Source organism: Pan troglodytes, chromosome 15 (assembly GCF_028858775.2).
Source record: "Pan troglodytes isolate AG18354 chromosome 15, NHGRI_mPanTro3-v2.0_pri, whole genome shotgun sequence".
NCBI lineage: Eukaryota > Metazoa > Chordata > Mammalia > Primates > Hominidae > Pan > Pan troglodytes.
Window position 1 is genome coordinate 30,125,141 of NC_072413.2, and position 1,153,433 is coordinate 31,278,573.

General features: G+C 38.8%; 3 protein-coding genes, 2 long non-coding RNA genes and 2 other non-coding genes across 33 annotated transcripts in view; 6 read left to right on the forward strand and 1 right to left on the reverse strand.

Annotated features, from left to right (window-relative positions):
- The first annotated feature begins 61,006 nt into the window (after positions 1–61,006).
- LOC107968140 (uncharacterized) lies at positions 61,007–67,547 on the forward strand. The gene is made up of 2 exons (XR_010150900.1): positions 61,007–62,290; positions 67,268–67,547. It is a non-coding gene; the product is annotated as an uncharacterized LOC107968140 (long non-coding RNA).
- A 126,030-nt stretch (positions 67,548–193,577) lies between these two features.
- On the forward strand, positions 193,578–280,468 carry ARHGAP5 (Rho GTPase activating protein 5). Of its 7 annotated transcripts, none has more exons than XM_016925972.4 (7): positions 193,578–193,912; positions 207,734–211,618; positions 234,437–234,584; positions 268,340–268,417; positions 271,970–272,101; positions 274,737–274,842; positions 276,946–279,788. In XM_016925972.4, the coding sequence occupies exons 2-7, from the start codon at positions 207,902–207,904 to the stop codon at positions 277,271–277,273; spliced, it is 4,509 nt and encodes a 1,502-aa protein (XP_016781461.1). In that variant the 5' UTR covers positions 193,578–193,912; positions 207,734–207,901; the 3' UTR covers positions 277,274–279,788. The 7 variants fall into 7 exon arrangements, 6 of the variants coding, with proteins under 6 accessions (XP_016781461.1, XP_054522430.1, XP_016781460.1 ...); XM_054666455.2 differs by lacking the exon at positions 193,578–193,912 and adding an exon at positions 194,037–194,167; XM_016925971.4 differs by lacking the exon at positions 193,578–193,912 and adding an exon at positions 194,141–194,301.
- A 43,853-nt stretch (positions 280,469–324,321) lies between these two features.
- LOC112205527 (U6 spliceosomal RNA) lies at positions 324,322–324,428 on the forward strand. Its single transcript, XR_002939466.3, has one exon. It is a non-coding gene; the product is annotated as a U6 spliceosomal RNA (small nuclear RNA).
- Positions 324,429–325,439: 1,011 nt separating this feature from the next.
- On the reverse strand, positions 325,440–325,546 carry LOC112205531 (U6 spliceosomal RNA). Its single transcript, XR_002939470.2, has one exon. It is a non-coding gene; the product is annotated as a U6 spliceosomal RNA (small nuclear RNA).
- Positions 325,547–325,838: 292 nt separating this feature from the next.
- AKAP6 (A-kinase anchoring protein 6) lies at positions 325,839–948,514 on the forward strand. Of its 8 annotated transcripts, none has more exons than XM_509893.8 (15): positions 325,839–326,085; positions 446,343–446,554; positions 550,525–550,882; positions 651,128–651,379; positions 660,799–662,568; positions 692,673–692,795; positions 714,909–715,005; positions 716,128–716,291; positions 793,868–794,016; positions 811,503–811,623; positions 847,891–848,037; positions 851,103–851,327; positions 889,157–889,372; positions 936,902–940,315; positions 945,289–948,514. In XM_509893.8, exons 3-14 carry the CDS (start codon positions 550,559–550,561, stop codon positions 940,271–940,273), a joined length of 6,960 nt encoding a protein of 2,319 aa, XP_509893.4. In that variant the 5' UTR covers positions 325,839–326,085; positions 446,343–446,554; positions 550,525–550,558; the 3' UTR covers positions 940,274–940,315; positions 945,289–948,514. The 8 variants fall into 8 exon arrangements, with proteins under 8 accessions (XP_509893.4, XP_016781464.3, XP_054522433.2 ...); XM_016925975.4 differs by having other exon boundaries at positions 325,892–326,000; positions 716,125–716,291; XM_054666458.2 differs by having other exon boundaries at positions 325,892–326,000.
- On the forward strand, positions 457,379–462,049 carry LOC134808282 (uncharacterized). Its single transcript, XR_010150902.1, has 2 exons — positions 457,379–457,613; positions 457,870–462,049. It is a non-coding gene; the product is annotated as an uncharacterized LOC134808282 (long non-coding RNA).
- Positions 948,515–1,049,280: 100,766 nt separating the features above from the next.
- Positions 1,049,281–1,153,433, forward strand: part of NPAS3 (neuronal PAS domain protein 3) — an 868,305-nt gene continuing 764,152 nt past the window's right edge. For 6 of the 14 annotated variants that reach the window (XM_054666468.2, XM_054666469.2, XM_054666470.2 and 3 more), the window contains exon 1: positions 1,053,955–1,054,428. In XM_054666468.2, the coding sequence (XP_054522443.1) occupies positions 1,054,379–1,054,428 (50 nt within the window). In that variant the 5' untranslated portion in view covers positions 1,053,955–1,054,378. Of the gene's footprint in view, positions 1,050,069–1,053,954; positions 1,054,429–1,153,433 lie in introns of those variants that run through there. The other 8 variants (XM_009427633.5, XM_054666461.2, XM_054666466.2 and 5 more) reach the window with 6 other exon arrangements.

Here is a 1,153,433-nt window from a genome sequence, read left to right on the forward strand (position 1 = left end):
CAGGTGTAATGGTGCTACAACAAATGTGTGGTCTCCAGCTTCAAATGGGCCCACAGCGTTGCTAGGAAGTGCTTGTGTGTCCTCGGTCAGCTCCCTCTCCACTCCCACAGAGGCTGTCTCAGACCTAAACAGTTCTATGAGTCCCTGACACATACGTGTCCCTGTCTCTGTCTCTCTCACTTGCTTTCTCTCTCAGCAGTTGAACTTACCCGTTACTCTGCAGTGAAAATTGTGATCTCAGGCATGAACCACCTTCAGTTTGCTGCTCTTCATCCCTGTCCTAACTATTTGAATAATCTTGGTTTGCCCACATCGGAGAATGTTAGGAGCAGATAAAAAAGCCCATAGACATTTATACTTAGTCTTCAGAATCCATCCAGAGCAACTCTGCCTCTTCTTGGTTTTGACTTTCTGGTGCCTTGATTCCTTGCCCCATTTTCCCATTTTCTGCCTTCCACTTGCCACCTTGTTTCTTTAATTTGTGCCTCAATTTGAACTCAGCATGCCGGCTTTGACCTTCATACTCCTCAAGGTCACATGTTCTGGTGGCTACTCTCCTCAGGGTGGAAGACGGTGGCAGTGGCTGGAGAGGCCTGCATTCAATTCCTGTATCTGTGGCTTGGCTGGATAACATGGCTTGTTCAGAACTGTAGAGTTCCTAAGGACTTTGGTGGCCCTGTGTCTAACATGACACCTTGCAGTTCTCACTGCTAGCCTCTCAGCAGCCAGCCAATGCTCGTAGCAATTACAAATCTCCAGGAGGACTTCCTGATACCCTCTGGTGTACCAAGAAGCTGTACAAAAAAGCATTTCAGTCAGTTCTTGTCTCTGTGGAGTGGGAGGCCAGTTTGGATCTCCTCCAGACATACATTGTCCACCCATATAGGCCAGAAATGCTTAGCTCACTACTGGAGTCTCTTTGAAGGGCACAGTTCATTACCAGTTACCTGCCTCCTAACTCCACCTGCCCCCTCCATGGTAGGCTGTTCCATCTTTCAACTTGCCTCACCTGCTAAATATCCACTTTCAACTCCTACGTCTGACCCCAGAACTCAGGCTAGGAAACCTAAGTAGGATTTAGAAAAGGCAGGACATCTGGATGTGGTTGGGCAGATGGTACCAGTCATGGAGAGATGGGAATAGGAAAAGCAGCAGGACGTTTGAAGAGGAAGATGATAAGTGACTGTGGCCATGTTAAATCTCAAAATTAGAGAACTCGGTGAATGAATGAATGAGTCAGTAAATTCTCTTTGAGAGTGAGTTAAATTCTTGGGAATGTCCCTTATCTTCCTCAGCCTACCTACAAATTAATGGAGCAATGTGTAATCATTGTGACCTCCTGAGGGGCTTCTATTATGCATAGGTTGTACAGTCTGACTTACTCGCTGTATTCCCTCCCCTCCAGATCATGACGGTTCCTTTCTCATCATATAAGTTGTTAAAACAAAAGGAACAGTGCTAATCACCTTAATACCAGTCATTTAAACAAAAGGGATTTGTTATATGTAACTGAAAAGTTCCCATTCAAATTGTCTTGTTATAGCAGGAATACCATACACACTCATCAGAGGTAAGTCCTAACTCGTGGTAGCTTTAGCAGTCTGTCAGTCTCTTTGTACTATAATATCTTACCATCTTTGCCTAACTGTTGATGGTCTGACGTGCGTCACAAACAAGGAGACTCAGAAGCTGGTGAACTAAAAAGAGGAGAAAATACCTCTAAGGTCACCAACCAACCAGTTTTATTATTTAGGTCAAGTATATAGTTTCTACAGAACCGTTACCCAAGGTTCCTCAAAAAAACCTCTGTCTGTTTATTCATCAGTTAATGTAAGTATGTAGCATCATTGCTCCTTTAAATGATAGTCAACAAGGAGAGAGAATAATGAGGACAGGACCTAAGTGTTCTGCAGGCATCTAGGAGGGTCTGGAATTGTCAGTTGCCATTTGCAACATTGGTTAGCATCAGAAACACGCATGGAAGAAAACATGTGCTGAGACACCTCCCAAGTATATCTCTGGACTGAGAACTTGGCTCACTTCTCACACAAAGGCCCACTCTTAAATGCCATTTTATGAATTAATGATGGCAAATGGCAAGCATGCATGTGTGTGTGTGTGTGTGTGTGTGTGTGTACATGCACACACTTGAATGCTGAGCATTTGAAGCCTTGCAGACCTCTATACCATTAGAGTAATAGTGTCAGGAAACCAGCTCCTTATCCAGCCTGGAGCTCAGAACAGAGGCTGGGCTGCAGATAGAGCTCTGGGAGTCATTGGCATGCTGATGGAAGCTGAAGCATCTTAGGTATCTTTTGTATGTTTCAGCTTCCAAATTTCTTAACTTCAAAGATTCAGCAGACAATGTTGACTCTTTAAGGCGTATTGCAGTTTCTTCCATTATCACGTGGTTGTGAATACCACTGCTATAAAGTATAAATAACCTTTTTAATGGAAAAATAAAGAATGAAAACATTGTGAAATTTAAAAAGAGGAACTTTTTAAAAGTATTTTTCATAATTTTGTGAAGGTTGGAGAGTGAACAGAGATCTTCTAAGTGTCTTACAAGAACGAAATCCTTGAAGAGTTTGCAGTCACTGAAAAAAAAGTCAGTAGAATACGTAGAAAAGTTGGTAAGTCAATTGTCCTACTTTTGAAATACTGAAGTACATCTAAAGGTACACCTAAATACAAAATTAAAGAGAACTCAATGAATGAATATGTGAATGAATGCATGAGTCAGTGAGTTCTCCTTGAGAGTGAGTTAAGCTCTTAGGAATGTCCTAAGAGCTACTTACAAATTAATGCCCTGGTGCTTGATATGGTTTGGCTCTTTACCCCCATCAGAATCTCACCTTGAATTGTAATAATCCCCATGTGTCAAGGGTGGGGCCAGGTGGAGGTGCTTGAATCATGAGGGCGGCTTCCCCCATGTTTTTCTCCTGATAGTGAGTACGTTTTCACGAGATTTGATGGTTTTATAAGCACCTGGCATTTCCCCTGCTGGCACTTATTGTCTCTCCTGTTGCCCTGTGAAGAGGAGCCTTCTGCCATGACTGTTAAGTTTTCTGAGGCCTCCCCAGCCATGCAGAACTGTGAGTCAATTAAACCTCTTTTTTTAAATAAATTATACAGTCTTAGGTATTTCCTCATAGCAGCGTGAGAACAGACTAATACAGTGCTCCTTAAGCGCCGGAGGGTCTCTTGTTATTCCTAAGCTAAAAATAAAAAATGAAGGCTCTAACTTCCCTATTAATTCATTTATTAACTCTACATTATTTTATCAAGTGCCACCAAGGAACCACTTTCATTCATTCACTTTTCTTTTTTTCTTTTTATCTAATGTATAGAGCTGTTCTAGATAACATGTTTTTCATTCATTCTGTGTGTCAGCTCTCTAAGAGAGGTGAAGTTCCCAGGCCAGGAGACCAGACTCTCAAGATCTGTTGGTGGCAACAGATCTTATATTGATGAAACCAAATATGCTTTGCTGAGAATATTGATAAACCAATTCAGTTTTACTGAGGGCTGTTTGCACTAATAGGTGGTCAAATACAAGAAGGAAGATAAATATGGATGATCCTGGCATCTGTGCCGCTGACATTCTTTTTATTACTTTAATATCTTTCTGTACAGGGTATAAGTGAGGATGGTGCCAAACTGTATTTAATTTTCCTATGTCTCCTGGAATTGCAGTTGTTAGCTTTATGTACTAATTCTTAAACGAAAAGATACTTTTCTCTATGACGATGTGATGCTTCTACTTGATAATTTGATTCCTGCTTTCTAAACATGTAACAGTTAAACTTTAATTAATGGGGATACATGTTTAATGAGATATATGGATTAATTGAAATATAGAATTATTGAAACCTTCCTTCCTAAAACAAAATTTTTATATCTTCCAGCCTTAATAAATTGTATCCAGTATAGTCTATTTATCTTCCTTTGATTAATCTGGATTTTGTCATTCTTCAGGATAAAAGCAATAATTTATGCTTCTACTATAATATATATGTACACATGGAGAAAGTCATTTCACTCTTTATTTCCAGGATCTTGCCTCAGACTTGGAGTTACAGCAATAACTACAATCCTTTATTCCCATTTGTTTTCTTTTGGTTGCCTCTTTAACCTCAGGGCTGACAATACTGGCCCAAATTCAGTTTCACTGGGGATTTAGTTATTTGAGGTTTTAAAAATCACTGTTAATCTTTTTTTTCTATTTCAATTGGAAGTCATACATTTTAATAAAATATATTTAAGTTGCTGACTAAACCAAAGAAATGAATGTCCTCTAAGTTCTAGAAAGCATGTATTTTTTAAACCAAATTCGGAATTAGATTCCCTTAGATGTGCATTTATCTGCTGGTTGAATGGTGTAATTGTCTCTAGCTTTCTACTAACTCTTCATTCATTGTTCACTCAATGAATATTTATCAAGTGTCTACAATCTGTCAGACAGTGTATGAGATACTGGGGAATACATAGGCGGCAAACCACAATCTCTGCCTTCAGTTTACTTATAAGGCTAGTGGGGGTCATCAGGCAGGAATTCTGTCTTCAGCATCACTGGCTGAAAAATTAAGGCTAGATTTCAAGTTCATTATTTTTCAGTCAATAAAAAAGCAGAATTTTAGCAGCCTTCCTGGAAAACTCAAGGTTGCCTCTGGCTGCTAAAGTTTGCAAGAGGCTTCAACATATGATTTTTCTGTGTCAGTGGTTCTTAAACTCTAATATGCCTGGAATGACTGGAGAGCTTGTTAAAACAGATTGTGGGGCCTTACCCCAGAGGTTCTGATTCAGTAGGTCTGGGGTTGGAAGGTGAGGAGGTAGATTTGCATTTCTAAGTCCACAGATGCTGCTGGTTTGGGGACCACACTTTGAGAACTGCTGGTTTAAACTATCATGTTCCTCAACAGACCCTCCTTCCAGTGATGACAATGATGTTAGTAATGATGATGAGAATGGGTCACATTTAGTGAGTTCTTATTGAGTGTCAGGTATTTTGCCCTTTACAAATAAAGTACAGCCGATCTTCACAACAACCTGATGAAATAGGTGTGATGACTTTCCTTATTCTACACATGAAGAAATGAACATTTGAAGAGGTTAATTAATTTGCCCACAGTCACAGAGCTAGTAAGCGACAAAGGCCAGGATTTGAATTTAAATCTTTCTGATACATGTCTGCTCCAGCCAGCATGCTCTCCTGCCTTCCTGTGATGGCCAGCACACCTGGGCAGTGATGGAACAGGGCAATCATGATCTCCTTGGGAGACACCATAGGCATCTCTTTGACCTGTCGTCACGTGCACCTGCACCTTAGAGGATTCTGAATACATGATTCTTTGGGCTCTTGTGACAGAACTTCCCTTAGTAATCTATTCTAGAGGTTAATACATTTTTTTGATGGGAAGTTTTCTTTTTAATTGGATAAAATATTTCTGTTTTATAGATTTTTTAAAGCTATCAAATCATCAAGATTTAGATAACTGTAGCACAGTACCCCGGTTAAATTGACCACAGCTCTAGATGAAACAAGATTTGAGAGTGAGGACTGGAACATGTCTGTGTTTTTCTGGAGGGTCATACACCCTCTTTCCATTCCTCATCCTTTTACAACTCTTTTCAAAAGGTGTCTGCAAAATTATCTTGAGCTTTCCTGACCTGTCTCAGTTAAAGTAGTTTTTGCACTATCTCCTGACATAAAAACAGTAATTACCCAGTATATTAATTAATACTTCTCTCAGGAGGGTTTGATAATCTTCCTTCCCCTCAGGGAAATCAAAGAATGTGCTGGTGGTCCATCAGCTTCCTGGGAAATGCATCTGGCTTTCTGGTTAGACATCATAGTCTTTGGTGGGGAATTGTTCCCATCTCCTGACCCTGCACCAGACTCTGCTTCTACCTACAAAGATGAGAACGCCTCCCTTCCTTCCTTCTGTCTTTCCTTCTGTCTTTCCTCCTGTCTTTCCTTCTGTCTTTCCTTCTGTCTTTCCTTCCTTCCTTCTTTCCTCCCTCCCTTCCTCTCTCTTTCTCTCTCTCCTTTCTTCTCTTTTTCTTTCTCTTTCTCTTTCTTTGCCTCTTTCTTTCTGTTTCTTTTTCTCTTTGTCTTTCTTCTTTTTCTCTTTATTTCTTTCTGTTTTTTTCTTTTTCTCTTTTTCTCTCTCTCTCTTTCTCTTCTTTCTCTTTCTTTTCCTTTCTTTCTTTTCTTTTCTCTTTCTTTTCTTTCTTTTGTAAAGGAATAAAAGAGTGGCTACTGCATAGGCAGAGCAGCTGGTAAGCCCTTTCAGGTGGGAGCTCAGAGGTCCATCCTGTCACCAAATTTGATCTTTATTCTGTTCTTCTCTTTTTTCCTTCCTCTTTTTAATCCCCCTTTTTTATTTTCTCATAGACGATCACTAACCCCTAACCCATTGAACAGGCAATTATGTTATTTCCTTTACTCAGTGATTGACGAGAAAATGGAATGTTCCATTGTATTCCTTGTCTTAGAATCCTGTTTATATGTCTCAGTTGTTTTTAATGGAAATTGAGGGGCCTCAGCTTTTACTGTTTATTTGCCAGATGTCAAGCTTTAAAAGTTAACTCTCAACCTAGAGGCCTTTTTGCCAGCTAGTAAGACCAATCTACTTTATTTAAGCTTTAGTGAGCTGTTCTTCTTCCTTCTTTCTTTTCTTCTTCCTTCTTCTTTTCTCCTCCTCCTTCATCATCATCATAATCATCGTCATCAAATAAAGCACAGATACTTAAAATAACACAAAACAAGCATACGGCACAATAAGTATTTTAAGGTAAACATTCTTGAAATCATAGCCCAGGCAAGAAGTAGAACTTTGTTATCTATTCAGAAGGCTCTTCCATGTACCTCATTCCAATCACAGGTCCCTCCTTCCCCACAAAAGTAACTATATCCTGACTTTATCATAATCATTTGATGCATTTTTATAATGTTATCCTGCATTTGTGTGTCTTTAGCACTATTGTTTAGTCGTGATCATTTCTAACATCTGATATGCCTTTAGGTCTCTTTTAATTTACAGATACGCTCTTCATCCCTTTTGCTTTCTTAAAATTTATGTGGAAGAATCCAGGCTATTTGACCCTTAGAGTTTCCCAGAGTCTGGGTCTTGCTGCCTGCAGTCTCTTGGTGCAGTACAACACGTTCCCCTTTCCTCTGTATTTCCTGGAAATTGGCAACTGGATCCAGACACTGGATCAAATTCCTGTTTACCCCTTTGGCAAGATTCTAGGTGGTATTTGGCAAGATCATAGGAGGCACAGGATATCTGGTTGTCTCTCTTTTTGTGATAGGAACAGTTGTTATGCTTAATGTCTACATCTATTAATTCATTTGGGTTGCAAAATGATGCCATTCTATTTCTATTATGTCTTTCCCATTTATTAGTTGGAATATATTTATACAGAGATAATTCATTTACTATCAATACATCAATGGCATAGTTCACATAGGAAAAGAAGGCTGAATGCTTGATTCTTTCCCTTTATTTACTTATTCTCAATATAATGAATTACAGTTGGTCCTCCATATCTGTGGGTTCCACATCTCTGGATTCAACCAACCACAGACCAAAAAGTATTTGGGAAAAAAAATGGGATGGTTGCATATGTAATGAACATGTACAGACCTTTTTCTTGTCATTATTCCCTAAACAGTATAGTGTGACAACTATTTATATAGCATTTACATTGTATTAGGTATTACATATAATCTAGAGTTGATTTAAAGTATACGGGAGGATGTGTGTAGATTTTATACAAATACTACATCATTTTATATAAGGGACTTGAACACTGTGGATTTTGGTATCCTTGGGGGGTCCTGGAACCAGTTTCCTGTGGATATTGAAGAGCTACTGTGGTTCTGTCACATTTCAAAGGTGACCAATTCCTTTTTTAAAAAATCATTTAAGAACTCATGGATTTAAACCTATTTAATATGTCTCAATACATTGCATTTATTATTATTATGAAGCTCAAATTATCTCATCTTCGGCTAGTGGAAGCCTCTTCAAAGTGTCTCCTGGGTCCTTATAATCAAGCAGTCTTCTATTGCTTCCTTGCTTTCTTTTATTTATTTATTTATTTATTTGTTTATGTTTTTGAGATAGAGTCTCTCTCTGTCGCCCAGGCTGGAGTGAAGTGGCATGATCTCGGCTCACTGCAACCTCCACCTCTTGGGTTCAAGTGATTCTTCTGCCTCAGCCTCCTGAGTAGCTGGGGCTACAGGCGCACGCCACCATACCCGGGTAATTTTTTTTTATTTTTAGTAGAGATGGGGTTTTGCCATGTTGGCCAGGCTGGTCTCGAACTCCTGACCTCAGGTGATCCGCCTGCCTTGGCCTACCAAAGTGCTGGGATTACAGGCGTGAGCCACCATGCCTGGCCTTCGTTGCTTTCTTGTATGATGAAGTGTTCTAGGCTTATCTTGGAAACTTCCCGTGTCACACCTGGAATCCACCATTTCTCTAATAAGCCCCAGGTTCTTTTAGTGAAAAGTTGTACTTTAAAGCCATATGTGGTGTAGGGATGCACTTTACTACTGGATCAGCCTTTGTTTCCTGGCCTTTTCAGTGGACAGAGCTAGGAAAGGTATATGTGCGTAGACACTCACATACATACATATATACATACGTGCATATAATTTGAATCTGCCCTTTCCACTGTTTTCCAATAGTGGAACTTTGTGTTGTTTTTAGCCTTCTCATAGTCATAGTTCCATAAAGTATAAAGCAATCCTTAGCCAATGTCAGCCATTTTCAATGTCAATGTCAGCCACTTTGTCTGGTCATTTGTCCTAGTCATGTTCCTCAAGAAAAGTTCTTGGGGATGATATTCCCTGAGCCCTTGCATGCAAATTGATAAGTTTGTACCATTTATACTTGAAAGTGAGTTTTGCTTGATATAAGATTATTGGCTCATTCTTTCTTTGAATATCTTAAATATATCATTCCATTTCCTTCTGGCAAAAAGCATCGTTGTGGAAAAAACGAATGGCAATTTAATTTCTTCCCTTATAATTCATATGTTCTTTTCCTAGGTGCTCAGAGGATCTCTCCTCTCCTCCCCTCTGCCCCCTTCCCCTCTTTCTTCCTGTTTTTTGTTTTTTCTTAACAGTATATTTTACTAGAATGTGGTTTGCTATTGGTCATTGTGGGATGATATTCTGAGGTACATGGTGTGTTTTCTTCAATGTGTACTTTTAAGTCTTTTCTTTTTTAAATTTAGAAGAGTTTTTGTGAATTATAGTTTTCAGTATTTGTTCTGTTCCCTCACATTGGCTTTGCTTATGCTGCAAGGGACTCTTATTATCAGTGCGCTGGAGTTCCTTTGCATATCTTTAATTTTTCTCATTTTCTCTTGAATCCTTTTTTGTTTTTTGAAATTTCTTTTTGATTTTTAAAATGTTTCTCTTTTGCATATTTGTCTTTCTTAATGCGTTATCTGTTGTGTATTTGTGCTATTGTGTTTCTTCTAGTTCTTTATTTCTGAAATATTTTTAATTTTTGAGTTTTGTTGCCTCATTTCTGATTCTTTCTAGTTTTGATTTTTCATTCAGGTTTTCTATCATTTTTAAACTGTCGTCTGACTCATTTTGAAGTGTGAGTTGACAATTTTGTTGTTCTGTGGGCGTGCCTTTCCAGCATGCTTTCTTTGCCTGTGGAATGCTATTCAGCTCATATTCTTTCCCCTTGTAATAACTTTGTGTGGTATCTTGTGTGATACTTTTCTATGGCTCATTTTTAGTAAAAGTAGTTTTTCTAAACTTTGGAATGAGGAGGGGTTCAGAGCAGCTTTTCTTACTTCAGTTGGCTCCTTTTGTTGTTTTTGTGTACTATTCAAATATGGCAGCTTGCTTTCTGAGCTTTCTTGGCTCTGCTCCTCTCCCTCAGTTTGGTCTGAACTCTCCATTTCCTTTGTCTCTCTTGTCCTTATTCTGCTCCATTTTGATTGCACTCCAGCAGCTTCCCCGCAGCATGGCCCCTGTCCTAGAAGGGGGCCTGATCGGTTTGGGGAGTTGCTAGAGACCCCTTCTCACTGCAGGCCACTTGCATTCACTTGTTACTGGAGAGGGCAGCACCTCCCAGTTTCAACTGCTCTTCTCACATTGGTCCTCTGTTTTCCAGTGAATACCTGTTGTGGTTTTTCTGTTCTCAGGTTCATAAGTCACAGTCCCCATTGCTTTCCTCTTTTTCCTCCTGCACTGATAGGCCCCATGCAGGTTTAGGGATTTCTGGTAGTTTGTTTCTACTCACTTATATTTGGGGGCTCAGAGGGATACCCCTTCATCTCATTTTGTTATAAGTGTTGTCTATGGGTTTTGGGTTTTGCTATCTTGTTTTCCTATTTTTATGTGGGGACTTGGAGAGATTGAAAGACTATGCTTTCCACTACTGCTGTCTTCCCAGAATCTTCCCCTCATAGGGAGCTCTTGATAAATCTGCCCCCCACCACCCTGCTCCACCAGTTTCCTTCTCACTTAGAACAGGAAGAACTATTTTGGATTCCATGGCGGAGACCTTGAAAAGTGTTTCTGATGGGGAACTCTCTGCTCCTTTTTTCCCCTCCCTTTATTCTGCCAGGTAGATTTGAGGACGGAGGGGTTAGCGGTGTGACAGGATGGTGTGTCCATTTTCTGTCTTGTTCTACATAGGACTAAACCAAAAGAGGAGTGGGAGTGGAATGGTTCAGAGATAAAAGCTGTCACTGCCTCACCTAAAGCTTGAGTTACTTATTCTTAAGTGAGAAGAAATATTTAAGATACAGGTTTTTTTGAGGCTTACATTACACTTCCAGGAGGAGGCAGGTGCCACAAGGGGAAACCAGCACTGTGACCTGAGAAACATTTTTAATGCTATGTTCACATGGGGAAAATTGGAGAGGTCTGGGATCTAACCCTGTCATAAAGATTAGTCATGTGCATATAAAAACACAGCAGCCCTCACAAGGTGGGGTTTCCTCCTCACTCTTGCCTCTGGAGGAAGCCTGCCATATGACTGAAGTCAGCACTCCTTCCTCCCTGGCTAGCAGGCCCTGTGTCCTCCCCAGGTCAGGGACAGACTGTCAAATCACCAGACTCTGCGATTTTTCTATGCAGGTGCCAGGCATCCTCAGAAATCTGAGTGCTGTCCTGCTTGCAGCTCTCACTGGCAGCCAGGGCTGCATTTGAGTTGGGAGCAGGCGGGAAGGCCCCCTTTGATTGGCATTTCCTTTATTAGCTGGGAGCCTACAAACAATCAACCCTTCCAGCATGCCAGCATTCAGTGTTTGGCCCGTGAGTGTCTCTTGGTGACCTTTATTTGCATTGGCCTGCAGATAATAGTTTCCTCAGTGAGGAGGAGGCGGGAGGAGGTAAACAGCATACATGAAGCCTAAGTATTAACTGTGAGGACTTAAGTATAGGATGTGCGGCTAGGTCTGGCAACCTCAGTTCCGCTGCCCTTTGTGAAGGGGACAGGGACTGTATCATTAGCCACCCTGGCCAAGCACCACTGCAGGGGCACTTACAGGTTCAAAGATTTTAGAGAGTAAATAGCCAGTGACCTTCAGAGGTCCCTAAACCAGGAGGCCACACCTGATAACTATGGAAGGAACCAAAGTCAGCAATCTAGGAGAGGTTGCCAACCGGTGGCCTGCAGACGAGTTTCATTCAACTTCAGAAAGTTTGAAAAAAAAATGTAATTAGTTGTCAACATATCTCCTGCTAAATATCAGGAGACTTCGTGCTTAAAAACAAACAAACAAAACAAAAAAACACCAATTTCTGACTTCTCTTGAGAAACGAGAGGACTGTAAACCATTGGCTGGAGCTGAGTGGCAGCCGCCCCCTAATTCAGGGAACTCTGTTCTTCTCCTTGCCATGGTCCTCCCTCTCCTCTACCATTAGTTTTACTCTTTTTCCTGGATTATTCCCGTCAGCATACAAACCTACTGTTAGTTCTCCTTTCTTAAAAAAGTCGACCTTTCCTTGACTTTACTTCCCCTAACAGCTGCTCCCCACTTTCTTTCTCTTCTTTGCAGCAAAAACTCTTTAAAAGAGTTGTTCACACTCAGTGTCTGTTTCTCTCTCCCATTCTCTTTGCAGTCAAGCTTTGACCCCCATGGCTCCACCCAGTGCCGTGTGATGTATGTCACAGTGTGATAATCTTTGTGATCAGCCTCGTGGCTTTAAAAAGCCTGTGAGTCCCAAATGCATCTCCAGCTCAGGCCTTCCTCTGGAACTGCAGTCATAGATCCAGCTGCCTACCTGATGCCTCTTCTTGGTGACTAATTGACCTCATATATCTGGCACATCCAGACTGAACTCTTGGCCTTCCCACTTTTACCAGCCAGCTTCCATGTACCTCTCAGTATCCACTCTCCACCTTCCCCAACCTCCCTCACTTTCGGCCCTGGGAGAATGACTTGTATGTGCCCTTCTACTCTCTGGCTTTTGGTTGTCAGATCCGAAGAGAGAGGAGAGCAAGGTCAGAGTGTTTGATTCCTCAGCGTAGTCCAGGGCTGACTGCATCCCTCTATCAAAGGCAAGTCAACACAGCCATCTCCTCAGGATTCTTTCCTTTCTGAGCAGTTAGGCCTAGGGCTGGTCACTGCCTGCTGTTTACCAGCCTTGGGGTATCGTGCTCTCACTTGTGGTTTCGCTACCCCCTGCCCAAACCTTTGTAAATAGCCTCTTCATGAAACCCTCCATGAATTAACCTAATTTGAGTGTGCCATCTGTTTCCTGCTAGGACCTTGATTGTACCCCATATTGTCACCCTTTTTATTTGAAGAGGATATTTTGGAGAGTGACCACCCCTTGCATGAGGATGGTTAGAAAGGCGAACATGTGCCCATCATTTTAATGTTACACTTTGATGGAAGCTGGAGGGAAAGCAGAGCCACACAATCATTCCAATAAATACCTGTAACTAGACCTTCACCCAAGGGGACAGATAACAATTTGGAAGTAAATGCAAATGAGATGAAAGAACATTTGCCTTAGATAATAACTCTTTTGTACAAGTCGCAGACTCGTGATTCACTCCAGCTGTGGGAATGTAAAATTGTGATTCATAGAAACCTCCAAAGAAGGCTGTGAACTGCATTCCTATGCATTTGCAGCCATTTTTGCCAAGATACATGTAATAGGGGAATATTGCCTCTCCCTACTCTGAAGAGTTAACATTGTGTTAGCTGCCAGAGACAGAGAAAACCATTATTAATTTATCTACAGACACGGACCCAAGCCACTCAGTAAACAGGATGATCAATGCAAGGATTATGATTCATTGATGCCATTGTTTACTCTTGTTAATGCTATTTATATCCTCAGCAAAAACTCCCACAAGATCCCAGTGCTTCACAGTTTTTTAAAATCTGATTGATTATAAATGGAAGAAATATGGTAGCTCATCTACCGGGGATGGTTGGGACAGCAGAAGGGGAGACTTCCCCTCAGTGTGGAATTTTGAGGTATGCAGAGATTTTATTTCAATTTCACGTCCACTTTCTGTTCCTCTCCACTCCTCACTCCCCCAGAATTCCTTTTACTTCTGGTTTCTAGGATTTACATACAGCTTTGTTTTTCCTTTCTGCAAATCAAACAATCTGATAAATGTATTAACAGGAAGTCTTCAGAGAAAAGAGCTATGGACTTTTCCAAGAGCATTTTTGTTCTTAAAACAACAACAAAAGAAATAGTAAAGAAGCATATAAAACATACATCAAGATGAAATAAGAATTAGTTATTGTATCATTTAGAGAAGTCAAAAATTCTTTTAAAAATTCTGTTTTGAAGAAGCCCAGAAAAAGGAAAATGAAAGCAGAAAGGACAAATAATTAGAGGCAAAGATTTATGTACCAGGAGGTTTATTCTAGAATTATGCATTCTGGTAGAAGTAACAAAAATATCCTTCAATAAAGGAATAATTAAGTAAATTGTGATATATCCATATAATAGTTAAATAAGTTGTTTTACATCCATAAGCACTCATCAAACATCTTTTGTTTAATTTTATAGAAAAAATTACATGCTCTATGTTAGTTAATGGGTCATCATCAAATATCTTTTTAAAGTATATTTGAACACATAGGAATCTGTTCAAGGCAAAATGTTAGGTGGAAAAAAGTAGTACATAATACATATACTTAATGATAGCAGAAATAATAAAAAATTGGGATGACATATTTCAAAATGCTAGCAGTGATTATCTTTGGATGATAGGTTTATAGATGATCAATATTTGATTCTTTTTTTTTTTTTTTAAGACAGATTCTTGCCCTGTCACCCAGGATGGATGCAGTGGTGTGATCTTGGCTCACTGCAACCTCCACCTCCCGGGTTCAAGCGATTCTCCTGCCTCAGCCTCCTGAGTAGCTAGGATTACAGGCGCGTGCCACCACACCTAGCTAATTTTTGTGTTTTCAGTAGAGACAGGGTTTCACCATGTTGGCCAGGCTGGTCTCGAACTCTTGACCTTGTGATCAGCCCACTTCAGCCTCCCACAGTGCTGGGATTACAGGTATGAGCCACTGCACCCAGCCTGAGTCTAAGTTTTCTATTTTATAAATTTTTTGCAATAAACATATAAACACATTAATTTTATGATTAAATGTGGAAGTTACTCTTTAAAGGAAAAGGCATTGATTTACATAAAGGAATGGTGGAATTTCAGGCTGCAAGGAGTGGGCTTTTTTTTCTCTGTCTCTTTTTAGACAGGGTTGCACTCTGTTGTCCAGGTTGGAGTGTAGTGACACAATCATACCTTATTGCAGCCTTCAACTCCTGGGCTCAAGCGATCTTCCTGCCTCAGCCTTCTAAACAGCCAGGACTACAGGCAAGCACCACTATGCCGAGCTAATTTTTTTTTTTTAATAGTAGAGATGGGATCTCAATATGTTGCCCAGACTGGTCTTAAATTCCTCCTGCTTCAGCCTCCCAAAGTATTGGGATTACAGGCATGAGCCACTGTGCCCAGCCAGTGTGGGCATTTGAATGTATATGAGAGCCTTCTATTATATTGCACATAATAGGCAATGGTAATTAACAACAGGTTTCATAGTATAATAAGTAATGAACCTGTATTGTATACTTACCGTTTGCTAGGCACGATGCATTAGCACTTTATATTCATTGTTTCTCTTTCAGTCTTAACAGCACCATGTACTAGAATTATCTGAAGAGGCGAGTGAAGTTTAGAAAAGTATGTTGATTAGGTTAAAACAAACTGTTCTAACACAAACCTGAAATCTCACAAAAGGGAAGATTATTTCTTCATCATGTAAAGGTTATTTTGTAATCGTGTAAAATTCTATTGGCAGCACCAGTGGGGAGTGGGGGAGATTTCCATTTCAGGCACTGATGGAGGCCCTGCTGTCTTTAACACATGGCTTCCAGGGCTGCCCTGGACATTCCTATCAAGCCAGCAGCCAGCACAATTGAGAGACTGGAGGCCTGTGCAGTTTCTATGGACCAGCCCTGGTACTGGTAAAATTTCCAATCACATTTCAGTGGCAAGAGCGCAATCATGTGGTCACTCCTCACTGCAAGAAGGCTAGGAAAGAGTCTAGTTGTATCCTCAGAAGAAAAGAGAACAGGATTTGGTAAACAGCTCACTAATTTCTGCCGTGTGAGGTATCTTACTAGAGATCACACACCCAGCAAGTGACAGAGCCAGGATTTGAATACAGTCAGTCCTGTTCTAAAGCTGACCATCTTAACCACAGGGCTATGCCTCCACATTGCAGAAGACCAAAAGTTTAAAAACTGACTCCCTTAGTTATTGGCTTATAGAGCAGCAGATTCCTCATCTTTGGAAATGAGATATTCAACCTTTTGCTTTTACTTACTTTTAAAAAGGAAATTTTAACATTCTCCGCCAGATTGATACATTCATTATAATTGATAAGCCCACACTAACATATCATAATCACCCAAAGTCCATAGTTTACATTAGAGTTTATTCTTGGGGTTGTTCATTATGAGTTTGGACAAATGTATAATGACATATATCTATCATTATAGTAACTTCTGTGTTCCATCTAATCATCTTCCCCCCAACTTGATAATGGGGAGGCTATGCATGTGTGGGGGCAGGAGGCACACAGGAAATCTCTATCTTCCTCCCAATTTTGCTATGAACCTAAAACTTCTGCAGAAATATAAAGTATTTCTTTAAAAATAATCCCAAGGAAATTTGTCCTTCTCAAGACTTAGAAAAACTAAAATTTTAATAGAAGTTATCTACTATTATATTTGCTGATTTCCTCCTGCTTCAGCCTCCCAAAGTATTGGGATTGCAGTATTTAGAATTTTCTATCCATTGTTCAATAACTTCAAGTTTGAAGAATATTGCTGATAGATCCTACTGATACATACTTATTTACATTTATTAAATACCATATGTGTAACTTTTTTAAAAAAGGTTTTGCTTTATTTTTTTAAAGTCAGATTCAAAATGAAAGGAGAGGTTGAGGTATGGCCAAAGCTAAATACTCAAGGGTGGGACAAACATTCAAGAATTATAGCTAGGGTGAGCTATGTGGGGAAAAAAATGCTTTCAATTGTAATATGATAGATTTTTAAATCGTGTATGCAAGATCAGTAGGCTATAAACTGATGACAAAGAAAAGTTAACACATGTTCTATCAAGAATAGTATTCAAATGAGAAATAGCAGAACAAACATAATTAAGAGGGAACTGGAAGTGAGCGAGATGCAAAACAACTGAGTGTCCAGTTCCTTGTTTGATAGAGTGAGTCACAGGACATCTGCTTCATGAAGATGGACTGGGTGCACACATTTATCTTCCATTACTCCCAAGATCCAACTAAAATAAAAAGTACAGAAAGGAATAAACCTATAACAGGGAAGAGAATGGAATTGGGGTTTACAAAAGAATGAGACATTTTAATAAGTATCTGGAAGAAGAAAAGTAGTTTAGAGTGAGTTGACAGATGAGAGGCAAGAAAAAACAATAGTCTAGCATGAGTTTCAGAGGATGAGGGAGCCACCTGCCCAGTGGAGGAAGCTTTGAGTTGAGAGTCAACAGGTCCTATGGAAGGCAGATGTGAGTAGGAGAACCAAAAATGGGGACAGAGGAATGTGGGGAGGCAGGTACATATATTGAAGTTTCATCTGTTGACAAATTTATCAACATTTAGCTGGGCATGGTGGCAGGTGCCTATAGTCCCAGCTACTCAGGAGGCTGAGGCATGAGAATTACTTGAACTCGAGAGACAGAGGTTGCAGAGAGCTGATATCGCGCCACTGCACCCCAGCCTGGGAGGTGGAGCGAGACTCTGTCTTAAAAAAAAAAAAAAAAAAAAAAAAGAAGTGTCAATATTAAAGTCAAAATGGACCTGACACAAGGTGGGATATAGAAGGGAGAAGGAAAGATGGGGAGTCAAAACGGGATGTCAAATTTTGTGTAAAATGAAATAGAGATTTAAATGTTATTTTATGTTATAGTGGTTATCAATTTAAAAAACTTAAAAAAATTAAAACATTAAGAAGAGGAGAGAGGAATGAGGTAGTATAAACAAAATCCTTGTCTTTCATATTAGGGAGTCTATTAAAATTGCTTTCATTGATAAATTAAGAAACAGCAATGTTTCTGATGTGATTATTATGCACTGTATATGTATATATATGTATCACATAGATGTGTATTAAAATATCTCAGGTACCCCATAAATATATATACCCTAAAAATAAAAACACCCGGTTACCTCTGCGCAAGTTGAAGTTGGGTTCAGTTCACACTGGACCCTGTTTCCTACTGCAGTAGTATAAGCAGACATGAGTATTTTTGTTAAGCTTCGATTAAAATCTATTCTTACTACTTTAAAGGAATAAAAATAAGGAAGGTACAAGCTCTAAGCTATAATTGCCATTCTCTTAGCATGGAAGGGGGAAAAGGAGTTAAAAACAGAAACCCAAAAAGCAAAACACTGTGAAAGAAATTCAATAATAAAAGCCTTTAATCTGGGGGAAAAAAAGAGTTCACCTTTGGGTAATGCCACTAGTATTGGTACTAGTAATGCCATCATGTATTATCTTGATTAGAAGTCAGTCAGTTCAACTCTCTAGATTCTCTTACTTCATAGTACATAATATTTTCTCAGCGAGCCTATAAGAATGTAGATTTCTGGCCCTACTTCCAGATATTATAATTTGGCATTGATTACATGTGGTCCATGGGCCATGCATTAGGAACCATGGTTCTAGGCTGTGAGAAATTACATCCATGTCACTGTCAACATCACAGATGTGAGAGCATCCTCTCCTCTCCTCTCACTCTCACAGTTTTTTGAAATGTGGTGTTCAAGGCTGGCTACTCACTTCCTGGAGTTAGAACGGTCTTCAGGGAAAGGTCTGATGACCTGTGTGCAGAGATGAGCCTGAGAAGATGACTCCACCTTAGGGCCTTCCCTATGGTCTGTGGACTGAGGAGGCTTCAGTTATAAGTCCAGAGACAGTCTTGTCTGTGACCCCAGAGAGCTGCTCCACTGCACATGACCACAGTTACTGTCCTCATTTGGAATGAGAAGGTGACTGCCACTTGGAGTAGACATTTGGATTGCCCTGACACATACTCTCATCTTCTGACAAAACCATTTAGAGAACCAAAATAAATCTAGAAATGAGCTTTGTAGATGTAGAGTTAGAGTTTATTGGATGAAGAAAGTGTTTCCAAGAGTATGACTCTGCTGGCCCACCCATCTCCACAGCATAGATATGCCTAGTAGACCAGCACTGCCCAGCTTGAGCTGCACGTCACATTCACAAAAGGAGCTTTTCAAAAGTACCAGCATGGGCTCCTCTTTAGCTTAATAGAATCAGAATCTCTGAAGATGGGGCCCAGGCGTGGGCATTTTTGTGAAACTTCCCAGGACAGCATAACATCCAGCCAGAGTGAGGATCATGGTGAACAGGAGTCACAGGGAATGCTCACTGGGTTGTCTAGGCCTCCCTTTCCCCTAAACCACATGGGAGATAAACTAATATGTATTCCAGGGAAAGGCCTAAATGCCTGTGGCACCACTTTGGTGTTTAGTTCCTTAATATAACAGGTCCAAAAACTCAATGTTGTCTGTCATAGAAGTAAAACCTTGCTTCGTGTACATAAATTCAGTTAATAATCGTAGCAACCCTGTGAGATAGGTACTGTTATTATCTGCATTTCATAGATGTGGAAGCTGAGAAAACAGATGCTAAGTAACTTGTCCAAGGTCACTCAATTGTCAAGTAGGAGAGCTGGAATTTGAATTCAGGTGGCCACAGTTTGGACTCTCAAACATTCTGTTCTATTTCTTTACAGTCACTGACTCTGACAATTCCCTGCTTCTCATTTCGGCAGATGGCCTTGATTCTTACTTCTTGAGAAAACCAAGGCAATCAGAGAGGAACTCCCTGCTTCCACAACCACATATATCAGCCTACTGCATCCCTGACTCTATCTTCTATTTGTACACTAGATCTCATCTCCTCTTGCCAACTCAGGGATGCTGTTCAAGCACTTAAACCGCCTCTCCTCACATCAGTTATTTCCTCAATTGGCTCTTTCTCACTAGCTGTACACATATTAGCTATTACACATTTGTTGTAACATCTTTCATGGAGAAAAATTCCTCCCTTGATTGCACATCTCTCTCTAGCTGCCACCCCGTTTTTCTTTTCTCCTATACAGCATACTTCCTCCAAAAGAGGGGTCTGTACTTGTCTTCACTTCTTCTCCCATTCTACTCCAATCAGACTTTAGAGCTCCCCTCCCCCCCGTACACAGGCTCATTAAAACAGTGTTTATCCAGTGCCCCACTCTGAGTCATTCTCTCCACCTATCAGCAGCATGAGTCAGTGTTAATATCCTCACCTGGAAACTCTGGGGCTCTCTCTCAGTTGTCTCCTCCTACCTACCTGGCCATCTACTCTTTCTCAGTTTCATTGCCAGTTGCCTTCACCCCTTTGTTTTCTAAGCATTGGCATGCCCTGGACCTAAGTCCTAGACTTCTTCTCTTTCTATAGTCATTCCATAGGTTTTCTTATCCAGAAAGCTGATTATACTCAAATTTATATTTTTGCATATCTTCATGACCATAGGATAGGAAAAGTTTTCTTAAACAGAACATAAAATGTACTAACCTTAAAGGGAAAGAAATAAAGTCAAACTGCATTAAAATTTAGACTGTAAATCGAGACACTCTTCACAGTGAAAAGGTAAGCTACAGAGTAGGGGATATTTATAATGCATATATCTGACAAAAGACCTGTATCTGTATAATATAAACAACTCCCACAGATAATAAGAAAAAGGTAAACAAAGCAATAGAAAAATGGATGAAGGGCTGGAACAGCCCAGATCTCCTCCTCAAACTCCAGACTTGAATGTACAACTGCATATTCATGATCTCCATTGACTAGTCATCTTATATTTAACCCACCCAAAACAATTCCTGCTTCTTCTTCTCCGTCTCAACCTGCTCCTTCTCCAGTAAATGGCAACTCCAGGTGCCAGTTACACAGGCCAAAACCTGTGGCGTCATCCTCAAGTATTCTCTCTTATATCCAACCTATATTAATTATCTATTGCAACAAATATCACACTTCAGTTTCTGTGAGTCAGGAATGTGGGCATGGCTTAGCTGGATCTCAGGCTCAGGGTCTCATTTAGACTATAAATCTACAATCCCGGCATTGGCCAGGGCTAGTCACCTCAGGGTTTGATTAGGGAGGATCACTGCCAAGCTGACACATGTGGCTGCTGGCAGGCCCTGGGTTCTTGCTGGCTGTTAGCTGGAGACAACAGTGCAGATCACAGTATGGCATCTGGTCTCCCCCAGAGTGAGCCAGAGAGAGAGTGTGAGGGAGGGCAGCTAGACGGAAGTCACATTTTATAACCTAACTCACAATTGATATACTATCACTTTTGCCATATTCCTTTCATTGGAAGTGACTCACTAGGTCAAACCTACATGCAGGGGGAGGTACAGATCAGTGTGGGCCATCATAAAGGCTGCCAGTCTCACAATCTAACAGCACATTGCATCATTTCTACTTGCAAAATATAAGCAGAATCTAAGTACTTCTCACCGCTTCCATTGCTAAGCACCCTGGTCTAAGCCTCTGTCTTCTTCCACTTGGATTCTTGCAATAGCTTCTTAAATGGCGTCCTTGCTCCCTAACTCCTACTTCACACACACTGTTTGCCATACAATAGTGAGAATAAGCCTTTTAAAATAAGAGTGAAATCATGCTAATGATTTGGAAAAAAAATTCTGCAGTGTTCTAGAAGGCCCTGCATGCTCTGCTTGTGTCCTGGTCTTTACTCCTGCTATTCTTCCCTTCACTCATTCTGCTCCAACTACACTGGCCTTCCTGATGTTCCCTGAACACACCAAGCATGCACCCACCTTAAACCTTGGATGCTTTTCATGTTTGTATCTTCTCTTCGATATCTGCAAGGCTGGGAAAATGTCATCCTTCAGTGAGGTCTTCCCAGAATGTCCCTTATAAAATAGCAATATGTACACCCTCCCCTCTCCTTTACTCCCTATTCCCTTAACTAGCTTTATTTTTACCTGTAACAATTACCACCTTCCTTGTTTTTCTTGTTTATTTTCTGTTTCCCGAGTACCATTTGTTGGCATATAATATGAGCTCAATCAATATTTATTAAATATAGAAACATCCTTGATTGGGTTATACAAAGTTCTTGTTCTTTCTATGGCTGATATGGGAAGACATTGTGTATGTATGACACATTTGGACGTGATTGATCTCATCTGGATTGTGTTGAATTCATCATTTAACCCTAGATAAATTCATCATTTAATTCTACCATGAGTGAGGGAGTGGAGTTGTGAAAGAGGCGGTGGGGAAGGAATTGGCTGGTTTGTCCCCAGTCCCCCCACAGCCCCTTCTAACCCACTGGTTCTTCATCCTCTTGCAAAAACCCTTCCTCCTCTGAGCCTCATGGTACCTGTCAAGAAGCTGCCTTCTTGCTGTCATTTCTAGACCCCACATTCACCCAGGGTCTTACCCAAACACCCTTCAATTCAGACCCATCATGTGGTACATTGGTGGTATAGTGGTAAGCATAGCTGCCTTCAGACTCATGGCCCCTGCTCTAGCTCTGAAATCCTAAACTATGGAATACCACTCTTTGACCCCAACCTTCTACTCTTTCAGTTTATTCCCCTTCAAGGAAGGGCAAATACCTTGAAACACGCCAAGACCTCCACCTGAGTCTCCTCCATTTTTTAGCAGACAATCATTCCCTTTTGGCTTTATGTCCTCCTCTATCTGCCCTAAATACCTTATTCATTACCTCATTTTATATAGAAAAAATGTGCTGCAGTGATGGAAAGCAAAGGCTTTAGAGACCCAAACACAGGTTCGTAGTCTGGCTCTACCACTTGTTAAATCATGTGATCTTGGGCAAATTAATTAATCTGTCTGAACCCCACTTTCCTTGAGTATAAAATGAGAATAACAGCTTCATTATAGGGAGGTTGTGAGGACTGCATGTGATTTAGAAAAGCATGAAGTTCATAGACAGCAATAAATGTAAATGACTATTAATTATACAAATTTTAAAATAAATTTTATTGTGTATATTTAAGGTATACAAATGATGTTATAGGATGCATATAGATAGCAAAAGGGTTACCATAGTGCAATAAATGGACATATCTATCATCTCACATAGTTACCCTTTTTTTTGTTTTTGTAGCAAGAGCAGCTAAAATTAACTCAGCATGAATTCTATATACGGTACAATTGTATTACCTCTAGTCCTCATAGGGTACATTAGATCTCTAGACTTGTTCATCCTACACATCTGATGCTTTGTATCCTCTTGAACTATGTCTTCCCGTTTTCTCTCCCCAATGCCCCATCCCTGACAACCACTGTTTTGTTCTTTCTGTATAGTTGAAATTTTTTATGTTCCACATATTAATGAGATAATGCAATATTTTTCTTTATGTGTCTGGCTTATTTCATTTAGCATAATGTCCTCTAGGCTCACCCATGCTGTGGCATATGGCAAGATCTCATTCTTTTTTAGGGATGAATAATATTCAGTGTTATTGTATTTACCACAATTTCTTTGTCCTTTCATCTGTCAACAGACACTTAGGTTGTTCCATATCTTGGCTATTGTGAATAATGCTGCAATAAACATGAGAGTGCAGATATCTTTGTGAGGTGGTAATTTTATTTCCTTTTAGTATATGCCCAGAAGAGGGATTGCTAGGTCACATGGTACTTCTAATTTTGATTTCTTTAGAAGTCTCCATACTATTCTTTATAATGGCTCTACCAATCGACATTTCCACCAGCAATGTACAAGAGTTCCCTTTTCTCCCCGTCCTTGCCAACACTTGTTATCTTTTGCCTTTTTATTAATAACCATCCTAACAGGGTTAGGTGGTATCTTATAGTAGTTTTGATTTGCATTTCCCTGATGATTAATGATGAGGAACACCTGTTCCTATACCTGTTGGCCATTTTTATGTCTTTGGAGAAATGTCTGTTCAAGTCTTTTGCGTATTTTTTAATTGGATTACAGATGCTCCTTGACTTAGGTTGTGTTTGAATAAGCCCATTGTAAATTGAAAATACCCTAAATCAAAAGTGCATTTTCCACTTACAATACTGGAACATGATCATAAGTGGAGAAGCTTACTGAATGTGTATTATGTTCCTACCAACCTAAAGTTGAAAAATTATAAGTTAAATCGTTGTTAAGTCAGGAACTGTATCTGTTTTTCTACTACTGAGTTGTATGAGCTTTTTATAAAATTTGGATATTATCACCTTATTAGATATATGGTTTGCAAATTTTTTTTCTAAATTCTTAGGATACCATTTTATTTTGTTCATTGCTTCCTTTGCTCTGCAGAAGCTTTTAAGTTGATGTACAGCTGACCCTTGAACAACACAGGTTTGAATTTCATGGGTGCATGAAGATTTTCTTCTTCTTCTGCCACCCCTGAGACAGTAAGCCCTCCTCTTCTTCCTCCTCCTCAGCCTACTCAATGTGAAGACAATGAGAATGAAGACCTTCATGATGGATCCACTCTCAATTAATATTAAATATATTTTCTCTTCCTTATGATTTTCTTAATAATATTTTCTTTCCTCTAGCTTACTTTGTTGTAAGAATACAGTATATAATACATATAACGTACAAAATATGTGTTAGTCAACTGTTTATGTTATCAGTAAGGCTTCTGGTCAACAGTAGACTATTAATTTTTTTGAAAGTCAGAAGTTACCTGTGGATTTTTGACTGTGCAGGGGTTAGCATTTCTAACATCCATGTTGTTCAAGGGTCAACTGTAGTTCCATTTATATATTTTTGCTTTTGTGGCCTGAGCTTTTTAGAAAAATATATACATTTTATTTTAGATTCAGGGAGTGTATGTGTAGGTTTGTTGCATGGGTATATTGCATGATGCTGGGGTTTGGGGTATGATTGATCCTGTCACCCAGATAGTGAGCATAGTGCCCAATAGGTAGTTTTTTAGCCTGTGCCTCGTTCCCTCCTCTCGTAGTCCCCAGTGTCTGTAGTTCCCATCTTTATGTCCATGTGTACTCAGTGTTTAGCTCTCACTTGTAAGAACTTGTGGTATTTGGTTTTCAGTTTCTGTGTTAATTTGCTTAGGATAATGGCCTGCAGCTGCATCCACGTTGCTGCAAAGGACATGATTTCATTCTTTTCATGATTTTCATTCTTTTTATGGCTGCATAGTATTCCGTGGTATATATGTACTACATTTTCTTTATCCAGTCCACAGTTGATGGGCACCTAGGTTGAATCCATGCCTTTGCTGTTGTGAATAGCACTGCAATGAACATACAAACATATCTACCAAAAAGAATGATTTGTTTTCCTTTGGGTATGTAACAGTAATGAGATCACTGGGTCAAATGGTAGTTCTATTTTTAGTTCTTTGAGAAATCTCCAAACTGCTTTACAGTGGCTGAACAAATAATTTACCTGCCCACCAAAGTGTATAAGCATTCCCTTTTCTCTGCAGCCTCGCCAATGTCTGTTATTTTTGATTTTTTGATAATAGCTATTCTGACTGGTGTGAGATGTTATCTCATTGTGGTTTTGATTTGCATTTCTCTTATAAAAAGTGAAGTTAAACATTTTTTCATATGTTTGTTGGCTGCTTGTATGTCTTTTGTGAAGTGTCTGTTAATATTCTTTGCCCACTTTTTAACAGGATTATTATTTTTTTGCTTGTTGAATTCTTTAAGTTCTCTATAGATTCTGGGTATTAGATCTTTGTTGGATGCATAGTTTTGTGAATATATTCTCCCATTGTGAACGTTGTCTGTTTACTCTGTTGATAGTTTACTCTGTTGACAGTTTATTTTGATGTGCAGAAGCTCTTTAGTTTAATTAAGTCCTACTGTCAATTTTGTTGTTACAATTGTTTTTGAGGACTTAGTCATAAATTCTTTGCCAAGGTCAGTGTTCAGAAGGATATTTCCTAGATTTTCTTCTAGGTTTTGTTTTGTTTTTTTGTTTGTTTGTTTTTTTGAGATGGAGTCTCACTCTGTCACCCAAGCTGGAGTGCAATGGCATAGTCTCGGCTCACTGCAACCTCTGCCTCTTGGGCTCAAGTGATTCTCCTGCCTCACTTGAGAACATGGGACAAATCTCCTGGACACTGGCCTTGGCAATGGCTTTTTTGGTATTACACAAAAAGCTTAGGCCACAATACCATTCTGCCCAAAGCAATCTACAGATTTAATGCTATTCCTGTCAAAACACCAATGTCATTTTTCACAGAATTAAAAAAAAGATTACAAAATTTATACAGAACCAAAAAAGAGCCCAGACAGCCAAAACAATCTCTCCCGAGTAGCTGAGATTACAGGCTCCCACCACCACACCCGGCTAATTTTCGTATTTTTAGTAGAAATGGAGTTTCACCATGTTGACCAGGCTGGTCTCGAACTCCTGACCTCAGGTGATCCGCCTGCCTTGGCCTCCCAAAGTGCTGGGATTACAGGTGTGAGCCACTGCACCTGGCCCTAGGTTTTTTATAGTTTGAAGTCTTTAAGTCTTTAATGTATCTTGAGTTAATTTTTGTATATGGTGAAAGGTAGGGATCCAATTTCATTCCTCTGTATATGGATAGCCAGTTATCCTAGCCCCATTTATTGAATAGGGAGTCCTTTCCCCATTGCATATTTTCATTGACTTTGTCAAAGATCAGTTGGTTGTAGGTGTGTAGCTTCATTTCTGGATTCTCTATATTTTGTTCCATTGGTCTATGTGTCTGTTTTTGTGCCAATACCATGATGTGGCCGTTTTGGTTACTGTAACCTTATAGTATAGCTTGAAGTCAGGTAATGTGAGGCTTCCAGCTTTGTTCTTTTTGCTTAGGATTGTTTGGGCTGTTTGGCTCTTTTTTGGTTCTGTATGAATTTTAGAATAGTTTTTTTTAATTCTGTGAAAAATGACATTGGTGTTTTGATAGGAATAGCATTAAATCTGTAGATTGCTTTGGGCAGAATGGTATTGTGGCCTAAGCTTTTTGTGTAATACCCAAAAAGCCATTGCCCCATTTTGTCCTTTGGCACCATTAGTTGACCATATATGTTTTGATTTATTTCTGGGTTCTCCATTCTGTTCCACTGGTTTGTGTGTCTGTTTTTATGCCAGAGCCACACTGTTTCAGCTTTGTGGTATAATTTTAAATCAGGAAGTGTAATGTCTTTAACTTTGTTTTCCTTTCTCAGAATTGTTTTGGCTATTTAGTCTTTTATGTTTTCATGCAAATTTTAGGACTTTTTTCTATTTCTGTGAAGAATGTCATTGGGATTTTGATAGGGATTGTATTGAATCTGTATATTGCCTGGGTAGTATGGACATTTTAACAATATTACTTATTTTAATCCATAAGCACAGGATATCTTCCCATTTATTTATGTGTCTTCTTCAACAATTTCCTTCATCCATGTTTTATAATTTCCAGTGTACATATCTTTCACTTCCTTGGTTAAATTTGCCCTAGGTATTTTATTTTGTTTGTTGCTTTGGTAAACTGAATTTCTTTATTTATTTTTCAGTTAAGAATTAAAAAATTCTTATACATGTTATTCATGTATAAAAATGCTACTGATTTTTGTATGTTGATTTTGTGTCCTGTAAGTTTACTGAATTCGTAGTCAATTTTACTTTTTCCTTTCTGATTTGGATGCCCAGTCTTTTTTCTTTCCTTTCTTGGTCTGATATGCTTTATCAGATATAAAAATAATTATCCCTGCTCTCTTTTGGTTACCATTTGCATAGAATATCTTCTTGTATCCCTTCTCTTTCAGCCTGTGTGTGTCATTAAAGCTTAAGTGAGTCTCTTATTTTTTAGGCAGTATATAGTTGGATCTTATTTTTTTAATCCATTCAGACACTCATGTATTTTGATTGGATAATTTAATCAATTTACCTTCAAGGTTATTATTGATGGGTAAGAACTTACTACTGACATTTTCTTATTTGTTTTCTGGTTGTTTTATAGCTCCTCAGTTCCTTTCTTCCTCTCTTGTTGTCTACCTTTGTGAATTGATAATTTTCTGTAGTACTAAGCTTTGATATCTTTCTTTTTATTGTTTATCTCCTGTAGTTTTTTTGTTGTTTGTTTTTTGGTTACTATGAGGCTTACAGAAAACATCTTATAATCTACCACTTTAAACTGATAATTTCTGTCACATACGAAAAACTCTAGACTTTTACTCTCCATCATCATTTATGTTTTTGATGTGTCAACAAAAAGAATCAGACTCTGTAAAGTATTTGAAGAGATTTATTCTAAGCCGAATATGCGTGACCAGTGGCTCATGACACAGCCCTCAGGAGATCCTGAAAACATGTGCCCAAGGTGGCTGGGCTCCAGCTTGGTTTATGCATTTTAGGGAGATATAAGACATCAATCAATATGTAAAAGATGTACATTGGTTTGATCTGGAAAGGCAGGACAACTCTAAGCAGGGGGCTTCCAGGTCATAGGTGGATTCAAAGATTTTCTGATTGGCAATTGGTTGAAAAAGTTATTATCTAAAGACCTGGAATCAATAGAAAGGAATGTCTAGATTAAGAGAAGGGGTTGTGGAGACCAAGGTTTTATCATGCAAGTGAAACCTCCTGGTAGCAGGCTTCAGAGCTCTTATCAGACCTAAAAAAGGTGCCAGACTCAGTTAATTCTATCCTGGATCAGGGAAAAGACATGGAAAGAAATGAGGATTGTCTACATAAAGTATATTTTCCTCAAAAGAGACAGGCTTGCAAGACCATTTCAAAATATATCAAAGAAATATAATTTGGGGCAAAATACTTTGACTTCTTTTAGGGTCTGCTATCTGTCATGTGATGCTATACTAGAGTCAGGCTGGAATTTGATGTCTTATTGCTATGAATAGTCTGCTTTGTCAGTCTTAACATCTGTTTTAATGTTAATGCTAGTCAGCTGTGCCTGAATTCCAAAAGGGAGAAGGGAATAATAAGGCATGGCCCACTCTGCTTCCTATCATGGCCTGAACTAGTTTTTCAGGTTAACTTTGGAATGCCTTTGGCCAAGAGGAGGGTCCATCAGTTGGTTGGGGGCTTTCAATTTTATTTTTAGTTTACAAATGTCACAACTTACATCTTTTATATTGTGTATCCCTTAATGACTATCCTGGTCATTTTTTATGTTTCAACTTTTAACCTCCATACTAGAGGTATGTATGATTTAAACACTACCATTACAGCATTTGAGTATTCTGAATATGACTATGTGTTTACCTCTACTAGTGAGTTATATACTTTCATGTGTATTCATGATAGTAATTATCATCCTTTTAGTTCTGCTTAAAGAACTCTCTCGAGCATTTCTTGTAAGGCAGGTATAATGACAGTTAATTTCCCCAGCTTTTTCTTGTCAGTGAAAGTCTTTATTTCTCCCTCATTTCTGAAGTACAGCTTTGCTGGGTATAGTATTCTTGGCTAGCAAGTTTTTTTTTCTTTTTTCTTTGATTTTTCTCTCAGAATTTTGAATATATCATCCATTCTCTACTGGATTGTAAACTTACCACTGTGAAATCCACTGATAGTCTGATGGGGATTCACTTATATGTGACCTGACACTTTTTTCTTGCTGCTTTAAAAATTATCTCTTTGTTTTGACTTTTGATAGTTTGATTATAATGTACCTCAGAAAGGACTTCTTTGAGTTGAATCTACTCGGGGACCTTTGAGCTTCGTGAATCTGGATGTTCATATCTCTCCCAAGACTTGAGATGTTTTCAGCAATTATTTCATTAAATAACCTGTCTGTCCCTTTCTCTGTCTCTTTTCCTTCTGAAACTCCCATAATGCAAAATTTATTTAATGGTGTCCCATAAGTTCCATAGGCCATCTTCACTCTTTTTCATTCTGTTTTCTCCTGAGTCATTTCAAAAAAATCTATCTTTAAGTTTACAGATTCTTTCTCCTCTGCTTGATCTAGTTTGCTGCTGAAGCTCTCTATTGTATTGTTTATCTCACTGATTAAATTCTTCAGCTCTAAGATTTCTGTTTGGTTCTTTTGTATGATATTGGTATTGTTTGGATGTGTATCCCTGCCCAAATCTCTTAATACCCAATATTGGAGGTAGTTCCTGGTTGGAGGTGTTTGGATCATGAAGACAGATTTCTCATAAATGGTTTAGCACCATCCCCCTTGGTACTGTCTTCATGATAGTGAGTGAGTTCTCCTGAGATTTGGTCATTTAACAGTGTGTAGCACCTCTCCCCTCATTCCCTTGCCTCTGCTTTCACCATATGATGTGTCTGTTCCCCCTTCATCTTCTGCAATGATTATAAGCTTCCTGAGGTCTCCCCAGAAGCAGATGCTACTGTGTTTCCTGTACAGCCTGCAGAACCATGAACCAGTTAAGCCTCTTTTATTTATAAGTTACCCAGTCTTGGGTATTTCTTTATAGCAATGCAAGAACAGATGAATACAGATCTCTATCTCTTAGTTGAGTTTTTCATTCAGATCATGTGTTGTTTTCCTGATTTAATTCAATTGTCTGTGTTCTCTTGTATCTCATTGAGTTTCTTTAAGATTATTATTTTGAATTCCTTTTCAGGCATTGTGTAAATTTCCTGGGGTCAGTTACTGGAGAATTATTGTGTTCTTTTGGTGGTGTCATGTTTCCTTGTTTCTTGTGTCCCTGCATTGATGTCTGCTCATCTAGTGGTGCAGTTACCTATTCCAAACTTAACAGAGTGGCTTTTGTAAGGAAAGACTTTTACCTCCAGAGGGCCTAAGGGTGTCACTTGGGCAGAGTGTGGTGGTTCCGGCTTTGTGTAGGTTAGTGGTGTAGTTTCTCTGTAGCTTCTTCAGTTGTTATTTATGTTAACAATGACTGTGAATGCCTCAGATGGCCTAGGCTGCAAGAGTTTGTGGCAGTGATCATGGCTGAGTAGGTTATTAGGGAAAGTGCTTCAGGGATCCTTTTGTCTAGTCTTCCTCACAGTAGGAAATCTTAGCTGAGGGGATCTCTTCATATTGGGTCTGGAAGACTCACAGGCAGCCACAGCAGCACTGCAATCCAGGGTACAGGTGCTCCGAGTGACTGTGGAGCTGGGTTCTTGGTCTCAAGGTCTTGTGAAACTACTGTATCACCTGGGACTTGCCATGCAGGTTCACTCTCCAAGGCACGAGCCGATGCATTTCTTTCACTAAGCCAAGATCTGTTGCTCTGAGCCACACTCCAGCAGCTTGGGCCCAGAAGCCTGAGATGTAGCTGTAGTTCTGACATGGGGAGCCAGGGCATAGCACTGACACAGCTCTGGGGAAGAAGGGGTATACTCTGGAGGCTTGGGCCCTGAAGAGCAGGGAACAGTTTCAATTTGGAACCTGGAACCAACAAGGCACAGGGGCAACTCGGGATCTGAGAAATGAGGTACTATGTAGTGGTGATTCTGGGCCCTGGGATGGTGGGACATAGCAGTAGCCCAGTCTCTGTGAGACCAGGTACAGCAGCAGCAGGGACCCAGGAATGGCAAGATGTTGCTGTATCTTGGGCCCCAGAGGGAGGGGAGCACTACAGCAATGACCACTCCCTGGAGAGGTGGGATACCTCATTAGCTGGGACTGTGGTGGGGCTAATCTAGTTCCATATAGGTGGGGTACTTTGGCTGCAGCCTGGAGAGCAGGGTGGTATAGCCCAGCCAAGTCTCTGATTTCCTGGGATGTGAAACACTGCGTCTTCTCAGTCCCAGAAAGCACAGCTACGTGGCTCAGCAGTACCTCCTTTTGTGCTGGGAAGTACAACTATTCCACTATGCAGGATGCCCGAAGTCCCTGAGGGTGGGGCACTGCTTCAGCTGTAGCACCAGGTCAGAGGTGTGGCTGCTCCAGTAGTTCAATGTTCCAGGTCCCCAGGGATGGGGCAAAACTGCAGCTTGGCTGTAAGGGGAGGATGTACCAATGACTGGGTTGGGTGGAATGGAGCAGGTCTATAGTAGCTTGGCCCTAGCGGGTAGGAGATTGCAGCAGCTCAGCTTTGGGATGGTGAGCTATTGGTTGGGCATGGTTCGGTGGTAGTTGAGCCTCAGGGATGGAGGGGTGTAATGGCTGCTTGCCTCCAGAGCAGGACACACCATAGCAGTGGCTCTGGTTCCAAGATGGCACAGAGCAGTGGCAGCATGGGCCACAGTGGGGCAGGACACAGTGTTGTCTCTTTCTCTGGGAGTAGCTAAGTGTGTGGACTCCAGGGAGTCCCCGCAGCTGGACTCTGATCCTGTGAGGACTACTGGAGTCTCCAGAAGTGAAGACTGCAGGTGTTCACAGTGGTGCTGGGGGCTGCTGGGGTCCTCTTGCTTAACCTCTTACCTGCAAGGAGTCCTTCCAACTTCTGAGCTGATTCCACCCAGGGAGATGGGGTGGCCGAGGCAAGGTGTTTCCTTCCCTTCTCTATGTGGCCATCCTGGGATTCCGTGCTTTACATTATTTCTCTGCTTCTTTGCTGTTCTCTGGACTCTCCTTTAGTTATTTTGGTCAAAATGTCGTTTTTTTGTTGTTTTGGAGGGTTTTGTTGAGTAGGGGAGAGAGCTAAGAGTTTCTAGTTGGCCATCTCACTGACATCCCAATGATAATTTTTAAAGGAGTTAATATTTAGAAATGTTTAGAACAATGCCTGGCATGTAGTAATTACCATTTAGTGTTTGTTAAATTAATATTATGATTTATTTCCGATATACTGTTTTTGTTTTGTTTTTGTTTTTTTTGAGACGGAGTTTTGCTCTTGTTGCACAGGCTGGAGTGCAATGGTGCGATCTCAGCTCACCGCAACCTCCGCCTCCCAGGTTCAAGCAATTCTCCCGCCTCAGCCTCCCGAGTAGCTGGGATTACAGGCATGCGCCGTCACGCCTGGCTATTTTTTTTTTTTTTGTATTTTTAGTAGAGACGGGGTTTCTCCATGTTGGTCAGGCTGGTCTCAAACTCCTGACCTCAGGTGATCCGCCCACCTCAGCCTCCCAAAGTGCTGGGATTACAAGCGTGAGCCACCACGCCCAACTTTTTGTTTTTGTTTTGAGACGGAGTCTCACTCTGTCGCCCAGGCTGGAGGGCAGGGGTGCGATCTTGGCTCACGGCAACTTCCGCCTCCCGGGTTCAAGTGATTTTCCTGCCTTAGTCTCTTGAGTAGCTGGGCTACAGGGGCCCGCCACCATGCCCGGCTAACTTTTTGTGTTTTTAGTAGAGATGGGGTTTCACCGTGTTAGCCAGGATGGTCTCAATTTCCTAACCTCGTGATCCACCCGCCTTGGCCTCCCAAAGTGCTGGGATTATAGGCGTGAGCCACCGCGCCCGGCCCCTCCAATATGTTAATTTTCTTAACTTTCCCTCACTTTGAAAAACTCCCAGTTTCTGTCACCCCAAAAGTTCTGTTCAGTAAAATCACCCATCAGGCAGAGTGAGGGCAGTGAAAACTCATGAGCTCCAGCCTCAGCTGAGACCCTATATAGATCATCAGTTCTTTAGTTGTCTCTCAGTAATGCCTGCTGTTGTCCTATGCCCAGCAGTTATCTCAGCCCTTCACTGCTCATGTCAAGGGCTTTACTTTACCATGTCCTGTCTCACTGAGTAGATGTTCTTACCTCTTACTGGACAGAAAAAAAGGAGGTCTAGTGTATACAACATCTACTTTTAGACCCCTGCAGCTACAACTTTTATCATTTGTATTCATTCTCACTGTTTTCTTCCTCCTAAGGACTCTTGTCTTATCTCGCCTCCTTGCAAATGCCTTACTCTCCAGCATCTTCAACCTTTTCCTCTCCTCCGCTTTTTCTGCTCATCCTGTAGGTGTGAGAAGCAGTAAAGCCCAAGGCTATGCAGGTACCCCTGTATCCTGATTTTTTGGATATGGACCTTGGCATTGCTGCTTCCTAACTCTGTGACCTTGGACAAATTACTTTGTTTAATAACTTCACTGTTGCTCACCTTCCTCTTCTGTAAAATGGGGAGAACAGTGTACCTATCTCATAGGGTGGCTGGAAGGATTGTATGAATTAATGTAAAACACATGGAACAGTGCCGGGCATGTAGCAAGTTCTCAATAATTGCACATTATTGTGAGACATTCCAATTAAAAAAAACTTTCATACATGTCTTCTCTTAGCAACTCCCTTACCTCTCTTCCCTTCACATTTAAGTTTCTTGAAAAAAATAAGCAGCCTTTGATATTTTTGCCTTGCTCTAGTACTTACTTTTTCCTCTTTGTCAAATGCATTTCTCATCTCTCCCATTAAGCTACTTTTGCTTATAGCTTATAAAAACCAGTTTCTGTGTGTATGTGTGTGTGTGTGTGTGCGTGTGTGTGTGTGTGCGCGCATGCACGTGTGCATATGCTTATATTGACCATTCTGGGGCATCTGACATTAAACCGCTTCTTCATTCCTCAAGTCTCTCCCGGGGCCTTCCAAGATACCATTTTATTTTCTCTCTCTTATCTTTCTGGCCCAATCTTCCCATCTTTTCCTAGGCTTCTCTGATATGGTTGTTATTCTCAGGGCTGTCATTAGCCCTGCCTTCTTTTTATTTTATTTTTTTATTTGTGTAAATTTATGGGGTACGAGTATAATTTGGTACATGCATAGATTGGCGTAGTGGTGAAGTCAGGGCTTTTAGGGTATCTATCACCCAAATAATGTACAGTGTACCCATTAAGAAATCTCTCACCATCCACCTGCCTCCTACTTCCTCACTCTTCTGAGCCTCACTGTCTTATCACTGGACACTCTACATCCATGTGAACCCTGCCTTCTTTTCAGGGTACCCATTGTCCTATAATCTTACCCACATCTTCATTGTCCACTTATATGAGAGGACTATCAAACTGAACTCTGAATTCCAAACTCATCTATCCCAAGGCCTACTTACAGTTTTACTTAGTTGTGTCCCAGGCTCCTTAAAATTTCTCATATCCAAACTTAAACTATTCATCTTCCCCACCGAACATACTCCCCCTTATTTATTCCATATACACATAAATAGCACCACCATCCACCTGTGGCCAAAAGCCAGAAAATGGAGTGCCATCCTCCACAACACCTTACGCACACTACCTTGATGCCTAGATGGTCTTAAAGTCTTAAAGATTCTGCTTCCTTATTCCTTCTAAAATCTGTTCCCACCACTCTACTTCTACTGTCTTTTAGCTAATCTCACAATATTCAATATTTCTTGCCAGGATTATTGCAATTCCCTCCTGTTAAGTCTCCCCACTTAAACTCCAGCTGCACCAATCTACACTTTACAATTCTGCAGAGATGTCTTTTTAATATGCAAATATGCTTATATTATTTCTTTGCTTACACATTCCAATAACTCCTCTAAATAAAACTCTTAAGTTGCTTAGACTGACACAAGGCTCTCATGAATGTGTCCCTGCCTGCCCTTCTGCTTCTACCTTCTAGCATTCCCCTTTGTAAATCCTATGCACTTCTCTGAACACATCATTTTCTGTCTTTTCTTTTCTTCTTTTTCTTTGAGATGAAGTCTTTCAACATTGCCCAGGCTGGTCTCAAACTCCTGGGCTCAAGCGATCCTCTCGCCTCAACCTCCTGAGTAGCTGGGACTACAGGCACGCACCACCATACCCTGTGATTCTCTCTCTTCTTACCTTCCGGGCTTTGCCTGGAATGTCTTTTTCTGGTTCTCTGATTGAATTTTACTCACCCCTAAGATTTATTCAGGCATTATCTTCTGGTAGCCTTCCCCGACCACCTCTAGCCTGTGTTAAATATCCCTTTGATTCAGTTAGAAATTAGTTGCAGCTAACAATCTATTTAGCTAGCTTTAAAAAAAAAAAGGCAGGGAGTTGGGAGGATTAAGTACTTATAAAATTATTGGAAGGGTTAGAGGAGCAGACTATAGGCTGGGTTTCCAGGAGTGACCCTCAAATTAACACTGCAGAACCAGCTCACCAAGGGATCACTGCCTCTGCCATGATCAGGAAGCCAGAAAAGAAGGAAGGTGCCACCACAATTCTTAGCTCTAGGTCCATACTGCCTCTGCCGAGATCCATGTCAGCATAGTGTCTAGGAAGCCAGGGGCCAAACACTGGCACCACTGTCACTGAAGAATCAAAAACCTCCACAGCCATGCATGTCAGTCTAAACAATGGCAGAAGTAATAGATGGTCTCTCCCTCATGGTAGCCACACACATGTTCCACGTCTTTCAGTCTTTGCTTCTGTTTGGCAGAGGCTAGGTCCATGAGGGGAAATGGAGCTGCAAGGAAACTGTGAAGTGTAGTCTTTAGTTTTCCAGTCCCAAAGAAGCAGAAAGGCATGCTAGAAGGAGGTTGGAATAAAGTACAGGGAGCCAGTACATGTATCTGCCTCCCACTTCTTTATGCTCTCATACCATCATGTACACCTTCCACAATATTGCCTACCATTCATGTTCTACTACCTGCCTCATAAATCATGCTGCTATAAAGACACATGCACACGTATGTTTATTGCGGCACTATTCACAATAGCAAAGACTTGGAATCAACCCAAATGTCCAACAACAATAGACTGCATTAAGAAAATGTGGCACAAATACACCATGGAATACTATGCAGCCATAAAAAATGATGAGTTCATGTCCTTTGTAGGGACATGGATGAAGCTGGAAACCATCATTCTCAGCAAACTATCGCAAGGACAAAAAACCAAACACCGCATGTTCTCACTCATAGGTGGGAATTGAACAATGAGAACACATGGACACAGGAAGGGGAACATCACACTCTGGGGACTGTTGTGGGATGGGGGGAGGGAGGAGGGATAGCATTAGGAGATATACCTAATGTTAAATGACGAGTTAATGGGTGCAGCACACCAGGATGGCACATGTATACATATGTAACAAACCTGCACGTTGTGCACATGTACCCTAAAACTTGAAGTATAATAATAATAAAATTAAAAAACAAACAAACAAACAAACAAAAAAAATTACCTGTCCCTCTCATTTGACTAGACTGTAACCTGTTTGAAGGCAAAAACTATTCTTATTCATCTCTAAATTGTACCTGGCACATATTAGGTTCTCAGCAAATGCCCATTAAATGATTGAATGAACAAGAAATGTTGCTATTGTCTTAGAATTCTACTTTAATCCAACAACCAGCAACTCTTATTAATTCTGTCCCCGAAACAGCCTGCCAACAAGCTTGCATCATCTCACCTATTGCAATAATCTCATTATAAACTTCTGTAATTTTGTTCCGTTCTGTGGTATAACCTCTGTATCACCAAATGCCACTGATTTTAGGGAGGTTTTCTCTGTTACCTGCTCTTTATACCATCACCCCCTCCCCATCACTCTACAGCTGACCAGCAGTTACTTTCACCCTCCTCTCAAGTTTTAGAGCAGTGCTTGTTATACTGTGTTGCATGGGTCCCTGGGGTTCCATGGGGTGTTTCTAGGGCCTCTAAATGGAATAGAGGGAGGCTGAGCAGGTGAGGTTCTGAGCCCCCTCATCTCCCTTCAACCAGAGCAGCTCTGCTTCAGTCTGATTTGTGTATTGTGTTCCCATAAGATTGTGAAAAAGTTTATATTGCTATGGGAAAAAATTTAAAAACACTTTAAAAAGCAGTTTCTAAAGGGCTTTGTATGTGGATATAGCAGTCATCTTCTTGTATTAATTATGTATGTCTGCTACATAGGGGATTTTTGAACCCCCTGTGTTTAATCTGATAGAGGTAGCCAATAAGCATTTGTTCTTTTGGATTGAAGAGCTAAGGCTTAAAGAAGACTTTATGGTAGGCAGCAACTTCATGCAGAGCTCTAAGGAAGAAGCAGGCTAGACTTTTTCTATTTCCCAAGAAAAACGAAAAGTGAGACCCAAAGGGTGCGTTACAGGAATGAATGTTGTAGATCCATCTAAACAACTGTCAGTTTGACCCAAGCAGCCGTGGACTGCCTTGCAAAAGCCTCCCTGACAGTGGAATCATTTGCCAGGAATAACATAGAAGTGATCTCTGTGGGGTTGACTGTCCCCTCAGAAGACCCTTTGACTTGTGCACCTCCTGATCTGTTTTCATTGCAAGCAGTCCACACTGAGACTCCGGATGGCTCAGTATCTGAATTTTTTGAGACTGTAATGTCAGCAGTATCTTTTTTAACCTGGAAAATGAATTGCTTTGATGCTTTTATTTTATTGAATTGGTTATTGTGTGCTTCTAACTAAAGAAAGTCCCCTAAGACTATTTTAGAAAGGCAGTCCCAGAACTGGAGTGCTGTCAGATGGGGGAGCCAAGGCTGTTGCCAAAGCAGTGTTGGCGTCTTCTGGTCACAGATTTGCTAGGGCAGCACATTTATAGGAAAATTTATAGCTTCTACTCCTTAGGAATAAATGGGAATTCACTTGACTGAGGTAATGAATTGTGGGGGCTTCTGTAATTGTCTCTGGGTGGTCAGCAGCTACTTGTCAGCAGTATTAGAAGTCAAGGGTTTACTTTGCTGCCTATTTTACCTTACGCTTTTACTGCACTTTGATTGAGTTTTCCCACTTGGAGTTTGGGTAAAAGTACACTTTATTCCCAGAACAACTAACTTTTTAGTAGAAACCAAAAGATTGCTTATTTATTTCCCTGTCTTGGGATCTTTTGTATGGTGTGTTTTTGAATGTACTGGCAGGGGAAACTAACAATGACCCTGGAGTTGCCATGGTTCTCAGAGAATTTTGACACAATATACTTAGAAATGTTGAAAGAATTTACTCACTACTGAACCAAGTACCCATCTTTCCTGGAAATGTTTTATAAGCTTGAAAAGTGCCAGATGTAGCTTGATAATTCTGTTTCATTAATATTATTCTAAATAATTCCAGAAGACCTGGCTAATGTCCTCGGGGAAGAATAGTTAGCACAATTAATTGTATTTCTATTTACCTTTCTATTTCCAGAGGTGATGGTTTAATTAAAGGCTTGTGGCATAATATTTTTCTTTATAGGGAAAACTGTTTGATTTCATGAATCTCGTGTATTACGCTAAGGAAACATACTCAACAAATAAACTTTGAAGAACATATCTTCATATTTGAAGAACATATCTTCATATTAAGACAGGATATCCTCTTCATCCTCAGTTAGCCTTGGAATAGAAACCTAAACAAAAGTACCATGTATGAATTCTATTATAGATATTAGCTAACCTGGACATTCATACTAAATACATGACTTGTGTACAGCACTATATAATTTGTGATAGTCAGAATATTTTATTCTGCAGCTTAGTCCGTCCTGTATCGCTTAGCATCTCGGACATATGCGCACATACTGTGTTTGCTGCCCAATCCTGTTATGTCACCCTGTTACTTATTTGCAACACCAGCTCCTGGAATGGGTATTCTTTCTCGTTAAACCATTGTCACGTAGCTAAAGATCCACCGTTAAATTCTGGTAAAATCATTAGATGTCTCATTTTCTTAAATGTGATGCTTCATTAGCAAGATAGTTTAGTTATTCAGCATTTGCAACACAATGAATGAGAAAGGAGTTTATTTAATTGTCCATGGCTTAAGCTAACAGGATTAAAAACCCAGATAGTATGTGTTATAAGCATATGGCTCCTTTTCATGACTAATCACTTGAGATATGTAAATGATGTCACCACAGAAGCAGCAGAAGGAAATATAAAAATATGTGATATAATTATATTTCAGAGGAGGAATAACCAATTATATTATACAGGATCAGCTCTAAAAGAATGAAGAAATGTCTTGTATGTGGCTAAGGATCAAACAGTGCTTTATTTTATATGCTCACACAAATAAGTTCCAAAACCAAAGTCCAGGATTAAAAGGACTGTCATGAGGGATACAAAATGCTTAGTACAGATACAATCTTTGATGCAAATATCACAGTTCTAAAAATCACTTGGTAGCACCGGGCAGCCTTTGAAATTTGGTTCATATGTTGTGCTTGTCAGTACGCTACCCGTTCTGCCACAGGCTTAAAATTGGTCCTTTCTTGGTTCATTTGGGGTGTAGGGGGAGGGAATGAAAAATGTGTTGCTCATTCATTATATGTACATGGCAACATCTGTTCCCTGCTAATGTTTCAGCTGCGGTTCTGCCATTAGAGTATGTTAAGTAACCATAGAAATGAACTTTCTGGTTGAAATTACTAAGGTAAAGGTGAAAATAGGTAGGCAACGTTACTTGGGCTAATGTTCAGCTGGGATGCACCAGCTGCTGAAACACTACACGTTTTCATGTTGTTCAGTAAAGAGTTATCATCCTGACACCTCCAAGTGCAATCCGCCCCGGCTGCCCCAGCTTCTCCCTTGGGACCCTCTAGATTTTACTATAATCCAGCCACTAAAGGGATAATGCCTGGTACAGCAAGGGCTCCAGGACCCTGCTGGAGCATTATGTTCAATATTTTGAATAGCACCCCTGTAAATTGCCACACTTTCTGGAAAGGAGACTTCCAATAAAAGACTGGAATGTTTCTACCCCTCAATATTGAGCAGTATAGAATTATCCATTCAAGTTCCTAACAGGAAAGGGATGCCCACTGAAATTGAGATAATTTGATCAGAGTCTATTTATAAGGGAACTATTTACAAGATGTTCATGGGCAGGTGGGTGTGTGGGTGGGGCAGGGGAGAACCACAGGGGTAGTGCAGTAACCCAGGGCTAAGAGCAGCAAAGCTGCCCTCACCCTGGGCCCCAGTGCATGGAGGAGGGGTGGCTGTAATCTAGAGAAGGCTGCCTTGAGAGAAGTGACCTTAAATCAAGGACAGTCAACCTGAAGCAACTCTAAAGGCAGGGATTGCGATTAGCCATAGACAATGCGGAGGCCTATTTCCTTTAAGATCCCCATTGGCAGAACCCAGTGGGAAGCTAGGAAGTATGATAGCCCATGACATGGTCTATAGGTTGTGGCTCCCGGGGCAGTGCTCAGAGTGGAGAGGGTGGAGAATGGACCTGGATGGGCAAAGGGAAGACACTCAGCCCACCATCCATTCATTGCCCTTCTCCTGTGGAATTTTTAAAAATAGTTCATATCCCACATGAAGTGCTCTACATTTCACAAGGATGAAATATTAAAATTTAGCTCGTTTCTTTAGGTGTATCACATTGGACTAGGAAATGTATATCTTTTTGTTTTGTTAACTAAGTTCATTCTCCATATTATATTTAATACCAAATCAAATGTATTTCTCTCAAATTGATTTTTCACAATCAGATTTACACAAAGTTTCAATATTAACATGCTAAAGAACAAATAAGTATGCAATTGTTCAGCAGAGATTCCTGAAAATAAAGTCACAGAAACTGACAGATGTAATTACTCCTGGGGTAGGGCCGTGTAATTATTTATTCTCCATAAGATTGAGTCCTTGTGATGTCTGCAAGTGTGAAAATCCATCTCTGTGAGTAAAAACATACTATTTGTCTTGGAAAGCTCACAGTTATTTCTGACCATACTAACTCACATTTCTTCCCCATACAAGAACAGATGCTTACCATTTACATGTTGAAAGACCAAGAGATAGATTATAGGCCAAAGAGAAACCGTGCTTCTTTTTGGTTTTGTTCCTTTCTAGCCTCACCTTCAAAATGTTGAGCATCCAGCAGCCTTGGTCAGAGTAAATTTGTGCTGCCTGCTACTTGCCTCCAGGTTCCAATTATCTATTGCCATGTACACTCCTTTGGCACTTTCACACTTTGAGGAAACCACAAGGTAGTGGAGCACATGTGTGACTAGCCAGCAGCAGGAGAAATGGCTTTCAAGATGTGGGACAGAAAAAATCCTATTGCCCCAATGACATAGTTAATTTGGGAATATTGCCACTCCATTAATCCATGAGGGACCCTTGGCCACACTAGGGTGTTTGGACCAGTTACTCCCAGGGGTAACTTTTTTTTTTTTTTTGAGACAGAGTCTTGCTCTGTCACCCAGTCACCCAGGCTGGAGTGCAGTGGCACGATCTCAGCTCACTGCAATCTCTGCCTCCTGGGTTCAAGCAATTCTCCTGCCTCAGCCTCCCGAGTATCTGGGACTAGAGGGGTGCACCACCACACCCGGCTAATTTTTGTATTTTTAGTAGAGACTGCGTTTCACCATGTTGGCCAAGCCGGCCTTGAGCTCCTGACCTCATGATCCACCTGCCTCAAACTCCCAAAGTGCTGGGATTACAGGCATGAGCCACCACCCCTGGCCTCCCAGGAGTAACATTCTTATCCCCACTGCTGGTGACAGGGGAGAGCTGAGTCCTAGCTTCCAGTTAGGCAAATCACATAACTTCTTGCAAGATGGCTATCATATTTGACTTAAGAAGAGTTTTGTGAGGACTGCTTAGTACTGGTGGCCTGCCCTGGCCAGAGGGACACTTTCCTTTTAGCCAAGATCCTGGAATGCCATTTCTACCTTTTTCACTCAGGGTGCTGTCAGCTCTCCTTGTACTGTACTAAGGAGATTATAATGTCCTCACCTCCTAGGATAAAACCTAGTGCAAATATATACAGCTTTGGATTTGGAGAAGTGTTTCATCCCAACGGAAGAGGAAAGGAAATGAGTTTTAAAATTCTCTGAACATTGAGTTGTTGTTTAACTCTATGCTTCAATTGGGTAGCAAGAAACTTGGATAATGAAAAAGTTACAGATAATTCTAAGTCACCAAACATTAGTTAAGGGCCTACTGAGTGCTCCACACTATACCAGGTACTAAAACATGATAGAATGTGATGTATACCTTGGCCTCAAGAAGCCTGTGGTCTGATAGGAGAGCACATTTAGACTTAGAAGTACCAGGAGTACAGAGTAGGGAGTGTTTAGCTGTTAGAAGGAAAATGAAAACAGGGAAGACACCGCTTTTTAGAAGAGGTGACACCTGAGCTGGGCTTTGACAGATAAATTCTTAGCAGAGGAAACAACCTAGGCAAAGCTATGGAGTATGAAAAACAGCATGGTCGGTTCAGAGAAGGCATGGTTGAGGCAGATGGGTCTGGAGAGGAGCAGAGATTGTCATGGAGAGCCTGGTGCTAGGAGTTTGGACTTCATCCATTATGGAATGGGGAGGTCATTGTAAGGTCTTAAACCAGGCAGGGACATGGTCAGTTGGACATGAACCATCAGCCTTACGTGCAGGAGATTAACTAAATATTCCTATTCCAAACATTTGTGTTGAACCTTAGCATACACTAAATAGCTTTCCAATGTGCTTTAATTTAAATAACAGTGAAATTAATTATATGTCAGTCAACAGACAGAAACCACATCAATTATTTTAACAGAGAATTTAATATAAAGAATTGTTAACTAGGTGTGGAGGAACTGAAAAGACAAAGAGTACATTACAGTATTCATGGTGGTAGTAACTGAAGGACAGCCCTAGAACTAGAGGGACATGGGAAGAGGTCAGAATTATTAAAACTTAAAAAGCTTTGGGGGATGGGGAGGATGGTGGTGGGGGTTGTACACTATGAAGTTTGTGAATATTAGAGAAACTGCAAACTAGAATCAACTGTTGCTACCAAATGAACTGCCTCTGCCAGGATAAAGAAGTAGACTGCAGAGGCAGTGACAAGTAGGAAGCAACCAGAACGCAAACAGAAAAAGGCAGGTTCCTTCTTCCTTTTCCAGCCTTACTGTCTCTGTCTAGCACTCCTTGACAGAGCCTACTCTGGAGCCAGCAGGCAAGAGAATCCCAGCCCAGAGCCACAAGTCAGAGCATAGAAGTTTAGAGCTGAGAGATTATAGTTTCGTAACTAGCACAATTGCCATTCCCAGAGTGGATATCAGTGGATTACAAAAAACAGGACAGGCATCCTAGGAACTAAAGATTTCCTAAAACATTAACAGGTGTTCAATCACATTTTAGACTTATATTCATCATTATCTATGGATGCTACAACTGTCTTTGTGACCTCTAATTCTCATTTTCTTTAATGCGTGAAGACTTACTGCATAGGACTTATTCACATCTCACCACGCAAGACTGTTGGCTTGTAGACGATGGAATTTTAGGTGTAAGAAATGAATAGGCCTAGCACGTCAAAAAGTGAGCAGTGTCATCTTGGGCCTACAACATTGCACCTCTCTTCTCAGTCATCTTGGATTATCTGAGGCATATATGTCATTGATAGAAAAATCTTTACCTCCTTTAGTTCTTCTACTCCATTAATGTCCCTGCAAGTGCTCTGCTTAAAGCCTAGCTTTTTGTAGGCCTTTGTACTTGTTTGTAGAATTAAACCCAGGTGTCTTGGAGTCATGTGGATTAAACATTTGGTTATGTGCTGCTTGTGTTTTTCTCCAGATGATTTCTATACCTAAGTCTTGTCATACCCACTAGGTGGCAGTCTTCTTGACGGCAGGTCTGTGTGGTGGGAAAGCACAGATTTAGAATCAACAGCACAAAGTTCAAATCCCAGTTCTGACACTTACTAAATTGCTAACTAAAGTTAGCAAGTGACATAATCTAAGTCTTAGTCCCTCATCTGCAAAATGGTGGACAGTATCTATTTTCATTAGGTTGTGCTGGTGAAGTGAAATGATATCATAACATAGAACCTGGTACTTAATAGGTGTTAAATGACAAGCTTACCTTTTCCTTTCTTTGTTTTCTATCTCTGTAACATATCTTTTCATACCAGGAGTGTGTAATATTGGCAACCTGACTTACCAAATAGAGTAGCTGTGGAATCCTTTTAGGAGAGAAACTGAAATATCTTTATACAATGTCCCTTCTCCCCAGGCACCTAGAACATTGGGTACACCAATAACACTTTAAAATATATATATAATGATTGGAACTATTTCTAAAGAGGAAGGTCATCTTCAGTGTATGTAGACACGAGCTGCCGGATATTCTGTCAGAACAATAGCTATTCATTGTGTTAGTTTCAAAGCTGGCTCCGACAAGCTAGTATTTCAGTGTTATTCCCACACAAACAAATCTTGAGCAAAATTTCCATGACCCAATAGATTGATGTAAACAACTCGCTGCAAGAACTTTTTTCATGTAAACCCATGTCATTCATTCAAATGTTCAGTGCTTTCAGGGAGTTTTGTAAGTGCAGCCTGAGAATTAATGATTTTTAAAAAAGCAAAAACAAAAAACAAATGCTCATCAACCCCTACCCTCAGGATTGTGTTTTGTTGCAGAGTATATGCGGTAAATAGCTCAGTTCCTTCCACCATAGCTGTAGATGGGAGACACAGCCATCAGATAACATAGTCTGATGGGAAAGTCCTTTAAAGGCACTGAAACATTAACAGGCTGGCCGAGTCGTGCAGGCTGCCAGAGGTCCTGACTCCTGGGCCAAAGAATAATGACAGGCTTTCTATTTTTAAATAATAGTTAGCATTTGATAGCACTTAATATTTGCAGTGACCTTTACAGCTATTGTTATTAGTTATTCCTCCCAGCAGCTCTTTGAAAAAAATGACACAACTGTTTTTACTCAACTCCCCCAACTCCTTCTCCTTCCACTGCACTCACAGGATCAGTGGGGTTCTCAGCACATAGTGATGACATTTGCTTAGATGTAAGCTCCATTTCCTCATGAGCAGTGATCTCAGTGATAAAGAATCTTTTCAAGTCAAAACAATATTAAATACGATGTGTTTTCATATATCCCATGTGAGTCAGATCATGTCACTTCTCTGCTGAAAACCCTGCAATGCTTCCCCATCTCACTCAGTGTAAAGCCAGGGTCTTTACAGTGGCCTGGAAGACTTGTATAATCAACCCCTCCTTCACTGCTTGCACCGACCTCACACTCCTCACCCCCTCCCCATCTCTGCCCTAGTCACATGGGCCTCCCTGTAGCAACTCCAGCCGCACAGGCTCTTGTCTTAGGCCTTTGCCCTGGATATTTCTTCTGCCTGAAATGTTCTTCCTTCACACGTGGCTGCCTCTGACACCTTCAGCTTTTGCTTAGATGTCACCTTTTCAATGAGGTCTCCCCTGCCAACGTAATTTAAAACTGCAGCTGTAATCAAGTACTTATTGCCTCCTAATGTACTATATTATTTACTGAGTTACTGGGTTTACTGTTTATTTTCTCTCCTCCACAAGACTGTAAAATCCACAAAAGCAGAGATCTTTGTCCATTTAGTTCACTGCTATATACCAAGCACCTAGAACAATACATATAGAAGGCATGTAATAAATATTTGTTGGATGAACAAATGCTGTTTCTCTAAAGATTGTTGTAATAGGTTTGACCTGTAGACTTAGAATGCATCTCAGTATGTGGTTTATCTTTATATTCCTTAGCAGTAGTTCCTAAGCTTGTTTTCCAACCGTAGCAAACAGTTCATTTTGATAGTAATTCTGTAGAGCTAAATGAAGCACACAAATTCTTAAGGTTGGAAGGAAGTGCTGCAGCAAAGAAATGGATTTTGTAGGTGTTATAGTCCAACCACCCATCTATTCTAATCCCATCAACTGCATCCCCATGGGGCATTGTATCTCTCCATCTTTACAGAAAGGGAGAAGAGGACAGAGGTAAAAGAATAGGTTCTGTGATCAGGAGGCCCTGTCATGTAATTCTTGTTCCACCCATGTCTACTGTGTGACCTTGAACAAGATACTTTAGCCTCTTTCTGCCTCAGTTTCCTCATCTGTAAAATGGTGATAGAAACAACTGCTACCTCATAGCCGGTTTTTTCCCTAACATTTTTTTTTTAACTGTGGTAAAATACGTATAAAATGTACCATCTTACTCAATTTTAAGTGAACAGTCTAGTAATATTAAATATATTCATAATGTTCTGCAATCATTACCACCATCCATCTCCGTAACTCTTTTCATCTTGTAACATGGAAACTCTATACCTCTTAAACAATAACTCCCATTTCTACCTCCTCCCAGCCACTGGGAATCACCATTCTACTTTCTGTCTTTATGATTTTTTATACTCTAAGTGCCTTATATACATGGAAAATATAGTCTTTTTGTGACTGGCTCATTTCACTTAGCATAATGTCTCCCAAGTTTATCTATTTTGTAGGATATGTCAGAATTTCCCTCCTCTTTGAGGTTGAATAGTATTCCTTTGTATGTGGTGTGTGTGTGTATATATATATATATATATGCCATATTTTGTTTATCCATTTATCCATCCCTGTACTATTGTGTTGCTTTCACATTCATAGGGTTTTGTGATGATGAATGAGCTAAGGGAGGTAGAATTTGGCATATAGTAAGCACCAAATAAATACTAGCTGCTATTATTATTATTAATTCTGATTTTTAGAAAGTCCTTAACATTAAGCTTATTTCAGTTTTATTAAGTTATATACAACTGATATAACCCATGATATAACCCACTTTAATGACCTGGGGAGTACAAATAATAGATATATCTTTTATTCCCCTATTAGTTGCCAGAACATCTTCCTGATAATACTGATAGGAAGCCCAGTATCTCTCTCTTAAGGCCCTACCGCCTCTCACCTCTTCTAAACATCCAAGATTGCCAAGAACACTCTGGTCCTCATTCATTCCAAAAGGGCTAAGTCCCAGTTCTAAAAGCAAGCGGAGAAAAAACTGAGCAGTCCAAGTGGTCTGCCAATATTGCTGCTTCTTCCTGTGGGGTAATATTGAAAACTGGCTCTACACAGGCCAGCAGCCACTTCCCCACTGCTGCAGGGATTCTCTCACTGACCTAGGTCTTCTTCATGGACCTAGGACTTGGACTTCAAGATTACAGCTCTTTTAGTTCACAGTGCTCGGTCATTGCTCTCAAATCACACCCACAACCAGAAGAGTTTCTAGTCTCAGCCATGGGATACATGGGACCAGCCTTCTCACACCTCTGTACCCTTAATCCTGCTGGTAACACTGGATCATCAGTCTAGACTGTCCCTTTTCTCATGGTGAGTTTCCCCTTTGGAATTTTTGATGTCCTTTTCTCCTCCAGGCTTCTTGTGGGGTCTATCCTAACCCATCAGGAAGGTTCTAATAATGTCTCCTGCTAGGAGGCTCCTTGACCTCCCTGCAATTGTTCAACCTTTCATCAGAGACCAGCTCTGCATAACAGGGGTATTGGAGGGGCAGGCTTTGTCAGGCCACATATAACTTCTACTAGACTGTCCTCTCCAGGGCAACAGAGTGTTAAATATCTCACAGCATCATAAGTAAGAGTGGCCCCTTAATGACTCTTTGCCAAATGGGGAAGATCGGCGTCCACTTAGACAGAAAAGTAACTGTCATTACCCAGCTATTTAATTTCAGGTTGCTTCCTACCAGATACCCTGTTACACTTCTGTTCACTGGGTCTGGTTCTACTTTTTTTTCAGACATGGGGTCTTGCTGTGTTGCCCAGGCTAGAGTACAGTGGTGAGTGCATAGCTCACTGCAGCCTCTAATTCCTGGGCTCAGGTGATCCTCCTGCCTCTGCCTTCCAAGTAGCTAGGGCTTGGAAGGTGCAGGCCACAATGTTGGAAGGTGCATGCCATGATGTCTGGTTAATTTAATTTTTTTTCTTTTTAAGAGAAGAGGTCTCTCTATGTTGCCCAGGCTGGTCTCAAACTCCTGGCCTCAAGTGATTCTCTCACCTTGACCTCCCAAATTGTTGGGATTACAGGCATGAACCAACTCACCCAGCCTGGTTCTACTTCCTGATGTCAGTAGGAACCTCTTCCCTATGACAAAACTTCACCAAATGAATCCCCAGAGGCCTCAGCTTATTTTGTTCTCCACTGGCTCCCCAGCTTACTCACTGGGTAATCTTAGTCACATTTTTAACAATCACAGTTAATGTTTATTGACCTTACTATTTGCCCAGTACTGTGCTAAGTGCTGTAATATATTAACAAATTTAGTCTTTAACAACCCCATCTACAAAAAGGTCACCTTTTTGTAGATGAGGTAACTGAGACTTAGGAAGGCTTAGTAGTAAGGCTAAGGTCACATATCTGTTAGAATTTGAGCACAGCCTCTTGGGCTCCAGAGCCCACAGCGATGCAATACTGTATCCCTAACTCAAATTTATAGAACAGAGATGCTTATCTCAGAGTGTTGTGGTGAGGATTAGATGCAATAAAGTATGAAAAGTGATTCGCACTGGCTCTTTAAGTATTCAAAAAATGTTCATTTGCCACCCTTTTCCTTCCATTCAAGTGAGCATCTCATATCTTAAATACTGCACATTTTTTAAGTGCCTGACACAGAGTGGGTGCTCATTGGGTAGTAACAACCCCCATTATTACAGTGCATGCTTTGAAGTCCCCTCCCAGTCCTGACTGTTCTCTTCTAGTTCAGTTGGATTCTTCCTTTCTTTTTTTTTTTTTTTTTTGAGACGGAGTCTCCCTCTGTGGCCCAGGCTGGAGTGCTGTGGCGCGATCTCGGCTCACTGCAAGCTCCGCCTCCTGGGTTCATGCCATTCTCCTGCCTCAGCCTCTGGAGTAGCTGGGACTGCAGGAGCCCACCACTATGCCCAGCTAATTTTTTGTATTTTTTGGTAGAGACAGGGTTTCACCGTGTTAGCCAGGATGGTCTCAATCTCCTGGCCTCGTGATCCACCTGCCTCAGCCTCCCAAAGTGCTGGGATTACAGGCGTAAGCCACCGCACCTGGCCTCTTTCTTTCTTTCTTTCTTTCTTTCTTTCTTTCTTTCTTTCTTTCTTTCTTTCTCTTTCCTTCCTTCCTTCCTTCTTTCCTTCCTTCCTTCCTTCCTTCCTTCCTTCCTTCCTTCCTTCCTTCCTTTCTTTCCTTTTCTTTCTTTCTTGTTCTCACTCTGTCACCCAGGCTGGAGGGCAGTGGTGCAATGATGGCTCACTAAGGTCTCAAACTCCTGGGCTCAAAGAATCCTCCCACCTCAGCCTCTAAAGTAGCCACCATGCCCAGCTATTTTTTTTTTTTTATTCTTTGTAGAAACAGGGTCTCACTATGTTGGCCAAGCTGGTCCTGAACTCCTGGCCTCAAGTGATCCTTCTGCCTCAGCATCCCAAAATGCTGGGATCTAAGATCCAATCTAAGATCCAGCTGAGGCACAAGCCACCACACCCAGCCTCAATTGGATCTTAGATTTTGGTGCCCAGAAGTGTACATGCTACACCAGGTGGGCTTGAATAAAGCAGAGTGGAAGGGGACAATCACCTCCCTCCCCAGAGTGCACGAAGTCCTATTACTAGTATGTTTAATAATACTAATATTAGTATAATATTATACTAATATTAGTATAATATTATACTAATATTAGTATAATATTATACTAATATTATTAGTATATCTTAGGAGACATTACTATTTCTGCTAGTCATTTACACTGTCAGTATTGAAATTATGGTCAGTCAGATCCTTGACATCTCTTTACTTAGGCTGTTGCTCGTCCACACCTCACTTGGCCTGCCTTTCATTTTTCCTTTTAGAAAAAAAAGAGATACCTTTTCCAAAAATATCTTCTTTTTTTTCTGATTAAATACTACAAGTTTGTTGTGGAAACTTTGAAAATGCAGAAACATACAAAGAAGGAAATCAAAGTTACCATGAACAGCGTGATCCAGAGATAACCTCTGTTAATATCTGCATATGTATATTTCCAATATGTGTATGTGCTTCTTTTTTATAAAATTAGGATCATGCTGTTTGCCATTCAAAATATATCCTGAGTCTGACACTTTTCACCATTTTTTTCCCAACATAAGTCACCTCTATCTTTTTCTTAAACTACTGTAAAACTACTAAACTACTATCCCCTAAAATTGGTTTCCCTGCTTCCATTCTTACTACCCTACACTCTATTCTCCAAAAAATAACCATTGTGATCCTTTAAAATCCTGACTCTCTCCTGCTCAGAGTCATCCAGTGGCTTCCCATATCACGTAAAATGAAACCCCAATCGCTCCTTACTCTGGCCTGCAGGGGCCTGTGTGATGGGCCTTCTCCAGCTTCGTTCTTCCTTTCCTTCTGTTCTCCCCTCTGCTTACCTACTCCATCTCCAGGGCTTCTTTCCAGCTCAAGCCCTTTCCTGTTGAGAGCATTTGCTTTCCCCAGCGCTACAAGGCTCAGTCCATTTCAGCCCCTGATCCCATACCCTCTCTCAGGGACCACCTTGCCCAAACAGTACCTCTGCCTCCATCATTCTCCTTTCCCTTTCCCTGACTCATTTTCCTTATTAGAGTAATTAAATAGTCTTCTGTAACATGACTGTATTTTTATTTATGTACATATTTATTTGCTTGTTTATTTGTACCCTGTGATCTACATCTTCCTATTCTCCCACCCCTGGCCACTGGTAATGACTGTTCTACTCTCTGCTTCTATGTATTTGATTTTTTTTTTTTTTTTTTGAGATGGAGTCTCATTCTGTCTCCTAGGCTGAAGTGCAGTGGCACGATCTTGGCTCACTGCAACCTCCGCCTCCTGGGTTCAAGCGATTCTCCTGCCTCAGCATCCCAAGTAGGTGGGATTACAGACACCCACCACCAAGCCCGGCTAATTTTTGTATTTTTAGTAGAGACAGGGTTTCACCATATTGGCCAGGCTGGTCTTGAACTCCTGACCTTGTGATCTTCCTGCCTTGGCCTCTCAAAGTGCTAGGATTACAGGCGTGAGCCAGCACGCCCAGTGTATTTGATTTTTTTAAGATTCCACATATAAGTGAGATAATATAATATTTTCTCTATGTCTGGCTTATTTCACTTAGCATAATGTCCTTTTTATGTTGTCACAAATGGCCGGATCTCCTTTTTTAAGGGTGACTAATATCCCATTGTGTATATATATCTATATATATAGATATATAGGCATATATACACACACAACACAATTTCTGTTTTCATTCATTTGTTGAAGGACAACTTTAGTTGTTCCATATCTTGGCTATTGTGAATAATGCAGTGAACATAAGAGCACAGTTATCTTTACGAGGCGGTGATTTCATTTCCTTTGGGTATATACCCAGAAGAGGATGCCAGGTCATATTACAGTTCTATTTTTAGTTTATTTAGGGACCTCCCTACTGTTTTCCACAATGGCTGCACCAATCTACATTCCCACCACATTGCAAAGGGGTTCCTTTTCTCCATCCCCTTGTCAACATTGATCTCTTGTCTTTTTATAATAGCCAACCTAACAGGTGTGAGATGATATCTCATTGTGATTTTGATTTGCATTTCCATGATGATTAGTGATGTTGAGTACCTTTTCATTTAACTGTTGGCCATTTTTATACTTTCTTTGGAGAAATGTCTATTCAGGTCTTTCGCCTATATTTTAATCTGGTTATTCATTTTTTTGCTTTTGAGTTGTGTGTGTTCCTTATATGTTTTAGATATTAGCCCCTTATCAAATATATGGTTTGCAAATATTATCTCCCAACCTGTAGGCTGCCTTTTCATTTCGATTGTTTCCTTTGCTGTGCAGAAGCTTTTTAATTTGATGTAGTCCCACTTGTTTATTTTTGCTTTTTTTGCCTGCCACATGATTTTAATGGCTGTAATAGTCTATCATATGTATGTACTATAAGTCTCCTATTGTTAGACTTTTAGGTTGTTTTCCTTCTGGGGTAGTGTAAGTTATAGTCAATATCTTATTTTTACAGCTTTCATCTTGTGAGATTCCCTCACTTCCTGACACAAAGTGATCCCATTTATAATGGGATCCCATTTATAATGATAATTTCTATAATCAGGTACTGTTCTAAATGCTTTACATACTAATTTAATCTACCTCATATAGTGAGGTATATACAATCATTATCTCCACTTTCCAGATAGGGAAATTGAGTACGATAGTGTAAGTAACTTCTTTAACATCACACAATTAGTAAGTGGTAGAGCTGGGATTCCAACAGGTCTCTACTTCCGCAGCCTGAGCTCTCAACCCCTCCTCCACCTCACCAGCTGCCTCCTGATCTTTCTCCCAGCAGATGTCAGCAAACTTCCTTTGTCTTGCAGATCATTACTGTTTTTGTATAGAGAGGCACTGAAGACCAAGTCATGTGCCAATTCACATCTTTGTAGAGAATAATATTATCCTGTTCTCCAGTCCTTTTAGGGGATTATAGCTGAGCTCCTCTGAATGTTCCTTACTGTATTATCATGGAGCTTGTATTTCTCTACCTTGTCCACAAAGAAAGTGTGCTGACTTGTTTGTCACCATTTTCTAACTAGACAATGGAACAGTTACTACCTGAGGAACCCTGTCAGAGAGGAGATGAGGTTAGTCTGACCAGCATTCATCTTCCTGGGTCAACACAAGGTGTCTAAGCGGTGTTAGAATTTTGCTAAAAGTCCCTGTTAATAAAACGGAGACATTTGCCCCTCTGCAAGTTTCTGCAAGTTCTACTATGCTTCATAAAGTCTCATATATTATAATATTTCCATTTTTTTCAGATGTCAGATATTGTAAATGAATTCCTGTTATTTTAGGGTCCTAGAGCTGCTTATTTTACTGTTCCTGTTGCAGTGAGTATTGGGGTGCCTGTATAGACAGTGCTGAGATGTAATTCATCTGAGGCTGGAGGCTTAAATGCAGCAGCCAGGTGCTCTCCTCCTACTTCCTCACTATCACAGACTTTAATTTCCTCTTGGCCATATTTTTGTTCTTATTTCTGGCTCGAAGGTCATTCCTGATAAAGAAGATGGAAGCAAACTAGGAGTTGAGTAATTCTGTTTTCACTGTATCATCTCTAAATTAACTGTGTCATCTGCCCCCAGCAGGAGGCCAACTCTTCTCTTGTTCTTTTTCTTGTTCTGAACCCACCCCAGTGGCTCCTGGTGTATTTTATGTGTGCATTCTCCTGTGCCCCATCCTTCTACTTCCGTGACTTGATTCTTTCTTTTGATGCCATTCCTTTGTATCTGCTGTTGGCTGCAAATTCCTCCTTCCTGCCTTTGTGAGTGTCCTTGTAAAATATAAGCTCATTGGAGACAGTAATTTTTTGGATAGTTCCCTCTCTTCCTCCTCTCCAGAGTAGAGTCAGAATTAAATTAGGTGGAGCCTCCAGTCTTTCTAGAACCAAGTTCTACACGATTAGAGTCTCTGACCATGGAATCAAAGAGCATTTGGCCTTGTGCCTTACATATAGGAAGTCTGCAATAATGGTAACAATAATAACAACAATAATAACCTTTACTGAGTGTTCACCATAATAGTAAACCATACTAGGGGCTTTATATATGTGATCTCATTTAATTCTCACTGTTGACATATAAGGTCGGTCTTATTATTCACGATTACAGATGAGGATATTGAGATACAGAGAGGTGACATTTGCACAGCCGTAAGGACAGTGCCAAGAGCCTGACTCAGGTCTGTCCAGATTCCTGAGCATGTACTTTAACCTCCACATTCTGCTGCCCTCTGAGATTTAATCCACTGAATCACCTTCTTTTCTCTGGACTTGCAGAGTTCTTCATTCTTGCAGTCTCAGGAACATAGACGGCTTGCATTCACTTCCTTGCCTCTTGAGAATCATATAGTGACAAGGTCCTTTTCTGTCTAAGTGCCAGTCAATTCCATTGTGTTATCCACCTAGTTCACCTTTAATGGCCAAAATTAGATCCAAGCAGTAGCTCTCTCACAACATCCTTGTCCCTCTGTGACATGAAGTTGTCAGTAGAGCAAGGCCTGAGTGAATTGGATGCTCTGCTTCTGACAGAGTGGGGCTCCTAACAGACCTCTGGATTGTTCTTCCATCATCCCTCAGCCTGCAGAGAACAGAGCCTGATGGTGGGAGTGACAGGTACACCTAATGGGTGGGCCCAAGGGCAACCAGCCTCTCCTTGCCCCCTCCTCACTGAGCTTTCTGTGCTCTGGGAATATTATGCTGGCTTGAAGGTTTTTCTTCAACTATGATTTTTTACATGCCACCTATTCTCAAAAAGAATGTGAAGTAATTTACAATAAAACATGTCTAAAACAAGACAATTAAAACATATTTTTAAAAGAGAGGCAGATGGAGAGAGGTCAGAAATCACTTGGTTTGAATCCCTGACAAGAAGTTATAGCACATGAATGCATTTTGATCAATTCTCGATACAAATGTCTGGGTGTGTAGGAATGGGGAAAAAACTCTGCGGAGTGGGGAACCTTGAACCTCATGGGCCCCATCCTACACCTGGAGTCAAAATCAAGTGACATCATGCCTGGCAACACGTGTGAAAATATTAATTCATACTATCTGTCTCAGGAAGCCTCGGGGAAGGCAGCAAAGGAACCGCTGCATGTGTGAACTCTAAGTTTAGTGTAGCCAGTTTGCCCAAGGGTCAGAGCCGAGATAATTCATCATTGTCACAGACAAAAGGCCTCCATAAATTTGTCTTTAAATTTTAATACCTAAATCACATATTATGCAGACAGAACTCACACAACCCATCTATTGCTGTGTTATAATTTTTAAGGACAAAAATGGTATAAATCATAACAGGACTTTTAAAATTATCACAGTTGTTTCAAGAGATGCTATGCTATAGCTTTTCTGTTAGACAAGATTCCAGTAGGAAATGGATGACTGAAGAATGAATGAATGAATGAATGAGTGAGTGCCTACATGGTCCCATGACACCAGTGAATCAGTTTCATACTAGCTGTGACAAACAGTTCATTCAGTAGAGCTGAGCATGACTTCTGGCAGCACTTCCTGTCATGATGTAGGCTGATACTGTGGGAGCTCTGAGTCAGAACTGCAGCCAGCAACATGACTCAGGGCATTGAGTTCAGGGCAGGGGAGCTCAGGCACTCCTCTGACCCTTGTCTAGGTGTGCACCTACAACTCCCTTGATAGGTTTACATATGACCAACTTCATTTGATAGACAGAAAAATAGAGAAGGAACGTTGGTGATGGAGGGTTGGCTTATGACTTCTATATCATTAGAGATGTAACAAACACTCGCAGTGACAAGATGAATCAGAAGGAAGATTCCTTGAGGTCCCTGGTAGGGATATTTCCTCTTACCTTCAATTCTATGGGGCATTTCTGTAGTTTGTTGAATGGAATCAAAGTGTTAAGGCAACCTAGAAACTAAGTACTAGCCAGGTTCAGTTAGAGGCAAACAAACAATGAAATATCAGGCAACAGATTTAACTAAAACTATTCTCTTAATCCTTTTTTTTTTTTTGAGACAGAGTCTTGCTGTGTCACCTAGGCTGGAGTGCAGTCGTGCAATCTCAGCTCACTGTAACCTCCGCCTCCCGGGTGCAAGCAGTTCTTCTACCTCAGCCTCCTGAGTAGCTGGGACTACAGGCTCCCGCCACCATGCCCAGCTAATTTTTTGTATCTTTAGTAGAGATGGGGTTTCATTGTATTAGCCAGAATGGTCTTGATCTCCTGACCTAGTGATCCACCTGCCCCAGCCTCCCAAAGTGCTGGGGTTACAGGCGTGAGCCACCATGCCCGGCCTCCTTTCTGTTTTCTTAATGTGAAGGTTTTTAAGTATGTAGGTATTCATAGGAGAAGTAGTAGTTATTTGTTGTAGGCAAATACTGGTATTCTCTCAGCTATAGGAAGTCATTAAAGATGGGAATGATTAGGATAGGGAAATGGCATTCGTAAGTCTGGGTGTGGCTATTTTTTTGTTAGCTTGATAGAATTTGATAGGCAATGATTTTTAAACTTTCTTGTAAGTCTGGATTAAAATATATAATTTAAAATCTTTGGGGTGATATTATAGTAAAACCCAGTCTCCACAAGTGATTGTGTAAATTTACTCAATGCATCAAGTATTTGTTGATCACCTGATTGTTAACCATCCATCCATCCATTAATCTATCCATCTATTCATCCATCCATCCATCCATCCACCATTTATGCATACACTACTTACTCAGCATATGTTATGGGCTGAATTGTCCCCCCATCACCCCAAATTCATATGTTGAAGTCCTAACCCTCAGTACCTCAGAATGTGACTATATTTGGAGATATGTCTATAAAGAGGTAATTAAAGTGAGGGTGGGCCCTAATCCAATTTTACTAGTATCCTTATAAGAAGGGGAAATTTGGACAGGTGTGTATAGAGAGGAGACTACGAGAAGACACAGACAGAAGATGGCCTTTTACAAGCCAAGGAGAGAGGCCTTAGAAGAAACTAACCCTGCTGACACCTTGATCTCAGGCTTCTAGCCTCCAAACTTGTAAGAAAATAAATCTCCGTTGTTTAAACCACTCAGTCTGCAGTATTTGGTTATGGTAGCCCTAGCAAACTAATGTACTTCCAATATACCAGTGCACTATGCTGGATATGATATGCTAGATAATACTATGCTATACCAGTGCACTATGCCAGATAATACATGTACTTCCAATATACCAGTGCACTATGTTAGATATGAATGAAGTATCATCTCTGCCTTCAAACAGCTTCCAGCCTGCTAGGTACAAAACACTGCTAAGTGTCAAGGAAACTATAAAGCTACAGTGATGAATCAAACCCTTAGTTTCATGAGGTGCTTAACATTCTATAAAACCAGCCCTTGCCCCCATTGGTTTGTATGGGGTTACAATTGGCATGCGCCCCTATTTTATTTTGAATTCTGACCCCAAAAAATGTTTTTGGGCATGTCAGTTGGGAGTTAAGTGAAATTTATATCAGCCACAAGAAACTAAAACCTGAAGAGGTATGAGAGGTTGTGTTTTACTTTTTAATTCATATAGCATGATTTAGGTATAAAACAGCCTTCAGAGTATTTTTGTGGCTTTAAACTCATCAGAAAACTCATTTTTGCAGTAAAATCCTATCTTCATGGCAGATCCATTTATTCTGGGATCACACAGCTTCAGCTGATCTCCAGAGTAAGCAGAAGATACAGTAGTGACAGCTGGCAGCCTCGCTCACTTAGATTCTGTTTGTGCAACTGCTGTTAATATGGAGCCGCTAACCTAGGAAACAAATCATGGCTTGAACCAAGGTGGAGGACATGGAGCAGGGCCCTGTGGCTTTTGGAGTAGAAGTGGTCACACATGTTAACAAACAGCATGAACCCAAACCATAAAAACATAGAATTTTGAGAGCTCTAAGGAAATTTGGATGTTATCTGGTCAAAGCCCTCATTTTGTAGATTTGGAGCCAGACACACAGGTTAAATGTTAAGTGGCTTGCCTACGGTAAAAAGGCTAGCTAGTAACAGAAATAGGATGAAGACGTGTCTCTTGCTCTGAGTACAGCTGTGTTTTCTGCCACTATAGGTTTGGGTTTGGGAAATTAGTAGCCCAGAGCTGATTCCCACGCAAACACCGTGTCTGTAATTCAGGTGTGTTGCTGCTGAATAGAGTGTTGTCTATTCTTAGTGTTGGTCTGAACTGCTGGGCTTCCTATCTGTACTGGAAACTGAGTCAAACAAGTATAGCCCTCTTCTTCCACCCAAAAATAGAGCTGTTTATCCCTCACCCCCTCCCACCCCCTCTGCTCAGGTGATGGGTACACCAAAATCTCAGAAATCATTACTAAAGAACTTATTCTTGTAACCAAACACCACCTGTTCCCCAAAAACCTATTTAAATTAAAAAAAATAGAGCTGTTTAATATAACAAATGTAGAATGAATGCAAAGAGAAAATGAATGCCTCTTGGGTACCAGCTGTGTGGCAAGCACTGTGCTGGCCCTTCATGGCAACTATGAGGAAACTGAGGTTGAAGACATTGTATCTCTTGTTTAAGATCTCACAGTACCAATTGACAGTTCTAGGATTTGTTCTATTCCAGAGCCTACAAGTTTTCCACCAATCTATGTTCCCTCCCTCAGCATAATTAATAATTGTTATACTATAAGGCTAAACTAAATTTATATCAAGATGTCCCAGAGAGTTATATCTTATTTGTTAACCATTAACTTTTCCCAATCAGACACTTAATGCAGCACTAGTTCCAACTTAAGACTAGAACAGAACACCATGGATGATGATTTTGAACCTCTTTTGGCCAGAAATGTGCCCAGAGTTCTAAACCTTGGACAACTTTGCATCAAGACCTTTGGAGGCAGCTTTCACCTACCCATATACGTGATTCACCATCTCCATGGGGCCCTCTTTTCTTGATTATTAGGTCTGACTTTATTTACAGCTGAAATGTGATTCCCTTTTATGAAGATCATTTTTTATTCCAAAAAAGACCTTGGGTATTATGTCCTGTTCTCATGGTCAGAAATCTGAATGCTTCGATATACTGCATTTTGCTTTTCTTTCATAGCCAAATAAAAGAGAAACCACAGTTATACATAGTGTGTCAGTCTGGCTCACTCAGATTATGTTTGTAAAATTCCTTTTTCTATAGAGCTAATATTTACTCAGCACTGATGTCCCAGGCACCATATGGTATCCCAGGGACCATACTAAGCCCTTTGTATGGATGGTCTCTCTTAAGACTCAGAATAACCTTTTGTTTATAAACTGTCACCTAGGAGGGTCAAACAACTCAGCCTGGTTCATACTGCCATCAAAAAGCAAAGCTGAGCTTCGAACCCAGGCTGTGTGTGCAAACCCCTGAGCTTTCAAACCACTGTGCATGCTGCCTCCCAACTCTGTTTTTTCTGTGCCTTTCTCTAGCCAGGAGGTTTTTCTCCACCTGCCCATTTATCTTCCATAATTCTTGCTCTTGGGACAGATGATTTCCAAGGTCCCTTCAAGTATTGAAATTCCATGACTGATTAAAAATTATAATGTATGCAGTTTGATTAATTTGCACTAATGCCTGAGTTCATTCACAATGTTAATTTCTTTACAAGCTTCCAACAGTTTTTTAACTTACAGATCTCCTTCTGATGTTAAAGGAATCATGCTGCTTTTCCTATAATAATATTTAAGTCCCCAGTTTTAAAAACATAAGGTTTAAAAATATATCTGAAAGGATTTTACCATGCATGCAACACACCAATTTTCCATATGGACCAAAATAGTCTTTTTAAGACCCTGTTCTCTCAGTTGTCTTTCTCAAGTCTCACAGATGCAGTGCTAATTGCATGCAGCTCCAGGTCCTTTATAACATGAGGTAACAATTTCAGTGTCTTGGGCTTGAATGCTGCATTTGTTAGACATGCCAGGCCTGGAATTGGTGTCAGCTCGTCAGGATGCTGAATCCACATGGAGAGCAACTCATCTGAACGTTGGGAAGCTTCCTGGAGAAACTCCTGTTGTGCTCCTCTCAGGCATGGCGTGAGAGCCAGTGGTGTGACTGGTTCCTTAGCTAGGATGCCTCTTGGTCAGACTTGGCAGCACTGGGTGATGGCTCTTTGGGACCAGTGCAGGTATTTGAGTCTCTCTAGTCAAGTTGTACTTGTTGAAGAATGATTCCAGAAGTGACGTTTATTCACAGACCTACTACTTGGGCTGCTTGGGCTAGCTCCAAGTGTCTGAGTGGCTCGGCGGCTGAAGGCCGACTGCACTTGGGACACATCTAAAATTCATTCTGACTGGATTGAGAAAACAAGGAGACCAAAAAGAAAAGAAGTGGCAGGATTCTGCAATCACATCCATAACTGAGGAGCCACGGGATATAACTTTGGAGAATGTCTTGACCTGATCTTGCTTTGCAGCTTGTCTGTAGTTCTAGTCTTTAGAGTCGCGGAAGCCTGAGGTCCCACCAAGCTCCGCTCTTAATGGCTGTGTGATAATGAAGACGTCACTTGATCTTCCTGAGCCTCAGTTTCTTCATCTGTAAATTGGGATGAGATACCTCCCTCGTGGGTCTGTTGTGAGGACAACATGTGATGATCCTGCCAAAGCTCTCTAGGCACTCTGTGCTTAGCTGTGTGGCCAATGCACAGTCAGCAGCAACACGATGCTATTTTTACTGCCTTCTTTCCCTCTTTCCCCAACAGGACACACTCCTCTAGAAAAATAAGGTTCATGCAAACCCGCACTTTAAGAGCATTTATACAGATGTGCACGATGCAGGGCATGTGTCTTAATGGGGCTTTGTTAAATTGAATTTTAAAACTGTGTTTTAAATATACTTAGGGAAGTACAGAAAGGTACCCCAGAACAGGTTGTTTTATAAAGACAACAATAATTTCTGAATTATTTTCATTTCAGCTTTTTATATACTGTGTATTCACAAAATGAGAGACCCTCCCCCACTCACCCCACCCTCACAGCTCCCCAGAGGAACAATAGCCACGAGCAAACAGTGCTTGCCTCCTGACCTTCGGGTGTTTCTCCTAAAGGCTAGCTCATTTAAGGGCAGCACTCAGGGGCTTGCTACTCTTCGCAGCCCTGTTTCTTTTCTTGTGATGAGAAGAAACAAGCCCAGGCTGACAGCTGGCCAAGACTTGAACTAGAATGTTGAAGTTGAAAAGTCAAAATGGGTCTGTGTCAAAGGACTAGCAGAGGGGAAGGGACTGTCCTCCGGGGAGCTGAGGAGTGAGGATGGTCCTCACCTCGATCCAGCGATCAAATTCCCCAAGTAAATCCATGTAAAACATGAACTGTGGCCAGCACTTGTTAAGCGAGGAATGTTAAAAATCATTGTCAATACTGCTACTATTATTGTTACAGGCTTGTTCCAAGACTCTGGGTTTTGGCTCAGCTTGTCTAAATGGTCTTCCATCTTAAGGAATCAAGGGGTAGATTTTGGAACCACTAGCTCCATAGCCAAAGAAGGAGCAATCCAGCAACTTAGGCATTGATTCCGCAAGCCGTCCCAGAGCCTCTGTGTAGTCCTTACTTTCCCTAAATTGCCATGACTAGCTGGCTCAAGTTAGGCCTTTCTAATTTACCTGGACCGTTGCTCTCTCCTGTGCATGGCTGCGGGGATGAGCACCTTGTTGTGCGTTCCTCCGCTGGGCTGACGGAAATGGTTTGCAGCCAGACTGCTACGGCACGCGGTCTGGCATTTAGTCCTCAGAAATCTGATTTAGAGAACGTATACATTGCATCACAATCTAGATTTCAGAGGAAAGTTTTGGATAGAATAACCCAGACCCAAGACTGGGTAATTTAAAGCCTGGGCGAAATGGGGCAGAAAGAGCCCAGAATATACAGGTCTGAATCTTGGCTGCGGTGATGTGGAAGACTGGAGGCGCCAGACGGCTGGCCTCCCTCCAAGTGTTTACCATGCTGGTGCCATAGGGCTGGGGCTGGGCAGCCCATGTGCTCATTCTTCCCTTCTCTTCTCCTCCTCCTCCCCCTCCATCTCTCCCCCTCCTCCTCATGTTTTCTATAGGCTAGAGAAACTCAGGAACTACTGACCCACAGGGAAGGCAAGCGGAGATATGAGACAGAGGAATCAAACGCTGCCCTGGTGGAGGACGCTGTGGGTTTACAGTGGATGATTTCCTCTGCCTATGAGATAAAAGGGCTGGCTCTGTACTTTGAACCCCAGCCTCACCCACCTCTGCCTGGGTGTGGCTCTTACTCTCTGGAAGACTTACTCAGGGGAGAGGACAGGACAGTGTGAGGCTTGAATCTCCAGGAAATAGAGTCTGTGGGCAGCCATTGACTCCGAGTCAATGAGAACAAGGTGTGCTGTTTCCTCTGTGCTGTTTCTTCCCTGCCCCACTCCCCGCCCCTTTGTCCTATGGTGCCCAGGCTGCCTGCACTGCCCAGATACCACAGGCCTTGCCAGGGACCTCCTGAGAGGTTTCTGAGGCTTGCAGCCAGTGGTCCCGTTAGTCTGCACGTCTCCGAGTTCCCCTCCCAGAGGAGAAAGCATATGCTGCTGGGACCGACTGCAGCTCCTCATGGATGCACCTGCCACCGGAAAATTGTTGTTCAGTCTGGGATTGCTTTCTCTTCCCAAAGCACAATCTCACATGCAGTCATGAGCCCAGTCCAGCCTCTGGGACAGAAGATTTCGTGCTTTTATAAACCAACAGCACTGCAGGTGCTGCACAAGGTAAGTGTCTCCCTTATTTCTTTCCCTCCCCGGAAGCCTCTGTATCAAACTAGGAGTTACCTTAATAGGGTAAAAGGAGGGTGTGGCTGTTTCACTTCCTGTTGTCAGCAGCCAAGTGTGCCTGAGGACAGAGGGTGGTGGGCAGGCACCCATTATGTGTAGGGAGGCAGGTATTGTACTGCTCTGGAACACACTGAGGAAGGGGGGTGCTCTGGCTTCCCTGCCACCACCTCCCTGGTCAGGCTGCCGCAGGGCACCCAGATGTCAGTTGTCTTCCCACAACCTAATCATTCACAGCTGCTCCAGGGCCACACTTAGGATCTCTTTCCAGCGGTCCTCTTAGTCTGCCCCAGGGGCATGGCAAAGGAGGGCCTTTCATCCAGCGATCTCACACTCACAGAGACTTCACATTTGGATTTTTAAAAATTTATCTCTGAAGATATGCTAATAAGACTGAAAAGACGGAAATGATCATCAGCTTTAAACTTATGCCTCATTTTGGTACCAGGCCCATGAATTTTTCAGATTAATCCTGCCATTATCCCGTGAATAGGATGGTTATATTACCCTGTGCGTTTTTTTTTTTTTAAAGCTTACACGTGTTAAAGCCTTAATTTATTAAATGTAAACTTCTAAAATATAGTATATCACAATTTTTGAAACCCTATTTGGGGATTTCTTCATTTTAATATACCTGAAGCCTCAGATAATGGGCGTGTCCCTGGTCTTTGTCCTCCAAGCGGCCCATTGGCCACTCTCCTCTTGATGGACTGTGGAGAGAAGCTGTTCCCTTTCCACGTTGTCATTTCAACTTCAGAAAAATCTCAGGTGCAATTGCCTGTTTCATTACAGCAGCTAGCCTATAATGAAAGAGGCCTTCGAAGCTTAGGCATGCCCAGTTTGGCCCCTTTCTTCATTTTACACACTGTTTTCTCCTCCCACAGGAAGGCTTCTCTCTACTGGGCTCAAAGCTACAGGCTCTCCACCATAGGGAAAATGGCCGACTAATATTCTTGAGTTCTTTACCCTTAGGCAATGGGGCTCAACTGTGACTGCACATTGGAATCAGTGAAGAGTTTTCCAAACATCCATCCGATGCCTGGGTTCTACCCCCACAGAACCTGATTTACTTGACCTGGGGTGTGGCCTGGGCATTGGAATTTTTTAAAGCACCCCACATGATTTTAATACACTACAAAGTTTCAGAAACAGTGCCCTAAGACCCTGGTTCTCAAACATTAGAATTCATCAGAATAATGTCCTTGTGGGGAGGGGCTTGTTAAAGCATAGATTGCTGGGCACAGTTTCTGATTCAGAGTTTCTGGATGGTACCTGGTAATCTGCATTTCTAATGAGTTCCCAGGTGATGCGATGCTGCTGTTCTGGGGATCATGTATTTACAACAGTTGTGCTAAAAGAAAGACAGAGTGGTGGGCTGGGAGGAGAAATGTGAGTGAATGCATGAAAATGTAGTTATTTCTTATTCTCAACCTCTGCAGTTGGCTTCAGAGTCAGGGACACCCCTAAATTACAGCAGTTACAGAGTATATTGGTCACCAAAGCTGCCACTGTGCAGAGACCCAAGCTAGGATAGAGCTGAGCCCCAGCAGCTGGACCCTGGTTGGTGGGGTAAGGCATGGTCTGAAACAGTCTGGGGCTACAGATCAGCTCTGTCCAGTGAGAATATAATACAGGGCACAAGGATGAGTCACTTATGTAACTTCATATATTATAACCACATTGAAAAAACTAGAAACAGGTGAGATTAATTTTAATAATCTATATTATTTAACTTAACCCTCCAAAATCTTATTTTAACAGTCATCAACATAAAAAATGATTAATGAGATATTTGGCATTCCTTTTTCATGCTAAGTCTTTGGAATCGTACATGTGTTTTACACTTACAGCACATCTCAATTCACACCAGCCACATTTCAATGGCCACACGTGGACAGTGCCAGCCTGGATAGACCTAAGTATTGGGGCCGTCTGCCCCTGACGTAGGACTGATCACAAAGGTCCTCACTTCTCCCGGCAGCACATGGCCCCTCCTTCCATGCCTCTCAGAGCTCTTGGAATCTGTTCTCAGCATCTGAGAATCCCTCTGGCGTTCTTTACCATCGGTGCTTTGGACAGCACAAAAGGTTAACTGGGTTTAGTCAGGTCTGCAGGGCTTGTTCCCTCATGTCTGTGCATCTGAGGTCAGAATCTGAGAGGTTTTCATAGCCACTCCCACTCTCTTTCCTGACTTCACCATCTATAGAGATGAGTTCAGCGCCGGGTTTTTGTTGGAGAGAAATGGGTGTCTGAAATGGATTGAGGAAGAGAGTGAGGGGAAGCTGTAGTTGGGCCTAACAGTAGAACCAGGATGGAGTTTCTTTCGAAAGCTGCAAGCAGGAATGACGCTGATACTTCTGGTGCCTACCCCTGTCAAAGGACTCCAGAGCAGTGTGAGGTTTGTGACAGGACCAGGGTGACAGTCATTGTGCTCTTCCAGCAGCGTGCTGACCTCTCTCCAATTAAATTCATTAAACATACAAGTATTGAATGCCTACTGTGTTCTCAAGTATTGAATGCCCACTGTGTTCTCAAGTATACTGATAAGGCAGTGGGCTACAATTATTGGAACTACACATTTTGGAATCAGTCAAGCCTGAGTTCAAATCCCCACTTTTGCAATGTGATCTTAAGCAAGTTACTTAATCTCTAAGCTGTGGTTTCTTCATTTGCAAAATGTGGGTAATACCTACGTAGTAAACTCCTGTGAAGATAAAGTGAAGTGATATATGTCCTTTCTTAGCACAGTGCCTGACGCACTCAGTGAAGGCATTCAATGAATGGTAGTAGGCTGGGACTAGGTGAGGTGAGCAAAGTGCCTAGGGTGCAAAGTTTAGGGAGGTACCCACTCTCATGGTTGTGCAGGTGACGCTGCGTGGTGCTGTCAGCACCATCATCATTGTTGCAGTTGTGTAATTACACTGTAGTGTCGTGGGCATTCCTGAGCTACATAAGGCATGGCCTTTTCTCTCAAGGAACACAGGGTCCCTGAGGGGAGAGAAGACATGTATGTATACAAGCAAGCCAGGACTGGGAGATGAGATGATTGCCTTGAGGGAAGGAGGAGACATCGCTTCCACCAAGGGATTCAGAGACTACATCCTTGAAGAATGGACAAGATATCTGCAGGCATAGATTGGAAGGAATGACAATTTATAGAGGGAATGGCTTAAAGCCGTGGAGGCAAAAAACTGCTCAGGGAACATGGAATGTTGCTATACCGGTGCATAGAGGCAGCTAAAAAGGAATGCTAACAGTCTGGCTGCAATCCAGTTGTATAGGGCTTTAAATACCAGGCTAAGGAGTTTAGACTGTATTTGGTTTAAAAAAAATACTGGGGGGAGTCATAGATAGCATCCCCGGAAAGAGGGACCAGAAAATGAGGAATACCTTTTCCTTTTGAGACAGAGAGGTTTTTGAGAGTCACAATATATTGCCATTGTCCTATCAAACACAAGGCTTCATGTCTCGAGGCACATGAAACTTGTAAATTGTGTCATCCATTACCACCCCTTCTTGATCCTACTCCCCTGGAGTAACCCCTATTACTGTTGTCGTATATATTCTTTCAGACTTCCCTCCATACGTAGATAATATATAGATTCACAATTTTTAACCAAAATTGGATCATGCTGTATTTACTGTTCTGTCATTTACTTTTTTAAGTGTCCTAAAATATATATAACATAAAATTTAGCATTTTAACCATCTTTAAGAGTATAGTTCAGTGGCATTAAGTACATTTCCAATGTTGTGCAACCATCACCACCATCCATCTCCACAACTTTTTTCATCTTCCCAAACTGAAACCCTGTACCCATTAAAACACCAATTCCACATTCTCCTCTCTCTCTAGACCATGACAATCACCATTCACTTTCTGTTTCTATGGATTTCACGACTTTAAGTACCTCATATATGGAATCACACAGTATTTGTTTGTAACTGGCTTACTTAGCATAACGTCTTCAAGGTTCATCCATGCTGTAGGATGTGTCAGAATTTCCTTTCTTTTCATGGTTGAATAATATTCCATTGTATGTATATATCACATTTAATTTACCTATGTAACCATCATCAGAGTTGCTTCTGCCTTTTGGCAATTGTCTGCTATTTACTTTTAAATAATATATCGTGGCCATCTTTCCATGTGAGTTCCTGTAGCTCACCTCATTCTTCTTAATGGCTGACTAATAGTTTGCTGTATGACAGTGACTAGTGTAGAATCACAACACCAGCTAGTGGGGCAGCAGGGATTTGAATCCAGCTTTTTTCTGGCTCCAAAAGTTGAGTGTTTTTCACCATTCCAGGGGACATGCGGGATGTGTACATTTTGAACCATCACATGGCTGGCATGGTCTTATGCAAGTATAAAATAATGTGCTACAATTTGATTAGGTTTTGAGAGGCTTCTGATCAATGAAGTGATGAGTGCGTGTGAGACCAGGTCTAGCTTTGATTTTGGAGTCCCTACTCTGTGTACTCCCACAACACAGTCATCACCAGCTTTTAGTTACTGCTGACCTGGCCACCTCTCAGGGTAGCTCTGGAAGAGTATTGAATAGTAGTATCTTTAGGAAAGAAAGGACCACAGAGTTCATCTGGCTCAACCCTTTGTTTTAGGGAAGGAGGAAACTGGAACCTGAGAGATGAGCCCCAAGGCTACCTGTGAGTTTCCCTCTGCCTCCACTGAGAGGGTGTGGCTGCTAAGTCCTATCAGAAGATGCCCCACACTGTTTTCATTCCAATTTTACTGACTCATAGTTACTCTGTTTATGCTGGAAACTCATTTCCCCAAGTGCACTGTTTTTATTGTTTATTTCTCTTGTATACGTGTATTCTTCCAGCAGCCTGCCCGGGTTTATTAAAAGATATTTATGTTTTCTGATCACTTCTACTTCTTTCTCTTCCTCCCAGGAATGGAAAATCAATCTGAGTGTCATTAAGAGCATATTCCCTGAAGAAGATTGCTGATGACAGTGGATTTGTCACCCAGCTCAGTGTCTTTTCCTGAGCAATAGGAATTTCTTCCATGGGGAATGAAACCTAGTGTTGTTTCCCTGTCTGAATCCAGGCCTTTCACTGACCTGCCAAGTTTTCATTCCATTGTCTCACTGTCATTGGCTCATGTGATCTCTACATTGATTAATTAGTTTCAAGCCCCTTCATATTGATCTAATAAAATTGACTTGTTTAATTTGTGTCAGGAAATTTCTGAGAATGTTTCATTTAGACTCTGATAAGGTACATTTTTTTTTAATGTCCTGCCGGAGACATCCCTTACGAGGGAGAGCTTGTCCTTCCTGCCATCTCTTGAATTACGCAGAGCAAACGCCGAAAGGATGGCGGGATTTCCTGCTGCCAGGGTCAAATGCTTCCACAACAAGCAGATCTGTCTTTCAGGGGGCAGTTTTTTATGTCCTCTCACCAGAAACACATGAGAATGCCATCTTTCCACCTCTAGAGGTTGTCTGAGCTGCTGGTAAGCATCAAAACATAGCCATCGAGAGCCAGGACAGAGCCACGGCCACTTCACCAGCTCCAGTCTCATGCCACTTGATTTATAAATGCCTTTTTTTTAATGGGCTGTCATCCCCTCAGGAGAGATTGGAGTAAAAGTCTCAAAGTTGAGTGTTTGCTCTTCTGTCACAAAGAGAAATGGATGGGAAGAACAATACAAGTGGCCTACAGGCGAGCAGGGGACTCTGCAGAGCCGAGCCCCATCCGGGTCTGATTCAGGCACTCAGTAAGCCTGAATGGGGCGCGGTTACTGGGGCGTGGTTACCCGCTGGCTGGGATGAGAATTCTCATAACTACTTTCCCAGTCGGCAACTGCCAGGATGCAGGGAGCTTGTTTAGTTAACACTATGAGACCACTGGATCCAACTAATCTCTATTTGCCTGTCTCCCCTAAGATAACTTTCATAAAAATGTGTAAACATGCTCTGAGAGTCTTCTGAAAATTCCCTCAAAGCCCCCTGACCGCCTGCCCCCTAGCTGGGGCTGTGGAGGCGGTGGCTGAGGCGCCCCCCTCCGTGGGAGGCTCCTCATACATCTCTGTCAGGAAAGGCAAGAGCCGCAGCCAGAATGAGCTCCCCCCACAAAGCAGCCTCCCTGTGTGCTGCTGTGCAAGCTGCAGCATTTGGCTGATTCATTTGTCTTCATTAATGTTGCTTATAGCGGAGGCCTTTGTCACATATATGATTATGTGAGATTCGATTCTCTCGAATGTGTAAACACAGAGCTCTAGTGCGAGGCTCCAAGCAGGCAGCAGCCTGAAGCAGCTTTTCTGGCTGTTGGGGAGCCGGCTTATGTGATCAGCCCCTAGGGATGGGGCCGTACTGTCAGGGACTGGTTCTTGCAGTGATAAGGGAAGAGCTGCCCGGCTCTTCCGCCCCGGGCCTCAGGGCTTGCCTCTCCCTCCAGTCCCCTCATAGACTATATCCTCCTCCATGCCTCCTTCCCCTCCACGCCACATGCCCCAGGCTCCCTGAACATTACCACCTTAATGTCTCCTAGCTTCGTTTCTTCCTGCCTCCCCTTCCAGGGTCCCACCTTCATCTCAGGCCTTCATCATCCCGAGGCTGGATTCCTGCAACAGCTTCTTAATCATACTCCCTCCCTCCGGTCTTGTTTCCCTCCACCCTGTTTGACACCCTGCTGATATCTTAATCTCTAAAATGCATATCAGTTTGGGTTGTTCCCCTTCTCTAGGAAAAGGTCAAACTGTTTAATAGAATTGTCTAGGAGGCTCTTTAGGACTAGGCTCCCAGAACCATTTCAAGCATCAGCCCACCAATGTGCTCATTCTCCTACCCGTATCTTCCCCCCTGTTTTGGGGTTATACTTTGTCACAGGGTTCCAAAACAATTCTAATTCATGCCTCATATCTTAGGGCTTTTAGATAAAGCAATTTTTAAGATTTTGAATTTACCCACTCCACTATTTCTCAGATTAAAATGAGAACTTGGGAGGCCGGACCAAGTGAAATGTCCACGTCACTGCTTTACTAGGCATCATTCTGCAGGTTTCTTTTTGAGCTATCCTACTCAGGCCACTTTAGTGTAGGAAAAAGAAGTCATTACCAGAGGAAAGAAAGAAGGGACGCTTATTGAAGGATGTGCACGTGTGGAACCCAGAGAAGTCTGGCTTCAGGAAGGGCAAAACCAGGACAATACTAGAGCCCGGCTGCACCCCGTGGCCTCTTTGCCTCTTTCTGTCCTCCTTGCTTTCTCGTGACCAGCATCCTCTGTTTACTCATCTTGTACACAACCCAGAATAGCAGCCACATGCCAGGGTCTACATGAACTTCTAAATTAGCACCCACCACCCACTACGGCTTCCTATTTTCTAAGAATGTAATGGTGCCGAGTCATCTCTCTGTGGATTGGTTGTCCTTGGCTCAGAACTCCTTCCCACTCTCTTTCCCCATAGCTTGGACCCAAGCTGGGGGCCACAAGGGTCTCCTGCCTTCTTATTAGGCTGGGAGTGGGGCAGCTTCTCAATGAGAGGCTACAGTGGTTTGCCAGGGCTGATGTAACAAAGTACCACACACTAGGTGGCTTGAACAGCAGAAATGTATTGTCTCAGTTCTGGAGGTTAGAAGTCCAAAATCAAGGTGTCAGCAGGAATGCAGTCTTTCTGTTTTGTAAGACTTGTAGGGAAAGATCATTTATACCAAGGATTGGTCTGTAACCCTGAAAGCAAATGTGAATGTGGTCAATAATAACTACACTGGGCAGATCATACTGTACACCACTGTTGTGCATTGTCAAAACATTTTCACATACATTGTTTTATTTGATCCTAGCAATAACTGTGTGAAGTAGGAAAAGTAGATTTTTGCTGTATTCTCTATGCCTCCATTTCTTCATCTGTGAAAAGAGGATAGTAATGATACCTACTCAGAGGATTGTTGCATGAGTCAAACGCATTAATACTGTAAAGCACTGGCACCCAGACCCACCGCAGAGCTGAGGCTGGCCCTCACGGCTCAGGGGTGGGCAGACCAAATGTGAAGCCAGAAAGGAGGTACCTCTCCATTCCTGTCCCCTAGTCCTGTCTTAATATCCTAAGGTTACTTGGCTAAAGGCTCGTATAATGCTATTTCTTTTTTTTTTTTTTTTTTTGAGACGGAGTCTCGCTCTGTTGCCCAGGCTGGAGTGCAGTGGCGCGATCTCGGCTCACTGCAAGCTCCGCCTCCCGGGTTCACGCCATTCTCCTGCCTCAGCCTCCCGAGTAGCTGGGACTACAGGCGCCCGCTACCACGCCCGGCTAATTTTTTGTATTTTTAGTAGAGACGGGGTTTCACCGTGTTAGCCAGGATGGTCTCGATCTCCTGACCTCGTGATCTGCCCGCCTCAGCCTCCCAAAGTGCTGGGATTACAGGCGTGAGCCACCGCGCCCGGCCTGCTATTTCTTTAAACTGTGTTTTCACTTATTTTATTTCCTGTCAAAGCTACAGGCATACCTTGTCTTATTGCCCTTTACTTTATTGCCGTACACAGATATTGCTCGCTTTCTCTCTCTCTCTTTCCTTCCTTCCTTCTTTCTTTCTTTCTCTTTCTCTTTTTCGCTCTCTTCTTTCTTTCTCTTCTTTTCTTTCTTTGTCTTCTTTCTTTATCTCTCTCTTCTTTCTTTCCTTTCTTTTTTTTTCTTTCTTTCTCTTCTCTCTCTCTTTCTCCCTCTCTCTCTTTGTAACAAATCGAAGGTTTGTGGCAACCCTGCAATGAGCAAGTCTATTTGTGCCGTTTTTCCAACAGCATGTGCTTACCTGGTGTCTCTGTGTTACATTTTGGTAATTCTTGCAGTATTTTGAACTTTTTCATTATTATTATATATATTACAGTGATCAGTGATCTTTGATGCTACTATTGTCATTGTTTTGTGGCACCATGAATTGCATCCATATAAGACGGTGAATTATTTGAGAAATGTGCATGTTCTGACTGCTCTACGCATCAGCCATTCCCCCAACTCTCTGCTTCTCCTCAGGCCTCCCTATTCCCTGTGACACAACAATATTGAAATTAGGCCAATGAATAACCCTACAGTGGCCTCTAAATGTTCAAGTGAAAGGAAGAGTTGCATTTTCTCACTTTAAATCAAAAGCTAGAAATAATTAAGCTTAGTGAGGAAGGCACGTCAAAAGCCCAGAAAGACCAAAAGCTAGGCCTCTTGTGCCAACCAGCTAGCCAAGTTGTAAATAAAGAGGAAAAGCTCTTGAAGGAAATTAAATGTGAATGCATGAATGATAAGAAAGCAAAACAGCCTTATTGCTGATATGGAGAAAGTTTTAGTTGTCTAGATAGAAGATTAAACCAGCCACAACATTCTCTTAACCCGAAGCCTAATCCAGAGCAAGACCCTAACTCTTTTCAATTCTATGAAGACTGAGAGAGAAGAGGAAGCTGTGGAAAAGTTGGAAACTAACAAAGGTTGGCTTACGAGGTTTAAGGAAAGAAGCCATCTTCATAACATGAAAGTGCAAGGTGAAGCAGCAAGTGCTGATATAGAAGCTGCAGCAAGTTATCCAGAAGATCTAGGTAAAATCACTGATGAAGGTGGCTACACGAAACAAGAGATTTTCAATGTAGATGAAAAAGCCATCTATTGAAATCAGAAGATGGCATCTAGGATATTCATAGCTAGAGGAAGTAACTGCAGATGTGGTGCCTGAAGGTGGGACTGAATTGCTACAAACTTGAACAGATAAGAGTGGCTTCTTCTTCTTTTTCTTTTTTAGATGGAGTCTCACTCTGTCACCCAGGCTGGAATGCAGTGGCACAATCTCTGCTCACTAACTTCTGCCCCCTGAGTTCAAGCAATTCCCCTGCCTCAGCCTCCTGAGTAGCTGGGACTGCAGGCATGCACCACCACCCTGACTAATTTTTGTATTTTTATTAGAAACAGGGTTTCACCATGTTGGCCAGGCTGGTCTCAAACTCCTGACCTCAGGTGATCTGCCTGCCTCGGCCTCCTAAAGTGCTGGGATTATAGGTGTGAGCTACCACGCCTAGCCAAGAGTGGCTTCTTATGGATGAGCAAAGAAGTGGTTTCTTGAGATGGAAACTACTCCTGGTGAAGATGCTGTGATCATTGTTGAAATGACAACAAAGTATTTAGAATATTACATAAACCTAGTTGATAAAGCAGTGACAAGGTTTGAGAGGATTTACTCCAATTTTGAAAGAAGTTCTATTGTGAGTAAATGCTATCAAACAGCATCACATACTACAGAGAAATCTTTCCTGAAAGGAAGAGTCAATTGATGTGGCAAACTTCATCATTGTCTTATTTTAAGAAATTTCCACAGCCATCCCATCCTTTAGTAACCACCACCCTGATGAGTCAGCAGCCATCAACATAGAGGCAAGACTCTCCACCAGCAAAAAGATTATGGTTCACTGAAGGCTCAGATGATTGTTAACATGTTTTAGCAATAAGGTATTTTAAAATTTAAGGTATGTACATTTAAGGTATGTAGATATAATGCTATTACACTGGATAGACTACATTATAGTGTAAAGATAACTTTTATATGCACTGGGAAACGAAAAAATTTGCTTTTTAGCAATCTTTGCTTTACTGTGGTTATCTGGAACCAAACCCACAATGTGTCTGAGGTATGCCTGTGTTTGTTTTTTGCCAAAATTAGGAAAGTATAAAGAATATATATTTTAGAATAAAATAATATGCAACTCTTCAGTTATGCCTGTATCTGAAGGGCATGCAATGCAGTCCTTTACCAGAGAGAGGGAAAAACGTACACCCACATGTGAGTGTATGCACACACAGCTTCTTCTTAGAAGACACAAGGGATCTGGAAGATGGTACAAAATGTTTCTTTAGCTGTCCATCAAGGCTCCTTTCAGTCCATATGTCAAGCCCTTCTCTCTCATTTTCCTCCTACCTCTTCTGTCCTACCACCTCTTAGAGATTCTTCTCTTTTCCCTCCTTGCAACCTCTTAGCTCTGTTCTAGAGTGTCTTGTTCTTCAGAGGCTGCCTCTGAAAAAAGGAATCATGTGAAAGTGATTTATTAGGAAGCATTTCCAGGAAAATTTGGTGGTGGAGTGGGATCAGGGGGGGAAGTATAGAGAGGTATCAAGCAAAGTCCCACAGAGGCACTCTTGGAGACAGAGAAGATCACGCATCAGAGTCATCATCATTGGGAAGGGGTGAACAAAGAGCTGAAGTCATTTACACCCCTGCAACCAACAGTCATTTGTTGTTAAGGCATGACTCCTATATTCCTCCCCTAGATGGAAATTCCCAGATACTTCAGCTCTCTGTGCAGGCCTGAAGGTGGTCCTTTAACAGGAGAACAGGGGCTGCCTGTTGGGAGGGAAAGCACAACCAAAGCTGGTGTGTGAGGGGAAGGAGATCTGCTCCACTGGGTGTGTGATGAATCCCAAAGATTCTGGTTCTTAAAAAAAAAAAAAAAGATTCTGGTTCTTGACGCCACCCAGTGAGGGATGACATAAAGTCTCTCCTGTGCAAGGCCAAGGGAGTGTTTAGATTCTTAGACTGGAGAATCTACAAAACAAACATGCCTTTCTACTACTTATGTGTGTGTCCTGTTTCTCCTGGCAAATCTTTTATGTGTTTTGGCTAAACAGGGTCTGTTTTTTAATTTGTTTTAGAAAACTGAGAGGAGGGAAAGAAATGACAAAAGTGAAGATGAGAGAAAGCCCCACCAGTCCACAAACATGAGCATATTTTAGTTCCACCTTCTCGATTGTTACATAAAATCAAGGATTGATGAGCCTAATTTTCATGCCAATTGGAAACATGTCTCTGGTCCATGAGCTGATAGTCTCTGCCCTGCTTGGAACTGTTCCTGATTCAGCGTCCAGTGCCCACCCCCTCGCCGTGTCCTAAGATTCTCACCCCACATCTTGGTTTTTCTTTTACTCTTTCATTGTTTCCTCTCTGTCCACAATTGGTCTTAATTTCTTTATTTCCTTGTTTTTTCTTCTTTGAAAGACATGGGTTGAATAATCAGGAAGAGATGCTGAGAGAGGACGCTCAAACACCAAGTCTGGATTATTTTGGAAACCAGGGTTTTATGTGAGGCAACAAGAGACGTGGTGAGGTAACATTCAATGGCAGGAATTTTAAAATATGCAAATGAATGAAAGCAGGGGTCCCCAAGCCCAAGGCCATGGGACCAGTTCCATGGCCTGTCTGGAACTGGGCTGCACAGCAGGAGGTGAGTGGCAGATGAGTGAGCATTCCTGCCTGAGCTTCGCCACCTGTCAGATCAGCGGTGGCATTAGACTCTCATAGGAGCACGAACCCTATTGTGAGCTGAGCATGTGAGGGAACTGGGTTTCGTCCTTCTTATGAGAATCTAATGCCTGATGATCTGAGGTGGAACAGTTTTATCCCCAAACCATTCCCCACTCCCCACTGCCCCCACTCCCTGTCTGTGGAAAATCTGTCTTACAGTCCCTGGTGCCAAATGGTTGGGGCCCACTGAATGAAAGGGAATGGGGAGGTACGGAAAGAGTCTGCTGTTCAGGCCCAGCATGTCAGGGTGATTTCTGAGGAAAAGACATATTCTCCCTAAAGAGGAAGATGGGGTTTGGGCCTCCAGAAGACAGGGTGGTGGAGAGGGAAGTGATTAGCAGGGAGAAGGCTGCTGGCAGCCAGCACCTGTGGTAGGGAATTGGGCCACTCACCTTCAGTGCCCCTTGGCGGAAAGGCAAGGTACTTCCTAATGGAGACTGATGAAGCCAGAACTCAGAGCGATAATGAACTGAAACAGGATTCCTCTCTGAACTGGAAGTCAGGGCTGGCGATAATGAATGCAGTTGTCTCTACTGAGCCCAGAAGCTCCACTATGCATGGGACTTTGTGAAATGAGGCCTTCCTTGTAGAACAACAGATTGTAAGGAGAGGAATCTATGTTTAAATTGCTGTTAAACTGAGCTAAGAAAAGTCAAGCAATAGCCTTCCAACTCAACAGATTAATCCTGCAAGCTAGGTGCTTGGAAAACTCTAAGAGGCTTGAAGGCTTCTCAAATCTTCTGGCAACCTCTGAAAGGGAACAGGTGCAAAATTCCTTCTGTCACAAAGGAGATTAAGCATCTCAAGGGCAACTGACACCTCCAAGGTTGTTTTTCTGAATGGAGGGACATCCTTAAATTGCAAGCTTGTAAGATTATGGGGCAAACAAAAGGAGACAGAATTTCAGGCATAAGCACTTTGGTGAGAATCTAGAGAGATGTTTTCTGGTCTGGGGTGGTATCAACAAAATATCCCAGACTTTGAGGCACATTAAAAAAGGGACTGAAGGAATGTCTATTTTCTTTTTATTTTTTATTTTTGAAACGGCATCTTGTTCTGTTGCCCAGAATGGAGCGCAGTGGCAGAATCTCGGCTCACTGTAGCCTCCCCCTCCCAGGTTCAAGTGATTCTTCCACCTCAGCCTCCTGAGTAGCTGGGATTACAGTTTTTCACCACCATGCCCAGCCAATTTTTGTATTTTTAGTAGAGATGGGGTTTTGCCATGTTGGCCAGGCTGGTCTTGAACTCCTGACCTCAGGTGGTCCACCCACCTTGGCCTCCCAAAGTGCTTGGATTATAGGTGTGAGCCACCGCGCCCGGCCAGGAATGTTTATCTTTTGACAAGGTCAGATAACAAATCTATGATCCTGGACTCCCAGTATAACTCCCAACATCACTAACATTTCTACTCTGCAAAACAAGAGAAGTGTGGTCTGGACTGGAGAGATTTGCTTTACAGAAAGGATATTTCATTGATTTTTTTTTTTTTTTTTTTTTTTTTTGAGGCGGAGTCTCACCCTGTCGCCCAGGCTGGAGTGCAGTGGCGCAATCTCAGCTCACTGCAAGCTCTGCCTCCCGGGTTCACGCCATTCTCCTGCCTCAGCCTCCCGAGTAGCTGGGACTACAGGCACCCGCCACCACGCCTGGTTAATTTTTTTGTATTTTTAGTAGAAATGGGGTTTCACCGTGTTAGCCAAGATGGTCTCGATCTCCTGAGCTGGTGATCCGCCCGCCTCAGCCTCCCAAAGTGCTGGGATGATAGGCGTGGGCCACCGCGCCCGGCCTCATTGATTTTTAAAATTGATATTTATCTGTATATCTTTTTTTTTTTTTGAAATAGCCTTGCTCTGTCACCCAGGCTGGAGTGCCATGGTGCAATCTTGGCTCACTGCAACCTCCTCCTCCCAGGTTCAAGTGATTCTCTGTCTCAGCCTCCCGAGTAGCTGGGACTATAGGCATGCGCCATCATGCCCGGCTAATTTTTGTCTTTTTTTTTGTAGAAACAGGGTTTTGCCATGTTGGCCAGGCTGGTCATGAACTCCTGGCTTAGAGTAGCCTCCCAGAGTGCTGGGATTACAGGTGTGAGCCACTGCTCCCAGCCTGTATAGCATTTGATATTTGCATTGTCATTCACTAAATTTCTAACTACTGCCTTGCATGAATGCCAGTAATATGTATAGTTTGTGCTTTAGAAAATTTTGTGTACATTGAACTTTTGTAAGTCAATCATAATTTTAATGACTAAAGGGTAGTAGTAACACCATACATTTATAAATTACTTCCAAAATTTACAAAACATTGTAGTATATAGGATCTCAGTTTTCATAGTGTCTTTGTGAGGAGATATTGTCATCTCTATTTACCAAACGAGGAAACTAAGACTTACAGGGATTGAGTAAATGTGCTCAACCAGCTGCTGCTTCCTGGCTTGTGGAAATCAGTTCTCCTGACTGTAAATCTTATTTTTTTGTTTATTCTGTACTCAGTTAAATTAATTCCTTCATAGAGTAAATGGTCATTCTGCCAAGTTAATTTTTCTATTGTATGTGTGTGTATGTAATGTCAACGGATATTTATTTTTATTTACCAAGTTGTTGTAAGGTGGCATACACCCATAATGGGTCAATATTCAATGTCAACTAAGACTAAAATAAGGATTATCATCCTCATATTGTGGGTGAAAAAAAAAAAGAAAGAAAGAATCATGAGGTTAAGTGGATTTCCTAAATGCCTAGTAAAATGTTGGTATCAGCACTGGGTATTTTAAGCCTCCTGTTTAGCCCATAAAGCACCCCTAGATTTTCATGTCTTGCTTTGATAGGCTGGTTATCATAATGCCCATAAGAACTGCTCCTGTAGAGTTACAATGTTTGAGCTTACACAAGAGTCAGGGACAGATCTAGGTTACACAGTTTGGCAGACCAATTTTAAGAAAAATAATACAAAACTCATGAAGATTCTGAAGGTTAAACTTCCTTAGCTTCACGGTAAATCCACTTCTGCCAAAACCTGGCAGGATTCTCCAGCAGCTCTCTTTCTAGCAGTCACCACATACCACATCCCAGAGTCACAGTGTCTCAATGGGCAGGAATGAATTGACTTTTGTTTCCCTTCATCAGTGGGGACACGTCCTGAAGAGGTGGAGTGAAGCCCCAGTTGAGGGCAAAGATATAGACAGCAGCTAGCCATTTGAAATGCATTCAAGTCTCTAAGATCAGATAAATTTACTTTCCAGAGAACCAAAACAATTTAAAGATATGACTGAGGAGCTGCTTTTAACAGTCTTTGAACAAGTTGCCAAAGAATCAATATCCACAGATCAGAGGGAAATTGTTACCTCACATTTCAAAGGTAGATTCTGGAAATTACAGGCTGATAATCTTCACATTAGCTACCAGCAAATTTCTGGAACGGATTATCAAACAGTTTGTTAAAATATGTGAAAAGGGGAGACGTGATTATTACATTCTAATATGCATTCACCAAAAATAAATGATCACAAATTAACTTCATTTTTACTTTTCATTGAAATTTTGTGTTAGTTTGTTTGCATTGCTATAAAGGAGTACCTGAGGTTGGGTAATTTATAAAGAAAAGAGGTTTATTTTGGCTCATGCTTCTGCAAACTGTACAAGAAGTGTGATGTTGACATATGCTTCTGGCGAGGCCTCAGGAAGCTTCCAGTCATGGCAGAAGATGAAGAGCATGTCACATGGTGAGAGAGGGAGCAAGGAGTGGGGGGAGGTGCCATACTCTTTTTTTGAGATGGAGTGTCACTTTGTCACCCAGGCTGGAGTGCAGTGGCATGATGTCAACTCACTGCACCCTCCACCTCTTGGGTTCAAGCGATTCTCCTGCCTCAGCCTCCTGAGTAGCTGGGACTACAGGTGTGTGCCACCATGCCACCATGCCCAGCTAATTTTTGTATTTTTAGTAGAGAGGGGGTTTCACCATGTTGGCCAGGCTGGTCTTGAACTCCTGACCTCAAGTGATCTGCCCACCTCAGCCTCCCAAAGTGCTGGGATTACAGGCGTGAGCCACTGCACCCAGCCACTCACTCTTTTTTTTTTTTTTTTTTTTTTTTTTGAGACAGAGTCTCGCTCTGTCACCCAGGCTGGAGTGCAGTGGCGCAATCTTGGCTCACTGCAACCTCTGCCTCCCTGGTTCAAGCGATTCTTCTGCCTCAGGCTCCCAAGTAGCTGAGACTACAGGCACGTGCCACCATGCCTGACTAATTTTTTGTGTTTTTAGCTCACTCTTTTAAACAACTGGATGGCATGTGAAGTTGTAGAGTGAGACTGTTTACTGAGTGGAGGGCACCAAGCCATTCATGAGGGATCTGCCCCCATGACCCAAACACCTCCCACTAGGCCCCACCTCCAACACTGAGGTCACATTTCAACATGAGATTTGGAGGGGACACACATCCAAGCCATATTAAATATTAAACCCAAAGATCAGGGGGATACATTTGGGTTTAAGGAGGCTATTGGACAGAATCTTTTATGATATGTTTACAGACAAGTCGGAGAAATGTATATTGAATTATGGAATAGTTAAGTAGATTGATTTGGCCGACTGATAGAGTGAGGTGGATTAGTGCTGAAGTAGACAGAAGAATTGCTCATTTCTTTTCAGCATTTTTCGGGGACAATGGAGATACAAAGACGAATGAGACAGGGCTCCTGCCTTCAGGAGTTCAGCAGAGAAAAAAATATATATAAACAACTAGTTATGATGATCACGGAGAGAGCTGCACCAGGGATATGTGAGGAATATGAGATGACAGAAGGAGAGCCACTGGGTGAGGGGTGGGAGACTTGTATGGTAATTAGTGATGTCCAGCTGTTGCAGACTCGCTTATCAAAGAGTGAGGATTTCAAGTAGAGATGAGATTACCGTTTGTCAGGGAAGAATATTGAATCAGATGGACCTTTCACATGCTTAGGCCTGAATTTGCTAATGGTTAAGCCACAACAGCTGGTCTTGGCATACCCACACCTGCTCAGAGCTCTGAGCATAGGAATCCACAGCCAGATTGGTGGAACTGAATGGTAGATAATAGAGTCTGCTTGGAGATCACAACCACATCAAGATTAGAGAGGGACTGAAAGCTTGTTAGCTTGTTAGCTTGTTGAGATCATTGGGATCCTCATAAAAGGGAATATATTTGGCTATTGAAAAAATTACAAGCTAAAGGGTCCCAGGAATTAAGGGAACTTCTGGTCTGGCAAATGAAAGCTGACAAAATGGGCGGGAGGCTCCCCATTCAGAGGGATTATATTTATGTCTGAAGAGTGCTAAAATTCTCCATACTCTCCTCATTTCAAGGCTTTTTCAAGCCATTGAAAAGACCGATTCTGCCTTTCTAAAGAACAATGTGAGTTATTTAGCATTTATAAGAAATATTTCTGTAATGCCACCTCAGGGTTTGAAAATAACCTGGATGAGGCACATGTTAAATCTGAAAATCCTAATAATGTCAACCTTGTTTCCTGTGCAGAGCATGGTTTAAAATGAAATATTAAGTCGTTGAGTCATTTAAGTACCTGGAAACAATTCACATTGGACTGGGAAGAATTTATCAGAAAAACACATCTCAATCCTTCAACATAGGAGCCTGTATCTCACTGTGCACGGTGGTCACCAGCAGAATTCTATGAGTCTATCACCTGCAAGTGGCATGGCCTAAATTCTGACTAGGAATCTTTTCCCCACTCCAAATTCACTGTAACAAGATAGTCACACATCTTCAAAATTCTTTATAAATGGATATCCCTAGGGGCTCACCCTTTCTCAGATTGGCACCCTCCTCTGAGGACAAAAACTGGGCATGTGGTGTGAGCGAAGCCCTTTTCATGAGGCCAGCTCCTAATTACGCACAGCCTTTCTCCAGTGTTCTCAGCCTCAAAGCCCGGCAAGCACAATTAACTCATGTTGCAGGGCTCTGGATAATGCTGGTCATTTAATGTGGTTGAATATCACAGCCAGGGCCTTCCTGTTTCCAAACCAGTCAATAGAGTTGTGGGCCCTTGAGTGTGTTTCACAGCCTTTTGCCATCCCCATGGAAAACAAAGACAAGTTTGATGTGTGTGCCCTGAATACTTAGCATAAGATGCTGAAGTCTAGCCATTTACTCTGCACGGGAATGGAAGGTTGTGGTTTTTAGACAAATTAGGGTAGAGCTCAGTTTGCTAGGCAGCACCATGCCTCTGTATTCACAGGTCTCAATGTGACTAGAATGATCTTTAGTCACAAAATATTATCTGTTCTCCTGCATAAACACACAGGCATCATACTTCAGTTCCTTCAGAAACTTAAACATATATTTTTTTGAAAGTAACCATCCATTTTTGTACCCTGGCATTTCATGTTTTATTTGTAAAACCACTTGTGTTCTTTAAAATTTAATGGAACAATATTAAATAAATAATCCAGAAGCAGCATAATAAAACACCAGTACATCCAGACTGTGACTCCATGCTCTGAGGAATGGGTGATGTATAAATCTTGTTTTCTTTCTATTCAAGGAACAAACTGCCCTGCTAATCTGCACATGTGAATACCCAGCTGGGATAGGCCTTAGCCCCTTGGTTCTCAGTAACAGAAGGGAATACTGATTTGTACATAGGCAGCCTCTTCATTTTATCCACAATAGCTTGGCAGTCAGATTATTCCTACGTTTTGGTTGAAAAAGAAATACTATGAATAGCAGTAGAGCATGTGGAACCAGTGGACGGGAGTGTACTGTGAGTGAGCATCCAATCTATTCCTCTCTCCTCCCTCTTCCTCCCCACCCTCCGTTTGTAAGCAACATGATCTCAAACATCATAGGCAGGCAGGAATCAAAACTTACAGAGATCTTACAAAAGATGCATCCTCACACACTTACCCAGGTTACGCCTAGCAAGTACACGGCACTTCGTGGCATACACTTAGCTAATTCACGTCCCTCTGTCTCCATTCCACATTCCAACCCTTATTCCGTTTAACTCATTTTCTCTACTGACTTCTAGTTAAGCATCTTTAAGTCAGCTTATATCCCTTTTGGAACAAGGTACAGAATAGATGAATGGATGGATAGATAAATCGTTAGAGACAGATAATTACATTATCATTTACTAACTATTTATGGCATAGAGGTATTTTAAATAAATAGAGAGAAACCAAGGTGACATTCCTACCAAATGATCAAGCCACACTAAGTCTTTCAGTTCTTTTAAGCTACTCTTCTCTCATTCTCCCTAGACTCCCTAACCAGCTAACTCATCAAAGTCTTATTTTAAGAAACACCGACTCTGGGAAATCTTTCATCGTCTCCCAGGACTAGGTTAGTTGCCCTCATTATGTGCTCCCATGGCATGCTGTCCCCTACCAGAGCATCCTCATGCCGGTCTGTACTGGAACTGCTCGTGTACATACTGGTGCTCAAAAGAGGGATGCTTCAAGAAGAAAGAGATGCTGCAGATGGCTGTGCCCGGTGTCGTGGCAACTTCTGTATTCATCATAAACATCCTCTGGACCACAGCTGCAGACGTGGGAGCCGCCCCACCATCAAAGCTGGCTGAGAAGAGACTCTCGGCTGTGATGACGCTGGCTTAGAACTTGCAGTAACATAAGTAGAACCTGAAGTCCAGGTGCTTAGCAGGGTACAGCAGACTGTACCAGTGGTTGCTGAGGAAGAAATTTTTTTTTAAAATATACCAGCCTTTGACCGCCTACTCTAAGGTTTCATGGTCCTGTTTTCACACTTTCTTCCAGTGGTGTTTCATTGTGGTCTTAACAACCTTGACATCGACACCTTACTTTAAAAGAGAAGGAGCCACTCTTCAAGTATGTGCTCAGGGAGACTAACCATTTCCTAGGCACCATCACTCCCAGCTAAGCTTTTGGTCTGGAGAACTTGGGGCCTCCTTGCCATGATTTATCATTCTGGTGTCATTCCCGGACCGCCTGCCTGCTCCCCCGTTCAGCTTTTCATCCTCATTTCAAGGCTGTTTGCTCAGCCTTTGCTATAGCTGTTGCAATTGTGTTTTGGATCTTACCTCCTGGCATGCTGTAGGGCTTGGCTGAGGAAGCTGCCAGAGGCTGAGCCCAGCAGAGGGGTGCTCCCAGAGCTCATGAGGAAGGGGAGAAGGTTGGGAAGGGACTCTGAAACACACTTGTGCTTTCTGAGCCGGGAAGAGGATTCATGAAGCAAACAGCTTAGAAAGTCTTTTGGAACAGTCCCAGTAACAAGGGTCACCAACGTGGTATGGCTTCCTGCCAGGCTGTCCTTAATTCTTCCTGCCCCCTCAGACTCTCATGGTGTTGTCACCTCCCAACAAAATGATTGTAATTCTCTCCAAATTGTGCATCATTTGAAGTGACCCCCAAAGCGGCCCTGAAGGCAGGGCGCAGCTGGTGGCGGGGCCTTCAGATTCTCAAGGCTCTGACTCCATTTAGGGCCTTGGGAGTCGGAAGGCCCATCAGCCTGCTGAGTTCTGCCTCCACCCGCTTCCCCTACCCCCATCCTGAGCCTGCGGGAAGCTGAGACAGCAGAGACATCAAGAAGAGGAAAGGGCTTTGGCTTGGACATCTAGAAACCCAGGAGTCCAGAATTGTCTCTCCTGTGTTGCCTACCTTATAGGAACAGAACCACCAGCCTCCATCTTTGCCTAGGATGGATAGATTTAATGTTATTGATTATGTTTGATATGTTAAGCTATTTACATATACTGTTAATTCTTAGGACAACACTTAAGTAATAGTATCCCAAATTTACAGTTGCTCAGAAACTGTAATTTAAGTTATTTACAGTTGCTCAGAAAGTGAAAGTAAGCACCTAAGGCTGCACAGCTAGTAAGTGCTAAAGCTGGAATTGAGGTCTTCTTATCTTCAAACCCAGACTTTTTTTCTTCTGACTGGATCTCAGATCCAGCCCCAGGGCTCTTCCTTGAGTGCGGCTGAAATTGCCCTGAACATACCCAACAACCTGCATAGAAAGCTGGAGCCAACCTGATGATCTCAGTCAGCCCAGCAGGCTCCTCCCAGGTCCCCTCCTCATCGTGCTTAGATGAGCTGTCACTGGCCTTGTCCTTCTTACACCCGGGCTCAGCCACAGCTAACACTAGGTTACATTGTGTGTATCAACACCAACCACCCGGTAGTGACCACATGAAATACAGCATTGACAAGGAGTCCAAGGTTAGCCTCAGTTTGGCGGGAGAGAGTAGCCTAGACTTGATTAGCAGTGTCCTCATGGCCTTGGGAGGGAGAGAGCCTAAATGCACGAAGGGAATTTGCTGTCTCTGCACTAGCAGTAAGCTTGTTTCCTTGGCCTTATGTCAAGCTTTCAGTGTTTTTCTTTTTGTTTTGTTTTTAATCTTTATTCAGCTCACATACTTTCCCTTTGGATCTGCAGTATCATTTTTCCCCTGATAAGAGTAGCATATTTAAAAGTACACATTTACATTTTATCATAATTATCCTCCACAATATAGCAATTTTTGGAGGAAGCGTACTCTTTTTGCCACTGAGTTCTGTGGAAATCTTGGAAACAGGGCCCAGGAACATATTCACTCACTAAGTCTTTATTGAGTGGTTATTATATGCCAGGCACTTTTAGGCACTGGGGATACAAAAATGAAAATGACATTGACTCTCCTTGCAAGAAGCCCATGTTCTAGTCTGGAAAAACCACATTTAACCACCAACTATAGACATGACATGAAGCTTCACCACTTTCTCTAAGGGAAGCCTCCATGATGTTCTTGGAACTGGAGAATGCTTCTTACCAACTTTCATTTTCTGAAGAGGCTAAGCTGTTGAAGGAAGAACTACTTCCTCCGGATTATTATCCTGTCAGTGATTTTTAGTTCCCAGTGTCAAAGATCCCCTAGTGCCTTTAAAATGCTCTCAGGCAAAAACTGCCAAACTGGGCTAATAAATCTGACTGGGGTAGCCATAGGCTATTTGGCAACAATTCTCAGAACAATCCTGTTCACCCTGTTCAGCCTCCACAGATTCTAGTGCTCAGTACTTGGCTGCCACCATGGCTCCTGGACCACCTCTGCCCTGGGCTTGAGACCTTCAGGCTATGCCCCCTATTCCCAGGGCAACCTAACCCCCCGGGCTTCAGATTGGGAACTTCCTCCCAAAACAGTGCTTGGGGCTTTTTCATGTGAATTACACAGTTAATGCCGCTGCCGCCGCCTCAATGCTGCCCTCTGAGGCCAAGCTTGACATGCTGTTATTGACCTGGCATAACCAAATTTCATTTCTGGTGAGAGCCATTGCACCAAAATGGGTCACCCATGCAGTTGCTAAATAGTGCCAGAGCATGGGGAAATGCCTGAAGTACTTTGGCGATGTCCAGGTATTTCACATTTGCTTTCATTGTGATTCTGGGCTGAATTTCAGTGCTCATCAACATGTTTGGCAATACAGAGACACAGCCTTGGCCTAGAGAAGGCTTAAGCCATCTGTTCTCTTAAGTGATAGAAAGGATGAGACAGAATTAGCTAGAACCAGGAAAATACAAGCAATGCTTTCTGAAGAGCATGACCCTGGTAGAAATTTTGCTTTGTGTGCTCATACAGAGATCCATAAAACTGTTGAATGTAATGGTCAGAAATCTATGGTCAGAGACACAATGTAGGTTAATGTTTACCAAAGTCTTGGGGAAGAGGAGGATGAGTACACAGTTTTTTAGAGGAGGTGAGGAAACTGTTCTAAAATTAGATAGTGGTAATGGCTGTACAACTCTGTGAATATACTAAAAACCACTGAATTGAACACTTTAAAAGGGTGAATTTTATGATATGTGAAGTATATCTCAATAAAGTCATTATTTTCAAAAAGAAATCTATGATCTATAGCAAAAAAGAAAAAAAACCCTAATTCACGTTTAACAAATACTTGTTCAGCATCTACTATGCACCAGGCTTTGTCTGAGGCATGAGAGGCATTCAGAAATAAAGCAAACAAGAAGTTTCTAGCTCAGAGATGCACCAAAATTCCTCCTTGCCCACATCTAAGGCTTACCTGGAATTGTGTCAGTTTAGAGCCAGATGTGAGCAACAGTTACTGCCTTTGGACTTCCTAGCAGAGAGATACTGCCTGTCTCCGGCAACCCTGAAGCCCTTGCATCTCCAGGGAGTGTTTCACTGATGAGCTGGCTAATCTCGGTGGTTACTTGATAATCACAGAAACAGAGCTGGCTGCAATGAATCTTCTTGTGGGAACCATCCAAGCTTTTCTCTGGAGCTCCATAATGCAGAAATTCAGTAGAGAGAGCTCTAAAATGAGACGTCCTCCTGAGTGGATAGCACTCCTGCGAGGTGGAATTGCCTGGCAGTTTCAAGCTCCTTAGTAATTGGACCTAATTTTCATCCTCACCTTGAGGGGTTAAGTCCACTTGAGTAGCAGTCCTGACCTGGACACAATGAAGCCCTACTTTCACTTCCTCTCTGGGAGACAGGATCTGCCTTTGCAGGGGCAATGTGTTATTTGCATGAAATTGTTTCAGCCATGGGACCTGACCACACCTCCATCATGACCAAAATTAAAAGAGCTTGGAGGAATCCTTCCCTCCACAGGTTAGCACTTTCTAGCTTCCGGAAATGTCCAACATCTGTTCTTCCACCTTCCCTCCAACCAGAGCAAGGCCAGGCCCTGAATGACCCCACTAAATATAACCCAGTTGTTCAACACCCACCTCTCTCCTGAGGAAAAAAATCAATTGCAACCAGATGAGAATTTCCATATGTGCCAAATTGAGCCCCCAGGCAGGAGAACAAAGAGATAGTGTTGAAAAGATGTCACCCAGTAGGGAGACAGGCAGGAGCCCACATCCTGGGGGCCCACTAGTATAAACCGTTCTGAGATGTGTATGTGTTCTCCAGGGAAGAAAAAGCTGTACAGGCAAGCGCAGTCCTAGTGTTGTATTTGGGAACTCCAGGAGAAGTGAGGATGGGCCAGTGGAAGGATGGTACTTAGGGCATCTAGAAACCAGACACTTCCAATTTGGAAGCTATCTGAGGAGCTGGGTGGGGACTCGTGATGCCTTCTATAAAGACTTGGGCTAAGTGGAGAAGTTTGCTTGGCTGAAGCAATACGAAAAGGATAGTTCGTTTTTATTTTGGATAAAGTGAAACTTCAGCTTTAAAAAAAAGCTGTTGTAACCAGAGCCCATCTCACAGATCAACACAGAAAAGCACTGTTGGCTGTAGCCATCCACCCTCAGGAATTGTGCCTTGGAAGTCGCAATAAGTGGCAGTTTGAAGGTCATGAACAGGTTCTGTCCAGCTGTCTAACAGGAGGAGAAAACAGGTGAGCAGAAGGGGAAGCATTTAAAATAACAAGGGGGCTCTTTAAATAGAGCTATAAAACTGGGTGGCAAACCTAGTCCAAGGGTTAAAAACAAGCTTTTCTTCCAAAGTTTCTATGGCAACTAGATAACATCTACAGCAAGAGTGTAGTTAATGAAATATTTCTTCTAGACCAACATGTAGCAGTAAGTAATGAAAGCTGACTTTGTGCAAGCTCTAGTACAGGTTACATTTTTAGCTGCTGCTTTTTTTTTTTTTTTTTTCCTTGGCCAGAACTGGGAATGGAGTTTGGTGAGACTCCATTTACTATAGGCCCTGATTTCTCTTTCTCATAGCATAGAGTCTTTAAAGCTGGGGCAGAAAGTCTGGTCTTGATCCAAATCACTTGGGATGGAGAGAAACCTCCCTCCCTCTTCCCCCGCCCCCAGCAACAGTTTGGACTCATTTGACATAACTTGCAGTGTTAATTTGGACATTTAGAATAAATGCTCAGGACTAACTAATTTTATCTGTACACAAAGAATAAACACAATCTGGTGAGGTTAGTGGGAGCTATTCATGTGGTACATGACTAAGAAGCAATGGGAACGCTTGATGTAGAGGCCTTAGAGATATTTAACTCAGCCAGTTACAAGCAGTGGGACTTGGGGCAAATTATTTAAGCTTTCTGTGTCTCAGATTCCCATAAAATGAGCCTGAGGATGGAACCCAACTAAAAGTTTATTTAAGGATTAAAAGAGATTAAAATTTTAAAGGAGAATAAAATGTGCCTAGCTCTATCTGTTATAGAGTAGGTATTCAATAAATCGTACTGAATCTGATTAAATTTCTTTGGCTACAAACTACTTTAGGGTTCTAGAGAAGTTTCACTATATTTCTCACCAAGAAGATTGAACCCCAAGTCTTTTCTATTAGGGTGGCTTATCAGAGAACAATTTCAAAATATTGGATCATTCTACATGTGGAACATAAAATTAGAGAAATAATAAAAGTAGCAATGCTTTTTGGCACTTATTTTGTATCAGACAATGTTCTAAGCACTTTATGTGCATTTGCTTATAATCCTCATAAACCCTCTGAGGCAAGCAATATTATTGTCACTGTTTAACATGTAAGGAAATTAAGACATAGAGAGGTGAAAACTCTGGATAAAGTCCTGGATGGTTTAAGTTACCACCACCACTACCACTGTCATTATCAGCACTAACATTTCATGAGCCTGTCATGGTGGCTAAGCACGTTATGTGTGTTATTTCATTTCATGCTCATAATTTGGTATCACCATTTTACAGTTAAAGACAAGAAAGCTTGTTACACTAAGTAATTAGCCCAAGATCAAAAAGCTAGTAAATGGTAGTCATGATTCAACATAAACAATTATGCCACAAATTCGTAATATGACATAAAGACAGTTTTACTTTTTTTTTCAGATCCTTATGCCTTTTATTTCTTTTCTTGCATTATTGCACTGGTTACAATCTCTATGTTCAATGATGCCTAGAAATGATAAGAATGGACATTCTTGCCTAGTTCCTGTTCTCTAGGGGAAAGCAGCCAGTATTTCACTACTCAGTATAATGTTTGTTACTGTAGGTTTTTACAATGTTCTTTATCACACTCAGGAAAGTTACCTTCTAGTTCTCATTAGCTGAAAATTTTTACTACATAAGGATGCAGAATTTGTCAAGTGCTTTTGCTGTTTTATTGAGACAATGATATGGCTTTTCTCTTTTATTCTGTTAAAGTGATGAATTTCAGTGATTGATTTTCATATATTGCACCAACTTTAATTCTGGAATCAACCTACTTGACCTTGATGTATTATCCTTTCTATATTGCCGCATTTGGTGTGCTAACACTTTATTATGAATTTTTGTGTTTATATTCATGAGAGATATTGGTCTGAAATTTTCTTTTCCTCTATATTTTTGTTGCATATTGGTTTCATGGTTTTCTGGTCTCATAGGAGGAGCTGGGAGTGTCAATCAGAGTTCCCCCAGAGAAAGAACCATAGGACATATGTATATATGTATAATATATGTATATCCAAGTGTGTGTGTGTGTGTGTGTGTGTGTGTTTAGCTAGGCAGGTGGACAGACAGAAAGATAGGTAGACTCTAAGGAATTGGTTTATTCAATTGTGAATGTCGGCTAGTCAAGTCAAAAATTTGTAGGGGAGCCCATCAGGAAGGGCAGGCTGGAAACGCTCGGGCAGGAGCTGAAGCTTCAGTCCACTGGCAGAGTTTTTTTGTCCTCAGAGGAACCTCAGTTCTGCTTTTAGGGTCTTTCGACTGATTAGGTTAGGCCCACCCAAATTATTGAGGATAATCTCCTTTACTTAAAGGCAATTGGCTGTAGATGTTAAATCTATAAAATATCTTCAGAGCAACACTTAGATTAGTGTTTGATTGAATAATTGGGAACTATTATTTAGTAGAGTTGACACATAAAACACCATCAAGTCTACCCCTTGTCAGCTTAGCTCCCATAACGCCTTAAACCATACTCAGTTTCCAAATAAAGAAAACAGCAAAGCCATACTTCCATCTAACATTATACAACTATCCTGTATATATATATCCAATAATGCACAGATCTTTCCCCCAGTGAAGATGTGAAGGCATTGGGTGATGTTCACTCTTCTCTATGATATCCAGTAACTTAAATACTGTGGTGTAATGTTAACTATTACTAATACATGTTATAGTAGATGATCTAGGGCTAAGACAGGGAAGAAAACAAAAATGTTTAAAATATGTATTAAATTAGATATATACATGCACATCTATTATGACAAAATAAGAGATATAACAATTACAATCCTTGTTTCTGCAACTTGTCATATAGTCATAGCTGTTATTTGTAACTACCTTCTTCCATGACCATTTCCATATTACTTTTACCTGTAGCAAGCACTTCAGCTGGTTGTAGTCTTTGCCTGGTGAAGTGACCCAAACTCTCATTCGTGAAGGAACTGGGGCATTAGCAGTCCTGCCTGAGTTGAGTTGTCGTGGTTTCCCACTGACTTCAATCTTAGGAAATGGTAGTTGTCTTAGCTGGGGCTGCTAAATCAAAATACCAAAAACTGGGTAGCTTAAAGAACAGAAATTTATTTCTCACATTTCTGGAGGCTGAGAAGTCCAAGATCAAGGGATTGGCTGATTTGGTTCCTGTTGAGGATCTTGCCCTGGTTTGCAGATAGACACCTTGCTGTACCTTCACACGGCAGAGAGAGATCGATCATCTCTCTTATGTCTCTTCTTATAAAGGCTCTAATCCCATTTATGAGGGCTCCACCTCCATGACCTAATTACATCCCAAAGTGTCCACCTCCAAATACCACCACCTTGGGGATTATGGACATATGAATTTTAGGAGGACACAAACATTCAGTCTATAGCAGTAGTACTAAGAGACATCCTAAAGGATCTCCTTTATTCTAGACATGCTGTTCTTTACCTCAGTAGTATAGTACCAGTCCAATTTTTCCTTGATAGGACCAGTAACCCCAGTCAGTACAGTAATCTTCTTCTTTGCCTGTTGACTCAGAGTTATGAGGATCCCAAAGTGGCCAGATGACAGTCATAACTTCCAGTTCAATGAAATCATTCTTGTGTTTCCTGGTGGAAACATTTCTACCTTTAAAAACAAGATTTCTAGACCAGCAGACCACAGGGTCACAAGAATGGGAAGCAAAAGTCTTGCAAGTAGAGCTGTAGAGGTAATAGTGACTGGTGCTATTTCCTCCCATTGATCCCTGGACCTATGAATTTTGACTGTGGGAGAAGGAACACCACACATTGCATGCTGATTAAAAGCATATACAGCCTCCTGGAGGACATTACCACAGTCCTGCAAGGTATTGCCACCTGGCTGGCATCATAACTGAGTTTTCAAGAGGCAATTCTGCCATTCTATCAAGTCAGGTGCTTCAGAATGGTGGAGAACATAGTAATACCCGTGAATTCCATAAGCATAGGTCCTTTGCTATCACAGGATATTTAGGGTGTCACTCTGCCAGCCAGAAACCTCTGTGGCTGGTGGCATCTCTGCTTGGGTTTTGCTCATCCCCCCTGGGCTCGTTCTGCCCACTTGGCCTAGCAGGCTGCAGTGGCTTGCACTACTGGCCCAGATCCCATGCCTGCCAAGGGTGAGCCAGGCATGGAATGATGAGGGACGTGTGAGCGAGCAAGCACGGGATCCAGCCACTGTGCACAGCCAGGCATGATGGCTGAGGGAGGGTGGGCAGCTCCAGGCACCAGCACAGGTGCCCATATCTGAGCAAGGCTGTGGCTGGACCAGGCATACCGCAAGCGGCTTCTGCTACAGGCACCTGGGAATGCGGTAGCACCTAAAAGCTCAGAGATGCCAGGAACCTCAGAACCCCAAAGAGGGTGTTACAGCATGTCACATCCCAGACTCAGGGACCCCTGAGATCTGAGCCCCCAGAAAGGGCTGCAGCTTTTCTCTCCTTCTTGCTGTCTGCAGCATGGCGAGCAGTGCAGGGGTGTGTTTATCGGGGGGGGCATGTTTCGGCCCATTTGCGTTACATCTCCTTCAGTCCTGCCGCCCCACTCCAACCTGCAGCTCCTGGACTGGCCTGGCCCTGCCACTGCTTCCTGTCATGTGGGGTGGCCACCCAGCACTGGCCGAGGGCAGGACGGCTATAGTGTTACAGCAGCTCTGGCTTGGGGAACCCTGACGTCTGGGCCCCAGAAGGGTTGCCACTCTTCACTCCTCTAGTCTGGGAGGATGTCACTGCCTGCAGCTCAGCAAGCCAGCCAGGAATGTGTCACAGCCACTTTCGCTCCTGCCATTCAGTGGGTCCTGAGCTCTTGTCCCGTGTCCAGGAAGAATGAGGTTATGCAGACAACTGAAGGGTGAGCAAGGTGGAAAGGAGCTTTACTGAGCAACAGAACAGCCCTCAGGAGACCCGAAGTGGGTAGCTCCTTCCCAAAGGCAGGTCATCCCTAGGAGTGTCTGAGTCTGGCTGAGATTGGGGTTTTAATATGCTCAGAATGGAGTAAGTGCATACTGATTGGTCCGTGGGCAGCCATGGGAGGGCCTGGAAAAAGCACTATTCAATTGACCTAAAGGAATCAATTAAATTCTCACCTGGGTGGTGGACTCCTTCAGGAACTGGCAGCCTGGCCCCTGTGCTTTAGGCAGTCCCTAGCTTGAAGGTGGGGTTTCACCAGGGACCTGCCCCTTCCTACCTAAGAACCTGTCTGCCTCCCACCGCCAATAACATGCCATCTGCAGTGCCCAGGCTGTCTGTGCTGAGGGGCACTTGCAGGCCCTTGCCGAGCTGCCCTCAGCACCCCCCCACCTCCATCCCTGAGCTTGTCAGTGCCCAAAGTTTCAGAAGGAGCTAAGGCAGTGGGTGGGGGTGCTGGCGTGTCAGTGCCACCCCAAGTGTACACACACCCAGCTGGGTCATGACAGTGCCTGGGCTCAGCTACAACCATGCTCTGCACCAGAACAGGCGCCCAGAGTGGGGAGAGGCCAGGGAGCAGGAGCAGGCACTTTTGGACCTGCAGGGGCAGGGAGCTTCCTGGGCCTCCAAGAGCTCATGGATGCCTGGGTCATGGGCTGCAGCTGGGCAGGGCGCAGCTGCAGCTGCACCCGGGAGCGTGGGCTCCTGCTCCACCAACTCGGTGTGGTGTGGGGCTCCTGGTGGGACCATCTGTTCCTGGACCCTGCCGGCTCCACAGAGTGTACAGCCCTGGCCCACGCCTCTCCCACTGTAGCTGGCATCTCCACAGCAGCCCCTCCAGATGAGCCACCACCACCATCATTGCCACACTTAATTTGTTGTGAAGTGAGTTTCTTGGTCAGAAGCAATGCTGTGTAGAATACCATGATGGTGGATATGTCGTTTTTGTAAGACCATGGATGATAGTTTTGGCAGAATCACTGTACACGAGGAAAGCAAATCCATATCCAGATTATTTATTCTGGTAAGAAGAAATCACTGCTCCTTCCATGGTGGAAGTGGTCCAGTGTAGTCAACTTGTCACCAAGTAGCTGGTTGCTCACCCCAGGAATGGTGCCATATCAGGGACTCTGCTGCTGGCCAATTGAGTACTCAGCGGTAACTGTATCCAGATTAGCCTTGGTGAATAGAAATGCCATGTTGCTGATTCCATGCATAACCTCTTTCTATGCTACCATGGCCACTTTGTTCATGAACCCTTTGAGCAATGGCATGAGTGGCTGGGAAAAGAGACTGACTTGCATCCACAGAAAGGGTCATTCTATGTCCTTAATTATTAAAATCTTCCTCTGCTGAGGTCATCCTTCAGTGAGCATTCATATGGGACACACATGTCTTCACTTTCTCTGCCCATTCAGAGAAGACTACTCCCATACCTCTTCCTCAGACTTTTCTTGTCACCAATTTTCCATTCATGTTACTTATAAGTCCCTTCCCATCCAGCCAGATCATTTGCCATAGCTCATGAATCAGTATAGACTCATATCTCTGACCATTTCTTCTTCTAAGCAAAATGAACAACCAGGTGCAGTGCTCAAAGTTCTGCCCACTGGGAGAATTTCCCTTCACCACTGTTTTTCAGGAATGTCACAGAGGGGGCCTGTAGTGCTGCAGCTGTCCACTCTCAGGTGGTGGCTGCATTTCATGCAGAACAATCTGTAAACCAGTCCTGAGGTTTCCCTTCCTCAGTCAACTTATTGTAGGGAACTCCCTATGAGGTCATAGAGGTGGGATGGGAGAGACAAGGTAGCATAGCAGGAGTTGGGGCCGTAGGCATTTGCACCACTTCTTCACATAACTTACTTGTGCCTTACTCAAGCCTGATCTCGTATATACCACTTCCATCTGATGATGGAGTGCTGCTGAGCATACCCAACTTCATGGCTTGGTGGGTCAGATAACTCCTAGTTCATATTGGGAAGCTCAGGTTGCATAGATAGTAACTTGGTGGCCCATGGTTAAGCATTCACTCTCTACTAAGGCCCAGTAGCAGGCCAAAAACTGTTTCTCAAAGAGAGAGTAGTTATCTACAGGAGATGGCAAGACTTTCCCAAAGTTTTAAGAGTCTGTTGTGATTCACCTATACAGGCCTGTCAGAGGCTCCAAACAGCACCTCTATCAGCCATTGACACTTTAAGCATCATCAGATCTGCTAGATCATAAGGCCTAAGTGGCGGAGCAGCTTTCACAGTGACCTGGACTACTACAGAGCCTTCTTTTGTTCTGGTCCCACTCAAAACTAGCTGCTCTTCAGTTTCATTTGGTAAATGGGTCAAAGTAGTGCACTGAAGTGAGGAATATATTGCCTGCATTATCCAAAGAGACCCACTAGGTATTAGCCTTTTTTGCCATTGTAGGAGGGGCTAGATGCAACAAATTATCCTTCACCTTACATGGTGAAGGATACCCCACACTATTGGACCCGTAGAAATTTCAGTGAGGTGGAAGGTCCCTGAATTTTTGTCAGATTTATTTCCACCTTCTGACACTCAAATGTCTTACCAGTAAGTCTAGAGTAGTTGCTACTTCTTGCTCAATAGCTCCAGTGAGCATAATATCATCAATGTAATGAACTAGTGTGATATGTTTTGGAAGGGAAAGATAATCACATTACCCACGTACTAAATTATGACATAGAGCTGGAGAATTGATATATCCCTGAGGTAGGACAGTGAAGGTATATTGTTTACCATTCCAGCTGAAAGCAAACTGCTTCTAGTTGTCCTTATTGACAGGAATAGAGGAAAAGGCATTTGCCAGCTCAATAGCTGCATACCAGGTACCAGTGGGTGTATTAATTTGCTCAAACAATGAAACTACATCTGGAACAGCAGCTGCAATTAGAATCACCGTCTGGTTAAGATTACGGTAATTGAGTGTCATTATCCAAGATCCATCTGATGTCTGTACAGTCAAATAGGAAAGTTGAGTGGGGATGTGGTAGAAATCACTACTCTGCATCTTTAAAGTCCTTGATGGTTGTAAGATTGTTTTCTTAAATGTTTAAGAGAAATTTTTGTAAAAAATTTCAGGCCCTACCTGGGCCTGAAGTTACCTTTGTGGAAGTTTTAAATTACAAATTCAATTTCTTTAATAGGCACAGGACTAGTAAAATTTTTCTCTTTATTTTTGTTTTTCTTTTGGCAATTGGAGTTTTTTAAAGAAATTTTTCCAGTACTTCTAAATTGCCAAATTTATTAGCATGAAAATTTTGTCATACTGCCTTATTCTCTTTAAATGTCTGTAAAATCCACAGTGCCATCCTCTCTTTCATTCTTTTGTTGTTGTTACTTTTTTTTTTTTTTTTAGACAGGGTCTTGCTCTGTCTCCCAGACTGGAGTACAGTGGTGTGATCTCAGCTCACTGCAACCTCTGCCTCCTGGGTTCAAGAGATTCTCCTGCCTCAGCCTCCTGAGTAGCTGGGATTAAGGGTGCCCACCACCACACCGGAATAATTTTTTTGTATTTTCAGTAGAGATGGAGTTTCCCCATGTTGGCCAGGCTGCTTTCAAACTCCTGACCTCAAGTGATCTGCCCATCTCAGCCTCCCAAAGTGCTAGGATTACAGGTGTGAGCCACCTTGCCTGGCTGTTGTTGTTACTTCTTTTTGTTTCTTTTTTTTCTCTCTCTTTCATTCCTAATTTGAATTATTTTGTATTTTCTCATTTTTTTCTTGATCAATCATGTTAGGGTATTATCACTTTTACTAATCTTTTCTAAGAACCAATTTTGGCTATGTTAATTTTATTGTTTCTTTGCTTTCTATTTCATTGATAGGTTCTTTCTTGTTTCTTTGTTTCAAATTACTTTGGTTTAGTTTGCTCCTTTTTTCTATCTTTAAAAGGTGAAAACAGATTTTTGAATTTAAATCATTCTTATTTTCTAGCATAAGCTAAATTTAAGGCTATAAATTTCCTTCTATGCACTGTTTTAGCTGCATCACACAAATTTTGATGTGTTGTATACCATAATCATTCACTTTGGAACATTTTTAAATGTTCCCTGTGACTTTTCTTTTGACTCTATGAGTTATTTTAAAATGCATTGTTTCGTTTCAAAATATTTAGGCATTTTTCCAGATAACAGTCTTCTAAAAGCGTCTAATTGAATTCCATTATAGTTCCAGAACATGCTCTGTAAGATAGATTTCAATCTTTTGTATTTATTGAGACTTATTTTATGGCCCATCATATGGTCTTTCAAAGTGAACATTACATGTGCTCTTGAGAAAATATGTATTTTCAGTTGTTGTGTGGACTGTTTTCACGATTGCAATTGGGTTAAGTTAGTTTTGTTCAAATTATTTTTATCCACTCTGATTTCTGTATCTCGTTGCTCTACAATTACTGAGAGAAGGGTGTTAAAATCTCCAACCATGATCACTTATTTCTATCTTTAGTTCTGCTTATTGTTGCTTCAAGTATTTTGAAGCTCTGTAATTAGATAAATACACATTTAGAATTGTTATGTCTTTCTGATCAGAACAACACTTTTATCATTAAGAAATGTCCTGGGCTGAGCACAGTGGCTCACGCCTATAATCCCAGCACTTTGGGAGGCCAAGGTGGGCAGATCACGAGGTCAGGAGTTCGAGACCAGCCTAGCCAACATGGTGAAAACCCATCTCTGCTAAAGACACAAAAAATTAGCCAGGCATGGTGGCACGCGCCTGTAATCCCAGCTACTCGTGAGGCTGAGGCAGGAGAATCACTTGAACCCGGGAGCCAGAGGTTGCAGTGAGCTGAGATTGCGCCATTGCACCCCAGCCTGGGCAACAGGGTGAGACTCTGTCTCAAAAAAAAAAAAAAAAAAAAAAGAAAAGAAATGTCCTTTTTTATCTCCTTACCTTTCCTGATGTTAATAAACCACAATTGTTTTCTTATGCTTATTGTTTACATATCTATCTTCTCTATCCTTTCACTTTTAACCTATCTCTGTCTTTATATTTCAGGTTGATCTCTTATGGATAGTATATAGCTGGGTCTCACTTTTTTTTTCAACTTTTATTTCAGATTCGAAGGATACATGTGTAGGTGTGTTACATGGGTATATCACATGATGCTGACATTTGGGGTGCAGATGATCCCATCACCCAGGTAGTGAGTATAGTGTCCAGTAGCTAATTTTCAGCCCGTACCCAACTCCTTCCCTCTCTAGTAGTCCCTAGTGTCTATTGTTCCCATCTTTACATCTATGTGTACTCAATGTTTAGCTCCTACTTATAAGTAAGAACATGCAGTATTTGGCTTTCTGCTCCTACATTATTTCACTTAGGATAGTGGCCTCCAGCTGCATCTATGTTGCTGCAAAGGACATGATTTCATTGTTTATTTTTATTTTTATTTTTTAATTTATCTTTTTTTTTTTTGAGACGGAGTCTCACTCTGTCACCCAGGCTGGAGTGCAGTGGCTCCATCTCGGCTCACTGCAAGCTCTGCCTCCTGGGTTCACACCATTCTCCTGCCTCAGCCTCCTGAGTAGCTGGGACTACAGGTGCCCGCCACCATGCCTGGCTAATTTTTTGTATTTTTAGTAGAGATGGGGTTTCACCGTGTTAGCCGGGATGGTCTCGATCTCCTGACTTCGTGATCCCCCCACCTCAGCCTCCCAAAGTGCTGGGATTACAGGCATGAGCCACCGCGCCCGGCTGATTTCATTGTTTTTTATGTCTGTGTAGTATTCCATGATGTGTATGTGCCACATTTTCTTTATCCAATTCACCATTGATGGGTACTTAGGTTGATACCAGGTTTTTGCTGTTGTGAATAGCACTGCAATGAATGTATGAGTGCCTGTGTCTTTTTAGTAGAATGATTTGTTTTCCTTTGTGTATATACCCAGTAATGGGATTGCTGGGTCAGTTGGTAGCTCTGTTTTAAGTTCTCCGAGAAATCTCCAAACACGGTGGAATGTTGGCCTGTAGTTTTCTTTTTTTGTTGTGCCTCTGCCAGATTTTGGTATCAGGATGATGCTGGCTTCATAGAATGAGCTAGAGAGGAGCCTCTTCTCCAATTTTTTGGTATAGTTTCAGTAGGATTGGTACGAGTTCTTCTGTGTACATCTGGTAGAATTTGGCTGTGAACTCATCTGGTCCAGTGCTTTTTTTGGTTGGTAGGTTTTTAAAATTACTGATTCAGTTTTGAAATTTGTTATTGCTCTGTTCAGGTTTTCACTTTCTTCCTGGTTCAATCTTGGAAGGTTGTGTGTTTCCAGGAACGTATCCATTTCCTCTACATTTTCTTTCTTTTTTTTTTTTTTTGAGACGGAGTCTCGTCCTGTCGCCCAGGCTGGAGTGCAGTGGCGCGATCTCGGCTCACTGCAAGCTCCGCCCGCTGGGTTCACGCCATTCTCCTGCCTCAGCCTCCCGAGTAGCTGGGAATACAGGTGCCCACCACTACGCCCGGCTAAATTTTTGTATATTTAGTAGAGACGGGGTTTCACCGTGTTAGCCAGGATGGTCTCAACCTCCTGACCTCGTGATCCACCCGCCTCGGCCTCCCAAAGTGCTGGGATTACAGGCGTGAGCCACCGTGCCCGGCCTCCTCTACATTTTCTAATTTGTGTGTATAGAGGTGTTCATAATAGTCTCTGGGGATCTTTTGTATTTCTGTGAGATCAGTTGTAATGTCATCATTGTTATATCTTATTGCACTTATTTGGGTCTTCTCTTTTTCTTTTTTTGTTAATCTAGCTGGTGGTCTAAATCTTGTTTATTCTTTCAAGAACAAATTTTTGGTTTCATTGATCTTTTATATGGATATTTGCACCTCAATTTCATTCAGTTCTTATCTGATTTTAGTTATTTATTTTCTTCCGGTAGTTTTAGAGTTGTTTTTTTTCTAGTTCTTCTAGGTGCAATGTTAGATTATTAATTTGAGATCTTTCTAACTTCTCGATGATGGCATTTAGCACCATAAACTTTCCTCTTAACACTGCTTCAGCTGCATCCCAAAGATTTTGGTAAGTTGTGGCTCTATTTTCATTAATGTCAAAGAATTTTTTGATTTCGGCCTAAATTTAAATTTTCACCCATGAGTTATTCAGGAGCAAGTTGTTTCATTTCCATGTTTTTGTGTAGTTTTGGGAGATCTTCTTGGTATTGATTTCTATTTTTATTACACTGTGATTTGAGAGTATGCTTGGTATGATTTCAGTATTTTTTAATTTATTGAGACTTGCTTTATGACTGAGCATGTGGTCAGTCTTAGAATATGTTCTGTGTGCAGGTGAGAAGAATGTATGTTTTGTGGTTGTTGGGTAGTATTCTGTAGATATCTATTAGGTCTGATATGGTTTGGCTGTGTCCCTACCCAAATCTCATCATTAATTATAGTTCCGATAATTCCCACATGTCATGGGAGGGACCAGGTGGAGACAATTGAATTATGGGGGTGGTTTGCCCCATGCTGTGCTCATGATAGTTACTCAGTTCTTATGAGATCTGATGGTTTTATAAGGAGCTTCCCCCTTCACTCAGCTCTCTTCTCTCTCCTGCTGCCCTGTGAGGTGCCTTCTGCCATGATTGTTTCCTGAGGCCTCCCCAGGTTGTGGAACTGTGAGTCGTTTAAGCTTATTTTCTTTATAAATTACTCAGTCTCAGGTGTGTCTTCATAGCAGCATGAGGACAGACTAATACAGTAAATTAGTACTGCAGAGAATGGGGTGCTGCTATAAAGATACCCAAAAATGTGAAAGCAACTTTGGAACTGGGTAACAGGCAGAGGTTGGAACAGTTTGGAGGACTCAGAAGAAGACAGGAAAATATGGGAAAGTATGGAACCTTTCTAGAGACTTGTTGAATGGTTTTGGCCAAAAGGCTGATAGTGATATGGACAATGAAGTCCAGGCTAAGGTGCTCTTAGATGGAGATGAGGAACTTGTTGAGAACTGGAGTAAAGGTGACTCTTGCTATGATTTAGCAAAGAGACTGGTGGCATTTTTGCTCCTGCTCTAGAGATCTGTGGAACTGAACTTTAGAGAGATAATTTAGGGTAACTGGCAGAAGAAATTTCTAAGCAGCAAAGCATTCACAAGGAAGCAGAGCATAAAAGTTTCAAAAATTCACAACCTGATGATGTAATAGAAAAGAAAAACCCATTTTCTGGGGAGAAATTCAAGCCTGCTGCAGACATTTGCATAAGAAACAAGATATGTGAGATGTGTGATATGTGAGATTTGATCCTGTCATCATGTTGTTAACTGGTTGTTTTGTAGATTTTATTGTATATTGCTTTAAATTGTCTGTAGGCTATGTGCTTAAGTGTGTTTTTGTTGTAGGAGGTATCAATCTTTCACTTACATGTTTAGTACTCTCTTAAGGACAGCTTGTAAGACTGGTCTGCTGATAATGAATTCCCATTGTGTTTGCTTGTCTGAGAAGGATCGTATTTCTCCTTCTCTTATGAAGCTTAATTTGGTGGAATATGAAATTCTTTGTTGAAATTGCTTTTCTTTGAAGATGCTGAAAACAGGTCCCCAATCTCTTCTCTGTGTAAGGTTTCTGCTGAGAGATCTGCTGCTAGCCTGATGGGGTTCTCTAGGTAAGTAATCTGACCTTTTTCTCAGGCTGCCTTTAAGGTTTTTTTTTTTGTGTTCACCTGGTGAATCTCATGACCTATGCCTTAGTGATGGTTGTTTTGTATATTATCTCACAGGGGTTCTCTGCATTTCTTGAATTTGCATATCAACCTCTCTAGCAAGATTGGTAAATTTTTCATGGACTTTATCTTCAAAAATGTTTTCCAAATTGCCTACTCTCTCTCTTCTTCCTCTCAAGAATGTCAGTGAGTTATAGATTTGTGCACTTTACATAATCTCATATTTCTCAGAGGTTTTGTTCATTTTTTAAAATTCTTTTTTCTTTATTTTTGTCTGACTGAGTTGATTCAAAGACCAAGCCTTCAATCTCTGAGATTCCTTCCTTAGCTTAGTTGATTCTATTGTTAATGCTTCTGACTGTATTATGAAATTCTTACAGTGAATTTTTCATTTCCAAAAGTTTAGTTTAGTTCTTTCTTAAAATGGCTATTTCACCTTTCGTTTCTTGGATTGTTTTTACTGGATTCTTTGGATTCTATGTATTGGGTCTCAACTTTCTTCTGGATCTCAATGAGCTTCCTTGCCATTTAGATTCTGAATTCTATATCTGACATGTAGTCATTTCTTTCTTTTTTTTTTTTTTTGAAACGTAGTCTAGCTCTGTCACCCAGGCTAGAGTGCAATGGCGTGGTCTCAGCTCACTGCAACCTCCACCTCCCAGGTTCAAGCAATTCTTCTGCCTCAGCCTCCCAAGTAGTTGGGACTACAGGCATGTGCCACCACACCTGGCTAATTTTTGTGTTTTCAGTAGAAACAGGGTTTCACTATGTTGGCCAGACTGATCTCAAACTCCTGACCTCAGGTGATCTTCCCACCTTGGCCTCTCAAAGTGCTGGGATCACAGGCATGAGCCACCAGTCATTTCAATCTGGTTAAGAACCATTACTGCGGTGCTAGGGTGCTCATTTGGTGATAAGGGGACAGCCTGGCTTTTTGAATTACCAGAGTTCTTGTACTGGTTCTTTCTCATCTGAGACGGCTGTTGTTCCTTTAACTGTGGTGTATAGTTAGTTGGCTTCATTTCTGGTTGCTTTCAGAGGGCCAAGGCTCTGTACAGGATCTTTATTTGTGGCTGAATTCTTGTCTTAGGTTCACAGGTGCTGTATACTGGCAAAATATTTTTGGTGTTTTAATTAGGGCTGTGATCCAGTACAGTAGATGGCACTAAAGAGTGATGGCTAGCAGATAGGCCCTTAGCCATGTGGCTCTTTTGTATTTTAGCACATTTGCTGTAGTGCTCTGTGGTGGGGCAGAAGAGAGAGATGACTTCCTCACTGGGTTCACTCTTGGGTCTTGGATTAGCCCCCTCCAATCACTGGAGCCACCCCTGTGTTAACTTTGTTAGATGTTCTGGGCCACAGGGCTCCCTTGGGGAAAGGCCATGGCTGACAGACAGCCTACCTGCTTCCTGGGCTGGCCCTGCCGAGGAAGGCATGCTCTGCTCCTGCACCAGCCCACGAACCCAAGCATCTAACCTCTCTCAGTGTTCTGAGAGTGGGGGCTCTTTCCTGACTTGGGTACCACCAAGCCAGTGGATCTTCCCTGGCTAGGAGTAGTGGGGGACAGGATGCACAGCCTGCCATCCAGGCAGTTCCCTGGGGAACACAGAGCTATGCCCATCCATAGGATTCAGGTTGGGGTGGAACTCCCTGAACCCACACTGGAAGCCCAAGCCAGCAAGACTTGCCTGACTAGGCACAGTGGGGGCAGGGGGAGTCACAAGATCTGCCACCAGTGTGTTTCCCAAGGGAACACAGAGCTGTGCCCACCCACAGAATTCAAGCAGGGGGCACAGTTGCTGTGCTGGAAGCTGAACGGAGCCTTCTCTGGCAAGGAGGAGTGGGGTGGTCAGACTGCCTCCCAGCACCATGACTGTAGCCTCTATTGGCATTATGGCAGCTGGTACTGGGCTGCTCAGGGATTCAGGGACTGTGGGGATCCCTGTGGTCTTGAGGGGTGCCTCTGCAAAAACTCCAGGTGGCTGGCTGTGTCAGTCTAGAGACTGAGAGGAGGGTGTCAAAGGGCTTTTCTCATTCCTAGGATTGCAAAGGTTCCAGTGGGAAGTGTGGATCCCCCAGGAACTCTTATTGTATCACTCTTTCCATGTGTTAGGAAGCTTCTCCTGACTCCCCACTAGTCCCAGGTGGGTGGCTGCTCAGAATATTTAGTTCATTTACATGTAACATAATTACTGGTTTTAAGTATACTGTCTCATTATTTTTTTGTTTAGTTGTAGCATCTGTTTTCTGTTCCTGTTTCTCCTTTTCTGACTTCTTTTAAGTTAATGGAATGCTTTTTAGTATTCCATTTCAATTCTCCTACTAATTTTTTTAAAGCTATACGTGTGTGTGTGTGTGTGTGTGTGTGTGTGTGTGTATTGTTGTTGTTGTTTGGTTTAGTGATTGCTCCGGAATTACAATATGAATTCCTAATTTTCACAGTCTCTTTGGAGTAATATTGTACAACTTAATGTAAAATGTGAGAATCTTATCACAGTAAAGTTCCACTTTTCATGCCCTTATCCTTTGTGCTATTCTTGTCATATATTTTGTATCTATCTAGGATATAAATTCTATGATAAAGCTATATAATTTTTGCTTTAAACAGTCTGTGGCCTTTCAAAGAAGTTAAAGGAAAGTGTTAAAAGATGATGTTTTTTATTTATCCACATATTTATGGCTACTAGCGCTTTTGATTCCTTCCTGCAGATTTGAATTTCCATTTGGTGTCATTTCTCTTTAGCCTGAAAAACTTTCTTTAGCCTTTTTTATTAGTGCATATTTGCTGGTGTTCATTTCTTTCCATTTTTATTTATAAAAGTTATTTCAGTCTTATTTATGGGGGATATTTTTGCTTGGTATAAAATTCTGAGTTGATAGTGTTTCTTTTATTAAGTACTCTAAAGATGCCATTCAATTGTCTGCCAGCCTCTAATATTTTTTATGAGAAGTTGGTAATCATATGTGTAATTTCCCCCCATATGTAATTGTCTTAGCCAGTTTAGGCTGCTATAACAAATTCCCATAGACTGGATGGCTTAAACAACAGACATTTATTTCACATAGTTCTGGAGGCTAGGAAGTCTAAGATCAAGGCTCTGGCAAATCTGGTATCTAGTGAGGGCCCACTTCTTGGTTGCTGGTGCTAACTTCTCATTGTATCCTCACGTGGCAGAAAGAGAGCAAGCTAGCTCTCTGGCTTCTTCTTATAAAGACACTAATCCCCTCCATCAGGGCTCCACCCTCATGTCCAATGATCTCCCAAAAACCCCATGTCCAAATACCATCAAGTTGGAGATTAGATTTTAACCTATGAATTTGGGAGGAGACACAAACATCCCATCTCTACTAGTAATGTATCTCTTTTTTTCTTGGCTGCTTTTAATATTGTCTCTTTATCTTTGGATTTTAGAGTTTGATTATGATGTTCCCAGATGTAGTTCTCTTTGTATTCATCCTTCTTGGAGTTTACTGAGTTTCTTGGATCTGTAGTTTGATGCTTTTCATCAGATTTGGAGAAATTTTGACTATTATTTCTTTAAATGTTTTTCCTGCTCCATTATTTCTATCATTTTTCCATGGAACTCCAGTTGTATGTATATTAGATGTGATTGTCCCATAGACCACTGAGGTCTGTTCATTTTTTAAGCCTATCCTTTGTCTTCAGAGTGGATGATTTCTATTTATCTCTCTTCAAGTGTATTTATCATTTAATCTGAAGTCTCTAATCTCCTGCTAAACTCATCTGGTAAAATTTTCGTTTCATATATGTACTTCCAGTTTTTGAATTTCCATTTACTTATTTTCTGTTTTTCCTGTTTCTCTGCACAGATTCCACATTTGTATACTCATTTTGACTATCTTTTACTTTAAGTGTTTGATCCTATTTGTAGTAGCTGCTTTAAGGTCATAGTCTAATAATTCCAACATCTGGATAATCTTGGATTCTTTTCTTATTTTTTTCTTTATTTCTTTAGTTTGGGTACAGTTTTCTGTTTCTTTGTGTGTCTAGTAAAATTTTATTGTAGCCTGAACATTATAGATGATACATTATAGGAATGCTAGGCTATGTGTTGAGTATTGAGTTTTATTGTGGCATGTTAAATCACTGGTAGATCTTTTTTGGTTCTGTCAGGCTAACTTTTCTTCTATGTTAGGGAAGATCTATTTTGGTTTTGATTTAGTCCTAGGTATGCTCTTTCTCTGTGATACAGTCCTTACTCCTAAGGTTCCTATTTCTAAGTAGAGACTTTGTTCCTAAGGCACCGTTTTTCTGCAATGTTGACTGAATTCTAGACTGGGAAACTCCAATATCTCCCAGCACCACACAACCTCTGGTATTACCATTCACCTTTCAACCTTGCGGCAATCGATCTGTGCTAGGCCTCGTGAAGATTTGACCTGTGCAAGGATCCATGGTGCATTCTCACTCAGACTTTTGAGACTTCCCCTCTGCACAGTTGCTTCTCTAGCACCCAGGATCACAAATTCCAACTGTTTTAGCAGCCTAGAATCTCTGCCTCACCTGTTCACTCTGCTTTCATTTCATTTCCCTGTGCTGTGGCAAGAATATGTCCCAGGCACAGAGCGGGGGAAATTGTGGGGCTCACCTCATGTTTCCCTTCTGTCAGGAATTACAGTCCTATGATGCTGATATGGTTTAGACCTGTGTCCTCACCAAATCTCATGTGAAATGTAATCCCCAGTGTTGGAGGTGGGGCCTGGTGGGAGGTATTTGGATCATGGTGGCAGATCCCTCATGAATGGCTTAGCTTCATTCCTTTGGTGATGAATGAGTTCACATGAGATCTGGTTGTTTAAAAGTGTGTGGCATCTCCCACTCTCTCTTTCTCTTACTCCCACTCAAGCCATGTGAGCCGCCTGCTCCCCCTTCACCTTCTGTCATGATTGTAAGCTTCCTGAGGCCTCCCCAGAAGCAAATATTGGTGCTGTGCGTCCTGTATAGCCTACAAAACTGTGAGTCAGTTAAACCTCTTTTTTTTTTTAAATAAATTATCCAGTCTCAGGTATTTCTTTATAGCAACACAAGAGTGGTCTACACAGAAAATTGGTACTAAGGAATGGAGTGTTGCTGTGAAGATACCTCAAAATGTGGAAGCAGCTTTGGAACTGGGTAATGAGCAGAGATTAGAAGAGTTTGGAGGGCTCAGCAGAAGAAGGGAAAATAAGGGAAAGTTTGCAACTTCTTAGAGACTGGTTAAATGATTGTGACCAAAATGCTGATAGTGAGATGGACAATGAAGGCCAGACGGATGAGGTCCCAGATGGAAATGAGGAACTTATTTGTGAACTAGAGCAAAGGTCATGTGTGTTAGGCTTCAGCAAAGTGCTTGGCTGCATTCTATTCATGCTCCAGGGATCTGTGGGAGTTTGAACTTAAGAGTGATGATTTAGGGTATCTGGCAGTGGAAATTTTTAAGCAGCCTGCAGGACTGTGAGACAATTAAACCTCTTTTCTTATAAATTATTCAGTCTCTGTATTTCTTTATAGCAATGCAAGAACAGCCTAATATAGATGACTGTTTTTCTTTTTCCAAAAACAATGGCCTCGTATATTTTGTTCATTGTTATAGTTTATTTTAGTGGGAAGGAAAGTCAGGTGTCCGTTATTCTGTCATTGTGGGACGCTAAAGTCTCTGAACACATTATCTTAAAAGCATTTTTGAAATATGGTTAAACACACACACACACACACATACTTGCTTGTATGTGATGTTTGCCAATGAGAAGACAAAACTTCTATAAAGAAAAATATGGTTATCTGTGATCTTCTTTAATAAATATTTTTAAAATATTGCAATTGAAAATGTAACACCATTAATTCACTCATCAAATAGCTAAGTAGAGTCTACATTTTGTATTTCTTAAAGATAAAATCAGTTCCACAAATATTCTTGATAACCCATTTATAAGGCTCTGAAAGTGGCATAAAGAAAATAAGGCAGGGCCTGAGATCAAGAGGCTTTTGTTGTATCAGGAAAGACAGGTCACACATAGAAAACGAGTTAAATATGAAGGCAAGGCAGAATATGATTATATACTAAGCCTGGTCAGAACAAATAGATGAGGCAAGACTGGCTTACCTTCCCCTTCTAGCTGGAGGGGCATCTCTGCATCAAACACGATTCCCCACACACACCCAAGTCACAGAAGCTGGACTAAAATCGGATGCCTAACCCAAAGGGTACCAACCTATAGATAGGGCTTAACCAGTGAGATTTCCCACTAAGGATTTGAATTAAGAGGCTCAGAGATTGCAGTCAGTTGGTAGTAGATGTTTGGCCAGTAAGATCACGTCGAGTTGGCAATGGAATGGGCACTAGGTCAAGCCAAAGTCATGGCCAAGTTGTGGCTATGAAGGAGTAAGAACCATAGGTGAGCAGTCTTCAGAGAGACTAGGGTAGATACACCAAGAGAAATAGCAATATTCCAGAGGCAGAGGGAAAACTATAGAATTCTACCTGAGAATTTTCCAGTTCAGTCTTCTTTGTGCTTCTAATATTAAATTCCTATAATAGTCTACAGTATCCTTTCAATAACTCTCTTTTTACTTGAGATGGTTTTAGTGTTTGGTTTTCCTCTCATATAGTGAAATACAGTCTAACTAGAATCACGGTTTAGGTGAAAAGCACTGTAGGAATTAAGCCAAGATAGAAATTACTCCAGGCTATAGAAGTCAAAGAAGGCTTCATGGAGGAGATCAAACCGAAGGTTCATCTCAAAGAAAAAGCTAGTTTGAAGGGACTAGTGTGTGGGTGACCTTTGCATGGCTCAAAAATGCCCTTTGTAGTCCATATTATACAAGCTTTAAAAATAAACCACTAACTTAAATTTTGTACTGTGTTCCCATCAGTCATTGACAGTTTCTCCTTTATTTGCTTCCTATGTAAAAGGGTAAACCATCTAGTTCTTTGAGAGGTGTCAAGATTTCAGTATGCTCTGTTTTACTCTCTTTTGGTTTTGTATGTTACACTTCAGGCAAAGAGCTGCAGTCAAAAGTTACAGAAAAGCTGTTAAAACTCCATGGAATTATTTTTATTTTCACTTCATCCTGGCTGATCCTGCTTATATTTATTTATTTATTACCTGCTTATAAAATGTAGAATCATTTTGGGTAGCACTAGCACTAAATGAGCATTTAGAACGCTAGGCTTTAATTCCAGCTTGGATAATTGCTTTGCTGCTTCCCAGAATTTTGACTCACTTTCCCCATCTGTAAAGAGAGTGAGTATTGAAGTTCTTAGACCTCGCTTCATGTCAGAATAATGTGTCATTATGGGAACTAATGAGATCATGTTCATAAGAGGATTTGTTTTCTTCATTGTGCTGAAACATCAGAGATGGAAATCCACCCAGCAATTGTTGTCATAATAATTATAGTAAGCAATTAAAAAACATACAACAGCGGTGGTTTTCTACTTTTTCTCTAATTATAAAGAAGATTAGGAAGGGAGAAGGAAGGGGTTGCGAAATGAAAACCAGACTTGCTTTGAATGAGATAGCATCTGACTTTTCCCTGGAGGTAGAGGCAGATAAACAGTCTCCGAAGGAATAATTTCCTAATCCTTTACTCTGCATCACCACAACCTTCTCACTGTCTCCTTTCAGAGGGGACCAATGAAAACAGCTCTGTTCTTAACGAATGCTTTCCTATTTGTTGGGATAAATGGTGACATTTGGTGTAATGGTATTGCAGGTCAGTTTGAATAATTGCTTGCTGTGAAGAGATCCTGAAGCAGAAGACAAAAACTGTAAGCAACACCCGATAGGAACAGTATGAAATTTGTAATGTCCAGAGAAATCAGGGCTTCATTTTGCAGGTTTTGGATGGTCTGTATTTATGTACAGAGAGCATTCTGATATGTGTTGGGAGAAATACCAGGCAAGGCTGCATGAGTGATAATGTTCCCGGAAGAGAAAAACGAGGAACTAGAAGGCAACCAACTATCATAAAAGTAATTAATTGTTTTACTTTTTAATGGTCTGGCAAGAATGCCTTTTTAAAAAAATGAATCATACAAATGGGACCGTGATGTCAGACAGACTGTCCATTGAGACTTAAGAGACTAGTTCCTGCTATAAATTATTTTAATGAGTTCATTTCTAAAATGTTTTATGAGGTTGAGAAGTGTGGTGTCAAATTATTTTTCTTAAATCTCTCATTGCTTTAAATGGCTTTCAGAGTACGTTTCAGGGTAACATTTCCTTTCAGAAATTCCTTCCAAGTTTAGTGGCTGTTGTTTTACCAATCAGGTCTTTCTCCAAGGATGGTTTTAGTGCACGATTTTTCATGACTCAGCTCAAAATGAACAAGACCTCATTGTTGGCTTTCTTGTTTTTGCACCAGCATTATTGACAAGATCTGCATAACTCTTGGAAAAAGGTCTGTTGTCTAACCAAGCTACTATGGAAACCTGATCCAGGCCATTTAGAAGCCTGATGCCTTTTCCTCTTGAATTTGTGAAGAAGTTTGAGACTGGTCAAAGTTCCCTTAGAAAATATTCATCAAGGCAGAGGAACACAGCTTGTTCACTGCATTTCACTTTTCATCTTAAATAAGCTTTGCAAATAGACTCACTGGCCCAGGGTGAAGGGGGCACTGCCGAGAGGGCATTATAAAGCATGAAGATTTCACTTATTTTGTTCCTTATGTTCTGACTAGGCAGCAGCAGGGAGGAGCAACAGCTTGGCTTCTTTTTTTCTTTTTCTTTTTTTTTTAAGCACACTCACAAAAGTGATGGTTGGAAAAATATTGTAGATGCCTGCTCTACATCAGTAAATAATTCTATATTCATTAGAAGCATTCAAGCTTTACCTCAAACCTGCAGGTTCTAAAGAGAAGCCCAGAAATGCAGTCTACACTCTGCTCTCCCTTAAGAATCTTCCTTCCCCCGCCCCTTTCCTTAAATACCAAATTGAAAAAGAACAGAACACTTGAGGAAGATGAAGAAAGAGTCCATGCATCACCTTGGGAGCCTACTCTGCCTTAGATAGAGAGAAGCACTAGGAATGACCTAAGCTGTGTCTAGTCAAGGGCTTTGCTCAATAAATTCTTCAGGCCACTTCCTTTCTTTGTTTATTGCCAAGTATTCTGAGGTCTTAAAAGGGTAGAGGGAGACTTCACTTCCAGTATCTTTAGGTGTAAATCTTATCCCAGTAAAACAAGGCTTGCACAATTTATAATGTGGCTATTCATCACTATTTATGATTCATATGTACTTAACACTTTATGATGACTCTGACCACAGCCGTCTCTCATGGAACATATGCCAGAGGAGTAGAGCCTTGGGGATGTCTCCTGTTAATATTGACAGGATTCCTTACTGCATGACAACTGGGAACTGAGTGTCTGTGAGTGAGCGATGGCCTCCTTCTTGAGATTGATGTGTATGATGTGCCTGTGGTGTGCTTGGTAGGGTACAGAACCTGAGGAGATCACAGTTTTCTTTCATCCTTCCTAGAGGTGATGATAATATGACCCCACCATTATCTGGGGTAAATGGGATAACTCACAGACTCTACCCCTAATTCTTGTCAATATTTCAAACTCTTTTTCCTGCCAGATCTTTTATGCAAGATGGAAAATCACTGCTACTGAGGTTTGTCTTTCTCCACTCCTTTGCTCAAGTTATGCAGATCTTGTCAATAATACTGGCACAAAAACAAAGCAAGTGAAAGAGTTTGAATAGTCTGATGCTGGATTATCCTCCTTCAGTGAGCAGGAACCGCAGTCATTTCTGTACCAGAGGGTACAGCTGTCACTGGGGTGCAGTTTGGCCTTTCTCAGATTTCCCTGAGGAGGAAGAAGTTTTCCCCACAGTTTCCTTTATAGACTCTAAGCCATTGGTTCAAAGGTTTTCAAGAAGGTGGTCAGATTCCTGGCAGACTCAATGAGAGGCAGATTCTGGGTCTGGGGGAAAAACTATTGTATTATAAAATATTAGATCATTAACTATCAATCACCAAATCTTATTGGGTACCTACCAGGCACTGTTTTAGATGCTTGGGATACATCACTGAACATAAGAGACAAAAATTCCTGCCCTCATGGCGCTTACATTTGAATGGGAACAAACAATAAAAACAAAATAAATAAGTAAGTAATAAGGCAAGGGATATTGGAATGTTGGAAGGGTACAGTTCTGATTGTAAGCAGTGCTGATTAACCAGGGTGGCCAAGATAGATCTCATCAAAGAGTGAAATTTGAGGAAACAGTTGAAGGAGGTGAGAGAGTTAGCCTCAGAGATATCTGGAGGGAGAGCATCCAGATGGAAGGGACAGACCAGACAAAGGCCTTAGACAAGAGACTGCTGGTGCATTTGAGGACAGCAAAAAGGCCCTGTAGCTGCAGCACAGTGAGTAATGGGGAGAGTAACAGGAAAGGAGGTCAAAAGCAGTGGGGTGGGACACAGCAGGTAGAGAGTTGTGAGCCATCATAAGGACCTCAGCTTTTACTCTGCGTGAGATGGTCAGCCACTGGACAGTTTGAGCAGAGCAGTGACATGACCTGACCTTTTTAAAGGGTCATTCTAGCTGCTGTACTAAAAATAGGCTCTGGGAGAATGAGCAGAGAGACCAGTTAGAAGGATGAGGCAATAATCAAGGTGACAGATGATAGGGTGCCTCAGAGCAGAGTGGTAGGAATGGCAGAGGAGAGAGAAAGGGAGGATTCTGGATATGTTTTTAAAGCTAAATCCAAAAGGATTTCCTGATGGGTGGGTGAGTGAGTGAGTGAGTGAGTGAGTAAATGTACTCTAGTTCCAGACAGTACTATGATAAGCCTGAGCGGGAGAAAAAAATTTCAGTGTCCAGTGATAGCCACCCCCATGCCTCAGTTGGCCCTGGGGAGCAAGAGTAGAAACAGCAACAGATCCATGACTGGTCTGGCTCTGCTTGGTCCTGACCCGTCCTGCACCTCTGGCTTGTCTCGCTGACTATTTGGCCCCAGACACCTTCAGAATGATATGTCAAAATAATATTAACCTTACACTGTACACTTTATTTATCTCACATATGTGTGTGTGTGTGTGTGTGTATATATATACGTATATATATATATATATATATATGGCACCTGTTTTGTGCCAGCTGCCGATCTGGAAGCTGAGGATAAGAGATGTGGAATCACGCATTGGTTTATTCAGCCATGCTGGGATCTCTGCTTAGTGCTTCATGATGATCTCATTCAATTTCTCCCAACAACTATTTGAGATACAGACTGTTTTCATCCATTTTACAGATGAGGAAACTGGGGCTTAGAAAAGTTAAATAGTTTTCCAAGGTCACACAGGTTGGAAGGGGCATATGATTTGAATCTAGGTGTGGGTGACCCAGGCTCCATGCTCAAAAACAGAAGTTGGCAACCTCTTTCTGTAAAGTGACAGAAAATGTGTTTAGGCTTTGTGGACCATGTAGTCTCTGTCCCAGCTTCTCTGTCACTGTGCTAAAGCAGTCATAGGCAATATATAGCCACCAATGAGAATGGCTGTATTCCAGTAAAACACTTAATTTACAGACACTGAAATTAAAGTTTCATATAATTTTCGTGTCATGAAATATTATTATTCTTTTGATTCGTTCCAACTATTTAAAAGTGTAAACACCCTTCTTAGATTGTAGCTCATTAAAAAACAGGCAGTGAGCTGGACTCGGCCCTGGACCATAGTTGTCAATCCCTGCTCTAAAAGATAAAGTCCCTTACCTGATAAGCTTAAAACCTAGAATTTTCCACACACCATGTGTCACTTAGATTTTGATCCTGATAACACTGAGATTTAGAGATAAGGAAGCTGAGGCCCAAAGGGGCTATCACTTGTGAAAGCCACAGAGTGAGAGTGACTGACTGATCTGCTGAATGCACCTGTGGGCTTCCCGGGGTCATTGCCACGTTTCTCGTTGTTGCTTGCTTTCTGCAGAGCACTGAGGGCAACAGCCAGGAACATCATCAGGGTCCATGCTGGCCTTCAGTGTGCTTAGCTCAGGATCCCCCACTATACACTCTTGAGACCAGAAAGGAAAACAAACCCTGGGCTTGAGAGGAAACTTAAAGAGGACATGTAAGGGATTAATCACACACCTTTCAAGAGACTTAGCTCCCAGCTTCTGAGCCGAACAAAATAATTGTCTGCTGCCAGGCTCTTTGCTTTAAATATAGCTGTCTCAGTGTATTCCTTCTCCCAAGCTCAGACAGTCCTCCTAACTGGGAAGACAAGCATGCCTCCTACATATGGCATTTCTGGCCATTTGTGTCTGTGACAGTCTCTCAGCCCAGGAGTGGTGCAGGACCTGCCACATCAACTGTATTTGTCAGATTCCTTTGAGAATCTGCCTGTGAAGCCCCAGACAAAAAGAGCGCTCATGTGATATTTGGTTCCACGTTAACTGTGAGTCTTTAAACTAACACTTATTATAATTTTTGAAGCACTTTTGAGCAAAACTGATTTAAAACATCGGTCAAACAAATGTAAAAAGTACGGCGAGCCTCCTACAGCCTTTAAAGGGGAATGTAGGAGTTAAAAGAGCATCCCAGAGAAGGAGGAGGATGGTGTGTGTGAGGTCAATGGCCTGCTCCTTTTAGAAGTTGTCCCTCGAGTGACCTCTGAATGAGGAGCAGACCACGTGCTGCCTGCGCCACAGCACAGGTGAATGGACCCAGGGAGGGCAGCTGCCCATCAGGTGAGAAGTTAGAGACTAGGAGCCGCTGGCCAGGCCTGCAGAGATGACCTGAGACCATTGGTTCCTCTTTTGATAAACTGAGACTGAGAAAGCCAATAGAGAGGTGATGAGGCAAACTCAGAGCTGGGGCTATCATGTGGCATGGTACAAGCCGAAGTTCAAGGAAACAGGTAGCCGATGAGAGGAGAAGGTGTGCAATGTGGTAAGTGCTGGAAGCAAGATCTTCCCTGGCCTGGCAGCTCTCTCTAGTTCCTGCCTCCAGGATGCCCTGCCCTACCAAGGAGGCTGTCAACATTCCCTTTGTTTTGCTTTGTTTTTGTTTTGTTTCTTTGTGTGTGTGTGTGTTTGTTTCTTTTGAGATGGAGTCTTACTCTGTGGCCCAGGCAGGAGTGCAGTGGCACCCTCTCAGCTCACTGCAACCTCTGCCTCCTGGGTTCAAGCGATTCTGCCTCAGCCTCTGGAGCAGCTGGGATTACAGGTGTGCATCACCATGCCCAGCTAATTTTTGTATTTTTAGTAGAGACAGGGTTTCACCATGTTGGCCAGTGTGGTCTTGAACTTCTAACCTCAAGTAATCCGGCCGCCTCGGCCTCCCAAAGTGCTGGGATTACAGGCGTCAGCCGCCGCGCCCGGCCTCTTTGTGGTTTTTTTTTCAGACAGAGTCTGGCTCTATCACCCAGCCTGGAGTACAGTGGCACAATCTCAGCTCACTGCAACCTCTGCTTCCCGGGTTCAAACGATTCTCCTGCCTCAGCCTCCTGAGGATTACAGCTGGGATTACAGGTGCCTGCTACCATGCCCGGCTAATTTTTTATATTAAAGACCATGTTGGCCAGGCTGGTCTTGAATTCCTGACCTCAAGTGACCCACCCACTTTGGTCTCCCAAAGTGCTGGGATTACAGGCGTGAGCCACCACACCTGGCCGATATTCCTATTCTTGGATTTCTGTAAGATTCTTCCTATTAAGTTGAATCCCCTTTACCTGAGCTTGCTTGAGTGAGTGTTGCTGTCAACCGGACGAATCATGACTAAACCATCCATTCAATCATTTGTTCACTCACTGAGTCAATATTTGTTTCTAAGCTCTGGGAATCCAGCAATGAACAAGACAAAGTCGCTGCTCCCATGGAGCTCACATTCTAGTGGGAAGATGAAGATATTAAATAAACAGGTGAATATATACTATATCAGTCACTGGTAAGTATGATGAAAGAATGTGGGGAATCAGGGAGGAGTGAAGGAAATGACAAGTTCTCACTGATGAGGTGAGATTTCAACAGAGACCTTAGGAAGTAGAGGAGCCAATCCCACAAATACTTGGGGGAAACATTCCAGGCCCAAAGCACGGTAAATGCAAAAGGAGACAAATGCTTTCATGTGTGTGAGATCAGCCAGGGCACCCATGTGGCTGGGATGGGCTGACTGAGTGAGGGTAAAAGCAGTGGAAGATACATCAGAGAGACTGGAGGAGGTTTTGGATTATTATTATTCATTCAACAACCTTTACTGAACCCTACTATGTGCCAGGTATCCTGACAGTTCCTGGAGCTGGGAATTAGGCTACAAGTATCTTCTGTCTTCAAAGGCTCTAAATAAATTTCGCTCCAGCCATGTGACACTAAAATAATCTGCTGCTTGTACTTTGGTACTTGGAAAAGGAAACAAGTGCATTAGGAGAGATAAAGCAATTGAGTGATTCACTTACTTACTGAGGCCAGTGTGTCACATGGAAAAAAAACTACAGAATTGCAGAATTGAAATGGGATGTTAAAGTTTTCTCTTTTTTTTTATTTTTTTATTTTTTTTGAGACGGAGTCTCGCGCTGTCGCCCTGGCTGGAGTGCAGTGGCGCGATCTCGGCAAGCTCTGCCTCCCGGGTTCACGCCATTCTCCTGCCTCAGCCTCCCGAGTAGCTGGGACTACAGGCGCCTGCCACCACACCCGGCTGATTTTTTGTATTTTTTAGTAGAGACGGGGTTTCACCGTGTTAGCCAGGATGGTCTCGATCCCCTGACCTCATGATCCACCCGCCTCGGCCTCCCGAAGTGCTGGGATTACAGGCGTGAGCCACCGCGCCCGGCCTAAAGATTTCTTTATCTACTTCAGCCCCTGCCTCTGTGAGGGAGTGTCCTCAGGTTGCCCCAGAAGTGCAGCCCTCTCTCCTTTGCTTTGAGAAGATCCAAATGAGGCATTTCCTTAGCTTTCTCTGGAAGTGCCTTGCATAAACCCAATACATTGAACCTGTGCAATTCTGCGTGAAAACATAAAGGCTTTCTCCCACAATGCTCTGCTACTACCAAAAATGTCACCAGGTGACCCAGTTCCTTCATTCAGATGTTATTTTTAGTGAATGTCAGATACAGGAAGAGTATCATTAAGAAGCCGAGAACAAATCCCCTGCGTGTGCCTCCTCTTTTCATTGGCACCACCCATGCCGGAAAAGACTGACACTTGGCCAGTCTCGCACAAGAAGATGATATCCGACTAGAACCCAAAATACTTGTGCTTCAGCCAAAGGATGACTCTGTCTTTTCTCTTCCAAAGAAAATCAAAACTGTCCCCAAATTAAGTTCCTAAATGCGTAACAACTCTGCTAAGTAATGGACTTGAATGTAATTTATCTTTCCCCAGAGACAGAAATACCACTAATAACTATAATTTGGATACAACTGCTTCCCAGATTTACAATCAGTCTAACAGATTGTATTTGTTTCTGTGTCTTCTATGAAAAGTCTAAACTTTGACCTGTGATCCCATAAAGAAAATGCATGAAAGTGGAATATTACCAAATCTCCCACTGTGTTCTTGGGATAGACAAATCGCTGGTCACTCTTGTCTGCTGTTCTGCTACTGGGGGCTGTGTGTGTGTGTGTGTGTGTGTGTGTGCACGCATATCAAGGCATGTGAGTGTATTTGTGTGGTGCATGTGCCTGTGTGTGTGTGTGAGAGAGAGAGACTGTGTATATGTAGGATTTGGAGCATCTACGTTAGAAATCTGCCTTCTACTCATCCTAGTGAATTTCCATTTTCTGTTCCTTTGCTCTTGCAAGCTAAGAAAGGCAAAAAGAAAGTTTGCTCAATTGTCAGAAACGCGGATTTTTGCCATCTGTTTGCCAGGGTACAAAAAATGAAATTGCTCAAGTTAACACTTAGGATTTGACGAAGGCAGTTGGTTCCTTTGGATAAAGTACATGGTTAATTCGATCAGAGCACAGGTTCAATCCTTTATGTGCCACCTAAAGTCAGAGATGAAACCAGCTTAACAGTCAGTACTTTTACCACCTGAACTTCAACTAACTGTCCTCGAAGTGTTTGTTGTTGGCCACATTTAGGAAGCCACACTGAGTTTGGCTCCATGAAAATTATGAGGAAATCGATCCAAGGTCTGGCCTTGCCAGTGTGAAATACTGTCTATATGACATACCAATTAAGTGACATAAGAATGCCAACACCAGTGTTTATGTAAATATAAGGAACTCCACATCTGTACACAAATGTCTAATTTTCAGTATGATTATTTTTATACCCAGCAGAGCCTAGTGGTTAAGATCTTGAGCTTCAGAGTCAGATAATTTTTAATTCAGAATCCTTCTTCACTTCTTACTGGCTGTGGTCACCTTGGACAAATTAATAAGCCTCTCTAAGCCTCAACTTTCTATCTGTTAAATAGAGGTTTCATAAGACTCAGTGCATTATTATAAGGATTATATAAAATGATGCATTTAAAGCTCTTGCCATAATACCCCCTCACGATAAGCATTCAATAAATATTGGCTGTTGTCCTCCAGTATTATTGGCTTCTGTGGATAGTAATATGCCTACTGCATCAGGTTGTTGTGAGCTTTAAATGAGATAATCCTAGCAAAGTGCCTAACTCACAGAAAGAGCTCGTTAGATGCTGGCCGTGATGGTAGTGATGATAATGACAGTGACCAGAGAGGCAAAGTAAGTATCCCAAATTCACACAGCTGGCTAGTGGATGAGCAGGAAATAGAATCTGAGTATAATGTCGCTTCTGCTATAGCATCCCTCTGTGTTAAAGTTTCAGCTAAGGACTGATAGTGAAAATGATTCTACCTGAATCTTTTTTTTTTAAACTCAGAGCCAGCAGACAACTTCTTTTTTGTTATTTTTATTTTTAATTTTTATGGATACATAGTAGTTGTACATATTTATGGAATATATGTGATGTTTTGAGAAAAGCATATGATGTATAATGATTAAATCAGGGTAATTGGGATATCCATCATCTCAAGCATTTATCATTTCTCTGTGTTAGGAACATTCCAGTTCTAATGGGAATGTTAGAAATATTCCATTTATTCTAGGTATTTTGAAATACACAATAAATTACTGTTATCTATAGTCACCCTATTATGCTACTAGTTATTATTCCCTCTACCTAACTGTATTTTCGTACCCATTAACCAACTTATCTTTATCCACCCTCTTCTCCACTTCCCTTCCCAGCCTCTGATAGCCACCATTCTATTCACCGTCTCCATGAGATCAATTTTTTTTAGCTTTCACATATGAGGAAGAACATGCAACCTTGTCTTTTTGTGCCTGGCTTATTTTATTTAACATCATGTCCTCCAGTCCCATCTATGTTGTTGCAAATGGCAAGACTTCTTTCTTTTTGTGGTGGAATAATATTCCATCGTGTATATATACCACATTTTCTTTATCCATTCATCCATTGATGGACGTTTAGGTTCTTGGCTATTGTGAATAGTGCTGCAATAAACATGGGAGCGCAGGTATCTCTTCGGTAGACTGATTTTCTTTCTTTGGGATGTGTACCTAGCACTGGGATTGCTAGATCATGTAGTAGTTCTATTTTTAGTTTTTTGAGGGAACTTCATGTTGTTTTCCATAGTTGCTGTACTAATTTACATTCCCATCAACATCATACCAAAAATGTTTTCCTTCACATCGTCGGTAGCATTTGTTATTTTCTGTCTTTTTGATAATAGTCATTTTAACTGAAGTGAGATGATATCACGTTGTGGTTTTGATTTGCATTTCCCAGATGATTCATGATGTTGAGCATTTTTTCATATACCTGTTGGCCATTTGTATGTCCTCTTTTGAGAAATGCAGACAACTTCTTAATATTAGAAGTGATTGTTTCTCTTTACTTTGGGGAATCCAGGTTTTTCTAGAACCACATTTCCAATGATAGTCTGTTTCTTGTACCTTCCTTCACACCATTAATTAACCACCTTTTCAATTTTCAAGAAAGTTTGTCATTTCTAGAAAGTTATTGAGTAGCACAGCAGTAGAGAACAACAGAGCCACATTAAGATGAGGTTCAAAATGAAAAATTTGTCTCTATTGTAGAACTCACAAGTAGCAGAAATTGTAAAGTATGCCACTGTTAAATCCTCAAATGCCAGAGGTCTCCTCTCCCTATTTATTTTCCATACTATTGTCCTAAGAAAAATCTTTGGAGAATTTGGAGAAAAGCCTGAAATAATTTTTAAGAACCTTAACTTTAAACTGTCTCTTGGTATTCAAGTTTCCCATAAGTTCAAATTTAATCAAATTCATTTTTAAAGGTTTCAATAAAGAGATATGATAAAGGACACCTATTATCATAGTCAATGGTGGAGAGAGAGTTACTGTTTTAATCACAGTAATCCATGATAGTGATTGAGGTGATTGGAGATGGAAAAGCATGTTTCCTCAGTGATCTGAAAGATTTTTTTATTGAACAAAACTCATTTGAAGTTTTAGATATTGTCATAACTTCTTATCATATTTGTTTACACCAATTAATTATTACTTTGGATTCAAGATAAGCCCTTTTCAAAAGCCATTCTAACCTATATTAAACTGGGTCTTACGAAAGACAATAATAGATTTCATAAGTGACAATCCTGGGCCTAAATGTCTCAGAGATTTTGGGAATAATTACACAGATTTCTCACCTTGTTGTTTTTCTCTTCCTAGTGCAACCTTTCGTTTTTCATAAGAGTGAAAATTATTGAAGACATTATAAATTATAAACAATGGGAGAGGAGGATAATGAGAAGGGTTGAAAGAAAAAAACAAGTTTCTCTCTCTTTTTTTTGAATTTTAAGTTCCAGGATACATGTGCAGGATGTGCAGGTTTGTTACATAGTTAAACGTGTGCCATGGTGGTTTGCTGCACAGATCAACCTGTCACCTAGTATTAAGCCCAGCATGCATTAGCTTAGCTATTTTTCCTGATGCTCTCCCTCCCTCTGACCACCCCTCAAAGAAAAAACAAGTCTTGAGCAATATCAGACACCAATGAAGTAGGTCGTTCCTTACCATGATTAGATGCCAGTGGGATCAAATGAAACCTATCCCTCACGTGCAGGGTGTAATCCATGCAAACCAAACGTTCCTGGAACTGGGGGAGAAGGGAAAGGAGGAAGTGGTATCTCTGGCTCTTGGTTCCGGCTTCAAGCAAAATAGTTTATGGATCATCTAACCATCATGTGTACAGGCCTTTCTCATTGGGTGTTTCCCACACATGAAACTCAGCACCTCTCACTGCTTGCCACTAAGCAAATAAAGCAATGGAAAGCCCTCACTTGAGACATTTGCCTGTATGGCAGACTTTATATAAATATGGGAAAATGGAGGTATTTTATGCCCCCTGAAACATAAACAACTTAAAACTGATTTCAGTACGTACCTGAGTTTAAATATCCATTCCTGCCTTCTTAAGTGTTGTTTAGCCTTCTCACTCTTCCTTTTATCTTCTCTCATAAGGACCAGTTTCCTTCCATTTTCTTTTTTCTTTTCTTTTCTTTTCTTTTCTTTTTTTTTTTTTGAGATGGAGTCTCACTCTGTCGCCCAGACTGCAGTGCAGTGGCACGATCTCGACTCACTGCAACCTCCTCCTCCTGGGTTCAAGCGATTCCCCTGCCTCAGCCTCCCAAGTACCTGGGACTACAGGCACCCACTATCACACCCGGCTAATTTTTGTATTTTTATTAGAGACGGGGTTTCACCATGTTGGCCAGGCTGATCTTGAACTCCTGACCTCAAGTGAGGCCTCCCAAAATGCTGGGATTACAAGCGTGAGCCATCACATCCAGCCCCTTCTGTTTTCTTATGCGTAACCATTTAGCTTTTCCTTTGTTCTGCTGTCTCCTTCCAGATGCTGTATTTGGTCTATCCAAATGGACCATTGATATGTTTTTTATGCATTCATTTCTTTCAACAAGTGTTTATTGAGCACCTACTATGTGCCAGTGCTGACCTAGGCACTGGGTATTCAAAGAGGTCCCTACCTTTATGGAACTTAGCAGTTAGTTCTCTTCACCAAAGGAGTTCTAGTAGCAAGAGTTATTATAGTAATTCTTCTTAAACCTCGCTACGTTATAAATTGGCATCGGAACTTCCTAATTCATCATGGCATCTAATATTCTGTTATCGTCACAATTTTTAAATGTGTTAAGCCCTCATGGGAATATGGCAGTGGGCTATTCATGTCCCAAGTAAGTTTCTTTACTTTAAAACCAACAATGGGAGAACCAGATCCAGAATAGATATTTAAGATGCGAAACCCAGAGATTATTGCAAACCCTCCTTGAAGACCGGGTCGCAGGCATAGCTGACCTCAAGGCCATGATGATGAAGGAGAAGGTAAAAGAGCCCAGTCATCACTGCTTAGCCTCCTTCTTTGGAAAAAAAATATATATAAAGGAAGTACCCACCATGTTCCTAGGAGTATAGGTCAGAATAAACAGTGCATTGTGGAGGCATGAAAACAGCATTCTTTAAACATGTTTAGGCTTTAAATTAGAGATTCCCAAGACACACAAGAGTGGAACAAGTGTGAGGGCCAGAAGTTTGAATTAGCTCAATGGGAGCCCTTTCTCTTCTCTTACAAGTACCATGCAGGTGCAACTGAAAGGGATTCAATTGGGGACAGCTAGCGACATGCAAAATTAGAGTCTAAGCCAGGAGACTCTGGTACTTGGGACTGGAAAAGAAGGTCAGCAGTCAATGGGCAGATTGTGCTGGCTTCTTATCAGGGCTCACAAGCTAAATAGTGCAGGACTTGTCCAATATGCAGATGGGGTAAGAGCAGATTCTTGTTTTCTACTAATGGCCTCATAACTACTGTCAAGTGAGAAGCAATAGCAACAGACAGACAGTGGGGATCTATTTAGAGCAGGAAGAGTGGAATGGCTCATTTTGGCCCAATGTCATGCGACTAGCTCTTCAGCCGCATGCATGGGTCAGGCCTGTCCACCAGAAGCCCAGCTGCTGAGCAGCCTCAGAACACTTACATGGCAGGGAGTCTTTGTTACATGGAGCAGGATATGCTTTTCAGGTGTTTCTGCCCAAGTACCCCACCTGCAGGAGCAAGGAAATGTAACTCCCTGGAAGCCTGGCACTTAGCAGAAGAGTTACTTCAGCGGGAAAATCTGGGTGCACTCTCTCCCTCCGCCATTTTTTTTTGAGACAGAGTCTTGCCCTGTCACCCAGGTTGGAGTACAGTGGCACGATCTCAGCTCACTGCAACCTCCGCCTCCCAGGTTCAAGCAATTCTCCTGTCTCAGCTTCCTGAGTAGCTGGGACTACAGGTGTGCACCACCATGCCCAGATAATTTTTATATTTTTAGTAGAGATGGAGTTTTACCATATTGGTCAGGTTGGTCTGGAACTCCTGACCTCAGGTGATCCACCTGCCTCAGCCTCCCAAAGTGCTGGGATTACAGGCGTGAGCCACCATGCCTGGCCCACTCTCCCCTTTTGTGTTAAAAATACATTAGCATGCTATACTTTACTTCATAATATATTGTTTTTAAATAGAAAATTATTTAAATCAGCAATTAAGTCACTTGAGATGTCTCAACCCCCAGATCTTTGAGGAAAAAGTTGTATTGCAGGAAAATGGGCTTGTTTGTCCCTTGGCTACCAGTACCTGACACATGACTATGTATTGTCAAGGGGGCAGTACTGTGCTTTGGTTTGAGAAACAGCCTCATGGAAATGAGTAGTGATTCCAACAGAAATGTGGTCTTGTGTCTGTGGGGAGAAGGATGCAATCGTCTAATGAGTCATCACTTTATTGCTGCCACCACCACTGCTCCTCCTTTCCATCCTGTGCGCTCATATTGGTATCATTTGAATGGCAGTACCTGCCAATTCTCAGTCATTTATGTACGATAAACAACCATGTGTCTACCCCCTTAATAGATTGAAAAGCTGCGCATTATTGAAACCCACTTGTCTCAGTTTTTCCCAGGCAGAATCGACACAGCCTCTGTCCTCTCTGGATAGAACTATGCAGAACGTTCTGAGACAGAGAAGGTCAAAAGCATTTGGTCACCAACTTCTTCCTTTTTCATTTTGGAGTGGAAATAATGAGCATAAAAGAAGACGGGGAGTTTCCATCTTTCCTTAAGGAGGATAAAAACTGAGAAAAAATTAAAGTAATTCAAGCAAGAAGCTAATCCCTTCTCAACTTCGTAATATGACCAGCTTGGTTCAGGTAATCCATGTGAGATAGACCTGGAAGACTCCACTTGTTTCTAAAAAGCCATGTCTTCAAAGTAAAACAGAATCTAGAGACATATATCAGGTGAAATTCTAGTCTGTTTCCTAAATTAACCTAGATGACTCAGACACAGGTGAGATTTTGCCCAAATGGCCCAGATTACCCAATTTCCCGTGTCAACGGAGATGACCAAAGACAGCTTGCCCCAAATGAAGAATGTGAATGCAACTGTTTGAAACATACCATGGCCAGAAGAATAATTGGCCAGTTCCTTGAAAAACTTAATTATGAATGTGCTTCCCATTCCATTACTTTTCTCCTCTCTAGTTGGAAATGTCACTTGAACCACCTGGCAAATTCTAGGAGGCATTCCACCACAAGGCTGAGGATACATTTTCCTGCGGGGATGTCCCAGGAAAGGGAGGACACTTGAGAGGAAATCATAACACCCGCCAAAGCTGAAGACAAATGGCTATGATTTAACCTAGAGGTTTGCCTACAGGCTTGTAGGCGATTCCTACAGGCTTGATTCCTGGAAGCCTTGCTCTTTTAAACGAAGCAAGAGACACCATGGCTCAGAAGGGGATTGCCTCAGTCTGAAATGCTCACCAGCAGGGGTAAGGGCTAGCAGGTGAAAACACTGTCGGACACGCTGGCTTGCCAAAATCCATAGAAAATGAAAACTCAGCAATCAAACTTGAAATCACTTCTGAAATTCCAGCCGTAAAATCAAGAAGAGAGTTCACATGCCATGTTTTGGAAGTTGTCAATTGGACACTATATTATCAGGAATTTGAAGCATAAAGGAGGCTTCCAGCCCATGCAGCCTGTTAAGGACTAAGTGGGCAGAGCTAACACTTCACTGGGTAAGTAGATCCTACTTACCCAAAAGGTAGCTGGGCAGGTATCAAATTTCCTTTTTTTTTCCTTTAATCTTTTTCCTTTAATCTTTTTCCTTGCCAAAGTACCAAAGCTGATTCTATCAACCTAACTTGACATTGTACCCAGGGAAAGCCCATACTGGAAACCCAGGGCCGCAGATCAAGATTGTGAGGGGTGCATTCTGAGAGCAGAACTGTTCTGAGTGTGTGTATAAATGGTGTGCCAGTCTAACAGGCCAGTGAGGAGAAACTAGTCATGGAGTCTTAGAAACCATTGACTGCCTGGACCGAGGAGAGTGACCTGGATGCCTGCTCCCACTTCTTCCATAGCTCCAGTTTATATCCTCTTACCTGGGGCTTGGGCAATATTGCTGATGGAAAAGCCCACCTTTATGCCCTCCCACCTTTCTTTCCCCATGTCTAGCAGCCTGGGCACCTGGGAGCACCTCCTCCCTCCGCCCACCCCCTTCCAGAGGGAGTGATCTAATCAGCAAATTCCCATTGGCTTGTTAATGATTCACTGTGTGGTTTGTTCCAGAAGATGGAAGGCAAAGAATCTCTAATGACGGCATTTCACAGGTGCTGCTGAGCCTGGGAAGCAGTGTTGGTTGGGGATAGGGCCTTTTCATCTCCCCGCAGTCTCTACCACCTTCTCTGACTAGGAGACGATGTGCTCACACTCCCACACTCAGCTTCACACTTTCTGTTGTGACGTGGGTTTGGGCATCTGCTTCCCTGACCCAGAGGAAACCAGTCTTGCCTGGTGGGTTTCTGTCTAGTATGAGGGAGGAGGAATGGAGTGCCTTTTCTGCAGGCACCTGCACATCTTGGGAGCTTAGAGAGTCTGTGCAAAGGTAAACAGTTACATAAGGAAAGAAAGACTTACTTTAGTCCTGGGTCTTGTGTGGGCCCTGCGGTAGCACGTGGAATATTAAAAAATAATGTGGGGATTACCGCCATCTCTTCCGTATTTGTTCTTCTGAGTCATGCTCTAGTTTAAGCAGCAAGAAAGACGATGACCTTTCTCTTCAGTTTACCTTAAAGAGCAGCTGGTGTTTAATGGAAAATTTTGAGAAAGTTGTCGTTATGAACCAATTCCATGGCTGGAGCATTTCCTGCAAAGGCTCTTATCTGGAGAAAGAGGATTTCAGGGTGAGAAAGCTGGCATGACGGGAGGATGAGTCGGGAGGTGGAGGGAAGAGTTAGAATGGCCAAGAGAGCGGGAACAAGCTGCCTGTTGTGGCTGTGGCTCTCAGATTTTCCTTGAGATTTTTTTCTGGACCTTTAACTTGAAGACATGCCCATTTTGAAAGATTTTTTCTTTCTGAAGGATATTTTGGGCTGTAGGCAGGGCAAGAAAGTTCAAGCCCAGACACTGGGGGTTTCTCCTGGCTGTGCTGATAACCTGCTAGGGAAAGGAAGAGTTCTATTTTCTTCCCTCGTGTGGAGGTGATAATTCCTGCCTGGATCAGTCTTATAAAAATGTTTGGAAGATTATGTGGTTAATGTTTGGGTGCTAATCTATACCAAATGCTTAAGAAATATGCAGTTAATTCTTAATCTGAAAATTTCTTTGTTGTGATTCTCTTCTCCATGGCAGGTCCGTAATACTGAGTATTAGGATGTGTTAGAAAAAGGCAGCAGGAACAGGTCTCATTATCTATTTAGTTATTTTTCAAAGCTTTCCTTGGGGGAGAAGGCTAATGAATGAGTAAAGACTGTGAAGGAATATACTGTACAGAAGATAGACACTAATTAATCTCCTCCTCTGATGAGGCTGGAGAGAAAAAAAGAAACTTACATTAAAGCAAGAGAGATATAGGTTAGACATAATGAAGAACTTGCCTATTATGAGCATTTTAAATTGCTGCACAGGGCAGGCAAAACCATAATTCTGATGGTGGCCAGTATACAAAGCAATGATACCAGCCAAATTTCACAGAAGGAAAGAGTCTATATTATCTGAATAAGTTAGGTCTGCTTTCTGGCATAAGCAAACTTTATTTCCCCACAACCAGCGCTCTAACCTGTGGGTGTGGCAATTATTTTAGAGTCTCTCTCTCTAGAAAAGTCCCTTTTGGAAACTAGGGCCTTTCTCATCACTGTGTAAGTGAACTCCCTGACAGTTCTAGGAAGACTACAGATTTTTTAAGCTGAGACAGTTTTTTTTCTCTCTCTCTTTCTTTCTTTTAACCTTTTTATTTAGTCTGTTAAACCACCAGAGACACAGATTCCTCCCAAGGGGCTATTTCTGCTTTTCATTTATTGAGACTACCAGGTCATATCACTTGTTTTTGATGAACTCAGAGCTATTTAAAGCTGCTCTTAGGCCTTTAACTGCTTTCCTAGATGCCTGCTCTCCCAAGTCACCCTCCTCTTTTCAGCCTGCCCACCCCACTGCCCTTCTTTCCTCTTATATTCTCCCCTGTCCCTCCTGACTGTCTGCAACCCCTTTTATTTTTCCCTGTCCCTTATCTTCTCCTAATAGCTCTCTTTTCTTTCTCTCTCTCTCTCTCTCTCTCTCTCTCTTTTTTTTTTTTTTGAGACAGGATCTCGCTTTGTCATCCAGGCTGGAATACAGTGGCATGATCATGGCTCACTGCAGCCTCCAACTCCTGGGCTCAAGTGATCCTCCTACCTCAGTCTCCTGAGTAGCTAGGACTATAAGCACACACCACCACACCAGCTAATTTTTAAATTTATTTTTATTTTTATAGAGACAGGGTTTCACTATGTTGCCCAGGCTGGCCTCAAACTCGTGGCCTCAAGCAGTCCTCCTGCCCCAGCCTCCCAAAGTGCTGGTATTACAAGCATAAGCCAATATGCCCAGTCTCTCTCTCTTTCTTTCTTTTCTTTTCTTTCCTTCCTTCCTCCCTCCCTCCCTCCTTTCCTCCCTCTCTCTCTCTTTCTTTCTCTCTTCCTTCCTTTCTCTCTTTCTCTCTTCCTTCCTCCCTCCCTTCCCCTTCCTTACTTCTTCTCTTTCCTTCCCTTCCATTCCATTCCCTTCCCTTCCTCCCTACCTCCTTCCCTCTCTCCCTCCATCCCTTTCTCCCTCCATTCCTTTTTTCCTTTCTTCCTTTCTTTCTCTCTGTCTCTTTCTCTCTCCCTTTCTTTCTTTCTTTTTCCCTTATGAACCGTGTTCCCTGCACCTTCCAGAGCCATGGTTGGAAAAATTAGATTGCTTCTTGGAATCTACAGTAGAATGTCTGGTTGAAAATCACGTCTGGAAAAGCCAGGATAGCCAGAACAGGCCTTCAGATATGTTTATTCATTCAACAAATATTTATTGAGCAGCTATTTATGTGCAGACCCCTGAGATTAAAGTTATTGGCAACCTATAAGCCAGAAGAGAGATAGTTTTACCCATTTGACATATAGGCTTAATTGAAGATTAAGGGTTGTCCTAAACAACCTTGTTTTATTCCCTGGCCCTATGTTCATAATCACTAATTATTGCTACAAAACAAAGTGCCCCCAGAGAACTTTTACAAATATTTTAAACATCCTAATGGTCATACTGGTTTGCCTTGGATGTCACTAGATTGTGAATGGTAATTAGTTTTCTTTTTCCAGCTGAGGGCCCCTTAGGCATTGCCATGTCTGGCCCTTTCAAATTCTTTCTGAGCAATTGGTTCCTAGATAATTGTAATCAATTGTTTCCTATGGGCAAACCCTTCTCAATAATGAGCTCATCATCCCATCAGGTGAAAATGCAGCAGCACAATTAATATTTTGGGGATAAAAACAAATTACTGTTTGCTGAATAATGAGCCCTGAGTCCTGTTTTAGAGCTGAATATGGAGTGCAAGACCAAAATTTAATTCTTTTCATGAGAACTGACAGACTTTACTTCAAACCAACTACACTTCATTAAAACTGTGATAACAGTCTGCAAAGCAGCATAGAAATATTGCAGCTGTGGGCTCTCAGAGAGAAGGAAAGAATCCTTATATTGTTCAAATATGACACAATGCGTTTGTAATGGAGTCACTCCATCCCAGATATATTCGGATTCAATGCACTGATTCTCCTCCCCTGCCACTCGGGTTCACTTAATGGTGAAAGGGAGGCAGCAGCCAAAGCAGCCAATTCTCTTACTTGCTTTAGACTGTACAGAAATTGAGCCACCCGAGTTGGGGGTGCAAGGGTGCAGAAGGATAAGAAGGGTAAATCCCACTGAAGAAGAGTCTGGTACCAGGACCAACAGCAATTTGGGCAGGTCATGTCCAGCCAAGATGTGGAGGAGGAAAATGTGGGTGGAGACTCAATGGGCTTCGTGGAGGTAGAGGTGATGACCACCCTTTGTGACTGCATGAGTCACTCTGCCTTTGGATTAGGGATTTGGGGCCCGAGGCCACTCAGAGAACATCTCCAGGAAGCCTTTTCTAACTCCCCGGACTGTGAGATGGCCTCTCTGTGCTCCCAAGGTGCCTTGAACACACTCCTCTACAGTTCTTACCACCTGCTGAAATTGTCTGCTTTTTCACAGTGGTTGGCACCATGGTCTTTGGAGAAAGGTAGTATGGCTTTGTCACTAATTAGCTGTGTGACCTTAGGCAAGTCACATAACCTCTCTGAGCCTCAGCTTCCTTACAAACAATATTTAATAGGGTAGATGTGGGAATTAAAATGAGTTAGTAAAAGGCCTGGCATATACTAATCATTATTACCATCATCATTAGTGATATCATCTTTTCTACTTCATCATAAGTTTCTCAAATGCAGGGTCCACATTATTTATCTTCATCTACTAAGAGTTCAGCACACAGATGCTCTCAATAAAGGTCTATTCAATAGATTTCACATCAGCAGCTGCTAGATCATAGTAAGAGGACAGATGTGCCTTTCTTGGGAAGATGATTGCCCTGGAGGAAGCTAACAGTCAACAGTGACTCAGAGATAGTCACCTCCTCCCCTGTGTGTTCACAGTGGTCAGTGAGAAGTGATAGCAATGACCTTTCCTGTGAGAGGTTAGAATAGGAAAGATTTCTTGATAAGAAGATGGTATGACAAATTCAAAGACTCTTTCACCAGAAACAAGCTCTGAGCCAGTGTGACTATTGAGGCATGTCTCCCAGGAAAATCTCCCAGATTCCTGATAGAGCCCGGCATTATGTGTGTAGAAAACGTAGCTGTGGGTTAACTTTTTACCCCTCTCCATCTGCACTGCCTTTAGTGGGCTTCCAGTGGTGGGGGTTGGGGGCGTTCTCTGGTTAGCTTGGCTGCCCACACTGTGCCTATGTGTGCTATGCACTCACACGGGCCTCACTCCTAATGAGAGTTATTGGAAGCCGAAGGCGCTTCTGAGGGAGGATTTCTCTGTACAAACAGCCACATTTGCTCGTATCTGAGATATACAGGTGTGGTCAGGTCTAAGGGGAAGAACATGGATAATTTTCCAGCTCCTTTTTAGACCTTTGAAGGCAGGAAATAATTGGGGTTTGTGTGTTTGTATGTGTGTGATGAGAGAGAGAGAGAAAAAAAATAAGAAGGTGAGAAGAAGAGAAGGGAAACTCATGGCATTTCTAAGCAAATTGTTTCCACAATAATGTTGCCCCTCTTAAAATTAGCATAGTTCCTGAAATGAAGAGCTGTGTTGTGACTCAGAAATATTTCAGACAGCAGTGTTTCCACCAATTCATCAGAGATGTTATTAAGCCAGAGAATGACTAAAATCTGGTGATATAGGTGAAATAAAAACTGCTTTCAGCAGCCTTTCTCAAGGAGTGAGACTGGCTCGCCTCTGGCACAGTGGACTTCAAAATTAAAGGGGGAGACATTCGTGTGATATGGTAGCAAAAATACAGCTAAGGAGAAATCCTCATTATGAGCATGCAATAGAAGGGAAAATGCCAGTAGGCATTGAGACGTCTGAACTGTGGTCCAGAATCTGCTACTAACTAATGTGTGACCTTGGGCAAGTCACTTCATTTCTTTAGACCACAGTTTTTGCATCTGGCAAATCTCCTCCAGCTCTAATATTGTAACTTATTAAAGCATAGAAGTACATCCAAATGAAATAATAAATAAGACATAGCTATATCATTTCCCTATCTTTATACATTGGAATTGTGAATGTGTGTTAGTCCATGTTTATCAATGTCTAGACAATATTCAAATGGGCTCTATATCAATTCTCTTTCTAGTGTTTCCTACAATGAAAATTTCTGTATCCTTAAAAAAATGAAAAGATCCCCAGATCGTGGCATCTAATTTAAGAGATGATTTCTACCACTACTTCTTTCATCCGGTTCTTTAATAAGCATGTTTAATACCAACTGTGTGCCCAGTGCTGTTGAAAGGAAGATGGCAATAAGACTGCATTTAAGAAACCACCACAGAATCATGGCCTAATAAAACAATATTAGCAGCATCTTGGCATCTGTCCCAGGATCTGACCTGCACATACATTTTGAAGTGAGCATTTACATGAGTATTTTAGCTGAAGGCAGCTAAAATTCCAGGGCACACCTACCTGCAGCATCATATAAAATGCTTTCTTCAATAGTGTGTCAGCCAGGTTTGTATTGACTAACTTGAATCATGGCTGACATAAAATTCCATTTCCTTTGTCCAGGGGACAACAGAAATGCAAAGGGGAAGTTTCCACCCAAAGTCTAAAAAGACAGGGCCTGAGATCCATGATAACTTTGCAGGGGATAATAAGCATCTCCTTTGTGTTGGGACCATCCATTGGGTTCCATCTCCTAAGAGGTGGTGATGGATGATGACTGGCACCTGGGCATGGAGGCTATCCATTGCACATTTTCCTGTAGACCTTTCTCTGCTTCCCTGGTCTCTGTGTATCACAAAGACCCAAATATTTTAACTTGAGTGGTACCAAAAACCAATGAGGGGGTGATTATCGAAGTGGGAACAGTGGGAAAGGATGCTGTGCAAATACAAAAGTTTTGTAAACATTTAATAGGAATTCTTAAAACATGGCTTCCAATTTAAACCTTTAAGTCACTAACCTGCTAGTGAGAGAGTGTGTGTGTGTAAGAGATATTTTCTCTGTTCTCCTTTCCTAAGAATTAGGAAGCTCTAGGGTGGGGCCAGAACCGAGGGTCAGATATGATTGGTGGGAGGAATTAAGGCAGTAGTGTGTCCATAAAAGAGTCATTGACTGGTGTACATGGCAAGTCAATACTCAGAGACACCCAGTTGCAGCAGAGAAAGAGGTTTAATTGTGGGGTCACTGAATGAAGAGATGGTAGAAAGCCTCAAGTCCATCTCCCCAAGGAATTTGGGGTTTGGGTTTTTAGGAGTTTGGGAGTAGGCTGAAATGTGGAGATCATTGACTGGTCGAAGAGTGCAGAGTGGCATCATGGAACAGGGAGATGAAGAAGCCATGTTCCCATGCTGATCCCATTCCTGGTGGTTCCTGAGGACTCATAAACCAGGACTACTAAGGGCCGGGTGCTGCTGATACTGCCCCCACCGGGTTGACAAGAATTGCATGCTTACAGAAATATAGTAAGACCCTGTGGGAGTCTTCAAACTGGTTGCTAGAATTCAGGTCTAAAAAAACTCTTAAGTGATTCTTCAACAAAAGCCTTATGAGTCTAATGTTAGAGATCCTGTCTGTGGGAACAATGGGGATGCAAATCAATTTTTAAACAGTCTTATGGCCCTAATGTCAGAAATCCTATCTATAGAAACAATGGGAATGCAAATGGTCAGTATCTAGTGACTTTTACTGGAAATGGGCCACAGTACAGCCTGATTGATGTTGAATTATAACTATATTTCTGTCTAGAACCTGGCATGCAATTCTTGTCAACCCTGTGGGGGCAGTTTCAGTGGCACCCCATCCCTCAGTAGTTCTGGTTTATAAGAGTCCTCAGGAACCTCTTGGATAAAGAATTTGTATGTCTGGGCGTGGTGGCTCACGCCTGTAATCCCAGCACTTTGGGAGGCTGAAGTGGGTGGATTACCTGAGGTCAGGAGTTCGAGACCAGCCTGGCCAACATGGTGAAACCTCATCTCTACTAAAAATATGAAAATTAGCTGGGCGTGCTGGCACATGCCTATCATCCCAGCTACTTGGGAGGCTGAGGCAGGAGAATTGTTTGAGCCCAGGAGACAGAGGTTGCAGTGAGCTGAGATTGTGCCACTGCACTCCAGCCTGGCCAACAGAACAAGAAAAAAAAATTGTACAAAGTCCTCTAGCAAACTGGAGGAGATCAGAGGGAGAAGGATGCATCAAATACTACATTGCAAGAGCTGTGCAATTCCTAGGAGAAAATTTATCCTGGGGGAAGAAAAATTCTGGCACAGCAAGCTGGGCTTAGCAATAGGACTTAAGGATCAAAAGGAGTAATGACCCTTGGTTCAGCATAAAAGCTGTTATTTGAATCCACCCTGGCCCAATTATCTTTGTGTTGTATGCTAGCCCTGGAGAGAAGAAAAAAAAATAAAACTGGCAATGCTGTGTCACCAAAGTCTGTAACACCGTGGAGCCCAAAGAACTCCACTGCAGGAGCAGGCCTCTCCCCTGACAGCATGATGCAAGAGAGAACACCATTTTCTTTCTTTGCAGATGTAAGCTACGTGGCCAAGGCACTTAACAAGGCTGGCCTCTAGAACAGAGCACCAGCAGTAGCAGGGGATCATGCTGGAGGGGCCAAGGCTGGCAGTGTAGGAAACAGGATGCATACAGAGGCATTGTCACCGTAAGCACAGGCCCAGAAGGAATCTCAAACACTTTTGAGACATCCTCTGAGGCTCTCAAGATTGCCTACGGAGTGAGGGGCTGCGGAGGGGGAGTCATGCAGATGGAGTCCGTATTAAGAATGGACTCCATATTAAGAATGAAATTGCTTCTTTGATTTCTACATCCTGGAGACAGCTGGGTCACACTTCTTTGGAAGTGTGCTTTTGAGAGGTATATCCAACACTTACGTTTCACTTCAGATATTCTCAGCCTCACTTGTCTTGTTCCAGCTGCTATAGCAATGACCAGCTCCACATAGTCTAACACTGTCTAGCCTCATAACTGCACTGTAAACCCTTTACCTTCTTCCTGCTGCTTCCCTGTTGACACAAAGACATAGGACCCCACTTGGTGTCCATGTATGGACAAGAAAATTAACAATCTTGTGGGTTAAACTTTTAACCAGTGGGAAACAAGAGCTGGTGGAGCAATTTTTCCCTCTTTTTTTCCCCCCATTCCAAGACACCAGACCGTCCTTGAGATGTAATTTATACTGTTTCTTAGACGATGGTTCCCCAGATGGAACAAGAAGATATGGAGAAGAGACATATTGCTTGGCCTATAGGACTGGAGGCAAATTGTGCAGATCTTTGTGTGTAATATTAAAGATTACTAAAGAATATCCACCACAGAGGAGGATTGCAACAACCGGGGGCACAGATGACTGATTCGGTGAAGATAAGCAAGGGTCTCTCCTCAACAACCCCAGCATTTCTGCAGCAACCTCATAAACAGAGTGACCAAGGTAGCAAGGTTGGAGCCTATCCATGAGCCCAAAAGTATGGGCTGCTTCTTATCAAGGCTGCTGATACTGTCCCCATTGTCACTGCCAGAAATAGAGACTGACATGGATTCCTTGATATGATGCCATTCTTCAGTGAGACCAGCCAGCCATTTCATGGCCAGATGGTTATGTTTCACTCCTTCTACCCTAATGGGGCAGCAATTCATCTTTACTGGAATTGCTGCCTATTTTACATATTGGTTGTTTGTTTTTCCTTCCCATAGTGTCTCCACTGGCATAATCTTCTAAGGCCTTTCACAATGCCTGATAAATATAGGTATGGTAGCCTTCAACAGCATTACCTATGAAGAGGGGACCCATTTTACAGCAACAGCAAAAGAGCGGTGACAACAGGCACATAACTACAGCATCTACTACGGACCTCGCCATCCAGAATCAGCCAGTCTAGTAGAATGGTGGAATGGGCTATTGAAAGCTCAGCTAAGACTCCAGCTCAAGGAAAATAGGCCACAAAGTTGGAGCACTCTCCTTTGGGCATGCAATATATGTGTAGAACTAACAGCTAATATATGGGCCCCAGTAGTTAGAATACATGGGTCTGGGAAAAAGGCATGGCTTTGGCCATCATTACTCCCAGTGACCTTCTTATGGAATTTGTGTTTTCCATTTGTACAAACTTAGAATTTTCCAGGTTTAGAAGCGCGTGTTCCCAGAGATCAATAAGGTTTATGCTGCACTTAAAACTGCAACTGCCACAGGGTTACTTTGAACTCATCCTGGTGGATCAGCAAGCAGAGAGAGTTCCTGTCCTGAACACCAAGAGGAGCCGTGGTTGCTCTGCACAATGTGAGCAGGGGAGACTATGTCTGGAATCCACCTGATTCACAAGGATGTGTTTTGGTGTATCCATAAAAAATAGGTAATTGTCGCAATTACAGACCAAGGACAAAGCAATACAGACCTCGGGCCTCTTGCTGATGTAGGTCTTGATCATATTACTGGGCAAGCAGTGCAGATCAGTAACAAAGTGCTGACCAAGGGTGATAGAAATCTAAAATGGGAGGTAGAAGTGGGGGATGGCAGATGTCAGTTATGGCCTTAGGATCAGCTATAATGGAGGGTCTGCATCTTGCTTCACTAGTCCTCTTGCCTTGGACCTTTTTGGAAATGCAACTACCGCAATCTTGAAGGAGACTCTCTGACAGATTATACTCATACCTCCTCCGTCAGGGAAAAATGGCCACCTTGTTCTCAGAAAAATAGAGGCTCCAGAGTGTACCAAGTGAAACAGATAATGGAGGGCACCAGCAGGCTGCGTGGTGTGAGGGGTGGGCTCATTAGACTGTTCTCACTCACCACTTTAGACCTCTCAGCTTCACTCGTCTCTTGTTCCAACTGTCACCTCAGCAAGCAGCTTCCTGAAGGCACAACCAGACAGCACTTTGCCTCACGCCCACCCCATGCACTCTCACCTGTTACTCTGAGGTTTCTCTGTTTGATAACAAGGCATAGGAATTCACAGCAACCCTCACACCTGTACAATCTGTGAGTGCAGGAGAATGGACCCATTAGAATGAGCCCTTGACCAATGAGATATGGGAGCAGGGGATAAATTCTTCCCCTTTTCTCACCCAAAGAGACATTCCTGAGACATTTTTTACATGGCTTCATTGAAGATAACTCTGTGATATCAAACAATCCGTTGTCCTTAGTGGTAGCCAGTTCAATACACTTCCTTGTACCTGTATTGGTTTTATCTCCTTTTCTGTCTCACGTTATTTATCCTTCTGTCCTGGTCCTTAATGTATGCTCCCTAACAAAATCGTGGCACATAAACCCTTGCCTCAGACTCTACTTTCTGAAGAAACCAGCTAAGGAAAAAGTGTCTTTAAAGAAAGAAAAATAGAGTAACGTAAAAAACGAAAATATGGGCCAGGCGCAGTGGCTCACACCTGTAATCCCAGCACTTTGGGAGGCCAAGACAGGAGGACTGCTGGAGCCTAGGAGATCAAGACCAGCCTAGGCAACAAAGTGAGACCCCATCTCTACAGTAAATTAAAAAATTAACCAGGTGTGGTGGCACATGCCTGTAGTCCCAGCTACGCAGGAGGCTGAAGCTGCAGGTTTGCTTAAGCCAGGGAAGTCAAGGCTGCAGGGAGCTGTGGTCACAGCATTGCTCTCTAGCCTGAGCAACAGGGCAAGACTCTGTCTCAAAAAAGCAAAACAAAACAAAACAAAACAAAACCAGAGAGAGAAAAGAAAAGAAAATATTCCCCTCCATAAAGGGAAAGTAAGTCAAAGTTTAAACCTAACCACATATAAACAGCCCATGGTCCACAGCATCCCCTGTGGGGTAAGATTTGGGCTTGAGTCCTTAGTATCAAGCAGCAAGAACTACAGAAAGGCAGTTTAACAGCCTTCTTAAAGTGCCATAGGACACCTTCACTGGAGCTTCAGAAATTCTAAATATAGAATTCAAGAGCAGCAAACACTAATATCAGGATTTAGTTTGGCCCAGAGTAACCCTGTAAAGAAGGTGAAGTTGATCTTTAATGCCTCTACAGATCATCTTTCAGCATCTCCCTTTCCTCCCCTAAGACATTTGGTGCTCATGTTCTCTTTCTCCCTCTCCTTTATTCCAAACCTTTCAGCTCTATATTACTTTGAAGTGATCACTTAAATTGATTTGCAGTAGAGTATTAATGATGAATTGAATTTAATCTGGTAGTTCTCCAAGAATTCCAAGAGGTTTTTACAGAATAAGCCCTTAGCTCAAAAGACTGTGTTTCTAATAGCAGAATACCTAGCATCAACAGTTGGCTAGTAGAGATAGATTTGAGGGTTCTTTAAACACATAACACACACAATTATTACTTTTCATTTATGTCTAGGACTTAGTCCAAGCTTTTTTAGTTATGTGTCCTTTCAGATAATGATTTTTAACTATTAGAAGAAAGGGCAACACAAAGAAAACCCTGATTTAGTTTTTTCCCACCATAGTATTATGACATTTTTTGTAGTAAATTTGGAAATTAAAATAATTTTACATGCACAGCCTTATATGTATCATTAATATGTTACTATACTTGCTTTGTCACATATCTACATATCTATCCATCCCTTTACCCAATAATCCATCTTTTTATCGATTTCAAAGCAAATTGCAGGCATCAGCATTCCTCTCTAAATACTTCCCTGACTTGATTTTCCTCTTAGATTGTCTGCATGTCAGGACAAAGCAAAGAAGAATTCAGCAACTGCTGCTTAAAAACTCATTCACTACTTTAGAAATCGAGACAAAGTGAAAGACATGGATGGAATGAATTCAGCCCCTCCTCCTATTGTTTCTCTAGCAAGAAGGTGACCAAAGCTATAAATATTTGTTTCCTGAAAACTAAAGTCCTGACTTGTCATCTTCATAGTGAAAAGAATCTCAAACGTGTTAGTTCTTATGAGCCCACATGCTATAGTTAAACCAGCTCTCAATTGTTTATTTTAAATAATCAAATTGTTTTGTTTGTGTCTTTGTGTTTGTAGGTAAGTGTTTGAAGCTATAAATCGTATCTTGAACTAAGTTCAAAATTTGAGTCAAACCAACACAGGTTGTCTGATTGCATTCCTGACCCACATGGATATCCCTTGTGTATAAAACAAGTTGCCCCATCTTGATCCTTTCCAATTTGTGATCTCCCTGACAGGACACCAGCCATGGGGGTTGTGGCTTCTCCACAAACCATCTCTTGACAAGTTCAGTCCCAGTGGTCTCTCATGGCCACCTGGCATAACTCTACTTACAGCCACACAGTCAAACATTTAATTGTTTAATTATTTTGCATAGAATGATCCTGTCTGTCTCCCAGAATCTAAGCTCTAGGAGGGAGTGAGTGAGGAGGGTAGAAAGCGTGTCTTCTGAGTTTTCTTCTACATTCAGTGCTCGAGGGCTGGGCACAGTACGAGGCACACACCTAAGACTTTGCAGGTCTTAAAGTCTTTTTACAGAAATGTTCTCACTTAAACTTGATGTATAGTAGGCTGCTTGGCCTACTTGCTTCCAAAAAGCTGGCTCTGGGTTCTTTGAAAGTGTTTCTCCCGGGATACGTGATCGTGGCAGTTAATATCAGCCAGAATACTTTTCTGACAAGTCCCCAGGCAATCATCACGAGCAGGGACTTAGAGGCAGGGCTTTTCTGTGTCAGAGCCAGAATTCAGAAAGGCTCTGCTTTTCTTGGTTAAAAGAGAGCCAGGATTTTTTTTCTTTTCAGCACCCGTTTGTGCTGACCTCTTTTTCTGGCTTCTCAGTAAAAGGAATAAGGACTCAGGAAGCACTGGGGGGAAAACGGTTGTTTAGCTGGAGAGAGGGCTTAGGCAAGGCTAACACTGTGGGCTGGAAAAGCCACCAACGAGCTTCCATTTTTCTTTCTTATTGTTCTAAAAGCCCAGGTTACTGTCCAGCCCTGAGTCATCTCATAGTACATGGAAATATATCTATTAAGTACATTGAGTTAAACTGTTCTCTCAAGGAAGCCCTGCCAGGGAGTTAGCAGGGACATAGGGTGCCCAAACATTGGGACAATTCATTAACCAGCACCCTAATAACCTAAATTATTCATGTCAGCTTGGACCCCAGAAGGGTCCATTCTCTTCTGAGAATGGGGCCCATGGCAATGTGCTGATCCTTACATGTGACATCATGTGGGTGTTTAGCTAAATAATAAATACATTGATATGCTTAAAAAATAAAAACTGATTCAGGCAATAGGTGAATGTATCTTTCTTTCTTCTAAATTTCTCTAGATAACGTTCTTTGTCATTCTGAATTTTATATGATAGAAAACCATCTACAGGTCTACATTGGAAATACTGAAAATAATTTTATTGAAATCTGATAATGAGTGAAAACTACTGGATCTCATGGCTCATTCCTGACCTGAGCTGGATTTAATTCCAGAACCGAGGAAGGCTATGAAGTGATCCTCTTTTCATTATCCTTATTTTTTACTGTAATTTTGTAGTGGTTTCAGTGAGGAACAGAACCACAGAAATCCTTAGGGGCTTATCATCTAAGTTGGATATAGAAACAGAAAAGTAAGGCACCCAACAAGAAGCCAATTTTCTAAAGAAAAGGGAGTCCCAGAGTTTCTACTTTTATAATTCTTCCTTCCTCTGTCATTCTACAATATCATTGTCTTCAACATTTTTTAGAACAGTCTGCCCAGATATAATCTGGAAAACAAAGAAGCATGGAGAACAAACTTTTCCAGAAGAAACAGAAGTGCACTGGGGGGCACAGGTGGAGCAGCTTTGCTGTGATCTTGGCAAGAAAGCACTTGGGATCCTTAGGGGCCACTCAATCCTCCCCTCCATACCCTAACATGGTGGCCTTGGATTCCCAGCAAAGCCTCTGTGCTATGGCACCTGGAGGTTGAAGATGTTATAGTCTCACCAATGCACAACAATTTAGCAGTCTCTCATTGTGAGGTATCACCCGGAGTTCTTTGTCTCACAACCAAGAGAATTAAGGAGCGTGGACACAAAGGGTGAGGTTGGAACGAAAGTTTCATAAGTGAAAGAAGAAAGCTCTCCACCACAGCAATAGAGCCCAGAAGAAGGTTGCTGCTTTTACAGTTCAATGTAAAGGCTTTTACAAGAAACTGTTGAGGACTGGGTGTCTCATTTGCATAAGGCACAGATTTCTGGTAGCTCCACCCTGTCATTCTAGTGCACATGTGGGCCCTTAGCTTGAGTTACTCCATACTGCTTTGTTCCCTTTACTGAGCATGTGCTAGAGGACAGGATTTTTCCATTGCGGGCATGTCTGGGCAAGTCACCTGTGTAGCCTTTCTTATCTGTGCAGCTGTGGGCATATCTTAGGTAAGCCCCCCACCCTGTGCAAGTTCCCTTATCTGTGCCTGCAGCTTGAGTTTTCAGGCTGTTCTTTTGTTTGAAAGAATTAAACTGAGGACTCACCCTAACTCCCTTCTTGACCAGTTTCTTTCTTTCTCCTCTCTCAGAGAGATCCCAGTAGCAGCCAGATTGGGACCCCTGCCTCCCATAAGATGTTTACATACTGCAGCCAGCCCTATGGGAGCCAGGAAGGCCTGCAGAACTAGATCCTGCTCAGTTGAAGTAGGACGAGGGCTTAATTACACACCCTCCCCCCATTAAGTCCTGATTTCCACACATGAGGCTGCTATTAGGCCCACAGTCTATTTAAGAATGCTCCCAGGGCAGATTAAAGAAAATCAGTCTGAGCCTCTTAGGAGGGAGCATCTCATCTCTACTAGAGGAGGAAGCAGTACATGGTGAACAAAGCCAACAGAGCAGCTAGAACCAGAGAAGGCAGGGCTTAAACCCTGGTTTAATAAGGACAAGATGGCTGAGTGCAGTGGCTCACGCCTATTACCCCAGCACTTTAGGAGGCTGAGGCGGAAGGATCACATGAATCCAGGAGTTTGAGACCAGCCTGGGCAACATAGTGAGACCTCATCTCTACAAAAAGTAAAAATTAGCTGGGCGTGGTGGCTCACACTGTAGTCCCAGCTACTTGGGAGGCTGAGGTGGAGGATCACCTGAGCCCGGGAGGTGGAGACTGCAGTGAGCTGTGAGCATGCCACCATACCCTATCTTGGGTGACAGAGTGAGACCTTGTCTCACAAAAAAATATATATTATATATATATTTTTCATTTATATGTATATATATGTGTGTATATATGTATATATGTGTATATGTGTATATATACGTATATATGTGTATATATACGTATATATGTGTATATATGTATATATGTGTGTATATATACATATATATATGAAAGAAGGCATGTGATGAGCATTCTGCTTCCTGCTTCTATATAATTTTTATATGTGTGTGTATACATAAATATATATATATATATATATATATATATATATATATATATAAGATGGGATTGTCCTGCAGCTAGTAACAGAAAATCCACTATATCTATAGTTCGTTTACTTAAGAAAATCTTGAGCTAGGCAGTCCCAGGTCCCCTTTTGGTCACAAAATGGTTGCCATAACTCCAGGCATCCTAACCTAACAAAGCCGTTTCCAAAAGCAGGAAGCAGAATGCTCATCACATGCCTTTTTTTTAAATTAACTATAATAGTAACTAACATTTTCTCAGCATTTACTGTATGTCAGGTGCTATCCTGAGCACTTTGTAGGTTTTAATTCTACAGCCGATTAAAAAAAACAAAGCACAAAAAGCAGAATTAACTTTCTCAGTATGACACAGGCAAGAAGTGATAGAACTGGGACTTAAACTCTGGCAGTTCAGCTCCAGAGCCCTTACGGTGTCAAACCACCTCTCCATTAGGGAAGAAGAGGTTTCCCAGAAGCACCTCAATACACCTTACCTTATGTGTCATTGTTTAGACCTGGGTCACATGACTGCCTGGCAGCAAGGGAGGCTGAGAGAATACAAGTAACTGCCTATTTCAACCTTAAGGAAGATGGGGGCTGTGAAGGTCAGTTGAATAACCAACCGGTAGTGTCCACTATGGTTACAAAAGTAGCAATGGGCTTTGTTACAGGGGAAAGGTCTGGTACACTAAGGACCCTTAGGTGAAAGGCCGAGGTCACTGGGCTATTTGGCTCACTGCCATTGAGAGAAAAGCCAAGATTCCACTGACAACCAGCTAGAAGTGGTGAAAATGCCAGCAGCCTCACAGTCTTATCTTCCATGCAGTCACTGGAGTATCTGTGCATAAGCAGTTTTTACTAAATTATTCATCCTGATTTAATGGGGAGGAAATCAGATGCAACAGGTATGGTTCTTTGTGCTTGTTGAATGGCTTTAAAACAAGCTTTCAGATACTGGTTGCCATAGGGGAAGGCAGCAGGAGGACAAATCAGCTGTATTTTAAGCTAATTACCAAAATGTTGCAATACCTGTCAAATAGGGACATTTTGTTCCAGTGTCAGTGTTTGTGGAATAAAACACTGGGAAGGAAGGAGGAGTATTACGTAGGCAATTTGTTCTACATACGCTCAAAAAAAGCCTCTCAGATACCTGACACAGTTACATTCCAAGTGTTATTGTACCTGCTTATAAACTTGGGTAGAATCTCATTTTATAAGCTTGAAGAGACTTCCAAATTGCTACATTTAGATCCAAAGCTCATTAAACTTGAAGCCTATTGCTATAATATACTAAAACATACTGTATTGTTTCCTGGGCTTAAAATTCCTTGCACAAAGCAAATGTTAGGTGTACAATTCATTTGCAAATGACATGTTGGGGGATGGAGGAAGAGGTGGGCACCAAAGGATGTGCTTGGCTTGTTCCAACACATTAAAGCCAGAGAAAGTAAATGATGCTGCATCCTTTTGCAATGACTGTATTTCAATGCAACACAATATTTTAATAAAATATGACAGACTTTTCAAATGTTAGGTGGTTATGTCAGAGGCATGTGAACCAGAGCAACTCCATCTTAAACAGGAAGTGGGTAAAATGAGGCTGAAATCTACTGGGCTGCATTCCCAAATGGTTGAGGCATTCTAAGTCACAGGATGAGATAGGAGGTCAGCACAAAATTCAGGTCATAAAGACCTTGTTGATACCTTCGCCCACTTTTTGATGGGGTTGTTTGTTTTTTTCTTGTAAATTTGTTTGAGTTCATTGTAGATTCTGGATATTAGCCCTTTGTCAGATGAGTAGGTTGCGAAAATTTTCTCCCATTTTGTGAGTTGCCTTTTCACTCTGATGGTAGTTTCTTTTGCTGTGCAGAAGCTCTTTAGTTTAATTAGATCCCATTTGTCAATTTTGGCTTTTGTTGCCATTAAAATAGGTTGCAATAAAGGAGCCAGCCAAAACCCACCAAAACACAAATGGCAATGAGGGTGACCTCTGGTCATCCGCACTGCTACACTCCCACCAGAGCCATGACAGTTTACAAATGCCATGGCAACATCAAGAAGTTACCCTATATGGTCCAAAAAGGGGAGGCATGAATAACCCACCCCTTGCTTAGCAGATCTTCAAGAAATAGTCCTAAAAATGGGCAACCAGCAGCCCTCAGGACTTCTCTGTCTAGGAGTAGCCATTCTTTCATTCCTTTACTTTCTTAATAAACTTGCCTTCACTTTGCACTGTGGACTTACCCTGAATTCCTTCTTGTGGGAGATCCAAGAACCCTCTCTTGGGGTCTGGATTGGGACCCCTTTCCTATAACAGTTATGTTTTGCAGTTTTATAAATTGCAAGGTTGTTCATTTTTGCCCCAATTTTTCTTTCTCTTTTTTGGTCATTATAATAGTACTAACAGCTAAGGAATGCTATAAAATGAGCAGGGTTTTGAACTGCCGTTGTCTATTCAGAAAATAATTAAAGGTACACTGAAGACAGTTTGTAATGAGAAGACACTGAGAACTCACAAAGCAAACCTATCCAGCTCTGTTTTCTCTCCCAGGCCCTAGTGAGCTATCACCTCCACTGTCACTAATTTCCCTGAGCCTCGGTTTTCTCATCTACAAAATAGGAATCCATGATCCTATGGACTCCATGATCGCTGAAGCTTGTGATCTCCAGGACCTTTGAAGTTCTGAAGTTCTAACGTTCAATGATGCTACACACTCTGAGTCAGGATTTAACAAAATTTCCAAATTTTACTGACATGCTTTTCTGTATGCTGCTAAGAATGTTTAACAAAGAGATAAAACACTATATAATAAGAAAAATATCTTCATTCAAAAAATAGACTATGAAAAGGATAAACGCTTTGTGTGACCAGGATCTTTTTTCTTCATACTGTTTCCTGTATCCTCACTGACAAATAATGCTAATATGTGAAACGCTCTCAAGGCATGGAAATAGCCTTGTTCAGTTGGATGTTAAAATGACATTTTCCATGCATTATGCGTTATGAATGGAAGGTTAATGAAATTGTGCATGTCTCAGTTTTCACTCTGCAGGTTATTTTGCAATAGGGACGAGACTGTCCTACCTTTAATTTCGTGTTTTATTAAATTAAATGCATTTCAAAGAAAGGGCCATTTTATTCCACTGTTCTGTCTTTTTTTCACTAGCAAGATGGCATGCTAAATGCTTTTTCCTGTTGATTCTTTTAAAAGTCTGTGGTTTCCAGTGAATTTGATATAAGCACACACTTTCGACATAGAAGAAATAACTATGAATTTATTTGAGTCAGAAGTCCTTAAAACTGAGACAGGAGCTTCCATTTGGACTTTAAACATATCCCTTAACTCAATAGTTCTCACCTAGAGGGCTGTTCCCACTGGGTGGGACAACATTTGATCTGTATGATGGTCCCATGCATTGTATGGTATGAGCATCCCTGGCTCCCACCCACTAAATAATTGCGACAACCATCATTGTGACAACCATCCCAGCTCCGCACACATTTCCAAATGCCAGCTTCTCTGAAAGAGTCCAAATTGGGAGAGTCCCTCTGGAGAAAAGAGGCCCAGGAATAAGAAGTTGTTTTTCAAAAGCCTGAAGAGACTCTGTGTGTATGTGGAGAAATGTGGCTTCGAACATTCCAGCCCACGTCTCCAATTAATGCATCTTCACAACGTCATTGCTCCCTGGATGATGACACTTATATGAAGAGAAAAATCATAAGAGAGGACATTTGAAAATCACCTGGTTTATAGCAAATCAAATGCTTCTCCTGGACCTAGGAATGGGACCTCTTGTTACTTTATGGAAAATGTAGACTAGTTTCTCTTTCGTACTCTGTAGAATAGATTAAGTGTGGTTGACCATAAAATGATTCTTCGGAAGTAAAGATCCTGCATAGGAAACACACACAGGAGAATGAGTGGATTTTGTTTTCATATTCCAGATCCCTCTGTGGCAGCAGGGTTTTGAATTCCAATAAAATTTAACATCCAGGTATTGGGGGCTAAAGAAGACAGATGTGCTCTTGAGCCCTGGCAGTGTAAAGGACGAATAAGTCATGTTCTCTGCCTTTGAGGCTCACAGTTGTGCCTGGGAGACGGACACTTGGATAACCAGGATATAAAATAATCAACACCACCAATGGGGTCTGTTTATGGGGTATGGGGATCTGGTGAAGGGACACGTGATTTCATCCAGCCATAGGGGTGTGTCGGGGGAGGGGGAGGCGGAGACTGGCAGATCAGGGAAAGCTTCTGAGAGAAGGTATCGATTGAGTTGGGTGTTAAAGGATAGATGGGCATTTACCAAGGGGTGATGGGGTAGGGAATAGCATTCCAACCAGAGAACAGCATATGTGTGATCACAAAAGTGTGAAAGAGAATGGAGAAAATTCAGTGTGGTGGGACATTGGTGGAAGGGTAGTGCAGAGAAGGGTAGAAAATGAGTAAGGGCAGCAGGCTCAGAAGTCAGGGCTTTATATTATACCTAGAAGGGAACCAATTCAGAGTTTTAAGTAAGAAAGTAAAATAACCAGACTTACATGGGGATAAGAACTCTGGTAGAAGTGTGGAAGTTGGGTAGATGCAGACAAACTTTTTTTCTTTTTTTTTGAGACAGAGTATCGCTCTGTAGCCCAGGCTGGAGTGCAGTGGCGCGATCTGGGCTCACTGCAACTTCCACCTCCCGGGTTCAAGTGATTCTCCTGCCTCAGCCTCCCAAGTAGCTGGGATTACAGGCACGCACCATCATGCCCGGCTAATTTTTTGTATTTTTAGTAGAGATGGAATTTCACCGTATTGGTCAGGCTGGTCTTGAACTCCTGACCTCATGATCTGCCCGCCTCAGCCTCTCAAAGTGCTGGGATTACAGGCATGAGCCACCGTGCCCAGCCCAATGCAGACAAACTTTAGCCAGGGATACCAGTTAAGTGACAGTGACTTGCATACTTCATTTTTTTTTCTTTTTTCAGATGGGGTAAGAAGGTATATACTTCACTTTTAAGCACTCTTTCTAAGAAGATTTAGGAAACCAAGAAAATCCATGGCAAATTGAAGGCTGATAATAAATTTGAAGATTTTCACCAGTGAAATGTTTAATGATTTACCTTGTTATTTATATTGTGAGTGTCGGCTCTAAGCACTGTTCCTTTCTCAACAAGGAGGCACTGAAGCATTTTCTTACACCATGTCACGATGTTTGTATGCTATATCCCCACTATGGTAGTCACAGCTTGTTGAGTCAGATTTACACCCGGAAGAAAAGTAACCATTGATATCCTGGGTGGACTGGCTCTGGGTTCTGACCAACGACAGGTGCCCTTTATTGTATAAGGTCTGTCTAACAAATCCTTTCACAGTGTCTGAGCATAAGACATCAACAGAGACTCGCAGAAAACACAATGGCAAAGAAGCCAAGATGCACAAAGAGAAAAGCTCATAGAAGCTGTGAATGAGAAGAAACCTGGAGATGCTGAGAAAAGCAGAGAGGCCAGTCAGAAGCAGCAGGAAAGAAAGATGCTGAGCCGGAGAAGAGCTGAGTCCTGTGGGTGGGGCAGCCAATGTCCTCTGGACAGGTGCTCCTGAGCTTCCAGGACTATTGTCCCACAATTAGAGCCCTTCATGTCACCTATGCAGTGTTCTGATGCCAATAAGCTGGCTGTTTGGCTGCTTAGATTTGTTTTTCCTGCTCTTATTTTCTGTGTCTCTAAAAAAACCAAATTCAAATTAACTGAGATAACTTGTGTAGTCTCTTGCAAACCGAAGGAAACTGACACATCTCACCGAGTGAGATAACAGCATTGCTTCATAGTTAATAATGAAAACAGACCAAGCACAGTGTCTCTTGCCTATAATCCTAGCACTTTGGGAGGCCAAGGCGGGAGGATCACTTGAAGCCAAGAGTTCAAGACCAGTCTGGGCAACATAGCAAGACCCCCTTCTCTACAAAAAATTTTTTTAAAAAATTAGCCAGATGTGGTGGTGTGTGTCTATAGTCCCAGCTTCTTAGGAGACTGAGGCAGGAGGATCACTTGAGCCCAGGAGTTCATGGGTGCAGTGAGCTATGATTACCCCATTGCACTCCAGCCTGGGTGACAGAGTGAGACCTCATCTCTAATAATAATAATAATAAACAGCTACCATTTACTAAGCGCTCATTATGTGCCAGGTACTGTGACAAGAGTCGTATGTACACGATCTCATTTAAACCCCATGACAACATTGTGAGACAGATTCTTCCATTATCATCATTTTACATATGAGGAGAGGGGGTCAGAGAAGTGAAATAATGTGCCCACATTCACAGGGCTAGTCAATGGCATACTGGGGTCTGAATCCAGGTCCACCAGGCTCTAGAACTGGCATTTCTGACAAATGTACCTGGCAGAGATGGCTAGATGCTCCCCTACAGTGGTGCTTCACCTTCCACAGAACACAGTTGTTGCTGGGAAGTCTCTACCTAGCTGGTCACTACATTTCCCAACCCTCCTTGCTTCCAGGGGGAGCCATGTGACTAGTTTTTGCCAGTGGGATATGCGTTTTGGTTTTGAGTGTCACCTGTGGGCTGAAAATGCTTCCTCCACAACTTCCTCTTTTGCCAGCTCAATGCCGAGACCACAAGGCTCCAGGGAACAACAGAAGCACATTGTGGAAAAGCCCAGGTCTCTGAGTCACAACAGAAGAAAACTGCTGAACAAGGGCACCTGGATTGTATTATCACATGAGCTAGAAATAAACTGGAATTTGGGGGTCTATTTGTTTCCGCAGTTTAACTAATACAGCTACACTGCCTCCCTTTCTTGCCTTGGGGGCTGAGAGCAGTAAAACAGGCTTACAGCTCGAAGCTCTGGGGCTCTGGTAGGTTACTCAATGAGTTGCTGAAACATTGTGGAAACTACCTCAGCTTGCACTGTTTTCCCAAACCAAGAGTAGCTCCCTGTTTTTATTGAGCATAACAGAAAAACCAGGCATCATAAACACAGAGTATGTTTGTAAACACATTATACTCATGCCTTCCCCAAATCCTTGAAAACTCACGAGAAAAAAATCAACAGAGCACTGAGTGTCGTAGCACCTCTCATCTGTTAGAAGCCTCCTCCATTCTAGTCCGATTTATATTTAGACGTTATTTCCTATTTTACACCCCCGCCTGCCGAATCGCAGCCACCTTTGGTGTGAAACATGGCACCTGCTTAATGGGCGCACAAGAGATGACACAGCTGTTTTCAATAGTAAGCGAAAGAGTAACACACCTGGGAAAAGGCAGAATGACTGGAAAGGAGAAAAGCTGGGAATTTGGAAAGTTTGCCTATACTGCCACGTTGCTCATTTGTGGCCTATGTCAATGATGTGGGCAACTGGGATTGATCCTACCAGGACTCTCAAAGGACACAGAGTGCGTCTCAGAGTTATCTGCCTGCAGAAGAGGAGAAAACATTACCCATTAACTTTCATCCTCTTTTGGCCAAGGGTTGCCCTGTAGGGTGTTAAGACCCTTCTACTTCCAGGTTGCACATTCCTGAAGGCCGGCCAGTAGGTATATTATGCTCAGGTGTCAAAGAGGCCCCCATTAACCAAAAAAAGGATATGAGGTGGGTCAGCACTAGTGTCTGATACAGGCCTCAATGCTGGAAAATGCAGGTGAGATTTAAATTACCTTCTAATGCTGACATACAATGTCACTGCCCACACACCACTCCTCACCTAGCTGGGTAAAGACACAGGCTTGGGAAATGGGAGCTTTGCCTCTAGTTTTGGAATTTCTGCTGCTGGTTACTTGACTTAAGCAAACCATTTAATATCTGGGCATCTTACCTCTAAAATAGGGACATTAGGCTAATTCATTATTTCCCAAAATATGTTCAATGGTACACTAATGTTACAGAATGTTAATTAACAGGTATACCTGGGAAGAAGGGGTTTTGTGGCCAAATAACATGGGTATATGGAGCTAAAAATAAGTTATACCAATTTCTTCCCTGAAGGATATCTCAGTCTTCTTAATATATAACTGCACAAAATCCTTTATTTGAGAAACATCTCACAGAAGTAGGTTGTTTTTTATGTTAATATTTATTGAGCACATACTATTTGCCAGGCATCATGCTAAGAACATTTCATGTACTAGTTTTTTCATTTATGTATTTTAAAAATATTTGTTAAACTCTGCTATGTACACCACATTGTTCCTGGCACTGGAGATACCTCCATGAAAAAGGTAAAATTCCTGATTTTTACCTTGAGGGTGAGGTAGAGGGAAGACAGACAATAAACAAGTAAATACATAAACAAAAAATTGGCATACATTATCTTATTCTCACAACAACTAGAAAGACAGGGACTGTTTTATCATGCTTATTTATAAATAATGAAACTAAGGATTAGAGAGGGTACCTTATTTAAAAATCAGGGAGGTGGAAATGCCAGAGCTAGGACAATATCTGCATTAAAGTCTACTTCACAAATGTTTTTGACATCGTGTTCATGGAACTGGATTAATCGGTATCCTGGGTCCATTGCATACCTTGTCATTGATCCATCTAAAGCTAATGCCCATAACCAATATGGTTTCAATCACTCTGATCTATGTCTCTTCCACCATCCTGAAGGCTAGTACTCTGCATAAAACCAGTTTGAGAAACAATGCCCTAGAGAGTCTGGAGAAAGGACCTCTGGGTCTAATAGGACAAGCAGTCGCAAAAGATTTCAACCACACACAGGGTGGACAATCGGAACTCAAATGATTGAGAGGTGATGGAGTTGCAAAGTACTGCATAATGTCTTGTAAATTATGCCTGTCAACAATTCTGAATAGTCTTACATTATTATTGTCTTCTTACCATAACAATTAAATTTTTTCTATAAACAGTAAATGATGTTTGTGGAAGTTCTTGCAACTTTAATAGTCTAAAGAGTGACTTGTCAGTGATAAGCTGATTTTAAAAGTGTATACTTTATCTTGATGTCTCCCTTTGAAGAATATAAAAAATCCAGGGCCCAATTTTGATGATCCTTTGGTCTGTGTTATCACTATCAGAAATAATAAAGTAGGGAAAGGAGGATTATACTTCCTGCATATGGCCTATTGAAATGGTCAGGATTGTTGAACGTTAGAAAGAACAAAATATCCTTTGAAGGTATAAACCATTTGTATGTAGATAAGCTTTCATAAATGCTTTGTTATATTTTAGCATTGAAAGACTCCCTTAAAACTCAATCTAGATCTAATTTGACTTTAAAACTTCCCAACCAGAAGGAACTTGGGAGTGTTATAGTTTATGTAATGTTCTCTCTTCTCTCGCACAGAAGAGAGAAACATTACATACACACACACACACACACACACACATCATTATTTTTCTTCCACTTCTACTGACTGAGTTTTGGCTGGGTCATATTCTTTAGGCATGCATTAGGGAAATGAATGGGAAATGAAAAAAAAAAAGAGCAAGAGAGTCAATGTATTGATCATCCACCAGAGACCATGTGTTTTTAAATATATCATCTTGTTTAATAGAGCTGAGGCAGGAATCACGTATCTATGATTTCTGACTGTGAAACAGTGAAGCTGACTTAGAATGTGTTAGAGGCCTTGCTGAGAGAATGTCAAAAGTCAACATTTTTATGACTTGCTACTAGCCCCTAATGCAAGCCTCAAAAACTAGTTCCCTGCTTCCCTACAAGAAAATATTGAAATCTGTGTCCATCTATTTTTTAAAAACATAGGTTCCATCAAACACAGAGTAAGTATACAATATTCAAGTAGACGATCAATGGAAATGCATCCCCTGTTCTAAATAGAGCATAACAGAAAGCTAATTGCCGATTATTGCAAAAGAAAATAGCAAGGTATATGGATAGTGAAATAGAAAAACACATTACAAAGCAAAGGCCATCTCATTTAGTCTTTGAAATTATTGATTCAGGATTTCCAGGCCCTGGTTAAGAGGGAGTAAGCATCAATATCTTACTTCTCATCTGAAACAAGGAGAAGACCATTTGCTACCTCTACAAAAATTCTTTGGATACTCACCCAAGCCAGAAAGAAGGGGACAAACCCTTGCAAAGGAAACATTTATCCTACTAGAATAAAATCAGAATTAGTCCCAGCACATTGAGAGACCAAGACAGGAGGATCATTTGAGACCAAGAGTTTAATACTAGCCTGGGAAACAGAGCAAGACCCCACCTCTACAAAAAAAAAAAAAAATTAAAAATTAGCCAGATGTGGTGTCACATGCCCAGAGTCCTAGCTACTTGGAAGGCTGAGGCAGAAGGATCCCTTGAGCCCAGGTTTGAGGCTGCAGTGAACTATGATCATGCCACTGCATGCTAGCCTGGGTGACATAGCGAGACCCTGTCTCTAAGACAACAATGACAACAACAACAACAAACAAACAATAAAATTAGAATGAGAACCATTTTCCAGCCATGACTGGGATAATAGAGATCTGATATTCTCTGTTTTAAAGGAGATTTTGTCCAACTAGGCCTCCTAGGCTTTGATCCTTTCTACCTCGTTGCCACTAAGCTTAGACCTCCCCAGGGTAAGATACCTACTTCTAGTCTGAAACAACCAACATTTTCATCAGGATAACACAAACATTACACTTCCCACTCTAAAAGTCTCCCTTGTTCATTAAAAGGAACTAAAGGAACTACCTGTGATAGTTACAGGTGGCTAATTTTTCCCTTCATTAGTTCATGAAACATACATTGAGTAGCTGCCATGTCTCTGCTAGGCCTTCCTTGGGAATACCAAAGTGAATTAATCCTTATCCTCACAGAGTTTCAGTTTAGAGTGAGCAATAGATACAATCATAGGAAACCAGAGCCTGGTAGTTAATGGGGGGAAGTCTGGGAACCCAGAGCGGGAGATGCCTAAGAAGACCTTAGGAAGTCGGTGATAGCTACTACAAGTTACCGAGCAACAATGAGTTGTGAAAAGACGATTTGGAATGGAGTAAAATTATCCCCTTTATGCATGTTGTTCTCTTGGTGTCCAAGTGCACAGAAACCCCTTTTAGAAGCCTACCAGATTTTTTTCGCTGAATACCACCACCCTGTCCTGTGGTGAGCTGGATGGCTCTAGCCCGAGGACCTTTTGGTGGCCCCTTGCTTACCTTCACTTAGTCTTACAGGTCACATTGGTGGCGTGCTGCTCTGACTCCTTTTCCAGGCTTGTTACAAAGCAGTGCTGGGCACAGGTCCAGTTGAAAAGCATGGCCTTCACTGTTGTCTTAACCAAAACACATCAGCTTTGTCTCTTTTATTATGCCAGGAGCCTGCACTGATCAAATATAACATTTTTGTCCTTCCTTTCATTTTCCAATGCTGTCATTCTTTTGCTACTTGGTTACCTACTTATTCAGAAGAAACAGTTTTTATCCATGATGGCAGGAGTGGTGGTATAAAATAAGCTGATTGCAAAAGATTTATCTAAGGGAGTCATATAAAAGCATTTAATATTAATGCAACAAAAATTGAGTCTATTATGTGCCAAGTATAGGCAATTTAAATTTGGGATACATAATTTAACATATATGCAAATAAATGAATGGATGGATGGATGAAAGAAGAGTCAGATAAGGTAAGTGCCTCAGCCCTATAGAATCTCACCAAAAGGAAAATAATTCCCGCCCCTCTTGGGATATATGCCATAACTACAGTTGCCATGTTGTCTACATCAAGACTGCCAAGTACTGGCATGCTTATGTGGATGAGCTGACAGGATATTTGAAAGTGAAGTTGCCAGAGAGCTAGGTCTGAAGTTCATTCTATCTGTAACACAAGACAAAACAAAATCTTAAAAGAACAAATTAATTCTGACCAGGAAAAGAGTGATGTCTTTACAAAAGAGTTGCTGCCGTGTGGGTTGTCTCTGAAGAGTGAGCAGGATTATTCCATCGAACCAAGAAGGGCAGAGCATTGAGACAAACACTGAGCAAGGGCATGGAGCTCAAAACACCTGTTACCCAGTGGACTAGAGGTTTCGGGGGTGTGCCTGAGGCACTGGGAGCCAAAGCTCGAGAGAGGGATTAGGGCTGTTCTGAAGGAGTTTTTGCTCTGTGGAAAATGAGGAGCCATAGGTGAAGTGGTGCTTTATACCTAAATGGGAAGGACGGTGAGGAAGCTTAACAATGCATGTTGAGCTCCAGAAGGCCAAAAACCAGGTCTTCTAGTTCAATTGTGGAAGTGAACATTAGAGCTGCAAGGAAGCCTAGATGTGATCTAGTGTCGAGTCCAATGCCCCTCATCTCCAAATGAGAAAACTTAATAATTTAAATGACTCACCTAACTACTTAAATGACCTACATATTACTCAGTGATAAAACCATATTCCTGCCTTTGCCACTCACTATCTCTGTGGCTTTAGGCAAATCACTTAACCTCTCCAAGTCTTAGTTTTCTCATCCATGAGATGAAAGGCTATTTTGATAATTCTGTGATAATGTATGTAAAGTGCTTAGTCTGACAAATGTCTGACAGATATCTGCAAATGTCTGACAGAAAGAAAATGAATATTAACAAATACTATTAACAGCAAAAATAATAACTACAATATTATTGAAGTTCCCTGATTCTGTCCAATGCTCTTTTATGTATACTGGTAGTGCCCAAACCTAGCTGAACGTCTGAGTCACGTGGAATGTTATAAATTTCCTGGCCTACCCCAGACCAACTGAATCTGAATCTTGACATGGTTGGGGAATCCGAACTTTTAGAAAGCTCCCTAGATGGTCCTAACAATAAGAACAATAATTAGAAACAACTGTCCATATTTACTACCGTTCGAACTTTATTTTCTTAGTCTTTGAATGAAAACATGAAATTGATCCAGTGGTTAGTCCTTTAAATGTAGAAGTAGGTACAGAACTGGAGGGTGGAGGGAGAGGTATTTTACATAATGCTGCCATCCCAGGAGGTTAGAAACACACATATCTATGCTCAAAAGAAAGGGAGGTTTGGATGGCAATATTGGGAAATGGGATATTTATCATTGGTAGAAATGATTAATTATGCCCAATTATATGTACTTTTCCACATAAATTTGCATGCTTCTTAATATAACATATGCAAATACATCTCTAATAGCATGACTTGTTTGCCAATGTTGAGTGCTAACTGTAAATAATTTCTATTTTCTGTAGTGTTTAGGAAACTTCAATATGGCACTTGCTGGCAGACAGTTCCTGTCTTCTGGATTTAGCAAAATATTAAATAATCATTACAAAAATATTTTTCATTTACCACTAACAAAAGCAGTCTAGACAACAATTTGTGGTTGCCTATAGAAACAGAGGATAGGTAAGACAGAAAAAAATTTAACTCAATGGAAATTTTTTAAAACATTGCCTTCGGTTTCCATTTTATTTTCCCCTACGAATTTTTGGCTAATGCAGAGTAAAACAGATCATTAGAAGTTTCACCCCTCACTCTTTTTTTTGTTTTTTTGAGACAGAGCCTTGCTCTGTCACCCAGGCTGGAGTGCAGTGGTGCCATCTCAGTTCACTGCAATCTCCGCCTCCCAGGTTCAAATAATTCTCCTGACTCAGCCTCCTGAGTAGCTGGGATTACAGGCACGCACCACCATGCTCGGCTAATTTTTGTATTTTTGGTAGGGACGGGGTTTCACCATGTTGGCCAGGCTGGTCTCGAACTCCTGACCTCAAGTGATCCACCTACTTCAGCCTCCCACAAGTGATCCATCCGCCTCAACCTTCCAACGTACTGAGATTACAGGCGTGAGCCACCGCACCTGGCTTCACCCCTTCTTTTAAAATTCTCTTTACCTTTTCTGGGGATGTCATCAACAGCCAAAAAAAAAAATAATAATAAGACAGTAGAAGGTCTAAGACAGAGAAAATAACTAGGGACACAAGTAGACAGTGCCTGGAAATACTGATCTCTGAATATCCACCTGTTGATGTCCCTTGTTCTCTCTCAATCTGTAGAAGAATGTAAGAAACTCTTCTTTGACATGCAGATTCCTAGGATCCACCTAGGAATCTCTAGAGAGTTTCTAATACAGTATATCTAGGGGTGGACCAAGGAATCTGCACTAATAACAATCCCCTTCACTCCCCCAAACAACCCTATGATTTTTTTATAAATGGCCCTCAGGATATACTTTGAGAAACACTCCCCTGGTTAATGTAGAGCCTTGAAACTCAGTGTGGTTCCTGGGTCAGCAGCATCAACATCAACATCACCTGAGGGTTTTGTTAGGCCTGTAGAATTTTAGCACCCACCCCAGGCCTGTCAATCAGAATCTGCATTCATAGGCACCTTCAACTTTAAAAAGTGCTGGTCTAGAGGAGGCATCTTCTTCCCTCTTTGCATCCTTGAACATATCAGTTTTCCCCACAGCATTCTCCTCTTAAATAGCCCAGGATTGCTTAGGTCAACGGTTCTCAAGGTGGTCCCCAGATCTACTGGGTCAGAAACTCTTGGGGGAGGACCCAGCAATGTGTGTTCTAGCAAGCCCTCCAGTCCAGGTGATTCTGATGAATGCTCAAGTGTGAGAACCACGGGCACAATAAATACTATTGGTCTGCATTTAAAAATGAAGTTCACCAGGATACTCAGTATATTCTGGTGTGAATAACAAATAGGCCAATGTCCCCAGATGTAGAACAAATCACACGAACTCTTGCTTCATATCGTCAACCCCCCAGAATCAGTTGATCCTACAATATCTCTATCTACTGCTTCACTGAAGAGGATGCCTTGTCAAATGAAAGTGTAAGAGGCAATCATCTCTTGTAGTAATTAATGAAATGCCAGGATCTGAGAGCAACCGGGCATATGTGCTACATAATTGTGTCGGGGATGAGTAGCTCAGGCTGTTGAGTTTTCAAATGAAAAATAACTTCCTGATCCAAATATCTGTGAGGTTATAAGTTAGTATGCTTCACTCACTGGAGACTGACCTGACTGGAACATCATGAGTGAAAACTCCAAGTTTGGATGCTGCTGCTCAGAAGAGAGACCCTGAGCATGAACAGAAGGCACAATGTGGTGAAATGTCGGGGAAAATATGACCGGCCCTCTGAGCAAATCAGTTTCAGCTGAGTACATCCATCTTCTTTTCACTGTTTCTTGGATTTCCCAATAGAATATTACACTCAACTCCCAACCTAACACTAACTAACTCTACATTAGAAGTTTTAATTATCTCTCTGCACCTCTTTCCACATCATCTGTCTTGGGCTCTCTCTGCTTCTCTATCTCTCACCCTTGTCTCTGTGTCTATTTCTCTCTATCTCTTCATCACAGTCTATGTCCTCTGAATCGATTTCTTCCTCCTTCCCTATTCCAATCTCTTTAATGAAAAGATCCAACATACCTCCCAGGGGATGGGGGTGGTCAGGAGGATTTCAAAAGGGACAAAAGCAAAGAGGCTGCCAGTAAGTTTTTGTTGTACTGTTGATTATTTTTTCTGATGCTGGAGAGTTCTGTGTTATCCAGCTATTTGTCTCTTTTTTAAAATTTGCGCGTGTTTGCCATAGATTATTATCATGCTATTTCTCGATGGAACTGGAGTACTAGTTTGTCAAAATGTCAGCATAAAGACCAAAAGTCAAGCAAATTTGCTGCAATAAGGAAAGACTATAAATTTGCTGTCAGTTAAGAAATCCCCTCTAATTCAAAGTGCAAGCCCAGCTGAAAGCATTTTTTAGTAATTGTGACGGAATGAGTGTGAAGTTAGCTCAGTGTGTGTGCACTTTGATCTTGTGCCTTGTTAAATTTCTCAGTTTTAATAATTGGGGCCATTATTTATGCCATGATTCCAGAAGCTATCAGGGAATACCTAAAATATTAAATCAGGTTCATATTGCTAATTTCATTTGTTGAAACTCACATCTATCCCCCTTTTATTCTTTTGGAACGTAAATAATGATGTACCCTGGAATAATTTTCTTCTTCAAGTCTTAATTATAGTTTGGTTGAAAAACTCAACCATTTAACATTGAAAATATTTGGCAAATACGCTTAAGAAAAATTTTATGAAAATTCTTATCGTAATGTCTTTGATATAAGCACAAAGAGATGACGCACATGGAGAAAGACCTCTACCTCCTTAGAATGTTAAGTCTTTTTGCAGTAGACTGTGATTCCATACAACAATGGAATCACAGAAGAAAAAAAAGGATTTCCTCAAATCTAATTATCAAAAAGCAATTTATCTTGCTTGAGTATCTCAATCAATGTATCCCTGAAGCCACTTTCTCACTTCACCCTCCTGTCTGGTATATGGATTTTTTTGTATGTGTTATCATTTGGTGAAACCTCTTAGCATATGGTGGGGGAAAAATGCTGTTTTGCTAATTTTATGTTTTATATTTTAATGACCTACTTATCTGCAGCAGCTTTAGTGGAGTGCTTTAAGCTTGGTCTGATTTTTTTTTTTTTTTTTTTTGTGAGTCCTTTACTCAGTGGCAGTGACTCAGCTGGGATACAGCCAAGATGTTTACATGATGGGATTGTGGGGTGGGGGGGGCGGGGGTATGCAGCAGCCTCAGCTTTTGCTGCTTTTGCAGAGAGCTTACAAATTGTAGACACTCAGAATAAGTGGTATCATTAGTGGGCATAAAATGCCCTAAGGGTATGGGAGTGATTTAGAACTCTGGGATTCAGCAAAGAGAGAAACTAGGGGCTCTGGTGTCAGAGGGAACTGGATCCAGAAGTAGCACTGAATTGTGACCTTGGGTAAATCACTTGACCTTGATTCTTCACCTCTAAAATAAGGTGAATATATTTTATTGAAATGCTGCAAGTTACCAGGGCAGTATTTGCTAAGCACTTGGAAATCTTTTCACTTTAAGAGAATTATTTTAGGTTAGGTTTTGCAAAAGATTATTTAACATAGGTAGCTTCCCATCTAAAATTCTGTATGAATTGTGTGTGTCATAGAGGACTTCAGCTCCTAACTGAAGGGGTCATTGACAGAATAATTATTGCGTTATCCTAAAAAGGAAAGATGGGCTTGGCTTTTTGGAAATTTGATCCTTCAAGACCAAAGTTAAAATTGGGTGAATGATTTAATCAATCAGTAACTTGTAGCCTAGGTCAAAAGATCATGCCCACATTAGGTTTTCCATCAAATGTGAAACCCCTTGGTGAATCAATAAAACAAAACACAAGTACTCAACAAAGTTCCTCCTATGTAATCATTGGGTTGTGCACTGCTGGGTTTCCAGAGCTTTAGCTATAGTTCTTGCCCTTGTTTACATTTTAGACAAGCACTCAATAGAACTTTCTATAGCGAAGGAAATGCTCAATAGTGGTGCTATCCAATATAGCTGACACTAGCCGTGGGAGCATTTGAACTGTGGCTAGCGTAACTGAGAAAGTGATTTGTTTGTTTGGTTTTTTTTTTTTTTTTTTAGACGGAGTCTTGCTCTGTCACCTAGGCTGGAGTGCAGTGGTGCCATGTCGGCTCACTGCAACCCCTGCCTCCCAAATTCCAGCGATTCTCCTGCCTCAGCCTCCTGAGTAGCTAGGATTACAGGTGCCCACCCCATGCCTGGCTAATTTTTGTATTTATAGTAGAGCTGGGGTTTCACCATGTTGGCCAGGCTGACCTCAGGTGATCTGCCCACCTCGGCCTCCCAAAGTACTGGGATCAGCCACCGTGCACAGCAAGAAAGTACATTTTTAATTTCATTTCATTTTAATCAATTTAAGTTTAAATAACTACATGAGGCTACAAACTACTTTATTGGATGACCATTTTAATCAAAGACAAAATTAATGCCGATGAAACTATTTGTGACCACTTAGAAGTATACGAAGCAATGTTGTTTTGGATGGAGGAAAACTTGAACTGAGCCTTGCAGGCTAGGGTAAGACAGAAGGTGAAAAAGAGAAGGGAGGATGTTCTGGGCTGAGGGAATAATACACCAGTGATCCTGAGGCAAGAAGAGCCTGGTGCTGTTACTGAACAGTTAAGAAATCACCTTGATGGAAGCTGAAGGTCCTTGCTACACCCAAAGAAGAAGACTTGGGGCTGGGGTGTGGAATTAACGACAACACTTATTATGTACCAGGCACTTCACATATATAATTTAATCCTCCTAACCAACTGATGAAGTAGTTACTACTATTATCCTTATTTTATTCTCAGGAAACAGACTCAGAGAAGATAAGTAATTTCCCCAAGACCCCACTACTAAAGGGAGCCAAGCTTTAGAATCCAGGCAGCTTTCCTCCAGATGCTGTGCTCCTTAACCACCTCACCTCACTACAGTGGTTGAGAATTTAGACTCTGAAATTATCCAGCTTCTGTCTCTATTAGCTTGTGACCATGGGCATCTATAAACTGAGGACAGAAAAACTACAACATTTAAGGTTGCTGTGTTAGAGATGTATAAGATATTGCACGTAGAACACCTAGCAGTGCCTAGCACATGTAAGGGCTCAGTAAATCTTTGCCTAATCTTATTAGTATGTCAGAAATAGACTCAAATGGCAGCAAAGAAATTAGGGGTTGCTTGAAAAGGCATTTGGCAACAGTTGCAGCTTCTTGAACTCATGGACTGATATGTTGAAATCATTGTAAAGGATAAAGGACAGGAGGGAAAAAGGGGAGGGAAACTGGTATCCAAGAGTCTCCAAGAGGCAGTTGCCGTCTTCATTAGGTCTGGAGGCTCACATTCAATATACGAAAGGAATGCAACTTTATTTTCCCCATAGAAACGAAAATAATACCTATTGATTGGGAATCATTTTTAAATTCCAGAAAAGGACAAGGAAGAAAATTAAAATCATGAGTAATACCATCTCTAAGAGATAATCACCATCAGTATTTTGATATATATCCTTTTATGTTTGTATCTGCGTGTGCTAATTCACTTTTTAAGTTTACTGTATTTACTTACAGTAAAATTCACACTTTTGGGGTACCATTCTATGAGTTAGGCAAACACATATATGCTGTCATATAAGCACCAGCACAATCAAGATACAGAACAGTTCTATCACCCTTAAAACATTCCTTTTGCTGCCTTTGTAGTCAAGCCCTGCTCTTATTCCTACTTTCAGCCCCCTGGTGACCAACCAATCTATTTTCTGTTCCTAAAACTTTGCCTTTTCTGGGATGTCACATAAGTGGAATTATACAGGATGTAGCCCTTTGAGTCTGGCTTATTTCACTTAGCATAAGGCATTTGAGATCCATCCATATTATTGCACATATGAGTAGTTCATTTCTTTTTATCGCTGAGTAATATTTCATTGTATACATGTTCCACAGCTTGTTTCCATTTGCCAGTTGAAGAACATTTGCGTTGTCTCCAGTATTTAGCAATTATGAATAAAGCCACTACAACAATCAAGTAAAGGTTTTGTGTGGAAATAAGTTTTCATTTCTCTTGAGTAATAGGAATATGGTTGCTGGATCATATGTTAAGTACATGTTTAATGTCAAACTGTTTTTCAGAGCAGCTTTACCATTTATATCCCACCAGCAAGTATAGAGTTTCAGTTGTTCCACACCCTGACCAGCACTCACTATAATCATTTTTTAAAAAACAATTCTAATAGGTATGAAGGAATATAATATGGTAGTTTTAACTGCATTTCCCCCAATAACTAATATCATTGAACATCTTTAGATGTGTTCATTTATCTTCAGACAAAATTGTAGTATTTCCAATCTATATGCATTTATTTTTTTTCTTACCTTATTGAATTGGCTAGGACCTTCAGTATAACGTTGAATAGAAGTGGTGAGAGTCTTTATCTGGTTTCTGTTCTTGGGGGAAAAGCACTTAGTCTTTTACCATTCAATATGATGTTAGCTGTAGGGTTTTTTGTAAACACCCTTTATTAATCAATAAAGGTTAAGTAATTTCCCTTTGCTTTCTAGTTTGCTGAGAGTATTATGAATGGACGCAGAATTTTCTCAAATGCTTTTGTATGAATATTGAGATGATCATGTGATTTTTCTTCTTTAGTCTGTTGATATGGCAAATTATATTAATTAATTTTTCAATGTTAAACCAGGCTTGCATTCCCAGGATAAATCCCACTTAGCCATGATATATTATCCTTCTATATGTTGCTGTATTTGACTTGTATATATGTGTATTTTTTCAAACCAAAAACCGAATGGTACTGTATATACTGATTTGTAATCTCTTTTTGAAAAATCATATTTTTTAATCTAAAAGAAATTCATAGTTGTAAGAAAAGTTCTTTCTGATTATGCCAGTAGATTTATTTCTTCCCTGTGCTTTCTTATAATAGGGGATTAGATAGTTACTATGCATATTTTGGTTCAAGTTCATTAAATTCAAAAACTGGGATGAGAAATTTTCAACCCCCACACACCAACTCTTCTAATTAGCTGATAAACTCTGAAATAAATTATTTGTATCTTTGACAAAATGTGAAGAGGAAACTGCTCTGAGTTTTGAAGGTCATTATAAATGCTAAGAGGAAAGGGGTGAGCACCAATCTTCGAAATCCAGGCACTCACTCATCAGATGTCTGGTGAGTCCAAAATCTCTGTCTTATGATGATAACCTTAAGTAACAACCTTAAATATACATCAGATAGCTCTGATATTTGTAAAGAAAGTTTTCTTTCTTCCATTAAAAAATACTGTATAGGTAGATATAGATGTGTGTGTATACACAAACACTCACACACACACATACGGAGAGACAGCATTAACAGTCTTTTGAAAACTTTTATTTTGAAACATTTTTTGTTGTGAGGTGTTTCTTCCCTGGACAAGTACATCTTTTCTTTTCTTTTCTTTTTATATAGATATATGAGTTTTCGCTACTCCAGAAACACGCATTCAAGATTGATTCTCTCTAGGTACCCACTTAAGGCTTATTTTTAGAATTCCAGCAATCTAATTTTTTTTTTACCTCCAACTTTTATTTTAGAAAAGGCAATCTACTTACTCTTCACATCCTCATAAGGAAATGGACATTGCTTTATTTTATATGTGAGCCAGAGCTCGAGATAATGATAAATCTTGCCAGAGGCCTCAAGGATACTAAGCACGAACTCTGGGGAAAAAATTTGTGTTTGTTTTGTTTTTGGAGGGTGTCCCTCATTCCCAGCCTTGGGTTAAGATGATTCTGCGTTTCTCAAAATGTTTGTACGACAGGATGAACTTCAATGTTTGCATCATTTCCCCTGTTTTATACTCTCCTCGCATAGACCACAGCTGAGAGTTTTAGAGAAAAGGCGCTTTCGGCAAGTGCAAAGTGGTATTGTCATGTTGCTACTGGAGCTGTCTGTGACAGCCAAGAAAATAGGACAGAATCAAAAGGAAGTAAAATAAGTCATAGTGAAACCTTCTCCCTTAGAGGAAGGAAAGCAAACATTGAAATATTGCTTTTTTTCTTGGCTACTTATTAAAGGGGAGATTTGCCTGCTGTGCTGGAAGAGTCTTTTATTCAGCGTTTTGTTGATGGGAGGTATCCAACTTGAGGTTTGTTTTTGTCTGTGTAATCCATTCTGTTTTTAAAGGTGAACTCTACTGAGATAAGTATTGAACAGATTCAGCATTTCTCTGATTAGAAAATATGTTGATTTGCTGTAATCATTCAATAATTTAAACTGGACCCAATTTCCCAAAACGGTTCAATTTAAGTGTTTGCTGCAAATCAATTCACATTTCTGAAATATCTGAAGTCATTATTTATATGAGAGTCTTATTTTACTTCTAATATGGCTCAGTTTGTTTGCAACAAGATGCTATTTGGATCTTTTGTGGAACTTACATTGTTTGGTCACTTTCAGAAATGTTTAGGTTCAGGGTATTGTAAATTAATCAACAAATATAAAAACCTAGAGTTTATAGGTATAGAATTATAGTGCAACATTATGCAATTAAATACCCCACATCCTATTTTCATAAGTCCAAGGTCATTGGTCTAAATTACAATTATATGATTTCTGTTATGATTGTTAGTGATTGCTATAATTTGACTAATTATTGCCTAAACAATGAAAGTTGGCTGGGACCCAAATTGCAACAAATGCTTTTTTATGTGAGGAGAACAAGGAAACTAAATGCTTTTTTCTTTCGTCATTCATTCATAGGGGCTGCAATTAATCGTAAATATTGCACGGGACCAGGGCATGGAGAGTAGAAAGCTTCCTTTATTTTCCAGGATTATCTTTCTTGAACGGGATGGAAGGCAACCCTCCAGAGAAAAATAAATGGTCATGTTTAGAGAAACATCATTTTGACTAATTGGAAGGATAGTGGAAAAATCCCACAGGAAACGGTCCGGAGCCTGTGACTTTTATAGTCAATACTCTTCTTAGGCAGAGCAAACATTGTATTTAAATTGAAGGTACCATCTGCCCAACCTTCTAATCTGACCACAGGTTCAAGAAAAATCATTGCCAGATAAGGAAATAATAACATGTTTTGTGAAATATAGGCTGAACTTGTGTCTAGACAATAAGAACGTGATTAAAAACAAGGATGCTATCTTTTGAAAAGGCACATGCACTTTTAGGCAATTTAATATATTACATAATTTCTAAAACGTTCTTAAGCTTTCCAGCCTTTTTCAGTAATTTCTTTGTCTGTTTGACCACAAGCTTTAAATGAATGGATCATAAGAGAAATTGGTCATTGTCACTTTTCAAAGCTTGAGATCTGTGTGATTGCAGATAACACAGAACCCCAAAATTCAGAATAGAAAGGTTGGGGAAGAAAATAGTGTGCACTGTTTAGCTGTGCCCCTAAGATGTTAGGAATTGCACAGGGTTCCTGGGATTCCTTAGCATCTCTACTCAGGCTGAGAAACACTGGTCCTTAAAGGTGAGGGGTGGACTGTAAGGGTCCCACTGCTGAAGGAGTGCTGCTGGGATATCCCAAGCTCCCTAGTCAGAGTTGGCAAGAAATTTCTTCTAGGCATCTCCAGGCAGTGAGATTTTCCCAGTCAGAGTCATATGAAAGAGAATTCTATTTGTCTTATGGCCAATTCCCCCACATTTTAGATAGAGAGTTGCCCTGTCTTCCCCACCCCTTCGCAAGGAGCTTTACAACTTGAAATGTGTTCACGGAGGCTGTAATTCCATGCCCCCAAATTTTGGAACCTCGGTGCTAGAGAAATATCTATCAAAAAGAGTAACAGATTGAATAGGACAAGTAAGGAATCCCAGGATTCCTTAGCTAATTTCACATTCCAAAATTAATAGTATGGCTTCTGAAGTACTGAATGAAATAAATTGCCTTTAGTACAGCACAATGTAGCATAAACTAAAAATATAAGTTTCTTATTTAAATCTCATTTGAACATTTTATGATGCTTACCTTGGAGATTGTCTCATTACTTTGGCTACTAATGATGTGTAGGCAGAGATAAGCTAACTGTTGTAGAGCTGGACTTATGGAAACAGAAGAGGAATTTCCTTTCTATTCTTCACTTCTGGAAGGTAGTATGTCATACTTTTTAAACATATCAGATCTGGAACCCAGCTGCCTGGGTTAAATTCTGATTCTGGGCTGGGTGTGGTGGCTCATGCCTATAATCTCAGCACTTTGGGAGGCTAAGAAGGGAGGATCGCTTGAGCTCAGGAGTTCGAGACCAGCCTGGGTAACATAGGGACATCCCTGTCTCTACAAAAAAAATTAAAAATTAGCTGGGTGTGGTGGCAAGCATCTGTAGTCCCAGCTACTTGGGTGGCTGAGGCAGGAGGTTCACTTGAACCCAGAGAGTTGAGGCTGCAGTGAGCTAAGATCATGCCTCTGCATTTCAGCCTGGGTGGCAGAGCAGGACCTTGTCTCAAAAAAAAAAAAAAAAAAAAAAAAAGCTGATTCTGCTATTACCAGATGTGAATCCTTAGACAAGCTGCTTAACTTCTTTGAGCCTCAGTTTCCTTCTCTGTAAAACAGAATATATACTTATCCTTAGCTCAAAGGATTATCATTAGGATTAACCAAGATCATTCATGTCAAACATTTGATAAATTTTAGCTGCCATTGTAATTAATACATTTTATCTACTTTGATAGTCCTTCTTCCTTCTTCTGGCCTTTCAGACACCAGAGTTATTCAGAATTATGCTTCAGAATTACTTCGTCTACCAATTTACAAAATAGACACATTACCAACTGAGGCCTGTCTCTCTGTTTCCCTCAACATTGATAGGATATCCTTAGACCATAATTATACCCAAAATTGTTTAAGTGGGCCAGAGTCTCTAAGAAATTAGGTAATTAAATGCAAATTTTGCAGGCCAAGTTGCATTCCAATGATTTCTGTAAGTCATAATTATAGAAGTCCTTGGTCCACAGGGGGCATACTCATCTAATTTGACTTGGTAAAGAGAGCTCTGCAGTTCCACCAGCCCCTTTCAGGCTCACAGAACTGTTTTCTCACTTTAGAAGATGCAGAAAAATGTGAAGGAGGAAGGTGCTTAAGCATCTACAGAGCCTGGTGCCTCGCTGGCCTTTGATGGCTTGTCAGTGGTTTGGTTCTGCTGTTTCATATTTTAGGTTGTGTGTGAATTAGAGGTTATTGGCTGAAATTTTTTTAAGTCAGAAAAACACCCAGTTCCTTTGGATTTTTAAGGCATAGAATTCATGGATGTTTTTAAAGATGAGTATACATATTTTAAAAATTGTTTTTCTTAGAATTTTTGACCTAAAACAGTAACATTTTCATTTTGACTTCTGAGCTTACCTTACAAGCAAATAGACTGTAGCAATATTATCCTCCTTAGCTGCAGCAGAAACATTTTATCTTTCTTGGACGCTGCAAAATCGTAAACTGAAGAAGTCAAAGTCAATTTATGAACTCTCCAAGATCTTGCTAAAGAAATAGCTAGAAAATACATAGAAAAAGTATATTTATCCCTGTGATACATGCAAAATAATCTCAGTACACTTCCCTAAATGACTCTACTATGCTATACAGGCTATGTAAGATTATGAGTGCATTGAGTTTACTTAATATATTGCTTTTGGGAATGTGGTATAATTGAAAGCTTTGGAGATAAAACTGGCATTGATTGAGTTGAGAAGTTCCTTTTTAAATAAGAGCTGTTAAATTATACTGCAAAATGTTGGAGGAAATATTATACACTATCTAAATGTGAAATTAATGTTTTTCTCAACATTGCTGTAAGTACTGCATCTTAACTTAGTTCACAATTGAGTGAATTTTTTCTTTTGTTTCTAGTGATTCAGATTTCCGATGTAATAATACATTTTTTTATTGTCTCTTTCTGCAACCAAATTCTGCTGCCAAATTAGTGTGTTTGAAGAAGCAAATTAGTGGCTTCTGGGAAGGTATTAATAAGTCACAGAGCAAAGAGGAATATTTCAAGGGAGGTAAATATATATACAATTTTCTGATGGTACAACAAGTTCACTTTGTGGTTTTCCTCATTGATTTAGAACTATGTATTTTTTGCATCAGTGGCCTTCCTTCTCATTTATAACTTGTGACTTCATTTGTGTGACTCATTTCATTAAGTTTGTCTCCATGAACACTAACCACCCAATATGCCATACTGTGAGCATTTTTCTCTAAGATATAAATCAGCAATTCTTAACCTGTGCTTTTAACATCCAGTGGTATATTAATATAAATCAAGGGGTATCTTTAGTTTTTTAAAAACAAGCTCAAAATAGCTTTAAACTTCAAGATACTATTGAAAATTAGAATGAATTATTATGCAAAAACTTGATTTTTTTCGCCTTTTTAAATTTTCTTTTATTTCATGCAGGATTTTGTTTTTTGTTTCTTAAGATGAACGAAAACTTGATTTTTAAGATTGGAAATACCATATACTTGAAACATTCTTAGTTACAGGTGCAACTACCCGATTGAGGAAATCCATTGCTAAGCAAACAACGGAATTGCCTTAATGATATAATTTAAGTTATATCTGCTTCCATCTTTGGATTCCCATTTCCTTCTCCCAAATCCATGATATTTGGAAGCACTTTGTTGAAATTACAAATTTAGAAGTAAAGTAGACTTTGCTTCTTACATGTCACCATTGAGATGTTTAGGCTCTATAGATTGTTATTTAAAAATTTGGCTTACTTCAGCCAAATAAAATCATAGGTGTATGAAATGCTTAATTTTACATGTGAGGAAAAAAAGCCCACCAAATTCAAATAAATTATTTGAGTTTTCCCAACTTGTTAGCAACAGAGTTTTACCTAGAACCCTAGGCTTCTTTACGCCAGTGTTGTATTTTTTTCAGCTACACTAGACTATCAAATTGACAAAGCTTCATATACATTAGAATGAAGTGGTTGAGGCAAAGGAATGGTAAATTGAGAATTCACAATTTGGGGTAAGGTCAAAGTATGATCTGAGGATCGCCTTTGTTAATCACATGGATGCTTTCTGAAAATGTAGATTCCTAGACTCTTCCTAGGTTCCCAGACAGATTGAATCTCAATCTCCATGGGTGGGACCCAGGAATATGCCATTTAAACAAGTTCTCTAGATAACTTTTATGTACACTAAGGTTTACATTCCATAGGCCAATGATATCCTATATATTCCTCTAGAATGTTATTTAATATGTTTTAAACTGAGGTGTTAACATTTTCCCATTTGGGGAATTTGTACTGTTTTGCACTAGATTCTAAGGACTGGTACAGAGGAGACCTATGGTGAAAGTGAAGGGCATTGAATCTGGGTTCCAATCCAGGCTAACCTTGCTATGTGGGCCTGGGCAACTTACTTACTGAACACTCTAAGTCTTCAATTTTTCTTCTTCGAAATAACTATAATGCCACCCTTGCAGAACTGCTGAGAGATCATAGAAATAAAATACTGTGCAGGCACTGGGCCTGGCCTATTAAAAGCATGCAACTACTAATTACTGTCATTACCTAAGCTAATATAACTATTATTTTCCTCTTCCCTTACCTTGTAAAGTGGAAATACACTGAATTCCTCATTGTTTCAAACCTAGCAACTATTTGTGGATTATTCCTATCATTCGCTCCTCCTCCTCACCTCTGTGGCTTCCTGCCTACCTCTTGGCCATTTCATTGTTCATTAGTCACCTCCACCAGAAGGAGGAAAGAGAAAATAAGAAATGCAACTCAAAACATCCATTTTCTTCATATGTTATTACTCTTAGTAAAAGATTTGATTTGAAGTGATGTGGCTGAATCACTGGCCAAAATAACATTTTTGTGTTTTCTAAGAGTTTAATTTACCTATTTTTTAGACAGTTTCCATTCCGGCTCTTATAATGAAATATCCTTGCTTAAAAACAGTGATTTTAATCAACACTGCATAAGAAAAGGATATACTAAATGAATCATTTTGAATCTTGTTTCCTTCCTCAATTTTTAGGGGAACTGAGAAGATTTGGTTGAATAAAGCTCATTAAGATCCTACAGAGATGGAATCTGAGTATGAAGTAGGTCAAATTCAGTCTCCCTGATAGTGCCCTTCAGGCATTGCTGACGTGGGCTTCTCGCTCAGCAGAGGTGGGTTGTGTGTGGATGGATTCCTAGACTGCAGCATGGGCTCTAACCTAATGAGAAAGTGCCTGCACAGGGCCTGCAGCCAGAAGTCCTGATTTTCACGTAAAATGCCCTCAGTTCCTTCAAATCTTCAGATTTTTCCTCAGGTAAAGCTTTGTATCCTAGGTGCTTGGTATTAGGCATCTGCTTGTTGGAAAGTAAGAGAGCCACATCCGCAACTGCAGGAGTTGGGAGACTCCAGCGGCAGTAACAACCCAGGGGATCACACAAAGGTGAGCGTGACAAGAGGAGAATTTTTTTTCCCCTCTGGCACCCTGGTGTGGCAGGAGGGTACGGGTAGGGACTGGGGGCTGTCTAGAGGCCTGGTCTTTTCTCCTCCCCACTCTTCACCTGTTGCCAATCCTAGGTCCTGGAAGAATGCCTGACACGCACCCTCAGGTTGACTGACAATCTGATGTGTGGCATGACCAATGCAATAGAATAGCAGCTTCCTGAGGGCAAGTGTTTTTGGCTGCTTTATTCACTGCATTTGGAACTGGGTCTGTCCTGGAGTAGGTACCCAGTAAATATTTACTGAATAAATAGATGAAGTAAACATCAGGGTTAAAAGATACTCATTGAAAGAAAGGAAGAAGAGGGGACAAATTGAAAGAGGGAAATCAAATCATGGAATGATAATTGGCTTGATTGAGCCAATCTGATTATCTGAAGAAAATGCCCTTTTCAGATAAAAGAAGATACTTCTTTGGGCAAAGGCATATGAGATTCCTGCTATGGCTACACCCTCCAAACAAGGTGTTAGGGTCTACCCCGGTAGTATTAATGCTAGTCTATTTGAAAAGTAATGATAATGATAATGATAATGATGGTGAGTAACAAAAATAGCAACAGGAGCAACTAACAGTTACATGGCACTTACACCATGTGGATTATCTTCCCCAATCCATTTGTGAAACTTAATGAATGATAATAGAAGTGTAATGGCACTTTGCCACAGCAATGTGAAACTTGATATACTGTGGTATCAAGGGCATTCAGTCACAGGAATATGTTCTTGCAAACAGGTCTTAAGGGCAGTGGGCTAGTATGGTTTCCCTAAACAGACACTGTGTGTATGTGAACATGCAAATGCTTTTGTGTGTGTGTATATACATATGCAGATAAATGCACACAGCCTATTCAAAATCATTTTGGTAATAACTTTGATTCTGGGAGTTGGGTGCTAGGTAAAGCTAAGTGTAATTTTTGCTCCAATGCCACATCCTTTTATTCAAATCATAGTTTTCTTGGAAGTTTCCAAAACCGCTAATGCAAATGACATATTCATCTGTAGAAATTTCCCTTTTAGGAGGATGGCAATATGCCAACAAAGGTGAAATATAAAGCATATTTTTAAAAAGAGCTTTAACTAGTCCTGCATTTTATAGATCTGCTTTGTGACCCTTATTTTATCATGTCCATTTGCTGCTTTAGTACTTTGGCTCTTGAAGGCAATTTATTTAAATTCAGTGAAGGCAAACTGGAATGAATGGAACCATTAAATTGTAGTGTCCTTGAACATGTTCTCTGTGGAAAGGCCATGGACTTTGGAGGAAGACAGACTTGGGTGGTTTAGATTTCACCTCAGCTAGTGATCACATATATGACCACAGATCACTTTCTTAACAATCAGATTTCTCCTCTTCAAAATAGAGAAATAAATAACTTCTTGGGGTTGTTGTGAGGATCAACTGAAATAATATATGTATAAATGCTTAGCATAATAACATGGCATGATAAGCTGTGAACATAAATAAAACTTCCCTTATTACCTAGTTTTATTTGCCCTCTCAGCATCTAGTTCTAGTCCCCAGAACTAGAATCTCAGGTAGGCTATGGGTAAACTTCGTAGGCTAGCTGGCATTCTACATTGCTGTAACCATTATTTACACATGCGTGCACACTCACACACACACACAAATACACACACACACTCTTTAAAAAAATTAATTTAATTTAATTTTAAATTCCAGGATACATGTATGTGCAGGACATGCAGGTTTGTTACACAGGTAAACGTGTGCCATGGTAGTTTGCTGCACCTATCAACCCATCACCTACGTATTAAGCCCCGCATGCATTAGCTGTTTATTCTGATGCTCTCCCTCCCCCACTACACTGACAGGCCCCAGGGTGTGTTGTTCCTTTCCCTATGTTCATGTGTTCTCATTGTTCAGCTCCCACTTAAAGCACACACACACACACACACACACACACACACACACTTTTTATTCTACCTGCTTAGTTTTTTGCAGCCTAGAAGATAAAGACCAAGCTCCTTGTTGAAGCATGCAAATCTTCCACATCCGGCTTTTGGTGTATTGATTTCTTACAGATCCTGAACTGTTTCTTCAACCTTGCCATGCCCTTTTACACCTCTGTGCCTTAGCATATCTTTTTTTGACAGCCTGGAATGATCTTCCACTCTTCTCCACCCAGTGAATTTCCTCTATTTCTTCTTTCAAGGTAGAGCTCAAATGCGGTCTCCTCTGTAAAGCATCTCTGGACTGCCAGGAAGCCAAGTCCCCTTTAGCCCTTTCTGGCTCCCACAGCTGTTTGTTTATATCGCTGTTATAGCAGCATCCTGTAGTAATTAAAATACAAACACACTTAGCAATGCCACTCTCTGGATGTGTGATCTTGGGCAAGTACCTAACCTCTGTTGGCTTTATTGTCCTCATTCATAAGATGGAGACAATATTAGTATCCACCTGAACAGAGTTGTTTTATGTATTAAATAAAATAATCCATGTAAAGCACATAATACAGTGTCTAGAACATGGTAACTGTGCTGACTGCTCAATGGTACCTCTACTATCATATAATAATCTCTTTGTAGGCCTATCTTTGTTAGACTCTGAGCTATTTCACTGTACACACAGTATCTAGCACAAAGCCCGGAACACAATAGGTGTTTAATATATGTTTGTTGTAAGGAAAGAATGAAGCAGACAAAGTATCTTTCATCTATATTCAAAAAGAAGAGAAAATGTTAAACTATATTATAGTTAGGAGGAAGGTTCATTAACTGTCCTTTCTTTCACCTTTTAGTTAATACTCTTAGCTCTTCACTTTTACCAGCTATAAAATGCCAGCCCCAACTCCCAAAAAAGCTTATAAGATATAATATGCAAAAAATTACAGGGCCTTAAGGCCTCTGGATACTTCTTGGCTGTAGAAACTATACCAATACTGCTCCCCAAAAAGGAAGAAAATTATCTCCCATTATAAGGATGCATATAAACTGTGAAATTAAAGAATGTTGGTAAAATGGAGATCAGATAAGCCATTTGTGTTAGTCTGTTTTGCATTGCTATAAAGGAATACCTGAGACGGCATAATTTAAAAAGAAAGGTTAATTTGGCTCATGGTTCTGCAGCCTGTACAGGAAGAATGGCACTAGCATCTGCTCAGCTTCTAGCGAGGCTTCAGGAAGCTTTTACTCATGATGGAAGGCAAGGAAGGCTAGCATGTCATACAGTGAGAAAGGGAGCAAGAGAGAGGGAAGAGGGAGGTCTCAGAATCTTTAACAATCAGATCTTACATTAACTAATAGAACAAGTACTCACTTATTACAGCAGTGAGAGCACTATGCCATTCAGGAGGGATCCTCCCCCATGACCCAAACACCTCCCACTCAGCCCCTCCTCCAACACTGGGGATCACATTACAACATGAGATTTGGAGAGGACAAATACCCAAACTATATCATCATTCAATAGCATTTCTAGAGTCCTCTATTTTCCATATAGAGTATCAGTGCTTTTGTTTTCAGGAAAATTTAGTTACCCAATTATCAATACATTTCTATTTTGAATTAATTGTTGATAAAATGATACTATTGTCTTCTTATACTTGAAGTACAAAATAAAATGATTAAAACAAATACTGTATTTCCTTGTAATGAACTATAGCAGCCTCTTTCTGTCTGTCTAAAAGCGAGCTTTGACAATATGTTCTAGTTCAGGAGCAAGTGTTGACAAGCCAATTAATCCAGCCAAGTTTATAGTTTACCATCCTAATAGTACTGCCAATTATTTCTTAGATGCTTTGAAATTTTGTTCACATAATTTAATATTTTTGCAATTCAAGTTCCTCTTTTGCAAAAAGAAGGTAAAAATACTTATGTGAAGGTATGAAAGTTAAGTGTGAGGTTAAGTGAATAATGTACATAAAACATCTTAGGTTCAGAGCGACTGGTGCTATTAATAATAAAAAAAAATCTAACATGGTGTGTGGCATGCCCGATTAATATTATTCTCTTTCTCATCAAGATTTTGTTTGTGACACCATGTTTTATTCAGATTCACCTGTTTACATATGTGGCTACCCCACTGCAATGTAAACTCATCCAAGGCAGGGATTATGTCACATTTATCTGTGGATTCCCAGTACCCAGCCTACTACTTGCTGCATAATAGGTATTTAATACATATTTATGGAAAGCAGGAAGGCAGGAAGAAAGGATAGGATGTGATATGGTTTGGCTGTGTCCCCACCCGAATCTCATCTTGAATTGTAACTCCCACAATTCCCATGTGTCATGGGAGGAACCGGGTGGGAGGTGATTGAACGATGCGGGCGGGTCTTTCCTGTGCTGTTCTCATGATAGTGAATGAGCCTTATGAGATGTGATGGTTTTAAAAACAGGAGTTTCCTTGGACATTCTCTCCCTTTGCCTGCTGCCATCCATGTAAGATGTGACTCGCTCCTCCTTGCCTTCCACTATCGTTGTGAGGCCTCTGCAGCCATGTGGAACTGCAAATTCTCCATTAAACCTCTTTCTTTTTCTTCCTAGTCTCAGGTATGTTTTTACCAGCAGAGTGAAAACAGACTAATATAGGAGGGGAAAAAAAAGAAAAAAAGGGAGGAAATGAGGGAATTAAGTACTAGGTACAACTGAGTACAATGGAACAAAAATCCCTACATAAAATGTTATTATAGTTTAGTTATTTACGTATTTTCATATTAATTCCATTAATTCTAAGAAATGACCAGCATTATACAATATATAGTTGAATACTCCTTTACAATTATGAATGAAAAAAACTGTTATATGTCTCCTTTTGTTTTATGCAAGTATACATGAACAAGCATTACTGAATGAAAATTGCTTGTCAAAAATGTAACAAATGCGAGATGGGGCCATGATTTTGATGGTATGTGTCATTCACGTCAGCAAAATAAGAGAAGTGTCACTAAGTTTCAGGGCTCTTACATGGCACTTAGAACTCTGCAGTATGCAATCTACTTCTTCTGTGACCTAGTCAAGGTGATTTATCACAGGTAAAATGCATGTGTTTTATGACTTTTCAGTGACATACTTGACACATAGTACAAAATGATGCAATCTGTATAGTATAAAGTTGCAATGCATACCAAATCAGAGATGTTATGCTTTTGGGTTACCTAATTCAGTGTTTCAAAGTACCTTATCTGATAGCAAGAAAAGAACAAGAAGCTGCTACCAAGATAGTTTTCAACCTTTTCCAATAGACTTCTAGTACACATGCTCTAATGTATGCTATGGACCCTAACTTTCTTTATTTTAGGCTTTTTGTTACTGTTGTTCTGTTTTGTTTTGTTATTATTATTTTTTTTAGTAGAGACAGTGTCTCACAATGTTGTCCAGGCTGGTGTTGAACTCTTGGCCTCAAGCAATCCTCCCACCTTGGCCTCCCAAAGTGCTGGGGCCAGTTTGGTTTTTTTTTTTTTTTTTAACAGATTTTAAGGCAGAGCTCTGGTCTATACCCTGATGTGTCACTGAGTCTAAACTAGGCTCTATTCATTCATTTCCATTTATCAGTTGGCTATTGATTTTTTTTTTTTTTTGAGACGGAGTCTTGCTCTGTCACCCAGGCTGGAGTGCAGTGGCACGATCTCAACTCACTGCAAACTCTGCCTCCCAAGTTGAAGCAATTCTCCTGCTTTAGCCTCCTGAGTAGCTGGGACTATAGGTGACAGGCGCCTGCCATCACACCCAGCTAATTTTTGTATTTTTATTAGAGACGGGGTTTCACCATGTTGGCCAGGCTGGTCTTGAACTCCTGACCTCAGGTGATCCAACTGCCTTGGCCTCCCAAAGTGCTGGGATTACAGGCGTGAGCCACCGTGCCCAGCCTGATTTTTTTTTGAGACAGGGTCTCACTCTGTCACCCAAGCTGGAGTGCAGTGGCACAATCACACCTCACTGTAGCCTCTACCTCCCAGGCTCAAGTAATCCTCCTGTCTCAGTCTCCAGAGTAGCTGGGACTACAGACGCAAGCCACCATATCCGCTAATGTTGTTCTTTTCTCTTGATTAATAATTGATGCATACTGGTTTGGTATGTTTTGTTTCTTTCTTTCTTTCTTTCTTTCTTTCTTTCTTTCTTTCTTTTTTTGAGATAGGGTCTTGCTATGTTGCTGAGGCTGGAGTGCAGTGGTGTAATCATGACTCCCAGCCTTGGTTGGTTTTGTTTTATGTTTTTTAATTTTAAACAAGCTTTAATCATAAAAATTTAAACAGCATAAAAGCCTAAGTTACAAATTCCTCTTTGCCATCTCCTTACCCCTTTTCCTTGCACTCTATCCACTTTCCTCTGCAAGTGTGCATCTATCCAAACCTTTTCCCATATGTTAAATTTATAGATATATGTACATATACATATACTTACTCATATAAATGGTTAAAGGACATACCAATTTTTTGAGTGCCACTTTGAACTGTCTGTTGCAACACTTAATAATAATAGCCCTTTGTTTTGTTATTCTTCCCTGTTTAATAGGAGGTTGGAACTCTACCCTGGTTTAACTGATCCCTCAAATACATTTAGATGTCATCATAAAGAAGCTTTAGCTTCATAAAGAAGGAAGACAAAGGAAAAATTGTGCCACTTCTGTTAATTTAATCAGAAAGTTTTAATGATGTCTTATTACTTGGGTTTTTATCATAATGATTTGTTTTAATGCTGAGTTCAGTTTCAGTTTTATATTTGTTCTATCTTGTGCAACGTCCAAGGATAATTTAACTATTCAAATGAAGTAGTCCCTTAAAAAATTATCCCATGGCATGGATTTGAAGAGGCAGGCAAAAATGGAATAAAATACTTTTCAGTAGATTAGACAATTGCAATCCAGTTCTATTGAAGCCCCACGACAGGATTGCTGCTAAATTTGATGTATATTTTCTGTTTTTTTTTTTTTGTTTGTTTGGTTGGTTGGTTTTTGTTTTTGAGACAGAGTCTTGCTTTGTTGCCCAGGCTGGAGTACGATGGCACAATCTCAGCTCACTGCAACCTCCACCTCCCAGGTTTAAGCGATCCTCCTGCCTCAGCCTCCTGAGTAACTGGTATTACCAGCTCATGTCATCATGCCAGGCTAGTCTTTTGTATTTTATTAGAGACGAGCTGGTCTCGAACTCCCAAGATTAGGCAATCCACCTGCCTTGGCCTCCCGAAGTGCTGGGATTACAGGTGTGAGCCACCTTGCCCATCTTGGGGTTTAAAAAAAAATGCTTCCATGATTTCGCTTCTAATGGATAAAGAGAGACATCTAAGAAGTCTGACGTTTAAAGTGTTGAAAAAATGAGACATTCAGGCTACAACTGTAGTGGTCATGTTTTGAATTGTGTTTTTAAATGGGCATGGAGTTTTCTAAGAATGGGGATATATTGCAACCTCTCACATGGAAAGTTATAAATAATGTTCAAAGGGGATTGAGGAACCAGGGCCATAGAGTTTTGGAAAAATATTGGAAGACGACTTAACTGTCGGCCATTTGACCATGCTTCCTGGACTTCCTCCTGTATTATCCCTGCATCCTCTCCTACCTAACCTGTCTGCTATAGTCACAAATGCAAGTTAATCTTCTTTATCACTTTTATCGTTAGGCCTGTTCTACAGCTTCAAAAATCAGAAAATTTTAAAGTGGAAAAGGGGTCTTTGGAGACTACTGACTCCTTTCCCTGGCCTGAAGCAATAAAACTATGAGCTGAAGTTCAGTGCAGTCACAGTTCATCTTTCCAAATGCTTCCTACTAAGTTTATTTCTTTTAACTTTTTTTTTCATTAAAAAGGATGGATAATAAGAACAGAATGAAATTAAATCAAAACTAAAAATTGCCCCCTCTCTATACCCTCTGGACAAGTGCCTGTCCCTTGGCTCTTCCCTACTCTGTTCACCGTGATGGCTCTTTCTCCTCCTTCAGACTCTGGCTAGTCTTCATCTCCTCAGGGAAGCCTTCCTCAGTGCATCTTCACACCCAGTGAAAAGTGTTCTAGCGTGATTAACACTATAGTTTGATGTTCTTCTGTTTGCCTCTCACATTAAACAACGAGGATAGGGGATTTGTCTCTATCTTAATATCTTCAGCACCAAGCACAATATCCAACACTCAGTAAATATTGGTTAAATGAATGGATGAATGAACAATTGATTGAGTAAACTAATTGGACAAACAGTTCTTTCTCAGATGTCATACGTGTGTTTCAACCTAGAGGAAGAAGGATGGTTTAGAGGTCCCTGTCTGAATCCATATTAAAGCTATAGTCATTTTATTTATACCTTTTTAAGACTTTGTGTAGAGGGAAATAACCATTACTTTGGAAAATGACTTCTGCATGATCTAGTGATTGCTGATGGGCCAAAAGGCATCATGACAGCAATTGTCCGTCCATCATTTGGTAATTTGTCGGATTCCCCCTCAGCCCATAGAGGTGATTCCAGAGGCTTATTGCAGGGTCCTCTGATTAATTGGACTGGGCCAAACTGATGTATAAAAATTTTCTGGGGCACCTGTACCAAGAAGCATTTCAAAATTTGTGTGTGATTGCGTTTAGGTTTGATTGCCCTTTTTATTTGTTAGGATGATTATAAGAATGATAAGATCTGTATCAGAACTAAATATGTTGTGAAAACTGCTAAACAGTGACATTTGGAAAACATGGTTAAGTGTGTGTACTTTTGTAAAAGTGATTAAAGTAAAACAGGATAAGCAAAAATTTGGGGTTCAAGATTAGCATAGAAATTAATTTCTGAACAAGCAAGTTGTCTTGTTTCATTTAATTGCTTCCTGTGTGATTATATAAAGCTGAAGTTAATTTCTGAACTTTCTTTTAGTCTTTAAAACTATAGTAGTGTTTCTCAACTAAAGAATTGAGAAGTTTTATTTGTGTCTATGTCTAGAATCCTGTTTGGCTCCTCTTCATCGTGCAGTGGCCAATCAACGCCTATTTATACTCTTGTGAGTTTCTAATGAGTTGCTTCTGACCCTAATCATCTCATGCAGCGCTTTCCAGTTTGTATCTCAACCATTCCCTACTCAGTATATTTTTGAAGAAAATCCTCCTCTGCTGATTCCACCAAGCAATCCTGGGAAAGCTTCTCGAAGAGACTGCTCAGCAGCCTTAAATCTGCAAGTGCTTAATCAGTATGCAAAGCTTGCTCCTCTGGTTTGAAGAGTCAAGTTTCCATAAATACATCTATCTCCACACAGCAGGGTGACTGTGAAGGGGGCTGACCCCTTATAGGGCCTACAATGTGGTCCAGTCTTTCTACTTCATTCAGAAATGAGACAAGGTAAAAAGAAGGGCAGGCTGAGGTGACAGATGTCTCAATGCCATACTCCCTGGCTTTGTGGAATTGTTCTAGGTTTAAGTTTCTCATTTCTTAGGCTCTATTTTTCTCCTTGCCATGGCCAGCTAAACCCCTGGACCTTTGTCATGCTTATCTTAGCTTGACATGACTTCTTAGCTTCGTAATGCAATGTTTTATACCTGGGTGAAATATAAACACACTAAGCCCTTGTTAAACTGGTACTGGTTTATTCTGGACAGTAGTTCCATTGCTCCAAATTGAAAGCTACTCTTCTTCCTGGTACAGTGAGTGCTCAGGTGCTTTTAAAACGCTGTCTATCCCAAATTTCTGAGTAGAAATCCCTTCATTTCTAGACTCCCAGTATTTTAAGACAAACATGTTTTCCTGTAATTAGGTTTTACAATGATACAGTAAATTTATTCCTGTGGCTACCTGAATATCCACTGAGAGTACAAAATGATCAAGAAAAGGAAGAAATCTGTGCATGGCATTTAGATATTAAATATGTGTGTTTGTGTATAAAGTCATGCTGGTTTTGTATATAAACACACTTTAGGAAAAACATGGTCAAAAGGATAAAACAAATGCTAATGATAACTCTGGAATCATATTACTGAAGGAAAGTAAACATATCAAATAGCTCTATAAACATTAGAATTAAATGCGACTTAATATTTTTAAATTAAAAAGTATAATAATTTGTTGAAATTTACTGAGAAAGCACTTATTAGAATTTTAGGAACTCATTTACTCCCAAAATTTTCTTGCAGATGCTATTTACATAAGTAATAATAATATTAAATCAATATTTTAAGATATAGTTCAACCTCAATGTTTAAAAAGCATAGACAAACCTTGATACAGCAATTATAATATTTTAATCAATTATAATCAAATAGCATAAACTAGGAAAATGCTGTGTTAATAGTAATCAGTAATTATGAAAGTATTAATTTTAGAGAAGAAAATCACCAATTATTATTTCAATAATTTATTACTATGAAGAGAGCATAAACAGATTATTTTAGCATTCTTTGCAGAAATTACTTCCTAATGAGAGCACTGTTATGATTTCTGTCACTGACTTCCTGTGTAATCTTTTGGACCGACTTCAATGTTTCCATATAAAATATAATGATAAAAATGTTGAAACCTAATTTTAAGATGTACTGACTGCTATGGTCTGATGTTTGTGTCCCCTCAAAATTCATATGTAGAATTAAGTAGTGGGTCCTTTTGGAGGTGACTAGTTCATGAGGGTGGAATCCTCATGAATGGGATTAATCCCCTTATAAAAGAGGCCCAAGGGAGCTTGTTTGCCCCTTCTGCCATGTAAGGACACAGTGAGAAGGTGCCATCTATGAGGAATGAGCTCTTATCAGACACCAAATCTGCTGGCATCCTGATCTTGGACTCCCCAGCCTCTAGAATTGTCAAAAATAATCTGTTAATAATTATCCAGTCAGTGGTATTTTTGTTATATTAGCCCAAATAGACTAAGACGTTGCCTAAATGAAATATAAAAGATAAAACATTGTTTAGGAATAGTCATGCTTGGCCAGGCAAGGTGGCTCACTTTCAGAGGCCAAAGCAGGCAGATCACTTGAGGTCAGGAGTTCAAGACAAGCCTGGCCAACATGGTGAAACCCCATCTCTACTAAAAATACAAAAATTAGCTAGGCATGGTGGTGCACACCTGTCATCCCACCTACTCGGGAGGCTGAGGCAGGAGAATCTCCTGAACACTGGAGGCAGAGGTTGCAGTGACACGAGATAGTGCCACTGCACTCCAGCCTGGGCGACAGAGCAGACTCCATCTCAAAAAAACAAAATAGAACAAAACAGCAACAAAAAAGAATAGTCATGCTTAATATTTATAATGGGTTCACTAAACATAAATGTATAGGAATATTGATAGATTTTTAATGAGATCAATTTCCCTAGCATGAAAATCATTAATATTGCCACATATTGACATTTACATCCACTTATGACATTTAAATTCACTGCGTATGGTTGCTAAATAAAGGGCTTGATATAATCAAAGAAATTTTAGAGCTCAAAGGATTCTGAAAGAGCAGCTAGTCCATTCAACCTCCTTATTTTATGGATGAGAAAATTAAGATTCAGAGAGAAGATACGTTCATATGTGTTCAGGGAGTTACTGCAGATCCAGGTCTCCTCAGCTCCGGGTGTTATTTTGAACCTGTTAATCCAGATCCCTGAGACTTTTGCTAGGAATCCTTATATATGCATACCAAGCGTTGTCTGGAGACCTCACATACAGTGTCCCACAGGCACTATTTTTCAAATGTACCTAAATGCCACTAGAATGAACAAAATCCGCTCATTTTAAAATGATAAGAAATTTGTGGAGTTTTTTTTGTCATTTTGTATTTGTCCCACATTTTGTCAAAACACGAAATACCACATGGAAACTACTGAAATTTCTGGAAGTGAATATGAAAAGTTTGGTAGGCATGGCACAGCATCCCTTCTCCTGCCTATTTATTAAACTTTGGATGATTCAAAATGTCACAAATATGTTGTTATCTGAGCAGGTGTAGGTTTTTTTAAAAAGTTACAAATATGGAACGGGATGATGACTTAATCCCTCATTTATTATTATTATTTATCATTATTATTATTAACTATGGGAATAGAGGACCTGTAGTACTGTTGCAAAGATTAGTCTGAGACCAAGAACTCAGACAAATAACCCAATGAAATGTTATAATATGACAAGTACTTTGATATCAGTATGTACAATGTGCCACTAGAGCACTATTTCCCATGAGCTCATACCAAGTGAAACGTAATCTCCTTGTTTTATAGGCATGTTAAGATACATTGAACATTTGGTTTTAATGGCATTTTTCACTTAAGTATCTATCATAGGAACATATACCGTCTTTTATCCTGACTTACCAGCAGCACACCTGACTTTCTCTGATTTTTTAAAACACCTCTAGAGAAGCCTACAAAATGCTATGGAGTCTAATTTTTATACTTAGCACTGTCAGGACATTCTTTTTTTCTTTTTAACTTTATGGGAGTGTAAGCTCATTTTCTTTTGTTCATCACAGCATCCTTTATATGCTTAAAAATAGTCTTCTTTTTCTCAAGCAAAAGAATTCAAGTTACTCCAGTTCTTACAGAGCATACTTCCCATAATTTAGTGTACTCAGAAGTATTTGTATTAAATTGTGTTCAAGTCTGGGTGCGATGGCTCACACCTGTAATCTCAGCACTTGGGAGACCGAGGGTCAAGGATCACTTGAACTCAGGAGCTCAAGGCCAGCCTCAACAACATAGTGAGACCCTCATCTCTACAAAAAAATTAAAAATTAGTTGTGGTGGTATGCACCTGTGGTCCCAACTATTTGGGAGGCTGACATGGGAGAACCACTTGAGCCCAGGAGGTCCAGACTGCAGTGAGCTATAATTGTGCCACTGCACTCCAGACTGGGCAACAGAGCAAGACTCTGTCCCAAAAATAATAAAAATAAATTGTGTTCAGTGAAGAGACAGTGAGCAGCAGCATATCACCGTAATAAAACATCCTGCCATGAGCCTGCACAAAGACAGAATTGGAAAAAACATGCCAAGGCTTTTTCCCAGATGAAACGAGGACCAGAATAAAACACTTATTACCATTCAGCAAACCAACTGGACAGTCACAATCAGAATGTTCTCAGTGTCTCCTCTGCTATTATATTCTGTGGGTTCTATGCTCGCCTTGATGTATGTGCCTCATAACCATTAATTTTCCTGAGTTTAACTAGCACATCAGAAGAGACTGGCTCCCGTATGGGGAGCTGCCATTAGCGGAATTTCTCAGGAAACAAGATGCCGCGGGAGTAATGTTACATTGAAATATAGCCTGAGTTTTCTTTTTTCTTAATTAAAAAAAATTTTTTTTAAGTGACAAGGTCTCACTCTATTGCCCAGGCTGAAGCTCAGTGGTGTAATCATAGCTCACTGCAGCCTTGAAACATGTGGGGTCAAGAGATCCTCCTACCTCAGCCTCCTGAGTAGCTGGGGCTACAGGCATACACCACAGTACCCAGATAATTTTATTTATTTATTTTATAGAGATGAGGGGGTCTCACTTTGTTGCCCAGGTTGGTCTCAAACTCCTGGCCTCAAGCGATCTTCCCACTTTGGTCTCCCAAAGTGCCAGAATTATAGGTATGACCCACCACACCAAGCCAAGGTCTTATTTAAGGCTTTCTCTCCATAGCAGAATCTGTCCCTCAGTTTCTCTTTGTGTTGATTGAGACAGAGTCTCACTCAGTCACCCAGGTGGGAATGCAGTGGCACTATCATGGCTCACTGCAGCCTCGACCTCCCTGGGCTCAGGTGATTCTCCTGCTTTAGCCTCCCAAGTAGCTAGGACTACAGGTGTGCACCACCACACCTGACTAATTTTTGAATTTTTTGTACAGACAGGGTTTCACCATGTTGCCCAGGCTGGTCTTGAACTCCTGGGGTCAAGAGATTCTCCCACCTAGGCCTCCCAAAGTGCTGGAATTATAGGTGTGAGCCACTGCATCTGGCCTCTCCTTGCATTTAAAATGTTTAGAGTGCCGATAAATTTTTGCACTTAAAAGAAAAACAGGCTGGGTGCGGTGGCTCACACCTGTAATCCCAGCACTTTGGGAGGCCGAGATGGGCAGATCACCTGAGGTCAGGAGTTTGAGACCAGCCTGGCCAACATGGTGAAGCCCTGTCTCTACTAAAAATACATAAATTAGCTGGGTGTGGTGGTGTGCGCCTGTAATCCCAGCTACTCGGGAGGCTGGGGCAGGAAAATCGCTTGAACCTGGGAGGTGGATGTTGCAGTGAGCTGAGATCACATCACTGCACTCCAGCCTGGGCAACAGAGTAAGACTCTGTCACACACACACACACACACACACACACACACACACGCAGAAAAGGAAAGAAAAACAGATTTTGTAGGCTAAAAATTGGGGAACATAGAAAAAGAGTTTTCTTTAAACTGTTTGAGAAATAGCACATACTACTAAAGAATTATGAATATTACTTGTATTAAATCAACCAATACATGTACAAGTGTTGATATTTTTAATTCTGGAATTTCCTAAAGTCATTTAAAAGGGTTGATGTTTTAAGTGTTTGACTATATTATGATTTTTATTTTCTATACTACTATTACCACTGATTCTGCTGCTACTACTATACTGTTAATACCACTAGGAGGACTTGTGGACGAATTCTGTGTTTTGCTTGTCTTAAAACACCTCCCTTCATAACTTTTCTCGGAATGTCCTGCTAAAAATTTAGTTACATTGAAAGAAATGGAAACAGTATATGAAGGAGGGATGGTTGTTAGGAAATGGAATTTGTGGAATGCTCTTATTTTGGATGAGTTGCAGACTTTCAGATTCCACAGAAACCCAAATAAAAACAGTTATATGCCAGTTAAAACAATATTTCGCTCAGTCTCAGAATGGCCTGTATGTCATTTGGTGGCATGGCGCTAACCTTAACGACTGCAAAAAACAAAACCATGAGTCTACAAATCTGACAGTAGAAAAGAAAAACAACAGAGTTGATTCAAAGTGATTCTAACATTCAGAATGTGAATTTCGAAAACACACTAATCACATAAGTAATTTGAGCAAGTTAGTTGGTCAATTTGATAAAGTATTATTTTCTGTTCAAATTTGTCACTCTCCAAGACTCTATTATCTATCTATCTATCTATCATCTCTTTTTATCATGCTTGTCATGTTTAAAATGAGAAATTGTAAATGATGAAGCTATTATACTGTAACAGAAATGTAATCTATGGGCCAATTTCTCAGTTAAGATCCAATCCTAGAACATGAAAATGAGCTTGTTGTAGGCAGGCATCGTGCCTTTCATCTTTATGTATCTGGCTGGAGCATTGTCTTTGGCACACAGTGGGTGCAAATTGATGGTTGTTGAATGAGAGAATGTCTCAAAGTAGTACTCTAAAGAGAAAGTCTACATAGGATTCCTAACTCGTGTTTTTATTCTACCAATCATTGTAATTTTGAGGAATATTTTAAATGAGAAGACATGATTAACATGTGCAGCATTAAAAAACACCTTCTTTTTTAAATTCTAAAAAAGTATAAAGATGTATAAGAACATATATATAAGAAGGTAAAATGAATATATAAGACAATATATAAGGTGAATATATTTTAAAGAAAATTACCCAGAGATAGCCACTGTTAATATTTTGATATATTTCTTTCCAGGCTATTTAATTTTTTTTTTTTTTTTGAGACAGGGTCTCACTCCCATTACCCAGGCTGGAATGCAGCGGCGCGATCTCAGCTCACCGTAGCCTCAACCTCCTGGCTCAAGTGATCCTCTTACCTCAGCCTCCTGAGTAGCTGGGAGTACAGGCATGCACCACCACTCCCGACTAATTTTTATATTTTTTTGTAGAGATGGGGTTTTGTCATGTTGCCCAGGCCATACTTGTTTTTAATATTTGTATAAATTTGGGACCATATGGAATTTCCAGAATATATAAAACCACATGTAGATCTCATATATAAAATAACGCAGAATAAACTAAAATGAATCACCCTGTTACCAGCTTATACTTAACACATACCACTTTAAAACAAGAGCTCTCAACAAAATTAAAGTAAAAACTAAAACTAAGTAAGATCTGGATCAGTGTAATAGGACTAAGGGGACTGAGGAGTGTTCCTGGAGCTCTAGATTGTCAGTATTCCCAAAGCGTTGCTACTTTGTAGCAAGACTCCACTTTCAAATGAGGACATTTCCTCTTAGTAACTTACGGAGTACTTATTCTCTGAGTTTTAGGAGAGTTTGATAGACAAAGAGTTTTCAGTAAGTTGCAGGTGTACATAATGGCAGCCGATCAAAAAATACCTTTGCAAATATCTGTTGTGATGATTTAGCTAAAAATCTGAATGGTGGATTGCAACAGTTTTACACTGAGTTAACTGATGAGGTGACTAGTGGAGAAGTGGGGTAGGGTGAGGAGTTTTACCCTCAGGTAAATTCAAAGAATTGTCAGCAGCCTGTTCCATTACAAAGCAAACATACAGAATACTGTCAAAACCAGAGCTCTTTTATTAGAATTAGGATGACGCTTGGGATGCTAACCACAATAATATGAACCTGTGGGCCACACTGCAGATGTACACACAGTAAATCAGGACTGAGTATCCAAACTGCAGTAACCTCTTTTCTTTCTAATTCCTAAACCACTGTGGCACATCATTTCTTTGGGGCCAAGAAGTTGCCTCACACCGCAAAATATTAAAAGGCATGGCATTATTTTGAGGTATCAAATGAAAAGATCACTTTGAACTACTACTAAATTTGTATTCTGTTGGCTTAAAAGAGTTAACTCACTTTCAGAGACATTTACTAACTGAAAATGAATTAGGCACCAAGGAAAAGAAGGTTAATAGTAGTCACTCAGTTTTGATTGATATGCCTAAAAAGTCCCGCTCAAGGCTCATGTTATTGAGATGGAGAATCCACTTGTAAGTGGATCAGGTAGCGTATTGCTCACTGTTTAATAGTTCTTCACCTAGATTTTCTGATAGAATGAATGCACGGCTTCTACAACAAAATCAAATAGGATAACTGGCATGAAGCTATTCTGTTTGAGGACGGAAGAATAAGGGAAGGTCTAAACAACCACATGTTGCCAGTGAAATAGAATGACTGTAAGAATGCCCTCAAAGAGAGTATTTTACTCAATGACATTGTATCTTTAATAACTTTTTGCAATTTGGGAAAAAGAAGTACTGCTAATGCAAGAAAATGATTCTTGGGAAGTGGTACAGGGAAAATATTAAAATAAAGTCATCTGCCGGGCGTAGCGGCTCACGCCTGTAATCCCAGCACTTTTGGAGGCTGAGGCGGGCAGATCACTTGAGGTCAGGAGTTTCAGACCAGTCTGGTCAGCATGGTGAAACCCCGTCTCTACTAAAAATACAAAAATTAGCCGGGTGTGGTGGTGTGAGCCTGTAGTCCCAGCTACTCCAGAGGCTGAGGCAGGAAAATCGCTTGAACCTAGGAGATGGAGGTTGCAGTGAGCTGAGATCGCACCACTGCACTCCAGCCTGGGCAACAGAGCGAGACTCCATCTCAAAAAATAAAAATAAAAATACAAAAAAAGTTATCACTGCATTAAGAAAAACATTTTAAGGATTTGTTTTAAAAATTCAATCAAAGAATTTGCAATTCAAGGAAGCCCAGCTGAATTATAAGACTGACTTCCCAATTTTAAAATGGGCAAAAGATTTGAATGGATAACTTATCAAAAAAGAGATACCAATGGCTAATAGTCACATAAAAAGATGCCAAACATCATTTGTCATATAGGGAAATATGAATTAAAACTACAATGAGAGGCTGGATGCTGTGGCTCACACCTGTCGTCCTGGTACTTCGAAAGGCTGAGGTGGGAGGATCACCTGAGGCCAAGAGGTCAAGACCAGCTTGGGCAACATAAGCGAGACCCCGTCTCTACAAAAAATAATTTTTTTTTTTAATTAGCCAGTTGTGGCAGCACATGCCTGTAGTCCTAGCTAATCGGGAGGCCAAGGTGGGAAGACCACTTGAGCCCAGGAGTTTGAGGCTGCAGTGAGCTATGATCATGCCACTGCACTCCAGCCTGGGCAACAGAAGGAGACCCTGTCTCTAGATAGATAGATAGATACATAGATAGATAGATAGATAGATAGATAGATAGATAGATAAAACTACAATGAGATACCACTTCATATCCACTAGAATGGCTATCATAAAAAAGATAGACAACAACAAGTGTTGGCCATACTATATTATAGATTATAGAGAAACTAGACCCCTTATACATTGCTGGCAGTCATATAAAATGATACAGCCATTTTGAAAAAATGTTTGGTATTTTCTTATAGGGTTAAACATAAATTGACTATAGGATCCATCAATTCTACCTGTAAGTATCTACTCAAGAGAAATTAAAACATATGTACACAAATATTTGGTTGCTTAGAGCAACATTATCTATAATTGCCAAAAAGTGGAAACCAGTTAAACATCAGTTAAGTGGTGAGTGGATAAACAAATTCTACATATCCATGCAATGGAGTACTACTCAGCAATGAAAAGGAAGGAACCACTGAAGCATCCTAAAACATTTATGAACCTCAAACACATTATGCTAAGTAAAATAAGCCAGATCCATAAGATCACATATTGTATGATTCAGTTTATACAAAATGTCCAGAATAGGCAAATTTCTCGAGACAGAAAGTAGAGTAGTGGTTGCCTGGGGCTAAGGATGAAAATGGGACTAGCTATAAACGTGCATAAGGGACAAAAGGTATGGCCTGAATAGATTACTAAACAGGGTTATATAGGGGGCCTAGGATGGGCTGTTGGATGCTCTCGATTGTACTGCTGGGGCGGGGTGAGGGGGCAAAGTGATGAATAAATTTAGAAAATTGAAAGAACCATGGGCTTAGAAAGTACAAGGCAACCTTTTGGCAAGGAGGGTCCAGAATCACTGGCTTTATAACGTGAATGGGACAGGTTTATTGTGGGAAATCCGGAGATCCAAATCGAATGAAATAGACTTTAGGTATGGGATTTGGATGAATATCAATTTACTTGGTTTCATGCATATGGTGATAAAAAATTATCTTTGTGGAGGGGGATGGGGTAAGGGCCGTAGACAAAACCAAAGGTGGAGCAAAAGGTAACAGCTTTGTTCTAGGTGTGGTGGTGGGTACAGGTAGGTGCTAAATTTAGGGTAAACCAGGAAGAAGGGAAGCCTGGTCTTTGGGCAAAATCACTTCAAACTAAATAATGTTAGAGCAGCAAAGGGGCCATTTTGTGGATGAGGAAACCAGCTCAGGGAGATTCAGTGACTTCTGAAGATCACACAGTATTTGCATTTGAAGAAAATGCAGAAATGTGAATTGGCAAAACAAGTACTTACCATCTATCGTAGCTTAAAATAATAGGGAAAACGAACAGAGACTTAACTGTGAAGTGATTAGCCACCTAGCCACCACTATCTCAGGTTTCAGAACCTGAGATAAAATTCAGGTTTCTTGACTCCCCAGTTCAGTGGTCTTTCCACTACAGACTACTGTGTACATAATAATTCCTTTGCACTTTAGTCAGACAGTTTTACCTTTTCTTTAAGCCGGTAATTGATTGTGCTTTGCTAAGGAGAATGTAGTAGATAGAGGAGGAGCTCTACTAAAGAAATGCCCCAACTTGGAAAAGCAACCATTAGTTACTGATGTGGTGGAATTCGAAGGTAACTCAAGTGTCAACAAATCCAGAAGGGACACATTTTATTATAAACCTTGTGGTCCAAAAAGGAAAGACTAAAGCAGGTGGAAAGATCAGCTCAGCTTTATCAGTACTGGAGAAAACTACCTATTGTCTATATCTGAAAGCTTTTCAACACAGTTGCAGTGAGACCACCTACAATATAGGCAATGCTACTGATTGGCACATTTACATAATTAAAAATAAAAGGATAATAAAATGTATGTTCTTTGCTTGGTATGTTTTGCTGTAAAAGAACTTTTTAAAAGGTCATTAAAGTCAATACAATCCAGTGGCGGCAAGAAGATGTTTGCATAGACCATTTCATTCCAGGCAATATCACAGACTGCCACAAACGGAACCAGGCAATACCTAATGTGGCCTGTAAGAGGCCCAAGAGATAATTAAGAGAGAAGGAAAAGAAGACAGAGAATTAAAAAGTAAAAGGAAAGGAGAAAGGAAAAAACACCTAAAGTCAGAGTAGGAGGGGGTAAAAAAAGAGAGAAGAAAAGAGAAACGTAAAAGAGAAAATAGAGACATACATGGTAGGCAGCCAGTTGCTTCAAGACAATTTACCTTATCCTGCCTTGTACAGTGTCTCTTTGCCTTTCTTAATTTTCAGCCCCACTATAATTCAAATTTTTATTGTACAAGAAATACTATGTTCATTGTAGAAAATTAGAAAACGCAGACAGAAAAAAATAAACATTAGCTATAATCTCACCATCTAGTTAAAATCTCTAATAACATGTTGGTCAATAATATTGTCATCTTATTTTCAGACATTTTCTTTTTATAAGACTCATACAGCTTTTAAGGCCGGGCACAGTGACTCACGCCTGTAATCCCAGCACATTGGGAGGCCAAGGCAGGCGGATCACGAGGCCAGGAGATCAAGACCATCCTGGCTAAAATGGTGAAACCCTGTCTCTACTAAAAATACAAAATTAGCCGGGTGTGGTGGCGGGCGCCTGTAGTCCCAGCTACTTGGGAGGCTAAGGCAGGAGAATGGCGTGAACCCATTGGGAGGCAGAGCTTGCAGTGAGCTGAGATCAAGATTGAGTCACTGCACTCCAGCCTGGGCAACAGAGTGAGACTCCATCTCAAACAGCAACAACAACAACAACAACAACAACAACAACATACAGCTTTTATTGCTTTGTACCATTTTTTCCCACATAAAGTATTATGACTACTTTTCTACCTCAATAAATACATGCTTCTAAAATATCATTTTAAATAATTGCTTCCTTTTAAATTTAATTCTATCAGAATTTAATTTATAGGATACATATAGCTCTTTATATGCTTTTGCTACATCAGTTTTACATTATTGTCATGTTTGTAAAATCTCAGAATAACTAATATAAATATTTTGTGGCATAGCATAAAAAAGTTATTTAATGTCTATTCCTATAAGAATTAGAACCAGAAACAAATGATGTATGTGATATAGGCCTGTCCCGGGCTGTGCCGAAGAGGAGTAAGAAGCCTAGTTGGAGAAAGAAAGTGAGTATTCTTATTCCTCACTGTATATAAGATGTATATGAAAGAGGCTATGTGTTCATCAAAAGAATCACATTGTAATTTGAGACATACAGAAGTACAGATGCACCTCAACTTATGATGGGGTTACTTCCCAATAAACACATCATAAATTGTAAATACTGTAAAGTCAAAAATGCATTTAATACACCTAACCTACCAAACATCATAGCTTAGCCTAGCCTAACTTAAACATGCTCAGAACACTTACATTAGCCTACAGTCAGGCAAAATCATCTAACACAAAGCCTAGTTTATAATAAAATGTTGAATATTTCATGTAATGTATGGAATACTGTTCTGAAAGTGAAAAACAAAATGGTCGTATGGGTGCTTAAAGTACAGTTTGTACCGAATGCTGTCACTATTGCTTTCGTACCATCGTAAAGACAAAAAACCTTAAGTTGGACCATCGTAAGTCAGGGGCCTTCTGTATTTAGAAGTATGTATATATTTATTGAACTAGAAAAATAGTTGTATTTTTGCCTTTTTGAAGAAAATGCAACATGTGAATTGGCAAAATAAGTATTTACCATCTATTTTAGTTTAAAATAATAGGGAAAACCGACAGAGACTTAATTGAGAAGTGATTAGCCACTTTATCGTTGGTTTCAGAAACTATACTGCACCAGTTCTTTAGAATGTTTCCAGATGTTTCAGACCTATAGTTATTTGTTGTTAGTAACTCACATTTACCTACTAGAGAGATGTTATGTGGAAATATGTCGATTGTACTTGAGGAATGACATCTAACTCAACTTTCACAGGTGAATTCAGCGATTTCTTTAAATGATTTGTATTTTCCAAAGTGATTATCTCAGCTGGCACTTCAAAATATAATCTAAAGCCTTCTGTTAGCCACAAATCCACAGAAATCCATAAAACCTAGAGTGTTTCATGTTATTATTATCAAACATTTATTGAACTTTCTACTAATGATCTTCTAGTTATTATATAGAGCCAAACATTCATTTTGTTATTCCTATGTAGAGAGACTCACAATCTAAATTTGGTCTAAATAGCGTGGGAAATTCACAAAAATTATGTTCATGAGGTTAAATAGTCAAGCAATACAAGTTCCTGTTTCCCATTGTAATGATTTACAAATGACAGTGGTAACAATCTCAAACAGAGAATTCAAATCCTTCAGTTAGCAATTCTTGCAATTATTTTTTAGCTTTATGGGGTTAACTTTATTGGGGTTGATTAAATTCAAGCTGTGATCTTTCATAAAAACTCAATAGAGAGTCCAGATGGCCCAACAATACCTCCTTTTGTGAGAGGAAATAACTTGAAGATTTTTGTCTAATTAAAGTATTTGTGCTGGTGGGATCTGAATGAATTGTTTTTCCTTTAAAAGGAGTCTGCATTACAAATAATCTTTACAAAATACTAATTATTTAAAAATAGTGTGCTGCTTTCAGTATTTCAGTTATGTCCTAGGACTAGAGTTGCATGAGCATGACATTTTGAAGCTAGACTCTGATACCATCTTTGGGATTTCAGTCTGAAAATACAGTTCTGGAATATCAACAGAACAAGGCTCTGTGGAACAAAATGCCAAGAAGGTCAATGCACTACTTTCCTCCTGTTCCAGTCCCATGCTCACAATTACCTTAACTCTTGTCAAAATATTTTCTACAGTAACAGCCAAGACAAAATTAGCACCTTTTCTTCATGTTGAAAATATCATTGGTACCCATAAAACAAATTTGGGGAAAGCCCTGAAGCACCTTAATGCAGCAAATGGCTACTGTGGATGGATACACCATTATTTGCCTAGCTGAAGGATTAACATCCCATCTTATCCTGCCTTCTTCCTCCCCTCAAGTAGGCCTAATTGTATGAGATAGAGAGAAAAAGAGAAGTCTAGGCAGGAGATGGGGATAAGGTAAAGAGTGGAAATACAGTTGGAAATTAAGCAAATATCTTACAAGTGTTTTGGCTATTTAGCTATTTACATCATTATTCTCCATCCTCTTTGTGTATTTTGTCTGTAATCAAGGTGATATTCTGACATAGGTTGTTCTCCAAAAGCCTGTCTTGTATCAGACAGGCTAAAGTATTGGTCAATTCTGTCATGAGTGGTAAGGCCCTTTATTTGGCTTTTCATATGTTCTCGATTGAGACTACAGAAGCCAAAGTTGTTATGATCAAAGATTTCCAGCAGGGGGTGTAGCTGCCTCTATAGGGTAAGTTCTTTTGAAGCCACAACATATGAAACATTTGAATATTGCAGTATTACCACTAATGGTAGAAGCTGGAATTATGATAACTTTTTTTTATGACTGTCATGTCTTTTGATCTCAAAAAGACCATGCATATTAATACTTTATTAGGATGTGATGAAGAACTAGAGATTTATGAAGAAAATTTAAATTAAAAACCGAAAATGCCTGACAAATCTTATTCTAATTTTTTCAAAGTAAACGAGGAACAAAGAGTCCAGTTATTTTAATTATCCAGTACAGCAGAAGAGAGGCTTAACTTTTTTATTCTAGATAAGAAGAGTAGTTGATTTGAGAGGGCTTGTTAATATTTATTCCATTTCCATTTCTGTCCCATATTTGTGCACGCGCATGTGTGTGTGTGTAAATAAGTTACCTATTTTCTTAAAAATTATCCTTTTGAGTAGGGAGGGTGGGTGTTTTAAAGCTTTTTCTCTGAAGTCTTGGCTCCTGATCAATTTTTAAAGATGCCATCTTACATATTTTTCCTCCTGCTCTTTGATGCCTTTTATTTATGGATATATAGGCATTATTAGCCAGAGAATTGTGGCCCCCATTTCAGATTTTTATTGATACAGAAAACTCTATTTTTTGAGAAGAGCAAATTACATACAATAACTTATTTGTACTGGTAAACACCTTTAGACTATTAGTATTAATAAGAAACGAAGTCCTAAATTTCCAGGCTCCCTAAATCAAGATAAAGAACTGAAAATAATGTCGACTATGAAAATCATTGTTTGGAAATCGTGATCTTTTTTTTTTTTAACGTCTTCTGGTGTCTTCATTATAATAAATGAGATTTCAAGTCTTCCCTGCCTCCAGTATCATGTCCTATAACTGAACATTACACCTTTTTAACGTTTTCTTTAGAAGCCCTGATTTATTTGGCTTTGGTTTATGTTGACACATGTCCATGATTATTAAAATTTCTGATTATTTAGGACATAATTTTTAAGGTATCTTTAGGGTGTACACTCTATAGTACTTAACATCTTATTCAGGTTATGACTTTGAACTGCATCATTATAACACTAAAAAGCAACCTTGGCTAACTTCAGTACCTTACGTAACATAAGAAAGAATAACTTGAACTTAAAATACTTTTTATATGTTTACTTCAGGTATTCTTAAGGGCTTTCAGTACAAAGATAAAAACATGCGTTGGAATGCATTAACATTCCAACTTACATAAGTGGTGTAGATACCTATGGCATTAGTACCACATTTTGATGGTTGGACCACCCACCAAATTCCCTTCTCTCCTTTTTTACTTCTTTTTCTTTCTGTTTGCTTTCATTGCAAGTTTCCTTCCGCATCCTTCTTTCCCACCTACAATTTGTAACTGAAAGAAAGAAGTAGCTACAGACCTTACCTAACCTACTCTTAACCTACTTGGTAGGTAGGGTTCAGATGCAAGGGAGTGGCTCGAATAAAGCATTTTAGTTATGCCTTTTAGAAATTAGGGAGCAAGAGATATATAGAAAAATTAGAAATGTCTCTTCTACCTTTATTAAGTCTACCTTTGAGAAATATGAAGGGCAGGAAGACGGAAAAACGAACAGAACTTCTGCTGGAATATTGTGACAGATTTACTGACAAATATTTTCTAACAGATTTTTACCAACAGGCAGTTTTTGTTTTCTTTACTGACAGACCGTAAATGTACTTCTGGTTGGCAGCAGCTGCATCGTTATAACACAAAAGCAACCTTGGCTAACTTCAGTACCTTACGTAACATAAGAAATAAAGAATAACTTGAATTTAAAATACTTTTTATATGTTTACTAACATTAAACTATTTTCAATGCAGGAAATAAATATTTCCCAAAAGAGGAATCCCCCCTCAATTACTTTCTTTCAGACTTAACAAATTGGAGTAGATATGGTTTTGCTCATTCTTTTATCTGCTGGCAACTATTTTAAGTCTCCTGTGCAAGGCAGATTCCGATGACCTCGGGAAAGTCACAGGACCTCAGTTTCTTCAATGGTAAAAGCAAAGGCAGTGGTTTCTACCGTCCTTTCTCACTGCACCATTCAGCGTCAGTGCCCTCATGAGAAACACACCCAAAGCCCAGTGTGCTGTACCCCAAAACTTGTGAAATTTCTAGAGTCTCAAAAAAGTGAATATGTTTAAGGCAGTATAATAAAAGCCAGGTGGACGACAGTTCCTAAAGTTAGGCTGGTAGTGGCGTGAACAGGGGTCTTTTGGGCCACCCTGAGACCCGCCCCACGGGGCTTCTCGCTCCACTTTCACAGAACGTACTGAATCAGGGGCCTGCATCCCCGTGCCGTGCCGAGCCGACGGAGAAATGGACTCCTCTTCTCGCTCCTGTGGAGTTTCGTCTTCTGGGTGAGTGTGGCACCGGGTCCTGGGCGGGTGATGTCTGTAGTTGGCGAGCGATCCTCAGCCAGAAAACTGGCTGCGCACACAGGCGCAGACACGCGAACATGTTCCTGCGAACGAGCTTGGGCGCATGTTTTCCTCCCTTGCTTTCTTTAATGCTCAGAGACCATAAGGGGATTTATCGAGAAGCATTCGGTGCCCATGCCCGGTTTGGAACCGCGAGCACAATATCTGGTTCCTTTGCAGTACGGTGGTTTGCTCTTGAGTTACGACCAGAAACCGGAACAGAAGGAAAGGGAGAAAGCAGGGGAGGTTCGGAGACGACGGCGCTCCGGGCAGCAAGGCAGTAGCTTCCAAAGCGTGGAGGATGGGACTGAGGAGGAGCAGAATACGGGGAAAGAGGGAAGCTGAGGAAAAATACTCACGCCAATGGGTAAAAGGGAAAAGGTGAGAAGGAATGGAGTAGGGGAGGGAACCAATGGTGGGAGAGGCGGAGGAAGAAGGGGGAGGGGTAGAAGCCAATGGGGGAGTGGAGGGGAGGGAGAAGCAGAGGGGAGGAGGGAGCGGGGACGCGAGCGAGGACGCGGCCCCGCGCGCTCGTCCCCCTCCCTCCGACTGGATCGCTCGCGCCTTCCCAGGCTCCCGGGAGACGAGGGCAGGGGCGGGGCCGTGCCGGGTGCGCGGCGCGGGAGGCGTCGCGAGGTGAGGGGGCGGGGGCGGGGGGATTGTGCGGAGGGCAGCGCGGGTGCGCGCGCGCGCGCGCGTCCCGTCCAGGCTGCGCCGCCGCTCCGCCCCCGGTCGGGTGTGTGGCTGCGCGCGCCGGGAGAGATGCTGAGGTAAAGTTCGGGAGAGAGGGAGAGAAATCCGTCAGCGCGAGGGAGCCCGAGTGGCCGCCATTACTGAGCCCGGCGCGGCGGCGGGCGCTGGGGAAGGGGGGAGGGACGGGCCGCCGCTGGTGGCGGGGAGGGAGGGAGGGTGGGTGAGCTGGCTGCGGGAGCCGTGGGGCTCAGGGTTTCGGGGCGTGTGTGTCGGGGAGGGCGGGGGGAGGTGGCTGAAGGGACGCGCCGCTCGGTGAGCGCGCCGAGGAAGAGAGGCGAGCAGAGAGTGGAGGAGGAGGCGGCGGCGGCGGGAGCGGTCCCCAGGAATGTCGCTGCCGCCGCCACCGCCGGGGCCGCTGCCGTTGAGGAGGAGACGGAGGAGACCGACGTTGTTAGGTAGGACCTTGCGGACCCCGCTCCTCCAAGCCTGCCTGCCCCCTCCCGGACGGGGACCCTCCTGCGGCTAGCTGCCCCGCTCGGTCGCCGCTGCCGGTTGTAACCAGTTGAAGGGGCTGGGGCCCCGCGGCCGCCGAGGGGAGCCTGGCGCTGCGCTCGGTTTTCGCAGGCCGGGCGGGCAGCAGCTGCAGCGTTAGGGATACGTTCGGCGTGAAGGGCAGAGAGGCCGGGGGAGGGGGTGCTTTCTCCACAGGTGACGGGGCCAGGGTCGGCGGAGGCCTGATGCTGGCCGGGGATCGCCGGCCCCGCCAGGCGTCCGCTCTCGCCCGCCGCCTCACTTGCTCGAGTCTCGGGTGGTCCGTCGAGAGGGGAGGTGGCGGTGTCCGTTGGCCGGGTTGCTGCTGTTAACGAGTTCCACCTGGAAAGGGTACACGGGGCGGGTGCAGATTCGCGGAAACACAGTCTCGGTTGCAAACTTAAACGCCGTGTAGGGGGGATCGGCCCTTTCACTTTCCCTCATCTCCTCGACTCCTCCCTGGGTTCTCTTCACCAATTTTCCATCTGCTTTGAAGCTTGGAGTAAGATATGAGAAGTTGCACTGCGCATCCAGAGCCCAGAGTCCTATGGGCTGACTGCGACTGGGTTGAGGCTTTGATACTGAGTTTTCGCTAGAATAACCTCCAGATTCTTCCTCTCTTTCCACTAAAGAAAAGTATCGGGGTGGGGGTGGGGAGCCGCGCGGGAGCGCGCGCGCACTTATCCACACAGAAATACTCACTCCCTCTCACCCTCCCTCTTCAGCGTTATTAGAAATGCAAGAGAGCTGGAGGCTCGGGGTGTAGCTGAGGTTGAAAGGTGCACGGAAGTAAGGGCAAACTGTTATTAGGCCGTTTAGTAAAATCCCGAAAAAGTTGTAGGGGAGACGCTTATACTTCTACCATGTGATAGAAATTCGGATTTGGCCATCGCTTAATAAATGGGAATTCAAATATTTTGAGATCGAGCAAGATAGGCATATAGATGGGTTTGTGCTTACGTTTTAAGTTTAAATTCTTATCGATCATTTACTTTTTCCTTTGTGATAGGTAGGAAACTGAATTTTTTTTTAAATGTTCAGGTGTAAAACAGCAAAATGCTTCGCTGTATTTACTAGTACTTGCTTATGTTGCTTTCTACAGGTGGGGGCGGGGGGCGAGTTTGTCAATTCCACTTAAATCCAGAACCAGTATTCAGTTAGAATGTTAGGTGGTGTTTATCCGCATGAAGGATCTCGTTCACTTCATGGGAGCTTGCTCTATATTTCCACTTAAAATGGTTCTCCTAACAAATATTTCATCTAGATGCAGCGATTAGACATTTGGAATAATGTTTGGTTTAAAAATACGTTAATGAAACCTTTTGCTGTCAATTCTAGTTTATTTGTACTGTAATACGATAAAACGGTATTCTTATTCAGTGTTTGTAGATAAGTATTACTAACCGTCTAGGTAACCTACTAGTTTCTTGAGTAAGATTTTGCTTTCATTTTAAATTCCTTTCTCATTTTTTGCTTTCATCTATCCTTTGTATACTAATTGACCTCCATTACCTTTATCTATAGTACAAAGAGCGGTAAGTATGTGTCACCAAAAACTTGCAAAGACACTGGAGCAATTTATGACTAAACGCACTGGAGTGAAAGGCTGCGCATACCTATGCTTGTAACTTTCAAGAAATAGCACTATTGATCTAATTGACTTAAAGCAGAATCAGACGGTACAGATGATTAAATAACTATTGATTTGGTTGTCTTGTGTAGGCTGTGTTTTTAAACCTAGATCAACATGTCTTATTTTGCCATTCTTTGTACATTAATTATTAAGAGTACTGGGGAGTGAGGTGGGTTACACTTTGATGTAAGAATTGCGGCAGAATTCTGTTATCTTTATGAGTTTTGTAGTGTCCCTCCCCATTTAAACGACCTTAGCAATTTTTAAAATGTGTTGCAAAATTATTACCTTAATTCTGTCACAAGATACTTATCCTAAATGTTTTGAAAACCGTCTCCCCTTCTTATTTGTGTTTGAAAAGCATATTAGCACAGTCATTTTTTTGGAGAGTTATTTTGACCTTGAAAGTTAAGATTATTTAAGGAATGAATATTGTATTTGCATTCCTTTTTTGGATTTGAAGTAGCGATAATAAGTTTTCTAACTCACTTTTTTTAATTGAAGAAAAAGTTAGGTCTCATAAAGACTTTACTAAACTTTTCCAACATTGGCAGGATGTAAGATGAGTGTTGGCCTTTAGTGGTCACTTCTTAAATATGAAATGGCATAATAGAGATTTTCTTGGTAGCTACAGAATAAGTTTTGTCACAACTGTAGTTTCCATAGATACTATTTTAAGAACTATTTATTTGGGTTATATGGTCCACAGTTTTTTCTTTGCATACCAAGAAGGTGTGTAGTAATATAATTGGCTGAAGAAGCATTGTACAGTGTTGTGTTAGTGATGTCTATGTTCCTAAAAGATACTTGTATTATATATTTAAAGTACACCAAGGGAATTTAATTTCTAAAAGAACTGTGAAGAAACATCAGTAGATTCATCATTCAGTAATTTGAGTAATCAGGCTCTTGTTTTAAGTGCAGGCTTTTGTCGATTATTTTATTGAAATAGGAAAAACCATATTAGAAATTAAGAAAAATGCTTCAATGCTAAGAATTTTAAGTATGAACTTTAATTGGTTTTCAAACTCTGTTCCTTGGATTCCTGTGGGTTTTTTTCCTAGATGCCTTGAGACTTCCTATGACAACCCACCCTCCCAAACCAGGACAGCTTCTATTTTCATGTATTAAATGTATTGTATTTAAATATAAGAATATTTAACTTAATTAAATATAAGAAAATATTATTTAAATATAAGAAAAATAACTAATGGGTACTAGGCTTAATACCTGGGTAACAACAAACCCCCTTGACATGAGTTTACCTTTAAAACAAACCTGCACATCTACTCCTGAACTTAAAAAAAAAAATTCCCCTTAAAAAAAAAAAAACTGATCTGCATTAATTTTTTTTAAGTCTCTGATTCGTTATTCATTAGTTCAGATTACTTTTATTTAGCACTTACTATGTGCCTAGCCCTGGAAATACCAAGATAAATTAGATATAGGTATAATAGCTCAAGCTGTATAAAGGAGTAAATAGTTAAAAGTATTAGGAGGTGCAGGAAAGAGAATGCCTGTTTTCCTCAGGACCTCTGGGAATCATTCATAGAAGAAGAAACATTTTGAGTTTTGATTGCAAGCAGGAGTTTAGATGTAAGAGAGACCAAAAAGGATAATCTTTTTTTTTTTCCCCCACTGTGTTTTGGAAGCTGTCTACAGTACTTTAGATTTGCAGGGAAATGAAACAGATTGTTGATGTTTGGTCATATCTGTGTTTTACTTCATTGAATTATTACTTGGGAAAAAGAGCATAACCTTGTAATTTCGTGGTTAAAATGACTAGTATGTTACTTGCTTAGAGTCTCAAGCTTTTCATCATGAAGAGTTAATGGTAAAAATGGATATTCATTTTTCTAGTGTTAGATTAGATTTAGCCTATTTTATTATCCCTGACCAATATTTTATTGAGCAGCTAGGCACTGAGTGATACAAAAAGTATAAAATATTGCTCCCTTAAAAGATCTTTTAACTTCTGTGGAGAGACAGCAAGCATGACACTTTAAGAATTTGAGGTATATTTAGGGAAGTACATACTGATTTAAAAGTTAGTAGAAAGGAATTTAGCTAAAGGAAGTGTTACTTGGATTACATACTGATTTAAAAGTTAGTAGAAAGTTATTTAGCTAAAAGAAGTATTACTTGGAAGTAGCATACAATTGGGATAATGAAGGGGGAAAAAGACATTTAGGGAAGTTAATGACAGTGTGGACTGAAAGCACAGGTAAGTAGAGGACAGATTAGCAGATGGGAAGAAAATATAAAAATGTGTAGTCCCAGCTACTTGGGAGGCTGAGGCAGAATGGCGTGAACCCAGGAGGCGGAGCTTGCAGTGAGCCGAGATCGCGCCACTGCACTCCAGCCTGGGCGAAAGAGCAAGACTCCTTCTCAAAAAAAAAAAAAAAAAAAAAGATGTAAGAGCATCAGTTTTGTACCTTATGAGCCAGAGTGAAAGATTTGGAGAAGGTATTAATGCAAGAGTGATAGAAGGGGTGATGTAGAAATAAACGCGTAACGTTGGCATAACTATTTGTCTAGTTACTGTATTTGGCTTGTCAAACAGCCTTGGAAAAACTCTCACCTTGGCTTCTGATATGGCATAATTTGTTCATTTTCTTTCTGTTGATCATATTCTTTTACTGATTCAAAATTGTTTCTTTTTATACTTACACCTTTTCAGAGCCAAGGTAGTATCTCTTTTGGAGAACTAGTAAAAAATTAACATTACTATAATCTAGAGCAGCGATCCTTTTTGGTACCAGGGACTGGTTTTGTAGAAGACAGTTTTTTCACGGAACTGGGGGCATGGTTTTGGGATGAAACTGTTCCCCCTCAGATCATCAGGCATTAATTAGTTAGATTCACAAAGGGAGCAAGCAACCTACAGTTCTTGCTCCTCTGAGAATCTATCGCTGCTGTGGAGGCGGAGCTGAGGTGGTAATGCCCGCTTTCCAGGCCACCCCTCACCTCCTGCTGTGCAGCCCAGTTCCTAATAAGCCACAGATGGTTACCAGACCAGGGTTGGGGACCCCTGATGTAGAGAATTTAAGATCTAGATTTCTACTCTTCTGTATTAACCAAGTATCTAATTCTTCATATGTTTTCTTTAGAAAATAAGAGTATTACACCAAATGGTCTCATAGGTAATTTTCTGAAGTTTATGATGCTGAAATTTATGTTAATAATCCTGAACTTGCCTTGTTTCATTACCGAAGTTTCATTTGTCTTTCGAAATAACACCTGAAAGTGAAATGAACCACCATCTATTGCTGAAACTGATTAGTTTTTCATTAAGAAACACTGGCTTAATGTGTTGCCTTGTATTTCTTATGTCTAGTAGCCAGTTACCAAGCTTTCTTTGTCTTGCATTGCTCTTTTATTGATTAATTAATTAATTTTTTTTTGAGATGGGGTCTTGCTCTGTCACCCAGGCTGGAGTGCAGTGGCGCTCAGCTCACTGCAGTCCGCCTCCTGGGTTCAAGCTATTCTCCTGCCTCATCCTCCTGAGTAGCTGGGATTACAGGCACACGCCATCACGCCTGGCTAATTTTTGTATTTTTAGTAGAGATGGGGTTTCACCATGTTGGTCGGGCTGGTCTCGACCTCCTGACCTCAAGTGATCTGCTGGCCTCGGCCTCCCAAAGTGTTGAGATTACACGCATGAGCCACCGCACCTGGCTGGATTGCTCTTTTAAATTCTATGATAGTTCACGTGCATTTAGCCTGTAGTATTTGTGTATCTCTTGGGCTCTGTGCCCAGTCTTGTATTCCTCCTCTAGACTAATCTGTAGTGGCTTCTCTATTGCTTATGACAAAGTCTAACTCTTGTTTTCCCTTGAGACCTAGGGTCATAACTTATATGTTCAAAACAGTATTTCTTTCCAACATGGGTACTGTGCTCAGCCATTCTACCCTAATTGTACACCTGGAGAGACGACTTTACAATCCAAATCTCGTCTATTTTTTAAGGTTCACTCAAATCCTTCCTCTTCATTGAAACCATTCATCTGTTTCAGGGGTCTGCAATCTATGGCCTCTGGGCCAAATCTTGCCTACTCTCTATTTTTGTAAAATGGCTTTCTACATTTTGAAATGGTTGGGGGGCAAATTAAAAGAATATTTTGTGATATGTGAAAATTACATGAAATTCAAATTTTCCTAAGTAAAGTTTACTGTAACATAACCATGATCATTCATTTAAGTACAGTCTATGACTGCTTTTGCAGTATGACAGCAGAGTTGAGTAGTGTGACAGACACTGTGCAGCATGCAAAGCCTAAAATATTTACTGCCTGGCCCTTTACAGAAAAAGTTTTCCAAACCCTGAGTTATTTCAACTTGCACTTTCATTTCTTTGAATTCCTGTTGCATTTATTAGTACCATGGTATAGCACATTGCCTTTATCTCCTTGGCTATGGTACTGTTTATTATTATGCTTTTTAATGTAGTGTGGAAAGTGCTTTTCAGTCTTTTTTTCCCTTAATCCATACTTCCTTTAAAGCTTACACCTCTTGTTGATATTCTTATTCAATCAGGTGCTCTCATTTTAAAAATTGTTAAGCCTTATCTAAAGTTGTTTGTATGATGAAAATGACGGTTCCTCTACTATATGGCATTGTAATATTGCATATCAAATTATGCCCTTCTCCCCACTTCTTGGTTCTCCAAGGTGGAGAGAAAAGGACTCAGACACTGGAAGGAAGGTGAGCTACCAAGCCATAGTTACTGGCTTGGTAGACTTTCCTGTATGTACCTTTATACATTCAAAATCTCTGACAAAGTTAAACTGATAGTAGCTAAGCACAGTAAATAAATACTTATAGTTGTTTACCTAGGTTGATGAACATGGGATGACCTTTGATCCTTCTGTTTCCCATACAGAAATGAAAGAATTTAGAATGACTTGCACACCAAGGCCTCAGGGAAATAACATGTTATCAGAGTAGGGTGTACATTAAATAATAGGGTAGAAGTTAATGTGTTTGGGAATAGTTTTGGTCATTGGTTTTTCACATATTTTCAGCAGTGAAGTTTTTTTCAAACAAATTGAAATATCAGAAGATAAAAATGGTTAAAAGCAGAATTACCTTTGCTGCGTGGGTTTGCGGAGCTCCCAGAGTACTGCCTACTTGGACCCTCCTTGAAGTACTACACACCTTTAGACTTACTGTTTATATACTCCTATTGTGTGTTAATGATCACATTATAGTCCTGGGGAAAAAAACTGGACTTTTTATGTTAGTATATTTTGCTGTACTAGATGTAATGGGCCCAAAGCAGTACATAATTTTTGTTAATTGTGTTTACAAGTGTGACTTCAGGATTACCCAGCGGTTTGGAAGCTGATTATTCTTAGTCTGGAGATTGAGTCATTTATTCATGAAATATTTACTGAGCCCTCACTGTGTATCAGGCACTGTTGCTGGAGATATGATTCCAAAACAAAATCCCAATGCTTCTACGTTATTTAGTCACCACGTAAATTGTTCAAATTTTTAATAGGTTGGTTCTCTCTTCATTTGCCTGATTATATTCTTGTTTCAAGACTAATTCATAGGAATAATGACTTTTTAGGGCTCATTTCAGCATACAAATTGTGTGCTTTCTGGTATAAACTGTGGTTCAAAGATGAAGTATTATTTCGAGTCCAGGACTTTGAGACCACAACATAGTGAGACTCTCTACAAAAAAAATTTAAAAATCACCTATGTGTGGTGGTGCACATCTGTAGTCACAGCTGCTTAGAAGGCTGAGGAAGGAGGATCATTTGAGCCCAGGTGTTTGAGGCTGCAGTAAGCTATGATCCTGCCACTGTACTCTAGAATGGGTGACAGTGACACCCTATTTAAAAAAAAAGAGAGATTATGGGATATGAGTTCACTCTCCTACAGGTATTACATTGTTGAATTACTTAGCTATTTTATGTGTGTTAGAATGACTTTTTGATTTCTTCTCACTTTTCACAGCATTGATAAATTTACCAGAAATAGCAACATTAAGAAAAGGCAGGCTGGGAGGTGGCTCACGTCTGTAATACCCATACCTTGGGAGGCTGATGGAAGAGGATTGCTTGAGCCCAGGAGTTTGAGACCAGCCTGGGGAACATAAGGAGAACCCCTCTCTACAAAAATAATTTTTAAATATTAGCTGGGTGTGGTGGTGCATGCCTAGAGTCCCAACTAGACAGGAGGCTGAGATGAGAGGATCACCTGAGCGCAGGAGTTCGAGGCTGCAGTGAGCTATGATCATGCCACTGCATTCCAGCCTAGATGACAGATTAGGAGACCTATCTCAAAAACAAACAAAAAACAGTAAAGTAATGCATCAGTACTACACTCTGTTCATCTTTTTGTTGTTGTTTTCTATTGCTGCTGAACAAATTATTCATCTTTTAGTGTGCAGTTGTTGTTTTATTCTTCAGCTGCTTGCGAAAAGTTTGCCTAAGATTGTAGAATATATGATAATCTTTGGGCTTTGTTCTTGTTTCTTTTGAATATTTGTCTACATAAGGGATAGTTATTTGATTTAAAGAAGATAGAGCATGTAATTACAAAGTTCCCTCTGTGTAATTAGGTCTTGGAAATATAATTTCTTATCATAAATTTTGTGATTTTACTAAAGTCTTTAAACGGCCAAAAATTTTGAATTAACTATATTTGGGGTTGTACTCCACTTTTGAAAAAAAATTTTTTTAAGATGTCATAAAATTAGATTGTTATGCTGGCTAAGTACATTATTATAGATTATAGTTAGCTTTCATTCTCATGGTTTCATTTTTGACTAAATATTTGAGTTTAAATTAGGATTTATGCATTTAATTAGTAGCTGTTATGTGGGAGGCACTGTTGTAGGCTTTTGATATACTGGTGAAGTAAAGATTTGTGCCTTGTGACTCTTTTATTAAGAGTGGGATGCGGAGAGGGATAGAGTTAATGACATAAATAAGGTGTATAGTAAGTTAGGAAGGTAAAGAGTTAGCAGTGGGGATCTTTGGGGATATTGTGAAAAGTTAAGTGCAAAGAACATGCCTTAGCATGTTGTCTTCCTCCAGTGTGATTGAAGCAGAATGAGAAAGGTAGAATAGTATTAGGGGAGGCCAGAGAGGTGAGAGAGGGTTGGAGAAGATCTTGTAAGCCATTGAAAGGACTTGCTTTTTATTTTTAGCAGTACTCGAGAGTTTTAAACAAAAGAATGGGAAGCTCTGATTTATGTTTTAAAAGGAGCACTCTGGCTGCTCTGATATGAATAGACTGGGAAAAGGGAGCAGAAGTGAAGCAGAGGAGTTAGTTTAGAAGACTTTGGAGTAATCTTGGGCCAGAGATATTGATGGGTGAGAGCAGTAAAAGTAGAAAAAACTGAAAAGTTAAGGATATATTTTAAAGATAGGACCATTAGGAATTTCCTGACATGGTATAATAATTTAAAAGCATAAAATATTTTTAAATATATACCTTTTATTAATAAATGCATCAATTTTGTGAAAAGGTACATGTTTTAGTTCTGATTTATTGAGATTTTATTTTTTTAGATTCCTTGTAGAACTTTTTTTTTCTTGATTTGCAAAGGAGGATGCAGTGTTTGAATGGTCTAGTAAAATACCTTAGAAAACTTAGTTGTGAACATAGTTTCGTTTTGACACAATTTTAATTTCTATAAGGATATAGATAATTTCTATAAGATTATCCTAAAGACAATCTTAAAGGCGGAATGAGAGACTGCATTGCAAGCTATTAAAAGCAGCACTATTGCTTAAAAAAGTAAAAGATTGGGAATGAAGAGATTTTCCTTCTAACCTTATAATTTCTAGTAGGTTATTGCTACTTTTGTCTTGGTTTCTTCATCAGTAAAAATAAACATGGTGCTAGATATCATAAGAACAAGTTGCATGAAAGTAAGCCTACATCAAAAATAGATGTGCATGATTGACATAGATATTAAGACTGAAAGGAATTTTTAAGTTAACTCAAACAGCCTTCATATCATTGAAGACACTGGGCATTAGTTTATTAGTGGGAGCATGAAAAAAAACAATAATTTTTTTTTGTTCTTAGCACTGAAAAAAAAATTGCTTGGCTAATAGAGGACAGTTTTGATCTGGTTGTAAGGGGCCAATGGATAATTTGTATATATATATGAACTATCTCAGTGTTTGAAATGAAGTTCCCTTAAAACCTGTTACAGCCAACTTCATGAGATCTTTTGTCCATTGAGGTGGTAATACCATACTCATCCAAACAAATAGCCAAACCCTTTTGAGGGCAAGGTGACAACAGTTTTTTTTTTTTTTCTATTTTGGGGTTTCTCAAACTATTCCCCCGCCCGCCCTCCCCCGCTTTTTTTTTTCAAACCAAAGCCTCTTGAATTAAGTAAACCTATAAATCAGATAAGGAAGGCACTCCTCTGGTGAGAGTTGGAAGGATTCTTCCAACACCCTTCCCACATCTAGGTGGAAGAATTTTTCTGTCACAGTTTGAAAATCACTATATGGTGACTCATGACATAAGCTCTGGAGTTGATTTCAAAATACCAGCAGGTGGTCTGCCTAACAGCCTTGTTAGAAGAATAAGGATGTTCCTCCCTGTATCTAATGGGCATTTTACTGTGAATTGTTGTGGAAACCATAGAAGTCATGTGAAATTACCTTATTTTTAATTTAAACTTGAACATTTAAGATTCATATTGCCACTGTCAAATTAATTAGGATGTGTTGAAGCCTTAGTATTAAATTTTAGCCTCATTATAGTTTTATTTCTGTCAAAAAGCTTTCCAGTTTTCAGTGACCAGTGAAAGGGTCATGACTTAATGCCTCCACTCTTCATTTAAGACCCTTTTGTTTCTGAAACCTTAAAAATACTTTTTATGATAGAGTGTTTTCATTTCTACTTTACCTTTCTATCTTAACATATAGAGTATATCTCAGTATTTTGGGGTTTATGCTATTGGAGAGCAGAAGTGAGTCTTAATGAGTAATAGTATTCAGAATTATATTATTTGGGTAAGCATATATGACTGGAAGACAAGGGACGGTTTTACTTTTATACGTCTTTGAATTACTCTTGGTTTTCAGAATAGATGTTTGTTTAATAAAGAGTTATATTTCATTATGTAACTGTAGTGTTTTTACTGTACTGTAAAAATTCCCCGAAGTAATCACCAGATAAGTCTTCTTTTGATGTACATTTTAAAGTATGTCATCTGCAGGTTTTGCTTTTCTAATAAAAAAAAAGAATAGATCTTGTATTCTCTTGTGTTTTCAATATTTTCCTTAATTGTTAGATATGGAATCATTGTGCTGTTTTCCATACTAAGTTCCATTTCTATCACTGTGTATATAACTTTGTTGTCCAGAATATACTATGTTTTCTTCTCTGTAAATATCCATAAATAAAGTGTTCACTTGTTCTTTTACACAGTTCAGGTAAAGAACGTTAAAGCTGATGCTAGGTACAAATTTTCAATTTGGCCAGATTAAGATTTGTAAACATTTTACTTAATAAAAAAAGTTTATAGGATTGAATGGGACTGCCCTAGTTTCCTTTATTACATGTATACACTGCTGCCACATAAATATTTGTAAGTCACAAGCCTCATCACATTATTTTTCATAAATCTTAAGCAGCTTCCCATGGTTCCAAGAATCAAATAAAGAACTGGAACTAATATTTATTAAGCCCCTTCGCTAGGCACTTCACATTTTAAAAAATGATTTATAGATATAGCCCTGTTTTATAGATGAAGGAACTATGTCTTAAGAGGTGTAGGGCTTTACTGTTGTCATCAACTGGTAAATGATAGGAGTCGGATTTTGAAATTAGTTGTATTTACACGTGGTTTCTACTTCCTTGTATTGCCACTTCAATATAGTAATATTTATTACAAAAGTGAACCTAATATATATTTTGTTTGACTGTCAGATGGCTGACTATTAAAGTTAATATTTAGTTGAGGTTGATGGAATAAACTTCTAAAATATGAGAATAAATCTGAAATTTTATTTTTAAAAATTATTTTATCAGAAATATTAGTCAAGATTTTAAATTATGAGCACAGTTTATCTTCACCATTAGTTAGTGTAACATATGTTCGGTGTAATTGAAATAGATGTTTACTTGCAACAGAGGTCAGTGAACAAGCAGGTGTTTGTGGGAGGGGGAGGAAGTGGTCTTACTTTTCTTAGATTTTTTTTGTTCTTTATTTTGTCTGGATTGAGGATACTTTTCATATGTGCTGATGTACGTTGCTAGTGATTTTTTCCTATCTTATGAAATTTGGAGGTGGTGGAAATGATGTAGTTCTTTTAATTTGGCCTCAAAAGAATGTGAAAAATCTCTAAAAACTTTTTTAAAAGACCAATTTATTACCTACATGAAAACAAGTAATCAAAATTAAATTTTATGCAATTCTTAAAAGTTATCTTGTGTTGCTAGTATATCAAATAATTCTAAAAGATTGTCTCAGATATATCATTTTAAAATTATTTAGCTTGGTGCTACTCAAAATGTGGTCTTTGTGCCCTTTGTAACTATTATGAGAGGAAATATATCCAGAAATTAAGAGCATTTAGGAACAGTTTGGCAGTTTTAAGTTTCTTGAATCTAATAAAAAATCAAGGCTTCGATGTAAAAATAAATTTCGTTATATTTTGCAGTTGGTCTTATAGGTTTGAAATAAAATTTGGTCCTTAGTTTAAGAAGCAGTGATCTATGTAAATGCTATCATTATTTGTATTAAGTGTTCACTTATTTCTGTTTTCTCTTAAGTATTTAAATATTCTTAATTTTGGGGGGGCATAACATTTGGTAGATTTTTTTTAAAAAGACTTGAAATTTATTGCAAAAAATTTGTATATTCTAAAATCTTATCAAATTCTTATGAAATTCTGTTTTAAGGAATAAGTTTTAAGGAACCCTATAATGTAAAAAGCAGGTTGTTTTGTATTTTTAAGTTGTGAGGGAGTTGCAAGGCAACTAGTACATTTTAGTTATCACCAGCATCGCCTCCAGTGACAGAAGGCAGGAAAATTAAGGGAGTGGAAAGGACTAGCTGTTTCTTCAAACTCATAGGAAGGGGTAATTAGAGGTAAAATGCACATTTGGTTTAATAGAGGTTTATTTTAAAGTTTGTGAGACATTACGTTAGATTTTATATTTTGTTAGGTTTGCCTTAAATTTTGTGGTCATCTTGTATTTATAACAGTAAATCATAAACTGTTTATGTAGTTACCTCTTAAAATACATGTATCATTATTATTAACTTGTATGGTGCTTTGTTGTAAACATCTTTATTGTAATTCAGTGTATGTAATTTGTGATTAAGATTTGTTCTTTTTCTCCCCTCTCTATAGGAAGATGATCCCTATGATCTTGAAGATGTTTCTGCACAGAAATGAGGGAAATACAAAGAACCAAATACAGTTCTGAAATTTGGGATCTGTATTTTGAGATGATTTTATTTTCAGAATGAGAAGCATATCTGGTTACCTTTATGAATGTAGAGACATGAGAAGAGAGTTATGATGGCAAAAAACAAAGAGCCTCGTCCCCCATCCTATACCATCAGTATAGTTGGACTCTCTGGGACTGAAAAAGACAAAGGTAACTGTGGAGTTGGAAAGTCTTGTTTGTGCAATAGATTTGTACGCTCAAAAGCAGATGAATATTATCCAGAGCATACTTCTGTGCTTAGCACCATTGACTTTGGAGGACGAGTAGTAAACAATGATCACTTTTTGTACTGGGGTGACATAATACAAAATAGTGAAGATGGAGTAGAATGCAAAATTCATGTCATTGAACAAACAGAGTTCATTGATGACCAGACTTTCTTGCCTCATCGGAGTACGAATTTGCAACCATATATAAAACGTGCAGCTGCATCTAAATTGCAGTCAGCAGAAAAACTAATGTACATTTGCACTGATCAGCTAGGCTTAGAACAAGACTTTGAACAGAAGCAAATGCCTGAAGGGAAGCTCAACGTTGATGGATTTTTATTATGCATTGATGTAAGTCAAGGATGCAATAGGAAGTTTGATGATCAACTTAAATTTGTGAATAATCTTTTTGTCCAGTTATCAAAATCAAAAAAACCTGTAATAATAGCAGCAACTAAATGTGATGAATGCGTGGATCATTATCTTAGAGAAGTTCAGGCATTTGCTTCAAATAAAAAGAACCTTCTTGTAGTGGAAACATCAGCACGATTTAATGTCAACATTGAAACATGTTTTACTGCACTGGTACAAATGTTGGATAAAACTCGTAGCAAGCCTAAAATTATTCCCTATTTGGATGCTTATAAAACACAGAGACAACTTGTTGTCACAGCAACAGATAAGTTTGAAAAACTTGTGCAGACTGTGAGAGATTATCATGCAACTTGGAAAACTGTTAGTAATAAATTAAAAAATCATCCTGATTATGAAGAATACATCAACTTAGAGGGAACAAGAAAGGCCAGAAATACATTCTCCAAACATATAGAACAACTTAAACAGGAACATATAAGAAAAAGGAGAGAAGAGTATATAAATACTTTACCAAGAGCTTTTAACACTCTTTTGCCAAATCTAGAAGAGATTGAACATTTGAATTGGTCAGAAGCTTTGAAGTTAATGGAAAAGAGAGCAGATTTCCAGTTATGTTTTGTGGTGCTAGAAAAAACTCCTTGGGATGAAACTGACCATATAGACAAAATTAATGATAGGCGGATTCCATTTGACCTCCTGAGCACTTTAGAAGCTGAAAAAGTCTATCAGAACCATGTACAGCATCTGATATCCGAGAAGAGGAGGGTGGAAATGAAGGAAAAATTCAAAAAGACTTTGGAAAAAATTCAATTCATTTCACCAGGGCAGCCATGGGAGGAAGTTATGTGCTTTGTTATGGAGGATGAAGCCTACAAATATATCACTGAGGCTGATAGCAAAGAGGTATATGGTAGGCATCAGCGAGAAATAGTTGAAAAAGCCAAAGAAGAGTTTCAAGAAATGCTTTTTGAGCATTCTGAACTTTTTTATGATTTAGATCTTAATGCAACACCTAGTTCAGATAAAATGAGTGAAATTCATACAGTTCTGAGTGAAGAACCTAGATATAAAGCTTTACAGAAACTTGCACCTGATAGGGAATCCCTTCTACTTAAGCATATAGGATTTGTTTATCATCCCACTAAAGAAACATGTCTTAGTGGCCAAAATTGTACAGACATTAAAGTGGAGCAGTTACTTGCTAGTAGTCTTTTACAGTTGGATCATGGCCGCTTAAGATTATATCATGATAGTACCAATATAGATAAAGTTAACCTTTTTATTTTAGGGAAGGATGGCCTTGCCCAAGAACTAGCAAATGAGATAAGGACACAATCCACTGATGATGAGTATGCCTTAGATGGAAAAATTTATGAACTTGATCTTCGGCCGGTTGATGCCAAATCGCCTTACTTTTTGAGTCAGTTATGGACTGCCGCCTTTAAACCACATGGGTGCTTCTGTGTATTTAACTCCATTGAGTCATTGAGTTTTATTGGGGAATTTATTGGGAAAATAAGAACTGAAGCTTCTCAGATCAGAAAAGATAAATACATGGCTAATCTTCCATTTACATTAATTCTGGCTAATCAGAGAGATTCCATTAGTAAGAATCTACCAATTCTCAGGCACCAAGGGCAGCAGTTGGCAAACAAGTTGCAATGTCCTTTTGTAGATGTACCTGCTGGTACATATCCTCGTAAATTTAATGAAACCCAAATAAAGCAAGCTCTCAGAGGAGTATTGGAATCAGTTAAACACAATTTGGATGTGGTGAGCCCAATTCCTGCCAATAAGGACTTATCAGAAGCTGACTTGAGAATTGTCATGTGCGCCATGTGTGGAGATCCATTTAGTGTGGATCTTATTCTTTCACCCTTCCTTGATTCTCATTCTTGCAGTGCTGCTCAAGCTGGACAGAATAATTCCCTAATGCTTGATAAAATCATTGGTGAAAAAAGGAGGCGAATACAGATCACAATATTATCATACCACTCTTCAATTGGAGTAAGAAAAGATGAACTAGTTCATGGGTATATATTAGTTTACTCTGCAAAACGGAAAGCTTCAATGGGAATGCTTCGAGCATTTCTATCAGAAGTTCAAGACACCATTCCTGTACAGCTGGTGGCAGTTACTGACAGCCAAGCAGATTTTTTTGAAAATGAGGCTATCAAAGAGTTAATGACTGAAGGAGAACACATTGCAACTGAGATCACTGCTAAATTTACAGCACTGTATTCTTTATCTCAGTATCATCGGCAAACTGAGGTGTTTACTCTGTTTTTTAGTGATGTTCTAGAGAAAAAAAATATGATAGAAAATTCTTATTTGTCTGATAATACAAGGGAATCAACCCATCAAAGTGAAGATGTTTTTCTACCATCTCCCAGAGACTGTTTTCCCTATAATAACTACCCTGATTCAGATGATGACACAGAAGCACCACCTCCTTATAGTCCAATTGGGGATGATGTACAGTTGCTTCCAACACCTAGTGACCGTTCCAGATATAGATTAGATTTGGAAGGAAATGAGTATCCTATTCATAGTACCCCAAACTGTCATGACCATGAACGCAACCATAAAGTGCCTCCACCTATTAAACCTAAACCAGTTGTACCTAAGACAAATGTGAAAAAACTCGATCCAAACCTTTTAAAAACAATTGAAGCTGGTATTGGCAAAAATCCAAGAAAGCAGACTTCCCGGGTGCCTTTGGCACATCCTGAAGATATGGATCCTTCAGATAACTATGCGGAACCCATTGATACAATTTTCAAACAGAAGGGCTATTCTGATGAGATTTATGTTGTCCCAGATGATAGTCAAAATCGTATTAAAATTCGAAACTCATTTGTAAATAATACCCAAGGAGATGAAGAAAATGGGTTTTCTGATAGAACCTCAAAAAGTCATGGGGAACGGAGGCCTTCAAAATACAAATATAAATCTAAAACCTTGTTTAGTAAAGCCAAGTCATACTATAGAAGAACACATTCAGATGCCAGTGATGATGAGGCTTTCACCACTTCTAAAACAAAAAGAAAAGGAAGACATCGTGGAAGTGAAGAAGATCCACTTCTTTCTCCTGTTGAAACTTGGAAAGGTGGTATTGATAATCCTGCAATCACTTCTGACCAGGAGTTAGATGATAAGAAGATGAAGAAGAAAACCCACAAAGTGAAAGAAGATAAAAAGGTAAGGTTAACTTAAGGTCAGTGATGTTTATAAAAATGCTTGTTGTTGCTTTTTTAAAATACTGACATCAGTGTTAGAATTTAGTCTCATTCATTCCATACATAATAATTAGTAGCCCTTTTTAATTTTCTGAGTATTCTGTGGGGATAAGTGATTTTTTGTTATTTTTGTGCTTTATTGGGGTAGAGTTTGATTTCATATTCTTCAGCATAAGAATTCTGGGTGAATGTGTTTTTTCTTTTTACAGAAACCCAGATATGAAGTGATTTTGTTCTTAATTTTTCCATTTGTAATCATCCTATTTTTCTGTTTTTCCCTTCTGCCCTACCAGTTTTGCAGTATTAATGACATACCTGTCTCACTCAAGGATATTAATAATACAATAAAATTGTAACAGTTTACAGTCTTGGATATTTATTAACTTTTCCAGGAAGCTTCTTTGCAGATGGTGGTATACTACCTGAAGGTATACAGAAAGGTTTCTGGAATTTGAATTGCAGAATTCTAAACAAATAGCAAGCATTCTTTCATCTTTTACATTTTCAGTAGGTGTTAATCCATCTAATGGTATTAGGCATTTGAAACCTAAATATGAATGCTGTTAAAGTTGTATTTAATAATTTTGACTTTTATTAGATATTTTTCACAGTGGTATTTTAGCAACTTCACTTCTAATACTGTTTGACACTTAATTGCACACAAACTTGTATTTAAGGATTTTATGGCTTAAGATAGCATTCAGTAGGCTTTTATGCTAATGTGTTGGTCATTTCTTCATAGGTTAAGTCCATAATCTTGTAAATTATCAATATTTATTTTCTACAGCTGACTGCTGTTTATCAGACCCAATTAAAGGTGTCGATATTTTGAGTAAACTTATTCTAGGTAATTTTCCTAAATATAGTAACTGCCCATTATAGTTGAATAGAATCTGCTTTATTTTCTAAGTTTAAGTTAAAGTATTACCTTTTTTGTCGTTAGCAAATTTTCTGGAAAAGGCATGTAAACTTTGTGGGTTTTTTTTGTTTTTTTTTTTTTTTGAGATGGAGTTTCGCTCTTGTTTCCCAGGCTGGAGGGCAGTGGCGCAATCTTGGCTCACCGCAGCCTCCGCCTCCCGGGTTCAAGCGATTCTCCTGCCTCAGCCTTCCTGAGTAGCTGGGATTACAAGCATGTGCCACCATGCCTGGCTAATTTTGTATTTTTAGTAGAGATGGGGTTTCTCCATGTTGGTCAGACTGGTCTTGAACTCCTGACCTCAGATGATCCGAGGCCTGCCTTGGCCTCACAAAGTGCTGGGATTACAGGCGTGAGCCACCGCGCCCAGCTGTAAACTTTTAAAATAATACTGATCTAGACTTACAGCACATACTCAACTCATAACATGCTACTCTCTTGCATCTCTTCACACTTAACCTGTTATCACTAGTACCATTTTATCACTGACAAAAACTTTAATATTTTTCTCTTTATTGGTTTATATTACTAAAACTACTTATTGTTTATTAAGAAAAAACACAGCCTTTCCATTTTTAAATTGCTTTTATTTTTGTGTTATTTTTTTCCATTTTTGTTCACAAGCCTAATTGCTTTGGTAACCTTTTATTTTGATGTAATTTCAATGAAAGTTGGAATAGTAAAAGGGGAATCCATATATCCTTTACCCATATTTGCCAATTATCTACATTTTGCCCCACTTGATGGAGCTGTGTGTGTGCGCGCGCACGTGTGTGTGTCCGCGCACATGTGTGTGTGTTTTCGTGTCTATTGGTTTGTTTTATTTTTTTAAGCCCTTTGAGATTAAGTTGGAGATAGTGGACTCTTTTTGCTATTAAATATTTCATTGTGTATTTCCTAAGAACAGAAACATTCTCTTTAATAGCAGTAGTACAGTCATATTTTTCCATACTGCTGCATAGTCTTTCTAATTACAGTATTAGTATAATTTTGTATACTTTTAGTCAGGAGGCAGATTTAGGCATTCAGTTGTAAAGTGGTAGAGTTACAGAGACCATATGAAAAGTAAAGGCTAAAAGCTGATTATTTGAAAAGACTAAAAAATAGAGTAGACAAACCTCTGGTAATAGTGATGTGAGAAAAAAGAAGGCATAAATAAGCACTGAATAAAAAGGAGAACATAATTACAGATAGATCAGATTAAAAGATAATAGAGAATACTATCAACAATTCCGTGCCACAAGTTTGAAAGTTTAAACAAAATGAACAAAGTCCTGGAAAAATGTAATTTACCTAAACAAATATGCTTCAAATAATCCTGTAAGTATTAAATAAATTGTGAAGTAGTAGTTAAATTTCCTTACCGAGGAAATACTGGTCCCAGACAGTTTTGCAGATTTTTCAAAAACAGATCATTCCAATGTTACATAAATTGTTTCAGAGAATAGAAGACAAGGGAATACATTCTTAGGTTTATTCTCTAAGTCATCTATCTTTAATTCTAAAACCAGACAAGAATGGCTTAAAAAAGGAAAATTATAGTTCCATTTTACTTATGAGTATACGTGCCAAAGTCTTAAATACAGGTCTACAGACCCTTAACCTCAATTTTGAAATCGACTAACCTCTGAAAACCAAAGATTTAAGAACTTGGCAGCACAACCTGATTTGGCCTATTCTCATTGGTGGCAAAACCTGACTTGAATGGATGTAAGTCTGCTTACAATCATTGTTTAGAGTGAGTATCTGTACAGTTCACTGTGAAAACATGAATGTGTTTGAATACTGGATGCTGATACTCAGTTTGCTAAGGTTGTTAAAAAATACACAGTTTTTGCACCATGCATTATTACTAGTGACTAGAAATGTTTGATTTCTGAAACATAGCTTATTCCAAGGGTTTTAAATAAGGGATTTTGGGGGATTTAATAGCAGAAAAACCTTGAACAGTATGTAAAAGGAAAATCATATCCATGTTGGATTTATATCAGATGTGCAAAGGGTGGCTTTTAATAGAAAAATCTGTACATGTAGTTTACCTCATCAACAAACTAAATGAGAAAAAATACTATAATGACAATAGATGCAGAAGAAGTACTTGATAAAATTTAACAATTCTTGGGAAAACTGCTAAATTAGGAACAGGTAAGAACTTTCTTGAAAACGTGTACACAGACAAGCAAAGTTTATAATAAACATCATCTGTCATCCTAAATGAGGAAATACATTCCCTTTTTAATCAAAAAGAAGACAAATAAAACATCACTTCTATTCAGTGTTATATGGAGATCCTACTCAGAGCAAAAGATAAGAAAAAGAAAAGCATGAGTATTGGAAAGGAAGAAACAAAATGGTCACTATTAGCTCATAATAATGAGTATCAGTGTAAAGGCCAAAAAGGATTAGTATTACTAAAGTAGTATTTATCTACTGATAAATTATTAGAGTTAACAAAATAGTTCGATATAAGATCAGCAATCAAAAATAGGTTGCATTTCTATACATTACCAACAGAAAACTAGAGAAAGTAATTACAGAAGACACCATTTATAAAAACATGACAGATTATCAAGTCCCCAGGAATAATTAATGTGTAACCTCTGTATTGGAAAAGTACAAAATGTTATTGAAAGACATTAAAAAGACCTAAATAAATGACAGAGCTATTGCCTTCCTGTCCATGAATATGGCATATCATAGAGAAGTCACTGTTCTTCATACTGAGCTCTAGATTCAGTGTTTCATTGGAAGTTTCAAAAGTTTTTAAGAAATTTCACATGCTGATTTGATAAATGGAAGAGTAAAGGGCTTATTAATAGAATAGCATGGACACTTCTGAAGAAGAAAGGCAGGGTGGAATGGTGGTAGTGTGTATGCTCATCCTATCATATAATATAAAACTTCAAGACAGTGTGTTACTGGCACACAGATAGGCATATCGACCAATATAATAGAGTCTGGAAACAAACAGACCTCTGGTTTACTGCTGTCTTTCAAACATGTTAGCCACATGGGGCTATTGGACACTTGAAATGTGGCTAGTTTGAATTAGGATGCGCTAATCTAAATGGTGAGGAAAGGCCTTCTTGAAAAGTCATTTTTAGTCAGATCTGATAGCTAAATTGTTAACTGGGGGTTGGTGACATAGAATGGAGAATATTTAATGCTGAATACATAGGATGTACATGTGGTGGGAGAGGAACATAGTATGTTCTTAAAGGAGGTCAGTGTGTTCAGTCATTGATCTAGGGCAGACATTGATAAACTTTCTGTAAAGGGCCTGATAGTAAATGTTTTAGGCTTTGAGGGTCATATAGTCTGTTGTACCTGGTCATATCTGTTACATTGTGAAAGCAGCCATAGACCATATGTAAACCGATGACCATAGCCGTGTTCTAATAAACCATTTTCAAAAAAGGCAGCAGGCTGGATTTGGCCCCCAGGCCATATAATTTGCTGACTCTCTAGGGGAGAGAGTAGTATAAGGAGAGACGAGAATGCAGACCAGACTCTGAGACTAGTTACCAATGTTAGAGATTTTTGTTATTTAGCCTAAGAGTAATTTGAACATAGAGAGTGAGTAGATTTCTTTCTTGTGATCACTTGGTTACAGTGTGAAGAATGGGTGGAGTGAGGGCTAGAGAGGCTGTGGAAGACTGTTTAGTATATTACAGTAATCTAAGCGAATCATGATGAAAACTTGGAGCAGTTGGAGTTGGGAGGGAGAGTGTTGGCGATGGAGAATGGAATGGATATGAGAGATACCTAAAATGCATAGGATGTGTTGCATATGGGGAGGTGAGGATAATGAATGAGATGGGAAAAATATCTCCTATGTTTCTAGCTTGTTCAGCTTCATCAGTAATGTGCTGTTCATGAGACAGAACATTAGAAATTTGCCAAGTTTGGAGTTGAGGAGTGGAGATTATAACAATTATAACTTTGGTTTTATAGTTCAAGTGGAGGTGTCAATCAGGTAGGAAGTTACGGGTCATCAGCAGAAGTCTGAGTTGTAGATACATAGGAGACAGTGAACTAGAAATGGTAATAGATGAAATCTCCTAGGGAGTGAATACAGACGATTGCTTAACACAGACCTTTGAGGATCTGTCAATGTGGAATGGCCAAATATCAGAGATGGTCCTTAAAAACAGTAGACAGAAAGAATAAACCACTTACCTTTCTTAGCTGGTTCCCTCACCTATAAATTAGGAATTATAATACTTCCCTTGGAGTTGTGGTAGAAATTAGAAATAAGTGTTTCAAGTGTCTGACAGAGCAGTGCTCAATAAATAGTATTATAATGTACATCAGGCCTGAAATACCTCGATATACTCAGTCTGTATCTCAGAACGGTCCTCTGCCCGTTTGCTGGATTAGTTTTCTTGACTCATTTTTAAGTTAAATACTCCTATAATTTTTCATTTTAAGTTTATGTGCTTTGCTTGAGCCATAGTTTAGGAATGTTTTCTCAGATTCCTTGATACCTGGAAAACCATAGCTTTTGGGCATTAATGGCATCTAAGGAAGATTCAGATATGTTTGTCTTAAACTGAGCTTCGTTGTCATTCTTACCAATCAGAAGCCTTTAGGTTTTGTTATCTTTTGTTTTATACCCAAATCAAGTTAGTGTTAGTTATGGTAACAAAACCTCTAAGATGTTTTTGATTGTAACTGGCAATGAGAATTATTTTTTAAAATCATGACCCATTATATACACAAATATTTCTACATAATTGAAATGCAATTTCACAAAAGAATACTTAACTTTATTGTACATTGTGCCCTCTGTATCCGTGAGTTTCACATCCACAGATTCCACAAACTGCAGATTGAAAATATTCAGGAAAGAAACTACCAAAAATAACAATACAATAACAAAAATGGATATTTATTTATGAGATGTAATCTTGCTGTGTTGCCCAGGCTGGAGTGCAGTGGTACCATCGAGCTCACTGCAGTCTCAGACCCCTGGGTTCAAGTGATCTTCTCGCCTCAGCCTCCTGAGTAGCCAGGACTACAGGTATTAGCCACCATGCCTAGCTAATTTTTTGTTGTCGTAGAGATGGGGGTCTCACTATGTTGCCCAGGCTGATCTCAAACTCCTGGCCTCAAGCCGTCCTCTACCTTGGCCTCCTAAAGTACTAGGACTACGTGTGTGTGCCACCATGCCTGGCTTGATAATACAAATTTAAAAAACAGTGTAGCAACTGTTTACACAGCATTTACACTGTTTTAGGTTATTATAAGTAATGTAGAGATGATTTAGGTGTATGGAAGGATATGCATAGATTATATGCAAATACTATACCATTTTATATAAGGGACTTGAGTGTCCTCGGATTTTAGTGTCCACAGAGGTCTTGAAAGCAATGCCCTTCAGATGCTGTGGGACAACTGTATATGTTATTTTGATTTTCTAGTCTATTACAGTGAAAAAAGAAGTACTTTTTTACTTCTTAAAATCTGAATGAATTTAGTAACCTACTAGTGTTTGAAAAGCAGCCCTTTAAGAGAACTGCTTGAAATTTCCTGAGAAAATTTGAGTTGTATTATTATTAATAAAATTGCCAGTTTTGAACACATTCAAGGAGTGTGTTAAACACGTGTGTTTAAGTTGGTTTGATCTTTCTTCAGTATCTATTTTGTCTTATTTTTAGCTTGATTAAGATAAATAGTAAAATACTTGGTGAATTTTATGGTCTATTAGTATAAGCTGGTATTCAGATGATTTTTTCTTTATAACTTCTTTTTAAATTGTTTTCCTGTCTTATTCCAGGCCCTGAATATTTTCCTCCTCTTTATATTAGCAATTACCAACTTGTATTCCTTCTAATCAGTGTTTTTTCTTTGTATTTTACTGCTCCCTTCTTATCTAAATCCACCATCAATTAGTGTCTTAAAAGATTTTGCTGCTTTAGCCACTGTAATGGGGTTTGGAGACTGACAGAAGAATAAAACCAAAATAAGTATGTTTTAGATAAATGTTAATATGTATATATTGAGTCACAAGGTATTAATCTGATATTAGCAAATCATGACTTCATACCATGCCATTATATTAATATAGTAAATCTTAGGTTTAGCATTGACTTCTGATTTCTAGAACCTCACTCTATCTGTAAATTGTTCATTCCAGTTATAAAAGTAATGAAGTATATGAAAATGTTTCTGTTGTCATTTGTCTATATCAGAATGCATAAGTTATGAGAAAAGCATGCTTTTTGTTTTTTAGTGTGTATCATTTAACCTCTTGACAGTCATTAGGTTGACAGTGTTCACATCTGAGAGAACCTGATTTAGGTTCTTGAAAGAATTTTGTGAAGGCCAAAAAAAAAAAAAAAAAACTGGGTGTAAAAAGCTTACTATATAGAAAGAGCAGGCAGGATGTAGTGGCTCACACCTGTAATCCCAGCACTTTGGGAGGGCAAGGCAGGCAGATCACTTGAGGTCAGGAGTTCAAGACTAGCCTGGCCAACATGGTGAAAACCCGTCTCTACTGAAAATATAAAAATTAGCCAGGCGTGGTGGTGTGTACCTGTAATCCCAGCTACTTGGGAGGCTGAGGCAGGAGAATCGCCTGAACCCAGAAGGTGAAGGTTGCAGTGAGCCAAGATCGTGCCACTGCACTCCAGCCTGGGCGACAGAGCGAGACTCCAAAAAAAAAAAAAAAAAAAAAGCTTACTATAGGAAGGCAATACTTACAGATCTGATGGGATAGGCTTACACTTTGTTGAATGAGCAAAGATTCTTTATTCAACAAAGTCTTGAAGTGCTTCAAAGTTTCACATTTTCTTTTTTGTACCTATTTTCTGTACCTTGCTTAATTTCTTCAGAGTTGATGTGGAATATTCATTTTATCCATTGTTACCTTGAAAACATCCCCTTAGGGGAGAAAGTGAGAGTCACCTTTGTACAGGAAGTGTGTTCAAAAGAATGAGAAAGGTTTTTTTCTAGACCCTTCAACCAGCATCTTTTCTAGTCTGCCTTGAGTTAGGTCCTGCACCTGTTCCTAACCAATACAGTCTGTCCAGGGTAGTAGAATTATCCAACTGAATTTAGGTCTGACCAGCCTGGGCAACATAGTGAGACACCATCCCTACAAAAATGTAAAATCTCAGCTGGGCATAGGGATGAGCCCCGAAGGATCACTTGAACCCAAGAGTTTGAGATTCCAGTGAACTGTGACTGCACCACTGCATTCTGGTCTGTGCAACAGAGCGAGACCCTGTCTCGAAAACAAAGAAAAATGAGTTTAGGTTTTAGTCTTTATCCTGAGAGCTCTGAGTGAAATTGGCTTTCTGTGAAATTAAGATAATTTCTAAGATAGGAAAACCACAATGTCTACTGCAGGCAAGATTTGTATCTTGTTTATAGTTGATCTCCATGGCCTAGCACAGTACTCTGTGTCATAGTGTGATCAGTTGAAGTCAGCATAAATGTATGGCCTTTGTTTTTGTAAAAGAACTGTTCATGTGTTTAATTACAATTTATTTTGACTCAGGAAAACTCATTTTATTCAACAAGCATTTTGGTAAATGCCTACTGTGCCTGAACACTGTTAGAAACTAATATGAGGATGACTTGGTCATTCATTGGCTCTGCTTTCAAGAAATTCAGTCTAATAAAATTGATTTTGCTGAAAATTAAATATGTTTTATATTTTCAACAAGTTTAGCCAGACTTCTGGTTCTTTCTCATATTTCATCTCATCTGGAAAGAATTTACTTAGGCTTTCTTCAGTACCATTTCTATTGCTTTCTTCCTGGGTAACTGGCTAAATTGATCTACCTGGTTAACTAGATCTATGATGTTTCTATAATTTCTCATGAAGTTAAAATTTGTTTCTTCAGCATTTTTGGTGCTGGCTACACCAATTTATGATAACGTAAGTGTGGATATGTAGTGCAAGTATTTCTGGCAGTATTTTACTATTTGCCATTTCTTTGAATTCTGTGTTGTCCATTTGATCATGTTATTGCTTTTCAAATTCAGATCGAAATGTAATTAGATGGTTAATTTTTAAAGTATATTTCTGATTTATATATTTTGTTAAGACTTAATTTGAAAGATTATGTCAGTGGCATACATTTTCGCTAATTTAAATTTGGCTTTCTATACAAACTTCTTAGTGTTTATAGCAGCGTACTGAATATTTTGTAAAAGCATAGTACAGATTATTGAAGTTACTCATTTCTGCAGCAGATTAATAGTAAATGTTAAGTATGTGTCAAGGAGGCACTTCTGTAACATAGATAATTGTGTTCTTATGTTAATGGACAGTTGTTACTATTGCAAGACTATAGGTAAATTTATAGGTTTGCCAATTTATGTACACCAAAATTTTATATACTACAAATTGTGTCAATCCTAGGAGAGGTTTTTTACAGTAGATGCAGTGTTACGATTTCTTGCTCTGTAATGTTTTCCTGTCATCTCAGCTAAAGTGTGGATGGAGTACTCAAGTAAATAGGGCTTAATCTGTGACTTTTAAAGAAGAGAAACCCCAGAGCATAGGAGGGTTGCTTTTTAAAAATAGTAGTAATTTTTGATGTTTAGAATCCTTACAACAAAATATAAGGATATGACAAAAGAGATCTTATGATTGTATCGTAGTCAAAATAAAGGGTACAACTTGCATACATTGTATAACAATTGTTTTGAACTTTTTGGAAATTGTTCTTAGCCTTTGAAAATCTGAGTAAAGGTTTGGGTATTTTCCCTAGAAAAATGCACATGCACAAAATTTTACTGGAGTTTTAACGGTTTCAAATACTTTCTAAAGGCCTGTGGATCCCAGTTTAAGAAACTCCTTGTATAAGATGAGAGGGAGGAGGAAGACACTGAAATTTGGGGAAGCTGGGTAGAAATCCACCCATTCACTTGAATAGTTAGTTGCTTTGCTAGAACTTTCTCCAAGTGACTCCAGGTTTATTTTTTGTTAAGTTGTTAATGGCATTAATAAAATATCTGCCACATATATAATATATGTTGAAATGCTTTTTAGGAAGATGTTATCTTAGAGAATAAAGGTTCCTGAGTCAAGGTTAAAATTAGTTTGCCTGATAAGTATGTACAAAAACCTAGACCACATTTATTTACTCTGTTGTTTTTTATTTCCTCTTTTCACCTAGTGTTAGCATAAAGGGTGTGAGAGAGTCTTCACAATGTAAGTTTTCTGAAGTGTGTTTGGACTTTCAGCCAGCACTTACAGCTTTTATAGGCTTAAAAAGGGGATTAAATAAACCTTTAGAGTGCTGGGTCCCCTGAAGGCTTCTTTCTTACACCAGTGTGTTAAACTATAATGTAATGCTGCTTCTCACTGCCTGATCACTTTATATTGTAGTTTAATTTTGTTTTTCTATGTTATAACCTTTCTGAGGGCAGTTATGGTTATCATTCAACTTTGTATAACCTGCAGTATTGTTTCTCAGTCTTGAGTCGTGTATGGACCTTTTTTGAAAGTTAAAATTCTCAGGCTTTTCAGAAATATATCTGTAGCTATTTCCCAAACTTGAGTTATTGGTCTTTGTTTTTACTAGTCTAGCACAGTGGCTATCAACCAGGGTCAGTTTGGCCCTCCAGGAAGCATATGGCAATGTCTAGAGACATTTTTGGGTGTCACAACTGGAAGTAGGAGGTTGCTGCTGGCATCTAGTGGGTAGAAGCCAGGGTTACTGCTAAACATTGAATTGCTAAACTGTGAATTGCAGAATTCACAGGCCATCTTCCACAACAAAGGATTATACAGCCCAAAGTGCCAATAATCTTGAAGTTGAGAAACCCTGGTGTAGGAGACTATGTCTTGAAAAAAATGTCTATGAAGTTCTAGAAGTCAGTCATACAAGGCATGTTTGTATCTGTTCAATAAGAAAGGTAGGGTTTTCCATATAGGTCATAGCGTTTTCTTCCCCAGCCTCACCGTGATTGGGTAAGAATATATTTTCAGGATTATGTTAACTGTGGGCCAGAGCTACATGGTATTGTCATTTATCATACTCGACTGTTTATCATTCATTATTCTGCTATAAAATGTGTTGCTTCCGTTCCATTTTCATACTAGTTGAGGTTGTCATTATTTCTTACCTGCATTATCACAAATACCTTTTTTAAAGAAATAAAGATTCTATTTTGAGCTAATTGTTGATTCACATGCTATTGTTTTTTTTTTTTTAAAAAAAGAGAGACCCCATGTGCTCTTTGCCCATTTTCCCACAATGGTAATATCCTGCAAAACTATAGTACAATATCACAGCCAGAGTGTTGACATTAATATGACCTACAGATCTTATTCAGATTTCCCCAGTTTTACTTGTACTAATTTGTACATGTGTATATTTTGTTCTTTGCAGTTTTTCATGTGTATAGGTTTGTGTGTCCCTCCCATAGTCAAGATGTAAAACAGTTCCATCCACTAGCAAATTAACTTGTTTTGTCTTTTTATAACTACATGCTTTTCCTTCTCCTCACCCATCCCTAACCACTGATAGCCACTACTCTGTTTTTCATTTCTATAATTTTCTCATTTCAAGAATGTTATATAAATGGAATCACAGGGCATATAACTTTCTGGGATTGGCTTTCATTTAGCATAATGCCCTTGAGATTCAGCCAAGTTGTTGCATGCATCAACAGTTTGTTCTTTTTATTGCTGAATAATATTCCATAATATGGATACATCAGTGTTTTAACCTGTTGAAGGACATCAGGTCATTCCAGTTTTTGTCCATCTTGAATAAAGTTGTCATGAACATTAGAATACAGGATAAGAAACTGCCAAACTGTTTTCCAGAATGGGTATACTATTTTATTTATTTATTTATTGAGATGGAGTCTCACTTTGTTGCCCAGGCTACAGTGCAGTGGCGCGATCTCAGCTCACTGCAACCTCTGCCTCCCAGGTTCAAGTAATTCTCTGCCTCAGCCTCCTGAGTATCTGGGATTACAGGTGCCCACCACCACACCTGGCTAATTTTTGTATTTTTAGTAGAGACGGGCTTTCACCATCTTGGCCAGGCTGGTCTTGAACTCCTGACCTCGTGATCCACCCGCCTCAGCCTCCCAAAGTGCTGGGATTACAGGCATGAGCCGCTGCACTCGGCCTGGGTATACTATTTTAAATCCCTACTGGCAATGTATGATGGATCCAGTTTCTCCACATCCTCACCAATATTTGTGGTGCAGCAACTTTTTAAATTAGGTTTCCGTGTTCCATTCACCATTTTTTTCAAACTGTTATTTATGTTGCTTTCTGGGGGGCAGTGCTAAAATAGAAGTGCCTGATCCCTGTCCATACAAAGTGTATTTGTAACCTCTGTATAAAGTTCCAAATACGTGAGTTAGGCATCTAAAGCCATTTGCAGTATGGCCTTTGCTGACCTTTTAACCTTATTCATTCCCACACGTACTCTTAAGCTCCAGGTACATCAAAATAGATGGAAAATAGTAGCTGGCTCAGAGCTGTTGTGAAGATTAAGGATATGCACATAGTATTAACAAGTGCCTAATAGATAGTAAGCAGTAAATAAATGGCAGTTTCTGGTGATTTCATAGTCTTCATCCCGACATATAGTAGGCACCCAAATGTTTAGATGAGTAAAGGACTTATGCACTAGATCCTTTCTAACTTCTGAAAATGTCCCTGACCTCATCCATTCCTATATAAGTTCTACCCTTTGAATCCAGATTTAAGTCTTAAATTTAGTTATTTTGACATTTAATCGCATATTATTTTGTTTGTGCTATTAATGACTGGTAGCGAGGTGTTTTTTCATTATAACAGACTATATGTTTCTCAAGGGCCTTAAATTCCACTGATTTTTAATATCCTTTACAGCAAACTAACATGCTATGCACATAGTATAGTAATTTCTTCAGTTCTTACAGACTGTTGAAAGTACACCACCTTTTTTCCAAGTGAATTCACATACAGTTGGCTATTCTTCCTGTAACTTGATGATGTGAGTAATCATTATTTCATATGAATCCTGATTAGGTTAGGATGCTTAAGCTTAGACATACCTGTCTAGTAACTCCTATAGGAATGAAGAATTAGGTAAATGAAACTGTTACCATAAATGGTATATAAGCCAATAGTACTTCGTATATTAACAGAAATCTTATGTGTGAAGGCTTTCCTCTGGTGCCTGTTTTTAGTTGTTTGCTTCTGTCAATGTTTACTGAGTATCTACCATGTGCTGTATATATTGTGCCAGTTACAGGAACCAAAAGGAAATGTGACCAGATTTTAAATAGTATTTTGGAAGTTGTACCAATAGGGCTTGTGATACGTTTGCTGTGGAGAGTAAAGGAAAAGAGAAAACCAAGGTTGACTCCTAGGTTTATGGTTTGAGCAGTTGGGTAGATTTACTAAGATAGCAAAGACTAAGGGTGAAAGGATTCAGACTAGAAAGAATAAAGACAACTGCTTTTTATGTTTAAAATATCTGTGTTGACAAATGAGTAGAAGTATCAAAGTCTAAAAATTAGATGTATGAGTCTGGTACTCAGAGGAAGAGTTATCAGGATGTATAAAGGATTTAAAGTTTTGGGATTAGATAAATTCACATAAGGGCAGAGTACAGCTAGAGAAGAAGGGAGAACTCACAACTGAGTTTGGGTAGAAGAGTTGTTGGTAGATGAAACTGAAAGGAAATCCTTAGTGGGAAAAGAGAAAAGCTAGTGAAGAGTATGATATGGGAGCCAACAGATCAAGTGTTTAAGGAGGAAGTTCAAGAAAGAATGTTGCTGAGAGATCAAGGATGAAGAAAAAAGTTTCTTATTCATTTGATATTATCTGGTCTTGACAAGCGGTTTAAGGGAATGGTAGGGAAAGCCAGATGGAAGTGGGTTGAAGAGTTACTGGAATGGGAAAAGTAGAGACAATGGATGTAGATGACATTCAAGAAGTTTCGCTGTGAAAGGGAGCAAGAATTGGGGCAGTAACTAGAAGGCAATGTGGGATCAAAGGAGGGTTTTTGTGTTTGTTTTTAAAGATGAGAGAGATTGGAGAGTATTTATATGTTTATAAGAATGACCCAGGAGAGGGACAAATTGATGCTATAGGAGAAAAGTGATGGGGAATAGGAGTGATTCTGAAGGAGAAGAAAGAGAGGAAGGAGAATCAGGATTTAGGTGATGTGTAATCCTGTGATCAGGATTTAGGTACTGCAGTTATTATAGAGGGAAAAGATGAAATAGAGTAGGGTTATAGTTAGATTGGTCCTGGCAATAATATGAGGGAGTTCCTATTTTTTCTGCTTCTCAATTAAATGTGATTTCAGGCCATTAGGAAGGGAGAGGAAGGTAGGTAGTGCCTGTATTACTTGGGTTTTTTAAATTTCAGAATATGCTGGGATATGTGGAGAGTCTCAAGTATGAGACAGTATAAAGGGACCAGAGGAAACTCAGGTTGAAAGTCATTGGAGTAAAATATGATTTTAGATCTTTTCCGTTTTTGGAAAGAGAAGGATTAAAATTTATATAATTTTTGCTATACTTACATGAATATAAATGATGTTATAGAAATGGGATTATACTGTTTATAAGACTTAAAATTTATCTGGTGTATGTGTGAATCTATTAAAATCAACATTCAGTGCTTATTCTTAATTTGGGCATACTTGACCTGACAAAGTAAAGGAGATCCTTTAAAATTGCTAACTCTTGGTTTCCATAGAAGTTTACTTATTTCTGCTATAATTTGTTGCTGCTTGATAGATTGAATTCTAGATCATTGTCAAGTGAGTTTGCTTGTATGGTTAAAGGCTTTTTGCCTTAACAACTCCAATGTTAATACTGCTCTTTTAAAATATACATATATATTACTTAACTCTTTGGAGTCCTTTGTTTAAATGGCATGTGGTTGGTTGGGTTTACTTTTACACTAAGCCCGAGAATCTTTTTGTTGTAGTTGATCCTGTTACATTTATATTTATTTTATAAATTTTGGCTTCCTTTTTTCTTGTTTTCTAGTTTTTATTCTTCATTAGCAAAGAAAAAAAAGAAAAAGGAAGGAGCTATTAATTTATGTACTTCATATTTTTATCTTTGAATATATTGAACTCCTATTTCAGTTTACCATCTTTATTCCACCTCCCAAATAGTATATTATTGTACCTGTTATGCAGTAGTGTAATTATATTATCTCTCATATCTCATTCCCTCCTCTCCCTTTATATAGGGTAGGTTGAGGCTTTTAGTTCTGGCCTGTTATCAGATTATTTTTACATTTTATAGCTTTACCTACAAAATTATAAATTATATTAATAGCCATACCACTGTTAATTAGAATTAGTTTTACAATATTCATTGTTCACTGTTACATTTTTCATATCATAAATTCTCCAGTGTAAGTTTTTTTTAGTTGATTTTGTATCATGTGGTTAAGATTTTTCAGGCGTTTGAAACTATTATAATTTAAATATAATTATTACATATTTGCAAACTTTTTAAAAAAATGTATAAGTTGCGAGTTATACATGCCTAAATGACATACTGGCTAAGAATTCTTGACACATGTTTCCCGTGAACATTCCTGTAGATGAGTCTTCTGGCTTCCAGTTTTCCGGAGAACTCTGAGACTGTCCTGCTTTTTTCCCCCCCACTGTTGGTCATTTGTTTCTTCTGCCTGGATGCTTTTAAGATTCTTTGTAGTTTACCAAGTTCAGCATGATATGCCCTTAACTTGTTGATTCACTCTTATTTGTTGTTTATTTTTCCTGGTACATAGTAAGGTCGTTTAATCTACAAATTAAGCTCATTATTTTAGAAGAGACCTCAAGTATCTCTTTCTGGACCATTTGTACTAATTTATTTCATAGTGTTCCAGATGTTTGAGGTATGTTTATGAACAAAGCAGATAAAAATTCCTGCCCTTGTGTAGAGCTTAAATTGTAGCTGGGGAGATCAAAAAAAAAAAAAAAAAAGATGGTACATGAGTAGTTACATAGTGTTGTGGAGAGAAAAGGCAGGGTAAGAGGAACAGAGTACTGGGGAGGGGCTGGGAAAGACAGCAGTAGGATTGCTTTTGCTTTTTTTTTTTTTTTTTAAGAGATGGGATCTTGCTGTGTTGCCCAGGCTGGAATTTAAACCCCTAAGCTCAAGCTATCCTTCCATCTCAGCCTCCCAAGTAGCTGGGATTGGATTACAATTTTTAATAGGGTGGTCAGTGTAGGCCTCATTGAGAAGGTAAAGGGAACGGCCACTACAAAAGTGCTAAGGCAGGAGCATTCCTGGCATATTAAAATAGCAAGGAAACCATGTGACTTGAGGAAGGCGTAAATGATGAGGGAAATTAGGTCAAAATGTAAAGGAGCAGAGTCCAAGGCATGCAGATTGTACATGTCTATTCAAGGAGCCAACATTCTAGCTCTCTGTAGAGAATGGCCTGTAGGGAATGGTGGTAGAAGCAGGGGATATTAAGCAGGTGATGCAGTAATCCATATATGTGAAATGATGATAGCTTTATGGGCCAGGGAGTTAACAATGAAGATGGTAAAAAGTAAGTAGATTCTGTATCTCTCCATTTGCTTAACAGTTGGAAGTAGGGTATGAGAGAAAAAGGAGATCGAGGATGACTCCAAGATTTGTATTCCAAGCAACTGAAAGGATAGAATTCCCAAAAACAGATGGAGAAGGCTGCAGATAGATTACATTTTAAGGAAAGCATGAGAGGTTTTTCTTAGACTTTAAACTGATGTTGTTAGGGTGTTTTACATTAGTTTAGGCTTCAGGAGAAAGAGCTGCGCTGGAAGTAATAATTTAGCTTATCAGCATATAGATGATGTTACCAAGAGGGTGAGTATAGATGGAAAAAAGAAGACAATCAGAGCCTGGGGCTGTGGCTCAACCTGTAATTCCAGCACTTTGGGGGACCAAGGCAGGAGAATTAAGGCCAAGGTGTTCAAGGCTACAGTGAACTATAATCGTGCCACTGCACTACAGCTTGAGTACAGAGCAAGATGCTGTCTCAAATAACAGCAGCAAAAGACAGTCAGAGACTGATTAGGATATTCACAACATTACAGTGTTGATCAGGAGGGACCAGAAAAGGAGACTAAAAAGGGGAGAGCAAGTAAGATAACAGGGGTGGTCTCTTTAGAAGTCCAGTGAAGAGACTGACTGCTGAAAAGTCAAGATGAGAACTGAGAACTAATTATAGAAATTTTGTCTTTGGTGACCTTAATAAGAGCAGATTGATTTAGTGGAGTTTTGAGGGTGATAACTAATTTGAGTGCATTTAGGAATGAATGGAAGGAGAGGAATTGGCGACATCTTCTATAGATTACTTGTATATAGTTTGTCTGCAAAAGGGAGTAGAAGATTGAGACTTCTTTTTTAAATGAGGGCAAAACCCAGTGTTTTGTGGTGTGTATAATAAAAATGATATAGCAGGAAAAGGAACTCTCTGATGGTCTTTTCCATTTTATTTTGATCTTTTCAATTATATTGAATCTTTTATTTGCTACTTCTAAGCAGGTTTTTGTTTCTGTGATGAGTTTTTTCTTTCAGTTTCTTTACATTTCATCTGTTGTCACGCTTCTTCTTTGATTTTTTTTTTTTTTTTTTTGACAGAGTCTTGCTCTGTCACTAGGCTGGAGTGCAGTGGCACGATCTCAGCTCACCGTAACCTCCCGGGTTCAAGTGATTCTCCTGCCTCAGACTACAGGCTCACGCCACCATGCCCAGCTGATTTTTGTATTTTTAGTAGAGGTGGTGTTTCACCATGTTGGCCAGGATGGTCTCGATCTCCTGACATTGCGATCCACCCGTTTCGGCCTCCCAAAGTTCTGGGATTACAGGCGTGAGCCACCACGCCTGGCCTCTTTGATTTTTTTAATTTCAAGAATCACATGTAAGAAAATAGAGATCCAGTTTTCTTGTTTCCACAGCTGGTTCTTTGAGAGCCTAGTAAACTGCATTTCGCTGTTCAAGTTTTGTTCAATTTTTGGTTACTGGTGAAGCATTTGAGGTGTTTGGTTTTTTAAAAATGTTACTGTAGTATTTATTTGAAGATGTTGCTGAGGTGACCCTTTGTGTTGCTGGTATTACTAAAGTAGGAAGAGCGGTTTCTGGAAAGGGCTGTTTTCTTCTTCCTAGTCATGTTTACGTATACAAATGAGAGTTTTTAATATGTTGGACACTTAAAGAGATGTAATTGCTGAATGGAATGTTTGTTTTACTGTGATGTGCTTTTGCAGATAAGAAATTCGCTTAAGTGGCTAGAAAAAAGACGGCATTTGCATTTAAGTAGAAGTTCAGATATGAATGAATGTAGTAATGAATCAAAAATTGGATTTTTGGTAGGGCGCGGTGGCTCACACCTATAATCCCAGCACTTTGGGAAGCCAAGGCGGGCAGATTACGAGGTCAGGAGATCGAGACCATCCTGGCTAACGTGGTGAAACCCTGTCTCTACTAAGAATACAAAAAATTAGCCGGGCATGGTGGCAGGGCTTGTAGTCCCAGCTACTCAGGAGGCTGAGGCAGGAGAGTGGTGTGAACCCGGGAGGCGGAGCTTGCAGTGAGCTGAGATGGCGCCACTGCACTCCAGCCTGGGCAATAGAACAAGACTCCGCCTCAAAAAAAAAAATTGGATTTTCATACTTCAGAATTTGTTTTCCACTGTCCCAATTATTTTATTAGAGGTACCATTTCTAACTAAAGGTTTATCAAAAACTAGATATAAACAATAAAATTACCATGCTACTAATTTTTCTCTTACATTTCAGAACTTTGATGGCATTTTATAGCAATTGTAATCATCTAGTCTTAGTTTATGAAATAGGTTTCTAGTTACATAAATCATTTTGAGTTGTTACAAGTTTATAGCTACACATCAGGAACTGTCAACCAAAGGGTGCTTATCAGAATTTTGTGGAGAGTTTTTCAAAAGTCACATGTTTTAAAAGAGCACCTTGAAGTGTAAATGATTAAGAACTATCACTTACAGAAAAAAGGAATCGTATACATTTTTGTTCATCACAAAAGCTAGTATAGGAGTGTCTAATCCAAAACTTTATTTTTCTGCATAGAATTTTCCTTTGTAGCAGTGTCATTAATTAGTGGAAAAATTAGAAGTCACATAGGCTCCCCTCCCCTTGTTATATGTATGGATTATAATTTGACTGTCAGAGCAGTTCTTTATTTCTAAAGTATCCCTTTTGAATTGGCCAGAAGTTCCTTATATAAGCTACTTAGCCTTTCATTACATTAGATTGCTAGCTCTGAATCTTGGTGTAACTGCAGATTTAAATAATTTGCCCTTATAACTTTATGGACCTTGGGACATATTTACTGGCATAAGCCAGAGAATCTATAATTTTGCTTTCCTGTCACAACCCCCAATTTTATTTTAATTAAGTATTCAGGGCTGTCTGGATAAGGTTGAGACTTCACTTTTTCCTCTTTCCTATGACCCCGCAGATAGGGATAGGATTATTTCAGAATCATTGGAAAGTTTAAATTGACTCCTAAATGCTAGTGCTAAGAAAAGGAGTTAAGAGGTGATTGGAACATTGAGTTGGCTAGCTAGTTTGTTTTTCTTAAAACTTTATATTCCTCAGATGGTATTACAGACTGTTAAGATCCCTTCCTTCCTGTTGTTCCCACCATAGTCTAGGCATTGCCATTTTCATTAATCTACCTAAGTGTAGGCCAGGCGCAGTGACTCACGCCTGTAATCCCAGCACTTTGGGAGGCCGAGGCGGGCAGATCACGAGGTCAGGAGATCGAGACCATCCTGGCTAACACGGTGAAACCCCATCTCTACTAAAAATACAAAAAATCAGCTGGGCGTGGTGGCACACGCCTGTAGTCCCAGCTACTCGGGAGGCTGAGGCAGGAGACTGGCGTGAACCCAGGAGGCAGAGCTTGCAGTGAGCTGAGATCACGCCACTGCACTCCAGCCTGGGCCACAGAGCTAGACTGCGTCTCAAAAAAAAAAAATCTACCCAAGTGTAATCTCTTTTACCACTGCATTTATCTCCAAACAGAAAACATCTGCTTCAGTTTTCATTTTTCTAATCAAATGATAATATAGCTAATAGTTGGTAGGCTGCAATGCACCTTTGTGTTCCTGAGAAAGAAAAGAACTCAGCCACTGTACTCCTGCCTCAACTTTGAGGTTATAGTCTCTTCATTTCCACTTCCTTGCACGTTGTTCTGTTTTGGTGGTGGTCGAAGTGGAGGGATCATTTAAGGAATAAGGATCCACACCACTTGACTTGCACTTGGCTTGCTGAGTTAGGTCTTGAGCCAGAAACAGACACTCCAATGCCCCCTTGATAACATTCCAGACACCTAGTTGTGTTTGGTTTAATCTGCACTTAACAGAGTTGCATATAATCTGCATCACCAGAGAATGATGGTATAAGAGGATTTAGAAGTTAGGTTTCATGAGCTCTGAGAGTTTGCTGGATGGAGTGACCTGAAATTGAAAGGATTTAATTAAGTATTTAAGATATTTAAGATATTCAGAGACTCAGAAGAATACGTTGAAGTATGCATTCAAGACAGACTTCCAGAAATAATGAGAAACTAAGATGAAGACCATTGTTTTCAGGCATTGAAAGCCCAGCCTGTGCGCCTTCCCCTGCCCACACATATACATTTTTCTGATTAAAATTGATACATTTTTGTCCAATTTGAAAACCAGTACGACAAATATGACAAATATTAATGGATTTGTGATTTATGCCAGAGAAAATAAAAATTTGTAGATTAAACTGAAAAACCAACAAGGGCTGTCAATAAAAGTGGCCTAATATCCTCTGAATTTCTGAAAACTTGCCCATCTTTGTATACTTCAGAAACTCTCAATGGGATGTGCACAGTACAGTCATCTGTAGGAATCGTTGCTATACCCTGCTCTAGAGAGTGAATCAGAATCTCCTCAGTAGTTTGATTCCCAAAAATACTTCCTTAAGTTTTTGAGATGTTCATTCTTTGGCTAAGAATCATTTTCCCTCTAATGCTACATTGAAGTTAAACTGTGAAAATTCTTACTTAATTTTGTCTTTTTACTATCCTGAAAATGTTTTGTACATTACTTATGAATGTTATCCTAACATTTAAGTAAGCATCTGGCCGGGAGCGGTGGCTCATGCCTGTAATACCAGCACTTTGGGAGGCCAAGGCGGGAGGATCACGAGGTCAGGAGATGGAGACTATCCTGGCCAACACGGTGAAACCGCGTCTCTACTAAAAAAATACAAAAAAATTAGCCGGGTGTGGTGGCGGGCACCAGTAGTCCCAGCTACTCAGGAGGCTGAGGCAGGAGAGTGGTGTGAACCCGGGAGGCGGAGCTTGCAGTGAGCCGAGATCGCGCCACTGCACTCCAGCCTGGGTGGCAGCCAGACTCCGTCTCAAAAAAAAAAAAAAAAAAAAAAAGCATCGGCTGGGTGCTGTGGCTCATGCATGTAGTCCCAGCACTTGGGTAGGCTGAGGCAGGTGAATCATGAGGTCAGGAGTTCGAGACTAGCCTGGCCAACATGGTGAAACCCCATCTCTACTAAAAATACAAAAAAAAAAAAAAAAAAAAAAAATTAGCTGGGCTTCGTGGTGCATGCGGTGTGGTGGCGGGCGCCTGTAGTCCCAGCTACTTGGAAGGCTGAGGCAGGAGACTTGCTTGAACCCGGGAGGCGGAGGTTGCAGTGAGATGAGATTGCGCCACTGCTCTCCAAGCTGGGTGATAGAGCGAGACTCCGTCTAAAAAAAAAAATAAGCTACTGGGCGCAGTAGCTCATGCCTGTAATCCCAGCACTTTGGGAGGCTGAGGCGGGTGGATCACAAGGTCAGCAGATTGAGACTATCCTGGCTGATACGGTGAAACCCCCGTCTCTACTAAAAATACAAAAATTAGCTGGGCGTGGTGGCGGGCGCCTGTAGTCCCAGCTACTCCGGAGGCTGAGGCAGGAGAATGACGTGAACCCGGGAGGCGGAGCTTGCAGTGAGCCTAGACCCTGCGCCACTGCACTCCAGCCTGGGTGAGAGAGCAAGACTCCCTCTCAAAAAAAAAAATAAATAAATAAGGCCGGGCGCGGTGGCTCACACCTGTAATCCCAGCACTTTGGGAGGCCGAGGCGGGTGGATCACGAGGTCAGGAGATAGAGACCATCCTGGTTAACACGGTGAAACCCGTCTCTACTAAAAATACAAAAAAAAAAAATCAGCCGGGCGTGGTGGTGGGCGCCTGTAGTCCCAGCTACTTGGGAGGCTGAGGCGGGAGAATGGCGTGAACCCGGGAGGCGGAGCTTGCAGTGAGCCGAGATCGCGTCACTCCACTCCAGTCTGGGCGACAGAGCGAGACTCCATCTCAAAATAAATAAATAAATAAATAAAAAATAAAAAGCATCAGTAGGTAGGAAGAAAATGGAAAAATAAGGGACAAATAATGGAACTAACGGTTCATGGAGTTATATAGCATCATTATACAATCAATAATTAGAGCTCTTACGTTCTTACAAATATAGATAGACACAGAAAACTCACTCGGACCTGCTTCAAGAGACCAAATGAAATTAATATATCACACCTAAACTGAATCAGGTATTGCTTGCCCCTAGTTTGTCCCTTGTGTTGGCATTGAAAAGTGATATTTTCTATTCTCTCCTGACCTATCAAGTCTGTTATTTTCCAAAGAGAACATTTTCTTTCAATAAGCCATTTTTTTTCTGTTCACTTATGTCTCCAATCGAGTTGCTACTTGTGGCAAAATTTATTTAGCGAGTCATATTGGTGGACATTTAGGTTGGATGTGGCTATAAAATTTTTCTTTTGATCCGAACCGTGTATTTACATTGCTCATTACTATTATTCTGAAATTAATTTTAATAGTGTTAACTTAAATATGTTTTCTTATAGCAGAAAAAGAAAACTAAGAACTTCAATCCACCAACACGTAGAAATTGGGAAAGTAATTACTTTGGGATGCCCCTCCAGGATCTGGTTACAGCTGAGAAGCCCATACCACTATTTGTTGAGAAATGTGTGGAATTTATTGAAGATACAGGTAGGATAGAAGAATCATTGCAAGAGATTTGATTTTAAATTTCACTTTTGATACACCAACAGTTTGTCAAATGTTTGTGATTTGTTAATATAGTTCTCATTATTAGGATTGTTTAGTATTAACTCCATCTGATCAGGTAACCATCTGATATTTGAAAGAAGTTTTTGTTGTTGACCAGTAATGCTTTTATTGGACTTCTCTTGAAGTAATAAATGGCTAAGTTGAATACTAAAATGTTAAACTTACCTTATTCTGGAATTTAGAATAACTTTATTAAGTTATGCTATTTAGTGAAGAGATATAGTTATGGTTGGAATAGTGTGGAAGTTTTCCATATTTTTAAGTGCAATGCTGTTTACTTGCATTACCCATTTTACACATGGATTTTTCTTTTAAAACTTACAGCAATAGTTGTAAATGCGTAAAAGGCAGCTTGTTCTATTTGTGATGCTACTATTTATTCAGTTCTAGCTTGACATGGTTTATATGATTTGAGTTGTATTTTTAATGAATGCATAGATATCCTCATTATTTAAAAAACAAGCCTGCTCTTATGTTTACTTTGCCTAATGTAATCTCAAAACTAAACAAAATAGGCAAGTTAAAGGTGGAAAATAGGGACAGAAGATTGTTGTTTTTGAGTGCATTTAAAATGAACACGAGTTAACCATGAAACCTTAGTGACTGAATGTACTACACATTTTAATGGCTTGAAAATATGAGCTAAGTCAGTTTTGGCTTTGTTACTAATGAACCCTTGATAAGCATTGTTTAAAAAACAAAGTAGGATACTCTTGTTCTCGCTAAGAAATCATGCTCATTTTTCACATGTACACCTTGCCCTTCGGTTTATCAGCTAAGTTGTATATATATTGAGTTATCTATTTGGTAAGGAATGTTGACACTTTCAGTCTTAATGAGAGGGTAGAATGTGCAGTGGCTCATGCCTGTAATCCCAGCACTTTGGGAGGCTGAGGCAGTCGGATCACAAGGTCAGGAGATCAAGACCATCCTGGCCAACATGGTGAAACCCTATCTCTACTAAAAATACAAAAATTATCTGGGCATTGTGGTTTGTGCCTGTAGTCCCAGCTACTTGGGAGGCTGAGGCAGAAGAATTGCTCGAACCCAGGAGGTGAAGGTTGCAGTGAGCCGAGATCATGCCACTGCACTCCAGCCTGGTGACAGAGTGAGATTCCATCTCAAAAAAAAAAGAAAGAAGAAATTCCATTATCCACTAGCTTTGTAGTTGAAATGGCATGTGTCTTCTGCCTTCAGTTAATAAGTGTTAATTTATGGAGGCTACATTTGAATATGCTCTTTATCATTTATTTTTCCCTTCAGCAAATACTTGAGAAGTGTTATTAGAAAAATTTCTTGTCTATATTTCTGTCCACCTTTAATGTAGCAGAAATGCAAATGTTCTTAAAATATTAGCTTCCTGCTTTGGATTTAAAGAATTCTCATTTTCTCTAGTATTATAATTAAGCCTATGGATACAACTGAACAATTAGAAAATACTTTCCTTTAGTGATTGAAAAGCAATAATAAAATTATAGATTAGTGTTTTGTACATTTATTATTTAAAATTTCTGTTTCTTGAATATTTCATAGTAGTTGAGTGATTCGGTTTGAGGAAAATAAATGAATTCCAAATATAGGATAAAATGCAGGTCTAGTCCAATTCTTAAAACAACTTGAATTAGTTTAGGTCAACTCTCAGGCGATTTATGTATTTAAGTGCTTTGGTAGAAAGATAACATAGACTGTAGAATAGAATAAAAGATTAAACTAGTTCTTTTGTTGTCGTTATAGTATATTGTTTGATTTTATTACTGATTTTAAAACTATTAAGCGGTTTTAGCAGAAATTCCTAATTGCCTACGAGATTGTTTGTGTCTTTTGAGAAATTCGTTCATTTCATCTAAATTTCATCAATTTACAGCTCTCAAAATGAACTGTAGCATAACCTTCTTATATTTAAGGTTCAACTTGTAAATATATTGCAGATACTCATTACTTAAAAATTGTGATATTTTGCTGTTTATAGATCCTTAGATGTAGTGATATAAATGATCAGTAATTGTGTTGTTATAGTCAGTCCTCTTATTTAAAAGACTAACCTTTCTTGAATAACCCTGAAGAAAATATTGACAGTTTTAAGAATCAGCTTTATTGATGTAATTTACATACAATAAAATTTGCTAGTTTGAATCGTACAGTATGAATTTTTATAATCTATAGTCATGTAACTGCCACCACAATCAAGATTTAAGTTATTTTCATCACCGCTAAAAGCATCTGGTGTTTTATTGTTTTATTAAGTATAATGTTAGCTGTTGGATTTTTGTAGATGAACTTTATCTGGTTGAGAAAGTACTGTAACATTCCTAGTTTGCTGAGTTTTTATACAAAATAGGTGTTGATTTTGTCACGTGGTTTTCTGCATCTGTTGAGGTTATCTTATGATTGTTTTTTGCTGTGGATTGTGAATTACATTGATTTTTCACATGTTAAACTAACCTTACATCCCTGGGATAAATACCACTTGGTCATGTTTTATCCTTTTTATGTATTGCTGGATTCATTTTCTAAAATGTTAAGGTTTTTTGCATCCTGAAGGATTTTAGTCTGTAGTTTTCTTTTCTTGCAATGTCTTTGTTTGGTTGGTATCAGAGTGAAAAGCTGGCATCATAGATTAAGTTTATTTTCTGGAAGAGTTTATGTAGAATTGGTAATATTTCTTTCTTTAATTTTAGTAGAATTCATCAGTGAAGTGATTTTGACCTGGAATTTGTGAGGAGGTTTTTAATTTAAGTTTCTTTAGTAGATATAGGGCTATTCAGATTTTTTATTTCTTCTGGAGTAAGCATTGGTTGTTTGTGTGTTTTGAGGAATTCATTCATTTCATCTAAATTGACAAGGTTTTTAATAAAATTCCTTATTATCCTTTTAGTGCCTTCTAGCATCTGTAGTGACGTCTTTCTTCCCTGATATTACTAAATTGTGTCTTTTTTGTTGTGGTTGAGGTTTATCAATTTTATTGATCACTTCAAAGGACTAGCTTTTGCTTTTATTGATTTTCCTTTTTTTTTTCCATTTTTTAATTTATTGAATTCTACTTGTTTCTTTCTTCTTTGGTTTTTCTGAAGTTTCTTAAAATAGAAATCTAGATTACTGTGTTAGACCAGTTTTCTTTTCTAGTGTAAATATTTAATGGTCCAGATTTTCCTCTAAGCATTGTTTTAGCTGTATTCCATATAGATATGTTGTGTTCCATTTTTGTTTAATTCAAAATACTTTGTAATTTCTTTTTTTTTAAATTAACTCATCAGTTATTAGATTTCTAAATATTTGGTGGTTTTCCACGTCTTTTTTGTTCATTTCTAGTTTAATTATTTTGCATTTGAAAAACAAGAAATTTGATTCCAGGTTAAGTTTATTGAAGAGTTTAATGAGACCTTGAACTGAATGTTTATTATAGTGTGAAGGGTTCTATAAATGTCAGATCAAATTCTTTGAGTGTGTTGGTCAAGTCCTGTATGTCCTATTTTATATCCTATTTTTCTTGTTTAACTTTTGTAAAATTAAAGAATACTGTTGAAATCTGCAATCATGATTGTAGATTGTGTGTTTCTCCTTTCAGTTCTATTAGATTTTACATCATGTATTTTGAAGATCTTTTAATTTCATACACATTTAGGATTATGTCTTTTTTTTTTTTTGGAGACAGGGTTCTCTCTCTAACACCCAGGCTGAAGTGCAGAGGTGTAACCTCAGCTAGTTGCAACCTCCACCTCCCCGGCTCAGGCAATCCTCCCACCTCAGCCTCCCAAATAGCTGGGACTGCCACCACACCCAGCCACCTTTTTTGGTTTTGGTAGAAACAGGGTTTTGCCATTTTCCCCAGCCTGGTCTCAAACTCCTGAGTTCAAGCAATCTTCCCACCTAAGTCCCCCAAAGTGCTGGGATTATAGGTGTGAGTCACCGTGCTTGGCCAGGATTGTCTTACGAACTGACGTATTATCATTATAAAGCATTTCTTTTTATGCTTTGTCGTATTCTTTGTTCTGAAGTCTACTTTGCCTAGTATTAATATAGCCAATGTTTTTTCCTTTGAGTAGTGTTTGTGACATATCTTTTTCTTTACTTATGCTTTTATGTATCTTCATTTCTAATGTGGTATACATCTTTATAGATTACCTTCAAGTGATATACCACTTTAATGTGTTTTATAAGAACCTTAGAACAGTATACTTCTCTCATGCCTTGTTCTGTTGTTATATATTTTAAATCTATAATGTTTTAAAATCACCATACATGTTTATAATTTTTGCTTTAAACAGATTGTTGTCCTTGTTTTTGAAAGATATTTTCTTAGATTAGAATTCTCTTTTATGTAATAGCTTTATTGAAATATAATTCACTTTATACAATACACCCATTTAAAGTGTACAGTTTATTCACAGAGTTGTACCAGCATCACCACAATCAATTTTAGAACATTTTCATCATCCCAAGAAGAAATACTATACTGATTAAGCAATCACTTTCTATTCCCCACTCTCACCCCCCCATCAACTTTCTGCCTTTACAGGCTTGCCTGTTCCTGGATATTTCATATAAATTGAATAATATATAATGTGGTCTTTTGTGATTGGCTTCTTTCATTTAACATACTTTTCAAGTTATTCATGTTGTATCACCTATCAGTACTTAATTTCTTTTTATTGCTGAATAATTTTACATTGATGGACACTTGGTTTGTTTCTACTTTTTAACTTGTGGAGAGTGCTGCTGTGAACATCACTGTCAGAGTTTGTGTGTGGACATATGTTTTCACCTCTTGGGTATATACTTAAGAGTGGAATTGTTGGATCTGTGTTTAGCCTTTTAAGGAACTACCAGACTGTTTCAAAGAGGTGGCACCACTTGACATTCCCATCAGCAGTGTGAGTTCCAATTTCTCCACATTTTGCCAATGTTTATTTTTCTTTTTGATTATAGTCATATAAGTGGTAATGTGAAATGTATCTCATATGACTTTGATTTGCATTTCCCTGATGACTAATGATGCAGAACATCTTTTTAAGTGCTTTATTGGCTTTTTGTACACATCTTTGAAGAAATATCTATTCAGATCCTTTGCCCTCTTTTTAGTTGGATTGTTTGTCTTACTGTTGAGTTTAAGGGCTCTTTGTATATTTTGGATACAAATTGTTTTCAAATATGATTTGCTAAAATATTCTCCATTCTGTGGGTCATTTTTTACAACTTCTTGAAGATATGCTTTGAAGCATAAAGTTTTCAATTTTGATGAAGAACATTTTGTCTGTTTCTAAAATTTTGTCACTGTGTGCATGGTGTCATGTCTAAGAAGGTTTTTGCCTAATCCAAGGTCACAAAGATTTATTCCATTTATCTTCCAAGAGTTTTACGGTTTTATCACATACATTTAGGTCTGTGATCCATTTTGACTTAATTTTTGTGTGTGGTTTAAGGAAAGGTTCCAGCTTGATTCTTTTGCATGTGGATATCCATTATATAAGCACTATTTATTAAAAAGACTATTCTACTGAATTGCCTTGGCACAGTTGTTCAAAATCAGTTGACCATAAATGTGAAGGTTTATTTCTGGACTCATATTCTATTGATCTGTATGTCTGTCCATACATGATGTTATCTGTCTGTTTTCATTATTGTTTTGTAGTAAGTTTTGAAATCAAGAAGTGTGACTGTTTGAACTTTGTTCTTCTGGGTATAGAGTTTTAGGCTGATGGGTTTTCTTCCTTTTCATTCATCTCTTTAAAGACTGCTTGTTATGATATCTCATACCTAATGAGATTTCTGCTCATTCTTACCTGTGTTCTTCTGAATGGGATGTATTCTCTTTTCTCCCTCAACCCCCAACTACTTTAAGATTATTCTCTCTAGTTTTCAGCAATTTTATTAAAAATAATAAAATTATCACATAATTTTAATAATCTTAGTATGTGTGTTTTAAAAACTACATCTGCTTGAGGTTTCTGGAGCATCTTAGCTCTCTTAGTTTATAATTTTCGAATTTGGAAAATTTGGGGCCATTATTTCTTGAAGTATTTTTGTCTCTTCTTCCATTTCCCACTCCTTATTCGTGTGTTAGACCTCTAGGAATTGTTTAAAACTTTTTTTTTCTGTATGGCCAAATGTAGAAATGCCATTTAAGTCTTTCTTTTTATGTGTTCATTTCTATACCCATTATATTGATGTTTTCCTGTGTATATATGTCTTTGGGCATATAAAATTTATAATAGTCATTTTAAGATTTTTGGTTTACTAATTCTGTTCTATATCATTTCTGGGCCTCTTTCTGTTGTTTTTGTTGTTTTGTGGGTTATATTTTTTCTGCCTCTTGTTTTGATAGTTTTGATGTCAGAATTCTGAATTTTACATTATTTAGTCTTCTGAATTTTTATTGGATGATGTTATTAGTGTTTCTTTAAAGAATGTTAGATTTGCTCGGTGCTTCTCCTTGGCTGGTGGAGAAAAAGAAAAAAATAGTTAAGAATGTTTGATTTGTTTTTTCATGTGTTAAGTACCTTGTGAATCAGTTTGGTCCTTTCTAAGATGGATTGTAAGTTTGTATGGCAGATCTAGAGCAGCCTTTATTCTGATACTTGTTTATACCTACAAAAAAACGAGATTTGACCCTATGCCCCATTTATATTAAAAGATCTTCTGAGAATAAAACTTGAACTATTCTCAGCTCTTGGCCTCAAGAAGTTTTCTCTCATATATGTGCAGTATTCAACCAAAGAACCCAGAGACTCTTCTGCATATCCGATACTCTTTCTCTGTGTATTTCTTCATCTTTTTGGTATTCTACCTCACAAATTCTAGCCTTCTCAGTCTTTCTGAACTCTCTTCTCTCTTCAGCTCTCATAGACCATTGTGATTCCACCTCCCATCACTAACTACCACCTCAAAACTCTCCAGACACTACGTTGGGGCATTCAGACAGCTTGCCTCATTTGCTGCTTTTTCCCTCATGGATCATGGTTTTGAACTGTGATTAATGTTCATGTTCAGTGATCAGTGTTCAGTGTCTGAAAACTGGTGTTTCATATAATTTTTCGAGTCTTTAGTTTTTTACTATGGCAGGGCAATTTCCACAGCAGTTAATCAGGGCATCATGGTGGAAGCAGATGTCCCTATTTTTATAATAGTACTATCTTAATAAGTTGTGCTAGGTTCCAGTTGGGGAATGACCCTTGAAATATTAATATGTTTACAGTAGACAAAAAGGGATAGTGCAGAAGAGAGCAACTGAAGAGAAAGGGAATAGTAGGTCTTTTTGAGGAGTTAATAAGGATGATAAACCTGATAGATATTGGGTTGAAAGAGAGGGCTCAGAAGTGCCTCTCAGATTGCTCTGTTAGGGTGACCGTAGATGGCGTTCCATTAATGAAAATAGAAGTTATAATGAGAAATGGCAGTTTCATTGTACATTCATGTTTGGACATGTTAAATCTTCCGAGGTGCCTGTGGGACATATAAAAGCCTAAGACACAGTTGTGTATATGGCTATGGATCTCTGGAAAGTGGTTTGGTCTTTAGATATGATTTTGGTAATTGTCAGTGTCTAGATATTAATGTAAACTATATGTGATATAATTCAGGGTAGACATCTAGGGTGGTAGGAAGAAAAGTTCACAGTGCAAACAGGCTATACAAGAGTGGAGCCCTAAAACACTAGGGAGAAGGAAAATTTTACTAAGAAGCATGATTATCAACATTTGAATGAGAATGATTTTTTTACATTGCTTTTTCTGAGGTGCAATTCATAAATAACATAAAACTAACCATTTTGAAATGTACAATTCAGTGGCAGGTAGTATATTCACAGTGTTGGATAACCACCACCTCATCTAGTTCCAGAACATTTTCATTTACCCCGAAGAAAACCCTGTACACATTAAGCAGTTATTTCTTATTTCCCCACTACTCCAGTCCCTGGCAGTAACCAATCTGCTTTATGGCTCTCTGAATTTACTAATTCTGGATATTTCATATCAGTAGAATCACACAATGTATGACCTTTTCTTCTGCTTCTTAGCATTATTGTTTTGAGGCTCATCTGTGTTGTAACATGTATCATTATGTGTATATACATACATACATGCACACACATTTTGCTTTTTCAATCGTTTGGTGGACATTTGGGTTATTTCCACCTTTTGTCTATCGTGAACAGTCTGCTGTGAACATTCATGTGTACAACTATTCGTTCAAGTACCTGTTTTCAATTATTTTGGGTACCTAGGAGTAGAATACTGGATCATATGGTAATTCTGTGTTTAACTTTTTGAGGAACTGTCAAATTGTTTCCACAGTGGATGCACCATTTTACTTCCCACCAACAATGTGTAAGGGTTCAAATTTCTCCATGTTGTTGCCAACACTTGTATGTGTTCTGTATGTGTATTAATTTTAGCTGTCTTATCCCTTTTGATAAGGTTTCCTTTTAATCACTAAGTAGGTTACTTTGTCAGTATTGTGATTTTAGCAATATTAAGTCTTTGAATCCATGAATGTTTGATGTCTTTTTTATTTGTCTTTAATTTCTTTCAGTACTGTTTTGTAGTTTTCAGTGTTCAAGTCTTGCCTTGGTTAAATTTATTCCTAGGTATTTTATTGGAATGTTATTGTAAATGGAATTTAATTTAATTTTCATGTTTATGGATGTTTATGGTGGTGTGTAGAACTGATTTTTGTGTGTTGATCTTGTATCCTGAAATTTTGCCAAATTATTAGCTCTATTTTTTGTGTGTATTTGGGGGTTTTTATATATGTTTGTCTTCTGTGAATAGGGATACCTTTACTTTCAAATCTGAATGCTTTCTATTGAATAGGGATACCTTTACTTTCAAATCTGAATGCTTTCTATTTCTTTGTCTTGCCTAATTGCTGTGGCTTGAACTTCCAGTGCAATGTTGAATAGCAGTTGTGAAAAGAGCACACACTTGTCTTGTTCCTTATCTCAGGGGAAGCTTTTATTCTTTCATCATGGAGTATGATATCAGCTGTGGGTTTTTTTTGTTTTGTTTGTTTTTTTGAGATGGAGTCTCACAGTTCTGAACGCTAGAAGTCTGAAAGCAAGGTGTCAGCAGGGCCATGTTCCCTCTGAGACTCTGGGTAAACCTTCCTTGCCTCTTTCTTGCTTCTGGTGGTGGCTGTCAATCCCTGGTGTTCCATGGTTGGCAGCTGTATTACTACAATCTCTGCCTTTGGCATTCTCCATGTGCGCGCGCAGGTGTGTTTTCTCTTCTTTTCATAAGGACATCAGTCGTATTGGGTTAAGGACCTCACCCTACTCCAATAATGACCACATCTTACCTTAACTAACTACATCTGCAATGATCTATTCCCAATAAGGTCACCTTCTAAGGTATTGGGGTTAAGACTTCAACATATCTTTTTAGGACACAAAATTCAACTCATAATACCTTTCATTCCTAGTTTGTTGAGTGATGACAATGATTATTATGAAAGGACATTGGATTTTATTGGATTATTTTTCTGTGTCAGTTGAGATAATCATGTTATTTTTATTTTCTTTCATTTATTGATGTATTACATGGATTGATTTTTCTTTTTTGTGGGGGGAGTAGTGAGCATTTAATGGGTGCAGAGTTTCAGTTTTGCAAGATGAAAACAGCTCTGGAGATGGGTGGTAGTGATGGATGCACAATATGAATGTACTTAATACCATTGAAGTGTACACTTACAAATGGTTAAGGTGGTAAATTTTATGTCATGTGTATTTTACCACAATAACAAAAAAATCAGGAAATATGATATCTTTTTTTTTTTTTTTTTTTTGAGGTAGAGTCTCACTCTGTCGCCCAGGCTGGAGTACAGTGGTGTAGTCTTGGCTCACTGCAACCTCCACCTCCTGGGTTCAAGTGATTCTCCTGCCTCAGCCTCCCAAGTAGCTGGGACCACAGGTGCGTGCCACCACTCCTGGCTAATTTTTTTTTTTAATTTTTTTAGTATTTATTGATCATTCTTGGGTGTTTCTGGGAGAGGGGGATTTGGCAGGGTCGTAGGACAATAGTGGAGAGAAGGTCAGCAGATAAACATGTGAACAAAGGTCTCTGGTTTTCCTAGGCAGAGGACCCTGTGGCCTTCCGCAGTGTTTGTGTCCCTGGGTACTTGAGATTAGGGAGTGGTGATGACTCTTAACGAGCATGCTGCCTTCAAACATCTGTTTAACAAAGCACATCTTGCACCGCCCTTAATCCATTTAACCCTGAGTTGACGCAGCACATGTTTCAGAGAGCACGGGGTTGGGGGTAAGGTTATAGATTAACAGCATCCCAAGGCAGAAGAATTTTTCTTAGTACAGAACAAAATGGAGTCTCCTATGTCTACTTCTTTCTACGCAGACACAGTAACAATCTGATCTCTCTTTCTTTTCCCCACATTTCCCCCTTTTCTATTCGACAAAACCGCCATCATCATCATGGCCCGTTCTCAATGAGCTGTTGGGTACACCTCCCAGACAGGGTGGTGGCCGGGCAGAGGGGCTCCTCACTTCCCAGACGTGGCGGCCAGGCAGAGGGGCCCCCCCACCCCCCAGACAGGGCGGCTGGAGGCGCCCCCCACCTCCCAGACGGGGCGGCCAGGTGGAGATGCTCCTCACTTCCCAGACAGGGCAGCTGCCGGGCGGAGGGGCTCCTCACTTCTCAGACGGGGCGGCTGGGCAGAGGCACTCCTCAGTTCCCAGACGTGGTCACGGCCGGGCAGAGGTGCTCCCCACTTCCCAGATGGGGTGGCGGCCGGGCAGAGGCGCTCCTTACCTCCCAGATGGGGTGGCGGCCGGGTAGAGACGCTCCTCACCTCCCAGACAGTGCGGCTGGGCAGAGGCGCTCCTCACATCCCAGACGGGGTGGCCGGGCAGAGGTGCTCCCCACATCCCAGATGATGGGCGGCCAGGCAGAGATGCTTCTCACTTCCTAGACGGGATGACGGCCGGGAAGAGGCGCTCCTCACTTCCCAGACTGGGCGGCCGGGCAGAGGGGCTCCTCACATCCCAGACGATGGGCGGCCAGGCAGAGACGCTCCTCACTTCCTAGATGGGGTGGCAGCCGGGCAGAGGCTGCAATCTCAGCACTTTGGGAGGCCAAGGCAGGCGGCTGGGAGGTGGAGGTTGTAGCGAGCCAAGATCATGCCACTGCACTCCAGCCTGGGCTGGGCTCCCAAACAGGTTCATCCTCACACCAATTTGCAAGGGCGTGGTCCGCCTTGTCACCATGAGACCCTGAGAAAGTCCCTTCACCTCGCTGGGCTCTGGTTTCCTCATTCCAAGGATGGCTCTGCTATCTGCGTGTCGGCTGTCGGTGCTGAGGCTGGCCCGCCTCTGCGTGGGCAGGATCCTGGCATTCCTTTTGCTCCGTGGACGCTGCCTCCCTGGGCTCGCCGCGCCCGGCCATCCGGCAGGCAGCCCCAGGCCCCGGCTGCTCCATCCCACTGCCCTGATTTTTCTTATATTAAACCCCCTTGCATTCCTGGAATAAATGCTTTTGGGATTATGGTATATAATCCCTTTAATATGCTGTTAGATTTTATTTGCTAGTATTTTGTTGAAGACTTTTGCATCTATATTCATAAAAGATACTGGTCTGTTGTGTTTTCTTGTGGTGGTTTTGTCTGGCTTTAATGTCAGGATGCTACTGACCTCATAGGAGTTAGGAAGTGTTTCTACTTTTAGAATGGTATATTTAATGACTGTGTTCCCTGGTTTTAAAAGTGCACTGTCTTCAGAATCTACTGAGGCATTCCTGTGTTAGAGACTTACGCTTTCTAAATTTTTTTCTGCATTTTTAGTTTTTCAGCCTCCTGCTTTATTGTCAGTATACCTCCTGCTGCTGTGTATCTCATTTTTGCTTTTCTAGTTTGCAACTTCTAATCTGCTGTGAGTCAGGAAAACATATGGCAGAGTTAAATTGTGCTTTTGGTTAGGTTAGATAGAATCTGTGGAAAAACCCAAGGTGTTTCTCTTATAAGTGAAATAATATATTTTAGTGGAAAGGCTTTGTGACATATTATTGGCTACTCGTAGTCCTTTCTGTTCCCATTTTTTTTTCAGTTATGCTAGAGTAGGTGATCAGGTGACCAAATTCCAGATAGCTGAGGTATTACTGTATTTGCCACAATTTTTATTTGCATGTGGTTGCAGTTAATCTGGAACGCCCCACTATGACAAATGAATTATAAAGAAATATAGACTATCTTTAAAGCATAGCAGTTATATTTTTGGTAAAAGTGGATTAGAAGGATAAACATTAATAGCCTTCTCTGTATATTGGTCTAAAATTTGTGTGTTGTTTCACCACCCCAATATGGGATGAAAATGGATGAATGAATCTTTGTGTTATTGCTAAAGTAAATACAACTTCCTTAAGTAAAACCTTTTTGTTTAAACTTCAGCTTTCCCACTTGATGCTTTCAAGAACTCCCACTTTTTTTTTTTTTTAATCACTACAACACTTTTTCACTAAATATCAATCCCTTGTTTCTCCTGCTCTACCTTATCTGGATATTTCTCAATCCATTTTTATGTTCACTCCCTTGCATACTTCCTCAAAATTTCCACCATTTTATTCACTTGGCAAAACCTCAACTTTGATTAAACCTCTGGTTACTCTGTGTTTGAACCAGAACAGGGGATATCATGGCTATAGAAAAACAAGCCATGCAGTTCACTTTGACTGTATGACCACACCTCCAGGCACAGTGGCTCACACCTGTAATACCAGTACTTTTGGGAAGCCAAGGAAGGATTGCCTGATCCCGGGAATTTGAGATTGCAGTGAGCCATGATCACAGTACTGCATTCCAGCCTGGGTAACAGAGTGAGACTCTGCCTCTGAAGTAAATACATATATATGTAATAAAATATATATGTAATAAAATATATATATATGACCACATATCTTAAGCAGCTTAAGTGATCATCTTATATTTCCAATTTACCTAGTAAATTTGTTTGTTGAATCCCTTGCATTCATAAGGGATTTTTTTTTTTTTTTTTTTTTTTTGAGATGGAGTCTCACTGTGTTCCCCAGGCTGGAGTGTAGTGGTGGGATCTCAGCTCACTGCAACCTCTACCGCCCAGGTTCAGGTGATTCTCCTGCCTCAGACTCCTGAGTAGCTGGGATTACAGGTGCCTGCTATCACACCAGGCTAATTTTTTGGGGTTTTTTTTTTTTTTTTTAAATAGAGAAGGGGTTTCATCATGTTGCCAGGCTGGTCTCGAACTCCTGACCTCCAGTCATCCTTCCAACTCGGCCTCCCAAGGTGCTGGGATTACAGGTGTGAACCACCACACCCAACCTGGGATTGATTGATTGATTGATTGATTGATTGATTTTGAGATGGAGTCTCGCTTTGTCGCCCAGTCTGGAGTGCAGTGGCGCGATCTCAGCTCACTGCAACCTCCGCCTCCTGGGTTCAAACGATTCTCCTGCTTCAGCCTCCTGAGTAGCTGAGACTACAGGCACGTGCCACCACACCCCGCTGATTTTTGTATTTTTAGTAGGGATGGGATTTCACCATATTGGCCAGGCTGGTCTCAAACTCCTGGCCTTGTGATCCACCTGCCTCGGCCTCCCAAAGTGCTGGGATTACAGGCATGAGCCACCGCACCCAGCCTGTTTTCATTTTCTCACATTTTCCAAAATTTTGGGACCTTTAGAAATGTTACAAGAATAGTATTATTGAGCATTTGTTTACCCTTATCTAGATTCACCGAGTAAACTTTTTACCACAGTTCTCCAGCTTTTTGGGAGGCTGGTGGGAGGTGCTGAACAATGTGAAATTCAGTTAAAAATGGCATGACACTTCACCTCCAAGTCATTCAGCATAGATTTCCCCACTAACAAGAACATTCTCTTCACATAACTGCAAAATAAATACCATGTTTAGGAAATGTAATATTGGTACAATTCTATTGTCTAATATAATGTCTGTATTCAAATTCTCCCAGTTGTCTCAACGGTGTCCTCTTAGAGCTTTTTTGTTGTATCAATCCAAGGTCCCAGCAAGAATCATGCATTACTTTTCTTGTCATACTTCTTTTTTTTTTTTTTTTTTAGGTTTGTCTTTATTTTGTTTTATTTTTGCATTTCTAAGATTTGTATTGTGTTACTTTTGTTAAAATCAATTTATAATTGTATTAAAAGATACATAACGTAAAATGTGTCATGTTAACCATTTTGAAATATACATTTCAGTAGTAAATACATTCACATTGTTGTGCACCCAATCTCTAGAACTTTTGCATTTGGAAAAACTGAAACTGTATTTTTATGAAACAACAACCCCCGCCATTTCTCCCTTCCTCCAGCCACTGGCAACCACCATTTCGTGTTCTTTTTGTTTGTTTGTTTTTGTTTTTGTTTTTTGTTTCTTGTTATTATTATTATACTTTAAGTTTTAGGGTACATGTGCACAACGTGCAGGTTTGTTACATATGTATACATGTGCCATGTTGGTGTGCTGCACCCATTAACTCGTCATTTAGCATCAGGTATATCTCCTAATGCTATCCCTCCCCCCTCCCCCAACCCCACAACAGTCCCCGGTGTGTGATGTTCCCCTTCCTGTGTCCACATGTTCTCATTGTTCAATTCCCACCTATGAGTGAGAACATGCGGTGTTTGGTTTTTTGTCCTTGCGATAGTTTGCTGAGAATGATGCTTTCCAGTTTCATCCATGTCCCTACAAAGGAGATGAACTCATCATTTTTTATGGCTGCATAGTATTCCATGGTGTATATGTGCCACATTTTCTTAATCCAGTCTATCGTTGTTGGACATTTGGGTTGATTCCAAGTCTTTGCTATTGTGAATAGTGCCGCTATAAACATACGTGTGCACGTGTCTTTATAGCAGCATGATTTATAATCCTTTAGGTATATACCCAGTAATGGGATGGCTGGGTCAAATGGTATTTCTAGTTCTAGATCCCTGAGGAATCGCCACACTGACTTCCACAATGATTGAACTAGTTTAGAGTCCCACCAACAGTGTAAAAGTGTTCCTATTTCTCCACATCCTCTCCAGCACCTGTTGTTTCCTGACTTTTTAATGATCGCCACTCTAACTGGTGTGAGATGGTATCTTATTGTGGTTTTGATTTGCATTTCTCTGATGGCCAGTGATGGTGAGCATTTTTTCATGTGTTTTTTGGCTGCATAAATGTCTTCTTTTGAGCAGTGTCTGTTCATGTCCTTTGCCCACTTTTTGATGGGGTTGTTTTTTTCTTGTAAATTTGTTTGAGTTCATTATAGATTCTGGATATTAGCCCTTTGTCAGATGAGTAGGTTGTGAAAATTTTCTCCCATTTTGTAGGTTGCCTGTTCACTCTGATGGTAGTTTCTTTTGCTGTGCAGAAACTCTTTAGTTTAATTAGATCCCATTTGTCAATTTTGTCTTTTGTTGCCATTGCTTTTGGTGTTTTAGACATGAAGTCCTTTCCCATGCCTATGTCCTGCATGGTAATGCCTAGGTTTTCTTCTAGGGTTTTTATGGTTTTAGGTCTAACATTTAAGTCTTTAATCCATCTTGAATTGATTTTTGTATAAGGTGTAAGGAAGGGATCCAGTTTCAGCTTTCTACATATGGCTAGCCAGTTTTCCCAGCACCATTTATTAAATAGGGAATCCTTTCCCCATTTCTTGTTTTTGTCAGGTTTGTCAAAGATCAGATAGTTGTAGATATGTGGCATTATTTCTGAGGGCTCTGTTCTGTTCCATTGGTCTATATCTCTGTTTTGGTACCAGTTTTGGTTACTGTAGCCTTGTAGTATAGTTTGAAGTCAGGTAGTGTGATGCCTCCAGCTTTGTTCTTTTGACTTAGGATTGACTTGGCGATGCGGGCTCTTTTTTGGTTCCATATGAACTTTAAAGTAGTTTTTTCCAATTCTGTGAAGAAAGTCATTGGTAGCTTGATGGGGATGGCATTGAATCTATAAATTCCCTTGGGCAGTATGGCCATTTTCACGATATTGATTCTTCCTACCCTTGAGCATGGAATATTCTTCCATTTGTTTGTATCCTCTTTTATTTCCTCGAGCAGTGGTTTGTAGTTCTCCTTGAAGAGGTCCTTCACATCCCTTGTAAGTTGGATTCCTAGGTATTTTATTCTCTTTGAAGCAATTGTGAATGGGAGTTCACTCATGATTTGGCTGTCTGTTTGTCTGTTGTTGATGTATAAGAATGCTTGTGATTTTTGCACATTGATTTTGTATCCTGAGACTTTGCTGAAGTTGCTTGTCAGCTTAAGGAGATTTTGGGCTGAGACAATGGGGTTTTCTAGATATACAATCATGTCATCTGCAAACAGGGACAATTTGACTTCCTCTTTTCCTAATTGAATACCCTTTATTTCCTTGTCCTGCCTGATTGCCCTGGCCAGAACTTCCAACACTATGTTGAATAGGAGTGGTGAGAGAGGGCATCCCTGTCTTGTGCCCGTTTTCAAAGGGAATGCTTCCAGTTTTTGCCCATTCAGTATGATATTGGCTGTGGGTTTGTCATAGATAGCTCTTATTATTTTGAGATACATCCCATCAATACCTAATTTATTGAGAGTTTTTAGCATGAAGGGTTGTTGAATTTTGTCAAAGGCCTTTTCTGTATCTATTGAGATAATCATGTGGTTTTTGTCTTTGGTTCTGTTTATATGCTGGATTACATTTATTGATTTGCATATATTGAACCAGCCTTGCATCCCAGGGATGAAGCCCACTTGATCATGGTGGATAAGCTTTTTGATGTGCTGCTGGATTCGGTTTGCCAGTATTTTATTGAGGATTTTTGCATCAATGTTCATCAAGGATATTGGTCTAAAATTCTCTTTTTTGGTTGTGTCTCTGCCCGGCTTTGGTATCAGGATGATGCTGGCCTCATAAAATGAGTTAGGGAGGATTCCCTCTTTTTCTATTGATTGGAATAGTTTCAGAAGGAATGGTACCAGTTCCTCCTTGTACCTCTGGTAGAATTCGGCTGTGAATCCATCTGGTCCTGGACTCTTTTTCGTTGGTAAGCTACTGATTATTGCCAGAATTTCAGCTCCTGTTATTGGTCTATTCAGAGATTCAACTTCTTCCTGGTTTAGTCTTGGGAGAGGGGGAGGAGCCAAGATGGCGGAATAGGAACAGCTCCGGTCTACAGCTCCCAGCGTGAGCGACACAGAAGATGGGTGATTTCTGTGTTTCCATCTGAGGTACCGGGTTCATCTCACTAGGGAGTGCCAGACAGTGGGTGCGCGCACCACGCTGGAGCTGAAGCAGGTCGAGGCATTGCCTCACTCGGGAAGCACAAGGGGTCAGGGAGTTCCCTTTCCTAGTCAAAGAAAGTGGTGACAGACGGCACCTGGAAAATCGGGTCACTCCCACCCGAATACTGTGCTTTTCTGACGGGCTTAAAAAACGGCGCATCAGGAGATTATATCCCGCACCTGGATATAATCCTGTCCTATGTCCACGGAGTCTCTCTGATTGCGAGCCCAGCAGTCTGAGATCAAACTGCAAGGTGGCAGCGAGGCTGGGGGAGGGGCACCCGCCATTGCCCAGGCTTGGTTAGGTAAACAAAGCAGCCAGGAAGCTCGAACTGGGTGGAGCCCACCACAGCTCCTGGAGGCCTGCCTGCCTCTGTAGGCTACACCTCTGGGGGCAGGGCACAGACAAACAAAAAGACAGCAGTAACCTCTGCAGACTTAAATTGTCCCTGTCTGACAGCTTTGAAGAGAGCAGTGGTTCTCCCAGCACGCACCTGGAGATCTGAGAAAGGGCAGACTGCCTCCTCAAGTGGGTCCCTGACCCCTGACCCCTGAGCAGCCTAACTGGGAGGCACCACCCAGCAGGGGCAGACTGACACTTCACAGGGCCGGGTACTCCAACAGACCTGCAGCTGAGGGTCCTGTGTGTTAGAAGGAAAACTAACAAACAGAAAGGACATCCACACCAAAAACCCATCTGTACATCACCATCATCAAAGACCAAAAGTAGATAAAACCACAAAGATGGGGAAAAAACAGAGCAGAAAAACTGGAAAGTCTAAAAGGCAGAGCGCCTCTCCTCCTCCAAAGGAACGCAGTTCCTCACCAGCAACAGAACAAAGCTGGATGGAGAATGACTTTGACGAGCTGAGAGAAGAAGGCTTCAGACTATCAAATTACTCCAAGCTACGGGAGGACATTCAAACCAAAGGCAAAGAAGTTGAAAACTTTGAAAAAAATTTAGAAGAATGTATAACTAGAATAACCACTACAGAGAAGTCCTTAAAGGAGCTGATGGAGCTGAAAACCAAGGCTTGAGAACTACGTGAAGAATGCAGAAGCCTCAGGAGCCGATGCAATCAACTGGAAGAAAGGGTATCAGCGATGGAAGATGAAATGAGATGAAATGAAGCGAGAAGGGAAGTTTAGAGAAAAAAGAATAAAAAGAAACGAACAAAGCCTCCAAGAAATATGGGACTATGTGAAAAGACCAAATCTACATCTGATTGGTGTACCTGAAAGTGACGGGGAGAATGGAACCAAGTTGGGAAACACTCTGAAGGATATTATCCTGGAGAACTTCCCCAATCTAGCAAGGCAGGCCAACATTCACATTCAGGAAATATAGAGAATGCCACAAAGATACTCCTTGAGAAGAGCAACACCAAGACACATAATTGTCAGATTCACCAAAGTTGAAATGAAGGAAAAAATGTTAAGGGAAGCCAGAGAGAAAGGTCGGGTTACCCTCAAAGGGAAGCCCATCAGACTAACAGCAGATCTCTCGGCAGAAACTCTACAAGCCAGAAGAGAGTGGGGGCCAATATTCAACATTCTTAAAGAAAAGAATTTTCAACCCAGAATTTCATATCCAGCCAAACTAAGCTTCATAAGTGAAGGAGAAATAAAATCCTTTACAGACAAGCAAATGCTGAGGGATTTTGTCACCACCAAGCCTGCCTTACAAGAGCTCCTGAAGAAAACAATAAATATGGAAAGGAAAAACCAGTACCAGCCACTGCAAAAACACACCAAAATATAAAGGTCAGTGACACTATGAAGAAACTGCATCAACTAATATGCAGAATAACCAGCTTACCATCATGATGACAGGATCAAATTCACACATAACAGTATTAACCTTAAATGTAAATGGGCTACATGCCCCAATTCAAAGACACAGACTGGCAAATTGGATAAAGAGTCAAGACCCATCAGTGTGCTGTATTCAGGAAACCCATCTCACGTGCAGAGACATACATAGACTCAAAATAAAGGGATGGAGGAAGATCTACCAAGCAAATGGAAAACAAAAAAAGGCAGGGGTTGCAATCCTAGTCTCTGATAAAACAGACTTTAAACCAACAAAAATCAAAAGAGACAAAGAAGGCCATTACATAATGGTAAAGGGATCAATTCAACAAGAAGAGCTAACTATCCTAAATATATATGCACCCAATATAGGAGCACCCAGATTCATAAAGCAAGTCCTGAGTGACCTACAAAGAGACTTAGACTCCCACACATTAATAATGGGAGACTTTAACACCCCACTGTCAACATTAGACAGATCAACAAGATGGAAAGTCAACAAGGATACCCAGGAATTGAACTCAGCTCTGCACCAAGCGGACCCAATAGACATCTACAGAACTCTCCACCCCAAATCAACAGAATGTTTCCTGACTTTTTAATGATCACCATTCTAACTGGTGTGAGATGGTATCTCATTGTGTTTTGATTTGCATTTCTCTCATGGCCAGTGATGATGAGCATTTTTTATGTGTTTTTTGGCTGCATAAATGTCTTCTTTTGAGAAGTGTCTGTTCATATCCTTTGCCCACTTTTTGATGGGGTTGTTTTTTCTCGTAAATTTGTTTGAGTTCATTGTAGATTCTGGATATTAGCCCTTTGTCAGATAAGTAGGTTGCAAAGATTTTCTGCCATTCTGTAGGTTGCCTGTTCACTCTGATGGTAGTTTCTTTTGCTGTGCAGAAGCTCTTTAGTTAAATTAGATCCCATTTGTCAATTTTGGCTTTTGTTGCCATTGCTTTTGGTGTTTTAGACATGAAGTCCTTGCCCATGCCTATGTCCTGAATGGTATTGCATAGGTTTTCTTCTAGGGTTTTTATGGTTTTAGGTCTGACATTTAAGTCTTTAATCCATCTTGAATTGGTTTTTGTATAAGGTGTAAGGAAGGGATCCAGTTTCAGCTTTGTACATATGGCTAGCCAGTTTTCCCAGCACCATTTATTAAATAGGGAATCCTTTCCCCATTGCTTGTTTTTGTCAGGTTTGTCAAAGATCAGATAGTTGTAGATATGTGGCATTATTTCTGAGGGCTCTGTTCTGTTCCATTGGTCTGTATGTCTGTTTTGGTACCAGTACCATGCTGTTTTGGTTACTGTAGCCTTGTAGTATAGTTTGAAGTCAGGTAGTGTGATGCCTCCAGCTTTGTTCTTTTGACTTAGGATTGACTTGGCGATGCGGGCTCTTTTTTGGTTCCATATGAACTTTAAAGTAGTTTTTTCCAATTCTGTGAAGAAAGTCATTGGTAGCTTGATGGGGATGGCATTGAATCTATAAATTCCCTTGGGCAGTATGGCCATTTTCACGATATTGATTCTTCCTACCCATGAGCATGGAATGTTCTTCCATTTGTTTGTATCCTCTTTTATTTCCTCGAGCAGTGGTTTGTAGTTCTCCTTGAAGAGGTCCTTCACATCCCTTGTAAGTTGGATTCCTGGTATTTTATTCTCTTTGAAGCAATTGTGAATGGGAGTTCACTCATGATTTGGCTCTCTGTTTGTCTGTTATTGGTGCATAAGAATGCTTGTGATTTTTGCACATTGATTTTGTACCCTGAGACTTTGCTGAAGTTGCTTATCAGCTTGAGGAGATTTTGGGCTGAGACAGTGCGGTTTTCTAGATATGCGATCATGTCATCTGCAAACAGGGACAGTTTGACTTCCTCTTTTTCCTAATTGAATACCCTTTATTTCCTTGTCCTGCCTGATTGCCCTGGCCAGAACTTCCAACTCTATGTTGAATAGGAGTGGTGAGAGAGGGCATCCCTGTCTTGTGCCCGTTTTCAAAGGGAATGCTTCCAGTTTTTGCCCATTCAGTATGATATTGGCTGTGGGTTTGTCATAGATAGGTCTTATTATTTTGAGATACATCCCATCAACACCTAATTTATTGAGAGTTTTTATCATGAAGGGTTTTTGAATTTTGTCGAAGGCCTTTTCTGTATCTATTGAGATAATCATGTGGTTTTTGTCTTTGGTTCTGTTTATATGTTGGATTACATTTATTGATTTGCATGTATTGAACCAGCCTTGCATCCCAGGGATGTCCAATCAATAGAAAAAGAGGGAATCCTCCCTAACTCATTTTATGAGGCCAGCTTCATCCCGATACCAAAGCCTGGCAGAGACACAACCAAAAAAGGGAATTTTAGACCAATATCCTTGATAAACATCAATGCAAAAATCCTCAATAAAATACTGGCAAACTGAATCCAACAGCACATCAGAAAGGTTATCCACCATGATCAAGTGGGCTTGTCATACTTCTTTAGTCTTCTTTAATCTAGAATAGTTTTCTAATCTTGTGTGTATGTTTTCATGTCATGAATTTTTTCATGAAAAAATTCAAAGCCTTTTTTTGCAGAATATTCCTAAATTTTATTTGGCTAGAAAGTAGTGACACATTTTAGTTCAATGAACTGAATTTATCATAATATATATATCCCCCTCCCCACATGGAATTTTAAGAAACTCGTTTTTGATAAATTGAGAAAAGAAAATACTGCTTTTTGTCTTATTCCTGTAATGGCATTGTGCCTGAAATGTCAAGTATCACCGCAAAAAAACTCTTGCTCTATTGATGTTACTTCATCCCTATCAGCTTTTTAGCATGTGAAAAATCTCTCTTCACTTAGCTTAAGTGAAGCCCCATTAGTAATGCATCATTAAAAACAGCATGAACACATTTACTTCAGCTGTTGTTTTAAAACTCAAAATAGCCGGCCTATTGAACTATACAATATCAGGGACAATATATTTTATGTCTTGTATCACACATACATACTCTAAACACAGCACAGAGTGGGCATTTAAGGAACATTAAATCTTGTTTGAAATAAAAATATCATCACAATGTCTCATCATAGTATGTCTTCATGTGTTTGTCTTTTGCTTCTCCTAAGTGTATCTTTAAGTAGTTTGAGTAATTTATAGCCATTCCGTTTACTGTTGATGTCATTTATGCATGTCTGATTTATATTTGCTATTGGGCCTGAGCCATCACATTTACAAGAATGACTCCCAGATCTTTATCTCTCACATTCCAGAGTGTTCTTATATTTCATTCTTATATTTAATTCTCCCAGTTGTCCAGGCCTCAGGTATCTCATTAATCTGTCTTTTTCACCCATTGTGCCCACATACCATTAATTGCCCATGCTTGTCCATTCCCAGCATTATTTGCCTTAACATCTGTTTTACTGGGAAGGCTCAGTATATAGCATTTATTTTGTTCCTTCCAATCCAGTTGTCTCATCACTCCCAAGTATTTTTCCTATTAAAAAGTATTGAGTGCCTAGAAAGAAAAAAGACCAAACTTTCATTGCCCAGGAATTGAGGCTTTTTTGGTTTAAATTATTTTAGTTGCTAGTCAGCAAACACTAATGCAAAAAATACATTTAACTGGAATGAAGGTAACTTAGAGAAGCTGAGAGCAACTCATCTACTGGGCCAGAACCAGGAAGTGTTCTCTTTTCATTTCTCTTCTTTTTTATGTCTAGACTCACCTGGTCTGTTCACCAGATCCTAGAATTTTAGGTCTAAGTTGTTTTTTTGTTTGTTTGAGGTGGAGTCTCCCTCTGTTGCCCAGGCAGGAGCACAGTGGCGTGATCTAGCCTCACTGCAACCTCTACCTCCCAGGTTCAAGCAGTTCTCCTGCCTCAGCCTCCTGAGTAGCTGGGTTTACAGGCACATGCCACCACACCCAGCTAATTTTTGTATTTTTAGTAGAGACAGGGTTTCACCATGTTGGCCAGGCTGGTCTCAAACTCCTGGCCTCAGATGATCCACCCACCTTGGCCTCCCAAAGTGATGTGATTACAGGTGCAAGCCACCACTCCTGGCCGATTTTTAGGTCTAAGTTTTAACCACATGCTAAGCCTAACCACATATCTTTGAATTCTCATTCCAAATTTCCAGAAGAGATATTCTGATGAGTCCAGTATAGTGAGCATAGTGCCTAGTTAATTTTTAATTTTACATTACCAAATGATCAAATAATTATTTAATTTTTTGATAACTGTTGAATGTAGGATATGTTTTACTGTGTTAAAATGCATATTGCATTGTGCAGTTTTCTTGAAATAATGATTTTTACCATTTACTCATGGACCTCCTTTTGTAGTTTGTATACTTAATCAAACATAAGAATGTACTTTTAATTCAGTGGGAGCTAGGTTCAATAAGTTCATATACTACTACTAGTTCTTGTTTTGTTTTTTTCTTCCCAGCATGGGCTTTTAGAATTTTTTTGAGGTAAAATTTGTATAACATAAGGTTAACCATTTTAAAGTATATAATTCAGAGGCATTTAGTATATTCACAATGTTATGCAACCATCACCTCTGGTTGCAAAATATTTTAATTGCTCCAAAAGGAGATCCCGTGCCCATTAAAGTCATTCCTCAATTCACTCCTCTCACAGCCCTTGCAACCAATCTGCTTTCTCTTTAAGTTGCCCATTCTGGGAATTTCATGTTCTGAAATCACAAAATGTGACCTTTTGTGTATGGCTCTTTCATTTAGCATATTATTTAGACTTATCCTCATTATAGCATGTATCAGTACATTATTTCTTTTTATGATTTATAAATTCCATTATATAGCTATATCACATTTATCCGTTTATTCATTGACAAGTGTTTGGATTGTTTTCATTCTTTTGGCTATTGTGAATAGTGCTGCTGTGAATGTTTGTGTGTAAGTATTTGTTTTAGTACCTGTTTTGAATTCTTGAGGGTGTATGCCTAGGAGTGGAATTGCTGGATCATACGATAATTCTATGTTTAACTTAGTAGAGAAGCACCACATTATTTTCTACAGCAGCTACACTATTTTACATTCTTATCAGCAGTGTACTGGTGTTTCAGTTTCTCCACATCCTCACCAACACTTGCTGTTTTCCATTTTTAAATTATATGAAGTAATACCTCATTGTGATTTTGATTTCCATTTCCCGTTGACTAATGATGTTGAGCATCTTTTCATGTGCATCTTGGCCATTTGTGTACCTTCTTTGGAGAAATTTTTTTTTTTTAAGTCTTTGGCCTTTTTAAATTGGGTTATCTTTTGTTAAGTTGTTAAGTTGATTCCTAGTACTGGACTTTTATCAGGTAAGTGATTTGCAAGTATTTTCTCCCATTCTGTAGGTTGTCTTTCTTGATAATATCTTTTAATGTATAAAAGTTTTAAATGTTAATGAAATCCAATTTATTTTTAAATAAATTGGATGTATATTGTTGCTCTTGCTGTTGGCATCATAAATAAGAATTTATTGGCAAAATCAAGGTCATGAAGATTTATCACTTTTTCCTTTATCCCTAGGTTTTATAGGGTTTGCTCTTACATTTAGGTCTTTAATATTTTTTTGTATCTAGTATGAGGTAGAGATCTAAATTTGTTCTTAAGCATGTGGATATTCGCCTGTCTCTGCACCATTTATTGCAAAGAGTATCCTTTTCTCATTAAATGGTCTTGACACCCTTGTTGAAAATCAGTTGGCCATAGATACATGGGTTTATTTCTGTGCTCTCAGTTCTGTTCCATTGATCTGTATATTATACTTTTGCTAGTACCACACTGTTTTGGTTACTGTAATTTTGTAGTAAGTTTTGAAATCAGAAAGCATAGAGTTCTTCGGTTTTTTCTTCTTTTTCAAGATTCCTTTAGCTACAGAGTTTCCTGCAATTGAATGTGAATTTGAGGATTTTCCTTTCCATTTCTGCAAAAACAGCCAATTAGGTTTTGATAAAAATTGCATTGAATCTGTAGATCAATTTGGGTAGAAGTTGCCATTTTAAAAATATTTAGCCTTCCGGGCCAGGTGGGGTGGCTCACGCCTGTAATCCCAGCACTCTGGGGGGCTGAGGTGGGCAGATCACCTGAGGTCAGGAGTTCAAGACCAGCCTGGCCAACATGATGAAACCCCGTCTCTACTAAAAATACAAAAATTAGCCAGACGTGGTGGCAGGCGCCTGTAATCCCAGCTACTCAGGAGGCTGAGGCAGGAGAGTCCCTTGAACCCAGGATGGGGAGGTTGCAGTGAGCCAAGATCATGCCATTGCACTCCAGCCTGGGGACAAGGGTGAGGCTTCGTCTCAAAAAAAAAAAAAAAAAAAAATTTCGCCTTCCAATCCACAAACACAGGATATCTTTTATTTAGATCTTGATCTTTAGTTTCTGTCAACACTATTTTGTCATTTTCATTGTACAAGTGTTGTACCTTCTTGGTCAAATTTATTCCTAGGTATTTTATTCTTTAGGATGCTGTTGTAAATAGAATTGTTTTCTTGATTTCATCTTCAGATTGCTCATTGCTGGAGTATAAAAATACAACTAACTTTTATGTGTTGATCTTGTAACCTGCAACTTTGCTGAATTTTGTATTAACTTCTACTAGTTTTTATTTGTTTGTGGTTTGTTTTGTTTTTAGAGGCAGAGTCTCACTCTGTTGCCCAGACTGGAGTGCAGCAGTGCAATCTCTGCTCACTGCAACCTCCACTCCTGGGTTCAAGCAATTCTCTTGCCTCAGCTTCCCAAGTAGCTGGGATTACAGGTGGGTGCCACTGCACCTGGCTAGTTTTTATATTTTTAGTAGCGATGGGGTTTCACCATGTTGCCCAGACTGGTCTCAGACTCCTGAGCTCAGGTGATCTGCCCGCCTCAGCCTCCCAAAGTGCTGGGATTACAGGCGTGAGCCACTGCGCCTGGCCAACTCTTACTAGTATTTTTTGTGGATTCTTTAGGATTTTCTGCATGTAAGTCATGTCATCTGTAAATAGGGATAATTTTACTTCATTTTTTTCCAACTTGGATATTATTTATTTATTTTTCCTTGCCTAAAACTCCAGTGTAATGTTAAACGGAAGTGGCAAAAACAGACATACTCGTTTTGTTCTTGATCTTAGGGGAAAACTGATTCTTTCACCATATTTCATCACAGCTAATAAGTATATAGCTGTGGATTTTTCATAAATGTCCTTGATCGTGTTGAAGAAGATAACCTTCTATTCCTAGCTTAAGTGACTTTATTATGAAAGGGTGATGAATTTTGTCAGATGCTTTTTCTACATCAATTGAGATGATCATATGGTTCCCCCCACCCCCTGCTGATTTATTCTATTAATGTGGCCCATCAGACTAATTGTTTTCCATATTTCATACTACCCTTGCTTTCTTTGGATAAATCCTACTTGGTCATGATGTATAATCTTAATATTCTATTCTTAATATTCAATTAATATTGATTTGGTTTGGTAGTATTTTGTTGAAGATTTTAAAAATCTGTATATGTAGGGGATATTGGCCTATAGTTTTCACTTTGTATTTTTAATCTGGCTATGGGGCATTAGGGTAATCACAGCTTCATAGGAAGTGTTTCTCTTTGTTTTTTAGAAGAGTTTGAGATCAATTATTGTTAATACTTTTTTAAGGGTTTGGCATAATTCATCAGTGAAAACATCTTGTATTGGGCTTTTTTGTTTTTGTGAGCTTTTGATTACTAGATCAAGCTCATTTGTTTATAGAGCTGTTGAGATTTTCTGTTTCTTCTTGAATCAGTTTTGGTAGTTGGTATATTTCTAAAAAAGTTTATTTCATTTAACTTACCTAATTTGATGGCATACAATTGTTCATAGTATTCTCTTGTAACCCTTTTTATCTGTATGTTTCAGTAGTAATGTGTCTACTTTCATTTCTGATTTTAGTAATTGGAGTTTTCTCTTTTTTTTCCTTGGTAAATCTAGCTAAAGGTTTGTCAATTTAATCTTTTCAGAGAACCAACTTTTGGTTTTGTTTGATTCTCCCTATTGTTTTTCTACTTTCTATTTTATCTCTATATTAATTTTTATTATTTCTTTCATTCTGCTAGCTTTAGGTTTAGCTTTGTCTTCTTTTTCTAGTTCCTTAAAGTTGGAATCTTTTTAAATCAAGGTTTTTACAGATGCAGGTTTCCGTCTGAAAATCTTTTGGCTGCATCCCATAGGTTTTTGTATATTGTTCTTTTTGTTCATGTCAAAGTATTTTCTTTTTTTTTTCTAAAAGAAAAATAAAAAGAAAACATTTATTTAAAACCACTATATGCCAGACATTGCGAACAATGGGATAATACCATATGTGATTAAAAATAATTTTGCCAATATAATTTCCTGCCAGATCTTTTTTCTTTTGTATGTTCCACTTCCTTTTCTCTTTTTTTTTTTTTTTAGGTTATTTGTTTTTTTTTTTTTTTCTTTCCTTTTTTTTTATTATACTTTAAGTTTTAGGGTACATCTGCACATTGTGCAGGTTAGTTACATATGTATACATGTGCCATGCTGGTGCACTGCACCCACTAAATCGTCATCTAGAAGTATTTTCTAATTTTATTTGTAATTTCTTTGTTCCATTGGCTGTTGAAGAATGTGTTGTTTGGCCGAGCACAGTGGCCCACGCCTGTGATCCCAGCACTTTGAGAGGCCGAGGCAGGTGGATCACGAGGTCAGGAGATCGAGACCATCCTGGCTAACACGGTGAAACCCTGTCTTGACTAAAAATACAAAAAAAAAAAAATTAGCCAGGTGTGTTGGCGGGCGCATGCTGTAGTCCTAACTACTCGGGAGGCTGAGGCAGGAGAATGGTGTGAACCCAGGAGGCGGAGCTTGCAGTGAGCCGAGATCATACCACTGCACTCCAGCCTGGGCGACAGAGTGAGACTCCGTCTCAAAAAAAAAAAAAAGAATGTTGTTTAATTTTCACATATTTATTAATTTTTCTTTTGTTACTTATATCTGTTTTCATTCCCTTGTGATCAGAGAACATACTCTCTATTATTTCAGGCCTTTAAAATTTATTTAAACTTGTTTTGTGGCCTAACATACGGTGTTTCCTCCAGAATGTTACATGTGCATTTAAAGAGAATGTATATTGTGCTGTTGTTAGATAGAGTGTTCTGTGTGTCTGTTTGGTCTAGTCGGTTTATAGTGTTCAAAGTCTCTGTTTTCCTTGGTGATCTGTCTAGTTCTGTTCATTATTATAGTGGACTATTATCGTCTCCAACTTTTATAGTTGAAATGTTTATTTCTCCCTTCAATTCTGTCAGTTTTTGCCTTATGTATTTTGGACTCTTGTTAGGTGCATTTATGTTTATAATTATATCTTATTGATGGAGTCTCCCTGTTACTGATGTATAATGTCCTTGTATGCTCTTGTAACAGTTTTTGTCTTAAAGTCTATTTTTTCTGATACTAGGATAGCTACTCCCACTGTCTTATTAATTACTATTTATATGGAATGTACTTTTCTATCCTTTTACGTTCAACATATTGTGTCTTTGGTACTGTAGTGATTGTCTTATAGACTGTGTATAGTTGGATGCTGTTTTTCTCTTTTATCCATTCTACTAATCTCTGTCTTAATAGGAGATTTCAAATTATTTTCTTAATCATTACCCTGCAGATTACAATTAACATATTTATAATAGTCATGTTTTAATTGAAAGCACCTTAGTTTCAAATGTGTACAAAAACCGCTCCTTTACAGCTTCATTTCCCATCTTTGTTATTGTCAGAAATTACATCTTTATACATTTTATGCCCGTTAACATAGACTTGTAATTATTGTTTTATGTACTTCTAAAATCATACCAGGACAAAAAGGAGTTATAAATCAAAAATGAAATACTGCTGGCTTATATGCTTGCCTATCTAGCTGCCATAACCTTCGTTATTTATTTTTTTGTATGGCTTCAAGTTACTGTCTAGTGCCCTTTCATTTCAGCTTAGAGAACTTCCTTAACTCTCTTTACCATATCTTGTAGGACATGTATACTAGTGACAATCTCTCTCAACTTTTGTTTATCTAAGAGTATCTTAGTTTCTCCTTCATTTTTGAAACATAGTTTTACCAGACACAGAATTTTTGGTTTGCAGGGTTTTTTTTTCTTTAAACACTTTAAATATATCATTCTACTGTCTTCTAACCTCCATGGTTTCTGAAGATCGAATAGGCTGTTAATGTTATTGAATGTACCTTATATGTGACAGTTGCTTCTTTCTTGTTTTTTCATTCATTCCTCTTTTCTCTTCAGACTGGATAATCTCAACCAGTCTTTAAAAATTCACTGATTACTCCTTCTGACTGCTCATGTCTGCTGTTAACCTCTCAACCTCTCTGGTGAAGTTTTCTTTTCATTTATTGTACTTTTCAATTGCAGAATTTCTTTTTAGGGTCTTTTTATAATTTCTGTGTATGTATTGATATTCAGTTCGTTGAGTCATCATTCTCCTGGTTTCCTTTAGTTCTTTGTTCATGGTTTCCTTTAGATCTTTGTGATTTTTTAGAAGAACTTTTGATTTAAAGTCTTTGTCTAGTAAATGCAATGACTGGGCTTCATTGTGGACAGTTTCTCTAAATTTCTTTTTTTCCTGTAATAAACTCTACTTTCTTGTTTCTTTGTATGCCTCTTTTGTTGAAAATAAAGACATTTAAAAGATTATAATATGGCAACCCTGGAAATGAAATTCTTTCCCCTCACCAGGGTTTGCTTTTGCTGTGTGTTGTTTATGTTGTTTGCTTCTTTAGAGACTTCTGTAAACTATTTTTGTGAAGTCTGTATTCTTTGCCATTTGCTGCCACTGAAGTCTGTTCTATTCATTTTGCGGTGATTTGTTAGTTTCTTTAACTATCTGGAGCCAAGGGAAAAACAACACTTTCCAAGTCTTGTAGGTGAAACAAAGGCAAGCCCTTGTGCCTTCCCTTCAGAGAGCCAACAGACAGGTTGAAATCCATGACCACACTTCTTTCAGAATAAGGTTGGTATTGCTCTCTGGCACTTGTGTAACCCACACCCACAGTGCAGGCTACTGTCCTCATGATTGTCACTAATCTGGGGTATTAGGGGATGGGAGGTAATTTAAAGCTTTCTTCACCAAGATGATTACTGGTTGTTGTAATTTTTTAATAGATTACAGAGTTCTGCAAACGTTGATTCTGACCCTTCTGGCAGCTCATTAGTCGCTTTTGTTGGGGAACTGAGTCCTGGAATTCTCTTATCCACCACTTTTGGTGACATCACTCCCCATGGACACATTTATCAAATTTATGGATTATTTATACACCTTGCATCTCTGTTACCCTTTGTAATCTATTTTATGACTTAAATAATTATGTCACCCTGAAGGTGTAGGGGAACAGGCAGTGAAACCCTGGTTTTTTATCTGTTAGCAACTCAAATAAAACTTAGGCCATTCTAAAACTTCAGATATCAGTAATACTCTGGGTTACTTAAGGGTTAGTGACCTTTTCTAATGAAAGGGAAAAAAGGTACTCAATTAAAAGGCAACATTATTTTACTTGTTGTTGTGTTGTTGTTGTTGTTGTTGTTGTTATTATTATTATTATTATTATTATTTGAGACGGAGACTTGCTCTTTCGCCCAGGCTGGAGTGCAGTGGTGTGATCTCGGCTCACTGCAACCTCCGCCTCCCGGGTTCAAGCAATTCTCCTGCCTCAGCTTCCAAAGTAGCTGGGACTACAGGTGCCCACCACCACGCCCGGCTAATTTTTTTTGTATTTTTAGTAGAGACGGGGTTTCACCCTGTTAGCCAGGATGGTCTCAATCTCCTGACCTCGTGATCCGCCCGCTTTGGCCTCCCAAAGTGCTGGGATTACAGGTATGAGCCACCGTGCCCAGCCAAAAGGCAACATTATTTTACATTACTAAAATTTTATATTTAGTTTGGGAATGTTGGGATACGTTTCTAATCCCTTTATTGCTTGGAGGTCCAGGATGGATACTTTGGGTGATTTAAGGCCACATAAAACTTGGATAATTCACAGCTGGATAATTTAGTCTGTTTTTGTTTTTTGAAATTACTGTTAATAGTGAGTAAAGGGCAAGATTTTAGTGTGGATAGTTAAGGGCCTTATAATCTCCATTTAACAAATAATAATAAATGTTTATCACTGTGGAAGGGGTTTCCCAACCTTAGCATTATTGACATTTGAGGCTATTTAATTCTGTGTTGTTAGAGGCTGTCCTTTGCATTCTAGGATGTTTAACAGCATTCCTGGCCACTGCCTGTTAGATAGCCTTCCTACAATTTTGACAACCAAAAATATCTCTAGGCATTACCAAGTGTTCCTTGAGGTGCATTATGCCCCCAGCTGAGAACCACTGCACTGTGTGAAGAACCCTGGGGATGGAAAGGTACTGCTATGACTTTTACTGAGTAGTAATAGAGCTATAGATAAAGTACTACAGGAGTTCAAAGGAAGAAAAAATTGCGTCTAATTGGAGATAGCAGGGAACGTGTCAATGAGGAAGAAATGTTTCAACTGGGATATACAGATATACATGGAGTAATAAGAATTCTGTAAAAGAATACATTCACAAAGTCAGGATAAATGTTATCTAGAGAACAATGAAGTATAGTTATTTTGAGGTAAGATTACAGGTGTGAGCTACCATGCCTGGCTTTAAATTGGGTAATTTTTATTGATTTATCTTCAAGTTCAGTTATTATTATTATTATTATTTTGGTCATCTTTATCTTGCTATTGAGCCCACTTGGTGAGTTGTTTCTGTCACTGTATTTCTTCGTTATAAAATTTCTATTCATTTATTTATATTTATATTTATATTTATTTATTTATTTTTGAGAAGGAGTCTCGCTCTGTCGCCAAGGCTGGAGTGCAATGGTGTGATCTTGGCTCACTGCGACCTCTGCCTCCTGGGTTCAAGTGATTCTCCTGCCTTAGCCTCCCAAGTAACTGAGATTACAAGCGCCCACCACCATGCCTAGCTAATATTTGTATTTTTAGTAGAGGTGGGTTTTCAACATGTTGGCCAGGCTTGTCTCAAACTCCTGACCTCAAGTGATCCACCCACCTCAGCTTCCCAAAGTGCTGGGATTACAGGCGGGAGCCATCACTCCTGGCCTAAAATTTCCATTTAGTTATTCCTTATATATTCTGTTTCTTTGCTGAAACTTCCTATTTTTCATGTTTCAAGTGTGTTTGTAATTGCACATTGTATAATAACTGCTTTAAAGTCCTGTTCAATAATTCCATAACTGCCACCATTGTGTTGGTGTCTGTTAAATGTCATTTATCATTCAAGTTGACATTTTTCTTGGTTTTTGATATGAGGGACTTTTGTTTTATTATTGTATCTCATAGACACTTTGGATATTGTGTTCAGAGACTTTGGAATATTACTCAAATCTATTTAAGCAGGCCTCCTCTGACGTTGCACCAGCAGGGGAGGAGGGCTGCAAGGTGGGAGTGGAAGTTCAGACTCCCTGTTGGCTTCCATTGGCTTTCACTGATAATATAGCATGGTGGGGTAGGTAGGGCATCTCTTACCTAGGATTGGTGGTGGAAGTTTAGGCTCTTGACTCAGCCTCTGCTGACACTCCAGAAAGGGTAAAGAACTCCTTGTTACTGATTGGCAGCAGTAGAAGTCTAGGCTTCCCAGTTGGCCTCCACTGACAAGAGTGAGGAGGGACTCCATGCTCTGTGGCTTGAGTAGGGCGATTATAGTCAAAAAGGTTTTGTTTTGCTAGGCTGTACCTCTTCTAATCCTTTCACTAGGGAAAGCAGACTTCTTGTTGCTGTTGTTGTTGGGTTTTATCTTTTTGTTTTTGTTAGTTTTGGGTATGGTGGTGGTGGTGTTTTTGCCTTTGCTTATTAGTATTTCTGGGTTGCAGGCCTCTCCAACGCCCAGTCACGATATGAGCCTCTGCCTGCCCCCTCAAAAATCAGGGAACTTACTGTCATGTCGTTCTTCAAGTTTCTAAGTCATTAGCCAGTTTGCCTTCTTCTCTCCACCATTCACAGACTACTTATGTTTGGTTTTTTTACATGTTAGATTCAGGGTTTTTAGCTGTATTTAGTGGGAGAGTAGGGAGAAATAAGTCTATTCATTTTGTCAGGAGCTGAATGTCCTAAATGGTTTAAAACAGAAAACAGTCCACTAAGAACTTACTTTTTTAAAATGCTCAAAAAATATTTTATTCTTACAAATATTTTACCACTATAAATTTGTAACGAAATTGTACATAAGATTAAGTACATTTATTGTTATAGATATATATTGGTTTTTTGTTTGGTTGGTTGGGGTTGTTTTTGGGAGACAGGGTCTTGCTCTGTTGCCTTGACCTCCCAGGCTCAGGTGGGGAGCCTGAGCCTCAGCCTCCTGAGTAGCTGGGGCTACAGGTGCATGCCACCATGCCCAGCTAAGTTTTTCTTTATTATTTGTAGAGACAGAGTCTCCCTGTGTTGCCCAGGCTGGGCTCAAACTCCTGGGCCAAGCAGTTCTCCCACCTTGGCCTCCCAGAGTGCTGGGATTACAAACATGAGCCACTGTGCCCAGCCGTGTGGATATATATGTGTTTATTAAAGTATGCATATTTCTTTATTCTCTTAGGGTTATGTACCGAAGGACTCTACCGTGTCAGCGGGAATAAAACTGACCAAGACAATATTCAAAAGCAGTTTGATCAAGGTAAGAAGATGATTATGTGAAATAAAAATTGTTGTTTTATGTTTTCCTTGTTAGAATTCATGGTGAGAAGATTGATTTTCATTTGAAAACTTCCTAAGGATATGGATGTTGAGGAGAGAGGGTTTCAAAGTGAGATTAGAAGCACTAAGTAGAATAGATACCACAGTAAAGGTACAAAACAGCTAGGGAAAGCCTGTTTTCTTTACATTAGCAAGGAAGTCACTGATTACTTTTAGAGCCTTTGAATTAAGGGGCCTTGGTACTAGGGATTTATAAGAGGAAATAGATGATAAGAAACTTTTAAAATACAATTGCAATAGAAGAAAAGATTGAAAACAAGGCAGTTGAGTCAAGAAAATACAATATTGTATAAATTTTTAATGTAAGTATGAAGACAGAAGAGGATTTGGTAAATAAGAAAGGAGGTACTGGAAAAGCAGGCATTCAGTATTGAAGCAAAGTCCATCAGGCCTGGAAGGAATGGAAAGCAGTAGAATAAATTTTGTTTTTGAAATAACAAGAAACTGTCTCTTACACTAAGACTGAAGGGAATACTATACAATATTTTGATATCAGATTAGATATTTTATGGCGCATATACTCTGAGTTTCTTCCCAAATTTCATATTCCTAATACATTAAACTATCTCACAAATAAAAGACTGTGACTGAACCTGTATAAATCCATCACCAGATTTAGAAAAGCAGTAATTTGACTTATGATTGATCGGCATCTTAGCCATTAGGAGTAAAAAAAGCCGAATTTTCTACTCATATTCAGTAAATTCTATATGCGATTAAAGATTTAAACGTAAAAAATGAAAACCATAAGTACTAGGGAGAAAAATGAGTGAATATTTTTATAGTCTTAGAGTAAAGAAAAGCCTAAACTTGATATGAAACCTAGAAAGCATGAACCCAAGTTGATAGACTGGACTATGTACATGCTAAAATTTTACAAAAATGTAAAAATTCTGTATGACATGTGGCTAAAACAGGGTGTGATATACCTAGCTTAAGTAATTCGCATCAGAAGAGAGCAACCAAAAATACATGAAAATATGCTTAGCCTCTATTAATGATAAAAATTAAAGGATTATATTTATTTGTTTTATTTGAATGAAAAGAATTGTTAGTAGAGCGTAAGTAAACATGTATCTTGTACACTGTTGGTTGTAGGTGCCTTTTGAGAGGCAGTTTGTGAATATCAGGATTCAGATAGCTTGGTAGAGAAATTCCACTTCTAGGAATGTGTTACAGAAGTCTTTGCAATAAGCATGCCAAGATATACTTACAAGGCTCTTCTTTGCAGTATTGTAAGTTTTTTTTAAAAGGGGTGTTGGGGGGTACCACTCAGGTCTAATAAGTAGAATGAATACCAAGAAGCCATGTAAAATAAAGATTTTATGCCTGTTGAAGTGGCAAAACATCAGTTATTGAGTGGTGTGTGTGTGTGTGACTGTGTGTATACAAAAACACACCTTGTTGCCAAAGAGTATCGTATAGTCTAGTATCCCATTTTTAAAAAATATTGGCCAGTCACAGTGGCTCACCCCTGTAATCCTGGCACTTTGGGAGGCCAAGGTGGGCGAATTGCCTGAGCTCAGGAGTTCGAGCCCAGCCTGGGCAACACAGTGAAACCCCATCTGTACTAAAATGCAAAAAATTAGCCAGACATGGTGGTACACATCTGTAATCCCAGCTACTTGGGAGGCTGAGGCGAGAGCATCACTTGAACCCAGGAGGGGGAGGTTGCAGTGAGCTGAGATTGTACCACTGCACTCCAGCCTGGGTGACAGAGTGAGACTGCATCTCAAAAAAAAGAAAGAAATCTATCTATCTATCTATCTATCTATCTATCTATCTATCTATCTATAGTGTTTAAAAAACTGTTTAGACAATGATATTAAATTGGTAGAATTTCACTTCCAGTAATGAATGCATGGTTATAGTTAATACCAAGGCTCTTGAGTTTGACTTTCTTGTTTTGTTTTCTCGTCCTACCACCACTGCCACTATTTTTGTGCCTCTGGCAAGTTAATCTTTCTAAATCTCAATTTCTTCATGTCTAGTATGGGAGTGATGAGAGTAACTATAAGGATAATAGGATAATGCATATGAAGAGTTTTCTGTCTGAGCACCATATTAAATGTTCATGGGGTAGCTATTACTACAAAGAATGTAGCCTAAGGAAATAAGCTTGTATGTATTAAAGCATAGCGTCGTATCATTTTCATATTATTGTAATATATTTAAATGAAATCTAAATGTTCAGTAATAGAATATTATGTAAATTGTATAATCTAAGGAAATTTTTCACAGCCATTAAAATTGTTTATGTAGGGCAAAATGTGAACAATTGATTTGGCAATTTTTTTAATGAGCAGAGAAAGGCTGAAAGGAAACATGCTAAACTGTAAACAATGCTTCTCTCTAGGTGATGGGGAAATTTTTTTTCTTTTTGCTGGCCTATTTTTTATATTAAAGTGATTTACTAATAGCAAATTAACCTTATGATACACCTTTAGTATGTTCCATTCTTGATTTTTTTAGTCGGAACTTCACCAACTACTTAAATTTAAACCATTTTACATAAAATTTTGAACTGTAATCTTAAAAGGTCCAAATTAGAATTTATACAAATTGAGTATCCCTTATTCAAAATTCTTGGGGCCCAGAAGTATTTTGGATTTCAGATTTTTTTCAAATTTTGGAGTATGTGGATTTTACTTAGCAGTTATCCCAGATACGAAATGTTCCAGTGAACAAGTTTCCGATCAACCTGTATGCATATTTATTTTTTCTTTCTAGTTACTTATGGCCTCTTTTTTTTTTTTTCCTCCTCCAAAGAAACAGGGTCTCACTATGTTGCCCAGGCTGGACTTAAACTCCTGGGCTCAAGTGATCCTCTCACCTTAGTTTCCTGAGTAGCTGGGACTACAGGTACGCACCACCTCACCTGCCTCTTGTGGCCTCTTTTAAATAGCTGTATAAACAAACAAAAAAAAGATAGATATTAGTAAAGTTCCTCAATATACTAATAAGCCTAACAGTGTTTTTTTATTATAACAGAAAAGGCTTATTGCTTGGTTGTCTTTTCCCTGATATGTGTAGTTTGTAAGCCTGAAAAGAAAAGTGGGGCCAGGCGCCGTGGCTCATGCCTGTAATTTCAGCACTTTGGGAGGCTGAGGCAGGTGGATCACCTGAGGTCAGGAGTTCGAGACCAGCCTGGCCAACATGGTGAAACCCCATGTCTACTAAAAATACAAAAAATTAGCCGGGCGTGGTGACGGTCGCCTGTAATCCCAGCTACTCGGGTGGCTGAGGCAGGAGAATTGCTTTGAACCCGGGAGGTGGAGGTTGCAATGAGGTGAGATTGTGCCACTGTATTCCAGCTGGGGCAACAAAAGTAAAACTCAGTCTCAAAAAAAAAAAAGAAAAAGAAAAGTGGCCCAAGACTTAAAGTTATCTTTTGATCTAAAAGTAACCATTTAGCTTGCTTCTATAATAAAGTTTTATTATATAATTTAAAATGTTAATTTTTGTCTTGTAGATCATAATATCAATCTAGTGTCAATGGAAGTAACAGTAAATGCTGTAGCTGGAGCCCTTAAAGCTTTCTTTGCAGATCTGCCAGATCCTTTAATTCCATATTCTCTTCATCCAGAACTATTGGAAGCAGCAAGTAAGTATAAACCTCCTTTTTATGAGAGGGATGATAATGGCAGTTTTTGGATATTGATTGCTAAGTGTTAAAATCATCATGTACTAGAATATGTAGCTAATAAAAATTAACTTAACTAGAACTCTATTTCTTTTTTTTTAATTTTTATTATTATTATTATTTTTTATTATACTTTAAGTTTTAGGGTACATGTGCACATTGTGCAGGTTAGTTACATATGTATACATGTGCCATGCTGGTGCGCTGCACCCACTAACTCGTCATCTAGCATTAGGTATATCTCCCAATGCTATCCCTCCCCGCTCCCCACCACAGTCCCCAGAGTATGATATTCCCCTTCCTGTGTCCATGTGATCTCATTAGAACTCTATTTCTTAAAGGCATTTTCCTCTAAATTAAAATCAGAATCCCTGGAGATGGCCTCCAGGAATATTCTGTTTTAGCTAGCCCCCTAGGTGACTTAAATGCTCCTAGAAATTAGAAGATCATTGTACTAGAAGTTTGAGGTTTGTGTTTTTAATTCAAACGTAAGGGCATTGTAAGAAAATTAAATAAATTCTTCAAATTGTAAGTCAAAGAAATTTACTTTGGCCTTGTCTTACCTGTTTTATGTTGCTGTAACAGAATACTACAGACTGCATAATTTATAAAGTAATTTATTTCTTACAGTTCTAGAGGCTGGTAAGTTCAGGGTCAAGGAGGCCTCATCAGGTGAGGGCCTTTTTGCAAAGTCATTCCATGACCGAAGGTGGAAGGGCAAGAGAGCACACTCAGAGAGTAAGAGACAGGAAGGGGGCTGAACTTACTCTTTTATCAGGAACTCATTCCCAAAATAGCTAACTCACTTCAGAGATAACAGCGTTAATCTGTTCATGAGGACAAAACCCTCATGATATAGTCACCTCTTAAAGATTCCACCTCTCAACACTGTTGCCTTGGGGATTAAGTTTCCCACACAAGAACTTTGGGGGAAACATTCAAACCATAGCAGACCATGTGTTGTAAGTCATTTTGGGAAAGAACATGATATTTATTTAGTATTTATTCCTACTTTGGCATCTTTCATTCAGATGTTTCCACTAAACAGATATTCATTTATCTGGAAAATGAGAACTAAAGTCTGTTTGGGCATCAGTTTCATCCACATGATTTCTCAGTGACAAAAAATTAGCACAGTTGCTAAATACTTCTCTCTACTATTTCCTTTTGGTTGCAAGTCTTCAGGTTATTTTAGATGAAACTACTTCGTATTGTTCTAAGTTCTCAGTGATTCTTTTTTTAAATTCTGTATATTGTCACAAGGTATAGTTGCCATATATATATACGTACTCTCAGGTAAAGTGGGAAAATGGTTTAATTGATAGCTTAGATGTTCTTATCTATTGACCATTAATAGGAACCTCAGAACATTCCTACTTAGGAAATTTTTGAGGACTGATTTAGAAGTAATGTGTAACAAATGAAATGTTGTTAGTAATTGGTTATGCTACCATAATGATGTGGTGTGCACACTGGTCTCCAAAATAAGGAAGAGGTGGAAAGCACCCTCTATCTCATTTATTTCAGGGCCACATTTTAGTTACTCTGTTTCATAATTGCATATATTTGGAGAGTAAGTTAAATACTTAAACTGCCTGTAAAGGAAAATCTTTGATAAGCAAAATGGATTACAAGTAATTGTAGTATAGGCGAATCTATAGCCCGAGGGCCATATTTAGGCTATCGCCAGTTTTTGGCAGACTTTTAAGCTGAGAGTCGTTTTTACACCAAGAGAAAAGAAAATTTCATGACACATTAAAATTACATGAAATTCAAATTTCAGAAGTTTTATTGGAGTATAGCCACTCCCGTTTGTTACATGTTGTCTGTTACTGCTTTTCTGCTACAACACAGGGTTGAGTAAGTGTGCCCACAAAGCCTAAAATAGTTACTCTGTAGCATAAATGTTAAGAGCCTAACATATTTATAAGTAATTAGTTAATTATAAATCAGTATCTAGTTACATAAATTGCTAACGTACCATTTCCCATTTTGTCAATGCTGGGTCACTTTGGTCTTCAGTGATTAGCTTTCCTTATAAAAAGGCTATAGTAATAAATGATAACATTAATAGAAATAGATAATGTTAGTTGAAGTGATTTCTTAATTTACATAATTTAGCAGGTTCTTTTGAACAGGGCTCTCCAACCCCTAGGCCACACAGCCTGGCTTGTTAGGAACCAGGCTGCACAGCAGAAGGTGAGCAGTTGGATAAGGGAAACCGGGCTCCACCTTCTGTCAGATTAGGTGCGGCATTAGATTCTCCTAGGAGTGGGAACCCTATTGTGAACCACGCATGCGGGGGATCTAGGTTGTGCACGTCTTATGAGAATCTAATGATAAATGTAATGCACTTGAATCATCCTGAAACCATCCCCCCACCCGTCTGTGGAAAAACTGTCTTCCACAAAACTGGTCCCTGGTGCCAAAAAGGCTGGGGACTGCTGCTTTAGAACATTTTCTTTGATTTTGTTTACCTATCCTAATATGCTTTAAACACATTCTTGATTGTTATAGTAAATATAGCAGGAAGCTTTATCAAATATTTTTAAATGTGTAAGTTTTACACAGATTCTTCACTGTTTTAATTTTACAGAAATCCCGGATAAAACAGAACGTCTTCATGCCTTGAAAGAAATTGTTAAGAAATTTCATCCTGTAAACTATGATGTATTCAGATACGTGATAACACATCTAAACAGGTATTTTTATTTTTTTAGGGTTTTTTGGCAAATAAAATGCACTACACATTTCAAACATGTAAATTTTATAAATTGGGTAATTATCAGATAGAAAAGGGGACTCAGACTAAACATATAGTTGAATTTTGTTTTTCTAATTTATATCTAAAAAGATATATGATTAGTTTTGTAATGTAATTATTATATAAATAGTAAGTGTGGTAAGTATATTTTCCTTTTTACCACATTCTCTGTAAAATCTTAGAATTTTAGATATGAAATGACACTCAGATAACTAACCAGATTGACCTATTTGGAGTTGGAACAGGGTTTGGTTTGAAAAATTACTAGTTCTGTGACCTTGGGTAAATGACTTATTCTTCCTAAGTCTTGATTGTCTCAACTGTAAACATGAAAATAACAACACTTCACAAAGTTGTTCTGAGGACTGAATGGAACTATTAGTATATGTACTAATTTTTTGAAAAGTCTCCTCATAATATTTTCTACTGGCATTTTAATGAACTGTATGGTTTTTTTTGTTTTTTTTTGTTTTTTAAACTAATAGTATCAACACCCAAACCAAGTACATTTCAGCTGGTACCTCCTAAAAGAGGATTAACCGACGTTTAAAGCTTACTTTTTACTAGCAATGTGGTATAAAATTGTATTAACATTTCTTATAACCTTTCCCTGAGAAAATACCATGGAAACATGGTGAAACCCCATTTCCACTAAAAATACAAAAATTAACTGGGCGTGGTGTGAGCATCTGTAATCCTAGCTACTCAGGAGGCTTGGGGGGCGGGAGAATTGCTTGAGCCTGGGAGGCGGAGGTTGCAATGAGCTGAGATCATGCCATTGCACTCCAGTCTGGCCAACAGAGCAAGACTCTGTCTCAAAAAAAAAAAAAAAAAAAAAAAAAAAAGATTGTTTTATGGAATGCTAGCAGCCAGGTGTTTTTTTTTTTTTTTTTTTTTGAGATGGAGTCTTGCTCTGTCGCCAGGCTGGAGTTCAGTGGCATGATCTCAGCTCACTGCAACCTCTGCCTCCTGGGTTCAAGCAGTTCTCTTGCCTCAGCCTCCCGAGTAGCTGGGATTACAGATGTACACCACCACACCCAGCTAAATTTAGTATTTTTAGTAGAGACAGGGTTTCATCATGTTGGCCAAGATAGTCTTGATCTCTTGACCTTGTGATCTGCCCACCTCGGCCTCCCAAAGTGCTGGGGTTACAGGCGTGAGCTACCGCACCTGCTGCAACCAGGTTTTCTGAAAGTTAAAAATTCTCAGCCAGATGCGGTGGCTCAACACTTTGGGGAGCTGGAGGATCACTTGAGGCCAGGAGTTTGAGACCAGTCTGAGCAACATAGTGAGACTTGATTCTCAAAAAAAAAAAAAAAGGAAGAAAGGAGAGAGAAAGAAAGAGAGAGGAAAAAAAAAGAGAGGAACAGAGGAAGGAAGGGAAAATTAGCCTGATATTAGTGTCAAACCCCTATGGTAGTAATTTTTCCAAAGCTAGTTGAGAGAGCATACTCTGGTTTTTCATCTCTCACAGTAGTCAAAGAAGTTACATACACAATTAGAATTTGTTGTTTCTGTTGCCAGAAACTCAATACAATTTGTCACATCAGGAAAGGTTTTTTGTTGTTATTGTTGTTGTTTTTGAGACGGAATTTCACTTCACTCTTGTTGCCCAGGCTGGAGTGCAATGGCGCGATCTCGGCTTACCACAACCCCCACCTCCCAGGTTCAAGCGATTCTCCTGCCTCAGCCTCCCAAGTAGCTGGAATTACAGGCTTTGTCACTACGCCTGGCTAATTTTGTATTTTTAGTAGAGATGGGGTTTCTCCATGTTGGTCCTGCTGGTGTCGAACTCCCAACCTCAGGTGATCCGCCTGCCTCAGCCTCCCAAAGTGCTGCGATTACAGGCGTGAGCCACTGCACCTGGCCCAGGAAAAGTTTTTTACATACGAATTAAAGATGCTTCTTTATGCAAATTTTTAAACCCCAGGTTTGAAGTAGGATAAAAGGTAACATTAAATCTGAGATCATTTCTAGCTCTGGAATTCTGTGATTGTAATGAGTTTTGATTTCTAAATGTTTTTTCCTTTCATAATTTCAGGGTTAGTCAGCAACATAAAATCAACCTAATGACAGCAGACAACTTATCCATCTGTTTTTGGCCAACCTTGATGAGACCTGATTTTGAAAATCGAGAGTTTCTGTCTACTACTAAGATTCATCAATCTGTTGTTGAAACATTCATTCAGCAGTGTCAGTTTTTCTTTTACAATGGAGAAATTGTAGAAACGACAAACATTGTGGCTCCTCCACCACCTTCAAACCCAGGACAGTTGGTGGAACCAATGGTGCCACTTCAGTTGCCGCCACCATTGCAACCTCAGCTGATACAACCACAATTACAAACGGATCCTCTTGGTATTATATGAGTAGGAAGTGATTGCAAACAGGCTGGATTTGGACAAAAAGCAAATCTAGACATGCATGTTTCAGGGTTCAGTAGTATACTTCATGTTTCATACAGATAATTCACATTCAAAATTACATTTTCTCTTTGAACTAGATGGTATTCCTTATTCACTTACATTACAAATCTAAGACCATGTGATAAGCATGACTGGAGAGGTTTAATTTTTATAAACAAAAATAGCTATAAAGTACAAAGCTGCTGCTGCATGCAACCTTATTGCAATCAGTATATCATTCCTGTGGCAATTTCTGTCACATTATATTGTGAATAAAATTTTTCTATAGAAATTAAATGATTTAAAAACTCACCTATATGAAACATTTAATGCTTTTCAGCCTGCTTTCTGGCTGATTTTGTTATTTGATGTGCTAATTTGGGCAACTTAATTTACATTCTGGCAGTCGGTGTAGATAACTAAAAGCCCAGTTAAGTATTTTATAATTTCAGGCTACTGAGGCCATGCTTGGGATGTTGTTTGAAAGAAAGAAAAAATATACTTGACATATTTCACATTTCTGTACCTTCATCTTTACTTCCAAGTAAACCTATGGATGATTTGATGAGGGATAAATGAACCTATTTCTTTTACACACATACCAAGGACATGCTTGTGGCTAAAGTGAGTTGATAATGTTGTGCAAAGGATAGTTGTCACCAACTCATTTCTTTATGGTCCATAATGAAATAAAAATTTTGTATACTGTTAATTCTGTAAACAGATGCATGTTCAAAAGATCTATGATGGTCTTGTAATCTTAATCTAATATATTTTAGATATTTTAATTTTTTCCCTCTTGGGGAACACATTTAGTATAGTGTAGAAAATACTTCATGACATTTTCATATAAGGTTATATAACTTTTCATACATAAACATGAAATTTGTTGTAGAAAATTCTTTAAACCAAACATTTAAATCTAGGACTTCAATTTAATTTGTTCCTTGAATCTATTTTTATGTGGCCCTTAAAAAATATCCAAAAAACCCATTGCTAATATAGCAATAAAAATACTTTGGGTACTGACAGACTCCTTGGAGTGTTTATATTACAAATTTGTATCCATATTCTTTTCTGTGATGTGTTGTACTAAAATCCAAAATGGCTTTTGCACCATTTTTAAGCCAGTTTTTTCCTTTGATGTTGGTACCAGAATTACTATAAGTGACTGCTGCTTTTGGGGGTAAACATTTTGTTAGTGAAGATAAAACCAGAACACTAAATTATGGATAAAATTTTCAGAATAGGTGGCACAGGTAAATTTCACTAGGTTATATTTTGTGTAGTAAAGAAAAAAATTCTTTGGTCAATGTTATCTTAATTCATACTACAATTTTAAGATTATCTTATGTGTATTATAGTAAATAGATGATTTTCAGATTCAAGGCTCCTAAGAGTTTGATTTGCTCTGTTTTTTCCTAAAATAAATATTGTCTCTCCCAACTGTTAAGTTCTAGGTATTGTACTTCCAATTTTAACTTCAGAACCAAGATGTTGGCATGAACCAGGCTGCTGTTGAAGTACATGTATATTATAAATTATCTTATTTGTGTTATACTCTTACATGTTATCTTTTCTAAGAAAACAAAGTCCCTATTATTCCTATTGCAAAGCACACAGGAATTAAGAAAGTACAGTAATTTTTAAAAAAAAAATCCGGTAAATGTAGTATTCTTAACCTGTTCTATATTACTTATACCTATTGTCTATATAGCTTTAATTTATAGTTGTCAGTTTAACTATTGGCATGTCTGGCAAAGAAAATTAAACTTTAAGAGTTTTATAAACTGTTTCTAGGTTGCTAAAGAATTTATTTTTCTACTATATATGGTATAGACAAAGCATCAAACTATGTACAGGAAAAAAGCCTGACTATTTCTATTGGAAGTAGGCTGAAAAGAGAATTTTCAAAACTGTTCGTGTCTTCAGTTCATTCTGTCATAACTTTGCTATTGTAATATGTGAATACCAGTTTATTTAAGCTGTTCTCTTTTATACTGTATTAATTTAATGTTCATCTGCGTTTAGTACCATTTTTGTTATTAAAACTGGCATTTACTGTTTTTCACATTAACCCACCTTGCACCTTCCCCCAAACTTATCTCCACTTTTCTATGCATTCTATCATTGATTTGACACACTTCATAGTGAGTCATTTAAATACTCTACATTTGGTTCAATTAACCAGTAGGTTACAGTTATTGAAAATTAAAGTACAGTTTAAAGCTCAGTCTGTTACACTGAATTGATTGTGTTTGTTTTTGCCAAGGGTTTAGATATGCTTTTAAATATTAGAAACATCTAAGAACAGAATAACATAATTAAACTTTTTTCTGGTAAGTTACTGGAAGGTTTCACTGTTTAGGGACCTATCATATGAGACTTCTTAAAGGATTAAAAGAATAGGATAGTCTCATAATTGTGAGTAAACATCAAGGCATTATATTTTACAATACTGAATAAAATTTCATCTACACACATGTTGCCATTGTTTCATTTAAGGTTCAGTGCTTATAGTTAACTACAATATTGGACCTAACAGGATCTAGATTAGCAATATAAAGAAGCATAGTGGTACTCTGTTTCACACTTTCAGTAGATTTATTAGAAGTCAAATTCTATTCAACAGACACTTATTAGGATATACAACTAATTTAAGAATAAAATTCCAGGCACAATATATTTTTTTTAAATGGTATTTGTTAGTAGTGCTTCTTCCCCTTAACATTTACAGTGTAAATACTGCAGGTAACCGCAATCTAAGTTAGCCAAAAAGCAGCTTTTTTTCCCATACTGTATGTAAATAATGTAGACCTGGGTTTTTTTGTTTATTTGGGTTTTTTTTTTTTTTTTTGAGGTACTGGAATCTAATTAATATCTCTTAGGTATCAACAAAAGGGAACAATTGGAATGAGAATTTAGGCCTTAGGTTCCATGGTGATTTTTAGTTTTTTATACAGTAATAATTGTGATGCTATTTGTCAACTGGATATAAATATACATATAATTTTAAAAAGTCAAAAGTGCTTTTGTTTCTTTGTTTAATGTAATTTTTGTGCTTCACCCACAGGATGCTGCAGTAAACTAAATATCAGTGAAGCTTCTGATGTATAAAGAATGCTATGAATAAAACATTAAGAAGCTGTGTAATTTTAAGTTATAGTTGCCTCTATTTTTACCATTTCATTGGTAAAAATTAGCTAATTTTTTTCAAGTGAAATATGAAAAATAAAAATATAAATTTATCAATATGATGGAAATTTTATTAAGGAGATGTATTATTGAATTTTCACTGTACCTGAAAAGGAGATTCAAAATTTTTTCTGGGGATGTATATAGGTGAAAATTTGATTTTTTAAATTATCAGGAAAACAAGATAATGCACAGATTTCTAAGACTGAGATCTTACCTGGATGTGATTTTTGAGCTGTGGCTAGACATTCTTTAGAGCCACTGGAAATATTTTGAAAACTATTCTAGTTATAGCAGAGCTGCTAATATTAACGAATATATTTGTGTCTTCATGGTTTGTGACTATTAGGCCAAATTTTGTGGTATATGTTGTCAGTCTGGATCTGGTGAGGTCTGTTCAACATGAATCTTTGTGTTATCTTGAATTTAGTAGTTTCAAGGTACTTAAATTCTTAGACTTAACAGTTTCTAATTTGTTTCAATACATATGGGACATGGTTGATTTTTTTACTGTATTAGAACTCTTGGAAGTTCTTAGCCTTTTCAGGTTATGAAATACCTGAAAGTAAAATTTTCTAAGATTTAATAAGGGAAGATACTATTCAAATCATTTTCTTAGGATAGCATCTTTACATACAATGAGAGGATTGTACAAGCATTAATCTCATATTCCAACATCCAGTTACTTGATGTGATCCAAGTACCCTGGTCTTTTTGAAGCAGTTAAAATCTAATTAATTAACTTTGGGAGTCTTCACTATTCAATTGATCCTCATCATTGTCCTATTTGCATGACTCCATTTTTTCCTCCACTATATGAGTTTTCTTTGTCAGGGGGAGAGGAGTGGGAGGAGTCACAGAATCTCATATTCACATCTTAATTAAATTGTGTGAAATTAGTCTTTTGTGGAAATTCTGTAGGCAGTGAGAATGATTTTGAAAAGCTAACCAATGATAATTAGCATTTTAGTTAATACTAAATGCATAAAATTATAACCCTTGAAATTAATTTGGTGCTGGCAGCTCTGGTTTAGTCATTTTTACCAGTAGTTAGTAGTATTAAGACCTGCAGTACATGCAGTTTTTGAGTAGCTGTCAAATAATTGTAGTTGAGAAACAACTTGTTTATTCTCACAATTCAGATTTTCTATTCAGTTTTGTCTCAAATAGTAAGTTATTGTGAACAATTTAATAACGGCCCTCCTGTTCTAGTTTGCCTAATATTTTAGTTAAGATTTAGTGTTTTAACCTATTTTTTAAGTTTATTTTTTGTATTAGATTTTATTTGAATAAGTTATGTGGGTATAGTAATTGACTTATTTATTCATTGCTTCACTAATTCATCCAGATTAGTTTTAAGTGTGTATATGTATTTGCTCACCAGATCATTTTCTTGGGACCTTGAACTGTGAATGTTTTGTCCTAACCATTTAATATTTTCTAGGTACTTGCTGCAAGTTCTTGAACTATTTTACCAGCTTTAACTTTGGGGCTCTTAGTTTCTTTTCTCCAGATTCTTGTTATTTTATCCAAATAAATATTTAGGTGTTCTAAGAAGTAGACTTCTGTTTAATTCCATAAAAGAAGTAAAATCAGAAGCTGTACACACTATCATACTGTTATTATTTGGGATTGTTTATAAATGTAGGTGAAAGGATAAAAAAAATACCTATCTGAGAGAATACAGTCTTTAGATATCCTTCTTGGAAATTTGACTTAGGGATTTTTCATTTGTTGGCAGTCACAGGCATAGCTGCTGAATGTCTTTTGGTCTGTAATATTTGAAGTGAGAAACATTACCAGCAATGTACTTTTAAAATATAAACTAAAGCCAGGCATGATGGCTCATGCCTGTAATCCCAGCACTTTGGGAGGCTGAGGCAGGCACATCACTTGAGGTCAGGAGTTCGAGACCAGTCTGCCAATATGGCAAAACCACATCTACTAAAAATACGAAAGTTAGCCTGGCATGGTAGTAGGCGCCTGTAGCCCCAGCTACTCAGGAGGCTGAGGCATGAGAATTGCTTGAACCTTGGGGGGCGGAGGTTGCAGTGAACCACAATCAAGCCACTGCATTCCAGCCTGGGAGACAAAGGGAGACCCTGCTCTAAAAATGTAAATAACAAGCTAAAATGTTATATCTAGTACTTTAATTAAAAAATTACTGTTGTGTACCTTAGAATCCATTTAGATTATTTTTATGGAGTTAGCAAACTTTTTGGGGGAAAGGACAGATAGTGTCTTTGGCTTTGGAGGCCATATGATCTCTGTGGCACTTCTCTGCTATAGTGCACAAATAGCCATAATGCAGAAATGAAAGGAATATAACTGTGTTCCAATAAAATTGTGTCTGTAAAAAACTAGCAGCAGACCAGATTTGACCCACAGATACTGGCTGGTCCCTGGCATAGATTGTTAATAAAATTATCTCCTCCAACTTTATGTGGAATATATTATGATAGATAATTCAAAATAATATCGGTTGGAGTAAAATTTTACACATGATAATTACCCTCTGTTCCTGTTGCCATTGTTTCCAAAGGAAATTCTCTATTTTCATTTACTTAGTAATAAGTAAATAAGGAGAGCTATGTGAAACGGATATTTTAGAAGCTCTTAGTAACATTAAAAACTATCTGGAAGGTAGGACTGGTGATAACAGTTGTACACATCAGAACTGATTTGTTTTCAACAGCCTTATTAACAAAGATTTTTCAGGGCAGTAATTACATCTCCACATTCTGTACATTAATCATGACCACACAACATTTCAATAAATTGTGGCATAGGTTAATGAAGTTATTAACACTTAACAAAATCATGTCCATAATTGATCTAAAAGTATGTGATGATTATTTAATTGGTGATCTCTCCAAGGTGTAGGCATCACTAACCAGTCTACTTAGGTGCCTTTGGAGAATGCATATAGAAGGGAAACTATATGTGTACCGATTGTTGGCAGGCCTTTATTCAGAGGATAAATTTGACTGAAGGTCAGAGAATTCATAATGTAGAGAAACATAAATGGAGTAATTGTGGGAAGTTCTTCCAAGTAACACCTCAATCAATGTCAGCAAACATCCCGGAGAGAAATTTTATAATGGTCCCGACTTCGACTGGTTTGACTCAAGATTTTTCAACTTTACAGTGGTGCGAAAACCATACACATTCAGCGCACTCCTTGACTTACAATTGGTTTATCAGAACTTGGTCCCATTGTAAAGCAAGGAATATATATGTGTTAAATATTGCGGGGGGAAAGGTCAACAGAAGATTACGTATCTCTATGCCATAATGCTCAGGCTGGAAAGACCTATGAATGTATTGAAAGGGCCTTCACCTATAAATTGGTCTGACTGCATATCAGAGCATTCACTCTGGCCAGAAGTCACAACTCAGTGTACACCATAATGTCATACTGAAGGCAGACTTATCACATACTGAGTGTGGAAAAGCTGTCAGCCACAAACTAAACTTGCTTATTGAATGGTAGCCAGCCTCCATGATGGCCCCCAATGATCCTAGCTCCTGATTAACTTCTTGCATAGTCCCCTAACTTGAGTGTACCAAAATTGGTCTGTGTGACCTCAAGCATTTTTTGTGAATACTCGAATTTAAAAGAAGCCAAATTTGTTTATACATTTTTTTTAACCACAGCTTCCAGATATTTACAGCTGTCTCATACCACCTTTACTTGGAGAAAGCCAAATTCCCATACAGTTAGAATATAAGTGACTTAACAGCAACAAGAAGGAAGTTCCACTTATAGTAATGTAAGATGATTTGGACCAACCATCCAACTGAGGGCATCTAGACAAAATGGAGAAAATTGTTTAAAAAAAAAAAATCAATTTGAAGGCCATTAGAAAGCCAGTAAGCACAAAATTACAACCAGAAATTGGGAGAGAAAATAACACCCAAGTAGGTGAGCCTGTTTTGGGGGCCACTTTCTCCTTGAGTTTTTTGGCAAATTCTGGAGGAGGTATCCAAGAGGATGACAATATATCTGATGGTGTCCTACAGGCATAGGTGAACAGGAATTGGAATTAAAGACCTTTTAAAGCTTTAAAGTATTTCTATAGTTTTGCGAACTTGATGTTTACCACAAAATAACAAGGCATGTGTGGAGACAAGACAATATGAATCAAAGACAACACAGATTTTAAAATATGCTTACTCAGTCCAAGGTGATAAAAGTCAAGATGAAGAATTTAGCAGATATCTGGAAAATTACAGAAAAATTTCCAATGTTATATAGCCAAACATAATACTAGCTGAAGTCAAGAACTCAATGTTTTTGTGACAGCTTACTCACAGCTGAAGATAGAATTCGTGAACTGAAAGACTGGTGAGAAGAAAATAGAATAAAACAAGAACAGAAAATATAGAAGATAAGAAATGTTTATCAAGTTTAACACCGCAGGAAAACAGCAGAGAGATGCAAAAGCAATATATTGATAGATAATTACTGAGATCTTTCCATAGTTGTCAAGATAAGCAACTGATTTGGGGAAGCTTCTGAATCAATCTCAAGCAAGAAAGAAAAATTCATACCTAAGCATATTATAATAGAACTGAAAACCAGAGAGAAAAAATCTTAAAAGCAACCAGAGAGAAAAAAATTACTTTCAAAATTCTACTACTTCTCTAAAAGCTACCTAATCAAAACAGAAACGAAAATATAGTGAAATGGTATCTTTACCTAGAATTTAATGTCTAACAGAAATCACCTTTAAAAATGTCAAAGTTGTTTTCCAGAAAAGTAGAAAATTCTCCTACAATGAAATACTGAATTATACTTTTATAAATCTGAGGGTTTATTAGGAATAATACTGAAAAGAGATTTTCAGGCAAGAGAACTATCCCCAGGTGGAATGTTGATACATAAGAATGAATAAAAAGCAACAGAAATGGCAAATATGTGGTTAAATCTAAGTGCTAATATGAAAACAAAACAAAAACATTATGGATTTAAATACATAATGAACTAAAATAAGGTATCTAAACTGCAAGAGATGTAACGAGTTCATGTTGGAAATTCCTTGCTTCTCCCAGAGGAGGGTAATACCAATTAATGTTAGATTTTGTTATGTCAAGGATGCATGTAATTTCTATTGTGACCACTAAAATAATGGTAAAAAGCATGTAACATTCAAACCAGTAAGAATGAAAAAATGGAATAACAGAAAATGTTTAAAGGGGAGAAAATAAAAGGAAACAACAGACAAATAGAACAAAAATATAATATTGTACATTTAAACCCAAACATTGCATCAAATTAAAAAATAAATATTTGAATGGGACATCAGATGAGTCAAAAAAAAAAAAAAAAACCACAACAAAATTACAGGCTATTCACAAAGGCCATACCAAAATTATAAGGATACAGAGAGGTTAAGAGGAAAAAGATGGTATTATAAACATGCTAATATATTTGAATTGTTACTACCCTCTTGGACTAGCAAGAACTTTCCAGCGTGAACTCTGAGGGAAATAGGAAAATTCCCCCAAAAGCACAACCTATCAAAACTTACATAAAAAGAGTAGAATACACAAATAGTCTGAAACCTATTAAACTGAATTTGTAATTTCATAGTTTGCTTACACAGGCCCACATGACTTTGCAAGTGGATTTTACTAATTAAGGAATAACACAAATCCTTTATAAAGGTTTCAGTAGAACAACAACAAAAAAAGAAAAAACACTTTAATTCATTTTATGAGGGCAACATAATCTTGATAATCAAATTTCTTTCCTAATTGAAATGTATTCTCTTACTTGAAAAACAGCTCCTGGTATGTTCCTGGACCCTAGTAGAGAAATGAACATTGGCCATGTGTCTGGAGTGGCCCATAATGAGTGGGTTTTGTTAGACCCATCAATTCATAAAGATAGGCAGGCCCAGCACCAATGCATTGTAAGATGGAAATCGGACTACCCAGCACGAGTAAGCTATTTAGGTTGGTGCAAAAGTAATTGCAGTTTTCGCCATTCCTTTTTTTTTTTTTTTTTTTTTTTTTGAGGCAGTCTTGCTCTGTTGCCCAGGCTGGACTGCAGTGGCATGATCATGGCTCATTGCAACCTCCGCCTCCCGAATTTAAGCAATTCTCCTGCCTCAGCCTCCAGAGTAACTGGGATTACAGGTGCACACCACCGCGCCTGGCTAATTTATTTTTGTATTTTTAGTAGAGACAGGGTTTCACCATGTTGGCCAGGCTAGTCTTGAACTCCTGACCTCGTGATCCACCTGCCTTAGCCTCCCAAAGTGCTGGGATTACAGGTGTGAGCCACCGCGCCTGGCATTCGCCATTAGTTTTAATGGTGAAAACTGCAATTGCTTTTGCCTCAACCTAATACATAAGCAGACAGATCACCCACCACCACTACTCGTGTTTACCTCCCTCAGTTCACCCCTATGGTTGTATGAGGGGCCTCCTATGGTGAGATAAAGGAGGAGAAAAAGCCCAAGCTTGATTTACAAGATGGGAACATATCTTTGACACACAAACTAACCAATCCAGAGCCATACCTCCTCTATCCTGCCCATACTCCCCAGGAAACAATATTCCCCTGCCTTAATCATTCAAGAGCCAGGTACCGGACACCTAGGGACCACTCCAATAGCTTAGAGTCCACCCGAATTATTGAAACTAGCCAGTGCTCAACTGTACACCCTGCCCTGCCTTGCCATTCGCGCAGAAACCCCAGTAAAGGTTCTGACCTAATGCTTTCTCCTCGCGTCTGTTTTTTGCCTTCTGGCTATACTGGCATCTTTCCCACGTGGCCCTGCATAGCATGCCATGCCTCCTGTCTCTAGGACCTGTGAGTACAATGAACTTTATTTTCCTGAGCCTCTCCTGTGTTTCCTCTTGCAGCCACACCTGACTGACCATTACATAAAAGAAAAGGAAATAGACACTGTTAGGAGTGGCTTTGAAAGACGGTGGTGAAGGAAAATGTTCTCAATGGGCAGAGCTATAAGTGGTACTCCTGGCCATCCATCTTGTGTAGAGGAGAAGTAGCCTGAGGTGAGAACATCTATGGATTTATAGGCAGTAGCAAATAGCCTAACTGGCTGGTCAGGGCCTGGAAGAGAAAGGGCTTGAAAATCCGTGATGAGGAGGTCTGGGGTATAGGAATATAGATGGCCATATGGGAATGAGCATGAAGTATAAATTTTGGAGGGTATATTACATAGTAATGCTCACCAGAAAGCATAAACTATGGTCAAGGCACTGACTAACCAAATAGACAACATGACTCAGCCAGTTGACATTAGCCAGCTTTTGTCATTAGTTACCCCTGTGGCACAATGTGCTCATGAGCAGAGTGGCCACTGAGGCAGTGGTGGAGGCTATATACGGGCCTAACTTTCACTGAATGAGGCTATAACTTTCACTGAATGAGCCAGACCTAGTTACTGAATCAGGCTGGTTCAGCTTTTCTGGATATCCAATCTACCAGCAAGAGAGACCAAAGGTGAGTCTCCAATATGGAACTGTTCTTGAGGAGACCAACCAGCTACTTACTGACATTTTGATTACATTTGGCCTCTTCTGTCCTGGAAGGGTCAGGATTCATTTGCCCAAGAATAAACATTAATTCCAGGTATAAATTTGTCTTTTCCTATCCCCCAAACCTCAGCAGCGCCACTATCTGAGGACTTAATGGAATGCTAGGTCAATAAACATGCAATCCCACATAACATAGCATCCAGTGAAAGAAGTGCAGGAATGCACCCATGACCATGGGACCCTCTGGTTGTATCAGTTATCACATCACCCAGAAGCTACTGGCCTAACAGGCTTTCCCTGCCTACCCTTGCCCCCACTTCTCTTTATCTTTCACGGGAGTTACCCTCAATAAATACGTTGCATTTCCAACTCTGTCTTGGTGTCCACTTCCCAGAGACCTCACACTAACATAGGCTGCTTACGGAGGACCCACATAACCAGATGATGGAAGAGGGAAAATAAACCTAGGCTCATTTCATCAGTGGGTTGTCTTTGTACATAGGTACAAACCAAAAGTGAACTGAAACTTCCTTTCAACTTCGCTTAGGAGTGGTATTAATAGGTAGCAGTGAGAGGAAATCCTCTTGGTGGGCAGAGGTTCAGGTGGTTTACCTGGTTATCCATTTTCATAAAAAAAGAAGTGGCTCAAGTTCAGCATATATACAGACCCATGGGCAATGACAAATAATCAAGGATTAAAATATTAGGAACACAGATGCCTGGGGCAGAGACATGTAGATGGACTTATTGAAGTGGATGCAAAATGTGAAGATCTTTGTATTGGGTGTTGATGTCCATCAGAGTGCATATGCCATGGAAGAGGCACTAAACAACCAATTAGACAGAATGACTTGACTGGTTAACATGAGCCAGGCTCTGACATTGGCCACTCCAGTGCTGGCACAATGGATACACAAACATAATTGCCATGATGGCAGGGCTGGAGGCTATTCATGGGCCTAACCACACACGATCCCAATTACCAAGTTTGATCTAACTACCGCTGCTTCCAAATTTCCAACCTGTCCAGTCTTCTAGCAACAGAGTCCACAGTCCCATTTTTCAAGGAGATAATCTTTCAAAAAGACAAATCAACTACTTGGTAGCGTATTGATTATTTTGTACCACTCTGAAAGGGGTAGCGACTCATTTTGATTGGAAAAGACACACTTTCTCAGTATGGATTCACTGAGTGATACAGAGTGTTTGATCCACCAATAACAGGTAGAATGCATGAGTTCAGAAACCTCGGGGTTGCTCCTAGTGATCATCTTGGGGAGTTTGTGCTTCCTGTTCCTATAACTTTGGGCTCTGTGAATTTAGAGGTTGTGTTTCCCAAAGGGGGAATGCTTACACTGTTGAAATATAAGCTACAGCTACCACCAGTGACTTAAGTCTTCAATGCCAAGTGATCTAGCACTCAAGAAGAATAATCACCATCCTGACAGGGGTAATTAATCTTAACCATCAGGGGGAAGGAGAACTGCCGTTACACAGTGGGGCCAGGAAGGAATATGTTTGGCACTCAAGTGATCTACCTGAGTGTCTCTTGGTACTCCTTTTTTAGTACCACCTGAATACTAGTACTACCTGAGGTGCTAGCTCAGGGTGAGGGCAATCTGCAATGGAATGTAGAGGAGAAAGACTATGACGATCATTTGTGGCTTCAAGAATGGCTGTGGTTTCTATAGACACTAGAGTCCCACTGCTAGTCTTCTTATAAATTTTCCCCCAGAAAAAGAAGCCCACTACAAAGGAAGAATAGATGCTCCCAGAACTTATAAGGAAATGTGATCTGAGCTGTGAAAGGGTGGGCTGTGGAGGATGCCATGCCATACTGCCCACATCCCCACTGTAACAATGAAAAAACTCAGTTCTCTAACCTTTGAGAGTGATGCCTGGTAACAAGACTTCACCTTCACCCTAACTTGGGATAATGCTGAAGGGCCATATTGGTTTCAGACCTCCTGGTGCAGTTGGCTGGGGCCTGTGTTGTGATTGCCTCATAGCCCACCTTCTCCCTCTGTTCAATCCTGCTTTCTTTTTCATCATTGGCAAGGGGATCCTGGAGCTGGTTTGTACTGCATTATGGGAGCCAATTGTTAAATTTGCAGGGATTTTGCAAGCTGATTGATGTCAAGTTGGCAGCTTAAAATCAGTCATGGTATTTATACCATAGACATCAGCAAGCCCCACAAATCAGCAAAACCAATGTGCCACTGCCCACAGGTGTTATCACAAGAGCACTCCATAATAACATTCCCATATGCTAATCTGTGTCTGAGTCAGCTTCCCAGGGAACCTGATTTCTGACACACGTATTCAGGCGGTAATAGATCTTTGTATCAACAACCTCCTACATAGCAATGAGGCACAAGAAGAGGTCCTTGAATGAAGGCACAAATTCAAATCAGAACTTAGTAAGAAGACAAACTGGCTTGCTGAATCAGCATGACAAACTTATTCTGGTTTGCCCAAGACTTTCTTGGATTTAGCATGGAAAGTCCCACATTCCAGGAAAGTCCTACATCCTTGCAGTCCCAGGAAAACCGGGACTGTTGGTCACCCTAGTATGCAAGTAGGAACCTAGAGCAAGGAAAGCAAAGCCTCAGGTGTGGGACTGCCTGCTGATTAGCGCAGGTGTTTTGAAGCGGCACGGGAAAGATGCATTTGGAGAGACTAGGGATGGCTGTAAGTAGTAGTCTGATCAAGCTGGCCTAGACCTCTAAGAAGAATGCATGCTGCCATGGGGCTGGGTTCAAGGTCAGGGCTCTAGTACCCCAGAGTATTAGCAAGGGTAAGATGAGGGCCAAGTGATGGAATAATAGAGCAGGAAATGAAAAAATAATGACACAAGGCAGCCTTTTAGATACTGGAACTAGAATTCAGGCAATGGCTTAATCACAAGGAACTACATGTGACCCTAATGTCTAGAAGCTATGGATAGTTTGAGGTAGGACAATTTCCTAGACTGGGTCGATTGAGAGCTGCTATATGTTAGTTCAGGGATTCCTTAATTAATTCACCCATCCTTGAATGTGAGGCAAAGCTGAGCCGGTAGGAGAAAGCTAAATGACCCTGGCTTTAGATTTTAGATAGCTTCGGTGACTGCAAATAATGAGTATTAAAGTTCCTTTCTTTTCTTTTCTTTTCTTTTTCTTTTTTTTTTTTTTTTGAGATGGAGTTTTGCTCTTGTCGCCCAGGCTGGAGTGTAGTGGCACGATCTCGACTTATTGCAACCTCCACCTCCCGGGTTCAAGCAAATCTCCTGCCTCAGCCTCCTGAGTAGGTGGGATTACAGGTGCCCACCACCATGCCCGGCTACCTTTTTTTGTATTTTTAGTAGAGACAGGGTTTCACCATGTCAGCCAGGCTGGTCTCGAACTTCTGACCTCAGATGATCCACCCACCTCGGCCTCCCAAAATGCTGGGATTACAGGCGCGAGCCACCGCGCTTGGCCTTGAAGTTCTTTTTCACAATGTCCAGAGATCTAATTGTACCTATTCTATGAGAGTGGAAACTGAGACCCTGTCTTAGGTAATAAATTCCAGAGTTTGGGACTCAAGTTTGTACAGAGCACAATTCATGTCAAAAATCCAAATGCATCATCTATCGCAGTGAGGCCATGGCCAAATCAGAATGAATTCTCAATCTTGTAATCAACCACAAGGAGTACTATCTCTTTACGACCATCTGCTCTCCAACGGGAAATACCACCCAGGCTGGAGGCTTGGCAGACATTTCCTTCATCTTCTTTGCTCTTATTCTCCCTTTTTAAGCTTTCTCAACTCCTTGCTAACCAAACATTTCAAATTTTGATACCTGGCATTTTAATTTTCATTTTCCCAGTCTAGAATGTTAACTCTAGTCAAATGCGAGTAACATTTAAAAGTATCAATATTCAAAAGCATTTTATAATATTATGGCTAAATTGATGATTCTCTATATTGGACAATAGTCTCTTGAGTCAGAAATGTATTTTATCTTTGTAGTAAGAAAACTCAGAATTGTTCTGGGATAGCAAAGAGTGAAGAGAACCAACCAATGAGAGTAGATGTAGAAAGTGGCTCATAACTAATGCATTAAGTTTGTGTTCTTCCCTCCACCCACGCACCCGACTCCATTGTGGAGAGGAAGGCTGCACAGTAAGATGTTGGACTGTCATATTATATAGAGAGAAGAAACACTAAAAATCTCCAACATTTCACCCCAAGACAGCTGAGTTCAGAGACATAACTGCTTTAAGCAGTTATCAATAGCTTAGTGAGTCTCTCACTTCCTAAATTGAAAATGATTGCATTGTCCCTATGGAACATTGTCGCACACGGTTCTTGGGGTGTTTAGTACTATTGTGGCAGCACATTTTAATTTAAAGAGGTTTTGTGGGCTGGTTCGATAAGACTTTCTCTTTCATAATGTATTCTGAGCACCCCCAAACTCCCCTACACACCAGTTTGAACACTGGGAACTGCCTACTGTATGTGTGGGTATGTGTGTGAGGTATGTGTTGTGGGCTCTCAGCCACAGGAGAAAATCTTACCCCCTGGCCCATATACTGGGCAAGAAATCCAAATCTTTCTATCAGTTTACATGAAGCTGCAGCTTTCATTTCAAATGAGCAAGATCAAAAAGTTCCAAAAGTAATACCTTTGACATTATGACCCAGTATGCATACGTGCGCACACACCTATACACTCACACATATAACACAGATGTGAAAGTTTCCCAAACAACACCTTCCCTTACTATATATTTTGCTCTCTAATATTTTTTCTGTATGTTTTTAGTATTGATATAACGAACTAATTGTCGTTGCAATCCTTTCCAGCAGGTTGTCACTTCACAACCCAGTAACAGGTTAGGTTCCACAGTTAAAAAAAACACCAATGTTGAGAGTTACAGGCCTAGAAATTCTAGACTCTAAATATAACTTGATATCAATATGTGCTCAAAGATTAACTTGTCAGATATGAACTATTTCTTGAAAGTCAGTTGTTTAGACTGGGAATACATTTCCCATAAGGGGGGAATATATTTTTAAAGATAAAAAGCAGACCAGTCCCACAAAAGTGTCTTTCCATGTATATTTATTGACATAAAAAGAATACCATAGGGGCAGCTTTGGCAGGGCGCGGTGGCTCATGCCTGTAATCCCAGCACTTTGGGAGGCCGAGGCGGATGGATCATCTGAGGTAAGGAGTTCAAGACCAGCCTGGCCGACATGGTGAAACCCTGTCTCTACTAAAAATATAAAAAAAATTAGCTGGGCGTGGTGGTGGGCGCCTGTAATCCCAGCTACTCGGGAGGCTGAGGCAGGAGAGTCGCTTGAACCTGGGAGGCAGAGGTTGCAGTGAGCCGAGATTGCGCCATTGCACTCCAGCCTGGGCGACAAGAGCAAAACTCTGTCTCAAAACAAACAAACACACACATGCACACACACACACACACACACACAAAACCATAGGGGCAGCCTCTTGGTCGTGAGCAGCCAGCCACTTCACTGATGCTCCTTTGTCTTCTTCCACAGCCACTTAGAAAGCAGGATATTCTCTTTTATACTAACCAGACTAAAATGTTAACCAGCCTCCTGGGAAGGGTGATAAACTAAAAATGCAAAATTTCTGGAAACTGAACTTTTTGTCCAAACAATAGGATTACTAAATATGTGATGTATAGAATCTCCTAGGAAAGATCCTATGGGAAGCATCCATTTAGAAACATGTTCATCTCCACCAACACTGAGAAGGGGCAGGGACGAGAACTTATTATAGAGCATCTACAGGCTAAACACTTTCTGTACTGGGTTTAGTAATCCTATTAACAATGCTATATTCATACAACCATGCAAAATATATGGTGGGTTTGAACCCTGGTTCTTCTGACTTCAAAACCCATGTTTTGCACAGCCTCATCCACTTCTCCAATCATTCGATTTGTTAATTGGGTAGAGCTGTTTCTCCCGAAACAGTCACGTGATAACGTCCGCAACGCTATGCATTCTTACTGCATCAGGAAGTGACAGGTAAGACTGCCAAGCTGATATTGCTTCAGTTTTGATGAAATTGGAAAAAATCCAACCCTAAAATTAAGGCTGAAACTTTTGAATTTCTGAGGTTGCACAAAATAATGAAAAGAAGAGCAGTGGGGTATTCTTTCACTAAGAACACTAATAGAATTCTTGTGTTGCTTTTCATGGTTGACGGCGTGGGTGCTGATGTTTAAGTCCTTTCCCACCTCACTCCTACCCTCAGATAATATTTGTCTTTCCACACTCTAAGAGAGGCTTAGCATGAAACCTGAGAATTCTGTCCATCTTTCTTTTTCTGGTCAGGAAGTATTCAAACAATCTTGGAGGATCATCTAAATGATAACTGAAGGAGATCCCTTCTTTGGTGTGAGCCTGAATATTCTTAGTGAATTTCCAATTTACACCATTCTGTAATCATATCAATCTGATAGGATTAAGAATTTTTTTCCTGAATTTATGTCCTTCATCTAAGTTTACAAATTTATTGGCACAAAGTTTTTCATAATTTGTATTATTGCTAAATCTATAATGTCCCCCCTTATATTCTAAACATAATTATTTGTGGCCGGGCACGGTGGCTCACGCCTGTAATCCCAGCACTTTGGGAGGCAACAAGGGTGGATCACCTGAGGTCAGGAGTTCGAGACCAGCTTTGCCAACATGGTGAAACTCCATCTCTACTAAATGTACAAAAATTAGCCAGGCGTGGTGGTGGGCGCCTGTAATCCCAACTACTCGGGAGGCTGAGGCAGGAGAATTGCTTGAACCCGGGAGGCAGAGGTTGCAGTGAGCTGAGATCATGCCACTGCACTCCAGCCTGGGGTGGCAGAGCGAGACTCCATCTCAAAAAAAAAAAAAAAAAATTATTTGTACCTATTCTCTTTTTGTCTCACCAAAAGTGTGCTGATGTTATTAACGTTTCTATTTATTCATTTTTAGAGATGGGGTCTTTTTCTGACGCTCAGGCTGGAGTACAGGGACTCAAACTCCTGACTTCAAGCCATACTCCCACCTAGGCCTCCCAAAGTGCTTGGATTATAGGTGTGAGCCACCTCGCCCAGCCTATTTGTGTTTTTAAAAACTTAACCCTTCACTTTATTGGTTCTTCCTACTGTGTCTTTGTTTTCATTTAATTATTTTCTGCTTTTATCTTTATCATTTCCCTCCTACTTGCTTTGGGGTTGTCATGTCATTTTTCTAATTCCTCAAGTTGTTTGCTGAGACAATTTTTAGTTCTTCTATTCTCTTTAATATGCACTTACAGTAAGTTTTCCTGTGGGTAGCACATTAGCTGTATCTCATAAATGTTCATATGTTTTTAATCATTGTTTATTTTGAAATATTTTCTAATTTTTTATGTTCATTGGAAGCATTTTAATATTTTATGTACAGAAGATTTGTAGTTACATTTTTTATGGTTTCTAGTTTAATTTTTAGAGATCATAGTCTTTCTAATATCAGTTCTTTGAAATTAGTTGAGATATATTTTACATATGTGGTCACTTTTCTTTCCACAGGCACTTGGAAAGATGTGAGGTGTCTAATTCTTGGATGCAGTGGCCTATACATGTTCATTATATTAAGTTCATTCAATTGTGGTATCCTTCAACCTTTGATACTTTTACAGAATTTTTTTGTCTATTGTTATCAATTACTAAGATAAGTCTGCTAAATTTTTCCGTGTGATTACAGAACTGGAGTTTGCCAGTTGCTCCTTAAGTTTTGTCGTTCTTTACATAATTTGACATCCTTTTATTAGGTACATAAAAACTCACAATTGTTAAAACTTCTTGGTAGATAATATTATTATCCTATAATACCTCTCCATAGCCCTGTTTCTCCCTTTTGACATAAAATCTGTTTTGTGCATTATTAAGTTCTGCTGCTTTCTTTTGGTTAACATTTGCTGGGTATGTCTTGTTTTACCCTTCACTTTCAACCATAGTGTGTCCTCGAATTTTAGATGCTGCTTGTGTAAATGGCATTGAGATGAAGTTTTGTTTAACCCAGGGTAACAGTTTCTTTGTATTTGGATTAAAGAGTCCTGTTTATATGTCTCATAATCATTTATGTGCTTGAATTCATATTTCCCATTTCGTTTTATGATTTCCACTTGTTCCATGTTCTCTCCCTCCCTCTTTGTCTTTCTTCTTTTCTTGCCTTCTTTTGGCTTTGACTGAATTTTTTTTCTCCTCTACTAATTGTAAATTTGTACACTCTATGTCTATTTTTTTGTGTTATTCTTGACATTTTAACATTTTCCTAACAACTTCCAAAGTTAGTCAATACATGTATCCTTTTCTTGATCATTATAAGAGCTTAAAATAATCTATAACTCTGATCACCCCCATCCCCACATATATGTTATTGTTTTCCAGTATTTTAGCTTTAAGTTATAATCTTATAAGATAATCAACATTATTATTATAACATTTGTTTTTATTTACTCACATATTTATCTTCTTGGCTCACCATTCTTTTTTTCATCTCAGATCTTCCTTCTGGATTCATTTTTATTCTTCCTGGAATATATTCTTTTGAATTTCTCTTAGAAATAATTTTTAAGTTTCAGTTTGTCAGAAAATAGATATTGCACTTGTTGTAAAAATAGTTTCACTAGGTATTCATGTCTAGGTTCACAGTTGATTTCTAAAATTTTAAATAAATTTAGGGAATAAAAGTGCAGTTTTGTAGCATGGCTACATTGTAGTGGTGAATTCTGGTATTTCATTGTAACTATCACCCAAGTAGTGTACATTGTATCCATTAAGTAATTTTTCATCCTCCACTCCCTTCCAGCCACTTACAGTTCTGGGTCCTCAGTGTGTCCATCTACACCCTATGTCTGTGTGTACACATTATTTAGCTCCCACTTATAAAGTAGAATATGCAGTATTTGACTTTGTTTCTGAGTTATTTCACTTAAGATAATAGCCTCCATTTCCATCCACATGCTGCAAAAGACATGATTTCATTATTTTTTATGGCTGAATCAATTATTTTGATTTCCATGGTGTGTGTTTGTCTGTGTGTGTGTGTGTGTGTATGTGTATCACATTTTCTTCATCCAGTGTTGTTGATGGGCACGTAGGTTGATTCCATATCTTTGCTATTGTGAATAGCACTGCTATAAACATTAGAGTGCCAGTATCTTCCTGATATAATGATTTATTTTCCTGTGAGTATATACCCAGTAGTAGGATTGCTAGATCAAATGGTAGTTCTATTTTTTAATTTGTTGAGAAATCTCCATACTGTTTTCCATAGAGATTGTACTAATTTACATTCCCAACAACAGTGTATTAGCATTTCCTTTTCTCCACATCCTCACCAATATCTATTTTTTTCACTTTTTAATGATAGCCATTCTGACGGACATAAGATCATATCTCATTTTGATCTTAATTTGCATTTCTCTGATGATTTCTGGCGTTGAACATTTTTTCATGTGCTTGTTGGCAATTTGTATGTCTTCTTTTGAAAAACGTCTGTTCATGTCCTTTGCCCACTTTTTAATGGGGTTATTTTGTTGTTGGGCTGCTTGAATTCGTTGTGGATTCTGGATATCAGTCCTTTGTTTGATGCATAGTTTGCAAATATTTGCTACCATTCTTAAGATTTTCTGTTCAGTCCATTGATTATTTCTTTTTCTGTGCAGAAGCTTTTTAATTTAATTAAGTCCCATTCATCTACTTTTGTTTTTGTTGCATTTGCCTTTGAGGTCTCACTCGTGAATTCTTTGCCTAGGCCAGTGTCCGGAAGAGTTTTTCCTAGGTTTTCTTCAAATATTTTTGTAGTTTCAGGTCTTAAGTTAATTTTTGTATAAGGTGAGAGATAGGGGTCCAGTTTCATTCTTCTATATATGGCAGTTCAGTTTTCCCAGCACCATTTATTGAATAGGGTGTCCTTTTCCCAGTGCATGTTTTTGTCTACTGTGTCAAAGACCAGTTGGCTGTAGGCATGTGGCTTTATTTCTGGGTTCTCTATTCTGTTCATCTATATGTCTATTTTTATATCAGCACCATGCTGTTTTGGTTACTATGGCCCTGTAGTATAATATGAAGTCAGGTAATGTGAGGCCTCCAGCTTTGTTCTTTTTGCTTAGGATTGTTTTGGGTATTTGGGCTCTTTTTTGGTTCCATATGAATTGTAGGATCATTTTTCTAATTCTGTGAAAAATGACATTGGTGTTTTGATAGGAATTGCATTGAATTTGTAGATTGCTTTGGGCAGTATGGTCTTTTTAACAACATTGACTCTTGTGATCCATAAGCATGAAATGTTTTTCCATTTGTTTGTGTCTCTTTAGTGTTTTGTAATTTTCCTTGCAGAGATCATTCACCTCCTTGGTTAAATATATTCCTAGGTGGGATTTTAATTTTTTGGGGTAGCTGTTATAAATGGGATTGACCTCTTGATTTGGTTCTCAGCTTGATTGTTATTGGTGTATAGATATGCTACTGATTTTTGTACCTTGACTATGTATCCTGAAACTGTACTGAATTCATTTATTGAATCTAGGAGTCTTTTGGAGGACTCTTCAGGGGTTTCTAGGTATAAGATTATATAATGAGCAAACAGATAATATGACTTCCTCTTTTCCAATTTGCATGCCTTTTATTTCTTTATCTTGCCTGATTGCTCTGGCTAAAACTTCCAATACTATATTGAATAGGAGTGGTGAAAGTGGGCATTCTTATCTTGTTTTGGCTCTTAGGGGGAATGCTTCCAAGTTGTGCCCATTCTGTATGATGCTGGCTGCGAGTCTGTCATAGATGGCTTTTATTATTTTTGAGGTATGTTCCTTCTATACCTTATTTGTTGAGGGCTTTTTATCATGAAGGATACTGAACTTTTCCCGATGCTTTTTTATGCATCAATTGGGATAGTTTTTGTTTTTAATTATGTTTATGCAGTGAATCACAGTTATTGATTTGCAAATGTTGAACCATCCTTGAATCCCTAGAATAAGACCCACTTGATTGTGGTGGATTATCTTTTTGATGTGCTGTTGGATTCAGTTTGCTAGTATTTTGTTCAGGACTTTTGCATCTTTGTTCATCAGGGATATTAGTCTCTAGTTTTCTTTTTTTGTTGTGTCCTTGTCTGGCTTTGGCATCGGGGTGATGCTGGCTTTGTAGAATTAGTTAGGGAGAATTTCTTCCTCCTCAAGTTTTTGGAAGAGTTTCAGGAGGACTGGTACCGGGACTTTTTTTATAGGATAGAATTCAGCTGTGAGTCCATTTCATCCTGGGATTTTTGTTGTTGTTGGGAGATTTTTTTATTACTGATTCAGTCTCACTACTCATTGTTAGTCTGTTCAGGATTTCTATTTGTTCCTGGTTCAATCTTGGGAGGTTGTATGTTTGCAAGAATTTATCAGTTTCCCCTATGTTTTCTAGTTTGTTGGTGTATAGTTGTTCTTAGTAGTCTCTGAGGCTCTTTTGTATTTCTGTGGTATCAATTGTAATGTCTCCTTTTTCATTGCTGATTATGTTTATTTAGATCTTCTCTCTTCTTGGTTAGTTTAGCTAGCCTATCAATTCTATCACTTCAAAGAACCAACTTTTTGTTTCATTGATCTTTTGTATTCTTTTGTTCTCAATTTCATTTAGTTCTGCTCTGATCTTTGTTAGTTCTTGTCTTCTGCTAGCTTTGGGTTTGGTTTGTTCTTGTTTTTCTAGCTCCTTGAGGTGAGATGTTAGGTTGTTAATCTGTGAACTTTCTATTCTTTTGGTTTAGGCATTTAACACTATAAACTTCCCTCTTAGCACTGCTTTTGCTGTATCCCAGAGCTTTTGGTATGTTGTGTCTCCCTTTTCACTTGTTTCGAGAAAAATATTTAAATTTTCATCTTAATTTTGTCATTTGTCCAAAAATCATTCAGGAATAGTTTGCTTAATTTCCACGTATTTATATAATTTTGATTCTGAGAGCTTCTCTTGGAATTGACTTCTAGTTTTATTCCACTGTGGTCTCAGAAAATATTCGGTATGATTTTGATTTTTTGAAAATTTACTGAGACTTGTTTTTTGACCTAATATACAGTCTATCTTGGAGACTGTTCCATGTGCTGATGAGAACTATGTATATTCTGCTGTTGTTGGATAGAATGTTTTGTAAATGTCTGTTAGGTCCTTTAGGTCTAAAATTTAGGCCCGGTGTTTCTTTGTTGATTTTCTGGCTCAGTGATCTGTCTAGTGCTGTCAGTGGAATGTTGAGGCTCTCCCACCACTGTGATTGTATTGCTGTCTATGTCTTTATTTAGGTCAAGTAATGTTTGTTTTGTGAATCTGGGTGCACCAGTGAGTGGTTGGGTACATACTTGCTTAGAATTGATAAATCTTCTTGTTGAATTGATCCCTTTCTCATTATATAATGACTTTATCTTCTTTTTTATTGCTATTGGTTTAAAGTATGTTTTATCTGATATAAATACTCCTGCTCAATTTTGCTTTCTGTTTGTGTGCAGTATCTTTTTCCACCCCTTTACCTTCAGTCTGTGTCTTCACCAATAAGGTGAGTTCTTGTAAGCAGCATATAGTTGATTCATTTTTTAAAAAGTTTTTTGTGGGCACATAGTAGGTCTACATATTTATGGGTTCATGAGATGTTTTGATACAGGCATGCAATGTGTAACAATCACATCAGAGTAAATGGAGTATCAATCACCTCAAGCATTTATCCTTTGTGTTACAAATAATCCAATTATACTCTTTAAGTTATTTTTAAACATACAATAAAATTATTTTTGTCTATAGTCAGTCACCCTGTTGTGCTAGCAAATACTAGGTCTTATTCATTCTTTCTAATTATTTTTTGTACGCATTAACCCCACTTCTTATTCACCCTTCCCACCATTACCCTTCTCAGCCTTTGGTAACCATCCTTCTATACTCTATCTCCATGAGTTCAATTGTTTTAAATGTTAGCTCCCCCAAAGAGTGAAAACATGTAGTTTGTCTTTCTGTGCAAGTATTATTTCACTTAACATGATGACCTCTGGTTCCATCCATGTTGTTGCCAATGACAAGATCTCATTTTTTTTATGGCTGAATAGTACTCCATTGTGTATATGTACCATATTTTGTTTATCTATCTATCTGTTGATGGACACTTAGCCTACTGAATAGTACTCCATTGTGTATATGTACCATATTTTGTTTATCCATTCATCTGTTGATATACATTTAGCCTACTTCCAAATCTTGGCTATAATGAAGTGCTGCAATAAACATGGGAGTGCAGGTATCTCTTTGATATACTGATTTCCTTTCTTTTGGGTATGTATCTAGGAGTGGGATTGCTGGGTTGTATGGTAGCTCTATTTTTAGTTTTTTGGGGAACCTTCAAACTGTTCTCCATAGTGGCTGTATGAATTTACATTCCCACCAACAGGGTACAAGAGTTCCCTTTTCTCCACATCCTCACCAGCATGTATTATTGCCTGTCTTTTGGATATAAGCCATTTTAACTGGGGTAAAATGATATCTCATTGTAGCTTTCATTTGCATTTCCCTGATGATCAATGATGTTGAGCACTTTTTTATATATCTGTTTGCCATTTGTATATCTTCTTTTGAGAAATGTCTATTCAGGTCTTTTGCTCATTTTTAGTTTGATTATTAGATTTCTTTTCCTGTAAAGTTCTTTGAGCTCCTTATATATTCTGGTTATTAATTCCTTGTCACATGGATAGTTTGCAAATATCTTTTACCATTCTGTGGATTGTCTCTTCCCATTGTTGATTGCTTCCTTTGCTGTGAAGAAGCTTTTTAACTTGATGTGATCCCATTTGTCAATTTTTTCTTTAGCTGCCTGTGCCTGTGGGGCACAAGCCCCATTCAAGAAACCTTTGTCCAGTTCAATGTCCTGGGGAGTGTCCCTGATGTTGTCTTGTAGTCGTTTCATAGTTTGAGGTCTCAGATTTAAGCCTTCAATCCATTTGGGTGTGATTTTTGTATATGGTGAGAAATAGGGGTAAGTTTCATTCATTTACATGTGGATATCCAGTTTTCCCCGCACCATTTATTGAAGAGACTGTCCTTTCCCCAATGTATGTTTTTGGCACCTTTGTCAAAAATAAGTTCACTGTAGATGTATGAATTTTTCTCTGGTTCTCTATTCTGTTCCACTGATCTGTCTGTTTTTATGCCAGTTCCATGCTGTTTTGGTGATGATAGCTCTGTAGTATAATTTAAAGTTAGGTAATATGAATTCTCCAGGTTTATTGTTTTTGCTTTAGCTATTCTGAGTTTTTTTTTTTTTTGAGTGGTTTCATATACATTTTAGGATTTTTTTTCTATTTCTGCAAAGAATATCATTGGCATTTTGATACAGATTACATTAGATCTGTAGATTGCTTTTGGTAGTGTGACCATTTTAACAATGTTGATTTTTTCAATTCATGAACATGGAATATCTTTCCAATTTTGTGTTTCCTTGTTCAATTTCTTGCATCTGTGTTTTATAGTTTTCATTGTAGAGCTCTTTCACTTTTTTTGGTTAATTTAATCCTTAGCTCTTCTATTTTATTTATAGCTATTGTAAATGAGATTACTTTCTTGATTTCTTTTTCAGATTATTTGCTGTTGGCATATGGAAATGCTACCGATTTTGCATGTTTATTTTGTGTCCTGCAACTTTACTGAATTTATTGATCAGTTCTAATAGTTTTTTTTGGTGGAGTCTTTAGGTTTTTCCAAATATAAGATCATCTCATCCACAAAGAAGGATAATTTGACTTCTTCCTTCCCAATTTTGATCCCCTTTATTTCTTTCTCTTGTCTGATTACTCTAGCTAGGACTTTCAGTATTACGTTGAATAATAGTGGTGAAAATGGGCATATTTGTCAGTTCTACATCTTTGAGGAAAGGATTTTAGTTTCTCCCCATTCAGTATGATACTAACTGTGGGTCTGTCATATATGGCTCTTCTTGCTGGGGTATATTCCTTCTATATCCAGGGGGTTTTTAGGGTTTTCATCATAAAGGATGTTGAATTTTATCAAATGCTTTTGCAGTATCAATTGAAATGATCACCTGGTTTTTGTCCTTCATTCTGTTGTTATGAAGTATCACATTAATTGATTTGCATATGTTGAAGCATCCTTGCATCACAGTGATAAATCCCACTTGGTCATGATGAATGATCTTTGTAATGTGTTGTTGAATTCAGTTTGCTAGTGTTTTGTTGAGAATTTTTGCATCAGTATTTATCATTGATATTGGCTACAGTTTTCTTTTTTTGATGTGTCTTTGTCTGGTTTTGGTATCAGTGTAATACTGGCTTTGGAGATTCAAATTTTGAAGTTCTTTTAGTCCATTCTGCCAATCTATATCTTTGAAGTGGAGCATTTAATCAACTTATGTTCAAGGTTAATATTTATATGTAAAGTTTTGTTCCTGTCATAATGTTATTATCTAGTTGCTTCCAAGAGTCTTTGTTTCTCCCTTTTTTTTTTCTGTTTGTCTTTGTGGTTTGATGGAGTCCTCTTGTGTTGGCATATGATTTGTTTCTCATCCTCCTTTGTGAAATTGTTTTATAAGACCTGTGAGTTTTATACTTTAATTTTTTTTTAATTAGAGTCAAGAGTTTAACTGTCACCCAGGCTGGAGTGCAATTGCGAGATCCTAATTCACTGCAGCCTTGAAATCCTGGGCTTAAGGGATCCTCCTACTTTAGCCTCAGGACTAACTAAGACCACAGGTACAAACTATCATGCTCAGCTAAATTTTTTCTTTTTTCTTTCTTTCTTTCTTTTTTTTTTTTTTTTTTTTTTGTAGAGATGGAGTCTCACTGTGTTGCCCAGGCTGGTCTTGAACTCCTGGGTTTAAGCAATCCTTCCACCTTGGACTCCCAAACTGTTGGTATTTCAGGCATGAGCCACCACAACCAAGCTTCACTTTTTTTTTTTTTTAATGGCAGTGAATTTTGAAGATACTATCCCATTATCTTTTACTTCCATTGAAACTGATGAGAAGTTGGCTGTCGTAATAATGCTTCCTTTGTAGATAATCTGTCTTCATTATTTGTCCTTAATCTTATTTTCGTCTTTGGTATTCTATTGTTTCAGTATGATGTGTCAAAGCAAGTATTTCTTTTCATTTATACTGCTTTAGGTTTTTTATGTTTGTTGAACATCAGTTTTAAAAGTTTTCAATTATGTCTTTAAATATTGTCTTTTTTCCTGTTCTATCTAGTTTTGCCTATTGTTATGGACTGAATTTCATCCCATCGAAATTCATATGTTAAAGCCCTAACCCCTGGTGTGACTGTATTTGGTAACAGGGCTTTTAGGGAGGTATAATAACTAAGGTTAAATGAAGTTGTAAGAGTGGGACCTCATCCAATAGCACGGGTGTCCTTATAAGACTAAGAAGAGAGACCAAAGTATACTTGTGCTCACTCTCCCCCCGATCCCTCCACATGAACAGAGGAAGGGCCATGCGAGGGCACAATGAAAAGGCAGCTGTCTACACTCTAGAGAGGCCTCACCAGAAACCAACCTCCTTGACAGCACCTTGATCTTGGACTTCTAGCCTCTGGAACTCTGAGAACATTTCTGTTGTTTAAGTCACTCAGTCTGTGGTATTTTGTTATGGCAGTCCTAGCAAACTAATATACCTATATTCTAAAAATGTATTTTGAACTTCTCACTTTATTCTCCAGGTTGTGTAACCTCTCCTTTATATAAGTTTTAATATATTTGTGCTATATTCTGTGTACTTTTTTCATTCTAATTTCTATTTTAGTAACTCTCTTTTTAATTATGGACAATTTGATATTTTAATCTAATCATTGAGTTTCTGATCTTAGTTTCACATCTCATTTCTAGATGTTGTCTTTAATTTTTTTTACTAGATCTATCTACTTGATAATTTTTTATTGTCTGTTGTTCTTTGGGTATACCCTCGATACCCTCTTATTTTTTTAAACATAGTCACTGTCAACCTGGCAGCACTTTAAACTAAAATTCAGTTTATCTAATATGAATTCAGTCCTGGAACCCATACTCAAGAGAACATTTTTTTCCCATTCTATTTATAAATAAGGCTGAGATTGGCATGTTCCCTAATTATCATCTTCTATGTGGTGAGAGTTTCCCCCAAGTTCATCCTTCCACTAAAATGATGCCTTTCAGAGTCTCAGCTTATGTCGAGGTCTTATTTTGACTTCCTACATTCTACAAACCTTCAGTTTTGTCTCCTGACTCTTGCATGCAGTTAGTGAAAACCAAAATCTTCATGCCACCAGAAACTGTCAGATGCTTCAGGCATATATCATCTCCAATATTCGTTATTTATCTGGGGGTAGCTTTCTTGCCAGATCAGCTCTGCATTCATAGACATTTTTAAATAATCCTTATGTATTATTTAAAATCTTTTCCCCCTGGTGTTCTGTTCCAAGAGAATTCCTCGGGGTATCTGGCTCTCATATGCCAGAAACAGAAGTCTAATTTTATGTGATTAGCAGTCAATACCCTTTCACGTTCTGCTTCCAAGATGTTCAGTTTAATTCTACTATTAAACACCTCACTACAAATTCAGATTTGTGAGTTACTAGTTAGTCTCCAGGCATGGCCAAATATTAACAGTGGAGCCTTGTTTAAGTTAGGAATGTGACAGATCAAGTCTGCAGTTAATACTGTCATTCAAATATGTAATTCTAGTAAATGCCAACTTTGTGCCAAATATGATGCTAGAAATTGGAGATATATTTTTTTTAAAAGACGTGATCTCCAAGGTCCTCATAATCTAGAGGGGGAGATGGACCAATAAAGAGAAAATTACAGTTCAGTGTTATTGCCCGGGGGGTGTGACAGCTCAGAAAAGGTCACCTAATCCAGACTCCAGTAAAAGTGGGAGGACTCTCTTAGAAGGCAAGGTTGCACAAAAAAGTTGCTGTCAGCAATATAGTTAACAAAACCTGATTTGGTCAATTGATTAGGATATGTTGTATTTGAGGCCAACTTCATATATTCCTTTCTACAGAAGCTTCTTATTTTACCTTTTTTTTTTTTGGTTTTGTTTTGTGTATCCCTAAGCAACATGTTACAGAAGCTTCTTATCTTAGCCATGGTCTGTGGTCACAAATGGTATACTTAACTTACATCAGACTTCCTGCAAACACATGCAACATATGATAACCATGGGCCTTGAAAAGAGAGAGATGGATGGATCCATCACATTTTCACTCTTACTAGAAGAAATAGCTTAGAGCAGATGGCCTTGTGGTGCGGTGTGGATAGGAGCATCTTTTTAAATGAAGAATAAAAGATATTTATTCTAGTGAACAGACAGCTTGACTTCTCAGTAGAGCATTTAGATACATATTTAATATTCTGACAATTAAAAATTATTTTGCTGCTGTCCCTGACTTCTGTATATGGACAAATTATACCCATAGATCCTATACCCACCAGTCCAGGACCCAGAAAAAAATTTGCAACACTTAGAGAAACTTTTTCAAAATAGTTATGTTCCAAAGCAACAGTAATAGATTGTTTAGTGTTTGTGGATGTTCATCTCATGTTAGGACATTATAAAGGAGAGGATCAGTTGGTGAAGAAGGATGAATCAGTAGTGATTGTTTGATGACATGTTTGCTGAAAACTTCCCAGAGAGAGTTCTAATATATCGTTTAAAGTTTCAATTCAGTAAACATTTATTAAACACCTGCTGTGTGCAAAGACCCTCAGAAAACCAAAAGACAAGTAGCACTCAGCCTCTAATCTCATACTTCCAATTAGAAGAACAAGATTAATAGAGAAATGACTAGATATGTACATAAGGTAAGTAGAAAAGTACAAAATGTTTATGTGGATGACGCTGTTTATGACAGAATAATAGCTTTAATTTTTCACAATGAACATTTTAATCAAAGTTTAACACATATGTAGAAAAGTGCACAAATTAGAAGTATATAGCTTGATGAATTATTGAAGAATAAACACACCAGTATAACTACCACACAGTTAAATAGATTGAATATCACAATTCCAGAAGCCCACCATATGCCTAGTCATTTTCTACACTCCTTATTAAAAGATAATGGCTATTCTGTTTTCCAACACAGTAGACTAGTTTTGCCTAGTTTTGCACAGTAGACTAGTTTTGGAACTTCATAAAAATGAGGCAGAGTAGACTCTTTTGTGTTTGGCTTCTTTCACTCAATGTTATGTTTGTGTGATTCATCTATGTTGTTGTGGCTCTGAATACATATTTCTTAATTTATTCTCTTGTTGAAGACAAGATATTTGGGTTTTTAGGAACAATGCTTCTATGCATAATCATGTGTAGATGCACATGTGGGTTGCTGGATCACAGAGTATGTGTACATTCAGCTTTAACAGATACTGACAAATAGTTTTCAAAATGGTTGCATCAATTTATACTCTCACTGGAATTGTATGAAAATTCGAATACTCCACATCTCTGCCAACCCTGGGTTCCAGCCTTTTAAGATAGTTTTAATATGCATTTCACTGATGACCAATAACAATGAGACTTTTTCATATGTGTATTGGCCATTTGGAGATCTTCTTCTGTAAAGTGCCTGTTCAGGTGTTTTGCCCATTTTTCAGTTGTCTTTTTCTTATTGATTTGCTGGAATTCTTTATATATGAGCCCTTTGTTGGTTATATGTATTGCAAATATCTTCTACTCATGAGCTTACCTTTTCATTTTCTTAATGGTGATGTTTTTGGGATGAACATAAATCCCCAATTTTAGCGTAGCTAATCTTTTCCTTATCAATAGTTAATACTTTTTGCTTCCAGTCTAAGAAAACCTTCTCTACTTCAAAGTCAGTAACATACTTTATGTTATTATTCTCTAGAAGCTTTATTATCTTACCTTTTATATTTAGATACACATTCTATCTGGAAATAATTTTCAGGTATGGCATGAGGTAGAAATTAAGATTTCTGCAAACAGATACAGTTGAGTCAATATTGTTTATTGTTTGTTTGTTTGTTTGGAGATGGAGTCTTGCTCTGTCATGCAGGCTGCAGTGCAGTGGCCCAATCTTGGCTCACTGCAACCTCTGCCTCCCGGGTTCAAGTGATTCTCCTGCCTCAGCCTCCCGAGTAGCTAGGATTACAGTGGTTTTTGTATTTTTAGTAGAAACGGGGTTTCACCATGTTGGCCGGGCTGGTCTTGAACTCCTGACCTCAGGCAATCCGTGCAACTTGGCCTCCCATAGTGCTGGGATTACAGGCATGAGCCACCACGTCTGGCTGCCAATATTGTTTACTGAAGCGATTGCCCTTTCCCCATTGCCCTTCAGTGCTACTTTGTCATAAATCAGGTGCCCTTTTGGTTCTATTAATCTATTTGTCTATCTTTTGTGCCAATACCAGATAGTCTTAATAAATAATGTATAGCTTTTTGACAGGCAAAGGAAAGAGGGAGATGTAGCCCAGGGAGGTGTAACTACAGCAAGAGAAAGAGTAGATTTCCCCTGCCATACAATCTCCATCCCACCTCCTTGGCCTCCTCAGGAACCTGCCTCCATCAATGATCTCCCCTCATCCCTGAATCTTCACTCTCTGCTCTACTCTTTGCCATCAACATATAAACATGTTCAAGTTTCTCTAATGAAAAAAACAAAAAAAGGCTCTTTTACTTTATATCTGCTTCTGCAGCTTTCATTTCCTTTATGGCCAAGCTTATTGAAAGAATGATTTCATTTTCACTTCCTGTCTCCCATTAACTTAACATCTCACCTCTATGATTTGCACCTGCAGCTTGTACTTCCACCCACTCCCCCAGTCAAGGTCATCAATATATATTTTTTTAGTTATTATCTTGTTTTCTCACTCTTACAATATGGTCTCCTTTGCTGGCTAGAATTACTCCATGCTCTGGTGGCACAGGTAGGAGTTGAAGTTAGTAACTGTCCTCTATTCATCTTGACCTAGGTAGTTAGATAAGTGCTTGTTATCACTTCACAAATGTTTTAGAAAACATAGAGGATTATCTTTATGGCATTAGAATACAACAATACAATTTTTCTTTTAATTTTATAGAGGTGAGGTTTCACCATGTTGGCCAGGCCGGTCTAAAACTCCTGACCTCAGGTGATCCTCCTGCCTCTGCATCCCAAAGTGCTGGGATTACAGGCATGAATCACCGTGCCCGGCCTTTTTTTTTTTTTTTTTTTTTTTGAGGGAGTCTTGTTCTGTTGCCCAGGCTGGAGTGCAGCAGCGCGATCTCTGTTCACTGCAAGCTCCGCAGGTTCAACCTCCTGAGTAGCTGACTACAGGCATGTGCACCAGGCCTGGCTAATTTTTTGTATCATTACTAGAGACAGGGTTTCACCGTGATGGCCAGGCTGGTTTCCTGACCTCAAGCAATCAACCTTCCTTGACCTCCTATAGTGCTGGATTGCAGGTGTGAGCCAAAGTGCCCAGCCAGGAATAATGTTTAGATAAGAAAAAATATTGGCTGGATGTGGTGGCTCACCCCTGTAATCCCAGCACTTTGGGAGGCCAAGGCGAGTGTATTACTTGAGCTCAGGAGTTCGAGACCAGCCTGGCCTATATGGTGAAACCTCGTCTCTACTAAAAATACAAAAATTGGCTGGGTGTGGTGGAGCATGCCCGTAATCTCAGCCACTTGGGAGGCTGAAGTGGGAGAATCACTTGAACCCGAGAAGTGGAGGTTGCAGTGAGCCGAGATCACACCACTGCCCTCCAGCCTGGGTGATAGAGCGAGACTCCATCTCAAAAAAGAAAAAGAAAAAAAAAAGAAGAAGAAAAGAAAAAGAAAAAAATACTATACAATCCATAAAGAAAACTAACAAATTTGACTATATTCAAATATATATTTGTACACAAGATACCACCACCAAGGTTAAAAGATGAGACTCAAAAACATAGGGAGAAGATATTCGTAACCAACATAACCTAGAAAGAATTAGTATTACAGAATACATAAATAATTCTTGAAAATCAATAAGAAAATGATAACCAAAAAGGAAAATTACAAAAGTTTATGAAAAGGCAATTGACAGTAAATCTGTGGAAAAAATGGTTGTTCTCCTGAGTAATCATGGAAATGCAAATAAAAATCATAATGGAATACTGTTTCATACCAATCAGACTGGCACAAATTTAAGAATATGATAACATTAAGGATTGCCAAGTAAATCAACAGGAATTCTCATATATTGCTTGTGGTCGTGTGAACTGGAATAATTATCTGGAAACCAATTAGACTGCATCAGGTAAGGTTGAAGATTCTAGTACCCGAAGACCCAATAATTCAGCTTCTGGAAATGTATCCTAGAGAAGCTCTCACATATATACATTAAGAGACCTCTATAATAGGGATCAGTAAACTTCTTCTGTAAAGGGCTGGGTGGCAAATATTTTAGGCTTTATGGACTACATGATCTCTAGCACAACGACTCAGCTCTGCTGTGAATGCTTTAGATAATATGTAAATAAATAGGCATTGCTGTGTTCCAGTTAAAGTTTATGGACACTGGGATTTGATTTTCATATAACTTTCATGTGTTACAAAATGTTATTCTTCTTTTGAATTTTTTCAACCATTTAAAAATGTGAAAACCAGTCAGGTGCAGTGGCTCACAGCTGTAATCCCAGCACATTGGGAGGCCGAGGCAGGTGGATCACTTGACCTCAGGAGTTCAAGAACAGCCTGGGCAACATGGTGAGACCCCACCTTTACAAAAACACAAAAAATTAGCCAGGCATGGTGGCACAAACCTGTAGTCCCAGCTACTCGGGTGGCTAAGGTGGGAGGATGGCTTGAGCCCAGGAGGTCGAGACTGCAGTGAGCTGAGATTTGGCCACTGTACTCCAGCCTGGGTGACAGGGCAATACCGTGTCTCAAAAAAAAGTAGAAACCATTCTTAGATCATGGACCACAGCACACAAAAATAGGTGGCAGGCTTGATTTGGTCCACTGGTTGTAATTTGCCAACCCCTCTTCTATAAGAATGTTTTCATCAGTCTTGTTTGGTAGCAAAATAATAGATACAACCTAAGTCTTCTTTCTGTGAGTGAATAAATTTTTTTATTTTTTTGAGACAGAGTCTTGCTCTGTTGCCAGGCTAGAGTGCAGTGGCATGATCTCAGCTTACTGCAACCTCTGCCTCCCATGTTCAAGCGATTCCCCTACCTCAGCCTCCTGAATAGCTGGGACTACAGGTGTGTGCCACCACGCCCGGCTAATTTTTTGCATTTTAGTAGAGATGGGATTTCACCATGTTGGCCAGGCTGGTCTTGAACTCCTGACCTCGTGATCTGCCCACCTCGGCCTCCCAAACTGCTGGGATTAGAGGCATGAGTCACCACACCTGGCCGAGTGAATAAATTTTAAAATGATGCTATAGGCTGGGCGGGGTGGCTCATGCCTGTAATCCCAGCACTTTGGGAGGCCGAGGCGGGCAGATCATGAGGTCAGGAGATCGAGACCATCCTGGCTAACAAGGTGAAACCCCGTCTCTACTAAAAATACAAAAAATTAGCAGGGCATGGTGGCGGGCACCTGTAGTCCCAACTCCTCGGGAGGCTGAGGCAGGAGAATGACGTGAACCTGGGAGGCGGAGCTTGCAGCGAGCAGAGATCACGTCACTGCACTCTAAGCTGGGCGACAGCAAGACTCCATCTCAAAAAAAAATGATGCTATATTCAGGCAGGGAATACTATCTAGCAGTTACATGAATTAGCATGGTAAATAGAAAAAATATAATTTTGAGTCAAAACTAACAAAAACCATAACGTTGCAGGAGAATATTATAATTGTAATATGACGCAATTTAAATAAAATTTTAAACCCTGGGAAAGAATATTGCGCATTGTTTGTGGATATATACGTATGTGGAAAATTATTTTTTAAACTCACAGAAACTGAAATTTGTGGAGAAAGGAAGCCAGGAGAGGTACACAGAGTCTAAGATATATGTACAATGTTATTATTTTTTCAAAGTTTGAGGCAAATTGGGTAAGTAAATAAGATTATGTGGTTTTCCTTATAGTCTCTATACTTGCTTATATGTTTGAAATATTTCATAATTTTAAAATTATTCAAGATACTAGTTTGCATAATATTAACTTGGTACAAAGTGCACATCTTGGTTTGGAAGAAAGTTTGGAGAAGGAAACAGAACTCTAAACTTAGGACATCTTAGTCCTAAACCCCAGGCTCTATCAGGAACTAGCAGAATGTAACCTCAGATACTTCTTTTAGCATCTTTGTATCAAATAGAGGAAGTCCTATTTGATTCACAGTGTGTCACCTGTTTGAAAGCCTTCTGAGAAGCATAAAACACTCTAAAAATCCAAGAAGGTATTCTTTTTTTTCAAAACACACACACACACACACACACACACACACACACCCCTCATTTTAAATCTTTTTCATTGTGAAATACGGCCCACATACAGCAAAGTACATAAAACATTGACATTATCATAAAGTGAAACCATGTAGCCACAACCCAGATCTAGAATACTGCCAGCTCCTAGAAATCCCGAGTGCCCCCACCAACCTTGGCAATCACTTCCTTGCTTTTTTCCCCCAAGGTGGTATCTTTTTTTTTTTTTTTAATTAAGATGGAGTCTTAATCTGTCACCCAGGCTGGAGTGCAATGGCACAATCTCGGCTCATGGCAACCTCCGCCTCCCAGGTTCAAGCGATTCTCCTGCCTCAGCCTCCCGAGTAGCTGGGATTACAGGTGCGCGTCACCACACCTGGCTAATTTTTGTATTTTTAGTAGAGACAGGGTTTCACTATGTTGGTTAGGCTGGCCTCAAACTCCTGACTTCAAGTGATTCGCCCTCCTCAGCCTCCCAAAGTGCTGGGATTACAGGCATGAGCCACCGCACCCGGCCAAGGCAGTGTTTTTGTTTGTAGCCCTTAGAATTTCCGAGTGCCCCCCCAACCCTGGCAATCCCTTCTTTGCTTTTCTCCCCTCAAGATGGTATCTTTGTTTGTTTGTTTGTTTCAAGGTAATATTCTTGCTAACTTTTGCTGGGACCAGAATTCTTACACTATGTCAACACAAAGATATTTGGAATGTCTGTGGGCTCAGGGAGAAGGGATTGGGAAGTTCCTGGCTTGATTTTTGCTGAGCACTTCCTTTGTTTGTTTTTTTTTTTTCACTAAAAGGAAGTCCCAGACTTATGGTGTGCCATAAATAGCAGTACAGCCTGCCACACACTTGAGTTTGTAATGTGTAGTAGGCACTGTGTTGGGGATTGTGTAAACTTATCTCATTTAATCCCTAAAACAGCCCTGTGAGATAAGAAAATGGAGGTTTTTCTAAGGTCAAAGAGCCAAAGGGAAAGGTAAAGGAAAGAAAAGTTGTACTTAATTCATAAATATTCAAGTCTAATGTAATTTATTTAAATTTTTTTCAAGGTAAAATGCACAAAGGATAGCTCAATGTGACTGATTTTTTCATTTCATTTTGGCTCTTCGAAGTATTTATAGAATTGCCATTTATTTTACCTCTGTAGAACTTAAACTTTTTTTTTCTTGGATCAAAGAATTTTGGACACATTTGGGTTTCCCTAAAATATATTTTATATATAAAAGACTATACAAACTCTATGTATATGTTTTATTTGCATACATATAGTCATATGTAGAGTCATGTATATAGTCAGCCATACTAGAAATCTGCCAGTGTAGGTAATGAATGTTCAGTTGAAAAAAGGTGGAATAGTTTGGCTGCTTTACTCTTTGGGCTCATCTAAACATGTATGTCACAAACTCAGGATAAAAGCAAAGCCTCATCTGAATTGTGAAAATAGATAGTCCAATCTAACCTGGGAAGATTGCTTGCCTGCAGTAAATGGCCATCAGTCTAAGAGAATGCTCAGAAAGACCCTTCTAAAAATAAAAGCAGCTGACCTAATGGAGAAAAGAGACATCATTGGACATTTTGACTATGGTTTTATTTCACTAAATTGCTGAGTATATGCTGAGTTAGAAAAAATAACATTCAATATATAGTTTCCAAGTGCCCGCTCTGTCTAAGGCACTATGTGGGGGAGGTCCAGGGGACACAAAAATGAGTGAGCTGTCACCCCAACCATTAGGGAGGTTATAGTCTAGTGAGGGGTAAAGATAAAACATAACACAGATAACTACTTCTATGAGGCAATGTGCGATAAGAATTACGAGAAAGAAGCAGATTGGAAATGAGCCAATAGTTATTTGAGTACTTTTTATGAGCCAGGTATGTTTCAAATGTCATCTTATTTCAATCTTACAATAATGTGAGGAGGTAGGTCTTACGTCTAATTCAAGGAACTGGGGAAGCACAAAGAACTTACCCAGGACCACATTAGTAAATGGCACACTGAGATTCAAATCCAGATACGTCCTGCTCAAAAGCACTGTTTCTAACAACTCCAAAGGCTTAAGGGCCATATGATCTACCAAAAGGGGGTCCTTTACTAACCATGTATCTCAGAATGACGAGAAAGGACCAAGGAGGATAAAACATTCTATGATGACTTCAGACATCATCATGTGTGCCATCCAAGGAGGGCGACCTGGAGTTATTTTCTCAGTCTAGAATATGACACATTTCGGCTGGAAAACATGAAGCAAGATCTGATCAACAGGCATTTTCCTGCATCTGCCATCAGCTTCAAACTCTGCTTTAAAAAGACACAAATGATAGTTTTTCATGTGATTACGAGCACGCTGGATATGTTTTCATAAAATAGAATGGAAAAACCCAACTCAGCCTTCCTGTATAAATTGTAGGGGTCCATTTTCATTTTCATTCTTATATAAGTGGTCATTTTGATTATTAATTTTCTTTTTGTTCAGGCGATTGTGCGGCCTGAGTGTCCTTCTCTGTTCAATTGCTTGCCTCCACTTGAATACCTGTTCTAGGTTTCTCGAGAGCTACCAACACTGTCATCATTATTTTGCAAGGCAAATGAACATAAATATAGATTTTCATCATGTATAGAATCAACTAACAATCAGCAAAAGTTATATGAGTTGTGTGGTATAGAAGGGATGCCAGAAGATTAGCCCAGAAAGGATAACTCAGCACTCCGGTGTAACTTCAGTTCTGCCAGTAAGCCACTAGGCTGACTGTGTTGCCTCCTGGAAGCGTCTCTGTTTCCAAGCAGGCAATGACTAATGACGCTTGTCACCTGTTGTATTCCATGAAGTGCTAATAGAGTTTAATGAAAGATAACACCATTTCTCAAAATGGTATAAACCATAGTAGAAATTAAAATAATAGGAAATAATCTCACCCAAGTTTTGCCTTGCACAGATTTGCTTGGCTTTGTGAAAGCTGGCTTTATGACAAGATTTGAGATTTTAGTCAAGATAACTACAATTTTAGCTTTTCCATGATGTTAAACATAGCTAAAATTCTAATGTCTGGTATCTCTGTTTCTGTTTTGATGAGAACCAATATAAACATTAAAAGATCAAAAGCAACAATAATGTTGAGTGGTAACAGATGCATAAGCTGGTGAAATAGTGTGGGACAGCTGTATGTCTCTCAAACAATTCCAATGTACTAGGTGCTAATAAAGACTTCTACAGTATGAAACCTTTACTCTCTATACTATGCATGATATAATGGATGAGGGGTTTGTATGTAGTCTGATTTTCATGAGTTATCTCAAGCCAGTAGGTTTTAAAAATCTCTAGTCACTTACAAGTATAACTCTCTAAATACTTGAGCCCTGAGGAAAAAGTGAGAGTTCCCAGTGAAATTGAGGGACCATAGTGGATCTTAACAGTGTGGTGTGCTTTGGTTAAACACACCGTCTATATGCTCTTAATTTGTGTGTAATGATCTGGTGAATTGTCAATCTGTCCTTTTTAAAGGAGCATGTAAGAAAATAAGATGTACATAAATGTGCACTGGTAAAATATGGCCTCATGTTCTCATTTTGAAACTGTTTTCACTGCACAGTGAGAATAAAAGTATGTGAGAGTTGATCTTTGAAGTCAATGGCGCTAAGGTTAATATGACAAGCAAATATGTGATTCACACACCCTTCCTCAGAAATGAGTAAAATGTGATCAAATGTTTCATTTTCTAAATATTTCATTTTCTTCAATGTATTTTTCACCATCTGGAATTACCTCATTTATTTGTATCCTTTTTTTTTTTTTTTTTGAGATGGAGTCTGACTCTGTTGCCCAGGCTGGAGTGCAGTGGTGCAATCTTGGCTTGCTGTAGCCTCTGCCTCCCGGGTTCAAGCTATTCTTCTGCCTCAGCCTCCCGAGTAGCTGGGATTACAGGTGCGCGCCACCACGCCCACCTAATTTTTGTATTTTTAGTAGAGATGGGGTTTCACCATGTTGGCCAGGCTGGTCTCAAACTCCTGACCTCAGGTGATCTGCCCTCCTCAGCCTCCCAAAGTGTTGTGATTATAGGCGTGAGCCACCGCACTGGGCCTATTTGTATACTTTTAAATTATCTGTCTCTTCCATAGTCAAATGAAACTCCCATGAGGCAAGGGGTGCAGTGTCATGGTCACTGCTGAACCTCTGGTGCCTAGAACATTGCCTGGCATATAAATAAGGGCTCAGTAAATACTTATTAAATAAAGGAATTAATATAAGTTAAAAGCATTCAGTGAACTACTTTAGAAGTATATTTATATGTTTCTTGACTCAACTTGACTGACGCCTCCACGGACACAATGTCTATCAGCTTAGCTTAATACCTTGTAATGATGGGATCAATACATGTTTAGTGAAGGGGTACAGGTAGAGTACAAAGTTCCAAAAACCATGGTACACTGGTTAGAAACAGTAAATCCTTTGGCATTAGACTTCAGCAACAGATTTGTTTTTTGTTTTTGATGCTCTCTTCTTTTTATTTAAGCATGCTTTTTTTATTGTGATATAATTCATAATGGTGAGATGCACAGATCTCAAGTATATACTTGATGTGTTTTGCAAATGAATATACCCAACACCCACATGTAACTTACATGCTGATCAAGATATAGAGCTTTAAATCATTTCAGAAAGTTCCTCTGTACCATCTTCTAGTCAATTCACGTTCCCCCTTGCCTTTAAGCAATTGCTGTTCTGTTTTCCATCACTACTAGAGTAGCTTTGCTTGTTCTTAAACTTTATATTAATAGAAACACACAATATATATTCTTTCATTTTTGGCTTCTTTTGTGAAATATGTCTGTGAAATTCATCCATGTGGTGCATACCACTACTGTGTTTCTTCTTATTGCTGAGTAATATTCCCTTCTATCAATATATCACAATTTATTCATTCTCCTGTTGATGGACATTTTGATTGTTTCCAGATTGAGACTGTTACAAATAAAGCAATTGTAAATGTTCATATATGAATCTTTGTGGATATATGTCTTAATTTCTCCTGGACAAATATATAGGAGTAGGATTGCTGGGTCACAGTGTAAGTAAGTGGTTTATCTTTTCTTTGGTTTTTTGTTTTCTTTTGTTTTTGAGACAGAGTCTCGCTCTGTCGCCCAGGCTGGAGTGCAGTGGTGTGATCTCGGCTCACTGCAAGCTCCGCCTCCTGGGTTCACACCATTCTCCTGCCTCAGCCTCCCGAGTAGCTGTGACTACAGGCGGCCGCCACCACACCCGGCTAATTTTTTTGTATTTTTAGTAGAGACGGGGTTTCACTGTGTTAGCCAGGATGGTCTCGAGCTCCTGACCTTGTGGTCCGCCCGCCTCGTCCTCCCAAAGTTCTGGGATTAGAGGTGTGATCCACTGCACCCAGTCGTGTATGTTTATCTTTATAAAAACGTGCCAAATAGTTCTTCAAAAGAAGTACTATTTTACACTCCAACCAACAATGTATGAGAGTTCTAGTTATTCCATATAATTGCCAATATTTGGTATTATCAGTCTTTTAAATTTTAGCCATTCTAGTAGGTGTTGTATTCATTGCACTAACTAGCAGTTTCCTGATGATTAATGACATTATCTTTTCATTTTCTTACTAACCATTTGTATATTTTTTGATGAAGTGTCTGTTTAAGACTTTTGCCCATATTTTCTTCGGGTTCTTCTTTTTATTGTTGAGTTATGAGAGTTCCTGATTTATTCTTGATACAGTTCCTCTTTCTGATATTTGATTATGATTATTTTCTGCAAGTCTCTGGCTTGCCTTTTTTTATTTTTTAGTGGTATCTTTTAATGAGCAGAGTTTGAAATTTTGGTGAAGTCCAATTTATTAACTTTTTAATGGTTTCTGCTTTCTGTGTCTTGTCTTAGAGATCTTTGCTAAGCCCAAGGTTGCAAAATTATTTTCCTATGTTTTCTTTTAGAATTCCCGTCCCAAATTAATTTTTGTGCACTTACAAAAAAGATAACAGTTTTATCTACCTTTGTAGAAGCTCTCAGAAATGCTGGGACTCTATCTATGTAACTCTCCTGGGATCCTGTAATGAAAACTATTTTATTAAAACAAAAGTTTATTGCCTAAAATAAAGGTGATTTTGATTGATGAAACATGCATTTAAATAATTAAATTATTATTTAGTCACTTTATTCGAAAACTGAACACAAAGACAATTCTGAATCATTTCTATTAATGGAGACTAACATGGGCACAGATTATGTGTCTTGGATAATTTCATTATTGTTGTTTATAGTTGCAGGCTTTCTCCTTTGTTTTTATTTCTATGACAATTATATTACCTTTCATTTCATGTGTAAGCATCAATAGTTTAAAGAAGGTAGCCCGGAAACATTTTGGAAGGTGGTCTGATATTGAATTATTTTCCTTCATAATCTAGAACACATAGACTTGACTGAAGATTTTCCTTTTTATTATGTTCTATGTATTGATTGAATTTCAAATCAGTTCATAAAAATTTTCCTTGTTAAAGCTATACAGTATTTGGTTATCTTTAATGTTAAATGAAATCACAGAATAATAGAAAAAGGTTGAGATTAGGATTCTGAGGATCCTTAGTTTGAACGTTGTCTTTCCCCTAACCTGCTTTTATTAACAGTATGAATTTAAGCAAGGTACATAATTCTTTTTTTTTGACACAGAGTCTTGCTATGTCGCCCAGGCTTGAGTGCAGTGGCACAATCTTGGCTCACTGCAAGCTCTGCCTCCCGGGTTCTGGCCATTCTCCTGCCTCAGCCTCCCGAGTAGCTGGGACTACAAGTGCCCGCCACCACACCCAGCTAATTTTTTTTGTATTTTTAGTAGAGATGGGGTTTCACCGTGTTAGCCAGGATGGTCTCCATCTCCTGACCTTGTGATCCGCCCGCCTCGTCCTCCCAAAGTGCTGGGATTACAGGAATGAGCCACCAGGCCCAGCTGCAAGGTACATAATTCTTTTGAGCATCAGTTTCCTCAGCTGTAGAATGGGTAATAGCTATGTCAGAATTATTGCAAATACTAAATGCAATCTTGCATGTAAAATACCTGTCAAGTATTTGTTGATTAATAAATATTACACCCTTCCACCACATTTTCTAACTCTGGAGTTATTACCTCTAGGAAAGAATAAATATAATGATACACAAATTCCAGGAATTGAATTTTTCCGTATCAGCCTATACAGTGTTCCTCAGACTAGGATCTAGAACCTCTTGGAGTCTTCAGACAGATTCTAAAGGGTTAGAGGATTCTCTAGAGGATTTTTAGAAATAAATTGTTTTTTATTGGGATGATCATCTTAAAATATTAAAATAGGCAGGGTCTAAAACATCTGAATATTCACCTTATAACTAAATATTGTCATGAGATTTCAACATGAATCTTCATTGTTTGCCATGCCATCTTACTTAGCTAACAGATTGTCAGTGTGACAGTGTTTGTAACTGGCTGCTATTAGGCGGGCATGTCCTGCTATCTAAATGACAGCAATGGCTAGTGTCTGCCACCATGCTTATGTTGAATTACTTGTTAATGAGGTCAAAATTTCTTTTTCTCAGTGATAATACATACAAGAATAACATTTCCAATTACCAAGACTTTACCAAGAAAACCAAGTTTCTTATGGTTTTAATAAATCAATACTTTCATTTCACATAATGAAAATAACACGACTGACTAATGTACTACTTTGTAGGGGCTAATAAGAAATGAACAGGGACAGATTGAATAATGTAAGTGATATATTTGTACCAGGCGAAAGCCAAATGCTTTCAGACACGTTGTACCAATAAAAGTGTAACAGTAATTTGAATATTCTAAAATGAAAACAGGATGGAAAAATAATAAAATTCAACTTATGATTAACTTTGAAATGGTGTGAATGAGTGACTTTTGGTATCTACTAATCACCTTGTGAAATTCTGCCCTCTCAAGCCTCATTCATATGGCAGATGTGGTGCTGAGCCTGTTTGAAAAACCACAAGCTGTGTGATGCCTGTGTCAGAATCGTTTCACTACAGAAACCTGTCTGCCCTGTTTTGAGAGTGAGAGGGAATTTTTGAGGACACAGACTATCTCCATTAATCTTTTTCTCTTTTGCCAACAATTGTTGCAATATTTGCCAAATAGAGTCCCACACAGATATAAATAAAAAGACAGTGAGAAGCCTTGTGTCTTCTTTATCTTCAATGGTCTAACTACAAATTCAAGACTGAAACTTTAAAAATAGCTTTAAAATAGTCTTAATAATTAAAACTAACTTCAGGTAATCTTTCCTATTCCAAATTTCAGCAAAATCTGATTGGATATATATTTAGTGGTGATTTAAATTATACTGTTATATTAACCCCATGCTGCATTAAATGATACAGCTTTAGGCCGGGCGTGGTGGCTCACACCTGTAATCCCAGCACTTTGGGAAGCCAAGGCAGGTGGATCACTTGAGGCCAGGGGTTTGAGACCAGTGTGGCCAACATGGTGAAACCCCGTCTCTACTAAAAATACAAAAATCAGCTGGGTGTGGAGGTGCATGCCTGTAATCCTGGCTACCTGGGAGGGTGAGGCATGAGAATTGCTGGAGGCTGGGAGGCGCAGGTTGCGGTGAGCCTGGGCGACACAGCAAGACTCTGTCTCCAAAAAAAAGAGATATGGCTAATATGTTGGCAAACTCAAACTGCATTATCTTCTGCAATACATTAATAAATTAATGCTGTTAATTTGAATTTTATTGATTTGTACTTTCATGTCGAATTTGTAAATCTGCTTTTGTTTTAGAGCTGTGTAACAGCTATAGGAGAAAGGAGTTTATGCTGTTTTGTGTTTATATTTATTTAAAGAACAATAGAAGGAATTTAAGTAACAGTGGAGATCTTGGGAGAATTCTGTGCTTTAAAAGAGGACATACATAAATCACCTGTGAGAAATTGTGTTTTAGCTCTTTTAACATTACATTGTTCAGTAACGCCCTAACTCTAAAATTAGGTTTTCTTATTATTTCTGTACACATCTGAGCATTTAAAACACTTACTTTATTTTTATTTTTTTTTTAGTGGCAGGGTTCTCACTCTGTCACCCAGGCTGGAGTGTAGCAGTTTGATCGTAGTTCACTGCAGCGTTGAATTCCTGGGCTAAAGCTATCCTCAGCCTCACAAATAGCTAGGACTATAGGAGCATGCCACTGGGCCGAGTGTGTGTGTGTATATATATATATATATGCCCAGTATACAGAGTCCCACACAGATATAAATAAAACACAATGAGAAGCCTTGTTTCTTCTTTATCTCCAATGGTCTAACTATAAATTCAAGACTGAAAGTTTAAAAATAGCTTAAAAATCGTGTTAATAATTAAACTAACTTTAGGTAATCTTCAGGTATATACACCCAGTATATACCTCTATATAAATATATAGATATACTGGGTGTATATTTATATATATATAGAGAGAGGTATATACTGGGTGTATATACCTGAAGATATATATATCTAGATATAAATATAGATATATCTAGATATATATTTTATAGATATATCTATATTTATATCTAGATATATAAAATATATATTTATATATCTAGATATATATCTAGCTATAAATATCTAGATATATATCTAGCTATAAATATATATGTATCTAGATATAAATATATAATCTAGATATATCATCTAGATATAATATATATCTAGATTATATATAAATATATAAATATATCTATATAAAATATAATATATATTTATATTTCTATCTATCTATCTATCTATATAGATAGATAGATATAGATATAGCTATATAGAGAGAGAGATAGGGAGGCTGGGGTCTCACTAAGTTTCACAGGTGGTTTTGAACACTTGGTCTCAAGGGGTCTTCCCACCTTGGCCTCACAAAACTCTGGGACCTCACCAGGCCTACGACCATTTATAAAGATTTTTTTCCCCTAATGGATTTATCTCCTGCCAACCTTCAAACATTTCTTTTTCTTGTATGTGCTAAGTCTTTTCCCACTTTTCAGGATGGAAAGAGTTTATAAGTCGTCATCTGGGAATGCAGCCTAACTCTGAAGGCGCATATAGCTTGTAGGGACATCAAGTTCATGACCCTGTAACTCTGATCGTCCTTCTAACTATAGATTCTTCTAACCATGTATCCTTTAATAAACTGATTAGTTGTAAGGTTTTTAAGAGAGAACATGAAAGAATTTTGATATACTTCTACAATCATAAAATTGAACATCAATTTACTGCTTCCTAGCTTTGAAGTCACAAAGCAGAAATAGCTTATTGGAAAGACAGGGCGTTAGAAGAAATATATCAAAGCACATTTTATTTGTAATTGGAAAATTTAACTCAACAGGAATGTCGTTTTTGCCTAATTTTTTTGAGGGGGAAAGAACAGTGTTTCTATTACTTTTCAAAAGCTGTGAAAGAAAAGAATTATAACCACAAACACAGAAAAACATAGGGTTAGCAATAATTCCTGTGGGCTTAACTTTCTGTTCCTCTTTCTGTTTTTGGCTCAGCAATACCAGAAACTTGTATATGATTTCACACTATTTTCTTTTGGTACATCAGAAAATTGGATACCAATTGAAATTTTTCTCAATTACTGATTTTTAGTAGGTTCTTACTTCAAAATATTGTTACAGGAAGGGGTAAAACGACCACAGGAAGGAGAAAAAGCAAAACTCCAGTTATTGGTAAATGTGCCATATTCTTCATTCAACGTGCCGTTTTAACGCAACACAGGCAAACATTTGCCCTTTACTTTCTTCAATATATGAAATACTGTAACCAAATAAATACCAGAGGCTTTGATCTTTGGCCCTCATCTCACAACGCTCAGTGATATGACTTGAACAGTACGATTTTTGCTGTAGTTAAAAATCAGAATATTTAACACTAACAGTATTTCTTACGAGTAGGTCTGTCCCGTACTTTTGTATCCTAACAGGGTTAGGATGAGAGTGCAGGGAGGTATAAGGACGTACAAGAATGCTTCTCCAGTTCAACTCTAAGTGAACGATGTAATTCCTCAAATCCACCTCTCAGCCTGTTTTTCAGCGTTCCTGTGTTTGGCTGCCAGGGGCAAAAGTAGCGGTCGAGGGAAGACACCTGTGAAGGGGCGTGGCTACTCGCCCGGGTTCCTCCGTCCCTGACCCCAGAGGCGCCTGCGCAGAATGGACAGAGGCGCTGCTGTACGAGAGGGGTGTGGCCGCCCTGTCCAAGGTCCTCAGCCCCCGACCCGACGGGTGCCTATGCACGCCGGCCGGAGATAGTCACGCAGATGCCAGTGGAGTCCACGGCAACTTAGAATGTGGTGCCGACGGCTCCAGAACTGAGTGGCCGAATCGTTGCAAGGACTCTCCCGGAGGGTTGAACTTTGGGTTCACTTCAGCAAAGTCTGTTGGCACAAGGCCCCAATGTCACCGGCGAAATATCGGTGAAAACTTCCATGTTTGGGGGAAGACCCCTGCCCGACCTAGTGACCTAGCGGGCCAACCGCCTCCCCAGCTCTCAGAGAGGCTTCGGAGAGACGCCAAGCGCTCCAGGCTGGCCCTGTCCTCTGCGCTCCACTGCTGCCGCACGGACTGCCAGACTCCCGGCATGCTCTGTGGACTGAAGTCCGCGGCACGAGAACTCAAAGCCCCGGGGCCTGGGTCCCACGCAGGGTCCCTTACCCAGGGTGCCCCGGGCGCTCATTTGCATGTCCCACCCAACAGGTAAACCTGACAGATCAGTCGCGGCCAGGTACGGCCTGGCGGTCAGAGGACCAAACTTACGAGCCTTGTGATGAGTTCCGTTGCGTGAAATTCTCCTAAAGGCTCCAAGATGGACAGGAAAGAACGCGATTCGGTTACCGTAACTAAACAAGTGAGAAACTCCCGTGCCTTATAAGACCTGGGGACAGATTTAGTTGCGTGCTCGCTTCGGCAGCACATATACTAAAATTGGAACGATACAGAGAAGATTAGCATGGCCCCTGCGCAAGGATGACACGCAAATTCGTGAAGCGTTCCATATTTTGCGCGGTTCAACGAAGGTCGTTGGGCAAGATACGGTGGTGTTCGTAGAGGTTGCTCAAGATCTCTCCGGGCCTGCATTTTCCTGCTCGCGAGCTTGGCCCAGTAGACACCTACGATGCTGTCCGGGCTTCCCACCAGTCCTGTCGCACAGTGGGCACACTTCCTCGACAGCCTCCATCTTCGAGGCGCCTAGTTACGTTACTATTAAGTTACCTAGGTGATCCTCGTATCTGCGTCCAAATACTTGTTTTCATTGATTAAAATATGCTTTCAGGCTGGGCAATGAACATTCCTCCTAATCAAATTTCCCATCACAGAATCTGTCCGATTTATGTAAACCGGCCCTTTCTAAGTACTTCTTAGAGGATACATGAAAACAGAAGACTCGTGAAAACAGATCCAGATGGGCTTGCTACTTGTGGCCAGTATTCAAATGGGTCCTGGAGCTCTTGAATCTATAGGCAAAGGCCAACATTGATTTCCAATAATACCAGCCCTTAGTAACATTCCTTTCCTTTGTGCAGCTCGCAGTCTAAGAGAAAGGGTGTAAGCACTCAGGTCTAAGATGATGGAGAATGGCACAAAGTAGGCTCAAGAAATGAGCGCTAATGTTTCCTTCCTTTAGGAGAGATTTATTAGGTTAGGAAAGATTTAGTAAGGATTTATTGGACAATTCATATGCCAGTTGGTCTTCTATTGAACAAAAGCCAAACAAGCTGGGGCTCTGGAGTTTGTGTTGTTTGGTGAGACAAGACCGTAAGTCTACTTCAGAATGAAAAGTTCAATGAAGAAGCCACAAGGTGACCTTTTTCCATTTCCAAAATGCGTATTAACGATCTATTCGCACACAACATTCCTCGGGTGACTCTGCTTCGTTCCCACTTCATAGATTTCACAAATTTTTTGTAATGAAAACCACAGTTTCGTCATTGGGTGCCACCCGTTTTTGCTTAGATTCACACTATTTCCTTAGTACTAATTAGCAGATGCTGAAATGATCTTGACAGACTGCGCAAAATATGGAACGCTTCACGAATTTGCGTGTCATCCTTGCGCAGGGGCCATGCTAATCTTCTCTGTATCGTTCCAATTTTAGTATATGTGCTGCCGAAGCGAGCACGTTGGAAAAAGGTCACCCACAGGCCTTATAAGGCACGGGAGTCTTTCACCTGTTCTACTTACGGTGACCGAACCGCGCGCTTTCCGGTCCATCTTGGAGCCTTTGGGAGAATTTCATGCAACGGAACTCATCACAAGGCTCGTATGTTTGGTGCTCTGACCGCCAGGTCGTACCTGGCCGCGACGACCTTTCAGGTTTACCTGTTGGGTGGGACATGCAAATGAGCGCCCGGGGCACCCTGGGTAAAGGGCCCCGCTTAGCACCCAGGCCGGGGGCTTTGAGTTCTCGTGCCGCGGAGCTCAGCCCGCGGGGCATGCCGGGAGCTGCCAATGCTGCGGCCGCCTCTGAGCGCGCGGCGGGGTCCAGCGCCCAGGCGAGCTGGAGACGCCCCGATAACGAGGCTGCTGCGGCACCGAGAGGGCCGGCCCTGGGTCGGCGCGCACCTTTAGAACAGGTCGTTTCACCATTAACTTCCTCTGATGAGTAATTTTTTTTAAAAAAGTAATTAACCGACCATTATCACACCTAGAAAAGTTAAGGTAATTCCTTCATGGCACCTAATATTCAGTCTACTTTCAAATTTCCTTATTTCAGAAATGCCTTATTACAGTCGAATTGTCATAGAGATCCAAACAAGGTCCCAGGTTGTATTCGGTTGCTACGACCCTGGGTGTCTATTGTCCTCTAATTGCCCTCGCCTCGTTTTTCTTCATGTCATTCGTATACTGAGGGATATTTGCCCTGTGGAATGTCGCGGATCTTGGGATTTGGCCCATTACTTACTGATGGTGTCGTTTAACTTGTTTCTGTAGCCTCCATGTTTCTTGAAAATTTATGGTTAGGGGTAATGGACTCATTAGATTCTGGTTAAGTTGTGTTGTGTTTTGTTTTGACGCCCGCACGGCTTCAAACACAGTGGTAGGGTGTGTGCTTACTGCACCTCAGCAAGAGTAGTGTATCCGCTGGCTGTCCCCGTGTGAGTGATGCCTACCCCTGACCTGTGGGTGCAGGTGGGGTCAGCCGTCTGACCCCTCACACTATAAAGTCTCCCAGAAATCTTTCCTTTAATGATTTTAGGATACACCCATGAACAAGCCAAGTAGAAGGTCTGGTCTGGTGGTTTGCTTGCTTTTTGTTTTGTTTTGAGGACACGTTGTAATTGTACATATTTATGGGGTGCAATTTGATGTTTCGATACATATCTATGTTGTATAACGATCCAATCAAGGTAGTGTATCCACCACCTCATGCATTTATCCTTTCTCTGTGGTGAGAACATTCAGTAGCCTCTCTTCTATTTTGTGGTATACAGAATTTTACTGTTAACCATTTTCACCCTACCGTGCAATAGAGCATCAGAATTTTTTCCCTCTTCTTTAATTGTATCTTTGTACCCATTAACCAATGTTTATAAACAAATATTGTGAGTTTGTGAGTTATAAGTTTACTTGTGAGTTATAAGGATTTAACCCCTGGCCTATGGTGGCCAAGTTCTGTATCCCATGGAAGAGAATTGAGAGAATAATAGGATCAGGGAAAGAAATTAGGAAAGAGTGTTGATGTCATTTGAGTCTCTGGATCATTTGATCCCATGAGCAGGTGCTTTCCATAGTTGTTTGGTTACTCGTTCTAACAAATTACTTTTATTAGGCTAGATTAAAGTTGTTTTTGCCAAATGCAAATATGAGATCTTAAACATTTTTGAGTTTAGCATGTCTTCACACTGCACACTTGCAACATTAAAACATTATTGGCTTCTGCTAAACTCAAAAATATTTAAGATGCCGTATTTGCATTTTTGACAAAAACAACTCTAGTGTTAGTACCCGTGGTTAAGCATATATGAATTTCCAATCACGTTTTTTTTTTAGGAGGAAATAGTGTTCTTTATCACATCCTTATAGGAAAGTTATGAGGTAGGTGGCTATTTAATTAAATAATATTTTGTATGATTTGACTCATTTGAGAACGATGAGTCTTTTTTTTTTTTTGAGACGGAGTCTCACTCTGGCAACCAGGCTGGAGTGCAGTGGTGCGATCTCGGCTCACTTCAACCTCCGCCTCCCAGGTTCAAGTGATTCTCCTGCCTCGGCTTCCCAATTAGCTGGGACTACAGGCGTGCGCCACCACGCCCCGGCTATGTATTTTTAGTAGAGACGGGGTTTCGCCGTGTTGGCCAGGCTGGTCTCAAACTCCTGACCTCAGGTGATCCACCTGCCTCAGCTTCCCAAAGTGCTGGGATTACAGGCGTGAGCCACCGCACTCCCCCCACCACCCTCACGATGAGTCTTACTTAATAGGAATTATTAACAAATTGGTTTAAGAAATTTATTTAAAGGATTTTTTCAGTGAGACAAATGTTTTATTTTTATATTCTGGAACATTTGAACTCATCAATAAACATAATAATTTTAACGATTTACATTAACTGAAATAAAACAACTACCTTTCCTTTGTGACATGTAAAACTATGGTGCATTTCGCAATCAATGACATTTTAGATCCAAAGAGATGTATCTTATTTTTTGGAAGAGGAAACTGAGGCTGATATAAGTGTAGTGACCTCCCTGGGCAAGATTGGCCACTGGTCCTACCATCTTCTGATGCCGAATTCATTGCTGTTTTCACTGCACCATTTGTAGTATTACTAGGTCATACTATTTGCAGTAAACTACAAAGAAAAAGATAAAGACCTCAAGCCTGCCATTTTACAATTATATTTCTGAGTTCTGCTCATTTGACTGCAGAACAAGACAGCACACACTAAGTGGAAAGCTGACCTTGTTCTTTTTACTCACAGAAAGGGCACATTTGGTGATGTGACACAATTGAAAGTCAAAAACCACAGGTCATTTCCTCTTCAGGAATTTTGCTCTAATTAAAAAGAAGAAGAAACTCATCCTAAATCCTCACATCCTCTTTAGCAAGGAACAGATGAGTCATTTAGAACCACAGCATCAATGACCGGCGTCACCTGGTGTGAAATTGGTGAACTCCAGGTGGGAAACAAAGGTTATCAATCTGGGCTGCAGGTCGCAATCACAAGAGCTTTTAAAAATACGAGTGACTGAGTCCTCCCCTGGAGATTCTGACTTTGTTATTGTTGTTTTTAGACAGGGTCTTCACTATGTTGCTTAGGCTGATCTGGAACTCCTGGATTCAAATGATCCTTCTGCCTCAGCCTCTCAAGTAGCTGGGTTTACAGGTGCACACCACTGTGCCTGGAAAGAGATTCTGATTTAATTGTCCTGAGTACGGCCGGGGTGTCTGTGAGATATCTTTTTGCATTCTCCCTCTGCCTCTCTTTCTCTCCACGCCTCCTGTGAGCTCTCAGCATTTATAAGATCTTCTTTGGGCTTGTCAGCACCCTTCTTTCTTTCCTCTCTTCTCCTTTCTTTTCCATCAGACACACTACATCAGGTGAAGCTTGTTTCGAGTTCCCCACCAGGCCCCTTTCTTTCTTTGCTTCTGGCTTCCTTTTATGGCCATACTTCCTTCCCTCATAACGCACCCACTGGCTCCCCAAGACTCATCCTAAATGTCCCACTTACAATTGCAAGGATATTTAAAGACTCATCAGTCTGGGTTTTATTTCTTCGGGGCTCTGCTAACTAACTCCACAAACTAAAATATACTAGAACAGTATTTCTCAAGCTTTCTTAGTGATAGATTCCCAGACCCAACTTCTTACAGTTTCCAGAGGATTGACTTATGCCACTGTATTCAGAGGATCACTGGCATATCACCCATATGACCTGTGTTTTAATGGCTACTTTTAATGAAATGAGAAAGTCACTCTGGTAAAGCTGATGTGAGATATTTTGGTGCTTGGAGCCCTTTCATGGCAACCAGTTCCCTTATGCGTAGAAGATGTGTAAACCTCATGTTCTGTTTTATGGTAGGGAAAAAACCATGTCAGAGAGGAACTTCTTAATTTCTTGTAATTACTACAAATTTAACTCTATATACACTCATCCACTTTTCTGAAATGTTATTTCAGAAAAATGCTATTTACAAATAGATGTTATTTGTATGGAAAAAACATTTGTGCCCAGGTAGAAAACTGGATTGTCTGGAAAATACAAAATCTGATTCACATTCTATGGAAGCTATTTTACAACTCTGTAGATTGTAGATAACTGATGGCAGTTAATAATTTCTGTTTATAGCTGTGCAAATTCTCTCCTGACTGGAAGTTCAATTGACTTCTCTTCACCACTATGGAAGAACCCAGTTTTGCTTCCATTTGCACATTCAACCTTCCTTTATTCCACATAATTTTTTTATTTCTCTTTTGAACTAGTTGTAACGTCTCCTGCGTTTCTGCATTGATTCATGATAAATAAAAACTTTAATGTGTGTTCATTTTTTATCTGTATGAGAGGCATGATTTTATCCAGTTTTTTTAAAAAATTGTCTTTTTAAAAGTTTGGAGGTCTTCCAATGAGTTGTCTATTGGATTCATCTTAACAAAACCAGATATACGTTTCACCAGACTAGCTTGTGGGCTGCTTAAAGCCCAAACACATTTTTTTCTTGGCTGCCAAATGACAATAGAACTTTGGTGACTCTGTTTTTCTAATTTTAATATTTTTCTCTATTAAGTTTGTGGTTTGTCTTTGTTTTGCTTCCAGCCAGTGTGTCTGCTGTACTGGGTGGAAACAATGATTGGGAATTTGGTGTCATGGTCTAATCATTTGGTAAGCTCTGTGAATGGATTAATATTTATAGAGATCTAGTCTCTGTTGGGTGACAGACTATAGAGAAACTAGTTAATTAGTCTTGTTTATACGCCTTTTGTCCATTTTTGGCTCAAATCAATTAAGAATATTGTGCCCATCAAGAAGGGGAACAGCTCTTTGATATCTGAATTAGTAATTTTTTTTTGTGCTTCTGTGTTTATTCTTGACCCGTGAGTGAAATTTTAGAATTAAAGCTATAAACTCTATGTCTGCATGTTTGTAATTCAGAAAAGTCTTTATCTCTCATTATATGAATGTGTAATGCTTTCCTAAATCCAGAGGGTGTTAACAACTTAGATTATGAAATCTCCTACATTAAAGGAGTCTGGTTCTGATTGATTTAAGACAAAGGTCCCCAACCCCCAGGCAATGGACTGGTACCTGTCTGTGACCTGTTCGGAACCTGGCTGCACAGCAGGAGGTGAGCAGAGGTCATGCGAGCATTGCCTCCTGGTAGATCAGCAGCAGCATTAGATTCTCATAGGCGTACAAACCCTATTGTGAACTGTGATTGTGAGGGATCTAGGTTGCACCTTCCTTATGGGAATCTAACGCCTGATGATCTGAGGTGGAACAGTTTCATCCCCAAACCGTCTATCCCGCCAACCCCAGGGAAAATTTGTCTTCCAGGAAACCAGTCCCTGGTGCCAAAAAAAGTTGGAGACTGCTGGTTTAAGAGATGAATAAATGCTTACATAAGCATAGTATGCCAATAATTCCCAGAAAATAAGAAATGGAATTTCTAAAAATTTCAATGTGCTAGATTTAAAAAGTATTCCAAAAGCAACCAGCTTAGGAACATTTTAAGAATTCAAATTCACATAATTTAGGCAAATCTTTGGTAAACTAGACTGTTGTATTAATTTGGTTTAGTAAAAACAGCTGTGTCTTCTTTGGCTTATCAGTGTTATATATAAGTGTAGATTTTTATTGTGCCTGGGTATGTTTTTCTAAGTGTATGCAGGTTTACTGATCAAATAAGCTTGCATTACTTTTACTTAATGCTTGCTTATGAAAAATGTAAATTTGCGTTTGACCAAGTTGCATACTTGTTTTGGTGAACTTTTCGTTAGTCATTGCTCTGTAGCATGTCAGATTGAAGATAAGTTTCCGAGATCTAGGTAAATTAAAGTCTTGGATCGGTTTTAAATTGGGCTAATTAAAGGAAAAATCAGTGCATATCTAGATAATTTCTAAGTAACAATTAAAATATTAGTTATTAAGCGTAATTATAGCTTTACCTCTGCTTTTTATTTTTATATGCTATAGACAGGCTATCTCTTTGGGTCATATTAAGGAACGTGTTTATTTTTGCCACTTTGAGAAGTTGTATTAGGGATATTAGCCACTGTAGAAAGTTGTGTTATGCATATTGACGACCTCCGCTAATCTGATAAAGTGCTGGGTTGTGACAGTTCACAATTATCCAGCCCCCCACTTTTCTCTGCAAAATAGAAGTTACTTTGGTTAAAAGTGATAGTTACATGGTTGACTACACTTAGAAACAGCTATTTCAAAGAAATATAACTCTGTATGTGCTTCTGTTTTTTCCCAAGGAAAACAGTAGTTTTGTCCTAAAGTAGCAGCATGAAATTTTTCATATTACCTTATTTTCTTTTAATCTTTGTAGTATAGTATATGTAGTGTAGTCTCTTTCATTGCTGATGTTGGTATTTTGTATTTTCTCTCTTATTTTCTTGATCCATCTGGCCAGAAATTTATCAGTTTTATTACATTTTTTGAAAAAACAGTTTTTGGGTTTTTTGGAAACCCAAAATAGAATTGTTCATTTTCTGTTGATTTCTGCTTTTTATTATTTCCTCCCTTTTGTTTACTCTTGGTTTAATTGCCTCTTCTTTCTCTAGTTTCTCATGGTAGAAGTTTAGATTGTTAATTCTAGACCTTTTTTCTTTCCTAATACAAACATTTAAAGCCATACATTTCTTTCTAGGCACTACTTTAGCTGAATCCTACAAATTTTATTATACCGTGTTTATAGTTTTAAATATTTTTTTTTGTCACATGGGTTATTTAGCCAACTTAGTTGATAATGTTCAAATCATGCATATCCTTATTTTCTGTATATCTTTCATCAGTTATTCAAAGAGGACTGTTTAAATTTCCAGCTGTAATTCCAGAGTTCTCAATCTGACCTTTCAGTTCTGACATTTTTTTCTTCATGTATTTTGAAGTTCTCCTGTTACATATGTATTTAGGATTGCTGTGTCTTCTTGATGAATTGATTCTGTTATCATTATGAAATGATCCTCAACATTCACAACTACTAAGATTATTCAAATGGATTTTCAATGATTTATAAAAACAGATTTAAAGCAGAAACACAACTTGTATTTTGCCAAGTCATATTCCCTTTATCCTGCTTTACTTTTCTCGTGGCAGCTCTTCCATCACACACGTATTTATTTCTTTGCTTGCTGTCTGTCTTCCCCAACTAGAATAACATTTCCAAAGAGCAAGACTTCATCTGTTCTACTTATTGCTGTATTCCAATTGTCTACAACAATGCCTGCCACAAAGTCTGACCTCAATACTTTCTGAATGAAATAATGTATAATAAAGTCACACAACTGTAACAACATCTTTCCATGACTCTACCTCACTTACTTCATGGTGAGACAGGCTTTGCTCACATGGGGGCGATTTCAGAAATAACTTCTACACCGTGATGTCTTCTCATGCTGCTCTTCAGCGCAATCAGTATCACAAAACAATGTTGTCTTGGGTTCTCAGGGTCTTAGGAAGCTATTAATGAGATTATTCTTTGAAATTAACTTTTTTTTTTTTTTTTTGAGATGAAGTCTTGCTCTGTCACCCAGGCTGAAGTGCAGTGGTGTGATCTCAGCTAACTGCAAGCTCTGCCTCCCGGGTTCACGCCATTCTCCTGCCTCAGCCTCTCGAGTAGCTGGGACTACAGGCGCCCGCCACCACACCTGGCTAATTTTTTTGTATTTTTAGTAGAGACAGGGTTTCACCGTGTTAGCCAGGATGGTCTTGATCTCCTGACCTCATGATCTGCCTGCCTCAGCCTCCCAAAGTGCTGGGATTACAGGCATGAGCCACCACGCCTGGCCTGTAATTAACTTTTTAATCTTAGCCACTTCTACTCTTGCTAGGTTTAACCTGAATCATTCTAGAACAGTGGGTCTGAGTGACAAACACCCCTGGACTCCTATTATGAGCCTCCACTCACTTCTTCCCCTGGTGGCTGTTCAGGCCCTCCTACACGATCGCCTCTATGGGCCAGCCTCACTGCTTCTAGGAATGGCTCTGTATATTCCTGGGTTGTAAAGGTGGGTAGGAGTTAATTTCTCATGCTAGGACCCAAGGTGCATAAAGCCTTTACATTTCACATCTCTTTATTGACGCTGTGATTTCACTCCCCCCATCAACTCTGTTCATTCACACAGCTCATGAAGGTTTTTGTTTACCAAGAAGTCTAAGTTTCAATCTACCAAAAAAACTGAGGCTGCCCCTGTTGTCATATTTGATAGTGTTAATTGCAAGTAAAACATTTATTAATCAAATCTTCCTGTCCAATTATTTTTACAGAGTGAAAAAAATTTCTTTTTAATTAATTGTGTGTTTTGGGTGTCATGGAATGATATTTTGGTCTGATGGTCAGAGTTCAAACCCCAGTCCCAGCCCTTGAACAACCCACATTCTCTTGTGAAATGGGGATAATAACTACCCTGCTTGCCTTTTAGGGTTGACAGAAGATCTGTGAGAAACGCTTGTGCCTTTACATTGCAAAGCATAGCAGGTGTGTAAATTGCTGTTGTTGCGGTGAGAAACTTTTCAATTTTAAGGTTTGCGGTGATTGGAATTTTTTAAATTTATTTTTTATTTTAGTTTTTTTTTTTTTGAGATGGAGTCTCGCTCTGTCTCCAGGTTGGAGTGCAGTGGCACGATCTTGGCTCACTGCAACCTCCGCCTACTGGGTTCAAGCAATTCTCTTGCCTCACCCTTCCGAGTAGCTGGGACTACAGGCACACGCCACCACACCCAGCTAATTTTTGTATTTTTAGTAGAGACGGGGTTTTACCATGTTGGCCAGGATGGTCTCATCTCTTGACCTCGTGATCTGCCCACCTCGGCCTCCCAAAGTGCTGGGATGACAGGTGTGAGCCACCATACCCGGCCGGATTTTTATAATTCATTAATTCAAAAACATTTGGGCATTTGCATCAGAGACCTTCACTACATCCTGAAGAGCACTTGCCTACAATTCTTAAGCTGAGGAATACAACCCAGTAGTCAGCTGTTATCTTGGAAATTATGACCAGTTAAAAACAACAACATTGGAAAGGAAACGGTGTAACTTTAAGGGAAAGCAAACTTAGGGCCAGTCACCTTCCCTGCCACCCAAAGCTTAGAATATTAGGTATTATCTGTTTAACATGTTTCTTAATTTTTTTAACACAAACGTTTTGTACATTTGGGTCCTGTTTATTAAATACATGATGAAAATGAGAGAGGTAAAATCTGCTGTCTCTTTGAGGAAATTAAGACTTAAATGTTTTACTACTTGTACCTACTATTAGCCAATTGATCTTTGTTATTGCCTAGAGTGAGTATCAGCAGGCTCAAACTGTATTCTTAGTCAGCTGTTAAGGTTCCAGTATAATCACCTAGTACTTCAGAATGGGGGGTTGGGGCAAAACCCAACATTCAACTATCCAATGATGCTTCCACTAGAAACGTCCTCATTCTCGTGATGTATAATCCTGGTTCATGCTAAGTTTATAAACTTCTTGTTTTCTGTATCCCTCACTGGCTGCTTTATCCATAACCCATAACCCATAACCACTGAGACTCCCAGCCTTAGTGCTTGGATCCTGCTTCCACTTCAATAACCTTGGGTAAGCTTAGCCACTTGGGATTTGGTATACAGAGTGTGCATATGTGCATCTCTGGTTCAACAGGGGATACAGGCCAGTGTGCTCAGTATGTCCCTTCTGTGAACTCATATGATCCAGATTCCTGGGTCCCAGCACTGGGAACTGTGATTTAGTAGGTCTGGAGAGGAGCCCTGGAATCTGTATTTGAACAGGCACCCAGGGGATTCTGATGCAGGGCTCTGTGGGCTAGCTACCCTTTGTAAATCACTGTGTTCTCCAATTGTTGGCCTGGTTTTTAATCTTTCCTTTTTTTTATCTTATATTCCAGGAGCCTAAAACTAACTAACCTTCCACAAGTCAATACAGGTTTCTTTTCCCTGTCACCTTGCCTGGACCAAAGTTTTGAAAATGTAGTCATCTTCTTCCTCCTCCATTCTGCCTTCCTCCTTTCTTCTCGGGCCTCCTCCTCCTCTCTCATGGAGTTATTCACAAAGTCCAGTTGGTTCCTCCTCTCCAGGCTTCATTCACATTACATCTCATTCTCTTGGAGCTCTAAGCCCCCACCCACACTGCCTCATACCTGAACTATCCAAAAGTCTTCTAGCTTTAAGGCTGGGCGTGGTGGCTCATGCCTGTGGATTCTAGCACTTTGGGAGGCCAAGGTGGGCAGATTGCATGAGCTCAGGAGTTGGAGACCAGCCTGGGCAACATGGTGAAATCCCATCTTTACTAAAATACAAAAAATTAGCCAGGCCTGATGACGCACACCTGTATAATCCCACCTACTCAGGAGGCTGAGGCATAAGAATTGCTTGAACCCGGGAGGTGGGGGTTGCAGTGAATTGAGAACGTGCCACTGCACTCCAGCCTGGGTGACAGAGTGAGACTGTGTCTCAAAAAAAAAAAAAAAAAAAAAAAGAACCACCACCCAAAACAGAAGTCTTCTAGCTTCTCTCCTCTTCCTGTAATCCCTTTTGTGCATAATTGTCTGCCATTTGTACAAACACCATTTTCACCATGTCACTCATCTCTTTAAGAAACAGTAGTGATTCTCTGCCTTCCACATTAGAATTTTCTTTTCTATCAACTGCACTCCTCATTACTCCAAAATATTGCCTACAGTCCATTATTTACACACAATTTCTTTACTCTTGCCTTTGATGATATATTCTCAAAATATATTCATTAGAAATTTCAATGGTCACAGAACTTACTTTGGTAAAGGAGATTTTGCTACATTGACTACATTATTATAAATCCCTTCCCATAAGCAATGGCTAGAGTTGCTTATGGGAAGGGAAATCAAATGGAGTGATGCTGATTAGAGGAGGAACTTCCATTCTTCTATTTTGTCACAGAGTTAAACTGCCCTTTGATGGTTTCCTTAGACTAAATTAGATTTATTTTGCTCAATGAACTTTGACCTTGAGCTTTTTTTTTTTTTTTTTTTTTTTTTGATACCGAGTCTCTCTCTCGTTACCCAGGCGGGAGTGCAATGGCACAATCTCGGCTCACCGCAACCTTCACCTCCCGGGTTCAAGCGATTCTTCTGCCTCAGTCTCCTGAGTACTGGGATTACAGGCAACCGCCACCACACTCAGCTAATTTTTGTATTTTTAGTAGAGACAGGGTTTCACCATACTGGCCAGGCTGAGACCTTGAACTTTTTTTCCCTCGCTCTGTCGCCCAGGCTGGAGTTCAGTGGCACCATCTCGGCTCACTGCAAGCTCCGCCTTCCGGGTTCACGCCATTCTCCTGCCTCAGCCTCCCTAGTAGCTGGGACTACAGGCGCCCGCCACCATGCCTGGCTAATTTTTTATATTTTTAGTAGAGACGGGGTTTCACCGTGTTAGCCAGGATGGTCTCGATCTCCTGACCTCGTGATCGGCCCGCCTCGGCCTCCCAAAGTGCTGGGATTACAGGCGTGAGCCACTGAGCCCGGCTGGACCTTGAATTTTTTTTATTTTCATTTTTATTTTTATTTTTTTTTTGAGGTGGAATCTCGCTCTGTCACCCAGGCTAGAGTGCAGTGGCACCATCTCGGCTCACTGCAAGCTCCGCCTCCCGGGTTCAAGCCATTCTCCTGCCTCAGCCTCCCGAGTAGCTGGGACTACAGGCGCCCGCCACCATGCCTGGCTAATTTTTTATATTTTTAGTAGAGACGGGGTTTCACCGTGTTAGCCAGGATGGTCTCGATCTCCTGACCTCATGATCCGCTGCCTCGGCCTCCCAAAGTACTAGGGTTACAGGCGTGAGCCACCGCGCCCGGTCTGGACCTTGAACTTTTAAAGGGAATGGAGTACCTTTTAATACATTGTCTGTTGATAAAATTTCCCTAAAGCTGGATGGCCAACATTTTGGGTCAATATATAGATTGTTTTGAACAACTTAAAAAATATTACCTGTTTTGAGCCGTTCTTATTTAGTTAAACTGAATCTGTAATAATAAGACAAAGCTTTGACCCATTTTGAATTTTAGGAACAATTATTCAGAAATTCAGGAGCGATACCTGATCACTGTTATAACAGATGTTTTGTTCTTCTTATTCCAGTCCTTTTATATCCCTGGTAGCTATGGAGAAGCTCGTGTTGGAAACGATTTAAATACTTGGTAAATCAACATATGTTTCTTTTCAGAGCACTTATCATTGAGATTGATTGCTGTTCCCACCTGGAGAAAGACAGTTCTTAACCTTTTTTTTTTTAATTTTTCAATCATAGCTGCTATGGTTTGAATGTGTCCCTTCCACTTCCAAAATTCAAATGTTGAAACTTAACGGCTAATGTAATGCTGTTAAGAGGTGAGACATTTAAGAGGTGATTAGGTCAGGAGGGCTCCATCCCTTGTGAATGGGATTAGTGCCTTTATAAAAAGGCTTCAAGGAGGGCTTAATGTTGTGCCATGTGAGGACACAACATTCAAGGTGCCATCTTGGAAGCAGAGATCAGACCATACCAGACAACTGAACCTGCTGATGCCTTGATCTTAGACTTTCCAGCCTCCAGAACGGTGACAGAATACATTTCTCTTCTTTATAGATCACTCAGTCTTAGGTATTTTGTTATAGTAGCACAAATGATACTAAGACAGTAGCATAACACCCCTAAGGTATGCCCCTCTTCCACAATCAAAGAGATATACTGAATCAGTTGTTCTCAAAGGATGTCTCACTTTTCTTCTCTCTGGATAAGCTGGGCAGTGTATGTGTTACTTGAACAAGCCCCTCAGGTGGTTCTGAAACCCTCACCTGTTCTCTCACAGCTTTCAAATCTTTTAACTGCTGCTTCTTTAACCAAAATTTATTGGTTTATCAGTTTCTGAAAGATTTGTGGTAAGATTTGCCTCTTTATTTATAGTTCTGAAAAAATTTTCATTGTAACTCTTATTTTTGCTTTATGTAATGAGGCACTTATAAGTTCAAGATTGTTATATTTTGTGAGTATATCTTTTTAATTTTATTTTTATGTAGTTTACTTTTTTAATGTAGTTTACTTATTTATCCATATTGCAGTTGTGGTTAACTTTTATATTGTATCAATATTGCTAAGTATGTATCCTTTTGGTTAATATTTGCTTGGAATATCTTTATCCTTCTGTGTATTTTCTAGTCTTTGGTGTGATTTTCAAAATTATGTTTGTCATAAATAACATTGTTCAGATCTTAAAAATTAAACCAATCTCATTCCATTTTAAAATATGTAGATTTAATCTGGGGGTTAGCGACCTTTTTCTGTCAGCCAGTAAATATTTTAGGTTCTGTGGGTCATACAGCATCTGTTACAGCTACTCAAAAGCAGCCTCAGGCCACGTGAATAAATGGGCATGGGTAGATTTGTTCTGCCAGCTATAGTTTGCCAACCCCTGCCTTAATCTATTTACATTTTTGTGATTGTTGATATATTTGGCTTATTTTGTGTTTTCTGTTTACCATTTATATTACTTAAGGCAGTATTGGCTGAGGTTACAGATTAATCCGGAGGCCTCAGTGGCTCAGCACATTGAAGATTAGATTTTACATGATAAAATAATTATATTTAATATTTATATATATAGTAATACTTATATAGTTTATAAAATAATTATACTTTATGTATATTATAAAATATAAAAGTTATATTTTATCTAAAATGTAAAACAGTTATATTTTATCTAAAATATAAAGCAGTTATATTTTATCTAAAATATAAAGCAGTTATATTTTATCTAAAATATAAAGCAGTTATATTTTATCTAAAATATAAAGCAGTTATATTTTATCTAAAATATAAAGCAGTTATATTTTATCTAAAATATAAAGCAGTTATATTTTATCTAAAATATAAAGCAGTTATATTTTATCTAAAATATAAAGCAGTTATATTTTATCTAAAATATAAAGCAGTTATATTTTATCTAAAATATAAAGCAGTTATATTTTATCTAAAATATAAAGCAGTTATATTTTTTTTATCTAAAATATAAAGCAGTTATATTTTATCTAAAATATAAAGCAGTTATATTTTATCTAAAATATAAAGCAGTTATATTTTATCTAAAATATAAAGCAGTTATATTTTATCTAAAATATAAAGCAGTTATATTTTATCTAAAATATAAAGCAGTTATATTTTATCTAAAATATAAAGCAGTTATATTTTATCTAAAATATAAAGCAGTTATATTTTATCTAAAATATAAAGCAGTTATATTTTATCATGTGAAATCCAGTCAGTGGCACAGATAGGACAGATGGTCTGCCCCTTGCAGTCATTCAGGAAACCAGGCTCCTTCCTTCCATCTAGTGGCTCTGTCACTCTGTATGTGTGGGGTGCATAATCACCACAGAAAGGGAAAGAGGCAGTGGAGTAGACACACCTGCTTCTTTAACCACATTAGCCTGGAAGTAATTTATGTCACCTCTCACATTTCATAGATGAGAACTAGTCACATGGTCCCACCTAGATGCAAGAGGGACCTAGGAAATAAAGTTACTGTGGCAGCCACTTCCAACGACCCTCCCTCACGTGGTAGAGGAACACAGACCTTTGGCAGACATCTGGGCACTTCTGCGGCAATCACCCTTTCTCCTTGCTGCCTTTTTTTTCTTTTCTACCTTCTGTGGGATTTTTTTTTTCTCTATTCCCCTTCATTCCCTTTGTTGGCTTGGAATATATATGATGTATTTTTCTTGTTTTATTAGTTGTCCTTACAGTTTTAACACATACTTCAATTTTGAAATGTCTATAAGGCCTGTGTTTATTCAGTATATCTCTTCTCCTATGGATAAGAAAATAATCTATTGATTCCTCCCCTCCCCCTGTACAGATACTCCACGTATCTTTCTTCTTGTTGTTGTCTAGAGTTTTATTTTACCTTTAAATAAACCCCCCCAAAACCCCACAAAATAGTTATTTTTATGGTTAAGAATTAAATATGCCACTATTATATTTTTGTCAATTTCTCTCCTCATTGTTCTCTGGATTGTTTCTTCCTGAAGTGCATTCTTCAGTTTTTAAATGTTTTTTTCAGTGGGAGTCTGTGAGTGGTAAACTCTCTTTGTCTATTTTGCCTAAATAGCTACATATAGAATTCAAGGTAGATAATTAGTTTCTCTCAGTATGTGGGAACTATACTCCATTTTCTTTTGGCATTGATTGTAGCTGATGGAAAACCCATTGTCAGTCTAATTGTCATTCCTTCATAGGAATTTGTCTTTTCTCTAGTAATTTTTACAATGTTTTGTAGTTTGACAACACACTATGGTTGTGAATTTATTTTTATTGATTCACCTTGCTTTACAGAATGCATTTTGAAATGTGGTTTCTTGTGTTTCTTCAGTTCTTGCAAATTATTAGCCACTAATCCTTTGAATACTGCTGCCCTTCTAATTCCAACTCTCTGTTTTTCTGCACTTGATTGTATTTTGAAGGATATCTGTATATTCTCCATGTCTCTTAACTGCCCATTCATAATTTTTTCTCCTTCTCAGTAGTGTACTCTCAGCATAGTTTTTCAATTCCCTAATCTTTTTTTGAGAGTGTACAGACTAGAGGTGATCTAATTCATTAAGCTTTTCGGTTTCTGTATTTTTCATTTATCATATTTTTCATTTGCCTCTTCTAGTTTCATTTGTGCATGTTTTCATTTCATCTTTTAAATGAATGTTATTCCTTCCACTATCTCTGTGAAGATCCTGAAAATATATATACCCTTTTTGGATTATTTTTTCCATTGCATTTGCTGTGTTGGCTGACATTTGTTGGTTTTCTTCATTTAGAGAGTGTCCCTCTTTCCCTCTTTCTTCACTCATTCCTTCCTGAATGGTTGTCTCTCCCTTAGTCCCCCTGGAATGTCAGCTCAGAACCAGGTATTTTATGGGTAGTGGGGACTGAATAGGTCACAAGTCCAGTCCCTGCGTTTGTGGCAGCTTGCTCAGGATAAGTTACTTTAATTTCAGGACTGTGACAGTTTCCTTCTGTCTCCCTTTGTTTGAAGCTTCACAGGAGGCTTAAACATCAGGCAGCAGCTGTAGTAGCTCTTATGTCACTGGTAGGATGGGTGGGAGACACTGGTCTAGTCCTGATTTCTCATAGTGAGCTTGGCTCAGGGTACCCACCATGTGTGGAATTCCCATGAATCCTGAAGAGCTGAAATCACTTGGGCCAAAAGAGATCATTATCTTGCTTTAGAGCATCCCTTTTAAATATCTTTTTACGTTTTATCTGTTCTTGGTGTTTGGAGTAGTGATGGGATGGGTGTAGTCCCATTCCTCTTCTTTTAGAATCCGTTAGATCCTGATTTGCATGCCTTTCCCTATTTGTTTTTAATTGATGACCATGCCATTTAGCCTGATTTTTCATATATCATTGTTGGATCCCCAAATGTATCCCAGAATAAGCAAGCATGAGTTCTTCTATAATTTTCCTCAGGGACAGATGGTGGTGACTGAGCTGATGATGGGTGTGTATTGGGCCTCAGTGGCTGTGTCAAAGTATGGTTAGGACATGGCTGGCTTGAGTGTGAGTCCTGGCAGGGCCACCGTGTCCCCTCCACTCTTGCTCCTCCTAACACCCTCTTCTCTTAGCTCACATGGCACAGACTGATGCCCCAGAGGAGTCTGCAGAAGAATATGAGAAGGCTGCTTTTGGGTTGGGCTGACCCAGACATGAGACCTACTGTCTTTTTCAACACTGCCTTGAACCTAATTTATTTTTAGTTCTGAACTATGGAATGGGGCAGCACTGTGTGGCTGTGTGTTGTGCACTGTTCCCAAGTATAGAAAGCCATGGGGGCTAAAATCCAGTTAGCGTTCCATCCAAGCTGTGCACGCATGGTGCTGTGTCCATCCAGAGTGAGGGTTTTTTTTTTTTTTTTTTTTGAGACGGAGTCTTGCTTGTTGCCCAGGCTGGAGTGCAGCGGTGTGATCTTGGCTCACTGCAACCTCCACCTGCCTCAGCCTCTCGAGTAGCTGGGACTACAGGTGCATGCTGCCATGCCTGGCTAAGTTTTCATATTTTGGTAGAGATGGGGTTTCATCATGTTGCCCAGGCTGGTCTCGAACTCCTGAGCTCAGGCAATCTGCCTGCCTTGGCCTCCCAAAGTGCTAGGATTACAGGTGTGAGCCACCGCACCTGGCCCAGAATGAGAACCTTGTAATTCACACAAAGACGTCAATTAGACAAGTGTGGCCATCCAAGGACACATCTACTGCCTCTTTCCAGGTCTCCCTTCACCTCAGTTAAAATAGCTTGTAAACCTCTTGTTTGTCACCCTTAGAGACAGAGTGTTGTTGAACCCTGTACTAGGGATACTTTCCCACTGGGGTATGGTGAAGGGATGATTAGGGTCTGGCGCCGGTTGTCATCCTACTGACTGCTGGAAGAAGTGTCAGAAGCTGGGCTTCCTTTCTTATTTCGGTGTAGAGCTGGCAGATGAGGTGCGAGCTACCCCTTTTGAATGGGTTAGACTTCAGCCTTTTTTTTTTTTGAGACGGAGTCTCGCTCTTGTTGCCCAGATTGGAGTGCAATGGCGCGATCTTGGCTCACCACAACCTCCACCTCCTGGGTTCAAGTGATTCTCCTGCCTCAGCCTCCCAAGTAGCTGGGATTTCAGGCATCCGCCACCACGCCCAGCTAATTTTTGTATTTTTAGTAGAGACAGTGTTTCTCCATGTTGGTCAGGCTGGTCTCGAACTCCTGACCTCAGGTGATCCGCCCGCCTCGGCCTCCCAAAGTGCTGGGATTACAGGCGTGAGCCACCACGCCTGGCCAGACTTCAGACATTTTATCCAACTAATGACATCCTCAAACTGCCAAGTGGTCAGATCAGCTTTGACCTTTATTCCCTCTAGGAGTCAGTTTTTTGTGCACAATGCCACTGACACTTTGGACCTGGATCTAATTCCCGCCTTCATCTCCTCTGACTTGTTACATAACTTCTTCTGGCCATAAAAGTATTAGACTTTGGCCCCAGGGAAGGAGTTGCTGGAAATCCAGCCCTTGGTACAAGGAAAGTCATGGTAAATATCACCTTGCAGTCCTGCCTTGATACTAAGTATTAAGTAATATTATAGCCTGATTCCTTGTCAAGGAACCCTTCTCTGCTAGTGACTAAGATAGCATAAAAGCATGTGGTTTCCAGAACCGAATGTACACTTACTTTCATTTTTTTAAAACTGATCTTTAGCATCCTTGCTACTTTTTTTTTTTTTTTTTTTTGAGACAGAGTCTAGCTCTGTCACCAGGCTGGAGTGCAGTGGCGTGATTTCGGCTCACTGCAACCTCTGCCTCCTAAGTTCAAGCAATTCTACTGCCTCAGCCTCCCAAGTAGCTGGGATTACAGGCATGTGCCACCACGCCCAGCTGATTTTTATATTTTTGGTAGAGATGAGGTTTCACCCTGTTGGCCAGGATGGTCTCAATCTCTTGACCTCCTGATCCACCAGCCTCGGCCTCCCAAAGTGCTGGGATTACAGGCGTGAGCCACTGCACCTGGCCCCTTGCTACTTTTTATAATTGCCAGAACTCACAAGAGAATTCCTTCAGGGAGGTTTAGGAGATGACATAAGGAAGGAAAGACTCATTTGCAATCAAGAGGAAAAACAGTAATTATGAGGACAGAGGAAGCTAGAGAAAGAAAATCAAGGAAAAGACACTGGGAACAAATTTATTCAATCCAAGGGTTTAAGGTAGTGGTTGGTAGATTTGAGTTGGGAGTGTCAGTTTAAGAATATCTTGTACCAGCCGCTATCCTTGAAACCAGCTTGTAGGGACAAGGGTATGAGATTGAGGGACCACAAGGAATCTACCTTATATAACTGGGGTGGGGGAAGGATGAGTCAGCCTAGCAAGACTAATGTTTAGAGTTGTGAGGGCTTTTGATGAACTTATCTTTTGGGAAGCATTTTATTTGGCTAAAAGGATTTTACCAGCAGGGTGAGGGATGGGGGAAAACACTGATGTTTGGAGTAGGACAATGTTTGAATGGGAAGCTGTTTTCAGCTAGTCACAGAGCAAATGCTATAGTCTATATATGCCTCCCATGATTACCATAAAGAAAATATCAAACATGGGCTGTCGAATACAGGAGAGCAGTGGTGGATACAATTCCTGGAGAATTAGATGGGCATGGGCCCTGACATTATGGAATTTACCAAATTACCTGTAAAATAGAATCTCAGGTATCTGTTTCCACTTAGACTACAGAAATCAAATGTAGAGATGTGAATGCTATTGGTACTGTGGGGGAGATGGAGAAATTATGCATAAGAACTAGGGAGCAAAGAGTGTGTTCTTATGACCGCCACGTTTAGAGAGCAGAAAGGGGAAGTTTGTAGGTAGATTACAGGTTCTGTAATGAGGATGGAATTCGAGTCCCACCAGAAAGTAAAGTTTTCATGAATATGCCATTTGAGATGTTGAAAACCTAGAGTCTGGAAGAACTTTTCCACACTGTGTTCGTGTTTTATTCTATATCTGTTCCCATTCGTTTCTACTTTTCTATCTACATAAGCCTCAATTCCTTCTTTCCTACCCCTACCATTTTACCACCTACTCACAGTAATCCTTCCTCATCATCATCAAAAGAACTTCTGCAATCTACCTCTTCTAAGGTAACTTTCCCATCCACTGGAAAAAAAAATGAGTTCTTGTAATGCAGGCTTTGTGTGCTTTAAATACATCATCTTATTTCACAGTCCCCACAATTCCAAGAAATAGTACTATGAAGGATCTTTCAGGAAATCTCCAAGTGATGTTTAAAATCAGGTGTTTAAAGTCAGGCCCCCCTGGGGGGCCTGACTATATAAAAGTGTTTCCACCTCACAGGAACAGAGGCTACTAGCAAATCATGACCACCATTTTAAACCAGGTTGACAAAGGTCACTGCAGAAAATCCTGGAAGATCCACTCTCACTAATGGAAAATGAATAACTTTTAGGCTTTGCTTAGGCTCTTTTAAATAAATGCATCTAAGAGTCAGGTTTGAATCAATGGGTGTAAGTAGTAAGTCAGGGAATGTTGGCACCTTTCTAGGTAAGTGGAATGAAGTAATATTCTTTGCTGAGGAGGAGAGGGGTTGAAATTGCTGTATTGTTGAATCCATTGAACATATATTGGAAGACATGGAAGACTGACCAATTTATTTCATAGTAGTGGACCTGAGCTGGCTAATTTGCAGTAAACTTTGTTATTCAGACACTATTTTCTAGCTCAAGACAGATGGAATCTTTGATCTGAAATATTTTGCTGTGCTCAGAGAGCCCATAGCCAAGGTATAGCCAGGCATGGTGAGTTTTCATTTACTAGAAGTCACTCTGATGGAATTGTGTAATCCAAAGCATCAGATTCAGGGAAAGATGGGGGCATTGAGAGAGCATAGAGATCCCAGGGGCTATTTTTATTTTTTTTAATTTTATTTGTTTTTCCCAGGGGCTATTTTTATATGTCTTTGGAGACAGAGTCTCACTTTGTTGCCCAGGCTGGATGGAGTGCAGTGGTGTGATCTTGGCTCACTACAACCTCTGACTCCCAGGCTCAGGGAATCCTTCCCACCTCAGCCTCCCGAGTACCTGGGACTACAGACACATACCACCATGCCTGGCTGATTTTTGTATTTTTTGTAGAGCCAGGGTTTTGCCATGTTGCCCAGGCTGGTCTCAAACTCCTAGGCTTAAGCCATCTGCCTGCCTCAGCCTCCCAAAGTGCTGGGATTACAGTTATGAGCCTCCATGCCCCTCCATGGGCTATTTTTCAGAGTGTTAGAAGATGACTAGTAGCATGTGGGCATAGGGAATGGGAGCGAACCATGTTCTCTAAAAGGCTGATGGGAGAAATTAGTTCTTACTGACCAAATGATCGAGTCAGAGACTCATAGAGCTTCAGTGATGGATGGAGCTTTAGCAAACAACTCCCTAATTGTGCAGATGAGAAACTGAGGCTCCAAGAGATTTGTCCAAGGCCACTTGGGAATAGACAGAGTAGAATTCCAAACCATATCTTCAGAGTCTAACTTTATGCCATACTATGTGAAATTGCATTTATTTTTTCAAGGTTTCTAGTTCAGTCTTGCATCTGATATGGCCAAATGAGTCTTGTGCTTTGTTTTCTTAAGAAAGAAAATATTATTTTCTTGTTAGCAGTCATACCAGAAGCTCACAAGTGGTTTACACACCAGATAATAAACTCCTATTCGTGGTCTGAGAGAAAGGTTGAAAAAAATTTATGTAAAATATAAAAGGTAAAAAACATAAATATCCCAACCCATTAGTGGATCCAGTTCTTATTAACATTCCTTTTTCCTGCTACATCTCTTTATTTTTATGATGTCTTTGGGCTTCCCAGAGTGAACGATGATTTGTCTTGAACAAAATAGAATTGTTCTTGAATCCTGCTGGTGTAAACGGTAATCTAAATAAATGGAAATAGATATAAGTCCCAGGAGTAAATCAGACTGCTTGCTTAAAAAAGCAAGCACATAAGTCAATATTTTTTTTCTGATAGTAAGAAAAATTCACAGAGCTGAAACTCTATCTCCTTACCCACATGTAGACCTTACTCAAGCTATTTTTTCATTTATTTATTTGTAGAAAGATAGGTTTTCTCTTTTCTTCCTTCTCTTTATTATCACTAATTTTTGGGAGAGGTCTTTGGTAAGTTGAAAACTGACACACTTTTGCACATGAAAGGGGGCATTACTGATTATGCTGCTACAAAGTTATGGGACTGTCAGATCAGAACATTTAGTCACAGACTATACCTATACATCCTCGCGGACCTCATGGACATAACTGAGAGGTTAGGCCTTTGCTCATTCAAAAACAGTTATTCAAGCACAGATGCATCTGGCACTGCATTAGGCACTGAGAATGTAAAGCTGACAGCTTCTATGTTAGTACCATATGAGCTATTCTTTCTTCAGCCTAGACTTTCATAACATGGAAAAGTAAGGCAAAACCTTCAGAGCCGAGTCCACCGGTTATGATTCTGCTTAGCAGGGCTTGTGCATATATGGCTTCCACCTGGTCTTGCCCCCCTGGTGGTGGCTGCACACGCTGAAGCATGATGAGTCAGAGCCGTGTGATTTTGTTCTGCCTCTGCCCTGCATAGGCTGGTTTTAATCAAACGAAAGCCTAATCCTGTAGTGAATCTTATTAAGCCCTTTGCCCTTCCCCATTCCATCTGTTACATGTCTCAATTTCTGTCCCCCAAATGGAATAAGCTGTGTTTTTTTTCTCAGATTTTTTTTTTCTTTTTGTGTTTGATGTCTTTCAGAGATAGGCCTGGAGTCAACAATTACAATCAAGCTGAATTGAGTCTGGCAGAGGATTTTCAGTATCCCAAGTTACTTTCAATGCTCCACTTGTCTTATCAGCAAAGCCTCTTATTTTCAAATCTAGTATACTGGGAAGCTCTGCAGTTGGTTTCACAGGCTTTCCTGCCAGGACCACAATTACTGTCTCCCCAGGGTTTAAATACTGACAGAGCCTTGGGGCATGCAGTTATGGTGCCATTTTCTTGGATCAATAGGTATATGTCCTTCCTAGCCCTGCTATAGAAACTCAGGTAACTGCTGGCAGGTGGATCACAGTCTTGCCTTAGTGGGTCTTTCTTATCTTTTTGATCTATTGCCTAGTTTGTCTTACTAACCATATCATTCACACACATCATAACCAACTTAATTTGAAAATAGGCCTCCAGGTCTCTGTCCAGGGAATAGCAAAAGAGTACAGACAAATCTTCCCCAAGGCACATATTTCTGTTTATTGTAGTTTCTCTTCTTGACAGGTAAGAAGAGATAAGGTTTTACTCTAGAGGAATGAAAAATACATAAAAGGTGTTGATGATATGGCAGGTTCCAAATTTGGTTCTCTTTCAGCAATCACAGCCCCTGATATCTGGACTCTCTTCCTCTCTTGTTTTCTATTGGTGTTAATGCCTGTTTCTTTCCTTTGTAAGGTTCCTTGAGGGGAGTGTTCTTGTGTCTCTGTCATCTTTAAAGCTCTTCCTCATGCTGGTGCTAAGTACATTGTTTTCCACAGATAAGATAATTGAATGTTTCTAAACTCAGTACATATCTTTGGTCTGTAAATCAGTAGTTCCTTTATTTGATGCTTCCTTATGCTGAAAGACTCACTGAAAGGTTCTTAGATGGAATGCAGTATAACCACTTGAGTGTTAACCACTCAAATGTCCTTTGAGCAATAAGGCCTTGCCAGAAAGTCTGGAAAATATGAAAGTCACTTCATGTGCAGTTCTGTGGGGTTTTTCTGTTACCCTCGGTGCAGAATCTTCAGTCCTCTAAAGATGCAGGTAAAACATGGAATTGGTGCCACATCTAATCTTTTCACTGTCATGCTTCCTGCTGTTGCTAATATATACACACAACCCCACTTTGCAATGGATGGTAGGAAAGGTATCTTAGACCCAGGAACTGGGGCCTGGGACCTGCCTTAACAGGAGCATCTGACAACCTGGGTTGTTGGCTCCCAAATCAAATTAGGCTAGTATGTGTCCCATCCTGAACTGGATGGGGATCAATCAGGACTAACAAAAAGCAAAGAAAATAAGACGTAGGACAATTTGCCACTTGATTCTACATTCTATTCCTAATAAGTTAGTGTTTCAACCCAGCTGTAGCTTGCTTTCTACCCTATTTGACACTTTCATATTGTTTCTCTCTATTAATAGTCATTGGGCTTCTTGTCAGCTTGGGATTATTATGTTTCATTACTGTTTCTGGATAAAACTCTGGTTGCTGGGAATTCTATTTGTGTTGTGTTTGAGAGCAATACAAATTCCTGCTTCACTGATGGAGATGGTGAGAGATTGGCCATTATGAACAAATGAAGATAGTGCAGCATTAGGGAACTTCAAATGAGTTTCCAAGTACATAAGATATATGCAAAAATGTATTATAGCCACTTTCTCTATTTGGAAAGTCAACTCCCTCTTTTTTAGGTCTGGGTGTTAAGAAACTTCAGATAGTATTTCATGTATTTATGTAGTGAAAGCCATGAATTTGGTGGGCAAAGAGGTGTCATAAAGGACCAAGTCTGCATGGACATGCAGTGTCCCTGCACAAAGCCCATCTCTAGTCACCCAAGTATGTGCCCCTTCCCTCAGTCAGTCAGGAGGAAGGGGAGACTTTTTGTTATTTGCCCAGAGTGGTTGCCTTTTTTCAGCGGTAGTAATATTAAGCCTACCAAGAAGAAGGAAAACTACCACCAAGATCTTTGTCTCCATTATCAAGGCACATTCCCGAATCAGCAAAGACACAGAATACAGCCCTTTGATTCCAGATAGGTGGTCTTTGCCTAGCTCCATCATTTTGTTCTGTCATGAGGAGCAATTCAGGAATGCTGGCTATTAAATTTCTTCTGGATGGCTCTTGCCTCCACGCTCTTTTTGGGGCCTCATAATTTTACACTTAAAAATCCTGGCCAGGCGCAGTGGCTCACACCTGTAATCCCAGAACTTTGGGAGGCCAAGGCGGGCAGATCACGAGGTCAGGAGTTCAAGACCAGCCTGACCAACATGCTGAAACCTCGTCACTATTAAAAACAACAAAAAAAATTAGCCAGGCATGGTGGCACGTGCCTGTAATCCCAGCTACTCAGGAGGCTGAGGCAGGAGAATCGCTTGAACCCGGGAGGCGGAGGTTGCAGTGAGCAGAAATCAAGCCACTGCACTCCAGCCTGGGTGACAGGGAGACCCCGTCTCAAAAAAAAAAAAAAATTCTTATTCAGCCCTGACTGATACCAAACCAAATATACCTACTAAATGCAGAGTTTCTAGTTCCTGAGAATCCCTGGTGATTGATGCCAATTGTAGTGCTTTCAGCAACAGCTGAGAAAGCCAACAGAAACCTAGAGAGTTTTTAATGTAAGCGTAAACAGCCAGGTGAGGCTATGTTGGAAGGCTCTCTTGAAGTATACAGATTGGGAGGAGATATGTGGGCTCTGGATTGACAGGGAAGTTTTATTCTGGTAAAACTGTATATAGGCTCAAGCCAGTTTAGTCAAGGACAGGTCGTTTCCTAGTGTAACTTGAACTTAGGTTTGAGGAAGGGAGCTAAATTTCAGGAACTTGAACTTTTAAACTCAAGTTTAAGAAAAGCAATGAGATTGCATACTCTTTAGACATGGACCTACTCATTAAGTTTCTTTGCAGCTACTAAGATAGTGTTTTACCCTTGGTGGACACTCAATACATAATAAATTGGATTGAGTTTTCTGAAGGTAAGAAGCAAGTTGGTGGAGAGTTCTGATTCTGGTATCTTTCAGTCGCTTTCCTCTCTACAATTCTGTGATTCTAGCAAGGCCAGGAGACAGCAGGTTTGAGAATAGGAAAGAGATTCAGTGTGGCTGAAACATGGAATGTGAAGGAATTCTGATGAGAGATGAGGCTGGAGAGGTATATGAAAGCCAACTTATTATTATTATTATTTGAGATGGAGTCTTACTCTGTTGCCCAGGCTGGAGTGCAGTGGCACAATCGTGGCTCACTGCAACCTCTACCTCCTGAGTTCAAGCAATTCTACTGCTTCAGCTTCCTGAGTAGCTGGGACCACAGGCGTGCACCACCATGCCCAGCTAATTTTTTTTTTTTTTTTTGAGATGGAGTCTCACTTTGTTGCCCAGGCTGGAGTGCAGTGGCGTGATCTTGGCTCAGTGCAACCTCCGCCTCCCGGGTTCAAGCGATTCTCCTGCATCAGCCTCCTGAGTGGCTGGGATTACAGACATATGCCACCATGCCCGGCTAATTTTTTTGTATTTTTAATAGAGATGGGGTTTCACCATGTTGGTCAGGCTGATCTTGAACTCCTGACCTTGTGATCTGCCTGCCTTGGCCTCCCAAAGTGCTGGGATTACAGGCGTGAGCCACCGTGCCTGGCTGCTAATTTTTTAAAATTTTTAGTAGAGATGGGGTTTCACCATGATGGCCAGGCTGGTCTCGAACTCCTGACCTCAAGCCATCCGCCCACCTCGGCCTCCCAAAGTGTTGGGATTACAGGCATGAGCAACCACACCCAGCCTGAAAGCCAACTTGTACAGGTCTCTTCAGTTGGTGAAGGCATTTGGGCTTCACCCTAAAACAGAGCGGAGTAACAGAAGGGTTTTTAGCAAGGGGTGTGACATGCTAAGATATATATGTTATAAAGATTACTGGGCTTAATGTAAAGAATGGATTGGAAGACAGGTGAGGGCGCTGTTATTGCAATTTGGGGAAATGAGGATTTTGGCCTGAACTAGGCTAGTGAGTGGAGAAAAGTAGATGGATTCAAGAGAGGGAATTGGCAGGATGTGAGGAAGTTTGGGTGAGGAGGAGCAAAGGGTGAAGCATGATTCCCAGGTCTTTGATTTGGGCAGTGATGGAGTGTGGTGCCATCAATAAGACAGGGACCATAGAAAGAAATGGGTGAGGAAAGGTGGTAGAGAAAACAGTGGGTTCAGTTTTCTACAGTTGGAGTTTGAGGAGCTTGTGGGACATCCTAGAGATGTGTAGGTGGCAGTTGGATGAATGGACCTGAAGTTCTGAAGACAGCTATCAATTGAAGTACAAATTTGGGAGTTTATGATGTAGATATGGGAATAGATATGGGAGTAGATGCATTTTTTCAAGGAAATACCAACATTTATTGTCTTGGCAGAGAGGGAGGTACAAAATAAACCTAACTGTGAGTAGCCAGAGAGCTAGAAGGCAAACACAGAGAGGCATACTTGGGGAATAGAGAATTTAAAGACAGAGGGAAAGGTCCACCTTCCTCACCTTTGGGTCATCCAGTCTCTAGGTTCCTAAATAATTCAGTGTACTTTTGGTCAGTAAGTCCTAGAATAGGGGGGAAAAAAAAGCATATCAAACCACTGCTGTGTGAATGCTATAGCCCTAGGTCATTGGTCTGTTTTATTTAAACATATCTAGGTTCTGCTCCCTCTGAGGATTTTACCTAATGTTAAAGAGAATGAGAAGAAATACTCTTTATACATTATAAAACTATGCTAATAGTAACCAGCAGGGAAATTGACCTATAAATACTCTGAGCACATTAAGGTAAGTACATTTTTTTAAAGTTACGTCTTTTGGCTATGGTCTAATATGATGATTAGTGAAAATGGAATTGAAGAGTGACAGGAAATATTAATGGCAGGCAGCACACAGTCGTTTGGCCTTAGAAAGAACAACGGACTTTATCTGTTCCCAGAGGGAAAATTTGATGAGTAATGACCTTGATACACATTTTAAACACTCTGACAATGAAGTAATAGGTGCTGCTTTTGCTCTTTGACCAGCAGATTCTCCTTTGCTGCAGTTAGGTGTACTACTTAAAGCTTGTTTAGAGGGCCACCTAAGGGTACAAGCAGAAGCATCACAACATCTATATTTCTGTTATAGGCAGTGATGAGTACTATGAGCCTCTTATAAGAGGCTGCAAGGGGTTGCTGTACCATCAGGCCTACTTTCCTTGGAGTGGGAATAAAGCAAGTCCAAGGTGCTCAAGAAGGTACACTTTCCCAAAACATCCCACTCCCCACGTTGCTGATTAAGATCTAATGATTCACATTTAGATGCCCTTCCACCCCCATCCCCATCCTGACAACACAAAATTTGAGTCAAGCCTCAACCTTGCTAAGTAAACAGATTTGTACTTGTTACTCTTAGCAGCACTGGAGTCTAAAGACAGACTATGTGGGAAGGCAGATTCTTAGTTACCTCCTCCCCAAGCTGTTGCAGGAATTTCAGATCCCTGCTTGCCAAAGCACTTTTATGGGGTTAAGAATTTTTTTGTGTGTGTTGGGAGTAGGGTGACTCATGCCCTTCTCTGGGCCTCAGTTTTTCCCTGTTAGGAGGGAAAGGAGCTGTATTAGGGGATCCTTGAGTTTCCCTAAGCCTGGCCTGTATCCCTTCACCAGCTGGATCCACGAGCCAGAGCCTGCTTCAGCCAGGCCCATTCTCTGGTTGGCTTGGCTGGCTTTAGAGGGCTGCAAATAGGCAAGTCACTATTTGTCAGTCTGTAGAGAGGAAGCTTATTTGCAGTGGGAACACCGTAGGAGGAGATTTCTAAGTTGAAAATGCAGGTACTCCTCCTCTGGGGAATGGAAGAAAGACAAAGAGCCCATTAAGGGTTCTAGAAATCAGAATGGTTAGATTCTTCCTGGCCCTATCAACGTTTGCCTATTACCCTGGCCTCATCGGTTGGCATTTGCTTGTATGAAGAGGCTCCAGGTTTAGAGAAAGGGTGTCGGAGGCAGACAAACCTAGCTCTGTCTCTTGGTTGTTGTGTGATCATGTATGAATTGTTGGAATTTCTGCACCTCATTTTCTTTTTAAAGGATGTTTCATAGGCCTGCAGGAGGACTAAATGAGATACATAATACATGTGAAACAGGAATGCAGAGCCTGGCATGGGAAGGGGTTACCTCCTTCCTCCTGCAGTCCTTCTCTTCACTTTCATCTTTGCTCACATGTTATTCTCCCTACTGGAAACTCACCTTCAGTGCTCTGTGAGGCCCTCCTGTCTGTGCCAGTGCTCAAGTCCTCCTGGTACCCTAGCATGCATTGCCTCACCTCACATTTTAGTAACAGCCTTCTTATATTCTTTCACTGGTTTTGCCCATCTAGATTACTGCTCTCTGAGGGAGGTATCCTGTCAAATACTGGTAATCTTTCTTCAATTCCTGGTAAGGTGTTAGGTACATAGTAGGGGCCTAAGCAATGTTTGAATGAATGATTATAGAAAGAACCAGTTACAGAGAGCAAGAGGGGGCAGTATGGGCAGTGGGTAAGGCCTGTATGGATGCTAAAACCAGCCTGCCTGGGTTTGAATTCTGGTGCTGCCAATTTTTAGCTTTGCAACTTTAAAAGAGTTGCTGAACTTTACCCCTCAGTTTTCTCATCTGTATAGTGGCAGTGGTAAAAATAGTACCTTTCTCCTAGGGTTATTGTGAAGTTGAGTAAGTTAGTATTTAGAGTGTTTAGACAAGTGCCTGGCACTTAATGCTATATAAGAACCCACCATTATTATTTTAAAGATCAGACACGCTTGAGTTGAGCCTGCTCTACTACTTACTAATGATGTGACCGCAGGCAGAAATTATTCAACTTCTCTGTGCTTCAACTTCCTTCTCTGTAAAATAGGGATAACCTATCAACATAAATAGTGATAAATAGAGATAAACTATCAACATAACATGTACTTGATAACTGGTGGCTATTAGAAGCCTGCTTCAGTCTCCTAGAAACAAGAGTTCAATCATGACTGCATGAAGAATCATTGCAGTAGCCCAGGCCCTGTTTAGGAAACTGAAAACGTGGAGCTTACCCTGACTGGGAAGGAGTGAGAAGACCTGAATTAGGAGTTGTGGATGTATTGAAGGAAGGGATAGGGAAGTTACTTTGTGCTGGTTGCTAAGCTGTATCACCAAAATCCTGACCAAACTAAGTCAGTAAAAATATATTTGGAAGGAGCTGGAGACTTTTGCCCATGTGAAATTCCAACACAGGTCCATACCTGCCACCTTTCTGCATATCTCTTATTGTATGAGGTGTTTCTCGTGTTTTGTCCTTATGTAGCCAGCTGTGTTACTGTCATGGTGATGCTCCTGGTGTGTGAGAGTGGAAGTATGCCATCTTCTGCAGGCCAAGTCGGTCTGTTACTCTCATTCTCAGAGAAGGTGAGATTTGCCAGTGCAGAGCTTACATATCTGGAGGTGCCACTTGCCCTCTTCTTCTGAAGCTGCTTTGAGACTCAGAGAATCCTGATTCTAGGGTTCAGTCTATTGATTCTCACTTCTGAAATCTGATTTGATCTTAAGTGATGTTTTAGATTCTAGGGGGATCTAACTTCTGCCAGCAGTGAGGGGCTGACTTCTCTCCACTGTTGAGGACAGAGGCAATCTGAGGGTTATGGTCTCAGTAAGGAACCCCACTTAGTCCATGGGCTTTTCAGGGAGATGTAGGAAGGGAAGAGTAAGCAAAGGAGAGGCAGGCAAGCCTTGGTACTAATAGCTTCTTTCTCAGGCGCTTTGCTATCATCTGGATGTGTGCTTAGACTTTTCATGGTCCAAGCTTCTCATATCCCTTTCTTCTCTCTGTCCCTCTACTACTTCTTTGTTTGTCTGTCCCTCTGTTGCTGCTTTGTTTGAATTTAATGGTAAATTCTGCAATGCAATAAATTCTTGGGTAAGGTGATGTAATATATTTCTACCTCAAAATTACAGATTTGCTGCATGCTTGCTGTATAATCTCATGATAATCAAAATCTTGTGGCTTCATTGTCAGCAATGCCAACAATTGGTTTCAAATATCAAGATAACAGTAACCACTTCCTTGTTTCCATTACTTCAGAGTTCTTTATGATTATAGTTTTATCTTAACTATATTCAGTCAGGAGAATTGACCTTTGATTAACGTCATTTTGCAGAATAAAATTCAGATACGGGGAAGTGAAGAGAAGGCAGTTAATTATGTTCAGATGATGGGCCTAAATTCAGTTCTCATTCTATATCAGTTTGATGGTACTGAACCTGGATGTACACGTGAGGAGTTTGAAAAAAATACCAATACCTGTGTCCTGCGTCAAGCCAATTAAAAATCATGATCTATTGGGGTGGTGTCAGGGCCAGGGTATTTTAATCTTTTCATTTGAGTCTGATGGGCAAACAGGGTTAAGAATCACTGCTGAATTTACCAAGAAGGCAGGACTTTTAATTTTCACTGTTTGAATGAGGAAATTATATGAATAAAAACCAATTTTCAAAAAGTAGCTGATAATATTAAAACATGTTTTCTGCCATTATTTTTCAAACCAATCAGCATTTTGCAAATGAAGGTTTCTAGACAGCATTAGTTACAAGGCTTTGTGTTTTTCTTTTTCTTTTTTTTTTTTTTTGAGACAGAGTCTTGCTGTGTCACCCAGGCTGGAGTGCAGTGGTGCAATCTCGGCTCACTACAACCTCCGCCTCCCGGGGTCACACCATTCTTCTGCCTCAGCCTCCTGAGTAGCTGGGACTACAGACGCCCACCACCATGCCCGGCTAATTTTTTGTATTTTTAGTGGAGACGGCATTTCACCGTGTTAGCCAGGATGGTCTCGATCTCCTGACCTCATGATCCGCCCGCCTTGACCTCCCAAAGTGCTGGGATTACAGAGCTACTGCACCCAGCCTGTTTTTAAAGAGTAAAACTTCAGGGTACTAATATTAGCAGTGGAGAATATGTACAGGTCTGCATCAACTGGATTCTTGCCTCCTTGGAGTAAAGAAGTTGTCCAAGTGGCATAAGGCAGAGTGAGAAACCAAGGCAAATTTTTGAGCAGGAGTGAGAGTTTATTAAAAAGTTTTAGAGTAGGAATGAAAGGAATAAAGTATACTTGGAAGAGGGCCAAGTGGGCAACTTGAAAGATCCAAGTGCCCAGTTTGACCTTTTTTTTTTTTTAATTTTATTATTATTATACTTTAAGTTTTAGGGTACATGTGCACAACGTGCAGGTTTGTTACATATGTATACATGTGCCATGTTGGTGTGCTGCACCCATTAACTCGTCATTTAGCATTAGGTATATCTCCTAATGCTATCCCTCCCCTCTCCCCCAACCCCACAACAGTCCCTGGTGTGTGATGTTCCCCTTCCTGTGTCCACGTGTTCTCATCGTTCAATTCCCACCTATGAGTGAGAACATGCGGTGTTTGGTTTTTTGTCCTTGTGACAGTTTGCTGAGAATGATGGTTTCCAGTTTCATTGATGTCCCTACAAAGGACATGAACTCATCATTTTTTATGGCTGCATAGTATTCCATGGTGTATATGTGCCACATTTTCTTAATCCAGTCTATCGTTGTTGGACATTTAGGTTGGTTCCAAGTCTTTGTTATTGTGAATAGTGCCGCTATAAACATATGTGTGCATGTGTCTTTATAGCAGCATGATTTATAATCCTTTGCGTATATACCCAGTAATGGGATGGCTGGGTCAAATGGTATTTCTAGTTCTAGATCCCTGAGGAATCGCCACACTGACTTCCACAATGGTTGAACCAGTTTACAGTCCCACCAACAGTGTAAAAGTGTTCCTATTTCTCCACATTCTCTCCAGCACCTGTTGTTTCCTGACTTTTAATGATTGCCATTCTAACTGGTGTGAGATGGTATCTCACTGTGGTTTTGATTTGCATTTCTCTGATGGCCAGTGATGATGAGCATTTTTTCATGTGTTTTTTGGCTGCATAAATGTCTTCTTTTGAGAAGTATCTGTTCATATCCTTTGCCCACTTTTTGATGGGGTTGTTTGTTTTTTTCTTGTAAATGTGTTTGAGTTCATTGTAGATTCTGGATATTAGCCCTTTGTCAGATGAGTAGGTTGCAAAAATTTTCTCCCATTCTGTAGGTTGCCTGTTCACTCTGATGGCAGTTCCTTTTGCTGTGCAGAAGCTCTTTAGTTTAATTAGATCCCATTTGTCAATTTTGGCTTTTGTTGCCATTGCTTTTGGTGTTTTAGACATGAAGTCCTTGCCCATGCCTATGTCCTGAATGGTAATGCCTAGGTTTTCTTCTAGGGTTTTTATGGCTTTAGGTCTAACATTTAAGTCTTTAATCCATCTTGAATTGATTTTTGTATAAGGTGTAAGGAAGGGATCCAGTTTCAGCTTTCTATGTATGGCTAGCCAGTTTTCCCAGCACCATTTATTAAATAGGGAATCCTTTCCCCATTGTTTATTTTTCTCAGGTTTGTCAAAGATCAGATAGTTGTAGATAATGCGACGTTATTTCTGAGAGCTCTGTTCTGTTCCATTGATCTATATCTCTGTTTTGGTACCAGTACCATGCTGTTTTGATTACTGTAGCCTTGTAGTATAGTTTGAAGTCAGGTAGCATGATGCCTCCAGCTTTGTTCTTTTGGCTTAGGATTGACTTGGCAATGCAGGCTCTTTTTTGGTTCCATATGAACTTTAAAGTAGTTTTATCCAATTCTGTGAAGAAAGTCATTGGTAGCTTGATGGGGATGGCATTGAATCTATAAATTACCTTGGGCAGTATGGCCATTTTCACGATATTGATTCTTCCTACCCATGAGCATGGAATGTTCTTCCATTTGTTTGTATCCTCTTTTATTTCCTTGAGCAGTGGTTTGTAGTTCTCCTTGAAGAGGTCCTTCACATCCCTTGTAAGTTGGATTCCTAGGTATTTTATTCTCTTTGAAGCAATTGTGAATGGGAGTTCACTCATGATTTGGCTCTCTGTTTGCTGTTATTGCTGTATAAGAATGCTTGTGATTTTTGCACATTGATTTTGTATCCTGAGACTTTGCTGAAGTTGCTTATCAGCTTAAGGAGATTTTGGACTGAGATGATGGGGTTTTCTGGATATGTGATCATGCCATCTGCAAACAGGGAAAGTTTGACTTCCTCTTTTTCCTAATTGAATACCCTTTATTTCCTTCTCCTGCCTAATTGCCCTGGCCACAACTTCCAACACTATGTTGAATAGGAGTGGTGAAAGAGGGCATCCTTGTCTTGTGCCCATTTTCAAAGGGAATGCTTCCAGTTTTTGCCCATTCAGTATGGTATTGGCTGTGGGTTTGTCATAGATAGCTCTTATTATTTTGAGATACGTCCCATCAATACCTAATTTATTGAGAGTTTTTAGCATGAAGGGTTTTTGAATTTTGTCAAAGGCCTTTTCTGCATCTGTTGAGATAATCATGTGGTTTTTGTCTTTGGTTCTGTTTATATGTTGGATTCCATTTATTGATTTGCATATGTCGAACCAGCCTTGCTTCCCAGGGATGAAGCCCACTTGATCATGGTGGATAAGCTTTTTGATGTGCTGCTGGATTCGGTTTGCCAGTACTTTATTGAGGATTTTTGCATTGATGTTCATCAAGGATATTGGTCTAAAGTTCTCTTTTTTGGTTGTGTCTCTGCCAGGCTTTGGTATCAGGATGATGCTGGCCTCATAAAATGAGTTAGGGAGGATTCCTTCTTTTTGTATTGATTGGAATAGTTTCAGAAGGAATGGTACCAGCTCCTCTTTGTACCTCTGATAGAATTCGGCTGTGAATCCATCTGGTCCTGGACTTTTTTTGGTTGGTAAGCTATTGATTATTGCCTCAATTTCAGAGCCTGCTATTGGTATATTCAGAGGTTCAGCTTCTTCCTGGTTTAGCCTTGGGAGGACATATGTGTCCAGGAATTTATCCATTTCTTCTAGATTTTCTAGTTTATTTGCGTAGAGGTGTTTATAGTATTCTCTGATGGTAGTTTGTATTTCTGTGGGATCGGTGGTGATATCCCCTTTATCATTTTTTATTGCGTCTATTTGATTCTTTTTTCTTTTCTTCTTTATTAGTCTTGCTAGCGGTCTATCAATTTTGTTGATCCTTTCAAAAAACCAGCTCCTGGATTCATTAATTTTTTGAAGGGTTTTTTGTGTCTCTGTTTCCTTCAGTTCTGCTCTGATCTTAGTTATTTCTTGCCTTCTGCTAGCTTTTGAATGTGTTTGCTCTTGCTTTTCTAGTTCTTTTAATTGTGCTGTTAGGGTGTCAATTTTAGATCTTTCCTGCTTTCTCTTGTGGGCATTTAGTGCTATAAATTTCCCTTTACATACTGCTTTGAATGTGTCCCAGAGATTCTGGTATGTTGTATCTTTGTTCTTGTTGGTTTCAAAGAACATCTTTATTTCTGCCTTCATTTCATTATTTACCCAGTAGTCATTCAGGAGCAGGTTGTTCAGTTTCCATGTAGTTGAGCGGTTTTGAGTGAGTTTCTTAATCGTGAGTTCTAGTTTGATTGCACCGTGGTCTGAGAGACAGTTTGTTATAATTTCTGTTCTTTTACATTTGCTGAGGAGTGCTTTACTTCCAACTATGTGGTCAGTTTTGGAGTAGGTGTGGTGTGGTGCTGAAAAGAATGTATATTCTGTTGATTTGGGGTGGAGAGTTCTGTAGATGTCTATTAGGTCCTCTTGGTGCAGAGCTGAGTTCAATTCCTCGGTATCCTTGTTAACTTTCTGTCTCATTGATCTGTCTAATGTTGACAGTGGGGTGTTAAAGTCTCCTATTACTATTGTGTTGGAGTCTAAGTCTCTTTGTAGGTCTCTAAGGACTTGCTTTATGAATCTGGGTGCTCCTGTATTGGGTGCATATATATTTAGGATAGTTAGCTCTTCTTGTTGAATTGATCCCTTTACCATTACGTAATGGCCTTCTTTGTCTCTTTTGATCTTTGTTGGTTTGAAGTCTGTTTTATCAGAGACTAAGATTGCAACACCTGCCTTTTTTTGTTTTCCATTTGCTTGGTAGATCTTCCTCCATCCTTTTATTTTGAGCTTATGTGTGTCTCTGCACGTGAGATGGGTTTCCTGAATACAGCACACTGATGGGTCTTGACTCTTTATCCAATTTGCCAGTCTGTGTCTTTTAATTGGAGCATTTAGTCCATTTACATTTAAAGTTAATATTGTTATGTGTGAATTTGATCCTGTCATTATGATGTTAGCTGGTTATTTTGCTCATTAGTTGATGCAGTTTCTTCCTAGCCTTGAAGGTCTTTACAATTTGGCATGTTTTTGCAGTGGCTGGTACCGGTTGTTCCTTTCCATGTTTAGTGCTTCCTTCAGGAGCTCTTTTAGGGCAGGCCTGGTGGTGACAAAATCTCTCAGCATTTGCTTGTCTGTAAAGGATTTTATTTCTCCTTCACTTATGAAACTTAGTTTGGCTGGATATGAGATTCTGGGTTGAAAATTCTTTTCTTTAAGAATGTTGAACATTGGTCCCCACTCTCTTCTGGCTTGTAGAGTTTCTGCTGAGAGATCCACTGTTAGTCTGATGGGCTTCCCTTTGTGGGTAACCCGACCTTTCTCTCTGACTGCCCTTAACATTTTTTCCTTCATTTCAACTTTGGTGAATCTGACAATTGTGTGTCTTGGAGTTGCTCTTCTCGAGGAGTATCTTTGTGGCGTTCTGTGTATTTCCTGAATTTGAATGTTGGCCTGCCTTGCTAGATTGGGGACGTTCTCCCGGATAATATCCTGCAGAGTGTTTTCCAACTTGGTTCCATTCTCCCCGTCACTTTCAGGTACACCAATCAGACGTAGATTTGGTCTTTTCACATAGTCCCATATTTCTTGGAGGCTTTGTTCTTTTCTTTTTATTTTTTTTTCTGTAAACTTCTCTTCTGGCTTCATTTCATTCATTTCGTCTTCCATCACTGATACCCTTTCTTCCAGTTTATCGCTTTGGCTACTGAGGCTTCTGCATTTGTCACGTAGCTCTCTTGCCGTGGTTTTCAGCTCCATCAGGTCCTTTAAGGACTTCTCTGCATTGGTTATTCTAATTATCCATTTGTCTAATTTTTTTTTTCAAAGCTTTTAACTTCTTTGCCATTGGTTTGAATTTCCTCCTGTAGCGCGGAGTAGTTCGATTGTCTGAAGCCTTCTTCTCTCAACTCGTCAAAGTCATTCTCCGTCCAGCTTTGCTCTGTTGCTGGTGAGGAGCTGTGTTCCTTTGGAGGAGTAGAGGCGCTCTGATTTTTAGAGTTACCAGTTTTTCTGCTCTGTTTTTTTCCCATCTTTGTGGTTTTATCTACCTTTGGTCTTTGATGATGGTGACGTACAGATGGGTTTTTGGTGTGGATATCCTTTCTGTTTGTTAGTTTTTCTTCTAACAGACAGGACCCTCAGCTGCAGGTCTGTTGGAGTTTGCTAGAGGTCCACTCCAGGCCCTGTTTGCCTGGGTATCAGCAGTGGTGGCTGCAGCACAGCGGATGTTGGTGAATCGCAGATGCTGCTGCCTGATCGTTCCTCTGGAAGTTTTGTCTCAGAGGTGTACCCAGCCATGTGAGGTGTCAGTCCACCCCTACTGGGGGGTGCCTCCCAGTTAGGCTACTCGGGGGTCAGGGACCCACTTGAGGAGGCAGTCTGCCCATTCTCAGATCTCAAGCTGCATGCTGGGAGAACCACTACTCTCTTCAAAGCTTTCAGAGAGGGACATTTAAGTCTGCAGAGGTTACTGCTGTCTTTTTGTGCCCTGCCCCCAGAGGTGGAGCCTACAGATGCAGGCAGGCCTCCTTGAGCTGTGGTGGGCTCCACTCAGTTCGAGCTTCCTAGCTGCTTTGTTTACCTAATCAAACAGGTAACTCGGCAGTGGTGGGTGCCCCTCCCCCTGCCTCGCTGCCGCCTTGCAGTTTGATCTCAGACTGCTGTGCTGGCAATGAGCGAGACTCCTTGGGCATAGGACCCTCTGAGCCAGATGCGGGATATAATCTCCTAGTGTGCCGTTTTTTAAGCCAGTTGGAAAAGCGCAGTATTAGGGTGGGAGTGACCCGATTTTCCAGGTGCCGTCTGTCACCGCTTTCTTTGACTAGGAAAGCAAATTCCCTGACCCCTTGTGCTTCCTGGGTGAGGCTATGCCTCACCCTGCTTCGGCTCGTGCATGGTGCGCTGCACCCACTGTCCTTCACCTACTGTCTGGCATTCCCCAGTGAGATGAACCCGCTACCTCAGTTGGAAATGCAGAAATCACCCATCTTCTGTGTTGCTCACGCTGGGAGCTGTAGACCGGAGCTGTTCCTATTTGGCCATCTTGGCTCCTCCCCTGCAGTTTGACCTTTAACTTGGGGTTTTATATGTTGGCATGCTCTGGGGTATTGCATCTCTCCTCCCTTGAGTTTTTCTTGGGGTGGGCTGTCCACATTTGCAGTGGCCTGCCAGCACTTGGGAGGGGCTGCATGCACAGTGTGTTTATTGAAGTTGTGCACATGCTCATTTGAGGTGGTTTTTCCTTGTCAGTTGAGTGTTCCTAGAGGAAGGTCATATACCAGTTAAATTCTGCCATTTTACCTCTTTGTGTGCATGCCTAAGTCCACTAACCCAACTCCTGAGAGCGTATCAGGAAGCTGCTGATCACCAGCTTCAGGTGTTATCTATCTGTTGGGAGACTACCTTTCCCTGGCACTGGCTGTGAGCTGTTATAATTTTATTATTTTAGAGAGACAGTTTAACAACTGCCTATTACCTGATGGTTGCCTGACATTCCTTGGTGTGTGTTTGTGGGGAAGCAAGGGTTGTCCTGCCCTGCTCATGTCTGTCTAGCTATCTACTTTAACATTTCCTCCCTAAAGAGTCAAAGACCCAATTCTTTGGGAGAATGGATAAAGGTCAGTCTTCTGTAACTGCTTTCTGCTGACAGAGGGGCACTGATGGTTGTTCTGTGGGTTTTGGTCTCTTGTTAGTTGTCAGGGCAGGGTAGCTCTATGGGTTGGTAAAAGTGGTATACAGCCAGGTCTAAGGGATACAGGCAGGATTTTGCCTCTGTCATGCCGCTGATGGGCAGTCTAGGACTCTTCTGTAGAAAGATGACTTGAATATTGAGAGGACGGTATCCCTCACTGAGGATCATCTGGAGCTTGATGGCCTGAACATAAGAGGAGACAAATCGGGTTATTAGATTTAAAAGACATGGACCAAAAAGGAGCAAAAGTAGGAGACTAACAAGTAGGCCTAAAAAGGGAAGAACCCAGTTGAACCATTTCTAGTTTCCTTCCCAATTTAACAAACCCTGAGAGGCTTGTTCCCGTAAATTGGATTTGGGAGTTGTGTGATGTTGCCTTGTACGTTTCTTGATTGTTTTACCTAAAAGCAACATTTTTCATCTAAGGCTAAACAAATTCCTCCCTGTGCTGCCATTAACCTATCTAGCCCTTGATGATTTTTGGAGGACTATAGCTGCTAAATAGTTTATTTGTTATTGCATGGTTGTTAAGGTCTTAGCCATGGCATCAATGTTGTTGGGTATTTCCTTTGAGAGTTGGTTATAGATTAAAAAGGACTTTATAATTCTAGCAATTTCAGTTTTTGCATCAGCTATAATGCCGAGTCCCGTGAGAAGGAGAATTAATTGGATAGCCCTCCTCATCCTGGGCAAGATGAAATGCCCATGGATTGCTACTGGAAGAGACAGATTGCCAGGGACTCTGAGGACGTCTGGGCATACTTCAGTTCAGTTAGTGGGGAGGTACTGGTGAATACATTGGCCACAAAGACAGAAGGCTCCTTGGGTTTTAAGACAAGTAGATATGGACAAACAAAATAAGGGGGTGAGGACAGCTCCAAAAAATCCCAAGGCTACCGACACACCCAGGTAGCTGGTGGCCATACTCATGCCTGCTGAGAATGGGATGCAGATTTGGCTCTGGTTAGTTTCCTTGGTTTTATTTTCCCAAAAAAGAGAATTTCAAGTTTGGTCCAGTAGAACCCATTCTGCTGTAGAGTTGAGATTGGCAATTTGCAGACATTAGTTATAATCCACAGGCCAAAACCAGAAATTTTGAGCACTGCATGAGGTTGGGCATCCCTGGCAAAACTGGATGGACTTATCTAGCAAAGTTCCCTGAGGAAAGGTAATAGTTGGAGGTTTGGGAATCTTGGTTGATGGCAAAATTCATTGCAGATGTATGTTCGGTAAATTTGTTGATGAGGATCTACAGTGAGAGTAACATTACAAACTGTACTGGGGAGAGCACCTATATCCATTCCATTTTTCCATGTACCTGTAACACAGATAGGGGCTATTCCCATTAAAGTGATATTAGAAAAGATGGCTCTGAAAATGGGAGATTCCTTGTGGATATCAGGGAAATCTTGCTTTACTTTTGCAAGAAGGCTTGCAGGCTTGAACATCCCTTTCAGATTAGGGTCCCACTGATAGAAAATATGTAATTCTGCCTCTATGCTTGTCCAGTCTCTGGGCAAGGCTGCATAAGCTCTTCCTGGTGTTTTAGCGGAAGAGCTAGTACGTAATCAGCAATTGGTGGAGTAAGGGGATTCTGTGCTTTGGAGCAATTGTTGAGCTTTTGCCAATAACAGGAAATGAGGATGGTAATACACTGCTAGTAAAGGAGTGAGAATGAGAACCCGCAGGAGTAGGCCCATGGTGACCTAAGGTGATTGTAAAAAAGAGAAATTGGTCACAAAGCAAGCTGCCACTGGAATTCCTGGTGGTGTACAAGTTAGGTTGAAAATAGTGATAACAACCAGAGCTATTGTGAGTAAAATTCCTAATATTAAGATCACCTTACTTTGAGGTGAAAGGATGTTTGAAGGCATTACTTATCTTTTTGCTTAAAGAGGAATTTCAGATCTTCCAGTGCCTCTCGAGTATATTCTATAACTGAGGGTGTTGGTTCCAGTTCTGATGTTTCAGGGCTTTTCCACAGCTTCACTTGGGTACGATGTATCCAGCTGGCAATCTCTGGTACTTTAATGACTGCGGGGGTAATAATAGCACAGTGAAGGGGCCCTTCCAGATTCGAGTTAGTTGGGAATTCGGAATTCCATCCTTCCAAGCTTTAATGAGAACTAGTGAGCCTGGAGGATATAGTGGTGGAGATTTTTTCCCTTCTGATTTTGGGTTTGTTTGTAATCCATATTCCCAGAAAGCCTATTGGAAGCCTGCTAAAGAGACATACTGGGTGATTTTGGCAGTTTCTTCGTTTAGTAATAAGTCTAAATATAAGAATGGTCTACCATAGAAGGCTTCAATTAAGGCTTTGAAGAGGCTTAATTGAAGGGAGACTTAGGGGCAATATGAATCTGAACGAGGGCTAAAGGTAGGAGGTCCACCCATGGCTGTGTTGTTTCCTGACAGAATATATCGAGGATGCATTTGAGGGTTTGATTAGTTTTTTCTACTTTTCCTGAAGATTGTGGTCTTCAGGCAGAGTGAAAGTACCACTTTATGCCTAGGGCACTACTAACCTGTTGAGTTACTTGGGAAATGAAGGATGGACCATTGTCCTTTGCAATGACCTGGGGAGCCTGAATTGGGGAATGAGTCCCTTTAGGGGGAATTTAACTACCTCCTGTGCATTTTTAGTCCTTGTGGGGTAGGCTTCTACCCCTCCTTGAAGGTGTCTACACAGACCGAGAGATACTTACACCCAGCATGCAGGGAGCTGAGTGAAATTTATCTGCCGGTCCTCCCCAGGGTATGTACCTCTCTTTTGGATTGGATTTATTAATGGAGGGGGCTTCTGTCTTTGGGGATTATTTATGGTGCACAAGGTGCAGGCTTGACAAGCCTATTGAATAGTTTTGTCTAGTCCCTTCCCACTGAGCACCTGTTTACAAATTTGCCATAGACTGTCCTATCTAAGGTGGCAGGAGTTGTGTAAACTCTTGCTGACTTTCCATTTGGAGTCTTTAGGTAGATAGAGAAGTTCTCCCAACCTGTACCATCCACTGGTTTCTTTTTTATACCCATGTTGGAGGGCCCAATCTATTCCTTATTGGAGAGGGGGCAGTTCACTGGGGAGAGAGGGGAGCAAGGGTCCCATGAAGGTATCTTTTGAGATGGCTGCCTCTTTAGCTTGTTGGTCAGCTAACCTATTTCCCCATACAGTTTCATTGGAGCCCCTCTGGTGTCCTTTACAGTACACTACTGCCACTTCCTGGGGCAAATGAGCAGTCTCTAATAGCTCTGAGATTTGAGGCCTGTACTTAATAGGAGTATCCCAAGTTGTTAGGTACCCCCTTTCCTTCCAGACAGGCAGGTGGGTGTGAAGCACCAGAAAGGCATATTTGGAATCTGTATAGATGGTTGTTCTTTTCCTTTCACTTAATTTTAGGGCTCTGGTCTGTGTGATGAGTTTGGCTAGTTGCACTGAGGTCATCGGGGACAGAGCATTAGCCTCTGTAATTTGGTGAAGAGACACTATAGCATACCTGCATATCTAATTCTATTTCTGACAAAGCTACTCCCATCTGAAAACCATCCAGATTATCTAGGGGCTGATCTCTTAAGTCTTCCAAGCTGACATACGTTTGACTAAGTATCTCACAACATGAATGTGTTGAGTTTTCCTTTTCTGGTAGTGGCAGTAAGGAGCCTGGGTTAAGGGTGGGGCACCACTCAGCTGTGGGTTTTCTAACAACAAGACTTGGGACTTCAGCAGTCTGTTGTCAGTGAGCCATTGTGGTCCTTTTATGTCCAATAAGGGGCCTATTTGGTGGGACGTCAGGAGCAGGATTGGCTGTCCCATGGTGATTTTGAGGGCCTCCTGGAGTAGGATGGCTGCTGCAGCCACTACCTTGAGGCAGTGTGACCATCCTTGTGCTACTGGGTCTAGGTTCTTTGAAAAGTTAACTTATAGGATGTTTGATTGGCCCAATGGTTTGAGTTAGAACTCCTAGGGCTACACATTGCCTTTCAGTGATGAAAAGCTGAAATGGTTTGGTTAGTATGAGTAGCCCAAGGGCTGGGGCTTGTGAGAGGGCAGTTTTTAGCTGTTTAAAGGCTTGCTCTTGATCCCTTCCCCAGAGAAATGGATCCCTATCAGTCCCTTCTTTTAGTGCCTGATAGAAAGACTTAATAATTCCACCATATCCCAGTACCCAAAGTCTGCAATATCCTGTGATCCCCAGAAAAGTGCAAAGTTACTATCAGGTGGTTGGGGTAAGTATTCTAAGGAAGGCCTGTATCTGTTCTGGGGAGAGCTTATGTTCTCTGGGGGTCAGGATTATTCCCAGGTATTGGACCTCTTAACTTGGTAGCTGTGCCTTGGCCTTGGATACCTTGTCCTTGGATACCCTCTGTCTGTGAGGAAATTTAGTGTCTGGACTAGATGTTGGATTCCTAACTCTTGTAGGGGAGCAGATTGATAGGTCATCCATGTGCTGTAGGAGATGCCTTCCCCACCTCAAGAATTAGGTCCTGCACATCTCTAGCTAAGACTTGCCCAAACAAATGGGGACTATCTCTGAAGCCTTGTAGAAGGACTGTCCAGGTAAGCTGTTGACTCCTTCCTTTTTCATTTTCCCACTCAAATGCAAATAGAAATTGGGAAGTTGGGTCTCAGAGGGTACAAAAGAAAGTGTGTTTGAGATCTAAGACTGAAAACCACTGAGCATCTGAAGGACTTCTGCTAGAATTACATATGGGTTGGGGACTATTGGGTATATAGGGACTACTGCCTCTTTTTTGATTTGCAGGCCCTGGACCATCCTGTATTCTCCATTGCTCTTTTTAACAGGTAAGATAGGCATGTTACAGGGTGAATTACAGGGTAGTAGTAATTCTTGTTCTAGAAATTTTTCAATCAGCAGCCAAAGTCCCTCTTTGGCCTCCTGCCAAAGAGGAAGCTGACTTCTACAAGGATAGCTAGAAGGATCTTTAAGCTGAATTGCTACAGGCATTGCCATTATGGCGTTTCCTGGTATTCCTGGGGCCTGGACCTCTGGATTATTGGGAAGGTCTGTGGGCAGCTCATCCTTGTGTGTGGTTTCCTTGAGGCATAAGATTGCATTTGGAAAGGGAGTGTTGGCCCTGGAGGAAAGATTAACTGAGCCCTGAGTCTACGCAAAATATCTCTACCCAAAAGGGGCAGAGGACATTCTGGCAACACTAAAAATGAATGAGCAAAGACAGTTTTCCCCCATAGGCAGCACGGAGGAAGAGTAAACCTCTGGGTTATGGGTACTCCATTTACCCCCATCACCTGGCGGATTTGGAGGATTTGGAGGATAATTGCCCAGGAAAAGAGATAAGCACCGAGCAGGCCACTTCCATGTCCAAAAGAAAACTTATAGTACTACCTGCCACGTCCAAAGCAGCCCTTGGCACTGTCCCTTCAATAGTGATGTTCAATCCGGGAGCAGACCAGAGCATAGGGCCCCTTTAGCTCAAGGCCATCAGGGTTGAGATTCTGTCCCTGGGACCCTTCAGCCCTCAGGGCAGTTCTGTTTCCAGTGGCAGAGCTTGTGGCAGAGGGGGCAAGCCGCGCAGGGCTTCTTCCCTTTGTCCCATCGGGGCAGTTTGCCTTCCAGTGGCCTGGCTTCCCACACTGATGGCAGTTACCTGGGAGAGTATTCTGAGTGCAACCTGGAAAGGGCTGGCAGACTTGTAGGACAGCCAGTAGAGCTTTTCCTTTTGCCTCTCATTTTGCTGAGCCCTTTCCTTTTCCTCCTGGTCCTAGTTGTAAAAGACCAAGGAAGCTATTTTAAGGATGTCAGGCGTAGGGGTGTTGGGGCCTAGTGCTAGTTTTTGGAGTTTCTTCTGAATATCTTGAGTTAGGAAACTTGAGTTAGGAAACGGCCCTTTAGGACCAGTTACCCTACTTGTGTCTCTAGGTCTAGGTTAGTATGTTTCACTAGCGCCTCTTATAGCCTCTCTAGGAAAGTGGTGGGGTTTTCAAGAGGGCCTTGATTTATTAAGGCAAATTTAGTATAGTTCACAGGCTTTGCTCTGCTAGTTTTCAATCTTCTACCAGACAGAGAAACATGTGGTTCCTTGCCCACATACCCCACTGGTTATTGTATTCCCAATTGGGGTTGACCTGGGGAACTGTGGTGACCCCACAGAGTAGCCACCAGAGTCAGTCATGTACATTGTGTTTACAAATTGTTGGGCTGCCTCCATAATGTAGTCGTGTTCTCCCTTAGACAGTGTTTACCCTAGTATGACTGAGAGGTCCCTCCAGGTGAGTTCAAATGTTAAGCCCAGTTTACGGGAACCCTTTGATGTATTTGTCAGGGTCCTCCAGAAACTCCCCTAGTTCCATTTTAATTTGGCTCAGGTCTTGCAGTCAGTCTGGACTCTGGTGGGTACACTAGGGTCATTAACCTCCTGAAGGGGGCATACTTAAGAGGGTGGGGTCCAGAGGATGGCCCTGGGTAGGGAGGGGAGAGCACCAGGGCTGGGAGACTTGGATATAATAGGGTAGAAGGGGCAGTGGGGTTTGTGCTAAGCTCTGCCCTTGGTTCTTCTGGGGCTTGAGCCCTGGGTAAACCTTATAAAGGGTTTCCCAAACCAACCAGAGGGGGCTGCCTGACTATGGCTGCTATCATGCCTGGATCCATTTTATAAGCCCAACAAAGGTCAGGATTGTTTTCTAGAGTCATGAAGGCCTGTACATAGGGGATTTTTGTCCATTTTCCCTGTTAGTGGCAAAACAAATCTAGTTGATAGATTGTACTAAAATGTGTGCTTCCATTTTCTAGCCAAGATTCCTAGTCCTGGAGCTTGTATTCAACCCAGGCTGTGTTACAGAAAAATATTAACCTTTTCTGTGTTACAGAAAAATATAAATCCAAACCTTTAGTGTTTTGGGGTCAAACTTTTCCCTGTTCTTGCGGATGCTTCTGAGGGGTGTGTCCTGTGGTATGGAGACATGATTAGCCATTTGTGAAGAGAGAACAGAGGAGACAAAAAGGAAAAAGAAGGCATACCCTCTTATTTCCCTGTCATCCTTTCCTGAACAGGGCATCCCCCATTCATCCTTAGGGTTCTGAAATGAACCAGTCTTACCAGGTACCCTTAACCTTGATCCTGTCTCATCACAATTACCCACTTGAGAACAGAAGAGATAGCAGAGTAAATAGGGACCCCCTATTCATCTTTGGGGTTCTGGAATGAACTATTCTTACCAGGTACTACTAACCTTGACTTCACCTCTGTTCTAATTGTAATTTGTTCTGTGCCTATAGCCTAGGACCAGCCTTTATCTCTGTCCTATGGGTACTTTTGTCTCTTGTACCTATGACCTTGAGCTGGCCTATATCCTTGTCTCCATGTCCTTACAGTGACTCTCACTTGGAGAATTCTAGCACAAAATGATTATCTCTTTTCTTATAATCCCATTTCCCATGTTTTTTAGTAGATGAGAAGCCTGTTTTTCAGCTAACTACTACAAGGGACTGAATTCCCCTTTCTTTGAATATGACCTTGAAGGTCTTGATGTATATTGAGAGCATGGAAGTGATTAGAGAAATGGAGGAAAATTTGTATTTGGGGTTTTTCATCCTCCCAGGGTAATCTGCAGAACAAATGCTTAAACAGATAGGACAATCTCTCTGCTCCAGGAGGAAGCAGGAGGAAGCAAGGGGGATACTCACGGAAAGCCTCATATGCTCACAAAAACAGCAGCCCTTGAATTTGAGAGGGCAATATTTGTGTACCTTCTTGACATAAAGGAGGAACCTCCGGAGGACTTGGGGGTTGGGATAAGGGCTCACAGATGGCAAAGGAAGAATTTTCCCTCATTCCAAAGGGTTGCTAACCCAAAAAAAAGCAAGTAGGTGGAGTCCTTAAAGTGCCACAGAGTGAGATCCTATGCAGAACTGCTTGAAAAGCCACCAAAAACTTGGCCCTGGAGCATAATAGGAATGACAAGCGTATGGCAAATCATAAGGAGCTGGCAGAGCTGGGGTTCCAGTTGGTGTCTGTCCCATCAGTGAGCCAACAGACATCTGCAAGGGAGCCCATTTCTTCATTGCTGTGCAAGCACAGCAAGAGCTATGGCTGCGCGAATAATAGGGAGTGTGTGTTTAAGGCAGAGAAGGAAGTCATGTGTCATGTGAAGTGAAAACAGAGAAGAGACAGACTTGCCCCTAAGGCGGACAGTCCTGCAGGTGTACAAGGCCATTTCAGAATATACACAGAGAAAACAGGAGAGTAGGTGGTGCGGGCGTTTGGAAAAGAGCCAGTTTTCATTGAAAAAGCAGAGGAAACCCCAGACATTGCACAGTCTTAGGGTTCAGCCCTATGACTCTTGCAAGCCTCCTGTTCAGGAAGGCCTTTAGTGTCTCAGGTCTACTTGGTGCAGACTCCAAGGTCCTTCCCACCCCCATGAGCCACCCATCAGGGTGAGCTGAGAGATCAGCCCAGTGAGGAGCTGAGCCTCTTTGGCTGAGAGGACTCATTCTGGGGGTTGCTTAGTAAGCAGGAGAGAGAAACTGAGGAGAGGGAAACCATGTATGGGAGTTGAACACCTTCAGCCAAAGAAGGTGAGGCATAGAGGTGTCTTACCACTACAGAACATATCTGAGTCACACACCAAAGTATGTTAGCAGTGGCAAATCCATACAGGTCTGCACTAACTTGATTCTTGCCTCCTCAAAGGAAAGAATTCATCCAAGGAGCATAGGCAGAGTGAGAGACCGAGACAAGTTTTTGAGCAGGAGTGAAAATTTGTTAAAAAGTTTCTGGGCAGGAACGAAAGGAAGTAAAGTACACTTGGAAGAGGGCCAAATGAGCAACTTGAGAGATCCAGGTGCCCTGTGTGACCTTTGACTTGGGGTTTTATACAGTGGCATGCTTCTGGGGTGCATCTGTCCTCCCTTGAGTTTTCCTTGGGGTGAGCTGTCCACATGCAAAATGGCCTGCCAGCACTTGGGAGGGGCCACATGCAGTGTGTACCGAAGTTGTGCACGTGCTCATTTGAGGTCTTACCAGTTGAGTGTTCCTAGAGGAAGGTCATATATCAGTTAAACTCTGCCATTTGCCTCTTAGTGCAAATGCTTGAGCCCACTTGCCCAGCTCCTGAGATCTTATCAGGAAGCTGCTGATCACCAGCTTCAGGTGTTTTTTATTTATTGGGAGACTGCCTTTCCCTGTCACTGGTTGTGACCAATTATTATTTTATTATTTTAGAGAGTTTAACAATTGCCTGACATTGGGGGTGGTGGGGGGACCTCTCCTGCCCTGCTCATGTATGCCTAGCTACATACTCTAGCACTAAGACTGGAAATAACTACCTGCCATTTATCAGGACCTTGGATCATGGATATATTGGTGTTAACCATCTGTGTGCTGTCTTTGGTATATGATTATGTTAACCTTAATGATTCCCAACGAAGTTGAGCAGAGTGCCCCTAAAGGACTTTTCTGAGTAGCTATTTCAGAGTTAAGATTTTTTCAAACGATACCTTCCAGCACACCCACCAACCTCCCCCATTGTAATCTGCTCTCTAGGTTAGTGTGGGCCTGGGTTATGTAACTGAAGTAATCAGCCCTGGTAGCTGATGGAGTGTATCTTGGGTATCTGAAGGCAGAAATTATGTTGAGAGCCATAAGTTCCCTTGACTCTTTATTAAGTGTGACATATTAATCCTTGTTTGTAGAGCTTTATGTGGAAATGTCAATCTAGTCGTTGTGGAAAAACCTGGGCTCAGAAATGCCTTGCATTTCATTTGAAAGTATGATGCAGCTACAGCTGGGATTCGGTCTCTTTTAGGGATGGGATTCAGGGAAAAAGGGAAACCATTCTGTGAAGATTTGCCCTAGAATGGCACCTTTGTCTTAGTTCCTCTTGATTTACTTTGGGATCCTTCAAGTTTCTAGCTTGGCTGGGTTGCTTTTGGAGCCAAAGATAGTTCCAATTCAATTGTTAGCATTAATGAGTTCTTACTAGCATTTTGTGAGGAGTACTGCAAATCACACCACAAAGGGTGTGAAACCCTAGCTTGTGGGGCAGGGAGGGTGAGCTAGATTGTTTCTTCTTGGATTAATACCAGACATATTTCCCTTAGTGCAGATCCATTCTTCTCTGTGTGGGAATGTTTAACGTTCACACTGTTAGGTGAGGGTCTCGTTCAGATAATTTTTTTAAAATGCACATTTTAAAACTTATCTTAAAAAAATCCACAAACCCAACAAAATATTTCTTTTTTCATGATGACTTATTCAGAAATTTGAAAGGCCAAAAGCCTTTTTGATGTATGTGAGAGCTTTCTCTGTCATATGGGGTCTACCAGTCATTTCAGCAAAGAGTTAAGTGAGGCCAAGGAGGCTTCCCTGGCAGCTTGGAAGCTTTGTGCAGTAGCCAAGCCGCGGGCTGAGAGAGGTTGATACTCATTTGTTTGTATATAAAACTTTTATTCCCAAAGTCTTAGATATCACATACCAGGAAAGATGATTGTGAAAAGCAGTGATAAACTCAAGTATTTCTCGCCTGTTATGATTTCATTTGATGTATCCTATTCTGCCTGACAGTATTTGCCACTTGATTGTCTAAACAGAGTTTTAACTGGTAGCAGGGTGAGCATTAATTATTCACATCTAGCAGCTGGCATAAATATGATTGTGTAGGCCCATGTATGTTAATGAGTCTTACAATAAAGCCTTTCGCTTGGAGATCTTCAGCCCTCCCTTCTTTTTGTACCATTTGTGAACTTCATTCTGGAATTGTGTGGCTTGGTAAGGTATAATGTTCTTTGCTTCTGAGGAACTGTGCTGAGGGCTTGTGCAGAGAGTGGCCCATCTAGAAATGTCTCTCAGGACCCTGAAGGCTCCCTTGTTTCCTTTTCCTGTTTCCAGTTGGGCTACAGCAACTGCGTCTGGGTATAGCAACAGCACCCCCTAGTGTATTATAGGGTGAGGATGGGTTCCTGATTAACTCAGTAAGGTGAGGTGTTCTGGCTTCATAGAGTGGAGTGTGAGAAACTGGCAACTTGGCATTTATTAAACAATATAGTTGAGGCTAAATATGCAACAGCAGCATGTCTTCCAGGTTTTGACAGCTGAGAAAGGAAGATAAAGACAGCAGGAAGATAGGGTTTTAGATTACTTTACAAGGATATGAAGGCTAAGGAGAGCCACAGGAGGGAATCAAGAGGTCACTGGGGAAGGGAGCTGTTCCAATGAATAGTTTGCTATTCTTCCAAAGAATCCAAAGCTTGGCCATATGTGCAGAAAGGCCTGGCCACAAAGGCCTTCCATTGTTGGCTGAGACTGCAGACCTGCGATGGGGGTTCAAAGCCTTTTGTTAGATGTGAAACTGAAATTCCAAACACTCCAAGCAGTGACTTAAAGGCTACGAAAGTGTAAATGACAGGTAGATATTTACCTCAAAACAGAGTTTTGATTAAGGAAACTAGGCCTTAAGAGAACAAAATGGAGGTGGAGATGGACTTATAGAGAGAAGAAAAGAGGGATGCTTTCTTCATTTTGTTCATTTAACGAATATTTGCTGTTGAGCTGCTATTCAGTGCCAGCTTCTATTCTACATACTGGAAATACAGATGTGAATAAAATAGAGTTTCTGTCCTCATGCAGCTTACATTCTTTACACTTGCCAATAAGCGGGTCACTACAGATCAGTTCTTACGTTTGTATTTTTGAAGTGTGATTTATTTACAGGCAGAATGTGATTTGAGGACATGGAAAGTACCCATCGTTCAAAATTGTTCCCCCCCAACCAACCAGTTTTTTTCTGAAATTTCTCAACCAAAACCCCTTGTTAGTTGTTTTCTGAGAGGAGTAATAATGAATCCAGTTGCTTTGACCTACACTTATTTCTAGTGAAAATGAATGACCTGATGAGACCTAGAGGGATGGGACACTGGGGGGTGGAATTACAACATTGGGACTAGCAAGCTGTAGCCTTGGTGAGTTTGTTTCAGGACCAGGTTTTCCTTATCTATAGAAGTAGCTGTATTCCTGTCAGGTCCCTTCTAGCTCTTATTCTATTTTGTGTGGCAGATAGCATCCAAGAAGATGTAGGGCCGGGTGCGGTGGCTCACACCTGTAATCCCAGCACTTTGGGAGTCCGAGGCAGGCGGATCACCTGGGGTCAGGAGTTTGAGACCAGCCTGACCAACATGGAGAAACCCTGTCTCTACTACAAATACAAAATTAGCCGGGCGTGGTGGTGCATGCTTGTAATCCCAGCTACTTGGGAGGCTGAGACAGGGGAATTGCTTGAACTCGGGAGGCGGAAGTTGCAGTGAGCCAAGATTGTGCCATTGCACTCCAGCCTGGGTAACAAGAGCAAAACTCCGTCTCAAAAAAAAAAAAAAAAAAAAAAGAAGGTGTAGAGCATGGGGCACCCCTGGGACCCCTGGAAAATTATTTGGGGGTAGGAGTAGGACCAGATTAGACCCTGAAAAAAAACATGGAGAAGGAACATGATTTGACAGTCAAATTTAGGCTATTTAAAAAAATATTTCTAGGGCATTTATTCTTGGGTTCAATTTCTGACTATAAATTATCTGGAAGGGAGGGTGATACTATGAATATGGTTTTTGCAGATTTTTTGGGAAAGCCCAGTTGGTTTTACTTTTGTGGGTCAAATTGGTTTTGAAGATTATCTATAAAGCTTTCAGTGATAGACCTGACCCCCAAGCCACAGCTGCTTAAATAGCTGTGTGCTGTGGATTTTCTTGTTGTGCAGTGTTTCCTTTTAACTTTCCTGTTCAGGGCAGAAACAGAGTAATGCAGGCCCATATTCTTTGAATCCTAGAGAGCAAGTGACCTACTTACTATTGTACCTGAAATATTCAACTAGAGTATATTTTAGGAAATACTTTTTCAGCTTTAAACATGACTTTGCTTCTGTGAACAAACACTTCAATCGAGAGACACTGACAGGTATTCTGGGCTGTTCTCCTGACCCGTTGTGTAACTTTGGATACTGTATGACTTTTCTCCTTGGAAAGAGGCAATGTAAAATCCATGGGTTTCTTTAGAAAAGACAATTTGTAACTACACCCTTATAGGTGCATGTGATGAAGATTAGTGAAAGTTTTCATTGGGTTTAGAAATTTTAGAAATGCAGGAGGCCGGGTGCGGTGGCTCAAGCCTGTAATGCCAGCACTTTGAGAGGCTGTGACAGGAGGATTGTTTGAGACCAGGAATTTGAGACCAGCCTAGGCAACATAGTGAGACCTCATCACTACAAAAATTATACAAAATTAGTCGAGAGTGGTGGCACACACTTGTAGTCCCAGCTACACAGGAGGCTGAGGTGGGAGGATCTCTTGAGTCTGGGAGGTTGAGGCTGCAGTGAGCTGCGGTCATGCCACTGCACTCCAGTGTGGGCGACAAAGTGAAATGCAGGAGATATTTGCTGGGTTCTTTAGCAGCTGGAAGATGTGGGTTCTGGTATTCATAGTTTATTGGCCAGGATTTTCTTTATTTTGTGGTCCTCCTCTTTGCAGGGTTTCAGCCTCTCTGTGAAGACCAAAGTACCTGTGTAAACAGGATTCCAGGATGGAATATGAGTAGGTTTTTTGTTTGCAAAATTTCTTACTATACATGGCTAACTTTTAAAGAAGTAACACAATGGACCAACTGAAAGACAGAAACCTTGGGTAGCTTTGTAATTTTCTATGTGTGTGTTCTGCCACCTGCTGGAAAAGGATCACCATGCTTGGGAAGCTGGCTGGCAAAGCAGAGGAGGGTGTGTAATCTGGCTCCTTCAGCCCTCTTCTAGGACTGGGCAGAGTACAGGAAAACTCACAAAATGCTGTGGTGTGCTTGGTTTTCTGTTGGATCTCCCTAATTGGCAACTAGAGTTATCCCACAGGGATTTCCCCTTCAGCCTGCTGAGCTCACGGCCAGCCACCTCAGGCCCAGGCTACTCTGTGAGCCCCGCTCAGGCCCAGGCTGCTGTGTGAGCCCCGCTCAGGCCCAGGCTGCTCTGTGAGCCCCGCTCAGGCTCAGGCTGCTCTTTGAGCCCCGCTCAGGCCCAGGCTGCTCTGTGAGCCCCCCTCACATCATGCTCTAGCCTCATTCCTCTGAGTATCCAGTATGTTGACTGGGATTGCCTTGAAATACTTTTCACTGGTTGAAAGTGGAAACAAAACAAAACATTAAATCCAAAGTAGGGGGCAGGGTGGCCACCTTTGTTGTAACATCTATAAGAGGGCCAACTGACCTATTCAGGAAAGGAATGGCCTTTTGTTCCTGAGATTATAGTCTCCCTCCTTTTTAGTGTTAAAATGCATTTTTACAGAATGATTCTGAGAGATGAGGGTTATCACTGTAAATGTATATTTGCTTGGCAAAAGATAAAGCAAATGTAAATCAGTTCCCTAATTCTTTTAAAATATTTTCCTATCTGTAAAATACCAAAGTCTGGCCAAATGCAGTTTGCTACTCCCTGTGGTCAGTCTTACCTTTCCCTTTATTTGACAACTTAGGCAGAAAAGTGGGGTCAACAATCCTCAGTTGTAACTTCCTTATTTTCCCTGTCAAATTCTCCATGGATTTTTCTGTGCTGTGACCCACATAGAAACATAAAAATAATAGTGTGGTGGAATGAGGATGTTTCTTCACTAACTGGGTCACTGTTTTATAGATAAATTTTGGTCTAGAGTAAATGGTTGGCCTGATTTTGCACCCCTTTGGATCATTTTCTTCCTCTGGAGTTCTGGATGGAATGTGACCTTCCTGGATGGATGTGTATGTGGGACTCCCATGGGCAAGACTTAGATTTTTGGCAGCCAGACCCTCAAGGCAACTGGGACAGGATGTGGAGGCTCAGCCTCCCTGTTATTTGAAATTTCTCAGAGGCACACAATACTTTTGAAAGATTTTTAAATGGGAATAAGACATTTTAATATCTATGATTAATTTAAATAATTTTATCAACTGAAGTAATGAAACAGACTTTCTTCTGTATTAAGGGATATAATTACAGAAGAATATTATTTTTAAAAAATGTTTTACAGCCTCAATTTAAATAAATTATAAAGTTTAAAGAAAAAATGTGGATCTACTCTGATTGAGACAGGTTTTGTGTTTGGCTTTATGGAGTCTAAATTGAAAATTGCTAGTGTAGAAAACCTGAATTGAGATTTACTTTTGAGAAGATATTTAAAGAGAACAGATAGTTGAGATCTAAGTAGGTAGAGGCTGGGAAAATGAGTTTGTACTGAAGCCAGAACACATGGTGTCTTCACTGGAAATGAATGTTCCCAAAGAATAAACTTTTGTTTGTGTGTATTTATTTATCGGTAGTAACAATTGCTTTTGAATGAACTAGGACATTTATGATTATAGGGTGTGGGTTTCTTATGGGCACACACACAGATTGTGAGCTCAAGGCCATGTGAAGAAGGTGGAAATATCTTCCCCAGTTAATTTTCATGGGCCAGATTGTTAGAAATATGTCCATGAAGTGACTTCATAAAACTTTGAAACTTGGCTGAAAACCCTGGCAGGTCTGCATCATCTGGTAAATATTTAAGACCTTGTGTATATTATTTTCAAGGAAAGGTAATAAACTGTAGAATTTTTTTTTCAACAAAAACGAAACACTGTGGGGTTGTTAGCTCTTGCATCAGAACTTTGGTAAGAAAATGTGTTTGTTTTGGTTTTAGGTTTTTATTATTATTTATTTATTTATTTATTTGAGACAGAGTCTTGCTCTGTCAGCCAGGCTGGAGTGCAGTAGCATGATCTCGGCTCACTGCAACCTCCCTCTCCTGGGCTCAAGCAATTCTCCTGTTTCAGCCTCCCGAGTTGCTGGGTTTACAGGTGTGTGCCACCAAGCCCGGCTAATTTTTATGTATTTTTTTAGTAGAGATGGAGTTTCACCATGTTGGCCAGGCTGGTCTTGGACTCCTGACCTCAGGTAATCTGCCCGCCTCGGCCTCCCAAAGTGCTGGGATTACAGGCGTGAGCCACCGCGCCTGGCTGGTTTTGGTGTTTGTTTGTTTGTTTGTTTGTTTTGTTTTTTCCCCAGAGGGGGAGAAACGAGATCTCATTTCTGATAGATTTAGGTCAGTTTAAATTCTTTTTCACTGAGGTTGACCTGATCAAAGTTTGCCTAGTGACTCAGCGAAGTCTTGTCATGTGGAGGCTTCATTTTTCATCGCCTGTTGGTTCTTCCTTTTCTTAAAAATTTATTTCTTTATAGAGACATTTTGATATCATTTTAAAATCTCAGCATGTGACAAATACAAACTAAAAATATGAATTCTCATGTAGTAGGAAAATTAGAAAGCAGACAAATATCAAGGCCATCTTTCCTCAGGTGATAGCCTTTTGTTAATGATGGTATCTTGGTTTCCTCAGGTGATAGCCTAATTAATGACATCATCTTGTATTTCTGTCCTAATGAAGTTCACTTCTGTCATCTCAGGTAAATGGTAAAGAACTCATGGGTAAAGGTAAATGGGTAGAGTACTCACGTTCCTATTTTAAAACTTGAGAAATAGAGTCACAGATCAAGAATGACTTTCCTGTCTCCCTTTTTCTCAATTCATTGTTCTACTGGTAATAAGGATAACACAGATGTTAACAACTTACTTAATGCCAAAACACTTTACATGTATTATTTTATTTTATTATTTCTTGTGAGATAGGTATATTCCCATTTTTTTCAGATGAGGAGAGAGTGACTTTCAGAGATTTTTTTTTTTTTTTTTTTTTTTTTGAGACGGAGTCTTGCTGTGTCACCAGGCTGTAGTGCAGTGGCGCAATATTGGCTCGCTGCAACCTCCACCTCCCCGGTTCAAGCGATTCTCCTACCTCAGCCTCCCAAGTAGCTGGGACTACAGGCGCGTGCCACCACGCACAGCTAATTTTTGTATTTTTAGTAGAGACGAGGTTTCACCATGTTGGCCAGGATGGTCATCTCTTGACCTCATGATCTGCCCACCTCGGCCTCCCAAAGTGCTGGGATTACAGGTGTGGGCCACTGTGGCCAGCCAACTTACAGAGATTTTAAAAATTACTGAAATTTACAAAGCTGGAAAATGGCAGAACTGGGAACTGACCCATTTCTGACTTCATGGCCTGTGCTTTAAACTGTTACACCATATGTCTGTCCAGTTATATGCTACAGAGAAAGCAACTTCCACAGGCCAGTTGAAGCCAGCTGCCTTTTACTGGGCTCCCAGCCTGGTTACCGTCCTGCTATTTCTGACATTAAGCGAAGCAGAAGGTTGATTTAGACCTCCCAGGAAAGGGTTCTGGAAAAGCGACAGGACTCTGTTCTTGAGCTCAGGGTCATCTTTCACTGGTAAGACCCCTCTCTAAGATGTTTTAAAACAGCACGTCAAAGACACAGTAAATGAATATATCCTCTATGTAAAGGCTTAGTAAACAGCAGCTCAGTAATTGCCCAAAGTGTAAGCAGGCAAGCCAGAGGCCTCAAACTGGACACGCCTTCCCAGTGTGTAGGCAGGCATCATCTCATAAGATTTACTCCCACCCTGGCCTCTTCCCTTTTCTGTTGACTTGGGCAGAGTCTCAGCTTTTCCTTACAAAAGATCAAAACTAAGACTTCTTGGCTCTCCAAATCAGATCGTCACTAGAGTTTGGCCTGCTGTCAGTAAAGACAAGCTGAGTTGGCCTGAACTTTCCTCCCTTGGCATTCCAGGAAATTGAACCTCTGCTGAAGGACCTGAAAACAACAACTGTCTGTCTCATACTGTAGACATAGCTTTGACTCAAAAACTGAACGTTCCTGATGCCAAGTAAATGGTATCTCAGGGGATGCCATCCAGACTCCCCAGCTTTTAACCCATTTATCTTTAGAAACTTAGCTTTTCTCTTTCAGATCCTTGGCCTGTAAACATGAAATTCTATTTGGGTACAAAGCTAATTCCAGAAAAGGGTGTCCTTTCTGGACTACTTCTGTTTTTGCATCGTAGTAGCCATCTATTGTTACTTTGTTGATTATTAATTTTCTAAAAGGAATAATTTTGTAGGACACATACTCTAGACCCTATTTGTGCAAAATTTACCATAATGGAAGGTGCCTTAAATGCCTGACTCTGCACTGTTTGTTTTAGAAGGAGAAAAGACATTTAAACTCTGCGTTTATCTTTCTGCCTGGTTCTGTGAGCTAGTGAGATTTAACTCTTCAATTTCCTCATGACTCAAAAATTCAAATATCTCAGCCACCCACCACAACAAAATATCACAAGTGTTCTTAGAGCTTTAGGAGGAGGAAGAGTGTGGTCAGAATGCTGCCTTCTTTCTAATACCACAGTCAAAAAACATCTCCTCACTTACTGATTCAATACAGAAGAACTGACCTTTCATTTTAGCTTTTGCATGTTAAGAACATGATTTCTAACATTCCATTCATTACAGCAAAAGCTCATTATTTTAAATGTCTCAGATGTTCATTATCATGCCATGTTTCCTCTTCTGCTTCCTAAGAGAGGAGGTAGTGTCACTCACATCTGGCAAATGGGAAAGAGTTAAATAGATAAGCTATGACTCATCAACCAACTCAGCTCTGGCCCCAGGCAGCAGGTGGTTCTTTTGATCTTTCACTAAACTGGGACTTTTACAGGAAACAGTCCTTGAGGAAGGCAGTTTAAGTAACTTGGCAGTTTTGTAAGCAGCATGCATATAAACTGAAGATAATCTTTTCATGCCCAAACATATTATAAATTAGTGATGGAACCAGATGCAAAAGGGACCCCAAACATGAGATTTCTGTATTGCACACATTATTCAGTCATGAGCCATGGAAACGTAATTGGTAATGTCTTGCCTGTGTCTTGAATCCCAAATTGAAGACGGGGAATGAGGGGCTCTATATTTAGAAGGTTACGTATGATACCAAAGAAAATGACCAACATGGGATCAAGGAGTGAACAAATCAGTTTGAAACTGAGCAAGAAGATGGATGCATCACCAGGAGGATGAAAGAGGATCAAGACTTGTAATATTTGAATGGGGAATATGCAACTATTTCTGTGAGGTGGGGGTGGGTAGTTAACACTAGAACTATACTACAGTTACAACCAGGTGTCCAATATATGGACATTTATATTAAAGATTACAAAAATTTTAGTTTTTCTATTTCTTTTTCTTTTCTTTTTTTTTTTTTTTTAAGACGGAGTCTCGCTCTGTTGCCCAGGCTGGAGTGCAGTGGCACGATCTCGGCTCACTGCAACCTCCGCCTCCTAGGTTCAAGCAATTCTCCTGCCTCAGCCTCCTGAGTAGCTGGGACTACAGGCATGTGCCACCACGCCCGGCTTTTTTTTGTATTTTTAGTAGAGATGAGGTTTCACTGTGTTAGCCAGGATGGTCTTGATCTCCTGACCTCGTGATCCACCCGTCTCAGCCTCCCAAAGTGCTGGGATTACAGGTATGAGCCACTGCATCTGGCCTATTTTAGTTTTTCGTAACTCCCTTTATTATCCCTTGAAAGAAGTCTTGTGACTTTAAGTACCTTCATGGGCCATGCAGTTAATATCCTAGTAAACCACGCCAGATGTAAGATGGCAGGTAATGGTAGGCCCTATAGCAACTGGACATTGATATTAACACACACACACACACACAGACACATACACACACACACACACATGCCCTATAGCAACTGGGCATTGATATAAATACAGACACACACATTCTCATGCATATACATATCTACCTTCAAGAATTCTTAAGGTGATATTTCAGCTATTATTATTGTCACTAACCTGGTTCCCTGAGAGTATTTCACAATGCCAGGGAACGGCAAGAAAAGAGGGGCTTCAGGACCTACATTTATAGGGGAGCAGTCATGTTTAAGTCTTCTAGTAAGCTCTCATCCAGCAGCATTAAGATAAACTAAATCAAATGGGTTCTAATGTTGGCTGTGGTAGATTCCATGAGATAGTGCCTCAGATGGTATTATTTGGATAATCTAGTCCCACTGAATGTTGATAAAAAATAGAAAGTTCCTCACAGGCAAGAGAGTTTAAAGAGATATACAAAGTAAGCTAAGAATACTTTGGATATTGTCTATTATACATTTTATGTATTGTCAGTAAAACAACCATTTGCATCTTCTCTTCAAACTACTAACTTTCCCTTCCTCATCCTTGCTTTCAGTTCATGACATTGCTTCCTATTTCACTGAGAACACTGAAGCTGTCAGGAAGGATGCCCACAGACCCATGCTCTCAATCATGTACTTACCAACATCTGTACCCCTGCATTCTGTTTTCACTCTTTTATTACATATGAACTGTTCATTGTCCTGTCAAAAGTCAGTTCCTCCTCTTCTGCATTGGATTCCACCACCTCTCACCTAGTCAAGAACATAGCTCCGGAGATTCTCCTCTCTTCATATATCATCAGTTTCTTCCTCTCTAGTAGGACACTTCCATCAGCACACAAACTTGTCTCTCATCTTAAAAAATCATTTTTTGAGTTACTTTCCACTCCAGAAATCAACTCTTTTCTTGCCTCCCCATTTGCAGCAAAATTCCTTGGAAAAGTTGTCTACTTTTGGTGGTCTCTGATTCCCCTTCCTCTATTCTTTAAAAACTGCATTCAAGTTTTTCACTCTCCCCACGGCCCACACCATTGAAACTGCTCTTGCCAAGATCACAGGCAGTTTCCAGTTTGTTAAATCCAATGGTCAGTTTCTTGTTGCCAACTAATTTTATGTATCGGTTGCATTTTATATGATTAATTCCTCCCTTCTCTTTGATGTAGTTTCTTCGCTTGGCTTTCAGGATTTCACATTCTTGGATTTCTCCTACCTCACTGGTCACTGTTTTTGGTCACTCTTGCTGATTACTCTTCTCACTGGACTCTTAAATTGTTGTGCTCAGGACTCAGTCCTAAGGCTTCTTTATCTATATTCACTCCCATTATGATATCTTGTGGCTTCAAATACTACCTATATGTTGATGGATCCTAAATTTATGTGACTCAACCAAACATCTCTCCTTAAGTCTACTTGTATATCTAACTTGACATCTCCACTTGTATGTCTAGTAGGTATCTCAAAATTACCATCTCTAAAACTGAATTTTTAAATCTCCCTTCCTGTGCCAGTTCAGATTCTTGGGAATATATGTCAAGATGGAATTAGAATTTCAAGAGATTTACTGGGGGAGAGTGGAGAGTCATGTCAGCAAGATGGCAGAGTCCTTCCACAACACAACAATTAGACAGCTATCCATGAATGAAAATAGCTTTAGGAGAGCCCAGGAGTCCAATTAAGAAGCTGCAGCGAGCTTGCAGTGAGCCAAGATCGCGCCACTGCACTCCAGCCTGGGAGATGACAGAGCGAGGCTCCGTCTCAAAAAAAAAAAAAAAAGAAGCTGCAGCAACATAGTGGAGAATTAAAAAAAAAAACAAAAAACGGTGGCATGAGAATAACTGCACTGCACAAAAGGCTAGGAAGAACAGTTTCATTTTGCCTGCATTATTTCATTCCCCAGGCCAGCATAGCTCAGCACCAAGAGAGCACTCCCAGGCCTGTGAGTTCCCCTCATAGAGCAAAGTAGAGCAGGGTGAGCAACCTGCTTCCCCAGCCTTTTTGAGGGACTGCCTAAAGGACCTTCTTTGGTTTCACTCCAATAATACTGCTGAGGAGATCATCATAACTGAGACATTTAGAAACAGATAAGAACAAAAGAGAAGGGTGGGGGCTGTCAATATCACTATCAGCCATGGAGTGGGTGCCACCATGGTTCCCAGTGGACTGCTCTGCAAAGGACCTCAGCAGTCATCACAACTGCTATTAGCCCCCTGGAGAAGGAGACATGCTGCACGCCTGCCCTCCTGCCCCCTGAGAAGGAGTTGCTGCTGCACCACTCAGGCTGGAGACACCACTCCACCCCCTTGGCAACTGCATGCATGCCTGTACCCTGGTCTTTCTGCATACACCTGTGCTCCAGACCCTGACTCTCAATTGCTTCATGAGTGCCTGTGTATTGCACACCAGTGTCACTACTGCCACGGACATGCCTGCACCTTGGACACAGGTATCACTGCTACAGCAGATGTGCCTGCACTCCTCAGCTTCATAGTTGTTCTAAGAACATCTGTGTTTCACACACTGGTGACACCACCATAGTGGGTACACCTGGGCCGTGGATTCCAGAGCCACAATCACTCCATGCATGCCTCTGCTCCAGACCCTGGATGTGGCTCCAAGAAGGATTCCCTTGGCCATGGGGGATAAAGAGAACAGGAGGACTCTAGCAGCCTTCACCACTGAAGATCTCAATAGCCTTTGCTGCCATTGAAGACACCTGCAATCTTAGCTGACACTGACCTCAGGTGATGGAGCTGCAAGAAACTACAGTGCTATGACCTCATCAGTGCTGGAACTGCCATGCTACACCCAGACAATACCCTCACACTCATCCATGGGTGAAGGTCCTTCCCCACTGAAACCATCCAAAGCCTGGAAGAGGTGATGTCTCCCTCAAATGTAGAGACATCAACGTAAAGCTATGAGAAACAAAAAATCAAGGAAACATATCACCAACAAGGGAACACAATAATTTTCCAGTAACTGACCCCAAAGAAATGGATATCTACAAATTACCTAACAAAGAATTCAGAGTAATCTTAAACTCTGAGCTACAAGAGAATACAGATAGACAACTAAACAAAAATTGGGAAAATAATACATGAAGAAAATGAGAAGTTTAACAAAGAGATAGATACCATAAAAGAGAACCAAATGAATTCTGGAGCTGAAGAATACAATGATTGAAGTGAAAAATTCAATAGAGAGCTTCAACAGCAGACTCTATCAAATAGAAGAAAGAATCAGTAAACTTGACAGATCATATGAAATGACCAAGTCAGAGGAGCAAAACAAAACAAACAAAGAATTAATAAATCCGAAGTGACTTTTAGGGCCACTTTAAGCAAACCAATATGCATATTATGGGAGTTCCAGAAGAAGCAGAGAAAGAGGCATAAGGCTTAATTAAGGAAGTAATGGCAGAAAATTTCTCAAATCTGATTAGAGAAATGAACATCTAGATCCATGATGCCTAAAACACCCCAAATAGCCTGAACATTGAGAGATTTTTCACCAGGACACATTATACTTGAATTGTTTAAAGTCAAGAAAAAATAATTCTTAAAGCAGAAAGAGAAAAGCAACTCATTGTAAATAAGGAAATCCCCATAAAATTTTATGGCAGCAGATTTCTAAATAGAAACTTTGTGAGCTGAGAGAGAGTGGGATAATATACTCAAAGTACTGAAAGAAGAAAAACTGCCATCCAAGAATACTATACCTGGGAAAATTGTTCTTTAAAAAAGAAGAGATTAACGTCTTTCTCAGAAAAACAAAAATTGAGTTTGTCACCACTAGATGTACCTTACAAGAAATCCCAAATGGAGTTTTAAAAATAGAAATGAAAACATGCCGATCAGCTGCACAAAAGCATATGAAAGCATAGATCTCACTGTAAATATAAATATATAGACATACAAATATTTATGTAACAGTGTAATGGTGGTGCATAATTTAACTTTAACCCTAATATTAAAGTTAAAAGATAAAAATTTGTTAACAGAATCACAATACAAAAAGAAACAAACTCTCACTACAAAACATAAAGTGTGTGTGGGAGGAGGGGAGTAAACATGTAGTGTTTTTGTATGCAATTGAAATTAAGTTATCAACTTAAACTAGAACGGTATAACTACAAGATTATTTTATGCAATCTTCAAGCTAACCATAAAGAAGAAACCTACCATAGGTAAACAAAAAATAAGGATAAAAAGAACTAAGGAAAAGGAAGAAAGCAAAAGAGGAAAAGAGGGAAAATAAAAGCTAAAAAACAATTAACAAAATGGTAATAGTAAGTCCTCACTTATCAATAATTACCTTAAATGTAAATCCATTAGACAGACTCACCACTCAAAAGGCATAGAGTGGCTGAATGGATTAAAAAACAATATATACTGTCCACAAGAAACTCACTTGAGATTGAAAGACACCTTGACTGAAATTATGGGGATGGAAAAATGTAGTTCATGCAAATGGTAACCAAAATAAAGCAGAAGTGGCTATATTTATATCAGACAAAATAGATTTTAGGTTGGAAACTGTAGAGAAAAAGATGGTCATTATTAAATGATATAAGGGTCAATTTAACACGAATATATAACAATTTTAATTATATACACACCCAACATCACAGCACCTAATTATGTCCACAGATGTTGATAGATCTGAAGACCAAAATTGCCATCAATACAGTTGTTGTAGGGAACTTCACTACCCCACTTATGCTAATGGATAGAACATCCAGACAGAAAATCAATAAAGAAACAGCTGACTTGAACAATGCTGTAGACCAAATGGAGCTAACAGGCATACACAGAACTTTCCATTTAACAGCAGAAGAATAAACTTCTAAAGCACACATGGAACATTCTCAAGGATACATCACATGTTAGCATATAACAGATGCCATTTGTTATGAAACAAATCTTAACAAGTAGAAGAAGATTGAAATCTTTTGAGGCATCTTTTCTGACCACTGTGGAATGAAAAGACATCAAGAAAACCAGAAAATTCACAAATACATGGAAACTGTGCAACATGCTTTTGAACTACCATTAAGTCAAAGAGGAAATAAAAAAAGAATTTCAAAACTATCTCAAGACAAGTGAAAACAAAATCACCGCATATCAAATTCTATGAGATGCAGCAAAAGCAATACTGAGAAGGAAGTTTATAGCAATCAATGCCTACATTAAAAAAAAAGAGAAAGATGCCAAATAAACAACCTAACTTTACATCTCAAGGAACTGGAAAAAGAAGAATAAGCCAAAGCCAAACCCAAAGCTAGCAGAAAGAAGGAAATAATAAAGATTAGAGCAGAAATAAATTGAGAATAGAAAAACAAAACTAAGAGCTGTTTTTTTGGAAAAGATAAACAAAACTGACAAACCCTTAGCTAGACTAAGAAAAAAAGACTCAAGAAGAAAGAGCATTATTACAATGGATACCCCAGAAATAAAAAGAGTCATAAGATACTATTATGCCAACAAACTGGATAAACTAGAAGAAATGGAAAAATTTCTAGAAATGTACAACTTACCAAAACTGATTCAAGAAGAAATAGAAATTTTGAAAAGACCAATAACAAATAAGGAGATTGAATCAGTAGTAAAAAATCTCCCTAGAAAAAAAGGTGCAGAATCAGATAGCTTCACCGATGAATTCTACCAAACATTCAAAGCAGAATTAATACAAATCCTTCTTAAACTCTTCCAAAAAATAGAAGAAGGAACACTTTCAGACTCATTCTATGAGGCCAGCATCACCCTGATACCAAAACCAAACAAAGACATTATAAGAAAAGCAAATTACAGGCCAATATCTCTGATGAACATAGATGTAAAAATCCTCAAGCACATACTAGCAAACTGAATTCAACAGCACATTAAAAGGATCATACACCATGACCAAGTAGGATTTATCTCTGAGATGCAAGGATGGTTCAACATATACAAATCAATGTGATACAACATGTTAATAAAATCAAAGAAAAATATGATCATCTAAATAGACAGAAAAATGCCTTTGACAAAGGCAGAAAAAACCTTTGACAAAGTTCAACATCCACTTATGATTAATACTCTCAACAAAATAGATATGGAAGTAAGTAACCTCAACACAATAAAGGTGATATATCTAAAGCCTGCAGCTAACATCATCAATGGGGTAAAACAAAGCTTTCCTTCTAGAATCCAGTACAAGGTACAGATACCCACTCTCACCACTTATTTTTTGATGTAATACTGGAAACCTTAGCCAGAGCAGGAAGACATAAATAAATAAATAAATAAATAAATAAATAAATAAGTAAAAGCATCCATATAAGAAAGGAAGAAGTAAAATTATCTCTATTTGCAGGTGACATAATCTTATATGTAGAAAACTTTAAAGACTTAAACTGTTACAACCAATAAATGAATACAAAATCAACATACACATGAAGCATCCAAAAATGAAATCAAGAAAACAATAACAGAAAAAAAGTCTGCAAGGAGATGGCCGAATAGGAACAGCTGCAGTTTGCAGCTCCCAGCGAGACCGATGCAGAAGGCAGGTGATTTCTGCATTTCCAACTGAGGTACCCAATTCATCTCACTGGTTAGGCAGTGGGTCCAACCCATGGAGGGCACACAGAAACAGGGTGGGGCGTCGCTTCACCCGGGAAGTGCAAGGAGCCAGGGGAACCTCCCTGCCCCAGCCAAGGGAAGCCATGAGGGACTGTGCTACCTGGCCGGTTACTATGCTTTTCCCACGGTTTTTGCAATCTGCAGATCAGGAGATTTCCTTGTGTGCCTACACCACCAGGGCCCTGGGTTTCAAGCAGAAAACTGGGCAGCTGTTTGGGCAGACACTGAGCTAGCTGCAGGAGTTTTTATACCCCAGTGGTGCCTGGAACCCCAGCGAGACAGAACTGTTCACTCCTCTAGCAAGAGGGGGCTGAAGCCAGGGAGCCAAGTGGTTTTGCTCAGTGGGTCCCACTCCCACGGAGCCCAGCAAGCTAAAAACCACTGGCTTGAAATTCTCACTGTCAGCACAGCAGTCTGAAGTTAACCTGCGGCGATCGAGCTTGAGGGAGGGGCATCTGCCATTACTGAGGCATTAGTAGCTGGTTTTCCCCTGACAGTGCTAAAGAGGGTGGGAGGTCTGGCCTAGTGGGATTCACCACAGCACAGCAAAGTCACTATGGCCAGACTGCTTCTTTAGATCCCTCCTCACTGGGCAGGACATCTCTGAAGGAAATGCAGCAGCCCCAGTCAGGGGCTTACAGATATAACTCCCATCTCCCTGGGAAAGAGCAGCTCAGGTAAGGGGCGGCTGTGGGAGCAGCTTCAGAGGCTCTGAAGAGAACAGCTGGTCCTGACAAGGGATTCTCCCAGTACAGCACACCAGCTCTGCTAAGGGACAGACTGCCTCCTCACATGGGTCCCTGACTCCCATGCCTCCTGACTGGGAGAGACCTCCCAACAGGGGTCAACAGGCATCTCATACAGATAGCTCTGGCTGGCATCAGGCTGGTGCCCCTCTGGGAGGAAGCTTCCAGAGGAAGGAGCAGGCAGCAATCTTTGCTGTTCTGCAGCCTCCACTGGTGATACCCAGGCAAACAGGGGCTGGAGTGAACCTCCAGCAAGCTACAGCAGACCTGCAGAAGAGGGGCCTGTTAGAAGAAAAACTAACAAACAGAAAGCAACAACATCAACATCAACATAAAGGACCCCCACACAAAAACCCCATCTAAAGGTCATCAGCCTCAAAGATGCAAGGTAGATAAATCCACGATGATGAGGAAAAACCAGCGTGAAAACACTGAAAATTCCAAAAAACTAGAATCCTCTTCTCCTCCAAATGATTGCAACTCCTCTCCAGCAAGGACACAACTGGACAGAGAATGAGATTGACGAATTCACAGAAGTAAGCTTCAGAAGCTGGGTAATAACAAACTCCTCTGAGCTAAAGGAGCATGTTGTAATGCAATGCAAGGAAGCTAAGAACCTTGATAAAAGGTTACAGGAACTGCTAACTGGAATAACCAGTTTAGAGAGGAACATAAATGACCTGATGGAGCTGAAAAACACAGCGTGAGAACTTCGTGAAGCATACACAAGTATCAATGGCTGAATTGATCAAGAGGAAGAAAAGATATCAGAGATTGAAGATCAACTTACTGAAATAAGGCATGAAGACAAGATTAGAGAAAAAAGAATAAAAAGGAACAAACAAAGCCTCCAAGAAACACAGGACTATGTGAAAAGACCAAACCTACGATTGATTGGTCTACCTGAAAGTGACGAGGAGAATGGAACCAAGTTGGAAAACACACTTCAGGGTATTATCCAGGAGAACTTCCCCAACCTAGCAAGACAGGCCCACATTCAAATTCAGGAAATACAGAGAATACCACTAAGATACTCCTTGAGAAGAGCAACCCCAAGACACAATAATCATCAGATTCTCAAAGATTGAAATGAAGGAAAAAATGTTAAGGGCAGCCAGAGAGAAACGTCAGGTTACCTACAAAGGGAAGCCCATCAGACTAACAACAGATCTCTCTGCAGAAACCCTACAAGCCAGAAGACAGTGGGGGCCAATATTCAACATTCTTAAAGAAGAGAATTTTCAACCCAGTATTTCATATCCAGCCAAACTAAGCTTCATAAGTGAAGAAGACATAAAATTCTTTATAGACAAGCAAATGCTGAGGGATTTTGTCACCACCAAGCCTGCCTTACAAGAGCTCCTGAAGAAAACAATAAATATGGAAAGGAAAAACCAGTACCAGCCACTGCAAAAACACACCAAAATATAAAGGTCAGTGACACTATGAAGAAATTGCATCAACTAATATGCAGAATAACCAGCTACCATCATGATGACGGGATCAAATTCACACATAACAATATTAACCTTAAATGTAAATGGGCTACATGCCCCAATTCAAAGACACAGACTGGCAAATTGGATAAAGAGTCAAGACCCATCAATGTGCTGTATTCAGGAGACCCATCTCACATGCAAAGACACACATAGGCTCAAAATAAAGGGATGGAGGAATATTTAGAAAGCAAATGGAAAGCAAAAAAAAGCAAGGGTTGCGATCCTAGTCTCTGATAAAACAGACTTTAAACCAATAAAGTTCAAAAAAGACAAAGAAGGGCATTACATAATGGTAAAGGAATCAATGCAACAAAAAGAGCTAACTATCCTAAATATATATGCACCCAATACAGGAGCACCCAGATTCATAAAACAAGTTCTTAGAGACCTACAAAGAGACTTAGACTCCAGCACAATAATAGTGGGAGACTTTAACACCCCACTGTCAATATTAGACAGATCAATGAGACAGATAATTAACAAGGATATTCAGGACTTGAACTCAGCTCTGGACCAAGTGGACCTAACAGACATCTACAGAACTCTCCACCCCAAATCAGCAGAATATACATTCTTCTCAGCACCACATCACACTTATTCTAAAATTGACCACATAACTGGAAGTAAAACACTCCTCAGCAAATGCAAAAAACGGAAATCCAACAAACAGTTTCTCAGACCACAGTGCAATTAAATTAGAACTCAGGATTCAGAAACTGACTCAAAACCATAAAACTATATGGAAATTGAGCAACCTGCTTCTGAATGACTACTGGGTAAATAATGAAATTAAGGCAGAAATAAAGAAATGCTTTGAAACCAGTGAGAACAAAGAGACAATGTACCAGAATCTCTGGGACACAGCTAAAGCAGTGTTAAGAGGGAAATTTATAGCACTAAGTGCCCACATCAGAAAGCTGGAAAGATCTAAAATTGAGACCCTAACATCACAATTAAAAGAACTAGAGAAGCAAGAGCAAACAAATTCAAAAACTAGCAGAAGACAAGAAATAACTAAGATCAGAGCAGAACTGAAAGAGATAGAGACACGAAAAACCCTTCAAAAAATCAATGAATCCAGGAGCTGGTTTTTTGGAAAGATTAACAAAATAGATAGACCACTAGCCATATAATAAGAAAAGAGAGAAGAATCAAATAGACACGATAAAAAAATGACAAAGAGGATATCACCACTGATCCCACAGAAATACAAACTACCATCAGAGAAGACTATAAACACCTCTATGCAAATAAACTAGAAAATCTAGAAGAAATGGATAAATTCCTGGACACATACAGCCTCCCAAGACTAAACCAGGAAGAAGTGTAATCCCTGAAGAGACCAATAACAAGTTCTGAAATTGAGGCAGTAATTAATGGCCTACCAACCAAAAAAATCCCAGGACCAGATGGATTCACAGCCGAATTCACCAGAGGTACAAAGAGGAGCTGGTACTATTCCTTCTGAAACTATTCCAAACAATAGAAAAAGAGGGACTCCTCTCTAATTCATTTTATGAGACCATCATCATCCTAATACCAAAACCTGGCAGAGACAACAACAATAAAAGAAAATTTCAGGCCAATATCCCTGATGAACATTGACGCGAAAATCCTCAATAAAATACTGGCAAACCGAATCCAGCAGCACATCAAAAAGCTTATCCACCACTATCAAGTCAGCTTCATCTCTGGGATGTGAGGCTGGTTCAACATGTGCAAATCAATTAACGTAATCTATCACATAAACAGAACCAATGACAAAAACCACATGATTATCTCAATAGATGCAGAAAAGACCTTTGATAAAATTCAACATCTCTTCATGCTAAAAAGTCTCAACAAACTAGATGTTGATGGAACATATCTCAAAATAATGAGCTTTTTATGACAAACCCATAGCCAATATCATACTGAATGGGCAAAAGCTGCAAGCATTGTCTTTGAAAACCAGCACAGGACAAGGATGCCATCTCTCACCACTCCTATTCAACATAGTATTGCAAGTTCTGGCCAGGGCAATCAGGCAAGAGAAAGAAAGAAAGAATATTCAAATAGGAAGAGAAGAAGTCAAATTGTCTCTGTTTGCATATGACAGGACTGTATATTTAGGAAACCCCATCATCTCAGCCTGAAAACTCCTTAAGCTGATAAGCAACTTCATTCAGGATACAAAGTCTCAGGATACAAAATCAATGTGCAAAAATCACAAGCATTCGTTTACACCAATAACAGACAAGCAGAGAGCCAAATCATGAGTGAACTCCCCTTCACAATTGCTGCAAAGAGAATAAAATACTTAGGAATACAACTTACAACAACATGAAAGACCTCCTCAAGGAGAACTACAGATTACTGCTCAAGGAAATAAGAGAGGATACAAACAAATGGAAAAACATTCCATGCCCTTGGATTGGAAGAATCTGTCTTGTGAAAATGGCCATACTGCCCAAAGTAATGTATAGATTCAATGCCATTCCCATCAAACTATCATTGACTTTCTTTGCAAAATTAGTAAAAACTACTTTAAATTTCATATGGAACCAAAAAAGAGCTCATAGAGCCAAGACAATCCTAAGCAAAAAGAACAAAGCTGGAGGCATCATGCTACCTGACTTCAAACTATACTACAAGGCTACAGTAACCAAAACAGCATGGTACTGGTACTAAAACAGAGATATAGACGAATGGAGTAGAAGCAGACCTCAGAAATAACACCACACATCTACAACCATCTGATCTTTGACAAACCTGATAAAAACAAGCAATGGGGAAAGGATTCCCTATTAATAAATGGTGTTGGGAAAACTGGCTAGCCATATGCAGAAAACAGAAACTGTTTCCTCTTGCTGCCTTTCCCAAAATATTCTCGTGGCTCATTCTCTCACTTTTTCTGTGTCTCTGTTCAGATGTGTCCTTCTTAAGGAAGCCTACTCTGACCAACCTATTTAAAATCACAGTCATTCTCTTCTGCATTCCTGATCCCCTTTAACCTGCTTTATTCCATTCTTTTTCCATAGCACTTATTACCTAACATAGGATATAAATTATTATACTTAATTTTTATTATCTGTCTTCCTCCAATAGAATGTAGGCTATCGGGGAAAGGAATTTTGCTATCTTATGTATCTGAAGCAATGTAACAGTGCCTGGTTCTAGAAGATGCTTAATGCTTGATGGGTGAAAGAACAGGCTTTCCAGGTTAGGAAACTAAATAGAATATTAAACCCTATTGCCTGGGACCACAACAAATGTCCTCACAGTTTACTGTCTGGTTTGAATCTTGTATTCAAAACTGACCAATCTTCTTTCACCCAAGCTAAATCAAAAGCATCCTTTTGTTAGGGCCTTTTGTCAGGGCCAAGATAAAAGAGAATCATGTTTGGTTTGTGCCTTCAAGGACTCAGAGTCTAGTGGCTGGAGGCAGGCAAATACATGCCATAGATTATCTTTTTCTGTCACCCCCTTTTTTGTATGGTAGAGGTAAGGCAAGGGATGGATGCTCGTGAATGATGACAGGGACAGTTAGATTTATCTTGCTTCATTTAGTACAAGAAGAGATTTTTGATGTCATGTGGAAGCCTATTTCGGGTGTCATACTTAGAATTAAAATCTTCCTTCCCCCACGTTGTATCTAACCAAACAGAGTAGATGTCAGATAAAAAAAGATGTCGTTATCTGGAATATAATTATTAACCTATTTAAAAATGCAGAGAGATTTCTATTGATAAAAAATTATGGTCATTGTGCAAGCTTCTGACTAGACCTAATTGTCTCCAGGTCAATTTACAAAACTTGTAATAAAAAGCGCTCCTGGCAGCATTGTTCAAAAAGGAGCCTCTAAACAGGCTTTAACTAAGGCTGGTGAATGCAGTGAAAGATAAAAATGAATTAGGTGGTATCTTATTTCTAATCTTAGGTAACAAAATGGTTATTTGTATTCCTATTCAGTAATAGCCAGGATTTTAATTCTGAAATTTCTTTTCATGATCTGTCAAAAGATAATATTTTAAAAAATCTATCCATGTCTGAGAAGCTTTGCATTTTGTTTAATTGAATTATATTTTCCTTTAGTTGAATTTAAAAATAGTTCTTGCTATTCTTTGATGTGACAGAAATCTTGAGCGATATCTCAAGGAAAAAGTAGCATTTTAGGTGCATGTCTATTTTTCTATTCATGTGATTTCTTATTGTTTGTTGAGTGCCTATCATGTACTTGCCTGGATTATAAAGATGAGTATCTCTCAGTTTATGGAGATCGTAGTTCTCAGATCTCTCCTGAACAGGGCAGACAGAAGGAATTGCCTACCTTGTATTAATTGTGGTAACTTTGAGGGAAATAGTTTTTATACCTCTTTCGGCTGAAAATTATTATTATTGTTGCATTAAGAACACTTAACATGAGATGTACCCTCTTAACAAATTTTTAACTGTACAATACGGTATTAACTATGGGCATAATGTTGTACAGCAGATCTCTAGAACTTACTCATCTTGTGTAACTAAAATTCTGTACCCATTGAACAGCAACTACCCATTTCCTCCTCCTCTCAAGTTCTGGGAACAACCATTTTTTCTGTTTCTATGAGTTTGACTATTTTAGATACCTCACATAAGTGGAATCATCCAGTATTTCTTTCTGCAAGTAAGACTACAGACAAAAAAGCTTCTGCACAGCAAAGGAAACAATCAACAGAATGAATTGGTTGAAGATTTTTGGCTGGAAAGGAAAAAAAGCCTTGTATGTAATTGAGGGAAAGAATAAACATTGTCAACCTGCATAATTTGTGGTAGTGAGGAATTGTATTTACAATTTTCCCTGATTTTTTTGCTGAAAGAAAAATAAGTTTTTAAAAAATTGTCAGAATTCAAGGTTTGAGAAAAACATCTATATTTTCACCTCTAAGTGACAATTATTATTTGCTTTAAACTATCAATTTCTCCATTTTTATTCATTTTTCTTTTCTTTCTTTTTTTTTTTTTTTTTTTTTTTGAGACAGAGTCTCACTTGTTGCCCAGGCTGGGGTGCAGTGGCACAGTCTCTGCTCGCTGCAACCTCTGCCTCCCGAGTTCAAGTGATTCTCCTGCCTCAGCCTCTCGAGTAGCTGGGACTAGAGGTGCGTGCCACCGCTCTGGGCTAATTTTTCTGCTTTTTAATAGAGACAGGGTTTCACCATGATGGCCAGGCTGGTCTTGAACTCCTGCTTCTGTCCTCAAGTGATCCAACTGCCTCGGCCTCCCAAAGTGCTGGGATTACAGGCGTGAGCCACCATGCCCAGCCTGTATTTTTATTCATTTCTATTTTCCTCCAAAAGATAGGCTACCTTTTTTCTTAATGGTTATTTTTATTGATGTTCTTTCCCTTTCTTCTTCAAGATGTTAATTTCTCAAAACATTTTCTTCACCTATATTTTCTTATGATTTTGTGACATTTCTGCATTTATTGTCTATATTCTCACTTTTAAAAAGCTGTAGAAGCTCATGTCAACCTTTCCTTGAGTAAATCAAGTATTCTCAAATTACTCCCCTACACCCCTGCTTTTTTTCCTCCCATCTTTTGTTCTTTGGCTCCTCTCTCCAAAGACATCATCCTATTTTCACTTTCCTTTCTTCCTTCTGATATGTAGTTAACCTACCTCTTGCTGAAATATTTTTGGTCCCATTGATTTTCTATATTTGGAAAATCTTTCAATAGATTTCAAAGACTTGTCTAGTCTATTATATTCCTAAGAAAGATATTCTTTACTGAAACTTTATTTTTTCATCTTTCTGGATGTCTCCATTAATTCTATCTTATTCTCTTTTTACCTTTTTGTCTTCTTCATGGAGTATACAAAACTTTCCTCTTTCTGAATTATCTTTGATTTATCAAAAGAGTGATTCTAACACAAAATGCCAGAGATTTCTCCTCTTATTCTAGGAAGATGACCCTAACATAACTTCTTCTCTGGGCCTCTGGTAGGTCCCCTTTCTTAAATTCCATTTTCTAATTTTCCTTAAAGAGTACATAAACAGGCAGGGTGTAGTGGCTTATGCCTGTAATCCCAGCACTTTGGGAGGCTGAGGCAGGTGGATCACCTGAGGTCAGGAGTTTGAGACCAGCCTGGCCAACACGTTGAAACCCAATCTCTACTAAAAATACAAAAATTAGCCAGGCGTGGTGGCACATGCTCTTAATCCCAGCTACTCAGGAGGCTGAGGTAGGAGAATCGCTTGAACCTGGGAGGTGGAGGTGCAGTGGGTCAAGATGACGCCATCAGACTCCAGTCTGGGTGACCAGAGTGAAACTCTGTCTCAAAAAACAAACAAACAAACAAACAAACAAACAAAAAACAGAGAGAGAGAGAGTACATAAACAGTCACTTGTGAAGAATGATTTTTCAAAGTTTGCCTCCTCTTTTGGTGAGACCGGATGGCTTACTCCATATTCTCATGTTAGAGAGGCTCACCTAGTTAAGCACTACATCAAGAATGTCAAAATCTGGTGGTCTTGGGATGTTTGAGTTTGTTCTGTCAATTTATCTGAATTAGACAATTTATGTTATAGTGAATCTCTTAGATTTCCCTAAATATTGATTTAAAATTTTCTCCAAGTCCTTTTCCAACTTTTTAGCATACCAAGACATTACAGTGACACTTTTGGAATTCTCTTCTCTAGTCAACTTGAGAGTTTTGATGGTATCTCCTTTCTGTTAATCCAGTTTCAGACTCCTCAGCTGTAACTTTAATAATAAATGTTTCAAAACACAAATGTTACCTACTACACCTATCCACCTACCCACCAATTCCTTCCGTCCCTTGTTTCTGTCAGTTAAATTTAGGAGTTTTCTGCTCATTCTGACACTATTTGATTGAAAAATCAGTTCTTGGGAGTAAAAGTTTTTATTCATTGTAATTCTTTGGTGTCAAGTTATGACCAAAAGACATACCTACCCTATTTTCTCATGCTCTTCACCTTTTTTTCCTTACAGGATAGATTCTTAAATAAGTTCTTGTTCCTGAAAACCATCTTGACTGTCCCTCACACACAAACAATTTCACCTTATTTTTTTGAAGTGTGAAACAATTTGTTCTCACTTCAAAAGTATCTTCTCTCCTCACCTTCAGTAATAAAGGCTCAAGAAAAATGATTTCTCTGCACACTAAAGAGTCATCATTGGAAATGCAAATCATAACCACAATGAGATACCACTTCACATCCACTGGGGTGGCTAGAATAAAAAAGACAGATAATAGCAAGGGTTGGTGAGGATGTAGAGAAATTGGATCTCTTTACACTGCTGGTGGGAATGTAAATTGGTGCAAACATTTGGAAAAACAGTCTGGTAGTTTCTCAAAAGTGTAAACGTAGAATTACTATATGACCTAGAAATTCCACACCTAGGTATATAAACAAGAGAAGTAAAAACATATATCTACCCAAAAACTTACACACAGATGTTTATAGCAGCACTATTTATAATAGCCAAAAGGTAGAAACAACCTAAATGCCTATCATCTGATGAATAGGTAAATAAAATGTCATGTATCTATACAATGGAATATTATTCTGTCCTAAAAAGGAATGATGTACTGATAATACAACATAGATGGACCTTGAAAATATGTTAGGGGAAAGAAGCCAGATGCCACAAAAAACCACATATTGTATGATTCTATTTGTGTAAAGTGTTCAGGATAGGTAAATCCAGAATACAGAGAGTGGATTAGTGGTTGCCTAGGGCTGGGGTGGCAATGAGGGAGTGATGATAATGACCACTAATGGGTATTGGGCTTCTTTTAGGCGTAATTGCATTTCTTACATTTATTTTAATCTATGGTCCCACCCACCTCCATGTCTTTTTTTTCCTTTGCAAATTTTTTGTTGTTGAAGTAATCAGGCCTGAAGAGTTCCCATGGTCTGTATTTTCTGATTGCATCTCCATGGTGTTGCTGGCATGTACCCCTCTGTGCCCTGTTTTTACTATAAATTGGTAGTTAAGGCTGGGTGTGATGACTCACACCTGTAATCCCGGCACTTTGGGAAGCCAAGGCAGGCGGATCACTTGGAGTCAGGAGTTTGAGACCAGTTTTACCAACAGGGTGAAACCTTGTCTCTACTAAAAATACAAAAGTTAGCCAGGCATGGTGGTGCATGCCTGTAATCCCAGCTACTCAGGAGGCTGTGGCACGAGAATCTCTTGAACCCAGGAGGTGGAGGTTGCAGTGAGCTGAGAATGTGCCACTGCACTCCAGCCTGCATGACAGGGTGAGACTGTCTCAAAAAGAAAAAATTGTTAGTTAAATTTAGTGGTTGATCAGATTCAGATACTTCATAGATTATTGTATTGGGTACTCTACCAGGAGGTATATAACATTTGATATTGACCCTTTTAAGAGGATGTTAGCAACTGCTGATGATTATTTTCTACTTTCATAAGGCATATTCCCCATATTCTAAAGGAGGATATTCTGTTTTTACTTCTTCCTTTATTAGTTGGAATACTTACAGCTAAAGAAAAACTTCCCTTCAACTACTACTACTAGCATTCTCTGAGCTACAATTCACAAAGGAAAGGCAGGAGAGATGCTTGATTCTTTCCGTCTATTGACCAGCTTTAAAAATGTGAAGTGGTTCCCCAGCATGCATCAGCATGCACCAGAGCTTTTGAAAGTATCCTTATGCACTTACAGTTTTAAACATATGTATTTTGTTCTAATCCATTGCTGGTATAATCCTTATTGGTGCCTAAACTTCCCATATTTTGCCAGTGGGAACATTCAAGTTGGCTCCTGGGTCCTTTAACTACAACTCCAGTAGTGTTTGATGACTTGCTTATTTTCTGGTGTAACAAGTTGTTCCAGGCTCATCTTTTACATTTCCTGCTCTAGACTTGAATCTGCCATTTCTCCAGGGAGTCCTGAAGTATTTCAGAGACCATTACCTGGGTACAGTGGTTACCTGTGGCCTCTATCTAGTTTGGTCATTATTTCTAGGTCTTTTCAGTGGGCAGATAGTGGAAAAAATTTTTTAAGATAAAATGCATTGATGTTTCTAATAAAAAAATAGGGTTTTTGCTTAATTTTGTTGATCCATATTTCCTTTCTTCTATATTGAAATCTGTTCTTAACACCAATGTAAGTACGTATTTTCCTTATCCCATACTAAACACACGGGTGTCTGAGAGTAATGTTACAAATGCTACTCCCAATAATATGATTGGTTTAAAACTTTTAAAATTGTTTGCAGTTATTTTTATAATTTGAGTGTGTCATCAAAAAAATGACCAGATGCATTACTGTGTTTTAAAGTTACTTGAAATGCTTTGTTTCTGATGGTACTGCCACCAACTGTACATATGTTTAGGTTCTTTTTTTTACTTTTTATTATTAAGGATTGCTTTTTTATACTTCTTTAATTAAGATATAATTTACATGCCATAAAACTAATCCTTTTTAATGTATAGTTCTATAAGTTTTGACAAATGCATAAATATAACTTCCACCAAAAATCAAAATATAGAACAGTTTATCACTCCCTAAAATTGCCTTGAGCCTTTTTGTAATCACTCCTCTCCCTACCCTCAAATCTCTGGCAACCACAAATCTGTTTTCTTTCTCTGTAGTTTTGCTTTGTTCCAGAATGTCATATAAATGGAATCATACAGTATATAGTTTTAAAGCATAGACTGTTAACATAAAAGGACTGCTTTTACAAATTTATATTTTCTTATAATGATATAAAATGTTTACATGATTTCACAGTCAAATCAACAAAACAAAGTGTATGCAAAGAAGTCTAGCTTTTATTCTTGTCTCCTCCACTTTATTCCTTTCTTCCCTCTATAGATAGCCATTTTTTTTCTTTGAGACAGGGTTTCACTCTGATGCCCAGGCTGGAGTGCAGTGGCATGATCTCAGCTCACTGCAGCCTCAATCTCCAGGGCTCAAGTGATTCTTCCACTATCCCCTGAATAGCTGGGATTAGACGCACATGCCACCACATATGGCTAATTTTTTGTATTTTTTTTTTTTTATAGAGATGGGTTTTTGCCATGTTCCCCAGGCTGGTCTTTAACTCCTGGGCTTAAGTGATCTGCGCACCTTGGCCTCCCAAAGTGCTGGAGTTACAGGCCTGAGCCACTACACCTGGCCCACTTTGTATTTTTTGATCTCTGTATATGTATCTTACTATCTACATATCTTATATGTCCCTGTCCCTTCTTAGATAAACAGTTAACTTACTACACTCATTTTTCTTAAGTGGTATATTTTAATTTAAATTAATTTCAAGGACCAACTAAAAGGGCCTAAGGATAACAATTTATTTGACTAGCCTCTAGTTTTAAGTTGGAATTTTGTGCTTGATAAGGAGTAAATCATCTTTCCTTTCTTCTCTCCCTTTCTTACTCCCAAATATTATGAGTCAGTGCTGGAAATGTGTCTGTTGCTGTGGACTCGGAGTGTGGTGTCTGTACTGCAGTTTTTCAGGATTGGCTAAAATTTTCTGAGTCCTTCATGTCAAAATGGGTTTTGGGCAAGCTTATGCAAGCAAAAAACAACAAACATTACTGAGTACCTTTTGGTGCAAGGTATATGCAAGATATGGGGGATAAGGCTGGGAACAAATCAGATACTTTCCCTGACTTCATTATCCTACAGTTCTGAGAAAGGAAAATAAAAGGGTCAGGAGTGTTCACCATGTTAAGAGATAAGAGAAGCTGGGGCTTCTCATTTTCTGGTGTGGTGGCCAAAGCTTACCACAAGAGTAGTCACAATAGATGGACATTTACCTTGGTGCCTTCTTTTGCCATAAAGCCTGATCTGGTGACTGAAATTTCCATTTCTGCAGAAGTCATTACTTTGAGCTGTTGTTATCCTCAGAAATACTGGTTTAAATGAATAGGAAGGGGCAGTACATTAATATATTAGATCTCATTTCATTATTGCCCAATGCCTTTAATAGATTGCTAGAAGATGGAAGGCCTCCAGAAGTATTAATAAGAAGAGTATGAGGAAGACAACAAGGAGTCAGATTATAGGTATAACAAAGCTTAGGTTGCTAATGTACACAATGACATATAATCAAAATGATTTTGATAGGTTGGGGGATGGGCCTAGTATCAACAGGATAAAATAATGTATGGATAAAAGTAACATTTAGAATTCTTTGTTACACAGATAAACATATACACCTGGCCCAGGAACTGGAGCAGATGAGGAAAGATCCATGGGAAAGTAGAGCAAGTTGTAGGCCCAGCTGCTGCTTCACACCAATGAAGTGCAACAGCAGAGATAAGCAGCAACCTGTGTGAGCAAAAAATGGCTGCTGCATCATTTCTGTACACTAAATTGCCCACAGGAATCATTCTGTCTCTGATGCTCATCAGAAATACACAGGACAGGGAATTCTGGGAAATGTAGTTCAGCATAGCCAATTTGATACATTACAAAGCCCACCAAAGATGTGTACTACTGTGATTGTTTTGGTGTCAGGAAACAGACTCGAAAACTAGTTAAGGAAAAAATAATTTTCAAGATACAAGGGCAACTCAAGTAATCCAGAGCAAGAATGCATCCAGGCCTATGGAGAGCCTGGAATCCCACCAATGCTGCCTCTTGGCATAGCTTCTTCATTCTCTTTGTAAGCCTGTTTCCTCTGCCTTTTTGATCTACATAGCAAGTGCAAGATGGCCAGCCCACAGGTCCCAAGGTTATATTTATGGTAACTAGAGGAGGCATCCCAAGAGACTAAGCCAGTCTGTCTCTGTCTTTCTCTTCTTGACTATTTTAGGTCAAATATTGGTAAATGGATTCTGATTGGTCTAGCTTAGACATTGTGCTTATTCTTGTCCAGTTAGGGGATAGAGTCACATTATACAAAATGCTTCCAGGAGCAGTATCCACCATTGTGAGAGAAGCAGACCATTAATGAGAGTGCACTCAAGGAGTTTCTAGAATTGGTTTGTCAGCTAAATTTGTTCTAAAATTTGTTCCTCAGCAAGCTGTGATACCACAAGTGAAGCCTAGATAACCCTGTGGTTTTTAGTAGTGCAGTGTATTTTTGTTTTCTTACTTGTCACTCTTTTCCCTTTTGCACTACTCAGCTTCGATGCCCCAGTCCCTCCAGGACTAGGAAAGCAATCAATATGTTACCTTCTGATTCCCACTTTGAACTAGAGTTATCTACATTTTTAGAGAGAAATAACAAAAGGCAATTATAGGGTTTGGCTCTGTGTCTCCACCCAAATATTATCTTGAATTGTAATAATCCCCACACATCAAGGGCAGGACCAGATGGAGATAAATGAATCATGGGGGGTCGTTTCCCCCATGCTATTCTCATGATAGTGAGTGAGTTCTCACAAGATCTGATGGTTTTATAAGGGGCTTCCCCCCTTCACTTGGCTCTCATTCTCTCTCCTGCCACTCAGTGAAGAGGTGCTTTCCACCATCATTGTTTAAGTTTCCTGAGGCCTCCCTAGCCATGTGGAACTGTCAATTAAACCTCTTTTCTTTAAAAATTACCCAGTCTCAATTACCCAGTCTCTTTATAGCAGCATGAGAATGGACTAATATAGTAAATTGGTACCATAGAGGGTGGGGTGCTGCTATAAAGATACCCGAAAATGTGGAAGCGACTTTGGAACTGGGTTGCAGGCAGAGGTTTGAAGAGCTTGCAGGGCTCAGAAGAAGACAGGAAGATGGGAAAAAGTTTGGAACTTCCTAGAGAAGTGTCACATGGTTTTGACCAAAATGATGAGAGTGATATGGACAGTGAAGTCCAGGCCGAGGTGGTCTCAGGTGGAGATGAGGAACTTCTTGGGAACTGGAATAAAGGTGACTCTTGCTATGCCTTAGCAAAGAGATAGGCAGCATTTTGCCCCTGCCCTAGAGATCTGTGGAACTTTGAACTTGAGAGGGATAACTTAGGGTATCTGGCAGAAGAAGTTTTTTTTTTTTAACTTTTTATATTATTTATTTATTTTACTTTAAGTTCCAGAATACAAGTGCAGAACGTGTAGGTTTGTTACATAGGTATACATGTGCCATGGTGGTTTGCTGCACCTGTCAACCCGTCATTTAGATTTTAAGCCCACATGCATTAGCAATTTGTCCTAATGCTCTCCCTCCCCTCGGCACCCCCTTCCCCCGACTGGCCCGGGTGTGTGTTGTTCCCCTCCCTGTGTCCATGTGTTCTCATTGTTTGACTCCCACTTATGAGTGAGAACATGCAGTGTTTGGTTTTCTGTTCCTGTGTTAATTAGTTGAGAACGATGGCTTTCTCCTTCATCCATGTCCCTGCAAAGGACATGATCTCATTCCTTTTTATGGCTGCATAGTAGTTCATGGTGTATATGTGCCACATTTTCTTTATCCAGTCTATCATTGATGGTCATTTGGGTTGGTTCTGTGTCTTTACTATTGTAAATAGTGCTGCAATAAACTTATGTTTGCATGTGTCTTTATAGTAGAATGATTTATAATCCTTTGGGTATATACCCAGTAATGGGATTGCTGGGTCAAATGGTATTTCTAGTTCTAGATCCTTGAGGAATTGCCACACTGTCTTCCACAATGGTTGAACTAATTTACATTCCCACCAACAATGTAAAAGCGTTCCTATTTCTCCACAGCCTTGCCAGCATCTATCATTTCTTGACTTTTTAATAATCATCATTCTAACTGGCATGAGATGGTATCCCACTGTGGTTTTGATTTGTATTTCTCTAATGATCAGTGATGTTGAGCTTTTTTTCATGTTTGTTGACTGCATGAATGTCATCTTTTGAGAAATGTCTGTTCATATCCTTTGCCCACTTTTTGATGGTTTTTTTTTCTTGTAAATTTGCTTAAGTTCCTTGTAGGTTCTGGATATTAGACCTTTGTCAGATGGGTAGATTGCAGAAATTTTCTCTCATTCTGTAGGTTGCCTGTTCACTCGGATGATAGTGTCTTTTGTTGTGCAGAAGCTCTTTAGTTTAATTAGATCTCATTTGTCCATTTTGCCTTTTGTTACAATTGCTTTTGACATTTTTGTCATGAAATCTTAGCCCATGCCAATGTCCTGAATGGTATTGTCTAGGTTTTCTTCTAGGGTTTTTTATGGTTTTGGGTTTTACATTTAAATCTTTATTCCATCTCTAGTTAATTTTTGTATAAGATGTAAAGAAGGGGTCCGGTTTCAACTTTCTGCATATGGCTAGCCGGTTTTCCCAGCACCATTTATTGAACGGTGAATCCTTTCCCCATTGTTTGTTTTTGTCAGGTTTGTTGAAGATCAGATGGTTGTAGATGTGTGGTGTTATTTCTGGGGTCTCTTTTCTGTTCCATTGGTCTATATGTCTGTTTTGGTACCAGTACCATGCTGTTTTGGTTACTGTAGCCTTGTAGTATAGTTTTAAGTCAGGTTGCATGATGCCTCCAGCTTTGTTCTTTTGCTTAGGATTGTTTTGGCTGTACAGGCTCTGTTTTGGTTACATATGAAATTTAAAGAAGTGTTTCCAATTCTCTGAAGAATATCAATAGTAGTTTGATGGGAATAGCATTGAATCTATAAATTACTTTGGGCCGTATGGCCATTTTCATGATATTGATTCTTCCTATCCATGAGCATGGAATGTTTTTCCATTTGTATGTGTCCTCTCTGATTTCCTTGAGTGGTGGTTTGTAGTTCTTCTCAAAGAGGTCTTTCACATCTCTTGTTAGCTGTATTCCTAGGTATTTCATTCTCTTTGTAGCAATTGTGAATGGGAGTTCATTCATGATTTGGCTCTCTGCTTGTCTATTGTTCGTCTATAGGAATGCTTGTGATTTTTACACATTGATTTTGTATCCAGAGACTGCTAAAGTTGCTTATTAGCTTAAGGAGTTTGGGGGCTGAGATGATGGTGTTTTCTAAGGATAGAATCATATCATCAGCAAACAGAGGCAATTTGACTTCCTTTCTTCCTGTTTGAATACGCTTTATTTATTTCTCTTGCCTGATTGTCCTGGCCTGAACTTGCAATAGTGTGTTGAATAGGAGTGGTGAGAGAGGGCATCCTTGTCTTGTACCAGTTTTCAAAGGTAATGCTTCCAGCTTTTGCCCATTCAGTATAATGTTGGCTATGGATTTGTCATAAATAACTCTTATTATTTTGAGATATGTTTCATCAATACCTAGTTTATTGGGAGTTTTTAACATGAAAGGATCTTGAATGTTATCAAAGGTCTTTTCTGCATCTGTTGAGATAATCATGTGATTTTGTCATTGGTTCTGTTTACGTGATGGATTAAGTTTGTTGATTTGCATATATTGAACATTCCTTGCATTCCAGGGATGAAGCCTACTTGATCATGGTGGATAAGCTTTTTGATGTGCTGCTGGATTTGGTTTGCCAATAGTTTACTGAGGATTTTCACATTGATGTTCATCAGAGACATTGGCCTGATGTTTTCTTTTTTTGTTGTGTCTAGGGCAGAATAAATTTCTAAGCAGCAAACCATTTAAGAGGTGACTTGAGTGCTCTTAAAAGCATTCAGTTTTGGCTGGGTGCAGTGGCTCATGCCTGTAATCCCAGCACTTTGGGAGGCCGAGGCGGGCAGATCACCTGAGGTCAGGATTTCGAGGCCAGACTGGCCAACATGGCGAAACCCTGTTTCTACTAAAAAACAAAAATTAGCCAGGTTAGGTGGTGGGTGCCTGTAATCCCAGCTAGTAGAATGGCTTGAACCCAGAAGTAGAGGTTGCAATGAGCCAAGGTTGTGCCATTGCCCTCCAGCCTTGGCAACAGAGTGAGACCTGGTCTCAAAAAAAAAAAAAAAAAAAAAAAAAAAGATTCAGTTTTATGCATTCACAAAGATTGATTTGGAATTGGAACTTACGTTTAAAAGGGAAGCAGAATATAAAAGTTTGGAAAATTTGCAGCCTGACAGTGTGTTAGAAAATAAATACCCATTTTCTGAGGAGAAATTCAAGCCAGCTGCAGAAATTTGCATAAGTAATGAGGAGCCAAATGTTAATCACCAAGACAATGGTGAAAATGTCTCCAGGGCATGTCAGAGGCCCAGAGGCATAGGAGGAAAAAGTGGTTTCACGGGCCAGGCTCAGGGGCTTTCTACTTTGGGCAGGCTCTGGACTTGGTGCCCTGTATCCTAGCCATGGCTAAAAGGGGCCCAGGTACAGCTCAGGCCATTGCTTCAGAAGATGGAAGGCCCAAGCCCTGGCAGCTTGCATGTGGTTTTGGGCTTGCCAGTGCACAGACATCAATAATTCAGGTTTGGGAACCTCCACCTAGATTTCAGAGGATGTATGGAAAAACAGGTCTCCAGGCAGAAGTTTGCTGCAGGGGTTGAGGCTTCATGGAGAACCTCTGCTAGGGCAGTGCAGACGGGAAATGTGTTGGTGTTGGAGCCACCACACAAGAGTCCCCACTGTGGGGCACTGTCTAGTGGAGCTGTGAGAAGAGGTCCACCATCCTTCAGACCCCAGAATGGTAGATTCACCAACAGCTTGCACCTTGTGCCTAGAAAAGCTGCAGGCCCTCCTCAATGCCAGCCTTTGAAAGCAGCCAGAAGGGGAGCTGTACCCTGAAAAGTCACAGGGGTGGAGCTGCCCAAGGCTGTGGGAGCCCACCTCTTGCATTAGTGTGACCTGAATGTGAGACATGGAGTCAAAGGAGATCATTTTGGAACTTTAAGGTTTAGTGACTGCCCTATTGGATTTCAGACTTGCATGGGGCCTGTAGCCCATTTGTTTTGGTGAATTTCTCCTATTTGGAATGGGTGTGTTTACCCAATGCCTATACCCCCATTGTATCTAGGAAGTAACTAACTTGCTTTTGATTTTACAGGGTCATAGGTGGAATAGACTTGCTTCGTCTCAGATGAGACTTTGGACTTGGACTTTTGGGTTGATGGTGAAATGAGCTAAGACTTTGGGGGACTGTTGGAAGGGCATGATTGTATTTTGAAATGTGGTGACATGAGATTTGGGGAGGGCTAGGGGCAGAATGATACAGTTTGGCTCTGTGTCCCCACCCAAATCTCACCTTGAATTGTAACAATCCCCTCATGTGAAGGGTGGGACCAGGTGGAGATAATTGAACCATGGGGGTGGTTTCCCCCATGTTGTTCTTGTAGTAGTGAGTTCTCTTGAGATCTTTTGGTTTTATAAGATGCTTTCCCCCTTTGCTTGGCACTCATTCTCTCTCCTGCTACCCTGTGAAAAGAGGTGCCTTCTGCCATGATTGATTGTAGGTTTCCTGAGATCTCCCCAGCCATGCAAAACTGTGAGTCAATTAAACCTCTTTTCTTTTCTTTTCTTTTTTTTTTTTTTTTTTTGAGATGGAGCCCCGCTCTGTCACCCAGGCTGGAGTACAGTGGCATGATCTCAGCTCACTGCAATCTCTGCTTCCTGGGTTCAAGCGATTCTCCTGTCTCAGTCTCCTAAGCAGTTGGGACTACAGGCATGCGCACCATGCCCGGATAATTTTTGTATTTTTAGTAGAGATGGGGTTTCGCCGTGTTGGCCAGGCTGGTCTTAAACAGACCTCAGGTGATCTGCCTGCCTTGGCCTCCCAGAGTGCTGGGATTAGAGGCGTGAGCCACCATGCCCAGCCTAAACCTCTTATTGTTACAAATTACCCATTCATGGGTATTTCTTCATAGCAGCATGAGAATGGGCTAATATAGGCAATTTAATATTTAATATGAGGGAATTAAAGGTAATGTCTGGGCACAAAACAAAACAAAATTGAAAATAACAAAAACCCTCTGAATCAGAGGAGCCTTGGATTTAGGAGAACCAAAAGGGTAAAACAAGGCATGGAACCTGGACAAGCCAACAAATCAACATAGTTATTTGGTTTAGTCCTCAATGGAAGTTTTGAAAAGGGTCCTAACATTGGGATAAATACAAAGATACAGCTCAATCTTATCACCACCAAGTATTACTTGTTAAGCAATTCATTGTTTTGTCTTAACTGGAGGATTGCACAGAATGATGAATAGCTAGGTTTGATTGATGGGTGACTGCTGGTTTGAGACCATCTGAGGTGTAACAAAATAAATTTTATGGCTCCCTGTGGGCTCTGGAAAGACTGGAGTGAGAAAAAACAATTGGAATGCCTGGACACTATGTGCTTGTTAATGATAATTGGGCTGCTAGTGTTTTCAGACCTGTTTCTAAAGGCCAAAAATGCCCATCAAAGAACCACTAATATAGGCAAACTGTAAAGGAGATGAATTTTGCGTTCTATGACTTATGCCTCCAAGTGTATCGTCTTAGTCCATTTGGGCTAATAATAACAAAATACCATAAACTGGGTAGCTTATAAACAACAGAAATTTGTTTCCTACAGTTCTGGAGGCTGGGAAGTCTCCAGAATATCAAGGCACCAGCAGATTTGGTGTCTGGTGATGGCACACTTTCTGGTTCACAGATGGCATTTTCTAGCTGTGTCCTCATGTGGAAAGAGAAGGTAAGCTTGGGCCTATTTTATGAGGGCACCAATTTTGTTCATGAGCACTTTTCCCTCATGACTTACCTCCCCAAAGGCCTCACGCTCTAATACCATCACTTTGGGGGGCTGTGGGGGGACACATTCAGACCATAGTACCTCCTTCACTCAATTATTCAACATAATTATGTAGTACTTACTACATGATAGGCACTGTGCTACTCTCTAAAACTCTTCTTAAAATATACATCAATAAAGACTTAGACTTAGAAGGGATTTTAGAAGAGGTAATTGAGACCCATTGTATCTAGGAGTCTCTTCCAGTGACACTGAGTACTCGACATCCAAAGGCAGCACTCTCCAACGGTGCTCATCTCTTACTGATAAAAAGCTTTTCCATATATTGTGATTTCCACCTATGAGTTCTCTTTTGTCCCAGGGAGAACACGGTCTCAGTTCCATTTTCACATGATAGCCTCATAAGGATTATAGATATTACTGCCTTCCTTCAAGTCTCCTCCAAGGCAAGCATCCTGAGGGCTGTCATGTTCCTGTGATGTCACATGAGCACTTTAGTTTGTAAGTGTTCCTCTTCAGTATGGTGCTCAGAACTGGACACAGCAATCCGTAAGTGCAGAATTTAGTAGGAGTGTTACACTGGGCTAGTAATGTGGTCTATGTTTACTTTAGTAATTATTTTGAACGTACTGAATTTGGGTCAACTAGGACCCCAAGGATAAGTCAGATCTCTTCTACCTTATTTTACTCCTGCCAATGATTTCTTGAGTTCGACTGGATCAGCATTGTAGTCAAAGAGTACTCTATTACTTTGCTATTGCTGTTGAAACAAATTAGCCCAAATTTAGTGTCTTAAAACAGTACAAGTTTATGCTATTTCTGTAGGTCATATGTTTGACATGGGTCTCATTTGGCCAAAATCAAGGTCCCCATGTCTGCATTATTTTTTGGAGGCTCTAAGAATCCATTTCATTGCTTTTCTAGCTCCTAGAGGCTGTCCACATCCCTTCGCTTGTGGCCCATTTCCTCCATTTTCAAGACCATCAATGTTGCATTTTTCTGTGCCCTTCTTTCATAGCCACATCTCCCTGTGCCAGGGCACCAATTTTGTCTGCCTTCCTCTTTCATTTTTAAGGATCCTTGTGATTACAGTGGGCCCACCTGGATAAAAGGCTACTCTAAGGTCAGCTGACTGGCAACCTTAACTCTATTTGCATCCTTAATTTTCCTTTTCCATGTAACCTAATTATTCACAGGTCCTGATGATTAGGATGAGGACATCTGTGGGGGTCATTTGCCTACCATAAGAGCTACAATAGATCCAGATACCATCTCCTCACACAATAACATCTGAAGACTGAATAGGGGCTGATTCTTCTTTTAAGAAGGAGTGGGGGAAAATTTCCTAAAGCTTTACCATCATTTCACTCTCCAGAATTATGTTACATGCTCATTTCTCACCTAATCCCTGGCAAAGAAAATAAATTATCAATGCTTGGACTAGGTCTATCTCCAGCTGGGCGTGGTGGCTCACGCCTGTAATCCCAGCACTTTCGGAGGCCGAGGCGGGTGGATCACGAGGTCAGGAGTTTGAGACCAGCCTGACCAACATGGTGAAACCTTGTCTCTACTAAAAATACAAAAATTAGTTGGGCGTGGTGGTGGTGCACGCCTGTAATCCCAGCTACTCAGGAGGCTGAGGCTGGATAATCTCTTGAACCCGGGAGGCAGAGGTTGCAGTGAGCTGAGATAGTGAGTCACTCCAGTGTGAGTGACAGAGTGAGACTCTGTCTCAAAAAAAAAAAAATCTATCTCCTGGGGCTGAGGAGGGCCCAGGCTTTTGTGAGGAAAGTGGGCTTCTGACACCTGAATCATATTGGGTTTCTGGTAACAAGAAAGGTAGAAAATGGCTTTGGGTATACTTTATTCTATAATGTCACCATGATAATGGCCACTAATTATCCACTAATTGACCGGAAAAAACTGAAGGACAGAGAGGAGAGAGAGAGAGGTGTTTTTTTCTGTTTAATTATTTAGCCCTCACCTCATGTTGAAAAGGGCAAAAAGATTTGAGATATCTAGAGAAAAGAAAGGAAAGAAAAATAATATATTTTAAATGTATGGATGTTATTATCAGTCAGGGTTCCATCAGATAAATATATATATATTTTGATCCCCCTTCCACAATTATATAAGGCCACATCCCTGTAATAAGTCCCTTCATATATGTATACACACACACACACACACACACACATACACACACACACAATGCATATATACGTACAGATTATACGTACAGATGCATACATGTACTTACATGTATACACATACGCATACATAAATGAGGGATTTGTTATAGGGATGTGACTTTATGTAATTGTGGTAGCTGGTCAAGCAGTATCTGGAAGGCTGTCATCTTCAAGTCTGGTACTGAAGCTTGTGGATACAGTGTAGGCGGGGAAGGAAAGATGGCTACAAAGTACAAAATGCAAGAGAGCAAGAATAAGCTGGAATCACCACTCTGAGTGGGATCCAGATCCATCAAGGAGGAACAGAACCTGCGCAAATTCTTGTTGCTTCTGATCTTTCTTTAAAGTCTGTTCAGTCTTACTCAGATTCCAGTATTTGAGGTACTCAGTATCTGTTGCTATTCCTGGCTTTTTTCCCCCTGCATTTGAACTTTTTTAACATTTAAAACACTGGCAGATTTAAACATTAGAATAGGTAATGTGCATTGATTAGGGGCCTCTACTAAAACTTCAAGGGCTTGGTTTTCTGGAAGCATATTGGGGAAAGGGAAAGTATTAGTTAAAAAAATCATATTTTTCAGGTGTTTTATCAGGCGGTTTCCTTTGTTTACCTTTTCTTTGCTGTGCTAAGGCATATGAGTGATTTAAAAATCAACTCTCTAAGTCATTTGTTTCTCTTCAGTGAACAGGAATGATACATAATACTTTAACAATCCTGGTTACGGTCCGTTTTACATTTGATATTACTTTTTGGTCACTTAGGATAAACTCCCTCTCTCTGAATTATTGTGGTTGGTAAATGCAACACAACATAGTGCTTAAGGTTAAGTGGCTATATATTTAACTCAGAGTAATGATCTCACAAGGCAAATATTGCAAAAAAATTCAAATTGTGTTTATCAACAATATTAACTATAGTCAATTATTAATAAATGTACTTATTAATAAATGTAGGAAGCATTTTTGCAAAAATCATGTTTGAATTAAAGGGAAGGGAAAAAATTTATTGAATGCGTAGGATTTGTCTGGCACATGGTAGGTGTCCTCATCTCACTAATTCACATCACAAGCTTGTGGGGAGTAGTCTCCAATGTACAACAGAGACAACCATGCCTTAGAGTCTCCCTTTACATCCCAAATGCACTCATTTGTCTCAAGTCCTGAAGAGTAAATGGTGAGGCCCAGTGCAGTGGCTCACACCTGTAATCCCAGCACTTTGGGAGGCCAAGGTGGGTGGATCACCTGAGGTCAGGAGTTCGAGACCAGCCTGGGCAACATGGTGAAACCCCATCTCTACTAAAAATACAAAAATTAGCCAGGCATGGTGGTGCACACCTGTAGTCTCAGCTACTCTGGAGGCCGAGGTACAAGAATTGCTTGAACCCAGGAGGCAGAGGTTGCAGTGAGCCAAGATTGTGCCACTGCCCTCCAGCCTGGGCGAGAGTGAGACTCCATCTGGTGGCTCATGCCTGTAATCCCAGCACTTTGGGAGGCCGAGGTGGGTGGATCACGAGGTCAGGAGATCGAGACCATCCTGGCTAATGGTGAAACCCCATCTCTACTAAAAATACAAAAATTAGCTGGGCGTGGTGGCGGGTGCCTGTACTCCCAGCTACTCGGGAGGCTGAGGCAGGAGAATGGCGTGAACCCAGGAGGTGGAGCTTGCAGTGAGCCAAGATCGCACCACTACACTCCAGCCTGGGCGACTGAGTGAGACTCCGTCTCAAAAAAAAAAAAAAAAAAGAGTAAATGGTGGAACTGGGATTTGAACATGGTTCTGTATGATTCCAAAACCCTTTTTTTTTTTTAGTTTAATTTAAAAAAATTAGGACTGATTCTAGTAAGCTTGGGTTTCCTTAGTAAAGTTTATTGTAGGTATATTACAAGATAATACATTTAAATACACTGACTTGAAATAAAACAGTAGTCTGTGTTTATGTATACATACACATGTATATGTATACATGTATATGTATACATACACATTCACACACTCACATATTTTCTGTTAGGGAGAGGGATTATCCAATTTGTCTCTACATTAAACAAAATAAGCCTACATTAAACAAAATGTTAAGAGGGCATGGTGGTAAAACAGCACTTTTTCTTTCCTTTTTTTTTTTTTTTTTTGAAGGGAGTTATTTGTAAGGTGTGTGTTTATATACATAAACTGTTATGTAAGCATTTGTATGCTAACATTGATGTCTGCTCATGGCATTCGGAATACTGTTCTCTTTTAAATTCTCTATATTAAATTTAACTTAAAACTGTGATTATCAGCATTCTCATCAAATTATTATATGAACTCCAATAAATTACTTAATTAATTGTATCATATTTCTAATTTGAAAATGAAGAAAGGTACTGACTCCCCAAATTACCTTATTCAAAACCCAAGTCTATCCACTCTTAGAAGTTTCCTTTCCTTCTCCTTCTTTTTGGCTTTTTGTTGTATTATCTTCAGTTTACACAGAGCTTCAGTATAATCAGTAGTCATTACTTTTGCACCACACTTTAAAACATTTAAGTTGTGAGTAGAAAAAGTAGATATATAAGGTTAAATAAATTTATATTGCTGTTTCCCAAACACATCCATACAGCACATTATTTTGTTTTCCTGTTATTACAATACTACAATTTTTATAGTCTATGAAGACTGAAACATGCTTGGATGAGAATGGATGCACCAATTGTTTCTTCCATGATGTTACTTGGCTCCTGTGATGTCAAAAGCTGCCATACCGACCTCTACTAGTCACACACACCAATTGGGATTGGATCCAGTCTACTGTGTATTGGAGAGGGTAGCTCAGCAGTGACTTAGGAAAGTGAGGATACAGACCTGCCCCATTGTTTATGGAGCGAGGGAAGTTAGGCAGGCAAAAAAGAGCTGAATTTTGGGTGAGTTGCAGATTTGCGGTCCCAAGAAGCAGCAGTTTGGGGCTGGTTCTTTTGGTTTCTTTTCTCCATCTGTTCCAGTGTAAAGACAGAGATATCACTGACACCCTGATCCCATGCCCAGGGCAGGAACATCTAGCATCTACCTAAGTGAACTGTTTGTCAGGTAGAGAACCTTTCTCATTTCATATTTATTTTATTTCAGAGGACCCATTCTTTTTTTCATGCCATGAGTGGGGAACGTTATCTTTTTTTCCTTATAGATCCTGTTTTATTTCTGGTTTCCAAACTACCTGGAACTGAATTTTTTATAGAAACATAGAGGGGCAGGATTTGTATTTTAAAAGGAGTTAACATTGTACAATTGTGAATATTTTCCAGGATCAGAAATTGAATATAAAATCATACAAGTGATTTGTCTGTTCACATAGACATTTATAGCTCTGTCTATTTTGAGTGGATTCTCTGCTTATGGTCATGCTGACTGTTTCCATAGCCACATGCCTAGATGTTGAAAACAATTATCTAGGCAGGAACTTTTTATTTTATTATCATTTTTATTTCAATAGGCTTTTGGGGAAACAGGTGGTGTTTGGTTACATGAATAAGCTCTTTAGTGGTGACTTCTGAGATTTTCATACACCCTTCACCTCATCAGTGAGCTCTGTACCCAATGTATTGTTTTTTTATCCCTCAACCCCCTCCTACTCTCCTCCCAAGTCCCCTAAGTCCATTGTATCATTCTTATTAGGCAGGAACTTTTCTGGTGATTTTATTTCATGACCATATCATTCAAATAACTTGCCCTAGAGTTGATTTGGAAACATAGTGAACAAAATATTAAAATATTACAATTTGACAATGTCTATTAAAATAGAAAAAAATACACATACACACACAGAAATATATATTCCCTTGACCTAGCAATTCCTCTATCAAGAATTTGTTCTACTAAAACCATCTGAAAAGTGTTCAGTGTTACTAGTTGGTAAAAGATTGGTCAAATAAAGGCATAAACTTGGAATCAGATGCTATTCGGCTATTAAAGTGAATGAGATAGAGCTATAAGTAACTATAATAACTGCAAAAAAGTAAGTTGCAAAAGAGTATATTATATGGTCAATTTTGTCTTAAATATCTAACATATACAGAATAACACACACAGGTATCTTTGTATATCTATTTAGAAAAGCTAAATAAACATAATTGTTATCCTCTGGGGAGGTAGGTTTATGGGGCACATTTTCTTTCTCTGTTATATATTTTTAAAGTGTTTTTTGATTTCTAATAATTATCATGTATTCCTTTTGAAATAAAAAAATACTTAAAATACCCTATTTATTTATTTTTTGGCTCCATCAAAGCAAGTCAGGAGGTCTAACCAGGGGGAATATTGGGTCTGAGATCCTGGGGGATCTGATGAATTAGGCCTTGGACATCCCTGCTCACTATGACAGTTTATCTAAAAAGTCTTATTCTGACTAGACCATCAAGCCTAATTAAAAATGGAAAATTCATGGAAGGAGAGGCCTCTCTGTATGCCCCAGGGGACCCATTCTTCCTTGGCTCCCTTTGGATCCTTCCAGTTCATTAGCTAAGAAGGAATTAGGGGAGCTGGCTCTAGCCACAGCTGCTGCCTTCTCGAGTGTTGCTCTGATCTGGTCAGCAAAACCCCTGGTGGAAAGCAGCAGGCTCTGAGTGGCTGCCAGCCCAGCCTGCTGGCTGCCTCCAAAGCAGGCCTGCTGGCCTGGACCACCATACCTTGGTCTTTACCATTCTCTCTCTCTAAGTCATTGTGCTGCAGATCATCAATTGAAAATACAGGGAATTGGGGGGCTTTATTCTTTAGGGTGTGGTGTGCCAGGAGGGAGGCATTCAGACCCTGGGTCATTACTAGGGATAATCCCAGACCTGAGATCTTAGAGGTGACCAGAGCTAAAGATCTTATTTGAGTGAGAAACATTATGTACTCTAACAACTGGACGTGATACTCCTGGGGTGTTTAGATTATAAAAGAGAACTGCTCTTCTTTGGTACTCTTTCCTGTGGACCTAAGGCCCCCATTATGGGATGCTCTCACATTCACCACAGCCCATGAGAAGCCCAAGGAAGAACACAAGATGGAGAACAACGATCTTACTAATTTGAAGGTGGCAGAGCAGAATGAGTTACATAGCAATTAATCACATAAGGAACACCTGAATCTGGTTTAGTATAGTGACTACCCACATGACAATGGAAATGGAAGAGGGAGATTCAGAGGGTCTATTAGAAGACAAGAATTTCTGCTTGAAAGGTTCCTCTCTGCTCCTTAACTCCAGAACTGTGCTCCCTTAAACCATGTTACATCACAATTGGAAAATTGTAGCTTACTCTAGTCATTTTCTGACTACACCAGAGTTTCTATAATCCTGATTCTCTGCCCCCCCACCCCTTTTATTGGTAATTATTATTTTGAAATCAAAAGAGATGGGGTAAGCAAAACCAAACTGGCTCTGTGAAAATAGCCTCTTTCTTCACTTGAGGCCTAATCATTCAACTTTCCTTAGATTTTAGTCGGTTTTTGCTTTCGTTGTTTAATAAGGAAAAAAACTTGCATTTTTTTTTCTTTCCAACTCTTAGGTTCAAGGGTGCATGTTCAGATTTGTTACACAGGTGAATTGCATATTGTGGGAGTTTGGTGTACAGATAATTTTGTCACACAGCTAATCAGCATAATACCTGATAAGTAGTTTTTCAGTCCTCACCCTGGTCTCACCCTCCACCCTCAGGTAGGTCCTGGTGTCTGTTGTTCCCTTCTTTGTGTCCATGTGTACTCAACAAAACTTGCATATCTTGATTGCTGAGATTGCTTTTCTTGTGTCATTGTAGAAATCAAGTATTTTAAAAACAATATCTGTGTGTAGCTAATTCAAGTAGGGAAATCTGCATTTCAGTAGGCATAAATTACACTAAAATTGATCTCAGATAGCTTCCCCCTCATCTTTTTCAAGCCAAGAAATTTTCTGCTTATGGTGAAGCCCACTGGAACTCAGTAATATCTGTGTTCTTTCCTTCCTAGGCATACAGTTAGACCTTCAGGGACTGTTTACACAAGAGTGCTGTTAGCCTCAAGGTCAAAATATTGACTTTCCGTATATCGAGACTAAGAACAACTAAAATAATTTTCTTTAATTACAGCATAATGTTTAGAAGTAAGAGACATTGTTATTAAGTCGTTTCTAAGATGCCTTCCAAATACGATGTTCTGATCCTCTAAGTTTGCTTGTAACTGAAATTGACTAACTTAAAAAAATAAATTTATTAAATAGATTTGTGAAGCTCACATGGTTACAGAAAACAGAATCTCACAAGTATAGAAGCCATGGTAGCTCCAGGTAGTTCCTTTGGTGGAACTCACAGAAAGGATCACAGAAAGTGATTGCTGTCGTCAGAATGGATGAGTTCCACTAACCTTCCATCTGTTCCTTCGTTGGCCCAATATTCCAATTCCTGGGGGAAAGGATCAGATCTTGATTGTCTATATACCTACCCCTTGGCCAGGATAGGATGTCAAGGCTAAGAGTAACATACGGAAGATGGAAGGGCAACATCCCCCAAAGAGAGACAGGATTCTAAAATATCCCTTTAGAAATGTAAAAAGTGGTAGCAGGAAAAGTAGCAGCAAAGTTAGATGGCTGTTACTCTGTTTCACCTGGTTGTGTCCTCTGAAGGATCTGTGTATTCTTTCTTTGTCTAATATCTGAAAAGATTATGTTAACACATAAAACTTTAATAGGGTAGAACCCACACGACTTACCACCTAAATGTGCCATCCTTTAATGCTATCACATTGGGTCTTAGTTTCCAACATATGAATTTTGGGGAGACATGTTCAAACCATAGCATCATTCCAGAAGCTTAAATGGCGCACATTTTCTTTCTCTGTTTTATATAATATATATACGGTTATAATAGAATATATATTCTGTATATATTATATATTTAAGACAAAATTGACCATATAATATACTCTTTTGCAACTTACTTTTTTACAATATTTAGTTGCTTATAATATGAATGAGATTCCTGGGCATATCTCTGTCTCTCTCTCTTTTTTTTTTTTGTGATGTCTCTCTTTGTTGCCCAGGCTGGAATGCAGTGGCATGATCTTGGCTTACTAGAGCCTCTGCCTCTTGAGTTCAAGCGATTCTCCTGCCTCAGCTTCCCGAGTAGCTGGGACTATAGGCGCGCACCACTGTGCCTGGCTAATTTTTGCAGTTTTTAGTAGAGACAGGGTTTCACCATGTTGGCCAGGCTGGTCTTGAACTCCTAACCTCAGGTGATCCACCCACCTCAGCCTCCCAAATTGCTGGGATTACAGGCATGAGCCACTGTACCTGGCCCCTGGGCATATATCTCAAAGCAGTGAGGTATAATCATTATATGCATGTGGCATTGTAAATAATTGCAGTTTTTCATACTATGCTTAAATTAGCAACATTAGGAGGTTTAGTTGGGAAATATCTTAAGATTGAGAGCAGTTGTTAAAGCATTTATTTTAAATCTTAGTGAGAAGAAAAATTTGGGCTTATTAGCATCTGAGGTCAAAAGGACAGTGAGTAAATTATATAATGTCTGTTTATTGATCCTTAAGTCACTGGACTTTCAATCCACAATATCACCAGCTCCTTGTGTGGGCTACATGTGCTCTGTGAAGTGCAGTTACTTCATTAAAAGAAAAACTATTTATTTTGAAATAATTTTAGATTTACAGAAGATTTGCAAAGCTAGTACAGAGAGTTCCAAAAAACCCGTCACTCAGCTTCCTCTAAATGTTAACATGTTATGTATCCATAGTTATATTCATTTTTTCAGTGGCTTAGGATGAACAATCATTTAGACTTAGAAAGTGATTCGTTTAAAAGAATGAGATTTTATATAGACCACACTTGAATTTAGGTCCTATATCATATTTGTTAGCAAAATTAAACAATTCCAGGCAAGTTACTTTTCTGTAAAAATGGGGTGCCATCTTTCTTACTAGGTCCTAGTGGGGATTAAACACACATGGAATCATCTTGTAAGGTTTTGTGTACTATAAGGTACACAGTAGATGCTTAGTAAATGTTCATTTCTTCTTCCCTCTCCCTCTCTCACCATTCTTTTTTTTTTTTTTTTGAGCAAACATGACAATGGACGTTCTTTTTGCTCCCTTCTATCCCTTCCTTCTCTCCTTTCTTTCTTCATATCATTGGACAATGTTACTTTTTTCTAGGCTTTTGGTCTCTGATTTTGTATCTGTCCCCAACCATACTGCTTTGTCAGTCCTCCAGTTCCAGCACTTTCTGATGCTGAGTGAAGAGATGACCTTTTTGACCTGTTTCTCAGCCTCTTGCTGATTTAGCCTGAAAGCTTCAATGTTCATCAACCTGAGTTTGAAGTACAAAATGTTTCCACATCAGTAACAAGGACACAGAGTAGTTGTAAGGAAGAAAATGAAACCAACTATAGGTTGCAAAATATGTGACTGTAGGGGCACCCAGACAAGAATATAAACTCTGAAAGACAACTCAAGCCCCCCGACACTTTAACACTGGAAGGGATCCCTAGTACATGAAGTTTAAGATCCTTTATATAAATAATCAAAATTTTAGCCGGTGGGACTCAGATCCTTAATGGGCTAATCTACTCTTGTCATTTACTCTGACAAATGTCCACAGGGAAGGGAAACAGTACAATACTGGCACCATTTCACCTCTCAACAAAAATCTGCTTAAAACCAGATGCCTAGTGGCCATATGACAGACGTTCCACCCTGAGGAGGAGGCTCCCCTCAGGGATCCAGGAGAGGCAGGGGTGATTATGCTGCACGCCAGCTTCTAAGCATAATAGGCAGGCAGGGAGGGAGAGATGGAGCCCTGAACATCTTGGAGGTGACACCCTCTGGGCCACAAGTACTCCATACAGGATTTAGCACAGCTCAGCAGCTGTCCCATGGTGGCAGCCCTTTCTGCCATATGGGGGGAGCAAGATTGGGCATGGAATTGGCATCCCCAGGCTGGTACAAACACCATTGTGTATGTGAAAATGTGGGTCAGAGGCCTCATTTGAGAGTGAGGGAGGAAAAGGGGGGAGAATAGGTACTGTCAATAATTCCCAGTGGTTCTTTAAAAAAATTTTTTTTAATTAAAGGACTAGTTATTCTGGTCCCTAAGTCACAATAGAAGAGAGGGGTGAGTGTTACTTTGCCATCATCAAGGACTACAATAAGGAAAAACAATAATCAGTGTCAGGTTGGCAAGGAGTTTCACTAAGAGGAAATGTTTGCCCATGGTGGGTTTGTTCAGAAGTCTACCAGGAATCGTTGGAAAGATCACCAAATGAAAACTCCACCATTTAGTAAAGAAAATGGAAGCTGGATGTGAGGAAAGTAGGATTTCTGTAACAGCCACATGTTCAAATGTGTAGCAGGGCAGGAAGTAGGGTACTGAGGCCTGAAAGTATCCTTGACTGTGGAAGCTGTGGCTGGGCCAGGAGGACCAGAAGGCTCCTTCTTTTACTGAGTGATGCTGGCGGCGGAGGGGGAGAAAAGGGGCAATCAGGGACCTATTTTTTTTATGGTTAGAGATTAAGTTATTAGCATTAAAACATATTGGGTATTTGAACTTTGTAGGGTGGTAGAAATATAATCATTTTCACTAAGGGCTCAGTGTTAGGAATATTTGAGTTTGTGGAAATATAATTTGTTGTCTTTTATTTTAGAAGAAAAACACTAACATGTCATATCAGTACAGCCATATGACCTAGTGGAAAAATGGCTGAGAAACAACAAACTTGATTTGTGGTCTAGATTCTTCACTGATTTAGTTTTTTTTTCCATCACTGGGATGACAATAACAGCTACTTAGCCATGTGCCAGGTACTTCCTATGTATTAGCTCATTTAATCCTCCAGAAATCCTTTGATACAGGTGCTCTTATCATCCTCTTTATTTTATAGTGAAGGAGGTGAGCCCTGAGTTAAGTAACTTACCCAATGTCATATAGCTAATGAATGATAGAGCTGCCTTCGGATCCTAGGTTGCCTGGCTCCAGAGCCTATATGTTCAACTTTCATATGATACTGTCCACTCTATTTACCTAAGAGAGTGTGGCAAAGATAAAATTAGGTAATAGAAAGGAACAGGCTAGTTTTGAGATGGCTACCAGACTTGAAAGAGCCCACCCCTTGGAGCCTGAAAAAGCTTACCATCTTCCTGTAACTAGCTGCAAATTATTTAATTTTATAATTTTTAAAATCTTAGATGGGAATGGTAATACTTATTTTGCTGGTTGCTCAAAAAACACTATAGCGTTCAATTTGTAGTAGGAACTCAAAAATTGGTGGCTATCATTGTTTGCTCCTGTTTTCATATATCAGTCTTGAGAACCAGGGCCACATGTATATTTTGGTATCCAATTTTAGTTATAATGGGACTGAGCACAAAGCTGTCATTCAACTATTAATAATAATGGCTAATGGCTAATGCTTACTGGGGGCTTACCGTGGGCCAGGTGCTTGGTCCCTGGAAGGTTCTTTATATACATTAACTCATTTTACCACCATAAGATGAAGAAGATACTCTTGATGCCACAGTTTTACAAACAAGGAAACTGATGAAGAGGTGTTAAGTAACTTGCTGGTAGTTACACAGCTTGTAAATGACAGAGCTGGAATTTGAAACCAGTAGTCTGGTTCTTGATTACTAATTAGTGATAGAATCATAATGTTGGAAGACGAAATAAAGATTTTATAGTTCAACCTTATGCCCCACAGTGGGAGTTAATTAATATTAAGTAACTTAATATTTTTGAGGGTTCCTTACTCACCTTCTGCTTGTCTGTCTTCAGTAATAAAGTGCTCACTGGCCCAATGAGAAACCCTGTTAATTTTTGGGCAGTTCTTTGTGTCAGCTTTCCAATGTTAACCTAAAACCAGCTTTACCCTTTCTTTTTTCATTGATCTAGTTTTTGAGGTACGCAGAACAAGGTTAGCTCCCTATTTATGACATCGCTTTGCTACTTGAAAACAACTACCTCCTCTTTTCCAAGCCAGCAACTCCAATTTTCATCAATGGTGACTCATCACCGTGGCTGGGCTACTGACTGTCTTTTTTTATGGCTGGTACAGTAAAATATGATTATTATTGTCCATCAATACTACTTTATTCCTTTCTCAATGCAGGTTGAGATTGCATTAGCTTTTTGGACAACGTATTCTCACAGTTTGCTCCCATTGGCTTTAGGTAACTACAGTAGTCCCCCCTTATCTGAGGGGTATATGATCCAATACCCCCAGTGCATGCCTGAAATTGTGCCCTATACAGTATATGCTATATGCTATGTTTTTTTCCTATACATACATACCTATGATAAAGTTTAATTTATAAATCTGGCACAGAAGATATTAACAATAACTAATAAAATAGAATAATTATAACAATATACTTAATAAAGTTATGTAAATGTTGTCTCTCTTTCTCTCAAAATATAGTATTTTTGGACTGAGCTTGACTACAAGTAACTGAAACTGCAGAAAACAAAACTGCAGATAAAGGGGCTACTGTGTAACCTCCTATGTATTAATTGGCTCGAGCTGCCATAACAAAATACCATACATAGATTGGATGCTTAAACAACAGAAATTAATTTTGTCACAGTTCTAGAGGCTAGAAGTCCAAGATGAAGATTCCAGCTGATTTGGTTTTTGGTGAGGACTCTATTCCTGACTTGTGGACAGTTGCTTTCTTGCTACACCCTCACATGGCCATTTCGAGGGTGTTTCTCCCTCTTTTGTAAGGATGCCAGTCCCATCGGATTAGGTCCCCACCCTTATGACTGTACTTAAATTTATTATCTCTGTTTAGGCCCTATCTCCAAATACAGTTATATTGGGGGTAGGGCTTCAACATATGATCTTGGGGGGACACAGTTCAGCCCGTAGCATCTTCTCATCATAGACTGTGCTACCAATCTGTGATGGAGAACTGAAGGAAAAAGGGCCATGGTTGTTTAATCTTGGGCTACGGTGCAGTGTAAGAGGAGTTGAAACTGCCCCTCTGCCTTTGGGGGCTGTGCTCCTTGTTTCTGTAATCCTACTGGGTCCCTAATCTTCTTCTTTCTTGATTTTGAGTAGTTGTGATACTCACAGAGTGGGGACAGAAAAAGCTGAAATCTGTTATTGCAACAGTAACAGAGCTTCAAGTCTAGGAATTTCCCTAGTTATCTCTTACGGGGCATTTGCCTTCCTGCCATAGGAAACAGATGCAGGGAGGGCAAGTTGTAACCTGGGGCCTTTAATCATAAAGGCATAGGGAGCCCTACCCAGGACATTCACTCATGGCAGGGTGACTGGTGATCTGCCAGAGAAATCCCAGCAGCCCTTGCTGAAAGGCATAAGGTAGGGAGATCCACAGCTCCTGTGACCCAACCTGTTTCAGCCTGGAAGATAATGGAGGACAGAGTGAGCAAGGCATGTGTGTGTTCATTAGTATTCTTTAGAATACAAGTGCTAGAAAAACCCACCCAAAGTGCTTTAAGCAAAATGGGAATTTATTGGTTCACATAAATTTATTGCTGCCAGTGTACTTTGGTCCAGTACTCAAATATTATCACCAGGATCTGTCTCTATGTTTGCTTTGTCTAGCTGTCAGCTTTACTGGCTCACTTGGTGATTTAATCCTCACATTACGAATTCCAGAAGAAAAGTAAATATGTTTTCTTGGCTGTGACTGGGTTATGTGCCATACTGGAACTAATCAGTGTAGCCACAGGGATGGGTATGGTATTATTATAAGCCAGTCCAGTACCCCCCTGTTGCTAGGGATGGAATCAGTTCCATGGAAACCATATGACTGGAGAATGGTGGAGGGTGGTTTCCCAAAGGAAATTTTAGATCCTCTTTTCCAAAGGAATCTTTGGATCCCTTGGAAACTTTGGAAATGCTTGTTGGACAGAAATAATAGGTGTTTATTACAGACATTTTTTCACATGGCCCCACAAACAAATCACAGTATAATGTTACCGGAATGTCCCTGGAAATTACAATAAGGTGTCACTTTCTCTTCCTATTTTTATTACAGCCACTTTGTGTTTTTATATGCTGAAGTATAGGACTATAGTCCCCTCAGATTATCTTCCACTTATTTCTGAGGTTTTCCCTCTGGTCTTGTCACTTGTGCGCATCCATCCATCCATCCATCCATCTGTCCATCAAAGAAGTACATATTGAGTGTCCCCTTAGATGCAGCAGTGAACAAGAGATTGTTGTTGCCTTCATGGGGCTTTTAGTTTAGTGTTCCAGTCTCCTCATCAAGCTGCCATCTGGCTCTTGCCGTCATGCCCCATAACCCAGAAATCTCTGATCTCCTACATGCTGTGGGTGCCCCCACCACCACGCTGGCCTTGCCCCGTTCTTTACTGTGCCATATAAAGGAGCAGCATCTTCCCTTAATTCTGCACAGCATGGCAGAGATTACAGTATGCTCTCATATGTGCAGGAAACATTTCTCTTTCATAGCACTTGTCACAATTGTCATGACTTACTTGTATATGTATTTGTTTAATATCTTTCACTCTAGACTTCTCATAAGGTTAGGGACTGTGATTATCTTGTTTATCATTATTTTCCCTTATATAGTGCAGTGCCTGGAGCATACTAGCCATTCAAATACTCGAATGGTCTGCTATACTGTCAGATTTAACAGGACCCCTTAAGGTGAAGGAATAATAAAACCAATACAATACAAAAAGCATCCTGAAACAGTTACTAGATGTGTGTCTTATTCTGCTCAAGCTGGTATTACAAAATATCATAAACTGGATGGCTTACACAACAGAAATTAATTTTCTCACAGTTCTAGAGGCTGGGAAGTCCAAGATCAAGGTGCTGGCCAACTCAGTTTTGGTGAGGGTCCTCCTTTTGACTTGCACACAGCTGCTTTCTCCTTGTGTCCTCACATGGTGAAGAAAGAGTGAACTCTCTGGTGACAAAAGGACACTAATCCTATTGGATCAGGTCCCCAATCTTAAAATATCATTTGACCTTAATTATCTTCTTATCGGCCCTATCTCCAAATATAGTGACTTTGGAGATTAAGGCTTCAACCTATTAATCGGTGGCAGTGGGGAACAGTTCAGTCCATAGCACTGTGGGTACCTTCAGCATATATAGCTAGGGTACCTTCAGAAACCCTTCTAGTGCCTGCCTGCTTAGTTTTCTGCATGTTTCTATGTGGCAGAGGCCAGCTGATGATACACATATTCAGTGCTCTGAGTATATCTACTCGTAAGAATCTAAGCATACGTGCTCCAAGGTCCAGAAAGAGAAGGAAGTTCTCCTCCAAGTCTAAGGTTGACTTTCTGAGTCCCTATGTTTTGTCCAAGTCTCTGTCTCATCCCAGGATTGTGAACTTACTTTAGGGGAACTTTAGTCTCAATCCATAACTCCCCTCCAAAAAAAATGACAAAAATGTCTCTAAAAAACATGCAAGCTCAACCCAAAATGAAAATATTCTCTACCAAACAAAATGCTTGTATTTTTAGTTTGAAACAACTGCATTTAGGTTATTTCACTTTTTTTTTGTTTTTTGGTGTGGAGTCTCACTCTGTCGCCCAGGCTGGAGTGCAGTGGCATGATCTCAGCTCACTGCAAGCTCCACCTCCTAGGTTCAAGCCATTCTCTTGCCTCAGCATCCCGAGTAGCTGGGACTACAGGTGCCTGCCACCATGCCCGGCTAATTTTTTTGTATTTTTAGTGGAGACGGGGTTTCACTGTGTTAGTCAGGATGGTCTCAATCTCCTGACCTTGTGATCCGCCCGCCTTGGCCTCCCAAAGTGCTGGGATTATAGGTGTGAGCCACCGCACTCGGTCTATTTCACATTTTTCTTCAAGAAAAATTGGTAGATGTAACCTAGGGTTCTTTTTCTTTTCTTTTCTTTCTTTTTTTTTTTTAAACAACGGCTCTGCCTATTCCAAAGAGAATTCAAGTCCCTGTATCTGAGCAGATAGAATTGCCTCCAGTACTCACATGCTAGCCTCCCTTTCATCATCCCCTCCACTCAGATTTTACGCCTCAAATGTTGGATAATCTTAGGAGTGGTCAGAACTCACATTATGCTTTACATTGCCTGAGTCTGGTACTGAATTGCATAGTGCAATATTTTAGTCTCTGAAGCTGGATCTCTGCATCTCTGAAGTGGCTGGAATGAAGGACAAAACTCCTATACTAAAGCTTCCAGAACTGTGTTTTCTGTGTATGTAATGGGTGGAAGCAGGAATAATATTCAGAGCACAGTTTTTGTTTTGTAAGCCCTCTAGGTCATAGAGCTGTAATAAAAGAACTGACTCCTTGTTGCTTGGAATAGCCTTGAATATTGGTAAAGTCATCCACATATAAATATTTCAGGCTGTGTGGTAAGTGTTCTGTTTAGTAATGGAAATTCAATGTCTTTTAGAGGGAAAGACACATTTTTAAAAGTGTTTTCCCCCTTCATTGATTGATTGATTGCTCTAGAATTTCTGTAGAGAATATTTGACATGACTAATAAATGAAGAAACCACCTAGACCATTAATAGCTTAAAAACAAAAATGAGTAAAACATAATTTCCAAATGGTTGGGTCTGGATATTGCCTCTTTGGTAACAGTAGTAAAGATAACAAGTACATTTATATAGTGCTTTAGAGTTTACAGAATGTTCTGTGGGTTGCCACCAGGTCTATTTTAGGGATGAGTACTTTGCTTCAGCCCAAGCTGGCAACTCCAGATCTTATCATTCAAATAACTAGTGGGTATTTGTTGTGGGGGTGGGCATAGTTTGCCTCATCCTATGCCTCAGTGTTCCCTCAGCTTCTAGTAGGTTACTTTATTCTCTCTGCCCTGCCACTACTTGCCTTTGGGACCAACAAGGGATGAGGGGGTCTTTGCCAACATTGTCTGTGAGACAACCATGTTACTAGACTGAACTCGAAACTGTTAATCCAGATCCTTGTACTTAGGTATTCATCCTGGCTCACAATCAGCCATTTGATGGCTATTTGCCAGTACATATGCATTCGATGCCACCACTTTCTGTATTTTTCCATTACCCAGCTGAGGCCCACTGTTCGCAAATACTGAGCTTGGGAAAGTTAGGAATCTAGAATCAGGAAATCCATTCCTGTGGTGGCCACAGGAAGTTTCAAGATCTGTGAGCCCTTACTGACCTCGGGGACATGATGATGGGATAGAGATGGTAGGTAGGTTTTGCTCTGTGAACACTTTCTTTCAGTGGCACTCCCAGGATCACTACTCATGTGTATCCACTGCAGAACTGGAGAGAACTTGAGCTTTCTATCCCTTGGTCTGACTGCTCAGAGAGTTCTGATCAAAACTGCTCCTCCCTTTGGGGTTCGGCCAAATGGAATCTTCTTTGTGACCTCGGTTTCCTATTACTGAGGGAAGAGGAAGATGCAGGGTAGTGGAGAGCTCATCGGCCTGTGCAGAAAACAGGGCTTCTGACTCGTTTGTTCTCAAAAGGCAAATTGTTGTTTCTCACCTGCATGTTAATAAAAATACTATCCAGTAGTGGTGAGAGTTTTCCTGATATATTTTGTTTGAATAAATTTATTTCATTAGGATATTTATTTCATGGTGTGTTGTCGTTTTTCATGTGCTATATTTACTGTGCTGAGCCTTGTATACATCTACTGGGATGGGCATACTAGTGTCTTTATATACACATTTGCTAAGCAGAAAGTGTGTTTTTTCCTTTGGAATTGCCCTTATGGGAAGGATATTAAAAAATATGTGGTTCATGATCAAGCTTTGCTCACATTTTGCTCTTTGCAGTTGTTTTCTTTTTAAACATATAGCCATGTATATATTGTTAAATAAACTTCCTCCCCTCCCCCATTTTCCCTAAGGGAAGCCATATATAAAAGGAATGCAAGAAAAAGAGGAAATTCCATTGCATAGGTGCATCTATGGTCTTGGTTACTTTCTCAAGCAATGATTAAAATCTTCCCCATAGAAAGAAAACTTTGCATGGGAGGATGGATGGAGGAATGATCCAGTATTTTATTTTCTTGTCTGCACTCTGGTCACTCTCCCAACCTCTTTGTCATTTTCCCCAAGGTACCCTGGACCAACTTGGGCCTCTCATTCAGCTGGTGATCTGGGCCTTTCTGTTCCTTTTATGATACTTGAAAAATGACTTCGAGCCTGCAGGAGTATAGCCTCTTAAGATTTGGGAGTTTTGAAAGTCAGAAAAGAAAGATCCGATCTAGGCTGAAGTTTGAGAGCACAAGTGCCAGGATTCTTTTCTCCTCACATATTAAATGAATCAGGTTTGCCATTCTGTTCAAAATTCTACCAGCTTATTTCGTTAGTGTCTTCTACATTTAATAATGGCATAAAGATGCTGCATTTGGTACTAGTGGGAATGATAACTTACTAGACTAGTATGGAGAAACCTGTATTTAACATCCATTAGCATTTGAGCTTCCTCAACTTGTAGTTTGCTTGATTTCTTATTGATCAAAGTGCCTATAGATCAATGCTTATTTGCATGGAAGACTTTATCTTCTTGTTGTAGGGATAGATAATCCATAGCATAACAAGGAACAAGCTGTGACAGCATTGCAATTATTGCAACTGTTATTATTGCTGCCCTACTAGTATTGCTACTGCTATTATTGTTGCTGCTATCTGCTGCACTAATAATGATTGTTGCTGATGCTGCTGCAGCTGATTCTGTTGCAGCTAATACTGCTCCTTTTGCTACTGCTGCTACCAGTCACCATTCACATTTTTAGTTCTATGCTAGATGCTGTAGGGATTTAAAACAATTCATTGTCTAAGCCTTCAAGATGTTTAGTCTACATAAAATTAAACTAATGACTGGCAAGCAATAATTATCATTTATGTAGCACCACTGTGTGCCAGATGCTTTATATAATTAGCTCATTTAGTTATCTTGACAATCCTAGGAGATAGGCCTTGCTATCCCTTTTCAATAGATGAAGAAACTAGATTCAGAGAGGGCAAACAACTTGCCCATGTTCACACAACAAGTGAATGGCAGAGCTTGGATTTAAGCCTAGGTCTGTTGGGCTCTAAAACCTATGCCATTTTCATTACACTGTCTTTAAACTCAGAAAGCACATTTCTGTTTACAATACTCCCCAGAAATGGCAGGGCATGTATCATGAAAAACAAACAAACAAACACAAGGAGAGAATATTGATGAACCTCAGAGCTAGTTACAGGAGTGAGACTCAGGGCTCCCAATTCCTTGCCCTGTGCTCTACTTCTCTACGGAGCAACAGTTGTTTTACTGACTCTGTCTTTATACATTAATCCTGCAAATTAACACAGGCCTGGAGCCTGAAAATTATGCCAGGGCAACATAGCAAATATTGAGATTGTACTTCCTTGTCTGTTTGCCATGTTGCGTACTTTGTGCAGGCATCCTGACTTTGATTAACAGCGTCATCTTTATAGCATCTTCGTCCTTTGAGCAGTAATTGGTACTATTGTGTGGAAATGAATACCGAGTGGGAATTGGTCTGGTGGCTGAATAGTCTGGAAATCTGCCGATTGCTTTGATCAACAAGACTTTACTGAAAACTTAGTAGGTGTCCACCAGTGTCTGTACCAACAAAGTTTTCTTAAGCAAGGTTTATTTCAATTGGTGGCCTCTAAAATGTGAGGATTCACTGGAAGATGTTTAAGACACAGTATTCTCTCTATGTATGTAGCTAACATATTATGGATTACTGAAGTGAGTGCTGCCTCTTCTTTCCACTACTGGCTAAATTCTGTGCTCCTGCTGGGGACAGAGGTGGTGAGGGCAAGATGCCTGGACAGGTGTTAATGAAGGTGGGTAATGAGGGTGTTAATGAGGGTGAGTTCCAAAGGTAAATACAGTTTGGGGATTATATGTGGTGTCTTGAAGGTTAGGAATATAGACTCTGTAGTTAGCACATCTGGGTTCAGATTCTGACTCTGCTACTTATAGCAGCAAGATCTGGGGCAGCTCTGGGGGCCCCTGTTCCTTGTCTGTAAAATGAGGTTCAATACTTCTTTCACAGGATTACTTAAGGATTAAATAAGCTAATACATATCCTGACCATGCCTGTTATATAGATAGCTATAATAATAGTTAATAATAATAATAATTTTTAAAATCTCATTTATGATTCCTTTCTCAAAAGATACTTCACCCTGTGGTCTAGTGGCTTGGATTCTGTACTTTCACTACCACAGTCTGGGTTTGATTCCTGGTTAAAAAGTAACTCATATTTGATTAAAATATTTGAATGCCTTACTCTTCTACCTCTTCCATGCATATGCTTCCTTAATAGTTTAAGCTGAGAGTTTGTCTTTAAAAAATAGCTTTTATTTTAATTTTTATTATTTATTTTTAATTTTTACACTAGGTACATAGTAGGTATATATATTTATGGGTTACATGAGATATTTTGATATACGCATGCAATGTGTAATAATCACATCAGGGTAAATGGGGTATCCATCCCCTCAAGCATTTATCCTTTCTGTTATGAACAATCCAACTATACGTTTTTAGTTATTTAAAAATATATAATGAAATCATTTCCAACTATAGTTACCGTGTTGTACTAGCACATACTAGGTTTTATTCATTCTTTGCAATTGTTTTTTGTATCCATTAACCATTCCCACTTCCCTTCAACCCCCTGTTATCCTTCTCAGCCTCTGGTAACCATCATTTTACTCTTCATCTCCAGGAGTTCAATTGTTTTAATTTTTAGCTCCCACAAATAAGTGAGAACATGTGAAATTTGTCTTTTTGTGCCTGACTTATTTCACTTAACACAACAACCTCCAGTTCCATGCATGTTGCTGCAGATGACAGGATCTCATTCTTTTTTATGGCTGAATGGTACTCTATTGTGTATTTATGTATACAGTGCATTTTCTTTAACCATTCCTCTGTTGATGGGCACTTAAGTCACTTCCAAATCTTGGCTATTTTGAATGGTGCTGCAATAAATATAGGAATGCAGATGTCTCTTTGATACACTGATTTCCTTTCTTTTGAGTATATACCTAGGAATGGGATGTGTGGATTGTATGGTAGCACTATTTTTAGTTTTTTGAGGAACCCTAAAACTGTTCTCACAGTGGTTATACTAATTTACATTTCCACCAACAGTGTATGAGGGCTCCCTTTTTTCCACATCCTCACCAGCATTTGTTATTGCCTGTCTTTTGGATAAAAGCCATTTTAACTGGGGTGAGATGCTATCTCATTGTAGTTTTCATTTGCATTTCTCTGATGATCAATAATGTTGAGCATATTTTAATATACTTGTTTGCCATTTGTATGTCTTCTTTTGAGAAATACCTATTCAGGTCTTTGCCTATTTTGAAATCAGATAATTAGATATTTTTTCCTACAGAGTTGAGTTCCTTATATATTCTGGTTATTAATCCCTTGTCAGATGGGTAGTTTACAAATATTTTCTGTCATTCTGTGGGTTGTCTCTTCACTTTGTTGATTGTTTCCTTTGCTGTGAAGAAGCTTTTTAACTTGATGTGATCCCATTTGTCCATTTTTTCTTTGGTTGCCTGTGTTTGTGGGATATTACTCAAGAAAACTTTGCCCACTCCAATTAAAAGATAGCTTCTAGATAAAATTAAAAATGAGAGAAACATACCAATTTAGAGATTAATAGAAGAGCCCGGCCAGGCATGGTAGCTCACACCTGTAATCCCAGCACTTTGGGAGGCTGAGACGGGTGGATCACCTGAGGTCAGGAGTTTGAGACCAGCCTGGCCAACATGGTGAAAAATGCTGTCTCTACTAAAAATACAAAAATTAGTCAGGCGTGGTGGTGCACGCCTGTAATCCCAGCTACTTGGGAGGCTGGGGCAAGAGAATCACTTGAACCTGGGAGGCGGAGGTTTCAGTGAGTCAAGATCATGCCACTGTACTCCAGCCTGGGCAACAGAGTGAGGCTCTGTCTCAAATGAAGAAACAAACAAACAACAACAACAAAAAGAATAGCCCATTTATAGGAAGCCTAAATGAGAAAGAAATATTTGGAAACTCTGTTAGAAGAATAGTATTCAGATTATGCTTTTTCCTGGTTTAAATGCTAAATGGCTCCCCTTAGAATGAGCCCTCTGTGAGGCACATTTAAGATCCATTCTGCCCCGCTGTCTAGCCTTATCTTGCACACTCCCCCTCACCTTCTGTAAGTCAAGTGAACAAAGAAAGTATGTCAATGCAAATATGTCATGCTTAGTAGAAAACCTCAAAAGTTCCTGTTCTAGCCAAACAAAGTTTGGGGTGATTCTTCATGTACACTAATTATCTACTTATACTTCACATAGTGTGACAAAGTATCTCTCAATTATTCACACATTAATTATTTAGTTCAGTGTTTCTTAGTCCTGATTGATCTTTAGAATAACCTGGGGGTCTAGGAAAATAAGTATAGCAGCTCAAATACATCTGGTCTCCTACTTAACAATGGTTTCACTAATGATTTTTCAACTTTGGGATGGTGTAAAAGTGGTATGTATTCAGTAGAAACTGTACTTTGAGTATCCATACAACCATTCTGTTTCTCACTTTCAGTACCATATTTGATAAATTACATAAGATAGTCAACACTTTATTATAAAATAGGCTTTGTGTTGGGTGATTTTGCCCAACTGTATGCTGATGTAAGTGCTCTGAGCATGTTTAAGGTAAGCTAGGCTAAGCTATGTTGTTTGGTAGTTGGGTGTATTAAGTGCATTTTCTATTTACAATATTTTCAACTTACAATGGATTTATTGGGGTGTAACCTTATTGTAAGCCAAGGAGCATCTGTATTGTGGTAGTTTATTTCTCTTCATTTAATTGTCCACAGTGGATGTTTCTGGTCAAAGAGCAATTACCTCCTACTGATGATGCAGGGCTGTCCTTCCTGGGGTACACAGGGCTCTACCTCAGTCTCTCCCAGGCACCATCTGGTTTGCCAGACCTTTCTTCCCCTACACATCAAAGTTTACCTCTTCTAAGTTTCATTTCTCCATAGGAATGCAATCTGGCTAATCCGATTAATTTGGGCTAATAATAATATTTTACATTTCATAACACCTTATACATTATTAGTCTTGATGAAAATGTTAACCAATATCTATTGCATGTCTGATATATGCCAGGCACCATGCTGGATACTTTAACTTGTACTAGAATATGAGCTCCCCAAGGACAGGGATCATGGCCTGTTTTGTTCACTGATGTATCCCAAGCACCTGGAACAGTGACTGGTACATAGTAGATGCTCAATAAAGATTTGTCGAATGGATTTATGATTGCTAATCTTTAAAATAATTTTGTAAGGCAGGTATTATCCCCATTTCCCAGAGGGGAAAAAACATAAAGCCCAGATAAATTCTTTGTCCCAGAACAGATTTTAGGTGGGAGTAACGTCCAGAAAGAAATTCAGATTTTAAAGCCTACCTTCTTTGATTCCTCCCCCAACCTTTACCTCTTTCCCTTCTCTTTGCTTGTCTCCTTCCATTTTCCCCTGTTGATCCCCTTTTCTTCCCCTCTCCTTTCCTTCCTCGCTTTTCCCTGTCCTTTTTTCCTCCTTTTTTACCCTAATCTCTTTCAGTCCCTTTTCTCCCCCTTTTTTCCCCTTTTTTCTTTGCTTTTCTATGCCCCTTTACTGGTTTCCGTTTTCCCTTAAAACACAAATACAGCCTTTTACTTCTTAGTGGATGATAGCAATGTTAGGTAAGCAGAGCAGTTATTTGATTTCCCGTGGCTAGTTAGCGCAACCTAATTACCTTCCCACTAGTCTAGTTAGCATCTTTCCCACAGCATGTGCTGGTTTGCAGATATCAGTGGTTGTGGATGGCCAACCGTGATACCTATCCTTTAAAAGGTTCCTTAGCTTCCAACTGAGTGGACTGAATTCTGAGGTAATTTAGGAACCAAAGCAGGTTTGTGAGGGAGACTGTAGGGCAAACTAGACTCAGATTCTCCTCAGATCCCACCATTTGAGTGATAGTTACTCATAAGGCTGGTGCCTGCAGAGGAAGAGGACTCCAAAGCTGTTTTCAAAGCCTGCAGTGCATGGGAGCCTTACAGAGCACCAGAAATAGCGCTTCCTCAGGAGTTCAGAGTGGCCCCTCTTTGGGTGGGGGTGGGGATTTAGTATTTACCTGCTCTAAGAGCAACACTTGAAATATCACGTATGTAAATAGTGCTGGCTCATTTTCACCTTGGGACATCATCTTTTTCTTCAGTCTAACTCATCTGGTATAGTATATTAGTGATATTCTACAGAATCCCATTAACAATTCAAATCCTAAACAACACATTATTCTAGTGCTGGTCAACCACAGTGGGTATGCTTCAGTTACACCACACTTCTTAGGTGGTTTAAGACACTAAGCCAAGGCCGGGTGCAGTGGCTAATGCCTGTAATCCCATCACTTTGGGAAGCCGAGGCTGGCAGATCGCTTGAGGTCAGGAGTTTGAGACTAGCCTTGTCAACATGGTGAAACCCTGTCTCTACTAAAAATACAAAAATGAGCCAGCGTGGTGGTGAATGCCTATAGTCCTAGCTACTTGGGAGGCTGAGGCAGGAGAATCTTGCTTGAACCTGGGAGGTGGAGGCTGCAGTGAGCTGAGATCAGGCCACTGCACTCCAGCCTGGGTGACAAAGTGAGGCTCTGTCTCAAAAAAAAAAAAAAAAAAAAAAAAAGACATTAAGCCAAGTCAACACGCCAGTAAAACAGGTCCTGAATTGTTTTAATCTTATAGTGTTGGGAAAAAGGTTGATCTCTTTGGCCAACTTCCAAATAAGAGCTGGGTAAGTAAGCACTATAAATACAGAACTGAGTAAAGCAATGATTTTATTACTTGATTTTGTTCTTTTTATATCTCAATGTATGTATTATTGTATATGTTCTTTTTGTGACATGTATTATATATTTACTTTTATGTTTGTGTCTGTGTAATCCTTTTCAGAAGAATTCTATGAACAATAATATTTTGTAGTATTGTGAAATGTTTTCATAATAAGTACATTGACAGAATGTTTATTTCAGTAGTAAATTAGTAAACAAATGTAAAATGATGTCATTAGTATGAGAAGGAAAGATTGATATTATATGCAAAAATTCATTCTCACATATATTTTTAAATCTATATGTGCATGTGTGTGTATTTATATGCACACATGTTTATGTTTGACTGTTGACTTTGGAATTTTTTTTTTTTTTGAGACAGAGTCTTGCACTGTCACCCAGGCTGGAGTGCAGTGGCACAATCACAGCTTACTACAACCTCTGCCTCTCGGGTTCAAGTGATTCTCCTGCCTTAGCCTCCCAAGTAGCTGGGATTACAGGCATGTGCCACAACACCCAGCTAATTTTTGTATTTTTAGTAGAGACGGGGTTTCACCATGTTGGCCAGGCTGGTCTCGAACTCCTGACCTCAGGTGATCCACCCACCTCAGCCTCCCAAAGTGCTGGGATTACAGGCATGAGCCACTGCACTTGGCTGGTTTTGGAATTTTTGATTGCATGTCTTTAACTGGCCAGGGGTGGAGAATAGGAGGGAGGATTAAGTTGCTGAGTTTGGCAAACTCAGATAAAAAGCATTTACTAGGCGAGGTGCCCAACAAGTGCTTGCTACACAACCTATGCTACTCTGGAAGACAGTTCTTGACCCAAAGGAGGTTGAAGTTGTTTCTGTGACAGACAAACATCTGTTTAGTGGAATACAAGGCAGGCTGATGTAAAGTCTCAGCTAGAGGTAAAAGGAAGTTGATACTTATCATAGGATGTAGGATTTCGGCTCTTGTTTATTTCATAGAACCCTAGCAAATGGAAAGACTTGTGAATAGTGTACAACCCTACACTTCATAGAGCTGATTTTTAAGAGTGTATTTGTCAAACTGGATTATTCACTAAAGAAAATGTTTCTACCCCATAAGTAAATCTTTTTTGTTAGAGCTGCTGTGATTTTGTTGTAGTGTACCCTTTAATATATTAATTACTGAAGGATTTTTACCTTGTAAGCATGATATAATTATTTTCCTTAGAAAAAGGAACACCTTTAAAATTATCTTGGAAATTTCCATTTTTTCTATAATGTAATCTGTTTATGCTGGGAGACTATTTGTAAATGAGGATTGATTATCAATATTTTTTCTCAGGTAAGGGGCAGAGACTAAATTAAAAGAACTTGTGGGGTGAAATTGCTGTGTTAGTTACAAGACAGTTGTGAATAACTTGAAAACAGGTATCATGAGCACCACTTTATTTCCTGCAAATAAGAACTCTGATGACACATAGTAGGTGTTTTCTTGCTGACTTGCTTTGTCATTTTAGGTCTTATCTTTTCAGTAGCAAATTATATTTTGGTATTTTAGGCAGTAAAGGAAGGGATGAAGATTTACACATATAAACCTTAGTAGAATCTTACAACGTTTCAAACACTGGGGTGATAAAGAGAAAGCTTGCAGGAAGCTTATCATTGCCTGGAATAGAAATAATGCTATTTTTCTCAAATAATTAAGAATTAAGAAGGACTTATTAAGAAATTGCTTATGCCTAGGAGTGTGACCAAAATAGCAGTACCATAAAGAGCTGTGTACTTGAGGAGGCAAGATTAAGACCTATGAAAACATTGAATGCTAAAACAGGAAAGCCCCAGTTCAAAAAGCTTGTAAACTTCTGTCTAATATGTTCGTCCTCAGTGTTTTCCTTTGCCTGTATAAATTAGCAGCACAATTGTGCTTCCATTAACACATTAAAGCCAGTAGGTTCCATGTCAAATGTTTGTGTTTGTAGTTAAAATCAAAATGAAACAGCAAAACACTGGTCGGCCAGGTGTGGTGGCTCATGCCTGTAATCCCAGCACTTTGGGAGGCTGAGGTAGGCAGACTGCTTAAGCCCAAGAGTTCAAGACCAGCCTGGGCAACATGGTGAAACCCTGTTCTCCAAAAAAACACAAAAATTAGCTGGGCATGCTGGCACATCTATAGTCCCAGCTACTCAGGAAGCTGAGGTGGGAGGATCACCTGAGCCTGGGAGGTTGAGGCTGCAGTGAAGTGTGATTGCACCACTGCACTCCAGCCTAGGCAACAGAGTGAGATCCTGTCTCAAAACAATAAAACAAAAACAAAAACAAATAAAAACACTATAAAGTTCCATAAAGTCAGACAAGAGAAAATCTTGAATTCAGAAGGACGTCAGAGAAATCTCTGAACTGGTTAGGGCAAGTTTCTATGGGCAAAATCACCCCAAGGTCTATTTCAGATTCCAAATCTAATGTTCATTCAAGATCTGATCTACCCTCCCTGGGCTTGTTGAGATTTTCGTCTTTGCCAATGGAAATTTTGCCTGGGAAAGGAGAGGAATGGAACTCAAGCTCATTGAGATGGTGGTCACTATAAATTTGGGAATGTTCAGGAGTAAAGGAGGATAATATCTTGCATCTACCTTGTGAGTAGGTCTTACCAGTTCTGGCCCTGAACCTAACCCTTTGAAGGGGTCTCAGCTCTGAGACTGTGAACCCCTCTGGGACCTAATAGCTTTTCTTTTCCCTTCCTAGGAAGCTGTATGCTACTGGTGCCTACTTATACGTTACACAATTTCTCAGATGACTTTGTGAATCAGTTAGGCCTCTGTTTACTGTGACTGAACCTCCAAGCCATACACTGCCTTAAGCAGAAACAGGGACTTGTGGACTCATAACCAACAGAACCAGAGTAAGGCTGATTTCTGGCATAAGTGGTGAAAGAAAAGTGTTCCTTTCTCTCAACTCAGCTCTGCTCTTCTCCTTGTGTTGGCTTTATTCTTAGACAGGTTCTTCATTCATGAATGCAAAATGGATGAGCAACTTTAGACTTGACATCCTTTCCTATTCAAAATCAGGAGCCAATAGTGATTTTCAGTAAAATGTTTCATTGCTTCTCGGTGGCTTCAATGGTATCCCATGTACACCTCTGAACTAATTTCCATGGGTCATGGGAATAATAATAAACTGATTAGCTTAAGATTGATTGGGTCACATACTCCATTCCTTTGGTTAGATTCCCACCCAAAGCATGTAAGTTTGAGTGTAGAAAAGGTGATATCTAAGAGGAAATAATAAATGCAAAAATTAGGTAACAAAATAACTGAATTTGTATACCATTATTGCTGCTGCAAGTTCTGTTCTGATTGCCAATGATTGATAATCATCAGGTAATAATTTCTTCTTTACATGGCTACCTACATAAAGCAGAGGGATGATGAGCATTCAACAACAATAGCAGCCACACATATGCACTGTGCCTAAATATCTGATGTCCAAATATTTTTGGCCTCCAAATACTCTCAGAAAATATAGAAAGTGTAGGGGTTGAAGCAGCATCCACAGTCAGCATGGGCTTATGATCATATAGGCATGTGGTTAGAGTGTTTGAATACTTTTCTATTTTGTGAATGAAGGTCTTTTTTAAAGCCAAAATTGGGCGCTGTTGGTAGAGGATTCACTAAACCCTTTCTCCTTCTGCATAAGATTTTGACGTGTGGTTAACTCTGTAACTCTGTTCCCTTGAAAACAGTAAAATGTCAACCATGTTATTGGGTAACATTGGTTAGGGTAAAAATGACCCTTGGTTAGTGAAAATGACTGCCTTGGAGAAGGGGAATTTACCTGGTCTGGCCCTGACTCTGCTCTCCAAGATGGGCTGTTTGTTTACTCTGTCATAGCCCTGTTCCATTCATTATATTCCCTGGCTACATCTGAAATGGGAGATGAGGAGTAAGCCCTCCTTAGTAGCTAGTTTGAGATAACTATAAATTCTAAGAGGAAGCTGCAGTTTTGGGCTTCTCTGAGTGCAATGACTCTTGTAACCAGGTGTGTCTCTTGGAGGGATCTGGAAGTTATGCCTATGAAGTTGTTACAAAGATATTGGTTCCTGTGAGGAATGAGGTTTTCAATGCCAGGCACTCTTGAACTTGCCTAATGTGTTCTTACCTGAGTTCTTAAACTGTCACCAGGGGGCCAGATAGAATAGCTTTGGACACTGTATAGATTGTTCCATGGATTACCACAAGACTCCAGAGAAGAGGAATGCCTGATGCTGCTCTGTTGGCAAACTCTCTGAGTAGGCTGGTGCCAAATGTTGGCTGTGATAGTCTTATACACCTGAATGTTCAGTTGAGCTTCAGAAGACTCAGTGAAGGTATTGCAGACACATAGGTAAAGTGCAGCCTGAAGCAAGGATCATATTCCTGATCTCATGATGTGGCAGAACTGGATAACTATGCATTTTAGCTGTTTCCTTTTCTCTCATGGCACAAAGCTAAATTCTATTTTCCAGCTTATCTTGCAATAGGTGTGGCCGTTTGACCAAGTTCTAACCAGTGGAATGTGGGGTGGAAGTGAAGAAGGGTACTTCCAGACCTAGCCCATGAAAACCTCCCCTATACTATCTCCCATCTTTCCTCAATTGGTCAACTGATGCCCAGGAATCTAAGGCATTAGAGGAAGGTGAAACCTCAAGAGAGAGGTCTTGAATAACCACATAGAAGGTCATCTGCAGTCAGGAATATTCAGTTAGAGTTCAAATGAATAAGACATACACAACTATATTTAGCCAGAGTAATTTAGCAGCTTAGCTGTGAAATCCATTAGTACTTCCTTAACTAACAGACACATTCCTCAGATCTACAAATTTTCTCATTGTATGCCAAGAGATGCAGTCCTGCTGCATTTTCAGAAATGGCTTTAAGATTTTTTAAAACCCTAGCATGCAAACATAAGATGTATGTTTACATCATGAGCTAATGATTTGGAAATAATACTAATTTGCTTTTGAAATAATAAGAATTTGGAATACAACTTTGTCTTAGTTCATATTTTGCTGCTATAACGATATCTAACACTGAGTAATCTATATACAAAAGAAGTTTATTTGTTCTGGAGACTGGAAGTCCAAGATCAAGGGGTTGCATCTGGTGATGACCTTCTTGCTGAATCATAACATTGTGGAAGAGATCACATGGTGAGAGGGTGTGAGTGCAGAGATGGAAAAAGGGGGCTGAACTCCTGCAGTCACTAAATTACTCCTATGATAGTGGTATTAGTCTATTCACGATGGCTCCTCCTCTTAAGTGTCATCACAAGGGCAATTAAGTTTCAACATGAGCCTATAGTTCCAGCTACTTGGGAAGCTGAGGCAGGAGGATTCATTGAGCTCAGGAGTTTGCCTCCAGTCTGGGCAGCATATTGAGATGCCTCCTCTTAAACAAACAAATAAACAAACAAACAAAAAAACCAAACCCAGAAAACCAAACCCATGAATTTTGGAGGGAACACTCAAACTATAGCCAATGCCTACTTACAAATAGGAAAAAATGACCAGGAGGAAACATTTCTGTAAATGTTGCTGTCTGCAAATGATACTACCAGATTTCTGTCTTGTCAGTTCAGGTTGGCAGAGAAAGATTGGAGGCAGACTGAGTTGTGCTGAAGGTGAGAGAAGTTTTATTTTTTTCTCCTTCTGCAGCCGCAGGCTGAATTGGAGGTTTAGTGGTGTTCTAGCTCATTGCTGTTTACAGTCATATTTTCTATGTTGTAGATGGACACCCAATGGAACATTAGTCTATGAAAAAAGGATTCTGTGATTAAATATAAATTAGGAAAATACTGCATGCTATATTTCTACAGGAGAGTCTCAGTGCATATTAGCCGATTGAAAACTCTCAGAAAATCTGCAATCTATTTAATAAATGCTGATGGGAAAACTGGCTAGCTATATGCAGAAAACAGAAACTGGACCCCTTCCTTATACCTTATACAAAAATTAATTCAAGATGAATTAAAGACTTAAATGTAAAATCCAAAACCATAAAAACCCTGGAAGAAAACCTAGGCAATACCATTCGGGACACAGGCATGGGCAAAGACTTACTGATTAAAGCACCAAAAGCAATTGCAACGAAAGCCAAAATTGATAAATGGGATCTAATCAAACTAAAGAGCTTCTGCACAGCAAAAGAAACTATCATCAGAGTGAACAGGCAACCTACAGAATAGGAGAAGATTTTTGCAATCTACCCATCTGACAAAGGTCTAATATCCAGAATCTATAAGGGACTTAAACAAATTTACAAGAATAAAACAACCTCATCAAAAAGTGGGCAAAGGATATGAACAGACACTTCTCAAAAGAAGACATTTATGTGGCCAAAAAACATATGAAAGAAAAGCTCATCATCACTGGTCATTAGAGAAGTGCAAATCAAAACCACAATGAGATACCACCTCATGCCAGTTAGAATGGCAATTATTAAAAAGTCAGGAAACAACAGATGCTGGAGAGCCTGTGGAGAAATAGGAATGCTTTTACATTGTTTTGGGGAGTGTAAATTAGTTCAACCATTGTGGAAGACAGTGTGGCGATTCCTCAAGGATCTAGAACCAGAAATACTATTTGACCTAGCAATCCCATTACTGGGTATATACCCAAAGGATTATAAATCATTCTACTATAAAGACACATGCACATGTATGTTTATTGCAGCACTTTTTACAATAGCAAAGACTTGGAACCAACCCAAATGCCCATCGATGATAGTCTGGATAAAGAAAATGTGGCACATATACACCATGGAATACTATGCAGCCATAAAAAAGAATGAAGCTGGAAGCCATCATTCTCATCAGACTAACACAGGAACAGGAAATCAAACACTGCATGTTATCACTCATAAATGGGATTTGAACAATGAGACCACATGGACACAGGGAAGGGAACACCATACACCAGGGCCCGTCGGGGGGTTGTGGGCAAGGTGAGGGAGAGCATTAGGACAAATAGCTAATTCATGCAGGGCTTACAGCCTAGATGACGGGTTGATAGGTGCAGCAAACCACCATGGCACATGTATACCTACGTAACAAACCTGCATGTTCTGCACATGTATCCCAGAACTTAAAGTAATATAAAATAGAAAAAGAAAGTCTGCAATAAAGGAACATGTTTTTAACACTGTCACTTTATCATAAATAATGATATATAATATAATCTTGTTAGAAAATTTATATTTTATTAAATTATAATTTTATCTATAAATAGATAATTTATTCAGAATAAACTACCCCAAAATCTTGGTGGTGTTTGTTTCTCACTCATTGCAGCCCAGTGTAGGTCAATAGGTAGTTGGGAGAGGATGGTTGAGCTCCATGCAGTCATTCAGGGACCCAGGGTCCATCCACAATGTGTGGCCATTATCTTTCTGGGCTTCAGAGTTCCACTGGATTCTTTGCATCCAGCTAGCAGGACAGGAAAATATGAAAAAGAGACACTTGGTCTTAGCCACCTTTGGAGATGATGGTTTCCACTTCCACTTCCGTTTCATTGGTGAGTGCCATTTTGTGGGCAAGCAATTTAGCTAGTCCAGGTTGTTAAAAGTTTGACCTGGCCTCAGGTTTGATGAGCCATCCATTTCTTCCCATCAAATGATTGACTTGCTTCTGGCAAAAAAGATTAACAAGATTCTTACCATCTTGAGAAGCCATATTCAAATCTGGAACACCTGCTCCCACCCTGTCCTCTCCTCTTTATAGCATGTGGATTTCAGCTCTGGAAAGACTAATCTTGTTCTGTAATAGATCCATGTCTCTTTATCTTCTCCAGAGACTGAAGGGTTCTTCAGAGATATCTTAAAGAGTCAGCTTACAGCAAATGAGGTTGGAGGCAGTGGTTGAGAATGGCTCATCAGTCTGGGCTCTGGGCTTCTTATCTTGCCTCAACCAAGGCAGTCCAGCTTTGATCTGTATCATTAAAAGAAATATTATATTACTAATGAGAAACCTGAAAACTATGGTTGTTAGCTAAATCAATCATCTCTGCAGATGAAAAACTTGAGGCCCCAAGAAGTTAATCAATTGGCCTGATATCACACAGATGCTCTAGGAGGACCTGACATTTACAGTTGGGTTTCCTGACTCTCAGATCTGTACTCTTTGTACTGGGGTAGCTGCCTGCTACTTCTCTCCTTGTGTGTGGCATGTGGTCTGAGGTTTAAGATAAAGGGAGGGAGTCAGGCTCTGCTGATGCCACTAAGGACCTACGCAGGCAGATTCACCTCCTGCTTTTGGTCTCTTAATTCCTCTCCAGATGAAGCAAGAACAAGTCTGTCTTCCCATCTAGGGCAGCGTTGCTCTGTGCGAGGCTGATGGTGCACCCTGCTGGGATATTGGCACTTCTCAGGCATTTTATTAGCTCCTATTTACAGAGACACTGCCTGAATTACTTCTGCCACTCATCCCACACCCCCTATGCTGGTGGTTAACAGTGCCATTTTAAAATCTCAAGCAGGAGGAGACAACATAATTGTCTCATATTTTAAGCTTTTGGAATGTTGTTCTTTTTCAGAGTTGTGAAGATGGAGTGGATACAGGTCAGCTTGATTCTGTTTTTCTCTATCAATGGCCTGCAAATATTAAATATGCAAAACATAGGCTGCTCTGTCCATATCTCCTTCCCCCCAGTTCTCACCACATGACGTTTATTTCTGCTCAGGACTGGAAAGAAGTGATTGCTTTAGATTTGCTTTTCTTTTACCAACTGGAGAAATGCCTTACCGTGTCTTGTTTAAATGTGGCTTTTCACACAGTTCCAGCTTTTGGGGTTGGGGAGGGGCACAAATAATCTGTGTGGTAGGCAGTAGTATTGTTCAGAAAAGAAGAAAACAGACCCCAATGTTTGGAATGCCAACGATTTAGGAAGTTTCTAGCAGGTCTGCTACTTGTTCCAACCACTAGGTTTGATCCCAGAAAAGACTCACATGCGTTTTGGCCATGAGAAGGAGGGGTTCCCTGCAGGCCAAAGGAAGGGTCAGTAGAAGTTGAGGGTGGTGTGTTATGCCCCTCTAGATTCCAAACTTCCCTTTGCTGCCTATCTGATGACCAGGTGAAAGCTGGGTTTACTCTGCCTGGGAAGGTTCTGTGGGTTGGTGTTCATCAGGGAAAATAACCAGGACAGACTTCATTGGCCAAGGGTTTGCCCATGTTTTGAGAATTAAAACTTGTTTACTTGAGAGTTAGAGTCATTTGGTCAGCTGTTTATATCCCATTTTTAATTATTTTTGTGCTTGCTGTTTTGTTCTTTTGGTCTTTGACAGATGAGCAAAAATTCTTTTTAATAACTTTTAAAAAGCTATCCCAGTGCTGACCAGGGAGGAAAAAGTGATCAAATTGTCTAATAAGGAAACGTTGTACATTTCAGTTTTTATTTGCTTAGTACTAATTCTATTTTCTCCTCCCACCTTTTTTTCTAAATGTATAACAACAAAGGGGGAGATAATTTTTGTTTTTTCCAAAATGCTTTCAGGGAAATCCCTTTTAAACCTATGGATTTTAGTCCAATGAGGAATCCTCTTCCTTTGGTCTAAATTTTGCATATCGTCTGTTTCTTACAGGGCTTCCGTATTGTCTCAGGCTCCACTGGAAATGCAGCAAGGATTCCTAGCACATCCCAGTTGCCATAGCAACAGCAGTCTTTCCCATAATGAGCTGCATCATCTGAACTGATGTCACAGCATCATGCAGCAGGTCAAACAAGGCATCTCCTAGTATTGCATCCTACAGATGTGCTGTAAACATCAAAAGAAGACGGTGGGATCAGGAGATGGTGAGTGTTAAATGTCTGGGCCTTAATTGCACGGCTGTTTTGTTGGTTAGTCGGTGTCTGCTAAGGCGGAGATTGGGGGATGTTGTCTCTGCTTAAAATGGACTGGGGAAAGAAGGGCTGTTTTACCTAAATCGTTTTTCAGGCTGCCGGGTTAAGACAAAGGCCTGTAAGAGTCATATAGGAATTAAAATATGTAGAATTATTCTTGCTCCAGCTCTGTCTGTTATTTTTAAGTGTTCTTACAGAATTTTTCATAAACATAAGATGATTTTTCAATTGCAAAACCCCAGATAAGCTTTAAAATGAGTAGTTAACAGTATTTAAGCATTGTAAAAATATAGATTTCTTTTTGGGAGGCAGAGCTAATTGGCCCCCTCTTTGCTCTTGTGAATTATGAAATATTCAGTGATTTGCAGTATGAAATTCATTATTTACCTCGGTTGGGTTTCAGTTTCTTCATGGCAAGGAACAAATGCTGAATAAGCATTTGACATAACCCTGATGTGAAAGGGGATCTCTTGCATATTCAAGACAGAATTTATTAAAAGCATAAAAACCTAAACCAAATGAAATTATTTGAGCCTTTTGATCTATATGGTAGTTCTTCAACCCATGTCCTTCAGAGTTAGTTGAAAGACTGCCACATATTTTTCCATCTCTAGCTAGTCTCTGAAATAGCTGGAGTTGTTTGCAGGCTGACTTGTAACTGAGAAAGGAACAAGTCTCCTCTCTGCGGCAGTTGCAGTGAAGGGTAAACCTGGGAGAGCCTCTGAAGTGGCAGTGGTGTTGCCATCGCTTGCTTAACTTTAACAAAAATCTGGGTATGATGAATAAATATCAGGGTCCTCAGTGGTTGTAGGGAATACAGATCTCTGGACTCAGTCATAACCTCAACTCAATTCCAAAACTCTAAACACGTATCATTTTCATTTCAACTCCTAGCTCTGTTTTTAGGCATCTTTATTATTATTATTATTTTCTAAAAAATTAGTCTGACAGTGTCAGATAAGGAGCAGAATGTTGCCTTTTGTTTTGGGAAATGAAATGGATTTCCCTGGTGCAGCTGATTGCTACTAGGGGAGAGAAAGGAGGAGGCACATGTCAGTTCAATTGATCAATATGTCCACTTAGAATCAGGGAGTGGTCTTGTGGCTTAATGCTGCCAAATTGATAGTTTTTACTCAAAAAGTCTTACACGAAAGAATGGCAACCATTGAATTCCTCTTCTTTTAGTCTGTTTATTGGGGCTAAAGAGATATATCATGGAAAGCAGGAAAAGCAATACCTTTAGCTAGCTTGGAGTGATTTTTTTTTTTTTGCACAGAGTTAAGTATGCTAGTCCCATTAGGCACCAGCCAGAGGAAAGGCCTCAGGTTTTAATTTGTTTGTTTATACCACATCACGCACATGCTTGCTACTCTCAGTCCTTTAAGCTTATGTTTCTGACATGCAGCTGTATAGGATGGGAGAGGTCAGTTCAGCCTGGCTTTATCGCAAGCACTTAGAAGCATGAATTGTTCATTGCCTGCTTTTTTATGTCATATAATGTGAGCAGAAAGCTCTGCTGGGACTGCTGGGTGTGAACACATCTAAGTCGAAAGCTCTAAGGTGACAGGGAAGAGTGCTAGATGGTGATGGGGGAAGGGAAAGTATGTCTTGTAGCTAGATTATAAGTCTGGATAAAATCACTTAGTGCCTTTTAGAATTTTCTTAAAGTATTATTTCTGAAGAAGAGCAATGAAGAAAGACTTGTTTGGTAACATGAATTTCTAGGAGTAAAAAAAGCAAAAGGCAGCATTGTAATGAGTTTTCTGTTTGCTTAATTCTTGTCTCTTTTGTTTAAAGTGCTCTTCAGCTGCTTCATCATGGTTGATTTGTTCAATTACTGGAAGTCACAAAAGCTAGATTCCTTAAGGGCAGTGTTAGAAAAAGTGGAGTCATGCTTTGAGGGTGGGGAAGGGCGCTGGTGGGTGTGGACTGACGCAGTTATCTAGTGGAACATCCTCCCGGTTCAGACAACCCTGTAATTTTTCCCCCCGCAAATGTTCAAAATGCAATTACAGTTCTCCAACTTTATGCTTTTGTGCTCTTTTTGCTCCAGGAGAACAAAGCGCTGGTAATGGGAGCTGTCATCCTAATGTTTTGTTTCTTCGTTTCTTTGTAGAGGGCCACAGCCTGTGCTGCTATCTGATTAGCTGCATGTCTTAATTACTGGCTAAGGCTATTTCAGTTGTCTTAGTTTTAATATATCCCCAAGGGGTAGATGGTGTGTGTGTGTGTGTATAGGGGAAGGGAGAGATTTCTCTATGGCTGTATTTATTGGTGCCTCACTGAAACTTTCTACAGTTTAAGGAATTTTGTTTCACAGTAATGATAGATCATCAAGACCATGTTTATTGGACAAAGTTTAGGCCATGGAAGCCTCACAAGAAGTTAATGTCCTCTATACTTTTGGTCATGGCTTTCACAAATACATTACAAAGTTACAAAGAAGTGAATTCTTTGCCGATAACTAGGCCGCATAGGGATGATAAAAATAATAATCATAATAACAATCATAGCTATCATTTATTCAGTTCTTACTGTGTATCAGTACTGAATTAAGTTTTGTGTATATCTTATTTAGCCCTTATTATTATTATGTAGTAGAGAGTAATAATCTCACTTTATAGGATTAGGTGTTATTATTCACATTTTGCAAAAACCAGTCCTTAGCCAGGCGAATAAACTTGGCTAAGGTTATGTAGTTAATAAGTGATTGGGCCAGGATTCCAAACCATTGCGATCTGGCTATGCAGCACACATGCTTACCCACGGCCATCTCAGTTTTATGACATCTTTACTGTATATACCATACAGATCAGTCATCTATACTCTATCACACGTACCCCACCCCTCCTCATTCTAATTGGAAAATCAGATTTCATATGTAGAATGAAATGTCATTTGCAACACTAAGATTGATTTCACTGTAAGGATGAGCATGAATCTTGATCAGATGTGAATATTTACTTTGCACCCAGAGATTTAAGTAATGAAGAGTTGATGCTTAGACCTTTGCCACTGCCCTTGCTTGATATAACTTTCTAGCAGGATCTCTGTATGGAAAATGTTACATCAATAATTGTGGGCATGATGGAGTTGCACTCAAAGCAGGTCTTACCTGAGTCAGTAATGATTCAACTTTGTTATAAACCTGTCTTATCAGCTATATTTGTGGTGCTTTGTTAACTTTAAGATGTTTGTATTCCCTGCTGTTGCACCAGGTTCTGTTCTCAACCTGGTGTTGAGAACAGAAGCAGAAACTTCTCTCACAGTCTGGAAAGTGTAATCTGAATCTATCTCTTAGGTTAAGAAGATAGAGGATTTATTTTGCTGAATGTATCAGTGGCTGAAACCAAACTCTGTCTATCTCTGACAAAGTACAAGAATGACAGTCTTGTGTAATAACCTGGAAGCCTTGTGTTTGAGGAGAGCTGATATAGTCATTTCTGTATCATCTTGCTCATCCCCAGCTATCCATGCCCAGCGTCATTATTGGGCTCTAAGGGCTGTTCTTTGTTTGAGTGTGGGGCTAATGCACACACTGACAGCATGTTGATATTGATTCCTGTATGGTGAATACTTAGAAATATTATTCCACAGGGCTCATTAGCCTTTTCTAGGTTCCAGGAAGAAGTTAACCTTTGTCCTAACCTGCTCCAAAGAGGCCCAAGCTTGTGTCTGCATGAGGTACAGGAATGAGAGGCTGATCAGAAAGCATCAAAGCTGCTAGGTACAATGACTACAGGAGTTAGGTTCCAATTAGGAAATAAAATAGCCAGTGGAATTTAGGGAAGTTGGTGGTCTTGCTACATGTCTCTGATTTTCTTCTATTTATAATCCTAGAACCCATGAAAGGCAGTTTGTTTTGATCCCATGGATTCAATTCAATTCAATAAATATTTATTGAATATCTCCTATATGCCAGGCATTGTCAGGGAATCTATAGCAATGAGCAAGACAGATGCAAATCTCTTCCCCAGCTACATTCTAGAGGGGAAGGGAAAAATGGGTAAATTGGTAAAATAATTTATTTCCTCTAATACTGCAATACTGTTTCTATTTACTTTTTATTCCATGTGCTATTAGAGAAGCCCATAATCTGTGCACATTTGTATAGGTACAGATAGCTATATGGTTTATATGTGGAGGTAAACTTACTGCATTAAATAATAACTTTTTTTTTTCTTGCATGGGTTTGGATTAGAATCTTTCTGGATGTGGACAAGACCAATATGGCAATTAGTATTTTTTTGGTATAAACTATTTTGAGAAATAAAATTATAATCAGTCAAATAGTGCATGTCTATCTCAGTTGACAAACTTGACATATGGAAATATGAAATGTGTGTGGCAGATCAGTTAAGGAGAGATATTTTCGTTTTTATAAAAGATATTCATCACCTTTAAAAATTGTCCAGAGAGCCCTCTAAATTGAGCATTCCAGCCAGCCTGCTGATGGAGGTATGTATCATACAAGGTACCAACTACACACTTAGTTGTACAAGGACAGGTATACCAGTTACCTTCAGTCTCATCTAATCGCCCTAGTGTGCCTTACAGTATTGCTTTAAATGGGAAGCATTTCTCGAAACAATCATATTGACTGAACTCTGTAGATGGGCCCTGAGTGTGGTTTTTCAGAGGAATAGCAATCCATATAGGACTTTGGCCATGGCAACAGAGTTTTAGGTACAGTAGCCCCTTCCGCGCCCTTATTTGTGATTTAGCCTTTTGTGGTTATGGTTATCCGTGGTCTGAAAACATTCAATGGAAGATTGCAGAAATAAACAATAAGTTTTAAATTATGCGCCGTTCTGCATAGTGCAATGAAATCTCTCACCATTACTGTTCTGTCCTGCCTGGGATGTGTATCATTCCTTTGTCCAGCATATCCATGCTGTATATGCTACCAGCTTGTTAAGTCACTTAATAGCCGTCTTGGTTTTCAGATCAACTATCTCGCTATCATAATGCCCATGTTCAAATAACCTTTATTTTACTTAATAATGACTCCAAAGCTCAAGATTAGTGATGCTGGCATATTGTTACAGTTGTTCTGTTTTATTATTAGTTATTGTTAATCTCTTATTGTGTCTAATCTATAAATTAAACTTTATCACAGGTATATATGTATAGGAAAAAACATAGTATATGTAGGGTTTGGTGCTATCCATGGTTTCAGGCATCCACTGGGGGTCTTGGAACGTATTCCCTGATAATGAGGGGGACTATTGCAGTTTGAATTAATAAGGCATACAGTTTCTTCTCCACAAGCACATACCGGTCAGTAATTGAATTCCTGAGTTGGCTTTAAGATTTGGTGAAGATAAAGGACATACTTTGTTTTCCTCATAAGCCACCAGCCATATTTTTCTCTGTTCTTCAGCCATGGGGCATGCTCCAAACTCTTCCAGCCATCTTGCAGTGGTGTGCTTTGAGTCACAAGGGTAAGTAGGGAGAGAATTTGGAACCTTTATTTTATTTTCAGATTTTTTTTTGGAGACAGGGTTTTACTCTGTTGTTCAGGCTAGATTGCAGTAGTGCAATCATTACTCCCTGCAGCCTTGAAATTCTAGGCTCAAAGGATCCTCCCACTTCAGCCTCCCAAGTGGTTAGGACTGCAGGTGCACATCACCCCACCTGGCTAGTAGAGCCTTTAGAATGGGGTCTCAGACTGGCTAATACATGAGCTAAACCTAGCCTGCAGCTTGTTTTGTATGGCTGCTGGGCAGGCTTTATGGGTGTGCAACCTGTGTAGTTGCATAGGGCCCTGCACTGAGAAGGGCCCACACTTAGTTTAATACTCTGCTGTAACCATCTTGGAATTCTTAATAATTTTTTAATAAGAGGCTCCACATTTTTATTTTACAGTGGACCTTATGTAGCCAGTCCCATATGGCCCTTTTGATGCCCCCACTGGTACTGCCTGAGCCCTGTAGATGTTTGAGTTTCAGACTCCCCACTTCCTCCTACTCTGGAACAATTCAAATAGAAATTGTAGTGCTTAGAAAAACTAAGGGACCATTGTCAAAACAACCCAGAGCAAGGCCCTTGTAGATGGTAATTCAGTGGCATGCAAAGGAACTCAGTGGCATTTCTTTTATAGGCAATGGGGGATATATTACATTATACTTGAAGATATTTGGTAGGTGAGGTTTATTTGTCACCACCATTGCTTTCAGGGGAGAAATCAAATCTTCTTTGCAAAGCAAGCTAATTAACCATCCTGTTGGTTCAATGTTTATATTAATTCTCTTGCCCTTTGTTTACTACTTGATTACTTTTATCACCTGCTTTGTTTAACTCTCATTTAAATTACACAACATATTTATGCTGTCTGGGTATTTTTTTTTTTAATACTATCCTTTTTTCCTTTTTTTTTTTTTTTTTAATTCTCTCTCTCCAGGAGGCCAGAGGGCCTATAATTTGAGGTTATATTACTACAGGAAAAGTTCATTTTTTTTTTTCAATTTAAAAGGGAATTATAGTCAATATTTATAATGAACCCTTCTCCAGCAAGGTAGTTCCAGCCATGCTAATGTTCAGAAGTCCATATCTGCCATTACTGTTTATAATAATGAGATGCTGGTGACCAACTCCTGGACCTTATGGTGGGTGAAACATTCCCACCCATCATGTCACAGTGAGAAGTGGCTGTGTTAATCTATTAATCTACAGATTTGCAGAGAGTTGTTAGAAAATGAGGATGAATGATGGCACTTGCTGCACAGGAAAAAGGTAAGTTTTTTTTTTTTTTTACTGTGTGAGTAAACAGGAACCTGACAAATCCAGAAAGGGCTCTTGCCACCTCTTAGAAGCCTAAGAATAGAGTCTTCTTCAAGGATCAAGCCCCAGGAATACAAGATCTTGTACCCCTGAACAATTCTGATACTCACTATGTCCATCACTGTACAAGCTGTAAAACTATCTGTTTCAGATAATTTCACCAGTAGTCAACAATTGACAAATGCATCAGATGTCTACCATGTACAATATCATATGCTAAGAGAACAAACATTTTACAAATAACGATGACTATAGGCACACACACATGTATATTACTTGGAGAACTTGACATACATTTAACATGGTGTTGGCTGGGCTGTGCATACAGATGGTCATGATTAGTTCTTCCTTTTTTCTGAACATACCTTGACATGGAGCTCCAAGCATATCTGTGGAGGCTCTCTCATCTTCTGTTCTCATCCAATTTCTTGATTTAAGTGTTTGTCTAATAACTCACTACTTTTGCTGGCCCACTCAAAATTCTTGTTTCTCAGCCCTTTCTCAGCTTTCTCCATCCTGAGTGCTCATAGTTTGTTACTACTCCACCTCGTCTCTTATCAGTGTTACCTTCTGGGACTGTTCTGAACTCATTACAGTCCTCCCCACCAGCAGCCCCTGAGGCCCTCATCTCCCTGCCACTGTTTATTCCTATTACATTAGCATAAAAGTAGCCCATGGAAAACCAAATGACACTGCAGTTTCTCTGATATGTCCCTTGGAAGAAATCCGCTTGCTTTTAGCTTTTAATAGTTAATTCAAATACTTCCTTGTATTTAATCTGTTTTTGTCTTTGTGTGAATTGAAAGGGAATGACCTTTTAAAACTCCTATTAGTCAGTCTTGCAGGCAGCCTATAAGGAGAATCAACTAGAAATAACTGAAACAGCAGGGGAGGTGGTATATGATGTGGTAGAAGACTATATGCAACAATGAAAACAGGCGTGCAAGTACAGTTTAAAAAATTTGTCCTTTAGGGTTATTGGTACATTTCATTTTAAATTAAAAGTAAATAAGAATAAGGGGGTGGTGATGAGAAGATGGGCAGCACAAGAAGAAACCGAAGGATGCACATTTCTTCAGGCTTGGCTAGTAGGAGCACACAGCTTCTAGAACACTGTAGAGGAACACCTGCCTCAGAAGGGCAGCTTCTCCAAGAAAAAAGGACAGATCTGAAAACAAAGGTAACAATAAAAACTACCACAAAAAGATATGATTCCTCTGAGAACAAATAAAGAATCAGATTGGTGAATTAAGATGTTATGGTTTATATTCATTTAGTAATAAATAATTGATAACAGGATTTAAAAAAATTTTTATTTTATTATTATTATACTTTAAGTTTTAGGGTACATGTGCACAATGTGCAGGTTTGTTACATATGTATACATGTGCCATGTTGGTGTGCTGCACCCATTAACTCGTCATTTAGCATTAGGTATATCTCCTAATGCTATCCTTCCCCCCTCCCCCTACCCCACAACAGTCCCTGGTGTGTGATGTTCCCCTTCCTGGATAACAGGATTTTTAAACATTTGAATTTTGACTAAACTGAAAATAGGTTGAAAGGCAGAGGATGGAGAAAAAGATAACATAACCAGCATAAGGAGAGAAACAGGCCTGGCATGGTGGCTCATGCCTGTAGTCTTAGCACCTCAGGAGGCTGAGGGGGGAGGATTGCTTGAGCCTAGAAGGTCCAGGCTACATTGAGCCATGATTGCATCACTGCACTCCAGCCTGGGCATCAGAGCAAGATCCTGGCTCAAACAAAACAAAACAAAACAAGACACGTTTTACTCTGTTTTTTTTTTGTATTTGTTTGGTTTTTTGTTGTTGTTTACTTAGAGAGTTTTTCCTTTTGTTTTTTGCTTTAGTTAATATCATTTGGTTGATTTGTTGTAAAGGTGAATATACCCATATATTTTGTTTTTCTTTTAAAAAATTCTTTAAGAAAATAACATAAATTATTATCTTTGGTATGATGTTTTTCTCTGGTTCTTAGACCTTAACACCATCCTGCCTAAATACCATATATGCTCAGATACCCAAACAAGAAGTAGTAAATTGAGTGCCATCAACCAGCTTGAGGAGAAAACAAGCTTTCAAAAAAAGTCTACTCTAGAACCTTAAATGGTGGTGGAAATGTTACATACCCAAATCTAAAGTGATATTTTTGCAATAGCTTGCATCAAATAGGGGGTTTCCATTTTGGATTTGGAATCCTAACATCCAGCCATTTATACATATATATATAGACTGAAATTCTCTGAGCAAGAGATTAGTGGTGGGGAAGGTGAGCAGGGAATAGGCAGTACCATGAGAATAATCATCATGTTTCCCTTCTTGACTTACTCCATCTCCTGACACCCTATACCTAAACACTGAACAAAAACAGAGCCTGGCAGGGTGGATTTTGGAGCCAGGTATATTTACCTTTGAATCTTAGCTCTACTGTAAAATTATTAGAGTTATGATCTTAAGGTTCTTAGAGCCTCATTTTTCCCCATATGTAAGGAGAATATCCATTTTACAGGATGAAATGAAGTATTTTATGTAAAGTTTTTGGCACAAAGTGAGAATTTGATAAATGAAAGTTATTGTTTCACATATTTAGAAGTAGTGGGGTAAGATTATTACTCTCTCAAGAAGAAAATGCAATTTCTCCTCAACTCCAGCCCTGAAACCAAGAAAATCATTTTTAGAGCTTTTAAGAGAAGAACTCTTTAATATATTTTAAATGTTTATACTGTGTCAAGCATATATATTATTTCATTTAATTTCCTTTCTCTGCTTAAATTTTGTTCATAACACTTATCACCTTCTGCAAACTAAACATTTTACTTGTTTGTTTGTTTCTCCCTGGTATAATATAACTTGTATAAGGGCAGAGATTTTTGTCTATTTTGTTCATTGATGTTTCCTTAGCTCCCAGAATAGTGCCTGGCATGTGGTAGGTGCTCAATAAACATTTGTTACGAGAGTAAATGAATCCACATAACCCTGTGAGAGGAGGCAACATGATTGTATTCAGTAATAAAAAATTAACTCTCTTTTGCAGTGGTCCTTTTCAAGGTACTAAACACCCTTGAGTTATTCTTGCTATTCCAGATAGCATGCCAAGAAATTCTTGTGGCTGATGGTTAGGGTATCATGTACCATCCAATTATTCTAAATTCTTCTATTAGAAGCAGGGATATTGCCTGGGAAGCTCTGATGTCCTCCTCTCTAAAGGGTTTCTATGAGGAAGCTGGGGTTTCACAGGTCATTTGAAAGATACATTGATTCTTTTACTGGTGGTTGTCTCTTCCTTTCTCTCTTTAGTGAATTTGGGTCCCCTTCAGGAACAAGGTTATTTATTCTCCTTTAAATCATGAATTCCCAGCTGTAAATCTCAGATTGATGGATTGGTGGAATTTGAAAGACTCTTTGATGAAAATTTCAGATAGGGAGAGTGATAAGCCATGACAGTCAGCCCTTCTCTGTTGCTATTAAAAATGCTCTAATGAGAAATAGAGCAAAGCACAGGAACACAATGATACAGTTGTTTCATGAAGAACATACAGCTTCATAAATGAAGGAATAATTAAGATAGCCTAATTCTATACTTATTTTGAATTAGATTCAAAACAATCTTTGAAGTGGATATCTGCAGCTGAATTTTGTACCAAAGGCATATTCTAAATGTCACGCTTTTGAACTGAGTATTTATTTCTCAGGGAGCAGGTGTTAGGGTTTTTTTTTTTCCTTGAAATTCAAACCATTTTGACAGTATCCTATTTTTAGAATGCCTTTTTCTTTAAAAAGACAAGCAATATCCAAAAGCAGTAGAAAGACATCTTGGGAGAAGGCAGTGTTCTGGTTATACCATAATCATAACAAGCTGAATAAGAAAAAGTAATGCTGTTAAAATTTAAAACTCAGTGTTTTTATTTTATGATAATAAAACATATTTGTTTTTATTAAATGTTATTTAATATATTAAATAAAACATATTTAATATACTTTCAACAACCTTATGCTATGAAATAAAAATTATACCTCATGAAAATTTTCTTGCATCTGCAATATATGGCATGGTCAGTTGCAATGTACAAGGACATTATTGTGTTCAAATAGCATGTTATTCTAATCTATTTCAGGGAGCACTGGACTGGGAGTAAGGCACCTGAATTTTTAGTCCCTGCTGACATACTCTTCCTGAATCTTGGTTTCCTCCACAGTAAAACAAAAGGGTAAAATTTAAATGATTTTTGTTTCCTGATAGCTCTAGTATTTTATGCCTCACTTACAGGGTTCTCCATATTTCTCCATTGTTTGTTTAGTCTTAGGATTTTCCAAAAATCTGTTCCATAGAATATTTTAAATTTCCTTAGTGTGCTCATGTAGCTGAAAACATATTTTAATTTATTATCTTAGTTCATTTGGAGTGCTATAACAAAATACCATAAACTGGGTTGCTTGTAAACAACAGAAATTTATTTCTCACAGTTCCGGAAGCTGGGAAGTCCAAGGTCAAGGTACCAAAGATTTGGTGTCAGGTGAGTCCACTTTCTGGTTCACAGCTGGTACCTTCTAGCTGTGTGCTCACATAATGGAAGGGATAAAGAGTCTCTCTTGGGCCTCTTTTATTAGGGCACTAACCCCATTCATGAGGGTTCCACCCTATGATCTAATCACTTCCCAAAGGCCCTGCCTCCTAATATCATCACCTTGGGGGTTAGGATTTTAACATATAAATTTTGGGAACGCAAAACATTCAGACAATAGTATTTATATACCATTTATATTTCACACTTGTGTGTTTTATTAGCTTATATTTCGTAATACTTTTGGTGGTCAACCTAAAGTCAACACATAAAGTTTCACTTAAACTAACAAGCTATTATCTTTCACAAGAAAATTTTTTTAGAGTTTCCTTATCTTGCAAATTTGTGTTTCTATTTGTTTTTTCTCTTTTTAGCCACAACATATTTTTGCTGTTAATGAGTTGGGTGAAGTATTTGGTTCCCCTCTACCCTTCCTATTGGGTATAGAATTTCTTTAGAAATTTACACTGCTGCTGTAGACATTCACATAAAATATAAGTGAAAGTGCTGTTGTTAGGTCAAACGGTATGGAATTTCCATTGTTGTTGTCAAAAAATGGCCAAATATTAACAGTTTCATGATACTTTGATAACAGTTTCCAATAATTTGTTCATTATCATAACAATGTTAGTCTTTACTATTTTTATAACTCAGTGATGAGAGCCAGTCCCTAAATGAACTAGTGAAGTAGTGCAAAGAGCACACAGGGTCCTTGGTGAAAGATAGATTGGGGATTGAATTCTGCTTCTATACTGCCAACATTGTGACCATGGGCAAGTTGCTGAGTTTTGTTGAGCTTCAGTGTCCTTGTTTGTAAAATAAAAATGATAATGCCTGCCTCTCAAGCTTGCTGAGAAGAATGCCCCTGGCTCCCAGAATAATGTTTTATTTTGTCTAAAATGACTCTCAGGCTGGATGTGGTGGCTCAGGCCTGGCCATCATTTTAGGGAAGCTCAGAAGGGAGGATTGTTTGAATACAGGAGTTTGAGACCAGCCTGAGCAAAAAAGTCCCTAAAAAACAAGTAAAAAATTAGATGGGTGTAGTGGTGTACAACTGTAATTCCAGCTACTAGGGAGGCTGAGGCAAGAAGATTGCTGAGCCCAGGTGTCTGAGGCTACAATGAGCTGTGATCATGTCACTGCACTCTATCCTGGGTGACAGAGCAAGTCCCTGTCTCTGAAAATAAATACATAAATAAAATAACTCTCTTGAGTCCATGAGTCTGGTACCAGACTGGAAGGGACAAATCTTTGAGTCTCTACCTTTTCCCTGGATTATCTATGCTTGTTGATGGCTTCTTCTATTTCCATGTGCTGATGACTCATAAATTCAGATTTCTAGCCTCTGATTATTTTCTCCCAGATTCAGACTTGTATTTCTCCTGCTTTCTGTATGTCTTTTCCTGAATCTTCCACAGGCACTTTTCACTTAGCACACCTGAAATGATCTCATCCTTTCTGAACTTCCTGTCTGGAATTAAGAATTGTCTTCAGTCCCTGCCCTTAGGGTGGAGACTGGGAGTCATCCTAAGCCCTCTCTTCCATGTCTACCCTCACCTAAGTCCTGTTGAGTCACCAAGTTCTGTTTTGTTTCTAAGTGACTGGGATTTGGTAAAAATGAGCTTAAGATCACCCCATATAATTTTTGATTGTGTGATAGATCTAGGTCATGCTCTTCTACTTCCTGCCTTCCCTTTCTCTAAACCATACAACTGATATTATTAGACATTTTCTCATGAAGCCCCTCCTATCTCCATGATCTTTCTGCTGCTCTTTGAACCTTTTCCAGCTTTGTTAAAGCCCATGTCTAGGACAGCCTCAAGTATCCAGTGTAGCTAGTGCACTGTGGTAAAGAGAGGAAGAAAATGCAGTGTCAGCGCTGGATGGAGACTCTACTGAACAAGAGATGTGTTATCCTAGATAGAAAGGGTTTGTTATTTTTTTTTAATTTTGAAATAAAATTCTGTCTGATCGGAGAATTCTCCAAATTGATATGTAAAGTTACTACATCCTAATTCAAGGGGATTACATAGTGCTGACTTCAGTACCAGAATGTATTTCTTTTTTGCACAATTATCATTTGTCTTTGGAATTAATTCCAGTAGGCAGGAGCCAGTTTTAACTCCATGGCCTACAACCCTGGCATTGTTATGCGCACTAATGTTCACAATAGAACAAAACAGCAACCTTTTTTCCCGTTGAGAATTTAAAAGACCTTTTTTCCCCTTGAGGATTTTCCCATGAGGAAGGCAGATAGGATGTTGGTAAGCTTGGGCTTGGGGCCAGTTAGATCTTCTGGGTTCAAATCTCAGTCCCACCCCCACTAGCTCTGTGCCCGGGGAAACTTGCCTAACCTTTCTGGGTCCTATTTTCTTCACGGTACCTTCCTTGTCAAGACTTAGAAACAACGTGTGTAAAGCACCTAGCAGAGTGCCTAGGATACAGGAGGTGCTCTGGAGTGGTTAGTGGAGACCTAGATTATTCAGAATGTAAGCAGAGGGCTAACTGGTGGTCAGCCTGCCTTGCCCTGGTTTTAGGAGAGTTTCTGTTCCAATTCCAGACCTGTGGGATATCGGTGGTCAAGTAAGTCTTGTACTATATAATCTACTCCAGCTGCCCTGCTTCCTCCTTAAATTAGACAGGAACCCCAGCACTTTGGGAGGCCGAGGTGGGTGGATCACGAGGTCAGGAGATTGAGACCATCCTGGCTAACACCGTGAAACCCCATCTCTACTAAAAATACAAAAAATTAGCCAGGCATGATGGCAGGCGCCTGTAGTCCCAGCGACTCGGGAGGCTGAGGCAGGAGAATGGCGTGAACCCGGAAGGAGGAGCTTGCAGTGAGCCGACATTGTGCCATGCACTCCAGCCTGAGCAACAGAGCAAGATTCCGTCTCAAAAAATAAATAAATAAATAAATTAGGAACAACTGTATCAACTGTAAAGAACTGGGGAGACTAGCAGTATCTCTGCTTGGCCCATGCTTCACACCCCATTAAAACCCCAGTTTCTTCTTACAACCTTTGCCTTTTCTCTAGCTCTCTGTGGTCATAACGTTCTCTGAATTCCTAAAGCAATAATGCTTTTTATCATGATTTACTACTTGTTCATATACTCTGAGGTTGTTTCACATGTGTAAGTCTGTCTCCTCAAGCAATTGGAAGCACCTCTGGCAAAAACTCTGGCTGTTGTATTCCCCAAGGAGCTGGCCCCTGTGCGAAACTGGGGACAGGTGCAGTTTGACCTACTCTCCCTGTGTTCCCAGTCCCTTTTGCTACTCATGGATGTCTGGAAGCTCTTTCTGGAGCCTGCCATCAGGCATTGCCCAAGGCCATGTCCCATGATCCATCCATACAGTGTTGTCATCATTCTAGCTGTGATGTTCTGGGAGCTGTCCAGACAAGTAGTGACTATAAGACCAAGAGATTCTTGCAGTGTCCTGAATGTAACACCAATCCAACATGCATTGATCTAATGCCTACATAGTGGCATGATTGTGCCATGATTGTGCAGGACATACGTAGCTGAGCAAGATAATGGGGAGTCAGAGAAATTATAAAACCACCTAATTAGTCCCAGTAAATACAAAGAGCTATGGGAAGGTAGATGAGGGTGCAGTTAATTCAGTCAGGGTTCAGGGTCTAAACAGGAAGTAAAATCTGACCTGAGCCTTGAGGAGTGACTGAGGATTTCAGCTGGGTATAGATAAGGGCATTCCTGAGTATGGGTGACCACCGTGTTAAGCAAGTGGAGTATAAGAGTATATATATAAGGAGGCCTGGACGTAGTGGCTCACAGATGTAATCCCAGCACTTTGGGAGGCCGAGGCAGTCAGATCACTTGAGGTCAGGAGTTTGAGACCAGCCTTGCCAACATGGCGAAACCCCGTCTCTACTAAAAATACAAAAATTAGCTGGGTGTGGTGGCATACCCCTGTAATCCCAGCTACTCAGGAGGCTGAGGCATGGGAATCTCTTGAACCTGGGAGGCGGAGGTTGCAGTGAGCCGAGATAGCACCACTACACTCCAGCCTGGGCAACAGAGTGAGACTCTGTCTTAAAAAAAAAAAAAAAAAAAAGAGAGAGATATATAAGCAGAATGATGGTATAGAGAGTATGTGTTTAGGATGAGGCTCAGAGAGGAGGCTTGGATGGGATTTGGAAGGGCATGTCAAAAAATGGCTGTGTAAAATGAATATTTATATATCAAATTTTGTTTTTCCTATGCTTCCTTTCTAATTTGGGGAAATGTTTTCATAGAAGGGATTTTAGGGCCAATGAATATTAAAATTCATAGTTAAAACACAATGTTGTCAAGGGAAATTCCCTATTTTAAAATGTGCGTTTACTTCTCTAATACCGATTCAATTCACACAGTCTATCACATACACAGGTGTTAAAATGCTGTATCTAGTTAACTTCACATTTTTCCCACAGGTATTGAATGTGTAAGCAGGCACAGGGGTAACTCTCAAGGAACAAAATTGCCTGAAGGCTTTTCCCCAGGTACAGGTAAAAATTGCCTTGGAAATGATTACATGACTTAGCAATGAGGGGTTAGTATTTCTTTAGGCTGTCAGCTGTGATGTAGCCAGTAGCATCTGAGCTTGAATTATCTCCATCACTGAGCCTCAGACATGTTTGGGCATGTCTGCTGAATGTCTGCCCTGTATCTGTGATGAGTTGGTGGTCTGTCCCATCAGTGTATTGATACTAGAGTCAAAAGCAGTTCCTAGAGAGAAAGTATCCTAAGAAAGGTGGAGTCAGCCACAGTAAGCTCTGATCACCAGAGGGTGGAGTGATTCTGATGTCAGTTTCTATGTGGGTCATGAGGAAGTGTCCTGTCTCAGCCATTCCCTGGACTCTGGCCTGAGTCCTAGAAAAGCTGGGGAGGGGTGAGTGGGCTGAATGTAAGAGCTCTTCCACTAAAGAATCTGTATGTCATTTGAGCACGAGACCACTGCTGCAATAGCCCTCAGGAGAGTATATTGTATAAGAGGGAGAAAGGCATATTTCCCTCTATCCACAGATGCTTGAAGCCAGAGGTTTCCAAACTGTTTTGATTGACATATTTATCTGTTAAAAAATGTCTGAGCTCTCTCATGTATTAATGTCTTACATATTTTACAAAACATATAGAAGTAAAAATCTTAAAGGTTAAAATAAAAATTAAACAGAAGTTCTAATATTGTCATCACATCCCAAAGGTTTGCCTTGCATCCCCCTTTATGATGAGTCCCCCATCATGAAGACCACTACTCTAGAGCATTAGTGGGAGGGGCCTGGCAGTGCCCAGAAATAGCAGCTCTTCCTGGTCAAGGTGCCCATGATGCAGTGAGTGTGCATACATGTGAAATTCATGCTGGAGCTTCATGAAATTCTACTTAGGGCCCTGTTTTCAGGGAGCTAAGACTCTGATAAGGGGGTTAAAATAAAGATGCAGAGAAATGTAGCACATTACCAAAAATGTTACTCCATTTGAACTTCCAGGCTGGTGAGCCATGGAGGAACTTGAGTTGTACAAATTAAAAATCTTTCTGAGACAGTATGTTTGTATTGCATTTTAGAATTTACCAAGCACTTTCACTTGTAACTTCCCAAAAACTCTGTGGGATATGAAGGATGGAAATTGAGAATGTCTTGTTTTATTTTATTTATTTTTTTTGAGACGAAGTCTCGCTCTTTCACCCAGGCCGAACTGCGGTGGTGCTATCTTGGCTCACTGAAAGCTCCGCCTCCCGGGTTCACGCCATTCTCCTGCCTCAGCCTCCCAAGTAGCTGGGACTACAGGGGCCCGCCACCGCGCCTGGCTAATTTTTTGTATTTTTAGTAGAGACCGGGTTTCACCGTGTTAGCCAGGATGGTCTCGATCTCCTGACTTCGTGATCCACCCACCTCGGCCTCCCAAAGTGCTGGGATTACAGGCATGAGCCACCGCACCCGGCCAGAAATTGAGAATTTCTTTAAGCCAATTTGGTTACACTCAGATTTCAGCTTCATTTTGGAAATCGCAGTAACCACCCAAAAAGTTTGGGGTGGTGATAGTTACTTCTTCTATAGGCTTGATACCAAGTTGTAATGAATTCAAGCCTTAGACCAAAATATCATATAGAGATATTTATTAGACTAGCATTAATTTGCAAAGCAGGCACAAAATATTTCATACAGTCTGTTTGACAGATTGATGAACTCTCAGCTCTATTTTGTTTTAGGTGCTCTAACTATATATTAAGTAAAAAATAAAAAATAAAAGCTTTGCTCTATTTAGGATTCTGCATCCTTTGTATGTAAATCAGAAATCCTTTTAAATCAATGGTTGGAGACAAGGACAGATTAGGGATTAAGTCTCAGGCAACATCACTCAAGGATACAAAGTTAAGGCATCAGAGAAGTCTTGCCCTTTTTTCTTACGCATGTTTCTAAATTATTTTAGCTAACCCATATGTCTTGAATACGTTTAATTTCACCAGGTAAAACCCATTTCTAAACTTTCAGCTTGCTAAATGGTAATGGTTATTGACTGAAGTAGGAGTGAGTCCATCCCCTTTCTGATGTATTGTTGCCTGACACACACACCCACTTTCGGACTGTACATTTCAGGCATTGCTTTAGCTGACTTTGCCTAGAAATGAAACTTAAATTAATTGTCACATATATCAAACCAATTAGAATGAAGTATTTAAAAATAAATTATAGAGCTTGTAACATTGGATTATCATTTTACAGATACTGAAGCTTATGATCTATGATTTGCCTAAAGTTTTTCAATTTGTGAGTGGGGATAAGACACTGAACCCAGATGTAAATGACTCTCAATTCCATGCTGTCTTTGTAATACCAATGCCCCTGACTATATGGTCACTTCCAATGCTGACCTCTTGGGATTGAGGCACTCTGGCCCTTGGCCACTTTTTAAAAAGTCTAAAGTTTAATTAATAGTAATAGTCCAATGTTAGAAAGTAAGGAATCTGTGTCTTCTGTTGACCTGGTTCCTCCTGTAATTCTTCCTGAGGGGAGGAAAGACAATACATATCAGATTTATGAGGCTTTGCTTAGATTTTCCAAAGGTAACTTCAGTTGCTTTAGTTCTTATAACTCTTTTCCTCAAGGAAATCGGGATACATTTTCTAGGCCCTGAGGGACATTTGTGTGTAGCCACATGGACCCTGAAGGCCATGACCCAAGGGCAGGGGCTGCTGTGGATAGTAAGATACAGATGAAGTGCTGGGCAGGTCAAGAACCTGGAAGACACAGCTGGGTGGGACCATGCCAGGAGCAAAAGTGAGAAGTTCAAGGTGGGCCAGACCAGAAATATGCTAGACAGGTACCATGGGATTTTAGAGGTTCCAGCCTATGGCAGGGATCACCTGGCCTTGCCCAGAAGAATGTAGGTTTTAGGATAGAGCAAGAATAACCAGTGTAAAATTAGCACATTTTAAGATACTGGGCGCAAAAAGCAGGAATCCCAAACTGAGAATGTTTAGTAAGAAGAATGTGGATACTGAAGAACTCAAAAGACTTCTGTCTGAATGGGGTTCTTTCTTTTCTTTCTTTCTTTTTTTTTTTTTCAGAGTTTTGCTCTTGTTGCCCAGGCTAAAGTGCAATGACACAATCCCAGCCCACTGCAACCTCTGCCTCCTGAGTTCAAGTGATTCTCCTGCCTCAGCCTCCTGAGTAGCTGGGATTACAGGCATGCTCCACCACGCATGCTAATTTTGTATTTTTAGTAGAGACGGAGTTTCACCATGTTGGTCAGGCTGGTCTTGAACTCCTGATCTCAAATGATCCACCCGTGTTGGCCTCCCAAAGTGCTGGGATTATAGGCATGAGCCACCGTGCCCAGCCCCATCGTGTTTCTTTTGCAGTGCTTTTGCCCTGGACCCTCTAGGCTTCTGATACATGCTAAACCAGGGTGCTTTTTCCACATTGCTCCCCACCCAACCCTCTGCAGGGCCCAGATAACTCCCTGAGAGGTGCCAAGTGGCCCTAAATTTTTTACTTATTCCTATTCTTGTGTCCTGAGGCCAGCCTGTGAGTCCCAGGGTCCTTTTCACAGATCTCTCAGTACTCCCATCTGGTTCCTATACCGTGGGATTCCCGGCAGCCACTCTAACCAGACAGAGTGCTTGAGGTAGAGGCACCATTTAAATCACCCTCTTAGGACCTTTGTTACTGGTTTATAATTCATAAAAGAGATTCTCTAGTACTTATTACTCAATAAGAACAATGACATTGGTGTTTGACGTACAGGATTTGTTTAAAGGGGCATTTTATAGATCTGTAGGGCAATGGCCATTTCCAAAGCAATGACATTGCAGTATTTCAAAACAAAAGCTATTTTGGACAGGAATTCAAAACTGAACTCTGTAGATCCAAAGAGAGTTTGACTTGTGTATAGGAGTCTTTTTATTTTCTTTTTAGTGCCTTTCAAAACATTTCATTTAAACTTAAAAACTAAAAGATCACAAGAGATGTTTTCCACAAAGCTCTTTTGATTTCATTGTTCTGCATAGATGCTTGGAAAGGAGGGAAAATGTTTTATGGTGAAAGAATGCAGACTTCTGGTCCAGAGGATGGAGAGTGTCTATTTCTTGGCCTTCTGTGGTCCTTAGACTCAGAAATATAGAAAGAAATATAGAAAGATCTGTGGACATGTTAGGGCTTGATGCAATGAGTAATGGGATACAATTTTGGATTAGCAGTTGGAAATTCCAAATTTATTACAAATGTGCATAAAAATAATAACAATGATGGATTCTTTCATTTATTGAGTGATTACTATGTGTCAGGCTCTGTGTTAGGAAGTGCTTGATATACACTAACTCGAAGCTTCAACAAACTTTGAGGGTAGTTGAAGGAACACATTAATGCCCAGACCTTGGTGCTATACACCATTCATCAATAAAAGGAATCAGGGCTCCTTCAAGTAATGGCTAATACTAGGGGCAGGGAAAAATTTTAGATGTGCGTTAGTGAGTATCATGTAGTTCAATTATGTAAGGAAATGTTCAAAAAACAAAAGGATGGAGCTGTTGAAGAGACATAGGAGCCAAGCTGAAAGAGCTTCTACTGGCCACACCTAATAAATAATGTAGTATTGAGTTAAAATATAAAATAAATATACATGAGTGTATACTAATATAAATGAATAATTGAATAAATAGATAAACAGGAGAAGAGATAGATCTTTCTTACAGAAACTTCCAAATAATATGTGTAAATACTCCCATTTCTAGGAGGAAGAGTTTAAGCCACTCCTGAGGGTGGGCTAGACTTAGTGACTTGCTCTCAGAAAACAGGATATGAAAGTGAACAATAGTAGCTTTACAGTAGTGAAACCTGGTAAGTATAACCCTAACCAAGTGATGAAGGTTGATGTCACCATTGATGTTGTGTGGATATTGTATACCCCTAATGTGATGTGGTGAGAAGAGTACTACTTCACCTCCATGGTATTCTTCTCAAATATCCATAATTCATTTTAATTATCAGAAAATTATCAGATAAACCGAGACTGGGGACATTCTAGGGATACTTGGCCTGTATTCCTCCAGACTATCAAGGTCATGAGAAACAAGGAAAGGCTAAAACGCTATTATAGACCAGAGGAGACTAAGGACATATGACAACTAAATGTGGTGTGGTACTCAAGATTAGGTCCTGGGACTGCAAGAGGACGTTAATGAAAAAACTGGTGAAATACAAATAAAGTCTGGAGTTTAATTAATAGTTCTGTACTAAGATCAGTTTTATACTTTTTACATATGTACCTTGATAACATGAGATGTTAACAATGGAGGAAACAGGGTGAGAGGTATGGGAACTCTCTGTACTATCTTTGCAGCTTTTCTCTAAATATAAAATTATAACAAAATAAAAAATATATTAAATGAATAAGTAAATAAATATATATATGTATAAATAGTTGAAGATTTAACAGGGTAATACAGATTTATTTTTTAAAAATCAGAGGATGGTAGGATGAAAAGTAGAACTTCTCTGAGTAGGAACTCCAAGCCTACCCCATTCTAATAGCACAGGTAAATAGCTTAACAATTTGGCATATGTTTTCCCAGATATTTTCTATGATGTGTAGGTACATATTTTAAATCTGGAACCCTGCTTTTCATTCTGTCCTATGGCTTATTTTTTTGTCTACTAAACCCTGAATCTCGAACTTGGTTTTCAGACAGAATATAGTGATTTTCCAGATGATTTTTAAATGTTTGAGAGAGAATATTGCTTCCACAAAGGTATCAAACTGTCGAGTCTACATCTTACTTTATTTTTAAGCATTTTAGATATATATCTTATAGACATTAAGTAGTTTTTCATTTCTTCTAACCTAGAGGTCTAAAAGAATCATTTAGGTGTTCCTAAATTTTTGTTATATTAGTCAAAATTATTACCTGGGCCAGGCATGGTGGCTCATGCCTGTAATCCCAGCACTTTGGGAGGCTGAGGCAGGTGGATCACCCGAGGTTGGGAGTTCCAGGCCAGCCTGGCCAACACGGCAAAAGCCCATCTCTATGACAAATACAAAATTAGCCAGGTGTGGTGGCACACACCTGTAGTCCCAGCTATTTGGCAGACTGAGGCAGGAGAATCGCTTGAACCCTGGAGGCAGAGGCTGTAGTGAGTCGAGATTGCACCACTGCACAGCCTGGATGAGACAGAGCAAGACTTCATCTCAAAAAAAAAAAAAAAAAAAAAAAAAAAACATTATTACCTGCTGTGCTCTAAACATTTGGAATGGTAGATTTTTAGTAAAGACTAAGAAAAGAAATGTATTAATCTTTAAATACATAGAATTATGAAAGATGTTGCTGGTTGATCTTTGTTGATGAATGCTAGCTAGCCGAAGTTGTTAGTGATAGAAATTGAATATATATGTGTGTGTATGTATACACATTTATACACAATTATATCTATAAAATTTAAAAGAATTCCTTTGCTCTGGCTCAGACAGGATAAGAATGGTAACCACTGATTATCTGATCTCAGATCCAAATAAATTACTAATCTAATTTATTTGGATTAATAGGTTTTCTTTATTTTTTCATTTCTCCTTGTAACAGGCAGAGCTGTGATTTGAACTTGGGTTTGTCTCCAGTACTCCCATGCCTGCTGGATAGCCCTGATGTAGAAGCTATAGAGAGTTTCACAGCTGTGGGCACTGCTTTTGAGTAGTCTTGGGAGACCCTGTGTGTGTGTGTGTGTGTGTGTGTGTGTGTGTGTGTGTGTGTGAAGGGGGTGGGTGTCTAGGCCCTTTCTCCTATCATAGCCAGTTCTTTCTCATTCCTAGCCCAGATTGTAACAGTCTTTCATTGGTTAGCTTCACTGTGCCTTTCCCAACCTCCCATTTCTTTTTTTTTGTTTTATTTTATTTTTAATTGATATAATAATTATACATATTTGGGGGGTACAGTGTGATGTTTCCGTACAAGTATGTATTTTGTACTGTTTGAATCAGGGTATTTAAGGCATCCATCATCTCAAACATTTATCATTTCCTTTTGGTGAGTACATTCAAAATCCTTTCTTCTAGTTATTATGAGATATACAAGATTGTTAACTAGTCACTGTACTGTGCAATAGAATACCAGAACTTATTCCTTTTATGTAACTGTGATTTTATACCCCTTGACCAATCTCCCTCCATCTCTCCCTCCCTCTCTCTGTCCTCAGCCTTTGGTAATCACCATTCTATGCTGTACTTCTATGAGACCAGCTTTCTTAGATTCCACAAATGAGTGCGATCATGTTGTATTTGTCTTTATGAGTTTGGCTTACTTCACTTAACAATGCCCTCCAGGTTTATCTATGTTGCTGCAAATGACAAGATTTCATTTTTTAGTGGCTGAATAATATTCCATTGCGTATGTGTACCACATTCATTATTCATCCATTGATGGACACTTAGGTTGATTCCGTATCTTGGCTATTGTGAATAGTGACACAATAAACGTGGGAGTGCAGATGTCTCTTTGACATAGTGATTTCATTTCCTTTGGATGAATACCCAGTAATGGAATTGCTGGAATGGTAGTTCTATTTTTAAGTTTTTGAGGAACTTCCATACTGTTTTCCATAACAGCTGTACTAATTTACTTTTCTACCAAGAGTGTATCAGGGTTTCCTTTCTCCACATTCATACCAGCATTTTTTTTTTGTCTTTTTGATAATAGCCATTCTAGTTGGGGTGCCAACCTCCCATTTCTCCACCAGTGGCTGGCACTTACCTATAGAGAACAGTGAAGCTAAGTGATAGGAATCCCTTCCATGTCCTACCTCCTTGGTACAAACCTACAAATTGGTACACCCTTCTTTACCTCCTTTCTCTGGGTTTTATAGAAAGAGGAAAAATATTGTTGAAAGTATGGCTTTTTGGCCAGGTGCAGTGGCTCACGCCTGTAATCCCAGCACTTTGGGAAGCCGAGGTGGGCAGACATGAGGTCAGGAGATCGAGACCATCCTGGCTAACACGGTGAAACCCTGTCTCTACTAAAAATACAAAAAATTAGCTGGGCGTGGTGGTGGGCGCCTGTAGTCCCAGCTACTCGGGAGGCTGAGGCAGGAGAATGGCGTCAACCCGGGCGGTGGAGGTTGCAGTGAGCCGAGATCGTGCCACTGCGCTCTAGCCTGGTGGACAGAGCAAGACACAGAGATGCCCTCTCACCACTCCTATTCAACATAGTGTTGGAAGTTCTGGCCAGGGCAGTCAGGCAGGAGAAAGAAATAAAGGGGATTCAATTAGGAAAAGAGGAAGTCAAATTGTCCCTGTTTGCAGATGACATGATTGTGTATCTAGAAAACCCCATTGTCTCAGCCCAAAATCTCCTTAAGCTGATAAGCAACTTCAGCAAAGTCTCAGGATACAAAATCAATGTGCAAAAATCACAAGCATTCTTATACGCCAATAACAGACAAACAGAGAGCCAAATCATGAGTGAACTCCCATTCACAATTGCTTCAAAGAGAATAAAATACCTAGGAATCCAACTTACAAGGGATGTGAAGGACCTCTTCAAGGAGAACTACAAACCACTGCTCACCAAAATAAAAAAGGATACAAACAAATGGAAGAACATTCCATGCTCATGGATAGGAAGAATCAATATCCTGAAAATGGCCATACTGCCCAAGGTAATTTATAGATTCAATGCCATCCCCATCAAGCTACCAATGACTTTGTTCACAGAATTGGAAAAAACTACTTTAAAGTTCATATGGAACCAAAAAAGAGCCCACATTGCCAAGTCAATCCTAAGCCAAAAGAACAAAGCTGGAGGCATCACGCTACCTGACTTCAAACTATACTACAAGGCTACAGTAACCAAAACAGCATGGTACTGGTACCGAAACAGAGATATAGATCAATGGAAGAGAACAGAGCCCTGTCTCAAAAAAAAACAAAAGTAACAATTTTTGCAGGGAAAGCTACCTGTTCCCTGCTCTGCCACTATAGCTGTGTGACCTTGGACAATTTACTTAAATCTTGCTACCCCATTCTGTGAAATGGGGATAATTATACTACCTAACTGGCAGTACTAAAAGATAATGCTGATGAATTCTGTTTAGCGTGGTGTCTGGCACAATAAGTGCCTGGCATGGTAAGCGACAATGGTAATTTCTTTCTATGCAAATTCAACCCATCTTCCAGGGCTTATCCAGATCTTAAACTTATCCTATTGCTCTGGCTCTTTCCTCTATCTGTAAGTATGCTCAAATCTTTCTTTCAACCCTCCCTTGATCTTGCATTCCTTTCTTATTGTTATTCTATTTTTCTTTCTCATAATCAAGCTTTTTGACAGAATGGGATTCTCTGCCTTACTTTAAGTCAGCTCATAAACTAAAGCAATCCAGATTTCATGCCCCCTTACACTGAAACTGCTGTCATAAGGTTGCCAGTAGGACCTCCTGAAGTGGACATGTGCTTCTGTTTGCCTAGTGTCCTTTTGCCTTCTGGCAGCATGCCATCCCGGGGAGCTGCCCTCCTCTGTGGATCCTGGTGTAACTAACTGTCAGTTCAGTTCAGGTGCCCTGCTTTCTCCCAGCCCAGGGGTGGACATATGACCCTGAGTCAGGCCAAGCTGACAAGTCAGAGGAATGACAGATGGTGACATTTCCTGCTTGCTACCCTAGTTCTCCTGGACATCCTCATTTCCTGTCCTTTCTATGGACTAATTCTTTGATTTTTCCTTGGAGTCTGTGATCTACCTCATATTCCTTCAATACATTTCTTTTTACGTACCTTAGATGGCTGTGTTGCTTACAGAAGAAGGATTCTAACTGATACAAACTATAATTGGTAAATTAAAGGGAAACATTTCAATACTTACATAATTTATTTTCTTCTAGTATAGACCATGTCATCCTTGAAATTTTCTGTTGTTGTATGTAAATCCTGCAATGTTGCAGTGTTTTGGTTCTTCTCTTACCTCTCTACCTCATTATTCTTAGTCCCCTCACCGGCTCCAAGCCCTACTACATAAATGTTTGTTCCCTAAGTTTTCTCTCTTGGTCTTGTTCTCATGCTATCCCAGATGTTCTTGAATTGTGCCACAGACCGTCTGGCAGGAGGGGGAGGCCTCTAAATCCCTCCAGTGTTTCTAAATGTTTTGAATGAAATGCATAGAACTACAAAAAAATCAAAATATGCTGAAATGTAATTACAAAAATATTTCTAAAAATTGTGATATAGTAATATTTGTGCTTTTTTATTAACACAATAGACAAGATCTAGTGGTGGGCCTAACAACTACCATAATTTTGAACCAATAATGAGTATAAATGCTATTTCAAGATAGCTTTAATAACTTTAATGTGGTATGAAAATATCTGAGATTTCTGTTGGTGATCACAGGTATTGTGATTTCTTTTCTTTTCTTTTTTTGTTTTTTGAGACAAGTTCTTGCTCTGTCACCTAGGCTGGAGTCCAGTGATGTGATCACAGCTCACTGCAGCCTCGAACTCCTGGACTCAAGTGATCCTCCCACCTCAACCTCCCAAGTAGCTGGGATTACAGGCGCCTGCCACCACACCCGGCTAATTTTTATATATTTTTTTCGTAAAGACGGGGTTTCACCATGTTGCCCAGGCTGATCTCAAACTCTGGGCTCAAGTGATCCTCTTGCCTCAGCCTCCAAAGTGCTGGGATTACAGGTGGGAGCCACCATACCTGGCAGGTATTGTGATTTAATCACAAGTACTGCTAATACTTCTTTGACTTGTTTCCTATATTAATAATTGAGAGAAATTTTAGTTCATGAAAACAAGAACATATTTTTTTCCCCTTCACATTCTCAGACTTCCTGAATTCTATCCACAGAATCCTCAGCAGTCCTAGGACTCTAGGTGAAGAATCTCTGCCTAAGTCCTCTCCTTAGGGTTTCTCATCCATACCAGGGCTTGCTCCTACTATCCATGTCTTGCGGACTCACAGGTTTGTATCCTCAGCCTGGACATCTATATACAGAGACCTTCCTCTGTTTGTCTCACAGGCATCTCCCCCTCTACATGTCTACACCTGCGTTTGCTTCTTATACCTCTTCTTCCTGGGGGTTTCTCATCTCTCATCTGCTCTGTGGTTAACTTCCAGTATTGTTCTCTTCAGTACTCCCTTAATACTGCTGCCAGAATAATTCTAAAAAGCTGGTATGTTCTAAAATCTGAGTGTATCATTTCCTTACATGGGAATCTTCAATGACTCTCCTTTGCCTACAGGTTGCAATTCATAGTTCATTGTATGTCATAAAAAGCCCTCCACAGTCAATGTGATGGGTTCCATCTCTTGCCTCTTTGTTCTCTCCATATTCCCTTTACTCTATGCCTTCTGCTTGCACTACTTGTTTTAACCATTTAAACATATTTGGACTTTCTGCATGTCGCTTGATTTTTCATGCCCTAAACCTTTGCGCAGGCAATTGTATACCCTAGCCTTGCTCACTTGCTAATTTGTACTCATCTATCAAGATGGGCCCAGGTGCTGTCTCCTAGGGAAACTTCTTTGATGCCTCACATGTAGTTGACACTCCTTCTTCATTCCCATGCTTGCACCGGACATATGCCTCTAGTAAAGTTCATATTACAATGAATTATAATCATGTCTTCATATATTTCTCTTTGCCACTAAAGTATAAAATTCTTGAGGAAAAGGACCATATTCTATTTATTTATGTGTTTCTAGTTTTTAGCATAATAGGAACTCTTACCATGTATAGTCATTTTTGCCAACAAATATTTTTTGACATATTTAGTGTTACAAAAAAATCACTGTCATATAGTTCACACAGAGAGTGTATTTGTTTTAAGGATAAGAGCAAATTAATGAGTCTCTTCCATTCTAAATTTAGGACAAAATTTTAGTCTTACCGTGTAACGTAATTGGACCTCTTTAGTGGAGAAACTAGGTCGAGGAACTGTTGCTGTGCAGGGGAAATGAAAATGTAGACATCTTAAAAGCTGGTATGAGTTCTATATATAAAAGCTCAGCCAACCATGTCTGTTTTAAGGTTATCGTTTAGTTAGATACATTATTATTTTGTATGATGTTCTTTTCTCCCATATCACATCTATAAATGTTTATCGAGTTGAGGTTAGATTTACTGCAAGTGGAAACTCTTGGAGAAATAGCCAAAAAAGTCAGGAATATGTGCAAGTCTTTACTGTGGACTGATGTTTAAAAATTTAGAGAGAGAATTACTGAACAGAAGACAATCTTACAGCATACAATCAAATCTTGGCTGCTACTAACACATGTGGCACCTTTATGAAAATTAGAAAAAGACGTTCCTTTCTCGAAACACCTTACATCCACCTTTAGGAAATTGTCATAATAGATTGACTTAATTGGAATAGGGTACTTTCAACTCCCATCTTCTGGAAAGTCACACTAATATGCAAATCTGTGGTATCTGTGATGTGAAGGACATCTGTTAGTAGTGGCGCCCGTGTGTAATGCGCAATCTGCATTGTAGCATATATGGCTGCCTTAGCCAGGGGATGAGCATTCTCTCCTTGTATGTGGTTTTGCTACCAGTTATTTATTGTTCAAATGATAGTGAAGGTTTTCAGATGAAAAAGAAAAAATACCAGCTGCACTTTACTGAGAGGAAGAAGAAGCTAACTTTCAGCACATCCAAGTGACTCTGAAACCACACTAGACCATTGTGTCCTACAGAATTGAAAGAGGGCATCAAAGAGCACCATCTTTAGGTTGTTGCTTACCTGGCTTGAAAAGTATTAAAGCCTCCAGGGTTCTGAAACATCATGTGCATTAACTATGGCTCCACAGAGGGTATACCTTCAGCTCTCAACTTCCTATTCTGGAACTCTGTGATATATTTCCAATTACAAATGTTAGGACTGTGGTAAAGCACCAAAAGTTGTTACTAGAATTTGGTCTTTGCCACTTCTTACACTTGCTTAGTTCAGAACTTGGAATCCTGTTCTTGTGCAAATCCTGTGGTTGATGCTCAACACACAAAACCAAAAAACTGTTTGTTCTCAGCATAAAAATGAAATGAACTCTTGCTTATTTTCTTATAAAGAATGAAGTTTTAGATCTAAAGGAATTTGGATATACTTTATTTCCCTTTTTTTTTCCCAGTTTGGTTTCTGACCTGTGTTGGGTGGGGGGGTTAGGTATGCAGTGAGCCAGAGCAGTTGACTGTAGGTGTATTCTGATTTTTAGCCTCTCAAGAGGACTGTCATAACAGGATAGCCATGATTCCAATAACACTGGGAGGTGGATGAAACATTCTGAGGATACATGCAGGTTGTAGGTGGGCTTGCTTACTTTGGAGCTAGGGTGGTGGGTGGGTTTCCTCAGGGGATAGTGAGAAGGGAGGAAAAACGATGAGATGTAAGTCAGATTAAAAGTTGCCTGCATCAGCATGAGAAGCCTACTGCTAAGGGTCAATCATCATACAGGATGTATTTTCAATATTAAGCAGATATGGTAGAGATTTCAATCATTGTTGGGCTGATTGGCCTTAGAGCTCTGGTAAAATGCTGCATCAGAGCAGAGCAGACACCTGCTGAGGTCCCAGGTGCAGAGGAGGTCTGGAGAAATGAGCATCTGGCAGGCTGGTCCCAAAGCCAGGGCTGGCTCAGGGACTGGCCTTTATTAGGTTTCCTTCCATGACAAAAACTCAGCTAACACTTATTGGATTCTAAGTGCTGCGTGGGATTAAAAGGGCCCTTGCCTCTGTAGAGTTGCCAAAAAGAGAGACGCATAACAACTCTAACATAAAGTAGGATGAACTGAGTGTTACAGTAGAGTTTTAGTATAAAAAAAATTTTGGGGAAGTACAGGATGAAGAGCAATTTATCCTTCTGAGAGGAGTCTTCTCCAAAAAGTTGGTTTTTAAAAATGAACATTTTCCTGTTTATTTCTGATTTTTGAAGAAAAACATGCTCAATTTAAAAACAATTTTTAAATAGAAGTGTAAAATACATACAAAAAGCAGAAAAAAGAAAAGTCATACTTTAAAAAATGTTTTATTTTAAAATAATTTTATTTATGAAAGAATTATAAAACTAATAAAGAATGCTCTCATATGTACCCTTCACTCATCTTCCTTTAATGTTGACATCAGACATAATTATGGTATATTTATCAAATCTAAGAAATTAATATTAATACATTACTATTAACTAAACTACTGCATAGACTTTTTTTTTTTTCATTAATACCCTCTTTTCTGTTCCAGTATCCAATCCAGGGTCCTACATTGCATTTAGTCACCCTATGTCCTTAGTTTCTTCAAGTTTATGGTAATTTGTCTGTCTTTCCTTGTCTTCTATGACCTTCACACTTTTGAAGACTAATGGTCAGGTATTTTGTAAAATGTCCTTCAATTTGAGTCTGTCTTGTGTTTCCTCCTGAATAGGCTGAGGTTATCAGTTTTCGGGAGAGTAACCCAAAAGTGATGTACCTTTCTCATCACATCAGATTAGAGGGCTTGTAATAGCCATACAACATATTACTGGTGATTTTAACCTTGATCACACAGTTAATATGGTATTTGTCATTAAAATTCATATTTTTCCCTTTCTATGATCTGTCCCTTAGAAGCAAGTCACTGAGTTCAGTCACACTCAAGGGAAGAGAAATTGAGTTCTACCTCTTGGAGGGAGGTCTATCAAAGAATCTGTGGATTCCTGTTAAAAGCACCATAGTCATTAGTAAATCTGGTGGGAGATATTTTGAGGATATGCAGTTATCCTCTTTTTCTTTTTTCTTTTTTTTTTTTTTGAGACAGGGGCTTGCTCTGTCACCCAGGCCAGAGTGCAGTGGTGCAATCTTGGCTCATTGCAACCTCCGCCTCGTGGGTTCAAGCAATTCTCCTGCCCCAGCCTCCTGAGTAGCTGGGATTGCAGGTGCCTGCAACCACATCCAGCTAATTTTTGTATTTTTAGTAGAGATGGGGTTTCACTATGCTGGCCAGGCTCGTCTTAAACTTCTTACCTCAGGGATCCATCCGCCTTGGCCTCTCAAAGTGCTGGGATTACAGGCGTGAGCCACCGTGCCTGGCCTATCCTCTTTTTCCTAAAAATTTTACCCATTGATTGTAGCATTCATCAATAGATCTTGCCTGTAGCAATCACCTGTTATATTGGTGATTTTCTATTTCCCTCATTCCCTTACATTTATTAATTGAAATTTTTCTGTAAGGAATTTTTTCACTCCTGCATTTATTTATTCAATCGTTTATATCAGTATAGGCTCATGGATATTTATTTTATTCTTGAATTATAATCCAATACTATGGTTATTTATTATTTAATACATTGCCCAGATTGTTCCAGTTTTGGCCATTGAGTGTGTGTGTGTGTGTGTGTGTGTGTGTGTGTGTGTGTGTGCATGCATTTTTTGAGACATGGTTTTGCCCTCTTACCCAGGCTGGAGTGCAGTGGCATGATCACAACTCTGTAGCCTCAAGCTCCTGGGCTCAAGTGTTCCTCCCACCTCAGCCTCCTGAATAGCTGGGACCATAAGCACGTGCCACCATGCCCAGCTAATTAAAAAAATTTTTTTTTGTAGAGATGGGGGTCTCACTATATTGCCCTGGCTACTCTTGAACTCCTGGGCTCAAGTGATCCTTCTGCTTCAACCTCCCAAAGTGCTGGGATTATAGGTGTGAGCCACTGCACAAGGCCGGAACATATATATATGTATATATGTATATATATATATATATATTTGAGAAGCTTTGGAGGGTCATCTTAGATTGGACAGGTGGAACCTAGTGAGATCAAGGAATCAATGTCAGGCTCTGCTATAAATGGCATAGGATGAGGGGAATGCGGAGGATGAGGGGAATGTGGCAAATGAACTCTGTCAGACTCAGGAAAAGCTTCAGAGAGAAGGCAACATTTGAGCTGGACTCTTATCCCAAATAGTAGTTTTCCAGGAAAAGGTGTGTGTGTGTGCATGCATGTGCTTATGCTTGTATGTATGTTTGAGGAGGAGAGGGAATAGACTATTGGTAGTGGGGTTCCAGGTAGGATGAAGAGCACATGCAAAGGCATGGAAGCATTCCATGGAAGCATGGAAGCATCAGTCAGTGAAAAACAAGTTCAGGAGGCCAGTGCTGGAAAGGAGGTGGCAAACAGGGAAGTTGGTAGCTGTTACAAAGCACAGTAAGTAGTGAATCAGGGGACCATTAAAGGGAGGCCATCTAGTTTTTTGTTTTGGATTTTGCTAAGTATGATATGAGGGAGTAATTAGCTTTATTCATTGCCTCTGAAATCTTTCTCCTTCCTGTAGGGGATATTTCTACCTGCAGTTATGATTAGGATTGAATTTGTATTGGTTTTTATTAAAGTTGCTTTGCACATTATAAGTCTCAATCCCAACAGAGACCAGAGCTCACTTGGGCTACAGGAAAAATAATTTGATTTCTGTTTGTTCATTTATTATCAGTTGATTGCTCTTTCCCATTCATTGAGAATCAGTGGGGTGTTGCTATCCTTCAGTGCTTAAAAAGGGCTCCCCTCCTGTTGTGCAGGCTTATTGTTGAATTGTATGCCGGTTGCGGGGGCTCTTCTGCTGAGTGAGTGCAGGAACTTGGGCAAGTCTTTTCTGAGTTTTTTTTTTTCAGCATTGAAATGGAAATAATTTGCCTACCTCTCAGGTTTGTTGTAAGAAATGAATAAAATGATTGATTTTAAACAATTACCTAGCACAGTGCTTGGCCTATTGTAGGTATTCAGTAAATGCTGTGAGAATCAGACTAGAACTGAGAGGGTCCTTGAAGGATTGTCTAGTCTTTCCCTCTACCTGTAGACCAGTGAGTGGCCTCAGCCTTCAGGTTAAATGTTTTATATTTAATTTTTGCATAGTTCCAGGCATGAAGACCCCACAACCATCTTCAGCAGTGGTAAAAACATTTATTAAGAACCTCCTATATGTCAGTACTACATGACTTGTGTGCATTACAAAGATAAATAAAGTATATCATGGGTACCAGTAAGTTTACAGTACTGTTAAGGGACACAGGTGCATAGACAGAATTAAAATGCAGCACATTAATACAAAGTAATGTGGGTAAAATGTGGCAAATGAACTCTGTCAGACTCAGGAAAAGCTTCAGAGAGAAGGCAACATTTGAGCTGGACTCTTATCCCAAATAGTAGTTTTCCAGGAAAAGGTGTGTGTGCTTATTCTTGTATGTATGTTTGAGGAGGAGAGGGAATAGACTAGTGGTAGTGGGGTTTCAGGTAGGATGAAGAGCACATGCAAAGGTGTGGAAGCATGAGCAAACATGGCCTGTACCAGGCGATGTAACTGAGGTATTAGGTAAATAAGTAGCTGGTGGGGACAGGCAAGTTACAGAGGGGAGGTAGGACATGGGACTGGAGAGGTGAGTTGGAGCCATCCTAAGGAGTTAAGACTTTATCCTATTGAATAGGGAAGTTGCACAATCAGATCTATTTTTAGAAAATCACTTTTTTGACAACTTGAAAGATCAGTCAGTGTGGGGAGGGCTGGAAGTGGGGAATGTTATAGGTCAGGTGAGACAAGACAAGGGCTGGCATGAGGTTGTGACTTTGGGGCTGGAGAGCAGTAGAGAGGGAGCCAGTACTTCTGAGGTATATGTCAAGACTTTGATCAAAGTAGGACTTTGATGAAAGACAGAAAAGGATAAGCCAAAGATGACTTTGGGGTTTGTAGCTTTTGCTCTTCTGGGCACTGGAGCTACAGAGAGAAAACACATGTTCCTCTCACAGAATGTACTGCCCTAATGATTAAACAGATGCACAAAAACAAACTAACAAATAAAACCCCTACCAATAACTGACCATATAATGTGTGCTTTGGGTGGTCAGTTAACCCTCTAGACTACTGATCCCATGTTGACTATGTACTAAGTGCTGTGGGAACATGGGAAAACAAGCATTTAAGTCTACCAGAGGGAGTAGAGGAAGGTTTCACAGAGGAGATGTGTATTAGTCAGGGTTCTCTAGAGGGATAGGACAAATAGGACAGATGTATATATGAAAGGGAGTTTACTAAGGAGTATTGACTCACATGATCACAAGGTGAAGTCCCACAATAGGCTGTCTGCAAGCTGAGAGCGAGGAAGCCAGTCTGAGTCCCAAAACCTCAAAGGTTGGAAAGCCAATAGTGCAGCCTTCAGTCTCTGGCTGAAGGCCCAAGAGCCACTGGCAAATCACTGGTGTAAGTCCAAGAGTCCAAAAGCTGAAGAACTTGGAGTCCTATGTTCAAGGACAGGAAGCATCCAGCATGGGAGAAAGATGAAGGCCAGAAGACTCAGCAAGTCTGCTCTTTCCACTTTTTTTCTGCCTGCTTTATTCTAGCCATGCTGGCAGCTGATTAGATGGTGCCCACCCAAACTGAGGGTGGGTCTGCCTCTCCTAGTCCACTGACTCAAATGTTAATCTCCTTTGGCAGCACCCTCACAGACACACCGAGGAAAATACTTTGCATCCTTCCATCTAATCAAGTTGACAGTATTAACCATCACAAGGTGCCATCTGAGCTTCAACTAAAAAGGCGAATAGGTGGTTGCTAGGGAGAGAAGAGAGCAGTGGGCGTTCATTCCATGGTGAGGGAGTAACATTTGCCTAGGCAAGAAAGTAATGGAAGGAGATGCATTGTAAAGGAATTAGCTGGTTTCCCCCAGTAGACTGTAAGAAGGATGAAGTCAGGGGGCTGTGTGTCTCACTCAGTATCATATCTCATCTGAGTGGTAGGAGAGAGAACAGGAGAAGCAAGCGTGGAGTGGTAAGCTGCTTTACACTGGGGAGAGGATGTAGAGACAATGAATCTGGATTGCTTTTTGTAAAAGCTGAGCAGGAAAACGAAGGAAGAAAGGAGAAAGAAAGTAGGTTTTGGGGGAAAATAAATTGATGTAAAAAACGAAATGGATTTGGAACAGTTCATTATAGTACTTTCTGGGATTCTTCTAGCTATTGATACAGAGAAGTTTCCATTGTAACCTCATATTACATTTTACCACAACCAGGACCCTTGGAAAATTTGATTGGCTTGTAGACTGTGGTTGCTGCTGATGGGCAGGGGCAGAGTAGTCTATCTGACTGTAGACTGGCAGCTGTAACCTCAGTGCTCCTCCTCAGTTCCCTACCCAATCTGTTGAAAGGGGGATAGTGGGATTATTTTGGTGAATATCTAAGTAATTTATCCCTTTGTCTAAAGTAAATTATAATTTTTTTGATCTTTCACACTGGAGGTATTTTTCAACCTTTTATTTATTTAGACCATATCCTCCCTCTCCACTCCAATACTACCCATTTCCTATCTCGGCGCTGCCCCCCGCCCTGACTGAAGTGTAGATATTTCAAGGAAAGGAGATATGATTTTTACTCCAGAGAAAAATCTTGAGAAGGATTTTTCAATCGTTTCCTACAATTTATATTCTAGAAGTCCCAGTTAGGAAGACTACTTTTTTAGATGACAATTGACAACATGGACAGCAAATCGTGACAGCCACAGTGGGGTGCCTTTCCTAAATGGTAGATTTAGGTTGCCAGAGATGCTTTGATTCTGGAATCAGGCATGTAATTTATAAGAACAGAGTTAAGGACGAAATTATAGTTAATAATAGAATCAGGGAATGGCTTAGAAATTAGCTAGAACCTAGACCAACCACCTTACTTTACATAAGAGGAAGCTGACACTCAAGGAGTCTAAGCTGTGTGCCCAAGTTAGCATATTGAAACAAGGTAGGCTTGCACTGAGTCCCCACCTGGACTCCCTCACTGTTCAACAGATGCTACAGATGACAGGACACAGTGCCATATTCTCTAATTGCTTCCAGGGTTTTCTGGAATCTCTCTAATCTCTCCAGTGATTTTCTGAGCTACAGGATGGCAGTAACTGTGTCAAGTGAGTCATGTCTGGACAATAAAGTTACTTTAATGATTAAGTCGCAGGAGAAAAGGGAGAGAGATTCTCCAATTAGGAGTCTTCTGTAGCCTAGAATGCATTTCCACACTGTGTCTTTATGCTGGGTCTCTCCCTTTTGTACAGCATTGACAGGAACACTTGCCATCCAAGGTGTCTGATGTCTCACCAGGACTTATTGACACCCCCAGGACCTGTCCAGCTTTCCTTTGGAACCGACCATATAATGTGTGCTTTGGGTGGTCATTTAATCCTCTTGATTACTGATCCCAATTCTTTCCTATCTGTATAACCTCCTCTGAACAGCTTCTCCCTGCAGCCCTGGCCCCCAGGGACCCCATTCTCTCCTGTACCATAATCTCCCATGGGTGCCACTCCTGGGCCACTTGTACCGAAGTCGACTGTCAGAAGGGCCTCTGGGCCACCAGGCCATCCTCCTGGTCAATCTTTTTCCTGTTCTCTCAGCAGCCAGTCCAAACTTTGCCTCAAACCCCTCCCCATTATCTCACCTCCCCACTTCTCCTGGAGGAAGACCATGCCCCCTACTTCACTGAGCAGCGTTTGATCATCAAGTGAGAACATCTCAGTTTCCTGGCTGGCGCAGACTTGCTAACCACCGTTTTTACCTACTATTTCCTTCTGCCTTAGGGGACAGGTGTCCCTGTCCTGTTTGCAGTTAGTCCACCTCTCTCCCGCTTGCTGGGTTCCTTGCCCACTGGTCAAACCCTTCTCTACTCCCTGTATCTTCAAACCTCTCTTTCTCTTTATTAGTCCTGCCCCTTAGGAGGTAAACCCTCTCATCGTCTCTCCCACTAAAATAAACAAACATATAAGCAAAACCACACACATGAAACAGCAATCCATTGTTCCTACCCTCCCCCCACTACCATTTCCTCTCTTTCCTACCCTTCCTTGTTTGCACCCCCTCCATGAGGAGAGCCACCTGTGCTCAGGCACCATGCCATCATTCCCCTGTTCATCCTGTCGCTGCCCATTTGCAGTGACCTGATGCCTGATAGCCAGACTCTATTATTTTATTAGCTAACAAGTCCTTCTTCACTTAGAACACTACATTTGAACTGAGCTTCATGCTGAGGATTCCTGGGAGTTAATTCTTTGTAGGGCAGTCCCTCATGGGGTAAAAGTCTCGTCCAGATGGGTTCCCAGAGTGTGTGCTGATAGCCTGTCTCCTACACCACCCAGTGGCTGGTAGTGACTGTGGGTGGGATGAGTTGTGGAGGAAGTCTGTGATCCTTGGCAGATACTCTCTGACTTCAGTCCAAGGTCTTTAGAATACTATTGTGAGAGTAAGACAATCTGTCCTGAGAACCAAGCCCTCTAAGTTTTAGAATGTTGACTTTAACTGGCATTGCATATTTTATCTCTTGCTGTGCTTCTTTTCTAACTAGAGAGTGAAATCTTTCCCTCTTTATATTTGGATTTGAAAATGCTCTGTGTGTGTGTGTCTCTGTGTGTGTGTGTATATTGGGGAGTAGTGGTGGAAAGTGGTATGGTCATCAAAGCTGTAAAAAGCATTTTCATTTATTTTTAGTATGTTTAGCCCAAAATATTAATTATGAAAAGTGAGGTGTTCAAATCTCAGACTTGTCCCCCTCAGAGAAAGACAGACTTATGCAAGGTTATAGCACAGCTCAGAGGAGGCTGGGGGGAAATAAGTTCCAGGTCATACTCCAGCGTGTTTTATAAATCAGCCGATATCCCTCTTCATGAAGCTCTGGAATAGGTTCTTGAAAAGGGCCTGCATGGTAGTCAAACATGAGGGCATTATAAAATTCCTTGCTGCGGGCTGCTCCAATTCAGAGCATGAATTATTCAGAAGTTGTTTTGGAAGCCCTCCTGGGAACAGTGGTCTACTCCCCTGGACTGGCTCCCATGAATGAAAGAGTCCCACCCACTTCTTCAGACTTGGCAGCTGGGAATTTCTTTCTTGCTCCACTAAGTCAACAAAACAACAAAAAGCCTCCAAAACATAGATCAGTGTCGTCAGTTTGCCTCCTGGAGTCTTAACGCAGGGCTCAATAATTCATGCATTTCTACACCAGTGACTGAAAGCATGAGTTAAGAATATGAAGTGGTTAGAAGTGTGTGTGCTCACAGAATTAAGTGGATGTCAACTCCATCTCCTTGCTTTTTAAAAATTATTAATTGTTCAGGAGCTAAGTTTGTGAACATAAGCATTATCAAATATTATTTATTTTGAAAAAGATCAGATCTTTCTTTTCACCTAGAATTAAAGTGAATAGATTTTTCTTTTTCTTTGTTATTATCAAAAGTTGACTACTGATTTCAGTATCTATTTGTACATTTTTATTATATTGTAAACAGGAATGGATTGCCATCAACTGCATTTTTATGATTCATATTTTCTCTTCAGTGACTACATCACCATTAGTATCCTGCTTACTAAGCCTTCCCTTTTATTCTACTTAATCCAGCCTATTTTCCTTCATAGACATGTGGAATGGGGACAGGGATGAATTCCCAGCTAGCTCAGTGAGGTATGCACTGGGGCCTTTTTTGGATTTTCTTTCCAATCTGACTTTCCAAGCTGCTTAGCTACTTCAATCATTACTACTTTTCTTCTCTGCTATTTACTACTAAAAATAGTCCAGCTTTACATCTCCACCAACTCACAGTTTGGCCTATTATGAATGCTTCTGGAGACAGGAAACTCAGTGCCTCACAGACAACACATTTATCTTCAGGTAGTTTTGACTGCTAAAAAGCCCAAACTTCTTGTTTTCTAATTTTCTTCTATTGGTCCTGCCAGGGTCATACAAAACATGTTTAATCTTTTTTCTAGAAATTTGAAGGCCCTTCATCCTTCATTTCTTCCCTCCCTCTGTCTCTCTCTCTCTCTCTCTCATCTCCATTTCTGGTTAGCACTCTATTAATCCTCCTGATTGCTTTTCTCTGAGGAGGCAGGAGCTTAACACATGGTACCTAGAACTGAACATAATCCATTGCAGGTAAGGGAGGAATGTCATCCCATTTCATCTTTATATGGCACCTTTAAGATCGTATCAGCCTATTTCATTAACTCAGCAGTTATTTATTAATTGCATCTCAGGTGGTAGACATTGTACTGGGTGCTGGAAGTATGTATAAGTGTGATCACAGAACAAACAGACTACCAGAGTGAGAGACCAAAAATTGTTAACTGTAAAGTATGATGAGTATTAGTCTAGGAGAAGTGCAGAGTGATGTGGGCATACACAGTGCGAGGACATTTCCTAACTAGAGGGTTGGGGAAGGCCTCCCAAAGGAAGTGACTTTAAAGGAATTAGGCAGGAGATTAGGGGGATACTAGAGGTAGAGGTGGGGGAAGGAGGAACAGGTACCAACATACGCAAAGGCCTAGAGGTGAGAAAGGAACTGAATACAGTACAATCTGACTGAAGATTAGACTGTGAATAGAGGGCAGAGATGAAGTTGGATAGGTAGGCAGTGCCCAAACCGTGGACCCCTTACAAGCTAATAATTCAACATGTGTTTGAGCACCTACTATGTACTAGGTGCTGTTATGGGCCCTGGGGTTTTGCTAGTTATCAAATAAGACCAAAATAAGACTAAATAATCCCTGCCCTCTTGGAACTTATAGTTTAGTGGATATTAAGAAGAAAAAAAAAACATGCTGAATAAATGTGGACTTTAAGGACAGGGATAAGCCACTGAAAGTGTTAAGTGGGGGAGTGATGTGGTTAGAATCATACTCTTTAAAGTTAGGCATATAATTTCACCCAATGGAGGCACTTTTGAGAATGAACGGGCTTTATTAATAATTATTCTGGGACAACAGGCATAAACTGGGCAAATCAGGAAAGATGGGCACTCTTCAAATGTGGTTAAAAACTAGAGGGAAGCAAGACTGGAGGCAGAGATTGGCCATTGCAGGGACCCAGATGAAAGATAGCCAGGACTGCTACCAAGATATGCAGTGAGGTGGAAGGAAGTGAATGGATCTGAGAAGCTCTTAAAGGAAAGATCTGTTCACAGTAGGCAAGGGACAATTAATACAGTGTGGCACCAAAAAAACCTCCTTCCAGACTGATAAAGACCCAGAAACCGGTAACTGTTAGACAGAGTCATTAGATCTGTTACAGGTTTCCTGTTGTCCATTATCTTGTCCACATCTCAGTCAACATAGTTAAAATATTTGATGAAATTTAGATAGGTATACATATGGATTACATTTTCTAAACTGTTAATTTGGCAAACTTGTTAAAAACAAAGAAGTAGGAGGAAGTTAGCCTGACACAACTTATTCACAGTGATCGTCCTTTTGATCCTGGGTCACTGTTTTCTTCCAAGTGCTGGCTTGTGGTTAGTGCACAGTACATTTATTAAATTCATTTAAAGAATCTTTTCCTCAACAGGTGAGGGAGAAAACAATCCATTTTAAGCACTGAGTTTATTCCTTTAGTGGTTGGCTTGCTCCAAATATAAATAATAGTTCTTTTCATTGTTCTCCATGATTTAAACAAAACAAAATGTGTAAGTTCCCTTTAAATCATAACCTCCTTGGGAGGCCGAGGTGGGTGGATCACCTGAGGTCAGGAGTTTGAGACCAGCCTGGCCAGCATGGTGAAACCACATCTCTACTAAAAATACAAAAATTAGCCGGGCATGTTGGCGGAAGCCTGTAATCCCAGCTACTCAGGAGGCTGAGGCAGGAGAATTGCTTGACCCCAGGAGGTGGAGGTTGCAGTGAGCTGAGACCGCGCCATTGCACTCCAGCCTGGGCGAAAAGAGCGAAACTCCATCTCAAAAACAAACAAACAAAAAATTATAACCTCCTAGAGCAGCTTAACATGGGGTCATTACATGACCATTATTTCTAAGTCAGTATGTTGTGTTCCACTTTGGCCATATGATGCTTGGCATTTTCAGGACAGGGTCAAAGGTTCTGAAACACCTGCCATCTGTCAAGAGGAGACCAGAAAGACTGTCGACAAATTAGCACAAACCAGAAGCTGCTGTTGGAAAAGAAGCTTAGTGGTTTCCCTAACCGGAGTAGCATCACCTTCACACAGAAGGGAGAAGCTTTCTTGGTCCTTAGCCACCATCAGTTTGTGCCTTACAAAGACAGTGCTATCGAACTGATGGTGTTCTAGGTTCTTAAGAGGAATGCTTATAAAAATGGTTGCTGAATGTCAAGTGCTATTTAAATGCTTAATTACCAGAAGTGAACACAAATAATGAGGGAGTTTGATTCCCTACAAACCAGAACTGTTGTTCCTGATATGTGACCATTAGCAGAGCTCTGCAGTGTCTTTTATTGCACGGTTCTGAGGCTTTGCCGTTCACAACTTATTAATTGATCAGGGAAGAAACCAGTGGCTGTATTAGTGCTGGTGAAATGGAAGAAAGACTGAGCAACTTGCATAAGATAAATCTTTTACTACACTGTAAACAATGGAGTGGTGGTAAGTTCTCTTAAAGCTGAAAACATTACTGTTATGAAGCCTCTGAAAATGGAAAAAAATGAGAAAATGATTAAAGATCTTTTTGGGGTTAGAATTTTTTAGTTTTGCTGGCATGAAAAGACTTGGGCAGATTTTAGTACTGGAGGGACCTGCCTTATTCGTTGTGTATTCCATTCATGATTGCTCTTTCCTTGTGTAAGAGGAAGAGGAGTGACTCATTATGACTCTTGGTTTTAATTTCAGTAGATTCCTGAAGGTGCAGAACTGAGTGAACAGATCATCCTTTTTAAACTCACTCTGGTTGATTTCTTTTGAGGGATGTTATTTGTTAGTTTAAATAGTAGTACTGAGAAGTAGAAGAGTGTATATTAAACTGTGGCAAGAGAACTTCAGAAACATGAAAAGTAACTAAGTCCTAAAAATAAATTCTTGTCTTGTTTTCTGTGACTGATAAAACATCATAAGTAAGACATATGCACCATAACCCCAACCCCTAGTGAATATACATGCATTTTATAGAGCTAGAACACACATATGTAAAAAGTCACCTTAAAATCTTTCTGAGAAAAGGATAGGTAAATACATAAAATGTACACATGAAGACTACTATTTGTTTTTATTTAAGTGTTAACATGTTTGTATGTTTGGGAGGCCAAGGTAGGAGGATCACTTGAGGCCAAGAGTTCAAGACTAGCCTGGGCAACATAGTGAGACCTCCATCTCTACAAAACAAAAACAAAACAAAACAAAACCAAAAACCAAAAGAATTAGCTGGGCGTGGGGGTGCTCATCCGTAGTCCTAGCTACTCAGCAGGCTGAAGCTGGGGGATTGCTTGAGCCCAGAAGTTTGAGGCTGCAGAGTTACGATCATTGCACTCCAGCCTGGGTGACAGAGCAAGACCCTGTTTCTAAATAAAATAAAATGATTCTATAAAAATTGGTGACATTGGTCTGCAGTAGAGGGAAAAATCATGGGGAGCTGAAATAGGTGAGAAAAGCTTCATGAAAAGGTGGGATTAACTGTTGTTTTTTGAAGAATGATCTCATAAGAGGAAGTTAGAAAGAGGCGGGGTACCTCAAATGTGGAGACTAGAAGGAACTAAGGTGTAGCTTGGAGTCAAAGATTCCAGGTGTAGTGGGGTGGAGTGGAAGCTCCTTAGGGAAGCCACTTACCTGATTTGAAGGGTGGTTTCCTCATCTGCAAGATATGCAGATTAGTACTCTTTCACTCCTATTTCTCTTTCTCTCTCTACTTCTCTTTTCTTTCCTCTCTCCTTCTCCCTCTTCCTCCCTTCTCTCCTTCCTTCTCTTTTTTTTTTTTTCCCTACACATATTTATAAGTACCTACTTTATTCCTTAATTGTACTGTGCCCTGGGGATATAGAATGCTCCTACAAGGGTCAGGGCCTCACAGAGGAGATGAACAAATAAACTGCCGTACAGAAGGATGCACATGGTCCTGAGGAGGCTAGCTTGAGGAAGGAGTGGCTAACAGGTTGGGAACTGGGGAAGACTTGTTATGCAAATCAAAATTGTAACCACTTTGTAAATACTAAGTATTTATTAATGTAACATTTTTTTCTTTTACTTTTGATGCATTTTTTTTGTGTGTGGCTTCTGTGACTCTTTGTAAAGGAGTTCTGAGTCACTAGTTAAGATTTTTTATAAAGAAATACACCATTAGCAGGCCGAGGAGGGGATGTTTTAGTTTAGTGAAACTTGGACCAGTGTCAATTTAATGGGTCAGACGTAGTGTTTGTAATGGGTAAGAAGTACTAGTCATCCAAATCAAATGGCCATAACAATGAACTCTGAAAATAGTTATATATTTTTTAACAGAGTAAAGCTTCTTTATAGTAATATAATTCTTTAAGAGCACTTTTTTTTTTTTTAATTTTTGGAAGCTAGAGACAAAGTAGAGGAACTGGCAAGATTCAGATTTTTGGAATCAAGCATTAACTTATTAATTGGCAAGAATTTTTCTGAAAACACTAGGAGGAGGAATTAGGAACCCCACAAGCAAAATAACATTACCTTGGAAGAATGAATGGTTTATTCAGTTTTACCTCTACATCTTTTTGTTGCTCTGTGTGTGTGTGTGTGTGTGTGTGTGTGTGTGTATTCACATGTGCTTGTGTGTCTGAGAGAGAGAGGAGAGAGAAAAAGAGAGCGAGCGAGCATTACGGGATTTGGGTAGTTTTGGAAACTTTCTTTTGAGAATACTGAGAATGATTGGGGGAAATTAAGTGAGTGGTTGAAGTGCTATTGCTAATTGTTCCTTGTTTTAGGAAAAGATGATGTCAGACACAATCCTTGGTAGAAATTTTGAGAGAATTTTCAATGTTTCAGAGTCTGACGGTTCTAGCTCTTTATAATATAAATTTCATTTCAAAATTTATGGCTTTTTGGGGGGGGGGGTATAAGTGTAACTGCCTAAGGGATTCACCTTGCCTGCTGCCTAGACAGAGCCGATTCATCAGGACAGGGGAACTGTAATAGAAAAAGAGTAATTCACACAGAGCCAGCTGTGCGGGAGACCAGAGTTTTATTATTACTCAAATCAGTCTCCCTGAGCATTTGGGGAGCAGAGTTTTTTAAGGATAACTTGGTGGGTGGGGGAGCCAGTGTTCCAGGAGAGCCAATTGGTCAGAGATTAAATCATAGGGAGTTAGAGCTGTCTTCTTGTGCTGAATCATTTCCTGGGTGGGGGTCCAGAAGATCAGATGAGCCAGTTTATTGATCTGGGTGGTGCCAGCTGATCCATCAAGTGCAGGGTCTGCAAAATATCTCAAGCACTGATCTTAGGAGCAGTTTAGGGAGGGTTGGAATCTTGTAGCCTCCAGCTGCATGACTCCTAAACCATAATTTTTAATCTTCTGGCTAATGTTAGTCCTACAAAGGCAATCTAATCCCCAGGCAAGAAGGAGGTCTGCTTTGGGAAAAGGCTGTTACTGTCTTTGTTTAAACTGTAAACTAAGTTTCTCCCGAAGTTAGTTCAGCCTATGCCCAGGAATCAACAAGGACAGCTTGGAGATTAGAAGCAAGATGCAGTCAGTTAAGTTAGATCTCTTTCACTGTCTGTCATAATTTTGCAATGGCAGTTTCATAAGGTCATTTTTAGCACTTCTAGAAATAGTCCAAGCATTAGCTAATTGTCAGTGAACTTCTCCTCACATGTAAAAGTCTTTATAGGAAGAAAAACCCTTACTCCATAATTATAGAAGACAGATTTGAAATGTATGTAACCCATTTGGATTAAATACAACAGCTGATATACTTATCCCTGGTTAAAGATGAGCGATAGTGAAAACCCCTGGCATATGGAACAGAGGACAGACAGATTGCCACTGAGCAAAGTAAAAAGGCCCAGAGACAGCAACTTAAAACTTTGCATAAGGAATAGCATACTTCTTAGTCTGGTGTTCAGTTTAATTCAGAGACATGTATTGAGGACCTAGAATGTGTTGGGATATGCTGGGTATTGTGTATACAAAGACTGGGAGATAGTCATCAAGGAGCAGCTAGTGCAGTTGGGAAAAACACATACGTAAGTATTAATCACAGCTCAACACGCTAAGTGCTACAATGCAACTGAGAGAGAGAGAGACAGAGAGACAGAGAATGAATATCAATCAGTTAACTTTGTCCAGGGAGTCATCCCAGAGGAGATGCTGCTGCTGTTAAAAATGATTAGACATTTGCCAGACAGAAAAATAATGAAAGGCTCTTCCAGGCAAAGATAGAAGGATGACAAAGCCTTAGCCACAAAAAAGTCTATAAGGCATTAAGGGGATGTTGATTCATTCCATTTGGTTAGAACATAGGGTCAAATCAGTAGGAGAATGGAAGGCTGGAGTGGTAGATTGGAGCCAAGTTGTGAAGGGCCTACTTAAGGTATTTGGATGCTACCCTGTAGACAACCCGGAGCCTTCATAGTTTTACTCCTCCTTCCCCAACATTTTATTATGAACAGTTTTAAAGTATAGATTTTATTTTTAAATAAAATGGAAAGAATTCTACAATCAGTACTAGTATAACTACCATTAGATTGTACTATTAACATTTTGCTAAACTTGTTTAATCACCTATCTATCCCTTTATAATCCATCAATTTATTTTATTTTTTATACATTTCAAAACAGATTGTACGTTTCAGTTTATTCCTCTCTAAATACTTCAGCATGACTATCATTAACTAGTGTTCATTGTTTGTTTAAGGTATTTGATAGAAAAATTATAATCTTTGTAGGTTTTAAGATATGAAAATAAGATAATCAATTTTGTATTTAAGAAACATCATAGTGTGGAGGATCAATTGGAAGAGTGAAACAAATTAGAAACCTATTTCATAAATCTAAATGAGAGGTGATAAGAATGTGATGAAAGCCTGTAGTAGGAATGAAACAGTACTAATCAATTCAAGAAATAATCTGGAAATGGAATCGGTGGATCAGTTGATCACCCAAATGTGGGGAGGGAAGTAGTGGAGACAAAGGCAGGGTTGAGAGAATAGAAAAAGCAAAAAATGAATTCAAGGTTTTCTAGCTTTGACGACTGGGTGTTTGATAATGGGACACATAATACAGAAGGGAAAAGAAGTATGGAAGTACACTACAACAGAAGATACTATGTGCAGTTTTGAACATGATAAGCTCAAAGTACCTGTAGGACATTTCAGGTACACATGTTCAGGTGTTGTTTGGAAGTACTCTCTGGAATTTTAGAGAAATATCAGGGCTGGGTTTGTAGATATGGAGTGTATCAGGCTAGGGAATTGAAGCTATCACTAAAGGAGAAAATTTAGAGTAAGCAAAAAAAAAAAAAGTGGCTAAAAGAATTCTAAGGAAAGCCTATATTTAAGGAACCTGAAGAAAATGCTGTGTCAATTAGGGAAGCAGAGGGGATTATTCAAAAGGCAGGAAAGGGAATCGCCCCAGATGGAAAGATAGATAACATTTATTATTTGTCAGGTATGATAAGTAGTTTATATTCATGGGCTCATCGAATCCTTCCTCTTAACAACTCTATTTTATAGGTATGCAAATAAGGAAAATCAGGGAAAGAAAAATAATTTGCTGAAGGTCTTAAGATTAGTAAGTGAGTGGCAGAGCAGATTTTGAGCCAAAGTCATTCAGACTTGCCTTAACATAGTGGCTAAGGAAAGGGAGTTTCCAGGAGAGAGTAGTCAGCAGGTCACAGTCATCCGTGATATGACTCTAACTTACCTTTCCAACTTTGTCTTCTTCACTTACTTAAGATTGGTCAATTTAAAATGCTCCATATTTTCTGCACAAGCTCAAACTGTACTAGGACTTCCAAAGTATTTTGTAGATCACTAGTTCCATGAGATGCTCTGAAAAAAAGTGTACTGTAGTCAAATGAATTTGAGAAATGTTGCCAACTCTACTATCCTCTTGGAAATTTGCGAGTTAAATTAGCTCATCAAAGGTATTGGGAAGTCCTACAGTAAAGAACCTATTCTAACTTGTCTACCAAGTGTTTTCCAAAGTTATTTGAACTGATTTGACCTTGGGGCACCCCCCACTCCCTTAGAAAATCTATAAACTTCCCCTCAGAACTAGGGTTCTGAAACACTTCAACGAAAATTAGTTTTTAATTTTCCTTAGTTGCTTTTAAGTGAGATATAATAAGCTTTATCTGTGTCTTATTCGTGATGGCCATAGAATACATTCTCCCCTGCAATATCATTATTTGTGCCCTGTAGTAGCCCTCCTGTGGCCCCAGGAGTCTACATCTGTTTCATTTTGGGTTCTTACATAGGACCTATTGCAGTGCCTTTCATATAATAAATGTTTGGTCAGTGTCTATTGAATAAATAAACAAAATGGATAAAACACAGAGAAAATTAGTACTTATTCTTTTAAATAAAACTAAGTTCTCTATTAAAACCAGACAAAAGAACTATCTGTTTCAAAATGTGGATGTAAAGTTATACTCAAACCAGGCTTTCATCTGAGAATAAGAAGGGTATATGTTTGCAGTTTCTTTTTTCTTTTCTTGACAGAGTATCACTCTGTTGCCCAGGCTGGAGTGCAGTGGCGCGATCTCGGCTCACTACAACCTCCGCCTCCTGGATTCAAGTGATTCTCCTGCCTCAGCCTCCTCAGTAGCTGGGATTACAGGTGCCCACCATCATGCCTGGCAAATTTTTGTATTTTTAGTAGAGATGGGGTTTCGCCATGTTGGCCAGGCTGGTCTTACTCCTGACCGCATGTGATCCGCCCACCTCAGCCTCCCAAAGTGCTGGGATTACAGGCGTGAGCCACCGCACCCAGCCTGCAGGTTTTGTTTTCATTTGAACTGTTTGCTTTTGGGTTTAGGTGAGGAGTAAATTGAGGAAGGCAACATTTTGGTTCTTTCTGTCATGACTGCATATGGAATATACCAGTAGGTCCTGGAAACATCACTTTTCCTAAGTGGTTCTGGTCTTGTCTTATAATTTAAAGTCGGACTTGGATTTCCTAACTAAATCAGTGCCTATCTATGCGTACCCTTTGAACCTTTCTTACTGGTTTGATGCAATTATTTCTCTCACTCATTCTAGCTTACTATTGGCAGCAGTTCCACTAGTTTCATTATTTCAACTGTGAGGCGTTATATGGAATTTAATCAAATGTGATGTTGTGTCTGATCTTTCTCTCCTTTGAACTGTATAACACATTCAGCCATGTCCTCTTTTGTTTTTCCCATGAGAATAGAAGAGAGCCTTCTCTGACACCCTCCCACATTTTTTTTTGTTTGCATCATGTGGCTCATCACTCCCATGTGGAAATGTGCATATATGTACGTGCATGAGAGAGAGAGAGAGAGAGAAGCCAGGGTGCCATGCTGAGAGAAAGGCCAGCTATGAGTACAGTCACAGGAGTATGGAGATTCCTAGAAAAGGGCTGCCCATTTGGGTAAAAATCACTGCTTTCCTCCTACACAGACATCAGCCACACCTGTGTTCAAGTTTCATTTGACTATTTGTTAGCTGGGTGCCCTACTTCTGGAGAACACCAGAATCCTTGTGAGTTCAGAGGGCTCTGTAGGAGTTTTATTAACTTACAATACTTGTTTAAGAGCCCCTGAGTAATCATAATTATTATTTTAGAATGAGTCTGAGATTTTTTTATGGAGAAGATAAACTGTACTTGGAGTATATTTTCTTGTTTTCACAGTCTCTTCAATGCCATGAAGAGTAAGTTATTTGAATTTGCATATGTTAAGGTGGTGGTGGTATATATTGACAATTATGCAGAGAGGCAGTAGACATGGTGAATACTTATACTGAAAATTCTAAACTTATTAAATTATTTGCATTTGAGGAGAGAAAGAGAGTCTTGAGAATCAGATCTGGCTGTGTATACTAAAAGAACATTATGCTCTAAAGAGTAACTCTCAAAATTTTTCATAGTGACATTATGGTATGTAATTAAAATGGCAATATTTTGCATGGTATGACAAAACCTAATTGTCATGGCTGCCATATTATATAGGGAAAAAACTAACATTTAGCATCACTATAATAATACTGAAATATTTAGAGCAAGTATTAGATTTTGTTCTAAAATAAACAACTATTATTATGTCATTGAAATGGAAAGTGTTGCAAAGGGAAGAAATACACTTTGGCTGAATACATGGAAAATGCTGGTGGTATTCATTAAGCATGGAATAATAAGAGGAACAAAATTTCCATCTCCATCCCTTCCCCTGTGAAATATCTTGTGTGTGTTCAGAGCTCCCTTTGAAGTCCATATATGATCTTTGCTTTAATCCATTTTTAAAGCTTCCTTTGAAGTCAGTGGGAGCTCATTTCTGGAAGAGAGGAAAGTGGCTGAGGACTGGGTACCTGCTGGGGAAGAGGGACCAGCCTAATCATAACAGGAAATAATATTTATTGATTGTCCTCATGTGCATGATCTATTAGGCTGCACACCAAAGTGACTTTCAAACTGGTTTGATTTATTTTCTAGTGTTACAAAGCTATTAAGATGACCAAAACTAGTAACTTCTTTTTAGGATAGTGTTTTTTGTTTCAAATAGCTGGGGAAAAATAATACTTATAAATGGAAATACTTTTATTTTGACACTCGCACAGACATTTCATCTATGTGAATTTTCCGGATAACTGAAACTAATACTTATCTAATAGAGCAATGAGCAATTTCTTTAAGGACAATTGAAGAGTGTAGGATTCTTTTCTTTCTTTCTTCCTTTTTTTTTTTTTGAGACCGAATTTCACTCTTGTCACCCAGGCTAGAGTGCAGTGGTGCGGTCTTGGTTCACTGCAACCTCCACCTCCTGGGTTCAAGCGATTCTCCTGCCTCAGCCTCTGGAGTTGCTGGGATTACGGGCATGCACCACCATGCCTGGCTACTTTTTTTGTATTTTTAGTAGAGACACGGTTTCACCATGTTGGCCAGGCTGGTCTCAAACTCCTGACCTCAGGTGATCCGCCCCCTTGGCCTCCCAAAGTGCTGAGATTACAGGTGTGAGCCACTGCGCCCAGCCATGAGTGTAAGATTATTTTCTTCAGTATGAAATTACTTCAGACTACTTAGTTTTTTAAAGAAAATCTCATTAAATACTTTGGAGCAAGGTAGAAAGCTATTTTCATTTTTCCTGTGTCTTCTTTGCTGCTGTCAACCGTCCTCTGTAATACAGGTTCTCTGTTTCTATTCTGCTGTCTTATTTTACACAGAGTTGCCTGAGGAAGAGCCAGGAAGCCTGAGATAGATGTATACCTTTCCATCAGAGTAAAGTATAAAGACTGTTTCTTCTCTCATTTCCTTTTTCTCTCCCCATATCTCATTCTGCTCCTCACTTCCTGTCCCTCCTCTCCTTGGGCTTCCTGCTTCTTTTCCTTTCCCCTTTGATCCTCTTTAATGATGTCAGCCCTTCCTATGAGAGGGTGTCTCCATCATTGTTTGGTATGTAGACTTTGGTCATAGGCTTGAGCTCCGTATCTCTGACTGGATCTTGACCTGGATGCCTCTCAGAACCTCAGACTCAACACTTTAGAACTGAGCTCAGCAACTCCTGCCAAGAACATTATTTTTAGTCTCTAGGTATGACATCACCTTCCATCTAGCTTCCACCTAGCCTGATAATCTGTGAATTGCCATTGACAATGTCTCCTCCCTATCACTCCACCTCTAATCGTGTATCAAACCCTGTCACATCTGCCTTAGAAATTCACAATCAGCCCGTCTTTTCTACTCCTCTCTGTCTCTGTCTCATCTAGTCACTTATCACACTTGGAGATGACCACAGCTGCCTTCTCTCTGGCTACTTCCTTATATAAATTTGTCTTTACAATGTTGCAAATTTTCTTCTTCAAATTTGAAGCTCTCCATGTCATTCTCAGACTGAAGAAACCCGTTTGTCTCTGCTGAGCATCTAAAGACTTTTACTATCTGATTTGAATCTCTAGCTCCTTTTCTATCCTGTGAGCCTATTGCTCCTGGCATTGAAAATGCACTTGGCAAATGTCTGTGTATCCTTCAAGACTAGAGGGATTATCCTTTCTATGAAGGCTTCCCTAGTGTCTTCAGGCAGTAACTTCCCCTTTTCTGAGTTCCCACCGGCCCCCCGTTCTTTCCTTACTTGTAGTACATGATCGAGCGACCTGTGGTAAATTGTTTTTATGTGTCTCTTGCACCAGAATGAAAGCTCCTAGAGACAACATTTTATAGTTTATTTATCTCTCACTCTCCCTGCCAGTGCCTACCTCAGATCAGGTACAAACTAGCAAATGTTTGGTGAGTGAATAAACGAATGAAGATTTTGAAAGGTCTTTTTTACTTACATTTGGGCTTGAAGTTGTGTTTTATGTTATCAAAGTCGGTGGTTCAGACATTAGTAAAATATTTTAAAACAGATTCTTCCTTCAAGAGGCATATAGACAGAAAAGCTATAAAATTTCTGCCTCTCATAAGGGAAAGCAGTCCCAACACACAGAAGGATAGAAAGTGCTGGTCCTTATTGATTTCCCCAAGCCTCTGTACCACCTCCAGAATTATTTGCTGCTAGAGTCCTGTCACGTGAGAAAAGCAACTTGCTACCATTAAAACCACTTGTAGTCAGTTATAGAGAGCAACCATCTGCTTTAGAACTTCGACTTCTCAAGATTTCTCAGATTTCAGTGAATATTTCACTTAAGACCCTCTTACAAAAGAGTTATTTTTTTCCTTAGTGTTTTTAGCAGGCCTTATACATAAAACAAATCTCCAAAGTCTTATTTTTAAAAATGACAATTCAGTGGAAGAAACATGCCCTCAGAGCACCTAGTCTATGGTAGGAATAAGACAAATTTAAAGATACGTATTAATAGAAAATATCGGCTGGGCATGGTAGCTCATGCCTGTAATCCTAGCACTTTGTGAGGCTGATGGGGGCAGATCACTTGAGGCCAAGAGTTCGAGACCAGCCTGGGCAACATGGTGAAACCCTGTCTCTACTAAAAGTACAAAAAAATTTAGCTGGGCCTGGTGGCACACGCGTGTAATCCCAGCTACTCGGGAGGCTAAGGCAGGAGAAGTGCTTGAACCTGGGAGGCAGAGGTTGCAGTGAGCCAAGACTGCACCTCCACACTCCAGCCTGGGTGACAGAGTGAGACCCCATCTCAAGAAAAAAAAAAAATCAGTAAGGTCTCCTTATGATATTTATGGAGATATTCATATTTACTTATGAAGAGAAACTTGGTTCTAGTTTCAGTGAAGTTTCTGGGTAGTGGTAGAGATAGAAAACTATCTTTTGAGTTAATTTAAAAACTAACTGAGAGCATATGACTTTATTCAATCAACATATAAAGTAAAAGTATACTTTGGATCCACTGTTTGGGCCATTAAAGGAAAGGAAAAGAAAAATAAGACTAAGATCTGGAGGTAGAGCAGTGGGGGAACTAGGAGACAGTGAAGTTTACATTAGAGAGAAAGGATGGGAGGAAGAGAAGAGGAGGAAGAGACCAACATCTTCTGCTTTTTTGGCCATTCCTTTGGTTACCCCTATTCCTCCATAAACCTTCTATTTTAGTTCTCTGCTTCATTGTCCCTCCTTTTCTTCTAACTTACCTCATCTGGCCCCAAACCCTCCTCTAATGACTTGTGTACCCAAGGCTCCTCAGATTCTTCCTTTGGTTTTTAACCAGTGTCTCTCCTCACCTCCATCCTCAAAACCTCACCTGCCTCAGGTCCAAAGTACTACTCACTGTATGATCTCGTCTCTTCCCTCTCTTTTCCTAGATGAATGAAAATTTCGGCCTGTTCATTTCCAGTTTGGTGGAGTCCTGACTTACCTTACCTTTGGTGTGTTACTTAACTTTCTGGGCCTCAGTAATCTTATCTGTGAAAAGGGGATTAGTAATACCTTACAAGATTGTGAGTCACCTAGCAGGTCCTTAGCAAACATTGGTTTCCCTTTCTGTCTTTTCTTTTTGCTGCTGTTTCCATTCCTTCACTTCTCTGCTGATACTAGTGCTTTTCGGTCCTCTCATCAGTTAAGCCATCTGCTGGGAATTTGTCTCTGGAATTCTGCTTGGAGCCTACCCCTCTGTCTGAGAGTAAGATTTCAGAGGGAGGCTCTGAATTGAGGACATTTCTGTACCAGCATCAGAGTGGGACATCACAGGTTCAAGTCCTGGTCCCACCATGTTCTCACTGTGTGAGCGCTGGGCGGGTTGCACACTGTCTTTGAGGCTTAGTTTCCTTGTCTATCATTTGAAGATAATAATGATTTCTACTGCATAGGGTTATAATAAGGATTAAGTGAGCTACTTCATGAAAATGTTTAGTAGAATGCCCAGCACATTGTAAGTGCTCAATAAATGTTAGCTATCATTGGTAGATACTTCAATTTAGAAAATTTGTTGAGTGCTTTGTGCCCAATGACATGATGTCCTTATGCTTTTCATCTTTTCATGTCAGAAGGAAAAACTGGCAGGATTCAAGTGCCAGTTACAGTGGCATGTCCAGAGAAAATCCTTGAGAGATGCTTGCTGGGTTTTACTGCCTGTGGTAGATGGGGAGTGTGGAAGTGTATACCAGCTTTGTTTTTCATGGGAAAGAAACCGTACCAATAGGAGTAAACTGTGGTACAGGGGAAGGATGCAGTGATTTGGATGTGGTTGCCTGGAATAGGAGAGATGTGGTAGCAGCTGGGCTGAGGAGAGTGGGCCCACAAAGAGTGCTGCTGCCACCACCTGCACACCATTGGTATCTCCACCAGCCTTACCCTCTGGACACTAGCTTCAAAATTCCTATATCACCAGAGCCCTACAACCCCTGGTTTAAAAAAATTACTGCTTCAGAAAGATTATGCTTCATTCTAGAATTAGAGATAGAATTTTGAGGTTCTGATCAGGAGGGCAGATTTTATGTGTGTGTGTGTGTGTGTGTTTTTCTGTCCCAGTGAAAAGTAATGAGAGAGGCTGAAGATGAAACTACTTCAAAATATCAGCAAAATGTTTAGTTGTGTAAAAGAAGAATTGTGTTAAAACAACTTTAAAAGAATATATTTTATTTAACTGTTTGTCAAAAATAGTATATCATATACTTGCCACAGTAATAGATCAAGGCTTTTTACTAGAAAACAAGACAGGACTGTACCTGTCATGACTGTACCATGTCATTTCCTAATCTAGTCTGAAAAAGTGGGTGAATTATCTTTCAGAGAACTGTATTATTTTCTAGAATGACTGCAGTCTCTGAAACCTGTAATGTATCACATACTCTGAGGCTGAGACAAAATATCTGAATTTGGCCCATCCCAGAAAATTCAGTATGCTTGCCTTAGTGACATTACAGTGGAGTTACATCATGTGATGTAACATATATAAATTCAACTAGGAGCATTTGGAAAGAAATTTAAATATCATGAGTAATTCTGCATATCAATTTACTCAATAAGCCCAGGTCTGCCCTGGGAGCTCCCTGGGGATGGGGGGCATATGTTTGCTTTTCCTTGGTTGATCTCAGCTTTCTTGGGCCTCTCCTTGTGGGAACATCTCCCTGAACTCAAGGTAATTCTGGTGTTTAAACATGGCTCCTGAGTGCAAGCCAACTTTTTTTGCTTAACTCAAGAAAGGGTCATCATCTGTTCCAATCCTAGAGGAAAACAGCATTACTGAGAGGCCAAGTATCAATCTGTCATGTGGCACTTTGCTAATGGATTTCAAAGTGAACATCTTTGACCATATCTACTGCCTTGAGAACTTAAAGTTCTGATGAACACTCCAGTGTTCTCTGCTTTTGCCATTGTGCATGTAAGTGACCAAGGGTAGGCTGTTAATGGACTGGTTCATGACGCACAAACAGCCACCAGTAATGTGGTGTACAGTGCTGGAATTAGGAGCACCTGATTAAGAGTTAGCACTCTGCTAACTAAAGGCTTATGTTTGGTAAATGCTATGATGGAGCAAAATCCCTTAACTGTTGAAATGAGGCTATAGGCCCAAGAGGAATGAATCTTTGGTCAGTGTGTTCCCTTCTTGCTAGAATAATGGGAGGAGGGCTTTCTTTCTTTACTCGGTAAATTTTCATGATACCGGAGCAATAGGTAAAGTCTCTAGGGTAAAGATTCTGTGTCTTACATTGCCCTAATCTGCAGAGTATTCAGGATGATCTTAAGACCACTAGAAAAATTCTCATGAGGGAGTGGGGGGCTAAAATATGGGAAGTTCTAAAGTTGTCACATGTTTTGTTGTTGCTTAGTCATGTGAGGAGGAGACAAGCAAAGGATAGCTGATAATGGCTACCTACAAGAAGTCATAGAATCATAGAATTTTGGTAACAGAGGGGACCTCAATGCCATTTCTTGAGTTTTAGAGGAGAAATGATTTGTTTAACACGTGGCAGAGCTAAGACCAGAACCTCAGTTTCCTAGCCTCAGGCTGGTGTTTACTTGTGTTATTTCAGTGTCTCTGATGCATTGGTTTAATAGGAACTGGTTTATCCTGCTTCGTGGGGGGTTCAGCTCCACCCTTCAATGAGCTCCCTGAAAAGAACAAAGTCCACATTATTATTACTTGTTTTGGTTTTAGGGGGCATGATTGTCACTGGCAAGGTGTGAAGTGTACGTAAATTCTGAAAACATTTTGTGCTCGTATATGCAGGGGTGGGGAGAGATTAAAATGGGGTCTGTTAGGGTGGGTGGAGGGATATGGATGATGCCTATAATGAAAGCTCCAGTTGCAAAAATTGATTCAACTTATGGTAATGGATGCTGATGGAATTAATGGGGTTTTATGAATATTCCATGCTTTGATCTGCTTGGCATTAGGGAGATCTGCAAGGAGCAAATTTGAAATGATAAAAAGCTCTAGACTACTTTTTTGGTGCTTCACCTGTCATGATGCTGTCGCTGGTCTTGCTTGGCCTTCACCTTCAATAAGAAACTCCATCTTGCCTCATGACACTCTGAAAAAAAAAGGTTGGATGTAAGAGACATATTTTTAGAGAGAAAAGCAGCATCCATTATGCAGATTGGAAGCATTTACTTAAATGTTTACTCTGATTCAAGCTTTGAAGCCCCAGAATTCAGGTCCCATAGCCATAAAAGGAGAGGAATTCTTCCCCTTTACCTTTTGATGGCATTGGTTTGAATAGAAGTTCTGTTTTTACTAAGATTGTTATTTTTTATTTGCAACTAAATGTCTCTGTTTTTTATTTTTATTTCTTTTTTTTTAATTTCCACAGGTTATTGGGGAACAGGTAGTGTTTGGATACATGAGTAAGTTCTTTAGTGGTAATTTGTGAGATTTTGTTGCACCCATCACCCTAGCAGTATACACTGCACCCTATTTGTAGTCTTTTATCCCTCACCCCCTTCCCACCCTTTCCCCCGAGTCCCCAAAGTCCATTGTGTCATTCTTATGCCTTTGCATCATCATAGCTTTGCACCCACTTATGAGTGAGAACATACAATGTTTTGTTTTCCATTCCTGAGTTACTTCACTTAGAATTATAGCCTCCAATCTCATCCAGGTTGCTGCAAATGCCATTAATTCATTCCTTTTTATGGCTTAGTAGTATTCATCGTATATATATGAGATATATGTATATCATATATGATATATCGTATTCCTATATATGATGATATATATAGTATTCATCATATATATGATCTATATCTTATATAGATCATATATATCACAGTTCATATATATTATCCATGTATTCATATATTATAGTTCATATATTATATATTATACATATATTCATATATACAGTTCATATATTATATATAATACATATATTCATCATATGTATCTATATCTATCTATCTATCTACATCTCACAGTTTCTTTATTTGGGTTGGTTTCACGTTTCTGCAAAGTATCTTTTTCATATAAAGACTTCTTTTCCTCTGGGTAGATACCCAGTAGTGGGATTGCTGGATCAAATGGTAGTTCTACTTTTAGTTCTTTAAGGAGTTTCCACACTGTTTTTCAGAGTGGTTGTGCTAGTTTACATTCCCACCAGCAGTGTAGAAGTGTTCCCTGTTCACCACATCCATGCCAACATCTATTTTTTTTTATTTTTAAATTATAGCCATTCTAGCAGGAGTAAAGTGGTAACGCATTGTGGTTTTGATTTGCATTTCCCTGATCATTAGTGATGTTGAGCACTTTTTCATGTTTGTTGGCCATTTGTATGTCTGCTTTTGATAATTGTCTCTTCGTATCCTTAGCCCACTTTTTAATAGGATTGTTTCTTTTTTTCTTACTGATTTGTTAGAGTTCATTGTAGATTCTGGATATTAGTCCATGGTCAGACGTACAGATTGTGAAGATTTTTTTCCCATTCTTGGGTTGTCCGTTTACTCTGCTGACTGTTTCTTTTGCCATGCAAAAGCTCTTTAGTTTAATTAAGTCCCAGCTATTTATCTTTGTTTTTATTGCATTTGCTTTTGGGTTCTTGGTCATGAAATCCTTGCCTAAGCCAATGTCTAGAAGGGTTTTTCTAAAGTTATCTTCTAGAATTTTTATAGTTTCAGGTCTTAGATTGAAGTCCTTAATCCATCTTTAGTTGGTTTTTGTGTAAGGGAAGAGATGAGGATCCAGTTTCATTCTCCTAGTCGTGGCTAGCCAATTACCCCAGCACCATTTGTTGAAAACGGTGTCCTTTCCCCACTTTATGTTTTTGTTTGATTTGTGGAAGATCAGTTGGCTGTAAGTATTTGGGTTTATTTATGGATTCTCTATTCTGTTCCATTAGTGTATGTGCTGATTTTTATACCAGTACCATGTTGTTTTGGTGACTATGGCCTTACAGTGTAGTTTGAAATCAGGTAATGTGATGCCTCCAGCTATTGTAAAAGGAGTTGAGTTCTTGAGTTTATTCTCAGCTTGGTCGCTGTTGGTGTATAGAAGAGCTACTGATTTGTGTACATTAATTTTGTATCTGAAAACTGTGCTGAATTATTTTATCAGTTCTAGGAACTTTCTGGAGGAATCTTTAGGATTTTCTAGATAAACGATCATATCATCAGCAAACAGTGACAGTCTGACTTCCTCTTTACCAATTTGGATGCTATTTATTTCTTTCTTTTGTCTGATTGCTCTGGCTAGGACTTCCAGTACTATGTTGAAGAGAAGTGGTGAGAGTAGGCATTCTTGTCTTGTTCCAGTTCTCAGAGGGAATGCTTTCAACTTTTCCCCATTCAGTATTATGTTTGCTGTGGGTTTGTCATCGATGGCTTTTATTATATTTATTATATTTATCATTTTTTATTTTATTATTATTTTATATATTATGATATTTATAATATATGTATTGTTTATTATTTATTATATTTTTAATCATAAAGGGATGCTGGATTTTGTTTAATGCTTTTTCTGCACCTATTGAGATGATCATGTGATTTTTGTTTTTAATTCTGTTTATGTGGTGTATCACATTTATTGACTTGCATATGTTAAAGCATCCCTGCATCCCTGGCATGAAACCCACTTGATCATGTTGGATTTTCTTTTTGAGATGTTGTTGGATTCAGTTAGCTAGTATTTTGTTAAGGATTGTAGCATCTATGTTCATCAGGGCTATTGGTCTGTAGTTTTTTTTTTTTTAGTTATGTCTTTTCCTGGTTTTGGTATTAGGGTGATACTGGCTTCATAGAATGATTTAGGGAGGGTTCCCTCTTTTTCTATATTGTGGAATAGTGTCAATAGGATTGGTACCAGTTCTTCTTTGAATGTCTGGTAGAATTCTGCTGTGAATCCATCTGGTCCTGGACTTTTTTTGTTGGTAATTTTTAAATTACCATTTCAATCTCGCTGCTTGTTATTGGTCTGTTTAGGGTATCTAACTCTTCCTGATTTAAGCTAGGAGGGTTGTAGCTTTCCAGGAATTTATCCATCTCTTCTAGGTTTTCTAGTTTATGTGCATAAAGGTGTTCATAGTAGCCTTGAATGATCTTTTGTATTTCTGTGGTGTCAGTTGTAATATCTCCCATTTTGTTTCTTATTGAGTTTATTTGGATTTTCTCTCTTCTTTTCTTGGTTAATCTTGCTAATGGTCTATTAATTTTATTTGTGTTTTCAAAGAACCAGCTTTTCATTTCATTTATCTTTTGTATTTTTGTTGTTGTTGTTGTTTGTTTGTTTCAATTTCATTTAGTTCTGCTCTGATCTTGGTTATTTCCTTTCTTCTGCTGGGTTTGGGTTTAGTTTGTTCTCGTTTCTCTAGTTCTTTGAGGTCTAGATTGTCTGTGCTCTTTCAGACTTTTTGATGTAGGTGTTTAGGGCTATGAACTTTCCTCTTAACACTGCCTTTGCTATGACCCAGAGGTTTGGTAGGTTGTATCACTATTGTCGTTCAGTTTGAAGAATTTTTAAATTTTCATGTTGATTTCATTTTTGATCCAATGATCATTCAGGAGCAGGTTATTTAACTTCCATGTATTTGCATGGTTTTGAAGGTTCCTTTTGGAGTTGATTTCCAGTTTTATTCCACTGTGGTCTGAAAGAGAGTGCTTGGTATAATTTCAATTTTATTAAATTTATTGAGGCTTGTTTTGTGACCTATCATATGGTCTATATTGGAGAAAGTTCCATGCACTGTTGAATAGAATGTATATTCTGTGGCTGTTGGATGGAATGTTCTGTATATATCTGTTAAGTCCATTTGTTCCAGGGTATAGTTTAAATCAATTGTTTCTTTGTTGATTTTCTGTCTTGATGACTGTCTAGTGCTGTCAGTGGAGTACTGAGGTCCCCCACTATTACTGTGTTGCTGTCTATCTCATTTCTTAGGTCTATTAGTAATTGTTTTATAAATTTGGGAGCTCCAGTGTTAGGTGTGTATGTGTTTAGAATTGTGATATCAAGGCCTTTTATCATCATATAATGTCCCTCTTTGTCTTTTTTAACTGCTGTTGCTTTAAAGTTTGTTTTGTCTGATACAAGAATAGCTACTCCTACTTGCTTTTGGTGTCCATTTGCCTGAAATGTCTTTTTCCACCCCTTTACCTTAAGTTTGTGCGGGTCCTTATGTGTTAGGTGAGTCTCTTGAAGGCAGCAGATTGTTGGTTGGTGAATTCTTATCCAATCTGCAAGTCTGTATCTTTTAAGTGGAGCATTTAGGCCATTTATATTCAATGTTAGTATTGAGATGTGAGGTACCATTCTATTCATCCTGCTATTTGTTGCTTGTATACCTTGTTTTTTTTTTAGTTGTATTTTTGTTTTATAGGTCCTGTGAGATTTATGCTTTAAAGAAGTTCTTTTTCGCTGTGTTTCCAGGATTTGTTTCAAGATTTGGAGCTCCTTTTAGCAGTTCTTGTAGTGGTGGTTGGTATTGGTGAATTCTCTCAGCATTTGTTTGTCTGAAAATGACTGAATCTTTCCTTCATATATGAAGCTTAGTTTCACTGGATATAAAATTTTTGGCTGATAATTGTTTTGTCTGAGGAGGCTGAAGATAGGGTCCCCATCCCTTCTAGCTTGTAGGGTTTCTGCTGATAAATCTGCTGTTAATCCGTTAGGTTTTCCGTTATAGGTTACCTGGTGCTTTTGTCTCACAGCTCTTAAGATTCTTTCCTTTGTCTTAACTTTAGATAACCTGAAGACAATGTACCTAGGCAATAATCTTTTGGTGATGAATTTCCCGTGTGTTCTTGGTGCTTCTTGTATTTGGATGTGTGGGTCTCTAGCAAGGCCAGGGAAGTTTTCCTTGATTATTCCCCCAGATATGTTTTCCAAACTTTTAGATTTCTCTTCTTTCTCAGGAACATCAATTATTCTTAGGTTTGGTCATTTAACATAATCCCAGACTTCTTGGAGGCTTTGTTCATATTTTCTTATTCTTTTTTCTTTGTCTCTGTTGGATTGGGTTAGTTTGAATACCTTGTCTTCGAGCTCTGAATTTCTTTCTTCCTCTTGTTCAATTATGTTGTTGAGACTTTCCAGAGCATTTTGCATTTCTGGAAGTGTGTCCATTGTTTCCTGAAGTTTTTGTTGTTTCTTATTTATGGTATCTATTTTCTTGAATATTTCTCCCTTCACTTCTTGCAGCATTTTTTGGATTTCCTTACATTGGGCTTCACCTTTCTCTGGCACCTCCCTGATTAGCTTAATAACTAACCTCCTGAATTCTTTTTCAGGTAAATCAGGGATTTCTTTTTGATTTGGGTCCATTGCTGGTGAGCTAGTGTGATTTTTTTGGAGGTGTTAAAGAACTTTGTTTAGTCATATTACTAGAGTTGGTTTTCTGGTTCATTCTCATTTGGGTAGGCTCTGTCAGAGGGAAGGTCTAGGGTTGAAGGCTGTTGTTTAGATTCTTTTGTCCCACAGTGTGTTCCCTTGATGTAGTACTCTCCCCCTTTTCCTATGGATGTGGCTTCCTGAGGGCTGAGTTGTAGTGAGTGTTATCTCTCTTCTGGATCTAGCCAGCCAGCAAGTCTACCAGGTTCTGGGCTGGTACTGGGGGTTGTCTGCACAGAGTCCTGTGATGTGAACCATCTGTGGGTCTCTCAGCTGTGGAAACTAGCACAGTATTTGAGGTGTCTCCTGGGTCCTGCAGGAGCAATCTGTTTCCTTCAGGGGGTATGTGGGTCCTCTCAGGTTTCCTGATTTATTCCTGAAGTTGTTCTGGAGCAAAAATTCACGACGCAAGCCTCCATGTGCTGCTCTGTCCATCCAAGTCAGAGCTGCAATCTAGTCCTGCCTCCTGTCCACCATGATCCCCCAAGAATCTAGTTGTCTCTGTTTTTTAAACGTTGCATTTGCTACTAATGTAGCATGTGCCTCACCCAGCAGGAAAATATCTTATTTAGGTACCAGTGCAGGCTGCTTCTCTGTAATATGGGTACAGGACCTACAGTTGTTCCCTGAGACCCAGATGTTACTCCTCAATGACACAAGACCAGGTGCTTTAATAGGAACTTTGTTAAAAGCAGTTGAGGGATTAAGTGCAAAGAACCTCAGATTGCTCAATGTCAGCTTAAAGCAAATAGCAGATAACATGCAACAGCATTCTCATGTTCAATCTCCAGTGCCTCCTGATTTGGAAGTTGCAAAATTCCTTGGCTGGAGTGCCTCTGCTCTTGTTTTATTTAGATGTTTTTCTCTGATGTCTTGGTCTTGAGTCTTCAGCTTTTTCCCCTCCCAGGCTTTTATTACCAACTGGGAAATCTTGCAGTGTCTTCAACAGCAGTAGCTGGAAGTTCATATCCTTTTTGGCTCTAGTTATCTCTGTTCCTACATGTTTCTAAACAAATATGTGAAAATCCAGCATATTAAGAGGTTTGCTTTCCTTCAAAGCATATTCTTTGGAATCAGCTCTTCCCTGACCATTGGGCAATTGAGAGAGCAGCTCTATGGTCCACCTGGACTCTGGTTGGGCGGCTTCTCATGGTTAACACCATCTCCCTCGGTGCTGTTGTGGTGATAGTGAGCTCTCATGAGATCTGGTTGTTTGATGAAAGTGTGTGGAACCTCTAACCCCACTGCCTTGCTTCTGTTCTGGCCATGTAAGACGTGACTGCTACCCCTTTGCATCTTCTGCCATGATTGTAAGTTTACTGATGCTCCCCAGAAGCAGAAGCCACTATGTTTCTTGTACAGCCTGTAGAACTATGAATCAATTAAAGCTCTTTTCTTTATATATTACCCAGTCTCAGATATTTCTTTATAGCAGTGTGAGAATGGACTAATATGGGAGGGAAAAAGTGGAGGGGAATGGAAATGGAGAAGAGATGAAGTGGGAGTGAGTCTTATCTTAATATATCTTTTTATATACTTCTGACTTTTAGAACCATGTTAATATTTCACTTACTTAAAAAAAAATCATCCAGGATTTGGGGAAACCCAAAGTGGAAAACAACTAGTAATAAATGAACCTAACTATCACACATGAATAATATAACAACAGTGAATGGGATAGTGAAGGAAATAATTAAGCAACTTTGGAAAACAGTTTTTGATTATATATTACAAGGTGAAAGAATTGCACACAATGTTCTTTAGTTAATAGCTTGTTTTTCACAGGGTTAGCAATTTTGAAATTATGTGTCCTTTAGAGCAATTAAGTAAATATATTGCAGTAAATAATATAATGAAAACTAAGTACATTGTCAGAGGAAGAAAGTACAAATAAGGGAAGAAGGAAGGCTGGAATGACCTCTGTGATGGATTAGAATTGGAGGTGTGAATATGAACTCATGGTTTCTAATATATACACACAAATATAAAGAAATAGATACAAATGCTTGTGTATGCATGGCTTTAGTATACATACATATATTTTCCAGTTCTGTCCACGGAGAGTCCTAGAAACAGTGAAAGCCCAGTAGCCATGAGCACTCCTAGCTCAGATCTTGGTTTCTAAATACCTTTTCCAAATAAAGGGAACTTTAGCTCCTCAAAGAAATGGCTGATTCCAGGACTGAGGCTGAGAAAGTATAAGATGACCCTAGAGCGTCTTATTACACCAGAAACTACAGCTGTGCTCAAGAAATGTTTGGGATATGTCAAGTAGATATAGGAGCCCAGTTAAAAGAGCAACCACTGGCCAAATTGAAAACAAATTTGAGGCACAAAATAAGTTATGATAGTAATGAATTATAATTCATATACTGAAATAAATATCCATGAGTTTGTAGGGTTAAAATTAATAAATAAACTGGGAGAATGGAGATCTCTTCTTACAGTAGAACTCTAACAAATGTTGAAGAAATTATGGAAATAGAAAAATCACCATTTATTATTTCTTAATTTTTAATTTTTTTCTTCTGTATATTACCCTCAAAACTGCCAACCATTTATTAAATACTGTAATAATAATAGTTATAGCAAGAATCATCACTGGATGCTAAAACAATTGGATGAAAGTATTTGCATAATCTCAAAATATAGCTCTACAAAATGCCTAGTAATTTCAAAGAGAAATACAGTAACTTTATGTTGGATAAGCCTGGCAGACACCCCATAACCAAGTGACCAAAGTTAACATTATCAATATTAAGACATACTGACATGTTTGCCTTGATAAACTGAAAAGGGTATTTAATATCATTAAATGATAGTCTTGCCAAAAATGCATAACCTGATTTTAATCATGAGCAAAGATCAAACAAACCCAAATAGAGGAACATTCTATAAAATAACAGGCTGGTACACTTCAAAACTGTCATGGTCATAAAAGACAAAGACTGAAGAACTGTCTTGGATTGGGGCAGACTAAGGAGGCGTGACAAATAAATGCAGGGAATGACCCTGAATAGATCCTAGACCAGAAAAAGCATATTAGTGGGACAAATGGCAAACTCTGAATAAGATTTGTAGATGAGTTCATAATATTTCATCTGTGTTTATTTTCTGGTTTTGACAAGTACTGTGGTTGTATAAGATGTTGCATTCAGGGAAGCTAGGTGAAGAGTTTACTGGACTTTCTTGTCTATTTTGCAACTCTTTTGTAACTCAAAATGAAAAGTTAAAATTTAAAAAAATTAAGAAGAAAAATTATAATGGGGAGAGATTTAAGGGCAAATACAGGTTCTAGTTATCTTCTTGGCTATTATTATTTTTGGACATGACCAATAATAATAGAGAAGAAAGTACTCTTTTTCTAAAGAGATACATACATTTGTAAACACTTCAGGTTTGTCATGTATTTGAAGTTATTTGTTTTAATTCCAACTGGCAAATTTGAATATAAGTAAATAATAGAATTAGGGGTAGAAATTAAATGGAAAGAAATGAAAAGAAATCACACAGCAAATTTTGACCTTCAACTTGATTCCCCTGACTTTAATTATGACATATTTAAAATCAATAATAATCATCAAATGCTCTCACCTACAGAGTCATGTTAAATGATTATACATAATATAGTGCATGAATTCTGCCTTTTTGAGTATGAAATTGACAACTGGCATTATACATTCATTAAAGTGAGATCTGAGTAGAATATTAAATTGAAAGCTATTTGGTAGTTCTCTTTCAGGAGGAGTTTTTCTGATGCTCTTCTTCCAAGGGACATTTTCTGCTACCATCATCAAAAAAATTGATTGAACATTCATGATGTGTTGAGTGTCACTCACAAGAGATATGTTCTCTGATTGCTTGACGCAAATGCTTTATGCTTCCAAAGATTTAAGATTCCAAAGGAGCCTGGCAAGTATGGTTATAACTTTAGGGAGATAAAGGTCCAAAACTGGAGCCATAGGGTGGAGTAGAGTACGACCCGTGGTCTTGTACTTCTGCAAGGTGAGATGGAACATCAGTGTCAGAGTCTCAAAAAGAGTAAAATAAAAAATGTGGGGATGCCAATGCACATGACAAATAGACCAAAGAACAATCAAGGTTACCTACTCTGAGAGAAATTTATATTCACATCAGTTGGTAGTTCTCTTTCCCTTTCTCTTCTCTATGCCTAAATGTACACACACATGTATAGACACTCATACAGTTACTTCTGAACTTGGCTGTGCTGCATTTGTTTGTTGCATGTGTCTGTTTTTACTGGGGTGACCTTTGGTTCCTTTCCTAGTCAGCAAAAACATGTAGTTTTACCTTGATTTTTGGTTATATCATTAAGATGGAGAAGTAGTTCCTGACCTGTAGCTATGAGTTTATTTTTATATTAAGCGCTATATATTTGCCGTTCTTAGAAACTAAAGGAAAAGGAGGAAAATATCTCTGCAAAATTATGGGGCAAAACAAATTGTGCGTGTAAATAATTGTGTCTGCTAAATAGCATCACTGAGTGGATCCTGAAACATTTCAGGGCCACCTTGGTTTCCTTCTCAGGGGCCTTGGTTACCACAATTTAGGAGTTGACTTCAGGAATTAAGTAGTAATATGGCATTATCCCAAAGCTGCCCTCCTAACCTTTTCCCACCGGGCCTTTAGACCCTGCTCATCCCATGTATACAATAATGGGAAACCCAGGAATATGTTCAGTTCCAAGCAGGCTAAATATAACTCCATCTTCTTTCTCTTTCACCTCTGAAAGCACATGAGAATGCAGAGGATAATAACAAGATTATAGTGATAACCTTGAACCTGCTCTAAGTTATTAATAACTTAGAGAACCTGCTCTGAATTATTTGTATAATATATTCTAGTACTTTATCATTAGTAGCAAGTTACTTTCAACACATCTCATAACAGGTAGATACAGCCCTTGAGCCCCCACAAGAAAGTGAGGCACAGTGCCCCATTTTCACATTGCCATCTCACTGGGATACTGAGGGTGAAGTTAACCCTCAGAAGAGGGCAGAATTAATGGAATTTGGGGGAAATCAAGCCAGGGCTGGTAGATTAGGTCAACCATAGAACTCACCCTTATGCTAGTTTTCCAGTTACATGAGTCAATAAATGTTCTCACTTTTTAAGCTAGAAAGAACATCCTGCTCTGGGACAGTTACCTGCTTTGTTATCCAGAAGTAATCTTATGTTGTTTATGCCTTGTTTTCTATGTTGATGTCTAAGGATTATCTAAAAACTTACACTTATTTTTCCCCCTATTTATCCCTCAAAACTTTCCTGGGTTACCACCTCCATCCCTTATACCTCAGATGGAGTTCATTACTTTGGCATTTGTAACATATATATAGTGTGGGCATACTTCTATTATTGCCCACTGCATATTGCATTATGTCCATTTGTTCATGTGTCTGTCCCTACTACTCCATGAGTCCTAGAGATGAGGACCCACTGTTATTTATCATTATATATTCTTTGCTTAACACTGTGCCTGGCTTAGAATTGCTGCTATACTTAATGTCTGGGAATCTATGGAAATAGTTCTAGGATACATTATTTGTGAGAGAAATATGTCATTAATGATCTATAATGTGTATATATATATATATCAGTGAAGAAATGATCAAAAGACTGCTACTATTTAATTTAAAATTAAATTGTTTCGGGGTGGGAGAAGAGGGAGAATGATTGGAGGAGAAAGAAAAAGGAAATAGTTTTTCCTTTTCACTTACTTGAGTTTGCTTGTGAAATATGATAAATTTCACTCCAGACTGATTGCAATTCAATGCTGAGGGGTTTGTGGTCATGGCTTGCCAGCCTCATGGTGTTTAGCTTTCACTGCCATGTCAAGAGCAGATGACTTCCTTTCCTAAAAGCATGTCCTTGGAAACTCATTAAGAAACTCATTAACTTTGGGGTTGTCTACCTATCAGTCATTCCTCCTTTCTCCTTTCTAACTGAACCCTGACTTTCTTTTGCCATCTACCCCATTTCTACATGGAGCAGGTGCCTCTGCAGGTGGACTCCACCCCTAGATGCAGGTATGGACCTGATTGATCAATCCCATCCTTCCTGCCAGTGATCAGTTCAGGAATGTGTATGTGCTGCTGTTTGGGCTAGTGATAAAACAGGAAAGGAAAGGTGTGTTGGGGAGTTCTGGGAAAGTTTTCCCTTACTCTTTTGTGAGAGTTTCCAGAAGTAAGCTCTCTCTCTCTCTTTCTCTGGAGGCTTTTGTATGCAGATGTGAGACTGAGCTGCCCTTGCCATCTCACTGGGAGCCTGAGGGTGAAGTTAACCCTCAGAAGAGGGCAGAATTAATGGAATTTGGGGGAAATCAAGCCAGGGCTGGTAGATTAGGTCAACCACAGAACTCACCCTTATGCTGGTTTTCCAGTTACATGAGTCAATAAATGTTCTCACTTTTTAAGCTAGTTTGATAAGTGTCTGCTGTGACTTGCAGCCTAAAGTGTTCTAACTTATTAACAAACAAACAGACAAACAAAAACACTTCTCTAATGTCGAATAGGTGGAAAGTGGAAACTAGGGCCAGTGAAAGACAATTTGGCAGGTAGGAGAACAAAAAAGTAGTTTCCTTAGACCAGTGCTTATTGAAACACAAATTTCTGGGACTCAGTCCCAGAGCTTCCAATTCAGTAGCTCTGGAGAAGGCCTGAGAATTTGCATGTTTAAAAAGTTCCACAATGGTGCTGTTGCTACTGGTCCAAGGACTACACTTTGAGAACCACTACCTTAGATTTCCAAGCATGCTGCCTTTTATGCCAGGATAGCCAAGGGTGGTGGGCAAGGCCATGGTGCCAAGAAGTGAGCTCTAGCTATTCATTGGAACAGCCATTGGGCCTCTCAAAGCAGGTTGAGCAGGTAAACCCACATAATGGTACAGAAGTTATCAAAACACTTTTTATTGTCTCTTTTTTTTTTTTTTTTTTTTTTTTTTTTGAGATGGGGTCTCACTTTGTCACCCAGGCTGGAGTGCAGTAGCGTGATCTCGGCTCACTGCAGTCTCTGCCTCCCAGGTTCAGGTGATTTTCCCACCTCAGCCTCCTGAGTAGCTGGGACTACAGGTGCTTGCCGCTGTTCCTGGCTAAACTTTTTATTGTCTTCTTAAACCGTAAATTCCATGAGGAGCGAGCATATGACTTGAATATCTTTATTCCCCAGTTGGATTTAACACACACTTCTAAGCACACTATAGGCACTCAGTAATACAGAATTAACTCACTGGAAATAATTCTTGGTTAACTCACTGGAAAGAAAGCACTATTTGCCACATTCTGTGGCTGGATATTTTAAGGCAAGGGTAGGTACAATATAAGGAAGGCCAAAACTAGCCCAGGATGATGAGTATGTAAATAAGAGCTCACCTCCTTGCTAAGAAGCTCCAGCAACTTTTCCTTTGGGGAAAATGCAACACTGAGGTCTCCTCTTTGAAGCCTTTGGCTTTTGCTCTGAAAACCTGTCATCACCTGTCTCTTTTTACTTTTCATACTAACCACAAAATAAATCTCTGATAGTGCTGTACTAGTCTGGCAATGTTGCTTTTTCCTTCAAATATTTACTCCCTCTGTGGACACATCAACTCAAAGATTACAATCAGGGGAACCTCCTGTGTTTCAGATAAATAAACTATCGCTCTGTAAGAGAAGAGAACTCCCTCTGCCCTTTATGTAGTTTGCATTCAGACAAATAACTGTTTCTTAAATGAGAAACATAATTGGTATTGTGCAAGGGCTGGGAGTGCTCCCATGCTTTCTTCCAAGCAGCAAATAGTGGCCCCAAATGCAGTGAGGCTCTGCCTCTGATTTGTGATGGAAGGAAATTGGCAGGTGTGGGGCCTTCTCCTTGGCTGGAAGGATCTGCTTCCTCTAAGCCTCTGTTTAAACCAGGTGTTTATTTACCTTGAGGCAGGGTCAGACAAGGGCTTCTTGGCTTTACCACTCTTTGCATTTCTTTTAACATCAGGTTTTGCCAAGTGATTCATACATGCTGGAAATGCAGAGAGGAATCTACAGGAGTGGCATTTCCCTTAGCCAGGAATGGATTAAGACAGAAACATCAAATGTGATGGATGTGGTTTGATACATCCCTGTCCTTTCCAGCCATCCACACCATGTACTGAGGCCTCTCCCATGGTTCCAGGCTTCTCCTGGGTCTAGCCAGCAGAAGGAGAGGGGACAGTCTCTGTGAATATGTAAACACATGATAATTGTCAAACTGTAGGCCTTTATAGTGGCATTTCTCCAATAATATAATTGAGTTTTGATTTGGAGCAAATTGATGGTACTCTTTACACACTATATGTTTGCCCTTTTCTTTCTTTTCTTTTCTCTCTCTCTCTCTCTCCCTCCCCCTCTCTCCCTCTCTCTCTCTCTTTCTTCCTGGTTTTTTTTTTTTTTTTTTTGATGGAGTCTTTCTCTGTCGCCCAGGCTGGAGTGCAGTGATGTGATCTCGGCTCCCTGCAACCTCCGCCTCCCGGGTTCAAGCAATGCTCCTGCCTGCCTCAGCCTCCCAAGTAGCTGGGACCAGGCATGCCACCATACCTGGCTAATTTCTTTTGTATTTTAGTAGAGACGGGGTTTCACTGTGTTGCCCAGGCTGGTCTTGAACTCCTGAGCTTAGGCAATTCACCCGCTTGGCCTCCCAAAGTGCTAGGATTACAGGCGTGAGCCACTGTGCCTGGCCTGCCCTTATATTTCTACAAGTTACTAGAAATAAATTTTAAATGAAACACTTCTTATTTAGGGAGTCAGAGCAAAAACTACAATAAGTTTGATTAAGAAGACTCATTCAAATATACAGAGGTATGAGTTTAATATGGTAATTCTGAAAGATTGGACTTTGTTGTGAAGTATCATAAAATATAACTATTAAGCTGAGAGGTTAAAACATGATAAAGAGGTTCTGCAGATCAAGAGGTTTCACAAAGCTTTTTCTCAAATGCTGTCCCCATACTCTCAAAAATATGATCAGCAGTAATTTAGCTGTCATCCAGTGTCTTGTCACATTACAGGAAAGAATGGGGATAAATCTTTTCATGTCTTTGTAGGAGTACGCATTGGATACCACCTCAAGCAGGGCCTTCTGGGGACTCCCCACCTAGATACCCAAATTATAGAACACTTTACAAAGTGTTGAGAATAACCTCAAGCTTCCTCAGGTTCTCTGACAACTTCTCTTCCAGCCCAGGCTGATTTCTTGTTGAGGTCATACATTTCTTGTTGAGGATGATAGAAGCTGGATATTTCCCTTTTGTATCTCTTTTAAATCTGCTTGGTTCTTTTTTAAAAATAGTATCTATTCCTTTCTCTCGTTTTTAATTCCCTTTTAGACTTATAATAATAGTTTAAAACCAGCTTGTTTTATAGCTCTTCCTGATAATTCTATTATGTGAAGTTCATATTTTGCTGTTTTCTGCTGAGCCTTGGTTATGGTGCTGTGTTTCCCCAGGTGTTTTGTGAGTTAAGGTTGCAAGCTTTCGTTATCTGTGAGAATCCTGTGTGACCTTATTTGAGGATGTGTTCTTACCAAGAGGCTTCTTCTTTTCTTCCACCAGGACCTCAGCAATGACATCTGGGAATCCATTTTCATGTTAATTTATCTGCTTGGGGTTTACCTGCCCTTGTAGTAGTGTAAATCTGTATCTCAAACCCACATGAGGGCAGGTCCGTGGTTATAAATTCTCAGGGGAAATTTTTTTCCCTTCACCCAGAGCTCAGCCTGAGATAGAGGAGGTTCCTTGTTGCTTACTTCTGTGGGTGGATTTTTTTTTTTTTTCCAGTCCACCTGTTTTCAGAGGATATAGACCTCTAGGGTCCTGGTTCATCATAAGAATCTCAGTTTTATCACCCTACCTTGTGGCCACTCCATGTGTCATTTACACACAAGACCCTTTGTTACTTAGATTGGCAGCAACATTTAGAGTTACAAAAGTTTGAGTCCTTGTTTTCCAGATTTCTCTTTGTGTTGGGACTTTGAGGGTTTCACTTTTCATTTCTGAGAGTTTATACATTTAAAAAATTGTTGATTATATTTTATGCAGCATTTCCAGGTGCTTGGCGGCAGGAGTATTTCAAGATATTTAGTCCACTTTTAGCAAAAAAAAAAAAAAAAAAAAAAAAAGACAGTAAGCATTCATAAATGTCATAATGCTAGTCAAAAGTGACTCAGGTTATTTTAATAGTTGTGGTCTTCCTAATTGCTGACTCCTTGACCAGTGTCCTCATTGTGGTTGAGAATCCAACATCCATTCCACTCTGCTCCAAACCAATGGTTCACAAACTTAAGTGCATCTGAATCTCCTGGAATTCTTATTAAAACACAGACTGCTCTGCTGCTGTGTGCTTCAACTCTAGAGATTCTAATCCAGTAAGTCTGGAGTGGATCCTAATGGTTTGCATTTTTCTCAAATGCTGCTGGTGGCCTGGGGACCACAATATAAGAATCAGTCATGATAATCCTATTCTTTCCACTTGAGACTAGTTTAGGAATGGGCATATGATCTAAATCTACCCGAAGAGATGAGGGGAAGTCTGCTGGGGGCTTCCAGGAAAGTTTACCTCAATCTTGAGAAAAAAATGGTTCTGTTTTCCTCTGGACATTGTCATGTAAGGACATGATGCCTAGAACTGTCACAGGCCTCTTACCTTCCTCGTGAGAATGAAGCTAATCTAGGGTAGAGGGGCAGAGCCAGGAGAATCTCAGGGCAGCAGAGAAGGAATCCTGATAGCTCTTCCTTGGCTAGGTCCTGCCCTACTTCTGTTATTTCATTATGTGAGATACTCCATAAATAGAAAAAAAATTAAAAATTGAAATGAGTCAGGGTTTTCTGGTTACTTGTAGCCCCAAAGATTCTAAGTGGTACAACTATCACATGGGTATGTTGAGTCTTATTACCTGCCACCCCCAGCTACAGAGTGCCGAAGCAAGTTCATTTCAAATTATGTTTATTGCTTTTTTTGAACTACTAATTTTCTGTGACACTTTTTTCTCCACTTTACCCCACCACACACGCACAATCTCACCCAGCCCTCTGGGAATATGCTGTAACACTTCAAAATTGTGAATCTCTTGAAAGGAGGCAGCTACTCCAAACTTTCATCTCATTTCTACATGTGGGACTGCAGGATCCATTTCTAGTTGAATGCATGATGACAGTTTTACAGGAAGTCGTCTTCCTTATACTCTCTTTTTATATATTGCTGTTTTCTGGCAACCCTAGCTAATTAATACCTTAATCTGTCTCTCCTTAGGCTTTAATTCTAATTTTCAGAATTTCCCAATCAAGTCAACATTGATTTTATCGGAATTTCAAATATACCCTGTCCTACTGTGTTGTATTTTTGGTGGAAAGAATTGTAGCAAGAATCAAGCCTCATGATGCAAATGCCTAAATCCTGAATTGTGACCAGGATTGCAAAGAAAATAAAAAGGTCGCTCTCTAGGGAGTTGAACTAGCTTAGCACCTCCACATGGAATCTCAGAATGAGAACAGTGATTTTTTCCCTCCTCTTCTGTTTAATCCTAGTTTGGACAGCTCTTTATTCAGAACATCAAGGACTGTTGACAGTTGAATAAAAAGGGCGGAGGCTTATGGGATTGCTAATGAGATACAAAGCCACCTTGGAATAAAAATAAATTTCTCTCTGTTGGCTCCTCCGGCCATGGAGAGGTGAGTTAAGAACCTCAAACCAATTTCTACTGACAGGTATTCTTATCATGGTAAACAGTGCAATGCACATTTTAGTTGGCTTCTGAGAAGGAAGGCCAGGGGCTTCCAGTTGTGTGATATCTTTTCAGCAGATAGTTGGGCTAAGGTGAACAATTGTACTGATGTGGCGTGAGGCACACTATCTGGTCAGAAAATAAAGTTCTTAGTTATAGTTAACATACAGCATTTTTCATAAAATTAAATTTTTCAGCCCACAAATTCAGGTAAGTGTTAAAATGAAGAATTTTATTATTTCCTGATATCAAATGCCTTTTCCTACTTTCTCTCCAATCCTAATAATTTATCTAGACCAATTCATAGTTCATGACCTCTTTTGAAGCCTTGCCTGACAACCCAAGCTGGAAATGATATTTCTTTTGAGTGCCTGGAGAACTAATGTCCCTACTCTTGTCTTATTTTGCACACTTGACTATACAGCTCTTTGAAGGCAGGGATTATATAATATCTTTTCTTGTATTATCTACACAAGATCCACTGCAGTGTTTTGCTCATAGCAGTTGCTCAATAAATGTTGGTTGGTTGGTTGATTTTTTTTTTTTCTTTGAGACAGAGCTTTGCTCCGTTGCCTAGGCTGGAATACAGTGGCATGATCTCGGCTCACTGCAACCTCTGCTTCATGGGCTCCAGCGATTCTCTTGCCTCAGCCTCCTGAGTAGCTGGGACTACAGGCACATGCCACCACACCTGGCTAATTTTTTTGTGTTTTTAGTAGAGATGGGTTTTCACCATGTTGGCCAGGCTGGTCTAGAACTCCTGACCTCAAGTGATCTGCCCACCTTGGCCTCCCAAAGTGCTGGGATTATAGGTGTGAGCCACTGCGCTTGGCTAGTTGGTTGATTTTTTATTCCTGTGAAGTATACAACACTGTAGACTTAGAAATCATCTAAGAAGAGGGTTTTCTCACATAGAACCTGTGGATGTGCATCAAGGCTTCTGGAAATTTATTGAAATTGAATGCAAAGTAGACATTTTCTTGGGAGAGGGACCATAGCTGTCAACAGAATCACAAAGGGGTTCTTGATTCCTTTCCAAATGAGGAGAATTACTGAACTAGGCTATTCATTTTCTTTTCTTCTTGACAAAACTATTAATAGGTCCCGAGATGTTGATAATACTGTCATGACCTCACAAATACTATAGCAGTAAGAGTTCTCTTGGGATACCTCTGTTCCCATTTTTAACTGTTGTTCCTGAAAGAGAAATGGAGATTAAATTGAATTCATGTGCTGTGATTAGACTGATTGTATTTTTTAAATTGCACACCATTAAAAGGACTGTGTTCTGAAGTTCTGGTAGAGACAGTATATCATGGTAGTTAGATGTATGTGCTCAGAGCCAAGCCTGTGCTTGTATCTCAGCTCTGTTACTTACTAGCTATGTGACCTTGGGCAAATAACTTAAACCTTCCCAGTCTCAGTTTCTTCATCTGTAAGATGGGAATAGTTATAGTGATCTACCTCTCAGGGTTGCTCTGAGGATTAAGTGAATCAATGCATGAAAAACATTTAAAGCAGTGCTTTGCACACATATTAACAGTAAACATAATGTAAGTGTTAGCTATTAATATTGCTGATGCTTTTGTTGTTGTTCACCTGTAGCTCTCATTTTCATGAATACCGATTAGCCATGGTAAATGTATCTTCTGCAGCCCTTCTCACCACCAAATTCACTTCTGAGTCATCACATTGAGGTCAGATCAGATGGTTGAATTATTTTGCAGAAATTATGTGGTTTTATTGTCTGCTAGGTATAATTCTAAGTTTTCTTTCTTGTGTTTGCTTGGCATTTTGAAATCAAGTTCTCACGCTCTGAGGGTATTTAAGTCATTTAAAGATTACCAGGCTAGAGAATCAAGATCCTTTGAATTTCAGTGAATGTACTTTTTTATCCCATGAAATATTTTTTTGAAAAATATTAACAAAAATAGTCTAAGAAAAACTTTTAGTAGAGTCTTTTAGTCATCTTTATAGTTGTAGTTAACTTGGAAAAGGATAAAATGAAATGCAAGGGATTCTGACAGACTGAAGTCACTACTGCCTGGAATTAATTCTTTCCATTAGCCTTAAGATTAACCCCTTTAAAATGATGAAAGGTTTTGGTTAATCCTAGAATTCTTAATCCCCACCTTTGGGAGAAGCAGAAAAAAATACTGAAGTGATTTTTGTTGGGGGAGTGCTTATGCTAAGTGAGGCAGTTTGTCAGATTTTACTTGTATGAGTTGACTGGCAAGCATTTGAGAAGGGAGGGTGTTTTTTAGAAGGCTCTGCTGCAGCAGATTCCTCAGCTAAGTGCACATCCTGTGATATTTCCCCCACTCTTCCCTGATCAGTGAAATTGCAATTAAATAACTAATATCAACTGCTCCACTTCCATGATCCTCAGAGGCTATGGAATTAGAATATACATATTTAAGGAGGAGAAAATTTTCCACTTGATGTCTAGGATAATGAAGAGTGATGGAGAATGGGGTTATGAGGAGTCAGGATATATATACATATATTAGTCAGAATGTCAGCAGGAAATAGTTGATACATGAAAATTGGGTAGTTTTCAGAGTTAAAATAAAACTAAATTTATAAAGGTGTGGGCTGGGTATAGGAAAAGTACCAAGGGTAGTGCAGTATTCTTAGGCTAGTAAGGTGAGGGCAGTGTCTTTCCATCCCTGGGTCTGAACTGGCAAGACAGATGGGCAAGCAATAACTGTATTCCAGGAGCGAGGGAGGGAGGGTGGAAGAGAGAAGAGAGAGAGAGAATGTTGAGAACTAGCTGTGTGGGGAGGGCCTCTGATGACAGCTGTGACCTCTGGTCTAAGTCAAAGTATGTTGGCAAACTAGAGCAAGCCTGCAGGGAGGGGAAGGGATAGATGCCCTAACCTCACTCTTCTCTTTTCCTGATCTCAAGCCAGTGGTCCTGTATGAACCCAATCAGAAGCCAGAGGGCAGAGGGCAGAGCTTGCAGCAAATGCCATTCTGGGGTCATTTTGTACCATACTTTATTCATATTCTCCTTCCCTGGATGCCTCCAACTCTCACCCAAGTGCTTCCATTTATGTGCCTTCCTCTTCTTCCTGCTTCTGCATGCTCCATACTGGCTGACACCTAGAGCAGATCATTTTAAATACCCCTCCCCTTGCTTGTACAGGACAAAATTATTTTCAATAATGATGTCATAATGATTGTTTTTTTGACTCATTCTTAAATTTCACAACAAATATAATTGACAATTTTAAAAGACTAAATTACAATGTTGACATTATTCAAATTTGGTAAAATATTTCATGTATAATCTCAAATTTTCATTTACCAAACAAAAATATTTCAGTTTGCGGTTCATTCTCTGTTTCACTGTGATATGGTTTGATTGTGTCCCCACCCAAAATCTCATCTTGAATTATAATCCCCAAATCCCCACGTGTCAATGGTGGGACCAGGTGGATGTAATTGAATCATGGGGGCAGTTTCCCCCATACTGTTCTTGTGATAGTGAGTGAGTTCTCATGAGATCTGATGGTTTTATAACCATCTAGCATTTCCCCTGCTAGCACCCATTCTCTCTCCTGCCACCCTGTGAAGAGGTGCCTTCTGCCATGATTGTAATATTTCCTGAGGCCTCCCCAGTCATGCGGAACTGTGATGAGATTACCCGGTCTCCTGTATTTCTTCATAGCAGTGCGAGAATTGACTAATACACACTGTTTTAAATTTTAAACATAAATTAAAAATTCCAAGTGTCCATGAAGAATGACAGAATTGATGTAACTCAAGTTTCAGTTCTTCCTTTTGAAAATCAGTTTCTAATCTACTGTTTAAACAAGGAATAGGTAGCACTCTGGAGGCCAGAGGTAGGAACTGCTCCTGCAGCAAACTTGAATGGTTCTAGACCCTTAGAATGTATCCTGGGAAGGAGTGTAGCTGACTTTAAGTGTGTCAGGACTGATAGTGTAACGAAAGCTCTCTGAATTAGCTTCCATGTAGAATAGAATACAATTTTTTGTTTGTTTGTTTGTTTTGAGACAGAGTCTTGCTCTGTTGCCCAGGCGGGAGTGCAGTGGTGTGATCTTGGCTCACTGTAACCTCTGCCTCCTGGGTTCAAGCGATTCTCCTGCCTCAGCCTCCCGAGTAGCTGGGATTACAGTCATGTGCCACCATGCCCAGCTAATTTTTGTATTTTTAGTAGAGACGGGGTTTCACTATGTTGGCCAGGCTGGTCTTGGGCTCCTGACCTCGTGATCTGCCCGCCTTGGCCTCTCAAAGTCCTGGGATTACAGACATGAGCCACTGGGCCTGGCGAATACAATGTTTTTATAAAGAAAATTTTTAAAAGAGAGATAATTGGAGGCTTATATATTGTTAAAATTGCAGTAATTCTTAGTTTAAAAATGTTAGCCCTGGTGTTAATAAAAAGCAAGTTGACTTTTGGTCAGTTTATTATTGTTTTACAATTCTCCACAAACAATTCAGTCCCTTATTGTCTATACCCTGGGCACAGCAAAGTAAAGTAGAAAAGAAAGAGAGTGAATCTAGGGGCCGCAGGAAGGCAGCTTACCCAGGACATTAAGTTATAAATTGAGAACTTTCCAAATCATTCCTTATCTGTTTTCATGAAATTGTCAAACCCATTAATGTCTTATCCTTACAGATTTTTGTGACAGCCATGTACTTGTGGTGAGTGCTTGAGTGGGGATGATTATAACAAAATGGAAGAAAGATCTATAATTCTACATAACAAATGAAAACCTTGGAAGTTCTCTTTTTGCCGTAAGACTACTTCCTAGAGCTTGTGGCAAATGCCATTCTGGATCATTTTATACCATACTTTATTCATATTCTCCTTCCCTGGATGCCTCCAAGTCTCACCCAAGTGCCTCCATTTATGTGCCTTCCTCATCTTCCTGCGTCCACATGTCACAGGACAGGCTGGTTCCTTTTTCCATCTTGGCTTTCCTTTCCCATCCCCTTCTTGGCTACCCCTGTTTCCTTCTTCTTTCTTCACTGGACCAGACATGAATTTGTTCTGGGAACTTTTACTAATCTATGGAAAAGGTTGTTAATAGGCTTCATGTCAGATGTTCAGTTGCTTAGTAACCCAAAGAACCTCCTGCCAAGTTTATGTTCAGAGAATTAGACAAACCATCCAGTCCCCACTGTTCTCAGGCCTGGGCTGCATCAGCTCTCCAGCTCGGCTATGTGTGAGGAGATCCCCACACAGGCTCAGAAAGGAGCCTCAGCCTCCACAGAGCAATGAGTGTGAGGGCAGAGTCTGAGCCTACCTGGCCCAGTCTGAAGAGGAACCTGGGGAGGCTGACCTGAACAGATGTGCAGGCATGTTTTCAGAGCTCCTAAAACTGATATTTACTGCATGTTAGTGAGGTGGTTTGAATTTTTCAGTTTCTCTGCTTCTTCCTTTGTTCCGCTTCCTGATCTATCTCTCCTTCTCATTTCAGTTCCTAGTGTTTTTCAGGAAACCCATAGTTTTAGACTTACAGGCTCTCTATCAAATGGTACCATGTAAACTTAGAGCAGTGGAGTAGTACTCATCTCTTGTTGCCAACCTCCACAAACACACAGAAACTATACAAAATCCCCAAGGATTCTGGATTAGGATATATCAACGTGGAGGAGAAGGGTTTCTACACTGGTAGGAGGAATGAATCTGGGTAAAATAATTGCTTTTAATGACCGCTAGGAGTTTAGAAACATCCTACGGCACAGCAAAGAGTTTCCTTGCTGAACTGCAGATGGTGTTTATTGCCAGATGATGTGCAGAAAAGTGCCAGATGATTAGGCTCTTTCTAGGGGATGTCAGAATCTTCCATAACCCATGCAAATAATTGGCCTTCTAACACCCCCAAACTGTAACACAAGGGAGGTAGGAAAACTTCTAAGAAGGTAGTTATCATGGCATGAGTAAAAATTTCTGTTTGCCACACCATGGCTAGCAGTGGGGAGTGGGTGGTTGAACAAGAACTCCTCCAAGACTCTGGCTGGCTGGGAGCCAGGATTCTTCAACTGGAAATGAACAGGGAAGGAGGGGAAAAGAACAAAAATCTGCTGAGGGATAATAAAAATTTTAATGATTCTTCAAATGTTGCATTGTCTTGTAAACGTAGTTGTAAATTTAACTTTAAAATGACTTTTACTCAATTGGGTCAGAGACGTAAAAATGATTAAAAGAAAGGAATAGGTTTCAGATTAGCAATAATATTTGTACAAAAAGGTTTTCAGTGTTCAGAGTAATTGACGGACTGGTTTTGGGTGATGGTTTTAATTACTGGGAGCTTATATATAATTATATAATTTATAATATATAATTTATAAAATTATATAATTTTCAATAAGCAACCACTCTAAACATAAGGATGAGAACTCAGGTATCAGCTGTGGAGTTTTTCTTAAGAATACAAGTAAATTGAGTGTGACCTGACCTTAGTCTGTTATTGTAACCAGAGTTACTATTCTTTGCTCTAGTCTAGAAATATCTCCAAGTAGGTATGTGTAGGGAAGGTGGATGATCTTTATGCCTTCACTCTAATGGTCTTGGAGTAGGAATGTAGATCATGGTTTGATGGAGGGATATTGGTGACGGGTGGGGCTTTCTTATCCATGGCAAGGAAAATGCTGGTGGAAGGCTTCATGTGTGGCATGATTAGTTGACATAACCCAATAAGATTAGTTTATATAGGCCGGGTGTGGTGGCTTACCCCTATATCGCCTGTAATCCCAGCACTTTGGGAGGCCAATGCAGGTGGATCACCTGAGGTCAGGAGTTTGATACCAGCCTGGCCAACATGGTGAAACCCTGTCTCTACTAAAAATACAAAAATGAGCCAGGCATGGTGGCATACGCTTGTAATCCCAGCCACTCAGGAGGCTGAGGCAGGAGAATCACTTGAACTTGGCAGGTGGAGGTTGCAGTGAGCCAAGATTGCACCACTGCACTCCAGCCTGGGCCACAGAGCAAGACTCCGTCTCAAAAAACAAAACAAAACAGAAAAGATTAGCATATGAACTAATTCATACAAGATGCCCTTCACTTTGAAAATGCCAGCTACCTAGATGACTAGGATGTTTGAAGGGAGTTAGATACAGGCTTAGACATATCTTAGGGACTACAGAACTACACAGATGACAAAGGAGCCCAGAATTCTTGAACTGAAACAGATGAATTAGAGAGAAAAACAGTTTTTTTCCCCTTTAAAGGCTAGACTAGTGTATAAAAGTTATAAAAGCAGACTTGGGCACCTTTCTAGGTGATTCACAACTGAACCATCTTCTTCAAAAAACAGTAGCCCCATATCCTTGAACATGTTCCAGGAATCTTGAAGTGGTGATTCCTTCCTTGGGCAGGAGGTTGACAGATGGCTTCTGAGGTTCCTTTCTATCTGAAATTGTGTGGTTCTCATTAAAAAGTTTTTCCTTATATTCAAAATGTATTCCACATAGTAATATGGCCTAATAACAAAGATTTTCTTCCTCTTCTAATTTGAAACTGACAATAAAACTTGTAAACAATGTGAAAGGTAATAAAATTCTACATGTTCCAAATGATGTCAGATGCTCATCTCTTAAAGACCAGAACCTCAGAGGCATTCCAGGAGAGTCTACTTGGTTTACTCACTTCTCTTGATTATGTATGTGGACTAAACTCTGACCTTTTTTTCCTTATTTTGCCCAAATCCTACCTAAAGAACCTAGGGAGTCATGCCCTGCAAACCATAAAGTCTCATCAGAGGGGTTTTATTTAACCCTGTGTAATGTGGCCTGCTTTCCAACTTGACTCTGGCATAACATCACATAACAAATAAGGAAGGAAATCAAAATATTTTTACCCCAAATATATTTCCTTGTCATATCTTGAAACTGCCCTGCAAAGTCACCTCTTCTGGGAAAAATCTACATTTTGTAGAGAATCCCCTTCCCCTCCTCCTTTTTTTTTCTTTCCAGATCCAGGAGATAATCAACTAAGAGTCAGGCACCATTTTAAGTCCAATAAGAAATATTTTATAACCTATTCTCTCTGAAGTCTGCTATCTGAAGGTTTCCTCTGCACAATAAAACTTGGTCTCCATACCCCTTTATCTTAACCCAAACATTTCCTTTCTGTTGATCCCAGGTCTTTGGATAAACTTAGCCCATTGTCAACCAGAAAAAATTTAAATTTACCTATATCCTGGAAGCTCCCCACTTTGAGTTGTCCTGCCTTTCCAAACCAATGTACATCTTAAATGTATTTGATTGATGTCTCATGTCTCCCCAAAATGTATAAAACCAGGCTGTGCCATAACCACCTCAGGCACATGTTCTCAAGTCCTCCGGAGGGCTGTGTCATAGGCCATGGTCACTCACATTTGGCTCAAAATAAATCTCTTCAAATATTTATAGAGTTTGACTCTTTTCATTGACATGTATAATGAGACTTTTTTTAAAAGATTATTATTAAGATAACAAATGTTCCTTGAGTGAGAAAGAGCAAACTATTTAGATATTTATGGGGTAAAGTAAATCCCGATTTATTGCCCATAGGTAGACCATATTAATAGGTTTTTTGTTTTTGTTTTTTACTTTTTAATTATTTTGGGATACTCTTAACTTTAGATGGTGTTTGTTAGATTTTTTAAAAATTTAGATTTCATAAAATAATCTTAGTTGAAAACAACTAAATCACACTATGCTTTTTAAATGGTTAATTCAAGCATAAATTGTAAGTGCATCTGTGCTCAACCATGCATAACTTGAACTAGTATCCATTAATATCTAAGAAGCTGATTTGAAACTCTGAGTATATGAGAGGGAATTGTCAGCTGTGAGCCTCACTATAAAGCAGTGATCTTCAACCAGGAGTGATTTTGCCCCTTATAGGACATTTGGCAATATTTAGAGACATTTCTGTTTGTCATGACTGGAGAGGTCGTGGCATCTAATGAGGAGAGGCCACAGGTACTACTACTAGACATTCTACAATGCACAGGACAGCTCTCCACAACAAAGAATTTTCTGGTCCCAAATGTCGAAAGTGCCAAGATTGAGAAATCCTGCTATATAGGTTGATATGGGCTGTTTATTGATGGAACATCCTTCCATCAATATCTTTAGATGTTTCCTTTAGATTTAATGAGATTCCCACCTGCTGATTGCACTCTGGGAATTGAATGGAGGAAGAAGACAGGATTTAAACATTTAATAAGCATATGTTGACCTAATTTCCCAGTTTAGGGTAAGGTGTCCCTGCCTTCAACATTGGTATCCTTTAATCTAGAGACCCTCTATTTTATTCTCTGCATAGAGAGGCAGACTCCCAAGAGAGGGAATCTGGGGTTTTAGCTGGTTCTTAAATTGGCTTCCAGGTGATTATCTTAGGTTTAGGCCCACTTTCACCCTTCTTCCAGGGGAACAAGATGTCATCAGTTTTTGGGCATTTGGGGGCTCTACCTATAAATTTGATTGACTCTCAGTTTCCCCACTGCCAGTTTAGGATTTAGCTTTCTTAGATCTGCTAAATCAATTATTTCTTGCCCATTTATTTTCTGGTTTCCAAAATCCTCTTGTTGTTACCATCTCTCTTACTCTTTTTTTTTTTTTTAATTCTTTAGTGATATTTTTATGGGTTTTGGGAGGGAGCAGAGGCTAATGAGAACATTTGATCTTCTGTCTTTACCAGAAGTAGAAAATTAGTTTTTCTTCTCTAATATGTTTTCCGTAATGCTAGCTGCTTCATTTACAAGCTAATACCAGGAAATGGCTTTAAAAAAACACATTGGTAAGTAGAATGGATTTGTCAGGATCTTGGTTTTTGTGAGGCAGAGTCCAGATTGAATGCTACCTCAAAAGTTCCTTTATTACGTAAAACAAGCAAACAAAAAAACATTTTCCAGTAGTTACTTTCAGCTTTTCTGGATTTTCTTTTCTCTTTAACTATTTCACACCCTCTTATTTAGTAGGTAGCATACAATTGTCTACCAGCTGGTTTATATAAAGACTTTATTGAATTTTTATTTCTTCACTAATTGAATCATTCGTGCATTCAGTGTCTCACTCACTCCTTGACTCATTTACATATTCAGTACAAGTATATCACATGCCTGCTATGCAGAAGAGTCTGAGTGAGACGCCATGTAGGATGCAAAATTGTGTCACACAATCCTTGCTTTTAAGGAGTTATAATCTTTTTTGTATCTTTTGGAAATAAATTACATGACATGTTTCCATGATAATTGGACATACGTCATAATTTTGGTACCTAATATTGACACAATACTTACTACTCTCCCCTTTTGTAGCATTAACTTTGAAGAGCATCTTTTGGCAAGGCTATGTATACAAAAATAATGCAGGCATTATGCATTCTATGAAGGGACTCTATTTTATCAGATGCCATAGCCAAAAGAAATTTACTATTCACTTTCGTTATGGCTCTGTTGAGTTCTTAGGAAGTGAAGCTACAAGTTCATTGCTGTGTACTTCAAAGGAGCTTCTAATAGTTATACTCTTCAAGTCTCCAGGAAATGATTCCCCTAAAACAAATCAGCATATGCAATGTGCCCGTATGCATAGTAGATCAATAACACACACCATGGATGATGTTATCAGCAACCTGCCTTGGTCTAGACCTATATTTCTTAACAAATACAAATGCCTTTAGTTAAAGAAAAAAGATGGTATGGTGGGCTGAGAGTAGGTATAGACATTGCACTTTCTTCTCAATCTTGAAATTGGGGATTTTCACTGTAAACAAGATAATCAATCTCACCATGTGCCATTTTATATACAGTGTCTTCTAGATTTCTACTCTAGAGGCTATCCAGAGGTCCTTAAGAGTGGAGATACTGTTTTAAAAATGCCTTTCTTTTTAACAGTATGTTATCTTTATCACCAAAAGATGTTATGTAAGAATAGCATCAGAAAGGTCAGGGATGGTATAAGGGACAAAAAGAAAGTATTTATTGAAAATGTTTTTTTTTTTTTTTTTTTTTTTTTTTTAGACGGGGTCTTGCTTTGTTGCCCAGGCTGGAGTTCAGTGGTGGGATCATGATTCACTGCAGCCTTGACCTCTCAAGGTCCAAGTGATCCTCCCACCTCAGCTTCCTGAGTAGCTGGGACCACAAGCATGTGCCACCACACCTGGCTATTTTTTAAAATTGTTTGTAGCAATGGGTCTCATTCTGTTGCCCAGGCTGCTCTCAAACTCCTGGGCTCAAGTGATCTCCTGCCTTTGTCTTCCAAAGCGCTGGGGTTATAGGCACGAGCCACTGTGCCTTGCCAAAAACCATTCTTAAATCCTTGTGATATACAGCCATAGAAGGAGGAACCTCACAGTTACTGAATCACACATCTCTCCCTTGCTTCCTGGGCCAATTCCTCCCCAAAACGTAACTCAGAATAAAGTGCCCTTCCATTGCGATTTCTGCTAAATTCTCCATAGCTCTTAGCATAATGTCTTGAGGACAGAAGGAGCTCTTTGAGCATTTCTTCATTGATTGATGGATGAATCCAAGTTGCAAGAAACATCACTGGATGTCTCTGTCTCTATGGAGCATATCCTCCTTGTCACAGTTTGAAGTTTGCCTTTATTAATTTTATCACAGGCAGGAGGGAGGATGAGCCCAAAGCAGAGACAGACTTAAATTGTCAGGCTTCTGTACAGGATCAAAGGTAAAAGCTATACGCTGAGTACAAAAGAGTCCAGTGTCAGAAGGTAGTCAGGAATTTGGCTAGCCAGAATCTAGAATGCCAGAAATAGAATCCCAGCCTGAAACTTAGAGAATGTTGAAAGGGACATAAGCTTATTAAAAACAGAATGGGAGATTGAGTTGAAATTAGATGGTAAATAAAATGAGAAACCAGCACAACCTTCAGTATTTTCTCCTTTACATACTGGTAGCTTGAGGTCGAGTAAGCCTGGCCATGAAGTGGGGACTGCTGAGGTCAAAGGTTTCAGAGACAGTATAAGAAAGGCCTCTTGCTTTTGATTTCATAAGGTCTAGAATCACACTGTATTTGAATACAATGAATACTTGAAGTTCTTTAGAGCAGTGTTCCCCAAAGTGTATACCAAGGAGTGCTGGTTCTGTTAATAAAGAAATGTATGTTTGGAAAAGACTGAATTACAGAAAAATGACAAGTTTCTGAAGACTCCTTGGAACTAATGTGAGCTGCATATCTCTCATAAGGGGTGTGTAAGCAGGATTTCCTGGATGTATCAACCTCCAAACATTTTCTTAAAGTACTTTGCAGAACCGGTATTACATGAACCATGTTTCAGGAAATGATGCTCTGAATATTATTTATATTTATGTCAGAATTGTGTTAGGATATACTGTTCCCGCTGGTCATCAGAGCTCACCTTATGAAATTTTCCAGCTGAATGAATTGGTCTTTTTGTTTGCATTTGAATGGGAAACAGCTGACTTGAAGTAGCTCTACTCGAGTGGGTATTTTCATTTTGAACATATATGTATATAATTAACTTTTTTTTGTCCTTATGTAGGCAGTGTTTATTAAGATGACACAAAGCATTGAGGAAAAATTTGAAGCCCTTTCACTTTATAGCCAAGTTTAAAAGAGAATGATCAAACCTAAACTTTTGGGCAATTCAGCCTCTATTTAGCTTTGCCCTAGCCAGTGAATGACCTTGAATAACTCACCAGGCTAATGCACTCACTGAATTTAGCTTGCCTTTGTTCCAATAACTAAATTTGGATGCCTGTTTCGCTTTAAGCACAAGTAATTACATTATGTATTTTTAACCCACCAATTAGTTTTGCATAGAGCTAATGGATCTGATTATAACCTAAGAAAGAGATTTTGGCTATTTTTCTCCTTAAATATTTCATGGACAGAGACATAACTGGCAATACTGATGGAAAAGAAGTAGAAGACAAGAAGAGTGGGCTAAATCAGCACGATTTACAAATTCTTTGGGAGATATTGCATTACACTGGTACATAAGTCTCTCTTTAAGCCAATGGATGATGTCATCCTACAGTGCTATTGTAAGCAGTCACACGTGTCTCTTAAGGTTTGTATATGTGTGCCTACACCAGTGCCTTAACTGAGCAGATACTCAATCAGTATTTGGGAATTATCTTTGTTATCTTAAGACTTTCATTACTTTTATTTTTAGGTTGTATCTGGTATTGTTTTTTAATTAAAATTAATTCATGTATTAACTTGAGACTTTATGTTAACTTAGTTTATATGTTTTAGATCTACAGATACTTTTATCTATCCATACTTACATTGCTAACAACATTTCTTTTCTATTTCTCAGTGCTTTTCTCTTCTACTTTTAAAAAATTGTGGTAAAATGCATATGACATAAAATTTATTACCTTAGCCATGTTGAAGTGTACAGTTCAAAGGTATTAACTACATTCATCGTATCGTGCAGCCATCACCACCATTTATCTTCATGGCTTGTTTCCTCTTATAAAACTGAAAGTCTATACCATTAAACAATAACTCCCCATTTCATTCTTCCCTTAGCCCCTGGAAACCACAATTTTACTGTCTGTCTCTATGATTTTGACTACTCTAAGTACCTCATATCAGTGGAATCATATAGTATTTATCTTTTTGTGACCATCTTATTTAATTTAGCATAATGTCCTCAAGGTTCATCCATGTTATAGACTAGATCAGATTTTCCTTCCTTTTTAAGGCTGAATAATATTCTGTCGTATGTATATACCAGATTTTGCTTATCTGTTTTGCCATTCATCTGTTGATGGATACTTGGGTTGCTTTCATTTTTTTAGCTATTGTGAATAATGCTGCTTATGAAGATGGGGGTACAAATATCTCTTTAAGACCCTGTTTTCAATCAATTTGGGTATATACCCAAAGGGGAATTGCTAGCCCATATGGTAATTGTATTTTTAATTGTTTGAGGAACTGCCATACTGTTTTCTACAGTAGCTGTACCATTTTACATTCCCACCAACAATGCACAAAGGTTCCAATTTCTCCACATTCTTATCAACACTAATTATTTTCTGTTTGTTTGTATGTTTTTGATAGTACCCATACCAGTCAGTATGAGGCAATACCTTGTAGTTTTGATTTTCATTCTTCCCTAATAAGTGATGTTGAGCATCTTTTTATGTGCTTATTGGGCATTTGTACATCTTCTTTGAAGAAATGTTTATTTGCCCATTTCTGAATTGGGCCTTTTGTTGTTATTGAGTGTTGGGAGTTTTTGATATATTCTTGATATTCATCTCTTATCAGATATATGCAAATATTCTTTCCCATTCTACAGGCTGTCTTTTTATTTTGTTGATATGGTCTTTTGATGCACAAAATTTTAAAACTTTCATAAAGTCCAATTTGTCTATTTATTCTTTTTCCTTTTTCGAGATGGAATCTCTTTCTGTCGCCCAGGCTGGAGTGCAGTGATGCAATCTTGGCTCACTGCAACCTCTGCCTCCCGGGTTCAAGTGATTCTCCTGCCTCAGCCTCTCGAGTAGCTGAGATTACAGGTGCCCACCACCATGCCTGGCTAATTTTTGTATTTTTAGTAGAGATGGGGTTTCACCATGTTGGCCAGGCTGGACTCCAACTCCTGACCTCAAATGATCTGCCCGCCTCAGTCTCACAAAGTGTATTTTTTCTTGATTACTTCTTTCTGTTTTGTTTTAAGACAGAGTCTTGCTGTCACCCAGGCTGGTGTTCTTGACTGTGGTGTGATCTTGGCTCACTGCAACTTCCGCCTCCTGGGTTCAACCGACTCTCATGCCTCAGCATCTCGAGTAACTGGGATTAAAGGCATGTGCCACTGCAACCAGATAATTTTTTGTATTTTTAGTAGAGGTGGAGTTTGACTGTGTTTGCTAGGCTGGTCTCGAGCTCCTGTTTTCAAATGATCTGCCCGCCTCACCTCCCAAAGTGCTGGGATTACCTTGATTACTTTTTGAATAATAAAAAACGGTATTATTTAGTTCAAGTGACTGCTTCACAGTCTGAATCCAAGATGCTATTTTTAAAAGTTCTGTCCTCATAAAGAGAAATATTCTAAATTTTGTAGTAACCTTGCCTGAACACAGAGATCCTGTTATAAGCCTTGTTATATTTAAATATATATAAATCTTGTCATATTTTAACAGGGTTAAATATAAATCTTGTTATATGATCCCTATGAAGCGATAGGCAGATACTTTAAAAATATATATATATAGACTGAGAACCTCAGTTTAAAAGTACAGAGACTTCTTTGGGTTCAAGATCAGTTTTTCTCCACGTATTTCTCTGTAAAATTCAGTTGAGAAGTAAATACACAAGGAAGCTGCCAGTTCTTTCTTTCCTGGACTTGAAATTTCTGGAGGGTGGAGGGACAAAAAATGTTGACTTGCTTGTTAGCCAGAGCTCAGCAAGGGAGTGCTAAACAAAGTGAGATGCTCAATAAATACCTTTTATTCTGCTTAACTGTAGTGTAAAAACTGTCAGGCCAATATACTCCTCTGCCTTCTTATAAATCTAAGTTTTTCTTTAAAATTTTTATGTTATTTTGCACATTTGACACACAGAAAAATCATATTCTTCAGGCTTTTTTTTGTATTTTAAAAAATTAAATGAATAAATAAAACTCTTACCTTATAGACTCCAGTTTAATTGAATGCAATCCCAAATGCTCTTATTTAAAACTGGTCAGCTGAATGTTAATGAAATATTCTAGATTATTCATTTTCAGGCATATGAAGTATCATTTCTTGTTTAGGAAACTCAGTCAAAGGACCTCGAGTATCCAAATCAGTGTCTGAATCATACGGAACTATTAACAATGATAAGATTAGGCCAAAGAGCACAATGAATAGAGTTATGACAAGCAGAATTTGTCTGAGATTCATTTGCGTTTGGCTGCAAATGACTAAGTAAGACCAACAGTAGCAATGTCATGTGATGATTGTGAAGCATTAACTGGAAAATTATAAATAGATGATGTCTAGAGGCTATTGAAAAGGACCAATTGTTTCTGAGTGTCATGTCAATTATGAGAAACTATTGCTACCAAAGAGAAAGAATGAAAAATTAAAAAGCATAGGGGACAATTACCTTCCAAACATCTGAATCACTCTTGGATGGCAGCCAGCTGCTCAAGTGCTGGGATGTTAAAGTTTTATCCAAGAGGGCAAAGGAGGGCAAAAAGTGAAAGGCTCAGAAATCATGACCCTGCTTAGAAACTGCTGCTTCCTTCCTAACACAACACAGCTAGACTTTGGTTAGTGGTAAGTAATAAAAGCAAATGGCTGATGGATCTTTGCTTTATCTTAGGCCTTAGCACTCTCATGGCAGAGGGGAGAGAATATGGGTTGACCTATTATAATGTTCAGCATTCCGTCCCTTATATTCCCGTGACTTAGAGACACCCCTAAATTTAAAAAAAAATCTTGTTTCTGTCTTTGCTGAATGGAAGAGTTGGCAAAGTATCTGGTAATATTTAATCTATAACTAATTTTCTAGGGTTGATGAAGGACCTACTGGATTCTTTTTAGAGGCATTTCAGTCATTAGCTCTTACTCAGCGGTTCTCATTGTTGCTATTTATTTCATTGAGCAAGATAATAAATAATTATTTAAAAAGAGACAAATTGATTGAAGGTGAATTTTTATTGAGCTGGTTTGTGTCCCATGCTTTTATTATCTACCAGCTTAAACAGAACAAAAATATTTATAAGCTCGTACTATCTAGTTTCCACTAGAAAATATGCATTTTATGTAACAAATTATTTATCTATGATATGAAACTTAAATTACTTGTTCTAGGGATTATTTTTCAAAATACCAATTCATCTTGAAGCAATTCATACTTTATCAAACATTCACCTTCAATTTAGGTGGCTAATTAAGCTGAAATGCTTGACTGTAATGAAATTGATGCATTTTAAGCAAAACCATTATAAAATATTTGAAATAATAGGTTCTACCTTGCTGAAATTGTTTCTTTGAAAAGCCGACATAGTAGAAGACCTTTATTATTCTTTCTGTAATAAAGAATATTCAGAGGGAGGATCTCTGATCACATCAAATCTCTGGATATTAACAGCCCTTGCTATCTCTTGTTAGTATTTTAAAATCTGACATCAGAGTCTTCTAAGGCAAACTCTTTTTACATGTCTGGGAGTCTATAGTGAGTAGGAAATAATAGTGAATAGGAATAATGCTTTTGAAAATCGTGCTCTTTATGAAAGTTCATCACCCATAAAATGTCTTCTGTTTATGAAAGAACAGCAGTGTGAGTAGTTATTTGATGTGTTCTCATGTTGCAGTATGAACAGCAAAAACAAATGTAATATTAGCTGACAGATGTGGCTTAATGCATTATGTGATATCTCAGCCTGATTCAATTGTCTTAAAAAATAAAAGTTATTCACTCCACAATATATCTACTCATGGGGCAGATACTGAAATAACCTTACTTTCAACTTGATCACTTAATCACCTGTGGTTTTCATCCTGAGATCAGGCTTATTTCACAGGAAGCAGTTCTTTCTTAAAGGGATTGAATGAAGCAAATGCAACCTCATTATTGATTTGAGTCACAGTGAGCATTTTGTATTTAAAAAAAAAACAATGTTTTAGGAGTGGATAGACACAATTTTGAAATTTTAGCATTTTAAATTTAATATCAACCAAGTTGTACCCCACCCAGTCTTATGACATTCTCTACAAAAACAAAAACAAAAACAAAAGAAAAAAAACAAAAAATAATGATTTTCATAGTAAAGTAGATTTTGGAACTAATGCAGTCTATCTCCCTATCCTCCATTTGGAAATGCTCAATGTACCTGAGAGTGTTAAAACCCTGTCCTGTAATAAAGAAGTTCTTTCATTTTTTAATCTAGGTATTTTTTAAGCTTTATGTTTGCATACAAATAGTTAAATCATATAATTCTGAGGTTTCTTAACATACACGACAGTCTCCAGCCTCTCTTCTTTTCCATTTCCCATTCTCCAGAGGCAACACTTTTCATCTTTTAGCTGATACTTTTGGTAACTACCTCTATCTTGAAACAATAGGATGGTATGGCTACTCCCTGAGTATTTTTTTTCCTTAGCTTTATCTATTTACCTCTCACTGTAAAAGATGAGAATTTATGTAGCTCATTCCCCTACCCTGTCTCTCTCTTTCTCTCACTTTCTCATAGGTATGCACTTGCACATGCACACAATTCCTATCCCTCCTTTCTTCCTATAAAACTATGTCATGATTTTGGGTTATTGCAGCATTTAGTGTTTAAATTATTAAGACTATTTAAGTGCAGTTGGTAGCTATATCACAAAGAGGAATATGATTTTTGTTCTATTTTTCAACAACTTTTTGTTTCTCTCTGGAATTTATAATTATTATTGTTTGCTTAGTTTTCTATGTGTTTATCTCCAATTCAACCCCCAATTCTCTGCTAGTTGGGTAAATCTCTTCTGAGTATGTTCATTTACATCAGATTTTCTCTCAACATCATCTGTTTGAAGCAGTCTTGACAGGAGCCTTCTGACCTGTTGTAGTCTGGACTGGAAGCCCTTCTTGCCTAGTATACCGCCGCCCTTTTGGGATTTCCCTTCCTCTTCACCCTGGGGAGGTGGGCCTCCTGTTGCTTCATCCTGTGCCTACTTCTTTCTTGCTTTACTCCTTTGTTTTAGCAGAGCATAGCCTCTGGTATCTTTTAAGAAAAGTGTGCAGGAGATTGATTTTTGTGTGTGTGTGTGTTTGTGTGTCTGAAAATACCTTTATTCTACCCTCTCATTGATTATTAGTCTATATTATTCTTGGTATGAAATTCTAGGTTAGAATTATTTTTCTTTCTTATGTAAAACAAATTGTCTTCTGGCTTTTAATGTTGCTGTTGAGAAATCCAAATCAATCTGATTTATCATCCTTTGTATATGCCTCTACTTCCACCCCAAAGCTTACTTCCCTGCATCTTCTGAGGTTTCAAATAATGTGACTTTGGTGTGTGTCTATTTTTAGTGCACTAGGCAGGTCTTTTAAATTTGGCAACTCATGTCCTCAATTTTCTTGAAAGATTTCATTGACGATTCCTCCTTTCTCTTTCCTCTTGCCTTCAGGAACTCCTTTCCTCTAGAAGTTGGACCTCCTGCAATGGTCACTAATTATCTTACCTTTTCTCTCCTAATTTATATCTATTTACCTTTTTACTTTACATTCTGTGAGATTTCCTCAACTTTATTTTTAGCTATTATATTGTGATTTTCATTTTTGCTATTATACATACTTTTATTTTCCCAGAGTCCTTTTTTTGTTCCACAAATATTTCTTTTGAAATATAGCATCTTTTTCTTATTTTATGGATATAATATCTCATCTCGGATAATCTTTCTTTTTTACCCAAATCATATTTTCCATGGATGGTGTGTGTTTCCTCCAGGTTGAGATTTTTGTTGCTTGCTGTGACTCTGTTATACAAATTGGAGCTTTCCCTAAATCTCTGCTAATCCTTGACTGCCCGCTCATATTTAGGAGTAAAAGACTAGAAAGCTGATTGGATGCTCTGAATGTGTAGGTGGGCCTGTTGACTGAATGTCACTGTAGGGTAATCTGGATGTGCCAATTTCAGTATCTTGTCTTCTTGGACTGATCAGATCTCCTAGAGAGGGAACCTCTAGTCTCTTGACTGGAGGGTTAAGGAATTGCTCCCAGTGTATGAGGAGCCAAATCAGGGAAGAGGGCTGGGGATCTCAACATTCAGAATGTCTGCATTAATTGAATCCTCCTATTTTCAGAATACTCCTTAACTGTGCATGGCGTCTGCCAGTCCAGAGACCCTGTGATTCATTCTTTCTAGGTAATAAACCTCCAGTCTTCTGTCTGACCTGGGGGTGGAAGCAGCTACCCAGCAACACAGAGTAAGGAGAGACCTATAGTTCTAGCTGATTTTTAAACATTTTTAAAAATCAAGATTAATCTTCTTAACATATGATTGTCTCTTTATCTGGAGTTAGGCCAAGCTTGAGGTTAAGGGCACAGACCTCCAAGACTAACAGTTCTGCCCAAGATTTCTGATGCCAGTTGCAAATTTGGGGGTCCCCAGGGCCATCCTCACTTCAGACCAACTGGCTATAAAGTTGAGAGTTCACACAGACTCTCAGATTTGATAATACTCTAGAACAACTCATAGAACTCAGGAAAGTGCTATTACTTATCATTACAGTTTTATTGTAGCAGAAGGATACAAATAAGAGCCAGCCACAAGAAGGAACATGTAGGGAAGAATCTGGGGCTAGGACAAATCTTCCAGGCCCTCAGGGATGTATTACCCTTCTGTTGTTGATGTGTGACAATGGACATGGAATACCACCAATTTGGGAAGCTTGTCTAAGCTTCAATGTCCATAGTTTTTATTGGGGCTTCATTACATAGGCATGATTGATTGAATCACCACCCACATGGTTGCCCAAAGCCTCAACCCTTTGACCACATGGTTGGTCCTTCTGTCTGGCCAGCCCTCATTCTGAGTCACCTTATTAGCATACACTTATCAGGTATAGTCTAAGGGGCCCATCATAATTAACTCAGATATTCCTAACACTTGGGAAATGCCAAGGGTTTAGAGGTTACTTCGTGGGAGCTGGGGCAAAGGCCCAACTTTTCTTTAGATAAAGGTAATTCTTCCCTACACACCCCTCCACCTCTACTTCCAGAGGTACCTGGTTCCATCAATTTCAAAATACTTTAAGGATTCTGAAGTAAAAATCAGGTTGGTTCTTTGTTCTCTGTACTGCTGTCTTAAGATTTAGTTTTTGTGAGTTGGTTAAGTCATTTATCATTTATTCATCTAATTTCTGGCTTCCAAAATACTGTCTTTCTTCCTATTCTTGAGTGGTTATATTTAACAAAAAACTTTTTTCAGTAGTGTTAGTAGGGTTTCTGGAAGGGGAAAAATTAGGTCTATGTATTCAGTTGGCCATCTTTACTCAGAAATTGCCCAGGCCTCTCCCAATTAATTTTTTGTTTGTTTGTTTTTTGAGATAGGGTCTCACTTTGTCACCCAGGCTGGAATACAGTGGTGAGATCACAGTTCACTGCAGCCTTGACCTCTTGGGATCAGATGATCCTCCCACCTCAGCCTCCCTGGTATCTGGGACTACGGGTACATGCCACCACGCCTGGATAAGTTTTTGTATTTTTGTGTGTGTGTGGAGATGGGGTTTTGTTATGTTTTCCAGGCTGGTCTTGAACTCCTGGGCTTAATTGATCCCCCACCTTTATCTCCTGAAGTGCTGGGATTACAGGCATGAGCCACCATGCCCAGCCCTAATTTATTTTTCTTAACAACTTTTTTGTAGAATACTTATTAACACCTGGTAAATGCTAAATTAGCAAATACTTCTATATTGCTGAATTGTAATACAGGTAACTAGTTCAGACTTCAGAATCTTTCAAGATGACCCTTCTCTCAGGGCTGATTTTCTTCCTACTTTACATATTGAGGTCACAACATATAAATAGCTACTTATCGCTTGTTGACTGTGGGGAATGTGGGGCTAAAGAGGGATCTTTTATCTTCAATCTTGCCTATCTTTACAATGTTTTAACTAATATTTATATATTACTCTTTAATTAATTTAAAAATAATTTTAGAACAAGAAAAAAAGTAGAAACATTGCATGAAATGATCCTTAAAATTTTTCCACTTCAAATCTATAATGTTAAGATTGTGAGTAGGGTTAATGGATAACTAAAAATGGAGAATTCTTTTTATATTTAATGGAGTAGGTAGGACAGAGTGCAGAACTCTTTTAATCATTTTGATCCAAAAGTCAAACTTGTATTCATTCTCTTTCTCTATCTTTTCTTTCTGGGCTAGGAAGAGGTTTTTAAGGTTACACTTTGTGTTAATAAAGTCTTTGCTTGGAAAAGTGGATGTTGATCCTCTCATAATGCTGATTTCTTATTTCATTTTCTTGGTAAATAAGAGTGCATGTATTGACTTTCCTGTACCATTCTAGGATACAACTGTAATTGAAATATTCTTTTTTGACAATCTTTTTAGAATTCTTGCTCCCTGAAAGATTTATTCCAAACTCCATAACATGGCATTCTCATCCCTCTTATAATATGGCAGCAACTTACCTTGTAGCTTAATCTGTTTCTTGGCCCCATCAAGCTTCCTGTTCCCTTCAACACTCAATTATCTGCTGATTCTCCCAGCTTCTTGGTGGTGAGGTATCTTTATTCATGCAGTTTCCCCAGCCTAGAATTCCTTCACCTGCCTTCCATCTCTGCTTATTTAAATAAGACCCTTTTTCTCTCTAAAAAAAATTTGTTTTGTTTATTTTTAACTTTTAAGTTCAGGGGTACAAGTGCAGGTCTGTTATATAGGAAAATTTGTGTCATTGGGGTTTGTTGTACAGATTATTTCATCACCCATGTATTAAGCCTAGTATCCATTAGTTATTTTTCCTGATACTCTCCCTCCCCCTACTCTCTACCCTCTGAAAGGCCCCAGTGTGTATTGTTCATCTCAGTGTGTCCATGTGTCCTCATCATTTAGCTCCCACTTATTAGTGAGAACATGCAGTATTTGGTTTTCTGTTCATGTGTTAATTTGTTAAGGATAATGACCTCCAACTCCATCCACGTCCCTGCAAAGGACATGATCTTATTCTTTTCTATGGCTGTATAGTACTCCGTGGTGTATATGTACCTCATTTTCTTTATCCAGTCTACCATTGATGGGCATTTAGGTTGATTCCATGTCTTTGCTATTGTGAATAGTGCTGCAATGAACATATGCATGTATGTGTCTTTATAATAGAATGAATTATATTCTTTTGGGTATAGGATTGCTGGGTCAAATAGTATTTCTGTCATTAGGTCTTTGAGGAATCACCACACTGACTTCCTCTATGGCTGAAGTAATTTACACTCCCACCAACAGTGTATAAGTGTTCCTTTTTCTCCACAACCTCACCAGCATCTGTTATTTTTTTGACGTTTTAATAATAGCCATTCTGACTGGTGTCAGATGGTGTCTCATTTTGTTTTGGATTTGCATTTCTCCAATGATCAGTGATGTTGAGCTTTTTTTCATATGATTGTTGGCCACATGTATACCTTCTTTTGAAAAGTGTCTGTTCATTGGCTGGATGCGGTGGCTTGTGCCTATAATTCCAGCACTTTGGGAAGTCAAGGTGGGCCAATAGCTAGGAGTTTGAGACCAGCCTGGGCAACATGGTGACACCTTGTCTCTCCAAAAATCACAAAAATTAGACAGGTGTGGTGGTGTGTGCCTGTGGTCATAGCTACTTGGGAGGCTGAGGTGGGAGGATCATGTGAACCCAGGAGGAAGAGGTGCAGTGAGCTGAGATTGTGCCACTGCATCCCAGCCAGGGCAACAGAGGAAAGAAAGAAAGAGAGAAAGAGAGAAAGAGAAAGGAGGGAAGGAGGGAAGGAAGGAAGGAGAGGAAGGAAGGAGAGGAAGGAAGGAGAGGAAGGAAGGAAGGAAGAAAGGAAGCTGTTCATATCCTTTGCTCATTTTTAATGGGGTTGTTTTTCTCTTGTAAGTTTGTTTAAGTTTCTTATAGATGCTGGATAGTAGACCTTTGTTAGATGCAGAGTTTGCAAAATTTTCTCCCATTCAGTAGGCTGTCCATTTACTCTGTTAATAGTTTCTTTTGCTGTGCAGACGTTCTTCAGTTTAATTGGATCCCATTTGTCAATTTTTGCTATTGTTGCAATTGCTTTTGGTGTCTTCATCATGAAATCTTTGCCCATGCCTATGTCCTGAATAGTATTGCCTAGGTTGTCTCCAGGGTTTTTATAGTTTTAGGTTTTACATTTAAGTCTTTAATTCATCTTGAGTTAATTTTTGAATATGGTGTTAGGAAGGGTCCAGTTTTGATCTTCTGCATACGGCTAGCCAGTTATCCCAGCACCATTTATTAAGTAGGGAATCCCAGACCCATTTTTATAAGCCATCTGAAATGTTACCTTCTCTAGTAAAGGTTCTAGTAAAGGTATCTTTCCTTTACTCAGGATTAATGACACCCCTGGGGCCTTACTGGGCTTTTGTTTGTTTGTTTTTGCCCTTCATGTATTTGAGCATAGTCTGTTGGTGCAGTAGGTGTGAGTATGTGTTTGGGTTAGGGAGAGAGGGGGAGAGGAGAGACAGAGGTGTGAGAAAGAGATTGTTTCTATAAAGTTATAATTTCCTTGAGGGTGAATATGATGAGTCACATATACATAGAATACCTTTTATATAGTTGATTTTCAGTAATGTCTGTTGATTTAAATTCTAACCACTAAATGTCAGTTGATTTGAAATGAATCTTGTTTCATTTCCTTTACCTTAATAGCATTGACAAAGGCAACAATTGTACAAATTATGTATTAAAGTTTTACAAATCCAGTCTGTGTCATGACAATTTCTTTAACAATAGAAAGGTGACTGCCTAATGCTTAAAGGTGATTTTTAGCCACTTGGGATGAGGGTGAGAAGTATGAATGCTCATTAGTGTTCACTGAGTCCAGGTCCACATATTGATGATCATGGGTGCCACTGCGGCTGCCTGCCTGAAGCAGTCAAATGAATCTCTGTGTGACAGGAAATGACTGCTGTAGAGGAGGAAAGAAAATACAGGAGGCATGATGAATATCTGAGTCAATCTGGGTATCCCTGCCACAGGAAGATCTGAATAATTGGGGAGAGGGGTAGGAGGAATGTTTGAGGGGAGAAGATGATTGATTAAGTGTGTTATGGTTGACAGCAGACTGTGTTCTGGGCAAGGGAGTTAGCGGGTATTTGAGGAAAGACCCAGGAGATGGTGTGTGGTCTCTAAGTGATTAGCAGAATGTAATCACCCATCTGCCGAGGGGCACAGCTGTACAAAAGGAAATATTCAAGAGGGGAAAGGAGAGAGAGAAACACCAGTGATAACACCGAGATCTTTCAAATTATGGAAATCTGTTTGGGCTCCCCTATTGACGTGCTGTTTCCCCCCTGGGGCACTTGCAGTCCTTCTCCTCACTGACATCCACTTGTAGGCTGGCCTGTTACTGCAAGAGGATTAGAAAGTGAGATTAATCTGGGGCTACTGCAGTGATCTCACTAAACAGTGTTACTCTGCGTGAGTGCTGGAGGGCATTGGGGTGGGCAGGGAAAGAGAGCAAAGGAGAAGAAGGCATCAGGCAGCAATTATGGACATTTCCTTAGGAGCATCTTACAGAAGCCACTTTAACTTTTTCCCTAAGTACAGATTTAACTTAATACTTGGCAGCAACTCTTTGCCTCTTCTATTTAAGAGCTTAAAGCCATTTAAAGTTTCCCAGCTCTTGACCCAACAAAAGGCCTGGGAGGTAGGCAGGCAGCAAGATTTAAAACTAAGTGACGAACTAGATCCTCCTTCATCTGGCTAGGCAGTGGCATTTAATTAACCAATTTATTAAATTTGTTTTTGTGTTTTCTTTGCAGAGCCCTATCTGGTATCCTGGAATCATATACAGGGTACACCTCTGGAGTTTCTTTCTCCTTAATGCAATCAAATCATGAGAGCTAACCTTAGACAAAAATTGAAACAGGCCAGAGGATTTTTTTATTTCTAAATTCAGTGTCTATATGAATAGGTTCTATGAAGAGTGGTTATAAAAATGTAAGAGAAGAAATGAAGTGGGAGAAAAAGGAAACTTATGTGATGCTTAATATAATTTTTTCTACCTCTGTTCTGTAATAAGTGCTGTGTAGCAAGCACATCTGTTAATTTGACTAGAATTATGCTTTAATCACTTGCTTATATTTTCAGGATAAGCAGGGCACAGAAAGACTGAGAATAAGAATTTAGGCTTAGAGTTGATTTACATGATGAAAAGACTGCCTCTCAAACTGTACTCATGGTAATGCTCTTACATGGAAAGAACAGTTTCTTGCTGAGACAGAGCAGGAATCTATTTGGCTGAAGTTGGCTTTGTCAGCTAGTCATGTTAACACAGTACTATTAATTTATCCTGCTTTAAGATTGCTGGGGTTTTTGAGAGTAAAGTCTTGATTCTTCTGAACCATGACTGGAAGTGCTCTGTCCACCCAAAGACTCTTTTCCATAGTGATCCTTGTTTTGGCAACTGTCTCCTTTTTCTCGGTCCACTCATCACTGCTTGTTTGCAAAAGGTCTGCCTATGACTGCACAATCCTGGAGCTTATACATTAGCTTCCAAATAGGGACTGCATAGCAGCCCTCTCTGCACAAGAGATTTAGGCCACCAAGAGAGTATGAAGCTGGTACTCTATACTGGCACCAGTGTCCTGCCAGCATGGTGCAGCCCCGACACTGGCCTTCATATTGTTTGCCCACAAGAAGAGAAACACCGGGGAGAGGAGGAGCCAGATGATTAATCCTGAAGGGCCATTAGGGACAAAACCATTTACAGTGAGTACAATCGGCAAGATACCCGGCTTTTCTGTTCTTTTATTTAAGAGAGAAAATTGTAAAAGGAAGGAGAGAGAGGTGGGAAGCTTTGATGGCGATGTAGCTGAACTTTTTTGTCTCCTGATTTGGTCGAATGAACTTTTCTGATTTAAATGTGTTTGTTTATTCAAGTCGAATGCATTCTGCTAGCGTCAAGCTCCAACCCAAAACTTGTGGACATGAGATCGCAGAAACAGTCCTTGTTAGTAAGCCATCCATGGCATGTTTCTATAGGATGATAAATAGAATAAGGTGGAAAAACCCTTTTATAATTTAAAAAAAAGCCTTAAAATCATTATTGCTTTCAGCTATTGCACTTTAATTATTGCCTCTTCTTTGGATTTGTGTAAAGGAAAGGATTTGATGGATGTTATTTTTAACAGCAGCTGGGATAAAGGTGGTATTATCGCTAATGCTGGAAAGGTGGCCGCAGACAAGCATTTGATTAGGGGGAGGGAGATGAGAGGTCACTGGGTTCCAAAAAGCTGTCTGATCACTCCTTTCACACCATCTTGGAGCCAGAGTTGTAACTCGGTGGGTACCTGTGTGCACTTGATCAAATTTTTTTATTTTCACCATCAGAACTTGTAGTCTAAGCTTTTAAAAAAATGTCTCTGTGACTAGAAAGGAATCTTATCACAAGATGACTTGTAAAACAGAATTCAAAACTTATTTACAAATATAGACTCATGCTCAATTTCCTGCTTCCTGTTTGCATTCAAATGGAGTAATTAGTTTGATGGGAAAGAAACTTGAATAGTCCTGATAAGAACAAGAAAAATATTCACGAAGACTGTTACTATAGGTTTCTACAATTTGAAGCATTTTTTAAAAATTATAATTTATCTTTAAAATCAGATGTGATTTTGTTAAAATCAGAAATAGAGTATGACCATCCATATATGCTACATTTAAATGTGAACTACTAAAAATTGAAAAATGTTTGTAGCAATTGCTTTTCATGAAAATGGGCAATTAATCCATTTTATGCTACTACCCAGGCTTGCTGTGCTTAATGACACATATACCATTCTTTTCCTAGTGGCAAAGGTATATGTGAAGGAAAGTAAACAGAAGTTGAAATGAAACTTGAGTAAAGCACGCTTTGTTTTATCTCTATGGGTTATAGAAATTCTCTTGTGTGTAGTCTGATCAGTTAAATGTGGAAACATAGCATCTAGTTAGAAGTTTTATAGTTACAGGAAAATTTTGCTTTGGCAGCTTGAATGTAAGATTTCTTTGTACTTGACTCATATAGGATGCACATCTTCTCCTCTCCAGCTATGCTTTTGTTTCATATTTTTATTTTATTCTGGTTTGTCTTCTACATATATAACCACATCTGTTTTGTCAGTCTTAAGTGGCAAACTTCTAGAGGGGAGAATCTCCCATGTTTGTTCCTCTGGGAAGAATTAACAACACAAAATGTGTAAATAATGACTTACAAAACGCTGTTTTCATGATAGTAATTTATTCCTTTTCATTAAGTAGGACACATCTATCACTAATACTTGTAGGCTTTGATAAAATGGAGAACCATCATTCAGTAGCTACACAGCTCTCAAGATAGGCAAGAAACTTCCAACAGCTTTGAAATCTCTGGATAAATAACCCTAGGCAATCACAGATTCTTAGGGCAAATGGGATCCTATTGACTATCTCGTTCAGTTTTGTCATTTTACAGATGAAGAAACTGAGGCCAAGAAATGTATGGAGGATTTTGCCCCAAATCATATAAAACTGCAGTGTGCTTAGTGCGTGGACTAATGGTATATATGGAAATGTTGCAGGTTGGGGCATAAGCTAATTCTTTAGTGTGTTTTTTAGTTTACAGTAGAATGTGTATTCCCAAGAAGGCCCTGCCTTGACTTAGGAGTTTCAGAGAAAACACGGTGACTAAGCGCTGTTTTTCAGTTGTGCAGGGCTTTGGGGCAGGGTTTTGCGGTGAGTGTGTATGTGTCAGTGTAGCTTAAACAGTTCATTGTATGCTGCCCTGGCTCAGCATTCAGTTTTCTAGTTTCAGTGACTCTGGCTTCTTAGAAGAGGGAACCACTGTGACACCAGTGTCTTCATTTATAACCAGTTCTAAGTTCTTGACCTACAAACCTTATTAACCTTTATGTATCAGATTCCTTCTATAGCATTGTGATTCTAAACTTACCCCCAGAGGGCAGTGGGTCGATTAATAATTTTTTTTAAATATTAAAAATTTGGGGCCGGGTGCGGTGGCTCATGCCTGTAATCTCAGCACTTTGGGAGGCCGAGGTGGGTGGATCACGAGGTCAGGAGATGGAGACCATCCTGGATAACACAGTGAAACCCTGTCTCTACTAAAAAAAGTACAATTAGCCAGGCATAGTGGCAGGCACCTGTAGACCCAGTTACTTGGGGGGTTGAGGCAGGAGAATGGCGTGAACCCGGGAGGCAGAGGTTGCAGTGAGCTGAGATGGCACCACTGCACTCCAGCCTGGGCAACAGAGTGAGACTCCATCTCAAAAAAAAAAATTGGAGAAATTGGAATCAGCCTGATGCTGGGGTATGGTTTATGAAGAAGTGGTATGGTAGCTCACTCTTCCTGGAGTTTTATCCCTCTCAGTGAAATTTTGTTATCTTCTAATTGTTTTTTGTTTTAATAGCTGGGTCTAGTATTATTATTACTTTTAAAACTGAATGCAAGCATGGTTAAAAATATGGGGTATCTGCCTTATATTCATGGGAAAGAAAAAAAGTGTGGGGTATGGATTTCTGCCTTTTGCAATCAGGTGGAGAAGGCTGTGGAATTGAAGCCTGAAGCCATTCTCTAAGGCAGGTATCAAAGTGATAAACCTACTTTATAACATATATTTTGCTTTTTGCAAATAACTTTGTTTTAAAAATTTATCTGTAATTCTCTTTTTTTATTTTTTATTTTTTGAGACGTAGTTTCACTCTTGTTGCCCAGGCTAAAGTGCAATGGTGCAATCTCGGCTCAGCTCGCTGCAACCTCCCCCTCCCGGGTTCAAGCAATTCTTCTGTCTCAGCCTCCTGAGTAGCTGGGATTACAGGTGCCTGCCACTACACCCGGCTAATTTTTGGTATTTTTAGTAGAGACGGGGTTTCACCATGTTGGCCAGGCAGGTCTCGAACTCCTGACCTCAGGTGATCTGCCTGCCTCGGCCTCCCAAAGTGTTGGGATTACAGGCGTGAGCCACCACGTCTGGCCTTCTCCTCATCATTGAATTCAAAAGTTAGATGCCCGAGAAATTAGGGAAAAGGATTACACTGCAGTATTGGAAAGATTCTGAAAAAATTTGTCATAGGAGTAACTTAGCCTTAAGGCTTTTGTCAACTCAACAAGACTTTTTTATTTCCACTCCTCATTCCTGTATGGAAAGATACATGTTTCTAGTTAAATTGGAAGCATTTTTAAAAGTTTCCCCTCTATTTTGGTATGTAAAAATAATTTTGCTTTCCTTTTTTTTGCTGAATATTTGTTACTATACAAATATGAACTACTTTTTGACAATCGCATTTAATTTCTGATCTTTAGGTCAGTCACCTTTCATCTTTAGGGAAATAACAGTATAAACTAACTTGAATTTGTAGAACCCGAAAAAAAAGTATAAAAGAAAAAGAAATTCATTGCCTTGAGTAGAAGAAGCTGCTCTTGAGACTAAAAATAGTGCTTATTTATTTTAAAGTATAAGAGCCTAAAAGTTGATATTTTATACTAGACTCGTTCCAGAAGAAAGATAAATTTAATAGCTGGATAATTAAACTTATTAAATTCATCTTAAAATGCAACCTTACTTTTTGATGAATTACACTTATGTTATTTTAACTTATTTGGTTAATATTTTACTGTTTATGTATTTCAGACCAATTTATTACCCCTAAAATTCCAGAAGCCTCTAAAAATTCCATATAACCAAATATTAACGTAATTTAGATTGAGAGTTAATTAGATCTATTCAGTACAATCCATGATTTATACTTTCTAGGAAAGTAAAGATTTGGGATTGTCACAGGTTATTATTTAACTAACAAATCATAGAAAGGAGCAACATCTCCTGAATTCAGCTCAGTGTTTTTTGTGATTAGAACATCTTCCCACGTAGCTGTCCCATGTATTGAATATGTTGATTTTATAGTCAAAATGATGTTTGAATATTTCTAGTAGAAAAGCCCAAAATAATCCTGGCTTGAACAAGATCGAAGTTTGGTTTCTTCTCACATAAAAGAAGTACAGGGCAGCAATCAGACCTGGTACGGTAGCTCCTCCGGTATCAAGTGGAACCTGTGTTTCTACCCTCATGCTCCACCGTCCTCCACCCGTCATACTCAAAGGCCTCTCCGGGTCTGAGTTGCCAGCTGCTCTAGCCATCAAGTCCACATTACAGCCTGGAAGAAGGGGAGGAAAGTAGAAGGGCATAAAGGGAGCCCCTCCTAATTGAGTCAGCTCCCTGTAAGCAGCTCTCCCAGAATTTCAACACAACAATTCCACTCATTGGCCAGAACATGGCCACACCTAACTGCAAGGGAGATAGGGAATGTAGTTTTAAATTCTGGGCAGGAATACGAACAGCTAAAAACCAGGATTTTGTTACTAAGAAATGAGGGAAGAATAGATGGGGGCGGTGGGGGGAGAGTAGGCAATATCACAGTGGTTTTATGTTCATATTATTTCCTGGCTCTTGGGGCCACCATGTAGAAAATCAAAACACCTCTTTCTGTTTTTGTTATGAGCTATGGTTTCTTAATTTAGAAATCTGGCTTAATTTAGAAATCCTGTTTCTTCTGTGAAGTATCATTTCTTTATTTGGCAATCTTGACTGACTCTTGCTTTCTTCTTTCCTCTTGCCTTTCAGCTGTTTTGGAAAGAAGTGAGGTTTAGACTTCTCCATGTTAACCATGAGCGTGACACTTTCCCCCCTGAGGTCACAGGACCTGGATCCCATGGCTACTGATGCTTCACCCATGGCCATCAACATGACACCCACTGTGGAGCAGGGTGAGGGAGAAGAGGCAATGAAGGACATGGACTCTGACCAGCAGTATGAAAAGCCACCCCCACTACACACAGGGGCTGACTGGAAGATTGTCCTCCACTTACCTGAAATTGAGACCTGGCTCCGGATGACCTCAGAGAGGGTCCGAGACCTAACCTATTCAGTCCAGCAGGATTCGGACAGCAAGCATGTGGATGTACATCTAGTTCAACTAAAGGTAAGGCAAGGTCTGTGATCCTCTCAGGATAGAAGTTTTCAAAAGGCTGTGGCACCTAGAGACTGTGTTCTGTAATTTCCAGTGAGGAATTGTCCAGGAAGAAAAGCACAGTAACAGGTTTCAAACCATTATCTTTAGAGGTAAACATGGAAATAATTAATTCTTCTCTGATTTTACTACATGTGCTGATTATCTAGAATACAACTGGCCTTTGGTGATAGTGCAGAGAAATGGGGAAAGGGAGGGGTATTTTTGCGCAGTGTTATCAAAATAAGTTATACAGAATAAAAGTATTTAAAAACTCTTACAAAGGGTTTAATAAAAGACTCTTATAGGTAAAATATCAAATGCAGCTGTGATTGTGAGTATTTGTATGTGACTATTATCTTTAGTTGAAGCTGATGCTGCCTTTGTGGCAAACAGTGAATTCTGACATAGTAGGGAAGGGCAATGTTCTTTTACAATGAGTTGTTTCATCCAGGCACAATGCTTCATGTAGAACAAAGGTGATTTTATGACAACTCATCTAAAGTTCAGACATTAAAAAAAAAAAAAGTCTGTGGACTCAGAAGCCCTTTAAAAGCCTGACTGTTGGCCATAATGAAATGGAGTTGCTAGTAAAGAGTACTACTAATAGCGTTTTTGGCCTAGGGACTTCAAGATAAGGTGAACCTCGCCCTGCCATAGTCACTCCTCTCTCCCAGGTCCTTGAGGGAAATACACACTCAGGTCAGTGACCTGCAGAGCAAGACAGGTTTATAACCAATCAGGGCACTGGCCACAAACCCCATGGTAAATTTCTAGTCAATTAGAAGTAACACTAAGGAAACTTCCTTTACCTAAACTGGTTCATCCTAAATAATCTGAAATGAAAGGTCAAACATTCTTGGATCTTAACACTTAAATGGTTTACAGGATGCAGCCATCAGCCTGAGTGGGAAAGAGGAGCACTTAAAATGAAGCATAGAGCCTAGAGCAGAGCAGGTTCAGCCTTCTCAGGCTGGTTCAGCAGATCCAGAGCCCAGCTGACCCATTACAGAAAGTGTTCAAATGAGTGTGGTCGGGGGAGAGAACAAAAGAGCCAGAATCTTAAAGGTGACTGGGCTTCTCCCAGGTTGAGCAGGTCTAGTGTCTGTTTTCTACAGGTTGTTAGGGAAAAAAGTACAAAAAGGCAACAGAGAGATGGCTAGGAATTAGCTTCAACAGAATGCAAACCCCAGCCATCTTTCTGCTGTTGCAGCAGGGAGTGATTTGACTCAGTCTGTGAAACATGGTTTGTATAATCAGAATAGCAGGTCTCCAACTCCTTGAGGTTAAAGTGAAATAGAAATTTGGAGGCTCTGCTTTGCCCCCTTCCCTTCTCTGTCCCCTCCAAGGCTACCCTTACATGTGGCTCCCATAAGTAGATAGGGGGTTCGGCTTATAAGGAAAGTCAACTACTGCTTTCTGGAATCTTTCAGACTTACACAGAAAAGGTGGGGACAATAAAGGGAAATATCTTTAGAAGTCTCAGTAAAAAAAATGTGTTGTTAAGGGCTATTAAAGACATTAATGAGTCAATTAACTTTATTGAATTACATTAACAACTTGGAAGTGAAAATTTAAATTTTAGTTCCAAATAAGAATGTAAAGTTTTTGTACAATTAACATAGGGTTATATTTAGTGTTTGAGAAACCAACTCTAGGGTTGTATGTCTTTTTCTCATTGGAACTGCCTATCATGTTCTTACCTTGGTCAAAAGGTATTTCACACCCACCTCCATCAGCTCCATCCCTTAGTGTGGTCTGTCTCCCCTGCTGAGAAAGGAGCCCCAGGAGGGCATGAAGTCAACACAGTAATTACATAGTAGTTACTCAGTCAATAACTATTAAGGGGATAAATATAAATTGTCCTATGTTCATTTTATTCTAGGATGTCTATCATGACTTTTCGGGGTACTAGTTTCATTAGGTTACTTAACCAATAGAGCCTTTCCACATTGAGTTCAAAGTCAAGGAGCTCTGGTTACTGCATGTGGCCTCAAAAAAGGTCTACACAAGTGTTTGGTTATATCGCTTAATCTACTTAGTTAAGTTTCTCTTTTATTTGTATAATATTTCTTTATTCCACCAAATAAGCACTGTCATGCATTTTTTCAAAAATATTTTAAATAAATATCACTTTTTCTGATTTCCACGTTGATCATAAGAATAAAGGGGAACTTGGGCACAGAGTTTTATATGTGGAAACACAACAAAACAACCTTGTAGAAGCAGCTCTCAACTGAGGCCTTTGGCAAAGCAGATGGCGGGCCCAGACTGGGGATGGCCAGCTGTGATGGGGCATCTTAGCTTGGCTCCTACTACCTTGATAAGTTACCCAATTTATTAATTTACAGTGAAAAATAACCATCTCAAGGCTGGGAATGCCCATGGCTTTAAAGATCATCTAGGCACAGATAATTGCCTAATTTATATGTTCATCTCAGTGTTTTCCCAGGAGCCCCAGCTGCCTAACTTAATCTCCACTTTTGTCTCTAGTGGGCATCTCAAGCCCATCAAAGAGCTGTTAATCCTCTCCCAATCTTACCAGTTTCAGTAAACGTCACTACTCTGTTAAGCCAAAGCATGACTCTCCACTCCACATACATGTCTATCAACAAGTCCTGGGAATCCATCTCCAAAATATGCCCTAAAGTTACTCTCTTCTCTCCAACACTACTGCTGCCATCCTAGTCAAGCCACATCACTGCTTGCCTAGGCTACTTTTAGAACTTTCTAACTAATCTTGCTGCTTCTTTTACCTTTAGCCTTGCCGTTTATTCTCCACCCAGTAGCCAATGGGATCTTTTAAATATGTAAACAAGCATGGTGACTCAAGACTATGATCCTAGCACTTTGGGAGGCAGAGATGGGCAGATTGCTTGAGCCCCGGAGTTTGAGACCAGACTGGGCAGCATGGTGAAACCCTGTCTCTACTAAAAATACAAAAATTAGTAGGCATGGTGGTGTGCACCTGTAATTCCAGCTTCTCTGGAGGCTGAGATGAGAGAATCACCTGAGCCTGGGAAATTGAGGCTGCTGATGCTCCACTGCACTACATCCTGGGTGACAAAGTGAGACTCTGTCTCAAAAAACTAAAGTAATAAATATGTAAATGAGGTCATGTCACTTCCTTGCTTCCTATTGGACTTACAATAAAACTAAAGCTTTTTCCTGTGACTCTGCTCTTGGCTGTTCCTCTGATCCTGGCTCCTGTACTTTTCCCCTTGTTCATAAACCTGCAGATTCACTGTAAGTTCCAAAGAAGCATTGGGTTTGTTCTTGTCTGACAGCTTTTCCTGTTCCTTCTGCGGAGAAGCTCTCTTTCCCCATTGTTACATGGCAGATTCTGGATCCTCACCAAGCTATCAGCCAGAGGGACAGTCATGTTTAACATCTGGAGATGCAAGCCTGGGAGAGGGTTGGGCAGGGATTGGCAGTGAGGAAGTAGGGTCTGTGCTGTGTTTGATGAAGGGCAAGCACAAAAAAAGAAGCTACTCATTACCTAACTTGTCTACACACTTCATACTCCCTTTCACACTGCTGGTTCTAAGTCTTTTCATCATGCTCTTCTCTACCATCATGTCAATACATAACTTTTTAAAAAACGTAGTTGGAAAATGCTTTTGAAAAATGCTTAGGGTAGGCTCTGTCTCAGCTCTTTAATTAAATGTCCTTTTTTCAAATAAGCCATTCCTGATCCCTCTTCTTAAAACCCCTACCACCCAGCCATTATCTAGTCCATCACCTAGCTTTATTATTATTATTATCATTATTTGAGACAGGGTCTCACTCCGTCACCCAGACTGGAGTGCAGTGGCGCAATCTTGGCTCACTGCAACCTTTGACTCTTAGGCTCAAGAGATGCTCCTGCCTCAGCCTCCCAAGTAGCTGAGACTACAAGTGCATGCCACTATGCCCAGCTAATGTTTGTATTTTGTGTAGTAGAGATGGGATTTCACCATGTTGCCCAGGCTGGTCTTGAACTCTTGGGCTCAAGCGATCTTCTAGCCTCTGCCTTCCAAAGTGCTGGCATTACAGGCGTGGCCTTTATTATTTTTTTAATGGTTCTTATCACTAGCTGCAGTTATTTATTTATTTGCTTGTTTGTGTTTTCCCTAAGGACCTGAGCTGTCAAGTTTTCTATTGTATGTCTGTTGTCTAGGACAGGGCCAGGCACTTAGGACTCAATTCACACCTGTTGTTGTATAGGTGAGTCCAAGCCTATGTGGTCAGTGCCTTCTTTCCCCATAGACAGGCTTGCACAGCAAGTCACATAAGGAAGGCTGCTCAATGAGGATTGAATTAGGACAAAGGCATTGGATGAATCAAGGCCCAATATGTTTGGGGCATTGCTCTCCCATTAGGAAGGGTCTGTGAGTGGTTCAGAAATCTGGGGGATCTTGTCTGGGGAGTCTGCCCAGGAAAGTCTATTCTCCTTCTGTAAATGGTTGTGCCTGGCCCCTCTCACATCCCCCTTTTTGTTGTACAACTTCTTTGGTAATGATTTTGGTTAATAGGCATACTCTCAGGTCTTCTAAACCCAGAGACACTCTTTTTCTTTAAAAGTGATTTTATCTTCTGGTCATTGTGTTGATCCTAAAGTCTGTTTCCCAGAGACCACTCTTATCTCCCTTATTTCCAAGTTCTTAGGGGAAATTTTACCTCCAGAATGAACTACAGACAACTGTTATAAAGTTCCCATGGGGGAGTGATTATTCTTGAGAGTGAATAAAAGCAGAGATTGAACATTGGAAACAATGAAATATATTATACTGAGTACTTTTTTCCATTATTTTTAAAACTGAAAATGAAACCTACATATTTTGCTTCTTAGCTTCCAGATATTCTTCAGTAAGAAGTATGAGAAACCAGCTGAACCAAATTTAGAATCTCTCCACCTTCTTTGGATTCAGAAGCTGTGCTGTACAGGAAAACCAGATCAAGAACCTTTAAAGGTTTTGATTTTAACTGAGACCTCTGGTTTGGGTGAATGTATTTGGTTGCTAAAAAGGCAAAGTAGGTATCTCTGCTTCCTGATTAACAGTCTTCTCAGGGAGAATATTATTTGTTTTCCTGGAAACGTGATAGCAGGAAAGAGGCAAGGTGTAGGCTAGCTAGCATAGGCTAAATGATACGGCTGGATAACAGACAGAAGCCTTGAAGTGGCTTTCTGGAATCAGCTCCCCCAAAACCCACATTAGGTAGATTCTGTCCTAAGCCACCTCCACATGAGATTTGGGTCTGTATCTTTGATTGTGACATGACTCTCAAAGTTAGAGTAGTCAACAGAGACTCTGTTTACAAGATGTTCTGACTGGGCTGTACCCAGACTGAGATGTCTCGGACGTCTGAAGTTAATGCACATACCCAGTGATCACATGGGGTCTGGAGTGCCTACTGGGAAAAAGGATTGAATCCTCTCCACAGCTGGGATTTGGCACCATCAGATGGACCTGATGGACTGAAGATGTTGGAAGTCCAAGGATAATGGGGCTCCTGGGAGAGGATTCTCTGTCACCACGGGACAAGGAGTCTGCCCCAGTGTGGGGAGGAAAGGGGATGGTGAGTTGTGGTACAGTATGTTCCCAGGCCTGGAACCTGGGCTGGCACCAGGGCAGTGTGGATAACTAATGAGGGGAAAGGGCTACGGTTGTGACTTGGAGGACCTCCCCAGTGGCTGAAGCCAACTTTCCCCTTGTTCAGCAGGTGCAAAAGGGAAGGATTATTCTCTTTCTCTCACTGCTGGAGCATAACTAGCAAGTGCTGCCTCAGATGGCAGTGGTGCCACCAAGGTGACAACTGTGGTGTCTAGGGTCCATAGTCGTGACAGTGAGCAACAGCCAGGGTTGATTCATGGGCATATCTAAAACATGCCCTTGGATTCTCATAAATTCTTGATAAGGGGAAGGAACTCTTAGTGGAACTAAACTTCTGACATTAAAAGTTACTGGCTTGGTGGATTCTGATCTTAATGTTAACTTGACTGTGTGTTAAAGCCTGAAGCATTCAATTTATACCGTCTTTGAGTGGTTTCCAGCACATCTTAAATATAATAAGCCCTGGTTTAAGATTGAAGACAAAATATCTTTCTTTTCTGCGAAGAGTAGTTATTTTCATTTTCGCCCTTTAGATCACTATTTTTCAACAAATAGATCTTAACCCATTTAGCAGGTTGTGAAATCAGTTTAGTGAAATAAAGAGCTAAACAATAATTAGAAAAGGATTTCATGAATAATGATAAGTGCTATGTTGTAAAATTTGGTTTTCTGTCCTTGCGATAGTTTGCTCAGAATGACGGTTTCCAGCTTCATCCATGTCCCTACAAAGGACATGAATTCATCCTTTTTTATGGCTGCATAGTATTCCATGGTGTATATGTGCCACATTTTCTTAATCCAGTCTATTATTGATGGACTCATAGGTGGGAACTGAACAATGAGAACACTTGGACACAGGGTGGGGAACATCACACAGAGTGGGGAGGGATAGCATTAGGAGATATACCTAGTGTAAATGACCAGTTAACGGGTGCAGCACACCAACATGGCGAACATATACATATGTAACAAACCTGCACATTGTGCACATGTACCCTAGAACTTAAAGTATTAAAAAAAAAAAAACTTGATTTAATTAAAACCAAGTTCTTGGTCATGGTGTAAAAATGTATTTCTTTGAATCAACGCCATAACAGTTTGATAGTGACTGCTTTAGGCCATTCCCAACTTTCTTCAAGATCTTTGATATATACTTTAATTTTGGAACATATTATACAAGGAAATGTAATCTGGTGCTGTTTATGTAACATTATTGTTTTAATTCTTATATGGGATTAAAATTTACACGATATACCCATCAAATCAGCAACCCCAAAAGCATATCCCAAATCTCTGAAAATTGGAAGATGAGGTTGATGTATTTGTTGATGGGTATGAGGATGGTAACATTTATTATTTTCCCAAAGCCCAGATTTATGGCTGTAATCCTTTTTTTGGTGGATGGGTGCTATGATCTCAAAATTCGTATGTTGAAACTTAATTGCCAATGTGATAGTATTAAGAGGTGGGGTCTTTAGGATCTGATTAAATAATAAGGGCTCTACCCTCATGAATGAAATTAGTGACCTCATAAAGAAAGGTTACAGGGAGCTAAGGCAGCAACAAGGTGCCATATTGGAAGTAGAGAGTAAGCCCTCACCAGACACAGAATCTGCTGGTGCTTTGATCCTAGACTTTGCAGCCTCCAAACCATGAGAAATAAATTTCTAGTGTTTATAAATTACCCAGTCTAAGGTGTTTTGTTATAGTGGTCTGAATGACTGACTGTACATTTTCCTTAGGGTGTCTTCTTAGGGAAGTTGGATACTAGTGGTCAAGTGTAAAGAGAGTGTGGTTTCATTATGGTGGTTATTAGTGGAAATGCTTTTTCTACAATTAGTGCTAAGATTGTGTAAGACTATTTGGTATCATCAACTAATAAAAATGGTTGAAATAAAAAGGATGTCTGATGTTTGAATGGCTAATTTTAGATATTTAGAAGACCCAATTATGTGGGGAAAAGTCTATCTCAATTAATTGTTGAATAATTATCTCTCTCTCTCTTCCCCATCCAATGCTGGAAAACAGGCTAAGTGCTAAATAAATCCTTTTTTGATTGTTGAATGATCGATGTATTTTCATCATGATTTGGGGAGATGATATAAGCCTCAGACCTAGCACCTGTTTTGGACTACTTATGAACACTCTTGATTAAGATATAGAAAAACTAATGTTGGTGGTTCCTGGCACATTATCGCAGAAGATCTTTGGCTATACATGAACCTTAGCCACATGCACTAATGTATTTAGAGCTCAGAATGGGAGCATTATTTGTCAAGGTGGCTCAGTCTAACAGATTGTATAGCTGTGTAATTTTTCATTAGCAAAAGTAGCATGGAAACTGAAGATTAATACAGATTTTACAATTTGAAAGAAATAATGAAAACAGTTTAGAGAAAGTAATACATTTCATAAAAGGATTTTGAGAAAAATCTAAAGAAACTGGCATTACTTTGATTAGAGAAGTGTTATTGGGGTTTTTAAAAGATGTTTGTTTAATAATGTCACCATGAGCTCTCACTGAACAACAATAGCTATCTGTTTTTGTGGTCTCACAGGATTAGATATTTTTAGGGGCATCCACCAGAGGTAGGATATGAGTTAACTCTTTCCTTGCCTTGAGAGTTTTCACTTCAATTGCATTTATAGAGTATCTAATATATACGAGGAGTCTTACTTATAGTATCTTATTTAATCCTCACAATAACCCTCTGTTAGAAATGAGGAGACTGAGTCTCAAAAGGTTAAGTGATCAACTTGGGAGTCAAACCATGTATTTTGAGCCTCAAGTCTAATATTCTTTCTATTTTGGTGCACTGGCTTCATACCCTTGTACAGATGTGAGAAATTTGAGTGGCTATAAAGTATAATAGTTCCGGCTAGGTACAGAGGCATGTGCCTGTAGTACCAGCTACTGGGGAGGCTGAGGCAGGAGGATTGCTTGAGTCCAGGAGTCCTGGGCAGTAGTGCTCTATGCCAATCAGATGTCCACACCAAGTGTGGCATCAATATGGTGACCTCCTGGAAGCAGAAGACCATCTGGTTGCCTAAGAAGGGGTGAACTGAACCAGACTGGAAATGGAGCAGGTCAAAACTCCCATGCTGATCAGTAGTGGGATCACACCTGTGAATAGCCACTGCACTCCAGCCTGAGCAACATAGCAAGATCCCATCTCTTAAAAAAAAAAATTCTGGTTTTCTTACATTAGACAGTTAAGAGGAACGGATATGAGGGTGGGGGGCTTATTTTATTAAGAAGATCCAACCTATGTGTATTTTAATTCATCATAAGTAGGAATGTGAGTGATTTGAAATGGGGACATAGATGAAGTCCTGGGGTCCCTTTGAGTAGGGTTGTCATAGCTACCTTGAATAAGGTACCTATGCTGCTACCTTGCCCACTCTGCTGTCTTCAAAATTTTACATCTCAAAAGAGGGGAAACGTAATATAATTAAAGTGAAAAGGAAGTAAGATGTGAATGACTAGTATCCTAACATGGAGGTGAGTGGAACAAGAAATGAACATCTTTAATGATAAATGTTAACAAATCAATTGATTTCAAGCTATCGCATGTGTAGAAACCATGGTTCTCACCCTTGGCTGCACAGTAGAATCTCCTGGGAAGCTTTAAAAAACCCATTGTCTGGCCAGGCGTGGTGTCTCACGCCTGTAATCCCAGCACTTTGGGAGGTCGAGGCAGGTGGATCACAAGGTCAGGAGTTCAAGACCAGCCTGGCCAAGATGGTGAAATCCTGTTTCTACTAAAAATATAAAAATTTGCTGGGCGTGGTGGCGGGCACCTATAATCCCAGCTACTCAGGAGGCTGAGGCAGAGAATTGCTTGAACTTGGGAGGTGGAGTTTGCAGTGAGCTGAGATCACACCACTGCACTCCAGCCTGGGCAACAGAGTAAGACTCCATCTCAAAAAAAAAAAAAAAAACAAAAAAACAAAAAAAACAAAAAACCCCCCACACAACTCATTGCCCAGGCCATGTTCCAGAGCAGTCATGTCAGAATCTGGGTTTGGACCCAGGCATCAGTCTTTTAAAGACTCCCCAGGTGATTCCATTGCATAGCCAAAGCTGACAACACCTGGAAGGAGATGCTTCAGAGCAGAGGGCTTTTGGATACATCTTGCTTGTTCCATTCATTCTCCCTTTCCTTCCAAACAGACAGCCAAGGATTTAAATACACTTTTTTTTCCCCTCAGGAGCGAGGGCTTCCACATGATTTGTTTGAACTTCTTCAGTTTTTCAAGTAACTTCATAAAGTCAGTATACGCAAAGGGAAGGAAGGGAGTAAGTACATGCCAGACACTTGCCTATATACTTTAAATGTACTATCTTATGCTGCCCATCTATGGTTTTTCAGGTTACATATGAAAGACACCTGTTGAAGTTGTCAGTGTACTACCTGCAGGGCCTTATGTGGCTATTTTACATAGTCATGAGAGACACAAACATCTTTGTATAGGCAAAGGTGTTTTGGATATGAAAGACAGAATGGTTCTTTTCTTGTCTGGAGCTAAGGCATGATGGGAGGTATATACATATTATTGAGCCTGGTGGAAACACATTATGAAAGACCACAAAAATTTAAAATGGCTCAGAGAAGTCTGGGCTTGATTAAGGTAGTCATAAAGACACCCACAAATAAAGCAATAATGTGGTAGAAAAACAAAACTGTGTCTTAGGGTGATTTTGCAAGTGTGTTCAGGTTAGTCTGGAAAGGGGAGAGATGTGAGACAGTTATGAGGCTGTTGAGTAAGTGATGCAGAGTAGCTGGGCTTGGGTGGTGGAAGTGGGAAGCAAGAAAAAGTTCATCAGACCAGAGAGCAAGCAGAGGAGTTAGAGGCAATTGGTTTTCTCAGTTTAATTTGCCCTCATCCCACTCAAACTGAACTTATATGGCTCTTGTCACTTGGTATTAGGGCTGAGGGTTGTTTTTTCTTTGTATAAATGTGAATAGAATCAAAAGGAACTGAATAGAAATCTCTTCTCTGTCCACTTTAACAATGTGGCTGTTATCAGTGGGCTTTCTGGTGTAAGCTGCTTCTATTGTTCTGCGATACTTTAATGCGCCATTTTTCTTCATTATTTGAATAAGGAAGATTTGCCAAATATATCACTAAATGGAGAAGGAATATGTGAAATTCAATATGGGAAGTGATCTGCTGTTCTCTCAAGAAAGAGGGAATAATTATAAGGTCTACTGGAGAATGAGTTCAGAAGTCTGACAAACTGGCCTTTGGCAAATTATGAAGAAGGTCTTCAGTGCTTCTTGCATTTTTTCCTCTTTTCCAAAAATGTAATTTCTATTAAAAGCCTCTATAAAGTAATTCAAGCAGTAGTATTAACAACAGCTGCATCTTCAACATTTACCTCTGCAAAGGGAAAATGGAATCTATTTCTGTAATAGTGAGAGTCAGGCATGATGAGGAGAGAGATTGTCACTAAGGGTGATTCTTGAGTCCTTCAAATAATACCACATAGGAGACTACCTCTTATGTATGTATCTATGCTCCTATCTTGGAAGTAACTAGGAATAAAATGCTGTTTTATAATACATTTAAGTGCAGTGTTTACTTCTGTTAGCTTCTATCTGTCCTCCCACAGTCCAAATGCTTGGGCATGGCCTTTAAGTTCCTTGAAAATCTAGACCAGCTGGCCTGTTGTTCCTTCTCTCGACATTTTCCTTCCTGCATCTGTAACAAGCCATGCTCATTCAGAAATTCATACCTTGGAATATGGTTTCTTCTCTGTCTGGGAAATTACCTTATTCTTTACCCCAAACTTCTCTGCCTGGAAAAATTGCTGTACGTACTCTGAATCATAGCTAAAATGTCATCTGCTTGGTTAAACCATCTTGCCAGCCAAGCTGGTTAATCCTTTTGTGGGTTTCAGGTTCTTTTCTCTTTTTTTGAGATGGAGTCTCACTCTGTTGCCCAGGCTGGAGTGCAATGACGCAATCTTGGCTCACTGCAACCTCTGCCTCCCTGGTTCTACCGATTCTCCTGCCTCAGCCTCCTGAGTAGCTGGGACTACAGGCATGTGACACCATGCCCAGCTAATTTTTTTTTTTTTTGTATTTTTAGTAGAGACGGGGTTTTGTCATGTTGGCCAGGCTGGTCTTGAACCCCTGACCTCAAGTGATCTGCCTGCTTTGGCCTCCCAAAATGCTAGGATTACAGGCGTGAGCCACTGTGCCCTGCCAATTCTCCCCTTATTTTCATATGGTGTCTGTCATAACATAATCATAGACACAGCATTCAATTTGAGATATTACTACTCCAGCTGTTTTTTTTCTATTCCATAAGTACCTATTTTTGTTGATACATTTGTATGACTTTGAAATCCAGAGACAATTAGCATAAAATTTGTTTCCTTTATTTTGTTGATTAAATACATACAAACTAACAGACTTCTAAATAATTGGCAGATCTTCCTTAGGGAAAGCTAGCTCTCATACCTATACTGGAAATCTGAGGGTGTGAATCAGATTCCTGGGTGTGCTGGACATTTTGTATTTAGGGATGATTTGAGGGAGAAAGCCTCACCTCAAAAGTTCTATTTGCAATTTTATATATAATGCATCAAATAATATTTAAAGGTAAATTATGTTGGTTGATAACTTGATGTCATTACCATAAGAAGAGATTCAAAGATGGTGTATTTTAGCTTATTTGAATTTTCTGTGCAATATTTTGTATAGACAAATGTAGGATTTGTATAAGTGGGTACACAGTTACCTCATTATAATGGCAAAAACTATTTGTTAAATACCATATGGACTTGATGTGCTCAATTCTATATAAATGTGTTAATTCTGGTAGTTATCCCATAATCTGTTGGATTATGCTCTTTTATAATGAGTAACGAGCTAGGTAAATAAAAATGAATCTAAACTTTGTATGGATTAATACAGAAGATGTTATTTTGTATATGTAGGATACAAGGTTTCCTTTTCATTTTTCTCCTTTCTGCTTCTTGTGATCTACATGTATCTCTTCTTAGTAGTTATAAACCTGAGATATCTGTATTTCAAAAAAAATTTATTTTTACTATCATAGATTAAGTTATAGACATGTAAGAATAGATTGTTAGAAAATGATAAGTTTTCTTAGAGCTAGTAGACATCTGTTTTTTTTTTTTTAATTTTCAAGATTATTAGGCTTAGATTTCCTATAGATCTACAAGCAACTATTTTTTTTGTCTGCTACGGGATCAAAAGTATAAATATTTTATAACTGTTTAATGTAGTTACTTTAAAATTCAGTACACCTTTAAAAATGCAATTCCATGAATGCGTTGCAGGTTTCCAGAACAAGTTTATTGACACTTAAAGCAAAAGGCTTTATAAAGACAATGTATTTATTTGATAGAATTTTATGGTTTCTACTTTTATTTTAAAAAGCAAATGTGGTATTTTTTTACTCATCACACTTAAATTATTTGTTTGTGGTCTTTTATTGATTTTTTATAGATTTCTTAGCCAAAGATAGCAAAAAATTCTTATTCTGAAATGAAACTATTTAAGATAATTATGTTTTCCTCTCCTCATGTTATGACCCCAGCTAGACATCACAGCATGAATTCCATATTTACAACTATTCTCAGCCATATTTGACTTAAAACCAGTGATTCAAGGCCTAGCAAACAACTCGTCTCTCTACTTAAAAAACTTCATGCACACTCAGCCTGCACTGCTCTGAGAGCACCTTGTCTCTTGATACATAATTTAGCACCAGTGTTTACTACCTTGCATTCTCATTTGCTTTTTTCATATGTTGTTTTCTAGTTTCCTCAAACAAAGCTAAGAGCTTTTTAAGGGCAGTTTCTCCTACTTTTTTGTATAAAATTGCAAATTCTATTTTGGTCAACTAATTGACTGAATCCTCATGTTATGATTTTAAATTTTCCTTCTGTTCTTTCTAAGTGGCATTGGCGTACTAAAAATAACCATAACTTCCCAAGGACATTTCATTCACAAGTATTTAAAAATTAGTGTAATTGTTCATAGAAGCTTTGGGGTTAGGACTCGGCCAAAAAAGCAGAATTTTCCTGGAATTAACCCAGAGCAAAATTTGACATTTTTAAACAATAAGAATGAGATGTTGGGTAACCTTAATTAAGTTTCTTCAAAGATAGCAGACTCTAGTTAATACAACCTAAAGTTTGGGTCAAGTTAAATTTTGAAACCCTTCGAAAGTCTTTTATTAATTCAACTCTTCAAAATTATCAGTGTATCACATAATCATGTTTGAGAGAAAGTAGAATTATGCATCTCCCTCCATCTTGGACTAGTTGGCAACTTAATAATTCATTTACATCCATTATCTGTCCAAATGAGAGGACGTGCTCACTCATGGCCTTCTCTCTAACAGCTCCTACAGTAAGAGTCTTGGTTTCAAAGGTTAAAACAAGTACACCGACATATTTAAATCAGTTACAAATCTACCCATGCACATTGCTTTTTCTGTAGTAAGGACAGCAAATGGGAAGAACTAGAAATGAAATGCACTGGACATTTTGATTAATGATGCCCCGGACCAAAGGTCCTTTTTCAGGGAAGGAAAACATCTATAAATGAGGTAAAGTTGAGTGATTTTCATTTGTAGTTGGATAACAATACCTCAGTGGCAGCTTCTCTTTGTTCTCAATTGCCTGGACTAGAACCAAAATCTGGCATCCACATCTTATTACTAACTTTATAACGTGGCAATGCCTCCCTTTTCTGGGTCTCAGCTTCATCACTGTAAGCGGAGGGAACTACAGAGTACCTTCTAACCCTAACATTTCGTGACAATAACCAAGTACACCCTAAGCAAACTGTAAATTTTTTGCCAAGTTTGTGGCCTTGATCCCCAATCTATTCTTTCTGCATCTGGGTGAGGACCCTTTCTTCCTCTTAAAATTTCTCAAGTCCTTTACTCTTCTAGTAATAATTCGAGTGAGCTACCTATCCTTTATGCTTTGTTTTCCTCAAAGCACATGAATTATCTCAGTTAATCTTTAAAATAATATCTGGCCCTCTAGTGTGGGACCTGAGGTACAAAGAGGGTAATTTACTTGCCTAAAATCACACAACTACAAAGTGGTAGAGCTAGGAATAAAAACTAGGTCTTTCTAATCCTAAAGTGTGTGTTAACCTTTTTAGATTGGTAATTTTTTGAGAATATGATGAAAACTATAAACTGTCTTCTCAAGACATTGCACACATGTGCCAGTAATATTTTGCATACTATATCAAGAGACCCTTTGAAACCCATTCATGGGGGACTCCAAGTTAATACCTGTAGTATACTATATCATATTGCTTTTTCAGTTTACTTTCTTCCTGATTTCAAAATGGAAAGATTCTGAGAGAGTAAGAGAGATATTAGCAATGCATACTTGATTCCACAATCTTGATTCTACAATGTTTAGTAAAAGATAGATACCTGGATTCTTGTTTGCATTAGGTTTCCTCACATACATGAGCATCAGGAACTTTGGGGAAGCTCTCATTCCCAGGTAGAAGATGAGATTGCAGGAGAGATCATCACCCTGACAAATTAACTCTCCAGTCTGCTCTACAATGTCCGAATTTCCTTTACCCTCTACAAAGGCTTTCTATAATTAAAAGTTAGGCATTAAAAATTAATGTCATTGGGAGAAGTAATGCATTCACTTCCATTTACATCAAGAATAAATACCAGGCTGGTGCAGTGACTCATGCCTGTAATCCCAGCACTTTGGGAGGCCGAGGTGAGTGTATTACTTGAGATCAGGAGTTTGAGACCAGCCTTGGCAATGTGGTAAAACCCTGTCTCTTCTAAAAATACAAAACAAACAAACAAACAAAAAATTAGGCAGGCATGGAGGTGCACGCCTCTAATCCCAGCCACTCAGGAGGCTGAGGCAGGAGAATCGCTTGAACCCAGGAGGCAGAGGTTGCGGTGAGCCAAGCTAGTGCCACTGCACTCCAGCCTGGGCAATGGAGCTAGACTCCATCTCAAAAAAAAAAAAAAAAAAAAAAAAAAGGAAAAGAATAAATACTTTCTTAGAAAAGATTTTTTGATGGAGAAGACAGCTCTGGTCCCATAAAGAGGGAAGGGAAATGCTTCAGAAAGAGGCCCTGCCAATCAACTGCCAGTTTTTACTTTGAGTCATATGGCCTGAGGACTGATAATCTAATTTAAGTAGGACAAATTAGATTCCAAGCAAGTAGGTAGTAACTGCTAAAATAGTGGAAGGTATTCTTGAAACTAGATTGGGGCTGTCTTCCAGAATTTATAGGGCATATTGAGATGTCCTGGCCCCTTTTCTTGATAGTGGTTAATTTAGTTCAAACTGCCTCAGAGATTTCAGAAGCACACTGAGAGCAATAAAAGCTTGATGCCTCTTTAGTGTCAGCCAGCTTTTAATGGCTGGAATGGGAGTTCTTCAAATTAGTGATAGTCAGTTGTCATGCCTACCCTCGTGCCTCCTTCTTGCCTGCTGGCTGGTTCCAGGAGTGAGGCAGAGTGGAAAGCCCCCAGGATTTGGAGATGGCAGGCCTAGTTCTGCTCCTGTTTCTGCTACTTACTAGAAGTTGGACACCAGGCAATTTAGTAACTTCTATGAACCTGAATTTCCTTAGCTGTAAATATTCACCTCTGAAGGTTGTTGTAAAAATCAGGATCATTCTTTAGAAGAATTTTGAAATTTCTTATGCTACATGAAATGTTAGTAGTTCTGATTATGATTCTATCCCAATCCAAATACTGCTTGCTGATTTTGTGACTGTGGTAGGGTGAGCTGGGATGTGTGTGTGTGTGTGTGTGTGTGTGTGTGTGTGTGTGTGTGTGTGAGAGAGAGAGAGAGAGAGGGAGAGGGAGAGAGATTGATTTGTGGCAACTTATATATGCTACCAATCAAAATACACTCTTCTATAATTTGGTTTTGGTCATTAAAACACAATGAAATATAGGAAATATAGCCTCACTTAACAAGGCCTGCAAGGGGCAGGGCATATTTTGTTTGAAATTTTTAGTTAACACAATGAGATAAAAATAAATTTGACTCTCCATTGTACTATTTTTTTATTGTGTATTAGTACACTTTCTCTTTCAAAAATCAAGTGCATAGTACTGAACATACCTAAAGCTTTCTCAGGATTAATGATACTGAAGTTTTTGAAGTCATCAGTTATAATATCATTTTCACGTAAGAGTAACAGATTTGGATGTATTAAGAGATTTATACTGCAAGTTTGCTCCTTGCTTCAATATCTTTTCTTGAGGTTTCTTTTTTTTCCTTCTAAAAAGTAGAAGGAGGGAGGAATCCAATTAATTGAGGGCCTTGGTTAATTATAGTTTTACTGTTAAGAATGCTACAATTTGGGCCAATTTGGTCTTTAAGAAAGCTTCTTTAAATCCCAATATAGAAAAAATCCCTTCTATGTGAATATGTTTGCTATATCATTTATAACAGTAAAATGTTGAAAATAACAAAACGAGGAAAGTGGCTTTATTATTATGTTTTATCTATCTAATATCTGGTAGTGGAAAAAATTAGTTTACTCTATTGCTTTATATTTGCAAGTGGATTGGAATTTGGAAATACTTATGAACAAACAAACATGTCTCCTACTTTGTGCAGGTCTGAAAGTCAGATTAGCCTTTAGCTAGTTTGTATGATTCATCAAGACTAAATTTTATACTGGCTGGTATACAAGAAAATAAGATATTTTGTTGCTTCAGTAATTTTGATATAATCAAAACTCATAAGAAGAAAACATGAGCTTCCTAATTACTACATATTCACTTAGTGAGTTGAATAATTTATTATCCTTTTTTAAAAAACCTGATCCTACTTTCAATGTTCCAGTTCCCATTTTCTGCTTCCTTCCATTTATTTTTCTTTCTGGCCTGTTCTGCAGAGTTTGCACAAAAGATATAGCTTTATTTGTATACAGCTATTTATTTCCTAGTATGTGGACTAGTATCTAGGAAACTTGCCAAATTAGCATAGTTATGCCAAAGTACAGAAACTATGTGTATAAAATGTGCACTTGGGCCTAATATTGCAGGCATTGCAGCTTTTTAGATAAAGCTGTCGTTGACTAATTTATTTCTGTATCTTCTAGTTGTCTCCTAGACACAAGTTGGTTGTTTTTGTTGTTGTTTAAACAAAACATTTAATATTTTTTATTATAAAATAACACATAAAATATCTATGTTGACTGCATTGCCCAATACGGTAGCCACTAGTTACATGTGGCTATTTAAATTTAAATAAATTATAATAAAATAAAACTGAAAAAAATGCAATTTCTTAGTCACACTAGCCACCTTTTAATAGTAGTTAGTGGCAACTGTACTGGACAGCAAAGATTTCCAAATTGTATAGAATTCTATTGGATAGTGCTGATTGATGTCTTAACCCTACTTCCTCCACCCCTTTTCTCCAAATCAAAGGTAAGTTGTGGCCATATTTCTACTTTACCAACTATAACTCTATGCTATCATTTTTCTTTTTCTTTTTCTTTTCTTTACTTTTTTTTTTTTTTTTTTTGAGACATGGTATTGCTCTGTTGCCCAGGCTGGAGTCCAGTGGTGCAATCATGGCCCACTGCAGCCTTCACCTCTGGGGCTCCAGCAATCCTCCCACCTCAGCTTCCCAGCTGGGACTACAAGCATGCACCACCACACCCAGGTCACCATGCTTGGCTAATTTTTCTATATGTTTTGTAGAGATGGGCTTTTGCCTTGTTGCCCAGGCTGGTCTCAAACTCCTGAGCTCAAGCAATCTGCTGACCTTGGCCTCCTAAAGTGCTGGGATTACAGGTGTGGGCCACCATGCCCAGCCTATGCTATAATTTTTAACGCTGCATATTAATCCACTGCCTGGCTGTGTTTTAATATATTTTCCTAGTCTCCTATTCATGGATATATAGGTTGCTTCTGTTTTTTCCCTATTATAAAAAGTGTTGTGATTATTTTCTTTGAGAATACATCTTTGTATACTTGTCTAAAATGTTTAAAATTGGAATTGCTTAGTCAGACTGGGCACAGAGGCTTATACCTGTAATTCCAGCACTTGGGGAGGCTGGTGAGGGAGAATTGCTTGAGGCCAGGAGTTTGTGACCAGCCTGGGCAAAATAGGGAGACCCTGTTTCTACAGAAAAAAAAGAAAGAAAAGGAATTGCTTGGTCAAAGGCTATGCATCTTTTACATTTTAGTACATGTTGCTGAACTGTGCTCCAGAGACCATATTAATAAACAATTCCTTGGTTGATTGTGAATATTCTTATGTACTGGGGCAAGTGACTGAAATTCTCTAAGTCTCATTTAATTTTTCTGTTCAAAATAGGAATAATAGTATCTACCATTTACCTTACTAGGTAGCTATGAGATACAAATTAAATAATACATGTAAATACTTTTAAAAAATGAAAGTGCTACTGTCACGTATAGTATTCATACTATTAAGCCATCTGTTGTTGGAAGGATGAAAGTCAGAGACCCTGAATCCTCTGTGATCTTAGTTTAACACTCAAAATAAGGAATGGTGGTAACATGAGCTTTAAAGACTTCCTCATGGGAAAGAGAATCCTAGCTTCAGAAACATAATTTATTATTGTAGACATAAGCACACCAATATGAATGTAGGATTTTCCATTCAAGGACATTTAGAGAAGTGGGATAATTTTTGTTTTAATCTTAGAATTGGGTAACATATCATCCAGCTCCACTCCTCATTCTACAGATGAGAGAAGTTGAATTCTCATGTTCAAACTGCTGGCATGTGGCAGAATCTAGGTTAGACCTCAGCCCTCTGACCCTCTATCCAGTGTCCTTTCCTCTATATCCCACAGCTCTAATGATATAGTCAGGAGGTGGCGGGATTTTTTTTCTATCCCTCAGATGAAAATTAAGCCAGTGTTGTAATCTAGTTTGATAACTATTAGTTATCTAGAAGTATATTCTTAAAATCAATGCCTGTATAGGCTTACTGGGCTATTTGAAAGTCAGGCTACTAAATTCTTATTAGCCACTTGAAATTCCTGTAGAGATAATAGAATTTTTCAAACTGACTCTTTAAGCCAAATTAGAAATACAATCTTTTTCTCATGAATGGCATCCAAGTTAGACAGCATTCCTTAGAAGTGAATTATTTGGTAAAGCTCTCAGAGTCTGTCTGTCTTTGGCTCATCTCTGAACTTTAGTTCATTTCATTTTATGACTTTACATGAAGAAACCGTGAGTACGGATGGCCTCAAGTTATGCAGGAGATTTCAGTCAGCCTGCAAAACAAACCAGATGGCCAAGTCCTCTCAGAACTGTCTGAACATGTCTCAAAGTCCATTCCCTGAATCTATCCCCAGGTACCTTCCTCAGGATCTCTCTTTTCACTGGCATTAAAAAAAAAAATCTGTTAGAAGCTAGCAATAAATAACTAAGAGAAATTGAGATTGATGGCCCTTTTATTTCTTTGCATCTAGGTCTTGTATGAAGCAGCAGAGCTTTTATATTTAGAAAGGGAACACCCCCTTCAGCGAGTCATGTGCTAGAACACAACCGATGAGAATGCTAGTCCTTCTATAGCAAGGCTTGCAAGGTTTCTGGGCAGAGCTCAGCTTCTCATGTGGCCATGCCTGACTCCTGTGCCACAAGGCTTTACATGCAAAGCAGTAGTTGCTCTTGCACTTGCTAATGTTTTCAACTATGAAACAGTAGAAAATGAGGTCACATGAGGCAAGGACTAATGCTGGAGCAGACCAGCAGGAAGATAAATTACAGTGAAAACTTGACCTTCCTTCCCTCCCTCCCTCCTTCCCTCCTTCCCTCTCTCCTTCACTCCTTCCCTCCCTCCTTCCCTCCTTCTCTCCTTCCCTGCTTTCTCTCTTCCTCTCTTCCTCTGTTGCTCCCTTTCTCCCTTTCTTCCTTTCTTTCTGGGTCTTGCTTTTTCACCCAGACCAGAATGTGGTAGCATGACCATGGCTCATTGCAGCTTCAACCTCCTGGGCTCAAGCTATCCTCCCACCTCAGCCTCCTGAGTAGCTGGGACTACAGGTGTGGGCCACCACACCCAGCTATTTTTGTTTCAATTAAAAAACAATTTTTTTTTTTAGAGATGGGCCTCACTATGTTGCCCAGGCTGGTCTCAAGCAGTCCTTCCACCTTGGCCTCCCAAAGTGCTGGGATTACAAGTGTGAGCCACCATGCCTGGCCAAAAACTTGATTTGTATGTGATATGAAAATACGCAGATAATACACATATTTAGGTCTTTAAAGAGTTTTGCTTTTTAAATTTCAGATTTCTCTTTTGCTATATATAAATAGGCATATAATTTTAGATTTGAAATGGGTAAGATTATTTTCCCCAATGTAAGTGCTTCTTTATGTTAAATTGTTTTCTTTCTTTTATTCATTTAAAAATTGGGTTGTCTATTTTTCTTGAACATGCAGCAATTAGATAGTGTGATGATTTGGATGTGAGAATTATCCATTGGAATACTGTCTCAGTGTATTTGCCAAATTGTCATCAAGCATAATTTACTCAAAATCCTGAGATTCTTCCTTGAAAACTAATTTGAAAATAAATTTGCTTGCCCTCTCCTCTTTTGAAGCAAAATTGGTTCACTTTAAAATTTTCTTTTGTGATGTTGTTGCTAGGGGAACAATATGGTAAACCTTGTAATCTCTGTCCTCTTTATTTTCTTTAGATCTACTCTGATCTGTTTTTATCAGTTCTGTCCTATTTTAAAATTATATAACACTTGTAACCTGCCCCCAACCTACTTTGGAAGTACTGAAGTATAAATCCTAAACAAATGACTGAATTTACTGACTATGCATCTGCCTAGATAAATGGGTTGGGGGTAAAGGTGATTCACCAAAGAAGGACATTCTGGAGTGGCTGCTTTGATTAGAAGAAGGGATTTTATTGTAATCTTAACCTGGTGATTTTTTTAAGAGCTGAAGATTTTATTTGTTTCTGTTTTTTTTTCGGTGGTAGAGGAGCATATGTAGTAAAGGACAGATATATATGCATTTCAAAAATTTAGAAATGGCTAGACTTAATAAATACATGAGTATAGTTGATTATAAAGCAGAAACAGTAATAGTGCTAATACCAATGGGATCCGTGGAAATTGGCCTAAATGTTATTACGGTGTCTTATATGAAAAGCAACATTCACCATGGTTTAATTTTAATGCTGAGCAGTCTTATAGTACTTTCAATGTCATTAGTGCCATCTTACTTAATTTGTCAAATCTTTCAAAATGAAGAAAAAATAGAAATATTGTCTTTAGGCCACAGAAATATAGTTTAATTTTGACTTCAAAAAAACCAAAGAGATCAAAATCTTTTTACAAAAACCAAAATACAAGCACAAAGCTATAATACTATTTAAAGAAATCACCAAATACAACTGTTTTCAGAAGTAAACATGCAAAATTTTTTGTTTTATTATCAAATAACAAAAATATTTAGCTGATGACAAGTCTTTTAAAGTGAATTATGCTATCAAATTGAAATTTTTGTGGATGTGTAATCTAAGTCAATCAAGTACATGTTATCATTCGATAATGGTTTGTCAAATGGCTGGGTCAAAATATCTGTCTCAAAATAGGTACCTTAAATTATCATGTATCTGTGGTTGGCAGGTAGGACTGGTCGTGACCAGAGTCAGAGAAGAGGATCTTGTCCAAGGACCCCAAATATAACTCTTAATGGACATGCTGTTTCTTTTGTGCTAATAATTTTATGCATTTTTAATCAAAGGAAGATACTAACTTACCCAAGAGGAGGGAATTACATGCATTAGGAGAAATAATTTATATGAAAAAATCAATGATCTTCAACTTATGATGTTCAAATAAATGATAGTCTTCAAAATACTTTTAAAACTTCAAAATATGGGATGGAAATTATAAATTTAGCCAAGATATAACTTCATAGACAGACTTTTTTTATTGCCCTCTGTCTGAAATTATATCAAATCCACAAGGTAGCTAGCATCTCTTATGTCATATTAGTCAGGGAACTCTGAGCAGCAGTTAAATGTGTCACTGATTAAATGGAAAAAAACAAATCATTTCTGAATAAATTTAATTTGTTGAACAGGCACAGTAGACGTTTCTTGGTGAAGACAAGGCTGGACTACTATTGAATTGTATCTACTGAGTAGGGCCTGAGGAAATCCAATATAGAAAAGGTAGATATTGATCAAGTGGGAGAGGGGGAAAGGCTGAAGCTCCCTTGGCAATGGACATTTTTAGCAGTATCAGGTAAGGTCTTGAGGATTCTGAACCCTATTACATCTTCTTCACTGTTTGGCTTCAAATGGCCCTGGTGTGGAATAGAGGTAACTCAGAATTAGAAACTTGCCTTGGGTAACTGAGAGTTCTTAATATAACAAATATGGTGAGAGTATTCCCTCTCCCATCATACCCAGTAATGTGCTAGGGGAGGCTGAACTAAAAAAAAAATCTTAACCTTCTTGTTAATTAAAGGGTCAACTTTAGAACTTCAACACAGTACTAGATGAGAGAGCAAAACCAAACAGAATGATGACCACGCTGGAAATTCCTCCCTGTGTGCTGCTGGCGCTGACATCCTGATAGAGTTCAGGCGCCTGGTGAAGCTACACAGACAGTGCCTGGTCTCCAGACCACATGCTTTTCATCTACGTCATAAACATGAAATTTCTGAATTGTTCCATTGGCATTTTCATCTCTGTTTGGATAGAGATGTTATAAACTTTAGTTATATAATTGGGACCCATATCATGCCAAAGTAAAAAATTTAAACATTTCCATTCACTTGCCTGAGACCGCCTTCTCCTAATTTTGCAAAGCTGACTTGGTCATTTCAGTAACTCACAATTATTTACTCTGCCATTTTGGGATTACATCAGACATTCTATGGTACAGTTATTTTCCAATGACCAAAGTCATATCTTATTCTATCTGCCTACTTGATAGCAAGTTAGTGTGAGTGAAAAGCCTTGGCAAATACATGTAAGTATATAAAAGAAAGTTAATTTGTTTAGGATGGAAATTCTTTTACCACCCTAGAACTGCATTAGCATCATAAATATTTCAAATTTGCTTTCATTTTTAAGAAGGGTGCCCAAAGTAAAGTCTACTTAGAAAAAACAATTTTTTAGATTAAGATAATGATCATTTTTCTAATTATGTACATCTTTAATATATGCTCCAATAACTATGAGCTGAGAGTTGTAATGTTGTCTCCCTATAAACTTGAAGAAGCTTTTAACTTCTGGTATGTTGTTTTTTTCTTCAGTAAAGTAAGGATAAATACTGACTTCAAAAAATTCATGAGCGGTAATGATGTTACCTAATTTTTGCAGATGACAGAAGCTGTATAATTATATATGTTGCTGATGCTATACTTAGTTTTATATATTCTTAGGAAGTTTTCCTATATTATTTGTAGTTGTAAATGTCGCTGAAAGTATTATTAGTAGTCAAAATAGGAATGAAGAAAATGAACAACATAAAGAGTTGATTACCATACAAAGTTATTATTTTTTACAAAAGAGGTTAAGGAGCAGAATAACATCTTTGCAGACAATAAAAGCATGCCAGAAATAAATGCCCACAAAATAAATGAAAATGATACCTAGTATTTCCAACTGAGCCAAAAACAATTGAGAAAATGATAGAAGCTATGAAATAAAAACATGAATCAGAATTTTAAAAACTCAGAAATATGATAATTGAAGAGAAGGAAGATTTTAACAGAGAGGTAAAGTCAGGAAAGAATTAGAAATAAAAGGAAAAAAGAATTTCAGGAATGAAGACTATGCTAGAAGGAAGGAATGCAAGGACAAAATAATGCAACAGATATTAGTTTAAGAAAAACAAAGTATGGGTGGGAGGAAAGACATTCATAATAGCCCCAAACTAGAAACAACCCAGATATCCATCGATTGGTGAAAAGATAGAGAAAATGTTATTAATAAAGGAACACTACTTGGCAATAAAAATAATTGAACTACTTATACATACAACAATATTAATCTCAAAAGCATTATGCTACATGAAATAAGTCAGATATAAGAAAGACTATGTGCTGTGGAGTTCAATTAGATGACATTCTAAAAGATGGCAAAACATAGGAACAAAATACAGATCAGTGGTTGCTAGAGATGGAATTATGTATATGTGAGTAAGGGGGAGGCAATTGACTGCAAAGGGGCATGAGATAACTTTTTGGGGCAATGAAAATGTTCTAGAGTTTGGTCATACAGCTGTTTATGAATATTTGCCAAACTATACTTTTAAATGATGAACTCTATTGTATGTTTACTACACTTCAGTAAAAAAATAAATAATAAAGGGATAAGGTTTTGAGAAAAAGTTATAGATACAGACAGATTGCTAAGAGTATTCAACACATGCATGATAGAAATCTCAAAGAAAGAAAACAAAAACAGTGGAATAGAACCAATATTAACATCTTCACTTCCCTGAAATAAAATTTAAATGATTTAAAATTTCTTATTGGAAAGGCATACATATAAGAAAAAAAATCTACCCAGAAAAGTAAAAATCATTGGATTACAAAAAGGAAAAAAAAAAAAGAAGAAAAAATTCAGTGGTCATCCAGTCTTAACAGCCAAGTCATTAATAAGAAAAAAGAATATCAAATTGTCACCGAAATTTGTCAACTGATTTTTTTTTTTCAGAAGACAGTGGAGTAATGTATTTAGGATACTCAGGGATGGAAAATGGGAGCTAAGGGTTTAGCCACATAGAACTTCAGGTATAAAGGCCACAGACAAACTTGCAAGAAATAAGGACATATTTTTCCCATAAATGGTTACTGCGGAATCTCCTGGAGAATATATGTTAGGTAATCAGAATGATGGGAGAAATATCCATGTAAGGACTGCTGGCAGTGATTGGCTGCTCAAAAAACATAAAAATAAAGACAACCATACAACTCTTGACAAAACCATACAACACCATCAATAAATTAGTCTTGCCAAAAAAGAAAGGAAAAATACAACTTAATATAATCAAGCCTTTAGATCTAACTGTCAATTTCCAGGAGAATTGGACAGAGAGAGAGGGGAATGTGAATTAGTGAATTAGATAAATAATATCATGGGGCTGCAATCAGCAAACCCCAGGCTGTGTGAAACTCTACAGGACAAACAACCCTATTTCTTCAACAAAATTTCCAGGATAGAGAGGGAGACAGAGAGAGAGGAAAGGTACAGATTAAAAGAGATATAAGAGATATATTAACTGGCCAAGATGGCTGAATAGCAACAGAAAGCAGGTGATTTCTCCATTTCCAACCGAGTTACCCATTTGATCTCACTGGGGCTGGTTAGGTAGTGGGTCCAACCCACAGAGGGTGAGCAGAAGCAGGGTGGGGCGTTGCTTCACCCGGGAAGTGCAAGGAGATGTGGGGACCTCCCTCCCCCAGCCAAGAGAAGCCTTGAGGGACTGTGCTACCTGTCCAGTTACTATGCTTTTCCCACGGTGTTTGTAATCTGCAGGTCAGGAGATTCCCTCGAGTGCCCACATCACCAGGGCCCTGGGTTTCAAGCACAAAACTGGGCGGCTGTTTGGGCAGACACCAAGCTAGCTGCAGGAGTTTTTTTCATACCCCATGGGTGCCTGGAATGCCTGAGAGACAGAACAGCTCACTCCCCTGGAAAGGGGGTTGAAGCCAAGGAGCCAAGTGGTCTTGCTCAGCGGGCCCCACTCCCATGGAGCCCAGCAAGCTAAGAACCACTGGCTTGAAATTCTTGCTGCCAGCACAGCAGTCTGAGGTCAGTCTGGGACTACCAAGCTTAGTGTGGGGAGGGGCATCCACCATTACTGAGGCTTTAGTAGGCAGTTTTCCCGTGACAGTGCTAAGGAGGCTGGGAGGTCTGGACTGGGCAGAACTCACCACAGTGCAGCAAAGTAGCTGTGGCCAGACCTTTTCTCTAAATTCCTCCTCACTGGGCAGGGCATCTCTGAGGGTAACAGCCCCAGTCACAGGCTTACAGACAAAACCTCCATGTCCCTGGGACAGAGCACCTGGGGGAAGGGGCAGCTGTGGTTGCTGCTTCAGCAGGTTTAGTTGTTCCTGCCTGTTCTCTGAAATGAGCAGCTGATCCTGACAAGAGGGATTCTCCCAGCACAGCCCACCATCTCTGCTAAGGGACAGACTGCCTCCTCATGTTGGTCCCTGACCCCCGTGCCTCCTGATGGGGAGACACCTCCCAACAGGGGTCAAAGACACCTCATTCAGGAGAGCTCGGGCTAACATCAGGCCAGTGCCCCTCTGGGACGAAGCTTCCAGAGGAAGGAGCAGGCAGCAATCTTTGCTGTTCTGCAGTCTCCAATGTGATACACAGGTACACAGGGTCTGGAGTGGACCTCTAGCAAACTGTAGCAGACCTGCAGAAGAGGAGCCTGACTATTAGAAGAAAAACTAACAAACAGAAAGCAACAACAACATCAACATCAACATCAACATAAAGGACCCCCACACAAAAACTCCATCTAAAGGCCATCAGCCTCAAAGATCAAAGGTAGATAAATCCACAGAGATCAGGAAAAACCAGTGCAAAAACCCTGAAAATTCCAAAAACCAGAATGCCTCTTCTCCTCCAAATGATTGCAACTCCTCTTGAGCAAGGGCACAAAACTAAATGGAGAATGAGATTGACAAATTGACAGAAGTAGGCTTCAGAAGGTGGGTAATAATGAACTCCTCTGAGCTAAAGGAGGATGTTATAATGCAATGCAAGGAAGCTAAGAACCTTGAATAGAGGTTATATAAACTGCTAACTAGAATAACTACTTTAGAGAGGAACATAAATGACTTGATGGAGCTGAAAACACAGCATGAGAACTTCGTGAAGCATACACAAGTATCAACAGCCAAATCAATCAAGCAGAAGAAAGGATATCAGAGATTGAAGATCAACTTACTGAATAAGGTGTGAAGACAAGATTAGAGGAAAAAGAATGAAAAGGAATGAACAAAGCCTCCAAGAAATATGGGACTATGTGAAAAGACCAAACCTATGATTGATTGGTGTACCTGAAAGTGGCAGGGAGAATGGAACCAAGTTGGAAAACACACTTCAGGATATTATCCAGGAGAGCTTCCCCACCCTAGCAAGACAGGCCCACATTCAAATTCAGGAAATACAGAGAATACCACTAAGATACTCCTTGAGAAGAGCAACCCCAAGACACATAATCGTCAGATTTTCCAAGGTTGTAATGAAGGAAAAAATATTAAGGGTAGCCAGAGAGAAAGGTCAGGTTACCTACAAAGGGAAGCTCATCAGACTAACAGCGGATCCCTCTGCAGAAACCCTGTGAGCCAGAAGAGAGTGGGGGCCAATATTCAACATTCATAAAGAAAATTTTCAACCCAGAATTTCATACCCAGCCAAATTAAGCTTCATAAGCAAAGGAGAAATAAAATTCTTTATAGACAGCAAATGTGGAGGGATTTTGTCACCACAAGGCCTGCCTTATAAGAGCTCCTCAAGGAAGCACTGAATATGGAAAGGAAAAACCAGTACCAGCCACTGCAAAAACACACCAAAATATAAAGACCAATTACACTACGAAGAAACTGCATCAACTAATATGCAAAATAACCAGCTAGCGTCATGATGACAGGATCAAATTCACACATAACAATATTTACCTTAAATGTAAATGGGCTAAATGCCCCAATTAAAAGACACAGACTAACCAATTGGATAGAGTCAAGACCTATCGGTGTGCTGCATTCAAGAGACCCATCTCACGTGCAAAAACACACATAGGCTCAAAATAAAGGTATGGAGGAATATTTACCAAGCAAATGGAAAGCAAAAAAAAATAAATAAATAAAAAACCCGGGGTTGCAATCCTAATCTCTGATAAAACAGACTTTAAGCCAACAAAGATTAAAAAAAAAAAAGACAAAGAAAGGCATTACATAATGGTAAAGGGATCAATGCAAGAAGAAGAGGTAACTATGCTAAATATATATGCACCCAATACAGCAGCACCCAGATTTATAAAACAAGTTTTTAGAGACTGACAAAGAGACTTAGACTCCCACACAGTAATAGTGGGAGAGTTTAACACCTCACTGTCAATATTAAATGATCACCAAGACAGAAAATTAATAAGGATATTCGGGGCTTGAACTCAGCTCTGGACTAAGCAGACCTAACAGACATCCACAGAACTCTCCACCCCAAATCAACAGAATATACATTCTTCTCAGTGCCACATAGCACTTATTCTAAAATCAACCGCATAACTGGAAGTAAAACACTCCTCACCAAATGCGAAATAATGGAAATCATAACAAACAGTCTCTCAGACCACAGTGAAATCAAATTAGAGCTCAGGATTAAGAATCTCACTCAAAACTGCACAACTACGTCGAAACTGAACAACCTGCTCCTGAATGTCTATGGGGTAAAGAGTGAAATTAAGGCAGAAATATATAAGTTCTTTGAAACCAATGAGAACAAAGAGACAGTGTACCAGAATCTCTGGGCCACATCTAAAGCAGTGTTTAGAGGGAAATTTATAGCACTAAATGCCCACAGGATAAGGCAGGAAAGATCTAAAATCAACACCCTAACATCACAATAAAAGAACTAGAGAAGCAAGAACAAATTCCAAACCTAGAAGAGGACAAGAAATAACTAAATCAGAGCAGAACTGAAGGAGATAGAGACACAAAAACCCTTCAAAAAATCGATGAACCCAGGAGCTGGTTTTTTGAAAACATTAACAAAATACATAGACTGCTAGCAAGACTAATAAAGAAGGAAACAGAGAAGAATCAAATAGACACAATAAAAAATGATAAAGGGGATATAACCACTGATCCCACAGAAATACAAACTACCATCAGAGAATACTATAAACACCTCAACACAAATGAACTAGAAGATCTAGAAGAAATGGATAAATTCCTGTACACATTCATTCTCTCAAGACTAAACGAGGAAGAAGTCAAATCCCTGAATAGACCAATAACAAGTTCTGAAATTGAGACAGTAATTAATAGCCTACCAACCAAAAAAAGCCCAGGACCAGATGGATACACAGCCGAATTCTACCAGCAGTACAAAGAGGAGCTGGTATCATTCCTTCTGAAACTATTCCAAACAATAGAAAAAGAGGGAATCCTCGCTAACTCATTTTATGAGGCCAGCATCATCCTGATACCAAAGCCTGGCCAGGGACACAACAAAAAAAGAGAATTTCAGGCCAATAACCCTGATGAACATTGACCTGAAAATCCTCAATAAAAATACTGGCAAACTGAATCCAGTAGCACATCAAAAAGCTTATCCACCACAATCAAGTTGGCTTCATCCCTGGGATGCAAGTCTTGTTCAACATATGCAAATCAATAAATGTAATCCATCACATAAACAGATCCAATGACAAAAACCACATGATTATCTCAATAGATGCAGAAAAGGCCTTTGATAAAATTCAACATCCCTTCGTGCTAAAAACTCTCAATAAACTAGGTATTGATGGAACATATCTCAAAATAATAAGAGCTATTTATGACAAACCCGTAACCAACATCATACTGAATGGGCAAAAGCTGGAAACATTCCCTTTGAAAACCGGCACAAGACAAGGATGCCCTTTCTCACCACTCCTATTCAACATAGCATTGGAAGTTCTGGTCAGGGCAATCAGGCAAGAGAAAGAAATAAAGGGTATTCAATTAGGAAATGAGGAAGTCAAATTGTCTCTATTTGCAAATGACATGATTGTATATTTAGAAAACCCCATTGTCTCAGCACAGAAACTCCTTAAGCTGTTAAGTAACTTCAGCAGACTCAGGATACAAAATCAATGTGCAAAATCACAAGCATTCCTATACATCAACAATAGACAAACAGCCAAATCATGAGTGAACTCCCATTCACAACTGCTACAAAGAGAATAAAATACCTAGAAATAAAACTTACAAGGGATGTGAAGGACCTCTTCAAGGAGAACTACAAACCACTGCTCAAGGAAACAAGATAGGACACAAAGAAATGGAAAAACTTTCCATGCTCACGGATAGGAAGAATCAATATCATGAAAATGGCCATACTGCCCAAAGTAATTTAAATATTCAGTGCTATTCCCATCAAGCTACCATGTCTTTCTTTGCAGAATTAGAAAAAACTACTTTAAATTTCATAGGGAACCAAAAAAGAGCCCGCACAGCCAAGACAATTCCAAGCAAAAAGAACAAAGCTGTAGGCATGATGCTACCTGACTTCAAACTATACTACAAGGGTACAGTAACCAAAACAGCATGGTACTGGTACCAAAACAGATATATAGAACAATGGAACAGAACAGAGACCTCAGAAATAACACCACACATCTACAACCAACTGATCTTCGACAAACCTGACAAAAACAAGCAATGGGGCAAGGATTCCCTATTTAATAATGTTGGGAAAACTGGCTAGCCATATGTAGAAAACTGACACTGGACCCCTTCCTTACACCTCATACAAAAATTAACTCAAGATGGATTAAGATATAAATGTAAGACCTAAAACCATAAAAACCCTAGAAGAAAACCTAGGCATTCAGGACATAGGCTTGGGCAAAGACTTCATGACTAAAACACAAAAAGCAATTGCAACAAAAGCCAAAATTGACAAATGGGATCTAATCAAACTAAAGAGCTTCTGCACGCAAAAGAAATTATCATCAGCATGAACAGGCGACCTAAGAATGGGAGAAAATTTTTGCAATCTATCCATCTGACAAAGGGTTGATATCCAGAATCTACAGGGAACTTAAACAAATTTACAAGAAAAAAACAACCTCATCAAAATGTGGGAGAAGGATATGAACAGACACTTCTCAAAAGAAGACATTTATGCAGCCAACAAACATATGAAAAAAGCTCATCATCATTGGTCATTACAGAAATGCAAATCAAAATCGTAATGAGATACCACCTCACACCAGTTAGAATGGCGATCATTAAAAAGTCAGGAAACAACAGATGCTGGCGAGGCTGTGGAGAAATAGGAATGCTTTTATCCTGTTGGTGGGAGTGTAAATTATTTCAGCCATTGTGGAAGACAGTGTGGTGATTCCTCAAGGATCTAGAACCAGAAATACTATTTGACCCAACAGTCCCATTACTGGGTAAATACCCAAAGGATTATAAATCATTCTAGTATAAAGATGCATGCACATGTATGTTTACTGCAGCACTATTTACAATAGCAAAGACTTGGAACCAACCCAAATGCTCATCAGTGATAGGCTGGATAAAGAATATGTGGCACATGTACACCATGGAATACTATGCAGCCATAAAAAAGAATGAGTTCATGTCCTTTGCAGGGACATGGATGAAGCTGGAAGCCATCATTCTCAGCAAACTAACGCAGGAACAGAAAACCAAACACTGCATGTTCTCACACATAAGTGGGAGTTGAACAGTGAGAAACATGGACACAGGGAGGGAAACGTCACACACCAGAGCCTGTCGGGGGGTGGGAGACAAAGGGAGGGAGAGCATTAGGACCAATACCTAATGCATGCGGGGCTTAAAACCTAGATGACGGGTTGATACATGCAGCAAACCACCATGGCCCATGTATACCTATGTAACAAACCTGCACGTTCTGCACATGTATCCTAGAACTTAAAGTTCAAAAAAAAAAAGAGATATATTAACCAATCGATGTGTAGACCCTTTTTGGATCCTGATTCAAAATATAAGCTGTTAAAAACAAGATTATATGTATATATATATTTTCTTTCTTAGCAAGACTAATTCATTAATATATATGTATATATATAAAAACAAAACAATTGAGGAAATATATACATATATTGGACATTTGATAATATAAAGGTATTAATTTTTATGGAAGTATAATAATGGTATTGTGGTTGTATTTGAAAAGAGTATACATGGACACAGATGAAAACAATAGACACCAGAGCCTACTTGAGGTGAAGAGTGGGAGGAGGGTACGGATGGAAAAACTACCGTTGGTTACTCTGATCATTACCTCGGTGACGAGACAATTTTTTCACCAAACCCCTGTGACACACAATTTACCCATGTAACAAACCTGCACATGAACCCCCGAACCTAAAATAAAAGTTGGAAGGAAAAAAAAAAAACAAAAAGAAGAGTTCTTATCTTTTAGCAATATGTACTGATGTATTATTTAGACAGAATGTTAGGATGCTTAGGATTTGCTTCAAATTAATTTGAGGTTGGGGGAGTGGGTAGGAACAAACAAAATTGGACAAGAGTTAATACCTGTTATTGCTGGGTGTTGGGTACATGGGAGTTCATTATCCTCTTCTTTCTGTTTTTGTATGTTTTAAAATTTCCATAATAAAAAGTTTTAAAAATGGAATGACTACCATTTATATAAAGATTTTCACAAACCTGTAGTGAAGCATTATTACTCTCTTGGACAAGAAACAGAATCTTAGAGAGGCGATGATTTGCCCCAGGACATGGAACTAAATTGTCAGAATCAGGAATCCAGTCCGGATCCTCGGACACTATCTTGTCGCTGCTTGTCTATAAACCATGCTGTCTTAAAAAGCAGGATGGTTCTTTTCTTTGGTTGTTTGGATAACTCTTCCCTGTCCTCTGATCTTCAGTGTGGAAGAGGTCAGAATCCCAAGAAGTTGGTCTGTAATATCACACATTTTACTTTTCAATGAGACCCCCAATATTTCCCTCAGCTTCCATTCAGGATGCACCTCTCTGTTTCTTTTCTTTTGCCATTACATGTTAAATTTTCTTGGTTTTATTTGCTTTTGGTTTCTATTTTGTTCTTTTTTCACCTTTCATCCCCTTCTTCTATATTCCCTTTTCTCCCTAGTCTTTGTCATCAAGGGACTTTTCAATTGCTGGTTACAGCCCTTCTGTTCTTGTATGTGTTATAGATATTGTTGCTTCTCCCTCATTTTCACCCTAATTGTCATCTCCCTTTCAAAGAGTCTGATAAACTAAACCAGCAAAGGGAGCTGTCACAAGGCAGCCCTAGGATAGGAGCAGCATTCAGAATCTAGAAAAACTTGTGATTTTTCTACTGAAAAATGATTAAGAGAAACACTGGCACCTTGAACACAGTAGGTACTCTGTTAATATTTACTGATGACATTAATGAAGAGAAAATTAAATGACATATTCAGAAGAGCTAGTTCTTGGCAAAAATATTTCCTACTCTGTGCCTTTTGAGTTGTGGGACTTAGTTTTCATCCCTGGATGACTTGCTTTCTATATCTGTGAAGTGAATAGACCAAAGTCCTGTGAGACAATGCCTTGCTCTTTCATGTAGTAAAGGTTAGCCCACCTCTGTCAGTATAGCAGAGAAACACTAGATTGGGAGCTTCTTGAGGGCAGGGACTTTGTTGATTCAAGTTTAGATCTCTGTCCTTAGACATCCTGTAATCACAGGATGTTGCAGGATGTTACCTTTCTTGCATAGATCAAGTGTTACAAAGAGCCTGGCAATTTACACATCTGTGCTACCATGACTTAAGACAAAAGCGCAAATCAGGATTTTTGTTTTTGTTATGTTTTATTGTCCTCCCTCCTCCCATCTTTGTCCCTCCATTCTTTCTCCCAGGTACTCCATATCCTTATGTTGTTTTCGTCTCATCAAAGCCCTGACAGAAACACAACCACTTCCAAAGACTTGCCATTCCTCAAATGTCCTGCGTTCTAATTGGACTTGCCCCCCTTTGCTCTAACAATCTTATTCCACCTTCATCAAAATTATTATTTCTAGGATACTGATTTTAGGGCATCTGTTTTAAGTGATTATTAATAATATATGAATAATAGGTAGGTTTAGTCCAAATTAATCTCTGCCTAGTGGAATGTGTGAAAAACTGTCCTAAACTCTACAGTAATGAATGCTATTGGAAGAGGTATTAACTAGGCATTCCACTAGAAAATTTGCTGATCCCCCGTCTGTTTTGTCATACCTCCCTGACTCATGGGGTGTACTGTGAGAACTGTTGCAACTCTGGGGAAGTGTTTTCCTGTCCTGCCACTAGACTTTGTGCCAGGAAATAATTTCTAGGCATTGCCTGGTAAAGTTCATCAACTTGCTTTGAAGAAGTCCTGTGAAAGCAATAGAGGGTTTTGTGTTGCTTTTCAACAGTCTCCAACGGAGGAGATTTTCACAACCTCCTTGGTATGCCAGTGTATAACAAACTATGATCACTAGCATTCCCCCAAGTAATTTAAGAAGAATTAAAAACAAGATAGGCACACAAAAGTTTATACATTTAAAAAAATGTTAGATTATTTGACATATTAAACTACCAGTAGATTCCTAGCGTTTCTTGGTAGTAGGAAACTTTTGAAAACATGTCCAATAATCTGTATAATAAAGTCAAGACGGTTTTGATCTTGATCTGTAAGAAAGTGTAATAATAACTAAATCATTATTTGAATGCTGACAAGAAAAGTACTTGCTGTACATTTACTGTTTACTTGTATTGTAGCACCACCTACTGTTGATAAAGAAACAAGCTTTTACAGCTTTCCCATTTTTCTTTGCCTTGCTAGTTAAAAGAATGTCTTTTTTTTTTTGAGATCTGATATTTTTAATGTCACAAATTTTTTTTTTTTTATTGTCTTGGCTCGTCAGCCAGACATGCTGCTCGGAGATGTTTCTAAAGTTATGATACAGAGATTGCATTATGTCTGTTTCCAAAATGAAAGATTATGCCTTCAGTTACCTAAAGATCAGAACTGATGCTTGACATGCATATATGACATATTTTATCTCTTTTCAAATCAGATGTTTATCTTTTTATTTTCTAATAAAATAGGCTGTAGATGTTGGGAAATTACTGATTTGCTTTAAGTTCAGTTGCTCTTCCAATGAACAAATATTAAGTGGTAAAACATCAAGTCCTCTGAATATAATTACTAATATAAAATGATGTCATATTAGATCCAGGGTTAGCACTTACATACCATCACTCCCTTTCCTCCACCCTCAACAGAATCTTCATCACTAAAAAACTCACAAAACATCAACTAGGCTATTTGATATTTAGAGCTTTACTACTCAAAGTGTGCTCTGTGGACTGGACGCTTGGGCCACACCTGGGAACTGTTAGAAATGCAGGATTCTTGTCTCCCTGCATTTTAACAAGATCCCCAGGTGATTCAGATGCACATTAAAATTTGAGAAGCAATGTTTCAGGCATTTCTTGTATCCCACCCTACCCATCCCTGCCAGAAGACTGCACAGCAGTCAAACCAAGAGTAAGGTCTTTCATTACAAGTTTGAATTTACAGTATCTTATTCTCATAAAAAGTTAGATGATATTCTCTGACTCATGGCTTATTGAATGTAAATTGTATCACTGCTGTCATTAGGGCTCACATCAGCAACTGAACAAAGAAGGCACAGTCCTTTCCCACTGGATCTGTCAGCTTCATCTCTGGGGAAAGTAATCAGGGAGCCATTTAAAACAGCTGAGAGGAAAACTGCCAGCTCTGAAATTTTAGGGCATGCAAATGCCAACAAAATATTTAAGTTTGGTATGATAGAATCGTAGTTTGAACAGACAATAGAGGTAGGCTTAAATAATTCCTGACAATTGAAGTAGAAAGCAATACTTAGAGCTAGAATTATGAATAAATTGGAAAATTTAAAGCTTAATTTTTCTTAAGTCTAAATTTTCTTTTACCCATCTCTTTCTTCTATTTAAAAATCTAGTTAGTTTACTACAAGAGCAGTAACAGCCATTTGATTTTTGGTTAATGTTGAATTAGTTCATAAGTTTAACAAATGAATGTCATTCACAAATTTAGTTAATTTTCCTAAGACGTTTAATCCATCTAATAATCTCAAATACTTTAGATACATGAGGATAGACTTAGAAACCTAACTAGGCCAAATCTTTCAGTGAACTTAGGCCAGTTTTGAAAATGTAATAAACCAAATTTATAACTATGATAAACTAGGTTCTTTCATATTACAAAATTAATCAAATTCTTACCTTTATTAAAATCGTGACCGATATCCATTCAACATTTCAAATTAAAACTTCAAGGCAGTTTTGTATTTTGGATTCTTTAAAAACATTTCAATAATTTTAAATAATAAACACCAAGATTGTCTCCATAATCATAAAATGTACTGCCAAAGTTAGCACAAAGTACCATGGGTTAGGCTTATGTCATTATCTCTGTATTTCTACATTTTCCTAGTGTTTCATAGTCACACAGCTAAAGATAGTAGAAGTCATCTGATCCATGACCAGTTCTGTAATGCGTTTATGGACAGTGGTAGTAATAAGAAACTGTGGACCAAAAGCAAGATCATGGTGCTACTTCCTAAACTGTGAATTAGCAGGCTGAACCTTTTAATAGTTTAAGTCTTTCTTGTCAGTGGGGGAATCCAAGTCCATGGCGAGAGCTGAGACTTGGTTTCATAGGCCATTGTCTTTTCTCCTAAGTGTATTATACATTTACTCAGTTTTCATTGTAAACCCTTTCAACATTCTCTCACCCAATTTGGGTAGGTGGAATCCTGTACCCCCACCAGGGCTATAGCTAATGTCTTCATTGCACAGTTATTGTTAATTGAGACCTGTACCTCCATCCATGGTATAAACTGTTTTTATTATCTGTCTCACCTCCATTTTAACAGTAATTCTGTTGACATTGCTTCTAGACTGGAGTTTGGCTAATAAGACACTGGACACTGTGTTGCCGTGCTAAGGAAGCACAGATAACGCAGTGTGTTAAGCATTCTGGGTCAGGATTTTTGTGCTGGCACAATTGTGAGTAAACCAAGAAAAATAGTCCCTATGAGATTTCTTTCAGACTTCAGCACACAGAAACCTAGTGGATTGTTCCTTAAGATAAATGAGAGGTTTGAGAATTTACTTTTTGTCATAGTTTGGGTTCCCAGGAATCGGATTCTGAGGCTCTGAGATCTGCATGCTGGAGGTTTATTGGGGTGAGTTCTTGGGAAAAGCACCTCTGAGAGGTGAGGGAAGTAAATCAACCAGAGAGAGGAGTTGAACTGCAGCTGTGACAGAGATGGCAGTATTCCTACCCAGAACTCTAAAGTGGCTCCCCTTTTCCCCCAGGCTTTATACCTCCTCCCATTTAGCAGACATTGGATGTGGAAAGCTCCCAGGGAAGGGCATGACCTTGGGTGAGGCAGCTGAGGGCAAGTCCCAGGGAGGGTCTCAGCTGAGAGCAATAAGCAGTCAACACTGCTTAGCAGGTGGGGTAAATAAGTGTTTTGATCATAAGGTGGGGTAGGAGGAGGGCAAGTATAAATGCTGTCCACTGCATTCAATAGAAGTGTTTTCTCTATTATTACTAAAGAATGGCTTGACCCAGAAAAGATCATGGTCTTTAGCCACGGAACTTAATTCTAGGAGAGGCAATATTACAGCAGACTGATCCCTGTAATGCAAATGGCAATGCCCCTCTTTGCTGAGAGGCATTGTGGAGAATGCATGAAAACATGGCAGTGATGTTGGCAGGGAGAAGGCAACGAGGTTCTCTGCACCAACTGTCTCCTGCAGCTGTGAAAAGACACACAGCCTGGCTGCCAACTGTTGGGCTCATTGTGCTCTGGCTGAATTTAGTTCCCTCTTATGTCAGCTTACAATTCTATGTTGAAGAAAATCGGTCTGGTCTGCCACCATCACCATCTCTTAGCAACTAAGAGAGATTGAAACAACAGCTGGGTAATTTGATATTGGGAACTTAAAGGTCGTGAAAATAGAATATAATGGCTGTTTGTATTAAAGGAAAAAAAAGAGAAAATGATGTAATCCTAATGCTTAGAAATGTTTGGAATGCCACATGGGTTACAAAGAGTGAAAATCTAGTTTAAACTGGTTGGATTCTTTCTCTCTCAGAATGATTAAAGTTGAGCCCAGAAGCTCAACCAAACACACATATTTGCCTAAATATAAATCCCTGTGGAATGTTGGAGCTATAATGTGAAAAACAGTTTCTGTGTTTTTGTATTTTCTCTAAGACTGACCTACAGCTTTCTTATCACAAGTTTTGAAGCAATACTTATAACATAGATGATAATTTAGAGTTACTTTTTACTTTGCTTTTTGTGGGCAATGGGGATGGGGACTGCAGTGAAGACGGGAGAAAATGAGGTGTGGCCCTCAGACATAGTGCTGTGCAGGAAGCCTACTACTTCAGAGGCTGCCCACAGCCTCACATACAACAGGTAATAATAGAATTACATGTTTGAAAACTAGAAAATGAGAAGTAGAAGCCAGATGAAATTGTTAAAACAAGTTTTTCTTTTTTCCCTAGGGCCAGTGAGGAGACCATCTGTTTTTCAAATTAGAAAAGCCAGAAAATATAATGTTTGCTCTCAGAATGAGTCAAATGTCATACTCTAATGAAAATTCCAAAGCAGAAAGAGAGAAAGGAAGAAGAGCTTGAAATGCCAAATTAGTGGGGTGAGGTGCTTGCTCCTTGCATTCCTGCAGATCCAAGCATTTTGCAACTCTAGTAAACCTGCCAGGACAAGGTTCATTTGAAGGGGTGTGGATTACCGGGAGCTGCGGGGGGACTGACAGTCTAGTGCTTTAGATGGTAGGTAACTGCCTGGTCTTGTTTCTCAGAATAACTTGTTCATCCACCACATATGTGGCTTTCATCCCAGCACAGTGGGCAGGACGCCATTGTTTTCTTTGTTTGGTTAATAGTTACACTTCCTTGACACCTCATACAGCTGGGTCATGGATCTGCTGCTGTTCTCAATGTGAGCATCACTGTCTTTTTTTCTTTTTCTTTTTCTTTTTTTGAGACAGGATCTCTGTCACCCAGGCTGGAGTGCAGTGGCACGATCTCAGCTCACTGCAGCCTCCACCTCCTGGGTTCAAGCGATTCTCCTGCCTCAGCCTCTCAAGTAGCTGGGATTACAGGCATGCACCACCGTGCCTGGCTAATTTTTGTATTTTTGGTAGAAACGGGGTTTCACTATGTTGGCCAGGCTGGTCTCAAACTCCTGATCTCAGGTGATCCACCCGCCTCGGCCTCCCAAAGTGCTGGGATTACAGGTGTGAGCCACGGTGCCCAGCCCACTGTCTCTTTTCATCAATGCTAAGAGAATTTAATTATTTCCACATGAAGCGATTCTACTTCCTCAACACGTGTTTTGTTTTGTGACACAACAACTTGGAGGAGGTGAAATTCATTAACAAGGAATAAATATCTTCTCTTTATGGAGCCACTGCCTTAACCCCTCAACTCTTCCTAGACCACTTCCATCCAACGTAGAATAAGTGAACCATATGAAATTGCTGTTTTTGTGGGTCAAAGGCAATTGAATGGTAGTCTCACATGGTTCAACATCTGTATACAAGCAAGTTCTCTGATGAAAAAGCTGAGTGACTGCGAGTACCTTTCTTAGAATTCTTTAGGAGAGAAGAAAGATTTCAAGGTAAACAATCTGACAAACTTATTTGTAATCAAACTAAATTCCAGGTGGGGCTGGCTTATAGTTCACACCCATTAAAGAAATAGGGATTGAATCTTGCAGGAAACTAGCACTTTTCCCCAAGGGGGATGAGGATTTAAGTTTCCTTCATGGAATATGTTTCCAGTTCATTTGGTCCTGCATTTATTTTAGAAATTGTTTGATATTTGCACTTCACTCATTTTCCAAAATTTGTTCTGATTCCAGATTTCTCTGTTAAATTTCTATAAATTTGTTTATTTGCTATTTGCTTTGGAGAATAGGAATTATATGAATTTCTTGGCAAAACAGATGAAAATTCTAACCTACCATTCATTTGGGAGAGGTGTACATATGTTCACTTCCACAGCTGTAGCACATTTGTTCTCAATTTTGTACTTTTGAGACACAGGAAGTATATTTCTTTAAATGTTCTCTCTGGAAATACATACGTAGAGCTACAGCCTGATGAACATTCCTTATACAAAGGAATGTACATCTCAGTGTAGTACTCGTCTATAATTTACTTTCAATGGTTTATGGATGTATAATAATCACAGTGAACCTTTGTTCAGCGCTTACTATATGCCAGATACTTTGCATGCACTATCATGTTTTGTCCTTATCCTGTGATGTGGGTCCTAGTCCTGACGTACAACACAGGAAACTGAGGCACAGAGGTTAAGCTTCTCTTCCAAAGACCCACAGTTGTTATTATAATAATAATGCTAAGGCTGATGTTCAGGGCATCTCTAAAGCCTTCTGCTCTCTTATTTACAACACCATTCTACCTTCACATTGGCTACAGCTGATTCAGGCATCCCCTCCATTAATCCTTTTTAGTGAATGTTAGTTTTTGTTGTGGCTTCTTATTTTAAAGGTGATATTTTGGGCAAGATGTCTTGAAGGACTGATGGCAGGTGCATATTGACAATTCTGTGCAGAGCAAAGCTTCCAAAAAAGCATCCTATGAATTCTATCAATGTGGAAGATCGAGCAAAACCAGCTTCTCTTTGCAGCACTGGCATGCAACCAACCTGCTCACCTGCATCCTTCCATCTTAATCTGATGAGCAGAGTCTGCAGACAGAAATCATTTTCAGCTCTTTTTTTTTTTTTTTTTTTTTTTTTTGAGACGGAGTCTCGCTGTGTCACCCAGGCTGGAGTGCAGTGGCTTATCTCCGCTCACTGCAAGCTCCACCTCCTGGGTTCAAGCCATTCTCCTGCCTCAGCCTCCCAAGTAGCTGGGACTACAGGTGCCCGCCACCACGCCCGGCTAATTTTTTTGTATTTTTTTTTTAGTAGAGAAGGGGTTTCACCATGTTAGCCAGGATGGTCTCGATCTCCTGACCTCATGATCCGCCCGCCTCGGCCTCCCAAAGTGCTGGGATTACAGGCATGAGCCACTGCAGCTGGCCTTCAGCTCTTTTAACTACTCATAAAAATGTTTTAAGTACATTTTTAACTAGTAGTACTTGTATAATATTATAATTATTATCTATTTGGTACCTTTAAATTTTCATGTTTATATGCAGAAATAAACATTTAATATATTGTTCTTAAACATATTTTTGTGATATATTTTCTAGGACCTTATATTTATCAATTCAACAAATATTTAATGCCTACCATATGTCAAACTATTCTTGGCATAGCAGTAAACACAAGTGACAAAAATACTGACCTCATGCTCTTAAAGATTTTATAATGTTTAGTTTTAAAAATCTTTATCCATAGAAAGCTAGGCAAGGAGGGTGGATCTATATAGAAGCACTTCCTTACTGAGTTGAGAGGCTTGGGGAGAAATGCATAGTGCCTCCTTATTTGGAAGCCCCCAAAGTCATCTCAGACCCTACTTGGACATAAGTAAACAGCAAAGTAGGATCTGGAAGAGGTTTAAGTTGAACTTTCCTTGTGTGCATTATCCTCAAAGATATATTGCAATAAGATTTTTATATAGAATGCAAGTCTCCTACTGGATTTTAGCCCTATTTCCCATCGAATTTTATCTAGTCATATTTGACTTGTGTCAGATAAAGATTAAAACCTTCAGACACTGGGCCGCAAGTTGAAGATCTTTCTGAATCACAGTGCTAAAATAATAGGGAGGGATTTTCTGTAAGTGTTACCAAACTAAACTGTGATCCCCTTGCCTGGTGTAGCAAAGCCAAACACTGACATAGGGATTGCTGCAAGAGAAAGTGAAGCATTTATAGCAGGATGCCAAGCAAGGAGAATCAGCAGCTCACACTTAAGACCCAACCTCCACAGTGGCTTACAAGTAAGGCCTTTTAAAGGTGAGGAGGCAGAGGTTATAGGCAAAGTCATAAATCAATACACAGAGGTTATACATTGGTTTGGCCTAAAGAGGTGGGATATCCTAAAGCGGGGGCTTACAAGTCATAGATAGATTCAAAGTTTTCCTGATTTGCAATTGGTTAAGGAGATGAAGCTTTATCTAAAAATTTGTGATCAGCAGAAAAGAAAGTTAGCTCTGGCTCATGGGTATGACCTCTTCCAGGCTCCTCAGGAAGAAATTTAGAACAAAGAACAGCAGTCAGAGTTCAGTCCTCAGTTCCCTTTTATCTGAGGTCTACATGCCAGTGGATCCATTTGGAAGGGGTCTGGGTTTCTGAAAAACAACTCACATTAAGATGTTATCTTTAATTTCTATAGGGAACATCTCATGACCCTAACTTCCTTGGCTATTGTTTTAAGCTACTGTTACCTTCTTGCTTATCAAGTTGCTCAGTTACCTCTCAGGGCTAGCTAGGTGCCTGTAATTTCCATTGAAGGAGCTCCAGATCTTCCTTTATTTCCATGCCTGGTGGTGTTGAAGGGGTGTGGGAGAGAGGATAGCAGGCCCTTAAGAGGGGTCCTGGGTCCATCTTATACATAGAAGCAACTGAAGAGGAAAGCTGAGTTTGGGGTTCACAGTTCTCCCAAGCAGTGGCTGAGGCTGGCAGGTTGGAGCTCAACTCTTAGGCAACTTGGCTGTTATATGTATGTGAATGTCTGTCCTAACAAATGAATTTAGTGCTGCAATTTCAAGACAGTGTTGTATCACCGACTTGCAAAAATGCCTTCTGGCATATTTATTACTTTGGTTCCAAAAATCATATTTAGCCAGATCTTTTCAGTAATGAAGCATTTTTCTTTATAGCAATCTTGCTACAGCTGAGAGGCAATTTAGAAGGGAGGTTAAGAGAGTTGATTCTTGGGGCCCAACTGTCTGGGTTCAGATTCCAGCTCCATTTCTTACAGGGTTACATAAGGCAGCTCACTGTGCCTCATTTTCTTCTTCTATAAAATGATGGTCATGATAATAGCATCTACCTCATGGAGCTGCAATGAGCCTTAAGTTAGATAGTATTTGTGAAGTGCTTAAAATGATGCCTGGCCATAGTGAGCACTTTATAAATATAGCTAGAATGCTGAGAGAGTCTTAGATTCTCCTGTCAACAGGCATTGCATGGCTGGGGTTTAGCCTCCCTAGTGAATCTTTCACATAGCTTGACAGACATAGTGGGCATCAGCCCTAAATGCCAAAAGCAAACTTGAAGATTCAAAGCAAAGGCATGTGCTGAGCATTTGCCTTGTATGGAGTTTTGGGTGCTCTTATTCAGTGATTAAGAGCCAACATTAGTGAATGTTGTTGCCAAGAAGTCACACACACACACACACACGTACGTGTGCCCACAAGCCAAGTCCCTGTGTGATTGCCATCAGATGTGTCAGGAAGACATCATGCCCAGATCTGTGAAACTATGGAATAGATGTCAGGGAAATGAGGGTCCATCTGCTAAACAGATGACTGAATGATTAAGTGAATAGTGAAAAGGAGAATTCCAAGCTCCAACTGGAGTCAAGATGTGAAGCAGCAGCAGTAACACTAACAGCCTGTGGGTGACAAGGATAAAAGATGGGCTAAATGTCTTCCGAGGGAAAACCAAATGTGGTAAAAGACACATCAGAGGAGACCTCTACCATAAAAAAACACAAAAATTTAATTCGATGCCAGAAAGAGATAATCAGCAAGTAGAAAACTAGATTTAGCCTGAAATATAGGTCTGCTCAAGGCTGGTCAGGGGAAAGAAGTTGAACATTCAGGTTGATTTTATAGAGAGCTCCTAGAACACATAAACTACATTGTGATGACTAAATATAAAGAAAGATGATTATTGCTCTTTTAGGCAGGAAATGGGGATGGATAGAGACTGGCTGTGCAGATAGAGGAAGAGAAAATGGTTAGTGTAAGATAGGAAATGGAAGAGAAGCATAAACAAGATCCCTTGGTATAATGGCCAAGAATTCCTGATTTCTACGGTGTCCCCTCTTTGGCTCAGAATAAAATTAGTATCCACAAAGAAAGAGATAGTCTTAAATTAGAGGGAGCTGAAGAAAATATTTTGGGAGGAGAGGAGATGAGAATTTGACATGTTAAAGGACTCCTAGGAATATGAGGAGAATGCTTTCTGAAAAGGAATTCCATTGACTCAGGGTTTAGACTTAGGAACATGTGACTTATACCAAGTAGACATCGACTCACTTTGATATTTTCAGTATTATATACAATTGCTTTTAAAAATTACTTCTATTGTTTTCCTTGATTACATGACTGATACAAATTCTTATAAAAATGAGGAGAAAATAAAAATAATCAGTGGACCACATATGACTTACACCAAGTAAACATCGACTCCTCACTTTGATTGATTTTCAGTGTTGTATACAATTGCTTTTAAAAATTACTTCTACTGTTTTCTTGATTGTGTGGTTAATACATATTCTTATAAAAATGAGAAGAAAATAAAAATAATCAGTGGACCACTAGAGATATCCACTATTACCATTTTTGATATATTTACTTTTTCTAGTTATTTACATGTAATAAAAAATTGGACTCAGATTCTATAACAATTTTATACATTGTTTCTTTAACTTAATATTATTTCCTGAATAGTTTTTTGTGTGTCATATAGATGGGCCTATATATTTATTTTTCTCACAACTTTTATGCTCAGAAAATCTCTACTAAATTAATTACTAAGGGGTTTTGCTATGCTATGAATGTTTGTGTCCCCCTACAAATTTATATGTTGAAATCCTAACCTCCAAGGAGATATATTAGAAGGTGGGGCCTTTGGGAGGTAGTCACATCATGAGGGTGGAGCCCTTATAAGGCCTGAGAGAGACCCCTTGCCTTTCTGTCACATGAGGACACAAGAAGAAGACACTATCTGTGAATCAGAAAGAGGACCCTTGCCACACGCTGAATCTACTGGCACCTTGATCTGGGACTTCCCAGCCTCCAGAACTGTGACAAATACATTTGTATTGTTTATAATCTACCCAGTTTATGGTATTTTATTATAGTTGTCCAGATGGGCTAAGACAGATTACAAATCTTTACCTTCCTCATACTGGTGTGTGATGGTGTAGGCCCTGTGGGGCTGATTTAGGATTTCCTGGGTGCCTTGAGTTGTGAGAGGAGAAAACAGTATCTCTGCAAATGTAAGGGAATTGGACCTTGGAGTTGGGGTTTGTGTCTCTTACTAGCCTGTCTTTGAGGTATTTTGCTAAACGTCTATTTCCTAATTCAAACAAATGATAGAGAGCTGCTTGACTGAGAGAAAAATACTAACTCCTATATCAGATATTTAGAAGAAGCAGTTGAACAATTCTTTAGAGTTGGGTGAAAAAAAATCATAGCCCCAACTAAAAATGCTGGGGTCACAATTGAAGAGGAAAAAAATTCACAATTGACCTGAATAGTAAATTCTCTAATGTGGGATCTTGCATTAATGAAAGATCTGGGTTAAGCCCTCAAGTCTAATGATTGAAACAATAGTACAGTATGCAGGATCCAAAGGACTTTCTTCTTAAAAAGTTGTGCCGTAGTCATGATGAAGGTGTCCATTCATGGTCAGTTATGTGCTCTGATGTTGAATTTCTTACTCTAATTTGTAGATATTTGTGTAAAGTGACTCATGCAACTATTCTGAGGGAAGGAAGCAGTTTGGTGATTTAGTATAAACCAGAATGGAGCCAGAATATTTTTAGAACCCAAAGTTTTTTAAAAATCTGTTTTCATTTATCATTTATTTGAATTTAGGTCTCACTATGGTAGGTGAGGTTTGGTATGTAAAGTGATGCAAGACAAACTCTCAGGAGCCAGACTTCAATATACTTTTATGCCCAGGTCTGATTCTTCTTATTCTCCTTGGGCCTTCATTTCTGCCCACTCAAGCCTGAAGATCCTACTGGTCCCGGAAAATGTCTAGTTGGTTTTCTTGTTGCTTCAACACACAATTCATATTTACAGATTAATATGTGGTAAAGACACTTTAAAAATATGAAATACATATTTCTTTCTGATGTATAAGACTGTTACAAAAAACATCAAGCAACAGATAAGTGAGAATTCTCTTTTCATGTTCTGTAGCGATAACTGCTATTGACAACTTGGTCTGTATTCTTCTAGACTTTTAGTCCATATTTCATATTTATATAATTTTTAAAACATTTATTACTATTGTGTAGCCAACTCTCTTACTTTGTATATTTTAGGATCTATTTCTGCATCCATATATAAAGATCTACTTTATCTGTTCAGTATTGATTGATCTATAACCCGTGATTAGATAATCCATGCAAAGAAATAAAATTCCAAGATGGTAAACACTGAAAGGACACTTCTCCCTACCCCTATTCTCCTGCCTCACAGTTCCCAGATCCAATGATCCAGAGGCAATCATTGCTATCAATTTCATATACATCCTTCCAGAGCAAATACAAATGGCATCATTCCTGTATTCCTGTATTAGTTTGGTCTTATGCTGCTAATAAAGACATACTCGGGACTGGGTAATTTATAAAGAAAAAGAGGTTTAATGGACTCACGGTTCTACATGGCTGGGGAGGCCTCACATTCAGGACAGAAGGCAAAGGAGAAGCAAAGGCACACCTTACTTGGCGGCAGGCAGGAAAACATGTGCAGGGGAATTGCCCTTTTATAAAACCGTCAGATCTTGTGAGACTTATTCATTATCACGGGAACAACAGGGGAAAAACTGCCCCCATGATTCAATTACCTGCCACCGGGTCCCTCCCATGACATGTGGGGATTATGGGAGCTACAATTCAACATGAGATTTCGGTGGGGACACAGCAAAACCATATAAATTTCCTTCTGTAAACAAGCAAGCTGTAACATCTCCCAGCCTGAAAGAGGAGGAACTTTCTTTGACTTGTGTATTCCTTTCCAGCTACCACCCAATTTCTTTGCTCCTTTTAGAGCAGTAATCCTTGAAAAATTATCTCCAATTACTGTTTCCACTTCCTCTTTTCTCACTGTGATCTCAGTTTTCATCCCATACTTAAGGACTCATTGTTATGGGAGCTATACAATTCTGGCTCCTTTGTTCCATCTTGGAACAAATTGAAGGGCCTTCTTGGTTTCAAAGTTCCATGTGTGGGTGGACTGGCCCATTAGTTGAGACTGTATTATAGCACAACTTTCCTCAGCCCTACTTCCTTCCTTCCCCTTGCTTAGGGGGTCATCCCAAGATAACTCCTTAATAAACTTCCTGCATGCTAATCTCCATATTTGAATCTCCTTCTCAGGAAGACAACCTGTGACATTATCTGGTGGTGTCCTATCTGAGAATAAAAGCCTGAAGTTCTTGCAATGGCTCTGTGTGAACTGCCCCTCTCTTCCCACTGCCAACATTTCTGGCTACATCTCCTATACTCTCCCTTTTGTTCAGTTTTGTTTAGCCATTCTCTAAATATATTAAGACTAGTCATACTTTTGAGCTTTTGCACTTGCTCTTCTGACTTCCTGGGATATACTTCCCCCGGATACCCTCCTGTCTCAGCCTTCATTTCCTTTAGGTCTCAATTCAAATGTCACTTGTCAGAGATTATTTCCTGACCACTCTATATAAAGCAGCATCCTCACTACTGTTCTGCTTTTCTTTTCCTTTAGAGCAATCAACACTGTTGGACACATACTATATTTTATTTACTTACTGTCTTTTCCTGTTTTGTTCTCTGCTGTATTCCAAGGGCCTGGAAAAGTGCTTGGCACAGAAAATATGTTCAAGTAATATTTATGAGTGAATGAGTTATCTTGTTTTTTAATGGAAATATATCTTCTACATAAATGTATTACAGACTTTTATTATAACAATACAACTCAGAAAACGTGCCAAATAAGAATACTATGAGCTGTAAACAACTGCATAGTTTTCTACCATATGTAAAAACACAATTTAATTAGTCCTCTATTAATGGAGGTTTTATGTTATTTCCAGTAATGTGGTGAATAACTTTGTGATTTCTTCTGTAATGTGACTATATCCGTGAGAAATTCTAGAATTGTATTTTGCTGGGTCAAAGGGTGTGTGTGTGTGTCTGTGTGTGTGTATAAATATATATATATATATATATATATATATATATATGTATCTTGCATTGGTAATTTTGTTAGATATAACCAAATTGTTTTCTGTAATCTTACACTAATTTATATTCTTCCCAGCAAGATATCAGCATGTGTCTTTCAACACATCCTCACCAATATTTTAATGTTGCTAATCTGATAGGTAAAACATGGTATTTCCGCGTGATTTAATTTTTAATTCTGTTATTGAAAGTGAGGTTGAAAATATTTTCATATATTTAAAAGGCATTTGTATTCTCTTTTGTATAATCTTTATTATAATACTTTTTCTTTATGAAGGTTTTGTGAACTTCGTCCAGTCTTGTTGATTTGTAGAAAATAGTGTGCATATTTGCAAATACTTTTCTTGGTTTGCTGTTTATCTTTTAACTTTGTTTATAGCATTTTCTATTTCAAGTAGGAATGTAAAACAGTTTTATAGTGAAGTTTGATTTTTTTTCTCTTATAGGTTTTGTGTCTTTTTTAAAAAAAATTATTTATTTGTTTTTTATGAGATGGAGTTTCACTCTTTTTGCCCAGGCTGGAGCACAATGGCATGATCTCGGCTCACTGCAACCTCCGCCTCCCCGGTTCAAGCAATTCTCCTGCCTCAGCCTCCTGAGTAGCTGGGATTACAGGCATATGCCACCACTCCCAGCTAATTTTGTATTTTTAGTAGAGACGGGGTTTCTCCATGTTGGTCAGGCTGGTCTTGAACTCCCAACCTCAGGTGATCTGCATGCCTCAGCCTCCCAAAGTTCTGGGATTACAGGTGTGAGCCACTGTGTCCCCCAAATTTATTTATTGTACTTTAAGTTCTGGGATACATATGCAGAACGTGCAGGTTTGTTACATAGTATACATGGGCTATGGTGGTGGCTGCACCCATCAACCTGTCGTCTACATTAGGTATTTCTCCTAATGCTGTCCCTCACCTTGCCCCCCATCCCCTGACAGACCCTGGTGTGTATGTTCCCCTCCCTGTGTCCGTATGTTCTCATTGTTCAACTCCCACTTATAAGTGAGAACATGTGGTGTTTGGTTTTCTGTTCCTGTGTTAGTTTGCTGAGAATGATGGTTTCCAGCATTATCCATGTCCCTGCAAGGGACATGAACTCATTCTTTTTTATGGCTGCATAATATTCCATGGTGTATATGTGCCACATATTCTTTATCCAGTCTATCATTGATGGGCATTTGAGTTGGTTCCAAGTCTTTGCTATTGTGAATAGTGCTGCAATAAACATATGTATGCATGTGTCTTTATGGTAGAATGATTTATAATTGTTTGAGTATACACCCAGTAATGGGACTGCTGGGTCAAATAGTATTTCTGGTTCTAGATCCTTGAGGAATCGCCACACTGTCTTCCACAATGGTTGAAATAATTTACACTCCCACCAACAGTGTAAAAGCATTCCTATTTCTCCATAGCCTCACCAGCATCTGTTGTTTCCTGACTTTTTAATGATTGCCATTTTAACTGGTGTGAGATGGTATCTCATTGTGGTTTTGATTTGCATTTCTCTAATGACCAGTGATGATGAGCTTTTTTTCATACATGTGTTGGCTGCGTAAATGTCTTCTTTTGAGAAGTGTCTGTTCATACCCTTTGCCCACCTTTTAATGGGGTTGTTTGTTTTTTTCTTGTAAATTTGTTTAAGTTCCTTGTAGATTCTGGATATTAGCCCTTTGTCAGATGGATAGATTGCAAAATTTTTCTCCCATTCTGTAGGTTGCCTTTTCACTCTGATGATAATTCCTTTGGCTGTGCAGAAGCTCTTTAGTTTGATTAGATCCCATTTGTCAATTTTGGCTTTTGTTGCAATAGCTTTTGGTGTTTTAGTCATGAAGTCTTTGCCCATGCCTATGTCCTGAATGGTATTGCCTAGGTTTTCTTCTAGAGTTTTTATGGTTTTAGGCCTTACGTTTAAATCTTCAATCCATCTTGAGTTAATTTTTGTATAAGGTGTAAGGAAGGGGTCTAGTTTCAGTTTTATGCATATGGCTAGCCAGTTTTCCCAACACTGTTTATTAAATAGGGAATCCTTTTTCCATTGCTTGTTTGTGTCAGGTTTGTCAAGGGTCAGATGGTCGTAGATGTGGTGTTATTTCTGAGGCCTCTGCTCTGTTCCATTGGTCTATATATCTGTTTTTGTACCAGTACCATGCTGTTTTGGTTACCGTATGCTTGTAGTATAGTTTGAAGTCAGGTAGTATGATGCCTCCAGCTTTGTTCTTTTTGCTTAGGATTGTCTTGGCTATATGGGCTCTTTTTTGGTTCCATATTAAATTTAAAGTAGTTTTTTCTAATTCTACAAAGAAAGACGATGGTAGCTTGATGGGAATAGCATTGAATCTTTAAATTAATTTGGGCATTATGGCTATTTTCACAATATTGATTTTTCCTATCCATGAGCATGGAATGTTTTTCCATTTGTTTGTGTCGTATCTTATTTCCTTGAGCAATGGTTTGTAGTTCTCCTTGAAGAGATCCTTCACATCCCTTGTAAGTTTTATTTCTAGGTATTTTATTCTCTTTGTAGCAATTGTGAATGGGAGTTCACTCATGATTTGACTCTCTGTTTGTCTGTTGTTGTTGTATAGGAATGCTTGTAATTTTTGCACATTGATTTTGTATCTTGAGACTTTGCTGAAGTTACTTATCAGCTTAAGGAGGTTTTGGGCTGAGATGATGGGGTTTTCTAAATATACAATCATGTCATCTGTAAACAGAGATAATTTGACTTCCTCTCTTCCTATGTGAATACTCTTTATTTCTTTCTCTTGCCTGATTGCCCTGGCCAGAACTTCCAACGCTATGTTGAATAGGAGTGATGAGAAAGGGCATCCTCGTCTTGTGCTGGTTTTCAAAGGGAATGCTTCCAGCTTTTGCCCATTCGGTATGATATTGGCTGTGGGTTCGTCATAAATAGCTCTTATTATTGTGAGAAATGTTCCATCAATACCTAGTTTATTGAGTGTTTTTAGCATGAAGTGGTGTTGAATTTTATCCCAGGCCTTTTCTGCCTCTATTGAGATAATCATGTGGTTTTTGTCATTGGTTCTGTTTATGTGATGGATGACATTTATTGATTTGTGTATGTTGAACCAGCCTTGCATCCCAGTGATAAAGCTGACTTGATCATGGTGGATAAGTGTTTTAATGTACTGCTGGATTTGATTTGTCAGTATTTTATTGAAGATTTTCACATCAATGTTCATCAAAGATATTGGCCTGAAATTTTCTTTTTTTGTTGTTGTCTGTGCCAGGTTTTGGTATCAGGATGATGCTGGCCTCATCAAATGAGGTATGGAGGAGTCCCTCTTTTTCTATTGTTTGGAATAGTTTCAGCTCCATCAGGTCATTTATGTTTTTCTCTAAATTGGTTATTCTAGTTAGCAGTTCCTGTAAGCTTTTATCAAAGTTCTTAGCTTTCTTGCATTGGGTTAGAACCTGCTCCTTTAGCTCAGAGGAGTTTGTCATTACCCACCTTCTGAAGCCTACTTCTGTCAATTTGTCAATCTCATTCTCTGTCCAGTTTTTTGCCCTTGCTGGCGAGGAGTTGTGATCCTTTGGAGGAGAGAGGCATTCTGGTTTTTGGAATTTTCAGCCTTTTTGCACTGGTTTTTCCTCCTCTTCATGGATTTATCTACCTTTGGTCTTTGATGTTAGTGAACTTCGGATGGGGTTTCTGTGTGGTCATCCTTTTTGCTGATGTTGATGCTATTGCTTTCTGTTTGTTAGTTTTCCTTCTAATAGTCAGGCCCCTCTTCTGCAGGTCTGCTGGAGTTTGCTGGAGGCCCACTCCAGACCCTGTTTGCCTATCACCAGCGGAGGCTGAGGAACAGCAAAGATTGCTGCCTGCTCCTTCCTCTGGAAGCTTCGTCCCAGAGGGGCACCCACCAGGTGCCAGCTGGAGCTCTCCTGTATGAGGTGTCTCTCAACCCCTGCTGGGAGGTATCTCCTTGGGGTCAGGGACCCACTTGAGGAGGCAGTCTGTCCCTTATCAGAGCTTGAGTGCTGTGTTGGGAGATCCGCTGGTCTCTTCATAGCTGGCAGGCAGGCAAATTTAAGTCTGCTAAAGCTGCGCCCACAGCTACCCCTCCCCTCAGGTGCTCTGTCCCAGGGAGGTAGGGGTTTTATCTATAAGCCCCTGACTGGGGCTGCTGCCTTTCTTTTAGAGATGCCCTGCCCAGAGAGGAGGAATCTAGAGAGGCAGTCTGGCCACAGCAGCTTTTGAGAGCTGTGGTGGGCTCCACCCAGTCCAAACTTCCTGGTGGCTTTGTTTACACTGTGAGGGGAAAACTGCCTACTCAAGCCTCAGTAATGGTGGACGCCCCTACCCCCGCCAAGCTGGAGCATTGTCCAGGTGGATTTCAGACTGCTGTGCTGGCAAAGAGAATTTCAAGCCAGTGGATCTTAGTTTGCTGGGCTCCATGGGTGTGGGATTTGCTGAGCAAGATCACTTGGCTCCCTGGCTTCAGCCCCCTTTCCAGGGGACTGAACAGTTCTGTCTCACTGGGGTTCCAGGCACCACTGGGATATGAAAAGAAACTCCTGCAGCTAGCTAGGTATCTGCTCAAATGGCCGCCCAGTTTTCTGCTTGAAACTCAGGGCCCGGGTGGTGTAGGCACTGGAGGGAATCTCCTGGTCTGCAGGTTGCAAAGACAGTGGGAAAAGCATAGTATCTGGACCAGATAGCACGGTCCTTCACTCGTGGCCCTAGGGGAGGGAGTTTCCTGACCCCTTGTGCTTCCCAGGTGAGGCGACACCCCACCCTGCTTCTGCTCCCCTTGGTGGGCTACACCCACTGTCTAACCAGTCCCAATGAAATGAGGTAGGTATCTCAGTTGGAAATGCAGAAATCACCCGCCTTCTGCGTTGGTCTTGCTGGGCACTACAGACTGGAGCTGTGCCTATTCGGCCATCTTTCCCGGTAATCCCCTGGTTTTATGTCTTTATAGCTTATTTTCCCATTAAAATTTTGTAATCAGCTTGTCTAGTATCAAATAAAATATTTTTGGTGTTTTCATTAGGATGATGTTACATTTAGAGATGAATTTAGGTAGACTTGACATTTCCATAGTGTTGAGTCTTTATATTTAGAACATAGTATATTTTACTATTCAGGTCTTCCTTTATTCCCAACAATATGTATTCCCTTTTTCATGATTGATTGACTGATTAATTTTTAGAGCTGCAATCTCACTCTGTCACCCAGGCTGTGTACAGTAGTGTGATCATAGCTCACTACAGTCTCAAACTCCTGGGCTCAAGCGATCTTCCTGCCTCAGCCTCCCAAGTAGCTAGGACTCCAGGCAGATGCCACCACGTCTAGCTAATTTTTAAAATTTTTTATAGAGATGATGTCTGTCTATGTTGCCTAGGCTGGTCTCGAACTCCTGGCCTCAAGCAATTCTTCCAATCAGTCTCTCAAAGTGCTGGGATTACAGGCATGCACCACCATGCCCAGCCCCTTTCTCTTGTTTTTAAATTGCTACATATGTGTATATGCAATGTTTTTAATTAAAAAAACTTTACAGAAAGCACCTGACCTGTAATTACCTAGATTAAAAAACAAAAATAGAACTTTGCCAGAGAAAGGAAAATAGAAACTCTTGATCAGAGAAGAGTACGTGGAATACCCTGTGGCCCTTCCTGAGTAATATACTTTTTGACTTAGTGATCATCATTTCCTTGCTTTACAGTCTTACTGCCCATGTAGGCATCTCTAAATAACGTAGTTTGCCTGATCTGGTGCTTCAAATAAATATAGTCATGCCACATATATTCTTTTGTGTCTCACTTGTCCGTGTGAAGAGACCACCAAACAGGCTTTGTGTGAACAACATGGCTGTTTATTTCACCTGGGTGCAGGCAGGCTAAGTCCGAAAAGAGAGTCAGCAAAAGGATGGTGGGATTATCATTAGTTCTTATAGTTTTGGGATAGGCAGTGGAGTTAGGAGCAATGTTTTTCGGACAGGGGGTGGATCTCACAAAGTACATTCTCAAGGGTGGGGAGAGTTACAAAAAACCTTCTTAAGGGTGGGGGAGATTACAAAGAACCTTCTTAAGGGTGGGGGAGGTAACAAAGTACATTGATCAGTTAGGATAGGGCAGAACAAATCACAATGGTGGAATGTCATCAGTTAAGGCTATTTTCACTTCTTTTGTGGATCTTCAGTTGCTTCAGGCCATCTGGATGTATATGTGCAGGTCACAGGGGATATGATGGCTTAGCTCGGGCTCAGAGGCCTGACATTGCTGTCTTTTGCTCAACATGTTTATGAGGTTTGTCTGTGAATGTTGCCTTTTTATAAAACACTTTTTAAAAATTAATATATTCAGATCACCATATAATTTTTAAAAATTTCTTTCAAACATGAAACAGACCTTACTTTCCTGGAATGAATCAATCCAATGTGGATATATAACTTTTATGTTATATTCATAGTTTATAGCCGAATTCATCTTACAAGGACTGGTCTACTTCTAGTTTACCTTTACCTTTACTCTTCTGAAGTGGTCCTTTAGAGGTCCTTCTGAAAGCCTAAATTTTTACCAGGGCCTCTCCTCCTTAGTGGGTTCTGAGCTCCAGTTTTTGTCCCTGCAGCACTGAAAATGGCTAGAAGTTCAGTTTAGCTTCTTAAGCTCTAGATTCGGCTTATACATCTGCAAAGACCTTGAGGGGGAAAATGGTGCCAAATGTCTTACTTCTGTAAATTTGCATTCTCTATGAGAATATTTATACTATATCTTCAGAACTGATTCTTATTTGTCTAGCTTGTTTGGTTGTTCTCAGTGAGGTAGTTGGTCTACATAGGCTAGTCTGCTATAATCAGAAGGAAATATCAAGAAATAATATAAATTGGCAATTTAAGATTCAGTCAAAGTGCAAATAGTATTATCAGTGAATAGTGATGATAAATTTTATGTCGATGCCTCTGGGAGGAGCAAAGGTAGCACAAGCTACCTCAAATACCAGAAAAGACATTTAATATCCTAAGGGTTGCTAAGGTGATCTGGCTGTGGCATCTGTCACCCCACCAATCTCAGATTAATTCTGATCATCTCAAAAGCTGGGCAGAATCTCCCTTCTCCCTAATTGCTTCATATGTATCCCACCAGATGCTTCCTCCTGGTTTAATCAATTACCCATGCCAAGAAATGAAGAGTTATTTATCCTAACTTCTATGCGTCTTCTCCCACAATGTCCAACTGGTTACCAAATTACGTCTATTTTATCTCCCAATATTTATATAATTTGTTCACTCCTTTCCATCTCCACTGCCTTTGCTTAGGTCTAACTGTTATAATTTGTCTGAGTTATTGAAAAGACCTCTACTCTCATTCCTCTATCAAAACAGGGAAATATCTCTCTAAATACAAATCTCGCTCAAACTTTTGGTACTGTGCTTAAAATCCAAAAGTGGCTCTCTATAACCCATAGAATGAAATTACATATGTTATATGGCTGTCCTCCCTGTGGCAGATACTGAAGGCAGGCAATGTGTGATGTGGGATACTCAGAAACTTCTTTCCTTGTTCAGGGACTACCCCTTTCCAGCATATGACTGGAGCACATGACAACCTCTCTGGACCTTGATTTCCTCCTTTACAAGAAGAGGAAATTGAACCAGAATATTTCCAACTGCAGTGACTTTATAATTCTGAATCATTGCCTTAAAATATATTGTTTGCTTTTAAAAATTAATCTTATGTTTATACCAACATCCATATTAGGTTGTACAAATTTTATGTAGAATAATCTCAGACATCAACTATGTAATTTTTATGTAGCAACAATTGATTTTATCTGCAATGATTCATGACTCAAGTGGGAAACTAAATCCCGATTTAACTAAATCATTTTAATTGACGTTCTCCACCATTAAAAGGCCTGCAGAAGTCCCTCAAGATTAAGATACATGCAACCTGTGATCCTAGAAATCCCTTCCTCTGTACTAGCCTGAAGTGTGAGGGTTATCTTATTATCCAGTTACATCTCTTGACTCTCTGCTCATTCCCACCCTTGCAAACTAAGCTCTTCTCATACGGTTATTCTCAGCCCCCTTAACAAAAATACCTCATACTATCCTTCTACATCTCATGTGATGCCCCTTCTTCCTTGCATGCTTTCTCCCATTGCCCATGTCTGGCTCTCTCTTACTTGGCCTTTAGAACTCAGCTTTGCCTCACCTCCTCTAATTGCCTTCTCTCTCTTTTTCTGGGTAAGGTGTCCCTCCTCTTTTTCCTGTTCTCTTGACACACTCTGTAGATATCACTGTGCTTCTCAAACTACATTGTAATTATTTACTTATCTATCTCTCTCTCTAGATTCTTAAGTTCCTGGAGGACAGAGACCCTGTTCTTTTCATTTATTAAATTCTGAGAGCTGAGCACAGAGTCTAATATATAATGTATATCACATAAACAAATTATATTCAAATGAATGAATATATTTCACAGTGAGAGCTATTAAAGAAATAGATTTTCCGTACAGGAATCTTAGAAAAAACCTCCTTATAACTAACTTTGCCAAATGCCTCTATTTATATATATATATATATATATATATAGAGAGAGAGAGAGAGAGAGAGAGAGAGAGAGGCATTTGGATACATGCATATATATATATATATCTCACATAACTTTCAGTGTGTGGCAGATTTATGGAAAATTATGTTTGTATTTTACTTAAGTTCTCTTAGAAATATGTTTCAAATAAGCATAGCTTTCCAGACTGATGTTAATACTTGGTTCTAGTCAGAAAATCTTGTCTTCATTTTGTCATCTTTCTTCTTTTGTGCTGGCAAGAGCTGACAGCTATTTAAATGAGAATTAAAAATAGATCCCTGTGAAGTACATGTTCCTTTTTTTCCCTGCCAGGATATAACTGACCACAGAACTGGGATTATCTTTCTCTCTCTTAAAAAAAATTCTCCATGGGCTGTGCTATCTAATATAGATAAAATCTAGTGATGAAAAAAAATAACTCCTAAGAGATATTCCAGTGGTCCAAATACTTTTGCCACTCCTATTAGAAAATATGCCTTTTTCTTATTCTTAAAGGATATTCAAATAATTTAAAGGTTAAAGTGCCACCAGTTTATGTCAAACTGGTGTTTATGAAACACGTAAAAATGAAATGCCACCATTATAATCTGTGATTAATCTACATTGTGAATTTGCTTTGACTATGGGATGTGTCTTGCCTTTCTGTATTATTATCACAAATGGAAGAACCTCAGCCTGTGCAAAGTCGGAACTGGGGTGCTGGAGAAAAAGGGTAACTGTTTGTCAGAGAAGGAACTATGTTTAAAAGCCTTTTGGCCTGAGGAAGGTAGATTCTAATTTATCGTCAGAAGTGACTGGAGCAAACCTGGCTTAAGACTGAGGCTGAGAATGGGCTCTAAGGCACACTCTTTGTTTGTTTGTTTGTTTGTTTTTTGAGACAGGGTCTCTCTCTGTCACCCAGGCTGGAGTATACTGGTGCGATCACAGTGCACTGCGGCCTTGACTTCCAGGGCTTGGGCAGTCCTCCCACCTCAGCCTCCCAAGTAGCTGGGAACAGGCTTGTACAACTACACCTGGCTAATTTTTTATTTTAATTCTTTTGTAGAGATGGGGTTTCACTATATTGCTTAGGGTGGTTTTGTACTCCAGGGCTGAAGTGATCCTCCTGCTTCAGCCTCCCAAAGTGCTTGGATTACAGGTGTGAGCTACTGCACCCGGCCTAAGGCACACTAAAAAGATTTGATATGCAAGTGGATCATTTGTTTGTTCTTTCATCAAATATTCATTGAGTTTTATAATGTATTTTATAATGAAGCCTACATGACATCCATTATGTCACCTCAGGGCTGCTGGTCACTCTGAACTAACAATATCTCAGGAGACTGGGAGTTGGTTGGGGGTAGCTTGCTGAACCCAGAAGCAAGCTATGTGTGCTCCATTGATTCTATAATATTCCAGAATTCATTCATTTAGCAAACATTCATTGACATTTGTTAAGGGCCCAGTGCTGTTCTAAACCAGCTCTGCAGAGATGACCCTGACATAGCGACTGCCAACTATGGTTTTCTTAGTTGGGGAGTGAGGGAGGTAAAGAGAACATTAAGATGTCAGGCAGAGGCAAAGCCTGGGAGCACTGAGGAGGGGTCATTAAGCCAGGCAAGGAGAGTCATGAGGCTTCTAGAGGAGGTGGCCATTGAACTGACTGTCAGGAAGTTTGAGAGAGTGGTAGCCAAGGAAAGAGAAGGGACTTTCAGACTTTATCCACTTTGGTGTTCTCTCTTTTGGGAGACCATGGCTATCCATTCACGACAGATTTATTTACCCTTTTATTTCAACTTCTCTCATAATGAGATTTGAGTCATTCTTTCTACAAGTAGTTCTCAGCAAATCTCCAACCCAGGAAATTCTTCCCTATATCTAGCTATGCCCACCCCTTCCTGGAAATCCAGACTCTGTCCTGGAGTTCTGACTTTTGTGGAAACCATGAGTAGGGTGTTGATGATGAAGTTGGAAGATTTGTGAATTTATCCTGTGTTACTTCTGGGATTCAGAATGCTCAGTGCTGGCATGGAGGAACTCACATCGTAAGGAGGCACTATGCGTTTTCCTTCCACTGTTTATTTTTTTGCTAATTTCTTTTCTTTTCTGCAAAACAGTCATATTAGCCAGTAGGTGGAGTACTTCATTAGAGGTAGCATGCTTTAGTAGCTATGTGTCACATTGCGAAGGAGAACTAAGTTTCATAATTATGAAAAATGCTTAGAGTATTCTTGTATTTATAGTTTTCTCTATGAAGGGAATGAGTATTCTTTATAGGATTCTGGGCAGTTAGTTTACTTTTACTGGGACTTCCTGGGGAATGATGCGCTATGTGACTGGATACTGCAGTCGGAATCTGAAATTGCTCCGTAAAACAGCTGTCCAAGTCACTTGCATGCCTCTCTTGAATTCTATGCTCCCTAACAATCCACATCTCTAACAAAACTGTCATAGTTCTATGTTTATTAGTGATGGGTCTAAGCTCTCTGTGGGTTTTTAAAGATAGGTGTATAACTTCAGTGTTTCCCGTCAGCTAAAGTAAACTGCACCCCATGTTGTGGGGTGTTGAGGAAGCACTGCACACAGATTGTAAGCTTTACATGTGAGCTTTCTATTGTAACCAAGCAACTGACACATTAGACACCCCTTTGCCATCAGCTTACATTCTCTGAGAACTTAGGTCAGTGCCTAAAATAACCCTGTTAATTGTGGGGGCACATGTGGAATGAAATTCCACTTAGCAGTCTGGGAGCTGAGTGACTGAGGATTTGAAACCTTGCTATAGTTACAGTTCATAACAAGCGTCTAGGCAGTTAGACCTTAAGTGTTCAGGTATGGAAAGAAAGTCATATGTTATGTTTTAGATTCTGTTTGTAAAGCTGGTTAACTAGAGACAGCTGATGAAAAACCAAATCGACTTGAGTTACAAGATCTGGGCTTTCTCTGCTCTGCTTTCAACCTGTTGGTTGGTGGTGGAGTAGCTGACAGAAGCGAATGGCTTGGCTGAGGGACATGAAGTGACAGCAGCCTGTTTAGGACCACACCACATTTTGGACCTCTTGCTGTGCAGTTCAGGTAGGCTGTTGTTTATCTGGCATTCCTTATAAGACTGACGGAAGTCATTAAACTGTTCAGTTTCAGAGTTGGGCATGAGAATCTCAAGCCTCTCTCCTGCACATAGCACGTTTATGTTAGTGGACACTGCTTCACTCCCTAGCTAGACAGTATGCCAAATGAACGTCTTCGTATTGTTGTTACCCAAGTTCACTTAAATTCTAGGACATAAGGGAGACTGAGGGCATTCACACAAAGTGCGACTTATCTGGCACGTGGTAAAATGCATCTTTAAAATTTACCTTCCTCTTTTCTGTTTTATTTTCCTTATTCTTGTTCCAAAAGGCAGGCTTTTGTGTTTGTGGGAAACAGTGGGAGAAAATGTTAAGCCTGTTAGTATATTCCAGAACATAGGGTTTTCTTATATTTTTAAACTGCTTAATAGGGTCTGGGTTTTATTTGAAGAGTAAGATGAAAGTCAACACTACTCTTTTCCAAATAAACTCAGTTAAACTACTGTTTGTGCCCATATCAGTGTAAGTAACATAAATTGCTGCAATATTGTTGTTCTTCTTACCCCAATGTTGACCTGTATTATAAAGTATCAAATTTAGTTTTGGCTTCAAGTATCTGGCACATAAAATAAGTATACAAATGCTGTATAGTAAGTATGTGAATGCTGTAAATGATGCTTTGGGACTTCTACCTGATTAGGTTATTTAATCCAGCATTTATTCAAACTTATACCTCATGTCACATGACAGACATATTCCTAAAACATGTAAATCAGGTTTTGTAATTAGAATGACTTAACACATACTTGGAAAGCTGATCACTTTTAAGGAATCTATGTATAAAATGAATAGAGAGTTACAACTAAATTTATGCTTTGATGGTTCTTTTTTGCATGTCAGGTTCTTAAATTGAGATTCACTGATGGTGCATAACTTTGGATAAGTTTCTCAGGAACAAAAACTGCATTTTTATGATCTTGAAGTATACACACAGATGTATATGTATATGTACATGTGTATATATATGTATATTATATGATCACATGAAGCCCTTGGGGGTCCTTAGAAGGATGTCTAAGGGGATTTGGGAGTGGCCTATTGATATATTGGATGTTAAATTGTGCCTTCGGTGGAGAAAGATTTTCTGGAGAGAAGGGTCATGGTCTGAGACTTGAGATTAAAAAAAAAGTTGAAAAGAATATTATCCTACTGTTTGTATATTAATGTCACTAATATACTTGAAAAGCTGCAGTATTATTACCCATCTAACATATTGTTAACATATTGCAGCCTCAGGAATTATTAGCTTGAACCATATGAAATTGCCAATATTTGACAATTTTTGACCTATAAAAATGGCAATTTTGTATGGCTCAACCTAGTTATTTAATGAGCATTAACTCATATTAATGAAAGGTTAGCCTTAAGTGCCCAACAGTAGTCGTATGAACCAAATATATTCTTATAATTGAAGTATGAGAGCTGTCTAGTTAAAAAGTAGATCATCCAGAGTTACTTCCTGTGAATAAATCCAGTATGCATGTGTTATGTCCTTCTTTCAATTCTTAACTTCTTTGTTTGGTCTCCTAAAAAGAACTTATGTTTCTGCCAAGTGCTGCCTACGGTGTTTTTGAGATCCGGAGACCGTGGGCATACATCCTCCATGGCTGGGAGTTGATATTTAGCAGGATTTGGGTTATCTTTGAGAAAGTTCATCCTCTGGATAGCTTGCCAGTAATCGAATGTGTGTCACAGTGTTAGGGTCTCTCTATGCATAGTATCTTAGTGTTCTTTTTCCTTTTCTAGAGTGAAATCTGAAGTCATTGATTTGAAACCTTTCCTCATTTTTATATAGGTGTTTGGTGCTATAAATTATCTCCTAAGTCCTGCTTTTAGTGAGAATCTCATGTTGTATGTTTGTTTTCATTCATTTAAAATGCTTTCTCATTTACATTTTGACTTTTTTGACTCATGGATTATTTAGAAGTGCATTATTTCTTTTCTAAGTATTTGGGGATTTTCTAAAAGTCTTTCTATAATTCAGTTGTGGTCAGAGAACATACTTTTTATAAGTTGAATCTTTTAAAATTTATTGAGACTCGTTTTATGATCATAGTCTATCTTGGGAAATGTTCCATGGACACTTGAAAAGAATGTATTCTACTGTTTTAGTAGAAAAGAAAGTATTCTACTGTTTTGGTTGACTCTCCTAATTTACCTAAAATGGCACTAGGTCAAGTTGGTTGCTAGTGTTGTTCACATCTTCTCTCTATGCCCTTAGTGATTATATATATATATATATATATATATATATATATTTCCAATCAATTTTTGAAAGAGGGGCATTAAAATCTCCAATTAAAATTGTGAATTTGTCTGTTTCTCCTTGAAGCTCTTTCAGTTTTTGCTATATGTATTTTGAAGCTGTCTCATTGGGTGAATTAACATTTAGGATTGTTATGCTCCTTGATGAACTCATCCCTTTATCATTATAAAATGATCCTTTTTATCCTTGGTAATAGTCTTTGCTCTGAAATTTACTTTTTCTCATGTCAATATAGCCATTTCAGCTTTCTTTGAAAGGCTTTTCTTTTTTAGGGAGTTTCAACCTAAGGTATTTATGTAAAAACTGTGAAACTAATTTATTAAAATACTTATTCGATTAATCAAGGTATAAGTAGAATTCACTGATAGTTTTCAGTCATCCTTCTACAATTCCATTTCTACAATGTTATGGCTTTTATAGTCCTTCCTCCTCCATTGTCATGTGACTGTCATTTTACAGCCCACATAACGCAAGATTTTCATATACTTAACATTTAGCATGAAATGAGCACTGGCCAATTAGAATGAGTGCCAGATATAAAAGGTATGGCTTCACTGGTGCATGCTGGCTGAATATCAGTCCTGAATATATAACAATTAACGTCTCCTGAGTTAGGTGCAGGAGCCATTTTTTTCCAGTCATTCATATGAAACTCTAGCTTCTATAGATACCTTAAAAATTAAAATAATCTTTAACACTTAGAATTCTAAGCACTATTTAGTAATCAAATATATCAATATGTATATCAACATCTTAAGGCATGACTTCTTTATATTAAGGGAAAATTCCACAACAGAACTTATTTTAGATATTGGCCTTAAAACTTTTATTTTAGATATTGACTATTTTATGTAGCAAATATTTGTTCATTAATCCACCAGTTTGTTTGCTTTTTTTAATTGAGGCTTTCCTGTAGGTCAGCCATTGGGAATTCGAGGATGAGCAACACTACTTGGTCTTGCCCTTAAGAAACTACTGTAGTCAGGGAGCGAGAACTATTCCCAGTTCTGGTGCACTCAAGATATCATGTGGCAGAGGGGTATGTGGGCGGGAGGGTGTAAGAGGACATCCCCTGGCCTCACAAGCTCTCTCAAGGTGTAAGAGCCAAAAACAATTTAAATTCATTTACCTATGTCCAAAAAGGTAGCAATTAATTTGTAATCTATACTTTGTTCCATTCATTGAGAAACTTCACTTACCTTGTAATCAGCATACCTTCAATAATTTTTTTTTTTTTTGGTCCATGTCTGGGGTTTTACTGGAACCCTTCCTTTGCTTTCCGTACTCTATGTAGCATATACTACCTAGTGGAGTACTCACACATTGTTGGCACTCAGTAAATATTTGTTGAACAAATAAATGAATGAATATTTGCCCCTGGTACCATGGAGGATATAGGAAAAAATTGGAGCTGTTGTTCAGCCCTGTCATGAACTGGGTATTACTTGAAGAAAGTGAAGCATCTTGGCTGTTAGCAATGTTCAATTTCTTTATCAGAGTAGTGGTTACACATGTGTTCACCTTATGATTATTTGTTATATCAACTTTTATCAAGCTATATTTCACAACACAAAAACTTAAAACACATGATAAAAAATAAGTGTAACAGCAAAAAAAAAAAAAAAAAAGGAGAGAGAGAAAGAGTGGAAGAAGGAATTTTAATTTTTAAGCCTCCCAAAGTTCTGGGATAATAAGCATGAGCCACTGTGCCCAGCCTGGGCTGTCATTTTTTATACAATTAGGAAAGTTGTTCTGCTCCCTCCTTCAGTTTTGGATGATGTTTGATTTTAGTCTTATGTAGACAGATCTTTCTGTATTATAATTTACACTGTTTAGAAGATAAATATGGTAGATAATTCAAAGCAGTGTTATTGTTGCTCAGAATAGAACTTGGATAACATTTTTGACACTGTAATAATAATATTAAATATCACTATTAATATATTACATGATGGTTGAGATATTTACATAATATTTATTAATCTTATCATTGGTATGTATTATAAAACTAAAAATGATACTGAATATTATTAATATATATTTTACATGTTTAATTTTTCAGTCATTAATCACTTAAAAAGAGAGCGAGATTAGACACAGTATTAATTTGTTACATGGTTTTTAACCTAAAAGTCTGACAATTTTAGTTGATGAATACTCATTCATACCAAAGACCTATTATTAGGAGTAGAACTTGTTAAATATGTACATATGTACCTGATTAAAAAAACTAAAGCTTTGCAGTAAGAATTTGTATTTGTATGTACCAAAACAATATAACTATATTTAGCTCTTATCTATAAAAATCTAATTGTAATTGATATGTGTAAGAAACACCCAAAACTCAGATTTTGATTCTTTTTTTCAGGATCTTTGTGCTTGATCCAGTTAGACTAGGTCTTCACTTTCAAGAAAAGAGAGACGAGAAGAGGGAAGGAAAACTCACTTAACATGTTTCATCAGCATGATCCATGAAGTTATCAGCAGGAAATATAAACAGATTATTTTAAGCAATGATCTTGCTAACAAAATACTTGAATGTGCTTTGTAGAGAAGTAGTTACACACACATAACCCATGACCTGTTCATTTGGCAGATTGCCATGAAGTATTTACTTGATAAGATTATTTATTGACATCTAGCTTAAAATGAATATTGCATTATGTCTGAATGTGATTCTTATTACAAGGACAGAGGGATAATATAATAGAGAACCAATGATCACTTCCTATACTTCTGTCACTCTGTGACACTGAACATACTTCCCCAGAGTCCCTGGTTGGAAGGAGGGCACACTTACTATATGGGATGCATAGATGCCAATGGTTGAAGTTGTGTTCATGCAGCATATCTACCCAGAATTGGTATGGTGTTGCCAGTGTAGGTGCTAGTACTACTTAGAATGGTGAAGATTTGAGTACAGAAGCTTCCCTGAGAAGTTCTGTACTTTAGTCTTAATTACCATATATGGGGAAAAGTCTGTATCAAAAGGGCTCTGTATTCTTGACTGATCTTTGTGTCTCCCAACCTTTTCTCTTTTTCTTTGCTAGTTATGCCAGATGTTTCTAGTGTCTACAGGTATGATGGTCATAGTCACCACCATATCATAAGATACCTTCCCCCATTCCCTTTATCCTGACTTGGTATAAACAAATTCCTTTTTCCTTTACCTTAACTGGGGCAGGTATGTATACAGGGAACCTTCAAATGGACTCTTAAAGAACAAAGGTCAAGCCCTGAAGTTTCCCATTGCGAGTGCATTCTAGCCTGTGGCACACCAAAGTATTTGGAAAGCTCTGCTCTATCAGTTATTCAAGGACTGAGGTTCCTTCCCTCCTAAGCAACCTTGTCCAATAAAAATACAGTAGAAGCCACAAATGAATCATACTTGCGATTTTTAAATTTTCTAAATCAAGAAAGTAAAAATAAACACAATAAATTTTAATATCTCTTATTTAACCCAATTTGTCCAAAATATTGTTTTAACATGTAATTAATATAAAATTATTAATAAACAATTTCAAATTCTTTTTTGCACACAAAGTTTTTGAAATCCAGTGTGTATCTTATACTTAGAATACATCTCAATTTGGACTAGCAAAAACATTTCAAGTGCTACCACATTGGACAGTACAGATCTAGAGGTTCATTTTTCTAGGACCTCAGAATCCTCGATCTTCAGAATCCAGTCAGCAGACAAGGAAAAGAGAGTACATAAAATATCTCAAAGGAAGTTTTAAGGATTCAACCTGGCACCAAAGTATATCACTTCTACCCATGTTCCATTGGCCAGTATTTAGTCCATATGACCCGATCTAACTAACTGCCCAGGGCACCTGGAAAATATCATTTAGCTGTGTGCCCAGGAGGAAAAAAAAATAGGTTTGGCGAGTACAGAGTAGAGTCTTTACCACAGCATAAGGTATTATTATTACCATATTTTACAGATCAGGAAATTGATGCCCAGGCAGATTAACTGACACTCTTGTTAATGAGAAAATGTAAGTAGATGCGAGGTCTTCACTCTCTGGAGTGATATTTCTTCCATCAGACTGCCCTTCTTTCTTTCCTTTATTTGTCCTTCAACCTCCCCTTTAACTCTGTCCATGTAGATGCAGCTCTTGCAGTAAACCTATGTCTTCAATATTTTATCACATTGGCTCTCCCAGGCTGTTCTCTGACTTAATGACAGTATCCTATTACTTCTGTTTTAGAAAATGACAAGCGCCCAGTATAATGAAGCAAATATGCCTTATTACTGGATCGTTTAACTAATAGTACTATTTTCAGCATTGCATTATCATTTTGAGTGGGCCTTTTCCTTCCTCATACTGAAGCTCCTCATTCAAAGCAAAAGATTATTAAGGTCCCCATCAAGCCATTTCAATCAATGTATAAATTGTATTTTATGTTATAGTGAACAGTCTGTTCAATTGAAGTTTTTAGCGTTTTAAAAGTGCTTAGAAGAATAGTAACAGAAGTGCTCTTAATGGTGAAATTATTGAACCGAAGTGCTTGGATAAGCTGTTTTATTTCTTAAATGGAAGGGGATATTTTAGATGGAGAAATGAGATAAATATTCCTCAAAGGAGACTGGTGGTAAAGAGTGACTGCTCTCCATGGATTACTGATTATAACACAAGTGTCCATCAAGAGCAGCTTTTATTGAAGACAGTTTAATTCGACCACTGCCCTTTAGCTTTAAATTACCCACGGCAAACTGGTTTAGAGTTTTTGTTGCTGTCTGTCTTATATTTGTGAATATGAAATACATTTACAGAGCCAAAAATTTAAAAATATGAAACGATATACAGTGAAAACGCCACCTTTTATACTCCAATGCAGAGAGCTGGCCTTTCTAACAGTTTCTCCCTTTTGTAACCCAACTTGGTAGGTACTCATTCTTCTCTTCTTGCATATTCTTCTAGAGTTTGTATATGCATTTATAAGCAAATGTGAATATATATTCTTAGTTTTTCTCCTGTTTTATCCTATACATACTCTTCTGCACCTTGCTTTTTAAACGTTATACACCATGAAGATCTTTCTGTGTCAGAATATAAAGAGTCTTCTTATTATCCTCATTCTTATAGTTGTGTAGTGCTCTACTGAATAAATGTACCATACTGATGAACATTTAGTCTGTTTCCAATCTTTGGGTATTACAAACTGTATTGCAGTAAATAAGCTTGAACATAAGTCATTTCACAAAAAATGTAAACATATTGCATACATAAATTCTCAGAAGTAGAATTGCTAGTCAATATATATAGTATATGCATTTGGAATTTAATAGAAATGGCCAAACTGCTTTCCACAGTGGTTGCACTAATTTACCGTCCAACCAGGAATACTTAATAGTGCCTATTTCATGTGCCTTTCCCCATAGATTGTGTTATGAAATTTTTTTTTTGCTCTGTGTCTGAAAATGATATTTTAGTGTAGCTTAAAACTATATTTCTTTTACTGTGAGAAAAGTGAGCATCTTTTCATATGTTTAACGATCATTTGTATTACTTTTTCTATGAACTGTGCTCATATCCTTTCCCTATTTTTCAGTTGTGTTGTTGGTCTTTTCTTTTTTGACTTATAGGAGCTCTGTATTTATTATGGGGATAAGCTGTGTGGTATAAGCTGCAATATTTTTTCCACCAGTTTTTCATTTGTCTTTTGACTTTACTTATGGCATCTTTTTTCATTACTATGCATTCCTTTTCTTTTTCTACTGTAGTCAAATTTATCTTTCTTTTAATGGCTCTGGATTTTGAATTCAGAAGGCTTTCTTCACTACAGGGTTATATGTAACTTACAGGGTTTTTTTTTTTCTAGTAATTTTTACATTTTGATCCCCTTTTGAATCTTTGATACATTTGGGATTTATCAAGATGTATAATGGATCCAACTTACTTTTTGTCAGATATTTATCTAGTTGTTACTCTTCACTGATTTGAGATGCCCCCTTTATCACATGCCCAAATACTCATGTATATATATTTGGGTTTATTTTTTGACTTATTCTTCCCAATTATCTGTCTGCATTCTTGTGTCAATCACATAGTTTTAATTACTGAGACTTTACAATATATTTTAATATTTGTCAGACTAGGTTGCCCTTATTGCCCTTTTTTCAGTTTTGTCAGACTATTCCTATTGTCCATTTTTTTGTTAGAATCCAACTCTTTCCCATCCTACCTTTCAACCCTTCCCCCCATAAAAAGGCAAGTTTGTTATTATTTATATTAACGTATATTAATGCATTATATTGATATATTAATTATTTTATAAATATACACATACATTGATAAAATAGCTTAGTGAGGTTGCTATTGTGAGGATGTGGAGTTTTCCTATCCAATAATATATTTTATTATTCAATTTTTCTTCTTAAAAAATTATTCTATAGTACTTTAAAGTTTTCTTCATTTAGGTCTTCCACATTTCTCTTAAGTTTATTCTAAGGTATTTTATCTTTGTTGTTGCTATATTGTTAATGGAACCTTCAGTTATAGCTAAAAAGAGCTTGTTATTTGTATATTTTATTACTATTGATTTTCAGGTATTAATTTTTTTGTTGTTTGTTTTGTTTGTTTTTTGATATAGGGTCTTGCCCTGTTGTCCAGGCTTGAGTGTAGTGGCATGATCTTGGGTCACGGCAACCTTTGCCTCCCAGGCTCAAGCAATTCTCCTGCCCCAGCCACCAAGGTAGCTGGGACTACAGGTGTGTGCCACCACACCTGGCTAATTTTTGTATTTTTAGTAGAGACAGGTTTCGCCATATTGGCCAGGCTGGTCTCGAACTCCTGAGCTCAAGTAATCTGCCCACCTCGGCCTCCCAGGGTGCTAGGATTACAGGCATGAGCCACCATGCCTGGCCATTTGGAGATATTAATTTTTTATTCCATTATCTGATTGAATGTTTTTGCTTTTTGGAATTTTTAGTCAATTATTGAGTTTTCCCAAACATACAATCATATCATCTTTGAATAATGGTAGGCTTACCTTTTTCTTCCCAATAGTTACTCCTCTGGTCCCATTAGCTTTCATTAAGTTATTTTGTCACAATAAACAACTCTCAGATCTTTGTGGTTGACAACAATAAGATACAGTCGTGCTCATGTTACATACCCATTAGGGTAGGCCTCAGCTCTGCTCCATGTCTTTGTCATCTGGGACTACACTGAAGGAGTGGCTCCATCTGGGATACACTAGTCTTCTGAAATCAGACAGGAAAGCGTGACGACAGAACCAATTGATGGCTTTTAGAATTCCAGCTACCTTATTTTGGCTCACATTTCATTGTATAAAGCAAGTCATATGGCCAAGCCTGATATCAATGGTGCAAGGAAGTACAGTCCTTTCATAGGGGGGAGCACTGAATATTAGAAATGAAGAGTACAATCTACTATAACCTCTAATTAATTTTTCCAGATAGGCACAGCAAACTTCGAATAACATAATCATAACTCTTAGAGCCCACTAGCTCCAAGTACTTAATTTGTATAGACCTATAATTTTTAGTGTTAATTATCAGTTGGTTCTTTCTGTATGACAAACCACTGCAGTTGACTCAAGGTGGCTGATATTGGCCAGGCTTAGCAGGCAAGTTCCTTTTCACATATCTCGTATCTGCCTTGAATCAGTGAGTTGGCCAAGGTAGGGCTGCATGTATGGTGAGGCAAATGAGGGACTTCTCAGGCACAAAATTTAAGAGGATGACAAAAAAAACTTGGTAATCAAGATATGTGATATTTTAATATAGTATTTTTGAAACCCAAAATTAATGCAACCAAATCCATGATGAACAAAATATCAAAATTTTAAACAAAGACAGAAATAAGAACAATGCTGTGCCAAGCCATATTGGAGCCTAAGCCAAAAGAGAAAATTAGTAATAGTTATTCTGTCTTTATGAAAAATTATTGAAAAAGTATCACTTGAGTGTTATGTGTAAAGTATTATGTTACATGCAAAATGTATATTTTTATTTATGAGGTATATATAAATAGAGATGATTCTACTTAGTTAAGAAGTCATAAGGTATTTATATCAAATAATTGTAGCTCTTTTCACAATTACAGTCTGATAATATGCACAGTAGTTTGAGAATTCATTTTTTGAAATCTCTTTTAGAGATTTTTGCATTTTTCTTTGAAAGTCTTACATGGTGGCTAATTTTCATGCTTTTTATGGTAGATTTTTTAAAAAAACAGGCAAAAATTATTAAGGGTCAAGTGTTGGGTAAGTAAGCAGGGTTAAGCTGGGTATTAATCTTGATCAAAAATAAGAAATGGGCTAAGCGTCGTGGCATGGACCTGTAGTTCAAGCTACTCGGGAGGCTGAGGCAGGAGAATCACTTGAACCCGGGAAGCAGAGGTTGCAGTGAGCCAAGATCATGCCACTGCACTCCAGCTTGGGTGACAGAGTGAGACTCCATCTCAAATAATAATAATAATGATAATAATTATAAAATGAGATATACACATTAAAAAGTTAATAAACTGCAAATGCCATAAAGTTGTTATTTATTATTGATATAGCTAAACAAGTTTGGGTTTATGTGTTTCTGAATCAGGGGCTGGATAACTGATCCATTCACAGATTTATTGATTAATGAATGGACTGCCCTCACCTAATGGCCAATAAGTCTAGGTGTGTCTAGATACTCACATATGCATACATAATCAAGGCCAGATCTTACAACCAAGCATGACTGAAATTCTGGAGTAAGGGACAGGGAACAGTTGATATAGATATGGTAGGGACTGGTCACCCCATACTAGAGCATTTGCTACTCTTTGTAGTCTTTTATTTTCAGTTTCTACATCACGACAGAACAAATAGAACTATGGCTTTTGGGTTGGGTGTCATGGCTCACACCTGTAATCCCAATACTTTGGGAAGTCAAGGCAGGAGGATTGCCTGAAGCCAGGATTTCAAGAACTATGACTTTTGTCATAGTTGGGATTACAGGCACCTGCTACCACACCTGGCTAATTTTTATATTTTTAGCAGACACGGGGTTTCACCATGTTGGCCAGGCTGGTCTTGAACTCTTGACCTCAAGTGATCTGCCCACTTTGGCCTCCCAAAGTGTTGGGATTACAGGTGTGAGCCACCACACCCAGCCCCTCATTTTAATTCTTTTACCTCAAAAAAATTGCGCATCTCTTTTTCTCTGTGTGCATGTATAATTATATACATTCATACACACATACACACACACACTTCTTAGGAAAACATTAAGAAAAAAAGTCTAGGTAAATGCTTAAAAATCATTTTTTTTCCTGAGTTATACAAAGGAAGGAGACACTGGTGACTAGCATAAGATAAATTAAATATATTAGAGGGTTTTTGTTTGTTGGCTGGCAAGATTGAGTAAAATTTTTGACCATCCTTCTTCCCAGCTTAGTCAGTTATACACATATTGTCTGTATCTATCCAACAATTGCTTGTTATTTGTCAGTGATGTTAGGTAATTATAGCATAGCAAACCTCAATTGGGCATTTATAGAATTACTTATAGAAAAGTAATCAGACCTGTTCCAAAATTTGTAGTCTGATGTTTGCACAAGGCACAGTAGTAATCACTAGGATAAGTAAGGTACAATTCTTCCCCTCAAAGACTTTACCGTCCAGTATCTCACAATGCAAGAAATAATCTTAAGGTGGAAGGCTTTACAATTAGCAAAACAGAAACACAGGCCTCAAATTAACTTCTACATTTAAAATAAGGGTGTTGGAAACATCAAAATGCAATGGCTGGGTAGTTGTGCTTACTAAGTGGTGTGTTTGAGCATCAGAATGTATTTGGCTGATTCAGCACATTGTGGTGGTTTTTTTTTTTTTCTTCCATTTCCATCCTTTTTTTCCTTCCTACACACGCAGCAAGCTATTTCACTCAGCTGTGAAATATTTACCATTGCAAGGCAACATATAATTAAGTGCCGGAATGAGTGATGCAGTCAAGTGCTATTGGAGATCAGCGGACAAAGAATTCAGTGTGGCCTGGGACAGGCATTGTAGAGGAGACAGGGCTTAAATTGGATCTTGAAAAATATTTGATTGAACACAGAGGAGGGATAGGATGATGATGCAAGCAACAGCAATGCCATGAGCAAAAGGCAAGAACCAGAATGAGTCAGGCTTATTTCAAGGATAGTATGAAACCCATGTTCTCTGAAATGAGGATCTGGGTAGGAGGTGAAGCTGGCAAGGTAGACTGGGAAGCAGCTGATAATGGTAGAAAGGAACAAGCCACCGCCTGCAAGCCCAGAGACCTGAGTTCTGTCACTAACTGGTCTGTGTCTTTGGCAATCATTGAATCTTCTACTTCAATTATCTGAGATGTGAAATGATGCTTTCAGACTAAAAAAATCTCTAAGGTGGCTTCCTGTTTTAAAGTATTTTGTGATTCTTTTATGGTGATCCTTGATAAACTGGAATTAGGACTTTTGAATCTATCCTAACAGTCCTTAAGGTTGTTCTTAACAAGAAAATCACATAATGAAAGAGGGAATTCATCACATAGTGAAAGAGGTAATTATTGGTATTAAATTCAGTGAAGAATGATTGCCTTGGGAAAAGGGATTAGACATACTGGAGGAAGGAAACCAGCTTGAAGGCTATGCTGATAGTTCATATGGGAACAGGGTAGTTGAAATAGAAATCAAAAGAAGGAGACAGACACTAGAACCATTGTTTATTCATTCTATGTTGATCATCAAAACTATGCTAGGTTCTGAAGATCCGGTTGTAGGAAAGACAGAAGAGGCCCCTATTCTTGTGGAACTTACATTCTAACAAAAGGAAAAACTCAGCAGGATTTGGTGATTGACCAATAGGATATTTGTGCCTTTAAGAGGATGACACTTACTGCAAGGCCAGATGTCTAGCTACAAAGGATTGACCACATAAATGTTGAACATTCATAAAATGAAATACTAGGCAGCCATAGGGAATTATGAAACATACTTATTTACATGGGAGACTATTCATATGTTATTGAGTTATAAAAACACAAATATAGAATATGATCTAGAAAATTATATACCATTTTATATGAATAATAGGATTATTAGTGATTTATCTGATTACTCTTCATTTGGTGGTTGTTTATTGAGTACCTACTTTTTTTTTTTTTTTGATACGGAGTCTCGCTCTGTCGCCAGGCTGGAGTGCAGTGGTGCAATCTCGGCTCACTGCAACCTCCGCCTCCTGGGTTCAGCGATTCTCCTGCCTCAGCTTCCCAGGTAGCTGGGACTACAGGCGTGCACCACCATGCCCAGCTAATTTTTGTATTTTTAGTAGAGACGGAGTTTCACTATGTTGGCCAGGATGGTCTCGATCTCTTGACCTTGTGATCCTGCCTTGGCCTCCCAAAGTGCTGAGATTACAGGCATAAGCCACCATGCCCTGCCTCTTTTTTTTTTTTTTTTTTTGAGAGAGTCTTGCTCTGTCTCCAAGGCTGGAGTGCAGTGGCACGATCTCGGCTCACTGCAACCTCTGGCTCCTGGGTTCAAGTGATTCTCGTACCTCAGCCTCCTGAGTAGCTGGGACTACATGTGTACACTACCACGCCTGGCTAATTTTTTTTGTATTTTTAGTAGAGACGGGGTTTCGCCATGTTGTCCAGGCTGGTCTTAAACTCCTGAGCTCAGGCAATCTGCCCACCTTGGCTTGTTTATTGAGTACCTACTTTGTACCAAGCATTGTTTGGGGCTCTTAAGGATAAGTGGTAAACAAGATGGACACAGTCTGTTATTAGTTTTTTGTCTTATCTTTTCTAACTTTGTTTTGTAAGGAACTCACATTATATCTATGGCAAAATAATTTCTTAAAAAAGTTAAAAAAAATCCTTCCATTGGCCATTTGTGTGGTATGTGTGTTTTGTGAATTCTCCTTGACCATACATTTGGAGTAGAGGGTGCACTCTTTTAAATTACACTGTTCTGTCCTGTGTCTTGTCCAGGTCTTGCACAAGATAGGAGGTGGCTCCAGGACACCAGTCTCCTGCTTAGGGTAGATTAGGGCACTGTCTGCCCTTTGGTGAAGCCAGCGTGGTCAGAACTCCCAGATTTGGTTTGGCTCCAGGGCAAATAGAGTCCTGCTGGGACTCTGCTGGCTGTTTATAGTCCTTTCAAGGGTCCGGTCATTCCAACCTTGGTGTCTATTTACATTTGCCGTATGTTACTTGACGCTTCTTCATTCCCGTTGAAGCTGCCTCTCCCGGAAATCTCTGTCATTCCATAAGCCCTAGCTGCTGCCTCACTGTGCAGCTGACCTCATGCAGATTGAAAAACAAAATGTATTCTGGCTACATTTAAAGGAAGTTTTGAGGCCAGTTGATGGGCAAGGACTTGGCTGTAATACTTTGTGGGCGGAGCGCTTAAAGGGGGATCTAGCACTGGCTAGCACCAGATTCCAGGGCTCTTACACAAAAGCCTTTGTGTTATTTTTTCCTCCTTCTGCCCAGCTCTTCTCCCATGACTACTAATAGTGTCTCTCTGCTATAACGCACTCATCATTGCCTTCTATTTTTAAAATGCTAGATCTTGCATATGCCAAAGAACAAACAGGCAAGCAAAAAGCCACCAAATTATTAAAAAGTATTCCATGTTCCTATAATAAATTATATAAGTAAACATATGGGTACATATATATATATATATGTATATATATATGAAGAATTACCTACAATCTTATTCCCTGGAGATATTTTGATACAATTTCTCTGTATACTTGTTTTTACTTTGTGCTCACATGGTTTTTCTAAGCTTTTGTTCTACCACTTACATAGCCTACTTACAGACCTTAAGCTGTGTCTGTACCAATGTTTTCCACCTAAGATAGACCTATTCTTTCTATAGAGAACAAATGCTATTATAATTTGGTACTTAACTACTTTTTCTAACTTCAAGATGGCCTCTTGGCCCTCATCATATAATCACAGAATGTTTGTTCATTTCAAGGAAGCATTCATTTAGTTTCTCGTGTTAGCTCTAGTTATGTGAAATCTCTGGAGTCATGCTGGCCAATCTAATCCTTACTCTTTGGATTCTGTGATAACACCGAGGGCTCCTCGGGGTCACTGATGATCTTGAGCTTTGCACCGACCTGAAGGAAGAAGGAGGAGAAGATGTTCCTCTGACCAAAATCATCCCACACTTACCCTCTATCATCTGTTTAGAGTGTTAGAACATTGTTGACATTTGTGTGAGCAGTCCTGGAGCACAAATCCTTGATACAGTGTAAGTGAATGGACAAGCAACACGGACAAAGTTTAATTGCAGGGTCCATTTTTTTGCTAGTTTCAGAAATAAATTTTCCTTAGGAATTTCCTTGTTGTCAATGTTTTCTCTCTGATTATTGAGTTCAGCTCTTTTCAGGCCAGACCTCTGTACATCTAGCTGTCTCTGTTGAATCTTGTCTCTGCCTTCCAGAGTCTGATTAGTGTCACAAAGATGCCATGCAATTCCAAAGAGGCAAGATCTTTCTTGTTTCAGTGTTTCAGGTCTTTCTTTAATTCATTCTGTTTACAGAAATCATCTACTGCTACCTTCTTGGTTTTTTTTTTTTTTTTTTTTTGAGACGGAGTCTCACTCTGTGGTCCAGGCTGGCTGGAGTGCAGTGGTGGATCTCAGCTCACTGCAACCTCCACCTCCTGGGTTCAAGCAATTCTCCTGCCTCAGCCTCCAAAGTAGCTGGGACTACAGGTATGTGCCACCACGCCTGGCTAATTTTTGTATTTTTTAATAGAGATGGGGTTTCACCATGTTGGCCAGACTGGTCTAGAACTCCTGACCTCAGGTGACCCACCCACCTCGGCCTCCCAAAGTGCTAGGATTACAGGTTGCATTAACTATTGATAACCCCTTTATGTATTTAGTTCCCCATACCAGTTCTTTTTGTTCGGCCGTCTACTTTTGGCCACACATTTTTTCCTCTTTTCACCGAGCTAAACTGAGTGCTGAATTGCAGTAATAATCTCATTTTAAATGTCTCGTTCATCTTTCTCTTTCCTGTGTTTTAAAATTTTATCGTTAATAGTGTACCTTACTATTTGTAAGTCACCTGCCATCTCCCCTCTGTTTTGGAAGCAGGTAAGGTATAAATCATAGAGAGATCATATAAGTTGTCCCATCCTTGTAAATCTCTCACATAGTCTTATGCATATTTTCTGTATCTCCAGCTCAGTTGTCCCTCATTTTGTTTCTTTAATTTTATTACTTACTTTACTTGTTAATTTACTTGTAGACATTTGGATTTTCACTAGACATTCACAAGATGGTTTCTGTCTGTAGTTAAATAGTGGGAGGATGGGCATAAGATTTAGGGTACTGTGGAGGGGTGCTTTTTAATCATGTTGATTAATGTTGAAAGAAATGACTTGAGGTTTGGTTGATATTTATATTTACTCAGAGCTAATTTTTTGATTCTGTTTTTCCTTTTGTTTGCCTTCTGAAACTCCGCTCATTGTTTGATATGAGTAGAATTCTGTGTGTATAATCAGAGAGAAGAAAGTTCTTTCTCACTAAGTTTATGGTCAATCTAAGTAAGCAATGAGTTTAAAAATTACTTTATAGATGAAATTAATCTGGAGGTTTAGAAAGTGCATTGAAATTGAATTTGTTTCTTAGCTGGCAACTGATTTCAAAACTGAAGCACTTTTGAGTGCTTTGAGGGATCTTAGCCAATGTTATAGGATTATTTGAATGGACCCTTCATCCTCCATTTTGGTGTGACATTGGGACATTAATAATGAATGATTACTGTACTTGGTGGTCAGATATGTTATTTTGATCCATGTTTATTTCCCAGAGGGGCCTCTGGAAAAGGGCAATGAGGGTGGATTTAAAACCACAGTATTGGAATTCAATAACTTTAGTCTTGTTTTGTATGTCTAGGGCTTGCTGAAGAGTAGTTATAATACGGACAGTCAGTCAAGCAAGGAGCAGGCAAAATACCAAAATAGATTTTCATAACTCAGACATAAGCTGGATTCTGTGTTTTAATTTAGGCTCTAATACTCAGCAATAAATTTTCCAGAAAATGTTCTAGATTGAAAATCTATCAGTACAAATTATTTGGGTTAGTGAAAGTAAACATAAGTTTATATAAACTAATTAGCAAAAATTATATGTTGCAATAAACCCTAAGGAATTTTGAAGGACTGAAATTTTAGTCATGCAAAGTTTATCCCCAAGGGAGCACTAAGTTCTCAGATGTCTTTACTCCCCCAGTAATTACTCAAAGGCTTGAAAGTGGAAGATTCTGCATCTTAGGGTGTTGGGGTCACTCCAGAAGGTAAACAAGATCTTGCTTTGTCAAGTGATGGAACCTGTCCATAGAACTATCTCCTCCCTTGTGGGTTTATATGAAAATGTAGAAGAGGATTGGTAATCTATTCAGCTATACTCTAGGGCAAAGCAATCAATCAAATTAAAAAGGAGATGGAGTGAGTAAGGTTCACATTCCCACTCTTATTTCAGATTAATAAGTGTATTTTCCTTACCTATGTCTTTATTTCAATTCTGCTAAACTTAAGGAAAAAACAATCAGAGCAAACACAGTTAATAATCCTAGTAACCAGAATTAATGATATGTTATTTATCTGTATACCTGGCTAATGTTACCTGGCCACCTGACATAGAGCCCTAAAAGAATGAGGGTGACTGTGGAGTGAGAGACCCCTGCTTACACAAAAAGAATGCTGGGAATCTGAGGATCCTGCTGCTTTGGTATAATTCAGTTGCCTGCTTTGATATTATACTTTGTATCCTTCTTGTGCATAGTTTGACATGCATTCCCTGACTGTTGTTTTGCCATGGAACTGACTTAACTTCTTGGTTGTTTAACTTTTTATTTTTTTTTTTTTATTTCTCACAAAAGAAATACATCTCTAGTGGAGAAAAATTTTAAACATACAGATAAACAGTACAATAAAAATCATTTGTAATGCTGCCACCTAGAGAAAATACTATGAATAGCTTTGACATATTTTTTACTTTAGTATACGTAGCTATACTTTTTTTCTATATAGAACTCTTTTATAACTTACTTCTTTTCTGGTAACAATATGCCTTGAACATCTTCTGATGCCATTAAATATATTTTACAATGTTTTTAGCATCTGTGCATTTTTTTTCATTATGTGGAATACCACATCATGTTAAACTCATCTCTCTTTTTATAATTTTTCACCATTATAAACAAGTATTTGACAGCATTTCAGTAGGTAAATTCATTATTGCCTTAAAAAAGAATCCTGTGAATAAAATTGTTGGGTCAATGGGAGGTAATGGAGCTTTCCAAAGGTTAATCGACAGCTTGCCTTCCCATCTACCCGATATGAAAGAATGATACTGGCCTCAGAATCTGGATTTGTTATTATCTAATTTTCAGAACCTTAACCAAAGGACTTTGATCCTATGAGGCTTCATTGCCTGTTCTGGACTCTCAGATGTGAGACCTAAAAACTTGTGTCTCTAATAATAGCTCTCAACAGACATACTGTAGTTGTTTAAATACAAATCAACAGTCAAGCCAGTTGCTGTGGATATTTATTTATGTGGGGGAGGAAGGCATAGAAACACATCCTTAGAAGCTGTGCCATGGTCTTACTGATCTAAATAGATAAAAAGTACATCTAAGAAAGAGCTGCCCAAGGTCATACAATGAGTCAGCAATGAAATCCCAAATAGAACTTTGATTTCCTTAACTTCTTTCTCCCAGTAGAAAAAGTACTAATGAATAGGTCAGGAGAAAGCATTTGTAAATTAACCTGTAAGATCCTTTATACCTTGAAACGCTCCAAAATTTCAAGAGCGTTACTAGAAATTTACATCAGATAAAACAAATCTAAACTGCTAATGGATATTGATAGATTCTTTACAAGATAAAATCTTAAATGACTGTAATGAAGAAAGAGCAACGGGTGGTATAGGGAGTTGAAAATGAGACTCAAAGGAATCTGTGTATACCTCTTGCCTGGGAAAGGATAAGTAGGAGGATGGAGGAGTAATGGCCTGAACCCAGCATAGCAACTAAGGAAAACACAACAAAAAGGGCCTCTCAGGACATTAATCCTGGAGTGAAGGTGGGGGTCTTAACTTTCATTCTGAATGAACCATAGACATTTCCTCCTCAGCTTGGTGGTATGGATCTGCACTGTTATTTCAGGGCCTGTGGCAGGGTGACCTGCAGGAGTCCTAGAATGTATTAGTCTGTTCTCATGCTACTAAAAAAAGACATACCTGAGACTGGGTAATTTATAAAGGAAAGAGGTTTAATGGACTCAGTTCCACATGGCTGGGAGGCCTCACAATCATGGCAGAAGGCAAAGGAGAAACAAAGGCAAGTCTTGCATGGCGGCAGGCAAGAGAGCTTGTGCAGGGGACCTTCCATTTATAAAACCATCAGATCTCATAAGACTTATTCACTACCAAGAGAACGGTATGGGGGAAACTGCCCCCATGATTCAATGATCTCCACCTGGCCCCGCCTTTGACACATGGGGATTATTACAATTCAAGGTGAATTTTGGTTGGGGACACAGCAAAACTATATCAGAGAGATACCTTTCAATGTACCTAGGACTGGAACTCAAGTCTTCTGATTCTCACTTAGTACTCGTTCTACTACTTGGAAGAAATAACGGTAATTTTACAAGGTTTTTCAGAGATATGTAAAAACTTCTGAGTAACTAAAGCTTGGGCTGTCTTATGGGTGGAGTACACAAAATAAAAGAGAAAGAAAACAAAAGAAAATCTTTGGGCTTGAGAGTAAAGCTCACCCATCTAGCACTGTCTTTATAGATGAGAAAACTGAGGTTCAGCAATCTATGGGGATACAGATAACCAATACACACAGGGGCCAAGAATTCAGACGCTCTGATGCCTAGCATAATGCAAAGTGATCTAGATACATTTTTTGTTTCATTTATTCTTTTCATGATCATCTTGAAGCTTTCGTTTCATGGTTTGTGAATTCAATATCGGTAACATCAGTATGTATTAAGACTTCATTTACATGTGGTACTAAACTCTGTGAAGCAAAATAGACAAAGTGCTTGCCCTACAAGAATTTCCTAAGGCAAAGAGACATAGACAGAAATGACCTATACACCAATGAACAAACAAAGCAAATATATAAATTGCATAATTTTTGCCATGTGAGATGGTGAATGAAGAGATGCTTACAGTCTGTTGCTTGAAGAGAAGACCCATCTTCATAACCCTGTGACCTACAGTAGTTACATTGGAAAGAAAAAAAAAAGAGTGCTTCACCTGGCATACCTAGCATTAGAGTTGAGTTTCTTTGGTATATCATTGATGACTATCTTCAGTGATTTTTGTCCTTTTTGCGTATTCTGTGATGATCTGCAAAGACTAGAAGGGTTTGCTGAGGCAGAAAGCCTCTCAGGGTATGCCTTCTAAAACCAAAGGGCTTTTCCCTCTTTGGAGGAGAATTAATGATCACGTGTTTTTGTCATATTTTTATTGAGCCTTTTTTTCCTTCTAGATGGACCTTGAAGATGGTAAAGGAACTTATAAATTCCCAATTTTTAAAACTGTATAATATGAACTGTGGTGAACAGTGAGACTAGGATATAAGTTGTTTGCTCTCAAAGACCAGATAAAGACAAATCAGAGGCGAAACTCCTCTCTTCTGTGCTGAAAAAAGGCACCTTGATCAGGTTTCTTATAAATACCTGTCCTAGTCTTTCGCTTCAGGACCAGTACTAGTAGTAGTATTAAGATAGTATTGCTATTCTGAAACTATCGTATATGTAATGTGAAATAAAACGAAAAGTAAGTATGAGATCTTCTAATTCTATTACCACAAATTTTTGGGGTGGAAGAAAGGAAATACGGATATACTATAGAAGATATTAGGTAAAAACCCTGTATTCCTGAATTTGAATTGGATATATCAATTGTGAACTCATAGGTGTTTTATTTTTCAATACATGTTTTTCCTAGCTCTATTAATGAAAAAAGCCTAGACACAGTGACCAATTCAGTAGTAATGAACAGCCCTATTGCCTTGATGGTGGTCTGAAAAAACTTTTCCCATTAAAGGAAACCAAGCCTTCTTAGAAAAATATCTGATTTTACATCACATACAAGATGAGCAAAGAAGCTATCAAAGATTACTATTACAGAATAGTCAACTTGAAGCTAGATTGAAGGAGATCCCACTGGCCAAAGATGGGCAACTGAGCCTCAATAAGGTTAGAACTGCAGTGAATCAAAAGTGGATCATATATGTTTAAATCCATGAGTATGCAATGATATCAAGTAAGACGACCAGTTGGTTACCTTCTGAATATGACAGAATCAATTCATTTCCTCGAAAACTAGCTAAAGAAAGTTAAAGAATCAAATATTTATCTTAACTTTCCTTTATGAATTTTACCTGTGTGAACAAATAGTTGATAAAGGGAAGCATCTTCTATTGAAGTTATTCTAGCTAATAAATGAAAACAAAATGATAGAATATCATCATGCTGGAGGCTGTTCAAAGATGGCAGAATAGGAACAGCTGCAGTCTACAGCTCCCAGTGTAAGTGACGCAGAAGACAGGTGATTTCTGCGTTTCCAACTGAGGTACTGGGTTCATCTCACTGAGGATTGTTGGACAGTGGGTGCAGCCCATGGAGTGTGAGCCAAAGCAGGGCGGGGCATCACCTCACCCTAATAGCTGCACTTTTCCAATGGTCTTACCAAATGGCACACCAGGAGATTATATCCTGCTCATGGCTCAGAGGGTCCTGTGCCCATTGAGCCTCGCTCACTGCTAGCACAGCAGTATGAGAGCGAACTGCAAGGCAGCAGCAAGGCTGGGGGAGGGGCGTCCACCATTGCTGAGGCTTGAGTAAATAAACAAAGCAGCCTGGAAGCTTGAACTGGGTGGAGCCCACTGCAGCTCAAGGAGGCCTGCCTACCTCTGTAGACTCCACCTCTGGGGGCAGGGCATAGCTGAACAAAAGGCAACAGAAACTTCTGCACACTTAAACCTCCCTGTCTGACAGTTTTGAAGAGAGCAGTGGTTCTCCTAGCACGGAGTTTGAGATCTGAGAACGGACAGACCACCTCCTCAAGTGGGTCCCTGACGCCCGAGTCGCCTAACTGGGAGACACCTCCCAGAAGGGGCCGACTGACACCTCATACAGCTGGGTGCCCCTCTGAGACGAAGCTTCCAGAGGAAGGATCAGGCAGCAACATTTACCGTTCTGCAACATTTGCTGTACTGCAGCCTCTGCTGGTGATACCCAGGCAAACAGGTTCTGGAGTGGACCTCCAGCAAACTCCAAAAGACTTGCAGAGGGTCCTGACTGTTAGAAGGAAAACTAACAAACAGAAAGGACATCCACCCCAAAACCCCATCTGTCCATCACCATCATCAAAGACCAAAGGTAGATAAAACCACAAAGATATGGAGAAACCAGAGCAGAAAAGCTGAAAATTCTAAAAATCAGAGCACCTCTTTTCCTCCAAAGGAAAGCAGTTCCTCACCAGCAATGGAACAAAGCTGGATGGGGAATGACTTTGATGAGTTGAGAGAAGAAGGCTTCAGAGGATCGGTAATAACAGACTTCTCTGAGCTAAAGGAGGATGTTCGAACCCATCGCAAAGAAGATAAAAATCTTGAAAAAAGATTAAACTAATGGCTAACTAGAATAAATAGCATAGAAAAGACCTTAAATGAACTGATGGAGCTGAAAACCATGGCATGAGAACTACGTGACACATGCACAAGCTTCAGTAGGCAATTCGATCAAGTGGAAGAAAGGGTATCAGTGACTGAAGATCAAATGTATGAAATGAAGCGAGAAGAGAAGTTTAGAGAAAAAAAGAGTAAAAAGAAACGAACAAAGCCTCCAAGAAATATGGGACTATGTGAAAAGACCAAATCTACGTCTGATTGGTGTACCTGAAAGTGACGGGGAGAATGGAACCAAGTTGGAAAACACTATTCAGGATATTATCCAGGAGAACTTCCCCAACCTAGAAAGGCAGACCAACATTCAAATTCAGGAAATACAGAGAATGCCACAAAGATACTCCTTGAGAAGAGAAACTCCAAGACACATAATTGTCAGATTCACCAAAGTTGAAATGAAGAAAAACATGTTAAGGGCAGCCAGAGAGAAAGGTCGGGTTACCCACAAAGGGAAGCCCATCAGACTAACAGCAGATCTCTCAGCAGAAATTCTACAAGCCAGAAGAGAGTGGGAGCCAATATTCAACATCTTAAAGAAAAGAATTTTCAACCCAGAATTTCTTATCCAGCCAAACTAAGCTTCAGAAGTGAAGGAGAAATAAAATCCTTTACAGACAAGCAAATGCTGAGAGATTTTGTCACCACCAGGCCTGCCTTACAAGAGCTCCTGAAGGAAGCACTGAACATGGAAAGGAACGACCAGTACCAGCCACTGCAAAAACATGCCAAATTGTAAAGACCATTGAGGCTAGGAAGTAACTGCATCAACTAACGAGCAAAATAACCAGCTAACATCATAATGACAGGATCAAATTCACACATAACAATATTAACCGTAAGTGTAAATGGGCTAAATGCTCCAATTAAAAGACACAGACTGGCAAATTGGATAAAGTGTCAAGACCCATCAGTGTGCTGTATTCAGGAGACCCATCTCACATGCAGAGACACACATAAACTCAAAATAAAGGGATGGAGGAAGACCTACCAAGCAAATGGAAAACAAAAAAAAAGCAGGGGTTGCAATCCTAGTCTCTGATAAAACAGACTTTAAACCAACAAAGATCAAAAGACACAAAGAAGGCCATTACATAGTGGTAAAGGGATCAATTCAACAGGAAGAGCTAACTATCCTAAATATATATGCACCCAATACAGGAGTACCCAGATTCATAAAGCAAGTCCTTAGAGACCTACAAAGAGACTTAGACTCCCACATAATAATAATGGGAGACTTTAACACCCCACTGTCAACATTAGACAGATCAACGAGACAGAAAGTTAACAAGGATATCCAGGAATTCAACTCAGCTCACCAAGCAGACCTAATAGACATCTACAGAACTCTCCACCCCAAATCAACAGAATATACATTCTTCTCAGCACCACATCACACTTATTCCAACATTGACCACATAGTTGGAAGTAAAGCACCCCTCAGCAAATGTAAAAGAACAGAAATTATAACAAACTGTCTCTCAGACCACAAGGCAATCAAATTAGAGCTCAGGATTAAGAAACTCACTCAAAACTGCTCAACTACATGGAAACTTAACAACCTTCTCCTGAATGACTACTGGGTACATAACTAAATGAAGGCAGAAATAAAGATGTTCTTTGAAACCAATGAGAACAAAGACACAACATACCAGAATCTCTGGGACACATTTAAAGCAGTGTGTAGAGGGAAATTTATAGCACTAAATGCCCACAAGAGAAAGCAGGGAAGATCTAAAATTGATACCCTAACATCACAATTAAAAGAACTAGAGAAGCAAGAGCAAACACGTTCAAAAGCTAGCAGAAGGCAAGAATTAACTAAGATCAGAGCAGAACTGAAGGAGATAGAGACACAAAAAACCCTTCAAAAAATCAATGAATCCAGGAGCTGGTTTTTTGAAAAGATCAACAAAGTTGATAGATCACTAGCAAGACTAATAAACAAGAAAAGAGAGAAGAATCGAATAGGCACAATAAAAAATGATAAAGGGGATATCACCACCAATCCCACAGAAATACAAACTACCATCAGAGAATACTATAAACACCTCAACACAAATAAACTAGAAAATCTAGAAGAAATGGATAAATTCCTGGACACATACACCCTCCCAAGACTAAACCAGGAAGAAGTTGAATCTCTTAAACCAATAACAGGCTCTGAAATTGAGGCAGTAATTAATAGCCTACCAACCAAAAAAAGTCTAGGACCAGACGGATTCATAGCCGAATTCTACCAGAGGTACAAAGAGGAGCTGCTACCATTCCTTCTGAAACTATTCCAATCAATAGAAAAAGAGGGAATCCTCCCTAACTCATTTTATGAGACTAGCATCATCCTGATACCAAAGCCTGGTAGAGACACAACAAAAAAATAATTTTAGACCAATATCCCTGATGAACATCAATGCAAAAATCCTCAATAAAATACTGGCAAACCGAATCCAGCAGCACATCAAAACACTTATCTACCAAGATCAAGTTGGCTTCATCCCTTTGATGCAAGGCTGGTTCACCATATGCAAATCAATAAACATAATCCATCATATAAACAGAACCAAAGACAGAAACGACATGATTATCTCAATAGATGCAGAAAAGGCCTTTGACAAAATTCAACAGCCCTTCATGCTAAAAACTCTCAATAAATTAGGTATTGATGGGATGTATCTCAAAATAATAAGAGCTATTTATGATAAACTTACAGCCAATATCATACTGAATGGGCAAAAACTGGAAGCATTCCCTTTGAAAACAGGCACCAGACAGGGATGCCCTCTCTCACCACTCCTATTCAACATAGTGTTGGAAGTTCTGGCCAGGGCAATCAAGCAGGAGAAAGAAATAAAGGGTATTCAATTAGGAAAAGAGGAAGTCAAATTGTCCCTGTTTGCAGATGACATGATTTTATATTTAGAAAACCCCATCATCTCAGCCCAAAATCTCCTTAAGCTGATAAGCAACTTCAGCAAAGTCTCAGGATACAAAATCAATGTGCAAAAATCACAAGCATTCCTATACACCAATAACAGACAAACAGAGAGCCAAATCATGAGTGAATTCCCACTGACAATTGCTTCAAAGAGAATAAAATGCCTAGGAATCCAACTTACAAGGGATGTGAAGGACCTCTTCAAGGAGAACTACAAACCACTGCTCAATGAAATAAAAGAGGACACAAACAAATGGAAGAACATTCCATGCTCATGGTTAGGAAGAATCAATATCCTGAAAATGGCCATACTGCCCAAGGTAATTTATAGATTCAATGCCATCCCCATCAAGCTACCTGACTTTCTTCACAGAATTGGAAAAAAACTACTTTAAAGTTCATGTGCAACCAAAAAAGAGCCTGTATTGCCAAGACAATCCTAAGCTAAAAGGACAAAGCTGGAGACATCATGCTACCTGACTTCAAACTATACTACAAGGCTACAGTAACCAAAACAGCATGGTACTGGTACCAAAACAGAGTTATAGACCAATGGAACAGAACAGAGACTTCAGAAATAATACCACACATCTACAACCATTTGATCTTTGACAAACCTGACAAAAACAAGAAATGGGGGAAGGATTCCCTATTTAACAAATGGTGCTGGGGAAACTGGCTAGCTATATGTAGAAATCTGAAACTGGATCTTTCCTTACACCTTATACAAAAATTAATTCAATATTGATTAAAGACTTAAGTGTTAGACCTAAAACCATAAAAACCCTAGAAGAAAACCTAGGCAGTACCATTCAGGACATAGGCATGGGCAAGGACTTCATGAATGAAACACCAAAAGCAATGGCAACAAAAGCCAAAATTGACAAATGGGATCTAATTAAACTAAAGAGCTTCTGCACAGCAAAAGAAACTACCATTAGAGTGAACAGGCAACCTACAGAATGGGAGAAAATTTTTACAATCTACCCATCTGACAAAGGGCTAATATCCAGAGTCTACAAAGAACTTAAACAAACTTACAAGAAAAAATCAAACAACCCCATCAAAAAGTGGGCAAAGGATATGAACAGACACTTTTCGAAAGAAGACATTTATGCAGCTAACAGACACATGAAAAAAATGGTCATCATCACTGGCCATCAGAGAAATGCGAATCAAAATCACAATGAGATACCATCTCACACCAGTTAGAATGGCGATCACTAAAAAGTCAGGAAACAACAGGTGCTGGAGAGGATGTGGAGAAATAGGAACATTTTTATACTGTTGGTGGGAGTGTAAACTAGTTCAACCATTGTGGAAGATAGTGTGGCGATTCCTCGGGGATCTAGAACTAGAAATACCATTTGACCCAGCCATCCCATTACTGGGTATATACCCAAAGGATTATAAAGACACATGCGCACGTTATGTTTAATGGGGCACTATTCACAATAGGAAAGACTTGGAACTAACCCAAATGTCCATCAATGATAGACTAGATTAAGAAAATGTGGCACATATACACCATGGAATGCTATGCAGCCACAAAAAAGGATGAGTTCATGTCCTTTGTAGGGACATGGATGAAGCTGGAAACCATCATTCTGAGCAAACTATCACCAAGGACAAAAAACCAAACACCGCATGTTCTCACTCATAGGTGGAAATTGAACAATGAGAACACTTGGACACAGGGTGGGGAACATCACACACCGGGGCCTGTCTTGGGGTGGGGGAAGGGGGGAGGGATAACATTAGGAGATATACCTAATGTAAATGATGAGTTAATGGGTGCAGCACACCAACATGGCACATGTATACATATGTAACAAACCTGCACGTTGTGCACATGTTCCCTAGAACTTAAAGTAGAATTTTTTAAAAAAAGAATATCATCATGCTACAACTCCCAATACATTAACAGATCTAGGCACCACTGACCAGCAATTACTAAAATAGTTGATATCACCAACTATCGAAAAAAGAACAAAAATCAAAGTTGAATACCTCTCTCTCTCTCTTTTTTTTTTTTTTTTTTTTTGAGACGGGGTCTGATTCTGTCGCCCAGGCTAGAGTGCAGTGATGTGATCTCAGCTCACTGCAACCTCCACCTCCCAGGGTCAAGCCATCCTCCCACCTCAGCTTCCTGAATAGCTGAGACCACAGGCACACATCACTATGTCTGGCTAATTTTTGTATGTTTTGTAGAGATGGGGTCTCACTTTGTTGCCCAGACTGGTCTTGAGCTCCTGAGCCAAGCGATCTGCCGGCCTCAGCCTCTCAAAGTGCCAGGTTGCAGGTGTGAGCCACCATGCCTGGCCATGAAGTTAAATACTCCTCCTGATTAAAAAAAAAAAAAAAAAAAAAAAGACTGTGGTACTTACTGTTTTGTCAAAGAAATTGAAGCTGAGATGAATCAGGCCTCAGGATCCAGATGACAGTTTTTAGAAAGTAAAGAGGACAGAATAACTGGCAGGCTGGATTGCTTCATGTGGCTTCAATCAACAAATCCAAATTGTGGAAAACTCTGTAGGTCTAATGCCCCAAGTTCTTCAACAGATAAATTGTATGAAAAAGGAAATACAGATAGAAAAACAGATTAAAAGAGACTTAAGCTGGGTGTGGTAACACATGCCTATAATCCAGCTACTCCAAAGGCTAAGGTGGGCACATCATTTGAGACTAGCCTAGGCCAAACAGCAAGAGCCTGTTTCAAAAAAAAAAAAAAAAAATGGAGACGAGACTTAAAAGACATATCAAGATAAAAACTGGGCAAAAGTAAATTATTATATGCAGGTACTCTTGTGCGGGAATGATTGCTGTGCAAATCAGGATAGTGGTCACTTTTGGAGGGATGAAGCCTCTGTGATGGAAAGGGGACAGGCGGAAGCAGTTCTGGGGTGGGGATGGCTGTAAAGTTCTAAATTTTGGCCTGGGTGGTTGTTACAAGAGTGTTTTCCTTATAATAATTTACTAAGCCATATATATAAACATCTGGTATACATGTAAATAGCATATTTACTATATACATATATATTACATACATATATTAAATATATTTATTTGTGTGTGTGAGACAGTCATCTGTTTCATTTTATGTGATAAAGTGTACAAAAAAGCAAAAGAGAAGACATGTTAGAAAAATCCACAAACCTGATGCTGCCCTAGAGATTATTACAACACTATCAGTACTGGGTAAATAAAGTTATGGAACGTTGTTTTCTGGTGCACAAAGAATGTAAATTCTACTGTAGATATATTTGTGTAATATCAGTGGTGGGCTACCATTCAAGTGCTGGGAGCTTTTGTTTTTACAGTGCTTAGCAGCAGGCTTGCACGTAGTTCCCACTTCAGCATCAGTCAGCCTAGACAGATGACCCATTTCTGGCTCCGTGGTTTTCAATGTGTGGTGCATAGAACACCAGCATGATGGCCACCACATGCTTAAGAAAATGCAGGTTCTTTGGCCCTAGCTGTCTTGAAAAGGAGTAGCCCAGGAATATGCATGGTTAACAGGCACACTGCAAGGTAAGAACCACCACTGTCTTCTCTATTAATTTCTACCTGAAACACTGCTAAAAAAATCAGTTCTATGAAGATGTCTTGGGGAAGGTATAGATATTCTGAACAATTTCCAGAAGAGCTATTGAGAGTCAAGACCATAGCCATGATTTTTTTAGTGAGTGAACTCAGATTTTGAACCTGTATTGTGTCATGTAGAATACTGAATGCAAGAATGACTAAGCAGTAGCTTGCTTAGAAAAACAATTTCTCCAGTGTACAGTAACAATGGTCAGTTTTCCTCCAAACTTTTTGTTTAGGGTTTATTCCCGGTCAAATAAGTCAGAGCCTGGTATTAGGTATTTAAAGTGATAGCTCAATAAATGAATCCTCTGAAGCTTTTTAATAACAATTTTATGCAAAAAATTTTCAAATCATGGAAAGCAAAGCAATCTACATTTGTATATGGCCAGGTATATCCTGACAGAACTTCTAATTGGTCCTTTCTCAGTTGAAGGCAGAGGAGACTTTCAGAGACGTGAATGCAGAAGTGTGAATGCTTCCAAGACTGTATTCTGCATCTTCATCATTCTCTTTCTATCATCTATCCCACACTTCCAAATCTGCTCACTTTTTCAGACCCTCTCCTAATCAAAGCAGGAGGTGACCCAGTGTCAGTGACTGCTGACATTACTTGCTGAGTAAGTGCCAGTTAGTGTAAATATACTTCAGAAAGAAAGTTAAGCTACTATTTGCTTTTTAGGGGTTTACCTCTAATTTGTAAAATACAATATTTTATCCAATTGAATTCAACTTCACAAACATCCTTTGCATCTGTATGGCGGTGTCCTAACAGTGTGGCATTATAGATAACCAAGACAAATAAGACACATTTCCTGCTTCTAGAAAGACACAGTCTACTTAGGGAGATGGGTGAGTAACAGCCAATAATAATAGCAAATCATTTCCACATAAATTAGCTCATTTTAGTCATCACACTCTCATAATTTTAGCACTAAAAAGAATAACTACTGTTTATAGAGTTCTTCAAACTTTGGAGAGGAGTTCTGTGATTATCATAAAAAGTCAGGATTATTCCCACTGCGCTCCATTATGGTCATTCTTTTTTTATTATTTTTAAATTTGAGACAGGGTCTCACTCTATTGCCCAGGCTGGAGTACAGTGGTGTGATCATGGCTCACTGTAGCCTTGATCTCCTGGGCTCAAGTGATCCTCCCTCCTCATCTTCCCAAGTAGCTGGGACTACAGGTGTATGCCACCAGCTCTGGATAATTTTTTTATTTTTATTTTTTTGAGACAGCCTTGCTCTGTCGCCCAGGTTGGAGTGCAGTGGCGAAATCTCAGCTCACTGCAACCTCTGCCTCCCGGGGTCAAGTGATCCTCCTGCTTCAGCCTCCAGAGTAGCTTGGATGACAGGCACCTGCCACCATGCCCCACTAATTTTTGTATTCTTAGTAGAGATGCAGTTTCACCACATTGCCCAGGCTGGTCTCAAACTCATGAACTCAAGTGATCCGCCCACCTCAGCCCCCACAAAGTGCTGGGATTCCAGGCGTGAGACACAGTGCCTGGCCCAGGCTTGGATACTTTTTGTATCTTTTGTAGAGATGGGGTTTTGCCATGTTGCCCAGGGTGGTCTCAAACTCCTGGGCTCAAGGGGTCCTTCGACCTTGGCCTCCCAAAGTGATGGGACTGCAGGTGTGAGCCACCATGTTCAGCCTATTATAGTTAATTCCTAATATGACAAAAGAAGAAACTAGGCTTATTAGAAAAGTGTATTTGCTAGAGGAAAAATAAAGAAGAGGTAGTCTAGTTTGTGTTTTTTTAAATAGTATTTTTGTAACCAGTTTAGATTCACAGCAAAATTAAGAGGCAGGCACAGAGGTAGCCCTTATATCCCCTTGCATTAAGCTTTCCACACATGGATAGCTTTCCACATTGTCAGCACCTCCCACTAGGGTGGTACATTTGTTACAATTGATGAACCTACTTTGGCACATCATTATCACCCCCAATTCCATAGTGTACATAGTGTACATTGGGTTCACTCTGTCTTGTACATTCTATAGATTTTGAGGAATATTAAATTATGTGTATCCACCTTTATTGTATATAGAACAGTTTCACTGCCATAAACATCCTCTTCTCTACTTAGTCTTCCCTCCTTGCCCCAAACGGTCTGGGAGCCACTGCTTTGCCTTTTCCAGAATGTCATATAAATGGAATAGTACGGTTTGTAGCCTTTTCAGATTGACTTCTTTCACTTAGTAATATACATTTAAGGTTCCTCATGTCTTTTCATAGCTTGATAGCTTACTTCTTTTTAGCACTGACTAATATTCTATTGTCTAGATATACCAAAGTTTATCCATTCACCTACTGAACTCCTTGGTTGCTTCCAAGTTTTGGCAATCCTTCATTGCTTCCAAGTTTTGGCAATTATGAATAAAGCTGCTATAAACATCTGTGTGCAGGTTTTTCTGTGGATATGAGTTTTCAACTCCTTTGGGTAAAAACCAAGGAGTGCGATTGCTGGTTTTTATGGTGAGAATATGTTTAGCTTTGTAAGAAACCACCAAACTGCATTCCCACTACAATGAATGAGAGTTCCTCTTACTCCACATCCTCACCAGCATTTGGTGTTGTCAGTATTCTGAATTTTGGCCATTCTAATGATTATGTAATGGTATCTTATTGTTTTAATGGTATCTCATTGTTTTAATTTGCATTTCCCTGATGACTTATCATATGGAACCATCTTTTCATATTCTTATTTGTCATCTGTCTATTTTCTTTGGTGAGGCATCTGTCAAGGTCTTTGGACTGTTTTTTAATTGGGTTGTTTGTTTTCTTTTTGTTGAGCTTTAAGACTTCTTTATATATTTTGAATAATGATCCTTCATAAGTCTTTTGCAAATATTTTCTCCCAGTCTGTGGCTTGTCTTTTCATTCTTTTAATGATGTCTTTCACAGAACATAAATATTTAATTTTAATGAAGTCAGCTTATTAATTCTTTCGTAGATTGTGCCTTTGGTGTTGTATCTATTAACAAAAAGTCATTGCCAAACCCAAGGTAATCTAGATTTTCTTCTATGATATCTTATAGGGTTTTATGGTTTTGCATTTTACCCTTAGGTCTGTGATATATTTTGAGTTAATTTTTGTTAAGGGTGTAAGGTCTATGTCTAGGATTATCATTATTATTATTACTTGCTAGTAGATGTCCAATTCCAGCACCATTTGTTGGGAAGACTGTGTTTTCTCTATTGTGTTGCCTTTGCTCCTTTGTCGAAGATCAGTTAACTATTACTTATGTGGGTCTACCTCTAGGCTGTCTAGTAGGTCTACCCTTAAGTCTGTGATATATTTTGAGTTAATTTGTGTTAAGGGTGTAAGGTCAATGTCTAGGATTATCATTATTATTATTATTATTTGCTTGTAGATGTCCAGTTCCAGCACCGTTTGTTGAAAAGACTGTTTTTCTCTATTGTGTTGCCTTTGCTCCTTTGTCAAAGATCAGTTAACTGTTACTTATGGGGGTCTACCTCTAGGCTGTCTATTCTGTTCATTGATCTGTTTGTCTGTTCTTTTGCCAATATAACATTGTCTTGATTAATGTAGCTTTGTAGTAAATCTTGAAGTTGGGTAATGTCAGTCCCCCCGTTGAGTTCTTTTTAAACATTGTTTTGGATATTCTGGGTCTTTTGCCTCACATAAACTTTATTATTATTATTATTTTTTAGACAGAGTCTAGCTCTGTCCCCCAGGCTGGAGTGCAATGGCGTGATCTCGGCTCACTGCAACCTCTGCCTCTTGGGTTCAAGTGATTCTCCTGCCTCAGCTGCCCAAGTAGCTGGGATTACAGGCATGCAACACCGCTCCCAGCTAATTTTTGTATTCTTAGTAGAGTTGGGATTTCACCATGTTGGCCAGGCTGGTCTTAAACTCCTGACTTCAGGTGATCTACCTGCCTCAGCCTCCCAGAGTGCTAGGATTACAGGTGTGAGCCACCATGCCCAGCCTCTTCACATAAACTTTAGAATCAGTTTGTTATCTATAAAATAACTTGCTGGGTTTTTTACTGAGTTGAGGCTGTACATCAAGTTGGGAAGAATTAACATCTTGATAATATTGAGTCTTCCTATCCAGAAACATGGAATACCACTGCATGTATTTACTTCCTTGATTTCTTTCATCAGAGTTTGCAGTTTTCATATAGATCTTGTACATATGTTTTTAGATTTATACCTAAGATTTCATTTGGGGGGATGCTAGTATAAATGGTATTGTGTTTTTTATTTCAAATTCCAATTGTTCTTTGCTGGTATATAGGAAAGCAATTGACTTTTGTATATTAACCTCATATTCTGTAACGTTGCTATGATTGCTTATTAGTCCCAGGAGTCTGCATTTTTTTTTCCATCCTGTCAGATTTTCTGCATAGATGATCATGTCATCTTTGAACAAGACAGTTTCATTTCTTCCTTCCAAATCTATGCCTTTTCTTTCCTCTTTTTATCTTATTGCAATAGCTAGGACTTCTAGTATGATGTTGTAAAGGAGTGCTGAGAGGAGACATCCTTGCCTTGCTGTCAATCTTTGCGGGAAAGCTTCTAGTTTCTCACTGTTAAGTTTGCTGTTAGCTATAGGTTTTTTGTAGATATTCTTTATCAAGTTGAGAAAGTTCCCCTGTACTTCTCCTTTACTGAGAGGGATAGTTCACTTTTGGGGAAATAAAAATATTTTGCCATAGGGAAATCTATCACTCTGTTTTTGGAGAAAGTATGGTTTTGATAGTCAACTGAAGATTATACTCTGCAATAGGAAGATTTTTTGTATAAAGTTGCAATTTCAATTTCAAAGGTTTACTTGTGAGTTTTATTGCAACTGTGATATTTCTTTAATCTGTATTTTAAAATATAAAATACATGTATTAGGTCAGAATCTCTTTTTAGCTTTCTGTAATAAACACATACACATATGGTGAACATATGGGTAAAGAAACTTTTTTTTTTTTTTTTTGGAGACAGGTTCTTGCTTTAAGACAGTTTTTTTTTTGGAGACAGGTTCTTGCTTTAAGACAGGTTATTTTCTTGCTTTGGCCAGGCTGGAGTACCGCGGTACGATCATGGCTCACTGCAGCCTACACCTCGTGGGCTGAAGGCATTTTCCCACTTCAGCTTCCCAAGTAGCTGGGACCACAGGTGTGTGCCACCACACTTGACTAATTTTTAAAAATTTTTATAGTGATGGGGTCTTCTGTGTTGCCCAGGCTGGTCTCAAACTCCTGAGTCTAAGCAATTCTCCTGCCTCAGTCTCCCAAAGTGCTGGGATTACAGGCATGAGCCACCTCACCCAGCCATTAGGGGAATTTGCCTTTCTTTCCTTTTTTTTTGTGTGTGTGTGTGTTTTTGAGGATTGCATTTGTGCGACTTTGTGGAACTGAGGTGCCAAGTGTTGCTTCCGTACCTGGGTGAGGATGTTGCTGGGAGGGCAGACTTCCTTCCAGATGCACATGGAGCCCTGGAGATTGGCAATTTGAGGCACCTCGGCAGAATGTTGATCCATGTACATTTGTAATTTCACAGGGAAACCTTTAAGATGTTTTGAGAATGATTGAGAAAGGGTATGATGGCCTCATGATGAGGCAGCAAAGAGATCGTCTCCCAGGGACAATTAGCAGGAACTGAGAAGTCACACTCAAGAGTTATTACAGTAAGCATTCAGAGCAATCACAAGAAGGGTGCCTCATTTCTGTCTCTAGCTGGTGAAAACTGGACATACTGGTTAAATATGTGAGTTACCTTAACATCCCTGTATTTGTTTAGAAGAAATAAGATACAATGAAAAAGTACACAATAATATGTTTTACAAAAGGAAAAGGTACCCCTCTCACATAAGCATACAACCCAATTTAAAAAAAAAAAACAAAAAAACCAACTGACTCAGCCAACTAGAATTTATTTGTAAACAGTCTCAGGTCACCTCAGTGTTTGTATCAGCTGCTTCAGTAACCACAGAAGATTCCTGTCTCATTGACAGGAGACAGCAGCTTCAATTTTGAGACAGCAAGGTATCTGGAAGGTTGAGTGAAGTGAGCAATTGGTAACATAATGTATTCAATACATTTTGGTCTGTGAGTACTGAATGCCATGGTGCTATTATGCTATATGTGAATTAAACAAAGCAATGTAGAGGGTCACTTTCCCACATTAGCACAGTAATATCTGTGGAAAAAAATCTTATGCAACTTTGAAGATATTGTTAACCATTGTCATTTGCATTAACTCACTTTGAGATGGGCTCCTGATTAGCTTCATTTTCCTTTATACTTGCTAGAAAATAATATGGAAGCTACACAGAATTACTATATAAAATTAGTGCCGATGATCACAGTACCATCATGACTTTAAAGAGTTGTGCTTTTTGTAATTTTCAAGAATACGAAGGCAGTATGTGATCCAAAATGAATTTTATGTGTATTTTACTGAGACTATAAACTGCTTTTCCTGTAATTAGTTTAAAAATTATCATACAGCAGAGTTGACTTTCTTTTTGGTGTACAGCTTAACCCATGTGTAGATTTGCATAACACCTCCTCAATCTATACCAAACAGTTCCATCAGTCTGCAAAACTCCCTTGTGCTATCAGTTTAGAATCATGCCCTCCCCATCCCAGTCTCTAGTAGTCACTCATCTATTGTCTATCATTATAGTTTTGTCTTATGAGAATATTATTTATATAAATAGAATTATACAGTGTGTAACATTTTGAGACTGGCTTCTTTCACTTAGTGTAATGCCTTTGAGATTTATCCAAATTGTTACATGTATAGTGGTTCACTTTTTAAAAAACTGCTGCATATTATATAGGCATACCATAGTTCGTTTATCTATTTACACATTGAAGGACCACTTACCCATGATCAGTTTACCTATTGAAGGTTTTAGTGATTGTGGGTGGAGGATCTTTTCATTTTTGTGTGCATGTAAGTTTTCATTTCTCTTGGATAAACACCCAGGAGTGGGATTGCTGGGTCATATTGGTAATTGTATGCTTAATTTTATAAGAAACTGCTAACCTGTTTTCCAGAGTGACTGTACCATTCTGAATTCCCATAAGCAGCATAGGAGAGTTCCAGTTGTTCTAGAAGTCCTTAGCAGTTGGTGCTGTCAGTAATTTTTTTATTCTAGGCATTTGAACGGGTGTAAACTGGTATCTCATTGTGGTTTTAATTTACATTTCCATCTTGGCTTATGTAGTTGAAGATTTTGCAATGTGTTTATTTGCCATCATTATATCTACTTTGGTAGGTCAGCACTTATAGGAAGGGTGTTTTTTTCCCCTTAGGGGTCCATCTGCTTCTGTGGGAATGGGGCCAATTTACCTTGCCCAGTTATGTAGGGAGTAGGATGTGAAAACCTAAGTTAACTGGCACCAATGATACCTTAGTGCCCTTTATATATTGTTTTCCCTGGATAGTTTCCTGGCAATCTTGACCCATGACCTGGTTCTGACTACGTTCCTACATCTATTACAAAGGAGCCAAATCATGTATAAGAGGAACAGATGGCATGTGCTTTTACATGATGCTTTCGTGGTGCCAAGGCTCTATGTAACATTTTGTATTGCAGGATGGTGTGGAGTAGATGAGAAATGTATATATGGCTATTCTGAGCTGGTAGCATAAAGGTTACCCAAGTGTTTTTCTCTCCTAGGTATGTAAGATATTCTGCATCTTTAGCATCAAAGTGAGATGCCAGAGACAGAGGCTAACAAATCTGAATTATGAATCAAGAGTATGAGGGAGTGGAGACTACTGCCAAGATAGTAGTTGAACAGTGATAACTATAGATGCTCCCTATAGCATAGGCATACCCCATAGATGCTAGCAGGAGGGTAGTATTTGAGGAAAGGGTCACTGGAGAAGCTGGTGGCCTGGATGAGGTTGAAGAGCACCTGTAGTGGGAGACAGGAGTGAAAAAGTTGAACAAATAGAGGTTGGTGGCATAGGGGACTTTCTGATATTGTTACACAGGTGAAGTGATAGTGAAGTCCACAGTAGAGCTAGGGTAGAGACTTGTCCCAGTGGAATGGATATGAAGGTCCTGGGAGCTGTAGAGTAAAGGAAATCTGAGGCTACCATGTTGGTTGGTTCATCATTGTCAATACTGACATTACCAAAGATAACGCCATGCTTGGTATAGAGAGAGTGAAATGTGAACCACTTGCATTCTTCAATGTAATGTAGAGGAGTAAAAGGGAAGAATGTAGGTAAGAGCAATGAGGGAGGAAGATGGTAAGGTTTATCAGACTAGGCACCTACTGGGAAAAAAGGGTGTTAGTATGAGAGTGAAAGAGTAATGATCAGAAAGTGCCAAAGTGGCTAAAAGGCATTGAGGCCAGCCTTTCCCCCATCATCCATACTATAGTCTCTCAGGTGAGGACTGGGAGAATGAGCAGCCTTCCCTGGGAGGACAACAGGGGAAGTGGGATTCTTGGGCAGAATCAGGTTTGGGTGAGTCCAGGAAGTAGATGGATTCTGTGAAGAAGTTAAGAAGTGTTTTTTTTACAACAGAAGGGGGGAAGTGTACAGAATTTGGAAGAACTCAGCCGTGGGAGGGAGGGAGTTTCTCCAAGTGGCACAGAACAACACAGAAATGAACATCCTAAGAGGACAAAAGATACAGGCATTTATTTTGGGGTAGTGGTCAAGAGGTGTGGGGAATACATGAAGTAGGTGCTCCAACCAGAAATCCCAGGCAATGTGGAATATCTGATGATAGCAGTGAGAGCCCTGCTCTTTTGTGATGAGGCCAGCAGAGACGAGCTAATCTGGCTGTGATTGGTTCCCATGCACTGGCTAATAGATTTTTTGCCCTAAATTTCTTTTGGATTGCATTACCTTGTGGGTCACATTTGGGAGAACCTTACCTAATTAGTGCTTCAAAGTTCATCTAGTTTAAACTTTTGCTCTGTTTCAAGTTATAATCACCAGTTTGCACCACTGTCACCAATTAGTTCTTGGGTTTCAAGAACTAATATTGGAGCACTCATTGGAATTGTACAACAATTAATATTCATAATTTAGCACAATTTATCATTCTTCAATAGATTTTTTCCCTTGTACATTTTTAAATACAGATTATATATTTTCATTTTTCTCTTTAAAAAAGTAACTGAATTACATGAAATCAGAAGGTTATGTTTCCAGCATAGAATGACCGTTTTGACACTGATGGTAGGGCTCAGAACTCAAATGCTATCTTCAAATTTTGGCCTTAACAAAAATCATAAATAAAAGCTCAGTTTTAAAAAATCACTAATGTAAAACTAAAAACGAGTAACTGAGCCCTTTTAGCTGACACCATCATTTTGATGCTTAATGGTCTCTTAAATTGTCCAAGTAAATACTACCATTGATGCCACTCATTTCATGCTGCTGGCCTCTGACAGCACGATGGAAATTTGGGAACTTGTAAGAACAAGTGACATGTCAGATACCAAATCCTCCTACCTAATAGTATGTGTCAAGGAGACTGAGACTGAGTTAGTAATGTTTTTGTTTAAAATGTCTGCATGAAACAAAACAAAATTGTATTTTGTCTTTTTTCATATTTGGAATTTTTCTGGCTTTGTTTCATAAGAGTGATTCTGCTTGCAAAGTGTGGGTTGAAAATTTCGATATCCACTGTGAATTTAGGCTGGGTGCAGTGGCTCAGGCCTGTAATCCCAGCACTTTGGGAGGCTGAGGTGTGTGGATCACCTGAGGTTGGGAGTTCAAGACCAGCCTGGCCAACCTGGTGAAACCCCGTCTGTACTAAAAACACAAAAATTAGCGGGGCGTGTGGCAGCCGCCTGTAATCTCAGCTACTTGGGAAGCTGAGGCAGGAGAATTGCTTGAACCCGATAGGTGGAGGTTGCAGTGAGCCGAGATTGCACCATTGCATTCCAGCCTATGTGACAAGAGTGAAACTCTATCTAAAAAAAAAAAAAACAAAAACAAACCAAAAAAAAAAAAAACCCACTGAATTTGAATATTAAGTTGTATACTTGTGGGAGAGTGACAATTGCCCCTTACATCAAATACCCCATAGTTCACTGAGAATGGCTGAGAGTGCCTATGAAGCACACATTCTAGGTTATCTTTCTTCAAAGGTGTCTAGGTGATGTTTCTAACCTGAAATATTGTGTGCCCAGTGTAGCTTAGTGCTAGCAAATAAAACAGCCACTGGTTCCCTTCCAGAATACCCAACAAACAATAAAAAAGAGAGCAGTGAATTGGAGAGATGCACCTCTCACCTTGGCTGACTTTCAATTTGGGCATCTGATGGAATAGTAGGATTTGTGTGGCTTAGAAAAAGATTGATTTACCTAAATGACCGAAGGCCCAGTGCACAGGCATATGGCCTGCAACTGGGTATCTGAACTAAAACAAAGGCCCCAGGTATCCAATGTGCTACTGTTGGCCCTGATAATTGGTGTTAGGTAAGAGTGTACTTTTCTACTACCCTCACCTCCCTCCAGGATAAGGCAAAGTAGTCCTCACATATGTTGCTTTTCTTTACTGCAGGACATTTGTGAAGATATTTCTGATCATGTTGAGCAAATCCATGCCCTCCTTGAAACAGAGTTCTCCCTAAAGCTGCTGTCTTACTCTGTCAACGTGATAGTGGACATCCACGCAGTGCAGCTCCTCTGGCACCAGCTTCGAGTCTCAGTGCTGGTTCTGCGGGAGCGCATTCTGCAAGGTCTGCAGGACGCCAATGGCAACTACACTAGGCAGACGGACATTCTGCAAGCTTTCTCTGAAGAGACAAAAGAGGTGAGTGTTTTCCTTGAAGTTAAGCAATGCATTTCCAGGTATGACCAATTGAGAATGTTTTCAGTTTAGAGATGTAGGATAGGAATTCTTTGTAGGTAAATAAGCAGGCCCTGATGGGCTTTGAATCTAGGCATAGTGACTAGAAGCTAGGGCACTTCCAATATGAATGGGGCTTTAGATCAGAGTTAGCTCATACCTGGTAATTTGCACATATGCCATTCATTGTTATTGATGCTAACCTGGCTTCCTTTTCCTCTTCAATTATTTAATAAATATGTATTGAGTACTTATTATGTGTCAGACACTCAGTGCTAAGAATATAATAATGATCAAAACATGGTTTCTGTCTTCAAGTAGCTTTGAGTCTAGAGGAAAATGGAGCCAAGTGAATAGACATTCAAGCCAAACTGTGATAAGTCTACAAGATGCCATTAGAGGACAGAGAAAGAGTCACCTAATTCAGATGGGAGGCTTTCCAAAAAAAATGACTCTACCTGAGACGTAAAGGAGAGACAGGAATAGACTGGTGAACAGAGGCAGAACATGTTCTAGGCAGAGGACATGGTATTATCAAATACCCAGAGATAAGAAAGAGAATGGCAGGCCCAGAGAGCTACCAGTAGCACTGGAGCAAAAAGCCCAAGGAACCAGTAGGCGGGATTTGGGCTAATAGGTAAGCTGAGGTCAGATCATGAAGATAAAGAGCTTTCTAAATCCATATTAAGAGATTTGGACTTTATTTTGAGGATAAAAGAAGTGTTTGTTCAGCAAACTCCCATGATTCATGTTTTAGAAGAATCATTCTAGATACAGTGAATCAAATGGACATTAGAATATTATACAAAATATATTTGATTTTTCTTATTTATATTCAGGATCTGAAAGATTTTATTGTTATTCTTGATGAATAACTTAAGAATGGACCCTGTACATCTGAATTCAAGTGAACTGTCTCATTCTTAAATACAATGGACATATATTTATAGAAAAAACAGTGTTTTTGCCTGCTAAGCAGCGGCTGTACGTATACATATACGTACGGATACCATATATGGATACGTTGCATGTGGGGAGTGGTGGGTGTGTATGCGCAGGCATGTGTGTTTAGTCCTTCGGCTCTTAATACCCAGTTTAGTGTTCTACTATTAGTTTGTGGAAAACATATATTCTACAAGTTTATAAGGCACTTACATTAATATATGAGATTAAAAGGCCTTATAATGAGTGTTGCATAATTCATTAATTTATTGACATTAATGTTTCAGTGGCTCCAACATTATCAACAACACCAAACAAATCTGTGCCTATTCTCATAAATCATTTATTCTTGTTGATTTTTGTTTATTCAAAATAAAGTTTCTTGCTGTGGCAAACTCTCCGCAGTGCCTAGAAATCTATAGGAATCAAAATCGACTAGGCTTACCTCTAACTTTAAGTCACAGTCTTTGTTTTCAGTTAGCTCTCCTTGTTACTGTGGCAGGACTTCAGTAGAGTAACCACGGGATGAATATGTGAGCTGCGTGTTAGTTCCCAGATGCCATCCCTCCCAAGTTAGATCCCTAGAGGGTTCTCAACTGGGACTGTTGTGGTTATGGGAGACTACAAAGAATCTCAAGCTGACCAACTTTGCCCTAAATCTGATATCCTTGATAGAATGTGCTAATGGAGATCAGAGATGAGGAAGATTTGTATAACCTCTAGAGAGATCTTTCTTTAGATATCTACCTGGCATCTTCAAGTCTATATATTCTTTTCTTCCCCCTTCCCCATTTGTTGTCCAACACCCAATGCTCTGTCCAACATCCAATGCTGGTCAGTGATCAAATCTGCCTGCTTTCTACTACTAGAAGGAGATTAAAAATCATTGATTCAAATCATATATTTATTAAATCAATAAACATTTATTGATAATCAGCTCTGTTGTAGGAGCTGGAGATATAGCAGTGCTCTAGGGTTTGTTGTTATTATTGTTCTGTGGAATACATTCATCATACACTTAATTGAACTTGTATCATTCATGAAGTAGTAGCTCAATAAATGATGAAGAGCCATGGACGGTAATTGTTGCTGGCCACTGTTTTTACAACTGTGTTGTGAATTTACAATAAGTAGCATCTATTCTCACAACACGAACTCAGCAATTATGAATGGATTTGATTGGAAGCAGTTTAGTGCATTCTTATGTTTGAAGTCAGTCTTTAGTCCTGTTGTAGAGATTGCAGAAAATTTTTGTGTGAGGGGTAAAGGAACAGTAGATTTTCAGTTATCCGCTTTATGGATATATTTCTATGAATTAAAGTTCTGCCTCTATAACCATACTTCCTGAAAGTAGATTTCTGATCCTTTATTTCTGTGTGTCTAGTGTGACTCTATGAGGATGTTTAAAAGACTGCTTAGTTTTCTTTATTTCTGCTAGCACAATGGAATTGTAAAAAGCAGGAAGATAATTAGGATAAAATTATCAGCTTTCTCAGAATAAATTCAACTATGAAAGATTTGTAGAATGATGAGGGAAATGGCAAAATAAAAAAACACCCAAATTTAAAAAGCACTGGTAAATTAGAATAGTAGATGTCCTTCCAGTAAAGGAAGATTCATTTTTCTCTTTCTGGAAGTTAGTTAAATTTCAGAGCCATATTAAAGAGCAAGTTTGAAACTCTGGAGAGTGGCAAATTCCATCTTCTTCTCTTCTTGAATAAACAATATATGAACTTTATTCTTTATTTAAATATGGAGCAGACCGTATCTAGTAAAAAAAATTGGCCAATACCTTACTAAAATAAAACTAGTCAATAACTAAACAAACAAATAAAGAACACTTGAAGGCAAAGCTCAAAACTGTTTAAAAAATATGTTGTTCTGCAATTTTCTATATTCCAGACATTGTGATAAGCACTTTAAATTTGTTTCATTTAGGAAGGAAGGTAAGGGATATTAAAAGTAGTTCCTTTTTATAGATGGAAAAACTGAATTTAAGAATAGGTTAAGTGAATACTTCTATGTAACAAACCTGCACATCCTGCACATGTACCCCAGAACTAAAAATTAAAATTAAATTTAAATTTTAAAAATGAAGAATTTAAGTGAATACTTAAGGATATAAATCTAGGTGTACTTAAATAAAACAAAACCAGTTTTTAACTGATTTCTATTTTAATAATAATTATTGTTTCTTCCCTGCCTTTCTTCCTTCTATCTTCTCTATTTATTGATTTCTTACTATGTATAAGACTCTATGCATTCAAAGGTGAATAACACATGTTAGAAATGACCTTCATAATTTTTTTGGTCCTCACATAGTTCTGAGAGGTAGGCAGAGCAAGTGCTGTTATCCTCAATTTACAGGTATTATGATTGTATTCATCTTACAGATGAGAGAATTGGGGTCAAGAGAGGTAATGTCACACAGATGATAAGAGAGTGATAACTCTTAATAATATCAACACAATAGGAAACATTGATTGAGAACTTACCATGTGCTAGATGGTGTGGTAAGCACTTACCTAAATGATACCTTCTGTGTGGGGATGCATTGGTCCTTCCAGAGTGCTCACAACATAGCACTTTGTGGGTTCCTCCACTGGCACTTATAATGGGCCAAATTGTATCAGGCCAAAGTATGTGCTATATTTTGAGCTACATGAGGGTTAGTTCCAGATTATATTCATCTGTGTATCTCCCACAGCACATAGTTCATATTGCTGTAAAAAAGTCTGATTAGTTGAATTAAATAATACAGATAATCCCTGCTTTAGATGTGGAAGAGGGAGATATAATTTCAGTTTGATAAACTGGGAATTAATCATGAAGATTAATTGTTTGATTCATAACTTCAGCATGTAGAAAATGGAAGTTCTCTTAAGAACTATTAATATTGTGTAAATAAAAATATTGAAAGATTTTTGTATATGTTTTCCCCTTGCCTGTGAGAAACAAACCTTTGTTGTACTTCACAGTTGCTTGTCATTACTTGCTCTTCTCATCAACTGCTGTTCTCTGGGATGCATTCGGAATCATAGAATCCCAACGTGGTAGGGCTGAAAGGAATCTGACAAAGTCTAGTCCATGTAGACTAACATGTAAATTGATGGGCCTCTTACTAGAATGCCACAGCCCCCACAGGTCTGAGGACTCAGGATCTCCGCATCTCTAAGTTACGAATGTTAGATTTCATGTTCAGTTGGTGGCGAAACATAGTGTTAACAAAAAGAAAGATCTAAGAAGGCATTTGGAACTAGGCTTCAGTTAATTATGGAAAAGGAACAAAGCAAAATGTCTTGCTTCGAATTAGAAAAAAAAAAGGAGGGGTGTTCTTTGCTTGCGCGCTCTTTCTTTGTCTCTCTCTTTCTCTCTCTCTCTCTCTCTCTCTATATATATATATATTTTAATATTTAATTTTTTTTTTGAGAACAAGTCTCACTCTGTTTCCCAGGCTGGAGTGCAGTGGCACGATCTTGGCTCACTGCAACTTCTGCCTCCCGGGTTCAAGCGATTCTCCTGCCTCAGCCTCCCCAGTAGCTGGGATTACAGGCACATGCCATCACGCCCAGCTAATTTTTGTATTTTTAGTAGAGACGGGCTTTTGCCATGTTGCCCAGGTTAGTCTTGAACTCCTAGGCTCAAGCAAACCACCTGCCTCATCCTCTCAAAGTGCTGGGATTACAGGCGTAAGCTACTGCGCTCGGCCTGCTTCATGACATGTTAAATGGAGGTATATTTAAGTGGAGTGGGTACATGGCTAGGCAGCTCTCACCCAGCTACAAGTACTACACAATTCCATGTGATATTTCTGAAATAAGGGCAGTAAAACCAACAGGCAACACCCCTAACTCTATATCTTCCTGAGACTTTATTATGTACACACGTTAGAAAACTATCTGGGAAGATGATGTGGAGGGAAGCAACAGAACTAAAAACATTAGTATTACTAAGCAATATTTTCAGAGATAAAACTCATTCATCTGCTCTGAGAAACTTTAGAGAACTTTCTTTTCTTACAATTGCCTCTGCATAGTGAAATACTATATACTGTTTTTGGTTTTGCTTTGTTTTTTTTCAGGGAGGGATTTTTTTTTGCATTAAAAAAATACAGTTTGAATAAAAAATAGTTACCCCGTGAGGGATAAAAGACTACAAATAGGGTGCAGTTTATACTGCTTGGGTGATGAGTGCACCAAAATCTCACAAATCACCACTAAAGAACTTATTCATGTAACCAAATACCACCTGTTCCCCGATAACCTATGGAAATAAAATAAATAAAAATAAAAAATAGTTATTACCCCGCAAGTGATAATCACTCAGCTGTCTCACTGGTTAAGATGGTGTTTACTCACTAGTTGAGATGGTTGGCCGGACTGATAAGGTGGGACAGGATGGGAGAGAGCTTCCTCTGAAGCATTAAGTGTTTTTGAGTATGGCGTTTTCTTTTCTAAACCAGGAACTGGCTAGAGATTTAAGAAAAGGCAGCTATACTTTATTCTCTGAGATGTATTCATTAAACAATATATTCATCTAATATATATATATATATATATATATTCAATATATCATGTAACATCACTGATTGAGCATCAGTTATTCTCGAGCAAGACAGTACCCTGGTCTTAAGGTGCAATAACCACCAGAATGGGGACCAAATATATTTGCAAGACTATCATGTTCCCTGCTTGTCCAAAGGCAGGTGGCTGACACTTCAGTTTGGAGTCTAATTTTTACCTGGACTCTCAAATTTCTTTTTTTTAAATCTATCATATAAATACTTTTCTTTAACCTCATATAAGCACTGCAGTGCAGTAACCATGATAAATGTAATAGAAAATCATGTTGCAAATTTCAGCTACATATTAACTTAAATAGGTTTTATGAGATAGTTTTGGAATTTAACCATTGTTTTGTAATACTATTTCTGTAAAAGAATAAGTTCTGAGTAATGAACAATGAAAAGATTAAAGAAAATACAACCTGCTTTTGAATTGGGAATCTCACTATTACTCTTTTAAAAACTGCATAAAGTAAACTTTTGTTTGGCTGACTGATTTCTAGTTCAGTTATGAAGCACAAAAGCTATACAATTCCATTTAGGTAATTTTTGTTGAGATCGATTTCTTATTTTGTGCAGTATAATTTAGTGTTAGCAATAACTCTCATCTTGAAACTTTCCTCCTCAATATACTTCATTATTAAAAATAATAACGTAATAAGAGTGAACATTCATTGAGCACTCATCCATGTACTAGACTTACATATATTACATATCTTACATATATTACCTCCTTTAAGCCTCTCAACACCCCCTATGGCATGGCTTATCATTTCCTTTTTATAGATGAAGGAAATAAAGCTTAGCAACATCAAGCTACTGGCTCATGGTCACATAGCTAATTAGTGCTACAGCCAGAATTCGAAACTTGGGCTTTTAATTATTGGAGTTAACTAAAACTATGTAATCAGAGAAAGAAATTATAGGAAGGCATAGAGAGACATTCTAAAATGTTGTCATTCATTCATTCATTCATTCAACATTTGTGCATACTGTGTGCAGATCACTATGCTACGTGCTACAAGCACCCTGGTAAGACAACCATTTTCTGTGTGATTTATACTGTCATAGTACTTACAAACTAGTGGAAAAAACAAATTGATCAGATAATCACAATAGTATTTATTTATAAATTGAGATCAATGCTTAAAGAGAAAGCAGGGCTTACAATAAAATATTCTGACTTACATGTGGATCTGGAATCTTGAAAAAGTGAAACTTAAGCTGAAATCTGAGTGATAAGGAAGAGTCAACTAGTTAAGCGGTATAGGTTGGAAGCTTTCCAGGCAGGGCAAGCAGCATGTGCCAAGGCCTTGAGGAAGGAGGGAACATGGTATTTTCAGAAAGTGAAAGCAGGATACTGTGGCCGCGTGTGGCCAGTGAGGGGAGAATAGCATAAGAAAGGCCTCTTTGGGCCTGGCCTTGAAAGGGTTTTGGTTGTGTTTTAAAAATACTTATCTATGACATCGTTGATTTCTGTCTTCAGTCATATACTTGGAAGATCTTCAAATATTAAAGCAATATATCTTTGCATTGAAGTGTGTCATTTTTTGTTTTTATTATTTTTAATTGACACATAACTGTACATATTTATAGGGTACAGTGTAATATTTTGATACATGCACACAATGCAATGATCAAATCAGGGAAATTAACATACCTGTCACTTCAAACATTTATTGTGTCTTCATGTTGGGAACATTCAAAATCCACTCTTCTAGCTATTTGAAAATGTAGAATAAATTGCTTTTAATTACAGTCATCTGACCCTGCTATAGAAACCAGAACTTATTCCTCCTATCTAGCTGTAATTTTGTATCCATTAACCAGCCTCTAGCTATTCCCACCCACTACCTTTCCCAACCTCTAGTAACTACTATTCTGCTTTTGGCTTCTCTGAGTTCAACTTTTTTAGCTTCCACATATGAGTGAGAACATGTGGTATTTGTCTTTCTGTGCCTTGCTTATTTCACTTAACATAATGTCCTTCAAGCTCATACATGTTGTCACAAATGACAGGATTTCCTTCTTTTTGAAGGCAAAATAGTATTCCATTGTGGATATATGCCACATTTTCTTTATCCATTCACCTGTTGATGGACACTGAGGTTGATTCCATATCTTGGCTATCATGAATAGTGCTGTAACAAACATGGGAGTTCAGATATCTCTTTGACATGCTGATTTCCTTTTCTTTGGATATATACCTATTAGTGGGATTGGTAGTTCAATTTTTAGCCTTTTTGAGGAAAAGTTTGGATTTTTAACTTAACAACAACAGGATGCTTCTAAAGGACTTTAAACAAAGAAGTAACAGATTTGCAATTTGTGTAGGTTATTCTGGTGGCAGTGTGGAAAACAAATTGGAGGTGGGGGCATGCCAGTTTAAAGTAATATCTAATGGCCAGAATACAGACTTTGGGGACAGCCTCTATCCAGGGCCGGTGTCATCTTTTGGTCCAAGCTACTCTTATGTAAGACAGGGACAATAGTACAGACGGCAGAAGAAAATTTTAAGGATTAAATGAAAAAGTAATTGTAGTAATCAACCATCATCATTTATAGATGAGGACTCTGAGGCTTAGAAAAGTTAAATAAGGCTTTTTGTCTGTTTATCTAGATGTTATGGAATGAGAGTGAGTGGAGTAGGAGATAAAGGCAGGGTGAAGGTCTGAAGGGAGAGAACATTCCAAAAACAAAAACAAACAAATGAGCAGTAAAACCAGATATAAGATCCTGGAGAAGCCAGATCTGGGAAAACCTGGTTGAAAGGATCACAGGGTCCAGCAGCCACATGGAATCCAGCTTCAGTTGGCTCACCACAGTTCTTCCTCCAGAAAAAAAGGAGATCTGGGGATGTAACAACCCTTCACTTTTTAGTTTTCTTTTTTCATTTCCTAAGGGGGCTAGGTTAGATCAGTCTGTTATTTAGCCAGTAGGCAAAATAGGATAGTTCCCAGGGCTCTTCTACCCCAAACAAAGCATCAGTGAAAATCTTCCCATTTGTTGTATGAAATCAGAAACTGCATTAGTAATGAGACAAAAGCCTTAATTACAGAATTAAAGATTTAACAAATTAAAAATAGTTAATCGTAATGCTGTTTTTTTAGTGTGAGGGAGTTTTAAATCAAATCAGCCTATCCAGAATTATGAATAGTAAGAAAGATGGGCACTTAACAGCTCGCAAACACCAGTGGGAGCAGGACTTGGGGAGAAAAACATGCAGAGGGAGGAGCTGATGCTATCTCTAATGATAAAGTTTGGACATTCATTAATTTTCTCCTTTAAAAGGGTGGGGCCAAACAGAAACTGGTCTTGAACTATTATGTATTTGCAAATTCAGTAGTTTACCTTCCTTTGATTCATCAATATATGTTTAACACAACTGGCTTATTATAATTAATTATTCTACTTAAAAATATTTATTGAGCATCTACCATGAGTTAGCCACTGTGGTAGGTACTGGAATGATAGCAAAAAGCAAAACAGACATTCGTGGAGATTTTACTTTTACATTATTTTGATCCCAGAAATTGTATTACTTAAGGCTTTGTTTATGAAATTCTTATTAAATGAATAATATATTATTTTGAAGTTGAAAATTAAGTCAAGAATGGATTTTTTTGGCTTGCTCTTGACATTTCTGTTAAGGCTGTATACTCCAGATTAGTGAAAAATCTTCAGGTGTTTAAGAACAAGATACTATATAAAGCAATGTGGTAATTGATTAATATCCCTTTGTGTATGTCAAACCACAAGCAATAGGGACCAATACATTTGACCTTTATAGTGCCCTGTACTGCGATTTCATTTGCACAGCAGCTGATGTTGTAATTGATGTTGCATTTACTGAAACCATTGCCATTGTCTGTTTCAGGGCCGGCTTGATTCTCTAACAGAAGTGGATGACTCAGGACAATTAACCATCAAATGTTCTCAAAATTACTTGTCTCTGGATTGTGGCATTACTGCATTCGAACTGTCTGACTACAGTCCAAGTGAGGATTTGCTCAGTGGGCTAGGTGACATGACCTCTAGCCAAGTCAAAACCAAACCCTTTGACTCTTGGAGCTACAGTGAGATGGAAAAGGAGTTTCCTGAGCTTATCCGAAGTGTTGGTTTACTTACGGTAGCTGCTGACTCTATCTCTACCAATGGCAGTGAAGCAGTTACTGAGGAGGTATCTCAAGTATCTCTCTCAGTAGACGACAAAGGTGGATGTGAGGAAGACAATGCTTCTGCAGTCGAAGAGCAACCAGGCTTAACACTGGGGGTGTCATCATCTTCAGGAGAAGCTCTGACAAATGCTGTTCAACCCTCCTCTGAGACTGTGCAGCAAGAATCCAGTTCCTCCTCCCATCTTGATGCAAAGAATCAGCAGCCTGTTCCTTGTGAAAATGCAACCCCCAAACGAACCATCAGAGATTGCTTTAATTATAACGAGGACTCTCCCACACAGCCTACATTGCCAAAAAGAGGACTTTTTCTTAAAGAGGAAACTTTTAAGAATGATCTGAAAGGCAATGGTGGAAAGAGGCAAATGGTTGATCTAAAGCCTGAGATGAGCAGAAGCACCCCTTCGCTAGTAGATCCTCCTGACAGATCCAAACTTTGCCTGGTATTGCAGTCTTCTTACCCCAACAGCCCTTCTGCTGCCAGCCAGTCTTATGAGTGTTTACACAAGGTGGGGAATGGGAACCTTGAAAACACAGTCAAATTTCACATTAAAGAAATTTCTTCCAGCCTGGGAAGGCTTAACGACTGCTATAAAGAGAAATCTCGACTTAAAAAGCCACACAAGACCTCAGAAGAGGTGCCTCCATGCCGAACACCTAAACGGGGGACTGGTTCAGGCAAACAAGCTAAAAATACAAAGAGCTCAGCAGTGCCAAATGGAGAGCTTTCTTGTACTTCCAAGGCCATAGAGGGGCCACAAACAAATTCTGCTTCCACATCCTCACTTGAGCCTTGTAATCAGAGAAGTTGGAATGCCAAATTGCAATCGCAGCCAGAAACATCCAGTTCACCAGCTTTTACTCAGAGCAGTGAATCCTCTGTTGGCTCAGACAACATCATGTCTCCGGTGCCACTTCTTTCAAAACACAAAAGCAAAAAAGGTCAAGCGTCCTCTCCAAGTCACGTCACTAGGAATGGTGAGGTTGTGGAGGCCTGGTATGGCTCTGATGAATACCTAGCACTGCCCTCTCACCTTAAGCAGACAGAAGTATTGGCTTTGAAGTTGGAAAACCTAACAAAGCTTCTGCCTCAGAAACCCAGAGGAGAAACCATCCAGAATATTGATGACTGGGAACTGTCTGAAATGAATTCAGATTCTGAAATCTATCCAACCTATCATGTCAAAAAGAAGCATACAAGGCTAGGCAGGGTGTCTCCAAGCTCATCTAGTGACATAGCCTCTTCACTAGGGGAGAGCATTGAATCTGGGCCCCTGAGTGACATTCTTTCTGATGAGGAGTCCAGTATGCCTCTCGCTGGCATGAAAAAGTATGCTGATGAGAAGTCAGAAAGAGCTTCATCCTCTGAGAAAAATGAGAGCCATTCTGCCACTAAATCAGCTTTAATTCAGAAACTGATGCAAGATATTCAGCACCAAGACAACTATGAAGCCGTATGGGAAAAAATAGAGGTAAGGTGGTTCTCTTAACATGAATGATTTCTCACTTGAGTTTTGGAAGTATTGCTGGGAGAAGGTCACACTCCTACACTCTATTATAAAATGTATGGCTATTTTTGATAAATCTGATTCTCCAAAGAAAGAAAAGAAAAAGCACAATGATCAATGCATGTGACAAAGAGTATGAATCACTAGGAATTGCCCTTGTCAGTGCATTAGCTTGATGTGCTCCTGCCTGGTATAGAATTCTTTGTTGACATTGTTCAACTCTATCATGACTACTGATGAATGCTGGAACCCCTTGGATCTAATACAAAATTAAATAGAATGATAGCTATGCACACACAAGTAGCTCAGGAATATATGCATAGACTATTCCAGTTACCCCAGAGTGTTTTTATTCATTTCTTCTGACTCCAGAATACATTCCACATCTCCAATGTTAACTTCTCGTAGAAATAGACCAGACATTTCTAATTTATTAGGGATCTTTTTTTTCTTTACTCTTCCTCCTCTTTGAGAACTCTGGCTAATAACCATATTACCTATACATGTACCACCCATGGACTCCGGGATGTGAAGTTGACATTTTGGCTAAATCTGTACTTTTGAACAAATTACTAGATATGACGTAATGTTTGAGGACAGACTTATCAAAAATCTCAGGACCGACGGCTTGGGCAATGTAGGGAGACCCCATCTCTATATTAGCCAGGAGCGGTGGCACACACCTGTAGTCCCAGCTACTCAGGAGGCTGAGGCAGGAGGATTGCTTGAGCTGAGGAGGTTGAGGCTGCAGTGAGTTGTGGTCATGCCACTGCACTTCAACCTGGGCAACAGAGTGAGACCCTGTCTCAAAAAAAAAAAAAAAAAATCTCAGGACTGAGCTCCATAGTATAAGTAAGTATTTGATCTTTTAAGAGGCATCTGGGCAAAGAGATTCACTATGATTACTGTGGTAATGGCCATTTCCTCAGGAGGCCATTGGAAGTAGATACAGCTGACTTGATAATTGTTAATGGTTTCTTGTTTGATGACATATAAATGGCCACGCTTGTCTACATATAATTTGTGTATGACTTTATGGTATGCAACGCTCTCCCACATGCTTTTTTTTTTTTTTTCTTTTTTTTCTCTGAGCAGAGTTTTGCTCCTGTTGCCCAGGCTGGAGTGGAATGGCACCATCTCAGCTCACTTCAACCTCCACCTCCCAGGTTCAAGAGATTACCCTGCCTCAGCCTCTTGTGTAGCTGGGATTATAGGCCCCCACGACCATGCCCAGCTAATTTTTGTATTTTTAGTAGAGACGGGGTTTCGCCATGTTGGCCAGGCTAGTCTCGAACTCCTGACCTCAGGTGATCCGCCTGCCTTGGCATCCCAAAGTGCTGGGATTACAGGCGTGAGCCACTGTGAGTGGCCCATACATTTTTTTTTTTTTTACTTGATCTTCACAGCTGTCCTGCGAAGGAAGCAGGCCATGCCAGATTATTCTCGCTTTACAGAGATGGAAACAGGCTCCATGAGCTTAAGTGATTTTTCTCAAGCTAAAATAAATAGATAGATAGATCGATAGATAGATAGATAGATAGATAGATAGATAGATAGATATAAAGAGATGGTAGGTAGCTAGATAGAGACAGACAGACAGACACAGATAGACAGACTGACAGACAGACAGGCAGAGACAGAGACAGACAAACCAGACAGACCTTTTGTGTAGGAAGCTGAGACACAAACCCATGTCTTCTGATTCTTAGTCCAGTTTTCTTCTATAGTATCATGTTGCCTCCCTGAAAGGGGTTGTAGTTTCTCCTTCGCCGGGAAACTATAAGATAGGGGAGAAGAAAGAGTTCAGGACCCATTCAGACTGGATAGAGAATATTGATGTAACTGCCATGGGCACTCCTCCTAGTTTTTTTTTGTTCTTTTTTTTGTTTTTTTTACATCCATTCGTTGTCGAACACTACTCTGAGACCAGCATTTGTGCTAGACACTGGATGAAGGTATAGTGCATATGGATAGAATAACCTGGAGGAAGAAAATGCAGGTTTATAAACAAAGAGGAAAAAGTTATCAAATATATAGCAGTAATAACATATTAATCATCATTAACATATATCAAGTATTCGTGTATCTAGTCCTCACAACAACCCTGATATTAACCTTATTTTATGGCTGAGGAGACAGGCTGAGAGAGACCATGCAGTCTGCTCCAGAGCCCATACTATTAACTAAATGCCCTCATTCCTGTCCATGAGGAAGTGATCAATAAGTACTGAATATAAAAACTGTGGTATTGTAGAGTAGTAATAATATCAGTGGAGCTAGAATTTGCCTGGGCAGTTCTTGTGAAGTACTAAACCTTAAGTGGAGCTTTGAAGGATGTACAGGATTCAGACAGATAAAGGAAAAGGAAGGTGGCGTTTCAGGTAGGAGGAGCATAAACTAAAACACAGAGGTAGAAATGAGAATGAGCATGGATATGGGGTACAAAGAGAGCTGTCCTGGTTGGAAGGTTTGTCATCAGAGATCAGTGAAAGTTTCCATACCTATAGTAGGTATGGAAAGGCCATGAAGGCCACGCCAAGGCAATTAGAATTTGTTCACCAGGCACCCACAGCAACTTCTCTGAAAGGGACTGACAGTAATAACTAATACTTCTTAAGCTCTTATTTTGTGTTTGGCTCTGTACTAAGTATTTTACATGGCTTACCCTACTTAAGTCCTGGAAGGGAGGATTTTTTCAGATGAAGAAACTAAGGCAGAATGTGATTAGGAAACTTGCTCAAGTCCTCACAGCTAGTAAGTACAAAGCCAGGATTTGAACCCATAGCCAGCATTCTTAAAGCAGTGTAGGCCCTGGTCTCTAGTAGTCTTTCCAGAAGGGTTAATTGGCAATAACAGAAAGATGGTCCTGGAAGACATGGCGGCGACCAGGGCAGAGGTGTTGGCCTGTGGCAGCCAACCTGAGGAACTGCTGTGATGTGGATCAGGCAAGAGGAAGGGAAGGGAGTGTTGAAAAAGTGAATGAGTCCAGAAAACTGGTTCTAGACCTTGCTAGAAAGAATTCAGGAGCCATTCAGTGATTAAAGCCTGGTGTGGCCCACAGCTTGGCATATTCCATTCTGAGCCTTGTTTCATCTTTTGTAAAAAGAGATGTTTTAACCAGATGATGACTATGATACCAACTTCCAATTTGATTCCACAGTTCTACAAAAATGCAGCTAGGTTTTCAGCATCTGGAGACTGGTGTGTCTTTAATAGAAGGAAACATTTGGATGAGTAGCTGGTTTGAAGTAGAGGTGGTGCAGGTAATTTTTTAAAAACTGTGCATAGATAGCATATGATGAAACTTTTAAGAAGAAATGGTTTATAGGCAGTTGAAAAATCCCATACTGGAGTTGGGATATGAGGGAAGAGGCTAAAAGAAGATCAAGTTCCTTCCTCAGGCCAGCTGGAAATTGTTAATGGTTTGATTGTTAATGGTTGATAATTGTTAATGGTTTCTTGTTTGATGACATATAAATGGCCACACTTGGCTACGTATAATTTGTATATGACTTTATGGTATGCAACGCTCTCCCACATGCTCTCCCTTACTACATCAGATGAGGGCAGCTGCCAACCTTCAGGTCAACTGGCCTTGGCTATCACACTCTAGCTTTAGTCTCCTCCTTATAGTGACCCAGAGAACCCATTCTGCCTGGAAAATATAATGACAGAGGATATTACTTAATATCTTCTTTATAGAAGGCATCTGCTAGGCATTTTACCTATAATAACTCTCCCATAAAATTCTTATAACAACCCTCTAAGGTAGGTTTTTAATCCTAAATTAACCACTAACCACTTCTCTCCTGTTCCATTCTGGTCCTAGCCCCCATCACCTCCTTCCTGGATTACTGCAGTAGCCTCCTAACTGGTCTCTCTGCTTCTATTCTTCTCTCACTACAGTCTATTTCCAATAGAGTAGCCAGAGTGATCCTTTTAAAAGATAAATCAGATTATGTCATCCCTCTGCTCCAAACTCCACAATAGAGGGTTGCCATTGTATTCAGAGGTCCTACATGGACTGTTCCCTGATTTCCTCTCTGACATCCTTTCCAACGACTTTTCCCCATGCTCACTACACTCCCTTTCCTAGAACATACTTGGCATGCTTCTTGCCTTTAGGACCATTGTCAGCTGCTTTTGTCTACATCCTCTCTAGCAGATGCCCTCATTTATAATTCCTTCACCTGTTCCAAGTCTCAGCTAAAATATTATCTTCTCAGAGAGGACTACTCTGACCATCTTTTAAAAGATGTAACCCAGCTGGGCGCCGTGGCTCATGCCTGTAATCCCAGCACTTTGGGAGGCCGAGGTGGGCAGATCACTTGAGGTCAGGAGTTTGAGACCAGCCTGGCCAACATGGTGAAACCCCATCTCTACTAAATAAACAAAAATTAGCCAGGTGTGATGGTGTGCACCTGTAATCCCAGCTATTCGGGAGGCTGAGGCAGGAGAATTGCTTGAACCCGGGAGGTGGAGGTTCAGTGAGCTGGGAGCGTGCCATGGCACTCCAGCCTGGGCAATGAGCAAGACTTGGTCTCAAAAAAAAAAAAAAAAAAAAAAGGTGTAACCTGACCTTTTCTTTCTTTTACAGATCTCACCACATTCTGTAATTTTTGTTTGTTTGTTTGTTTGTTGAGATGGAGTCTTGCTCTGTCGCCCAGGCTGGAGTGCAGTGGCACGATCTCGGTTCACTGCAAGCTCCGCCTCCCAGGTTCACGCCATTCTCCTGCCTCAGCCTTCTGAGGTAGCTGGGACTACAGGTACCTGCCACCACACCCGGCTAATTTTTTGTATTTTTTTTTTTTTTTAGTAGATAGGGGGTTTCACCGTGAGAGCCAGGATGGTCTCTATCTCCTGACCTTGTGATCCGCCGGCCTCGGCCTCCCAAAGTGCTGGGATTATAGGCGTGAGCCACCACGCCCGGCCTACATTCTGTAATTTTATATAATTTTCTAATGTAGTATATTTATTATTTTTGGTCTGTCTCCCTCTGTTAGAATGGGAACTCTGTGAGGGCAGGAATATTTATCTGTTTAGTTTGTTAATGAATCTCATGTACCTAGAACAATGCCTGGTGTACAGTAAGTGCTCGATAAAGACTACTGAATGACTGAATCCCCATTTTAGAACAGAGGAAACTGAGTTTAGAAAGACGAACGAACAATTTTTCCTATGCAGCACAGCTAATAAGTTACAGAGCCAGGCTTCAGGCCACCATCTGTTTTATTCCTCCCACAAGATAAAGACTTGGGAATAGATGAATTCCCTAAAAGAAGGAGACTAGATGGAGAAAAGCAGAGGGACTGATGTCTGAGATTCAAGTTGTAGCCCAGTTATGAGACAGGAACAAGGAAGAGATCCAGTTGTGGGGATCAGAAGGGACAGAAAGAATTCTTGGGTAGTAAATACATGGAGAGAGAGAAAGAGATACTAAATAAAATGGAAATTAGCTTTGTTCTTTTTAAAAGATAGATCAAGAATAATAAAGACTAAGGGGAAAAAAACCCAACAACCTTTAGATTTGTTTGAAATAATTAATGAAGACCTTAGGGAAAAAACAGACTTAATGAAGGAGTGAAAGTAGATATAGGTGATTAAGAAGTAAAAAACAAACATTCCTAATATTTCCTGGAATTGGATTGAAAACACAATATGAGGCAAAGGGCAATAGTTGAAAGTAAAGTCAAAAGTCTTTTTTAAAAAATTGAAGCTTATTTGAAGGCAGAAGTGGCAAGAGAGATTGAAGTAGCTAGAAAGACTATGTAAATGTGGACACACTGAGAAAGAAGGGAGGGTATGTGGAACTCATAGGGAGAATTATGGCCTGGTATCAAGAATGATAAAATACTGAAAAATATATCCTGCTTCTAATTCCACTTCTGTCAAATGGAAAGTGGAGTCCATTAACTCGTCATGGCAGAGTCCTCCACTCTGTCTTCTCTGAGTCACACAGAGCAGAAGGCAGGAGGCACATAGAAGCCCAGTAACTGCAAGAGAGTGTGGGGCTGTGATAGAATCTCCAGTAGGTTCCTGTCAGTCCCCACCCCTCACATTTGTATCTTTCTTATAATAGACTAATTTTGTAAAACAAAAGATTCTTTTTTTCTTTTTCTTTTCTTTTTTTTTTTTTGAGATGGAGTCTAGCTCTGTCACCCAGGCTGGAGTGCAGTGGCACGGTCTCGGCTCACTGCACCTCCGCCTCCTGGGTCTCCTGGGTTCAAGCCATTCTCCTGCCTCAGCCTCCCCAGTAGCTGGGATTACAGGCACCCACCACCATGCCCAGCTAATTTTTGTATTTTTTTTTAGTAGAGATGGGGTTTCACCACGTTGGCCAGACTGGTCTCGAACTTCTGACCTTGTGATCCACTTGCCTTGGCCTCCCAAAGTGCTGTGATTACAGGCGTGAGCCACCGCGCCTGGCCAAGATTTCTTTATTCTTTGGGAAAATTGATTTTTGGATAATATATTCACATGGTTTTAAATCATAGACATTTAAAAATACTCAGTAAATCCCCCTCTCATCCTTATCACTCCATCTTGAATTCTCACTTCACCATATGTGATCACTATTGTTTTTAGTACTTACATATTTTTTAAGAAGGCCTTTACATATATAAGCCAATGAAAACAAAAATTTTAAGGCAATATTTTTAAAACTGGGGAATCAGTTGTAACCATTCCCTTTCCACAAATAAAAACTCCTAGTAAACTCTGAGTTCCCAAGGGATGGTCTGTTCCCAGTCTTTTTCTGAGGGTTGAGGGGATTTTGCTTAACTCTGGCTGATTTATCCAGAACCCATTGTGTGAATAAATTACTAGAGCATCTTAGGTCTGAGTGCTCAACACCTACGGGAACTTCTCAAGGCCTAAAATTCAAAGCCAGAAGCGAAGTCAAGTAATGGAAACAGACACATTTGTTCCGATACATTCAAGAAATAGAATAAAAGCAATAAGGAGATAAAAGGGAAGAATATATCTGGAACAGATGAAATCAAACAGAATGGTGAAAAATTAACTTAGCATGATACCTGGACATATGTGGTATAAGTAATAGGGATTGGCAAATTATGGCCTGTGAGCCAAATGTGGCCCAATACCTGCTTTTTAAAATATTATTTTATTGGAACTCAGCCATGGTGTTTGTCTGTGGCTGCTTTTGTGTTTCAGTGACGGAGTTGAATAGTTGTGACAGAGACCATATGGCCTAAAAAGATTAAAGATTTACTCTCTTGCCTTTTACAGAACAAATTTGCTGACCCCTGCTCTTGAGTAAGGAAGAAGAGAGGGAGATAATTTCTGATCAGCATCTACTGTGTGCCAGGATCTGAAGTAGATTCTTTCATTTAATTTATATAACAAGCATATGGAAGAGCTGTTATTGGTCTCATTTTACAGATGAGGACTCCAGGCTTAAATGCAAATGACTTGCTCGGGGTCATAATGCTGCAAAGTGTGAGAGCTGGTATTCCAGCTGGGATGCCAGAGCTAACTTGGTTTTCTCCATGAGATATAGTCAAATGCCAGGGAATTTAGACAATAATCACATATGCAAACAAAATCTATTTATGAAGCCCACAAGCCACTACTAGATTAGTAAATAAACAGTGTGACTTCTTCCTCATGACCTGAAGAGAAATGAACTGGTTGGTAAGTAGCCACTTGTATAAGGTGGGTAATTATTGATGCTGGGTTAACAGCTTATAATTCCTCTGGGAGCTGACAGAAGGCAGCACAGGGTATGCCATCTCAGTGAAGCATTTCAGGAGATCTGTCCTTTGGGATATAGCGCGTGGTCCGCCTCTCAGATTTTGGGCTTCCTGCTGCCATTAAATTCTCAAAACTTGTCCTGGAAGATACGACTTTGTCAGGTTGGACTCAGTGATACAGAATCGATGGATGCATGACATAGCTGAGCCTGTTTGTCCACAAGAGATGTAAATGTCTTCATATGCCAAATTAGAGCATCTTGATTATAGTTCAATGACTTAGCTGTTGTATTTTGTCCTAGAGACATCTATAATCTAATTTAACAAACTTCTTCGGTGCCAGCTAAGGATGTCCTTGCACATAAGTTATCTTGGACTCATGGCAGCAAATATTTAGCTGAGTTCTTCCTCTTTGTAACTAGACTGTAAAATTGCAATCAAGTATGCTCCCAGTTTTGTGGTAGCAGCACAAAGGTGGCTACCATTGCTCTTGCTAGAGATGGAGCTGGGAAGTGGTGGTTAGTACCTGTGTAATATGAAGGTAGAGAAGTTTTTCCCCGAGATTAACTTGGCACTCATTTTTACATTTCTTTTCCAAGAGGTAGAATGGGTCCAGAGGAACCCATCCTAGCATTCATACTGATGATAGCAGCCATTAAGAAGTATCATGTCCTTCTGAGTTTTCTTTATTGTGGTAAAAATATAATATAACAAAATGTGCTATCTTAACCATTTTTTAAGTGCACAGTTTAAGAATATTTGCATGGTTGTAAAACAGATCTCCAGAACGTTTTCATCTTGCAAACCTGAAACTCTATTCCCATTAAATAACAACTCCCCTTTCCCTCTCCCTACTGTCCTCGGGTAACCACCATTCTACTTTCTATCTCCATAATTTTGACTGTTCTAAGTATCTCCTCTAAGTGGAATCATATAGTATTTTTCTTTTTGTGACTGGCTTGTTTGACTTAGCATGTCCTCAAGGTTCATCCATGTTGTAGCATGTGACAGGATTTCTTTCCTTTTTAGGGCTGAATAATATTCTATTATATGTTTATTCAACATTTTGTTTATCCATTCATCTGCCAGTGGACAATCTGGGTTGCTTCCACCTCTTGGCTATTGTGAATAATGCTGCTATGAACATGGGTGTACAATTATCTCTTCAAGACCCTGCTTTCAGTTCTTTTGGGTATATACTCAAAAATTGGATTGCTGGATCTTTTTTTTTTTTAAGGATCATATATATTTTTTGAGGAATCTCCCTGCTATTTTTCAAAGTAGTTACACCATTTTACAATCCCACCAACAGAGTACAGAGTTCCAGTTTCCCCACATCCTTACCAATACTTGTTACTTTCTAGGTTTTTTTAAACAAAAATAGTAGCCATTGTAATGGGTGTAAGGTGATAGATCATTGTGGTTTTGATTTCCACTTCTCTGATGAATAATGATGTTCAGCATCTTTCCATATACTTGTTGGCTATTTGTATATCATCTTTGGAGAAATGTCACGTCCATTACCCATATTTTAATATCGTTGAGTTTTGTTGTTCAGTTGTAGGAGTTCGTTATATATTCTTTTTTTGTTTTTTTAATTGAGACAGGGTCTTGCTCTGTCACCTAGCCTGGAGTGCAGTGGCATGATCACAGCTCACTGTGGCCTTGACCTCCCAGGCTCAATCGATCCACCTGCCTCAGCCTCCTGAGTAGCTGGGACTACAGGCATGCGCCACCACACCTGGCTAATTTTTGCATTTTTTGTAGAGGCAGGGTTTTACTCTGTTGCCCAGGCTGGTCTCAAACTCCTGGGCTCAAGCAATCCACCTGCCTCAACCTCCCAAAGTGCTGGGATTGCAGGCATAAGCCCCCACACCTAGCCCATTCTGACTATTAACACCTTATTATATGTATGATTTGCAAATTATTTTCTCCCATTCTGTAGCTTATTTACTCTGTTGGTGGTGTCCTTTGATGCATCAAGTTTTTAAGTTTGATGTAGTTTCATTTATCTATTTTTGCTTTTGTTGCCTGTGGTTTTGGTGCCATAACCGAGAATTCACTGCCAAGCCCAACATCATGAAGTTTTTCCTCAGTGTTTTCCTCTAGGAGTTTTATCATTTTGGGTCTTATGTTTAGGTCTTTGAGTTCTCTCTCTCTCTCTTTTTTTAAAATTTCAATGTAGTTCCCACCCATATTTTAAGGGTCTCACTCTTGGCTTTCTTTTAGGATAAGACACAGCTACAAGGCTAAGACCAAGTCATCTTCTGGAATTTGTCTTGGAAAAAAAAAATACTTTTGAGAACCCTTTTTTTGTTCTTGTTGGTTTGTTTTTGTTTTTTGAGACAGGGTCTCACTCTGTCATCCAGGCTGGAATGTGGTGGCGTGATGATAGCTCACGTCAAGTCTCGACCTCCTGGAGCTTAGTTGATCTTCCCACCTCAGCCTACCCAGTAGCTGGGACTACAGGTACACACCATCATGCCTGGATAATTTTCATATTAATTTTAGTATTTTTTGTAGAGACAACATTTCACCATGTGCCCAGGCTGGTGTCGAACTCCTTGGCTCAAGCCATCCTCTATCTTGGCCTCCTAAAGTGCTGGGATTATGGACAGGAGCCGCCGCATGGCCCATTATAGCCTACTCTTTTAAAAAAAAGTCCTGTCTAGCCATTATTTACTGGATTTGAGATTCAAATAAGTCCCATTTGAAACACAGCTGTATCCTTTTTTATTCACCCACAGAGTAACTTGCAATCACGATTCTGCTATAAATTCAATTCTTACTTGCCTTTGATGTTTCTTTTATACCCACCATGCACCAGTGTTCCTAGTGTTGATGGAGTGGTAGTGTGCTCTACACTACTTGGATGTTGATAATGATCTCTGATGAGTATCCTTATCAGGAAGCGTCTTGAGGTTATGGAATTCCACTTTTCTTCACTGGCATTCCATTTTGCATGTGCCTTTCCCTTATGCTAACTTTTTCATTCACAGTTGCTAGTCCTCCTCTTGTCTCTGTATTCTCTCTTCCTTTTATCTTCTTTCCCATTGCTTTTCTTTACTTTTCTTCTGGATCTAGTTTTCACTCTCTGTCACCCATTTTTTAAAAAATTTCCTTCCTTGAGAGTATCTTCTACTTTCTTCCTCTAGTGTTGTCCTAGAGATTTTCAGATTCCAAATATGATGACACTATGAGTTGTCTCTTCATTACCATTCAAACTGGAGCCCTTGATCTTTTCAGTGCATTTCTGAATCTTTGAAATATGTATCCAAAAAGTCAAGGAATTGTTTAGATACAAGAATAAAGAAAACTAGGATTTAGTTAAATATCAAGGAAAAAGCCAGATTCTTAAAGAATTGGGTAGGTTCAGTTTTGTAATTAAAATGAGAAGATTCAAGAATCCTAAAGGATCACAGATTGAACATGAGTTGACAGTGCACATAATTATTAAACAAAAAGTATAGAAGTTTAATACTGTAGAAACTCTGAATACTTTTTAATTTTTATGATGCACAATCTAAAATTTTGTTTTAGGTCCTGGATGTAGTACTTGAGGTAGATATGGCAACATAATTCAAGGCTCTGTGTCTGTTACATAAGACAATATTTGGTAAGTGCCAAGTGAAAATTCATGCAGTGGGAGAACAGAAAAAAGAAGATAATACAAATGTAGCTTGATGAAGCATCACAGGAGAGGGAATACTTGATCTGGGCCTTGAATGATGAGTAGAATTTATATAGCAGAGATGAGGAGGCATAATGTTAGTGACAGGAACTTTTGCATATGCCAGGGTGGAGGGCAAGAATATTCAAGGTATGTTTGGGTGATAGTTAAGAGAAATCGTTGGTGTTTTGGAGTATAGGCTAAGCCACTATAAACAAAAAGACCCCAAAATACGATAAGATAGAAGTCTCTTTCTCTTTTACCTAGAGGCAGACAGTCGAGGGAAGATAGAGGTCGTCCTGAGGCCCAGGTTGCTTCTCCCTGTTGCTCTTCTATGGCTCACCACCAATACCATGTCTGCATTCCAGCTCACAGGAAGGGGAAAATGGAGGGCAGCCACCTTTCTTCTTATGGATACAACTTAGAAGTTACACATGCCACTTTTGCTCACATCCCACTGGCCCACTTTGTCACATAGCATTACCTGACCTCAAAGGCGTTTTGGAAATTAGCCTCTAAGCTATGAATATTGGGAGGAAGATGTCTCGTAAACTAACTACTAGTTAGAAATAACTTTGTTAGAGGAAGGTGAATGTGAAGTTAGAAAGAATAGGGCCAAGATATGAGGGACTTTGAATTCCAAGTGTTTGCATAGCATAGACACAAAATCAATACTATTGAATGCATGAATAAATGAGTAGTTAAGGGAATGAGTAAGTGAACGTATCATTGAGTTTGAACTTTATTCTCTAGATCAGGGCTACAAACTAAAATTAAGAGGCCAGGAAGATAGTATAAATGAATCATAAAGCCAGCTGTAAATGGGGAGTGATGGGACTGAATCAACTGGAAGATATGTGACATGTCTTAAGGGCAGCCACTACTCAGCTCCAGCTGATAGTTGCATGGGAATGTGGGCCATTTGTGCCAAGATTTTGGAATTTTTAAAAAGAAGGAAGAAATCTGGGTTTTATGTGACATCTCCCAATTTTTAGATGTTGGGTCTGAACAATTTTTAAATAGGTCAAATAAAAACACATCTTTGGGATAGTTTGGACTTTAAGTCACTAATTCGCAATCTTTGTGAAGATGGGAAACTACTTAAAATGTTTGGCCCGGAGAGTTGGTAGTTTAAGAAGGTTAATCTGACTGTGGTATGCTGGGCACACCTTTAGCAGTAGTTTTCAACTGTGACTGCAAATTACAATCACTGGGAAGCTTTAAAAAAATAAAAAAACCTCTGTATCCACCCCAGACCAATTAAATCAGAATCCCTGGGGTTGGGTATTTTTTAAGTTCTTCAAGCAATTGTAATGTACAGTTGCGGTTGGGAGGTAGTCCTCTCAGCCTAATCTTTTTTTTTTTTTTTTTTTTTAAGGCAGAGTCTTGCTCTGTTGCCAGGCTGGAGTGCAGTGGTGCAATCTCCTCTAAGCCTAATCTTATTGAAATAGCCTAGACATTTGGTAAAAGGGTCTGAACTGTGGGTCTGGAAGCTGACTGAAGAAAGAAAGAGATAGGTGGGAGATATTATAAAGGGCAAATTGATAAAATTTTGTGGCTGTTTTAAATAGGAGAGTAGAAGAGGAAAGGAGTCAAAAAGAGTTGAAATTTCAAGCTGAAATTTGGGGGCTGGGAGATATAAGGAATTTAACAAATGTCTCCAAGGCATACATAAAATTAAGATACACAGTAGATGAATGGGGCCCAAATCCAGTTTGGGAATTCTAAGTCAACATAACATTTTAAAAGGTAAGGCTGCACAATTCTTTTTAAGGATAATAAAAATCTTTTGTGTATATTTTATTTGTTGCAATGCCAGGACAAAAACTGTATATTAACATTGCTGATGGATTTGTTGAGACAACATGTCAGGATCATTGCGCAAGGTTGGTCCAGAAGAACCGTAGGGATCCAAAGCAAATTCCTTGCTGGTTAACATTAGGAATGTTTCAGTCCTGCCTCAGTTTGGTTTCTGTAGAGCCTTCAATGGGTCTTGAGTTGTTATCAGTGATGATTTAGCACCACCATGAGGCTGTATCCAGTCACTGCATATGGCTGTTGGCCTCTGCAATATATACGGAAGATGATCTGCCCTTTTGTTTGCAGCTTTAAACGTCAAGGTGAAAATAGTTCTTTGTAATTTTCTTGGTATGGAAAGGTTATGATGCAATAATATCTTGTATTAAGATGATAACAGTGCCTAACTGCGTTTGATGGCAAATATTACTATCGTGATGAAACTCAAAAGATGGATAAACCCAACATTGCGTTTTTATTATTTATTTATTTTTTTAGCGTTGCATTTTTAAATTCAACTAAAATGATTCTTGGAACTTTAGTGAATTATTCTTTATCTTTAATCCCGAAGTCATAACTTTGTGTTGCTGGTAGGATGTTTCAGAAAAATAACAATTTAAATACAAAACAAAACTTTGTTATTTCTTGTCCCCTTGCAAACTGTCGGGCAGAATGCTAAGGGGTTTATTCACTTAGTACATCACTTCATTTAATTCTCAAGAAAAAAATTCTTCCTTGATGCAGACACTGTTACATTATATTTTCATTTTATAAATTAGAAGAGACAGAAGTTAGTAATTTACTCAAGGATATAGAACTTAAACATTGGGCTCAGTTCACAATCCCTCATTTTAATTATGAAAATTTGAATAAGTCACTTAAAGCTTACTGTATAAGTCTTCTAGTCTTCAAAATGAGATGTTAATTATGTTTGTCATGCCTTTGCTCAGATTATTGTATGAAACTACAAAGAGCAAAGGGGTCATTGTAAATCTAAAGACTACATAAATATTAGTTTTATTATTATTGTGACCTTTCCTATGAATCTAGGGAATTAGCACCATATATATTAGAAATAACTAGGGTAAGAACCTTAATTCTGCCCCTAAGTAGCATCGTGACCTTGGAAATGTAACCTCGCAAGCCTCAGTTTTAAAAAATAAATATTAATAAAGGAATACAATTGAATGACCTATAAATACTTTTCTGTTCTGAAATTTTATGAGAGACTAACTGTGAGGAATAACTAAGAGAAGCACTCATTTCTTTGTACAATATTCCTTGGCATATATCACTTCAACATGGCTGACTTTGTGTTCCTTGGAACTTTGGGTGAACTCAAGTTTCCCTTAGAAGATCCTAATGGTAAGTGAATGTGAGGCTGTGACATTAACGAGCCTGGAGGAATGAGCCATTCATGCTGCATTCCTAGCACTGTAATATGACAAAAGCCAGACATCCTTGAGGAATTTGGGGCCTGGCTAGAGTTTATAAGATGCCAAGAGACCAGGGCCAGTGGTGACAGTAAACAAGTGAGTTACCCAGTAAGAATTAGATATGGATTAGCCTGAATTTATGGCAAATAAGGTCAGCTAAGTGAAGCAGTTAAAAACATTTGCCTTGGCAGACTTGTCATTGTGATGCCTTAAAATTACCCATCAGCACTGAGGCTTGTGCTGTGTTCAGACAATATGGGGGGAAATCATTTCAAGAGTGTGGGTTCTGTTTCAAGGTCACTCATGATGTCGGGCCCTGTCTGAGGTTATAGAATTTTCTATCTAAGAATGATAGGCTTGAATTTTGCATGGTGATTAAGCAACTTTATCCAGGAAAGGTGCTGCCTGTAATATCTGCTTCATACGCTTTCCATTCTCAGGTTGATGAGGCTCAGTGCATTGCTTTTTAGGAAGCCCAGTGGCTTTACTATTTACCTTCATGTTTTGTCTAGGAATAAAGGAAGTTGTATTTTCTTTTTTTAATGCTTTAAGAAAAACTGGAAAGGTGTCATTTATAGATGATACTCATATTTTTGGATTTGTCTGGAGACTAGTACTACTTGCTTGAGAAAGGCGTATGTGTGTGTGGGTGGGGAGGGAGTCATAATTGGAGATCTAATACTCTTTTTTCTTCCTACCTGAGCCCCAAAATAAAACTGACAAGTTGAACTAACAGAAATACTTTTGCTTTTGATTTATTTTCTGTAGCATAGAGAAGACTATTGGTACTCTTTTAAAGTAAAGTTTCAGGCCAGGCCCAGTGGCTCACACCTGTAATCTCAGCACTTTGGGAAGTTGAGGCATGTGGATCACTTGAGGTCAGGAGTTCAAGACCAGCCTGGCCAACATGGTGAAACCCTGTCTCTACTAAACATATAAAAATTAGCTGCGTGTGGTGACAGGTGCCTGTAGTCCAAGCTACTCAGGAGGCAGAGGCAGGAGAATTGCTTGAACCTGGGAGGCGGAGTTTGCAGTGAGCCGAGATTGCACCACTGCACTCCAGCCCGGGTGACGGAGCGAGACTCCATATAAATAAAAAAATAGATAGGTAGATAGATAAATAAATAAAGTTTCAGGCTGGATTCTGTAGTGTAGTGATCACATTCACCTCACAAAGTTTCATTAAAGCTATTTTCCTTATCCTATCCTTATTACATCTAAAGTTTTATATTGTTTGGTGCATGCCATTGTATTTATTCCTATTAAGAAGACTGTTGACCAGAGTCTTCTTAATAGGATGCAGGGTCCATGAAAAATCATATCTGTGCCCATTTCACTTTCTAGACACACTTTTATACAAGGGAAACATGGCTGGGAAGAACTTCCAAAACAACCTTGCTCATGGTACCAAAAGGATGAATATTCAGAAAATTAGTAGATGGAACTCCACAGTAAAGGAAAAGATACATTCATAGTAAGAGATTTCTGGGGGAATGCATATTAATGGGTGAGGGCGTTCTTTGGTGCTGGATGGTTGTGAAGCATGGTGACTATGAATGTGGGCTCTGGAGCCATATTGTGTAAACCATGTCTCAGCTTATCACCTGTGTTACAATACCTGTGCTATTGTAAGCAGGTGACTTGACCTCTCCGTGCTCCAGTTTCCTCCTGCAAAGGAGAATTAAAAATCATATCTGCCACAGAGAGTCATGATTAAAGGTCTTAAAATGTGTAAAGAGCTCAGAATAGTACCTGGCATGTAGTAAACACTCAATAAATGTTAGCTCTTGTGGTTGTTATTGTTGTTCTCATTATTAGTACTGTGGGAGGGGAAGGGTCAGGTCTTAGCAGCTCCTTGTATAGAGATGACTGGTCTTTTGACATCAAATGCCACCACCTTGTTTTTTCCTTCCACCTTCAGCCACCTTGGTTATCATGGAGCTTCAGCCTCCCATACAACTCTCACCCACAGTGGTTAAGGGTGCCCTTCGCCCTTCGTGGGACCTGTGATGGCCACCCCAGGTTTCTGCACCCTCTTCTCTGTAAGACTCTGCCTTGTCTTCCTGCCTTGTCAGATGATTCTTGAATTGTATTAGAGATAATTCTCCTCTAAGTGGCCCAATAATTTTAGTTAATGTACTTCTTTGACATCTTAGGAAGTTTATATAGGGAAATTTATGCTATGAATGTGTGTTCAGACAAATACAAACAACATTCTAATTTATAATATTGTCACACAACAACCTTATGAATAATATATACTTATTTATTTATAATTGGTATTTATACATACAGTCGTTCCTCAGTATCCGTGGGGGATTCGTTCCAAGACCCCCTGTGGATATCAAAATCAATGATGCTCAAGTCCCTTATGTAAATTGTATAGTATTTGCATATAACCTACACACCTTGTGTATGCTTTAAATTATCACTAGATTACTTGTAATATCTAATATAATGTAAATGCTATGTAGATAGTTGTTATACTGTATTGTTTAGAGAATAATTACAAGAAGAAAAAGTCTATACATGTTTAGTACAGATATCACCATCCATTTTAAAGAAAATATTTTCAATCCAAGCTTTGTTGAATTTACGGAGGTAGAACCCACAGATATGGAGGGCCGACTGTATTTATAATACATATTTATAATTATATGCTTATAAATAATAATTCTTACAGAACTCTTTAACTAGAGGTAGATTCATTACAGTATATTAAGGGATGAAAAAGGAAGGGCCTGTAATAGGTTTTGAACTGTCCCTCAAACCCCTGACTGCTAAATATACAAAGACTGAGAAAGTGTATTGGAAAGGCAGCAATAGATTGGGATGATTTGTTGGGAGAGGAGCATTTGAGCTTGATCTTGAAGGACAGATATAGTGAATGGAGTAGAAGGCATTGGGAGGGTATGTGGAAGACTCCAAAGATCAGTTCCCTAATTGGAAGAGGGGCAAGTTGTCTGAATGTCTCAGGCTTTGAAGGAAGCTCTATATGCAAGAACCTCAGATATTAACAGTCAGAAGGCAAGAAAAATCATTCAGCTCAATGCCCTCATTTTGCAAGTAGAATCTGTCTCTCCCAAGCCACAGTACTTCCTGTTAGAACATCCTGTCTCCTGGTTATTACCAGATCTTGCAAGCTTGTCACAAAGTGGCAGCAAATACTTTCTTTCCCAAGATCAACACTAAATGTTTCCAGTGCTCTGCAGCTGTTGGCTCTTTATCTTTCTATCCTTGAGAGACTTTGAGGAAATCCCTTTTCTCTGAATTCTGTTTATGTTTAAAGAGTTTCACAGTTGATTTTGAGGCAGAGCCAGTGTCAGAATCATTGAGACAGACAACAGAATGAAGGACAGAGTGAACAAAGTTGAGTGCATTGCATTCTTGGGCCTCATAATGTAGATGACACAAGTGGATCTTCCCTTTACATACTGTTCCTAGGCTATCTCATCTGTGCCCATGGTCTTTAGTACACCCTGTATGTTGCTTTCTCTTACTAGATCTTGCTGTAGAGTTCCAGGCTTATACAACTAGCTGTCTTATTAAATGCTTCAACTGATTAAGTTGAGAAACCAAATTTATGATACATAATATCATATTCATGATCTTCCTGCAAAACTATTTTTGTAATGCTTCAAGAAAAACTGGAAAAAATTCTCCTTCTGAATTTTGTATTTCCTCTTTCAGGGAATGGTACCTCCAACCAAAATAGAAAGTTGGCAGTCATCCCAGATTCTAACATCTTTCTCATCATCCATCAAATCCAATTAGTCCTGTCCATTCTACCTTTGAGTACTCTCTATAACCTAGCAGGTTCTGCCCATGTCCACTGAGCTGCTTTAGTTTAGCCTTATCAACTTCTTCAGAGTGCTATAGCAGCCTTTTAACTGGCTTCTCTGCTCTCAGCCTTTCAACTGGCAATCATTTCCCACACTGCAGCCAGAGTGAGTCTTCTAAGAAGCCAATCAGATTCTCTCACACTCTGCATCAAAACTTTAATGACCATTCCATTGTCTTCAGGATAAAGTACAAACTACAGAGCATGTTGTCTGTGGCCTAGCTCCTGGCCAGACTCTGCAACCTCATTTCTAAGTGTTTTGTATTTGTCTTTTGAGTGTTAGTTAGCCAGGATCAGCTACTTAAGAGTTCTCAGAATAAGCTGTTCTCTCTTGGGCTTCATTTTAGGAATGCCATTCTCTGCTCCTCTTAGTCCCCTCTATTCTTTTTCTGAATCACTTACACTTATCTGTCAGGGCTCAATTTCCTGTGATTTCCTCCAGGAAGTCCCCCTTGATGCCCAAAGAGTGAGTTACATGTCTTTTCAATGGCTCCTGAGCACTTGGGATGATCTACAGCAAGAGGTTCTCACAGTATGGTCTCGGCACCTGTAGGGGCTCTCAAGACCCTTTCAGGGGGTCCACAAGGTCAAAGCTATTTTCATATCAACACTAAATGTTATTTACCTTTTTCACTTTCATTCTGTGTATAGCAGAGTTTTCCAGAAGCTCCATAACACGTGATATTGTAATAGATTAAATGCAGAAGTAGAAATAGAAATCCAGCCATTTTCTATTAAGCCAGACATTCATAAGATTTGAATACAGCTAAAATAATGCCATTCTTTTCACTGTTTTTGAAAATGTTCATATATTTATGTTAATATATATTATTATTTTTAGTTAATACATATTTTTAAATTGTTAAAATGAATATTGATAAAGCTCAAAGAAGCAAAAACTTTCTGGGGATCTCAATAATTCTGAATAGGAGACTCAAGATTAAAAGTTCAAGAACCATGAGTCTGCTTTATCATACATCTCATGCTTTATGTTGCTCTGAACTCTTTAAGAGAAGAATCTGGGTTATGTATATGTGAGTCCCAAGGGCCTAACACAATTTCTGATACATAGTAAACTCTCAATAAATTTTTTTTGAATAAACAACTTAATACACACATGTATGTTTACTCATACACATGGAGTTCGAATAAAAAAAGGCAATTTAGTCCTTACTTCAGCTGGCCTAGTGCTATCCAATAGTGTACTCAATTTGCTAAGCCAATAGTACTTTGAAGTTTTACATTATTCTTAAAAACTCTAGTTCTGTACTTTTTTTTTGACCTCTAGAAATCTTTTCTAAAAGATGTCTATGAAAACTTTAAAAATGAACAATTAGGTCTGTGTACTTGATTACACAGCACCTAAGTTCTTCTGGCTCAGCTACCTACTGGTGAGTGAATGTTATCTGTCAAGTACTTAATTTTTTTTTTTTCTTAGAGACAGAGTCTTGCTCTGTCACCCAGGCTAGAGCGCAGTAGTGAATCAGAGCTCCTGCAGCCTGGAACTCCTGGGCTCAAGCAATCCTCCCACCTCAGCTTCCAGAGTAGCTGGACTACAGGTGCACACCACCCTGACCAGCAAGTGTTTTATTTTTTGTAGAGATGGAGTCTCACCATATTGCCCAGGCTGGTCTCAAACTCCTGGACTCAAATGATCCTCCTGCTTTGGCCTCCCAAAGTGCTGGGATGACAGGCATGAGCCACCGTGCCCAGCCTACTTACCTTTTCTGAGCATCAGATTCCTCATCTGTAAAATGGAGGGAGCTTTGAACTAGATTAATTCTAAGAGCCTTTTGAAAATTGGGTCTGTGCTTCTAATCTCTATGGGAACCTTTCTTTCTCCTTTACCCCTTTCCAAACAGATGTGTTTAGATAATACTGTTTTCTGTCTTCTTGGCTCCCATGACAGTACATTGGTTGAGTTGTTAGCATTTACTGATTTGCCGCCCTGAAGCTCTCTGGTAGAAAGTTGGCCGTAGCATTTTCTTGCTCATTCAGTATGATAAACTCTTCACATGGAATTCCAATTTTTTTTCTAAAAATAATAACTTTATTATTGCTGAATAATTTTGTTATATATTCCCTGGAGGAAATTTAGAGTACTTAGATAAACAACAACTCGACAATCACATGTAATCTTTTGAATAATCTTAGTATTCTGCAAATACTCCCATCAAGCCACACTCACTCTCGTTCCAGATATTTGATGTGCAAGAGTTCTTACTAATCAGGAAAGTATTTAGAGCTAATCTAAACAAGGAATAAAACAACATTTTCAGGTCTGTACTTCAGTGTCAAGGAGTCAGCCCTTTTCACTAAAACTTTATAGATATGTCCAGAAATGTTTATTTAAAGTGATTGATTAGCCCTAGCAAGGCTGGAGGAGACTTTGAACTGTAGAAAAAAGAAAGAAACAATGAGCAAGTGGAAAAAAGAGGAGAAGTGGGGGAAGAGAGGAGAGGAGTGGGGAACAAAGGAGGGGAGGGGCTGGAGAAGAGGAAAGAGAAAAAAGAGGCAAAACAACAATAGTCAAGGAAGAAAGAAAAGAAAGGCTGAAAAGAGAGAGCACAGAGTATAGGAAGAATGATCTAAAATAGGGCTCTGATAGGAATGATTGAACTATGTGACAAGAGCTGGGGTTCTCAGAGAAGCTTGGAAAATAGGAGTGAACAACAGAGAATGTGACTGTCCTTTGTTTCCTCTCTATGGACTTTGTGGGAACAAATCTGGTTAGAGAGAGAATATAGCACAGTAGTCCAGAGCTTAGACCCTGGAACAAAACTATTTAATAACCACTTAATAGCTATATGACCTTAAATAAATTACATAACTTCTCTATGCCTTAGCCTCTTCATCTGTACAATGGGGAAATTTGACTATTCAATAACTTCACAAGTTATTAGTAGAATAGCTGGTAGATGTACCTAAATGTTAAATATTGTTAATTATAATACTAGATATGAAAAACCTACAATTAAACCATTAAACTATCATATTCCTAAATTCTAAGTTATGAGTATCTCAGATGCTCATTTGAGACTTAAAGGCAGATAAAGATGATCTGATCTGCTTATCCAGTGTCTCTGGAGGATTGGGGGTGCTTGAAGCAAGGTCTCACCTAGAGGAAGTCTGCCAAGCTTTGGGGCAGTCATACTACCTGAATGAGAGGTCCCCAGCTTCATACCTGACAATGTTGGGAGCTTGTAAAGTGTTTGATCTTGTCTGTGCTTCAGTTTCCTCACTATAAAATGGAGAGTGCAGTAATATTGTATCATAGGGTTGTTGTAAGGATTATGTAAGTGCCTGGTGTGTAGTAAGTGCTCAATTAATGTTAACCTATTGTTTGTTCCAGTTTATTCCCATTTTTTTATTTGTACCTATTTTTATTAGACTTTGATGATATGCATTCCAATCTTGTTTTGCCCTTAGAATGACTGATAATTTCTTTTTATAAACCCATAGGGAGCAACTGAATTCAAAATCTCTAGATTTGTTAGATGAATCCCTTTCCCATCATAAGAGTTAGGAATCTTTCTGGGTTCTTCTTTTCCCAGTTGAAACCACTATAAATAGTATTTGAAGAAATTGTGGATTCAGTGTAATATTCCTTCTACATGATTCTGAGTTCAGAATAGAACTTCCCACCTGGGTAGCTTTAGATAATACCATTCCATGCCATTTTGCTCTTTCTTTCCCACTGACAGTTTTTACCTTTATTCTGGAACAATTTTATCAGGAATATTTTTATATTCTAAAGCCTTCTCATTCAACCTTTAGAAAAGAAGCTAAATATTTCATTAGGCATTTCAGTATTTGAGTTTTTTTGGTGGCATCACAGTCAACACTGACTGAAACCATTTTATTTTCTCTTCAGTCTTTGTTCTAAAAGCATACACTATCTTTCCTCTTCTGTCAATTACTCGTACTGTGTTGGATTTTCTAGGTAGGAGTGTGGGTATATAAGTTAGGTAGTAGAGTCCAAAGCACAGCTTTTAACTCTCTAGCACTTTGTCTTGAGCCCCTGGGCCTTGGTGGCACATTAAGTATATAGTTAGTTGGTTGGGAAAGGTAAATTGCATTTGAGTGTTGTTATGCAAAAATCTAAATCTAGTCATTTTATGTAGAAACTATGTGTATAAAGAATTATGCGCTAAAATGGAAGATTATATATGTTGGTAAATATGTATGTAAAAATCTCAATGCATAATTTTGCTTCTAAATAAAGTTCTAATTTTACTTTTCTAAAACAGGTTCTAATTTTACTTACCTTATTTAGAGCCTAAACAAACCTTTACTGTGGATAAGAGGATCATGATGTCCTTTAGCTCTTATTTTTTGGTAGCCCCATTGCTGATGTAAAGATAGGCTCCAAAGAATGTAGCCCGTTTTGAAAAATTAAGTCAGATTATTCTGAAACTTGTGACAATTAGTAGAGAAACGTGATCCCCTCCAGATCCACTGGTCGGGTAGCTGGGTGGTGAAATTCTTGCTAACCTGCAGGTTCAGATGCTGCCCCCATCATGCTGTCTCATTGACCATGTGAGGTGAAAGCCATGACTCCCTCTTCTAAATGCCCAGAGCATTTGCTGCCACCCCCTATATTGTGACTGTGTGGGGACTTTTTTTTTTTTTTTTTTTTTTTTGAGACAGAGTCTGGCTCTGTCACCAAACTGGAGTGCAGTGGAGCAATCTCGGCTCACTGCAACCTCCGCCTCCTGGGTTCAAGTGATTCTCATGCCTCAGCCTCCTAAGTAGCTGGGATTATAGGCACATGCCACCACGCCCAGCTGATTTTTGTATTTTTTCTTTTTTTTTAGTAGAGACAAGGTTTCACCATATTGGCCAGGATGGTCTCTATCTCCTGACCTTGTGATCTGCCCACCTCGGCCTCTCAAAGTACTGGGATTACAGGTGTGAGCCACTGCGCCTGGCCTGTGTGGGGACTTTTAAAATCCATCTCATTGCCAGCACCTAGTACAGTGCTGTAGACTTAGTGAATAATAAAAAAATTTTGAGATAAAAGATCAAATTGGAACTTTTATTAATTAGGAATGATTTTTTTAAAATAATCATTTATCAAGCCCTTGTTTTACATCAGGCTTTAAACTATATTTTTCCTATTGTCCTCATGTAATCCCACGATGAATGTTACTGTCCCTATCTTACAGATGAAGAAACTAAGGTTCAGAGACATTAAGTCATTAGGTATAAACTAAATGAATCAAGTTCAGTTTTGTCTGGCTGTAGCAACTGTTTTCTTAACATTAGCCACACTGGCTTATGATAAGCACTTTTTCCCCTCTTTTAATATACCCTCCCATGTCCCCCCAAATTAATCCTCATTTAGTTCTTCTCTTCTGATTCCTGCAAGGGACATAGTCAAGCTGTTAAATCATCTGACTGTTCATGATTTCATATGGTGCCAGTGAGGCTTTCTGGATTCAGGTACTGAGTGTGCCACCTTCTAGCTGTAGGGTATTGGGCAGACTTCCTTACCTCCTGGGCCTCACTCTTCTCATCTGTAAAATGGGGATAACTATAGTACCTACCTCACAGGGCCATTATGAGACTTAAATGATCTACTTGTACAAAATACTTAAAACAGGTTCTGGCACATAGTGAGTACCATCTGAGGGTTATTTGTTTCAGCTAGAATTGTCCAGATGAGAGCATAATAGTTTAAAAGGTTCAACAGCAGAAGCTGACTTTTTTTTTTTTTAATATAGTGAAATAGGCCAGGTGCAGTGGCTCATGCCTGTGATACCTTTGCTTTGGGAGGCCGAGGTGGAAGGAACACTTGAGGCCAGGAATTTGAGACCAGCCTGTGCAACATAGTGAGACCCCCATCTCTACAAAAATAAAAATAAAAAAATTATCTGGGTGTGATTGTGTGCACCTGTAGTCCCAGCTACTCAGGTGGCTGAGGCAGGAGAATTCCTTGAGCTCAGGAGTTGGAGGCTGCAGTGATCTATGATCATGCCGCTGCACTCTAGCCTTATCTCTAAAGAGACCCTGTCTCTAAAAAATAAATGAATGAATAAATAAATACATAAAATGTAATGAAAATAGTTCACTTTTTTGATACTCTTCAGCAAGTTTCTGTGTGGAGGCAGCTAACTTGATCTAGACTGAGTCAGACATCATGCCTAATTTCTCTATCCACTAATAAATATGAATTACTCTGAGGATGAATACACACACATTCACATACACTTCCAAACAGCAAATACCAAAAGGAATTAACAGTTCAGGAGGGTGGCTCAACTGCCTTCTGAGAACTAAGGGCCATCTCCTCTGTGATTAAACTGAGTCAAGCCCATCTGTAATTGAGCACTGGTAGAATGGGCTCATTCAAGCATGTAACTCCCTTAAATTTTTCATTTAAATTTTCTGTGCCTTAGAAATGAACTTTACAGTAATCTTTGCTTTCTAAAAATAAATGTGTTTCTTGTTAAGCATTTAGTCTCATCACAAATTCTGTTTTAGAAAAAAACAACAGAAAATAGTGAATGAGAAGGGTAGGAGACTTAGGACTTAGCGAATTCTATCTCAGTGCCAAGACTTTAAAACTGGGAATAAATGCTACTTCTCCATGACCTGGGTCTGATAATTTGTCTGCAGGAACACTGTTTCTAGAGGGTGGTGTGGTACAGTGGGAGGAATAGACTTTGGAGTGAGATCCATGTTCAAATCCCAAGTCACTTACCTTCTCTGATCCTCAGTTTCCTCATCTGTAAAATGACCATAATCAACACCATCTCGAAGATTTGTGGTGACAACACAGCATTTACTTCCTGCTGTATACTTCCCATTTCCTCTTGTAGAGACAGAATTTTCCACTTTATTTTAGTCTATAATTATGTAATCCCATTTAAAAATCACCCTTCGACTTTCAGTTCCACAAGGCAGGGGCCATATCTTGTTTTCCATTATGTGGCTGTTCCCTGGCCCCATATATGGCACAAGGAAGGCCCTCCTTTTTATTCTAGCTCCATACGACAGCCTTGCCAGAGGGCAAAGGTAACCACCCAGACAGTTTATATTTAACCAAACAAGGCTTGTTGTAGAGGAGAAAGAGTTAGGAAAAGAAATAATGAGTATTCTTAACTTGTTGGGAGAGTGTAGCACTTTGCAAGATTTGACTGTAAGTGTTCACTGTGAAAATCATCTTCAAGTGTATTTTAGCCAGCCAAAGCCTCTAGCAAATTATTTTTCACAAACCAGTAAGTATACATTTGCATGTACTTTCACGGTGCTTCTTAGTCTTTAAAGAGATTGATGTTTTAGAAAGTTTAAAAGTAAGTTTTTACCCTCACAAAGGAACTTTCAAAATGCAAATGATTTGAAAGTAGGAGGTATGCTGACAACCACTGGTAGGAGGGCCAACCACTGTTCCATTTTCTTCCAAGTTTGATGACCAGGATTTCTTCTGGGGGTTGAATCCTGGCTTGGTGCCAAACAAGGGTCTACAGACTCTCAAAGCCTGTATAAAATAGGAGTATGACAAAGAAGGAAACAATTAATCCATGAGAGTGGGCAGGAGGACAGGATCTTGTGGACTAGGTCACCCTCCATGTGCTCCTGGACAGCTTGTCAGGGAGGCAAAGAAAAGTAATGGAAGAAGAAGCAGAAAGGGACAATAAGGACACTGGTAGAAAATAACAGGAAAGACACTGAACAGATACAGCAGGAGGAGTTTGAACAATGAAGGCTAAAATGCAGCCTTTCAAAGGTTTGTAATTCAGCCTGTGGCAGAGAGTAGAACGTGCATAAAATGTACTTTTCATGTAGTGCAGTGGTGGCATTGGGTTATATCATGAAGAAAATCTGATTTTTATAGTCCTCTGACTTTCCAGAGAAGTAAATTTGAATTCAGAATATTAGAAACACACATAGGTAGGCCAATACTAAGAATGAGAACAAACTTGGATACAGACAGAATTCCGATACAGATATAATAATTTCACAATATCCAGGAGAGTGTCCCAACTCTTTATTTATTGTAATCTTTTTTGACTATTAAAATTACTTGAATTCAGGGCTTAGACATGCTATATGTTCTGCTGAAATTTTTGCCACAATGATATTTATCTTTGTATTTTCAGCAATGTCTAGTAGTGTGCTTTTTCACACATAGAAGGCACTTAATAAATATTTGTTAAATGAAAAAATGATCAATATTTGTTGCATTAGGATTTGATCTGTGTTTCAAAATAATTTTTAAATTTTTTTTTCCATTTTCGTATGTCATCCTTATTTTCTTTCATTCACACCACAAAGATGCCAGCAGAACTTCTGAAAATGGGCATCAAGTATTTGTTGTGTGTGTCCAAATGTGAATACACCTGCACATCCACATGGTCTGTGTATAGAGGGGCACTTTCTTGGTCTTTCTAAGCACATCTCTTGATAGGGGGATAGTACCTAGTACACTGTCCACTGTACACAGAAACCCGGTGATAGTACACAGATAGAGGGGGCTGAGTGAAGTGGAAAAATAGCATGTGATAAAGGTATCATGAATTGAATGGACCCCAATTTTGCTTTCTTTCATGATTTCTGTTTATATTCTTGAGGCTACACATAGAAGCAGGAAGGGAGGTGGAAAGCTAGATCTCCCTAAAGGGAAGGGGTGCTTAGCTTTTATTATAAGTTAGGAACACTGGGATATCTCAGGTTTCTATTGTGAGTGATGAAACTTTTTAGTATTGGCAAGAAAAGAGATAGGAAATGTACAACAAATAAAAAGTTGTGAAGGTGGGATATAACTCAGAAGAAACCCAGAGAGAATCCTTGAGAGGACTCCTGTTTCCCCTATATCAGACAGCCTTGTTTTGCTATCTGGCTGGGATACACAGAGGTGCCATCCAGAAATGTTCACCCAGGACCAATGGGTTTTGTCTAATCTGCATCTCACAGATTTCAGCTAACTATGTAATCATGGTTCTGTTAGGAAACCTGACACATTGTTTAGTGCTTTTTGGCTAAGACTAACTTTTATGATGAAGCAACCATGCACTGACAGACACACACAGGTTATTTTTGTTTGTTTTTGAAGGGGAGAAGATAGTGCATGGTTTTTTAACTAGTTACATTTCAAATAACGTCTTTCACTATTTATCTTCTTGGATTTAACCACTTGTTCCCTAAATAATATACTTTCTGACTTAATTTTCTCCCCAAACCAATTTATATGTACAGATATAACAACACAATTCTAAATACAATAGTAAAAACTGTTTAATGCTGTAAGAAGTATAAAGTACTATTTTCATCTCCCATTTATAAACCATCTAAATTCTGCTTTGCTGACTAGCATCCACAGATGACAGACAATACTTCTGTAAGTCCATCTGGTCAGTAAAGGGTCTCTTAAGTTTTCAAGAAAATTTTAATTATGAGAGTATCGAGAATTAGGACTGGAGTTCTAACAGACTCTGCCCTTATTTCTGCTCACAGATTTACTGTACACATCTGAAGGGATCTATGGTAAACATCAAGTCAGATATGAACCTGTGAAATATTCTGAGCCCTAGGTAGTCTACCAGATAAAGGAGTTTAGGGAATAACATTTTGAACAGATGGGACACTCTACTGAGAAGATTGAGCTTGAGTAAGTGTAACTTCGATATTAAAAGAGTCAAGTATTTGGGAGGAAATGAAAAGCAAAGCAACTCTCAAATTTATGCAAATGCAGGAAAGGTGAAAGAACAGACAAACTGATACCCTGAAGATAGGAGAAGGGGCAAAATGAATGATCTTGCATGGATTCTTGGCATTTGGAAAGAGTTGCAATATGAGAAAATTAGAAAAAAAGGCTGAGTTTGGTAGATCACCAGAAAATTCACTTAGTAAGGGAATACATTGTATGAAATTTATGAAATCTTCTCTGTTGGACATATTTTCACCTCACCTGGAAGAAAATCTTCTGAGTGATGACCAATAGAAACCTCAATGATGTTGTCAATCAGTTTAGGGTTGGAGTCTAGGACTGGAGGAATGTTAAACTACCATATAGTTCCCAGCTCAGCCAATTGCAATTGTGTATCTCAGTTTGTGATTATGATGTCTCTAAGATGATATTTCTCATTAGTTTTATCAAATCTAACCAATTGGGATAGATTTTTGAAAGAATATAAATGAGAAATCTTGCATTTGTGAAATCTGGTTGTGATATGTATCCCTGGGTGTGACTCTCCTTGGAGACTTGGTACAATAGAGAGATTTTCAATAGGAAAAGCTTTTGGAAACATGTATGAATATGGGAAACCATATGATGTACCACTATGTGGGATGATAGACTGAGCTCTATCTAAACAGGTTGGCAACACACCAGAGCATGGCAGTATGGTATGATCTGACTCTATGGGACTCTGTGCCCACATCTCTGCTTTGTCCCCCTCTAATAAACAATTTGTGTTCCTGAGTGTTATTTGTTTTTTTACTTACCACTCTCCACAATTCCATTTTCTCTTTTTCTCATGATTTTTTTTGAGGTAATCTAATTGCTTGAATTAAAGGTTTATGAATCTTAAAATATTATCTAGGAAAAACCCTAATGGCAAAACCTAGCTTGTGAGAAACATTATAAAAAGTATTTACTTTTACCTCTTTCCACTTCAGTGTCAGGACATCCTCAGTTAAGCATTAAAAATATTAATCAAAATTATTTGAAAGGCAAATCTGAAGAATGGGTTAAGTTTAATAGGGAAATGGCATCTCAACCCATTCCTAGTTATGTGTGGAAGCCTGCCCTTGCTCCTTATGACCTCCAGGTGGTGCTGTTTACCCAGACATGGAAAGCAGGATCCCAGCCCCATTTCTTTCACTTAGGTTTGCAGTTGGGCTTTCATATTTTCAAAGTATTTTCTGTTTCTACAGATGTATACTTTTAAATGGCCAATAAAATTTTATAACCACTATATGAAAAATTGCAAGATTATTGTGATTTGTGCTTCCTAGCCAAGAATATATCTTTATGTCTGTACATACCCGAAGTCAAGTATTTATGTTTGTTCATTGGTCCCACTTTCTACGCTTCCTTCCTTTGTAGCACACAGGCTCAGACACAGACATTTGGGCTGTGGACAGAACTCGTCCAAGGACCTGTAAATACTTATGTAATTTTGAAATATATTTCTAGTTCAGCTGTGGCAACTAAACTCCACAGGCTTCTGGGTGAAGAACAACATCTTTACACGAATGCCAATCCCTGTAAAGGATTTGGCAATCCCCCAAAGCCAATGAGTGTTCCTAGCAGACCTGACCTGATTTTTTGGTAGGGGGATGCTTGTCAGACACCAGAAATGTTTTGATGTTTTGAGGTCACCCATACAGTGACACCCCACAGTCCAATCCAAATTCCTCAGAAAAGTGATTCTAGAGAAAAACCGAGAGGGAAGCATTGACAGTTTCTTTCCCATTTTGGTAAGACTTCACGTCCAGGAATAGTGGAAATTCCATTACAGCAAAGATGAAACTAGGATAGGAGTGCGGTGGGATCGATTTGATCATGGATAAAATTTGGAACTTTTAATATTAGCTTTTTACAGAATAACCAACTAACATGCCTTTCTTGCCCCCTTTTTTCCCCTTTTCTTTCCTTTCACAAGGGGTTTGTAAACAAACTGGATGAATTCATTCAATGGTTAAATGAAGCCATGGAAACTACAGAGAATTGGACTCCCCCTAAAGCAGAGATGGATGACCTTAAACTGTATCTGGAGACACACTTGGTAGGCAAGATTGTGTTGTTCTTGCTGTCAATAATCAAAGGATTTTAATGTACTACTTGTTTGTTTATGAGAAATATCAATTTTATTTATCAAAGGTTACTATATGTCAATGAAACCAAATTTTAATGGGTCACAGAAGATGAAAATTTACAGGCATTTCAAGTAATACTATGAAACTTAATCATCTCTGTTTCAAGCTACCTTTTCAAAGCTTTTCCTGGAAGGATAAGTAATTATTTAAAAATACCTTAGAAAATTTTATTAGACCCTTGTTCTCTAAAGCAGCAACTGAAGGTTTTCCCTTTCTTAAAAACAAATAAATGAAAGAGATGATTTTGATGACCATTCTAAGCTTTCTAGAATTCTTGTAAAATTAATGAACCTCTCATTATCAAGAGGGTCTACATTATCTGTTCTACACTGGGTTATTTTAATAAAATATTTAAAATGATGATCTCCATCATTTTTGCTGCTATGTGGGTTTTTCAGCATATAATTAATACAACTGTCATTATACTCATCCCTGTGCATAGAGAAAGCCATGGAGGGGAAGTGGAAAACACTCAGATGAATTTGCTTCTGAATGTTAAAAGCAAGAATTATAGACTGGGGGACATTCGATGAACCTCGTGGGGTTTTTACTGAATGCTTCAAATGGCCGATATCAATTATGAAGGGGTGGAAACTAAGTAGTGGAGTGTGATAAAGCATGAAGAAAAAGCACGTGTCATAGGAAATGAAAATTCAAGCTGTAAGGATCTCATCTTTATTCCTTTCACTGATAGCATAAAATTGACAAAGGCAATGAACATGAATCCTTGGGTACTCAACTGTGGGGTTGATTTTCTGCCCCTCTTACACACTCAGAATTTGGATTGAATAAACATTATGTGGGAGTCCTACCTGTATGCAAGTTCACAGGGTTCCAGAACTGTTGTTCTCTATGATGTTAAGTGAGAGAGAGAAGGGAGAGATGGAGAGGGAGAAAAGAGGGGAAAGAGATAATGTTTCAGGTTTTGGTGTTTGTTTTTTGCAGCATGTTTATATAACAGAAAAACAGCTTTAAAATCCTATTGCTGCATGCAAATAGCCTTGCAGATGATAAAGAATGACAAAACTGTGTGGTAGAGGATGAGTGTATTGCTTCCCTTTTTAGAGACCTGAGTCGATGGTGTGTAAAAATGCAAGTGACCCTAACCACCTCTCTTGTACATGGGTTTTTATATACTGTCCTTAGTACTCATTTCCCTGTTGAGTAGAGTTTCAACTTTTTTTAAAGAGGGCATTTCATAATAGCAAGATAAAGATATTCAGTGCTTTATAATGTAAATTGTATTAATTAGAATGTCAACTTTTCACTGGCATTGTTCTGACAGAAATTCTAATCTGTGTTTAAACAGGAGTATATGAACTTTATTTCACATTAAGTGTGCTGTCTTACTTTCTCTTGACTTAATATTTTATGGAAAACACACATTTAGTTTTTGAGGTCCCAGAGGGCACAAGGGCATTAAGAGCGCTTTAACTCTAGACTATTTATTGAAAGCCAGGCTAGGAGAGTATGGACTCAAGGTCCCTTTTTCCCCTTTGGAGGTTGAATGATATGGCCTCTTTGTAACCAATGAGCACTCTCTTTTTCAAATACAGTATTACAGGGTTTCTTACTTGGCATCCTTATGTTAGCCTCTACTTCCTTCTAGCCCAATGCAGTTCACTAGAGCTTTTGGTGACGATGGAATATTCTATATTGCCCTCTCCTATGTGGGGGCCACTAACTGCATGTGTCTATTGTGCATTTGAAATGTGGCTAATGCAACTAAAGAAATGAGTTTTTAATTTTACTTGACATATTTAAATTTAAATTGCCACATGTGGCTAGTGACTTCTGTATTCTGTCTAGCCTTACAAATTGCAGAGCTTTTTATAGGTGACCATAACGAACTGCAATATCTGTACCTGCCTCGTAATGACATTTTCATCCCAAAATGTGGAAGTTATTCTCCAGTTTGCTGTGGGCCACCAGTATAAAGATCCACAGCAAAGAGTCCTTCTTAAGATATTTATTTCTTAAAGAATAGTCTTGTTTCTGCCTAATGATCAACATTTTCTTAGATGAGTTTTCTCTACTATCCCATGTCTGATTATATTGATTGGAATAGAGATATCATAGAACATCTTCTTTATTTCTACTTTGCAAATAGTGAAGGACTTTGATCTCCAGACCTGTTGGCTGGATGTTAACTTACAGTCTCAAATTTGACTTCCAAAATAATGAATAATAATGTCTAACAGTTACTGAAGACCTAGTGTGTGTGTATTGCCACTGAATGATATTCTTAAAGCGCAATCAAGAGCTACTGTTACACTGAATGCTGTGTCTGTTACTTTAGATACAGCCTGTGGCTCAAACATCTTTCAATCAAATTCTTAGTTTTCGTGTTTCCATATGAGTCTATACTGTCCTCCTGATCAATATTGTCATTTTTATTGTATTTCTTTACTGTCATGCTGACTTAATGATAAGTTATTCTTCTCAACCTTCCCATAAAAGAAAATGTATGAATAAGCCTAGAGATTTGTATTCTTTAGTTAACCCTGCATAAGTCATTATTGTTTTTTAATGAGGGGGTAAGTGGTATTTGCAAGATTATCCAATAGTGGAGGTAGCTACACAAGTTGCTTTAAACATCTCTCTAGATTCTATATTTGACATTAAATCAACAGATGTGCAAGCCTCTAGGGTCTGAGTCTTCCCTGGTTTATTAGTGTGTTAGACTAGCTGGCACCCTCCAATATTTATTATAAAGAAAAATATAAAAATCATACTCAAAGTTGTATGTTCATACTTTGATACTTAATTCAATTATTTTCCATGATGGTACCAAGGGTTTTCACCAACACAAATCAATTAAAGCTTTATAATACCTTTATAAGAGATATGGAGGAGCTTTATTTTAACTGTAAGAAACACTGTGAAATTGCAATGATACATCAATGATTTTCCATGATAATTAATCATCTGCTTGCAACCTGGCTGCTCCTTTCAAAAATACAATTCCTACCTGCCTAGAAAATGACATTTTCAGGAAAATGTCATTCTGGAAAAGTATTTTGCAAGTGTTGAACATTCCCTCTTCTTTGAAAACCACTTTAAGATAGAATTGTATAGGTATGTTCTTGGACAGACTTCTTTCTCTCTCTCCCTTCTCTCACCTCTGTCTTCTTCCTACACTTAAAAAAAAACAGCTGTATGGAGGTATATTTAACACATAATAAATTGCACATTTTTTCCCTTTAGTCACACTCTTTATTTTATTTTATTATTATTATACTTTAAGTTTTAGGGTACATGTGCACAATGTGCAGGTTAGTTACATATGTATACATGTGCCATGCTGGTGTGCTGCACCCATTAACTCGTCATTTAGCATTTGGTATATCTCCTAATGCTATCCCTCGCCCCTCCCCCCACCCCACAACAGTCCCCAGTGTGTGATGTTCCCCTTCCTGTGTCCATGTGTTCTCATTGTTCAATTCCCACCTATGAGTGAGAACATGCGGTGTTCGGTTTTTTGTCCTTGCGATAGTTTACTGAGAATGATGATTTCCAATTTCATCCATGTCCCTGCAAAGGACATGAACTCATCATTTTTTATGGCTGCATAGTATTCCATGGTGTATATGTGCCACATTTTCTTAATCCAGTCTATCATTGTTGGACATTTGGGTTGGTTCCAAGTCTTTGCTATTGTGAATAGTGCCGCAATAAACATACGTGTGCATGTGTCTTTATAGCAGCATGATTTAAAGTCCTTTGGGTATATACCCAGTAATGGGATGGCTAGGTCAAGTGGTATTTCTAGTTCTAGATCTCTAAGGAATGGCCACACTGACTTCCACAATGGTTGAACTAGTTTACAGTCCCACCAACAGTGTAAAAGTGTTCCTATTTCTCCACATCCTCTCCAGCACCTGTTGTTTCCTATTTCTGCCTTCATTTCGTTATGTACCCAGTAGTCATTCAGGAGCAGCTTGTTCAGTTTCCATGTAGTTGAGCGGTTTTGAGTGAGTTTCTTAATCCTGAGTTCTAGTTTGATTGCACTATGGTCTGAGAGACAGTTTGTTATAATTTCTGTTCTTTTACATTTGCTGAGGACAGCTTTACTTCCAACTATGTGGTCAGTTTTGGAGTAGGTGTGGTGTGGTGCTGAAAAAAATGTATATTCTGTTGATTTGGGATGGAGAGTTCTGTAGATGTCTATTAGGTCCGCTTGGTGCAGAGCTGAGTTCAATTCCTGGGTATCCTTGTTAACTTTCTGTCTCGCTGATCTGTCTAATGTTGACAGTGGGTTGTTAAAGTCTCCCATTATTATTGTGTGGGAGTCTAAGTCTTTTTGTAGGTCACTCAGGACTTGCTTTATGAATCTGGGTGCTCCTGTATTGGGTGCATGTATATTTAGGACAGTTAGCTCTTCTTGTTGAATTGGTCCCTTTACCATTACGTAATGGCCTTCTTTGTCTCTTTTGATCTTTGTTGGTTTAAAGTCTGTTTTATCAGAGACTAGGATTGCAACCCCTGCCTTTTTTTGTTTTCCATTTGCTTGGTAGATCTTCCTCCATCCTTTTATTTTGAGCCTATGTGCGTCTCTGCACGTGAGATGGGTTTCCTGAATACAGCACACTGATGGGTCTTGACTCTTTATCCAATTTGCCAGTCTGTGTCTTTTAATTGGAGCGTTTAGCCCATTTACATTTAAAGTTAATATTGTTATGTTTGAATTTGATCCTGTCATTATGATGTTAGCTGGTTATTTTGCTCATTAGTTGATGCAGTTACTTCCTAGCCTCGATGGTCTTTACAATTTGGCTTGATTTTGCAGTGGCTGGTACTGGTTGTTCCTTTCCATGTTTAGTGCTTCCTTCAGGAGCTCTTTTAGGGCAGGCCTGGTGGTGACAAAATCTCTCAGCATTTGCTTGTGTGTAAAGTATTTTATTTTTCCTTCACTTATGAAGCTTAGTTTGGCTGGATATGAAATTCTGAGTTGAAAGTTCTTTTCTTTAAGATGTTGAATATTGGCTCCCACTCTCTTCTGGCTTGTAGAGTTTCTGCTGAGAGATCTGCTGTTAGTGTGATGGGCTTCCCTTTGTGGGTAACCCAACCTTTCTCTCTGGCTGCCCTTAACATTTTGTCCTTCATTTCAACTTTGGTGAATCTGACAATTATGTGTCTTGGAGTTGCTCTTCTCGAGGAGTATGTTTGTGGTGTTCTCTGTATTTCCTGAATGTTGGCCTGCCTTGCTAGATTGGGGAAGTTCTCCAGGATAATATCCTGCAGAGTGTTTTCCAACTTGGTTCCATTCTCCCTGTCACTTTCAGGTACACCAATCAGATGTAGATTTGGTCTTTTCACATAGTCCCATATTTCTTGGAGGCTTTATTCATTTCTTTTTATTCTTTTTTCTCTAAACTTCCCTTCTTGCTTCATTTCATTCATTTCATCTTCCATCACTGAAACCCTTTCTTCCAGTTGATCGCATTGGCTCCTGAGGCTTCTGCATTCTTCATGTAGTTCTCGAGCCTTGGCTTTCAACTCCATCAGCTCCTTTAAGCACTTCTCTGTATTGGTTATTCTAGTTACACATTCGTCTAAATTTTTTTCAAAGTTTTTAACTTCTTTGCCTGTGGTTTGAATTTCCTCCTGTAGCTCGGAGTAGTTTGATCATCTGAAGCCTTCTTCTCTCAACTTGTCAAAGTCATTCTCTGTCCAGCTTTATTCTGTTGCTGGTGAGGAACTGCGTTCCTTTGGAGGAGGAGAGGCGCTCTGCTTTTTAGAGTTTCCAGTTTTTCTGCTCTGTTTTTTCCCCATCTTTGTGGTTTTATCTACTTTTGGTCTTTGATGATGGTGATGTACAGATGGGTTTTTGGTGTAGGTGTCCTTTCTGTTTGTTAGTTTTCCTTCTAATAGACAGGACCCTCAGCTGCAGGTCTGTTGGAGTTTGCTAGAGGTCCACTCCAGACCCTGTTTGCCTGGGTATCAGCAGCGGTGGCTGCAGAACAGCAGATTTTCGTGAACCGCGAATGCTGCTGTGTGATAGTTCCTCTGGAAGTTTTGCCTCAGAGGAGTACCCGGCCGTGTGAGGTGTCAGTCTGCCCCTACTGGGGGGTGCCTCCCAGTTAGGCTGCTCGGGGGTCAGGGGTCAGGGACCCATTTGAGGAGGCAGTCTGCCCATTCTCAGATCTCCACCACTGCTCCCTTCAAAGCTGTCAGACAGGGACATTTAAGTCTGCAGCGGTTACTGCTGTCTTTTTGTTTGTCTGTGCCCTGCCCCCAGAGGTGGAGCCTACAGAAGCAGGCAGGCCTTCTTGAGCTGTGATGGGCTCCACCCAGTTCGAGCTTCCTGGCTGCTTTGTTTACCTAAGCAAGCCTGGGCAATGGCAGGCGCCCCTCCCCCAGCCTCGCTGCTGCCTTGCAGTTTGATCTCAGACTGCTGTGCTAGAAATCAGCGAGACTCCTTGGGCGTAGGACCCTCTGAGCCATGTGCGGGATATAATCTCCTGGTGCGCCGTTTTTTAAGCCCGTCGGAAAAAGCACAGTATTAGGGTGGGAGTGACCCGATTTTCCAGGTGCCATCTGTCACCCCTTTCTTTGACTAGGAAAGGGAACTCCCTGACCCCTCGTGATTCCCCGGGGAGGCAATGCCTTGCCCTGCTTTGGCTCATGCACGGTGCGCTGCACCCACTGTCCTGTGCCAACTGTCTGGCACTCCCTAGTGAGATGAATCCGGTACCTCAGATGGAAATGCAGAAATCACCCATCTTCTGCGTCGCTCACGTTGGGAGCTGTAGACTGGAGCTGTTCCTATTCGGCCATCTTGGCTGCTACCCAAATTGCACATTTTAAAGTATAGTGGTCCCTCTTATTCAAGGTGGATATGTTCCAAGCCCCACCGTGGGTGCCTAAAACCTCAGATAGCACCACACCTCATGTATACCATGTCTTTGATCTGATTACCTGGATGATTACTAAGTGACTAATGAGCAGGTAGCATATACAGCATAGAGATGCTGGACAGAGGGATGATTCACGCCCCAGGTGGGACACAGCAGGATGGTGCAAGACTTCACCACACAACTCAGAATGGCGTGCAATTGAAAACTTATGAATTTTTTATGTCTGGAGCTTTGCATTTATATTTTCAGACCATGGTTAACCACAGGTAACTGAAACTGAAGATGCAAAACCATGCATAAAGGGGACTACTGTATACAATTTTATGAGTTTTGACAATCTGACAAATATATACACCCATGAAACAATCACTGCAATTAAGATAGTGAACATACTTATCACCCAAAAGGTTCTTCACGACACGTTGTAATTCTTCCCTCCTACCCCTCCCTGGCCTCTACTCCATCCCTAAGCAATCCTTGATCTGCTTTATGACACTATTAGGTTAGTTTGCATTTCCTAGGATTTTATATAAATTGAATAAAACAATATGTATTTTTTTCGGTCTGTCTTCTTACATTCAGCGTACTTATTTTGGGATATGTTATGTTGTTTCAGGTATCAATTATTAATTCCCTTGTATTGCTGAGAAGTAGTCTATTGTATGGATATACCACAATTTGTTCTATCCATTCACCTGTTGATGGACATTTAAGCCATTTTCCCCAACACCTTTTTTATTGCCTTAAGAAACAGAGTTACTAAAAGCTATATTTGAGTAGAAGCATAATAAATAGAAGCATAGTGAATAACTGTCATAAATAGTTCTTGGGTAACTAGTTTTTTTTTCCCCTTTAAGAGATTTTATAGTATCTGTAGAATTAAGAGTAAAGCAGCAGAGCAGGTCAGCAGTTTCCCCCTCTAGAGATTTTATTTCATATCCATTTGCTCCTGAAATGGTAACTCTGATTTCCCAGGTTGTTATGCATACCTAATTCATCAAATGTAATCATTCACAAGGAGACAAACCAGCGCTTCTTTTATCTGCAGCCAATCAGTATATTCAGTAAGAGTAAGTGAAGTCAAACCAATACCAGACAGCTGTGCAAGTTGTAGGAAAAACAATCAACCACAAGAGCCTGGCTTAAACTTAGGAAGTATAGTTGCATAGATAGCACCATGTTATTCTGGACACACATTAACCAACCGCATAGAAATAGCCTTGGAGAAACAAGGTTCTTAATTCAATTTGATAAATGAGGAATGTGGGGGAAAATGGTGACTATGAACTATATATGTGTGTGTGTGTGTGTGTGTGTGTATGTATAACACAACTGTAAGTGTGAGTGGTTATTTAGGTGCTAGGAATACATGATGAATGAGCTTGGTTTCTTTAAGGGATTTTCAGTCTAAGAGAGGTAACGATAGATTATATGTAGTCATCTATAGACCCATAAATGACTAACAATTTTAATCAGTGAACTTCTTGTAGGATAAGCAAAGTACTCTTAGGAGTACAGAGAAAAATTTTATTGGTTCTTTCTGGGGGTAGGGAACCTTCAAAGAGGTAATTTGATATAGACCTCAAAGGCCGTATGTAATTTTGTTAGGGAAGGGAGGATGGGAGATGGGAGGAAAATTTAGAAGCTTGGTGAGAGAGGTATGGTGAGCCATGTGGTGTAGCTGAGACTAGGTTGGAGTCTCACAGGTTGGGGCTGGGTGGTAAAGGAGTTTGAATGTCTTTTTAATGGATTAAACTTTCCTCTGGGGGCAATGGGGACTCATTGAAGGTCCGGGTTTGTTTTAAAACAGGAGAACGACATGAAATCAACCATATATTTGATGGGGATAGGGTCAGCCTGCATAGATTAACTGGATGAGGTTCGTGGCTTAGGTGAGAGAATAACTCTGTGCATGAAAGAAAATGGATTTGGGTATAGTATTTGAAGGATATGCTGGTACAGGCAAGCTTTTATCAGTTTTATGAATTGTGTTTAAATTAAAAAATTAAAGAAAGGGAGTAAAAGGTTAAAGTCAACAGTAAGTCCCCTTTTTACTCGTGTTCCCATTGATTCTCCTCCCTCGAGGCAACCAATGTTCCTTGTTTCATTATATCATTTCTGATTTATTTCAGGTATTTAGAAACAGGCTGGCCGTGGTGGCTAATGCCTGTAATCCTAGCAATTTGGGAGGTGGAGGCGGGGAGATCACTTGAGGCCAGGAGTTTGAGACCAACCTGACCAATATGGTGAAACCTCGTCTCTACAAAAACACAAAAATTAGCTGGGTGTGGTGGCGCGTGTCTGTAGTCCCTGCTACTCAGGAGGCTGAGGCATGAGAATTTCTTGAACCCGGAAGGCAGAGGTTGCAGAGGTTGAGCTGAGATTGCGTCACTGCACTCTAGCCTGGGTGACTGAGGGAGACTGTCTCAAAAAACACAAAGAAATATATCTATGTACTTAACTTTGTTCCTGTAGTTTCTATTAGTAATAATTCAAAGTCAATAAATATAGAATGACTTCATCCTTTTGGATGGCTGCATAGTATTCTACTTACAAATATGCCATAATTTACATAACCAGTTCTTTGTGATGGAAATTTAGGTTGTTTACAGTCTTTTTCTATTACAAATGATGCATTAGTGAATATCCTTGGAAATTCATCATGTTGGGTCCTATAAGTATATCCTTAGAACAAATACCTTTCATATGAAATTTCTAGGTCAAGGTTAAGCATATTTAAATTTGTAACGTATTACCAAAGTGTCCTTGATAGAGATTTTACCAGTTTATACTCAACAATGCATGAGAGTGCCTATTTCTGCATATTCTTGCTATCAGAGTATGTTATTACATTTGTTGAACTTTGTCCCTCTGATAGTTACAGATGGCATCTTACTGTAGTTTAGTTTGTATTTCTTGTCTTCTAAGTGGCATTGAACATCTCTCCATGTTTTTAGAGTCATCTGTATTTCCTTTTTGAGAACTATTTTTAAAATTCTTAGCCTGTTTTTCTGTTGGTCATTGTTTTTTTGCTTCAGGATTTATAGGGGCTTTCTATATATTAAGGAAATTAGTCTCTTCTCTGTGAATAGGAAATTTTTAAAAAGTATTCTGGGGTTCTGTTCTAAAAGCATATGGATATCTCAACAGTTTGAGGAATCAAAGGTTAGGCAGACATGGAGGGCCAGGCTAATAAGCATGTAACGGGTTTCTACTAGGGGGCAAAAGCACGTTTGGATTCCAATTCTGGAAAGACCAGTGTGTTCTAGGGAGTTTGCTTACTTAGACTAGGAAGGAACAAGCTTAAGATCAGGGTAGTTATAATCAAATGAGTGGGTTAAAGAATGTTGGAGTAATGAGAGAAATGGTGAATCAGGGCTAGGTGGGGGTAGTTAAGAATAGAGAAGAGGGAATAGATTCAAGAAAGAGGAACAGATTAGAGAGACATATCAGCCGTTCTCTTTTTGAGGCTCACTCTTTTCTAGTCAGAAATCTCATGACCAACAGGTTTTGTCTGTCCTAGTTTCCCCTAAGGCTATAGCACAGGACAGCCCACTGCTCTACAGCTGGGCAAGACTTGAGTGTAGTGAAGGATGCAGAAATTGCTGAGAGCTTCTCTATCTGTATATGGAGCAGGACCAAGACCCTAGGACCATTCCAGGGGTGTGTGAAACCAGGTAACGTGACATTATAAGTAGTATTTACATGGAAAAGAGGGGGCAAATGTCGTACAAGTACAGTGAGTATCAGCGGTACATGCTAAAGGTGGAGCAAGCTGTCTTTTATACAACTTCTACAATTATGGAACTTTGCTTAAAGAAAAACATTAAATTATACTTACTGGAAAAAAATCAAATTGTGTTAAACAGCACAAAATTAAAAGTAAAAAGTCTTACCCTCCCTTGGGTAACCAATGTAAATAGTTCTATACATTTTTGAACCTTTTTATGGAAAAATGCATACACTTTAAGGATTATTTAGTTCATATTATACATGCTGTTCAACAACTTGCTTTTTCTATCTAAATATGTCACAGATATACTTCTATCAGTATATGAAGATCTATTGCACATTTTAGCAGCTCCTTAATATTTTATTGTGTGGATATGCCACAGTTTATTTAATCATTTCCGTGATGATGGGCATTCAAACTGCCTTCTTATTTATGCTTTTGCAAATAATACTCAATGAACTTTATTTTAACACCAATTGAGAGTTTCCTCCTTGTCCCATTTGTCTCTGCCTACAGCAGCAATTCAGAGACTCTCTGTAATAAATCTGTCCACTTCAGGGGCAGCTTTTTCTCTAAGTGCTGAAAAATGGGTGGGGTTTGTGTGTGTATGAGTTTTGAGGCCATGTTTATAGTAGTAGACTTTTAAAACACACCTTCCTGAACTTTGTTGCTCCTTTTAAGATTGATGCCTGCAATTTTAGGTGACTGCCACATGGTGGCACAGAAGCACCAAATTCCTACAGACAGTGCTTACAGTCTTGGTGTCCATGAAGGGTTTGAAAATGTTTCCTTATTGTGTCATTATACTAAATACTTATAAAAACAGATTCAATTTAATTATGAAGTGTTTAACAAAATTCTCAAAGATATATGCATGCATTTATCATCTGTATTTCTTTAGATCTTCATGTTATATCATATTTCTGATTAAACAGCTTTCGTTTGTCTCATAAGAAAAACCAATATACTTCTTACAGAGTTTTTAGCCATACAAGAAAATTTCCCCAAATACTTTCAGCTGTTTTTCTCTTGCTTGCCTTCCTGTCTCTACCTCTGCTCCATTTTTGATTGCTTGAAGTTAAGAGATGACAGGGTTTTCTTTTTCCCACTTCCTGGTGCCCATCTCTCCCAGCATCTCCATAGGCAGCCAAGGCCCCAGCAAGTTAAGTTTCACAAGACCAGCAGCTGTCATTTGGCTGTGCTGCTCAGCTAATGGGAGCGGTGGATCAAACTTCAAAAGCATGAGCTATGAGAGTTTCGCTTGACTGCCCCCACCTCCCTCAGCCTTGATGAGCAGGCTGGTGGCCTTACAGGGGCTTTGAAGTCCCATTTGCTTGTCCCCCTTGATTCCCACCAGTTTAAGGGTAGTCGCAGAGAGTTTAGTGGGAAGTGGCAACATTACTTCTCTTTGGGGGACTTGGAATACCACTCAACTCCTGGCCTTGAGTTTCTTCCTTTGGTGGCACAGGGATGGAAGGGTCTTTCAGAAATTCATAGCGTACAGGCATTTTGAGGTTGGTATGTGGGAATGGTAGCGTAGGAGGCTCATTTTGGACATATGAAAGTCTTGGACTACGTTCCTTTACTCATGTAACTCTAATTTTGTGCATCTAGAAGACAAATAGAGTCAGCTTCCCTTTTCAGTTAAATAGGATTCCTGCACTGTTTAAAGCACCTGGGAATGTACTTTTTACCTGTCTCAGTTTAAGGACTCTTGGGCCATAATACCCAGTAGTTATTGTTTTGAAAATTGTTAGTGCCCAGATATTTTACTAATTTATTACTTTATTTTTCTCTTTAGGAAATAATGATTGTTTTTAATTAGAATGCCGGGGAAACACTGCATTTATTAAGCACTTCCTATTTAGGGCAGTATTATACAAAGCATTGAAGAAAAAGTTTACAGACAAGCCTCACACTATGAGGGTCCATGCACAGGCTGAAGGACACTGTGCATGGATGAGAGACTCACATGAGCTGGGGTGTGGTCACCTACAATCTCTCTCCATGTGTAGATTCATGAGCTTACCCTACTTCTCTATTGCATTACGTGGAATTTTGGAATCTTGAAATAATTCACCTGATAAAAGTAATATTAAGTTAAAATTCTAGATCTTTACATTAGCCAGAAAAATGCCTATTCTATATCTATAGGGTTGTTGTGAAGGTGAAATAAGCATGTTTTATGTGAGGATGAGGATGCTTTTATCATTTGGGGGAATCTTCCTTGGAGACCCAAGAACATTTGGTGTGAGAAGCTTGGGTGTTCTTAGATAAGTTGAGATTCTCCCTGCCCACCCTCCCCTCAGCTGTTCTCTTGATGCTGTCACCTACTTGAGGGACGGCTTTTGTCTCTTTGGTGTCTCCCCCAACTCCTAGCCTTGCACATGCATGATAGGTATTAATATCTGCTAAGGCCGGGCACAGTGGCTCACAGTGGTTGCAGTGAGCCAAGATTGCACAACTGCACACCAGCCTGAGTGGCTGGGCAAGACTCCGTCTCAGAAACAAAACAAAACAAAAAAACTAAACAAACAAACAAAATCTGCTAAATGAATGAATGAACATTCATAAAAGCAGTGTTAGAATCACTGTGGGCAACAGATTCTAACGAATGTTATAAATCATCAAACGATAACTGAGCATGTCTACAAGTTATTTCCTCTACCATTTACAAAGCAAAATGGACTTGTCACAGGGCTTTCTAGGTATTGTTTGGTATATCTGTGACAAGAAAAACATCTCTAGAGGGAAAAATAGGAATATTTTCTTCCGTTTTCAGGATGCAATTTATCGCCTTTGACAAAAAACACCAGGAATGTCTTCTCAGATAAAATGTTAACTCCGATATTTGAATGTTTTTTAATTTCAGAGGTAAATGTTACTGTTTTAAAATATGAAGACGGTATGACTAGACAGGATGTTAATGACTTGACATTACAAAATTTATTAAATTTATTTTTAAAGTGGTTTGGTTCCCCCTCTCAAATGCATGAAACATGTGGGAGTTGGAATAGATCTGCCCCAGGCTGCCAAACAAATTTTTAATGGAACTGGAGTCCTTCAGGGATTGTCCTAAATCCACATAATATTCTTAAGTCCTGGTGTTTGCACTGGGACCTGTATATTAGCAGCTGTACGTGTGAATAATATACTTATATCAATCCATCACTCTTGTGAATCCACATCTGTAGGGGCTGCTGCACATCAATTATTCCACCTCAGGGGGTAGAGAAATATTTGGGCCAGCACTGACCTCCTTTTCAATCAGGGCCTCTGGAAGTCAAATGGTCCCTTTAGACAGAACTTCTGTTTGGGAATCCATTTGGCCTAATGTGGCCATGCTGGGAAGTGAATGTGATTACCTGTGTCAGGTGTGGAGATGGCATCCAGAGAAGCAAATGAAAATTCTGTCACTTGGAGCCACCGTCGACATTCAGGATCTCTCCCTTCTATCTAATTCTTGCATAACATATTAGCCAGTCTATCAGAAAAGAATGTCAGCTTCAGTAAGATGCATCTACTTTGCACCAAAAAAAAAAAAAGCAACTGTTTGTTTGAAATAAATTGTAACTTGTGTAACTTGTTTGAAGAGCTAAATTCACTTTCAAATTCTTGGAAATGTTTTTATTGTCTGAGGTTTCAGGAAGAAAGTCTCCTCAGGAAGAAGGAGGAATTTTTTGTCTTCATATCTCAGTGTCTTCTCTCTTTTTTTTTTTTTTCAAAAGGAAAACAAAGGTTTTATAATGCTTATCTTTTTGATCAAAAACTTGGAACATCTTTCTCAAGAGTACAGAGTCCTTTTTTTTTTTTTAAAGCTTCTGCTTTTATACCTAGAGGTGTGTTACAGATTGTCATAACTGATAAATCAATGACAAATGTAGCCACTTCATTTTGTTGGGGAAATAGACAATTGTGGTAGCGGCTGACCATTTATTTAATTATGTGGTAAGTACCACATGATGAGAGGGCAAAGTTAATTGATGATTTGGGCTATCTCAGCCAGGGTACAGTTTACATGGCAATTACGCTGGGATCATCTAACTGTAATTGGCAAGTAATTTTGTAAGTGAAGGAACATGACAGCTCATTTACATGGTGTTCACTGAGTAAAATTTGGGGACATTTATCAACTACTTCCAAGTGAAGAGTGATTGTATCAGTGTTTCCCAAAATGCCACAAGCTGTTTAAAAGCTACATGGGAGATTTTTTGTACAAATCTCCATGCATTCATTTCCCTGAACATTTGCTAGTTATGTGCTGTGTGCCAGGCACTGTCCTAGACACTGAGGATACAAAAATGAGTAAAATAAAGAGTTCTACTCTCAAGAAACTCATGTATGTGAAGCAGACACATCAATAATTTTAACACAACGTAGTATGTGAAGGTTTGAGCTCTGTACAAGTACTATGGGTGCCAAGGGTGGGGAAACCAGTTAGGTGGAAGATGGTCAGGGAGAGCTTGCTAGAGAAGGTCACACCTGAGATTAATCTTAAAGGATGCACAGGGCTTTTCAAGGGGAAGAGCTTGCCAGGCAGAAGTGCCAGCCAGAGTAGAATCGGAGCAAGACAGCTGGTGTGAGCTGGAAACTTTAAGCAATCCAGGTGCATTTCAAGGCAGATATGTAGCCTGTGAAGTTGCGTTAGCTGGCATCTCAGAGGGCCCTGTAGGTCATGCTCAGGGCCTGGATCTTATTCTCCACCCTGGCAAGCCATTGGAGAGTCTTAATGTCAGAGTTGTCTTGTAGGAAGGTCATTTTGTATAATAAAGCCACTTGCATTATTGCAATATGTCAGGCTCCATTCTGCATGTATCAAGGCATTTCATCCTCACAATAAACTCCATGAAGTAGGCATTAACATTTCCCGTCATCTATAGATGAAGAAACTGAGTACACAGAGGTTGGCCAAAGCTACACAGTGAGTGATGGAGGAGCCAGGATTTGAACACAGGCTGTCCTGCTCCAGAGCCCTTGCTTGTCAACAGCCCCATTCTACACCATGTCATAACTCCCTTGACACAGCTGACTGCAGTTCCTTGTTTACACAGTGTCCCCCACCCCCACCCCAACACACACACACACAGCTGTGAGCTCTGTGAGGGCAAGGGCCATGTCTATCTTGTTTATAGCCATATCCTTCAAGCTTAAGACACTACCTGCACCTTCATAGGCATGCAACAAATAAGAAATAAGTCTAGTTTTGAGGAGGGCTGTGATTCGAGTTGACCTGGCAAGGGATGATGATGAAAGCCTGAATCTAAGGCAGTGTCAGTCAATAAGGAGAGATGAAGAAGGGGAAATAAATGGTCAGGGCTTGTTGATTGATTGGATGTGTGGGTCTTGTTGGAATATTCTCACAGTGCTTCTGATTTCCAACCCATGCACTGGAGGGATGACTTGGCAAAAGAATGTGAAGCAGTGGGAAGCTTACACTGCTCTTCACAGAGCTCTTAAATTCCTTAGAAGAAATGTTGTGGACTCAGGATGAGACATTAGAACAGACTTCCCTTGAGGTGGTTAAAAATAGAAGGGACACATCTGCCAGGGATGGTTGAGAGACAGAGCTGCCCTTGGGTAGATGAGTGGTTAGATAGCCTTTGGGATTCTTCCCCTTTTGAAAATGCTCTGATTTAAAATAAATCAAAATTCTCCCAAGCTGCCTATGCTTAACTGCCTGGCTTAGAGAAGATAAAACCAAAGTGTTCAAGGGCTGGAAAATATTGAGTCCAAATGCCTGGATGATAAATAAGGAAATAGAAGCCACGATGGGTTAAATGACTCATCCAAGGCCACACACTTGAGGCAAAAGGAATACCCAGTCATTGGATTATCAGTCTGGGCTTGATCTTCCCCGTGTCTCATACAGCAGCATTTATGTTTTGGGGGGTCCTCTGTGGGAAGGCCTGTGCTGGGTAGAAGCACACAGCAAAGGAAACCTGGTATCTGCCCTTGAGGAATTCAGAGAACCTCAACAATAAAGAACCCTTATCACCTGAAAATGTCACAAAGTACCATCTATTACGTAGACTATTTGGAAAATAGAGAAAATGAATTTTAAAATTTGTAATGATTTTTTTAGCCTCACTCATTGCCTGGCACTGCTTTAATGCTTTATATTTATTATCTCCAATTCTCAGTGTTTTAATGCTTTACATTCATTATCTCTAATTCTTACAGCTGCCTACAAGTTAGATAGTATGATTTCCATTTTATATTTCAGAAAACTAAAGCACCCAGAACTTGTTCCATAAGATCAGACCATGGTAACTCCAAGTTCAACCCTGTACAAATTATATTAACATTTTGTTGTATTTTTTGCAGTCTTTTTCTAAGTACTAAGACTATTTACTTACATATATGTAATTTTATCATAAATACAATTTGGAATCTTCATTTTTTGTGGCATGTTCTATGTATTTTCCATAGGATTGTTTAGTCTTTATTTTGATGGCTATCTAATGTCTGATCAAGTTTTCAGGAGGTTCTTAAATGCTTACTCATAGAAATCTTCCGATTCTTGGTATATATGGCATTTTAAAGATATATTTTGAGGACTGGTACCTCTGCCCATCCTCTTTGGATGGCATTGTGGAGAGGAGAAGAGAAACTACACAGAGGATCATGGCTTTCTTCTCCCCCAGGAGCCCCTCTGAGAATGGAGAGTGGTTCTGGGCACAGCTCAGAGTGGAGCCTGGGCAGAGATGGCCTGAGGCAGATAGCAGGTGACTTTTCAAGGCTTGGCTTTTCTGACTGAACACACATTCTTCCTCCTGCCCTTGTAAAAAGGCAAGTTTTCATTTTCTTAGGGTAGTAAAAATCTTTTGTGTGAAGAAAAAGTGTCGTCAAGTGTCTTATTCATCAGCATATATACCATCTCTTTAAAATGACAGTGGGAGTAAAAGTTCATCAGTTCAATATGTCTTTCACATTTGGAGACTCCTGACTAATAACCTCTGGTATTTATCATCAGAACAGCCAAAGAACTAAATTCTGGCACATGCTTCTCTCACGCACTGAGAAAAACTTAAAAAGACAGAAGATTTTCTCCATTTTTTCTTCTATTCACTTAGAAGGAAAAGCATACCTTTTTTAATTAAAAAAAATATGAGCACGCAGAAACATCTGGCCTGTATTACCACAGCAGCTACCTAAATGGCTTCCTTGTCTCCAGTCTGCCCTTTAAAAATCAACACTATATGCAACAGCTAGAAAGATTTCTAGATCACAGATTTGCACCAGCCACTCTCCCATGTCACTGGCATATTCTTCCATGACTCTTTCATGGTTCTTGGGGTCAAGTCCTGTGTAGCCATAGCTGCTGTCTCTCCTGCTTGCACCCTGCCCCAGCCACACTGAGCTGCTTGTGGCTCCCTGCTTCATGCTATAATGTAGGATTATCTTCAGGCCCATGTACAAATCTTTCTCCACAAGCTCCCTGCTAGGCTCTGCTGAACCTGGATCCTAGCATGGGCTTCCACAAACCCTATCCAGCTATTATACAGAATATAAACTTCCATCTTGTTTGTATTTTATTTTATTTTAGAGACACAGTCTTGCTCTATTGCCCAGGCTGGAGTGCAGTGGTACGATCATAGCTCACTGTAACCTTGAACTCCTGGGCTCAAGCAGTCTTCCCTCCTCAGCTTCCCGAGTAGCCAGGACTATATGTGCATGCCACCACACCCAGCTAATTTAGCCTTGTTTTTGCTTGGTCAGCATAATTCCTAAATAAAATTTTTTTAAAAAACTTGAATCCCATTGGGCAAGGCATATCACTGTTTAGTTTGCTTAAGGCCCGACCACTCTGTGTTATACACTAAACCCTAATCACACATTTATTCTACGCTGGGTCTTATAAAGCTACTTGTTTTCTTATCTCCTTTACACAATAGAATATAAGCTGTTTGAGGATAAGGATTGTGTATTGTTAACTTTCATATCTATAGGCTTGACAAAGACTACTCAATAAATATTTATTATATGAATTTATGTCTTACAAAAAAACAAAAATTAGACCAGAAAAGACTCTCTTTTTGGCTTTTCTGCTTGTTCATGAACATCACAAGACTAATGGAACTCAGTGGACCTGGCAAAAACTGACAGTATTTCCATCAGGTGATCGAAAGTCTGTGTTCGTGATTTGATACTACTAAGATTGAACCACTCTGGACATTTAAGCTTTTGAATGTGCTTATGATCTTTCCCACTTTTTCTTGTACCAGGATATCTGTTTCCATCAAGGCATATATTTCCTTGGTTTTATGTCCACATGACTATCAAACTGGGCTATTCAGAAATATGAGTGGAAAGGATTAGACGTATTATTTTATCTGCTTTGCAAATCTGATCATGACCAAAGTACAATCAGTGGGAATTCTCAAAGTTTGGTCCTGCCAATAAGTAGTACATCCAGATATATGCAAGCTGGTGATGCTAGAGGTTATAGTAATAGAAATGCCCATTGGTGAATCTTTGATAATCCTGTGCTTGTTTCAGTCATCATGTTTTTCCATTTCCTTAGTTATCCTTTTCTAGTCATTCATCTACGCGCTGCTTTAAAGATGCTAAAAAAGACCTGGTGTCATCCAGGAACCAGATTACTCATATTTATGGAATTTCATATAATCAGTGCCATAGGACCATGGTACCTGCCTATGGCAATATTCTTGCCATAAATTTGTTCTTCAGAGAATGCTCTGTATTTTCAGGGAGTGCTATGGATATTGCAGAGGGACTGTACACCATAGGGCATTGCTGAAGAATGGAAATGTGTTCAAGTATCAAGTTTAAGGAAAGAACAGCAACAAAAAAATAAAACCCTTTCATCCAAGCTTCCTTCCCTTGGGAAAAGGTGGGGACAAAATGGCGAGAGCTTATTATAGAATCCTTTAGCAGCCAGAAATTTCATTGACAATTTTGTTAATGTGTCTGCTCGTCTGCCTTCTCAGAGGCTCATTGTGAATTCCTTAGTTGATATTATTAATGGTTAATGGGTATACCTGAAAATCAAGCAATATTGTACCATTTGGGTAATAGTTATGTTAAATGGTTCTTTTCTACAGCATCGAGCTTATCAGATTATCTTTTTCCTAATAATGAATACCTCATCTTTTCCAATTTCCTAATCAAATGCTTCCATGTCATCTTGAAGCAGAGCCAGTTCCAGCTGCATCTATTCTATACTCTTGGCTTCAATTATATCAAATTATTCAACCTACTTACGGTTCCTTAGATTCCCATTTGCTCTGAGACATAGACATCATGCACCTCTTTGGAAGCTCATGATTGCCAACTATTCAAAACAGGTCTATTGTAAGTAAACAGTGAATCAAAGAGAGCCCTAGGCTAAATTTACAGTTATGAGAAAATTTCTACAATAAGTTTCTTCCTAAATATTGGTGCTCTTGGGTGATCTTAAGTGTTCTCTTTACCCTGTCCCTGCTCCCTAAAACACACATGTATCTCATTCTGCATGGCATTGCTTCAGAGTTGAGGATGTCCGTGGCAGTGGCAAAAAGTAAGTGCAGGCACGTTTTGACTATAAAATAACAAGCATTTAATTTTTCATAGATAATATATAGTTTGGATTGATCAGAAGTATGAGGCTTCCCATACATTGCCATATTTTATTTTATTCAACCAGATACCTGTGGCTAAAAGAGGACAGTACAAGAAATAGTGAACAGCCTTGGGGAAACCTGATATTGTCACTTTCTGTTATATTGGCTGCTGAAACTTTATTGTATCTTATGCCTCTAGTCAGATGAAATGATTCATCATTCTGGACTCATCTTTTAATAATGACTTACAATTATAATAACTTATAATTCTTATCTTTATACTTCAAGGCTTGATCTGCATATCTCTATCTCCTTCATTTCTAGGTTCTTTTGATCATTGTTTCAGTATTCTGAACTTTAAAAAGATCCATTTTCTCTGCTAAGAAAAGGAGAGTTCAGACTCACCACTGACCACCCAGGATGACTCAGGCTACACTTCATTCTCTAGTAACATGTTCAGTTGCCCTTTGGGGCCAGAGGCCATGCTTTATATTCCCTAAATCTCTATTGCCCAGCACAGTGTATAGAATGGGCACAGTACATAGTTTCTAAGTGGATGAATGAATGAATACATGGTTTCACAATTTATGATTGATTTACTTCTTTAATGCAAAATCGTATTCTACCTGGAACTGTATCATTTCAAACTTCTATCAAATATTCTTAATACCAAGTACAGTGCAGTGCAGACCTTCTCAATAAATGTTTAGTGAGAGCAAACATATATATTTTGGAGACTTATCATGGAGATGCCAGAATTTGGCCACACAGTATTTCAAAATCCATGCTTGCTCCAATTAGTCAAGAAATGAATTTTCACCCCCCAAATTAACTATTGGGTCAATAGATTGGTTACTGTGATTACTCTCCAGTAATCGCAGAGATGGAAAAATCTTTGGAAAGCCATCTATGTTTCTTGAAATATTTAAATGGAAACCTTCCCCTTCAGAGTGTTATTGTTCAATGGATATCCACAATTCCTGCAAACATCTATTGAAAAACTTGTATGTGACATGAATTGGAGATAAATGTAAAACTGGCAATTTTTCAAATTACTTATAATTTGGTAGCCAAGGATAGAAATAAAGCAGCATATAGTAAGATAAATTTTACAATAGAAGCAGATATAAGGAGCGGAGAGGGGGGAGTAATTAATTCCACATAAAGCATTAGGGAAGGCACCCTGAAAGAAATGGCTCTGAGTTAGATTTCAACTATGACAGCAGTTTTTGTCTTTTGGATAACTATCATGAGTGAAAAATGCCGGATTGTGCTTGGTGTATTTGTTTACAAGGCAGTGTCATATTATAGGGAATAAACTTTTAAAAAGCAAAGATCTGAAAGACATTTAACTCCTCAGTGCAACACCTGAATCTCCCACTATGTTCTTTGTTGTGTGATATCTGAGAAACAGAGCTGAATCAAACCCTACTATATTAATGGATTTATATATGTGCACATAAGGCTAATATGTTTTATGCTGCCAATTTTTTATGGTTTCATAAATAGTGCTATCACTAACATTTCTAAAAAATGAAGAAAAGAGCTCATATGTGCTAGCAGAAATTCAGTATATTTTATAGAACACTGCTACTCTTGATATAGCCTACGGGATGTGACTTTTCATAAAAACCTAATGAATTTCTAGATTTGTCAGCTGTTTCCAAACAGATGCACTCAGCTAATCTAATGGAAACATTTTGAGCCCAGATCCCAAATATCAATAGCTTTTAGTATTGCAAATTAGTTTGTCTATTGGGTAAATTGGGCTGTGTGGTTCTTGATAAAAAGTAGCAAGTAATTTTATATGGATGTTTTATGTGTAACTGCCTTGCCAGGGTTTAATGTTCATATTTTTCCTTGCAGAGTTTTAAGTTGAATGTAGACAGTCATTGTGCTCTCAAGGAAGCTGTGGAGGAGGAAGGACACCAACTTCTTGAGCTTATTGCATCTCACAAAGCAGGTAAATCCTCCTGAAATATTGCAAGTCTTTACGTCTCCAGACTATTAAGAATGAAGAAGCATTGCTGTAAATTACTGCATATATTCACTTCCTTATGTATTATTAATATTTACATTATCAGATTGACCTTCAAGATTTATAAATGTTTCATATACTGCATACAATGCTGTGATACTTATAAGATGAAATACTGCCTCCAAATGGTCTGTTCATTTTATTTTGGGCTGCCGTTCGCCTGAGTTTCAATTGAAATTACCTTCTTAAAAACTTCACATTGACCTGCTTTTTGATGTAGGTGCTCTGGAAATAACATTAAGACAATGAATGAGAACTGTATATATAGTTATAATGCATACGCATTAGGGTACTTATAGATATCATTACAGATATAAGGCAAGCAGTCTAAATTATTTCCCTGCCGCTTCACACACAAGAACATTTTGCATGTTCTTTGCTGGTCTTTGCATTAGCAGAGTTTTTGGCCTTCAACCAATTCTTACCCCAGTATTAATATATTTATAAGGAACAGATTATAAATAAAAAATAGTTTTGTCATTTGGTTATACTTACCCTGATAATAGAAGACTGTAAGACAGGATACTTACAGTTTGGCTCTAGGTTTGAGCTTAGCACAGCTAAATAGGAAAAAGACAGTATTAATTGGATTTGCTAATGTTAAAGACTGCTGTCTTAATTCTGGCCTATTTACTGTATTTCTCATTGAATTGACTTTACCTATTTCCATAGACATTTTTTATCATTATAAAGTCTCTACACAGATACACACAGAGCCTTTTATTTGGAATGTGAAACTGTAATGTTATTAATTTTTATACATTGTGATTTTTGTTCCTCATGTATTTTTTTAAGTCAATATACTGAGTCTAAATCAGTTTCCAAGCCAGTCATCTATGTGGTTATCACATTTTTGTGTCCTTATACCTCATGTTAAGAATTGCCTGTCTCTATTCTGAGTGACAAATGCTGACATGGCAGGTGATGGTAATGGTCATTTAAAAATATTTATATTGTTTAAAATAGCCATCTAATTTACTAAATAAAAATAATGAGTAAAGATTCATTCAGGCCCACAACTTCTGCTTTCCCCTCCTTTTGGAGAAGGACTGAAGGACATGCTGCGGATGATTGCAAGTCAATGGAAGGAGCTGCAGAGGCAAATCAAACGGCAGCACAGCTGGATTCTCAGGGCTCTGGATACCATCAAAGCCGAGATACTGGCTACTGATGTGTCTGTGGAGGATGAGGAAGGGACTGGAAGCCCCAAGGTAAGTGGCTTGAAGTTTGCCTTATTTCCTCTTATTTCTGTCTTCTTTTGAACTAGGCACCACTGAAGTTTTCTTTCCAACCCTAAGGCTTTTTGTTTCTACTGGGTAAACTTTATATCTCTCTCTATATATATAAACAAAATGAAATGCCTTAGTTTAAAACCATAAAGCCTTCAACTTCCAAGTTTTCCAGGAAGAGGTCTTTTTTTGAAAAGTGGCAGGGTAGGTGGGGGACAGTACTTTAAGGGTGAGAGAAAGGGGGACATAAAACATTTAGTAAACAAAACATAAAGCATCTTTAACATGAATAATCAGAATGGTTTTAAATTGTTTTGTCGCAACTATAAATCACTATAATCAGTGCAATCACTCAGCTCTGACATCCATTAGCCGCTTGGTTACAGCAAATTAACAAAGAAGAGAGAAAGTGATTCATTATCTCATTCCTGTTAATGACTATCAGATGCATTGCCTAATTAGGGGATGGTCATTGTATTGGGAAGAAGGTCATATGCTTTGCTACAAATCTTTTTGCTCCAAGTGTAAGTTCTCCATAATGGCACATGCACCGAATACAACAAGTACTTTAAAAATGAGTACTGACGTGTTTTGGTTATTCATTTTAGATGTCCAAAATAACCCATAAAACATATGCAATTGAACTTTAAATGAGGCACCTTTTGATACAGACTGGCACTGTTCTAAAGGTATCTTTGGACTCATAATGTGGAAAATAATGTTATTAATTTGATATTTTCATGTAATCACTCCTTTCTTTTGCATCTGCTCCTTTGTGGAAGTAAACACAGAAAACCAGCCTCATAATAAATCCAGAATAAAACTTATTGTAACATGGGGGAAACATATTTAAGAGTTCATCGTTTTTATTCCTGGCTTGGACGAAGTGAGTAAATCATCATCAAGTCACATTTATTCAGCATCCATGTAGATTGGCATTGTGCTAAATGTATACACAGCAAGTTAAACAAATACTTTGCCCTCTTAGACTCACATTTTTAAATGCAGGCAGAGGAGAAACCCATCCAGCCCTGCAATGTTGAGACCCATGCAGCCAGTGAAAAGCTCAGACAATTTACAGCTTTTGAATCTCAAACAACGCCTTTAACTTATTTGTTGGAAACAGAGGATAGAATGATGAGCTCAGTTTCACTTAAAGAAACCTCCATGAAGAAGGTCGCATTTCAGGAAATACTTGAAGGAAGGAGGAGAGGTGGCTTGGCACATGAGCACATATTTTAGGAAGTGATGTGATGAAAGGATCAAAGCTGGAACTAATAATATGGAATGGAGAGTGTATTCAGCACATTTCTCAGGGCAGACTTGGAGCTATTTTAAGGAGTAGGCTGTAGGGAGAAGTTCACTGGGCTAATGCTTTGGCTGTGTGTGGAAGTAGGGAGAGGAAAGATGATAAGAAATGACACAGTTAAAAACTTGTTGTAGGAGGCTGAGGCAGGAGGATCACTTGAGGTCAGGAGTTTGAGACCAGCCTGGGCAACATAGCAAGACCTTATCTCTGCAAAAAGTGAAAGATGAGCCAGGCGTGGTGGCATGCACCTACAGTCCTAGTTACTCAGGAGGCTGAGGCAGGAGGATTGCTTCAGCCCAGGAGTTTGAGGCTGCAGGGAGCTAGGATCACACCACTGCACTCCAACCTGGGCAACAGAGAGAGATCCTGTCTCTAAAAAACAAGTCAAAAATCTTAATTTTAGCTGGGTATGGTGACATGCGCCTATAATATGAGCTACTCAGGAGGCTGAGTTGGGAAAATCACTTTAAAAAAGCTTCATTGTATTTTGTTTATTTAATAAGAATACACTGAGTGCCTACTTTTTAAAAGCTATCCTGTATTGGCTACATTTTACATGCCAGATGCTGTTCTATAGCACTTCTGTATTATGTCATTTAATTATCATGACAAAATTTTAAGTGGTTCTATTTTAATCCCCGATGGAGAAAAGGGGGGCAAAGCGAGGTTAGGTAACTTCCTTAAGGTCGCACAGCTGCTAAGTAGCAGAGCTGGGAGCCCTTTGATCGCAGAGCCCATGTTCATCACCACCTAGCATACTGCCTTTCACTGGCACTGCTCAGGGCCAAGTGTGGGACCAGGCATTAGAGATGAACAACTGGCTTCCGTGCCTGTCTCATGAAGCTTGTGGTGAAGTGTGAGAAACAGATTTTAATAACCCATGCCTTTACAGATTGTGATGTGCCGTGAAAGGAAAGAAAAGGGAGTCACAAGAGGTTGGGCCAGGAGAAGTGATTTAGATTAGGGTATCAGGGAGGGATTGTCGTTCTGTGAACAGGCCAGTGTTGTTAGAAAGGGAGAAGTGTGCAAGGGAAGCTGGGTGCCCTGTTGTTGGACAAGGGGAGGCTTTTGGAGTAAGAAGAGAAGTGACATGATTGCGTTGCACTATAAAAACCTCTTACTGGCTGTGGTGTGGGACATGAGTGGGTGGGGTGGGATGAGTGGGGCTAGGGTGGGAGTATGCCAAAGTGGACTGCAGAGATGGCACAATGACCTAAATTAATGAAAGAGCTATGTTGAAAATGAGTACATTCACCAGGGCCAGTTTGAAGTGGACACTTTGAAATCACCTTATTGTTTAGGGATGCATTGAGATAGAATGAAGTTGATAACACAGTGAGAAGGAGAAAGTATTATCAAAGGAGAAACATTGTCAGCATTTCTCAAAAAGAGGACCTACCTACCCAGGCTCTTCCTCAGACCATACCAGAACCTCATGGGTGGGGCCCCAGAATCTGCATTCCAATAAGCTCTTGGAGAACCTCTATAATAGGCACCAAGAAGACCCTTTTCCTGCAGGGACTACATGATCCTCACCCAACGTGAATAAGAGAATGTCTGTTGCATTGTTACTTATAATAGCAAACAATTGGCATCAACTGAAATGTTTAAAATAAGAGTGGTTTGATTAAATTATGCTAAATTTCATTCGAATGAAATGTTATGGTTACATAACCATAAAAATAATGTTTTAGAAGAGAATTGGAAATACTGGAGGATACCTATGATATACAATGATATATTTTTGAATATCTTTGAATTTTCCAAACCTCTCAATGAGCAAGAATTATTATAAATAAAAAAATAAGAACACATTTAAAAATATAAGAATTAAAAAGTGATAAGAGGCAAAATAGGTGACATTGAGCTAAGGGACTTGAGATATGAATTTAAATATCAAGAAGAAAAGTAAATATATCTGGTTCTTAATGATTAAGGCGCCTTACTTCTTAAGAGAAAACCAGACAAAAACCCTCCACTTACATTATTCCAAAAGTGAAAATACCTTGAGTCACATCAGCTTACCAAGAATAACATTCGTGCTTTCCTTTTTAATAGTATTTCTATTCTAGAGCATTTTCATGTCACATTATGTGCACAGCATAGTGCATCTAAAAGCAGCTACAAGGAGAGGCTTTTGTAGGTATCTGCAGATGCGGAAGTTGAAGGAGGCTCTGAGAGTTTGAGATCTTGACATGATTGAGCCAGCAAAACTCCAGGCCTCTACCTCCCAACTAGTTCTCTCTCCACAATCTTGGCTGAATTTTCTCTGGAAAAATGAACTCATCCATACTCAAGGATGAATGTGAAATCAATTTAAGACAAAGAAAATATATTTATTAATTTAAGCTTAAGAAACTATGAAAAAATCAGAATGCTCATGCTTTCTATTTGTTTAATGTTTATGAACTGCTTCTTTTACTCCCTTGGGCAAACACATAAAATAATAATATAAAGGCTCAGATTCTGAAGCCAGACTGCTTGAGTTCAGTGATTGGCACTTACTAGCTGTGTGTTCCTGGGAAAATTATTTAACTTCCCTGTGCCTCCGTTTTCTCATTTATAAAATAGAGGTAATGACAATATCTGCCTCAAAGGGTTGTGATACAGATTTAAAAGAGTTGACATACCTAAAGTGCTTTAGAACAGCACCTAGCACATAGTAAATCCTAAGTAGGAGTCAATATACAAGACTTCATTTTCTTATTTTATTTACAGTTCTGGGTACATGTGCGGGATGTGCAAGTTTGTTACATAGGTAAACATGTGCCATAGTGATTTGCTGCACCTATTAACCCATCACCTAGGTATTAAGCCCAGCATGCATTAGCTTTTTTTCCTGATGCTCTCCCCGCACCTGTCCCCTCGCTGACAGGCCCCAGTGTGTGTTGTTTCCCTCCCTGGATCTATGTGTTCACATTGTTCAGCTCCCACTTATAAGTAAGAACATGTGGCGTTTGGTTTTCTGTTCCTGTGTTAGTTTGCTGAGGATAATGGACAAGCCTTCATTTTCTAGAGACAAATAAATAATTTTAATAAATTATAAATAATAGACAAATATTATAATGGATCTGATAAATACTCTGATAGAGATAGGAACAAAGTGCTATGAATACACTGAGAAGGAAATAACTAACCCTACCTTGGGCTATCAAAGAACAATTTACAGGGAGGCATTCTTGTTTTAAATGAAAGGTAGACAGGATTTTTGCCAAGGTGAAAATAATGGGCACAGAGAATAGCATATACAAAGATAGACAGGTGTAAAAACTGTGGTGTGGCTGGAACCTGGGACCTTGTTGCAGATGATGAGTAGGCCAGCCTGCCACAGACTGCACCAAGACATAACAATGTGACAAAAAATGATCCTTAATGATCAGTGATTTGACAATAATTCCTTCTATGTCTCTATTAATATAATCCAAGCCAGAGCGAGGTCTCTATACAGAATAAACCTGAACATACTGTTTAAGCCAAAATTTTTATTGTCATATTGCAATAAATCTAGCAAGCTTAAATAGGTTACCCTGAAGTTCTCCATGACTAAAAGCTGGATTTGGCTTCTTAGTCATTATGTCAGTCCTCTTTCCATGACGTGACCTTGCACAGGTCATGTACAAATTGTGCCATGAAATGCATCTCCAAGCACAGCAGTTATGATCATCTATTTCATCTTAGACCTAAAGAGGAACTAAAATTAAAACCTGATAAAACATAACTCCAGAATTCATCTTAGGTTTACTTCAGAAGCTACTGGGAGCTTGAGAAGCATAATAGAAAATCTAAGGAATATATCTAGGGGGTATTTTTCTTTTTTACCTTGTTTGAGAGACTGCAGAAAAGGACTTGGTTTTAGAAATCTTGTAAAGAAGGAGGATAGGAGGAAATTCAAAGACTCTGGGAAACTTCTCCCCTAGGACTCGGCAGCATACCTTATTTGTTGTATTTCATTTTTTAAAAAAGTGTTTTCCCAGGACTGTGAGATCTTTTATACATGGAAATAGAGAATAGAATTCACCAGTTCTAGAAATAGAGCTTCAGCACTCACATCTAAGAATTGAAAATATGCTTATAATTATATATTTTTACTTTAAGATAGATTGGTGAAAGTTTATCACTTCAGATTAGGCTTTCAGTATGTTCAATTTTTTAATGGTCTACAGCTGGAGGGATTTCAAAACATAGTGAATAACACCTAACAAAAGCTACATTTTTTTGACCTTTCAAGGCAAAAAACAAAAAATCTGAAAGCAAGAAAGCATCTTTAAATTTTATACATTGCCTCCTTTAAAATGTTCTTATCTTCTCTTTCTTTACTTTTCACTTATGAAGCATGCATTATTACAGGTGTCTTATAATGGAGACCAGGATTTCCACATATGACTTATCCAACCTTACATCACTGAAAGCATGCAACAACAGTTCCTTCACCCTTTTTAAAGGAACAGATAAGTTTCCAGAACAAAGAATATTTGAAGATTTTATTGTAAATTCAGAAAACTTTACAGCTACTACGAGGATGACCTAGCCTGAGTCCCAACTAACATCTTCATTTCTTTAGTGAAAGGAGACAGAGAGTTAGCTGCTTTGAACTCTAGGATTGTGCTCATTTTATCTGTCTTCTTTGAGGCTCTTAGATTGAAGTCATCTTCCTTTGGAAATGGATATCAGACTATGAAGGTCATCAATGTTATCTGTTCAACAATAACAGAACAGCAAGCTTAAGGATATTCCTGATATATGTTTGCTCAGCCCTATGAATGAAAGTGTTAGATATTGGCTGAGAATTTACACCTATGTGGCCTTTGACTTGGGTATATTGCTTACAATATACCCAACTGACCTTTATTTAGATGTCAAGAGAGGGAAAGTCTAGTGTTAGCATGTGTTTTTGTTTGTTTGTTTACCAGATGCCCAAGTCTTAACCCAGTATCTATGCTAATGAATTATGGGTAACTTTCTTTAACTGAAGGGGTATAAAGGAGTCGATCTGGGGAGCTTCTTGGCAAGATGTTTTCTCTGTATTTTACGGTATGTCTTGGGTAAGAGTGCAACTGGCTAATATTTTCTTAGAATAGAACTTGATCCTGATTCTTCCACAGCATTGGTGAGACAAAGTATTGGCTCTGCATTCTTTTCTTTTCTGGCTCAGAAGCTTATGTAGTTAGCATGTTCCTTAATATAAGATCTTCCGAAACAGTGCTAATGCAATCAATGGGAACTGCATTTATGTGTCGTCAGTCCCGCATATACTGATGCACACATTTATAAGGAACTGCTTGAGACACTTTGCTGTCTTCCTCATGCAAACAAGAGCACAGGTATATGTTATCGAAAGAAACCAGAAATGATCTAGTAAGATTAAATTGTGCCTAAAGTAATGGAAAGAAAAACAGCAGGCCAAGGCCTGGCCATTATTTATTGAGTGCTGACAGAGAACTCTGCACTCTGCCCAGTGCCAGGCCAGACATGAGAGAAGACATGCTTTTCTGCTTAGTGGTCTTATCATTTCAGTGTAAGCACATAGTGTAACATCTTGTCTAATGTATTTTGGGCTATCTTAGATCTAGAATAATAGATTACCTAAGATTCAGATCATCTTAATTAGGATGTTAGCAGATTGAAATGGAATGGGGTTCTTGATGCAAGCAAATGAGTAGTAAATACATTATCAATTCTACCTCTTCTGTGCAGAAATCTTTCTAAAAGCCAGTATCCGATCTGGTTCCTTTCCTGCTGAACTATATAAAAATAGTCCTGATTTGCAGTACCTAGGGAGAACTCTTTCTTCTACTGTGGATTTTTCAATAGCCCCTTTTTTTCGTTATCAGAAGGGCAACTTTTCTTCAAAAGTATTTTTTGAAAGACAGAAACAAAAGTGAGTTACTTCTTTGAAGATCAGTGTGGTTACTAAGTTTGTTATAGAATCCAATAAAAAATAGTTTCTCTAATCTCCTTGAAGCACTTAAATTTGCATATTATAAGATGTATGGGTGGATCTAAGATGAGGAATTTTTTAATGGTCTGCCACTCTCTTGAGATGACTGAAAAAAATGGTTGGGAAAATAAAAATATACACTAGGTCAAAGGACAGCTAATGTTCTTGGTCTGTAGAGTGTATAAGAGCATAGCAGACCGAGCACGGTGGCTCATGCCTGTAATCCCAGCACTTTGGGAGGCTGAGGTGGGTGGACCATGAGGTCAGGAGTTCAAGACAAGCCTGGCCAATATGGTGAAACCCCCTCTCTACTAAAAATATAAAAAATTAGCCAGGTGTCATGGTGTGTGCCTGTAGTCCCAGCTACTTAGGAGGCTGAGGCAGGAGGATCGCTTGAACCTGGGAGATGGAGTTTGCAATGAGCCGAGATTGTGCCACTGCACTCCAGCCTGAGTGACAGAGCAAGAGTCTGTCTCAAAAAAAAAAAAAAAAAAAAGCATAGCTTATTTTGTTTTTCACACTATACTTCCATTGCTGGTGGCCTTGAGAATAGAAACATTTGGCTCAGCAAGAATCTGGGAGTAAAATTCTTTGGTGTCTCTAATCAACACAGGGAAAAGTCATTGACAGGAATAGGTAGCTTACTTTTTTCCTGTTTAGTCCAAGAATGCCTAATCTCTGAATCTGCAATAACTAAAGTTGAAAAGATGCTTGGTATTGTTTACAAACTTACAGTCTGTGGAAAGCAGCCATTTTTATTGGCAGATCTCACATTTTGTACCTCAGTCTGATCAATTTTAAATATAATATAGAGTAAACACATTAGAAGCATTTTGTGCTATGTAGTGGAGGTCAAACATTTTAAAAATCTATTAATATAAGTATTTAAGCACAAAAAAAGAAGGCAAAATACAGAATTGCTTCTAAAAAACACTTTAAAACTAATAAGTAAATTCTTTGAAAGTGTGAAACAATTACCTCAGTGTGTGACTTACACTTTTTCCTGGAATGTGTTGTTTCTGGCAGGGGAGCAGGCTGAGCTGGGGAGAGCCCTGCCTGCTAAAGGGATTACTCCGCTCTGGCTTTTGTGTTTATTGAGTCACCTAGGCCTTCTTATTAAATGGCAGCTTTCAAATGTACACACACCTGCACTCAGCACCCTAAATACTCCAAATGCTTGTTTAACTTTTCTCACACCCAGAGTACCTCTCCCATCTAGTGTAGTCAAATGGCATTGAGTTGTCCACATTTTGCTTGTTCTTTCTCTTTGGAATTCAGTTGGAATATACCCATTTATGTGGTTGTGATGCTGCCAGAGACAGAGTGTTTTTTAAGATACTGTACTGCTCTTTGCTCTGTACTCAGAGAACATTCCCAGTCTTAGCTCCCACTGTGCCTAAATGAAGGTTTATGTTTCTCAGGAAACATTAACTAGATTGGAGGTCCTGCCGGGCAGAGCTCAGGGACCATCTCACTGCAGGTTCCAGGCCATTTTGCATTGGATTGGGGCAGTGGCTTCTCATTTTTATACTTATTTGGCCTGCAGAGGCCAACACTTGTTTAGCATTGCCTCCTGCAGAGCTCAGCAAGGTTGTGGACCTCCCTGAGTGAGAAGAGGGAGAGGGAAAAAAGGAAGCCTAAATCAAGACACTAAGACAAACGAAAAGAGAGACTAGAAAGAAGAGAGTGAAGGAACAGAGGAGCAAGATTAAAGAACGAAGCATGTGTCCAGTGAAATGTGGTAGAAGCTAAAAAACATTGCCTCAGCTGTCTTTAGAGGCATTGGTTCCACAGGCTGCCCAAGTCTGTTTCATGGACCTTAGTGTATTCATGAGGTCTCTCTCTCTCTGACACACACACACACACACACACACACACACACACACACACACGTTCATTCCTTTCTCAGTCTCTGGAAATCAAAAGCAGAAAAACTTTCTTTACTTTTGACATCTTAGATATTATTGTGTAACCATTGTGTGTGGGTGTGTTTATATAACATATTCTATTAATGCGGTTAGCACTCACAACGGGCTTACTATAGTTTAGGTTCATGTAAAGCCTTTTACCTGGGTGTGCTTGTTCATTCTTCCCAACAATGCCAGGAGTCCTAACTCCTATTATTACTTTCCCTTTACTGACAAAAAAACTTAGGTTCCAAACGGATTAGATAATCATTGAGAGAGCCTTCTTAGACACACTCCATAACAAGGGAAAGGACAAACTTCTTAGCCCATCATTTGATTCTAGCTGCTTAGTTAAGATTTGTGTCAATGTTTTATTTCTTCTAGTTTACCCACCCTTTTCCAAACGTATTTTTCCTTTTCTTTGTTCTTTGCTCTTGCTCATGGCTTTTCTCATTCCCTCCATCTATACTGCTTTTATTCATCCTTAGAATAGATAAATATTTAAAATGTAACTACAACATGATGATGTAGCTCTGGACAGGATACTGTACCTCTCCTTGCTCACTGCCTAGCAGTGGAGACAGATATGCACAAATGTAGTTCTAAATTAAGGCAGACTGTGCGATAAATACAAGAGATACAGAAACTGGGAGAGGGAACATTATTTCAATCTGATGGGCCCTGGGAAGGCCTAAGAGAAGATGGATTTTGTGGAGGTCTCTAATATTCGGCTAAATTGGTAATAGAAAGATGTTGGAAGGAGAGCATTCCTGACATAGGAAATAGCATGGTCAAAAGTATGGAAAAGGGAAAATATGAGGGACATCAAAAGTGAACAGTGAATAGTTTGGCTTTTTGAGCATACAGTATCCATGTGTTTATAAGCAAGAGATGAGGACTTAGTGAAAGATAGATACTGAAAAAGTTTGACCTATATACTGGACAGCTTTGGATATCAGGCTGAAGAGTTATGTTTTACTGGTGTGCCCTGTGTGTTTTTAATGATTGAATTTGGTCATAGAAAACAGATGGCAAAGGCAGGATGAAAGAGGAAGAACTGAAAGTCAAGACAATGAATTAGGAAACTACTACAATAATGAAAGGCAGGCCAAGGCAAAGCAGTGGCTGTGCTCTAATATAAGGAAAAAAGTAAGAGTGATAGTCTGGAAGAAGAAATAATAGGATTTGGTATCTAGGGGATGGAGCCTGAGGGAAGGGTTAACGATGACTTAAAGGAATTGAGCATGAGCAGTTAGGAGAATGGTATTACCATTAACTGAGGTTGGACACATTATGATAAGGAATAGCTTTGAAAGGGAAGATAATTAACTCTGTTTAGTACAGTGACCTTGATGCACAATTAATAAGAATATCTAGGTGTGTAACCTGGGCATAGATATTTTTGTAACCTCCCCAGGTGATTCTAAAGTACAGGAAAGTTTGAGAACAAAGATTTAGTAAGGAGGAGAAACCTGAAAATCAACTCTGTGTTCTTGTGTAACAAGAATGCAAGCCTGAAGCTCAGAGTAGAGGTCAATGTTAAGGATGTAGGTTTGGTAGTCCAAATAGAAATAATAGCTGTAACCTTGGAAGTGATTTTAACAAGAGACTATTGTGTGAGAATAAAGTAGATGTGCAATAGAACTTTAAGGAAAGCCTAGGGTAATTGAGAGCCAGGATACCATACTAAAGTTGGGGATTAAGTGAGAATCTACAACCTGAGGAGTGAAACTTTCAGGCCCTGCTGCCCAGAATGCTGGCAGCTGGGGAATAGTATTATAGCAGGTCAAAGGAACTTTTCATGGAGCGAGAGTGAACTTAGCATGTTTATAGACTGAAGAACAGGACTAGTGAAAAAGGGACACTTGAAGAAGATAGTTTCAGGGACAAGAAAGATGAATAGTTATTGCTACAATGATTCAGACAAGGAAAGGAAGTGAATCAGTGGATCTGTGATTTTCAGGAAAGGAGGATACATCTTCTGAGTTAGGACAGAGAGAGGGAAGGAAGCCAAAGAATTTAGAATGAAGACAAACTCAATGAGATTAGTCAGTGGAGCAATTATTTGAATAGAGGGAGGGTTGAAGCTGAGGAGGGACTAGAGAACAGAGTAGGAGTCAAATCCTATCCTCTCAAAAGAGATTTCCTAAAATTTTCCAGTCCTGTGTGATCACTGTGCCCTCTAAACTTCTCATTTACTGTTTGTACCTTACATTTGGTGATTAATCTCACACAGCCTTGTAAAACACCATTTTCATTGTGGTTTTGAACTTCCGTTTATATCTTTTATAATTAACTTTTCAAGTGATTACCATCCATCATGACCGCAAACTCCTTGGGGCAGCAACTACCTCCTAAGCTTTGTTTTACTCACTTTACACGCTATTTCAGCTTTAAAATGTATTTTAGTAAATTTTGTTTGATTATAATAATATCATGTTTAGTTATAATATCCTTTTTAAAGCTAAAGACAGAACCCTACTTTATCATCTCATCTTTCATGATACTTTATCTTAGCTGTGTAAATCATGGCACAATCCCATCTTAACATCTGTTCTTCCTTTCTACACTTCCCTCCCATTTTCTTTGCCGCTTGTTATTTTTTTTGTAAATAAAACAGTCTTTAAATCAACTTTTAGAAGAACCATTTCACCTATTTTTTCCCACATAACTAGGCATTTGTACCTTAAAAATGTGATTTTATTATAGTGTGAATTTATTATTATATTCATACTTCCTTGAGGCAGGTCTAGTTGGTTAGTTATGTTAATAGATTGTTAGATTTTTTAAAACCTTTGTTTAAACAGCCTTGCTGAAAGGATATACTCTGAGTTGCTTCTTTGAAAAACACTAAAAGCATCTAATATGACTTGGTAGCTGACCAGCACACTGGTTCATGAAATTTGTAGTCTGCTCCAAAGCTCTCTAACAAGATTAGGTGAGATTGAACTTGAGAAGGTAAAGGTCTCTAAATTGACATAAATTCAAAGGGCAGAACTAGATCATACCACTATTTGAATCGCTATCAAAGTCTAATTTCTGACATATTATATTTGGTCCATTGCAATTTGTGTACATACACATCCTTCTAGTAAATGATGAATGAGGTTTAGCTAACATAATGTAGTTTATACACTTCTAGACATTTGTAGGAAATATATGATTGGGGAGCTCTCTTCTTTGTAAAATGACCTGGGTCGCTTTTCTGGAACACAGTCTCTCTGTTTTATACTAGACACAAACACAAACACTCAGGCATTTATTTCCCTGCTGTCTTTCACTTGATACTTCTTGTATATACTCAAGCTATCATTAGATAGATGGCGAGTAAATACGGAATTTCACTGGATACTTTCATCTGGCTAAAACCATTCATTTTTAAGGGAATTAGACCATTTCTAATGGGAATTTTTGGTCCAGTTTTGAGACTAGAAAATGATTAGTTAAGCTTCATCAAAATATTTGAACTTCCAGTGTTTGAACCTTCTGAAGTTTATTCATAACTTGAGGGGCTATGCATTTTGAATTATGAGGAATTTTGGAAAACTCCTCTGTCTCATTTCTTTTCTTCTTTTCTGCTGCTCATCCCTAAAGCTTTCATTTCTTTTCTAGCTGAAAGTAAGGTAATAATAGTATGATATAAACTTGTGATTCTGATGCTAAGCGGGCTCAATAGCATCAGTGATAACGACTGTTGTAGGGTAATGCCAACCTGCTTACTGTGTTGGAATTTTCCTCCTTAAGACTTTGGAGGTTCTCTTACCTGGCCTGTCGTACACCCAGCAAGCACCTTCACACTGACCACTTTTTTGATCACACATTGTTCCTCTTCTTAACGAGCTCTTCTGAGAGGTGTATACACATGTTTAAAATGGCAACTTTCTGGGCACCACTACCCAGCTTTTTTAATGAAGTTCTTGGGACACAATGTTTTTTTCTCTCAAGTCAATTAGACTAAATATGACTGAACAGAAAACAAAATGTATTTTTCAAAATTATCATCAAATAGTGCTGCTACTAATTTTGGTTGCATTTTAGAGTGAAATCATCTCATTTCCTAGTGAGAACTTTTTAACTATTACTATTAATCAGTAATTGAAAATTTCCCCTCATTTTTGGTGAAGGCTAAGAATTATTAACTGTATAATACAGGACAAAGAGAACAGTAATGTGAACAAAGATATCGCTGAATAAAAATAAATTTGATATTCTAAGTATTCTTCTTCCTTGTTATTATTTTTGTATTTTTTCCAATTGTGTGGTGGTTTTCAGTTGAAGTCCTGCTTCAGACCTTTGGCAAATAGCATCTTTTGTCATTATCTACAGATACTTTTTGTCTCAGTTGTACACAAAAAGCTTAATGACTATGCTCTATTGGCTAATACACAAAAGGGAAATCAGGTAAAAGAGTTTGAAGATGAAATCTCTGGAAAGCCTGCATTTTAAGCAGACTTTCTCTCATAACAGTCTTGTGATATGCCTTGAAATAGAAGCTCTTGTTTTGTGTAATTTTCCAAGGCAATCAATAGTTCTTTCTTCTCATAAGTGGTAAAATTTGATATTAGGAAGTACAGATATACTTCTCATAAAAGGGAGTGTGTTGGGGATGTTGCACTAATGATACAATCAGCAACAGCAGTATCAAATAATGTTTATTAAGCTTAATTTGGCAGGCATTGTGGACTGCCTAACCAATAGCCATTTTCCTCCTTTGTCCTAACAGCGTCACCTGTTTTGTCCACATACTACTTTCTTTCATGGTGTGTGGTCCAGGTGAAGTGGACCCTATTCCCCAGCCCAGCCAGTGAATCACAGTTAGTCTATGAGGCAACCATAAGGGCTCCCTTTGCACAGCTAATTGATGCACTTCTGGCCAGTGAGATATGAAGAGAGTCTATGGGGCTTTGGGAAAGGTTTTCTTTCTCAAAAAGAGATAAACAAGGCTGGGTGCGGTGGCTCACACCTGTTATCCCAGCACTTTGGGAGGCCAAGGCGGGCAGATCATGAGGTCAAGAGATAGAGACCATCCTGGCCAACATGGTGAAACCCCGTCTCTACTAAAAATACAAAAATTAGCTGGGCGTGGTGGTGCACACCTGTAGTCCTAGCTACTTGGGAGGCTGAGGCAGGAGAATCACTTAAATCCAGGCAGCAGAGGTTGCAGTGAGCCGAGATGGTGCCGCTGCACTCCAGCCTGGCAACAGAGCAAGACTCCGTCTCAAAAAAAAAAAAAAAAAAAAAGATAAACAAGAAGAAAAGGTTCCCTTTCAAGCTCTGGATGCTTTCACAAGGGCAACAAGCTGAGGTGCTATAGCCATTTTGTCACTATAAATGGAGCTAGGTCGAGGATAATGCTTAATATGCCAAGGATGGCAGAGGGGAAAAATGGGTTCTTTATATCATTGAACAGCTGAATGAACCAACTCTTGAGGTGTTTGACCTTCAGCACTTCTTATAAGTTCCTTCTTTTTTTTTTTTAACCTTCCTCTAGTTGGAGCTGAAATTTTCTGTTATTAGGGACAAAAACAAATTCTCTCTTAATGAAATATTGTAATCTGTTGAGTATTATATAATTTGAATATTTCTCTACCTATTGAATCTCACAATACTTCCTTTTACATGTTTCCCCCAATGCTAAAACATTACTTTTTTAATTTTTTTTTATTTTTTTTTGAGACAGAGTCTTGCTCTGTCACCCAGGCTGGAGTGCAGTGGCACGATATCTGCTCACTGCAAGCTCCGCCTCTCGGGTTCACGCCATTCTCCTGCCTCAGCCTCCCAAATAGCTGGGACTACAGGCGCCCGCCACCACACCCAGCTAATTTTTTGTATTTTTAGTAGAGACGAGGTTTCACCATATTAGCCAGGATGGTCTCGATCTCCTGACCTCATGATCCGCCCACCTCGGCCTCACAAAGTGCTGGGATTACAGGCGTGAGCCACCACGCCCAGCCTAAACCATTACTTTTTAACCTCTTCTCAACTTATTGCTACATGGTGACTTTGTTCACACTAACGCTATTAAAATTATTCTCATCAATGTTCCCTCATGACTTCTTGGTTACCAAATAAGTCCCTGAGCCTCAGATTCCTTTCTATAAATCATTGATTGGTGGCTTTTAATTAAGCATTATTAGCCAATTATTAAAAAGACAAAAAATAACAGATGTTAGCAAGATTGCAGATAAAAAGGAATACTTATACAGTCTTGGTGGGAGTGTAAATTAGCTCGATCATTGTGGAAAGCAGTGTAGGGATTTCTCAAAGAGATAAAAATGGAACTACCATTCAACCCAGCAATCCCATTACTGGGTATATATCCAAAGGAATATTAATCATTCTATCATAAAGACACATGCATGTGTATGTTCACTGCAGCACTATTCACAATGGCAAAGACATGGAATCAGTCTAAACGCCCATCAATGGTAGACTGGATAAAGAAAATGTGGTACATTAACACCATGGAGTACTATGCAGCCATATAAAAGAAAGAGATCATGTCCTTTGCAGGAACATAGATGGATCTGGAGGCCATTATCCTTAGCAAACTAACACAGGAACAGAAAACTAAATATGTTCTCACTTATAAGTGGGAGCTAAATGACGAGAGCACATGGACACATAGAGGGGAGCAAAAGACATTGGAGCCTTTTGGAGGGTGGAGGGTGGGAGGAGGGAAAGCATTAGGAAAAATAACTAATGGGTACAAGGTTTAGCATCTGGATGACAAAATAATCTGTACAACAAACCCCAATAACAGGTTTACCTGTATAACAAACCTGCACATGTGCCCCTGAACTTAAATAAAACTAAAAAAAAGTTAGCCTCTTTTTTCAAACTAAATCTTACTTATAAGCCCAACATATATGTATATATTTATAAACAGAGTGGAATTTTTCAGTTGACTCAGTGGAATTTTTGAGTTTTATAAACTCAGTAGAATTTTTCAGTTGATTCAGTTGGAATTTTTCAGTCAACTGAAAACCTGGGGGCTTTGCCCTTTGCTCACTGTCCCCTGCGACTTCTGTAGCCCTCCCTATCTCTGACCTCTGCAAAGCTCACAGGTACCATGGGACATAGTACTAAAACTAGCCTCTGAATTTAACCTTACTGTCGGTGCCTCTCCTGCCTCTTCTCCATTTGCACTTTATATGCCTCTCCTATCCAGAATCCTTCAGTGGCTTTCCATTGCCTATCTATAAAGTTCCTTTCTAGCCTTGTTCCTTTGACGCTCCCTTTTCTTCCTTTGCTATAGCCACATGAGGGTACCTCTAGTCTCCAAAACGTCCCAGTTTATCTTTTGTTGCTATGCTCTTCTTGTTCAGCTCCCTATCTTTGCTCATCTCCACCTGTTTAATCCTCCCCATTATCAGGTTTTATCTCGGTGGTCTGTCTGCCACCCAGTAGCCATCTATACCAAAATGACTCTCAATTTTATCAATTCCCACAGCGTTTGTACCTCATTTATAGCACTTATCACATTCTGTCTTTGAATTTTGTATTAAAGATATTCCTCAAGCTGCATTCTTCTTAAGGTGGGGAACCATTTCCTGTTCATTGTTCTGCACACTGCAATGCTCAGCATAATATATCCCTCAAAGACTATTCTTGAACAAAATGCTTGTTGAGTGACAAACAATTTATAACACAAATCAAAACCCTTAAATTACGTGTGTCCTTTAGGTTGTTTTGTTTTGAGACAGGGTCTTGCTCTGTCACACAGGCTGTAGTGCAGTGGCACAATTTCAACTCACTGCAACCTTTGCCTCCCAGGTTTGAGTGATTCTTGTGCCTTGGCCTCCCAAGTAGCTGGGACTACAGGTGTGTGCCACCAAACCCAGATAATTTTTGTGTATTTTTAGTAGAGACAGGGTTTCGCCATGTTGGCAGGCTGGCCTCAAACTCCTGGCCTCAAGTGATCTGCCTGCCTCAGCCTCCCAAAATGCCAGGATTACAGGCATGAGCCACCACACCCAGCCCTTCAGGTCATTTTTTTTTTTTTTAGTTCTTTAAGCATTTGTTCCTTTTTTGTGAGTTGATTCATACTCTTTGAGATTATGTAGGATTAAATTGATTTAATTAAATTTCATTATATGATAGAAGCTAGAACAATTAAATAAAACACAGGGAAAGCTACTTTTTAATGCAAAATATTTTATATCTTTGCATTTCACAGCCTAAAAAAGAAAGAAAAACAAAGCAATCTACTATGTCTGTACTTGGAAATTTTATTTTTACTTTTTTCTACCATTAAAAAAATTTTTCAGTAGCTTTAGGGATACCAGCGGTTTTTGTTTACACGGATGAATTGTATAGTGGTGAAACCTGAGATTTTAGTGTACCCTTCACCAGAGTAGTATACGTTGTACCCAATATGTAGTTCTTTTATCCTTCTCCTTTGTCCTACCCTCCCTGCTTCTGAGTCGCCAATGTCTATTATGCTACTCTGTATGCCTTTGCATACCCATAGCTTAGCCCCCACTTACAAGTGAGGACAGAGGTATTTGGTTTTCCATTCCTGAGTTACTTCACTTGGAATAATAACCCTCACGTCCATCCAAGTTGGTACAAAAGACATTATTTTGTTCTTTTTCATGACTGAGTAGTATTCCATGGTGTGTATATGTCACATTTTCTTTATCTACTCATTGGTTGATGGGTACTTAGGTTGGTTCCATATCTTTGCAACTGTGAATTGTGCTGTGATAAACATATTCATGCAGCTGTCTTTTTGATATAATGACTTTGTTTCATTTGAGTAGATACCCAGTAGTGGGATTGCTGGATCGAATGATAGATCTACTTTTAGTTCTCTGAGAAATCTCCATGCTGTTTTCCACAGGGATTGTACTAAATTGCATTCCCACCAGCAGTGTATAAGTGTTCCCTTTTCATCACATCCACGCCAACATTTATTGTTTTTTGACCTTTTAATAATGGCCATTCTGGCGGGGGTAAGGTGATTTTAATTTGCATTTCCCTGATGATCAGTGATTTTAAGCATTTTTTCATGTTTCTTGGCCATTTGTACATCTTCTTTTGAGAAATACCAGTTCATATCATTTGCCTACTTTTTTTTTTTTCAAACAAAAATAAAACTGTATTTGAATTGCATTGGTTTTTTCCACTAATATGCAGAACCCAGTGCAGGACCCTACTTTTTAATGGGATTATTTTTTTTTTCTTGGTTATTTGTGTTTCTCGTAAATCCTGACATTAGTCCTTTGTCAGATGCATAGTTTGCAAGCATTTTCTCCCATTCTGTGGGTTGTCTGTTTACTCTGATGATTATTTCTTTTGCTCTACAGGAGCTCTTTAGTTTAGTTAGGTTCCATTTATTTATTTTTATTTTGGTTGTGTTTGCTTTTGGGGTCTTAGTCATACATTCTTTGCCTAAGCCAACATCCAGGAGAGTTTTTCTTGTAGAATTTTTATGGCTTCAGGTCTTAAATTTAAGTCTTTAATCCATCTTCAGTTGAGTTTTGTATATAGTGAGAGTTAAGGATCCAGTTTCATTCTTCTACTTTGGCTATCCAGTTTTCCCAGCACCGATAGTGTTTTCTTTCTCCAATTTATGTTTTTGAATGCTTTGTTGAAGATCAGTTGGTTGTAAGTATTTGCCTTTATTTCTGGATTCTCTATTCTGTTCCATTGGTCTATGTATATACTTTTATACCAGTACCATGCTATTTTGTTTACTATAACCTTGTAGTATAATTTGAAGTCACATAATGTGATGTCTCCAGATTTGTTCTTTTTGCTTAGGATTGTTTTGGCTATCTGGGCTCTTCTTTGGTTCCCTATGAATTTTAGGATTTTTTCTTCTAATTCTGTGAAAAATTATGTTGATATTTAATAGGAATTGCATTGAATCTGTAGATTGCTTTGAGCAATATGGTCATTTTCACAATATTGATTCTTCCAATGTATGAGCATGGAATGTATTTTCATTTGTTTGTGTCATCTATGATTTCTTTCAGCAGTGTTTTGTAGTTCTCCTTGTAGAGATTTTTCACCTCTTTGGTTAAGTATATTCCTGGATATTTTGTTTTATTTTATTTCATTTGCAGCTATTATAAAAGGGATTGAGTTCTTGATTTGATTCTCAGCTTGGCCATTGTTGGTGTAGAGTGGTGCTACTCATTTGGATGCATTGATTTTGTAACCTGAGACTTTACTGAATTCATTGATCAAATCTAAGAGTCTTTTGGAGGATTCTTTATGATGAAAACATTGGCAAACTGAGATAGTTTAACTCATATTTTCCAATTTGGATGCCCTTTATTTCTTTCTCTTACCTTATTTCTCTGGGTAGGACTTCTAGTACTATGTTGAATAGAAGTGGTGAAAGTGGGCATTTTTATCTTGCTCCAGTTCCCAGGGGGAATGCTTTCAACTTTTCCCCATTCAGTATGACATTGGCTATGGCTTTGTTATATATGGCTTTTGTTATTCTGTGACATGTTCCTTCTATGCCTAGTTTGTTGAGGGTTTTTATCATAAAGGGATGCTGGATTTCATTGAATGTTTTTTCTGCATCTACTGAGATGATCATGTGGTTTTTGTTTTTAATTCTGTTTATATGATGAATCACATTTATCGACTTGTGTATGTTGAATCATCCTGTGTCCTCAGGATGAAACCCACTTGATCATGATGAATTATCTTTTTGATGTGCTGTTGGGTTCAGTTTGCTAGAATTTTGTTGAGGATTTTTGCATCTATGTTCATCAGAGATAATGGTCTGTAGTTTTCTTTTTTTGTTAAGTCCTTTTCTGGCTTTGGTATTAGGGTAATACTGGCTTCATAGAATGAGTTAGAGAGGATTCCTTCTTTCTCAATCTTTTAGAATAGTTTCATAGGATTGTGACCAGTTCTTTGAATATCTGGTAGAATTTGGCTGTGAATCCATTTGACCCAGGGCTTTTTTTCATTGGCAGTTTTTTTTTAAATTATTGATTCATTCTCACTGCTTGTTATTGGTCTGTTCAGGATTTCTATTTATTCTTGATTCAAGCTAGGAGGGTCATAAGTTCCCTGGAATTTATCCATTTCCTCTAGATTTTTCAGTTGTGTGCATAGAGTTATTCATAGCAGTCTGGAATGATCATTTGTATTTCTGCAGTATTGGTCATAATGTCTCCATTTTCGTTTCTAATTGAGCTTATTCTTCTTTTGACTTTTGAGCTTATGGCTTCTTTTCTTGGTTAATCTAGCTAATGGTCTATCAATTTTATTTTTCCTTTCAAAGAACTAACTTTTCATTTCATTGGTGTTTTGTGTTTTTTCTTGTTTTAATTTTATTTAGCTCTGATCTGGTCTTTTTTATTTCTTTTCTTCTGCTAGGTTTGCGTTTGGTTTGTTCTTATTTCTCTACTTTCTTGAGGTGTGGCATTAAACTGTCAATTTGTGATCTTTTAGACTTTTTGATGTAGGCATTTAGTGCTATGAGCTTTCCTCTTACCATTGCTTTTGCTGTATCCCAGAGGTTTTTATAATTTGTCTTACTGTTATCATTCATTTCAAATAATTTAAATTTCCATCTTGGTTTTATTGTTAACCCAAAAATCATTCAAGAGAAGATTATTTAACTTCCATGTGTTTGTATAATTTTAAGGGGTTTTTTAGATTGATTTCTAGCTTTTTTCTGCTGTAGTCTGATAAGTTACAGAAGATAGTATTTTGATTTTTTAAAAATTGAGGCTTGTTTTGTGGCCTATCATATGGTCTATCTTGGAGAATGTTCCATGTGCTGACGAGAATAATGTATATTATACAGTTCTTAGGTAGAATGTTCTGTAAATATCTGTTAGGTCTATTTGTTCTGGTGCAGTTTAAGTCTAGTGTCTTTCTGTTGACTTTCTCCCTTAATGATTTGTCTAGTGCTATCAGTAGAGTTGAAGTCGCCCACTATTATTGTGTTGCTGCATACTTGGACATTTTAAGCAGGGTTATTTATGAGTTTGTTAGCTCACTGATATCCTAGGCATACCAGTTATGAATTAATGATAAGTGTGACAGATGTACTAATACTCTAATTTTTAAACACTTAATTTTCATTTAAGTATTATAATTGTTATTGAGCTCCCAGAGGGGACAGTCAAATATGTAGTCTCAATAAAGCATATATCCTTTTAAATTTATTTTCCTGTTTCCTATAACTTTTGTAAGATTATCATTCCTTAATAGAATGTACCTGAAAATTTCATTAATTTTAATAAAAATACCAAAAGTTGGTGAAAGAAGGAATGTACCACTGTACTACTATCTAGTTAGTTCCTGCTATTTCGTTTTAGTTACTTACTGCTTCATAATTTTAATGTATGTCACCAATATTTTTAAATAATTCTGATGACAAGGAAAGGGAATGTTGATTTGATGAGCTTTCAAATAAACTGTAATAAGAATATATCACATGATATAGTAGTGATAATATAATGATTGAAATGCTTTGAAAGAAAACTTTAATGTTTTTTTCAAGACCAATATTATCTGTTATTTTCACTGGGGAGGATTTGACTAGACTAGATATAATAATAGAGACAAATAGACATAATTACAGAACTAGATAATTGAGAGCTTCAAATAAGCCCATATAACCATAAGCCATAAGAAAAATATAAGGTGCTGACCCTAGGGACCAGGAAGTTAAAGAATCCCTTCTCTGCATCTGTTTCATCATCTGCAAATGAATGATAATCCTCTCTCCCTCCCTCAAAGGGTTATTGAATTGATTAGATGAAATATATGAAATTATCGGAGTTGGTTGCTAAGAAGACAAATAATGTTCTATACAACATTTCTAAACTCATGTAGTTGCTGTCAGGGTGGGAGTCTGACTTCTTGTTCTCATGCAAAGGCAGGTGGGGAGCTGTGGCCATGAGCTGGGCTACAGTGAGGAGCTTTGAGTGGGACATAGAACAGGAGGATCATAGCACCCAAGGTGAAGGTGGGCATGAGAACTAATGGTTCAGTCTAAAGTAAAGACTGAGTTTACAATAGGAAGCAGAGAGAATGAATCTGAAAAGAAAAACAGGAAGTAGAACCTGGAGAGAACCACTTTGAGGCACCAATAATCAGAGCCAGATGCCTCACGATAGGACCATGGGTGCTACCAGTGGTGGTGGTAGTGGTAGGGTGTGTGAAAAATCAGTCCCCGCACAGGCCATGCCTTCCACACACTATCCTATGATTCCTAGGCTTTCTCTTCAGTGCTAAAATACTGGTCCTATAGATGCCACAGGTTCAGTTTGTGGCTTCCTACTTTTAAGCTCCAGCATTAAACCCTAAGGTGATGAGATCTTGAGGCTTAAAAGATACAGGATCTGAAATCTTGAAATATGTTTTCAATATTTGTTGTTGTTGTTAGTGGGAAATTATTATTATGATACTTTGTCAAGAGCCTTTGATGCTAAGACCTAATTAACATGTATTTAGAGATCTAGAATAAATTGCTTCCATGATTGTGTGCTTATGATTTACTCTTGTTAGTTCTAGTATCCATAGGTGAATATTTGAAACATGACAATTGGCTGGTGACTTAACAATGACTTACCTGCTTATCCCTTTTCACTTCCCACATCCCCCTACTTCTTACCCATTAATTCTGTAGGACTCAGTTTAAATCAGGAAAGGAAAATGAGTCACCTAAAATGAGTATAGTCAAAGAAAGTCTCTGGACCTTATGGCATTGCCCATAAGAGCCTCACTAAATTCTGGTCTGCAAAATATTTGAAACCAGTGATGCCTCTGTGGGGTCAAGCCTGGAGACAGAGAACCGTGGCATAATTTGCAGTTAGAGAAGACTCAGAAGAGAGTGAGAGAAGCAAATTTTTCTAGGTAGCTTTACCTGTTTCAGCATATATGGCCAGGTCTTTAAACTTCCAGTTCATAAAGCCGTATTCCTTGTCCTAATAATTTTCATATCTTTGTCTCCTAACAAGCACTGAGCAGTAAGTGGGCTCCACTGTCTGTCTGCATCTGATTGCCCCGACTGTGTTAGTCATCATCTGCTCATAGAAGCATGGAAACCCTGGGGGAATAAGTGTTTGGCAGAGTCAGCAAATTGGTTGGTTTGTGCAAAGTTTTGGGAGAAGAGAGTAGAGTGGCAAAGTGAATTAACAGTGATAACATGAGTAAAAGTGGTGCTGAAAATGCAGCGGGATGGCCTCCTATCTAACTGTATTATGATTTTGAATAAAAAAAGAGATCTTGGTAAGTAAAAACTTATTTTTAGTATTAGAAGATATTCACATAGTGCATAATGAAAAGCAAGTCTTTGGATTTTTGAGTCAAGGACCTACACAATTGCTGAGAGTGTTAGAAGATACTTGTTGTATTAGGTGGTCATAAATGACAACAAAGCACAGGACTAATAGGACAGAGGGAAATGTGCTGTTCAAGAAAAATAGTCTTCTTTTCTTAAAACATATGACATTTCTGCATCCTGCATTTGCCATGATATAATGACCCATTAACAGAAAAGAAATGAAAAATAAGGAGTCAGCATGGTTGATGGTTGTTACCTAAGCCCATAATAACATTTTAAATTGCTTAAAGTTGCAGTCTCCTAAAAAGAAAATACAGTTGTTGAGTGGCCCTTTTGGCTACCTGGCAAGATGTGTAATTCAAAAGACTCAAGATTTAATTCTTCTGGAATCTTATTTCAGATTTCCTATGTAAAAGAGTCAGAGCATTTTTTATATTACAGAGGAGTATGAGACAATTAAGGCCAGAAAAAAATAGGCAGAGAAAAATAAGAAAACATACTTCTTTCCCTGTTTCACAATACTTTGGTAGAGTGCTAAGTAAGACAAACAACCCTATAATTAGAAAGAAAATTATGAGAAGTTATTTTTATTCTCAAAAATCACATTAATGGCTTTGTCTGCAGCTCAGTTATTACCAATTGCTATTAACTTGTTGGCACAAACAAGCTTAAAATTTATTTTATATTCTGTAGTCCTAATAATTTTTTTGAAAAAGTGTGACATTCAAATGGTGTAATTAAAACAAGTAGAATAATAAACATATATTTATGAAGGGTTTGTGTGTGTATTTGTTTTAAGTTGAACAGATAATTCCTAGTGATTTTGTGAGTCATACAGTGAATAATTAAAATAAATTTAAATTCAAATATTAACATTTCAATTTCCAGTTTGGTGAACATAAGCAAATTATTATAAGTTTGTTTTCAATTCCTGCAAAGCATATTAAAATTAACTTTTCCTCAATTTAAGTAATGTGTATAACTAAACTTCCTTCCCACTGTGAAAAGGTTTCATTTATTGCTATTTGTAAACTGCCTAGGATAGATTCAGAGTGGATTGGGCTAGAAACTCCTTGAACAGTTTCTTTTGAAATAACACTACATACGTTAAGCTCAATTACACATCCAAACAGCCACAGCTCACTTTTGGTAATTTATTCATTGATTTAACATAGTACCCAGAAGAGCCATGCCTGCTGTCATTTTTGTAATATATTATGTTTTAAATATACTCATGCTCACCCATGCACACCATTAAGGTGTGCATAAACCTGTGTTTTTCTCTCTTGACAGCTATAAATGTTTGTTATTATTACACAAAACATATGTTCATGTTGTTTTTGTCTAAATTATTCTATCTGGGGCTATAAAGTTTTAATGTTATTAGTTGCCCTTAGAATTTTAATGTTTCACTGCTGTAACCTTCTTAGGATTTCTGTGCAATTAAGTAGAAACTATTTCACTGCAGCCTGGAAGAACAATATATTTTATACAAATAAAAAAAAAACCCTTCTTACTCCATTTTCTTTCAGTGTAGTAAAAATATTTGCCTGACAGTTTTGCTTTTTGGTCTGTGGAAACCTCACCTGTGGTCATACCTGTGCACCAGCTGTGTGTAGAACATTTCTCTTTCTGCTCCTGGCGTTTGTTGGAAAGATTTGAGTTAAGCACCCTTTAAACCAAAGGGACAATATTTCACCAGCCTTTCAGAGGTCATTCCAGGTGCTATTTAGGTGACTGTATTTCAGCCTGGCTTTAGTTTAACATATACAGAGGCCAAAAGGGACTAAATAAGAAGCCCATTATAATGGCAAAATATGTGTCTAACTTGGGTTCTTACCAGCATGGTTCAAAGGTGGTTTTATTTACAAATAAGTGGAAGCACTAACATTTGGTGGAGCCACAGAGATGTTTTCCCTTATGTCTTCTCTCATTTTCATACCCACTGGTTGGTTATACTTGGTCCAGGCCTCATCGTCAAGTCAGATAGGACTGCAGACTTACTTAGAAACCTAGTTTCTCACATATAGAATCATTGCATCGCAAATAATTTTTATTTTACAGCAGAGCTTCTAAGAGTATTCTGACTTGTTTAGTATAATCTTAATGTTGGCATTGTCTACCCCAACCCCAGTGGTCTTTCATTTGTACAGTGCTAGGGCCGAGTTATGTCACTGGCTTTTAATTGGCTCTCAGCTTCAATTTTCCTTTTTTTAAAATATACTAATCACTCTACCTTCATTGTCATCTTCCTAAAATACATGTTGGATCACTCAAACTCCAGCTCAGAAGCCTTGCCAATGAATAAACTCAAAATCCTTAAAAAGATGTTGACAATTTTCCTTGATCCAGCACCAAATCGCTTCTCCAGGCTCATTGGCCCTTAGTTCTATTGCATTTCCTATACCTCAGTCCACTGGACCTGCTCACAGCTTCTCCAACACTACTCAGCCACAGGTCCAAGTCAGCACGTGTGATGTTTCCTCAGGGTGGGTGCTCTTCTCTACTTTCTGTTCATCCAACCTCTATTTCTTCAAAATTCAGTTCAAATACTGCTTCACCCATTAAGCTCTTCCTAATTCTCCCTCAGTCAAAATTAATCACATTTGATGCATCCCCTCAGCACATTGCTTCGGTGTGGTTTCTCACATATGTCATCCTTTGATGTTCACTAGATTATAAGCTCCTTGAAGGCAGGAACTATACCTTTCATCTTCATTTTCTTACCGGTGCCTCACACAACATGTAATAGGTGCTGCTTTATTGGCAAATGGATGAACAATATTTCTTTCTACTTTATTAATCTTGAAATTGGGAATCACTGAATTGTTAGACTGTCAACTTAATTTCCCTACATTTGTGGCTTTATGAACATGGTTATAGATGTAAACATACCTGACACGCTTATAGAAGAAGAGATTATATATTTCCTCAGAGCAACACATTATGCTAGTGGAAAAATCTTTGTTAATAAGTTATTTTGCTTACATCTGAATGTACCATCAAATGCTCAGTTCATTCATCTCGTATCTGTCCTTAGAGGGATCAAAGATTATTTTGCCTTTATTCTTTGAATAATCTCTTACTAAAGTAAATAATCAGCGTGAAAATCAGAAAAACAAAATAAATGAACTTTGAATTGGGGTATCTCATATATCAGGATTGCTTCACTTCAATTTGTAGCCCAGTTTGACTTGTAAGAAAATTAGTGGAAATTAATCAATATATGGTATTATTTTGTTTTTCCAAGATTGTGGGTTTGAGTTGCCACAAATTAGAATTATTTGCTACCAACTTAGCCCACTCTTCATTAAGATATAAAATTTCACAGCATCATGAGGAGTTTGTTCTTTTTCCTTAAACAGTACCCCTAAAATAATATATATTATGGAATGAGAATTTCTCAGTCTTCTCAGGAGCCTTCCAAGACATTGTTTAGCAAAACAATGGGTTAGTGTTTCTTCTTCTCTTTTTTCTAGCACAACCCTCAGTTCCTTTCCAGGAAAGGAAAACAGGAAATTAAGTTCTTAAAGGGTTCCTGGAAGTCTCTCTTGTTAAAATCACCTGTTTGGACTTTTCTTTGTGTCTCCCACACTTCTAAGTTTAACACCACATGCAAAGCCCAGTTAGAAAGAGATCTAGAAAGCCACATTTAACTTCCTTTTTAAGCTTTCATTTTTTTTTTTTCTTTTTTAGAGTGGTCTCAAATGGTGGGGATTAAGGTCTTTAACAGGCAGCAGTCACTGTCCACAAATAGTAGACCTCTCTAATTCACACCATTTTAATTACATCTAAAATTTCTGCCAATTATATGGCGAAGGATTATATGGCAGGGCAAAGGACGCGGGGTGGATGTGGAGCCTGAGCAGCTTTCTCTTTTAGAAACAGAAGAACCTATAATGGAAAAATGCAACAGTTGTTGAAGAATGGAGATAACAGAAGTGCTAAGTCAAGGTACTTGATTACACAATAATCTTCCACAGAGTGCTCATTACTGCCAAATAATTGACTGTGTTGCCAGGTTTCTCAGTGAGGAAAGGGTCAAGGAGGTCAGTTATCTGGTGGTAATGACCGTAGCAGTCATTAGAGGGTATTAAAGCTATTAAGAATAGAAGTTTAACTTTTTATTGAAGTTTTTATTTAAATGATATTAACTTCAATTCAACTTTTAATTGAGGTGCAACCATCCAAATTCTACAGTCGGGCACCAAGAAGTAATGAACATAAAATTGCATGTTCTTTTGATAGGTTGATGGGTCTTTATTAGAATTTCAAGGGCCTCCACAGAGCTGTTATTAGACACAAACTGCTCTGAAGTCTTCTATTAGAATTAGGGCTGGGTGAAAGATTTCTAGGAAATAATTTTAACCTGGACCACTGAAAGGTTTAGGGAAAAAAAGAAAGGAAGGAAGTTCTGTCTTTTGTTTTTGCCTTTATTTTTATTTTTTTTAAGGTGAAAAGGCCTGTTTATATGGCCAGATTTGCATGCATTTGCCAGGCCTTTAAACATAATATATATCTCCTTTTCTCCCTTTCTCTCTTCCTTCCTTTTTTCCTTTCTCTGCAACTCAATGGAAATAGAAAAAAAGTCCAAAACACCAGATTTTTTTTTTCCTCTAAATTTTAAGGAATGTTATCTTTCCTAAAAATTAAACACATCTGTGTGTTGCTGTTTCTATTAAGGTAGCAGTATCTGTGAAAAGTCAGAATAAAATGAACACTTTGTTAAAATATTTAAGTTAAGCCAAATAAAAATGAAAGTTAATGCCAGAACTTTACCATTCGTGATTTATAAATAAGCTGTTTTCTAAATAAAAATAACCACCCACCTGCAGTCAGATCTCTTAGAGAAATGGGAGGGATGTGCAGTTTGAGGAGGGGATCTTCTATTACTACTCCTCCAGGAAGAAAAGATAATTTCGAGGTTCATAATTTTACCTCTGTGAGCCAACAAGGAAGGAGCTGTGGGTAGTGAACAATTTCATAAACAAAATCGTCCATACCTAAAACCCTTTGTTTCTTTGTAATCATAAACTTTATGAAGATTCGCTGTTAAGTTGGTTGGCTGCCATTTACAGCAAAGATATTTGCTAGAAGAATTGATAATGGCCTTTTTTCCTTTGGAAAAGAACTTAAGCTATTTTACATTTTTGGTAGATAGCCAGCATTTTGTCATTTAAACGTGTCACATTACTATGAAAACATCATGCATCATAACACAGCATAACAATGTGTTTTGCTGAAGTGCGAGTTTCTCAAAAAAAAAAAAAAAAAAGGAAAGAAAAAGAAAGAAGGCAGTCATGTTTTTTTTTTTTCCACAATGTGAAAGCCATTCGAGTATATTTTCCCCCAAGAGCCTGTAGAACTGGGCGCTTGAACTAGCCACACATCTGTGGATGCTCAGCTGTAAGTGGGTCTCTCTTATAAATGTGAGGGGCCAACCCTAAGCTTTGTTGCTAGTAAGAGAATGTACAAGTAAGATTATGAGAAGTTCAAGTGAAGCTAATTGCATATAAGCATTTTTTTTTTGTCAGGAAGCCAGAAGAACTAGAACCTGGATTTTTAAATATAACTCAATACTTCAGTGTGACTTGAAATTATGTCTTTTATAAGAATGAGAATACTCTGGCCGGGCACAGTGGCTCATGCCTGTAATCTGAACACTTTGAGAGGCTGAGGCAGGAGGATCTCTTGAGGCCAGGACCAGCCTGGGCAACAAGCAAGACCCTGTCTCTACGGAAAATTAAATTTTTTTAAAAAAGAATGATAATACTCTGCCATAATTCATTGACTTACTAAAGTGTTGGTTTGGAATGACCTCATTATGAGAGGAAAAGAAAACTGCTTCCCAATAGCTAGGTTTAAATGACCATTTCTGTGTGGTATCTGGAAATGTATTCTGGTATGTGAATTTTTCTTCTCCAGTGTACAGGCCAAAGTACCAGCTCTCAACTGCCTCTTCTTGTTCCCATTAAATAAGTTGTCACAATTTAACATGTAGACGTTTTAAATGAAGATCTCATTTCATCTTAAACTTGGGCTTTGAGAAGATCTTATTTCATAGGCCCACTTCATTTACTTCAAACCATCTTTAAATTGGAATTAGAAATAAAGTCCCAGTTAGAATATAAGCAGCTTATTTGATTGTTCAACATTAGAGAATGCAAGATTTTTTTTCAACTATAATAACAGTATGTTGGAAATTACCACATGTTGCTATTGTAAGGAAAAAAAGGCAATATAATGCATTACTTGTAGAATTTGATGAAAAACTTTTTAATGCAATGGAATTGGGTATCAGCATTGATTTTATTTTCCAAGACATTTTGCAATAATTTTTACAGTAGTTCAGGGGAAAAAAGGAGATACTTTTGGACCAGAGAGAAAAAATTCCTATCAAGGCTGTCACCTGCTAGGACTTAGAAGCAAGCAATGATCCCAATAGAAGTGAAATTATAACCTGATATGCGAGCCTCTAATGTTCTTTGAAATTTGAGGTAAAAGGGTAGGTAAGCCCTTCTACATGGCATGTGTAAAGTCTATGTAACAATGTAACCCTTTCCTGATACAAAGGGGTTAATTCTTTTAATGTTTTAAATAATTTATTGTTCTTTATGATATTAATAGTAATAGATGCTCATTGAAGAAAACCTGGAAAGTACAGAAAATAATACAAAATAAATAAAATCACAACTATCTTACCACCAAATGACAAGGTTGGCTAACATTCTGATGTAGTCAGCAGATATTCTTCTGGCTTCTGATGTAGCCATTACAGCATTCTGATGTAGCATTCTGAAGATCCTTCTGGTCTTTCTTTCTACTGCTAATAGTTTTGTTGAATTTTTAAAAATTCACAGATTACATGGAGAGATTTAAATTAGATCAAGATATTTTACACTTCATATTTTTATTAAGAAATATACTTTCCATGTCTCATTTTCCACAAATAACATTTCGTTTTGTTTGAGAGATTTGTTCTCATATTTATTTTACTAAAATTTCATATGGCATATGAAATACCTCATCTGTTGTTTACCATGTTATTTTTAAAAAATTATTCTTTGAGCGCCCCGTATATAAGATTAAGATTAGCACCGTGTGTGTAAGATTAAGATTAGCACCACTTCTGTGCTTATGCAAACAAACTCATGATGTTATAATGACAGGTTTTATATTTATCGATTTTCCACTTTCCAGAATGCCTTCTTGGAAAGTTTATGATTTCCTGATTGGATTTCATGATTGAATAGTTTATAATTTTTTAAGGCTGAGATTGGTTATATTTTAAATAGGTTTTACAAATATGGCAAGAAAGTTAGTAAACACTGGATATTACAGTTGTGTAGTTGTACAAAACTAGGAGAAATACATTTATTGATCTCTTGAGAGCAGTAATTACCGCATACAGAGATTGGATTCTATTTATATTCTTCCAGTGCTTCAGATTTCTTTGCTATGATTGAACCCAGCACTATAGCATTTTACCAGTAAGATGTAGCTCGTGATGCTAGTTGAGTTACTCTGCAGAAAGTAGCCTTAGAATAAGCTGTTGAAGTTGCCACGTAAATGAGATGTTTAAAATGATTTTAAAATTTACAACAACATTTTGATTGTCAATTTAGGTAAAGGTCTTAAGAAAGCAAATATAATACACTCTGGATGTGGTTAGGCTGTGAGTTGTTAATGTTCTTTCATAAGCATGGTGACATGTAGTAGATCATTATAATACCAAAGAAGGCTTTTTGGAACTTGATGACATTGTATTAGCATTCTACAGAGTTTTAGGAAAAGGCATTTTAGAAGATGGACGTGAGACAACTTTCTCTTCCCAATGTTAGGATTTTCAGCAGTATATTCATTCTTTTCCCTCAAGGCTTATAAACATTTTTTGGTGTTTTGTTTGTCTGTTTGTTTGTTTCTTGTTTTTAATGAGGGAGGTTAGGAAGTGATGTTGTAACTGGGATGTCTGTTTTGCTATGAACCATTTACTATACTTTTCCTTTCTTGTCCAGGTAAACAATAACACATATTTAGTGAGCATCTTATGTGAAAAACATATGTCGAATTATTTTTAATTGCCTTTATATAAAAGTTTAGGAGCTCTTGCTGTATAGGGGGATCTTAACTGCTGGAATGATCAGTCAATTCATTTAGCCTTTGTCTAATCATTTATTCTACGAATGTTTATTAAGTATTTAATGCCTACCATACATCCTAATATGTTGTCTTCCCTAGACTTTCAAGTTTTGTGTCATGGGAGAACTTGGGCTTCTCCTATAAAATATTTTGTAGGATTGCAAGAAAGGAGAGAGACCATTTTCTAATTAAATGTCAGGCAAAATTAATCTTTAAAGAGAATGTTCTAGTATCAGCAAACTTTATGCTCAGAGGAAGTGATAAATTTGCAGAGATGTGCATCTATATCCAAGAATCCAAACAGGAGAGCTTGATGGGGAACTGAAAAGGAGATCAAAAATCTGGGCTTTGGACCACAGAAACACTGACCTTTTGGAAAGGACTTGAAAGCTATAAATGACGAGCAGGGGCAAGAGACTGGGACAGGAAAAACCAATCAGAGAGCATAAAGCTAAGATTCAGACTCTAGCTTTATATGTTTTAAAAAATTCCAAAGAAAGGCTTGGAAATGACTTTCTAAGAACATCATTTTTATTTGATTTAATCATTTGCATATTTGGGGGTAACTTGTTTGTACCAAAATGTGTTTAGATTAGTTGATTCTTAACTATCACTCATTTGTATCACATATATTTTGTATGAGACTGGAATAATTTATTGAATCAGCAGCCACAAAGAATCAGCAAGTAAAATCATTCTAAATGTAATGCTATCTAGGATAGAAAAATCAAGAAAGTATGGACACATGTTAACTGGGTCTTTTCTCTGTTTACTTTTTTCTAATTTAATTTCATTTTAATTGTAATGAAACAGTATAAAGGATTCATATCCACCTCATCAATTCATATAAACTGTCTTTGATTCACATTTCAGTCTTTGACAGATTTTTAAGCACAAAATGATAAAATCATACAGCATAAGGCTTTTACATCAGAAAATATGGAAATAGAACAGTAGTTGTTCTCTTTAGGACAGAGCCCTCTATCCAGGGAAAACAAGAGATTTCATCCCCTTCTACGAAGTTTACTCATTTTGGTCTGTTGCTTTAATTTATAGTGACAGCATCTGCAAAAAGCACAGGGTTACTCTGGTAGATTGCATTATTGTTCCCATGATTCACTCCCCTTTTCTGTAAGAGGATTATACACCCCTGTCTATTACCATGTGACTTGCAGGCCTCCTGTGGAGGAGGATGCACCCCTGCCCCATCAACTTTGAGCTTGGCTGGTATGAGCTTTGGACAATGGTAAGTGAGCAGATGCTTTAGGAGCCATTGCATGTCTCCGCTAGCTCTCTGGCTCTTTTCCTTCTGACACAAGAATAGCATATCCAAATAGGAGCTGCATCCAGGAATGAAGAATGAAGACAGATAGAGAAAACCCGCAACCCACTCACAGCCATCCTAAGCAGGCATGTAATGTAAGTGAGAAGTAAACATTTGCTTTCCTATGCCTCTAACATTGGAGGGTTGTTACTGCAGCAAAGCCTACCAAATACAATAACCAAAGGCTTGACCGTGTGTTTCCCCAACCTCAGCAAACCAGGCTGCACTTCTTCATGTCTCTCATCTCTAAGTCTTCCTCCAATATCGTTCGTGTCACAAATAAGGAAGCTTACAAATCTTCCATGGCTCCTTATTTTAAATGTGAAACTTGTCTATTTCCAAGGCAAGCCTATAGTCTAATTTCTATGTCAAACTTATTTTCTGTTTTTACTCCACACAGCCTCCATCACTAGTTGAGCCAGTTTCCTCATTGTCTCACAATCTCTACACATCTGCTTAGAGCAGTAGAATACAGTGGTTAAAACTAGCTTCTGGATTCAGCCTGGGACTGAACCCAGGTCCCAGTGCCAACTAGCTGGGTAACCTTGAACAAGTTACTCAACCTATCTAAGCTTCAATTTCCTTAAAATTGGATAATTCAAGAAGGATAATAAGAGTACCCAACTCACAGGGCTATAATATTAACTGATGTTAGGCATATAAAATGCTTAGTGTGGTACCTGTCTCATAGTAAATGCTCAAGAAGTGATAACTGGTTGTTGCTTTTATCTGGAATGCTTTTTTGCCTTCTGACTTATCTCAATCCTAACCAAACTTCAACTTTGAGTTCAAAGTTTATTTCTCTATGAAGTCTTCCCTTACAATTTTTTTGATAGTGTCTTTTACTTTCTCATTGTTGTTTCCTGTGAATTAGGCTATCCCTGGTTCTAATCTTCTTGAAGGCAAACAGTGAGTTAAACCTACTCTGTATCCTATAGGCTGAGGACATCATGGCTATCCAGTCTAATTAATCGATAATATTTACCCTGTTGAGGTTATTCATTTTGAGAGCCAGTTATTTTTTTGGAGGGGGTGGTGATAGGGAGTAGGGGTGCAGTCAGTGCAGAAATGGCCATAGTTTTAATAGAATATTACTTTTAAGCAGCTCTGAAAATTGTTGACATCTGTCATGTCATCCAATTCTTTTCCTAAATAGACCTAAAATTTGAAAGAATCCTGTAGTTATAACAAGAGGTTTGGTGTTAAGAGAGTGCCGAATCCTAACCACTAGACCACCAGGGAAGCTCAGGTTTGGTGTTAAGATAAAAACATATTAAGTGAGGCTTGTACTGGGATTAGTTTTCTTTTCTTTTTTTTTAATTTTTAATTTTTTTATTTCAATAAGTTTTTGGGGAACGGGTGGTGATTAGTTACATGAGTAAGTTCTTTAGCGGTGCTTTCTGAGATTTTGGTGTACCCATCATGGGGTTAGTTTTCAGTGTAAACTCAAGAGTGACCCTCAGTATTGCTGAGTTTAATCAGGGGAATTTTGAAAGAGAAGATCATTCCTAGCTAAATAAAGTGTATGTTCTGCCAAGGTCAAGTTGTATTATTTGAGACCCACTGCTGAGTACTTTATTAATTATTTTCAGATTGGAAAATAAAATTACAGCTTTTCCAGGAAACTCTGGGAATCAATTTCTTTTAGTAGGGGAATAGGAGCAAGGAAAAGCAGCTTGCCAATTCTATGCAACTGTGAAGAACAGGGAATTATGAAAAGCTTGCTGTATGAGTCATAGTTAGAGTAAAAATCCTTGCTTCAGGGATTAACATGTACATAAGTTATGGATAAAATAAGTAACTGGGGCTCCATATGGATATTGTATTGTCCATTTTAATTTGTATCAATCACTAAAAAGAAAGTATCACATGATACAAGCATATCACTGATCCATCTGTAATTATGAAATCGAAAGTAATTTTAGAAAGTACTACCCTCAACAGAGAACTCATCTATTTATTTAGCTGTGGCTAGGAAGCTGTCCTAGAGCTGGGAGCTACTGTTGTAGCTAGATTAGATTAATGAATTACAAGAAAATCTGACTGAAATAACACTGGTAAAAATAGACAGTGGATATGTTCAAGGTAATTGATAATTATAGTGGGAGAAAAGAATGTCGAACATTTTTATGAGAAAACTATGTGTTCAATGGATATATTTTAATAAACACATAAAGAATGTTGAAAATGAGTGATTAATTGTAACTTATTTTTTAAAAGTATGAATCTATGTGTGAAGGTTGTAGGAATATATAGGTTAAACCAAATAATGGTAGAAGAGAAGATTACTTCAAAGAATAGGATATTATAAAGCCATGTTTATTAGCTTTTGTGAGAGCAGTGCAGCACCATTCAATTTATTCGTTGCTTTATGTTAGATAGTTCTCAAGAGACTGAAATCCACTATTAAGCTTACTGATTTACATGCAAATAGTGGTCTCTTCTCCCAGTTGTATATAGACTAGTATTTGTAAGGACTTTGTATTTTGCCCAGAAATGTTTTGCACTTATTTTTAAAATTAGTTAAAATAAACGTGCTCCCTATTATACATTTTAAACCAAAAATCTATACCTTTAAAAATAACAGATTTTGAAATGCAGCAAATGGTACATGTGCAGAAACATCTATACATATACAACATAATTGCTGGCAATCAAATTACTTGCCCATCAGAACAAGCAAATGATGTCTGTTTTACTCCAGATTCATGGGTGCTGTCTTCATTAGGAATGTTAACTTATCAAAACATAATTTGTTGTACTGGAAAATTACTTTTTAAATTTCCTTAGGTGTATGATAGATTTTGAAAAACATTATTTTGATGTGTGAGTTTAAATCAAGGCAGCTAAATTAGAAGAGATTGAGAAGTAAATATTCGAGTTCTTCTATATAGATAGGTGCTGAGAGTGGCATTCGTGGTTCAAAGTTGGGAAAGTTCCTGCTAGCCCTACAGGTACTCATAGCTGAGTGTGAGAGAGTGACATATAGCTCTGTGCTGTGAGTGCAGTGTGGTAAGTCATAATGGTAGAGAAGGATGTCTACACTGGGAATCACATAGCTTTCTGAAAGGGTGTGCTGGAATCAAATTTTAAAGAATGAATAAAAATTAGTCAGGTGAAAATGCCTTCAGAAAGTGTTCAGCACGACACTAGCAGGAAAACAATAAGTAATTCCACTGGGCCGTAGGAGTAGGAGTAAGTGGCATAAGATGAGGCCAGGAGGCACAAGAGGAGCAGACTATGAATGGACTTGTGTGACACCACTAATAGTTAAGAGGCACTTGTGAAGGTACTTAAGCAGGGGGTGGCATGATCAGCTGTGCAATTTAGAGGGGTCTCTAACAGCAGTGCAGAGGATGGTTGGGGGACACAAAATGGAGTCAGGGAAGGCAGTGAGAAGGTGGAGCCTCAAAGCAGTAACGCGGACAATATAGAGAAGACAGGATGGATCCAAGAGATGTTAGGGAGGTAAAAAGTCCTTGGCCTAGCCTATCATCTCTATTTATAATTTCCGTATCTGTAAAATGGGAATACTATTCCTACTGTGTACTCCATAGGTTGTGTTGAAAGGATTAAATGTAAAGCACCACTTAACATAGGGCCTAGTACGTAGAATACATTTCATAAATATTAGCTTATGATATGTCATAATACATCAGCAGAATGGGGTAACTGATGGGAAGAAAGCAAGAATGCAGTCAGCGCAGGCTGTTGAAGAAGTAATGAGTGAATAGCATTATATTCTGAGATAGGTAATTTTAGAGGAAGGATTGATTCTGAAGGCCAGAAGCCAGATTGTAGCAGGTTCAAGAATAAAATTTAGAGTGAAGAATTATAGAAAAGATAGATGACTCTAACAAGATATTTAACTGTGAAGGGAAGGAGGAAAATAATATCATAGCCAAAGGGAGATGTTTGATAAGTTTTTTTGTTATTTTATTTTTGTTTTTGTTTTGGGGTATTTGTAACATATAAGACTATGTGCAATCAAGTCAAGAGTCCAGAAGTAGTGACAAGGGGTTGATTGGTATAATGAACCATGAGATCTAAGTTGAAAAAACAGGAACGCAGAAGAGAGCTGATATAGAGGCAGGGATTAGAATTACTTAGGACCTGTCTGGAAAGAATAAGTGCATTAACAATGAGATGAGGGTGGAGAGTGGGAGTTGGGAGAATCAGTTTGTAGTTACAGTGTGGGACATGGGAGTTTATATTCTAGATATGGCAAAAATATGATAATGGGAGTTGGTTGCAGAATGGTGTAGGTCATCGGAATTGAGGAAGCCAAGAAACTGGGATGTGGGAAGAATCAATATCACTTACACTGGAATTGTCGGAAGCAGAATGGGAGTGGGTGGAGGAGGGAGAAACAAAGATCCCAGGGCAAGTGCCATAATCTTCAACCAATGAGTCCAGTAGTGAGTCACACAGAGAGACTCAGGATGAGTTTCAAAGGACATATTTTTAAATTAGGGTAAAGAAACAGTGGCTTGGAAAAGGCTATAAGAACACAAAGACTGACTGTCTTGTGCATATTATGGTGAGTGGAGAGAGGAAGACCGAGCAGCCTCTACATCTAAGGAAAGGGCTAGTGGGGATGTCAAGGGGAATATGAGCTGGGAGCACTACTGGGGTGAAAGTAAGTGAAAAGACATAAGAAGGTCTCTCTCTTTGAGTACTGATGAAGACCGGCAAGGATGAGAGGCATAGTAGAGTTAACTGGTCCCAAACTTCCATTCTGATAAGGGCAGAGGCACTGGAGAATGTCAGCAGCCTGTGGCCTAACAGACAATATATTCAACTCTATTTTGTATGCCAGTGTTTTGTTTCTTTTTCTCTTCTGCTTCCAGTGTTTTTCCTATTTCACCGTGTATTAGCATTTCAGCCAGATATTTGAGGGAGAGAAATAGTGAGAAGAAATGAGCATACAATCAGGAGATGATTGCATATTGTCATGAAACCTTAAAAAATTGTTTTTGTTAAATAACTGCTGCAAAAGTTGATATTATCTAATGGCCTGATCCAAACAAAATGGTATTATAAGTAGGAAGACCACTTTTCTTTCTTTTTTTCTTTCTCTTTCCCTCTCTTTTTCTCCTCCTTTCCATATAAGACACATATATTGAGTTTTAACTACCAAAGCACTGTTCTTGGTTGTTGGTAGGGTAGAGGGTAAAGGGTGGTATAGAATGAACAGAACCTGGTTCCTACTCCTAAGATTGTTATAGATAAGAAAACAGACTTGTTAATATTCATAATATATCTAACTATAATATACAACATAATATAACTATAATGCCAGAAAAACATAGACTAAAATGAGGGAATGAATGATATCTTATGGAAGTATAGGGGAAAAACCAAGAATATGAAATGCTTTATGAATTAGTGTGTTTTAGTGGGAATTTTGGTTCTGAGATAGCAATAACACTTCCTAAATTTCAAAATCTAGGTGACTTCATATATATATAGGATTTACTTTGGTTTTCTTTCAACAGCATGGATAATTGACATACAAACAATATATGATATTTAAATGCTATTGCTGTTGAGTGGTTCACACTAATGTTAAGACCCATTAACACTTAGGAATAAGCCCTGAAGATGATTAAAGGAGTTATAGGTGATTCAGAAGTATCTGCATTGTTTTTGCATGAAAGTACGTGAACTTATGGTTTGTGGCTAATCATTGATATGTGCTTAAAGAATAGAGATATTTGTTCTCAGAGAATAGAAGGTTTCAAGTACATGTCAGATTTTTAGAGGAAGGATGCTATAGCCATCTTCATCTATCTCAAGACAAGAGCTAATGATTAATTGTCTATTTAGCACTATTGGGGTGACAGTAAGTGAAATGTGTCTATATAGCACAACAATCCCAATAAAAAGAATCATTCATATGTGTATTTATTCATTCAGTTGTCAAGGGTTCATTGAGTATCTTCTATGTGCTGGAAATCACACCAAGCTTTTGTGGAAACAATAGTGAGCAAAACCAGACAGGATTTGTCCCCTCATGAGGCTTGAGGAAGATAGAGTGTAATCACATTTTCACAAATAAACAAAAAATTGCACCTGTGAAAAATACCAGAAGGGAGAAGTCCAAAGTGTTAAAAGAACTAGTAGTTAATTTGATCCACTCAGGGAGGTTAGGCAAGTGTTCACCAAGGAAGCAAAATGGAAGATCTAAACAATGATTAGACATTAAACAGGGAAAGGGGCTGCAGACTGAAAATGTCTTCAGGCTGAAAGAGTATTAGTGATTATGAAACTGGAGAAAGACCATGGCACTGGAAGAGAGTGCAAGTAGGACTGGGTGTGGGGTGAGATTTGGGATGGAAGGAGCAGCCAGATTGCTTGGGGCCTTGTAGTTCTTCACTCTGAAGGCAAAATACACAGCAAGTAAATGCCATTTTTGTTAATATATTTTACCTTAATATAGATACATCTCAAGGCAAATGCCTTCCCATAAATAAAATGGAAAAGACATTATTATGGTAGAGTATTTTAACAGAATATAAACATAATATTCTTTTTTTTATTTTCAATAAAGGCAAGATAGCACACCTCTTCTTCACTCATAAAATAAATAAGAGGAAAAATAAGATCTGTAGCTCCTATCTTGTTTATCCTAATCAGGATTAGCTTTATCCTAATCAACAATCTTGTATTCAACCTTAATGATATTTCATTAGCTTCTCAGAACCACCTTTCCTGTCTAGGTCTAATTATATCTAATGTAATGTATCTCAACTCACTATATTAAATCATTTTTAAAAAGCATTTTAAAAACATTTTAAAATCACTCCAGAGCTTTGATTTAGGCCCTAGAGAGGAATGAGTTCTGTTATTTCTTTTTGGGGTCCATGATCTGCCAATTTTCTTCTCAACGTGTCTTTTATTCTCATATTTTAAGGAAATGAAAGTAAACAATTTTCTTTTGTAACAATTGATAAATGTCTATGTAAATAAAATGCAAATATAAACACCTGTTCTAATCAATCCTTAAAATAAGCCAGTTATTCAACATGCCTCACATTGTAAATAGAGACCAACTTGCTCTTGCCTGTGCTCACATTAGCCCTCACAGATAACCCTCGATTGATTGAGAATCTTAGGTACCTCCAGTAGTATATTCTGATATCCTTTTATACTCCAAAGAGATCAAGGTTCTAAATCTTATGAATGCTAAGCTTCAAAGAATGTGATTCAGAAATGACACAGAAATACTACTGAGAATCTGTGTAATAGTAGCATAGGACTCTGTTACAGAAATATGCAAACAAAAATGTTCAAACAAAGAAATATACAAACAAAAGTCTGAAGATGTAAAATACATAAGTGAGGAATCATTAGCGGCTGCCATTTCCCTTTGATGACCTTTTGGTGATGTGTTTTCATAAACTACTGCAATTGGATGTACCACCTAGAGAATCCTCAGATTTCTTTCAATGCACATCATGGATACCATATTTAATGAGGCTGCAGGAGAAATAGATTACTGCTCTTCTACTCTCTGGAAGGTCGTTGTGAATTTTTTTTTCACTGAAAATGTTTTGGGACTGATAAAAACATGCCCATTCTCCATCTATGATGGTAATGAGTAATCAGGTGTGCATTTGATTAAATCTGGTATGCTTAGTGTTCAGAGGGTAGATCTGAAAGCAAAAGAAGAATGCAAATTATATAAATGGAAGAAGTGGAATATACAATAATATACAATACAAGAAAGGAAATCAGAAAACTAGGACCTTCTAGCCAAAGAAAGAGAAAATTTTGACTGGGTGTGGTGGCTCACACCTGTAATCCCAGCACTTTGAGAGGCCGAGATGGGAGGATTGCCAGAGCTCAGGAGTTCAAGACCAGCCTGGGCAAAATAGTGAAACCCTGCTAAAAAAAAAAAAAAAAAAAAAAAAAAAAGAAAAGAAAAGAAATTTTCTTGCTGTTTTTTAAGTAAAGCTGAAGGACTTATGTTAACTAAGTCTATTGGACTTAAGATTTGGGCTTGTTTCTAAGAGCAATGAACAGAAGCAATGGCTTCCAGAGGACAATGCTTGAAGACTGGTGATGGAGACTGGTTGAATTTCATGTGGTCCCTAAATTTTACCCTGAGAGAAATAACAAGAGCTACAATTGGAACTTAAGGAAAGGCCAGTTTATTTGAGGAAACTAAAAATGGTGTAATTTTTAGGTATTTCCTTGATAAAATTGTGAAGAATGGGTACAAAAATTCCATCTAAGGAAAATGGGGGAGGGGAACACGTTTTTAGGGGATTGCATTTTAATGTGGAAAGAGAAAAAAATGAATATTCTTATGCTAGAAGTTGTTTTTGAAAATGTTCTCAGTGACTAGAGATTTGGAAATGGCAACTCAGCAAATACATGAAGGTATCTTAAAGGAAAAAGACTGTTAACATTATTTTTCCAAAAGTATAATATCATTTACTTGGGGAACAGAAATGATTAATATAGTCTTTTTGTTCAGGGAAGCTATTCCACAAGATAAAAGGCTAGTAATCTAATAACTAGCATATCAGTATTATTTTATTTGCTTTTTCCTGTTTGCAAAATAACTTCAGTGCTATCTTGTTATTGTTGTTATACTTGGCTAGTTATACATCTATGATAAGAGAACATAATTAATGTGAAAAATTATACCAAAATGGTTATGTTTATTTTGTGTCACTTTAGCAATGCCCCTTCAGGAGTGCTCTTCCTATTTTCCACTTGCATTCAATAATAGGCTTGCAGCCAGTGGCATTGTATTTACACAGTTTTTGTCAAAACAATTTTATCGCTAATAGATTTTGATCTACGTTGGCTGAAAACTTCTGTTTCTGTTTAAAACTTTAATGTAATTTCATGCGTCTCTATTTCAGGCAATATAAAAACTTTTGAACTTACATATACTTGGCAGCTATATAGTTTTTTCTTTCACTAAGTTGATTTATTTTTTACATAGAGGGAAAATGTCCTTAAAATTAGGCATCTCATTTTTAAATGGGCTCAGAGGAGAGCAGCAAATTTGAGCATAGTCTGTTTCGTTCATTCACCGCAGAAAGGAGCATTTAAAAAATACTCCACATGCTGTGACCTTCAGGTGATTAGAATTGGTTACAAATATAAATGAATTCCCCATAAACATTAAATGATCCCTCAAGAAACCTTATTTGAGAATATGTAGAGATATATTTTCATTTCGATGCACAAGGATTTACATGTGTGATTCCCTATTAACATTACTCAGGTAAATCCCATTAAAAAATGCATATGCCTTTGTGTGTATAAATTTATACATGAAGCACAGTTAAAGTATATCAGTATTAATACTGTACCATGGGAATACCATATGACAAGGAAATTGGCAATACAATTAGAGTTTCACATAGTATTAGAATGCTTTCATTACAATAAAAAAAGTTTTCATGACAGCATAAAAGAATAAATCGAGACTTACTAGGACAACTAGAGCAAATCTGTACATTTCAATATAACTCTTATGAAACAAATGTAATAAGTAAGATTAATGCTCTGAATCTCTTAAAAGGGACTCTATTAATCATTGTGTTGTCCTAATGGATGATTGAAATCTTCTAGCCCTGAAAGTAGAAAGCAGGAATCAATGGTAAAACCCATCTACCATGATGGATATTATCTTGAGAAAGGTATTCTGTTTGCCACCTTCTCTTCTTTTTGTTTTGCCTCTCCTTCTTCATTTTCTTCATACATTCTTTTCTTTTCTTTTTTTTTTTTTAGGCGGAGTCTCACTCTGTCACCCAGGCTGGAGTGCAGTGGCATGATCTCGGCTCACTGCAACCTCTGCCTCCCGGGTTCAAGTAATTCTCCCGCCTCAGCCTCCTGAGTAGCTGGGATTACAGGCACCCGCCACCATGCCCAGCTAATTTTTGTATCTTTAGTAGAGACGGGGTTTCACCATGTTGGTCAGGCTGGTCTTGAACTCCTGACCTTGTGATCTGCCCGCCTCGGCCTCCCAAAGTGTTGGGATTACAGGCATGAGCCACCACACCTGGCCCATACATTCTTTATCTCCTGCTTTTCTCCTTTTCCCTTTTCCTTTTCTCCCTCCTGATTTATGAGCATGTTTTCTTTGTTGTTGTTTTTAAATATTTGAGCTATTTAACAAGAGTTACAGGTTTTCCTTATGCCAACTGTATGTCATCAGGAAGACATAAAGACAGAGATGTGTCCTTTATGAAAATGGACATGTGAACTGTACTGACCTTGATACTTAGTCTTGATTCTCTGCTCAGACTAAGCCATCTGAGATAGAAATTAAAAATGCATAGTTCTTCATCTTCTGTTAGGATTCAATCTGTAGGCTTAAATAAACTCATAATGCTGACTGCAGTTATTTGCCTTTTCCCCCTATTTCTTGTAGATATATTCACCTGACACACTGAAATATTAATGAGTCTTGTGATGCTCATGTGTGTACATTTAGAGAGCACATAATTTTGACTTATGAAAGTTACTCAGTTGCAGACCCTTGAGGATGAGACGTTTGCTGGAGTAGACCATTTCTAACAGATCATTTGATGTTAAATGGTCTGATTTTGTTTGGTGATCTTCTATTTGCCACAGAGTGATACAAAGGCACTGTAAGTGCAATGTCCACACAGAGCTTAGTCCAAATGGAGTTGGAGTTATTCTTCAGGAATTTGAAGGGGTGTTAGGAATAAGAAATTGCTACTCCAAATGCTGTCAGATAATATCCAGAGAAGTGACATTTTCTGTGAAGGTCATTGCTCTCTCTCTCTACCAAGTGTATCTAGGCTAGCATCAGAGAGGAAAGCTGTCAGTAATTTCTAACCTAGCTAGGTTGTATCTGGCAATGCTGGAGCAAAGAATTAACATGGTGCTGGTTTCTTGAGACATCCATTTGATCTCTGTAAATAGTGCCCAGGGGAGTTTGTTTCTAGGATGTTCCTGAGAGTTCTGCTGACCTAGGAAGTAAAAAAGGTTTTAAGTACTCAAAATCTTTTTTCCTAGTTTGCTATTAAGTTGCACAAAGTCTGTATAACAAGGCCGTGGATGGCTTTATTTCTCTATTGCATTTTGGGGACCAACATTTTTTTTAATCCCTTAGCCTCTGTTTCTCTCTGCCTCTGTTTCCTTTTCTCTATTCTCTCTCCTCACCAACCATCACAAACTGAAATGTCTGCATTTCTCTAAATATATAATTTATTTTTGTCCTTCTCAATTAATGTCCCTGATTGCGTTCACAAAGAGCTCAATAGTTCTCCATATGATTACCCAATAAAATTCCCTTCAGTCTTTGTCAGGATAGACCTCTGCTTTTCTAAAAAGCCAGCATGATATTTCTGGTCTTTGACAGACTAACGGGTATATATACCATAATCAATGGATCATTCAAACACTGAAGTTACAAGCCAGTCCTCTCTCATTTATGGATTTATTTCTGTGACCAGCCTAAATCTTCTATCATCTTTGCTATAAAACATGCATTAGTACACAGCTAAAGGTGGTGCTATTATCTAACTAAAGAAAAAGAATGTTTATTTTTTATAGGGACCTGATCTTAAAAGGTTAGATTCTATTTAAATTTTGACTCTGTATATAGGAAAATTAGGTTATTAAATAAAAACCCAATAATTTTTTGTATATATAGTATTAGGCAAAGCTATTTCGTCCTAGAAGGAATACACTTAAAAGAGCAATGTAGCACCGAGGACATTTTCAACCTCGAATATTTTATGTGAATCCCATTAAGCTATCAGTAATGTTTGTTGCATTTATTTTCCCATCATTGCTGATTGTCAATATATTTGTGGGTAAACAGGCAATCTATTTCATAACTGGGCTCCTCTTATCATTTATGTTTCTATTTTTAAAATTTATTTATTAATTTTTTACAGACGGAGTCTCACTTGTTGCCCAAGCTGGACTTGAACTCCTGGGCTCACGTGATCCTCCTTCCTCAGCCTGCTGAGTAGCTGGGACTACAGGCTTGTGTCACCACACCCACCTACATTGTATATTTCTTGATGGCACTGCCTAGAATGAGTGACAGGGGAACTTACTCCTGTATTGATGAGCTCACATGCCTCAAACCAGGGCTGTGTTGAATTCGAGTAAGTCTGGCAAGAGGAGCAGGTGGGTGATAAAGGAGGCAGACACTGTTTATACACAATTCTTGGGAACCTGGCAGGAGGATCAGAGCCTGGCAGGGAAAAGGAGTCTTTGAGAAAAATATCACACAAGGCTGAATAGCACTTTTTAATGGAAAATTCTTGTTTTGACTCTAATTTTATGCTTAGATGCTTTTAATTTGATCCACATTTAATTTGCCATTCCTTGGAGAAAGCATTGATTATATGAAAAACTATCTGCTCTATTGCTAATGAAACAAGATTGGTTTCAAGGGCTACCATGATGGCATTATATTTTAATGGTGCCCACCTGGAAACATTGAAGCATGCACCACTGGAATCATCTTATCATCTGCAGGCCAACTCTTCTGGTTGTGATTGCTTGATAGATTTGTTAAAGTCATAGTTTTGAAGAAAAGTGAGTCAATATTGAGTATTGAAAAAGTGGGTAAAAAGCTAAGTTTGGACATTGGAGCTATAAGGCATTATAAAGGACCATTTAAAAAACTAAATGTCAGTTGTGTATCTGAGAACACCTATAATAATATATAATACATAATAAGATATAATAGATCTATAATAGTACATAACAGATATATAGATTCTCACAAACCCAATCATTTTGACACTGTGATGAAAAAATAATGGTATTCAACACTAATATGACAAGTTTCAGAGAGACATAAATAGAGATTCTGAGTTTAGGCTAAGCAACTGTGTAGTAACAATTATTTTAGTTAGAAACCTGAAGCTGCACGCAAGATCTACCATAAGCGTTATATCAGAAAATTCAAATCTTTTATGTTTTAAAAATTAGGCTGCCATTATTCCTGAAATTCTAATGGCTGAACTAGCAACAGTAAAGATGTCCAGGTTTCAATGAAATATATTTCATAAATTAGCTTATCATTGCACTGATTTAGCATGCCTAGCAGGTGAGAGACAAAAACATGTGTTATCTTCCCTAGGGAACCTTCAATGAATGTCATTCGGGCTTCATATGTCTTTCTTTTCTCCCCTTCTTGAACTGATATAAAATTCTAATGTGTGCCCTCTAGTTCCATCTTCATTGAAATCTAGCAAAACTGCTGAAGGTAAGGTAGTGGCAATGGTGCATGAAAAAAGGGAAAAGGAATACAGTGATTCATGGCATACTTGAGGAAAGTTGCAATTGTTAACAGCTCTACTTTTGTATATAGACAAGTTAAAATATGTCATATATCACTGTTAAAAATAAAGTTACTAATCTTGCTAGTTTCTTAAAGTTCATAGGAAAGGCACTACAACTATTTTGATATCTTGAAAGTATTTCCATATGCATTTGAGGGCATACCATGTCACTATATCCCAAAACAATAGTCAAGAAAGTAAATTTATGGTAGAACCATTAGTAATCTTGACAAGTGCATGCTGTTTAAATACCAGGAATAGTAGGTATTATGAAAAACTGTGCTTCATATATTATTATAAAAATGAAATGTGACAATTTCCAAGTATATATTAGCTCAGGCCAACATCCCTTATCTCTGAGTCTTTGTTCTTCTGTGCAAATTTGAACCTCTGATGCAATTGTAATTTCAGAAATGGTATTCATTGGTCTTCAGATCTGCAGATGCCAGTGCTTTCAGAGCTGGAAGATTGTTCTCCTTAGGCATTGTTTCCATTTGGTAGATGAGAAAACTGAGGTACATGACCATTTCTGTTTCCTTTAACTGGTAAGAAAAATAAGAGCTGAGAATCCCTCTCACTTTCACTTTTTGCAGTCTTCTTTTTGCCAATGGATACATCCTACCCTTTTCCCTTATCTTCTAATAGGAAGACTGAGCGGAATTTAAGTGGCATCTTCAGCTTTTAAGTGCAGCTGTCTGGCAAAAGCTTTGGCCAAAGTTTTCTTCTGATAATTAATAAGACAGGATAAACAGGCATCAATGATTTCTAAGTCTTTTAAAAAAATCCACAATGTTGAAATCAGACTGCTAAAATCTAGGCAACAGATATTGGCACCACATGAGTGCTAAGTTACTATTCTTTGGAGCAATTGAAACACAGGACTTCATGCCTGTGTGACATTAGGCCAACATAATTCTAGTCTGCCCAACTCTATGAAATATGCCTTGTTATTCAGAGCAGAAACATAATCAGTAGCCCCCCTGAAATTAATCAAACAATTCGAAGTATCATATGATCAGCATGACTGTACGGGCTTTTCTCCATCACAAGAGTATTCCCTAAAAAGGTATACCATTAAGCAATATAAAAAATGCAAATTGTGCAAAAGGAAGTGTACCAAAATAGGGCTTTATCAAGAGTCTTTAGATCAGTGTAATTCCCTTAATTGTCTTTTCATTTAAAGTAATGCAAAAGGAGGCTGTTAGTTCTTGTGGCCTCAGTATCATAAGCATGAGAATTGTATGTGTTCCCATTTCTGTGACTTCAGCAATTTACAACTATGCATTAAGTCCCACACTTAGCTGGAGGAGAATTTAGAAGGAATTGTTTCAAAAACAGACGTTTTAGAAAAATGTTTATTTGAGCTGGATTTGCTTAAAAATTACAATAAAAATATCTCATTCTTGAGTAATATTCTGTTTCTATTGGTTGTCTCTCAGGTTGTGGGTTTCTTGTGAATTATGATTTGCCTATATAGAAATTAGTATTTTAGCACTATGTTGTTAATAATAGCGGTGATCATTTTCAGAATTGCCTTTTTGGTGAGCACATAGGAGGGTATTCCTCTTGGTAAGCACCTTAAGCAAGAAGGATTGGGTCTTCCTTTCTTGTTTATTACACTTCTCACTCTGTCATTATCAGCTCTGATGTTTAGTGAAAATGGTTTCCAATTGCCTAGATGTGCTTTGACAGAACTGACAGTAGAAACTGTATCTTAGCTTACTTGAATCAGTGCTGTAGAAAAGCACCCAGGCATGCTGAAGACAGCTTTTATGAGGTACATTTTGTCAGTGTAAACACTATGAAATCCAACACATTTGGAAAAGCATACTCTCTGTTTGTTAGGATGAATGAATCACTAATAGATTAAAGAGCACAGCCAAATAAACTTAGACTAGTCATAAGCATATGTGGCCTAATATTCAAATGTAGGAAATCCAATTAAGCTCTAGCTCTCCTTAGTTTTTCATTCATGAGGCGGTACCTCTACTGAAAAAGCAAATAACTAAAAAGTTTCTTTTACCAAAAAAAAAGGCATTGCATTTTTAAAATATAAGTTTGAAGTTAGTCTTCCACAGATAGCCAATTTAATTATGCTAAAAATGACATTTTTAATTAAACACCAAGGTAAGCATAAATGGATTTCAAAATAATTAATCAAACATCAAAAAATTGAAACCTTTTTCTGCTTGAGCAGCAGAAATGAAAGAACCAGTCTTCGGGTCTCACAGAGATTCAATCTAATTTAATTCTCTGTCTTCTCTAAATAAACATTCCTAAAACCTTTTTTTCATCTGGGGGAATAAGGATGAGAGGGGTAATCAATATTTCTAGCATTTTAATTAAAACCGTTAGTGGAATAAATCCATTTAATTATCAGTTAATGAAATACAAGGTCATTTACCTGACAGGAACTTTGAGGGTGGATTACTAGCTGGAATAAAGCAGAAGAACCCAATGTCACAGCCATTTAACTTCTGTCAGATTTAAGGTTAAAATCCTTTTAGACTGTTTAACCTATTCTCTACCATTTTCCTATTATGTATGCCGATTGGCAGGAGAAATGCATGTTAAAACTTATTTTACATTTAATTATGCTACAAAGTTTTCATTAAATTTCTAGAAATTTCTTTATATTTCTAAGGCATAAAGTGAAAAGTTACAATAAACTCCAATGTAATTTTGTTGTTATTTTGTGTTTATTAGTTATAAAGTTAAACTGACATCTTTTTCCTTACTGCAAATCTTATGAATTGTTTCTTTTTTTGTAAATATGAATTAATAAAATATAAGTTTTAGTCTGTAAATTTAGGATGCAAACATGGAACAAATGTGCAGTAATAAATCACTTTACATAATTTATGGTTAATTTTATATATAGCTCCTTTTTTGAAGTAACCTCCATTTCATAAGAATAATATAAAAAAGTAAGAGCTGGTTGATCACTAAGCTAGATTTGCAATTGGTTTGGTAAATGGTTTTAAGTCAGTTTAACAAATGACGAGAAGGCACAAGATTGTGTTGTAGAGGAAAGTTCCTTTTCTTTGATGGTGACACTGGATTTCTCTAGGCAGCACACACTGCTCATATTTTATATAGATCACTTTTAGAAACAGAGGCTGAAAAGGGCTCTTGTTCTTCCTTCCCCCAATAAAGATGTTGAATTAATTATCTAGGGTTTGGATTTTTATTTTAATTTTGTATATTTGAGTTTGTCTCACAGCTATAAATTTCAGAGATAAAAAAGATAACTTGTTTTGGGTTCTAGTTCTTCCTTTCTAAAATGAAACTCCCTAAACACTAAAGTAGTGGTTAATGCAAATGAGGATATCCAGTTTTAACCTGTGCTGCTTCCCCCTAATTCACCTTAGCTGTGTACCATGCAAGAAGCCCAATATAACACATAGTGGTTTGTCTTTCAGACATACCAGTGCGGCATTCTGACTTCTAGATGCTAAATACAGCCGGGCGCAGTGTCTCACACCTGTAATCCCAGCATTTTGGGAGGCTGGGGCGGGCGGATTGCTTGAGGCCAGGAGTTCAATACCAGCCTGACCAACACAGTGAAACTCCATTTCTACTAAAAGTACAAAAATTAGTCGGGTGTGGTGGCGTGCCTGTAATCCCAGCTACTTGGGAGGCTGAGGCAGGAGAACTGCTTGAACTTGGGAGGTGGAGATTGCAGTGAGCCGAGATCATGCCACTGTACTCCAGCGTGGGCAACAGAGTGAGACTCTGTTTAAAAATAAAAAAAAAAAATAAATGCTAAATACCATTAATTTACCAAAATTCATGTCACCTAAAAAAGAAAAGTAAATCAATGACCAGTTCAAATGTGTTTTAACTGGACCAGGGTTCCCCAAGAGGTGGAATAATAATGAAAGCAGCATTGTTCACCCTTTTTTGCATTCACCTAGACTATGCATAGATTTTTAATACTTTGAGAAAGTAACAAAACCTGTTTAGAAGACTTGTTTAGGCTGGGTAGTTCTGATAACTCTATTTACTCTATTTTATATTTTTATAAATGTAGATTTTTATAAATGTCCTTGTGACTCACCAAAGAGGATTGTAAAGTTTGCTTCTTTTAAGCCGTAAGGTAAGACATATGAAGGAAAAAAGTATCCATGATACCCAATTATTCCATCTTTGATTGAAATACAGAGAGACAACTAGAGATTGTGTTGCAAGAACCAGAGGGCTTTGGGACTTATGTAGGTTATTTGGTGCTCCTCATACTGACTGGTCATAGGAATCTGTGCAGGCCTGTTTGCCTTTTAACATATATTTTAATGGCTCCCACCTTGGGTACCCACTGACACAATTATAAACTACGCAACGTCTGCCTTGCTCACTCCTCCACATTCCCACTACTTTCTAGTTTTTAAGCAAGGTGTTCATGATTATTGTAGTGTCACAGCAGACAAGAATCATGGGTTTAACAGGTTCATCACTCTTCTAAATTGTTTGACCGGCTCTTTGTCACTATGGTGGTAATGGAGTATCTAATTGTTGCGGATAGACTAGGCTATGCTATGTAGGGTTGTATTCATTGTTTGTTTTACTATAATAATATACCTGAGACTGAGTAATTTATAAAGAACAGAAGTTTATTTTCTCACAGTCTGGAAGCTGGGAAGTGAAGTCCAAGGTCAAGGCACTGGCAGGTTTATTGTCTGATGAGGGTCCAGTCTTCACTTCCAAGATGGTGCCTGGTGGCTACATTCTCCAGAGAGGGTGAACTCTGTGTCCTCACATGGCAGAAGGAATGGATAAGCAAGAGCACACTCCCTTTGACCTTGAATCTTTATATAAGAATGCTAAGCCCTCATGACTTAATTACCTCCCTAAGGCCACACTTCTTAATACTGTTGCATTGGGGAGTAAGTTTCAGCATAAATTTTGAAGGGGACACCATCATACAAACCATAGCGTGGATTACTTGTACCTCTATGTATTGTAGAACATCCACTTACTGTTGAGATTATTAACAATAAATCATTGCAATTTTCTTTTGGTCCCCTTACATCTTAGGCCCATTTTTTATTGAGTACTCTTTTTCCTGCCACCCTTTGGCTGTGGATTCTAGACCATCTGTTCTTCCTTATATAGTATGCATATTCCCTTAGGAATCTTATCATTTGGGATGATTTTAGCTACCACTATAGGCAGTGGTGTCTGGATCTACATCTTCGGTTTAGTGTCCACCCACTTTGCATGCTATGGTTCCATGCTCAATTGACTCTAGAAGACTGCTAGTTTTATATACTGTTGTCACCTAAAAGTTTCCATAATAATTAAGTTTACCACTTTCTTTTCTCCCATCTTTTCCGTCATTATATCCTTCCAACATGCCAGGCTCCTTAGCAATAGAAGCTGAAAATAATTTTCACTGTTCTTCTCCCCTTTTGTTCCCAAATGGGAGCCACCAGCCACCAAGAACTGCTGCATCTTCCTCGACAAGGCCTCTTGGAATCATGTTTTTCTATTTCCCCACCTGGCCTAGGAGCCCAGGCCTTTATCTATTTATGTCTAGATTACTCCACCTGCCTCTTACCCAATTTTCCTTCACTTTCTTAGAAATCCAGAATATCAGGGAGCTGGATTATTTTTAAGCATTCTTTTGCCTTCTGATCTTTATAAAATCACAAAATTTCTTACAAGGAAATTCCATCCATTATAATCATATCAGATTAAATCAAATATATTTTGCATTTTCTTTAAAGATACTGCCAGCCATCACACCAGATTAATTTTTCATTTCCAGCCAGGAAGACTTTACTCTCCATTCAAGCTACAGCTCTACTGCTATCCCCTAGGCTTGCTCACCTTTCTCCTGAGTTGCTATTTTCTTCCCATTCCTCTTTCTGAATGCACATCTCTAAAATGTCCATCATTAGAGTGGTGCAGTGGCTCATGCGTATAATCCCAACACTTTGGGAGGCCAAGGTGGGAGGAATACTTGAACCCAGGAGTTTGAAACCAGCCTAGGCAACATAGGGAGACCCCATCTCTACAAAAAATTTAAAAATTAGCTGGCCATGGTGGCACATTCCTGTAGTCCCAGCTACTCAGGAGGCTGAGGTGGGAGGGTCACTTGAGGCCAAGAGGTCAAGGCTGCAGTGAACTGTGATTGTGCCACTACACTCCAGCCTGGGTGACAGAGCGAGACCCTGTCTCAAATAAAATAAAATAAAAATAAATAAATCCACCACTTATTTACAGCCAGGGACAACTTTGCATGTCATAACATTTAAAGTGTGGAAGAGTCACTCAATTAGTTGGCATATATGTTTGGCCTCGATTTAGGTATTCTGTCATCAAAAATTTAGCTACCATGTTTGGCCATTTTTTTCTCCTTTCCCTTTTATTTATTAATAAGTGTTGTGATATAGTTTGGATTTATATGTTTGTCAGATTTGAACTCCACCCAAATATCATGTTGAATTGTAATCCCCAATGCTGGAGGCAGGGCCTGGTGGGAGGTGTTTAGATTATGAGGGCTCACTCATGGCTTGGTGCTATCTTTCTGATAGTGAGTTCTCATGAGATCTGGTCATTTAAAAGTGTTTGACACCTCCCCTCCCCTCACTCTCTCACTTGCTCCTGCATTCTCCATGTGACACACCTGCTCCATCTTCATCTTCCACCATGATTGTAAGTTTCCTGAGGCCTCCTTAGAAGCTGAGCACCATGGTTCCTGTAAAGCCTGCAGAACCATGAGCCAATTAATCCTCTTTTCTTTATTAATTACCCAGTCTTAAGTATTTATAGCAATGCAAGAATTGCCTAATATAGTTTGTAATCAATTTTCTTATCTATAAAAAGGGAATAATAATAATTATCTTGAAGAATACAATGAAATCGAGAAGTATTAAGTAATAAGTTTGTATTCGTTCATTTGCTTTCTCTGGTCTTTGTGTTAGTAAAACTAGGGCAAATAAAATATTGCCTCATTTTTATTTATAGTCATGATTTGAGTTCAACAGAGAAACACAGTAATTGATTTCCATCATTTCACATTCATGTAAGTTGAATGAGTGGCACTTTCTGAGTTTCTGCCTATTAAAAACCTATACAGACTCATAGTAGCAAATCAGATGGCCCATGTCTTGGGCCATTTGGGTTCTTCTGCCATGCGCACAAGTCTAATTTGAAACCATTGTACCTTAAACTCTTAACTGATTGCTCAAACTTAAAGTCATTATTTCAGATCTTTATTAAAAATCAGACTTTGCCCTATAAAATGCCCATAATTTTTAGCAGCTATATATCTGCTGTGTAATTTTCTCTTTCAAAAAATGTCATACTCAATTTAATATTGGTGTGTTGTTTGCAACTGGCTGGGGGAGCTATGTGAAGCCATTACAAACTCTAGTTTCACAAGAATTGGACTCTGAAGCCTGCACCACTGAAACTCTGGGTCTGTTTTTCTGACACAGTCCCACAGCATATTTCTCATACCCTGAGGGCTACCCTAGGGGATGTTCTGTTGTGGAATGAAATGGCATTGACTAAAATGAAAATTTTCTTCTCTGTGAGAAAATGTATTGAAAAGAAACCAATCACAAATGCAACAAACCAATTAAATCAAAACAAAACACACAATTCTGTGAATTAATTAGGTAGGGTGAAATATACCAGACTGATGATCTTTTTAAAAGATACCTTGTACACAATTAGAAATATTATGGGCTGAGCCAGCTGGCTCAGGCCTGCAATCCCAGCACTTTCAGAGGCCGAGGCAGGGGATTGCTTGAACTCAGGAGTTCAAGACCAGCCTGGCAACGTGGCAAGACCTTGTCTCTACTGAAAAAAAAAAAAAATTAGCTGGGCATGGTGGCACATGCTTGTGGTCCCAGCTACTCAGGAGGCTGAGGCGGCAGGATAGCTTGAGCCTGGAATATCGAGGCTATAGTGATCTGTGTTTGCACCACTGCACTCCAGTCTGGGTGACAGAGCGAGACCCTGTCTCAGGAAAAAAAAAAAAGTATTATGAAGGAGCTATTTTTACACAATATATAAAGGATACAAAAAAATCATGCTTTAAGGACTTCTATAAAGTCACAAAATAATGTTTGCAGAATTTGCAACCACAATCTTGTTTATTACACAATTTTTGGGTGGTAAAATATTTTCATGAGGAAATCACAACTGAGAAGTTGTTTTCAGAAAAATTCGTCAAATAGGAATAAGATATTAATGAGTAAAATTGATTAATGAAGTAAAAATATTGACTATCAGGAGACGAGCAAATATGCAGCAGATTAGGAAACAATTGACTGTACCAAAGAATGACTGTATCACCACAGAATGAATTTTATTTCGGTTAAGGTATAAAGGCCCTACTTACCTAGTCATTAACATTCTTTTATTTTCCTTATACCTTGATGTCTCCAGTAAACTGTGTGAAACTGGATGTGATTTCTCCACTAGAGCGTAGATGCAAGATGTTAACTGTAACTTATACTAAGTGTTAAACCATATGGTATATTTGAACAATTTATTATTGAATCTCTTAGTAAATCTTTTTAAATATTGAGGTCAAGTTTTCAAGTAACTCTGATGTGTCAGGCAGGGTCCTAAATATATTGGGAAGTCCTTAACTTTAGGAAGCTCATAATTTAGTTAGGAAGCTAAGACTAGCAGATAGATCTCTGCCAATGCAAGGTGGTCAGTGATACATAGTGGATGAATAGAGACATAGAACTGGGGAAATGAAAGAGTTGTTCGTGTTGGCCCTTAGAGGACTTTTTGGTTTCATCGAAGTAAGAGAGCAGATTAGAGAAAGCGTTTAATGCAGAAGAAATATTTGCAAAAACTCAGGGGCAGGAAGCCTTTCTATTTGGGAGCTGGTGATAAATAGACAAATTGCCTGGGGAAGATGGTTATGTAGAAAGTAATGAGAGATAAAATTTTAAAAGGAGATTAGGGTCAGACTGGGGAAAGCATTTTTTTACCAATCTAACTTTTTTGTCTAGGTAGGTTGCATGGACCATATTGTCCCAGATTTATGGTGATCATGTTATAGAATATAATCAGAAATCTAAAGAAAGTCAATGTATGTTAGATCTGTCTCTCTTAAGATAAATCTATCTGTTTTTCTCAAGATAAATATCTCTCGTCTAGATATTTCAGTGAAAGTCAGAGTTGGTTGACATGAAACATAATAAAAATCTAGCCATCTAGTGATAAAGTAAGTATAAAAGTAGAATACCAACAGAACTAATTTGGATTTTTTTAAAATAAATGTGTTTGGAAAAATCTCATCTTTAAATGCACTCATGAAGCAATATTTATAGCATGTATGACTATAAAGATATATTAAACATAAACATAAATCTTTCTGTTTTATGTGACTTTTATTATCTGCCCATCAAATTTAGTTAATTATCAAAGGTGACTCTATTTAATGAGAGCTGTGTCCCAACAAAACCTATTTTCTTCTCCCACAATGATCTACAAAGAAGTTATGAGATTAGATACAGAATATTTTGCTCACTTTCATGACCACTGCCTGTAGTATGAGAAATAGAAGACAGTGGTTTCTCTCCTTCTTAGCAGTTCTCCAGATTTACTCTGAATAAGCATCACCTGGGAGTGCCAGTCAAAACTGACTCACCTGGGAAACTAAGATTTATTCAGTACTCACTGGGCCTGGGAATCTGCATTTTAGTGAACCCACCAGCTGATTCTGAAGCTGGTAATCTGAGGACTACTTTCTGAGACCTAGAATGCAGGGGAATACATACGTTTAGTGTAGAGCAATCTTTCGCTCATAGGCAATTGTCTTAAATATTATTGACGGTTAAGTAAATGCCTGTGTTTATACCCCATTAAGTAAATGGCTCAGTGGTTGATGCTATTGTTCCACTCCTACATCTTTGAAGGACTTCTCTAAGGAAGGCCCTATGAACTTAAAACCTACAACAAGGAAGTTCGTGAGGGTTTGTCACACGTTTATAAAGCAGGGTTCTATGCTTCTTAAAGCCCTGGCTGTAAATATGCTTCTCTCTGTTTATCCTGCTTATACCTTTCCTGAGTGAAAGCCCAATTGAATTTAATTAGGAGAGCATAGATAGTACTGACATATGGCAATCCAATATATGGAATTTTGTCATAATACAGTTTATAGAATAGGGACAGAATTTGATAAAGACTCCACAAATTCACGTAAACAGAACTGAGAGGTGTCCTTGCACCTATTTACAGGGTACTGCCCTCAGCGCAGATCCAGAAGAATGGCCAGATCCTGCATGATCTCCTGGGAGCCCTGGCTCTGATTTGACATAGGGAAAAAGGCCAAGAAAATCACTGTAACTTGGGGTATGGCTTTGCAAACCCAAGAAACATTCATTTCCCCATTTGTTAGTTGAAAAGGAGTACTGAGAAGATGCTGACTTATGCTGACCCTGTAGTGGCTGTGATGAAATAGCCCGTGACAGGAACAAGAAGAGAGAAGCCCAACCCTCGGTAGAGTCAATGGAAGCAATTCCAATGTTAGTAACAGCTTAAAGCAGCAAATGAGCCTACAAATCTGTGAGTGCTGCTCCCTAGCTCTTTTTCTCTCATTATACCAACATTTACCACAATGGACCTAATTTTTGAGATTTTCAGTTTAGATTTAAACGAAAGCTCATGAGATCCAGGACACTTTTTGTCATGGTCTTTCGGATTTCTCTGTGTCTAAATATTGCCTTATATCCAGCACGGGCTTACTAGAGACTTCGTTGTTTTTAATTTTGATCTATCTGCAGTATTATGATTGTTTTTCTTAATGCTTAATCAGGAAGGATATGATTACTTTTTCTGTGAGTGTACATGTTTTTAAAAGCTCACCATTTTTTTTTTTTACCATAATTTTATCATGTCTTGGGATAAAAGAATACAATGATCTGCTACATGGATACCATTTCTACGGTACTTCTATTCCATATAATGATGATGCTGTTTTCATTAAAGTAATAAAAAAATCTATACAGCATATGAGCAGGATTTGAAAGTTGGCACATCTAATTATCATAGTAAGGAAAGAAAATGAATGCCAATTTTATATTTAACAAAAGTCATCCTTAATTGTTGGTGATCGCACACATGGTAGATTGACAATAAAGAACTAGTCTAGCACATTTGGATCTTAAACATAAAACAAGGCAACGTAGATTGTTTTAAAAATGAAGTTTGTGCTAGTCTGAGACCTCAGGTATTAAATGTCTTCAGAAACTGGTGCTTTCTTTGATCCCTGAGAAGGATAAGAAGAGGTTAGGAGGTAGATGGTCACATAGATAATGCTACTCTATATAGTGATTGATTTATTACATATAAGGAAGACGACAGTCTATGGGGATTTTTCAAGCCAAAAGTCTCCTGCCTTGCAAATGATCATTGAGAGATTACAATGTAACTCCTGTTTAAAATGTGAAAGCTGTTGGTTCTATAATTTCTAAAGAGCATCCTTTTTTATTTTAATGATGTTTTCACTCATATTGTACATATCTCCCTGTTTAGTATTTTAAATTTGATGTGTACTTCAGAAGTGATCACTGTTTTGTGATTTACAACCTTGGAGAAAAATAACATAGTAGTCATAACTTTGCAGTTTTTTGTGATGCATGAAGATCAGATTTTTTAATGTTGGTTAATGCTTTGCTAATTAAAGTATGCATGTTAATTAAAGCAGAGGCTAATGTTAATTACCTATATTAATGGAATCTCATGTAGCACCTGCCTGAAGCAATGGGTTCAATTTTCAAAATATCTCAATTAAGGCTGAAACTTTTGATTTGCATCTAGTAGGGTTTCAATTAACTGCATTGAAAACTTAAATAACACTCTTAGGGGTGCAAAATATCAGTGATTATATGAAGCACAGTGGAGTTTGGTAGGTTCATTTTTAAAGTCTTCTTTTAAAAAAAAAATAGCCTAACTATATTTCTTTCTTGTTTACTGGCCAAAATTCTGTTTACTCACCAAGACCCAGTGAAAACACCACCTCTTCCATTAAGTATTTTCCAATTCTCAACCAACTACCAGAGCTTCAGTTTGTTGTTCTTATTTATTTTATATTATTCTGTTTTGTATTATAGTTAGTTGTTAGAATTTGTGTCCTTTGCTAACTAGAAGCACCTTGTCTTTATCACTTACAAAGACAAGCACATTTGACAAGACACTAGCATGTTTTGTAAGTTGAAGACACTCTTTAAATGTCTGTAAAACCAGTAAGTACATTTATTGACTGAAGTGGATATGAGTGAACTTTTAGCACACGATGATTCTGCTGTTGCTACGTTCGTGGCTGCTCCAAGTAAAACATGAAGCTGCTGTTTGAGATCTTATTGCTTTTCAAATAAAAGATTGATGTTATCATTAATTTCTATTAAATAGAAGCTGGAATGGGGAAGAAGTTACCTGTTCAAGTAAAAATAATGTTATGAAACCAAAGAACATGTGTTTGTGCTGTCAGGGATGATGTTAACATCCTCTTTTGGTCCTAGATTTGTATTCTGACTGTACTGCAAGCAGATCTGGCTTGTGACCATAAGCACAAATACTTTAAACAAGCTGTCCATTTAAGAGAGCCATCAAGGGTTGGTGTTATTTCGGAAGATAAGACATGGAGTTATCACACGGTGACAGCTCAAATCTTAAAATAATTAATTAAAAATATAGATTACTGGAGACAAGTACATTGTAATTAGTATGCATATCAGTTTTCCTGAACTTATTTTTATGTTTGTCAAAGTCCCAATAGCAACCATTCCCACTGGGCCTTTGGAAGGGATTATGAGCTAATGGTACTAACCTTTTCGACATCTAGTATAATGATGGTTTCAGAAAAGTAGTTTCCATAATTGAAGGGAGCAATAATCTCCTCAATAAGTATATACAAATAGATTACACACTGATTTACAGTCCCTGGAAGTCTGCATTGATAACTGCTGTGCCTTGGCAGACTTTGACTCTGATAACTTACCATCAGTCTCAGAGGGCTAAGATTTGTCTTCACTCAGCTGTAGAGAATAACAAACAAACATAAGATTTCCATGTATAAGGTGTAACCGACAAGGTGACACAAAAGACACATAACTGCTTACTGTACTGATGTGCTATTGGCATGCTGGTTAAAAAATATATATAAAGAAAGGTAAAAGGGAATCGTATTGATTGGACAAGAAGATGTTAGCTGTTGTCTTAATGGCAGGACCTATGATAGCTGGAAATAAGACGTGAATGTGTCCATTAATGAAGAGTGATCCAGGTTTAGATTTGATAGTGAGAGCTCACATATTTCATGTCACGCCGGTTTAACATTGGCTAGTTAGTAGATGGAATAAATGCAACAACCAGTTGGAGGAATGTGACAGATGTGCATATCAGACTTTCCAGGATGAGGCAATGGGCCAGGTCTTTATAACTTGAAGAGCAAAGTCACCAAAGCAGCCTTTCCCCATTGTGCCACCATTAAGGTAGCAGATGGCAGAGCATTAGCAAAAAGACATTGAGAACAGCTGGAAAACATCTGGTAGGAAGTGACAACCTAATGGGTATGCTGGGTTGTTCCTAATTGTGGGCAATCACTCAAAAAGCCTGGAAAGAAACTTCAATGTGTTGGTTGGTGGGAGGAAGAGTTCGTCAGAGCAATAAATTCTAGTTCAGGAATTTGAGGGAATTCTGAAAAGAAGTGACTTTAGAGCCTGGCCAAATGGATTATGGAACATTCATTTGTTTCCCCCCAGGTTCTAAATAAGAACAAACTTTTTAAAGGAGTTTGTGAGGCCTGTCTGGACCTGGAATCTACTTTAGGTAGATATTCGATTCATGAATACTATTTAAAACGTGAGATTCTGAGAGTATATGGAAAGGTTAGATGTTCACAGAGAATATGGAAATGCTAATTAAACTGGGGTGAGGGAAGTGGAGTATTTAACAACTCAATTCACCATTCCTGTTTCTTAATTTACTATCTTATGACTTTTCTGGGACCTAGATAAAATTTAAAAAGCTTTTTGGCTATTTCTAGCTCTATATATTTTCTTCCCCACACCCCCCCAAATTCCAGCCATTTGTCCTTGTGTGTCTATATCTCATTGCTCCCTCTCCTGCTTTCTCACAAGGATCACCTAACTTTTCATGACCTCTCTATCTTTCAAGACTCAGCACTGGGAGAGTAGCATTTCATTTTGGGAAATGTAGAGAAATAGTGACAAATGGGTAGAAAGGAGGTCAGAAGGAACAGGGGGATAGTGTCTCCAGAAAGGAATAGTAGGAAGTCAAAATGCAGAGAAGCCAAGGGCTCAACATGTGCTGCAACTCCAGCCCTAAATTTCTAAATTACTACAGGACCTCCTATAAATCCTACATATCAGTAAATCGTGATAATTATATAATAATAAATCCTGCTGCTGATTGGGAACTAGCAATCAGAATTGGAAAGGAAAAATTCTCACAATGAGGCTTCATTGCTTACCACACCCTGGATATTTAAAGGGAAGGAGTGACAAAGCGGTTGCATGGTAAGCTATAACAGGGCAAGGTAATCAGAGTGTGCAGACAAGGAATGCACGATTGTGCACACTGCCAAAGGTGCAGAATCAGTGTCATTCCTGGAGGCAGTGGGAGCAGAGAGTTTTGATTAAGTCCAAGACTCATAAGACAAGTACATTGGGCCTTGCAGAAAGTGACCCAAGTACATACCTTACTCAGTAGACTTGATGCCATACCCCGGCTCTTTTAGTTGTCCATGTCTGTGCTGGCAGCCTCAGTCAGGGACTAGCTAGAGACTGGAAATCATGGTTTCAGGACTACTGGTTAGAGGCAATACCTAGGATGGTTAGTAGAAAAGCACTGGAGTTGGAGCCAGAAACCCCTGGTTCTTCTTCTCGTTATCTATGTGACTTTGGACAAACTAATTTATTTGACCTCTGGCTTCTGCATCTGCTAAATGGGGATAATGACACCTGATCTACCTGTGCTTAGCACAAGGTTGTTGGGATTAGCAAATGAGATAATATACATGAAATCACAAGTCATGAAAGTATAAATGTTATTATCAAAGTATCAATATCCTATTACCGAGTGATTCCTGATCAAGCAGAATATTACTCTCAATGATGATTTAAGCATTTATCTAGGTACCTAGTGAACAGTGAACTGAAGTAGGTGAACCCAGGATTACCACAGCCAATGAATCTGTTAATTTGCATACTCTTGCAAATAAAAGGACAAAATCAATACTTCTTTCATAGTATAATAGATTATTTGGAATGAAACTATAAAATATAAATAATTATGTAAAATATAAAATTTTATAGTTCTCTTTAAATATCCTGTAAAATGGCAGAGAGGTTCATTTTGGGCATGGGATTCTGACTAACAGTAGAATGTTTGTCATTTTAAAAAAATACACTTCTCTCTTAGGACTGATTCTCAAGCTGTGAAGTAGCAGATTGCCAATATAAAACATGACTTCATTTCTCACTGTTGTCTTTTATTCTGACACATTTCATTCTATCTCAGAACCTCACTCAAACTGAGGTCCTAGCAGTTGTTAAATACCAGTCTGAAGAAACCAGATGAATCATCAGAATGTTTCATGTTCTAGATTTGTCTGATTGTCTCCTCGTGGTGTGTCTCTTAACTTTTTCCTCTACTCACTATTCCCTACAAACTAGAAATGTGGTCCAGAGGCTTGTTTGGATTCAGATTAAACATTTTTGTCATGTGTACTTCAAATGGCATCCCATTATGCCAGGCTATCCACTGTTTGTGATGCTAATGTGGTGATGGCCAGACACAGTACCTCTTTCTATAGACGAGATTTTCTTTATAATTAGCAGATAATCTGTAGGATAATGCTTGGGCATTCTGTGAATGTTCAGTTTTCCGTCAGATATTTGCTTAAGAGTTTTAGAACACATTGATGATTCTTGCTAGAATCAATTCTTTCTTTAGGGGTTGTAAAATGATGGTATCCTAATTCTATTATTTCTCCCACATTTTTACTTGGCATTTTTTCCTGTAGACTTTCTCTTACCAACATCAGATGAGCTATAGCTCCTCTTTTAAAAAGCAAGTGAAATGCTTTTCTCGTTATTTACCAGTTTTGGTGGTAAGAAGTTAGTGTAATTGTCACCCTCAATGGCGGCATGTTTTTTTCTCTTTTGAGTGTAATTATAGGCTAATTGATTTTTATTTGTTCAATATACAACAATCAATTACAATAATTCTTCTTTTTTAGTGCTTATATTGCCCACATTTGCCAAAAGGGAGCCTCTTCATATGACACTTGTGTCCTTTTGACAGAAGTCAAGGAATGCTTCTTTGTTTTCTAGTACAAGAAGATATCCCAGGCTCACCTTATACTTTCCCTGCCTTCCCTTTTAAAAGGATTTTAAAAATAGTATCTTCAGCTCTTCCTAGATGGAAATAAGCCATATCAGACCCCCTCCTTGCCTCACTCATTCTTTCAGTACATACTTATTGAGTGTCTGCTGTGGGTCAGGAATCTGTGGGTGATGTCAAAAGAAATCTGGTTCATATCATACTCTTGGGGAGCCTAAAATCTAATAGGACAGAGAAGTCCTGAGTACTATAAGGTGAAGAGAGATATGTTTTATATTAGAGGGACAGATCACCATGGGAAGTAACACTTAAACTGAAACTTAAAGCATATATAGGTGCTAGCCACATGAAGAAGATAGGAGGAGAATTCCAGGCAGAAGAAACAACGTGTCCAAGGTGGGAAGGAGCTAGGTTCATTCAAGGAATTAAAATGGAAAGAATCTGAGAATCTGTGTGTGGGCAAAGGCAAGAGCAGCTAGGGAGGAGGCTGGAGTGATGGACAGCAAAGGCCAAAGAAGGCAAGTCCTGGAAGACTCAGATACCCAAGGAGAGGTATGTCTGCAACACACTGGTTGAGGCTGAGGTCAGATCTTTCCTTTAAATAGATTTTGAGCATAGCATCTAATACCTACCATTGTGTTGTCTTCCTACATAAGGGGGGGAAATAGTATAATAAATGGAGCAATTTTTGTTGAAATGTGTCTGCTTTGGACAATATCAATGTTATGGAACCTTTTTATAATTAGTCTTTTGGCTTGGAAGAGTTTTCACTCTAGCCCAAAAATAAAGAAGGAGCAGAAAAAAAATAATAACTGAGATAAGCAAAAGTGAGATAAAGCAGGAGGATATCATTTTGCTTAACCTGTCTCTTACTTAGAATATCAATATGCCTAGTGGATAGGAACCATGACATTGAAGAGGAAAAAAATGTATATTTGTATTTTTTAAGTCTCCTCTGAATATAATAGCAAAGAGGTATTGAGAATTTTCAGGAACAGCTAAGCAATAAGTCAAGCTTTACAAGGTCTAAGCAGCAGTGATGATCAATCTATACAGTGATAAAGAGGATACAAATTCATGGGAATCATTGTTGTAGAGTTGTGTGTATGTGTGTGCATGCTTGTGTGTGTGCTTGTGTGTGGCTTTGTCACAGATCTACCAGAAAATACTGTAGCTTCCTTTAACATGTGATGAACTTGTAGAGAAAACTGAAGAATATTGGTTATGTTTTTTGAGTTTTAATTTAGGTTCTAGAGTTTTACTTTTGAAAATATTACTGCAGTGTCAGCCTACAGAAGAATTTTAAGTCACAATTTTGTTTAAGAACATTCCTTTTTGGGTTCTATGGGTATATTTGTGATAATTGTTATTCACATTCATCATACACGCATGCTCTTTTCACCTTCCTCTTCCATTCTGCCTTTATTCCGTTCACGCTGTGTTCCTTTATTGGGTCTTCTCTCCAGCTGACATGCATACACCAGCTTCTGAAGCTCTGTGATCTCTGACTGTGCAAATTAGGGCCCCATAGGAAGTCTCAGCTTCACATGGTCTACTCCTGTCTGAGATCCAGACCCCTAGGAACTGGACCAGGATGAGTCTCAGGCATAGATAAGAGAGGTAAACACTCAAGACTTGGAGGTACTTTTTCATGCTCTCCTCACCCCTGCTGTGCAAATAGATTTCCACCCATAGCTTTTCTTAAAAGTGTCTTGTAGATTAATGCATTTCAATCTTTAAGTGAAGAATATTGAAATTCATGTACTTGGAGATGTTCTATGTTAAGATATGTGTAGAGAAAACTTGAACTGTGATTTTCCTCTACTCTCACACCACAATAATCATCAATACAGAAGACTTCTGTGACCATATTTGGGGGTGGGGAGAGTTCTCCCCATACACCAAGCAGTGGACACCAACTGAGTGCCCTCTAATTCAGTTCCAACATTATCTACCCAGAGACAGTGTCATATCCCACAGATTGATGGCTCAGTCCCCAAGACTTCCCCCAACCCCCAACACACCAGTCGAAAGTTCGGCCCTCCAGAAATTCTAATCAAAGTGCCAAACTTTTGGCTTCAAGTTGGGGTTCCCATGACCCCCTCTTTGGGTTGGATTAATATGCTGGAGCAGCTCACAGAGCTCAGGGAAACACTTATTTACATTTACTGATTTATTATAAAGGATACTGTAAAGGATACAGATGAAGAGATGCATAGGGCGAGAAATAGGGTAAGGGGCACAGGGCTCCCATGCTCTTCCTGGGCGTGTCACCCTCCAGTAACCTCCATGTGTTCAGCTATCTGGAAATTCACTGAACTCTGTCCTCTTGGGGTTTTATGGAATCTTCATGATGTCAGCATTCATTCCCCCGCAGTATAGGGTGGGACCCTCTCATAGGAGAGTCTTAAGACTCACAATCAGAAAGGCAGGCGAACATTAGAGTCCTGCCTTAGGGCAGGTGAAAGCAGAGCAGAAAGTCAGAGGCTGCCCCTGAGGCCTAACACACCCAGCATTATAACCAAGGAATGGCTACGGGAGTTAGAAGCCAGGAGCTCTGGATGAAAACCAGTATATATCATAACACTACAAGATGTTAATGCCTGTGTATATTTGGTATGAATTAGTATATCAGATATCTTTCCAATTCAACAGCTAACAAGAATGGGGCTAGGTGGAGATGGACACATGTAGTGGAGAGCCTTTGTGTGGAGGCTGTTACATATGACTTTGAGAATTACTAGAATATTCTTATCTAACATTTAAGGCCCTTAACTTACTCATAGTATGCATCTTCTGCTTCCATTAGAATTTTAAGTAAACACAATTATTTGCCCTTACATTATTATTATGACTTCAGTAAACTGATTAATAGCCAATATGTTAAAAAGCAAAGGGTTTTGCTAAGAAAAATATTTTTGATATTTTCTACAAATATAGTTTTAAATAAAATATCTATTATAAGTTTTAAAATGGCTAATCTGATTTTTCTGTCTTTTCTTCATCTTTATATATTTGTCATTTATCAGTGGCTCACATCTCAATATAATATCTCGATAAAATGTATTTTCTCCTTTTTAAATATTTTTATATTCTCATCTGTTTTTATGGCATGTTACTGCATGTCTCCAGAGGCACACAGCATTTTTTTTTTCAAGTAAATTTATATTAGTTACAGTCTCCAGCTGTTTTAGATATAGGATCATTTCCTGTTGGTACTGTTTCCAGGACAATTCTTTTTTTCCCCTCTCACAAAAATGAAAAATGTAATTTAACAAAGACATCCTATAATTGCCTTCATATCTAGCAATCTAAATACTTTATTTTATTTAAAACATCTGTCTACATAATATCTAGTGATTGTCCAGGGGTATATCATTCTTGAGAAAGGCAGCTGCTGTCATTTTTATTTAATTTATAAGGAACCATCAAAAATGCATCATTAATATAGAGTCTTATGCCACTATGTCATATATAAGATTTTTTTATGAGGATATCTTACATTTTTGGTGCTTGCAATTAATTTAGGCTTTTTTTCAAATTGGAAAAGACCATCATTTAAAAAATCACTATGGAATTATTTTGTAAGAATAGTAATCTTTTGCTACAGATATCAAATTATAATGAAAATGGTGGTATGCTCCTCTACTCATGTAACTAGCCTTACACAGGAATCATATTTTAATTGCTAAGCTTTTCTAATGTCATTTGTCTATAGTGCATTTTCTTTTCATTTATAATAAAAAGTGAAGTCTTTTTATTGTGATGTCTTTCTGCTATATGAGCAGTCAGTTGATATTTTCTTGTTATTTTTCAGAAAATGCATGGAGAAATATAGCAGCTTCTATAAAAGCTCTTTGTTTTGAGGGTAATACTGAAATTTGCTTGTAGAGGAACCCATTTGTAAATTCTGTTTATTGTGCATGACCCTTGGAGCCTAAAATGGAGTGTTTAACTTTTAATAGATTGTATCAATTTAGGCTCAGATGAATGCCAAAAACAACAGACACCCAGGTTTACAATCGTGTGTCTAAATGAGAAAGTTTACCTTTTCCAAGGAAGTAATCAAAATATTCCTTTTTGGAACACTAAGAGTATGAAAGGGAAATGATTATGGTTCCCTACTGACACACTGTTATGATTGACAGGAAAAACCAACATGCATGCCACCTGAGACATCTTGTTCAGGAACTTTCTGGAGGGTAGTAAATTGGTGTTGGCACAAACACAAAAAAATAAAATGACTTGATTCAGCACTTTTCAATTCTAAATCCCCAAACACTAAAGAAAGAAGTAAATATTCATCAAATGATCAAAATTTATATTGATTTTTATTCTACATTAGCAGCTCAAAGTCGAGATTCTTGACAGGGTGGGTGTCGGTTTGAATGATTCTCTTTGAAATGAGGATATAGGCACTGAGCTGAGTGCTACTGTGCATTCCTGAACCATAGGTCCTGATTATTAGAACCCTAGGAGGCTAAATTTTTAAAAGAACAGTATAAAGGCACACTTGTTTGGTTCTGTTTTGATAACTAAATTGTTATTATTAGTATGTAAAGTAATTCTTGTTGTTCCTGCTTCATTCTTTTCTCTCTATCACCATTTAAGGACAACTATTTTATAGAATTTCAAAGGAACTAGTGTGCATGTCTTGCAGTCATAGAGTTAATAGCAGTGTTTGCCAGCATAATTGTACTTAGGAAGGAAGTGCCAGTTCTACAGGGCAAGAGAAACTAAGATTGTATCTTCCTATTATACATCTTTGATGTTTAGTTTCTACCAGAAAGTAAATAAGGATTTGCTGTAGAGGAATTTAGAAGATGGGAGTAAGGATGCTGCCATAGAATATAAACAGAGGATGCCTATGTCATTGTGCAGAGATTTGCTAAGGAAACAGTAATGGAGTGACATCAAAAATTCTAATCATCGTCTTCAGTCCACACAGTATAATTGCACTCCCTTCCCACCCTAGCTCATGACATAAAAATGCTGAATTTTTAATGATTTTTAACTACATGCATTACAAAAAGGAGAGGGTGGTAGTAGATAAAAGCTCTTCACAAATGCAATAGTTTGATATGTTTGTTTGATATATTTGTTCTTCATGTTTGTTAGGTGGAGGTGTTTTGTTGCTGTTATTTTTAATAAACATCTCATCTGTCATTAAAATGGAGGAAAGGATGTTTTTCTTTATGCACAAAAAGAAGAAATAATGGAAATGGTGTTAATGTTAATTTCTCAACTTTGTGTTTAAATGTTTACCATTTAACAAATATCATTGAGGAAACAGCTTTAAAATTGAATTTCCTAAACATTATAGTGAATGTTTCTAATAATTTGCAAACAACAGGTCAATAGAAATAAAAATGAATTTTTAAAGTAATGTATTATTTTTTACTTAAATAATTTATCTTTTGCAGTTGTTCTGACTTTATTAGACATGAGATTTGTAAATAAACCTTGAGAACCTAAGGCTAGGTTTTTTTGGAACTGCCAATATGATCAGTTTTATGATTAGTTTTGTGATTATGATTAGTCTTCTGATAATAGTTTTATGATCAGTTTTATGATGAGTTTTATATCCTAACGTACAAAGATTAGTATATGCAGTGGTCTTTGCTGAGTAATAATATTGAAATAACTTTGATATTATTAAATTTTTGATATATACTTAATTTTTGACAAGGGAAGATATTTACATTTTTTAATACTTTTAGAACTCTCTTATACAATAATTAAAATAACATTCCAACAAACTTAGTAAGTCTTTCTTTGGCAATATCTTTGAAGTATAATATTGGTCTTACCCTTGAATGAATATTTGAGCTACTATTATGTAGTATAGTTTTTCTGTGATTCTAGGTTATACATTCCCTGAGGGTTGATACTGTGTCTGACCCAGATTTGTTTGTATCATGCACAATGTCTTACCCCTAAGAGACACTCAAGATGTATTTGTTGAATGAATAAATGAAGGGCCTGAATCAACTTTACTCCAAATAAATACATTGCTCCTTTAGTCCTATGACTCCCTGCTCTGATTCTGTAGAAGGAAGCTTTGGCATCCATGCAGGACTAGAAGAACAACATGAGATTCTCATTCATTGTAATACCAAATGTTATTTGTATTCAGCCAGAATGTAGCTAATCATGGTATGTGAATAAATGCCTGTAGAGAGTTTGTTTCTGGACAAAGGAAGTGCACTTAGAATAAGGTGAGTTATTTTAGGAAATTATGAACCACCCACAATGACAACAAAAGCAAAAACACACAAAATTAACATGATCTTAGAAAAAAGCAGTGGAAAGGTAATAATTCTAAATCCTGGAATGAGTATGGGCACTCTGCCAAACAAAAGAGTAGATATTTCCAAGTGTATTCATCCATTCTCACGCTGCTAATAGACATACCCAAGACTGAATAATTTATGAAGGAAAGAGGTTTAATTGACTCACAGTTCTGCATGGCTGAGGAGGCCTCAGGAAACTTACAATCATGGCAGAAAGGAAAGTAAACACATCCTTCTTCACATGGTGGCAGTATGAAGAAGTGCCGAGCAAAAGGGAAAAACGTAGGTGGGCATGGTGGCTCACCCCTGTAATCCCAGCAGTTTGGGAGGCTGAGATGGGCAGATCACTTGAGGTCAGGAGTTTGAGACCAGCCTGGCCAACATGGTGAAATCCTGTCTCTATTAAAAATACAAAACTTAGCTGGGTATGGTGGCGGGTGCCTGTAATCCCAGCTACTGGGGAGGCTGAGGCAGGAGAATCGCTTGATCCCAGGAGGCGGAGGTTGCAATGAGCCAAGATCTTGCCACTGTACAGCGGCCTGAGTGACAGAGTGAGACTCTGTCTCAAAAAAAAAAAAAGCCCCTTATAAAACCGTCAGATCTCGTGAAAACTATCACAAGAATAGCAGGAGGGTAAATGCCCCCAGGATTAAATTACATCCCACTGGGTCCCTCCCATGACACATGGGGATTATGGGAACTACAATTCAAGATGAGATTTAGGTGGGGACACAGCCAAACCATATCACCAAGTGTAGATTCTAATCAACCCTGGAAGTCCTTGGGAGGGTCCATGAGGGTCTTGAGACCTGAAGGTCTTTCCAGAAGAAGGAAGCATTCTGGACTAGTTGCTAAAGGGGATACTGTTAGGAGGAAAGAAGGGAAACATAGTAAGTATTTTTGTAAGGAAGCAAAGGAAAAGACAGGTGCTCAGATATACTGCATTGAAGGTAAAAAAGATTGTGTAGTAAAAGAAGGAAAATGTCCCCAAGTAACAAAATTATTACCAAAAAAGTAGGGTTTCCTCCCATTATATTGAAGGATCCCTGTGATCTTGAGCTAGTGTGGACTCTTCCAAATACAAACTCTGCCATTGTTGGTGTCTCCTCCAAAAGCCCAAATGGCTCATGAATTAAAGAAGCTTTTTTTTTCTTCTTTTTTTTTTCCTAGGAAGAATAGTAAACAAGTTCTATATTTCAATTATTTTATTTTCTGTCAAAGAAAAAAAGTCTCCTTCTTAAGGGAGAATAAAGCCAACAATTTTTAAAATGAAGCTGAGGCTTCAGCCTTCAAACTAACTGTTTTATTTCTTTGTACATTTGAAATCATTTTAGATGTTCAAACTCAGTAAAATTTATTCAATTTGTATTGAGTGTCTTATCACATATGCTGTGCTGGTGCTAGGGATAAAGCAGTAAACACATAAACAAAACCTCCTGCCCTCATGGAGCTTTCAATTCACTGAGGGAAGATGGACAATATAAAAAAAAGTAACATGTTCAGCTACATGTGATAAGTATGTAGGAAAGAGGATAGGGATTTCTAGGGGTGGGGGTGAGTTGTAGTTTTAAGTAGCAGGTCAGGGAAGACTTGGATGCAAGAGGATATTTCAGCAAAGACTTGAAAGAAGTGAGAGACTGAGCTGTCGTGCAAACACAAGGAAATGCCCCGAGAGCACACCCACCAGCCCTGCTGAAGCAGGCTAGACTAGGTTGAGGACCAAGGACTGACCACTGCATGAAGAATGTGGACCAAAATCTGATTGGGGTGTGTTCAAGAGAGAAAGAGGAGGTATGTTGTAAACAGCAAGTATAAACAATTCAAGTAAAAATGGTTTTGCTATAATGGAGAACAGAGAAATGGAAAAATGACTAGAAGATAGATTGGCGGCAATGGATTCTTTTTCTTTTCCTATTTTTTTTTTTTTTACTGTTGGAAAAACAACGGCATTTTTTGGGCTAATGTGCAATAGGAATAATACAGTAGAGAAGAAAAAACTTGATGCAGGAAAGAAAGGCAATTTTGGGGGGTGATCATCTTTGTGTAGGTCAGGGAAGTCTGGTACCAAAATGCAAGGGATTAGCCTTAGAAATATGGACAGCTTCTGTAGAAACAGAAGGAATAGCAGAGGACGTGGACCCAGTTGCAGATAGGCAGTAGTAGAGGTGGTGAGAACTACGAAGTCTAGTGTGAGTGAACAGGGAGATCTACAATGGTATGAGTTAAGAAAAAGTAAAATTGATTTTAATATTTTCAGGATGCTTAACCCAACAAAGAATTCTGGGACGTGAAGTGATAAATCAGTCAAATTAGCAAAATGCAAACTAAAAATTGCTTTTTAGGATAAAGATAAAGCATTAGGTCTATATGTGATTATAAAAGTGCTTATGTGTTTAATCCTTCGAGATGATTAGATTGACTGAAATTTCCTCCCCCAAATGTGTTATACGCTATATTATTATTAGTTACACACACAAGATCAGAGGGAAGTATATGACTGAGTAATGATCCAGGCATTGAATTTGGGTCACCACATACGGAGCCAAATTTCCATAAAATATTTTAGCAAACTGGCATTTTGTGTCCTTATTAAATTATTAAGTATTAATTTGTAGTCTGAATTTGAAAAGGAGTATCTCTAGTGATTTAGGTGCTAAATGCATACAAAATAAAGGGGGGAAACATGCTATTATTGATAAGTAGCAAAGCAATTGTATTAAATCTCAGATGAGAAGGCAGCATTTCTAACATGATTAGGCTGCCATAACAAAATACCACAGACTGGGTGGCTAAACAGCAGAAATTATTTCTCACAGTTCTGGAGGCTGGAAGTCCAAGATTGAGGTGTCTGCAGGTTTGATTTCAGGTGAAGCCTCTCTCCTTGGCTCACAGATGGCCGCCTTCTTGCTGTGTTCTCATATGGCTGTTCCTCTGTGCATGCACACTTCTGGTATCTCTTCCTCTTCTTATAAGGACACCAATTCTATTGGATTGGGACCCCCCACCCTTGTGACCTCATTTAACCTTTATTGCCTTCTTAAAGATTCTATCTCCAAATATAGTCACATTGGGGGTTAGGGCTTCAACATAGGAATTTGGGGGTGAGGGGACATAATTCAGTCCATAATATTATGTTAAAAGTTTACCAGAGGTACTAGTTACTAGAATCTCTTAGGCATTCCCACTATTTGGTATAGTGGGCATCCAGCCTGATAGGAACTGCTGATTCAACTTCTTGATGCAACTTTCTCCAAGTACACCAGCCAGTAGGAGCTATACCAGCATATTTGGACTAATCCATTAGGCGACTATCTTGTCATGACAGAAAAAGAGAGATAGAGGAAGATTAAGGCCATCACAGAAATGACAATAGCTTCCGCTGGCACTTCACTGTGGCCAAGATAGCATACAGATTTTCTAACCTGGCATCCTCCATCGTCTATCCACTTTAGCCTCTATATCCAAATGCCCCAAAGCTCCAGCCACCATTCTCTGAACATGCCACATCCTTTCACAACTCTGTGCCCCTGAACAAATGAGTTACTCTGTCTATGAAGATATCTGTCTGTTTCTTCACCTGACAAGGTCAGACCCATTATCTCAGTTTTGGCTCCAATGCCACTTCTGTCAAGCCTTTGCTCCCTACCCCCAACCCCCACCTTTAAACAATACATTATTTTTATTTCTCATCCTTCCCTACAATAATTTCACTTGGACACTTGTAGTTATCTGATGGCATGGCTCTCTCTTCTACCACACTGCGGTGCCTCAGGAGAAGTAACTAAGTTTTCTTCTTCCTTGTTCCCACAGTTCTTAGTACAGTTCTTGAGATATGAGAAAGTCTCAGTAAACATATGAGTAATAAATGGATGAATGTGGCTGGGTGTGGTGGCTTATGCCTGTAATCCCAGCACTTTGGGAGGCTGAGGCAGGTGGATCATCTGAGCCCAGGAGTTCAAGACCAGCCTGGCCAACATGGTGAAACCCCATCTCTACTAAAAATACAAAAATTAGCTGGGTGTGGCAGCAGGCACCTGTAATCCCAGCTACTTGGGAGGCTGAGGTAGGAGATTCGCTTGAACCTGGGAGGTGGAGGTTGCAGTGAGCCAAGATTGTGCCACTGCACTCCAGCTTGGGCAGTAGAGTGAGACTCCATCTCAAAATAATAATAATAAATGGATGAATGCAAGAATGTACAACTCATCCACTGAGCAATTATTTACTGAGCCCCTGTCATGTTCCAGATATTGCCAGGGTACTGGGAATGCAAAATGGCAAAGGAGACAGAAACAATCCTGTATGGAGTTTGGAGTCTAGAAAAAGAGACAGAAAAAAAATGTAAACCAGCAAATGCAAGAATTTTAAATTTTGATATGTGTTATGAAGGAAATTAATCTGGATATGAAATGGAGGAAAAATAGAGTGGATCTACTTTTGATAAGTTAGGCAAGGCCTCTCTGAGAAGCAGCATGTCAGCTGAGAGCTGGAAAGATGAGAAGACATTAGCAAGACAATGTTCCAGTGAAAGGGAACAATATGTGCAAAGGTCCTGAGGCAAGAAAGGGCTGTTTAAAGAACTAGAATATTTAAAGTGTTGAAATAAGGCAAGGATGACAGGGGCATGGTGATCAAGAGGGAGACTGGTAGGAAACGTGGCCTAAGGTCAGCAGGAACCAAATATCCTAGGCCATGGGGAGAATTTTGTTTTTTAGGTCTGAATGCAGTCTAAAACCAGCTCATGTTTTATAAAGACTACTTTGGCCACTATAAGAGAAGAGATTAGAGGTCTAAGAATGAGCGAAGGGAGATACATGTTAGAAGATATTTGCTGTACTGCAGGTGAAAGATTGTGAAAGCTTGGACTAGGCTGGAAGCAGTGCAGATTGGAGAAGGAGACTGCAGAGACATTTTAGAAGAGGAGTCAACAACTTAGGGAATAACCTGCTAAAGGAAATGAAGAAGAGGAAGAGTCAAGAATGACTCTCAGGTTTCTGACATGAGCAATAGACAGTACCATTTATTTAAAAGGAAAGGTTTTATTTTATTTAAAGGCCTGAGTACAGAAAGGTTTGGGGGATGTGGTAAGGATGAGAATGAAGGGTTCTGTTTTAAATAGTAAGGTCTAAAGAAACCCAAGTAGCGATGCCAGGTGATTGGTTGGATATATAAGTATGCAGCTTAGAGAAGAGGATTGGAAGGCATTACTACTTAGTTGGCATTTAAAGCCATGGAAGAGAGTATAGATAGAGAAAAGTGGCCCAGAATTGAGCCCACAAACAACAACACACCAGTGATGTCAACTGTCATTCAAAAAGATCCTTGAACAATAAATAAAATGAATTTTGGGAGGGAGAATGACTGATAATCCATTATACTGGGTGAGCCAGTGGTAATGAAGGCCTAGACTACAGTAAGCGAAAACTGATCTTTTTTCTCTTCTCATTGTCAGCTCTCTCCCATGGCATTCACACTTCATCTCCTAATGGCAACCGTTGCCTGTAGGTTTGTATTTCAATACTAATATTTCCACTTGCTTGCTGAATATCTCATTCTGAGCATCCCACCAGTACCTTAAATTAATAGACTCATATAAATCCAGCCGATTTCTCCCATCCACTTGAATTGCTCTTCCTATATTCCTACTCCTATTGATGGCATCATGGGTCTTTTAGTGACCTAGAAGGGAAGAGGGGATTCCATCACCGAGTCTTCTTCCCCAACCCCCTATTTAATGAGTAAGTTGCCAAAGTATTTTGATTGTGCATCTTAAATATTATTTAATCATGCTAAGTTTCCATGTGTAAAATATAGTCACTTTTTAAAGTATCCATTGTTATAGATGCTAATAATTTTTTTTTAACCAGAGATTGTTACGGTTTTTAAAGAACTAAATTTTCTTCAACTCTTTCTCTTAAAAATTTATCTTTGGACTAAAATGTAGTCTGATAAAAAGTTAAGATAGTCTGCAGAAAGATTTAGACTGGCAAAGCCATTCAACCTTAGTAGGAGGAACTACTTTTGTTCTATTTTTATCATCTCATTTGGGAATGAATCACTGAAAACAGAAATAGAAATAGAGATGGATAAGAAAGACCTGGGCCATCTAATTCATCTCCTTGTTAGTGCAGGGAAGTTTCCTTTGACAAATGCTTGTGAGATATTATGCAGTAAAAGTCATAGATTATAACATTTCAATCATTTTGTAAGGTGACTATTTTTCGAGTTACTCTCAGCTTTGTTCTCTGAATTTCTTTTCACATATCCCTGTCATATGTGAAGTATATCTCTGTGTACACATAAATGGCTGAGAATTACAGAGATGAATGCAGATTATTTTTCTGTAATGGTGTTGAGTCTAGATGAAGTTGACTTCTCTCGTTAGGATTGTTTTTGTGACCAGCGGCACACATTTGTGAGGTCATTACCCAGAATGAATCATGGTCCAGCTTGTGACTTAGGATGGCTAAAAACTAACAGGAACCCTTAGATATCAAACATGTCCCTTGGTACCTAATGGCATAAATGCATTATTCTAATTGTGTCAGTGGAATACTTAGTGTGGGTATAATACTCGTTAAACTTTGTGGCTTTGCAGTGGAAGTAAAGGGGTGGCATTTGAGAGGAGTATTGTTCTTAAGTTCTTTGACTATTGCTCAATATCTCTGTAATCTCAATTTTCTCATAAAAATTTGTATGTTCTTTTAAAAGATTTTTTCTGTTGTGTTTCTGATTGTTGACTCTTTACATTTAGTTTTATCCTTTTAAAAATAAAATATTATTACATCAGTAGTTATTATTCTTTCAGGTTCCATGATGTTTGCAAACCTCTTAGTTGGCAGTCTTCTATATGTGCTGTTAACATTCTGCATACCTCCTCTTCCACATCATCAATAAAGATACTAACATCACTAGATCTAGCATTTTCTTTGTGCCTTCCCACCAGCCATACCCCCTACTCCCAGCTGAATGTACTCCATATAACATTATCCTTTGTTTATAGTGTTTGACATAGTTCTTAATCCAATTGAGTGTCTTCTTATTCAAGTCAATTAGTTTGGGCAAGAACAGTTCACATGAGCCAACAAATAGATTGCAGTTTTGATCTGATTTCTGAAACTTCAATTATATAACTATAGTTATTTTAGCAGTGTTTCTTTAAGTTCTTTCTCAGCAAACCAGAGCATTCATAATTAAGTACTTATAAAAAGCAACAACATAGGAATGCTAGAATGGTTTGAGACCTCATTTTTCTTTTTTTCTTTTCTTTTTTTAAATTGAGAAAGCGTCTCACTTTGTTGCCCAGGCTGAAGTGCAGTCGTGCAATCTTGGCTCACTGCAACTTCCTTCTCCCAGGTACAAGTGATTCTCCTGCCTCAGCCTCCCAAGTAGCTGGGACTAAAGGCATGCGCCCGGGTAATTTTTGTATTTTTAGTAGAGACAGGGTTTCGCCGTGTTGGCCAGGCTGGTCTCAAACTCCTGACCTAAAGTGATCCACCCACCTCAGCCTCCCAAAGTGCTGGGATTGCAGGCATGCATCACCGCACCCGGCCTGCAAGACCTCATTTTTCATAGGCTACCCATTTCCTTTATAGAGTCCTAATTTGGAATTTAAGCAGCTGCCACTTTATAATATTCACTTTTTCTCCATAGTCGAGGCGTAAAACTAGAGATCAGGCAAAAGGCCTTGGTCAGCTGTGGATACTAAGAGTAGAAGGTCACATCTGACCCAACTTTTCTTCTTATGTGTTATGGAATTCTGGCGACTACTCAACAGCTGACCCAGAAATGTTCTTCCTAGAATATATAATAAAATTGTAAAGTAGAGATTTCAAGGTTTATCAGAAATGTTAATGGACATGCTTGGATTTAGTGAAGCACACAAAAGAAGAGTCCTTTGGTCTACAATGTACATGAACTCAGCATTGCTCCTTTCCCTTTACTATGGCCAAGCATGTCCCTGAGAAGATATCATTCTCAGTCTCATCTGGTGTTCTAGGGAACCTGAAAGCCACAGGAATCACAACAGCTGCAATAAATAAAGCATCTATTCAATACAGTTTCATGCCAAATATTATTCAGCATTCTTTTGGCCTTGGTTTGATAGAAAACAGCATGGTGAACTTACTACCTCTCCTTTACTACAGTGAGCCCTAAGTATGAAAGATGTAACAATTCAAACCTGCATGTAAATAAAATCACTATTTGCATTACTTTAACATTATTAAGACAGTAACACAGACAACCAAAAAAAGTAATAAGGTCTATTGTGATTGTTGAAGAGGTATTGGAATTAACACTAGGCTTTTTTATTCTCCATAGGGAAAATAGTAGAAAAATATTTAGAATATGTGTCCATGCAAATGTGTGGGTTGGAGGGGGATTTTTAAAAAATAAGTGCTACATATGTGACAACATAAGGAAGAACATTATTAAGGAATTTCACAGAATTTTTATGTAAAGTCTTATCATACAGTATTATGATCTCAGGGATATTTTGTGATATTTACAGAGTCTTCTGAGGGTTCATTTATTCAGGTCATATTTTAAGGAGGAACTTATAAGATTCAGATCTAAAATATAATTCTGTAATATGCCCAGCTGATCCCATTAAATCCAACTCGAAAAGGAGCAGTATAATGATGTGAAGAATTCCCATTCTTTGAGTTGTTACACCTCACTTGAAATGCATTCCTTCTGGATTAAAACAGCAATTTCTCTTTGTTTCTCTTTCCAGGCTGAGGTTCAACTATGCTACCTGGAAGCACAAAGAGATGCTGTTGAGCAGATGTCCCTCAAGCTGTACAGCGAGCAGTATACCAGCAGCAGCAAGCGAAAGGAAGAGTTTGCTGATATGTCAAAAGTTCATTCAGTGGGAAGCAATGGGTAGGGAACTATTCTTTTTGTTGTTTTATTCTCACTAATCTATTTTTTCAATGATTTTCCACTGGTAGGTGTTAGGAAGGTATTTCCTCTTTAGCAAACAGACAAGGAGAAGCTCAGTAGACTAGGCATTAATGTTCTTTTCCATTTGTGCCAGAATTGAAGACTGTGGATTTCATCAGCCTCTGCCATCTAACCCAGAACTTTCTGACTCATTATTAATTTTTAAAATACAGCGTTGTGATTTTATAAGTGTTTTTGTGACTACGATGTGCCTTTAGTATTGATCTGTCTTCTTTATAAATTTTTTCCTTGTATTTGCTCTTTTTTAGGTTTCACAATTTATTTTAAAGCCTATTTAAGGACTTTTAAACACCAGAACCATGTTGGAAACTTAGAAGAACATAATTTTCCTGAATAGTGTAGAAATTTAATAATTGTTTAGAGACCATGGGCTAGCCACTTAGCTTCACATGAAGTCAACTGGAATAGACTAGCTCTTGCATTATCTATGGTATGTGAAAGGACCCAACACCTTCAGTGACCCATCAACAATTTCATTCAGCCTGAGACATACAGCTGTATTTATATTATACTAACTATTCATACTATTGAACAGTCAAGTCACATATTTAGATAATTCCAAATGACTTTTAAAATTATGTGAACGTTGTCTAAATATATGTGTATTTATATCATTGGAGCAGATAATTTTACAAAGCTAAATATATATGTGTATATATGTATATTTTTAAAAAGCGTATATATTTTTTCTTTTTTTCTTTTTTCCAGCCCAATTGTAATATTTAATAGGTGATTTTAGAGAGTAAAAGGGTAGTGATGAAATTGAATTATTTCAGAGTATTAATAATTTGATAATAGTTATGCTCATAAAAATGGAAACAGTAACCTATTTTACTTTTAGACTTGTACCAGACAACACAAAGGAGAAACTCTTCCCCAAAGTTACATTACATGTTAATAACATTATATAAACCTATGGGATGTAACTCTAGCCAAAATATTTCTTAAAGTGACAAGAGGAAAGAGGCCTTTTCATGCACTTGTTTGCATTTATTTTTTTAAAGTGCTTATAGTTCTGACTGGAACTACAATCCTCATATAAAGTTTTGGGATAAATTAAGTACACCGATGAAAAATTCTTTCTTATTGTAAAAACCCAGTGTCTAAGAATATAGGAAATAACTCCTGTATTCTTAGTCATTCAGAGTCATAATTGAGAGTCATAATTCTGTTTAGGAAATGAAAAGGGAGTTTTCAAGTTTTCACATTTACCTATTTCTATAACTTGTTGCTGTATCAGTATATTTTAATACATGAGACATATTATATATGTAGTCAATTCACCTTACTTGATTCAGTAGTCATTTATTCACCAGAGGAAAAACATAGCAGCAAATAAGAAAGAAAAGGTTAAATCTTGAAGCATGAACAATAAACTGCTTTGAGGCCTTAATGTGCTTTAATTTCTCTAAATGCCTAAATAGCCTCTGGTGTACATGCAAGCACAAACTTTAGGTCACATTTTCATGTTTTGTAAAAGCCCTGGGGTTTGAGCAGTACCACGTGCTTCTGACCCCAGATTCCAGGGACCCAACCTGAGCACTCACTCTGTGCTCCACAAATCATAAATCTGCCCTGGGAATTGCTTAGTTAACAACAAGCATTGTTCTGTGAAGTGGGAGTAGGTGAACTTGCCTGATATCCTTTGTTTATGCTCCTTGGGGTGCTGAAGGCTGTGCATTGTGCAGAAATTTAAGAGTGCACTGAAAGAAAGCCAGTTATTTAATACTAAGGACAAAAACCATATACTCCTTTCTATTTTCTGTTTACATACAGAAAAGCATTGTTTGAGAAATGCATGTGGGTGAGGTTATCTGGGGTGTCCTGCCCTTAAAACTGTCTGTTCCCACAGTCAAATCCTTAATTCTAAAGCCTTAAGAAAGTAGCTTTGTAAAATTATCTGCTCCAATGATACATAAATTTCATTAATCATTCTTTTTGTTACATAGAATGAACATTGTTTCCAATAAGTAATTGTGGGAATGGTGTGGGCTTTCAAGGATCTTCATTCCACATGCATATATCCAATACACTAAAGAGAAAATTAAGTTGGTGATACAATTCGTATCATTTTATTTCCTTCTCATGCCTACAAGCATGCTAAAAAGATTATATGTACTAATGTAGTTGAAAAATGAATAAGACTACTCCAGGGAAGACTGAGCTGCTACACTGAATGGTGATCTTAAGTTTCTGAGAATTTTATGTAACCAAAATAACTTTTAGAAATGAATATATAACCTCTTTAGCCTGACAAAAAGGTATGTATCAAGGTGATACATCACAGCTTATATAGTATACAACTATGAATTGTGTGGTTAGCAGTTATGAATATATGTGGTAGGAAGATTTCCCTGAACGTATGTGAGGCTGTATGAGTTCTAGTAAGAGAGTTTGTTCACCTGTGGGGAACAGTTGGCACTGGTTCCAGCATCCCAAAGTGGAACCATAGCTCCTGGAGGGACCTGCAATGTGTGGGTCTCCGGTGATCATCAACAGTAGCAAAAGTCAGTGCTTTTCAATTTAGGTGAAAGCACTTATCAGTTGCCTTTTTTTCATCCAATAAATATTCATTGAGGGCCTACTATGTGCATGGCATGATGCTCTGAGCATAGTTTATCAAGAACACTTACTTTCTGTATATTTTGTAAAGTATAACCATCTCTTTTTCAGATACCTTTTCCTATTGAGAGGTTATCTGACTTTATTTTTCTAATGAATTTCAAAGATTCAGTTTAATTTGCTAAGTAGTATCATTCTTGATGTCGGAACTGAGTGTAGATTAAAAACCATGTCTTTTCTTCAGTCTATGTAAAGGAGAGAACTGAGAGGCAAAGATAGAAAGTTTAAAGTGGAGCTAAGACCTCGACTCAGCACTCTGGGTCAAGAATGCAGAAGGTAATCTATAAATTCACTCTTTGCCCTCTCTGTAAGGATTTATCTGGACTCTTAATAAGCTTTTCCCCCAAATCTGGTGTTGTGCATATTCCATACTGTATGAAATTTGAACTAAGGTATCTTCCTACTATGGAGAAATGGAAGTCTTAAGTAGAGTTCATTAAAACCACACGGAAGTTTGGGCAAAACATTGCAGAGCAGGTTTAAATCAAAACAAAATTAACTCATTCATTAATTTGACAATTTTTTTTTTTTTTTTTTTGAGATAGGGTCTCATTCCCATGGCCCAGACTGGAGTGCAGTGGCATGATCTTGGCTCACTGCAGCCACAACTTCTTGGCTCAGGTGATTCTCCCACCTCAGCCTCGTGAGTCACTGGGACTACTGGGGTGGGGCACCATGCCCAGCTAATTTTTTGTACTTTTAGTGGAGACAAGGTTTCACCATGTTGCCCAGGCTGAATTTGACAAACATTTTAAAGTACCTTCTATATGTCAGGCTCTATGAAGTGCAGAGATTAAAATGGTGGAAATGAAATCGTTCCTACATTTCAGAAGCGCACAGTTTGGTAGGAGGAACCAGATCTCTGTAAACAGCGTGGAATAAAGGATTTTAAGTGTCAAGTTAGAAATATGTGTAGAGAAGAGGGGAGGGCTCATTGAAGGCAGAGCTCAATTCTGACTGTGTCAAGTAGAATTAGAGCAGGTCAGGAAAGACAGCAGAGAGAGAGGGCTCTGGAGATGGTTTTTGAAAGAGGGCTAGGTCGGCAGAAGTGCTTTTCAATTTAACCTGAAAAACACATATTGAGCACCTACAAAGACATACCACAGTCTCTGCCTTCATTGAATTTACAGTCTAGCAAGAGAGTGTGGCATGAAGCCGATACTGATCTGCGCAGTGAGAGAGAAGGGGAAATAGAGAATGCTAGGGAGCTTAGAGCAAACAGGATGAGCTCTCGCAGGCAGGGCTGCATCTTTCATGTTCACTGCACTCTCTCCAGCATCTGGCGCAGTGCCTGGCAAGTGCTAGGTACCCAGTGAATGAATGGATGCATGAATGAATAAATAAAACTGATCTGGGGCTAAAAGGGAGGAAAGGTCTGGAATCATCAGACTGCTTGCTGTTTCGTAGGACTGAAGAGGAGGATTGAAGTTAGAGGAGGTGTGAAAAATAAGGCTTTGGAAGAAGGTGAAGTCCAGAGCCAGAAGTTAATCATTGAATTCATGGTTCTTAACCGAGATAGTGCATCAGGATGACCTGTGGAGCTTTTAAGCAGAAAAAAGCCAGCCTGCCCGACCCTACTGAAAATTTTGATTCAGTAGGCAGAAGAAGATGATAGTGATTAGGTTCTAATGCTCACCACCAGTTGAGAACCATTGCTTCAGTGGTTTTCAAAGTATGGTCTCTGGACCACCAGCAGCAGTGTCTCCTAGGAATTTGTTAGAAATGTCATTTCTAGGTCCCACTTCAGACCTATTGAACTAGAATGTCTAGGGGTGGAGACCAGCAATCTTTGTTCAACAAGCATCCCAGGTGATTCTTTTTTTTTCTTTTTTCTTCCTTTTTTTTTTTTTTTTTTTTTTTGTTTTTGAGACAAAGTCTTGCTCTGTCGCCCAGGCTGGAGTGCAGTGGCGTGATCTTGGCTCACCGCAACCTCCGCCTCTTGGGTTCAAGCGATTCTTGTCCCTCAGTCTCTCAAGTATCTGGGATTACAGGTGCACACCACCGTGCCCGGCTAATTTTTGTATTTTTGGTAGAGACGGGGTTTCGTCATGTTGCCCAGGTTAGTCTCGAACTCCTAACCTCAAGTGATTTGCCCACCTCAGCTCTCCAAAGTGCTGAGATTACAGGAGTGAGCCACCGCACCCAGCCCCTCCCAGGTGAATCTAATGCTGAAGTTTGAGAAGCACCGCTTTGGGCATTAAAGACTTTTAGGTTGACAGTTAATGGAGCATGTGGAGACTAGATGGAGACTGAAGCCAGAAAGTATCAGTAAACCTCAGTGGTCCATGGGATGAAGAGAGTGAGGGAGAAGGAACCATTCTGATATCCCAGTTATTGGCTCAAAGAGAAAGAAAACAGGAATACTTGGATTCAAATGACTTTGGTGTCATCCAACATGTAATATTTATTTAGCACCTATTAAGTGCAGGCTGTGTTAGGCACTGGGGACATAGAGGCAGTGGGACACAAAAGGTGATAGGTATATGGAAATCAGGAAAACCTTCCAGAAGAAGTGTCATGGAGGATGGCCCAGGGTCAGAAATGACAACAAGGGTGTTTCTCACAGAGGGGGCAGTGTGTGCAAACAGCTAGAATCACTAAGGGATGCCCAGCATGACTAGATTGGTAGTTTGCAACAATTATCTGCTAACTGTGTGGAGAACAGATTGGTTAGGCCTAGGCTAGACAGTGCTCAGATAAGAGGCTCTTCCAGTCATTCAAATAAGAAATAGTCCCTGAGCTAAGACAACAGCAATGGAAACTGAAAGAAGGAAGCTGCATTGACAAACCTTGGTTACTGGGTAGATGGGGTTGTTGAGGGAGGGGCTATTTGAGAATGGACCTCCGTATTTCAGACTTGTGCACTCTAGGAGACAGATGTGGCATTCACTGAGGAGGGGAATGCAGAGGAAGAATAACAGGGAGGAAAAGCAGAGTATCTGAGACATAGTTCTTTCCATGGTCTCTGAAGCATCCAAGTAGAAAAACCCAGGAAGCTGAACTGGAGCTCAGAAATGTTTTGGCTTCCTCAGCCAGCATTAAGGACAGTGTGGTAACTATGGGGTAGCAGAGGCTGAGACAGCCAAGAATTTACCTTGTGGTAAACTATGCCCTCCCTGCCAGGTGAACATAACATTGTCTTTAAGGAATGCTTATTTTAAAACTATAGGTAAGCAGAACATTTTCATTTCAGTTAGAGTTTTTCCGGCTGTAATAGGCAAGAATTACAAAATAAAGACTACACCATTGAGAATTCCAGGTAGTATCTTGATTGACAGAATTGAGGAGTACAGTTGACTATTATTTTCTCTCTTAAAGCTGTAGGTAAAAAGCTCCTGATCCTAGATATAAGATTGCATTGAGTCTGCTCAGATTGCTTCCAACTACACAAATAATGTTTATTTTTAGGGGTAAGTCATGCATTCACTGCAGTCTAATTTCCTAAGAGGAGAGAGAGAAACTAGATTAAAAATTAAGAATAGAATTCAAGTTAGCTCTCTGCTACTTTTTAGCTATGGAACCTTGACTGGGACATTTAACCTCACCAAGATATGATATCTCAGTCTATAAAATGAGAATCATTATCCTAGTGTACTTCATGTTTTTTTTTTTGAGAAACGAAATGCAATAATAGGAAAATATCTAAAATACCTAGAATGCAATAAATAATATAAAAATCATTAACGAAATATTTATTTTCCAACTACTGTGTTGCAGAGAGTAGTATGAGATGCTAGCAATGAAAAAGATACATAAGACTTAATCTCCATGGTATTCAGTGTAGTGAGAGAGAGAGACATTTAGATACATCCTTATAAAACAATGGGCAGGGCTGGGCACAGTGGCTCACACCTGTAATCCCAGCACTTTGGGAGGCCAAAGCAAGAGGACCATTTGAGCCCAGGAGTTCAAGACCAGCCTTGGTAACATAGTAAGACCCCCCCCCCCACCAAACCTACCAAAAAATTTTTTAAGTATCTGGGCATGGTGGTTTGCACCTATGGTCCCAGCTACCTAGGAGGTTGAGGCAGGAGGATTGCTTGAGCCCAGGAGGTTGAGGCTGCAGTGAGCTTTGATAATGCCACTGCACTCCAACCTGGGAGACAGAGTGAAACCATGTCTCAAAAAATAAATTACTTAATTAAGAAAGGGGAAAATTTAAGATATAGAGTGTTATGGGAGTACTGAGAAGGGCTACCTAATCCAGCCTAGCTGAAAGGGGTCAAGAAGGCTTAGCGGAGGAGGGAACATCTGAGCTGTCTTAAAGGATGCATAGATTTTAGCCATTAGAAGAGGTCTGGCCGGGCGCGGTGGCTCATGCCTGTAATCCCAGCACTTTGGGAGGCCGAGGCGGGCGGATCACGAGGTCAGGAGATCGAGACCATCCTGGCCAACACGGTGAAACCCCATCTCTACTAAACATACAAAAAATTAGCCAGGCATGGTGGTGGGCGCCTGTAGTCCCAGCTACTCGGGAGGCTGAGGCAGGAGAATGACATGAACCCTGGAGGCGGAGCTTGCAGTGAGCCGATATCCGTGCCATTGCACTCCAGCCTGAGCGACAGAGCGAGACTCCGTCTCAAAAAAAAAAAAGAGGTCTGTGCAGTTCAAATGGCTTTTATTCAAGTCAGGCAATAACAAATGCTGGCGAGGATGTAAAGAAAAGGGAACCCTCATACACTTGGTGGGAATCTAAATTCGTACAACCACTATGGAGAACAGTTTGGAGGTTCCTCAAAAAGCTAAAAATAGGGCTACCATACAATCTGGCAATCCCACTGCTGGGCATATACTCCAAAGACAGGAAATCAGTATATGAAAGAAATATCTTTACTCTCATGTTTGTTGCAGCACTGTTCACAATAGCCAAGCTTTGGAAGCAACTTAAGTGTCCAGCAACAGATGAATGTATAAAGAAAATATAGCACTTATACGTGATAGAGTACTATTCAGCCATAAAAAAGAATGAACTTCTGTCATTTGCAACAACGTGATGGAACTGGAGGTCATTATGTTAAGTGAAATTCGCCAGGCACAAAAAGTGAAACATTGCATGGTCTCACTTTATTTTTGGGATCTAAAAATCAGAACAGTTGTAATCATGGAGACAGAGAAGGATAGTTACTAGAGACTGGGAAGGGTAGTAGGGCATCAGAGTTGGGGAGGTGTAGATGGTTAATGGGTTAAAATAAAACACAAAGAATGAATAAGACCTAGTACTTGATAGCACAACAGGGGGGCTATAGTCAATAATAACTTTATTGTACATTTTAAAATAAAGAAAAGAGTATAATTGGATTGTTTGTAACACAGAGGCTAAATATTGAGAGGATGGATGCCCGATTTTCCATGATGTGATTATTACTTATTGCACTCCTGTACCATAATAGCTCATGTACTCCATAAATATATATACATACTATGTACCCACAAAAATTAAAAATAAAAAATTTTAAATAAATAGAAAAAGTAGAAGAGGGATATGTAGAGGGAGGGAGAGGATTTCAGCCATAAGACAGGAACTAGGTAGGGGGAGTATCTGAATGTGTTGAAGTTTACTACAAATAGTTCGATGCTGTTGAAGCAGAAGATCATGGAGGTGATTTCTGACTCTGCTTCCTGGAATTAGAAGGATTCCAAGAGAGTTTTTAGGGACTTCCACTCCTGTGGTGAAGTTCCAGAAGATACCCCAGTCTCATCAGCTGTATGCCTGACTTCCTCTGGCTGTGGATGAAATTGGGCAATGTCTACAGATAGAGATATAGTTGAGGTTTATGCCTTGTATCTGAGAATACAGGAATAGTTCATCCCTCATCACGCAAGGGTTTAGTATAAATTTTCTTCCCAAATAGAAACAGTATATATAGGTTAATCCCAAGCACAACAGGCTGAATAAAATGAACTTTAAATTAAAATAGGATTATAGGCTAAAAGTTTGGCAGGAAAGAGGAGTTCATTTTCTTTTAGGAAAAGAAGTGCCTCTATATGGGTGTGAAAGTATATACAAATATAACATCCCCAAAGAGAAGTGATATTGACAAGTGAAAACAAATGAATCACAATTTAAAATATCACTTGATTAAAGACCAAATTTGTTTATCTAAGTTAATTAAGCAATACGATATGTCAAATGACTTTAACCAAATGAGAAGGGATATAATCACCCTGGATTTCCTGCCATGGGGTGATCTTTCTGGTTTTCTGTTGAGCAGCATGCCAAAATATTCATGATCTGTCATACTATCTCTCTCTCTCTCTCTCTCTTTCTCTTTTTTTTCTCTCTCTCTCTTACAAACACACACACTGTGACCATTTTGAATTTCTACACGGTGGGTATTTTTAGAACACTGCTACATAAAGTGTTTTCTTTTTGGTGCACACCAGCCATAAAATGATGTGCTATTCTTATGTGTGCCAATGTTGATAACAGTCTCACATATAGATTAAATCACTAGACAACCCAAAGAAATCTTATTTCCATCCTGCATTTCTACTTCCTTCCCTTGACTCTTGCCTTACCTCAGTCTAATAGAAGATCAGTGTTCAATTCAGGCCCTTTTTGCTCCTTCCCTTGTGCTCTGGAACTGTTAAATAGTAAGGTAACAATGTAGGCTACAGTCAAAAGGATTAAAATGTGCCTGGCTGCTTCCTGGATAAATGATATTCTGACCACTATGTAAGTATTTAAATAGGTCTTTCTGGACTAAAACAAAGAAAAAAATCTTACCAGTAGAAATGTATTCACTTGGGTCATGATATTACACCCCTTTAATGTGAAATAACGTTAAATCGATTGTAGACCTAGACTTCGCTAATTTGATGACATCCGTGCCAAGAGCCAACAAAAGGCAAACCAGAGAGGGAGAAGCATGCTTTTGGGAGAAGTATGACTTCAAAGTTAACAGTGTAGTCAACTAATGAAGATATATATATATATAATATAGTATATATGTAAAATATAGTGTGTATATATACACACACACACCACACACACACGTCTTTCATGATAACAATGATCAATTTTTGTACTGTTTTGAGGAGTTGATGGGGCCTATTGAAAAAAGGAGAAAGTTGCCGATACAGACAATGAGAAGGCACCTACAACAAATCTAATTTATTTCATTTTAGTATACTGAGGTTAGCTCTTTTCTTTAAAATGCATTCCTTCATTCATTTCCCTATCTCCTTCAACAAAGGATCTGAGTCAACTTACAAAAATGTTGACAGTAAAATAGAATAAATATTAGACTGAAATAATTTAGGAAAAAGTAAAGTAAGAAAATAAACAAATGTGTATGTTATGTATGTCCTCGAGAAGGGCTATGATTTGGCTATGAGCTATCCATACCCAAAGAATAAAATGAAATGTTATCTATCAGAGAATTCATAGTGTCCTATGATTAAAAATAAATCTGTATCAGATGACGCACAACTTCTTATGCTGTTGAGACCTGAGAGGAATTTCTCCTGTAGTTCTTTAAGGCAGAGACAGGTGTCTGTGATACTACACCTGTGCAAGAGAAGTCAAATCCCCAAAGCAGTTTTTTGGTGTAGGCTGCAGAAGTGATGTCAAAGCACAATTCAGTAAGAACAGTTCCGTAAGTAACTAAAATCTTGTAGTCCAAGCATAGCACTCTCTGGGTAGGGTCAGCCTCAATAAAGGATCACTTTTCATATTAATTGTGCTACCAGGCTTTTGTTAGGATTGGGCAACAGACAATTATTTACAGGTTGTTGATATATTGCCTATTACATCTTGGAAAGCTAGTGAGGCCTAGAATAGGGTAGTCCTTTTATGAAATGGTGAACTGCCCAACTCACACCAGTGTGCCATTAGGTTTGGATCCATTCCCCTCTTAACACACAAATGATAACATAGGATGGTTTATCTTTTAAAAAAATCATCTCTTTGTCTTTTGAAGTACATTTTTCCATTTGTTCTTCCAACTACTGATTTAAAAACTCTTCAGAATGTTTTCTGTTTCCCTGGCTAGAACTTAGTCCAGCATATTATCTAAAAATTTGGACGAGCCTTTGACTTCCTGATAGTGTAACAGAATCCTCTAAATACACCCAGAAATCTACACTGATGTTTCTAATGTTATAGATTATCTCGTTGGTTAGAATTTTTAATGGATTATCTTGGTGCTTTATGCTTTTTATTTCAATAATAGGTGTTGGTGGACAGATGGTCCACGAGAAAGTGGGGCCAGTTATTAACAAGTTTGTAGGCTTGATTTTATTTTTCTTAGACCTGTTCACATGTACGTAGGTATATATAAAAACTGAGGAAATTACTGCTAGAAAGAACTCCATATTCCTTTTTATTTATTAATGGCAAAGGCAGGCTGCTTTTCTCATGAGGAAGTCGCTCATGAATTTTCATTCAAAATAGTAAATTAGTGTCCACACTTTAATATGTTTAGAGTGGAAAGGGATTGTACATGCAACTGTGCATAACAGATTCCATGTCTGGAAAGCTACATTTTATTCTTTGATGATATTATGGTTGGAGATATAACAGGCACCACTATTATATCTCCCTTCTGTGCTTATATGACACATGGAGTAGAGGATGATGGGAAATTCTGATCTATTATTAGTATTTTACTTCAGTAAAATACTTAAACTATATTTTTGCAAGATTTTGTTACCACTCCTTTACATGTCTTTTTTGAAAGCCAGAGGCAAACTTTCCTAGGCAAATAATGTGAACAGCGAACACTTAGTGAATATTTGGGGAAGGAATCAATATGCTAAAGAAGCTAGGAAAATTGGATCATTTAATAGAACTCCCAATATAGACAGGTGGTATTTCAGGAACCAGTCTGGTGTTTTTAGATGTCCTAGTGTGAATTAACATTAAGCATACAAAAGATGTATTCTTAAGTGCCCCAAAATACACACACACACACACACACACACACACACACACGATTACTCAGCCTTAAGTAGAAAACCTGTGAGGACTTTTAGTGTTATATATTTTTTTCAACCAATAATTGCTCTATTTTGATGATTTCTTAATTTGGTTGTCTGTTTTCATCAAAATTCCTTAGTGAGCCCAGTTGAAACCTCATATATTCACACACACCTCCCATTGATTTCACTTGGGTGAAACTTTATCGTTTAAGCAAAGTTTAAGTTGAAATGTTGAGTTAATGATGCTCACTTTAAATACCAAAGGCTGAATGCATTTATGTATTCAAACACTTAGCTAGTCAAATATAACTCCCATCAGGGTTTAGAGGAAGAATTATTTCTTAAACTATGCTGGCCTCACAAGTAATATATTACCATCAAATCTGCAGAAAAATGATACTAAATAAGGTTGGTAGTATTTTTTTATTTATAAAAGCCCTGGAATCTTTTTTAACCTTAAATAAGGCAAAGTAAAATGGTGGGTAAGATGTTATGAAATACTTAGAGCAATTACCCATAGTGCTTCAACCCAAACTTAAAAATAAACACTAAAGAAAAATTTCGCACATCTATTTCTCTATAGCCTTGTCTGTTTAGATGCTTAAACTATAAAACAAATACATTTATAGTTCTACATTTGTCTAAGAAAAACTGACTTCAAGTTAGAAGACTTTTTCTCCCCATAACATGATTAACCTACCTACATCAGAATGTCCAGCTCCTTTATTGTGAACCCATTTAAGATCAAGTGTATGGCAAGTTAAATAAGAAGTATCAAAAAGAATACATTTTGGTTAAATGTTTACTTTATAACACTTTCATAGAGTATATATGAGTTTGCTTTATAACACTTTCACAGAAAATGTAACATATTCATAGGGTATTAAAATGGTATCCTAACAGGCCTTTTAACATCTAGGAGATCACAAATGAGAGTGAATGCATTGACATAAACCCAAGCATAATTACAAAGAAAATTTTATGAGGAAAGTCCCTCCAAAAGGGACTCATAGTTCTTATATTTGTATTCCTATAAGATTATAAGCTACTCACCACAATTTTAATCACCTCTCCCTTCAAAAGAGAGAGATGAGAGCAGTTGTCACGAGAAATTCAAGAGAAGATCCTGGTTCTGAATTCAGCTGATAGAATCAGCATATTCTCCAAGGGAATATAGAACTGTTAACTAGTTCTCCCCTACCCTTGATAAATTCATTTGTTCGTGATCTTCTCTGTTTTCCTGTAGAGTAGCTGGAACTTTTCCTGGAGCACATCGTCTTTTATAAAATCACTCAAAAAACACACCTTTGCAGCTAATATAAATGTAAGAAAGTGAACTCTTTCCTTACTTAAGAAGTTTCCTATAATACTGGGGACATTAAATTGTGGTCATTTCAGAATCTTTCAAAAGCACCTACAAAGAAATTCAATAATTTATTTCTGATTTGCCACTGTTTTTTTTTGAGACAGAGTCTTGCTGTGTCGCCCAGGCTGGAGTACAATGTCATGACCTCAGCTCACTGCAACCTTTGCCTCCTGGGTTCAAGCAATTCACCTGCCTCAGCCTCCCAAGTAGCTGGGTCTACAAGCATGTGCCACCATGCCTGGCTGATTTTTGTATTTTTAATAGAGACGGGGTTTCACCATGTTGGCCAGGCTAGTCTCAAACTCCTGACCTCAGGTGATCTATCTGCCTGGGCCTCCCAAAGTGCTGGGATTACAGGTGTGAGCCACTGTGCCTGGCTTTGATTTGCCACTGTTATATGTTTGATTTCACTAAATGTGGAAAAATCTCAGGTCTTTTCCAACTTGTGGATTAACACATGGCCAAGAATCTGAAATCAGGCACAAATACTTCTAAGAAAAAAGTTTTTGTCTTCTGTTTTGAGACTTTGTGAGAATTTGTTGTTTAGCACATTGGTGCTCATTGGGTACCAATGAAACAAAATGTGGTACCAAGGCATTTACTGTATCTAACAAATCAAGTATCAAGTCTAAATATTCTCAGCTAGGATGAAAACAAACTAGACTGGATAAAGGGTGAGTACCTGTATTAGGTTCATTTGCTACTTGCAGGTCTCCCGTGTAGACTGAGAAAAAGTCTTAAGTGACTTTTGTTCCAAGGCCCATGATAAGGAGAATAATAGAAGGAAACAGTTCAATAGATATAAATGCATGCTAAAAAGCCAGTGAAAAAATTCCCATACTTCAGAACATTTTATTATTTTATATATTTTTTAATTTATTTGAAAACCATTAATAATTTTCATGTTCATAAACCTTTATCTTTCACTATAAAAGAGGAAGTGAAAGGAAGGGGAAGGCAATTAACATTGATTTAACATCTACTACATATAATCATTTTAAGTAAGTGAATTTACCATTTTAATATAGTAAAAACAAAATCTCACGTAAAGAATGAGTAAAGCAGCCTGTTCATGTTGCACTGGTTGTATTGGTATTGGTCTTTGGTGATGAGATACTGTTGTGTCTGCTGACACATGCTGCTTTTCTGAAGTCATTCTTGCCCCACTGAAAGTTTTTGTTTTCTTTATCTAGATTCATTTATCATCATTCACCAGGGACTATGCTGGACACTGAGGATGCAAAGATAATAAATTCATCTCTTGCCCTTGAATTTCTTAGTCATAATCAGAATTTCTTTTTCGGTGGTGCACATGTATGAAAAAGAAACAAGCTTCTTTCTTTTGTCTTGCCAATTGATCATTTTTATGAGGCACCCTACACTCACACTTTCCTAGAAAAGCAAGAAAAATACTTGCTTTAAGATCAGAGTTCAGGCTCTTAGACACATTATAGCCTCTCTAATAAATTAACATTCTCTTTAGGAAATACTCTCTTGGGATCAATGCTCTGTTTTTCAGATTTTCTATTGGTCTCCATTCTTTTCTCCAAGATGACATCTGAGCATATAGGGATTTACATGATCTTGTAATTCTGGGGTGCAGTGGAGTCCCCTGGCTTAACACAGTGCTTAGGTACAGTCTGGCTGGGCTTATTGAAATGGGTCTTGTCAAGGATATTACGAGGCTTCCTCCCACTGAGGGCTGTAGCTTGTCTAGCTTATGTTGTTACCTCTTGGCTTGGTCAGGGCCCGGTGGTATTTCTTGCTGACTAAGCCTCAATTCAACCCTCACTGACCCTGCCAACTCTCTGTGGTCTGGATTGAGAGGCCCACCTGGCTCTCCTTTTGTTGGGGAGAGGCCGTCATTGTGCCTTTGTTGTCATGGCAATGCCTCTGTCAAGTTCACCAGCTGACCTCTCAAGAACCTTGGAGTCTCTTCTTGGGAGAATGAGAGAACAACAGAGCAAAGAGAATTCTAACCGAAGATCTCTCTCTGTCTACAACATCCCCACTCCAGGTTATTGTGGGGACAATATATGAGGCAATTTCCTCGCAGAGTTCTGACCAGGAAATGAAGTTGACATCCTTATGCTTTGGGCTTTTTTCTCAACCTGTCTCACATGCCTCCTTTCTAGGTCTTAGGCCAGGAGAGAGGAGAACACACATCTGAGCACCTGCTCCTCCTGCCTTATTTTTTATTCTCCAAATCCTCTGACGTGGAAAGGGTGAGCTTTCTCTTCCTTTCCCCTTTGCTTTAATAATCCCTTGAATCATATACTCTTCTAATTTTGTGGGTGGCATTCCACTTTTTCTGTCTGTATGATTAAAATATAGGAGGGTGCAAGGAGAGAGAAATAGCGACTGTAATTCAGGAAGTATTTCTAAATGGTTAAACCTCTCAAGGAAATGTTTATTAGTTATTCCTTATTAGTCACAGAGTCAATAAAGAAAACCAGATGGTTTATTTTTTATTTGTCTCTTTTATAGTGGTCGGGTTTTGTTTTGTTTTAATCTTTCAAAATGGGATACTAGTTCAGATTTCACATATATGCTGGAGGTCTTTGCTACTCAGAAAGTGTGGTCCATGGGGTCAGGCGCGGTGGCTCATGCCTGTAATCCCAGCACTTTGGGAGGCCGAGGTGGGCGGATCATGAGGTCAGGAGATCGACACCATCCTGGCTAACAAGGTGAAACCCCTTCTCCACCAAAAATACAAAAAATTAGCCGAGCGTGGTGGCGGGCGCCTGTAGTCCCAGCTACTCGGGAGGCTGAGGCAGGAGAATGGTGTGAACCCGGGAGGCGGAGCTTGCAGTAGGCAGAGATTGTGCCACTGCACTTCAGCCTGGATAACAGAGTGAGACTCCGTCTCAAAAAACAAAAAAAAAAGTGTGGTCCATGGACCAGCAGTGTTGCCAACACTTGTTAGAAATGAAGAATCTCAAGCCCCACCCTAGAACAGTTACTGAATCAATATCTTCATAACAAGATGATCATTTGCACTGTATGTGCATTTAAGTTTCAGAAACACTGCTCTAGGCCACCATAGCCTTACTAAAGGTTTTAACTACATCAACTATAACCATCATTGGCATTCAGTAAACATTTATTAATAAACTCCACATGTTAGCCAATGTTGATGCTTGCCCTTGGGTGCTTATAGTTCTAATCAAGGATCTTTATAGTTATGATAAAGTAATTAAAATAAAATAGGCAATCTTAGATCTATTCCCCCCCACCCCATCATCAGGCACACCTTAAATTTTTTGACAGATCTATTAAGATTAAATTATAAGTTATTAAAAGTGGATTTTCATTTTCATGGAAAGCAGTCATTTAATGTACAAAGACAAGAACAGGTAGTAATAAAATACTCAATTGAAAAATTCAGATTCATACCTGAGGCTGCTGCCTCATTAGTACTGATAGGGTTTTGCTCAGTTACAATTTCACAAGACTGTAGGATTTCTTTTAGTGGGGTGATTTTGAGGGGTAAAGGACAAAGTCATAGTTTTTCATTCTGTACTTTCATTTTCAGATCACAGTGTTTTAGAAGAATCTGGGCTTTACTTATTCACCAGGTTTTCAATAGAGAATCACATTAATCCTTTTAAGCTCCTTATTCTAATGATTTATTTTGTTGAAAACCATAGTGATCCTCCTTTGAATTTTAATGATTGCTGGCTATTCAAAGATTCATTGTTTTGACTTCCTGTCCTTACCTTTGTTTCCTACATGTCTGTGGGGAACACCTGTCTAATACTGGATCTGCCACTGGTTCTCACTGGCTTACCAGAGTCACTCAAGCCTATCTCTGAGTGTTAAGCTGAAATGCTGACTACTCATCCATAACAATAAATGTAGGATGTATGTTTGCAGAGATAGGCAGATAGACAGCAGAGGGACAGATAAATGATTGAGTGATGTCCCAGTGAAAACAGTATTTTGGATCTGATAGTATATATCAGTGTATTTGGATCTGATAGTGATCATTATACAGAAATTAGTTAAATTGTTATTCTTAATCATAAATCTATTAGGATGCAATATCTGTAGAATATCTAGTAGAGGGGAAAGGGGTTCAAATTTTGAGAGTGCTGTTCTTACCCAAAATTCGGGACCATGTAACCTTCTACAAGTCACTGACTCTCTATTTCTCAGTCTATTAAATGGCAGTGCTCTTTTTTAAGGATGCAGTGGTGATCTTTTTGTTCAAGTGCTGCAAATCCTCAGAAAGGGTTAGCAAATGGAAATAGCCATAACGTGTCTCAGGTATGAGCACTGGAATTGCATATTACGTTTTCACAATCTAAGAGGTGGCTGTGTCGCAGGTTTGAGTTTCTATTTTGCCCACTGTGTAACAACACAGAAATTTTCTCTTCTCTTTTTGTGGATATCACTAGAAACATCATGGGTTTTCAAGAATATATTATTCTAATATGAGATTTTAACAACTACACTGTATTTATGCATACTACATTTTGTGCCTTATCTTCAGGCTTCTGGACTTTGATTCAGAATATCAGGAGCTCTGGGATTGGCTGATTGACATGGAGTCCCTTGTGATGGACAGCCACGACCTGATGATGTCAGAGGAGCAGCAGCAGCATCTTTACAAGGTTAGAGCTACCCTTCCTGCCTTTACCTTGCTGTGGAAGATCTGATTAGCCTGACAAGTCTCTCTCTCTCTCTCAGGATATCTTTTCGTTCATTGTATGTACCATGGTGTCTATTAGAATTCCCTTCCCTGTCCCCAAACTCATTTCCATCCCTTGTGTGCTGACAGGCTGCACCGACATCATAATTGCAAGAAAGTTCCCTTTATCACATTCTATTTGCTGTAATTCTAAAGAAGGACAAAGATTTATCTTCAAGATGAATAGCAATAAATGAAACTGCATTCATAAATAGACTGAAACAAAATGAAGGATAAATGGACTAGTAACGTTTAACAAAACGTGGTACGATTGGAGCACTCAGGTGGATTCTATCTACCCCTCAGATCTTCCCAGGGAAAAAAGAAATTTGCCTTTGGTTTGGCTTGCTGCTGCCAAAGTACAGGGCTCATCCAATTTGATGTTTATTAGTGATACATAGAGCAGACGTTGTCATATTAAGTCAATACATTTCCATGTGATTTAAGAAAACTGGCTTGAAACTCATGTATTGATTGTAGGCAATCCATCTAATAACTATCTATATTGTTTTCCATGTCTGCTAATTCACCCTTAACCTACTGTATTTTACCAATTCTACTTAAATAGTCTTAGCAGTTCTTATAAAGCAATCATGTGATTTTGCCTAAAAAAAAAAAGTGGTTGCAGGATTCACAGTGCCTGCAAAAGCTGTCAGGGGGAGGGAAGAGGGACTTTCCACTGAAATATCAGACTGCAGTAAATCTTCCTCATTTAGGCAATTTTTATTGGAGTAATTCTGACAGTTGTCATCCTTGAATTGCTTTGAGCATATGGCATATTTCAAAGAGCAGATTGTGAATCATAAAAAATAAAATTAATAACTTACCACAGAATCAGCAACAGTATAATGACAAGAAACAACTACCTTCTAGTTTTTGAAAATTTCTTATAGAATAAGAAGTACATTCAAGGTCAAATAAAAGTTGCCTTCTTTCTTCTTCAATGTTATCATTTTAAATTACCGTTCTTTAATAAATGATTTTAACTTTTACCTCCTCTAAAGAGAGATATTTGTACTTTTCAAGAGTCTGGTTGACTTTAATTAGTGTCCCCTAGGAATCATCTCAGTTAAGAGAAGATATAAGCTCCCCAGGGACCCAGCAAATGGGGACATTTTATTCTCTAAAGAATGCAGTCCAACCTTAATTGAGTTTGTTGACTGTTAGCTGTTTCCTGTATGGATAGCTGTCCACATTAACAACACAGCTATCTAATATATCTTCTGGCATAACATATTGTTACAGTAACAGTCTCAACCTAATTTAACAAAAACTAGATGACTTCACATTTCACATCAGGATCAGGAATTACATATGAAAACGTGCATATAAATCTATATTAATTTAATGATAGAAAAATATTTTATCCCTAAGACTTAAGTATTAAAAATTGAGCCAAATGGGAAAAATATAAAAGGTTACCTAACCATAAGCCATTATCTCGGACTTTATTGCACTCATGATGCCAAATAATATTTCTTTTCTTCTTGATGCATTTTTTATTTTGCACATAAGCCACTATTTTTTCAGAAACAGTGCTATTCTTTGTCAAAATCACATTCATATAATTTACATCACAATTAATAGGAAATCATTGAACAAAAAATGCAGTCTTCTTTTTTCTTGCAGTTTCCTTATAAGTGCTTTGCCTGAAAATTCCCATTCTGGCATATTGAAGGCCATTATTCCACCCACTCAGAACTTCTGGGTTATAGTATTTTTCCAAACATTTTCTGTACTGTGATTTTTCATTTGTGACTCACGTCCTGTCACCATTCTTCTGCTTTTAGGTGCTTAACATAGCTCTGCTCATTAGACCAGCACTAACTTTGCATTTGGCTTATAAGCAAAATTAAAGATTGAGTTAGAAACCAGTAGAAAATGCTGCAAGTCTGTAGGGTCTTTCTTTATGTGCACTCCCAAATTATTCCAGAGGCTTGGAAGCCTCCAGAATAACCCTGAGAATATTGACTGAGGAGTCATGTAGAACTTCAGGTGGCTCCTAAATTAGAAAAACTGATGAGAAGAATTAATTTCATGTCTTCCCAAGAATCCTCAGGGATTTCCAGGTTAAGTCAACATTTTCAATATCCTATTCCTCTGTTCTAATCTGCTTTTCCAGGAATCAACTAAACTGATGCCTTGAGAAAGGGGTATTTATGGTCTGTTGATCATAGAGACCCCTGAAGGAGTAAAGCTTTTCAATTGGTGCCCAGGCCTGCCAGGTTTTAGATGCAATTTGAGACTACCTTATTTATCTCTAATCTTTGTATTTGTTGACCCCAAAAGATACCAGTGCTTTATTAACCTTTTTTATTAAGGACACCATTGACATTTAGGGCAAAACAATTTTTTTTTTTAGTTTGTGGGCCTGTCTTTTACACTACAGAACATTTACTCTTCATGTCCCCCACTCATTGTGACAACTCAACGAGACTTCCCAACCCATGTTACAGCATTTCCCAGTCCATCTCAACATATCTATACCATCTTTGTTTCTTAAAATACTTATATAACAACAAGGAAAATGCCTTAAACTTGTACTGTAAACGTTATTGAACAAACACCTTATATAGCTGATACTGAACCAACAGTTGTGAGTTTAAAAATCAAGGATGAAAATGAAGCTCATCATCCCTAGTATTAACGAAAAGGATGAGGTGAAACTTTTAAGGGAGATCTTCAGCTGAGTGATGGCAAAAATCCTAGGAAACTGTAGAGCAGGACTGAATCTTTATTCCTTCTATTAGAGCATTTAAAACCTTTGTTCTTCTCTCCCTGGGTGTCTCTCTGTATTTCATCACTCAACCCCTTTCCTGGAGTATTTATGCCCAAACCCTGACTCATGCACTTATGAAGTCCTAGGTTGATCCCCAAGGTATGTGTTTAGAAATGTCAGGTTAGATAAAATCTAGTAAGATGCTAGTCAGTGAGAGTGAAGCTAATTTAGCTTTTTCAACATTAGGCATTACCTTCCTGACTTTACCTATATATTTTTATATCCTGATTTGCACTAGAAAATCAGCTAGCCTTACCTCCTAAACATGAAACTACAGATTGTATGAAATACAGAAACCCTAGACTATCCACTCAGCAGATATCCTGAGTACAGCATCTATTGTGATATTTAGGCTAATCCAAAGCCAGCAAAATGTACAAGGAACTTATAAAGACAAATAATTGGATTTAATGGGCAAAGACTACATTAGTACAACTTGACATCATTCAGAAACCTTAATACTGCAATGGGCTATAAAGTGGACTTTCTATTTGAACTATTTCTTGTTATTTTTATATTGTTAGAAATTTAAGATCATTTTTTGAGTTAATTTTAAACTGCAGTCTCAAGAGCAACCTAATTCCTATTAAAAACTAACCATTCCCTTAAATATACTTTCTTCTTTGTTTTGAGACAGTGAGTTATACTGCCAATGACTTCCCTTCCCCCTTATTTGTCTTGCTCTACCTCTGAATAGGAGCCTTCTATATCTATTTTCTAATGAACATTGGCAATATCGTCAGCCTAGAAAACACAAATGTAGTCTTTTCTCATTTTTTCTTCCTCATCCTGAGAATTACCTCGAAGGAGAATTTGCACCCACTCTCTCACTTTCTTTCTCGTCATTCCTCCTATCTTCCTAAGTAGGACAATTTAATTTGTCAAAAGTAACCACTATGATTTTGAAAGTTCAGCTCCTATTTGGACTAGAGTTACGACGCCAGAATTCATAATCACAGGGAGCTGTCACTCTGCTGGTCTGCATGTGCATTAACTATTAATGGAGAAATATTTAAAACCCACTTGTGAAGGAAAAGCTCCATTTTTTCATTTCTACAGATCAAAGGTGGCATTATTCTTGGGCTTGGGGAAGCTCATGACACCTCCTCCCCCATTCTCTAAGTGTTATAGACTGAGTGACCTAGAAGCATTTCAACGTTTAGAGTTATAGCTCAGACTGCTGCTGTTACTGCTGCACTGTCCTCCCCAGCAGGTACAGCTGACATTGTAGTATGGTGAGGGTGTGCCCTATCAGAGGCTCCTTACCTATGCACAAAGGACTGCCAGTTCGCTGCTACCTACAGAGCACAGATGACAGACCTCCTAGTGATCCGAAGTTGGTCTGGAATTCCAGACTCCAAGGGTTAATTTCAAGGGCCAAATTCAGAAGTTGCAGCCTGGTGATTATTGTTATAATTAAACAAGAGTTTTCAGATAGTATGAAGCTCACTGAAACACCCCACTTATATATTTGTTCCTTGAACGATAGCTTACCTGCTCCTCATCAATGAAATATTAGATTATAGTCATGGGCTGCATAACAAGATTTTTGGCCTTTGAAGAACTACATATGCAATGGTTATCCCATAAGATTATAATACTATATTTTTACTATACCTTTTCTATATTTATGTACACAAATACTTACCATTGTGTTACAGTTGCCTACAGTATTCAGTATAGTAACATGCTGTACAGGTTTGTAGCCTAGGAGCAATAGGCTCTACCGTATAGCCAAGATGTGTAATAGTCTCTACCATCTACTCTATCATCTAGGTTTATCTAAGTACACTCTAGGATGTTCACACAGTGACAAAATCATGAAACACTGCTTGGATGGAGACCAGAGAGTGAGGTGGGGAGAAAGGGAGAGATTATAGCAGGGATATACATTTCTCAGAACATACCCCGTTGTTAAGCAACATGATTTGTACATGATTTATAAAGGGTTAAAACTAACTCTTCCAGCTTAAAAATACTACTAAATAAGTATCCAATTCAACTGAGATCTTTGTACTTTCAGAGAATTTATACTAAAGATTTCGTACTTAATTTTGAAGGTTAGTTACTCATATGGCTTCATTCATATAAGTCCAAACATGTCCTCTGTGTAAAAGGAAAAGGACCATTCATTTATATAATACAATGGCTACTAAACAGATCAATTACATTTTTACCCTGCTATGAATTTGGGGTTATTTATAAGAATCAACATGAAAATAATATAAATATTTTAAAAACATAAATACAAATCAGACTGGAGAAAATATACATAGACTAGAAGTTGCATCTGTAAGAAGAGTTAATATGCCTGTATATAAACTGCAAAGCCCTACACAGTTACTAAAACATGATCCCAATGTTATATTTTGAGTTTCCTGGTAGTGAAGGCAAAGAGGGAAATGTGTCCAATTGCAAAATGTATGCTTTCTATAAGAAAAAGAGATAATACTTCCTTTGAAGAAATTTTGTTTTGATACTTAGATGTGAAAACATTTTCTTTTAGGATTTTTTTAAAATACAAGGGCTTAGAATGGTATGGTAAATACATTTCTAACCATAATAATTATTAAATATAAATACGTGTGGAATAGAATTAGAAATTCTGAGGAATAGGAAATATAGAGTACAAGAAGAAATATGGAACATAGTTGACTTGCTATTTTATAACTATTGATATCAAAATGATGTTGTCATAGATATGAACTAATCTCAGAAAACAGATTAATCACACTATTCCTGTATTTCATAAATTCACACATTTCAGCTTTCTGGAATAGCTCTCTTTTATTTTGTTCTGGACCAAATTGATCTAACTAATTTCAGATGTGATTTGATATTCTTATGACTAAACTTGAGCCCCTAAAAGTGTAATGTTAGGTTGGTTCATGGTCCAGGTCATAGTAGCTAAACTTGAAATAGAAGACAATTCATTAACTTTTTTAAAAAAAATTCACATGGTGGTGTACAGAATAGAAGGACGTGTCAAAAAATTAAATTCTGTTAATTAGGCCTTATATTGGAATTTCAGTGTTGAGTGTTACATCTCTACCCTGATGTTCAAAATGAAACAAATTACAGTTATCGAAGCAGTCAAGGTAAAAATGTACTAGATATATCAGGCACAAGAATTTAATGGTAATTTTTTACCTCTTTTCCTGGTAGATTAATTTTATAGCTTAATTGTATGTTAGATTAAAACTCCATTAAGATAAGAAGAATATGCTTAAATTCATTATAATATTTCAAATAACATTATCTAGTCATTTAAAAAGTGATCAGAATGGAAAGATCTAGACTGTCTCCACTGCTTATCTAGAAATGAATTTGTTGTTTCATTTTTATTAAAGTTTGAAAAGTCCTTAGATTAACTGTGATATTAATTTGAGCTTTGATGAATCAGTGTTTGCTATGAATACTTGAATATTTTTTTTTCCTTTTTTTTTCTTTTTTTGAGAGAGGGCAAAACTTATCCTGAAAATGTTTAGGGGAAGAAAAAGTAGATGAATGTGGTTTCTCAACAATGTTTGAAACACTGTTCATGCTAGAGCCTGTAATTCCTATTTGAATCACTTCTTTAAAAAGAAAAAAAAAAAAAGATGTTAAGAGAATAGGATGCCAAGAAATAGTTGGCTGTGTGTGTGGAGGGGCAACGAAGGGAAGCCCCGCCAGCAGTTTTTGTCTCTAGCGGGTGAGCTACTGTCCGGAAGGTGCGTTGGCTCTCTGGGCTGGCCTCTGAGGCATTGTGCTGCTCCCTCTCTCCCTGGCCTGGCTGGCTCTGGCCTAGAGTGGATCAAACAAGCCGTGGGGAAAGTTCCCCTCATTTGCATCACTTCTAGACAGCCCTGTCGTACTCTTTGCTGACAGGAAATCACTGTCTTTGTCACCTTTTCTCAGGGCCCTCCTTTTGGCAGAGATGGGCCATGTGACCACGCTTAATCACAACAACAGGGCTGGCTCAGGACTCAATGACATGTTTTCCTCAGCACTTCAATAAATGGGGTAGAGGAGTCAGTAGGAAATGAGTACATTAATTTTAGAGTGAAAAGATAATTAACACTTGAAGGACTAATGCTACAACCTATGGAATTATTATTCAAATTGAAGTTAATTTATCAAAAACTTGTGAAAACTATCTGCCCTAATGCAACTGTTTAAAAAAATAAAACTTGAATAGTAAGAGTTGGGCATGTTGGAGGCAGAGTGGGAAGAAGGCGGGGAGAGGGGGGCTTGGATGGAGAGTGGAGAGTGAGGGGAGAGAAAGGGAGAGAGGGAAATCATAGCAGGCATTAGCTATGTTTGAAAAAGCAACTTAAATGGGCTAAAACTTCAACATTTGGGACTGAAGGCTGGAGCACGTAAAACGCTTACTTAGATGATATGAATAGGACACTGGCAAACAAAAGCAGCAGTGTGCTCCTAGAAAACTGTGCTTAAAGGAGTTTCCTTGGCAACAGAAATGCAGTTCCAAAAGTAGACAGAACTTTCCTCAGAAAACATACTATTAATAACAACCTTCCGGAACAACTTGGAACAATTTGACGACTTGGCAATAATAATGCCAAGTGTTCTGCAAATTAATCTAACACATAACAGTTATGTTTCTCTTGCCTGTAATTCTGCTGGACCCTACCTAGAACTCATGCTTTTAGCAGCACAAATGTGAAAAATATTTCTAAATGCTGTCACAGAAAAAGAAAACCAAAAGAAATGCTAGTGGCCAACAGTGGCCAATGATTGTATTCAGCCTTTTGGAATCTACTAACAACTCTGAGTTCAATGAGATAAGTTTATTCCAATAAATGCTCCTATATTTACTATCTCATTTCAGTAAAGAGGCTTCCACAAACAAAACTTGGTAAAGGGTTAACAGTCTGAGACTTGCTGTGATGTGAAGCACATCTGAGGCCGTTGGTTATGTAAATGTAATGCTCACTAAATATGTGCTGAGTGTTATTTTTTAAAGTATCATCATTTCTTGTTAGCCTAGAGAATAAACTAATCTTGGATGTACTTGGCCAACGGGAATCATTTGAATTCTCCTGAAGGCTATCCGTTTGCCAGCCAAGAGAGGTAGAGTATTCCCCTCCTCTGACCTTTCTTGAATCCTTGGATCTAAAGGTTAAAAGTAATCAATATCTCATTGTGCTGCTTGGTTTCAGGGTAATAAGTAATAACCATCATGTTAAAATCCAAATGATTACAGATAGCACTTAAATTAGTTGACCTGTTTGGGAGATTTTATTACTTCCAATCAGGATAATAATTAGAGTTTGCTAATAAAATTTTGGATTAAGTTGCAAAAAATTTCAGCCTTTAATTTTTTGAAAAATGACTTTTACTTAATTAGATGGGAATGCGTAGTATTCCCTCTTTTGTTAAGCTGATAGCTTTACTTTAGCCCCAGATATTTGTAGATTTCTTTCTAGTTTCTAGAAAAGAAAGTAGAGGAACATTTAAATTTCTAATAAGAAAAGGTTTTTGGATCACTGCCGTCTTTGGCTCCTGAACTACTCAAAACTATGTATATGTTTCAGGTTAGTGACTTCATAGCAATGACCCTCACCTACTTTTTAGCATGTCCTGTTTTTAAATTACTTATCTTTAGTGGTTATATTCATATTGGGGCTAATCTGGTTTGAGGCTGGCAAAAAATTATATGATGTATGATTAAACTTTACAGACAGCTATGGTATGAATGGGGTTATTTATTTTGTTTAAAAAAAGAGTATCAAAATTTAAAGATGAAAACCAAGTATTATCATTGACAAAGAGGTATTAATATAAAAAAGATAAATGATAGGCTTAATGTTCCATGTAATTACATCAGGAAGGCATTGATTATCATAATTATAACCACAAGGAAGTGTATAAGGTACATATGCTATTTGGTCTAAATAATTTGTCTTTTATCATCGTTCTAGTTTTTATAGTTTATTAGAACTTCTTGAATGTATTCCTAAAGCAGGAATGTGGGGCTAAAAGGTACCTAGGTAACGTTTCAGTTATTTCAAAAGAAGTCCTGGTACCTGTTCAGAATAGATGGTAAGGCTCAAGGGAAAAGTTTTCCCATAGTGCTTTCACATTAAACTCATTAACTTCCTTTATGTCCGCATCTCATAACATTGTCTAACTTTGGAAAGAAGCACATTTGTGGTTGTCCTAGGGATATCAATTTGGAGTATTAGGGAATTCTCCAACCCAGCTAGCTGCATTACCAACTGACCGTACTGCCTTTAATCCCATTCTTAAGATTCATTTCTTTGGGGTAAAGAAGAATGCACTCTACTGAATGCAGATATTCTGTGGGGAAGGCGCAGGAGAATGATATTGAATTAAATATCAATTTTAATATCTAGCTAAAATAGAAAGGCATTGGGAAGGGAAGAGAGTGGGTAGAGAGAAGAAATCCAGAAAAGGGAACAAAAACAGATGTTATCTTCTTCAACATTTGATAAAAAGAGAAGTGTGTTTATGTGTATGTATATGTGAGTATGTTTTTCTGGTATTGAGATGGGCGTAGGATAGAGGGAGAAAGAAACTTATCAAATAGTAAGATTTTACTAATAAATTTGATTGTGTCAATGCCCCATTCACATTATCTTATTTAATGCTCACAGGGATCTTGATTATTTTCCTTAATTCATAGACCCTGAGCCAAAAACATAAAGAGGTTAGGAAGCTAGCCTAAAAGGCACAGAACTTGTCCCTTAGTCAGGCTAGGCTAGGGTATGCCAAGAGAACAAATATGCCCCAAATCTCAGAGGCTTAAAGCTGCAAAGATTTATTTCTCATGCATACTACATGTCCATCACATGTTGGCTATTGGCTCTGCTTGGCATTGTCCTCACTCTTAGACTTAGGCTAATGGCGCAGCCACCGTCTTAAATATTCCCTTACTATGGTAGAGAGAAAAGGGAGCTCTGGCGGGTCTCACTCTGGCCATTAAGCCTTCTCCCTGGAAGAAACACATGTCAGTTCCACTCAAAATTTTTTTTGGCCAGAACTAATTGCATGGCCACAACCAACTTCAAAGTAGATGGGGGAAATGCAGCCCTACCACGTGCCTGAAATGCAGAAAGCTAGAAATATTTGTGGAGCTGTGCTAATAACTACCACAAGAACTAAGTAAGTTGGGATTTGAACCCAATCTGGGTGGCTCCAATGCTCATGGTCTTTTGCTCGCCTGCTCATTGTTGCCCCATGTCATCTTCTCTACAACAGGTAGATTCTTGCAAGAACGTTATTTCCTCCCTCTGTATGAACTTTTTGTGCTAAGATAGAAGAAAGAAATGTTAGATGGTATATCTGCAAAGAAAAGATGATAGACTTGGGTTGGCTCTTTAGCTAATCATCAGACTGTTCTGTGAAAGCCCCCAAACTTTCTGAAGCACCTCAATACCCTGGGGAAGTATTGCCATGCTGAGCCTCACTGGGGCCTCCTGCATTTTGTTAGATTCAGGAAAGCTAAGGATGAAAATATTTATGCTTTTTGGGAGATGCACTAAAGGCAGCATTGCCCTCAGATGATTCAACCTCCTGGATCCCGTTATGCCAAAGGAAGTTACTGAAGGAGGGTCCCCATGGAGAGATGCTCTATAGGAATATCATTTGCAGAAAAACCATTTTGCAGTCCTGTCGAGGAAGCAATTTCAGTTCTCAGAAACAAGAGCCTTCCTAAGCATATTTTTAATAATGTGGGCTTTTGTGAAACTCATACATTCTTAAACTAAGCACCTCTGTGACACTCTATCCCTAATGAGGCACACTGGGGTAAGCAAAGAAGGAAGGAGTGGTCTTCCTGCTGAACCTTGATTCATTTACATAAGACACAAAACACACAGACACACATACACACACATGCAAGCTAGGAAAGAAACAACCAGGCTAATGCTCTTATGGCCTTTGGGTTGATTTCAATTTCACTTCTAAAGTTTCTCAAACCACAGAGCTCTAGCCTTTCTCCAGAAGGATAGCTATACCCTACTGAAACTCATCTAAACTTACTCTTTCAGCTGCTTTCCTAAGTAGTTGATTCCATATGCTTATAGACATTTACATAAAGAAAATGTGTGAATTTTAATATCCCCCTTGTCATCTCATTTTAGCCTTAAAAACTGGGAAGTCTGTGGAGGAAGTACACACACATAAAATGTGTTTATTCACATACATTTATGTGTGTATACATATATACACGTATACAAAGTATTAACTTATTTAATTTAAAAAAATCTTTCACCAAGATTGAATTTGAATGAAACCAGATTCCTTGAATCAGATATGCTATAGTCCCAAGACATTTAAATCATGCATATATAAATAACTGTACAAAATTCCTTCATATATGCCAAGTTTCAGTCTGGAGCACATTTCCATGTTACAAATCTTGGCATATTGGATTTTACAACCTTCATTACAACAGTATTATCCCTTTTAGTACTCAAAAGTGCCTCCCTGTGAAAGTTCTTCTTGGGGATTATTCAGCTGTGAATACTTGTTTATTAGTTAAATGCATATTTTAAAATAATGATCATAAATATGGACTTAGTAGGCCAAATTTAAGAATGATTGATTATATTTTTTGTTAGACTTCACACTCCAGGTGGAGGATTCGTGTTATTGATTGATTATTTATTAATGTATCTCCAGTGCCAAGCACAGTGCCTGGCACATAATAGAAACTCAATAAATATATGTTGAAACACATATTTTCAACAAGGCTTATTCAATAGTTAATTAAACTCTATTAATCAGAACTATGCTATCAATTCATTACTTTTTCAACAAAACAGTCTATTTTTATGCTGTGATAATTGAATGTAAAACTTTATGTTCTTTAATATATAAAACAAAAATTTCTCTCCTTGCAAAACCAAAGTGCAGTAAAGACAGTTCCTAATACCAAGAGTACTCAGGCTTGGCCAGGTTGATATCAGGGAGAAAGAGAAAGTAGTAGGGAAAGAATAAGGCAGAGAGGAAGGGAAGGACAAAGACACGCATGTCTGAGACATAAATGGTACAGAAATCCACAACTAATCACCATAATTCTATGGCTAGTCTCCAGCCTCTCAAACCATAGTATTCTCTGGTGTATTCTTGAATATTTAGATACATACGGGTATGATTATTTATACATGTGAAGGTAACATGTGCTGTGCAAATGTGAAACCTAAAAATCAGACAATAGATGTAGGTGAATATCAACAGTAATTAGAAATGGTAGGTATAGAAGCACAATTTGTACTTGTACCATAGTTGGCAGGAGAGTTTATTGACTTATTCATTGCAGAAAATTAGATACGACTTCAGATGAGTGTATGCTTCCGAAAATGTCGTCAGGAAGGGAGTGAGGAAAACAAGAAGGGACTTAGACTTGGGCTGGCTCTTTAGTCCAAGTTTATGATGAGAGGGAGAGACACGTGCACATGTGAGAGAAAGAGAGAGAGAGAGAGAGAGTGAGCAAGAGAGAGAAAGAGAGAGAGTAAAAGAGTGACTTATCTTCCCAAAGCCGTAGCTAGCTAATTCAGAATATGGAAATTTAAGAATTAAATGTCACTGCTCTAATACCAGGAGAGGGCTGAAACACTTTTGAAACTTTCTCCCACATTTTCATTTTTAAAAAGTTTTACACTATTCATAATTTTAAGAAATAATCATATATGGCCATTCGTCATTTTTTTTACTTAGTGATTAATTGTGAACTTTAATGATTTTAAACAATTAAGAAAATGTTACAAGATGCATCATTTCAAATTAGCATCTGACAGATTTGTAATTGCTTCACTTCTTGGCCCTCCTTGTGTCCACCTTGACATCCTTTTGGGTTTACTGTTTTCCCACTGAACTTTGTCCTTCCTCCTTAGCTTTCCTCAGCTGACATGCTGCAGTTTGAAAATATGCATGATAAACATTCCTGTCTGTATGATTTTTCTCTCCTCTTCCTCACTCTCATCTGCCTGGTGGTACTAAAGACCCATTCTGTGAAGTAATGTCTTATAAACCAGGAGCCAAAGTCCTCATGTTAACTTAAGTATAAATGAGTCTCTAGGGTTAAGCTAATTGAAATATTTTCTGTAACATGGAAATATCGCAAAAGAATTCAAATTTGGCTAGCATCTTATAATCCAAGTTTTGATGATAGTTTCACTAGGCTCTATCCGTCCAAGTTTGGGTTAGAAAAAGAAATAAAGTATGGAAACACTGTCAGAAGCCTTTTCTGTTTACAAAAAGATCCAGGGATACCATGAGTAATGCCAGAAATCTCATGTGACAGCCAGCTCTTGTGGGAGTTTTGAGCTCACCAAGTTCAGCAAATAGTTCCAGAAAGCCGATTGGAGCATTGGAGCACAACGATTTTTTTTTTTTTTTAATCTGAAGTGAATAATTGTGTTCCCCGTCTGCTGTCCACACTGCTGCTCAGAACTATACCCTGGTGGGGCGGACATCTCCCCAGCGCTAGGTAATATTTGGCACTCAGTAAATACTTTCTGATTTGAATCACCTACTTAATGATTCTTCTCCTGAATATTCCAAAGTTGATCTCTAAGAGATTTTGTACAGTTATTTAGTTCCATGGAAAGTGAGAATTTCAGTGGTGTTCCAGGACTGCAAGTACCTTGAAAAGACCTTCATTTCATTCCTTCTCTTTCAAGGATTGTTTTTATCCATTCCATATAGGAGAGAATTTGTCCTCCATTAAAGATCTTTCCAGAGGGAATTCCATAGCCTTCCATTAAAACGTTTAACTCTCCCTTTCCTGAAAGTCTTCTTATATCTAGTGTAAATCCTCTCTGTTGGTGGTATTAATTGTCAAATCAGCCAGAATCCATGCTCTGTAACTAGCTCTTCTGTTTTCTGTATAGTCACATTTCTCAAGCTTTTGCAGTTTCAAGTTAGAAAATTTTTTGATGCTCAAAGCTGGTTGGTGAAAAAAAATTTTTTAAGTCATTTATTTCAGTTTTGTCTACACTCCATCTAACTGAAACCACTTCCATCCTCTTTTGTAGCAGAAAATATGCTAATATTGAAAGACTGCTGGTAAATCCATATATCTGAGAGGCTTTAACAAGCTCCATGGATTTCTCCATCAGGTTTTTCAACTATCTCTTATTAACAGTTAATAAAATAGTTCACGGATGGTTTGGAAGACGACTGTAGCCTGTCTGAGATGGTATGACTTACAGTATATGCCTTTAAAAAAATTTAAAAAGAAAAAGAACATGACATAAAAAATGGACCAAAAAAAAAAAAACCTCTTCCATTTAGGGACAGAGCTACTTCTTCTCCCAGTGGATGCGTAATATATTATTTATGTCAGAGTGAGCATTGTGTTTTTGGCTCACATTCCATTTGGAGCATACACAATATGACAGTTTCCTTGGCTTATTGTTGTATATGTGGCTATCTATTTTTAATACATTGCTTTTGTCTCTTTTTCATGCTTGCTTACATCTGTTGTTATGAAAACTGACATAAAGTTTTTAAACATAAAAGAAGTGATGGAGAAAAAGATGTTAAGAGACAAACAACATTTCAAGGGAACATGAGGTGGAGAAACAGGAGCAGAGTCACCACTGAGGGAAACCGAAAGCAGCCTCTGCAAGATAAATGGGAGGGAGGGTCAGAACAAGGGTGTGCAATCACAGAGGAAAAAAACAGCCATGGCGCTACACAAAGCGTTTCTAATGAATGAGGCTTAGTGCCTTTTCCTCCAAATTATTGAAACATTTTAGGCTTCCGTTTTTAAACGTAGGAAGTAGGGATAATAACACCTACCTTGAAAGATTGTTGTTAGGATTCTGTGAAGTAATGTATATAGGGGCTTCACCTGGTCCTTGGTAAATAGTATGTGCTCAAAAGATAAAACAGAATCGGGGCTGACAACTATGACCTGCAGGTCACATGCAGCCTACCACTCATTTTTAAAAGAAAGTTTTATTGGAACACTGCCAGGCACATTCATTTATGAAATATCTATATCTGCTTTTACACAATGGTAGAGTTGAGTAGCATGAACAGTGACCATGTGGCCAGCATGCCTAAACTATTTACTATCTGCCTCCTTACAGAAAATGTTTGCTAATCCCTGGTATAAATAATAACTATTATGGCAACGCTTTAGGAATATCCATTATTGTACAGACTTGAATGGTTTCCCAATTCAATTTTCTATCTGCTATATTGCAGTAATATCTGTTGATTATTATCCTCTTGCCCCAGGTTCTAGTTTTCCTTTTGTAACAACCCAAACTCTGTTTTGCTTGCTTTTCAGTGTAACATTAAATGGTTAATTGGTTCATTTCACCACCAGGTGGCCTCCTATACTCTGTTGTGCTTCTGGTAACCAAAGAAAATCAGAAAGTGGATCCTATACATTTCTTTCAACTTTGGCTGTCACTGTGCTCACAGGCACTTCTCTGGTGGCTTGACTGCTCTGAAATTGTTCATTGAACCCTACACTTCATGTCTGGCCTTGAAACATAAATAGATTCACACGGACCTTTTTATAAAATGAATTAATGCTTTTAAATGCATACACACACACATACACCAAAATGGATTTTTAATAAAGAAGCTTGGTTGTCACTAATAGCTTCGCCATGATTCAGTCCCACTCTCATAGGTATACAGAGTTAACTGATCTTGAAGCTTCCTCAGGAAAAGACAAAGGCCAAAGAGGCTCAGATCTCTATATGTTAATTTCTCTCGAAGGGAATGGATGGACCTCATCTCAGTGCCCCAGTTTATGTTATTTTATTCTATAGAACCCCTTTTGAGCTTTCTTTGATCTTATTTTTAAGCTTCACTAAAGACCAGTGTTAGCAAAGGAAGATTGAGAAGCCATGTGATAAAGCCCTGGAGAAGGAGGCCAGATTCCCCTCGGGCAATTATTCTTATCCTCTCAGGCCTCATTTTCTTCATCTGTAAAGTGAGGGGGGTGGACTCAGTGTCTCTCAGGTCCATTCCAACTTCAATATTTTCTCTTTGGTGAAAAAAATCAAAGATTACTTCAATTAGTAATTGACTTTGCCTATAAGCAATTGGACAAAATCAGAATTTTAAGACTTAATTTCACAGGCTAAAAGAACAAACTCATGGGTAAATATAATACAGGTATACCTAAGAGATATTGCAAGTTCAGGTCCATACCACCATAATAAGGTGAATATCATAATAAAGCAAGTCACATGAATCTTTTGGTTTCGCAGTGCATATAAAAGTTGTGTTTACACTATACTGTAGTCTGTTAAGTGTGCAATAGCATTATGTCTAAAAATGTACTTAATTAAAAAAAATTTTATTGCAAAAAGATCCTAAGGATCATCTGAGCCTTCAGCAAGTCATAATCTTTTTGCTGGTGAAGGTCTTGCCTCAGTGTTGATGGCTACCGACTAATCTGGGTGGTGGTTGCTGAAAGTTGGGGTGGCTGCGGCAATTTCTTAAAATAAGGCAATGAAGTTTGCCACATTGATTGGCTCTTTCACAAAAGATTTCTCTGTACCATACAATGCCGTTTGATAGCATTTTACCCACAGTAGAACTTCTTTCAAAATTGGAGTTAATCCTCCCAAACCCTGCCGCTGCTTTATCAACTAAGTTTATGTAATATTCTAAATCCTTTGTTGTCATTTCAACAGTGTTCACAGCATTCTCAACAGCAGTAAATTCCATCTCAAGAAACTACTATCTTTGCTTATTCTTAAGAAGGAACACCTCATTTGTTCAAGTTTTACACCTCATTTGTTCAAGTTTTATCTTGCGATTGCAGCAACTCTGTCACATCTTCAGGCTCTACCTCCAATTCTAGTTCTCTTGCTATTTCCACCACATCTGCTATTACTTCCTCCACTGAAGTGTTGAACCCCTCAGTCATCCGTAAGGGTTGGAATCAACTTCTTCCAAACTCCTGTTAATGTTGATATTTTGATCTCCTCCTATGAATTTCAAATGTTGTTAATGGCATCTAGAATGGTGAAGCCTTTTCAGAAGGTTTTCAATGGACTTTGTCCAGATCCATCAGAGGAATCACTATCTATGGCAGCTATAGCCTTACAAAATGTATTTCTTAAATAAGACAACTTGAAAGTCAAGATTACACCTTGATCCATGGGCCACAGAATGAATGTTGTGTTAACAGGCATGAAAACAGTAGTAATCTCCTTGTACATCTCCATCAGAGCTCTTGGGTGACCCAGTGCATTGTCAACGAGCAGTAATATTTTGAAAGGAATCTTTTATTCTGAGCCATAGGTCCCCACAATGGGCTTAAAATATATAGTAAACTGTGCTGTAAACAGATAAACTGTCATCCAGGCTTTGTTGTTCCACTGATAGAACACAGGCAGAGTAGAGTTAGCATAATTCTTAAGGGCCCTAGGATTTTCAGGATAGGAAATGAGCACTGGCTTCAACTCAACGTCATCAACAGCTTTAGCCTCTCACAAGAGGGTCAGCCGTTCCTTTGAAGCTTTGAAGCTAGGCATTGACTTCTCCTCTCTAGCCATGAAAGTCCTAGATGGCTTTTTTTTTTCCAGTAGAGGGCTGTTTTGTCTACACTGAAAAATCTGTTATTTCGTGTGGCCACCTTTATCAATGATCTTAGCTAGATCTTCTGGAGAACTTGCTGCAGCTTCTCCATCAGCACTTGCTGCTTCACCTTGCACTTTTATGTTATGGAGATGGTGTCTTTCCTTAAACCTCATGAACCAACCTCTGTTAGTGTCCAACATTTCTTCTGCAGCTTCCTCACCTCTCTTAGCCTTCATAGAATTAAAATGAGTTAGGGCCTTCCTCTGGATTAGGTTTGGCTTGAGGGAATGTTGTGGCTGGTTTGATCTTCTATCTAGACCACTAAAACTTTTTCCCTATCAGCAATAAGGCTGTTTCACTTTCTTTTCATTTATGTGCTCACTGGAGTAGCACTTTTAATCTCCTTCAAGAACTTTTCTTTTGCATTCACAACTTGGCTAACTGGCACAAGAGGCCTCGTTTTCAGACTATCTCAGCTTTTTACCTGAATTGCTCACAAAGCTTAGCTATTTCTAGCTTTTCATTTAGAGTGACTCTTTCTTTCACTTGAATACTTAGAGGCCATTGTAGGATTATTACTTGGCCGCATTTCAATATTGTTGTGTCTCAAGGAATAGGAAGGTCTGAGGAACAGAGAGAACTGCTGGTGGGTGGAGCAATGAGAACATACACAGCACTTACAGATTAAGTTCACAGTCTTATATGGGTGTGGTTTGTGGTGCCTCAAAACAATTACAATAGTAACATCAAAGATCGCTGGTCACAGATCATCATAACAGATAAAATAATAATGAAAATTTTGAAATATTGACCAAATTACTAAAATGTAACGCAGAGATACAAAATGAGCACATGCTATAGAAAAATTGTGCCAATAGCCTTGCTTGACACAGGTTTGTCACAAACCTTCCATTTGTAAACATTGTAGTATCTGTAAGGCATAATAAAACCAAGTATGCCTGTATTTTTTTTAAAGTACCATAAAAAGTGTATAATTTCTAAATACTACACTGCTTTTGGTTCATTTCAGACCATAAAAATATAAATATATATTTTATGAAACTTCTTAGACACTTTCCTTTTCCTTTTACTTTTTTTCAGTGGCAGATAACTTCCATTGGATTCTCTGCAGTGTCTTTTGCTGCCTGTAATGGAAATTCAGCTTTCTCTTTGACGTCTTATTTTCCACACATTTTAATTTTTCTACCTTCTTCTTTAGGCAGAATTACCAAATGCCCCTCAGTTTTTTTCACAGCATGGAACAGATATATTCACTTACACTTCCATTGAAACTAAGTCATTTCATAATATATGAGCAACCTTTTCTTACCTTCCGCTTGTATTGTGGTACACACATTGGTAGTTTATACAGTATTTGAATTGTCACATTGGATGTCATGGCAAATATGACTAAAGACATTTAGCTGTCTATGAGGAAAGGACCTGAAGAGTCCCTAAGGCATTTTGGTAAAGAACAGACTCACGTTTGAATTCGAAGTCTGCACCCTGGGAGACCTAGTGACAGGCAATCACTCTAATTTCAAATTCCCTACTGGGGAGGCTTCTCTGGAGAGCTATATGGTCGAAGGCAGATTCATATTTGCTTGAGGAAAAATTGATTACAAATTTTTCTACCTTGCAAACTGTACTAATTGGTGTCAAATTCAACTAACAATTTATGAAGTTTGCATCGCTTTCTGTGTGTTTAAGCACAAAGACATTTTTCACCTGAATTCTCTTATTTTATCACATATATTTTGAAAATTACATATGTCCATCTAATACATATATCAGGAATTAATGGTCTAATTATTTTACTTTTACTTAAAAGGAATAAGGAATGATGTTATCTCATTTTAGTGACTGTGAGGATGAGACAATAAGAATTCATTAGGATACTATGGTGTGCTGTGGAGAACCAAATAAAGGGAGGTTATCCTTTTCCTTAAGTAATTTATAATCTACTTAGAAAAGCAAAACAAAAAAAACATGAAATAATAGCAAAGATAGCAAATTTATGTGGTATGAAAAATAAGTGCTAGTCTTCTTAGAAAGTCCTCATGGAAGAAATGATATTTGAACTGAACCTTACTGGATAGAATTTAAATAACTGGAATAGAGATAGATGCATTGCAAAATAATGCATTTTAGGGGGAAAAAACCTCAGATCTAGGAAATAGCTTGGCATGTTCCTAGGATTTTACCAAAAACAGGAAGACAAACTGGAGAAGAGGAAAATCAGTGACAAACCATATAGCTTTTATCCCATGTGTTCAGTGAAAGTCAATAAAAGGAAAGATTTTTTAAAAATTCTAGTGAATTCCTAGATTCAATGTTTCATATAGTGAAGAGAAGTTATATATACAAATAAGGAATTAGTGGCATAAAAGAGACGAGAAAAGTTATGCCAGAGATCATATTTTCTTAGCATGCAACTCTGCATGCTAAGAAAATTTTGAACAAACATTTGTATATGGTCTTTATTATGTAACAGAAATTGTTCTAGGATCTTTGCAGATACTGGCTCATCCAATCCTCACAGCAACCTAATGAAGTATTAACAGTATCCTCAAATGAGCAACTAAGGCACAGGGAAGCACACAGCTAGTAAGCAATGCAAGCAAAGTTTAAATATGGCAGTCTGATTCCAGGCATATATTTAATTTTTTTTAATTTTCTTAATCAATATCCTTTTATCTCATTGATTTACAAATTAAAATGTTTGGCATGGTTTCTGTCACCATGTTTATGTTTAATCACTCATGAGCGATTAAATGGTTACATATGTATAGGTTTTAAGAAGTAGTAGTAATAGGTAATATCAACAAGCTCCCTCCTCCCTTCATTAAGAGTCAAGAAAAATAGTAAAACTTTGTCACTGTATATATATATGCACTGTATGTATTACGTACTATATCCTATTAGGCTGGTGCAAAAGTAATTGGGATTTTGCCATTGCTTTTAATGGCAAAAACCACAATTACATTTAGTATATACTATAGTATACACTATGTATTTAGTATATACTACATATATACTATATACTATGTACTCTCTCTAAATATGTATATATTCCTGTCTTTTAGAAAATACATAATATATATAATTGTATATTATCTACATTATATAATGTATATTAATTATATATTATATGGTATACATTATCTATCTATCTATCTACCTATCTGTATTTACCTTTCTAATGACTTCACCCTGATGTGTGATTTCTTTTACTATCTAATATGGCCAATCTCTAATAACAATAGTTACAATACATTATTTCTAAGACAGAAAATAAAAACCATGGGAAATTTGCAGTCTTGCTTTCACATCGGTAGCAAACCAAAAAATCTTATTACAAAACTCATCTGTGTTAAAATCAAAGACTTCTTATTAATGGTGTATTTTATATCGAGATCTAAAATTTCTTACAAGTATGATCTATTTACCTCTTAAAATATCTGTGTTAGACAAGTGGCAAAGATACCTTTGTCCCTGTTTTGTAGATGGGATGACCATGGAAATATGAAATGACTTTCCCTGGATCAGGTGGATCAGGTGGCAAGCCACCAAGAGAACAAAGGCAGAAGTAACAGTTGCAGGATTGATGGTGCCCAGTGAAGGTGCTTAGGGAAAATTCTCAAAAATCACATGTTTTAGTACTCACATCTTCTTGAAAATTTATCCCTTGTTGTGGCTATAAGCTGTGCTAAATGGCCACATCCTTGTACTTCTGCTTCTTTTGGTTCTAATATCCTCTTAATGAATTTTTTTCAGCCTTTATGCAAAATGTTTAAGTCATCAACATCATATTCTCTCATCTGTTTATTTCAGGGAAGCCATTCACTAAGACCTTTTCTCTAGCTGTAATTTGCTTCCTTTTCTGCAATGCTGTTTATTTTTATGTAGTTTTTAGGATTTATTCCCTGTAGACTAGGAATTGTTTTTCCTATCTGGTGAAACCTTTGTAACTTCCCCTATTTACTTATTAACTTTCTCTCCATGCATCTATGCATCTCCATCATTACATTCTCCAAATGTTCACTTCTTCCTCCTCTTTACTTTTATCACTCTTGTCTCTTATCACACACACACACACACACACACACACACACGTTCTGTTTCTCTTCGATGTAAGAGAAACTTCTTTGAATATTTATAGCAGACTCCTTTACATAGCTGAAAAAGTGCTCAAAAGCAGTTATAACCAAGGTTTGTTCTCTATGGTCTTAGTTTATACCAACAAATTTCCACTTGTACCCTAGAGCTTCTTTAAACTGTGAACTGTCATTCTTCTGAGTGACAGGCATGACTATCAGTGAGAACTCTCCTATCTGACCTTTTAGCCTCAACCTCAGGCTATTAAAAATCTGTTGGGTTTTTGAGGATGAGCCTACGCCAAATGAATCTGGCTAAAGAGGCTTCAAGAGTAGGGTTCTTAAGTATGTGTTGGCCACTCCATTGTCACTTTGAATGGCATTCTTGACTTTATTTACATTATACTCTTAGGGCCCACCAATTTCTTCAGACTTCTGGACTGAGATCTAAAGATGTATTTTCAAGAGCAGTAGTATGGCTTACCAAGCTAAGCTGAAATTCCTCCTGAAATTCTATTTGTGGATTTTAGTACAATCTTACTGACCTTGGGCAAGTCACTTAGCTTCTATGTATCAATTTTTTATCTGTAAGACAGAAGTAATATTACTAACTTTCCCCATGGGCTTGCTATAGGAGAACAACAACAAAAAAGAACAATCCATTGAAATGACAGTCAAGCTTTCTGAGGCTGCAGCAGCAGCGTTTAAGCCTTAAAGCCTAAAATCTCTAAAATTTATTTTGTCAAAATATTTTTCTGACAAATATGGGTAGGTACCCAAAAGAAACAAAAAGTCCCAAGGGGTCAGGGGATGGGTAGAACAGAAAGGTTTTTAAGCCTGTAGCATACTGGTATCGGAACTAAAAATTAGACTTAGCCTTTCGCATTCTGATCAAATGTTCTTGCTATGAGAAAACACTGCCTCATAAAAGGTGCCCTTAAAATATTCAAAGAACTACTGCCACCTTCCTCTTTTCTTTGATAGGTTTTCACAGAAGCTTTTCTTGTGTTAACGATTCATGGCCATGATAAACAATTAACTTTGTTCATGGTTTCTGTCTGAAAATTGAGAATAATATTTCTGTATTGGATGTTTCACCAAATAAGTTTTTCACAGAAAATGAAGCTCAAAGATAAAGCAATCACACTGTACTCATTTCTGTGTACTAACACTGTATCTGGCATATATTTCAACAGCTCTCTATATCTGCCTAGACTTTCTTTTGGGAGAAATTCAAATGAATAAATGTTTTCTAACAACCTCCTACATTTAAACCATAATGCTGAGAATTACAGTGGGTAAAGAGTGAATGACATGTGGTCTCTGACCTCCTACAGTCCCTTGTAGAAGCTTATAATCTAATTCTGAAACCATACTTATCCTCATCTGAAGTGAAGGCACCAGAGATATTCTTAAAAAGTAGCATAAGAAATCAGATATTTTCACTATACAGGGATTTGAGCAGTCACCAAGAAAAACTCCATAGCATTATGGATCTGTTAAGATTATAGATGTGAAAACCCTTTGAAAATTAAAAATACTCTGCCAAAAAAAAAAGTCACAATGTGAATACATGAAGGTATAATGGCACTTGCATTGTGTTTTGGGAACAGGCAACCCTGGAAATGCTTTGATCAGCTCTGTCTTAACACCTACCATCACATGGTAAATTCTGGGTGCAGCCTCTCAGTGCTGGAGTCCTTAGTCCTTGGGGAATGCCCATTTGCATGAAACTTGAAAAGATAGTTTTTTGATGATGACAATAAGGGCGATAATACATTCAGCCTTTATTTAGGCAACTGATTCTCATAGATTTCAAAAGCTACCATGTTCTGCAGCAACACCTTTTTGATAAACTACAATGGTTACAGTGTTCTACTTCTCATTTTTCTTCTTATCCTCAAAGAGAAAGCAAGGTATCTCTTTGAGGAAATATCAACAGAGTTAACATAAGAAATATATAGTTTCTTCCTTATGAAATTAATTTGGCATTATTTTTGAGGTGTGGAGCATCTTGGCAACTGCTTTGGTTTAAAACTCTATGTGAGTTGGGAAAAGCACGTTTCAGAATGTTTAATTCAGTGATACAAAAGGCACTAATGAAATATGCATGTATGAATTTTATATCATATTAGTTCCCTCTTTCTCGAAATCTGAATAAAAGCCAAACATCTGGATTATGTTTGAAAAGCCTGAATTTCCAATTTTCAGAGAGATCCAGTCTATTTTGACATTGCACACTTAGCCTTCACATTTACAGTGTGCTATTAACATTACTTGCAATTGTAGAAAAAAAAAAGTCCAGATTTAAACAAACTTGGTGCCTCCTAATGCTAAAAATAAATCTATATTTGAAATGGCTGCTGCTGCTGTACAACCATACACATCCATAGTTCAGGCTTCTTCAGCATTTTCATTATAAATACTTGCACTGAACAGGCCTATAGTTCAGCTATAAAGATATGTGGTAACCTATGATACATAAATTCTCCTTTGATTGTATATTAAAACAACAAACAGCAATTCATACATCACTTAGTTTGAGAAACTATTCACTGACTCAAGGCTTTCTGAGGGTCTCAAATATTCAAGATACTCTGTGGTCAACTAAAGAAGACATAGCCACCATCTTTTAAAGTTTATTCTTCAAATTTACAAGGCAAATAACATTTATGTTTTTATAGATATTTGGGTATATTTTAGCATCTAGACTAAAGGCAAGTGAATATTTATGGTTTTAGTAGCTTAGGGATGTAAATATGCATATCATTGCTTTATCTCATTTCATTATCATAGTTAACTTAGGAGATAGATGGTCAATCAAGTTTTAGGCAAATAGTAGTCTGTACACACAAGAGGTCATGGAAGATAGAAGAATGTGACTGTTGTGTTTGAAGTTTGCATAATGGTAATTCTTCAGTGGAATTTAATTTACTACACTTAACTTGTTATTGGATTTCTTATAGCACATATTAGGTAAGTGTTTTCTTTTGTTATGTTTGGAGAACAGCTAGAATCAAAGATTTTTCTCTTCCTTTTCATCTTATTTTGTGTTATTAGAAAATTCTAAATTAAGTAGTTGTGCTGAGTGCAGTGGCATGCACCTGTAGTCCCAGCTACGTAGGAGGCTTGAGGCAAGTGGATTACTTGAGCCCAGGAATTCAAGGCTATAGTGTGTGCTCATGATGCCTGTGAATAGCCAACTGCACTCCAGCCTGGGCAACACAGCAAGAACCTGTCTCAAAAAAAACTTTAAAAAATTATGTAGTAGTGCCAAATTCAACAGAAATAGCTGTGTTTAGAGGTGTTTGTTTAGGTTGGGAAATGGAAAACAAAATAAATGAAACTTTTACATTGGAAACCATTTTTAAAGGAGAAAACTGAGTTTCATTACATTAATTGCTGCGCCTCAAGTCTTTTTTCCTTCCTACATTGCATACTCTAACAGATATTACATAATTGCATAACTATTTTTACTATGTGCTTACATGACATTACAACAGCCCCGATATGGTGCATCATAATGAAACCATAATTAGAGTAGTCATGATGTATTATGGCAATGATCCACATCGTCACTAAAGTGCATTGGAATGCACAGAAAACCCTTTGAGATGTGTAGATTTTCAATGTAATATAGCACAACTCTGAAGTTTCATAGCATGGAGGAGAAATTGCAATTATGCCCATGCTGCTGGTAGCAAGGATTGAAATGCACATCTTCGATATCTACCGAAGAATGTCTGTATTGATGAAGGAAATTTCTGAGGGTAATATTTATCTTGAAGTTTATGTCTTTTAAAAAAATTTACAGGAAGGACGTTGTTGAAATATGAACCTAACCACATAAATTCTATAGTAGAAGTCTCCTGTATTTATCAGATAAAAAGGCTTGAAAGTTTCATTCTGTACCTCAAATTCAATGAAACGCCTCTCTAAAGTAGGATGGATTGAAGACAGTTTTAGAATTTTCAGTTAACCCTGCCCTTTCTTTTGGTTCTCTGTAGCCCATCTTAGCTTAGATTATACAACTTACATTTTATGTGGTTGTGTCTTTGCTCCATTGTTGTTCTCTCAGGTTTTTCTGCATGAGAATCTTGTTTCTGAATCTTGTTCTAGCGAGTGACAGCTTCTTCTTAACTTGGTGATTTTCAGTCTTGGCATTTCTTCTACCTGGGATAATGTAATTGTTATGGCTGATCTTATGAATGTGGATCCAAAGAAGCTCAACTTTCTAAAACAGAGAGGAAATTTAGGCTCTATCTTCCAGGCCAATCCTCATTCAATGCTTCATTTGCCCATAATATATCCCAGCCAGGTAGACTTCTCATCTCTGCCTGAACACCTCTGATGAATGGGAACTCACTATCTCTCATGCTGTGTTCCTACTCAAGCTTCAGCATTTGACCCCTAGTCTGACCTCTGAGGTCAGATGGAACAAATTAATATTTTTTTATGCAAAAGTCCTCTAAATATTCAAAATCTTCTAACATGTCCTTCCTCTCTTCTTTCACCTCTAACTTTTATTTGCCCTCTTAGCTGAATACCTTTAGCTCATTCAACAGCTTGACCCTTGGGGAAGTATTGAATCTTCTCCCTTACTGAAGTGCTTTTTTTGGAACATTTAATACATTGTCTAGGTCCCTTTTGGAAAATGGAATGCAAGCAGTACAAGGTTGGGGCCTAGCAAATCACAGTCAAACTAATATATCCATTACCTTTCTTTTTTTAACCCTGTGTTTTTCTTAATTCAATCCAAAATCATGTTTCCTTTCAATATGGACAGGAAGCAGGGAAATATTGGGTAGAAGAGGGCAGGGTCCCTGGCAAGGGCTCCACCTTCAAGCCTGGAACCGCAGCCCTAAATGAGAACATGCATTCCTGTTTTCCTGCCCGAATGTTGCCTTTTCCAAAACCACCCTGGCCCACCACGCCCCCTACCCTGTACCTGTAAAAACCCCAAGCTCCACTGGCAGAGCAGAGCAGTGCAGCAGAGAAGGAGAGAAGAGAAGTGTCTGAATGTTAAGAGAAGTTCGGCTGGCTGGGGACAGAGAGGAGTTCAGCCAGGGATGGCCAAACTCTAGGGAAAGATTATCTTCCCACTCCATCCCCTTCCCAGCTCCCCATCCCAGTGAGAGCCACTTCCATCACTCAGTAAAATCTTCCACATACATCACCTTTCAATCCATTTGTGTGACCTAATTCTTCCTGGATGCTGGAAAAGAATTCAGGATGCACCGGGTGCAGGAACCCAAAAAGGCTATCAAGCTGACTCTTCGCTAAGCTGTTTAACACCATCCATGGATGGCAAATTCTAAAAGAGCATTGTTTGTAACATGTGCCCTCTGAGGCTCCAGAGGTTATGGGCAACCCCTAGACGCTGCCGTGGGCCAGTGCGGTGTTTTTTCCTGCTGACACCCAAAGTCACCTGCCCTGACTCCTGCACCCGCTCACCTGCGTGCTCCCCCTCCTGCAAGGGGTTTAAGTGCAAGTGGCCGAGTAAATGAGCCACACCTCTATCACAAGTCTTGTGAAGGGGTCAAGGGAACTCTCCTGTCTCACTTTTTTTGAAATTTACATCTACCTTCTATTGTCTATTGACTCACATTGAACCTAAAGGCAAGTGAAGCCTTATTACCTCCATTCTTTATGCAGTTTAAAACTTTTTATCATTTTGGAATGGGGGTAGTGGGGTGAAATGGGGTGGTTATTAACTCTGCCTGACTTTACATTTGTCATTTCTCCTTCTTAGATTTAACTCATTATGGCAGCATGTTTTGTTCCTTTTAGAGTCTATTATCATCTGAAATAGACATTATAAAGTAGTTGCCTGCAGATTCATATCCAGAGACATAGTTTGGTCTGTGTAGTGTTAAAAAGTTTTAATGCAACATATAACAATTTTGAGACTTCACATAATATATATATGTGTGTGTATGTGTGTATGTGTGTGTGTGTGTGTGTGTGTATAGGCTTTAAAATGTATATGTCTTGCCATACTGAACCCATGTTGAAGCCATATTTCCACAGGGTAATAGCTGGCAGAGCTGAGTTAAGGGTTGCCCCTTTTAGATGAGGCATATGCTCTCCCATCCTCCACAGTTCACACTATGCCTGCTTATCTCTTACTGATATTAGATATTAGTAATAGTCACATTTATGCATTGCCTTTATTTAAAAAATAGTTCTCTTTTTTATGACAGTAGCAATAGTTAGAATATGAAAGAGAGAAGAGGATTTATCCTTGCCCTACTCAATTCCTTGATATCATCTGCCTGGTAGTGAGGTGTTGGAGCTGGCTAATACTGACTTATGAGAGCATATTGTTAAATATTCAGGAATTTTACCAGCAGCAACCACCATTGGTAGATTGGAATCAGCCACAGTGGGAGTATTTACACCAGGGAAATCAACGAACATTACAAATCAGGTCTTTTTTTCTTCTTCTTCTTCTTCTTTTTTTTCCTTAGAGAACCAGTTTACTAGCATACTGCTACATTTAGGTATTTGAGTTTATGATCTCTGAACTAAAATACATATTATACTTTATTGATCATTGACGTTAGTATAATCTGCCAATCTGATCAAGATGCCATATTCATATTTTATCTATGTCATTAATAAAATATTTATTAAGAATGGACCAAAGAAGAGACCTATGGCATAACATCCATTAAACAATGATCTTTACATATGGTTGTTCAACAGGTCCTCAGTAAAACTCTCCGTGCTTCTAAATGATTGCATCCATCTGCTCACTTTATGCTTATGAAAATCTAATGGAAGTGCATACACCTGATCCAGGAATTCACATCCTTGGTGAAGGGATTTAAGTCATTAGATTTTGGGTGTATGTTCTTAGCAATTTAATTATGTTTAAAATCTGGTTAGTAGTGTAGTAAATAACTGGTATTGCTACAAAATTGCATTGAGAAGGTAATAGGATTGAATTTCTACACAAGTTGACACTCAATTAAAATTTCCATATATCCAGTGAGTTAGCCAGTTCTTGGCTAAGGAGTTAAAGCAAATGCTTTCCTACTAAGCCGATCACTTCAAAACAGGCAAAATTTATAATAGAGTCAAATCAGGACTGAATGCATCAACTAAAACTGGAGTTCAGCTTATCAAATACAGATCAAAAGCAAGAAATAGACTAGAGAGCACATGGGATATTTCTTCCTTAAATTTCTCTATTTTTTATTGACACTGGAGGAAAAAATAGCACATTAAAACCTCCTTGCTGAATTACTGTCCTAAACCAATAGATCCATGGGGCTTGTTCAGCTAAAAGCCACAACAGACTTTGTAATGCAATGATGTAATCTTGGCATCTTGGCTTTGTGTCATTTATATTCAACCTAAAAAAAAAAAAAAAAACAATTTTCCTGAATACACAGGCTGACAACAATATTGTTCAGTGTGGGTTTTTATTTGGATTCTTTCCAAATGGTTCACATGCCTTCACAGTAACACATGCCTGCTTACGTTTTTTGCCTGAATTCTAAACTTTTCCCCTTTTACTAGCTTTCTATTTTTCTTTTAAGGTCTCAGTTATGTTTGTAAAACTAACCAGCTCTACCACAAAATTAGGATGTATCTTGCAGAGAGCATTCATTTTACTTTTTGCATATTTTTCCCGAGGTCATGTCAAGGTTAGTTTGAATTCCATCCTACATTAAGACTTCTTTCACAGCTATTTAGCTCGGCAGCCTACTCCCCGCTGGGGTCTGCCCCTTGGGCACGTCAAAGCTTCAGACCTGACAAATCACACACAGATGAAGCTGTACAGTTTTTTAAACAGTTTCATCAGTAACTTTTTTTTCTTTTTCACTATCCTCCTTCATGTTGAGATTTTTTTTCTCTGAATTACCATTTCAGGAATGTTGATTTCCGTTTGAGATAATTTGTTTTTACATCAGAGTTGCAGACTAGCAATATCATTTATTTTATAGTAAAGGATATTAATAGCCTTCTGTCACCAAGACTGCAGACCTACAGACCATTCCTGACTATTCTAACTGTAATTGCTTTATTAAAATCTATTCGTAACAGGAAGTGTAGTGTTGGAAATGTAGCTATATCATAGAGTCTACCAGAATCTGAAAAAAATATCAACCATAAAAATGCAGTTTATAAGGTATTATGAGTTGAGCCTGGAAATGTTTCCTGAATGGTTAATAATATGCTCTTATCAGTATTTTAGCAAATTATGAAACTAAATGATGCAACTCCATTTCCTGTTTAATTGATGAAGTTAAAGTGCTTGGTTGCTAATGAGTGTATTAGCAAACAATGTCCCCTTTACAGGCTTAAGTAGATCAGGATTTTTAAAAAGCAGCTTACTATCCTTATTCTTATGGGATGAAAAATATTGACTGCCACAAAATTGCTAGACCAACTGAAGTCATGGTGTAATTATTTCTGTGCAGTCATTTTGGCAATTTCCAACGACCAGATTAAGGTTTTCTAGTTCCCACACTAGAAAATAGTTATTTTCTTTTACACACCATAGACTTTTCATTACATTTTCATTCAGGACAAACAACACCTGAAGATCTTTACTGCAGACTAAGGAGAAAACTTAGAAGTGAGGGGAAAAAATAATATTTGAGTGATTCTTCTCTCCTCAGTCTTCTTTTACAGTTTGCTCAACATGAAAGTACCCAAATGAAGGGTTCTGTAAAAGGTTGCTTGGTTGAAACTAATTAAAGACAGGTCTAAATAGAAAAAGAAAAGAAAAAGGGATCAAAGGAATTACATTAGGTGTCAGGACATCATTTGGGAGCGTTTTGTTTAACTTTTGTAATTCGATTCCAGGAAAACACTAAATTCTAAAAATGTCCATTTTTTGCCATAATTTTATATTTGTGTTGTTTTTGCAATAAGATACATGTCAACAGGCAAACATCTTGAAGAGATCATTTTGGTATTGGCGCATTAACACATTATGGTGAAAAGAGAGGCTTGTGCTTTTCACGCAGTGCATTTCAGTCTTCAATTAATGTGAAAGCACTACAATGCCTATGCAACTTCTCTTGCCTAGTGGTGCACCATTTATCATTGCAGTTTTACATTGACCTTGACACCCACTTCATTAGAATAAAGATTGTCTACCATTTAGGTTACATTGTTCCTCTGCACAGAGACCCCATGCAAATTTCTGTTCAGATAGAAGAGCTGCGAGGCTGTCAGAGGTCATCTGCATTAAATGATTGCAGCTATTTTCCAACTGCTTCTTTTCATTCTACTCAATTCAGGCTAGGAGGATCAATCAAGTCCTCTGCCTGAAACAGTGGGACTGCTGGGAATATGACTGTTTTTGGTAGTAGTGGATATGCCCTAAACAGTATTAAATATTTAATATAAACTCATTAAAGGCCATACAAAGGCTTCAGAAGGATATCAAATTTATGGAAATATCTAAGGGGATAGAGAACCGTTTTAAAAAGTAAATAGAAAAATAATAATCAATATTATAATTTTACAGGGTATGATCAAGATAGTTCTTAAACTTACTAAATTTTACCAATAGGAGACTTTTTTCTCACCCTTGACATGGGAAGGAAAGAAAGGAGACAGGTAGACTTGGCGTCCTTATGCAGTATTTCATATGAAATTGACATGAAAGTTTTCAGTTATTTGTGTTTTTATTTTTGTTCTATAACAGTGACTTCTAGTCTAGCTATATTTATTTTTAAAGGCTTAGATATTTGTTATTTAAAAGAAATGACTGGAGAAATAAGTTGCCAGGTCTCCTACTTAAGTTTTCTGGGTGGTATGATTGGAATTAAATTATTAATGGGAGATACTTTAAAAAAGATTGTTTTATGATCTTCTATTAGGGAATTTGCAATTCATTTTAATATTTGTAGTTTGATTTATATTAAAGATAATGCAATCTATGTCCAATTAACAGTACATGGCCAGTGTAATGTGATTTCCAGATCATGCAAATGGAATAAGCTAGAAGAGGGGGAAAACTCAATTCTTAACCTCAGGTGTAATTTGCTGTGCGAGTTCTGGCAATTTTAAATGACATTGCACTTTTTAATTTTTCCAAAGGCTCAGCAGCAAATTTATCCCAATCAGGAAAACCTATTATTAATTTACAAGGACAATTGTAGGAGTCTTTATAATTTCTCTATGCAATTACTCACCATAAATTCTAATGGTAAAATACAAGGAGTTTGCAAGAAATAACAACTATTATTTGTCTTGGGCTTGAACCCTTTTCTTCAGTTTTGAACATCTTCTTGAAGTGTTGGTGGTACTGACTCCATGTGCAGCATCATATGCATTATGAGATGCTACACACAAGGCTTCGGAAAAGGGGGGCAGCACAAGAGCTGCTGCAAAGGCAACACTGGCCTCTGGCAGATTCCTGCACTCTGCATGTACAGCTGAGCTTGGACCCTGGACTTTTATATAAAAAGACTCTTTGTTCACCACTGAATGGCATTAGGCATGGACTTGCTGAGGGGCCACCATGAAGCCTCGAATGAGGAGGGCAAACACTAGCCAGAAAACACGTGAGAGTTGTAAATAGACACATCCCTGGATTTTTTTTTTTTTTTGCAAAAATGCATATTTTCACACATTATTTTGCCAATAGTTTGGTGTTTTGGTATGTTCCTAGCATTTGCTTTCTTACTGATAGACTAAGTAAGATATATTTTATTTTCTCAGTGTATTCTATCTATCTATCTATCTATCGTATCTATCAGTCAATCATGCATATATGGGAAAGGGGATCTTGCTGGATAAACAGGTGTTTGTGGCATTATATTTGTACCAGGAAAGACATTCAATCCTGTCATTCTAATAACTAGATCATTTTCCTTGTTTTAACTTTTCCTAATATAAAGTCAACTGAAGCTCAGTTAAAAGTAATATGGTGTAAGATGTAAATGTTCAAACCCTGATGACACAGAATACAACAGCCCTATTCTAATAATCAAGAAATGTCTTTAGTTTAATTTGTGTGTTTCTCGCAGCCAAAGCTTCACTCTCTGTTCAGCAATGTCTGGTCTCTTTTCAGCATAACCAACAGAAGCACCATACAAAAGTCTTACAATGGATGTCTTAATCTCTCTGTGTGCTTTTAGAGCATTATTTTGAATTCCATCATGCTGCCTTTTTTCTTTCCTCTTCTGAAGTTTTATTACAACAGCAGAATTCCCAGGGAGCTTTGGGGGCAAGGTTCACATAATATAGCCCTCAAGTTTTGCTTAGGTGGAAGCCATCCCCCAATCCTGGCCATCTTTTGATGATCCCTCTATTTCAAAAAGATTCACTCGGTAGAGTCTTATAGCATTAGCTGTATATAGTTTATTTTTTATTTTTTTATTTACCAGACAGTGAGCATCTACAACCCTTTCATGATGTTTTCTTTCTCTGACCTCACAGTGACAAGGCATCTTGTTCCTTAACATTGAGGGAGGCAGAAAAATGCTTGAGTTGCTCAATGTGTGCCTTCTATACCAGTTTCAAAATGGCTTATTCTTCTGGTTTCCATGGTGACAATTAACACTGTTTCAAGGCATTGTTCCAGTCTCCATTTGGGCAGAATTTTCGGTGTGATTTCTAACAAAAAAAAAGGAGGGGGACTTCGGTGTGGCGGGGAAGCCTTTAGCGTAACTGTCAAAAAAGTTATCTCAATCAAGTCTTCATGCATTTCTAAGTATATTTATTTCAGAAATTCCTGTTTTTGCTGGCTTTGTTTTATAATTCAGTTTTAGCATTTGTGCTAAAAGTAAGTACTCAATAAGAATTTTCTACAACTTCTTTAGTTCTTAGTTAAAATGGTAGGCTAGAGTTTGTAGTTATTTTTAACTCCTTTTTTTAAAAGTTTTTCTTTATATTTATATACACAGGGATGGCATTTAGAATAGTACTGTCCAGTGTCTTTAATTTAGATCATTCACATATCTATTAGGAGGCTTCATTAGTCAAAATTGAATTGGCCAAGCAAATACACTTAATAATGTAAATATGGCCTTTCAAGAGAGTATATTTTATTTTTGACTAGACAGAGAGGCCCACAGCAGGTGCTGTGGGGAAATTAAATACTGGATGCTTATTTACCTTAGCACTCAAGAAAAGCTTTCTGACTTTAACTTTGCTAATCTCATTTTTGCCTATTGAAGAGTAGTCTATATCATAACATCCCCAGACTACAGGACACAATGGGGCAGCCTCTGCTCACTTACTGCTGTGGGTGGAATGAATATGAAGATTAAATTATCTTCTCACCACAGGATAAAGTAGCCCCACTTGATAGGATGACCGAAAACTGATAGAGCTGGCAGTTGATTTTCTGAGTCTAATGCTTCTGAAAAGATGTTAAGAGACAGAAGAGCAAAAACATACTAGCATCAACAAAAATATAAGCTCCTGACATTATTACACATACAGCTTGAGCCCCTAAACATATTAGATTTAACCTTCAATATGCTTCAAAAATTAAAATAAATATTTTCACCTTAAATTATATAACATTTTAGTACCTTTCATTCATATATCAATACATCTAACAATTAACTAGATACTCTTAGCTTTTATATTAGAGTTTGAAGGCATTGTCCATCAATCACATCTTAAATCAAGCTGTTTAGACAGTCGGCTATATGGTGACAAAGACTGAGAGCATACATAAAGACAAGTTTCTTTTAAAGGTAATAACCTTTTATAATAGCTATTGCAGTGACTACTTATACACATTTAACAGAGAAGATTGGTTTATTACATCTAAAATTAAATTAATTGCTTTTTATATTTTTATTTGTGTAAGGCTATCATTTTTATGGGACACATCTAAGCTGTTTCCTTTCTTGACTGATCTGCTGTGTGAGAGCTGTTTAAAGTTGGGGTGAAGAGGGGGGATGAGCTTGTCACAAGTTAAAGGGATAACTGGTAGAGGCCATTCCCAAGTGGCACAGCCAGAGGACTCTTTCTGTCAATGAGTAATACCATGTGGCATAAGTAAAATATTTGAATAAGATTTTCCTGCCTGCCTGAAATACTGGTTCCCCCAATATTATATGGAAATCTTACCAAATTAATTATGTAAATCTTTGTCAGCTATATCATTTTAGATGGGAACCTGATTACATAAAGCAAATTGTCCTCTCCTCCAATCATCACTCTGACAAATAAAACACTATCTAGGTTTCTAGAATACTTCTGAATATTGAATCCAGAAAATTCAAGTGGACAGTGTGTTTCCTAAGTGCTGGAGTAACATGGTCCTGGTAATTGCCTTCCATTAGAAAACGCAATCAGAATTTCTCCTGTATCACAGGCCAAATTCTAAAAGCGCTCTAAAGCAACCCTTGATTTTCTCCACTATGCATATTCATGTAATTTTGGATACTCTGACACCCTGATCAACATTCATTAATAATATGAAATGCTTTAAATCACCCCATTTAAAACATTTTGTTCTGTGATCCACAAATGACTAACATTTGGAGAAGTTTACATAATACAAGTGATGTGCATGTTTAGTGTAAATGAAAGATTAAAATATGAAACGAAAAGTATGCAAACATATGCACGCAACTGCTGAAGATCTATTAACCGAAACAGTGATTTCATACCTTCTTTTCCTTTAATCTGCTTCCAATTGTATTTTTGTTTGGGATCTTATATAATATCATGTTTTCAAGGTGAGTGAAATCACCCAAGTGCTTGGGGACATTTGAACTTATTGATTTATTTATTTGCCCAGAGAAAAGTTTTTCTCATTAACTCTGATAAAGGTGCTTATCTTAGGGCACCGTTGGTCATTTAGGGCAAAGGAACAAAATACTACCATGGAACTCAGTGACCTAAATTTGGTGCCTGGAAGAAAAAAGTTTTAAAATTGCTATTATATCTTGGAAATGTGCTGAAAATGTAAAATATGTTTAATATTTTAACCAGAATCTAGATTTTCTACTCAGAGGAGTTTTTACATGTACATTTATAAAGTACAGTCATAGTCATTTATGGCTATCCATAATATAGGGCTAACTATGGAGTTATCCAAATAGAGTTATTTGAAGAGAATCACCATAGTAACTGTCATATTCAATAGCACTTACATTATCTCCAGCAAAACATCTTTTAGGAGAGATTCTCTTGGCAGTTTGTTAGAATATAATACATACTGGGGGAGAGGGTTCTGTAGTCAACTATGATTTGGGGGATATTTTACAGTAATCAATAAAGAAGCATAGATTTGCAACTACTCCTAAAATGTTGGCTTTCCTTTTTCTCTCTATATGTGCCTTTTCTCCAAGCCCACACAGAGTTTTTAAGGAAAAGAAAATGAAAACAAAATGTTAACTGAGAATTCAGATAACTTACATAATCTTTACGAATAATTTTTTTTCTTTCACTTTGAAACTGGTCCTTTAGGGGCAGAGATGAGAGGTGGACAGCACTCTGGAACCAAATAATGGCCAAAATTAACTGTAATATTAACCCCCCCTAGACCAGTTACTGTCCTATTTAGAATATTTTAAAGATCAAATATGTGTATAAACTTGAGTTTAAGAAGTAAATCTTAGTCAACTAAATGTAATAACTGTGTGTGTGTGTGTGTGTGTGTGTGTGTGTGTGTGTATAATATATTCAGCAGTATTCTTCATCTACTCAAAGTACTTAGGTTTAGCCTCCCCATAAATTTTATTGGGAACAAAAACTTTTAATGCTCATAAGCATCACAAATTCTGTGTTCAATGATTTTCTAAGAACACCTCTCTCCCTAATGATATCTCTTTTTCTCTTTTCATTTTAGCGATACAGTGTGGAAATGTCCATCAGACACCTGAAAAAGACGGAGCTGCTTAGTAAGGTTGAAGCTTTGAAGAAAGGTGGCGTTTTACTACCAAATGATCTCCTTGAAAAAGTGGATTCAATTAATGAAAAATGGGAACTGCTTGGGGTATTTGCATTTTTATTACTGTTTGTAGGTTATGTGTACATTTTTTTGCGTAGTGAAGTACTCTATCTGTCTGATTTCTAATTTGAGGCACAAATATCTCTCTCTTTCAATTCACTACCTACATTTCAAACAAGCTATTCATGGTATTATGGAAAGACACTGCTTTTCCTCTTCTGTTGATTTTTTTTTTCTGAGCTTGTCCCCTCTCAGATTTTAATAATTTTGGTTGTTTAATACATGAAAAAGTAAGTAAAATATGCCATGTATTATGGGTATGCACCAAGTCAACTATAATACAGTATATCTGATATATACTGACTGTCATGCTTGAATGAATGTTAATAGAATTTATTCTGAAGGTACATGTAAGAGACATCTACTGTTTAACTATTTACTGTACCCTTAAGATGAAAAGTGGAGTTGTCACTACAGCTTTCAAGTCACACTAAAGCCACCAAAACAAAGATGCAAATTTGACCCAAATCTGAATTGCAGAATTGAATCAGCCTGTGTTTTGTGCCTCAATTTCCAGCTCACTTTTAACAAAAGCCAAAAAAAAAAAAAAGTTTCATGTAATTCATTTCACGCAATGATGGGCTGGGTCTCAGCCAAAAGACTGAGATGCAAGAATCTGGCAAAAAGGCAATATAGAGATTCTGTTACCCAGAGACCAGGATGGCACTGTGCAGGAGACAGTACTGTCCTTTTGTTGGAAGACAGCTGAGAGAAAAGTTAAACTGTATTTTTTCATCAGCTTCTCTCCTAAATTGCCTTCACTTCAAATCAAGGGTAAGCTATATTTGTCAATTACCTAAATAATTAATTATAACAGCCAAGTATGGACGATGTCAGTTATGGAGCATAATTTTGCATGCCTTCCATTTTTCTACCTTTTAAAAAAAATTTTAGATAAATAATACTCCAAAAATATTTTGGATAAAAAGCTCTTCATGTACCTTGATGATTTGGAGGAATGCCAGTATTCTGTTTATGCCATGCCTAATCTAGGAGATTAAAAAACTGCAGGTTTAAGTCCTTGTTTCTCATTTAAATTCACTACACTCTGCAGTTGTGCAAAGTAACTTAAAATGTTAAAAGTTTTTCATCTAACATATTGTTGCCTTTTAATAATAATTAATGGCTTTCACTTTATAATACGGTGACTTAAATCAAAACCTGCCGAATTCTACAGCATTCATTGATCTCAAACAGGAGAAATGCGGTTAGTGTATGACATTTTAAAAGGTTGTTTACTACATAGATAAGAATGGCAACCTCATGTGCTTGATAAAGTAGCGATAAGTCTGTTTACATTGCATTTTAATATATCCATTGGTAATTTGATAAATAACAATAATATTTTTAGAAAATTGTTTAAGTTATGTCACAGGTATTGCTTCCTCAACAGAATTTTTAGTCAACATTATTTTGAAAAAAGAAATAATATTTAGCTATCCTTTATGAATCAGAGACTTTAAAAATAGTTGCCATTTTGACAAAAACATCATTCAAATACAACATGCAGGTTTGCAGTGAGAGAGTAGGGTGAGGGAAGATTTTTTTAAATCCTGTACCACACTAACACCACCAGGCATACTGTTTTAATTGGCATGATTACATTTTAATTGGCATGAAAAAAATTAAAGACAAGGATTTTAACTTCTAACAATAGTAAAATAGAGGGATATCGTTTTTAATATTACTTTCATCTAAGGTGAACAGTGTGGAATGGAAATACATTAGAATGAAATGTCAGTGGTGCGTACAGTTTAATCTGTGAAATTTTGTCCCCTGTGCTGCATATTACTCTGTCTCAATTGCATATTAAACAACCCTATCAAGGCAGGCATTGGCATCTGCTGTGCTGACACAAATTGTGAATTAAATGAAATTGATGTCCTCTGTCGTATATTTATGAAGACGGACCATTCTCTGAAGTATTCTGTTTATGAAGAATTTATGATTGCAAACTGTTCCAGAACAAAAAAGTGGCAATAAATTCTTTTTTGTGACCCTACCCTCCAAGGGCATTGATTTCACCTCCTGCTGCTACTTTTGTTACAGCGTAAAAACAATAGCTAAATCTGGATTCCACTGAGGGTCTTCAAATTATCAATATTTTCACCATGAAAATACAAGGGTGTTGCCAAGAAAGGCTATTTTTCTGCTACAGTCTCCTAAAGATACTATTTACAGAACACTACACACCAGATGAATGTTTGTTGACTTAATTTTACTTATGTTTTAAAGCTTATTTTTGTAGGTTAAATTCATCATTATAGATTTAAATCCTATTGATTGGGACTGCTTTCCACCAAAAAGAAAAAAAGAAAACAGCCCTCCCCAACAACACTCTCCTGCCATAGTGGTTAATTTAAGTAGGCTTCTAGTGTAGTGAATTGGGGATTGTTTTAACACATATTCGGTATTAGAAAGTCCAGCACCCAGAAATGCAAAATGGAAAGAATTGTGGGATTGAACAATTTCCAAGTCAGGTAAAATCAACAACATCACCAAGGAGGCTTCTTTTCTTAAAACCCTTTAGTTATATGGTTTCGGGAATATGTCACAAAACAAAAAATGGAATTTAATTCTCCGTGCTTGATCTACTGTTGGCCTCTTTAGTATATTTATTAAACTTATATCTCCTGGACATTTTATGTGGAGAGTTTTTTACTATAAACTCCTATCATGATAATTCAAATGAATTTTTCTCTGTGACCAAAAAATTCAAATGAATTTTTATCTTGCGAACTATGGGCTAAATCTCCTTTCTATTAAAGGAAAGTAAGTGAATGAGGTCTTCTTAAGTATCCGCTGGTACTCAGAACAACTTGCACTGAGAATTCGAATACTAAATGGAACAATGACCTAATCTGAACTGAATGTCAGTAGTGAGGTGGCAGGTATAGATGGACTCTTCCAGGTGGCTCTCGTTACCAACAAAACTGTGGTGTGTTTTTGGTACCTAAGCTAATCTATGTTTTTGTTTTTTTGTTGTTCGTGGGGTTTTTTTTGTTGTTGTTCGTTTGTTTTATTTTTTGTTTTTTAATCTGATGCATTAGAAAACCCTAGGAGAGAAGATCCAGGACACAATGGCAGGGCACAGTGGGTCGAGTCCACGTGACCTGCTCTCTCCTGAAAGTGGAAGCCTGGTAAGGCAGCTGGAGGTCAGGATCAAAGAACTGAAAGGATGGCTAAGAGATACAGAGCTTTTCATCTTCAATTCCTGTCTGAGACAAGAAAAGGAAGGAACAATGAATACTGAGAAACAACTGCAATACTTTAAGGTAATAAAAAAACAATCAAAGTTGATAAAAAGCTCTTTTTATGGTAGGGATGAAATATTTATCAAGTACATGAAGTATTATACCCATGTATCTGTGTATCACCGTGCACCTAAATGTTTCCTTGAATTTATAGACAACCTCCACATTTCTTATATGTCTCTATGTGTATAAAGATGAACATTAAGCATATCACATATACATTGTAGAGGGGAAATCTCTGCTGCATGTGTGTTTTTTGCAATGCTTGTTGAGGGAGGACTTTGATGAGTTAAAAGCAGACCAGCAAACACTAAAGATGACTAAGGCCTTTGAAGGACAGACCTAAATGTTCTGTAAATAACTTGGATAAAAATACTTACACAAATTGATATGATAAAAACACATGATTTAATCGAAGTCCATTACTGCTAACAAAAGGAAACATAATTTTTACATATGAAAGAGTCAACTATTTATGGAGGGAAGAAATAATGTAAAACAAGTTCACACATTACAGGCATATTCCATTACAGAATATACCAACCTGAGCAATACAATATTCATTTTCACTGTATGTCCATGGAGAGGCATTTCCCCTGGTTTGTTTCTATTGTTTACACAATATCTGTTTAAAAGCAATTTAACATTAGAATGTTTTCCCCTATTGCCCAACCTAGCCCATACAGCTTGAATCTTTCCATAAATGCAGTCATTATTTGGGTTCTGGCTAGTGCCGGCCTGAGGCTTTGGGGTTGCAGAATTTGAATTTGGTGGCAATAAATCTTCATCATGAGAAATCTTAAAGAGGAGAAAAAGGAAAACCAAGAAGGAAAGAACTTTTTGGAACCAAGCAACCATTTCTTCTCAAAGCATCGTAGGACCGGGTTTTATTCATCCCACCTTGCCTGCAATCATCCAGTAATCCGTCAGAAAATGTAGTCACATGTGATTCACCTTCTCTCTGCCAAACAGGCAGAGTCATCTTGCTCACCTCTATAACCCTAGTGGAGGCACCCTCAAAGACAAGACCACAATACTTCCCAATAAACTATCTGCATTGCACACCTGTAAATTAGCTTTCATTGAAAACCTCCTCTTCTGCCACTTAACTGACAGACTAAACTGGAAGTTAAAGTGTCTTGCCAAAGCAAATGGGTTTATGGTCTAAAATCTAATACCCAGGTGATTTGCTGTTTTATCTCTACTTGACCCATCCTAACCTCTACTGCAGGGAGATGGAATCTTCAGATCTTTTAATGAAACTTTTCAAACTTTTTGAGATTATGGAGCCCTGATGATTTTTCTTTATGACTTGAAACTAGTTCCTTTCTAAAGTTGACCTTGAGGAGTTTGATCAGATAAGTTAGGGGGATCTAGCATAATGACACCTTTTTATTGTTTTTAAAGAAAATTTTATTCATGACTGTTGGAATAAATCTCTTTCCTAGCCAGAATTTTAAATAATTCTGAGCTATTTACTCTTAGTGTTTGGTATGTGATTAATCCAGTATTCTGTGTATTACCACATTCACTGGAAGAATGGAAGCAAATGTTTGTAATATAATAATAACATAATATAATGTTTGTAACCTGTCAAAATTATAATTGGTAATAAGCATGCACAGAGTAACAATTTTTTACTTGCCACAAACCCAAAGAACAGGTACACTCTGCCTTTCTAAGTGATAAAACAGCTCAGACAGGAGAGTGACTGAAGAACCTTTTTACATATGGGAAACCCTCTGCCATGCTCTGCCTCTCGTGTGTTCCTAAAGGTCTCCTGCCATGACTGGTCACACAGAAGAGGACAGGCTTTATCTACAAGGTTTAGCTTTATGATTCTTTATCCTATAAATCCTCAGCCTTTTAACATAACTGAAGTCCTTTATATGACACTAAGAGTAATGACAGATAAACTACAATGTACTCTCCAGGAGAATGGAAGGGAAGGTGCTGCATATGAAAAGGAAAACCCATAGCTTTGTAGACAGAACTGCGTTTCCTTCTAATAGATTGGTCTGGGATGAGACAAGGGATCAGGATCTTCAGTGTTCAGAAAAAAGGACAAACCCATTGTGGAACATTTTCCTTTTCTTTAAGCAATACGTATGAGAAATATGGGATTAGACACAGAAGAAAATTCTACCCAACAAAGAAAGAGTCCAAACTCAGCAAGAGGGAAGAAACATGAAGGTGTGGTCCTAAGAGCTCTGGGATAGGAATGCAGAATTATCAAGGAATGAACACACTCTGATAACAAAATGCAGGAGAGCATGTCAGGGATTTAATGAGGCCAGCTGGCAAAGGGTCCCTTTGAGCTGTGTGTGTGCAGCTTCAATGCCATTGGCTGGAAAGCACTACTTTTTAATGATGACCCTTCAGAGAGAAAAGAAAATAATTACTTAATCATATGTTCCTTGTATCCCATAACCAAATTCATTATTCTAAAGACTCAGAATGGGAAGATATTATTCATTACCAGCTAAAGAAGGCCACAGCGCTGGCCTGGTCCCAAAACCAGTCGAGGAAGAGCAAGTTTAGACCTGTTACAAGACTTTGTCATCAAGAAGGTGAATGAGTGGATTAGATTTAATAACCTTGTTGATGATTAATAACCCAAATCTGCTTTAATAATTTAAATTTGACCAAGCACTTTTATGCATATTGTTATACTTAAAATATACACTAATTATGTAAGTCAGAAAATTATGATTACCTTCTTATATGTGTGGGTATTTATCTTTATGAATGAAGAATTTGAGTTGTGGAAAGGTAATGTGACCCATTTGAATCCTCATAGCAACCAGCAGCGGAGACAGAGGGAAAATGATTGTCTTTGAGTACAAATTCCCATCCTGTCATTCACTGACTTTTCAAATAAACTTTGAAACTTTGTTTTACTTTAAATCAGGGGTTGACAAACATTTTCTGTAAAAGCCAGATAATAATATAATCTCTGTATGAATTACTCAGCTCTGCCATCATAGTGCAAAAGCAGCCACAGACAATATCTAAATGAATAAGTATGGCTGTGTTCGATAAAACTAATTTACAAAACTACTTACAAAAGTAGGGCAGTGGGCTTGATTTGACCTAGAGGCCATAGTTTCCTGACCCTGCTCTAGATTACAAAAATTATTATAAGCATGGGAATAGATACAGTCTGTGTCATCTTTAAAGAAAGGAGACCATGCTACAATTGCATTAGGGGGACAAAAAGTTATTTTAATAATTGTAACAACCACAACTAATATGTATGAGGCACACTTTCTAAATGTTTTACCTGCATTCACTTACTTATTCCTCATCACCATCCTGAGACATATTATAGTATGATCTGCTATTTATAGTTTATTTTTATTTTTAAAATTTTGAAAATTCGTGGGTCCATAGTAGGTGTATATATTTATGGAGCACATGAGATTTTTTTGTTACAGACATGCAATGGGTACTAATCACATCATGGAGAATGGGGTATCCATCCCCTCAAGTATTTACCCTCTATGTTACAAACAATCCAATTATACTTTTTTAGTTATTTAAAAATATACAATTAAGTTACTATTGACTATAGTCCCCCTGTTGTGCTATCAAATACTGGGTCTTATTCATTCATTCTATTTTTTTCTTTGTACCCATTAACCACCCTGTTTGCCCCTACTACCCTTTCCAGCCTCTGGTAACCATCCCCCCTACTCTCTATATGTGTGAGTTCAATTGTTTTAATTTTTAGAGGCCACAAATAAGTGAGAACATGCAATGTTTGTCTTTCTGTTCCTGGCTTATTTCACTTAACAAAATGATCTCTGGTTCGGTCCATGTTGTTGTAAATGACACGATCTCATTCTTTTTTATAGCTGAATAGTATTCCATTATGTATATGTACCACATTTTCTTTATCCATTCTTCTGTTGGTGGATACTTAGGTTGGGCTTCCAAATCTTGGCTATTGTGAATAGTGCTGCAACAAATATGAGAGTGCAGAAATTTCTTCAATATACTGATTTCCTTTCTTTTGGATATATACCTAGCGGTGGGATTGTTGGATCATATGGTAGCTCTATTTTTAGTTTTTTGGAGGACCTCCAAACTGTTCCCCATAGTGGTTGTCCTAATTTACATTCCCACCAACAGTGAACAAAAGTTCCCTTTTCTCCACATCCTCGCCAGCATTTGTTATTGCCTGTCTTTTGGATAAAAGCCATTTTAACTGGAGTGAGATGGTATCTCATTGTAGATTTAATTTTCATTTCTCTGATGCTCAATGATGTTGAGTCCCTTTTCATATGCCTGTTTGCCATTTGTATGTCTTCTTTTGAGAAATGGCTATTCAAACCTTTTGCCCATTTTTTGATCATATTATTAGATTTTTTCCCTATACAGTTGTTTGAGCTCCTTGTATATTCTAGTTATTAATCCCTTGTCAGATGGGTAGTTTGCAAATATTTTCTCCCATTCTGTGGGTTGTGTCTTCATCTTGTTATTTCCTTTGCTATGCAGTAGCTTTTTATCTTGATATGATCTCATTTGTCCATTTTTGCTGAGGTTGCTTGTGCTTATGAGGTATTACCCCAGAAATATTTGCCCAGATCAATACCCTAGAGATTTCCCCTAATGTTTTCTTGTATTAGTTTCATAGTTTGAGGTCTTAGATTTAAGTCCTTAATCCATTTTTATTTGATTTTTGTATATGGTGAGAGGTAGGGATCTAGTTTCATCTTCTGCATAGAGAGATCCAGTTTTCCCAGCACCATTTATTGAAGAGACTGTCTCTTCCACAGTGTATGTTCTTGGCAAGTTTGTTGAAAATCAGTTCACTGTAGGTGTGTGAATTCATTTTTGGGGTCTCTATTCTGTTCCATTCATCTATGTGTCTATTTTTAGGTTGGTACCATGCTATTTGGTTAACTACTAATTCTGTAGTATACTTTGAAGTCAGGTATACAGTTTTATTCTTTTTCCTCAGGATAGCTTTAGCTATTCTGGGTCTTTTGTGGTTCCATATACATTTTAAAATTGTTTTTTCCATTTCTGTGAAGAATGTCGTTGGTATTTTGATAGAGATTGTATTGAATTTGTAGATTGCTTTGGATAGTATGGATGTTTTAATAATATTGATTCTTCCAATCCATGAAAATGGAGTATCTTTCCTTTTTTCTTTTTTTTTCTTTTTTTTTGTGTGTGTTCTCTTCAATTTCTTTCATCAATGTTTTGTTATTTTAATTATAGAGATTTTTCAGTTCTTTGGTTAACTCCTGGTATTTAATTTTATTTTAGGCTATTGTAAATGGTATCACTTTTATTAATCTCTTTTTCAGATTGTTCACTGTTGACATATAGAAATGCTACTGATTTTGTTATGTTGATTTTGTATCCTGCAACTTTACTGGATTTATCAGTTTGAATAGGTTTTTTAGGAGTCTAGGTTTTTTCAAATGTAAGATAATATCTGCAAATGCAGATAATTTGACATCTTCTTTTCTGATTTGGATGCCTCTGTTTCTTTCTCTTGTCTGATCGCTTTAGCTAGGACTTCCAGAACTATGTTGGTGACAGTGAAAGTGGACATTCTTGCCATGTTCCAAATCTTGGAGGAAAGGTTTTCAGTTTTCTCCCATTCAATGTGATACTACCTGTGGCTCGGTCGTATATAGCTTTTATTATGTTGAGATATGTTCCATCCATCCCCATTTTTTTTTAGGATTTTTACCATGTAGGGATGTTGAATTCTATCCAGTGCTTTTTCAGCATCAGTTTAAAGGATCATATGGTTTTTATCTTTCATTCTGTTGATATGATGGATCACATTGATTGATTTGCATATGTTGAACCATTCTTGCATCCTTCAGATAAATTCCCCTTGGTCGTGATGAATAATCTTTTTAATGTATTATTGAATTTGGTTTGCTAGTATTTTGTTAAGGGTTTTTGCATCAGTATTTATCAGAGATATTAGCCTGTAGGTTTTTTTTTTTTTTTTTTTTTTTTTTTAGTGCGTCTCTGTCTGGTTTCAGTATCAGGGTAATACTGGTCTCATAGAATGAGTTTGGAAGTATGCCCTCCTCTATTTTTTGGAATAATTTTAGTAGGATTGGTATTAGTTTTTCTTCAAATGTTTGGTAGCATTCAGCAGTGAAGCCATCGGGTCCCTGGCTTTTCTTTACTGGGGGATTTTTTTATTATGGCTTCAATCTCATTACTTGTTATTGGTCTCTTCAGGTTTTGGATTTCTTCCTGGTTCAATCTTGATAGGTTGTATGTGTCTAGGAATTTGTTCATTTCTTCTAGGTTCTCCAATTTATTGGCATATAGTTGCTCATAGTAGCCACTAATGATCCTTTGAATTTCTGAAGTATCACTTATAATGTTTCCTTTTTCATTTATGATTTTATTTATTTGGATCTTCTCTCTTTTTCTTAGTCTGCCTAAAGGTTTTTCAATTTTGTTGAACTTAAAAAAATGACTTTTTATTTCCTTGATCTTTTGTATTTTTTTCTTCATTTCAATTTCTTTTATTTCTGCTCTGATCTTCGTTATTTCTTTTCTTCTACTAATTTTGGGTTTGGTTTGCTTATGCTTTTCTAGTTCTTTAAGATGCTTTGTTATATTGTTTATTTGAAGTTTTTCCTCTTTTTTTGATGTAGGCACTTATAACTACAAAATTCCCTCTTAGTACTGCTTTTAATGTATCCCATAGGTTTTGGTATGTTGTATTTCCATTATCATTTGTTTCAAGAAACTTTTCAATTTCCTTCTTAATTTCTTTATTGACCCATTGGTCATTCAGGAGCGTATTGTTTAATTTCCTTGTGTTTGTATAGTTTCCAAAATTTTTCTTGTTATTGATTACTAGTTTTATTCCATTATGGTCAGAGAAGATGCTTGATATTATTTACTTTTTTTGGAATGTTTTAAGACTCGTTTTGTGATCTAACATACGGTCTATCCTTGAGAATGATCCATGTGTTGAGGAAAAAAATGTGTATTTTGCAGCTCTTGGATGAAATGTTCTGAAAATATCTATTAGATCCATTTGGTCTATAGTGCAGGCTAAATCCAATGTTTTTTTCTTGATTTTATGTCTAGAAGATCTGTCTGATGCTGAAAGTGGGTGCGTTGAAGTCTCCAGCTATTACTGTATTGGGGCCTATGTCTCTCTTTAGCTCTAATAATATTTGCTTTATTGATCTGGGTACTCTAGTATTGAGTGCATACATCTTTCAAATTGTATCATCTTGCTGAATTGACCCCTTTATCATTATATAGTGTCCTTCTTGGTCTCTTCTTATAGTTTTTGCCTTGAAATCTATTTAGTCTGATATACACATAGCTACTCCTCCTCTTTTTTGGTTTCCATTGGCATGGAATCTTTTTCTGTCCCTATACTTTCAGTCTATGTGTATCTTTATAGTCAAAGTGTATTTCTTGTAGGCAACAGATCAATGGGTTTTATTTTTTCATCCCTTCAGCCACTCTGTGTCTTTTTATTGGAGAATTTAGTCCGTTACATTCAGCATTATTATTGATAAGTTAGGACTTACTCCTGCTATTTTGTTATTTGTTTTCTCATTGTTTTGCGGTCTTCTCTTTCTCATTCTTTCCTTCCTGTCTTCCTTTAGTAAAGGTGTTTTTCTCCGATGATATGATTCAGTTTCTTGCTTTTCATTGTTTGTGTATCCATTTGTGTGTTTTTTGGTTTGAGGTTACCATGAGGCTTGGAAATACTATCTAATAACCCATTATTTTAAGCTGATAACAACAATACTGTTTGCATAAACCAACAAACAAGCAAAAAGAAAACTAATAAAAACTCTACACCTTAACTTCTTCCTCCTGCTTTTTAGCTTTTTGTTGTTTCTGTTTATATTTTGTTGTACTGTCTGTGTCTTGAAAAGTTGTTGTAGTTATTATTTTTTATTGGTTCATCATTTAGTCTTTCTATTAGGATATAAGTAGTTTACATACCACAGTTGCATTGTTAAAATATTCTGTTTTTCTGTGTAATTACTGAAACCAGTGAGTTTTATACCTTCAGGTGATTACTTGTTGCTCACTAACGTCCTTTTCTTTCTAACTGAAGTATTCCCCTTAGGATTTCTTGTAGGACAGGTCTGGTGTTGATGAAATCCCTCAGCTTTTGTTTGTTTGGGAAAGTCTCTATTTCTACCTCATGTTTGAAAGATATTTTTGCCAGATATACTATTCTAGGGTAAAAAGTTTTTTTCCTTCAGCACTTTAAATATGTCATGTCACTTTCTCCTGGCCTGTAAGGTTTCCACTGAAAAGTCTGCTGCCCGCCATATTGGAGCTCCATTGTATGTTATTTGCTTCTCTTCTCTTGCCACTTTTAGGATCCTTTCTTTATCCTTGACCTTTGGGAGTTTATTAAATGCCTTGAGGTAGCCTTCTTTGGGTTAAATCTGCTTGGTGTTATATTCTGTTCTTTTTTTTTAATTTTTTTATTTTATTTTATTTTATTTTTGAGATGGAGTCTTGCTCTGTCACCCAGGCTAGAGTGCAGTGGCACAATCTCGGCTCACTGCAAACTCCACCTCCTGGGTTCACACCATTGTCCTGCCTCAGCCTCATGAGTAGCTGGGACTACAGGCACCCGCCACCACACCCAGCCAATTCTTTGTATCTGTAGTAGAGACAGGGTTTCACTGCACTAGCCAGGATGGTCTCGATCTCCTGACCTCATGATCTGCCCTCCTTGGCCTCCCCAAAGTACTGGGATTACAGGCATGAGCCACTGCACCCGGTCCTTGGTATAATATTCTTGTACTTATTGATATTTTTCTTTGGGTTTGGGAAGTTCTTTGTTTTTATTATCCCTTTGAATGAACTTTCTATTCCTATCTCTCTACCTCCTCTTTAAGGCCAATAACTCTTAGATTGGCCCTTTTGAGGCAATTTTCTGGACCTTGTAGGCCTAGTTCATTGTTTTTATTCCTTTTTCTGTTGTCTCCTCTGACTGTATATTTTCAAATAGTCTGTCTTCAAGCTCACTAATTCTTCTGCTTGATAAATTCTGCTGTTAAAAGCCTGATGCATTCTTCAGTATGCCAACTGCATTTTTTCAGATCCAGAATTTCTGCATGATTCTTTTTAATTATTTTAATCTTTATCTGGTAGAATTCTGAATTCCTTCTCTGTGTTATCTTGAATTCTTTGAGTTTTTGCAACACAGCAATTTTGAGTTATTTGTCTGAAAGGTCACATATCTCTGTTTCTCCTGGACTGGTCTCTTGTGCCTTATTTAGTTCATTTGGTGAGGTCATGTTTTCCTGGAAGGTGTTGATTCTAGTAGATGTTCTTCGGTATCTGGGCATTGAAGAGTTAGCTATTTATTGTAATCTTTACTGTCTGGGCTTGTTTGTACCTGTTCTTCTTGGGAAGGCTTTCCAGATATTTGAAATGACTAGGGTGTTGTGATCTATGCTGTATCTGTTTTAGGGAGCACCCTAAACCCAGTAATGCTGTAGTTCTTGCAGACTCAAAGAGGTACTGGCTTGATGGTCTTGGACAACATCTAGGATAATTGTCTGGATTGCCAGGCAGAGACTCTTGTTTTTTTCCCTTACTTTCTGCCAAACAAATATTTATTCATTCTCTCTCTCTCTCTCTCTCTCTCTCTCTGTCTCTCTCTGTCTCTCTCTCTCTCTCTCTGTCTGTCTCTGTCTCTCTCTCTGTCTGTCTCTCTCTCTCTGTTATGAGCCACCTAAAGCTGGGGGTGGAGTGACACAAGCATCCCTATGGCCACCACCACTATGACTGTGCTGGTTCAGACCTGAAGCCAGCACAGCACTGGGTCCCACCCAAGGCCTGCTGCAAACACTCCCTGGCTACTGCCTGTATTCGCTCAAGGCCCTGGGGCTCTACAGGCAGCAGGTGGCAAAGCCAGCTCTACCTGTGTGCTTCCCTTCAGGGCAGCAAGTTCTCCCAGGCCCCTGTTGGGTCCAAGAGGTGCCTTCCAGGAGTCAGGGACTAGAGTTGAAAGCCTTAGAAGTCTACCAGGTGTTCTCTTTTACTGTGGCTGCACTGGCACTCAAATCACAAGATGCAGTTCTTCCCACTCTTCCATCCCCTTTCCAAAACCAGGGAAGCCTCACCCTATGGCCACCACCACAGACCATGGAGAGTACTGCCAGACTACCACCGATGTTCCCTTAAGATTCAAGGGCTCTTATGTCAGCTTATGGTGAATGCTGCCTGGCCTGGGACTCACCTTTCAGGGAAGTGGGCTCCCCTCTGGCCCAGAGCAAGTCCAGAAATGCCATCTAAGAGTCAAGTCCTGGAATTGGGGACCCCAAGAGCCCACTTGTTACTCTACCCCTCTGTAGCCAAGCTGATATCTAAGATGCGAGACCAAGTCCTCTTTACTTTTCCCTCTGCTCTCCTCAAGCAGAAGGAGTTTTGCCCTGTAGCCACCACACATGGAAATCTGCTAAGTCTCACCTGAAGCTGCAAGTCTCAGGGACTCATCCAAGGCCCTCTACATAGTACCTGGGTATTACTGCTGGTTTTTCAGGGTTCAAAGGGTCTACAGTTAGCAGGTGATTAATGCTGCCAGGACTTGGACCTTCCTTTCAAGGTAGTGGGTTTCCTTCTGGCCTAGGATCATGTCTAGAGATGTCATCTGGGAGCTAGGTCCTGGAACAGGGGCCTTAAAATTTTGACTGCTGCCCTATCCTGCTGTGGTTGAGCTGGTATCTGAGATGCAAGACAGTCAGAGTGGATCATCATTAAATTGGTGTACTTGTCAAGAGGTACAAGGGGAATGATTAGGGAGCCTTCTATTCTGGTATCTTGCTCTGCCCCATCCGCTATTATGGATGAGAAAACTGAGGTGGGGAAAATTGAAATAACTTAGTCAAGGTCATAAAGTTAGTAAGTGATAGAGCCAATAGTCACACCTAGAAACCGTTTCAGAATCTGCCCCTATGTAGACTCAAAAGTCCCTAGGTCAAAGATCTATTACTTGAAAGAGAAAAGCACATAGTTTACTCTTTTTTTCCTTATTCCATTCTGAATACTTGACAGCCAGCTGGAGGAAGTCAGGGAGTCAACATTTTAAGTCTTGGAAATTAAAATTTATAGAACAGGGCCTTTAAAAGGATTTCAAATTAACAATAAAATGTGTACCATTGACAAGTAATTACTCTGAAAAGGAGTATCACTGATGTACTTTTACAGAATAAAGGAAGAAAAGAGCTAAGCAGTTCATATGCTTTAAGAAATGTTTCCTAAAACCTCAGTGCATAATTTTCAGAAATAAAAATAAGACCAATTTCATCAAGTCTTTTAGGGGGAATTTCTCATGTCCACTATAACCAATTACAAATGGTATCATAAGTAATCTCACTTCCTCTGACCCCAAAACCACATTTAAAGGAGATGAGGTTGAAAGACAGGATACAATGTTTTAGCAGTTTTGATGTATAAGAAAAGTAGCCATGATTCCTACAGGTGCCTGGATCATCCCTGCTGCTCTAACTTGGAGCCATTACAAACTTAGTAATGATGCTGTTGGCAAAGTTGCAAATAAAGAATTACAGTAACTCAGTCTAACCATAACAAAAGCATACAAAACACTTTCAAATTCAACAGACATCAAACAGGACTTAATCCTTTCTACATATCATAGATACATTTAAAAAAAAAACTATTATATTAACCATGTATATCCATCAAAAGAAAACCACGTATATTCATCAACAGTCTTTTATTAGGTTTTTTTCCCACCACATATTAAAAACCCGTCACCTAACACTTCTTTGGAAATAATTTTAAATAATTGGATACAGTTCAGGACTGCCTTATAAGAAAAATTGCTGGGTTAAGGTTGAAATTCAAAGGTAGATTTAATATAAATAAATATTATTCACACTACTGTCTGAGGGTGGTGGGAAAACCCACAGAACATTTTTACAGGCAGTCCCAGTGCAGTTTTCTAGAGTAAAAGAAAATGGAATAGCAGCCCAATTCTTTCTGATTACATATTTTGCTAGAAGAAGATGCTGAATGATTCCTATGAAGTAGAGAGTTCTGCCCTTGATTTGAGAAGGCAGAGATACAGCTGTGTACTCATTTTATATGTGGTGTTTGCACTGCTGCTGTCAGACAGACCAGATTCATGGAAGTCAAGGGCTGTCATGCTAATCTAGAAAGAGGAAAGAGAGATTTCACCCATCTTTACTTATTGTCTTGAAAATCAGACAGAACAGCATTTGGCCTCTGAAACCAGAGAATGAATGTTTCTACTCTTAACTGATCTCTTAAATTACTTAAATGTAACTTTCTTTGCTAGTACATTCAAATAAGGAAAAAACTGGAAGAACATAATTGCAAAGGTATCTCAATGCTCTCCACTCAAGTAAGTATAGGATGGGAACAGTGAATCTGATCCATCATAGTTTAGAGGCTTAAGTGTGGATTCAAGTTGCTTGGGTTTGTCCTAGCTCTACCTCTTTCTGACGGATCATCTTCCTGAAAGCTCCAGGTTTCTTATCTTACAAACAGGGATATTGATATTACTTACCTTAAGAAGTGGTAGTGAACGTTAAATGAGATAATATATAAATGAAGACTGCTTAAAATAGGGCCTGCCTACTAAGAGCTCAATATATTTTAGCAGTCAGCATTAGAATTCTAAAGCATGAAACTGTACTTTCAAAAAAGCATTTACATTTAATAAAGCAGGGTTATAGTAAATAGACAAAGCAAATTCCTTGGGGTTTCACCTACTTTGGTGAGTTGTATGATCTCTAGGAACTGAATTATCTATTAATTGGATCATTGACCTGCTTACTACCTAGATAAAACCATAAGAGAAATTTTTTCCCTCCCAAGACTAGGATAAAAGGAGATAGTCAGTATACCTCCCAAGTCTGCCCTTTGACCTGGGAAGGAAGAGCTCTTTTGGGGTGGTAAAAACCAAGTCCCAGATTATTAAGTGTGGGTCTTCACTTTCAGGCTACTTTTCCTCTTTTGAGCAAGGCGGCACACCATTTACTTAGAGTCCATTTTCTACTCCAACTTCTGTCTCCATGACCTTCTTTTGAAAACCCTCTTTTTACCTCTTGTTTCTCCAAAATTATTGCATTGTGTGTGCACACACAAGTGTACACACACACACGTATACACACACAATTAGACCTTCATTTAAGGAGAGAAACAAAATTTATATTTTAATGTCCATATTGAATTGCCATTCATCTTCTGTAACTTTTACTACAACATGATTCTTTTATAATTGGCCAATTAATAGTATTTATTGAGTATCATCACTAGTTTCTGTTAGTTGGCAACCCTATGACCTAGGACTTTCAGCTGTGTAATCTCAGGAAGTAAGTTTTCTTTGCCTGAGACTATTTATAAATTTAGGTTTTTTTGATTGAGAAGATTCCTTTCAACGCTAGCCTTCTTGTGATTCTGTAAGAGCTATCTTTTTCCATTGGTAAATTTTTCAATTATAGATGTCATTTAATTTCTTTAAACAACACTTTCAGCTTGGCACAAAATTTTAAGTAGATCAGCCAATAGCCAATTCTGTATACCAGGATTTATGTTTCCCTCATCGAAAATGATAGTGCAAAAGGAAAGAAGCATCTTTTGAACTAAAATTGCAGTGTTCTTGCCTTTAGCACACAGTAGCAGTCTTTCTCTTTGTACCCATTTTCTTTCTAGCATTATAATATTCAGCACAGACACTGGCCTAAAGAGGGAAGTAAAAAGTCTTCCCATTTATGAATTTCAGCCTGGATAGCCATACTGATAACGTGAATATATTTTTACTGGCTTATAAATTAACAGAGACTTGTTTGATTGAGTCGTTTTTAAAGTGAAAAGAAATACACTAATAAACTGCTAGTGCGGTGATGGCAAGCAAATGTACAGATCTATAAGATATGGAAGACATAAAATTCTCAGTTAAAATTAATGACCAAGTTGAAGAGATGGAGGATTTGTATCTGGAAGGACTAACCAGAAACCCTACAATCATAGGTCTAGCCTCTTCCTTTCTCATCTCTTAGGTAACTTGAAGTCCTTCACAATATATGTAGAGGCTTAGGATATCCTTGCCTGTCCTTTTGGTATCAGTTTTCCACATCGTATTATTGTAGGCAAGTTTCTTACAAATTGCATTCTACCCGAATCTGACAGTTTCTATCTTCTAATAAGAATATTAAGCCCATTCATATTTATTTCCTTGATTAAGATTACTGATCTTTTTTCATCTTATGACATTCTTTCATTTAGGCACTGGGCTGGGTTTTAGCAATACCACAAAGCTTATATTATGGGCTAGTTTAAATATTTTGCTACATGGAATGTTATTTTCTTTGTTTCCACTGCAGTGAATTGGAAGGATTTTTTTTAATTACGTATTTTCTTTATTTACAGTGCCAAGATTGAATCCGATGCCACTTTTACAATTTAAAAATGAGCTTTTTTTTTTTCTGGGTCCTCCAGCCTATTTCCCTATTTTTGTTGATATTATATAATCTTAGATTTAATTTTTAGGTTTTATGATTATTTTACTAATATAATTATGTACTTTTTCACACCTTCAAGTATTTCTTTTGACATTTGCATTATATTGAAAGTAATTCAGGTCTAGCTTGGAGGCTCATTCTTGTAATCATAGCACTTTCAGAGACCAAAGCAGTAGGATCACTTGACGTCAGGAGTTTGAGACCAGCCTGGGCAACATAGTAAGACCCCATCTCTACAAAAAAAAAAAAAGATTGTGCTCAATTATCTAAGTGTGGTGGTGGGTGCCTGTAGTCTTAGATACTTAGGAGGCTGAGGTGAGAAGATTGCTTCACCTCAGGGGTTCAAGGGTACAGTGAGCTACAATTGTGCACTGTAGCCTGGACAAGAGAGCAGGACTGGCTCACTAAATTAATTTTGTTTTTTTTTTTTTGTTTTTTTTTCAGACGGAGTCTCACTCTGTCGCCCACGCTGGAGTGCAGTGGTGCAATCTTGGCTCACTGCAAGCCCGGGTTCACCCCATTCTCCTGCCTCAGCCTCCCGAGTAGCTGGGACTACAGGTGCCTGCCACCATGCCCGGCTAATTTTTTTGTATTTTTAGTAGAGATGGGGTTTCACCGTGTTAGCCAGGATGGTCTCCATCTCCTGACCTCGTGATCCACCCCACTTGGCCTCTCAAAGTGCTGGGATTACAGGCGTGAGCCACCGCGCCCAGCCTGTTCATTCTTTATACTGCACTCTAGCCTGGGCAAGATAGTGGGACTGGGTTGCTAAATAATTTTTTTAATGAATAAAAATAAAAGTAATTCAGAATTAATTATATTATTTTCATTGCTGAACTTCAGTTTTTTTCATATCACAACTTTCCACTAAAAATGTATTTTTAGTACTGGCTATTGGATCATCTTCTAATAATTTTCACAGGAAAAGTCCATTCCTAGTATTTTTTCCAAACCCTTGTGTGTCAGAAAATGTATTTTACTTTTACCTCACATATAAACAATAGCTTGGCTGAATATAAAATTTTTCTAAGGGCAGCATAATCTTTTGTCATCAAAATTGCTAATGATTCTTTTGGAATTTATAGTCATTAAAGAGAAGATATGCTTCTCTTTTATGTGTGAGTTGTAGCTTTTGTTTTAGTTTCATTTATGTAGGACTAGGTATCTGTCTCTTTTCACTTTTTTTTTTTTTTTTTTTTGCTGGGAACTTGGTGAGTCCTAAATGATTTTGAAAATCCTGCTTTAGATCAGGAAAGTTTTACCCGCTATTTGATTATCGTAATTTCTCTATATGTTTAGTTTCGTCTTTTTGGAAGTCCTGCTCTGCGCATATTGAATCTCCCAGATCTTGCCTTCACTTAAAAAAAATCTATTTTTATTTTTGTTTCTTCCTCTAGGGACTTCTGGTAGAATTCTCAAGCTTGTTTTCTGTTTCTGCAGAACCTAATTTTGTAATTCATTGTTTTCATTGCAATTTTTAATTCAACAGAAGTTCTTTTCATTTTTATACAATCTTTACTGATCTTAAATTGTTCTGTCTTCAAAAGTACCAACTTATCTCAGTGCCATGAATGCAATATCCTTGTGCATATTTTCAAGACATGAATTGTTTTCTCTTTTTTGGTATTAACTTATTTCAGTATTGTTCTGAGTCTTCAAATTGGGCCACTACAGTGTCTGTTGATGTGTGTTGATTTTTCTGTCCCTTTTTAAGGAGTTTTTGTTTTCTAACACTGGGTGTTGAGATAGATCCTCTTTGAAATATTATATAAATGGCTCCCTGTACAGATATTTCAGTCTGAGACAAAAACCAAAGGGAAATTGTAGATTTTCTTCAATTTTATTAAAATTCAGGGATGAGAAACACCATATGTGCGGAATAGCAAATTGTTTATTGATATTGAAGCATAGGGTAAACTGTCTGATGTCAAGTGGGGCTGCAAGCAAAGCAAGTAGCCTACTCTTTGTTAATTTACCAGGGATGTCCTCAGTGTTCCAGAGCAGGAGGGTGGTCTTGCAGAGCATGTTTCAACCAACCTGGAAGGAGAAAGTCCCATTAGGAGGTTGCTATTCTGTAACTTAGGTGATATGCCCTGAGGGTTTGATATGGGACAATTACAGTGAGAGGGAAGAGATTGGATTTCCACCCCCCACCTCCCAGCTTTATTAAGGTATAACAGACAAATAAGAATTGAACATATTTACAGTGTACATTGTGATGTTTTGATATATGTATATGTCGTGACATGATTAAATCAAGCTAATTAGCATATCCATCACCTCATATACTTGTCATTTTTCTTGCTTTCTAACTGAAACTTTGTCACCCTTTGACTAAAATCTCTTCACCCCTGTCACCCCCATCCCCTAGCCCAGTCTCTGGCAACTGCCATTCTAATCTCTTCTCTGAGTTCAATTTATTAAAATTTTACATATAAATGAGATCACGCAGTATTTGTCTTTCTGTGCCTGGCTTATTTCACTTAATATAATGTCTTCCAGGTTCATCCATGTTGTCACAAACGACAGGATTTCTTTCTTTTTTAAGACTGGATAGCATTTCATTATGTGTGTGTGTGTAAGTGTGTGTATGTGTATGAATGTGTTTATCCCACATTTTCTATATCCATTGATCAGTTTGGTTTTTTCCATATCTTGATTATTATGAATAATGCAATGAAAATGGTAGTGCAGACATCTTTTTGACATACTGATTTTACTTCCGTAGGATATATATCCAGAAGTGGTATTGCTGGATCATGTGGTAGTTCTGCTTTTAATTTTTTTAGGAAACTTCATATTGTTTTCCATATTTATATTAATTTACATTCCCAACAACAGTGTACAAGGGTTCCCTTTTCTCCATATCCTTGCTAACACTTGCTATCTTTTGTCTTTTTGATAATAGCCGTTCTAACAGGTGTGAGGTGATATCTCCTTATGGCTTTAATTTGTATTTCTCTGATGATTAGTGATGTTGAGCATTTTTTCATAAACCTGTCTTCTGTTGAGAAATATCTGTTCAGGGACTTTGCCTATTTGGATTATTTGTTTTCTTGCTGTTTGGTTAAGTTCCTTGTCTATTTGGGATATTAACCCCTTATCAGATGTATGGTTTGTAAATATTTTCTTCCATTCAGTAGGTTGTCTTTTCACTCTGTTGATTATTTCCTTTCTGTGCAGAGCTTTTTAGTTTTATGTAATTCTATCAATCTGTTTTTGTTTCTTGTGTTTTTGAGGTCATATCCCAAAACTCGTTCAGACCAATGTCAAGAAACTTTTCCCCTATGTTTTCTAGGGGGAAAGTTTATAGCAATTTTGGTTTTATGTTTTACTTTTAAGTCTTTAATCCATTTTGAGTTGATTCTTGTATGTGGTGTGAGATAAAGGTCCAGTTTCATTCTTCTGCATGTGGATATTCAATTTTCCCAACAATTTATTCAAGAGACTGTTATTTCCCCATGGCGTGTTCTTGCTACCTTTGTTGAAAATAAATTGATCATGAATGTGTGGATTTATTTTGGGGCTCTCTCTTCTGTTCAATTGGACTACATGCATTTGTTTTTAATGTGAGTACCATGCTGTTTTGATTACTATAGCTTTGTGGTATATTTTGATATCAGGAAGTGTGATCTCTCCAGCTTTTTACTTTTTGCTTAATATTATTTTGGCTATATAGGGTCTTTTGTAGTTCTACATAAATTTTAGAATTATTTTTTCTATTTCTATAAAAAAAGTCATTGGAATTTTGATCTGTCCATTATTGAAAGCAGGGTATTGAAGGCTCCTACTATAATTGTATTGCTATTTCTCTCTTCGTTTCTGTCAACATTTGCTTTAGATATAAAGGTGCTCTGGTGTTGAGTGCATATATATTTATAATTGTTATATCCCTTAGGTGAATTTACCCCTTTATCATTATAAAATGACCATCTTTGTCTCTTGTGAGTTTTTGTCTGATAAAAGGATAGCCACCCTGCTCCCTTTTGGTTACCATTTGCATAGAGTATGCAACTGATGTTAACAGCTTAACTGTGACCACATACAAAAACTACATTTTAACTTCTCCTCCTCCCCCATTTTACTGATGTCACAATTCACATATCTTACATATGTAATGTAAAATGTATTCATTACCAAACTATTTTAGCTATAATTATTTTATTACTTTTGTCTTTTACCTTTTATACTAGAGTTACAAGTGATTTATGCACCACCACTTTATTGGAATATTCTGAATTTGACTTTATCTTTACATTTACACTAAGTTTTATACTTTCATGTGTTTTCATGTTTTTAGCATCCTTTTGTTTCAACTTGAACTTCCTTTAGCATTTCTTGTAAGGCAGGTTTAGTGGTGATGAACTTCCACAACTTTTATTTCTCTAGGAAAATCCTTATCTCTCCTTTATTTCTGAAGGACATCATTGCCAAATATGGTATTCTTGGTTGCCAAGAATACTTTCTTTTCCTTTAGCACTTTGAATATATCTTCCCACTCTTTCCTGCCCCGCAAAGTTTCTGCTGAAAAATCTGCTGATAGTGTTAAAGCTACCCTTGTAAATAATGAGTTACTTTTCTCATGCTGCTTTCAATATTCTGTCTTTGTCTTTGACTTTTGAGAATTTGATTATAATTTGTCCCGGTGAAGATATCTGTATTTAATTGATTTGGGGTTCTTTGAGATTCTTAGATCTGAATGTTCATGTCCCTCTTCAGATTTTGGAAAATTTCTCTCATTGTTTCTTTAAATAAGCTTTTTGCCCCCTTCTCTGGCTTTGCTTGGTCTGAGACTTTCATATGCATGCATTGGTTCACTTGGTGGGGCTCAATAAGTACTGTTGGCTTTCTTCACTCATTTTCTTTTTTTTTTCTTTTTGTTCTACTTACTAGGTAATCTCAAACAATGTTTTCAAGCTCTGTGGTTTTTTTTCTTCTTCTTGAGTCTGCTGTTGAAGCTCTTTATGGAATTTTTTGGTTCAGTCATTGTGTTATTGAGCTCCAAAATTTCTCTTTGGTTCATTTTTATTGTTTCTTTTTGTTGAACTGTAGTTTTGTTTGTGTATTGCTTACCAGATTTTGTTTAGTTGTTTAATTTTGTTGTTGTTTGTTAGTTTTGTTAGTTGTTTGTTTTGTTTAGTTGTTTGTTTATTTGTGTTCTCTTGTAGCCCACTGAGATTAAGACAATTATTATTATTATTATTATTATTATTAATTTTTGAGACAGGATCTCACTCTCTCTCCCAGGCTGTAGTGTAGCAGCATGATCTTGGGTCACTGCAGCTTCAACCTCTTGGGCTCAAGGGTTCCCTCCACCTTAGCCTCCTGAGTAGCTGACACTACGGGTGAATACCACCACACCCAGCAACTTTTTGAATTTTTTGTACAGGCAAGGTTTCACCATGTTGCCCAGCTGGTCTCAAACTCCTGGGCTCGAGTGATTCTCCCAAAGTGCTGGGATTACAGGCATGAGCCCAGCCAAGACAATTATTTTTAATTATTTGCCAAGAAGACATTTAGGGCCACTAACTCATGGTTTATTTTGTTTGTTTGGTACTGTCATGTTTCTCTGATTATTTGTGATCCTTGTGGCTAGGCATTTGTGCCTGCACATTTCAAGAAGTAGCCACCTATTCCAGTCTTTACAGACTCACTTCATCAGGGAAAACTCTTCACCAGTCAATTGGTCTAGAGATTCTGAGTGTGACATCTGGTAGGGTCCATGGCCAGGCTGGCCTGCTACCTGGGTCAGCAGGTGGGTGGGCTTGGCACCTGGATTCATAGGGACTTGCCTTGAGCCTGGGTCTATAGGATCATGCCTGGAGCTAGGTCCACTGGGATGAGCCTGGAGCTAGAATCTACAAGGACAGGCCTGAAGCTTGTGTCTGTGGCGGCTGGGTGCAGCCAGGGTTCTCTAGTGTCAACCTGGTACTCTGTGGGCCTTGAGCCTGAGTCTGTGGGGGCTGGCCTAACACTGGGATAGGCCAGTGCTTGGGTCTTTGGGGATAGGCCTGGAGTCTGAGTCATGGAGGTGGACCTGGCTTCTGGAGCTATACTAGGGTCAGCCTGGATCCTGGGCTCACAGGGGTAATCCTGGAGCCTGAGTGTGTGGGTATCAGCCCAGTGCTGGAGTATATTAGGGCACACTGGAGCCTAAGGCAACAGTGACTGGCCTGGAGCCTGGGTCCATGAGGCGTTGGTCTGGAACCTCTATCATTGGCTTCAGCCCATGGGTTCTAGCCTGGTACCTGGGGCTATGGATGCTGACCTGAAGCCTTGCTCTGCAGGGTAGGGCGTGGAGGCTGGGTTTGTGCATAATGGCCTGGAGGCTATCTCTGCAGGAGCTAGCTTAGAGCCTAAGGCCACCGGGGCCAGCCTGATGCTGGAATAGGCCTCCAAGGCTGGTTCCCCAGTAGCTGTCCTGGTGCTAGGGTCTCCTGGGATGGGTTTTGACCCTGAGTCCATTGCAGTGTGATGCTGCAGGGGCTGGCCTGGAGACTGGGACCGTGGATAGCAGCCTCCTGCCTAGAATCACGGGTGCCATCCTGGTGTCTGAAGTTGCACGTGCTGACCTGGAGCTGGGGTGTGCATGTGCCAGCCTGACAGTAGGGGAGGCTTGGAGACTGGGTCCATGAGTGCCAAGCTGTAGTCTGGGGATGCAGACGCCAGAGTGGTGCTTGGGGTTGTAGGGGCTAGCCTGGTGCTAGTGTCCCAGATAAAGTCAGGTACTCAATTCATTCTCCTTGCCTCAAATGGTGGGTGTCTTTCCATGTTGTGCTGCCGAGGCTTGGGGAAGGAGAGACAGCTATAATGTAAAAGTTTCCTTCCTAGCCTTTTCAATACATCTTTTCTTGTCTCTGTGCTACCCCCAAGTGCTGTAATCTCTCATCTGGTTTCCTTAGCTCTTGTGAAGGTATGTTTGTGTATGAATAGTTGTTCAAATTGATGTGTCTGTTTAGGGGATGAGCACTGGAAAGTCCTATTTTGCCATCTTGCTGACATCCTCCTAGGAGGCTGGGTTAGAGATGATACGATTTCTGAACTGGTTTGTTGGTAGGGGTGGGGAAGAGGGAGGAGATCTTCTGAGAAAGCCTCACTCCCATGAAAAGTCCATCTGTCCCTGGAATGCTAACTGTTGGATCAGCCCAGGCTCCCCTTTAAATAAGGAAGGGAATGTTTAATGAAAGGCATTGTAAGTAATAGAATGTATGTAAGAATGGAGAGGTTCTGGTAGTTAGAAATGAGAACTAGTTCAAGATGATTTGGGGAGTATAAGTAGAGATATTTTTAATTTATTCAACACCCTTCTCTTCAGCAAACATCTGTGTCAAGTGCTGGGCACGGTGGATACTGTGGTGAGCCATATATAGTCCTCTTCCAAGGAACACACAGGCTAAACGGAGATACAGACAGTGAAACATGCAAGTTGAGTAGGATGTGGATGTGGTTGGATGGGAGTTAACATAGTGTGCTATGGAAGTGCACAAGACATTCCTGGGAAGGCTTGGGTGTTTTCTCGTGAAGAGAAGTGAGGAAATTCCTGGAATAAGTGACTATAAAATGAGATCTGAAGTGGAGGGGACGAAACAGAACAATATATGCATGTGTGGAGGCCTGGAGATAAGCGATTGAAGAAATTCCTGTGTTGTTTTGTGTGCTTATTTGAATATTATTCAAATATGTGTACTTATGAGTCTGTGTATCTTGTCAACAGACTAAAGTATAAACTTTTAGAAAGTATCTTGAAGTTTTATTTGTTTTGCATGCCCTTTATAGTATTATAGACAATGCCTTGGAGTCACTAGATACTCAAGAAGTGCTTAGAAGATGGTAGAATATCCTCACCAATTGATACCTGAGCTCATCTAGCTAACTTAGCCTCCTTATTCCGAAGAGAAGAAAACCAAATCTCTGATAAATTAAATGACTCACCCAGGATCACACAGTCAGAGCCAGCTGGCAGCCTACATCAGAATACCAATCCAGGCCATAGTCCAATAACGTTGAACCATTGGTTTCTTGTGGGTTATCCTTGATGGCTTTGTAACTTTCACATCCCAATTTTTACTCTGTAAAATATAGGTAATAAACCTGTTATCATTTGATGCATAGAAACAAAAAAAAATGAGGCTGGGTGCAATGGCTCACGCCTGTAATCCCAGCACTTTGGGAGGCCGAGGCGGGCAGATCACCTGAGGTCAGGAGTTTGAGATCAGCCTGACCAACATGGAGAAACCCCATCTCTACTAAAAATACAAAATTATCCAGGCGTCATGGCACATGCCTGTAATCCCAGCTGCTTGGGAGGCTGAGGCAGGAGAATCGCTTGAACCCAGGAGGAGAAGGATGCCATGAGCCGAGATCGCACCATTGCACTCCACCCTGGGCAACAAGAGTGAAACTCCATCTCAAAAAAACAAACAAACAAAAAATGATGATCACAGGGGCTACTATGATTAATAGGAAATATAGAAATGCTTATTAATACTACTAAGTACTATTTTAAACAGAATTAAAAACACATATGACAACAAACCAAGGCTCCTCTGGCATTGGAACTCAGAGATTTACCATCTCAACTTGCAACAGTTTCTCGTTCCCAGGGACTTTACTTTTGGGAGCTCAACTCAGCATAGAGTTTGCTATCATTTTTCACCTTGTGTTTATGTTGCACCTCCATACAAGGAGCTTAAAGAGCTTTACAGACATTAGCTCATTAATCCTCCCAAAACCTCTCAGAGAGGGCGGAGACATAAATCATTATTCCCATCTGGGAAAAAAAATGGCCTAACTTATCTCTTTTAATTTTACTGGTGCTCTAAATGGCTGATTAAATCCCAAGTTATACCCTCTACATTTAGAATATCACATTCTTTTTTCTCAAGGATATTTTTCTTTCTTTTTTGAAATTAATATTGTTAGGATAAGTGAATTAATAGATTGAAAGGTTTGATGTTCAATGTTCTTTTGAGAAGCATAGACTAGGCAGTAACCTAGGTTCCTCTTTTCCGTCATGCCCTCTGCCTTTTTCCTCGTGCCCTCTGCCTTTTCTCAAAATATCCTTCTTTATTTTTCTTTAGTCATGATTGGGAGAAATGACTTTTAGGAAATGGAAGGATGTTTCAAGACCCATTTACTCCTTATCCAAGCCAAGACCACCAGCAAAAGAGCCAATGAGTGTCTGTTTAGTCATGCTGTATTAAGCCATTCTTGCATTGCTATAAAGAGATACCTGAGACTGGGTAATTTATAAAAAGAAAAAAGAGGTTTAATTGGCTCACAGTTCTGCAGGCTTCACAGGAAGCATGGTGCTGTCATCTGCTCAGCTTCTAGGGAGGACTCAGGAAGTTACAATCATAGTGGAAGGCAAAGGGGGAGCAGGCACAACACAAGGCAAAAGCAAGAGCAAGCAAGGGGGATGGGGAGGTGCCACACACTTTTAAATGACCGTATCTTGCAATAATTCACTGTCATGAAGACAGCACCAAATCGTGAGGGATCTTCCCCCGTGACCCAAACACCTCCCACCAGGCCCCACCTCCAGCATAGGGGATTACACTTCAACATGAGATTTGGGCAGGGACAGCTGTCCAAACTATGTCACATGCCATTCTAACTCTTAATAAAATACTGGTGCAACAAATTTCAAAACTTTATCAAAGCAACAATGGAAGTTACATTTTCAATCTTGTTTGCTTTGCTTACACATGTGGTTCTCACTATAATGTTATTTGGAGTTAGACTTTGAAGGTGTTAGAACACGACCAAGACATGAACAGAATCTGAGACCAAACAAGGTTGTTTCATGCAAATTATTGCAACAACACACTTATCCAGTTAAAGCCAGCAATAAAGGCATATTGAAATTAATATTCTGACACCCCTAGAAGTTAATCAGAGAAGATGAGAACCAACTTATATCTTATTTGAGAGATATTCAAAATTGTATTTTATAATTATTTTTTAAAAGTCCATCTTAGATCACCAGAGGACATTTATCCTGTCTCAGAATAAGGTTATATAATATTTGATCCCAGAAGATGTTAGAGCCTAAAGGATCAATGCATTTTAGAGAAAGAGTATGGAGGGCACATAGAAGTTACATGTTTTACCTGAGATTGCACAAGTAGTTATTATCAAACTAGGAGAAAACTCTTTAGTTGTGGTTTGTTTTTCAATCCACATTGCTTCTCAGATATTCAAATAAAACACCTTTATGATTAGTGACTTGTGTTCTGTCTTGCTGCCAAAATGTTAGATGGCATAAATGAAAGTACTACCCTCCCATGTATTCAATCTTCTTTGAGAGAGCAGGCAGGAGAGAGGTGTGGTGTCTTTTCCCAGAAGAAAATAAAATTTATTCCTCTAAAGGAAAATTAGCTTTATTCAGGAAAATGGTCTTGAAAAATTCTCCTAGATCTTCACTTTGTTTTAGCTATAAGAGTGTTTGATGAATGAAGTTATTATATTTCCTTTTCACAGGGTTGAAATACTGCTTGAAGCTAAATAATCATTATAACAATTTACCAGTTGACTAATATTTAGTCAATATCTCTCTACTACCTAATATAATATTTGAAGAGTATTTTGCTGTTATGTATTGGTTAAACTTCTAAATGACCCTGAGAGTATTACCACACATCTGGGAATACTGAAAACTGGTGAAAAGGAATCAAGTTGCCTTGAGCTTCCACCACAAATGGAAAGGAAAGAGCTAAGAAGCAAATTCCCAGTGGTCCGAACTCATAGGAAAATGTACTATTTATTTTAGACGCTATGAAAATAAAAACAGAAATATGAAGTTTATAAAGCCATCTCTACCTTTGCCTCTTCCGAGTCACAGAGGAGTAAATGAATAAACAGTATGTCTTTTCTAATGTTGACTTTTTCTCTCTAGTATCATTTTCCTTCTTTTTAGAGGTGTTATTCCCCATGCTTGACTCTCTTCCTGCATTCTTGTTATGTCCCTAGAGTTCTTGAATCCATTTATTTCCCTTCTGTAGCATTCTGGAATAATAGGAAAACTTTCCTAAATTCCTAGCATTTATACTTCAAGTAACACTCTGAACTTTGTGACGAGTTCTAGGAGTGGCTTGTTAGAAAATTAAGAATATATTAGCTAAAAATAAGTCTGGAAAAATAGGGCTTGCTAGAGGAGAAGGGTGGAGAATAGCCAACTATGTATGGATGAGAGAGCAAGAAAAATACCATGCAGCAGGGTTGAGCAAGTCATGAAACTAATTAGTAAATAATCTGTCCTCTCCCATGAGTCAGGTTGCCTGTGTGTTCTACATTATCCCTAGGAATTTCTCTTGGGTCATCATCCTAGCTCCTGTGTTCTCTTGCTTTCTTTCTTAATGTTATTTCATACCCTTTTGTGGCCTTTTATTATGATTCTTTTTTCATAGAGTTTACTGACTGGGTGTATGGCACCGTACCCTGTCATACTGAATCATTTCCTTCCTTTCTTCAAGACTGTCCTGCATATCCTTTGACCTGACCAGTGAATACCCAAGATCTATTAAAAGCAAAGATGATTTCAGGTAGCTAGAATCAACAAATAATCTAGAGAAGGAAAACGCCTTCATCCATTCCCCAGAATTACTTTGAAATAATTCCCACAGAATCAATAAAAGATAAAAAGCACAGTGGGTGTTGTAAATAGATTTCAAAATATAATAATATAAAAATAAATGGCAATTAATGCTTATCTGCTTAGGAAAAGTGTGATTGTGGGGTTTTAAGAAAAAGTATTTTGTAGTATAATGGCTAAGTCGTGTTTATATCCAGCACCTTTTTCCCCTTACTACTAAAAGTTACCTTTCTATAATTGCAATCTATTTGAGCATTTTAACAATAATGGACATGTTTTTAACAGATTATTGCTAAAATTGCATACTTTATTCCAGGGAGACTCTGTAATAGATACCAGCATTTTAGTAATGATACAAGCAATCTGTAAGCTATTACAGTTTTCTTTAGAGTAACTTAATCTTCATATTGTTTTATATGTCTGGAATTTTAATAGTGTTTTTAATTTAGAAAAGGAACTATATAACATATTATTAATTACATGTGAATATGAACTAAACACTGAGCTTGACTGGCCACTGAGCTTGACTCTTAAAAACAAACATATTTAAAAGTATGTAACTTAGTTTAGGGAAAGTAACAAAGAAATTAAAGAATGCCACACAGAGATAACCGCAGCATTCGTGGGATAACTCACTGAGGGTCTACATTTTTAGAATGGTTATTATATTTTGGCCCTCAGCTACACAAAAGCCAAGAGGAATAGAAATGCTCCTTTCCACGTAAAATTAATACATATTTTTTCCAACAGAAAAAAATACAAACTATTAAAACATAATTGTGAATGTTTGTAAAAAAATGATTCTTTTCCTTTGATGTATGTATTCATCCAAGGATCTTGAAGAATTTACAGTATTAATTAATAATCCTGGTTGCCCTTAATGATTCAACTTGATTGGTGAGTATACCAGATGGCAAGAAAAATTAAGATCTTTAGGTCAAAAGGTCAGGTCAATAAGCCCATGGAGGTAAAGGTGATTGCGGTAACTTTAGACCTCACTTATTTGTGGACTGGGTAAACAAACAGAGGGGAGGTAATTTTTCTTAAAAATGAAAAGATTTACTGAAAATATTTTTATTTTAAATGGTTATAAGAAATAATTTAGTGTTTGAATCTAGACTTGTAATATCATGTACAATGTCGAAACATTGTACATTGAAGAGGAGCTGGCACACTACCCAGCTCCTCTTCAAGAGCCAATAGAAATATGCTTGGTGAACCAACTCAGGAAGCTTTAATGCTATTTTTAAAATCTAGCTTTTACATTGAATAAACCAGTTTGCTGTTTTGAAAGAAGTTATAATCTACTTAAAACTGTCATTCTCTGTTTCTGACTTGCAATTAGATGATATTTCCAAAATGTCAAACTTAGATTCTGCTTCTACCATCACCATAATAAAATGTGACAGCCAAGATATTATATCAATACCTTTTCCATAATTAGCAATAAGGATCCTGCCAAGGGTTAACTAGAAAAGTTTCGTAAACGTTTTTCTACAAATGGTCCTGAAGACAGTGTTATGCTTTTAAAATCTGCTAATGTGGCAAAGTCTCATGACAACCAGGAGACAAATCTATGAGCAAAACTATTTGGAGAGAATACTTCTGTAGTATATGATGTATGTTATGTAAATGAGCTTATTAGGGCTCTCATCTATTTTATTATTGGTGACCAATTTAATAGAGGCATTTAAAAAACAATATTTCTGCCTGACTCCTAGAAATGAAGAAGATACATTGATATAATTGAGAGCAAATGATTGCATGTCGTGCCATTTAATCATGTCATTTTTCAATTGCTATTTTTTGCACTTCACTGCATGCTTATAGAATATTTAGCTTCAATATAGATTAAGTTCCAGGGTTTGCAACTGAGCTGAATCTCTATATTGGCTGACGTTGTCTTTTAAGTTTGTAATCAGTTAAAAGAGCCAGATGTCATTTGCCTATATTTTCTTTAAAATATGCAAGTCATTATTCATACTTCATTTGAGGTATTTTAATGTTTTGCTATTTTGAAGAATTACTTCTTACAATTCCAAGATACAAATTCTTATTTGCAGCATTTATATACAAGGTATAGTTAAACACATAATTGGCTAGAGAATAGAGCTATCAGGACCAAAAGAGCTTCTGACCCTTTGCTGGAAATGTTGATAATCACTTGCCTAAATGAATGTTTCCTACCTTTTTAATCTCTTCTTTATTATTTATATAATTTACATCTTTCTCAGGAAAGAGATTACTCCCACTGTCCCCAGGAATATGAGGTCTTTGAGAAAAGGTTTTGTCTGTTTTGTTCACTGAAATATCTGAAGTTCTTACAACACTGTCTATTATGAAAATTGTTCCATAAATATTTGTTCAATGAATGAATCAGTATTTTTCCCATCCCTGTTATTATAACCACCCTGAGCTTAAATTTTGTATAGATTACTAACTGTTACATATTTGCAGGCCTGTGAAGATTGGACCTCTAAAAAGGTTCAATCTCCTTCCCTTTGCAGAAAGAGCTTGTTGGCTGTCTTAACAATAACTTTCTGGCTATGGCCACTTCTGGTTAGAAGTCAGGGACAGGATTGTCTGAAAATGTAGAAATCATACAGGCTTCTTCAGCTTTCTTATGACAAGTAATGTAGCATATTGTTTTTGTGAATCAGCTTTGGATTCAGGCTGCCTGGGTTAAAATCCTGCCTTTGTTGCTTATTAGCTGTGTACCTATGGTCAGCTACTTAACCTCTCTGTGTCTCCATTTCCTCGTTTGTCAAATAGGTAGATGACAATATTACACACACACACACACACACACACACATATTGTAGTGTTGCTGTGAGGATTAAATGATTCAATACATATAAAGTACCTTTTAAAATGTGTGGCACACATAAATATACAAAAAATGTTTGTCATTACTACTGGAGATTAGTGAAAATAACCAAGAAAATATTATTTAAAATAGTGCTCCAGCAATTGATAAGTCCCAATGATTATAGGCTATTATTCTGTATTCAAGTGAATCTTTTTTTTTTTTTTTTTTTGAGATGGAATCTCTCTCTGTCACCAGGGCTGGAATGCAGTGGTGCGATCTCGGCTCACTGCAACCTCTGCCTCCCAGATTCAAGCAATTCTCCTGCCTCAGCCTCCTGAGTAGCTGGGATTACAGGTACATGCCACCACGCCCAGCTAATTTTTGTATTTATGGTAGAGACGGGGTTTCACCATGTTGGTCAGGCTGGTCTTGAACTCCTGACCTCGTGATCCGCCTGCCTCAGCCTCCCAAAGTGCTGGGATTACAGGTGTGAGCCACCGCACCCGGCTTCAAGTGAATCTTGATGAAATATTTGAAGAGAATATAACATTATTTTTATTTTGTATTGGTTCAGATGCATATAGTCGACTCAGAATGATCTTTGGTGAAGTATGTGAAGCACATCTGATATGTCAGGTCTCTCATTTTTGTACTGATACTAACACCACAATAGATTACAGTTTCATAAGATGTATATGATTATATATGAAATTCATCACTGCAATAATTAGATTTAGTTAACATTCTTCATTTCCCACATTTGCTTTAACTCCTCTTTCAGATTCATAGTCTTCTATGTTTACTTTTCTGTTTATGTTTTATGCTATTTCTAGGAGTAGGACAGCTATATTAAAAATGACACTGCATTATTTTTATCATACAGCAGAATGTCTGATCTGTTGGCAGAAATACATAGATGTATATGGCAGAATGTATGTATAATGTAGTAATGACTCTATCCGAGGACATTTTATAGCCATAACTTAAAAAAAAAACAAACCCTACAAGTTTGCATTGGTAAATTAATCCTTGTATCCACCCATGGTTGCAGAACCATAGTGATTGTATGGTATTAGTTATATCATTAGCATCTGTTGTATGACACACCCTAGCAGAATGGTAAATTCTCTGATTGTATAATCATTTATGGGGTTGATAATATATTTCTGGCCTTACCAAGAGGTTTTCTTAAAATAATATTTTCACTGAGATATAATTTACATACCAGAAAATCTTATTTCAGGATGTTTTCACCACTCTTAAAAGAAACCCCTTACCCATTAGCTCGCTTTTTGCCCCTCACTGGAGGCCATGGCAATCACTATTCCACTTTCTGTTTCTATGTATTTGCCTATTCTGGACATTTCATATAAAAGGAATCGTAAAATATGTGACCTTTTGTATCTGTCTTCTTTCACTTAATATGATGTTCTCAAGGTTCATCCATGTTATGTATAAGTACTTCATTTTTAAATGCCAAATAATATTACATTATATGTATTTACTGCATTTTTTTAATCCACTGACAGTTGATGGGTGTTTGACATGTTTCCACTTTTTGGCTTTATGAATAATGCCGTTATGAATATTTGTGTGTAGGTTTTTATGTGGTCATATGTTTTCAGTTCTCTTGGGTATATATTCAAAAGGAAATTGCTGGATCATATAGTAATTCTATGTTTAACTTTTTGAGGAAATGTCATACTGTTTTTTCATGTGGCTGCACCATTTTGCAATCCCACTAATGGATGAGGGTTCCAATTTCTCCACATCCTTGTTAACACTTGTTATTTCCTTTTTAGCCATCCTACTAGGGGGTGAAGTAATATCTAATCATGGCTTACATTTGCATTTATCTGATGACTGATTATGTTGAGCCTTTTTTCATATTTTTTTGCCATTTGTATGTGTTCGCAGAAATGTCTATTCAAATACTTTGTCCACTTAAAAAATTGAGTTACTGGTCTTGATATTTTCTCCCATTCTGTGGTTTTTCTTTTCACTTTTCTATGGTAGCATCTGAAGTGCAAAAGCTTTAAATTTTGATGAAGCCCAAAAGTTGCTTATACTTTTGTGTCATAAAGAAGAAGCCATTGCCTATGAAGTCAAAAGCTGTTTCTACTTTTAATGTAATATCTACAAAATCATTGTCTAACCCAACATGAAGAATATTTACCTCTATATTTTCTTCTAAGATTTTTATAGTTTTAGCTCTTACACTTAAGAGTATGATCCATTTTGTGTTAGTTTTGTAGATGGTGTGGGATAGGGGTTCAATTCATTCTTTTGCATGTGGATATCCAGTTGTCTCAGCACCATTTGTTGAAAAAACTATTCTTTCCTGACTTAATTATACCAGAGCTTTTTAATTTTACTTATTTTATTGAAAGATATCTTATATTTAATCTTTAATCTGCCATAATTAACTGTAAAAGAAGTCTTTTATGGCATAAATTAGTCTTGATTGTATGAACATTATCTTGTCTACACTATTACAGCATCAGAACACTAGGTGATATTTTGTTTCTACATTGAACTTGTTATTATGTGAAGTCACCTTCTCAGAGAAGCTTTATTGAAAACCCAAACTAAAATAACTCCCCAGCCACTTTCTGTCATATCACCCTGTTTTATTTGATAGCTTTTAGCACTATCTGATATTTTCTTGTATATTTCATGTTTTGTTTCCAGCCTCTCATCATTCACATGCATACAAATGTGAATGTAAATTCTATGAAAGTAGACATTTTGTGTGTCTTGCTCACTGCTATATCCCCACCACTGAGAGCACTGCTTGGCAAATAAAAGGCACTCAATAAGTACATTTGGATGGACAGATCAATACTTGAATAATGATTATTACCACACCCCACTTGAACTTCCATCTTGTTTTAAAATGTTACAAAAATTATGGCTTCTTGGCCTTTTAAAATGTGTGCTCCCCAACCTGTAATGCCTATCCTCTCTTCTCTCCACCTTTCTTACCTTCAGCAACTTTCACAGCCTGGTTTTAGTCCCACAAATCCTAATCTGTCTACTCCAGTTAATAATGATCTTTTTTATTCTCAAACTCAGTGCCCATAGTTTAGCATATATATCAATCACACCTTACATTTGGGTCATGGCCTCACTATTCTCAAAGCACATTCACCTCTCTTACCTTATTTAGAACCTACTACAACCTGGTGGTCTTACAGAAAACCTTTGCCTCGTATTTATTTCTCTCACTTTGAGGAATCAGTGTCTTCTCTTTGCCACCAGCTCTTCAGAACAGGTACATTTTATTACATGCCTCTTATCCACCAACACTAATTCCATAATGAAAAGTATAAAGTTTGGCACATAAATGATGCCCAATGAATGCTTATTTGCTATGAAAATTATCATTTGCTAACCTTCCCCCACAAAACAATGATCCCAAAGCAGCCAGACAAATGCATCTTCTAAAGAAGCATAGAGGTACCAGAATAGCCTCTTATTTTCCCCACTTGCTCTATTTCTTATTAGAGTATAGCTTCAGGCATTAACATTATCTGTACCTGAGTACCTTGTACCTTCCAAGTAATCATCATTGTTTTGCTTTATTATGTGTGCTTTCTGGGAGCAGAGTTTCTTTTTAGCTTAGCACAATGCCATATGTATTAGAGTCATTAATTAGCAAATGACTTATTTGATAAAAATGACAAAAAAGAGTAAAATCACCAAATACTGGATCCAAATGACCTAATACATAATTGCACTGGAAATTCTGGAGGTCATCAAGAAAATACTAGTAACATAAAGATATCACTGGATGAAAAGATCTATTCATTGATTCACTCATTTCTTTTCAGTCATTTGATAAAAATAGGAAAGTAATTGATCATCAACAATTGTGGTCCCTAGGCTCTTGGCTACCAGTTTCATTCCAGAATTAGAACGTAAAATTTCTATTACTATTTTTATACTTTAAAAAGTCTACTCAGCTAGATTAATCCTCTTACCTAAAAACTAAGTTTCTTTATTTCCTGTAGACTAGTGTTCTCAAACTTTAGCATGTATTGGAATCACTTATAGAGCTTGCTTGTTAAAGCATGGTTCATTGGGCATCACCCCAGTATTCCTGATTCAGAAGACGTATAGTAGCATCAGAGAATTTGCAGTTCTAACAAGTTTCTGGGTGATGTGAATACTGCTTGGCATGGGCACCGTACTCTGAGGACCCTTGTTGTAGAAAATCTGGTCATAGGTAGCAGACAAAGAGGAGACAGCAAAACACATGGAAAATTTTAGGAAACTCTTACAACTAGGGGATGCAGCTGCTCTCTTGACATTTTTTTTTTTTTTTTTTGAGACAGAGTGTCACTCTTGTAGCCCAGGCTGCAGTGCAATGGCACGATCTCAGCCCACTGCAACCTCCGCCTCCTGGGCTCAAGCGATTCTCCTGCCTCAGCCTCCCGAGTAGCTGGGATTACAGGCACCCACCACCACACCCAGCTAATTTTTATATTTTTAATAGAGATGGGGTTTCACTGTGTTGGATAGGCTGGCCTCGAACTCCTGACTTCAAGTGATCCACCTGCCTCCTCCTCCCACAGTGCTGGGATTACAGATGTGAGCCACTGCGCCTGGCCCCTCTTGATAATATTTAAACTAGAAGTCACCTGTGTTTGTTCACGCTTCCCTTCTCTCTCCAGCTAGATTGAAGGCAGGCATATTATCATATATGCAGATTATACCTTCTTTGTTGTGCTTGCCACATAGAAGCCATGCTCAACTGATGTTAAACAGTTGATCAGTTTAGAAGGCGAAGTCTAAAAGTGGGAATTGCTTCATGGGTTTTTTTTTTTTTTTTTTTTTTTTAACAGATCAGCTAAAGTCCCACCACTTTGTTCATATTGGCCTACCTAATGATGTTTAATCAACCTACAAAGTTAAATTATGTAATAAATATTGGAGACAAATTGCTTTGGAGTTTCTCAGCTAAATTTGTTTCTCTCCGTTTTTAATATATACTTAGTTCTGGTGTTTTTGAAGTATTATTTTCCTTCTCATCTCTCTTTTTTTCTGATCTGGTTCTTACATCTCATTTGCTGTAACAGTTCTTGGTGTAAATAAAGCATTTCTTTTATTATAAGCTTATTTATATCCTTTTATAAACTATATGACATTCAATGTCAAGTATGTGTATACAAGTAAATATAAGTAAATATCTATCTGTTTGCATATATGCACATATTTGATATATAATGAAGACTAAATACCAGTATTGAAAGTCTTAACTTCAACGGTGTTAAACTGAAGCCAATGTGAGGAATAATATTGCATATTTGCTCAATAATATGATTGGTTTAAACAGTTGAAAAGAGTGACAGAGGAAGTCAGTAGAGGAATAAAACCCAGATAAACCAAAAAACACCCCTGCACATTGCCACTGGTAAATTGAAAATCAAATTGACAGTTTACAAATGTGAAACAAAAGCCTTAATTAAGCCTGTTGGTAACTACCTTATAATGTGGATCGGAGATCATTATAAAGGGGGAAAAAAGACAGATAATGACCTCCATTCTAACAGATTTAACCTTGCAAGACGAAATTGCCTAAAGATTATCAAATTATAGGTAAATATAAAAGCACTTGGAATCCCTTTCTTAGGCATATTGATAGTTGTGTTTTTCTTTCTTTTTAAATTTTGTTTCCCTCTTCTTTGTAGTTTTCTAGGAAGGCAATATGACTATGCGTGGGAACCAACATGATCTCATTAGATATCAAGGAAAATGCTTAAAAATGGCAATAATGAAAAGCATTTCAAACTTTTCTGTTTCCTACTTCCTTTTCCAGCTCAGCTGCTTCACTGTCTCTCCCCAGCACACCAGGCACTCCCACTGCCAGAGGCTACTTACTTGTTTTCCACTTTAACATACCTCTCAGCCTTCTACCCGTGTAACTACCACCACCCATCTTGGTCCATCTGGTTCACACCATTCCCCTGAAGATTTCATTGACTCTTCAATAGCAACTTGCACATACTTCTGTTAGCACCATCCTCTTTGATATTGTACTTATTTGTATAGTTTACTTCCAGTAGACTCTCAACTCCTTGAGGGAAAAAGAGAACTTGCTCCTTTTTGAAACCTTCATTCCTGAAACGGTGCCTAGCATATGGAAAGTGCAGTACACATTTGAGGAGATCAGGGAGGTAGGGACGTGTTTGTCTTATTTCTGTGCTTTACTTAGGTTACTTACCTTGAGTTTCTGTTTCAAAGCACATTTTCTCTGAAATGAAGCCAAAGATAGTTATAATAATTGTTTCTATCTATGCATATTTTATTATGGAAATAATATAAACTACTGATTCTAAGAAACGTTGCCAGCACATCCACTGATTTTATTATGAATTTTTGATTACAAATGCATATGTATATTTTAATGGCTGTCATGGAAGCCCATTTATGTAGAAGAATGTTATTTTATTAATTATATCTTCTAGGTATAAAAAAGTACTGAAAAATATGTTGGTCATGTAAAATTTCCAATTTTCCCCTCCTTTTTAAAAGTAGCATTATTTCCCAAGTGCACATGTAGGATAAATTTTTAATTCAGAATGTAGACTAAGCCCTGTGTTCATTTAAAGGAAAAAAAAAAAAACCCTGCAGAATTGTGAATATCCAAAAATCAGATATTGAATATCAACAGTAATTGCCTTCTTAGTTTTTAAACCACTGTATTCATCTTGATTATTCATCTTAAGATAGGAGTGGGGATCACCTAGATACTTAAAATACTGGATACATTCTAGATACTTACAAAAAAATTTATGGCCAGTGATCTTTATGAAAAATTTCTCCTAGCAACCTCAGATGTCCTGTTTCAGAACTTTGAAAATGCCTATAAGGTGAATGAAGTCTGTTTGGGGTGCTTTGCAAATGTTGCCTGATGTGGCCTGTGCTAACTCTGCACATACCTTTAGTGCCATCCATTGCAAATTTTCATTTGGCTAAGAACTTTGGGACTTTTTGTTGGCTTAAGAAATACAGTTATTATGCTAGTTAACTTTATTTTAAAGAGAGTTTTGCAAAATTCAGTTCTATGGCACAGAAACATCTCTTTTGATTTTTCTAGGCCTTTACGCTTAACAAGTTAACAAAACAGAAACAAAACCCCAAATCCTTAATATTAATATTTATAGGACTCACTTGGGCCAATTTCATTTGGCCGTAATGTTATCTTGAAGTGTTTAATATTGGGCCCCAAATTGGCAGGTATTAGGTGGCCTTCATAGTTTGACTTGCCCAACAGTCGTTCTAGAGCAAGAGATAAATTGAAGGGTGTGTGTGGATGTGTGTGTGTGTGTTTGTGCGTTTGAATGAGAAGAAGAGACAGAGGGAGAGAGAGAAAGAGAACATGCACGTGGGGTTGAGGGGAGACATTTGACAGGGTTGTAGGAAGAGATGGTAACAATGCCAGTTGCCTTAGTAGGCTTAGGTTTTATCTTTGAATGTCTTAGGGATTTCTCCTCATTCAGCACTGAACCAATTAATAGCAGCAGTAAAGAAATTTGTCAGACATGGTGGTTATATCAGGACTTATATAGGGAAATAGTAATGAACTCTAGGAAAATAAATAAGGATAAGTTCAAGAAACATAACTGAAACTGCTGCGCTGGTATAAATTGAATAATAAAATTTCTAGTCATATTTTGCCATAAATAGAGGTTTGGGAATTTGTCATTCACCTTATTTAAAATTCAGAAATATTAAAGGTACAGAGTTCTCTCATTACAGAAATAATAGAATTCCAGCCATTACTGAGTCAGGGTCATTTAAATGGCTCCAGCATGCATTATATCAATAAGTGGGACATCTGTATGAAATGTCCACCTGCTGATCTGATACCCCCACTCCATGCACATTTCAGCGCACCACACTTAATCATTTTAAGATTTCTTCTAATGAAGCCTTATCTAGATTAACATTTTAAGCACAAATACTTTCAGGCATTAAAACTCTCACACTAAATGAAATTGCATTGTCTTGTTTACCCTTGTTGATTAATAAGCAATCTGTTAACTGTTAGAACAGTCCAATTGTGGCAGTAGAAGGAGATTAGTAATTCAGTGATGTTTGTGGATATAATCATCATTTCTCCTGAAGGCTCCGAATTAGAATATCACTTACACACTATCCGTAGGCAAAGAAAGGATATAATATTTTTAGACATGTGTACCCACTATTTTGCTTGAATCATTCAGTTTAGGGTCACTGCAGCAATACAAATGCTTCTGGGGGCAAAATGCTATTTTGGTGCCGGCATGTCCTTCTTAAGTAGTGTGAATGTCTATTAAAAGAAACACAGCAACCAACAAATAGTGCAGTAATAATCCAGTATCTTAATTTTCGCTTTCAGAACATTATTGCTTTGTTAATCAAGCTTCGGAAGAGGAATATTGCTTATCTTTTTTTTTTCAGATAATAGATTTTATATATAAAAATTCTTTGCAATCTTGTTTAACTTGTTCTCAGCCAGTAGAAAACTGAACTTTTTGCCTCCAAAGAATGTAGGAGTAAATTTGGAAAAATTCTATTTCTTTTCGGAGGATTTTTCTGTCTTCTGTGTTTCCTTCGACCTTATGTCAAAGCATGTCAATCTGTTTGGCATTCATCTGACCTAAATGATTTATTTCATTAGGCTAGAAATTGTTAATTACCCAGGTGTCTAGGGAGGACCCTACATTTCAGAGGGATAAATCAGTGCAAAAGTGTGGAGGAATGGGATGCAGCTACATTCTTTAGCATACTGGACTTCTGTAGGAGGCCTCCATTCTAAAAGGGACATCAGAGCTCTTCTTGTCCTATTGTTGGTAGCTGAGTGTATCACTACAATTTGAAATTATGGTGGAAGAAGGTGTTTCATGTTTTAGGGAACTCTGCCCTATAAACACTCATAGATTGGTTTCTCTCTATGTTGCAGTCCCTCTGTCGTGAAATCAAGCAACGACGTCGAGGAGTTGCCTCCATTCTGCGACTATGCCAGCATCTTTTGGATGACCGGGAGACTTGCAATCTGAATGCAGACCACCAGCCCATGCAGCTGATCATTGTAAATCTTGAAAGAAGGTGGGAAGCCATTGTCATGCAAGCCGTCCAGTGGCAAACACGTCTACAAAAGAAGATGGGAAAGGAATCTGTGAGTGATGCTTTTTTTAAGCATAATTGTCTGTCATTTTCTCAGACAAAAAATAATTCTTTCAGGCTTGGAAACGGTGTTCATCTTATAAATGGTTTTACTAACTAACTTAAAGTGGTTTTGCCATCTTACAAGTGGTTTTAACTAACTAAAGCTCATAGTTTTACTACGAACTAGCTGTCCACTAAATGAAACTCCATTTGTCATAACACTGACATTTATTTGCCTTATTAAAATGCCTTTAGTGTACCTCATTGTCTTCTTGAAAAAAATCACATGGAGATTTTGCTTAACCTTACCAACCTAAGCCATTAATTCTTTCAATCATTCCTTCGCTAACAATATTCATTAATCATACAATAACCCATGAATATTTTGCTAGAAAGTAGCTTAGTACTGTCAGAGCATATGGAGTAATGTGTATGCTCTGCAGATAATACAACGAAATAAAGTACATTGTTTACTTTTCCCTGACATGACATGAGTTAACATCATCTATTTGTACAGTAATCTCCTAGTGTTCCTGCTTAGAGCTTCTTCTGATAGTTACATTGCTGAGAATTGGCAAGTTTCCTCTTACAGTTTTAATGCAGTGCTCAAGGTGGTGAGTAGAGATTCCTTTTAAGGATTTTCCAAATTGAGTACAGGTTTAAGCTGTTGCTAGATGAAGGAAATAGATATAACTAGAAGTTGTTTCCTTGTAATATATGATGCATATTTGTCCAGAGAGCCTTCATATCCTTTAGGAAAGAATTTATCAATAAAAAGATTGCATACTCCAAATGACCTTGAGGTCCATGTCTATTAGTTGAAGGCCTAACTCCCATGTTTGACTTATATAAATGGAATACATACATACATAGAATGGAAAGTTTTCCTTATATGTTTATATTTTTCAGTTCTATAACTTTGGAAAGTTCAGGATCCAAAATTGAAAAATCAAATGTAAAAATCATGCCGCTGAAAAATTCTTTCCTCCTATGAATTCTGATTTTAACGAAGCCTTAATATCTGTTCTTTGACGTGTTAGGCACTTGGGACTGGGAACAGAAGGGACAATGAATCAGCAAGCCATCTAATTCTTTTTGCATCTGTAGATATATTGAGTCTGGGGGTGATTTTATCGTCAATAGTTCTGTTTAATTGTTTTAAGCTGAAGTTGTTAAATTTCTTAAGACTTCCAAGTTATTACTAGTAATCAGAGTCAACATAATTAGATGTCTTTTCTTGAAATGACCTGTTTTTTTGTAAAGCTATTTAGCTGGCATGTTTTTTGTTTGTTTTGAGAGTGTTTGGAAGGGCAGATGAGATTATTATTATTACTTTCTATACTTTTAAGCCTGTAATTGTGGTAGTGGCTGTAAGATATATGCAAAAATCGACTGCAGCAGGCAAAGTTGTAAAATTTTTGAAGCATTCAAACTGCTTTGGAGGAGGCAAAGTTGTGTTTCTTTGAGGATTTATTTGAAATCGTATGATCAGGGGTTCTAGAGCAGTTCTCTGCAGCCTAGATGTAGACATTTTTATCCTTTTTTTTTTTTCAAGGATGGAGTCTTTCTCTATCTCCCAGACTGGGGTACAGTGGCCTGATCATAGCTTACTGCAGCCTCAAACTCCTGGGCTCAAGTGATCCCCCCACCTCAACCTCTCAAGTAGCTAGGACTACAGGCATGTGTCAGCATGTCTGCCTAATTTTTATTTTACTTTTTGTAGAGACATGGTCTCGCTATGTTGCCCAGGCTGGTCTCAAATTCTTGGTGATCCTTCCACCTTGGCCTCCCAATGTGCTGGGGTTGCAGGTGTAAGCCACTGCACTCAGCCTTTTATTCACTTCTATGGTAAAGGCAAGCTTTAGCTTTGAGGAAACCCTGGCTGCTTCTTAGAGGTTCAAGCTACTACATACAGGTAGATACAAACTCCAAACAGAGAAAGGTGTTTCCTTTTGTTTAAGGTGACTGCTGAATGTGTAGACTGGAAAAATGAAGGTAGCAAATAAGGTCCTTTGTGCTGAAAAAAGTTGAAAATCACTGTCAGAAAAGGAATGAAGAGAGTGGTCTAATGCCAACAAATACTGTGAGCACCGGGTACCTCATTCAGTGGGAGATATTTCTCTGCTTCTTATCTCTGTTGGTTGAGTGAAGAGTCCAGGTTGCTTTGAAGTTGCCAATGTGGGAGGCTGCCTTTGCAGAGAATCAGAATCCTCTAAGTTGGCTCTTCAGTTATCATATGTCCCCACTCCCATTTCATCCTTGCTTGTGCATTGGGACTTTCACTTCTTTGATATGGTTTGTCTGTGTCCCCAACCAAATCTCCTCTTGAATTGTAGCTCCCATAATTCCTAGATGTTATGGGAGGGACCGAGTGGGAGATAATTGAATCATGGGGGTGGTTTCCCCCATACTGTTCTCATGGTAGTGAATAAGTCTCACTAGATCTGATGGTTTTATAAGGGGAAACCCCTTTCACTTGGTTGTCATTCTCTCTTGTCTGTTGCCATGTAAGATGTGCCTTTTGCCTTCCACCATGATTGTGAGGCCTCCCCAGCCACATGGAACTGTGAGTTCATTAAACCTCTTTTTCTTTATAAATTACTCAGTCTTGGGTATGTCTTTATCAGCAGTGTGAAAACAGACTAATACACTGCTATATCCCCCAGGGCCTGGGAAATACTTGCACATAGTAGGTCTACAAATAAGTATTTGCTGAATGAATGAGTACATGTGTTCATTTAATAAATTTTGTTTCATTCTGGCATTTGATTTGGAGTTACTGTATCTATATTCTAAATTTTTACATTTTTTCACAAAGTAGCTGAGTGTTATGTTTCTGTAAGAACACCAAGAAGATGATCTTTAATCTTTCTTGCTTAATAAGGCCTCCCCAGACTCTGAGACCTGTTTCCTAAACTCAAGGAGACTGTCAGTCTCTAAGTGGAGTCTAAGGAGGCTAAAGTGCCTAACATTGCTACAGGGCAGAGTGCCAAAGAGGAAAGGGCTACACAGACAGGGCGCACCGGAGATATACAGAGGGATGCTCTCAAGTACTCAGCAGAAGGAACCACCTGAAAGGATTAGAGGGAACACTCCCTGGAGCTTGCACAGAGCTAGAAATCATTCCCTTTTCCCTCACTCATAGTAGAAACCCTCATCATTCACAAGGCATGTGATAGGGTACCAAGAAAGGTTTTTGCCTTAGTAATGGGGCAAACTTAGACTAAATGCTGCTCTGGTCTTGCCCAAAAAAACTTAAAAGCAAGGCCTGAAAGGATCAAACTGTTTCAAAGTAATTTAACTATACTCCCAGGACAAAGCTCAAGAATATTTATAGGAATACAAATACCCAGCATACAACAAGTTAAAATTTATAAAATTTATAGTGTCTGACATCCAATCTAAACCTACCAGGAATGGAAAGAAGCAGGAAGAGTCAGCTGATGTGAATATGAATATTAATCAATATAAACTGATCCAGAAATGTCACAGAGTATAGAACTGGTAGACAAAAACATTAAAAGTTATTATACCCGCATTCCATATGTTCAAGCAGCTGGAAAAAATATTGATCATATTAAGTAGAGACATTAAAAATATCTACCTGAAATCACATTATAAAGAGGAAAACTATCATTACTGAGATGAAAAATACACTGGATGAGATTAACAGCCAATTAGACATCACAGAAGAAATAATTTGTAAACCTGAAAACATAGCAATAAAAATTGTGCAAAATGAAGCAGAAAGAAAAAAAGACAAAGCAAAATAAAATCAGAGCATCAGTGAGCTCTGAGGTATCTTCAAGCAGCCTAATTGAAGATTAGAATTAGAATCCCATAATAAAAGGAAGGTGGAAGCTGGGTGCTCTCGCTCACATATGTAATTCCAGCACTTTGGTAGGCTGAGGTGGGAGGACTGCTTGAGGCCAGGAGTTCAAGACCAACCTGGGCAACATAGCAAGACCTCATTTCTACAAAACAATACAAAAATTAGGCAGGCATGAAGACACATGCGTGCAGTCCCAGCTACTTGGGAGACTGAGGCAGGAGGATCACTTGAGCCTGGGAGGTTGTGGCTGCAGTGAGCTGTGTTTGTGCCACTGCACTCTAGCCTGGATGACAGTCAGACCCTGTCTCAGAAAAATAAAAATAAAAAGATAGTGGAATAAAATAACCTAGAATTATATATACAGAGAAAATATCATTCAAAAATGAAGACAAAATAGTTTTCATTCATTAAAACCTGAAAATATTCATTAGCCATCGACCTGTACCACAAGAAATGTTAAAGGCAGTCCTTCAACCAAATGGAAAATTATATCAGATGGAAACCTGGATAAGCACAAGGGAATGAAGAAGACTGAAAATAGTAACTATGTGGGTTACTATGAAATTTTTTTGTATTATTTAAATCTCTTTAAGTGGTAATAGACTGCTTAAATCAAGTTGATAACAGCTTATTGTCTATTTATAACATATGTAGAAGTCAAACGTATGACAACAACATATTGCAACGGCCAGGAACTATGTGGTTTTTATTCTACATGAGGTGGTATAATATCATTTAAAGTTTTTTTTTTTGAAAAGAGGATTAAAGAAAAAATTAGACATATGATAAGATAAAATATATGCTTTTGGGTTTTTTTTTATTTGTTTGTATTTTTAGATACGGGGTCTTACTCTGTTGCTCAGGCTACAATGCTATGGCACAATCATGGCTCACTGTAGCCTTGACCTCCTGGGCGCAAGCAGGTCTCCTGCCTCAGTCTCCAAGTAGCTGAGAGTACAGGAGCATGCCAGCATACCCAGCAATTTTTTTTTTTTTTTTTTTTGTAGAGATGGGATCTCGCTATGTTGCGCAGGCTAGTCTCAAACTCCTGGCCTCAAGCAGTCCTCCCACCTTGGCCTCCCACAGTGCTGGGATTACAGGCATGAGTCGCCATGCCTAGCTTATAACTCTTTAAAAATATAACAAAAAGCTATAATGAATAGGCCAACAGAGGAAATGAATAGAATCATTTTTAAAAAAACAATAAAAGAAAAAGAGAATAAAAAATAGATGCAATAAATAGAAGAATAGCAAGATAGAAGACTTAAAACAACTGCATAAATAATCCTGTTAAATGGGAATGGGCTAAAAGCCCCAATTAAAAAGCAACAATGATCAGATTAGGTTTATAAAGCTCTACTGAGTTACATGTTGCCTATGAGAAGCCCAATTTAGGCCAGATGTGGTGGCTCACACCTGTAATTTCAGCACTTTGGGAGGCTGAGGCAGCAGGATCACTTAACCCCAGGAGTTTGAGACCAGCCTGGGCAACATGGTGAAACCCCGTCACTACAAAAAAATAAAAATAAAAAATTAGCCAGGCATGGTGGCAGTGCACCTGTGGTCTCAGCTACCCACTACTCAGGAGGCTCAGGTGGGAGGATCACGTGAGCCCAGGAGGTTGAGGCTACCATGAACAGTGTTTGTGCCCCTGTACCCCAGCCTGGGCAACAGAGTGAGACTCTGTCTCAGGACCAAAAAAAAAAAAAAAAACAAAGGAAACCCACTTTAAACATAAAGATATAATAAAGCTAAGAGATGGAAATATATATATTAAGCTAACACAAACAGAGTTGGAGTGGCTGTATTAATAGTAAACAGTGTAGATTTCAGAGCAAAGAAGATTACAAATTATAAAGAAGCGCATTCTTAATGATAAAGATGCCAATTAATCAAGAAGACAACATTACTAAATGTTATGCTCTAAAACAGAGCTTTAAAATACATAAAGCAAAAATTGATACAACTGTGAGGAGACAACAAAAACAGACCATTTTGGGCAGAGATTCCATTACTTTTTCTCAATAGCTGATAGACCAGAAAAATCAGTAAAGATATAAAAGACTTGGAATGATACTATAAAGCAATTTAATTGGCACTTAAAACACTCTTTCCAAGGCTTTTATCAAAAGGATAATGAATAACAATTGTTGGTGAGGGTGTAGAAAAAAGGGAACCCTTGTCCACTGTTGGTAGGAATGTGGATTGGTGTAGCCTCTGTGGGAAGCAGTATGGAGGTTCCTAAAGAAAGTGAAAATAGAACTACCGTATGACCCAGAAATCTCTCTTGTAGGTCTATACCCAAAGGAAATGAAATCACTGCCTCATGAGGATGTCTTTAGTCACATGCTCATTGCATCATTATTTATCATAGCCAAGATATGGGAACAACTGAAGTGTCCATTAGATGAATGGAAAAAGAAATTGAAAAAAAAAAAATATATATATATATATATATGCATGCTTATACACATACATACACACAATGTAATATTTGGCCTTAAAAAAAAGGAGATCCTGCTATTGGTGAAAACATGGATGAAACTGGAGGACATTATGCTAAGTGAAATAAACCAGACACAGAAAGAAAAATATTACATGGTCTCACTTATATATGGAATCTAAAAAGAAAAAAAAAAAAAGAAACAGAGAATCTGAAGGGAAATGGAAAGATGTAGGTCAAAAGATATGAAGTTGGAGTTATGGTCCTATTAAAAAATCTAGAGATCTAATGTACAATCTGAGATGATGGATATGTAAATTTGCTTGAATATAGAAGTCACTTCACTACATGTATCAAAACATCATGTTGTACACAATATATACATTTAAAAATCAGTCATGTCATCCAGCAGCAGCAGAATATACATTCAAGTGCACACATAACATCTACTAAGACTCTCTTCTGAGCCACAAAACAAGTCTTAAATTTAAAAGAATTCAGCCAGGTGCAGTGGCTCATGCCTGTAAGCCCAGCACTTTGGGAGGCTGAAGCAAGAGGATGGCTTCAGCCTGAGACTAGCCTGAGCAATATATTGAGACTCCATATCTATTTTTTTAAGTTAAAATAAGTCATATCATACAAAGTATGTTATTTGACTATAATAGAATTAGTTTCGAAATAAGTAATAGCAATATATTTGGAAAATCCTCAAATACATGGAAGCTAAATAACACACTTATATACAACTCATGGGCCAAAGAAGAAATGAAAAGGGAAATTAGAAAGTATTTTTAACCGAATAGTAACAAAATATTAAAATCTGTGGGATGCCACCAAAACAAAGATCTTAGTTTTCACCTTATGAAACTAGAAAAAGAAGACCAAATTAAACCCAAAGTAAATAGGAGAAAGAAAATAATAAAATCAAAGCAGAAATCAGTGAAATAGAAGACAGAAAAAATAATAAAGAAAAAATCAATGAAATGAAAATCTGGGGTTATTTTTGAGAAGACCAATGAAATTGATAAACCTCTAGCTAGATTGATTAGGGAAAAAAAGAGAAAAATAAATTATCAGTATCAGGAATAAGAGACAGACATCACTACAGCTTCTACCAATACTGAAAGAAGACTGTCAGCCGAGATCGCGCCATTGCACTCCAGCCTGGGCAACAAGAGTGAAACTTACTCTCAAAAAAAAAAAAAAAAAAAAAGAATATGAAGGTAATTTTATGAATAATCTTTTGTCTACTAAATACATTGAGTCATTAGTTTAAAACCTCCCCAGAAAGAAAATTTCAGACCTAGTTGGCTTTATAGGTGAATTCTACCAAACATTTAAAGAATACATAATATTAATTTTATGCAAAGTTGTCCAGAAATTGAACAGGAAAGAATATTTTTCATTCTCATTCCTTGGGCAAGCATTACCCAGATGTCAAAAAGGCAATACAAGAAAACTGCTGGATGATATCCCTTATGAATGTCAATAAAAAGATTCTTAACAAAATTTTATCAAATCAAATAAAAAGTATATAAAATAGAAACTACATCATGATATTGTGAGGTTTAGCCTAGAAATACATAGTTTCATACTTGAAAACAATCAATGTAATTCATCGTATTTGCACACTCAGGAAACCCATTCGATTATCTCAATGCTGAAAAAGCATTTGCCAAAATCCAATATCCTTCCTGATAAAAACTCTCAGAAACCTAAGGAAAAAATGTCCAGGTGTGGTGGCTCACACCTGTAATCCCAGCACTTTGGGAGGCCGAGGTGGGTGGATCACTTGAGGCCAGGAGTTCGAGACCAGCCTGGTCAACATGGCGAAACCCCCATCTCTACTAAAAATACAAAAACTTAGCTGGGCATGGTGGTGCGCGCCTGTAATCCCAGCTACTCTGGAGGCTGAGGCAGGAGAATTGCTTCAACCTGGGTGGTGGAGGTTGCAGTGAGCCGAGATCATGCCACTGTATTCCAGCCTGGGTGACAGAGAGCAACTCTGTCTTAAAAAAAGGAAAGAAAGGAAGGAAGGGAGGGAGGGAGGGAGGAAGGGAAAGAAAAAGAAAGGAAGAAAGGAAGAAAAGACCTAAGGAAAAACTTAATAAAGGGGATCCACAGCTAAGAAACAGTTAACATCATACTCAATAGGAAAAAACAGAATACTTCTCCTCTAAGATCAGGAATAAGGCAAAGATGTACAATTTCACCATTTCTATTCAAAATTGTATTGGAAGTTTTAGCCAGATCAATAAAGCAAGAAAAATAATTTAAGACATGCCATTTGTCAATTAAGAAGCAAAATTATTTTTACTCAGAGATTCCATCACCGTCTATGTAGAAACTGCTACAGAATCTACAAAAAGATACTAGAACAAATAAGGGAAGTTAACAAGGTTATAGGATACAAGATCAATATATAAATGTCAATTATATTCTAGATATTACTGATAAATAGTCATAAATTGAAATTTTTAAACATTCAATTTATAATATTAATAGTACATGAAATGCTTAGGGATGTATCTAACAATAGATATGGAAGAACTGTATGCAAACAGCTACAAAATATTGCTGAGAGAAATTATTAACAAATAATAACTAAATTAATAATGGACTATACTGAATTCATGGATCAGAGGATACAATATTAAGATATCAAATCTCCCCAAATTTATCTATAGAATTAATGTAATCCCAATGAAAATCTCTGTGATTTTTTTTTTCGTAAAAATTTGTAAGCTGATTCTAAAATTCATTTGGAAATGCAAAGGACATAGAATACCCAAAGCAACTTTGAGAAAGATGAGTTAAATTGGAGGATTTATACCTCCTGATATCAAGAGTTATAATAAAGCTACAGTAGTCAAGAAAGTACGGCATTGCTGTCAAGGTCAACAAATACATCAATGGAACAGAATAAATATTTCAGAAATAGAGCTACACATAAATGGTCAATTAATTTTTAACAGAAGTACAAAGGCAATTCAATGAAGAAAGGATAGTCTTTTCAACAAATGATCCTGGAACGATTGAACTTCCATATGCACAGACATAGATTGATCCGTATAATGTGCCATATAAAATTAAGCAAAATAAATAATTGACCTAAATGTAAAATGTAGAAAATTTTAGAAAAAAAATCATAGGGTAAAATCTTGTGATCACTGGAGCAATAATAAAGGGTAATGAGAAATCTTTTGGGAGTGATAGAAATATTCATGATCTTGTTTGTAGTGATCATTTTGTATGCGTATTCTTATATCAAAACATAAAATTTTACATTGTAATATGTATAATTTACTTTATTTAAATTATACCTCAATAAAGCTGTTTAAAAAAAACACATATTCAGAATTTTAATTACAAAGGAGTTGATAGATTACCCTGAAGCCCGGCAGTGAGTATCCTTGTCTTGGAATAAGTAAATGAAAATCGGCATTCCTTTCCTGAAGAACCAAACAATGCTAATAACAGCTAACACATCCCACTTGATATATATCAGGCAATGTTCAGTCCTTTAAGACTCTTAATAACCATATAATTTATGTGCCATTATCCTCTATTTTACAGAAGAAAAAAATTGAGGCAAAGAAAATTTCAGCAATTTTTCCAGAGTTACCACCTGGTTTGTAACTCATCTGAGATTTGAACCTGGGAGCTCTGGCTTCAGAGTCAGTGTCCTGAATCAACATCCTAAACTGCCTCTCTAAGACAAAGCCTTCTTTAATGATAAGAATGGTACATATGCAGCCACCTTTAAATCAAGTAAATGAACAAGACTTTCATAAATACAAATTAAGTGACTTAGATTTGGAAATTAGGTGATTCTATTTTCAATATATTTTGGAAAATTATGGATCAAATTTTCGTATCACATGTGACATATGGAGAAGTTTTAATTGTCAAAAATTATATCTAAATGGGCTATGAAAAGCAATAATTTCTTATGAGAACTTTAAGAAAAAGGCGTAAGCAAGCGCTTTCTGTTTTAATGTACTAGAGAAACTAGAGAAGAGGATTTGGGCTGCTGTGTGAATTGGTTGACCACTGATAGTTCACTGACACTTATTTAAGCATTTCCTATAAGTCCATGGGAATTCTTATTAAATTCACACATGCTTCACAGAAACTCATGACATTTATGGAATTTGTAGTAAGAAGGACACTTTTCCAGCAGTGATTTGTATATACCACAAATCAAATTTCTCTTCTCAAATGCCATCTTAACAAACCTCTCTACTGAACAGGTTCAGTCTAGTATACACAATTTCCTCAGGGGAATCTGGAAAATTGCTAACACAAGAGGGTGTTATACATTGTGAGGAGACATGTTTCTCAGTTTTTAACTTTTTTCCATATTAGTTTTGTTTGTCTAACTTACTGTTGGAGATCCCTCTAAAAAGCCATGTGGCATATCTTAAGTGTCACTCACCAAGAGAGTGGGGCTGTTGTATTACTTGCTAACAGCATTGAACATGTACTGTTTCTCAGTTGCTGTGTTACCACTTTTAATATGTTGTGTTATTTAATCTTCATAACAACCAAAGATGAAGAAACTAAATTTTTGATAGATTACATAAATTATACAAGGTTATGCAGCCAGTAGGCGGAGAAAGGTGTGGACGCAGGCGTATCTGACTCCAAGATGTAAAGTTCTTTTAGTTCTTAAAGGGTTTATTGACAACAATTTCTTGCCTTTCTTCCCCCTAAGACTACTTTGGTTGTTTAGTATATCTTGGTTAATGATTTATATTGTTATTCTTTTTATTGGAGACTGCCTGGAATTCCTTTTTGAATTGAATACAAGAAGAATCATATAAATGATTGATAGCACAGTAATTTTCGTTAATATACTATTTTCTATTCATTAGTCAGTTCTAAGGACTTTGGCATGACATATTAAAGATCTGCAGACTCATGTTAGACTGGATTGAATTAGAGAACACCATTTGGAAATAAATCCAGTGCTTCCCTCCATTCTTGTTCATTGGCTCTGTTTTCTCTATTGCATGTCCTTCCAATGAAAATTGACTCTTACATAAAGAGTTGGATTCATCAGAAGAAATACATGAATAGAATTAACTATTGGTATTATTTGGAAAAATTTCAAACCAAAGAATGAGAAATAACAGAATAAAGAAAGTAAATCTTGAGAGGGAAAACATTTCTTTTGAATAATTGAAATTAAAAATTAAATTTTGAATTGAGAAAGTTTGAATAATTATTAAGTTACAGTTTAGATTTTTAATATGTATTTTTAAGAATGAAATACTTTGGATAACATCATCATATATGATCATTCAATGTTTTTTACTGTTAAAATATTACCAAAAGTAATAGAATGAGTTCTATGTAAAACTCTCTTGAGTTTCCTGTTGGCAGTTTTCTTGAATCCAAAGACAAAAATGAAGGGAAAACTGATCTGACAGTTAATATATGTGTGAAGCTTAGTTGGGGAAGTACTTGCAAAGTGTTGTAAATATAAGGCTCTTTGAGTGTTGGTTGGAAATAGTATGGGATTTTGCTATAAATATCCTTGCTTTGCCAGTCTTTGAAAGATCTTTGTACAGGACAACTTCTTTCTCTCACAACTTTCCCAGTTCAGATTCTTACGTCATCTGTACCATATAAACGAATGCTATACTTATTTGGACATAGTCAAACCAACCAAAACATAAACTAATAAGTAAAAGGACACAAATTTCTCTTTACTTTTCAGAAACATGAGAATGTGATTTAAAAAAAAAACTGGTGAAGACACAAGTATCATTCTCAGAAAATGAAAATGATTTCACAAAGTGTCGTATTACATTTATTGATGATGTCCCCAAGTAATGTCCAATTCACTCCCAGATTTTTTAGGAAAATGTTCTGGGGTCATTTCTAACAACTGAGGACACCACTGCCATTGAGTGGGTGCATCTGGGGAGATAGTAACAATGCATGAAACAACCCCGTATGCAGACAGATTTTTCCACAAATGCCAGCAGCGTCCCCATTGGAAAATACTTTGTTCTGTAACCATTTTGGTGCACTCTTACTTTCATGTTCGCTCTGAGGACAGATCTCTGATAATATACATCTGTAAAATACTCATTTCAGCTCTACTTAGCCCTCTGAAAGACCTAAACCTTTATCTTTTTTTTTTTTTTTTTTTTTTTTTGAGACGGAACCTTGCTCTGTCACCGAGGCTGGAGTGCAGTGGCGCCATCTCGGCTCACTGCAAGCTCCACCTCCCAGGTTCATGCCATTCTCCTGCCCCAGCCTCCTGAGTAGCTGGGACTACAGGCGCCCACCACCATGCCCGGCTAATTATTTTATTTTATTTTATTTTTTTATTTTTAGTAGAGATGGGGTTTTACCGTGTTAGCCAGGATGGTTTCGATCTCCTGACCTCGTGATCTGCCTGCTTCGGCCTCCCAAAGTGCTGGGATTACATGCATGAGCCACAGCACCCAGCCTAAACCTTTATCTTAAAAGCAAGAAAAATTTGCCTTTGCTGTCTGTTTCCTTACCTCTCTAACTCTCATATAAGTCCTCTGAATAGTCCTATCACTGTTTTCTGAGTTCAGACAAGTAGTTATCAGCAGCAAGTAAATTATTCTTGCTTTTCAATTAAATGTTTTAAACAGAAATAATGTGGATTCCTTTGAAATATTTTTATTTCAAAGAGTGTGCTTTTGAATCCTTTGTGAATTTAGGGTTTTCAGTTTTTATTCTTTGTACAAACATATTTTTTTCTTTTGCTCTGGCACTCCAGAACTCCAGCATCGAAAACAGAACATCGTGTCCAGAGAAACCTTACACATTTATTGGCCCCCAAAATACATAACACATCTAGCCACATAATTGAAAATAATAAGGCCACGATAAATGGGATGGCCCCAGGGTAAAACACCCAAAGGATTCAATTGGTGTCACTTTGCATCAATGTCCATGCATCATGGTAATTGAGGTAACATAACCAATTACCACATTTTAATTAGAGTTCTAAGAACTCGAGGAAATTTGCAATGATCAGACAGCTCACTTTACAAAAGAAAGGAAAGAATGAAAGAAAGGGGGGGAACCCCACACTTTTTCTGCCTCTCAATCTTATTATTTGGTGATGCATATATTAAGATAAATAGCATTCTTATCCTAATCTGACTAATGATTTCAGAAATGTATGACCAAAGAAATTCTCTAGATTGTGACCTTAGCTTATAATTTCATTTCCCATCTAGGTGTACCTCGCCATTGTAACTTGGGGATTCATTCTAAGTTTTTAAGTCAGTATCTGAACACAGTGACACGTTATTAAATACATATTTATCTGGGTTTGGTTGCTGAACAAAAATAGATCTAGATTTCACCCCCCAAAAAAATTAAAAGCAAAAAGAATTACTACATTTAGAAAATAATTTTGACTTGTGGCAATTATTTTTATAAGGCTAGAGTTTAAGTGAAAAACCTCCTGTAAAATTTTAGTGCTGCTACATAATCAAGTAATTATGTAATTACTTGTACTTAATTACTTACAAGAGAGATCGCTGTTAAAAAAAAGTCTTTATACATGTCAAAAACAGCTCTCTTCTTTAGAGTATTTCTAGGTAAGCTTCAAATACCAAAAAGCTCTTTCAAAGTAATCTCCAATAAATTTATTTTTCTTTTATAAATCCCTTACCATTTTTTTCAAATATATGCAAGTACATTACATAGAGATCTGTATACCCTCCGTCCTGTTTCCACTTATTACAGCCAAAAACGAATGTGTCATTCCAAATCCTTGGGAGGCTGAAACAGGAGGACTGCTTGAGCCCAGGAGTTCAAGGATGCAATGAGCCGTAATTATACCACTTCATTCTAGCCTGGGCAACAGAGTGAGACCCCATCTCAAAAAAAAAAAAAAAAAAAAGAAGGTGGGAAGGAAGAAATGATTTTTAAATTACACATGAAGGGCTTGGTATTAAATATAAGAATATAAGACACGTATCCTTAATGTGACAGTTTCCAGTAGACAGAGTAGATTTTCAAGAAAGCTGGGAATTTTCTTGAGTATTATAATACAGTATGGTGATTAAGAGCTAGAGCCGGACTCTCTCACTTAGTAGCTGTGTGATCATGGCAAATTATTTAACTTTTCTGTGCCTCAGTTTCTTCATCTGTAAGATAGAGATAACAATGATAAACTATAAAAACCCTAAAAGGGAGGTTCAAGATGGCCAATTAGAAGCAGCCGTGGTCTGTGGCCGCAGAACTCACGGAAAGGAATGAAAAGGGGCAAGGGAATTCAGCACCTTCAACTTATATATCCAGGATCTCACATTGAAACTCACTAAGTAAACAACTCAACCCATGCAGAATGAAGAAAAGCAGGGGGTGGGGGCAACAGCCCACCTGGGAGTGGCACGGAGCGAAAGGAACCCCCACCCTCAGCCAAGGGAAGCAGTGAGTGAGCGTGCAGCCCCACCCAGGAAACCATGCTTCTCCCATGAATCTTTGCAACCGGCGGATCAGGAGATCCTCTTGTGAGCCCACACTACCAGGTCTTTGGGTCCGAGACACAGAGCTGTGTGGCGTCTCAGCAAAGCAGCCACTCAGGCACAAACAGAGACCCAGGAGTTTTACAATTCTGGCCCTGGCATCCCTGGCAAGGCGGGAAATCCATCCATTCATATCCCTAGGAAGGGTGCTGAATTCAGGGAGCCAAGCAGCGTCATTCTGCGGGCCCCACTTCCACGGCACCTCACAAGTTAAGACCTACTGGCTTGGAATTCTAGCCAGCCAACAACAGGCTGGAGTCTGCCTGAGACAGGACTGAGTTCCTGGGGAGAGGGTCGGCCACCATCTATGTGGTTCAGTAGACTCAGCCATTCCAGCCTGCCACCTTTGGACAATACAAACCATATGAACAAGGAAGGGTCCTCCACAATGCAGCACGGCTGTCTTGCCAGATTATGGCGAGACTGCTTCTTTAAGCGGAACCTAGATCCATTCCTCCTCACAGGGTGGGATCTCCCTGTGGAGGCTTTAGCCACTCCAGCAAGGGTTCTGCAGACAGAGCTCTGATCTCTCCCTGGGACAGAGCTCCTGTGGGGAGGGGCAGCTGCCATCTCTGCAGTTCAGTTGACTCAGCCATTCCAGCCTGCCAGCTTTGGAGAATACAAACTGTCTGGACGCGGAAGGGTCTCTCCCAATGCAACACACCTGCTCTACCAAACAGCAGCCAGACTGCTTCTTTAAGTAGATCCCTGATCCCATTCCTCCTGACTGGGTGAGACCTCCCAACAGGGGTCTCCAGCCACCTTCTACAGGTGTGGTTGGGCCGGCAACATGTCAGTACCCTACTGGAACGGAGCTTCCAGAGGAAGGAGCTGGCTGCCATCTTTGCTGTTTCACAGCCTTCACTGGTGAAACCTCCAGTTACAGGAAAAAACGAGCCAACTAGGGCCTGGAGTGCACCCCCAGCAAACCGCAGCAGCCCTATGCTAGAGTGGCCTGACCGTTAAAAGAAAAACAAACAGAAAACAACAATATCAACAAAAAAGACCCTACAAAAACCCCGTTCAAGTTAGTATCCTCAAAGATCAAAGGTAGATAAGCCCACAAAATGAGAAAGAATCGATGCAAGAATACTGAAAACTCAAAAAACCAGAGTGCCTCTTCTCCATATGACTGCAACACCTCTCCAGCAAGGGCACAGAACTGGGCTGGGGCTGAGATGGCTGAATTGACAGAAGTAGGCTTCAGGAGGTGGGTAATAATGAATGTTGCTGAGCTACAGGAGCATGTTGTAACCCAATGCAAAGAAGCTAAGAATCACGACAAAACAGTACAGGAGCTGAAAGCCAGAATAGCCAGTTTAGAGAGGAACATAACTGACCTAATGGAGCTGAAAAACACAACATGATAACTTCACAATGCAATCACAAGTATCAATAGCAGAATAGACCAAGTGGAGGAAAGAATCTCAGAGCTTGAAGACTATCTTTCTAAAATAATACAGGCAGACAAGAATAGGGAAAAAGAACAAAAAGGAGTGAACAAAACCTCTGAGAAATATGAGATTATGTAAAGAGACTGAATCTACAACTGATTGGGGTACCTGAAAGAGACAGGGAGAATGGAACCAAGTTGGAAAACATACTACAGGCTTTCATCCAGGAGAACTTCCCCAACCTACCAAGACAGGTCAATGTTCAAATTCAGGAAATGCAGAGAACCCCAGTAAGATATTCCATGAGAAGATCAACCCCAAGACACATAATCATCAGATTCTGCAAGGTCAAAATGAAAGAAAAAATGTTAAGGGCAGCCAGAGAGAAAGGCCAGGTCACTTACAAAGGGAAACCCATCAGACTAACAGTGGACCTCTCAACAGAAACCCTACAAGTCAGAAGAGATTGGGGGCTAATGTTCAACATTCTTAAAGAAAATAATTTTCTTTTCTTAATTAATTTATTTATTATACTTTAAGTTCTGGGATACATGTGCAGAACGTGCAGGTTTGTTACATAGGTATACATGTGCCATGGTGGTTTGCTGCAGCCATCAACCTGTCATCTAGGTTTTAAGCCCCTCATGCATTAGGTATTTGTCCTAATGCTCTCTATCCCCTTGCCCCCCACTCCCTGGCAGACCCCGATATGTGATGTTCTGCTCCCTGTGTCCATGTGTTCTCATTGTTCAGCTTCCACTTGTGAGCGAGAACATGTGGTTTTTGGTTTCCTGTTCCTGTGTTAGTCTGCTGAGAATGATGATTTCCACCTTCTTCCATGTCCCTGCAAAGGACATGAACTCATTCTTTTTTATGGCTGCATAGTATTCCATGGTGTATATGTGCCACATTTTATTTATCCAGTCTATCATTGGTGGGCATTTGGATTGGTTCCAAGTCTTTGCTATTGCGAATAGTGCTGCAATAAATATATGTGTGCTTGTGTCTTTATAGCAGAATGATTTATAATCCTTTGGGTATAACTCAGTAATGGGATTGCTGGGTCAAATGGTGTTTCTGGTTCTAGATCCTTGAAGAATCACTACACTGTCTTCCACAATGGTTGAACTAATTTACACTCCCACCAACAGTATAAAAGCGTTCTTATTTCTCCAGAGCCTCTCCAGCATCTATTGTTTCCTGACTTTTTAATGATCACCATTCTAACAGTCATGAGATGGTATCTCATTGTGGTTTTGATTTGCATTTCTCTAATGGCCAATGATGATGAGCTTTTTTTCATATGTTTGTTGGCTGCATAAATGTCTTCTTTTGAGAAGTGTCTGTTCATATCTTTTGTCCACTTTTTGATGGGGTGGGTTGTTTTTTTCTTCTAAACTTGTTTAAGTTCCTTGTAGATTCTGGGTATTAGCCCTATTAGTCAGACAGATAGATTGCAAAACTTTTCTCCCATTCTGTAGGTTGCCTGTTCACTCTGGTGATAGTTTCTTTTGCTGTGCAGAAGCTCTTTACTTTAATTAGACCCCATTTGTCAATTTTGGCTTTTGTTGCAATTGCTTTTGGTGTTTTAGTCATGAAGTCTTTGCCCATGCCTATGTCCTGAATGATATTGCCTAGGTTTTCTTCTAGGGTTTTTATGGTTTTTGGTTTTGTGTTTAAGTCTTTAATCCTTCTTGAGTTAATTTTTGTGTAAAATGTAAGGAAGGGGTCCAGTTCCAGTTTTCTGCTTATGGCTAGCCAGTTTTCCCAGCACCATTTATTATATAGGGAATCCTTTCCCCATTGCTTCTTTTTGTCAGGTTTGTCCAAGATCAGATGGTTTTAGATGTGTGGTGTTATTTCTGAGGCCTCTGTTCTGTTCTATTGGTCTATATCTCTGTTTTGGTACCAGTACCATGCTGTTTTGGTTACTGTAGCCTTGTAGTATAGTTTGAAGTCAGGTAGCATGATGCCTCTAGCTTTGTTCTTTTTGCTTAGGATTGTCTGGACTCTATGGGCTCTTTTTTGGTTCCATATGAAATTTAAAGTAGTTTTTTCTAGTTCTGTGAAGAAATTCAGTGGTAGCTTCATGGGAATAGCATTGAATCTGTAAATTACTTTGGGCAGTACGGCCATTTTCACGATATTGATTCTTCCTATCCATGAGCATGGAATGTTTTTCCATTTGTTTGTGTCCTCTCTTATTTCCTTGAGCAATGGTTTGTAGTTCTCCCTGAAGAGGACCTTCACGTCCCTTGTAAGTTATATTCCTAGGTATTTATTTTCTTAGCAGGAATTGTGAATGGGATCACTCATGATTTGGCTCTTTCTTTGTCTAGTATTGGTGTATAGGAATGCTTGTGATTTTTGCACATTGATTTTATATCCTGAGACTTTGCTGAAGCTGCTTATCAGCTTAAGCAGTTTTTGGGCTGAGATGATGGGGTTTTCTAAATATACAGTCACGCCATCTGCAAACAGAGGTAATTTGACTTCCTCCCTTACTGTTTGAATATCCTTTATTTCTTTCTCTTGCCTGATTGCCCTGGCCAGAACTTCCAATACTATGTTGAATAGGAGTGGTGAGAGAAGGCATCCTTGTCTTATGCTGGTTTTCAAAGGGAATGCTTCTAGCTTTTGCCCATTCAATATGATATTGGCTATGGGTTAGTCATAAATAGTTATTATTTTAAGATATGTTTCATCAATACCTAGTTTATTGAGTGTTTTTAGCATGAAGTAGTGTTGAATTTTATCGAAGGCCTTTTCTGCTTCTATTGAGATAATCATGCGGCTTAATAAAAGAATTTTCAACCCAGAATTTAATATCTGGCCAAACTAAGCTTCATAAGCAAAGAAGAAATAAGATTCTTTTCAGGCAAGCAAATGCTGAGGGAATTCATCGCCACCAGGCTTGCCTTACAAAAGATCTTGAAGGAAGCACTAAATATGGAAAGGAAAAAATGTTACCAGCCATTACAAAAACACACTGAAGTACACAGACCAGTGACATTATGAAGCAACCACATAAACAAGTCCACAAAATAACCAGCTATCATCATGATGAAAGGATCAAATTCACACATAACAATACTAACCTTAAATGTAAATGGACTAAATGTCCCAATTAAAAGACAGAATGCAAGCTGGATAAAGAGCCAAGACCCATCAGTATGCTGTCTTCAAGAGACCCATCTCACATGCAGAGACACACATAGGCTCAAAATAAAAGGATAGAGGAAAATTTACCAAGCAAATGGAAAACAGAAAAAATCAGGGGTTGCAATCCCAGTTTCTGACAAACCAGAGTTTAAACCAGCAAAGATTAAAAAAGATAAAGAAGGACATTATATAATGGTAAAGGGCTCAATTCAATAAAAAAAAAGCTAACTATCCTAAATATATATGCACCCAATACAGAAGCACACAAACTCATACAGAAATTTCTTGGAGACCTACAAAGAGACTCAAACTCCCACACAATAATAGTAGGAGACTGTAACACCCCACTGACACTACTTGAGAGATCACTGAGACAGAAAATTAGCAAAGATACTCAGGACCCAAACTCAGCTCTGGATCAAGTGGACCTCATAGATATCTACAGAACTTTCCACCCCAAAACAACAGAATATACAGTCTTTAAACCATCAAAGATTAAAAAAGACAAAGAAGGGCATTAAATAATGGTAAAGGCTTCAATTCAATAAAACTGACTATCCTAAATATATATGCACCCTATACAGAAGCACCGAAATTCATAAAGCAAGTTCTTGGAGATCTACAAAGAGACTCAAACTCCCACACAATAATAGTGGGAAACTGTAACACCCCACTGACAGTAGTAGACAGATCATTGAGACAGAAAATTAGCAAAAATATTCAGGGCCTGAACTCAGCTCTGGATCAAGTGGACCTGATAGATATCTACAGAACTTTCCACCCCAAAACAACAGAATATACATTCTTCTCAGTGCTACATGGCACTTACTCTAAAATTGATCACATAAATCAGAGGTAAAATACTCCTCAGCAAATGCAAAAAACTGAAATCATAACAAACAGTCTGTCAGACCCACAGCACTGTCAAATTAAGAAATTCACTCAAAATCACACAACTACATGGAAATTGAAAAACATGCTCCTGAATGACTCTTGGGTAAATAATTAAGGCAGAAATCAAGAAGTTATTTGCTAGCCAGGTGCAGTGGCTCACACCTGTAATCCCAGCATTTTGGGAGGCTGAGGTGGAAGGATCACTTGAGGCCAGGAGTTCAGACCAGCCTGGCCAACATGGTGAAAACTCATCTCTACTAAAGATATAAAAATTAGCAATGCATGGTGGTGCCCATCTGTAATCCCAATTACTTGGGAGGCTGAGGCACGAGAATCTCTTGAACCCAGGAGGCAGATGTTGCAGTGAGCTGAGATTGCATCACTGCATTCCAGCCTGGGCAAAAGAATGAGACTGCATCTCAAACAAACAAACAAACAAACAAACAAATAGTTCTTCAAAACTAATGAGAACAAAGTGACAACTTACCAGAATCTCTGGGTTGCTAAAGCAATGTTAAGAGGGAGATTTCTAGCACTAAATGCCCATATCAAAAAGCTAGAAAGATCTCAGGTTAACAACCTAGCATCTCAACTAAAAACTAGAGAATGAAGAACAAGCAAACCGCAAAGCTAGCAGAAGACAAGAAATAACAAAATTTAGAGCTGAACTGAAGGAGATAGAGACATGAAAACCTCTTCAAAAAATCAGTGAATCCAAGAGCTATTTTTTTTAAATTAACAAAATAGACCACTAGCTAGACTAATAAAGAAGAAAAGAGAAAACAATCAAATACACACAATCAGAAATGATAAGGGGGCATATTACCACTGACCCCACAGAAATACAACCATTAGAAAATACTATAAACACCTCTATGCACATAAACTAGAAATCTAGAAGAAATGGATAAATTCCTGGACACATGCACCCTCACAAGACTGAACCAGGAAGAAATTGAATCGCTGAATAGACCAATAATGAGTTCTGAAAATGAGGCAGTAATAAATAGCCCACCAACCAAAAAAAGCCCAGGACCATTTGGATTCACAGCTGAATTCTACCAGAGGTACAAAGAAGAGCTGGTATCATTTCTACTGAAAATATTCCAAAAAATTGAAAAAGAGGGACTTCTCCCTAACTCATTCCGTGAGGTCAGCATCATCCTGATACCAAAACCTGGCAGAGATGCAACAAAAAAAGAAAACTTCAGGCTAATATCCTTGATGAATGTAGATGCAAAAATCCTCAATAAACTACTGGCAAACTGAATCCAGCCAGCAGCACATCAAAAAGCTTATCCACCACAATCAAGTCACCTTTATCCCCAAGATGCAAGGTTGGTTCAACATATGTGAGTCAATAAATGTGATTCATCACATAAACAGAACTAAAGACAAAAATCTACATGATTATCTCAATAGATACAGAAAAAGCCTTTGATAAAATCCAGTATCCCTTCATGTTAAAAACTGTCAATAAACTAGGTATTAAAGGAACATACCTTAAAATAATAAGAGCCATTTATGACAAATCAATAGCATGCTGAATGGGCAAAAGCTGGAAGCATTCTTGTTAAAAACTGGCACAAGGCAAGGATGCCCTCTGTCACCACTCCTATTCAACATGGTACTGGAAGTTCTGCCCAGCACAGTCAGGCAAGAGAAAGAAATAAAGGGCATTTAAATAGGAAGAGAGGAAGTCAAATCATCTTTGTTTGCAGATGACATGATTCTATACCTAGAGAACCCCATCATCTCAGCTCAAAAGCTCCATAAACTGATAAGCAATTTCAGCAAAGTCTCAGGATACAAAATCAATTTGCAAAAATTGCTAGCATTTCTATATACCAACTACAGGTAAGCAGATAGACAAATCATGGATGAACTTCCAATCACAATTGTTACAAAAAGTATAAAATATCTAGGAATATAGCTAACAAGGGAAGTGAAAGACCTCCTCAAGGAGATCTATAAACCACTGCTCAAATCAGAGAGGACATAAACAAATGGAGAAACATTCCATGCTCATGGATAGGAAGAATCAGTATTATGAAAATGGCCATACTGCCCAAAGTAATTTGTAGATTTAATGCTATTCTCATTAAACTACTATTTACATTCTTCACAGAATTAGAAAAAAACTTTAAAAATTCATATGGAACCAAAAAAGAGGCTGAATAACCAAGACAATCCTAAGCAAAGGGAACAAAGCTGGGGGCATCATGCTACCTGACTTCAAACTATACTACAAGGCTACAGTAACTAAAACAGCATGCATGGTACTGGTACAAGAACAGACACATAGATCAATGGAACAGAATAGAGAACTCAGGATTAAGACTTCACACCTACAACCACCTGATCTTGGACAAACCTGACAAAAAGCAGCAATGGGGAAAGGACTCCCTATTTAATAAATGGTGCTGGGACAGCTGGCTAGCCATATGCAGAAAATTGAAACTGGACCTCTTTTTTACACCATCTACAAAGGTTAACTCAAGATGGATTAAGACTTAAATGTAAAACCCAAAACTATAAAAACACTAGAAGAAAATCTAGGCGATACCATTCAGGACATAGCCATGGGTAATGATTTCATGACGAAAACACTGAAAGCAATTGCAACTAAAGCAAAAATTCACACATGGGATCTAATTAAACCAAGAGAGCTTCTGCATAGCACAAGAAACTCATCAGAGTGAACAGACAACCTACAGAATGGGAGAAAGTTTTTGCAATCTATCCATCTGACAAAGGTCTAATACCCTGAGTCTACAAGGAACTTAGAGTTACAAGAAAAATCAAACAACCCCATTAAAAAGTGAGCAAAGGACTCTTCTCAAAAGACATACATGCAGTGAACTAATATGAAAAAAGCTCAACATCACTGATCATTAGAGAAATGCAAATCAAAACCACAATGAGATACCATCTCACGCCAGTCAGAATGACTATTGTTAAAAATAAAAAAACAACAGATGCTGGCGAGGTTGCAGAGAAAAAGGAATACTTTTACACTGTTGGTGGGAGTGTAAATTAGCTCAAATATTGTGGAAGACAGTGTGGCAATTCCTCAAAGACCTAGAGGCAGAAATACCATTTGACCCAGCAATCCTATTACTGTGTATATACCCAAAGGAATATAAAAGATACATGCATGCATATATTCATTGCAGCACTATTCACAGTAGCAAAGACATGGAATCAACCTAAACCCTATCAGTGATAGACTAGATAAAGAATATGTGGTAGATATATACCATGGAATACTATGCAGCCATAAAAAGGAATGAGACCATGTCCTTTGCAGGGATATGGATGGAGTTGAAAGCTGTTATCCTCAGCAATGTAATGCAGGAACAGAAAACCAAACATTGCATGTTCTTACTTATAAGTGGGAGCTAAAAGGCTAAATGATGAGAACACATAGACACATGTGGGTGAAACAACACATGCTGGGGCCTTTCAGAGGGCAGTGAGAGGAGAGGGAGAGCATCAGGATGAATAGCTAATGATGCTGAGCTTAATACCTAGGTGATGGGATGATCTGTGCAGCAAACCACCATGGCACATGTTTACCTATGTAGCAAACCTGCACATCCTGTACATGTACCCATAAACTTAAAAGTTGAAGAAAAAAAAACAACCCTAGAAGAAAACACAGTAAATGCCTTTCTGGACATAGGCCCTTGCAAAGATATCATCATAACTAAGATGCTAAGAGCAAAAATTGACCAATGGAACCTAATTAAATTAAAATGCTTCTGCACAGAAAAAAAAAAACCATTAACAGAGCAAACAACCTACAGAATTGGAGAAAAGATCTGCAAACTATGCATGTGACAAAGGTCTAATATCCAGAATCTAGAAGGAACTTAAACAAATCAACAAGAAAATAACAAACAACCCCCTTTTAAAAAATGAGCAAAGGACATGAACAGACACTTCTCAAAAGAAAACATGTATGCAGCCAACAAACATATGAAAAAATGTTCAATATCATTAATCATTAGAGAAATGCAAATCAAAACCACAATGAGATGCCATCTTACACCAGTTAGAATGGCTATTATTAAAAAGTCAAAAAATAATAGATGCTGGCAAGGTTGCAGAGAAAAGGGAAAGCTTATACACTGCTGGTGGGAAAGTAAGTTAGTTCACCCACTGTGGAAAGCAGTTTGGAGAGTTCTCAAAGAACTTAAAACCATTTGACCCAGCAATCCCATTACTGGGTATGTTCCCAAATCATACTACTGTAAAGATACATACATATGTTCCCCACAGAAGTATTCACAATAGCAAAGACATGGAATCAACCTGAATGCCCATCAACAATAGACTGGATAAAGAAAATGTGGTACATATATATACCATGGAATACTATGCAGCCATAAAAAAGAATGAGATATGTCTTTTGCAGCAATGTGGATGGAACTGGAGACCATTACCCTAAGTGGATTAATACAGGAACAGAAAACCACATACCACAATGTTCTTACTTATAAGTGGGAGCTAAACATTGAGTACACATGGACACAAAAAGGAAACAATGGACACTGGGGACTACCTGAGAATGGAGGGTGGGAACAGGGTAGAATAAAAAAACTACCTATCAGGTACTGTACTTATTACCTGGGTAACGAAATAATCTGTACACCAAAATCCTGCAACATGCAATTTAACTACATAACAAAACCACATGTACTTTCTGAACCTAAAATAAAAGTTGGAAAAAAAAATAATACCTACTTCATAGGTAATGGGAGGTTTAAATGAATTAATATGTAAAAACTGTTTTGAACAGCTGCTGCCACATAGTCAATGAATGTTAATTGCTATTATTAGTTTAGTTATGCTATTGTAGTAACTAAGTCTTATTTATATTTGTAATTGTCTAGAAATAATACATTGTGTGGCATAGTAGACAATATATTTTTGCTTAGTAAACATATGAACAAATGACAGAGAAGTGAATAGAGGAGGAAATCCTGTCTTAAGTGACGGATTTCATGTTAGACTTCATTTATCCTTGCTCTCCTCCTTTTCAGCAAGAGTGGGCCAAAGCTAAACCAGTTGAATTATTCTAGATGTATCCCTTTCAGTACTGGCTGATATAGTTGATTTTCTCTGCTGTTTCCTTGTTTTCCATTTCATTGACTTTTATGCTCTTATTTTTAATATTTTTTTCTTCTGCTTCATTTAGGCTTAAATTGTTTTTCTTTCTCAGTTTCCTAAGGTGGGAGATTAGGTTGTTGATTTTAAATTTATCTTCGAATATATGCACTTAATGCTGTAAGTTTCCCTCTAAGCACGACTTTTGTTGCATCCTGTCAATCTTGATAAGTTGTATTTTTGTTTTTATTTAGTTCAAAATATTTTAAATTTTTTATTGAGACTTCTTTAACTCAGGTGTTATTTAGTAATGTGTTGTTTATTTCTCAATATTTGGGAAATTTTCAGCTACTTTTCTGTTAATGATTTCTAGTTTAATTTCATTATGGTCAGAGAGCATTCATTGTATGATTTCTATTCTTTTAAATTTGTTAAGGTGTGTTTTGTGGCCCACGTTGTAGTATGTCTTGGTGAATGTTCAATATGAACTTGAGAAAAATGTTTGTATTCTTCTGTTGTTGGATGAAGTATTCTATAAATGTCAATTAGATCAAGTCAAGTGATAATGCTGTTCAGTTCAACTATGTACCTATTGATTTTCTGCCTGCTGGATCTATCACTTACCAAAAGAGAGGTGTAGAAATATCCAACAATAGGCTGAGTGTGGTGGCTCATGCCTGTAATCCCAGCACTTTGGGAGGCCGAGGTGGGCGGACTGCTTGAGCCCAGAAGTTCAAGACCAGCCTGGGCAACATGGCAAAACCCTGTCTCTCTCTCTCTCTCTATATATATATGTAGAAATATATATATATACAAAATATATATATAGAAATATATATACACATATATATACACACATATATATACACACATATATATATACATATATACACATATATATACATATATACACATATATACATATATATACACATATATATACATATATATACACATATATATACATATATACACATATATATACATATATATACACATATATATATACATATACAAAAATATATATATACAAAAATTAGCCAGGCATGGTGGTACACACCTGTAGTCCCAGCTACTCAGAAGGCTGAGGTGGGAGGATTGCTCAAGCCTAGGAGGCAGAGGTTGCAGTGAGCTGAGATCCCACCATTGCAGTCCAGCCTGGTCAGCAGAGTGAGACCTTGTCTCAAAAAGAAAAAGAAAAAAGAAATATTGAGCAATAATAATGGGTGTTCTGTTTCTCCTTGCAGTTCTTTCAATTTTTGCTTCACATATTTTAATATGTTCCATTGTTTTGTGCATACATGTTTAGAATTGTATGTTTTCTTAGAGAATTGACTCATATATTATTGTGTAATACCCTTCATTATCCCTGATAATTTTCCTTGTTTTGAATCTGCTTTTTCTGAAATTAATATAAACACTCTAGCTTCCTTTTGATTAGTGTTAGCATGCTATCTTTTTCTTCATCTCCTTACTTTTAACATAGCAGAGTCTTTGTATTTAAAGTGGGTTTGTGGGCCAGGTGCTGTGGCTCATGCCTGTAATCCCAGCATTTTGGGAGGCCAAAGTGTCCAGATTGCTTGAGCTCAGAAATTCGAGACCAACCTGGGCAACATAGCAAAAACCCATCTATGCAAAAAAAATACAAAAAAATTAGCTGGGCATAGTGGTGCATACCTGTGGTCTCAGCTACTCAAGAGGCAGAGGTGAGAGGATCACTTGAGCCCAGGAGGTCCAGGCTGCAGTGAGCCATGATTGTACCACTACATGCCAGCCTGGGCAACAGAGTGACACTCTGTCTCAAAAAGAAATAAATAAATAAAAAGTGAGTTTGTATAGACAGCATATAGTTGGGTCTTGTTCTTTTGTCTATTCTGGCAATCTCTATATTTTAATTGCATTATTTAGACCCTTCATATTTAAAGTGATTATTAATATAGTTGGATTAATATCTATCACATTAGTAACTATGTTTATTCATTGCATTTGTTCTTTCTTTTTTCCTTCTTTTTCTGCTTTTTTTATTTTAAATGAACATTTTATTTCATTTCATTTTGTTTCCTCTTTTAATGTATCAATTATGTTTCTTTTTAAAAAATTTAGAGGTTATCCTAGAGCTTGTCATAAACATTTTAAAGAAATCCGAGTTTACCTTCAAACAATACTATACTGCTTCGCATGTATAGTGCGGTTAACTTATAACAGAGTATACTCAATTCCTCCCTCCCATTTCTTACAACATTGCTGTCATCACTTTATTCATATATATGGCCTAATCACCCAGTACATTGTTACTACTGTTAATTTAAACAGTTTTCTTTTAGATCAATTAAAAATAAGAGAACTGAAAGATTTGATTTTACCTTATTTATTTCTTCTCTGAGGATTCTTTCTTTATGTCAATCCAGGTTTCTTACCTATGTTATTTCCTTCTCCCTAAATAACTATTTTTAATATTTTTTGTAGGGCAGTTCTGTTGGCAATGAAACCACCCAGGTTTTGTTTGTCTGAGAAAGTTTTTATTTATCCCTCACTTTTGAAGGAGAATTTGTGGATTTGGAATTATAGGTTGGTGGTTTTTTTCTTATAACACTTTAAATATTTCACTTCACTCTCTTCTTGCTTGAATGATTTCTAATGAGAAGTCCACTGTAGTTCTTATCCTTATTCCTCTATGGATACAGTTTTTTATCCTCTGGCATCTTTTAAGATTTTCTCTTTGTCTTTCATTTTCTACAATTTGTGTATGATTTGCCTAAGCATAGATTTTTTGGTATTTATCCTGCTTCCTGGCTCTGAGATTTGTCTGTCATTAGTTTTGAAATACTCTCAACCATTTCACTTCAAATATTCTACTCCATCCTTTCTTTGCTTTCTGGTATCCCAATTATATGTATGTTATACCATTAGAAATTTTCCCACAGTTCTTGGAATATTTTATTCTTTTTACTTTTTTCTCTGCATTTCAGTTTGGGAATTTTTTATTTATTGTAATTATGTTATCCCATTCAGCAAGGATATGTTTTGGCTTCATTTTGCTTGTAAATCAAAGTTCATAATCTTCCAAGCCTCCATAGTCTGGTACCACTGTGACTATATAAATATTTTGCCCCAAGAATAGCCTACCTATCCAGTTGGTTCTAAGTATCCCAGAAATGGGCAGAAGATATGACCAAGTGATTCATAAAGTAATAAATACAAAAGGTTACTAAACCTATAAATAAATATCCAATCCAAATAGTAGTGAAAGAAATGCAAAGTGGCAGTTTGTCATTTGCTATTTGTTTACTCATCAAAAAGAGGGAAAATTAAAGACAAATTTCAGTGTTAGAGAGGTAGCAATCGGTTGCAAATTCACATAATCTTTAGCTATTTATCAATATCCTGAAAAGTGTTCACACCCTTTGGCCTAGTATTTATCTTTATCAAATTTACCCTCAGAAAATAACCTGAGCTATGTATATAAAGATATTCATCATGCTTTATTTACAAAACCAAAAAAAATTGGAAATATGAATTTCTAACAATATGGGTTTTAAGTAAGCCTTTAAGAGTATTTAACATCCTTAAAAATCACGTTTCTTAAAAATATTTTATGAAGGCTGGGCACAGTGGCTCACACCTGTAATTCCAGCACTTTGGGACGCCAAGATGGGCAGATCAGTTGAGGTCAGTAGTTCAAGACCAGCCTGGCCAATATGGTGAAACCCCATTTCTACTAAAAATATAAAAATTAGCCAGGTGTGGTTGTGTATGCCTGTAATCCTAGCTACTCAGGAGACTGAGGCAGGTGAATTGCTTGAACTCGGGAGGCAGAGGCTGCAGTGAGCCAAGATTGCACTCCAGCCTGAGCAACAGAGTGAGTCTCTGTCTTAAAAAAGATTTTTTAGATCTGTCTTAAAAGATTTTTTAAAAGGAAATATTTTATGAATTAAGAAATATTTGTGGCCAGGCACGGTGGCTCATGCCTGTAATCCCAGCACTTTGGGAGGCCAAGGCAAGCATATCACCTGAGGTCAGGAGTTCAAGACCAGCCTGGCCAACATGGGGAAACCCCGTCTCTAAAAAAAAAAAAAAACAAAAAAAAAAACAAATATTTTTGATGCACAAAGAATGAAAAGCAGATATGCATATAATGCTGATCATGTCGTGTATACATAACAAGCCATCAAATATTTACAGTTGTTATCTCTGGGTTATTAAGAATAATTTTTATTTTCTTCTTTATATTTTGCTGCGCTAAAAAAATTCCTACAGAATTGTAAAATGCATCGTTTTATAGAAGAAAAGTTCTTCTAAAAATCCTACTTAACTCCCAGAGTCGAGCTCAAATACCTCCTCTTCCCAAATTTCTTTCTGACTACTCTTATTTTTTTTCGGAGATACTTCTTAGAAGTCTGATTACTTTTGTTTACATTGATCTTTCCATTTTCTCTGTTTATCTTTCTCTACCCAGCTTTTGAGTCTAGATGCTCTTTTCATTCTCTTCTTTCTCTCTAGGCAATCTCACTCATGCCCATAACTTCAAGAACTACTCATCTGAGCTCTAAACACATACATACAGCTCCACAGCTCTACTGAGGTTTCCTAAAGGCATTTCAAACTCAGTTTGTCGAAAACAAAACTGCTGATCTTCCTTGACAAACTGATTCTTCTCCATTATTCCGGCTCTCAAGGAGAGATAGCACAATCTCTTCAATCTTTCCCAAGATCATGGGTCATCCTTGGCACCTCACTCATTATCAGTCCATCTAGTCCATTAACGGGTCTGATTGGTTTTACTTTCTAAAGAGCTCGTAAATCCATCTACTTTTCTATAACTGCAGTATCACCACCTTAGCCCAACCTACCAGAATCTCTCATAAATGAGTTAATATCTATAAAGTGCTTAGGATATTGCTTGGCACAAAGAAAGTATCCAATAAATGTTAGTTGTTATTCTTCCTATTCTTATCAGTACCACTTATCTGTGCCACTTACCTATAGCCTGTAATATTGCCTTCCTCACATCAACTTTTACCCACTTCCAGCTGTTCTCTACACTGAAGCCTATGTAATCTTTCAAAAACACAATCTGATTATCCCATCCTACTTGCTTCTCCAGGCACATAACCTTTCTCATTGCAGGCCAGACCCTCCAAAGGGAGGAATTTTACAGCTGGGCTGCTAGGGGTGACATCACATATTGGTAGGACCATGATGCCTGCCTGAGTCTCAGACCAGCAAGTTTTTATTAAGGGTTTCAAAAGGGGAGAGTGTGTAAAACAGGGAGTAGGTACAAAGATCACATGCTTCAAAGGGCAAAAAGCAGAACAAAGATCACATGCTTCTGAGGGAACAGGACAAAAGGCAAAACAGAACTACTGATAAGGATCTATGTTCAGCTGTGCACATATTGTCTTGATAAACATCTTAAACAACAGAAAACAGAGTTCGAGAGCAGAGAACCGGTCTGACCACAAATTTACCAGGGTGGAGTTTTTCCCCACCCTAATAAGCCTGAGGGTACTGTAGGAGACCAGGGCATATCTCAGTCCTTATCTCAACCGTGTAAGACAGACACTCCCAGAGCGGCCATTTATAGACCTCCCCCCAGGAATGCATTCCTTTCCCAGGGTATTAATATTAATATTCCTTGCTAGGAAAAGAATTTAGAGATATCTTCCCTACTTGCACGTCTGTTTATAGGCTCTCTGCAAGAAGAAAAATATGGCTCTTTTTGCCCAACCCCGCAGGCAGTCAGACCTTATGGTTGTCTTCCCTTGTTCCCTAAAAATCGCTGTTATTCTATTCTTTTTCAAGGTGCACTGATTTCATATTTTTCAAACACATGTTTTACAATCAATTTGTACAGTTAACACAATTATCACAATGGTCCTGAGGTGTACATCCTCAGCTTACGAAGATAACAGGATTAAGAGATTAAGACAGGCGTAAGAAATTATAAGAGTATTATTTGGGAACTGATGAATGTCCATGAAATCTTCCCAATTTATGTTCCTCTGCCACAGCTCCTGCCTGGTCCCTCTGTTCAGGGTCCCTGACTTCCCGCAACATTGAACTACTTAAACTATTCCTTCATCTTCTCATATATTCATGGTTTTGCCAACCAAAGAAACCTCTAGTTATACTTATCTTATGCAGAGTTGCCCAGCCATGTACCATGATTCATTTAGATGTGGACTAAGATATTGAAATTGTCATCCTGCGTGTAGGAGGAGAGATGTGTGGGGAAGGGGAGACCTGGGAGAACTATAGGCTATTTGCCTTCTGCAGTGAGCAACTTCCTTCCCAGTGTGCAAATCTATGATAACATTTTCTGTGTGTTATGACTTGAGAAAGGTTGAGAAGCATTGGTCTAGAAATAATGGATATTAAGCCTCAGTATCAACCCCCTGATCATGAAGCAGCAGTCACATTTAAATTTTGACTGAAGAGAAAACATTTAAGTGGAAATGCCACTGGGGTCAAATAATTTTCTTATCCCTCTATAGAAGATCAGATTTACTCTAATTTTCTTTTTCATTTAGTTCTAATATTTTAGGTCTGTTGTTTCCCTTGAATTGTGTTTATGAATTTTTAACATATAAATGGGTAAGTTTGCAGAATATCAAACAAAAGATGCTATGTTTAGTCATCCAGGGGGTTAACATTGAAATACCAATATTGAAAAAGCTAATTATTGCATAGAGAAGAGTAGCAGTGCAATATAGTACAAGCAAACTCATGAGGCTGTGGTATGAAGGCTATTTTAGTACTGATTAACTATTCTTCCTATAGCCTTAGTACTATTAATGTATCACTGCTGATTATGCAAATATTGGATTCTGAATATTTAATCTATTTGCAAGGATGGTTCGTTGTATGTTTCCATGGATTGAAAGGAACTGAACCTGGGGGCAGATAATCAAGAAGTACCATTTGAGTACCTGCCATATGCTCAGCATTGTTCTGGGATTTGCCTACACAGAAATAGAACAGGACATGAGCTTCACACTCAAAGAATTTGCAAGATAATTTTGACATAGATGAGACAGTAGTTATTCCAAACTATGTCTGGGATGGAAATGACAGCACCAATTACAAAACTAAATACAAAACTGTAAGATACTTGATAGGTGAGTCTGCTTGATTCACCTTTTTATCTGCTCAGTGCTTGGGCAGTACTATGTAATAAATATTCAGTGAGGCCTGGGGCAGTGGCTTACCCCTCTAATTCCAACACTTTGGGAGACTGAGGCAGGTGGATTGCTTGAGGCCAGGAATTAGAGACCAGCCTGAGCAACATGGCAAAACCCCTTCTCTACTAAAAATACAAAAATTAACCAGGGGCGCTGGTGTGTGTCTGTGGTCCCAGCTACTCAGAAGGCTGAGGTGGGAGGATTGCTTGAGTCCGGGAGGCAGAGGTTGCAGTGAGCCACGATTGCACCACTACACTCCAGCCCGGGCAGCAGAGCAAAACCCTGTCCCCCTACACACACAAAAAAACTCAGTGAACATTTGTTGAATGCATAAATGAATGCAAGTGCTAAATTATGTGATTCTATCTCTAATGCAAGAATCAAATAAGCTGGAAATCACTGAGATCTGGGTTACCAGAGAAATCTTTAAAGGAGTTTAAGATTGAATTTTGAGAGATTGGGGTAAGGGTAGTATAAACCACATTTATATATTCATTCATTATTCAAAAAATATTTGTTGGCTGGGCATGGTGGCTCACACTTGTAGTCCCAGCTACTTGGGAGGCTGAGGTGGGAGACTCGTTTGAACCTAGGAGGCAGAGGTTGCCGTGAGCCATGATGGCCCCACTGCACTCCAGCCTGGGTGACAGAGCAAGACTCCATCTCAAAGAAAGGGGGGGAATATATATATATAAAATCCCACATCTTTGGAAGGCCAAGGCAGGAGGATCGCTTGAGGCTAGGAGTTCCAGACCAACCTGGGCAACGTAGTGAGACCCCACCTCTACATACAAACTTAAAAAATTAGCCAGGCATGGTGGCACAAGAGGCTGATGGGAGAAGATTGCTTGAGTGCAGGAGCTCAAGGCTGTAGTAAACTATGACTGCACCACTGCACTCCATCCTGGATGACAGAGCAAGACCATGTCTCAAAAAAAAAAAAAAAGATTTAAATTTCACTCATTTTATGTGACAAAATTATGGAATGCCTTAAAGTCAGGGTAATTTACAGGAGAAAATATCCACTGAAAGTTCTGGGTTTAGGTTCTGTTTTTGTTCTCTAGTGAGGGAAGAAAACCAAAGGATTTGTTTTAGGAAGCTTGGTTTGAAAGTGGTTCATGTGATTATCCTAAATACATGGTTGTCTCTTCTGTTCTGAAAAAAGTCTAGTGACGAGTTTTTCACCAATTTTCATGAGACTCTGTGATAATATTAAATTGCCTTTTTAATAATGGTTTCTTCTTGTGTATCTCACCTATTTTTTCTTGTGGCAGTATCATTCCATTTCTCGAGTTTTAGAGTTGTGGAAATAAAGAACTTTTCCTGTCCAATAACTTTTCAAATACTATAGAAAAGAAGTAGACTTTCACTCACCTGGTGAAATATCACCAACTCCCTTGAACCTTCTCACATTGTTTGTTTCCTAAATTTTAAAGATCATTCCTTACCTATTAAACTTTAGTGATACATAACTAGATTCACCTATGTGGGCCTGACTTGTCCCTTTGTTTTTACACTTGAGAAAGAGTGGTCATAATAACACTGTACCTGTAAAGATTAAAGGACTAGAAGCTCCCAAAATAACCGCATTTCAAGAGCAGTTTTGCATATATAGAAAAGTCAACTTTGTCCAATGCAGGTTAAAGAATTTTTAATTTGGTGTGGACTAAAACATCTCACATTCTCTTTATTCCTCACCCTATCACCATCATTATTATTTGTGTTACTTTCTTAAATCTTGTCATCCCCAATAATTAGAAAAGGAGTTAACAGCAATAATTATCCAGAGAGCTGTCCCTTCTTTCCTAGAACACCTATACGTCTAGCTGAGGTCAGAAAGGGTCAATTGATTTGCATAAATCTGCACATGCAGGGATGAAGAGAGGAGACACATTAGCTGAGCACTCTAAGACAACTCCTGTCCATGAGATGCTATTTCCTGATGGAACTTTTATGGGCCCGTATTGCCTACTCCACCTCCTAACCAAGGACCTCATTCTGAGTTAAAAATCTCAGTGTTCAGCTGAAATTATCAAGGGTGGAGAAAGGGCTGGGTAAAAATTCAGGTGTTTTTGTATTTTAAAGGTCATTCCTGTAAGATTACTAACTCACCTCGTCTAAATTGATGCACATTAAAATTGTTTTAACTCACAAAGCAAAAGTAGAGAATATTAAGAGATCCGAAATAATCCATGCTTTTTGCTCCTTTCTTTTCTTGTTTTACGGTCCGAAAGAACCCACTTCAAATCGGGAAGGGAGTCCAATTTTCAAAAAGCAATTCTTCCTTTTTTTTTCTTTCTGAGCAGCACTCATACAGTAGCAGTGGTAAAATAAACAACGATGTGTTGAATTTTGTTTCTCTTTATCTATATGACATTTGTGTCATCACCGTAGCTCTAATCCATATTCAGGTCTTCATGTTTGGTGTGCAGTAATATGTAAATTATCTCGCCAGCTGCGTGGAGCAGTGTTTGTTTATTCTATTTCTTTTGGCACTGCACAGAACTGAATTTCTGCCAAAATGGGGCTGCTTCAGGGAGCACTAATGCTCTAGGAGGAAGTTTTGAAAGGAAACGCGCATCATAAGTCTTCACTCTGTGAAGCAGCAAAATCAAAACAAACTTTTTGTTTACTTAAATATCAGTATTATGAATGTAAAATAATGTGTTTGTTAAAATATAATGAGCATGCTGCCCATCTCTAAGATGCTCAGTGTACGTGGGCTTTGGAAATGAGGACATAAAGCTGAGAAAGCTGGCGCATTTTTATTCTTAGAAAGAAAGTAGGTGAAATAAAACAGACAGAGACAACAGCTAGAAGTTTAAGGGGAAAGAAATATTTTAACATGCGTATTAATCTCTGGAAACACATGGCATTTACATGCATTTAAATGTGGACAGCTGTGGCGTTTAAGTGTTAAAAAATTTCATTAATGATGCATAGAGCTATCTACTTCTGTTGGCAGGCCTTTCAGTCTTCAATCTGACACTTCCTTTTTTATCCAGCAAGCTAATTTCCCCTCTTTTGTGAGGAGTAACTGTTTTCACACTACTGCTTACCCAGCAAGCCTCCTTATTGTTTCATGGTTAATTATCTTCTCCAGCTTCACCTTCCCCAGCAAAGGGAGCAGGACTGTTCCTCCCCAGCACTAATGAAAGCTGGGTTTTATGGGTACACTGTGTAAATAAATGCAAGGTCTGATCAGGCAACATAATAAATGAGTTCCTAAAGTTTATGGAGTCACACACAGCTCATCTAGTGGCTTTACTGAATAACGAAGGAAAATGATTAATTTGGTGGAGTTGGGAGCAGGGGGCTTCCATTTTAGAGAGAAAAAAATAAAGCCTTTGTCAGCTTAGGATGGAAACTATCTGCAGGTAAACATAAGGGATCTCCGTTTATCCAAGTGTTCCTTGTGCTCAGTAATCGCAGCCATGACATTTGCCAGGATAATGTCTTGGAGAATAGGCCTTTGAGAAATATTGTTGATTTGGTAAAAGGTGGAGGTCACCTGGTATTTTATTTCCCTGATTGCTCGCTATTTATTAAGAGAAAAAAGCAACCAGGCTTTATGTAGTGCAAAGTATCCTACACTCTGCGCTGGATGCAAGCAAAGCAGAGATATTCACAAATGCTACCATTGTCCAGTGCCTGGAGAAATAAATTCAGCAGGCATGGCCCAGGTAATCATCTCCACTAGCAGGTCAGTGTCTTACATCTCTGTGCGATCAACTCAGTCATAGTCTTTTAGTTGCTAGCTCAAGGCCCCATATCTTAGAGTTTGGGACTTGTAGTTATTTTGATTATTTTTTGCAAAGAATTTTAGGAGCTTAAAATGACCCCAACCCCCTAATGCTCGTTTTTTTTTTTTAATTTACAAAATGAATTCACATTTTGAAACCCTTTTTCTCTATATTGAAATGTACATTTCTTTGATTTGGGAATCTTTGATTTGGGTTACAGTTTGAATTAAGGTCCTGACATTTAAAACTCTCAAGAGCCTGTGTAATAGCCCAGGACAAGAACTTCTATTCCAGTCAAGATTTAGTTCTTAAATTTAATTGGATCTCAGGATCCTAAGTGTGTTTCCCTTGAGGTCGCAAAAAGAAACCCTCCCAGGGGAGTCTATGTTTTTTAACGTGTCTAGGGACTCTAGCATAGGAATCAGAGTATAAAATCTCTTGGAAACTTACTTCAAAAATGTGTATTGCCTTCTAGGAAAATTCATCCTAAAATTTCAAGCAACCTTTCTAGCATCAGTGTAACTTGTGAACTTCCCGGCCATTTTTATGGAGGGGACTCAACAGAGGTGTTCTGGCAATTCTGAGACTTTTTAATCTCCTCTAAATCTAAAAGCAGTTATCTTTATGAGAGGCTATTAAAGCACAGATACGTTAAATGAAATAAAATCAGATGTAGAACAAGGATTAGACCATCTTAAGAAAATGACTCATAGCTGACCCACCTATTAATTAGCTTAAACCCTGGGCCAATCAAATGATAAGCATGAGGAAAGCAAGACAAGTTTCCTTGACCGGCTTAGTTAAGATGAAAAAGAGATTGGCTGGGTGCGGTGGCTCACGCCTGTAATCCCAGCACTTTGGGAGGCTGAGGTGGGCGGATCACGAGGTCAGGAGATCGAGACCATCCTGGCTAACACGGAGAAACCCCGTCTCTACTAAAAATACAAAAAATTAGCCGGGCGTGGTGGTGGGCGCCTGTTGTCCCAGCCACTGGGGAGGCTGAGGCAGGAGAATGGCATGAACCCGGGAGGCGCAGCTTGCAGTGAGCCGAGATTGCGCCACTGCACTCCAGCCTGGGTGACAGAGCGAGACTCCGTCTCAGGAAAAAAAAAAAAAAAAAAAAAAAAAGATGAAAAACAGACTAAGATAATGTGTGCCATTTTTGGTCATTCTTAATTTGCTAATTCAAACTGACCAACATTTTATTTTTTTTCTCTGAATGACTTGTAATCATAGTCTCATTATTAAAAAACAACAAAAATCATATTCTATTTATTTGAGAGGAGCAAACAAGAACAGTAATGATATAATGTTGGCTCCCCATGTGTCCTCATTGAGAATGAAGACACAAGAGGCTCTCAATAAATAAAATATGTTCCCATGGTTAGGTTACAACTGTAACTATGGGTCAGAAGGATGGGGACTTGCGTGATTGGCATCTGAAGTGAAGGCAGTCTTGTGGGACTGAGCCCTCTCACGTATGGGATCTGATACTAACTCCAGATAGATAGTGTCAACGTTGGATTAAATAGTAAGACACCCAGCTCATGTCTGGAGAGTGGACAGTTGCTTTTTTACTTGAGAAGCCTTATATCAGAACTGTAAAGGGCACAGTTCCTAAACGTGAGTGAACTCTATTATCTGATATAAGGCTTTTCAGGTAAACCCACATGTTGGCAAAGCTCTCCTTGTACCTTCGACTACCTCGGGATCATGCCAAGAATCTTGTGTTCTTGAAACTGAGTTTGCAAGTTGGGACCTTACGTCTATCTCACAGGAAAATTTGTATGTTAGAAAACTTCACTTGTTTACATGACTATTCACCTTCTCTTTTCTACCAATATGCATTGTAGGTTTTAAAAAATGTAAGTTTTTATTAACGTAAGATCATTTTCATAAAGGAGGGAGAAGGGTATACTTTTCCCTCAGGCAAAGGTGAGGCAAAAATTACATCCAGGGGTATAAAACTCACATGTTATGTCAATCCCTGAGCAATGTCAGGAAAAAAAATGGGGCAGATATTATCATTGGGAGAAAAGAATGTATGCAACTTTGCAAGTGGTTCTGTCATTGTCATTCAAACAGATTTACCATGTGGTAGAATGAAGAAAATGCCACCATTTCATTGCAGTTGGGATTTTTACAACTTCATTGATGTTATTTTTCTCTTGAACTTTCTTTTATTTGTTTCAGTTCTATGTAATACTAAAGAGGTAAGAAAGAGAAATTCTTTTAATTGAAAAACTCTTCCTAAATTTTTAAAAAATTCATTTTAAACAGTCCTACATTTAGGTACTTTCTTGAAACTCTGGGGGGAAATTCCAGGGAAACACCAAATATAGTGACTGAGAAACAAAAAATAAACCAGTTCTCCTATTCAGGCTCTTCTCAGTGTAATAAAAATTTCAGTGTGTTGACATGTAAAGCAACAGTCAAGATAATTTATTTGCCAGTGAAAAGTAGATTATTTTTCAAGTTACTTCTAGTGAAACATTCAGAGTTAGGTGGGAAAGTAACTTTTTTCTACAGTAGATGCTTAACAACTATGAATAATGATTTGCACAAGAATTAACTTGTTTAAGAAAAACATAGCCTGACGCAAGGGATTCATCTGTTGCCACCTACCTATAATACTATCAACACTGAGGTTATTGCACCTGAGAATTCTTTAGAAATTATGACAGTATCTAATTCTTTGATTTATTGGCACAAATATATTGCTTCTCTATAAAAAGTTTCTCTACACACACTTAAAAGTTTCTCTACACACACTCAGACAGCAAATGTGTGAGGTTTTTTTACACCAAGCCACTATCTGCTCTCTAGACATGAGCTGGGTGTTCTACTATTTAATCCAACTTTGACACTGTCTACCTGGAGTTAGCATCAGATCCCATACGTGAAAGGGCTCAGTCCCACAAGACTGCCTTCACTTCAGATGCCAATCACACAATTTCCCATCCTTCTGACCCACGGGCTGTAAATTCCCACAACCCTTCCTTAGGTTATTCTAGCCATAACTTGCTAGAATTGCTAGAAGAGCTCAAGGAAACACTTTACTTACATTTACCAGTTTATTTAAAGATACAACTCACGAAAAACCAGACGTAAAAGAAATGCACAGGGTAAGGGGGTGGGCAAAGCTTCCACATTTCTCCAGGTACCTTACCCACCTAGCATCTCCAGGTGTTCTGCAACCTAGAAGTTCATCAAATCTCTTTGTTCAAGAGTAGTTACAGTTTTCATCTCTAGCCCTACCCCCCAACCCCTTTCCCAGAGATCCTTAGGTGGAGCTGAAAGTTCCAGCCCTCTAATCACTTGGTCTTTCTGATGACCACCCCCAACCTGAGGCTATCTCAGGACCCTGCCCTAAATTTTCTCATTAGCATAAACTCTGTTGTGATCAAAAGGGGCCATTATGAATAACAAAAGGTATTCTATCACTTAGGAAATTCCGAGGGCTTTAGGGGCTCTGTGCCAGAGAACTGGGACAAAGACCAAATATATTTCCTATTATACCACAGCTTCTTAATCAAAATAGCACTTATGTGGGCAGCCCCTCCAGTGAAACTGAAGTTACAGTAAGAAAGGGAAGAAAAGAAATCCTTATATTTTTTTGTATTGCTCTTTCTTCTCGGAATTCCTTCCTACAACTTCACAATCATCCTGTTTATTGAACATTCAAGGTCTTTGCAACTTATTCTCATGCACAAAATCAAATTCAAAAGTGATAGGATTTTTTTTTTTTTTTTTTTTGCAGGGGGCGGTTGTTATGTAGAGTTGAGATGGGCTACTGTGCTTTGAGGGTAGAGGTATTAGAACAATTGAAGAGTTTCCTGTACGTTCTATGACCTCTGTGGTTTCTCCACTTGTGTTCTCCTTCCAAGACTGGTGCTGGGACAAACAAGGTGTTGAACAGTACCTGACAGGGCCACACTCCTAATTTCAACTCAAATTTTCCCAGAGAAGCTGGACTTTTTCAGGCTACCTTCTAGCACATCCTGTACTTGTTTCCTCATGCACTGGCCTCTAGCACCTGCCCTCTCTAAGGTTACAGATGATTTTCTCTTCGTTTATTCAGTGGCTTTCCCTTAATTCACATCAAGTTAATCACTTTAAAGTGAGCAGTTCTGTGGCATTTAGTAGTTTTAAAATCATTTTAAAGTGAGCAGTTCTGTGGCATTCACCATGTTGTGCAACCACCACTTCTTCCAAACATTATCATCACTCCAAAAGGAAACCCCAAGCCTGTAAAGCAGTTGCATCCCATTCCTTCCTCCCTGCCCGCAGGCCCTGGAAAGTACCAGTCTCATTCATCTCTGCAGATTTACCTATTCTGGATACTTTATATAAATGGAATCATACAATATATGACTTTATTATGTCTGGCTTCTTTCATGAAACATGTTTTTGAGGCTATTAGCTTTTACAACTGAGAGTTTGCACCAGTTGAAAGTCAGGGATTTTCCAGGTGATTTTGCCACAGCACAGTTTACCCTCAGAACCTTTCTCCAGATCCCTTCAACAGTTCTTGAGACAACAGGCAAGTCTTTTTACTTTTTTCCTTCAGATCACTCAGTAAATTTTTCCTTTCTTTCTTTTTTATTTTTTGGGGACAGGGTCTCACTGTGTCATCCAGGCTGGAATGCAGTGGTACAATCATAGCTCACTACAGCCTTGAACTCCTGGGCTCAAGCAGTCCTCCTGCCTCAGCCTTACGAGTAGCTGGGACTACAGGCATGTGCCACCATGCTTGGGCAATCAGCAATCATTTTTTAAGAACCTGCTTCATGCCAGGCACTATTTTAAGTACTGGGGCTCTAGTGGAGACAGGACAGTCAGAGTCCCTGTCCTCATGAAGTTTATTTATGGGAAGAAAACCCCTGCTTCCCATTACTGGACTCCCTTTTGTCCCTGATCCCTTTTGAGAACAAAGGCAATTTTTACTGTTATAAAACTTACTTTAAAACAACATCTAATGGATTTTTCATTTTCAACTATTTCAGAATTATCTGTGTAGTCAAGACTAGGAAATGTGTCCGTGTCAGTACTGATTTTAGTGAGATTTGTGAGATGACTTTGGATTTTACTTGTCTGTTTTGAGTTTCTGATCAGCTTTGTTATTGAAAAAGAGCATTCACTAGAACAGTTTTTGATCATTAGTGTGAGATAGACTTTCAAAGCGTTTTCTGAACTGAGACAAGTTACTTTAACATTATTGTCAATCTGATAGATAGTGAGCAGGATTTGATTGCTCTAATGTGTCAGTTGTGATAGAATTTTAGACAATGGACTTGCCTTTTTTAAAAAAAGGTTATTTTCAGGAAATAGAAAGTTCTTGAGCTATGGGCCTTGCTGAGGACTGGGCAAGTGTCTTTTCTCATTTGGTTATCTTTGTGGGATAAGTCCAGCTAGGATATGAAAAGACAAATGTGTCACCTCATTTACAGTGCAGTAGAGGTGAGTAAGGGGCCTAATCAATGTTTCTTTCTTTGACTCTTTGGTCGTACCAAAGAGATTAGTCAACCAACCTCCAGTTTTAAACACTGTTACGGTTATTTAGGATTCAGCCATACTATCGTCTCCTCACTTCACCAGAGGGAATATATATGCTGATGGCTGCCAGTCATTCCACCCCTACTGTGTACTGGGCTCTCCCCTAGGACTTTACATACATTTTAGTAATTTAAAGCTCCCAACAGTCTATAAGGCAGATACAATGTACTGTAATTGTCCCAAGATAAACAAATGATGGAACTGAGGCATATAGAAGTTAAATAACTTGTCCAGGATCACACAGCTAACATATGGGAGAGCTGCTCCAGGATTCAAACCCAAACCTGTATGAGTACCTCCTCCAGTTGCAAAATGGCTGATAAACATTGAACATTATTCTTTTTATCCTAATTTCTATTTTATTCTGTATTTTTTCTTGCTGACTCTGAATCCATTCTCTGCTATAAGAGGCAGAGTACTACAAACTCAGAGTTCTCTTAAAAGTTATCTTTCCATTTTCAGAGATGGAAGCAGCTGTTTGTCATTGCTCTTATATGGTTTGTTTGTTTGTTTAGAGACAGGGTATTGCTGTATTGTCAAGCTGGTGTGCAGTGGCATGATCATGGCTCACTGCAGTGTTGAACTCGTGGCCTCAAGCAATCCTTCCACCTCAGCCTCCAGAGTAGCTAGGACAACAGGCACATGCCACCATGCCTGGCTAATGTTAAAAAATTTTTACATTGAGACAGTGTCTCACTATGTTTCCCAGGCTGGTCTCAAACTCCTGGGCTCAAGCGATCCTCCTGCCTCAGCCTCTCAAAGTGCTGGAATTACAAGCACGAGCCACTGTACCTGTCCTGCTTTTGTTTTTGTTTTTATAAAATTTCTACCTAAGTCTAATTTAGGAAAATAATTATGTAACTAATGCTCAGACACTTTGGTTTAGGTTCAGGGTTACAGGGTGCCAAGAAAAGCAGAGTATAGAATGTTGGCATTTCCCCTAGTTTAAATTGATTCATCTATACTGAGGTATATGTTATTTTCTCCCACCTCTCCATTACCCCCTCAAACCTGTGTGTTCTGCTTTTCACCCTGGGGTAAATATGTACACCTTTATTCAATTACAGTTATTGCTGCTTATGTTTTTGTCACTTTTATTTATTTATATGTTATTGTTGTGTTCTACTTTTCTCCAGATAAATCTCTCCTGCCTGGTTTTTGCATGTGGTACTGCTCAATAAACTCCTGGATCTAGAATAAACAGGGGGAGCACATATTACAAAACCTTCTTAAAGGTTCTGCACATTCTGAGTACCAGAAGTTTGACTGTAACATTCAGTTCATCCTAGTCTTTTTGAGATTTTTTAGAAAAAAATCTTTCAAAAGATGCAATTTTTGAAAGGAAATTAAAGGTATCTAGAGGCAGCTACATCAGTTCTCTATTAGGTTATTGTTTTGTAGACTGTCGAGTTCCTTTATCTTTACTCTTTAGCTAATAAAGTATTTCTCATCTCTTATACACACCCACCATTTAAGCTAAAATTGTAAGAAAATCCTGGAAATGCAATCATGGGAGACCTAACTCAATTAAAGCCATACACATGCAGAGGGTATTAATTGAGATGTGTATTACCTGCCACAGCTGGAATCTTGGTTCTTCTTTTTTTGTCATCATCATAATCATTTCTCCGCCACTTTTATTGCTTTCTCTGTATATGTTGTGCTAATATAAATAAAATGCTTCCAAGTGTAAAAATAATAAAATAAACTAGCATTATTTAATTCCATTTGTTTCTTGAGCAGATCTGTATAGCTGTGTGTGTGTGTGTGTGTGTGTGTGTGTGTGTGTGTGTGTGTGTGTAATTATTTATATAATGCCTTGGTTTGGGCCAAAATTCTGTACCCATGCAGCAAGTCTATGAATAGAAGACCCTTGCATGAATTAATTCAGAATTATTTCTGGAATTGCAGGCTGTCTTTTGGAATCTCATTTATTACTCCCTATCCATTTGGTCTCATTCAAATACTCTTAGATTTTGTCTAAATTCATTTAGATTTATCACTATATCAAAGACAGGAACATTGTGCCTTTTAAAAAAAGTACCAAATAGTTCCTCTGGGAAAACAACAACAACAAAAACAAACGTTTGATTAGCTTGAGCATTATTGGTTATGTTGGGCTATCATCAAAGAGAGCATTCAACCAAATAATTTTCCCATCAGTTACATCTTTGTATATGCAAATCTTTTTTTTCCCAAAGAGAACTTTTTTAGTTATATAAATACTCTAACGTCTTTCTTGGAAACTTTTCCCACTTTCTTGCCCCAGGGGTATATTTTATGGTTGAAGTTAAATCCTGAGGAAATGGAGATTTTATTGAAAATATTGACAGAATTTAATCCACAACAGGAAGGGAGTGAGCGAGGGCAGAGTGAGTAGCACTTCTTTAATATGAAAAAATTTAAAGTCTGAAGTGAATGATTTTCTAATGAATCCTGTCAGATATTTCCTGGAATTGCCATACAAGAAATTTTCAGAAATCACAATAAATATAAGAGGTTTATAAGAGCAGAGAGTTAATAAAAGAACAATATTACATCCAAAAGTTTAATCTTTTCCTATGGAAATTTTCCATTCCGACTACAGCTGTTTGTCAGTGTTCCTTCCCCACCACACACACACAGATACCAAAATCCTCAGATGCCCAAGTCTCTGATATAAAATGGTTTATTATTTGCATATAACCTACAGTCATCCTCTCTCTTTACTTTAAATCATCTCTAGATTAGTTACAGTAGTTCATACAATGCCTACACATCACTTGACACAGGGAAAATTTGTTTTTTTTTTTTTTGTAACCGTGAAATTTTTTTTTTACAAATATATTTGATCTGCAGTTGGTTGAATTCATGAATTTGGAACCCATGGATATAGAGGGCCAACTATATTTTATTGAGCAAAGGAATTTTTTCCTTTAGGTGCTGCTATAAATTTTACAGTTTCTTAGGGTTGAATTTGTAAAGCCGTAAAGGCAGCATTTGGTCAGAAAACGACTGTGTCATGGAAGATGAGTCTGAGTTGCAGGCGCCACTTGGGCTTAGCTCCCAGCCCATCTAGATGGCACAATTCCCGCTTCTCCATGTGAGCCCCTAGGTTTGGGATCCTTGTGGAAAATCTGTGCTGCTAAATGTTAAAGTCAACCAGAGAGTTACAAAAAGAGCTCCTTTGAAAGACTAATTCGATTATTTATTAGCACTCTCAGAGTACAGTGTCAGCCAAGATAGTATTTGAAATTAATATACTATTTGATTAGACTGATTGATTGTTCCTACAGCTGAAGATTTTAACATTCGTTAGCCGTACTAACTGGTCATTAGTACTTCCTTTATCAGCAAGCAAAGAATAAACAGAAATTCTAATAAAAATTCATCACAGTGAATGTACTCCATACCTAAGCCACTGTGATGATTGCTGGGTACTAGATTAACTGCTGTAACATGGGCAGTGGGAAAGATTTCTCTTAGAAAACTTAAAAATTTCCCTTAATTAATGTTTAGCTTGCAACTGGACTCTTAAACTTAAGTAGGCTATACAGATAATCTCTTACATACCCAGTATAATAAAGTGCTAATGGGTATTTTATACTTAATGTGTTTGTGTGGTACCCTTTAACTATTAGTTTCAGGAAGGATTGAGGGCTTCTTAGGAAAGTTTTGCTAACATGCTGCAGGTGAAGCTTTTTCCCCACTACTGAGGAATAAAAGCATCATGGGCTGTTTTTCAACCAGACAGTTAAAATAATTCTGACATTAATACAAATATGCTAGCCTGTTATGCTGTGTGATACCTCTGTCTTTCTGCCAAGTCGTGAATCCCTTGTGGTTTTAATAGCAAATTGGAAGGTATGATGTGAAGAAGAGAATGAAGCAGGCAGAGGAAACCCTTTATGAATTGACTCAAGACCACACTAGAGCGATTCTGCATGTATTAAGAATTATAGCTACTGGCTGGATGTGGTGGTTCACACCTGTAATCCCAGCACTTTGGGAGGCCAAAGTGGGAGGATCACTTGAATCCAGGAGTTCAAGACCAGCCTGGGCAACATAGTGACACCCTGTCTCTACAAAAAATAAAAATTAGCCAGGTACGGTGGCACGCACCTGTAGTCCCAGATACTTGGGAGGCTAAGGTGGAAGGATTGTTTGAGCCTGGGAGGTTGAGACTGCAGTGAGCTGTGATTACACTACTGCACTCCAGCCTGAGTGACAGAGCAAGACTGTGTCAAAAAAAGAAATACATATATATATATATATATGGCCACCTAATACTGCCTGCCTTCTCAGCACTTGGCAAGCACTAGCTTATTTAATACTCAGAATGATCTTGAAAAATTGACAGTGCTATCCCCATTTTACAGGCAATGAGACTGTTGCTCAGAAAGGTTATTAAGCAACTTGCCCAAGGTCATGCATATGGTAAGCAGCAAAGTCAGCCCTTCAACCAGTCTGCAAGTTCTAGTGCCATACTCATCTGCTTGGCTACCCTGCGTAAGCATAAGCTGAACTTAGAAGTTCTGTTTGTGTTTCTGTCTGTAGGTGAGCCCATCAAGTTCTGCACTAGATATATATATATATATATATATATATGAAATCTTTCTTGGCTCTAGCATGAATTCAGACAGCTGGAGAGCAAGTAAGGACAGTGAAGGAATTTGAACAGAGTCCAGGAGCCTAGCCAGCTACTGTGTCCCAAAATATGTCAAGCTCTATCTAAACAGAGGCAGAGCCAAGAAGCCCAAGGAAACATCAAGGGTCCCAAGTGGGCAGGCAGAGAGCAGCATAAGGGAATCTGGGCTCCTTCATCCTGGGGTGGTCAGGAAAGTCTTCAAATAATTATTCTGGGGCTGGTGTGGGCTGGAGTGAGAGGTTCCTGTCTATAAGAAATGGGGGAAGGACTAACAGTAGTGAGCCAAGTTAACAAGGACCAAAGTGAAGTCTCTGTCACAGATAGAGACTGGAAAAGAAAGGGGCTGAGAGAACTTTGACTAAGAAATTGCCCTGGAGCATTCAGGGTCTAGGAAGATACAGGTAAGGAGAACAGTCAAGTGTTGCTAGTCTTATGTCTGATTGGGAGCAGGGCCACAGTCTGAAAAGACAGATCCCTGAATAGGAACACAGAGGAAGGGGGGGTACACAGTCATGTGCCTCTGGCCCATGAAGTGCTCTACATGGTGGCTACAACTCTATTTTAAGTCCCCAGGCAAAAGCTGCTTAAAATGGAGAACCCAGGAATAGAGGCAAGAAGGAGTTTGCCATGTGTGGCTGCAGATAGTATTCTACTATGGACTCCAGAACTAAAATAGTATCAGTGTGAATGTACCTTAGGAGATGTCATAGGCTGTACTATTTTTACCTTCATTCACCTGATAGTTTTCACTCTATCCAAGATTCAAAATGTAGATGAATCAATAGGAAATGGCTAATTCCATAAATTACAATTTGACAATAATAATCTTACATTTTCGTCTATGTTATTGCCTTCAGTAACAAATTACTATTGATAGAAAAGCCTCTTTCAGTAATTTCTGGGTGTTATTTCAGAGAGGAATAGAGTTGATAATTAGGCTGTCTTTCAAGTCCATGCTTGGGGCAGTTTTCTTTCCTGAGTCTTCTGAGAGATTTTCAATGGATAAAATTTTCATGCTTGTGTTCCCTAATTCTTCTCCTTTTCTTTTTCTTTCTCTCACACAGGAGACTTTGAATGTGATTGATCCTGGCTTGATGGACCTAAATGGGATGAGTGAGGATGCCCTGGAATGGGATGAAATGGACATAAGTAACAAGTTAATTAGTTTGAATGAGGAATCAAATGACCTTGATCAAGAACTCCAACCTGTTATCCCTTCCTTGAAGCTTGGAGAGACAAGTAATGAGGACCCTGGTTACGACGAGGAGGCTGATAACCATGGGGGATCTCAGTATGCCTCAAATATTACTGCCCCCTCTAGTCCACACATTTACCAGGTGTACAGCCTCCACAATGTTGAACTCTATGAGGACAACCACATGCCATTTCTGAAAAACAATCCAAAGGTCACTGGCATGACACAGCCTAATGTTTTAACTAAGAGTCTCAGTAAAGACTCTTCATTTTCATCTACCAAATCTTTGCCAGATCTTCTAGGTGGTTCCAATTTGGTAAAGCCCTGCGCATGTCATGGAGGAGACATGAGCCAGAATTCAGGCAGTGAGAGTGGAATTGTCAGTGAAGGAGACACAGAAACCACTACCAACTCTGAAATGTGCTTGCTCAATGCAGTGGATGGGTCCCCAAGTAACCTTGAAACTGAACATCTGGACCCACAAATGGGAGATGCAGTTAACGTGTTAAAGCAAAAATTTAAAGATGAGGGGGAAAGCATTAAGCTTCCAAATAGCTCTCAGTCGTCCATTTCACCAGTGGGTTGTGTAAATGGAAAAGTTGGAGATTTAAACAGTATTACCAAACATACCCCTGATTGTTTGGGAGAAGAATTACAAGGAAAACATGATGTGTTTACATTTTATGATTACTCATACCTCCAAGGCTCAAAACTCAAATTACCAATGATAATGAAACAGTCACAAAGCGAAAAAGTACATGTGGAGGATCCCCTGCTTCGTGGTTTTTATTTTGATAAAAAATCATGCAAATCTAAACATCAGACTACAGAGTTACAACCAGATGTACCTCCCCATGAAAGGATTTTGGCAAGTGCATCTCATGAAATGGATCGCATTTCATATAAAAGTGGCAATATAGAAAAGACATTCACTGGCATGCAGAATGCCAAACAGCTCTCCCTTTTAGCTCATAGTTCATCTATTGAGTCCCTTTCTCCAGGGGGTGATTTATTTGGATTGGGCATCTTAAAAAATGGCAGTGACAGCCTCCAGCGAAGCACTTCTTTAGAAAGTTGGTTGACTTCCTATAAAAGCAATGAAGATCTTTTTAGCTGTCACAGCTCTGGGGATATAAGCGTGAGCAGTGGCTCAGTTGGCGAACTAAGTAAAAGAACATTAGATCTCCTGAATCGTTTGGAGAATATCCAGAGCCCCTCAGAGCAAAAGATAAAGCGAAGTGTTTCTGATATCACTCTTCAAAGCAGTTCCCAAAAGATGTCTTTTACTGGCCAGATGTCATTGGACATAGCATCTTCTATCAATGAAGACTCAGCGGCATCTCTAACAGAACTTAGCAGCAGTGACGAGCTCTCTCTTTGCTCAGAGGATATTGTGTTACACAAGAACAAGATCCCGGAATCGAATGCATCGTTCAGGAAGCGTCTGACTCGTTCAGTGGCTGATGAAAGCGATGTCAATGTCAGCATGATTGTTAATGTCTCTTGCACCTCTGCTTGCACTGATGATGAAGATGACAGCGACCTGCTCTCCAGCTCTACCCTTACCTTGACTGAAGAAGAGCTGTGCATCAAAGATGAGGATGACGACTCCAGTATTGCAACAGATGATGAAATTTATGAAGACTGCAACTTGATGTCAGGGCTAGACTACATAAAGAATGAATTACAGACCTGGATTAGGCCAAAATTGTCTTTGACAAGAGATAAGAAAAGGTGCAATGTCAGTGGTGAGATGAAGGGCAGTAAAGATGTAAGTAGCAGTGAGATGACCAATCCCTCTGATACTCTGAATATTGAGACCCTTCTAAATGGCTCTGTAAAACGTGTCTCTGAAAATAATGGAAATGGTAAGAATTCATCTCATACCCATGAGTTAGGGACAAAGGGTGAAAATAAGAAAACTATTTTCAAAGTTAATAAAGATCCATATGTGGCTGACATGGAGAATGGCAATATTGAAGGTATTCCAGAAAGGCAAAAGGGCAAACCGAATGGGACTTCAAAGGTATCAGAAAATCTTGGTTCAAATGGGAAAGAGATTTCAGAGAGTGAGCATTGTAAGTGTAAAGCACTTATGGATAGTTTAGATGATTCAAATACTGCTGGCAAGGAATTTGTTTCCCAAGATGTTAGACATCTTCCAAAGAAATGTCCAAATCACCACCATTTTGAAAATCAAAGCACTGCCTCTACTCCCACTGAGAAGTCTTTCTCAGAACTGGCTTTAGAAACCAGGTTTAACAACAGACAAGACTCTGATGCGCTGAAATCATCTGATGATGCACCGAGTATGGCTGGAAAATCTGCTGGTTGTTGCCTAGCACTTGAACAAAACGGAACAGAGGAAAATGCTTCTATCAGCCACATTTCCTGTTGCAACTGTGAGCCAGATGTTTTCCATCAAAAAGATGCCGAAGATTGTTCAGTACACAACTTTGTTAAGGAAATCATTGACATGGCTTCGACAGCCCTAAAAAGTAAATCTCAACCTGAAAACGAGGTGGCTGCTCCTACTTCATTAACTCAAATCAAGGAGAAAGTGTTGGAGCATTCTCACCGGCCCATCCAGCTGAGAAAAGGGGACTTTTATTCGTACTTATCTCTCTCATCTCATGACAGTGATTGTGGGGAGGTCACCAATTACATAGAAGAGAAAAGCAGCACTCCATTGCCGCTAGACACCACTGACTCAGGCTTAGATGACAAGGAAGATATTGAATGCTTTTTTGAGGCCTGTGTTGAGGGTGACTCTGATGGAGAGGAGCCTTGTTTCTCTAGTGCTCCTCCAAATGAATCTGCAGTTCCCAGCGAAGCTGCAATGCCACTACAAGCAACAGCATGTTCTTCTGAGTTCAGTGATAGTTCTCTTTCAGCTGATGATGCAGATACAGTGGCTCTTTCAAGTCCTTCCTCTCAGGAAAGAGCTGAGGTTGGAAAGGAAGTGAATGGTTTGCCCCAAACTTCCAATGGCTGTGCAGACAACTTAGAGTTTACTCTTTCAAAGCTTGACAGTGAAAAGGAAAGTTCCGGAAAACCAGGTGAATCTGGAATGCCAGAAGAACATAATGCTGCTTTGGCCAAATCTAAAGTTCAAGATCTCTCCTTGAAGGCAAATCAACCAACAGACAAGGCCGCATTGCATCCCAGCCCCAAAACTTTAACCTGTGAAGAAAATCTTCTAAACCTTCATGAAGAACGACATAGAAATATGCATAGGTAGAATGTACCCCCTCCCCAAGCATGAAAATCATCTCACTGAAAGGTACGTATAGTCCTCATGCCGTATATGTATTTAAAATATTGAGTTCAGGTCAGCAAAACCATGGTAGGAGAAAAGGCTAGTCAGAATGACCAGTTACGGCAGACAGTTATCTGAATAAGACATTTAGGTAGAAGAAATGCTCTCAACAATGAAAGTAACTGTGAAGCAAAAGAAAAAAAAAACGGGGAAAATTGACATTCTTAGTGACATTATCTTTATTACATCATTCTGGCAAGAATACAAAATTTGAGGAAGTAGTTGAACAATTTAAGGCCTCAAATTCTTCCATTGAGGGAGAATAAAAAGGTTATCCAAATCGCAATTATACTCCATGATCAAAATGCATGCATAGTAACAATGCTCTCCACTTCAGTTTCCTGCACAGAGAGCTGTCCGTTCTCTTCAGTGCCTGCAGATGAACAATGATTAGGCTAAAGGCCGCATCTCCTGATTTGGCCCTTCCTTTTATGCTTCTGTCTAATGTAACTATCGTCACATTTGCTTCCCCAGTGGAAGACTGTGCTGTCACAACTCCTAATCACGGCCATGTCTAAGGATTCAAACAGGAGGGGAAAGTTGGTGTTAAAGAAGAGGCTCTTATTTATCCACATACAGACTGAGAACAGGCTCAGAAAGCAAATGCAGAGAGAATACATGACAAGTTAATGGCGTTTTCATAAAAACAGAATTTTTGAATTTTGCCTGAAGGTGACAGGCTGATTTCCATCAAATTTTTTAAGAAAGTCATTCCACTCTTCATATTTAATAAGACAGCTATTGATCGATAATTCCAAGATGATGATATGTCTCTAAAAGTGACACAAAGATTCTGTTATTTCCCATTTCTAAGCCCCAGTGATGAATATGCTTTCTCAATCAAGTTTAAAGAAAATTTGAGCTTTCAAATGTGAGAGTCATATTTCACCCAAGTATGAGATGCCTAATGCCACCTCCACCCCCCACTCCAGAAGCTTAATGCCGTCACCTAAACTCGTGCTATAGGAAATGAATTACAGAAGCAATCTACCCTAATTTGTTAACTTATTCAAATAACAGTTATTATACTTAACTATGCTAAAGATTATCTTTTTTGTGGCAGATTGTTTATTTTTTGATGAGCCTAATTACTGATTTTCTAAAAGTAATTTACATTTATTACAAATACATCTTTTAAAATGTGACAGATAAATGTTGTTCCCATAATGTATTATGAAAAAAGTTACTATTTAAAAACACATTATTTAATTTGAAAGATGAATGGCAAACATCATTATTTTTTTTCCTGCAACACCTGTGCCCTAAGCTTATTAAAATGTGTGATTCTGTGTAGAGCTGCTAGAAATGGGGACTAAGGGGGGCATCTATACCATATATACCCTAAAAATAAACTCAGTATGCAAAATTGAAGAAAGGCATCCCACTTACTAATATAGCTCAACTAATTTTCTGTGTTTCAGACTCTATTTACAATTGGCTGCAAGTGAGAACAAAAGTAGGAGAGAGAGAAAGGTGTTTTCTGTGAAACATGTCCACCCTATAATCACATTCTCCATCAGTATGCAGTAAAACTGACCATTAAGGGAGAGTAACTGCAATTCCATAAGCTGCTTCAAAACAAGTTCTATTAGAACCGATTGTACTGCTGGCTCTGCCAACCTCCGCAGAAGGGCTGGTAGAGCCTGGCTGATTTTGTTTTCTGAAAGGGGATAAAGGCTTGAAAGCAACACCACTCTGAGCATGACATCATGTGACTGTGACCCTCAAGTCACCAGTCATGCTGAGATCTGGAGCTCCAGAAGCTCTGGCACTGGAGAAGCCTTTGCGATGCACTCTCCCTTTTTTGATCCTCTGGGAATTTCTTCTCTCTCTTACATAGACGTAGAATTGAAATGAAATGTAAATGATGAGCAGCTCCATCTTTAGACTTGGAGGAAGTGAATGTGATGGTGGATCTGTGTAACCCTCACATTTTACAAGCAGGGACAGTGTCAAACTAGCAGCCAGCCCGTCTGCCAGTCAGCAGTATTTTTTGTTAAGCCCCGGTGATGCCTGGCCTTATCTCGGGCAAAGGGAGAAACAGCCAGATTTTACTTCTGCAGAACTCACATCGCCCCCAAGTGACTTGTTATAGGCCTAGAGCCATTTAAATAGCCATATTTACTGGTCCTATTCAGGACTTTTTTCAGTATCATGTGGACAAAACATCTGGATGCCTGAAATTTTTACCAGACGTTAGCATTGGATAACTGGGTATAAATAGTCACATATTGTTAAAATACTATCAACCAGGACAAATTATTTAATCTCAAAATGTTGACATGCCTTCAGTATTTAATGTCAAGAATACATAGTAAAAATTGTTTGATAAATATGAGGTTTCATGTCTACAAGAGCTTAATTGTTGTCATTGTTCTTACTACAAGTTCAGAAAAAGAAAAAGAAAAAGCTGTGCTTTTTAAAGTCATTTGAAAACCATCAGTTGTGATGCTCTTTTTATCAGGACAGTAAAATTCACCAAATTCCATTTGCTCGGTTTTTTTTTTTTCCAGAACTAAGTTTTCAGATGATGAAATGATTATAATGCCACCCAGAAGAGATATAACTTAAAATAGCAGATAGAGTCTGCAACAGTAACAAAAATGTTTTTCAGATTTTCAAATGTTTTTTATTTACTGTGTTCTAATTAAAAACCCACTGAAACTGCTTGAGAAGTTTTAACATGATCTAACAGTATGCATTTGCACTGATTTCCAGGCATACTGCTGTGCTTTTCACTATTTTCATTTTTGTGTCATGTTTCTATAAAAATAGAGAGGTCAGTTACAGCAAATCACATCAAAGGAAAGGTAACTGGATAGATCCAGATCTTTCTGCCTAATTTGGAGGAAGCACATAATGTATGTCTGGAGTGCCTCCTAGGACCTGCCTAAGAGATGTACTTTGCGCTAATCTTTTTGCTGTATTCTGACAGTTATTTCTTCATAATCCTCATCATAAGCCTCTGATCTTTGATGAATGGTTTAACCCTAAACTTCAGGCTGGATAAATCCCGTGGTATAAAAATTTAACTCATCATATGCGGCCAGTGTGTGCTTTTTCTTTTCCTTTTGGTCTGCTCTAGTGATTTGGGGTTTTGTTTTACTATGTGTGTGTGTATGAGTGTGGTGTTTTGGGGGGTGGGTTGAGGAGCTGTATTTACTTACAGTGCATATATTTCCTTTAGAACTTTTTAGCTTTATTGCCTTTTCTACTTTATTGGTCTGTAAATGTGATAGTTGGTGGCCAGTAGATTTTAGATTTTAGGCAATTACTTGTATTTATGCATGCTCAAGTACACACATAAAGAGTTTTAAATGCTGCTGCTCAGATTTTACAAACTGAGAAAGCTGTAAGAGCAAACATTTCTCATGCACACAGCACAATTCCCATTCTGTTAATTGGATTGACATTAGGTGCTTAATATTTTCCAAAGCTGGTCAACTAGGTTTAAGAAACTACCTTTGGTGATTGTGTATGAATTTTTCACTAGACAATACAGGTATAATCTTATCAAACTTACCTTTAAAATCACTTTAATAAACCAATGTTTTGCTGGATGTGAAGTGTCTTTAAATTATCTGGCACTTCTGAATAACTAGCCCTGCTATGCTAAATGACAAGGATGTTACTGGGCATCACCTATCATCTATCTCACCTCACACACACACACACACTCACACCCCAGATCTGTGCCTCAGCCAATTGGCCTGCCCATTTCCAAGTGGGCCAAGTTGAAAGAATTGATTACCTAGAGAGAATTTAAATGCCAGCATTTAGTAAGACCAGATTTGCCTCACCTAAGGAATCCCTATTCTGTGGCCAGATTTCAAATGAGTCATGTCCTCAGCATTTGAACAATGCACTGGGCTTTCTTGTGTTACTGCATTATTTTACTATACCAAATTTCATCCCATCTGTTTCTGTCTGTCTCCCCCAGTTCTTTATCTAATTTTTCTTCTTTCTCCAACTCCAGCCAAACCACTTTTTGTTAAGGTTTTTCTGGCTCTTAAGTTGAAAGATTGTAGAAAAACAGAGAGCAAGACAAAGAGAATATTCGTTCTTGAAGGACAGTAAAACAACCTGATATGAGACATCAGAACTCAGTTTAAGCCCAGACAAGCAAAAGCCTGCTTTCTTTGAGAGCTGGTGGAGGGGACTTACAATAGTTGCATCCTGCATTGCCTAAACTTGGTATTTAGGTGTTCCTCACATTTGACCAGTTGCTTTTAGCCATTTAGAAATAGGCAGAATGGATCGAGTTTGGAACAAATTTATATCATAGCCATGAGATGTACAAATATAATTGAATCCGTCTCGTTTCCACAATGCTGTATGTACCTTAAATGAAATGCATTACTATTTGAGCTAGAAGCCCCAGTTGTATCTTTTTATAGGCTGAAACACTTAGGATAATCACAATGTTATGAATATTTCACCACTATACAATAGTGGAATTGTTCGATATCATGCATAAAATCACTGCAGGAAGGGTTAAGCCTGAGAGCCTATCAGTTCCCAGTCTGTGGAATCATTGTACATTGTAAATACTTTGCCGCATCACTTGGCATCAGCGGCCTCACATTTTCATATTGGTTTGAAGCTATTTTGATGTTCCAAACTGAGTGCACAGGCAAAAGAGTGGATGACATCCAGAGAAAAGGTCAAACTTGATGATTTTTCTTGTTTTCTTTGAAACCACGTCTTTTAAAAAAAAAAAAATCAATGTATTTTTCACATCTACGCTGAGACTTTTTTTGTCAGTAATGTGAAGCTTGGGCTATTAAAATTATTTATATTTTATGTATCTTTTTATTTCAGAACATTAGCAAGTAGTCCCACAATTGCAGCCTTCAATGGTTCCTCAAAGGGCTTGGTGTTGCTAATGAAAAATACATTTCTGAAACCTTTTCTTGTCACTTTTTTGTTTCTTGTAGATACGCCTGGCTGCAACTCAGGGGTGGCCTCATCCTCCCGCCCTGGGCTGGCCTCTGGTTCCATCACGTTTGTCACTGCCGTTTATTACATTGACTTCTCCCAAGATGAATCTTCCTTCCAAATGTGTTTTCTCCACACGAGCCTTGTGATCTGAATGTGTGCGCTGGTTCTCTTTAGGTGATCGTCTTTGAAGTTCAGCAAAGCTGCTTGTTCTCCCATGGATTCCTGTCCCAAGCTACCTCTACCAACCCTCTCTCTCCAGCTAGACTTTTCTCTTTGCCTCCTCCCTTCCCTTCCACTCTTTCAAGTTCTGCAGTTCACCAACTGGTGATCCATTAAATTCTCCTGTCTAGAATGACCCCCCGCCAGTACTTGACCAATTTCATGTATCAATCTGGATTTTTTTTAACGGTATAATGACTGTGTTTATTGAAAGAGTTTTACCTAAAAAGCCAACATTTGAATTGATTGCAGCATAGAGAAGAAACACTGGTCCTTCTTTCAAAATTAAGCAACTATTAAAAGCGCCATTTTCTTTATTTCATTTAAAAAATAATCTATGCAGCATTTCAAGAAACAACCATATGGTGTTGTATATTATGAACTGGTGACATTCTACTATTGAATTATGTACAACATTTTCATTTTTTATGCTTCTTGAGGTGGTAATGAGAAAAAAGTTTTTTAAAAAAGTGTGCCTTGCTGTATTTCTTATACCATTTATTAAAAAGCTGCTTTCACGGTAAAATTATGTTGGTTTGAAAGGAGGAAATAGCAAGGTTAAGATGTGTGAATAATTTCTGTATATATGTATAACCAAGTACAAACATTGATGTATAATGACAGTATAAAATGCTTTCATGTTTGTGATGTCTAGTGATGTGGAAAATATAAGCCTTAAATCCATTAGATTGCATGGTAATTAAAATTGGCATAATAAACACAGATTATTGGGGGAAAAGGAAAATTAGTGATCTCTTCTACTATGTTCTTTACCAAATTGTTGCATCTGGTTCTGAAAAAGTATAGCATGTAGCAGCTTCCAAACATATTCATATTGCTTAAGAGGCTTAACATTACCTAAACTAGAGACTAGACATAAAGCCTTCAGTTTTCAAAATCTTTCTGGTCACTATAAAGATCTTGGAACAGCAAATGATTAAATGTCAGTTCCCCTAAACCAATAAACATTTATACTAGATTTTTTATTTCTACTTATCATTAATGATTTAATGTTGGATTTCAGGATACCTTGTATGTCTTAATTTATTTTAAATATTTATTTTGAATGAGTTTGATAGAAAGCTAGTAGAAAAGTATAGAAAATTTGACTATTATTTATAGATTTCAGGTATATTTATATGTGTAAAAGAAATTGACAAAGAAATATTTCATCTGGCCTTTACTGACTCCTGTTAAATGCAGTTTTAAATTTATATCGTAACACCTACTTAAGTGCCTGACACAGTAGGTATTCAATAAAAATTTACTGAATTAAAGGATTAAACTAGGTGACATGGTGACATCTATCCCTTTATTTTGACACTAAAACATGGACACAACTAGAAAAAGGTACAATGCAATATAAAGTCACAATAGATAATATATATCAAATTTCTAAAAGGTAAAGAATGTTGTGGGTTCATGCAGTCACAGGAATGACAATCATTCAACAGATAGTTCAGAAACACTTTTTATCTGCAAGGCACTATTCTAGATCCAGAAGATGCAATGTTGAACAAACAGACAAAGCCCTGCCCTCAGAAGGCTGTCCTGCATTAGGAACAAGTGAACACACAAATGACATGAAGTATTTGTTGCAGAGCTGAGGAACAGAGCAAATGTAGTGATAGAAGCGCAATGAGAGAAGCAGCAGTGGGTACAAAGAGGAAGAAGAAGGGCTTGCAGAGAGTGGAAAGTTAGTGGAATATTCATGAAACTTCATTGCAGGGGTAATAGAAGAAAAAGTAAATTGGGAGGACTTAATGAAAGGTCTTTTAAAAAGTTAACTTGGAGCTTTTGTATGTAAAATGCTAGGTAATAAGGACACTTTGTACAGGCTGTTTTGCACCTGATTTTATTTATCATTAGTGCCACGCCAAGATCATTTAGACGATGCTTATCTGTAATTCTACCACTTTAATAACTATTTGTATTTTTATGCCCCTTCTGATCTTTTCCATACATATTTCTAAATGGATAAATTATTCTAGGCTTCTTAATAGGTAGTAATTTGTTCAAAAGCGGTTTTAGCCAGACATCTAGTTGCAGTGTTCAAGAGGATTATGGGGGAAAGAGATTAGAGATAATTGTCTAGTTAGGGGGCAGCTGGAGAAAATAAGCTAAGTTTGCAATAACAGAGTACACAAGTATAGTGGCCCAGGATGTAGTGAAAGAACAAATCCTAGAGTCTTCGAAATTTCTAAGGGCATTCTAGACCTCTGTTGGGATATGGTATTATTTTACATACTGACACAACCTAAATTTTCTTTGGGTAGTAACTAATGTCAAGTCTACATCGACTGGTAAAACATTCAAAGAACAAACTGACAATGATGTTCTACCTAGTTGTTACATGCTCATGGAAGACTGTGCAGTATTGAAAGTATTTGTTAATTATCTGCTTAGTATTAACACTAAATTTGTAGAATGACTTTCAGGTTTGTTGAACAATGCCTTTTCAGGTTGGAAGAAGAAAAATAGCCTCAATCTCCCACCCCATGTAGGCACTACCTCCCCAATTACCCTTAGAAAATGATCACACCAACTCTGCCTACACACTTCCAGTGATAGTGGTTCATTGTCTGTTAAGGCAAACTGTTCCACTGTTGGGCATATCTCTTTGTTAGAAAGTTCTTTCTTAGGTTGCTAAAATCTGCCTAGTACCCCGCTACCCTGTTCTGTCTTATGGAGCAGCCCAGATTATCTTTACTCCCTCTTTCTCATGGCAACCCTGAAGATAATCAAGGCCAGTTACTCATCATCTCCCAACCACTGTTTCCTCAACTGCCCTTCATATGTCATGGTTTTCAGATCCATTCCAACCTGACTGAATGTTAACAGACAGAATTCTTCAAATTAAGGAACTGTCTTCATCATCATACATGTAGAAAAGAATCTGAACATTTAAGTGCGAAGTTTTCTCTAGAAATATATTCAAGATATGTTTATTCTATTATTGTAAATTTCAAACAATAAATAAATAAGAATCCATGACTTCCTTCAGTGGCCCAGTCCAGTGCCTAAGTCATCTTGAATCTTCTCCTTACATCAAATACAAACCTAACCTCTTTCCAAGTAGGGCACTCCCTGTGCTTATTTATTCATTTATTCAGCCATTCAGCAAACATTTATTAAATGGCTACCTATGTGAGGCACTATATTTGGCATTAGGTATATAAAGGCAACTAACACATGGTATCTGTCTCCAAAGGTTTACAGCTTTTCTTCTGAAAGTGCCTTTTGTGTCCTTGAATAGAGTGATTATGACTTTTGTCTCAATTAAATGATGACCTTATTTAGTTTCTGATGAAGTTTCTCTACATTTAAGAAAATCTAGTGAGCAAAACGATATACAAAATCATCTGGATCTGACTACCAGAAAAAGTAAAGTGGTTTTAATTACAGAAAGAAAAATATTTGTTAGATTTCTGGTCACTGAATAAATATGCATCTTATACAACACAGAACAACCTAAATTTAGGGCTTCTGGAAACCTGAGTTTGTTGACTTTGTTGTGTTTGGTTCATCCGGACTAGGTTTCACCCATTCTATAATTCCTAGAAACAAACTAGATGAAAATATCAATGAAATGATCCAGGTCTTTCTTACAAGTCAATTTGCTTTAGCTTCCAAAAGAAGTTGAAATTTTTTAGAATTTTAAAGAAAAACTCACTTTTCAAATGTCATATAATTCTTATATTTTAAATATAAATTGAGCCAACTAAATTTACCGCTATATTTTTTCTACATATTCTTTTTTCAATTTTCATTTTGAAAAAATTCAGACCTATGTAAAAGTTGAGAGTAGAACAAAGATACTTGGTACTCATCCCTCAGGTTCATTTATTGTTACTATTTCACCATATTTACTTCATCTCTGTATACACACACACTTTTTTGTATGATTAAATCATTTGAAATTAAATTGTAGAGTATGATACTTCATCTGCAAATACTTCAGCATGTATTAACTGAGAACATGGGTATTCTTCTACAAGTCTACAATACCATCTTCATACTCAAGAAGTGTAACATTGGCTGGGCGTGGTGGCTCACGCCTGTAATCCCAGCACTTTGGGAGGCCGAGGCGTGTGGATCACCTAAGGTCAGGAGTTCGAGATCAGCCTGGCCAACATGGTGAAACCCCGTCTCTACTAAAAATACAAAAATTAGCCAGGCGTGGTAGCTGTAATCCCAGCTACTTGGGAGGCTGAGGCAGGAGAATCGCTTGAAGCCGGGAGGCAGAGGTTGCAGTGAGCCGAGATTGCACCACTGCACTCCAGCCTGGGCAAGAAGAGTGAAATTTTGTCTCAAAAAAAATATGTAATATTAATACAATAATACCTGATAGTTTATATTCAAGTTTCTCTAAATACCCAAATTATGTCCTCTTATAGTTGTTTTTGTTTTAATACAGTATTCAAACAAAGATCACACACTGCTTTTAGTTTCCAAGTCTTTTTTTTTTTTTTTAAATCTTGCATAGTTTCCCTGTGCTTTTACTCTATTTTTCTTTGGGCTTTTATAACATCGACAGTTCTGAAAAGTCCAGGCCAGTTTTGCAGAATGATCCACAATCTTGATGGGTCTAGTTGTTTTCTCATTGTTAAACTCAGGGTAAACTTTTTTTTGTCAAGTAAATACATAGGTGACTTTGCATTCACAGCCACTCTTTAATGAAGATTGATTGAATAACTGACATTCCTGATATGTTTTAAAGTTCACAGCTTACTCTTTCAGCCCATGCTTCATCCATCTAAGGCAAGGGTCAGCAAACTGTGGCATGTGGGCCAAATTCAGCTCATTGCCTGTTCTGGTTTGACCCGTTTGAACAATTGACGAGCTTCAAACAATTTTTACATTTTTTAGTAGTTAAACAAAAGAATACTTCATGACATGTGAAAATCATATGAAATTTAAATTTTGGTGTCCATGTATAAAGTTTTATTAGAACACATCCACGCACATTTGTTTCCATAGTCTATGGATGCTTTGACACTATACAAGTTACGTACTTGCAACAAAAGCCATATGGCCTGCAAAACCTAAAACATTTACTATCTGGATCATTACAGAAAGTTTTCTGATCCCTGGTCTATGATATTCTAAATTCCGACACATTTTCTTAGGATAGATTTCCATTTGCAAATTCAATGTAAGACACAAACACCTGCAATAGTTGTGTTTTTTTTTCTTTTTACTTCCTAGATTTTATTGCATTCTCAACTTGTTTCATATTACCTTAAAAAATAAAGTGCACTTAAAGATTGTTTCACATCCACAGTTTGTTTAAGGATTTAAATTTAGTTCACTATTACTGCCTGGCTTTGATTGATTTAGAGGGTTAGTCAATTACAGACTAAATAATTAGTTCAATCAAAACCATCAGAAAAATTGACACAAACTCACTTCCATGCACCAATAAACTGGAATCCTTTCTTTAAATGTTTTTCTAAAGCAATCCGAGGAATTAAATTCAGGCCATTTCACAGTCAGTTTTTTTCAAATTCATTTTTCAACTCAAAGGCAAAACCATGATCAAAATATTGTATATAGTACACCTTCAGTTCCCAACTGCTGAATTTACCAAGGAATTAAGTATTCACCACAAACCCTGGTGTGGCCATAGGTGGACACTCTAATTAAAAAGAATAGTCCTTCTTTTCTTAAATTCACCTTTGATAGCACTGCCACACGTCTGGGAAGGGAACATTCAAGGAAACCATATAGCCACTTCTTTTTTAAAAGCAGCCACATACATTCTGTATAACAATGGCCCTTTAGTTTGAGAGTTGCCACATATTTGCATTTCCAGAGTAAAATAATAGGATGACGTGGGCGGGTCAGGCCCACAATAGTATGGTTTCTTTGGCAAAGGCATTTTGGCCAATGCCGTAAGACCATTCTGGCCCTTGATTAATGGGTTCTCACCAAAGTAGAAATTACGCAGCGCTTATTTGTCCTTGCATTTTGAAGTAAATCATTGCCTGCATAAAGCAACTTTTTTGTCTCTTTTCCATTGCAACACACAGGACTTGGAATGTGTTCATACGTGTAAGACTGTCTTAGTCTGCCCAGACTGCCTGGACTGTGTTGTTTATAAACAACAGAATTTATTGCTCAAAGTTCTGGAGACTGGGAAGTTCAAGATCAAGTTGCCAGCAGATTCAGTGTCTGAGGAGGGCTCACTTTCTGTTTCACTGATGCACCTTACTGCATCCTCATCTGGTGGAAGGGGCAGTGAACAAGCTCCCTTGGGCCCCTTTTACAAAAGCACTAATTCCATTCATGAAGACTTCACAACTTAATCACCTCCCAAAGGCTCCATCTCTTAATACGATCACATTGGGGATTAGGTTTCAACATACCAATTTTGGGGGTACACAAATATTGAGGTGATAGACACTTCCAGGCTTTTGCCAAACATTAGTAAACAATTTCCAGTGAATACTCTGCCCCATTCTCTCCTACTCAAGCAGAGTATCTTAAGGCAGCAGATTGGAGTGACATTACTTTAAGGGTAACTTTGAAGCCAATCTAATTCATACTCAAAAAAGTATTCCAAAATTTTGGTACTCTATTATGGGTTACAAACCCCTTGTGACACCATATTTAAGAGCCACTGCTATTGAGGCTTGCACTCTCTTGCTTGAAATGAGGTGCTCCCAAACCTGGGAGACGGCTCCCAAAGAACAAGAGAATCAACCCCATCGTGCATTTATGTGCTGCCCCAGATAATCCACAGGCACAAAGAACTTGAGCTTCCTGGTGTGTTCTTCAGAAAAAAAGGAATTCAAAAAGCAAATGTCAAATGCAACAGGACTTGGCCTCAAAGTGATGTTGGAAAAATAGCCAGTCCTGATGACTTGGTCGAGGTAACTTGCTTTGCCCACTGTTAACTACAGAGCCATATGATAATGGAACATCAAGGTTTTCCAGATAAACCCAAGGCCTTTTGTGTCTGTACCTTGTAACCTGTCATGTTCATCAACGTTTTAGACTGTACCATTGCTCTTTCTCCCTTCTTTATTCATTTTCTATGGGGACGTTTGACTAGGATCACCAGATGTAGATTTGGTAATTTTTCCATACCATTAAGATGTATGATAATGGATTTTATTAATTTAACACAAATGCATAAAAATATGATGTAATAAGAAACAATCCTGAAATTATTAAAACATTTCTTTGTCCTTACTTAAACCTAACCTGCCATTTTAAAAGACACCTAACTCTATAAACAAATGGGCCATTACAGACGTAAAACAAATATTATTCAGTGAAATTTATTCAAGGACTTAAAATGATTGAAGGCATTAGGATCATAAAAATGCATAAGATCCTCTTTTAAATCCCAATATTCCCTAACCACTGGTTTATAAAAAATACTCTAAGGTTTATAGAATTAGTTTGGTTCTGTTAGTTGATCAAGTTACTTACACTAAGTCAGCAATTCAAAACAAATAATTCCCTCTGTGTGTGTTTGTTTGCTTGCAAATATGTTTCATTTTAAAGTGTCTTTTTATATAGAAAGCCAAGTTGGTGGAATTTATCTTGTCATTAAAATGATGTGAAAATCAAATCATTCTTCATATTTGTGCTCTTATCCCTGCCGATCTCAAATAACTAATGATGCTTACAGCAAGGTTTTATAAAGTGAAAACTCCTTAACTTTTCAGGAAACAATTCTATTTTTACATATGTACCATTTGCCTCTTTCCTAAACACTTCTATCAGTGTTCTAAGTTCCATATATTCTTTTGTAATTTACCAGTGACATCTTCCCATGCAAACTATATTTAAAAATATTTTTTAGTAAGTTAAATTACTAATCATTTACAGGTTGAGGCATTTTCTATAGGAATGAAATAATGCTCTAGTGGGTAAAACTTTTTTTAAAAAGACAAAACAGATTCTGTTTGATTCAGAATGATTGGACAACAGACTATTCTTATCAACCTTAGGGTGTGATTTTTTAACTCATTTGTGACTTACTGGCAACTCAAACAGTTTTAAACAAAACTTAATCCTTGATGGTTCAGCTTCACCATATGATTACCAATTATTGTTTAGTGTTGTAGATGAGTGAATTATAGGAAATCAGGCTAAATAAGTAAACATACTCTGGATGTTATTTTTTAAATCAATCTAATAAATCATTATCCCTTGAGTGCTTGCTATATGCCAGGCACTGTGCTAAGCACTTTACATACTCAATTTAATCTTCACAGTACTCTATGATTGGTGCTATCCATTCTATATAATAAGGAAATTATCTCATTTGTAATCGAGATAAATAAGGATTTGCAGTAGTCCTCCCTTACCCAGTCTCTTTTTGCATGCGGTTTCAGTTACCTGCAGTCCCAAAATATTAAATGGGAAATTCCAGAAATAATCAATTTATACATTTTAAATTGCATACAGTTCTGAGTTGCTTAATGACATTTCCTGCAGTCCCTCCTTGTCCCGTCTGGAGGCGAATCCTCTCTCTGTCCAGTGTCTTCACTCTATAGGTGCTGCCCATCATTAGTCACCCAGTAGCATCTTGGTTATCAGAGCGACTGTCTTGATATCACAGTGCTTGAGTTGAAGCAACCCTTGAACCTAAAGTGCAAGAGTAGTGATGCTGGCAATTCGGATTTGCCAAAGAGAAGCTGTCAAGTGCTTCCTTTAAATGAAAAGATGAAAGTTCTCAATAAGGAAAGATAACAAATAGTATGCCTAGGTTGCTACAATCTATGGTAAGAGCAAATCTTCTATCCATGAAATTGTGAAGGAAGAAAAAGAAATCCATGCTAGTTTTGCTGTTACAAACTGTAAAAGTTACAGCCACAGTGTATAATAACTTTTGTTGCAGTATAGTGTTGTAATTGTTCTATTTAATTGTTGTTGTTAATTTCTGTGCCTAATTTACAAATTAAACCTTATCATAGGTATGTATGTGTAGGGAAAAACATGGTTTAGCTATAGGATTTCATACTATCCCAGATTTCAGGCATCCATTGGGGGTCTTGGAACGTATCCTTCGAAGATAAGGGAGGATTACTGTAGTGAATGGTTCCCATTTAATATCCACATATACCTTGCTAAATTTCCTGCCTATATTAAATGCTTATTAAATATATAATTCATGCCAAAACTGAAGAAAGGACTTTCATTTTAAAAAGTATTTCTTATAAAAATTCTACAGGAGAAGTGATAGCTAAATTAGCGCTTGAAAAAGGCCAAAGAAAATTGTATACTGTATATAATTATGCCTCATTATGACCTCTGCACATTTTCCAGAAAAGTTAGGCATTAAAAACACACACAACAGGAACACCTTAAAGGTCAGAGCCTGATGAAAGAAAAATGCAATACTTCATTATGAAGAATGAGATTAATGTTCTAGTACGAACATACATTTTTATCATTACATTTTGCTCAAGAAATACTTTAAAACATGCAACTTCTCATTGTGTATTTTGTTTAATATCTGAGGTGGTGGAGAGACAGAATTCTATGAAGTATAAATTTCAATTTAGTGAAATAAAAATGTGGGTTTTGCTGTATTCCTAGCACCCTTTATGTGACTCTTCTTTACATGAGACTTCACCCCTCTCCTTCCAAAGACATTCTGGCTTTAAGAGTAAATACTAAAGTCTCAGTGCGCAAAAAGTTTAATTCAAAATTTCTCATTATTTTCAAGAGCTGCTTTCCTAAGATAGCACAGTTTGTGCATCATATTTGCTAGATTCACCACTGGCAGGACACCTGCTATAAACATTTAAAATAACAAATGACAACTGTTTTTTTACTTTTTAAAAATTATTTTAGGTTTATAAAATATTGCAAAACCAAAAATAGTACACTTTAACCACACTCACCTTTTGTTAATATTTCACCCCATTTGCTTTATCATTTATGAACTCTATCTACCTGTCTGTCTATGTATCTCTCTCTCTATCTATCAGTCTATGTATTTATCTGTTTTTTACTTTTCTGAACCATTTGAAGGTAAGTTGCACACATCATGGCCTTTTATCCCTGAATGTTTCATTGTATATTTCCTAATGCGTATGTAGTTATATTCTCTTAAATAACCATAGTACAGTTATCAACTTTATAAATTTCCATTGATGCATTATTTCTATCGAATCCTTTCACGTTCCAATTTTGTGAGTTTTCCTAATAATATCTTTTATAGCATTTCCCCCCCTTCAGTACATGATTTGGGTATTAAATTTAGATGTCGTATCTCTTTAGCCTCCTTTAATCTGGAGCCATTTTTCCAGCTTTTCTTTGTCTTGTTATGACATTGACAATTTTGAAGAGTAGACCCCCCCCCCCCCCCCACACACACACACACACTTTTGGACCAGATTTTTCTTCAGTTTTTGTTTGCCCTTTCCTTGGGATGAGATTGAATTTACGCATTCTCAGCAGAAATGTTGCATGGGTGGTGGTCTCTCCTCAGAGTATCATATCTGGAGAAATGCAATGTCCATCTGTCCCCCATACGTTATGTTAATTTTGATCATTTTGTGGAGAGATGCTTTAAAACCATGCAAATATCCTGCCCTCTTCAAGTTTTCTCCTATATTTAGCATCAATGGGTAATTCTTGTCTAATCAATCTTTACCAAGATGGTTGTGAAATTGTTTTTCCAACTCTAGTACTCTGTCCACATTTATCACTTGGCCCTTTGTATTACCCAGTAAAATCCCTTCCTTCACTCCTACTTATTTACCTCTTTATCATAGACAGAAACTTATGAATTCCTTTTCCCCAATTATTTATAATTTATTACTTAAATTATTTTGGGCTCAAATTGTCCCAGGTTTGGCCAGTGGGAGCCTCTTCAATCTGGGTCTTGTATCCTTGTGACCTCTTTTAAACAATTTCTTAATTTCTTACAAAGTGCTCTGGTCTTGCACCTAAGTGTCCCAACTCTTGAATCAGCCATGTCTCTGAGGATCCCTGGTTCTTTTTAATAGGGATTGGCATTAGAGGCCAAGATTTTAGTGTTAGGTATGTTTATTGCTACTAGGGTATCTTTGCTTCTTGATGCTTTCAGCCAACAAGGTTAGGAAATATGTGAACGTCTATACACATTAATGTAAACATATATACAATTTTATATGCACAAAGGCATATTCATACACACATATAAATGTGTATACACACATATTTTAGAAATCAAGAGCTCACATCAATGTCTCCAATTCTAGTCCATTCTCACAGGATTCTTTCTTTACTTCCCTGATTCCATATTTGTATTTCCCTTCTTTCACTATAAGAACCATGGATAACAACATCAACATATATACCCATTTGCTAAATAGCATAATACATTTAAAATAGTGTCAGAATTGCTTAAAAACCATTATAATCAACCTACTTAAAAGAGTTCAGGATTCATTTACAATTATCCCATCTCCTACCCTCCCCTTCCCAAATACCCAGTGCTATTCAATACTAAGGGTATGTGGTTAAATACTGTGTTCCAAAGTTCATAAGCTACATGGATTGGTTTCTTTCTCCCCTTCCCTTCCCTCCCCTCCCCTCCCCTCCCTCCCCTCCCTCCCCTCCCCCTCCCTTCCCCCTCCCCTCCCTCCTGTCCTCTTCCTCTCCTCTCCTCCCCTCCCCTCCCTTCCCTTCCCTTCCTTCTCTCTTCCTTTCTTCCCTCATTTCTTTATTCCCTTCAATATAATTATGGCATTCATTTAAAATAATTAAAGTTAAGTCCATTTGTTCCAGTTTCCTTTCAGTTTAGGTTATTTTTTTCTTCCCTCCCATTCTTATTGAACTAATTTTATTTTTTGAACCTGTAGAATGCTGATATGGATTGAATATTTGTCCTCTCCAAATCTTACGTTGAAATGTGACCTCCAACATTGGAGGTGGGCTGGGGTGTATCCCTCATGAACGGCTTGGTGCTCTCCCAGCAGTAATCCCACTCTGATAGTTCACATGATATCTAGTTGTTAAAAAGAGCAGTGGTTCATGCTTGTAATCCTGGCACTTTTGGAGGCCAAAGTGGGAGGATTGCTGGAGCCCAGGAGTTCAAGACCAGCACGGGTAATGCAGTGAGACCTTATCTCTACAAAAAATTAAAAAATAAAAAATTAGACACTGGGTGTGGTGGCACATGCCTGTGGTCCTAGCTATTTGGGAGGCTGAAGGGGGAGGATTGCTTCAGCCTAGGTGGTCAAGGCTGCAGTGATCACACTACTGTACTCCAGCCTGGGCAACAGATTGAGATCCTGTTGAAAGAAAGAAAAAAAAGAAAAATAAAAGAAAGAAAGAAAGAAAGAAGAGAAAGAGAGACAAAAGGAAGGAAGGAAGGAAGGGGAAGGGAAATGAAGGGAAGGGAAGGAAGGAAGGAGAAAAAGAGAAAGAAAGAGAGAGAGGGAGGGAGGGAAGAAGGAAGGAAGGAAAAAAGGAAGGAAGGAAAAAAGGAAGGAAGGAAGACAGCCTGGCATCTCCCTTGCCTCCTCTTTCACCATGGGACACACCTGCTTCTGCTTTGCCTACTGCCATGAGTGAAAGCTTCCTGAAGCCTCACTGGAAGTGGATGCTGGAGTCATGCTTCTTGTGCAGCCAGCAGAACGGTGAGTCAAATAAACCTCTTTTCTTTATAAATTACCCAGCCTCAGGGTAATTCCTTCATAGCAACACAAATGGACTAACACATGTGCTTTCCAACTTAAAACTATACAAAAAGCTGCACTCAAACAACCATCACTGCCTTCCCTATCTCTTCCATCCCATTTCCTCCCAGCCCTTGTAAATACACAAATTCATTGTCTTCTGGCTGATTCTTCTTCTGTTTCTTTCTGTAATAATAAGGAGATATATGTATATTTTTGTATTTTCCTTCTTTCTAGCCTCAAAAGTATCATACTAAATGTATTTTTTGTCTTTGAGTTTAAAATTTAATATCCTTTAGAAATCACTCCACATTAGTTCATAGATATCTTTCTCAGTCTTTTATAATTATGTGACACACACTGATATCACAACCTTTTTGAGGTCCTTAAAAATATGAAAGGAGATTGGATTTCATTCCATGCCTGTATTATGTGAAAGGATTAATGACATGAGAAAAACTTTTCAAGAAAGGTGTTGGCATAAATGACCATATCTGCTGTGTTCATTGTCTAAGAGCAACTGTGCTTTAAGTCCATCTTTTCATGCTTCTCTTTGACTTTCCTCTGGCAGTTACCCCTATTCTCCTGTCCCTTAACTAAATTTGATGCCCCTCTCACTCTGCCAACAACTGGCTACTTTCCCTAGGCCAGTGCAGTGTGCACGCACTGTTGAGAGAAAGTTTTGGATGGCAGCAGATATTTAAGCATGGGCTTGCACACTGCATAAAGACTCCTAGCTGGAGAGGCCAGTCAGGATGAAATCCATCCAATATTCATCTGGCCAAGTCATGCTAGCTCACATGTTGAAAAATGTCTTCCAAGAGGAAGGGATGCATTTTCTTAGTTTTCAAAAAGACACTGTAAAGTCTAGTAGCAGTCCTGTCCTCAACCCTCCTTCCCTGTAGAGTTACCATCACATCTGTCCACCCTACACAATCAGACTTCTCAGAGTTTCATCTTAGCCATATCCCTCCCATTCATTCTTCCTCTGCAGTCTTATTTCTGCCCCCTTCCCTTTACTGTAACTGCTCAACCACAATGCCTCAGGAAATCTTAATCCTACCCAACACAAAGAAGCTTTTGGTGCTTGAAACCTTTCCTGAGAGTCCTTTTTCTTGTTTTCTGAATCCTAAAATTCTCTTTTCCCTCCTTCATTTTGACACGTGTCTCCTTCCTTATCTACTAAATGTCTTCCTCCCAGTTTCCTTCTTAGCTTTCCTCTCTTTTCACTCTGTAGTTCCTATCTGAGTTATTTCTGTATTCCTATACTATCTGCTCACCTCGAGGTGTAAAGTTCCAGCATTTCATCTCTAAACTTGACTTTTCTCAGGTCTAGGTCCTGAGAAACCACTTGGTGGTTTCCTTAGGACTTCATACTTTAAAATCAAACATGATTTTCTACTCTTACATATAACATTTCCCATCTCAGGTAATGGCATTCACATTTTCCTAATTGTTCAAGATTCAAACTCTGGGATATCTCTGATGTTTTTCTCTCCTTCTCCTTCTCCTTCTTTTCTCTCTCTCTCTCTCTCCCCTCCTTTCTCTCACTCTAAATCCCCTAATGTGTCTAGAAAGGTCCTGGTTGAAGCTCTTCCCCACATTTTGAAACCCTTTTAAATACTTTTCATTTCCATTCCCACTCTGATGACAAGACTCCTATGATTTTTACATGGTGGCTATGACTTCCTGATTCTGGCTGGGTGTGGTGGCTCATGACTGTAATCCTAGCACTTTGGGAGGCCAAGGTGAAAGGGTTGCTTGAGCCCAGGAGTTTGAGACCAGCTTGAGTGACACAGTGAGACCCTGTCTCTGAGAAAGAAAGAGAGAGAGAGAGAGAGAGAAGGAAAGAAAGAAAGAAAGAAAGAGAAAGAAATGAAAGAAAGAAAGAAAGAGAAAGAAAGACAGAAAGAAATATATATTTCCTAATTCCTTTTTCATTTGTGGGTCACTGACAGTGAATATCTAAATTTGTCCCCTGCTAGACCTGCGAACAATGCTGGTGAAACATAAGGTATATCCTCATCTTAAAGGCAATTTTCCAACTTGGGGAGACACAATTAACTCGTGGATCAATTGGAGAATGATTCTAGGCCAGTGGTTCTCAGTCTTTAGTGTGTAGAAGACTCATCTGAGTTGCTTGCAAAAAGGCAGATTCCCAGTCTACCTTGATTCTAATTCAATAGACGTAGCATAGAGCCTAGGAATCTGCAGAATTACTAGAATAACTACCAAGTTATTCTTTTCTAGATATTACACTGACCACACTTTTAGACAGTCCTCCAGGGGGTGCCGGCTCTAGTATCCAGTCTATGTTGAAGAAATATTTTTCATATGCATCTAGACACTGCCTACTTCCAAAGGTGATGTGTGATGTGAGGCAGCTTACAATAAAAATCATGGTTAAGTGGGAAACCATTAATATAATGAAAGACACAAGCCAAGAAATAAAAGTAGTGAAGGAATAATGATATGAAAATCCAGACAGAGAACAAATACTGAAACTGAGCATAAAAATTTACTCTGAGCTTCTTACCCATTAAAGTAAAGAGAAAAAATGACCAATGGGAGTACTCTTTGTCTAATAAAAGGAGCAACTTTCTCTTGCACCTGAACTTTGGGAGGAATGCTCCCTATATGTCTTGCTTTAAGGGTCATCGAATGACATGATGAATACTATAATTTAAATCCTTTTTATAAGACGTCCACATAGAGCTACTTCATAGAATAAGCTTACATGAGAACTTAAGGCATAATATGGTTGCATTTTGGAGAATCTTGAAGATGAGTGATTGGTGGCCCCCTTAGCTTCAGCTGTGCTTTTGACAGGAGATTAATAATAGACAATTCAAAATTGAGATTACTATTCATTTCTACTCACAGATAGCCCACATTGCTGACTGAAAAAAGATCCCAAGTGAAGATGACAAGGGTGTTGTTTCCTTGTGAAAATAAACAGACTTATCTGATATTTTTATTTTAATGGAAGGTCACTTCACCTGTGGCTCAACAGTGAGCCAAATGAGCACTTTCAAAGGGATCAAGTGCAATGCTCACAAAACACTTTGGGGTCTGCGCAAATTGTTGATGCAAATGCCATAACTCTGTACCATAAGGCACAAAAGAGTTGGCCTGTCTTGAAAGCTTTTGAGGACAAGCAGTACCAAAGGTCTGTCCTGACTAGAGAAGATCCTTAACATGACTCCTGTAAAATGCAACTGCATCGCAAGGGTTAACCAGGTAAATCACCAGTTGGGGTCCTTAGGAACTAACTATGGCTATCAGTTGAGCCGAATAATTTGATATTATCCATCTGGACATCAAAGTGTGTCTGCCAAAATTAATTATTTCAGTTTTAGAAAAAATAATATTTAGCAGCTTTTCCTGATATACTTTGGCCAATGGGTTGAACTGCTTGTCAGAGCCACTTCTGTGATCATATAGGAAGGCATGTCATCAACACATGAGAGGTACTTGTCACACTGTGGCTAGGTCATCTAAAGACAACCAACTTATTCAGTTATAAAATTAAAAGGAGGGCACTTGGGATCCAGCCCTGTTTTATGCCATTTAAGATAGACATTTCATCTCTCAAAAAGAAGGCCTTTCCTATCCACATTAATTTGTGCCATATTGCCAGCAGTAATGGCTCTGAGAGAGAATTATAAGTCTGGAATCTATGTTGAGATCATACACTTAGGCCTCTTTATAGATTCAATGACCAATGATGGATCAATAATTCCATGAAAAGTCTTAAAGTGCTCCTAACTGATTGAGAGACTGCATTTTATCCACAGACATGTATGCTGCATGCTGATTTCTTACCTCTCTCCCAACTGTCCACAACCTGTTTCCTAATCTGTCCTCAGGCCTCTTCTTTATATGCTCTTATATTATAGTTAGGTTTGCATACATCTTATGGCTTGAATTAGCTTTCTATTTTATTAGATTCTTCAACGCTTTCACAGTCATTCTATAAATATACGCCTTCTCTAAATGTTTGCTTGATGAAAGAATGAATGACTGGTAGATGGATGAATACATGGAAAAGTATTTCCTTCTTTTAGTCATGATTAAATATAAAGTTTCTAACCAAACAATTTGGAAGCACAGAAGAAAGAGACAAAAGTTCAAAGAACATGATGAATGTGATCTGTGTCCTTCAGCTCAAGAAGTTGTTTTGGCTTTCTGTCAAGGAAATTTGAAATCGTATCACTTGAGACTTTCAAGGTATGGATTGTTGAAAATGGTTTGGCTCTGTCAGCACTTGCCATGGAGATACAGGCCTTGTCACTTTGGCCAAGCCATTGCAATATCCCAGTTGGATTCCTCTAATGTCCTTTTCCTGAGAAAAATACAAAGAACACCTAGACGGTCTGAATAATGGAAGCTATAAATTCATTAATTTTCTTATTTCTGTTCTGGCTCCCATATGTATACAAAGGGATTGTATTTGGCCTCCAAAAAGCTTTCAGTTGATTGATAATATATTTGAATTTAGATACCAGTTATTTTTCAGTACATTATGCATCCAAGTCTACGATTCCTTATGTTTTTTGCCTCATGGCATACATAAGAGATGGTGTCATACTCTGGGGTAAATGGAGGAGGCTGCTTGTGGTGACTGGCCCTGTGGTCCCTCCTGGGGGCCCAACATGGGCCTAAGAAGGTCCAACCTCAGCACAACAGTAACACTGCATTCTGGTGTTCCACTTAACTAAGTTTGGGAGGCTTCGGTCTGTGATACACAAAATCAAAGTTTTGGAGTAGAAAGTGGTTATCAGTTCCAGTTTTTCATGTCCAGAAATTAGATTTAATTACTAAACATTCAGAACAGTGATTGTTAATGTTTAAAGATTTCTAGAGGCCATTATTATACTATCTCTGTTGAGAGACTGTCCTGCTGTGGGAACATCGTTTGTGTCTAAAAGTCCTTATGTTGCCCAATTTGATCTCCAATATCTCCAGTCAGCACTTTTATCTTCTCATAAATGAAAGTCAACATTCTCAGAAAAACTATCTTTGAAGCTTTGAGCCGGTCACTTGTCAGTCTCTTTTCACATAAATGAGGCCGATTCTTTCTATCGTTTATTTCAGGGCTGGTTTCTTATTTACTAAATATTTCATTTTATTTTATCTACTCTTCTTTTATTTTTGGGTTTTATAAATTCACTGTGATTTATTCACATATTTTTAAAAATACAGAAATCAAAGTTTGACAAATTATGTTATAAAACTATCACTGTGTACATATATATGGGCTTCTTCAATTCTTACTGTAGTCCACAGTAAGTCTTGTGTATTTTCCCATTATAAGCTGAGTCAATTGATACTAGTTACAATTATTCTTAACAGACAGATGAGAAAACCATGTGAAAAAGGGCCTGAAGTAATAAAACTATCGATACTAATATTGATCACAGCTGTTATTAAGTTAATAGTGCTTAACAAATATTATTTCATGTGATTCTCATAGCAACCTAACAGGTAGATACATTACATTTCCATTTTATAGCTGAGCAAACTGGGGCTCAGGAACTTTTAGGAACTTGTCTAAGGTCAATCTTGGATTTAAGCAGATTAATTCTCTGACCACTGCCCCTTACTGTTTTCAAGAACTGTAGTTCAGAATAACGATGGTCATACTGACTTGCATTGTGTAACTTACTCTGGTTCTTTCTGTAGTTACCCTGCTGTGGATGTCAGTTCACTTTATTTTACTTTTTTTTATTTTTTATTTTTATGGGTACATAGTAGGTGTATATATTTATGGGGTACAGGAAATATTTTGATGCAGGCATGTAATGCATAATAATATCAGGGTAAATGGGGTATCCATAACCTCAAGCATTTATCCTGTCTTTGAGTTACAAACAATCCAATTATATTCTTTTTGTAATTTTGAAATGTACGACAAATTATTGTTGTCTGTAGTCACCCTGTTGTGCTATCAAATACTAGACCACATTCATTGTAACTATATTTTTGTACCTATTATATATTATATGTAATATAATATAAACAATATGTAATATACAATATATACATTGTATATATAATACATACAAATAGGTATATATTTGTACGTATTAGCCATCAGCCCTTACCTGACCCCCACTACGCTTCCCAGCCTCTGATACCGATTGTTCTACTCTCTATCTCCATGAGTTCAATTGTTTTAATCTTTAGCTCCCACCCATGAGTGAGAATGTGCAAAGTTTGTCTTTCTGTGCCTGGCTTATTTCACTTAATGTAATAACCTCCAATTTTATCCATGTTGTTGCAAATGACAAGATCTGATTCTTTTTTATGGCCAAATAGTACTCCACTGTGTATATGTACCACATTTTCTTTATCCGTTTGTCTGTTGATGGACACTTAGGTTGCTTCCAAATCTTGGCTATTGTAAATAGTGCTTCAATAAACAGAGGAGTGCAGACACCTCTTTGATATACTGATTTCCTTTTAGGGAGCGTTCTATACATAGCAGTGAGGATTGCTGGGTCATATGGCAGTTCTATTTTTAGTTCTTTGAGGAACCTCCAAATTATTCTCCATAATAGTCGTGCTGATTTACATTCCAGCCAACAGTGGACGAGAGCTCCCTTTTCTCCCCAACCTCACCAGCATTTGTTATTGCCTGTCTTTGGGATAAAAGCCATTTTAACTGGGGTGAGATGACATCCCATTGTAGTTTCAATTTTCATTTCTCTGATGATCAATGATGTTTAGCGCCTTTTCATAAACCTGTTTGCCATTTGTATGTCTTCTTTTTATAAATTATCTATTCGGATCTTTTGCCCATTTTTAAATCAGATTATATATTTTTTCCTACGGAGTTGTTTGAGCTCCTTATATATTCTGGTTATTAACCGCTTGTCAGATGGTTCGTTTGCAAATATTTTCTCCCATTCTGTGTGTTGTCTCTTTACTTTGTTGCTTGTTTCCATTGCTGTGCAGAAGTCTTTTAACTTGATGTGATCCCATTTGTCCATTTTTGCTGTGGTCGCTAGTCTTTGCCCAGTCCAATGCCCTGGAGAGTTTCCCCAGTGTTTTCCTGTACTAGTTTCATAGTTTGAGGTCTTAGATTTAAGTCTTTAACTCATTTTGATTTTATTTTGGTATATGGCAAGAGAGAGAGGTCTAGTTTTATTCTTCTACATATAGATATCCAGTTTTCCCAGCACCATTGATTAAAGAGATTGTCCTTTTCCCAGTGTATGTCTTGGTAACTTTGTCAAAAATGAGTTTACTATAGATGTATGGATTGGTTTCTTGGTTCTCTATTCTGTTGCATTGGTCTATGTGTCTGTTTATATGACTGTACCATGATGTTTGGGTTAACTACTATTTCTGTAGTATATTTTGAGGTCAGGTAATGTGATTCCTCCAGTTTTGTTATTTTTGCTTAGGATAACTTTGGCTATTCTGCATCTTTTGTGACTCCATATAAATTTGAGAATTGTTTTTTCCTATTTCCGTGAAGAATATCGTTGGTGTTTTGATAGAGATTGCATTGACTCTGTAGATTATTTTGGGTAGCATGAACATTTAAACAATATTGATTTTTTTCAATCCATGAACATGGAATGTATTGCCATCTTTTGGTGTCCTCTTCAGTTTCTTTCATCAATCTTTTATAGGTTTCATTTTAGAGATATTTCACTTCTTTAGTAAGTTAACTCCTAGGTATTTATTCTATGTGTAGCTATTGTAAATTAGATTACCTTCCTGATTTCTTTTGTTCACTGTTGGCACATAGAAATGCTACTGATCTGGGTAGGTTGATTTTTTGTCCTGCAACTTTCCTGAATTTCTTTACCAGTTCTAATAGTTTTTTGACAGAGTCTTTAGGTTTTTACAAATATAAGTTCATGTCGCCTGAAAACAAGGGTTATTTGACTTCTTCTTTTCCAACTTGAAGGCCTTTTCTTTCTTTTTCTTGTCTAATTTCTCTAGCCAGGACTTCCAGTACTATGTTAAATAACAGTGGTGAAACTGGGCATCGTTGTCGTGTTCTGGATGTCAATTCCCTTTTTTTTAAATTTTATTTTATTATTATTATACTTTAAGTTTTAGGGTACATGTGCACAACGTGCAGGTTTGTTACATATGTATACATGTGCCATGTTGGTGTGCTGCACCCATTAACTCGTCATTTAGCATTAGGTATATCTCCTAATGCTATCCCTCCCCCCTCCCCCCACCCCACAACAGTCTCTGGTGTGTGATGTTCCCCTTCCTGTGTCCATGTGTTCTCATCGTTCAATTCCCACCTATGAGTGAGAACATGTGGTGTTTGGTTTTTTGCCCTTGCGATAGTTTGCTGAGAATGATGGTTTCCAGCTTCATCCATGTCCCTACAAAGGACATGAACTCATCATTTTTTATGGCTGCATAGTATTCCATGGTATACATGTGCCACATTTTCTTAATCCAGTCTATCCTTGCTGGACATTTGGGTTGGTTCCAAGTCTTTCCTATTGTGAATAGTGCCACAATAAACATACGTGTGCACGTGTCTTTATAGCAGCATGATTTATAATCCTTTGGGTATATACCCAGTAATGGGATGGCTGGGTCAAATGGTATTTCTAGTTCTAGATCCCTGAGGAATCACCACACTGACTTCCACAATGGTTGAACTAGTTTACAGTCCCATCAACAGTGTAAAAGTGTTCCTATTTCTCCACATCCTCTCCAGCGCCTGTTCTTTCCTGACTTTTTAATGATCGCCATTCTAACTGGTGTGAGATGGTATCTCATTGTGGTTTTGATTTGCATTTCTTTGATGGCCAGTGATGATGAGCATTTTTTCATGTGTTTTTTGGCTGCATAAATGTCTTCTTTTGAGAAGTGTCTGTTCATATCCATTGCCCACTTTTTGATGGGGTTGTTTGTTTTTTTCTTGTAAATTTGTTTGAGTTCATTGGGGATTCTGGATATTAGCCCTTTGTCAGATGAGTAGGTTGCAAAAATTTTCTCCCATTCTGTAGGTTGCCTGTTCACTCTGATGGTAGTTTCTTTTGCTGTGCAGAAGCTCTTTAGTTTAATTAGATCCCATTTGTCAATTTTGGCTTTTGTTGCCATTGCTTTTGGTGTTTTAGACATGAAGTCCTTGCCCATGCCTATGTCCTGAATGGTATTTCCTAGGTTTTCTTCTAGGGCTTTTACGGTTTTAGGTCTAACATTTAAGTCTTTAATCCATCTTGAATTAATTTTTGTAGAAGGGATCCAGTTTCAGCTTTCTACATATGGCTAGCCAGTTTCTCCAGCACCATTTTTTAAATAGGGAATCCTTTCCCCATTGCTTGTTTTTGTCAGGTTTGTCAAAGATCAGATAGTTGTAGATATGCGGCATTATTTCTGAGGGCTCTGTTCTGCTCCATTGGTCTATATCTCTGTTTTGGTACCAATACCATGCTGTTTTGGTTACTGTAGCCTTGTAGTATAGTTTGAAGTCAGGTAGCATGATGCCTCCAGCTTTGTTCTTTTGGCTTAGGATTGACTTGGCAATGCGGGCTTTTTTTTTGGTTCCACATGAACTTTAAAGTAGTTTTTTCCAATTCTGTGAAGAAAGTCATTGGTAGCTTGATGGGGATGGCATTGAATCTATAAATTACCTTGAGCAGTATGGCCATTTTCACGATATTGATTCTTCCTACCCATGAGCATGGAATGTTCTTCCATTTGTTTGTATCCTCTTTTATTTCACTGAGCAGTGGTTTGTAGTTCTCCTTGAAGAGGTCCTTCACATCCCTTGTAAACTGTATTCCTAGGTATTTTATTCTCTTTGAAGCATTTGTGAATGGGAGTTCACTCACGATTTGGCTCTCTGTTTGTCTGTTTTTGGTGAATAGGAATGCTTGTGATTTTTGCACATTGATTTTTTATCCTGAGACTTTGCCGAAGAGCTTATCAGCTTAAGGAGATTTGGGGCTGAGTCAGTGGGGTTTTCTAGATATACAATCATGTCATCTGCAAACAGGACCAATTTGACTTCCTCTTTTCCTAATTGAATGCCCTTTATTTCCTTCTCCTGCCTGATTTCCCTGGCCAGAACTTCCAACACTATGTTGAATAGGAGTGGTGAGAGATGGCATCCCTGTCTTCTGCCAGTTTTCAAAAGGAATGCTTCCAGTTGTTGTCCATTTGGTATGATATTGGCTGTGGGTTTGTCATAGATAGCTCTTATTATTTTGAGATACATCCCATCAATACCTAATTTATTGAGACTTTTTAGCATGAAGGGATTTTGAATTTTGTCAAAGACATTTTCTGCATCTATTGAGATAATCATATGGTTTTTGTCATTTGTTCTGTTTATACGCTGGATTACGTTTATTGATTTGCGTATGTTGAACCAGCCTTGCATCCCAGGGATGAAGCCCACTTGATCATGGTGGATAAGCTTTTTGATGTGCTGCTGGATTCGGTTTGCCAGTATTTTATTGAGGATATTTGCATCGACTTTCATCAGGGATATTGGTCTAAAATTCTCTTTTTTTGTTGTTTCTCTGCCAGGCTTTGGTATCAGGATGATGCTGGCCTCATTCCCTCTTTTTCTATTGATTGGAATAGTTTCAGAAGGAATGGTACCAGCTCCTCCTTGTACCTCTGGTAGAATTCGGCTGTGAATCTGTCTGGTCCTGGACATTTTTTGGTTGGTAGGCTACTAATTATTGCCTCAATTTCAGAGCCTGTTATTGGTTTATTCAGGGATTCAACTTCTTCCTGGTTTAGTCTTGGGAGGGTGTATGTGTCAAGGAATTTATCCATTTCTTCTAAGTTTTCTAGTTTATTTGTGTAGAGGTGTTTATAGTATTCTCTCATGGTAGTTTGTATTTCTGTGGGATCGGTGGTGATATCCCCTTTATCATTTTTTATTGCATCTATTTGATTCTTCTCTGTTTTCTTCTTTCTTAGCCTTGCTGGCAGTCTATCAATTTTGTTGATCTTTTCAAAAAACCAGCTCCTGGATTCATTGATTATTTTGAAGGGTTTTTTGTGTCTCTATCTCCTTCAGTTCTGTTCTGATCTTAGTTATTTCTTGCCTTCTGCTAGCTTTTGAATGTGTTTGCTTTTGCTTCTCAAGTTCTTTTAATTGTGATGTTAGTGTGTCAATTTTAGATCTTACCTGCTTTCTCTTGTGGGCATTTAGTGCTATAAATTTCCCTTGACACACTGCTTTAAATGTGTCCCAGAGATTCTGGTATGTTGTGTCTTTGTTCTCATTGGTTTCAAAGAACATCTTTATTTCTGCCTTCATTTCGTTATGTACCCAGTAGTCATTCAGGAGCAGGTTGTTCAGTTTCCATGTAGTTGAGCGGTTTTGAGTGAGTTTCTTAATCCTGAGTTCTAGTTTGATTGCACTGTGGTCTGAGAGACAGTTTTTTATAATTTCTGTTCTTTTACATTTGCTGAGGAGTGCTTTACTTCCAACTATGTGGTCAATTTTGGAATAGGTGTGGTGTGGTGCTGAAAAGAATGTATATTCTGTTGGTTTGGGGTGGAGAGTTCTGTAGATGTCTATTAGGTCCTCTTGGTGCAGAGCTGAGTTCAATTCCTGGATATCCTTGTTAACTTTCTGTCTCATTGATCTGTCTAATGTCGACAGTGGGGTGTTAAAGTCTCCCATTATTATTGTGTGGGAATCTAAGTCTCTTTGTAGGTCACTAAGGACTTGCTTTATGAATTTGGGTGCTCCTGTATTGGTTGCATATATATTTAGGATAGTTAGTTCTTCTTGTCGAATTGATCCCTTTACCATTATGTAATGGCCTTCTTTGTCTCTTTTGATCTTTGTTGGTTTAAAGTCTGTTTTATCCGAGACTAGGATTGCAACCCCTGCTTTTTTTTTGTTTTCCATTTGCTTGGTAGATCTTCCTCCATCCTTTTATTTTGAGCCTATGTGTGTCTCTGCACGTGAGATGGGTTTCCTGAATACAGCACACTGATGGGTCTTGACTCTTTATCCAATTTGCCAGTCTGTGCCTTGTACTTGGAGCATTTAGCCCATTTACATTTAAGGTTAATATTGTTATGTGTGAATTTTATCCGTCATTATGATATTAGCTGGTTATTTTGCTTGTTAGTTGATGCATTTTCTTCCTAGCCTCGATGGTCTTTACCATTTGGTATGTTTTTGCAGTGGCTGGTACCAGTTGTTCCTTTCCATGTTTAGTGCTTCCTTTAGGAGCTCTTTTCAGGCAGGCCTTGTGGTGACAAAATCTCTCAGCATTTGCTTGTCTGTAAAGTATTTTATTTCTCCTTCACTTATGAAGCTTAGTTTGGCTGGATATGAAATTCTGAGTTGAAAATTCTTTGCTTTAAGAATGTTGAATATTGGCCCCCACTCTCTTCTGGCTTGTAGAGTTTCTGCTGAGAGATCAGCTGTTAGTCTGATGGGCTTCCCTTTGTGGGTAACTCGACCTTTCTCTGTGGCTGCCCTTAACATTTTTTCCTTCATTTCAACTTTGGTGAATCTGACAATTATGTGTCTTGGAGTTGCTCTTCTCGAGGAGTATCTTTGTGGCGTTCTCTGTATTTCCTGAATGTGAATGTTGGCCTGCCTTGCTAGATTGGGGAAGTTCTCCTGGATAATATTCTGCAGTGTGTTTTCCAACTTGGTTGCATTCTCCCTGTCACTTTCAGGTACACCAATCAGACGTAGATTTGGTCTTTTCACATAGTCCCATATTTCTTGGAGGGTTTGTTCGTTTCTTTTTATTCTTTTTTCTCTAAACTTCTCTTCGTGCTTCATTTCATTCATTTAGTCTTCCATCACTGATACCCTTTCTTCCAGTTGATTGCATTGGTTACTGAGGCTTGTGCATTCGTCACATAGTTCTCGTGCCATGGTTTTTAGCTCCATCAGGCCCTTTAAGGACTTCTCTGCATTGGTTATTCTAGTTATCCATTCGTCTAATTTTTTTTCAAAGTTTTAACTTCTTTGCCATTGGTTCAAACTTCCTCCTTTAGCTCGGAGTAGTTTGATCTTCTGAAGCCTTTGTCTCTCATCTCGTCAAAGTCATTCTCCATCCAGCTTTGTTCCATTGCTGGTGAGGAGCTGCATTCCTTTGGAGGAGGAGAGGCGCTCTGATTTTTAGAGTTTCCGGTTTTTCTGCTCTGTTTTCACCCCATCTTTGTGGTTTTATCTACCTTTGGTCTTTGATGATGCTGATGTACAGATGGGTTTTTGGTGTGGATGTCCTTTCTGTTTGTTAGTTTTCCTTCTAACTATCAGGACCCTAAGCTGCAGGTCTGTTGGAGTTTGCTGGAGGTCCACTCCAGACCCTGTTTGCCTGGGTATCAGCAGTGGTGGCTGCAGAACAGCGGATATTGGTGAACCGCAAATGCTGCTGCCTGATCGTTCCTTTGGAAGTTTTGTCTCAGAGGAGTACCCAGCCATGTGAGGTGTCATTCTGCCCCTACTGGGGGGTGCCTCCAAGTTAGGCTACTTGGGGGTCAGGGACCCACTTGAGGCAGTCTGCCCATTCTCAGATCCCAAGCTGTGTGCTGGGAGAACCACTACTCTCTTCAAAGCTGTCAGACAGGGACATTTAAGTCTGCAGAGGTTACTGCTGTCTTTTTGTTTGTCTGTGCCCTGTCCCCAGGGGTGGAGCCTACAGAGACAGGCAGGCTTCCTTGAGCTGTGGTGGGCTCCACCCAGTTCAAGCTTCCCAGCTGCTTTGTTTACCTAAGCAAGCCTGGGCAATGGCAGGCGCCCCTCCCCCAGCCTCGCTGCCACCTTGCAGTTTGATCTCAGACTGCTGTGCTAGCAATGAGCGAGGCTCTGTGGGCGTAGGACCCTCCGAGCCAGGTGCGGGATATAATCTTCTGGTGTGCCGTTTGTTGAGCCCATTGGAAAAGCGCAGTATTAGGGTGGGAGTGACCCGATTTTCCAGGTGCCATCTGTCACCCCTATCTTTGACTAGGAAAGGGAATTCCCTGACCCCTTGCACTTCCTGGGTGAGGCGATGCCTCGCCCTGCTTCAGCTCATGCATGGTGTACTGCACCCACTGTCCTGCCCCCACTGTCTGGCATTCCCCAGTGAGATGAACCCGGTACCTCAGTTGGAAATGCAGAAATCACCTGTCTTCTGTGTCGCTCACGCTGGGAGCTGTAGACTGGAGCTGTTCCTATTCGGCCATCTTGGCTCCACCCGTCAATTCTCTTTTAAAGGTGATGTGTATCTTCACATTTGATCAATTGTCTCCCCAAGAGAACCAAGAAAAACTTCAAAAAAGTTGATGCTTCTCAAAATATGCTTTTAAACATATTATCCTAATCCATTATACTTATAGTGCTTCTAACAAAATTTCATTTATTAAGCACTTAGTTACACAGCACTACTATATGTCCAAATATTCTTCAAGGTACTTTATAAATGTAAACTCAGGGTGTGGTGTGGTGGCTCATGCCTGTAATCCCTCACTTGGGAAGCTGAGGTGGGTGGATGTGCTGAGGTCAGGAGTTTGAGACCAACCTGGCCAATGTGGTGAAACCCCATCTCTACTAAAAATACAAAACTTACCTGGGAGTGGTGGTGGGTGCCTGTAGTCCCAGCTACTCAGGAGGTTGAGGCAGAAGAATTGCTTGAACCCAGGAGGTGGAGGTTGCAGTGAGCCAAGATTGCGCCACTGCACTCCAGCCTGGGCGACAAGAGCAAAACTCTGTCTCAAAAAACAAAAAACAAAACAAAACATATAAATTAATATAGGCCTATGAATTAGATACCACTTTAAAAATGGAGCAACTGATGTACAGAGAAGTTGGGAGTTTGCGCAAGTTCCCAGAAATAGTGTGGAGTGAGAACTGGGATCTGAACTTGCACCAGAAACCAAGTGTGTAACCACTATCCAATCCTCTACTGCTTGCTGAGAAAAGCGTTATTTAAAGAAGGTATGATGACCATTTTAATTCTATGAGTAGTTTAAAACCATAAAGTGTACATTTGTTGATATGTAGGGGTAGATAGATAGATGCATACAGATACACATTTTAAAATTTTAAATAAAACAAAAACAATCCCTGTTATCAAGAGATGGCTTTATAGAAATGTAAGCCAAGTAACCTATGATCAAACACACATACAAACCTCAAATTTCAAAACTTCCAGAGGAGTAACATAAATAGAAATGTCACACTTCCCCTAGTGTGGTTTACGTGTTTTCGAATGGATCTGAAATTTGGTGTCTTGACCTTAACCCCGAGCAGCAGAGCTACGTCAGGACAGAGTGTCCTGCAAATATCCTGGACTTTCTACACTCAAGGAAAACTGAGGGGCCTTGAAAATATTTCAGCCTTGAGCCCATGCAAGTATCAGTGCTGCCTCTTTTTCATCATTGAAGAGGGTGTTATTCAGCTGTGACATATCTGTCATTTTTTAATTGAAACTGCATAAATACATCACTATTATTTTATATTCTCAAATGTTGGTCATTGCATCTCTCATAAAAGGCTGTTCCATTCAATTTAAACAAGAAATTTTTATCACATGACACCCTCCCCCTAGGTAATTTTAAATAATGTAATTTGGAAGATATTTGGGAGTTCCTTTACATCTAATTTTCCTTTAAAGAAGCCTGGGACCTTTTGACCTTTGTTGAAATCAGCATAGATTTCAACTGGGGAAAGGAAAGAAAGAATGCTCCTTCCTACAGTTTACATGTATTGTGTGCTGTTGCACCTAAAATAAGACACTAACAGTCAGGTATCAAGAGGAATTTTAAAAGATACCACATATACATATAGGCATTGCTTAGGCAAACAGTAAAACCTATAGGCCACAGCGCTAAAAGGAGGATAAACTTGGTGCATTTTGGACACACACAGCAACCACAATGAAGAAAAGAGCTCTGGGCATTGGAGTCACAGAGGCTTGGTTGGAATCCCAGCTCTGCCACTTGCTGTCTGTATGTCTTTAGGCAAATTACTTAGTCCTTCAGAGCCTCAGATCCCTCAATTATATAATGAAGATGCAAATAATTTACAAGATCACTTTGTATATGAGAGGTAAGGCCTTCAGTAGCCCAGTTTCTAGCATTTCGTAGGTATAGATATAAAAATGGCGTTCTTCTTTATTACGAAGATGTTCTTATTTACAATTTTGATATGGGACATTAACAAAGAGAAAAAGGAAATGCTGTGGCATCAACAGAATGGCAAAAGAAGGCTCTGGCTCCCTTCTAGTGCTCAAAACCTGAATGCTTTGTTGTGAAGTGTCTCATATTAGGCGACCAACACATGGTAGTCCAATACACTCTACGCAATAACGCGGGGCCAAATTGTTTACTCTATCACTCTGGTTCACTGTGAGACATTTTATTTAAAAAAAACCATACAGTTGCAATTATGAGATAGGTTTCCATGATAGAGACAAACTTACCCAAGATAGGATTATCTTGCCCAGGCTTAGAGCCGTACAAAGTATACTATAGACAGCATGTAGAGTCTATGTACACTTTCCCAGATGTAGCAAACTGTGATAAATTATATCTCGACAAATAAACCACTCTTATTCAAAGCAAGTTTGGAAACAATATTTCAGGAGTCTAACCCTTCTTTAATCATATACTTTGATGGAAGAATGTTCTTATGCACATAGCTCAGCTCAATTCCTTCCAGAAGGACTGACATCTTAAACTGCACTAAACAATGAATCACCTTGTCAAATAAAGTGCAAAATGGAAAACCTGTTACCAAACTCATCTGATATAATGACATTTACAACAACATGTTTGAGGTGATAAACCGACAATAATAATTATATTTCCTTTAGACTTTGATTGTACTTTGAAAGTTTGATGCAATCATACTTTCTTCCTTCAAGAGAATTTTACATCCCGACATTTAATTTCTGAAACTTCAAACCTTCTATGAACATGCAAATCACAGTTGGCATTAAAAGAAGCACTCTCTGCTCCCTTTCAGGAGTCTGCAATAATGACGACGATGATGATGAAAACAATAGCTAAGTATAGGAGACTTTTCCTGTAATTCAAGGTTGATGGAAGCATTTCAGTTCAGAAATGACAAATAGAGCACTTTTCTCCCCCTAACAACAAGATTTTGCTGGTAGACTCTCTTGAGGAGAGTAAAAGTAGACTCAAGGTCACATGAAATGCTAGGTTACAGGTACAGGCTAGAGCTGTTGCACATAGTAGGCACTTAATTATTATTAAATGAATAGGCATTTTCTATATAATATTGTGAGCATTCAGAAGATTGGGTCCCTCCTCCTAGAGGGGTTTTAATTATCTTCACAGAACATGCTGGAAATTCTCCCTTAGGTTATAAAGCTGAGTTACTGGACCTCACAGATCTTCCTGGCTTCTTCTGTGGCTCTGTCATTCTGCTTGAAGACCAGGCCCCCTCTACAGGGTCCTGGGCAAATACCTCGCTTCCCTCTGGGGTGGCCAAGCCTTGGATCCTCTCTGTGATGGTTAATATTAGGTGTCAACTTGATTGGATTATAGGATCCCTAGATGGCTGGTAAAATATTGTTTCTGGGTGTGTCTGTAGAGGTGTTGCCAGAAGAGAGTAACATTTGAGTTAGTGGACTGGGAGAGGAAGACCTACCCTCAATCTGGGTGGGCACCATCCAATCGGCTGCCAGCGTGGCTAGAACAAAGGAAGACCTACCCTCAATCTGGGTGGGCACCATCCAATCAGCTGCCAGCGTGGCTAGAACAAAGGAAGATCTACCCTCAATCTGGGTGGGCACCATCCAATCAGCTGCCAGCGTGGCTAGAACAAAGGAAGATCTACCCTCAGTCTGGGTGGGCACCATCCAATCAGCTGCCAGCGTGGCTAGAACAAAGCAGGCAGAAGAAGGTGGAATAAGCTAGCTTGCCGAGTTTTCCGGCTTTCATTTTTCTCCTGTGCTGGATGCTTCTTGCTTTTGAACATCAGATTCCAGGTTCTTTGGCCTTTGGGCTCTTGGACTTATGCCAGTGGTTTGCCAGGGCTCTTGGGCCTCGGCCACAGACTGAAGGCTGCACTGTGAGCTTCCACTTTTGAGGCTTTTAGACTCGGACTGAGCCACTACTGGCTTCCTTGCTCCTCAGGTTGCAGATGGCGTATCATGGGACCTCATCGTGTGATTGTGAGTCAATTCTTGTTAATAAACTCCCTTTCATATATACATATATCCTATTAGTTCTTTCCCTCTGGAGAACCCTGACTGATACACTCTCCTGCAGTCCTAAACTCTCACTGCTACAGCAGCTGTGTTCAAACACCTGTGGGTTCAGGACCACTAGCATTCTCCATCTATTTTGCTATTTGTCAGTAGCTCTGGCTGAAAGTTCACTAGGGGTAAACATTAAAACTTTCAATTAAAATGGGCTTGGAGATACTATTTGCTGGTACCAATTATCCACACTTTATCTGCCCAAGAACTACCCAGAGAATCAAGCATGGGGCTACAGTCTCTTCCCAGAATATTTATAATTATGAAAATCTATTTATGACCCAAAAGTTCAGAGATTAAGGCACAACATAAAAACTGAGTAACATGTAGAAATAGGACTTTTATTTCTAGATATAGCTGAAGATCCAACTGTTTCAGGTGCTCTATTGAACATAAAAAATTGTGTATTTTGTACTGTTTAGGAAATTGTAATTTTACATAAAGTGGAGGACGTGCTGTATACACATTTCTTTTTAAATTTACTTTTAAGATTTTAGGTTCAGGGGTACATGTCCAGGTTGTTATATAGGTAAAGCGCATGTCATGGGGGTTCGGTGTACAGATTATTTTGTCACTCAGTTAATAAGCATAGTACCTGATAGGTGGTTTTCGGTTCTCAGCCTCCTCTCACCCTCCACCCTCAAGTAGGCCCTGGTGTCTGTTGTTCTCTTCTTTGGGTCCTTGTACTCAGTGTTTAGCTCCCACTTATCAGTGAAAACATGCAGTATTTGGTTTTCTGTTCTTGTGTTAGTCTGCTTAGGATAATGGCCTCCAGCTTCATCCATGTTGCTGCAAAGGACATGATTTTGGGCCGGGCACTCATGCCTGTAATCCCAGCATTTTGGGAGGCCGAGGCAGATGGATCATGAGGTCAGGAGTTCATAACCAGCCTGGCCAACATGGTGAAACCCCATCTCTACTAAAAATACAAAAATTAGCTGGGCGTGGTGGCGGGCACCTGTAATCCCAGAGCTACTTAGGAGGCTGAGGCTGGAGAATCGCTTTAACCCAGCGGGCGGAGATTGCAGTGAACTGAGATCATGCCACTGCACTTCTAGGCTGGGCAACAGAGCGAGAGACTCCATCTCAAAAAAAAAAAAAAGATTTTATTCTTTTTTATGGCTGTGTAGTATTCTGTGGTGTATATGTACCACATTTTTAAAATCCAGTCTACTGTTGAAGGGCATTTAGGTTGATTCCATGTCTTTGCTATTGTGAATAGTGCTGCAATGAATATAAGCATGCATTGTCTTTATGGTAGAACCCTTTATATTCCTCTGGGCATATATTCAATAATAGGATTGCTGGGTTGAATGGTAATTCTAAATTCTTTGAGAAATGTCCAAACTGCTTTCCACAACGGCTGAACTAATTTACATTCTCACCAGCAGTGTATTAGCATTCCCTTTTCTCTACAAGCTCACCAGCATCTGTTATTTTTTTTACTGTTTATTTATTTATTTATTTTTGAGACAGAGTCTTGATCTGTTGCCCAGGCAGGAGTGCAGTGGAGTGATCTTGGCTCACTGCAACCTCTGCGTCCCAGGTTCAAGCTATTCTTCTGCCTCAGCCTCCTGAGTAGCTGAGATTACAGGCGCCCACCACTATGCCCGGCTAATTTTTTGTATTTTTAGTAGAGACGGGGTTTCACCATGTTGGCCAGGCTGTTCTCAAACTCCTGACCTTGTGATTCTCCTGCCTCAGGCTCCCAAAGTGCTGGGATTACAGGCGTGAGCCACCGCACCCAGCTTCTTGACTTTTTAATAATAACCATTCTGACTGGTGTGCGATGGCATCTCTTTGTGGTTTCGAGTTGTGTTTTTCTAATGATTAGTGTTATTGAGCATTTATTCATATGCTTGTTGGCCATGTGTATTTTTTTTTTTTCTGAAAGGTGTCTGTTCATGTCCTTTGCCCACTTTCTAATGGGGTTGTTTGGGATTTGTTTGTAAATTTAAGTTCTTTCTAGATTTGGGATATTAGACCTTTGTCAAATGCATAGTTTGCAAATATTTTCTCCCATACTTTAGGTTGTCTGTTTACTTTGTTGATAGTTTCTTTTGCTGTATGGGAGCTTCTTAGTTTAATTAGGTCCCATTGTCCAATTTTTATTTTTGTTGCAATTGTTTTTGGTGTTTTCATAATGAAATCTTTGCCAAGTCCTATGTCCAGAATGGCATTTCTTAGATCATCTTCCAGGGTTTTTAGTTTTAGGTTTTACATGTAAATCTTCAGTTCATCTTGAATTGATTTTTGTATATGGTGAAAGGAAGGGGTCCAGTTTCAAACTTCTGTATATGGCTAGCCAGTTATCCCAACACCATTTACTGAATAGGAAATCCTTTCTCCATTGCTTGTTTTTGTCAATTTTGTTGAAGATCAGATGGTTGTAGGTGTGAGGTATTGTTTCTGGGCTCTCTATTATGTTCCCTTGTTCTATGTGTCTGTTTTTGTACCAGTACCATACTGTTTTGGTTACTGCCTGTAGTATAGTTTGAAGTCAGGTAATGTGATGTCTCCAGCATTGTTCTTTTTTCTTAGGATAGCCTTGGCTATTCAGGCTCTTTTTTTATTCCACATGAATTTTAAAATAGTTTTTCTCTACTTCTGTGAAGAATGTCATTTGTAGTTTGATAGGAATAGCATTGAATCTGTAAACTTCTTTGGGCAGGATGGCCATTTTAACAATATTGATTCTTCCTATACATGAGCATGGAATGTTTTTCTATTTCTGTCATCACTGATTTATTTGAGCAGTGTTTTGTAATTCTCATCGTAGAGTTCTTTCACCTCCTTTGTTAGCTGTGTTGCTAGGATTTTGTATTCTGAAACCTTGCTGAATTTGTTTACCAGATCAAGGAGCTTTTGGCCAGAGACTATTGGGTTTTCTAGGTATAGAACCATATCAACTGCAAACAGGGATAGCTTACACTTCCTCTCTTCCTATTTAGATGTGTTTTATTTCTTTTTCTTACCTGATTTCTCCAGCTAGGAATTCCAGTACTATGTTGAATAGGACTGGTGAGAGAGCATCCTTGTCTTGTTCTGGTTTTCAAGGGGGATGCTTCCAGCTTTTGCCTATTCAGTATGATGTTGGCTGTGGGATTTTCATAGTTAGCTTTTATTATTTTGAGATATGTTCCTTAAGTGCCTAGTTTGTTGAGGGTTTTTAACAAGTGGATTGAATAGATGTTTAATTTTATCATAAACCTTTTCTGCATCTATTGAGACAATCATGTGTTTTTTGTTTTTAGTTCAGTTTATGTGGTGAATTACATTTATTGATTTGTGAATGCTGAACCAAACTTGCATACTAGGAATAAAGACTACTAGATTGTGGTGGATTAAGTTTTTGATGTGCTGCTGGATTTGGTTTGCTAGTGTTTTGTCAACTATTTCTGCATCTGTGTTCATTAAGGATATTGGCCTGACATTTTCTTTTTCTTTTGTTGTGTCTCTGGGAGGTTTTGGTATTAGAATGATGATGGCCTCAAAGAATGACTTAGGAAAGAATCCCCCACTCCTCCATTTTTTGGTATAGTTTCAGTAGAAATGGTACCATTTCTTCTTTAAATATGTGGTAGAATTCAGCTGTGAATCCATCTAATCCTGGGCTTTTTCCGGTTTTTATTACTGATTCAGTTTTGGAACTTGTTAATGGTCTGTTCAGGGATTCAGTCTCTTCCTGGTTCAATCATAGGAGCTTGTATGTTTTTAATCCATTTCTTCTAGGTTTCCTAGCTTGTATGCATAGAAGTGTTCATTATAGGCTCTTAGAGATTTTTGTATTTTTGTGGGGTTGGTGGTAATGGCCCCTTTGTCATTTCTGATTGTGTTTGTTTGAATCTTACTCTCTTTTTTCTTTATTAGTCTAGCTAGTGGTCAACCTATCTTATTAATTCTTTCAAAGAATCAGCTCCTGGACTCATTGGTCTTCTGTATGGTTTTTCACATTTTAATTTCCTTCAGTTCAGCTCTGATTTGGGTCATTTCTTGCCTTCTGCTAGCCTTGGGGTTGATTTGCTCTTGTTTCTCTAGTTCCTCTAATTGTAATGTTTGGCTGTTAACTTGAGATCTTTCTAATTTTTTGATGTGGACGTTTAGTGCTGTCAACTTCCTGCTTAACACTGCTTTGGCTGTGTCCCAGAGATTCTCGTATGTTGTATCTTTTTTCTCATTAGTATCAAAGAATTTCTTGATTTCTGACTTCATATCATTATTTACCCAGAAGTTATTCAGGGACAGGTTGTTTAATTTCCATTAAATTGTATGGTTTTGAGTGATTTTCTTAGCCTTGATTTCTATTTTTTTGCAATGCGATTTGAGAGGATTGTTCGTACGATTTTGTTTGTTTTTTAATTTGCTGGGAATTGTTTTAGGCCTCAAAGTTCTTCAGCTGTGGGTATGATCTTCCTTCAGTCTTTTAGGTTGCTATCTTGGAAGAGGCTCATTCAATTACTGTCTCTGTGCCCATGTTTCTTTTGTTGGGTATTCCAGTCCACAGAGCTCCCTTAGGCAGGGGCCACCGTTGGCAGAGAAGTTGTATCCTTGCCAGGTTGGCCCTAATCTGCTGTCCCTGTGCTTCCTGGAAAAACACAAGGTTGTACCTGCCCCCAGAATTCAAGCAGCAGTGGAACTGCTGGGTTGGAAGCTCTAGTGGGTGTGGCTTGTCTGACTACAAGAAGCAGGGGTGGGTGGAGTTGTCCGCCCTGCTCTCTGGGTGTTTCCAGGGCAAGAGGAGGCTGTCCCCCTTAGCAAATTCAGGCAGAATTAGGACTGCTGGGACAAAAGCTCTAGCAGGCGTGGCTCACCTCGCTACCAGCAGAGAGGGTGGGTGGGGACACCTGCCCTGCCGTCTGGGTGTTTCCCAGGACAACAGAAGGCTGTACCCTCCAGCTGAGTTCCCATAGAAGCAGGGCCACTGGGCCAGAAGCTCTAGCAGGCATTGCTCACCGGCTATCAGGGGCAGGGATGGGTGGGGTCATCTGCCCTGGCATGTGGGTGCTTTCTGGGACAACAGAGGTTGTGTCCACTGTCCACTGCCTGAATTCACACAGAAGTGGGACTGCGGGCCGGAAGCTCTAGCAGGTGTTGTCCACCAGGTTCCCTGTGGCAGGGTTGGATGGAGGGTCAGCACCCTGCCATCCAGGTGTTTTCTGGGACAACAGAAGGCTGTGCCCTCTAGCCGAGTTCACACAGAAGTGGGGCCACTAGACCAGAAGTTCTAGCAGGCATGGACTGCCTGGCTACCGGTAGCAGGGGTGGGTGGAGTAGCTGGCCATGTTTAGGCGACATGGGACTGCTGGGCCAGAATCTCACATCAAGCCCTATCCAGCAAGGGGCAGGATGGAACAATCTTACTGCTTCCAGGCACCAGGACTGTGGCCTCTATTGGTGCTATGGAATGGGCGCTGGTCTACTCTGGAGCCCAAGGCTAGTAGAGTTCCTCTTAGTTGACCCTGCAAAACAGCTGGGTGGCTGTCTGCTTCAGTCTAGAAGTGCAGTGGGTGGTGGAGGGCGTTCAGAGGGATTCTCCCATTCCCCGTGTTGCACATGTCCCCATGGGGAGCATGAATTCCCCTGAGGGCTCTCACTCACTGACTCTCTCCTGTATTGGAGAGGTTTTCTTGGCTCTGCACTGAGCCCAGACGAGCTGGTGCCCAGCTTTGTTTCTCTCTGCTCTCTGTGTCCCGTCGCTGCCTTGATGGATCCCCAGGTGTTTCTCAGATGATCGGCCTGCAGGGTCAGTGCTCACTAGCGCTGTGTTTCCTCTCCCTGAGAGCTGCACACAGGAGCTGCTTCTAGTCTGCCATCTTGGCTCTGCCCCTCCACATTTTGTTCTCCGATTCCTTAGATCTTACATGGCCTCCCGCAATAGAGATAATAAACTATAATATTCTAGACCTAAATTATGAACATGTTTACTAAGTTACTTGTTTGAAATACTTTGCCCACAGCTGCATCAACTGTTAGAATACAACATCCTAGTGGTCTGTATCTCAGCCTTCTGATGCCTTCCAAAGTAGCAGCATCCAATAAATAAATTGGTGCTAAAATTGAAATACATGTAAATATTTAAATAAAAATACCGTGGTTTTTTTAAAATATAAAAACGTCTTTTGACACAGTTTTTCAAAAGGCAAGGAGATTTCCAGAGCAGTTTGACTGATGTCAGACTTAGACATCATAATTCCACAGTTTATATTTGTTAAATGAATAAATGAGGAAAGACAGGGAGATGTTCAACATATGGAAGGGAAGAGACAGTTTCACAATGCAGAACTGTAGGGAAGATGGTGGTATTGATAAATGAGCAAATCAGAGTGCAATGAGAATTTAGGCCATGGTACAGGCAGCCACAATGACAGCTATGATCACTTAGTACATCTCAGGAACTTCATATATACTATCTCTAATACATGTACAATCTCTAATGCTTACCTTACAAGATGTTTATTTAGTACATGTACAATCTCTAACACTCACCTTTCAAGATGTTTATTAAACCCACTCCACAGATTAGGACAAGCAACTTTCCTGAGGTCAAACAGCAATGATGGGGATAAGCCAATATTTGAAGTCAGGCCCATCTCTTCTAAAGCCTGTTATTTTCCATCTACCCTGCACTGCCCTGCTTGCCACCTGACATGCGTAGAAGCAACGAGAGTAGGGAGCATGGAGGAGTGGGAAGAGGATATCAGGTTTACAGCTTTTCAGGATCATTACAGGCAATGAAGATTTGATGTAGTGAGGCCATTTGGGAGAAGATAGTGTGATTTTGTTGATTCGAAGAATGAAACTTCTCTACTTATGTGTGCATATGACTCTAGCAAATTTTTTAAAATTTCTTTTGACCCAAAGTGGAGAATAACACTTGCCCATTCTTTGTAAACAATAAGAGATGATTGGTGGCTACATGCTGGAATGGTTATCTTCCTTCTGCACTACACATCTTATTTGTAAAATCATTGAAAGGGGAAAAATGATAAAGACTCCATATTGTGTAAAATGGTGCTGCATTCAGATAGCTTTGTCCCTTTCTCCAGAAATCAGACAAGAAAACATGGCTAATTGGAGGGCCAGCAGGCCCATGAAGCCCACATAATGAATTTCAGGGACAAGGACACATCAGGTTTCACATTCTAGTAAATGGCTTGAGTAGCAGGGAGCCCAGGATGTTGTCTCCCTATGTGTGGTGTCCACAGGAACAAGAGCTGTGTGGAGCCTGCCAACATCACACACACGGAGTCTGGGCTAATGTCTGAATTAATTTAACGTTTTGCTGGAATTGCTGTTTAATTTTTTTCCTTTAAATGAGTCACTGCTTTACAAAATGGAAAATCCATAAAATGTAACAAGGACTCTATGACAATTAGTGCCGTATGCTCTTTTTTAATCCTTCTCTGGAAACGGAATTTTTCATGGTTCAGATACTGTTCCAATAATTAATTTGAAAATCTGCCATATTTTTCTGAATTGGTGTTCTTCATTTTTCTCCAGGGAACAAGGTGAGGAACTGCAAACCACTTACCTTTATAGCAACCTGATGAAAACCACAAGTTAGGATAGCAATGGCAATGTACTACTTCTGCTCTCTCTCTAGGCTAGTGAGGCTCAACAAGCTGTCACTCAGCAGCCTCTGCCTTCATAGTTCTGTCACTGAGAAGAGAATGTGAGCCTCAAACGTCAGTAGTGTGGGCAGATTTGGGAAAATTATATCCAGAATTCTCACAGGTACCCCTCAATTACATAGCTACTAATTTAATCTATCAAAGTTGAAGCTCAGCTCAATTCACTAATTTGACAAGAATTTGGGGGGCACCTATGTGTAAGGCTGGATGCTATTTAATACTATTGTATCTTACTGAAGATACAGAAGTTTCTCAAGCCAGAACCCTGGAAGTCACCCTGATTAATAATATTCCCTCATCTTCCAACAGGACTTCCTTTAGCTAGTCCTGTTGATTCTATAGGCAAACAAAATCTGTTACTTTCCCCATTTCTTTTGCAAAAGTCCAAGTCACCATCATTTCTTGCCTGTACTACAGTTATATTTATCTGTTGATCCATCTGCCCATCTACTCAGCAAACATCAATAGGACATCCACAGTGTGCCAGATACTTTTCTGGGCTTGAGAGTCATGCTATTGAACAAGACAGACGGAGTCCTTATTCCCATGGAACAACATTCTAAACAAAGAATACAGAACATTTTAAAAACATGGAAAACCCAGTTAGTGATGAGTACACTAATGATAATAAAGCGGCAGTAGGTAGAGAGGCATCACATTTTTGTCTGGGTCTTCACATTGTGTTGTCTTTGACCTCAGCCTTTGGAAAGGCCAAATAGCTGAAGACCTACTTCGAGGTCATTTTTGGCATCCCCAAACTTGTCAGTAGTTACTGTGGGTGTTCATGCAGATTTTCAGAATTGCTAACCTCAGTAACAACATCAGTGAGAGAATAAGGTCTATCATTAGAACGTTGTTAGTATTTGAATATTCATTTTATTTTTATTTATTTTTATTTGTACAAATGTATGTGTACATGGGAAATGTTGTTACATGTCTACAATGGGCAGTGGTCAAGTCAGGGTATTTTGGGAGTCCAACACCCAACTGCAATACATTTTTGTTAAGTATAGTCGCCTTACTCTGCTAACAAATATTGCATTTATTCTTCCTATCATACTGTATGTTTGTACCCTTTAACCCACTTACCTTCATTCTCCTCTCTGACCCCCACTCACTCTTCCCAGTTTCTGTTATCTATCTTTCCACTCTCTATCTCCATGTGATCAAATTTTATAGCTCCCACATGTAAGTGAGAACATGAGATAGTTGTCTTTTTGTGCCTGGCATGTATACTACATTTTCTTTCTCTATTCATCTGTTAGTGAATACTTAGGTGGATTCCATATCTTTGCTGTTGTGGATAGAGCTGCAGTAAATATGCAAGTTCAGGTGTCCCTTTGATAAATTTACTTTCCTGTGCATAAATACCCAGTAGTGGGACTCCTGGACTGAATGGTAATTCTATTTTTACTTTTTATCTTTTTTAGAGACAGGATCTTGCTCTGTCACCAGGCTAGAATACAATGGTGTAATCATAACTCACTGTAACCTCAACCTCCTGGACTCAAGCTATCCTCCTGCCTCCCAGGTAGTTAGGACTACAGGCATGAGCCACCATCCTTGGCTAATTTTTTATAGAGATGGAGTATTGCCATGTTGCCCAGGCTGGTCTTCAATTCCTGGCCTCATGTGATCCTCCTGCCTTGGCTTCCCAAAGCACTGGGATTACAGGTGTGAGCCACTGCACCTGGCCTATTTTTAGTTTTGTGGTTGAATCTTTTGCAGTTTTTATAGATATAAGATCATAGCCTCAGCAGAGAGGGACAATTTGACTTTCTCTCTTCCAATTTGGATGCCTTTTTTCTTTTGCCCAATTGCTCTGGCTAGGACTTCTGGTACTATGTTGAATAGGAGTGGTGAAAGTAGTCATCCTTGTTTTGTTTCAGTTCTTAGAGGAAAGGCTTTCAACTATTCCACATTCAGTGTTATATTAGCTGTGGGTTTGTCATATATGGCCTTTATTATTCTGAGATATGTTCCTTCTATGCCTACTTTTTTGAGAGTTTTTATGTTGAAGGAATGTTGAATTTTGTCAAATGCTTTTTCTGCATCCATTGAGACTATTCTATATACGGTTTTTGTCCTTCATTCTGTTGATGTGGTGTGTCCTGTTTATTGACTTGTGTATGTTGAACCATCCTTGCATCTCTGGAATAAAACTCACTTGATTGTGTTGTGTTATGTTTCTGATGTGCTGTTGGATTTGATTTGCTAGTATTTTGTTAAAGATTTTTGTGTCTATGTTCATCAAGTATACTGGCCTGTAGTTTTCTTTTTGTTGTTGTTGTTGTGTCCTTGTATGACTTTGGTATTAGGGTAATGCTGGCTTCATTTGTTATCAGTTATTCTTTATACCTTTGGTAGAATTTAGCTGCGAATCCATCTGGTCCTGGGCTTTCCTTTGTCGGAAAACTTTGTATTACTGGTTCAATCTTGCTACTTGTTATAGGTCTGTTAAGGTTTTCTATTTCTTCCTGATTCAACCTTAGTAGGCTGTACAAACATAGTAGTTTGTATGTTTCCAGGAATTTATCCATTTCCTCTAGGTTTTTCCAGTTTCTCAGCATATAGTTGTTCATAATGTCTGTGATGATCTTTTGTATTTAAAATTTATTTTTTATTTTTTTATTTCAATAGGTTTTTGGGGAACAGGTGATGTTTGGTTACATGAATAAGTTCTTTAGTGGTGATTTCTGAGACTTTGGTGCACCCATCACCCAAGCAGTATACACTGTACCCAATGTGTGGTTTTTTAATCCCTCACCACCCCTCACCCTTTCCCAAGTGCCCAAAGTCCAATGTTTCGTTCTTATGCCTTTGTGTCCTCATAGCTTAGCTCCTACATATGAGTGAGAACATATGATGTTTGGTTTTCCATTCCTGAGTTACTTCACTTAGAATAATCATCTCCAATTCCATCCAGGTTGCTGTGAATGCCATTATTTTATTCCTTTTTATGGCTGAATAGTATTCCATTATATATATATATATATATATATATATATACCACATTTTGTTTATCCACTCATTGATTGATGGGCATTTGGGCTGGTTCCATATTTTTGCAATTGAAAATTGTGCTGCTATAAACATGTGTGTGTAAGTATCTTTTTTGTATAATGACTTATCTGCCTCAGCATAGATACCTAGTAGTGAGATTGCTGGATCAAATGGTAGATCTACTTTTAGTTCTTTAAGGAATCTCCACACTGTTTTCCATAGTGGTTGTACTAGTTCACGTTCCCACTAACAGTGTAAAAGTGTTCCCTTTTTACCACATCCATGCCAACATCTGTGATTTTTTTGATTATGACCATTCTTGCGGAGTGAAGTGGTATTGCATTGTGGCCTTGATTTGCATTTCCCTGATAATTAGTGATGTTGAGCATTTTTCCATATGCTTGTTGGCTATTTGTGTATCTTCTTTTGAGAATTGCCTATTCATGTTTTTAGCCCACTTTTTGATGAGATTGTTTGTTTTTTTTCTTGCTGATTTTTTTAGTTCTTTGTAGATTCTGGATGTCAGTCCTTTGTCCGATGTATAGATGTGAAGATTTTCTCCCACTCTGTGGGTTGTCTGTTAACTCTGCTGATTATTTGTTTTGCTGTGCAGAAGCTTTTCAGTTTAATCAAGTCCCATCTATTTTCTTTGTTTTTGTTTCATTTGCTTTTGGGTTCTTGGTCATGAAGTCTTTGCCTAAGCCAATGTCTAGAAGTTTTTTTCTGATGTTATCTTCTAGAATCTTTATGGTTTCAGGTCTTAGATTTAAGTCATTAATCCATCTTGAATTGATTTTTGTATTTGGTGAGAGATAAGGATCCAGTTTCATTCTTCTACATGTGGGTTGCCAATTATCCCAGCACCATTTGTTGAATAAGGTATCCTTTCCCCACTTTATGTTTTTGTTTACTTTGTTGAAGACCAGTTGGCTGTAAGTATTCGGCTTTATTTCTGGGTTCTCTATTCTGTTTCATTGGTCTGTGTGCCTATTTTTCTATCAGTACCATGCTGTTTTGATGACTATGGCCTTATAGTATATTTTGAAGTCGGGTAATGTGATCCCTCCAGATTTGTTATTTTTGCTTAGTCTTACTTTGGCTATTTGGGCTCTTTTTTGGTTCCATATGATTTTTTTTCATAAAAAGCATTGTTTTTTTTTTTTAGTTCTGTGATGAATGATGGTAGTATTTTGATGGGAATTGCATTGAATTTGTAGACTGCTTTTGGCAGCATGGTCATTTTTACAATATTGATTCTACCCATCCATGAACATGGGATGTGCTTCCATTTGTCTGTGTTGTCTATGATTTCTTTCAGCAGTGTTTTGTAGCTTTCCTTGTACAGGTCTTTCACATCCTTGGTTAGGTATATTCCTAAGTCTTTTATTTTATTTTTTGCAACTATTTTGAAAGGGGTTGAATTCTTGATTTGATTCTCAGCATGGTTGCTAGCAAGATGACTCTCAGCTTGGTGTGTAGCAGAGCTATGGATTTGTGTACATGAATTTTGTATCCTGAAACTTTGCTAAATTCATTTACCAGTTCTAGGAGCTTTTTAGATGAGTCTTTAGGATTTTCTAGGTATACAATCATATCATCAGCACAGTGACAGTTCGACTTCCTCTTTACTGATTGGGATGCCCTTTATTTCTTTCTCTTGTCTGATTGCTCTGGTTAGGACTTTCAGTACTATGTTGAATAGAAGTGGTGAAAGTGGGCATTCTTGTCTTGTTCCAGTTCTCAGGGGGAATGATTTCAACTTTTACTCATTCAGTATAGTATTGGCTGTGGGTTTTTCATAGATGGCTTTTATTACCTTAAGGTATATCGCTTCTATGCTGATTTTGCTGAGGGTTTTAATCATAAAGGGATGCTGGATTTTGTCAAATGCTTTTCTGCATATATTGAGATGATCATGTGATTTTTGTTTTTAATTCTGTTTAGGTGGTGTATCACATTTATTGAGTTACATATATTAAACCATCCCTGCATCACTGGTATGAAACCTACTTGATCATGGTGGATTATCTGTTTGATATGCTGTTGGATTCGGTTAGCTAGTATTTTGTTGAGGATTTTTGCATCTATGTTCATCAGGGATATTGGTCCCAAGTTTTCTTTTTTTGTTATGTCTTTCCCTGATTTTGGTATTAGGGTGATACTGGCTTCATAGAATGATTTAGGGAGGATTCTTTCTTTCTGTATAGTTTGGAATAGTGTCAATAGGATTGGTACCAATTCTTCTTTGAATGTCTCATAGAATTCAGCTGTGAATCCATCTGGTCCTGGACGTTTTTTTGTTGGCAAGTTTTTTTATTACCATTTCAATCTCGTTGCTTGTTATTAGTCTGTTCAGAGATTCTATATCTTCCTGGTTTAATCTGGGAGGGTTGTATATTTCCAGGTATTTATCCATCATCTTCATGTTTTCTAGTTTATGTGCATAAAGGTGTTCATAGTAGCCTTGAATGATCTTTTGTATTTCTGTGGTATCAGTTCTCATATCACCCATTTTGTTTCTAATTGAGCTTATTTGGACCTTCTGTGTGCTTTTCTTAGTTAATTGCACTAATAGCCTATCAATTTCATTTATCTTTTCAAAGAACGAGCTTTTTGTTTCATTTACATTTTGTATTTTTTGGTTTTTTAAAATTTCATTTCGTTCTGCACTGATCTTCATGATTTCTTTTCTTCTGCTGGGTTTGGGTTTGGATTGTTCTTGTTTTTCCAGTTTCATGAGGTGTGACCTTAGATTGTCTATTTGTGCTCTTTCACACTTTTTGATGTAGGCATTTAATGCTATGAAATTTCCTCTTAACACCACTTTTGCTGTATTTCAGAGGTTTTGATACGTTGGGCCACCATTATAGTTCAGTTCAAAGAATTTTTAAATTTCCATCTTGATTTCTTTGTTGACCCAACAATCATTCAGGAGCAAGTTACTTAACTTCCATGCATTTGCATGGTTTTGAGGGTTCCTTTTGGAGTTGATTTCCAATTTTGTTCCACTGTGGTCTGAAAGAGTATTTGATATACTTGATGTAATTTCAATTTTCCTAAATTTACTGAGGCTTGTTTTGTGGCTGATCATGTGGTCTATATTGGAGAATATTCCATGTGCTGATGAATAGAATGTATATTCTGCAGTTGTTGGGTAGAATGTTCTGTAAATATCTATTAAGTCCATTTGTTCTAGGGTACAGTTTCAGTCCAGTGTTTCTTTGTTGACTTTCTGTCTTGATGATGTATCTAGTACTGTCAGTGTAGTATTAAAGTCCCCCACTATTATTGTGTTGCCATCTATCTCATTTCTTAGGTCTACTAGTAATTGTTTTATAAATTTGGGAGCACCAGTGTTAGGTGCGTATATATTTAGAATTGTGATATTTTCCTAGTGGACTAGTCCTTTTATCATTACATAATGTCCTTCTTTGTCTTTTTTAACTTCTGTTGCTCCAAAGTTTGTTTTGTCTTATATAAGAATAGCTACTCCTGCTCACTTTTGGTGTCCATTTGCATGCAATATCTTTTTCTACCCCTTTTTACCTTAAGTTTATGTGAGTCCTTTTGTGTTAAGTAAGTCTCCTGAAGACAGCAGAAACTTGGTTGGTGAATTCTTATACATTTGGCCATTCTGTATCTTTTAAGTAGAGCATTTAGGCCATTTACATTCAATGTTAGTATTGAGATGTGAGGTACTATTCTACTGATTGTGCTATTTGTTGCCCAAATATTTTTTTTTCTTTGTGTTATTTTATATAGGTCCTGTAAGATTTATGCTTTAAGGAGGTCCTATTTGGGTGTATTTTGTGGATGTGTTTCAAGATTTAGAGCTCCTTTTAGCAGTTCTTGTAGTGCTGGCTTGGTAGTGGTGAATTCTCTCAGCATTTGTTTGGAAATAATCATATCTTTCCTTTATTTATAAAGCTTAGTTTCACTGGATACAAAATTCTTGGCTGATAATTGTTGTGTTTAAGGAAGCTAAAAATAGAACCCCAATCCCTTCTAGCTTGTAGTTTCTGCCAAGTAATCTGCTGTTAATCTGATAGGCTCTCCTTTAAAAGTTACCTGATGCTTTTGCCTCACAGCTCTCAAGATTCTTTCCTTTGTCTTGACTTTAGATAACCTGATAACTATGTGCCTAGGTGATGATCATTTTGCAATGAATTTCCCAGATGTTCTATGAGCTTGTTGTATGTGGATGTCTAGATCTCTAGCAAGGCTGGGGAAGTTTTCCTTGATTTTTCCCTCAAATATGTTTTCTAAACTTTTAGATGTCTCTTCTTCCTCAGGGACACCAATTATTCTTAGGTTTGGATGTTTAACATCATCCCAAACTTCTTGGAGGCTTTGTTCATTTGTTCATTTTTTAAAATTCTTGTTTCTTTGTCTTTGATGGATTGGGTTAATTCAAAAGCCTGTCTTCAAGCTCTGAGGTTCTTTCGTCTGCTTGTTAAATTCTATTGCTGAGAATTTCCAGTGCATTTTGCGTTTCTCTAAGTGTGTCCTTGATTTCCAGAAGTTGTGATTGTTTTTTATTTATGCTATCTATTTCACTGAAGAATTTTCCTTTCATATCCTCTATCATGTTTTTGATTTATTTAACTTGGGCTTCACCTTTCTCTGGTGCCTCCTTGATTAGCTTAATAATCAATCTTCTAAATTATTTTTCTGGCAATTCAGAGATTTTGTCTTGGTTTGGATCCATTGCTGATGAGCTGTTATGATCTTTCAGGGGTGTTAAAGAATCTTGTTTTGTCATATTACCAGCAATGTTTTTCTGGTTCCTTCTCATGTTGGTAGACTATGTCAGAGGGAAGATCCAGGACTCAAGAGCTGCTGTTCAGAGGTTTTTGTCCCAAAGGGTGCTCCCTTGGTGTGGTATTCTCCCATTTCCCCTAGGAATGGGCTTCCTGAGAGCTGAACTGTAGTGATTATTTTTGCTTTTCTGGGTCTAGCCACCCAGTGGAGCTACCAGTTCCAGGCTGGTACTGGGGAGTGTCTACAAAGAGTCCTGTGATGTGATCCATCTTCAGGTCTTGAAGCTGTGGATACCAGCACCTGCTCCAGTGGAGGTAGCAGGGGAGTGAAGTGGACTCTGTGAGGGTCCTTGGTTGTGTTTTCGTTTAGTGCACTGGTTTTGAGTTGGTTGGTCTCCAGCCAGGAGGTGGTGTTTTCAAGAGTGCATCAGCTGTGGTCCTATAGGGAAGATGCAAACTTGCCCTTGGGACACCTGGTTAAGTATTCAGGTTTCTCAGGCAGTGGGCCGGGCCATAGAGCTCCCATAGAGCTCCCAAGAGATTATGACCTTTGTCTTCCACTACCAGGGCAGATAGAGAAAGACCACCAGGAGGGGGCAGGGATATGGATGTCTGAGCTCAGCCTCTCCTTGGGCAGGGCTTGCTGTGGCTGCTGTGGGGGATGGGGGTGTGGTTCCCAGTCCAATGGAGTTATATTCCCAGGGGGATCATGGCTACCTTTGCTGAGTCATACAGGTCACCAGGGAAGTGGGGGAAAGCTGGCAGTCACAGGCCTTACTCTGCTCCCACACAGCCCACAGTCCTAAAGACTGGTCTCAGTCCCATCGTGCCCCCTCCAACAGCACAGAGTCTATTTCCAGGAAGCTGGTGACCAGGACTGAGAACTTGGCCCAGATCACAAGCCTCCCCATTGAGAAAACAAGCAGACTCACTTTCAGCATCTCAGGGAGCAGGCAGCGGTGATCCATTTCCTTCAAAGGGTCTGTGGATTCTCTTCACTTTCCTGGTATATTCCTGCAGTAGTTGTGGGAACAAAAGTTTACGATATGATTCTCCACCTGGTGCTCTGTCTGTCCAAGCAGGAGCCGCAAGCTAATCCTGCCTCCTATCCACCATCTTCCCCAGTCACCTGATCTTTTGTATTTCTGTGGTATCAGTTGTAAGTCTCCTTTTTCGTTTCTGATTTTGCTTATTTGGGTCTTCTCTCTTCTTGGTTAGTCTAGCTAGCAGATTATCAATTTTGTTTATCTTTTCAAAAAAACAACTTTTCATTTAGTTGATCTTTTGTATTATTTATTATTTATTTAGTCTCTATTTCATTCAGTTCTACTCTGATCTTTATTATTTCTTTTCATCTGCTAATTTGGGGTTTGGTTTGTTCTTGGTTTTCTAGTTCCTTAAGGTGCATTGTAGATCATTAATTTGTAATTCTTTTATTAATTTGTAAGTCTTTTTTTTTTTTTTTCTGAGATGGGGTCTCACTCTGCTGCCCAGGCTGGAGTGCAGTGGCGCTTTCTTGGCTCACTGCAACCTCTGCCTCCTGGGTTCAAGCGATTCTCCTGCCTCAGATTCCCAAGCAGCTGGGATTACAGGTGCCCGCCACCACACATGGCTAATTTTTGTATTTTTAGTAGAGACAGGGTTTCACCATGTTGGCCAGTCTGGTCTTGAATTCCTGACCTCAGGTGACCCACCCAGCCTCAGCCTCCCAAAGTGCTGGGATTACAGGCATGACCCATCATGCCCAGCCGTGTAATCTTTCTTTTTGATGTAGGCATTTATTGCTGTAAACTTTCCTCTTAGCATGGCTTTTGCTGTATCCCACAGGTTTTGGTATTTTGTTTCCATTTTTATTTGTTTTTCAAGGAATTTTTAAATTTCTTACTTAATTTTTTTGTTGACCCAATGGTCAATTGGGTGTATGTTGTTCAATTTCCATGTATTTATATAGTTTTCAGAGTTTTTCTTTATATTGATTTCTAGTTTTATTCCATTGTGGTCTGAGATGGTACTTGATATAATTTCAATTTTTAAAAATTTGTTGAGAATTGTTTTGTGGCCTAACATATGGTCTATCCTGAAGAATGTTCTATGTGCTAATGGAAAGAATGTATATTCTGCAGTTATTGGATAGAATGTTCTGTAAATGTTTCTTGGGTTCATTTGGTCTAAAGTCCAATTTAAATCTAATGTTTCTTTGTTGATTTTCTGCCTAGATAATCTGTCTAATGTTGAAAGTAGATTGTTGAATATGTGCTTCCTCACTATTATTGTATGGCAATCTAGCTCTCTCTTTAGATCTAGTAATATTTGCTTTATGAATCTGAGTGCTCCAGAGTTGGCCCTACCCAACATACTCTATAGTCACACCTCCCGGAGAGGCAGGTGAAAAGACTCCTCTTTCCCTCTTGCCCTCCTGCACCACCTTCCTGACTCCCAGGCCCCATTCATTTGGTGTTCAGAGTTCCACAGAATGTTCTTTTTCCTTTGTCAATTGCATGCTGCCACTCCTCTGCTTAGCATCCTTCCAGGGTTTCCCACAGCATTCAGAGTAGTGCCCAAACTCGTAGCCAAGCTTCCAAGACAATGAAGACCTGGTCCCTGCAGATTTCTCTAGGCAAATCTCAGGACTGTATCCCCTTCGCTTATTAATTTCCAGCCTCTCCTCTCTGCACATTCACATGCCATGCTCTTAGTTCAATCTGCCTTATGGCCCATAGCATTCCTTTTACTGGGCTGCACTTCCCTTCTGCTCTTTGCATGTTGTCCAAATCCTCATTTCTCAGGCCTCAGCCTTACCTTTTAGAGCCCTTCTCTAACAACAACTACAAAATGGTGTTTCTATCCCTTAACCTTATGCTAATATCCCCTTCAGCTATTTTGCCCTTTGAATTTCTTTTCTTGTTTGTTGACTGTCTTCCCCACTGGACTGAAAGCTACTTAAAGTCTGGAGCCATGTTGGTTTTCTTTACTGTTGTCACTTCAGCACCCGGAATGATGCCTGGCAATGGAAGGCATTCAATAAATATCCATTGAATAGACAAGAGAAAAAGAAAAAGAAAAACAACAGCAGTCCTTCAAGCTACAACTCAGTAGGGAAAATAATAAATAAATAAACCTAGTAACACATTAAATGAATAGTTTCCATGTACTGACTAGTTAGTATATACCACACACATAGTGTGCCCAACATTTTATTTTATTGCCCACAATTCTATAAGCAAGATATTCCTCTCCCTGTATATTTTTCTTTCCCTTTCTCCCTCCCTTTACTTTCTTTCTTTCTTCCTTCTTTCCTTCTTTTCTTTCTTTCTCTTTCTTTCTTTCCTTCCTTCTCTTCTCTTCTTCTTTCTTTTCTTTCTTTCCTTTTCTTTTCTTCTTTCTTTCTTAATTTCTTTCTCCTTTCTTTCTTCCTTCCTTCCTCCTTTTCTTTCTTTCTTTCTTTCTTTCTTCTCTCTCTCTCTCTCTCTTTCTTCTTTTCACAAGATTTCACTCTGTCACCCAGGCTGGAGTACAGTGGCACAATTATGATCATGGCTCACTGTAGCCATGGCTTCCCAAGCTCAAGCAATCCCCCGACTTCAGCCTCCAGAGTAGCTAGGACTATAGGCATACACCACCATGCCCAGCTAATTTAAAAAAAAAAAAAAAGTTTCCCAAAGTGCTAGGATTACAGGCATGAGCCACAGTGTCTGGCCAATATTTTTCAAACCAACTAAGATAAAGAAAATATGGTACTTATATACAATGGAGTACTATTCAGCCATAAAAAAGAATGAGATTCTGTCCTTTGCAACATGGATGGAACTGGTCATCATTATGTTAAGTGAAATACGCCAGGCACAGAAGGAAAAACATCACATTTTCTCACTTATTTGTGGGTTCTAAAAATCAAAAACAATTGAACTCATGGAGATAGAAAATAGAACGATGGTTACCAGAGGCTGTGAAAAATAGTGGGGGAGTGGAGGGAAGGTAGGAATGATTAATGGGTACAAAACGTACATAGTTAGAAGAATGAATAACAGCTAGTATTTGCTAGCACAACAGAGGGACTATAGGCAATAATAATTTAATTGTACATTTACAATAACTGAAAGAGTATAATTAGTATAATTGTTTGAAACACAAAGGATAAATGTTTGAGGGGATAGATACACAATTTTCCATGCTGATTATTACATATTGCATGCCTGCATCCAAATATCTCAGGTACCCCATAAATATATATACCTACTATGTACCCACAAAAACTTAAAAAACAAACAACTAAGAAACCAGAAGCTCAGACAAAAAAAAGTACCTTGGCCAAAGTCATAGTCGGTAAGTGGTAGAACCAGGTGTTGGTCGTAGAAGGGTTTGAATACCATACTGAGAATGAAGACTTTATTTAATTGACATCTAGGAAGCACTGAGGATGTTTTGAGCAAAGTAAAATAATTCTTAAAATATCCTATTAGTAGTAGTATTCATGCCCTGAATTATAATAGCCAATTGGTAGTTTCACCTTTGAAACCTAAATGGAGCTGATATTCAATTTCTCTCTCAGGCTTTGCCCAAGGACTCAATTTCTGATTTTACTCCCTGAATTAAAGAGAATTGGGTTAACTTTTTGAATGTAAAATTCTCCTCTGACACACAAATAATCATAAGGACAATTAAAATGATAAAATGTCAGGTTAAATGGGAAAGAAAGTCAAACATAATTTCTTCTGAGTGTTTATAATTATTTTGTGGCATAAAATTGTGTTCTGTGCAAAAATTCAGAAACTTTAATTTTTAAGAGAGAAAAATAGCATAATCACTATACTCCCTTCCTAAATGTGTTTTTAACATAACACATTATAATTTATGCCACATTTTTAATATGAAATAATTTTAATGTGTCTGGCCTGGTTCAGTCCTGTTAAACAACAAAAAAGACTGCAAAATGTATTTCCCCATGTGGCTAGATACATTCTAACGTCGTGAAGAAACACATTATGTATATATGTTTTTCTATATTCTCAATTATAGATAGAAATCCAGGCACAAAGAGATGTATCTTTGGGCAACATGATAATTTGTGAAAAGGCTACACAGTTAAACAAGCATTTTCCAAGATTTGAAAAACTAATGAGGGAGTGTGAAAGCACAAAGAAATTAAATTGTAAGCTGTAAGGACTGACTTGAAAATATTAAAGAGAGGTATAATTCACATATAGTTGTGTGACTCTTTTTCCTTAAAAATCCATTTTGATCATTTTCTTATGTCATTAAATATTATTCATGCTGTACAATAAATGTATAATACTTCAACATGGGGCTATGCCATCATTGCTTTAACAAAACTTTCTTTTATATAGCAAAACTCCTTTTCAACTTTTATTTTTTGTTTTTTCAGTTTCAATAATGTAAAAAAAATTCCACTGGGATGAAAAAATATTTTTTATTAATCAGCTTTATTTAGCTATAACTTGCTTATGATATAATACACTCTTTTTAAGTTTTATTTCAAGGAGTTTGAATTATATATATACCCATGCAACCATGATTATAGTTAGAACTCAGAGTACTCCAATCAGACAAGTGTCCCTTAGTGTCCCCCACTTCCCTGGCCTAGGGAACCATTGATCTGTCACTAAATGACCTATGCCTATTCTAGAATTTCCTGTCAGTGAAATCACAGTGTATATGCTTTTGGGTTTGGCTTTTCTCATTCAGCATAATGACTTTGCTATCCATCCATGTTGTTATTGTAACAAGTTCATTGTTGCTGAGTGGCAGATTCACAATTTGTTTATTCTTTCTCCCTTTGGAATATTTGTGTTGCTTTAGGTTTGGGCTGTTTTGAATAAAGCCACTATGAACATTTGCTTACAGGTTTTCATGTGAGACTTTCATTTCTCCAGGGCAAACATCTAGGAGTAGGATTTCCTAGTGATATGGTAAGTGGATGCTTGATATTATCAGAAATTACCACACTGTTTTTCCAAAGTGGTAACCCACTGAATGTGCCAACCAACAGTGTATGAGAGTTCCACTTGCTTCAAATCCTTGACAACACTTGGTATGGCCAATCTTTTTTTTTTTTTTTTAAGACAGAGTCTCGTTCTGTTGCCCAGGCTGAAGTGCAGTGGCATGATCTCACTGCAACCTCCACCTCCCAGGTTCAAGCAATCCTCCTGCTTCAGCCTCCTGAGTAGCTGGGATTACAGGCAGGTGCCACCACACCTGGCTAATTTTTGCATTTTTAGTAGAGGCGGGGTTTCGCCATGTTGGTCAGGCTGGTCTCAAACTCCAGACCTGAAATGATCCACCCACCTCAGCCTCCCAAAGTGTTGGGTTTACAGGCATGAGCCACTGCACCCAGCCTGGTATGGCCAATCTTTTGAATATTAGCCATATTAATGGGTTTGCAGTGGCATCTCACTGTGGTTTTAATTTGCATTTCCTGAATGGCAGCTGATGCAGTGCCCTCTCAGATGCTTTCTTGCCATTTCTACATCTTTGGGGGAAGTGTCTCCTCCAATCTTTTGCTTATTTTTTAAATGGATTGTTTGTCTTCTTGAGTTTTGGGACTTTTTTATATATTCTGGATATAAGTACTTTTGTTAGATATATGTAATGCAAATATTTTTTCCCATTTTGTGGCTTGTCCTTTTGTCCTGTGCTTTTTGTGTTCTACCCAAGAAATTGTCTTACCACCAGACTTTCAATAAACTTTGCTAATTTACCAAGTGAAAATGAATAATATATATTGCAAGTATTAAAATATATTCAGCCTCTGTTACTTTCTGGAGCTGTTGTGAGAATTGAATCGAATATACAAATCAAATATATTTCCAGCGTACAGCATGATGTTTTGACATAGGTGTGCAATAGTGCCTTCTTATCCATAGTTTTGCTTTCATGATTTCCGTTACCTGTGGTCAACTGGGTCAAAAAATATTTTGCAGAAAATTCCAGAAATAATTCATAACTTTTAAATTGCGTTGTTCTGATGAGCGTGAAGAATCTCAAGCTGTCCTGACCCATACTGTCCAGGACATGAATCATTTTCTTGTCAAGTGTCTCCACACTGTATACCTAGGTCAGAACACCCATTTGTCAACTGCATCGTCTGCTCCTGACATACAGCGTCGGCATCATCATGGCTTGATGATCCAGGATCACCTGAAGCAGCTGACTATCCTGGCATATTGTCAGAGGTCTGTAGTAGCCCTAACACTACATCGTAGGCCTATGTCATTCACCTCACTTCATCTCATCACGTAGGCATTTTATCATGTCACATCATCACAAGAAAGGTGAGTACAGTACAATAAAATATTTTGAGAAAGACCACATTCATATAACTTTACAGTATTTTTGCAATTTAAAAAATTGTTCTTGGTGGTGCATGCCTATAGTCTTAGTTACTTGGGAGGCTGACGTGGGCGAATCACTTGAACTCAGGGGTTCAAGGTTACAGTGATCACACCACTGTACTTCAGCCTGTGCCACACAGCAAGACCCTATCTCAAAAAAAAAAAAAATTGTTCTTTGGGAAGACTGCTGTACACTGTGAAATGATTAAATCAAGCTAATTCATATGTCAATGACCTCACATACTTATCATTTTTTTGTGCTGAGAACATGTAAGATCTATTCTCTTAGCAATTTTCAAGTATACAATCTATTATTATTAACTATAGCCATCACACACTGTAAAACAGATCTCTAGAAACTCTTCAAGCTGTCTAACTGAAATTTTGTATCCTTTGATCAACATTTCCCCAGTCCCCTTTCCCTCACTCTTCTCACTTGCAACTTCCATTCTAATCTCTGCTTCTATGGGTTCAATGCTTCTATATATAAGCAACATAATGCAGTAGTTGTCTTTCGGTGGCTGACTTATTTCACTTAGCATAACGTCCTCTAGGTTCATCTATGTTGTTGCATGACAGGACTTCCTTCTTTTTAAAGGCTGAATAGTTTTCCACTGTATGCATATATATCACATATTCTTTCTTCATTCGTCCCTCAGTGCACACTTAGGCTTAATCTATATCTTGGCTATTATGAATAAAACTGCACTGAGCATTGGTGTGCAGATATCTCTTTGATGTACTGATTTTATTTCCTTTGGATATATACTCAGTAGTGAAATTGTTGGATCATATAGTAGTTTTATTTTTAACTTTTCAAGGAATTTCCATACTATTTTCCATAATGGCTGTACTGATTTACAGTCACATTAACAGTGTGCAAGGGTTCCCTTTTCTCCACATCTTTGACACTTGTTAGCTTTTGTCTTTTTTATAGTATCTATTCTAATAGGTATGAGGTTATATCTTTCTGTGCCCTTACCAGATGTATGGTTTGCAAATATTTTCTCTCATTCCATAGGTTGTCTCTTCATTCTGTTTCCTTTGCTGTGCAAGAGCTTTTTAGTTTGATGTAATCCCATTTGCCTGTTACTGCTTTTGTTGTCTGTGCTTTTTGGGACATCCAAAAAATCATTAACTAGACCAATGTCAAGTAGCTTTTTCCCTATGTTTTCTTCTTGTAGTTTTACAGTTTCAGATCTTATGTTTACGTCTTTAATATATTTTGCCTTGATTTTGTACATAGTTTAAGATAAGAGTCTAGTTTTATTCTTCTGTATGTGGATATCCAGATTTCCCAGCAACATTTATTGAAGAGACTGTCCTTTCCCTATTGTGTGTTCTTGGCACCCTTATTGGAGAACAATTACACTAAATGTGTAGAGATTTATTTGTGAGCTCTCAGTTCTGTTCCACTGGTCTATATGTGTGTTTTTATGCCAGCACCATGCTGTTTTGATTACTAGAGCTTTGCAGTATATTTTGAAATATGGTAGTGTGATGCTTTCAGCTTTGTTCTTTTTTTGCTCAAGATTGCTTTGGCTATTCAGGTCTTTTGTGATTTCATATGAATGTTATTATAGTATTGTTTTTCCTATTACCATAAAAAATGCCATTGGAATTTTGGTAGGGATTGCATTGAATCTGTAGATTAATTTGGGTAGTATGGGCAATACTACTCCCCAAATTAACATTAACATTTAACAATTTAATTCTTCCAACTCACAAACACAGAATGTCTTTCCATTTATTTGTGTCTTTTTCAATTTCTTTTTTGTAAATTTCTTTATACAGAATATTTTAAGAACTTTATAATCAGAAAACAAACCTTTATTTTCCCATTTTTATTGCCAAATTGTTGTCCCACTAATTGCTTTTTTTTTTTTTCACCCCTGTCACCTAGACTGAAGTGGAATGACACAATCTTGGCTCACTGCAACCTCTGCCTCCTGGGCTCAAGTAATTCCTTTTTATCTCTTCATTTTTTCATTATATTTTCTCGTGATTCCAGCCCCGACTCTAGGAACTGGTTTTCATGTTTAAAAGTCCTGCCTCATCCAGAATCTGTTCTAAATATAAGCATTTAATGTACAATAAAACAGATACCACAGAATGATGAGGAAATGAAATCAATAAATTATTTTGGGACCACTTATTAGCTATTTTTAAAATTTAGAACCTCATTTCACATCCCAATTCAAAATAAATTTTAGGTGAATTGAAAATCCAAATCTAACAGTGAGGAAAAATAAAATAAATAGGAGCATGGTGTCCCTTATTTGCCACATTCTATTGGTTAAAAGCAAGTCATGGGTCCCACCCACGGTCAAGGTGATGGGTTTGTAAGAGGATGTGGCTCATGAGAGTCACCTTAGTGTGTGTCCAGCAGGTTGATTGATGCCTGCAACAACACAGATGATGCTCGAAATCATTATACTGAGCAGAAAAAAAGAAACAGATAAAAGAGAGCATTTACTTTTATTCTATTTACATATACACACAACTGTAAATAGTGTTATCCCATTGGCAGGTGTAGTCCATCCCCTTCCCTCAAATCTGAGTGGGCTTATAAAAAAGTGAAAAGGTCAGAAGTGAGGCTATGTGACTTCGGAGGCTAGGTCATCAAAGGGCATACAGTTTCTTTCTTAGTCTCTGGAAAATGTGCACTTGGAGCCCTGAGTAGCCATTTAAATAATCCAACACTAATGAGGCTCTCATGCTGTGAGGATACCCAAACCACATGGAGAGGTGATATGTAGGTGATCTAGTAAACAGCCCCAGCCAAGTCAGCTGAAATCAGGCACCAGACATGTGAATAAGGAAAGTTCCAGATAACTTCAGCCCTCAGCCACTGCACTCACTCCAGCCATCTGAGTCTTTCCAAATGAGGCCCTAGACACTGTGGAGCAGAAACAAGACATTCTTCATTGTGCCCCTGTTCAAACTCCTGACTTGAATCTGTGAACAAAATAAAATGGTTGTCTTTTGTCACTAAGTTTGGGGAAGTTTGTTAGGCAGTAAAAAATAACTGGAATACCACCCTACTTCAAACCATCATCAGCTCTAACTGGGACTACAGCAATAGCCTTCTTTCTGACGTCCTACCTTTCTCTGTTGATCTGTCTCTTCTCCCTTCTAATAATCCTCCGTACGAGAATAAAATTGGAGCACTTCCTACTATGATACTATTGTAATAACACTTTACAGTTTATCATAAGCTATAAATCTATAGTTGTAAAAATATTAAACTATACAAAATTTAAATACAGCAACAAACATTGAGTGACATAGCCAATGTAATCAATCAATCAATATCTTAATGGGCCAACTACAGGAAAAAAAAAAAAGCCTACAAAGTGGAATTAAAACTGTGAGCTCCAGAGGTCTAAGGCATGTTAACAGGCAGAGAGATACTAGGAGATGAGATGAGACAAATAGAAAATAAATAGCAAAATGATAAATCTAAAACCAATAATGTCAATTATCACATCAATAATCACATTAAATATAAATGGTCTAAACAACCAATTAGAGGGCAGCAAATTTTAGATTCGATGAAAAAGCAAGACCAAACTAGTTGATGTCTATAAGAAACTCACTTTAAATATTGAAAAAAAAAGATGGACCAAAACTAAAAAGATGGAAATAAACAAATACTATGAAAAGGCTAAACAAATCTATAATTTATTAATATTGAATAAGTGGATTTCAGAATAATAAATATTATCAGGAATAAGTGGGGGTATTTTATAATGATAAATATTTGAGTTGGTAATAAATGAGTTTCAAGCACATGAAGCAAAAAATATATATATATATGGACTGAAAAGTAAAATAAAAAAGTCCACAATTAGAGTTGGAGATTTTAAACATTCTCTTACAATATTTGATAAAATAAGCAGACAAAAATCAAAAGGATACAGAAGATTTGAACAATACTATCACCAACTTGATGTAATAAATTGATAGAACATTTTGTCCAGTAATAGCAGAATGCACAATCTTTTCAAGTACATATGAAACATTCACCAAAATAGAATATATTCTGGGCCATAAGCCAGTTTTAATAATTTAAGATATTTTAAATAATAAAAACTATGCCTTATGATGGCAATAGAATTAAAGTTAACAAAAATACATATAGAGAATTCCCAAATATTTGTAATTGAACAATTCTACATAGCCCATGAGTTGAATTACAAAGCCGAAGGGAAATTAGAATATACTTTTAATTGAATGAAAAGGAAAAGACAACATATCAAAATTTGTCAGATGCCATTAAATCAATGAGGGGAGGAACATTTATAAATTTAAATACTAATATTAGGAAAGAAGAAGGGATTCACAAGGATAATCTAAATTTCCCCCTTAAGAAACTAAGAAAGGAAGAACAAATTAACCTAAAGTAAGCAGAAGAAAAGATACAATAGATAACAATACTCCATATAATAGAAAACAAAATAATAAAAATATTAATTGAATCATAAGTTGGTCCTTTGGAAAAAAATTAAAGTGATAAACTGCTAGTAAAAAATATCAGGAAAAAAGAAACATAAATTACCCACAAAAAGAATGAAAATGGAAATATTGGCTGGGCATGGTGGCTCAGGCTTGTAATCCCAGCACTTTAGGAGGCTCATATAAGTGGATCGCTTGAGCCTGAGTTTGAGATCAGCCTGGACAATATGGCAAGACCCTGTCTCTACAAGAAAACCCAAAAATTAGCTGGGCCCACCTGTAGTCCCAGCTACTGAGGAGCCTGAGGTTGGAGAATCACCTCAGCCTGGGAGGTCAAGGCTGCAGTGAGCTGTGATCATGCCACTGCACTCCAGCCTAGATGACAGAGTGAGACCTTATGAGGTTTAAAAAAAAAAAAAGAAAGAAAAGAAAAGAAAAAAGAAAATATCACTACACATACTATTTTTTTTTTTTTTTTTTGGAGACGGAGTCTCGCTCTGTCGCCCAGGCTGGAGTGCAGTGGCGCGATCTTGGCTCACTGCAAGCTCCGCCTCCCGGGTTCACGCCATTCTCCTGCCTCAGCCTCCCGAGTAGCTGGGACTACAGGCGCCCGCTACCACGCCCGGCTAATTTTTTGTATTGTTAGTAGAGACGGGGTCTCACCGTGTTAGCCAGGATGGTCTCGATCTCCTGACCTCGTGATCCGCCCGCCTCGGCCTCATACTATTTTAAAATATAATAAAGGAATAGTATAAGTAGCTTTATGCCTATAAAGCTCAGATGAAAACATAGATGAAATAGATACATTTCTTGAAAGACACAAATGCTCAAAACTCACTGAAGAAAAAATAGATGACCTGTATATAAGAAAGAAATAATACCAATATACACCTATTCTTTCAGAAGATATAAGAGTAAGAAAACTTTCCCACACATCTTATGAGGTCATCATTACCCTCATATCAAAACCACACAAAGATATTATAATAAAGTTCTTGGTCAATATTCCTCATGAATGTAAACAAAAAAAATTCTTAACAAAATTGTAGCAGTCAAATTCAGCAATATATGAAAAGGATAATATAAAATGACTAAGTGAAGTATCTCGGGAATTCAAGGCTTAGTTTAATATTTGAAAATAAGATGATTCAACAAATTAATAGAATAAATTGTATGACCATTCTAATAGACACAGAGAAAGCATGTGACAACATTCAACTTCCATTTGTGTTAAAAACTCTCGGCAAGCTATGAATATAAGGGAACTTCCTTAATCTGACAAAGGGCAAAGACCTACAATTCCAGTCACTTCTTTTCACTATTGTACTGGAGGTCTTGGCCAATACAATAAGGTGAGAAATAAAATGGCACACGGATTAGAAAAGAAATATAAAACTGTCAACAAATCTGCAGAAAAGCTACTTGAACAAATTTAGCAAGGCGGTAGGATAAATATATAAAAATCAATTGCATTTCTACATACCAGCAACAAATGATTAGAAATTAAAACTGAAAAATACCACTTACAATAGCATCATAAAATAAAATATTTAGGTATAAATTCGACAAATGTGAGTACAATAATTGTACATTTAGAACATTAAAAAATTGCTGAATTTTTAAAACGACCTAAGTAAACGGAGATATTTACTATGTTAATGGATCAGAAGATTCAACATTGGCAAGGCATTTGTTCCCCACAAGTTTACTCTATAATATAATCCCAATAAAACATAATTTTAATAAAAATACCATTGGGATTTTCTTTCAGAAATTGACAAGCTGATTCTATATAGATTTGATAAAAACCTAGAACAAGTAAAACAATATTGATTGATAAAGAACAAAGTTGAATTTTTACTGACTTCAAGACTTATTATTAAGCTACACTAATCAAGATAGTGACACACTGTTGTAAAGATAGAAAAATAGATCAGTGGAATAGAGTTCCATAGACTCTCCTTGCACATTTACCATCCCTGCAAATTTCCTTCCTAGTATTTTTCTTTACAGAACAATTATTTTATTTCCAGTCTGTCTTTCTCACTGTGCTATAAGCTGTAACCAGGGTCTATCTTGCACACTGGTCTGTTCCCAGGCTCTAGCATGATGACTGTCATATAGTTGGTGCTTACTGTATATGGCTCAATGTGATATAAAGGTTGTGAATCTACAACCATAACTTTAGTATATAAGGCATGTCACATATCTTCATTTTCTTTAAATCAAGTTAAACGGAACCTTAAATCCACACCCTCACTATCTCACTATCACTGTATTTCTCACATGGATAGTGAGAAATAGAATGTTAATCAACATTGGTTGTTCATGGGGGGGTGAGGGGGTGGATTCTGGGAAGGTATCCTTACCAACTGTTAACCATCTCTTAAATTCTTCAGCTGTGGGACCCCCAAAACACCACTGTAACATCATTTTACTCTCCCATGAGGTCTTCTACCTGCTGTGACCCCAGCTGACCCTAATCTTTGCTGGCACTGCCGTTTCCTCCTTTACACTCTAGGATAAAATAATAAAATAATTTCTTTAAAAAAAAACATAAGGAGCAGTTTTTGTTTGTTTGTTTGTTATTGAGACAGGGGAGACAGAGTCCTGCTCTGTCACCCTGGCTGGAGCGCAGTGGCATGATCATGGCTCACTGTAGCCTTTTGCCCCTGGGCTCAAGAAATCCCTTCTGCCTCACCCTCCCAAGTAGCTGGGACCACAGGTGCCCGCCACCACAACCAGTTAACGATTTTGTATTTTTTTGTAGAAACAAGGTCTTAATATGTTGCCCAGGCTGGTCTTGAACTCCTGGGCTCAAGAGATTCTCCTGCCTCGGCCTCCCAAAGTGTTGGGATTACAGGCATGAGCCACCGAGCCTGGCCAGAAGAGCATTTACTTCAAGCAACTTTGACACAAGAGGTTACCTGCTAGTGGAGGTTAGGAATTTAAAAATACAGGAGGAAAAGGCCAGGCACGGTGGCTCATGCCTGTAATCCCAGCACTTTGGGAGGCCGAGGCAGGAGGAACACCTGAGGCCAGGAGTTCTACTAAAAATACAAAAAAAAAAAAATTAGCCAGGTGTGGTGGAGGGCGCCTGTAATCCCAGCTACTCAAGAGGCTGAGGCAGGAGACTCACTCGAACCTGGGAGGTGGAGGGTAGTGAATCGAGATCCCACCATCGCACTCCAGCCTGGGCAACAAGAGTGAAACTCCATCGCAAGAGAAAAAAAAAATACAGGAGGAAAAAACACAAAATAATATCTCAATAAACTATTCTTCCATAGGGAAAAAAGAAATGACCACATGAATGAATGAGTGTATGTATCCAGGTCACTAAAACTAGTGATTTTCTCATTATTATAGCCATTTGCTGTCTCAGCCACCATCATATTTGCATATTCATTGTTTACATTCTCTTTCAAAGGCTTCTCCTTGCTCTTAGCATAAAGACCAAAAACTTTGATGAGGCGCTCAAGATTTTACACGGTCTAACCCCAAGCCTTTTGTTTGCCACTCTCCCTCTAACTCTAAAGCAGCAGTTCTGAATTTTGGCTATGCATTGGATTCAGCTGGGAACTTTTAAAACAATACCAGAGTCATGCCTCATCCCCTAATGATTATACCTAAATCTCAGGGGATGGGGCCCAGGTGTCTGCATTTTTTAAAAAACTCCCAAGTGCAGCCAGGGTTGGGAATTACTGCTTCAAAGTCTCCAGCTACACTGGTCTTGTTTCTACTTACTTCAAAGTAGAATGATTCTTCCCAATTTTTGAAACTAGGTCAGTCAACTTCATTCTTTTCCAGCTTTTTCCATCATTAATGACTGATCAGTAATCTTCATACCTCAACCCAACTCTCCTTCTCGTGGAAGTCTTCCTGTAACCACCAAACCAGGTCAGATCCCCTGTTCTTTGCTCTCATCACACCTAACGCATTTTCCCCAGAGCACGTACCACGGTGTGTAATTATTTATCTTCTATGATTTTTTATTAACATCTCTCTCGCATGTTAGATCGTCAATCCCACGAAGGCAGTGAGTATTGGGGCATTTGTTCATAATTATATCCAGAGCTTAGGGCATAATAGGAGAACAACAAAATTTTGCACAATGAACACAAATGAAAAAATCAAGGTATGAATATGAAATCATACATTCAGAGGAATGTATGAACATACTGGGAGTATGTGATCAAGTATATACTACATAATAAAAATGAGAAATGATATTCTGTTTTTTTGGATGAAGTTTGAAAGACCTTGAAAATACTTTCACAGATGGTAAATTGACAAGCTTAGTTGTCAAATATTTTCTTGCTTCTAACATCTATACCCAACAACTTTAGTGAATAATTTCAGAATTTATGAGAAATATTTAATATTTTAATTATTTTAGTTTAATTTTCCAACTTGAATGAAGAAAACTTAGTCTTGTGAAAAGAGAGAAAGAAAACCTTGGCATGTGACTGAATGAAGAAACAAATAACTTTCAAAGCCTTACAAACTACAGTATTTGTACCTGGGTGCAAAAGTCATCCCCACAAGCACCAAAAACACGTCAAAACAAAATTTTTTTTGAAGAGTTTTTTGAAGAGTTTTTGAAGAGTTTTTTGAAGAGTTCAAAAATTTTTTTGAAGAGTTTCCTCTTCAGGAATTTCTTAGGGGATAGAAACAGAAATTCTGGCATGTATAACATGGCATTTTGATCATTTATTTACTGGAAAAAAAATATCAGTTCAGGTGTGCTGTGGGTTTTCAGTGAGGTCCGACTTAATCTGAAGTATTTCTTTTAGAATTTAATAGACTTGTCAAAAAATCCTTTATTAAGAAAGATAGAATTTTCCTTCAATATGTTTTCTTCTTTCTTTAAGGTGTGTCGGTATTAAAGGACTATAGTTCATAATTCAAACTCTAAGTATGAAAAATATTTAGCACTATTTCTCAACAACTTGCAGTATAAGAAACTGCCCAGATGATAAAATTATAATTTAGAGATTGAGTCATTATTTAGCTCTTAGGGTGTTTTTTCAATAATTAATCATTTAATTGCCTTCCTATGTGACTTTCCTAATTGTAATGCCTGTGGTAATTATATTAGAATATGTAAGATACCATTTGGTTTATTTTAAAGATCATGGCTGGGTGTCTCTGCTCTGTTCTTTGCAGGGACTAGTATATACGTATTTCACCATGGCACATTTAAGGATAAGCGATATTTATGAAATCCTTAAACAGCTGTTTCTAATGTTCTGCCCTGTGCATTGTGTTGATTAGTGGCACGTGGCGTGGCGATCACACATGGTTCAGAAGAGAGGCTTTCAAAGGCCCTCACCAAGTTCCCCAACACTCGCCTCAATCACAGATGCTCGCCGACAACGTTTCTTCAGCTGTTCTGATAGCTTCTTTCCCCCTCAGTTGACTATTGAAATGGCTGATCTGTTTGCATTGATAGGGGTCATTTAAAGCAACAGTTATGAGACAAACATTATTGAGTAGCTATTGTGTGTCCGACACTGCATGGAGCCCTGGAAAAGCAAAGGTAATGCATTCAATGTTTTCAGCAAGGAAAAATAATTCTTTGATCACTTAATTGTTGGGGGTTTTGTTGTCAAGGAGTTCATCTTTACCCACATGGCACCTTGTAGTAGAAGAAAGATAACATTCGTTGGCCATTTATTAAGTGCCAGGTTTTTTTTTCCTTAACAAATCCAATTCTATGCCTCAAAGCACCGCTCTGGGATGAGAATTTTTTAAGCTTCATTTTGCAGATGGGAAAACTGGGGCTCTGAAAGGTTAAGTCACTTGCCTGTGAGTGAGTGGCAGAACTTCACCAAGCTACCTAGGAAAAAGTCCCTGGATACTAAGAACTCAGAACAAATGGCAGAAAATGAGTCCACATATCCCTTGCTGAAGAATTGCTCCCTTAGAGGGTCAAAGCAAAATATCACGAATATTAGAGCAAGCAAATTTTGTGACATCAGAGCATAGGGAGAAATAGATGCTTGTGCAAATAGGAGAGGGGTAAAAAAATCCCTTATTAAAAACCTCGAAAACGCAATCACCCTTTCCAAGTGCCAGGCATTAGTAATTTGCTCACCACCCTTCCCTGCAGGCCTGTATGTTTTAACACAACCAATTCTTTTGTATTACAGGCATGACACCCATTTTTCTGCTACTCGGACAGAGTCACTTAACAATGATACGATGCAAATATTTGTCCCCGGGTGCTAGGCACACTGTATTTCAATCTGAGATCCGTGAGGAGCAGCTTATGAGCCACTTCTAATGGCATTGAGCATCTTTCTCCAATCTACATTCACATCAGTTCCATTTTCAAATGAGTCAAATGGGAAGCTGAAGTTAGCCAGTCAGAGCTTAACACCTCTGATTTATGGTCAGAAGTATCTTAATAGGATCATTCATTTTCCTTTGCTCGTTCAGAACATCTGATGTTACAAGTTTCTGGAAATGTTCGTGTATCCTCTGGTTCTGCAAAAATATAATCTTTATCTCCAAAAGTGACCTTCAAATGAGCAGGAAATGAAAGCCGGCCGCTCTTTCTCAGTCACCTTGCCTTGCTTTATTGATGTGTCATAATGGAAATCTTGAGAGCCAGGAATCTCAGAATTATTATGATATTTTAATCTTTTTAGGTTAAGTGTAAATGTGAAGGTGTAGGGCAAAAAGCATTAGTTTAGGCTTGGCTTTATGAAGTATTTCTTTCTCGCCCTTTTTCTCCTTGTTCAGTTGTTTTAGAGAGTACGTCTCACACGCAAATCCTCAATTTCTGGGCTTTCATGAACTTGGTCTTCCCTTCTTATACCTTCCTCAGTGGCTTGATTTATGAAATTGGTTGGAACAACTTTAAGCACCCCCTTACCTCTCACCCTTTATTCCCCCTCTCCTTTCCTCACCTCAGCACCTCAGCACTAGATCCTTTGTTTCTACTACATATTTAAAAAATATTGCCAAACAAACAAATCTAACCGCACTCTGGTTATTTGTCTCCATTCTCACAGGAAATTTGTGTATTTAAACACCTGCTTTGTTCAGTGTGAGACTGCACATGTCAGGATACAGAGGGCTCCAGGCCCCAAATACTCCAGCTTTCTAAGTAGCTTAGTGTTGATCATGATCTTGCACAAAAGCTATGGTCTTGCTATTATTCTACTTCTTGATGATGAGCTTCCAATCTCAAACCATCAGAGTGATCTTTTTACAACATGCATCTCTAGAATTGGTACTCTAACATGTTCTTTGGTTGAGATGAACCCTTAGTAATGGTTCTGACTTGCTTTACCTAGGGTAATAATTTATCCTCCTGAGGCAGAAATAATTGCTAACTACTCGAATCTAAATGAATCTCAAAGACAATAAAAATTAGGACAAAGTAGTGAATTTATAGAGATGTTCTAGTAAATATAAAAATAATCTTTCTCACATCATGATTTCTTAGCCACAAGATCACCCCAAAATAATTAGTTTTAACTGTGCACTGAACTTGTCTGAGGCAACCAGATTTTTTTTTTTTTGGTCTCCTATTCCCTAATATGTTCTTTAGGAAAGAAAAACTGTCTTGACTTTTTTAAATTGCTAAATTAATAAATTCTCACTGTAAAAAAAATCAATACAGTAATACACAAAACATAAAGACTGCTTACCAATGTCACACTCCATAGATAACCACTTAAAAATTTAATTTCTATCTTTCCAGGTCCTATATAGAAAAGTAGATATAGAGATATAATATTCAGTTACATTTAATAAATATATAATGAACGTATATTTCTATCCTAATATTTGTAGTATTTCATTGGCTTTATAGTTTGCATCCTTTTTCTGAAGGCTGTATACTGTGGCAATAACACCAGAAGGACTACCCTGGAATTGGGGGGGCTGACAGCTGTCCAATTGGCCTGTACCGAATGGATTGAGCATCCGACACATTACATTTGAAGGCCTCAAGGAGGTATTTTATTATCAGATTTAACAGACCACATACTCTTTCCTTTAGGGAGGTCATAAAATTCCCAGATTACGGGAGCAGATCTTGTGCTCAGTTTTCAGTTCTCTGTCTTAAGCTTGAATTCTTTTTTACTGTACTAAGATCTGTCAATGGAACTTTGGTTAAGTTCCCTCCTGTGGCCAAAGACTTCTTTCCTACATATTTGTTTTTATAATAATGTGGTTGTTTTTAAGAAGATGGACTTCCCACCTAAAATAATACAATAAGGGTCATTTTTTTGTTGCTGAAAATATCTATCTGAGCTAATGAGATTGTTAATATAAACTGATGAAGCGAAAATGTTTGTGATAGTTCAATAATAATCATAAACCCAATGGGAAGTTTCCTTGGGGTAGAAAAGTACCTCTTGTAATAGATAATGAACTGCAAAGAGGAGAAGAGCCTGGTTCACTCTCCTTTTATTGACAAAAAAGGGAAGGAGATGACATCCTTATATGTTAATTTGGTATAAAAGTCAAGTCCAGGTAGTGAAGGCAAATCCTAGGTCTTCTGTTTCAAAAACATTTTACAAACTAAAAGACATGCCAGCAGGAAACACTGTTTGGGGTTTTATTTTCTACTGGTAGCCAGTTTTGGTTAGGTGTTCTGCTCCACAAAGTAGGATTTCAAAATCTCTGTTCCTCTGGGCATACAACCGTCCTAGTCCAGCTACTTTTGGTCAGCTCCTTTCTGTGGTTAGAAACTTTCAGTTCAAAACAGTCACACCACAGCTTTTTTTATTGTCCTCTTTTTCCATTTTATTTCTACTGACTATAATCTTAAGGCATTAGACTCCGTTGCTTGCCTTCCTGTTGTTAATGTCCACTAGAATCGGTCAAGTTTCTCACTTTCCCATAAATAGGGACATAACAGGAATCTGGTTTAGTTTCGCTTTCTCTTTTCTCCTCTCTTCAGAGTCAGAGTCAATAGTCAGCAGTTTGCACTAACATAAATCTTGTTATTGTTTATACCAACTCACCTTTCTAATGCTATTAGAACCATGGTGGACATAGACCCCAGAGATCTGCTCATCTTAAAGCTCTAAAACTGCACCACTTTTATGACAACAGTAAAACCTTGAGCTGTCACTTCACCCCTACGACTGTTATTCACTGTGATTACTGGCATTTCTTTCTTGCTCATTCCCTCCTGCTCCCATCCCCCATTTGATTGTCTGAAAAAAAATGTTTGGAACAAATAAGGTAACAGAGCAATGACTAGCAATTCTTAGTCGAGCTATGTAAAACTCCAGGGCTTCCTGTATGGAATCTCTATTCTGTTTGCGGTATATCCATGTACACTTCCCCCTTCCGGAAAACTCATCCCATTATTCTGGTGGGTTTTAATGTGGCTCTGGAAGTGAGAGGGATAAAGAAAAGCATGGCCGCCTTCTTCCTAATGATGAAATGGCTGTGTCCGGCCAGGAGATTGCACTAACTGCATGACAGACCTAGGTTCAAGGCTGACCACCACTGCCGCCAGGTTATAAGTTTCGGTCAAGATAGTAGCTTCTCTGTCCTTCAGTTCTTCACTGAAAAAAAAATCAGGTCTACCTCACGGAGCTCCGTTGAGGAGCAAATGAAATAATGTATGTAGAAGTGCATCATAGGCTTGTGAGAACAGAGTAAATCTCCAAAATTAATAAGCTTATTGATTAAAAGAAAGGAGGGAAAATGCTTTGGATATTCAAAAGAACTAGAACTCACCTGCTCAGGCATTTAAAAGTTACAGTCAAATGGTCCTGTGGTCTTTGAATTTAAAGACTGATCTTTTAGAGCATACCTCTAAAAAATTGGAACTACTTATTATTTATTTTTAATTTTCAGTTTTCATTGTGTTGTAGAGTACGAAGGTGGTGTTATCCTCATTTTAGAAATGAGAAAAATGGTATAAAAATATGTAATTTGCCTCGGGACCCATATCAAAAGCTTTCTGACTTGACAGCCAAGATATTTGTCGCACAGCCTCCGGAGAAAGGGGAGGATTTATGTGTGAAGTCCATCCTGAGAAAGGTTACATTTCCTCTAATGTATGTTCATTTTGCATGAACACTTTGCTCTATCCCGGAAGTGTATTAATGGTGTCTTAAATTTTTTCTGTTGTTTCTCTATTAAAATAAATCTGTTTTTAAAATGTTCAGTGTAAAAATACATTGAGAAGCAGCATTCATAAACAGAGAAAATAGAGCAGAGAAACTTCCTAAGTGCCAAAGTCAGCCACACACCTTCAGATTGAAGCTCCCTTTTCCATTTCCTTTTTCTTCTCTACAAGTACAAGATGTGCAAAACATGAAGTTTAAAATGATGTTTATCTGAACACTGGGCTGGTGACAGTAGTGTTAGAACTGATTCTTTCCATTGAGTCATAGAAGAACTCCGTTAAAATCTACTGTCCTGCCTACCCAAAAGGATTTTTTTTTAATGTTCACATTTAAAATTTCACTTGGAGCAATGCTTTGGCTCGTTTTTTTAAACAAGTAAGTCTATATATAAACAAAATAACAATCTGCAGGACGAATGAGGTGAATAATCTGTAGACCAGACATGTCTGCGAATTTCTCCTCATTTTGGTCTCTGAAACTGTTGCAGAAATTACTCAGCCTAACTTCAGTTTCAGCCTAACTTCAGTTTCTCAACCAAACTGAAAAATGATTGACCTCAGAAGAATAATCCTGGATACTTCTGATTTACAAGTGGGCCACTTCCGAGAGTCAGTATATATGTAAGTTGTCTGAAATGTAGTATTTACTCTTTCCCTGACAGTGTTTTTAGGAATGCGGCTCAGTTCCCCAACTGGTCTGCAAAAACTTCACTGACAGTGAATCAGGAGATCTAATTTTTTTTATTTAAAAATTTTTGTGGGTATGTAGTTGATGTACACCTTTAGGAGCTCTAATAATATTCCAAGAGCCACAAGCACTCCAGCATCTCACACATCTCTCTGCCTCAGTGGCATCAGCTTTAAAGGGAACAGACTCAGAGGACAACAACTCCTTCACTGAGCAGGTGGATCAATATTTTCGAGGTCCAGTGACGCTGTTATTATGTTTGTTAGATAAAGTATTCCTCTGAATGGGTCACTTTCCATTATGACTAAGAAATGAAGAAATGGTGCCCAGGAACCAGGGGTTTGGGGTTTGCTTCCTCTGATAACTTTTTCTGCATGTAAATTGTTAAGTATTTATTTCTTGGAGAATCACTGTTGGGATGCCTAATCACCATGATCACAGGGCACGGGGATACATGTGAATATGTTGGAAGATGGATTTGCACAAAAGAAGAGTTTCTGAGATTTAGTCTCTCATGAGCAGTTCTCATTTTCAAAACAGAAATAATGTCCTAGGACTTTAAAATGGCCTTTACTGAGCTGTTTGTAAGCCAAATCACCTAAAAATCCCTCAAGTTTGACTTGGGAAACAAACTTTAATCTTTTATTTTGGATTGAGAAAAAATATATCATTTAGTGTCTTATAGAAACTTCTTTGCATTTAAATAAAGGAAAACATATTCACAATTTAACTTAGATGTTATGAAGATTTACTTTCAGCAGATGGTTCCTAAAAGAGGATGAATTAAAATTTACTGGTCTCCAAATGGATATGTAAAGTTAAACACTGGTTTTACATAACCTTTTAGTTAAAAAGTAAAACTTGAAGGTTTAGTCCAAATATCTGAATGGAAATAAAGCCTTACACTCAAACCCAACACCCTCTCTTGATCAAGGACCACGGATATGGTGTAAAGTCCTTAAACCAAAAAGGAAATTGATTCCTATGGCAAAAACAGCAGAATAAGTGAATCCTATTATTAGATAATTATCCTATGCAAGATTTGGAATATATGCCATTATATTTACATTATCGTTCCTTTTAGCCTGCCAGCATGCCCGAGCTGGCTTCCTGTCAGTCTCTGGGATGACTTCCTAGGGGCTGGGGGAGGTGGGGCACATGGCCACGTATGAAGTAGTCTTATCCCAACATTCGGATCTTTGTGTTTCAGAGTATTAACCAGATTACAGGTCATAATCTGTAAAAGCTCCCCTGCTAGTGCCCTGCTTGACTTCTTTCCAGATGAAATCTCTTCAAACAAATCCTGGATCACAATGATACCCTGTTTTGTGCTTGAAGCCAAAGAGAAAAAAAATATGTGCATATAGAAAGACAACTATCCGCCAAGGGTAAAGAGCTAGATTGATGAGGTTCTGCATCATCTCTGGAAAAAAAATTGTTCCTGTAAAAGAAGCCAATTGCAACATTTAGGATGAAGTAATTCATCTGGTGATTCTTCTTCCGTTTGAACTTTTCATTTCCTTGGGCTTTTTTAATGGATGCCCAGTTTGAATGTGTCTAGAGAAGGACATGACTTATTTATTGGCACTAAGAGCTTTTTATAAAATGAATATGATTTATGGATTTTTAATATTCCCTCTAATTGTTTCTTTACATGAGTTACCACATTTTTTAAGAGCCAAATTTCATTTGCTTTATGACAGCACATGAGTGAATAAGAAAATTCGGGTTTAAATAAAAAGTTATCCCACTTGGCAACCCAAATCTATTGTCTAACTCATAAAACACTACTGATGGGGACACCCTATTATTTTTAAGGGGTTCATGAAATGGACAGAATTCAACTGTCCTCGTTCTCTGCATGCAGACAGGATATTTATGGGAAAGTATCTAAAAAAAATAGCTTCCATTCTCATTGGAGAGGTCTGGGGTAAAGCTGCTGTAATCAAGCTTGCTTGTTAAATGCCCTCAATTTTTCAGAAGCAATTTTCTGTATCTTTTACTAAGTTTTTTTTTTTCCCCCAGAGATATACTTTGTAACTCAATCAATGTTTACTAGCATTCTTTCGTGGCTTGGAACTTGCTTCTAGCATCATTTAATAGCTTGTAACTTGCTTCTAGATCAAATAATCTGTTAACATCATTAGAATAATTCCAAGGAGACTAGCCTGCAAAAGAGGCCATTGGTCTCTAGACGAATGTCCTTTAGACTGGAAAGTATTCTCTTCCTTCCCAGTACATCCCTTAGCTGAACACCACACATGCCTACACCGGGATGCCAGTCTGCATGTTATCGTCGTCTACTTCAACCCTTCCTGGTCCATACCTCCTATGTTACTACGTTCCTATCAGTAAGCAAATTCCAAAGATCTTAATCACCTTCAGGTAGAGCTTTGGGCTTCCTCTAGCTCTGATCAGTGTGGCACTGAAGCCAACAAGCAACATAAGACAAAGCAAAGTGAAGAAGCTGCCACCCCAGGAGAAGAGTTTCCCCTTCTTCTCCATTAAGTTGCCAAGGTGTTTCCTTTGCTGGGAGCTGCCCAAATCTCCAGGCCCTAGACAATTTCCCCAAACTACAGCCCATGCCTCTGCAGACTGTTCCTTGTGTCCTACTCTGTTCTCTGGCGAGGTACGGTGGGAGGCCAAGGCGGGTAAATCACAAGGTCAGGAGTTTAAGATCAGCCTGATGAAACCCCGTCTCCACTAAAAACTACAAAAATTTGCCAGGCATGGTGGCAGGCTCCTGTAATCCCAGCTACTCTGGAGGCTGAGGTGGGAGAATTGCTTGAACCCAGGTGGCAGAGGCTGCAGTGAGCCGTGAGAATCGCCTGAACCAGGGTGGTGGAGGTTGCAGCGAGCCGAGATCGCACTACTGCACTCCAGCCTGGGTGACAGAGTGAGACTCTGTCTCCAAAAAAAAAAAAAAAAAAGTCTGTTCTCACTCCATCTAAATTTCACTTTTTATTAATACTTTTCATGAAGTGTGATTTACACATATACAATTCACTCACTCGAGGTATATAATTTAATACATTTTCATAATTATACGCAGTCATGAAACCACCTCCCCAATCAAGAGATGGAACAATCCCACTCCTTTAAAATGTTCCCTTGTGCCTCTTTATGGTGGATGCCTTCTCCTGACTCCCAGATCCAAGTAACCAGTGACCTGCTTTCTCTCATTGTAATTTTGACCTTCCCAGAATTTCATATAGGACTCATACTTTATGTACTCTATTGTGTTTGGATTATTTTACTTAGCCTGATTTTTTTAGATTCATCAGTATACTTGTTTCTCTTGTTTTTTGCTCAGTGTATATCACAATATATTTATCTATTGACTCGCTGACAAGAGTCATGTTGATTTTGCTTCACATATTCCATTTCCTCCGACACTGGTTTGAAAGTGAATTCCTTGAGTTTCAAAATGTCTGGTCCCAAAACTGAGCTAATTAAACACATCTGTATTGAAATGTAACAGAAAACATCCAGAGAAGCAGAAGGATCCATGGGGTCCTCAAAAAGGAAGGATATTTTCTTGTACTGATGCTCTTTGGGAGATTAATTATTCACGTGTGGGAAATTCATGCCACATTGGAGAGGTGTAGTTTATTCAACATTGGAAAGAACAAAGGCGCAGCGTGGTCGTTTGTCTCCTCTGTGGTCTCCCTTGATTCTGCTATCTTTTAAAGGTAAACTTAATTTTTCCCTCCTACCTTATCGGCCAGCGTTCCTGAGCCTTGTATCTAGTAGAAGTCTGTTTCTCCTAATGGCCACTTAGATTACAGGTAAAATATAGTCAGGAACTTCTGCAGTTATTTAAACATGTAAGTCCCACTACAGTTCCTTCACATACGCCCTTGAATATTTAGTTTGTTTTCTATCTACATCAATGCTGACATTTAAAAATCTGATGATCAATTATTTGAAAAGAATTCTTGTTTGAACTTACAGGTCACTTTGTTTAAAAAAAAAACTACTTGATCTGAGTTGCTATAGTCATGACGTCTGCAGTGGTTTTCAAGTTGTAGTATGCATAAAATCACCAGAAGTAGCTTGTCAAACGTGAGGGCCCTGAGCCTCACCTTTACAGATTCTGATGAGATATAAGGGTTATAGCATAAGAATATGCATTTTGTAAGCACCACAGGTAATCCGAAGTGACTGATAAATAGTTTTCACATTAAGAAGCCCTCAAATGCAAAAGATTTGATACAAAACACTGGTAAAACTTATTATTTGGCCAGCTACATACATTAGTAAGGACTTTTTCACTTGCAAGTGACAGGTATCCAAATCAAACTGGTTTAAACAAAAACGGACATATATTGACTCATATAACTGGAAAGTATGGGGGTAGAACTGGCTTCAATAAAATATAACCATCTGCTAGCTTTTGGAGGATGTCATCAGGTCTTGATTTCTCTGTCCATCTTCTGGATTTGTTTTCCTCTATGTTGCTTCTTTTAGGCAGACTCCAAGAGGTGGCAAGACAGCCACCAGTGGTTCTATGTTTTTATGACATCTTCTCAGGACTTCATTGGAAAGACAACACTCCTACTACTGAGTTCCCATTGGACTAAATTGTATCACACCCCAATCCCAAAGACAATTTCCACGGCCAGTGGGTAGAATGCTCTGAATGGCCAGGCCAGAGTCAAACTCCTCCTCCTCCAGCCCCCAGATGAGTGAGTATGTATGTAAGTGTGTGTGAGCATATGTTTGTGTGGTTTGGGAGGTGTGGGGAATGGATGGTTCCAATGACATCCCATGAACTGACTATGGAGTAGGGGTGATTCCACCCTCCTAACAGAAAAGTCAATATGTTGGCCATGGAAAACAGCCCAAGTCTACTACATTACACATTTCACATAAATAAATGTTAGTAAATTACTGTTTCCCTCCAACTAGCTATTCATGGACAATCTTAGATTTCTACCTCCTAGTGACAGAGCACTAAAGTAACTTGTTCTATATATGGCTTAGGCATACATGCTTAATAAATACATTTTAATCTTGAAAATTAGCATTGTTATGACCGAGTAGCTTTTGGAGAGCTTAGCTATTCAAGAATGGATGGAGGACCCCAAACAAAACTGTTTCTGAGAATTAGAGCCTGTTGGATGGTTAGGATTACATTTTGTTGACTTGAGCTTTGAAATTCATGACTTAAACTGACACCACTAGCTGTGATGATGGAGTGATGAATTATCTTTAAGAAAAAAATATCTGCTAAAACCTCATCAATGAGAGGTGAGAGATAAAGGAGGAGGAATTAAAAAATGAATAGCAGAAATAATTGATAGAACCCAAGTAAAGGAGATGACTTCTAAAAGCTGTGTGTACTAATTAAGCCATGACTATGAAAGTGAGATGATTCTGTGTACATAAATGTGGGCAGGTAAGAGGAGGGGGTGATGGAAATGAGAAATCAAAACCTTGCTTTCCATTAGGAAGACCAGACCCGGTATTCCTATGGGCACGAGACCTACAAATGTAAATCGGTTTTATCAGTAACATTACCATGTGGAATAACTTCATAAAGTCTCATCTAGGAAGACGTTTAACCAATTTATGCTGCAAGTTGCGAAAATTTGTGTGAAAAATCAGACCTTGGCTGTGACCTTGAAGAGTAGGATATAAATAACTCCTACAAGCTTAGCGTTCCAATAATGGAACACTAAACATAAATGGCTTAAGGCTAGGGTGAGCAGTACAGGAGAAAAAAACCTAAACAGTTGTGTTAAAGACTGGCAAGAGATAGACAGCTAATGACTCTTGATGTCAGTTTTCTATTATTCCAAACCAAATGTGTCTCCTTTGTGAATTATTTCTAAGCAATAACAATTCAAGGTTCGGTTGAATACTGAACATGTGGGGCCCTCTTCCAGGCCTGCAGGCTGATATAGGTTTCACAGGATGAGTGTGTATATATGGCTTGTGACTCAGCAGATTCAGGAAGTAGTAACAGACAGTTTTTTGCTTATAACTCATTACCAATGCCTCTGATGACCTAAAATTTTAAACCAAAATGTCTGAAAGTGACCATCTTCAGCTCAGAATAAATAGGTCTCAAAATAACTTGATTTCTTGGTTCAAAATTTGAAAGTTCAAGAAATATGGTAAAATTTGGTGGTGATATTCAAAAAAATTTTCCCAGGGGAATGTTTCATTCTGTCAGGATTGCATGTGTTTAAAATATACACAGTATTTTTTAAAATTATATAATTATATATAAATGTATATTTAAAAAGTTTCCCCAGTGGATACTACATGGTATTATTGTGGATACTTATGTTTTGTTTCCTGATACTTTTTCTTAGATGAATTGACCATGTATCCCATTTGGAAAAAGCAAGTTCAGTAAAACTATAGTAAATTAGACACCAAGAAAAAGACAAAAGACACGAATGTGACTCTAAGTGATGTTAAGGTCTAGATACAGGATGACATCAGGATGTTGGCAAGAAAGGGAGATACGCAGCAAGGCGAGACTGTCTGATGTCCTGCCTGGGGTGGAACAAATGAAGGCAAATACAAAGCTACAGCAATAAATACAACTGTCTAAAACGTGCCCATCATGGTTATTAGTACATTTATTTTCTGATGCAGAGGGGCCTATTTAATATACACAATTCATATTTAACCTTTCTCTTTTTCCTCTTATGCTTTCGTCTGTGTCAGCCCTGCTCTTGCTCTGACCTTCCACCCATTCCAGGAGGACTCATCTGACACTTGTGTTCTGTAAAAACCTCCTCTCTTTCAGGGCTCCTTTCTCCTCTACTTAACTGAAAGTTAGCTTTTACTTGACCATGAAACCTTCCTTATTACTCGCTCAATGGCTTCATTTACAGATAAGGGGTTTTGGGTTTCTCCAAGATAGCAGGTCTGCAACAAGGGCTTGCATTCTGATAGGATATTTTAGGAAGCGATCCAGAGCACAGGGTGGGGAATTGGAATAGTGACTCAGGTAGGAGGGAAAGCCAATACAAAGATGTGTTATCAAACTGATCACTGTGATGGACAGCTGAAGTGCAATCCATCTAGGATGCTCTGAGGAACCTTAAAGAAAGCATCTCCATTGTTTGCCTAAGGGATGGAAGAGGGGAGTGCTTATCCACCAGCTAAGTGTTGGTCAAGTGTTGTTCCAATCAGTCTTAACTCCTGGTTTTTAGATCACGCATAAGTGAGTGCCACATCAGTGCATCGACAGAAAAGCTCTGGAACAGAAGACAAGAGCTGAGTGGTGTAGTTGAGCTGAGATGCCGTCTGCTTACACTTATTTGAAGCTGGTTGCTGCAGCAATTCCTGCAGTAAGCAGTGGCTCAAGAGGATATGAAGAGAGGCACATGAAGTGTCCTATACAAAAGGCAACTGATCCCCTGTAACAATTGTTACCCAGTCAACAATCGTCTTCTGGAATCCATGACAGCTCCCTAAACCACTCTCTCCCTCGTCTCAGCTTCCAAGATGCTGCTCCAACTTCCTCAATTATGGTGGCACTAAAGCCTCCACCTTTCTCTATAACTTGGGCTCTGTCACTATTTTTTATGGCTTCAGTACACACAGTGATGACCATGTAACTCACTGGCATCACAATTTCTCATCTTCTTAGTCATCTACCAACTTCAGTGACTCTCGGCACAGCCATACCTGTGGTAACAGAATCACCCAGGGCTTCTGTACTTATGAAGCTTGAACACAGGAATTTATTCTTTTTTTTTTTTTTTTTTTTTTTTGAGAAGGAGTCTTGCCCTGTCGCCCAGGCTGGAGTGCAGTGGCATGATCTTGGCTCACTGCAAGCTCCACCTCCCAGGTTCACGCCATTCTCCTGCCTCAGCCTCCCGAGTAGCTGGGACTACAGGCTCCCGCCACCACGCCTGGCTAATTTTTTGTATTTTTAATAGAGACGGGGTTTCACCGTGTTAGCCAGGATGGTCTCAATCTCCTGACCTCATGATCTGCCCGCCTCGGCCTCCCAAAGTTCTGGGATTACAGGCATGAGCCACCACACCCGGCCCCGAACACAGGAATTTATAATGATTATTTTGGTACACAACATTTTCCTTCCTTGTCCCCTCTACTCTTCTCCTTGTTCTGTTGTGCCCTCTGGTGCTTCCCTTCTTCCCAGCCCACGTCCTAGCAACTCTGTTTTGATTTGCTTTCATACCTAGCTTGGACTTCTTGAAATGAACAGTCATGTGAATAATATATAAATATTACCTTAAAATCCTGCACCACTTTTTCCTACTGTCTGTACTCTTAGTTCTGTGTCCTTGGTTATTATCAAGATGCTGGGGGAAATTCTCAAAACCATGATACCACACTCAGCTACAAATTCACACTCTTTCATCTCTGCTTAAACACCAATCTTATTTATGTGTTTTTGAATCCCTGTACTAGTGGATTCCTTGCTTGCCTTTTCTGCATTCCCTAAACTTCAACCCGTAATCTTATGTACTCATTCTCAGTAGAAGCCCTTTATTTCTACTTCTCTGAAAAAAAAAGCGACATTATGACATAAGCCACCTCAACTTCTCTTATTTTCATCTCAAACTTTGTAGCCTTACCCAGACTCTTTGCATCTGTCTCTGAGGGAAAATGAGCTTATTTCTCGTGGGGCAAATTCTACCCTTTAAGGCTGTGATATCAAATGAAATGCAACAGGTCTAATATGAGCTTGTTATTCAGCTATCTCTGTCAGCACGTTCACAGTCCTCTACACTTTAAATGGCATTTCTCTTGGATGTGTCACCATCACACTACACCAATCCATGGCCCCCCACAATGCATCCATGTATGGAAACAAATCATATTTTCCCTTCTGTGCCCTCCTGGAGGAGTCCTTTCATGCCCACCTGAATCAGAGCCCTGGCCTCCTTGCTGGTCTTCGAGATGCCGTCACATTCATTACCTCATATCATGTCTTTCATCAATCACTATGGCAGTGCTCAAGGATGCAACCTTGTATAGTGTTCAGGACCTCTGTAATCCAGCTCCTCACACACCACATGCGCCTTGCACGTCTCCATCGAGTAGGAGGAGTATGTTTCTTAGCACATGCTATATCCATTACTTGGAACATTTCCGCCCTTCCTTTGGATCATCCACATTCTACTCATTCTCCACAAATTACATCAGTTTGTGTTCATCCTTCCCTTCTCCAAATGTCGAACATATATGTAGTCTGGAGTATATTAGACTATGCACTATTTTTATGATTCATTAATTCTTTGTTTTTGTGGCTTCTCTTTAATGAGGGAGTCTGCTCCTTAGGAGCAGAGACTTACCTTATGTATCTTTTATAGTCCCTACAATGGTGGCCACTTATTAAGCACTTACTATGAATATCCTTTGACTTCATTTCAATGAGTCAGAGCTTTCTGTTTGAAAGAGGAACCTACACATGTGCAGCTGAATCTCAAATAGTATAATCCAGCACTTTGGAATTCATAATTGGAATGAATTGGCATGATGAAGATTATCTTCTTATTTTTCACTGAATGTTGGTTGTGAATGACCGAGCTTTGTGTGAGTCTTGGACCGTGGGGCTCATTCCTAAATTTACAGTCCCAGCTAAGCACAGTGCCTAAGTGTTCATTCAAAACTATGTCGATGATAAAATATCACAAATATAGCCTGTGTCTACACATCATAAATGCTCGAATTAAAACATGACAATATAACTATCTAAAAACATAAGATCTGACTTTTTAAAAAGTTTATAGAGCTGTTTGACAGCAATAATTTTGAAATTTGATTTAAATATTTGGATTTTTTATTAAAAAGATAAAACAAGAATGTTACGGCTTGTATGCTTATGGATGTTTAAGAGTCATAAAAGCAGAAACAATTTAAGCAAACAACGCTGCAAGTCTCTTTTCTTTTAAAAAGAAATTTGAGAGCCAGGTATAGTGGCTTGCACCTGTAATCCCATCTACCCCAGAGGATAAGGTAGGAGGGCTACCTGGGTCCAGGACTTCAAGGCTGCAGTGAGCTATGATCAGGCCACTGAACTCCAGCCTCAGTGACAGAGAAAGACCCCATCTCAAAAAATAAAATGAAACAAATACAATGGAATTTGATAAACATTGATCTAGTCTAATCTCTAGCCCCATGCAGGACTCTTCTCTAACATCCACATCGTATTCCTCAACAATACTGCCCTCCATGACAGGAAGCTCAGCTCCTCTCAAAGGCACCAACTGTGTTTGGAGTCTGATTCCATTTTTTCAGGGAAATTGAATTTTACAGGAATCACACAAATTTAAATGCCTAGAGACCAGGCACACACGAATTTAAATGCCTAGAGAAATGATGAAAGCAGGCCAGTGTAATACAGTAGGGAGTGGTGGGGGCTGTGGGGACCCATGGGTGCAGGCCTGGCCTCAGGAGAGTGGGTGCTATGCTACCCCAGGGGCATGCTCCCAGGGGAATCAGGGACCCGTGTCACCAGCACTTCTGTGACTCAAGAGAAGCTGAAAATCCAATGTTTATGTGAAATCGTGGGATTTTTCAATGTGAGCGACTAATTAAAAGGTTAAATAAGATATTACGTGGAGGGTGGTAAATGAAACACATCTATGGACTAAATCTGGTGTGTGGCCCTTTAGTTTTTATAACTAGGGATTTTAAATCCTGCCTTACAACCTCACCTCTGGAAAAAAATATACTAAACTCAATAAAAAATGTTAAATATCTAGGGCTATTTTTCTCTATACTTACCCCAGTCTTTTAATATTCCTTGAGTCTTTTGAAGCCTAATACAGTTAGGTTAAAAAATCAGTTACACATATCAATATCGAGAGACTCATGGTTTAACAGTCTCCTTAGCGCAAAGGATCAATTTCTTTTATGAGGCCGGCCGCGGTGGCTCACGCCTGTAATTCTAGCACTTGGGAGGCCGAGGCAGGCAGATTGCTTGAGCTCAGAAATTCGAGACCAGCCTGGCCAACATGGGGAAATCCCGTCTCTACTAAAAATACAGAAAATTAGCCAGGCATGTGGCACGCGCCTGTAGTCACAGCTACTCTGGAGGCTAAGGCAGGAGAATTGCTTGAACCCGGGAGATGGAGGTTGCAGTGAACTGAGATAGCACCACTGCATGCACTCCAATGTGGGAGACAGAGCAAGACTCTGTCTCAAAAAAAAAAAGAAAAAAATTCTGTTATGATTGTTTTGCTTACTTTTGGTCCTTTGTTAAAATTTTCATGTGGCAACCATACCTAGTATTCTCTAGTCCTCCGAGTTTTACATCATAAGCGAATTTGATAATCATGGTGTCTATGCCCTCATTTAGATCATGGATTAAAACTTAGCTAAGCTTTCCTAGACCAAGATAATCGTTTTATGGTAGGCCACTTGTCCTACCATCCTGACCCCCAACCAGTTGGCATCCATCCCTGAGTCCATGATCTTTAAATCTTTGGAAAAAATTATTCAATCTGCTGAAATCATTATATTAACATCCAACCTATATTTCTCTTTCTTGATAAGAAGATATCAAGGCTGAGTTTGTTAGTCTGCTAAAATAAAAATACATTGTCTAAATTATTGTCCTCATTTACCAAGTTGTTTCCATTTAAAATGGAGCTGAGGTCAGTGCTACTGGGTTGCAGAATTCGGGGGCTTTGTTCATCTTGTCTTTTGCTCAAAAGGCGACCGCTAAGCATAACTCACATACATGGAATACAATATGGCTGGTTCCCCTGGAGCTGTGTAGCTCTGCGGCCTGAATGAGGTTAATTTGACGATAATATTCTCGAAGCTTCTCTGCGTCTCTGCTAGCTCCTGGCGATTATGTTCATAGGCCAGACTTCAACACAAAACAAAAAAATCACTGACTAACAATTTGTTGGCATCAGATGTCAGACATACCTCAGAATGATTTCCTTTGATAAATACTTTGGTAACATTTGAAGTTATAGAAGTAACTGTAATCTGGTTATAGAATCAATTTTTAATCTTAGTAAATGCTATGTTACCCTAGAGAAAATCTAAATATTGGTGGTTTTCCATATATATTATTCACTTACACTTAATCAACATATCTACTGTAGTCAAGATGACCTTTTAGAGCGGGGGTTGGTAAACACTCTTGTAAAGGGCCAGATAGTAAATAGCTTAGGCTTTGCAGGCCTCCTATGGCCTGTCACACCTTCTTTTTACTCTTTCTAGCAGTTATAAATGTTTTGATAGCTTGTAGTCTTATAAACAGTAAGTATCATCTCACTGTCTTGTGTTTTCTTCTCGACTTTTGACACTATGGGCATACACTGTCCTAAGTAGTTTTTAGGTATCAACTCATCAAATCCTCACAATAACTCAAGGAATAGGTACCCCTATTGTCTCCATTTTTTAGACTGGAAAACTAAAGCATAGTATGGTTTTGGGGGGAGGGGTTAAGTAACTTGCCCAAGTTTAGGTGATGATTTTGCTCTTGCAAAGAATTTCTTCATATTGTATCTTATATACATTAGAGGGTGTAAATAAATGCAAAATAGTTACAAAGAATTGTTATTTATTTCTATAAAAGGTAAAGTAGCCTCTGCCTTTGACTTTTTTTCTTTATACCACAGAATACAACTGCAGAAGTGTGTTTTCACTATATTTTGGAAGGATAAACTGGTATGAAAATATTTTAAATAGCATGCCAAAAATGTCTTCACTGTGCCCAAAATGGACAGAGTCCAAATGTTAGTTTAAATTTCATATTATCTACCAATCTTCCCAGAAGAATGTGAAAGATGTTATTGTTTAAGTCACGTAGTCTTTCTGAATAATCTTTTCTTTGTAAACAGTTGGCAATCCCAACTCTGGATTTTTCCATTTAATGTTCAAGGGAAGCTCATTTTTAAGATCATTTTTAATCAGCATATCTGTCATCTTCTTTTTTAACCTTGATTTTGCCATTATTTTCTGGTACTGGTGGTTATTTGACTTGAAACTTTAAACTGTTGATCACTTTCCTCTTTAACACTGCCATTTCCTATTTAGTAAGACTTGCATTTCCTCCACATTTTCTCTAACACTGAAAATGAATGGTTGTTTCTAAAAGTTTTAATTTTTACATTAACATTTTTTCTTCTCTGAATTAGTGTTCTTCTGTCAGACAATGGTAGGGAGCTGATGAAGGGTGTTATTTATGTGGGGAAATACAAAAATTAAAAAAAGAGAAAATAACATAATAAGTTTTGTTGTGAAACAAAGGCTTGAAACAAAAATACCTCATAAGGACTCTAACCATGGGGTGAATAAAGAGAAGGAGAAGGGGAAGAAGAAACTGTGTGGGAAGAAGCAGGGATAACACTAGAGATGTCCTCACCAAGTCAGAAGTTAGAGGACAGTCAGAAGCAGGAGACCAAAGAGTTTCTTCAAATTTAAATAGAAAGCCATATCCAGGTACCTGTAAATCCAAGTTGCTAAAAATGCCTCCAGGCCAGTCCACTGACCCATGAACAGGAGGACAGCTTGATAACAGAATGTTTCATACAGAATGTGTGTATGATATGCATTCGAGAGGAAGACCCGCGGCCAGCGGGAGATGACCATATTAAAACTTCTTTTAAGCAAACAGGTATTCACATTTCTTAATCTTTCTTGTGTTAGTTTTCCTTTCTGTGGGCTATTGTGCAACTACCTCTGTCACCACTAATTGTCCACTTTTTTTTTATATATTGCAGTTAAATTATTTGTCTCCTACAAGAAACTTAAAATTATTCTTTTTCAAGAGGGTTCCCCTTACCTAGAGATGATTTTTAAATATAAAGCAGCATAATGAAAGAAATCATGTGGGATTTCAAACCTAGAATCCTTTTTTATTTTAATTTGGACAAAGAAAATGGGCTAAAGAATTAGAAGATTTAGGTACTATTAAATTCAATCCATGAATCTTAATTCACCTAACAAATGTTAAGCCTTCTTTCAAGTTTGAAAATAAGTTTCCAATCTTGGTTCATTAATTTTACACAAACTAAAATTAAAATAAAACACGTTAAATACCTCAAGAAAATTCAGTTAAAAACCTGGAGTTTTTTTTTTTATATCATCACAGAAATGCAATATATGAAATAAAAAAAAAAACACTTCTGTCCCTAGTTTTCATGGCTTTAAACCTCTGACAGTGTTAAACTTTTAAAAACTATCTAATTTTAAGTATTGGTTTTCCTGACTTGATATTTTAATTTGTAAAACTGCATGTTATTTTTGGCATGGTAATCTAATCAATAGGACAACTTTTGCCAGGTTACAATAATTAGAAAGCATCATTTACAGTAGAATCAACATTAATTTTCTATAATGTAAATTGAATGTATGAAAATAAACTATGGTGTACAAGGAGGATCAGAGCATGGGGTGTATTTATTTATAAGGTGCTTTCAAATCAACTCTTAAGAATGATTTAATTGCCAATTCATTCAAGAACCTAGTTGGTTATGGTTTTAATGTTTTGATGTTCAGGGACAGATTTTTCCTAGCCCCTGAGCTGGTATATATTAAGCAAGTTTCACATGGAAAGGCTCTAAGCAGAGCGTTTTCACATGGTTCACTGCAAACATTGTACGGTGTCCAGTTCAGCCCTTGTCCACTAGGAAGCATTGCCAGTCACAACCAGTGAGAAAAAACCTGCATGCTTTTCCACACTGCAACAAACCATTGATTGTACAGAAAGGACTGTCCTAATCAGAAAGGCATGCTGACCTAATCTGAAAGGTAGATGGATGCCTGGAAGGTAAATACATAGATATATCTAAAAACATTGACTCATACAGAATGTTACTTATGTGTTAGACACTGGGAAGATTTTTTAAAACCTTTTATTGAAATATCATGTACACGCAAAAAAACTAGGTATAGAGCTCCATGAATTTTTACAAATTATACTTGTAAAATCAGCACCCAAATCAAGAAACAGAATATTATCAGCACCCCTGAAGCTATTCATTCTTCCACCTTGAAAGTAACCCATTCCTGTCCCCTAACAGCATAATGTAATCTTGCCTGTTTTGAAACTATTTCTGTAAATTGAAATGTTACGTATGTACTATTTTGTGCGACTTCTTTCGTTGTTGAGATTTAGCCATATTGTATGGCGTTGTGTTCCTTTTCTTTCTCATTCTATCATGAATATACTGATTGATTTTTCCATTCTACTCTTGATGGGCTTTTGGGAAATTTCCAGTTGGGGGCTTGCATACTGTGGCCATGAACATTCTTGTGCATGACTTTCAGTTAACAGATGTATGTGAGATAAAATCCACATTCCATGATCTGGCATTCAAGTCTTTAAAGTATGACTCCTGCTAAGCTTGCAAACCTGAGTCTAATTTCCTGTTGCTTGCTTTGCTCTGTTGCTTCACCTCTGCGGCCCACCACAACCCCGTCTGCTCTCATCGTGCTCCATTCCCTGCATGAGACAGACACGCGTGCTCCCACTCACCTACTAGAAACTACTGATCTAGAATGCCCTTTGCTTCCACGCCTGTGAAATTGCAACTGATTTTCTCCTCCATGAAGGCTGCTTCTTTCCTCCCTTCCATTTGCCCAAGTCACATTCACCTTCTCATCTGTTTTCACATCAATCATCACTAAGTTCTGGGGCCACCTGGCTACATGGTCCCCTAGATGTTAGTTTATGTGTCTAGCCTCCCTGCTTGTTCAAGGTCCTCAGGGGTGAGTGAGGATCGAGTCCGTTCATATCTTCAATGTTGGACATAGATGCCCAGTGAATATTTATTGAATGTATAAAAGAATTTATTGTAGCTGAGGAGGCAAAAACAGGCTTTCTTCATAGTGGAATATGAAGATATTACTTTTCTCATTTCTTATTAATATGATCAAGTTTTGTTTCTTTGCTTATCAATATTTTTTAACTAGGTGTTTGCAATGATAGTACTTCTGTATATACTTTAAAGTGCCATCTCTTTGCAATTATGATGTCCATGAATATGAAGATTTGCTGGGATACAGTGAGACTGAACAATAGGCTTTGAATAAAGGATTATAGACAAAATTCCTGAAATTAAATTTATTTTAAAACATAGAAGCACAGAGAGTTCCAAATGGAGTGTGCATCAAGGTGTGCACTCTCTTCATTGCCGCTCTTCAGCCTTTGCCTGCTCCTATTTCCATTCTGCAGTGTGTAAAACTGATGCGCTAAGCTAATTATGCAGGAGTGAGGTGTGATTGATCATAGTGTTTGTTGCTTTTGGAGAAGTCTGGAAAATACCCTCAAAATCTGGTATATTAAAAAAAATTCATGTACATTTTAAAATTAGAAATAACGTTAAAAATATAATGCCTGGGCCAGGTGTGGTGGCTCACACCTGTAATCCCAGCACTTGGGGAGGCTGAGGCAGGCGGATCACAAGGTCAGGAGTTCGAGACCACCTGACCAATATGGTGAAACCCTGTCTCTGCTAAAAATACAAAAATTTGCCAGGTGTGGTGGCACGCGCCTGTAATCCCAGCTACTTGGGAGGCTGAGGCAGGAGAATCACTTGAACTTGGGAGGTGAAGGTTGCAGTGAGCCAAGATCTCACCACCAACCGCACTCCAGCCTGGGCAACAGAGGGAGACTCCATCTCAAAAAAAAATTATATATATATGTATACACACACACACAGACACACACACACACACACACACACACACATATATATATATATATATATATAAAGCCTGGGTAAAACAAATGAAAACCTACAAATAAATCTTCTCTGAAATATAAAGCCCCAAATGATTCATAAGCCCTTTTATAGAAAATAAAAAAAATTGTAAAGGTATCAATTACTCATAAATGTATAAATTCGTCACCTTTTCCTTAAGGTATTTTATGTAGACACAGTCATCATTCAAAAATTTAGCTTTTAATTTAACCTTTAAAATCTAGGAAGGCTGATATTTTAAATGCTGTTATAAGAATACATTATAAAAACAAGATAGTGGCACTATTAAGACAGAAAAGCCTCCCTGAAGTGCTTTGCAATAATTAAGAAAATAACAATGCATTAGAAAAAGTTAATTTAAATTTTCCAAACAGTTTTACTCTTACAACATTCCAGATTTTATCAATAAGTTCTAAAGAATAGAAATGTGCTGAACAAAGGGAAGAAACACTTTCAGACAAGTTGCAAAAAGAAAATAAGGATTAAACACTTTTCACACTTTGTTCAAAAGTGTGTGTTTTGATTTTGTTCTTACTTAAATAATGCTAAATTATAGTATGAAGCCTACATTAGTAACTCTTCTTCAATAGCCACATTATCCAGGATTACTGGCATTAATACTAAATTAGCATTAGCTGGCTGCTATTGTTTATAATTTTTTTCCCACTTTTTGTGAGTTCCGTGAATCTAAACATTGTGTAATCTCCCTCTTTCTCTCAAGGGACATAATGTTTTACAGTGAAAATAACTGCAACCCAGAAACCTGCAGACTTAAAATCAAAATGTGATTTGCTACCAAGTGGCTTTGTGACCTTAGACAAGTCATTCAGTTTTCACTGACTCTTGTTTAAAGGGATTGGGCTGGACCTAGGGCTGTGTGAGGTCTTTTCCAACTCTAATATGAAATGACTCTTTTCTGGACCCGTGTTAAAGAGGATTATGCCTTATAACATACCACTATTCCAGACTCAGCCCTTTCTCTACCAATTTTGACTTAAGAATCTTCTAGTTGAAAGTAAACCCATCTCAAACAGCGTTAAGCTAAAGAAACACTTTATTGGCTCACATAACTGCAAAGTCCTGGAGTAGATCTAGATTTTTGAAGTCTGGAGGGATCAAAGGGCTCCAAATGTGTCTTCAAAATCCAGGTCCTCAAGTTCTTCTCCTCCACGCTGCTTTCCTTTCACTTGGCTTCATTCTCAGGCAGGTCCTCTCCATGTGGTGTTCTCTTGTAACTCTAGGCTTGCCTCATCTTTTTTTTTTTGAAATGGAGTCTTGTGCTGTCACCCAGGCTGGACTGTGGTGATACAGTCTCAGTTCACTGCTACCTCCACCTCCCAGCTTCAGGCGATTCTCCTGCCTCAGTCTCCCTAGTAACTGGGACTACAGGCACCCGCCATCACGCATGGATAATTTTTGTATTTTTAGTGGAAATGGGGTTTCACCATGTTGGCCAGGCTGGTCTCGAACTCCTGACCTTTAGCGATCCACCACATCAGCCTCCCAAAGTGCTGGGATTATAGGCGTGAGCCACCAAGCCCAACCCCATCATTGTTTTCTGAAGTGAGAAATAAACATTTGTTCATTAAACAACTGTGGCAGCTATGGAAGTGTGACACTCAGATTGCAATCGGCTAATCTCCATCTGCAGTGACTTCAGGATCCACCACAGCACCCTAGCTCAGACCACACTCTTCCTGCACAGCCCCATCCTCATGACTGAGCATGGCAGGGTTGTAGGGCCTGATATTTCTGCCCAATGCTGTGCTCCTCTATGGGCAATCTTTGATTGGAAACTTCCCATTGGGTTGGCCAAGAATTGGTTAGGTCTGCATGGCAGTCTGAGGCTCTCCAATTTGCTTCCTCCCATTTTCTCACACACTTTCAGAGTACATCTAAAAGTCTGAAAGCTTTCCCTGTCTAATCCCACTTTCTTGCCCTGTATCTTTCACAAGTGTTACCTCCCAGTTAACGTCGTGCATTCCTGGCTCTGTCTCAGCATTTACCTCCTGGGTGACCTATACTGGTGGTAAGATGGGCTTTCAGGCTGGGTCATTTGGCACTCATCTAGCAATGAGGACCCCATTGTGGGTGGTAAACAGAGCACACATAGTTCCTGGCACGAGGTGCTCACCCCACTGCTCAAACCTTCACAGGCAGTGACCTAGGACAATGTTGCAGTGGAAGGGAACATCGTGCTTGCTATAATGATTCAGGACTTTGAAAAAGGCTGAGTAGGAGATGAGAGGGGAATAATGCATACAAGGGGAATAATGCATACAAGGACAATAAAGTTGGTTTGCTGTTATTAGATTGAATTGAAACCCTGCAGAAGAATAATGAAAAGCTAAGGGCAGTTAACAAACTGAAAACTCAGTGAGAGGTCCAGGAGGCCTCTTTGGCAGCTTAAAAAGCAGCCTTTACCTTCAGAAAAACCTGAAAACCAACCTCAGGGCTTGGAATCCCTGAGCTTCAGAGATGATGAGATGCTTAGTAGAGGCAGGACTAATAATCGAGCACCAGTTGGGAATATGAGGAAGCTTGAATATTGGATAGGGACATCTGAGTTGATATCCTTAAAGAGTTTGGTTTCCCAGATTCCTCAGAGCCTGTGTGGGGAACCCATTCATCCCTGTTAAGAGCTAGAGCTCTCTGCATGTGAGGAAACACTGGGAGGGCTTTCTTCCCAGCAAGGCATCCGGGGTGTCCACTCAGGGTTTATCTGCACTTCCGGCTGCATGTTGATACCTAGGATTGAGTTCAGCATAACCCACATCTGCGCTGGCCTGATCACAGAGACAGCAACTGTGTCCAAAAGTTGCTACAAAAATTAGTCAGCATCTACCAGCAGAAGCTGGGAAAGTACTCCTGGGATTGGATTTTGAGGCTGCTTGACAAAGGAGACCAGAACATAAGATTGGATGAAGGAGAGTTTATCGACTTAGGGGCACTCTCTTGGAATATAGGATTTCACCCTGGCAAGGACCTCAGGTACGTGATATGTAGCCTTTGATTTAGCAAGTATGCTGCTTTTGATTCTCATCAAGAAAGGGGAACAGAAAAAGTCCACATCTATATGGTATGGAGAGCAGAATGCATTCACAGTTTTGCCCCAGGGCTATGTTAACTCTGCCATAACATAGTCCTAAGTGATATGAACCATCTGAAGAGGTCTCAGAATATCATGTTTATCCATTGCATTGATGATATTATGCTGATCAGACAGACAAATTGAGTAAGGCACATGTACTACAGAGGGAAGGAAATAAACCCTTTGAGGATTCAGGGGCCTGTCACATGGGTAAAGTTTTTACGGGCCCAGCAGTCAGAGACATGCTGAGACATTCCCTCTAAAGTAAAAAACAAATAAACATACAAAAAACAAATTGTGGCATCTTGTATACCCTACAGGAAAGAAAGGAGCACAGTGTCTGGTAAGCTGCTTTGGGTTCTGTAGACAACACATTCCATACCTAGAAATACTCCCTCAGCTGAAATATCAGGCGACAGGTATCAGATGCACACTTCATGTCCAAGCAGCCCCGCTGCTCAGACCACATGATCAGGCAGACCCTATGATTTTGTTTAGTGATGGGAAAGGATACATTGGCATTTAGGGAAAAGCCCAGTTGGAGAATCTCAATGCAGATCCCTGGGATTTTGAAACAAATCCAAGTCATCTGCAAAAGAGAAATACACACTTTTTCAAAAACCATCAAAACCAATAGAGATGATAAGGGAGAAGGAGGAGAATGGAGTGGAGAAGGGAAGTGAATATCAGTTGCAAGAAGGACTGCCTTCGGAAGAACAACCCTTGGGAAGCCTGCAGGGCTGCCCCCTGAATATTTATGGAGAAGTAGATCCAAATGGCACAGGAATGGCCTGTGGCCGCCAGGGAGGTGTGCTAGATGCCATCTCTCCTTAAGAAAGAACCTGCTACTCAGCTGTGAGGAGTACAGAGGGTTGACAGCTTTCTGAAGCAGTATCTTTGGAGTATGTTACAACTTTTGAACCAAGGCCACACTCTTCCCTGATGGTCCTCAAACAATGACTGTACATGATGGGGGTGCCAGGGCCAGCCACTTCTGCCAGGCGTGGGGGAGTTCCTTTAATATGCCGTGTAACTCCCTACTTTTCCAGCGTCTGAGTCTCTTTGCTCAATTCTGTATCCTCCCCACTTGCCTTTCATAAATCTCAGCTTTATCTCTGGTCTAAAAAGACTTCTCCCCAAATCCTCTTGCACTCCTGTCTCCTGAACAGACTGGGGTGATAAGTTAACCTCCAGGAGCCCTTTCTTTACTATTTTTCACATTTGTAAGAAAATAAAATGTAATCATTTTTGCTGTCTTCCAGTTACATCATGCAACAGGTCTCTTTCAGGACAGTTTCTGATTACATGGTGAGAAGGGCGTCCACACCATGGAAGGGCAAGTATTCATGTGAGAATTATGGCCTCTTTTAATGGTAAGCATAGTTTTGCATCCTTAACTCCTGTTTCCTACATCATTCTGGAGTTAAAGTCTCAAAATATTACTTGAATTATTTGTTAGTCTCTTCCTCTGTCTCAACAGTACCTTTGTAAGAACTTTAAAGTCGTTTTCTTTCACTGGTATTTAACGAATGCTGATTTTAAGGGGGATCTAGTTTCTTTTTTTTCTCATCCTCTTATTTTTTCTTCCGCTGGTATTAGTCTTTTCCGTTGCTTTTATTAAGCTATCTTTGAGTTCAGAAGGCCGAGAGATTTTTTTTTTTTTTAAAGAAAGCTTGCCTACCAGCCAGTTTTATATTTTTCCCCAAGCACTCAACAGTCTAATCTTTTTCCCATTTAAAATGAGAATGAGTTTAGCAAGAAATTGACTTGATGTTAGGACAGGAGCTCCAGGAAGCTCTAATCTCAGTGACAGCCTTAACAAACCAATCCCACTCTCTGGCCTCGTACATATTGAACAGGACCTGTTCTTTCTGGCCCTGCAGGTAGGAAAGTAAGCCTCTAAAGTACACTGGCGAGGGCTCTCTATTCACTCTTTTGGTGTGTTCTTCTGTACTTTCAGGATCTTGGGTCTTTGCAATATATTCCCTACCCTTTTAGAAGCAGAAGAATGTAAAACAGGAAGTGGACTTTGGTTGCTTTTGAAATGTTTGCTCTAGTTTTACTATCAGGGCAGCTCTCAAACCAGTGACATTTAGAAATTTCTTGAAATTCGAGTCTTTAAAGAAATATTTTGTTTTTGTTTTCTCTTTCCACAGGAAAAAAACTAATGACGTACATTTTGTGGGCTGGAGAGAGGGAGTCTTGCCTCAGAGAAAATAGTATTATAATGATCTGTAACATTGCTTATTGGTTATATCAGTAAGTATCCATGCCAGTGACCCTCAGACTTTGGAGTACATCATAATCACCTGGAGAACATTTTAAAATACAGATTTCTGACCCCACTCTCAGCATGTTTTATTCAATGGGGGAAGGCCGAGGATTTGCATTTCTAACAAGTTCCCAGGTGATGATAATGCTGGTCCTGGGACCACTCTTTGAGAACCACTGATCTATGCCATTGCTGTCAGAACCCAGTAGGAGAAAAAAAAAAAAAAAAGCTCAAATTTCTACGAGCATTGTTCATTGAACTAGGGGGTTATGACTGTTTTATATCATAACTGAATTAACTTCATAGGGAAAGTTATAAACTCTGATTTTAGAATAAATAATTATTGAGATAAAACCATCATTTATCTTCTCAGTCTGGTGGGTGACATTGCACTCCTTTGTTTCTTACAAAAATGTATATGTGGTCAATTATTTGTAAAACAAAAACTGGAAACTAAAAAGTGTAAGCTATGTTGAACACTCTTCGGTTGTCTCAAATACTTATTGGAATCAATAGTAGATTATGAAGTTTTTTTCTGTAAAAGTAAGGCTTAATAAGATGCACTTTATAGGATTGTTATGAAGGTTAAAACAAAAAGTATGTACAGAATGCCTAACAGTGTCTGACAGTATCAGATAATCAAGAAATATTAATGTTTTATTTTCATTCCTTTAACCATTTCAACCCCATTAATTCTTTTTTTTTTTTTTTTTTTTAACACAGAGTCTCACTCTGTTGCCCAGACTGGAGTGCAGTGGCCTGAGCTTGGCTCACTGCAACCTCCGCCTTCTGGGTTCAAGCCATTCTCTTGCCTCCTCCTCCTGGGTAGCTGGAATTATAGGCATGTACCACCATGCCTAGCTAATTTTGTGTTTTATTTTGTTTTATTTATTTATTTTCTTGAGACAGAGTTTCGTTCTTGTTGCCCAGGCTGGAGTGCAATGGCAACATCTCGGCTCACTGCAACTTCTACCTCCCAGTTCAAGCGATTCTCCTGCCTCAGCCTCCTGACTAGCTGGGATTGCAGGCACATGCAACCGTGCCCAGTTAATTTTTGTATTTTTAGTAGAGATGGAGTTTCACCATGTTGGCCAGGCTGGTCTTGAACTCCTGACCTCAGGTGATCCACCCACCTCGGCCTCCCAAAGTGCTGGGATTACAGGTGTGAGCTACTGTGCCTGGCCCCATTAAATTCTTTATGATGATATTTTAAAAAATATATTTGGTACTGAAAAGTGAGAGAAATAGGAGAAGGGAAGTTACAAATTTTATTAAATGTTAGATTATGTTTCATTATACATTGCAATAATTGGAATTGGGGATTTTTAAAAAAATTTTATTTTTTACAAAAAAAAATTAGATAATAGAAACAAAGCCTTCAATACAGACTAGGCATGCTAGTTTAGACTACTATTAAAAATTCAAATTTTTTTATTGTCTCTATAGCCAAATCCATGTAATACTACCAATAATAACTTTTCCATGGAAGTACGTTTGCATGTCAGAGACTGTGCTGAACACTTCATATTGCTTACCTTGTTTCATCCTTATAATAACCCTGTGAGGTATCTTTTCTGACTTTTACACATATTTGTTCATTGGTATCTCCTCTTACCTCTAGTGAAAGCTTTGATGATGAACAGGGGCTTCGTTTTATGCCCTACTGTAGCCCTGCTGCTTAAAAGAATACTTGGTGGCCAGGTGCGGTGGCTCAAGCCTGTAATCCCAACACTTTGGGAGGCGGAGGCGGGCGGATCACGAGGTCAAGAGATCGAGACGACCATCCTGGCCAACATGGTGAAACCCCGTCTCTACTAAAAATACAAAGATTAGCCAGGCATGGTGGTGTGCACCTGTAATCCCAGCTACTCTGAAGACTGAGGCAGGAGAATCACCTGAACCAGGGAGGCTGAGGTTGCAGTGAGCTGAGATCGCACCACTGCACTCCAGCCTGGGCAATAGAGCGAGACACCATCCCGAAACAAAACAAAACAAAACAACGACAACAAAAAACTTGGCATATGGTAGGTGCTTAAGGAGAGTTTCTCAAAATAAATTCATGCATCAATGAAAGGAAGTATTGAAGTTAAGCAGTTTGCCCCAAGACCCTGGCCAATATTAAAATCCAGGAACTCTCACTCAAGTTTTCCCCGTCCTGACCCTTCACATGCCCTGCAGAAGATGAACTTTTCTCAACTATTTTAAAAATATTTGAGGCATTTGTATTACTTTCTTTGCAGCTTTCAAATGCTAAGAATAGTGTATGTAATATCAAAATGTGCTTTGAAAGAAACCTGTAGTTTAGGTAAAAGTTCAAAATAAACTCAGGGTGAAGGTAAGAGCATCTTTTATAGAGAAGACTGGAGGAAACAAGTTACTCTGAGGCCTGTCTTTGTGTAAAACGGGATTGAAAATGGCATGACATCTGGTATCACCAACAGGGGGTTCTCTCTTTCCCAAACTGTTAAGTGCCTGCAGTCTCTCCTTCAATGAAGGGTGTGGTTGATTTCTCTAAATCCCACAGAGTATAAACATGGTGATGGAATAAACTTGATCCTTGTTATCCCTCCCTCATATTATGAATATAGGCTAAAGGAACAATAGATGACCACAGTATTATTGATGTGCACATTTCCCTGAATTTAAGTTCTAAATCATAAATCAAATGAAAATCATACCTCATAATACAAAATTTATTATTATACTAGAATTCTTAGAAATTTGTCATCTTCTTCCTTTTAACAAAAGGAAAAATGTCACCACATTTTACTCCTATATCTCTTCCCCTTTGGCTTCATTGAAAATCAGAAGCATCTTTATCTGCTTCACTGGTGAATACTTTCAAATTTGGTTATTTCAAATAAACACTGGTGAACTTAATCCTCATAAACTTCAGTGAAGAGTTACTTCTAATATTTTCATTTCATATAAAGTGGATTTCTATTTGTCTCTTAATTTTAAGTGGATTTTTGAATTGAACTGTCTCATTCTACGATAATAGAACTCTTGATTTTTATCTGGCCACATCACTCTGTATACGGACTTCATTTCCCAGCTTATTCCAGCCATTTGTGGCCATGTGACTAGATTTTGCCCAATGAGATGACAGAGCAGTACCTGTCATGCCCAAAACGTGTTCTGAAGGGCAGTGTACATGCCCTTCTCTCCCTCCCTCCTGGTACTTCTGTCCAGCAATATGGATGTGGTAGCTGATCATCTTGGACTGTGTGGATTACCCAAACACCCCTGACATGGTGGAACAACAAGAGAAAAGAAACCCGGGCTCCTGAACCATCTACTTTTAAATGCTAACATGAGAGAGGAACAAACTTCTGTCTTATATAAGCAACTATTAATTTGGGTTTGTGTTACACAAAGCTAAGGTAGCTTCATCTACAGTATATTTTCCTTCTATATTGTTTAATATATCTTTTTAGAAAATAGTAAAAAAATAAGGAAATCATAATAAGCCAAGATCTTTAGCAACAATGAAATCTCCAAGTGAAGATACTTTATATCACTTTTCAAGATCAAACAAAATAAGATTGCTGGGCATGGTGGCTCATGCCTGTAATCCCAGCACTTTGGGAGGCTGAGGCAGGTGGATCACCTGAGGTTAGGAGTTCGATAACAGCCTGGCCAACATGGTGAAACTCTGCCTCTACTGAAAATACAAAAATTAGCTGGGCGTTTTTGCATGTGCCTGCAATCCCGGCTACTTGGGAGGCTGAGGCGGGAAAATCGCTTGAACCTGGGATCGGCGGTTGCAGTGAGCCAAGATCACAATACTGCACTGTGGCCTGGGTGACAGAGCGAGACTCCCAACTCAAAAAAAAAAAAAAAAAAAAAAAAAATTGACAAAACTTTGGTTTAGATGTTTTCCCTCGGATATAGTAAGTTGTAATTCTCAGTGAATCCTCTTCAAGTTTATAGTTTTTGTTGGCCATAACCACACAAGTAACTTTGTAGGAGGGATCATTCAGTCAAAATAAATAGAATTAAAAGTTTTGTTAGTGTATTAGCTTTGTGCAAAGGTACACAGATAAAATTTCTATACATATCCTTTCTTGATCCCTCCAGGCACAGAGACTGAAAAGCTGTCTGTATAAATAAACAAAAAAGCATATTCTTCTAGAACTTTCCATTATGTATATGTCTGACAGGGTATAATTTTGGGGCAAGATTATATTCATTTCTATGTTAGCTGATTAATTCTTCAGTTGTTTATCACCTGTTTGAAATATATCCTTGATTTGATTATGAGTCACTGATAATAGATAGTGGCCTAACTTCAAAAGGTTGTCTTACCCTATTTGGTCTGTACCCTCAGCAGCTGTCCAGGGTACTTAAATAAAATTAATTATTGGAATACTTAAGTTACAGATCTTTTTCCTTATACTTTTGAGTAAGTGAAGATGCTTTGCACAATAATTCAGTTTGTTTTTCCATTTTGAACAAGAACCTGAGATCCTCCTGCCTTAGAATAGTGATAAACATAAAGAAATTATTTGTGGTTGCCTGTGGAAACCATGTTAGAAAGATCACACGCTTTGAAAACAGTGTTACGATGTGTTGTTTATGATATAGAGATGATTTGGTTAAAGATTATGTCTATATAAGTTATAAATTTAGAGGAAATTGACTCCCTCTGACCCTCAGTGCAAAAATTTCTCTTCTAAATACCTAGAAGGTAGTCTTCTTGTCTGCTAAAATATGTGCCAGGTAAGGGATGCTCAGCTCTTTCAGAGGTGGCCCTATTCACATTCTGAATGATGGAAAACTTCTTTCCGATATGTAACTTAATCTAGATCCTTATATATTTCATCTTTCCAGCCTTCTGGAATATCATTCTCACTTATGCATTCTCATACCTTTCTCAGAGAATAGAGAAAAAATGAAGTTCCTGACCTGAGATCTTGAACATTAAGTAATTGAGTTCCTTTGATCAAAACAGTACCCACTTCCTGGATGATAATAATAGTATAAGGGAATGAACTACCTATTTCGGGTTCTAGATAAAATTGAAATTAAAGAAAATGTGGTATATATACACAATGGAGTGCTATTCATCCATAGAAAGGAATGAGAGCCTGTCATTTGCAATAACATGGATGGAACTTGAGGTCATTATGTTAAGTGAAATAAGTCAGGCACAGAAAGACAAAGTTGGCATATTCTCATTTATTTGTGGGAGCTGAAAAAATTAAAACAATTGAACTCATGGAGATAGAGAGTAGAATGATGCTTACCAGAGGCTGGGAAGGGCAGTGGGGTAAGAGGGAAGTGGGAATGGTTAGTGAGTACAAATATACAGTTAGATAGAATGAATAAGACCTAGTTTTTGATAGTACAACAGAGTGATTATAGTCAACAATAATTTATTGGACATTTTAAAATAACTAAAAGACTATGACTGGATTGTTTGTAACACAAAGAAAGAATAAATGCTTGAGGTGATGGATACCCCATTTACCCTGATGTGATTATTATGCATTGTATGCCTGTGTCAAAATATCTCACGTAACCCATAAATAGATACACCGACTATACCCACAGAAATAAAAACTAGGAGAGGAAAAGAAATTCTAAGTACAACATTGGTAATAACCCATTCATAATTTGATAGTAATGTAATATAGAATTGTAAAGTACATTTTCACTCTTTTAAAAAATACAGCAAAGAGAATTTTAATTTTTTAATTTATTAGTAATAACAACTTGAGAATTGCATAGTATTAAGGCATCATTTCTTGGAGTGTGGGCTGAGGACCCTTTTGGGGTGCCTATGAGGACAAAACTATTTTACAGTAAAACGAAGACATTATTTTCCCTTTTCACCATAGACAAAAATTTAGCCAGCTGTGGTGGTGTATGCCTGTAGTCCCAGCTAATCGGGAGGCTGACACGAGAGGATTGCTTGAGCCCAGGAGTTCCAGGCTACGGTGAGCTATGATTTTGCCACTGCAGTCCAGCCTGGGTGGCAGAGTGAGACCCTGTCTCGAAAAAAAAAAAATCATGCATGAACAAAAAAATCTATAGGTCAATGGATTTTAATGGCTACAGTTATGAATATCTTATTACTATTATTTCAGATCCCACATTATGACTAACTTTTAAGAAACTACTACTTGTTGAGTTTTGGTGTAAGAGCAAAGAATACCCATAATTATATGAAAAAGCAATCATATTTGAACTTAACTCTTTTCTAACTCCATATACATGTGAGGCTGGATTTTCTTCATGCACAATCAAAACAACATAGCATTATAAGAGATTTAATACAGAAGAGATATCTGTCTTCTACTAAGACAGATATTAAAGAGAACCAATAATATAAAACAGTATCACAGTTCTATTTTTTGTTTGGGGATAAAATAATTAATTTTTTATAAAAAAGTTATGCTGTGTAATGAGTTTATCATTGTTATTTTTAAATGAAATAATAAGTTTATAGGTTTTAAATTTGAACACAGCAAATATTCATAGATGTGATGTATATAATCCAAATCTCTTTCAGTGGCTCAAAAATATTAAAGGGGACTTGAGACAAAAATGTTTGTGAATCATTGCACTATGTAATACTTTAGTGAAAGATTTCAATTATCCTTACCCTCATCGATTCAAAAAGATTTGGAATAAAATCCAAATATTCTTATTTCCAATAATAACCAAGATAGAATCTGATATCCAAATTGTATTTACACTTTGTGAAGCTATTTTATTTTATGCCTCTACACTTCTTGTATATGATTGATGCCAGAAGATTACTAACCTTTATGTAAAGCAAAACTTCAAGCCTCTAGAAAAGTGCTCCTGACTTCATGGAACACTTGCAAGACTTTTACATGGCATCCTTCTTGACTTTGATGAAAAAGTTAGTCACTCATAATTTCAGTTATATTGTTGTAAGTTTAGAAGAAATAACTGTTTATACTTGTCAACCTTCATAAAGAGAACACATAAATATTTTATAACTTGTCTGAGTAATCACCAAGAACTTTTCCATCACCATGAAAAAAAACTTGGAAGAGAACTTAGACATTGGTCTTCTGGGAATGATTACCTTACATTGAGTAATTAACATGTGTTAGGCACTGTACTAAGTACTTTACATATACTTTATATCAATTAATGCCTACAATAATCCTTTAAGATCTATATTATTAGTTTCTTTCTTTCTTTTTCTTTTCTTTCTTTCTTTTTTTTTTTTTTGAGATGGAGCCTCACTCTGTTACCCAGCCTAGAGTGCAGTGGTGTGGTCTTGGCTCACTGCGACCTCCGCCTCCCCGGTTCAAGGGATTCTCCTGCCTCAGTCTCCTGACTAGCGGGATTACAGGCACCTGCCACCACACCCAGCTAATTTTTTTTAGTAAAGATGGGGTTTCACCATGTTGGCGAGGCTGGTCTCGAACTCCTGACCTCAGGTGATCCACGCGCCTCAGCTTCCCAAAGTGCTGGGATTACAGGCATGAGCCACCGTGCCCGGCCTATACTAGTTTTACAAATAAAGGAACTGAGGCTTGGAGAAAGTAAACAAATTGGTTGAAGTCACTTAGCTTGTAAATGGTAGAATCACCTTCAACTCAGAGAACATAATTCACACCCTGTGTCTTGACCATGTTTGATTACTCTTCTCATCTGGCTTGGCTCCCAATCCCCATGCCAGTTTTGTGCATTTTACATAAATCTATTGTTGCCCTTATGATATTTTGTTGCAATTTATTTGTTTACTATCTACCTCTTCTAATAAACTATTGACTCACTAAAGGAGGAAAGTGCGTCTGGATTCCCACCACACAGGACACATCTATTCTTGCTGGATGGAATTAATACCAGGTTGCGGACGCAAAGAGAGCTTAAATAATATGCCTTTGACTGCTCAGTCAGTGTGTGTAGCAAAGTTGGGATCTTCTGTCATAAACACTCTAGGTCAGTGGTTCTCAAATGTGCGCCTGGGCCAACTGCATCAGCGTCACCTAGGAACTTGTTAGAAATGCAAATTATTGGTCTCACTCCAGATTTACAGAATAAGATTTTGTAGAGGTAAGCCCCAGAAGCTTGTGTTTTAAAAAACCCGTCTTGTAATTCTGATGCACCCTAAAGTCTGAGAATCATCTCTCTAGGGTGAAGGAACATAACAGTTTAATAAAAACAGAAAGGTTTACTCAGCATGCAGCTTAATAAATCCATTTGTTTGATCTGCTGTATTATTAGGCTTATGCAATATTCTATTTTATTGAAAATGAAAAATTCATCTCAGAACTCTAATATTTTTATTTTGAAAAAAATTCAATCCAAAGCAATTAGCTATTCCGTTAGTCAATCAGGCATTGAATTAATAATTTTATAATCAATAAGAAAATTCAGTGAAGAGTCCAATGGCTACATGGGTATGCCTACTAGGAAGAACCAAGTGAAGTAGAAACTCAAGTTCCAGTTAGCACTGTGTATAATTTCCAGTGAAACAAAAACTAGCCATGATCTGCAGATCTGTGCTGCAGGTACCAAGTTATGTCTTAGTAGTTCCATCGAAGTTCTAATTACGCTGACAGTAATAGAAGCAGCAAACTACTAGAACCAACATTTAGGGCTCTTATATTCACAGGAAAACACCAAATCAGTTCTCTAGAAATTAGAAATATTTCAATCTCAACATCAAATCCACTATCATGAGAAAATAAGCAAAAGAAACTTAAAAGATTGTTGTTTAAAGACAAATTTGTCTTTTAAATATGTTAAGAGTAGTTATTTTGCCTTTAAATCAAAGTTCATTTATAGTTATATTGATTTGCACATGCTTTAGAATTATGTGTGCCACAACGTGTAAATATTTTAACTAAAATCCTCATATGGATTTCTGAAACCCTTCCCCACTAATTTTTCTAAACAATGTCTCCTCCCCTACTGCCTGCTACTGAGTTTAAAAGCTAAAAGACTCTTCTAACTATACCTCTTCTTTTTCTAGCTATATATTTATAAAGTCTTCTGAGAATTAGTTTAGCATAATAGCTTGAGATATTTCAGTTTGATATATGTAGTACTAATATGAAAAAATCCTCAGAACTCTTTTTGTATATTATATATGGATATACATATATAATAAAAATTTATTAGCCATTATCTCTTAATTCCTTAGTTTCTCTTCTGGAATACCAAGAATGATTATATTGCTAAGTTTATGGTTGTTTTCCTCCCCTGACATTATTGTTTTGTTTTTGAATGTACTAAGGACATATTAATAGCATGGCAAATTTAGCAGTAAGAACTAGAATTCCATTTGGATTGAGAAGCAAAGATGGAAAATTGGTTAAATTAAAGATTTAAGCCCTCTACAGAATGTAAAAATCTTCTTCCCAAGATACGATGGAGGTACTGTGTAATACTAGTTTATGGCTTCTCCCGTAATAAAGACTCAACTCTCAGGTTGTTGGAAATTATGAGACTTTCTTTATAGAAAAAAAACAAAAACAAAAACAAAAAACCCTTTTTGCAGCATAATCACTTCAGTAAAAACATCTAACATTTCAGAGAAAAGCATTTTTTTACTTTATTCATTACCTATAGTATTTTTATTCTACTTACGTTGTTTTGCTTTACCTTTTCCTGATCTCTGTATTTATTTTTTTCTTCTTAAATATCTGACCAAATTGAAGCAAAAATTAGATATATTCAGGTTTTGTAGCCTTCTCTCTCTTACCTGTCATTGGCACCTTCTGACAGAAAATAGTGAAAATTCAAAGTCAAACAATTTAAGTACATGGAAATGAATTTTTCAGAGACTAGATATTAGTATTGTATGAGTAAAAGGCACAGTTGTACACTGACAAGGATAAAGATATAAATGTGTAATTGTGTATCTATATATCATATGCATGTATTTGGGGTTAAAACATCAAATAATCCTTTTCCAAGTCTCTACATGCACTGAAATTTATATGTTGCAGGGGTATAAAATAAGAGAGTATACAGTTTAGTGCTAACTGGAGTCCTTTTGGTTGGGTGAATGCCAAAGCAACTTTCAAAATATTTCAAAACAGCTGCCAGCATGTAAAGATTTTAACTGAAGGAGCAGAGTAATGAAATCTGAATTACTAATGAGAGAATAAACTTATATTTTGCTTAAGGTCCTTAATGAACATGGAGATAAGCAGATCCAATAAGGAATTCGTCTCTCATGCATGCAAACCGACCTTCTGAAACTATACATGTAAGGATAAAATACTGAAACAGACTTAACATTGCATTGTAAGGTAACCTACTGTGCAAATCTTCTTTGAGTATTTTGTGTATTCCTGTTTTAGAAAACAAAGTTTCTGGAGGGCAGGAGCCATATTAATTCTCGTAAAGATGGGTAATTGAAAGCTTGGAACTTTGAAGTTGAATGTGCTCATTAAACTATTTTAATAACAAAGCATAATTGAAAAGGCTTCAGCTTATGTAGTTTTAAATGTCCAACAACAAATCTCACATTTTCTTTCCATTGGGGCAATTTTGCCCTTTGGGCTTCCAAGAAAAAATTGCCCTCCAAAAGTGATGGGAATCAGGCTGATACATTTTCAAGCCAACGATTTTGTAAAATAAGTAGTGAATAAAATGTAATTGCTGGCCTCTTCTAGTCATAGAATTGGTATTGAAACAAAGAAGAGCAATAATATTCTTTGTAAATATAACTCATTGTTGACTGTGCAGAAAGACTTTAAAAGGGAAACTAATCTTCTAAAAGTTCTGCACTTTTGGCCACAGATGCCTTTTCCCTTCTTTGACTCACTTGGCACATTGAGGCTGCCTCTGGATGCACAGGATCGAGGTGGAGTATTGCATTACATTCCTGGAGTACACATGGATCCAGGAGCCACTTGCTGGAAGCCTCCATCAACTGGTTGGCCCAGACATCTGTGGCAGGCACAGCACCACCCCACAGTGGGGCAACAATTAAAACAAAAGCTATTTTATAGAAAGGCACCGCCTGCATTGGGGTTCATTTTTAGCCTCATTCATGAGTCATTTACATACTAGACTTCCTTTGGCCTACAATACCGCCGGCCTTGACCAATGCAGTCAGAGAAAGAAACTTTTCCCAACCCCTAAAACATTCCTGACCTCTCTCGAATTGACATAAACTCCCATTTCTCGCCCTGAGAAAGCCTGCGGAGAGCCAAGGAGTGATATTTGTGATCTTTTCAGAGCAAGAGAGGTAGGGAGGAGAGCGCTCTGAGATCCAAGTCAACCTGCGACGCCCAGCGCTGTGTGCTCCGCGTGGGATGAGGACCCACTTCTGTGATCAAATCTTTCCCACCAGCCTGGCCTTCGCCCCCACGCCCACAATCCCGGCCCAAAGACCTTGCGTTTGGCCTCTGCACAATAAGTATCCCCGAAATGAATGCCGTTAAGCTAGAAAATGATCTCTTCTCGGGAAGGAGGGAGTCAGGACCTCGGTTAGGTCTTCAACAAACTCGTGGGATCCCTCACACAAGGCACAGATGCTCATTACGATTCTTTTTACGTGCAACACGTGGGGGACGAAGCAGTTTCATATCTCCTGGTATTATCTGCCGTCCAAAGCATTTTCTTTGAAAGGAAAATGGAAACGCAGCTGCGCCGTGGGCCCGGCCAGCGAGAGCTGGGGCTCCCTCCCTCTGTTTCCCAGCGGCTGCCGGGTGCAGGAGGCGCCTCCGGAAACTGACTTGGGTTAGGGGAGTTCAGAGGTTGCCCCAGCAGGCGCGGGACGCCGCCAGGGCGAAGGCTCGCCTTTGTGCGGGTTGGCTGTTTCCCGAGAGCCATCAGGGTGGGAGGGGACGCCCGGGTCTGCGGCAAGGGCAGGCGTCTGGCCCCTACACCGTGTGCGGGGACGCTAGGCTGGGCGGCCTGTGTCACTCTTGGCCTTGGCAACTTCTGGCCAATCCGCCCTGCCCCTCTGGGTCCCGGCGGGCCGGCTGCGCCCTAGGCTCAAAGGGTTAAGCAGGTGCCTCTCCGGGCGAGGCGCTATTGGCCGAGGGCAGGGGCGGCGCGGCCGCGGTCACCTCGCTTCGCCGATCCCAACTTGGTTTCCTGCGGAAGGCAAGGCGGCCACTCGTCCCCTGGCTGCGGCTGCGGGGCCCAGGCCTTGGCGCGCAGGGAGTGGAAGGAGAAAAGGACGAGAAGGGGCAAGCACCAGCCGCACCAGCAAAGGGGGCGAAGGTGGCGCGCGCAAGATGAGGGGAGCTGAAGCCCTGCATCCCGAAGGAGGCTGCGCCCACCGCCCGCAACTCCACTCCAGGCTCGCCAGCCGGAAGAAAGAGGAGGAAGTGGGACAACGGGGGTCCTGGGCAGGGGGTAGGGGAAACGATCAACTCCCACTGCCCCCACCCACTAGCCGAGTTGGAATGCAAGTCGTCACTTAAAAAGGCTCACCCAAACCGCAGGCATCCCTCCTCACCCCTTAAAGAAACATTGATGTAATAGTGTGGAGAAGTAACTGAGAGACGCGAGGAAATAAATGCACGTGTTTTCTCTTTTTGTTTCCCTGGTGGTTGGAATTTGCAGAGTTCGTCTCAGTGGTGGCTGCTAATTTATTCGTTTCATCGGTCGAAAGGGGCGTATAGAGGTGGGTCATCGGGGCACAACCGGATCCCTCTAGCCGGACCTCACCTCACAAGTTTGTCCTGGACCAACCCGCCCGCCCACCAGCAGCGGGAAGGGCCCATTCTTATAAGGAGAACAAACTCTCCATTGCACAAAAGCGGCTTCTTTTTTTCTCTCCGTCTTTGCACACCATCCCTCCTCGATAAGTATCAAGTTCTCGAGGAGCCCAACTTGCGCTTGGCAGCCCTCGCGCTGCCTGATGTGCATAAGACGGGCAGAGAGGGGTTCCGGCCAGGAAGGGAGGCTCTACGCCCCCATTCCTGCACACGCGGGCTGGCTTCCAGGTTGCTGGAAGCCGCGGGAGGCGCGAGCTTGCCTGGATGGTGGTTATTTCTCTAGAGAAAGGAGGAGAGAGAGAGCGCGCCTGAGTCTTGCACTTTGGGTCGGAAGTGCGCGGCGTGTGTGTGTGTGTGTGTGTGTGTGTGTGTGTAGAGGGGGGCGGGAAAGAAACGCACCCTCCGCTGCCGGTCATTCCCTTGCACCGGCCAAGTCCTCGCCAAGCCTCCCGGTGCATCCTTCCTCCGCCACCCCCTCCCCTTCTTCCCTCAGCTGGGCTCGCGCGGCGCAGCCGGAGCAGCCAGTGAGAGCAACATCCTGGAAAGAGGGGGGAGCACCGCCGCCCCCCAAAAGGGAAAAAAGGCCCCACCCTGACACGTTTTGCTGTTTGCAAGTCCCTCGCACGCCCCCCGCACCTCCTCCTCGCGCTTGCGGCCCCCCCCACCCCAGCCCGCTGCGCGCACATCAAAGCGCCTCTCCGCCGCGCACAGTGGCCGCGGCTCACTAATGGGATTGCAGGCTGGTGCCTGGCTCCGCTGCTGCCGCCGCCGCTGCTCGCGCTGCTGCTGCTGCCGCCGCCCGAGCCCGAGCCCGAGCCCCCGCCAGCCCGAGCCCAGAGCCGCCGCGCCCGGGGGCCGAAGCCGCGGCGATGATCCGAATCTTTCCGGATTTCAGCGTGCAGGTGACGGCCGCGGCGGCCGGCGGGGCGGCCGCGGGGGTGCCGGCCGGCGCGGGCATGGGGAGGGCCGGCGCCGCGGCCAACGGCACCCCGCAGAACGTCCAGGGCATCACCTCCTACCAGCAGCGGTGAGTAGTCCCGCCTGGGCTGGGATAGTGCCCCCGCCCCGGGGTGCTGGGGTGGGACTCACTTTGCCTCCTGTTTTGTGTCTTACAACACACATGCACATTGCCAGGGCTCACTTTGCCTGCCCCTCGTTCTACAGATGAGGAAGAAAAACACACTTCACTTTGGTGGATTGAAAAGCACTCCAGTGCGCTGGCGAAGTGAAATCATCCTTTGCCCTTTGCCTGGCCCCAAATCCAGAGCTTCAGCCCCGAGTAGCGGAGGAGTTGCAGCGAAGTCTGAGACGCCGCACAAGGTGCTTTTGCAAAGTTTAGGATCCTCATGCCTTTCCAGTGGAATTTTCTCAATGCCTCAGCCGGATGCGGACCCGCGCATACGGACAGCTAGGGGGGCAATTGATCACTGGAGGCTGATTGATCATTTGTTTCCAAACAGAATAGGAACGATTTTCATGTGTAGCTGTAAACTTGCAATTCTACATAATAGTGTTATCATGTCACCTGTTACTACAGGGAAATACAGCATGAAATCCGAGTCTCTTCGGCGCTGTTAAGTATTCATCTTAAACGCATTATAATGCAAATGCATAAGATTCAGGGATACAAGTTAGGAAGCAAATTTTACAAAGTCAGGCTAGGTGGTGAGAAGGAAGTTTTAAAGTATTATTTGTAGTTCTCTTAAACGTATTTATAGATTTTTCTTAAAAATCACGTATTTGACATTGAAATAGTAATTTGATTCAATAAGGAAAGAAAGGGAAAGCAATTTACCACTACCAACAGCTTTAGAACCCTGAAGTTTTTCCTGAAGGACAACTTTTGATGTTCCAAGATTTTACTGAAAATGTAATCCACGAAAATGCGCTGAGAAAAACTAACAATGTACTATGAAAGGTAAACTCCCCATTTCTGGGGCTTGGTTTTATAAAAGATGGAAGAAAAAAGAACACATCAAAGTGTGAAATTAAATATTTGTGTTTCCCAGATTGCACATGATTAAACATCTGAGAGATTTGCCAATGGCATTTAACTTAAAATATACACAATGCATAATTCAAATAACAGTTCCTATTTTTACCTTGTATTTCAAACTTCATTGATTTGAGAACCTTTGATTTGAACCAACAGTATTTAAACTGAAAAGGTTAAGATAATCTATCACTGCCATATTTTGTGCCTTCCAAGCAATGGCCCAGTGACCAGAGCAGATTTTGCATAACACACTGAGTGTTTTCCAAGTTGATGTCCAGTATTCCAAATATTCTGTAGAAGACTTCATTATATTCTCTGTGTACTGTCTGAAGTTTTTTTTTTAAAAAGAGTTTGGAAAATAACTCAAAAAGGGGCTATTCCTTGTCAAAGGGATTTTTCATTTAAATTATTTTAGTCTTGTTTTACTTCAGTGATTACAGGAATCTTTAATACAAAAGATCTGGGACTCTTTCAAACATGAAAGACTAGAAAAGAATTAGATTTTTCCTTTTCATGGTTCAGGTATGTTTTTTTGGTCACTTATACAACATTTAAATGACAATAGTATCTGGCGGTCACTTTAGGAAGTGCAGGCAATGGTCACAATAGTATGGTCTGTGAAGTAGGGAGTCAAGGGTCAGAAATGTCAGATGGCCTTTGGAAGATTTCAGGGACCTCCGGGAACTTGAGCTAACTTATACCATATAAATTGGGCATAAAAGGGTGGGGGATTAGGAATTTTCTGCCATCAGGTTTGCTCTGAGTGTTGTTATCCTTTACCATAAAGATCACCTCAGAGAGAATTTTCCCTCAAGGCAGGAGCACCAGGGGCAGTCCCCTACAGTCTGCCACCTCAGCACTGAGAGCTGCACTGGTGCTTTCCACTTTCAACTTTGAATTTGGGCACCTTATGAAGTCTCTGAATCCCACTGCAGTTCTAAAGACTAAGGCTTTTTTTTTTTTTTTTTTTTTTTTTTTCCCTAGCATCTCTAAACTTTAGCCTTTCGGGTGTATTATTCCCTCCTTCGATTTTTATGTTATATTGGCAGAAGAGAAGATGATAGCTGTGAAAAATGTAGCCTTCTTTGATTTTGTTACTAAGACATGATGACACCTGTTACTGTCTTTTAGTCAAAATAGGGGGAGGGGGGCAGAGAGTGAGCCGTGTAGGTCAAGGTCATTGGCAGGTGTTGGAGGTAGGGTCTGAGTCAGGAGTCCCCTGTCCTCTGGCACCTCAACAGGATTGTGGAGTTCTGAAGGACAGACTTAGTTTCCGCTTGGATTTGTTTCCATCTGGATTTGTTTGTTAAGTGAATGGTGACATATCATTTTACCAAAAAATTATTTTTAAGTACTTTTGAGGAGTCCGCCGCGGGAGTGACAGGAGTGGGGGGTTTTTCAAGCAAAGAGTGGCCTCTTGGGAGACTACAAGCTTCTCTCATTTGTCATCTTCGGGCAGAAACCCCCTAGACTGGGTGTCCTGGAGCCAAAACTTTGAACTGGCAACTTTTTCCCTTCTCTGCCAGCCCATGTATATCTTGTCCATAACACTCTCCACTCCAGTTCATTTCTCATTCTCTCCTACCTGTAGAGTGTACTCCAAAGAGAACTTAAACACCATCATGCAGATTAAACACCTCTACCACGAAAAACATTTATGTGTTCCGTTGGAAGTTTCCAACTCCCAGCCCTACTTTACTGGAGTCGTAGAGACTGAATGGAGGACCCCTTTTCAGGTCTTTATTTTTTTCTTAAGCTTAAAGTCAAATGCAGAACCTCACACAGGACTGATGTTTTCCATCAGGCGCTTTCATTCATTCAAAGTGGAAATGCCTTGGGAGTCCTTTCTACTTGCCTGGTTGACACATGACTGACCCAAGTCTCTGCGTAAAAAGCTGTCCACACGCTTCTGATTGGTTTAGTGGAGAAAACGCTCTGACCAGGGTCTACCCAGGTAACAGGATTCTAGCCCGGCCCCTGCACTGAGTAGCCAGCCTTTCTCTAGGCCTTGCTGAACTGTCAAACCGGGGTGCGGCTGGGCTAGATCCCAGAGGGTGGCAGTCCGGTCCCAAGTCCCGGGACCCGAGTCGGGAGGGGCTTCTGTGTGTGAGTTTAAACGCGCGGGGATTCACCTGTGAACCCTAGGGTCTGCACTCCTGTACGTCCGTGACTGGTGCAGATGCTCCGGCTTTGGGAACGCTGCTGAGAGCGCCAGAGCCACAAGGTTCTTGTGCTGCTGCTGCACCGCCCACGGGGCTCTTGGGCCCATCTGCTTGGGCCAGCGCACCCCCCATCCGTATTGATTTCCGCTGCCCCCAAGGAGCTCCCGGGACTGTGTCCTGCCCCAGCTCGCTCCTGTGGCCTCCCAGTTCCTTTTTCTGTTTCTTTCTTTCCTCCTGGCTGCAATACTCCAGAGAAGGGAAGTGTTTGAAACTGCAACTGAGTGGCGTTGTTGCGCCGGCAGCCGAGCCTCCCAGTCCCCCAACGAGAAAGAGAGAGAGAGAGAGATTGAGAGAGAGAGAGAGAGAGAGAGAGAGAGAGAGAGAGAGAGAGAGAGAGAGAGAGAAGGGGGGGGGAGGTGTGTGCCTGCGTACGAGAGAGCGCTCTGGAGCAAAGCAGCTGGAAAATGCCCAGAAATACTTTCACAGCGGTCAAGCTGGAACCCCCCGCGTGTCCTCCCCCTCCCCGCTCCTCCCGGCCTAGACCCCGCGCCCCCCGCAGGGAGGGTGTGCGCCCCACCTGCCACCGGGCGGCTCCGGGTGGTAGAAAGGGGTGACGGGGGACGGGGGCGGGTGGCGGCGCGGGGGTGAGAACCCGGAGGCGGCGGGGCCCTAGGCCGGGCTGCCCGCGGGACCGCGCGGCCGCCTCCCCCCGCCGCCGCCGCCGCCTCCCCCTCCTCCTCCTCCGCCGCCGCCGCCGCCGGTCGCCTGTCTCCGCGCCGGGCATGCCTCGGGAGCCGGGGCGGCCCGGGCCGCGGGCGCTCTGCGGCGCATGGACGGCGGCGGCGCCGGGCGAGCAGCGGGAGGAGAAGGCGCAGGCGGCGGCGGAAGCGGCGACCCACGGCTGGGAGCACCGGCGGCGCGAGGGGACGGCCGGCCGCCGGCGAGGCTCCGGCCCCACTACTTTTCCGTAGCCTCCCCACCTCAGCAGCACGGCCGCCGCCGCCGCCGCCGCCGCCACGGCCACGGCCCCGGCCGCCGCCCGCCGGGCAGCCCAGAGCGCCGCGCACGGCCGCACTCTCCCGCCACCCCACGCACACGCACACCCCCGCCCGCCCACGCCCCCCACCCGGGAGGGGGGAGAGAGGCAAAAAGTAAGAGAGGAAAAAAAATAGCAGGAAGATGGCGCCCACCAAGCCCAGCTTTCAGCAGGATCCTTCCAGGCGAGAACGGTAACACTTTTCTGTTTATTGAACCTGCCGCCGGGCCGCTGCTCCCGCCGCCGCCGCCGCCGCCGCCTCCGCCGCCTCCGCCGCCGAGGGCCCCTCTCCGCCGCCCGCCCGCCTCCTGGGCCGCGAGCCCGCGGGGACCTCGTCTGGGCGCAGCGCTCGCCCGGGGCCCCGCGCATTGTCCCCGCGGCGGCTGCGGCAGCGAGAGGCTCTGGCGGCGGCCGGGCTCTCTGAGCAGTCGCACCTCCTCGGCTTGGCGAATAGAGTGACTCGCTGACAAAAAAAAAAAAAAAAAAAGAAGAAAGAAACAGAAAAGAGAAAAAGAAAAAGAAACAAACAGAGATGCGAAGGCGCTGCCGTGTGACGGGAGCAGCAGCGAGGGTGGGGGGCCGGGGATCCCCGGGGCCGCCGCAGGTCCCCTAGCAGCTGCTCTCGAGGAAGGGAATGAGGCTGGGGAGGGGGAGGGAAGGCGGCGAGCAGGGGGAGGAGGCGAGGAGCGGGAGGAGGAGGCCGGGGGCGGGGAGCGCGGAGCTCGCGCCAGGCCCGGAATGTGTCGCGGAGGGGCCGGCTCCGTCTCCGTCTCCGCGCGAGCAGCTAGGCCGGGCCGAGCCCAGAGGAGCGCGGCCGCCGCCTCCCTGCCTCCCGGGCTGCGCCCTCCGCTCGGCAACTTGTGGGTCTCCCGCTCTGCCCTCCGCTCTCATCTTCCCCTCCTCTCCATACCCCTCCCAAAGGAAAAAGAAAAATAAAGAAGAAAACCCTCAAATCCAAATAAGCAAACAAACAGCGAGATCCAAAATGTGTCAGCAGTTGGAGCATCTATGCCCCGTTAGTTACTGTTTGGGGATCTGTGTTTTAAAAAGTTCCTGGTGAGAATTGCATATCCAAGCAAGGGGCTCAGTCGAGCATGTCTATTTGAAGTTAGTTAAACTAGTACAGCCACAGGGAAAGGGAGTTTGTGTTCAAAATACCCGTAACTGTCCTACGTGAGTAGCATTGATAGATTTTCAGAGTAACTCAGCACCCCCTCCCCATCACCACCAACGTGGTTTTCCCTCCTGCTGTCCACCCAGCCTACTTTCTTTGGAATCCTATTTACTATTAATTGGCAACGTTAATGACATTAATTGCATATAGCATATTGGTTTGAGCAAAGTGGATATCTCTTTCTGTCTCCGAAGAGGAAAGGCGCAGTAGGAAGTATGAAACGTCACCCATTGATTCATGAGGAAAACAAATACAGTAAGATATATGCACCCCCACCTGCAGCAGGCGCGTTGATTTTCCTCACAGGCTTAAGTGAACTTGAAAAGAAGACAAAGGATGTGCTTAGTTGCAAGATTTAATTATTATAACATAGTTTTATTTTTGATGCAACATAATATTTAACCTATAGCTTACATCAGAAGACGATAAGGGGATATTCAGACATCCATTCATTTAAAAGGCTTCTATTGTACTGTTGCTTATTTCTTTCATACGATAGGGAAGGCACAATTGTCAGGATTAAGGAAATACTTTTGTTAAGTAGATACATAATTGACTAATTCTGAACTCTAGATGATTCTGTAAACATCATATATCAGAGAGTAAATCATACATAATCCAGTTTTTAAAGATGTTAAATGTGTATAGCATTAACTATTGCTCCCAAACCGTAGAAAATCTGACAACTCATACAGCTAAAATGAGTATTTACTTCTTAAGAAGTATCAGTGTTTCATGAAGAATTCACACTTTACTCTTGTAGTAGAAAAAATAATTTCTCAGAGCATTGTGCAAGGATTTTAAAAATTATTTTTTATCTAACATGAAGAGGAATACTTTTTGAAATCAGAGGTTTATAATTGGTTTTCTTCCCCCTCCCCTCCCCTCCCCTTCCCTCCTCCCTCCCTCCCCCCCTCCCTCCTTCCCCTCCCCTCCTCCCTCCCTCCCTCCCTCCTTCCCTCCTTCCTTCCTTCCTTCCTTCCTTCCTTCCTTCCTTCCTTCCTTCCTTCCTTCCTTCCTTCTTCCCAGTTCTGTTGTTAATAAATATGTTTACTGGGATGGTCCCAGTAATCTCTCTAGCAAAGGCCTATTCGTGTGCCATTTTAGGAATTTCTCTGAGATAAGAATCTCGGAGATAGAATTAATTTCTAGGGGAAACTTCATAGCCTGTGCATGAGTGCGTTCTTTATCACCTGTCTCCATTTGGCATTCGAAGAAGGTAAATCAAAGTGTGCGATTTGTTATTCTGCTCCACTTGAGAGCTGAACTAAATAACACTTGGTCTGAAATTCTGATTGAAGTTGTAGGAGGATATACTGTATTTAATTTAATGCCCTTTAATAGCATCTTCTTGTTCAGCTTGGATGCTGTCATTTTAAAGGTTGGATCTGAGAAGGTTTAACCTGTATGGAGAAGGAGGAGTAATAACAGCGGGGTGGGGGGCAGGAGCACTGTGGAAGATAGGAAGGAAGGAGTTATAAACTAAGCCTTTCAAAAGGCAACAACCGCAAACTTGGTGCCTTATCCAAACAGTTGTTTTATGCCCCAAGGGTTCACTTTGTTGTCAGGGTTTTAAATGCTCTTAACACTTTAAGTGTAAACATTACACAAGTAAGTTGATTTGGCTTTGTAATGAGAAATGGGAAATCAGATGATTTGTTTAGGAGGGGGCTGTTTTTCATACTTGCTTCAAGTAAGTGAGTAATTCCACCTTTATTTGCACATTGTGCCTAGAACTTGTTGGTTAACAAGTATTTCCTTGTAGCAGTTGAACACAAGTATGTTTATAAAAGATGACTTTCTGTGGATATGTTTTAAATGGTATCCTCCTATTTATTTAAAAAAAAGTTTTCAAAATCATTGATTTCACAGAGGCATTTATGGACAGTTTATTCTTTACTGCTTTTCAAATATATTAGTAATCTGAAACTTACAGAGAAAAATATATCTTTTGAATTGTCTCATTTATTTATGAAATGTCTAACCTGTGTATAGTAATACAGTACCAAAGTCATTTCCTTATAGTAATGTTTATAATGTACATTTCAGAAAAATAAGCTCGTTCTTGATAATGTCTTTGGTTACTATTTAGTGCTCCTTACATTTCTCTGAATTATATATACAGAAAGTGTCTCTTTAGAGCCTGAAAGAACAAGTTGAAAACCTTGTGTACATAAACTTGTTTGATTTTCTTTAAACACCAATAGACTGCAAATTATATAGCACTACCACAAAGTTTTTCTACTATGTGGATGTATAACCAAAAAAATTAGACAGAAGTGTCAAGCATGTGATATGCCCATGCTGATTTGCAAAGCATATCCCAGTAGCACAAGGCTTTTGGTTTAAAAAGTAAAGGTGGTGGAGACCGGTTTTTGGAGGTATTTCTATCTACAGTATAAGCTTAAATAGGGGTGATAAATGATTATATGCATTGTCTAACACTTGCTTATATATATAAATAGCTCCACAAGATTGCTTAAATGATAATCGAAAATATGAAATAGGATGGCCTTCATATCACAAGGCCAAGGGTCTACAAATGGAAAAACTGAAATAATGAAATATTTCCAAGGCAACAGACTGTCAACAAGAACTGTAATGCATGGGCATATCATGATCCACCAGAGAGGATATTAGATCGTATAGCTCCAGAGCCAGGAGTTATAATGACCTTTATTATGTAAGACCCTCCCACATTACAACATCTTTTCAGATTTCCAATTTCTGATTTGTGAATTGAAAGACATATAACTACTCCACATGTGCAATATGCCAATCACTAGATTTGATTCCTTACAGTGAGCAAATGAGCAAACTTGAATTCAACATTATTCGATACTTTTTTTTTTAAAGTTACATGAGGTGTTTTCACCTAGTAGTGTTATTAGTAAGGTTTTGGTTTCTGTGTCTTTATATAGTCTTAAAAATATGGCTAAAAGTGATGTGTAATTAATATCTCAGCAATCAATTGGTAAGACTTATACTGTACTTCAAATATAATCCAGAAATTGGAGCAGTTTGATAATTTTAGTCATATGAATTTTGATCTTCCCCTGTAATTCTTCTACCCAATGGCTGCCCCTATACTATAATATAGCTATTTTATGAGAAGGCCAGAATACTTATGAACCACCTTACTCCTCTTCCCTGCCCCAGATCCTGGTCTGGGATTCAGTGCTATGTTACAATTGTGTCTGTTTGAAGTAGGACCTGCTGCTAGGATCCCCTGCTCTGTGGTGAGGTTTTCTATGGCTTCTGTAAAGCAACACGTTTGGGGAAGCATTATTTATTTTCTTAAGCAGTAGGTCTTCATATTTGGGGATTTCTTTTTTGTTTCTTTATTTCTTTTCTTTTTCTTTTTTTTTTACACAGAGTCTTGCTCTGTTGCCCAGGCATGCTGGAGTGCAGTGGCACAATCTCAGCTCACTGCAACCTCTGCCTTCAAGTGATTCTCCTGTCTCAGCCTTCCAAATAGCTGGGATTACAGGCACATGCCAATACGCCCAGCTAATTTTTGTATTTTTAGTAGAGATAGGGGTTTCACCATGTTGGCCAGGCTGGTCTCAAACTCCTGACCTCAGGTGATCTGCCTGCCTCAGCCTCCCAAAGTGCTGGGATTACAGGCGTGAGCCACTGTGCCTGGCCTTTATTTGGGGATATTTATGGAGAATATATTACAAAAGTTTCAAAATCCTTTTAATGCTTTCCTCTACTAACTTCCTTAAGTGCTTTACTATTAATAATGACCCTAATGTAACCTTAATCTGTTTTTGTTTTTCTACAATTCTAATAAACCTATGTCTTATGCAAAATGTCACTAAATTTAAAGAAAATTAACACTCATGAAAGCAGAGGTAGCTCCTGCCACCTCCATGCTATGTTTACACAGTCACTTTTTCTGCTTATAACATTTAATCATTCTAATTGATTTTTTAAAGTTGTGCATTGTATTTGGGCTACAGTCTAACTTCAGGTGTTTTATAGACATGTCTTTAATTGCTTAGGATGAATAAGGCTGAAACTTAGTAAATAAGTTAGTATGTTAAATTTTAGTTGATTAAATATTATTCTTTAAATTTTAAATGCTATCAAAATTGCACATAATGGAATATGTGAAACTTTAAATATATAAATCTATGATTAGTAAGAACTAGAATTTATCAGAAAATCTAATTGTTTGCATTCGGTGATGTTAGTATTTTCCCAGTAAATAGTGGCCTTTTTTCCCCCCTCATTGGTCAGTGTAATAAACCAACTGTAACTGAATGGTATTTTTACTGCGCTGAGCCTCATTAGTGTGAATAGGATGTTTGCACTATTAAGTTTGATAGAATAGTTAGAAGAATGTGTAGTAATATTAGTAATACTACAATGCATAAACAGGACATGGCTTAGTAAGAATAAAGTAACTGCTACTGTATCTGAAATGACTAGGGCAGTGACAACATTAAACAATAGTTGAAGTTTTCTGTATACATTTGTAAAACATCACGTCTTGGTGAATTAATTGAAATACTGTGGTCTTGTATGTGAAATCAGGGGAAGCAAGATGAAGATCTTATGTTACTATGGCCCACAGTTCTCCTGGCCCTAGACTGTAATGATTGACTGGTTCTTTCATTCAGCTTCATTTATTGAACCTCTACCATGGACCATGGTTATGCGTGCCAGGTACAGTACTAAATATATACCTTGTAAGAGCAGTTGCTTTGGTTATAGGCTTGCCCTTCTATTGGTTATACAAAATATTATAGAGAGCCAGAAGATACCCTTTTCTAAAAGAGTAAGAAGTAATGAATTCATAGAAATATAAGGCTTTCTTTCTTCACTTCTGTTAGCTTAGTGTTCTGTGAGGATAGTTATTCAACTTGTAAAATATTGTAATTAGTGACTATAAAGTGATTAGAGGCTCCTGGAGGACAGAGAGAGAAAAGATACTATATAAATTGAAGTGAAATTGTAGTAAATTTTATAAAAGTTATTTTGATGGGATTTAAAAATAAAAATAGGTTATATACGATGATGATTATATAATAATATAAACATTGGACACTGCCATGTTTCAGACACTATATTACATGCTTCACAATAATTTTCTCTTTAGTTTCCCCACTGACCTATGAGGGAAGTGCTAATATCCCCATTTATGCATGAGAAAATAGAGGTTTAGCATTCCCAAGGAAGGTGATAGAGACTGAATTCAGGTTTGTCTCTCAGGTGAACTTAGGCAGTACAGTCTTTGTAGAAATGTACCTTAACACCAGTGTGGAAGGGCCTGCGTTTTCAGACTTTCCAAACTCAGAGATTTCCGAGCCAATATCAGAGAGTTCCTATGGCAGAAAGACCAGTTCACTATGGGTAGTGAACGATAGCCCTCTGTTTTGGTCCTTCATCAGATGTTTGGAGAAATACAGTGTTTATGAAATTAGAGAAAGAATCAATATTGAAAGCATCGTTACCTCACCCTTTACTATCCCAGTAGTTTTGTGGGCAAGCTCCATAACTATACATACTTCAGGGCAGATTTGTAGCTGAGTGGTGTCAGAAGAATCAGTTTGCCACGTACATCTGCCTCTTTGGTCACAGCATATGAAGTTCTCAAGGCCCTCTTCTGCTCATATAATTCATGGCTCAGAGTGTGCCACAAGTTTCTCTAAAGATTATAGTTGAAGCATTTTTATTTTGTGATAGTTTTGCCACTGGTTGTGTAAAAACTGTCTCATAAGGCTTTCTGAATAACTCATTTTAGTACCTAACTGTATTTCTGGACATTGTCTTTTGAAATTTGTAAGGATTTGTACAAGTTGGCCTCCTGCCAAATTATCTGGCATTATAATAATGGCAGCAAGCATTTATATAGCATCGTGTGCTAATAAACAGGTACTCTTCTGAGAGCTTTACATGCATTCACTCATTTAATTAAAAACATGACATGTTAAAATGGGCCACAATAAATACATAAATGGTAAGTTATTTACTCCCCCATCCCCCCAACACACACACACACACACACACACACACACACACACACACACACACACACAGAGTCATCTTCAAGAAGGGAAAGTTAGCCTTTGGTAACTTTTTTTCCTCTATGCCAGGAACCCTAGGGTTGGTCTGATACATAACAGTTCTTTAACAAAAGCTGTACTTTAGGAAACTTTGTAGCGTGTGATGTGGGTGTTCATTGCAGAATATATGCAAGATCTCAGTAGCAGACAAACATGCCACATTTATCTTTACGTTTTTGGATGTAATATTGTCAACTAAATAGCTTCTTTAAAAATAATAGGTATAATAGAAATTTCGGGCTTAAAAGGACTAGATAAGAAGTGCTTGAGTATTTGTGATTGCAAGATAATTCGCTTGTGTATTGGATTCATTTTTTACATTCAGCAAATATCTTGTTTATGAAAGGATAAGTTGCCTTTTAAGTTGCAAAGGACTTAAAATTTAAAGGGATATTTTACTGAAATATTGAAGATAAAAAACAAAAGTCAATAGGAAGTATAAGTGAAAAATAGACTACAAAATTTTTAACCACCATCAGATCATCTTAAAAGAGATTACATCTGATTACAGTATTATATTATCATCAGTATGCTAATGCAGAATTAAAGGGCTGTGAGTTGGGTACCTAGTGTAAAACATTAAACTTACAAATCTTAATTGCATATTTTGGAAAGTAGTGTCCCACAGCATTTTAAGACCACTTTATAAACTTATAGGTCATTTCAATAATATTTCATTATATCTGATGAACTAGGGCATTTTCATTTGTAAGATTTATAAAAATAATTTTCTTATAAAGAAAAATTTAATATTGGATTAAGGGTCATCTGTATGTGAATATAGCTATAATTAACACTCTCTTCCCCAAATCTCTGAATTTTCCTTTCTGCTGAAGTAACACTGCGGAAAAGGGTGCTAGCTCTAAACTTCATTCAGAAGCACTTTAGCTCAGAAAGATGGCAGTATTTCAATGGTGGCAAGTGGAATGATTGAAATTGTTTGCAGAACTTCTCTCTCTGGTCCTAGAAAATGGAGACATGAATGAATATGGATATTTTATTAACTAGTATGTATTGTGCTGATGGAAGGGGCATTTTCCCTTTACAAATATAATTTATTCATCAGAATCCACTTCTAAAAACATACATATTCTATTCAGGCATATGAATTTTTTTAATTATACAAGATTTTTGTATATAGTGTACACAGCATATATATGTCACATGATACACACACATATATATATACACTGTTTACAACATAAATTATATATAAAATATATATGAGATATACCATGTTTGTGTATGTCTATCTAAAATGGAAAAATGTTACAAAGATATCTTGAACATTATAAATGTCTTACTTTAGATTGAGTTAAATTTAAATGTATGCAGTGGATTGGTGACTTTTTGTTTTCCTAATGCTGTAAGGCAAAGTAGGCTCATCATTTTTTTTTTGCACATTTTTATTGTTCTGTGTAAATGTAATTTGTTAATCCTGTGAAATTTGTCATAGATAAATTTGCTTGGATTATCTTGTCACCACCGTATCTGCATTCTTTTGTTCATTGCTTATTCATAATTTAACAGTCTGGCAGTGAGCCTTTTTGGGATGCTCACAAAAGATATATGACCTCTACCAGCTGCTACTATAACCTGCAGAATGCACAGCAAGACATTAGAAACGTGAGGATTCCTCTACTGATTAAAGTGCTCTTCATTTAAACAGTCTGTTCATAAGAATCTCAGGAATCTCTTGCTACCAGCAGTTTTTAGTTTTTTCTTCCTAACAAAATTAGTTTTAACAATTGAATCTTCATTTGCTATGAATTTTTCAGATTATCCAAAGGAAGTTAATTTCTTGAATGCTGTTTCTTCTTTATACATAAATACTTAAAAAATTTATATTTTGGGGATGTCAAAGTTGTCCAAAAATGGTTTTATTGGGCAGTGAAGAATGTAGAGTAGATATATTGCATCCTAATCTTAGAAGAAATGGTTGGTTTAATCCTGTTTGAATCTAAGAACTTTACAGTTTATATTCAAAACACTCCATATTATGTAGTATGTAGCAGACATTAAAAATAAAATGTTACTTGAAGTATAACCCCATCTTTAGGTTTTCATTATTCTGAATTAGTTTAGCATATGAATTTATTCTTTTCTCTCTCTTTGCTTCTCTCTTTCTGTCTCTGGAAATCAGCAGATCAGTTTATGAGCAATGGTTAGTTTTTGCCTCTCTCCTGTGCAGGCATATGATTACGGTTCAAAATAATTCATCGCTAATCCATGCAGTATTGGTTCATCTCCATCACTCTGTTCTGTGATTAGAGCCTCAGGCCTGCTGCCTTGCTTTCTGCCCTGATTTTCTTTAACTGCAACCCTTGTTTTAATATAGTTCTGTAGTCACCACTCTCCTACCAGCCCCTCTCCATTCCTCATATATATCGATTGCAGTAGATTAATATTTATTTGAAGCCATTTTTCCAGACTTTGTGAAAAATGTATTCATTTCTTACTGTGACTCTTCATCTAAAGGGAGCGGGGAGAGGGAAAATGTAGGGCTCAGGTATGCAACTCTTAGACAATAAAACTATTGTGTTTCCCGTTTTAATTCTTCGCTATGGTCAGTGTATTTTACTTTTTACAGAAATCAGGAACTTTAGTTTCTTTGAAAAAATTTTATACAGGGTAAGGCACAATGTTAACAGTTTAACTCTGTGTGTTTGTAACAGTTCTAGAATGGCTTTCTGTATTTTGTAAGTACATGCTACAGCCAATGCAATCACCATAATATACATTGATCAGCTTGCATTGAATATTTCCAGACAGGGACACTAAGCTATCATTTTCCTTAGCATCAAAATTTGCCAATTTTGCCAGAAGGTCATCTAACAGATTTTCAAAAGACTTTGTTTCAGATCTCGGTAGTCCTGTGTTCCTTTTAATAATTACTTTAGTCTCATTGTAGCTGTGTGTTTGAAAGTGTAGGTCAATGAGGATGATTGCATTCAGAATTTCATGATCTGTGTAGTGGAACAAATTGAAAGCAAAGCCTGTATCAATCACTGTGAAGGGAGGGTTAATTGTTACCGCTTCTCAAGCCTCTGGACAGATAAACCAGTAATGAAATACTTATTGCTCTGATATGTGAATGCTAAAGGATGAAACAATGGAAACAGAAGCCGTCTTCAGAGATAACCAAATAAGCAAAGAGAAAAGAATGAACTAGATGAAAGTATGGAACTGTGTACTGCATTAACTCTCTTAAAGTAATATTATTTTTAGTCTCCTACCCATCTTTTACCGGCAGGTTAGGGCAGTATCATATATCAGGTTGATAAAGCCAAATAAGAATATAAATGGAAACCATTTTTTTCTGTTAAAAAGAAAAAAGGAAAAAGTCCAGCCCTATGCTTTATATGAACTCTGTATATTTTATAAAAATAATTATTTCATATTACTAATTATATCACTGTTTAAGGTATTCTTTTTAAAAAAATTAGTTATGCTACATGTATTAAATTTTTATATGCATAGATGTCTTACATTCTAGAATGTTTTAAAGGATTGTTGTCTTTGAAGAGATTTTGGAATTTTTGGTTTATTATACACCGAAGTATAGAGGAAATAGTGTAATACATAAAGAAATAGTAAAATAAGAATTAGTGTGGCAAAGAAATCATGAGATTAAATACATTTAACTATTTCTTCCATATGAACTTAACATTTAAACATCCATTAGTTACTTATATGTTGAAATATATGCAAAAATATTTAGCCAAATTGAAGTCTTAGGTCCATGACAATCATCTCAACACAGTGGGTAGTTCTGAAAATTAATGAGAATGATAATACTGTAAAGACTGTTCCAGAGTTTGCCCAAATTCATTATCTAAGACTCTTGTTAAGAACATCTCAAAGAATTTTAACCAGGAAAATATATTAATGGTTCAAAAGCATTTTCAAAGCCCTGAATTACAAAAGTATAATGGAATTATATATGCAAGAGTTATAGTTAGCAGCACAGATAACAGAAGCATTATAAAGGCATATTTTTCCATAACCTATACTGCTCTTGCATGTGGTTTCATCCATAGGGTTTAATTTCATACGTGCATATATTATTGCTGTTAGGATGAGAAAGATCAGGATCATTTTAAAAATAAAACATAGGGAAGCTTATAACTATAAAAAGTTAGGTATATCTACATTTCAGCATCCATTTCAGATGTGATACAACTACTAGCAAGGTACAACAATCTTAGCAAAAAGAAATAATCTTCCCACATCTTTGTATTTACCTCAGAATGTTAAGAATTTCCTGAGGCCTTAATCTGTGCCGTATTGATGTGGCTGCATAGCAACTGAAACAAATGATTGGGACATAGCCCTTTTTACGATAGTGACACCATCCTCTAGCTAATGTGGTTTTGTGTATTTTAAAAGATAGCTGTAATAGTATTGCCATAACATTGCTGAATCAGGATTTTTAAACTGCCAATGAAATACACTAGGACAGAAGTTAGTAGAGAGCTCTCAAAGTCAAGATGCACCAAAAGGTGTCAATCTTTGTGTACAACAATGGGCAGGCAAAAAGCAAGAGTTCCATTACTCAGTAATAAATATGTACTTAAGACAGAAGCCCATGGATATCGAGATTGTCAGGGCAATACATTATGAATTACCACTGGTTACTTGCTGCTTGGGAACTAGTGCAGCAGCATGGAATGGCATAAATCCTGGTCACCAGTGTCAGTCTTCCATTATCTTTGTAGGAAGTTGTATTCTACCTAGGTTCTTTAACCTTTCAGAGCCTCAGTTTCTTTATTTGCATATTGAGTTGCTAATACCTACTTCCAGCTGCAAAAATCTATGATTATGTGATTTGAATTATGTGGATATATAATATAAAATAATGAGATGAGGTATTATAAATGGCATATTGTTTTTCCAATGGCATTAACATTTACAAATATTCCATATTTATAAAATGATTAAATAAATTTTTTATGTCAAATATGGTGCTTGTTATATAGATTTCAGTCCATAAAATATAGGTTGTTAAATATTTTTCTTCATGAAAACATCTTTGAAAGGAAACATCTTATTTCAAGAGTGTCCAGAGGACTTTGCAATGGAAGCAATAGGATGCCTTAAGTTAAATTTTAAAGTGACATATGATGCTAAGACTCAATGTAACACTAAAGAAAAATACTAAAATGTTTGGAGATAAGTACATTTGTTTCTTAAATTCAATTGAGACAGCAGAAGAACTCTGGAAATATTGGAAAACTAGATGATATACCATGAAGAAGGAAGTTAACAATGTAATATTTGATGGACAGGCAACTGCTTAAGGGAATAACTAATCTCTGAAGATTTTGTGTGTTCCTAAAACATTTATAGAGGAATAAATTTCTGTAGTGAGATAGTTACCCAAACTACAACAGTTATTTATTTCTTTTTAACCTTGTTTTTAAAAAGCACTTTCTCCTAATTCTTCTCCTTTACTTGTAAAGGTGAACTGATTTGGGGTTTGTAGTGCAGACAGATTTGAAGATTTACAAGTGGATAAGATTTCTTACATCTAGTAAATTAATGACTTTTAAAATAGAGGTATCACTTATTTATGGTTTCTTGAAAATTCCCAATTAATGATACTTAATAGGTATTGCATGTATATTTTTGTAAGATGATTAACTTTTTTGCTTAATTTCTATATGTGTGTGTGTAGATTATACATATATTCTATGTATCATATGTAGATTAAGAGTATTTCATCCCTATAACTATGTAGTTATAGCTCTTGTCAGTAATAATTGAATATACCGCTGATAAAATATTGTTCCCCAAAGAAATACTCAGTTCTACAAAAGGTAATTTTCTATTTTTCCATTATGAAGACACTTAGGAAAATGTTTTAAAATGTTATAATGTGTACTAGACTTCCGTAACTCCTTTTTCCCCCTCATCACTCATCAAAACTCTGTTTTCCTGAAGCTAATTTTGGCTAGGTACTAGAAGATGATCTGATTAGAATAATTCAGAGTTAGGGGTGAACTTTATTTGAATTTTTAAAATGAGCCTATCAAAACAAACATGTTTTCAATTAATAGAACATGAAAAACCTTTAGTGTGCCCTTGCTTGTCTCCCATACCATGCATATAGATACATTAGTCAACACTTTGAAGTACCTCCCCTGGAAACAATGTCTCATAGTGACATTGTTTTAGAAAAAAAAATTTTAATTTTATCACAATATTGAGTATAAAAATGGGTAAATGTCATGAATTGGGTTAAATACCTGTGTTGTACATATTTTCATTGCTAACCATATTTTTCTATCTAGTTAAAAGTCACTAACTGTGGTAAAAATCTACCACCAATGAAGAAATTTAGAATTGAGTGATACGTAGTGTCAACCAAAATTGGAAATACCTGTGGCTCATGCTTGTAATCCCAGCACTGTAATCACAGCCTAGGCAGGAGAATGACTTGAGCCCAGGATTTTGAGACCAGCCTGGGCAACATGGTGAGACCACGTTTCTACAAAAAAATAACATTAGCCAGGCTTGATGGTGCACACCTGTAATCCCAGCTACTTGGGAGGCTGAGGGAGGAGGATTGCTTGAGTCCAGGAGTTTGAGGCTGAAGTGAGCTATGTTCATACCATTGCACTCCAGCCTGGGCAACAGAGTGAGACCCTGTCTCAAAACAAAACATCAAACAAAAAGCAAACAACAACAACAAAAAATCCCAAACAACAACCAAAAAAAAAAAAAAAAAAAAAAAAAGAGTTGGAAATATCTACTCAGTGTTGAAATAGAATTTAAACTTGGGATTTATAGATGGCTATAGTATTTTTTTGTAGAAAGGCCTCCACAGCAAGTATTTAGACTTGGGTTGAACCAAACCACGTTAGACTTCACAAGATCTGGACCCTTTCCCCCTCCTGCAACTGTTTTCATTTACTAAGTGTTGTTTCAAGGATAAACACCAAGCTGTATTCTGCTGCTATTCACTTGTAAGCAGCATCTATTTCATACGAGGTCACAAAGACTTTCAGTAGGCCCTGACTGAGTGAGGCGTCTTCTGTCCTGTGGTCCATCAGTGTTGTAGCAGTCAGTGAATGGGCTTCAGGAAATCCAATAATCTACTGAAACAGCATCTTCATACCATTTTATCAGTTATTCGAGGGGGTCTGTTTTCCCTAAAGATCTATGTCAAGAATTGTGAAGGATCTTAGATTTTACTCTGCTTGCAAGCCATGGCCTGCCACACTTTAATGAATGCCGGGTCAGAGATGAAGGACAGTTTATTACTCACAGCATTAACAGTAGTCAGAATATTAGTGTGTAAGGTAATTATCTGAGCCCCAGTTCCCACAGGGTGATAAAAAGAGGGTCAAAGGATACCTGCACACACAGTAGTGTGGTAGGTTGTGTTACAAGAGGACCCTTGAGTTTAGGGAACTTGAATCTTTTAAAACAGGCAGTAAACATGTCTTCCTTTTACTCTGGAGGAAGACACTGTGTCTTCCAAGACTGTTCTCTGTACAGCCTTAATTAGGCCTTAACGAAGGACAGTTAATAGTACTTTGTCTGCAAGATGTGCAGAAATGTGAGAGACATAGAGACTTGTCTCTCAACAATCTGAACCACTAAAATGGAGATTATTATAGAGGGATGAGAGGACCTAGTGGTGGCAGAGTCCTGTAGTTGAGAGCTGCCTTGAGCTTAATGCAACACAAAGTCAACAATTTGGAGAGAAAATGATGAAGGTTCCAAATATGTAATCTTCCCCAAATTTCTTAAGCATTAATCATGTGATGGAGTACACCAGGTTTGTTTCGGTTTAGCTGATTCAGTAGTGGATGGGTCCTAATGATGTTAATGTATTCCAGTTCTCACGTCTTCTATTTTATCACTGTTGGTGTTTGTCCTCTTTTGTAAGCATGCTTGCTTCCTGGTTTGTTCTATTTACCCATAAACTTTAACTTGTTTAAAGTTCACTTTTTCATCTTTACATTAGATCGCTTAAATTTCTCCATAACCCAATAAGATAGGTTCTGTAATATTTCTCCTTTATAGTTGAGGTCATAGCTAGTAAAGTTTTGCAATTGGATTTAAGCCTCAGTCTGGATTGACGGGATGACATTCTTTTACCATGTTAGCTACCTTCTGACTCTTGTAAGGTTGTTTTCTAGTTCATTCTTTCTTCTGGGGCCCCTCCATTTCCCCACATAACTGTTCTGCATCATACTGTTTTTCTCTTCCCCATAGCCTTCTCCTAATCCCAGTATGAGTCTAGCTGACCCTATAGCTCTCCTCTTCTATCTTGCCTTTTAATACCTCCCATAGACATTGTCAGTATTAAGCATTTTTGCACTCTCAAATTGTACTAAATCATTACCTTACGTATCTTCTGATTCCATAGTAACTGTCCTGTAAAGCTAATGATTGCAATTATAACATAAATAGGTTGACCAAAAGTTTGATCATGCCTAGCATAATGGTGAGGTGTTACATTAAAAGATGGTTATGAGGAGATTACATTCTTGCTTAGCAAGTTGTAATCTGTAGTTGTATTTCCTGCATAATTTATACCATCTTTTCGATTGTGAATAGACATGCATTTTGTAAATTATGGTAACATGGGCATTCTTATGATCATAATATATTCCTACCTTTTGCATGGAGTCACACTTTTGTATGTACGATAATTTGTTATTGTAGCTCACTTAAAAGGCTTGGTCAAAATAACCTGTGGCTTCTGGTCAACTCAGATTCAATTTTAAAATTAAGCATTCACCTGCAATCAATGTCCAATGATTTGGCATTTTGCTTTTTCCCTTTCTTGTCTTCTAGCTCAAGGTCTATCTCAATAGGATATAACAATATATATTAATATAATTTAATGCAAATTAATTATCAAAGTGTACTCTAATAAGTAGTGAGATCACACAGACCAAAATATACTTTGTTGGATACATTGCAGTCTTTCTCTGCAATGGGACTACTTATGTAACTTACATAAACGTCAGTCCAATATGTTTGGAGATCATGCTAAGACATCAAGCTGTAAGATGCTCATGAAGAGGTGACAAGATAACATGGAAATTATCTGTCTTTTGAGAAGCTGATCATAGTTCACTATCAGAATCTATTGCGAAAACTCAAGATATCCATAACCAATATTGAGGACCATTAACCAGAATGATGGATGATGAAGAAATAAAATATAGTCTTCTTCTGTACCTGTCTTTTTACATAAATTGTGACCTTTCTAGAAGGGAACAAATTGGTCTCCATTTTGCACCCCCAGTGCTGAAACACCTTCCTGGAACAGAGTTAGAAAATGAAGGAATAAATGAATTCCAGTTCTAATTCTGCCTATTGATATTTACATTTCATCCCAGGAATTTCCCATTTCTGTCAAAAATCTACAACCACGCATAACATACCCCATGATCTCAGATGTAAAAAAGAAATTAATAGAGAAATATAAGCATTTTTCAATATGTATTTTTAACTAATGCTTAGTAATTCCTAGTGTATTTTGGGTTTCAAAGTTGAATTGTTTATATCCTATGTTGTGGGGTCCCTAAAGATTATACCCCTGTAACTCTACAGATAATAGTTTTAGATTCAAGATGTGTCACAGCTCTCTATTAAGCAAGGAGTAAAGAAAATCAGTTACAACCAAATATACCATTGATGGTTTTTTTTAACTTTCAAATGATACCACCAAATAGATGAATTCTGGAACAATGAATGATTTCAAATTAGAATCATATTAAAACCATTTTATAGTCAATTATAATTCCATAAAATTTGAATTGCATTAATTCTGTATTTCACAAAATTGTACCAATAATAATTTAAGTTGATTAGGCCAAAATTGAAAAATTCAATCATGTAAAATAGAACAGGTTACAAAGAGGGCTGACAGTTTTTCTAGGGATTTCTCCTCTGTTGGCACAATTCAGTTATCACATGGCCTTGTGTATATAGTACCTATAACACAAATCTTTGCACTGAAAATATCATGCAAGGTTACATGAAATAACCACAATTAATTTAGCTCCTCACCGTGATTGATTGATAGTGGTGAACATTGTTATTTCATACAAACCAGTAGTGAGCTAAACCTTGATAAACTTGCTTGAACTTAACACATTAAAAGAAATGAAATCATTAACAGCTCCAGGGAAAGAGTGGATCAGTAGTTCAAATATACTTATTCCTTTCTGTCTTTACTCTGGACATAGCTTACTTTCTCCAAAGTTTATAATCTGTTGACACTGAATTTTGTCTTTAATGCATATTAGCCTTATTCAGACATATTGACATATGTCTTGAATACATGTTGGAATAAAATTTAAATACCAGTTTATTAATGCACAGGTAAGGAAACACATCCACTTTTCCAAAACCCAAATTACTTTTGATATGTTTATGTATATACCTAAGTATGTCTGAAAACACATCTAAAATATGCCCCCTCTACACACCGTGAAACTTTAGACAGAGATCTGCTCTATAACACAGTTAGAAATTCTATTCCGTGTTAATATTGAAAACTCAATCTATTGGCCAAAACCTTTCTATTTTTCCAGTGAGAGCACTGAGTTCCACAAACCAATATAACCATGAATGGCTATTTGGTGTGGCGCCTTAGCATGATGATGATTTTAGTTAATTTGTCCAAATTAATTCTGGCTTCCCAGGTCCAGATGAAACTGGTCTTCTATGTTCAGTGTCTGCGTGGGAAGATTGATCTTTTTTCTGAAAAACATATGCCATCTCTATACTATGCTCTTCTTCCCAGAAAAAGCTATGTAAATATATATGTTTTACAGTTTTAAAAATAAGATTTTAATAATTACTGGTTATTTCACTGTTATTATATATTAAACATAGTGATAAGCGCTTTATTAACTTTCTAAACATTTGAATTTGTTAATTTGTAACTTATCTTTGATATCTTTTAAGTGTGGGTTATTATAAGTATTCATTTTCATTTTTTTTTTTTTTTGGAAATGGAGTCTTGCTCTGTGGCGCAGGCTGGAGTGCAGTGGTGCGATCTCGGCTTACTGCAAGCTCCGCCTCCTGGGTTCATGCCATTCTCCTGCCTCAGCCTCCCGAGTAGCTGGGTCTACAGGTGCCCACCACCACGCCCGGCTAATTTTTTTGTATTTTTAGTAGAGACGGGGTTTCACTGTGTTAGCCAGGATGGTCTCGATTTCCTGACCTGGTGATCTGCCTGCCTCGGCCTCCCAAAGTGCTGGGATTACAGGCTTGAGCCACCGCACCCGGCCTAAGTATTCATTTTCTATTCCAGCATTCTATTTTGCATTTGCCTATTCTCTTAACAATTTTGAAAGCTAAAAATTTTCAGTTTTGTTTAACAGAGTTACTCCCTTATCCTTTGGACTGACTTCTGTCTCTTAGTGTGGGGACTGTGCACTTCTTAATCCTGAATTTGGTGGTAAAATCACAGTAAGCATTATGGGCTTACAGAAGTTCTCATTATCTCTGAGATTTTTAGGACGGGACATTTTGTAGCATAAGTGTAGAAAAACTAGCTTTGGAATTATTGCAGTTACATTCACTGTCCACCACTCCAACTCAGTACAGAAAAGCTCCAGTTTAGCTTTTACATTATAACCACTCTTTGCTGTACTCCTTTAACTCAGACTCACCCAGCGTTTCCTTAAATATACTTCATCAGTTCCCCTCAAAGTTGGGCCTTTCCATTTTTAATTGCCACCTAAAGATTTATTTCTCTTTTTAAAAAAGCCTGTGACCCCTATGGTCCACCTTGGTTTTTTCATCTTATATATTATTTAAAATGAAAGTTCTCTTCCCCCAAATAACTGAATGCTTCCAGAAGGGTTAATAACCCCCACCCACCAACCCCATGAACCTACCATTATCTTCAGTCTTTCCTTAACCAACTACATTCAGCTTCCTTGTATACCTCCAAACCTGAGGTCATCTACTGCCAATAGACACTTTGAGTCGTTATCTTCCATAATCTCTTGGCAGCATTTGACACTACTGATCACTCCTTTCTTTTTGAGATACTCTGATCCCTGGACTTCCATGATGCCATGCTTTTCTGGTATTCCTCCCAGTTATCAGTTTGGTTTCCAGAGTTCTGTCTGGGTTTTCTACTCATCTCATTCTGCACTCCCTCCAGGACCCTGGCATTCATTCTCATGGCTTCATAAAAAAGACTGAAGATGCTGACAACACCAGTTTCTCATTTGCCATCAAGATCTCTCTCCTTGTCTCTAAACCCGTATACACAGCTGTGTATTGTCCATGGCCATTCATACTTCCCATGGATACCTCAAACTCAATGGGACCCAAAACTGAATTATACAATATTTAGCACATAGTACATGCTCAGTATATTATACATGAAATGAGTGAGTGGGTAAATAAATACATGGGCAGGAAACACACTAAACTTTAGAAAATGAAGTAGCCCCAGAACAGGCTCATAACAAAATGGTGATGGTGGTAGTATTATCTTGCTCTGCCAAACTATAACATGTAAGTCAGGAGTGTCCAATCTTTTGGCTTCCCTGGGCCACATTGAAAGAAGAATTGTCTTGGGCCACACATAAAATACACTAATAATAACGATAGCTGATGAGCTAATAAACATGGCAAAAAAAATCTCATAAAGCTTTAAGAAAGTTTAAGAATTTGTGTTGGGCCCTGGGTTGGACAAGCTTGATGTAAGTCTTGTTTGCTTTGACCAGTGAAATTTGTCCTTTTTAATCTCTCTTTGACCTCCTGGTTTTTAGATACACTATTTGCTTATTTTGACTGATTTTTGAACTTCTTTATTTCTGCCTCAGTGTTCTTGCTCTGAAACCTTTGCTTTGCTTCTTTTGCCCCAGAAACCACAAAACCTTTAATCCCACACTTGGCCTGATTGTTACTAGGGGCTGCCTGGTATTTAATACATTTGTGAGGGTGTGTGTTTGCACATGTATGCATCTGTGTGTTCACACTTCAACTGTAGTTCAAGTAAAGATTCCAAACATAAGTAATGACCTTGAGTCTAATGTTATTAAAGTTATAAAATTGAAATAAGCTAAGCCTTCAGAAAACTATGTTTACATTTACGTGAGTAAATATTTCATATACTTTGATTTTATTTTAATTTTGCCAGTTTAAAACTTCTTTTCTTTCATGAAACCTTCTGCAGCCTGCATGAATTGTGTTCCAGTTTCTCATAGACAGAGACTTAATTACGACTATGATGTAAAGGAGTGAGCACTTTCATGTAGCTGCATGAATATACACATAGTGCTGGTTTTAGAAGCGTCGGGCATACTTCATTTCCTCAGTAACAGCATCACTACTTTGTGTCGAGATTCCCGAGTATTTTTGGGTTTATTGAGAGGAAAACTCTATTTGCTGAATTTATCAAGTAGCAAGCATTCATGTAGTGATGGTATCTATGTTCTTTCTATGCCCACCTATACCCACAAAGAGGGGATATGCTGACTGAAGTCAGGTAGCTTATGTCAACTGGCGTAAACATTCTATGAATGCTACGTAAGAGACACGTGATATCTAATGATGTTTTATGTGAGTTTCAATTTTTTTTTTTTTTTTTTTTTGGTGAGTAATGAGTACTTAATTGTTGAATTAGGCAGATCTGTAGTTCTTCCTGTCCTTCCAAGTATGTATTAGGGAACTTTGGAAGAGAAGTGTAATATATTGGTTATATGATAGTAATCAAACATGTGGAACAACTTTAAAAGAGAGATCACCCAAGAGGGTTTACTTACTTTTTGTTTTCTTTGTATTTATATAGTTTTTTTTCCATTGACTTAAATATTCTCTACATATTCCTTACAGTGATTACCAAAGTTATGTAATGAGTTCTGGAGAGAAGCAGGAAAAATAATATTTATTAGAGTAGCCATGGAGAAGCCATGTCTTATGTTTGTATCCTTGAACATTTCTTGGAACAGCAGGAGAAAAGTAAAAATAAAATCAGATTTTAATATAAAAAGAGTCATTTTTGAATACAAATGGAAGCTAAAAAGACATACCTCTTCCAGCGCTTAATGGTGGTTGGCTGAGAGAGCGTCTCTGACAAATTACCAAGAACACCACAGTGGAATGTCAAATTGTAGACCATTTTTTAAAGGGAAGGGTGAGCAGCTATTTCATGCACTATTACAGCTTTCATTAATTCAGAAGTAATAAAAATGGATTTTCTTCATTACTCTACCAATTAGTCAAATGCAGTCGTACATTTATTTGTTTTTTAAAACATTATTTGGATTTCTTACTATAGAATGAAATCATTTCATGGCCATGAATTTTATTCATAGTGCATATATACTTATGTGCTTGATGTGGAATTAGAAAAAAGGAAAGAACTTACATAAAACCTAGCAGTGATCATTTAAGAAATAGTAGCAGATGAAAACCTGCAATAAGACAGCTTTATTCATTCATAAGAACCCTGACAGCAGCGTTTTGTGTTTGGGTTAGTTTTGTTTTCCTTAGCACATGTGTTTAAACATGTTCACTAACCTCTGGAAGTATTTAGAGAAATGTTTGTGCAGCTTAATTCTCCATGTAAGTGATAATTTCATGGCAGCTCTTGAAATAAACATTTTTGTTTTTGAAAATATTTTGTGACTGTTTCTATTACAGAAACAAATGTTTAAAACTCAAAGTAATATTTGACCAGTAATTTGAAACCTAATTACAATTCTCTGAAAAAAAAATGTGAATTCGGCTGGGTGTGGTGGCTCACGCCTGTAATCCCAGCACTTTGGGAGGCCGAGGTGGGCGGATCACGAGGTCAGGAGGTCGAGACCATCCTGGCCAACATGGTGAAACCCTGTCTCCACTAAAATACAAAAAATTAGCCGGGTGTGGTGGCGCGTGCCTGTAGTCCCAGCTGTTCGAAAGGCTGAGGCAGGGAATTGCTTGAACCAGGGAGGTGGAGGTTGCAGTGAGCCGAGATCGCACCACGGCACTCCAGCCTGGTGACAGAGCAAGAATTCATCTCAAAAAAAAAAAAAAAAAAACTGAATTCATATCGGATTGTAGTACTGCCACCTTATATTGGTCCTGCTGTTTTCACACTGAATCTCAGTAACGTGTTGTGATAAATTGCTCCATATCTCCAATTGAGGATGCCTCTTCATCATCAATAGTGTGCATATCATGTGATATCCTACAGGGACACACCTTCCATCATCATCATGATCACTGTCATCATCCTCATTCTCATCATCCTTGTCACCATGAATGCAACATTTCTTGAACTTCGTCTCAGTCACCATGCTGAGAGCTTTACATACATTATCTCATTTAATTCCCCCAGTAACCCTCTGAGGAAGATATATCCCCATTTTATAGATGAGGAACTAAGTCTTTTAGAAGCTATGAACTTCGCTACTCAGTCACCGTCTCATTTAGATTCTTTTTAGGAAGCTAAATTTTAGTGGTAAATAAAACATAAAAGAGTGAATACAGTGGCTTGGAAGTTCAAATACAGAATAGAATATTGATATTCTGTTGCCTAAGTGTAATACAAATTAACACAAGTTAGTTATTTACTCTAAGTAAATAATTAAACACAAATATAAAACTCCTCAAATAATGTTCATTTGCAGCTTTGGGGTCAAAACAGGTGATAAGAAAAAAAAGGAACCTGAATTAACAAATATTTTGGTACAATGTTGTGTTGCTTTTTGATGTTAGTAAGAAACTGTTTCTATGTGGATTTAGGGTCTTTCTGTAATAAAGGGAAGGAGAGGACATGTGGGTGATATTTTGAAGAATTTCTGCCTGTAGAGGAGGATGCCAAAAAGTGAGTTGGTTTATTAATATTGGTTTAACTTGAAAAACGTAAGACTAGATTTTTTGTTATTAAAATGAATTTTGAAACTATTAACCACTACTGATTTATTTCAAACTGCAAGTAATAACATTGGCATAAAGCTGGAACAAGACAAACCACTTAATAAGCCATTAATAAATGATTAAAATGTCTTAATAAGAAGATACTGTTTATAAATGGCAGCGTATTAAATGCAAGTATTAACAGATAGATTACTAACAACTGTGAAATCTAAGAAAATGCTAAAATTTCAGAGTTTATACCACAAACCTTTGGGGGCTAGCTTTTCTTTCTTTCTTTCCTTTTTCTTTTCTTTTTTTTTTTTTTTTTTTGAGACTGGGTCTCGCTCTGTCACCCAGGCTGGAGTGCAGTGGTGCGATCTTGGCTCACTGCAACCACCACCTCCCGGGTTCAAGCAATTTTCCTGCCTTAGCCTCCTGAGTAGCTGGGATTACAGGCATGCACCATCATGCCTGGCTAATTTTTGTATTTTTAGTAGAGACGGGGTTTCACCATGTTGGTCAGGCTGGTCTTGAACTCCTGACCTCAAGTGATCTGCTCGCCTTGGCCTCCCAAAGTGCTGAGATTACAGGTGTGAGCTACCACACCTGGCCAGGGGTAGTTTTTCTTTCTTTTTTTTTTTTTTTTAAAGAGGTGGGGTCTCACTGTATTGCCCACGCTAGCCTTGGGCTCCTGGGTTCAAGTGATCCTTTTGCCTTAGCTGCCTAACCACAATTTTAAAGTGCACATTTCCTTCTAATTCAAGATCCCTTCATCTCCTTTCTTTTGGAAAGTCATCTATCATTTAAATGGCTGCTATCCAGTGGCTTTTCTCATAGTGGTGATCGCTGACGATTCTGAAGAAAGTGTAAAAGAATTTAACGATAAAAACTATATCTTCTGAGGCTAAAGAGCTTGCTCCAAAAAGGAAGGCAGTTCTGAATGCAAATAAATATTGGCAAAATAAGGTTTTTTTTCCTGTGTTTGCTGTAATAGGCCCCATATTAGCTATCTTTCAGATTTTAAATACAGAGTAACATTTGATAAGAGGAGCTTTGCCAAGTGGAAAGAAACAGCAGATAAGGACATTAAATTGAAATAATGAGCTGCTAAAAAAGATAATGGATCAGGCTGTTCCAAAGCAAATCATGGGGGAAAAAAGAAGGGAAAAACTTTGAAACTGGGTTCTCCAGCTTTTTCAGACAGGTTATCCTTTTACCTCAGCAAAGTGCTGGCTGTGAGGGGAGGGAATGGAGTGGGTATTCCCTGTATAATTGATGCCGAGGAGGGTAGATCGCAATCCCTGCACGTACTTACTGACATGGTGGTCCACAGCTTCCACCCAGTGTGTCCCCTTCTTCCCCTGGACGAATAATCCAAGAGACAGAGGCAGTCATTAGTGCCATGATCGACTTTGAAGTTAGACAGAATTGGACTCCCCATTTTAATGTTTAAATTAATTTTACATTTAAAATTAATTTTTAGTATTCAACTAGAACTTAGTAGATGATTCAATTAGGTAATGCATTGGAAAATGCTTTATAGATTCTAAAGTTCTCCATAAGTAGCAAGTAATATGATAATTGCATGGCATGAATGATCCTGATCCTCAGTATTAGGACTTTTATTATTGTTACAGGATAAAGAAAAATACACTGAGAAGCCATGATTTGGGAGGTCTGAGACCCCATTAATTAAAGGAAGATTCAGTTTTTTGCTATCCTTCCTTGGTATACCTTAAAATAATATTCAAAGAATAAGTATTTTGCCCTTACTAAAATGCAAAATCCAAAGTGGTCACATTTACAAAAAATGCTGATCAGAATATAGACAAAATGACCGATAATATCCAAAACAATATTATCCCCAACTGGGAAAGTTTCTTCAGCTCTTTTGTTCTATGTTTTGCTGCACTAAAAAAAAAAAAAAAAAAAAGAGAACATTAATTGATTTAGTATTTGCTATATGCATGCTATACTCTGTGCTAAGAGTGTTTTTTGTATTCTTCATTTCTTATTCAACTCTGTGGGGTAGGTGTTATAGCCACTTTATAAATGAGGATGTGAGGAACAGAGAGGTTCAGTAAATTACCAAGGTCATATAACTAGCAAATTTGATAGCCAGGATTGCAGTCTATGTCTCCTGAATTCCAGATCCCACATTCCTATCCAGTACAACATATTTATGCAAACTGTGTGGAACTCTCAACCTCCTGATTACTTAAGTTAAAAAAGTCCAATGGTTACATATATGCATACAATGTGATATAAATAGAGAAAGAAATATATTCATGAAGATGTTTAAAATTCTATATGAGTAGAAACAATTCTGAAGATTTAATAGATACATCTGTTGTAAATAGGTAGCCCATATATTCTGCCAGAGAAAGGTTATACATTTTAAAATGTGTAATTAGAGAAGCCTAAAACAATGGCAGTTTGAGGCCAGGTGCAGTGGCTCACGCCTGTAATCCTAGCACTTTGGGAGGCCAAGGCAGGAGGATTGCTTGAAGCTGGGTTCAAGACCAGCTTGGGCAACATAGCAAGACCCCTGTCTCTACAAAAAAAAATAAATAAATAAGAAGATTAGCTCGGTGTGGTGGTGCTAAGCAACTAGGGAGGCTGAGGTGGGAGGATCTCTTGAGCCCAGGAGTTGGAGGCTGCAGTGAGCTATGATCACACCACTGCACTCTGGCCTGGGTGACAGAGCAAGACCCTGTCTCTGAAACACAAAAAGAAAGAAATGGTAGCAAAACAAAGTATTGAACTAGGAAAAATAGAAAACCTGAGCAGACCAATAACAAGTAACAAGATTGAATCAGTACTAAAAGTCTCCCAGCAAAGAAAAGCTCAGGACTTGATGGATTCACTGCTGAATTCTACCAAACATTTAAAGAAAAACTAATACCAATTCTTATCAAACTATTCAAAAAAATTGAAGTAGAGGGAGTTGATCCAAATTCATTCTAAAAGGCTAACATTACCCTGATACCAAAACCAAAGACACAACAAAAAGCAAAAAGGCCAGTGTCACAAATTAACATACATGCAAAAATCTTTTAACAAAATACTAGCAAACTAAATTCAACAGCACATCTAAAAGTTCATTCATAGTGATCAAGTGGGATTCATCCTTGAGATGCAAGAATGGTTCCACATATACAATTCAATAAATTTGACACATAACATTAACAGAATGGAGGCCAAAAACCATCTGATCATCTCAATAGATGAAGAAAAACCATTTGACAAAATTCAATGTTTCTTTATTATAAAAACCCTAAACAAATCAGGTATAAAAAGAATGTATCTCAACACAATAAGGACCAGAAATGACATACCCACAGCTAACATCGTACTGAATGGGGAAAAATTGAAACCTTTCTCTCTAAAAATCTGGAACAAGGCAAGGATGCCCACTTCCACCACTTCTGTTTGACATGGTACTGAAATCCTAGCCAGAGCAATTAGAGAAGAGAAAGAAATACAGGGCATCCAAATTGGAAAGAATGAAGTCAGATTGTTCTTGTTTGCAGATGACATGATCTTGTATATAGAAAACTCTACAGACGCCATTTAAAAATAGCTGTTGGGACTAAAAAACAAATTTAGTAAAATTGCAGGATATAAAATCAATATACAAAAAATTAGTGGTGGTTCTATAGACCAAGTGCAAACTATCTGAAAAAGAAATCAATCACGTTTACAATAGATAAAAAAATCTAGGAATAAATATAACTAAGGAAGTGAAAGACTTCTACCATGAAAACTATAAAACATTGATGAAATACATAGAAGAGGACACTAACAAATGGAAAGATATCTCATGTTAATGGATTGGAAGAATTAATATTATTAAAATGGCCATACTACTCAAAGCAATCTACAGAATCAGTGCAATACCTATAGAAATACCAATGAGATTCTTTATAGAAATAGAAAAAGCAATCCTAAAATTTGCAAGGAACCACATAAAGTCCCTGAATAGCTAAAGAATCTTGAGAAAAAAGAACAAAGCTGCAGGCATTATACTACCTAACTTTAAAATATACTACAAAAGAGTAGTAACCAAACACCATGGTAACGGCATGAAAACAGACACATAGACCAATGAAAGAGAATAGAGAAGCTAGAAATAAATCCATGCTTTATAACCAACTGATTTTTGACAAAGATGTCAAGAATACACATTAGGAAAAGGACAATCTCTTCAGGAAATGGTACTAGGAAAACTGGATATCTACATGTGGAAGAATAAAACTAGACGGTTCTCTCTCACCACTTACAAAAATTAACTCAAAATGGATTAAAGACTTACATGTAAGAACCCAAATTATGAAACTGCTATGAGAAAGCGTAGGGCAAACACTTCATGACATTGGCCTGAGCAAGGATTTTTTTGAATAAGACCTCAAAAAGCACAGGCAACAAAAGCAAAAATAGACAAATGGGATTACATTAAACTAAAAAGCTTCTGCACAGTGAAGGAAACAATCGACAGAGTGAAGAGACAAGCTACAAAATGGGAGAAGATATTCACTACTATGCATCTGACAAAGGGCTAATATCCAGAAGATACAGTTGAACCTTGAAAAACATGGGTTTGAACTGCACAGGCCCACTTACATGAGGATTTACTACCTACCACCCCTGAGACAGCAAGACCAACCCCTCCTCTTTCTCTTCCTCCTCAGCCTACTCAATGAAAAGATGATAATGACCTTTATCATGATCCACTTCCACTTAATGAATAGTAAATATATTTTCTTGTTCTTAGGATATTCTTAATAATGTTTTCTCTTGCTTACTTTATTGTAAGAATATATAATGCAACATATAATTTACAAAGTATGTGGAAATCAACTGTTTATGTTATTGGCAAGCCTTCTCATCAACATGGGCTATTAGTAGTTAAGTTTTTGGAGAGTCAGAAGTTATACACAGATTTTCAACTTTGTCGGGGGTTGGTGCCCCCAACCCCAGCATTGTTCAAGGTTCAACTGTATAAAGAACTCAACTCAATAGAAAAAAAATCTGATTAAAGAATGGGCAAGACATCTGAATAGCTATTTCCTAAAAGAAGACATACAAATGGCTAACAGGTACATGAATAAATGTTCGATGTCACTAATCATCAGGGAAATGCACATCAAAACCATAATGAGTCATCATCTTAGCCTGGTTTTAGTGGCTATTATCAAAAAGACAAAAAATAACAAATACTGGCAAGGATGTAGAGAAAGGGGAGCTCTTATACACTGTTGGTGGGAACAGTACAGCCATTATGGACAACAGCATGGGGGGGAGTCCTAAAAAATAAAAAACAGTAGTATCATATGATCCAACAATTCCAGTTCTGGATATATATCAAAAGTAAATGAAATTAATATGTTGAGGAGATATCATTGTGTATCATTGCAATAGTATTACATTGTGAGAGTGTGTGTGTGTCATTTGTGACAACATGGATGAACCTAAAGGACATTATATTATGCAAAGTAAGCTAAGAACAGAGAGACAAATACTGCATTTCTCACTAGTGTGGAATCTAAGAAAGTTGACCTCATAAAAGTAGAGAGTAGAATAGTGGTTACCAGAGACAGGGAGACTAGAGGGGCAGGGGATGGGGAGAGGTTGGTCAGGGGTGCAGAGTGAGAGTTAGGAGGAATAAGTTCTGGTGTTCTGTTGCACAGTAGGATGACTACAGTCAATAATAATGTATTTTGTTCTTCAAAATAGCTAGAAGAGAGGATTTTGGATGTTCTCACCACAAAGAAATAACAAGTGTTTGAGGTCATGGATATGCTAATTACCCTGACTTTATCATTAACTAATGTGTGTATATATTGGAAATCACACTATACCTTATAAATATGTATTATTATGTGTCAATTAAAAATAAAACATTAAAAAACTTCCTAATGTACCTGTCATATAATGTAAATGTATATAAAATGTTTTGATTTGAACTATTAGTATTAAAATTCTGAAGGTGATATAGGTTGGTGTCTTATGTCGAAATTTAACTATATCAATGAATTCATCAGTTTTGTACTTGGAATATAATTATGAATTACTTGTTTTCTAAATCCAGTAATAAAGTTTAATAATAGTACATTTCCACACTTTAAATCATATTACTTTGCATAACTAATATGCTTGTGCAACAACATTTATTATCTAACACAATCTCTGAGGGGCAGGAATCTTGGAGTGCTTGCCTGGGTGGTTCTGGTTCAAAGTCTGTCATGAGGTTGGAGTCAAACGCTGGGGCCAGGGAAGCCACTGCTTTCTTTCTTTTTTTTTTTTTTTAAACTTATTTTGAGCTCTGGGGTACCTGTGCAGGGTATGCAGGTTTGTTACATAGGTGAACGTGTGCCACGGTGGTTTGCTGCACAGATCAACCCATCACCTAGGTATTAAGCCCAGCATCCACTAGCTATTCTTCCTGATGCTCTCCCTCTTCGTTGACAGGCCCCAGTGTGTGTTGTACCCTCCATGTGTCCATGTGTTCTCAGTGTTCAGCTTCCACTTAAAAGTGAGAACATGCAGTGTTTGTTTTTTTGTTCCTGCGTTAGTTTGCTGAGGATAACAAAAGCCACTGCTTTCTAAAATGGCTCAACACATGTGGTTGTGGACAGGCCTTAGTTCCTTGTGGCTGTCCTGGTAGTCTCAGTCCCTCACCTCCTAGGCCACACCAGAGGCTGCCTGAGTGTCCTCAGAATGGCAGTTTACTCACATCAGAGTACAGTGGTGAGAGAGAGAAAACCCAAAGTAGAAGCTGTAGTCTCTTAGAACCTAATCTTAAAAATGTCAGACCACATTCTGTTGGACTTAGAGACCAACCCTGGTGCGGTGTGGGTGGGGAGTGGGGAGTACATGAGGGTGCCAAGTACTAGGAGGTGTGGATTATTGCGAACTGTCCTAGGGACTGATTGTCACAACAAGTATTTCATTAGGAAAAAAATGTACTAATAATATGCCAAAGTTTTCATGAGGAAATACTGCCCATATTGTGACATAAATATTGCATTTTATATAAAAAGGTCTGGACCAAATCCTCTTTCTGCATTGCGCATGGATAGGATTGGTGATTTTGTTAGATTGAGTTTGTAGGTTTAGATGGCATTTAGTATATCAGACTGAAAAACAGTTCTTAGGATAGAAGAACTAGAAGTACTAGATTAGAATGTCCACTGTGCCACTTCTGAATCTCAGCTTTCTTATCTGTAAAATAAGACTAACATCAGCCTTGTAGACTTTGTAAAAATCCTGGCCTGCTAATGAAAAGTGAATGGTAGGTCGTGGAATTAGTTCATGAATAGTAGACAAATAAATGTTTACTTCTCAGAAACACTTTTTAAAAAAGGTACACTAAAAATAATTTTTAGTACTCTGCTATAATTCAGAAAAGAATGTCACATAGGATTGCCTTTTCTAACTTAATAAGTGAAAAGAAAACCACATTACTAATTACTGAAAACAATATGAAGCTAATGAGAAGAGCAAAGAGTTGCTAGCTTCCAGGTTGAATATGGAACTAAAAACTTTTTAAAGGGCATTTGCAATAGTAGGGGCTAAAATTCTAAAACACATTGAGATATCTGGATATTAAGGAAAATGATTTTATAAACCTCTAGAGCAAATTTCAAAACATAGGATAAAAGGAATCAAATGTATTAATGGAAAAGCAACTGAACTTGATTTTGATTCTTTTCTATCATTTTTTCCTAGGCTAGAGATAGACCAAATTCATATCTGAAAATTCTCAATTTTTGAGAAAAGACAAAATGTTTGTCGTTACAGTTTTGTTGTTGCTGCCCTTAGTTGCTTTCATTACCCTCAAATTCTGTAACTTGATTAATTTTCCAACTCAGAGACCTAACATAATATGTCCCTTTTGATTCTTGCACAGTTCCATGGTTTTCTCTTACCTTTCTCAAAGAAGTGGCTTTCCTTCTACTTCTTATTGCTAATTAAAAAATACATTCAGCAAAATTCACACAACACACATATATAGTTTAAAAGTAATTATTAAAAATAATTACCCTACTGTATTCATTTCTTGGGGATGTTGTAATGAAGTGCTGCAAACTGGGTGGCTTAAACAGTGCAGCCTTATGTCTTTTCATTCTGGAGGCTAGAATTCTGAGATCAAGCTGTCGGGATCATTAATCCCTTCTGAATGCTGTAAGGGGGAAACTGTTCCATGCCTCCCGCTTACCTTCTTCTGGAGGTTTGCTGGCAATCTCTAGCACTCCTTGGCTTCTTGATGCCTCATCCCAATATCTGCCTTCATCTTCACATGGTGTTTTTCCTGTGTGTGTGTGTCTGTAACACATTTTTCATTTGTGTAAGAACACTGGCCATACTGGATTACAACCCACCTTAATGACCTTCTTTTAACGGCATTTGCAAAACCCCTATTTCTAAGTAGGTACTGGGGGTTAGAATTTCAACATACCTTTTTTGGGAGAGCACAGTCCAACCCATGACACCTACCCAGGGTGTTATTACCATTTCAGAAATGACCACCTGGAAGTATGGCACTCTCTCTTTTCTGTGGCAATTAAGATTGGACTTTAGTGAAAATGATTTCTGTGTCTTTCTTTTTTCTTTTTTTTTTTTTTTTGAGACAGAGTCTTGCTGTGTCGCCCATGCTGGAGGGCAGTGGCATAATCTCGGCTCACTGCAACCTCTGCCTCCCAGGTTCAGGCAATTCTCCTGCCTCAGCCTCCGGAGTAGCTGGGATTACAGGCATGCGCCACCATGCCTGGCTAATTTTTGTATTTTTAGTAGAGACGGGGTTTCACCATGTTGGCCAGGCTGGTCTCGAATTCCTGACCTCAAGTGATCCCCCTGCCTTGGCCTCCCAAAGTGCTGGGATTACAGGTGTGAGCCACCACGCCCGGCCTGTGTTTTTCTTTATAGTCTTACTAGCTGTGCATCATCTCTAAAATAAAGATAGTTTTTAAGGCATCTTTTAATGAAATGGATAAGCTTTGAAAAGCAGGACTGTAAATTATAAGTCATTTATAATGTTACTTCAATTCCCTGAGACAATCTTTATTAAAAATGCCTACTTTCATAAGTGAAGATAAATAACTTTAAAATAATACTGATAGCTTTCAGCAGGCATAAGAGTAGAAGTGATGTTTTGTGAGCTCCATTTTGGATCACATTTTAATTTTTTTATGCTTAGATACTACCTCCTCAGTTGAGGACTAATATCCATATATACTATACTTTTCCAGAATGTGTTTTATTTCTGCAATGTATTCGTATTGTAACAAAATCCATAATCATGGTCTCCAAACGGTTTATTACTAAGAACTCAAATTAGCATGTTCCTTCTAGATCCATTTTGAAATATTTTAATCTGGTAAACAGCATTTATTAAGATAGGTTAAAGTCTTGTCATTCTTTATGAGATGTGACAGATATCTATTAAATCAGTGGGACTCTTTTTTTTTTTCTTTTTTTTTTTTTTAAGATGGAGTCTCACTCTTCGACCAGGCGGGAGTGCAGTGGCGCGATCTTGGCTCACTGCAAGCTCCACCTTCCGGGTTCACGCCATTCTCCTGCCTCAGCCTCCTGAGTAGCTGGGACTACAGGCGCTCGCCACCACGCCTGGCTAATTCTTTGTATTTTTAGTGGAGACAGAGTTTCACCGTGTTAGCCAGGATGGTCTCAATCTCCTGACCTCATGATCTGCCCACCTCAGCCTCCCAAAGTGCTGGGATTACAGGCGTGAGCCACCGCCCGTGGCCATCAGTGGGACTCTTGATCAGCCTGAGTTATCCTGTGTGGTAAAACACTGCCGGTACAATACTAGTTAAAAGCAAAGAAACTTGATGTTTTAGTGACCCTGTTAAGCCTTATTAAGGAATGAATGTAAGATTTAGTTTAAAAAATATTGAAAATAATTCGCGTCTGTTCTATCTTTGAAGATTCATAAAATCAAGTTTGCTCAATATAAAATACACACACATGCATATGCACACACAACTTTTGCTAAATTCTGCAGCATAAAAGAATAGTTAAACTAAATTCCTTGAAATCACATTTTTGTTTTAATTAAAGTCTTCAATGCTGTAAGTACAGATGGTTGCCAAATTTCAAATGACCCATGCTGAATCCAGCAGGTTGCCCCTGCTCAGCCATTGCTCTCCCCCTTATTAAAATCTTTGCTTTGTCTGCTGTGGAACCTACTGTAGGAGGGGGGAAAAGAGAAACACTTTGTCACAGAGTAGATTCTTCGTATTTCTTTGTTGAACAAAATACATTTTGTTAGAAGAGTCATCAAGAACCGGGAGTTCAGGAATTGGAAATGGATAGAAGTGATAGAAGGATTGGAATAGGATAGTTTACCCTCAGAGTCCATTCATTTCAGGATTACTCACAAAAAAGCACCCTCTCTCACACACACAATGGACAACCGCTACTGTACCTGAAGTACTCAGCTCATTTTAATGGTTAGCACATATTCTGTTTTTACAAGGTAGATACTGCTGGAAGGCATTCTTGCAGATTAGTTTGGTCACGTTGCCTTCTTATATCTGAGGTAAAGAGAGTTTTGCATTGACTGTTAGGGTGGGGAACATGATTTTGGTGGTGGTGGGGCTTTGTCATCTAGAGAATGGGAATGGTGATTAAGATTTGAATAAAGGCACTTTCAGCTTAGTATCTAAGAAAGAGAAGACTCTACATAAAAGAGACATTCTAAGGACACATTCATCTGTTTGGAGATTTTGCCTTGAGCTAACACAAAGCCCAAACAAGGAGTGGGGTAGTATGGGGTTTTTGTCTCTTATTAATTTTTTTAAAATTTCCTTTTCACTGACTTAGTCTTTATTCTGGGAATACATTGTCCATTATTCTGCCATGTTAAGGTTAAACAGGCATCTGGGGCTGATCAGACACCTAACTACAATCTAAAAAGTCGTTTGTTTGAAAACAGTGTTCCAAGTTTCATCTAAAAATGTACTTTCATAATTTTGTTAGTAAGTTTGGAATTGCTTGTAAATGCAATTCTGTTTATAGTTCTATGAGTATATTTTGATTTTTTTTTTTTTTTTTTTAAGACAGAGTTTTGCTCTGTTGCCCAGGGTGGAATGCAGTGATGCTATCTTGGCTCACTGCAACCTCCCCTTCCCGAGTTCAAACAGTTCTCCAGCCTCAGCCTCCTGAGTAGCTGGGATTACAGGTGCATGCTACCACGCCCGGATAATTTTTTGTATTTTTAATAGAGATGGGGTTTAGCCATGTTGGCCAGGCTGGTCTCAAACTCCTGAGGTCAAGTGATCTGCCTGCCACGGCCTCCCAAAGTGCTGGGATTACAGGTGTAAGCCACCATGCCTGGCCATATTTTGAATTTTGAATGTCATTTCTAGCACAAGGAAGCCTAGCTTAAGTAACTATTTCAAGTGCTGACATCTGAAATAGGCCATAAGGCATAACTTTAGTGAATATATTTTCATTTTCTGTATAAAACTATATTTTCTAGAAACGATTTGAAGTCAAGAACTGTATTAAATGGATTTCTGTTCCTTTGATATATAGGATATTGCCTTGCACACAGTAAGTGGTCAGTTAATAATGAGGAATTAGTACATGAATGGCTCTACAGAGTGTAGAAAGAGAACCTTCCAGAGGTCATTTACATGAGGAGAACTGTGAGTTTGATTACTGTCATCTAAGTGACAAAAGAAGTTATTCTTTATTATCAATTCATTCATAAATATTTAGTTGAACACTTAAGATTGCTAGTCACTGTGCTGAGTGCTCTGTGAGGAAGGAAGATGAATGAAACAGAAACTCCATCCTCAAGGAGTTTGCTTTCCATTGGAAAAATGGTGATAATAATAACACACAAAAACATGAAGATGGCCACAGTTAAGTTACAGATAATGCTTTTGTAGTTCAGCAGAGTGTAAGGATAGTTGAGGTGTTTGGTGATATCTGAATTTGAATTTGGAAATGTGATGAAGGAAAAGAAGGTATGTACCAGCAAGGGGTGCTTTCCACTGCAGATAATCAGAAAAATTGGCCAGTAGTAGCTTAAAGAAAGATTAGTTATTTTTTTTTTCAAATAATTAGAAGTATAGAGGTGGGTGACTGTTGACATTGGTTTAACAACCAAACAAAGACAGAGCTAATGTCTCTGTTGGTTCTCTTAGTCTCTTTCACATGGATACCTCAGCTCTATCATGTCTGCTCTCAAGGCAGGAAGGGTGAGGGTACCTGGAGGTCCAGCCACTTTCATACTTTTTATCAGAAAAGCAAAGTCTTTCTCAGAAGCCCCAGGCTGACTTCTCTTTACATCTCATTGGTCAGAACAGAGCCACATGCCTACCTTTAATTATCATGGTAGCATCCAGACTATACTAGAAAGGTCTAAAAATATCAGTATCAAACAAAAACAAATCACAAGCAGAAAAGAACAAATGAAAGAAGTTTTTCTTTATTGTTACTACTGAGAATAAATATAGAGTATCTGATTAATAAAGTAGTCTGTCAGAATTTAGTGGGTAGTCAATCATGATCTTTAGATTTGTCTATATTAGTGGATGCTATTAGTTGAATAGTATTACAGAGTACCATACTAGTGAAAGTGTGACATAAAAGTCTACAACAAGCGCTTGAATGATTAAAGACTCCTTTAATCATAGAGATGGATATCTGAATAGAGAACCTGTCACTTACAGATCAAGTCTTTTAATACTACCAGCACAGAGAACTTGCATTAACAGTTGGCTGATTTCTTGTCTCCATTTGAGAAAGTATGGTTGTTTTTTTTCTTTGTCTGCCCTTCCATTCCTTCCCTCCCTCCCTCCCTCCCTCCTTTCCTCCCTTCCTCCCTCACTCCCTGCCTCCTTCCCTTTTTAGACTGAGTCTCACTCTATTGCCCGGGCTGGAGTGCACTGGCACCATTATAGCTCACTGCAGCCTTGAACTTCTGGACTCAAGCAGTCCTCCTGCCTCAGCCTCCTGAATAGCATGAGCCACCACAGATGTGAACTACTGTGCCTGACTCCTTTCAGTTTCTAGAAGGGACTTGTTTCTGTTATTCCTTTCAAATGGTCATTGTCACCTTTGTTGATGTTGCCAACAAAGTAGATTTATAAGGAAACATCTTTGCTATCTTTAAAACATTAGACCAGTGTGATTGAGCAAAAGTTGCTCACAGTTTTTTTAATTAATCTTACATCAGTTTTAAAAACATGTTTTAGTAGAGGAATATGAAGTGCTTTATAGTCCAACAGATCATGAAGGATTGATAGCTCTGGCAGTTAATAAAACAAAACAAAACAGCAACAAACAGCTCTGCAGGTTTTACAGCATTTCTACCTCTTAAAGGTAATTTTCTTCCTTGGTAATTTGTGATTGTTGGTGAGGGGCGTGTGTGTGTGTGTGTGTGTGAGAGAGAGAGAGTTTGCAGACATGCGTGCATTTTACCTGAACCGCCCTAACCTTAGACTTTTTCTTCCTCTGGCATCCTTGGGGACCACAACTATGACGGAGCAAAGACAATCAGCTCCTTGTGATTGTTATACATCAGTGGCTTTTAAACATTAGTGTGTGTGAAAATCCTTCAGGGAGCTTGATAAACATGAAGGCTTACTGGCCTGCTGATTTATTAAGTCGGGCAAGAGTGGAGACTGGGAATCTAAAGGTACTCCAAACAATTCTGTTGCAGGTGGCCCCTGGACTCCACCTTAAGAAGCACTCCTGCAGCCAGTGAGCGAGGTGGTAGGGACAGTTAGGAAGACGGCTCTCACACTGTGCCTCAGTGTGTCTCACCTGCTCTGGTCTCTGAAATCTGAGGTCTCTGAAGTGCAATGTGAACACTCCAGGTGGTTTGTAGGGAGACTCATTTTGATTCAGAAAGGAAATAATGAAACTTCTATTTATATTTATTTTTGACTTTGCCATGTAAAATTTATTTTTTATTTGTGTTTTGTAACACACATGCTGTATCAGTACAGTTTTATATATTCGTACTTTAGAAATGGAGTGGTACACATGTATTAGAGGCCTGTTCTAGAAAATGTTTTACTGATAGTGGTGCGTGATCAAAGAAGTTTGGAGGGCACTGCTTTAAACGATTTACAAGGCCAAAATCCGTATCTCTTTCCAGCTGTCTGCAAGAATTTATTGTTCCTTAGTTGTTTTTCATTTAGGTATCAACATTAGCCAATGCTTCTTTTACTACTATATGCATACACACAGAGCACAGCAAAAGATTGTGAGGACAAAAAGGGTTTGCAATTAAAGGCAAGTGGAAGTATCTGTGTGCTAAGGTTAGTTATCTGACTTAACACCTTTATTTGAACAAAGTCCTACTGAGAAATCAGAAGAATCAAGGTAACTTCAGTCTCTCAGGTTTTGGCCCTCGCTTCAGCTGTGAATAGACTTACCTTCTAGTAACGGTGACTCAGTGGCCCAAAAGTGGATATAAATGTGGATTTTCTAGAGAGTTTACTGATTCTTTGTCTTTAAAACTTGATTTAATAAACCCTTCTGTTCACACAGGACCCTTTCCTGTAAAGTGTTTTCTGGTCAAGGTAACACACACACACACACACACACACACACACATACACACACACGTTTTTAACGGCATAACATTATTTTTAAAAGATACTTTTAGATTGCAACAACTAAAAACACTGATTTGTCACTATAATTATGAATATAGTCCCATAGGTAAACTTTCATTTTCCTTATTTTGGAGCTGGCATCAAGACTTTGCCTACTCATATTTTTTATTCTTTAAAATAGTCTATAGGATCCAAAGATGCCATGTCTTTTTATCTAGGTTCTTCTAGTCAGTATTTCTGGACATAAGGCCGTTATTACCTTTCTACGAGTTTTGTCTCTGACACACACACACACACACACACACACACACACACACCCCTAGTCTATTTATTTAATGGAATTGTAAATAAAGGAGAAAAAGCACATGTGCAATTTCTGGTTTAAGGCTGGGCATAGTGGCTCACCCTTATAATCCCAGCACTTTGAGGGGCTGAGGTGGGTGGATTTCTTGAGCCCAGGAGTTTGAGATCAATCTGGGCAACATAGAAAGACCGTGTCTCTACTGAAAAAAAAAATTAACTGGGCATGGTGGTGTGCCTCTATAGTCCCAGCTGTTCAGGAGGTGGAGGCGGGAGGATTACTTGAGCCCAGGAGGTTGAGGCTGCAGTGAACCGTGATTGCACCACTGCGCTCCAGCCTGGGTGACAGCAAGACACTGTCTCTAAGTAAATAAATAAATTTCTCATTTGAAAAACTTCAGCAGTTTCTCTCAATATTGTTAATATTTTAGTAGCCGCATAGCACAGGCAGTGTCTGAAGATCTGAAATCTATTTTGGTTTCTTATTTTAAAAATCATCTTTTATTTTAATGCTATTTATTACTGATATTTATCAGCATTATTGTTGCATAGGTCTGGGTAATTTGAAGAGGACTGGCAAAGTTAGACTTAAAATGATAATAAATATAGCTACTACTAATAATATTGATTGAGCCTACATGTGCGTGACACTGTGCAAGCCAGTTTATTATCTCATTTAATCCTTGCAATAACCCTGTGAGGCAAGTGCTCTCATTATTATTTCACTTTACAAATGAGGAAGTGAAGATGTGGGGGGGGGGGGTGAGAAAACTTGCCTTCAGTCACTCAGCTAGTAAGCTGGAGAAGAGGCTGAACTCCAAATATCAAGGGTCTATTTTTTAGCTATGTGTATGTATTCTGCTTCTTAGTATCTGCCTTTCTACTGTGACTGGAGGGTTGGCTCTTTTGTAAGATTGGGAGTTGGGATGGGGACAGATCTCTTTGGGGAAAACAAACACAGCCTACCCTACCCTAAAGGAGAAGCCCAAACACAACTGGGGGAAGGGCCATCCACATACAACTCAGAGAGCATCATTTCACTTGTATTTTGCGTGAATGGAGTCCTCCAGAGTTCAGCAAAATGGTAGTACTGGCTGGGAACTTCTGTCTTGAGCACAGCAAGCTGGAAGGCATTATGGGGTTTGTGTATTTATAAATATTAGCAGTTTTTTGTGGACTGGGGAGCTAGGAAGCTAGGTGGAGGGAGGGCCATCTAGACTCTTTGGAGGAAACTGGGTCTCTGTCACTTGTGGGGCTCACTAGGTGTCTAGGTTCCATTCTCTCCAAAACGTTTTATTTTCACTGAGGAAACTGTTGGTCCTTTGATCCAAGATTATTAGTATTTCTGCATCTCAGTTTACTCCTTTCTGAAATGGAAATGATCGTTGCTTTGTGTATTAGAGAAACACTGAATGGATTGGCGAGAAAGGTCTTCAAGTGGTTGGTTGCTCTCTCCCTTATGACAGTGTCAGATAATGACTACTTGCAGTTTTAGGCTGATATTTTCCTTTGTCTCTAAGACGACACCCTTTGAAGATGTCTTAGGTGTGATGTTTTTAGAGTCAAGAGGTCAGGAATCTCATCTGTCTGCTTGTGTTTGTATCTCCCATATCTGGGACATTGTAAGGGCTCAAAAAATAACTGTTGAGTAATTTAAAGTTGCTCAACCATTGTGAGCCTCAGTTTTCCTTATCTATAAAATGGGGATAATAGTGTGAATCTCATAGTATTCTTAAGAGGATTAAATTGTATAACATATTAAAGAGCTTAGTGCAGTACCTGCCACACTGGAGGTATACAAGAAATGCTTTCTTTTAATAGTTATTATTCTGATTGTTGTGTTTTATCTTTAAAAGATAACTCTTGACTCTGCTGCTTAAAACCTCTATGCCTTCAAACAAATTGAGCTCTCTGGGTCTTATTATATAAAATAGGGATACTACTACTACCTACTTCACTGATTGCTATAAAGTTTAAATAAGATTTAGAATTTACAGTTACTTAGTGTGTATTATATGCACCACTGAATTAGACACACTATCTCATTTAATAATTGGAAAAAATCCTTTGTGGTAGGTAGCAGTATTCTCATTTTACAATTTCAAACACCAGGTCTCGGGGAATGAAGGTATCAGTGTAAGGTCACGTCGGTAGTAATAGCAAGTGTCTGTCTGAAGCCACTGTTCTGTACTTTACAAACTCTAAGTCCATTTAAAAGGGCCGTACACATATGTGGGCCATGATTGTAGCATCTCTTTCTTTGGGCCTGAGGGCTGCAATATAGTAGAGTCCTTATTTGCCCTGTTGAGGGATTTAAATGCATCGTAGTACAATAAATATTTAAAGAAAGAACATTTTCCCAAACTTCTCTTTGGTTTTGAAATTTTCACTTTTTTTTTCTTGTAATGATCAGTCTAAAAATACTGAATTCTGCATTTCCAAGATCACAAAGGAGTAAAACCACTTGGCCAAAGTTTGAAATTAGGTTATTTTTGTGTTACACTGCCCATTTTGTGGGTCTTGAAGTGGTTATTAAGTAAAATCAGCTACTAAACTGGGAGGTCACTTAGTTTTAGGATTATGTCAATTGACTTGTCAAAAACTTTTGTTGTAAAGAAAAGAAATGACATTATTATGAATTCTAAAGCAGCTAGATAGACTTCCTATGAGTGTTAAAATTTTGCCAGAGAATCATGATTTTGAACATATCGCATATCCAGACCGGGGAGCTAAAACTAACTAGTACATTTCCTCTTGTGTGTCTTAATTAAAAACTAATGTAAGAAACAAGAAGAATTGGTTCCTACCTTGAAATGTTGTTTCCCAGACAGATCTTTCCTTCCTGGAAGTCATTCCAAAGTTGTTTGGAGTGTCAGGTTCAGAGGTAATTGAATTTTTCTGTCTAGTGAAAAGAGGTGGCTCTCTTATTTTGGTCGGTTGTTCCCAGGGTTTTGAGCTTTGAAAAGGTTTGACTTAGAAACCATGAGGTACTAATGCACTACATTTTTGAATTACTATTGATTGACATGTCTCTGTTCAATGTAAACAGCTTAAACAGAGAGTGCAGTTATAGAAATGGAATTTGCATGAGAACCTTCTCCTGTATGATGTAATGATTGTTTCATATTAATCAAAATAACAAAAGGGGATATTAATTTTTTTGTAATGAGCTGTAAATTAGAATATTGAATTTGGAATAATTATATTTTGCTTATGTTTTTCTTCTTGGACGCTACCATTTTAAAAAACATACAGTTCATGTGAAAGTCTGAATAAAATTCACGGAGTAGCATCAAGGACCTCTGAGTCCAGGAAACTGAGTTTGGCAGTACTAATTTGTATTAAAGTTGTTGTTGCATGACAGCCGGAAGAAGATTTAATGCTTGCCACCTGAATCAAGGCACGGAACATTGGTTTCTATAACTGCCATGAATTTGAATCGAGGCCAGTATCTCTAAATTTGAAATAAACTGATACTCTGTCTTGAAAGATGATATAGGCCACTTATGTTGTGTAAGGTATTTAGAAAAGAGTATTTCAGTTTAATTTTTTAGCTATATATACACCCACACACGCATACACACACACATGCACACACACACATATATCTTTCAAATTGTTAGACTTCTCAGCACTGTGACCTCCAGTGGTTCTTGCTGTTAGAGGCTCACACAGAAGAACTCGGAAATGCCTGCAGCCATTTATTATCCACTTTCAGCCAGGAGTTAGCAGTGAGTTTGCACCAGGTTCCAGGTTTGGCATTTCTCCTCATACCACGGAGGAGCTGCTCACTTCATCAGAAAGTCATTATCCCTCTTGGATGTCACTATGGTTCAAAGTATTACAGTATTGCTTTAGGAATTTAGATTTTAACCCAGCCACCAGATGCAAAATCCATTCACATGCCTAGCACAATAAAAATGATGATGATGACAATAATTCATATTTTGCATTTGCAAAAACATCTTTCATCTGAAGGGCTTTTGTAAATGCAACATGCATCTTGAGACTACTTTATAGACAGTGATCTTTGAGTCCAGTATGGGAATGAAATGAATCTACCTCTGGAGTAAAATGTGGTAGCCATTTAATTATTTTTTAACAAGCTACGTATTAAGCACAGTTGTATCTTTATGCTTTAAATGTTTTGCTGAGGAACTTTATCAATTATATTTCACATTAAAATGTTCAGACTTTATTCTTACTAAAAAATAACGTGTTCTTTTGATTAGAAAAATACTCAGAAAGTTGACTATTTAAAAATAAATCTCTGTTGAGTCTTTTTGTCAAGCCAAAAAAGATTCCTTAATGTATCACATAGATGTATCTCGAGTTTTCTTACGGCAGCACAAGTCCTACTTCAACTTGGGGTGGTGTGGAGCGGGGGGTGAGAGGAACTCCAACAGCATACTATCTTGATGGACAGAACCAATGCACGCTCAACTCTTAACTGCACAAATGGAAATAATCCAGGCCGTTTTCTTTTCCCTTTAGGCTTCCTTGCTAGATGATCTCATCCACTCTTAGGGTGTCAAATAGCAGCTCTGCTGATGGCCCATTCCTTTTCACCTCTTCTTCCCATTTCTTGCCTTATTTTCTGCTTAATCTTTCAAACTGTCTGATGAACTCCTCTCTCAAGATATCTTACCAGGAACTCTGTCTTAGTTTTATGTTGCTATAGCAGAATACCACAGACTGGGTAATCTATAAAGAAGAGAAATTTAATTCTCATACTCCTGGAGTCTGGAAAGTCCAATATCAAGGTGCTGGCATTTCATGAGGGACTTCTTTACGGCGTGATTTCATGATAGAAGATGGAAGGGCAAGAGAGCTTGAGAGAAGAAGAGATCAAACTTGCAGTTTCATACCCTTTAATAATCAGCATTAATCCATTCTTGAAGATGGAGCCCTGATGGCCTAAACACCTCCTATTAGGCCCCACCTCCCAACACTGTCGTACTGGGGATTAAGTTTCCAACACATGCATTTTGGGAAACATGTTCAAACCATAGCATTTTCAAATTCCAAAATAAGATATCCCTTACAATAGTATCTTACCAAACACAGTGACTCATGCCTGTAATCCCAGCACTTAGGGAGGCAGAGGCAGGAGGATTGCTTGAGCCCAGGAGTTTGAGACCAACCTGGGCAACATAGTGAGATCTCATCTCTACCAAAAGAAAAAAAAAATCTCTATCTGCACTACTTAAATGACTGACCTTTTAGTCCATGCTCTTACTTCTGTTATAAATGTTCAAGACTTGAGACAACTTCTTCCTTCTCAAATTCAATTAGTTCCTAAATTCGATACACTTATCTTCAGCATGGTCCCTTGCATCTGTCCACTGCATTATATGAACCAGTCAATAGGCATTTTATTGCTAACTGTAGGATAAAGGAACAGAAAGAAGGTAAAACCCGTATCACTCAATTTCCCCGGTTGCTAATATCACTCAGATGGTGGAGGCGGAGTTAAAACTATTGGCCAAAATAAAGCTGTAGGTAACTTGCAGTTTTGCTTATTGTTCCGTAATGATAGGAATAATTTAAAAGTTTGAGGCTACAGCAGAAATGAAGTGTGTCTGATTTGGCCAGTTGTAACAGTTTATATAGCATGGCATGCAATTATAAGTTATCTTAAGTGAAGATGAAAGGAAAAAAAGTTTGTTAGGTATAATTAGAGAAGAAAAACCTATTTCAACACTAAAAACTGTAGATGTTTGAGTAGCATATTGCCATCATACAAAGGTATCAAGGGGTATTTTCACCACCTTCAACTAGTAATAATAATGAATATATTCTCCATTAAAGACTATTTTTAAAAAATCTTCAAGTTCTGTCTTTATTAGAGTATTTTGTAGGGTTTACATCCCTGAAAAATATGTCCTTGTGAAATTTTGTATTTTTCTTTAGACTATAAAAATTCTCCCACTTCTTACTTCACCAAATTGTGTATGTGTGCATGCATATGTACATGCATGCTTTATATTGATGGAATGATTTAGTACATTAAATAACCTGTTTACATTCCCACTATTCAGGGCAGGGCACTCACTTGTATTAAATTATTTATTTTTGAGATAAACACTTTCATCTGTCATTGTAGGTTTCCACTCATTTTTGTTCCTCTAACAATAATATTAAGTGCAAAATTGCCCTTTATAGATGAAAAAATAATATACACCAGTATTCATTCTAAAAGTTTTTGCCAAACAGTATAAATTTAAATCTTTGGCTGAAACTGTGTGATATGTGTGGTTTCCCTTCCATGTCAATAATGGCTATATATTAGTGATGCTGCACTATATTCATGCAATTTATAACACATATTTAATGAAATAGAATTATTATTATTATAATATATTTTTTAAATGGAGTCTTGCTCTTTCACCCAGGCTGTAGTGCAGTGGCATGATCTTGGCTCATTGCAACTTCCACCTCCCAGATTCAAGCAATTCTCCTGCCTCAGCCTCCTGAGTAGCTGGGACTACAGGCATGTGCCACCAAGCCTGACTAATTTTTGTGTGTTTAGTAGAGATGGGGTTTTGCCATGTTGGCCAGGCTGGTCTCGAACTCCTGACCTCGAGTGATCTGCCCACCTTGGCCTCCCAAAGTGCTGGGATTACAGGTGTGAGCCACTGCACCCAGCCAAATAGAATTATTAAGTATTGTACAGAAAAGCTTATTTAGAAGAGAAGTCGTTTAATACAGTGTGGTAAAGTGAAGTTTAACTGACTAGATTCAGTATATGTAACACATTATATGTTTTCCCATGTTGTGAAAGAGAGTTGCCAATCTTTAGATGCAACCCTGACCTGTTATAGTGCCTCAATCTTATTTTGTTTGGTTTTAATCCCTGCTGTATCTTAGAATTTTGTATGGAGTTAGAAGCAGAGCAAGGGTTTTTTCTCCAGCTGTTCTTCAAGGATCTTCCACTTATATTGGAGCAATGTGCTTATATAAATCTTGCCACATTTTTAGTGCTTCTGTAAGGTGAAAATGCTCAAATAGGGTTATGTAAATACAAACTTACTTTGGGAAAAAAAGTAAGAGGGAAAGAGATGAACTGTAACAGAGATCTGGTTTTTCATCAACATTTTGTTTTATGAGTCTTTGGAGATGTGGCTAAGTTGGGTAACTAAATACTTATGCTTCAGTTCTCTATAAGCCTTTCTTGTGCTGTATTTTGAATGGAAATAATTTTAAAGCAGTTTTTTCTTTGGTATTCACAAAATTCTTTCCAACAACATTATCAGTGAATTGGATGACATTGAGATAGCAGGAATACTATTGTGTTTGCATGTGTTTTTTAGAGATGGAAACTCCTTAAAAAAACACAGTGGAACCGAAATAATGTCTTTATTGTTCATTCTTAACAGAAGCTCCATTTTCTTTTGTAGGGTGGAAATGGTTGACTTTAATTATCCTTAGTCATGTGAATATTCTGTGAATTTTTGCCCTGTCTTCTAAAAGAGTTTGTGGGGGAATGGCCACCAAGTCTACAGCTCCAGTGTAGTCATTCCTGTGTTCTAAAAGCTCAGTGTTTGATTTAATTGCTAAGGACAATTGCATCAGTGGGGATTTTTCTGACTTGATATCTATGTTGTAAACTAATTAAGTCCTGGGTATAATGTGCATAAAAATATACATAATTTGAGAGCCAAATTATATGTATTCTTTCATACTGGGAGTTCTTTAAATTGTGGTAATGATTATTTGTTGATATTCATGGGGGCCATATGATATGAGACATCAGAACATTGTCTCAGCTTGATGTGCTTATAGTCAGATAACAAGGAATTCATATATATGGATACAGAAAATGGTAAACAAAGAAAGTAATCCTACCAATGGGCTTGGTGACTGTGGTCTTTATGTATGCTGGTGTCTCATTTTTAACTTAATTTAGGTAGGGCTCGTGTGTGTTGAAGGAGAGAGGTGCAGCTACACAATTTAGAGGCTATGGAACATTTTTGAAAAGTCAGAAATCTATAGTACACAAAAATTTTAATTATCCAAATAACACAGAGAGGGGACCTTTGGTTATTAAAATACTCAGCCTTGTTGTTAGGCTATTCTCTTGCAAATGGGAACTTTTAGTGTTTCAAGAATTAATATTTCTGCTTGTTTTCTGTAAATAATTTATCTAATGCCAAAAATACATGTCTAGTAAAGAAATTTAGCTCCTTTTGGAATTTTCAGTGCAGACTTACTAGGGAAGATTTTTCTTAATGTATGCCAGCTAGGTATTATGTTTAAAAAACAAAACAAAACACAAAAATCAACAAACTCATAAGAAAAGATACACCATGGAAGGGAAAAGAAAGCAGAAAAAAAGATTTCAGGCCTGTAGGAGTGCAAAGAGTTGATTTCTGTATTTAACAAGGATGTTTAGGATTCACATTCACAACATGGATGGCAGCAGCCTGATTCTCCATAATGCAAGGAAATAGCTTAGAAGAAGCTATAAAGTTCTGTCATGTCATGGCTTGGTGAGCGAGGATGGATTTACACGATCAAGGATATAAATGGCTTTGAGTGAGTCGTTAGTCATAAGGTCCACGATTCTTCATAATTGACATGGCTTCCCCTTGTCATTCAGACAGACAGCAGTAAGGACATGGGGCTGCAGCCATTGTCACTACAGCCCTGAGAGTCCACATGGGCGCCGCTGTGAGGATTCTGAACTCTCCGTGCAGGAGAACACTGTGTGCCTCTTGAACCGTCTGTGTGCAGCTGTGGTTTTGGATGTGTTGCATCATTTTAGAAATCATGGCTGGGGCTCTAGCTTTAAGTTTCTCACTGTGATTTGTATGATTTAGAGGAGAGAATATGGAAACTGGTTCCATTTCCCTCCAAGTGTGACCTGTGTTCACACTTTAGCTTGTGTTTTGAGAACAGGGTGGGAATGTTCTCATGTCATTCATTATGATTCAGCATATTTTAATGAGGAGAAAGGGAAGTATAGTCTCTTTAATTTAAAATATTTTGGATAGTCTACTGGGTGCCTTCCTTCCAAGGAACCATGGACATTTTGACACATTCTGAAAGAGTTGGACACAGCTGATTTCCTTTGACTATCAGGAAAAGTATGGAGAAGGAGAAAGGGAAACCTCTGTGTGCGTGGGTTTTTGTGTGTTGATGTCAGTGGGGAGGGTGAGGTTTTGATTCCATTACTGTATGTCAAGTATGTTTTAAAATGTGACCTAAATCTAAAGGCAATGCTAGCTCCAATCAAAGACTTTTCTATTAAAATTTAAAGTTATTTTCGGTGTCTCATTCTACATTTTTAATAGTGGCATAATTGTAAAAATTATTTTGAAGGTTAGTGGTAGTAGTTAAAAAAGTTATCAGTTCCACTGCATAACATTTACTTAACAGCAGCGTTGTAGCTTTGATTGAGCTGGGCTGTGGGAATGCAGGTCTTTAGCTAAGGATGGATATGATTTTACTTTATTTTTTTTAAGGTGGAGAAATGAATGAGGCATGCATTCATGTTTTTCACCTAGGCCAAATGGAAGACTTTTCAGTGATGTAACCCATTAGGCTGGAGAAGCTTTTCTGTGGCGCTGCCCCGCGGTGCTGAGAATAAGTTATGAATGCTGCACTGTTTTCAGTGCAGAGGGCTTTGCCGGGAAGAGAGCGGTGTGCCTGGGCCCCAGCTATTGAGAAGATGCCAGTCAGGGATGAAAACGTCTTTCATGAAACTATAGCTAACTTCCCTGTGACACATTACCATAGAGCAGAGAGTATTTTTAAACCAATAGTGTGAAAATAAGCACAATACCTTATAAAAGTCGGAAGGCTTTATTTTAAAGTATGCACATTAAGTGACTAAAAATACACAAGTTTGTGTCAGAATTTTTTTTTTTTTTTTTTTTAGTGAATTGGTCTTAGCAATTTCTCTTCTCTCCCTCTCTCTCCCTGTTCACAGCTCTGATTTCTTTTGCCTTTTGGTTACAACTACAAAAGATGTCTTCTGAGACAAATGCTGGTCCATGACATCAGGATGAAGGAATGCTCAGCCCAGTCCTGCATGTTTGAAAGCATCAGCTGCTTGAAAAAAATGTTACATTTTCCAGGATGGATTAAAAAATTAAGGATGATCCCTGAAAGCAGTTAGTTTCAGACCTTTACACAAGTTTTCTTATTTTTTATTTCCAGTGATTAGAAAGATACCAACATTGGAATTGGATTTTGAAAATTAGTAATATAGCATTTTTCTTGAAATAGAAAATGTGCTGTGGTCTTTATAAAACAAATGATAATAATTGATGACAGTAACAACAATTGGACAGCATACAATTATATATTCTATAAAAATTACAAACTTAAAAGTGTAAATTTTAAAGACCAAATCTTTGCTTTTATTTTAGACAGTATAATTTTATGAATTTACAAGACTTACATTAAATTATTGTATGTAAAAAATACTTTAAATTTCTTTTTACTCTTCTTAGCTATTACCATGACTTAATTTGGAGCATTTCCATGAAATTTCTTATACTTGGATTAAGTACATACTAATTAAAATAGCAACTAAACATTCTGTCATGTTTCAACATATGAAAGAGGCATGCTGCTTTTATTTCCTTTTTAACTATTGGTATCCTTATAAAGTTAATTATTGTTATTAATTTCCACTCCTGATTCTACATCAATAGGAGAAAATGGAAGTTCTAGAAAACATTTTAACAAAAACAATTTCAATAAAATATATCAAAATGCCAATATGTAAAATATTCAAATAAGATTTAAGAAAACATTGATTTGGTGATTTGTTGCCTATATATTTAAGAATCATAATGTCTGAGTATGGCAATTCTCCATTAAATTATGGTTTAAAGTCTTAATCATTATATAATAGATGGTAATCTTGTAACTGAAAAAATGATTATTTTTGCCCTCTAAGACTGCGTTTTCTGTATGTCCACAGCAGACTTATGTCAAAGGAAAAGGACAGTTTTCTTTAATCTTTTATCTTCTCAGTAAAACTAAATTATAAAAAGTAATTCCTTTGGTATACGATAGTAGTTTAGAAACAGACACATCCTATACATTAAAATGAAAACATTTTCTCCATTAAAATGAAAATTTAAAAAAAGATTGATTAAAATGTAATAATGAATAGGAAACCGATTAATCTAAAAACATGTTTAGGATTCAAGCTTTCAGCTGGTCTGTTGTTATATGAGAGAAAAGAGAAAATCTTGTATTTATACGATACCTTTTTTTATGAGGACCCTGGAGGTTGAATCTGGTTTTATAACACCAATGGGGTGTGTCATCTTTGAGTCTCACTAGCCACAGTGGCAACTAAGTAGACTGGACACATGTTCTTTTGTCCTCACAGTCATACACTGATGTCGCTTGACTAATGTTCTCCAAAACTTCTCTAGGGCTTACTTAATCTCTCCAATACTTAATTTATACCCCTTAAGAAGACCTTCCAATTTATACTTTTCTCTAAATTTATTTATTCTGTATCTCCAATTATGTAACCCATAGCACAACTTCTGTAGAATCTTCCCTATCATCTAGTCACTCAGCGCGTATTTATTGAGTACCACTATACCACAGCCACTAAGCAGGGTGGTGGAGATCACAGATGAGCTAGACATGGTATCTGCCATCTAGGATCTCCCAGTCTGAGTGTGGGGAGGAACAGGAATGGAGGCAGAAATATGTGCAAAGCAACAGTTGCAACTAGTGTGATGAATGCTGTGGAAGAGGTAGGTAGAGGATATTCTGGTGGCATAGAGCTGGGCTACCAGTTGCACTGTGGAGGCTCAGGAGTGGATGTCAAGAGCAAGGAACCCTTTAAGTCTTGAAGAATGAGGAAGAACTAAGCAAGTAGATAAAGTGGAGAAGGACATTCCAGGCACAGAGGCAGAAATACCATAGGGAAATCTATACAGGCTGTTGTGACTGGACAGATGTAGTCATATACAGGAAATGAGGTTGAAAAGCTATATTTTGAGAAGTTATTAAAAGTTTGTGGCCGGGCACGGTGGCTCACGCCTGTAATCCCAGCACTTTGGGAGGCCGAGGTGGGCGGATCACGAGGTCAGGAGATCGAGACCATCCTGGCTAACACGGTGAAACCCCGTCTCTACTAAAAATACAGAAAATTAGCCGGGCGAGATGGCAGGCGCCTGTAGTCCCAGCTACGCGGGAGGCTGAGGCAGGAGAATGGCGTGAACCCCAGGGGGCGGCGCCTGCAGTGAGCCGAGAGCCCGCCACTGCACTCCAGCCCGGGCGACAGCGAGACTCGGTCTCAAAAAACAACAACAACAACAAAACAAAACAAAACAAAACAAAAAAAACCTTGTATTCTATGCAATGAATTTTGACCATTGTTTTCTACTTCCTATCACAATACCTGTGAATTGAATTAAGCTGAAAGAAATACAAAGATCAACTTGGGAGTGAGCTAGTTAGATTTGAATTTCAGAAAGATGACTCTGGTAGTGATGTGGAGGAGAGAGGAAGGAGGTGAGATTCACGGAAGGAGATATCAGTGTGAAGCTCTTGCAGTATTCCAGGCAAGACTTGGTGACTTGGTGCCCCCATTGAAAGCAGTGTGAATAGGGATGGACTTGATAAATTATAGGAAGCAAATCTACACAAACTAATTAGTGAATGGATATGAGGGGTGAGGATAAAGGAGGGAGTCACGATAAGCAAAGGTTGGGTTCTACTGAGTACACTGTGTTTCTATTCCCTGAAACAGGGAATGTAGGAAAAGGAGCAAATATGTGCCAGAAGATCATGAGTCCTATTTTGGATGCTTTGAGACCAATGTCTTCCATGAAAACGTGAAATGGCAGAAACCCAGATATTTGCAGACTAATCCAGAATATGAAAATAATGGAATGTATTTGATAAGCAAGTGCTTATTGAATGATTGAATGTGTGTGATTAGCCTTCAATTCATTACATTTTAAATGACTATTATTGACTTGCTATGATTATTTTAAAATCATACAGCACAACAGGAAGCATTATAATTATTATAAAAGTGAAAAGATAAGTGGCACAAACAACTCTTTTTGTGGCTTTAAATTTTCCGGATAGGTTGATGTGACTATACATAACTCTGTACTTAAAGTTGATTAATCTAGATGCTACCATTATTCCTCCTTCCCTCATTGCCCATTTTTTTGAATGTTTTAGTAATAATGGAAGGCTACCAGTGGGCAAATCCAGTAGGTAGAGGAATAACTGGAAGATAAATGACCAATCAAAAACTTGAAAACTAGGAGTAAGTACAGATTTTAAAAAGTCAGGCCAGGTACGGTAGTTCACACCTATAATCCAAGCACTTTGGGAGGCTAAGGCAGGAGCATTGCTTGAGTTCAGGAGTTTGAGACTAGCCTGGGCAGCAGAGTGAGACTCTGTGTCTACAAAAAAATTTAAAAAATAATCAGGCATGGTAGCGCACGCCGGTAGTCCCAGCTATTTGGGAGGCTGAAGTGGGAGGATCACTTGATCCCAGGAGGTTGAGGCTGCAGTGAGCTATGATCATGCCACTGCACTCCAGCTTGGGTAACAGAGATGCCATCTCAAAAACAAAAACAAAAACAAAAAAAAACAAGCCACTGATTGGAGGATTAATCCATTTGTCAAAGTTTGTTCTTGGTGAAGTGTATTACTGGAGGCTTATCAGGATCAATGAGATAGATACAGGATAGTTGTATACAGTCCTGGGCTCAAGAGACCCTCCTGCTTCAGCCTTCCAAGTAGCTGGGACTACAGGCAAGTGTTACCATGCCTGATTAATTTTTTAATTTCTTTTTGTAGACATGGGGTCTCACTATGTTGCCCAGGCTAGTCTCAAACTCCTGCTTTATGTTCTTGATGGTTCCCCAGAAAGCCTTTCTAGGTGTTGGGGCTATAATTTCAGCAGAATCGAGTCCCATGTAAAATGTAATCTGGACATGAAGGGTAATGTCCCCTAAGACTACCTTAGAAGTCTTCACTCTGGAGAATGAAGATTCTCAAGGGATACCCGGCCCTTTGGTAAAACGCAGCATTGATGTCTTTAGCTTTCTGTCCATCGGCCATAGTTTGCCCAATAACACTAGTGGCCTTTGTCATTGAAGCTGTACAAGGTAGTGGTCTCCTGGATCTCTCATTAATATCCTTGTAATGGCAGTGGAGATAAAATGTAGGTAGAATTCTTCCCCCTGGCTCTCCAAAACAATACAAATAACACATGTAATTCATTTAATGACTAGATAACAATGAATATCAGTGACAGTTATTTTACTGTCCGTCTCTTAATTTGCATCATTTAGATCATAACCCATGATTAGTTTAAAGCAATTTGGATTATAAATGCTATCCCATACTTTCAGCATTTGAAAATATCATTCAGGGTTGGTTAAAAAAAATACGATTGCACCTCCCTTTGGGCCTCACAGTGAGGCATTCATTGCCTTGGTAATTTGACTGTTTCTGGTGTAGGGTCTGTCACTCACCTTTGCCAACTCAGAAGTCTGATGTTGTCAGCACTCAGAGGGCAGATCTGTCTCTCTCGGGTGAACTCACATTAACTACATTCATGAGGCTAATAAAACCAGAATGCCAAATTATTCGCTTACCATTAGAAATACAATCACACAGATGGAATGCTTGTCTTAGCAAGACTCAAACATTCTTTTTCAAAATGAAGAGCCAGATTACACTTAGAAGGGGCCCAGTGAGCCTGAAGTCAGAATGGGGGAGTTGGAGGAATCAAACAGGGATGGCCTGATGCTGCCATCTGCACATGGACTGGTCAGTAAACTGGACTCCTAAAAGTCTATTAACCAAAGCTGCTCCTCCATGGAGAATGGTAGGGAAGGGCACATCCCACATTTGTGTCTGTTGCTCTCATTTTCTAGGTGGTGCCTGTGGTTAATGAATATGTTTTCTACCATATTATTTCTTTAGGTCATTAGGTAGTAAATTTTGATGGTTTGGAAGCCATTCTGTTTTCTTAAGATGACTTTGCCTATTTCTGTTCCGATATGTTCTAGTTATGGTAGAAAGTTCATAGGTATTTAATTTCCAGATATTTGGGGTAGGCACTGCCTAGCACCCAGGTACAGGTAGTGTCTAGACCTGAGGTAGTGGGGCATGAGCGACCAAGGCTGATTCTCTGCTTGTCCCTGGCCTAGAAACCACACTTGTCCTAGAGCCTGGCATAAGGCTGAATGACAGGTAAGTTGCTGTAGTTATTGATGTTTTGGAAGTGTAGGAGAAAGTAAGTAATCAGGGAGTATAGTGACCATATTTTCTGAGGTAAAAAGACACAAGCTAGCTTATATCTTCATGTGAAGATACTAAATATTACCCTTATTGAAAACATTATAGGAAACATACATAAACTCATGATTAAATTTAGAATGGAGAGAATTGAGTCAAAGATGACTCCAAAGTTTTATGTAACAAGAAGAATGGTAATATGAATAATCAAAATAGGAAGACCGTGATATGGAGCTGGTTTGGCAAGGAAAATTATGGTCTCTCGGCAGGGTGTGGTGGCTCACGCTTGTAATCCCAGCACTTTGGGAGGCCAAGGCAGGTGAATCACCTGAGGTCAGAAGTTCAAGACCAGACTGGCCAACATGGTGAAACCCTGTCTCTACTAAAAATACAACAAATTAGCTGGGTGTGGTCGCAGGCACCTGTTGCTACTTGGGAAGCTGAGGCAGGAGAATATCTTGAACCCGGGCAGTGGAGGTTGCAGTGAGCCTAGATTGTACCATTGCACTCCACCTGGGCAACAAGAGTGAAACTTCATCTCAAAAAAAAAAAAAAAAAAAAAAAAGGGAAAATGGTGGTCTCTTGAGACTATGCTGCATTTGATTGATGTTGCTGTTAAAGTAAAAATGTCCATGAGCCCTTAAAGCAAGAACGGGAGCTGTGTGAGGACAGGGATAAATATGTAGGTTTGGGACTGACCACTTTTAGAGGTTTGAGAGTAGGAAGAACAGGAGACTCCAGGAAGGAAATATGAAATAAACCTTTAAGGAGGCAGTTGAAAGCAGGGGCAAGAAATCCTAAGAGGTGAGACATTCGAGAGGGAAATATAATCAAATACAATCAAATTCCTTCCTTTGTGTAGGGACAGAAGATCTAAGGTGGTGAGAAATTGAGGAGAAAATTATAAGCAAATGCACAAAGTGAAAAGAAGATTTTAGACCTAGAAATGAGCACTGAATTTGATGACAGTGTCATATATGGCAAAAGATTCATTTATTAATATTAACCATTTTGTATTTTTATATTCAAATAACTAAGGGTTGTTTTCCATTTGTCAGGCAGAAGTGCTGGGCTTTACTGACAGATTATGGTTTTTATTTCCCACAGTAAATTAAGCATTCTTTCCAATGAATTTTTATGGAAATTGATTTTAATTTTGAATGAAGGTGAAGTTAGTTTAAGAAAATGGAAAAAAAATAAGATATTGTTACCTTTTAAAAGACCGATATATCTTCATGGTTCTCTAGATATAGTCAAATTTTGATCAATAAAATGGTAGCATGAAAATCTTTCCAGGTCTTTTTGGCACTCTCACATGCTCAGTTTAATAAAGCACTTTTGTTTACATAAACAGGATCTTAGCTTATCTAGCCTGGAAGGAATTTGAAGAGGAGGACTTTTAAGTCAAATTAATTACCTTCTGCCCCAGGGAAAGGGAACCAATAAATATGCAGAGATATCATCCTTTGAGTTTTGTAGGTTAAAAGGTGATAGAGCAGCTGGTGTTTTCTGGGGGAGCTGGAGGAAGGGGGTATAGATGATGGACTGTGATAGGAAGTTATTTGTTACTTTGTTTGAAATACTATATTATAAATTCCATGAATACTTTAAATGTGCAAGTGTGCTTAATGTACACTATTGAGAACAAAATGTAAATGGTTTGGGCATTCTATGGTACTTCACTGTTCTGTTACAGTGAATACTTGCCAACTGACTTCCTGTATATTAAATTAATATCCTGTTAACAAAAATTATGACAAGTGAATACTACTTATACTTCTGTCATTTCAGCAAAAGACAAAAATAATATATCAAAATGAAAATAACATACTGAACTTTTGCAAATTTTAGATTAGAGCCCCAAATTTTTTTTCATGATAGATGTTAATTTAAATGAATAAAAATGATTTTATATAAAGAGAAGCTAATCTTTGATGCAGGTTGCAAGATAACTGCTTGCTACTGGGACCTTAAATTAAAAAAAAAAATTAGATAGGCTCGCCATTCTAGTTTTTTTTTTTTTTTTGAGACAGAGTCTCACTCCATTGCTTAGGCTGGAGTGCAGTGGCATGATCTCAGCTCACTGTAACCTCCACCTCCCAGGTTCAAGCAGTTCTCCTGCCTTGGCCTCCCAAGTAGCTGGGATTACAGGCATGTACCACCATACTCAGCTAATTTTTGTATTTTCAGTAGAGATGGGATTTCGCCATGTTGGCCAGGCTGGTCTGGAACTCCTGACCTCAGGTGATCCACCCGCCTTGGCCTTCCAAAGTGCTGGGATTACAGGCATGAGCCACTGCACCCAGCCCATTCTAGTATTTCTATTTTAAATATTTAAGCACTGTGAGTTCCTTGAATCAAGATTCTGTCTTTGGAGCAATTGTTATTTCACTAAAGAAACAAGTGGCTCTCGGGAAATGTTATAAAGAAGACAGGAAAGAAAGAGGACTGTTTTAGTAGGAAACTGAAGCTGGGCAGCTCAGCACAGGAAAAGGAATATGGGCTCAAACCCTCATCCGTTGACCAGAATTCTTGATGACCCATTGGACATCTTTAGTGGATAATTCAGCTCTTCCAAATCAGCCCATCCAACTCCCTCCCTTCAGTAGGGATTTATCCTTCTTGTTCTGTAACCTAGTTAATGGTCGAACCATCCATCCAGTTACTTAAGCCAGAAGCCTGGGAATCGTGTTTGGCTCTTCCTTACATGGTATTTCTGCCTCCTATTTGCCCCATCATTGTGCCTACTTCTCTGATTCCCACCATGGTAGTCCTGGCTGAGGCCCTCTCATCTTTCTTCCAGATAACCAGAACAGCTTCTTAACTGCCTTGTTCGTTCCATGGGATGGCTTCTTTGAAAGCTTCCACTGATGGAAATGTGATATGGTTTGGTTCTGTGTCCCCACCCAAATCTCATCTTGTAAGTCTCACAATTCCCACGTATTGTGGGAGATGATTTAAACATGGGGGCAGGTCTTTGCCATGCTGTTCTTGTGATAGCAAATGAGTCTCACAGGATCTGATGGTTTTAAAAGTGGGAGTTTCTCTGTACAGGCTTTCTCTTTTCCTGCTGCCATCCATGTAAGATGTGACTTGCTCCTCCTTGCCTTCTATCATGATTGTGAGGCTTCTCCAGCCATGTGGAACTGTGAGTTCTCCGTTAAACCTCTTTCCTTTGTAAATTGTCCAGTCGGGTATATCTTTATCAGCAGTGTGAAAATGGACTAATATAGTAAATTGGTACCAGTAGAGTGGGGTGTTGCTGAAAAGATACCTGAAAATGTGGAAGTGACTTTGGAGCTGGGTAACAGGCAGAACAATTTGGAGGGCTCAGAAGAAGACAGGAAAATGTGGGAAAGTTTGGAACTTCCTAGAGACTTGTTAAATGGCTTTGACCAAAAGCCTGATAGCAATGTGTACAATAAGGTCCAGGCTGAGGTGGTTTCAAATGGAGATGAGGAACTTTTTGGGAACTGGAGCAAAGGTGACTCTTGTTATGTTTTAGCAAAGAGACTGGTGGCATTTTGCCCCTGCCCTAGAGGTTTGTAATTTGAACTTGAAGGAGATGATTTAGGGTATCTAGCAGAAGAAATTTCTAAGCAGAAAGCATTCAATAGGTGACTTGGGTGCTTTTAAATGCATTCAGTTTTATAAGGAAAAAAGAGTATAAAAGTTCAGAAAATTTGCAACTGGATAATGTGATAGAAGAGAAAATCCCATTTTCTGAGGAGAAATTCAAGCTGGCTGCAGAAATTTGCATAAATTTGCATAAATAACGAGGAACAAAATGTTAATCCCAAGACAATGGGGAAAATGTATCTAGGGCATGTCAGAACCCTTCACAGCAGCCCATCCCATCACAGGCCCAGAGGCCTAGGAGGAAAAACTGGTTTTGTGAGCCAGGCCCCGGGTCCCTGTGCTGTGTGCAGCCTTGGGATGTGGTGCCCTGTATCCCAGCCACTCCCACAGTGGCTGAAAGGGGCCAGTGTAGAGCTCAGGCCATGGCTTCAGAGGGTGCAAGCCTCAAGCCTTGGCAGCTTGCATGTGGTGTTGAGCCTGCCAGTCCACAGAAGTCAAGAATTGAGGTTTGGGAATCTCCATCTAGATTTCAGAGGATATATGGAAATGCCTTGAAGTCCAGGCAGAAGTTTGCTGCAGGGGCGGAGTTCTCATGGAGAACCTCTGCTAGGGCAGTGGGTATGGGAAATGTGGGGTCGGGGCTCCCACACAGAGTTGATACTAGGGCACTGCCTAATGGAGCTGTGAGGAGAGGGCCACCATCCTCCAGACCCCGGAATGGTAGATCCACCAACAGCTTGCACCGTGTACCGGGAAAAGCCACAGACACTCAATGCCAGCCCATGAAAGCAGCTGGGAGGGAGGCTGTACCCTGCAAAGCAACAGGGGTGGAGTTGCCCAAGACCATGGGAACCCACCTCATGCATTAGCATGACCTGGATGTGAGACATGGAGTCAAAGGAGATCATTTTGGAGCTGTTAGATTTGACTGCCCTGCTGGATTTCAGACGTGCATGGGGCCTGTAGCCCCTTTGTTTTGGCCAATTTCTCCCATTTGGAATGGCTGTATTTACCTAGTGCCTGTACCTCCATTGTTTCTAGGAAGTAACTAACTTGCTTTTGATTTTACAGGCTCGTAGATGGAATGGGCTTGCCTTGTCTCAGATGAGACTTTGGACTGTGGACTTTTGAGTTAATGCTGAAATGAGTTGAGACTTTGGGGGACTATTGGGAAGGCATGATTGGTTTTGAAATGTGAAGATACGAGATTTGGGAGGGACCGGGGTGAAATGATATGGTTTTGTCCTGTGTCCCTCACCCAAGTCTCATGTTGCAAGTCCCACAATTCCCACATATTGTTAGAGGTGATTGAATAATGGGGGTGGGTCTTTCCTGTGCTGTTCTTGGGATAGTGAATGGGTCTCATGAGATCTGATGGTTTTAAAAACGGGAGTTTCTCTGCACAAGCTCTCTCTTTTCCTGCTGTCATCCATGTAAGATGTGACTTGCGGCTGGGCGCGGTGGCTCACGCCTGTAATCCCAGCACTTTGGGAGGCCAAGTTGGGTGGATCACGAGGTCAGGAGATGGAGACCATCCTGGCTAACACGGTGAAACCCCGTCTCTACTAAAAAAACAAAACAAAAAAGATGTGACTTGCTCCTCCTTGCCTTCCACCATAATTGTGAGGCTTCCCTGGCCACGTGGAACTGTGAGTTCTCCATTAAACCTCTTTCCTTTGTAAATTCCCTAGTCTCGCGTATGTCTTTATCAGCAGCATGAAAGCAAACTAGTTCAAAATGTAAAGTAGTTCAGCCACTATGGAAAACAGTTCTGTGGTTTGTCAAAAAGTTAAACATAGAATTACCTTCGTACCCAGAAATTCCACTTCTTGGTATATACCTGAAATATTTGAAAATGGGTACTCAAATAAGAACATGCTCATGCATGTTCATAGCAGCACTGTTTACAATAGCCACAAGGCAAAAACAGCCCAAATGCCCAGCAACAGATGATTAGAAAAAGAAATTGTGTTATAAATGTACACTGGAATATTATTCAGCAATAAAAAGGTATGAAGTACTGATACATGTACCAGTGTGGATGAACCTCGAAACCACGCTAAGTGAAAGAAGCCAGACACAAAAGGTCACATATGCTATGATTTCATTTATATGAAATATTCAGAATAGGTAAATCTATACAGACAGAACACATATTGGTGGTTGCCAGGTGATGGGAGAAGCAGGAAATGGGAGCAAGTGCTTAATGGGTATGGGGTTTTTTTTTGGGGGCGATGAAACTATTTTGGAATTAGATAGAGGTAGTGGTTTCACATCTCTTTCAGTAAATGCCACTGAATTGTTCACTTTAAAATGATTAATATTGTATCATGTGAATTTCACTTCAATTAAAACAATTCAACAAACTTTCACTGGCTCCCCCTTGTGTACAGAATGAGGCTCCAGTTTCCCCAGCTTCCTATAGGAGACCTTCACAATCCACCTGCAACCTAATTTCCCATTTCCTGTCCTGCTTTTCCTTCCCCTGTAGTCTCCTCTCACCCATAGGGGAATAGTTGCTGTTGCCAAAACACTTTGTTATTGTTGTTGTTTAATCCTTCTCTACTTTGGCTGATGCTCTTCTTCCTGTCTTCTTTCTTGGTGAAGAACAGTAGTGCTGGCTCCTCTATGAATTGCATGCCCCTGCCTTGCCCCTCCCCAGGCAGTAGCATTCTTTCTTGGCCTCTTCCCGTTGCTCACCCTTGCTCTGGAGGCATCCTCAAAGCCCCTTCGCACTGTGCTGAGGGTTGTGGTGGCCCTGCCTCTTACCATCATCACACTGTGTGCTTCATCAGGGCTGTAACCACATCATATTCATGTTTCTATTCCTCATGCCCAGTACATGCCAGGGAACATAGTGGGTACTCAAAATTTACTTTTAAACAGTCATTTAGTTTTTTGAATAGCAATTTTTGCTTCTTTAATTTCAGCTGTTGATTGTGGTAAAAAAAATTCAGTTGAACTTCTTTTCTATATCTTGATTTACAGTAGGAGTACTGTGAGGAATTAGATGGGTATTATTATAAATGTTATATTCCGGCCGGGTGCGGTGGCTCATGCCTGTAATCCCAGCCCTTTGGGAGGCCAAGGCGGGCAGATCACAAGGTCAGGAGATTGAGACCATCCTGGCTAACACGGTGAAACCCCATCTCTACTAAAAATACAAAAAATTGGCTAGGCGTGGTGGCAGGTGCCTGTAGTCCCAGCTACTCGGGAGGCTGAGGCAGGAGAATGGTGTGAACCCGGGAGGCAGAGCTTGCAGTGAGCAGAGATCACACCACTGCACTCCAGCCTGGGTGACAGTATCAGATTCCATCTCAAAAAAAAAAAAAAAGTTATATTCCTTGTCTAACACAGTTGCATTTTCTAAATGATTACCCAGTCTGTATTCCCACACTGAAGTGTTTTTATTTTTAGTAATTACATGTATATTTTTCTAATTATTTCCTTTAATATTTTGGAGGAAAATAATTTCAACATAAGCTTCTCACCTTTAGTAAAGATGCTCCAAAAATTATATATAGCCCGGGGAAAAATCTGTTAGTGATGTATTTTCTTAGACCCAGTTATACTTACTCTTACATGTTTTTTTCCCCCTTAAGATTGTTTAACTTGGGTTTCTGTTGCTTGTAATAAAAAATATCCTGAATATTATAACTTAGGATGTACAAATGTTGCATAGACTCTGGAGATATGAAAAGGAAAAAGATTCAGTCCTTGTCTCCAAGGTATTTGTGGTGAGTTGTGATGAAGTGGACAGAAAGGCTCACAATTGCCACATAGTATGATAATGCTACAATTGACATTTATACAAAATGACCTAGTACACAAAGGAGAGAGCCCTTCACTCTGCTGGGGGAATAGAGAATGGTAGCACCATGCCATATGGAGTTGAGTTTCTAAGAAGGAGTTGCTGGCAACAGGATTTAATGGTGTCTGGAGAGTGTCAACAGCCTCTTAAATAAAATGTTTTATTTTTATTTTGCCAGTTGTTGCCCAGGTCACATAAGTGTAAACTAATTTTGATCAGTTTGAACTTGCTTGCTACCAAGTCTAGTAGAGACCTGTTTTAATGACTATTGCCAAAATGTGATTTACTAGAAAATATTTCAGGCTCAAATGCCGACTAAGTGTGGCAGGTTGTTTAGCCACTGTGTTTCTCCATACTGCATTATATTTGATGGCCAAGATTAACTCTGTGGGTCAGCTCACTCCCTGATGTGCTGGATAAACCAGGGTGCCACTGCAAGACTCTGCATGTATTTATGTTATAGACACAGATTTTGTGAGTTGTTATGTATCTGGTGCAAGTATATGAGTAGAAGTTTGAACTTCAATTAGTTGGGTTTATGAAGCACTGACAGCGTAGGGCAATATATGAGGCATGTAGGAAATTACAAAGGAAATAGGAAACACAATCTTTGTTCATATTGAGTTTATAATCTAATGGAACAAATATAAATGGAGATACATGATAACAGATAGAATAAACATAAAAACATAGTCATAACCAGTTACAGATGGATAGAGATATTTGCACAAGTGCTTTGGAGTTGGGAAAATTATTGCAATGACTGTTGTCAGCTGGGGTAAGTCAGAAACTGTTTTAATACAGGATGTAAAACTTATGCAAAAATATTAAGGCCAGGAAGGACAAGGATTAGTGTGGGGGAAATCATTCTAGGAAGTAAGAATGAAATGAAAATACAGAGGGAGCAGGCAGGCTATTGTAGATGACAATAACGTTAGCTGGAAAAGCTGAGTATTTTTAGGACATACATTTCTTTTGGAAAAGCAGCTATACTAGAGTAGGCTAACTGCTGTAACAATCAGTGCCAAGTATCGGTGACTTAATAAAATCAAAGGTTACTTTTTTACATCAGATCCAATGGGAATCTTTGTGTGTGTGTGTCTCTATTCTACGCAGTTATTCAGGGATGCAGGTTTGTAATAGCTACATTCTAGGTTCTAGGAGTCTTCCTGTAGGTTCTAAGAACCTCTTTCATTCAGCTGGTGAAATGGACAGAAAATGGAGGATAATCTGTGGGAGGTGTATATGGGGCCAGCTTGGAAGTAACTCTACCCACATTCTACTGACCAGAACTCAGTCTTGTGTCCCCACCTCCATGCAAGAGCCTGGGAAAGGTAATGTAGGTGGGTGCCTCTGAGGAAAAAGGCATGGGCTTTGGGGGACACATCATCTCTTGCCATCACTTTTTTGCTAGTATCTTATGAATCTAGAGCACGTCCTTCTTTTTCACCTGAAATTTAGGTGATTTGAGTCTCCAGTTTTCCTATGGAGCTTACGTGCCCTGCCATCACCTCACACTCACCACTCTCTCCTTTCCTAGCTTCATTATTCATTATTTTTTATCAACAGTCTCTTCATTCTTGTATTACCTTAGCATGTACCTTGCAGTTATGGTTAGCAGTGTTCCTTCAGGATGCCTCTTCAGCCTGTTCTTTCTTTTCTTCTTCCATCTGCACACACTCTTGATAGTGACCTTATCTCCTAATGATGGCATTGGTATAGTAAGTCCCTACCTAGAACTCCACCCCGAATATTGCTGCTACATAAATAATCATTTTCTTCTTGCTCCATTCTCATTTAGTAATCTCTTTTCCTCCCTTTTGTGTGAGAATGAATTCCAGATTCCTCAGCCTGTACCTAAAGAATTACTGTTCCCTAGCCTCACCTCCTTCCTACCCTTGTTTCTGACAGCTAATCACAGGAAGGCTCTACTCCAGGCAGACTGGTCACAGCAGTCTCTGAATTTAGAGGATGCTAATTCTGACCCTGGAGAATGTATTATTTTGTACATTTCTGGAGCAAGTCTCAGCTCATGTCATGTATAACTCATGAAACCTCACACACAAACACATTGTCTCCCAGTAATACTTCACTTGTGTGTTTCATTCACTTCTCTGGGTGCTTAGACTTATCTAGCCTCGTTTTGCTATAAAAATGTTTGTGTGCATGTTTTGTTTCTTCACGTTGATAGTTAAGATCCATAAGAGCAGGGACTATGTCATATATCTCATAATTTCCCACAGAGCCTAGTATGTAACTAGGCACACAATGATTACTCAACAAATACTTGCTGAATAAATATATTGGATGGAGATGAAGACACTTGGGTGTAGAGATTTGGATAGGTGTTTTCATTTGATTCAAGAGGCAATTGGGAGCCATTGATGGCTTTTGAGAACAGGAATCAAAAATTATTCAGGGAAGGGAATTCTTATGGTTGTTTGTAGGATCCTGTCAAGTTGCAAATAGACAAATACATGTTAGAGATGGAGTCAAAGCAAGGAGCCTGCTTTTTTCAGACAGCGAAGTGGCCCTGTGCCCTACAGAATTAGAGAAGGTGGAAGTCTGAGGCCAGAGATTTCTGATAGGCTTTTGAGTTGTGAAACGTAGGATATAAAAGTAAATGATAGGACTTACTGATACCTGGGGACAAAGAAATAGGTGGCTTCCACAAATTCTGATAAATGTAGTATTGATGGTAACAAATTGGGAATTAATGATGATTTGAATGACTGTAATGTGTTGATTTAATAGATGTTCAGGTTTAGGTTGAAACAGGATTTCAGATGCAGATGTACTACAGACATTGGGAGGTTGGTATGTTTGTAAGAGCTCTGATTGCAGAGTTAGGAGACCAGTGATCTAATCCCAACTTTGTTGTTGTTGGGGTTTGTGACCTTGGGCAAGTCATTCACACTCTCTGTATATTATTGTGTGAGTTAGGCTAGAGCATCTTCATGGGGCAGATCATTGAGAGTCTCCCTGTATAGGCAAGCATCATAGCAACTTGAGAGTTTTAATACAAATGATGATTTCATTCGTAATTTTTGTCTCTTTTTTTTTTTCGCAGAATTGAGGACAAACATTTCCTTACCTTTCTTGCTATAATTATATTTCAGTGTTAGCCCTTTTTAATCCCTTTCACCCTTTAACTGCATCCAAAAAATAAATACTTATCAGTTACTGAGATAATGGAATGTAAGCTCAATTATGCTAAAAACTAATGGTTAACACTAACACATAGTAACAGCTTCTTTTGCAGTATTTATTCTCTTGTTGATGAAAAAAAATAAGCCCAACAACCCATTGCTGCAGAAAGAATTTAGCTACAAGTTTATCAATTTAAGCAGGCCAACTGCATAACTAAATGCATGTGAAACTTAACAAATCCCTTGGGAAAGCTGACTGTAAGAATTTTCTAGTCTGTGTTGAGTTACTGAGGTGCGACATGGTGGATTGGACTTAATGCCCTAGGCAAGCACAATCAAATAGAGACAGTTTAAGATTTTTTTCTGTGTCCATGAAGGGATCTCTGGTAGGTGTCTAAATGAAGCATTCAGAAAGGACTATAACACCATCATGAGTTATCTTCCCTGAATATTTTGGAAGGTTATTTTGGTTTAGAAGAAATCCAAGTAAGATTTTCACAGTGGAAGCTTTGCAACAGTTGAATGATTTAAGATTATTATGTGATTCATAGGAATAGGGGAAAATACAAAGCATTGTCCCTTACATTTTAATTTTAATTTTCAAGGGAGAAATTCAAGAATAGTGTGTGTGATTTCCTGGACTTACTTCGGGTTAAGGCAGTTTGATATTCTAGTCTTTTAAAGTTGAGCATCAAAACTGGTTTTAAGACCACACTTACCCTGGAATTTCAGAAGAGTTTGACATAAGAAAGGTATTGTAGTAAAGTGGTTGAGTGGGTACGGTCTGGAGTCTCATTACACTGATTTGAATCCTGGTTATAGCACCTATTAACATGTGACTTAGGGCAAATTAGTTAACTGCAGTTTTCTAATCTGTAAAATGGGAGTTATGCAATCATTATTAGGGGTGTGTAAAGATTAAATGAATTATTAATAGTGTGAAGCATTTAGAACAGACATGCAGAAAACATTCAAATATTAGCTATGCAACAACTCTAATAATAATTTTTAGTACAGTATGTGTTGCTTAATCACGGGGATACATTTTAAGAAATACATCATTAGGCTCCTTTGTCATTGTGCAAACATCATAGAGTACATTTACACAAACCTAGATGATATAGCCTGCTACACACTAGGATATATGGTATAGCCTATTTCTCAAAGCCTACAACACTGTACAGCATGTTATTGTACTGAATATTGTAGGCAGTTGTAACACAATGATAAGTATTTGTGTATCTAAACATAGAAAAGGTCCAGTAAAAATACAGAAAAAAGACGAGAAATGGTACTCCTGTATAGGGCACTTACTGTGAATGGAGCTTGCAGGACTAGAAGTTGCCCCAGGTGAGTCAGTGAGTGAGTGGTGAGTGAATGTGAAGGCCTAGGGCATTATTGTACATTACTCCAGACTTTATAAACACACTGTTCACTTAGGCTACACTAAATTTATTTTAAAAATATTTTTCTTCAATAATAACCTTAGCTTACTATAACTATTTTACTTTATAAACTTTTGATTTTTAAAAACTTTTTGACTCTTTTGTAATCACAGCTTAAAACATAAATACATTGTACAGGTATACAAGAATACATTTTTCTTTATCTGTATTCCATAAGTTTTTTTCTATTGTAAAAAGTTTTCCTTTTTTTTTTTTTTTTTTTTTTTTTTTTTTTTTTTTTTTAGTTTTAAAACTCTTTTACTAAAAACTAAGACACAAACCTTCACATTAATGTAGGACTATACGGTATCAAGGTCACTAATACCACTGTCTTCCACCTTCACATCTTGTCCCACTGGAAGGTCTTCAGGGGTAATAACATGCTTGGCGCTGTCATCTCCTATGATAGCAATGTCTTCTTTTGGATACCTCCTGAAGAACCTGCCTGAGGCTGTTTTATAGTTAACTTTTTTTTGTAAGTAGACGGAGTACACTCTAAAATAATTATGAGAAATATAGTATAAGAAACGCCTAAACCAGTAACTTAGTCATTTATTATCATTCTCAAATATTATGTACTATGCATATATCAAATACTATGTGGGCCAAGGGTTGGACAAGCTTGGTTTACACCATCATCACCACAAACATGTGAGTAACATGTTACGATGATAGCTACAATGTCAGTAGGTGATAGGAATTTTTTTCAGCTCCATTATAATCTTAGGGTACCACTTACATATATGTGTTCTGCCTTTGACTGAAAATGTCAGTGGCACATGACTATATTGTTATTCTGTGATCACTTAGTGAATCTATATACTTTGTTGGGAGCACAAGTCCCATCACGTCACAGTTTTTCAGCTTCCCAGTACTCAGCTGATAACAATTAATCTGAGAGGTGGGCTTGAGAGTTGGGTCCCCAGCCCCTGAGATAGCTGGAACCCCAAGCGGATGACATTTTCCACCTAGGGAAGGCATCCTTCTAGAGGAAACTCACTCTGAAATAATCTGTGCTGGAAAATAGAGGAAACCCTTTAGTTTAGAGTCAGACTGGGGTCGAAGGGGGGAGTTGTTCCAAATTTATAGGCAGTGGAAGTCTCAAAGTTGTTAAAGCAACTGCTCCTTGGACGTTACTTGGTGGTTGGGTCCTACGGATTCAGATAGCTTTCCTCATTTTTTTTAATGTTGGCTTTCATGATAGCACTTGTGAGTCTTCAATCTCACTTTAGACCTTTGAACAAGGATATTCTTTTCAGTTTTTCCTATAACCTGTCCTCGTGATACTGACCTGTGTCCTTATGATTATGACAACGGTCCTTCCACGGAAACTCTGCCCCTAACACTTAACCCTCAACAGCCAAACTTGGAAGCATGTAACTCCCTCCCCATGAGCCAGCTGGCTGACCAGAAGGCGGGGAGCCATTGACATTGACCTCAGCCTCCTCCCCTGACTCGGCACATTGACCACTTCCTTCATCTCCTCTTGCTCTCTGGATCTCTGGAGCCTACTTGTCTCTGGCTCTATTGATTTTTCCAACTCAGTGCTTCCCTGCTTCTCCCTTCAGAACATTCCTAATCAGGACTCTCAAAGAAAAGATAAAGAGGAGGCACTAGAGGAGGCAAAGCTGAAGGGAGAAAGGCTGGGCCTAGAGAGAGTGATCACATAATTTGTGGTTGTGCCTGGGACATTTTGAGGGGAAAGTGGGGGCTGTTCATAATAACACTAGGACAACCTGGTGTAAAGCTGGCTGTCCTGGGCAAACTGGATCCTGCGTCCACCCTGGACTTAAGACTTTGGTAGAGAAAAGTATTTATTTCTTCACCCCTCTTCCATATTCTTTCCACACAACAACAGCGCTACCAACAAATTATTGTGCTAATTTTTTGGTGAGTAATTGGCAGGGGGAGGGGTAACCATGGGTTACCACAGCCTGGTCTTCTAAGAGACTAAGCAATCTGGTCACTAAACACATCTAAAAAGTTTAGAAAGTCTGCCAACTGTCAATCAGCAAATAATTGATCAGTGATTATTATTAGCATTATTTTTGGCCAAATGCAATGGGTGGACTCATTTCTCTATTCTTTCTCTCACTAGGGGAGAACAAAATAGGAATTTATTGCTTTATATAACTGTTGGGACCCTCTTTATACCTTCCATAACGTTTCATAATGAGAAATGTTGAAAAAACATTTATGTCGGGCAATGACTGGAAGCATTCTTCCTTTTTCCTACAAGCATAACACAACCTGGCAAGCCAAGTTTAAAATAATCAGAACATTTATAATTCTAATAGGAGCAAATTCATCTATGCATGTTTTGGGTCTCCTTGTGTTATTTTAAATAAGTGGTAGAATCTATTAGTAATTAATTTTGTAAACACTAGTTTATTGTACATGAGCATAGAGTAAGCTTGAATTATGACTTTTTTTGTTATCCATTAGCACCTATTTTCCAACTTTTACGTAGATGTCACAGTCAGTGGCAATATTTGATAATAGACCTTGTCAGTGAATGTTGTTATAATTTTAAGTGTTAATTTAAATAAATGAGGTTCCTATAATAAGTACCCCCTTCTAAGTGTGGATTGTAGGAGCCACAGAATGTGAGGACTGGGAGGGGTCTTAGTAGCGCCTGGCGCAAGCATCCTGGATGCCACAAGGTGCAGGGAAGCCTAGAAGCACGAGTCACTTGGCTTAACTCACTCGTTGCCTAATTCTTTAATTTTGTTCCATATCTCAAATATTACGAAATACTACTAGGCTATAGGAGGTACATCATTTTCTAAAAATTTGTATATATATGTTTTCAAAATGGTGACCTAAATCAGCAGTCAGGCTGAGGGATGACTTCCTATTTTAAAGGGAAATCTCTAATTTAATTTAATTACTAAATATTTTGAAAACCTGTGAAGGATCCAAAGCAGATTTGGCTTTATACTGCATAGTTTCAGTTGTGGAATTCAAAGGAATATTGTTTTGTTCTGCAGATGTGGAATTTTTGTTTGGTTTTTAGAAGCAAGTGCTACTACATGCTTTACACTTAAAATATAAAGATACTGACCCTTTAACTTATACTTTGTATAAACAAAAGAAAAATTTCAGAGGAAGAATGTTTCATGTTCTAGTATAGGGGTTGGTAAAGTATTAATATTTTGGAAAGGGGACAGATAGTAAATATTTCTGGCTTTGAGGGCCATATGGTCTCTGTCACAACCATTCAGCTCTGAGTAGTCAAAGACAATATGTAAAAGAATGAGTGTGGCTGTGTTCCAATAAAACTTTATTTCCAAAAACAGGCAATGAGTGAGATTAGCCTGTTGGCCAAGGTTGCCAACTCCTGTTCTAGTGTGAGGATAGAGCTCTAAATTCAATATTAACTTAGAGGAAAGCCATAGTTTAAATTTATTCCAGTTAAAGAAGAAAGAAAAAAAATATCCTGTATCATATTGTTTACCAAGGAATTGTATGTAATTAGGATGTATGCTTAATTAAAATAATTCCTAATAAAATGCTAAGAATGATAGAGAAACACCAGCCGAGATTATTACTGCAACATTATTTATAAAAGCAAGAAAGAGAAACAGCCTAAATGTTCATTGATGGAGAACTGGTTAAACAAATTGTGGAAATCTGCACGGTTAAAAAAAATGAACTACATGTATTATTTTACTGACAAGGAAATTTATCCCCAGCACCATTTCTTGAGGGATAAAAAAGCAAGTTATAGAGTGACATATACAATACAACACTGTTTATGCTAAACAAAAAAGTCACGAAAGAATACAGTATATTTTCTGTAGGTAAAAATATATATTTGTGAATTTATATAAAGAAGCTATAGGGGAGTACATACCAACTTGATAACAGTGATTATCTCTGAGCAGAGGCTGGTCATAGGAGTGTTAGTCAAAGGTCAAAGAGAATGTGAAATCACGAAATTTAAAAAGACCCTAGAGAATGACGTACACAAAAGCTAGACAGACATTTACGTTCTGAAGAGTATAAAGAATGAGGACTTATAATTTTTAAGTTTAAGGTTGTAGCACATGGAAGTTATAGTCTTTGTAATTTTGAGGGTTTTATAGGAAATATAAGAAATGAACGTTAGGTAAGAACTCTACCTCCCATAGAATGGGCATGCGATTTATTTATTGCGTAGGCCTTGGATGTACAGAAAATCTTTGAACATTATGAAATTTGAGAAACTCAATAACTTAGCAAAGGTAATAGACTGACCACTGTGGTCAGCAATTTATGAGCTGTATGTCAGTGTTATGGTCAGTCTGGCCTTAGGAATTTATACCTGTGCTTGTGTCACATTTTGATAGGGAAGCTTATTTTGCAACATGCTACCTTCTCAAGTGAAATCTGTGAGGATCTGATGCCAGTGTACCTTAATTTAGCATCACATTGTTTTAAAATGTGACTGTTATAGACTAGCATAGTATGTGAGTCCAGACCCAGACTGGATAACAACATAAAAAGAATCTTGTTTATAGGTTGAGAAGAGGCTCTATTTTTAATCTAGCAAGTATTTCTTGAGGGCCGACTATGGGCTCCTCACTGTATTAGAAAAGTAAATGCTAACAAAAGAAATGTGAATGACAGCTTCTTTCCTGAAAGAGCAAGCCACCTCACTGGGGAATAAGAAGAAATTAAATAAAACCAAAAGACATCATAGTTTTAAACACCAATGCAAGCATCCAGTAATATGGAAAGCAGATTAGGGGACCAGTGTGGGCTCTAACAGTTGAGGGTCAGCTTCTTGAGAGAATTGTGTCTTGATTTGGGCCTCAATGCAAAGTTTGGATTGATATGGGAAGATGGAAAGGCTGATTTCAGGAGGGAAAGTGATTGCAAGCAATGATGGTGAGGCAGAGAGCATCTTTAGGCATCTATTTGGAAGAAGAGCCTAATGTAGTAATGATGACGGTGGCAACAATAATGACATTAACACTGGTGCTGGTGTAATGGAAGCATGAGCAGTAGCATAAATAGTGGTAGTAGTAATACTAGAGTCTTGTTTTTTCACCAAGAGTTTTATGCCAGGCAAGATGCTAAGTGTTTCACACCCTTATCTTTTCTGTCTCACTAAGTCCAAGGCCATAGTACCACTTTTTCTTCATTATAAAGGTGAGGAACCTAGGTTTAGAGAGATCACATAACTGGCCAAGAACATGTGGCTGGTGAGTGCCAAAGCAGGTATGTAAACACTTTCTGTCTAACTCCAGAGCCCCAAACCTCCAACACCAAGCAGGCGCAGACAAGACCAACCGTAGTCTAGTGCTGGTTCTGACACTAAGGAACCCCTTGCCTCATTTTCATTCACCGTAAAATAAAGGCACTGGACAGTGTAATCTTCAAGATTCATTGCATTCATTCCACGATTCAGTTACTTCCACAGAGAACAGGGCTAATAATTGTACTGTGTGGATTGGATAAGACAATGAGATAATGCATGGAACAGTGTCAGGCAAACAGTAGACATTCAATAAAATTTTAGAGTCCAGTAAATAAAATGTTATCATCTCATCATCAAACAGCCAGTTTAATTAATTGCCTCAACATTTATTCTACTGGCTACACCCTAAACTCTGGATGAAGGAGATGTTGCATAGTTAGCATGAACCTCTCTGTTTACATCCAGGGTGGAGAACGTCCCTACTGATGTGGGTCATAACCAGGGGGATAGGTTGTGAGAGATCCTCTTTTTCATTGAAATGTAACTGCATACCTATTATATTTGGCAGTAGCATTCTAAAAGTACCAACAAATACAGTTTCAGTAGTCAAAGTGAGAAGTGGACAAGCCAGTTCTCCTTCAGACTAACTTTGAGCCAATCTATGTAAGAAGGTACATACTTACAAATACAATAAGCTGTCACTTAATGTCATTGATAAGTTCTTGGAAGCTGTAAGCAAAATGATATATAATGATAACAATTTTACCATAGGCTAATTGATATAAAATTGGCATAAATAAGAATTAAGTTCCTATGAGATATTTCTGGTTGCAAAAACATCACCAAGCTTCTAAATAAAGACTGCAAACTCTTCTAATATTAAACATTGAAGTAGGCTGGGCATAGTGGCTCACGCCTGTAATTTCAGTGCTTTGGCAGGCCAAGGAGAGATAATCACTTGGGGTCAGGAGTTTCAAGACCAGCCTGGGCAAAAATAAATAAAAAAATAAATAAATAACTGGGAGTAGTGGCATGCACCTGTAGTCCCAGCTACTTGGGAGGCTGAAGCGGGGGGATCGCTTGTGTCCAGGAGTTTGAGGCTGCAGTGAGCTAGGATTATGCCACTGTATTCCAGCCTGGGTGAGTGACAGAGCCAGAACCTATCTCAAAAAAAGAAAAAGAAAAAGAAAAAGAAAAACATTGACATAAATGTGAGCTCTAAATACATTTAAGAAAGACTAATAATTATTTATGAAACTTTTGTTGAATTTGTGAGTAATGGCAGTTACTGTGGTGTTGGGTTAAATCGAGGAATAGATGTTTGCAAAAGTGAAACTTGTAAGAGGCACTTTCAACCATCATGCAGTTCAAAAACAATAACTGATGTGGTGGCACACTGAGCACTTTTGTACTGCATCATTTTTCACCATGCATTTGTATGATTATTGTATACTTTTAAATTTTTATTTGACAATAATTTGTATCCATTCATTTTCCAACCTGCTTATTCAAATTCAGGGTTATGAATGGCCAGAGCCTATCCTGGCAGCTCCACTCAGGGTGCGATGTGGGGACCAGCCCTGGAGAGGACATCATCCCATCACAGGGCACATTCACACACCCACACTCACTCAGACTGAGACGATGTAGACATGCCAGCAGGTCACTTAATGTGCACAGCCTTGGGATATGGAAGGAAATCAGAGAACCTGGAGAAAACCCACAGAGACTTGTGGAGAACATTGAAAACTCCACACAGACAGTGGCCCTGGCTAGAAATCAGTTTTTTTTTTTTTCCTCATCAATGTTATAAGGAAATGAGGTTGAACAAAATGACATTGTTGGAGGACCTGCTGTAATTCATAAGAAATCAGCAATTTCTAAAGCAGAGTCCTGCATTTCCTGCTTGTTTTTCCATTGTCTTTAGTCTTTATGTCCTACTTACACTTTGAAAATAATTTAATTATAAACCAGATATGCTTTTTCCTTCCCTTCCTTGTTTTTGCTTTTAGTGCCTTTTTCTCCACTTTGGTGTTGCTTCTAATTGCAGGCTGTGAGAATTGAGATGGCCTGCCCAAGGTGTACTCTTGGTTTGTGGCAGACATGAATAAAAAATTCAGGTTTCGAAAGGCCAGGGTTCATGTGCTTTTATACCTCACAAAGACTTTTTTCTTTTCTTTCTTTTTTCTTCTTCTTCCTTTCCCCCCTTAGCAATAGACCTGTTTCTCCATATAAAATCGTACACAGGAGCCCAGCATGTACAACAGATAGAAGTGGTGCTGCTCAGGTTGAGTGAGGCCTGGGGCTGTGCCTGCCTTTACTTCCCTTCCTCTCTCCAGCCTGTGTCCTCCCTCCAGCATCCAGGCCTCTGCACAGAACAATTAAAAATAGCCTTGCCCTATCCCTTATAATTTCACTAATGATACAGGAGCACTGTGAGTTTTATCACACTTGTTACAGGTTTTGACTTTTTTTCTCTTCTCAAGTGGTAGGGGTGTAGAGTGGAAGAGAATTGAGACCCCTACTTGCACAAAACAAAGTTTTTAGTTGCTATCTACTTCAAATATTCAATTTCTAATATTGGCTGATTATTGCAATGAAGGCATGTATTGGTGGATGTAACCAAAGTTTAAAAGAACTAATAACTTGCTAAATAGCGGGAACCATGTTTTTTGTTTTCTGTCTTTTAACTTAGAGTTTCACTTTTCAGCTTTAGACCCTATGAGAATCTTCAAATTAAATGGTGTCAGGAAAAGTATATAATGTTTTCAGCCTCAAAGTCATATCTTTTTTTTTTTTTTTTTTTAGATGGAGTCTCGCTCTCTCGCCTGGGCTGGAGTACAGTGGCGCGATCTCGGCTCACTGCAACCTCCACCTCCCGGGTTCAAGCGATTCTCCTGCCTCAGCCTCCCAAGTAGCTGGGATTACAGGCGCCCACCACCACACATGGCTAATTTTTTGTATTTTTAGTAGAGACGGAGTTTCACTGTGTTCCCCAGGCTGGTCTCGAACTACTGAGCTCAGGCAATCCACCCGCTTCTGCCTCCCAAAGTGCTAGGATTACAGGCGTGAGCCACAGCGCCCAGCCCAAAGTCGTATCTTTTGATTAACATGTTTATATATAAACAGTGGCAAAGCATGAAAGAGAATTCACTGTCCAGATTTGTTGGTTAGTATCATGAGTAGTGGAATCTGAGCGTTCTTGGGGACTGAGAAAGCAGTGGGAATAGATGGGTTTTCTGACTGAAAATGTTCCATACCCTTGTGTGAGAGCAAATCCAAACAGTCTTCTCCTCTGGACCTTTGTCTGCTTGCTAATGAGATATACTGATTAAATGAGTAAAATAAGTCAGAAAAAGTATTGTATTCTTCACTCAGTTTCTCCATACCCAAAGAATACATGCAGATCAAATTAGATGGTTTCATCATACAACAAATGAGAATGTTGGCTGTTATTTCATAAATACATGGATCTCTTTATCCCTAGAGGTTGTCTCTATTTCTCCAGTTATTAAAAAGGTTTACAGCAGATTCTCTTATAAAGGTTTTAAAATGATCCAGACTTAGCATTTCTATTAAAAGAAAAAGTCATAAATGGAATTTGGAATCATGTGTTTTGGCTCATTTTAATTAGTTTAAGATAATGAGTTTAAAGGAAAATTTACATTTTGGATAGTTTTACTATCTCCCTTTTCTGATTTTAAATGTAGTACATACTTATTGTATGCCACACAGTGTACAGAAATGTAAAGACAAAAACCTGTGATCCCACTTCACAGAAATATAACCATTTAAAAAAATTTGGTGATAATCTTGTAAACTTTTTATACATCTATACATTTAAAATATATTTTACTGTACACACTGATCTTACTATGCTTTTAAAAAGATTAATAATGTATTTTAGAAGTCTTTCCATCAACATTTTCTATAGTTGCACATGATTTAACTGCACATTATTTTATGTAAGCAGTTCCTTATTAATGGATGTTAAATCTGATTTCAATATTTTGTTTTTATAAACAATGCTGTGGATATCTTTTTGCATTTGTGTACGTGTCAGTTACTAGATTTGTTAGGATAAATTTAGACAGGTGGAATATGCATTTAAATTTGGATAAATATTGTCAAACTGCTCTCCAGAATTTTTGTCATTTTCTTTTCATGTCAGTAACAACATGGAAATGTCAAAATAAAATAAGCTGAAAAAAGAAAAAAAACTATTTCCACTTTTCTGTATATGTCCAAGTGAACAACAAAAAAAATTTAGTCTAAAACATCTTCAGTGCAGGATCAGTAGAGTTGACCTTACTCCTTACTTCCCATAAGGTATTACTCAAATCAGAAAAGCATATTTAAAAAATTATTCTCATAATCTCTTTAGAATAGGCAAAGAAAAAAATGTTAATTTTTAGCTAATATTAAAATGTTATGCTGTCACATTATTTGGGGAGGATGCTAAGATGCATTTTTATGGCAGAGACACAGATAAGGAAGGGAATTGTTTATTTATCGAGAATATTTGTTCAAAGATTCTATTTCATAATATGCTTTTAGTATGAAAAACATATAAATAATTGTGGAGAATTATAAATTTGTTTTTTGTTCCTGCTGAAGTTGTAGAGATACATTTCTAATTAGTATCCTCAATATAAAATAAGCTACTCAAATGTCACAATTGTAATAAAATATTATACCATTCATTTGAACTAATTCTTCAGACAATGATCACATCCTTTTATGAAAATCATTATTAATATAGTCTTTGAAATGTGATGTATGACATATCTTAAATGACTAAATGACACATAATGAAAACTTAGGATATTAAAATAACAAGTCATATTTATTCTTTTTAGTAAATAAATTTGTTGAACTGTGGAAAGAGAAGGTTTGCTTGTTTTAGGTACCTGGGTAATAATATTACTTCTTAGATTATTTTTTGATGAGGGAAAAATGAATGGAATAAACATTCCAAGAAGAAAAGAACATCAGCGGGAAATTATAAACCAACATCAAGAGGTTGGTGAACATAGGAACTTGATTCCACATGGAAAGAGAAGAGGTACCTCTGCCTCACCAGAGCTGCACAGCAGGTGAGGGAGACTCCCTTGGAGCATGAGGCCGGGCCTTCGGAGGAAGCACTGCTCTGTGCTGTGCCCAGCAGTAAGGAGTATTCACAGGTGCTGAGTTGTAGAGGACTCTTACTCGGTACACTCCAGATACTGGCAGTAGTCTCTCTTGGGAGGTGGCAGGAAGTTGTATGTAGATCAGAAATGGCTTTATGAAAGATAGACCACATTCTTGGAGTGAGAATATGAGAATTAATGACTGGTCTGTTAAATCTCTTTGAAGCCGGGGGTGCTACCAGTTCTGCTGATCAATGTATTTAGGAGTGAGATGGTTACAAAGGCCTGAGAATGTATCTCTAAAGTTCTAGATTCTAACTTACAAGGTTTGAGACAAACTGTCTTCATCTGTTTTTCAAGCTTTCAGGACTGGGAAGAATGACCTTCATGGGTGGCTTGTTGTTAGGACCAAGAGGGCTTTAAATTGAAATTTGGGGCTAGTAAAGAGAAGAAAATAAAAATAAGCAAAACATAAAATTAATATCTGACTAACAAAAAGGAAGGGTGAATGAAGGTCCTGAAAATTCTCTGGAAACCATAGTAATAATGGGGATGGAATTAATACTGTCAGATATCTGTATGCTGAGTATAAAGTAGAGGTTTTAAGCAGAAAACTAAATTACAGCATAAGGAGTGTGAGCCAATCTTGTCCCAAGGATTAAGGGGAAGAACTTACAATGTAAGGACTAACCTTTCTCTTTGCAAGAAGCAGATTGAAAAAATGCAGAGGACCCACTATGTATTATATAGATGCACATGCAGTACTCACACATATATACACACACAGAATATATATGCATACACAGGCAAGTGTGTGTATTCACATACACACCCCTACGTATTCTCAAGAAGGAAATACACTAAAATGCTAAAGAAATTACCTACGGGCAGTAAAATTGTGGGTAATTGTTTCTCTGCTTCTTTATATTTTTAAATGTTTCAACAGTAAACATCTATTACTTTGACAATATAAATAGTATTTAAGTAATATTTTTAAATCCCAGAACTATCAAAACATATTTGAGTAGAAAGCACTTGGGTATGGATAAAATAATTGAAAAGAGTAGTTTTTGGCTACTTTTTGAAATGAATAATGTTTTAATTGTTGGGATTGTAAAACTATCAGTCATGTAGGTATAGTAATGTCAGGGAATTTCATCTCTACTGATTGTCTCCTAAAATCTGAAAAATTGATGCTTTGCCCTAAAAAACAATCTCTCAAATGATTGAGGAAACAATGGAATAATTGAATACCCTCAACTTAATTCTAAATTAAGGGAGAATTTGTTGGTCAAGTGAAGACTGTGTATAGCTAGAACTGTAACTGAGAATTTAGGCAGCAGATTTTTAAACAATCCAAATAAAAAAAATTTTTGCCCCCCTTAATACAGAGCCAGTGTCTCTGTAGCACTTGGCCCATGGTAGATAATCTGAAAATGTGATATGTGAAATTCCATGACTTAAGACTGTAAAAGACTGCGTGGTATTTAGTGGACATAGCAATATTCATGGAATGAATGAATGAATGAATGAAAAGGTGATTGAGTGATGGCCTGTGGATATGGGAGGCTCTAATAATAAAATTCTGACAATAACTGATACCCAAAGAAAAAGAGAGTGGTTGTCTAAGCATCACACACCAGTTTTCAGAGTACACATGTAAAATATAGAACCATGAAAAAAGATTTAAAGTTGTGTATGGAAACAGAAAAAAAGGAAAAAAACAAAAAAAAGACCTAACCCATTGCTTAATTGGCACCTTCTCTGTGGGATCCTGTAGCAGTTTTTTTGTTCTCCTATGTGTTCATTTCTCTTTTATAAAATACTTAACCATTTATTTCTCTGTAACTCCCCTTGCGGCCTTCTGCCCCACCTCCTTCCTAATTTTTAAGCATACTGTGGCATCTTTGTGTTCCTTTCATTCTCATAAAAAATATTTGCACATTCCAGGCGTTTCATAAATATTTGCTGATTTGCATTGTTTGGAACAGATGATATAATGTTAAAAGATGACTACAGAGAAAGAAACACTACTAAATTCTATTTAATTTCTGTTTTCTCTGTGAATGATAATGGTTTTTCAAATTAGAAAGGGCAGCACAACCATAACTAAAAGAACCTGAAAACCTCAAGTAAGTGTAGAGATTCTAAATGAGCTCCTAACTGCCTTCAGTCGCTACAAATTCATCTCATGGCACTAAAGGAATTTTCAGCTGGGACTTTGGAATCACTCTTGGAAAACTTTGGAAAATCCAGGAAAGAGGAGAGATGAGCCAATTTCTTGGTATTTTGCAACAAATGGATGCCTAAAATTAGACATGTTCTGTGATGGGAACTACCAAATGGATGAATTGACAGCTCTTGAGAAGACAGTAGTCATTAGATGCCAGCCAGGATGCCAGGCTAACCTCATTTCCTTTTTTAAAAAAAAACCTAGAGTAGAAAAATTCCCAGGGCATAGTGTATCTCAGTTTCTGCAAGTCACCTGAGAAATGATAAATTATATTATGGTTGTGGGCATTTTGTGGATACATGTATTGTATGGTGAGGGATTTATGGGTTTTGGAGCAAATGATCTCCCAGAGATAAATTAATCGAATAGAAGTCTGGTCTTTAAAGAGATGCTGCTTTAATATGATTCTGTTCAACAGTTAATCAGAGTCCCATTTATTCATGTTTTACAAGTCAGAAAATTAAGAGGACTGGTCATTGATGGTGTGGGGGTTAAGGGTGGTGTAAACTTAAAGCCTGGCCCTGTCATTAGCTGAGTGACCGTGAGCAAATTACTGAACATCTCTGTGCCTTAGTTTTCTCATTTATGAAATATTCCCTAAATGGTAGCTAGTGCTTATTTAGAATTTACTGCACTAAGTGTTTTATACGTGAAAAAACTAAGCCTTAGAGAGATTAAATAGCATCAAGTGGACAGAAATAGATTTCACTAGGATTAATAATGGGCAAAGAAAATGAAATCTAGGAGCAATACATGTAAAGTTCATAAAATTTGTACTTTTATTAAATAATTTTCATAAAATTGATCTAAATGTTTTAGTTGACTGTGAGATGAATATGATTCATTGTCATCTCATGGCTTTAAAAATTAGAAACAGAAAAAACAGCAAACAAAAAAAGAAACTGGTCCCATTACTCTTGAATAATTTGGCCACAGCTAGAATATGTATCTTTTTCTTTTTCTCCAACAATTTGTTAAGAGGGACAGATTGTGGAGGTGGACACAAAGGTACAAAGGGACTAGCTGGAAGAACTAGAGTTAATAAGTTTGGAAAAGTGGAAACTTTGAAGGAAGCATGAATGCTGTCTTAAAACATTTGAAGGGTGTCATTTGGAAGAGGGATCGATTTATCTTGTGATGCTCCAGTGGCAGAATGGGCTCCAGGGGTAGAAGTGATGGGAAGTCCAATTTGACCTTTACATTTTTGCTGACCTTCAGAACCATTTAAAGTGGGATGGTCTTTTCAGGATGATAAACATCATCTTCTCCAAGTCATGGTAGAGGCAGGACTTTCTGAGAGATACAATAGAGGAAATTCCCAAATTGGATGGGGGTAAATGAACTCTCATTTCTCTTCTAAATCTAAAAATTTATCATTCTGTGAGAGACTGAATCTTTGAAAAGAATGCATTTTCTAATGATGAGTGTTACTGGTTAAAGGCACCTACTCTTCTTTAACTTTATGAATTTAATTGAATTTTTTAGAACATAAACAAGTTGAAAGTATAAGAAATATATTTTTCATTTTCAAAAATGATGACTATTTCAGTGTTATCGGGAAAACCATAATTTTAGTTAGTAAAATTTAAAGCACTGAATTCATTAGGTTACAAGAAAGGTAATTTCTTCTTCACAATTAATTGTAAGACATTTCTTCCCTTATTGAAGGGAAATCATCGTGTTTAAAGAGCATTTATGTTGAGTTAAGAAGGTGACATTTCTTTGACGTTTGTATGCACATAAAGGTAACTTGTAGAGAGATCTAAGAACACAGGGAGTGCAAATTTATAAAAAAAAACCTTTCACGTGAAAAGCTACTTGATATGTATCAAATATACTCTTGGACTTCATAAGGTTATTCATTTTAGAACTTGGGTTTTCTTTCTTTCTTTTTAATCTCTTAAGATTACTGGCTACAGTATTATCTTGCCCAGATTCATAACATTCTGTTAGAATTTTGCTGAATAAAAATGAGTATGATTTTAGTAATGAAGTGTGTTTGATTCGTACCTCGCCTCCCCACCCAGGTGTCAGGCCAGCCCAAGCTGTTTAGCACAATGAAAGTTCTTGTTTGACCATAACTGCACATCTCACTCCACAGGCAATCAGCATTTTAATTAGTGATTCAAAGGAAAGTCATTGTCCTCTAGTTGCTTTATCATAATTGCCAAATAATTTTCCATTGAATAAATAAATAATGTAAAGGAGAAACCTCCCCTCATAATGCTGTCATTAAGGCTTCATTTTTTTTACCCCCTCATTTGTATTTGTATTAACACACAGCCCACTTGAAAGGGAGTAATTATAATGGCTTTCTGACAGTAGCCTATGGCTATGGTGATGGTTTCCTTTTCTATCACCACTTTGCACTGCATGGCTTATTTTAAGGTTTAGATAAAGGAAGCTCTTGGTGGCTGGTGTCTCTTCAAAGGTGTGTGAAAGTGAATGATTGATTTGCTGTGTGCATCATTGGAACTAGGTAACTTGCATTATGACTCTGATGTACTGTGTAATTGATGCAAGTCCTTTCATAGCATTCTGAGATTGAAATCAATATTCGTTTGGAGTGCAACAACTGTAATAAACTACATTCCTTTTGTAAGCAGTGGTCTAAGGCTTTGTAAAGGATCAGTTAGAAGTGACAGATTAACATTTTGGTCGGGCTGGGGTCTATTTGAATAGATATGGAGAATGCCTTCTAAACAACCCCATTTAAAATAGCTGGTTTCATGAAATTAACTTTTTGATTTCGCCATATAGAAACTTCTTTTGCTTTGCCTTTATATGAGTCTCTTTTCCATCCGATTACAAACCTGGACCCAATGGAGAAGAACAATAATTATTTTCATGAATAAGTTGATTTTCATGAAAACCACCACAAATACTTATATACCTTGACAGAAATGTCTTGTCAGTATTATATTTTTCGAAATATTGATGATTGGCAATTGGAATTTGCATTCTTTATTTAAAAATGGGTATGCCTTGACAATATCTAGTACAGAGTAAAACTTCAGATACCAAAGAGATGCATTCTGAAGAACAAAGAAATCAGTATCAATTAATTCTTACAACCAGATAGTGTATTTATCATCATAAATATTCCCATACGAGAACTGGCAGTGTAGAGGCCAAGCGGGCTGGTTCTGGGGTCAGACAAATCTGAGTTCAAATCCTGGCTCCGCTGCTAGCCAGCTGTGTCACCATGGAAAAGTGATGTAAACTTTAGCGCCAGTTTACTCATCTGCAAAATGCAAATGTTTACGGTAACTACCCAGAGTAATGCAGGGAAAATCCAGTGAAATAATTAGCATGAAAACATTGAACACATTGCTTGGCACATTTTAAGCACTCGATAAATGGTGGTGAATCATAAAGACAATATGTCATGCCCATTTTTTTGATCAGAGTTCCTTTCCCTCCACCCCATTTCTACAGCCCTCAAAGTGCCTCTCAGAATCTCATTGCTTGGACAGCAAGGATCTCAGTGGCTGTTTTGCTTCCCAGCTAGCCTGCTTCTGCCATACCAATCTTTAAAAAATATTGGTCTGCCTAAAGCTGTTCATCAGTGATTCCTTTCACCACATCAAGTCCAACGTTTTTGTTTCTTTTCTTTTTTTTTTTTTTTTTGAGATGGAATTTTGCTTTTGTGGCCCAGGCTGGAGTGCAGTGGCGTGATCTCGGATCACTGCAACCCCCGCCTCCCGGGTTCAAGCAATTCTCCTGCCTCAGTCTCCTGAGTAGCTGGGATTACAGGTGCGTGCCACCACGCCCAGGTAATTTTTTGTATTTTTAGTAGAGATGGGGTTTCATCATGTTGCCCAGGCTGGTCTTAAAACTCCTGACCGCAGGTGATCCACCTGCCTCAGCCTCCCAAAGTTCAGGGCATTACAGGCGTGAGCCACTGCACCCGGCCAGGTCCGACATTTTTATGTTCAACTCTATTCTGTTGTACCCACTGCCTCCAATTTGTTGATAAGTGGCTTGAAGGGTTATCGTGAGAAGTAGAGGATGTTGCTTATGGCAAGTGCCTTGCAGAGGGCCTGGTACTGGATCATCATCATAATCATCATCAGCAGCAGCAGCAGCGTGAAAATCAAAGCCAGTGTTTCAATGCGTACAAAGATTAGGAAATGTTCTAGGTGTTTTCCCTGAATTAAGAACTATTATCCCCATTTTACAGAAGAGGAAATTGAGACACAGAGGGCAGTTGGTACATAGCAGTTGTTCAGTAAGTGGGAGTTATTTTTACTATTACCTTCACCTGAGTCCCTGAGTAGTTTCCTTGTTTTCTCCAAATGTGTATATTTCTTGCACATTAGGAGTCACAAATTATGGCCCAAGGGTCAAAACCAGCCTACAGACACATTTGGTTTGGGCTGTACATGGTTTTAGTAACCAGAGATTTTCACATAAAAATGCCCTTCACATGTGTGCACCCACCCCCTTGCCCCTCTAAACTTCCTAAATCCCACCTATTTTTCAAAGCAAAGATCAAGTGCCTTCCCACTGAAGTCATCCCTAATTATTTGCACCCTAATATTCCTTTCTCTTCTGAGCCCCTCAGCACTTTTGGTCTTTTTATATATTTAATTTAATATTAACTTAGGTAATAAATAAAATATTTTGTGTTGTTGACTGTAACATGCTTTCACCAATTAGGTTCTCATAGCAAGGGCCAATATAATAATTGCAGGAGTGGTAATAGAACAATAACTGTTACCATTGATGACGAACACGTATTTTATACATGTAAAGGCTATCCCATAAAACTACATGTCAAGGTAGGTATTATCATCCCCATTGCACTGATGAGGAAACTAAATGGAGACTTGCAGAGTTTAGGTGGTATGGCTGAAGTCGCAGGCTGGACATTCCAACCTGCATCTGTCAGATCCCAAACCCTGTACTTTTCCCACCTTATTCACCAGGCTGCATCTCTGTAGCCTCCTGCTCACCTACTGCATGTTGAACCATGTCAGAGGAATCGTGATTGGCCTTTAAAAGGTATATTTACCTTTGTTTACAAAATAGAAGGCATAAACTTTCTGTCAATGGGAAAATAATGAAGACAGAGATTACGAGTCAATATGAAATAACTTGAAAAATACATTGGAGCATATGCCTTGATTTTTGAAGAAGAAGTCTATATAAGCTGCTTAAATATTACCCTGCAGGGCATTTCCATTAAAGTTGTTAGAAATTATACATTCTTGGAGTTTAAAAAATATTACTTTTGGCTGGGTGCGGTGGCTCATGCCTGTAATCCCAGCACTTTGGGAGGCTGAGGCGGGCGGATCACGAGGTCAGGAGATCGAGACCATCCTGGCTAACACGGTGAAACTCCGTCTCTACTAAAAAATACAAAAAAGTAGCTGGGCGTGGTGGCGGGAGCCTGTAGTCCTAGCTGCTCTGGAGGCTGAGGCAGGAGAAAGGCGTGAACCCGGGAGGCGGAGCTTGCCGTGAGCCGAGATCCCGCCACCGCACTCCAGCCTGGGCGACAGAGCGAGACTCCCTCCCCCCCCCCCCCCAAAAAAAAAAAGTTACTTTTGTGTAAGAAAACCCAACTCATTATTTATTTAGTGCCTGTTTAAAAACTTTGCAATGCTCTCCTTCCCCTAATTCATTGTAAATATTTAAAAGGATAAATAATATATTTTACTATTATTAACATTCATCAAAATCATGATAGCTTTTTATTTGCCAGTGTCATGTTTGTAAGTTTTTGTTCTGTGGTTGCTTTACAGTGAGTTGCTGTGCTTTAGTCAAAAGTTGAGGCATGTGACTTTGCCTTTCTGAGTGCAGACAGAATCTACTCCCCTTAAATTTTTAATCTAAAACTGTTAACAGTTTTACAAAAAGAAGCAATTCTACCTGACAGCTGCCCTCAAAGACATCTGTACTCTTCTAAGCTGACGTAACAAAAATAGTGGCAAACACAAATTAAAAAAAAAAAAGAAAAGAGGCCACACTAAAACCTTTCCCAGTCATGTCTTCTGGGCTGTCACCATCAAATATGGCTACCAGTTACGATCACATTTCACATCTCTGACACAAACGGTTTGACAAGAAGCAATCTGAAGGCTTTCAGAAAGAAATCTGTCTGCAGTATTTTTTGTGTGATATAAATATTACAAGGTCAAATTCATTTTTTTCTAGTGAGACAAAATGTTAACCTTACACTTGGATTCAATGCTGACCCATGACATCACTTTTGGAATGAATATTTTTTTTCATTGGAAGATGTGACCTAATCTCCATATTTCTTCTATGTATCTTATTTCCTAATTTGACTTTGAGTCAGAATCACCTTTTTTCATACATGTGTTGATGCTTTCTGCTGCTGGAAATAGATCTGTAGGCTGTTAACAATTATTGTCATTCTAATACATTCTAAAAATGCATTATAAAGGTGGATTGATTCTGTAGTTTTATAATAACCTGAATGTAGCATTGGTAAAGTAGATGGGAAGAGTATTCAGAATACATCATTTTCATATTAGACATTAAAATCCTTTAGTAGTTTGGAGGTTTTAGGAAACATCTTTTCCTGCTCTTGGTATAAAATAATGATAGAGCTTTTGTCTTGAATATTCTTTTGTGTTTTTCAATATTGTATTACAATTGAGAGCCTAGATTTGTTTGCTTATTGTACATGTATTTACAGACCATGCAAAAATCCACCATCCGTAGCCTGGCCTTATTATCCAGTGGGTCTCACATAGGCATACATTTAGATCAACTCAGCAAATACTCATTGAACATTTACTGTATGTCGACCACTAATGTAGGGGTGCAAAGATGAAAAAAGATACTGATGTGGCCCTTAGATGTTCATAGTATGGATAAATTGAAGGAAAACCAGACACTTTAGTTTGTTTTTGGTAGAAGAGTAACTTGGTAGGTCTTTTGGACAGAACAAGAGCAATACACATTCAAGTAATGTATGTACATGTGTGTGTATATATATGTGTATATATATGTGTGTGTGTGTATATGTGTGTGTGTGTGTGTGTGTATGTATATTCCCCCCCACCAAGACGGAGTCTTGCTCTGTCACCCAGGCTGGAGTACAGTGGCATGATCTCGGCTCACTGAAACCTCCGCCTCCTGGGTTCAAGCAATTCTCCTGCCTCAGCCTGCAGAGTAGCTGGGATTACAGGCGCCCACCACCACACCCGGCTAATTTTTGTATTTTTAGTAGAGAAGGGGTTTTTCCATGCTGGCCAAGCTGGTCTCGAACTCCTGACCTCATGATCCACCTGCCTCGGCCTCCCAAAGTGCTGGGATTACAGGCGTGAGCCACCGCGCCTGGCCTCCCAAGTAATATATTTAAATCATCACATGTCTCCATGTCTCTAGTGGCTACCATATTGAGGAGCATGGGTCTATAAAATAAGAATACCTTTGATTAATTGAAAATCATGTTCTTGAATACTGTGGGGTTGAGGGAAATGCTTACCGCATAATGTTAAGTGAAAACATTTATTTACAAAACATTGTTCACAATTTTTGTCTTAGTTGAAAATTACATATGTATCAATACACACACCTAAGACTATAGAAATACACCAATGAAAATGTTCACATAGGCTAATTCTGAATGTTGGGATTATGGATAATTTTTATTTTGTTTATGTGTGTCTGTAGTTTTCAAACTCTCCATAATGAACACGTATTACTTTTGTAATCAGAAAACACCAAACATGCAGAAAATGGATCTTTTCAATATTGTAGACCACAATACCCATGTAATGTTTTTAAAATCTAAGTTATAAATCAGGTATAGTTTTGCCATTAAAATACATCCTATAGCTATGCTTTCTAAACTATTCTTAACCTATTTGTGCATATCTAAATTGTTAGGGTGCTCTTGAAATGAGCCTCCAAGTCCTCTAATAAAAGTAACGTATGTGTCTTCATAGATTTTAAAATAAGAAGCTTATAAAAAAAGAGGGAGAGAACAGAGGAGGCTGCCACTGCACAGGTACAGTGATCACTGAGATTTTAGAAAGTAGAAGGCAGCTGGCTTAAACGGTTTTGAGCAAGCTTTTGGATCAGATGAATCTAGGTTTGGGTCTTGGCTTTGCTACTGACTGGTTGTAAGACCTTGGGTAAGGCACTCTAAGTTTCTGAGTCTTGTGTCTTAATCTTAAAAATGGGAATATCAGGATATGCCTTGCTGGCTTGTTGCCAGAATTGAATATATAATACACATAACACACCAAGCATGAAGCACACAGTAGGTATCAGTATTAGTTCTTTCTGCCTAACCTGCCCTACTCCCAATCATAGATATAGTTCAGGTGTTAACTTGCTGGTATCCTCTACAAGAGAGGTTGGTTAGAGCAAGTCTGCCAGGCTAGGAAATATCAGGGAGATCTTAATAAGTTTCTGATATGGTTTGGCTCTGTGTCCCCACCCAAATCTCATGTTGAATTGTAATTCTCAATGTTGGGGGAGGGATCTGGTGGGAGGTGATTGGATCATGGGGGTAGATTTCCCTCTTACTGTTCTCATGATCCCGAGTGAATTCTCACGAGATCTGATGGTTTAAGAGTGTGTGGCACTTCCCCCTTCATTCTTTCTCTCTCCTGCTAGCCATATGAAGATGTGCTTGCTTCCCCTTTGCTTTCTGCCATGATTGTAAGTTTCCTGAGGCCTCCCCAGAAGCAGAAGTCTGTATAGTTCACAGAACTGTGAGCCAACTAAACTCCTTTTCTTTATAAATTACCCAGTCTCAGATATGCTTTTATAGCAGTGTGAGAATGAACTAATACAGTTGCCAAGTAGGTTCCATAGGGAATTGTCAAAATATTGAAAAAGAGATATTTGTAATTTGATTATTTAAAATAAGATGTTTTAATTTCATCTTCTTCATTGAGGCCTTCACCGCCAATAGCAGCCTCTTCTCTTGTCTACTACTACAAAAGGAACAAAATTCCAGGTTGATTTTAGGTAAATCAATAAGAGGCATATGTCAAATTCAAATCATTGTTTACATAAGATGACCATTATTCCATGCAAAAACATAGCGTGTCCTCCCATAGCTAGTCTTCTGGCTGGCCCCAATTCAACTGTCAGGTCCCAGCCTAGATGCCACTTTCTGGGACATCTCAGATACCTCAAGTTTGGTTTGACCTTTCTATGTACCTCTTATCTTGCTCACTTGCAATTGTATGTTAATCAACTGTTCTTCACTAAATGTAAACCTTCTTAGGGCAGGGAATCTGAATGGTTCCTCCTTGTATCTGCAGTCTTTGCCATAGTTTCTGGTCCAGTAGCTATTCAGTTAACTTCGGTTCATGTGAATGGTTTGGGAAGAAGTCACTCATGTTAACGGAGTCTACACAGCAACAACAATGTGCTAAGTGATTTTCCTTTTTTTTTTTTTTTTTGTTCCTCTCTGTTCACTGTGTTATTCTTGCTGGTTTTTCATATTTTATGGAGAGCTAAGGAGGAATCAAGATCTATAATCTTTCCTGTCTGATTTTACTTCTTCCTAACAATGAATTTACTGTCCTTTTTACTCTTCCTTCCAATTCATTCACTCCTACTGTACAATCTGTCTCTTAGCTGTAGTATACTCATTCATCAGAAAGCTAGTTTAAATATATTGTTAGTCTTTTGTATGCCTATTTATTGCTTTTGTTAATTAACATTTCATGTAAATAACAACAGATTTGGCTTCTTGAATTCAGAGCTTGAGTTCCTCATCCTTCCCCCCTACACCCCTTTCCCTTTTTTCCCCCTGTTACATTGAAGCTGTTCCTTTTATTATGGAGTTTAGCAAGGCTTAATCCTTTGTAGCTAAATTCCAGGGACTCTCTAGGATCTGCCAGCTCAGGGAAAGGGGTGGTGTTAGATGTGATGTGCTTCATGCCCTTCCTTCCTGCCTGGTAAGTGTATCATTTTCTCCAGTTGACCCAGTGAAGGGAGGTTACCAAAACGCTTCTAATTCCTAGGTCAGATCATAGCCTCTAGCCTGGACCACCAACGTTGGCAGGGAATTGGGCCACTGCCAGACACTTGGAGATAGGCACAAGGGCCCTATTTTTCTTGGGCTGAATTGAGTAGTCTTCCTGCTCCCTCCTCTTCTAGGAGTTTACATAGATGGAAAATAAGTTTTCTCTTTTGGCAAAATAGCAAGGCAGTTCAGAGAAAGACGTGCTTGGGCTCTGAGTCAGGAGGAATACGAATCATTGGAAAAGCTGGAAAAGGCCTGATTTTCCAGCCTTTTCTTTCTAAAGCTTTTATTCTCTCTCTCAATATGTATTGGTATAATGAGTTTGTTAGAAAGGAATTCCATTTTTTAAAGGTTCATTTACTTAAACTACTTACTCAGATTAGGTTAAGTTGGTATTTCTGTCTCTCTTTCTTTCCCTCTGTCTTGAATTTTCTTGTAGCCCAGCTTCCACTTAATTTTGGCAGCTTGGAGGTCCCATTTTATTTTATAAATGCTCATTGACGAGAGGTAATATAATTGCCCCCACCCTTCAAACTATCTACATTTGTTTTCTGTATCATATGATTTAGTGCTTGGCTATAAACAGCTGTATTATAGATTCCTTTCCCTTCTATGCTACCCTTTAATATGTGAATTTACAAGGGGCAGTAGATCTCCCAGAAGCAATATACATATTTTTAACAGTATGTGGGGAGGCTGAACTAACTTGTACTGAAAGTAATAGGCTGGATATCATGGAAATGGGAATTGGCACTAATAGCTGCTCTCAGATAAAACTTTTCCTGTACCTTCTTTTGTATATCACATGATTCTATGTCCAATGTACAGTCAAACTTAAAATAGAAAAAAAATCAAATACATGGTAGTGAGTTTTCAAACTCATATAACCTGGGCTACTTTCACTTAACACATAGTTACTCATAAAATGTCACTTTTTTATGAGTAAAAAAGGGGTAAACTTAGTGCCTCATGCCTTGGGCCATCATGTAGGTTACACTTTAGTCTCTGTAGTGAATCTTAGTTACTCTCTGACTTTGGAACACTTGGTCTTTGCCTCCACGTGTGAAATACATTTATAGCTTATAAACAATAGCTTTCCCTTTAAAAATAACATGTGGATTTGAAAAAACATTGAGATCTTTTCTGTATTTCTGCCTCAGTGTCATTCATTGACATTTTACTGTGTCATTTCTGTGTTGTGTTTTGTGACTAAACCCCAGCTATTCCCTATTTTTAAACTGATAGATGGGTTTTGATAATTCTGCTTTACAAGGGAAAAGCTTGAACAATAGTGGGAATGATAAAAAATAACAAGTGAGTGAATGCCACCACAAAATAAACACAAAACTTTGTGCTATAGACATTATTCTCCTGCTACTATTTTTCTTTTCATGCTGGAGTTTCACTGTTAGACAATTTTGTCATTTTGGGATATATTTGGACTCTGTGGAATTTATATTTATATAATTCCCATCTGAACCTAGTATCTATGGCAGTTAGCATAGGCAGATATATCAGTAGGTAGAATAGTCATGGATACCTGGCCTGGAGTAGTTGTGTACAGGTACAGTGGGAACACCAAGAAATGAAGAAATACACTTACTGGGAAAATTGAAGAAAACATTACAGAGGAGATGATGGGGGAGACTTTTTTTGAGGTGATGGAGGAGATACATACATACATATATGTATATATTTTTTAGATTTTGTTTCATTTAAGTTCCAGTATATGTGTAGGATGCGCAGGTTTGTTACATAGGTAAAAGTGTATCATGGTAGTTTGCTGCACCTGTCAATCCATCATCTAAGTATTAAGCCCAGTGTGCATTAGCTATTTTTCCTGATGCTCTCCTTCCCCCCGCCCCCGATGGGGGAGGTATTTTGAAGACAGCTTAGGAGTTTGATTAGGTGGAAGTGATCAGAAGTGGCTTAGTCAGAGGGTGTAAGAGGAGCAAAGGCAGAGTAGAGGAAAGGCCCGGAGTGGGGGAAGAACAGGGGACTGTGTGATGCAGCTAGACAGAAGGGAACATAGGAGTGAGGCGGGTAGGGATACATTTTTCACAGCACCACTGGAAAGACTGGCATGCCAGGTGAAGTGACGGACGCTTTCTCCTCTATGCAGTGGGGAGCATTGACAGTTTAAGTGGGGAAGAGGATAGAGTCAGTTTCTTAGAATAATATCAATTTTAATATTTAAAAATGGATCAAAAAGTGAAGAGAATCTTTTAAAGTAAAAAATGAAGGGAGACTTTGATCAAAAGTGAAGGGGATCATCTAATAATCTGGAGAAGACTATTTGTAGCATAGGTCTCAGTTTCTTAGGAGAGCTCTTGAATCTCCAAAAATCAGCCCGGTATTTCCATTAATAGTTCTCTTTTATTAAAGAGACTTATATTCTGAAGGGGCTTAAACATATGATGTGTTATTCATTATTTATCACACTCTATAAAATATGAGTTGGGATGTTAGCATTTCTAGTCTTTTGCTCAGACTCTCCAACACTGTGGCACATGGTCCTGGAAGGAACTGAGGACCACCAAACCTGGTGATCAAATGGAGTTGGGTCTTTTCATTTCTGCAATTAAGACAGCCCATTCCAAATTGTGAGGGAGTATTACTGGCATAACAGTGGTGTGAAAATACTGAATGCCAAAACCAAAATGAGAAGAACTGAGTGCTGCCCATTAAGAAAAAGCATCCCAGATGATTAATTATATTGACAGACTACATCCTTAAAATATTTGCCCTCCAAATGGATTATGCCAATTTATACATTGTGTACTTGTTGATATTGTTGGTTTAATAGTGGCAGAATTACAACTTTGAATCAGACTTCCCCAATTAAACTGTTGATTCAAGTGGTCTTAACTGTCTCAGTGAGTTGTACCTCCCTTTGGCAATGCTTAATAAATGCAAATCTAAAATGCTGGCATTGTAGCTTTAAAAATATGCATATTGTCTGGCTGTTGAGGAAAGTAAAAAGTAAACCTGAACATTTGGATTTCAACCATTGAAGCAAAGACAGAAAGATGATTGAATTCAGTCTTAAATTTTATAGAACTAAATTTAATGGTGAGCACAATCGCGCTTGGTGGTGATTGTTTTCAGTGCTGCTTTATTAAGTTATGTAATGGCAGGAGTTCAAACTCAGTGATTGCCGAAATGGTAAATTTAAGGAGTATTTGAGATTGCCTGCCAATATGCAAGTGTAAGGGTTTCAAAGTGCAGAAAATATTATTTCCACCTTCCTATTTCTGTAGCTTAGAATTCTTATTCAAATAGTTTTTAGGGATTATATTTAATACACTGCTTTAAAAATGTTTAAAAATCTCATTTTATTCCCCAAAGATTTGTTTTTTGCTGTTGCGATTAGATGATGACAGCTAGCTGGCTTTTAAAATTGATCAGGAAGTATTCTGGCAGTCATTCAGTGTTGTAATAGCACTTTAATGGATATGAGCTATTCACCCAGATCAGACTCAATGTCAAAACAGGCGAAAATACAGCTGTCACTCTGGACAACAAGATACTCATATGCAAGCAGCTGCTTAATACACTGTAGAAAGGCAGCCTTTTAGTAATATTTAAAAGGTGTGTCAATGCCAGTGTATGAGTATACTGTAAAGTCGGTGTATGCCATTTAGAATGGAGGACGAGGACATGCATGTATTTTGTCTGTACATACACACAAGTGCATTCTGTGAAAATAACCTACGTATGCACTAGAGACAAGCAGGAGAGCCTTATTTCTTCTATGTTTTAATAGACATTTTTGTGTGTTTAATACATGCAAACACATGCACACCCCCACACACACTTGTTTGACTGTGTTGGTGGAAGCCTGGTGTTAATGAAGTCAAGGTTCTTTATTCAATCTCCGTATGAGGCCAGTTAACCCCGTTCTGAACTGAACTCAAATGCTGAGCCCTCTCTCCAGATAGTCAACTTATACATGCAGGCATTGATTTTAAGGAGAGCCAAAACTGAGGAAAGCACAATCAGGACAATTACTGATAAAATTACTCACAGCATTTCAGCAGCAGACTGGTGTTATTTCCATTATTACCTGAAGGACAGTACCTTGCTATGATAATACCAGTAACTTCTCATGTTCTGTCACTAAACTTCTTGAAGCAACTTCATGGATATTAATTTATTTGATTCTCGAGTTAGTTATATGAAATGTGTAGCAAAAGGAAGTTTATTATCCAGTTTTATGATGAGGGAACTGAACGGTTAAGTGGATGCCAATGTCATATGCCTAGTTATGGCTACAGCTTAGATGTCCAGACTCCAAGTTCAGTTCTCTTTTTATGACACATGGCACCTTCCTACATTTGTAGTTGTTAACTCACTATGTGCTTTTCTGTTTGTTTGTTTTTTTAGAGACAGGGTTTCACTATATTACCCAGGCTGGAGTGCAGTGGTGTGATCATGGTTCACGGTAGCTTCCACCTCCCAGGCCCAAGTGATCATTCCACTTCAGCCTACTGAATAGCTGGGACCACAGGTGTGCACCACACCTGGCTAATTTTTTATTTTTTGTAGAGATGGGGCCTCACAGTGTTGCCCAAGCTGGTCTCAAACTCTTGGGTTCCCGAAGTTCCCAAAGTTAATCCCCCTGCCTTGGCTTCCCAAAATGCTGGGATTACAGGTACGAGCCACTGTACTTGGCCCTTGCCATGTGTTTTGTGAACATCTATTGCATGCTCCAGATTGTTCTAGGTAGGGTAAATGATACAAAGTGATTAAAACAAAGATTTTGATCTCACAGAGCGGACTGTAATAGACATATAATTTGCTGCGTATAAATCGACACAATTCTAAGCCAAATAAATGCCAGCATAGAAAGGGAAATCAGATGCTGTGACAGTATGGAAGGAAAGCCCATGTGAAGAAGACTCATCTTAGATGACTGTCAGCACCCTTTGAAGGAGACTATGATAAAGTCTAGATTCTGTCAACTGAACAGGAAGTTGAGAATAAGGACAAAAATTTGTTTAGGTGAATAGTGACTGCTCATGGTGACCAGAATGCAAGATAAATGCAGGAGGATTGTACATGATGCGGCTGAAGAGAACCAGACTGAACATTTGACTTAGTTCTGCAGACAAAAGGGAAATCATGGGAAGGTTCTGAGCAAGGCAATGACAGATTGGAACTGGGTTTTAGAAAGATTAATTTATCAGTGGTGCATAGGAGAGATAGAAATGGAGACAGTGGGTACATGAGAAGACCTATTAGAAGGTACTTACAACATTCAAGGCAAAAGGAAATGAAGGCTTCCAGGAGGATGCCAGCATGCCTAATGGTTATTTCTTTATGGAGCTTTTGAGTGCATTAGAACACCACAGCACATGTGATTAGTGACCATAACTTGACTTCTAACTGCTAGCATTCTTGCTCCAAGGCTTTCTCTGACTGCTGAAGTCCTGGCCAGGGAATTAACACAGTCTGCATGGACTGACAGAGATGGTATGTAAGTACACCAGTTTCTCCACTCTATGGATGCGCTAATCCTTATATGCGGTTTACACGGACTCCCAGAGTTCCTTGGCAGGATTGAGCTCCAGTGGTCCACAGTGGTAGCACTGACTGCATATTCTTACAGGCTGCCTTGTCTTCCCTGTGACACTTCTCCATACCCTTCCAGTGCTTCTGTTATTTCCAAACAAATTATTTGTACTTAAATCTTGAGCTCATGGACTGCTTCTGGGAGATCTTAAACAACAATAAATGCGAAGTCCCAATTTGATCTTGTGAGCTTGTATTATATATAGGGGTTTTCTGAGTCAGAATTTTTACTGGCACCACGTTCAAACTTCGGTTCAGACTGGAAATTACAATTTGTTTCATTCTTGGTCCCCAAACAGTTTCAGCTTGCCTATGGTCTCTAGATATCCAAGGCAGACTGTCAAATCAAATAATAACTCAAGAGGTGATTTGGCCCAATCTCTTTATGTCGACAAAGAAATGTAGATTTCAAAACATTTTGAAAAGTAGAAACAAAATTAAATTTTTAATTGTAATATATTAATATCGTAATTTCACTTAAATATATAGGCCTATTTGGGCCAGGTGTGGGTGACTCACACCTGTTATCCCAGAACTTTGGAAGGCCGAGGCAGGTGGATCACTTGACGTCAGGAGTTCGAGAACAGCCTGGCCAACATGGTGAAACCTTGTCTCTACTAAAAATACAAAAATTAGCCAGGGGTGGTGGTGGGTGCCTGTAATCCCAGCTACTCAGGATGCTGAGGCATGAGAATTGCCTGAACCTGGGAGGTGGATGTTGCAGTGAGCTGGGGTTGCACCACTGCACTCCAGCCTGGGCAACAGAGTGAGACCCTAACTCAAATATATATATATGTGTGTGTGTGTGTGTGTGTGTGTGTGTGTGTGTGTGTGTGTGTATATATATATATATAATTATATGCCTGTTTGTACATGTGTATATACTACATATTGTCTTTGTCCTCATTAAATCTGTGAACCAGTTAATGTCTATCACCTATTAGAAAATTAGTAGATCATGCCCCCAGTGTCACATATATTCTCTGCCCAATGGTTCATTTGCTTAACTGAAGACCACTCTCTCTAAGAGCTGTCATACATCACATAATAATGATACCTTCCATATTTGCATTCCACAGCTGTATCAGTTACCTCTCATCACTTTCTAACATTGGCCAAGTGTCAAGCTCTGCTTATATCTACTCCTATTGTTGGTATATTGACATTCCTTTAGTGTGTTAAGAACATGCAGTAAATTGTTAAATTAAGAACAAGATTGTTATTATAGGCACAATTATCCACTGGCCTTTAGCCTTTGAAGCTTATGCATAATACACAACTACATTTATTTAATAATGTTTAGAGGTGTTATTTGAAAACACAATATCGAAAACAATTTATTATAAAATGAAGTGATGACAAATTTAAATCAGATATTCAGTAATTCTGAGGATAAATAAATGTAATGGCTTTTAATCACTGCATTTTTATGTTTACTTAATGGAGATTTTTCTTCTAATTTGAATAAAGTGTTATTTTTATATGGGGTTAATGTTTATTTCTTATTTGCTTTTTTTCACTTTAAAGATATATTACAGAATTTAGATTTGAAAATATTATGTATTATTACATGACATCAGAAGCTAAATTACAATATGTTTCTAAAGTAGGATTAATAGTTTAAATTTATAAAAACATTTTGTCTTAAAATATTTCCAAAAGGATTATGTAACATTATAAATGAAACCTTGAGTCTTCATGCTCATTCTATTACAATGTGATAAATATTATTTATACATGTTGGTATAAATAAACCAACTTGGTACACTCAGCTAAAACATAAGAAGAAAGATGATCTTAGTTATATAAGGAAATATTCTTCAAAGTTAGAATTTTAATATGTAAAACTATATATTAATAGAGTTAATATATACCATATATTAATACATATTTATTAATATATAGCTGTTGCTTTAGGTATTTAAAATGAAAGTGTATTTACATTTATATAGTCTACATAATAGAAAATAGAATATATTTTAGTAAAGTAAAATGCACTATTGGGCTTGGTATGGATATTTTTAAGGAAAGTGTTTGTCAACCCTAAAATAATTGTATTCAACTTAGTAACCCCAGGTAGTCCTTTCCTGGAACAGTTACAGATTATAGTACTCTCAGAGAGCACCTAACGCAGTGATCTCATTTCATAAATGAGAAAACTGGGGCAAGGAGAGGATAATGACTCAACCAAGGAGGCCATAGGACCAATGATAGCCCACCTTGGGACACTTTACTCCTTGTCTTTGAACATAGCAATTCTGGTTCTTTGGAAAAGTTGTGTTAAGACAACTTATTATTTTCTTTTAAGATCATCTGTCAGTTTATAAGAAGTCAATTTCATAGAAAAAATATCACATTGCTTGATATGTGTAACCAATGCCAATCACATACATCTGATACATTTCTTTTACTTAATGACTGAACTGATCAGTTATTTTGATATTTTGCAGACATCTAATGAAAGGGCATCATTTAAAAAGTTAGTCTTATTTTCTGAATGTATTTAGTGAATTTTGCATATAAATTAAGCTTAGCAAATGATCTCTTTAATGCATACATAATATTCACTAAATGGGCAAGCAAAAATCAAGGGCCTTTTAGAGGACATTTTCTAAATTGACAGTGATCTCTTTGATTTGTTTTTATGTGTGTTATTATTACCTAGAAGCAGATTTTTTTTTTATTTTGATGGGGCTAGGACTTGCCTTTGGAGGATAGTAGCCTCACTCCCTGAGATGGAAACAGTTGCTGGTGTTCTTTGACATTTCAGATATTTTCATGTTGTATTAGAGCTTAACCTGGGCTGTGCACACGTCTGATCTCCCCAACTAAATTGTAAGCTCAGTCTTACACATCTTCAAATCCCCAAAGTTCCAGCAGAGTGCCTCATAGTTGTTCTTCAGCAAATACTTGTTGTTTATTTCAGAACTAGTTTTAATCTTGTTTTGCAATTCAGGGCTTTGAAAACTATAACAGACATTAGGCAGAAACTTGAAATGCTTTTTATCACTTGGCACAGCATTTTCCAATTACTTTGCAAAAGGGATTGCCAAGGGATATTTTGGAACTGTCTAGTCTACAAATGTGGCTTTAAGGATAAACAGACTTTCCATTGACATGAGTTCTTCTCTTTGTACCATTTGTGTTTTGCCCTCCTTAGCAGCATCTTTACACTCTGGGCTTTGGGTACGGGGGACGCCTTTACAATATGGAAGTTGCCGGTGCTCTTTGGTCATTTCCTAGTGGATGTGTGGCTTTCATAGAATTGTCACATGGGAGGCCAGTTTCTTTGGTCTCAGAGAACAGAAATAGGATGACAAAAACAAAAGCATCTTGTGCTTTCATAACTTATTTTGAAACTGCCCTAGAAGCCACATCCTTTACAATCTAGGTACAACCTACAGCCTTTTGGTGGGACTTCCCTGATGTTTGAGCTGAAAGATCCTTGTGTTATGCCACAGCCATATTCTTCATCTTATTCCAAGTCTCCTTCTAAGGCAAAGAGCTCTGGAAAGCAGAAGGGTCAGAATTCTGGGTTAGGGGTGGGGGCTGGTGGGTACTGTAATCCTTGTTTCTAGCAGTTGCCTCAGTAGGGTAGGCAGCCCAAGGGGCTGTGAGTTCTGGGCTAGTTTCCAGAAGAGGGAGAGTTGTATTATTAAAGTATATAATAACTGCTGGCAGCTTGATAAGAACAAGGTGCTTGCAGAGAACAGTGATTAAGGTGATAGAGGAGGCCCACCAGTAAGGAACAAGGAATAATAGCACTGTTTGGAGCCCTGTAGGGTTGCTACTGTAAAGGCCTTGGACCAAAAAGAGGGAAATGGACACCTAAAGATAGTAGAAAGAAAAAAGCTGAAGAAGGCAGTACAGAAAGAAAAATTCCTGGACTCCATAATTTTTCCAAGGCCAGAATAAAGCACAGTATAGCATTTATTATTGTGGGAAGTAATACCTGAAACAGAGATTTTCTTAAAGGTAATTTGAAGATTAGTTTTGTGAAATACAGCTCTCTGTCTAGTAAGTTTATATCTAAAATTAGTCGTCATATAGTATGGAAGGAAATGACTTCGTCTACTTCTAGGTTAAAAACAGTTAAAAAAAATCAGACCTTTACTGATAAACTATAAAAGACTTTTTGAAGGATGCTGAAAAAAATGATGTTATCAGGTACCTGAGTTGAACAAATTACATTGGCATATACTACTGACTTGTTCTGTTTCAGACCCATCCCATCAAGGGGCTACCTGCACACAGATCTAGGTTTCTTACTGAAGGTATCATAATTATTGTTGCAGAAAAGCTACAGCCATCTTATGAACTGTGGATGCAGTTTAAAGCTAGAATTCTGACTTATCATCCTCTTATTAGTTTTGTAGATTTTTGTTTGGAAATTGAACCACTGTGATTTTGCATAGAATGTGTTTAGATACCATCACTCTTGATTGAAAGCTCATACTGTCGCTTGTGTAGAGTAGGGGAAATATAAAAACAAAAGCCAAGAATTAATATCTCAGGAATGAATATAAGAACTAGCTACTTTAATTAGGTTTTAAAAAATGTTAATGTATTTGTGAGTTCTAATCCATATTAGAGCATCATTAATCCTTTCTGCATTCATATTGTGTATTAAGATAGGTGGTTGGGACTTTGCCAAACTTCTCAAAATTATTATACTAGCCAACATATTTGTTGGAGAAATGAATCCTACTGTATATATTAAAGATTCTTGGCTGAGCATGGTGGCTCATGTCTGTCATCTCAGCAATTTGGGAGGCAAGGGCAGGAGGATAGTTTGAGCCCATGAGTTTGAGACCAGCCTGGACAACATAGTGAGACCCCATCTCAGCCAAAAAAAAAAGAAAAGAAAAGAAAAAAAGAAAAAATTAGGTTGGTGTGGTGTTGCACACCTGTGGTCTCAGCTGCTAAAGAGGCCGAGGTAAGAAGATAGCTTGAGCCCAGGAGGTTGAGGCTGCAGTGAGCTGTGATCTTGCCACTGCACTCTAGTCTGGGCAACAGAGGCAGACCCTGTCTCGAAAAAGAAGAAAAAGGATTCTCAGATAAATACATTTCCAATAACAAATGTTTTCATGAAAAGCCAAGGGAAATTGGATTGATGCTTTAGATCATTTGAAAGAATTGGTGAAATATCAGCCAAATTTTGTAAATAGTTTAAGAGGACATTTCTATGTGACTCATCTCAGTTGTTTTACTCTATTAAATTGATGTTCTCCCCAATAACTGATTGGATTGATTACCCTTATAGATTTCTGTGGATGCTTAGACTTTTCTTTGATACTTTGGATTCAAAATCAGAGGCATCGGGTTTATAGAAGCACCATGTCACTTGATTTCCATCTAACTGCCCCCTGCCTGTGTGTAGATTCTTATTTGTCAGCTTCAGTTGTGGAGGAAAGATCTATTTCCTCTTTTCTGTTTGAACATTTTTCCCTATCTGAGCTTTTTAAGTTTTCCTTTGTAGGATAAAAAGAAAATGTGCTAATTCCCTCTCCATTTTTCCCCCTAGGGATGAAGGCTTGGGAATAAATGAAATGATTTTTAAAAATCTATCAAGATGTATGCTTTAATTTCCATCTCTTTATTTCTATGGCAGGTAGCTAATTGATCCTTACTTACAAAATAGCAAAGGAGAGGTATACAGGAAGAAGGGGAATGAAAAGGTCTACCTGGATGCCTAGGATCGGGTTAATACAAATAATGATTAGGTGGAGAAATAATTTTAAGAGAATGTTCCTGTGCTATTTCTAATATAATCTTGGTTTTCTGAAAAACAAACAAACAAAAAAACAAATATTTCTAAAAAGGCAGGAAAAACCAATGTTTCAGAAATAATGTTAAAGTATCTGTCTATTTATACACCTACATCTA

What these genes read in the sequence shown, in the direction of transcription:
- ARHGAP5 (XM_016925972.4), top strand. Translation starts at nt 207,902, where the DNA reads ATGATGGCAAAAAACAAAGAGCCTCGTCCCCCATCCTATACCATCAGT. An exon ending in TCAAAAGCAGTTTGATCAAG is followed by an intron (nt 268,418 to 271,969) that starts GTAAGAAGATGA and finishes TTTGTCTTGTAG; the next exon opens with ATCATAATATCAATCTAGTG. An exon ending in AGAACTATTGGAAGCAGCAA is followed by an intron (nt 272,102 to 274,736) that starts GTAAGTATAAAC and finishes TTAATTTTACAG; the next exon opens with AAATCCCGGATAAAACAGAA.
- AKAP6 (XM_016925975.4), top strand. Translation starts at nt 550,559, where the DNA reads ATGTTAACCATGAGCGTGACACTTTCCCCCCTGAGGTCACAGGACCTG. An exon ending in AAGGGACTGGAAGCCCCAAG is followed by an intron (nt 716,292 to 793,867) that starts GTAAGTGGCTTG and finishes TTCTCTTTCCAG; the next exon opens with GCTGAGGTTCAACTATGCTA. An exon ending in AGAAGATGGGAAAGGAATCT is followed by an intron (nt 889,373 to 936,901) that starts GTGAGTGATGCT and finishes TCTCTCACACAG; the next exon opens with GAGACTTTGAATGTGATTGA.